This window comes from Falco biarmicus, chromosome 3, assembly GCF_023638135.1.
Source record: "Falco biarmicus isolate bFalBia1 chromosome 3, bFalBia1.pri, whole genome shotgun sequence".
Classification (NCBI taxonomy): domain Eukaryota; kingdom Metazoa; phylum Chordata; class Aves; order Falconiformes; family Falconidae; genus Falco; species Falco biarmicus.
The window spans coordinates 106,884,059-108,033,873 of NC_079290.1; the positions used below are offsets into that span (position 1 = coordinate 106,884,059).

Consider the following 1,149,815-nt stretch of genomic DNA (forward strand, 5'->3'; position numbering starts at 1 on the left):
GGGGCCGGGGCCTGCGGCCGGCAGCGGCCACCCCGGGGCCCAGAGGCGCGCTACGGGCGGCCGCAGGCCCGGCCGCCTCACTGTGCCGCCCCCGGCACGGCTCCCCGCCGCCTCACAGGGCCGCCCCCGGCACGGCTCCTCACAGGGCTGCCCCCCGGCCCGGCCGCCTCACCGGGCCGCCCCCGGCCCGGTTCCTCACCAGGCCGCCCCCGGCACGGCTCCCCGCCGCCGCCAGGGCCGCCCGCCCGGCCCCGCAGCCGGGGCAGTGTTTGCGGTCTCCAAGCAACAGGGCTCCCGGCTCCGGCCCCGCGCTGACGTCCCGCCGGCTGCCCGGCCGCGCCTCACCTCGCCTCAGCGCGCCCCGCCGCAGGAGCCCGGCGGGAACGGGCCGCGCGGGGCCCATCGCGGACGCCCGCGCTCAGGTATTTGCGCTCCCCAGGTTCCCTCACGGCCAGGGCCGGGCCCCGAGGCCGGCGGCGCAGCTCGGGGCCTTCCACTGGACCGCGCCGTTCCCGCCGCCCCCGGCAGGCAGGTGCCACTTTTCCGCCTCTCCAGGGCAAATGGGGGAAGGCGAGTGGTGGGCAAAGCGTCGAGGTGCTGCTGTGTCTCCTCATTGCCAGCCACCAGCACTGACATACTGTCCTGCGGATTAAAAATCCTTCAAATTATCAAATGGACATCTCGGCCAGGGAGGACGAAGCCCAGTAGGCCCCCCAGCCTGGCCAGGCAGTAGGGCAGGGAGCACTGCAAGGTTGTGTGGCAGTGGCCTGGCTCCGTGCCTTATGGGCTGAGAACCTCTGCAGTGTTTCTTCTCTTGGCTTTGCTTCCCAGTAAACCCAGTCAGTCAGTGACAAAACCCTGGCTTTTAACAGCATCTGGGCTTGCTTATGTCTGTCAGTTGGAAAGCTACCCCTCCACCAAGCAAAAAATTGTGTGTTCCACAGCCCCTCATGTTGCTGATTTTCTGTTTTACAGGTACTAGCCACGTTACGTGTGTGACACCGCTTGGTGAAGATACCAGCAGTAAAAATGTCACCTCAGGAGCTTGCTGCACTGGTCTGCAAAGAAGGGGACCACCATCTCGCCCAGCAGGAATTACCAACAGCCACTGCTTTCTACATGGCTGCCTTCAGCTGCAGTGCCCACACAGCAGTACAGAAAGTGAAGTCCTTAGACAAAGGGCTCTGGGAGAATGTGATAGCCACTCTGGAGATGTGGTGCAAAGGCAAGAATCAGATTCCCAAGATCCAGAGCAAGAACCTGGCCGTTGTTTCCCTCAGTGTGGGAATAGCTGCCATCTTTCTCTCTACTCTGAGTCCCAACAATGTGGTATCCTCGGTATATAAACTGGAGACCCTGCTTAGGCAAGGATGCCCAGAGGAGGTGCTGTGTAAATGCAATAGCCTGCTGAAGGCTAACCCAAAGTATTCAATGGAACTGCTGCTGCTGAGGGCATTGGCATGGGTGCTGTCAGGGACACAAGTTAGGAAGGCAGTTGCAGACTATATCCAAGCCTTTGTGAGACATCAGGCTGAGGCAGTGGCCTATGTGTGTACCAGGCAAAGGGAACACCTGCCACAGGTCATCCAGGCCTTCTCTAATTATCTCTCGACATATCAGAAAGAAAGCCCAGACTGCAGTTCCTTAGACCAGTGGCTGGGCAACTGCTACTACTTCCTGTCTGCTGTGGCACCAGATGATCTCTGGGTTTGCAGGGTGCATGCAGCTTATCTCTTTAAGAAAAGCCAATTTGAGGAGTGTGTGGCAGTTTGTAGCAAGGCCCTCAAGGGCTTCTCAGCTGATAATAATCTCAGAAATGAGAAAGCTTCAGGTCTGCTCTTAGAACGGGCTGCTGCATATTACTTCTTGGGTGGACGGATGGAGGAAATGACGCAGGATTTAGCAGAAGCCTTTGCAGCCACCCCTGCCCAGGCAATGAAACACTTTGAAGAGCTTTTCTTACCACATGACACTGAGAGGATAGAAGAGCAGGCTAGAACTGTCCTGGAGGTGAAGTTTGCAGCATACAGGGAAGCTGTGCGTACTCGGACCGAACTGAGAGGCAGTCATGGTACTGAACTGCTGCCTTCTGTCATCCAGACAGTCCAATTCCTTCTTCAGATCTCCCCACGGTCGAAACGTGAGCTCAGTGTTCGACTAGCAGACTGCCATCTCCTGCATGGACACATCAGAACTGCCCTGGATATCTGTGAACACCTCTTGGCAGCAGAGCAGAAAACTTACTATAATACTCTCTTAGCATTGCGAGGGTTCTGCTCCCTCCATGCTCATGACCATCTGCAAGCCCTGCAGGACTTCCAAAAGGTCATTGAGCATGATTCTCCACATCCTAACAGCTGTATTAAAGCCTTATGTGGGCGAGGACTTATCCGGATTTCTGGTGGCAGCCATTACTTGACAGCCCTGGATTATATCACAGCTTGCCAGTTAAAGCTGGAAGAAACCATCTTCACAATCAAGGCCTATGTGCCGTGGAACCAAAGAGGGCTGCTTCTAAAAGTTCTCCAAGAAGAAGGACAGAAGATGCTCCAGAAGAAGAGGTACCCAGGAGGCAGTTCTGCCTGTGGGCAGACAAATAAACAGGGCTGTGTGGATTCCTAACAAAAAGAGAGCAGCTTGAGTAGTAGAGTGATTACTTGCTTCAGATATATAAGAATAGAATATAGATCCGTTTAAAGTTCCTAATTAACATAATGGGTTGAAATAAAACTGCAGTGTGATTATTCCAGCAAAATGCTGTTCACTGGTATGTCACAATACAATAGGCTCCACATAGGCAAATCAGCTCAATCCTTCTATGGAAGTTAATCCATTATAAACCAATTGGCCTAAGCTAGGAGCGTGCACAACGCTAAAGGGAACATGACAGAGATTTCTCCTCTAAAGGAGTAGATACATCCATAATGGAACAGATTTGTTGGTGCTAGCTGGCACCTTGCAGCTCTGAACTGAAGGGTTTGTTGGGCCGTGAAGTACTAAGCCCCTAGAAAGTGTTCTTCCAAGACAGAGCTGAAGTGCTGCTGTCCATGTATTTGGTGCTGGCAATCCAAATTCTTTTTTCTGTGCTAACTGTATTAATGTCATATTTAAGGTGGCGAGATCTGAGACAGGAATGCCAAGCTATTCCAGCTAAATCCATTAAAAACTGAGTTTGAAGGTAGAACTAGGTTTAACAGAGGGACTCTGAGGTTTAATACTTAAACTCATCTTTCTAAAGATCAGAAATAATTGCTTATCAGAATAGTATCTTTATTAGGTTTTTGATTTCTTCCAACACAAAACAAGCTAGTATTTAAATCTAAAAGTTTCAGTGGTTCATTTTCAAAGTTTTTTCCAATACCACCCCAAGAAAAGTCTTCCATTTTCTCCAAAACTGAAGTTTTATATTACTTTCTCAGATTTCCCTTATGTGAAATACTAATATTTCAGGAGAAAAATTGAAAATTGAAGTGGGAAATAGCATGTGAAAGTTCATCTCAGGTGGCTGCTCTTTACGACTGATACCCACATTTATTTAGTCTCTTAATAATTGTTGTGCTATTATGGCCTTTTTCTGCAGTTGCATGATGCGCATTCCATATCCAGTACTTGGGGTCTGCACTCCGGTATCACTGAAGGACGGGACTAACTCATTCAGTGTTGCGCTGGCAGATCAGGACACAAACACAAGCCCCCTTAGACACAGGTCACTGTTTCTGGAACAAGAAGCTACCTATTAACACAGTTCTTCTGAGTCTGTACAAATTTTAACACACAGCTCTTCGTTAGAAATGGTGATTCATTTATTTTTTCACTGTTACTTTTTCCTTTTCTGATTGTGGTATGAACTGCAGGCACAGGTATGAATCATTACTTGTTAACCTTTCTTTAGAGCCTTAACTCCTTAAGAACATGTTGTTATAAAGAGGGATCATGACTATGGAATCAAGCAGCAGACATATCTATGCTGCTGGGTATAGTAAAATGTATTATCCATTTTGATACTGGACTGATAACCTGCTTTTAGCTTTCAGGTGAGACAAAGGTTGTGTTACTCTCATTAGCATTTTTTCCTTGAAGGTGGTCTTCCCCTTTTTTCTTCATTTTTTTTCTCCTCCAGAGATGCCCCTGGGGTTTACCAGCTAGCTTCTCTCTTGGTGGAGCTGGATGCTTCTGATGAAGCATCACGGATCCTTTGCGCTGATTCCCTGTACCAGATGGGCTGTGTAGAAGAAGCTCACAAGCTGCTCTTACTAGCACTCTCCAGAAATCCACAAAGGTCTCCCATCCTGGCTAGACTTGCGCTTCTGCAATTGAAGAAGGGTTTCATGTATGATGGCAACCAGGTAAGGAGCACCTGGCTGGCCAAAATGGGACAGTGATCAGTGATGGTATGGTGCAGAGGGTTGACAACCCTTTTGGCTGATACAGAAGATGCACAGTAGAACTTAAGAGGGACCACTTTAGAGACACAGGCTAGCCAGAGGGTGTACCAAGGGCTTTCAGTTTCCCAACACAGTGCTCTGCTTGTCTTCTGCTCCTCAGTGTTAGTGTGACAACTGTAAGGCTCCGGGTACAAGCTGCACTGTGAGGCCACCTCATTACATGGTGCAAAGGTGGAACCCTCCCCCGTCACACAACCTGTGATGGGTTTTCCAGTGGGGCTGCACCAACCCCAACCTATGCTTCAAGGCATTTCTCAAGAATGTTGGTAAACTGGACAAAGGTCTTTAAAAAAGACAGGAAATGCTAAGAAAATTTGGTGGCTTTCATAAAAAAATTAACCTCCCTGCTTGCAAGGTAATTTTAAAATTCAAACAAAAAATTGAATTTCAAATTCAGAGCACTGCAAAGTTTGATCGTCAAAGGGAACAGCCCTTTGACCTGACTTGATACTGCTTTTCCCCAGACTGCAATGAAATTACATTGTCATGCTCAGTGGTTTGTATGCTTTTCCATTTCACAAATAAACAGTTTGCTGTTAGAAGCTCCATGAATAGCAACAGTGAGTACTGTTGACACAGCAAAACTTGGAGCCTACATGAGGTTTAGGTAGTTCAACTGCTAACAGAACTTTTAAGATCCATAAGTAGGACTTTCTGTCTGTAGCACAGGCCACAGGACTCCTAGCTAAATACATCCCATTAATCACATGCTATTTAATGGCACTTTTAATCAGAGGCTTTAACTAGGCAGAGCATGACTGAGCATCCCGCCCCTGGTGACAATATTGATGGGACTGGTAATTTTCCCCTAGAGAAAAGAAGGCAGAACTACTACCTAACTGATTATCCTAATGAAGCATTGTAGAGGGGGGCGGGGAAAAAAACAAACCCAGAAGCTCAAATATCAGTCTGCAGTTTGCTTTCTTTAGTGGCTAATGACTTGTGCTTGAAACCATGAAAAGGGATTCCAACATGTTGATTCTCCTACCGAGGATTACGAAGCTGAATTACCAGGTTTTGCCGTCAGAGGGAACTATTGCATTTTTTAAATTCCCGTATAAATTGTTAGCCGTAAAGAGAAAGGTTTTATTGTCGCCACTTCACTACTCCCTATGAAGAATAAAAGTGTTGTATAATTTGCGGCTTTTGGGAAGGCTATTAATGAATGACATGACTTTATTACAATCCATATGTTGCCCTGGAAGTCGAATTCCTATCTGTAACTTCTGCTACAAGTTCTAGTTGGAACATACATGTCACCAAAAATTTCTCTTTGAAATGTTTTTGTCCCACCTGCCTGTCAGCACCCAGATATTTGTATCTATTAGTAAAAACAGAGAAAGTAATAAGTTCAATGGATATGTCTGGTACAAGATAACTTTGTTCTTGTCCTGGCTTCTCTGGCTCAGATTTAAATATTGAGTACTTGCTAAGCACATCTGCTTTGCTGGAGGAAACACCTTTTGATTCTTTTCCTTAGGAAATGTAGTAAAAAAGTGCTTGGTGATTTTCATTCTAGTGAATAGAGGCAAAGATACCGTATGTCAGGCAAGATTCTTATCCAGGAGGACAGTAGTTCGTGACTTCTATTTTTCCCAGATTCCCAATAGCAATACTAAAGGAAGGACACAGCACTTCACTGATTTTCCATTAATTCACTGGTTTCAGTTTTACAGTCAAAAGAGGTCACTGGAATGCTTCTGTTCCACAGAAACTTTCTTTATTTGGGGCAATCATCCTGTGGTTCAGCTGTGTTTATAAAAACAGTTAACTGCCAGTCTGAAATAGATGTACCCAAAGTAAGCAAGGCAGCATTATATATTTCTCCAGAATTGTTACCACAGCTGCAGTGGTGGTGAGAAAAGATAAGAATTAATGTTTTCTCCAACATGTATTTACACTGGGGCCAACTGAGGAGTTAAGTAAAATAGATTTGTGGTCCTTGGCTGGACCATGGCTGACTTAAGCCCTAGTGAAAAGTGGGGAAGCACTGGGTAAAAGCATACTTGTCTCACCAGACAGTAGTATTTCCAGCTTTAGCATGACTTCATTTATCTTTTCATGGTGATCTTTTCTCCTGCCTGTTTCTCTCACATTGTTAAGCTGCTAAAGAAAGTGATCAGAATTGGAGATACCTCCTGCCTCCTGCCCATCATGGACATTTTCAAAGATGAAGACCGGAAGCTGATGCAAACTCACTGCCATTTCAGAGCGCTGACCATCTTGAAGAACAAACAGGAGGATGCTGACATCAAAGAAGCCATTGCCTACCTTTCCTTTGCCATCATCGCTTCAGGTATGGTTATCAAGATGCTGATAAGAGATTTACTTCTGTGAGAAATCAGATCAGTGGGTAGGCAAGTCTCATCTGTCATTTCCCCAACAAGAAGACTGAAACAGTAGACTTCCAAAAACAGGTGAAGAGCAGGAAAAAAGTTGTTTAAAGTAGCAACACATCTGGACCATGAAAAAGTGCACTTAAACAGTGACTGCGGTTCTTACTGTCCCATAAGTAGCTTGTGAAGTCCTTGAAATGGGTTGCAAGTGTTCAGTTTAGTTCAGTTCTACAGGGACATCAGCTTTTAAATTGCACTGTTCATGTGCTAAAAGTTAAGTTCAGGCATAAACCACCCTAACTGGGTCATATCAACACAAAGAACCCCAAATTCCTTCATTATTTGGAAAAGACCTTTACCATTCTGAACCCATCTATTTCCAGCTGGTGGTTTGAAATTTCTGATCTAATCATTTCCCCATTTTTTCTGCTCCAGAAATACAATGTGCAGAGTGTACAGGAAACACAACGTATGTCTTCCTTACACTTTAGCCTTTTGTTGTGGTAGACCTGCTACTGAACATCAGGATGCAATTAGTGTTTAGTTGCTGTAGGTTGCTTCTGAGTAATTGGTCTGGAGAAACTGATTTGTAACCATGCTTATTTTCGTACATATGATCACAGATTTTCTCACAATTATAGCCGTGCTGTTGAACAAACCACATGTTTTAATGTTAGCAGTGCTACCTTCTCAGAGCCATTAGATTATTTTCTTTTTTGTGCCATGCTTTCCATCTTTACTGTGGTTTAAAAAAAGACCCTTTTAATATAAGCAGTGTAATTCTGTTCTTGCATTGGTAAAGGAAAAGCAGAATGGCAGGGGGATTCTTCTGTACTTAATGTAGGGAGGCTGTTATATTGCAGCAACAGATACATGCTCAAAATGTATCTGACAAGGAAAAGTCTCAAGGAAATCTTACAGAATTATCTGTCCTTCTATAAAACTTGATTTTTCAGTAACTGGTGACTGAGGTAAGCCTGGAGTCTGGTAATGTTGAGGGAAGCCAGGGCTTTTTGATCCTGTTGTCCAGCTGCTAGTTTACACAACTATATTTTTGGTAATGTTTCCCCAGAAAATTAAACTTGATCAGATGAATGAGAGAGATGAGAGCTGCTATGAAAATACAATATAATTGTTTCTTAAAGAGATCAAAGCCAAACTTGTGATAAATGAGAGGGAATCTGGTCCCTGTGAGCAGTTAGTGCTTGAATGAGAGGACACTTCACAGAATCATCGAGATGAAGGAAATCCCCCTTTCAGGAGAAAAAAACAGCATTCACCCTATTTGTTTTGCATAACTTTTAGAGGAGATGCTAGCTGATACATAATTTGGAAAAGCTACTGAAACTGAGACAGCTTCAGCCTGTTTTAGACAAGCAGTGCAGAAGTAGAAGGCTCCCCTATTTCAGCCTTGGTTTGTTACATTAGTTAATCCCCTGAAAACCTTCGCACCAATGATATTTACTTGGTACCTGTTTCATCAGAATGAACACATTGTAAATACAGTCATTGCAGCAAACAACCTGCCTTCTTGTTCCAACACACCAAAGAATGTGTAGTTCCAGTGCAAAAGAGTGAAAGCATCCACTTACATGCATCATTATCCTAGCTTTTCCTGAGGAGAGAGATCAGGCTAACGTGGAAGTGCTTCTGGCATGTTCCAAGTAAAACCATGTTTGTATGGAAATCTGCCTTTCACTCTGAGCAAATGTTATGACAGCATCATTGAGAAGAAGAGAGATCGGTTTATGAAAATGGAAAAAAACCCTGTTAATTGCTTTGAGATGGTTCCATTTCACAGCCCGTGCATTCCAGCTTATCAACTCCCCACCTGCTAGAACAGATGCTTGTTAAGAAATAGATATTGTCTTCATAGGAGCCAATTGGTAGAGCTTCAGAGCGATAACAACCTTTGGTACAGAAGTTCTGGAGCATATCAGGAGGCAGAAAAAGCCTCATTACTGTAAAAGAATTGCTTGGAGCCTGTCTGCTGGCTCATCTCTGCAGGCAGCTGTGCAAGACCCTGTGTTTGCTGACCTCCTTATGAAAAAATATTTACAGTGGCACCGATGATTTATCATCCCATATTGGGATGCCACAGTTACTGATTGCAAGCCTGAGCGTGTTAAGATCCTTATTGAAACTGACTTGAAAGGAAGAGGCATGTGGATGGCAGAAAGATACATGCTCTGCAACTAGTGAATGGATGGACCGTGATTTTCATTGTCACTATATGTGTTTATTTGGGCGGCACTTATGTGAAAGCAGAGAAAAAAGAACCTTAGTATCACAAATCTCAGTGCATATTAAGAGTGGCAGTAAATTAGTCAGTCCCTTCTGGATTACTGTTACCACTATATTAAAACAGCCAAATGGCCTTGTACCTCCATCCTCACGTATCTTCCTCTTAGACGTTTCTTCTCTCATTTCTGCTGCTCCTATTCCATTGTACTAAAATCTCCAAAGGTTCCTCCTAATGGACTGGATCCTAACGCAGCTCAGATCACATCATTGGTAGGTTGCCTCCATTTGTTGCATGTTAATGACGTCTTTGGAGAAAGGTGTGGTAAAGGGACAGGTATGGTGATATGAAGACATTCCTGTTTACAATAGCCTCGACCTCCTTTTTCTGCTTTTCAGAGCAGCATCACAGTGCTGTCTTTTGGATTTCCCCATGAAAATGCGTGGAAGACCTTAGGACAGAATAACTGCAAATAAGGGCAAAGCTTTCTAGACCTCAAAAATTTATAGAATTAGCTTCATGACAACTGGCAAACATGGAATTTCTCTATACTGTCAGCTGGCTGAATCTAGGTATCCCAGAGAAGGTAGGGGGAAAAAATTGCCTGCATGGGAAGGTTGAGTGCTTAGTAATTGCAGACCACTCCTTTTGCTTCCTTTGGCTGTTCCTGAGGAGACACACTTTTGCTGAGACCTTGAGGCAATCAGAAAAGCAGTCATGGATATTTGAGGAAAGACTGTTGATCGACATGTATATTTGTTTTTGGAAACCAGGAAGCTTTTGAACTAGTTGAGCAATGTGATTTTATGATTTTAATTCTGTTACCTTTTCCACTCATTCAATTTTTTATTACAATGTTCTTTTGGCATGTTTAACCAGACTGAAGAGTCTTTGAAGTGGGACCTGTGTTTTTGGCATGCCTGGCACAGTATGGTTCCTGTTCCTGTCTGGAAAGTTAGAGTTGAGTCACAGTAGGACTGTTACAGTTATAAATCAAATTGCAGCCATGCAACTATGCTCAGCAAAGTGCCCTTTCTTTCTGTATATCTAAAGCTATTAGAATTATTTTTTTTCTTCCCGTAAATATAAATATACATACACCTTTTTAGCTATTTCCAGAACTGGTTCTTCTGCTTATAACATGCAGAATCTTTCTTTTTTGAAAAAGTCATCTTAGTAGCAAAATACATGCCCTGAAAAGGGATTTTTGCACATACTGCAGCCCAGACTTCTTTATTGGTCCAGGCTTGCCTGTCCTTTGATGGCCTACAGAGCAAGTAGAAAGATACAATGATTTCTGCTGTCAGCTATCCATAAGTGAGAAACATGGCTACTTTTATGTCACAGAGTGGAAGACCAGGTTCACATTCACATTTGTGGATAGGCTTGCTGGTTGTGTAGGAAAGCTTTTGGTATTAGACTAGCATAACACCCAAACTGCTCTGTCTCTATGTCCCATTAATGTTTCGCTGGCTTGCATCAAATATATAGACATTATCCCAACCAGCCATGAAAGATGCGTTTCCCAAGTTCAATGATGACATACGAAGAAACTGAGTGCTTTTTCTGACGTTAGATAGGAATTTTGAAGCAAAGCTAAACAATGAACTCCGGTCCTGAGCAGCAACACTGAATCACAACTCATCATTTCCCTGCAGAATGACATTGACATGTGCATCACAAGACCTAGAACATCACAATAGCCTTGTCTTTGTAATACATACCAGAAAACACTTTCAAGACTTCACCAGTGAAAATTCATTCTTTGAACAGAATTCTGCTAGCCTCAGCAGGACACTTAACTGATTCAGTGCTGTGTTTTGAAAACAGTGACAGATTCTTTTTTTTTTCCTTTCAAATCAGACCTGATAGCACACAATAGGAATTCCACTAGCAACAAAAATAAAGGAAGCTATGACTTAAGTACTGTCACTGTACTTCATCAGGTATGCTCAGGCAGCACTCTCCTATTCTTCTTCCAGTCACAACTGTGGATTGCAGTTCCTTATCATAACGCATTTACCTCTGTCCAGCACACCCCTCTTATTCCACCCTTGCCACAGCTCTGAATAAAGTGGTACGTACTTTTCATTCCTGCAGTCACTGTAACGCAACATGTAGGTCTACTGCATCATTTTCCCTTAGCTGCTTTGAAGCCCCTTGGTGGGGCTTAGTGGTTTGCACATACTGGGATTTACTGTACCTGCTTTAGAGCAGTAGACTTGAGACCTTTCAGCTAACAATGGCTGCATTTCTCTCCACCAGGTGGTTATGCTGAAGATTGCCTTCTCATCAGAGCTCAGTGTTATGGGCGCCTTGGTCAGAAGAAAACCGCTATTTTTGATTTTAATGCCATCCTAAAGGAGGACCCTAGGAATGTGCAAGCATTGAGTGGACGAGGACTCATTTACCTTGCTCTGAAGCAGCAGAAGGTATCACTGTATTGATTTGCTGATGATTTTTCTGACGGTATTAATCAATATTAGTGTAAGATACCACAGGTTTTGTCATGGATTCACTTAAAAGTTTTTCACAGAATTTGGGCAGTGAAAGGCTCTTGTTTTGGCTTGGTGTATAAGTAGTCGGCTTGATGTTACATGTTTGCTTTCCCAAGGCTAGAGAGAGAAAGTCTAAACCTTAATCACAGATCTTCTTCACTGTTGCTACCATGCATTGATTTGCAGTGCTGCAAACTCCCCTGCATTTGATCTCACATTTCCATGACAAGATTTTGTGTTAGATGAAATGTGGCAACAACAAGAGGAAAAAGAAAGAACAGTTTCAAGGTTTAGCGAGTCCCTCTCCATCATCTGTGAAAAGCTCATGTATGCAATTAGTGTTAGGGGGGACTTTTGAGATTGCAGTATATCATTGCCTGGAAGTCATGTCAGATGTTCACATGGTTTATATGCTTCTAATATGGGCAATAGCCTTACACTTTCCCTGCACATCATAGCAATCCTGCAGTGCATTTGAAATGGTGCATCCCTAATTGGGTGTGTGGTTTTGTGCTGGTTTGTCCTGACTGAGCCAAATCCTGCTTGCACTTACTTATTCACAGCATCTCTTTCTTGTTGCTGTAAGAATCTTGTTCAGTGATAATCTGGAGAGTTCAAAACAGTTTGCAAATAGTCATTCAAGCCTGTCTTTATGCTCTTATATCAGCTTTGCAACAGAAAAAGATGCAGCACAAGGACAGGAAAGAGCTTCCAAAGGTGTGCATGTGATCTGTGGGAAAGCAGAGAACTGAAGGCACCTGGAAGAACAAATTATCAATACATAATTACTACTACCATTTCATCATTTGGTCTTGTTTTTACATAGGAAGCAGTGCAAGATTTGATCTCAGCACTGAAGGTGGAGGCAGGAGTAGTGGTCCCAGCGATCCTGTCTTTAAAGCATGAAGCCCAAGGACTGATCACTCAATGGCTCCTTCAGCATGGCAGGACTGCATTAACTGAGGTCGTTGCTACTAAAGACCTTTCAAAAGAAGAAACCCTCAAGGATCTTCTCATGATTGCAAAAGCACTAGTCCAGATTTGCAAGGATGCGCAATATCACATCTTCTACACAGATGTTTTGGTTGCAAGTGGTAAGTTCCCATTCGTTTACATAGCTGATCAGACTAAGTGAATGAGCAGTAAATTAAAAGAAAGTGAATGTTAAATGGCAAGCATATTGTTGTGTTTTACTTCTCAAGACAAGCTTGCAAATGTTTTGGGAAAGGGTATGAACTAATTAATACCCTTAGATTTGGGCTATGGACAGGCTACCTAAATCCTGCTTTGGTAAGTTTTCTTAACGTCTCTTTCTCTACATGGAATGGGTTATATAGCTTATATTGGTGTTAACCAACAGGAAGGTATGAAGAGGCCCTTGATCACCTTCATGAAGCATTTGGCCACTCTCCTGATGACTTTGCTAATGCAAGACTAGCTGTGCTGCAGCTGAAGAAGAGGAGTGTGGCAGCAGCAGCTCACTTATTCAGCATCCTAGCTGAGAAAGATGAAAGGGAGTTGGAGTTTCTGCTGAACTTCGTAGACACTAAGCAACAGCAGAATCTCTCTCAGGTACAATCCTTTTTTTAATGCCGCATCCATTAATTCAGTGGGGAAAGAAATGGGAAACAAAATTAGGTTGCAGAGATTTTTTCTGCCTTGTCTTGAACAGCAATGTGCAGGAAGACCATTTATCAGATGAACAAGGAACAAATTAGCTTCTTCCTCCAGCCTTCCCTTCAGCCAGATTAGGGATCGAATCCAAACTTCTTTCATTGCAATGACCTTGCTTCAGTCTCTAATAATTCATCATTACCGCTTCTTACCACTTGAGGGAATTTTTTTGTTGGTCTCCCTAGCATGAGACCTGTTTAATGCCAATACTAAAATGAGGGGATGTGAGGGTCAGCAGCTAGAGATTTAATAAGATCAATGCTAGTATCACACTCTGTATGAGTTACATGGTGCTCTTGGGGGGGGGGGGAGGAATTAATGATTTGTTCGTTTTCTTGATGAAACGACACTGAAGGTTCTGATTCAGTCACATTAAATGCTTCAATCCTTTTTGTGTAACATTCAGGAATTTAAATATATTGATATTTTTATAAAATTACTAGCCTTTGAGGTTGGTATTGGTTTTCTTAGCTAAAACTGACACAGAAATAGCACGTTGCTCTAGTCTACCCAAGTACATATTTTTCAGTATTTTTTTAGAGTTTCTCCCCCAGGTACATGCAGCTCTGAGAAAGCATCTCCAATAGTAAGACAGGACAAGGTCAGATTGATGGTGAGGAGTTTTAACATTCACTCAAGCATCTGCAATTCTGATTACCCAGAAGCTCTGTGTTCTGAGAATCAGTTTGCTTCCTTTTATTCAATTTGTAGATTGTGTGCGCCCTGGTGAGAAGCTATATTGTTATGCTTTCTCCCAGGTTATAAAGCAAACAACATGCTGATGTACTTAATGCATCTTGAGAGGAGTACTTTGTATGTATTTTAGCAAAACAGCAGGAGGATATAAGTAAACAAGTATTAATTTACCAGTCCCTAGATATACCCCATTACAGAGAAAAGAGCCCCTTTCTTCTGAATAATGTAGAAAGTTCTGTCTTATGGGGAAGAGTTTGAAGATACTAGAGCCAATTTGCAGTCTTTCACCATATAAAGTTGACAAAAGTACAATCAAGTATGTGTCTATGGGGGGCTTAAGGAAGTGTCTATAAATGAAGATGTTTTACAGCTGAATTTCCCTTGCTGCCACATTACTTGTTCTGTGTGGAAGTCTCACAGCTAAGTCCATCCATGCTGCTTTGTGTCAATAAGAAAAACCAAACTTAATTCTTGTACAGTTTAAACTGCACTGTATTACGAAATTGCTGGTGCCACAGATTAGTGAAACCTTTAAAATGGGAGAGGCACTTCATGTCTGTGTTTTGGCAGCTGTGGAACAGGGTCTGGAATAAAACCCCTTACTGGTGGCTTGTTTATCATGAAAGATTTCTCTGCCACTTGGGAGAATAGGGGTGGCTGGACTGATTTCAAGACTGGAACTCAATACCAGTGCTGGAAGTAAAAGAGAGAAAAATTACAATTTTTTAAAATCATTAATCTATGGCTTTTTGTTCAACTGAGTAAACATTTGGACTCAAGCACCTGGGAGTCTTTGTATTTTCTAATCTTCAAAGATTACTGAGTGTGATTACTTTTTTTACTGATTAGCCCAGAATCACGAAACTTTTTATATGTATTTTGTGACAAGGGGATAAGTGAGGAAGGAATTGGTTAATTCACCTGCCTGGTGTCCCAAAGGATTTTCCAGTAGCACTTCCTTTTGCCTGCAAGGTTATTCCAGGTTGTGTGTGAAAGGAAGATCTCAGCTTACAGGCAAAATTAGTGCCAACCCCCCAAGTGATGGCCTTACTTTGTCATGGCTCCTAACTACGCTCGAGGTAGTACTCTTTCTGTTACCTCTATTTCACAAATGAGATGACTGAAGCAGAGAAGAGTTTAGTGGTTTATGCTCAGCCCTTAGTCTCAGCAGTCCACGCCACATTGTTTTAGAGCGTTTGGAGATTACAAGCATTATAGAAATGTGTCATCATTATCCTGGAGTCTGGTCTGAAAAGCTAAAAATAATTCTGCATAAGCTGAATAGGAAAGGGTGGAGGAAGGAGAGCTCCTTGATGTACTGCTTTTTTTCATGAAAAACAAAGCAATAAAATTCTTCCATTATTTATAGTCTAAGGGATCCCATGCTAAGAAATTTGTAAACAACTGGGAGAGCCCCAGGGGAATAGGAATCTGAAAGATTTATTAAACTGCAAAAGGTCAGAGGAAGGGAGTTTGCTTGCCGCTAGTGCAGCTTCAACCCTTCAGTTTCCTATGTCAAAGGTTAAATGCATGACTGATTGCTAGCTCCTTGTCCAGCTCTTCACAGCTGCACTTTCTGTTGGCTCTTGAAATGCCATAGGATATCCAGAGCTGACTCCTACAAAAATGGTCTCAAAAGCTATATGGTCTGTGTCAGAATTAGGCCCTCAGCCCAAGGTAGAAGAGCAAATGGGGACTGCAGGTAAAGAAGGAAAGGCTTCCTCCAAACTGCTCTGAAAACATCCAACCTTCTTCCAAAGATCAGCGCTTACCAGTCCATCTCCTAGTATTTTCTGCTCAGAGACTAACCCTTGACCATAATTCCACGTCCATTAAACTCCTCACTCATTTTCTTTCTAAGGAATTGAACCTTGGTCAATGTCAACATAAGATCAGTCACTAGGGACTGGAACCAAAAATGCAACAACAATACATATATTTTCAGTCCTTTATCACACAGTGAGGTAACTAGACGGTAGAAAGGGACGCAGAGACCTAATTCAGGAAGCAGTCCAATCACCAGTTACTTTTGGCCTGCCAAGCCCTTTCCAAGTGGCATCAGAATTATTTCAGTCTGGAAGCCATAATCAAATCTTTAGTGGTAGGTTTGAAGGTGGACTACATAGCCTGCTCTTGGCCTTCCAAAGGCACCTGTAATCAGGCTGATGGCAAGAGTGCTTCTCAAAAGCTACGTGCAGAGAGCAGCTGAACTCAGTTGTGCAATATCCTTCTGGCTTTCTACGCACTTCCTGTATCTTCTTTCCCTAAGTCTTCTTTTCATATTTATCTTGGATCAGAAGATGGTGTGCAAGTAAGCTGCTAATTAATCCATCTGTGTTACACACCAAGAATGGGTCCCAGCTCAGTTCCTTTAAGTCAGGCAGAGCCAAAAGAGAATCCAGCTGCCTAACACCCATGTTTACTCCATCAGTGAAGATAAGAGAGAATCATTTATTCGCAATGCACCTTTTTCCTCCACGTGTGGCAGGAAATGCAGAATCTTGCGGCTTGCTTACTTCAGGGACTGTCAGTGAAATGTGAAGAAGTCAAAGCAGTGGCTCAGCTAATAAGTGGCAATATTGTCTGTGGTGCAGAAAACCAAAATGATCCTGGTTAGCACACTAGTAGGTTCAGCATTAGATTAGTCATTCAGCAGAACAACAAAACTTACAGTTTTCTTCTGCCATTGAGACAACAAATGCACTTTAAAGGCTGAAAATTACAATTCAACTATACGAACGCAAGGTATTTTGAAGGACCACACTGTGCTCTTTAGAACAATGTGATCTAGAACTTTAGAATTTCGGGGGGGAACAACTTCTTTTGTCAGGATGTGCCTTACATGCAGATGCAATTCTGGCTTGATGCTCTGCTAAAATCATGCCACTGAGAAAACACTTGCATTAACTAGTTGACTTAAGAACACTTGAAAGGACAAACTAAATTTGCTACTTTTAAAATGTATACAAAACAATAATCTGAGATGGTTTTGGACAAGCTGCCTTACAATTTATGGCCAGAATTATTAAAGTCAGCAATTGACACCATTTGGGGAGAGGTCCTATCTCTATTTCTATGTAAGGAAGCTGAGAGCCTCTAATGAATACAACTGCATAAAGGATTTTACATTCCTTTACAACAAAATAACTGGGATAGAATTCTTTATAAACTGCTAGGAATGGCTAAACTATTTCATGCCACTGGTCTCAGATGAGGTGCTTGGACTTGGCCTGCAATATTGGTCCATTTCTGTTAAACAGCAAACAATTCTAATCCAAGTCACCAAAATAAAAGACCAAGACACACAAAGAGACAGGGAGACCTCAGCTGGCTGTCAGATGTGGCTACTGAGACAGCGGCTGGGCTAACTGAATTTTGGGGAGCCACAAGCATCCAAAGGCAACGTGTGATATCCCATGGAATGAGACAGATGAAAACATTTACCTTGTGTTTGGAGTCACAGCTTGTTTGGCTCAGCGTTCTGTAAGAGCTAAGCTGTTGGTGGCAGCCTTGTTTATAACTTAAATATTCACTCTGCTGCAGCATGTTAAAAGCTTTGTTTATTACCAATAAAGGGAAATAATGAGAAATCCATTTGAGGCAAATAGTTCTAATGGAGTTTTCTTTCTTGACCTTGATGAACCTAAACGCTATGTAGCTCTTTCTGCCTTCTCTATTTTCTTATTGTTTTTCCCTTCAGATAAGGGCAGATAGTCCACTGGCACTTGAGACTGATTTTTCCTGTAGCTTAGATAAACTTCAGTACAGACGAACCTTCATTATTAGCACATGCAAATATTTTTGGGACAGGACATGGGGCTAACTATCTATTGACCAGGAAATACAATTTCCATATACTCTCCTGTTGGAGTAGACCATGGCAGAAATTTAGTTTCATGAAGAGAACACTGCCTACTATTAGAGTTTGGTCCATTCAGTTTTCAGTTCACATATCATTTTTAAGGAATGTAAACTTTAGAAGAAATGAGAGACTTTTAGCAAAATATACAGAAACAAAGAAGAGTGGTTCAGAAATTCTTGAGATAAGAGCAAATGCCTAGTGATTCAAGATTTTTGTATCTGCATGCACAAAATATGCCAATTATATGTTTTCCAACCAGATGCAATTTCAACAGCTGAAAAAGTATTCAAAATTTCTTATGTCTCTATCTACCTGTGGCTGGTCCAGACTAGATACTTTACTCCTTTTGTTTTGTGTTTTGTTTTTTTTCCACACACACACTTTCTGTCCACAGGTAGCAGCCCACGAAGGAAATGTGCTGATTAAAGAATATTGCTATGAGAAGGCTCTTGGTTATTATACCCTGGCTGTCATGACAAGCAAGGATAATCCAAGGTACCTCCGGCAGAGGGCTGCCTGCCTTACACACCTGAAAAAATACGACAAAGCTTTAAAAGATATAGAGAAAGTCATCCAGAAGCATGGCTGTAACAGTCTTAAAACACGTGTTGAGGACCACTGCTCAAAAGGACACCTGCTATTGTCAATGGCTGAGGAAGAAGCAGCAGTTAAGCAGTATATTGAGGCACTGCAGTTAGATGAATCTATGGCATTGTGCAGCATCACGAATGGCCCTGGCAGTGAAATTGTAACGAAAACATTTCATAAGATTGCACAATGTAATTTTGAAATGCAGCATTATGAAGAGGCCTGGAAAATCACAGACTACGGTCTTAAAATTGATAAAAATACTGAACTTAAAAAGCTGAAAACAAGACTTAAGCGAGAGGCATCAAGCTGTAGCATACATTAATCTGTTTCGGAATTTTCCAGTGTCTGCTTTCTAGTTTGTGAGGCTGCAAGAATAACAGAAAGATTAGAAGCTCATGATAAATATGCAGCAGACATGGCACTGAACAAGATCAGAAGTAGAAAGTTTCAGGTAGTGAAACAAAACTGACCAAGAGAGCTGTGAGAAAGGTAAATGGCAGTACTCTGTATTCTTTAAAAGTATTGTGGATGTATGTAAACTCCCCTTGTGAAGAAAGTGTTTTGTCTGGCTAAACTGAACTAATTCTAATGCATGGGTTCCAATCATAGTGAAGCAAAACATTCAAATAGCTAGCAGTTTATGAATAATAACCCTGTATTCCCTAGCTATTTATTTGATTAGCTTTAACACATACTGTTAAATTAAGTACCATTATTTTTATGGGCCAGTGAGAAGTAACTTTTGTAATGTATTTGTGAAGGACCAGATGTATTACACCACTTGGATGACCCGCTCCTGAACGGAAGGAACTGCTCTTGGCATAATCTGGTTGATTTGCAATGATCAGCACCAACATAGAGGAGTAGAGCCATACAAATGCCAAGTAAACTGTTTTCCTGTTACAGGGGACATAGATAATATAAAGGGTGAGACTCAACAGAGATGAAACATCCAGTCTAGTGACTAATATGCTGTGATCTGGGACACACAGGCAGCTGTACTCCAGACTTCACCTTGGACTTCCAGATCCCTCTGTCTCAGTTTGCCAGTGCAGATAATGGAGATAATCTCTCAGTAGGGGTGTCTGCAAGAGCCTGCTGAATATCATCTTTCACACCCCTGGATATTCGTGCACAAAAGACAGCCCTGGAGCATGAACTAATCAAGAAGCGATCAATGTGCAAGTAGGAGGTCTGGGTTGGAGGCAACGGCCAAGATGGTAATGTGATTGCTCTGCAGCGATTCAGCACTCATTCTTCATCATCCATGCTGGACAGCATGGGAATCAACAACTCACATGCTCTGAAGGGTTTTGCTTGCTGTCATATATATAGCTCCACCACCTGTTAGGGACAGCTAGGCTTAGGGGGCAGCACAGAGATGGTGCCAACATACCCATGGTGTTTCATTTGTGCAATGGGAGTCTACAGATTCGTTTGGAAGCAGCATGCCTATGCTGTGCAGAAAGGAAACAATGAGGAGGGGCCCAAAACAACAGACTCATACGTTTGTTTTGACTGCTCCAAGTGAATTCTCCCAATATTTTTGGAGTGTGATAATACGACCATGGAGAAAAATAGAAACTACTATTGAAAACAAAGATGAAAGCAATACTAAGAACAGCTCTCCTGCTTTGATTAGGGTGGAAGGGGAAGGGAACATTTTCTTTTTTGTTACATTGTTTTCTGAAAGGCAACATTCCAGAGTGAAACTTCATTGAGCAGCCATGCAATCAACCCAATAGGCAATGATAACCATCTGTGCCCTTGCATCTTTTTAAATTCTCTGCATGCTCCTTTTTTTCTTCCCTAAGAGCACAGGTAAGACTGGGCTTCTTTCCTTTCAAATTCAAGAAAAGTTACTCGGATTTTAATCCTAGTGACACTGATGAATTCTTTTTGCTCCTAGTTGCCATCAAGATGCAACAGAATGGTTTGCAAGTTGAAAGAAATAACTTTGCTCATTTTTCTTCAAATAATAACCAATCGATAGGAATTTTCTGTGTGTCACGCTGAAATTTTTAAGCAGTTGTTCAGGGGGTTGGATTTTTGATTTTTTTTTCTTGATTTTTGTTTTGGGTTTTTGATTGAGTGGAATAATAAATCTCTTTACAGCTCCATGTTGCTATTCTGTTAGCATTGCTTCTTTTAGCTGCAGGTTTGGTTCAGTGTCAGTCAGCCAATAGCTTCTCTCTTTAGTAGTTTGATCCTTCTTTGGGTTTTAAAATAGAATAGTTCTGGCTGGAAGGGACCTCTGATGATTATCTAGTTGAGCTGCCTCACCACTTCAGGGATGACCAAAAGTTAAAGCGTATTATTAAGGGCATCATCCAGCTGCCTCTTAAACACTGACAGGCTTGGGGCATCAACCACCTCTAGGAAGCCTCTTCCAGTGTTTGACCACCCTCTTGGTAAAGAAACTTTCCTAATATATAGTCTGAGATGTCTGTGTCTATACAATGTGTTCATGTTGTACACAATTGAGACAGTGTATAGTCTCCTTTGCCATAATTAATATTGCTGAAGATGTTATATAAGCATTGAAATCTAGACACGCAAAGAACAGACACACATGCTCATCTGCACTCAAGTGAAATAACTTCATTACAGAGAGACCATGAATCCAGTTCTACTCCCACTTATCAACGCTGACAGGACTAATATCAGTACAAAAACTGTATGAAGAAAGAATCAGGGTTTAAATCAAAAAAAGAAGGAAACAGTCCATGTAGCCTACTGGATTAGTAGCCTCTCTGCTGAGAGCAGCAGTACCAACTTTCTGAATTTTGCTAAGTCATTTTTAGTGAACTGAGATTTTCCTAAAGCCCCACAGTCTTTCCATTATGTAAAAGTTGAGTATCCTGTTTTTCTCAGACTGCCTGATAGTCATTGAAAGTACTGGGAAGACAATCTAGTTGTCCTGTCTCCCAGGCTAATATTAATTCCACCCGTTGGCCTGGGCTGCCTCTTAGGAAGTTCGGGCATGTTTTGTTTTGTTGAGCAATCTATTATTCTTTGTTGCTCTGAATAGAGTGCATTTATTCCTCCTAAATAAATTTCCCTTTATAAATAGGGACTACATGCATCCCTGCAAGACTGCTATAGAGTTATGCTGAGGAAAACTTTGTTTTCAGTGCCTACAGCTGCCGTTCCTTTAAGCACCAGGAAGGCACATAACTTCTTATCTATTCCTCATGGTCTAGATTAATGGCTGCTTCTCTCAGCAGATCCTAACTGTTCTCATCAGCATTTTTGTTTATCTTCTCTGTCTTCTTTCTGTGCCCACTAAACTACTGTGATCAAAGTCCTTATCTTTGCCTGTGCCTAAGCTTCTGATTCGTTCTTTATTTTTCCATTATGTGCTTGCTCTTCCAACTAATTTCTTAGAATATCAAATAGATCTTCCTGATTAGTCACAGTGAGAGGGGTTTGATTAGCAGCGTCCCTGCATTATGCATGCCTAGGACAATTTCACACTCACCACAACCCATTCTGACACTCATTTCCTGGAGTCCTGGGGAGCAGACAGCATTAAATGTGACCCGTCTATTTCAACTACCGCCCAGCGCATGCACCTAATGGCCAAAATCATTGCTACACCTGCACACTCCCCTGCCTCCACCACTCTATTACACTATGCTTTGCCAGAAGATTGTGTCTTCCAAAAAAACAACATGCTGCATTTTGCAGGGAAGGAGTCCTTTCTGAGTACCTGGCATTTTTAATAGACAGTTACCATCACTGGCTTTGGTTAGAATTCAGGCTAATTGTGATCTTTCATTCAATGCTAGTTAAGGCCCTGAAGACCATTTAAGATGCCTTAGTAGGATGGCTGCACCTGAGCGTGGCTCCAGCCAGACTGCTGCTATGTTAAGCAAGCTATCACAGCTATCAGCAGAGAGGGCATTGTTCTCCCTAGGGAGCTACCTTTTGCTGCTTTCCTTTCAGCCTGGTCTCCCCCGCCAACAGAAGTTATGCACCAGAAATCTATCAGTATTTATCAACAAACATCTCCCTCCCTTCCAGGCTGATAAATCTCATTCCTATCTGCGGCCATACCCATATCAAGGTCAGGGACCACTCAGCTGAATCACCTACTTCATTATATACATGCCATTTTCTAACAGGATATTGTTTCCACTTCTTCCAGATTGAAGAATCTGGATAGAAAAAAACCCGCAGTGGTCATTTCTGTACGTTTCTTTAATGTTGAGCTGCAATTCATCAAGATGGTGGAGCTGTTTCCAACTGCTTTGAGACGCAGCCCTCATTCTGCGCGTGCAGCTGATGGTTGAAGTTACTAAGAAAAGCAACCCTGTTGTAACACCTGCTCCTTGAAAGCCTCTTGTGCAGTGTGCTTTAGGACACATTCCTATGGCATGCTGCTGTAAACGTTAGGTAACTGAAGAATTCAAGTATATTTATATGAATCAACACTAATGTAATCAAGAAGAGAATACGGTTTGATAACCTATGTGAACAGTGGAACTGGGTACCTGTTTATTTATAATCCAGCTTGAAGTTACATTCATCCCAAGGAAAGATTAAATATCTCTAGTTTATTCAACTCTGAGCTGTATATAGACATTACCAAATAGTTCCTTGCTTCCTATGAATTTTGTTCCTTTAAAGCACTCTGCAACCTTTAGTAACACACCAGTCACGCTGTAATAACTGCAAAAAAACCTACTTTGTTGCACATTGTCACCAGGTAGTGAATAATGAAAGAAAACTTTGAAATCATGATTGAGAACATTTCTAACACAAACCATTGCCTGCCAGTCTTGCCTCTATGAAGTATTCAACATTCCACACAAGAATATAAAAGGAAAATCAGAAGTGAGAATATTTGCATCACAAATACAGTTACACAAGTGAAGTTTCCTGACCTTACGCTCTGCAGTCCAGCAGATAAAGAACAGAAACAGCAGAAATGATGACAAATTGTTTGGAATTAAATAGTCAACTGAAAGTTTTTCCTGAGAGTTCAGACAGAGCTAAACTTCAAACTTTTGTGATCTTAAAAGGTCTTATTCCTTTCAAAATCATATCACTCCCATTTATTTTTCCTATTTTTTAGGTACGTGCTCCCAGGTACTAAAAATCTAAATACATGAGCTAACTTCAGCAACTGATCAAATGCATTTTTGAAGCTGACATATTGCCTGGGAAGTCATCTTCATGAATTTCAGTCTAATTCGTTGTGCTTCCCAGATGTAGATCATGGTGGAAATTTGGGTCTAGCTTACAAACCCAGTAACTTTAATGAGTTCCCGTGTGCATAGATGAGGACATTCCCCTTGACTTGCAGAGGCAGATGTTTTACTCTAATGACAGCTAATCTAAAAGCCATTTCTTTTACTATCATTTCCCTGCAGATTAACTGTGTTATCATTGTATTGCTTGTGCATCGAGCAATTTCTAATTTGCAAGGGCTCCGAGGAGTTGCTGTCACCATTAATTTAATGTGTTACATGAAATTATCACTGGCATTATAGTCTGCCTTTGGAGTCTTGGCTATTTCAATCGCATTTCACCCTAACTGGTCTGTGTTGAAATCTGTTGGTTCAGTCAGCCATTACTCAATGACAACTTATGAAAAGTGACTCATTACTTACAAGGCGCAGCACTCCAAAGCTGTGGGATTTGGAAGGCTCTTTCTCCTCCTACTCCTGCTCTGGGTTCCAGGAATGACTTTTTCATATTCATTTGTTCTGTAGGATGCCAAAGAATACTGCAGACCTGCACCTGTGTCACAGATGTGTATAACTCTGACATTCCAAGCACAGGACCTGTGATTTATTTGGTCACAAAAGTGCTCGGAGGGTAGAAGGCAAATCCAGGATGATACTGCTGTTTGTAGCATTCAGCAGTTGAGAACATATGAGGACAGGTGGGGAAGAAAATGCCATTCCAGATGGCAAGGTTAGAGAACACAAGCCAGTCCCAAAGATATGTCAGCAGAGAGTAGAAAAGAATCACGATCACAGTGATATCATTTTCAGTTTCTCACCAACAGGCTGGCAACAGGTGTGCAAGCAAAATACCATAGCTTCTGTTCTGGCCTGCTGCCATTGCCCAGTCCTGGCCTTCCCTTTTGTCATAGCCTGGTGCCACTCACCTCAATACAAATGTATAACCTGACATCTAAGACACATGCAACTATTTGATTTTCAATTGACTTATTTCCAAAGTTTATTTTGGGCATATGAAGCATAGCCAAAACCTCCTTGAGACCTTGACAAGTCTTCTCTGTGTCCCTAAGAACCACTGAGTACTTGTTCTGCACGTAATGCAAGACAGTTTAACCCGCCAGATTAGCTGTGGCTTTAGGTGTTTTACCATCCAACCTGATCGTTTTTGTATTTGTGCATGTCCTACACTATTCCAAAAAGTCAAGAGTTACAGAAAATAAACTAGCATAAGGATTTCCCCACAGACTGTAAAGGAAATTAAGAACAGTATCTGATAATAAGTCTGCATGTCTCATTCCTGAACTGCGTCACAGTAAATGAGAAAATTTAGCTGTAAAGCCAGAGGGGGAGTGTAGGAGGGAGCAGGAAACACAGGAGGATGTTAATGATTCCATTCCATTCCTGTTTTGCATTTTGTTACGCCCCTCAGTTGTACTTTCATCTCCAGGTCAGTGCTGCATACACCTAATGCAACCTAGCAAATACACTGCATGGGCATCACACAGCATGATGTGTAGGGATCAGAAGTCACAAGGGAGCCACAGTTTTAGATCCAGATCAGTAGCGGATGAAATGAAAAAATGACAGTGATTAGAATTTTCCCACTTAAAATGACCACTGCATGGAGCATCTTGATTGCTTAGAAACCTCAGGTGTCATATTAGAAGACATTCAAACACTGGTAATATGCTCAATATGTTCCTCAAAAGTCACATTAAAATCTTACAATATTAGGAACATCTCTGAGTGCTGGTAACAGTGTAGGATTTATTCTTTATACTTTGTATAGAGTTTTAACAATAGAAACATTTATACCTTGCCATTTTCTTTCTTTTTTTTTTTTGTAACCTCGCCACGAGTATTTTTTCAGTGCTGATTCCTTTCTTCTCATGCATCATTTGTCCATTCTTGGGCAATAAAATCTACTTACTGGAGAAAACAGGTAATTAGCCATCTACATAAATTGCCCTGTGTCTACATCATTAATGTGTTTGGATGTTTTAATTGATTGCATTCTCAACTGTTTTGGATGGCTTAAATGCCAGCTAATGCAATCCAATTAAGTCTCCTAATAAACCTGACTGATGAACTGCAATATAATCACACATCAAGTAGAGATGTAGAGGGAAATGCCACAGAACTGACAGTTTAGAATAGACTGTGTCATTTTGAAAGACCCAAATCACTTCTCAACAGGGAAACTTCTAATTGATCGTAACTGGTGGTGGATTTGGTATCCCAGACCTGATTCGACACACCTTTTAAGCACACACTTAAGCCAATTCCTAGCCACAAAACATTTTTCACAGAATCATAAAACAGCCCAGGTTGGAAGAGACCTCAAAAGATCATCTGAGCCAGCCTCTCACGGGGAAGGGAGGCAGACCAGATCAGCTAGCACCCTGTCCAGTCACACCTTGAAAACCTCTAGTGCTGGGGACTCTGTTGTGTCCCTGGGGAGGCTGTTCCACTGACTGGTTGTTCCCACTGTAAAAACAAACCAAAAAAAATTCTTTCTTACATGAAGATTAAACCTTTCCCAGTGCAACTTGCTACTGTTGCACCTTGTCTTCTCCACACAGCTCCTAGTAAGGAGAGAGCCTCCGTCCTTTTTGCAGCTGCCCTTTAAGTACTGGAGTACTGTGATGAGGTGCCCCCTGAGCTTTCCCTTCTACAGGGAGAAGGGACCTAACTCCTTCAGTCTTTCCTCATAGGGCAGGTTCTCCAGCCCTTCAATAATCATGGCCCTCCTCCAGACCTTTTCTAGTCTGTCTGCATAAATCTGACCGAGTTTCCTCCCAAGAGCTTCCCCTGTAACTGTCCTCTCCATTCCATAACATTTCCTAATAGTTAGTGCCGTTTCTGAAATTATTTATATTCTAGAATTTCCAAACTCATAGGGACATCAATTTACTCAATTCATAGGCATCTAATATTCAACAAATATGTGAAGTGATAAGAGTCCTAGAGGCAAGATTAGGAGGTTTACTTTAAGCTAAGCTGAACTAAGTTGTAATTTTACCACAAAACTGCCTTTCAGTAGTCTGTGATCAGTCACCTGATACCAACTGTAGAGTTAAGGTTTCTCAAGTTGATTGTATTGCTATTATTTTTGTTATATTACACAAAAATAGTAATGCATGTAAGACATAATTAACGAAGGCTCTAGTTCTACAAACACTGGACCACACATATTTCCAAAGATTCTCATACTATAGATATTGCAATAGGGCCAAATTATTTTTTTGCATGCAGCAGAGAAATGAAACAGACAAAGTGGGAGAGAAGAAATTAACAGTAAATACTATACTTTCTAAAAATGATCTATTGTTCTTTTTAATTTTGCAAAGCCTAAGTCCTGTTATGTAAAAGAAAGAGTTAATAACATCTGTAGACTAAAGGAATAAAGAAATGCAGTGTTGTCAGTTTAGTAGCAACTTGATACTTATCTCTAGGTAGCAGAAATGCAAAGGAGATTTAGGCAATGTGGAGGCCTCTTAAATTACTCAAACAAAACTAGATGAGGCAGCTAGAAGTTAAATAAACTCATACTGGAATATGATGCGAACTTCCAACAGTGCCCTGCAAGCAACTTAAAATGGTGTAGTGTCCTTATGTCAGCTCTGAAGGCCTTTTCCTAAGTCCAAACAGAGGTTATAAATTTACTGGAGTAATCTGTATGAAATTTTCTGCTCTGTTCTGCCAGATGCAAGACAATACATAATAGATCCTCTGGCACTAATATCTGTTAATCTAATCTTGACTTTGATTCTCTGTGTGACTTTTTTTCATCTGTAAAATGGGGATAATGCTCTATTTCAGATGCTTGTCAGTATCTCAGTTCTAGCTGCAAAGTGCTTTGAAGATCACATTATTTTTACATTTTACATTATTGATAAAGAGCTACAGATTGTCATCAAACCCTTTCCCCAGTCAGCGATGCTGGTAAAGGTCACCCCTCTGTTCTGTGTCTGATAGCCACTTGTTTATTTGTACAACTGTCTCTGCACAAGTAAAGGCAGAGCCTCAGCCCTCAGTGGGAACAAGAAAGCATCCTGGGCATCCCACAGCATGCAGCCTGCCGGTACAGATTTTGTATTTACTTTGTTGACAATTGCAAGGGTTAAGAAACAATAAAAGCATTTAAATACCTTCCTATAGGGATGACACTGCCTAAGTTTTAGCCCCAGATTCTTTGTTGTACATTAGAATCCACATGCCACTTAGGCACCCTGTACTGCACGCAGAGTTGGCTGCTACTGGGAGCAAACCATATGCCAGCCAACTGGTACCTAATGGGAAACTCCAGCCAGAGATGCATCTTAGAATCCAAATCCTTTTCTAGTGATCAGTCACATACCTCTGCACCTCCAGAGCCAGGCTTCATTCCTAATGTAAGCCACCTCCAGCCGTTACTACCTGAAAGAACTCACCAGACCTCTCTACCTTCTTTTATCCTGCAGCTCCTTGTACCGCCACAAGCACTTTCCACACAACCACCAACTCTGCTCGTTCAGGATGCAAGTTCAATACATCTTTGGGCTGAATGATGCAAACCTAGCTTCCACAACAGTGTCCTAACTGTCAGGGGCAGGTGACAAAGAGGTAAGGTGGGGATGAAAAGGGGAAGTTTGCCAAAAGTTAAGCAGATTTTATAAACATTTTAGTAATTCGGGACTTCAGACCATGGACAGACTTGCTGAAACCAATAACAATTTATTGAAGAGGATCTTATGGTTTGGGCCTCTTATGTTCAATTAAATCATATATGCATGGTGTTTAAATGCATATGACTACTGGTCTGAATATCGTTTTTTGGAAAGTAGAACTATCTTCTGTCATTTGTAAGATATAAACAGTGCATTTAATGAATATTACAGCTGAATTTTATGTGCTCTGTAGCTGAAAATAATTTCAAGTAAAATATATTAAATTCATTTTATTTGTAATCCATCTTCCCATACAGCAATATAATGCAAGAATATACCTTTTGAGTCATACACATATAATTTTAAAATGTTGTGTCATTAAAAATGTAATTGCAATATTCATCACTGTACTGAAATTAAGTACATGGAAAATAAGACACTGGCTTCCAGAAGAAGGTTTCCTACCGTAGATACCTGAAAAATCTCTTGGGAAAGTAGTAAAGCTTATCATGTAAAATGAGAACTTTACTAAGAATTAATTACTGTAGCAGGAGAGACTTTTCTAAATGCTAACAAGCTAGGAAATCACCTTGTCCACTTAAGGACAGCATTGTTTGTGCCTACTGCACAATCTGTTTTCCAGTCTAGATATAAAATCAACTGATTTCAAATATGGTGGAAAGGGTTAATTCTCCCTGAGAAGTCTCTGAGCAGAGCATTTAATTCATTGGGCGTTCTAAGCCACCTGTGTGCGAAAGTGAACGTACAAGGGAAAGAGAAAGGGAGATTTAGGCACAGTATTTTGCAAGACCATTATCGGGGAGAGCCTGTTAAAGAGATCAGTGCTGAAAATACAAATAGGCATTTGTTTCTGACTGCCAGGGAACACAAACATTCCAATTACATCTCAGAAACTACACAAGCCACCTGACCTCTGCAGCTGAAAAACATTCTCCACAAGACAGAGGTAAGACAACTTCACATTTTTACTACTTCTCTGTCTAAAGTGCATGATGCATTTAGAAATTCGTTGCAGAAATCATTGCACACCTTTTATACATAATACCACTAATATCTGACATCTTTTTCTGATGATGATGTTCAAAAGATCACTATCTCTAAAGGGAGGGTTAGAGAAGAGTTTTGAAATATCATCTAAACTTCAGCGTTTTCCCAATTCTAATCTGTTTTGGGTGTGCATCTACTAGGACTTATTTATGCTACACACATCTGGTAACCAACCAGCTATAAGAAGATATTTGAGTACTGGGAGGGAGTTGATTAGTTTTTTCTTTTAATGCTTGTTGGCAGATGACAGGGTACACTGGCTCTCAAAGACAAACCCATTATTTTTGAGCACAATGAGTTACCCTCTGTAGTAGGCTACAATGAATCAAAGGGTAGCATCCAGCCATTGTCCTGGAGTCATTCATTGTGCTGATTTACTGTGGGCTAGGCTATTAGGCTATTTGATTGGTCGTTTTTTTTTAAAGTCACCCTATAGCTTCAGATTTTCTTCTGTATCTAAGGTAAACGTGTAAACTAGACTCATTTCTATCACATTTTCTTCAATACTGCTTTAACTCTTCAGAAAGCAACTGCTTAGACTGAAGAGACTGAGATTAATGAAGATATTTACTAACATTCGACAGTACTGGAATAGTGCATACTGTTGTGGTTACTACAACTAGTGATGTTGATAGTAAACAGGACAGTTTTAGACATGCATTATAACTCTTGGTTTAGGTGAGTTTTCCTATTTGGATTAATTCATATACACAGAAGAAAGTACATCTTTGTACCTCTGTAACCTGAACATTGAAACCGGGGTCACAACAGAGGTTAGCTATCTTTCCAGTCTCGTGGTTCTTTATTGTACTAGAGACAAAGAGGTAAGCCACAAAAGAGTTTTTAAGCAGTTTCTTCAAAGAGTTTGCAAGCAGCTCTCCATACCCATGCCTCACACACACACACACACAAATTTGTAATCCGCGTTAAAGAAGAAATGAGAAATATTTCACATGCAAGTGATTTCAGATCTGGTGTTGCACTTATACCAGGATATAGGGATAGATACAGTTGCCAAATTGTACATGGTGAATAAATCTGACTGAAAGGAAAAAAAATATGAAGATTTCACGTTTGAAAAAATCCACTCTTAAATGACCCATCTGTTCCGAGTGTGAAATCTTTGTTATCCATCAGTAGCAGAATCCAAAGCAATAGAATCAAAACGAAATGCAGAGCTACAATGCAAGATAGCATAAGCATGGGCTTTGCCTATTAACACATTCATTTACATTACTTACTGTGCCCCAGCTAGAATTAAGGTGTCCCCCAGTCCTAAAACTCTTACAAGTTAAAGAGAACACAATTATCTCGTGTTGCTGTATTTTACCCTATTGAAAGAGGAGAGGGCTCAGAAAGAAATCAGAAAGGAAAAAAGAAGACATGTGGGACAAAAACGTATGCAATTAATTGGTAAACTACTCATCTTTGGTTTGTCACCTATGGATGACTTTTCAAAACAAGCTGCTTTTGCTGTTTGTATCAGAGGCAAGGAAAATTCCACAGAGCAATTCTTGTTGAATTACTATTGGAAGAAGACTGTCCATCCAATACACATTAGAGAGTTTTTGCTTGCTAGATTTTGCAGTGCCCTTCTTTTTGCATGAGAGAGTCAAAAATCCCTGTCTATGTATGGTGTTTGTATGTGTGCAAACATTATAGGATTGGGACATGAAACAGGGAAATTTTCCAGCTAATCAGTTCTAATGTCTAAAGCCAGAGTCAAAGCGTATGATCAACATATACTAAAGCAACACCCTTTCTGCAAGATTTGTGCTGATTTTTCAGAGACATTACTGCACAGTGAAGTGCAGGCAAGGTCCTTTCCAGTCCTTGCTTGGAAGCTGAATCTGCACTGTGTTGGTTTGACAATAGTGCTGCTGCATCAGAACAGAGATAGCTCTTCATACTTTGATGTGCCAGCAATAGCCAGAACAGAAGGTATTGGCCATTCCAGAGGAATAAATTCATAGAAAAGTTAGGCAACATACCACATCACACTCCACTAGGAGTTGCACTGATTCTCGTGGACCGTCGCCTTGCAAGTAGTTGCCAAGGCCAGCCCATCAGAGCCCTTCAAAAGCCTCGGTGTTAATCACCTTGTATGGAAGTGATGTCATGACAGATGTTGCATGCCCACATCACTCAAAAGGCTTTGGATGACTGCCTAAAATCAAGATTTATATGTGACTTTTTGCACAGGCAGAGTATTCATGGCAAAGTGCAAAACCCTGGCATCCATAGATATGTGATTTTCTCTCACATCTTAGTATGGATCAGTTTATAAGGACATTAAAAGTGTACAGGTAGAGATGGATACCTTGTTTCCATGGTAACAATACTTAAGACACACCATACCAAAGATTATGTCAGCATCATGTCCTGTTTGCTTTTGATTGCTTTAGAACACAGAGTTGTTTATACATTTGATGCAGATGTTTAATACCTGCAGGAGAACCCAGGGCACTGGCTGGGAAATAACTACCCTATTGTTCATGCAGCCCCTGATTTTCCTGGTGTATACAGAGAGCAGCAACCTTTAGAACATCTATTCAGATGACCCAGCACATTCAATTACATCAATACTAAACACAATAAACTTAGTGCAACCTGAATAAATTGTTGGAGAAGGTCATAGCACCGAGGAAAGACTGCAAAACCTCAGGATGGCAGGGAACTAAATTGGGTAATATATTCTCATATAATCCTAGCAGGCACAGGGGTTTTGAGGTACAACGATGGTAAAGCAAACATATGCAGAGAAAGGAAAAGTACAACCCTTCACAGTTTTTATCTTTAGAATCAATTCCATCTAAATGGAGAGTTGAAGGTTAATCTGACATTGTAGGCAACTAAGACATAGCAACTAAACTTCTGAGAAAGATAGTAGTATCCTTGAATACTATCTTCTCCCAGCGCAGTGCCCCAGGTATACCCATGGTTATTCCAGATTCTCCAAGGGAAATATGAAAGCAAAAATATTCACAGCCCTGATTCAAGTACGGTCTCCCAGGCAAGCGAGGCACCAGCTCAACTATTCGCTGTTCAGGGCAGGAGCTCTCTGACCATAAATTCCTCCCAGACTTGAGAAATTTTCCCAAGGAGAAAAGCGTATGCAAACTCCAGACCAGCTCCCCCTCTGTGCTGGAACTGCAGTACTTCTGTGCGGTTTGGGGTGCCTCATGCCTGAGGAGGCACCTCTTCAGTCATGCATGGGGTCTTAACGCTCACAGTAAGAACAGCCTAAAAGGAGGCAGTCAGCCAGATTGGCTACTCAAGCCCCACCTCTCCATGATCCAGGTGTAAAAATGTATGATTTGAGGCTTTTTTTCAACTTTAACCCTGCCTTCGCAAGCTCTTTACAAGTCCAGATTCCAGTAACAGAACTTCCTTTAGTTACAAAGCAAGCAAAAAGGAAAAAATCCTTCCAAAGTAGCCCAGTACATGCAGCAGATGCCTCGTTGCTTCATATGTTGGGCATCTACATTGCTCTGGGGAAAGAGCATGTTTTCTGGCAGCCCCTAGTGTTTGTTTCTGGGAGAAGAAACCCCCAGATCAGTGTTCACCTTCACGTTATCGAAAAAAGAGATTACACTTTTAAAGCTAATTTATAAAATCAGGGTCTAATGGATTATGAACTAGACCAGCGGATGAAAGGCCCATACGTGAAAATTTCTGCAGGCAGTAACTTCGACAAGCCACAACACTTTCCTGTGCCTCAGCTTCTGCATTAGGGTATAAAGGAACTGAACGTCCTCTAGCAATTTCTGGTTGAAATGCACTGCAGAAAACAAATTTTATAAACAATTCAGTTGAATGTGAGATTTAGGAAAAGAAAAAAAAAAAAAAAAAACCAAACCCAAAACAACTTCAACTTTGCATCATCAGATCTCCTTTGCCATAAAGGCTACAGGGTGATACTGGCTGTGTCAGAAACCAAAATAGGTCCTTCCCCTTCAGAGCAACAAACAGCACAGGGACCTCACCACACTAGTGGAGAACTGTCAAAATGACAGATTACTCTATTTCAGTGACCACACAAAGTTGCTCAAGACAATCAAAATTGATGATTCTGCAAATATGTCCTTTACAGTTGCTGGTGCTTCCCCTCATACAGAAGAGGGGCAGTTTGTTTTGTTTTTTTTTTAAACTCTCTGGCAGCACAGCAATTTAAATACATCTTACCAGATTTCCCATCATAAAGAGAAATATCTAGTGAAAACAAGATAGAACATACTTAAATCAAAATCATGCTGTCTAGTGTTGCTATCTCTGTGTCTAACAATGTGTATTTTATAGCTCATGTCACCCCTCACAAGCTTCATCACAAACCAGAAATGTATCATGTCACCAGATCCTCTCACACCCATAAAAGTCCTTTGCAAAATATTTAAGTCTTCCCACCTTCAGCGTGCCTATACTGAGGTACTGAGGGCATAATTCTGCCCTCGCATACATTATTACAGCTCCCTTGGCTGCCTTTAATATAAGCTCTGCTTGCCCCTCCTTAAGAGGGGAATTTGCTGATAGATGCATCAAGTAGAAAAAAAAAATATATTTCCTTCAGAGTTAAAAGGTACAAAAGGATTCTTTTCAGGAACGTCTACATCCGTTTTCCCCAGTGTATTTTGTCAGCAAAAATACTCAGTTTATTTCACCAGTATCTTAAGAACAATGACCAATTCCAGCTTCTTTAGGTCCAGCACATGGGATATGATTATCTGCTGTCTGTATACTCTGTATAATTTAATCACTTGAAAGCACACACTTATAGGATGTTGCAACAGTTGCTGCTAAGCCTACGGACTGTTGGGACTGTGTTCTGGGATTGTATTTGGAGCCTGTACTGGCTATGCCTTGCCGTCAAGCACATCCTGGTGGCTTTCAATTGACTTGGTTCTACTTGCCTGGAAAAGAAAATGTATATCTACCCAAGACACTTAAATTATATGCTGTGTTTGCCAATCAATCCAAATTTGAATCTTAAGAGGATAAAACTAACTTTTCCCAACAGAAAATGGCATTAATAATCAGGGATTTCCTTTGCTTCTCTGCAGCTGCAGGCTTCTAGGTGACTGCTTTGGGTTATGCACTGCTATTGTTCACCCAGATGCTGACTTAGTGTAGAAGAACAGGTAAAAAAATAATTTAAAATAGGACCTGAAGGAACATGATAAACTTACTAATCCGTCTTCTGCCTTTTCTGACATTCTCTAATCCAAAACAGGCTCAGTAGTACCTACACCCTTTGTCACTAAAACCTGCCTGAGACCTGACAATGGAAGTATTTTCATTACAAATACTAAGCAGTTTATTTCAAAGTTGAACTGCAAAGGCAAAAGAAATACAAAATATTTGTCACTACTGATTTTCCAGGCTCACATTCAGATTGGTCTAACATAACCTTTAGAAAAGCAAGCCAATGCCATTGCTACACCCAAAAGTTCCTTGCACTTCCTAGTGGAAACAGTACACCTTTTCCTCAGCTCTACACGGAAGCAAAGCCATTAGAGATACAGGAAGAGATTCTTGATATAGTTCCCACTTCCTCCCAAAATTAAAACAAAACAAAAAAAGGAGGAAAAAAGTATTTTCTTTATGATTAGGTCAATTCTTTTTGAGGGAATCTATGAATTTTCTGGGGACGTAAGAGAGATGTACGTTCTTGGTGCTCATGTATAACCTCAAGTCACTTTGGGCCATTTTCAAAATATTTATTACAGATGTTATTTAGGATTTTGCAAGTCCTCTTATCCCTTGATTACATGGGGGGCTAGGGTCTGCACCCTGAGTAGCCAGCAGCGTGAATCACTCATAGCATTCCTAGCCTCAAAGACCACCTTAGTCACAATGGCTACAACTGGCACACACAGAAAGCAGTAGGAATAAATACTAGATTCTTGGCATCTTGATTCTCCACCTGTGAAATGGGAAAATAATGCCCTTCAGGATCTTATAGCCACATTACAGGAATAACTACATTAAATCCTGTGTAGTTGCTTGTCTGTTGCAGTATTGTGCACCTGAACTAGGTAGACCTTCCTCAGAGCCACCTACATCGTAAGGTAACAATAAAACTGTTCAGCAATAAGGAAATTAATACATACAAAGGAAACTAGTCTTTTGTTAGCTGTAGAGCTTCATACAAACAGAAATAAGAGATCGCTTAGCTCGTCATTAAATGTACAGCTTTGTCCTTAAAAGCAACCTTCCCTTCTGTAGCTAGTTTTCACATATGGACAGCCAGGATCTGCAAAGTGTATGCATTTCTTTCAGATCTTTGTGTTCTTATACTTCTCTTCAGATGGTGGGATGAGAATAGCAGCCTTCACACTTGACAGAAGCCTAAGATAACATGACTGAAGAAAAAAAAAAAAAAAAAAAAGGCAAATTCTCACAGGGGTTTTGAGGCAGAATACTGACTAGAAGAGGAGACTTAGACTCCTGGCAGAAGAAACTGGCATTCATTGTTTCCTACCCCATTCACGGAAACAGGTCTGCGTTCACATTCTTGGAACACTCCGCGCGCGCGTTCCCGGTAAACAGGACTGCCACAAAGAAATCCCTGCTCTGCCCTCAGCACTTCATCCTGAACATGCACAAAAACTTGGGAGTGCTGCTGAAGCACTCAGGTCCAGAGAGGTACCGACCTTAAAATTTATAGAGTGTGAACTTTGGCAGTGAGTTACGCTAGTTCAATAAACCAGCCTGCAGGGAAGAAAGAAAACCCAACCTGCTTCTCTTTCATTCCAAAGTCAGTTCTGCAAAAGAATAAAATAAAACCCAAGGGAAATCACATGCCTATCCTGCCCTTTTACTGTGTTTCCCAGTTGTTACTGGACAGATTTCCAAGCAGTAGTGTAAAAGGATTCTGTGCATTGCCTGCAATGATCTATAAATCGGGTGTTTTCAAGCAAGAAGCTGTTCCATTGCACCCAAAAGCTGCCAGCACTCTCAGAGCCAGTGGGATTCAGCAGGTTTGCACCTCCCTGACTTCACACTCCTCCTGTGAGCACAGCGGCCAAATAACCCGGTGGGAGATTTCGGGAAAGCTGGAGGAAACTTGTGAGGAGCTGCAGCTTGTGCTGCTAGCAGGCTGAGAGTGCCCAGCCCTGCCTGCTGCTGCGATGCAACCCCTCCTCCCCCTGCTGCTCAGGAGCATTTGCCTGGAGCTGGGAACTGCAGACGGCTGAGCTCCCAAGTTTGAGCATGGCTCCGAGAAGACTGAGAAGCTGGAGGTCACACACTCCTGCGGACCTGGGAGCTGACACACGGTCTAGGCGCCTTCGACTTGCCAAACCCTTCATCTGCGCGAAGGACAGAGTGGACACAGCCCGAAGGCACTCGCACCTGGAAGGATCTCTTTTTGGATTCTGCTGCTGCTAACAGAGCTCTACAGACCTACTTGTATCCACAGAGGAAAAAAAGTGGAAATTTCTTTGAAACAGCAAGATACTTTTCAAAGTGGGGAGTGGAAGCAGGCAGTTTCTCCCCTCCTTCCCTGTTTGGGAGAAAGGAGTTGCCCAACCTGGTCATGAGACTTTTCCATACTTCCCAAAGCAGGCTCCTCAAGTTATGACGCTGCACCACTGAGAGCCCAGGGTAGTGTAGTCCAGAACAGCCCCCCAGCAGCGCACCCTGGGCACAGGCAGCCTGGTAGGCACAGGAGATGGAGCATGAGGGTGGCAAATCTGTGGACAATCAAATGGACAAATACATGTAATAATTTGGAAGTTTTCTTTATCAGTCTTTGCTTTTATTCTGCCTCCTTTTTCCTCTCTGATTTGTTATGCATTTGTATGGATTTATCTGTGCTGTTAATTCTTTCTTACTCTCCTCTCCTCAATCTAGAGTTACCATAATGGGGAAATCAGAAAGTCAAATGGATATTGTGGAAAAATCAACAAAATCTGGGAAGAAATCCTGGAGCTTTGTGGCAATCAGTCTGGCTGTCTTGCTGCTCCTCATGACTTGTGCAGTGGTCGCCCTGGTGATCCTGTATGCCAGCAGCAGAGGTAAGGAACCTGTGAATAATTCTCCTCTTCCCTCTGCAAACATACAAGTCTTTTTGCAGAGCTGAACAAAACCAAAAATACAGGGATTGCGCTCACCTCTGTGAGTGACTCTGCTATCTCTGCTTTGTTGCAAGCTCATGCACAGAGAGGATTATGTTGGATTTTATTTCTTTTTTAAATTATGTGATGTAAGATTCTATGTTTTTAATTAATTCTACGCGTTTTACTGAACTCTGCATTGTTTTGACAAAGGTAAAAATAATGTTGCAGTATTTTAGAGGGGAAGGTATGTCTCTCTGCATCTGTATCTAAAGCTTGACAGTTCCTTATTTTATAGAAGCCTGAGTCAGGATTCATTATTGCCAGGAGTTATAAAGCAACAGCTGCTTAGAAGATCTAAAGAGCAGATTGCTTATGACAATATGAAACCTTTAAAAAAAACCACAACAAACAAAACAAACAACAACCCAGTGTGCTGCTGCAGAAAGGGAGACTATTTTCTTGTATTACATCAGGCAATGTTGATCTCTAGGTGAGATTTAGTTCAGTGACTTTCATGCAATGGCTTGCCAGGAACCTGACAATGAAGCGTATTACTTTGAGTTGCTTTACCTAAATATGTTTTCTGCAGAGCATGCTTACTCTCAAAACTAAGTTTTCCCACTAACACACCAAATGCAAAGTCCTATTTAAAAATTCTGTGAAGCAATTAACATGATTGGTAGCAGCACTGCCTCACGTTTGTCATTTCCATGAATGCCTCTTAGATTCAGAGTTTTGCTAAAACACTAGAGAATAAAACTAAGAAGTATAAATAGCAAAACTAAAGCAAGGCATTGCTTTGCTCCTTAACATTGTCTCTGCATCCCCTGCTTGCAGTGAACTGCTTGCTTCAGCACTTGTAAGTAAAACACTGCAGAATTCTGAGTAATAATTAATGAGAAAAGCCTTTTCATTGTTTACTTCTTTTGCTACCAGCAATTGAATGTTACCAGCATTTGTTCCAGTGTTAGATGAAATCTCTTGAGTGTTTTGTATTCATAATACTCATCAGAAAGTTTTTTCCATTAGCTCAGTTGACAGGATGAAAGAAAATCCCCAGAGCTAGGTGCAAGGGTAGGAGTTTCTGTATCAAAATATTGAGCTATGCAGAACTGCATTGCTTGCATGCATAAAGAATTTGAGAAATTTCTACATCTTGCTTCTTGGGTTCAAGCAAATCAGAATTCAGTTATTAATGACATTTGCTCGAATGTTGGTGTCTCATCCAAATCTATGGGAAGCATCTGTGTATGTAAAGCAAGTGGTAACTATTACATGTCTTTGATGGAAGGCTTATCGGTGAGAAAGCAGTTCCAAAATCTAAATATTTTGCAGTTTCATATCAGCAATTAAACTTTCATTGGAAATGTTTCCCGCATTCAGACATTCTTGAGCAAAATGTGAGTACAAGGTGATTGCTCGTCCTGTACAGCGTGCAGCTCCTCCCGGCTGTTTTCTTGTGCCTTAGAGGAGTTTTTTCAGCACTGCCCTGGAGTTAGTTTTCTGCCTTGCTGTTTCATTTGAGCATACATGGTTGAACTAGGGCAATAGGAGGCACTGATATATAGTTATACCCTAGAGCAGCCACGAGCTTTAGGTAATCTGCGGGTAGGAACTGAGCAGCAGGAACTTATGGCAACACCGTCTTTTCTTTAGATGCGTGCCTATATGCACTCTTCGGGTCTAAAACTGAGAAAGCAAGAGCTCTTCAGCGCAATCAGTGAGCGTTCCCACAGAACAGCTACATTTCTTGTCTTGAAAGGTTTTGTTCAAGTACCCCACTTGGTTCTGTTCTGATGTTAAATCCAAAGGCCCATACCCAATGCTCAATCAAAAGTCTGAAGTCTCTCTTAGACTTACCGAGTGAAAAGCACATATTGGTCAAAGCTGTGTAACAAACGCAAATCCTACACAGCAACAGGATAAAAATGTAGCTGAGCAGCATTCTTATGCTAGAACCAAGAATGTTATCCTTAGGATTCTTTTATTTCTAATTTCACTCAAATGTTAATTTTGAAATGTGTGTGTGGGATGCTGGATTGTTTACTCTGAGCAGATACATTATTTGCCACTTCATCTTTGTACATCCTTTATCAGAATGACACTACCCAGACAGGCTTCAAAAAAGTAATTCTGTTCAGCTAATGGAAAATTAAAAGGATTACCTGTCCTGCCTTATGTTCTCTCTTCTTTTAATATATGAATGTATATCTAGACTTCGTGGTTCAGGGAGTATATTTTTGTTCTGCTTTGTATAGCTTGCAGAAGAGCATGCACCACAGGTGTGTGAAACGGGCCTGTGGTTATAGCAGTAATGCCTCTAATACGTGTTAATACTGACTGTGATTTATATACCCAGCCAACAAAAACACTGAAGCTCTCACAGTGATGCAGTTAGATCATTTTAGAAGCAGTTGGGGCATTTTTGACATCCAAAGAAGTTTTCATACCCATAAAACCTCCTCTAAATAAGCTAAAAGAAAACATAGTAAGGACAGCAGAGTAATATTTGGGTAATCATAGAAAGGGAAGCAGACAGTAACTGAAGTAATTCGTTTTTGAATCTGAATACACCATGCTCTCAATCTTTCCATCACACCCACACATATATCTTTGCAGCCTTTTCACAGCTCTTTCTCAGTTATGTTCTACAAATATTTACTAAACTCCAAATCTCATCACTTGTTGGAAACAGTCTGAAGAACATTTCAACACTTATTGTAGCTGACACATCAAGTCATAGCCAGTGACTTCTCCAGACAACTTAGTTACACATAACTTCCATTTTCACCTAATTGCTGGTCCTGAGGTTATTAATTGAATTGATATTTTATTCACTTTCTGGCATCCAAGTTTGTAGGGTTTCTCAGAAATAAGATTTGCAGGTTTTATTTTTTTTGGTGTCTGCATCCTGCCAGGTTGTCATTATTCACAGCTGTTACACAGGCTGTTAGAAAGCGAGAAGGCGTGCTTACAGACCTATCCTCTGTCCTGTTACGCAGGCTACAAACAAAGATAAATACAACACTTGAACTAAGAACCTCCTTGTTCTAGGAGTGGATTTCAAAAAGCCATGTTACGCTCCTGCATTTCCTACGCTGTGAACGTGGTTAATGTGCACTTGAATAAGATAATTGCAAGAACCTGCTGACTAGGGGCAATATCTAAACTGGTCACTGGCACACTAAGAAAAGGTTGTGGCTGAGATCTGGCTTGTCTCCTAGACTGATGCCCAGTCATTCTTTGACTTCGTGAATGTTCATTAATGAGGCATCTATTCAAAGGAGATAGAGAACTTAAACAAGTGGCAGCTAACACAGAAGTCATGATGAAATGACATTTGGCTGGCAAGGCTCTTCTCAGTTGTAGTCAGGTGGAGCTACATGAACGTAAAGTGTGAGTGTGGAGTGACAGGCTGTACAGGGCTGCAAAAGTGGGCAAATACTCAGTTTACCAATTCTCACATGAAAATCTGTCTCCGCCATGCTTATAGATAGACTGTAGGTAAGAAATCTTAAGAAAGATGGAATAAAACCAAAAACACTTGTATTATGGAGCCCATTTGAAGACACTGACATGTGGTATAGACAGCCCTCAGAGGAAGAAAAGCTAAATTTGGCATTTACATTGTTGTAAACCATTCACTCTTATAGTAGCAACAAGTGCAGTCTGCAGCGCTGACAGCATTTCTGCAGCTGAGATCTGTATGTGGAATAAATAAGGTGCTGGAAGGTAAAGCTCACACTTGACTGCTTGATGACAACTGTGGATCTAATTGTTCAATGTGTACCATCCCCAGCCATCTGTGGTCGTCAAAACGCACAGTGGGAAAACACGAAACACAAACTGTGTGCTTCAGAGACTGTACAGAATTACTTGCTTCCTTTTGTTGTCTAGAAAGGAACTTCAGTAAGGCTGCGTAAAGCAACTTGTATGTTAAGAGCCTGTCATTCAAAAGATGAACTGCTGAAGAGGACCACAGGACACCAGACAACTCAGAAGTTATTCTTCTATCCTGCTGCTGACCAGTAATCTAATACTGTTTGGTGGCTTCTTGTAAAGTCAAATTAAGACAATAGAATTCTCTACAGTGAATCCAGTGGGGTCTGAGGCATGTCCCAGCTCTGCCATTTTTCAGTTGACCTCTGAAGGAGTGTCTGGAAGTGCTTATTTTCCCTCATTTTTTTCCATCTGGCATAGTGCCACAGCTGAGGTCATTTTATTTAGCCTCATTAAAGCTTACCTTCCCTTATCAATTCTCTGATGGTGCTCTGTCAGACAGAAATGAGGAAGGCCTTCAGTCTGCAGAGGGTTCAATGGCTGTTTTCAACTTACAAGACTATTGAAAGAGCAAGAGTACAACTTTTTTAATGAAGTAAATGCAGGGGTAACACTGCAGAGGTCCTGAAGTTTGAGAGCCATGAAGGAACTTACTACTGTACAGAGTAGTTCCAGTGATGAAGTCTTTCTGGCCCATTTCTGTTCTTTTGGCATCCTGCTCTGATAGTTTTAAAAGGTATACCCGAGGAAGGGTATCAGAAGAAAGAGGTGGGGAAACAGAGTGATTAATTTTAAAAGAGAAAAAACTGTAAGCAGCTAGATCCCAGGTGAACTTGACTGTAGGAGAAGTGGGAGTTAAGGTTTGATAGGAGAAGAGACAAGTATTGATTTCCCACAACCCCCTCCACTGATGAGTTCACATTTTATGCAGCAGGGGAACATGAGCTGAACAATCTGTACCAATTTCCTTCTGCTACAAATCACTATCTTCATGCCTTACTGTTAAACACGAACCCATGTCCCACTTAGGTTGCATTCAGAAATTTCCCCATCACATCCATCTAAATCCTGCTAGACACTTGTTTTCTTTCAGTTTTTAGGCTTAGTAGAACATTAACCCAAGTTGCCCCTCCCACATCTGTACTCTTTGTCCGTGGACATTGAAGCAGGAGTCTCGTAAGTCGGTGTAGCACAGCATGTCAGCAGTATTTAACCAGGGAGGAAAAATACAAAGAAATACCTATATTTATACTGAAAACCCCGGCAGTTTTTAGCAAAGTAGTTTGAGAAAGTGAACTGCATGGAGTCTAGCAGAGAGTTAGAAAGTGCATCTGATGTTTGTCCCTGGTTATGTGAAGTTCAAGAGGTGCCATAGACAGCAGCTCAGTCAAGTGAGCAAAGACTGCACAAACATATTTTGGTAGAACAGGCAGTGTTGGTCGTATCTCACACAGAGTCAGGTTGGCTCAGTTCTTTGTCAGGATTGGTACCGAGGCATAAAAGAGATAATTGACAGAAAAACAAAGGAGCCACTTTTAGAAGTAAACTGAGAGCCCCTCACCAGCCATTTTTAATCATCTGGTTTTGTGACAGTTTCAGAGCCCTGAGTGTGCGACCAAGGTTTCCAAACAGGTTTGGCATCCTTGCTTATACAGCTCAATTACACTTTCAGGATCACAAGCGCTTTTTGAATGTGGGGAGTTAGAATCTTGTTGAAAGCAGTTGGGTTCCAGGCACTGGAGTTAAACATTGTCAAGTTACATTAAATAGAAGCTTTGTTTGGGCTGGAAAAAAAAAAAAAAGTTAAAAAAAAGCTTCATTTAAGTCCAGTCCAGTCCCTGAGAAACAATGAGAAAAATACAGCATGCCTGTAGTACAGTTACCCCGTTCACACCTGGCCCATAGCTATTGCTCCTTTATGAAAAGTTTCCATATGCCTTTGAGCTACTAGCTTCATTTCCCCAAAAGGATTTTTTTGTCTTAGCAATATGCAGGCTTTTAGATGGGGTTTTGGTTGTTGGTGGGGTTTTTTTGGTTTTTTGGGGTTTTTTTTTTAATTTTTATTGGAGAATTTAGGAAATGCCAGAAATTGGGCTTGCCTCCTCTGGTACAAGAAAAAGCTGAACCCCTCTGTGTGAAGCTTCACATTGTTCCACATTTTGCTCATCCCATGTTCAGATTGCTAGACACTAAGCTATAATAAGGCATGCCGTTATTCTAATGCAGATCTGCTCCCACGCAGCACGACGGCAGTCAGCTGAACCCTGAATGGTACATTCTCAATCACAGTGGGGGCTTTTTATGTTGCTTCCACGGATGAACTTCAAAGAAATAAAACAGTAGGGAAGAAAACAGGGCTATCTGAATTACTATAATCTTGTTTTCTCTCATGTAAAACACTTGCATTGGAAGGAATTTTTTTAGGAACTCTTCTGCAAACGTCCTAGTGCAAGGATCAAAGAAAGTTTAAAAACATGGCTAATCTTATTGAAAAGTGAGGGTATCAAGTTTTTGTTCTCCAGTGTGGAACAAAGTAGTGGTGTATTTAACATAAGTAGATACTAAGACTGTCCAGTTTCACAAATGGGAAATTAAAACAACAAAATTAATTTTCTTTTGCCCAAAGCCACTCAGTCAGGCTGAGGTGCTTGGATACTTCCCATTCCAGTTGTGTAGCAAACAGCACACATGACTGACATGACCAGCATCACAAACATGTTCACTTTAGTACTCAGCATTAAAAAAAAAAATAATAAAAAAAATGTTTTCATGTACAAAGGCTTCAGTGAAAGTCTGCAGCAGAACTTATGGCTGTGAATTCACATCAAGACCCTTGGTAGTCACTGCCATCAAACTCCTAGTACTTCTAGTGTAGAGCACCAAGCAATAAGGGCTGGGTACTGTTCCAGCTTCTGCTCACCACTGATGCATAAGAAGCATATAGGCTTTTTGTGGATCTTCTTCACAGGAAGAAGTTCACAAACCAAGACTAAGTGGTCAAAAAATAGAAAATTCATAATGAAGTTTAACACTTTGCAGCTTTTGCTGGAGTGAGCATGCAGACCCATTTCCCCGTGCATATTCTTCTGTTCAAGAAGTCATAGCAAAACGCTTCAGCTAAGGTTTCCTTGCCTGTGCTCCCTCTCAAATTCCTTGTCGCATCACTCCTTCACTGCAGGCTGGAGTCATGAAGGTCCCAGAATTTCTACATTTTGTTGCTTTCTGACTACTGAGGAAAGCAATCAACAGGACTGAGATAAGCTCTTAATGAAACAAGTCATATTTTATCAGAGAGGTGTGCTCATGTCACAACTGAAACAGCCGATACTAGTACACCCACTAGCTCTTTCGTTTGTATTGCTCTTGGATCTGCTCCTTGGAGTACCAAGATGCATTGAGATCACTGACAGTGACTTCACTGGACTTTTCCAGGCTCATCTCAAAAGCCAGAACACAGATTTGAACACAGGTCCCCAGTCTCCTTCATTATATGCCATGTCGTCAGCCCACAGCATTACTAATTAGGGAGCAACCGCTCTGCTGAACAGCCAGAAGTAGCTTTGAAGGGCATATCTGAAACTTCGACTGAACACAGGTCTGTTACCTGCTCACCACCACCACACATACACTTAGAGAAGTAAGAGTAACTTCTTTTTCTAAATTTGATCTTTGCATTTCAAAACAGCGTGAAAGCAGTAATCCAGCTATGAGCTTTTTACCCCATTTATACCTCTCAGTCACAGTGACTCTGAAGATCATGAAAGAGCTCAGATGCTCAAAGCATCATAGTAGATCATTTAGAAAGGGATCTCATAGTTTTAGTATGTGTCAGAAGGACTGTGAAGGCAGTTAGAAAGTAAAAAATCCTGGTCTTACTCTGCTCCCAGGAGAGTTAACTTACTGTCAAGACTGTTGTAATACCACTTCCAGTAAATTTTCCTCATAAATCTGCAGATTAGATTTCTTCACAGTCATCATTTGTTATCTTTTACTGGCACTAATATTCATTTGCTTGCTCTAAAACTAAACAGAGCTGTCGCTGAGGTTGCACTGCCGGTGAGTGACATCGGTAGCAATTTCTTTCCAAAACAACTAATTCCATCTGCTTTCTTATCCCTCTCCCTGCAGGCACTCACTACGGCAGCAATTCAGGCAACGTATGTACCACACCTGGATGTGTTACAGCAGGTAACGATTGTTACCATGAATGATCATTGCAGAGGTGATGTTTTGCATGTTATTAGTTCTGCTGAACCTGCATAAACAATAGTTCAGGCTTTAAGACTGAAGACGTTGGGAAGGAATGACATTTCCCCTTGGGCCGAATACACATTGCTAATACTGCCAAAGGCAGCAAGTAGAGTTCCATGTGTAAACACTGAGCAAAAAATCCTATTCTTACTTTGCCATGTTGTACTTTCTTTGTCACCAGGAATATCATTCATCAGGAATTAGTACAGGAAAATTGCCAGTGTGGTCAACAGTTCTCTGGCTCTGGCCTGAGCCACGAGGATGTGTGTTGACCAGCACAGTCTGTGTCTATGAAGTATAATAAGAATCCCCTTAGACCAAATTCTCTCTCAAGAGAGAATGCATTCTACACATGGTGCTATCCACCTTCTTATTGTTGGCATCTCTTTGTACACCTCAAGAGAGGTAAGACTCCAGCACAGATGTTCCCAGTTTTCCCCTGGAAACCTGACTTTATAGGTGGGTACCTAAGCTGGGCGCCAGGTAGAGCACTGGGCAGAAGAGCAGAATGCTCCTGCTCAGGCACTGTGCTGTGGGAGAGCTACTCTGCCACTCAGAGGCTCCCTCTAACATGATACAATTACAGTGCAAAGGAAGCATCTGACAACATTTTAAGCAAAAAATTAGGATCCTTTAGTCATAATACATGACAGTGAGTCTTATCAACTATAAGCAGCATAAGCAGGGTGCCTTCTTGCCAAGCAGCTGCTTGATAGTCTTTGGTAGTCCCAGAGATTACTGGGCAGTCTATGGAATTCACCTCTCCAATTTTGATACCTAGCTGCTAGAATAATTCAGAATATGGACCCAGCAGCTGATCCTTGCAAGGATTTCTACCAGTATGCCTGTGGGGGCTGGCTGAACCGGCATGTTATCCCAGAAACTAGCTCCAGGTACAGCATTTTCGACATTCTGAGAGATGAGCTGGAGATCATCCTAAAAGGTAGGAATGAGGCTACTCCATCCTTGGTTATGCACTTGTGTTTAGTTTCAAATGTTATTTACTACGCATTATACAGAGAAGTAAACTTCCAGAGAAGTGTTGATTGTAATTTTTTTTTTTCCCTCTGGTCCTTTAATCTCTGCATCTCTTACTACACCCATTTTTGTGGTAACATCTTGCTCCCACTAAAAATTAGCCATAGGTGTTTTGGTACTAACTTCAAAAGGAGAAGGACAAGCTGCGTGCATGTCCTTCTTCCTGACACTTTTTCCCATTAATAGCTCCTTTAAAGAGCACTCTAGCTTCACAGTAATTGAAGCCTACAATAACAAGTATTTATCATAGCCCTGGATTGTCAGTGATTTCTATGAAAAGATCAAAGCTCTCCAGGGCAGAAATCTCACTGCAATGGTTCCTTCCCCAGGTGTGCTGGAGACTTCAGATCAAGGGGACAGAGAGGCATTTCAGAAAGCTAAAATACTTTACAAATCATGCATGAATGAAAGTGAGTCTTTTCTTGTTCCATTGTTTTTCTTCTTCAATACCAAATGCACAAAAGTACCAATGTACTGTTAAGCAAGAGTCCCAGCAATATCTATCTAATCTGCATGGCCTTGCCTGGAAAGCTAATCTTTAGATGAATGAAGGTGCCTTGGTACATCATTAAGGCACATTCTGGGATGTAGAAGGGATGGATACCTCTGGTATCAAAGCAAAGCCTTCCCTTCTGAACGCAGAAAGATGTCCCATGAATCAGTACTTACCAAACTGATTCAGTAAGAAAAAAAAAAAATATCAGTACTGAAGTCAACAGAAGTGTTTTCATTCCTTTTCTGGACTACTGTAGGAGATACCATTTCATGGTTATCTCCTTTTCTGCTATGACAAATGTAGTTCCGGATTTAAACCACTAGGCCTGTTACCTATTTTTCTTTTTCCTCTATGAAAACAATATAGTATTTGTTTTTCCTCTCTCAGGTCTCATAGAGCAACGAGATTCATTGCCTCTGCTAGAGGCCTTAACGATGGTTGGAGATTGGCCAGTGGCTTCTGCAGACTGGAATAAGACCAAAGGTAATGCTGTGCCTGAGAGAGTTCAGTGGTGTTAAGTCACAATTATTTACTGCACTAAGGAGACTACTGTCATTGAATTAGACGCTCCATTTTAACTTTTCCTTCGTGAAGAGAAGTCAGTGTATCATGCATACTTAGCACAGAGTGATCTGTGTAAATAAGATGGTATAAGTTTAATACCCATATCGTAAGATCTTATTCATGAACAGGGTGCGTTAAGACAGTTAGGAAATGTAAAGAACCAACATAAGTAGCACAACCAAAAGCAACATAACTAATACAGCTGTGTTCTAATGCTTGCATATTAATTAGGGCTTAGACCATAACTGCCTAACTAGGCAAGGTCATGATGATTTATACTATGCATAAGCAATTGCATATATATAAATAAATCATTTACTGATTACTTTGTATCACCAAGACAGATAAGGCCAGTAAGAACAGCCTAGCAATTTCTAGCTACTGTGAGAATGTGCTATACAAGTATTCTCACATCATGTCCAGCCCGGTTCTCAACAATTTGAGCAACAAGCTTGCAAACTATACAGCTTAATCAGTCCCGATACATACTGATAAGTTATGTATATATTCCCTTTTATCTCCCAGAGCCAAACTGGAGCATGGAAGAAAAACTCTCCATAATGAACTCCAGATTTAACAAACGTGTTCTCATTGACATGTTTGTATGGAATGATGACCGGGATTCCAGCAGACACATCATTTATGTAAGAAAAAAATTGCAGGGAATTATTTATATGCCAGAATCATAATGGATAGCTATTTACACTGTCTAGATTAGCTTGCCATAAGTCAGTGGGTATGCACAATACTGGCAAAATGTATGCAACAGTTCTGTACCCCAAGTGACAGAACTGTCTCAAAGTCATGCTGGGAGAAGTTTTATGGTAGCATAATTTATATGTCAGTTAAAGAAATAAAAATCAGTGGACCTTTGCTCATTTACAGCATTTAAGGGTTATAAATCCTTGTGACTTGCAAAATAATGGTGAGGTTTAATATGTAGCAGGAAAGCATGTTTCTAAAACATGCAAATAATTGTTCAGATTTTGTTCATATATGCTTACACGCAAAGCCTCACCCTCAAGTCAAGCAACTTCGTTTCTAAGTTGCTTAAATTTACTCTTAGAAGTCAGTGGTTACCGAAAGATTTTGCTTAATAACACACACCGAGTACCCATCCTGTTCTTATCTAGAAATCCAGAGACAAGAATTGTACCTTTCATCTCACCCCAGTTCCTAGACAGCTAAAGTTCGTTAACTGTTTGGTAGCAGTGTACTAATGTCATTCCAACGCTGAAAGGATGGCATGTGCATCATTTCATGTTGCCTTTCAAGGATATGCTTGGACAACACCAGTTCCTGTTCATCACTAACTAAAGAAATGTACGATTTCCTTCAGATTGACCAGCCAAGTTTAGGAATGCCATCCAGGGATTACTACTTTAACGGGGGCAACTATCAAAGGGTAAGTGTTCCTTGTAATTGATTTACTGTGTGCTACTAAACAACTTTATTACTTATCTCTGTGTTTTAGAAGACTCAAATACATGAATCTTCATGTCCTGTAGCAACCAGAATTAAACTGTAACATTCATTGCTACCCCATTTTTTCCTAATTATGCCAAAATTTTGTAGAGTCTACAAAAGGACTGAACAACTGCATAAATAACAAGCCTCTCCAAAACTGGGCAGTTCATACAGATTGAGAAGGTTATGGGAAAATAAAAATCATAATGTTTTATAGCTTAAAACAGTCTCTAATTTTGAAGGATAGGTTCACGTTTTCAGTCCAGGTTATCTTGGATTCACTTATACCTTCTTCTACAGCCACTGGTTCTGGCTACTATTTTGCAAGGTACTGGAAAGATAGATTATAGATATGGGAGAAGAGTTGTCATACCGGATCGTATTTGAACATACAATGCCCCAAAATGTTTTGTTGAACACCAGAATACTCCAAATTTTTCATGTGTTCATTCAGGTGGAAAAAAAAAGTTTTAAACCCCATGTTTCAGGTGGAGCAGCAAAAGCTGTATTAATGGAACAGATACTCAGCTAGTAAGAATCTGCTGCCACTTACTCCCCGCCTTGACCCAAAGTTACATGAAAATTGTGAGAGATTTTTATTTTTATCTGCTTTTCTCTGGCAATGCTCAGAGCAAAAGTGTGACGGTTTCTGCAAATACATGGAAAGCTTTTGCAAATATAGCCAGATAATTGAGGAAATTAAGATGTACTAAAGCAGTAGTTTCATTCGGGAAACTGATAAATTATGTCATACTAACAAGGACTATTTGCAGCCTGACATCAAACTAATTTTCCTAACACGAATGGAAGGGAATACAGAGCGACAGCAATCAGCATTTTAGACTCTTTTGTCTAGTGGCTGTAAAGGCAGATGAAAACATCAGCGAGACTAGTTTTTGTCTTCCTCCAATGTATCTGACTATTCTCATTTATTATACAGTCTAAAATATGGTCCTGTGAAGGTTTTAGGAGATTGTTTCCACGCCTTCTGGACACCTTTATAAACTGCCAACTTCTGTTAATCTGTCTCATGATACAAAACAAGCCCCATGTAGTTGTGTTGGGAACTGCAGATAGCTGCTGGAACTAGGGTTCTATTCTGCAAGTTTCACCTATATAGTGGCAGTTACAATAGAAAGGAGGGATATTTATGCATCGTTGCATGAAAGTCAGACTTTGATTGACTTGTAGGAGGTAGAAAATGAGGTACAGTACATAGACAATCCTAAATTAGCAAAAGACAACCAGTACTGCTCAATACAGTTTTAATTTGAGGCTATAAAGAAGAAGGGCTAAGTCTGTGTTTTTAACCTTAATGAATAAGGAGGAGACACAACCCCTTTTTATTTGCTATTTAACAGCTCACTTCCCACAGACAATGAACCAAATTCTGATGACCCAAACTCCCCCTGTGCTTAGTCCAGCATCTTTTGGCAAAACTCCTACTGAGGTCTGTGGGAGTCTGGCCTGATTAAGGCCTCAGCATTCAGCCTAAAAAACACAAATCATCATCGTGTAAATGCCCAGACTCAATTTCACAACAGTTAGTGTATTTATCTGGTTTCCAAGGTCAGTGGAGGAAGAAAAGTATGCAAGAAGAGTCGGTAGTATTAAGCTTTCCTGTATCAGACATCAGTACTCCCTCAGCAGCCAAATACCTTTTCAACGTCTGTTCGGAGGCATAAATCAAAGCCGTAGCCTCCTATTAGAAATAAAGCAAAGGTATCACTGGGAACCATCTGAGACACAGCTTTTCTTTCAGACAGTAAAAACAGAGCTTAGAAGATTTATGGTATTACTTTCAGAGAACTTAAACCTTCTATGTTCACCCTGGTATTTTAGCTAGTAGGGATCACTATTCCCATAGTGTAACTCCAAGCACAGAGCTTTCTCTTTGCTCCAGTAGCAATTCTAACTTGGAATACCAGTAAGTTGGATTGCACAGGGAAGCAGGAATTGTTGCTTTCACTATGTGTTTTGAGACTGGCAACCATATCATAAGGTATTCCAGGATGAATGGAGGTCCTAGGTATTGCAGCAGTATCTATTATAGAAGGGAAGAAAAACCCCACAAAAAAAAACCCCAAACAAAAGGCAACAGGGTGAGGAGGGTTGCATTGGAGACAAGAGCAGACACTGGGAGCCCTGGACTCAACTTTTTCACAGTACACTGTGAAGTTAAAATAACAGAATGAATGATTTGCTGAATGAGAGATGATAGGCAGCAAATGTGCTCCGTCTCTTGTCTGCAGGTGAGAGAAGCTTACCTGCAGTTCATGATCACCATTGCCAAAATGATCCGAGAAGACAAGAACGTGTCTAAAGATGATTCCTTTGTCCAAGAGGAAATGGCAAAAGTTATGGAGCTTGAAACAGAGATTGCAAATGTGAGTACAGAAATGAGAACTTCCCAGGATGGGGCGCAGTGCAAGGGGCGAGAGGGAGAGTCTCTCGCTAGTTTGTGCGGCAGTTTTCAACACAGCAGAAAACCCATGGCCTAGAAGAAAGCAGGAGGAAGGAGACTTGTTGTGCTGTGAGCAGGTCAGAAATCAGAGCCTCTGCGTGTATAATTACATCTACTGCACACACTGCTACTGTGTGCACTCTAGTCCTAGCCATATATATTTTTTGAAGTCTCAAAGCAAGGTAATTATCTTCTGCGAAACACACACAATGGTAACACCAGGGCTAGCTCACACGCATTCTTAGAAGTCTACAGCACTCTAAAAATCTAAGGACTTAGTCTTCCATTCTAATGAAGACAGAGGAAACTGCTTGCCTCACCATTACTGAGGCGTTACTGAATAGGGAAGACCCGAGTTCCTGAGGTTTAGAAAGCAGCACTGGACACTGTCAAGTGAACTTTTCCAAATTAAACTTCTATTCATGTATTATTTAAGTGTATATATGTGCATTCATGTAATTACAGCCTTCGACACTTGTGTCAGTTGTTTCTAGTAATAACCTTGTGAATGTCTTCAGGCAACTACCCCAGCAGAAGAAAGGCACGATGTAACCTTGTTGTACAACAAAATGACCTTAAAGGAGCTACAGGAAAAGTTTGCATTGAACGTAAGTGTTTAATTAGCAGTCTAATACTTTCAGCCTCCTCTTATTACAGTGCCAGTTGGAAATGGCTTTGTGAATTTCAGGGGTGCAACAAAGAGACAGAAGTCATTCCCATTGTTAACCTTGTCTTCAGAGTCTCTTAAAAAGCATTTTTCTACTGAAAAACACTACAACTCCATACAATCCCATAGACTGTAGAAAATCCAGATGGTTACTCAGGTACTTAAACACCTGGCATTGGTATATGTCTTTCTGTTTGCTTAGGAATTTAACTGGACCTTCTTCATCCAAGGTGTCATGTCTTCAGTAAGTGTTCAGGTCGACCCAGAAGAGGAGGTTGTTGTATATGGCATGCCCTATCTGCAAGAGCTGAAAGCAATTATCTCAAAGTACTCAGCAAGGTAAAGAAACTGGAGAGTATCCAAGACAAAAAGTCACAGAAGTATTGTGGAAATGTAAATTATTGGGCCCACTTGCTAGTTCTGTCAGAGCTTCTGAGAAAAATTACACCAGTTCACTGTAAAATATGGGTAGTATCTTCTAAGGCCCTGGGGTCCCAAAGCACTGTGGTACTAGGTGTCTCACCTGCTCAGAAAAGGTTAAATGGGAAGAGAAAAATACTTCACAGGCTTAGCTCTCGTTACACTCTAGAAGGAAGAAAAAAAAAAATAAAAAGAGAAACTAATCCCTGAACAAACATGGTAGTACAGTCCTCAGTCTGGATGCCTCTACAGTTAGCCAACCTGTTAAATAAGAACAGTCACCTGTAGATGCTATGAAACTGATGACTGGCAGCAATCAGGCTTCTTATCTCCAATTGGTATTAAGATCCCCCTCCTGACTGTCTGCACCAGCGTTCCTTTTTACAAGGGATCAAACCTAGCTCTGCTTCCCCACACAGCACCATCCAGAACTACCTCATTTGGCGACTGGTGATTGATCGAGTCAGCAGCTTGAGTCGGCGTTTCAAGGATGCTCGGGCCAGCTACAGGAAGGTATTTTTTCTCTTCCTAAGGAGACTACAGAGCATAGCACTAGAAGAGAGTCCCGCCGCCACCACATCAAGCCCTTGTCAACACAGCAACATTATTATGTCATGTCATCAGCAAACAAATCTAAGTACAGCAATCACGACAACAGAAACCTTTGTCTTGGAGGGCAACCTCTTCCTTAGGCAATGATTTAGAAAGAGATGCAGAAGCAGAATTAATCCTGGGGTGGTTTATGTTGCAGGCACTATATGGGACAACACTGGAAGAAGCCCGCTGGAGGGAGTGTGTCAGTTACGTCAACAACAACATGGAGAACGCAGTAGGAGCAATGTATGTCAGGGAGGCATTTGCTGGTGAGAGCAAGCGGATGGTATGTAGCTTACCCTTCATACTACTGTACATCCACAGTGTCTACAGTGCCCACTCTCCTCCCTCTGATCTCCCAGCCTCTTTTGCCTGTTAAAGATATCAATCAGCCAGGAGTCAGAAGGCATAAGAACTCATTTATGACACTTTTAAATGCAGAGTACCACTGTTTAGAGCATAGAATCTGGGGACATCATCTTTCCATAGGAAGCTTTTCACCCCTCCTTAGCTGTGCCTATGAAAGCCAGCATGTTAATGATTAATTTCTTACTGCCTCTCTTTTAGGTCCGAGATTTAATAGAGAAGATTCGTGAAGTGTTCATCGAGACTTTAGATGAGTTACAGTGGATGGATGAGGCATCTAAAGAGAAGGCTCGTGAGAAGGTCAGAGACAGCGAGGAACTTCAGTATTCTGTCATGAATGTGAAATCTTTGGAATTCTGTAACATCACTATTCCCAGTTCCTCTACTAATGAGAAGAAAAAACATCTTTGATGTTCACTATCCTATTATCCATTATCCTATTAAATTGTCCTTTTATTTTTAGTTCACGTACATTTTTATTTGCTACGAGTCTTAATAAGTGTTATAAATAGCAAGATGGCAGCAAATGCATCAACTAGAATGACAACTGAATACAATGCAATCCCCCAAGAAAACTTTCCAAACTTTTCATTGACGTTAGGACCATCAGCACTGTTCCAATAGCAAGGGGGGGAAGGGGGGAGGCACTAAACGAGTGTTAAGCCCAATCCCTGCCAGGTAGTGCTGCAGGATCTGCAGTCTACCATGGTGGCTAGACATCCGGAGATGAGATGAAGACTGTATGCTCTGTACTGGTTAAAAAAAAATTTAAAAAAGTCTCACTAGGTAATAGGGTCCATTTGAACAAGGTCTTTAAATATTTGCATCCAGTTTCTCACAAACAGGTGGACAATAGCAATAAAAAAATTGAACTACGCTGTGTATTGAAATTTTTAAAAAACAAAACACACCAACAAAACCCACAACTAAAAGGAAACATTAAACCCTTCTCTTCTAGGCAATGGCAATTAAAGAACAAATTGGCTATCCAGATTATATTTTGGAAGATCAGAATGAAAAACTAGATCAGGAATATGCCAATGTAAGTATGCTGCACGTATCTCTGCATAAAAGCCTACACTTATTTTCTTGCCACTTGAAATACTTATACCTGTACAAGTGTAACTTCCAAGTGACTGGTCAGCATACAAGGTTAATTGTGTTGAACATGTTAATAAATAAATGCATGCAAAGAGCTAACTGCCAAGTGATACCTTGCAGTCAAAACTTTTTTTTTAGAAGACACATTCAGTGGTATGAGGAATTCTTCTTTCCACACAGCTTACTAATATACTTGCTTATCTGTTTCTTTAGTTAAGCTTCAGTGAAAACAGTTACTTTGAAAACATTCTGGAAAACCTGAGAGCTGGAGCCCAAAAGAGCTTGAAAAAACTTCGAGAGAGAGTTGACCAAGATATGTAAGTTTCCAGACTGCATGCTACAGACACCATCTAAATTCTGAAATAATAGTTCTTATATTTTAAGTCATATGCTGTGGGTAGCTGAGAAAACTGACAAGATCCCAGACATAAGCAATTTTCTGGAATTTAACAAGTAGTTCATTGCCTCTTGTGGTAGGAATTAATCCAGTTCTGTTAGAATCTCTCTAATCCTTCATCAAGCTGCTTTGCTTCCAGATATTACTTTGAAACTGCTTAACACAAAAGCAGCGACAGATCTTTCCAGCAAGTCAGCAAGGAGGAGATGGGATAAACAGTATCATTGAACTTCTGAAAATATATATTCAGGGTAAAAAAAGCTTAAAATATTCTAGCCAGAATTCAGTTGGAAATATGCCCAATCTTGGGGAAGTTGAGCACCAGATCTAGTTTATGTCCTTTTTCAGCCGATTACTTCACACTGCACCTACTAAAGTATAAATGTATTTTTCAGGAATTTCCTGTCTACGTGCAGGTTTGGCTGCTTCATGATCCCTTCTTTGACTCCATGAATGCATCCTCGGTCTTGGATCCCAGTCCCAGGTCTTAGCCTGTATTGCCCTAGCTGGTACCTCACAGTTCTCCTCTCTTAGGCACAGCCTCAGCTAGTGCTAGTCTTAAAACAACCAAATAAAAGTGGCACGTTCATAAATTGTTACTAAGTGCTCCAAGGCGAGCGGTTGGCATAGTTACCCAGTAAGCATTACTACACAACATCACCTGGACAACCCCTCCAGTCCTGAGTTCCTGCCAAATCCATGACATGGAGATGTCCCAGGAGTCCTGGGTTGCATGTTCAGCAACAAACGCCTTGGAATAGGACCCGATTTCCAGAGCTATGAGCTAGCCAATCTGAACTTTTAATAGTCCAGTCAGCTTCCTGAGTCGGGTGCTTCCGACGCAGCTATCTGGCAAAGCTGCTGCTCATACTTGGTCACAGACACGTGGGATGGAAGGCAAAAGCGAGGAAGCTGATGCCAGCCTGATGTGTTCTTCACTAGCAGGCTTCCAGCCAGAGCGATGCTGGAAGAGAATGTCTTGAGACAAAGTGAAATAGATACCAATAAGAATTTCAAACACCTCTCCACAGAAGATGAAAGAACACAGAGTTATTGAAAAGCGAGCAAACAAAAACTTCTCCGAAGGGAAGCATTAGTCAAGTTAATTGTTGCAAAGCTGATTCATTTTATCTCTCCCTTTGCCTGTGAAGTGGTTTTAACTCAAGATGTGAGCACACACACAATGCAGGCACTTGGAAACCTCCAGCGAATTAGTGATGAATAATTCACCAAGAGAGTTTTCTGATCAGTCAGCTAAATAACAGCATTTTTTCCTCTTTCTTCATTTCTCAAGGAATCAGTCATGGTGCTCTTCATAGCAAAAAATTCTTGCACAACATTGGTGCTCTTAATCTACAAACTGTTAATGAATCACTGCTGCCTTTTTATAGCCTACAGAGGCAGACAGCAGCCATCAGGCCAAAGTTCCAGTGCCTCTGCTCATTCTAGGTGTGGTTTAAAGCACGTTTGTGGGAACCTTTTGATGGGTTCATGAATTAAGCTGCCTTTTCCTCGTAGTTTGACAGTATATGATTTCCCCCCACACACTTTTTCCATGTAATGGAATACGTCTTTCTAGTGATGTCTCTCCAGTGGCTTGAAGGGTTTCCCCAAGGAGACGTAAGCCACTTATCACTCCAGATCACCATTTAATTAAACTGAAGGAGAGTATACAGCTAACATTGCTGATATTATTAGCTAATAATTGCAATTAAGAAAATTAACCACTATTCATAATCATAGCTTTCTTTGTGGAGGTGGTGTTTGTTACAAGCTACCTGGCCAGCTACAAATGTTTATGTCAGGCACCCAAGGAGAAATTTACGGACCAAGAACATGTTTTCAAAACAGACAGGCTTTCAGAGCAAATCTGTTTTGACAAATTCTCAAGTACCCCCATGAATTCAGGAAGAGATTCCTACTGCCTCTCTATGCACATGTTACACGCAAGTTAGTGGCAATATTGGCATAACTCACTTCTACCCCGTACGCCTGTTCGCAGGCTGTGGTGAGCAGTCCCCTCTATTCTGTTAGTCCAGACTAACCAGCTTGTCAAAAACCCTGAAAGCTGTGGACACATGCTCGATTTCTTAAGCAGGAAATTTGATTCCGTTCCACAGCAGCCCACAAGCAGTTATGTCAAAACGACAGCAGACACAGCACCTAGGGCATCACAAGGTACTATAAAGACAAGAGATGTGGGGGAGAAGAATCTTAGGCTGATGCTGCTGAATGCTTACCATGAGTTCATGGCTTCAGACCGTTACTGCATGGTTCACTAGAGCAGGCCGACTAGATGTGTATGTCCAGAGGTAGAAGAGAAAGGGAGGAGAAAGAAAAATACAAAGAATAAACAGTTATTGAAGTATTGGAGAGAGCTTCCAAAAGCAGCGTACTTAAAAATTACTCCTGAAAGTTAACACTTACCTGTGAAGTACTGCACTCCAAATGCAGACATTTAAAAATGAATAATCAGTCAGATACATAAGTTTTCAATAGACAAGTTTGGTCTTAACTTCTAGTTTCAGTAGCTGCCTTCTGCTGCTCAAAGTGTCCTCTAAATGCTGATTTTGTTTTAGATGTAACCCACTCATTTCTTCTCAAGCCCAGACAGCGTTAAGATGCGCTAGTAAACAGTTACCACATTCCACCTCAATGTGGCCATTCAACATTCAAGAACAAAAGCATTTCTCACTTTAACTCAGCGCTGTTTTGGATGAAAGGTGCCCATAAACAAGACACCAGTTATTTCCTGGTATTAGTATTTCTTTACAGCTGGGTTCAGTGGCACCCTTCTTCCCTACCTTGATCCCTTCCTTATATGCAGCCTGCATTTTTTAACAATAATAATTCAATAAAAAGACTGTCTAAAAAACCCCCCATCGTGACTAACTTTGTGTGCAACATTTATTTTTAGATGGATAATTGGAGCTGCAGTGGTCAACGCATTCTATTCCCCCAATCGGAACCAGATAGGTAGGTTTACAACAGTTTTAAACAGCTGCATGGATCTAACGAAATAATTTTTTGCCCCACAAGGATGCAAGTCCGCTCTCCAGAGGCAAACCTGCCTGTACCCTTATGGAAATTCTGGGCACCGTGTTGTTCCCTTCAAGCAGTTGCTTTGTTGATGAATATTTAGCAACTCCCACCCCTCCTCGGCAGGCGCAGTTTCTATACTGTAACTGGAACAGCCTTATGTTTGAAAGCCTGAGACAGTAACTGCTACTACAGGAGTGCCAGCTTCGAGACCAGAGAACGTTCACAGTGTATCCTGGGCTGTTCATACTCATGTTTCCACATTCCTGATAAACACATGGGCAGCTCTCCAGTTTGCTGTCTGCACAGACAGTACTGGAACGGTAGTGATAAGAGGTGTACCAGACTAAAGAAACCAGCCTCTGCTTGCAGACTGTCAGATCTGCGAGTTTTTGCAGAGTTGCTAGGCTGACCTTTCTTGTTCTTGGCAGGGAAAAAGATTTTAAGATACAGTGAACCTGCCTGGTTCCCCATGCTCCCTGACCTCTGGTGCAGGCAGCCACAAGCTCAGGTTGAGCCTGCAGATGCTGTAGAGTCTTTGCTGAATTCTGAATGCCCCAAACAGGAGACAAACCAAATAATTTCTGCCAAGAAGTGCTTATTCAAATTCCCCAGACTGCCAGGAAGATCTGCTACCCAAGTACTGCCAAATACCGTAAGAGGAAAAAAACCTGTGTCTGTTTTTGGACCAGACAGCAACCATATCCTGCTTACAGGGCAAGAGCCAGAAACAGAAAACAACCCAACCAAGCATCACAAGGGAAAACTTCGGTAATTGCTAAAAGCAGAAACATCCAGAGGGCTCATAATTTAGCCCTCTGGCCTCATCACAAAGAGCTGATTTGCATTTGGGTAGCTCCCACTTTCCTCCACGTGTGGGTGCAGCGAGCACCGTGACCAGCCACAGCAGGGTACCCCCACTCACCAGCCCACCTTGTCCTGGGGCTGTACTGGTGGTCAGGCTCAGGCTCCCTGTTTATCCAGGTGGTTTATGCTGATGGTAATCAGCTGTGAGCTGCCTTTCCAGGCAGGGAACCCAAGTCTTAAAGGAGACTCGTTCCTCTGCAACTTTGCTTTTGTAAGTAATATTGAAGTAACTGGTTTAAGTAACTTTTGAAGATGAATATGCAAGCCCCAAACCCAAGCACAGCTACCCACAACAGTGATGCCAGTTAAATCCTGGTTCTTCCTGTCTCTAGTTTGAGGAAGATATTTTTCCATGCTCCTTTCAGTTTCCTGCTTCTGTCTTACTGCAGTCTGCCTCGTATATTTCTCCCCAGAATTATATGGATAAAACCTTCTACGTAATCAAAAAGGTTTTTGCCTCTAAATGAAAATTTGCTATAAGTTTCAGTATCTTAATTTAATAAGAAAGTATCTTATTAGAATGAACTGCTTGCAGTCTTAATGCCTCCAGAAGCATATATGCTTTTCGTCTCACATAGATGGGATGAAGGCTAAACCCCATTGATTCCGTACGAGGTTTTTGCCAGAGGACTGAAGGACAGACCTGCTGCACCCCCACGCCCCAGACTGGCACCCAGGTGCACTCGGTGGTCTGTAGGAATTACTGCTGCGCATGCTTTACGCACCGAGTTTTGTTGGCAATCAGTATATGATTACTAACCTCCGTTTAACAAAAATAAAGCAATAAAACTTCCATTACTTCCCCTATTAAGCGGCTCTAAACCACAAACTGTACCTGTCTCCAAAAGACAGTTACTAAATATTTTGTTCTTGACTTACTGCAGCATACGTTATGGACCTGCTGAGGCTAAAGGTGAAATGTAAATGGTGCTTAGTTCTCAAACAAGGAGATACTGTGGTGCAGATGTGCTAAAGTAAACCTTTATTAATTTGTCATTTTCCATTTTTCAAGACAGAAACAATTTCCCATGAGGAGACACGATGTTGTTTCTAATCATTTTATATTTTATGTTCCTTCCTAATCCTTAAACCAAGCAAACAATCTGTCTGCGAAGTATGCAAAAATACAGCTGCCTTAGAGGATCTCCCTCTCTCTTCCCCTCTTTGCAGTTTTTCCTGCTGGGATTCTACAGCCCCCCTTCTTCAGCAAACACCAACCGCAAGCCCTGAACTTTGGAGGGATTGGGATGGTTATTGGGCATGAAATTACTCATGGGTTTGATGACAATGGTGAGAAGATAACAGAAAGTATTAATTCTTTCAGTTGCACTCATTACTCCGTAAGAAATTAAAGCCACACGCTGCTGTGACTGACGTATCCACGCAGGCATGGTCAGGTACCCACTCACGCCGGGAGCAGTACAGGCACGCTGTTAACAGGCTGTTGAGCATTTTGCAGTGAGTGTTTTCATGAACTGAGCAGGTCGCACAAGAAGTAAGCAGCTGCTAAAAATAGGGTCAATGACAATTCTCAGGAAAAGCTGTTACTTTCACGGCATCCTCAGATGGGGAGTACGATGAGAGCAGAGATACTGGCTTCTAAAGTAAAATGAAATCGGAACTGCATTCTTGGGTAGAAGAGCTGCCAGTCGCATCTTAAATCACATGAGACTTTTTTTTCCACATGAACGTTTGAAATAAATTGACTTTCTTTCTAGAATGCTATGTAAAATAGTTCTGGGCAAAAATGCACTTCTGATACTGTAAGCCAGTAATACATGGGCTTTCTTCAATGCATTTTTTTTAATGTTAATTAACTTGTGCAGTTTACACATAAGCACACAATACAGCCTCAAAAACTTAGATCTGGAGCACAGAGAAAGCGTGTTGTAGCCAGAGAGCTGAGAAAGCAGCTCCAGCTTTCTCCTGCTGTGGCAACGCAAGTAATTCTCTGTGAATGGACACGCAGAATAAGCACCTTAGACATCTCAAAGTAGTGAAAAGTTTTGTTACGTGATGCCTGTATGATCCAATTTGAAATAAAACTGGGTCTCAGCGCTGTAACTGGAGTCAGGGATGCTGGCTGAACAGGAAATCCCGGAATAATAGAGAACTGAGATGAAAGAACCATGATTGATCTTGTCCATTCCCTTGTGCCAAAGCAGAATCAACTGTGCCAAAAGTATACAGATAAATATCATATAGATAATATGATAATTATATGATAATATATGAAATATGACCATATGATGGTTATAGATAAACAACATCTAGTTAAATCTCTGTAGCACAGACCATCTAAATCAAGGAGGAAAGAGGGCGGGAAGTGCAGCTGTAACATTAAAAAGAAAGAGGTGCTGGTGCTGCACTGGGAGACCAGTTGCTCTAACATATGTGCGCAACTTGCCTTGTTTCTTGGCTTTTCATGTAGGTAGGAATTTTGATAAAGATGGAAATATGTTTGACTGGTGGAGCAATTTCTCAGCGATGCATTTCAAGGAGCAGTCTCGTTGCATGGTGTACCAGTATGGGAACTACACGTGGGAGCTTGCTGGAGGACAAAATGTAAGTAAACCCGACCATTTCCACACCACTGGTTTTTAATACAGAAAAATTACTGTAAATGGAGAATCTCTGCAGATGATAAGCATAAAACCTCACATACTACAGCCTAATTGTTTTGGAATTAAGATCCAAGGGTTATTTCTTACGAACTGGGGATACTAGTTAGCCTAGAAAACCAGCAGTATCCGGGCGCAGTTGGGTTAATGGTGTGCGCTTTTGCTGCCAGGCCTTATGAGTGTTTTTGGAAAGGGGCATGTGTGGAAATCTGGTGTTTGCTTCTGTATTTTGCCAGTCCTGCTAGTATGTGTTCTGCCCAGCAGCCCATATTCTATTCATCTTATATTCATACACATTTTCTCTATTCTAATCTACAGCTTTTACCCTATGAGGTTTTTTTAGTATTTTAATTCTCTCCTTTATTTGCCCTAGCACAGTCACTGCTTCCTTCTGTTCCAGACGTGCCAGTCTATCTGTGATGTATGACTGTGCTTTAGCTGGTGGTTCTTAGGGTTCCTCGTGTTACTGACTACAGAGTAAATGAATGATGATTCTTTTACAGGTCAGTGGAATAAGCACATTAGGAGAAAATATTGCAGATAATGGAGGAGTCCGACAGGCTTATAAGGTAACTGAATTTCAAATACCCTGTGAGTTCGTTTTACCCCTGGGATTCAGCAATGGGGTTATCCATTCCGTTGTAAAAAGATTAACATGTTATTAGCATATCAAAAACTTAAAGCCCCACTTATAGATCTAGAAGCTTATGTCCCCGTAGATCCAGTCACAGTGTAGGACCGCTGGCGTTCCTGCACCCAGGAGAAGACCACCTAATTCTCCTCGCTGTACTTTGAGGTACTACAGCACTTGATGCTGCAGCTTTGGTAAACAAGGGCAGTGCCCACAGAGGCACAGTATTAGGTAGGAAAAAGGTAAACCACCCTCCATTTTCTAAAGCCCTTAGTCCTGAAAATGGCAGTTACAACTTCAAACAGCTTGTCCCATGGCAACAGAGCACTAATTTCTTGGCAACACGGTTTGGTGATAGGAAGCTGAGCAACTGTTTTTTCCAAGTTTATTTCACTCATGCTTTTCATCTTTGATCTCAAAAGTGACACGTCAGGTAGGACATGAAAAGAATGGATAGAAATGCCATCTCTTTCCCAAGAGGGCTACAGACCACATCTACCAAAACACCCGACTCTAAAAGCCTAGCTCCTTTTGTTGCTTGCTTGATGTGTTTTATAAGCTTTAGGAAAAGAATACAACAAAGTCCCTTCTACCCAGCTGCTGTTTATGTTCCGTGCAGCTAGAAAGCAGGATAAAAATGCAAGGATTGGTAACCTCAGAACTGTGTGCCTCTTTCCAAGGCAAAAGCTCACTTCAGCCAGTCAGTTATTTTCCAAACAGGATAAATGCCACTGGTATTTCAGAGCACTACCTCCATGCTGTGGTTGAAAAGCTGTTCTGTTCAGCATGATTTTACCTGTTGTAAACACTACTGCATCTCACCTTATTTCTCCTGCTCTGCCAGGGGAAGGCAGCTTCCAGACCCAGGGAAGTCCACTATCTTTAATCCTCCAGGTTTACGAAGCATCGTTATGAATAGGAACAGTTATTAAGGAATAGTTATCAGCACAGAGGCTCTTTCCATGCGGACCTCAGGTGTGAGCATCGAATGTTCTTTTCCATGAATAATCCTAACATGTCACGGTACAGCTTCTTCCCTCTGGTGTTTTGAATACGGCAGCAGTTAAGGGTGTTTGTAGAAAAACCTCCTGAATTTCCAGAAAGCTAAACCAATGATTCTGACTCTGAGGGACGCTGTTCAGATTCATTGCTTCGTTAAAGTGAATATGTACTTGGTTCTAAAAGCTATTACGAACGTGGAAGAGGAGTGTGGGCTGACAGGAACTGCCTGCTTAGAGAATTCTCTGCGTTCTGTGGTGCTGGAGGTATTTTTACCCTCAGGTCTACCTTTTGTGTTTTGTGTTCTTTGGGATTATCTCAGCAACTAAGAGAATAAGGTAATAGAACGTTTGAAATTAACCAGCGTGAGGACACATTAACTTGTCTCCATTATATCAATATACCTAAAAAAAGAAAATTGGCCAATTAGTGTGTAACAATAACAGGTAATGGATTTAACATTGAACAAGGTTATTATCTGCTATTTTATGAGCAGTTACCTGAAGAGATCAAAATCATCACCATAGAACTGTGGAGAAGACTTAACACTTTATTTCCTACAGATTCCTGTAGAAAAAATCAGTGGAAGCTGATGATCTTACTTCCAGCTGCAGCCATGGGCATTCAGTCTCCATAGCAGTATTGATTTTATATATATATGTCATCAGCTGTGCTTAAACAGGGTATTAGCAGTTACAATTTGTCATGCTTCCTTGCTGGGACACAACAGCAAATGAACCCTCCGTGGGGACAGTGGCATTCCTTCCGCTAGAATGGTGTGTGCCACCTGGCCGAAGCGATTCACAACAGATCTCCAGGTGACTCCGTAAAGAACACGCATAGCTTCCTGCAGCGAGGGTCAACTGCCCAGCAATAACTACTACTCCAATACTCCAGTTCCACATAAGAGTTTGGTACTTTTTCCTGTTTTATAGCAGTTTTCAGTTCAGAGATTACCATACTTAAGAAGCTGAATGCAAATTATCTTTGCATTTTGGGGTTTTTTTTGCTAGAAAGGTCAACACAGGACTTATGACGATGGCTTTTTCATAGAATTAGCTGTACTATTTGTATTAGAAAGATAAACTACAAAAATACAGAAGGGAAGACATGTTGGGCTCACGTACGTTGTGATTAAAATCTCTCACCCCAAAATAACACGTGAAATGATTGTGTCTGAATAAGCCATCCTGCCGGTTCTCTCAAGTGAATCTGTGCTCACTTCTAGGCCTACTTAAAATGGCTGGAACGGGAAGGGAAGGAGCCAAAGCTGCCTGGCCTGAATCTGTCCCACAAACAGCTTTTCTTCCTCAACTTTGCCCAGGTAAGAACCCTCCAATGCAGCCACTACATCCTGCATCAAAGTATAAATTCGGTTACCTTAAAGGTTAGAGACACCAGTCCCAAGCTCCCCTGGGCCAGCGAGTCACCACCGCGCCCCTCAAAAGGTCCTCAAGGCAGACCTGAAAAAGATGGTTTAGTGATTAGCGGAAAGAATTTTCAGTAACTTCTCTGAGGGCACTACTGAAACCTCCTGGGGCGAGGATACAGAGAAACAGGGCATCTACCCACAAAAAGCCGTCAGACAACAACTGGTGGGGACAACGCCTTTCCAGAGCTTGCCATTTCAGGTCAGTATTGGTTCCACTAACATCTATGAGAAAACTGCTTTTGCTTTAGACACAGGCAGGGTTTCATCCGTTTTTAACATGTGCTGGAGAAAACAATGCCTCGGAAATACCAGGCCAGCAGCCCTGAAATAGGGATACGTATTCAGATCACAGATGTTGCCCCAGATTCCACTGATTTTCCTCTATACCACTTTATCACAATGCAGAAACAGTAAATTTGATGAACTGAATTTCACCCTTCAGCCTGGATGAAGGAACTGTGCCTCAGACTCTCGGAGTTTAGCTCATCTGTTTTAGGAAATACATGGAATCAAGCATCAGATCTTGATCCAAGAACTTGATAAAACAAAAACTAATGAGTAAATAATTGTATCTATTCAGTCTCCTCTACAAAACATACTCCAACTGTATTGTAACAAACTGGGATGGCTTTTAGGAAAAACTTTGAAAAAAACTGAGAAGCTCCCCAAACTGAATTCCCTTTAATACTCACACACTAATTATTAATCCCCCTTGTCTAGGTTTGGTGTGGTTCCTACAGACCAGAATACGCTAGCCAGTCAATTAAGACAGATGTTCACAGTCCTCTGAAATACAGGTGGGTTTTACTAACGGATTTACGAATTGGTAACTTACTTGGTTCGACCCATTGCACAAAAGGAGAGAGTGGTGCGTTGCTGGCAGATGCGTTCTAGGAGACGGGATGAACCCAGGCCAACCTTCGGCGGGTCTCCCATGGCTTGCAGGACACTGCTGAGGAGCGCGTGCCATTACCTGGTCTGGTGAATTTGCCCATCGGTAGAGGACGGACCAGAACCCAGACCCACTCTGTTTGTTCTGGCATTTCATTAGTCATATGAGCCATGTTTTTCTTGCATAAAGTATCCTGTGTTTTGAGACTGTATTTGAGTTACGCGACTCTAAATCACTTTATGGACATGGCTTTCTGTTTTCCAGAGCAAGACCCTCCAAGCAGTGTATCCATGTAAATAAGTTCCTTCTCTTTGTTTAGGGTGATGGGATCTTTGCAGAACTTTGAAGCATTCTCAGAGGTATTCCACTGTAAAAAAGGCACAGCCATGCATCCTGCAGAGAAGTGCAGAGTGTGGTAACCAAAAAGAACACCAGCGAGAATGACACAGACTGGTGACACAACAAACAGTTCTTGCCAGCGATGTGCCTGCTGTTCTCCCACTCAGTCACAGCCAAGGCTAACGGTGCAGCTACTGTAGTAACGATCAAGGGAGCTCCAGCACTCCAGCTCTTACAGTTCTGCTGGGAAGTACCCAGGTATCTCAGTGACTGACTGTGTCACTGTGCTGAAAGCCACCGTGCGCTCCACAACAGAAACGACTGTTTCAAATGACATCCTGACTGTTATTAAGACACTGCATCAGGGTTACAAAGACTTAATTCTTAAATAATAATAAAAAAAAACCAAAACAAAACCAACAACAACCATATCTCTATTTTTCAGAAAAGAACAATAATTTTAATATGTCTTACAACTACATCTTCTGAGACTCAGTGAACCTGTTGGAGCTGTTCTCAGTGAACTGTTTTCCAGTGTTCTGATTCAGTTTCTGGTGCATTCTTCCCCAATTCAGGTTAGAGCTAGCTTAAACTCTCATGCTGTCCGTATACTTGCACTTCGATTACTGCTTTTGTTGTAAGGAATTGCTATTTGTCTTGCTACGTTACCGAGTGAGCTGTACGTTAAGATGCCTGCCGGCTGCTAACTTCATGCCAAGCTGCGCTCTCCTATTGCACTCAAGTTCCTCCGCTCCAAAGAACAACTGTAACATGACCTTAAAGTGATGTATGACTAGATAGAAAGATCCCATATTTAGGACTACAAATTCTGTTGTTATGGTTAAAATTACAGCCCACCCGCACCACCCCACCCCACCCCTTCAGAGATATATTTAAAATTATGCTTATTCTTGTAGAAAGTGTATAAAATACTTTTTGTCAAAGAGCAAACATGTATCTATGGAAACAATTATGCTGTTTTTAATCCTGTGCCTTTTCATTTTGCCATAGGCTATTTTTCAGTATTTACACTTGAAAATGTAACAAGTATTAATTTTTAATTAAAAAAAGAAACAAAAACAAAACCCAACCAAACAAACCCAAAAACACGGTAGCCAATTCAGCACACATTTTACTATAGAGAGTTTTGGGTGGCTTCCCTCAGTAAGTATTCTAATACAGTGATAATATTTTAAACTGCCAACACTTAATAGTGAATTTTAAATACTCTTCCATCAAATGCTCCTCTTTCTAGCACAGAAATCACTGGAAAGCAAGACAGTAACGCCTAGTGCTTAGCTTACCAAGTGCCAAATCACACTATTCATTTGATTCACAGATTTCAGCACGCCACTAGCAAAAGGTTTGATTATCTAGAGAACGGGGAAGGAAATGAAAATCACTTGACAGAAGCAGCTTTGCCAGAAGAGATGACCCACGGAATTGCTCTGGCCATTTGACAGTAAGAGCTGGCTAAATCACGGAATGAAACCCTCCTGATTTTTGCATGAATTTTACCTGCTAAAGTGAAATCAGCCTGCAGGTGAATTGCCACTTTTACTGCAGCTGAGAATATATAGTTCAATTACATGTTATTTCCATCCTAAAAGTCATTTTGGAAGCTAACTTGCTCAGAGAATCGGTGCTGCCTCAGGGATCTACCACTCTTCTCTGCCCTTCAGAGTTTTGAGAGTTGAGTACAGAAGGGAAAGTACTAAGAGGGTTTAGTTGCAAGTTTATTTATTTAACATCTTTTCAAAAGACTAAGAACACTCTTCAGCACCTACCAGGAAGGTTGCTGTGCCTTAAAGTGAATACCATACTTATATACAAAAATAAAGTGAATAAACAAATATTACAGGAAGCACAGAATGTGGCTTTCAACACAGTTCATAGAAAAGGTGTTTCCCATCAGATTGTTTTCTGGGCAGTATCTCAGACGCCTGTGTATCCAGACCTCTGCCAGGGAATGCAGCCCCAGTTACGTTTTGGTTTTGTCTTTATTTCAGCTCTGTCTGTTACCTGCAGAGAATGGCACTCGACAACATTTAATTCTAACAAAGATCCTGATTTAAGGCAGATTAATTAGGAGAAAAGGATATTTTTTTTTCAGATGGGAATTGTTGGATTCACATATGCCTGAAAAACTTAGGATTGACCCACACTAAAAAAACAACAAAACCCGGTGAATAGGAGAGTGCACTACCAAGCTCCAAAAGCCCTTTAAAAAAAAAAAAAAAAGTTACAATATTCTACACTAGGATCAAGGTCCCGTTTAAGTGACTTAAAAGCTCTTAAAGGAAAACATGGAGGTAGGGAACCAGGCACATACGTGTCACGCTCATGCCTCCGCACAATTTGAAGTGCTTCAGCTGTTAAAACTTTTGGTTCTACGGAGACGTGTAAAGAGATGCTTATTCCCTGCTGGAGCGCGGGCTGAGGTGCTGTGTGTGCCTGCACATCACCCCAGAGCTGCGGTAGTTTAGAACACCACCCCCACACACACACAGAGCAGTATTGCTGCACTGGACACTTGTCTGTCTCGGGAAGTTCCGTTCTGATGCTGAACACCAACACCTTTTGAGTCAGGCTTAATAACGCTACTAAAACACAACAGAAGCAATTTCATCTGATATTGCAGTAAATTATCGATGCGACTTTAACAAGGAGGATTCAAGTTAAAGCTAGTTAGGAGGTAACATAGACTCTGTATAAAACACAGATGGACAGGAACTAATTTAGATGTTAATGAAGGTTCCACTCAAACTATGACTAACCATGAGCTTTTGGCTCCATCCAGGACTAGAACCATGTAGTTAGATTACAGATGTAGCAGCAGATCGGTGAGATTCGGATGTCCTGAAAGGCTTCATGCCTACTGTACTGCCTTCTGCCTACCATCATTAGAGGTAAAGGCCAACAGATCAGATCAAATGAGAATTACGAAGCCCAGGTTCTGCGTAGGAACAGTGCTTTAAGGTGTCTGCAACTGGATGTTGAAGCCAAGTCTAATTACATTTGCTTCTGGTTTTTATTCACTTGTAAGAGAGTTTTTGCTCTTGAATTAACCAAATGCTCATGTCCCATGCCTTGTTAAAACCGACTGTCATACCGACTAGGTTTGTATTTGCTCCTGGATCAGATCATACGTGTAATAGACCAGGGACTTTTAATTATCTAAATTGCTCTTTATAAAAAGTGACGTGATCTAGAACCTCCTTAGTACGAAATGCTGTGCAAGCTTTGTTGCAGCCATTAAGTTAGGTTCACCTTTCTCATCACATCTAAAACGGGTGTTCATAGAAAGACCATTTGACTACTGCTCCCTATTGGAAGGATTTTCATTTGTTTTAACATTGAATGACTGGCTACAAGACAGTCAAGTGCTCTGATAAATCAGCTTTTGTGATTTAATTATTCATGTATGGTGGCAGGCAAAATAAACTGTATTTAACTGCATTTTGTCCATCTTCACTTGCTCAGGTTTTCCATGCCAGATTACATGCGTACAGTAAAGCTAAATTCCATAGTCAGGTAATAAAAACTTTTTCCCCTGTGTGACCAATACTTTGATGTAGCACTTCCAGTCAGCAAAGGTGGCCAAAGCGCCTTTCTTTCCTCTGTCTTCACATGCCTTTACAAGCCAGGTGTTTACAGTGCCACAGACCCTCCAAGGAAAGCGTCCTGGCCTGACTTGCCTTTAATATTTGCCCCCTACATATCACAGTACCAGACACCTATTTTCTCAACTTGTTCTGAGAACAAGGAGTTACTCTAGGACTCCTCAGGGGAGTGAACATACAATTCCTTTTGCCAGCTTCTGCTCAGAGCCTCACCCTCACAGTTAGGTCTCGATTAGCCTGACGATCACAGATTTCACACATTCAGGCAGGTTTGTCTGCCATCGTGAAAATGTTTTTATGCTAGGGTCAATTAAGAAGAGAGTGACATTTTAAATACCTCACTGTTCAACAGTTTAACTTGTCTATTAAGCCGGCAGTAACAGTACCTCAGGGTAAATTCACCTGGAATTCTTCTTTAGGGACAGAAAAATTAGGTAGCCTACATCTTTCAGCATCAGAATATCAGAAAAAAGAAGCAAATTTGAGGAGGAACTTTTAAATGTAAAATCCAAGAGGCGATATATGAAGGGGAAAAAAAAGAAATACCACAAACTATTGATTGCTAATATGAACAGTATCACAAACCCAAGGCTAGAATCTGGCACGGTATCTTTTACACATAACACTCAAAATTGCAGTGGTCCAGCTGTCACACAAGCCTACTAATGCAAAAAGGCGAGTTTACTGCAAATAGGGAGTAACAGAACAAAGACAGTCCTTGCCAGCTTCATTTGTGCTTAGATGTTTCACGCTCCTGTTGTTTGCTCTCCCATGTGGACCTCTTCATTGCACTGTAAGAAACACAGAGGTAATTACGGCTGGGGAGAGGGTACGGAGCCCAGCACGTTTCCAGCATGCTGGAAAGGTCCCTTGCTCGGGAGACAGGTCAGAGTTATGCACAAGAACAAAAGCAGGAGATTACAGAAGAGTCAACCAAAGCTGTGACCAGTAATACAGCGCGATTAACTGTTTTAATTGGTCTGTAACTACTACAGGTGTACTACAAATATTATGATAATATTAACTTAGCGTGTACGCTACAGATAACAGATCTGCGTATAATCCTTCTCTAAAAGTGCAAGTTATTGTTCTCGGTTACCATGCTCATAGGACAGTTTTGGCCTTGCGAATTGCATTCTTTTATATTTATTCACAGAAGTCTTAGTAAAGGGACTGTGAAGCTGTCTGATCCTAGATTGCCAGGCAGTCACTGCCTACCGTGAGGGTACTCAGCAAGGTGACAACAGCATATATATGCCAAGGGAAACAGCACACAACCATGCAGAGGTCAGGTGGAGGAGGTTCACATGGCTGACAGTTTAATAACTCTGCAAAATCATTAAGCTCTGGAGATGTGCCATTAGAAGTTCTGGCACATGCAACTGCTAAAGGGATAATTAAAATGTGCCTGGGAGGTTTTATTCCAAGTTATTATTACAGCACATGGAAGTTACTTCTTTTTTTCATGTAAGTTTATTACGCCTCCCACCTGCAGAAGACTCTTTCCATCTGTCGCTTTGCGTCTGTGCCAGCACAACGCAAGTGCATAAGCTGCAACCTCCCTTACGGTCCCACACATCCCATTTTACCCCTACTGCATTCACATCTCCCCTCGCCAGTTACAGCCCCCTACATCACACCGGCTACCGATGACCTTGACGGAGCAAGGACAGAGATCGGGGAGAGGCTCAGAACAACCAGGACGTGGCACTCCCTGTTAACCGCCACGGTACTTTTCCATAATCGTACGCACAAGGGTCACAGCAGAAGCAATGCACTACCACAAGTAAGAAACAACTCAAGTTGAGGACAGAGGCAGCAGTGGAGTGTCACTGACCTTAGCCTATCAGTGAGTGAACACCTACAAAGAGATAAATGCAGAGGACTTTAAAATTAAGATCGTGGCTTTACAAGCAGGGTCTGTTACTGTGCGCTTGGCTTCTGTCTGTGCCACCTGTAAGCTCCCCTTCCATCCAGGTCTAACGCAACTGCCAATTCAAAGCTCAGAGCAGAGATGACAATACCTTTCCAGGAAGATCCAGGTCCTGACCAGATTGAGCTTCAAAAACCTTCAGCCTGTCAAGTAACATTTTCCAGCACAGCTTGTTAGCGTCGCGTGGTACAACCAGTCAGCCCACTGCCCGGCTGTTCTGCTGGGCTGCCCGGCAGCTGGTGTTACGCTGCCGGTGGCATCAGCCACACACTCAGTTTGTGAACACCGGTGGCAGTGACAGAACACAGCTTTACAAGCGTTCTCTGTTTGAGACCCAGTGTCTGTAGCAGGGGGACCATTTGCTGTGCTCCCAAGACACTGATTTTCATTTATCCCATGACCAGGTGAAGTTTAAACTACAACTGGTTGCCCCATTCCAAATCAGGATGGGAACTGCAGCTACAAGCAACCCCTGCCCCTACCTGAGGTTTTGTACTTTCTTCAGCACTTGTGATGACTTTTCAGCTATTTTCAAAGGAACAGAGTCACCTCGGGAGCCTGTACAAGCCCATCTTTTTCTCTACCTGCACAGGTGAGTGACGTATTTAGTGTTAGGTCAGAATGAAACCCTTTGTCCTCAAAGCAAGGTCAGTAAAAATTTTTTACAGGCATTCCCAATAATCCAGAGCTTTCACTACTGAAACAGGACACGCACTCCAAGAAGGAACAAGATGCATATTCATAATCTGCAGAGCTTTCAGACCTGACATATTCTCCACACACATACCGTCCTACTCGAAACAACACAGCTGTCAGACGGTGAGTCCTTTGCAGTTGCTTCCAGGCTAAGTTCTGTACCAGATGTTCACCTGTGTCAGTCAGAGACTCTGGCCAACAGCCTCCCTTTTAACCCCCTGCAACAGCCCTCACCCCCAACCACAACAGAGCACCTTAATTGGTAACTAAGATAGTGGACAAATCCATGTAACGGGACAGAAGTCAGCAAGTCCTACAGAAAATACTTTAGCCTAGTGGAAAATTCTGTACCCAGAGATGTTTTGCTGCAGATCTGATTCCAGACTCGTAAGTAATTATGCATCAGAGCAGCTTTATTACGTACTTGGCAAAAGAAGGATTCAGATGTTTCCCAGAATGAGGAAAATGAAGTCTTTCCTTCTCCCATGCTGCCACCTGGTGACACATCAGTCTCCAACTTCAAAAACAGAGCAAAAGCCACATCTACACACTCACAGCTCCCTCTGCACCTTGTGCGAAACAGGCCTCTCACCCCGACACTGATGCTTTCACAGTACATCTCGGTATCTGCTCACTCCAGCAGGCCCAGCACCCCCTCCCAGCTGTCCCACTGCAAGCACCACATGCCTTCTCCATGCCTCTCTCCATCTTCTTCCACATCTCATTTTTTATACAGTTCTTCACCTCATTACTACCCTCACCAAATCCCTCCTCAAAAATCTACGTCCACCATGATGCTCTTTAAGAATAACGCTTTTCGTCCAGATAATGCCAACAGCCAAGTAACTCAGTGTTTTCCCTTCCTCAGGCAAAGAAACTCCTTTTACAGAGAGAATGTATTTTCATTATTTTATTTCTAGACATAACGTCCCTGTAGGACCAGAACTTTCTTTGTTGTAACACATGATCAGAGATTAGAGCAGAGCAAAAGACGTGTGTGTGTGTCGTTCACTAAATGCTACATGTTTCTTGCTGCACAAGATTCCCTTCCCTTCATTATTTTCTTTACTTATAAAAAGGAAAAATCTGTACAAAATGCATTTAGAAAATGTGTTATATATTAGTTATGCGGAATTTTTAAATTCATTTTTAAAATGAAACAAAGCTGTTTCTTTCCACCAACAAATATATCTTGGAAGAATGACATGCATACCAAGTGATAACTGTCCAAGCTGCTAAGAAAGAAACTCCAGGCATACCATACAGGCCACCACTCCATGAAGTGGGAATGTAAAAGGAAAGAGCTTTGCAGCCTTTGACGATACTGACCAACACCTCGATGACTCAGCTATTTTCAAACTTTGATGCTTCAGAAGATCCTCCTTTGCAGATCCTCCTTTTCATTTTCAAGCTGTCTTCTCCGTGAATACTTGGAAAAAATGTTGGGTTTTGTTTGTTAGGGTGGTTTGGGTTTGGGGTTTTTTTTTGTGGTTGGTTTTAGGAGCGGATATCCATTGTTTACAATAGTTCAAATAAAAACGGCTATTCAATACTGGTTTCTTCAGGCCCAGCACCAGTTTCCTGCACAGGAACAGTTGTTTGATCCGTATGCTCCACAGTTAGTATCAAAGCCTGACTCTGCTGTTCACTCTTTAAAACATGTCAAAGGAAAACAGAGAGTATGAAGAGTCAGTGTTTATTAGCAAATGCCTGCGATTTTCACTGCTAACAGCCAGACTTTGGCTTCTTCCTTAAGAGCAAGAGCTGCTGTAGGTCCCCTCTCCAATCAGAAGCACAAATTATACAGTCCATTCAATGTTTTTCCTATGAAATGCATCGCTGCCTGCACAGATACCAGATCTTGCACATCACTAACAGCAACTTTCAGGGGATACATAATACTGTAGGATGGAGAGATAAACACAGTTCCATAAGATGGACTCGTATTTTTTAGTGTAAGTCCATCTCCTAAAACCCCTTCAATATTCATTCTTAGACAATTTCAGGAGATAACAACAGCCCTGTGACTAGCTTCAAAGTCTCCTAATGAGAACTGCATAAAATGAGTTTACACTGCACAATCTTGGGGATTCTGGAACTCAGAGACACTCCCGCTATCGATGAGCTGCTCCAGTACGCACTCAGCCCATCAAACACACAGCATGTACAAACACCAAACAAAAAAACTTACTTCAGATTTCAACATATTACCAAAAAAAAACCCCAAAAACAAAAAACCCAAAACAAGAGAGAGAAAGAGACTCACCCTTGATTCCTGCACCGCTGCAAAGAAAAGGAAACAGTCCCATCAAAATGCAGTAAGGTGAACTTTATACTCACACATTTTTCTAACCACGTTACCATGTTCTTACACGTATGTAGGAGCGGTTCAGCAGTGAGCCTGCATAGGCACATCCCCTAAGGGAGGCACCATCACAACAGGTTAACTGTGGCATGCAAAAATGTAGACATTTCTGTGTGCCACAGTTAACCTGTTGTGATGATGATACAGTTCACATATCTAATTGGCTGTTAAGGTTTCAGCTCAACATCTAGTGAATCAAAGACCATTCTTCAGAATACTGTTACAAAACCACCCCTTTATACACATGCTACTTGTACTTACGTGGCACATAATTTTTCCTTTTCCTCCATTTCCAGATAGATGTAAGACCAACTGCAATAACTAGCACGGCAACGACAACAGAACAAACAATTACTGTAACGGAGGAAGCTGAGGAAGAATTCCCGTTCTCTCCTTGTACCCAGCCGTTCTTCTTAAGTCTGATGTGAGAAAAGAAATAATTGTGTTCTTAGAACCTGTCAGCAGACCTTGCAGGGGAACTGCTGTACTGTTTTTAACACCCCACCTCCGCACCCAGGGGCATTCACAAAGGTCTTTCTGACTCAGTGGGTAACCCAAGAAGGACCTGACTTTCACCTCTTTTTTTTTTTAATGCTTGTAAATGCAAACTGATTCTCCTCAGAAGCAAACTCTCACCCATTCCACTATAGCTAAGGGATGTGTCAGCTGAAACCCTGGTACCCAGAGGAGCGCACTGCTCTTCATGGGTCTAGATCCAGCTCTGTTAGAGCTGTCTGAGAGTCTCCTATGCAGTGGCAAGCTCGAACAAGAGGCTGAAGGCTAAATCTGTCATGTTAACGAGTTTATAAAGAAAGAAGTTATGCTGTTCCCAAGAAAGAGTGGGATGTAGGAACAGGATTCCATGCTCAGTGCCTTACTGGAAGCAGAAAACTGCTGCAAAATGCAGACCCAACAGTTAAAGAAAGCAGCCCCATGCCCAGTAAGAGCTGCTTACTTGGACCATGGTATACAACTGTGAGACATGTTGGCTGTTGAGGAGGTTCCAGGAGGACAGGCTTCACACACATTGTCAGTGGTCTTTGTGCCTGTAAGGGAGAAGACAACAGGATTTCTATCTGCACCTAAGGCTAAGGTTCAGTTCAATGTGTTCTTTGCAAATGACCAAGCGATTACTGCAGAGACTTCAATACAGACGACAGCTCACACACTTCTCTTTGCACACAGGAAAAAGGCTTCTTGGCTAATCAGCTACCTCAGCATCTAGGTCTTGAAGGATCCTGCAAGCTTTCAGCTGTGTCACAGTCAGTACAGCGGGCAAGTATACACCATACCTAGTATGTGCTGGCCCTATCCATTCACATTGTTCCTTCACTGATTTTTTTCTGGATGAACTGATAGCCAGACTCCTCAAAATCGAGCTCCAAAGGCATTTCCCATAAGAAAACTTTCCTCTTGGTGTTACCGATGCTGTGTTGGCTTACCCCTTTCTTTTACCATACTGCCAGGAAAGCAGACAGTGTAGCGCTGACAAAGTTCACAGTCTTCACTCCCCAAATAACTGCAGAAATACTCAGGCGGACAGCCACACACAGTATTCTTCGTATAGGTACATGCTACTTCTGGCACTAGGTTGGCTCCTAAGAGAAATTCACATGCGCAGCCACAGTATTTACATGGGTACAATCAACAGATACAAAACCAAAAGCAAACATTTAGCCTTGCCTTGATGCACTGGTGAAGAGCACCAGAACTAACAGGGTTAGTGAAGACGACTCCTTTTGTGATATATAAAGAGCCCAAATCCTTACAGACACAGCATCTTTACATCTGTCCTCAGCGTTGCATGGCAAAAGCAAAATACTCTCAACTCAGATGTTTTTAAATTAGCTCCACCAGGAGCTCATTCAGGTCTACCTTACCCCGATAGTCCAAGACAACTCTTTAGACATCATGCTGCGATCTAAAGGACCCTTTAAACATTAAGCGAGAGGCTGCAGACCAAACCTCCGGTGGTGCCAGCTGAAGATTGATCCAAGTTTCTCCCTTCCATCACCCAGGAGGTAGCATTCTGAGGTCTGCACAGTGACATAAGCCTCTCTGTTCATCCTCTTAACCAACTCATCAAGCAAATGAGGCAAGAAAGAAGGGGAGAATGTATCCACAAAAGGCATGAAAAATCCATTTAACCTGGTTCTTCAGCATCCTCCTTACCTTTATCACACAGTTTACATTTCCTGCAGTGTTCTAAACCATTGGGATGATCTGTGTACGTATCCTCAACACAAGGTACGCACATGGTGCTGGAATTTGCAGTGCAGTGCTTGAAAACCCGAAGTCCTAAAAACCAGAAACAACCCCCCAGAGAAGTGGCTCCGTTAGCAAAGCTTACGTGGCCGGGGCCTGACACTGGCATTAAACCAACAGTAACTACTAAACTACAAGGACCTCAGAAATATGCTAATAGCGGCTGCAGAGAGAACCCCGAAACAGAAACCGGGACCCAAAATGAAAGACCTTGGAAACTGTGCCCCAAAATGAAAGACCTTGGAAACCGTGACCCAAAATGAAAGACCTTGGAAACCGTGAAGTTAGTGACTACCAGGGCAGAGAGATTCTGGTGGTTTTGGCTTCTACTCTGGAGGGTCCAAAGAAAGGGATGGGGCCCTGTGCTGCTGCAAGGGGGGTGTGGGGCGTGAGCCAGGGCCGCAAGAGGCCATTCAGGCATGATGATCACAACTTGGTTAGTTGCAAGGCTGGTGTCAGGGTGCAGCGGGCTGCAGGAGGGAAGGCGGGTCACCCTCATGACCCGCTGCAGGAGGGAAGGAGCTTTCCTCTGCAGCTGACATGGAGAGCAAGCAGTCCAGTTACCTACCAGCAGCACACATGAGGCAGCACTCTGCACCTATGGGATATTCTCCCAGCCCACATTCTAAGGCTTCCACACAGTCCAGCTGCATGACGAGCACAACGGCAAAAACCTTGGGGCAATACAAGAAGGGATTTCTGCTGCACAGCCTGTTTACAGGACGCCGGCCGCTCGACACACCGCCGTCTCGCACAGGGGCTTCCGACGAGCGGCCCTCCCCGCAGGGCCGGGGCGGGGGGCGCTCCCCGGCCAGCCCGGCCCCGCCAGGCCGCCCCGGGCGGAGAAGCAGCGGGGAGCGGCCCGCACTCACCAGGCGCATGGTCCGCCGGGCAGGCTCCCGCAGCTGCGGGGCTCCGCGGCGCCTCAGCGGCCGCCCCGCGTTCGGCGCAGCCCGGGGCCGCTGCCCCATGCAGGGGGCCGGCCCGGGCCCACAGCGGCTGCCGGACCCGCGGCCGCGCCCGCCGCCGACACGAAAATGAAAGCGAAAGCCGCGCTGAGCGGGATCACCTCTGCCCCGGCAGGGAAGGGCGAGGAGGGGAAGCCGCGGCGGCAGCCCAGCGCTGGGCCTGCGCCCGACACAACGGCAGCGGCGGGGACGGAGGCCGAGCGCGGCCGGGGAGCCCGGCTGTGGGCCCTTGCTCAACAGAATGGCGGCGGGGGGCGAGGGCGAGCAGGGCTGGGGCTGCCCAGCCCCGCGCCGCTGCCCCACAAGTGGCGAGGGGGAAGAGAGGGCAAGCAGGGCCGGGGCAGCCCGGCGCAGGGCCCCTGCCCCACAACATGGCAGCCCGGGAGGCTGAGGGGGCCGGGAGCTCAGTGATCACCCCAGCCCCTGCCTGAGGGCCACCTTCCTTTCGCGAAAGCGTGTCCATAAGCACACGCAAAAGCAACCAGAAACAGCCAACTATTAAAAAAAAAAAGATGCCGAGGCTGCCCAGCAGAGAAATTACTTGCCCAGGCAGGGAAGGGCGAGGAAGGGAAACCACCGCTGCGGCAGCCCGGCTCTGGGCCCCTGCCCCACAGAATGGCGGCGGGGGCAGAGGCTGGGTAGGGCTGGGGGCTGCCCGCCCTGCCCCACAAGATGGCGGCGGGGGGGGGAGAGAGGCCGAGCAGGTTCAGAGCGGCCCGGCGCAGGGCCCCTGCCCCACAAGATGGCAGCCGAGGGGGCCTGGGGCTCAGTGATCACCCCAGCCCCTGCCTGGGGGCCACCCTTCCTTCATGAAAACGTGTCCGTAGGCACACACAAGAGCAAACAGAACAACCAACCGTTGGAAAAAGAAAAAAAAAAAAGAGGCTGAGGATGCCCAGCAGAGAAATTATTTGACCAAAAAGCAAAATGCCCAAGTCCGCTGTTAGACTTAGCTCAGATTCCCCCTGTGCCAGCGGTATGGCTTTCCGCCACTGCGGCAGTTCTGGGTCTGGCTTTGAGTCGGCACCAGCCCCCAGCAGATGTTGGGATTAGCCAAAGCATTGGCAGTTTTAAAAAACAGCTGTTGTCACAAATACGTAACATGTTGAAATGGGTCATTGTTCCTCGAATACCACAGGGAAGCAGTTTACATAAATGCAGGTTTCCCCCTTTCTGTTTTTGAAGAAAAAAAGCTGGCAATGCTTTACTAGTTTCTGAAATGGGCAGGCAGCGTTTCTTGCAGCAGGGTGAGATGGTGCAGAGAGGAGCTGTTTGTTAAGGCCTTCACTGAGCTCAGAACCGCGATGAACCTTTGGCAAGTGGAAAGCAGACCAGCGAGACACGGGAGCCGCACGCCTGCTCCTCTGCCAGGATGCCCACCAGCTAGGGACAGCTCAACTGGAACGCGTCAGGGATCCTGTGTTCAGCCCACATCCGTTAAAAGTCAGTTTACATGCCTACGTAGCAAAGGCAGCTAAAGAGGGGTCCAGCTCTTGTTATTAGCGTTTCATAATTCTGCTGACAGCTAAACTTTTCAGGGCAAGCACACTGGGAGTCCTCAGCCGGTTTAACAGGCGCTGACGTGCAGCGCTGCTGGAAGAAGAGCTCCGTCTCCTTTCGGTCCCATTCCCCCCAACCCCACTACGAGCACCCATGAAGAAATGGCAGTTGGGAAGCGGCTGAGGCCAGAATTCATTCTGATGAGCAGGTGGAAGTCATGGATGGCGCTAGTTCCAGTTCTCCATGCCCCAGATTCTTGCAGGGAGGTGTTGGGGTTGGCGCTGCCACTGCTGCCCTGTGTCAGCGTGTGTATGCTGGCGTACAGCGACGGAGGGGGGTGGCTTGCCAAAGGCTGCGGCAGTGAGTCAGACAGAGGTAATGCCAGCGCTGACTTTGGAGATGCTGGGGATGGCTGGCTCTGGCACGCACACAGAGCGTGTGTGGCAATCTGGGACACTAAGCACAAGCCTAGTGACACTGTGGCCCTGTCAGTCCTGCCTGTAACCTGCGTTGATGGTGCACCACGCCTGTAGTTCACTCAACATTTCCTCTTATTTTCAGGTGATAATGCTAACTTCTATAGCTATTTGGGATAGACAAGCTGAAAGTGAAAGCTCCCTCAGACACAAAAATAGGGAAGTATACTTGTGAAATATGGATGTCAAGCTTCCTTTTTCCATAGTGACAGAGCTTGAGGGTTTCTAGACAGAGTTACTTTTCTCCCCTGGGAAGTGATCGCAGGTAGTCCCTTGACATGAACTGATTGTACCGTATGGCAGCTGCCTCAGTTTCCTACACATCACCGCTTCTTTTCCACTGCTCCAGGTTTCACTTGACACGGCAGATCACGCTTCTCTGGCAAAGGACAGCTGCTGTGCATGTGACAGGAAGGTCTGAGCTTGCCTCGCCTTGCCTCGGAATGCGTTTGACAAGTCGAAATTCATTGGTATTATCACATTTGCAATGGATTTTCCCTGTGAGAAACCTCTCGGGCTGTGGCCGGCATTCAGCACTAATACAGCACTAATTTTTCAGCCAAGAAATCAGTAGTGCTGGCTACCACTGTGACCTAGCAGTTGGGAAAACCAAGCAGCCATCCTACTTAAAAGTGTAGTTCATAGCTGGATGGGAAATATGTATTTAGCTCAGCAGTATTGCTGTAATCAGGTCATTCCTGACTTGCCTCCCTAACTGCAGGCCAAGGTTTGGGTTGGTTTTTTTTCCCCCCACGTCCCTATCACCATTTCAGAATACAAAAACCCTAAGCCAGGTGTAGATTCATACCAGCTTCCATCGGTCTCCCAACAGCCACAGATTGATTGTACCTCGTTCTTCACAAGCAAAGGGACTTTCCTGGTTGTTGAAGTACAGAAACTCCGCTCTGGACAGCTGAAGGACAGTAGCTATTGTCTTCAACTGATTTACTACTGATTTACAGGATGCAAGAAAGAGTAAGTCCTGAGAGAAGCCTTTTAGGACTATGAGGAGGGCAAAGACCTTCTCCCTGTCCTTCACACCACTATCCCGTCCTTCACACAGGTGCACACACTAGTGCATGAACCAGCATCCTTAGTCCAGAATTTATCTTTGCAGGTGCCTTGTATACAGGTAATGCTCAAAGGTATCCCACAGCTGTACGCCCTTCTGATTCCTTAGTTTTGTTATCTGTGGTAGAAGATCTAGGGAGCCTGGAAGTTAAGATAGAAGCAGTCTTCTCAGGTTTTCAGGTGGTTGTTGTTTTATTTTTTTAACTGCTTATAATTTTGTCAGTCTGTTTGCTTTTTTGGACTGAAATATAGCAGCTGTGCTGTTTAAGTGCAAATATCTCTCCTGGGGGGGGGGGGGGAAAATCAATAGATGTAATGCAGCCCGTCTGAGAATGAAAAGAGGTATCTTTCCTATTGTGATCAAATATGCTTGTGAGCAGTGGAACTTCTAAGGACAAGTTTCCTGTAGCTTTATGTCTCGCGGACAAAATATTTTGTGCCTGGTAGGGTACAAGCTCTGATCAAAGCTTATCTGGTGGTGGGAAGACTTGTAACATTTCTGTCATCTCTGAATTCTTCAGTATACAGCCAGTACAGCAGCACAGAAAGAGCAGTGATGCCCTGGCCAGCTGCCAGCCCAGGTGCATTGCCACTGCTGTTATCAGAATGTGCCCAGGCACAGCAGAGTACGATGATAAGCAGTGCAGCGGTACAGCAAGCAGCAAAAGCAAAAAGCAGCCCCTAACGAGCACAAGATTTAATTTGCAGTAAGGAAAGCAAGCCCCATGGCAAGCACAGGAGCCTGCCAATTAATAGCTAAACAGCAACGACAGCTATAAATTTGACCTAGCAAGTCCAGTCAAATCTGTCGTTATCTCGAACCCTTTGAGCTGCTTGCTCGCTCCCCCTTGGCAGGATGGGGGAGACAATCAGAAAGATAAAAGTGAGAAAACTCGTGGGTCGAGATAAAGACAGTTTAATAGGTAAAACAAAAGCTGCGTGTGCAAGCAGAGAAAAACAAGGAATTCATTCACCAGCTATAGAGACATTAACACAGACAACATCAAATTCTACCCCTTTTAAAAAAAACAAACCCCAAACCAAACAGCATTATAACATTATATAAATCCAACAGCATACTGGTTTATGGTCCAGTCATCCTGCACATTTTTCAAGCTCCATTCCCTATTTGTTTTGGTGGGGTTTTTGCCAGGGCTTTTTTTCTGCTGCAGTGTCTTGACAGACCCAAATAAGCCGCCTGGAACTTGTGGGCAGAATTAAAATTAATATTCCTTAGTACATGCAGTGAAATGAAATTACTCTGATTTAAGTGATATTGAAGGCATTGGCCAGAGAAAACTCGTTGTTCCTTCTAACTTTATTTCTAAAGCTTTAGCTTTAGGAAACATCAATAAAAAGAATATATAAGTGTGTGTCAGTAGTAAGTGGTGTCTTTTTAAAAGGACTATAGCTTGAAAATTTTAAGTAACATTTTGTGTGGGCAGAAGCATTCAGTGTAAATGGAAGCAACAGACCTGCAAGTCCCAAGTTTTACAGCTTTAAGGAACTGCTTAAATTATCCTTTATAGACACAGTTCATATAATACTAGTGAGAGAAGTGATAGAAAGCAGCTTTTGCACCAGATTCCACAACTAAATTTTAAAAAGAATTCTACTCCAGTACTGCTGGAAAAAACCCAAACCTCTCTACATCAATTTAACGCTTCATCAAGTTACCCTATTCATCTGTCCACATATAAACAATTACAATGTCATACACAGAAACTGAGAGGTGGAAAAGATTTATTAAGTCTCCAGCACTGACTGACATCTGATACCTGGCCATTAAAATGAAGCAAACAAAATCACATGAAGCATACACATGAAAAACCCTAAAATTCTGCTCAAACTGACGTTTTAGTCATCCAAGGGGACAGTGTTTTTACAGTAACTGTGACCCCTGGTGGCTAAAAAAAAAAGAAAAAAAAAAAAAAAAGAAAGTTTACAATGTCATTTGTAAACTTTGCAAGGGCTTTTCCTACTGCAATATTAAAAAAAGTTGTGTATCTAAAGATTTTTTTTCAGTAAGAACTTTTTAGTGTTCTAAATAGTTTGACACTCGTTTTGCATAATTCTAGAAGTTTATATGGCAAGTTCTCTGTATCGCAAGCCAATTCACTTGCTGGATAACAGTAGCAACATCATGTCATTACTAGTGTTACTATTTACATTATAGTAACATCTCAAATCCTCAAATGAAATTAAGGTATCGCTTTACAAAGTTACTGCCAAGAACTCCAGAGTAAAAGAGCATATAGGGACTCTGCCACTTAATGGCATCTCCTACCACAGACGCCACATTCCTTATTGCAGTAAAATGCGTATGTATGACAAATCGGTGATAAAATGTGGCAGAACAAATCATTCCTTGTCAAAACAAGAGACAAACAAAAACCTGCATAAGCAAGCAATGTGTGATCTCTGGCTAACAACATGGATTATGTCTCTAGCCAAAACATCCCGTAACTTTGTATGTAAGCCACAGAACTATCGTATTTTTTTCATCAGAGGATAACGTTTTTCACCCAAGGTTTATGCCTGCACAAACTTACGTTTATTATCACGATTGGTTTATTGTCATAGGAAGGGAAGCTCCCCCAGTCAGGGGCACACGTGGATGTTCCTGTTGTGATGGAGTACAGATGTTTGTTGTTTGGGTTTTTAAATCCCATATTGCTCTTTCGTAAGTGCTTATGTTCCACATGAAAGAAAGCAAGCTGTCCATGTGAGACATGCAGCCAAGAGGACCTTGGCTATTCCTGCTGACCAGTCTGAAGTTCCTGAAGAAATCATGCTTGAAATAACAGTTAAGAGACTTTTTAATATTAGGAACATAGAGTTTAGCAATTCAGTAATTACTATGAGGAAAGGCGGCTTTCCAGGAATCCTTTTTCTACTCTACAACTCTTTATTGCTGAGGGGAGAGATCAGCTCCCCCAGCTTGAGTCAAGGGCCTGGCTTTCAGGAGGGCCCAAACCAGCACGAAGCGTTACCGACGGCCACACTGCTACCCAAGGCAGCAACGTAACAGCAAAACAAGCTGAGGGAAGCCAAGGCAGCCTAAGCGAGAGAGATTTCCTCCTTCTCCTCGAACTGCCTTTCTGATCTCAGGCCAGGTAAATATAGGAAGTGCAGCTCATTGCTCTACCTGCGCATCTGCTCCTTCTACACTGATACCCAAAGCAGTTTTAAACCAGCCACCTTTGGTAGGGAGCAAAAAGCTGAGCACAAACCAGCTGCCTCCGACCTGTTTTCCACCCATCCTTGCACGGACAAATACATGCTATATATATATGTACATATATAACTTACTGGGCTATAACTGGTGCAGACATGCCTCCCACAAACCCTGATGGGGGATGCTCACAGAATCCTCATTCAGGTAGGTGTAACAGCAGCAAAAGGCCTCACACTGGTTTGTGTGTCCCTACCAGGGCAGCTCTGACCCACCCGACCTCCACAGCTCTCCCGCTGCTGCTCCACACCGCTGCAGTGCAGCTCTTCCCCGAGGCTTTGCAGGGCAGGACAGTTCATTTGCCCCTCTGAGCTCCCAGAGAAGAAACTGTGGCAAGGCATTAGAGGATGCACAGCACTGCAGTGATTCGGTTTGCTTCCTCTCAGTGTGAGGTGAAAAAATCACATGAAAGGAGGACTACAGATTCCAGGTGCTGCCTGTTAGGGAGACCAGATGGCCAGGTTGGAGGCTTTACTACCCAGGTGAGAAGGTTTTGTGTGGATAGGAGGGGCAGTGACCAAGGAAATGCTCACTACAATTCAGCTGAGAGAATCTGTGTGATGGTAGCACTTGCTTGCTTCTTGGGGTTAAGTGTGCAAGGTACTCACGTGATGGGAGCCGTGAGACTATACAGAGTAGATGAGAACATGAGCTCCTTTTGCTTTACAAAAAATCCCACTTCTAACTTTCAAAGACTAACATATTGGTCTTTCTCAGGGGCGCGAGTGGCTGCCTATCGCTCAGAGGGAGAGAACCCAGACAGAAGTTGCACACAAATGCATTTTATTGCTCTCTACAAACACAGAGACGCATACACAGTATGCATGTAAGCCACAGGCCTGTCCCAGTAGTGGGAGAAACACTATCCATCATGAATTAAACCACTCAATGCAGACAAAAATCATTATTATAATGAAAATGCTAGAAAAAGCATAGCTTACACCCAAAATGTATAACATTGACAAATCAAGCCTTACACGTACTACCTTTTCTTTAACATAAAGCAGTAACATACTCTTTTTCTAAATTGAAAAAAGCAGCAAAATAGTAGAAATATTCCACATAGTTTCCTAGCTTCTGTTCATCCATCATGCTTTATATACTAGGACTATGAAAGGGCCATTGGGGAAAAATCCAAAACAAAACGAAAACCATCTCTGATGCTGTACAAGTTATAAGAAAACCAAGGGAAATTGATTCTAATCAAGTGTGCATGAACCAAAGGGTAGTAAATTTATCCTCTGGAGTGACTGAGCAACCAAGTGTTGCTAGTCAAGCCAGAGCAAAGCTGATGGCTCTTACAAGCAATATTAGAGAAATCTCTCCTACAGCAATTCTCGTCCATCACAACTGTAACATCTACAAAAACACCCTCCTTCATTTTGAAGACATTCGCCCCCTGACTGGGCAGCGTGCTGTGGACTGTTACCAGCAGTGTCTACACAGCTTCAGTACCACTCAGCAGAACGCCTGAACTTTTGCCAAAGGATCCCATAAAAGTCAAAAGTATGCCATTCTTTTCACTCATAAATAAAATATAGGGGAAACAAAATTCCCTACGGAAGAGAGGATCAGAGCTGGGCTATCAGGTGCACTCAGATCCTTCCTCTGGACCGTAAAAGGCAGAGGTCCATGAAGTAAGGACTCCCCTGACTACCAGGGCCTCCAGAGAGTACTGGTGTCTTTTGGCGATGCTTGCTTCAGGGTGCTGGGGTTCCCAGGGGAATAGGCGACCTCTGCAGCAGCTGACTGGCTCTTCTGGAAGTGGCTTAAAAGTTTGGTCTGTGTTTCAGTTCGGACTTTATGAAGAGAGAGGAAATGAAAAGCTTCTTGCAAACATCTCGAATAGCCCTCTCTGAAGTCAAACTGAGAGTTTTTATGGAAGGATCCTGCAGCTAGAGAAGGGAAGAAAAGAGGTAGGGGAAAGAAAGAATAGTTTAGAGCAATTGCTCATGGCCAGAGATTCATAAAAGTGTCACAGATTTGCAATAAGCTAGAGAGTGACACAACATTCAGTACTCACCCTTCATCTGCAGCTGGCTCTGCTGCTTCAGGTAGCTGACAGTCATCTCCAGGATGTCGGCTTTCTCCAGCTTGGAGTTGGGCTGGTGCCTCTGAAACTCCTTCTCCAGGAGCAGTTTCAGCTGCTCGATGCTGCTGTTAATCCGGTCACGGCGCATTTTCTCCACCACCGGCTTCCTCAGCTGTAAAAAGCAAAGGAAAAGAGACCTACGTTAGAAGGATCTTCTCCCTGCCATCTCACAGGACTGCTTGCTGCCCATCACTGTTCCTAAACAATGTGGACCTGTTTCTCAGCTGGTGTAAGCTGTTATGAGAACAGCTGAGAGCGCGGCTCGAAGCTGCCTTGCTCTGCCTGGACTTACTTTGTTTTTCTCCTTTGGTGTCAGTAGGTTGTCGGGCTCCATGAAAACAGTGCTGGGAGCCATCTGTCCTGGGAAAGCAAGGAAGGTCTCAGAGTGGAAGTCCAGGAGAAACGTGTTGCTGGAAGCTGCCTCTGCGCGGTATTTATACTGTACAACCTCACTGAGAGTCTGTGGGTCTCCGGCTTGGTGGCGTTTCCCACACTCTACAGCCAATCAGGGAGATAGGCAGCACAATAGGAGAAGCATCTATTCTTGCATGCTCCATTGCCAGTGAATAGCCTGGGGATAATGACCTTCTCCCAGATGAGCAGGTGGGGAGTGTATGGTACGTGAAAGGCTGGGATCAGAGTTACGTGTCAGAAGCTGGGAAAGAGCGGGCCTTCAATGGGAAAAGGCTGCTGACTAATGCCGCGGATCAATAGCATTCCAGACGCAGCCTTGGGTTCACATGCGTGGAGGAAGGAGGAGGTCAGCTGCCGATGGCGGGAAGTAACTCCTGCGTGGGGCTGCGCTCCTCTCTGGGGACGCTTGGAGGCACACGCTTAAGCATGCACAAATGCACATGCACACACGAGCGGTTTCTGGCTTACTGAGATAAAGAGCAGAACTGCTTTAAAGCCACTCACCTTGTTTTCTCAGGAAGCCAGAGCCAGTTGTTCTCCCTCAGGTGACCGTGACGCCAGTTTTGCCCATGTGAAACAGAAAACAGCTTTTCCAGCTTGTCTTACTGCAAATAAGTACTTCTAATTGTAAGCACACAGTTATTGAAAACGTTTTCAGTTTTGATCTTTGTTCTCTTCCCTTGATATCTTATGTGCCTCTTTAGAATACTCTCAAGCCGTGCCACAAGCACTTCATGTTTCTGTTTGCAAATACCTGCAACGTAAATCCATGGGGAGAAGGATCTTGGAGTGTTTTGAGAGCAGTTTGTCTCACATAATGCTTTTTCACTTCCTCCGCAAAATGCATTTTAATAATAATTCTGGTTATTTTTATTTCATCTATGCACAAACGAAAATGGAGTGCAGAAGAAATTTATATAGCCCATACACTTATCAGAAATCAAATTCCTGATTCCTCATTATTCTCCACTGGGGCAGTTTCTGCATTGAGAGGCACAGCCTTTGCTCAATAGGTGCCTGCAGCTGGAAGAGTTAACCGTCTTCCTATTTGTATCCTATAAGCACACAGCCAGAGATTCATGACACAACACTTGAACCAGATCTGCCTGCATTTACCCTGCCTTCTGCCCGTGCAAGCACCGCTTCCTTTTACGAGCTCCAATGAACAGCTGAAGAAGGACATGGCAGCTGGGTATCTTCTGCATCCTCTGGACATGCACCCTGGCCTGTGTGGAGCACGGCTGACAGCAATGTTGTCCTGTTACAAGACATGAAGGGCAAAGCAGGCAGGCAGCAGCATTAACTGCGTATCTAGAACCATGCGTTTTGGTCCCAGATTTACTCCAAATGTGCTGTGTGACCTCATCAGTTCGATATGCTTCTCTGTGAGCATCAGCATCTCCCTCTCCAAGACTCAATACAGGAATAATAATAATAATAATCAGATAAATTACTGCCAAGTAACGTTAGGGCTTATGGTGGGGGATCTCTTACTGTAGTAAGTAAATCCTGTTTGTGTTAACATTAATATATGTGTATGCGTGTTCATGTATATATTAATATATATATGTGTGGTCACGCATGACTTTTAATGTGAATCACATACACATGTACACATTTCTCTCTCACTCTGAAACTCATTATTTGTAAGACCAGGTAAGGTTTAAATGACCTCTTCCAGGATCTGCTTTTCCATCCCTATTGTACTGCTCCTGAATAGGCTCCTTCTTTTCGTACAGAGCAGCAGCTGTTGAGCTCTGAGCCTTTTATGTCAAGTTGTGGGAAAGCTTTTGTGACACCATTTCACATGTTCTCCTCAAAGCTTGTGGATTATCTTTGAGCCCATGTAACGCCACCTCTGAAACCAATCTTACGCTCTGTGCATCCCTCTTGGGGAGATTCTCTGAAACAGAAACTCCCGAGTAGTAACTCGTTTCTTGAGCTCATTAATCAAGCCGCGTGAAGAAGAAATGTGCCGATCCCGTGATCAGCAGAGTCAACTAGCAGTTCTGCTGGAGACGGTTTCTGTTCTCCCAATTAACTCACTAATAAACAGCTCTAGGAACAGCAATAATTCCCCCTTCCAGTACAAGTCACATAAACAGGCACTCCAGTTGGAGCCCAACAAGGCTGTTTAAAGTGTCAGACGCCTTCCCTGCAATTATCCACAGTACAGGACAAGAAACTAAGCCTGCTTCTCAGCAGCCTCTGCATTCCTGCATTCCTGCATCACAGGACTGTTACTCTGGGGGAGCACAAATTAACTTTCCGTGATAAAACTAGTCGAGCAGACGCAGACGTGTGATTGAGTGACTTGGGTCTTCCTTTGACTTGCTTCTCTCACCTGTGCAGGCTCTGGCCATTTCTGGGTTTGCCCAGCGGTTCTGAAGACGCGAAGGAGAGGGGCAGGAGCCTGGAACGGGTGCTGGTGCCTGCGCTGGGGCAGCTGGCTGCAGCCCCTCACCGACCCACATCAGGCTGAAGGTGTTGCCACCCACGTCTGCCACTGCTGACTCCACCTGGGATCTCTACAGCAGGATTTCACACATGAACCTCTATTTCTCCACTCAGTAGCCAGGGGATTATGAAGTTAACTCTGTGGGAACAGTCATGCACGCCTGAACCACCTTACCCTCCTTGGTCTTGGTAGAAATTTTGCGTAATTCATTATTACAAAATTTAGCTCAAGTTAAAAGAGAATGAAAAACTCTATCTCCTTTCTTTTTCCAAGAAAGTAACTTCCATGTACCTTCTTGAAGGAATGAATTGTATGGGATAAAAAATCCTGGATTTTCTTCCAGGATCCCAAGCATCATGTCCCATTTCGTATCTGTTTACTGTGTGCGCCTGAGATGTGGTGGACCTTTTTTTCTCCTGCTGTTTAGTAATTACATGGTTAGGCATTGTCACTGTAACCCACACCTTCAGAATTCTTGCCTTGAATCTGCCACTGACTCAGTGGAGCGTGAGAGCAGGTGAAGGCTCACCATGCTCCATGATCCAAGCCGCGTGGATGCGGCTAGCCCCTCAATGCCTGGACCCTCAGTTTAGCACCTGCATGCTGGGTTCAGAGCAATGTGAGCTCCAATCCCTCACAAAAAAACCATAGCCCAGCAAAGGCAGGATCAGCTTTCCTAGCAGGGATTCCAGAAGAGCTCCATTGCCTCACGTCTGGCCAGTCCACAGCCAAAGGGAAAGGTGTCAGAGATGGCTGTGCCAACACTGTGCCTGATGGTGCTGCGATAGCCGTGGTGTGGTTGGCACAATCAAGGGGTCAAGGCTCAATACTTCTCCATTAGGATCCAAACTGACCCAAAGACTGCTACAGAGCAGGCTGAACGCTAATAATCTCCTGTGGCCTCGAGAAATTCACTTAACTATAGGGGCTGGAGGCCCTACATACATACTCAGAACATGTGTGGTAAGAAAAATGATGCTATTCAATGTATTAATGTGAGGTGAATGTAGCAAAATCTCCCTGAGATGCTAAATCTACTGAGGTTCTTAATTCCTCATTTTGTGTAACACATTAATTTTAAAGCATCTAAAAAAGCCATATATTAAAAATAGCTTTTTATTTTCGTTGGTTTCACAGTCTATGAGGGGAAAAATTGGCCAATTACTGACCATCTTGGAAGTGTTACTCAAATTAAATGCTCGATTATGCAAAATAGATGCTCTGCTTCTGCTTTAGTTGGAAAACCTAAAGAAAAGTGATAAAGAAAATTCCTCCCTATTATAAAGTTAGCAGAGTCAGTGGACTTTGAGGATAATGAATTCTGAATTATATACCTTCTATGATGGTTCCAAACATACACATACGTATTGCATAGAAAACTTACGAGGATCCCAAGATACTGGACCTGGTTAACATGTTTGAAATACGGCATTAGCAAGAGCCTTCCCCCAGAATCTCTGCCAGATGTTAGCTCTTTAGGAAGACTCAAAGATGCTGCTCCTTTCTCAAGTCTTGCGAGATGCTCATTGCTCCCATTGCTTCTCTCCTGATACGTGTTGCCCAGATGGCCTTTTGGGAGCAGGGTTTCCCACTGAACACAATGCAGAGGCAAGCACCGTTGCTAATGTGGTTTGTAGTCAGGCACGCTTCCTTTGTGACAGGAATGAATATAGTTAAGAAATGGTGTGGGAAACTCAGAAGTACACAAACTTCCATAGCCTTATGTTAGCAAGTCATTTAGAAAGGTAAAACGCTTGGGAGCAGGGACAGAGCAGTGTTTCTGAATACTGAACGGGTAAGACAGCAAAATGTAGGACACAATTAGCGCCAAGTCTTACAGACCATCCTGAGGTGAAAAATAAAAAGGGTCCGAACCTAAGAGCCTTACTTGGATCCTCACTGAAGTCAACAGAAACTTCAGACTCCATGAAGAGTGAAGCAGACCGCTAGATTTAGCCTGCAGCTTCTGTACCTCCAGAGCTATTTCCTGATCTCCGGTAAACTGGTGGAAATACAGATTACCTCTACACGTACAGTGGAATTTATCAAAATCCTAATCTGAAAAATTTGAGCCTGAATTTCCATCTGCCAAATACCAGTACCAGCATCCGGTCTATTGTTTCTCATTTCTTTTATCCAAGCAACACAGAATAGTTTAGAAGTATTAATGAAGAGAAAAGCTTCCCTGTAGCATTACTGGTATAAAATCCGATCTAATAATCACGATACCCTCATGGTCCACAGGAATCACCTTTCCCCTTTAGCACCGTGCAGCAAAGAGGCACAAAAATCCCATTGCAAAACTACAGTGATGGCTTCCCGAATGGGACCTGCACTGGCTGGGTTTCAGAGCTCGGCATCTCCCAGATTGCTCAAGGAAAGCACACCCACCAACACACGGAGCTAAGGAATCGATGCCCTGCTGTACCACTGGGGGGGATGTGCTGCAATGCTTGCCATCATATCTGGGCAGCCTTTGGTAAAGAGAATAGCAAGACAAAGGTACTGAGCAATCTGGAGCAGGGGCACCCTGACTGTCAAGTGACACCTGGTAGCTGAGTCTCTCGCTTTCTGTCAGTGACTCCATGGAGAGTCCTAGCAAAAAACCACGTTATTCGGGCAAAGCTGAACTGAGGCAATGCCTCGCCTACTGCAGACGATCTCCAAGCTGTGAGGAGGAAATCAGTCCTGTATTTAAATTACAGCAAACTGTAATTCAGATTAACATGCCAGGGCAATTCAGGATTGGAGTAGCTTCTGTATCTGTTTGCAACAGCTTGCAAAAGCTTACGAGCATCTTGACTAATACCAAGGCTCTGTGCTTCCTGGGACACACTGAAAAAATCTGGGGGCGTAAAGAGGCAAACAGAGTATGTGGCTCAGAAGTCTTAGCGTGGGCAAAACCCACCTCTGCCACCTTCAGCGGGACCATTTTCTTTGGCCTTACCAGTGGCTGAGCAAGATTCTGCTCCTGCAGCTCCTTTCCCTGTCATTTCCTTCCACTTTTCCTTGCTGTGCTGCTTGGCAGTCCCTTGTTTGAGTCTGGTGCAATTTCTGTTTCTCTGCATAGCTTCCTTCACTTTTTTTTCCCCCTTTTACTCAGGGTTTCTTTTCCCTTCATGCAGTTTTCATAATCTGATTTTTCGTTCTGTCACTCTTTTCCCCTCTGTCTGTCACAGGCAGATGTGGTTTGAGGACAGGAGTGTCTTACGGACCCGCGGACTGTGTGAGTTTGGAGTTCCTTCCAGTTTCCCACACTGCTCTCCTATTCACTGCATTCAGGCAGAGGATAAAGGAAGTGTGCCATGCTACAAGCTGAATTAGAAATGGTGTTTGACTTCCCTTTGTACTTCACAGAAACCTTGCTCTGGGCAGACCATCTGCATAGCACTCACTGTGGAGAAAACCATTGATCAAGGCCTGTCAGCCCAGCTGGGGGAACTTGGGAAAGTAATTCCCTGTGCCACTTCAGTTCTTTAGGGCTTAACATCTGGCTGGAGGGGGAGGCGACAGTTGATGGTTTAACAGTCGTGCTTCCTTTCAAGTTTGGGATGCTGTTTTGATCCCCGATAAGCCTTTCTGAAATCCTGATTTTAATAACATGGAAAGCATCCAGAAGACTAGGAATAATGCACTGGCTTTGCATTTTCAAAGTGCTTTACAAATACCAGCTAATGAATTCTCAGCAACCTTCTCTGTGAGATAAGGATGTATTATTAGTGATGTTTTACAAAGGAAGAAAAATGAGGCAGACAGGAGAAACCCAAAATTTCAATATTTCAAATAGCCAACTGGTTGCAGTGCTTCTATTGCCAAGTGGCTATTTGAGACATCTGGTTTACAAAGATGCTCAGCGCCCACTTCTGTTTCAATCAGCTTTGGCATCTCTGAAAAGGAGCAAACTTGAGAACTTGTATTCCCAGCCTGGACCACACTTGCATCGTGCACCACCTAGATAAGTAGATGCAAGAGTTCTCCTTTCTACTCAAGTTCAGCAGTGGTTTCTGAAAATGTTATTCAGTACAATTTGTTGAAGGCCATGAAATGGCTGAAAAGGAAGATGCACTCAAATCCTTGGTCAGGAAATACTTAATGATCTATTCAACAGAAAGTAACTTGATCTCTCTAGAAAGTAAACGAAGTCTTAATTTGTTTATTCATGCTCCTGAAGAGCTACCAAAACCGCAGTCTTAAGATGCAGCTGTCCTTAGTCCTTGTGCAAATCTGTCTGTCAGCACCATTTCATTTTGACCAGCTGCCTCCCAGCGGTTGCGGTTATTCTGGGCTCGGAGCTCCCTGGAGGACAGGATGCAGTGTGCCCCAAATTACATGAACTCCCTGAGTTTATAAGGGAAGTTCAGGCCCTAGACTCGTGGCCTGGATAAAACCGGTGACTTAGAAATGAGAAAGGAGCCGTACTGCTTTAGTAAACAAGATCAGTGCTAGCTACAGCATTATGTGCTGATTGTTGGCGGCACGCAAAAGGTGCCTGCCCAGTCTGACGATGGCAGCTCTTGGGGACTTTGTGCCAGATGCCCAGTACCACACCACCGCAGGTGACTGTAGGGCCCAGTTTATACTACCAGCTACACTGAAGATGTTCTGGGGTCCTGGTCCTATTCTTAATGGCCTCTAGGCTGTTTCTGTAGAGTTTGGCTCTAGATTGCAATAGATCCCCCTGATCCTGACATGTGACAGCCTGCCTTGCCCTGTGGCATGGTGATGAGAGCCTCCAACTCTGCCTCGTACGTCTTGTGAGGACCACGTTCTGTCAGTTCTTGCGTATGCCCCTCTGCTAGTCCTTTGCCTGGCTCAGAACTAGGTTATCTAGCTTTTGAAAAACCATTCTTGCCTGCAAGGCTGGCACCTGCTTTTATCTGACACGATCTCTTCTCGCTGCTGCCAGCTGAACATGGCAGAGATGTTCCTCAGTCCTCCAAAATCTACCTGCCTGGTGGGGCAGGACCTGACACTGAGCCCCAAGACGCTTTCACCAGACACCTGTCCATTGTGTTCCACAGTGTGGTGACTGACAGCTGCCAAACATGAGAACGTGGGTTCTGGTGGGAGCTTCCATCCCAAACCCAGGCTGAACTCAAGGGAAGGGAGAAATTCACTGGGGCATTCAGCTGCAGGTTACCAACTTGGTCCCAAGGTAGGGAACAATCAGATGAGGCTCAGGGGATGCCAGGGAAGTCTGTGACTATTATCTCCCCTCTCCACCGCTGCTCTAGCTAGAGATGAGGGATTAAATATTTGACAAGAGCAGATAGGATTAATTGCTGCTCTTATAAGGGGAGAGGTGACTGCCCTCCTGTCTCGCACAAACACACCACTCCTGTCTCGTCAATGACAGCAAGTGGTTGTTGGGGCCAGACCTCAGGAGCTACACCCCCAATTCTCAACCTGGTCCTCTGAAATATTCTCTGCTTGCCAAAATGCTTGGCAGCACTACTTGGTAAGTCTTGCGATTTTTATAATGGGACTCATAATACTTATGGCCTTCACTAATATTTCACATCCGAGCCTTGTGCTTATATAAAGAGAGAAAATTAATGACATCAATCCAAAGTCCAAATGCTTAATAAAAAAAAAAGTTTTTTTAAAAATCCATCAGAATTATTTTAATTTTATTAGAAACATCAACATGTTTTTGTTGAATCCCTATGACTTTCAGCCCATTTCTTGGTTTCTTGAAGCCCAAATTTTGACATTCGAAATGTTGGCGGTAATGCCAGATCCTCAGAGATGCTCAGCCCATTGCAAGAACTGAATAGTCCCATCTTCCAAAAAACCCACCCAAAACAATGAAGGAAGTGCATGAACTCAGCAGCTTCTGTATTTGCTCCCTCCACTCTATTGTTAGTGACAGGCTCTTCTCCTTCCTTGGCCAGAGCTGGGACGTGACTGACTGGTGGGGTCTGTGTATTTCAGCGGACTTTTGGGGAGCACGCGCTCCCGCTGAAGTCAGCAGTATCGGGGGGGGCTTTAGAGCAAAACTCAAAACCATCTGGGGTGCTTTAGAGCAAAGCTCAAAACCATCTGGTAGCGTGTGTGAGAGAACTGCCGGGTCTCCGCGCTGTTGCTGAGCTGGGGAACACTTACATTACTGAGATCATAACTAACTTAGCACCGACCGGCGTTAATTGTAGAGCAAGGTGTAGCTGAGTCCCCTGGTAAAAGCAGAAGGACAGGATGTATTCTGTGGTTGGTTTATATGGGTTTTTGAAGGAGGAGGGTGGTAAACACATAACATGGTGGCTCCCGCAAAGACAGCTCCCAGGGCAATGTGTTCCTTTGAGACATAATTGATTCCTGCCATCAGGCACCAGCCTGCTCTCCCCCAGGGTCAGCGCTTTCCCACATCCAACCCCATTATCCCACAGACCATGCCTTTTGTACAACACACTCCAGCTATTCATGTGCAAAGCAGCTGTAATCCCCAGACCTTTCAGAGTCAATATACCAGGAAATAATAAATCCCTCTTGTGCACTCTTGAATATGCTGAGAGGTGACTTGTGGGAATTTCAGCTGGGCAGAAAAATAATAAATTCTCCTTAATTTTTAATTATTTGTAATACTCGCTGTAGAAAGACTATGTTATTGGTGCATGACTATTTCAGGGTCAACCACACAAGCAACTATAGAAATTGCTTTTGCCTCCAACAGCCCTGAAAATGCATATCAAATTGTCTTATATGTTTCTTAATGATCAAAGTCCACTTTCCTTCACTTACACACCTGGGAATGGCTGCATATTAAGCGTTCTGGATCTAAAGGAAAACTAATTAAAAAAGGTTAACCTGTGAAGAATGTACTTTACAGTAATAAAAGACCGCTTTTTGCCAGGGTTCTAATGTCTAATATCTAAAGGAGGCAAGATAATGCCATGCTAATGACATTTAATGGAATATTTTTTTACAATAGGTCTAATACAACATAACCTTTTCCCCTGAAAGAGGCAGATTGCACTACGCTTCCACTCCATCAGTTCACATGGCAGAATTACGCTTGGCTTGTGAGAGCGAAAGAAGCCAATCCTGAATGGCAAGTTCTGCAGGACAGTATCTTTACATATTGCCTCCCATGACAAAGGTTTTTTTAAGCTATTTACTGTGTAGAATGTACTATCACTGAAATACCCTGAGCAGAATGTGGTAGACAGGGTTAGGTGTACCTAGAGGGCTGGGAGAAGTGATCTTTATCTGTGACACCAAAGCAAGCAGTGGCCCCTAAGTTAAAAACTGTAGAGGATCATTAGGGTTCACCTCAAATAGGCAGTACCCTGTCTTTTCAATCCTTACCCAGAAAACCTCCACAGAGCAAGTCGTACGGGTATGAGGATGATGAAGGGATGTGGTAATACTGCAGGGATCTGTAGTACTAAACCCCAGGAATCTTACACAGTAGGAGACATCCCTAATACCCAGTGGTAGTAAGGTATGAGTGTGGCACAACATACAGACCCAATAGTTTCATCAAACATTCAAAAGTAGTAATTTCCACACAGGTGTGTCAGCACAGGTCAGCTTGGGACCCTGGTAGGTGTTCTCATTGCTAGTCTTTCTCTGTGATGCTGCCACTAGCACATGGCCTGTGCAAGTGAGGTCAGAGCCAGCCTGGACCTAAAAAGCCTTCCATTTTAGCTGGGTAAGCAAGCCTTTCAGCAACACTAACCGCGGGCTGGCCCGAGGAAGAGAAAAGCCGACTAGAGATGGGACTGCACGCAGCACAGACCCCGCAGAGCCCTGCTCTCCAGGCAGCTGTGGTGACAAAGGGGTGTCCCAGGGAAGGAGCATCTCTACCAGGCTCCCAACAGATGGGGAGAGAAGAAACTCCTCTGTAAAACAGCAAGAAGAGGCCACCCTTAGCACTCCTGCAGAGGAGCAGAGCTGTGCCCACCGTCGCTCCTTCTCCGCTTGGCTCTCACAGGTGTTTGGCAGTACCCTGAAGTGGTGCCCAAAAACCGCAGGGGCCAAGTCAGCCCTGTCCCTATCTCCCACCACAGACACGGGCTCAGCTCCTGACGCCACAAGGGCTCTGTGAAGAGCTCGGCAGCACCACTCCCATTTCCCAGAAGGGCAAACTGAAGCACGGTGAAGCAAACTGTCGGCCCCCGGGACAGCCAGTGCTGCGGCTGAGCTGGGCATCCCTGCTGGCCACCCCCGTGTGTGCACCACTGCCTCTGCCCCCTTGCCCCATGTTGCCCCCTTCTCCTGGAAAACCCAGATCGCTGAGAAGCCCCTGCCTGCATGGCGGAACACGTGCTTTTCAGCCTTACTTGGTGAAAAAGGCGTGTGAGTTCATCGTGCCCTGACAGCAGCGCAGGCTCCACAAAGGAGTTACTGGCACCAGGCTGTGTGGGTTTGAATTTCTCGGCGTTTCCCATACTTTTCCCCTATTGATAACATTTCTTGTTGGGACAATAGAAGTGTGCCTTGCAGCTACTCATGACATTAGTGACGGTGCTTGAGTCTGAATGATTTAAAGGGGAAGAATCCAACTCCCAAAAGACCATCTGGCTATCAGTTATAATACAGCAATAAAGGTCAGAGCTGCTGCTCAGGAGTTGGGAAAAAGATGTTTTTTGACACTGAAGAGCCTCTTCAACCAGCTTGGTACATGCCTACCTGCCAGCTTCTAGCTTCTAGGCCTGCCACCATCGCTCTTTTGCTAGGAAAGGGATAACACAGGACACCAACTTCTGGAGGAAGGCCAGCCAAACAACACAGGAAAAAGGGCAACACCTTACTCTAGCCGGCAAGAGCTAGGGCATGGTCTCTGAGCTGTATCTTACTTTGTATCACAACCCTTTGACTACTTCAAACTGTTCATGAGATGTCTTGTCTCCTGGCTTTCCCACAACGCAGGGAATAAAGGGCTCCAAGGACAACATCTGCCCTTCACAAAGAGCTAAGCCCATTCAGGCCCATACAATGAAACCCACCAAGCTGGCCATTTCAGTGACGCCTCCCTCCTTCCTGACAACTGCCCATTAAACTCAGGCTTCACTTCAGGATTGCCAAGTACGAAATTGCCTTTGGCTTTCTTACTTCACCGCACACTTCCCTCCACCATCTCCAGATTCTCAGCCACGATCCCGTGCACAAGCAGTGCACTGGGAGAAGATGAGCACACTTCTGCCTCGGGCACTCCAGGCTAGACCCCTCAGATGACAGGATGCAGCACAGCTTTTCTCAGGTAGGTTCTGGGTTATTTTCGGCGTTGCCTCAAGGACTGTATCCAGGCAGGGATTTTTCTCATAAGACAAAAACAGAACTAACCTAAAGTTCCACACATCTTCAATCTTTTTCTTGCCTTTAACACAAAAGAAATGTTTGCTTAATTTTTATTGAAATTTTCATGCAAATCCAAGCAAGCAGCACTACCCTCATTTTCCAGAAAAGAAAATGGAGCAGGGATGTCATGCTAAAGGTTACGCAGGGAAGCAAATACATGGTCTCTGAGATTTCATGTCCAGCAAACTGCGGCAGGTCCAGCCTGCAGCGGAGCAGTGTGATGCTTCTTGGTCAGACGAGAACAAACCACATCAGAAATCCCAGGCCAGAAGCAGAACTGACCTCCTTGCTGGGGTCCAAAGGTGGGCCTCAGCTACTAAATCCCATTCACAACTCACCTCTGACTTCCCAAGGCCTAGGGCTTCTGGGTTGAATCTGATGCTATTCTTTAGCCCAACATCCCATCATACCGACTGTCAGTTCTCCACTTAGAAAAGTCATGCAAACAAACCTGTTGTTTCACACTGGTAATGCTTTGGCTCACCCATTAGAAGTGTAATGACTGCACAGACGAGTGCAAATACACCCTCACTCTGGCAAATGGCACCTGGGATGCTGGCTGTGAAGTGCCCTCTCTAGAAAGAGTGGAGAGATGTCCTTGGTGCTTTTGATTTTAACCCTAACAGTGCTCCCCTTCTTCTCTTCCCCCCTTCCCCCAAAAGTGTGCCTCCTCCACGCTCACAAATGTGACTGGCACATGTAGGGACTCAGGAATGCAACTGATCCCAGACAACCAGCTGGAGGGTCAGTGTTTTCCCAGATCCCTGGGCAGCCCTGAAGAGCCACGCTGCACACTCCACCAGTCAGCGTGGGCAGAAGGTTATTCTCTCCAGGGCATTTGCAATCAACGTACCATGCGCTAATAGATGCTTCCTCTATTGTTCAGCTGTGTGCCTGGATTGGCTGAATGGCTGTGGGAAACACCAGCAATCCTGAGACTCACGTATCTGCTGAAGCTCCCTGATGTATAAATAGAGGCAGCCGGTAACTGCCAAAGCATAAGTCTTACGCTCAACACAGCAGCCCGGTGCGGGGGTCTGTGCCCAGGACTGAGAGCACTAAGAATGGCTCCCAGTAACACCCTCATGATCCACATGGAGGAGAAACTGCTGCCAAAAGAAAAGAATAAAGTAAGTAGAGCCCTTGACAGGACTGGGAAGGCTGGCCTGTGCTCTGTGCAACAGGCCACCTCTAACAAATAAAGACCACCTGGGAAAAGATAAGGGGGGAGAAAGTGGTCTGCGGGAAGGCAAATAGGTTGAAGAGAGAGAAGGGAGACTATTATATAGAGTTTTTAAAATTAAATTGAGTGGGGAACAGGCAGGCAGCATCGCAAAGCTCTCCTGCCAAAAGAGAGGGTCTTTGAACGCATGTGTATCAGGGCATCAGAAGGGGAAATCGGGCCAGGTCTTGGAAAATCCTTAACGATCTGCTCCATCTCTCTTACAGCTGAGGAAGCCGGTGGTGGAGAAAATGCGCCGTGACCGGATTAACAGCAGCATCGAGCAGCTGAAACTGCTCCTGGAGAAGGAGTTTCAGAGGCACCAGCCCAACTCCAAGCTGGAGAAAGCCGACATCCTGGAAGTGGCTGTCAGCTACCTGAAGCAGCAGAGCCAGCTGCAGGACCAAAGTGAGTGCAGAGCACGTATTGCACACGCGCGCAGCCCACTCCCACAGGCCTTTGCCCTCCCCTGCAGCCCCGGCCCCCAGAGCATGCAGGGTGTAACACACCAGCTCTAGCCACGTGAGCAGGGCTTGTGGACTCAGGCTCTTGAAAGAAACTTAATCCATGAATGGCAACTGTCCCATGTTTTGGTCATGATCTTAACCCACTGCATTTGCTTCTTTCTTTCTTTTCTAGCTTTCATTAACAAGAATCTAGAGCAGGACTTTAACAGTGGATACCTGCGGTGCCTCAAGGAAGCGATGCATTTTCTGTCCTACTACGAACCCAAGAAGGAAACTCAGGTGCAGCTAATCAAGCATTTCTGCAAAGCTCAGATGGGTGCAGATGTCATGTACTCGCCTGCTCTGCGGAGTTCCCCTCTGTCACCCTGCCTGTTTGCCAGAAAGCAACCTGCCCAGAAGACTGTGGCTGCTGCTCCTACCATCTGGAGACCCTGGTAGACCTGCAGAACGTTGCTTTATTCCTATGTTTTGCTACAAAAACTAGAGGGGCCTGTGATTTAACAGTTCCTCTTTAAAGTAGGAAACATTGCTTTCCAAAGGTGGGAGGGGGGCGGTTATTGTTTTTCTGTCACAAGAAATGAGGGTCGCTAAGTAGTTTCCCTTCATAGTGAAGGACTGTGTTTGTATCTTGCAGCAAATTTGCTGCTTTTATCAGTGGCTCGTAGCCAAAGAGAGGACGAAGTTCTGTGGTGATTTAGAGAGCCAAATGCCCTTCTGTTTTCATCACACCTTTGCTTCGCAAGGCTGTTGAGTCTGTGGCTGTCAGGGGAAATCTTTCTGCTAACTCCCTGGGTCACTGGTTCAAGTGCTCCATTGTCTCTAGATAATGTATTGACCTTCCTAAAGAAGGAGCACTTTCAAGAATGTATTTTGTATCGTAAAGAGGGCATTGAGGCTTTACTTTTTGAGTGAAAGACGTTAATAAGAAATGCTGATTCTTCTGAAGTTCCTACGCTATTTTTAGTATAACTTCTTACAGAAAGTTATGAGGATAACAGAAAGCTCTAGGGAAAATTCTCTTAATGTCAGTATGCCTACTCTCAGTTGAGGGACAATTGATGCCTTTTGTAAAGGAAATGCCTGGGATATACCTTAAGGAAAAGGGGGAGGAAGGGAGGCAATGACTACTTTATAATCATTCATTCTACATGCTAAAGAGCCTAAAGAGCTTTTATAAAGTTGCGATGTATTCATCCTGTGTGATGTTCAAGTTTGGTGTCTTCACTGTACAATACAATAAAAATGGTTTTAGTCATTAATTCTTTGGTTTGAAATTATTAAAATGGCTAATACTCCTGGACTAAGGGTTGCATGTCGACTCCTCCTGCAGTGGGGAAGCTATCAGGACACATCATATTTCTAAGCCCTTCATTCTAGCATGTAATTTATATTTGTGAAATTCATTTGGCAGAACAGGATTTCACATCGTGCAGAGAAACAACCCCTGGCAAAGTTATCAGAAATTAAAATGGAGATGAAATTGAAGTGAGATACTGAGAGGTGTAGACCCAGATAGTTAATAGCAACCTATTCAGACTTCAACAAATCACTAATTTCACAGCCAGTTTATTTCCTCCCATTCCCCACTAATTTGCCCACCAACCTCAGTTCAGTCTTACGCTTTCTGTCTGTTTAGGAGGTAGCAACATGCAAAACTCCTAATAACTTCCGAAGAGTTTGGCACCTGACTCTGCTTGGGGATCTTATTCTCCTCTTTGAAACTACCTGCAATGAGGTGAACTAGTTTTTGTTGTCTTTCGATTTCAGCACCTTCTGTTACCTAAACACGAAGTCTGATAGGCAAAACCAGAATTGCGTGAAATATGCCTGTATATGGCTAAAAGTATACATAATTTGGTATCAGAGATTGGAAAAGCATCTCCTCTCCTAAATTACTTCCCATACTTTTCTTCAAACATTTTATTCTCTTTCTCTGACATCTACCTAAGGGTCCAAACCATGCCATGAATAGGGCCTGTGCCTCAAAGTTCAGAAACTGCCACGCTCCAGCAGGTTTCTGAGTTTTTTCTATTCAGCCTGCTGTAGGCATGGTGTCTCTGCCAAGTATCTTTCAAATGATCCTCCCTTGATTTTTTTCACCCCAATTCAGAAAACAAACCTAGCATATCCTCTTACACGGAGATTTACAACAACCTGCCTACCTGGCCTGCACCAGCTGAGTGACCCAAACTAAGCAGCCGGGTTTCCCACGAGTTGCACAGAGCCACTGTAGCATCCACGTGCAGTCTCAGCTCGAGCCCCGTTAGACTGTTCTGCAATTCTCTATGCACAGGCCACGCGATTCCTGTCTCCTGAGGATTAAGTCAGCTGCACTCTGGGGATGTGGAAAAGATTAGCACCTGTTGTAAAGGATGTGCTTGTCCTTCTCCCGCACAGCTACACAGAGGGAATGGATGCAGTGAACAAGCAAAAAGGGGTTCAGAAGCCATTTGGGGAAGCAGAAAGGAAAGCACAAGAAAGGGGATCTTGAAGCCACTTCTGAGCACCTTCAATATCAACAGTCTCTCCAAAACACAGCACTTTTCCCAATAACATTCACTCACTTTTCCTTAAATTTAAGTTCCCATTCATTGCTCAGTGGGGACTATTCACCTTTTATTTTCCCTTTTCTTCAAAGCAAAATAAATCTGCACAAATAGTCGGTTCACAATACTACTAGCTGACCACAGTAACACACTGATTTGGGTGTATGACAGGGAACCCGTGCATTCTTCCAGAGGTATGGAAACAGCATGAAACACCATGGGTCAACAATTTCAACTCTCCTCAGGTTCTCTGGGAGAGATGCTTTTTTCCTTAAACGAAAGGAAACTTAGAATATCAGATCTTGTCAAATAGCTGCTTTGCTAAGCACAAAGCAAACTGAAGATCTGCTAAGCTGACAAGACTGAACTGCATTCAAACACTGCTAGCTGTTACCTGGCCGGGCCTCGCTTGATCCACAATTAAACCCTCTGTTATATGTATGGAAAGGACCAAAAAGCCAGCTAGCCAGGTCAAGAACATTCTACCTCATTACTGCTGGATGGATCATTTTGGTTATTATTTCACCCTGAATGCATGAGCTGGTTGAGTGCTCTTCATCTATCTGCCAGCGTAATACAAGGTGGGGGTTTGGTACAGTTCTGCAATTCATCAGGGGCTGATACTGATGCTGCAGTTAGATTTTTCTTCCCAATGAGCTACTAAATAATTCAGAAGAAATATTTTTAGATTTGGTGGTTGCTTAGCGATCTTGAAAAGTCACTTCACCTTGCTGTGCCCAACTTGTCTTTGTCAATTAGTACAAGCTTCTGAATCCCAGCAAAATTCAAGCTGTTCATCCATGTCTGTGCATTTTTAAATCAGGCCTAATTAAGGCAGTTTGCAGATAGGAAGTTTGGGGGAGTTCAGACTCAGCCAAAATGCAATGTGCCCCAAAGCATGCCACAACCCGACTGACTACGTACCGCAGGGACTGGGACTAGAGCCACGTGCGTGGCACGACGAAGCCTGCTGCTATGAGGTGGACAGGTATCTTCTGCAGCTAGTGTGTTACCACCCAAGTCAACCGCGCCGTGAATGTCACAGTTGGCAGCATTGCTGCAGTTTGTTTAAAACTGACAGCATAAACGGAGAGGAGAAAAGGAAACCAAAGAAGAGCTGCACAAACTGAAGACTGTTGGATTTGAACCCAGTCCCTCTAGTTCTAGGCTGACACAGGAACAGGCCGTAGAAATGACAACTGTGCAAAAACTCATGTGAGATCACAGCCAGACTTCTAAGCCCAGAACTCCTGCCACCCATACTGGCATAAATCTGGAGAGACATGGCTACTGTCATTCAAACCACAAGGTCTGACTCTCAAATTTACCCTGAGGTGGTATTACATTCCTCTGGCTCTGGTGGGGGAGTCGGTCACGCTGAGCTGAGATTCAGACCTACTGTTTGCAGAGCAGTGTAAGGGAGAGAAACAGTTCTGGGCAGGGGAAGAAACCGAACCCCACCAGAAAGCCTCCGCTTGCTCCAGGGAGTCAGATCCACAGCTGGTACGAGCGCATCGCTTCTGTTTGTCACCAGCCAAAGACCTGCCCCTTGGGACTTTAGTTTACCAGTTCCTTGAGAGCTAAAAGCCAGACCTCCAGTTTCACCAGGCTTAGCGCAGCGAAGGTTATGTTTACAATTTATTAATTATTATCACTTATAATAATTGAACGCAAAGCTTCTTATTGCTTCCCTATCCCCTGGGGTGACTCTCCCCTGCTCCAACACATTCCCACCCTCAGGGAAGATGTTGTTTATTATGCTGATCCCACAGCCCAGGAATACTCTCCTGACAAAGCCCCTATTAACCTCAGAGTGTGGGCCTGAGTTTCTCGGAGTTTCCCACACTTTCTTCCCCATTTATGACATTCAAAGGGACCACAAAGGAAGCGTGCCTCACAACAGCCCACATTAGTGACGCTTTTTGGCTCTGTATTGTGATGACCAGCAATTCCTGTCCCGATAGACCATCTGGAGAGCTATTTTCCCAAGGAGCACATTGATCGATCAGTATTATGCGAGAGTCCTTTTAAAACTTGGGAACATTATGCTCTTTGACACTAAATAGGTGTCTCGAGAGGGGTTGTCAGAAAGATTTTAAACCATTTAAGGAAGGCACAGAAAAAATAAAAATTGTAATTATTTCTTTATAAACGCCATCAATAGCATTTGTGAGACAGGCTGACATGAATGTAGGAAATGGTCTAAAATAAAAATGTTCTAAAAGTGATACAGAAAGGAATGCTTTAAGCCACCAAGTTGCATGCTCTAAGTACAGGCACAGATGTACAGGAGCACTGCTATTTAAATCTGCGTAACGTAGGCAATGAAATTCTGGTTTTCTGTACTCTTTTCTCATAGTCCACCTACCTCCAGACCTGTTGCTACCGTGCAATACACTGGGTTCCCCTCCACGGGGAGCGAAGTATCAGACGGGCTACGAAAGCTGCCAATTGGTATTACTAGTAGCAGCATCTTTTGTAAAAATAGTGTGTGTAGTAGCTCTGTGCCTGGGCTGAAATCACCACCTACAAACCAGAAGCAGAAAGCTCCATGGCCCAGTACCAGTCTCCTAGGCTAGCGGTCCTCCAGCTGTTTTGATTTATGGACTGCAATAAACACAAGTCTACTGATGATGGTATTGGGCTGGCTTGGTTGGTTACCTTTCCTGGATCCTCTGCGGTTGTTCCTCAACTCAAAGCATCTATGGCGCACAGGTTGCACACCACCATTGCTCAGGGTCAAGTGGTGACCAACTACAGCTGGAGACAATTCACGTGGTGGGCCTTGCCTTAGGAAAAGCTAGGAGTCTTGCCCGACATGCAAGGTCTGTAAGTACAGCCAATGACAACTGCTTGCAGATTTCTCTTTCCCCTTACGCTCTTCAATATCTGTAACAAGTGAGAGTGGAGACACCTCCCTGTTTTCATGATGCAACTCATGACTGTGATGTGATATCCAGAGAAACAAGGCCACTAAGAAAGCAAGCCTCTTTGTCCACAGCATAGCTGGCAGCTCTCAAGAGCGGGTCCAGATTTCACATCATCCTCCAAAGAAGGGAGTTATTGTGTCACATTGTTTAGTCAGCTCCACATGTTTGGCAATTTTGGGGATTTGTTTTCTTTTAATCCTTTGTTCCAAAAACAGGGAAACCCCTGCTTCTGAGCCTCAGACAACCGATCTTTCATTCTGATGCTGCAGCGACAGTCAGAGAGGCACAAACTCCTCCCACAGATACGAAGCACAGTGACAAGGACTTGGATCACAAGTGTGTTTCAGTGGGACAGACTATTGCACCAACAGCCAAATATTTAAAAAGCCTAAACTGAGCAGGCTAGTTACAAACTTTTTAACAAAGAGCAACTGGACTGCCTACAGCACAAGATTTTTCTTTCCTTACCATAACCCTTGCAGAAAGTGCATACTGCACCCAGTTTCATAACCAATATGCCTAGGGACAGCCTTAGTCTAGACAATTTATTATTCTGAAGCATCATCTAGGAAATACCGTTGCCATCAAGTTTTCAGGCCTTAATAATTGAACCAAACAAGGTGGGGGTGGGGGATATTTGTTTCTCTTTTATCCATCAACAGTACACAGAAAGTTAGGTGAAGCAGGCAAGGGGGACACTGAAGATTTGCTGGTTTTTCAACTGACAGAGAGAGGGGGAGAAGCCAGGAGCTCGCGAGCCCAGAGGGCTGTTGTTCTGCATGCTCACTGCAAGGCAGCATGCCTGGTTCACCATTCACATCAGATGGTGCGAGTCCACAGTTCCAAGGATTTCCCACATTGCCCCATTCAGTGTGTTAAACTGTCAACAAAAGAAGTGTGCCTCTGTGGGTCCTGAGAAGAAAGCTAACGCCTGCTGCACCATCTGCCCAGCACTTAAAGGAAGGGATAATGCTTTAATCAGTGGGAGTTGGTTTAGCCCTTCGGAGTCCAGGGGCATTGTGCTGGGGATAGGATGGCATTATTTAAAACCACTCATTTCATATTTCTGGAACTGAAAATTGGGTCAAAGCTTCCCTCCTTTCTCACTGTGCCCGCTGCTGCTGCAAACATATTTCTTCCCATACGGTGCGTGGCAGGACCTGCTGTCCATTCCCTCTCCTGTGGTCCCCGAGAGAGATCCACAAAGCCCTGCGCTTCACTTCAGGCTCCACTAACGGCACAAGTACATGCAGCCAGAGACTGCCCTGGCTGCAAGTACTACTGCTGATTACAAGCTGAAAAAATAATTCAGGGAACTGGTTTTGAATAGGACTTATACTCCCTGTTCAATTACAGTTTTTTTCACAGCCATTTACAATTAAAATTGTTACATTCTAAGTGATCCATCCACATGTACAGTATCTTTGGGCTGGGAAGGGAGGACGGGCAGAATGGCTGATGTATGAAACTCACTGCCATGAGAAGCCAGGACGTTAGAAGGGGCTTTGTAAGCTTCAGGTTAACAACGAGTTACAGAATCATCCTTTGCAGGACCATGTCCTTTTATACAACACTATGTATGTTGGAACACGCTGCTATCTATGTACCCACAGACACAGGTTGTGGCCCCAGCTTATCGAGAACGATGCTGAGGGCAGGTGCGACAGGCTGACTGCAGCCAATAGCGAAATGAAAGGTTTCCTTTGTGGTTTTGAAAGGCAGACACAGGAAACAGGTAGGGTTTTCATTAATACTGTTGTAGTAAGAAACAGGTATTCAAAAACTAACATCCCCAACCTGGCTAGCCTATTAGTGACAATCTAGGTTTACTCCCTGTTCTGGCCTCTGACCACAGAACAGGCATTAAGGAAAATTATGCCCATGCACAACTTCCCTTAAATCCATAGAGCTCCACAAACTACAGCTGAAACACACACAGCATAAAGCATAACTGGGAATTTGTCAGTGAGGCCCCATGTGCCTCACTGACAGATCTGAAATGTGACCAGCTTTGTACAGGATTGTGCTTGGGGAGGCAATCCCCAACAGCCTGAAAAAAATAACTCAAAAAGGCAGCTATAATCCTGGATCCTATCTGGTCCTTTCCACTTCATTACCTGTGTTCAGTGTCATACCCGTGGCACATACACTGAGAAAGCGCAAGACTGAACATTCACAGGATATCCTGGCACCTGTATTTACATTCTACAAGTGGGGTAACACCAACAAAGCAATAGACAAGAAATTACTTTTCACTGCATCTCAGTTGTCTGCAAAGGGAAAATATATTTAGTTGCTTTATGTGGAGATTCAGGCCCAAGGGAACAGTGAGGCATTTACAAAGTGGCATGAAATTAAATAGGACATGTTTGGGAAAGGCACCATAATCATTACATGTCACGGGCAGCCGTAGGAAAGCCCAGATTACCCAAACAAAAGCAAGGAAGAGCTCTGAAAATAACTTATAGAGGGACTTGTAGTATCTAAACAATGGAGTTGAAAATATTTCAAGCTAACTGCTTAACACAAATTGTTTTAAAGGTTCTTCCCTTGATTTTAGTCTCTAGTTGCCTGAAAATTATCTGGTACTGTATTCATCTAAGCACGGTTTAATGTCAATGAAAGGGTTTAGTCCCTCTAATTCTGCATTTTTTCCTTTTCAACCTCTCTTTCGGTCATGGGCACAGAGCATTATCTCTTACTGGGATCAGTCTTCTGTGCTTAATTTCTCCACAGCCTGGGAAAAGGCAGCACATTGAGATGCTGACGTTCCCAACATCAGGCAGAAGTTTGATTATAATGACGGCAAACGCTTTCCCACGTTCCTACCCCAGCGCTGTAATGCCAAGCCCTTTTGTGTCACACACTCCCCAGCCCACCTGCTCCTTTGGGAGCAGGGTATTATACCCAGGCGATTCACAGTCAATTTGCCATGCTGTAATAGATGCTTTCTCTATTGTCCCAGGGTACGCATGGATTGGCTATCGACTGTGGGAAACTCAAAGTCGCTTAGGACCCATGCATTTGTATTCAGCCACTGCGTATAAATAGAGGAACGCCAAGCTCCCTTCTCCACCCGCTAACCAGCACGCCCTGAGCTGAAACCAGCACTTGGGATAATGGCACCCAGTGCTCTCTCCCTGGAAATCCTAACACCCAAAGAGAAGAGCAGAGTAAGTATCCACTGTCTCTGTGACCACAAGGGCAAAGAGCTGAGAAGGGCTGAACCCCTTTAGCAGCAGGTTATATAGAGATGGAAGGGGAACGTCTCGCTGCTAACTGTCCTCTCCCCATCGTGTGTTACAGCTCAGGAAACCCACTGTAGAGAAACTGTGTCGCGATCGGATTAACAGCAGCATCGAGCAGCTGAAACTGCTCCTGGAGAAGGAGTTTTGGAGACACCAGCCCAACTCCAAGGTGGAGAAAGCCAGCATCCAGGAGATGACTGACAGCTACCTGAAATACAGCCAAGGTGAGTACAACCCCCAGCCGTGCTTGCTGCCCTTGCTTTTAGGCAAAACTCAGCCCGAGTTTCGCTGTGTAACACTTCTCTCCCCTTCTGTCCTTCAGCTTTTGCAGCATCTGCCAAAAGCTGACAGCAGTATTATTGTGAAGGGTATGCCTGGTGCCTCAAAGCAGCTCTGCAATTCCTGTCTCTCCATTCAGCAAACACAGAAACCTGGATGAAGCTGATCTGCCATTTCCAGAGCTCACAAGCAGTGCCTAAGGACTCTGGTTCTTCTTCTACACCCACTTCCACCCACCAGCCCCCTGCAAAACAAGCTGCACTGAAACCCTCCTGCAGCCTGTGGAGGCCTTGGTAGGCCAAGAGCATGCTTATGTGTTTCCTGGACATTTTCCTGTATTCCAGAGGAGATCGTGACTTGCTATACAAGTCCCCCCACTCCTCTCATGAGTAGGGAAGAATGTTTTCCTTTTTCAGAGCATTACTATGCTTGGATGTCTGCTTCCCTTCTTCTAGAAGGACTAAAATGATCCCACCACGTGGAAAGTTATTCTTAAAGAATGTGAGATGTAATCCTCCTGCTAGGAGGACCGAGAGGAGTTGTTCAGAGAGGAACACCGACTGTTCTTAACCTCAGTGAGGCTGTATGTGTACATCTGTTGGGAAAGCTGTAATTTCTAAGACATTCAAGCTAGCATTTTCAAAAGTGTCCGTTCAGGAGGAGCCCTCTCTGCCTTGCCCTCCTTGAGACTCCTACGTCTCCTCGGCTATCCACACCTGCACTGCCTGGCTGCAGCTGTAGCCGCGGTGGCCCAAGGCATCCCAAGCAGAGCAGCTAGCCTAAGTGGACACATTTGAAAAAACTAGCTTTCCTACAGGTGCCATAATGGGTTCTACAATATTTGTAGACTGTACTGAGCATGCTCTGAAAATGGTTAAACCATAACTCAAACTACGTAGAGGAAATTCCTCAGGATGTCTTGCTCACAAAATCAGAGCTCTGTTTGTGAGGTTCAGGATATGTATGCCTTGTATAAAGGCAAAAGCTCATTTTTATATCCTTATAGGAAAGTAAGTTACGGCTGTGTTGTCGATTTTACAAGAAGTATTTATCAAAGTCTTTCATGAAAGGCAGATGTATAAATTATATTTATTCTTTGGTACCCCACCACCAGGGGAGAACATGAATTCATTACTGTCCTTGTAGGATGCTATGACGTGTTATGTGTGAGCTGCACCAATTGTATAACCTGTGCCAGAAATTATCTTCAACTCCAGAAGTTGCAGAAACTTTTAACAGTACAAAAATAAATAAAAATCTAGTTAATAAATCCAACAAGTTATTTTTTCTTGAGTAGTTTTCATAGCTGATTTCCCTGCGGTCCCTGGGGTTAAGGGGCATGAGAGAAAGATTTGAGTAAAAGCAAAGATATTCAGAATTGGCATTTAATTGCCTCACCAGCTTTGTGTCCGCTGGGAACCCCTGCAATGCTGTTTTGCACAGCAAAGAACAAAGCTCCAAAATAGCAAACCCTACCGTTCTCAGCATGAGACAAAAATAGAGGCATGCCTAACCAACAAATTCTTGGGGAATTTAGAGCCGAGAGACTTGTCAAGAAAGGTCACGGCAAGGGTGAGCTCAGGAAAATTTATGCCAGACTCCCAAAGGTAGAAAGTACTTTCAATTAATAGATAGTTTGACAAGGCGCTTCGTGTCCTTGTGGCATGTGGCCAAAGCAGCCTGAAATGTAGGGAATTAAAACCTACTTTTGTTTGTCTGCTTGTTTGAAGGGGAGACATGTACAGCTGCGCAGTGTATGTGTGTGCATGTATGTATGTATGTGGGAGGGGCGGGTCTACACGGCTGATGTCAAAGGCAGCGGCGCCCTTACCAGTTGCACGGGTGAGAGAAAGGGGATCTGCCAGGGGATCTGCCAGAGGATCTGGGACCTTGAACTCTCTGGTGGGCCGCGACGGGCTGACCGAGCACCAAAGCACCGAGCTGGGCCGCGGCTCTCGGCTGGCTCCACGAGCTCCCGCGTACCTCCGCGATGCCCTCACCCCGCGACCCGCCGGAGCTGCCCCGCTGACGCGCGCCGCCCGGGGCCACGGGGCCCCCCCCTCCCGCGCTTTGCGGCCCGCCCCCGGCCGCGCTTTGCGGCCCGCCCCCGGCCGCGCTTTGCGGCGCGCTCTGACACGCGCCCGCGCGTGCGAGCGGGAGGGGCGGTGGCTTTGTGCGCGCGCCAGCGCCTGCCTCATTCGCATAATCTATGCGCCGACCTCGTTAGCATGTAGATGTATGCGCATACATTTGCATACCGATGAGGCCAGGCGAGGAGTGGGTCGCGTTCAAAATGGCGGAGCGGGGCGGGCGAGGGAGCGGCGGTCACGGCAGTTTGGACAAGAGCATCACCCTCCCGCCCGATGAGATCTTCCGCAACCTGGAGAACGCCAAGCGCTTCGCAATAGACATCGGTAACCGGGCGGGCGCGGCGGGGGGCGGCGGGGAGGGGGCGCCGGGCCAGGACCGGGCGGCGGCTCCGGCCCGCTGAGGGGAGGCGCGGGGCCGGGCCGCCGGCGCGGGGCATGCCGGGAAGCGCAGTCCTGCGGGGCGGCCGGGCCGCCTTGGGGCGCGCGGGGCGCACTGCAGCTCCCGGCAGGCAGCGCGGCGGCGGGGGTGGCGCGGGGCACGCCGGGAGCGCGAGTCCCGGTCCGCGGCCCGGGCGAGGCGGCGGCGGCGGGCGGCACTACAAGCCCCGGCATGCCGGGCGCGGGGGAGCGCCGGAGGAACGGCCCGGGCCGCCCTTGGCTCTGGGCGGCAGCCCCGGCGGGGGCAGCGGCCTGTCCTTCTCCAAGGGGAGCGCGGCCCGCGACCCCGGGCGAGAAGACGGTGGCCCGGGACCGGCCGCCCTGGGCCCGGCTGGGGATCCCCCCCGCGACCGCCCCTCCGTGCCTCTGCAGCGGGCCTTGGAGGAGAAGGCGCGGCGGAAAGCTGCTGCTCCGCCCGCCCTGGCACAGCGGGTGGCTGCGGAGCTGAGGGGGCTCTTGGCAGGGTCTGGGGGCCTGCAGCAGCGGCTGGCCACGCTGGCTTCCACAGTCACCCAGAAACACCGCCGGCCCGCGCACAAGCCTGAGAACGTGACATTGCTGGGTGTTACACAAGGGCCGGACAGAGCAATGCACATCGAAGTGACACCGGAGCAGCCCGGCAGGGAGCTGTGCTGGCGTGGGCGGCTGTGCTGGGACACGGCACAGCTAGCCTGGGAGCAGTGGTTTCACCTGTACAGGTGTTCGCTGCTGTTCTGTGGAGATCTGCAAAGCCAAAAATGCTAGTTCATGCGTTTTGCTTCCGTTTTGCAGTTACTAGCTCAGCAGAACTATTTAGTAGGAAAGCCAGAAGAGTGTTCTTCAGCCACAGTACTGTGCAGTACTGCTGTGAGCCTCCATTAGTCCTCTGGTTAACCCTACTCTGGGTGGCATAGACTTCCTGTAGTGGGAAGAATATATGCACCATATTACACAATCTTGTCATATCACAAGTCTGCTTCACTCCTCCAGAAGCTACTTGTTTCATGCATGTTAAAATAACAGCTGGAATTGGTCCTTTCTGTGGGTCAGAGTGGAATTAGAGTTGTGGGATTAGTTATAAAGCCTAGTTACATGGCTCAGCTGGTGTTCTGAATGGATTTAAGCCTTTAAAAACGGGGAGAGGAAGGGGAGAATGTATAAAGCATAACGTTGCATACCATTTATCTGGTGATAAATTATTTGATGAAGCACCTATGTCATTATCAGTGTTGAACACACAGTATGATATTCCACCACAAGCTTCGTGATTCCTCTACTTAGAGATTTGAAAGGAAGCTTTTCCTCATAGCACAGAGCTACTGAGCTGTTTACAAAAAAAAAAAAAAGAGCTAAGAAAACCTCACCTTTAAGGAACGAACTAGCAGAACATTGTTTGGATTTTGTTTACCAGAAAAGTTAAAGGATTGGATGGTACACTGAAGATCTGAGGTCAGGAAAGCTTTGTTGCTTTTGTTGCTCTAAGTGTCTGTCAGTGATCACTAAGTTAAACTCACTTATGTTTTGCTGGAGAAAGCTGTCTGTCTTTCTCCTATAGCTTGCAAAAAATTTCCCTGCTTATTTGAGCACTATGGAGGACATTAGAGTACTGTTATGAAGGCAAAGCTATAAGCACTAGCTGATTCTTTTTCACTTGCCCATGCTGCGTTTCTTGATTACACTTGTTTATAAGTTATTAGGGTATGGGGCCACTGAATTTAGCCATTATGTTATGATCTAACACTGCCAGGTTTTTATTTGCTGTTGAGACTAATTTTAACCCAGTAGTAAGTCTAATTCCCGTCTCATATCATATGCAGTATGTTATAAGAGATGAATGGTAAACTTGCTGAAAGGGGGAACACACCAAACCTTCGGCAAGAGGCGAGTAGTGCATGCAGATTAACATCAGCTAAACATTAGGCCTGTAGCACTGATGTGAACCTGTGCCCTGCGTTCCTGATCCGAGGGCATGGATGCAAAGTTAGAACTGACTTTCTGTACAAATGAGGGTGGTTATGGTCTGCAGTCCAGGGTACTTTTTATGCTGAGTTAAAATTAAGGGGTTTTCTCCAACAGCCAAAGCAGCTTAGAGGTTTATGAAGCAAACTGATACCTTAATCAGATCCTGATACTCGGGACTGGTTGAAGAGGCATTTCTCTTTTTGAAGGGGAAAAAAATTAAAGCTTCTTTTAACAAAAATAAACAGGCTTTGACAGCCTCCTACTTACAGGCTCAAATACCTTCTCGATTAAGATACCAGAGGTATCAGAAGCACCAGCAGGTACTGTTTTGTCCTAAGGAAAAATAGTTAGTGAAGTTATTCAGTCTAACTTCATAAATTCACTTTTGCAGGTCAGATGCAAAGACAGCACAGATAGGGCAAGTGATTAAGCTCTGTTTCAAGACAGGAGTTGGAAGTTTTATTGTCTTGATGTAAGCAGACTCAAGGCCTGAAGAGAAGAGGGTGGTCTGCTCAGGCTTGCATTTTGGTAGTATCACTAACTGGTATGCTTGAGGAACATCATTCTCAGTGTTCTTTACCCCAAAGCCAAGAATAATCTTGCAGAATCATTTATTGAGTAATCTTCTAACCAGCTATGAATTTGAAGCTTGCCCTTGGAAGCAGGTTAAGAATATTTACTGAAGTGTTCCTGATAAAACACTTTTTGATTGTGCATATGGCATGCATTGCTGAACTGTGACAAACCTGCTTACAAAAATAGTGTTTTAAGCAGCAGATCTGGGGGTTTCTGTAAAGTTTCCAAACAAGATAAACGATACATGTGCTAGCCCAGTGAATTAAGGACTTCCACTTATTTTTGCTCATGTTCAATCATTCCCACATCAGCTGGGTATAAGTTCAACTTGTGGAGCTCCCTCGCCCCACCCCATAAGTAGTTCATTTGGAGTTAACCATGCCAAATCAGTTTCTAGACAAGGGTTCTTTGGCATGCTGCGTTATGCACTTAGCTTAACTATATCTGGTTTTAGCCGAGGAAGTCTTAAAACCCAAGAACTCAAAGGTACAGCATACATAAACATAAGTTAACATTGTTTGCTCTAAGGTGAGGCATTAATCATAACTTGCCATCTTTTTATTAACAGGTGGTTCATTAACCAAGTTGGCTTACTACTCAACCGTGCAGCATAAAGTGGCAAGAGTGAGATCCTTTGATCATTCTGGAAAGGTAAGACTTGTATCATTGATCAGTTGCATGCAGTTGACTCAGCGAAGCACTGGGCTGGCTTCTCATAGCAGAATAGAGATTTCATCTGAAAGCCATCTAGTAACTTGCTCTATAGAAACTATAGGAAAGTTCTAAATAAAGTTTTAAGTATGACCTTCTGTCATGTCTGTCTCTCTGAAGTAAGTAGTCACAACTTAAATGTTTTTTTAACACACATTCTAGTGTGTGCTGACACTTAGAGCCATCCCTAAGTGTGTGTACTGCAGCTCAGATGAGTGTGTGGCTTCTGTTAATAACCCTTCACTATATTCCAGGGGAAATTAGACATTAGCATGGGTCTGGCAATTATTTTTGCTTTACAAGCTTAATATAGCTCTAGATCTAAATTCATGTGATGATACATCGTACTTGTTCTCTTTACTGAAAGACTGATTGCAGGGCTTCAGAGTTGTGCAGCCCATGCATTGACAAATTCAGTTAGATCCCTTGCCTTCTTGACAGCACTTGTATTGCCAGCTGGCGTTCAAAATAGTTATTTTCTAGACAGGTAAATGTGGTACTTCTGTAAAAAGCCCAGGCTCCCATATAAACATAACTTTTATCATACAGAGGTATTGCATGCATGTCTAACATGGGAGAATTGACAATGTTCCCAGTTTAAGGAGAAATCAGATCTGTTGAAACTATATTATTCTTTTAAAGTAGCTTGGGGCGTTATGTTTAGTAGCATTAACAGTTTCAAGGCAAAGGAAGCACAGGTATTGGTGTTCAATGGTTTAGCATATAACCTTGTTTCTCGAGGAAGGATTTTGAATGATCTGTAAGAAATTCTTTTCTCTTTTAAAGGACATAGAAAATGAACCTTTGTATGAAATATCAGTTCAGGAGGAGATTACAGCTCGACTTCACTTCATTAAATTTGAGAACACTTATATTGAAACCTGCCTAGATTTCATCAAAGACCATCTTGTCAATACAGAGACAAAAGTCATCAAAGCTACAGGTGGTGGTGCCTATAAATTCAAAGATCTTATTGAGAAGAAATTGGGGTTGAAGTAAGTGGAACTGTTTAAATTCAACTATAGGAGTGAACTTCTTTGATGAGATTTTTAATAGGCTAACTTTCCACTTTGCCCATCTGCCCTCAAAAGCCACCCATGCCACAAGAGTGAAGCAGTATAACATGTGTGTGCATCTTGATCAGACCAGGCTGAATTGACTCATTAGTCAACACAAGCTGCAAAAAGATAACTGTATCACTAATTGGCACAGTGGAGGTGCAGCAATCGAGCACAGGGCTCAGGAATAAGAGTAAAAAGAAGAAAGCAAGGCATGATCGCAGCTTTTTTTATATATATATAAAGGATCTCATTTGCACCTACTCCACTTTTAAGTTAAACTAGTCTCATGATTATAAGAATGGTTTTTGCTTTTGACCCCTCAGCTAGCAGGATTTCAGTGATGGTATCCTAGCTATCAGTAGTATGCTTTGGACATACCATTGAACTCTACTGGAGTAGAGATCTGAATACACAAAACCCACAGTGATACATAATATGAAGTAATATTTGAAATAAAGTAGTTAGTACATTTATTAGTAACAGGAATTTTAATTAGGAACATTTGATGAGGTACTGTGATGAGGTGTGTTTAAGTGTCAGTCTTTCTATTTAAGGATGAAATCCACAAGGCAACTTTATTATTACAAGCCTAAATATTGCTGCCAAACACTTTTTTTCTTGGATGTACCTAATCTCTGTAGTTGCTGAGGCACTCAAGTTAAAGTTCCAAAAGCTTCTAACACTTTTCTGAGCATGCTTAGAAATTAATAATTAATATAATGTACTAGCTTACTGTATAGCTCCTACCTAACACGCATAGGCCTGCAGGAGACTAAAGGGCAATTTCATGAGTTTACAGCCTCATAAGTTTCAAACAACCTTATCAAACACTGTACAGTAAAATGCTTCTGTAAGTAGAGATAAAAATACCATTAATTTACACCAATATAAAACATTACCTGATGTTACTGGGGAGACCCTCAGGGCACCTCTCTCACTGCAGTTCTACACAATAAATTCTTCCCTTTCTGAGGGACTGTGTTCATCTCCTTTTATACTGCTTTTTCAGATTACTTTCTTCTTCTGATAGGTAGGATGCTGTTAACCTTTTTTTCAAACCAGCCTGCATCAGTACCTTATTGGCTGTAACCAGGCATCAATTAATCAAGACAAGGAGGCGGTTCCCCCCACTTTTCTCATGTGGTGCACCTGGATTTTGTTTCTTTGGTCATGACATACTTAATTGGTCAACAGGCTCAAAAAGCAGCACCTTCTCCATCCTGACAAACAGAAAGCATAACCGAGATGTGTATTTGTGCATGTGTTTCAACAAGGCTTATGATATTTCATCTAAGAAATTCAGTGTATTCCATCTAAGACATCTACCGTAAATCAGTAACAATACAAAAGATACAGAAGTTTGCAAAAGTCAGTAAGTGTTAGCTGTCTTACAGAATTTAGATAAGATGACTGATGTAATTATCGTGTTCCCAGACTCCGTACTCAGGATACGTACTGTTTTGAATCCAATGTTCTCATGAGAAGCCTTTTTGTCCTGTCTTCAGTAATCCCGGTGGTAGGCTCCTCACTGCCACTTTCATCTGTCACAAACAAGTGTTGAAATGTTCAGGGGGACCTTTTCCTTTATTGAGAAGGAAGGAGAAAATTACTCTGTGTTAGGAAATTGTTTTGTTAGGTTAATTTCCTGTTAAGTTTCCTGACCTACTTTATTGCACGGGTGCACATATGCTTGCGTTAGCCCCAGGGTGCTAAAGAGGCAGTGTAAACAGGCAAATAGGGGAGCAGGATTATTTGTAATGACAGCATGGTTAATATAAGATTAAAGTTACTGTAACTACAGCCTAACTTCAGATTGTGTGTTCTGGCATGGCAGATGAACATCAGAATGTACGCAGATGTAGGTCTCATAAGATGTCTGGACTTTTGCCATGTGGTGTGGGTTACTATCTCCTGTTTGTAAAGTCTTAAAAACAACTGTTCTAAAAGCGTACTTGCTTATCTGTGACATTTATGTAAGGATGTTTTTTTCTCCCCTTTCCCCTTAGAGTAGATAAAGAAGATGTAATGACCTGTCTAATTAAAGGATGCAACTTTGTGCTAAGGAACATACCCCATGAAGTGTTTGCATACCAGAAAGATTCAGATACAGAATTCCGATTTCAGATGAACCACCCAAATATTTTCCCTTATTTACTGGTGAATATTGGCTCTGGGGTTTCTATAGTGAAGGTGAGTAAAATGTGTTATTGTAGGATTTGATAAAGGTGATCTGGTTTAGACTTGTAGTTGTTTCTTCTTGGGTAATACAAAGTTTAGAAAGAAAATAAGGACTTTTTTTTATTTATTTCCATTTCTTACAGAGTTATGAATGCTTTTCCATTCACTAGCATAGTTTCTTTTTAATGACATTTGGTGTTTAGAGAAGTTGTTACATTAACTGATGAGGACAAAGACTGTCAGATCAAAGTGAATTTTAATATTTGTTGTTTGTTTTGGTATGCTGTTGAGGGGACCAAATTTTATGTCTGTATTTAGGATTATTGGCCAAGAATTAAGTACAAACATTCCACAAACTGCTTGTGGTATAAGCCTGTGGAACATGCACTTCTCACCTGCTATGTAGACAGTTAAATAGTTCTGCCTACACTAATTCCACTGTTCAGAAAACCCCCACATGCTCTCATATCTGAGTCTTTATAGTTATAATAGGACTTTCTAGACAAATCTGCCGTGTTTTATTGACAGGTAGAAACAGAAGACAAATTTGAATGGATTGGAGGGAGCTCAATTGGAGGTGGAACCTTCTGGGGTCTTGGAGCACTGCTCACAAAAACAAAGGTATTGACGTGTCCTTTAATTCCGTTACACATTACGGTTTCAGGGGTTCCTCACTTAAATGTCAAGTTGGCCATCTGCCAGAATAAGGCTGGATTTAGTTCTGCTCTGCCTAACGCAGCTCTTAAATCGTGCTGGTTTTTGCTGTCTTGAAGATCCATGTGACATAAATAGGTGTCCCTAAATGTCAGCGGTGTAGAAAAAGCTAGAGTTACATATGCACCAAGTAAGAAAATGTCAAAGGGAAGACCCATACTGGCAATGTTTGTTTGATGCTTTAAAAAGAGAAATCTTAGAACATGAAAATGTCTGCTCTTAATTGTCTCTGATTTTGTAGAAGAAGAAGTCAGGGAAGAAATTAGGGTTAACAGACAAAATTGTATTGGGGTAATGCAGATTGCACACAAGTTTCATTTCAGGAACAGTAATGCATTTCTGCAATAGTAAAGGCAGTTTTTGGGGTTTTAAACATCTTTTTCTTACGCTTCAAGAAGGTCTAAGGGTGTTTGCTCTTAGTTACTGTGTTTCTGACTTTCCCAAGATAAGAGATGCATGAGGCTTCTGTTTTATATGTGCTGATCCATCTCTAGCTTTCAGGGGAAATTGAACAAATTATTTGCAGATAACTGAAGAGGATGGCTGTGCTTTTCATCATTAAAGGAGCTCCACTTAAGATCAGTCTGTTGGATGAGATACAGACTCTGGATAAGTCCTTGTAATTAGGAATAGTGTAGTTTTTGCTGGCAGGGTGGATTCGTAAGACAAGCCACCCCACCCTGTTTTGATTAGTAAAGCTGCTGCAGAGCTCCGGGTTTATGGGGAAGGTTCTCTGGCTGTCCAGGAAAGCTAAAGTAACTCTGCTTCTCATCCTCAGAAATTTGATGAATTGCTTCAACTTGCTTCAAAGGGCCAGCACACAAATGTAGACATGCTGGTGAAAGATGTGTATGGAGGCGCCTACCAGACCCTGGGGCTAAGTGGAAATCTGATAGCTAGCAGCTTCGGGAAATCTACTACCGCAGATAAAGGTATTGGTATATAAAAGATCTACCCAAGATTTGCTTTACCCAAGATAAGCTTTACCAAGTTAATGCTTTACATTGCCTGTCAGCGTGATTGGCTGCTTGTGCAGCTTCCTGTGAACACTTCAAGGGATGGAAAAATAGTTGCCAGCTTCATCAGCATAAACATATCTTGCCTTAGCCATTTCCCTGTGTCATGGGGGAGGGGGGACTTGGAGCACTGCTTGAGTTGCTCCAGTTATTTGGAGTTGTTGGCTGCATTTCTTCTCCTCATTCGTTTCAAACCTCTCTTCTGGCCCTTGGGAATCTAAGGTCTATAATGATCTTACAAGTAGAGCTGGAAAATAACCATCAGTTCTTTTCATGATCTTGCCTACATGTGTTTTGCCTGCATAATATTTTATTGATTAAAAATGTGACATAGTACTGCCTTACAAGCAGACATTCAGATTTTCAGTTTGGGATTGCAGAAGTCTAGGCAAACGACAAAAATAGCTGTCCAGGTAGTTAATATATTCCTGTGGGAAGTGTATGTGGCTTTCGTGGTCCAGAAAAGAACCTATGGCAGTGATTTACTATAATTTGCAATTTGATTTGCAGTATTATAATAAAATGCTTGCAGTGCCTCTCGGGTCAAGATGGACAGATGAACCATCATCCGTGTTTCCTAGAGAGAAGAAATTGAGTTCTTGCCATTTGCTGTTGACCTTTCAAGCAGGTTTCTTTCAAGCAGTATTTCAGAGGCTTAGTGTGTTTTTCGTATCTTTAGTCAAATACACACTCCTTGCTATTTGAAGGACTTTCTTTATAAGAGATTTTTGGCGAAGGGGGGTGGAACACCTTTCTTCTACACACATAAAGAAACTGGTCAAACTCCGTAATTATTTCCCTCCAGCTGTAAGCTATCTGTTAGAAGAGTACAGTCCATTTGAGTATTCTTCAGCTGTGTTTAATTTTGTTTACTGTTTCTTTCCTTTAAGAATTTTCCAAAGAAGATATGGCAAAAAGTTTACTACATATGATCAGCAATGACATTGGTCAACTCGCCTGCCTCTATGCCAAACTCCATAACTTAGATAAAATATATTTTGGAGGATTCTTTATTCGGGGTCACCCTGTTACCATGCGCACAATAACCTACAGTATCAACTTCTTCTCCAAGGTAATGAAAACAGAAATTTTCCTAATAGCAAAGTCACGTGTTTAGTTAACTTTCTAGGTTGTTGGGAGATTTTAATAAATGAATTTGCCCATGAAATAAGCTTAGAGGGCGGCTGTTTAGGTAGGTAAGGCAGGGCTATAAAGATCTGTTGTGGGAGGGGTAAAATCACTGTGAAATGCCTGGGAGTCCTGCCTGGCCTCCCTTTCTCTCCCTCTCTCTCTCTTTATTATTATTTTTTGGTTGACAGTCTGTCTTGTAGCTGCCAAGTTATGAGTTTTCACTGTTTTCTTAGATAGCTTAGATATTGTTATTCAATTCCTCTTGCTGATTTGCGTCTATTTCTTTTCACATCCTAGGCTGTGCAAGGCGGGATTGTTCTGCCAAGATAGTTAGCAGTTAGTATCAGTGGGGTTTTTTTTGGTTTTTATATGTTGTTCAAAAAAAACAAACCAAAAAACCCACCCAAAAAACAACCAAGCTGTAGTTCTTTGCAGGTTTTGAGGCTGTGGAAAATAGTGAAGATTTCTCACTAGGAAACCAAAAGTCAAATCCAAAAGCTCACTTAATGGTTGTCACAGGTATATCAGTTCCTGCATTTTTGCAATTTTATAGAATAGGTGACACAAATATTTTTCTCATTTTGGTGCTTCAAGCAAGGGGCTCCTGTGTGCTGCTGTTTCCCCCCCTTTTATTTCACCGTTGCATTCCCTTTCTGTAAAACTTTGTTTGGTTTCAAGAAAACTATTGCAAAACTGCAGCTTTAGGTTCATGTAAGAATAGCTTTATCAGTGATTCAAATCCAAATTCGCTGTGAATTGCAGCTCATCTTTTACTGTAGCTTGTCAGTGTGAACTGTTCTTACAGTCGCGGCTGCAGACGTAGCTGATTTGCCTTTAGAGAAGGCAGCGTCTCACTGGGATGGAGGGTGTCCTTACCCTCTCTAGCATTCGTCTACTGCACTGACAAACTAATTTGATGGCGGAAATGCTTGCCTATGGATAGTATACAGTGTCTGTATGCTGTTGAGTGTTGAATAGCAGTGTAATGAAATAAAGATAATGAGCAATGTCTGGAATGTGTTGGATGCAGTGGCAAACACTTACGTTAGTGACCTAGAAATCAGATGACCTTACATTTCCAGCCCGTTCAAGCAAGAGGAGTTGAATATTCATGGAGTGATGCAATTGTCTTTTCTAGTGAAGGCACTGGCTTCCCTCTGCTTCTGTGGTTGTGCAGGCTTAGAATACACACCACTGTGCATGCCTTTCCCCCCCTCCCCCCCCAGCTGTTTAATAATTGTGGAATGATGTATGTAAGCAGTTCCTCCTGAAGCTGTGTTTCAGAAGCAGGATGAAAGTTACTGAATGTGTTAGAATGTAGCACAAATGAATATTACCATCTTCTAGTTGTTTCTATTAAATATAAGTGTAAAACTAGTGACAAAGAAGTACATGTTAGCCATCAGGGACCATCCAATTGCAATGTTTCATATTGTGGCAGGGAGAGGTTCAGGCATTGTTCCTGAGACATGAAGGCTACCTGGGAGCCATTGGGGCATTTTTAAAAGGAGCTGAACAAGACAGTAAGTACAGCACTGCTATGTTCTGTATATGCTGTGTTCTGAAATGTCAGTGTAATGTCCAAGTGTCTCTTAAGAGGCTGCATGTAAAGCTGTTGCCTAAATAAATACATTTGGCACTAATAAACACAGATGCTGGGCTTTGGTTTTATATATTCTGGCAAGGACATCTTGATTTCTCATGGTTTTCCTGCTCACCTTTGAGAAGCCGGCAGGATTTGGCTCTTCTCTGCGTTTCTGCAAAGAGCAGTCGTAACTCTAAATCAAATTGGGGAAGTGTGGTCTCTGAGAGCTTTCCCCTTCTTTAAGAGGCCAGCTTTTGAATTCAGTTAATGTACTGAAGAAGACCAGCATCTCAGAAATGTGCTCATTTGAGAGTGAAAAGCCTCACAGACATATAAGAAGGATGAGACACTTCCGTCCAGCATTCTTTGGGTACAGGGTGCTTTGGTTGAATTCTGCCACTTTTCTTTCTTGTTGATGTGCTGGTAAGCTAGTCAGTATATTAGTTACAGTGGAGCAGATAGCGAGGTTGTTAACAGTACTTAAAAAATATTAAATGTACCGCAGAATAATGGATGTGGGATTCTTTTCATACCCGTTTTATAGATATGGCCAAGGAACCAGCTACTGAGGAATTAAAAGATGTTGCTTCTGCAGCATGTACTCTACATCTGAACTTGATTAAACTTTTCCTCAAAAACAAAAAGAAATTGAGAAGTAACTTTAGTGTTTATATGAAACTTACATTACACTTTGAAAATTTTGTAATTAGATTTTGTTAATAATGGATCTAGTTTAGAAATAAGTTATCTCTGTGTTCTATGATAGTGCTTTGAAGGCATGCTGGTTACAGCCCCTGATGACGAGGAAAGGGGATTAAAAAAAAAGGAATGATTTTAGAACTTTAATTCTTATGTCTCATTCAGGTTGAAGCTCTTTAGAGCGAGGTAATTCACTGAGTGGTTGAAACATTTCTTTTAGGGGTTAGAGGGAAAAATTGTGTTTACTGATAAAAACAAGGGAAGATGGCTTTTGTAGGGAAGCAGCTTCTCTGAGGGGGTGCTACTCTAGGCTCACTCACGGGAGTATTTTCAGTTTTATTTTCAGATTATGTGTGTCTCTGTCTTTCTCTTTTCTAGATCCAAATCAGTATAGCTGGGGAGAAAATTATGCTGGGAGTTCTGGTCTTATGAGCACATCACCTGATGTTTACCCCATGCAGAGAACAAGGAGTGGTACAGTATGTGGTTGTCTTTTCTAGAACTAAGTGCCTTCTCGTAGTAATGGTGATTTGAAAATAGACGGTTATTCTGAAGCCCCTGGGACTCCCGCTTACCAAAAGAAGTGACTAATATGGTGTCTTGTCTGACGGTTTGATGTGATGTCTCCTAAAATCAGATTGCGGCTGCTACTTTGTCTTGTTCTCCTTCACCAAAGCAGGGGAGGGGAGCATTCATCTTTTACCCTTTCTCTGAAGTAGCTGGATTTTGCTACAGCTGAAATACTGTGCTTCAGAATGTTGAATCTGAAGTTCCACTGTCTTTAAGCAGCATTTACTTACTTCCTATGAGCAGAGAAATGTATAATTGGACAGAAGAGCATGAGCCCAGTCATCTCTTAAATACCCTGACAATACAGTAATTCCGATTTCACAGTGAAACTGGCATACAGTAAGCAATCAGGAAATACATTCAGGTTTTTAAAGTATCTAATGCTGCATCTACTGAAATGCTTTTGAAAAGAAGCTAGAATAGTGGAGCTCGTTGTGTTTTGCTGTCTCTTACCAGTCTGCAGGTCAGGGTTTTTTCATGTCAGGTTTTTTAAAATTTCTTCCATCGTTGATTTATCTCCTCCTGGTTTTCAGGACTTAGCTCCCGGTACTTGCTGTAGGGGCAGGGAGCAGAGGAGCTGGCTTTGGTTAGTGGCTTGGTCTTTTTAGGCCTGAAGATGAGGGGGAGAACTTTTACTGAATAGTAAGACCTTAATAGAAGTCCACTTTGATGGATTTTGTGGCTTGTGCCTAGATGTAAAAAATATATCTAATTTTAAGCCCTGCCATAACTGAATTTATTCTAGTGAAATTGTGGATTACAAGTATGACCAAAAAAAATAACATCGTGATTCTTCTTAATCATAAAATACATGACAGAATATTTAAAAGTATTTATGCAGATATAAATATCTCCTCTTTTTTTTCAACCCTTTAATCTGTGAAAAAATCTTTTTTTCTTTGTTTGTTTTGTTTTTTCATGCTGGCAGTGGTACAGGAGGGTCAAACCAGCTGTAATGCACTGTCCACAGCTGCTCCATTTTGAATTGTTCTATTGCTTGGCACTCACTTTGTTCACGTAAACTGAAATCTCTTTGCAACAATCACAGCTCAGAAATGTCCACTTCTCAGCAGTGAAATGAAAAGACAATTGTTCTGTAGCAACCACTCCAGTTTACATACACAAAGTCTTACTACATTGTGGGCTTTAATCTTTACGTATCCTGAACATTTCTAGCCCATGCAGCGTTTGCATATGCAATGCTGTTTTGATAGTTGTATAAAATAAATGTGCACAGTTTTTTTTAGATGCAAGAAGCGAGGCACACTTTTTGTACAAAGCTGTGTAACTTTTTGGTTTGTATTTCGAAACTTCTGTAACATAAATACAACTTTGTGTGACATATTTCACATGAATTTAATCTCTATCCTTAGAAATTTGATCCCAAGCATTGTTTTCACAAGGCATAAGGAAAAGATTTGGAGATTTGATCAGAATTGTAAAATGAAGTTGTGACACAGCATAGCAGCGTTCCTTTGCAAATAAGCCTACGCTGAGCTCTCTGTGCTTCTGTCTTTGGGCCTGATAACCCCACAGATTTGACAGTACTGGGGAGTAAGGGAAGGAGAATAAAATAGAGGGCCTATAGTAAGTTTTCAACATGAAACTTGATGATCTCTATCGATAGGGTGGGCATGGATAAATAGTTCATGCAGCGAAGTGGATCATTTATGATGATGTATGCTCTAATGTGGTTGTAAAGCTGTCGGTCTTAACCGTGGATGGACTTCTTTAGCCCTTGTGCTAGTTTAATTTGTAATGAATAAATTTCTGGGTAAATTCTAATAAATTTTTCGTTTTTCACCTAGTTTGACATGCTTGAAATGGATAGGTTGGAGAGACCGCTTGTTAACCTACCACTGCTGAAAGACCCATCAACCTATATTCCAGACACCGTTGACCTCACAGACGATGCCATGGCCAGAAAATACTGGCTCACCTGCTTTGAGGAGGCACTGGATGGGGTAAATGTCACAAACAGTCATGTCTATGAATGACACAAATATTTAGCAAATAAATCTGTGGACCAACACATTTACCCTGCAAAATATACCTGCTGTGTGTAAGTACAGTTCCTCTTTCCCCTGATAACAGAGGCTCCTGACTTTGTCCCAGTCTCCTAAAGGAAGTGCTTGGTACCTTCACAGGCAGAAATATTGTTCTTCTGTGGTGCTTTTTCTTTTATTTTTTTAAGGCGTTTTCTTCCTTTAAAAGGCACCACCTCTTTATACAGAGCTGGCAAGCAGGATGGTTATACAGTCAAAGGTCAAAAAGGCAAAGGCTAAAGATAATTACTCGCATTGTGATTACTCATGGGAGCAGCCCTGCTGACTTACCGCCACTTCTGCATTCAAGGGCATGATTTAATCAAACAGGAGTTAATTTTTCTGCACTGCGAAACTGATTCAGTTAGTGCATGCTAGTACTTAAGAGCTATGTATACTTAGTAAGTAAATCCAAATCCAAGACTTCACGAGTGTGTGTCAGGAGGGAAAGGGCTGGGAAGAACACGGGGTAACACATTGACTTGACCTTACTGCAGTAAAGAAAAAAAGAACACAAGGGGTTGATGTGAACTGTTAAATTTCTGCCTGTTTCTCCTGTTGTGTGTGCACTTTTTTTATCTTTTTTCCCCTCCTGTAAGAAGTTAGAACTTGGGTTTCATTTCTGAAGGTACAGTCTTGGAAACAAACTTTACCTCCTTTCTTCTGCAAAGATTTATTTAAAATAATTCTTCAGTGGTTGGAGTAAGAGAAAGCTGGGAAGTGCTGTGTGGGAGGGACTGGATAGTACACAGGCAGTGAACCGTGTAGCAGGTGGAGGGGTTATTTTTCAGACTGAACTTCAGATCAGTTACATGGAGGAAGAGCTCATTTGGGAACTTCAGTCTTGCCTCATTCCTCTACCAGGTGGCAAAGCGTGCTGCAGCCAGCCAACCGGACTCTATTGATGCACTGGAGAGAGCTGAAAAGTTCCGACAGAAATACTGGAATAAGCTCCAGACACTCAGGCAGCAGCCTTTGTAAGTGTTTTTATCTTCCCTTTTCCGTCACGTGTTAGTTCTGTTGAGCAGAGCAAATTAAAAGCTAACTAAAAGCGAATTAGGTTATGAAGCAGGGCAAACTGAAAGCTAAGTAGGCTGAAGGCTATAGCAAGTTGATGTGCCAGATGTCAGGTCCTCTCACAGAACATTTGGCTCTCATGTATTGGAATTTAATGGGAAAATGATACATAGGCAGAATTTTTTTTTTATAAAAAAATGTTACATGATTATTAAAAATGACAGCATGTTAATTCAAGTATCTGGCTTTGCTCTGAACATTTTCCCTCTCCGTATTTAAATAAACCTTGTAGTAATTTAACCATTGAAAGACAGTGTTTAGCACATGTAGCATGTAAAGACAAGTGCTTGTGTGATGTGCTGTGACTTATGGGGGAAACAGAGGAGGAGAATGACTTTTTTCTGCTTGAAGTAGTTGATCTCTTTTCCCCCTCCCCGCCTCTTTTCCCTTTTTAAAGTGCATATGGTACCTTAACAGTTAGAAGTCTTTTGGATACAAGGGAACACTGTTTAAACGAGTTCAATTTTCCGGATCCCTATTCAAAGGTAAGTCGTTCTTGCTTTACAGGGTGGACAACATGTAAGTTCAAGACGCTTTTTCTATACTCTGAAACTTCATATAAGTAATGACTTACAGGGGAGCGATTAGTAACTGGCTGCCTTGCGGCAGTTTTAAGCAGGTGGTGGTTGTCACTGGGGAGAAACGCAGTGGGGCGTGGGGTATAAAGCCTTGGACCTCCGGCGTGCTCACGATGAGGCCACTGCTAACCAAAAATATGACCAGCTTCAGTTGTCTGATACTTCTGAGAACCAAACTGGTGGTGTCAGTCCTGTTCCTGATGAGCGCCTGGTGTCTGTCATCAGACGCTACGGTAACGTCCTACTTCCACGGGGAGGTGTCTCCCTCTGTTTGGAGCCGAGGAAGCTGCATGGAGAAGCCTGCACTTCTGATGGTGGAGTACCTCACGAGTCACCTGAGAATTTCAATTTTGAGGATAGTCAGTTTATTTGCCTTTATACTGAGGCTACTCCTGCAGTCTGGCAGGCTTCAGGGACTTTTCTATTTTTTCTCCTTATTCTCATAATTCTCTTCATGGTGTGGAAACCATTTTCAAAATTTAAGCTATCTGTAGCCGTATAAGGACTTTCCAATAAATGTGTAAATTGCCAAGTGGTAAAAGACACTTGACATCGTTGTGGTTTAGAGCAGTTAACGATCTCAGCAGCTCCATGCAAATGTCCCCTGTGCTACGAACTCACTGTGTTCCTTTCGCTGCCTTCAAATGCTCTTGCTTGTCTTTCCTCCCTCCACCACCTCCAAGGAAAGGAAAGGAAGGGGGGTGTTCATGAACCGATAGCCACCCTCCCCCACTGCCTCAGGGCCAAGAAAGGCCCAAGAACCCCCAGCTTCACACATTCCCTTACTTGCTGAGGCAACCTGCCCTTAACCACTGTGCTGCTTCCCCACATACTGCTGTACAAGGGTTCTGGATCACTCTTGTCATTTTTGAGATACTCAGTAGAGCTGGGCTGGAGGGTGGCCGAAGGCATAACCTCGAGCTCTTGCAAATCTTCGTTGCCATTGTGCAGCTGTTTACCCTTTGTATTTTACTCTGCAACATAATGTGGTTGGGGAGAGGACGTGAAGTCAGTATTTCTCAAAAGTCACTTTCTGTAGCTCTGATCCTCACCGCTTGTCTGTGCGGACGTAGAAATGACACAGTGCCAGTGTCTGGTTAGAGAGTTTTTTCTGACTATTGATGTATTTCTACAAAATACATAGAAGGTCCTCCCTGGCTGTATTGTCAGGTGTTAACTTCCACTCTAAGAAGGAAGTAAAAAAAAGTGAGGCGGCTTTTACTTATGTTTGATTTTTGGTAATTCAGACAAGATATTGCCAAGAAAAGATCTCGATGTGAGGATGGCACCCAGTATCACTTTCAAGTTTTTTAAGGTGACAGGCTATGTAACACTGATCTCACTGGAGACAGAAGCAGAGAAAAAAATTCAAGAGCTTCTAAGCATCTGGGATGATGAAACTCCTGATGCAAAACTAAAAAGTTTTTGTAAAACTGCTAGTGGTAACCCTTCTCATGGTAGTTACCTGGATTTGACGGATCATGTTACTACTGAAAGGTTTTTTGGTGTGTCCGCTCTCTGTCCCTCCACCTGCTCAAGATCTATTGCACCTCTAACTTCGAAAAGTAATTCTGGGGCTACAGATCGTATCCTACACTAATGAAGCTTTTCTTAGAATCCCAGGAAACTTTTTTCTTGTTGATACTAAGCATGCCGATAACAGTAACTTGTCGGTCCATTAGAGGCCATGAACGTAGAGGAGAATGCTTGAACGTGGTCTTGGGACCGAGACAACCAATGATGGGTAAGAAATTTTTGTCTATAAATCCAATGTTTCATGTCTTTCTTACAGGTAAAGCAGAAAGAAAATGGCATAGCCTTAAAATGTTTTCAAAGCGTAATCGAATCTTTGGATTCATTAGGCTGGGAGGAGAGGCAGTTTGCTCTGGTGAAAGGACTTCTTGCGGGGAATGTCTTTGACTGGGGAGCAAAAGCAGTCTCAGAGTAGGTGTTAAATATTTTAAAAGCACCCTTTTAAGATACAGAATATCCAATTGTTCTTTTTTTAAAAAAAAAAAAAAGTGCAGCAATCTAACTTTAATTGCAGTTTGTATTTCACCTTAAGCAAATGTTCGTTGTTTATTACATTGCCAGGCTTTAAATCTGGCAGACGTGTCACTGTGAGTGCTTGTGTTTGAATTAAGTGATAAAGCGTTTAATGTTCCAGTCTGGCTGCTTTGCTTGTAGCACTGTTATTAGCACTGCTTTTGGATATGTGTTGTACTACATCCCTAGCACAGAAAATACACTATTTTTCTCCAACTTCCAGTTGTCCCGACAGCACAGTATATATTCAGCAGGCTGCAAGTTTAGGTTGGGTAGTCTCTTTTGACAGCCAAATACTAATTATTTTTGACCAACATGCGCTTCTGTTACCATTTGGAGAGCTTTTTTCCTTCTATCATGTCAGCAGCCATCAATTCATTTGAGGCTATTAATGCCAACAGTCTTGAAATATTTTTGATTTTTCCAATTCTAGAACTTTTTGTGGGGCTGATAATACAGATCTGAGAGCGTGGGAGGGGGATACTCTTTTACAGCTGACATTCAGCACTTCCTTCCCCTTCCTGCATCTTTGAGGAGTTCTCCCTCTGATTAAATCAAGTCCATTAAAAACAAGGTGATTCAAGGCTACGTGGGCATTCCTAGTCTTCTGGTACTTCTGGTGTTTCCCACAACCAGAAACTTGAGCTGACAGCAGTCAGAGCAGTTGGGCTACTTGCCACTCGTGTTAGCGTAGCTCTCATTCCCTTTAAGGAAGGAACTAAAATGTACAGACTGAGTTAAATATCACCTCGTACTAGATTCAAGGAACTCAGGAGACTGGACTGGCAAGCACTGCCCACATGGTGTCATATTTTAACTGACAGCTTAGAGTCTAGCCATCTCATTACATAAATCCTCACACGTACATGTTTGGGGCTACTTCACCATACATATAGCCAATAGCAGTAGCTTTTAAAACTTGTATCTGGTTATTTTAATTCCCTCTTTTCCCATGCAGGTACAATTTTAAAAAACTTTTGTAGACCAGTCTTCAAATTAGACTTTGTAAAGCACCGTTTTACCATGCAGATATTTTAAATCATGACTACATTTTGTGGTAGCCTACAAACTAAAAGATATCTTTTTTTTTTTTGCCTGTAGTCTAGTGCCTGCAAGCATTTGTATATTGCTGAAGCTTTTTTCTTTGAGCATAAGAACTCTTAACATACATCTGAACCTTTTGCTCTTAACATAAGCACAAAGTATCTGTTTCTCGATCATTGGACCTATCCACCCTGCCCACTACAACCCGTGCAGTAAAATTGCTGACCACCTGCTAAAGAAATGCTTGAATTGCATTTATGTGAGGTGAAGTTGCTTAACTGTACTCTTTATTTCTCTTCTGATACAGTGTTCTGGAATCTGAGCCACAATTTGGATTTGAAGAAGCCAAGTCAAAACTACAAGGTATAGGGAGCTCGGTGGTGGTGGTTGGAACTGGATATTGTGTTAATACGAGAGCAGAGGAGAGTGTGAACGTGTTTATGGTGGCCGTTCTGCTGCCCAGATGACAAGAAATCATAAGCGCTTGCTAGGGTTATCTGAAATCCAGGCTACAGAGTTTCGGTGGAATGTTCCTGTTTGTGTTCCAAGGAACTGAAATCTGAAAGCCTCTCTCCTTGAACAGAAGTCTCAGCTGCACAGATATTCAGAATGTCTTGCCCATGCTATTTTTTGTAACTGTTCAACCCTGTCAAGGAGACACATAGTGTCCTGGGAGGCACTACACCATCCCTGCTTGGATGGGTCCTTACGATAGCTGACGTGCATGACTTCATTGCTCTATTATGAAAATTCCATTTCAAAACTGCTGTAATTGAGCTGTTCCCATCATTAAGAGCTTAGGAGCTCTTTGAATCTATACATTTAACATTCAGAGCCTGAGCTCAAATGCTTTACTGCTTCAGCATCTGTAAAGAGACACCTCCTGCTTTTCATAGCATACAGAATTACCGTTTGCCAAAAAGAAATGCTAACGTGATTTTGTCTGTGACACAGAGCGTCCCTGGTTAGAAGATTCCTACAGTCAGTGGCTAGAGCGACTGAAGGTATGACTGTGATTGTTACTAACCATTGAGTAATCAAATGTGTTAATCATAAACCCCCTTATTAATCTTGGGTTTTAAACAGATTTAGTGGAACTCTGTACAAACAACTCAAATTTGGTAACACAGTGCCAGTAATTCAGCAGCCTTACTGTAAAGGAAGGAATAGAAGGAATTAGCCAGACACGTCATTACTCACCAAGCTTCTTAGCTGAATTCCTTTGGAAGCCGCAGCGTTTGGCACCCGGCTGCTTTCAGAGCTGCCCCAGTAGCCATATCGTGTCCCTGCGTTCTAAGGGCACTTACTTCTATATAACCAGACCCATAATTTTGAAAACATGGGTCCAAATGTAACGTTTGGGTTGTTCCTCCATCTGAGTAGCCGGCCTAAACATTACATTCATTCAGGAGCTTGCTGAAAGTAAGCAAGCTGAAAGTGATTAACTTATCAGCAAAGCTTTCTTTGCCCTGTGTGATCTCTATTACTGTTTAATTAAGGTTAATTGAAAAAGTTTTGGTTGTTGCTTTGTGTAAATCTCTATGTGGGAAATGAGAGCCAAAAGGTTTGATACGACTACTGCAAATCATTACTTACTACAACTTAAACCAAAAGTAACAGCTAGTCTCGTGTAACAGTGATAACTGAGGAACTTCAAGCAGTGTCCTGACAACATAGTTATTAGGAATTAAGCATTGTTCACTGTCAGAAGTCTTCTGCTGGTATGAACTGGAGTGAACCAAGTTTCATAACGTCAGATTTAGAAGAAATTAAAAGGTTAATGGAGAATAGGAAATATCTTTTCCTTTTAGGATGTCACTGCCCCCAGCAGTCCATCCTGCCCTTTCCTGGCAGAAGGGAATCCTGTTCACCCTACACCATGCTAGCTTAAAACAGCCACCAAGGTAGGTTTACCCTGATAACCAACGCGTTCAGTAGGCAGCTGCTCCTGGTATTCTCCAGCCGCATGGCACGAGGCGCCGCTGGCCATGGCCCAGCCTCAGCAGCAGGGTTTCAGGCCCAGCTGCCCGCTGTCTGGAAGGCTCTGAAGCACGTTCCTGCGCAGAGCTGTGGCAGTCCGGCATGCCTCTCGCTGGCAGAGGGTAGGTCTTACTGGTGCAGTTTGAAAGACCTCTCTCAAAGAAAGCAAAGTAACTAAAGGCTGTTTCAAATAACCGTGCCAAGACAACATGAGGGAAACCGATTTCTCCTAAGACCAAGGGTAGGTGTTGGTCTGATGAGTTATGCTGCTACTAGATAACCAAAATTGCCAGTCATTTAAAGGTATAAAATGTGGGCTCTTAAAGCGAGTAGTTGTAAAGAACACAAACTCTTCACTGAAATGAACTGTGAACTCAACCCTGAATACACCGGTTTTCTCTTACAGGAGGGTCCCCCTCATAAATGTGCCTTAATTTTCGCAGATAACAGTGGAATAGACATAATTTTAGGAGTCTTTCCTTTTGTCAGAGAGCTCCTGTCTAGAGGGACAGAGGTAAGTGGTTGTCGTGAATTCACTGTGTAACGGAGCTTTGGTAACTGGGGAGAGGTTTGTCACCCACCTGCCAGCAGTATGCATTACCAGGCTGGCTCCTAACATCTACAGTGGGAATAACCCAAATCCCTGGAATTCCAGCGTCCAACTTGGTAGGCTGTGGAAGGTCGCAAAGCAAAGCGAGCCTCTGTCCGAGCTAAGTCCGCTGAACAAGGGTCTGTAACGTCAAAAGACCTGAAATAATGTCTAATTAACCGAGGGAAAATGAGGACTGGGCCTCCAGCCTTTCTCTTCGCATTCCCTCTTTTGTAAAATAGGTCAGGCAAGGGTGATCTTAAACAAACGAGCAGCTCTGATGCCGTACGTGGACTGCATTAATCGGTGAACTCTTCTGCCACCCTTACCGCAGGTTATATTGGCTTGTAACTCTGGCCCTGCCCTGAATGATGTTACCTACAGCGAGTCCCTGATCGTCACTGAGCGGATAGCGGCGATGGATCCAGTTATTCAGTAAGCATCTAACTGGTCTGCGCTACGTGCTGTACAGTACAGAGGAGGAAAAAGCAGGTTCCTTGTTACATACTTAGTTCATATTTATTTGTGTTTATTAGTGTCTGAAATCTGCAACCTGGAAGTAAGCTAAGGCAGATCATTTTCTTTCATTAAGGTGAAAAACTGAGAAATCAGATCTTTCTTGAACATCTATAATTATATTTCTCGTCTGTGTCTTCCCTGATAAGCACTCAAGCTACTAAACCCATCTTTTTCCTACATTAAAATGAATAGAGGAAAAACAGGTGTTCCACATACGGAGCATCCCTGGTAGAGGATACGTGGCTGAAAATAATCCTTTTGCTCAAGGAAACATTATGTTTCTTGGTAAAATCCTGGCACAAGAAGAAGCCTTTGCACAGCAGACTTAAGATACTCATTGTCTGGCAGTTAGTGGATTCGCATGGCCCTGCTGAGGTAGCTGTTTAATGGTTTTGTCTTTTTTTTTTTTTTTTTTTGATAAAGATCTGCACTGAGGGAAGAGAAGCTGCTGTTGGTTCAGACAGGCTCGAGCTCGCCGTGTCTAGATCTCAGGTATATTGGCGAAGTCCCGGTTTGTTACTTGTCTCCATCAGCCACCGGCTGTTCAGAGGCTGCGCTCTGGAGACCTCAGCCACCTTCCCGACAGGAATCCCCTTCGCACGGCCTGTAATTGTTGCATAGTTTGGCTTCACAGACTCATACTCCTACTGCTGATCGAGCCTTACTGTAAGTTGTTGGACACCTTAGTGACTGGGTTTGCGTTCAGCAGTGACACGTGGCCAGTGTCACGAGCAGCTCTGTTACGGAGGATGTAAAATCCTGCCCGTGACCAAGAAATCCGCTTGACTGCAAGAAGCGTTTCAAGTTGTTAACCTGTTTACTTTTAATGAGTTTCTCTATTGGAGACAGAACTTAGCTGTGTCTTCTGGGAAACCCCAATTCTGCATGCAGTTAATGAAGCTTTCAAAACTCGGTTTTAATCTCATTTCCTTTGATTTAAAGTGCTCCTGTTTATGGACATCAGTAATTCCATCCAAAACGTTACATAAATGATAAAGCCCTTAGAATAGCCTGTCTCGTTCGTAGCACGTGTAAGGGCGACTGTTTCTAAACCAGACCTCTCGTTTCAGCCGTCTGGATAAAGGTTTGGCTGTGCTGGTCCGAGAGCGGAAGACAGACTTGGTTATCATTGAAGGCATGGGTCGTGCCATCCACACAAATTACTACGCGGCTTTGAAGTGCGAGAGCCTCAAGCTTGCCGTTATCAAAAACTCCTGGCTCGCTGATCGTCTCGGAGGGAAAATTTTCAGTGTCATTTTTAAGTATGAAGTGCCATGTAAATGATACGGCTCTGGTCAGCTGGGTGAACAGGAGCAGCGGAATGGACTTGCACTAGTTTTACTTTAACTGTAAAGAATGTATTTTTATTACAACAGGGAAAAGAGGTCACAGGAAATTCCGTATTTATATTGTGCTTTTGTGACTTAAAAAGCAACAATATGATTCACTCTATAGTATGCACACTCAAATATATATATGTATATCACTCATTGTTTATTTTGGTAAGTGTTTATTTTAATGCTGCAGTATTTGTGATGAAAAGACTTTATTTTTTTGTTCTGTGGGACATTCATATAGAAATATATTTAAATGTCAATGAAACCTTTTTTTATACATCTCTGCCTACTCTGCCAGCAATGACGTGGCACATACCAAACGGTTTTTCAAGTGCTAAGTGAATCCGACATTGCATTTTCCACATTGGCTTTTAAACTTACCTAAAATGTTTCATGCTCTTTGCAGTGAATTTGACTGAAGGACTGATCCACCTTCTAACCTCACAGACATCGCTTAAGCTGTATTTAAAATCCAAGTGTCGTGATCTGAGAGTGCGTAGCAGATAACCGAACAGCACTAGTTTACCAGCAGCGGGAAGAACTCGTAATTCCTCTTGCCCTCACTGTTTGTTCTTGCTAACAGCTGAGTGGGAGGGGGATTCTGCAACTATACTGAACTACTTAGCAGTAGTTGGAAGCTGAGTTTCACTAAGTTACCCTCAAAGCGAATGCATATTGCTTTATTTGGGAACACACAGCTGTTTTCCTGTGGCAGGCATGTTAGTTACTGTTGCCTTTGATTGTTTAATGCTGGGACTGGTAAGAATTAGTCTATTTGTTCATACAGTGCAGTTAAAGCCATTTCCAAGTAACTGAATTTGCTTTCCCCACTCCCCCTTCATCAAGCTGTGCAGTACATAAATGGTGTAGTTTAACCATGAGTTTGCAAACCACCATGTGCATGACTCAGTCATTCCAGCTCTGACATGAAAAACAGCTTAATTAGAAAACTATTTAATACGCAGCTGAGAACTGTTCCCCATGAATTTCAAAGATTCTTCTCTGAGAGCAAGAGAACGATGCAAAATACCAATTGCTCACTGCCTCACCCTTGGCCTGGTGAACTCGTACTTTGCTCTAATTGACCGATTACCAAACTTCATGCTCTAGTACTGCTGGATTACAACTTCTTCCTAAATACTGCTCGATCCCGTTAACTAGGTCAAAACACCCTCTGTAGCTGAACAGCGGAACTTCTCCTGTGATGGGAAGCTGACAAAGGCCAAGTCCATGTCTTGCATTTCTGAAGTCTGGTAGTTCCTTAGTTGCACCGTCTCCTTTCTCGGATTCTAGGCCACCGCAGAGATGCAGTTCAGTCCTGCGTTTTTGGGGTTCCTGCAACGCCACCATTGTTTCTGATTCAGAAATGACCTTCACAGTGACCAGCGTCTTCTGCTTCAAAGAGGGGAGAGGACAGTCTATTTATAATTGAAATGTTTAAGAAGCAGTTGTTCTTGATTAGAACAGTCAGATGAGAGCTTTAATTTTTCAAGATTGTACCTCATAATGTAATTAGTAAGCAGAGGCTTCACGTTATCCTATCCCAAGTCACTTACTCCTACAGGTGTTCATGTACTTACATAGTAAACTTCTAAACTAAATATGGATCCATCATCTTAGCCATCTCAACTTCATTTTACCAAGTCGTTAACCTCCCTTATTTTCAACAGTTACACTACATCCCTTATCGATTTCAGTTCATCCAAGCCACTTGATTCTCTTCTGCATCCAGCTCCACCACCAATCCAGAAGTGCTCTCTGTGTGTGTTTGTGTTTAGAAAACTAACACTCTAGGCTTGCAGAAAAACATCTTTCTACATTGATGTAGTTCCTATAAAATATATATGGTATAAACCTAATACATGCCCATTCCTTAAGCAAAAAATTCTTAAGCATTAGCCCTCCCTGAAGTCTCCTGGCTTTGTCTTGTATTTTCTTTTATACGTAGACGAGCGCACATTTCTTCTGTGAAAACGGAGCAACAAGATTTCTGAAAAACAAAAGGGGAGGAAACAAGGGGTGAGTTGTTCTGTGTCATGGAATCCACCTTGTAAGTGTGCACACGCCATCCGTTGGAATGGATGGAGAACAGTGAGGTGCACATTCGGATACTAGTGCAGTTTCATTTACATGTGTTTTCCTGCTTGTCAAATGACTTAAGAACAGCCATACTTGAAAATAAACTTGTTATTGATGATCTCCTGGCCTCTGTCCACACTCAGCATATTGGAATGTGGTTTGGCTGTCTAGGAATTGCAGTTTCTACTTAGTACTGGGGGGTGGGGGTGGTGTGTTTTGTTATTGTTACCCCTCTTCAGGCTACAAAACTATCACGCAGTCCATGCTATGAAATTTCAGCATTTTAAGGAGTAAATGTGTAGCATGCCTTCCTCCCTTGCCACACCACATTGCTGTCCTTGGAAAAAGCAAGATCAGGGTGAAAATCCAGCCGTGTGTGGTGGAGCACTGGTGCCTGGCTTATCCACGCTGAACGGAAGGGATACAAGGAAGTAGGACAGGAGATAATAACCGTCACCTACCTTTGCATGTCCGGCAGCGTGTCGGCTCTTATTGGAGAGCTCCACCACCGCTGCGATCACCCCCAGCGCCAGGCCGATGGCGAGCGTCAGGAAGAGCCCACCCAGAGCCTGGGGCTGCAGCGGGCTCCATCTCTCTCTGCTCTTGTGAAGGCAGCTGCTCTCCCACCACTTGTTACGCAAGTAGTCGAGGTCGCCCAATTCACGCAGTTTGAGGACAGCAACGGAGAGCTTCTTAGTCCACTGGGATGCTGGCGGCAGTAGAATGGGAGAGAGAGAAGAGTATGGGAGATACCACAGCCACTAGTCACATTTTTAAGCAACCCGCTGCTACAGCACCAAGCGGGATTAGTTGGGGGCTGCTCCCCGGCTTTCGGCAGGTCATTCTGCAAACAGAAAGCACCACGCTGCGCCACAGGCTTTCCTTCGGTAGCACCTGCTCCTGCCCTGCCCATTGAGATACAATAGTACCTGCAGAGTAACGACTGAGTGAATAATACTGAGCGAAGGTACTTTGAGAAATAGAAGCAGACATGCTCCACGAGAGAGCAAACTGTCTACCCCAGCAGCTACATTAGGAGCTCTGTGTCACTGGGACCAAGGCAAAACCAAAAAAAACCCCACAGGAACCAGCGACACCCCTGAGATTTGGGATTTTTTGCATATTAGAGTTCAGAGTCAGCGAGCGTTAGTGATAAGTCATGGACAGAATGCAGTCGCTGCAGAGCAGGGTTACTGAGTGGTTCACAGCAGGTAATGGCACTAATGCAGAAAACATGCAAGTGTCAGGACCTGGCCGTGCCAGGCTCCCTGTCAATCTGCTGCTTCAGAGCCATGAAATCAGAGTGGGGAAGCGGGACGGGAGCGGTGGGCGCACAGTGACTAACCCTGGGTAGTGGCAATGCCAAATCCTCTGGCTCCGATAACTTCAGGGGCCCTGATCAAGTTGCAGTGCCTGGCTGCTGCCAGGTCTTGCGAGATGGATTCACCGATGAAGGCGTAGTTCGAGTCCATCACACGTTGAATTGCTTCCTGGTAGGTTTTGACCAAAACGTGTTCTCGTCTTTTGTCCATATATTCATAGATCATCTGATGGATGGGATTCTTGGAGTTCTGCAGCCCAAAAATCCAAGTGTTAAACAAGCATAAAACAATCATAAAAAAAAATTATCTGCATATATGTGCAAGGCTTGCAAAACAGTTTGGAGGATAAGACACTTAAACCATTGCCCTTTGAGTTCTGCAAACTAACATAGAGCTAGCTCAGGATCCCTCTAGTGCGGGGGGGTGTTGCAGGGGTACGTGTCACAGGTGACCCCCAGCTGGGGGAGCGCTGCTGTGCCAGGGGCAGGGGGCTCTGCAGGGGGGCTGGGCAGGCCAGGCCGAGGGGCTGAGGCCACTGGTGTGAGGGTCACCCCGGCTCAGTGCTGGGCCCTGCCTGCGGGTCACAGCAGCCCCAGGAGCTGCGGGCTGGGGGCAGGGCCCTGGGGGGGTCGGCTGGCAGCCAGCTGAACATGAGCCCCCCGTGTGCCTGGGGTGGCCAGGGAGGCCATCCTGGCTTGTGTCCAACCTGGTGTGGCCAGCAGCACCAGGGCAGTGATTGTCCCCTGTGCTGGGCACTGGTGCAGCCGCCCCTGGAGCCCTGGGCTCAGGGCTGGGCCCCTTGGGGCAGGGGGGACGCAGAGGGGCTGGAGCGTGTCCAGAGCCGGGCAGGGGGCTGGGGCAGGGGCTGGGGCACAGGGATGATGAGGGGCAGCTGGGGAGGTCAGCCTGGAGAGGAGGGGGCTCAGGGGGGACCTGATAGCTCCCTACAGCTGCCTGACAGGGGCTGTAGTGAGGTGGGGTGGGTCTCCCAGATAAAAAAACGACAGGACAAGAGGGAACAGGCTCAAGTTGCACCAGGGGGGCTCAGATGGGATATGAGGGAAAATGTCTTCACCAAAAGGGTGGTGAAGCCCTGGCACAGGCTGCCCAGGGAGGTGGTGGAGTCACCATCCCTGGAAGCATTTAAGAAATGCAGAGATGTGGCACTTGGGGACATGGTTTGGTGGTGGATTTGGCAGTCCTGGGTTAATGGTTGGATTTGATCTTAAAGGTCTTTTCCAACCTAAACAATTCTATGGTTCTGTGCTTACATATTTCCCACCCACCCCGCAAAAAAACCCACAACCTTTGCAGACATTCAGTTAACGCATCCAGAAATGACCTCCACCAGCCCTCACTTCCAAAGTACACAAGGAAAACCCCCGAAGACTAGCCCGGCTTTCTTAAAAGAGAACAGACTATAAAAACGGAGTCCTCTGCATGCTTTTCCCTCTGAGAAAAGGCGGAAGAAGAGATGAACAAACCAACAGATGCCAATCCACATTATTTGAAGTAATACAGGAGAAGTGATGGAGGCTACAGTGGTAGGTGCTACAGGACACAAGCTGGGTAGTTGGACAACTTGGGCCCGGCTTAGCAGTTGCACAGCAGGTGTGTATGTGCACAGTGAGACTCTCTGCACCTTGAAGAAGTAGAAAGTAGAGGAGCCGTCCAGTGTCCCAAACTCAAGCTTTCTTTGCTTCACAAGATCTTCAAAAGTCTGGATTGGGAGCTGCTCGCTGCCAGAGCTCAGCAGAGCGGTGAAGTTGGCGATGTAGGCGGCCAGCAAGGCGATGGTGAACAGCCACCAGACAGCAGCGATGACCCGCACAGAGAGCGCTTTGGGCCGAGGGGTGACACCTGCGTGACCAGAGGAGCCGGTAAAGTGTATGGGAGGTGATGTATGGTGAGAGAGAGAGCCAAAGGACCTCAGACCCCCAAGACTGAGTTAAAGACTTCCCTCCAAATAAAGGCCAAACTGCAAAACTTGCCCTGCAGCTGTGTAATGCATGAGCCTGAAAAGACCTACTGTGGTTGGTCTCAACCGCATCAATGCTGCCTGCAACGCAGTCGGAGCAATGCCAGCGGCCAAAAGCAACAGCAAAACCTCCACTCTACAAAGCACCAGTGCGACAGTTGGCGTGGCATTCCCTAGAGCAACTGCTACAGCAGAAACACATTCCTCAGTCGGAGCCAGCCATCTGTACAGTTCCAAGGAGTCTGTAATCAAAACGCCCCAAACTAGGAGTTCTAGTGCTGCCAGGCGTCCCTACTGGAACGCCTTTCCCCAGCCGGACACCACACCAGTGTCACAGACAGGTGAGGGCTGGATATACAACCAGCTCAGAACACCCTGTCCTGCGCCCAGAGCTTCTGTGCTGCAGCCCTCCCAGCTCACCTTGCAGGGCGAGCGCTCCTGCTCCAAACCAGAGGCTATTTAAGAAGGTAAAGTGGTTCTCTTCATTCTTTGGCTCGTTCCATTCACAGGGGCTCAGTCTGTGGGGAAAATGACAGGATAAAACCAGATGTTCAGGGAGAAAAAAAATGTAAATAACTCTGCAGTGTGACTGTAGCAGTGCAGATAGCCAGGAATGCCCTTTCCTTCCAGGGTAGCTCCTCCTTCACTGAAGTTTAACCAGTGAGAAGGAATGGCTCAAGTGGTTTGCAGCAGTGATGGCTCAGGGGGTCCTGCCACAGGTTTGCCAGTCACTTTCTTCCCCAGCTATGGCACTGCCCGGTCTCCCTGGCACACCTGAGTGGCAATACTGGCTCTGTCCTGTAACAGCAGACTGGAGGCTGCTCGATGGAGCAAATCCTTACCTACAAAGATTGTGCATAAAACTAGAAAAGCAGCAATAGAGCTTCTGTTCTAGACTGCAGCTGCAGAGGGCATTAGTACAGCCTAATCAGGAAAGGGGGAGAAAGCTGAATCTGCTGGGAAGGGGGCGGAGCGGTGGCAGAGAGAATCTCTTCCACAAGTCAGTGCAGGATACAGTGCATAAAAATACACATACAAAACCGCCAAACCAACACCAAAACACGACAGACCTGCATGTAGGAACATGGTCATAGTTCAAAACAATGTCTGACAAAAGTGAGAAAGCAGAGCTGAAGCACAAAGACACACACAGCCTTTTTAGCAGCCCTAGGTAATCCACATCAAGACCTACAGTGCTCTTCGCAGGGAGATCCTACCACTTAATACGCAGCCTGACGTGATGTAAGCTTTATTAGCCCTGGTTCTGGACCTCTACAGAAGGTTCCTCAAAGCAAAATGTACCCTGGTACTTTCTTTAAACTGAGATCTTTCCATAGCTGAGAAAGCATTTGACTTGAACAAAATCTGTGAAAGAAATTAATTTATACCTGGCAACAAGAAAGAGGCAGAAGCACGTCAGGACATAAGCGAATAAAAGGCCAGTCCAGGTCTCCTTACTGAAAGGAGCCAGGAAGTGGAAGAAGGACATCTCCTGAGAGGCCGTGTCTTTTCGAAGCAAGATTCCGATCCCAGTCTGCAGGAATGGTGTGGTGAAGGAGACCACCTCTTCCCTTGCTGACGTGACTGTCAACGGAGCCACTGCAATGTCTGCTTCCTGGAAGATGGAGATAAAAAATGATCAACCAGCCAACCCACCTGAAGATTTCTGCCACTCAAGCAGAATGCTTGCTGGGCTGAGTGGGCAGATATCTACACGGCAAATCACTTCTGTGTCAACAGACAGCTATCGTCCTAGGCTGCGAGCTCCAGGAAATAGGACAGTATTCCAGTTTGCATTGGTCATAGTGGGGTGCTGGTTGGTATCTGGTGGTTCTGCTTTCCTACTACAGCATCAGGCACGCAAGCTGAGGCTGTGCACCATGAACCACATCGGGTTTGTTTACCAAAACCAGAAGGCACGTTCCTTTCTGTTTCTGGCTGCGGATTCTACGTGACTGACAGCTGGACACAGTACTGACTTCAGAGGAGCAAAGAAGGTTTAATTCAAATGTTACCAACAGATGACAGAACGCTAGCCACAGGGCATGGCACATGATGGGGTAAGATGTGCATTCAAGCATCTCCTTGAAGAGTCTAAGGGATTACCATTCTGAAAGAGACAAGTTTCACCTAGTGGTTAAGTTCAAAGTAAGTTTTCCTCAAAGCCATTATCTTTGTGCTGTTAGTGAGCTAAGATGTCTGTACAGTCTCTCAGATTAAAGAAGCACTGGGTAACCTCTGAGACAAGACAAGCACTGTGCCAGGAGCGCCTTCGAACAACGATTTCCTGCTACGGCCATTGTCTCCTTGCTCCTTAGTTTCCATATTTGTAGCCCAAACCCAACTACAAGTCTTACTATTCATTAGATCTGCACCACAGGCAGGATGACTCCAAGTTGCTCAGTCCCTGAGCAAATTCTAATGAGGTCCAGGAGCTGCTAGCACTGTTCTTTCCTTCTAGAGCTGCAGTTTGTCGAAAATACAAATTGAAAATTACCTGTCTTAGAATTTCGCCAATCATTCCTGTCCAGTTCCCACTGGAAGAGATGGCACCATACTGCCCGTCGCCCACCACCTTCACCTTGTAGCTGAAGTGAAGCATTGCAGCAAGTGCTTTCAGCAAATCAATGCAGTATCCCTCCAGTTCTGCACTTCTCACCATGACGTAAGGATCTTCCTGCATATTGAGGGAAAAATACCCAGTTACACGCTCCCACAGTCTGCAATGCAACTGACTGTGAATTAAACCACTTTTTTGGCAATCCCCCCCCCCAAACCATGCCACCACCCCACCCCCACCCCCACCCCCCAAGACCTCTATCCACATTATCAAGGACAACATTTCCAAACTCGAAAGATATTCACTGGAGTCATGTGCCACCACTGGTCACAGACTACAGCTCCAGCAGGGCAGACACATTCAGCAAGCCACACGGACCACAGAAGTGACAATCTCTAAAAGCCCAAATACATTTCACTTGGCCCATCAAAGCATCAGACGAGGGGCACATGCTGGTGCAGGACCTGACACCAGAATCAGAAAATTTACTGCTGCAGCTTCTTATGAATAGTGCTGCTTGTCTGCTGCATGTGGTAATGCATCTTCTCTTTTTTTTTAATGCCCTGTTTCTAATCCTCACACGTGTGATCTTCACATATTTCCACTGCAGGACAGAAACAACGTATAGGTAACATTGCAACTCTTAGATGTAGCTAAGTGTATGCCCTGTGCATTTTGTGGGTTGATTTTGATGGCCCTCCAATCCACCCACTGCAAACTACAGAGAGCTTCCACCTCTGCACCACCAAGCCAGCACTCCAAAACCCAGTCTGTGATGAACAGGGGTATCAGTGTCAAAGACAGCCCGAAAAACCACCTGCAAATATATGGGTGGGGAAAAAACAGAAAAAGGCAAAGTGTAATTCTAGCCATCTCCCAGCCACCACCAGCTCTGTGTCACTGCCTTACCAGGATTGTTGTGACAGTCAAAACTGGAAGACCCTCTCCAGGCCCCCTTGAGTCAGTGCCCTGCAAATCAAAAAATGAAGAAGGAAATAATTGGATTTTAAAGTCCCAGACATGGCCCCACTTCGCTAAGGTTTATACTATACCTCAGGAGGTGTGTGTGCATGTGTTAAAACAGCTATAGATCTGCCCCTGTAAGCTGCAGCAATTTCACCACCGTTGTTCCCTAACAGTAATTAATAAACCACAAGCATTTAACTTCATTGCATGTTGTCAGCACACTTTGTCAGAATAAAAATCCTTTTGAATATTGTCACAGTTCTTCAGCTACACAGGGCATACGGTCTTCCAAAGAGATCCGTTCCTGTTGCAGACAAAACAGTTATCGGCCAGTTATGGTCTCATCAGAGAGCAATTCCAGGAGACTCAGCACAGTAAGAAAGCTGAGAGGAGGAGGAAAGAAAACCTGGATTCACTTCTGCATGGAATGCTGAATTCAAGAGTACCTCTTCCCAGCTCACAGAGTCACACAGCCCCAGACGGTTTCTGATCAGTACTGCTGCGGAACAATTCAAGCTTTCGCCATTTGTAAAGCAGTCTTAATTCTATAAGATTTGTCGGTCTTCAATTTATCCCTTTATTCTAAGCTCACACAGTGATGTTTCTAGACAGAAGGAGAGAGCATATCTGTGCGTGTACACACACATGTGCAGTACGAGATCTGCAAAAGAAGCTCCAGCTCTTCCAGTTGTTGTTTCAATTGTCTCTTTGCAATGGAGGGATTCGAGGGATGAGCTTTGTCTTTGAAGCTGTGATCAGAAGTGACCTAATGCAGGGTGTTCTGGAAGCAATGCTATTGCCAGATAAGCTACAATTTGCTTTTAGGCAAAAGCAAAAAAGTCACATAGAAATGTGACTCTCAGGTCTGTTTAAAACATTTATGCCTACTGAACAAGAGAGCAAATAAAACAAATGACCAAAAAATCCTGGCCTATCCCTCTTCACTCAGCTTCACCCACTAGTTACGGAAGGTTTCAATGTGGTTCTTAAAAAAAAAATATCTCAAGAGCATACTACCACTTGTGTAAATACACCAGAAGAGTATTTTACTGGGCAAGATTTGCGGGGTGTCGGTAGCAGCACGGGGGGAGGGGTGGCACAGGGGTGACTTCTGCAGGGGGTCAGGAATGGCCCAGTGCTGGACACAGCCATTTCAAGGTGTCTTAGATGTGAACAAAACAGAGCCACAGTGCACCAAAACTGAACGAATCAGACAAGTTTATGGTGCTGTGCAAAAAGGCCTTTAAAAAAGGGTGGTAAGTGCTGTTGTCCAGCAATGCTGGAGCAGGAGGGGACGCTAAAGACAATGCCAGGTCAGGAGAGTTGCCCAAGCAGGGGCAAAGGAGAAATAAGAAAGCTTATTTTGGGGGGGGAGCAGGAGGGACAGCAGGGTGGGAGAAAGGCCAGTGAAGAAGAGCTGCCCGAAGAGCAGAAGTGCAAGAGCTGCCCGAGGAGGGACAGAGGGGAGCTGCAGGAGGAGGCACAGCTCTAGCGGGGCTGCAGCCAGGGGAGGAACCTGCCCAGGAGCAAGCAGGAACCACAAAACACTGACCCCAATCTCCTGTGCCACCTTGTTGCCTCCCCAGAGGGACTGAGCGTAAAATGTGTGCAACAAGGGGACTGGAAGCCAGGGAGACAGGGCAAGAGAGGGGCTGAGATGTGTTCCTCTGGGTGTTTTTGTTTGCTTGTGCTTATTTCTCAATATGGAATCAACAACTAGAGGTCTATGCTAACTGAACCTGATTGAAATTCCATGACTTTCCCCAAAACTCTCTTTTTGACAGGCATCCAGCATCCTTCAAGCTTGAGAAATGAGCTGAGAGTCAAGTGATGCAAGTTCTGTCTCTGCCTATGCCATTTGGACAAATAATTGAATTTCCCAATGCTACCATAACCAACTCCCCCATCATTTTTGATTGGAAAGTCCTCAGGACAAATGCTGTCCTGCATTACATGAATATATACATGTTCTAGCTGGTTAGATTTCCAGTGGCCTTTGCCATCTTCCTTCTAAAGCCCGAGGAACTGCATCCCACACAGACCCTTTTTACGTAAAGGGCAAATGTTTGGAAGTAAACCACACACCTTAAAAACTAATAAAGGCATCTCTGCACGTTTATATGTGCCTGAATTTCCTTTGATGTTTAGAAATCTATAAAGATCATAAATGATGCAATAAAATTGAGGTTTAAATTCTACGGAGCAGGAAGACAGGGCTATAGGCAGATTCTTCCCTGGGGTATGACTGAGTTTTGAATCCTGGACAAAAGATTGAGTTAAAAAAAGAAGAGAAAAAAAAAGCATAGGCACACAGACAGACTTAGATATGGCCATCACTAGCCACACAAAGTATATTTACAATAAAAACTCTTCCCAGATTAAAAGCATCGTACACTATAACCACATCTATCTCTGAATTTAAAATGCAAACTCTTTAGCACATATGCCTTCACTGGTAGCTGTGCACCGATGAACGCAAACATACCTTACTCACAGCATCATCACGCCTTGCAGTTCCTGAAAAAAATACAACAACAAAATCAAACTTCTTGCAGGGCTTATATTTACAGCTCCTTAAAAGGGACGTTTCCTACCCTCATTTCATATTGCACTTAAAGAAACAGAGTGACTACCCTTGACTCAGGCTCACAGTGCAGTTGGCCTGCAGCGATTTTGCCAAGTGTGTTTCCTCGTGCACAGCACAGCGTTAGTGTGAAACAAACAGAAGCAAAAATAGACACAGCCAGATTCAGGCTGGAGAAGCTTCTAATTGTAACTTAATGATTATGGCTGTCACTCACACCCTGAGGAACGGATTCTGCAGAATTAATTGCCTTATTTCCTTATTGCTCTCCCTGACAAGGTGAAAAGGCTGCTCTCCTGCTACTTCACGCAGCTAATATTTCCCGCTAACTCCTGCAAAACCTTGTTGATACCCCTAAGGAGAAGCCCTGTAAACAACCAAAAGTTCATCACCATGAGGTTCCAGGACAGAAGGCTTTCTTATTCTTCCCTTCCCCTCCTACTAATGTTAGGTCCCTACGGTCAAAGCAGCCCAGGGGGCTGCAGCCACTGGGTTTAGACATCTTGCTCCACCATGTCCTCCTCCACTTCCCCTTCACGTTATAAGCACCCTGACTTTTCATCCCTGTGAAAATTAAAACCTCCAAAGGGGCCATGACTAAAACCAGGAACCAACAGTGACAACGCTGAGGAAAGAGGGACTTGGAAGCCTGTCTTGTGCTGCCTGTTCCAGCAAGGAAAGGGAGGAAGGGAAGTACATACACCTGACAAAGAGTGCCAGTGCAATGAGAGCCGGTGCAACCCTGCAGACAGCATCGAGCGGATGTCAAATGTCAAATTGCCACATCTGCTACTGAGCTTTCCTGTATTACTTCTCCTTCCATTCCTCAGTTTCCCATTTGTAAAACCAAGGCAGTGATACTCCTCCCTCTTTGGTAAAATCACCAAGATCCACCCATAAAATTACCACCGCTGAGTTTTGCCATGCTTCTGGGTTCTACTCCCTGCTCTGCTGGGTGACTTTTAACAAGTCCTAATCATTTGATTAAATCATTTGATCCACAGCTTCCCTCTTTGTAATACTCGGGAGAATACGTCAAGCCCACCCCAGCTGCAAGAAAGCTAAACTACAATGATCGAGATGCCGAATTAAAACCACAATTTTGTCAATATATGACTCGTTAACTGCCCAGGATGTTTTTTCTGGAATATGCACAGCAGTGCTCCTTGGAAAAGCCAAAAATCCCTCAAGAGAAAATAAAAAAATTAGGGTGTTTTCACTCTTTCAGGCAAAAGCTGTGAGTTTTTCATTAAATATAACAACATATTCATTCATTATGTATTATTCATTCTTTGGTTTTGCATTTTCTGGCCTCGTGCTGAACTCCACATTATCGTAAAACAAAACCTGTTTTTTCCCTCTCCACTACAGTTCTCCATGGGAGCTGGAAATCCTCACAAAGGAGGTCTCTTGTCTCCCTTTAGAAACTCATTAAAGCCAGTAAAAGCTTTTGGAGGCTCCTTTTTGAAGACCTGCTAGGGTTTCTTGGAAGAAAACAGTCTGTACTGAGGGCTTCAGCTCCCCCACAGCGGCACTGGATGCAGCTGTTCAAAGCCCCATTCTAAGGGGTCCTGAAAGGACCATAAGTAATCAAGTTGCAGCACTAACTCAAAGTTCATTGCCGTGACACTTCGCAGAAGCCAAGTCCTCATTGTAAGGATCTTTTGTGAGAGTCTACAAAAACAGAAGACAAAGAAAGCAGCTCATCCCTCTGCTCTTGTTCCCGCCAGGCTGGTGGCTGCAGGGAATGATGGGGATTGCAAAAATCACCCTTCTCCTTGCCCCCTCTACTGAGCACACCCACCCTTCTGATGGGAGATGGCTCCTGCTTAACTTCTTGTGAAAAACCTTGTAGCACTGTTAAGAACTGGCCACCTCACCCCGGTTTTCTACCCTATCCTCCCTCTCTAAGCTAGCACCCTTGCTGTTGCATCCTTTACCAGCATTTCTCCTTTTGCAGCAGTGACCAGGAGACAGAGCTGACCTAAAAGAAGCGTGCTGGATGAGCTGGATAAGACTTTTGGAGTATGCTGGGACACCCAGGATGAGAAAATTCTCAGTGGGAGAGAATTTGACTATCGTCACAGAAGCAAAGGGCTGAATTATCTGTAATAGCTATGCAACTACCGACTCGGGGTGGCTAGGAGGTGGGTGTGCGAGGTGGACAGAGGAGACAGCAGAGCGAGTGAAGTTGCTCTCCCAACCCTCAAAATGGAGAACCAGTTTTGATGTCCCAGCAATTTTGTGAGGCCAAGCTGCTCCTTAGCCTGTGTCTGGACTGCGGCAGAGAACACCAAAAAGCCACAATAAGAGCGTAACAAGAGCACTTGCTGTTCAGTTGCAAAAGCAAGGTCCCTGGCTCCTCACACAGAGCAAGGTGTGATCTTATGGCTGGTGGCAGCACACAAGTCCCCGGCAGGGTCCCCTCACTATCCCTTAGGAACTTCAGGAGGAATGCAGTGTTACCCTTTTCCTACAGAAAGTCTGGGCACTCACAGAGCTGACAAGTTCTGTGCACTAAATCCCCTCTTCTTCCCCAAACAAGCCACGAGCAGAGGGGTAAACAAGTAACGTGGAACACACTACTCACAGCACAAGTTAATCAGCGCATCTTGCCACAATTCAGGGGACCAGAGATTAAAAAGAGTGCACAAGCACACTTTTAACCACAATCATGGTGTTCAAGGACACCTAACCACCCTTTCTCCAGCTTTTTCACCCTCCCTGATCTCTGTCATATGATTTACAGCTACAGCAGCAAAGACACTCAGTAACAGCAGACATAACGCGATCAGGTCGCAATCACGAGCTGTGACAAGGCAGACCCTGGCGATACCATGATAACCAACTGGAAAGCAAATTCTCAGATTATGACAAAAACCCCTAAACAAGAGCTGTTCAAGACTGAAAGAGCTAACACTGCGCAAAGAAGAACAAAACCAGATTTGGATGCAGCCAACATTTTTGGATCATCTCTCTCACCTGCCTGGCTTGATTCTCCCAGGAGCAGCAGTGCTGGAGTCACACAGAGCACGAAGTGAAGAGCTTTGTCCATTGGAGCAGAAATATCTACTGTCTAAAGGAAACTTCCTGCTAGAGATGAAAGGGAAGTGGTTAAAGCTGGTTTGACAGTTCCTCGTTGCTGGCTTAAAATCAGCGTGTCCTGGATTTACTGCACCTCATCCTGGAGAGCCCCCGATTCAAACAAACCTCTCCAGGTGTGAAAGGACAGTCGCTTCTGAGAGCAGCCAGAACAAACACTAAAAAAAAAAGTTTCTGGTGAACACTCCCCTGCAGCAAAAAGGCTGTGACCAACCTGTGAAGTGGGTTTACCCACCGGCTGTTGCACTGCACCTCTCCCAGCTGGCTCTGCACAAGGGGGAGGCGTGCGGACCGGGGGCACACGCCCAGGGGTCGCAGGGCAAGGCCAGGGAGCCGCTGGAGCCCGCTGCTCCTGAGCACTGGGCCCTTACGCTCTGAGAAATGGGAAAGTGCTATTAAAAGACATTTTAGATTCGTTTTAAAAAGTAATAATTAAAATCAGTTGCACTAATAGAGCAGCCTCCTCTAGGAGGTTCTCATTTGCAGGGGGCTTAAAAGCAAAACCTTAATTTCACTTTCCATTTGGGTTGCAGAAAACAAAGGTGTTTCTTTCACTGGGCACCAAAATGACCTGAAACAAAGCTGTTTCACCTGCATCAGGAGACACCAGACATTGTTTCTGAAGCCTCTTTTGGCTCAGCCTCCTGCTCTTAACTGACCAAGGAAGGAAAACGGGCTAGGGGTGAAAACCAGCATATTTTATTAACGATTTTCATTTCAAACTCTGCAACCTAATTTCTGCATGGCTTGAAATAATCGTACATTTGTCAGTAAAACAGCACCAGACCTATGAAAAACAATCAATGCCAGGTTATGTTCAGTCTCCAGCTGCTGCAATATTTTTGGTAGTATTTGTTGTCATAGCATCAAACAAGGCTCAGGGCACTGCTGCCCCAGAAAGTATAAAAATTATTAAAAATGCCCAAGAAAACTTACAATTTAGGAGGCTATGTAGGCAAAAAAATCCTATGTATGGTAGTACTCGCTTCTGACTGATGCTCAGAAAACACTGGCTTCAGTTAATCTTACCTCATCAACTTTTATGAATTCTTTCCCAAAACTGCACTCCTGTGAAAACTCTTGACATTACAGCTCAGCAGCTTCCCTCACTCACTTTTTCTACATTTTTCACATAATAAGAGAGGTGAATAAAATTTACAGAGAAGATTCTTTCTGTGTGAAATTTAAATGGTGTCTTTTTTTTTTTTTTTTTTGGTTTGTTTTGTTTTGTAAAAAAGACTTCAAAACAAGACTATTTTGAACCTTGTGAAAGGATCAAAGGAGAGGACTGACATTTGAGTTATGGATCAGCCTACATTTTCTAAAAAGTAATTGTAGAATACAAAGTGGTAGTAGCTACTGGGAGCTGTTGCCAGAGCAGCACATGAACAGCTGAACCAGCCGCCAGGGCACACGAAGGGAAAGCAGCAGTAGTCTTCAGGTTGAGCCAGTGAGGCACTGCATTTATCCTGGTAGATTTAACCTGTCAATCAATGCTGCTTTTTCCTTACAATTTGGTACATGCTACAAAATGATCTTTATTTCAAGTGTCCTCCTTCAAAATAAACTAACCAGAGCTGGTAATATATTGTGTACATCTTGGAAAGAAAGAGCTGTTAACACACTGGCTGCTGACTGTCTAAAAGAACAAATAGAGTGTAAATATCTGAAAAAAAAAAAAGAAATTTTGCAAAGGCTAATACACTTCCCTAGCTCTAATTCAGCACTCAAGTCATTTAAAGACAAAGAGAATCAGTCAGAGAGAGAATAAAGGGAGGGCAGAGGGGTTTAGTGCCTTCCAGTGTGCAGAGAGCTCCTTAGGTACTGCTCAAACTAACCATTGCAATACCCATCCATCATCTACCTGAGGAACTACTACAGTTTTCTCCTGCTGGCTTTACAGCAAAGCAAACCAAGGATTTAAAAAAGTTACTTTGCTAGAATTAGCTCTCGCTCCTTAGCAGGTTTTCAGTCTTTTCAAAACGCAAACTAAAAAGACATCATCACTCCTCAACCAGTCTTCTGCATGCAGAGCTGAAGGCAGGCATCGGCATTAAACCAGCAGCGGAAAAGATGAACAACCAGCAGCTAGGAAGGAGACAGCCTGTTGCACACAGGCTTTGATCCTTGTCATCTAGAACAAGAAGAGCAGTGACTGAAAGGCAGTATCTCACCTACAGCAATTCCTTTTGCCTCTCCTAGTCCGTTTGGCTGGCTGGGTACTAGCAGGAGCAACGCAAGGAACAGGCACAATGACACTGCTGGAGCACTGAAGGCTCGCAGGCTTCAACGCTGTTATAAAGGGGAGGGAGGGGCCAGGCTGAGGGGCTTCTGCAGAACGTGCCAGCTCCTACCACAGGCTCTGGGGGCACTTGGGTTTGGGGAAAGGGAGGAGCAGACGACACCCAGCAAAAAGACAGTGTTTGGAAGCAGTTAGTCCAGCAGCTGAACACTACATTGAGGCTCAGAAAATTACCAGCCTGCTGTGCGGTCTATACGAGTCCTCGCCATCCAGAACAGCGTCCGATCAAGATGTGCCCATCGCTCCTGTCTGGTGACAGGCGAAGCTGCTCAAGACTTTCTCCGCTCTGTGACTGTCTTGGGAGATCAGTCTTGGGGGACTCATGTACAACAGCAAAAAACCCCAACCCCCAAACTGTTACATCCATCTAGTATTGCCTTGCAATGCCTAGACAGCTGAAGGAAGGTCTGAGCTTCAAGGTAAACTATTAAATTCCCCTCTGGATTATACAGTGCTGTTTAATACATAGGCACAACAGTGAAATTCCTGTCCTCTTCACCCTTCCATTTACTAGTTTCACTTCAAAAGTGAGCTCAAGTACAACGCTGCCAAGTGGCTGATTCTGTTGGGCCAGGTCATTTATAAATACACACATCAAGGCACTGTAATAACAAAGAAGCGCCTTCACAGGCATTCAGCAGAGTAAACCAGTACAACTCATCTTGCAGGGGAGTTGGAACACATCCACGCTTAAGTAAGAAATGAAAATTTATGCCCTGCTTGACTTTAAAGCACTGTTCAAGATGGAAAACTCTCCAGCAGCTTGCAGGACTTGGCCTTCTTCCCTAAGCTGCTTCTATACATGCCACTGTGTAAATTAATTATTAAATGTCAACACAACTTGCCTTCTGCAGAGTCAACAACTGCTTACGTTTCAATAAAAAATGCTTAGAATACTGCATTTGGTGATGCTTGCCCTAACAGAGTTCAAGGGCTTGACTCAGCTCACTGCAATTAAGGGGAGCCCTTACATCCCTTCCAGTGCACTTCAGATCCCAGATGGTGTAAATCATTCCTGCAATATAAATCACGGCAAGGTGCTAAGATACGTTATAAATGATAATTACATCCCCACTATAGGACAAAACAGAAAAAGAATCCAGAAAGATCTACGCACCTTGGATTTCTCTCAGAGGCTTTGGCCTCTTTACAGGTTCATTTCCAGGTGCTGTCTTTGGCAGTTTGAATGTGATTTGTTGCTCACATTCTCACCTGATAGCCCTAGAGATTCTGGCAACAGGCTGCAGGTTGGGGGAAGTTAGCAAAAATCAGATAAGCTGAGGTTTCCAGCTGCTTTTCATGAATATTTTCTAGGCTTTAAAAAGATGCACATCATGGTGTGTGATTTTTCGCAGCTGACAGCTAATAAGGGCTGATAAGGTCAACTACAACCAGCTGAAAGCATCTCAGCACAGAGGAGTTTTCAAAGATACAATCAAATGTTCATCAGCAGTGCTGTTAAACACTGAATTGGAGGAATACAGACCATAAATCCCCAAGTCCAGCCATGTATAATACACTGCTTGTAATTTGGAAACTGGACTGCTGATCTTGCAATTTAATGAACTGAAAACCACATATGACCAGTTCGACGCCTCACAGGAAAAGCTCTGGACAAGAGAAGATACTTGTTGTCTCTACAAGCCAGCAGGAGTAGCTACAAAATGGGCTTTGTCCCGTTGTCCATGTGATTGATGGGTGAGGTATAGCAAGGATGTGCTCTCACAGAGCAGCAGAACCCCCTCCCCACGCTACCTTTCCCTCTCCATCCCTGTTCAGCAGCTCCACTGTCAGGTATCAGACAGCAGCTTTCCTGTCAGTCACTGACGTTCTAGAATGATTCCAGCTGCCTTTCTGCATTCCTTCAACCTGCAGCCAGGCGCTCGTCCCGTTGCACGCCACCCTGAACAGGGCGCACAAACGATCGTTGTGCTGCATTCGCAAGTGTCTCTGGCCTGGGTTTGGATGGCTCCTATGGATTCCCAAGTCTGTGGTACTACAGGCATGCAATTCCAGTAAAAACTTGCAGCTGCTATATGGCAAGCAGTGAAGTCATTACAACTGCAGAGTCATTAACGACGTTAGCAGAAGGCGTGCACTGACCACTGTGGTTTCATGCTCAACCTGCCTCTACGCTGCATCTGCCCACAATTTCACACGGCGGAGGGAGAATCTGCTCTTTCATCTTGATTATCATACGAATGGTAGAGCAGATCCTCTAGATACTAAGAGCAGTGAGGCATTCGTAAAATAATAATCAGCGCTGCTTGGAACCTCAGCTCCTGGCTCCCTCCACTATTACCAGATCTTCATTGCTCTCCTTACCATTTCTGACAGCACCCTGCCAGCTGAGAAGATCTGAATAAGCAATTTTCCTCTTCCCCGATGAAGGCTGGATGAATGAAGAGTAAAACTGCTCAGTAAGCTTCTGCCACTCAGCAGTGTAGGTACCATGAAATAAATACCTTTCAGAGGAATAAACGAACACATCATTAATGGTCTTACGTAGTGTAATAAAACAAGCTGCAAAGGTAGTTATTTGGAAGCAGAAGGGCAAAATTCATACGTACTCTCGTAAGTTAAATCCAGGCACTGTGTTTTTAAAAATATGAACAAAGATGAATGTTTTGAAGCCCTACATGATACAGCCTTCTGTGAGGTGCATTAATTTAAGAAGTATTGCTTAATCAATTAAAGAGAAAAGTAATTTGATTGTGAAACTTGGTCTTTGAAAAGACACAAACAGGCCTTTTAAACATTAACTTTCTAAAACTGAAGTTGCATGTACTTTCTTGCTTTAAAGATAAAAAAGCAGCAACTCCCTGCAGCTTTTCAGCCCCAAACTGAAGTATTACAGAGTGACTTTTCGTCTAGAGAATGTTAATGAAATTTGCTTTGTGTTAAAACACAATATGAGACTAATCTTGGTAGATCACATATTCTGCTGCTGATTTACCTTTTTTTCCTTCAGAGACTGCAATGACATTGTAGGGTCACTTCAGTGCATGTTCCAAACCTTTGTTGCACAAACCTCAAGGGCCTCTCATCCAAATTATGAAGACAAGCAATGAAGATCTGAGCCAGGATGGAAAACCAAGAGTATTTTTAGACAAAACATATTGAAGACCACTAGAAAAAGATTGATTCCGAGAATTTAACCCCCCCCAGCCCCTATCTCCATGTCACGATGATATAATTAGCTACAGTTAGCCTTACATTTTGGTATCTCAGAGTTTAAATGATACAAACGTTAGAAACCAAGAACACCTTTCTTGCCCTGCAATCCATGAGTTGATGACCGTTACCCAAGACAGTATAAACTGAGTTCACGCACTTTCACTGTGCACTTTACTGGGACAGGAAGAGAAGAGATTTTTGAATGGACAGGTAAAAAGCAAATTTTTGCTGTAGTATTTTGAGCCAGACCTTCAAGCACCTCAGTGACAAAACAGGACTATCTTACTTAGAGAGCTGTAACAGAATAGGTTAGGTCCTTGCATTACATCTGGCTACTAATTACATGAGTTCCCCTAGAGTCTTCATCTACACAGCCATCACTGGCTGCCAAACAAAGACATCGCTTTGAAACAAATGCCAGTCTCTACCAATACTTGCATGTGTTTTCGTGGACCTGAGATAAATTGAGCTGGATCTGAAACAGCTACCACTCTGAAAAAGAGTAAAATTAAATGTTATCCACTAAGGAATTTTTAAAACAAGGCAGACAGCATTATCCATTTTGTATCACACAAACTTCTAGACAGCATGTGTTACAGCTGAAGAGTCAACAGCTGGAAGGTTAAATATGTTTATTTTAGTAGTGTAAGGTGGTTTTACAAACAAATATTTAGATTTTGCAATATACACAAAAGAGTCGTTACAAACAAAAGCAAAATATCTTCTCAATAATAGGGACTCTATGCAGCCTGAAATAAAATTAAACCTCTGCTTCTCTTTAAAATGCATCTCAGTAAACATTCTTCTCCATCACTGATAAAATGTACATCTATAATAAATGACATAACTGGGGGGGGGGGGGGCACAACGTCATTAAAAATAAAAAGTTTAAAAAAAGGGGAGGAAAAATTATTATTCTGCTTAGGTTGGTATTTAATTCTAAATATGTCTATCTAAAAAATTAAATATCTCTTTTGTTTTAAAACATATAATTGAAAATTTTGCATGGCAGTGCAATACAGAAATAGTAAAATTCATCCAAAAAGTGCTATGTACAGCAGCATTGTTAAAATACCAAGAAGAAGGGATGATGCTGTTTTCAAGAAAAGACTAGCATGCTTTTTAGCCATTTCTGAATTAAAATCAGAAGATATTTCCTGTCTATTTTTAGTAATTCCCTTCTCTCTCCTGTCTCATTCCCACAGATGATGTTTTGAGACAAGGAACAGTCACAGTTCAGTGTAAGTGTGTGCATGTGTACATATATGTGCAGACATATATTTGCGTACACACAGACATGTATATATATATATTTATATTTATAAACAAGCTTGGTTTAAAAAAGCATTGCTTTGGAACATAGTGAGAGCTCTTCTTCAAAGAGTGAGACAACATGGATCTTCACTGGAATAATCAGGTCCACGATGGAAGATGGACTTTATCTACTACATTATTGATTCATGAAACAATTACACTACAATTTTGAATATTTCCCACCCTCAGAGGCTTCAGACTCTTCCAACAAATAAAACGAAACAGAGATCATGACTTTAACTCCACCCTCTTTTCATGGATCCACAACCTGTAAGAGCAAAATGTACCTTAGCTGTCATTAACATCACACAGATGTTTACCTATTATAAGAAGGAATTACTGAAAGTAGTGAAGAACATGAGATTTGCAGAAAGCAAACTGCAAATGCAAGAAGTGGTCACATACAAAGAGGCCAAATTTGAGGCTGGGAAAAGTGTCATTTAAAAAAAAAAAAAAAAAAAAAAAGAGGTCAGATCCAGGACTGTAAAAATACAAGTCTGCAATTTCACTTGATTGTTCTATTTCCATAACTGCTGACAAATTACAAATTTAGCACAGCTTTTCTGCTGGAGTCATGACATTAAGTACCCTTACAATCAAGGGAAGGCCAGGAAGCACTGAGCCACATGAGGACATGTGCCTCTCAGGTCACTACGTTTTGTTTTGACAGGAATGTAAACATTGCCTTATTCAGCGCTCCCCAGAATTACAGTTTCAGCATAAAGAAGACTTCTGTGTCAGTGTTATAATCAGTTTGGTTCTTAGGCTGGGATGTAAACACGGCAGGAGAAGCCATATCCATACAAACTGCTTTTGCAACGCTGCAGGCTCCCTCTGGATTTCCCCTCTCCTCAATGGGACTCCCACTGAGCTGGCCCAGGCTCTGCAGCCGCTGCCTCTCCTGAGCTTGCTTCGCCCTGTTGGCAATGTACCGCACCCTGCTCTGGCTGCGGGATGAAGACCTGCGAAGGAGTCCCAGGCTCTCCCCTTCCTCTTCAGATTCAGTTGGATCAAGACTGATGGGAGAAGTGATATCATTTTCCTGCTGAAAGGCTGTCAGCTTCTTCAGCTGCTCGGTCAGTTCATCCTGGGATTTCACTGAGGATCTCAGGCCTGGAGAGCGGCGCTGCTCCCGCATCGATCGAGTGACAAAACTCCTGCTGATGCTACGGTATTTGCTTTCAAAAGTGCACACAATATCATCAGAGGTAAGGTCTCCAAGACTCTTGGATTTTGCCTGGTTATTCCCAACCATATCATGTGCTTTGGATTTGTTAGAAGACTGTCTGAGACTTTCTATATACAGCCTGCTCCAGGTATGCCTTCTAGGAATGGATGAGAATGCATCTTGAGGGCTCCTGGCAAGAGGACGGGGGCACAACTCATCTGCTGGCAGCTGGCCAGACCTCAGGTTAGGATTGGATTTGCTCTTGCTCACCATTGGCATCTCATTACTGGACGTTGTAGCAGACCGTGGACGCATACCCTTTCTTATGGCAAGGGGCTCAAAATTTTCATGACGGATGCCAAGATCTGGGAGGCTTTTGCGAGCTAGGTTGGGTAGAGAGAGGTCTATCACAGTGTCGTTGGAGGACATGCTGGAAGAGGAAGACATGCTGTCACGATGATTGCTGCAATCTAGCTTGCTCCAGATCCGGTCATTAACAGTGGCATCAAAGTATATTTCTGCTGCTGGAGACAGGCTACTTGGAATTTTTATTAAGGCTGAGGAGTCTGACACCTTCAGTCCTTCACTCTTGGACCTTCTTACCAACATGTAAGAGCTGGTCTGGGAAACAGAAACAGGTACAGCCTGTGCAGCCTGGGCTTTCTGGAAAGTATCTGGAGGCGAAGTTGTCTGTGTGCTGTTAATCCCACTGTTTTGCTGCAGCAGAACACCTACTGTGCCAGGTTTTGGCCCTTTGGATTCAATGGTGCTTTTCGTGTCTGGTAATACCTGACCTGGTCGGTCACTTCGCTTCTGGCAGTTTTCAACAGGTTGGCCAGCAGTCTTATCTGCTGCCACTTCCAGCCAGGCTCTTTGCGGATGCCCTGCCAATCCATACTCATCTCCAGCTTTCCCGCGTGCCTGTGTCCAACCATTTTCTTCTTCAAGACATCCTGCCATGCTCGTCCTCTCATCTTCTTGGACTACTAAGCTGGTGTCATCTGCTCTCGCGACTGCCTGCACTTGGTCTTCTGCAGCCAGATTTGTTCTTTGTTCTCTACTGAGTAGAGATTCTTGAGGTTGGTTGGATGTGCTGCTTGCTTCTGATCGAGATTCGGTGGAATGATCAGACACAGACCCTTCTTCAGAATCACTGTAAGGAGTAATGGGTAGAGGGAAGAAAAGGCTGGCATGATGGTTTTCATTGGCAATAACAGGCTCTTCAGTGATAGTTTCTAGGCTGCATAAAGAAGTGACTGACCTCTGTATTGAGAAATGGCAGACATCTACTTGGGAGACATGAAAAGACAGGAAAAACAAACAAGAAAAACAGAGATACAGGGTTAATTAGGTATTACAAATGGCAGTTTAGCTGAAGATTTATTCTTTATGTGTTATATTGTTTTTAAGGTAGTAGTTGCATATATTAATCACAATTTTTAAAATAACTTCAGATTTCAAATGTCTGGCTAAAGGCAGTAAAACTTTCTGCTTGTTCTGTTTTAGCTGCCCAAAAGCCCCGTCACTTTCAAAAAATCTCAGTTAATGCATAATAGCACTTTTTTGATTATCTTATTCAAACAACTATACCCATGAATTTCTTTGTGTCCCCTCTCATAAACTAACTTTTGTTCCTCCACCATCCAGCACCACTTGAACTGCTCTTTTCCTTCCTTCCAGCATTCAAACACGTCAGTAATGATCATAATCGGATCATGTACAACAATCAGAACCACCACTGCCCAACCAACAGGTATGATCCCAATGATCAATTACTCAGAACAGAAGCAGCATAGGACTTTTGGAGCAGATTACAAATCAAATTATCTGTATGCATACAACGGAACGTAGTCAATGTGCCTTTTAAAATCAGAACAAAAACTTTAAACAGACTCTGTTTTCCTAAAAAACTTTGTTATTTCTTTTCCAAAACACTATACAGACACATGGTTCACAAACATCAGGCTGACAGTACAATCCTGAAGAATCACTGCGGCCAACTACCTGCAGAAAATGCTCCGTCCATCTGCAATGTTTATAACCTGTACCCTAAGAGCAATGCATTCATGCCACAAACACATCTCCAAAACACAAGGCAAACATGCATTTGAGAACGAGCAAAGCACCTCTGAGCCAGACAACAACCTTAAGAATACAGGAGCAGGGAATTATAAGGCAGGAAACAACAAAAACCAGGGCTACAGGCAACAAGGTGCTTGAATCAGTGACACTCAGTAGACAGTTACCTTTGACTTGCTTGTCCTTTCAGTTCTTAACTAGAGAGAGAGAGTGTGCATGTAGAATAGGACAGAACAGAGGAAAAATCTAGTTAATGTAGGGAAGGCAGGTGCAGATAACAGGACAAATTAGTGCTGAGGGAGGGAAGGGAAACAGACAGAAATATTCACACATTTTTGTAGGATCCTAAGAATTTCTGACCAACCAGAGCACTCAATGGAATCCATAAAAGGACAGATAATATATCCATTATTTTTTCATAGAAGAATGGAAAGCAATTTTTGCTACTGTTCAAGAAATGCACTCCATCGGTCCAGGGAATGGAAGCTAGCCTCCTCTCCTCCAAAGGCCTCTCCTAATGCTATGGGAAAAATCATCTGCATGACCAAAAAACGCCAAGGCAATACCGGGCCTCTCCTGCCAGCACCGGTACTGCCAACCCCACGTAGTGACACAGAGCTTAGCAATGGGGACAGCTGTTCAATGGCCTGTAGTACATTAGCTGGGAGTGATAAAAGGGAAGAAGGCACCTGTGCCCGTAAGCAAAATGCACCGTTTGCCACACAGCAGGCTCTTCGGTATCCGGAGGAGTATCGGAAGGAGTCCAGAGCTGATCAGACTAACGAGCTCTCCTTCCCCCCATCAGGCCAGGCCACCAGCATAGATTAAGGCACGCTTTCAAGGCAAAATACTGGAAACTGTAATGCTGTTGCCATAAAGGGGACAACTACAGACTATAGTTTCCTGTCTCATCCTTGTGGCACTTCCCATTAACAGAATGTTAATTATGAAATGCAGCCATATTAGGCTAACGTTATTGGTTTCCTTGGTTTCTTGGCCCAAGGCTCTAAAATAGCAGGCGGATGGGGGGAAAGCATGCTGTTTGTGCAAACATAGCATTTGTCACTGGATCATCAGCATCCAGTCCAAGTGACTGTTTCACCATTTTAAAGGTTTGCTGATTCCATGCTTGAGAAGTCAGATGGATTTAATCAAATTTCAAGCATACCACAATATTTATTTAGCGACATGGGGGGCTGGTGGGGAAGCTGGCACTGATAATGGGAAATGGTTTCATATGTCACTCTACTCAGAGCTTATGAAAAGCCTAATGCCAATAATTTAGGCATAGAAAGAATTCTGCTGCTCTGGATTAATTTCAAGTCATGGGAACCGGCAAACTTCTCCCCTCCCCCTGCCATTGTCCTGGTATTTTCCTAAAAGCTCAAAGCAGATATTGGAAAAAATATGTTAAAAAAAAAAAAAAAGAAAAAAAAAAAGAAGAGAAATAAAGAAAAAATACATGTAGGCACCCAACCAGATTAAACTGATCAAATAAACAGAATATTTTAAATTTATGTATGAGGCTTTCAAAGAAGTCCACTATAGGGGGGCAGTTCAGAATCTATTACTAAAAAAATTATATCTGAATATATTTATTATATATCATATATATTATATATCCCAGATATAGGGATTATATCTGAAGAAGGACCAAAGTCACTTAACTGTTCCTGAAAATGAATGTAACCAGCAATGTCCAAATTCCTTGGACAATTAAAAGGGGAAGTGGGGGGATTTGAGGAGAAGCTCTTGTAGTCATAGACAAAAGCTGTATTTCCTTAATTCCTCTTCACAATTGAATGAAACAGAGAAAATCTCGTCAAAATCTCTTTCCTCCCATCCCTGCCAAATCAGGAGGGGAAAAAAAAGGCACTTTCCTTATTAATATGTATACCTTGATTGCCTCTATATTTCTATTTTCCATCTTTACAAACAAAAGTTCATGAGTAAAGATATGGTCACATGATCCCCGTGACCACACGCATATTTCTGGCCTGAAACGACTATAAAATGCTGCAGCTTAAGCAGCCTTCCTTTAAAAGGACCATTTTACTTTGCAGTTGGGAAATGCTAACAGTCCACCTAGCTTTGATGTCAGCTAACATCAGATCACATACCTTGCTTCTCTACATTATGCAACTGCACCCTCGGGTCACAGTCAAATCACTTACATAACATTAAGTACACCTATAAATGTTTGCATGCCGAGGATTTATACATTTAGGACCAGAATGGTCTGCTCTGTTCATAAAATGTGATCTCCTGAATAACCCAGACCAGAGAATTCCAGTAATCCCTGAACTAACGGCAGTAATTTTGCAAGTTCTTTGAGGAAGGAACTGGCTTTATTGTTAGCGGAGTGCACATTAGATATCATTTCTGTTGTAGTTATCCCTCAGTGAAACACAAATACCAATAATGGAAATATTGTTTGTTAATATGGGTTTCCCATATTCAACCTCTACTTGATGCTCTGGTTTGGATCTTAAAATTTACTTAGTATACCACACCACACTCACTAAAAAAAACAAAACCAAAACCAAGGAAACGAAAAGCCCTGAACAAACAATCCAAACATTCATGGACTACTGACAGTTTTACTACTGCAGATGGTTAGCTAGGCATGGAAAGGACTAATCTAAACCAGACACATCTAGTTAAAAAATAAAATAAAAATATTTATGCAGACTTTTTTTCTGTCATTGCCAAAAGTAAAGAAAACGAGCTCTTGGTAGCAAACAACATACAGGAGCTTCTAAGTAAAGATGCTATGCAGAAGCTGAGACAATGATGTGATCTAAGGTGCAGAAGGGTGAAGAAAATCTGGTCTTACCAGTAAAGAATATAGGGGATTTACTTCGAATTTCCTCCATTTTTTGAACGAACAAGGCATTCATTTCCCTCTGTAGGGTGCCCACTTGCCTTCGAGAAGTTTCAGACCAGCGACTGGGGAATTCTGGGCTTCCAAGGCTTTCTAGACTGCTGGAGTTGGAGGATATAGAGCCATTGCTGGCTGCAACCAAGTTGACAGTGCTTCCATACTTGCCACCTGATTGGCACTGCCACCGCTGCCGGGAATGAGCCTTTAGTCCGTGACATTTAGATTCAAGACTTTTCTTCCCTGGGGTCACAAAAGACTGAGTGCTCCTTGTTAGATCATCGGCAGTTCCAGGGCTGCTGCAAGACTGCAAATCTGCTTGCTGCCTGGGCTGACCTTTAACAGCCCAGGTTTTTAGCTCTAATCTCTCTTCTCCAGTTATACTGCTATACTGATCGTGGTGAAATATATCTTTAGCAATAGGCCTGGTAGGCTGGTCACTCCACTTGCATTCTAGATCTGGGCTTTCTTTGGAACCAATCATGCATTTCATGCAATTGGTGGCCACTCCAATCCTACCAGAACTGTTGATGGCACAGCGTGCAAAGACACTTTGCTTCTCACTCTGGTGCTCCTGAAGCCGGACCCTGTTAGACCTCTGTATGGGTTCACTGAAAGCAGCACCCCCTTGAGCACAACTCTGGCTTTTGGCTTTACGAGAACCATGGGCCTTACCTTTCAACCCCTTGCCGTGCACCTCCCCAGTGGCACCATCTCGGGGAGCTGGTGACAGACCAGCACTTTCTGGCTCTTGCTCAAAGCGAGGCTGTGAGGCATCTTCCACTTCACAGGCTTCACCGACACCTTCGCAGCTGTTGTCTTTTGTGTCAAAAGCGATTTCAGGAAAGCCCTTCTTGTTCTTCTTCTGGCTTTTGGTGGGTGCACTGGCTGTCCGTCTCAAGATGTGGCTGCTAAAGGAATGTTTGCGATGGAGCTGACCAGCAGCATGACTGTCCAGAGAGGCCTGCTTTGGATTTCTGAGAAACAGGCCTTTGAGACCTAGAGCTTGTTTGGCCTGGAAGATTAAAAAACAAAAACATAAGTCCTTAACAGAAAATGCCAATCTCTTCCCCTGGGCACAGGAACTCCTGTACAAATGATCAGTTCGCATATGCACGCACATACAGAGTCTCCCACCATGTTCCTACCGTCTCATGAGAACTAAACCAGAAATAGATTAAGAATAATAAAAAAAATCAGTAATGGCAACTTTGAAAAATTTCACATCTTTTTTTGCTCTACTACAGTTTTAGATGAAATTTTCCAAATAGGTTTATCCCCATATTTGTCATAATTTCCTTACTAGCTTATAGCTACTTACAACATGAGCGTGAGGATTAGAGATATTGAAAAGAAAAAGTAAAAAAAAGGAAATGCTTCAGTCTACAAGGATCTAATTCTGAAAGCTGAAGAGTTCTCAATGTGTGTTAAAGCCACAAAGCTTGAGGTATTCATAATGCCACACATTTCAGACTCTAAGACTAAAGTTAGATGCTTCCTTTTGAGCAATACAGCTTTCTGGGGGTTTGTTGTTTGTTTTTGTTCTCTTAGACACAAAGCTCTGAGAGGCACGGGCTGTTTTCCAACATAATGCACACGTTTAAAACAATTCTGTCCTGACGGTTTAATGACACAGCTATACTGCAGAACCTGGATGACGCATAGGAAATCAATTCACTGCAGGAATCCAAGCGTAAGTGGAGACTTACAAAACTTAAACCAGCCCCCAGCCTCCCCCTTAAGTAAAGATGCAAGTCTCCTAGATTCCCAAAGTCATCAGCCAGAACAGCAGTACTCCTCCCAGGGCAACACGGAGCAGGTAAAACAGATTCTGGCTCTGAACCACCTCTGAAAGGACCACCACTGGTACAGAGCGAGAGTACAGAGACCAGCTTTCTAACCCCGGCACCCAAAGCATACATATTTAATGTCTGTGGTGTAAATGCTTCCTCTGAATGGCCACAGAGGAATTAGTACAACAGCTTCTGCACTGTGAATTCACGTTTTAGCAGACCGTGCTCTAATAGGAAACCCTGAGCCAGGCTTCAGCATCACACCATAATAAAAAATTAAGCAACAAATGCCACAAGCTTATGTTATCTTAAAGGGTCGTAACTAGCTTTGTGGCCTTGCTCAAATGAAGTCCAGCTAGACTGCACTAGTTTAAAAAAAAAAACAAACAATCACCTGCAATTTTGTAGACTGGAACATGTTAGGACCGGCCCAATTAGAACTGCTGGTGATTTCCATTAAATTGGAAACATAGAGCTGAATTATCTGCCTTGTGCAGAACATTACACTTGGGCAGAACTGGACATCAAACGCTGTCAAACCTGATTTTTCTTGTCTCAAACAGGAGATAGTGACAAGTACTCATACATTAGACAAGAAATCTGTGGCATGGAACAGAGGTCCCAGCTCCAGAACAAAACTGAATGCTCTGAGTAAATGAGAAGAAGAAACTGGAAAAAAGCACCCAACAAAACAAGCTATAGAAATAGCAGTAATTTTTAAAAGTTACATCAAAATAATTCTAATTTTACTTGTCACGCACCATGAAGTGGTTACAGAATTTAGCTGATAGTGACCTCTTAAGCTAAAGAGCATTCTTGACTTAAAACAGGTAATAATAAATAGAATGTTTGAATGAAGATTTACATTCTTTAGGAACTGCTGGGAAAAAAACAGTGGATGTAAGAATATCGTATTTTTTCAGTATAAAGGGCATCTACACTTCAAGTTAATTGAGCACTGTCATGAATAGCAGTTGAACCATGTGCATAACAGATGATCATCAAAATTTTCAAAATTTCACTTTCTACCTGTGTGATTACATTTTGATAATTTCCTACCATACAACAGTTCTCCAAAGACACTCATGTATGTTTTCATCACTGAAGAAACACACTATAAACAAGTGAAGTTAGTCAGGGTGATAATACAGTACTTGATATACTTCAGTACTTATTTAAGCATTAAACATATATATTCACCATCATAAATCTCCCACCATCATACAACTGATTCACATTTCAACGAAACAGAGTTTCAGCATTCCTGTAAACATTCCAGGTGTACTTGCCAACTTTTAAAGCAATAGGCTGATGCCTGATAAATTGGGTTTGCTCTGTAGGTACAGTCTCATGCACATAAATGACTTAAAGCAGAGAAAGAGGCGTTTCCCTTCTAATCTACCCCTCCTTTGTTCCCTTTATTTCCCAGTTAGATCAGACTCTCTTTAGTAGCTGTAGCATAAAGAAAGAATGAATAGAAAGAGAGTACAGAAGCCTGTGATTGAAATGCATTGTAAGAAACCCACGATAAAATTTGATTTGCCTCCATGCTTGCTGGCACTCGCTGTCAGTTCAATTTTTACCCTGTGATGTCATGTGAGGTCACATCTCTGCAGTGCCAAACAATAGCACAGAAATGTCTCATTTACATTACAATGGTCTATCTTTCACCCCAAAATATTTGAGTGCATGCTCATGCATTTCAAATTTTGCTTTGTAGGACTTTTGGATAGATATTACTGTACAGTAAGCCAGGGTTAAAAGCTGCTTTCATTCCTGAGCGTCCTGCACAATCTGGCATATGGGATCAAGGTTTATTTGTCTGACACAAAGCCCCATGAAAGCATTCAGAATATTATTTTTATAATTGGCTCAAGTTCAGTTACCAATGCCAAGACCTAGTGTGAGGAGGAGATGCTTGAAAAGAGACCAAAAATGGCCTTTAAAAGTATATACAGGATGAGATGAAGAAGGTAGGGATTGATTTTTCCCATACAAGGCAAAGAAATATCATTTAAATAATAATAAACCTTCTGTGCTGGACTATTGAAAAATCTGCTTGGATCATTGTGGATTCACTTTCACTAGAAAGTTTCAAACCGACATTATGCATTTGGAAAAAGCATTCTTCTCCAATGGAGACAAGTTGGCAAGTACACTAATTTATTGCGATAAAAAATTCAGACAACACAAATATTTGCAACCCCCAGAAAAAAATCATCACACACACACACATACACACAAATAATACCCAACAAAAACAAAAGACTGATGGAATGGGTGACACGCAGTGCAGGGCCCCAGGTATCATTCTAGCTTCGGTGCATCTTTGTTAAGCTAGCCACTATTGCTTGAATCCATGGAGTGATTCAAGAACCCAAAGACAAATTTGGTTAACTTAGGTGGTAAAAAAAACTTTAAAAAAGGAAAAATAGAAGAGAGCCATTTTGACGGAGATCCAGAACATGTGCTTTCAGCTTCTAATCCAGTGTTTACAGGGCTGTTTCATTCCTTAAAGCAGACTTGGAAAACAGCATAAAAAGCTTTCCCACAATTTAGCAAACAATTCACTGTTAATGTTCTTTTCCATGTGAGGGAAGTGGTTTGAATTATAGCACACCAGAGAAAAGACGGCAGAGGTAGAGACTCACAAAAAGAGAGAAAAGGAGGGCACAGAAGGACTTTTATTCTGGATCTGCTTCATATATGGAAGGCTCTCTGGCTGATCAATGACACAACAGAACTGACCAAGTCAAATGTTGCAATTCATGTTACATGAGTTGAAGAGCTTCAAAATGCTAATAAGGAAACATTGATGCTAACGAAGCAACTAGTTAGAGGCATGCAGGTGTGTGGTGGTGGTCACTACACCTCCCAGAGACAGGAGGGGGTACCTTCAAGGCGTCTAAAAATGCTCTGCTTCTAAAAGTAGACTTTTTTGACATAGAGAAGCCCACTGAAATCACAAACAGACAGAGTAAAGGCAAAATAACAGTGAGGGAGGATCTCAGAGATATGCACATCTAGAAAACCACAACAAATTCTGCAATACATGAATAGACTACAGAAGAGACAGAGACAAAGAAAAGTGTCTCCAGGAAACAGCACAACCTAAAAGAGATTTCAGTTAAACACAAATTAAAGTGGGAAAAAAAATAAATCTAAGACTATGCTTTAGTAATATCAAGCTACTGAGCAGGTGGAATATCTACATTTAGAAAAAAGCCCCAAAAGGTTAATGCTTGCATTTATCTGGATTAATAAAGGATGGGGAAAACCAGGCTGATAACTGTGCTGATTTTTCTGCCCATAATTAAGAGATGGGAAACAGAGAAATAATTCTAGTTTTAACATAACTCTATTAACTGAAGAATCAAAGCAGAACATGATTCAGAGAGACCAAACCAGAAAGGGCTGTGTAGTATTTGTTCCATATTTTCAGTGGTTTTTATTTAGAATCATACATAAATAAAAACCAACACATTCAAGCTTTCCTTCCAAACCCTTGTACTTTAATCACATCAGTGCACAGCACCAGCATCTTAACACCAGCAAATCCAAAGAAACTGTAATGATAATGAGAACCAACAAGGGACGTCCAATAGACTTACAACATGAAAAGGCAATGAAGCACTCAAAAAACAAATCAGTGCAGTAGATTGAAAGCTAGTGGATTAAGGACAGGGAGGAGAATCTGTGATACACAAGGGTCTTTCAGTTGTTGAAAAAACTTACCAAGAAAATCTAATGTCCTCAAAATAGCTGTCAAAGTTTAAATGGGCATGCCTAAATGACTCTGTATTGCCCTACGGCAAATTATAACTATCACCAGCTGGTTACTCATGAAGAAGCCAATAAGAACAAATAAATATGAAGGGCTAGGGGAAAAAATGGTTAAAAGACAGATAATGGCTTGCAATATTGACCAAGGTTTGAGGTGAAAACTCTGAAAACACTCACAAAGACTACGAACACTGGCTCTTTCATGAAACACTGCAATCTAGAGCAATGACTTCAAAGCTGATGAAGTTAACTAATCAGTGATTAAGGCAGGCAGACCCAGTTTGTCTTTTATTTAAAAATCCCATTTGCCAGCTGATACACTAAGCTACAGAAATTGACTTCCAGTGAAGGATGCTGAAATACGTGCTACCCTTGTAAAAGCAGGGAGACAGCAGCATAGAGGACATCACCTGAAAGTCACAAACAACTGCAGCATTGTGAAGCACACAACACTGGGAAAAGGAGCAGAATCTGCCTATTCTCCACCATTTTGATGGAGAACAGAACAGAAAAAAAATTACAAATAGGATGAGCAGGGCTGGCCAGGACAGTCACCTTCTCAGCTGGATGCGTACAGCAGACAGACACCTGTTTTTGTTAAATGACCTAGGTGAGGGACACAGTCACTAACCAGATCAATTCAGCCCCCACTGGCCTCACACCCAAGGCTGAGCTATCTAACTTTCTTGTCACAACCATGGAGAGTTTGATAGAACTAATCAATAAAAAGCAATAGATCTGAACACAGTAACTCCAAAGAAGTTCATGACAAAGTTTAAAGCTGTTCGAATCAGAGCCAACGCATGCATCCAGCAAGTGTCTCTAAGGTTACTGAGACAGCTGCATCCCTACCCACAGTCAAAACAGGCATGACTTAGTCCTACACGGTTCCTTTGAACCCCAAAAACATAGTCAGGTAAGATCTTAGCATTGAAATGTTCAGTATGCCATCAGTTTTCCCTGAATCCTGGGACTACATGACCTTTTTACCACACCCTGGGTGCTAGCCTTTTATCTGTGACAGGCTTTACAGTCCAAAATTAAACACTGCTCACCTGTTCTGTCCTGCTCAGACCAACACCAGCCACCTCTCTTTCACATAAATATTCTAAAGTCTCTTGTTCAATGGAGCTAAACTCAAACAGGTTCATAATGCCATCACAGGGGATTTCAGGCAAGACTAGCCCTGTCAGGATGAAGCCTTACCTGCCTAAAGGTTGTGTATTAGACATTAAGTAAAAAAAGCAGGAACAATGTGTATTAGACGTTAAGTAAAAAAAGCAGTAAAATGCCTAAAGAGACATTCTTTCCAGAAACAGCCCTTTTTCCTATAAATACAAAACCAAGATTTTCTGGGATTTATCTCTGTTTCATCTCACCAAAAAAAGGGATTAAAATTTAGCAGCTTAAAAAGCTGTTTTGGTTTTCAAGGATTGTTCCCATTCCTTCCAGGAACAGCCCCACAAAAGGCACTCCGGATTCCCAGCCTGTTCAATGCCTCCTCCTTCTGACACGATGCTGATATCACAGCTGCAGAAATCAGAGCCTATCGCTGCCAGTGGATATAAACTGGTTTTGAGATTCTCAGGGCACTGTAAGATACTCGGCTGCCTGAATTTCATTGAAATTAATACCATGGAAGGAACTAAATCCAGTGTACTCTGAGGACAGAAGCTATCTCATTTTCAGCTGACCTAGGAAAATTTTGAAATTAGGGCTTTCCTTTCAGCTTGGAGTTATCATGTGAATTTAGATATAGCACCCAGCTAGTTGTATTTTTCCTGCTATGGGAAGCAAACACAGTCTTAGTAACAGATAAGCAGTGAAAATAAGCCCAACAACTATTACAAGGATAATCTTTCCTCTGCATTTTAAGTGTTATTATGGAAAAAAATCCCAAAGGAAATAACGCTTAAGAATTTAATTAAATTTAAAATGCAAAAGCATCAGGTAGACAGAGCCTTTATAGAATAAGACAAGCACTCATGGTTCAGGAGTACAACCGTTTGTTCACCAAGGTGCACTCACTGTATTGGACACAACCATGCTTGCTGATATAAGTGTGTGCATGCTGCAATGAAATAACCTTCCCCTTGCAGCTCCCTCGAAAAGGCACTGCAACAATCTCTTTTTATAACTTTCCCAATGATTTGCCTTTATCTCCATGTATATTCAGAAAGATCTCAGGCTACTGTGACAATCACAGAGATAAAGTTTACTCCAGTTGAACAGATATCTTAGCTTGGACCTTCACCCAGGGGGGTCCCTAGCACGATACTAAATCCTGTCAGCTCATTTACATATGCAAGCTGTATGATACTACACCGAAGGCACTCACCTTACCACAGATATCATTAATAGCCACATGAACGAAGATGGATGCCTCTTCTATACCCTCCAGGTACACGTGTCGGTAACCTGAAACAGTGAACAAAGCTGACAAGGAGTGGAAACAGATGATGTGAAGAGTATCTAGAGACTTTCCTTTTGTAAACAGCAAAAGAAGTAGATCAATTTTTTCCCAGCTCCTCCCTGCAATAAGACCCCAGGCTTGTGCATCACCTAGCCATGCTCAGTTATCTAAGAGTCACACCACTTACAAATTTAACTGCCCCTTCTTCTTGTCTGTTTTATTTTATAGAAATGTCATGTCCTCTTGTTAGGGTTTTTTTCCCCAGTGTCTGTTATTGCTGCTGTCAGCAATATCCATGACTTAAATCCATGACTTAAACTTGACTACATTCTCTCTTGGGGACTTGCAGTCCATTATTAACACTGCAAATATTTCAACCAAGTTCATTTTATTGGGAATGGATGTTTGTTTTCAATCTTAAACACACATTTCATTATTTATGGTAGTTTTCCAAGTCCACAATATTTAGCCATCCTGCTTAACAATCTTATCCATTTTTTGAAAATCTAGTCTCCTTAGAGTTAATTGATTTAGTCTTCATCATCAAGTTAGTAGTGGACCAAGGTAGAGAACTCAGGGTCCAGACTCCCAGTCTCTTGTTCTAACTAGAAACTTCTGTAGCAGTCACATGCACACACATTAATCCAGCACTTGCAGCTTCAGTTATCACAAAAAAACGTCCTAGCCAACTGAACCGGGATTTCACCATCTCTGTCTTACCTGGCATCATACTGCTGAAAGCTATTGTTCTCTGTCCAATAAAATCACGCCCAATTGGATCATGATCCCAAACAAGAAACCGAATCAGTGCGATCTCCGGCATGTGTACAGTGAACACCAACGTTTCCTCCCACATTGGGTTAAAACCTTGGAATGAAGGAATCGTCTTTTAGATATTTCATTCACAAAATGCAAGAATAAAGACGACTGCCCACATAAGGAAAGCATAAACAGCAATGTCATTCTAGTTTTCCTAATAGTTTAATCACTGTTCTTCAAAAATCCAGTACTTCATTCACTCCAGCAGGAGACACAACAGCACAAGAATTTGCAATAAACAGTTGGATCTTAACTTCTGCCCTGATTTCAGCAGGTGTTTGGACAATCTGACTTTCCTTTGACCACAGCAAGCTCAAAATACCCTTCTCTCATACACAATGAGAAGTCAGACAAACAATTTGTTTTACACAAAGATCTTCACAACGTTATACCAACTCAGTTGAACAATTTAAGACCCAAGTCTAATTAACATCAGGAATGCTTAAATCACTTTTTCAGTGCTTTGCCATAATAGGTATCAAATTTCATCTACTCATACCTTTATGAACACAAGTTGCTTGAAAGAGGAGGTTTCAGCCATAAAAAAAACCCTAAACCCCATATAATCTTACCATTATCATCAACTACTCTAGTTTGTTCTTTGAAGCAATCAACAGGTAAGCCTATAACTTCTACTTCAACAAATGGATCTATGATCTGGAAAACAAAAAGTAACATATTGAAAAGAAAGAGTGAAAAAGATGAAATTCAAGTGCATGGCTTTTACAGTGCAGGCATTGTACATTATTGTCTTTATTGGTTTTGGTTCTGAGATTTTCTGTAGTGGATTATTATGCTGATAAGAGATCTCTGGCTAAATCATCTAAAAGCGTAATTTAGAATAATCATGTTGTATGCATTTGTGATTCTTTGTCTTCATCTTTCTATTCTATTTCTCCATTGTAAAATGAACTTTAAACACCGGTCTGCATATGAATGTTTTCTAATTTAGTGTATATTTGAGTAAAAGCTTTAAAATACATTCAAAACAGACATTATGATAAATATGTTCTAAAGCAGCAACATTAAAAAAATCCCAACCAGAATCACCTGTCAAAAGCCTCAGTGTCATCACGGCACAATGGACAAGGCAATGGTCAAAAAAAAAGTGAGATATGAGTTCTACCTCTGGCCAGCTGGCAAACATCTGTTACTACCTTCCATTTCTGGAGGAAAGTCTGCTTAGAACGTAAGCTTCAAAACACCAGAGCAGCTAATGCAGAAGGTTGCTGTAATTACCTAAGACTAGGCAGCCTTTGACTCTCTTGAGACCTCTTTTAATTAAATGTGAGCCTTAACTGAATTACCTGAATTACAAGTTCCCTGAAGGCAACAGTGGGAAGGACATTCCGGGGATCACAGAGGACCACCATCCTGGCACAGGGTCTTTATATTCTACAGCCACAGAGATGTTCCTGTAACCAGCCTGAACCTCTACAGTTTTTAATTAGTGTATAAGTTTATTTTGTGTTGTCTGAAAGGATGACAGGTTTGATTGAGTTGAGTCTCAGGGTGACACCTCTGTCCCTATTGACAAGGAGTGGGAAAAAGCAGGTAGCTTTAAAAGGTTACTCTGTGTTCCATGCTGTGATGTGGCTCTCATAGAATTCTGTGCTGTCACTGAATTCAAATGACATTCAATTATATGTCATTTGAAACAGCAATCTGATACTCAAGTCCACCATCCATCGCCCAGGAAGTAATATTGAAGACAAGAGCACCTATAATCAACTCCTACATTTTTGGAAAGCTTGTTTCTGCTTTCAGGTAACAGGAATGTAACTAGTCAGTGTAATCTCAGAAAGAATGAAGAATCTTTTTGATGCTTAGAACACAAATGTTCCTGGTGCCAATGTCCCTATAGAATACTTTACCACTAAAGGAAAATCGGATGTGTTACATCTGTTTTTTGTTACTCTTTGAAAGACATCTCATTGACAGCAGGAAGACTACAGAATGTATTTCTCAAACATCTTTCTTTGTTTGCCTAGCTCTATCCTACAAAATCTTTTTCATAACACAGAGCGGTCACCACATTAAAGGTCTGATTTTCTCTGGTGCAATTATACGCAAAGGAAACATGGGATTTAAACACCGCCTAAGTTACTGTAGCTTTCAACAGGTCTTTTATTTCTGAGGGTAGGCTTACTTAGTGTAGATAACTGACTTAGCTCAGGCACTGACAGCAATCACATCAGGGAGCACAGAAAATTGGGCAGGATGAGCCAGCCCACAAGTGCTTGGCAGGAGGTTAAACTCTTACTCAAGGTTAAACTAACTGCCAGTTTGCTATCTGGACAGACTGAGTGCAGATTGATTATTTGGGCATTTTATCTCAACAGTGTTAACTTTCCTATGTATTGTTGGCTCCTGACACAGGGAGTAAGTTCATACGTTTTGCAGGCACTTCTAGAGTAATCACTCAAAACTTGACTGCTAACAGTTGTAGGGAACTGGATTCATGGGCTCAGGTAGTTCTCTTCCAAGATTATGTTCTGCATGAGCTAATTCCCCTACTGTTCAGGGCAAAATGCAATTCCAACAGGTTATTCTTCATGTTCTGAAATATGAGTGCAATCTGAATTAGGACAAAATCCATGCTGTTGCATATGCAATATTAATAAAAATAGAAATAAAGAGAGAAATGTAAATTAATTAAAAAACAGGTAGGTTCTCTAAACCTTCAGTCTGACCCTACTGTGTTTGTTTTATAGGGAGTTTTACCTGGTTTGATGTAATCACCTAAAAACTTCTGTGGAGAAAGAGCACTTAGAAGCCAACCCCAACATTCATATAAAATTCAAGCATGTAAGAACTTGTTTGAGAGGTTTGATACTAATTGCAGGTGGCTAAAAGGAAATTTTAATTCTAACCAAACATCCTAGCATTCATTAAAGACCAATATTTAATAAAGTCAAGTGGATGATTGTGACACCAACAAACAGCATCAAGAAGAAAACCTCTTTTTAAAGTTGCTAAGAGGTTACAAATATGGTTCCTTTTAGTCTGATATTTCGTTAAGTGAAGCTGCCAGGAGTTTTGGGGAGCACCCCAAAAAATAAAAATTACACAACAGAAGCCAAAATGAAGGACAGAAAGAAAACATGTAATAATGCTGCTGCTAAATGGAGGATGGGAGCAGATTCAGGCGAGCAGAGGGAAGGGCTCCCAAGTAACTCTGCTTGCCTCGCCTGACTAGCTCAGCAGTTTTCTACATTTATTTTTTAAGAGACAGACAGACTTAGTTATACCTGCATGGCTGTTTTGGGGGAATGAGGACGTTTAGAGGACTATGGTGAGTAGAAACTCATCATGATGAGTTTATTGGCCCCTTTTTGCTTCTCCTGAAGGCACTGTATTGACAATTGGAGGAAAAACATCAAACCACCTCTGCGATGCTTAGAAGTGAAGGAAACTACCTTAAGATCTAGGATGCTAATGACCACATTTATTCATGTTCTATGTCTCCTGACAGATAACTGCAGGAAGTTAAATCCTCATCCTTAGCCCAGGCAAGATGGCAATAAACCTTGTGGAACACACAAGAACAATCACCGATTGTCCCATACCTCTCCTCTGTCTCCCAACATGGAATCACGTGGTTTTGGGAGTTGTTGGCCACTAATAATTCTTAGAACCAGCTGTTTCTTCAATTGACCAGGCAGTGGGTCTTCAGAATTTGGATTAAAGACACCTGTAAGAATGAGAAGTCACATAATGTGAAATAAGTCCAATTTTGGGGATTACTTTAGTTACAGATACCTCCTTGCTCATTTGTTTTTAGTATCAGAAAAGCATTTTAAATAAACTATAATAAGGATCCACACCCACTCTCCTCATGCAGTAAGCGATCCACTTATTTTGGTCCTTTTTCTTACCTTGACACATACAGTTTGGTTTGAGGACATAGCCACAATTCCCATTGGCACTAAATTTGGCCCGGTTCAGTTGCAGCATTCTCCCCTCTGACTGGTAGTTTAGTGCAACTATTTAAAAAAAAAAAAGTGCTATTACTTACTGAATACTTTAACAACATTCTTGTTTGTAGAACCAAGTTACAGGAAGGACAACTAAATACATTTTCACATTTGACTTCTTGGATGCAAAAACTCAAAATGTTTTACGAAAAAGAATTTTCTTGTATAACGCACATCACAGCTTCAGAAAGAGAAGCTCTCCAAAAAAGTCTGAACTCTGAAGTCCTCTTGCATTTGAGAAGTTCATTTATTTCCATTTATCAGACAATTACTTGCATGTAAGAAGCATGTTTGAGGCAAGGCACACATTTCAATTAATCTGTCTAGGTAACACATAGACAGCAACAATGAGGACTCAACTGTCAGTAAAGTTGGACGAGCAGAGAACTTAAGAGTATTTTAAGGGATGATTCCAGAGCTTCAGTTAAAACATCCCTCCCAAAATAAAACAAAAATAAACAAGTTTCTTTCTGCTCACCAAGTTGGCAGCCAGCATTCCAGAATGGCTGAGGATTGTAGTTGCTAGAGTCCACACGGTAAGATGATGGGTAGATGCGGGATAACTGGTGCTGGTTGAAACGTAGATACTGTGCTGGCTTTTGCTGCAGTATCTGGTGGGCTTTTGTTTCACTGAATGATGAAACCTGCCAGCTGGAAGAGACTACAACAAAGAAGACAGGAGATTAGAGGTAATCTCCTTATTTATTTATTAATAATCTAGATAAAGCATTCGAAACTGCATTGCACTAGTTCCTTATAACTATCAAGCATCATTTGCGTACAACCCACTCAGAGGGAACTATGCTTTTCTTACATTACAGCAAAATCATGCCGCTTATTGGAGAAGTTATGGTTGGGAAGATGAAGCACAATATAATGAATGACCTGAATCTTCATTAAGCTTAAAAAAAATTCTCTAAGATTTTTTTAATTTGGTCGAGGAAAGTATGTATCCTGGCAAGTAATTCACTCTTTCTGACACTCAACTAAAACTTGATTGTCAAAGTAAGATGTAGAAAACTTAGAAAGGGGACTGAAATATTCCAGAAATTTAATGCTGATATTTCATCAGATTTGACTTAAAAATCTAAACTTTAAGTTTTAAATGCTCTTCAGACCACTCTGCCCAAAAGCATTACCTAAGTCCTCTGTTACTTCCCAGGACGCAAGTGTTGTGTAGCAGCTTTTATACAAACTAGTGGAGACTACATGTGTACCACTTACTACCTGTAATGACTTTTTCTCCTTTACGGAAGCTGTCACACAACTCTAGACTCACTTTGTGGATTCAGAATGGCAAGTGATTAACTACTACAAAATAGTACAGCTTTATTGTGTGCAGCTCTTCTGTTAAAATCTTTGCACGGTGTGGGAGAACCAAATAGAAAACCAGCTTTTAATAAGAAGATGTGCCAGAACATAAACTTTTTGATTTCTTTGTATAGCAATTATTTTCAGCAGACTTAGTTCAACCTACTTTCAGTTTCAACATCGTGAATGCCAACAGACTTCGTGTATTTCACCAGGTCAGAGAGTGCTCTGGACAGCTTCATTGTTTTCTTCTGTCTGTTTATCCTGGAAAGATTAAACAAAATCATTTCCTATTAAGGGGTAAAGTTTATCTTTCATATTTTAAATAAATAAGAATGAATAAATGTAAGGTTTTCTTCTACCAAGGAGGTACTTAATAGTTTTATACCACAAAGAGTTTCATTGCCAAAGCACAGAGGTTGTGGAACCAACGGCATGAAAGTGTACAGGACAAGAAAGTCCTGTTCTTACATATTAACAGCAGTCGTAAGTATTCGCCTACTAAGATCTGGTGGGGAAGACTCTAAATTGCTTTGACTAAAGAGTGGAATATCTGTTCACATATATATTTACTTCTCAAGTCAAGTGCTAACAAAAAAACTTTAAATCCCAAAGAAATACTAAAAAATTAATTCTCTGATCCTCCTAATTTGTTTCAGGTTATGACTAACAGCACATCTACTAACTTCCCAAAGCAAGCTCCGAATTGTCCTAGAGAACAGCTTGATCTGATTTCTTACTTTTGAAGCTTGAAGCTTAAGCAACCATTCTGCAAAGGATCTTTGATGTCAGGATTTTTGAAGAGAAAATTTCAAAAGAAAAATCAAACTCATCACCTGAATGTTGACACAACTTCATTTGAAAAATTATGAAACAATACACAGAATCAGCTGGAGACTGGATACACTGCAAATCCACCTGAATGGATTCACTGGGCCACCACTCAAATGGCCTGTATGTCAGCTGGATGAGATGATAAGAACTAAAAACACATACAAGGTCCACTGTACTTTGCTAATGAGTCTGAATGGCACCAAGAGCTCATTCTGATGATCCCATAGCAAACATCAGATCTACCCTTATCTGATTCCTGTCACGTGCCTGCAGCCTTCACAAATCGGCTTCCAGACCTGAAGAATATCTGTTTATTGGGTACATTTATGTATGAATCTTTTTAGAAACAAAATTGCCAAATCACTTGTTAACAAACCTGCTGCAATGTACAGAGCTCCTGGCTAAATTTCCTTGAGAATCCAAATCATCTTCACCCTCTTCCAGACTTGTTGCCTTTTTCAATTTGCTTCCTTTTTTCTGTGCCACAAGGAAATAAAACAATAATATCATGACTATCTGATCAACATTTGAGCAGCTGGATACAATTCTGCTTTTTTATGCCAATGGGTATGTTACTTACAGAAAATGGGAAATGACAGCTCTTGTAATAGTGCTGCAGAAGGATACTGCATGCACATGGGGAAGACTCAGCCCAATGTCAGAGCCTTTTTATAAAGGAATCACAAAGCCTCAGATAAAAGGTACAAATGACATTTTATGTTTTTCAGATTAGATCTTGGACACTTTCAGACACTGATGTAAATTGAAACTCTTATGCACAGTTCTAACCAGTTATCTAGCTTATCTGTTCAGCGAACAGTCTGATAGCAAGCCTCTGCCAGATAATGTAATTATGATATCCCCCTCCACCACTGTGTGCAAAGAAAAAAAACTATCCAAGAATACAATATCTAGTGCAGACCTCATCTATCGAGTGGCTCACCTTGCGTTTAGAAAAGCTGCCCATCAATGACCGGCCGTGCCTTTTACTGGTACTGAAGTCTTCCCCAGATTCCATGTCATCCTCAAGTTTATTCTAAAGCAACCAAACAAAATATAATGTATAAACAAAAAATATAATGTATAAACAAAAAATAATGTAGCAGACCAAACAGAGTGCTACAGACAGCATATTTAAACATCATCAGAAATAGTTTGGGAAGCAATTCTCCCTAAAGTGTCAACAGAACTGGACCAGACCAGTGCAGACTTTGGGGTTTTTTTATACACAAGCTGAATACAAAACATCTTGTATCCTGGCAGTAACTGCCATAATTTTTGTCCATGGGACCTTTCAGAGCAGACAAAAATCACACAAATACCTAACCTCAATTTTGTTTTCATCCAGGCAAAGTTTGAATGCCCTCATACCACATACATTCCTTGACACCAGACCAGTTTGCAGCTTAATATTTGAAATGCATAGTTTAACAGGACTTATTTCTGCCAATTACACAGTTTTACTAGGCTACTCTATGGTAAGAAAGAAAACTCTCATAATCCCTAAAAATCTATATACTTCATTGGTACCCCTGGTTTTTAATATGACCTTACAGTTTCATTGCTTCCTAGACTAATAAAACAAAGGTTAACACCTATGCAAAAGGATTCTTGAAGTGTTGGCCTTGTAGTTGATCTTACAAGAATAACTGATATATCATGTAAATCATTAGATTTAAAAGTACATACAAAACTCATAGCACAGAAAGTTTTGGGAAGCTGATTTTTAGCTCTCCTCTAGCTTTAATCCTTAGTTAGTGTACCTGTTTATTACTGGCAGATCTCCAATGCTTTTAATTTGCAGGCAACAATCTTTCTAAGCTTATTGTGTCTTATTACAAATTCTAAAATGTAAATGGCTCAACTTCACGAAGTGTAGTCTGTGGGCTGAGTACATTTTTACAAATAAGAATTATTACAAAATTAAAATACAAATGTAAATGCATAGAACATAGAGAACTGAGGGAAAAAATCCCAACTTTGATATGCACTTTTTATAATGGAAAAGAAAAATCTTTCTGTTGAAGTCGTTTCATGTGTACATTTCATGCTCCAATTGCTGTGTGGGCAAGAAAAAGAACCTTTGCATATCTGACTGTGATGTTCACCTGGCATCATCATTAAGTGAATGAATTCAGCTGTGAATCTGAAGTCGATAGTGTAGGATTTATTCAGTAAGCTAATAAAACACAATAAATGGAAAAGCTAAACACCTCTTTCTCTGAAGTCACTAGAGAAAGTCATTAGACCTTGGAGAAAGAGGTGGCTAGCATTTCAGTTTATATTTTGAAGGGCTGCCATACTTCATTATTCATCTGCAATAGCAGGCTATGCCTCTGCATCAAGCATAAAACTAGCTAAAATTAAAATCTAATTATCAGCAAAATAAAAAGAAGCTTCTACTAAATAGACACAAATGCAAAAAGTACTCTTCCTTATAATACAGCTTTTATATAAGCAACATGAGATATTAATAAGATGTCATGACAAAATGTTACAGAAAACATTACAGAAGAAGGGAATGTGGTTGCTTATATGTTGAATTAGCCAAATAAGTGGTCGGGGCAGTCATCCAAGAATGGAAAACATAGCTTCAAAATCTCAGTTCCACCTAAGTCTGACTGGGGACATGAACCTGGATCTGCGACCTCCCGGGTGAGTATTCTGGTATCTGGCTTTTCTTGAGTTGTGTTATCCTGGTTAACCTGGACAGGAGACAGGGCAAATAAACTCCACAAAATTCATTGTGTGTCTCGCTACTTGTTTTAAGGGAAGTGCTGAGTATTCTTTAGCTTCATTAGTACTATGGTGGCTGCAGACACCTCAGGCAAATTGAGCTATATTTATACGGGAGTCTCAAAACAGATTTAAAAGCCCAACTTTAGACATTCACCTTTGAAAGAACAAGCATTATTGCTATGAAATGCTAGTATTATTTAGCTACAGAGACAAACAAAACAACAACCAGGTTGGGACTGGGGTGGGGGAATGTGTGTGTGTGTAAGTGAAGTACAATCAAACACGCTCACCTTCTTACTATCTGATTTTAGACCAGCCTTTCCTGATGATGGTAGAGCAGTAACTGCAAAATTGTTTGGATCTTCACAGTCACGGATTTTGGATTCTTTTATCAGCGAGTCAAGTTTCTTCTTTGCTATATTCTCCACTCTTTTCCTATTAGCAGATGCCTAGCAAAACAGAATCATTAAACTAGGTAGTGATGAAAAAGTCTTTGTAATTCCAGCCAGGATTATTGGAAATTAAAATGTTATATGCAGGAAGAAGTAGTAAAAAATAATAATAATAAAAAAGGTTGTTCATTTGCATAATGTGAAGTAGCTACCTGCAGCTCGGTTTCAGACTTTAAGATATGGAAGCATACGAGGCCCTGAAGTAGCTGAGCTGTTAGATCTACAGTGTAAACAGATTGTCTGAAGTGATGGGAGAGTCAAACTAATTACAGCAGTTCTAATTAAACCAAGACTGACCGTTAGCAGAGCTATTCAGATGCAGTATCTTTCACAAGCCAAGGATGTGCTAACATAGTTATTGCTGATGACTCCTCATACTGAACTGGATTAGCATATGCTATGTTTTGCAGTACATATTTAGTAAAAAATCAGATCTACTCCATTGTGCTGTCCAATAAGCCATTCTACACAAAAATTTAATAGTAATAGGTACATATCTGGAAACTGAGTATACAGCATCTCTCTCACACATTGGGGCTGATGGGCAGCATTCCCATGCTATGTCAAGGTTGACTCTGCAGCTACCATAGATGCAAGATTCTACTGGGTGGAATGGGAGAAGCTTGGGAATCTTGATTTCAGCAGTTCAAGGGCAAAATGTAAAACAGCTCCTGTTCCTTCCTTCCATGTACATCATAGCCCATGTGGGGGAAACAAAAAGAGAAATCCAGAGTTTTGTTTTTCATCCATGAGGCATAAACCCATAATCCCAGGTCTTTTAAGAGGTGACAGATTGTATTTTCTCAGTAGGCCTTAAGAATTCCCAGTTAAATTTGTCGTGAAACAAGCTATGATCTTCTGAGCTCTTCAAAATTTGGCTTAGAGAGCAAGCAAAATGTAGCAAATCTGGATTTAAAGCATCCGTAAACCTCACAGCAAAGTGAACTGTTCGTAACAAAGACAACAAGGTCAGCAAAGTAATGTCTACTGAGCCTTTAGTGAGAACGTTACACCCAGCCATAACATGTTATTACCTAATTTTGTTATGAAAGATGACACTTTTCTTATTAGCATTAATTTCTTGATCTATTTAATGGAAGAAAAACATTATTTGACATCTCTTTATAAATAGCATATGCGTGGGCTAAGTTGAAAAGAATCATGGCAAAGTAATTTCTAGCAATGAGACCTGCTAACATTTCTGCTTGTTCAAGTATCTGGACTAGGATCCTCTCAAAACAAACCATCTTTAAGTCTAGAAATTTTCTGGAAAACTTGGAAAATCAGGATCTTAAGTAACACAGTGCCTCTGATTTCAGCAGAGTGGTCAAATCACCTGTCTTTTTCCCTTTGGATATTGGAAACAGTCTGCCATACCTGGGACACAGGCAAAAGAACTTGAAAACACGGGAAAACAAGCCGAGTGAACTTCATTGATCACAGTGTCGTTTCAACAAATGTCCAATTCTCATTTTATTCAGTTTGCGTAGTTGTACTTTCCCTGTATGGTCACCTTCATAGGTAGCCCCTAAGTGGGTTGTAAAAGCTTTCGGTTTGGCTTTCAACTCATTTTCTCCCTGTTGAAAAGGGTTATGCCTTGATACCAGGTCTGACCTTACACAGGTGGAGAGCCTGCTGGACTCAACTGTATGAACACTGGCTTTGAACAGCTGCATAATTTAACAAGAAAGTGTCTAAAAACCATGAAGTATTAAAACATCACAGATCTCAGCTTTAAAATACTGAAAAGTGATAAGCTATAACACAATAATTTAAAAAACCCAAAGGAATTCTTTTTCCCTTTGGTAGACTTATTCATAAAGAAGTGTCTCTTTTGGTCTTAGATGAAAAGGATCAAATCCATAACACAAAATGAGGAAATAGCCTGAGGGAGACAGGATTGAAAATGCAATCTCTCTCCAAGGCAAGCTAGTTTATGTTATTAAATAGTTTTGCTGTGTATTTTACAGTGTTTCTATAAGATGCAATGTCAGTTGCCAGAAGATTAAAGTGACAAAAAAAATTAGCTTTTAGAAAGGATAAAGAAATAAGGGATTTTCAGACTGAAGCAAGTGGAGATTAAAATATTCTCCCTTTTTTTAATATCACCTTACAGTAAAAATCAACTAAACCCAGCATTCAGCAATCCAAAGGGAAGCTCCATATCAATGACCACAATTTGACATAAGCAGATTTTTTCTTTTCTTTTTTTGCATTTGAGGGGAAGAACACTACAATGCAATAAAGAATCATGAGATACCACTATTTAAAATATTAAAAGACACAAACCTCCAAACTTGAAACACAACCACTAGAACTGGTGCTGCTTAGCATGCACTTTTGTCAAATCTATCCCCATGAAGGTTTAGAACCTAGAAGACTTGTGACAAACCGCAAAGATTTGACCACATTCACAATCCGGAGAATTCATATAAGGTTTTTTCTCACTGGGATGGGAAAACTTAACATATATTTACATTCAAACGGACACATAACTTACATCTCCGTTCATCAGTTTACAGTCATCATCAATCTCATCAGCACTGTCCTCATCAGAAACTTCACCTTCCTCTGCATCGTCACTGATGTTGGCTGGAAGTTTCTTCCCCTAGAAGATAAAATGATTACACAGGCAGCTTACCATGCAGCTATTGCTATTACACATCTGAAAAAAAATAAAAGAAAAATTAATCAAACTGTGCAACAGGTTCTTGTTGATTGAGAAGGCAATCATCCTTGTTTAGGTTCTTAAAGACTTTCTGTAAAATTATTTAAGTTAGGGTAGAAGCAATAACCACGCAGAAATCATCATCATTACAAACAAAAAGACGGATAGAACAGATGAAGCAGATTTTACCTTAACCAGTATCTTTCCTTTAAGACTTGCTGGTGAAGGGAGCTTGGTAGAATCATCATTGTGCACAGAAGACAGATCCAGTTTGTCTCCCAGGATTTCTGTAAGGTACTGAGCCATCTTCTTCTGCTGAATGACACTGCAATGGTTCTCAATTGACAAGATGACAGGGTACCTGGCAGAGACATAAGCAAGTATCATCAACTGCAAATTTAGCTTTTATAGCATTAAAAGAATAAGGGTTATTACTGTCTCAGCCATTCCTGTAACAGACATCGCCACCAATGAAATCCACAGGGGTTAGATAAATCAGTGTGGGCACAGGATTGATGTCCCACTACTTACTCCAGACTGAATGGTCGATTTTTTGACTGCAACAGAATAATTAAAATTCTGCAATCTGATTTATGCATTTTCTTCCAGAGCACACTTTCCGCCTTCCTATACTACCCAGTCCTGGCCTCCACTTCCTAACACAGAGATCCTAGCAAGCCATCCATAAGGAAAACCTAAAACTTCCTTTCCCTTCTGTGCTTCAGCCCTTTTATACTCTGAGAGGGAAAGTAATGAAGGTACCAAGAGCCAAAAAGATCCCCAAAGGGGCTTTGTCTTTACCTTCCCAATTCCAACAGCCAAGTGATAAACTTGTGTTAGCTATTCCAGGAAAACTTTTCTAGCTAGTAACAGAGCAGTATCAAACTAACAAGCCTGCAGATAAAGTCTCTTCTACAAAGACAGTAAGTATTATTTTTAGATTTAGTTTTATTGTTGTCATTTATTGTTGATTCTCCAGGCTGAGGCCAAGAAATCACAATGCCTGGTGGCTTGAAAGGCATCAAGGTAAGATTTGTGAAACATCGATTCCAGTATGGTCTGTGCCATATAAAAGCACACTGAGGATGGATTTCTGTTTCGAGATGATGCACTTTTAGGATAAGCACAAAAGCCAGTATACAGTGCAGTTTTGTACAGCTGAAATATAAGGGATTCATTAATTAACACCCAGTTATGAATAAAAAGATGTTGATCCTGACATCTGGCCCTCATTGGCTCCTCATTAGGAAAAATGAGGCTTTCAGCCAGACAATGCCTGCAGGACAAAGCTTTCCAAGCTGATGACTACAGTTAAATTCCTGGCTTTGCCTGAAGCTAGCTCCTTAGCTGAATTTGCAGCCTACCGACAGCTATGCCTCAGCCTATCCTGGGAAAGAAAGCCCCTGCAAATCTAAAATATGCTTTGTTCAGTACTGAACTCTGACTGAGCATCGACACCTAGCAGGAAAAAAACCCACCCCAAATAAGTTGTAACATGTTCCCAGTTAACCTTTCTGTGAAGCTTTTAAGAACTGCAACAGTTTCATAAGCATTGCCATATATTCTGCTGGCCAGATTTCCTTTAATTTTTTTACCACGTCTTCAGGTAAATTCAAAAAATTTCAGGCTCACAGTAAGCTTACCTGGGCTGAAATTTCAGTGCAAGTTTAGCTCTATTAATGAAGGCAGATGACTGCTTTGGAGAAGCTACTGGAAAATTTTTACAGAGATATATTAATTTATCTTAAAAAAATAATAGGCTCACACATACATTTTGACTCTCAGGAGGAGGAATGTACTGCCAAGGTATATGAAACTTCCCATTGTATAATTCTCTGGTTTCCTGAGCAATGTACAGGTAGGGAAAATAAACTCTTTCTCCTGAACAGTCTGCTTTCTCCACAATTGAGCTACTGTCTCTGTGTATTCTTTTGCTGCCTGACTTGCTTCCTGCCCCTGGAGCAACCAAGTGTAACTTTGGCATCACTGGAGTACACAGACATCCAGAGGGAGCGGGACACGTGGTGAAACTGCTAGCCATTCACTAAAAACAGTCACTGTCAAAACATGTTGATCCTCTGATCTTCTACAAATGGGATAGAGACAGCCCCACAACTGTGTGCAGAGTGCCCCTGCTCAGTCAGTTCGGCCTTGTTTTTTCTTTCTGAAGGCTTTGTCCCCACAGAAAACAACTCCAAATTCGTCTGGCATATGCAGGAACAGATTAGATTTTCACTTAAGTGCCTTCATGAGGATGGCAGGGAACACCCCAGTTTATAGCCCGGAGACTCAAAAGTTGGCAGACTGTATACGTACTCATTCTTGATAAAGGCATATTTGTTGATAGTTTCAATCACATCTTTGAAGAGAATTTTGGAAGTCAAAGTGTATCCATGGTGGACAATTGGTTCACCGTCTGGCCCATCCCAGCAGTCAACTGTAGAACAGAAACAATGACACCCATCAGACAAGTACCACCTGGGGCCACCATCTGTGGAAGACTATGAAGCCCTGCAACTCCCTCAGCAACCCAGCCAGCCATGACCCAGCAAAGCAGGTACAAGTTCATTCCCACCCTTCATCTCTACCTCCCTCCTCACAGTGCTGAACATCCTTCCTCTGCAGAAACATCCTGGCCTTGACATCCCACTGTGTACAGATGACTGTTCCCACTGTTTGAGAAAGCCCCAACCAAAAAAGATGTCCTTTTAACGAGTGCTGAGGAGTATCGTGACAGGAGCATGGTACTGCTTTCATTATGCTACTGCTGAACTTGAAAGCAGAGAACCTCAGCTTTCTCACACTACAAGCAAAGCCAAGACCTAGACAGCTCTAGACCTTGGAATTTGCCTAACCTTATAATTGAACGTACATGAACGTTCACATACATGAAATGCATTATTCTTCTGAAGGATCCATTGGCATGTCCACAATCTAACCTGAGCAAACTAATATTGACCTTCTGGAAAATCGTGAAAACATGTTGATGGTCAGGATATTAAGGATGATTACAAAACAGGTAGTGTCTCAGAAAGACACTACAAACATCAGAAGGGACTTCACATAAGGACTTCCTGGTCACTGCAGAGACAGTCAACATTTCACATAACAGAACCCTACTTCCCCTATCAGAAATATCAGCTTTCCTCTTACGTGTAGCACATTTGCCAGTTTGGTTGCCATACACTTGGCTAGAAAGTAGATACACCATTCATTCTACTGAATGTTAGTATCCTCTCTACAAAAATAGTTTTACAATTTTTTTCCTCAGTACCAACAACACTGCTCTTCAAATGCCTGCCTTACTTCCATGCTCAAGAAAATTTGTCCATTATACAGCAACATTATTTTGTTGTTCTTTATGAAGGGAAGACACTGTTTTACTAGGCTTTTTCCTCTACCCAATTACCATGTCTTTTGCATTAGTCATGAGTCTTCCTTTACAGAGGAGAAACAAAACTAACGGAGCCTACTGACGGTTCCTGTTTGATCTTTACCTTCTACGCACCGACAGCCAGATTGTAGCACCCATGCATACATGTCCACCCTAGACTGGGACATCAGCTGATCTCCCATGAGGTAGGTATTATGTGAAGAGGTAATGAAATAGTGACTCAAAGGATAACTCATGTCCTGATTCACTTGGTAGTGTTCTGGGTTGAATATGTCCCCTGATGGACTCCGCATGTAATTGGTGAAACCTGTAAACAAACAATACTATAAATAATTCAGTTCTGTCCTTTTTGTTGCTGTAGCCTTCCTAAAATCAGCCTAAAAATGCATCCCTACATTCACTAACACATTCATGAACATGTAAGAAAGATAAATAAATAAACAGCACCACTGCATCCCAACTGTCTCAATGACCAATTGTGATTATGGCTTTCAAGAAATTTCTTGCTGCTTTGTATGTCTTCCTGCTCTGTCTTTCCTAAAAAAAAAAAATCTGTTTAAATCAAACCTGACATTTTAAGCTTATAATCTCTCTCAAAAGACTTTGTTGGTCGCATGGCACATAAAAGCCTCCAGAGATCTGCGGTAATATCCTGGCATTGCTCCTCAGTGAAATGAGTTGAAAGATATACAGTATTGTACTGCCTAGAGACAGTTCCTAGTGACCCAACAGTCTGAAGCAAGGGAGATACTCTCCTCTATTTCTCCTGAAAATACCAGAAGAACATCAACACGCATTAGCTTGTACAAGCAACAGTCTCTAATTTTGATATGACCTCGCATGTGCAAGCATACTTGTGGATGGGAGAGACCTGCAGTACTGCATTACTGTCACTTTATGTGACTGAAGTTCACTCCAGGTTTGACACCAAAAAAATCAATTATCTGTAGTACTTTCAGTGATGCTACCAGAAGAATACATTTTCCAAAGTAATGGGATGCTTTCAAATCATGCAGACAGTTTCTGTATTGCAATCATCACTCTTGCTCAGAAGCAAAGTTTTAGCAAGTTGTATCTTTTATCTGTGTATGAACTTTCTGCTCTCAGATCACCAGTATACGTTTGTGCACATATACAGACACATTCACAAGGCAGACTAACATTAAAAACTGTAACTTCCATCTCGTCCCCTCAAAATTCTTTTCATTCAGCATGGATGAAAGACTAAGATTTCCATCCACATCCTGGCTTTAACAGCTGCTGACAGCAATGATGCCTTTATTCAAAAGGTCTCTACTTCAAGACTTTTAATTCTGCCATTTCACTCATTATTCCATAAATAAAACAGTGCCTGTATAAAAATACTGCCAAACTTCTAAAGGTCTTAATGCACTTTCTGTGACTGTTGCTGGTCTTTGTTTCTGGTGCTTTGTTTCACTAAAGCTACACAAAGCAAAATAACTCCAGTTCTCAAAATCAGTCTCAGAATATTGGTCTACAGAACACAGAAAAATTGAGCTTGAATAGAATTTAAGATAAATTGTCACCATTATGATGGTTCTTATAGGCTTTACATTTTGTGTTGATGGAAGTTTTATTAAAGGAAAAGAGATGATAAATACAAATAGCAGCCAAGACTTTCCAAACAATACACTAGGAAACAGTGCTAGGGAACATCAGTCTAGCCTAATATTTGAGTCTCTTGAAGCATATATCATGATCAACTAGCAAACAAGTAATACAGCTGAAGTTAAAAAAAAATAAAAAAAATTACTAACCAAGTCAGAGCAGATACCATGAAAAACTGATAGGGCACAGTATTTGACAGCAAACATGGAGCTAATCATTCCTGACAAGTTAATAATTTCTTCTTACTACAAACCAATCAGCTGCTACAACATTAATCCCACGCACCACTGTTAGGGCAGCCTCTGAAACAACGCTACTGTTTGCTTAAGCAACTTTAAGCAATTGTTAAAATATATTATCAAAATTGTTATAAGGAGTTCACACTAACTGGATCAATCAGCCCTAGGATGAAGAAATACAACATAATCAAGATACTGTTGGCAGTGTGTACGGTAGATCTCCAGTATTTACACACTGGGGAAAAATGTACTGACACTGCGTTTTATTTTGATCAACAGAGGAAGGTAAGAGGGCAAGACTATGTTGGATGAGCTAAACATCAAGGGCCAGTCCAAGGTGCTTCATGAGAAAAGCCATCACAGCTGAGGACGTGAGGCAAGACAGACACATGAACAAATATGAGTGGGCAGAAAACATTGTACTACTATTTTACTACCACTGAAGTGCTTCTTAAGTGTGGGCAGGATGCTCTTGTCTGGGCTGTATCAATTTGACGAATAAACATACAGCTTCAGTTTCCATAGCTGTTGAACTTCAGTCTCTCTAGGCAACACTCCATTTATTTTCTGGAAGACAAGAGGGATCTAAAGTCTGAACTACACATAAAGACATTAAACGAGTAACTTCTCTGTGTGTGCATGTGCACAGAGATGTGCATACATGTATACGTATGCAGATAGACATCTATGTTTTCTAAGGAGGTCTTTTTTCTTTGTCAGTAGCCAAATCCAGCAGTGTGCCCCTTGTCAGCGCCTCAGTCACCTCTGCTCAGATGTTGTCATCAACATGCTCCAGGAATCTCCTGCATTAGTGAAGCTCTAGATTAGATATGTTCTGTTCGGCTGCACTTCTAGCAAGATACCAGAGAGGCTAAAGTCTCCCATAAGGAGCAGAGCCTGCTGACATGAAGATTTTTCCAGTTGTCTCAAAACAACCTCATCTCCTACTTCCTCCTGATCAGGAGATGTTGGACTGCACTCTAATCCTAACCCATAAACTCTCAACAGTTTTGTCATCCATTCTTAGGCAAAGCAATTCTATAGGTCAGGCTAGTTTTTTAAAAGTTTTTCTTTCCAGTATGGAAAACTACAGTTTGAAAAGCCTACTTACTTTTCTAGCTATGAGGAAAGCATGATAATGAACCTGATTATTCATTATTTATGTGACTGCCACTGACTATAAAGCACCAGAAAATAAAACCATGAATATGTCAACTGCTACATTCACTTGGCATCAGTATAAGCTTTAAAATTAATGGAAAATTTAGTCTGAAATTAGAACAGACCTGAATCCATCCTAAGAAACCATCATTTCTTGAAAAAAATAAAAAAAGAAACATATCCACCTTACACAATATATGAGAAACTACCTACTTCTCATGCAGTAAACCAAACTGAACTTATATTTTGCCACTTTTCACTATGACAACAAACCCACAGAAATGGACAAGACTGATTTTCAAAGGGTCCTGGATCTTTTGCACAGAATCTAATTCCTGAGGAATGTACTCTGTCCTTGGAGTCAATAAGATCTGGCAGAAGATTTACTGTTTAGGGGAAAGGATTTAGAATCAGTCCTCCCTCAAAGTAACAGCTGCCCTCATGATGGTACAAGCATCATTATATTCAGAGCGAAAGCTTTAGCAGGAGAGGTCAGGAAAGCATGCTTCTAGACAAATTTCATCTGTCATCCCACTTCACACATTTACTTCGGATGAGATCGCTCCTTTTATTAAAACTTAAAGGATTTCCAAAAATACCTGCAGGAATGATGCCACTAAATTCTACTGTATTTTCCAAAAGCACAAATAAAGATACATCCAGCTCCAGCTGACCTTCAATGACCACTGCTTCATCATGACATACACCTTTTAAAAAAAAAAATTTCCAAAGAGTAGCAATTTCCCTTTAGGTCCCTCAGCAAATAACAGATAATAAAATAACAATAATAAAAAAAAAACAACAACAAAAGCAAACCCTACTGAACAGCATAATCCATACAACAAGACAATTCTATGACTATATACTGTGCAAACAAATGCAATATTCTCATAAACATTTAAACATTTGCCTCTTTCCTACATAAGCTACACCAGCCAGCTCACCATCAATCCCCAGAGCTCCCTCCTTCTTGTTCTCCAGGCATGGTTCAAACTTGCTGATGATTTCCAGGCAGTGTTCTTTAGTCACATTCGTCATCTGTAAAAGTAGCAAAAATGAAGTGTTACCTAGTAATCGCAGCCTCTCTTAGCTCTTTTCCCTGTGTACAGTTTAACAACTGGCCAGATTACCCATAATGGTACTAACGATTTCCAGTTACCCAACGAGATGATCACTCCTGTCAATCAGTGTCAGGTCTGATAAGAACTCAGTGCTTTGTGAAAAGTTTGCCCTATTGGCAGCTGCCGGATCACAGCCGATAGACCGAGCTCCGCTTTGTAGGTCAAATCTGGTTAGGGCGTTATTAGGCACACAGAGCATCCAAACAGAACAAGCTTTGTCACAAACCAATGAGATTTCTTCTCTTGTAGGATTAAAGGATTAGTTTGCATTATCAAAGGGTTTTTACTTTAAAATAAAACAAGAAAATGGCTCATCTTTATGCAGCAGACAGCAAAACCAATTAGTGGCAGGGTAACAGAGAATTAGGACATAATGCTCTCAGAACGTTCTTTAGGGAGTACAATGGGAAATACATGTTTGTAAAAGTTGTTGTTTATAAAAAAAGGGTCATTTATGACAAGCTGTAGCTTTTTTGACCTTGCAGTGTTTTCATAATTCAGTTTTAACACTATTATTTAATATTCCTGATGTTTACTGTTGATTTACCCTCTAATTATTATCCCTGCTATTATTTAATATTCCTGTCCTGTGTGGTCCTGGAAATCCTTTCCATTAGATGCTGCACACGACAGACGAAAATACAGCCCTTGTCACCACCACTGGGGACTGCCAGTAAAGCAAACCATGCTGACGACTGTTTTGGCAACATGGAATCTTTGCTCTGGAGGGAAATGAAACCACCAGCATATCTGCTACCAGATCAATGCCTTTTCTGGGTGTAATTTAAAACCTAATACATAAAAGTAAAATAGAAGGAAAGAAAAAAACCCTATCCCTTTATTTTCCCATACATTATAGGTTTGCTAGGTTCAAAAGATAAAGCTCTGGAGCAACAGAAGGTTTTTCTGGTACAGCTTCAAATGCACAGAACGAACATTTGTTTTCCCTGCATACTGTATGAGAAAGGGCAGCACTAGGCAAGGGAGAGAAGCCCCACAGGCATGAGTTGTCCATGTCAGTGATTAGCTGAGCTCATTTGTGTCCTGTGGCAAGTGTTCATTTTCCTCTCACCATCTGGAGGATCAATTGACCAATGAAATGGAAACATACCCCACTAAAAAGACAACTGCCAGAGAGGTGGCTTTTTGTGTTCATTCATTTCTTAGACAACATTTGAAACTGATGGAGAGGTATGACTTACAGGCATGGAGCTTCAAAAGAGATCATGAGAGGAAAAAGGCAAAGATGAGTCAACACATTTGTTCCTGCATTGACTGCATCTTGCTATCCAACTATTTTCCCTCACTTCAGAATCTTCCACAAGTCTCTAAATGAAAGATCATAGGATCACTCAGGGACCTCGGGAAGTCATCCAGCCCAAAATCCTACTCATACAAGGTCACGTCAGTTAGCTTAGGGTGTTATCTACTCTGGTCCTTGAAATCTCCAAGGATGGAGGCTGCACCACCTCTCCAGGCAACTGTCCTCATAGTACAGATACTCGATGCCTTGCTGTTTTCTGGCCTGCCAAATTACCGTGTACCAGAAACACCCAAACTTGTTCTGAGCAAGAGCTATTTGGGATACGAGTAAAAGTGTTAGGCTTCCAGGCAGCTCGGTTACAAAGAGTCCTAATGCCATAAAGGTTCAAGTCAGTGACAGAGGAGGCAGAGCAGTGGGCATGTACATGGTGCATCATACACGCAGAGATAAAAAAGCTTTTCTCCTTCACCATTAGACAATAAGAATATATCAACACTAGTTTCCTTTTTTCATGAAAACGCATACGAACTGTCAGAAAGTGGACTTCTGTAACTTCAGTGTGCACAAGTGACTGATGGACAAAATTTCTAATGTGACTGATGTAGGCTAGCCCCGTTGTTAAATCCAGTAACACAAGTGGATAGCATGTACCGCAACTCAGCACATAGTTCGCTGGTATTTTGCTGAATGGGTCTAAACAACTATAAGCACAAGGTATAGGTGCACTTCAATACCTGTATGACAAAGCTTATAAAGCTATAAATTAACCTCTCTGAAGAGCTGTTTGTCTCAGATTCATAAGCAACATTAAGTATCATGCTCATCATTATCTTCTGACTCCTGCCACCACCACCCCTGCCCCATATTATTATACAGTGCATATAAACATTACCTGGCTTGACAGACAAAAATACTTCACCTGTTTCAGGTCAGCAAAATGGGAAAATAATCTTTTAACACCCACTTCAGCAACAGAGTTAAAGCACTAAGAAGCAACTTAATAAATATTTCTATACATCCTCACAATACTTTCTCAGACATTAATAATCCTCTCAACAGCTTTTCAGACATAATATTCCACTTTACAAACTGAGATAGTGTGACCAAGTAATTCAGTGTCTCATCAGGGACTATGGACTATGTGCTAAGTCAAAAGCAGAGACAGAAACACCACCTTTTTCACCAGCGTACTGAATACTGGGAAAATACAGATACTGATGGAATTGCCCTAAGACAGCACATAAAAAAGAAAGAAACTAGAGAGACTATATTTAGGGGCATAACAAAAGAGCCTACAGAAAAAAAGATGTAGTGAAAGCAAGAAGATTCCACAAATAGTCATGCCAGCCTACAATATGAAATTCACATGGCATCTAATCATCTATTTTTCATACATATGACAACAAATTTCCCACCCCTTTCAAAAGGCAATGCATCCCCAGTGGCAAACAAAGGCATGCAGACTGGAAGTCTTTTCCTGGCTTGGACCTACCTTCTGTTCAATCTCCAGAAAGCGTCTCAGGTCATCTGTATCTAGGTAGTCTTTGTGGTTGCTGTACGTGAGCATTAGCAGGTACAAATCACGCCGTGTTGACATCATCTTATAGAATGCGCAGAACTCATCAAAGCCCAATGTGCCCTGGTTATCATCCGTGTCAGCCTCCTGCATTACACAGCAATAAAGCAATGAGATACCCAATTGCTCAGCAATAGCCTAAACAAACTTCATAAAAACAAACACCTGCATGAGAATAAAGCAGCACTGAAATTAAATGCAGGTTGATAGTGCCTGACGTGGCTACTCACTGTACAGCCTGCTAGAAAAGACTGATTTATCAGGCTGATGCTTGTCATGAATGCTCTGCACAGCTTTCCCCTTTGAACCTCTTAAATGTATGCACTGGTGTGTGAGCCAAGAAACAACTTTTAAGGTCTTTATTATTCCACAGGGAACTCTGCTTGAAGCATTTCTTCTACCTATGGCAATGAAGTAAGACAGTCTACCCTGCAACATAGAACAGAACACGCATATGTCTGGCAGAATTACCCATTCATATTTTCTTGAGATCATTAGAAGCCAAGTAATCTTGAAATTAATTTTATATCCGGGATTTGGGAGGATAACTGTTAAATCCATGGCCATAAACTAGTAAGATCTGCAAGAATACTGTTTTGCAAGTAAAGAAAGAATCATCAGTAAATGCTACCATATTCTCTCGTATATCTGTCCCATACGACCTGTATGTTTCTTGGTTCTTAACTTTTGAGGGTCAGGTGCTCCAGCCTGTGATCCAGACCACCCTCAGTTCTATCAGCAATACTACTTACTGTTTGCACACAGCGGAGGCAGAATTTCTTCGAACAGATCTTGTGAGAGTCTGAACACAAAGGGATCCACCCAATGATAAAACTATTTGGAAATGAGATTATGGAATTACTTTGTTTCCTAAAAGCCTAGAAGCACGAAAAAATGAATGAGAAATTCTTGCCAGGGAAAAGTATGAAAAAGGAAAGCTACAATGTTTCCCAAACAGGGCCAACACTTGCACATTTTTACCAAAAAAAAAAAAAAGCTTATCCAGCAGTTCCTACTTTGTTCTCAATAAAGCAGTTATCCACATATTGCTTTGCTCACCTTCACTGTAGACACGTTCAAGCACACTTTAGGCCACAAAAAAATCAAAACAATAAGTAAGCTGGCCATGTTTTTACCAGATCTTCATATTTTTCGCTGAATTTCTTCCACATACTGCCATATATGTGCAACTTCTATCTGATGAACAAAATGCTGATAGCAAGCTCTCCCCCCACGGACAGCAGCACTGAGCAGCCTTCACAAAACACTTCTGTCCTGGCAAGCCAACACCACGTCAGTCATCTGCCCAAGAACGTTACTGCCATAACTCACCAAAATCCTGCAATTTATTCTAAAGAACCCACAGAGATTTTTAAGAACTTGCACAGCCTTCTCTTTCCTGATTCCCAAAGTACACCCTGCACTCGGTCCCTACACTCTTTCATCTTGATGGAGCTCACTATTTTGTCTCTTTTCCAGCCTCATGCTTCAGCCCTTTCAGAGCCTGTATCAGCTACAACACTGAAGCTGACAGTCCGATGGAGGAAGTGACTGGAGAATGAGGAGTCATGAAGTCATAGATGCAGCTTCTTTAGAAATGAGCCCCAGGTGAAAATGTGAATGCGTTTGTGAGCAAAATATAGCTAATAAGAATGGCTTTCCCCACTGTAACTATGCCAAGATTTTTTTTCAACAACTCCCTACTTTTTTAACTAGAAACTAATATTCAAGGTAACTTTCTTCAAGACCTACACATAAACTACCCTATTATATCTTAAAATACTTGGTGTATTATAGCTATTTCATTAACCAAGAGATTTGATTTTTCATTTCAAGCCTGCTTAATAGTCTAATTTTAAGCTATCAAAGAGCAATTATATTTTCAGTTGAGACCAGCTCAGTTTCAATTATGCATTGCATGTGGAAGAAGCAAGCCTATTCTTTGTTAGTAGCATTTCTAAAGCACAATACACATAGTAGTTGTCACTGATTACAAGCAGTAAATCTGGAATGCAGCATACAATAAGAGTGAATTTTTTTTCCCACTGAAGTTTTACCCAGTCCCTTCCATTTGACTTGCATCAAACCTAATGGATCACCCTGGAAAGAGAATCACTTTAATCTACTAATTTTAATGAGTTTTTCAATTAAGTTCTTCACTGAGCTACACTTGTAAGCCTAATTGTTTGCTGCTATGAAACAAAAAAACAAAAAAAAAAAGGGGGGGGGAAGAAAAAAAAAGTAATGGGCAACCCCCCTTGGTTTTCTCTGGCCCTACATGCATGATTCTCAAAGGCTTTTGAGCCTGGAATATGTCCCCAAAACAAATTATTGGAAATCTAGCAATCACTAAACTAGCATGACTTTGTAGTAAACATGAAGCGGAGCTCAAATAGCTGCTACTCCCAAGGTGAGATTTTCAGGCACCTAGATATACATTATATTTCTAAAGGCACACATATACTCTGTCCAGACATTGCACCAGAAAAATTAAAATAGCTGAAAAGTCCTCACTTCCAGTGCTCCCCTAAGGGACAGCCTGCAGCTCAGAGGTAACCATTCTGTGCATGGAAGCAAACAGGACCTAGCAGATACTCTTGCAGAGATAGAACCACTCATCCCAATAGCCACTACTTTTGGAATTTAAAGAACTTTCAGTTGGCAGAAAATATCTGTTTTGCACAAACTGCTGTTTAATGCAATAGCCTCATGTGACATTGTTTCGGCTCAGAACCATACAGGTGTTAATCCACCAACTGGATAACTTATCACTGGCAGAAGTGAAAGACACAAACTGACTTTTTCTTCTTCCACAAACGAACAACAAAGGAGAGGGTATCTGCAAAATCCTGGTGACTAGAGTTTCACTCCACTTAAAACTACTTTTTTCTATTTGGAAATATCTAAGGTGTTACAGCATGGACAAATCTACTTCCAAAATTCATTCTGGTCCACATAAATTTTATGCAACAGAAACAGAAAATAGTAATCAAAACGAGGGCTGGCATTGTAAGAGCAGCCCGACAGAAATGAGCACCCAGCTTCCTGGGGCATCTGTGTGCTATAAACGTTTTATTTCTCTTTTACTAAGCAGCATACAGAAAAAACACTCATGTATTTCAATTCTATTTCTAAACTTCTGTTTACATTTCCCCCCTAGCTGCAAACTCTTTTTTTTTTTGCAGGATTTTCTGCTTCTAAAGATCAACCCACCCAAATGATGGGTACAATATTAGCCTAGGATAACCTGTATCAGCTGATTACTGGAAACTCTCCAATAGCCTTTCCTTCCCTCCCCATAACCTTGAGTTGCTGTGCTTTGCAGAGTTACCCTGCTTTCCATGCTCCATTTGAGCGTATTTTACCATTTTGGGCCCACAAAAGAATTTACATTGCACATAAGATGCAACCAGTCAGGCTCCAGCATCAGCTGTCAGCAGGATGAAAGAAAGGGCAGAAAGAGATTTAAGTTAAAAATATTTTCAATCCAGAGGAATTAGAATAAGTACATACAGCCATGGAAGAGAAGGAAGGTTTCAAGGCACATTTTTTCCTCAAACTAGTTGTAAGATTTCCAAGTTACACTCTTCTTCCAAATTATTCTCTAACACTTTTTGGCTATAGTTAAGAGGCCATAAAGCGGGTCTATAAAGACTGACCACAGCAAAATGCAGCGGCTACATTTGTTTCTAACCGAGGAAAGAGATTATTTTGCCTTCCTTCCTTTTCTCAGGAATAAGTTATAAGAATGACAGCTTTGTGCCCAAACTGACTAGAAAATCACTCAGTTGTACACAGCCAACGGTTGTTCAGCTTCATGTTAAAATACTTGACTTATCAAAAGTCATGCTGCCTGCCACTGTCCTTAGCTTCTCCTTGGTCCCACACAAAGCTACCTGTACTGTGCAGGAAACCATGTCTCCATGAGGTCGGCACGTAAGACTCACTATATGAGCTATGTAACTTTATGGCAGTTTAATAAAGAAGAGCTGACATTCTAAAAATTATTTGCACAAGATTTATAAACTTTATCATAAAGCCTCAGTTGACTGCTTCTTTTTATTTTTTACTATTCTCTAGCAATGGAACAATTCTATAATTAGTGGCTGTCATCAGCGAAAGTACTTTTCATTCAAAAGGCTCTTAATACCTTCTAAACCTTGGAGCTTAGGGTTTACACTTCTCACCGTCCCTCTCTATGTGAATCAACTTCTCATACCAGTAGGTAATTGTCTAGGGAATGCTAATTTCAGAAGAATAGCATAGAGCCCTTCTAAATGATAAACAGAGCCTAATTTTTCCATCTTAGCAGAGACCATGTCAAAATGAGAGCAACAGTTCACTAGCATGATTCAGTAAAATGATTCCAAAGACTCAGATATGATTTCAGGTTTCTATTTCATAGGATTGAAGGTTTCTAATGTTCTTGTCCTAATGCACTGAAAGAAAGATTAAAAATGAGAGGAATGTTTATGCTTTGGCAATACCAAAAGAACTATTTGTTTCAAAGTGGTCTTCTAACCACACAGCTACAGGCAAAAAATATGTGTCCAGGCAGTTTCATTCTATAAGTACTTCATCAAACCAGGAAAAATGGCTCAAAACAAGAACAGCTTTGGAAAATGAAGACATGAACTTTAAGAAATCTTTAATCAGTCTTCAACTGAAGGTTGCTAACTGCCCAGGAGTTGTACAACCTCACTAAATACATAGAATAAAAGATGGCTCAGTCTTCAAGCACCAGAGAACAGAATTACTTTTCCTTGCCGCAGAACTTTGTGTGACCTTAGGCAATTCATTTATCCCACTTCAGGTTTCTGAAATTGGGCACAGAACATTTCTGTACCTTAAGTCAGGCAAAACTTAGGTATTCAGCTACACACAACGCCTTGGACAGATTTAGACTGTCTAGAAAGCCAGTAGTGGACAGGTATTTGATCCCTGTCAGTGCTACTGAAATCCCAGTATTTAGTTTTCTCTAAAACAGTCTCTCACAGCCTCTGCAAGAGAGCATTCCTTGAAATACCAGAGCTTGCTGGAAATTCATGCTGCCATGTCCCTGAGACAGTGTATTGCAAAAGTCACAGTAGTTCACTATGCTGAAAACTACTGATTCAACTCCTGCTTAGGTCCTTCATAGAAAAGACTTTTTTGATTACCAGTACGTAACACATCCCCACAGTTCAGTTGCTCAATAAACTGGGACAAGGTCAGTAGCGTGCAATGTCAAAACAAATAGCTCGTAGCAGTGCAAAACCCATGACAGACACATAAGTTTGTCTATTGGATATTATATTAGTACCAGTTATTGGAGGATACTGAATACTTTACCAGGGAATATTTATTAGGGAGAACATAATCAGAGGAGGAAGCATGGCTGAGCTTCAGATCAACAAGTACAGCAAATAAGCAAATTTTGTTCTGTGTGTCTTCATGTTACGTAACACCAGAAGGTACCTGGTATAATGACTTTTTCTATGAATAACAATTTCTCTATGATGTGTTTCTGGAGCTCTTTTCAATTTACCAAATGGACCGTGTAGTATCTCTCAGCAGAGTGGAAACAAACCAGCTGCTGAAGTATTTACAATCTCTCCGATTAGGTTTCATGTTCAATGTCCAGCAGCTCAATCCTTGTTCTTTTAGAAAAAAATACATTTTCATTTCTTACCTTAAACATCTGCTTGACTTTTTGTCGGGGTAGGTTCACATTCAGTTTGTGCATTAGCTGGAGCACTTCACTGATACTCAGACTGCCATCACCGTTTTTATCTGCTTCATCAAACGTCTGCTTCAACCACATTGAACAGGAGTTAAGGAACAGCACAGAATATCAAGGGATATTACTGAATGTTATGTATGATTTTTTTCATGTTAGGAAAGACTTACATGAGACTGGGGAAGAAAGTTCAAGGTAACAGATAACTCTACTCATGTTACTTCAGTAACAGTTTCTAGACTTGTTTTGCTCAAAAGGTAACACACACTATTTACCCGTCCTGCAGCACAGAAGAATGAACTTCTGAGCGAAATGCAATGTTGCATCACACTTTGTCCTGTATAAACAAATGAAATAGCTTTACACAGGGAGTAGAGATGAAAAAAATAAACCTGTATGTTGGTATTGGGGCTGGTGCCATTTAACGTCTTTGTTGGTAACACAGACAGTGGCATCACGTGCACCCTCAGCAAGTTTGATGACAACACCAAGCTGGGTGGTGCGGTTGATGTGCTGGAGGAAAGGGATGCTGCTCAACAGACAGACCTTGACAGGCTTGAGAGTGGGCCCCTGTGAACCTCATGAAGTTCAACAAGACCAAGTGCAAGGTCCTGCATGTGGGTTGGGGCAATCTCAAGCACAGATACAGGCTGGGTGGAGAACTGATTGAGAGCAGCCCTGAGGAGAAGGCCTGGGGGGCGCTGGTTGATGAGAAGCTCAACGAGATCAGGCAATGTGCACTTGCAGCCCAGAAAGCCAACCGTACCCTGGGCTGCATCAAAAATAGTGTGACCAGCAGGTTGAGAGAGGCGATTCCCTCCATCTGTTCCACTCTCATGAGACCCTACCTGGAGCGCTGTGTTCATCTCTGAGCCTCCCAATGTAAGAAAGACATGGACCTGTTGGAGCAAGTCCAGAGGAGGGCCATGAAGATGACCACAGGGCTGGAGCACCTCTCCTGTGAAGACAGGCTGGAAGAACTGGGGTTGTTCAGCCTGCAGAAGAGAAGGCTCCAGGAGGACCTTAGAGCAGCCTTCCAGTGCCTAAAGGGGCTGACAAGGAGAGGGACTTTTTACAAGGGCATATAGTGATAGGACAAGGGGGAATGGCTTTAAACCAAAAGAGGATAGATTTAGACCAGATGTTAAGAAATTCTTCCCTGTGAGGGTGGTGAGGCACTGGCACAGGTTGCCCAGAGCAGCTGTGGGTGCCCCACCCCTGGATGGGGAGTCCCTGGAGTTCAAGGCCAGGTTGGATGGGGCTTTGAGTGACCTGGTCTAGTGGAAGGTATCCCTGCCCATGGCAAGAGGGCTGGAACTAGATGACCTTTAAGGTCCCTTCCAAATCAAACCATTCTGTGATTCTACGTTTTTCAGTCCACTCTGGTCATTCATCTCCAAATCCTGCCCAGAACAATCCTCTCCAAGGACTCCCCTGTCTCTGGAAACAGGCAATACAATGGGAAACACTTTGAAGCTTTGAGGCTAGTGCTTACTTTTAGAAAAACAAATACTTAAAGGAATCCCTATGCTACTGATAGCTCTCCACCACCAGGAAATATTCTCAGATATTATAAAAAGGATATTGGTCTCTGGTCCTTTGGCGTTTTGAGAGGCTGTCTTCATCACTGATCCCTGCCATCAGATATTTTAGCCCTGTGATCCAGGTGCGTGCTTCCTCTCCACTGGAAGATACCAAGTCAAGAGATTCCATATGGTCCCCATAGTAGATGCTGAAGCAGCAGTTGGGATCAAAACTGCCATCGGCATAGCGCTGAAAGATCTCTGATTGCTTCCCCTCACAAACCTCCTGAATAGAGTCGATAGAAACTAGAATGACAAAAGCATGTAGTTCATTAATGACTTTGTGCAATGCCCTAAGCCAGACAGGATGCATTTATCCTGGTAGACAAAACCTGAAGAGAAAGGGCTGAAAACTCACATTGCAAGGTCCCCAGTTCACACAGGTTTATTTACAACGTACTACACCACTGCAACCGGCATAGCTAACAACAGCAACTTCATCTTCATAAAGTATTAACCACAAAATCATTTACTGTCCTTTAAATTCAAGTACAACATTCTTCTTGACCACCTGTGAATTAGTCAAATTCTTCACGCTTGTTTGTTTTAAGAGGGCAATACCCTAGGAGGAATTAGAAGAAAGGTTCTGTGGTTTACACTCACTTTTGGCTTTCTCATTCTTTCGAGAGGGTCTCCAGCGAATACATGACTTGTGCTCATCCAAGTAATAGAAGCGGACCAACCCTTTGGAGCTGCCACGGAGTTTGATCATTTGGGTACCAGTTTGCATGGAACTCATACATCTTTCCACTGAAGAGAGAAATAAAGTGATATCAGTAAGTCAGACTTTGCTCCCTTTAAAATTGCCTTCACAGGAAGAAAACATACCAAGGAGCTGCCAAATTAACAGTTCAAGTCAAAGGACAGGATTTCCTATACTGTCTAATATAAGAGATTGGGTTATATGATCAAAAAGTCAGAAAGATTCTTGGCAACTGTGGACTTACCTGTAAACGTGAAAGTTTTCATTCCCACATGAATAGGTATGAAAGATACATACGTTAGAATTGGCGCCAGGTATATACCCTTCTTAAGACCATCTCGAATGCTTAACTTGAGCTTCTACAACATGCAAAATTTGCGCTGGACACAGCATGAAATTTCACCTGGAAATTCAGATACTTGGCCAGCAAAACCTAGCACAGTTCCATCCATGTCAGTAAAGTTATTATGCGTGACTTTGCCTCTTAAACATACAGTAACGTTGTGGCCTAACTTCACCAAGTTTTTTTCACACTCCCCTGTAAATCCTGGAGTTCCTGTCAGTACTATCACCGCTTCCCATATAGCACTTTAGCTCAAATACTGTCTATACAGAGTCCAACTTAAAAAAAAAATAAAATTAATTACCCAACTTGGTCATCAAAAGTATTCTAGAACTCCAAAAATAATTCAAAGGCTTTTATGTACAAACGACCTAAGAGTTAAAACCATAAAATTAAAAGCAAGAAGGTGATTAGAATCCAATGTGTGACTGCAAAGATGAAGCCAGCTTCAAAGGCTACATTCTTACAAAGAGATCTACAGTTAGGGCCAACAGCAGAGTCATTTTCTGCTACACCAGTCAGGAAAACATATAACCAAATACAAATCCTAACAAGTAGGAAGGGTTTTGATTTGCCTTCTCTAATATAAATTGTATTCTGCAGCACTTAAAAAGATTCCAAAATTTTCTTCTTGGGAAGAAGCTGAAAGAACAATACTGAGCAGGTATTATTTGCACTAATTAATGTTTTGTGTAAGGTACCCAGACACTACAAGGATAAGTATGAATAAAAAACGATCCGTTTTGGTTTTTTTTTTTCTGTCCTATAACATATGAGTAAATCTACACATTTGCATTAAAGTGGATCCAAAATATCAGTTAAATATAGTTCTTTATGACTGAGTGAGAAAAAAAGATTGAAAGCTTTGTTAAGCATTTGTTAACTTTGTTAAGTTGGATTTGTAGCCCATAACCTGGTGCTATGGAAGACCTGTAATTTTCTCATAGCCACTGTAAGTTCAGCTCAGTTCTACAAATACTTACCCAGATAAGCTGCTCCCAGCATGTGAACAACCCTAGTAAGCAAACTCACACCTCTCCCTATTAAAGCAGTTACAAGATTAGGACCTAAAATGTCTAGTGGATCTATATAATTATATATTAGCGTTCAGTCCTAATTCATAAACATTTAGCCACTGTTTGCTGATACCCACAGACTGATGTAACACAAAGCACATTAAAAGCACACTAATAAGCAGACTACAATAGAACTACTAGCAGCACACTTATTTGGGGGGATTTAGCTGAACTAATAATATTCACTTCCTGATCACACTCTAAATCAAGCTACTTTCAAGTATCAGTTTCTAGAATAAGCACAAGGGAAATCAGACAATATCGTTAACTTGCTTGTTAATACCAAATACCAAGGTATCACAATATGCCTACAAAAGGAAACCAGATTTGCAAAGGAAATGTTTGATCTTTCACAAGAGAAAGTCTGAGGCAAAGCTAAGCTGAATTTATTAGCAATGTTATTTTGAAGCTCCTTTAGTAAAAATATGACATTTTTAGAGTGACAGAACAACACTAGGACTTCTGCAAACCACAAAAAAAGCTTTGGAGCCCAAGCATTTACTTCTGTCCAGAAACAAGGGTACCCATTTTCATCACAGAGGCATTGCACAGTCTGCTGTTTGCATCACACTTTTACTTGCCATCCAGGCCAAAGAAAACAGTAAACTCTGGAAATAGCAATTCTAGAAAGCTGAGATGGAGTATCACCTTTTCCTCCCATTGGTTCTATGGATTCAGCTACTGATGCTACAAAATTGCTTATGTAGCACAAACCTAACAGATTTTTCTTCTTCCAGATCAATTAAACCCACGTTCTCCTAGGAGGAGGCCTTTCACCTATGTTGTATGTTGTCTCTGGGCCCTTAAAACACGTTCCCCTCCTGGGATTTGGCAGCATTACAGACAGTGCAGCCAGTGGCCTTCAAAGAACAAGTCTTGGAAGAAGCTCCCTCAAAGAGCTCTGCTCCGTCTCCGCAGGGCTCTCCCCCTTCCCTTGGGAACTGCTGCTCAGCTGAGGCTCTGCCAGGCGAAGCCCCTGGGAGCAAGGCTGGGGCCATGCCTGTGCCTGCCTGGATCAGCGGCATGCTTTTGAAATCCGGCTGCTGCAAGGAACGAAGCTTGACAACATTAATGCAAACTGTTAGCAACTGGCTGTGTCCCAGGACTGAACGCAGACGCTCGTATTTTCTGCCAGGTCTCCCATTTATTTCCCATAATGACAGAGCATAGCCTGTGACTTAATTTTCCTGTGCCTTTTCTGCCTGGTCTGTTTAAGTAAAATTAAAACTATAACCATGTCCAATGGATTTATGTATTTTTCTTCAGACCTAGAGATAAGAAGTGTAAATTACTACTCAGATTCTGGATGGAACAATATAAACTAACACATATAACACATATTTTTATGAGTTCAGATTTATAAGTAAATACAAGAAAATTCTGAGGTCAGGCTCCTCTTTTATCAATCTGTGCATACAGATCGCAGATGAAACACTGTCCAAACTAAAACACTCATTTCATGTACTCCAAAATGCATCAAACCCAACACAATCCTTTGGGGTGATTCAAGTCTACCTCTCAGGCAAAAGTAAAAACATCCAAGAGAAGCAAGGCAGAGTAAAAAGAAATGGAAAAAAACCATGGACATTCCTGTGTTTTAGAGCTCATATTCAGACAAATTCAATTAATTTACTCAGGAAAACAAAAAAGGTTCAAGAAAATAGATTAATCTGAAAGCAGTTCACTAATAATAAAAGAAAGTTTAAATCTGAAGCCAAAATTCTGTATGTTTATATTAATAAAATATTTACAGAGAGAAGGTGTTAAATTAAGAACAGGATAATCCTTCAGGTAACATTTTATTTCTGAAAGCTGATCCCTTGGCTTCAATCACAGATGCCCTTAGATGAAATCAATGTGGTCAGAAGGTATTAGTCATAAAAGCAAATGCCATGCTACAACTCAAAAGCATTACTGGAGTTCACTACATCATCAGATCCAAAGCAGATTCAAACTCGGTTCGACTATTTCCCGGACACTGCAATCTTTTCAATATCTGCTTCCATTCCAATTCAGAAGAAAGATAAATTCTTCTCAAATTTACTGTGAGATAATAATTATGGAAAGCTTGAACTTATTTTAATTTCACAGGGTTCAGAGTTTTTTTGGAAAAAAAATCTGTTGGTCAAAATAGCTGAAAAAAAATTTTCTATTACCACTAATCACAGAGTTAAAATCACATGAAATTTCCAACTTCCTCTTTAGAAGCTACTGCAGTAAATAATTTTATTTGAAAAAATGAGAAGAGCAGAAATGGGAAGAAGTAGCAAAGACTGCACCTCCTACAAAGCAGAAAACAATAAGGAAGCACCAAAATGAAAGTGCACTTTATGCAACGCCCATGTACTTTGCTTTTATGTGAAATAAGAATATACTTCTTGGCTGTTGAAACTTTAATAAGCATCCTTGGATTGCTTTTTTTAACGCCACCGTTCATTTCTGCAGGATTGCTCACGCAAACCTACCCAGAGTACACAGTACCTCAGCAGCCGCCCTGCTGCCAGTTCCAGCTCATCTGGACACTGGACTATTCTTCGGTGATTCAACACGACTGCAACTAAGGTTTACAGACACAAACCTGAGTTCAATTCTATCCAGTGTACCTGTTAATTTGAATGGTCAGACCATACCAAAAACTTCTTCTAAGTATCTGTCATTATCTCTTGGGGTTTGGTGACACGAGCAAAGGAAAGCACAAGAAACGCCTTCATTCTTGTGCCAGGAGAACAGCAGCAGCCTTTCTGGATCCTACCAACATGATGGGAAGGAAGATCCTTAAGGTCGTGCAGAGGTGTTAGCTAGGGCTAGCTAGACAAAGACCAGGAGACCAAGATCGAGAGGGGAAACTTCCACATCTCTCCATACGCATGTGCACTGAAGCATGCGCCCGTACCTGTCTGCGTGACTGAAAGTTCAGAGCACTAGACAGACTGGCAGAAAGGTTTGCAGGGGGAAAAAATGAACCGTAGTGGTACTTAGAGCAAACAAAAAAATCATTTTTCTGAAGTCTTTCACAGCATGTAAATGAGAATGGCACACTGATGAGAAGACAAGTATAACTGCTTCTCCTTACCATTGTTCAGATGCTTTCTTTAAGGATTCATTTCTATACTTCAAATAAAACCCCTCAGTCTTGCAATAAATCATTTCTCCGAAGAAATGGCTCCTAACTATCTTAATTAAGGCTCAAGTTTTCTTCTTGGTGAAATAATATTTTGCACTTCAATAGTACCTTTTTGCAGAATTCAGTTGAAGTTCAGTACTCTTTTGATCTAATGAGTTGCCTCAATTTGCATCGGAACAAAATACAGTCATGGAAAGAAGAAGGATCTCTGTACTGCGGCAAAAAGCAATGTCACAGCAGAGCAGGAAAGAAACACAGAACACTTAGTTCCATTCTTGTGTTCTTACAAAGTGACACTAGACGGATGCAGTGAGAAGCCTCAAAGTGATTTTTCATAGCTCATAGTAACGTTTATAGTTACTATCGAGAGTTTTAACAATAAATAACAAAACTACACAAATCAATTCCCTACAATTTGTTCTGATTAATTTTTTTTTTTTGCTTATTGTTAGAAAGATGTTCTAAAGACTGTTACTTAATTATTTATGGTTCAGTAGCATTGTTGTCTTTTAGGAGTTTCTGAGTTTGATGTAAATGTGTGAAGGAGTGGGAGTGTTTTAGCATGTGAGGATGAAAAGAAGTTAGAAGGATTGAGTCACTGAGTATTTTTGTACATGGATCAGCTTTGTCAAAAGATTCACATCCAAAGTTCAGTATGGCTCCAGGTTATGTCATACAGCTTTGGCCCTAGCCAGTCTCTTTAGAAAAGTCAGGAGGCAAGCATCACACCACTCAGCAGTTCTGCCCCGTTAACAGACTCTGACAAAACGCATCCTGATTGTATGCTTCAAAACAACCGCTCTTCTAAATACTATAAGGAGAGGAAAATAGATTTCAGAGGCTTATTTCTCTTCAGGGCCTCCAGAAGATGCAACATGTTTGTAAGCCTAGAGAAACCCCTCCAGTACATGCGCACTATTATAAGGGCAAGCTGTTACCTTGAAATATTATCAAACCAAAACAGCTTTCCCACATGCAAACAAGACTCCCACACTTGTCATACATTCAGCACTGCAAATCCATTGAAGAGGTAATAATTTCCAGGTTTTGTTAAAAGTCTCACTGGAAATGGTTTTGCAGCTATAACTGGCTCATCAATAGGTAAAGCAAAGAACTGACTGGCTCCAACTATTCCTGCTAAGAATATCAGTTTCAGTTTAGACAGGAGGCATGAAATCTTTTTTAAAATCAGTATAATAATATAAAAGCATATAAAATACATAATATATATAAAATATATCCGGTACAGTGCGCTGGGAATTCTGTTCAGCTGAAAAGTCTTGAAATCAGAAGGTATTTTGAAAAATTCTGCATATGAACTGTACAATTGATTTCTGCGAGCTTGAGGAATCTCCACGACAGTTCATCACACCACTCTCATAATAGAGGTCACCAGATTGTCACTTCTGACCCTGAAGATACTCGCTCAAGTAATGGTCTTATCACTGAAGCTTTAACATTAACTGTTGGCTACAGCAGCCTGGGTTTGCTCCTTATACAGGCACTTATGCTAATGGAATACATTAGTAGTAATTCCTACCTGACACACTGCCTTATGAATCAAATGAATCGCTATTAAAAATAACTTCTGTTACATAGAGATTTTAGTATCCTGTGGTTCATAACAGAGGCAAACCGCCTTTATTTATTTATTTATTTATAGTCTTCAAACTTTACTTATTGTATATTTATTTTTTCTTCATTATTACATATTTAAAGTATATGAACTCATCGAGGGAGATTCTGATTCAGTTTCCTCTTACACAGAAACTGGACTGTTCTTACTGGGTGGATTTTACTTCACACAGCGAGAAAACCTCAAACCAAATAAAAAACCACAACCAACCAAAACCCAAACAAACAGAACCAAACCCCACAAAAAACAGAAAAGGAGACATTGCCATGCAGTTAGTGGCATGATCAAGAGTTAACCCAAGGTGTTTTCTGTCTACAATATTCATAGATCAGGTACAGCCGGCTGATTTGTATCATTATGCCAGGATCCAACTAAAAAACAGACCACATCCAACTCATTAATCTTCATTTGTTTCACTTTGCATTCCTACAGCCTTGTGAGCAGGTCCTTCTCACCTTTTAAACCAACCGTTTTATTATTAGTGCAAGAATTTGCTCCCCCTATTTTGCTCTCATTGACTCCAGCCTCACTAAATTTCTGGACTCTCTACTACTCTATTAATTGGCAAAAAAAAATCCTATAGCATCTTTGAAAAAGAAAATTTCTGTATAATTCTGCCAGCAATGTTTGGGACCGTGTTTGCTGCGTACAAGAGATAATGCAAGACTAAATCCATCCTTAAAGAGCACAGCCCCTAATAAATGAGATGTTAATGGGAAAAGAGATGCTCTTAATCCTGTGGAAATTAGGGTGCTTAATTCGAGGCCAGTCTGTCAGCTCTCCATCTCTAGTTGAGACTCAATCAGCCATCTGGATCCAGGGAAATGCAGAAGCAGAGTAGGATGGTATTTCTGGGCCTCTGCGAAAGCTCCCATTAGTTTCTAAGCTATCTATACCTCAGCCTGCCTGTTAAAAAAAAATGTACCTTTGATTGGTAAAGCTCACAGACGAGTACGACAAAAAAGTGGTTCCAAAGCAACAGGTTGTTCTGGTCAAGGCCACTGCAGATTTCCTTACTGGACATGAATGGCTCAAGACAGCTGCTATTAAAATGCATTTACTAGACCAGGAAACGCCTAATTTCTCTAGCCATTTCCCACAAGGATTGCTGGTTTTATCACCTATTTAAAAGAAAGGCTGCTATGAGGCAAAAAGGGACCCTCCTCAGACAGCTAGTGAAGCTTAAGAATTTTGTCATGGTATATATCAGTATTCAGAAAACCACCTCCCAAGAGTCCAGTGACCTACTATGGAAGAAGATAACAGAGATGCTTCTAAATGCTCATTTCAAAGGCTTTTCTGAAAACTACAGATATTGCATGAAAAGCCAGTGTTAAGAGAGGTGTACAAACCGGCAGATAGCAAACCTATCTTACTGTGGGTATGCAGAGGGAGACAGATTCTATCCATGTCATAGAAAATTTCAAAGGGTCTGTACATTACAGAATGTAAAACTTTGCCATTCTAGAAGAATGTAGAGAAATCAGTAATGGAATTATAACTGAGCGATTGTTGAAGACTAAAAGAATTATTCTACCAACCAAGCAAAAAAACATAGGACTTGAGCTGTGTCTCAAGTTCTTCCTTCTTTTCTGCTTCCCCACACTACTGCTAGATAAAGTTGCCACTAAAGATTTAAACATGAAAGCTTTCACGATGATACCATGTTATTCAATTAAGTGGCAGGTATTCACCCTGCATCTTACCAATATGGCCGATTTTCCATCTCGGAGAAGCTACGATGCTGCCACCAACCCAGAAAAAATCTTCAGCCAGACGGGCCACTGAGAACTTATTTTGAAGCAACAGAGGTTTTGAGGCATCCATATCTGAGACAAAGGGCAGCTTCAGCATGGAATATGAGCACTGACAGCCTGAGTAGGTATCAAAATCCTGTGGTACACATTTTCAATGTAATAGCATCAAAGTATTATCAGGAGAACAAAAAGGTAATCTGTGATTTCCAAAATCCAGTGGTATTTCTCAGGTTGTTACAGAGCAGTTTCACAGTAAATTCAGGCCTCCTTCCCGTCCAGAATTAGAAAATTACAATCCCAACAAAATCCTTTTTATTCTATGTGACGTACCTATGTGACAATTTTTGAGGCTTGACTGGGTTTCAGTTCAACATTTTAAAGAAGCCACATGATGGACATGGACAGGGCCATGAGGCAAAATGGCACGTAGATGAACCCATTTCTGGCCAGAAAGGCCTCCCGATGATACTCTCTTTCCTTTGCTACTTTACCAGCAGCTAAGCACCCACCGAGACATTACAGCAATTCAGTTGTTGGCTTTTCCATGCCGCTTCCTCCTTCCGACAGCAATTCCTACATAGAGCTACCCCCTTTATATATTTAGTAACTAACAGATTTGTGAGTTCCTCTCTTGCTGAGGGCTCTACTTGCTCTTCAAAACCAACCAACCACATCCATTGCAGTAAATAAGTGTAAAGTTAATAGTACAATCCATTCCCCTCTGCGCCCTCCTGAGCCACCCTTGCCTTTCACTGTGAATCTGTCCAGGTGCTTAAGCTCTTCAGTCTCTTTCCAGGTCTGAAAAAAAAAAGAATAATCACATTTTCTTCTCATACAGCTCTTCAAAATGTCATTGTACCAGTCTTCATCTTTCTCAGAAGGTTCTCCTCAGTGTTTTAACGGACATGCCTGACAAAAGAAAGAACATTTCTCTCTAGACAGTAAAAACGAGATACGATGGAAAGACAGCCACACATGTTTGCTTTCAAATCCTAAATCCATCATACGCACTAATCCTAAAGCTGTGGTTCTGCCCTATCCAGTCAAGGGATTTAGATGACACGTTACAGCTGTAGGAAAAAAAAAAAAGTTTTTTTAAAAAAGTGCTTTCTTCTTCTTCTTCTTTTCAGCCTATGTTAGCTGCAACTTTCCATCTCACAACCCATTTAGGAATGTCTTTGCAAATGACACAACCCCACAGAACATACTTGCCGAGGACACAAGCCAGGCAGCTACACTGTACAGAACAAATGCTGTACACAGAAACCAGGAACAGTGAGGTTGCTCAAAAACTGACAGAGATAAAAGCAGGTAAAGATTATTTTTTAAAAAGCACTAAGTCACTTCCTCATTCCTTTTGAAATGCATTAATTAAACTTCAAATACAAAAATCTGTCATTTATATTACCACAACCTCTTAATCTTCATTAAGTTTTAAGTACAATATACAATTGCTCTTGCCATCTGTGATCTGTACAACAAGCCTAATATGCTTCTAGCTTGATGAGCTGAACATAAATTGCCCGTTTAAAAACACATTCATTAAGTGCTTCCTACTCCTTTCACAGTTTGAAAAAGCTTTAGAGTAGTTAATTCTAGAGATGATTCACTCTCAATTAGAAGTTGTTTATTTCACCACCTATGCCCAGAGCTCTTATATTGGGCTGGACTCAGTTTTTAACCACTGATTAATTCCAAAGAAAAAACAAACTGGATCTGTGCTAAGGATCAACAGCAGCAGTAATGCTACATACACTCTTGTCACATTCTGCTATTTATTCAAATGCTTCTGCAATAGCCTTCCATTCTCCTAAGGCATCTTCCAGGAGTAATTTAGTGAAATGACTGCAAACTAATTGTCATCGGAGCAGGAGCAACTTCTCTGGCAAAATGCTAAGAAGTATATATCCATACATTAGGCACCTGCTACACAGAAGGCAAGAACCCATAAGTATTGTTCTAAAGATCCTAATCCTTTTTTCAGATAGAGCAAGATCTAGCATGGGCCAGTATGAGACCTGAGAAATGTGAGCTTAAAATTACCTGCTCTACCACATGCTTCTCTGAATTTCTTAAATAAATCAGTAAACAATTTCTCAGTTAATTTCCATGCTCTAGAAATAACATCTTAAATGGGGAGAATGACATCGCTGCACCTCACAAGGGAGGAGACATTTAGGCTCCTTTAAGGCTCCCAGTTATAAGGAGACAGAGTTAAGGTAAACTTTTGCAATAAATCAGAAGTATTCCAGTTGGTTAGCTCCTCCTTTTTTTTCCTCTTGCAGCACTAATGAGGATTCCTTGCAGTCTTCCAGGTTGTACATGCAACAAAATCCCATTAGCTGGTACTCTGTGTGCTAGGCAGCAAAAAGCACTCCTTTAAAATTCAAACATTAATTCTGCAAGGACATCCTAGATTCTGCATTAACCATTTATGTGTTATCAACCTGGGGACAAAGGGAAGGGAGAAAAAGAGTGAAATGTAACTCCTGTTGCAGCGCTGCCCAAGATAGTAGTTTCACAGTTCAGAGTTAGAATTCTGCACAAGCAGGACTTTAAATGTGCATTTGTTTTTATTAGAGTGCAGAGAAATGCCAGTGATTTATACCACCAGGATAGAAGAACTATTTCAATGCTCAAGTTAAAATTAGATTTGCAGTCCAAAGCACCCAGAGAAGGTTAATTTAAATCATTTTAGCTGGCACTATCAATCCATCCTTCAGGCCTCTTAAGAAAATGATCATGTAAACAGAGAAAAATAAAATTTTTGAAAAAGCCCCCCTATTTACTGATAAAGCTGGATCCTAGGTATCAGTGTGAGAAAGCAACAGGGAATAACAAAGGGTTAAATGTGACATAATCCCTCTCCCAACTCTTAAGCTACTGAGCTGAGTACTTAGGATATAAGCCTATTGAAATGGGTTTCTATTCTTGCCTCACTTGACATCCTCAGAAAAAATCTTGCTCACCTGACACAACATGCAGATTAAAGACTTCCTTCCATGGCACTTTAGAAACTTTTTATTCTCTGAGTGTAACAAAGGCTTTTCACTCCACAAAAAGATTTAAAAACCAACAATGTTTGAATCTGTGGCTTTGCTAAAAGTCGAACTGAGGACAATTGATGAACAATGCCAGAATGTCAGAAGACTTGCAAAAGAAGTAATCCACTTAAAGCAAGGCAGAAAAGCCAGACTGCATCATACAGAGGAAGAGCGTCTTACAGAAGGTCCAGGACTGCAACATCCATATGGTTTAGAAGATGGATAAAAGTGAGCAAAACAGAGATAATCCTGAGACAAATAAGTTTATCAATAATGCAGTCCATCAGGATGGATGGATTCCTTTCCTACTTGCATGCTTTACTGTTGAGGGAAGGATAGTGTTAAAATTTATTTAATGCGTAGGGAAACAGTGGAGTAGAAAAGACAAAACCAATCCTTTCAATGTGCGAAATTTCAGCGTGTAGGCCAGACTCAGATGGCTTTTCTCTTCCGTACATCAGGAATCAAGCAGAAGACAAAACAAAGAAGCAACACAAGAGGTAAATTAGGCTCACAGCATAGCAAGAAGCTTGACTGTATCAGGGAACAACATGCAGGCACAATTTCTATGCTTCAGCTTGCTACCAGTTGAAGATGTCACAGAAAATACTTGAGGGGTACTTAATAAACGGATTTTCAAAGTTCAATATATTGACCACCACAGACATTAAATATTACACACCTGATACTGCAACTGACCTGTAAATCCACAAGGATTAGACTTGTAACTTCACAGCTATGCACTCCATTTATCCTTGCATGAACACACTACAGACCCAGTTTACCAGATTAACAAACTAACCTCATCACAAGAGGCGAATTCCAAAATATGTAGAAACACATGGGCAGCAATTAGCGATACCTGTATTAACTTTAATACAGGTATCACTATTTCCCACTTCCCATCCAGGGAAATCTTGCTCCTAATGGCTGCAGAATAAAATGATAGCAAACCCACAACACAACTAATAAAATAAAGGGAGGAATATATTTTTTTAATCAATGTCATCTGACACACTGCCATTTCTCTGTATGCTTTCTCTCTCACATACTTTTACCTGCCCTTTACACTTTCAGCTGTAAACATCAGCCCAAAAGTCCTGGAAAACCTGCAGATTTTACAGTTACAGCTACATCTTAGATATCTCAGCCTAAGATCTTCATGTGAGTTAGATCCTAAGATCTTCATGTGAGTTAGTAGTTCTGTTACTGTCTTATGAAGTACTAAATGCCAAGATGTTTCTAAGGGAAATAACAAAAGCAAAGAAATGTCATTGACATATACATCATTAAATACAGTTTAGAAATACATCTGAATTACAGTAAAGGTTTAAAACCCAACATACATCAGCACGAACACAAAGAGCAGGAGCACAGAAAGGCTGACTTGATGAACCAAAGTCATGATACTCAGGCACTGCTTCTAAACGTGTCATTTATGTTTCTTCCCTGCCCCCAGAAATGCTGCTTCCTAAAGGTTTAAAGCAGCATGACCTAGACAGCAAGACCAGTCAACTCAGTTTCAGTTTCTCCTCTGCTGGAGCCATTTGCCTTTGGGTTTCTGTGGTGCTCTGTGGTCCTGCACTGCTATGTGTCTGCATGCAACAGCTGCCGATGTTTCTGCTACAGCCTCCTGCCAAGAGGAATATGGGGAGCATACACATAGACAACATCTGTTACATTTCCTGGTTTTGTCTGACAACTCTTCTGCATTACTTATATTAAGAATTCACTAAAACAAACACTTTCAGATGGTTTTGATAATCCAAGGAAGGCAACAATTCAGAAACATGGAGAGTTATAACCAAATTTCCTGCACTCGTTCAATTGCCCCTTCACAGGCTCAGAAAGGCCAGAGCACCGGTTGGGCCACAACATGATCCCAACTGTATATAAGCTGCCTTTTCCTTAATTCTAACATAACTCCACTCTACTGACCTTTGACACAGACAGAGCTATAGCCTACCACAGACTGCTAGACCATCTGGACAGCAACCCTAAGCGCAGTAATCCACACTCAAGATTAAAGCCACTCATCTTGCCCGTGGCAAGTGGAAGCCAGGTTCTTTCCTAGCTTCTGTTTCTCACCCACCATGCTCCAAAGCTTCATATTTTTGCACTGGCTCAGAATATACTCGTTATTTAGTTTGACTGAAATACATCTGTCATCAGTATGCATCAATTTACAAGGCTACTAATTCCACCGGGAGAAACAGCAATGGCTGTAACGTTGCACGTCCTGGTGCATCCTTTTAGCACTGGAATTCACAATGAGTAAGACAGCCCTGAGGCACCTGCCTTAGCTAAGCAACCACAAATATGAACGATTCCAGAGCTTTCCAAAACTGTTTAGAAAGTCGCATTATTAAAATGAACTGATCCTTAAATCCTTTAAACTACTTTATTCACAGGAAGGAATATTCATGGAACTGGGACCCATTAGCAACAGCAGCACTAACGTAACGACAACAATTAGTCTGTCTCCTTCCATGACATTTAGTCCTCTTGAGCTCATCTGGAAAAAATGATGCAATTATTTTAATTAAATGAGAATAGGCTTTGTGTTTTGAGCCTTTGAGTAGGTTTTGCGTTAAGGAAGACTTTCTTTAATAAACACATTAAGATTTTTGTGTCATGTTTTATCAATGAAACTGTAGAAATATTTTTAACCCTTTTCCACTAAAAGCATGCACCATCTTTGAGATATTTCTATATTTTTTGCCTTCGATGATTAACATATAATAACAACAATAGACTACTGCCAAACTCTACTGATAATTCTGATCCTGGTTTTGACAAAGGAAATTCAGTTTCCAAGATACCTTTAGTAAAAAGAATTTAAAGACTATTTGAAAATTTTTTCTTGCAAAGATATAATAATACAGTTTTGTTGATTGGCGAAAATAGTCAGCATAAAATATAAGATTTTAAGACTACAAATGTTGCACTAAGGTCACCTTGTTTGCAGCCTATGACTTGTATAGGAAAATGTCCCTACACACTTAATTGAAGTAAGATTGTAAACTCTTTACGTTTAAAGATCTTTTAGCACTTTACCATCTGTTCAGTGACATGGGTCATAAACACTGAGAAGGAGATTAGGGCGGGTTGGGAGGGAAGAAATCCATCAATATGATTGAACGCCTTCTATGAAGACACCTCTAAGAAATCACGGCTCCAAGGCAAAATTGGAACAGGAAAACAAGACAGATTGAAAGATTCAGAAAATACATCTACTAGTAAAGTGCATCACTATAAATTGATTTTAATTCACAAGCTTTGCTTCCATATTTAGGGTGAATTTGAATATATTCTACCTGTAAACTATTCAGAAAATAAACTATTTTTTCTTGTTTCTACCTTGTAAGGAAACACAAAGCTCAAGTTCAATCCCTTATTACCATTTTAATGGGCGACTGTTCATGAAACTGAAATGAATAGGTAAAGCAATAATTTTGTATTCTGAATCCATACCACAGATTACAACATGTAATCAGTGTGTTCCGAACAAAAGAGAGCATGAAGCACTGAACAATGAAGACAGAAATGTGATTTTAAAATGATGGAGGGCGCTGAAATTTCCAATAGCGCCTGTAACTGTAGTGTTTGACTACACAGACTGTGCAAGGGGTAGGTTAAAATGGAGCTGAATCTTCCATAGACTAAAATAGGGCAAATGTGCTTTCATGGGAGATCAATGCCTCAAGTTCCACTCCAAAGAAGTTGGAGGTTTTAATATTTGTGACAGAATTATTGAGAAAGCACTGCTACTCATCAACTTCTCATTTTCCTTTCAAAAATATATCACTCCACAGAAGCCAGCATCTGTAAATCTTTGACACCAACTGTAGGTCTTTTTGTAAGTTTGAAAGATGACCATAATTGTGGTTTTCTTCAAGCAGGAACCACCTGCTGTAACCTCTGAACGGGAAAGATTACAAGCAGCACAGTGGCACAGTGAGTACAGGCTGCTGAGTAAGTCCACAACAAGGTCAGTGCTTGCAAGTCAGTACACCTTATTGCCCAACATTTTTTTAGTCTTGGATTCAGTACAGTTCAGGTAAACATACAGGAAGTAAAGTAATTGCTTCTGGGCTCTCAGAGAAAGTATTTCTGTCTTTTGCTATGGTCTCCAATATCCGCCTGCGTTTGAAACAAAGCAGTCTGACAGATTCATGTCCCCCCAGGGTTTAGAACCAGAAGATAGTCAGGCATTTGAAGGCTGATGAAAGAGTCAGCTTGCTGGCTGAACTGTGAAAATGGGCTCTCCAGAAAATATATTAGAGATCCACACTGCAAAGTGTTTCTGGACTTTGTTCAGTACTGGGCTGGTCCACATTCCTTCTGCGTCAGGCCAATTCACGCCATGAAATTTATGTTGTTCTCTGCCACATAACACCTTTAGACCTGCAGAGGTCAACACTAATTATCCCTCCTTCTGTAATTCCCTAAAAAGGGAAAGCTTTCCCTTTTAGCTGAACTGAATTCACATTCACCATACAAATGATTCTGTCCAGGGACAGAAGGAATATTAATCACAAGCATCTGCATGTAAGGTATCAGTTTAAGCTGCCCACTTCGCATTAACATGAAATCTTCTTTGCAATGTTTCTCTTCCTTTTTTTAAATCACACTGAAGATGAGGCATCAGTAAACCATCTATAATTGAGGTCAGAACAGCAAAGAAAGCATGTATGCATCTTAGTAACAAGGCAAAATCAGTAAATGTGATGCTGGAGAAATAGAGAACACCAAAGTATTGATTTTTCTTTGGTGACCTAAATTCCAAGAATAATCATCTTGATTGTATCAACTCCTTACCAGAAGAGTTTTAAAGAACCCTTGCAAATGGTGAAACAGAAATAATACCTAAGAAGGTGCATCATACCTGTGTAAATCAGTTCACAAGCCATGTTAGCATTGGGACCTTAAAAACAAATTCTGGTTCCTTTTTTCTGCTGTTTTCAATTCATCATAAAATTATCATTAACAGTGACAACAGGGAAAATAAAACCATTTTGCTAGAAAATCTCTAAAAACGTAACTGAAAAGCAAAACCATACTCATTCAAAAAATCAACAGACTTTATAATATGAACCTGTAACAAGCTGATACTCAGCCCAAAGAGTAGCAATAAGACCCTTTTTGAACTCAGACTGAAAGAGAAAGAACCATGGGTGCATATTTGAAGGAAATACCAGCTGCCACTTGCTGTATAGAAAAACCAGCATCCAATGCATTATCTCTTCTCCCTCACTTCTTGTATCACACCTGTGTCAAACTAGCGTAACACAATGGCAGATCAACAACTCTGATAAAAATGAGACAAGAACGGTGTCATTACTGATGCTTATGATCTTCACTTCAGAAATTCTGCACTTCTGCTACCTTATTGCTTCCCACCACCAACTTGCTGTGAGGTTTGGAGCAGCAATTGCTATGGGACAATAGAGCAATATTATTTTTCTTTTTAAAAAGGCATGCCAACATGGGAGTGAACATGAAAATAGCTGTTTGAGTGAATTAATTTGGCTAAGTTTTCTATGACTGCCAAAACAAAGGATCCATCTTGATTTATGTTTTATGTTGTCCACCATGAAGTTTGACCTGAGGAGAACTTGCAAGATGTAACAACTGCCAGATATAGACACTTAACTGAAATACATCAAGAAACAAAAAGCATATTATGCTTTAGGTTCCAAATCTATTCTCAGTAAGCCCCTCGTGGTAAGCACCTGGTCTTTCATCATCACACCATAACATGGGCTGCTCTTACTCTCTTACATCTTACTGAAGATAAAAACTGCTTTTTTGTTTATAATAAGGACAATAAAATTTCTCAACTGGGAAACCAATTCACAATCCTAAAATCAGACAAGGATTCACAACACTTAAGTGTACCTTTAAAGAAGCATTACATTCTTCCTCTTAGAAACTAGATAGTCATAATTTCCTTTAATTTGATCTCTGATTAGTTTAATTAAAAAAACCACCTAACCACAGCAAGAAAAACAGTTATACAGAGAATATTTTATGCTATTTTTCTCCTATTCAGTTCTGGTATTAACAGAATCCTGCAATGTAAATACACACATTCAACAGCAGTCCCACAAGAGATAATTTTGGTCATCAACAAGAGAATAAAGAAAATATTCCTTTAAACTTAATTTGTTGTGCAGTGTTCATTTCCATTGTGCACTTGTTTCTCTCACATACAGGTAAATGTTAATTAACAAATAGGAAAATTTAACCCTACATTCATGAAACCTTGTGCAGAATTTTCCAATTCAATTATCTATACTGAAAGTTCTTGGGTTTTCAGCGGACCAGAAATAAAAATGTAAATTTTTTTATCTGCTTAAAATTTCTAGAATTGCTATGGAATAAAATCTGAAAAGATATTTGCTTGATAAATTCAACTGAGAAACACAGCTGAGAACATTAGTTTGTGCTAAGAAATAGAGAAGCTATTTTAGAAGCATTATTTTTTGCAGGCTCCTTCCTCGGTTCAACTAAATGACAGACTGTAGCGTTTCAATCACCTTAAAAAAACTAACATTTGTCTATAAAAGGGTGATGGTTCTGAATAAGAAGCATTTCATTGCATCTGTTTTCTACTGGACTTCTTATCTGTCACTTTGTATAATAAATAATGCCTGATTTAATATCAAACAAGATGATGCCATAGGAAGAAATGCATTAAAACTACAAATTGGATAGCCTGTTGGAATCACTGTTCTTCCCACAGTGTCCGAATACATCAGGGAAATAGACAAAGCTCTTTCTTTGGATCAGAACAAAATTTCTGCCAGGAAAAAAGGACGTATGCGTGGTAGCCCAATTTTGTCCAGCGTACTGAATTTGAACTTTCACATTTTCGCTTAGTCTCACATATGCATTTTTTGTATTTATTAGAGCAAGAAATACATTAAGAAAGTGTTTTTAAAAGGTTGAAAAGTGTAAATAATTTCTATTCCAGAGGCACATGAAGGGTCAAAAAAAAAAAAGATAATGATTCCTTGTATGCTACCCAGGGACGTCACTACATGAGAAATACATCAGATCACTAAACTTTCAGTAATAAACCATGCTTTCTTCTTCCCAGCATTTAATAGCCTTAGACTCATGTTACTTTATACCATACTTTTTTTGGTAACAAACAGGTAGAATTGCATAAAGATACCAGAAGGTGCATTCCAGCAAACTTCAGATCTCTATTCCAAAGCATGGGGACATTTTATGTCATCATTTTCTGCTTGTGAAAAGTGGGTATGAGAATTACCTCCACTGATGCAAAGTGAGAACTGAGCTCTGGAAACATTTTTCCACTGCTTTTTATAAGTACAATTGACTGCACAAAGTGGAAGTCAGCAAGAAATCAGGCCTGAAGTGTTTTCTGAAGACAAAAATAAGCTTCTTTTTTTTTACCTTAATTAGTTCACTGATCCTTCTTTTGGATAACAGATGCATGACGCTCGTTGTTCATCTCACTCCACTGCACTCATGCAAGAAAAGCAAAGGTGGCTCAATATATTAGTTTCTTCAACAGAGTTGTGGTCACATTTCTGTTCTCCAGACCTAACTATAACCTAAAGCTCCCGATAAACCAATGAAAGAATAGCTGTTCCTCCTTCTCACAAACAGGGACACTACCAGAAAATAATTTCACTGGGAACTTTCCAGTATGATATAGTCACTCTTTAACACATGAGCTAATTTTAAAGTGAGTCCACACTATATTAACATGAAGCCCACAGCAATTAAGCACAGCCTTCGTAAATGAACTTATTTTCAATATAATTTGAAAGCAGCATCTCAGTTTTAGGATAAGGATCTGAACTTGGATGGTATTAAATTATTTTTCCAAAGTCACACAGGTATACTAAGTAATAGATAGGAACTGAGTTCAGTTCTAAGAATGACAGCAGTACTTTGCCTAAAAGATCATTCTTTTGCATATATTTACTGGTGGAAGACAATTGTCACATCTATCTTTACACCAGGATAAATGGGCTTCCAGACATAGGAAGGAGCTGAGGGCATGCAATTACACATCCATCAGAAAAGAAAATTTTACCCATTGAAGGAGTATTCATACATTTAAAATAATTTTCTTCTATTAAAGACCTGTCTGAAATCTCCGGGGCTATTTGAGATTCTATTTCTTGACTCAGGTTTCTGTAGTTTTTATTGATGATGCAAGAAAAGTAGTTCCATGAGCTTCAGCTCATGAAACCTCTGCTCTTTTAAGTTACCCCATTTGTTTTCAAGATGCTTCCACTAGCTAGCTTAGAACGACACCATCTGGCAGAAACACCGAGTTGGTGAACATCCTTAAATCTCAGTCAGCATTTGCTAACTGCAAACCAGGAATAAACCTGAATAACTGCCACATGAATGATTCTCCAGGGAGATCCTCAAGTGAGAGGCCCTCTCTCTCATACCGGTTTTCAGAAGTTGGAAGCTGAACCTAGTAGTAGAGAAGTCAAAAGGGCTTTGGGTGACAAAATTCCTGCTCCATCACACCTTCCTCAAGGACCTTGTCTGTTTACAAAAGAATCCACAATGGTAGATCAGGTTTCAGAGAACAGTAATTAGATGTGGAATACTCAGGAACACTCATGACATTTTCAAAACCAAAGTATTTTGGTTTTCAGTCCTGAAACACTTCTGTTAAAAAATGCAATCAATAAAAGTCTGTTAAATTAAAAAGTTTCAATCAAACTGTACCATTTAAATCAACTCAATCCAAAACTCTGGGATTTCTAGCTTAGGAAGATTTAAGAAAATCACTTCTTTCCTTGGAGCAAGAAAAATTCTTGCACATAGGAAACAGTTTCTCACCATTCTCGCTATTCAGCATCTTGTTAAATTAAAGCTTGCATGCTTCCAAACCTCTAGAGTCTATGCCAGCAATATGGCACAGGTACATAAACCCCTGTGCCAAGTTTTAAAATATGCTTCAAGTTTTTGCTATTTAAATAAATAGTATTTAAATAATAATTTATTTAAATAGCGCATTTGCTATTTAAATAAATATTGACAATGTCTAAATGCATAACATCATCTCTGCTTCATTCTTAACAAATCTCGAAGGAAAATATTGGTTAATGTCTTCCTACTCTTCTGATGCAGACTGAGACTCATTATTTACCTGAATTATTTGCACAGTTCTCACAATCATTAAATCTGTCACAGACTAAGGTATATTTGGATTTCGTATTATTTTTATTAAAATAGAATATCATTACCAAAATGGTAATTTTAAAAAAACACCAAGAACAAAAAGAAAAAAAAATGGCTATTTCTATTTATAATAGAAGATTTTTCTATGATATGTTCTATGGACATCCTCTATTTTTAATTCCAGTTTTGCTCTATATGACTCTTCCAAGTCAATTTGCTTTAATTTTCACTCTCACATCCTTCTTCAGTTACTGGGATAGTATTTCCTGCAGTGTACCTGTGTAGTCACTAATCAGCCACACCTGTCTCCATTAACGTTTCTCATTTTCTGAATGAATAGCGTTGCTTTAGCTTATTTTTGATATGCTAATAATATGGACATGGAGGAGTCAAAACCAGAGTTACTGGATACCAGGTTCCAAAACCTAAACGTCAAGTTAGATCCAAGCATTTTTCCACTTTGGTAAAGTTTTAATTTAGATGTGCTTTTTTTCAGCCAATGTTATAAAAGAAAAACAAACTTTAATGAGTGTCTCCTTCAAAAGATATGGCAAGATATTAATAAATGTGCGACTAAGTATTCTTTTAGTTGAAAATACAAGGGAAGTCGGGCTACTGATCTGCCTTCCCAAAGATGTGAAGGTTTTAGAACAGTATCCAGTGCACACAGAGCAGCTCTTTTGAACACACAGAAGTCATGCTTCTTTACTTGTTGCATAACTATTGTAAAACCACATGCCTAACAGGCATAAAATACAAATTGTGTAGAGACAAGCAGCTAAGCATTTGATTCAATTTAAATATATCACAGGTAAGGGTTTCTTTATCTGGCTTTTACCAAATAAAACAACAGGAATATACAGCTTTTAAAAAATAAAACCTGGGCTTTTGAGAATTGGTCTTGAATTCATAGGATTTCTTAAGAAGCCATCAGTACAGCAGGTATGACCTCTAAGTTCAAACCTGCAGCACAGTTTTAACAGCTTGAGGCAAGTTCACAGAGAGGAGTGAATTCATCCCCAGTATAACTCCAGCAGGGACACGTTCAATCCAAACTGATTCTGTGCACTCTTCTTGTTTGATGGGTATAAAGAAACTATATCTAATTAGAATCAAATCACATATTTTTAAAAAATTAAAAACAATACAGCTGATTCACAATAGTACTGGCGTCTCTCTTGTCTCTTCTAATGTGGGTAGCAGAAGGTCTATGGTTAAAAATAGAAAGTCTGTCTTTACGGTGACAGCCAGCTACTTCAGCGAGCAGAAAAGGGACATGAATATACCTGGTGCACTCCTCCTTTGCACTCTTCATGCAGAAAGAAGCAGCCATTAGAGATGCAGGTATTATTTAAAGTTTGGTGGTAACAGGAGGCAAAGGTATGGTACAGCAAAGACTGCCTTGAGAAATTGCTATAGATTTATTTTAAGCATTTACATTTGAATAACAGAAAAGAAGTGTCCAAGAAAGCTCTGTAAACTATACTTTCTCTACAGTGAAACTAATTTCCCTCAAAAAGGTTGTTAAAATAACATTTCCCCTTACCTTCATCTGGGCTGAGGCATTTAATGGTGCTTGCATCATCCATATTCCAGTGAGAGAATCAAGTGAACAAAACACCAGAGGAAGCAGCAAAGACCATATGTACATCACTTATATTTCAAAACACTCTTTAAATAATGAGAAAAAACACACTGCACGTTGGTCTTTAATGTAATATCGGAAGGTTCCCAAGGATGCTTGCTGCTTCTGGTCTAAGCAAGCTCATCTTTTATTCCCTGTACAGGGGTATATCAGAGCTGCTGACAGGTAGAAACCAGCACAGGAGCTCAATGAATGTTACCCAGCCGTTCACTGCAACTCAAGTGTTCAGCCACCTGGGATAATCGTTTATTAACTCTTTGCTTCCCCCCCCTCAGATAGGATATATGGATGTATTTTGCTTCACTCCTTTGGTAAAGAACTGAAGGAAAAACTTGTGGATATTAGGAAATAAGTCAAAAAGATAACTCACTTTTAATTCCTCTGGGATGTATTTAATTCAGTTGGCAACAAACATCAATGAGGTGCCACTTCATTTAAGAAGGAAAAAAACCCTCTTTTTTATTTTAATGTCTCTCCTGTGTCTGCACAGCATCCTATGTATTGTTAAGGTATGCTCCCATAGTTGCTTAAGTTGAAAAAGCAAGTCTATGGTTACTGATAAAAGCAGGCAAGCTGTTAGTTCTCTTTGGACTTCTGATTTCTTTTCTTGGCAAAGACCATGTATTTCCCTCCTTTTTAACTAGCAAGGCAATATTAATGCAGAACTAATGAAAAATTGCTAGCAAACAATGCACACTATTGTATGATATGTCTCAAAACACAACACACAAGAAGGCAGATGCAGACCTTTGAGGTCTGTCTAAATGCCAGAGAATTTCAGCATCTTTATATGATGATGCTGCCTAAAAGTTCCAACTAGGAATAGTTCCTGCTTGTCCTACATGCCACTGAAATACATAGGATAAGACAATTTGTGCCTCGGAGAACTTCAGATCTAAATAAACAGGACTGCTAAATGAAGGGAAAAATTATTCTCTCCTTTAGAAAAGGAAAACTGACGCAGGGAGCAGGATAACAAGGATAACAGCATCCTGCTCAAAAAACATGGCTTATCTGCAGTAGAACCCAGCAGGCGTTCACCCCCCAGATTTAGCGGGCATTGTTCTTGATCCTCTGCCCACTTCAACTGCTGTGACTCAAGGCAACCCATTTGTGCTGTTTGACATTCCTCCAGTGCCTTGTAGCACCTCGTTTCAATCTCAACATACTTAAGTATGTGAGGTGTGTGCAGAGCTTACAGTTACCCTTCTCCCACCCCATTCAGTCTTTCCAAACTGGAAATGTTGAGTCTCATTCATAGTTGCCTGTTGTTACAGTCGGATTGTCCTGCTGTTTTCATTCTGTATCATTTTTGCATTTTAGGTATCAGTCAGGATTCCAGACAGATCTGCAAGATCTGACAGAAACCGCTACAATTTTCATTTTGGCATTAATTCCATTGTCCTTCCCAACTAAGGAATGGTTCCAGAATTTGGCAAAAGTCTATTTTCAGCAAAACAACATCCTATTTGCTTTCTCATTTTCAACACTAGCTGTGTCCACTGAGATATCACCTCCTGAGCAACCCAGTTCAGGAGCAGTTGAGGAAAACTGACTCCAGGGGGTTTATCTTTTCCTTCCTCTGTATTGACTCCTACCTGTGTAAAACTATGCATATGTTGCCCTGGAACTTCAGAAAGAGAAGAAATTAGTAACAGACACAACAATGAAAGAGACCTCTTATTTTTACATCCAGACTACTGTTACCAAGAAAGCCTGTTTATAAAATGACTTTCCAGATTGCATTTTTGTCTATCCTGAAATAAATCTTGGACTCTCAGGGCCAACAAGCCCCTTCCCTTAACAGTGACAACTACATCAGGCAATGCATTTAAGAGAATGTTTCAGGTTTATCCTAAAAGTAACCAGCATTTCTGTGCCACTGTTAATTCCTGTAGGCAAGTACAGGTTACCAGCAAGTATCGCTGTCTTGCATTGTAAAGGGAGAAGCAGGGCAAGTGCAGAGGCCCAGGTGTCTCTTAAAGACAACAGGTCTGGGGAATACAGGGGCAGGAAATCTTCACACTACAGGCTAGGCTCAAAACACCGCCTAGGGCCAAATCTCCCATTCAACACTATCTATTCCTTACAACATTATCAAGAGACAGAGCAAATTAAAAGATAACAGCTACTATTGATCAGCTATCACTGATCAGCCAATCAAATTGATCAAAGCTTGTTGCTTTTTCAGGGTTTGCTTATTTAAAAAAAGGTTAGCTACTCACATCTGAGACTGATAGATTCAGAATCAGTATTTTGGTACAGTATCATACCAATTTCATGAAATATTTTATTTCTCTGGGAGTTTTTTGCTATGCAGTTAAAACAGGGTCACAGTACAAGCATCAGATAAACACTTGAATGCATTCACAATACATGCACGTTTTCTGAAGTAAAGAAAACAGATTGTGCTATCATAGACACCAAAGCATTTTACAACTAGAAGATGCTCTCGCTTGCAGTAAAACTTAGTCTAAATCAGAGAGGATTTCTACATGAAAAGCCAATCCACTGACTCTTGAAATCAATGACAGTTTTTTATCTGGCTTTCATGGACTCAGAATCACACCCAGAAGTGCATACGTGACAGGGAAAGGTCACTGGCACTCCAATTTGGAAAGCACAATGCTAGCATGGAACAAATCTACACCACTGTCAGTTCCACAATAGACAAAGCACAGCAGGCCCTAATTTCCTCATCCTCCATTCCCAGCTATCTAGTCCTACTAACCAGAGCAGAAGAGTGATTTGTGGTGTGGTGCTATCGCATCACAAAGATTTAAGTCCTAAGAGGGGACAAAAATTCTCTCAATTCCTACTTTTCCAACTATGCACAATGTAATGCTACTCACCAGCTAACACTTCTACTTGAAACAGCTAAGCCATTACGTGACAAAGATCTGAACTTGCTTCTGTTCAGCCAAGGCTGAAGAGCACAGCATTCTGTCTGATGCACTACTGCTCTCACCTGTAAAACACAGCAACCTTTAATAGCATCCATAACCTTTGTTTGGATGCAACTTCATCACATGGTTGTGACTCACTGGCAACTACAGATCCCCAATCCACATAGGACACAAGTCTATCACAGATCTCTACTACACAGCCACAGCACTTCCACTCTGGCTACCATCCTGGCTAGCATTTGGGAAAGGAATCGAGCACTTCACGCTGTTGCTCTAGAACTACCTCAGCTTTAACTAACAACCAAGGCTTTCTCTTGTGACAGTGTTACACACTATATAAGGCTACATTATGGTTTGGTGATATATTCACCTGCACATGCATCCTTCATCCTGAGATTCCAGAGGTACTGCTGACACATACTATCACATCCTAAGCCCTATTTCTTGATAGAAATAACAGACATTACTGTCCAGCCCATGGAGGAGCTTTGTTTCGACTTCTGGAAATAAAGGCAACTGAGAAATGCAGCACAAGACTGTTACACTGCAGTTAAGACTAAATGAAGAATGTAATATCCACAATGCCAAGGACATTCTAAATAATTTATGAAAATGGAATACTTAGCTCTCACTGAAAGTCATCAAACTCCATGCCAGATAGTTCCGTATCTCACAATTCATGGCATCACTTCAAGACCTTCTATAAATCAACTTCAACACATGTGGGTGTCTGTTCTTAAGTTTTTGTTCCCATAGTTACCAATGTACTTTATCACAGGAGAAAACAGCAGGTGGCTAGACATAGAACAAAATCACCATTCTTTTAGCATAAGAGTTGGGAAATTTCAAATTAAGGTTTTATTGCCAAATGTTTTCAGACAGTTACCAAGACTAGCACAATCAGATCAGCAACTATAGGATCCTTCCATACATTTACTACTCAGTTGACAGCAAATTCAACAACATCCAGTAAAATGATAAATTTCCAGCCTGCATCTGATGATTCCATGGGGTTGCACAATCTAGTGCAGATACAGTTTCCTCCTTCTTTGTAATTGTAAACACTCCTCAGGTCCACTTGACGCCTTTACATGTGCTTTCTGCAGCGAGAAGGTAAAGAAGCCCAGGATGCTGTGTACAAGATAGATTTCTCACAATAAAACTACCTTTGTGGGATAAAACCAAACACCAACAGTCTGTTCAACCAAAACGACAATTTACTCGAAGGTTCCTATCAAAACTATCACAGCTTGCAAGGTAATACCTTTTCTGTTTTCAACTAGAGGGTAAAACGCACTGACATTTTTCTGGCATTGAATGTGCTACAAATAACAACATGATGCTTTGCATTAGTATGTTTTCTGATCTTTTGTATAATAAAATAAGATGTTGTAGTACTGTGTGCTGTCCATTATCTTTTCCTTTTTTTAAGGTAGATGAACAACGCTAATGTCATTCATTCACACGCCCAGTGCCTACAGGCTTACTTACTGTCATGTGTGTATGACAGCAGGACAGGAATTAGAACTTAACAGTTAATTTTTTGTGTCTGCTATAGAAATCCTCTGCAATTCTTTTCATTTCTCTGGGGCTCACCAGTCCATTTATAAAAATGGAGGTAAACAACTGCTTCTTTGGCTTCTGAGAGCCTTCTCTCCTACTCCAAATACACAAAAAGACTTTAAGCCTCTGCTCACCACAGCAACTCAGTCACTGACAGGCCACTGTCAGGATTCTTCCATTTTGTACCTTGATATATTATGTTAATTGCATGTTTAACATGCATTGAAACTTCAGAAAATAGATTTCTCTTTTGAACCTCAAATGCTGAAATAATAGTGATATTATAACTAACTTCTGGAAGCAGTAGGAAAGATGAAGGGAAAATTCCACAAACATGATATTTAACCAGAAAACAAAATTCACTTTGATTACGTTCAGTCCCTGCTATCTCTTTTCTGCAGATGCTTTCTACAGATGAGAAATAAAAAAATTAATCAAATTCCAGGCTACTCTCATTATACAGTGAATTAGATAACATTCTGAGAAGCACTCCAGCCTTAACTGCAGCATTTACAGAATCACAGAGTGGTCAGGGTTGGAAGGGACCTCTGGAGATCATCTGGTTCAAGCCCCTGTTAAAGTTGGTTCTCCTACAGCTGCTTGTAGAGTCACATCCAGGTGGATTTTTAATGTCTCCAGAGAAGGAGACTGCATAACCTCAGAGAATCACAGATTTAGTAGCTTAGGAAGCAGGAACTATGCTGTTCTACATATTTTTACCAGCTGTTCTGCCTTAGCACTCTCTCTGTAGTGTTCTGCTACACCCAGATCTAATGTGACATGTAAAAGTTTCATCAAACATCACTGAAAACTCCAAAGCCTTAGGAATGTTTCACAATTCTCTTTTTATAAACGGAGTAAGAAAGACCCACAAAGACTACATCTCTTGCCCAAAGATCCCTGAAGCCAACAGGATTTTCTGAGAATGGGCTCTGCTACAAGTTCTAAATGATTCATTTAGAATTGAGGGAGCAGAAAGTTGAATACGTATCTCCTCATTCCCATTTCATCACAGCAAACAAACCCTTCTTTCTCTTTTGCAGTTATAGCTTCCAGTTTATAGTGGCCTAAGTGAACTGTGCCTACTCAGCCTCCACTAGGCACAACAGCAGATTCTGTTATGGAATTCCACTAGCCTAGACACAAAGTATATTTACTGACTTTGACTTGTACCACCAACTTTTAAGGTGAAGCAACAATACTTTATGTCACCATAACAGCTGCAGTGGCTTTATGTCAACATTTTGGTATTTTGCAATCTACTTACAATTCTTTTTCTTCTAAGGTACAAGCATTCACTTGAAGCTGTTTGGGGTTTCCTGAGCTCCGGTATCTTTATTACTGAAGTGATTCTAATGTTTTAGACTCATTATGAGATGGGCTTGTAAGAAAATATGTATCAGCTCCTTGTTCTGCTGATCTGGGAACACAGCTTGCCCCTCTGTCAATTAAGACTGAATAAAAAGCAATTTTTAACAATTCCTGCTGCAAGTGTATTTTCTTCATTATACTAGCTGATGTCAAAACTAATCTTTCTAAAACCCATGTTGTTTACTGCAGGCCACAAAGCAGCTTTTAAATTTAACTTTAGGTCACTAGTAAAATCCTGGATTATCAACCGGTTTCACTAGCAAAATGATACTGTTACAGCAAGCATTCAGTGTCCAGCAGCCTCCCGGAACCCCCACTGCTGGGCTGGCAACGGCAACCTGCGAAGGAATAGGAAACACAGAAAGCAAAAGACAGCATCGGCCAGGAGAGATCAGGTGCTGAGATGGGAAAGGAGAAGTATTATAAATGTGAGAAGCTAGCAGCATAGAAACCCTATGAGTAAAGGAGGTTTTCACAATAGAGAAAAAATAACCTCTAGCTTAGCGTTATTCTAATAATCGACATTAGATTGTAACCATCCACAACAGTGGAGTTTAGGTAGAAATACAGTTTACTGATGCAATATTCTGTGGGCTAGCAAATAGCTGTTGTTTCCAGACAAGAAAATGAACTACTAACTGAATGCACAATCTTCCCATAATTGATACTGACAGCAAAGCTCACTCCTTTCAACAGTAGCTATGGTGGGCTTACTGCTCTTTAAAATGTATTGTATTTCTACATTTCAAAGTCCAACAAGCAAAATTTCTGTTGAAGACTAGAAGGCAAGAGAACACTGAGAAAGCTGTTTTAACTGAGCTGGTTTAACCTGATCTTTTTCACCACAGCAACTCTGAATAAACAACATATACAACCTTTATTATGTCAGTCTTAACTCCTTTTCTAATTCAGAGACTGGAAGAACTTAAATGCTTTGTTGGCATATTTCCTTCAAAGACCCATAAATCATCTTGGCCATTCAAAGTTTTCAAGGAACCCATGTTTTCCCATGAAAATCTGTATTTAGCAAGGTTAGAAGATGCTTATGTCTAGCCAAGAAGGGGGAAAGGGGAAAGGCAATAAAGAAATAAGAGAAAGACAGTTTCAAATAGACCTTGGGGTCTTAGAAAGCCTTAAGAACTAAAGCTGAACCAAGTACCACACTGAACTAGTACTAGTAAATTCTCAACCACTTCAATGAGTGCTCCATAGAGTTACAACTCCAGCAACACATATATCATAAGACTTTATGCGGCGTTTCTATTTCCTGTGGCGTTTTACAAACAAGCTCCCAACACATTTTCAAACATCTGACTAAGAATCTGGAAATGAGAGAAAGACTATCATCTGGGCCACCTTGCTTAAGCAAAAACACTTTGGTAAGTAGCTTACATAGTCTGCAGGAGATAAAATCTACAGCTGCTCCAGTGACAGCTGCAGATCAACAGATACAAGGCTTAGGCTGTTTGCTGCTGGAATGCATGCTGCTTATTTTAAGATCATTAAAAGCAAAATATACAAATCCCTTGGCTTGCTGCTCCTATTTGTCGCTTCAGGTTTTATAACTGAAAAGTCAAATGTTGTGTTTTATCTTGCTGTACAATTGCTCTCACTGTAATATCATTAAATATCTAACAAACTACAACCAACCCATATTCAACAGTAAAAAACAATCTTGAGAGTGACTATGTGGCTATGCAGATGCCTCGCCTCCAGCCATAGCTGTTTCCAAAATGTATTAAGTCTGTACAAAGAGAGTTCTCAGGCAAACATCTATCTGCCTTCAGGAATCAGACAGCTAAGGGAAGGCAGATCTTAAAGGTGTACTGAGAGGTTTGTGTTTGAAGTACAACCCTGCACTGTGGTATTCATACAGTCTGTACTTATGGGGAAAAAAGGGAAGCTAAATATTTTTATTCACCCACAAAGAGGCAGTCCCTACCGAAGTTACATAGTCAAGCTGCAGTACACAAGCAGGAACACTCCCACTGTTAACACCTGTAAAGAATCACTAGTGCCCTCCTGACATCAAGTAGTATTTTATTAGAATGAATCAACCAGAGAGATTTTGACGCCTCTACTAGTTAAGATCAGAAGCCACCAAGCCTTTCTAAAAGTCATTCTTAGGATCTGGAGTTATATCGTCCCTCTTTGAAGAACCTTTTTGCCAGTGGGAGGAACGAGGGGAAGGGAAGAACATTTCTCAGTAACAAGATGTATATGCCGTTCATTCAGCTTCAACCTCAGACTTAGGAGAGATGGGTGGTCAAATTCTCGTTCTGTCACAGTCTTCCTGAGGAACATCATAAGCCGCTTAATTACTCTCTACCAGTTTTAAGAGATGTTTATGCCCATAGACACGTATGTAAGTACCTAATTTTCAGAACCAAAGAGGCATCTACTTCCCATTTACTTGAAGGATAGGACTGTATTCAATATCAAGTAGAAACCGCAGTCTCAGAAACAGTTCATGGAAAAATACATGTATCTGCAAGGACTGATCTTCCACACATTCTACTCTGCTGTGAAAGGGAGTGTGAGTATATATAGCACTGAACAGGACATCAGCCTTAATTCCTCATTCAGCTACCAACCTAAGGATCATTTCCCTTCTTGGTGACTGTTGTTCTACCTTCCAATACTCTCCCTGTCTTTTTCACTTAGTTTTTAAACTCCCCAAGCGAGGGGCTACATCTCAGCTACTAGAACACAGGCCTGGTTATTACAGATGCATCCAAGCAACAGAGACACAGCTCAGAGATTAACCCTAAATTACCTCAGATCCCTTTGTTTCTCCACAGAATCTTTTTTCTCCCCTTAAAAATAGAAATGCATTGAAATTCTTGCTCAAATGCAGCTCAACACAACTCCTTTCTTCCATTTTTCTTCTGTTGGTAGTTGAAGGGACGATGCTTACAGCTCCCTTCTGTGTTCGTTCGTGTTACTGCTTTTGCCATACTTTCTACCCTACAGCCTGTTGTCTGCAAAGCTTAGTTTCCTCTAAGAAGCTGGTGTCAGCACTATCAGAGCTGTGGATACAGGTGGAAAACAACCACAATCACAAGAGAATCGTGGCTGCCAGAGCTGCATGGATTGTCCTTATAAACAAGTAGTAACACACTTCATGATAAACTGCATCTTTGTTTTGTGCTGGGGACAAGATACCCAGACAGGAATGGAACAAAGAAACAAGTTAATCTTCTCATTTTTCAGAAAAGAGCAGACAGAGCATATATGACAAAACATGTGTAGTAAGTAGCATTTGGAGGTGAAACCTGTCCTGAACCTGTCTCTCCACAACATCAAAACTTGTAATTCAGTCACAACTCTAACTTGAACTTCTGAAGAAAGACAGTTTTCAGACAGTTGAGCCATGATGGGCTGAAAAATGCATAGTGAGGTGGTCTCAATTACTAATTAGTAATAGAAGACAACATATGTTTGCATATATAAAAAGCAGCTGTGTTGCACTCTGCTCCATTGTTCCAAATAAATTGAAAAAGTTAAATGTGCTGCTCTGTATAAGCATTAAGATGAGGCATTCATGCTTTGTTAAACTTTTCAGGCACTCCAGGGTGTTTGAAATTATGATGCATGTTAAATTTAAGCAGATTTATTATACACGTGTTCTGAATGTAATGAACACTTCACTGCCTCGCATTTCCTACTTTAAAAATAGCAAATTTTCTAAACAGAAAACACGTGCGTTTTGTGCAGGTCTAACAGAATACCTTTGGTCATGCAGATACTCTGAAGTAACAATGAATGCTTAATTTTAAACAATTTCCTACAGCCTTTTCATTTATGTACACAAAACTTCAAGTGCCCAAGGAGCAATTATGATGAAACAGAGTTCCAAAAGTGTTGGGCATTTGTAAGCCTAAAGGGAACTTGGGGTACTTTGCACTGAAAATTCTTAAATAAAAAGCTTCATCATGAAAATTCTAGCCAACACACCCAGGTCAGTCTACCTGCTACCAAAATGAGAACAAAACAGTTTGCACTATAAGGCCTTATATTTAGATAGTTGCACCGCTAACAGATTTGATTTTGGATAAACATTTTCCAAACTCTGTTTTTGCACACAAGATTGAAGCAGAGGATAAAGGTGCAGCTACACAAGGAAATCTGTACAGAGTGTGGAAATTATAGTTCACTAAACTGCACTAATTTGGACCCTGGATATTTACTAAGATGAAGTAACACATCTTTTTGCACAGTAAAAAGGCATTTCAAAACAGAAGTTATTCCAGTGTACTTCACGTTTCATAATATATATTAAATCCCTAAGGAGATACTATGGGGAGAAGAGTGCAATTCTCACTGTATAGATGAGCGCCCAAAATAAGATCTCCAAGTCCTACTTGAAAATTTAGGGCTTTTTTTGTTACTTCCAAGCACTCCTCTTATGCAACGGTTTAATTTAGACTATCCTGAGTACTGGTGCAGAATTAATCAGGTCAGTGAAAGGAGACTGCTAGCCCTGATTACTACACCTTTAAATACTTTCTCCTGTCAGTTCAACTGTTACTCTTCTATTTTTAAATTAGTTTCAAACTCTGGACCCACAAGGCAGGGGGGCAAGCCCTTCCCCCAAAAATGCCATTGACAAAGGCCAACACTGTCAGCTCTTGAGGTTATTCCCCTTTTTTCTACAGCTTGTTTACTGCATTGTTAAGCATTCTGGCAGCAAATGGAAGGGGGTGGGGAAGAAGACGAGCTGCCACATTTCTAAAATTAGCATCTTCTGTCTCTGAGAAGCCTGTGGAGATTTAAAAAATTAGGTTTCTCTGCAAGATGCAGAGAGATGTGGAATTTAAACTGTGTTACACAGCTGAAGTCTTAAGCTCTGTTTCATACCAGAAAGCTAGTTCACCTTCTCTTCCACCACCACCCCCCGGCTCCCAGCTGTCAGTCAGAGACTATTACCACAGAATACCAAGTCCATTTTATTATATAAAGTAATTGCATTCATTTGCCCTGTCATCCATAAGCAGCTCCATAACATCTTCCACATGAGCTTGTCTATGAAGTCACAGACTCATTCCTTTTTACAGGTCACTCCCGCCGTGCTGTCGGTATGGCATTATGAGGACTGCAATTCCCTATTCAGTGTGGTTTTCTACCCGCAGCTGTGGTTTTTTGGTCCTCAGGTACCAGGTAATGCCCTGCTCAGAGAATGTGTTGTCTCCTTCAGCCTTTAAAAGGCAAACATTCATGATAGAAGCTGCTGTACCACATAGGCAATGTGTACATTACTGTAGTAATTCTAATTCCAAAGTAGAATTACACAATGACATGTTTTTAACATACACACACACTGTCATGAAAACACAATTAAGAGTGACAATATTTTGATCTTTCTTATTAATTAATAAAACCCAGCACTAGAGGAACCAGCTGTGCCTCAGCTCCTGTCAATCATACTCGTGCTACCAGTACTATTTGCTCTATACAAAAATATCAGAAGCAGAAATAGACCTGTGTTCCAAAAATCTTAACTCAGAATGTTGCTTTTTCACAGATGGGCTTTAAGTTAGAAATGGAAGAAACTCAGGAATGAAACTGAAGTTCCTTTCCAAGAACCAAGAAGTGTGCCAAAGTCATACCTCCTGAAAGGAACCAAAGACTCAGCCATGAAACAAATGCAGGCTAGCACAGACAGATTTAAAAAATATGGGACTGGAAGTTTTTGTTTCAAAACCCCCACCACCCCCCATTCTTTTTTAGCAATTATATTTATTCTACTCCTGTTAAAAGTCTCAGTTCATGTCTTGTAACAACTATCTTCGCTGAGATCATCTTGCACCACTTCTTTCAGATATCAGAAACATCAGTGGACAGTGTTTCAGCAGAGAACTCTAAAAAGAACTGGGAAGGTTTTCTTTCATGATTTCTATAAAGGGAAGTGCCCAAAATAATACATGTATTTTTGATCAAAATGTTTTGTTTCATCAAAATAGGTAGTGACTTAAAAAGCATGTGACATAGTAACTTACACTACACACGAAGTATATGTAATACATAGTGTATATATAAGTAATATATACACTATATAAACCTTAAATGAGATGAGAGGTTTCAAAACAACCAAGAAATCTGCACACTGTTCCAAAACTGAAGAAACAGGTTTATTTGAACAGTTTGTGAAATACTTTTGTATTTTTAATCTGACTAAAAAAAACGAACAAAAAAATCAATTTTACAAAATATTTCACATTTGGTGATACTCGATAGATCCCAAGTAAGTAATTTCATACAAGTTACAAATACAGAGCCATGTCTACTTTAGATGTTTACTATAAAATTCGTCTGGACCTGTTTTGAGTCTTGAAGTTAACAAAAGATGGCCTTCTCAAGTATTTCCTGACTGGAGACAGAACAGTCTACATAAGCCTGAACCAAAATCCAACAGAGCCAATAAGAGGGTTCAACAGATGGCAGTTTAGGTTTTGTCACATCCTAAGCATTAGGGCTGTCCTACAAATATCACAGAGATGCTGTAATTCATAGCTTAACACTGGAACTTGCAGCAAAATCTCTACATATCACTGCTAAATAAAAACCACTGTCACCCCTTTTAGCTATTTTCAACTAATTAAACGAAAGCCCAGAATTCTGTTTGTCTTACTAGGCAGCCTGAGCACCAAACAAAACACCCTGCATGCAGGAGCTTCCCTGTTCTCAGTGATACCCTGTATCCACTTCATGTATGTTTGCTCTGACCTGTCAGGTACAGCCCTTAAATTCCTGGGAGCAGCCTTTGCTACCTAAAGCTGAGCTTAAAAGTGACCAATGGCTCCAATGCATGAAAAAACCCTACTCTTTTGTTAAAGGAAATGCCTGCCCCCAAAACCCAGTGAATTTAGTCTGTCCTCACTGTCCACAGGCCACGGCTTGTTCATTCCTGGTAATAAATTATGAATGCCCCCCCATACACATCTGTTATTCAAATCATCAGCTAAGTAACGTATGAATAAATGAAGAGAGTCCTCTGAAGGGGGAGGACCATGGGGGACTAAACTTTTAGTCATGTGCTACAGCAGCAAGCATCAAAGCTTTACTATCAGGTTTGACCCCAGCTGGGTTTTATTTTTTAAAAGGGTTAGAACCAACCTCTTATGAACATGAATCACTAAGCAGCAGGGGCACGGCATGAAAGGTTGCCCAGAAATGCAAGGCAAGAATAAAGACTCAAATGAAAAACTTGCTGGAAGCACTCAGCTATCATAGGTCTTCACTCTCTTGTATCAGTCCGAACCGGGACAGAAGGTCGCAAACGAATTGACAGTTTTCACCAGAAATACATTAGCAGTTAATTCCCACTAAAAAAAGACAGTGTTCAGGTTCAAGAGAACTGATGTAATTTGAAAATACAAAGCCTGCAAATAAAACAAAAGGTGTAGGGCTGCTCAAGGAAGTTTCTAAGCTTATAATAAGCTTAGAATGACAGAAAATTAGAAAAAAAGACAAGTGACATGCCTTGATAGTATTCACCTAATCAAACCACAGCCACACAGCTACACCTAGTAAGATCTTTGTTACTCTTAGTTCATTATGAGGCAAATTTATGAACACATGTGCAAATAATTCATAGTTTGTCATGCAGAGACCATACTGCTGCTTCAGGCAAAAAGAATCTGCATCAAAATACATCTGCAAAACTGTATGTCAAAACAATACCTTTGAAAAGGGGAAAAAGGGAATTACCATGTTGCATTAGGCTGTACCTCCACATAAGACAACCAAGGTATGTTCCTGGAGCATCCAATTAAAGCTTGTTAGACCAAAGTTTTAATTAATTTTCAATAAACCAAAATATGCCTAAGATCAAAGGATGAAGGAAGCATCCCAGTGTCGTGAAAAGAAGGAAAGGGGAATTAGTTTCATCCTCAGATGCCTTATCTGATTACACTTTGTACCCAAGGAGTCAAAGTATCCAGTACTATCTGGAGGTACTTGTTTTAGACAATCTTAGATGCATTACTAAAGATAACTGATCATTAGCTGGCATGCTGAATTCCCTCCCAATATTGCATAGATAAGCAATTTTTCCTTCTTCATCCATGTAAGTTGGTTGAGCTTGACAGCACTACTTTTAGTTTCATGCCATGGATGCATAAAAGCTTCATTATATGTATGGATGCAGCAAGTCAGTCTTTAAGTCCATTGACTGCAGTCATTATCTTAATATTCTGCCCTTTTCTTCAGATGCAGACAATCTCCTGATTTATACCAAGCAAGCTGAACATACCTTTTAAAAGTTTGTGACGACAAAACCAATGCACCACAATTCCAAACTCCTAACAGGTACAGATGGCCCTGGAGCAGGAAGAACGCATCCTCTCCAAAAACTTCATTGACAAAAGTTCCATAAGGGCCATTGATATAAAAATCCGCATTTGACTATTTCATCTCAGAGTAGTTATTTCAACTTTTTCACCAGTCTTTCTCCATAAAATATGATGCAACAGAATAATGATTTGATTTAAGGACACTTCCACTGTAACATTTCCCATGTGCGTGTTGAGTCTGCTATACATTTTCAGCAGTCCCATGCCTTTAGCTTATTAGAGATCATTATATAATAAATTCACATCTCCCACGATGCTAGCATTCAAGATTTTTCCTTGTAAAATGCCTTCCTCTAAGAATCCTTAGAAAAGTTAACTTATCAAGCCTTACAGTCCACAGCAGAGGAAAGACTTCTACTGAAGGAATTGGTTTCCCTCCAAGAGAGACATGGGAATGCACTGAAGGGAGACTGCCTCCCACCTGTAAGCATCTTGTCAGACAAAAGCAAAACCAAAAAGGATCATGTTAAATCCTCTTCCTGAAGGTGCAATATATTAGCAGACAGGAGGGCTTACAAACCATGCATGTCTAGCATCAGTTCCAGAAGAAAACAAGGTAACCATGAAAGTTTCCATATTACTGCTGGGCCTGCCTGGTTTTGAAAATACGACCTTGACATGCTGAAAAAAACCCCAAACAAAACCCAATAAATCATGTTAAACCTGCTGGTGTACCTTATTTAGCCACTGTATACAAATATTTGTAGAATAATAAAGCAAGCCTTACTACATCTCAAAGGGAAGGAAAAAACTGCTTTATACTATTATGTAACTGACAGAAACCAAAGCTGCAGATGGCTTCTCGATGGCACTGACAAGATGACCAGTTATTCTGAAATGCTTGCAGCATGATCCTATATATTAAAAAAAAAAGTCTAGCTTGTGGTTTTTTGTTACAATTACATCAATGACATGTATACCTGGTGCCCTAGCTCCTCAGCAACATATCTGTAAATTTCATAACGCAATTTCCTGAGACACGTTCTGGGAGCTGCATTTTCCCAGACTAGAGGGAAGAGCAAGGAAACTTGAGACACTATAGGTTGCATCTGTTGATAAAAATCACATCGCTTAGTAGAGATGTAGCAGAAAATCTGCTGAATAGCCACTACTCCTAATATAATTTAAAAACAAGTCGTCATAAAATAGAGGCATACTGGCAGGCTAAACATGAAAGCAGCTTCAGATTTGCATAAGGTTGCTCTGTACTTGCTCTGTTGACTTTTGAAAGTCTTCCAAAATGGAGATTCCACAGCCTCTTCAGGTAACTTGGTACAGTACTTTGTCTTAATCACAATCACTTAATCACACAACCACCCATCGTACCCACCCCTGCCATGTTCAAGTTTCCCTTGTGGCAACCTGTGACCTTTGCTTCTTGCCTTTTCACCGTATGCCTCTGAGGAGAGTCAGGATTCGCCCTCTAAGTCTCTATTAGCAACGGAAAACCATGATTACACACACACACCCCTTTGCTTCTCTTCTCCAAGCTAGTCATGCCCAGTTCCCTCATCCTCTTGTACATCATATGCTCCAGACCCCTAATATCTAATCAAGCACTGTCTGAGTCTCAAGTTGGAAACATCACCCATGTGTTGAGGAACCAAAACTGGAAACAGTGTTTGATGGGGCCTCAGAAGTGATGCTCAGGAGGAAATAATCACCTCCCTCAACCACCTGGATACCCTGCGAAGGCTGGCAGAAGCGCCGTTACAGCGACACGCTGCTGACTCACACCTAACTTTACAGCACAGGAAGAAAAGCTCTCACATCCAATTTGGCAGGCTTTGAATTAGCCCTGAAGAGTGCAGCCACTGTCAGGGGAGGAAAAGAAACAGAATGGCACATCTACAGGCTGTTCAAATCTTCGCTGAAACTGGAAATATACCTTTAACTATTTCACTGTGCAGAAGAGGACAAGAATTCAGTGCACAATCCACAAGTCTCAGACATAAAAAACTGTGCCAATGCAGGCTGTATTCCAGGTAATTGCCAAATCCTCCTTACTTTCTTGGTGCATCTCATCCGACAGCATAAACATCACCTGTTTGGGTGCTGAGGACAGGTATAATATTTATTTCTCCATTATAAAAATTAATGCAACAGTCTGTCACTGCATTGTCTCTTATCCCTAAAGTATCTAATTATGCTGCATGTTTCACAACAAAAATGTAGCATGGGACCTTCACAACTCCATCACACTTCTAACTTTTATTATTGCCTCAAACTTTGTTCTTATCAAAGTGAGAAACCTGCACAGCTTGGATGTTACTTGAAGTCAGCAACTTTTACTGAGAAGTAAACAGCAAACTGCACACAGCACAATTTCAGCCAAGTCACCTGAATTCATACAAGGAAAGAAAATCATGTTCTAAACCAGACATAAAGAACCCAGCACACACTCTCTGGTGATGCTGGCAAATGATGATGGGCAAGTCACTCCAATATCAAAATTATATTTACAGGACATCATGGCCATGATATGCAGAGAATACAGACTTTATCCCTACCCTACCTGTCTGTAAGAAGCTTGAACCTAACATCTGGTACTTGCACTATTAAAAAAAAGCTCTTCCAGTGGAGGATTAAATCATAAGCATCTCAATAGTTCTGTGGCAACTGCATGCTAGAAGAGTGGGGAAGTTATATAAAGCCAAAGGAGAAAAGAAAAATGAAAGAATGTAACTGTTCCGCTGGAGGAATATCCTTAAGGTCACTGTTTCTGTGGGCACAGGAAAAACAAGCAGGTAGCACTACACCCTGAAAGATAGTTAAGTGGCTGTTCAATAAAGCTTTGAATAAACTGTTATCTCCCCTTGTAAGATTTTCTGAGGACCTGGCTTGCGCAGCACCCAAATGCCTGCAGGTGCTTTTAATAGTTAGATTGCATTCCATGTGTTAGCTGTAATTTGCTTGTCAGTCATTTACTTGACTAATTATCTGCTCAAAATGGCTCATCACACAGGATACCTCAAGTGTTACAACCATTATTGAAGATGCGATAGCTTTATCCTCAAACAGAACAAAGATACATGTAACATCATCCTCTATACAAATATGCTTTGTCATAAAACATGCAACTGACATATGCAGATAAAGAACCACAGAACACACACAACACTGGAGAATAAATTTTGAGATCTGAACATGTTAATGGCTTTAATGAATTATGCACAACAACCAAAGAGTGACTGCACAATCGAAACCGATCAGCTTAATCTGCAAGAGAGAAGGCAGCTTATAATCACTGAGAGAATGCAGGAACATCAGAACTGTGTAGCAGTTAGCAGAGAGATGATTCTATTCCAGATATAAATGATTAATGACACTAAGAAATGATGTGTGAGTTTGGCACTGTGGTGTAGTCCCTCAAATAACCAGCCTTCATTTCCTCCATCAGTAAAGTTTGCAAGGTACACTGAAATGTAACGTCTACAGCTGAAACTGCTCTGAAGTAAACAAATTTGTCAGGGAACTATGAATTCCTCTATCTTCAGCATTACCATTTCCCTGAAGCAGTGCCTATTTCATTTACAGTAAGCGGAATGGATTTTCATTTACTTAACAGTCTTGTATTTATCTAGATACTATGGCCACAATTAATAAAACATGCTTGCTTACCGATAGAAAAGCTTTTGGAACGACAGTGCACTGATAAGGTCTAAAAAAATACTATCTTCTGAACAAACATGGTCAAACAGCTACATAAATATCTCTGAACAAGTGAGAAAAAAGGAAGAGTAATGTGATGTAATCAGCGTACTACTGAAAAAGAACTGTGCCCATAAGCATAAGTACAATTTATCCTCTAGCTAAATTCTAGCATATAGAGTAAAAAGAATAAAACCACCTACTGTGCTTCTGCGATGGGCTTCCTAAATCCATTGTCTTGTAGAAATAACAATTTTTTTTCAACTGTCTATGTTAGAATGAAAAAATACTCAGCATTTTCCCCTCCGTCTTGCTCCCTCTTCTGCAAGTCCCTCTTTCTGTTTGTGTGAGAAGGCAGTTTAAATTTCATCCCATTTATTAGCTCAGTCACTGAGGAATCACTGTCAGTTTTCTGATGGTACAAGCTCCTTTACTGTACACAACACCCAAGGAAGCGGGGGAGAAAAAAAGAGGTAGGATTTTATCTAAACTACTTTTTGCTGGAACAATTAACTCTTCATTGACTGACACCTCCTTCCGGGTTCCAGTGTCAGTTGACACTGAAACGTCTGTTCCTCTAAGGCAACAGGGAATTCTTTATGACAGCTGTTTAATGCTCATGTTCCTTCTTTTAAGGTTTCCTCTGCTTTTCTCTTCCACTGCTTAACAAGGAACTGCAGTCAGACACTGCCACAGCCATGATTTCTTGCTACCATATGAGGTGTCCCTTTTCAATCATGCCAAGTGATTAAGGATCACAAATCCTATGAACTTTAAGTTTGCTGTGATCCCCAGTCACTAACAGCTTCTAAAACTTCTAGAGATCTCTATTAGAGATTTATTCTCCACCCACTAATGCTTGCTTCTTCTTCAGGTAGAAGTATTTAAAACCTCTAACCCTGAACATCCAAAACAACAAACAAAATTATTTGCAAAGAACAAATTCACTATCTCTAGAAAAATAAGATGTGGATCCTTCACCCCTTCATCCCCAAACAAGTTTTCAAGGCAGCAGAACAGAATAATGTTTGTTTCTTTGCAGTGAATTTACAATCACGTAAGAACAGATGATCTTGCTCCACTTCTCTCAATCACCTGTTCTAATAAAGAAACACAATCTAGTAACACCACCCCACAGCCAGTGCAGTATAATCAACCAAGACTGCAAAGGTTTTCACAAGTTTAATGTTCTCCTGGGAGAACTATATGCTCTGTAGATATCTGCATCTCTAAAGCATAAGTTTTAACTTTTTTAGTCCCTGCCCACAGTCAAGCTTCTCCAATTCAAATGTTTACTTAGAGCTGCACGAGGAAAATGAGTCAAAAGACCTAGATTTTCCTAACCATTTTCCTCTGGAGGACAGCATCCTTGATTAAGCACAAACAAGTCTTCCCTCCCCTCCTTCAAACAGTACTTTGTTGTCCATCTATTCCTTATTTCTGCCAATAAATGGTAAGAACAAAACCTGTTCTACAATCATGGGTCTAAATGCCAGTGCTTCTAACAAATGATCATTTGGGGATTTCATTAAGCTCCATTTCTAGACTTTGAAGCTTGATCTTGAAAGCAACCCTGCTCCTGCATCTGCACTATTACAAAGATTTGTGTTGTGTGGAGGACACTTTCTTGGAACTATCTTCCTCTGACCTTCACTAATGGTCTTGCACATTCTAAACATCTGCATATGTAAGCACAAAGTTATTCACTGTGACACAAAGCTGAAGTTTTTTCTTCCTTAGATCCAATCACAAACCCTGCTAGCCTACTAGGAACCTACACACCCCTTCCGGATCGGTAAGGGATACACCAGCATTAAGGGGATTAAGATGGTCTCTAAACTGCTGCAAAATCATTTGTTGTCTTCTTTACTGAGCCAATTGTCTGGAGCCAGCATTTCAGGGAGGGAAAAAGATTATTACTTCAGGGAAATATCAGTGGTTCTGGCAAATGGTAGAGTATTGCATTAAATTATTTCATCCACCGACTATAGTTCCATGTCCTATGACTGGGGGGGGGAATCAAACTATACCTTCTGAGTGGTTTACACAGTTTCAATTCTCCATTAAATTTTGGAATATTAGCCCTTCACATGGTTAAATGAGTATTATTCAGAGAACTGTTCTAATCAAATTGTTATGGAAATGGCCAAAATGAAATATAAACCCTCTAATTTATATCTATCTTATTGTTTCACAATTACACAGTGCAGTGCAATGTAGTACTTAACAACACTCAAATATTTAAAAGCACAAAGTGAAAAAAAGTTTTAAATACAAGGAAAAGGTACACAGGCAGATCAACATGATCACATCATACAAAACTCAGTAAAATGCCAAAACATGTTCTAATATATTCAGATCCTTGGCGAGCTTATTGTTTGAATCTTGATGCTATTTTCTCCCAGAGAAGCATCTCCCAAACTTCACTCAATATCAAAGGAAGTGAGGAACTTGTTATAGCAAATAGTATAGTAAAATGAAGTACAGGACTGCGGCTGTTAATGCTTCTGTATTTAAAATACATGCCAAGGAACACACATAGTAGGATAAAGGAAGCTTTATTTGTTACTTGAGACATGTAAAAAACCAAACAAACCAAACAAAAAACCCCAAACCACCACAAACATTCAAGACCTCACTAGAAAGGCCAAGCCAAGGGCTCTTACCACGCTGTTGCATGGCACTGTTCTTTCTCATCTGAGAGAATGCTATCCAGGCACTCTTCCAGGGATTAGATGAGAAAAAGGAATAAAAAAAAGGAACATACATTTGCTAACAGAATTCTCTCATCATTAGAAGTAACACTCGGTTCTGTCAGCAACAGCATCCCCACCAGCTCAGAAGGGTATCTTTCTCAGAAAGATCTCTTTAACCAATTAAGATCTTTTTTGCCTAATTCTACTGAATCTCATTCAGTGAAGCAATATTGTTCGTCATCGCTGAAAGTATGATCCTTGAGACTCATTCTGATGACCACCTAAGGAGTCTGTCTCACACTGAGAAAAACAATCAACAAAACCTTAAAATACTGCCAAAAAAATATCTCATTCACTCTCTTCTATAAACCATTCACAGCTCTTATGCTGACAATGCTCTACAAAAAGAGAAGGTCCATAATAGAACAGCTTCCCTTCACATTGGTACACAGGTTGAACTCATGGTTTGTATCTCTGAGTTCATGAGTCCAAAAGCAGAGTATTCTCATTTTTGTACTATATAGCCAGTGATGCAGCTGAAGAATCCTGGATTTGCCTAGAAGATAGCAGCAGCCACACATAAAGAAGTTCTTCATAGTTAATGAACTGCAGGAAACCACTATGATTTGCTTCGTAAGACAAATGAAGTTATTTTTCTTTCAAGAAACAAAGCATTCCTCTCTGATGAATTATTTAACCTCAGATCGAACTGTCAGATAAGATTCTGATGTGAACAAAGATAAAAAGAAAACTGCTTGTAGATGAAGGACATTTAAATGTTTTGGGAGGTAAGCAGTATCTAAAGCCAGGCAGGTTTCAGAGTATCACACAGTCGGAGATGGCTTGGATTTTAAAAGCCGTATGCCAAACTCCAAATGCAAATGAAAGCCAGGCAATAGTTCCTGCTGTAAGACATGATGGCCAAGAGCCACTTAGCTATAACTGCCTTCAGTGACTTTCAGGGAGATCAAGTTCACCAGAGCTATCAGCAGATACAAGTGATTTACTTGTGAGAAAATGTATGAGGGAGAGACTCAGCTTTTGGTTACAGTGCTTACAAGAACAGCATCCTTCTGAGTCGATTTGATTGACAGACTTATTCACAGCTAATGGCTATATCTTAAGAACTTCCCACAAATAGTGCCAATATAGTTGAACTTTTGTTAAAGAATACTGGATTTCCCATCCCCCTGCCATGTCTTTGACAAACATGCAGGCTAAGTGCCCACCTAAATGAATGAAAGGAACATATTTTTCCTCTCACAGTATTATAAAAACTTTTTTTTATTATTGTTCCGGCACTGGTTCAGTCAATCCAGAACTCACTTGACTACCTCTAAACATACGACAATATTATGACATTATTCTGAGTGAGCATTGGTTTTTATTTATTTCACTTGTTTCTAAGAATCAAACTATAAAGAAATTTAACTTCCCTGCTAGCAGATACTCACAGCTATCAAGAACGTGCAACTAGCAGCAGTTTTGAGGGAACACAGTGGTAACACCCCTAGGTAATCCACCATTCAAGTGATGCCAGTTACAAAAGCTCTAGAAACAACAGTACTCCGACAGAACTGGTTCCGAGGCAGAATGAAACCTTCCAAACCTGCATTCTAGAAATATGAAGTGAATGTTTGGAGGCTTTGTAAATATGAGCACATGTGCAGTGCAGTCTTCCATGATTTCTCTCTTTCACAGGAAGCCTTCATAGTACTGGTCATATACAGTAGAAGAGCCATGTTTATGCATCATGGTTTTGGCACTGTACTATTCACAAAAACTGTTTAATAACCAAGGAAGATAGATAGATATAAATGTAAATTCTTGTTCCAAAGTCTCCTCTCTCCTTTCTGGTTTGTGCTCATGCCAGTTTAGCATTTGTGCATTCATCCAGTAGATGGCAATAGTGACACAGACAGACCATTGCATTAGCAATATTCTTGCCCTAGACTCTGGGATACGTGTGCAAACAGTATTATTTATTCTGCTTGAAGTGTCCTATTTCCCACTGCATACTTCTGAAATCTTTACAGGCAGCAACAGATACAGAACAGAAAGAGCATGAAAACTTGTGGGGGGAGATTTTGATGGAGGTGGTAGAAGAAACAAGTGACACAAAAAGAGATCCATTAAGATCATCACAGTGGTAGCGCAGATCAGACAACATTATGACATTGATAGCATATTACTTGGTTGTTGCAGTCCAAGCCTAAAGAGGGTCTTGCTCAGCCTCCTCTCCAAGACTGGTTACTTCTGTAAGGGCAATATAATTTGCTCACAGATTCTCTAGAGCACTTTAAATTGTCTTGGAGTAACATAATAATCCTTAGCTCCTCAAAAAAAGGCAGTCTGCTCATTAGAAAGCTTTAACCCATCAAACCTGCCATTTGTTACTTTCCTTTTCAAAGTTTAAAGCGAAGGCCTGCTGATTTTAAGTTACACAAACAAAAATCTGAGATGCAGATTACTGCTATAAAACTAACATGGCTATACCCTACACGTGTAGTACGCTGCCTTTTTTTTTTTTACCCCCGGTACACAAAAACCAAAGATTCTACAACATAGTTCACTCAGTATCTTTTATCTTGTTTTCACTAGTTAACTTCCACAGAAGACAGAGCTAGCATATAAATTGACAAGCCAAATAACTCTCCCCTTCTTTTTGTAGTTGTGTGACTTCAATGGCACACCACAACGAAAGGTGAGGCCAAACTGCAGTATTCCTATTGACAGTGGAGAAGGACCAACAAGTTAAACCTCTGTCTTCAGTACCTTAATGGTTCCCATTGCTAATTCTGACAGTTTCACAACCTTCCACACATTTATCCTAACAAAACTCCACTAAGATAAAGACAGGTAGTTACTATTATTTCATGATTCTAAACAAAAATCACTATCCAAAGTCAAACGATGTGTGAATTGGAGACAACAAACTGGATACCTCTCTGCTCCCTTGCAGGTGTCAATTCCAATAGTATTTAGGCTGCTAACTTCCACCAGACTTCAGTGGAACATCTGTGCCTAAACACCTTTAGGCATCTTGGCACAGCCTCCAAGAACTACATTACAATACACTGAACTAAAAAAAACACCAAACAAAAACTGCCGACCAAACAAAACCAAGGAAGCTTGATAGTTTTTCCTTGCCTGTTGAGTCTATTTGGGCTAAATGGCAAGGCTTAAAAAGCTTATTTGATCCAAACGAATATCCTTAAGAAAACAAATATACATTCCTCAGACAAGAAAAAGCAATAGATGAACCACATCAGCTGAAAGACAAGATACCAATGGTCAGCAAAGTCAGAATGAAATGCAAGATCCTCACACACTGCTTGGTCCAGACTTGCTATTGAGCTGTGCCTTGTATCATCATTTATCCTACAGAACGATGGTATTGTACAGCCACTCTGTAAGTTGGTAAAGGAAGGTAACAGCTGAGAAAGAGTCCAGGTTGTGGAGTGCTTGCATTAGTCTTTAACACAAGCTAGAAGGTTTAGACATTTATGTTGCTTTTGTATCACGAGAGCACAGATCAAGATCATTAAACTAGACTGAAACATTTCCAATTTATTCTACTGCAATCTTGAAGTGCTTAGTCAGAAGAGCTTTCACGAGTTCATCATGAATGTTCGCAGCCTCAGGAAAGATTTTAATTCACTGCAGTACACTGGAGTACTTTTGAACCCTATTGGACCCTAATGTTTCAGATATTTTTAAACAAATTATCTGAAATATAAATTAGCTGCTTTACATATATTTGATTATCTCAAAACAAAGAAACCTAAACCCAAGTGAATTACAATCAATCCAGACTTTCCATTTAGTTCAATTTTCCTAATGCTTTCACTAATTTCAACTATTACTTCCCCCCTCAGTGTGTTTTCTCATGCTGGTTTCCCAGCGATTTGATTGCTCAGTCATGTTTTATTCAGGCATCTTAATCTTCTCCTGTGCATCCTTCTCATGTGCACTTCAGCATCAGTTCAAGCCCTTTAATAATGACAATTGTTAATACAATGAGTATAAAAGTCAGCTACTATGATGTACAAAACCACACCAAGCACTTACAAAAATTTTGTTGTAAATCCTCAGATTAACATTTCTTAATCAGCCGCAAAGTAAGAATTGTGTGTATAGCTGCAAGATTTTTTTTTTTAATCCAATGATTACATGGAAATACTAGGAATGCTTACATGGAATCACTAGTTGCAAAAAGTGACAGTGTAACTAAGCACTGTCTTTATATGTTATCATCTGTATCTTACTCAAACTTCAAATGATTTTATAAATTTAATTTTTGGGGAGGTACACTTCAGCAAATAGTAAGTTCTAGGGTCTTCTCTCACTTTTTTTTATTTGAAGTGATTACTGAAATAATCTGCAAGAGAAATTGTAATGAGCCATCACAAAAATGACTGTTCAAGTTTCTGTTGAGCTGCCTTTTACAGCTGGAAACAAACCCTTTGAGGCCCTGTAACCTGGGCTGGAGGGGTTCAGGCTGGACTCAAGCCTGAGCCTCCTGCAGAGCCCTTTTCTAGTGGAGAGGCAGGTGCAAAGCAGGGACTGCATAAGGAACCGAATGTCTTCCTGGTATCTTCCATCATATGGTTCGTAAATCTCTGCCCTACATCACAAGTGTGTAAGGAACATGCATGTATGTAGTGTAACTCACGTATGGATAAAATTAAGAACACCGCTGCCCTCTGCTGTTAAATTACAGTCAAATAGGGCCACCTGGATTGCAAACTAACCTGAGGAACAGAAGTTGCTCTTGTCATCAAGTAATTTATGATACTTTCTCCCTTACAATGCATACTACATTACCGAAATGGCACAATTTCTTACAATTTTGTTATCTCCTAATGGAGATAAAACTGCTAAGACTGAATTCTTTCAAAAAGTTTTTCAGTATTAAAGAATGCTACATGAGCATGGACAACAGTAAACTGCCTTTTTCAGAAACTGAATCAGTTTCACTGTTTCATCAGCCCTCACATCTACTCCAGATCACCTGAGATGAAATACATTAGTTCCTAATCTTTCAGGCAATTCACCACCTAAATATTTGGGTGCTTATTTGCATGTAATATGTCTGCAAATAAATCAAATCTTGTTTTAAACACTTGAAAGTCTGGCTAGAGATTGCCAGTCACCTTCTGAGTCTGCATTAGGAAGCAGTAAACTAAGCCTAAATTCAGAGAAATTCTAGGCTGAAATGGGCTCAAGCAATAACGTAGAAATACATCTCAATCTATTTAGCTCTACTGTTCCAGCTCTCAGGTACCAAGGTTCAGACAGAATGCTAAACTTCAGAGTTGCAGCTATGCATATCAGTTGCACCATACAACTAGTTGCAGTCTAACACGAATGTCTAAATGTTCACACCTCTTCTGCAAATTAAGTTAATACTATTAATTTGTTAGTCACCCAGAAGCCTCCATAGAAATCCATCCAATAAAGTACAGGCAGGAACACTTTCGAGCCCTCTATTTACAACCTCTTTTTTTTTAAAAAAAAAAAAAAAAAAAAATTCTAGGAGAAATTCTGCCCCTAAAATACACACAAATTTACTTCTAAAGAAATCACCATCTTACAACCAAGGCACAGAAACAGAGATGTCAGATAGCAATTACAGAAGTCACACACACACAGAGCAGTCTGCGAGGGACCGCAGGGGAATTCTCTACCCAGACTAGGAAATGTCTAATCAGCTGGAGCAGGCACATACAGCTGACTGCTACACAGATACTCTCTTACTGCCCTCCATTTGAATCTTGGGAGGCACAGACCAAGGATTCAGCTTATCCTGGATAACTGAAAAAATCAAACAGCAGAATCTGGAAACTGCTGACGAACATCCTTGTATACAGTTCAGACAACAATTCAGTTGTTATATATTGAATATATATATATTGAATAATACAATTCAGACACAGTTCAATCAACAATTCTCATAGTCCTACTCTATGTTTTTCTCAAATATTTTAAAATGTTAACCTAACAAAAGTAATTGCACCTTTTCCCTCCCAATTTTAGCATGCCAGTCTCCAGCAGATTTAGATTAAGCATCCCTAAATGGAACCAGCTGGTACCTAGAATACATAACAAGTGTGCTAAAAGAACATTTACCTTATACAACAGATGCTTCACTTATTAAACAGCCCTTCATCATAAAAGACATGCCTTTTTTTTTTAATACAACAAAATTTAAATCTAATTTTTAAAAAATTCTGTATGTCGACCTGGGGTGGTTTGGGTTTTGTATGGGGGTTTTTTTGGCAGGAAAGAGAATAAATAACATACCAAACTTACTCTCACCTAACCGAGTATTCTAGCTACACAAACCTTCTGGGGTTCAGACTCTTTTGGGATCTACAAATTGCATTTTGCAGGAAGTTCCCAAGCAGCTAATATTAGCACCCACAAGTGTCCCTCTCCAGAAGATCTTACCATAGTTATTTCATTTCTGATTTGTTTAGGTTGAACATCATTGTTATTTGTATTTCAGCAGGGGTAACAAAAAAAAAACAACCAAAAAAACCCAAAACAACCCCCAAAAAAAGGACTCAAGCATGACTGGGAAGTGTCTGTTGTGCAGGAATAGCAGTTCCCATTTATAATCAAAATAAGAAACAACAGGACAAAGCAAAGTTACAAAAACAATCAAACAAGTGAGTAACAGAATCAAAACTAGATTCTACTGAGTTGTCCAATATCATAGCCTAGATTCATGCTTTATTACAACAGTCGGTGGACTCATGAACACTTTACCATAAGCTGACATTGCCAACAAAGGGAACAATGGTGCATTCTGCAAGCCTCACTCCTTCATTTCTGCCTCTGCAGCCAGGAGGAGGACAAACAGCAGTTTGCAACATTCCTTACACTATAGCCTTACTCTCCATTCAGGAAGGAGAAAAGGCGTTGAAAACATAATTCTGTAAGTTGAGACTAAACAAAAAAAGTTCAGGATTTGGTGCCAGAATTTTGTAGTATCCAAATCAAGGAGAATGACATGTTTAAGTTTAAACCTTGGGATAAACAGTGTGTCTTTTCAGACTGCATCAACAAAAACAAACCAGTATCCATTCTTCATTCACTCACTAATACATGCAGAACTAGTAGAACCACAACATCGTTTCACATTTTATTTTTAACTGACAGGCAGTTTCACAGAAATCTAGCTTTAATCCAAGTGACTTTCCAACTCATAATATCACTTGTGTGTCTGCTTTTCAGCTACATTTGTATCATAGAATGGTTTGGGTTGGAAGGGACCTTTAAAGATCACCTAGTCCAACCCCTCTGCCATGACAGAAGCACTGCTCATGTAGACAGGCAGCAAGTTAGAGCCACATGCTGAAAGCCATCTAAGTACTTCTCCAGGCTAATCTGATGTACTATATATCTAAGCAAACAGGATTTTGCATGTCTGTGCACAACACACTTTCATCAGATTATGAGGGAAAAGTGAGTCTAGACATGCCAGAACGTATTTGGAAAATAGAGAATTACTGAATTTGCCATATACTTCCTTGATTTTGGACCTTCCCAATGCTGCCATAATAATGTTTAATCACATTATAAAGCAAAATTATGTAGCAGTTAATTGCATTCCACTCAGATTTCCTTTTTACATAGCAATCTTACTCCTCATCCAGATACAGCCTACTCAGAAAAGTGGAGATTTTATACCAAAAAAAGCAACAAGTTTTGAAAACTGTCTCAACTGATGAAACAAATCAGAAAACTGCAGAAGAGTGCTAAGAATTTCAAGCCATCTAAGATTAGTAAGTATGGTAGAGAAGTAGATTGTAGGTAGCTATGATACTATGAGGCCAAACAACCAATTGAGGAACACTTATTTAGCTGTATGGATTTATTCCAACTAGTGATTTAAGACTCTCGCTCCATCCTTTCCTAAGTTTTATTGCAGATATATTCACCCAAATAAAAAAGCTGAAGGGTTACATTTGACAGCATAGGCTTGATAAAGCTGAAATGTCAAATTGTAAAGCATAGGCTACCCAAGACAACAGCTCGACAGTATTATGATCAATTCTGTAGTTCGCTTAGCATTTATTACAATACAAATAAGGTAAGAGCTGTCACTGCACTGCAGAGCATTTATACTGAGTCATATAAAGAGTTAATTAGGGAGTTAAGAACAAACTCAAGTGGGTGTTCAGAAAAAGTCTGCAAAGGGATTCCTGAGCTGCAGACCAGCTTTTGTTTAGGTTCAGACCCACTTACATTGGAATGCTGGAAGTGCTGCACAGGCACAATGAAGACTTTCTCTCCCTCCAGCTATTCCTGCTGTCTCTTTGCACTCTGTCCTACGTTCGCACACTGATAAAGCTTTATGTATAGACATATATAATGGACAATTCTTATTCAGGAGGCATCAAATTACAATTCATCCTACAAATAAAAAGTAGATCCTTAAGAGTCAGTTTATATGATATAGCAATAACTGGAACATATCATCTTACTTCTGTAGTGCCGGAAAACACACAAATGATGGAATACACCTATTTCACCTCTAAATTTCTGCACTTCTCTTTTTCAAGCCCCTTGCAAACCAATTTATGAGACAGTACTAGGAAAAATAATTATCATTATTGCTGTGACACAGATGAGAGGCAGGAAACAATTTTTGTAAATATTTCTCTTTTATTATTAACACACTATAATAGTAGTATTGGGGCAACCTTCCCCAGAGCATATGAGCAAGCACATCTTCACATGATGAGGACCCACAAGATATGAATCAACCAGCTTGCAGACTTCAGGACAGAAGGGCTCCAGGGATGTGCAAAGGCAAGAGAAGACTGTGGAATGCTAAAGATCCTAGTATGGGCCTTCAGTATTCAAAAGATTTGTCAGCTAAGAATAGTATCTCTTAGGAAAGGTCTCAGTTTAGCAAAGTACTTCAGCAGATGCTTCATTCCATTGCTAGTGATCATGACACTCAACGGAAGCTTCATTTAGCCAACTGCTTTGGGCATTTGCCTATGCTGCAACAACACAAACAAGACACTAACAGAGGCTCAACAGACTTTTAAAAGAATCAAAAGCAAAAAAAAACCCCTACAATGCTGCTGAAAAAAATGTATATGCATTTAACACATGCATCATAGTAAAACTTAGTTACTGTTTGCAGGACGTTAAAAAACTGTCCATTTCCTTTAGACTACCTTTCAATCAAGAATATACTTTATGGTTATTGAAAAAAATATAGTCATTGGAATAATTTGTTAACAGAAGCTCCACTTACTTGCATAAATTTAAGAATAAATATAGAATATTTAAGTACTTACTGCATACAGCGAACCAAAGAAGCACATTTAGACTATGATCAAACATGATGGCTACTTCTACTAGGAAAAAATTGGTATCACTAAATATGTAAGATAAAGGTCAGAACTAGTGTAATGACAGTTAATTATGGATTATATTTTCACTGACAAACTTATTTTTAATACAACGACAACACAAATATATTCAGCCCTATTAATGCTAGTAAAAAAAAATATATACATTTCAGCCCAAATTGTAAGCCAGCAGAAGATAAGTTGATCTCACGGTTGCTGGAAATTTGGTCAAAATGATGAAATTAGTTCCTGTGAGAGCCAAGCCAAAACTTTTAGCCTTGTCTACTTGGGTTAAATCAACTTTTTTTTATTTTAAATGCAATAAATCAACTCCTCCTCCTTCAGATCTCTCATCTGCCACAGACATCAGTTACACAATTCCCTTCCTCCTACCCAATCTCCAGTCAACACCTGATGTGAAAAATCACTTCTGTAATCTCCAGAGCTTCCTAAGAAAAGAGCTCATTTTCCTCTGCAGAAGTTGTCAACACTCAAAAAAGCGCAACAGCTAACAATAGTTATTCTTTGAGCTTGGTATCTTTCTGCTCAATTCAGACAACTTCATGGCACAGAGCCATAACCTGAGGCAGTATAAATCCCAATCTTATCAACTTCAAGAAAGATTTTCCAGCAGCAGTTGAAAAAATGAAGGAAAAAAGCTGCAATCAGTTTTGACAGTCTCATCCTATGATACTCACTTAAAATTTTTACACTTGTGGCCCAAAATATTTTGCTTTGAGAAAGATGTTGGGTTTTCCTTGCTGCCCTTATGGCCTTTGTAGCTGCATTCTACTGCAATGATTTCTCCCAGTTTTCCCAGCATTTAGCATTCCCGCTGGAATATATTTGGTCAAGATTAAAGAAAAAAATATTTAGGAGCACTTGGTGCTGCTGAATAAAGGACCCTGGTTGAAAGCCAAAAAACCCCCCAGTTGATAGGCAATTGCACTAGAATCACCCACAAAACTCGTAATGCTCAGGGTACAGGGCTACCATTTGTTTCTTTAGTATGAAGTGCTTTGACAAGAAAAATAATCTTGTGTCTCACAAAAATGTTCAGCATACCTCACTGCCTTCTTCAGAGAAATTGAGCAGACACAAACATTTGCTATAGCAAAGCTACCTATGCCAAATTCTGTAATTCTTATCAATTGTCCTTTCTCTTACAATCCTCCTTCCTCTCAAATCCACAGTTCTTAAGAACACTATTTCAGTCTAAAAACTTTCCTATTTTAGGATCAATGACCAGCACAAATGCTTCAGAGATCTATGGAAATAAAACTTGCAATGCCTTATCTGAAAATACCTATCTCTTTCCTCCTGCAAGATATAATCCTGACCTCTACTAGTTCCTAGATTAAATCCTAAAAATGAGGCTTAATTGAGATATGATTGATTTTATTTAATAAATGCCAGATATTATTTCTACCTACATTCAGAAGCAAGTTCTTATTGGCCATCTTCTGTCTTAACTATCCGGCAAAGAAGTGATACACATTCCTTTTAAATTCCAGTGTTTCCCTCTTAAACCACCAAGACTTTGAGACTACTATTCCTTTTCTCTCTCTCTCATCTGTGTTTGCATGTCTTGTCAGCTTCACTTTTTCATGCATTGTTTCCAGTTTACATTGCCAAAGGGAGCTACAAGCCACCGAAATACTATCCACTGAAGATATTCCAGCTAATTAATTCATCACTCAGAAAAAACATCTCTGCTAACCAGCATCGGGAGGCAGCTAAAAATGCAACAGTCAAATTTAAAAACAGGCAGGTTTGCATTCTTTCAGAAAAGTGTTAATTTTCATCAGCTTAATTTTCAGACTAAACCAGATACCCATTATCTGTTGGGGCCAAGAAGGGCTAAGAATAAGCAGTCTGGGTTCCCACTGCATTTCAACATGAGAATCTAGAAGCAGGAGTGCAGTTTCTGCGTACAGCTGCTTGGTTTTATATGTGAAAAACCTCCTTATGTTGGAAATACTTTACTTGTTGAACACACAGACCTTACATTCTCTCAGATACAACGCAAGACACGCAGCCAGGAACACAGCTGCATCTCTTGGTTTCTGTAAAGGCACCAATGTTACGATTCTTTGTTAACAAATCATGGATGATAGGCACATCATCTGTGGTTTCAAAAGCAGATAGGCGTGTATCTCCAAATAGGCTTTGAAAGATCTTTGAAAGACATTTTAAAATTCATATATTTAGCAAACCAACAACTGAAACATTCCCAGCCATGAGAGATTCTGTTGAAGACCAGAAGGGATCACAGGTCTTTTATGGGAAATGTGCATAAACCATTCAAGGCACAAGCCAGACAATGATTCAGAGCCAGTTTGTTACTGATGCAAACTTGCACTGTCTGAAGGTCTGGTAAATAAAGAGTACTCTTATATCATTCTTCCGATCTACCTATAAATTTTGCCATGTCCCAATTATTTGACTATACCATTTTTATTTATAACCACACAAGGCAACACATCAAGATTCTAATCAGCACATTAGGTGAGGGTACACTTTATATTTTTCCTTAACTGGGGAGTAGAAGTCAGTTTCCCCATCTATTTAAGCACATCTCCAGAACACGCCAGTCATTTATTCAAGTATGAATGTCACCAGTTACATGAAGATACTACGCTGTCCAGCATGTCTTGGAAAACAGTGGCAAGAGTCATAATCCTATGTTATCATGCAGCAAAACAGTTGCAATTTTACTGTACTTAATGAACACTGAAAAGAACAAGTAGTTCCTTCATGCAAAATAATTTATAAAACACATACATAAATTTCACCCTCCATTAAAATCACTAAGGAACTAATGGAGTAAAGAGATTGGGGTCAGGGGGTTAGTCTAGGTGTCAGTTTAAAACAGCCAAAACCAGGCTATGTTTTAATCATCTCTTCCTGCACATTAGAGGGTTTGCTACCAGTAGGTGAACACACCACAGCTAACTAACAAAAGCAGTTTAAACCTTCCTAAGGCTGCAAAGGTAAAGCTCGGCGTGCAAAGCCTCCAATCTAAAAATATGTGATGAGAAAATTTCAGCGATTCTACTCAGAAAGGTCCCTTCCCATGACTCAAATGTCACAGACTGCATACAAGCAAGGCCATAAGAAAGATTGATTCAGAGATATCCTTAGCGTATAAGGCAATTTTCCATATCTTATTTAGACTTGCTACAATTTTTGCCTTCCAATACCACCTAATTTAACTCCTAGTCTGCATCAGACTTGTACATGCCACCAACTACTGGAACAGATCAAACACAGGCCAGAGTAGTGACACTTTCTTTGGGGGTGGGGTGGTGTTTTGGTTTTTTTGTGGGTTTGGGGGCTGCTGGTGGTGTGTTGGGCTTTTTTTATTTTTAAATACACTTCACCCAAACTCTAGTCATCATACCAACTACACAGGAAAAAAGGGACTGGGGAACATACAAGCACAATTCCCTCCAACAAATGTAAGGAAAACTAGAAGTCCCATATGAAATCTTAATACAATAAAAATAAATTGAGAGAAAAAGACAGTATTTTCAGTACCAACCTACTAGATGAATGGATGGTAACCTTCCACTTACCTATTGTGATGATGTTTGCAGAGAGGAAATGGAAACTGTTTCCATCATGGAGCATGAGTTTTCTTTGTGTCAAATCTCCTGCTACAGGTTTTGGAGAAGTCAAAGCCATCTCAAGCTTTCAGAGCAGCCTAGAAACAAGTGTTTGCTCCAAGTCAAACTATCTCAGAGCAGATGTCTGCAGAAATATTCAGCTGAGGAATAGAAGTATCTTAGTAAAACCCAGAATTTCAGGATGTTGCTGGCTTGCTTCAGAAGTCACGATGAGTGCCTTCTCTGGAATTCCACATTCAAGAGACTGTCCTGGCTTAATCCTGCTGACACATATTCCACACATTGACGAACAGGATTTATAGCATCAGTGTGGAGAAGGAACTACCACTGAGCTCAGTCTTGATGGCATGGATGCAATGGCCCTTCCAGGAGCAAAATAGTTACATGTATTCAGTGTATCTTCCCAGGGTTTCTTGCATGTTGCGAACCTGGAGAAGACAATGTTTTTAAATAGTGGAAGTTGCTTTATCTGTTTATTACACAATACAGGAACATAGCTAGATTACAAACAAATGGGCTGACCTCAGCAGTTTCTTTTACCCAGATAGCTCCTGGCATAACAGAAGGTCCCGACCCTTCCCTCACCCCAGTATTTTCTATAATCACAGAAAACTGTGCTCTTGCCAGCAGCAACTTCTCCAGGAACCAAACAACTCATGCTTAGATTTAATTCTTTTTAATTTTATATATGTGTGTATATACACACACACACACAGAGATAGATACACATAAGTGAATGTATCGGCTATGGTTCTCAAAGCTGTCCTTTGGGAACTATCTGTGGTGACATTGGCTTGTTCATTCAGTTCTGTCTCTTACCCTTTAAAGTTCTTTTCTTCTCTTACATGCTGTCAACTGTCTTCATGCTGTATCTCTTCACTGATGGCTGGCATTGACCCTGCCTTTTCTTACTTACCTCCTGCCCACTGGACACAGAAGGCTCACCTTTTCAAAGCTTTCATATGGAGACCTTCCTCTGAGAATGAAAGTTGAAGGCTCACTCCAAAACAGCAATCATACAAGACAGAAACCTGGGATCCTACCTTGTGCTGGTAACTGTTTGAATCTATGGGAGTCTCCTTCAGTTTGTAATTACAAGTTGAGCTCTGAAACATTGCCCTAACATGTTTTGTTGTGAAAGCACAGATCCAGTTTGACATTATTTTAAAAGAGAGAGGGCAATGAGGCATCACTATTAATTGACAGTGAGTAGAACTGGTGGGTTTGCAAGACATCAGTAGCAAAAAGTTACTGAGATGTTCCCTTTACAGCATCTCTCAGTCTGAATTCTCTCTGTCTTGGTTTTGGTCCCTCATTCAGCTTCTTTGGGAAGTCATTTCCTCTCTATGACTATCTTTTTACCAAGCCCCACCTTCTCCATTTCTATCTAGTCAAAATCTCCTCTGTTGAGACGGAGCATTTCAGTCAATGAAGCAATACCCACATGTGGAGCCAAATGCATAGCAATTTCATATATGGGAGAGCAGTGCTTAGCAATATTAATCCTGTAGAAATTCAGTATCACTAAAATCACTTGTCTCCAGATTTAAACAGGAAATATCTCAAATTGTAACCTGTGGCTCTGAAATAATTTTGAGTGTATCATGAGCAAAATTAATTTGGTGAAGAATATGTTCATTACAAAGCACAGCTAGGGTCACCAAAACTGTAAACTTAGGGCAGATTTCACAAACTGACTGGATTGAAAGGCAAGGGAGGTAAAAGGCTATTAAAGATACTTCGTGGCCTGCCCTCCCCCCACCAAATATACACCCTTGTATGTGCTGTCATCTGTCTCTAACTGTATCCTTTCATCATTGTCTGACATATACATAATTAGCTAAAAGAAAACAGAGCAAACATTCTGCTTTAGACTGAACAAAAACAATTAATACATTCCCACATATTCATTTTGTACATCCCAAAATAAATGATTTTTCCTTTAAGTTAATGTTTGAATTAATACGAAAAATATACTTACACAGAGAGAGAGAGAGCTGACTTGCCAAGGCTCAATTAAGCTTGTCTATCCTGGATATACTTTTCACAAGACCCTCTACTGAGGCACATGTGTGATTCTGACACTTTTTGAAGTCCAGCCACAACTCTTCAGCTTATAGGATTACTTGCTCTTACACGTACGGTGTGTCTTCCGTGACACTAGAAAAAAGGTAAGCATTCATAACTCTTTCTTGGCAAGACACACTGCTTTAATACTGGAGCTGCACCTCTTGCTGCAGTTCATTTGGGGACATTCCGGTAAAACTAAAGTTGTTTCTTTCAGCTTTTATTGATCTGGTAAAAAGACATTATGACTGCTACTACATCTTCAATATTCTACCACGAGTATAACGTAAATGGCATAGCAGCCTGCTGAACTAATACCATGCATGTCAAGGAGGAGTAGGAACAAGGCACTTGAAGCAAGCAGGTGTCAAACACAGTAGACACTAGACTCCGTGGCAGCACACCTGAGTTACCTACCAACAGAATTTGGGGGCAGATACAGTGAGTTGTAGCAAAAAGTTGGTATGTGTAAGAAACACCTAACAAAAGGAAGTATTAATCCACAACTGTAGCCTGCTATCATGACCACGCTGTAAAAGCATGTTGATAGATCTCTTACCTCACTCCTACTTTCACACGTAGCTGTCTACATGACAAGCCTTGGTTTGCTCCCTGGTTACCACTAACTGCTGTCTTACCAGCATTTATGGAGTTTGCAAACTGAACCTCACACCCTGGGTTAATTTCTCTATTCCATATAAGGCATCAATATGAGAAACTCATCCTACGGCTACTGGACAACTTGTGTCTCATAAGCTGTCTGCTAAATGCCGCTCTAACAGAAGGTTAACAGTGCCAAAATTCTCTTTTGAGTATATCGAGTCTATCTTTCTAGATACCATGGTTCTACTAGCCGTTTTAAAAAAATCAAGGACAAAAGAAACCCTGAAACCTTTTACCTGTATCCAATCCAATCCCCACACACATCTTACACCACATTCAACAGAAAATATCACCATCTAGCCATGGTGCTTTGCCCTCTCCTCTCTTCTCCCACCCAACTCTCAAACACAGAATTTTTGGAGGAATCTTGAATCCAAAGCAAATACTGAAGAGTTAGCCAAAGGAAAAAAAAAACCCACTTTTTTTGTGTGTCTGCCTTTCAGTGTGAAAGCTGTGGGGTAAAGTCGCTTCTGAAATTTAAGTATGCCTGTTTTAACTGTGAATGAACAGACACATCTGAAAATGGAAGAAAAACTTAAGTAATTTTTGTTTCTAGTTAGTACAGGTTCTTCTAATAATAACGTATCATGCATATCCCATTACCTTTATTTTTTTTAAATGAATTAAGGGTTCTCCCTTTCTGTTTGTATCCTCCACCTACCTATAAAATCCTACAGCTTAAACATAAGTCAGTTAGGAATAAGATAGTCTTGTTATCCCTATACACAGCACCTAGTACAAGTTTCCCTAAAAGGGTTCATGCAACTGAAATAATAGTAACATGTTTAAAAAAAATAATATAAACTTCAAAGGAATTATTCTAGTTTTTACACACAGAGCAACAGCATGGCAGCAAGGTGAAACCAAAGAAAACACCTACACAGCCAGGAAACAGTCATTGCACACACTAAAGTGTTTCTACATGTCAGTGACCAGAAGATATCTGCAAATATAGCTGCTGAAAATCAGTATTCAACTGTGCAAACAATTTACCAATAATCAGACTCCTCACCCAGAGGGAAAACCTGGTTTGCATTCAGTGTTGATCCTGCTTTGGGCAGCAGGTTGTACCAAACAACCTACTTTCTCAGGTCCCCTCAGACTTGAATTATTCTTGGAACTGAGACAAATTTATTACTTGAAGTACAAATTGTGTGATATTCATCAGGAGAATTAATGACCCTATAACCCACCAGGTCTTTAGTAAGTCCTTACATGGATGAAAACACAAGAGGAATCTTTTTTGTTAATGGCTTTAGTAGAGTTACCAGAGATGCCAAAGTTCACAAAAAGCTGAGAGACTCCTTTAATAGCATCTTATCCAGTGGTGATGTCATGAAAACACACAAATGTTGTAACAGTAAAGCTATTGTTATCAGACCAAATAAGCAATATTTGCTTAAGACTAAACCTTTCTGTTATTACATTTGTTATGGCTGCTTTTCCCATATATTGTTTATACTTTTCATTTATGTAAACTTTTTCTGAAGACAAAATATTCTGAGACAGCATAGCTGAAGAAAAGTCTTAAAATACCATACTGCCTTGATTGCTTACCCCTGTACCTTCCAAAACCAAAGCCAGGTAACCAATCTTCCTTGTCTAACTTTTCCATCCTACTCAATAAGCATCTTTAAAATTTCCTGAGTGTGAACAAAAGTCAAGAAATTTAGATTGAATACAAACAAGAAATGAAGTAGCTAAACTTAGATAGATAAATGCACATTTGTTCAGTATATTTGCTTTCACTGCACCTGCCCCTGATTTACAGTGAATGAGAAGAGACTCCAGAAGGTTTGGGGTTTTTTAGAACTTTAGGACAGAACCAGAACTAGATGTTAGAAGGCATCTTGGGCGTTAAATCAATTGTCCACTGAAAAAGCCAAAAGCAAGAGCATTTCTGGAGCTAACCCATTGCATACTCTGAACAAGATACTTCTAGAGATGACTGGCACAGCCTCACAGCAGGTGAGTTATCTGTCTGCTTTGGTCATCTGGGCAACTTCTCTCCTCCTAACCACAATTTTATAGCCACTAGCCACAAAGCACCACTTCTGGTACATGCACATTAAACGATTAACCCTGAGATTAATCCAGGAAGACACAGCTCATAGAACAGATGAAACTGTTCTAACACTGAGACAAGATCTATCCACTTCCTTTTCAGAAAGTTGAACTCTTTGGTAGTTATTTTGCCAGGCACTCTTACTCTTTGCTTTAGGGGTTTTCTAAGAGGTCATTTCCTTTGTTGTAGGAAGTTCAATCACTGTGACTCACTATACACAAAAGAACACATCCATGAGTGAGGAAGACTGAATAGGCACAGATGTTCATGCTGGTATATACTGGCATCATTTCAGTGAAAGCAGATGAGCTGTAATACCTTACATTATATGAGGATATGGCTCCTTGAGGATTTTATTGTCTTGAGTCATGTAAAATTCACATTCTTTACTCTTTTTTTTCTGATCTGAAAGTGAAGCTGTTGTGACTCAGCTGATCTCTAAATATCTTGTTTTCATGCAAAAGATGTTCTTTCTACACTCAGTCCCACCTTTTAGACCTTCTCTACAGGTCCTCAGACTTACCTTTCTCCCCTCCTTCAGCATAGCCATATTGTTTTGGGGTAGCAGGGGTGTGGGGGAGTAGGCCAGCCCCTCTCCCTGAATCAGCAAGCTGAATGTCCCCCAAAATCCTAGGCAGCCAACAGAAAAGGCACACAATTAATCCTTAAAAAAACCAGCAGTATTCAAGCTGGTATCTCAGAGCAAGATTCAGGGGCCAGACTTCCTATTAAAGGAAAGAAACTCAGCTGGCTTTCCTGGAAAATTTCTTGTGAAGGTTGTATGATGAAAAACATCAGTTACATTCTCTGAAAATATTTCACCTGTGTTATCCTAGGAAACACTCTAGCCTCTGAGAACAGCACTACTCACTGACAAAAGTCACAAAACAGCCAGAACAGAGCAACTGTATCTGTTCAGACCACATGAACAAGATCTAAACTGACTGCTCAGGTTAAGAGCCCTACCTAAGAATTATTGTGTGAGGTGCTGTATTTCCTTAGAAAGCAAGACTTAAAGCCCTAAAGGAAGGATAGTTATCACTTATGGACAAACAAAGCTGTGTACAGCATTAACAATCTTTTAGCCATTTTTACATCACTAGTATTAAAAAACCTAACTCCAGAAGACCTGCTTTCCCACCCCCTGCCCTGCCCCATTCAGAGAGGTATTGTGTGGCACCCACCAGAACTTAGACAAGCTCGGCTATCCTTCCAGAACAAATCACTGACTGTGGATGAAACATACAAAAACTAAGTCATCACTTAAAACTGAATAGTTTGATCAGAAAAAAAGATCAATAGGATAGAAGATCAAATAGAATAAAAGATCAAACCATTATCAAACGAGAGAAAAAATAGTTTAAAGTATTCGAATCTGAGACTTGGGATTTGCTTTTAAACTCTGCTGTGGTTCACTATGACATGCTGTTCATTTTAAAGAATGCAATCCATTCACTGGGCAATTCCATTTGAGATAACTTGCACGCCCAGGCATGTTACTTCATATCCAAAGCAACTGCAAAATGAAAGAAGTCTGTTTCAGTACTATGGAACAAGGGGGTAAGCCCACACCTTAGGGTGTGATATAAAATTCTTTTTCCCAAGGGACAGAGCATGCACAGAACCGGCATATGATAGAGAGTCCTCTGGCAACCAGTTCAGTTAAAAATATAAGAAGGAAGCAGAGAAAAAGGCAGTCAAGAAAAGAGGACATCAGAATATCTTTCTGGCAGCCTGATGCCTTCACCTTACACCCAGAATACAGTCATCCCACTTAAAAGGAACACTTAACATTTGTCAGCTTTTCCTCACCCGCCCCTTAACAGCATGAACTAGAGCCGCAGATGCAGGAGAGCCCTGCATTTTTGCTGAATGATGTAACTGAGTATTCCTTATGCAAGTAGGAGACTTATTATTAAATCCAAATAATTTATTTCAGGCTTATATTGACTGTGTCATATGACTTTAGCATTTACTTTACTAAACAAATCCTGAAGTTTCCAACAATTTCTATACATAGGGAACAGACTTGTTTGCAATCCCCTTCCCTATTTATCCTGAGTTACCAAAAACCCTCTCAGTTTCATAATCATTATGTGTTACTAGCCAGTTCCCAGACCTATCTGAAATGACAATGGAAACACAGCACACAGCAGCCTCTTGCTTCTTAAGAACATTTGCATTTCTTATTAGCAATGGAGAACAAGACATTTTTATTAGAAGAGCAAAGGGAACTAATTAAGCAAGGCTCTAAATCTCATCCAATAGCTTGGTTCAAAAGTACTTTGAAAACACAAGTTTCGTACTATAGACCACGAAAAACAAAAAGTCTCGGAGAAGGAATGGGGAGAGGAAGGTCTCCTTGTTAGGAGACAGACAGGAAGTGACTACTGCTGGAAAAGCTACGCTTTTACTGCATATGGGAATTTGTGAGTCATGTTGAAGAGGAGACTGATTAGAGCCTCCAATGCCATTTGTAATCAAGAGATCTATAATATTAATAAAGTTAATACTCTCAATTATGTTAGCAGTCTTGGTCACTCTCTAGAAGCCCATCTTTTTTTAATTTTTTTCTTCAACCTCATCTAAAGAGGCAGGAATTTCTTTTAAGAATAAAGCCTATGACCTCTAATCAAGCTGCTTTACTTCTGTACAGAAGTTTATTGCTGCACTGATCAATCTCTTAGATATTAAGGAATAACATGCTGGGGGAGTTAGAAAGGAGGTGGCAACATGAGTCCTTTACCAGGTCAGTGGTACATGATCAGCTTTCTCCTGAGGATGCCTAGTAGGGCCAGATACAAAAGCCTAAGAAGAAAAAGGACAGTAAGAGATAATATGAAATAAAATTAATATATCTTGTTAGCTAAATGGTGAGGTCAAATAGTAACAATTGTTGCTAGTGAAATGAGGGTCTTGCCCTATTTAAAAGCAAAGGGTTTTTTTCCCCCATCAGCCTTTTTCCAGCACATATTTATTGTAGTTTTCTACCACTTCTATCATTACTAAGACAAAATGTTTATAGTAGAAATTTATATATATATATAACCTCAAATTGGAACAATACGAAAAGCTAATCAAGGTAGTTAAAACCTTTCAGATGCACAGAATAGATCCAGAGCACAGGTTTAACCACACTGATGACTACATTTTTCCAATATAACACGGCCAAAATTCCCAGCGAGGGAAGGCATGTATGTAATACAGCATCTTTGATCTGTATTCTGATTTCACTTCTCTAACCTACTCTGGATAACTGGAGAGGGATAAAGCTTTGCCTGTGTTTGACAACTGAAAGCCAATAAGCAGGCATCTTACCACTGGAGAATATCAAGCACATGCACACACACTAAGAAAACAGAGCTAATTACATGCAGCTTTGGGAGAAAATTACACAAGCCCATTCAATGAAAACTGCAAAAATAGCACAATCTAATACTTGCTTTCTGTAAATGGAAGTCAAGACTATTGTCTTTAACTACAGCATAGCTCCCTCTTTATAACATTGTGCAAATACTCCACAAATCTACACCACTTCCAAACATTTGACTATCTTGAAAGCTTTACACAAAGTAGAAGCCAGTCATGACAGACTTCAAAACAGATAATAGAAGGACACAGAAATAACGTAATGACCTTCAATGACAAGGAGAAAGGTGACGAGCAGAGGGTGCAATACCAATTCCAAGCACAAAAGAGAATGACAGACTTCAGAAGAATTGTAGGGTTTCAAAATCCATTACAAGAGGATCCTCTCCAGTTCTCTTACAACTTGGATTGCTACAAAAATTTCACACCATAGATTTAAATAAGTGTAGATGCCCAAGTTCCTCTGCAATTTAAAGCAGCGTACATGCTCCTTTGAACATCTCAAATCTAATCTATTTGCACTGTCTTTCGGGTTACATGCTGCTTTTTATTAAGATTAATAACTGATCTACATTTAAGTGCCTTCTCTAAGAAACAGTTGAGCTGGGGGAGCATTGAATTCTCTTGGTTTGCAATTCACATTTAATTTACAACAAATACTCCTAGAAATGAGTTGGTGATAAAAATACTTTGTGTGCACTCTTCTAATGCCATTGTCTAAAAAGATCATCCTTCAGACGTTTTTCAAACCTCAGTAACTCATCATCTTGCACCTAAGGCTGGGCAAAGGTTTTCATCAGGATCTGCAAAGCTGGCAACATTTTAGTTTACCACAGAGTAAGGAACCTAAACAGAATCAAAAGCACAGGCGCTTTTCAAGTGCATCTTTCTTCACCCTACTGTAAGACAGAAAGAGAGTTGGTGGAAGTGGCGGCTACATGTATATACTGCAAACAAGAAAAACACACTTGGCAACTTAGAGAAGGCCATGTGTTGGTTTTTTTTCCCCAAACATCCAAACTGATTTCTTTAATGAATCTCCTTCTCCATTAGCAGGAAAGGGTCTGGGAACCACTCAACCCATTCTGATTTTGTCAAACAGAGGGCAGTGACATACACAAACACTAACTAGTGGACTTGCTACAAGGTAGCAAGTCTTTAGGGCCTAATACAGTAAATATCAAAGTGCAGCTCCGCTTCCTTCACCACTTTACTGTGGACTTAGGACTTTGTTAGTCAATAAATAACATTACTTCAATAACCTCATCTCATTCCAAATCTGTCTAAACTCACAGGAGGGAAAGGAAAAGTGGAATAGGTCACTTTATACTCAGGAGACAAAAAAACCCTATTATGTTATTTAACGAAGGATGATCCAAAACCAAAATAATTGACTGCAATCTAATGATCTGAGGCATACAGCACCAAATGCACCAAGTGGTTTCTAAGTGTAAACAGCACACACACCTCCCAAATCCACACACCACAGGCCAGCTCTAAGTGTGCATTACAGCAACTGGTAAACCCAATCTTTATCAAAGACTTTTTAACACAAGTCTTTGGGGCAGTTTCAGCCACCTGACAACCTATCTCCAGCCCTACTCACAGCCAGCTACCTCTGTACAATCCCATGTGGTCACACGCTTGACACCAAATCAAACAGAATATATTCCCTTAGCTCTTGCAGCAATCCCACTAGACAATACCAGCACATAACACATCCCAAAGTTCTGTTTTTTACTTTCTCCTCTGCAGGCTATATAGCTTCTTCTAGGCACCTCTACTGCATGCTTCCATGGTTTCCTCAGGCTCCATTCCTTACTTCTTTTTTTATTTTTAAAGTAGAACACATATTACATGTTTTCAGTTAAAGGCAGAGAAAACTTCCAGAAAATACGTTCCAGCATCTAAGGGCACTAGGAAATCTGGAATAACAGGAATAATAAATGGGGGGCAGAGCCATCTTGAAGGGGAGAAGAGGCAGGGAAGAGCTTCTTTTAAGTTCTTTTATAGTAACTAGTCCTGCAAGAAGAGCTATGAAGAGACATCCTCTTAATATCAGATTCAACACAAAAAGCGGTATTGCAAGTTTTTGCATAACGGCCTTTGGCAAACAACACCTGGAGGGGATGGGAACTACATAGTTTTTGCAGCACTTTCAAATTCTCCCAGGAATGTTACCATGTAAAGCTCCTTCACCTTCCCACCTGATTTCCCTCCTAATTTCTGAGGCAATCCAGAGCTCCCTGACAACTATTAAGATGTCAGAAGATTCTCCAGGAGCCATTCCTTAATTAAATGGAAACAAGCAAGGCTGAAATAAAAAATGAAAAAGAGCAGGGCCAGATCAGAACCAGGTATACAAAATTCAATCTCTCAAGTTGCATGCTGTATTTCTGACTCAAATGGATCTGAAAACCTCACCCAGCTAATGCTTTCAGGTCCATGGATATGGAGAAACTGCACGTCTAGAATTATTAAAGTGTTTATTTTAATGTTTACCTCATGCTTGCTTGAAATCCAGCCTCAGATAGATCAGTGAGGTCTAACAAATGAGATCCAAAGGCCTGCAGGCTAGCTTCAAGCAGCTAGAGGCTTAGGAACAAAATTCTTATATGGCTCTTCTCAACAATACAGCCTGATGCACTTGACTCAAAGAGTTTATTTTATTGTGGCCATTTTGCACCTGAGGAAGTTGTTCACAACATGTAACCTGAAACATCACCTCCCCATCCAGAGCCCTATCCTCTTCATTTTCTCATCTCTTAATTGAACACACTGAGATTTTTGTTCAATTACTATTTGAAAACCAAAGATTTTTTCAATTGTGAACTCCAGCTACCACTGTTCCTTTGTTAGCCATTAGGCCTCCTGCAGAACAACAGAAACCAAGCCTCTCAAGATACTGAAGCACTAGACCTGCCTGTTTTGATGTCTACACTCAACATTTCTATGGATAATGCACAAACTCACATGCAGCCTGCCAGATAGTAATGTACAGAAACACAACAGGAATGAAAGTCAGAACTTTGCCTAAGCATGTGCAAAGATTTGTCACAGCCTGCAGTTTTGCAGGTACCTATCCAATGACCTTACTGTGTACTTAACGTGTGCTGAAGGCAAGTGCTCCACTCCCACAAAATGGAGGCAGATTAAACAATGAATAAAAGGTTTGGAAATTCCCTATGGATTTAGAGTCTGTATTCTAAGCAGCAATGTGGAAGTCCAGAACTTCATAAAGACTTGAAGCAAATACTGAGGTGAAACGTCCTACAAAGTGGTTATGTATGTTATACTTAGTTCAGAGGCCAGGAAGGAAGACTAGCTGGCCCTGTGGAATAGGATATGGCTCATGTTAACATGCCTTTTCTTCACTATCATCTGATCCTGAATGCATGGTCTACACCTACCACTCATTTCACATATGCCATTAAGAATTATCCACAGTAAGTGATATACAGGAAGGTTTGCTGTCATTTAGCGAGGCTGGCAGTATCAATGCTCCGAATTGCTCTGAGGTTAACTCAGAAATAAGTCCAAGCCAGTGGAATTAAGTGAAAGAAAATTCAGGCGTAACACTGGAGAATATATTTCAATAGTAACATATGATTAATTTAAGTCTACCATGGGAAGCAGTGGATCATTTTATAGGTAACTAATGCAGAACTGAGATATCTTCGTGCATGACAAACGTATTGCAGTAAATTCAGATGATCCTTAGTAATTGAGAGAATCTCTACCAAAAAAATTCTTCAGCCTCATCCTATTACCCACTCAAATTCATTTATATAGTAATTTTTTCAGCTCTAAACAAATTAACAGGCCTAACAAGAACAAATTCCAGTGATATTCACAAATAAACTGGCTCCTGTGAATTATATTTACAAACTGAGTGTTCTGTACGTTCTATTTTAAAACCAAGTAAGGTTGTGGTATTCTGAAACTGTGAATAAAGAACTTTAGAAGAACCATACACTCTATAACTTTTATCCTTAACCAAGAGTAATGATTCTTTTACAAAAGAATTTCAGTCTTTTACATCTACAACTTTTTACAATACATGAATATTATCAACAAGCTCTCACAATGAGAAGGATTTCCTCCAGCACATTCACTTAGATGCTCTCGGACAGTTTAGGGTAAGTATGGAGTAGCTTTTAACTCAACATAAATTACAGAAATGTCAAATGCCACATAAGAAGAAAACAAAAGCCTTTTCAGGTAAATTAAGAGGAGCTTGGCCATAACTAGAAACTTGTTTTTGCAAAGCCAGAACACAAACAAACTAAAAGCAAGCAATGACTGAAGATTTTGCAGTGGTCTGTAGGGCACGATTTTAATAAGTTTCACAGATATTCACAGGGAGGACATTCCATTGCAAAGTCATTTACTTACCAATGACAAGGCAGGAGTTAACAAACAATCCATGTATCTGCAGCCCTAGAAGACTTGTGGATCTATAAGATGAGAATCTCCGTGAGTTGCAAGGACAATCAGAGGAAAAATTAACTTTCCAAGACTAACATAAGGATAAGACAAAGTAACAAAAAAACCCACTCAGATTAAAGTTCTCCTGGCTTTAGACAGGAAGCCACACCTTAAGCAGATGATCAGAATGATAGGTTCTCCAGGCTGAGAAGGATCAAAATATGACGCATTATAGGAGCTGACCTTCCCAACATAGTCTTTAAATAAAAGAATCAGCAACCCCTTAGTGCTTCAAGATTCAGTTATGCAGGTTTATATATTATACAAGTATATATGACAAAAGTAGATCTGACAAAATATTTTGCTTATTAAATAAAAAAGCCCACTGTTAACCAGTCTGCCATGTCAAATGTATCTGGTCACAGCCAGTGCCCAGAAGCAGACAATTAAAAACAAGTTGTCCACCTACCGAAGAGCTCAGAGGCAAGTTAGCATTTATTTATCCGTTCTTCACGCACTGGTACTGAGGTCATTAGAATGCAGTAACTATGACACCATGCAATCTTGCCCGCATTTAGATAACTAGTACATTTCATCAGTAGTTGCTGACCTTCCCTCACAACCTCTGTCCTTCATTTGGACTAACAGTTCCTCCATACCTAATCTTACTAGGCAAAAAAGAATTCTCCCCAGTTACAGTTCCCCCCCCCCCCTCAGTAAAAACAGAAAAAGCTCCTTTAAAAGGCAAAACTTTGATCATTTTCTTTTGAACCATATACAACCAACTTAACTGAGAGCTAGATGCTGAAGACAGCATCAATTTCCTATCTCAAGCTTAACTCAGTCAGCAGTGAATCCTAGTCCTGTTTTATTAACAGTTGAACCTACCTCTACCATGAAAGAAAAGCATGGTTCTAGAAATTATTACCCTTAGGATGTGGGGTAAGTTTAAGACCTTGAGCCTGAGGCACTGGAAGCATACACAGCACTAGGAATTCGTCCATCCTTATGTCTCTATCTCTGCAATCATAACCTACATTTTTATGCCAGGAAAGAACCGAAAATTCTTTCTCCACAGCCCAAAACAAAGACCTAAAGAAAAAGCCAAATAATGCACACCCTTTCAAAGGGTCATGTGTGTCTTTCCTTCCAAGTTAAGACTTATCAACTGTTCAGTCACAGAATCAGCCAGGTTGTATTATTTAGCTGGTATTTTATTTAAATATCTGAAGTTTATTTTACATTCAACTTCTCTTATCTAAGAGAGTTTTAGTTTTGGCTTAGTATACCTGTGAAACATCAAGGCTCAAGTTATCATTTCAGAATGAATGTGCTAGTCTCTTGCATTGAAGAAAGCAGTTGTCCAGTTAGAAATGCCTCAACTTAAATCACAAATGCAGTTTGCTTCATTCCCACAAGCTCTGAGAATCTGAAAACTTAGGACTAACAGAATTTCAAGGTTCCTGAACATTTTCATGAAACAGAAAGAGCATGACCAAAACCAAGCATCAGACAGCACGTTCTTTCCATTCTGTCTTCCTTAAAAAAGGCAAAAGCAGAAGTAGTAGCAAACTGTTACAGTCACAAAGCTATATATACGCCTGCATTAGCGTATTTTAGAAGTTAGCAACGAATTCTGTGAGTGAGAAAAAGTGTTAAAAGTACACCAAAATTATTTCTGAAATAGAAAGCAGCAAACTAAACAAAAATCCACATACCTTTGCCTCTTCCCTCTGGACAGTGCAGACAAGCTGTCCTGGCTTCTTTGCACGGTGCATCGGAACCTTCATAAGCGTGACAAAAAAAGAGGGGGGAGGGAACTCCGAAGTCTGAGAGCGAAGGCTCCACCCCTGCACTTTACATGTTAAGGGCTCTCAGCTCACTGATCACAAAGCAGCTCTTACAGTCCTTATTCAAACAGTCCAGCTCCAGGGTAACAAGTTCAAAGTGGGAGGAGGCAAAAGGAATCAGAGGGTGGTAACAATCCTGAGCAGACGTTTCGTTCCTTTTACATCTGCAGAACCTGTTCTTCAGGTTGGAAACTGAAACATCTGCTTATTGCCGTGTTTGAAAGCTGCACGCCAAACCTCTTTATACTAACAGGTCTGCAGAGGTAAAACCATATTTAATAATGCACAGACAAGCAACATGTGGGAGGAGAAGTTAATCATTACTGTGCACTGAGTTTGTTTTACATTTTGGACTTCCTCATGTTAACGTCAGTGAAGCAAGTCACTCCCTTAGCAGGTCTGTTATAAGGAAAAGTAGAGAAGCATACAATGGAAACAAATTCTGCACAGGAATTTGTCTTGCAAAAGCTTAAGTAAAAGACAGCCGCTAGATTTTAAGAGATATGGCACTTTTCTGCAGTTGCCAATATCAATCACAATACAAAGCAGAAGAAACAGATTTTCCTTGCAGATCGCTGTGTAACGTTAGCCTGGTCTTGCTGCATGTGACGAAGAGAACAACTAGCCAGGTTAATCCCAGGCTGTTTTACCATGTCACTTCCAGCATCAGCTGAACCATCACACTGGTAAAGGATCATGGTGGGACAAGAATCTATATAATAATTCTCATGATAGAGAGTATTCAAGAGACATTCATCAGGTTAGTAGGCAGTATTTGAAAGGTTCTAGAGCCTCAGGTCCTTGAGGTGTGTATGGCACTATGCTTTTTAAGCTTAATATGCTTAACTGCTTAGTGTTAGATTAGGAAAAAGTGCTGGTTTATTATTTTGGCAAATATAGCACATATTTCTTCTCCTTACAAAAAATGCACTACTTATACAGTCTGCATTCAGATCAGCCACTTCTCTCATTCTAAATCTTTTAATTCATTGTTTTGGTTTTGCCAGAGGATGGAATCTATGGGAGAAGCGGGTTTGGCCTGGATCTACAAAGAATAATCCCAGCCTATATGAAATAATCCTAACTGTAGAACTTCCCTCTACTGCTTCCCAGTCCAAGAAGTAATTTTGTTGGGAAGTTTTTCAAGGGGGTTGTCTGTCCCCACACAGGAATGAATACATACTCTTATTTGGTGGATTATATATTCCCCATTGTATGAAACAGTGTTGCCTATAAATGTTGCACTATTCATTAGCCCAAATTCTATGCATAGCAAATTCTGTGAACGAAACAGAAAAATCTCCATGTAAATCAACACAGGGGGCTATATGCAGAAGATCTAAACTTTCTACACAGCAGAAAGATTTAAGAAATATAACAAAAGGAAAAAACCCAACATTTGCAAATACAGACTGATAAAACTTTCTTCAAGTGAGAGGTAAATGCCAGCTACGCTAACACACACAAACACTGCGCAGCATTGGAACAGAAGCCATTTCATGTCACATTCATGTGACTGTCAAGAAAAGATTACTTACATATCCATTTTCACAGAACATTTCAAAACCATTATTCTCCAAAAAGGAGTATGCAGACTCATAGGGAAGTGAGAAAATAGAAGGAAGGAGAAGCAAGGCATAATTCACTGAATCCTCCACACATCACAAAACATTTGCCAATTCAGGTTTCCTCCCTCAGACTTTTAAGAATTGTCCAGTGCTCCTCACTTCCACATCATCACTGAACAATATCATCTTTAGCATGCATATATACAGAACCTGAACTCACTACCAATGAGTTTCAGCCCCACTTCTAATCAGCAATCACAAATCACTGCTCAAAGTACCACTTACAGTCCTTTTGTTTAGTAATTCCAGGTCCACAAAATAAAAACGACAACTGGTTTCCTGCAACTTTCTCAGAGAAAGGGAAATTACCTGAAATATGCAGAATGAGCACAAGTTTGAGTCTAGACTGACACCTGCAGCACAACACTGGCCCTCAACAGGCAGTGTTTTTTATTCCCTTAAAAAAACTAGTTTCAGGAGAAGAAATTTTATCATACAACATATGGCAGCACAACTACCAAGACACTAACAGGAAGAACAAGAAAAAAAGTGACAGAAAGAATAAGTAAGGCAAAAGTGGAAGGCAGATCAACAAAGACACAAATTCCCCCAAGAGTTGGCAGGATTGAATGTTTAATATTAAATTATTTCACTTTGTTATTTCACAACTAACAGTCCTACCTAATGCTTTGAATTTTCTGTTGTTTTCATTTGCCTGTTTTGTATTTTCCCCTGAATATTCACACTTCTTAACTGTTACTTGTTTACAGAGAGCAAAATCATAGACTAGAAAACATTCCCTTAAGAAAGAACTACTAAAAGGAAAAAAGTCTGTCCACTCTTCAACTATGCAGAAGAGCAACTTCTTATCAGTAGCAAGGCTTTGTCCTGCAATAACAGTTAACTGTCCAAAAGCATATCAGAGTAGCTGTAACATGTATAGAAATAGTTTCCTTTTTCCTGAGAGCATTCAGGAACTTGTTAGGTTTAAAAATAAATATATTCAGGTACTTCATTTTTCTTATAAACATATTGACATATACACATAAAACTCCAGAGCACTTAAAAATATAACCCAACGTTGCACGGGCAAAAAAGACCTGTTCCAGGAGGCAGAATGCTGAATTAAGCTTATTTCCAATGCATTACTTTCTAGGTGTCCCATCACTTCTTTGTTTCTCAATTTGTCCCATCTCCTAAGAAGAGATAATGATATTGATTTATTATGTATTTTAGTGAGTCAAGAAAAACGAAGTATGGAAATATCATGACTGTTATACACACGTGCCAATGGAACTTCTCATATAAAACACAGCAGCTGCCTAAAAATTCACAGTGCTAGAAATCAAGAAACAAAGGATGTTTTTCTTTACTACAGTGATCAGTTACCACACACAAGAGGTGGCAAGGGAGGTCTATCCCTCTCTTACTTGTAACTTTCAGTGCAAGCAAGCAGCTAACTAAAACAGAGGACAATTCTCCTCAATGGTATATACATTAAAGCTGTCTACCCAAAATGGAAAGACTATTTGGCATGACGTCATCTCCTCAGCTCAAAAAAAAAAAGTATTTTATTTTCTAGATTTTGACAACTCTCCTTCTTTTGAGAGAACATATGTTCATTGCCATACTCAACAAAATCCCCACCCTTCAAAACAGCATAAACCAATTTAACTTTTAGAGTATAACAAAATCCATTTAATTTGTCAAGAATGGTGACATACAGAGAAGTTAAACACATGCTTTAACATTTGTGGGAACAGTCTTGGCAGCCTGGAACCCTAGGTAATTACGAACAGTTAAAGGGTAAATTCAAAAACATCAGTAAATAATTAATCACTTGACCCTATAAAATATTAATGCCAAGAACAGACAATGCACACAAAACCAAAGCAATTACCATGCAGCACTGAAAACTGCTTACAATTTGGATTTTCAGCTGTTACTAAGGTCAGTTTCAGTTTTCTACTACAAAAAGAAGGAATAGACCCTACAGTCAGTTATGCAGACTTCTACTGGACCCTAAGAATTCATTACATCATTCTTCTTACAGCTTTTGGATACACTTTGACTGTGCTGTTAAAAACAACTAACTCTACTAAATAGAAAGAGTATTATTTACCATACAATCTCCCAAAAATCCCAAATTTTAAAGGAATGAAAATCTGACCTTCCGAAGCCTGAACTTATCTTCAGCTTTATAAATGGTTTCCAGTCTAATAATTAAGTGCTCATCAGCCAGCATTTCAGCTTTGCAAAAAAAGTCTCTCGAGCTCTTCTTTAGTTTCTTGACCTGTAAACTGAGAAAACCGTATTTATGCCCTTCAATAAAATGGCAGCAAACATGTACCCTGCACACTTAATAAAATAGGTATCTCATACAGAGCACAGATGAGAAATTATACCTAGCACTCCAATCAATTTCTCTAACATTTGATCACAACCAAGCAAATATCATTCTAAGCGAAGTCAGCATCTCCAACAAAGTACCACCATTTGCTCCTAACTCCCCCATATTTCTTATATTCCAATTTTCTCAGGTGCAACTGATTTAAAAGATATGAACCTCTGGATTGCTGAAGGAAATCCTAGGGCACAAGACAATGGAAATCCTACCTATCAGAGTCAGTAGAAAAAATAAACTATGATTAGGATACGCTTGCTATGCTGCCTATGTAATGTTGAAATAGCAACCAATAGTTTTGTGGTGAGAAAGTTACCAAGTCCTCCAATTTTAACCATTCTTCCCTTGCTTTGTATTTTTCTCAGCAACTGAGCTGTTGGACACACGAAAGAATGTGGAAATCATAGCTCTCACTTTTAAAAAAATAAAAACATATGGGAGTACAAGGGGAGTTGGAATTCTGAACAAAATCACCCAAAGACTGGCCAATTTGGTTTAGTTTAATATTTTTTAAAAATGCTGTAATTTAGGCTAGCAGCTTCAAGTTTCTTAACTTGGGCCATATCAGATCACTATGATATGTCCGGGTTTAAGTAGGAAGGGAACACTAGACGTGAAAATGTCACATTCTGTAATCCCCATTTCTCACGGGTTGTTTCCTTATGCAGGTGCTCCCCCTACTGTTTTACTAAATAAAATGTTAAGCTTTTCCTTAATTGCATGGATTTTATAGCAACACATTCAACAATCTGCAATTTCATTTATGTTATACACCCTTGATACAGTAGCAAATAAAAATTTGAGTTGCACCTGGAGCAAGGAGGGAGGGAATATGAATGCATCACTTACATAAAGCTGTGATGAATCTCAGTTATAATTTACAACTTTTGGTACAGTTCAATTAGAACTTTGATGTCACAAGCAGTGTTGCTAATAACAGACTACTGAAAACGAAAGGACTACAAAGTTCCAGTTTAGTTGTGTTTATGTTTGTCAGTAGGTAGCCTTTCTGCGCTGAGAAGAAAAAAAACAAGTACAAGCTCCAGCTCCTGTCACGTTAATATTGCAGTAACTCACTTGAAAGTAGCCTGTAAACTCTTCTGGAAAACATCTATTTCAACCTACACGAAAGTAGTTTTGTCAAATAAATCAGTTACATGGCAGAACTTCCCCTTTGCTTCAGCATGTTAAAAAACTGGATTTATAACTCCATGGCATTAAAATCTGCTAAGGAAATGAAAAAAAACCCTGTTTTGACAAAAAGAAAGAATGCATCAGACTTCAAGATGCATACAGGTAGAAAACGTTTTCAGAATGATGCTACCTTTGTTTAAAAGGCCATTTTGTAGGGAGCAGAGGAAAAAAATTGGCTTTTTAGATACTGGTCACACCTGCAACAGCCACCTAGCGAGTAATGGGATTCTGGCTGTCTCCATCGAGAGGCCAGTAAGCCTTATGACAAGAATCACAAGTCTTTAATTCCCTAAATAAATTAGCAACTAGTCACAACATCAAGAGCAATGTGTAAGAAGCGCTGTTGAGTAAGATCTTAAAGCTCACGTTCAGTCATCTTTCTCCTTCTCCAAACCCCGCCTTTTACCAGTGATTCAGCCACAGAAGGACACCACGCAGCCGGCCCGCCGCGGCAGACGGGCGCTGGGGACAGGCACTACCGTGGCCCGGGACCCCCCAGCCCACACAGCGGGGCACCTGGCGGCGAGGGGCGGCGAAGGGCAGGCATACCGCCCCGCCAAGCCTTCCCGGCGGTTCGCGCCTCCAGCAGAGCGGCTGCGGGGAGCCCGGCCTCCAGCCTTCGCCTGGCCTACGCGATTTACCTCAGCCGGGGCACTACAGCCACCCCTCAGGCCACGCTCTGCGGCCGCGTTAGGAAGCGCGCTGGGCGCCCGCCCCCCCAAGGCGGGAAGGCCGGCAGGCGGCGGCCGCCGCAGCGCTGTGGGGCGGAGGGAAGCGGCTCCCGCCTCCTCCTCAGCCGGGCTGTGCGTCACGACGCACCACGCCGCCGCCGCGCGGAACCCGCCCCCCCGCGCGCGCCATGGCGCTGGCGGCCGCGGGCGCGGCGCAGCTGGTGCGCTGCGGGCAGAAGGACGAGCTGTACCGCAGCGGGCTGCGCAGCGGGGCCGGCGCCGCGCTGCACGGGCTGGCGGGTAACCGCGGGCGGGGGGGTGGGGTGTGTGTCTGTCTGTCTGTCTGTCTATCTGTCTCTCAGCCGGGGCCGGCGCTGTGGCGGGAGGGGCTGCGGGGACACAGCCCGTGCTCCCGCACCCGCCCGTCGCGCCCCGCTGGGTCAGCGGGAGTTTCACCTGACTGCGGCAATCCGCATCCCCCAGGTGCCAAGAAGTGGCTGGAGTGGAGGAGGGAGGTGGAACTGCTCTCTGATGTCGCCTACTTCGTCCTTACCACCCTGTCGGGTAAGGGGCGCCCACTTGTCTTCGATGGGGGGTGGGGGGTGGGTGTTGGTTGCATTGGATTCTCTATAAATGCCTTTTATTATATACACAACCACTAAAATGTCAGAAGTTTGAGTTCAAATGCGGCAGTTTGTCAGCCCAGATTCTTTTACAAGAATGTGTAAGCTCTTTTTGAAAGGAATGGGTGCATGACACTGAAAAGCTATCCCTGCTTTAAGCCTAAAACCATTGCAGATGCTGATGCTGCAGATACCAATGTAAATGCAACTCTCCCCTCATTCAACATAAAAAAAAATGCAGCTCTTTCAGAAACTCCAAAACCTGATGTGTTCTGACCTGAGCAGCCTGCCACTGCTGCTCCACCACACAGAGAACAACACTGCAATTGCTGTCTTGACCCTGCACGTTTTCTGTTGCACACATTATTTAGGTTATCAGACTCTGGGTGAAGAGTATGTGAACATTGTTCAAGTTGATTCAACCAAGAAAAGGGTACCTTCTTTCCTTCGACGGGCCATCTTCGTTTCCCTTCATGCTGTAGTGCCCTATTGCTTAGAAAAGGGGTTACTGCACCTGGAACACGAGTTGCAGGCAGAAGCTGATGAGTCCAGAATCTCGCAGAGCAACCCAGCACTTGGCTTATCCAGTAGGACCTTGATACGAAACTGGGTACAGAAACAAGTTGGGGAGCTTACAGAACAGCAGAAGAAAACGGTCTTACAAATAGTATATCTTCTTAAACAATGCATACCTTTGCTTCATCGGCTACATCTGGCAGTATTCTACATACGTGGCACTTTTTACCACCTGTCTAAAAGAATCGCAGGAATCACATACGTAAGTGGGCATTATTTCTTGTTTGACATCCACTGCAGTATTTTGGCCTCTTCTGGGTAGCCACATGTGTAAAAGGGATATAGAATTTGGCTGTAACTGATCATAATATGGATTGTAATAGAGCAGACGGGGTGTGAGGGAACATTTCAGTATTATATAGAGGGCTTATGAGTCCCTGCAGTCAAAAGGTTATGGCTAATAAACGTGAATGCACTGGCAGGAGCGAATAACCTGTGTAACTTCAGAACACTATCTAGTCCAGTCTGTCTTCTACAAATACACAAAAAATTACAAGCAGCTTAATAAATCTATGGGAAATACTTAAATACTGATTTGAACAAAAATCAGTACACGTTTAGGTAGCATTTTTCCATATGAAGAGCTTAATTTCACATGGTCTTTTCAGTATCCGTCTCTCAAAATAAATAGCAGCCACTGGCCCAGAAATATGTATAGACACAACACTCCTCAACAATTCCCAGCATCAACGTGGAAAAAGAGGTGTCTGACTGTTTGCTCAGAGCTACACAACAAAACCAAACCGATGAAAGCACTAGTTTTGATGGACAGACAGACAGCTAGCTCAAGGCAACTGATCCTCACACAAACAGCAGTTAATTGTAGCCTGACTGAATGAGATGCATCCAGGACACATTACACCTCCCGAGAGACAGCTAAGGCCTAGAAACATGTCAGTTTTGGGGATTCTCATTTCTGTCCAAAGTCAAGTTTATTGATGGGTGGGGGAGCAGAGTTTCATAGAAACACAGTAACAAAACATCTGTTTCTGTGAATTTTGCAGCTGCGTTTTGGAGGACTGCAAGGAGACGATCAGAGTATTCGATCAAGTTACAAGTTTCTTGGAGTAATTTCACTCTTCCATCTCCTTCTAACAATTGGTGTTCAGACATACAGCTTCAAACAGAAACAGAGAGCCAGGCAGGAATGGAAACTACACCGCAACCTAGCTCATCAGAAGTATGATCATTTTTACTTCCTAGGAAAGAGGTGGAAGCAATGGTGGGAAATGTAATAGCTTTCATGAACAGGGAGAACACTGGAGCGCTACTTGAAATTAGAACCTGATGTAACAAACATTTGATGCATTCCTCACTGTTTTGAGCATCTCAGATTTCATGTTTTCATGTTTTTTGAGATCTTCATAAAAAGGGTTAATACTTGAAGATGGGGTTTACTTTAGGATTATGTTATCAAATATTTCTTACAAGCAGGCTAAAATAAAATGAAGTAATATATAATTATGTTAATTAGAAATGTGACCAAGGAAAAAACTACTGGGCGCCACTCCCACTGCACTTTGTGTCTGGAAGAACGGAGACACACAACAGCCACACCTTGTGGCCACCTGTTCTGCTGGGAATGCATCACAGAGTGGTGTAACACCAGAGTAAGTATAGAAGGACAAACAGAGCTGGAAGGGGTAAACGAGGTTCCTACTTGAAAATATTTGTCAGCCTGGGATGTTGCAATATTACCCTTTCTCTCAGTAAGGCTCCCAAAATCCCTGCACGAGAATTTACCAGGACCTATGTATTTTATTAGAACAGAATGACTATAGATACATAGATAAGGTAAATAATGTGAGCAGTTTTCTGTCTTAACCATCGAAATGCAACTGGACTACTGTGGAAGTCAGACATGGAGGGAGTTCCTTCATCTACAGACTTGGGCTATAATTCTGACTGCAAAGAAACAACAAAAATAATGTTCTGAAGCCACCCTCACCTGCTTTCCAGTAAAAAGGAATAAATAAGTTACAACCGAACCAAGCTAGCTCTTACGTTACTGGTATTTTAAACTTGGATTTTGCTCTGGATTAACGAAATCCAACAGAATTTTCACCTGTTCAGGATTTTATAGACATTGTGGAATAAGACGCTGTGCATTTTTTTTTCTCTAGACTGAAAACTGCTTGCCAGAAAAAAAAAAGAGGTCAAATCTTACTTAGAAATGATTGGCATGATTTACTTAACTTTTCCTACAGAGATACTAGTGTGGCTGTGGTGGAGCAGAATCAAGCAAATATAAATTGTCAGATAATTTCCCTAAGATCCAAAATCAATCTTGATGCTAAAACCAGTGTAGCCGAGACCTCTATTTAAATGCACCAAGATTATACCTATGCAAGCTGTTAAGTTCTACGATAGATACACCATTTGAAGACCCAAACTAGAATGCAGCTTGTGATGAGCTACTGCCTTCCTACCACAACCCTGCCACAAATCAGGAAATACCAAGAGACACATCAGATTCACTTGTAAAGAACTAGTTAATTTGCATCAGTCCTGCCTGCGTGCTGTCAGAAGCTGTGGTAGAAACTCATCTAGCAGCAGGGAAGGAGTGGTAATTACTGAATTACTCAGTTGTGTTTTCCAAGGTTGTGAAAAATAGGCGCTCCTCTTATTGGGTAATCAGATTCATTTAATCCTTTTTAAATAAGAGTAAAAAAAAAAATACAGTTTGCCTAATACAAATCACACTATGCACTCCTCCAGTTAGCATTTTTCAGCTTATCAGCTGTTTGTTTCTGAAAGAAAAAGGTAGTGGAGGCAGCAAACATTACGAAGTTTCAGCTGGACTTGCAAGTCCACCACACAGTGATGAAGAACTGAAAGTTACTGGGGGCTCCCTTCAGAGAAGGGTCTCGCTACCCTGGGAACGAGTGTAACTGAAGCAGGTACCTAAAGAGGGCCCCTTAAGCTGAAACTGTCCTGCTAGACTGTAACGGGGAGGGGCCAGAGCATTTTCTTAACCAGCAGCTATCAGGAGAAATGAGTGACTAGAGGAATAGTTCTTGTACGCAGATTTCCTACCACAGTGTTCAGAATATGATACTTGATGGAAAACAAATAATATTGCTGAATATCTGTAAGGCAATGATTAGCTCTTGAGTACTGCCACCTTATTAATCTGAAATTAAAAAGCAAAAAAACTTACTCCACTTTAAAATCAAGTACAGAAAAAAAAAATAAGAAAAAACCCACTGAAAGCTGGTAATTAGCAAGCAGATGCAAAATGGATTTATATCTACTGCTGAAAACTTCAGTTTGTTTTTTTATAGTTGCCAGCAGGAAGCTGCTGAAGCATCATGAACTGTTTGGTTAAAATAGTTTAGGTAAATGATCCTTTTGCAATGCAGCCTTATTCAAGCTTACTTGGTCCCTGATGTAGTTGGGCATCAATTTAAAAAAAATTGTTCTTGTAATTGAGAATGAAGATTAGTCCTCACTTCCTGTAACACCTCTGACTAGAAAATAAAGTAACATCAAATGAGTTGGCATAAGAAACTGCCTTGCTGACTCCTTGCTTAACATAACTTCAAATACCGTGGAGGCAATAGAAGTTTGAATGTGACAGCAGTAGAAGGCTACTGACAATTGCAGTTGCCAGTTTTCAATGCGAGTACTAGCTGACAACAGAGCTCTCTGTTAGAGGACATTTATTTTAGACCATTTTTTGCATTGCTGTCAACTCTAAAGCTGTACCAGACACACATACCTGTAGGTAGACTGTATTAAAAATGCTTACACAGTGGTATTTCAGATCTGAAAACATCCATTCACTATAACTGCATCTTTACCTTATTCTTTGCCTTAAAGGCTTGGTGGCTAATCTACTACTCAAAGGGTAGTTCAACGTCCATGGTGCAGGATTTTTTGTTTCAGATTCAGATACTTAAGCTTGTTTTTTCTTAACACTGACAACTGTTACTATTTTAGTCTTTTGGAGCATGCTGACCTAGTAGATCCTTTGACTCTCCTACTGGATTCACCAAGCAAAGATAGAGAAACTTAAAGAGAGTTCTGATTTAGAGAATTAAGAGTATCTTGTGACATGCATCAGTATCTTTAAATATTGCTTCTAGTGTACATGAATAAATGTTTCCTCACACTGGCTCTAATTGTAGCTTCTTCTGATTCTACCAGTTAGCAAAATTAACTGAAGTAGCAGTATTGCCACCAACATTAAAAAATAAACACACACCCCTCCCCACAAAAGAACTGTTAAGAATCCATCCAGTTTTTAGGCATCCCTATAACCTCAAATTGCTCTCTAAATTGGGCTAGCTTAGAGTATTTTGCGTGGTTAAGCTTGCATCACAAACTGGACTGAAAAAATAGGGTTTTAATTATGGATGCTAATTATTTTCTAGAAGTAGCTAAGCAGTTATATTTGGATTTTTTGAAACTTTTAAATAGAGCAATTCAGTATGTCTAATTTTTATTTTTTTTTTGTAGACAGAATGTCCACTGTGCAGAGAGAAGTTTCATCCTCAGAAACTGATCTACCTGCGTCACTATCAACTGTAAAGGAAAAGATCTATTCTCTTTCATGACAAGGACCTCAGCTCTCATACCCTTTATAAAGTTGTCACACAGCTTGAGTTAGTCCAAGAAAAAGACTTTATTATAAAACTGGTAACTGCCTGTGCAAGGTGAGGTGGTGCTTCATTCCTGTTTTACAGAATCTATTTCTGCCTCTACCCTTCTGTTTCTTCTAACATGGTTCTCAACCACAATAAAAATGTCTTTCTAAAAAAAAATCCTTAACACAAATGTAGTAGTTTTCTTCACTTTGGGCAATTAAAAATTTAAATCAGATTCTTATTCTCTAAATATGTGTAGGTAATGAGTCTTCCAACCTTTCACAGCATGCATAAGGTATCGGTAAAATTCTGCAATTTGTAAGACTCCCTTTCTCCTGTAACATAATAACAAGTCCATGCTGTAGACTTCAGGGGAAAAGGACAAAAACTACAAATCTGTGTACAGCTTAACTGCACTTGAAGTTGGGATGATAAACCTATGTTATGTACCACTGTTTTCGTAACAAGGTTAACAATAAAGCAGGTTTCCTTGATTTGACAAACTGAATTTCCCTTAGATCAACAGAAGCAACAAATGCAAACCCATAGTAATGCGGACTACTTTGCACACTGATCAATTAACATTCAGCTTCCAAACTCAAAACTCTTCTATCACTATTAGATATCAAGACTTTTCATCAAGTATTCTAGACATTTAGACTACAGCAACGTAACAAGCATTATTTCAAAAAAGCTCTAGTATGTATACTGATAAAACCTAAGCTCAACTTTAAAAAGTGTTAGTTTTATAACACAGCATAAGTTTTACCTGTTTGACATTTTCTACAGTCTTAAGACAGACAGGGAAGAACCTGACTTCAGCCACAAGACCCCCTACACTCTTTATGGGAATAAGAGTTGTTTATAGTTAAGCCAATATTTTAAGAGTATAAAGGAGGAGGGATTCAGCAGCATCACCTCATCAAGGTTTATTCCCAGAAGTTATTATTACTTCAGTTATACGAGCATTTGGAGCAGCAGGGAAAAAGAAGGTTGTTAATTGTTAACATACCTTGTCATTCTTGCATGATAAAAAATGTACAAGATTAATTAATTCATATTATTTAAATACAGATGGGAAGAAAATGCCAGATGATCCACTCTGGGGATCATGAATTACAGTTTCAATAAATCTTTCACAAATGGCACTGAATATGGACTTGGGGTGGCAGTGGGGGGAGGTGTGCTACAGTAAGAGCACTTAAATTAAGATAGTTATTTGTACTGCAAAGATCCCGGTTAGTAGTTAACAATTACATCTTCAAGCATTATCATAAAAAGCCCAACAAAATTAGTTTTAAATTTTCATCGTATCTATGAATGGAGTAAAAAGTAGTTGCTGGTAACTATGCAAACACTTCATCATTACAGTACAAAAGTGGTTTTCAGAACTGCAATACCATCCCTTTCTTATACCAGAAAACTTTCAGGCATCCCTCAGCTATTTAACAGTCAAGGCAACAGTGGAAGAAGAACGGTCCATGAATCAAACCATGACTACCTAAGGAAATCACTGTCTGATTCCTTACTAAGAAAACAGTAAGGAAAAACATTTAGTTGCATGTAAAAACAAACAGGAAGCAATCAATCACTGGGAAGTATCTGTGAAGTTGCCAAGTCAAGTTTTTCATGCATTCTACAGGGGTAATTTATTTTTAGCACTTGAAAGTGATAAAAATAGAGCAAAGTTTAACAAAATGCCATCAAACTTTTCTGGCCGTTGCACACCAAGAGTCAGCTAGGGAACTGTACTGGTGTCCCAACACCATCTACATTCCCTCTTGGAAAACTGGTAATCCCACTCAATGTGGAGCATCTATGCCTACCTAAGAATGAAAAAGCATTAATTTCAAGTTGCCACTAAAGTCTGAAATTAAAAGGAGGTAAAAATGCCTGATTTGCAGTGGACATTGTTAACACTCTCTTGTTTAGGAGTCATCCCAGCTGCTAGTTTTAATAAAAATAACTATTATAAACATGATATTTGCCTCCCTGATTTGCATTCAGAAACTCCAGCAAACCTGAAGACAGCTTCTCCAAGTCAGAGCTTTCAGAATTTTACACAACAAAACTGCAAGCATCCATGACTGGTACTTTTACAAGGCCTTTTCTGGACACTCTGTTTCCATAATTTAGAATTTGACATTACTAGTTTCCACACTTGCTAATAAAACAAACATGCAAACAAGCAAAAAAACAACAATTCAATGTGAACTAAAACTACCTGTCATCTTCCTAGGATTACTGGAGGCTGAATTCCAGAGCTCCATAATGACTTCATTTGACAAAATCAGATGAAAGGGTTCCTACATACATTTTCCAGTTAGGTGTTTGCTGAAGCTGCCACTATCCTCCATTCAGAATCTTCAAAGAGCTAATCTTTTCCTACTTTCTGCAACTGAATGCTCCCTGAAGAGTTGAAAAAGGCATTGCATGGAGATAAATCGAGGGTAACCATTACTGAAAAGGAGTCATAAATACTGTTAGATCAATGTATGTATATAAAGATAGAGAACAAGTAAAGGGGGACACTGTCTTTTAATAAACTTTGGAATTAAAAAGTCACTTAATAAAACTGCAGTTGTATCACATGAAAAACTTTACATGCAGGTCATTTATCTCTGATTTTTTTTTTTTTTATTTTTCCCCATAGAAAATGAAAAGTTGTGTTAAAACCCACACAGTTTCTCTGCTGTGGCCAGTTCGGGCATATTCTGAAAGGACTGCACATCTTAAATTAATAAAAAAAAACCCTTAATAATGAAGAAAGCTCCAACTAACAACAATTAAAATATATATTTTTATAATTTCAGGTCCTTAAAGGAAGTTGCGATAGAGTCTGAACAAAATTTTGAGTCATCATGAAAAAGCCCGATTTTAGCATCTGCTAGGAGATGTAATGGTGAAACTGGCATTAAAACCCAACACAAATGAGTAACTTTAGAAGCTATATGAGTATTTTTTCCCTAGTGCAAAACCCACAATTTAGTAGATTTCTTATTTCTATCTATATTTGTTTGGTTATAATTCAGTAATACCATGCATTTACGAAACTGGCTTAAGTTCTGCATCTATTTAGATCTACTGAATTTTTCTATGAAAATAGCACATGGCCATGAAGCAGAAAACAGCATCATGTGTGCCATCTGACATTTTTCCTCCACATACGTGCACAGCACTTCAGGGTGATACTGAGCAGGATAACCATGTAAAAATATCCAACTAAGCCATTAATCTCCCCAGTGCAATGGACCTTGAAAGAAATGCATAATCCCAAATCCATGGGATTATCCAAAGTTTCTCCAACTTCTTACAAAAGATAATAAACTCAATGCAATTTGGTTAGAATGCCAGTTTCTTCAAGAAACTGATATTTCAGATAAAAATAGCAAGATCCTCTTAAAATGAAAATTCAACTGCTTTGTCACCACTCTTGTTAATCGTTTTTATGAAGAAAAAAGGCATTGTTACAATGGCTCAAAATCGTTCCTTTAGTTAGAAGTAGAATTGGTCAACAGGTTGATTGCATCTTCTAGCTAGCAAAGGTCTTTCCCACATCATCCTTCCCTTTGTATTTCCTCTTGCCATGTGTGAAGGGTATATATCTGTATTTTATCATGTGCTGTAAAGAGAAAAGATCCATTTTTGAGGCAAGAAACATAATATTTACAAGTGTTTTATAATACAGATTGTAAATTACAGAATCCTCTAGAAAGACAGTTCTTCAGTATTGTAAACGTAATGAAATACCTAATTATACATCAGTTTACATGTAAACAGGAGTATGCGCCCAATCTTACAAATCTCCAGTTTGGGTATACCCAACAACTTGCACAATACGGTGAAGATTACTGGTTGGGGGATCACAGGAAACCGGAGAGAGCATAGAGGTATTAATTCTTTACTACCCTCATATCTTTCATTTACAACTTTGAATAACAGTACTTATCCAAAATTCTGAAAGTCTGGGGAAAAAAAATTGGTTCTCTTTGTAAAATGCCAACAAGCCCTAAGTAATTTGTTAAAAATGGTCTGAATGACTCGGCTATGCTCTTCTTCCCCTTCTCTCCATCTACTTTCTCACACCAACTTGTCAGAACTTCCCTTTTCACCCATCAGAGATCCTACAAGACCTCTTCATTAAAAACAGCCATAGTTAAGAAAGGAAGTGGATGAGAAATTACAAGACTCATCCCTGCATAAAAACCAGCTATTGAATTCTAAGATCAAAACCTTTTGAAAGCAAGCATAAAATTTTGTGATGCAGTGTATGATGGCTTCTTCCGCCACCTATTTTTGTTTCCCACTGTCAATATTTGCTCAAATTTGTTCAAGAGTTGCAAATAAGCAACTCTTGAACTAATGTTCAAGTATTAGTTGTTCAAGATCCTCTAGTAAAAGAGCTGTGTGCAATATATTTAATACCTCTGAAGTGCTCAACCGGATGGCCAGTTTGGAACAATACTGTAAGTTCTGACATCAAAAATGCTACTGTCTGTTCTTGGCAACTTACCTTGATTTGCCTCTTCATAGTGATACAAAATAGCATAATGAAGTACATCACAAGGATTGGCCAAAAAACAGGAACGTTGAAAGCCTCAAAGAATGTACATGCCATAGCAACCAGGATTCCTTTAGTGGCAGAGTGCCTTAAAAATAATACTAAAAATTAATCCTTCAACCCCAGCTACCAATAATTTGATGCAGATATTTATATTTTTAAATATATAACAAATATATAAATATAAAATATATTTAAAAACAGAGCACAGGCTGACTGATCCACTCACCAGAATTTAAACTCTGGAAGCCTCCTAATGAAAGGCCGAAATTCTTCATTTTGCCTTGTAGGTAAGGAAGGACCATCATCTGAAAAAAAGAGGGGAAAAAAAAACCCAAACCACAAACCCCCTCACACTAATTTTCCACACTGTTTGGACTCCAAGGTTTTTTTTACTTTTTATCTTTAAAAAAAAAAAAAAAAAAAAAGGAAAACTTTTCACTGTTATACATAGATTCCAGTCACAGTGGCTGTTATATTATAACTTGACATTGATTTCCCAAGAGAAAATAGGTAACAGAAATGAATGCCAAGTTGCTTGAGTTACTATGAGGAGAACTTAAGTCACACGAACCTTTCAAAAACATATAAAACTAATACAATATGGAATGTGTTCCAAGTCCTGAAATAAAACCCAACAAATTTTATAGTAATTCCTGATGTCACATTGTAAAGATTTTTTGCAAGTCTAAAAATACAATGTCATGCTAAAATTGCACATCTTCACACTACTGTATCAGACAAAAAAACCCTGGAAGTTTAACCAAGTTCAAAATTATCACAAAATAAACTAGTCACCATACCTGAATCTTCCATTAAAGAGGGGTCTACCTTTGGCGACAAGAAAGCTATAAAGAGATTTAGATGGTAGATTCCCAAGGCATATGTCACAATGTACCAACCCTGAAGCAGAGAAGAAAAAAGAGCCAACATTTAAGTCTTCTTGAAAACCATTTCAAGGTACTAATTTTTCAACAAGATTAAACCACCTTTTTGCTTCCTTGAGAAGTGCTCTTCTACATCCTCACATTAACATGAAAAGTTTTCTGGACTTGTTAAAAAAACACCACTAAAGATTCTTGCTGTATAAAATAAGCATTCTGACTCTATGAAAAGATGAAGTCACCTTTACTAATCTATTTATTTATGTACTGACAGATAACATATGTAACAGTTCTCATTTAAAGCTACCTAATTACGGACTAAACTTACTGAAATACAAATAAGCAAGATGGAAAACATGTAGCTTGAAAAGGCTAATAGAGTTTAATTTTATTTTTTTTATGGTATCCTACTGTAAGCCTAATACATCAATCAAAACAAGCCTTAGAACACTACAGGAGCACAAATCTCTCATGTATTGATGGATTTAATATGAAAGCTTTTCTCAGGCATCCAGTCGGTATGTTCAAGGTCTCTACATATAAAAGCAGCATAAAGGTAGTAAACAATATAAAACCATCACTTTTTTCAGTCATCTTTGCAGGCTTCAGTCTGTTAAATGTTCCTACCACTACCACCTGTACAGCTTTCACATTCAATCTGTAACCTTAACCGTTCTTAACTGAAGACTGGCATGAACTAGAGACATCCGATTAGTGGAGAAACAGTCTGCTGCTGGCCTGCAGTGATAAAAATGCTGAAAAAGCAATTCATTATGTTTGCGTGACAGCAGGTAACCACTGGCTCCCAAAAATGCTGTTACACAGCTTTAGTATTAAAGTAAAAACCTAACTGCAACAGAACTTTGAATTCATTCATTCTCCATTCTGAAGCAGTAAGTTTAACACCAACAAGATGTGCTCTTTCTTCAGACTATCTTAATTTACCATCTACTGTGTGCTAAATGATACTGTATGAAATTCCAAAGTAATACCATACTTCAAAAACACTCTTACACAGAAAATGGAACAGTAATGATATCTAAAGCTACTTTAGCAGTAAATCCAGTTTTCTTACCTGCAGTAAATAAACTCTAATCATGTAGATAAAACTCAGACCCAAAGTTACGATCCATCGCACTGCAGTATATGGAGTAGATTTGTCTAACCAGGACTGGTAGATCTAGGAAGAAATATAAAGTGTACATCTGTAAAATACATGATGCACAATGAATAGTTTATTACAAAGTAGCATTAGAAATAGTAAGCATTTGTGAAGAGTATTTTGGGAAGGTGAGCAACGTGAAACATTTGTATTCTTTATTACAAATAAACTGATTTAAACAAACATACTTAAAAGCATTTGAAAAGTTCCGTATTTTTACAAAGGCAAAAAGAAATAATCTCCTAATGCCTGGGGCATCATAAAGCAATTTTATTTTTCAATATTCTACGTAAGTTTCCTTTCCTTCAGATGAATGACATGAAATCTGAAGTCACTCCTCATTTTTGACAATACCAACGTATTTTCACTTCCCAATGCCACATATATGTCTAATAAATATTCCATTAAGCTATGTATTATAACATCTGTTATCTATTTTTTAAAGGCTTCAAAAGAAATCTTTTGTACAGATTGTAGTATTTCAACAACTTATCAAAAAAGTAATGAGTTTAGGAAGTTGCACTGAGACCTATTTCTAATGGAGTCAGAAAAACCCTGCAGAAAACCAACCTGTCCGAGTCTTGAGAAAAATCTATAGACCACAGAAGGCTTTCCATGCACAGACTCACCAATACTGTCCCCTTCTGACATGGTTGCTGTGGAAACAAAATATGATACATAGGTAACATTTAAAACAAAAACCTAAGCTCAGAGAACCTTTACTGTACGTTATCTGAACCAGCATTTGGAGATGATACTCTTTTGGATAGCCCTGTTTGATCCAAATTATATTTAATCAAGTATTCTTAAAAAGAGGACATTTAATCCAAAATAAATTAATTTGTAACAGATACTGTCAAGAAAGCAAAGAACAGGATATTTTACAAAGGCAAGAGAAGATCCAATCAATTTTAGGGAGGGGAAAAAAAGTCTATACAAAAGTGCAGGAATAAGCCTTGTTAGATATCTTCACCTTGATAAGGCAGGAGCTGACTTATAACATCTAAGCATTGAGATATGAACTGCAGCACCACCCTCCTGTCACCTCAGTTTCTAAAGGCAAAGAACAAAGCCAAAATAAATCTTTTTTAAAAAGCTGGTTAAGATTTTTAAATACTAAGCAACTTGACAGTGAGGAAGTTTAAATTCAAAACTCGGTCCACCAGTGGTTACAGTCAAAAAACTCTACCATAAGTACCTAAACTAAATCCCTGCCCACTACTAGAATTACTCATTGAGTTTATCTATCTCTTGAACACGAAGAGCAGTCACAGAAAAGTTTTGTGCATGAGCAAAACTGTACAGTAAGAGGGCCAATATCCTGAACTCAGTTAAAAAAATTAACCAAGGACATTATTTTCTAGTACATGATTCTGCTACCAATTTAAGATCTTTATTTTTCTTTTCAGTTAAGCTCAACTAAGTTTTACAGTTCACTTCAAGATATAAAACAAACAAAATAAAATGGATTCTAAACAGAAACATTTTTGCCACATCACCAGCAGCAATCCCTGACGCTACTTCCTGGAGTCCTCATCTGTGGGTGGGACTACATAACCCTGGGATAGTGGGAGTACTTTCAGCCCCATATAAATATCTCAAGAGCCTCAAAGGATAATAAAGATATATGAAACATTTACTAAATCAGAAAAATGTAAATTCTCTTAGAAGGTGCAATACAGTGACTGCTGCAAAAAATAATTTGAGACCAAGGACAATCTAGGGAGGCACAGAACCTTAAAGCTGTGTATTTTTGCAGTAAATATCTGAAATTTAAATCTTCTGGAGTAATCAGCAAGTAGAAAAAAGGAGTCCTGTTAGACTTGAAAAGAGAAATGGAATCATTATGAGGCTTCAGGAGCTGCAGTCCACTTGAATTCAAGCTATAGCTAAAAAGAAAAAAAATGTAATAGAAATTCATACAATATAGCCTACTTCTTTACAGGCAAAAGGAAGAATTACTATTCTTCCCATTCACTGCACTGCAGAAGAAAGAAATTACTCAGCATTATTAGCTGAGCATAACTTCATGCTTTGTTCCGAGTTGTTTTAAAATGTCCTGAAGTATAAAGTCATAACAAAAAGATAGCCATTCAGGTCAGAGAGCCATTCTATAAAGATCACAATCATAAAAACTCATATTCTCAAAATTAATTTTACAGATACATCTGTAGCAAATAGAAGCAATAAGCAGACCTAACCTTATAATCTTGTAAACGTGAGCCTATGCAGATCAAGTGAAGAATCATGTATGTAAAGCTACTGATGGCTTTATGATGGAGTAGGCATTTGTGATTATGTATGACCGTTAATCATACACACAGTTCTTCCACAGCAGACCAAGAAATACAGCCAACACTGCTTTACTGAAAAAAACCCTCTCACTGGCTCTGTTTAAGTAGCGTAGACTGATGTATAACACATGACATAGTTTAGAATTTAAGTTAATATTTCTTGTCACATTAAAACTTTTCTGAAAGAGCACCTGTAACTAGACAATTATCAAGAAAAGCAATCTTAGGCATTGCTTTGCAAATAGTTTACAGTGAAGACAAGTCAGATCTCACTAGCAATCCTTTCACAACATAATGTAAGGTTTTACTCTTCAGCACAAGTTATAACCCTTTAGCCACTTCAGTAAAGCCCATAATCAGAAAGATATACAAGGATTAACATAACAAACAACTGGTTTGCTACTAGCAGTATACAGACTGCTACTAAAACTCAACCATACCAAGCAGGCAAATGCATGACCTTCAACAATTATGCTTTGTACCACGACTGTTATGGTAATATCAGTGCAAATACCAGTGCACAGCTGGTTCTTAAAAATGACAGGACCTGGGGCAGCAAAGGCCTTTAACTCCTCCCTCCATCACCAGGTACAGAGAGGCACAGAGTTCTCAGACAACTCCCTGATCGTTCCATCACTAAATTAGAATCCAAATGAAGCAGATAACCAGCAAAAACACATTCCTGCTCATCCAAGTTGCCTTATCGTGTAGAGGAAACATCTTTGAAGAGAGAGCAACACACTCAAGTGATTTATTTGTAACGGTGCATGGACAACCACAGGAGAACAGCTCACTGGTTGTGCAAACTAGGGGGGTTTTAACGCTAAAAAAAAGGCTAAAAAATAAAGCAGCAGTTTTAATGTCCTGCGTTGCAGCAGCACCCTGGGCGTCAGAGGCTTACGGCAGCCCCACGGGCTGCGGGCCCGGCGCTGCCCGCCCTCACCCGGACAGGGGGTGCGCTGCGGCCGGGCCGGGCCCCCCGCGGCCCCGGAGCGCGCAAGGCCGGCGCGGAGCCTAGGAGCGCAGCCCGGGAGCGGCCCCCGCGGCGGCAGCGGGGCGCCCTGAGGTGAGGAGCGCCCGGGAGCGGCGCCGTGACGAGAGGGACGCGAGCCCCCGGCCGGCCGGCCCGGCGGCGGCACGGCCCGCAGCAGCGCCTAGGCCGCGGCGGTGGGCACCCAGCGCGCCGGAGCCCCCGCGCTGCCGGAGGGACCCCTCGCTCGGGGGAGCCTCCCGCCCCGGGGCTGACACCTGCTCCCACCCCTCCAGCCCCGGGCTCCGGCCGGGCCGCAGGCGCCGGCGCGGGGCAGCAGCTACTCACAGGCGGCCAAGCCGGGCCCTTCCTTCCGCTCCCCCTCCCCCCGCTTCCACAAACCCAATATGGCGCCACCGGCGGGGAGGGGGCGGGAGCCGCTTCTGCTTCCGGGCCGGGAGGGGCGGGGGGAGGCAGGCGGCGGTGCGTGTGAGGGCGGGCCGGGCAGTGCCGCGCCGCGCCGCGCCATGCCATGCCATGCCATGCCATGCCATGCCATGCCATGCCATGCCATGCCATGCCATGCCATGCCATGCCATGCCATGCCATACCATACCTTACCGTGCTCGGGGCGGGGGCAGGGGCAGGTGCGGCGGAGGGAGCGTTCCCTCAGGCCTGCCGGCGGCCTGCAGCCAGCGGGGACCTGCTCTGCGCGGCCGGTGGCGGGGCGGGGCGCGGCGGGTGGCGCAGGTGCAGCCTTGCTGCCGTGCAGCCGGTGGCGGCGGCCCAGGCCGTGAGGGGAATGGCGGGGGGGCGGCCAGGGCGGGCGGGCCCGGGCTCGGCGAGCTGGGCCCCTGCTGTGTTCCTTTCCCGCCTGGGCCCGCGGTGCGTGTGGCAGCGAGCCTCCCCCGCGGCCGCGCCGCCTCAGGCCGCCCCCCACCAGCGCCGAGCCCGTTCTCGTTAAGCTGAGGAGAGGCCGAGCCCGCGCTCCTGTGTTTAAGCCGATGTAAATACAAGCGCTTTTCCTCTTACGGGATTGCTTTATTTTCCATGCTAGCGTTTTCGTTTTACGCAAAGGTGGCCTGTCACAAACGCTTTGTTTTCTGGCTGTTTCTGTGTGGCCTGTAACACTTAAATGACCCGTAGATACTTAAAAGCCTGGGTTCCCGTTACAATGTAATGTGAATATAAACAGTAAGCACAGTAATACATTTATCTTCACATAAACGTTGTCTATACTGAAACTTTAAAATCGGTATCCTCATGTAAAATCAGCATTTTTGTATTTATTCGATATTTGATCTAGTCTTTTTGTATTGTTCAAATAATTTCCGTTGTCTTAATGCAATGGGCAGTGTGAGTGCAGCGGCCTCAGGCGGGTCTTGTCAGGGGAATTGGGACCTATTGGGGATATTCTGGGCCCTGAGCTGAGGAGCAGAAATGGATTTAGCTTGCAACAATCCTTTTAGGTTTTTTTTTTTTTTGCTTGTGTGTTGTTTGGTTTTGGTTGGTGGTTGTTGGCTTTTTTTAAAATAGGCTCACTTGTAGTTTTTAAACCTTTTGCACGCTACAAGACAGAACAACAAGGCAAATAGATCCCCTCTTTTCACATCGTACAGTGAATAATCATTACGTGTAGAACTTCCATAGCTATAGAACTTGCAGACTGCTTGGATGTCAAATCCTTGACTTCAAAGGCTTTAATAGCTGTGATTCCAGTCTGTTCTATTAGAGCCAATAGGGAAAACCTTGATTTAATGGATTTAGGATTTCTGCCTGGTAAATACCTTCAGTTAGGGTAAATGTTTAGACAGAAAGATAGTAAGGCTTGAGAAGGGTCTGAAGCATGTGAAGGTGCTAACAATATAGATATAAATTTAATCATATAAAGGAGAAAACTTGAAAAAAGGGGGATGTTTGTTGAAACAGTTTGGAAGTATTGTTTTATTTTCTAGGACAGGACAAGCTGTTACTAAAGATGGAAGTTACTATGGGGGCAAGTTTGTCAAAGGAGAAATCATAGGGAATGGATTTCAATACTGGACATGAACAGGTGATCCTGTAACTATTACATTCCTTTAAAAAATAATATCCATATCCCCTTTTGATATATAAATACATATCATAAGCAGCCAGACTGGTTTAGTCCAAGTTGTCAGACTTCCATGATATTTATTGAAGAGTTATAGTTTTCATATTTTCTTGTTGCCCTCTCTGGGTTAACCTTCAGTCATCTCAGAAAGTTAATCAAATGCATTAATGGTAGAAACCAGAAACATGTATCACCAATTTTTTATAACAGTCTCAGTCCTTCAAAGATGCTCATATATGCAGAGTTGTGCTCATGTGAAGTGCTTCACAAGATCAAGCCAAAGATGTTAAAGGATTTAAAGAATTTGAATAAACAATCCCTTATGGAGAGGTGTCTCATGCATGATTTGCCAGGGGAACGTTTCAGTGAATTCACTCTCTTCTAACATCCTGAGCAGAAAGAAGTTCTTCGATTAAAGATCTGTCCCAGTAAGTTGCTCCAGAAAATAATTTTTCCTCTTTCTCTTTATTCCTGTACAGCTAAGTCAGTGACTTCACCTAAGCCCTTTAGTCAACAATCTGTAAGGCTGACAGAAAATAAAGAGTGACCACCTGAAATACAGTGTATCACAGAAAAAAGGGTAAATACTTGACAGAAAAATAGTTGTGTGTCGTTCTAAGTTCACATACATCAGGACATTCACATTACAGTACTTCTAGTGCTAAGTTTTTCAGGCTTTGACACAGAAGATTTGAATGAGTACATGCCATCAAAAAGCTGTTAGGGTGACTACGAAATTCAAGTACTACCTCTGTATGTTCCTTAACCATAAAAGAACACAGAATAAATCTTTTCTTTTTAACAAATCACTGTCTTTTTAAAGACCAGGAGGATTATGATTCATTAGTTTATTAAAATAAAGACTGAATGAGCACGTTTGTAGTCTTCAATAGACAGCAATAATAAAAAAGTAGTTGTTAATTACAAACTTACAGGCTTTAGAATGTCTTCTATTTGTGCTTTACAAGTGAAATACCACTTATTGGTGAACTTCAAATATGTTTATTTCTGTGTTTAACTTTCTCATCTATTTGGTTCAAGGGAACACTTATTTCTGGTCAGTTTGTGTTTGGAAAGCTCCACGCATGAAGTCTTGAAACATAAAGATGGTGGGAAATACAAAGGAGAGTTCTGTGGAATGAGAGAAGGTAAATTAGACTCTTTGAGTAAGCTCTGTTTAAAATTTGCTCTGTCAAGACTGAACAGGCCTGTTTAAGCTGCATAAATACAATTATTTAATGATTTCATTTTTCAAAGATGGCTTTGGTTTACTGAAAGCTGGGAAACTAAGCTCTTGTTCTCACTTTATGTTGACTTAATCTGTGAGAATTAGTTTCTGCTTCAAAAATAAGCTATAAAATGCTGAGTTATGTTTGAGTAAGTATTTAGAAATAGTAATGTTTAGTGAAATTTAGAGATGGGGAAAAAAACTGTTACTGGCTAGGCTATAATCTACAAACAAAAAGGCCATACTGATGTTAAGATGCAGAAAACAGCTGGCACTGCTGCGATTGTACGAATAGTTTAGTAACATAGCATGGGAAATGGAACGGTTGCCTTATTAGTTTTCAAACAGAATGAATTGTTAATCAGGAAACATTTTATGTCCAGCTTTCTTTACTTCTAGTCACTTTTTCATATTGAGGAAGTAAGTACATTTTAAATTATGCTTAAATGAAAAAGGGTACAGGTGAATTCTAGGACTCCCATACTTTGGCCAGATACAAATATGGTACGGCTTGGTTGACTGAATTTGTAACATTTGCATCATATGAGAATTTGATACTCTTAACAGCCTATGTGCATTGATTGGCTACAGCCTTGGAAACAACTGAAATGAGTTTTTGAGGGCTCCTGAATGTTGAAGTAATACTGTTCTGGTTTTCGTTCGGAGTCAGTCTAGCAGGACTGAAACAATTGGGATCTTGCATGTATTTATGACAGAGTTTAGGTACAGTTACTCAGGTTTGTAAAGAATTTCTTAATTGACTCAAATGTAACCAATGTAGTAGTATCCCTGTCAAGCTCCATGTTGTGGTATTTGCACTGGAGTCAGGTTACTCAGTGGTGCTAGTGCTTGCAGTAGCACTGAATAGTAAGATCTTTGGAGCACCAGTTTCATTGTGCATGCAGTCAGTTTCCTGTTCTGGTTTTACTGTAGACATTCATCCTGTATAAAAACTATGCGCATGGGGTTTGGTGGTATTATTTATTTGTTGATGTTTCCTCATGTTTGGAGTTTACTGTGCATAGTACCCATGACTGTGATTTTATTGAAGGTAGATAACATTCTGCTAACTTAAGCCGTCTGTAATTTGGAAATAAATTCAGAAGGCTCTGACTGAAAAGTTGCTGAGTACTTACCAGAAATGGTCAGGCTCACAATGAATGAATGAATAAACAAGATTTTAATTTGCAGCTTGTTGCGGGGTCTATAATTCCCTTTCTCCCTGAGGAAGGGTTGGAATGCTGTTTTTAGAGAACTGAACTGTACCATTTCACTGGTCACTTAAAGTTCAGGGAAAGGACTGTAAGAGTGTGGAGAAGATTTGACTGCCACTGGTTATTGTTATTGGCTCACTTTCTCTGAAAGTCTGGTGTACCAGGTCACCAAATCTGTTTTCCTTTAAGAATTTCCTATTTGTTTTTCACTGTTTTAGGAATGAGGACAATTATGAAGGAGCCTGGATTCTAGACGAGTGTCAAGGTCATGGAATATTGCCTTGTGCTGCTGGAACAGTATATGAGGTATTTTAAAAAAGACTCATGAGAAACTGTTCTGATTTGTTTGAATAAGCTCAAAGGATCGTGGTAGAGGATGCTTCAGGCAGATAAAGTGAAAGGCCTGTGTTTAGAACTAGTACTGTTAATTCATTTAACAAATTTAGTCCCCATTTTTAATTGAGTGACAGGAGATTTCAAATTTGATTTATTTAGGGTTTTTTTTACTACATTATAATAGTCTTTTATATAGTTGAACTTCAATTTCAGTTTGACTTTTCTTGGATATGTAGTCTTCCTGATAGTTTTATTGTGATTATTATTTGGAGTATTCCTTATTTGTAAAACAGGAGTAAACATAGTGATTTGGGGGTGGAGGGAAATGTATGTGTATGTATTTATAAGCACATACAAATACTCGTACTCACTGACACCTACTTCAAGGTAGCAAGATCAGGGAATGTATTTTCAGTATGAACTAAACAGCAGGATAAGATGTGGTGTAGATTATTTTCCAGTAATTCAGTGAGATGACCTTGAGGCCTGGGACATAAGGACCAAATGTTGTAGCGTGTAAATGAATTACTGCATTGCAAATCAAGAACAGGGTTCTGTCATTGCAGTCACAGTATTTGAGGGTTAAAAAAGAATATCTGAAACTTGTTACTGAAATTTTGAGTAACAAAGTCAGGTCTAATCTGTGCTTGTCTTGGGATTTTTTTTTATTTTTTAATTTTATTTGACATCGTTTCGCTGGTAAGTGTTTGGAGAGAGATATCCTTTGAAGAAGTGGCATTTTATGCTTTGGTAGTAACTTCAGAACTTGAAAACAGTAACTTTTAATTGTTGCATACATATTAAGAATTGGAACAGGCACTACATAAACTATTTCATTACCCAGGTATAACGAAGTTCAGAAATTTAATACTGGTTTAATTGTTTAAGTCTCTTTTGCTTTCTGACTTTGATCCTCATTCAGTTTACTTTGTTGTTGAAAAGAAGGGGTCTCCCTAGGTTTAGTGGAAATTCATGGTATGTTTTCAGGGAAGCTAAAAATTACAGGGAAGACTATTCAATATAACTTTACTACCTTTCTCTAGCCAACTGACATTTTTTCCTGTGGACATGAAATCACAACCAAAAGTCTACCGAATACTGTTTATGTAGTTAAAATAGATCATAAGGCACTTAGGTATCTTGTGGTTTGGTCTGCTATTGATATATACATAAGCAGATATGTTGGCTTTTCAGTTAAGGGTTTGGTTCTTATTTTGCACCTGTCAACACCCCCAGATTTCTTTTAAATATACGTTAAAAGATATTAGTTAAATCTGTTAATCTAAACTTAATTATTGAATACAGTTTAAAAATCTTTATGTATTGTTCCATGAATATAGGAAAGTTGGGAATTAAAATCAGTAGGACAAGATAATAAATACTTGTTAGATAAAGAAGCAGATGACAAAAATACGTACAAGTGCTGTTGTGCATTTGTTTCATTATAACCTATACACTGTTAAATACAAACGGTGTTGTTATAATAGCTTCTCACTTTGTGAGACATTGAAGACAGGGTATTTTATGCATATAGATGTGTGCGCATGGGTGCACACACAGTTTTGTGCCACTGGGTGTCTCTCTAGCATCTGTTTTGAGACTGAACTAGTAAATTCTTCAGGCTTACACTTCCTCAGTACCTCGTCTGCCTCTGTCTGGTTGTAAGCATTTAGTACTATATTTAAGTTTGCACTGGATATGTGCTCAAAAGTGAGGAGATACTTTGGCCAAAAAAACAATCTTGACAGTACTGACAACAGTATCTTGTCAATTGAGTGTTTATATTATGCAGAAAATAGGACAACCACATAATGCAAGTGTTCACCCAGCATACTGCTTTCAAATTATATAACTTAACATGAAACAACAAAAGCATATAAATACATTTTTTTCAGGCGAAATGATAGGTAACAGTTCTTTAACTTGTTACCATAGAATTATGAAAGGGGTAACCAGCCTTCTGGAAAGGGTCTAAGTACCTGTGACCTCCACCTTACAGGTGAATGATTTAGTTGTGTGTTTCTGCAGTTTTAATCTCTCTGAGCATGCTGCTTGTGGAGCCATTCCCCTGAGCGGTGGTAGAATAAGTATTATTCTCCTTTCCATCTTTCTGCCCCAAACGCTGCCTCAGATCTTAAGTTTTCTGTGGCTCTGTCATTCTCTGTCAAAATTGATAGTGTGCCTGGTCACTTCTTCCATTTCAGATTTGAAAGCTGACAATAATATACTTTGAGAATAATAATCATGAACTGAATGGTTATAGAATTTTCAATACTGCTTGTTTTTTTCAGTAGCCAGTCCTGACGCAGTACAAGTAACTGGTGGAATCTACCACCTGCTTTAATGATCTGTTGTTGTCAATGAAGACTTGAAAAAACAATGTGATCCAGTTAACCACTGGGTTTCTGTGCACAGTATTCATTGTTTGTGCCAGTACGTTCCCAACAGATATGGTAGTAGATCAGTATACACTGAAGTCCGACAAAACTCAAGGCACAGTTCCAGCAAAACATGAGCCTACATAATATGGAAGTAAACAGGAAATATGTGAAAACTAATTAGAGGATTTATGTATGGGCAGCACAGGGGACAGGAACCCAGTCATAACACAAATGGTAAGAATTGGTTCAGTGCCCAAAAAAGGGCAAGCTACTAAGAAACTCAAATTAAGGATCTGGAAATTCTGTCACTTTGTCTACATTAACTTCTGCAGTTTTGGAGTTTGTTTTGGATAGGCAGATATCTCTGTGAATATCAAACTTTATTGCTGATCAGTTAGTGTGCCCATACCTTGTACAAATAGTTTTATGCTTGTAAACTGTGTGTAACTGTAGGGATTTTGAAAAAATCTGATACTTTTTTTTCCCCTTTACTGAAGAAGTACCTTGGACATACTGAAGTAATCTGCTAGAATAAAAAGAACATGGGCAAATATTTTGAGCTCTAGGGTATTCTAGCATTGCTTCTATGTGGTATAGAATGGATTGAATAATGCTGAATTTGTCTGTTTTTCCTCTTTAGTTTTGATTGTAATGATGTCAGGGCTAGATTTTTAGATCAATCTTTTGTGAGTGATAAATTTTTAGTAAGTGGATGCTGTCAGTTAATAGCATATTGTAGTTCGTAACCCTTCAGAGATTCAGGTCGATTAAATGTCCAGTAAACAAGCAATAATTATATCAACAGAGGACTCCAATAATAACAAACAACTCTGATTTATCTACTGCTTAACTATAAAATTGGTTTCACATTGGGTAAAAATGTTGTCAAGAGATGCAAGATAGAAACTATAACTGAACACTAGGGAACGCATAACAAAACCAAGCCCCTGAAAGCTGCTGATTTAAAAAAAATTAAGTAAATAAGCCACCCAGTGAGCTATGGTGGCCTGTCTGGTTTTCCTGCATTTGTATGTGCACACATTTGAGAATGAAAGAAAACAACTACATGTACGTGAAAGGTTAATGAGGTAAAACATTCATTTTCTTCATGAAAGTGTTTCCTTTCTGTGATTTCTCATTTCTGGCAGCTGCGTAAGTCCCAGTAAGCAGATGCTGTGTTCCATTCTGTCCCTGTTGCTACTTCTTTGTGTGTTTTGGCTGTGTGTAGTTTGTCTTCTTTCCCAGAGGAAGGCCTGCTGTTTGATACACCTGTTAACCACACTAAACAGGTGGCAAGCCTTATGGGCTTTTTCACCTGCAGGCTTTTGTTCCCCTGCCCCCCCTCCCCCCGAATCCATTTGAGTTACCTCTTTGGAAAAGTCATAGTTTCAGTTCCGATGTAAATTATTTAAGGCACTGGAATTTCAGTTGCTCAGAATTATACTGCATACTAGTGGATAATATGAAATTCGAAGATACAATAAATCTTGATTATGATTATAATTACAATTACAGTAACCATATAAAAATATAAAACTATTGCTGATATAAAGGCCATGAAAAGCCTCCACACTAGAATGTTGAGTGCTCTTATTTTAATTGCTTGTGGATAGGACCACTAACTAATGCATCACTCATAGCTCTAGTAATTTTTAGAAGTTAGCTGAGTCCCAGTAGTGGCCTGGAAGTGGGCTGAACATGTTTCTGAGTGCATAATCTGTATAATTAATTGCTTTTTGAGTGTTTTTTAGTGATCTTTAGCTGGTACATAGTTCTAATGCTTGATAATAAGATGTGACAAGAAGAAAGTGGGAAGATGTAATTAGCAGTCTTCATGTAAGAATAAAGACCAGTAATGGGGGGCGGGGGGAGCAAAACAAAACCAAAACCCCACCAAACTACTATTTCTAGTTTATCTAGGTTTTTTCATAGTATACAGCACTTTACACTGAGGATTTGTTGAAAATCTTGTGTTCTGGTAGCCTACCTGTCTTGCTAAAGAGAAACATTGTTGAATGCTTTCTTGACTCCGCATAACAGAGAAATCATCAGGGCTTCCCTTGTTAACCTTCACTTTAGTAGACACGATAATGAAAGGCCTTCAGAGAAGGATAAAGTAAGGTTTTGATAAAAACTGTCAGACCAGAAATAAACCCATAAAAAACCTGATTGAGGAATCTTGAGTTTAAAATTGGTGCTAATGTACCTGCGGAATTTAAGGTTTTGGTCTTATTCTGAAGTTCATGCTGATTTGAGAATAAGGTGGTCTGTCAGATCACACACACTCCTATATAAAAACTGTCAGCAAGACATTATTCTCTAATATGTCTTGATTTAAAATTATAATAATATTTTTATATTTATTTCTGTATTAAAGGATCAAAAGTATTGAAGAGTTGTCTTCTGTGTATATTAAGCCAGTGTATTTTCTTTTATTGAAACTATTTGAGTATCAATAACTTCTTGAAATGTTATGTATTTTGCATATATGTATGCTAAAACTTTTTGCAGTTTGAGGGGGAAATAAAACCTTGTGTATCTCTTGACATAAACTGATTTACATTTGAGGTTATAGTTCTTGGAACAGACATAGATTCTCCCAAGTTCCAAAACCAGGCCATGTAGCATGAACTATCTGAACATATTCAGCCAGGTAAGGAGTCCAGGATATACTGGAGTAACTCCGTGTATTTAAATATAGATATGCTTTCTAAATTAATGTCAGGTGAGGCTGTATGCTATAATGCCAAAGATTTTTATAACGGAAAGCATTCAGTCATTATTCGAATCTGTTAAGTAGTTTTAACATGATGTTTAGGATCAGGTCCATGCAAATAAGTTTGATGAATAGTTGAAACCAAATAATGAAAATGATTGATAAAAGCCTGAATTAGAGCATGTGGTAATCATGTTAAGATTTAAAAACTGTTAAGAGGTAGGCAAGTTGAGTATAGAGGCAGGCAAGTTTGAATTTGAAATAAACAGAATTAATTGCAATGAAAAGTGCAATAGCCACTAATTGAAAAATGGAAACCTCATCAGTTAACTGAAAATTGCTTCCTGAAATTAAAAAAGAAGTGGTAAGTACTTATGACGCATTTACAACATCTTTTTCTATATTCATAAACAGATGTCTTTGAACACCTTGCCCTGCTACACAGTGTTGGGGGTAACTAACATTTAAAATGTTCATTCCTGAATAAAAATTGTCAAAATCTATATCCATCAAAATTAGTCTTTGAAGGTCTTGCTTAGAAAGAGACTACCCTAAGTAAAGCTACATGTGAATTTCTGTAGTTAATTTACTGCTGTTTAGTTGTTTTCTTAGAACTACTTGTTTCAAAGTTGTCACCCATGATGAATAAATTCCTAACATCTCAGGTTTTTTAAACACAGAATGAGTCATGCTAACCTATTTAAGTAGGCTATTGCAGAAATGAATTAATATGATAATATGACCTTGTGAAATTATTACTGTTCGTGTACTAAATGTTCTTATTTATTACCCGTAACATTTAATTGTGGTTTTAATAAATTCCATATAAACACATTTACTTTAGAATCAATCCACAACTACATTATGCAGTTACCAGAATAAATTCCTTATTGCTGATTCTTAGCATAGGAAGATTTGTGTGGCTGATACCTAGCTGATGATAAACAACTTTGCCTTCATCAGTTAGTGTTCTTAATGAACTTCTTTATTGCTGTTCTGGTCCCTGTTAGTAGACTGCAGCGTCTACTGCACTGTATGTCTCTGAATCACAGAAAATACAGGACCTTACTAAAACTCAAGGATTTTGTTTTGTTTAAAGCAGGATTTCTTGGTCTAGTTTAAAACCAAAATCAAACACAAACAAAAAAACGCCACAGCATAATACAAGCCATCACTGGAAGCTTGTAGCTTTTTCTTTTTCTCCATTTCCTGCTCCCCTTTGTTTGTGTACTAACTGGTAGCTCTTTTTCTGGAGGCCCCTATGTCACTCTGGTTGTTCACGCCTTTGTTTCTCTGCATAAATGTGTGATGTATAGATAGTGCTTATGTGGACGTCAGCATTTCCAAACCTTGCATGTGTTGCATTGCTAAGCAACTTTTAGCAACACTTATCTCTCGTCCTTATGCCATCTGGAAAAGAGGATTAGACAAGGAAATGTGCCAGGGAGAGACAAAGACACATCTAAGAAAGAGGTGGCTTAATTACTTAAGAGAATGAGTGACATTAATAGTAGGCAATCATCAAAATTGATTGAAGGCAAGTACAATGCCTTTACAGGTAGTGATAATGAACCACTGAGAAAGGTTGCATATTTTATATCCTCTGTCCTTTTTCCTTCCTTGGAGGAAGCAACACACAGCTGAATCCTATTGCATGTTTACGTACAACAGTGCAAGATGAAGGCCTTAATGATTTCAGTACATAATTTAGATACAATTCCAATTACGGTGAGTTTTTTCCAGTTATGTACATTCAGGAGCATTACTAGCTGACTACTATTTTAAAGGTCTTTTCCACTAGGCAGACAAGATTGTGAAAATGCCAGCGGAGCCTGAAGCTTGTGTACATTAGTTACCGAGAACAATGCTACGATTGGGATAACTGCCAAAGATAGCATCCTGTGCCTTAAAGTGATGGAAGGAATAGACCAACACAGGTAGTATCAGAAGCCTATTTCCAAAGAACGGCCTGTCTTCGCTTTTATCTTCTAGCTTGCATCTGTAATTGCTAAAGGTGTAAACAAAGTGCGAGAACTTCAGCTGCTAAATCCACCTGGAGTTTCAACTGGGTTTACACATATTTTGGAATTATAGTAGCACTTCATTTGGTACCTCTGCTGTTATCACACAAAAAGCCAGATACCCAACTTAACTGAAGAATTATCACTTTAGATTTGAAATATTCTTATTCTCTAGTTCCTTAAGTACTCTTAATATTGACAGAATGTTGTCCAGTACCTAAACAGGATTTAATATGGTGTAAAACAAGTGGTGTTTGTTGCTGAGTTATTTTACTTCCCATACCTGGACTTGTGACTATACTTTGACCATTGTCTGGTATTTTCTTACCAGTTTCAACTCTAAACTTTTTCAATACAATGGGAAGAATTCAGACTTAACTTTCAGTGCCAGCTCTGTGCGTCAAGATGCTCTTTTATATGTATCTTGGAATAAATGTGCATACTGCTATATACAATACTGTACTTTCTTGCGTCTGAAACTAAAACCAGTGTTCCCGATTGTGACCTTCCCAGTCCTGCCAGGAAATACTATGAAATGTCTGACAAATTTTCCTGTCCTCTAATACAGGACCACAAAGAGGTCTATCAACTTAGCTATTGGTTAACATTAGTAAAATTCTGGCTGTGAACTAGTGATCTCAAGATTATGCTATATTGAGTAGGAAAGGGTACACTAGAAAAACTGCATGTTCATCATGACGTAATACTAAATTGCGTGATTACGTGTGCAAGTTTAACATAGCCAGGAACTTTAATTGGTTCATACCAAAGCTTCTGTGGTATTTGGCTTTGCAGCCTTAGGAATCTTTGAAGTTTTATGTAAAGGGTATCTCTTGGGTGAAATGCAGTCCAGATTTAAATAACAAGCTTTTTGGAATTGAGTTTGGTACACTATTTCACTTTTCACAATCTTTAAAAAGCAAAATAATGTGTGATTCTGTATGTGACAAAGCAGTTATTCATTCTTGCCATGTAATTTAATGCGGTGTAATATATGAACTGAAAGACCTCACATAATAGTATCCCACAGTAACAAACCTTGGGCAAGAAATGTTTGATTCTCCCCCCTTTCCTCTTTAGAGGAATGCCACATAATCCTCGGTTGTTGTGTGGTCTCCTATTCAACTTTTCACACAAATGTTGGAAGGGTATTTATAAAAAGCCTTGAGGACCACCCACTTTGCTATTGAAAATTGGCTGAAATAATCCCTTCTTTATAATTTAGCTGTGGTGTTGTCGAAATTTAAAATCCGTGTGTATTTCTGTTTAAAGGGGCAGTGGAGAAATGACGTATTCAATGAACGGGGTGCTATAGTTAATTGTTCTGGTGACATCTGTGATGGACTGTGGATCAATGGCTACCCTGCTGGTACGTACATTCATTATGCTCTCCAGTTATTAACAAGTCTTTGACATAATGCTTTGCTTGTCCCTCTTTTGATTAATATGATCTGACTGTAATGTTTAGCATCCTCTGAGTACTCAGTTTTCCTAGAATGCATAGTTCTATGGAGTGAGGGGGATAGCTATTTGACTGAGACCTCTCCTGAAGGGAGAGAGCTGTTCATTCAAATTAAATGCAGAACTACAGTGAGGTATTGAATGTTCTTGTAATGGATTTTTATTCTTGCGATGAGGGAGAGTTTGGGGGGTTTAATAATGTGGATTTTTAATTTTAAAGTGAAAGTATTTTTGAATTAAAATGTTGGAAAGAGAGCAAAAGAAACAAACTGTGTGTGCATGCACGGTATGCGTGCATATAAGAGAGTAATCCCAGTTAGTTTAAATCATGTCATTAGAAATAGTAAAGAATTGCTCAGCAGGTTATAATTTGTTAAGCACAGAGCAGAAATGCATCCCATCATAATGCAAAGATATAGACCTAGTGGCTTAATAGAAAGCTTTTCTAATCCAATTGACTTCTGCATGAGGGGACTGTTTACACAGAGCATAGTAATTCCAGCTTGAGTGCAGCTGGTCAAGAGATGCTCTTGAGTAAATTTTTGCAGTGCCTCACTCAGATATGAATGTATCGCCTCAAAGGAAATTATCCAAAAAACTTGAAATATAGCATATATGGATGTACTTTTGGTGTCAAGCAGCAAAGCATATGGAATGGAACTCAGAAGAACAGATCTGTGCAGCAGCCCATCTTAAGAATAGTTGCTTGTCAGAATCTCTGCTGTAGGCTGTTAACATTCAAAAAATGAAATATTTCATAAAAAAATCGGAATAATATAATTCACCTGACTGATTTATTTCTATCTTTAGTATTAGGCATACTTGTAACACTAGGTCAGATTTTCTGAATCCAGAATGAAAATGTTTATTTTTACAAGAGTTTCCTGTAAAGGAGTAAGTTTTTGTAGGTTTCATAAGTCTCACAGTAAAGTGCTTCTTTAATCCAGTCAAAGTTGATAGTAATCAAAATTCATAGCTGTGTTCAAACCCTATAAAATGTTGTGATGGTCTGTTTCATGATTAGTTAGCAGATGTTAACTTTAACAGGCCTTTTTTTCTGGCACTGTAAGCTGAACAATAACGAATTGAATAGGTCTTGAAGAAATCGCTACACAATCATGGAAGTATTCTCTTCAGATTACTATAAGGATATATTTGAAGAGAGGAAATTTGTTCCACTCCTGTTCATTGGGTGCTTAGAAGACTTAATTTTCCCTTTTCTCAGCAATGCAATCATTTACATTTTGTATTAAAGAAAGCATGATATTCCTGTTTATTGCTAAAACTTAATTGTGTTTTATATCTTTCTAAAATGCATTTTTGTTGAAGTCAAGGTTACTCACAGAACTTCAGTTTAAAGTAAATGTCTAGATAAGTATTTCAGGCAGAACGATAGCTTGGCTTTTATGAAGAAACAGCCTTCATTAAAAGGAATGAATATAGATCTTCTTTCTGTCCTTCTGGGAAGACAGGTTCAAGTTAATGTCATGATTGTCCAAGCCAAGTACAAATGATGTTGTCTGCTCTGTCTTTGTGAGACATTTACCTTCACAAGGATCAGAGACTCTGGATATCTTGGGCAGTGTTTTAACTGTACGGTTTTTGCTGGTTTTCTGTTGGAATTTTGCAATAAATTTATCTGCTGAAGCGTCAATGATTTTTATCTATATAACCAAACTGTGTAGTTGAGCTGCATTTGTATTACTATACCTTGAACAGATGATTGCTGCTGATTTTAGAGTAGCTATGTAAGGAGAGAGTCAAGATCATAATTATTTCCTTCCCTTTCTCCTGTTCCCTGGGAAAAAAAAAAAAAAAAAAGAGAGAATAATTTTTACAGGTGTTTAATGCCAGAACCTGTGTTCTGAGTCCGTTCTTAAATAAGCAGCATAAAGATAAAATTATGAGAAAAAAAGATTTATTCTTCATGGGTTTTTCACTCTGAATAATATTTTGACTGAAGTAACTTTTAATGCTGTATTAGGTTTACATGGCAAGGTTTTGGTAATTGGGGAGCTGCTTGGGTGGCCCCTGTCAGAAGAGGCCAGGAGCTGCCCTGTGCTGGACACAGCTGGTTCCAGCTGGCTCTGCAGCAGACCCACTGCTGGCCAAAGCTATGCCCATCAGCAAAGCTTTTAAAAAAACATATTTAAGAAAGGATAAAACACTGCACAACAGTGAGAAGCTGGTGTGTGTGTGTGTATGTAGAAACAATCCTGTGGAGACTGAGGTGAGTGAAAGAGGAGCGGGGAGGAGGAGGAGGTTCACCAGGTGTTGAAACAGATATTTCTCTTGCAGCTTATGGAAGCTTTGGAAGAAGCCATGGTGGAGCAGGTGTTTGTGTGCAGCTCGTGAAGAGGACCACATCAGAACAGACATTTATGCTGCAGCCCATGGAAAGCCCAGGCAGAAGCAGGTGCTCCCAACAGGAGCTGTGCCTTGTGGAGGACCAGTACTGGAGCAGGGGAAAAATGTGAGGAGGAAGGAGCAGCAGAGAGGGACTGTTATGGACTGACTGCAACCCCTCCATTCTTCCTCCCTCTGCATCACTCAGGGGGAAGGTAGAGGAATTGAGAATGAAGGAGTGAGGCTGAGGCTGGGGAAAAAGAGCATAAGATGGGGGAGAAAGATACTGTTTTCATTTATCTTATATTCTCACTTTCCAGGCCTATCTTAATTTGCAATAAATAATTTTCCCTGAGGCCCATGGTAGTAATCAGTAAACAGTCTCCCTGTCTTAATCTTGATCCATGAACCATTTCATCTTACTTTCTTCCCACTGTCCTGTTGAGGAGAGGGAGCTAGAGTGTAGTTGGGTAGGCATCTGGCAGCCAGCCATGGTCAACCCACCACAAATGCTATGAAAGGTTAAGAAATAAAGCAGCAATGGATCATTCCATTCAATCAATTCTGATTTGATTGAGATTTTCTTTCAGCTGAGTCATAACTTTAATATTTCTTCTTAATTTAACCCTTAATTGTGGTCATCAGCCATTTACTTTTCTGCATTTAATGCTGCTGCCCAAAGCGGAGAGTTCTGTTCCCTTTTTGAGTAAAAGTACAGTAAGAGTGTTTTATACTGTGACTTAAATCTTTAGCTGAACTTGTAGCATTGCGACACAGTAACAGTAAAAGGTGGTGAATATATAGTTGTGACATGCTAACTATTTATTTATTGTTCTTTTGATGATCAGCTGTGAGTAGTCATGGTGTGGAGATCTGGGCTAGCATCAGAAACCACCAAATCCCATGAAATTCTGCTACCGACTTAGTTGAGGTAATTGAAGAAACAGAGGAAAACAGTTAACTGCCATGTACGTAGTGTGGGGAAGAGCCAATTTCATTATGTATTTCCCTTGATTAATATGTATATGGAGTAATCTAAAACCGTGTAGTTAGTTTGCCAGCTACGTAAATTACAGCAAATGTGCAAGTACTATACCCTAAAAAGCGTAACAAATACCTTTTTTAGATGCTGAGGTGTTTTTGTGGTAGTCAAATACACTTTTATAATGTAATAGTCAGCCTTTAAGAGTGCCAGTTGTTCACTGCCATTCCCTGCCTCCAGCTGGTGGCTTCTGACTATTCAAGGAAAGATTCTCTAATCAAGGAAATACACCAAACTCTGTCTTCAAAAATAGGACCATAAAAATCATCCTTCTAAATACAGATTTGCAGTCCTAAATTAATAATTGATTTCTGAAATTTTGATCAATCCACTGAAGTCTTTGGAAACTGCTGAATGTGTTAGTATGTCTAAGAAACCAAGAACCTTTAAATCTCACTGAAATTTGTTTCAAAAATCTCACCCAATATTTGGGTTCTCAATCTATTTTTATAGCAATGATTTTTTTCTTTTTTTCCCTGTCAAGAATAATACCTGATGTTGGATTTGTAAATACTCAACAAAAATTATTTGAGGTACAGTACCAGATGAAATAGAATCTACAGGGAAATATTTATTTGAAGCTGTACAACTCGATTCTTTTTTTATTAGGGAAGTCACTGCTTTAAGTTTGTGCAGCCTTTGACAGAACTTGGAAAACACAAGGAGCAACTAAATGAATTACACATCCCTATTTGTCAGCTGTATCTCCAGTTTGATGAAATCTAATAGACTTAAGTTGTTGGAGAGGTAGTTCTCAATATTATGTTTAATGTGTGTTTTCTGCTTTATACCCAGCTGTAAATTGAATATATTGAGTACCTAATGGCTGTCATGGTAAATTTATTCTTATATTTGGACTTAATTAAGATTTAAAAACCTATCAGCACAAACAAACAAAAATGTCCACACTATTTTCTTTCACTGGATTTGAGTGTATAAGCTATCTTTTGACATACATTGCATCTGGAAACTGGGAACTGAAATGTGCTGTTTCTGTCGTTAGCAATTCTGGATTTGCACTGGCTGATTTACCAATCCCTAAGGGAGATAGAGCCAGAATCTGGATTTGACACCCTATATGGAGCAGGAGATGCTTTGAGCAGCCAGCATGGTAAGTAAAGATAATGGATTAGTTGACTGCTCAGCTTTTTAGTTAACTCAAAAATGAAAAAGTATCCTTGCATAGCAGTAAAATAACTTGAGTGTATAAGAAACTGCCTTAGCAATGCAAACAAGCAGTTCTTAACGGATTCTTTCTTAGCACAGTGCCAAATTTCTCACAATAAATAGAAACAAAATAATTTTGTGACATCGATTCCATTTTAGAAGAGAAGTTATCTCTTGCTGGATTTCTTTTCAATTATTTTAATCAGGCAAAACATACTGGTGTGCAATAAGATCAACAGAGTTCAAGTAATAATTTCTAGTCTTAATTAATTTACCAAGAATGAAATAGGGCCCAAAATTTTAATCTCTAGTCCATATATATGGATATATAATATCCATATTATATCCTTCAGTAATGTTCAGAAATACTGTGGTACTTCACATACTTGTAGTAACTGCTTTGACTGCATGTGAAACTGGTCCCATAAATACCACAGTTGCAGTATCTTCAGTTGTGGGAGTGCTAGTTTCAGGAAAAATCAGAAATATCCAGCCACGTAGGCTTTTACGTCCATGCAAGAGCCATTGTACGTTGATGTAAAATACTCAAGTATATGATGTGGACAGAAATTTGTGACGCTTTCCTGACTTAATAGTCTCCTGTTTCCTGTTGTGTCTGATTTGTAGTTCTTGGTGAATGAACAGCCAGCAAGTTTTAACGTGCGTGAATTACTTGGATGCTGGAGTAACAAGTTCTGGTACTGCCAGTCCAAGCAGCAAGAGGTTAAGGGTCAAAAAACGTACTTCAGAAACACTCAAGACCTGATTTGACTTTTGTTTCTATTTGGCTTATTATATTCTATCTAAAGGTGGTAAATTTGAGTTTTGTTTGTTTATGTTGCAATATTTGAAACATTGGAATTGACAAAGCCTTACTCTGTATCCATAACACTAGCAGATCTAACGCTTTCTCTTGATCCCCGCATTGCAACAAAGAAGTTTTAAGAAAAAAACACAAAATACTCCTGGCCATGTAATAAAATCACACGTGTCTGTGACTGATTTGACTGTTCAAATTTGATGCTTCTGAGGAGGCTCTTCGTTGACCACTTGGTAGTTTGGACTACTTTGTAAAATTCGTGAAAAACGAGCAGTTGCTTTTGCAATCCATGTGCAAATCCTGTGTGTGACTCATGCAGTTTAATCAATTAGAAACAAAATATCTTGTGACTCTCTGGATGGGGTACCATATGTTGCAACAGAAAAAGAACACTTTGGAGGAGGCAGTTGAGATGGCATTGCAGAGAAAACGTAGATGTGTTTTGCTTTAAATATTAGGGCTTCAAAACAAAACCCAGTAATTCTTTAACAGTTCACTGAGCTAAAGATAGTTTTGGGGATTCAAGGCATCCTGTAATTACAGGCAGTCAACCTAGTTTTCTAGTCTTACAGTGTCCCTACTTGGGTATGCATGTTTGTGTGCGTGTGGACGTGTACTTGTGCTAGTTGATTCATTTTGCTGTGCCCTTTAGGAGGACAGTATAATATATGTACAAATGATTGCTTTATTTTCCACCATTTCAAAACATTCCTGTGTCCTGTAAAAAGATGGAACAACAAAGTGACCGTGCAACAGTAAGAGGTACGTTCATCCTAGCCATCCCTGTCTCCCGCTCCCACCCTTATTTTGGTTTACACTGGCATGCATAATTTGCAAAAGATTACTAGTTCACGCAGTTCTATTTTGTCCTTTTTTCAGTTGTTTTGTAGGCTCACCAAAAAAATGAAAAATTTAACACCTAAAAATATGAAAGGTATCCCAAATTTGCCAATATTAAACAAATACATCCTCTCCTTTCGGATGGCTTATTCCAAGGACATTTCATTACCAGATCTTGGGGTCACACATAAAAAATAATACTCTTCCTTTTGTGGGACAGTGGAACAGAGGACTGGCTGTAGAGTTCTTGCACGGTATTTCCAGATGTCATCCTTCCACAAAAATCCTAATCCAGATCAGGCAGATGCTTCATTCCTGTTGCGCTTTGTAAGTGAGAATAGTAGTAGTAGTATTACTCTATATTCTCTACTAAGGCAATGGAGATAAATTTCTGTGTGTTTTAAAACTTGAAATCTTTCATACAATTATATATTTAAGTAATCAGCCTTCTATTAAAGGGAGAAGGATTATAAACTGAGATGCTTTTGATCACATATGAGGTCAGAGGAAGCAAATGTGCACCTTTGGGACTTGGTATTTTTCATATTTTTTGACTTATTCACAGGTCAAGTTTGCCCAAAACAACGTGCCTGTTTGTGGAGGTCCCTTAATGTGACCATTCCTTCAGCAGGACTTCATGGCCTACAGAATTCCAGTCTTATTCTTGCATATCCCTTAACTACAAATGCTTTCTGTACTTCGGGTTCAGTGATTAGACAACATCAGCTGCAGCAGAGTATGAGGACCCCACTACTCTATTGTCTGAATTGTATTTAAGAGTACAGTGGTTTCATGCTGCTGGGATTTTGAAGAATTAGGCTTTTATTTTTGAATTTTTACATTGAGTTTCTAAGGGCTGTGTTGAGGTCGTGTCCAGAGTGATTTCTTCATAAGATAGCATTGTTTTTCTGAGTGTTCATGGCAGACAAATAGCGGGACTTTTCAGAGTTAACTAATGATCATTGATTTCAGTGAATGAGTTGTGTGTTTGGTCAGGGACATTGGAATAATTGGGACTGAAAGGCGAACTAGATGAAGTGAGGCAGGGGGGGTAGAAAGAGTGGGGAAAGATGCCTAGCAGACTAGAAGAAAGGTGGGAAGAAAGAAAAGGGGGGGGGGGAAAGAGGGAAACTAAGAACACTTGATGAGCTATTGAAAGATTCTCTTCTTTGGCCATTGCTCTACTAACTTCTCTTCTGATTCTTATCTCTGCTTTTGGAGAGAAATGTTGTCTAACTCGGTATCTTAGGAATAACTTCTGCTGATGGGTAAATGAGGAGATCCTTGAGGCTTTTGTGCATCTCTGCCTATAGTATGGATATAATCATGCACTGGTGGAGAGTTATCCAGTCTTTATTCAGTATGGATGAACTGTCAGTGAAAGAGTTCCAAGACGTTTTGTTGTTAAGTAATAATGTATGTGTAGCCATTGTTTAAATGTGGATGTTATTCCATATTTGAATACATGATAAGGTCCACGCCCATAAAAGGTGAATTACATGTAATTTGACTGGAAAGCCTCTTTAGTTGCTGTTTAGTAGCATACTTCTCATGCTTACAAATTAATTCCTAGTAGTCCCATGGTATTGGCCCAGCAAGTAAGCTTAGTATCAATGCAGCTCTTTGGGGTTTTTGTTTTGTTTTTTACTACTAGTGATGTATTTTTACAACATTTTTTGTTGTGGTATTTATTATTTTCCAAGACTCTTTTTAAAAAAGAGAATAATGACTACTTATAAGTAGGGTTAGATATATTACTAAATGGACTCAGAGTAGCAATGTTATCTCGGTTATTTCAGTTTGCTACACTAAAGCAATGCGTGCATGTTGAAGAATGTTCTCCATATCCTTGAAGTTATTACAAGACATCACAGTGTAATAAAGAAATTTCTAGGCACTGATATCAGTGACATAATGTTGCTAGTTGTCCAGATTGTTGTAATCCCTCTGTTTTACATTTGCTTTGTATCATCACATTTCTGCTGCATCAGCTAAAGTATTTTTCATATTTCTGGATTGAAGAAATTTATTATGCTACATGTCTTAAATTTAGGGGAATTTACAAGACTGAGTAACAAGCTTTCAATTGAAACCAGGGCTAGGAGTGTAGGAAGCTTTTGTATTAAGCCATCCCAAATGTATTGCTGGTTTGTTGTTTAGAAGATTGGAGCTGTAAAATGTTCAAGTTTTGGCTCCTATTGTTTTTAGGTCACAAGTACTTAGCCTTAAGTATTCTGACATCTAATTCAAGCTTGTCACTATTTGATACTTTTTCTTCCTTCACCCACTAGCTCCACTGTGTTCCACTAAAAGTGTATCCAATAATAAACTTTCAAAAAAATATCACAGTGGATGAATGGATTGCTGCCTTATTTTACCATTGTAAGTATTCAACTGATAACTTTGGATTTTAATAAGGAGCAAAACACTCTTAGGTGAAGTAGTAACTGATAATTGTAGTTGGTCATGTAAGCAGAAAGATCCAGTTCAGGTAGACTTACATTAAAATTACTGGCTAAGCAGTATACAAGACAAAGAAGACTAGATATCCGAGACTGGAGCTCACGGAATTGTAGGCAGTTTGTTTAATAAAAAAAAGTAATCAAGAACAGCTACTCTTCACATCATCATGACATAGCTCTGAGCTAACAAAAAGTTGACTGTATGTCTAAATTTAATCACATAATAAATGCTATAATGGATTAAAACGGTGTATGTAACTAAATAGTCTGAGGGGAAAAAATATTTTTTGACGCTCCATGTCTAAAATGTTTTGTTTATAATAGTACTGAAGTTTTCTTTATGGCCTTGATGATTCAGGTGAATACCTATTAATCTGTAACAGAAATAACTTGAGCATAAATATTTTGGGATTGTCCTTTTATTGGCAGTGCTCAATTTGATTAATTGGAGTTTTAGATTCATCAGTAGCGAGAAGGTTTATGTGATGAGAAAGTTTATCATTTACAGGAATTTATACATTGCAACTTCAAAAAAGGGGAGGGTAAACATGATGATTTATCTTTGGAGCATGCAGGAGGGCCAAGCCAAAACTGCATCTTTTCATATTTAGTTGGACATGTTATAATGTAAGGATTCAGAGTTTTATACCTGCTAAAGCAGGGTGCCTGGGAAGAATGTCCTGTTTTCTCCTCGCTATTTCTTAATGCAAGAAGCTCTTTTTAGACTATTTGACAAAAGTGAATGTGTAACTTAATTCAGGAACAACATCAGATGACACACAGGCTGTCATATGTTAGTTAAAAAAAATAATTGTTACCATAACAACTGACTCACTACTTGTATTTCCAAGAGAGAGTATCTTAAAAGAAAATGTAATAGGTCAGTCACATGCATGTGACTAGTGTTTTTGGTGATAAAAGCATGAACTATTTTTTCATGGGTGGCAAGAATGATTTGGCTTGGGTTTGTTTTTTTTCTTCTTCCTCAAGTAAGGAAGATCATGTTTCTTAGATGTTCATGTCTCGGACTGGAAACAGCAGTGAGTAAGTATGTTTAAAAACAAAAGAAAAATTGCCAGCCATGAATACTCAAATTTCTAATCATATTGGGGAATACTCTGTTTGGACAGCTGACCAGACAGAATCTATATTAAACAATACAATAACAACGCTATTGTGTGCCATTATGGTGTTGGGGTTTTTTTGTAGACTTAGTGATGTGAGTTTTTTTAAACTTGAAGACTCAGAACAGTCTATATTTTGATTCATTGTTGAGGACCTGATTCCACTCGTGTTTGAAGTCAGTAGGAATTTTACCTTTGACATTTGTGTTTGCATGATCAAGCCTTAACATGATTCATTTTGTATTTTGTGTCAGCTTCTCTGAGCTAACTTCAAAGCCCGGTTCCCCATCCATGTTTCCTACTTCTCTGCTGAAGCCCTCAGTGCTAAAACTCTTGACATCATCAATAGAGGTAGCCTGAGGATCATCAAATACTTCTTTGAAGACTTGTTAGTAATTTCCACTACAGACAAATATTCTGCTGAAAAAAAGGTTTTGACTCTACCTCCTCTTTCCTGCAGGCAGTGATAAAGAATTTCTGCAAAATCAGATTATTTTTAATCTGGCATTTTGTATGTTCTCCTGGGTGGGGGCAAAGGGAAACTGCAGCTATAATTAGGTTTCTCCTATATTTTATTATTTAGTTTTACTCTTATTTGGCCTGTGTTTCAGCTAGCAGTTTCTGCTGCTTTTAAGTAATAGATATTTATTGTAATTTTGATAATTTTATCTGGAATTTTATGTGAACACATCACTCTAGTGATTACCATATTTCAAAAGTAAAGAAGCCTGACTTCACATATGACATGGGAAAAGTAATATTAGATTTTTGTACTCATACAAGTTAGTCATCTAAGGAGAAATAATTTTTCATTAGTAACAATATATAAATTTAGCATCTTGAACTATCTACAGTAACTGTATTTTCTTAACAGTTTCTATTTAGCTGTCTTAAAGCCTGAAAAGACATTTATTTGTGTTTCGTAATGAGAACCTGTTAGAGCCCACAGTTGGGCATTTCTTTGATGTACGTGCAGCCTTTCCAGAGAATGACTGCTTCCCATTTATTTCTCAGTGCCATAAGGCAGTTGCTTGAAAGAACAAATTAGTCTTAGTGTATGTGAGTTCTGTGAATTTAAACGTACACGTTAATTCCCCTGAGACAAGCGTCAGGACAAGAGACCCAATATAATTACATAGCCAGAGCACACTGTCTCATGGTTGTTTGTGGTATCTCAAGAGATCTCTGTTGTACTTGATGGAACAAATGTGGTTATATAGTACTTCACTGTTAGTCTCATGAGATTTTGAAGTATTGCTAGTAACAGAATTGCAGCATCCGCTTTTTCCACCGCAGTTGCTTAAAGTGACACTGTTTAGGTTTATAAGTCCACAGACTGAGCAATCTTAATATTTTAAAAGTAATAGGGGAAGTCTGCATTCTAAATATCTACGTGCATTTTAAATCTACTGCTCAAATAATAATGAAAAGATTATTTTAAAGGATCTAAAAGAAAGATGTTGACTGTTTCTTCAGCTGCCTCTTTAGCAGCTGGAATAAAATGTTAATAATGCTCATCCCAGGTCTTTGTTGCATTGCCATGGTTTTATATGAACATTTTAAAAAAATATAAATTGGTATCAGAAGCACCGTTATAGGTACCTACAGAAATTGCTGTGTTTATTTTGAGTCTATTTGCTGTATATGCACAGTAATCTTTACAAATTTGAAGGATCCTTTACGTAAGAACAGTATGTACACATTTTTTAAAAAGTAATATTAGAAGGGAAAAGTTAGAGCATGTTTGACAAGAACAGGTATGAGGGTCCACTGACTTTGCTGCTGTATGTACATACAACTGTATGTAATCAGAGACTAGAACCAAGTTTCACGAGCCCCATACAGGTGTCTCTAATATCATCCCTTTCTTTTATGTATTGAGGATGTTTTGTAGCTTTTATTTGCTCTCTTTTCTCACTTCTCATGGACCTCTCCCTCTGCTGGAAGAACGTGTCATTTCCAGATGTTAAAACAATTATTGTGTATGTCCCTTAAAGTAGGAATAGATATAAAAACTATCACCACGACCCATTGTTATTTTTTGTCTATGAGGAGGAAAAAGACCAGTGAGTGAACCTGCTTTATTGACAGGTGACCTAACAGGTGATGAAAGGGAACAAAAAATACTGGGAACTTGAGTTGACCAACCTTGGGGAAAAAATCAGTTAAAAACAAACCCATGGTCACCTAAACTTTTTTTTTTATAAACCCATGTGAAACTTTAGAGTAATAATTTTGTCAAGGTTCCATAATTCCAAGATTTCAGTAAGTCATGTGAATGTGGGTTCATAAAATCTGATCTCAAAGACTGTCATCTGGCATGCAGGTACGTTTCTGTTGCTGTTTCAGTGCAACAGGGTGAGCTCTTTCACTGAATGTTAGATACACAGTCACAAAAGAGTGTCATTTGTGTTGTAGATTTTAGGTTTTTCTTGCTGGACCATCTTTACAATTTTTGCTGGACTGTGCCTCCTGCAGCATTTTCCAGTATTGAACAGAGTTCGCTGTGCAAGGATTGTATGTTTTTGAGGAATGAGTTACATTGCAGTCAAGCTCAGATGTATTGACTTCTCAATCTTGGTTTAGCAAAGCCTTTCATAAACCATCTAAGATGTTTTAAAGGCAATAAGATTTAAGCATATTTTTACACATTCTGCATCTGGTAGCTTGTGCATGAAGAACCAGTGCACGCAGTAGTTGAGGCATTCTGCATGAATACAGGAAGTTCAGGGTTCAGTGTAAGTTAACCTTTGCTGTAACACCTGAAGCTATTCTGATCACTATGGAGTACCTTAATTATTTCTGTCTCTAACCATTTTTTCCATTGGTGGTAATGTCTGGATAATGACAGCTCGGGCACTGAGAGAGTTAGCACTTCTTTGCATTGCATGGTTCACCCTTACCCTCACACCTCCTCCCCAATCCCGCCCACTTTTCCATAACAATTTTGCGGTTCTCATCTGTGGTTTTTGTAATCTTAATATTAATGAAAATATTCATTAAAATAAATATGCTATAATATTAGGAAATCTTTGGGGGAAGGAAGAGAAGTCCCGTTTGTACTAGAATGTGTATAAATGTTGGTAACTTGGCTCACCTTTTAGACAAATGTTAGTATACTGGCAGCCTTACAGAAATATATATAAAAAGAAGTAATTATGAAAAATAGCTTACAGTACTGTTTTGAAATAGTAGCTAAATCAGTTTGTTAGATTCCTCTCTATAATCTCTAGTACATCTATAATCTCATTTCACAACAACAGGGCAACAAAGTGATGATTAACATGTTTGCTGATTTTGCAATTAGAAACCTTGGGCTAGTCCTAAACATGCTGATTCTATTAGGCTTGTAAGGAGTGCTGGAGATGTTGCACTAATTGTGCTAAAAGGGGTCCCAGCATGTGTCAAGCACATCCACGTTAACTCAATTTAATAAGGCATCGCTTTGGAGTTAAAATCTAACTGTACAAGTCTCTTACCGGCTTTGCTTTACTGCAACTTCTATAGCGTATGATATGTCTCCCAGGTAATTATGTTATATTGAGAGTTGTTAGTTATTTTTTTAAAAAAGATAAATTATTGAGTGGGAAAAGGAATTAAACTTCCATGTCAAAGTTCTTACTTTGTCAACAAAACCCACAAAGGACAACCTAAATAAAATTTTAGACTTACCAGGTTTTTATTTTTACTTGAAGATGCTTCTTGCTGATGTCTGTATTTCTATGTTCTCATAAAATACAACATTTTGTTTTAGTACTTTTAATGATCAGGATTTCTTTGCTTTCATCTGTTCTGCTTGTATATCCAGTCTAAATGAAACAAAGCTTTGGTCCCAAGCATTATGAAAAATATATATTTAAAAAAAAAAATAAAAAATTGTCCCCTGGTAGCTACACAGAAGTAGAAGCCACTTCTGAAAATATAGATGTGATGTAGTGATGACCTTTTAAGAAAACTGTCATTAGAGTTCAGTCGAGTCCAGAAACTTCTAGCATACTTTATTTTGACCACTCTAAATATTTACCTCTCTAAATCATGCAATAAAATAATTCCAGATTTTGAATTTGACCATATAGAAGGACCATTCTGAGCCCTAGTAAAAGTGATGTTCATTTCAGTTATAAGCTTAAGAAAATGTAAAAACAAACAAAAAAATTAATATAAAATGCTTTCCTTTCTTTGGGGCTTTGTTTTGTTTTGTTTTGAACTTTCAGATTGGCTGCTCGGCATTTTGCTTAAAAGACAAGCCAAGCTCACACATATGGAAGGTTGCCAGATACTCTAAACCCTATTTTGGTTAAATTACAGTACCCAGATTTTGGTAACAAAGCACATTGATTTTATATTCAAAAAGATTTTTATATTTAGTCTGTTAACCTTTTGTAATTCCCACCCACAGCTTTAAACTGTAGAACATTTTTATGCTAATTGTTGTCAGTAGGGTATCTGCCATGGCCCCTTGGTAATTTAAATCCATTGAATTGTAATGCAGGTGCCGATAATTGCAGAACTGTTATTGTCTGACTGGCTGCTGCATATATGTCTCAAACAATTCTTTTCAAAGTGGATATGAGAACACTTTTTAAAAAAATCCCATATTTGAAGATCACCTTACATCATATTTACAATGAAAAAAAAAAAGGGAAGAATTTTTCCTCTCATTTCTAAGACAGTTTTGCCTACTTGCAGTTTTAAAACCAGTCTTCACTGTGGCAGATTTTAAGGTTCAACAGCTATTCTGTAGTTTTTAGAATGTCGGGTTTTAAAATGTCTGTTAGTCTCTTTTGCTTCCAAAATTGTAGGAATTTTTGTCTTGTAGTTTCTGAAAGTATGGTTCTTTGGTGGAACGTCTTAATCCAGTGAATATGACTTGGGAGTGGGAGGAAAAAAGGGTTAGTGTTCTGAGCCCAGATCATCTGATTGATACTGGACAGATTACTTCCTTCTAGTCTTGCTTTTCTCAGTATGAAATAATGACACTGCTTTACCTTTAAACATCTCAAAAAATTGCATCTAATCTGAACTGTTATAGCCAACAAAAATCTGTCCTGTAATCTTAATGAGCATGTGTGAATGTGTTTTCTATCCGTAAGAAAACTTAATATTCTTTATTTTAGTAAGATCTTCATTGTATTCCTCATAAGATCTACGTAGTGCAGAGTTAATGATTATGCAATAGCACTTTGTTTGGAATACACAATATGCTAAAGTGCTGCCTGGGAAAATATTTTAAATACAGAGTAGTCATTACTCTTATTAAATGATTATAATTTTAGTGGGTTTGATGAACCCTCCCTCTGAGTGAAGTCTTTGTTTCCACAGAATGCTTTAATATGGATGAGAGTCATTCTCACGAGAAAAAAATCTTTGGTTGACTGAAGTTACTATACAGAGAAAGAAGGTAAATTTAGGGTAAAAAATAGAAGCTTTTTGTAGTCTTCACTCTAAGATGTTTTGGATTATTTTTTTTTAATTAAAAACATTTGAATTCAATATTAATGTCCAAAGATCAAATTAAAAAGGTGTTCTAACAGTTTAAAGGCGGTGACCAGTAGTAGTGAACAGTCATTGCTGGAAGCTGGAGTTGCAGTTCCTGACGGGAGCAAGGCTTTCACAGCAGAACGGGTTTCAGGATTCAGGATGGGCTGGCTGGTTTTGTCTCCCCTGTTGCTTGCTGTACAAGTTTGGTGGAGTTGTTGTTCTGTAGCTGTTGCAGCACCTAGTTGTGGTAATTGAGTAACTCCAGTGGGTCTGCATTAAGGTTGTCCTGGTTTCAGCTGGGATAGAGTTAATTTTCTTAGCAGTTAGTGCAGTGCTGTGTTTTGACTCTGACGTGAGAACAATGTTGATAGGACACTGATGTTTTTGGTTGTTGCTGTGTGGTGTTTATACTAAGTCAAGGACTTTTTGGTTTCTTGGGCCCTGCCAGTGAGAGGGCTGGGGGGGCACAGGACACTGGGAGGGGACACAGCCAGGACAGGTGACCCGAACTAGCCAAAGGGCTATTCCATACCGTATGGCGTCATGCTGACTATATAAACTGGGGGAAGAAGAAGGAAGGGGGGGACATTTGGCATTATGGCGTTTGTCTTCCTGAGTAACCGTTACGTGACGCAGCCCTGCTCTCCTGGGGATGGCTGAACACCTGCCTGGCCATGGGAAGCGGTGAATGAATCCCTTGCTTTGCTTTGCTTGCGTGCGCAGCTTTTGCTTTACCTATTAAATTGTTCTTATCTCAACCCTTGAGTTTTACATTCCTTCCCGACTCTCCTCCTGTCTCTCTGGGTGAGGCGGAGTGAGCGAGCGGCTGTGTGGTGCTTGGCTGCCGGCCAGGGTTAAACCATGACAAGGTAGAGAACGCGAGATTCACTCCTGCATCCTCATGCCTCTTTATTTGTCTGGACCTAGTTACTGAAGTTCTAGGCATCTGGACACTTTCTTTTTGCTTCACCCTGAAATAGTTAGTTTGCCTTATTTTGAAGCAAAATGAATTAATGTTGCAAATACAAGAAAAAAATTTCTGTGGAGGTTAGATTGCCTACAGTGTAATATTCACATATCTTAGTGAATATTCAGATTTAATTGGCTAAAAACTTCAGCAGTGAATAGCTAAATTGGAGTAGGGCTTCTGCTCTGCCTGGGAGTTAGTGCTCCTGCTGGGGAACAGTCCATTTAATTTTTTTCAGGTCCTGTTGAACATATATATAATAAATCTCTTCTTAAATGATTAAACTAAATTTGTCTGATGGTCTTTTGATCTGGAGAGGTTTTTGTACTTCTGGTGGATAGATTTATCTTTATCTCAGTTACATGAGTAAGATAGTAGTATGAGCCTGTTGGGATAAATGAGTGCAGCTTTTATTCATATAAACATACATTCTAACTCATGGTACTTTAAATCCCTTATGCATGTTGTCTGTGCATGAAAACTTAAAGGCATCCATTAGAAACATAATTTTGTGGAATAAACCCTAACTGGAGCTACATACTTAGAATTATTGTTGACTCAGCCACCCCGGTTCAGAATTTTTTTTATCTATAATTCAATTATACTGGTGCTAGTAACAGTTCTTTTTTAATTGCTTCTCTTAAGTGTTAACAATGCATGAGGATGCGGAATAAGTCCTTTACCCTGTGGCAGGGCAACTTGGGCGCAACAGTGTAAACTAAGAAAAATACAGAACCCTTAGCTCTTAAATGCTTTGGGGTTTGTCAAATTAACCTAAAACCTTGCTCTGACATACTGTTGGGGTTTTTGATAATTGAAGTTAGCTTTGCAAGATACTAACGGAACAGAATTTTCTCAGTTAAGAGTTGATTTCAGTCTCAGTGTCTTTGTGGTTTCATGTTTTTCAACCAGCAGTGAAAGCAAACTATTTGTTAGATATGTTGTCTGTGTTTTACATTAGGGAAGTTTGGGGCTTGCTATTGGAAATGTGAAATGTGTTTTCCTTATGGAAACTAGTGGTCTAGCTGTGTGTGGTTTATTTTTATTATAGGTAATTTGAACACCATTTTCTAACATTGGCTGTATTTTTAAAGCAGCACTAAGAGATAAATTCACCTCATAATTGTTTTACAGTGTGTGTGTGTTTAAAAAATGGGGGTTTGATATAATAGAATACCTGTTTTGGAATGTTAGTAGCTTCCCAGACAGGATTTATGATGGAAAAGAATGAAACTATTTAAGTGGTATCAACAGGCAACTGTACTGTGTTATAGTGCTACCTTTGCAGTTTACACCTGATGGAGTCCTTTCAAATGATGCAAATGGACACTGATTTAGCCACTAGATGTGCCAGCTGTAACTTTATTCTGCTGGCATCGTATTAGGTTGGTAGAAAGTGTTGTTTAGAAATAGGCTTGTCAATCTGAAGGTTGCACTAACACTTAGTCACCGAGTTTCAAACAGTTACCAGTCCCAAAGGTAATCTCCAGCTGAACTGAGACTGGGATTTTGTCATTTCAAAACGCTGGCAAAACATAGTATTCTTTTTAAAAAAGTTTTAACCCAATTGACAACAAGCTCTCCTGTGTTAGCAGCCAGGTGTAACCACAGATGTCGTTTAACTTTAGTTTAGGAAGGAATATTTTTGTAAAATACAAAAATGAACATATATTTATGTAATTGGCGATAATGACATAATTATATTACTGCATATGTTGCTATGTAGTTTTTAGCATAAGACCTATTGAAATGTAGCCCTAAGGAAAGATAAATTTTGAAACTGAATTAGGAGACCTAAAATATCACAAGTTGATACTTGCTGCTGTTGTAAGGAGAAAGAAATAAATTATTTGCTTAATTCTAACAGTCGTGATGTTTGCTGTGTAAATCGTTTCAGCATTCCTCAGTTTTACTGTGTTTTGCCTGTTTGCTGAGTATTGATAAATGGAATTTGGCAGCAGAGCTAAACTACTTCTTTGAAAGTGTCTGGCAATACATGTATTCCCAGTGACCAACAGAGGACATATCTTAGAGAAAAGTATACATATCAAAGCGATGTGACTATATCTACTTTTGTGTAATGCTCATGTGGTGTCTGACAGTCTAAGCTGAAGTTTCTGTATCCTACTTCATGCTGCTTCACCTCGAAAGGTCCAAAGTAGGTCATACAGGGTGCTGAGAACTCTGTTGTCCTGTAGTAGAAAGTGAAGGTGGCTGTCAACTTTTCTTGTCATATCACACAGAGAAGACAGTGTTGTTTGGTTGTTCTTAGGTGTTGATAATCCTGTAATGCGGTTTAATAATCTTTCATGGGTTTAACCTTTTATTTTATAGCAATGATTAGTTCCATAGCAACAGTTGATTCCATTTGCAGTCATAGTACTTAGCTTCATAAAATCCAGCCTGGATTTGTAATGTTAATAATAATGGCTAGGCACCAATATTTGTGTCATGGAGATACAGATTCCCAAATACTACTTCTTGTATTACTCTTATGTTGATTCCTACTGTGTACCAGATTCAAGAGGTTTGCCAGCAAAACCCATTTTGCAAGGAAATTCAGTTGGCACCAGAACTCTGTATGGGAAACGGACAGAAACATCAGAACACTAAGGCAGCAGAAAAAAACATTAAGTGTTGAATAGTCTTTTGGAATAGGAAGTACTGGTAACTGGCTGAGGTTACAGTACAGAACGTACAGACCTGTCTCAAAACAAGTATTAAATAGGAGAATGTCTGTTAATAGGGACACTCACAGAACAGACACTTGACCGATGTTGGTTACATTGCTTAGAATGCTGGGGAAGAATTTTTTAGTTACTGCAGCAGTGATTGTGGTGTAAGGTCCCATAGAGAATGAACTAGAAGGGAAATTTCAGTAGGATGTTCTTTCATACTTTAATGAGTCTGCAGGTGGAACAAACAGTGCTTTTCTTTCAGAATGCTTTTTGAAGAGCACTGAGCAAAGGCAAACCTGCCCTTTAGAAACAGCCCACTGTTAATGATACAGAATAGGGAGGGAAAAAATTCCACATTGGCTGCTCTCTTTTGCCATAGTATAATTTTTCTTAATTTGAATTTGCAGAGTTAACAGGTATTTTGTATGAACCTCCTCTTTGCAGAGCCCTGGGGAAGACTCAGAAGAGTTACATACTTAGCCCCTTTGAAACTTTCCTTGCACTCAAATGATACAGAACACCCTGAATATGAATGCCCTAAAATCCTGAGAGATCCTAACCCCCTAAAACTTACACACTGTGTTCTGTTCCTTGGATGCATAGTATATTTTTGGTTACAGAAATTAATCTGCAGTCCATAATGGGATTTTTTAGAGCCCTCCTTTTTTAGGAATGTAAGTGCTAATCACCTCTAGTATGCTTTCTGCAAAGAAATTTGAGGTGTCACCATAGCATAGGTATGTGTTCTAGCCTTAATCAGGGTGTATTAAAAAATACAGTAATGAAGATGATTCAGAGTAGGCTAATAAACTGCCAGTGCTCCTTGTAAATTCTTTCAACTTGCGCACAAGTCTTTCACTGCTATTGTTACCATACTGGCAAGGGAGACTAAAGTGTCGCGACAAAGACATTGTGAGTTACACTATGGCCATAGCGTGAGTTTTAGCATCCCAGCTCTGCTGTTAAGTGCTTAAGTTCTGCAACTGTGTTGTCAGAGTATTTTTTTTATACTTTGAGTTCTGTCCCTCAAGACTGCTGAAATGAGCAGTCTTGCCTTGCTGTTTCAGATATGGATCAGTTAACTTTTTTTTCAGATTCTGTAATCTATGCTAAACTAAATGGTGCAAGACTCATTTAACAGAAATTCTTGTGAGAAGACATCCTTTAACATACTCCTTTCTGCCATTTTACCTCATGAATGCTATAAATGAAATAGAATCAAAATTAGGTTTTGTTTGCATACACATTTTGCATATACTAATGTGTTCATACATGCACTCATACTTTTTCGAAGTTTGGCCTCTGTAGTGGTACTAACTTGACCATAAATTAATACAGTTTTCTTACATACTAATATGAGTGCATTCTTATAGGTATATTGCACTTGATAATTTTCTTTGGGATCATTATAGTAGTGAAATAGTCCTCAGTAACTTGAGTTAATATCAATTTATTTAGCAAAAGTTAAATATATTTTGCTTTCTACTGAATAGATCATCTCTCCTTTTTTTTTCTTTGCTTTTTTTTTTTTTCTTCCTTAATGAACAAAGCTCTTCAGTGAATTGACTCTAACATTGAAGACTAATGCGGTGTGTCTGGTCACCTTTAAATGAAATGTCTATTACCCCTAGGACCAATAATTCTTTATTTTTAAAATAGTTCAGTTAAATGAGGATGATATTACAGCACTTAGTCTGCTCCACACAGATAATAACTATCTGCATGATGTTAACAAACATTACATCTGCAACTGTAGAGTTACTGTCTTGTCATCATTACCAAGGGGTTGTTCACCGCCAATATTTTTTCCTCCCTTTTCCCAACCACCCTACAGCTTCTAGCTTAATATCCTACGCAAGTGATTAGTGTGCTGTAATTGAATTGGCTGTAAAAAGATAATTAATTGATACTTCACTCCAGAGAGGTCAAGCTGCCCTATCTTGAATGGATGTTATGAAAGTAGTCATCCTGCTGGCACTTACCCCTTGAAGGTGGTACATAATCTTTGTCTAGCTGATAGTAATAGTTGTTACAATTAAAATTAACATGAAGGGAGTATTTAAGGAATGATTCTCTGATTTGGATGCTTTGGCCTCACTTTGAAAACATGTGAAACTGGAATTATAAAACTTATTGGGTCGTTCTCTGGGCAGTATGTTTTTAATGCCCAGAATAATCCTGTCTCACTTGCTGTCTAAACCTTTTTGCCATCTTACAGTAATGTGGGACAACAGAAATATGATTATGGATGTGTAAGGTTTCTGAGATGACTGATGTGAAATCCTGTCAGGCACCTTGAAACCATTGATCTTAAACCTTTGAACAGTTGCTTATTTTGAGATTATTTCAGCTAAAGGTTGGCATGAAGAATTCTTTTAATAAATGGATTTTCTGAATGTAGGACTTTCACTGATGTTTAAGAGGCTCTTAAATAAACAATGTAGCAAAATTCTACAAGTGACTCTTGGAAAAGATGGGAAGACTATAAATGAATGTGGGAGTTAGGTTCACTCTCTGCTATTATTTATTTGCTTTGTGTACTTACAGCTGTATTAGAGAAGGATTGGGTGATGCAGTAAATCTTCTGTAGGCATAACAGCTAGGGCACTTACTCTTTTTAAAGACTATTCACCTAGTGACAATCAAATAGTTCTGCCATTCTTAGGAAGCGAGGTATGTACTGTTACTTCCCAGTGCATCCGTGCAGGGCGACTTGCTGAAGGTTGTACAATGAATCAGGGTGCGAATTCAAGAGTTCTTTCCTTCTAGTGCTTCCTCAGATCACATGACTGTAGCAAATGGATCTTTACTTGTTACTGTAAGTATCTTAACAGTCACTGCGCTAATAAATACATATGGGCAAACCTCTTGAAGGCTTGTGTCAAACACGGAAACGTTTGCACTGGAAATACTCATCTCTTGTTTCCCACGGGGTCACTGATGTTCCTTCTGTGCACTGTTAAAGAAGAAAAGTTGAATGGGCTCCCTTATTTTTTGAACTTGATTTCCCATCCTTGATGACAGTTACATTAGCCTTGTGACTATGGTGCACTAACATCTTCCCAGTGCTAAACATTTCTTTTGAACCTGGGTGCCATAAAAGCTATCAATTAATAATAATAACTTTTAAAAAAGAAGAGGTTAAATTTAGTGACACAGGAACCTTTCTGAAACTCTTAGTGCGTAAAAACCTGGAGTTATTCTGTAAGCAGTGGTTCTCATTCATTGCCCAGAGAATAAATACTGCTACTACAGCAAAAGCTAATGGAGAGAAAGATGTTATTTACTGTCCTTGCAGAGGCAAAGACTTAACTCTTATCTTGCCATATAATGATAAAGTTACAGCACTGTGGAGATAACTGCAGCATTCACAACTAGAAATGTCTTATTTCAAGGTATTCTAGCTAGCATAAAGTATTACATGTAGAATATTATCTTTCTTTCACACCTCACCCCACAGAATTTGAGAGAAACACTACCATATTTAGATTTCTCCCTGAATTATTCAACAACAGCTTTCCAACACAAAATATTTCTGCCAGGGTGGGAAATTACCTACGAAAGCATTCTTCTGTCTTCTGGATTGTAATATAAAATGTTTCTTCAAGTTTCCATTCATTCAGAACATGACCAAAGCAGACTTCTTGCAGGTTTTTCAGGGAACAGAAGTCATTTAATTGTGAAATTTGAGTTCCTGCAGGGTGGGTTTGTATAAAATTATCATGAGTAATTGCAGTATTATGTAACTGTTTATGTTGGTTGTTACAAAAATCATACAAGATGGCATCAGTTGTTACACCTGAATGAAAAGGTGTAATTTTGTGTAATGCTGTCAGCATAACTTCTTGGGCTTTGCAGTACTTCTTACAGTGGGACCCTGAAGAATACTTCAGAAAAGGAGGAAAAGTAAAAGCTATTAAACTTCTGTCTATGCAACCTTAATGTAAAATACTGTATTTGCGTGGATCCAATACATGTAAATGAAGAAAACAAGAGTGTAGGCATTTAAAAATTCCAGGAAATAGTCCAGAAAATAATTTTTTCTACTAACTGAAGGCTTGAAACTGTTCCGGGAAAATTATAGAGGAAAGCCTAGATCTAATCAAACTGAGAATGTGCCCATTCCGAAAGTTCAGGCGTACATAACTATTTATTTCACTCCCTGTAAGATTTTAGTTCTAAAAAAGAAAGAGCAGATAAGAGTTTCAGATCAGACAATTTGATATAACTTCTGGTTTCAAATTCTATTGACTGAGTTGTACATTCTGGATTTTACCTTTTTTTATCATTTGGCTTGAGTTACTATATAGGGGTTGCTAATATTTAGTGACCAGGATCCAGTTTTGTTTATAGAAATAAATAATAGGAAATCATGAAGAATCTTAATATATGTAAATCAAAATCTACCACATTCAAGTGCTGATGATTTTGCATTTGTTCTTAAGTTATGAATGCAAAGGAAAACACTAGCACATCATAAATTACACCACTTTTGGCACTTTCCTTAAGCACTACAGAAATTTTTTTTTTTCTCCTGTAGAAAGGAGGCAAAAAGCCAAGTGGCAGAATATCTGCTGAGAAAGCTGAGAAGATGACAGTCTCGCAGGAGAAAATGGAAGACAGCAGGTACGTGTGAATCAGTATTCCTTACTGCTCAGCTGGAGCATGTTGTCTGCTGAAAGAAGTTTTTGTCTCTTTGCAATACACCACTTCTAATAATTGATTTTATTCACTTGGACAAATGATCCTGTCTGTATCTTAGCTGACCACTGAAAAATAATACTGCCTTTCACATTTTATGCTGAAAACATATTTTACTGCTTTATAACCTGGGCTTGTGCTCACAAGAAACATGTTTCTCAGTCCTTCAGTTTGAGAGTGTTTGGTGTCGGGTCATTGAGCTGTTTGGGGTTGGTTTTTTTTAATATCTGGTCTTGGTTTTTTAGAGCTTTTCCCCCTTCTTTCAAACGAAGTAGGTGTGGGAGATTTCACTACACCTTTAAAATCGCCATCAAATCTGCAACCTGGTTTTTCAGCTGTTTTGCAGTCTGCTCTGATTTCTGTGTTCCTGTGATTTACACTGATTAATTACATCTAACCTTGCTAGTTTAAAATGGGTGTGTTTAAATGAACCTCCATAACTCCATTACACATGGTGTAGATAGTTAAAAAGGAAAAAAAAATTAAATAGGAAAGAAAAACTTCTCTGCTCACTAGGTTAGTCAAGTTTTTCGAGGGTGATTTGAACAAAGGTAGCAACATAAAAAATCTAGTTTATTTAAGCATGAAAATCCCTGCTCTCTGGGAAAAAAGCAAAACAAACAACTAAAACCCACTAGTTTGAGTTTACTGGAAGTCTAGAATGGAATTAGGTGAAGCAAACAGTATATTATGACCCTTTGTGGTGTTAATCTATCAGAAGTAAACTCCAGCTGTAGATTTTCAGTGCATGATCAGCATGCTTTCTGTCCTTTTACTGTTTGAAAACAACACCACCAGCATTGCATTCTTCTGCCTGATAGGAAAGAATTATCTTCCACTGTTTCATGATTACAGGCTCAGGAAGGTATAGGTGTTTTATTTTATGTATACTCTGTGGTTTCATATTACGTTCCGTGTTGAGATTTATAGACTCAGTATTTAATGAAAGTGGAAATACCAAAATTCTCTTTGAACATGTATCTTCAATTGTGGATGGAGAAATGGCAAATTCCGTCATGTGGGAACCAGCTAGAATTATCAATATCATAAAAAGGAATTAGGATGTAATCCAAAATCCCTCCTGAAGTTGCATCCTTATAGGTTAAAAAGAGAGAAGTTAGAAATAACTTCCATGAGTGCAATTAAATACAAATTGCAGACTGCCTAGAAATGGTTCTACTTTTACCTGTTGGAATTCAAATTAGCTGTTGAAAAGTTTCTGTGATTTGTTTCATAAAAACTTATGTGACATCTTTCAGGTAGCTTCCTGTTTCAACCCCTCAATAGTACTGACTTTGTACACTGACTTTAGGAAAGTGGTTGGTTGTTGTTTTTTTTTAATCAGGACAGTCTGTGTAAAATAATGGGGTTTAATGCTGCAAATAGAAGCTACACATCCATTTCTGACTCTGCAACTCAGAAACTTAACTGCAGTCTGTAAAATCTTGACTGTAAGCTTTCCTTGCCCAGTGTCAAGGAACTTTTAAATCCTCTTACCTTGTTGTAGGGAAGAATAAGACATCTGCAGAAGCCCAACTTGTGAAAAGTGTTAGGTCTTCTTTATCATACTGGAACACATAAAAAGTACAATTCTGGCTCTGGCTGATGGTCCATTTAGCTGTTAGTGGCAAACTTTCAGATCCTATTCCTTTAATTCCAATTGGAAAAAGAGAAGATGCTCCTGCAATTTTGCTAATGCAAAGGTATGGCAGGCAGTAAGTAATAGTACGAGGATTTTTTAAAAGTCAGGGTAGCTTTGAATAGCATGGAAGAGCAAGAGAAATCGTAAATGCTGGGATACTGATCTACTGAAACTCTAGCTTTCATCAAAGAGAACATGACTTCTACTGCTTTCATAGATTGAGGTGATCAATCCTGATACAGCAGATTTCTGGAGTTGCACCAAAGCCAAATTTGGCTCAGGGTGTGTAAATTGCTTCATATGTGTGTTAAAAAGATTAGAATAGTAGAAATATTTTTTTTGAACAGCATTATTTCCTCAAAACAAAAAGTAGTTTCTTTCTTTCACGATACTGCTTAGATGTGAGTTAAAAATGTATGTTTAGCTTTTGGATAACTTTATGGCTTTTCATTTTGGAGAGAATGCATGTGCAACTAGACCTCCTAGTCCTGCTTTTTATGTTCAGCATTCTCATACCAGATATTTTTGCTAGGTGACTAACTGGAAGAATTAACTGTCATTTCAAGTAGAGTGAATAAACCTTCCTTTTTGTAAGTACCATATGCGAACATAGTAAATAAAAACTCTGGTTTCTCATAACAATTTAATCGATATGCAGCTCTGAAAGCAACATTGAATCTTTTCCATGATCCAGCCACAGATGTGCTTGCATTAAGGCTGTAGTATGAGATGACAGTAAATGAAATTGCAGCTATAGCGGCAAGTATTAGGGGGAAATGAAAATTCCTGACTCAGAGGAGCAGGGCAATGACAGAAAGACTCCTCATTATAGATCTTTTCATATGGAGAAGAATGACTGGTAAATGAGGTTTCTGTGACACAAAGAGGATGGAAATACAGTTGGACGTTCATGCAGAAATTGTGCTCACTGTACAAAACAAATAGAAGAATAGGGGATATCTAATTTGCATTTCTTAACTGACAAAATGGGTGTAGAGATATCCTCTGAGACAGATGACTGTTGCAACGGTTAAGAAAACAGTATTGTTTAACTTTCCCATTATTTGGGTTGTGATTAAAGTGACTTTTACTATAGCCTGCTTATTGGTAACTTTTCCAGTGTTTGCTTTAATTTATTTACTGTGCAATAGGTTACAGGCTTTTTAAAATCCTGACTTGAGCAAATCTGCCATAATGACTAATTCTCCACCTTTTTCACTAGTTCAGCTAACAGCAAAGCATAAAGTAATTACAATGGGACTTGCTGACATGTGCAGGCATTGCAATTCCAGTGTCTAATCAGGTTGGTCCCACTGATTTGCAAGAGCTTCTCTGTAGCGGATGAGGCATTTTTTCATCTTTAACTACTACGAGAAGTCATGTTTATGTCAAAGTAGACAGGACAATGTGCAATGGCTAATAATAGAAATCAGAGGCACCTAACTATTTAAAGCACTACAAAAATGCTTCATTTACCACATGCAGCAACTGTCTCCCTCATTTTTGCAGTGTGACCAGGGAATTTAGTATAGACTGTTGGGTTTTTTGTTTTGTTGTGTTTTTCCTTAAATGGCTTTGCTTGGCTGCATTTCAACCCCTTAATCTGAACTTATTTTGCTTTATCCTAAGTGGCCTAGAGAGTTTTGAATTCCCAAATTCCCAGATCTACAATATCTGGAGATGCCTTCACATAGGATAGCATCTCTCTTCTGTGATCGGTCTTTGGGCATAAGATACCTTCAATTTCATTTTTTTCCCTTTTTTTTGGTGGGTTTTTTTGGTTGTTTTTTTTTTTTACACTTGGAGAAATAAAAAAGAGGGAGAAGGCTGTCTTTCAGTCAAACTTGGCTGGACTTTTATACTGTGATGTGAAGGGTATGTACTTGTGTGCTGAGAAGGGAATCTACCTTTTCAGGTATTTGAGAGGTATGTGAAATGATTGACTTTATCTTAATATTTTATACAATCAAAGATCAGGAATAACCTAGATAATCAACATATGTAGAAAAAGACAATGCTGAAGTTTCAGGCAGGTCATTTAATGTACTTGCAGCTGTCTTGCACATCGATCTTCACCACTGTCTAGTAATTCCTTCAAACTACAGTAAGTCATACATTGAGTCATTAATTAGCTTCACCTAGAATTCAGTCTCTGCCTACAGTGGCAGCCACTCCATTATCATCTGGTGTATTTCAAACAATAGAAATGATTGAAACAGGAACTCCTACATTTCTATGAAGATTAAGAATGACACACCACCCTGTAATTTAGGTAGTTGTGCAAGTTTTCATTTGCATTAGCAGAATAGTGCAGATTGTGTTGAATTATTCCATTAAAATATCTTCAGGTTTTGAAAGATTTACTGTGCCATATGTATGTTGTTTATTTTGGAGTACTTTGGTTTGGTGATGATGGATTTTGCAATGGTTTTGAATATATGTGTCTTCAAATGAAGATGAAACTAATTGTCTAGAAGCCCAGAGTGGCACATTTGAGTCTCAATGCTGGTTTTAAGTCTTGAGAGTCACCTTAAAACTCTGAATTGCATTTATAGAATAGCTGAACTCAATTTTAAATCTTATCAGGTAATTCCATTTCCTTTATTAGTGAAATGAACTTCTTTCATGTGTGACAAAGACAGTTACTGCAGAGTTTTGTTGTTGTGTATTTTTGTTTTCTTCAGTTATGTGGTAAGTAGGGTCAAGTTTGTGTTATAATTATTTTCTCCATCCATATTCTGAACATGATTTTTAGTCAATTTGGTACGTTTTAAAGCAACACATGGTATGTTCATGGGAGGATGTCAGTTTTCAGTGTCACTACAGAAATCTTTATCAGGATTGTTTCTCAGAATACTTATGTTTCGGAAAAAGAGGCAGAGAAACTTACTTAGTACTAAATCTGATTCCGTTATTTTAGAAGAACTGGAACTTACTTGGCACCTAATTCTGAAACTGTAACTCACATCAGTGCTGCCCATTTGAATTCAGAATTTTGAAGGAAAGAAATGTTTACAGAACTGGACATTTGTTGATAATATGACAGGACAATACCAACTTTTTGTCTCTGCATTAAGACGTACTTAATTTCATTTAAAAAAATTGTTTTATACATAAGACAGTGTATTGTCAACTGGGATATGCAAAATTGTTGAAGCTAATGATATGGCAGACTTACTGTGGCTGCAATAAGATTTTTCTAGAAATTTCAGGACAGCAGTCAGTAAACAAAATATTGTCTGTGTTACAATTTATTCTTTGGACTTCAGCATTTTATATGCAATATTTCATCAAAAAGTGTAGGTCCTATGTATGAGTTACATGCAAGTGGGAAGTTGGTTTATCTAATCTCAAGATGCACTTTTTTATTCCATTATTCAATTTAATACATTGTTTTAAGTGGATTAGTCTCAGCTGTTGAGGTAGAAGCAGCTTGTTATTTTTCCATAGCAAAGGTCACTATGCATAAGGGTAGTCAGGTGGCTGGCAAATAAACCTTAGAATAAGTTTTATACTGCCATCTTACTTTACTTGAAAAGGGTTCTTTTAATTGCCTGGTTGTTTTATTCATGCAGGAAAAATTCCTTGCATATTATAGAATTTCACTGTGTGACAGAGTTCTCTGTCAATTCATGAAGAATATTAAATAGCTGAGGAGGATGGGCTTGATTTAATGCATGAGATATGGGACTTCACCCAGCAATGTATGAAAGTTGTATATGAATCTTTGACTGGGTTGGCTGATGCGAGGATGGAAGAGGAAATGTCAGCTTCCTTTATTATTTATTCTGAGCAATATTAATTACCTGTTTTGTGGTTGGAAAAAAAGCAGCCACATGCAGAACCTAGCCAGGCACCAAGCCCTAATCCAATCAGTCTGATGTATGCAGAAAGTTTACAGAATGACCTTGTGCATAATTACTCATTTGATGGCTGTTAGTAAATGGCACAAATGGAATCTGACATACATTATAACACATTAATGATTGCCTTCCTCCCTCCATCCTCTTCTGTACAGAAAAATGATTTTAATTAAGACTTCCGTGATTAGTCATTTAATCAGTCATTAGGCCAATACAGATGGAGTCAATTAATTTTTTTTTACACTTGAATAGAGACTTGATGCTACTGCAAACTGTACAGTCTATTTTTTTTAACATTGTAACATAGGCAATTGCCTTGATGTCTGTCTAGTAAGTGTACATTACTCTTCCAAAAACTGGATAGCATTTACAGCACATCAGTATTATGGCAACTATAGGTATGTTTTATTACACGCTACCCAAATTTTAATGAATCGGTTCAGTTTTGAATTCAGACTGATGGTTGTTCTTGTTATGAAGTATCCTTCATTTTTTGAAGACTAGTGGGGCAAAGTTGCCTTTTAAAGCATCTCCTAATGTATTTTGTTATTACAAATAATAATACTTCATGTTTCAGTGCTAAATTTCTTGCAGGAATTGCAGATGTTTTATGAACTTCAGGTCCTGTTTCATTTTGTGTGGGAAGGCTTTCTATTGACTTGGCAGATTCAAAAAATTAGTTGTATATAGTTATGGAATTACTCACTAAAAATCATAAGAGTACTTGAGTGATCACCATGTTAGATCAATTATATTTGAAATTACTCACTGGCTGTATATCCAAGTCATTGGTCATTTAGAGGACAAGAAGAGAACAGAAGTCTTTTAGTTTTTTCAGTTTTCTAGAACTGTTTTAGAATAGGTCTTCACCTGCTGTTGTGGTTGACTGATAGATCTTCCCTTTGAACATTAGCACACCAAAACAGTATCAAAACTTGTTTTAAAATGACAAAGCAAGTTTCACTTCTATTCTATGAGCAATTAAATACAGAGAAAATTAACGAACTGATGGAAGTTCCATGATGGTTTTATTGACTGCTGTGAGTTGGCTCATAGAGCATCATTGGTTGTTTCTAGTGCTGTGTTTCTTAGGCGAGTCAGAGAGTCTGGCTACTGTGGATATCTTCATCAACAGGTTGCAAAGAAGGGAAGCAGCAAACGTCTCCCCCATAACAACTGAATGAATTACAAGCAAGATACGAGTTTGCTTCATCAAATAATAACCTTGTTGTGCTAGGTCAGGTATATGAGATGAGCAACTGCAAATGGGAAAGTGTTTGTGCAGTAGGTACAAGGTGGTCTGGTACATTTGGTTTGCACTTTAAATGTGATTGAATAATTACTGTTGAGCAGTTAATTAGAAAGACCCTAATGTAAGACTAGCCTGTGACATGAGAGAAGATTGCAAAAAGAATGACTTATGAGCCCCTGTCTGGAAAAATTACCGGATAAAAAAAAGGACGATAAAATTCTGAGGCAGTGTGATCTCCTAATAGAGAATAGGAAAGCAATTCAGCTGGACTGTCAACAAACAGGCTCTGTGGAACGTAGCTTGAAATAAGTAAAAGTGGAGATCCCGCTGCATAAAGTAGTATACGAATTAGTTAATTCACTGCCACCCAAACCTCTTGAGTCCATTTCCAAGATAAATTAAAAACAAGGCAATTGAAGTCTGTGGGAGTAAATGGGGTTAAGAGTCTATGCCAACAGCAAATTTTTGTAGTCACTGGTGTTTCTGTTTGGTTTCCCGATGTTGTCCCTGTGCTGGGAGGTGAGAGGGAGCTGTCCAGCCTCGGTACGGAGTGGCTTCCCGCTAGGTCACATCCTCACCCTGACAGCAGTTGGTTTTAATGTGGTCTTGGTGGGCTATGGCAGAGGCAAAAGGGAAGGGAATACATCGAGTTGTGTCTTCCTTAAGAAAGCTTTCAACGATTGCAAAATGATCCCTGTCTTGTCTAGCCCAGGAATAATAAATAAAAGCAGGTGTGAGGTGTTAGAATTGAAAACAGCTGGATATGACAGATGTGATCTGACTTCTCTAGAGCTTCAGTCTTTAATCCCTGTGGCTCAGTGTGAATATTTCCCTCCTGATGAAATGCAGAAATAATAAATAGAACACAGCATATGGAAGGGTTCCTAGACTGAGAAAGGAGGAGGGGACAAGTCACAGTTAACTCTATGCTCACTTCTCCTTGTATGTGTATATGTCAGCAACCTTTCTTAACGCATTCTACAAATCCTTATTGTCTGTTTCTTGGGAATTTGCTGCAAAGCATGTCTTGCTAAAAGAAAAAAAATCAGAAGCCTCTGGAAATTTGTGTTGCAACTGGAATTTACCTTAATTCAGAGCTATAATTTTGAATATGTATAATGATCCCCTCCCCATTTTTGATGTAGTTTTTGCACATAAATGCTTCTTCCCAACTAAAGTAAAAGCTGAACCATCACTATATATTGCAATGAAATGCCTCTCTGTACCATTAAAATGATCTGATATTCAGTTAAAGTATAGAGCCATCCATCCTTGTTCTGTAGCTTGAATCCTGTCAAATCCTGAGCCTTATAGTCTGCCAGAGGGTGGGTTTGTCCACTGGAAAAAGCCTGCCATCTAATTTAGAAAGTTCCATGCAAAGATTGAATAGGAAGAGCAATCCAGTTGGTTAGAGGTAACATGGTAATTGAGATGACATCAAATGATGCTTTACACTTGTCTGAGACAGAAGGATTCAAAAATAGTTGTAGTGCAATTCTATCCTACCCAGTAATGTGGTGTGTTTTTTTATTGAACCTGGGTTTAAAATGCTTTGTTGGAATGAATATTTGGGCGTGGATGTGAAGTAGTATGTAAAAGAAACAGAGAAACACCTGCTTAAGTAAATGAAATGTGGGTTCTTTCTTTCGTTCGTGTTTTCTATTCCAAGAGTAATGATAAGATTCATCAGGGTCACACTTGGAAGCTGTCTTGCAAAGTAGATCATTTAGAGAAACGCTTTGGCACCCTGCTGTTTTGTCATGTATTCCAAGCAGGTTGTGCCAAAAGAAAATTGTAGAAACTGCTGTCATGGAGTACAAAATCGTTGGATTTATAATAGGGAGCCAGTGGCAAGAATTCATTATACATTCACACCTGCAGATAAAGAGCATCTAAAATTGGAAGTTTTATTCCACTCAACTTTGATCCTGATATTATTAGATGATATTAGCATCATCCTACACTAGATTCTGGAATTGGAGCAGATATGAATTCCATCTATTAATTTTTTAATAGAAGTCATTACTTCTGTACAGTGACCGTACCCTGTATTTAGAGCAGTAGTTCTGGATACTGAGACTTTTGATTTCTGTTGTTATATTGCATGGTCCTAGTCTCCTATAAGTAATTTCACAGAATCATAGAATGGTTTGGGTTGGAAGGGACCTTGAAGAGCATCTAGTTCCAGTCTCCCTGCCATGGGCAGGGACATCTTTCATAGATCAGGTCACTCAAAGCCCCATCCAACCTGGCCTTGAGCACTGCCAGGGATGGGGCACCCACAGCTGCTCTGGGCAACCTGTGCTAGTGCCTCACCACCCTCACAGGGAAGAATTTCTTCTTAATATCTTGTCTAAATCTATCCTCTTTCAGTTTAAAGCCATTCCCCCTTGTCCTGTTACTACATGCCCTTGTAAAAAGTCCCTCTCCAGCTTTCTTGTTGGCCCCTTTAGGCACTGGAAGGCTGCTCTAAGGTCCTCCTGGAGCCTTCTCTTCTGCAGGCTGAACAACCCCAGCGCTCTCAGCCTGGCTTCACAGAATCTGCCATCTAGTTTGATTTATAAGTCTTCCTAGTTAATCTTCCCAGGTTGTACAAATCAGCACTTGAGATGGGAAAGAAAACAGGTATATTGCACCTGTATGAAGGCACTCCAACTTATGGTTGATTAGGAAGGGTCTCAAAAGGGAGATTTTCAATGAATTAACTCAGCCCAACTCTCAGCCTGTCATCTTTACCCTTCATAAACTAATAATATGAAAATCACTCAACTAAAATCGTTCCACTATCGTGAATAGAAACTTTCTTATACTTCTGAAGTATGTGGAATAATTTCATAAAGTTCTAGACGTCAAGTGCTATCCTTACATAGAACTTGCTCATTTAGGCTCTTTATTATATATTTGTAAATACATAGCTCTGTGCCAAAATATCACTTAAACAGTAACACATGCTAAGACTGGGAATTGTTCATCTCAACCTAACCTTGGGAGCCCAGATTCTCTGTTTCAGCTCAATAATTGTGGTTCTAGTATCCCAGTTCAGCTCTTCCAGCTCAGTTTTAGAGATTAAACCCCATATTCTACATGTGCTGGTTCCTTTCCTTACCCTGCAACGGATAAATTTTTAGTTTACACTTGTATGTGTTCATACAGAGCTATATCAAACAGAACTATAAAATTTGGGCCCAACTTGTGTCTTGTGTAAAATAGCCATAGTCATATTGAAATTACTTTTACTGATAGTTAACAGCTGAATATTTCACCAGTTGCATCTAGTTATAGATGAAATCTATTTGCTATGAAGAATGATCACAGCCAATTAAATCTGCATTTCTAGATGTTTGAGAGTAAAATCTTCAGAGCTTGTACAGGAATTTTTGCACAGCTCCTGTTCCCTGCATAATGGCTGGAGATGCACACTTAAGTGTTTCAGCAGCCATCATCTTTGGCAACTTGCATGGCCATAAAGAGCGTTTATAGCAAAGTAAAGATCTGCCACCTGAAGGTTTTGATTTGTACCTTGGGGAAACTTAAAACAGGAATGCAGATTTTTGTCTATTGTTTTAAGGGAATTGATAAGTTTAGTCAGATGAAGGCAATATTATCTAAAGCTTTACAGACAAATACTGTACAAACATTGTGAAAGCACTTAAATATGTAATACTAGTCCAATTAAGTTATTTTTATGACTAGATGATGAGTTACTGGTAGTTTATTTGTAGGCAGCAATTTAAGTAAATCCCAAAGGTTACATGCTGCACAGAAGAATCTAAAATAATTCGAGGTCCTGAAGACCTTTGTTGTAAATAATCATTTAGTTTGGATATTTGTTACCAGATAGGCTCTGTGTTCAGCTAAGAAATCAGCAGTGTGATGAATTTTTCTGATGTTAATTGATGGGGCCAGTTGAGTATGCTAATTATCCAGAATTAATTCCATGTGATACAAAAAGTCTACTTCCAAAAGAGTGTGTAGGAGTCGTCATCTTGTTATAAACAACTTTGATTAGATTTCTGTCTACAGGGGTATTAAAACACCTCTGTAGAAGAATGAGTCTGACTTGCAGTCTTTCCATAAAAGCCTTTGCTGTTGTATAAATTACTCCGTGGAGTGTTTGCTACTTTCTTGCTCTTCTATAGATGACAGTACTACTGTATGGGATCCATCTGAGTAAAAATCCAGCCTAAATTAGCGTTTAGTGACAGGCTTGGCAGTGTTAGCTTTGCAGTTAGACTTGATGATCTAAAGGTCTCTTCCAATCTAAATGATGCTGTGATTCTGTCACTGACTTGTGTAGCCTGCCTTTGTATTAGTTTGTAATTTTCACCCTGAAAACTTAGAGAAATTAAACCCTTTGTTGAATTACATGCCTTTCAAGTAGAGTATAAAATAAAACCAGTGGTGTGCCAGTAAGATTAGCAGCCAGAGCTGAAACTGGGTTAGCAGTTTGTTCACGCAAACTTACCATGGTCTTTGTTTCCCAAAGGTCATGATACTGGCAGAGCAGTAGAAGGAGTGGTAGAATGCCATCTGTAGATGTGTGGAGTGTGGAGATGGCCCTGTATTTCTGAGAGAGATTGTTAGGGAATCATGAATACAGTTTATAAAAATAAGGTAATTGACTTGATAGAGGGATTCACCTCTAATGGAGAATCAGACTGGCTATCCCTAGAACTAAGAGACACACTGTATGAAATGTAAAGTTTTCCAAATTTGTACAAAGAGAAAACAGAATTAAAATTAGGATTTTATAGGTCAACAGATTAAATCACTTGGCTTCAAAATTCTGTTCACCAACAAGGAATCCTCCTGGAATTTATAGAACAGCATGTTGTTCACAGTGTATCGGACACATTTATCATTTTGCTTATTACAAGTTTACTCTTTGCACTTTAATCTGCTTGCGGAATATGTTTTGGTAGACTGAGATTTATTTTTTCCACATACATTAGGTGACTGGCAAGATTCAGTCATTTCTACAGAATAAGTATGTGGAACAATTTTTGTTTGCCACTCTACTCCATGTGTAGAGATGGGCTTGAAGCAACAGTGACCCTGTGCCCTGAATGTCGGTCTTATGGCTGAGTCCACCAAGAAGCGCTCCCTTTTGAGACCTTTCCTAAGCACCAGTGAGTTGGAGTGCCTTCATACAGGTGCAATATACCTGTTTTCTTTCCTATCTCCGGTGCTCGTTTGTACAACTTTGAATGATTAACTAGGAAGACTTTTAAATCAAACTAGATGGCAGATTCTTCAACCCCTCCCATGATGTATTTGATCTGTGGCTGCTGAAGTTCTGACAAAGAAAAGAGAAAATGATACTCCATTTCTAATTAAAGAAGTAATTTTCCTTTGCAAATAGACTTTTTATCTCAGCTACAGTGTTAAGGATCAGTGGGTTGTCACATGTATGTCTTTTTAATAAATGCCAGCTGAGATGACATTAAAGTGATAGACTGATCACTGTAATCAATGCAATTCAAAATTGCTTTATGTCTTAAATGAACTTGGTTCCTTTCTGTGATTCTCCTACAGTTAACATTGTCTGAGCAATGAAGTACAAGGTTACATCTTCATTTGAAGTAGAAAGTGATGATGATATGGAATTAAAATTTTTTACACAGGTGCAGGTTTTTCAGTTTAACTCCTGTTTTTATGCAATTCAAAGGACCTCACTATATATTCTTATTGCAAAAAAACAGTAAAAACAGAAAATTAAATTTAAAGGAGAAGCAAATGATGTGAAGCTTCCCATTTCTTCCCCCCCACACCATAAAAAGAGTGAGTGGCCAAGGCTTACTTTTTATTTGCTTAATTGACTTGCCTTAAGCCATGAGTGTTGATGCCTTAAAACACAGATATTTCTCAACTCAGAGGCAATCAGAATTGGTATTTAAGCATGAACATGTGGTTCATCTTAACAGAATAACTGTGTGTCTGTTGTGCGGTGCCTGTGCATTTAATGCCATACGCAGGCTTATTTGTATTATTTAAAATGATACTGATATGTTTTGGTCTCCCCTAAGCACATCTTCCCTGGCTTCTGGCAAGGCAATGCATCTGAAAAAAGACAGCCCCGCTGATGATGCAGTTGGTGATGATACAGGAGGGCAAACACAACACCAGCTAACAGTCTAATTCTGAACTAAAGGAATCTTTCCATACCATTATTCTCACATTCTATTCAGTGTCTTTAAAATCTATTTATGCAGAATACTTCAGAACTCCTTTCTTGTTCTGGATTTATTTTCTCAAAACCCTAGAGGGTTCTGTAAAAACTCTCAGGATCCTTGTAAACCTTTTAATTTCTCTTAAAGTTGGCAGACTGACAGGCCTTAGTTACGCTTAGTGCTAAATTATTTATCTTCCTTTTCCCTCCTAGCCCTGACTTCTGAATCTTTAACCTGACTCCTGGGACATGTGGGGCTTTTCCCCGCCCCCCCCCCCCCCCCCCATTTGAAGCGAAGCCATTTTTATCTTTTGTTTTTAGTGTTTTACTGTGAAAGAATGTACATGTAAAATTTGGATCTATAAGTATGTTTAAGATGTGGTATCTGCTTTTCTTTTTTTAATTGTAATTCTAAGTGTAACAAGGTAACTAGATCATATGTTTTTATGTTTATATTTTATGTTTACTTGTATGTGATTCTTACTCATCTCCTGCATTCAAAAGTGGATCTCAAATTGATATTTTTTTTAATGCCATTCCTATACCATCTCCATATCATGTGTTACAGAACAGTTTTGAGGCTTTCTCCTCCAGAACCAAAAATTGCCAAGAGTTTTTCAATAATGATGTTGAAATGCTGGTAAAATAAAAAGTTAAGCACACAACCTCCTTTAATTCCATGGAGTGCAATGTAGTGTCACTAGATCAGTCCATTTTTGATGGGACATAAGCGCATAATTGAACACCTTCCTAAAAATCTCGTTGTTGTGCTTTATGTTATCTATGTCCTAATAGCTTTCAAGTAGGAAAGAAGTGAATAAATGATAAACAGAGAATGTTCTTCATTTTCATTGCTTATCAGGAGTGAAAAGTGTTTATCTTTACAAAATACAAGGATAACTATTTAAATACTAGCTTTTTTTCACTATGTTTTTAGCTTTCTTATATGCAAGAAGTTTCATACATAAAATGTCAACGTGTATAATATAAAACGTGAATAATATGTATGCTATTTTAATATAAGCATCTTTGTAAGCTACAGTGGTTCTGACTATGAATCATGTACTTGTTGGGCACTTAGATTTTTCGGAGTATAATTTTTTTTTAATCTCACAAGTAGGTTTACACCTTTTAAAATTGTTACATCAATAGGTAATACTTGGCTTATTTTGACAAATAAGACAATATGGCTTCAGGATGCAGAATGCTTTTGAAATCCAGGCTAAAGGATCTGAAGCTTGTTATTATATTGTTTTGAAAGCGGCCAAGTATTTCACGTTAAAGTGAAAAGTACCAAACATTTCACTGGAGGAAGTGTCTTGAACTGTTGTATGAGCAAGCATGTAAGTACCCATTGTTATTGGTAGTAACAACGTATTTATTCTAATCTTTAGATCTCATGTGGCATCCTAGGAATACAAGCTACAGAAGGATCAGCACCTCATAAAGACTTCTAAGCCGTTGCAAGGTAAAGATCTTTTTTTCCCTGTCTGTACTATCATAGTCATCAACTGAAAAACTGTAGAAGCTGGTTTATAGTATAATTTCAGGACTGAATGTATTGATCATGAAGATTATGTCAATCCTTACATTGCTTCTAGGATTAGTAAAGCAAGCCAGTCAAATTTTCCTGCAACTTTTTATTTCAAAACATTTATCTTTAGAGTCTTGAGTAAATCTCTAATCTGTCACGTGTCTGATGATTTTGGGTGCTACTTTTAATCAGGATTCTGTTGTTTCTGATATTCTCTAAAACCACTGTATTTATCCTGTGTGTGGTTATAAACAAGATTGTGGGAGCCTTCAGTCTCCTCCTCTTATGACACTAAGCCCAAAGTCACATATGGAATTAAGCTTTCATTTAATTTTACGTTGAAAATAAATGTGTGGCAATAGCATGAGAAACTGTGAATAAATGCTTGTTCTTAAGGCTACAGAGGAGTAGGAGAAGCCATGCAATGTGCTATCCAGGGGTCCAGATCATCAGTTCACATCAAATAGCAAATCACAAAACTGGCAGTTACTGTCCAAGGGGACAATCCTCCTGATTGAAGGGGAAAGATTAAAGAAAACCCCTTTTATCCGTAAGATGGATGATGTGTACTTGGTTCTTGTGCTGTAGCAAGTTTTATTAGTAATTTTAAAAACCTGGATATTTGCCGTTTCTTTAAAAACATGACTGATGAAACCAAAGACCATTGTTACTGTAGGAGTTATGCTTCATTGATATGTTGTTACTGTGAGCTTGAAGCATCCCATGCATGCAGCATAAGAGTAATGGAATGGAAGATCAGCTTTATTTGCTGTTGTCAAAATTCACATTCTTTCAATAACCTTTTTTGGAACATATTTCCAAGGGACATGATAAATTTCTCCATCACTTGGTGTCTGTAAGCCCTGATCCTAACTTTCCCTTCTAGCTTAAAGCTGTGAATCTATGTACATGTGAAATTAAAATATGCAGTGAGTGTTCAAAATGCATCTTCTTCATCTTGAATATTCTGGTTTTGTCTGTCTTCATTCCACGTTCTTGACAAGGTAGATTTCCTTATCTTGTTTTATTAGACTGTTCAAATTGCCATGCAGGATACTTGCTATAATACTTCAGTTTCATTTTTACTCACATTAGTATTAAACAGTAACTTTCTATTCTATTTTTGAAGTTGGTGACCTCTGAAGGATTTGGAACTCTGAAAGTTTCATTGGTGGAAAAATATCTGATATCATATTCTGGAAAGCCTCTGGCTCATTAACTTATGTCTATTAATGGCTGCAAAATTCATAAACCTTTACATAATGATTTTCTTTAACTGTAGTTCTATTAATTTTATGGTAATTTTACTGTTATTTATGATCGTCAAAAGAGTCTGTTGGAAAAAGAGATAATAGCACAGGGCTTCCAATTTGTGGATCCTCTATGCCTTATAGTAATTGTTGCAGGCTCTATTAAAGATTAAGGAGGTTACAAGCTTTGACTTTATAAGGTGAAACTAATTCTTTGAAGGGAAAGTTGTATTGTTAATAGTGACTGGAATTAATTACTCAAAGAGCTGTAGTAATTCATTCATGAGTTCCATTCAGTTTTACTCCTTTAAGGGTTTAAAAAGTTTCTGTTTAATCTGAGGGATCCTAACTCCTTTTTGTCTGTCTGCTTATGCATTACCAGGAGCTTTTCACACTCTTAAAAACCCACGAACAAACGAACAAACACTCAAGCAAACAAAAAAAACCCAACCAGCCTATAATTAGAAACAATTCACACTAAAAAATTAAATTACTATGTTATCTTTAAAAAATACTGGAAAAAAACCAATCTACATTCCTGTTTATCTCTCTGGAATATACTGAATATGTGGTAGTTCAAGATCTGTACTGTACATGGCAGACAGATATTTAAAAGTACTATCATCTGGTTAATTTAATATACCAGAAATAGAGAAGCTAGCAGATATTTTCCATAAGGTGCATAGTAAGTGCCCTATATTTTGATTAAATGCACAGAATAAACCAAAGAAACATGTAATACAGGCAGGAGATCTTGAGTTTTAGGATTTTAGGAGATGTTAGATTGGTTCACTTGCCATCCTAAAAATTCCTAAAGAAATGTCTCTTCTGTTCATAACTCAGAGCTAGAACTAAAAGCTGCAGCCTGAAGTCTCATTAAAGATTTGCATGTGAAGAGATTTCAAAGTCAGAGATTGATCAATGTGTAAGTTAGGCTTTTTTATTTTTTTTCTGGTGTCAATGCAACATATGTAGTATCTTAAAAATACTTCCTTCAGGTATGTTGCACTATTTCTCGTTTTTCAATTGCATTCAGGGGTGGGGTCGGGGAAGCAGTATTCCTTTAAAATTATTTCCATTGTGTAATCTACTTGGATTTTCAGACTTTCCATGGTTCTTTACTCAACCACTATGCATTTCTATTATTTGATTTTTGCCTTCCATCTGCTAAGGCAGAACAATGATTGTTGTCTTGTTGGTTTGTCAGTGTTTTGAAGGCTGTCATTATGTTCTAGAAGATTTGAACTCGTACATCTGGTATGCATGGACACTACAGATTCTAGGGCCATTTTCATAAGTCCTCAGTTGAACTTTCTCTGTTCACTACTTTTCTCATTATTACAAATCTTTTAGTGGATTGGTGGCCTGTTTATGTTAGCTTGTACAGTCATGGCAGCTTTTCATGTGAGTTTTATATGTATTGGTACTCATCCAATTTTACATATACAAATAGTCCCATAGGAGCTGTTAAATGCTGTTCATATGCATAAAGGAGAGTACATTTATACAGGCTTATAGGACTTGGCCTAATGTTTGTTACCTGAGCCTTTTTGATAGAAAGTATCCTACAGCTACACCAGCTAATGCTAAAATCCTATATTGTCGTAAATCACTGTTTAAATTACCATTGAGGCATCTTTTTAACTGTATATTGTCTTGGGAGATTATTTTATAGGCTAAGAAGTGATAGTCCTAACTGGTAGTACAAATTGTCATGCTGTCTACTCAGTGATTACAGTAGTCAGAGTCTGTGATTTAGCAGATATAACAGCATTTGGTGTTAGAATGGTATAATTTTTTTCATACTTTGTTTGAATATTTGTTATGGTTGTAAATTTCTGTCCTGTTGCCTCCCTGTTTGTGTACTGAAATAATTTTGTTTGGGGTAGGTTTTATTTTTTCCCCATTTGAAATATTTAATTCCCAACTTTCTGTTATCTTTTTCAGGCCAGTATGTGCTTATGGTCCATGAAGTGACCATGCCCCCATTCTTGGGCCATACTCTCCTACTTGCCTTCAAACTCTTGATTTTTTCCAGACAAAACCAAAACAAAGAGCGAAGATTCTTTCAAAGTCACCAGCAAGTAAAAAGGCTCAAACCCCACAGGCAGAGCTCTTATCCAAGGTACACTGAAGTGAGTGGAATTTTTCCCACTGAATGCAGTGGAAGTTGGATTCAGTCTTTGCATGCCAGTCCCCCTTGTAAGGCTTTTTCATGCAGGAATGAAATTTTGGGGCTTCAGTTTTGAAAATTATAGTCTTCTAATAGCCAAGAAAATAATTGACTTATTGATCCATGTCATGGTCATCTTCTTACTAATAACATTTTAGAAGGAAAAAAAAAAAAAGATATTTTCTGTGTAGGTTTGAGATACAGATGAAAAATTTGTATCAGTTCTGGTTTTTTATGTTGAAGGCTCTATTTGTTTTAAAGTATTTTGATCAAAAAATATAGTAAATTAATCTTTGTGACAATTGTAATCACATCTCTAATAATATGTTGTGACTGTTTCATGCAATTCATGTTCACAAAGTACCTCTGTTGCATGAGGACAGCCAAGTAACTCTCCTCAAACTGACAGAGAGTCTATCAGTTTCAAACACCCAGTTCTCAAAATAATTATGTATCAAATTTAAGTCTTACTGATTTTTGTGCAAATTTATTTAATAATTGTAAGCAACAGAGGACATTTTCATTAGGAAAATTATGCTGATGAACTTCCCTGCTCATATACATCAATGTCCATGTATTCACTGTATGAAGAAATTTTCACTTGAAAAATTAGGTAGGAATCCTCTAAAAGTCTACTAATTGAAGTCCAGTGCCTTTGTGTGTGGACCAGAGGTTGACGATATCTGTAAAGGGGAGGGCTAGGGTTAATTCACATCACTGAATCCAAATCCATAACTAGGCCTTATCTTAAATGTCCATTGTTGAAGCAAATAGAAGAATTCAAAGTAAAAAGAGAGAAAGCACCTTAATCTAACTCAAAGTTCTCTCACAAGAGCCTCTTAGGGTAGAAATAAAATTTGGAAATGTGGAGGTGGCATTGCAAGGCATGCCTTTGATGTTCCATAACTTGTAATATCTTGACTTTTTAACCTTCAGAATACATCTGATTTCACTGTCATCATGTTTGTTCCTTCTTTGGTGATGAACTTTATTTCCTTCACGTTTTCTTACAATGCAATCATTTCGTTTAAGTAGCATTAGCATTTACCAATAACAGCAGTGTTTGGCACTTTCCCTCAGTCTTCATTCAAGAATCTCAGACCTTCTATTCCTTGAAGTTATGGCCAAAACTTCACACCAAGAGCCAGTAGTTCGTTGTGAAGTCCCAGGTTTGATGCAGCAGCATTATACACGACTTGGTTATCGTAGTGCCTCTGTCGGGTAATGAACTGAATGGAGGATAAATGAGGTCAGTTGAATTATGTAGCATTTTACCACCTGCTTAGTGCATACGTGGGAGCTTATGGTGAATTGGCTGAGATGATAACCAGTAAGTTCTTGATAACCCCATGATAACTCTCTGAAGTTGCTAACCCTTTAATCTCCTTGTAAGGTTAGGTTTTGTAGTTGGAGAAACAGAAATTTGGTTAAATACAAGGGATCGTAGCCCTTGGCAGTAGAACCCAGAAATCCTGACTTTGGTAGTCCTCTGCAATGCAACTGAATGACAGTTCTGTTATTTTGCACCTCATTTTCGCGAAGTCTTCATTGATTCTGAGCATTATTGCGTGCCTTTTTTCAAATGTAAGAAAAAGCCCTCACAATGAAAAAAGTGATTTATCTGCAAGTATTGTAAATGAATGAGCTCCTTAGTATCATAGGTATCTTGCTGCTTTGTCCCCAGGTAAATACATAGCTGCCAACTTCTCTTTTTTATTAGCCAGAACTAAGCTGTATTGTGTCCTTTACCAAATACATTATCAATTGCTATGTATTGACCAAAAGATACATCAAATCCTGTAATCAAAAAGGTTTCATCCTTCTTTGGACTTTCCAGATTCTCTCTCTCAATTTTCCCTCTGAAATATGCTTTTTAATGAGCAGAAAGCCTGGAGGATGAAGTCTTTGTACCAGTGGACCTTGTTAACCAGCCATTTGTGAATTCTTTTTAGACTCCAGAACAATGAGCTACGTTTCCTATTGAAGCTTTTGCTATGTAGAAGCGCTCTTGTGCTTTCAGTTCACCTAAGTTTTAACATCAGACTTTTTCCAGGGTAGCTGACTTTGAACAACTACATGCTGTAGCATTGTTTCTCTTGGGACGACAAGAACTACAAAAACTCTCTTGGAAAAGCAGGATTCTCCTTTTCTCAGGCTTTCAATGTAGAAGTCTGATTTTCCAATATGTTATTTAAGCCAGCTAGATCAGTCTCCCTTTCCCTGCTACTGTGCAGACACCAGCTCGGTAAAAAGAAAACAGAAATTCCTCATAATTCTTTCCCCAGTGACATTTGTTGGATTGTGTGTTAGGACTGGGGGACTGTGCGTAAAGGCCAAGATCTCAAAATGTAACAATAAATGAGATGGTTTGATATTTCATAGTATTTCTGTGTGGGTTTCCTCTTCATGGAATCTGCATACTGCTATGTGTGAAGTTTGAACTCTTAGTCTGAGGGTGTAGGGTGAGTAATGTTAAGTTCTGCAAGATGAGACTATTTAGTGGCTTGGTCTTTCCTGTACTAATTTACTATTGGTGCTCTGTAAAAACCCTTTTTTGAAAATTACTAACACAGACAATTTTAGCGACAAGATTTGGATTTAGTTTTCATGTAAAGCTTAGGCACTTTGCTTACGGTAACGCCCCAAGAGAGTCCCTGGTGAGAAGCAATTGCTAGCTGTTAGTCTGTATCAAAACAATTTTATAAATTTAAGTTTCTGAATCTCCTGCTGACTACCATCTTTCTTGAGACTGACAATACTTACAAGTTGCAAGACTCTCCTTAGTGTGGTAGATGTGCAGAATGGGTCATTATCGCTCAGTATGAAACAGGAGAAAGAACTCAAACAATATTGCTAGTGAAGATGCATAGGAGACACAGCTACATCACATTTTAAAATGTCCTTTAGAGCTTCGTAATGCAAGCAGACCATGTGTCTCAGCATCAGTATACATTTTTTTCTGTACAACTAAGTATTGTTTTTATTCCTCCTCCTTTGTTTAGTTTATTATAATCAAACACAAAGTTGGGGCTGGGGACATTATGCAACACATAATCTGTGATCTTTGAAAAATGAATGGTCTTCATATTTTGTAGTGATTTTATAGGATTACAGAACGTGCAGTTGAAGCCAAAAGCCTCCTTTCATGTACACACAGCAGTGGTGGCAAAATAACTGACCACAACTGGTGAGAGAATCAATTATTCTACTCTTGTTAAATACTCATGGGCTGTGGTGATCCAGAAATCGTAGGTCGTATTACCTGCATTTTTATACCTTTAAAAGAAAGTTTATTACATTGTCTAGTATATTTGATATAAATTCTCCAGACAGTGGGGGCTGTGTGTACTGTACTGCAGGTTTTTAGTTTATTAAAATGTACTGGGCCAAATCCTAATGTCAATGAAATCTGTTAAATTCCTCCCAGATATATTTTTTTAAATAGGGAATGTAAAACATCTGCTTTCTAAGTAATCTCTTTCTCATGTCAGTAATTATAGTTGTATAGACATAGGCAAAATCTTAAATATGCAGTCCTCAAGGAGCTAGCATATTTTTTAGAGACAACTTAAATGACCTTTCATGTCATTGTTTTTGCTTTTTGTTCATGTTGTCTTACTTAGTTCCCCACTTGGAACTCTGTATTTCTATATATAACTATGCTACTAAAAAAGGGATTTTCATTCTTAATTTGAGTCTCTAAATGCTACAATATTACAGTGTTTGACTGTGTTACTGTTTCTAACTTTTACTGGTTTTACCAACATGAATTGTACTCTTAATGTGAAGAGTGCTCTTCACCATACTTGAATATATCTCTGTTCCCATTCTATCCCACAAACACTCCTCACAGATGACTTTTGAAAGATTTTGAAGAGAATTGGTGATTTCAGTGTGCACTTGGAACAGATACTTATTGTGATAATTTTTCTTTAATTGTATGTTCTATATTGATCAAATATTGAAGTAGGCATAAGGAATTATGGTTTCAGAATGCACGTGCTTCCTTGATTGATTAAACTGATAGAATTTTACTTAAGTTAATGACATTGTATGAAATCTTTTCTATTTGGAGCAAGGATTTGCCCCTTACTTACATGTAATAAGTTAGTAATATACAATATTCAGTGTAACTACAGCAATTTACATCTGCTGAGGATCTGACCTACCTATCTTAAATCTATGCAGCATCCATGTGCTTCAACTCAGATATGCTTTTTCAACCTCAGATGAAAAAATGAGCCAGGGAAGGTTAATAATTTTTTGATGGATAAAAATATAAAAATGGTAAAACTGAAACACATACCTATAAGGGTGCTTTGGGGGTTTATTTCTGCCATTTTCCACTTCTATTCCTAGAACTTTAATTTTTTTTTTTCTTTATCTTTTTTGTTCTTTTCAGTAGAGTTGAAATTGGCACTATTTTGTGCTGTTAGCCAAAGATTGTTCTGTTAAGCAAACAGAAAGGCAAGGAATTATGGCACAGTACTGGAAGTTACCCGAGCTAATCCATGCCAGATACTGGATATTTTTTCAATTCCAGCAAAGCTAGTACCAGTTCATTAATAGAAATACTCTGTGGGAGATGCAATAATCTATGTTTAGTCTTAAAGTAAATCGGTAACTAGCTGTATGTGTGTACTTTATGGCATTGCAATTTGGTTGTTCTGTCTGCTATTTTAAAGTATTAGGGAAATCAGTCACATCTAGGATAGTGTTTCTTTGTACTCTGTAATTTTTACTGGTAATTGTATAGAATTGCAACAGAAGAAGAAAGGGATTCTATCAGGAAATTGTAATGATGACAACCTTGAATTTGAATTCTTTCTGTATTTTTATTCTTTTATTATTATTATTAACTTTTTAATTATTTTATTATTTATCTTGCCCATGACTATGGGCCTCAGGAGTGGAGAAGAAAAGTGAAGGTAATAAGAAAGAAGCAGTTCTCTTTGTTTTCTTATGTACACATCTTGTAATGAAGGTGAACCCAGAAAGCTGTTTTTAATGTTTTCCTGGCTTCTTCCAGATGTTGATTTTTACTCTCTCAAACCAAACTTCCATGGAGGAATGTCCTTATTTCATTACAGATGTATACTTTTTACCCCCTACCTATCAGGTTGACCAATTCTAATATGTTTAGAATTCCAGTTGCTTGGATTCCACTTGATTCTTCAGCCTTTGAAAAGGCCAGCATGTAACATTGTTCAGGTTTTTTACAAGATTGTGATTTAAGGCTTTCTTAGTAGTTTAATGAAATACAGTTATTTTTCTTCCATAATAGAAATATATTCTGTAGCTAGTCTCTCCCTGATTGTAGGTCCCAGCAGGGACATTAGGAACAGATGACACTGTTTGGCTTGCCTGATAAATTGTGGCCAGGAGTCTGAAAATCACTAAATATAAAAGACCTCATTTGATCAGCAATCACCTAGTTTCAAAAGTAGTCTGTTGGCCTATAAATGGATTTACAATGGCCCAGTGTGGGTGCCGACTGGGGGATGATTCCATCTGTAGCTCTTCAGTCAATGACTGGAAATCTCAAATGAGTGAGTTGGGAAAGTAGGAGTTTAGGAGTGTGCAGGTACCTCTCTTTCCAAGCCATACGGGTGAGACACAGTGGCAATTCTAGATGGCACTTCAAGCCATCAGGTCAGAAGGGATACGGTTGACTAATATTTTTCATGAAAGAAGGGCAAATTAATAACTTTGAAAATCTTGATCAAGATAGGAGTCAGATGACAGTTAACACAGGAAATTAAGCCAATGAAAATCCAAATCTGTACAGAAATGGCTTACAAGACAATAGGTCATTTTTTTCCTCTGGCAAAATCTTTCATTCAGTGATTTCCACAGTATTTCAATAAAACTTTTGCCTCTTTCCTCCACTTGGCAACCATAGACTACTGAGAATGTGATGCCATTGAGCAATTTATCTGCTACTTGGACACTTCTTTAAGGATAATTTAATAATCTTAATTTAAATGTCTCTTGAGAGGCATTCCCTTGATACTGCATCAGAGATTTTCTGCACGTTGGTAACATATGGTCTCAGAAGCAATCCTCATTTTTTGACCAAAAAAACCCCTTAGGACCAGAAGAACCCCAGCTCCTTTCATTAGAATCCCAGAGCCAGAAGGAAGCGCATACAAGCCAAGAAATGACAGCATCTTTTCTATGAAGCTATTTTTTATCTCTGAATATCCATGCATCTTCCCTGTAGTCTCTGGGCCTGACACTGCCATCTCAGAATAAAATATTGTTTTATCAATGAGCTTCATGATGGTATTAAATCTGTAAAGGAGGGCTTAACTCTTTCTCAGTTTTCTTTAGTTCTACAGAATTTATTGAACACTGAGAGTCCTGCCATAGTATCTAGAAGACAGATTTCCATATATGACAAAGTGGTTGTTGATTTGAGACTTTTAGATTCCAGCAGGATGATGTATTAGACCATGATATAGCCCACAGTTTTTGAAGTAACTGACAGCATCTATGTACCCAGCCACAATATGCCAGTAATCCGGAAGCTAACAGAAGCAGAGACGTAATAATTACTTCTTTATCCCTTTAAGGTACACAGGATTGGAAGAGATTTCTGAAGAGTTGGAGTGAAACCTTTAGCTAAGAAGTAGTACTGGTGCATTGCAGATGCAACTTGCAGAATAAGGTTTTGTGCAATGCTGTTGAATCATAGAATCATAGATAATATAATTATTGCTTAAGGCTCAGGAACCAGTATATTAAATCTGTTTGGTAATTTTGCTTTTTACAGACATAAATAAGTTAGGATGTTCTGTTTTGGTGGTACCTAAATGCTGGAGTCCTCCCTTGCTTAGAGATGAGCATGAATAGTTCTCCAGACATTAATACCTGTGGGAGATGCAGTATCTTAATCTGTTTTGGTGCTTGTAGAAGTGGTCAGACTCAAAGTGATTTTTTTAAATTAAATCCCAGTGATCTCAGTGGAGTAATAGAAAATAAAAATCAGGAGTGCATAGGTGGTAGTGATTGAATGGTACTAGCTAAAAGCAGTGTAGCTGGGGTTTGTTGTTTTATTAGGCACCCATTCATGAAACAGAATCTTTCAATTGAAACCGAGACTGTTCATCCTTAAATTTCTTATTGGCTGTAAAAGACAGCATTAGCGTGCTACTGTTCTACAGTAGTCTAAACTATGTTAATCAGATTAAATGTACAGAGAAGTTTTAGCATCCCATTTGAATATACAGCCAGGCACCACAAAGCTAAGAAGCAATAGGGAAACAAAGGTACAAGTGGAGCAGGACAAACAAAAGGGAGTTACCAGTGGACAACAGACATGTTCTCTGTCTCAGTTTTATCATTGAAGAGGACTTTGCAAAGTATTTAGATGCTGGATCTGCCAAGACACATAGTGGCAGGCTTGTCCCATTTTATTCCTCCCCTTTTGGTTGCAGTCAACAGTAGGACCATAGAAACTGGAGCAAAGTCTGGACATTTCTGATTGTGTTGATTTTGCTGCAAGGCTGTACTCTGCCCTAGAACAGCTTCTGTCTCACCAGCTCACAAGGCAAATCCCTGATGAGGAAACTGACAGATAACCTTGTTAATTGGTATTTGAAAATTATATAAAAGATTGGAATACTTGGCTTACCAAATGGAAACCACCATCCCATCCTTTTGTGCTTCTATGAAGAAAATAAAAATAAAAGACAAATATGTCACAGAGAAAAGCAATAAGTAATGTTACATAATGATCAATGATGAGGAATATGTGCTTGGAAACTGGGAAACAAATCGTTCTGGAAGCATGATTTGACAGTGGTTAGTGCTTTTCTATAAGGCGATGCTTTTTGTCTCGGTGGTAGCACACGGCTGCTCTGGTTGCCATGGTAAGGTACATGTTTTGTTATGAATGCTATAAATAGTCACATCGTTGGCCAAAAGCGTAAGTGAAGGTCCTGCTCTGGTCATGTTTATTTTGAGTTTTGATCGTGGTCACAAAGGCTCATGTGATGATTTATGTGGTAAATTAAATGGGCAAAAAGTCAGTTGTCTCTGCGTGTTTCTGTGATGGAAGTTATCTGCCACATATGTAGTCATTCTCTCATAAATCATAAGTACTTCTGAACTTCTAGTTTGAGGTGATGGTGAATGAGGTTTTGGTATTGTCTTTCCAACATTCTGTCTCACAGACTATATCCCTGACCTAAGGAGAATAGACTGCTGGGTAGACGTACACAGACCAGAACTAAAATGGAGAGTATATGACCTTTGTACTTGGATCTGCTGCAGACGTGCTGCTGTTCAGTAATTCTCTAGAGAAGCAAGAGCAGTAGAAAATGGTAAAATATCTCCTGTATTGAGATGGAGAAGCTTAAATCTTCAACGTTTCTGAGCATTTTGAGATCTTTGGGTGAAGGCAGCAAAACACCACTATGGCACTTCTTGACATTGTCCAGTTGGACTGTCCTTGTCATTGTGTACGAGTCAGGTTTTATAGTAGTATGGGTATAAGGGTTAAAACAGGATTTTTTCAAAGTTGTATGCAAGTTGAACTGCACTTTAAAAAGAACTGTTGTCAGAGTAATTCCAAATCCACTTGTGTTAACAAGTAGCACATAACACTGCAGTCTGACTGCACTAAGCAATGGCAGAACTGCAGAGTGAGCCTTTCACAGCACTGCTACATTGCCTTATGCTTATAGCCGCACTCCTCTGATGATTATAAAGGGTTGTATCAGTTTTCCTGTGTAATTCAGTCAATTTTTTTAAAATTTGGCATCATCTCAGCCTAGTGGGAGGAATTTTTCAGCAATGAAAAGGTATAATGATACAAAAAAAAAAAATTAAAACCCACTCCCATCCCAACCCCCCATTCCCCAGTTAGGGCTTTTACCATCGAAACTTTCCTATGTCATTTGGAAACGTAGCAGACCTGGATTTTCTGTCTGTTATGTCAGTGCTACAACATCTGTAGGAAATTCTATTAATGTTTGTTATGGAAACATTTGTCTAATCATCCCTGTAAATTTTTTTAAAAGCTAAGAAAACAGCCTGCCACTTGATGCATGACATGGCAATACAGACAGCCACACCAGAAGAGATATCCTGTTCTCAGTAATTGCATTTCTGTTACAAAACACATGCTTACTAGAAAACACACATAGAAAGATTATGTCCTCTTTGAGTCCTAGAGAACTTGGTGTAAAATTAACCCTTTGTGATGATTTGTGGGGTACTTCAGAAAACCCAGGGAAAAGAATTTCCTAAATACACAATCTTTTCTCAATTACACCACCTTCAATTCCAGAGTAACTCCATTGTCTGTCAGGCTGTCGTCTAGTATCAGAGAGCACAGTCCAGAGTAGTAAGAAATCTTTTACTGTAAAGTTGCATGTAAAATAATTCCCTGTGATTCAGCATAATAATTACTAAAAAATAAAAGCCCTCCTTGCAAACTGTCGGTTGCTGGATGCCCAAGTAGAGCTTGAGTGATAAGCTAAGGCTGAAGAGATCTCTGCATTCCTATAGGAACAGTAACTGCATAGTGTCTTGGCTGCCTTACTATTACAAAATAGAATATATGTACAAAGTTAAGGAAAAGGGAGCTATGTGTGATTCCTGGGAACCTTGCTGAAGGAAGAGAGTGAGATAATTAACAGCTAAATGAGAAAACCCTTGCTGAGGCCAAAGCAGCACAGGTTTTAAAAGGCTCTGAAGCGTTCATCAGCGCTCACTTTCTAGCCTAGTGAGTTTTTCTAGTGATATTTCTCATTCTGATATGCCATGCTGAAGATCTGCCTGTAGCGAGAGGAGTTTTTACACTTCATTAGAATGGTGGAGAGTTTACTAACTGAGAAAATAAGATGGATGGACAGATGAATTCCTGATAGAAATAGGCCCGTAGATCTGGCATTGTTAGCAGCTTCACAATCGTATGCCGTGGCAATAGTGTACCTAAGATAATGATCCCGGAGCAGTAGTCTTTCTCATTTATCTCTTTGGTGCTGTGTGTATCAATGAGGTAAGACTTTTTCTTACTTGTCAAAGTATTTGGTATTGTTTCCCACAGTATGTTCAGATTATTGTTTTACTAATTTTCTTGGCTTCCTTTCAATTTATTTCAAATTAAACCAACATCAAGTGTAACTTTTGATGTTTATAGCAGTGCAGAAAATGAATCAACACTTTTCAACTATATGGACTTGGCCTGAAAAAGCTGAAAGCACAGGAAACAATGTCAATACAAATGCACACATCTGGTCACAGTAACTGTCTTAATTGTTTATAGATTTGTAATTGCAGAGCAGAGCATATGATGCATGCTCTCAGGTAATGCTGGAGTGACAGCTCTGGACACTGTTTTGTGAGATATTTCAAGAGCAGAAGCAGAATAAACTTGCCATTTCCACCTTGGAAAGTTCACTTTGCTTTTACTGTTGAGATTGCTAGCCAGACTGTTTACCAGTGCCAGTATGGTATAAACAGCTCTTAATTAGCAGCTGTGTTGAGTTTTCCAAATCATTGTAAACCATCCGCTGAATATCCAGCAGGAGCCAATCAGTTGCATTTGTTATGGGACCTCTTTGGTTAAGTAGCAGCAATACCCATTGTACAGTTCCTTTAGTCCTTTGGCTAGTGGCGTCTAAGTCAACCTTCTGTCTCCTCTAATTCTGTGGCTATCAGTAGCAGTCCCCTTTCTGACACAGGTGGAAGGAATGCATAGGAATTAGTTTTAGGAGCTTCATAATCTCGAAGCATCATCCTTCTTTTATTAGTTATCCATCCACAGTTATTACTCTGGCCCACGTCCCCCTTTTTCTGTCATACAGAAAGAGAGAGTGTATCGTGTAGACCAGGCTACAGCTGAAGGCTTTCTGGTTCAGAATGAGATTTATGTACCTCTTTTAATATTAAGCCAGGGAATGAAGAGGAGGATTGGGAAACATTAGAACTGTGGTACTAGTATTTTGAGAAGTGCAATGAAAGCTTTATCCATAACACTTCAACTATTGCCATTGTTAGTATATTCTGAGGGAGAGCTGAAGGCAAATAGAAAAAGTTTCTTGGGTGTACAGCAGTAGAAATGCTGTGTCTGTTTTTCATTCTTTGCAGACAGGACAAGCAGTTGCTAAAGCAGTTGCTTTAAAAAATCAGTGAACAGTCAGCCTATCTGGAATATATTTTTCAAAAGTTTGGAGTGTTTCCATTAGTATGTAAGTACCAAGAAATATACCATAAAAGCCAGTTGGCCTCACAAACTTTGAGTCTAATACCAGTTAATTGTATCAAGTTGCAGTTGGTTTAATGTTTTCTATGTAAGGGGTCAGAGTTCCAGCAAACATGTTTCTGGAGTTGTTGGCAGCTAAAAGAGAAAGGCAGCTTTATTGCTCTTTCATAACTGTTCTGATTTCTGTAGCCAAGAAAGCACCATTAGAGGTTTTACTATTTTCAATTTTAAAAATGCTTCAGAAAATATATTATACAGGGACACCTGCAGGAGCAGAAAAGTTCTGAAATTTTGGAAACTAATTCTGCTTTGGAAAGAGACATTTTCTTTTATATGCTAAAGAAAACAAAAAATTTCAAAACCTTTATTTGTTGCTTTGTAGCAGTATTAAAACTTCACTTAATAAGTCATATTTCTGCTTAATGTCATCTGATCACATCTTCACTGTGCTTTTAAACCAAGGCCAATCTTTGCTTTCATTGCATCTTCATTCCCATTTACAGCTTTTAAGAAGTAGTATTAACCCAAATTTGATACACACCCTCAATTCCTAATACATATGTGATGTTTTTCCCTTAAATTTTTGATCTATTCCATGAGTAGAGTCAATAACTTTTGAGAGAGACTGCAGATGTAACTGTCAACTCCTCTGCTGCCATATCAAGATGGAATTACATGATCACAGAAATCAGAGAAGGAAAAAAAACCTATGAGGTCATCTTGTCCATCTCTTCTGCCAGTTCATAATGATTCCCTGCAGAATGTTCTGCAATGAGTTGTTTAGCTTAGTTCTGGACAGTTCTTTTGAAAGGACTGCATAGACTTTGCTATGATTCTCAGTAAGTATCTTTCACTTGTTTGGTTTTAGTCTTATATGACAGGACCAGATTGGGTAGATATTACTCCTGTAATGCAGCTATCAATAACAATAAAGGCAATTGGCATTTTTGTTGAATAAATTGTTTGGGTTTTAGGACCAAGGCTACATCTGGTTTTGGAAACTAGCTGAGGAAGTAAATGGCAGCTGAGAATTTCTGCAGGAAATTTCACCTGTTCCTGTACCTTCCACAAATAGTTCATGATTTCTGTGTATTTACTGGCAATTTGCTGAATTGTTTCTAGGAACAGTTCTTGGTCTGTGGTTCTTTCACAAGCAGCTTCGAGTGACCCACATCTGAAGTGACAATTGGTTTGGTTAAGTACCGAGCACGTGACATTTTATATGCTCTGATAGGTTAAAATTAACCCATTTTAAGTGACAAACATGGTAGCAGGGAAATAATGTGTCTGGCAACTAGTGCAGGAGGCAAGTCTCACTTTTAGCCCTGACCACAGTATTGAATCATAAGTAATTTCATCTCTTTGTGCCTCAGCTTGCAGTATGCAACTACTGTCAGAGGATGACAGCGAAGTTACCTTTCTCAGTAAGCCTTTGTGAAGGTGTAAGAGACTTGGAAATTCCTGGATAGATGGTGCTAAAGAACAGTGACCATCAGCGTTGTCTGTAAGAATTATTTAATAACTTAAACTCAATGGGATTTCAAAATTTGCTCTCCACATTCCACTCCACTGCTTAAGTGCCAGAGGAAAGATTTTTATAATAGGTTGCCTGAGTGCTGCTGCTCCCCAGACTGACAAGTGATAGTTGCCCATTATGCAAACGTTCCCTTGTACTGAACTGCCTCTCTGCCTTTCGTCGAGCAACACAACACGTTTGCGGTACTGTATTGTGTTGACTACGCAGAGGTCAGAGGGCAGAGTACAGAATTGCATAGTCCTTCCCATCCACTGGAAGGGAAAGCAAGAGTGTGAGAGGAGGCAAGCAAAGCACCGCTGTGCAAACGGCAGTGCAAACATCATTGTTAAGTCAGACTTTGCAATACTTGACAGCTCTCCATTCAAATATGTAGTACTGCACTCAAGAACTGATAAAATTTTGTGGAGCTTGGTTCCGGTGTAGCAATTGCCTATTAGTAACAAACAGACTGTGTGAGAAGACTTATGTAGCAGATTTCTGTAAGACATGGAGGAGTTGGGTTTTGTGACTTGGAGAAAACAGGCCTATGAATTCCCTTGTTTCAGTCTGCAGCCATATGTTAATTTTCACATATTCTGTGAGTAGGGCAGAAATGCCTTCTTCATAGGGTATGCTAATTTCCTTCCTGGGGATCTTTGTGCAGCACTTCTGTGAATGTGTAGGGCTCATCCTGTCAGAATTTTTCAGACAGGAAAAAAAATACAGCTTATGCTTTTCAGAGGCAATGGACACAAACTGAAGTACTTTTTTCTTATGTTTAAGTAGAATTTCCTTTATTTTTACTGTGCGTCATTGAACAGTAGAACAGTTTGCCCAGAGAGCTTGCTTATGAAACCTCTGTCCTTGGAAATACTGAAAATACGATTGGACAAGGCCCTGCGCAACCTCCCCTCTTTGATCCTGCTTGGAGCAGGGAGGTCAGACTCCAGAGATTCTTTCCAACCACAATGTTCCTGTGATTCTGTGATTATCAGAAAGGCCACAAACTTGGAAAAATAAGGATTTTTCTCTTGGAAAGAGGCAGAATTATCTAGGTTTAAGACAGCTGACTTCATCTTTTGGATCTTCTGTAGCTGTCTTTCTGAAAAAAATATTCTGGCTAAGTCCCAGATTAAAATTTTGGGTTTCAAATAGAATGATACCCTCGTTATGCTGTTTTTACTCTTCAGTCTCATTGTGAAACCTAGTCATTGTCACTCCTGATCTTGATTTCCTAAGTGTCCTTTAAATTTCTGGACAAAAGAGACAGGCACTGCCTGCACAGGGCTGCAGTGAACCTCAGTTGTGGCTGGATCAGCCACTCATTTTCAGGAAGACCCTCAGGATCACTGAGTAATTGTTGATTTACAGGAGCCTGCCCTCCTCTCTGCTGTCCAGCCAGTCATGAGAGACCAGAACTGGTGTTGCCTTTCTTTCCACGAAACCACATCTGCGTAGTAAGAAAGTGTGGGAGGAAGAAGGGCTCTGGTAAATCCAAACCCATGCTGCTGCTCAGAAGCAACGGCATTTTCATAAAGCTTATGCATCCGCTATGAGATACTTTAGCATCTTGCAGAATGCAAGGCAATATATAAGGTAAATACTTATTTCATTAAAAATCCTTTATGTTCTCATTAAGCAGTCATTTTGAAGTAATAAATTAACAGATTTAGAAGGTTTTGAGAGGCATTTCTATAATAATAATGTCATTACAGTCTTCATGGTCTGTTGGAAAGAGGAAAATTTCACATTTGTGGTGTTTGTTTTTTTTAAAAAAAAGAGCACCTCTCTGTTGTGAAATGATAGATAAGTAGGTGAGAGCTTGCCCCAGGAACCAGCTTCTGGTTAGGCTTAATATCAGAGCAATAGTCTTTGCCACAGGAAACAGGTTTTTCCCATAATAAACATTTTTCCAGTAGGAAGAAAATAAGACAGGTCTTACTTTAAAGTTTTGTTTTTCTCAGTCTTATGAACACAAGTAGAATTTTATGGCTGGAATGCTTTAATTTTTGTCCTTTTCCTTTCTTTTCCCTAAATATCTAATTTAAGTAGCATTATTCTGATAGGTAGGAAAGTACAAATGCGGTGAATAGAACAACTCTGCATGAGCACTGGTAGTTCACTCCCAGGGAAAGGAACAGCTGGTTTACTTTGGCCATTTTCCAAAACCTGCAAAGAGTTAAATCACATTAACTAACTTTACAAAGAGCTAAGACGTTTGTCTTCTGCAGTGTCTTCTCCAGAAGAACTTACTGGTGTAACCCTATCTATGCCTTTTGAGGTACCTCTGGATCTCAGTCAGGGGCACTACCCTGATAAAGAGGTAAGACATTGCCTGGGACTTGTGAAAGAAAACAGGTAGTTCTGCCTTTTCTTGCTGTAACTTTAATTCTGATTTATTTATATGTTTGCCTAATAGTGCAAATCAGAAAGGATACAAAGAATTGATGGGGTTAAACTGGAAACGCTCTAATTGCTGCCTGGAGGGGGAAAGAGAGTAGACTAGGATGAGTGTGTGTGAGCTTGCTTGGGGCTTGGCTGCATCCCAACTCGAGAGGGTACAAGGCTCTCCATGCCTTTCCTGCCCAGGGTGGGGTCACCTCACATGCCTTCTCTCTTTTCCACTTTCCTTTCTTTTTGAAATTGCTTTTGATTAACATCTGGAACTTTTATTTTTTCTAATCAACATCATTTCCTTAGCTAGACCAGAGCATTTTCATGATTGGGGAATTCCTAAGGTTGAGATCAGCCAGAAAAAAGTCGGAGAGGTTTTGGCTTCACTTCCCTCTCTCTGTTTTTTCTAACATGTGAAGAAGTGTGTCTGAAATTTGTGTAATGCCTAGTCTTACTCCACTGAAAAAATTAAAATTCCTTAAAAGAACTACAGCAAGTCCAAGGTTTTACTAGGAACCTGTGTTTACCTTTGGGACTCTAAAAGCTATTACACTCTTGGGGACACAGTAGCATAGTTTAGTGTCTGTAGCAGTTCAGATCTGAAAACAGAAAGCATGTTGTGAACTCCGCTTAGGAGTCACAATTCCTCTAGTAAAGTGTATGAGAGGTATGCAGGGATCATCCACCACTGCAGGGGAAGGCAAACGCTTTTTTTTTACCTCAAACACAAATGTTTAAAACAGAGAGTCTGTAGGCTTTGGAATTTCCATGGGAATGTAGGAAATGGAATATGTTTGTTACATTTGGAATTGAATACTGAGCTGGAAACTCAAATTTTTTCACCCTGTCACTTCTTTAAAAACATCAAGTGGTAATGAATTTTTTGTTCTTTGTAGCACCCAGAAGGAAGCCTTTCCTAACCTAAGTGCCTGTGAGTATGACATACCACAGAAAGAAAGAGCAGCCTCTATTTAATAATACCCCATCTTGTTCAGTCTAAACACACTTTTGGTGCCTTCTCTGCTAGATAGAAGCCAGTGTTCCATGAGTTGTGGCTACTCTTGTTATTTTCAGAGTGTAACATGCTGTACTCATTATTCATAACAATCTTTTTCATGCTACCTTTCAGTGCAGTCCTCAAGTTTATCTTCTTTCCACACAGAGAATTTCTGCCCCTCCAGACTCAACTTTGTTGCAATTTTGCCCTCTTTGTGGTCGGCATATAAATTTCTTGGAATGTAGATGGAACAGAACTCTGAATATTTCTAAAAATTATGTTTGGGGATTCTCAGCCATCATATATTCCTGGAAAGTGAGAATGATCTGAGGTATGTAATTGGGTTTCACTGATAAGGAAGGGATAGCCTTTTGGCTTATTGGAAATCTCTCAACTTGGAAATCTCTCAAGTAGAGACGAGACCTCAGCAACTGCTTATCTCCCACAAAACTCTATTTTAAAAGATGTCTTCACTCACCCAGTTTTCACTGTTATTTAGATAGTAATTTTTTTTGTGTGTTGTGCTGTTTGAAGTTCTGTAGTTATGAGATGCTGGGAAATATACACTGTTACTTGACTTATTCTGGGAGCAGAAGATGATAATCTCTTCAATTGCTTAATCAAAATCAATTAAAATAGATACACAGCGATACTCCATCCCACAGTAACTTTTCTTCATCTTTGAGATAGCAGTTGTGCAGAAGTATTGAGATATAGACCTATTTTGTACAGGATCTGCTTTCTTATGTGAGCTTTTTTTGAAGTCATTGTATGTTTTTTAACTAATCCTGTCGCTAGTACCTTGAAAAATCTATTGCTCTCATGTTCTTCTTCATCTACTTGCACGTACACTTTTAAAACGTGGTGTTCACTTTTAACAGCCTACAAAAAGCAAGATGTATGTACGGTCAACATGGAAACAGAGTTAAATACCAGTAGGGAAATGCCCCCCATAGCATTCCACTCCAGACAAAATAATACTCAACCTTGAAGTTATGCTTCTTATCATTAGTGTGATATTGATACAGTAAGCTATTTGAGTCTATATTAAGAAGTATTATGTAGCTTTGATAAGCATGAAAGCAGCATGGGAGATGCAACATGGTACGTCCAAGGCCGCAGAGGGAGACAGTAGCAGAGCTGGTGCTGACGTTCAGAGATTATTTCAAATGTTAGGAACTTCAGCACAGATGTGCCAAATCATGCAAGGAGGGTGGGAGCGTCAGTCAGGCATTCCATTTTGGTGAGTTTTGTATAAAGAGTCTTGTGTCTTTGTGCTGTCTTTGAATAACACTAGCCGTAGTACCAACGGGAGTGCTAGTACACATGTTACTGTTTCTGAGTGACCCTATTCTGTTTGACAGAGTCTTGATACTGCTAGTACTTTGATGCTCTCTCTAAACCTTACAAGTAACTTGATAAATACCTGCATACTTCCAAAAGGAATTCAAATTCCTCTTCCTTCGGTGATCTGTTTCCTAAGAGTGAAATGATCTTAACATTTCTTTCCAAATGCTTTCTAGACTCTGTTCCTCCTTGGCTTTCCTTCGTTGTGAAAAGCTGTTTTCGGTTTCTTGGCCTGATTTTTCACTCACATAGTTAATCTTCCTCTGGCTTCTGATAAGCTGCCAAATGTTTAAAATCTGCTTTGGTATTCCCTTGTAAAAGAGGCTGGATTTACCAGAGTTCATCACTGTAAGCTATTTCTCAATTTTCAGTGTTTATTTTGTTATAAGATCTTTCTAGCAAACGAACGAAAAAACAAAACCCCCATTTTACTGGTTACTCATTGTCAGGAATATGAACTGTCATTGCGTTTCTAATGAATTCCATCCTTTCCTCTAGCACAAACATTGCTCTCCTCATTTATAATGATTTCGTCCAGACTCAGTGGGACTCCTGTCTCTGAGCTGTTGCAGCTATTGGCTGTTTTTGTAGCTCTTCAGATGTTCTTAGACAGGCTACATGCTTTATGTAGATCATTCTGGAAATACTTCAAATGGGCTTGCTTTGTATCTCAGTCAGCAAACTCTGCTCCTAACTTCAGACTAATATTCTGAATTTCTTCACTGGAAGGGGTGGTTTCTGCTTCTTTTGCTGTGCGCTTGCAGGACTCTTACATTGCAGACAAACACAGTTTACCCACTGTATGTTAATTAACACCTTGCCTTTTGCTGTAGTAAATGTGGCTCCGAAACTCAGATTTATAGATCTGTACTACAGGACACATTTATCATCATCTGGTCTGATTTTCTCCAAAGCACAGGCTGGAGATTTATACATAGGTACAGAATCAATTAGAAGGATACTTGATGAATGGGAATCTGGACAAGAAGGGTAGATCCTTTCATCAGATTTCATTAAAAAGCTGGTCATTTGTCACTTGTCTTTTTGCAGTAGTACTGATTTATAAGTGGAAAATACTGAAGTTGGCATGATAGATTTTTTGGGTGTTCTTTGCTGAATGATTAGACTTTTCTGAAGCATATTCTTCAGTATGCTTGGTGAATATAGAGTACTGTGAGAGTATCGATGTCCATAATACTGTCTGCATGTTTCTTACATAGGCTAAACGATTTGACTACCAAGTGAGGAACTGGTCATTCTTATCCTATACCTAAATATTGCTATGATCATCCCATTTCATTTTCTAGTTCTTTGTGAAAAGCTTTCTTCCTGTGTTCCGATGCATGGTCTTGCAGTTACAGAACAAGATCCTGTTGCTGTTGGTTAGCTTTTTCTTGCATCATGTATGGGTTTGGGCAAGTGGGAATTTGCTCAGCCTCTTTGTCTGCCAATGTAGCCCGCCTCCCGTGGCAGTGACCGTCTAACAAGCAGCAGCACACGTGCATGTGTAATTTGCCTGGACAGCAACCTGGCAATGCCAAGATAGTCCTTCTGTATACCTACAAAATCTTTTATAGCTGGCATCGTGAAGTTGCAATTGGACTTGCAAAACACCTTTTTTATAATGATATGCTTCACTAGTTACTACTGAGCGGCTGTTTATTCTGTAGGCAAATTTGTTAGAATAAGTACACCATTTGGGGAATATTCAGAGTTTTGTGAAACCTCCAGGGTAATTTTTTTTCTAAGTGGCAAGCATTTGTAGACACTTTTAGTGTATTATTTCTAACTTCAGTTTAACTTCTTTAATCTGTGAAAGACTATTTTTTAGAAATCCAAATCTAATTGTTATAGAAGTCTGTACTATGCTACCAGTGAGATGTCTAGGTGGAATGCCACTGCTGGTTGTCTCCTAGGGAAGTCCTATGTTATGTGCAGCTAGCATATAGCAGGGAGGCTCCCAGGATGTCTTTAGTCACTGCAAATTGCACTTTGAAACCTGATACTTCACATTTCTTTCCAAATATTTTCAAAGGCTTTCTAAATCTATAGCCCATTAATTTACCTTTAAACTCTGCAGTAGTATTTTCTGTTTGAACATACTGTATGTTTCTATGTCTTTGCTGTCATGTTTTTTTATTACAACATATTTGACTTTTACCATCACAACAGGTCAGTGCTGCTGTGATAATGCACATGTAAATTGAAATTGTATAGGCAGAAATGGAGAACAGGCTCTGAAACAAAGGTCTGGGAACGACGTTCGGCATACAGTTATGAGCTGGGTGAGAAGTCGGCTAGAAATAGTGTTTCATTAGGAACAGTCCTGCTCATATGCAATTACCCATGTGAATAAAGGCTACTTAAATAAGTTTGCGTTTGAGTTTGGGCTTCATGATAACACAGGTTGGTCTGAATGGATAAGCTAGAAAAGCAAGGAGTTCCCCTCCACTGGTTAAGGAGCATATCTGTAGTAATCCTGCCCTGTTGGTAGTAGTTGGTAGACTTGGGAGGTCTTGCCTACTTACTGTCTGTGGCAATAAGCTGCCTGCCTTTGCCAAAGCAATTATGGTTCATGAGACGTTATTACTTTTCATTTTCTCTCCTCTTGGAATTACTTTCTATCAGATGATTTAAGGAAATGCACAGTCAGCCAGTCTAGTGCAGAATTCTTTTTTTTTTTTTTTTTTTTGAGAATACCAAAGTTGAAATAAACCAAATAAAATTAAATGTCCTTCATGGCTCCAGAGGCATTGCTGCCTTCTCTAACAGTGAAGGTCTGACATGCAAGTTACCATGGGATAGACTATAAGTAAATTTGTGGGCAGTTATGATGGGTAGTAAACAAGTAAGCTCGAGTCTGATTAATTGAGGTTACTGATGCTAAGAACTGAAAACCAAAATGCCTGCACCAGAACTGGTGTAATTGGTTTCATTACAGCCTGGGACCCTGAGTGAGATCAGGACCCATTCTCATAGATGCTGGCAAATTGTACAATAAGAAAGAATTTTCGTGCATTTCTCCATGAACATAATACAAAGAACAAACCAGATACTGTACATCATGAAATGAGGTTTTGGTGAAGTAATATTCCCTTAGAGAAATGAATAAGTATTTGCAGAAAAATATAGGAGTAATGCACCTTTCCAGGCACTCCGTGTAAGTATCCTAGCTCCTTCAGCATATATTGTAAGACTTTTTCTTGCTTTTTTAGACTGAAGGCATTGTCCTCCTTAAGCTGTTGTGGATGTATAGTATTTGTGTGTGTGTGTGTGTATATAAGCCACGTATAGTATGTCTGACTCTTGCCATTAGTTATTTGCACACAATACAATCCTAACTTCCTTAAGCAGTTTCTAATCACTTACAAAAACTGAGAAAATATCAGCTCTGTCCTCAGCATTGTCCTTGTGCCGTACAGATACAGAGAAAGTGGGAAGCTTGCTTGCTCAATGCCTTGCTGATATCTTTTAACTTTTTGTTCTCAGGAAGACAGTCAGTCAGTTTCTGTCGTGTTTAAAATATCCCCACATTATTCCTGTACATAACTGTGATGACACATCCTCTGGTTTTCATTAACAACATATTCACTTACCAACTATTGTTTCTAATGTTTTGAAGTGGCCTAGATTGATGCTTATTATTAAAGCCTGCAAATATTGGTCAGCTCAATGCTATTCTTTGTTGCAAAAGAGGAGCAAGCATTTTCATTTGAGAGTTCAGATTTCATGCACCTTCAAAAGCCTGGTTTTGAAGGTTTGTGTTTGAGGAAGGGTTTTTTGTCTTTCATGGCCTGTTTCCTTTCCACTTTATTTAGAATATTAGCTTTATTGGAAAGCTGAAGTTTTTAAAGTGCCTTTTTGAACTGTCCGGGACCTAGTCATCAGCACCCAGTTACGGTTCTGGTTTAAAATGCCTTTTGCTTCTGGGCTGAGGGACTAAAAGAAAAAATAGTGGTATTCTCAGAGTTCATACTGCCAAAGCCAGCTGCTAGTGAAGTTTTGACATTCCTTGTTTGGTTCTGAAATGCACAGTCATCCAGTGTCTAAGATTCTTTTTACCTATTAGTTTCTCAAGTAGCATTTTGAATAGGCTTAGAGCAGAAATAAAGTTATTTGTAGGTAGAAAAAAAAATGCCCTCTGCTTGTAGCAAGATTTTAGGAACAGCCACCTAGCATTTCTTCTGTGTTGTTGATTTTTCAGTGTTCTTTATGTGAGTCTTTCCCATAGCAACAGGGTGATAAAAACATTTTTTACTAGGCAAAAGCAGATGTAAAACAATAAACTCCAGTTTCATCACCTGCTGCCAAATTAAAATATTTATTTTATTCAAATTTTCATACTGAAAAAACGTCAAATCAATATTGGACATTTTAATTTTGAAAATATTTAGCTGACATTGTTTGACTTTTGCACATATGGAAGTCATGTGGCCATAGAACCTAAAACTTAGTATCTTATGGCAAAGTATAATCCCGTTTCCAGCATGAGATAAAAACAAGAAATGCAGAAAATGACACTGAAGAAGGCAAGACATTCAGAAAATGAGAAACTTCAGGATCTCAGGATTTTCACTGTCGATGAAACCTGTAAGGCTTTTGAAGTTCATATAGCTATCATTATACTGCATACTTATGAGAACAGTTTCTGCCACTATCAAATGTTTTTACACCAAGTGCTTGATCCATAAGATATGTCCATTTTGCCATCTAACAAAAAATAAGTGTTTATTAAGGGAATCTGCAAGATCCACCAAATTACAGAAAAGTTTTAACTGATGCATAGTGTGTTGTGTTGATTCTTTATATAAATGTCAGATTCAATCCATGACCTCTTTTTATTACAGATAATCTGCATTGCTAATGGGAAAAATAGAACCCATGCAACAGTTTCCTCCTTTATTTATGATTTAAGAACAGTTTTATCAAATAGCCATGCCTCAGAATAAAAAACATCTGGTTGGCAAAAGTGCCCTGTCAGCAGACAGCAACAATTACACTGAGGCCAAACATCTTAATTAGTTACAAGGCAGGCCAACTGACAAAGAGGGGAGCTGTTCAAAGCTGAACAAATCTGTGGCTAAATTAATCCTTTTATTTAATGCATTCTCCACCCCCCCTCCTTTTTTTTTTTTCTCTGTAATTTAAATCTCAGACCAGAAGAGGTTTCACCAGAAGTGAAATCAAGGCAAAACTTTGACTAACAGAGTGGACTCCAATGGGAGTTGTTGACCTGTAGTAACGTTTGCTTCTAATTTATCTTGCCATAACATATGCAGTGAGCCCCAGCTATTTAAATTAATTTAGGTGAGGGGGACTGGTGGGATGACAAACAAGAGAGTATTTAAGCAAAAGGCTACTTTCTTAGCCTGACAATCTTTCCAGTTTTCCTTTACTGTCAGTACCTAGTATTTGTGGAAGAACTTTCAAGCTTGTTTGGTCTTTCTCCAACTTATTACCATCTACCACAGCTCTCTACATACAGTCAAACTGCTGTTGTGTCAGAATACTACTGTGTCTGAGATGGCTTTTTCCTTTGTCAGGTTCTTGTCAGGACTCCCCAGCTGGCTTTCACAAAGTCACTGAGGATCTCTGTGATGGAAATGTGTTTTCTGAACCACAAGCTAGCATGCAAACCCATGGACACTCCCCTCTTTTCATGGTGTGGTATCATCTCATCTTGTTATATATGTAATACCATATACGTGTCAAAGATGAAAAGACACAGAGGGGCTTGACACATTTGTAGCCATTGCCAGATTTCATTTTCAAAAAGGCCAATGGGATTATTGTAATAAACTGCAGACACAGCAAACAGTGGTTTGCCTGGCACTATGTCCCTCAAGTTGCTGATGCGGCGTTACAGATTTTATTTTTAGTATTGACTCCCTCTTTGGTTGTGCTTCATCTGTCAAGGGAGTCTTAAAAGCTGTGGGAGTTGCTTCTCCTCTGGGACTTGTAACATGTTCTGTATTTTCAATCAGTAATCAGGACCTATGTTGGCCAGATAGTGACTACAGTATTTTGTTCATGTTGGTAAGGCCCATATTCTTATAATAATTCAGATATCTAATTCATAGATACTTCAATTCATATTAAGATATGAAAAGCATTAGAATTTTAGATCTGCATTCTCTTTATAACAAATACAGATGAAAACAACCTGCTATTAGATGGTTGTTATGAAGATAATAAAAGAAATCTAATGTTTGAGGTGATCAAATTAGCATCTCATTTTTAGAATAAAAATCAACATTTTATGTCATATCTTGTGTCATCTTACATACTTGTACAGCACCAAATAACATGGGCTTTGATTATTTTGTTTCAGCAGTGTTGCAGCTGTAGACACAGTAATTTAGAACTTGAATTCCATGAGTATCCTGGAGTGCAGCATCTTTCTTCCAATCCTGAAGATGAAAGCAATGCCATTTATCTTATGCAGTGTATCCCCCCCCTCCTTTTTTCTTTCTTTCTTTTTTTTTTTTTTTTTTTAATGATGCAGGAAGGGCAAGGCTATAGCTTTTATTTTACATTTCAAAATGTACAGGAAAAAATGGATGGGTTGTAGATATAGAGAGCACTGTTGCGAAAATGAACTGCTGGATGTAAGGGAACTGCATTCTGTTTTTGATGCTGCTGCTGATTTCCTACCCTTACCAGTGCTTTTACCACACACTTGACCCATAACCATAGAAAGAGTCCTGATTTTCCCTTAATTCTGGAGAAAATTAGAAGTGATCCTGAAAAAATGAAACCTGGCTTGGTCAGATCTGTAGGGAAGGTATGGGGTCTTGTCAGACTCTCCCAACTCAAAGCCAAGGAACTGGGCACCTTACATCAGTGTCCTGATCCTGTTTTGCTTCATGGACAGTGAGGGCAAGAAGCAAACCCAGAAGGTGGAGTGAATTCAGAAGTACTTGATTTCTTCAGATTCACATATGGCTCAGCTCCTACAGGGACGTCTCTTTTCTGTCCATATTCTGCTAGTTTCATCCACCACTTTTATAAGACAGTGCACACACGGTCATAGGGAGGAAAGAGAAGCTGAGATTAAATACCGGATGACTCCTAGTGCAACTTCTATTCAGTTGTGCACTTTCTTCTGTGCACCACTTAAGTATTTGTAGAATCAAGACTTGGGTAAAACATGCCCTTCTTGACGAGAACATCATAGTACACTCTCTATTAACACACCCACCATCCTTCAGTAGAGTGCAGCCCAGTTATCTTATGAAGAAGAGTGAAGCTGACTCAGCCACTGGCATGTTGCCCAGTTTCTGAATTCCATTTCTGAGTCACTAACATTATGGATGGGGCAATGTTACACGGGTGCAAAGCAAGTGCGTTTCAGTTGCTTGAAGGTGCGTACCCCATGAGTAGGGAGCAGGGAGAGACATCAGAAGTTTGGTGACGAGGCTATGGAAAGCATGGGAGTCATCAGGAGATATTTGGCCATGTAACAAGTTTCAGTTTTTTACTTTTCCAAGCAGAAAACAAGTGCCATTTGAGGCTTTCTCTTTCTGAATGAATAAAAAAAGATTTCCCTCCTTTGATGTTTCTTTGGGGATTTCAGCTGAGGAAATCGTAGTGGGAGGAAGATTGAATGTAAGCCTGGATACACAAGCAAGCGTGAGCCATCAGCCAAGTGCTGAATCCTAAACTATTTACTATAATGAAGGTGTTACCCAGTAGGAAGGTCTGTCAGGCTCAAAGAGCAGGTAAAAGACTAGAGAAAGTAATGACCTATATTTCAGCATTCAGCTCAGGAGAGATGTGTATCTCTCTGGGTAAGAGGTAAGCTCCAACAGGTTTAATCCAAAAGCTTTGGATTTCAAACTTTGAATTTTTCTGGCTTCAGCTTAAAGCCATTGCTTCTTCCTAGGCTCAAGAGTCATCCAATGCCTAATCTTTTCTTCTTGCACGCTGTATTGAAGTCACCTGTCAATCTTCTTTTTGATATATATAAATAGCCTGCTTGGTGTCATAATTATCTTAGTACAAGCTATTTTCTCCAGACCTCAGATAATTTCATCCTGTGTTAGTCCTTTGTGTTGAATCTAATTTTTCAAATATGGTTATTAGAAAGTTTTATAAGATATGCTGGTATTACCAGTGCTCCCCACAAAGTGAAAATCATCCTTCTGCTGCCTATTGCCATCTTTACACGTGCAATAATCCCATTTGCTGTGCATGCTAATGTTTTGTTAGAGTAAAATAAGATGTGAGAAAGGACTGAAAAGGCAAGTGCAACAACCATTTTCCATTTAATCTTTATCTATGTGTCTTGAAAAATGAAATTTTAAATTTCATTTAAGACTTTTTGCAGGAAATATAACTTATAAGTCACCTTAATGTTAAACCTAGTAAGTCCCTGCTGTCTTCACTTGTCCATGCATGCAGTTAGATAGAATGCTTAAATGGCTTCACTGGACCTGCTAGCAGGGCAGACCTACAAACGGCTGGAATCTGGCTCATCGAGGGGCTCTGTAACTGTCTTCAGTCTCTGTAATGCAAAAATTATCAGAAGTGATATGTGGAAACCAAATCTGCTTTCTAATTCTGCTGATTCCAGCATATACGGAATGTGATACAGTGACAGTTAGAAAGCGTGTAGTCATGAGTTTGTTATGATAACATTGCATGCTAAAGGGAGCCCAGTTCTCTAATAACAATGTAAAGCATCACTCCCTGTAATACATACGTGTATCTGCTTGTGTTCCAAGTGTCGCTGGGTGGGGCCGTAAGGAAAACCACGAGCAGCTGTGGTGGTGAAACAGGGTGAATAAAAGTTTGAATTATTGTTAACATATGTACCGCTGTAATAAACCCCCAACTTGGTCACTTACGTGAACGCAGCATATTTCTGAATAAACCCCCAACTGGATATGTTTGTATTCCAAAACATGTCATAAGGAAAGATTAACAGTTTCGGAAAGGAATCTTTTCCTTGGGATGCAGATTTCATTTCCTTGCCTGGTACTGTTGGAAACCTTTCAAAAAGCTAAAAGCAAAATAACATTACAAAAAATCATAAGATGGTGTGTTAAAACCTGACCAATGTCTTGTTTAACTAGCATAGCAATCAAGCCCAAAGGAGCAAACTGCAAGCAAGGGATAAAGTTGTGGTCTTGGGAAGGCCATTTTTTTGCAGTGATTTAGGCTAAAAAAATGTAGGAGTTACTGCACTTTGGGAAGTTTGCAGTTTTGGAAAAAAAAAAAAAAAAGAAAAAAAAAAGCTTACGTCTTCCAAGAAAAAATTTCTCCTCTGCTATAAGGAAATGATCTAAAACAATTTTCTCCAAATAGTGAGATTTGTTTCTGTTATACAGGACTGAAAGAATTTCCCATCTGCCTCCTGCCCTTTTACTGCAATCAATCCCTAGAGAAAAGTTTAGGTCTTTCTGACTTCACTTCCCAGTAACACCCCACAGCCCAAATCCTACCCCAAGACTTAGACCTTGCAAGTCATGATGACAAATCTGCAACTGGTGACAATGGCCTGAATAATTTCGGGAAATGAATAAATGAGAACAAGTTACAGCAGTGGGACTGAAGGGGATTTTTTTACACCAACTGAAAATTATGTTTAGTCAGTTTGTCAGAAGGATGTTTGAGACCCTGGTACAGCCTCGTCACTGAGCCATATTGCTCTCCAATTCTTCCTCACTTACAAATCAGGTAACCACCATCTCATGTACCTCGTTCTCACTAATGCTTAAGAAGAACAAAGATCAATTACTGTTGTGGCCTAGTTCTATAGAATGAACCATAGCCAAAGGAATAAACTGCGAAGTTAATTACTCTTACAGTCAAGCTGGTTTTCAAGAGCTCTTTTAAGTCTCCTATCAACCATAGGACAACCGTGAACAATTCAGGAGAGATGTTTTCTTGTGAGTGGGTTTGCTACAGCATGCTGTGTTTCAGATGTGTGACACAGTATTAAAAAAAAAAATAGAGTGCTATGCTTAATTGCCATTAGAACTGATGTTGCATTAACCCTGATCCAGAACACAGTGAAGCTCAGCAGATTTTAGTGCAGCCTTTTGAATGATAAAGGCTGAAGAACGCACTAAATGGACCAGCAGAGAGGATTTGGGCAGGCATGCTTGAACGCTAGCACTATTTGTGTACGTAGCTCGTCCTATTTTCCAGTAATGATGCAGCTGCACTTTTGCTAGCAGCAGCATAGTTAGGCTAGCTACCTAGTAATTAATAGATATATGAATTTTAAGACCAGAAAAGACTGTTGTCATCATCTAATATGATTTGTTGTGTAATTTCTTTCTATTCATTCCTGCCTCAGATTAGGCAGTGGTGCTGGAAGTGGAATGTGGTATTGCATTAGGAGCTCATCTTCTGCTGTTTTTCATTGTTTCCAAATATATAAGCCTACACTTGAATACAATGAAAAGTATTTTTTCTGTATAAACCTTGCAGAGCAACTCGTGGTTTTTTTGTTATAGGTATTAAGAACTGTTCATTATTGTCCTTGTTTCCTTTTGTTCTCATTATAAATTCTCTGCACTTTCTAACTTTAATGTATAGTTGTAGCTATCAGTTTTTCTTATTTCGTCTATGCTTTCTGTAGAATTAGCTGTATGATTACTTTTGCATCCCTACTGTTTTATAAATTGTTTTACTTGGTTTTTACTAACTTAACATTCTTTATTGTTAGTGAGATTGCATTTTTTCCCAATAAGTAAATGCTCTTATATAGTTTGCAAATATTATGCACATTTTTCTATTGTTTCCTCTAGCTTTTTTGTCTTGGAATTGTTTTTCTCATGATGAAATCTTCCACTTTAAAGCAGCAAGTGTGTGTATTATTGATTCAGCCTTTATTTTCTCAAAACAATCAAATATTATTCCAACAGCACTAATTTTTTATTATTAAATGAATTTATTTCCACTTCTTGGAAATTCTATTATGTCAGATACAATAGTTTTTGAGGGAGAAAATGATTGGTATTATTTTTAAACAGGAATAATTTTTTATTTGTGTGTTTCTGGCAGCATGAAACCTTTACCACACAGTATAAAGATTGAAATCATTTACTGTAATACATTTTTCCTAACCATTTCTAACGAATGCTTAAGAAGTGGACATTTATCTCTCTGGTGTGAGGAACTGTGAGTTCTCTAGTATGGGGAAATACGATATATGGCGTAACAATTCAAATACATGATGACGGGAAGGCAATGCTAGAAGTCAGTGATGGGATCCTGTATAACAGCTCCTCCCTTGGGTCATAAACGGGATTGAGCTCTTGAGCTTCGGAGCTGAAAACCTAAATCCTTACCTCATGAATTAAAGAACTCTTGCCTCTGTTATCAGTAGCAAAATTTTACTCCTCATCAGTGAAGTAACAGTAGGTAACTACAGGATGCGTGTTGTACTAGAGCAGGTAGCATTTATACAAACAAGACACTTTTTTCAGGAGCATTATTTGAGAGCAGAAAACAGGAAACTGTTCAAAACATAACAGCAAATCAAAACTGAAATACAAAACTAAGAAACAAAAGAGGAGAAGGACAAAGGAACACAAAATGTGCATTATTTGTCATGTAAGTAACTGCTCAGAGCAGGCATGGTTGCATAAACAGACTTACTCTTAGTTAAGTCCAAAGTGGGCAACAGAGGAAGCTGGGCGAAAAGCAGAGAAGCACCTCAGGGTGAGTCTGGGAGCTGGCCACTGCCATGGTGAAAGAAGGAAGACAGTATGGAAACGTGAGTTCAGAATTGGCGTGGCACTGGGTAAACCTTGAAATATGACTGGCTAGCTGTGGGCCATGTAATATTCTAAACAGAGAAAGCACATCAGTAGCTTCTGATTTTTGTCCAATATCCTTGGAAATACCATACAAGGAAAGAGTTGGCCATATGACATGTTTGGAACATGTCTTACTTGTTCATCACCTCACTGTCAAACACAGCTACTTCTAAAGGTGCCATCAGCATTCAGCTGGATAATTCCTGTTCGTTTCATTTATCGCTGCCCAGAATGATCTCAGTCAAGAACTGTTTGTATGTGGCTGTAGGCACAGTATGTCTTTTGTTTTCTGTATATCACAGCTGAATACTCTACTTGTGGATAATTGGTTCATTTCCATAACTTACTGTATGTTCTTACAAAAGAGAAACATATATGGTCACTCTCCTACAAAGTGCTACTGAGGTCTCCCTGGAGACTTTATGTCTACTTTATAGTCTTGATTTTTCTTAGTCTAAAATAAGATATTTTGAATAGAAAACTGTGTATTTTGGTTTTTGCTACGAAGGGAAGCAAGCGGTCCAGTTATAAAGGAGGAAATGGTCTCACAGGTTCTTTGAGTGGCTGTTGTATTTGCATATGGTACAGCAGAAATGCTCCCGTTTGTGGCCGTAAACCTCCTTCTCCTTGTGTACGCGCTACCATCACACCTGCAGCCCACAAGGCACCTTCCTGCCTGCTCCAGGGCCTGAGCCCAGGCAGGCAGGTCCTGAAGGAGCTCAGCAAAATCACAGCTCTGTCCTGCTGTACTGCCTACCCTGTTGTGCGGACATGACCTCGGGGGGCATGGTAGGCAAATAGGTGTCCAAAAGAAGGGGACTAAGGCATTCCCTGCTGGAGAGGCAGCTGCCAGCTAAAGCCATGGTGTTGCCCAGGATGGGAAATTTCTGTTCCATTTTCTCTTTGTTCCTCTGTTCATTTGAAATGGGGCTTAGCTGTTGGAGACAGGTGACTGTGATGAATAAAGAAGGAGCACACTGAAGACAGAATGTAAGCAGGAAATAGGAGACGAAAAGAGTAGCAAGAGGAACTGTGAGAATAAGGGTGAGATGAAGAGCAGTAGCAGAGGGTAACACATGGCTGATCTATAGGCTAGTCAAGCATGCATTATGTGCTGCTGCGTAAGCACTGAACTGTCCCTGTACTTGGAAAGAGCTCAGTGTATCTAAAGGAGAAGAAGGAAAAGATACCATAGGCTGGCCAATCCTTGATAAAATGGTGTATGTATTGGTTTTGTACCATTCTGAAGAACAGTCTATATATTCTTGTGAAATAAAAAACAAACAACCTTTTTATTGACCATAGCTCTGTGTGAGCAGCAGCTCTTCCCCTGCACTTGGTTTTCTCAGAATAATTTATGCTACAGGCTGCAGTGAAGTGTAAACACTCAATGTACTTGTAAATAAGTGCGCTTAGGCATTGGAAGACATCTAGCCACATTACCACTCCCTTCCAAGTGGGTTAAATTTCCTAGCCTCTCAGTGCCCCACAACTCCACGCGTGCTGTCTGGCAGCATTGACCCACTCATAGGAATGAAATTCATCCATTTTCTGGTGCAGTGTATTTCCTAATCAGCAGCGCTGATGTCCTGGAATTAGAATAATTAGAAAGTTAAAATAGTGTTGGACCTCATCCGTTCTTAGATGGGAAAGCAGTCTTCAAGGGAAACTGCAGATATTGGTAACGGTGCTACTTTACCAGGTGATAGTCTTCCCTCCAAGGTTATAAAGTAGTGAATGTCCTAACAAATTTGGGGGGAGTCTGCGGCAGACCGGTACATAGTATAACCGAGTGCTGTTAAAAGCTTCTGCCCCAGAGGTGAGTAGATATCAGTAATTGGAGAAATGATACCTCAGGTTTATAAAACATGGAGTCTTCTTTTGGAATCAAACCAGCAGTGAAATTCAATGCTTTTTTTTTTGGTTTATTATTTCTTTTTATATTCTATTTTAATTCCATGTATACTCATCCCCCTTCTCTATCCACCTAAATTGTTAGTGAGCTATTTGTCTGTCTGTCTATATATCTTTCTGCAGGGTACCAAACGTTTAGAATCTCCTTTGCAACACTGACCTTTCTGAAGGGGCTGTGGATGTGTTACTAGGATTCTTTGAATCTGAACCTTGTGAGACGAGGAGGAGACAGGGAGCAGAAACCTTCATGTGTCTCACAGCTGCCTTCCTATCAGAGTCAAGATCTGATTTCATTCCTGAAAGGTCCTATTGTTTTTGGTAAGGACTGTGAAATAGTTACTTGTTGAGTGACAGTGAATGGAAGGGCAGCTGGGCAAGCAGGGATGGTTCTCCCTGAACAACTCACAGCTGTGCCCTAGGATGGCAGATGTAAGGATTTGACACCCCCTTTTCCCCCGGGACAGAGCATGGGAAGCTGCTGCTGGGAGCCTAGATGAGGCTCTGCATGGCAAATACCTTTCCAGATCTGAGTAACCTCCACTTTCTCAAAGAGACGGTCAGGTGCTCTTTTATACAAGTTCTTCCCAAAAGGAATATGTCAGATTTTTGATCCAGGTTATTGACTAAAAAGAGAAATTTTGTATAACATGGACAGAATAAGGCAGATGGTTGTGGCTGAGAACGTGTGCACAAATCGGAGAGTTTTGATAAACAAAGGGCTGGTGGGACATGTAACTTCTACTTGTTTTTCTCAACACTAAGAACGACACTTAGCATCTTCAGCTTGTTTTTATGAAAGTAACTTCTGCACACAACTATACGATTTCTAGCATTTGTCCATAGTTATTCAAGTGACCAGTTCTTTGTCCTTCCTGATGGAACGCTTCTACTAGCTTCAAATACATTATTCCCAATAGTGATACTGAGATTTTATATTGCTTTGTTTCGTCTCATTGCTCCTGAATTTCTCCTGTTATATTTTCACTGAGCAATACCACTCCTTTTTTTTTTTAAGACATTATGCACTTAGTAAGTTTGTGTCTTAGTGTTTGTTTTCACATCTATCACATTATTTATTGGTTGGCTGAATACTGAGCCAAAAGTTAAAGTTTGGGGCTTTCTGAGATTAGGACTAGTTAGTCAGAGGGTAAATATGTTAATCCACAAAGTAAAAGAGGTTAAAATATCACTCAAAACTCCTGCTACAGATGAAGAATAAATTTGAATGGAACAGTTCAAAGTTCCAAGGTCTAATGATCAAAATTTAGAGACAGACAAGACAGAAATAGAAGAGAGACCAAAATTTATTTCACATCTGTTTCAGAAATAAGCAAAGTGGTGGACAGCTGAGAGCTTCCTTAAGTTGCACTTCATATTTTTCTGGAGTTAGAGTTTGTGGGAAAACAAGAGTTAGAAATTGAGCAGCTGCTAATGTTAACGAAGGACCTTTTGTCCTTGAGGGGTCTTGTGTTAGAAAAAGTGAGAGGCGAAAATTGCATGGCACGTTACGGAGCAGTCCTTCTCTTGTCCCCAAGTGAGTGGACATATCTCATGCAATGTGTGGCTACAGGAGCTTCACAATTCAGTGACCACACAGCTTGTTCTAGCCGTAAATAGGGGTACAGTTCCAGACTATGAGCAACCACAAGCTCCATACTTGAAGGAATCCTGATGGCTCTAGCTGTAAGTGTGGAGGCAGAGGCAGATCCTGGCACTTACATGATACTGCATTCTGGTTTGGACAGAGCTTCTCTGTCCCTTATAATTCAGGTGTACATACACGTACTGTAGGCAGTACAGCATGTAATAACAATAGTGTTCTTGTGTAGCTTTTTTGAGTTCATGTATCTCCAAGTAGTAAACATTACATTGCACAAGGCTCTCTCCCACCACAGTAAATCCTTTCCCCTTTTGACAGCTGCAGAAATTTTGTTGAACAAAGATAAAATGGGGTTTGTGTGGTACAGCAGACATGACAGAATACTGATTCTCTGTACTTTACTACTACACTCTCTGCTCTGTACGCTGCCCTCTGCTAAGCAATGGAACCTACTATGGTTTCTGAGGCAAAGCTATTTTCTGGTAAACTTTCTCAGCTTAAACTGGTAAAAGCAAAAATAAGGCTATTGCAAAAGAATAGGTGTTTATAACAATAAGTTAAGCTGTGGGGCTCACGGTGGGAAGATCATCAAGTCTTTCTTTCCTGTAACGGCATGTTTTATACTTAAGCAATAGGATATTTGAGAAATGGTCTAAAGCAATAAACTCCAGCTGCTCCCTCCTAGACAGAGGAATGCTCCCGAAATACAGCCAGTGGGTGGCCCAGATTCTGTCACTTGCGGTACTGATGTTTTCAAGCAAGCAGGCTATGGCTAGCACCTACTGTGGTGACTCATATATTGCTAGGTATATAAAGACACCACAAATGGCAAGCAGCAGTTTCTAGACCTTGGGGGTTCAGAGAGAACTGGTAGGAGCAGCACAAGCTGTCATTTGGCTGAGAGTAGGAACAATTGCATAGCTGAAAGCCAGTCTCAGTTTTATAGGGAGGGAGTTCCTGTGGGGAATGAATGCCATTTGCATGCTACTTTACCCTGGCCATCAACAGCCCATGGTTATTTGAAGTCTATAAATAAAATAGGACAAAAGCAGCTACCTGCATGGAGTCTGTAAGTTCTTTGAGGAAGGAGAGTAATTTTTCCTTTAGGCAGACAGACCTAACATCAGTATTCATCACCCCACCCCTACTCCCAAAGCCCTTGAGTCCAATCATCCTCAGATTCTCTGCCATAGTCCCAAGAGAGTTCTTGAAATCAGAGGGTTTAGATTTAGAGAGACAGATAACATCAGGACCAGGCCTAGCTGTTCTTTTGAACCCAATCTGAACTGCTTCCTGGGCCTGCTGTAAGGGACATCAACTCCTGTGGCACAAGCAGCTGATTAGTTCAGCGGCAGAACTTGAAGATCAGGTGTATAATAGGTGTCCATCAAAAAGCTCAAACCCTCTTAAAGATACAGTTCTACATGTACACATGCATGCACACACTTCAAAATACTCGTCTCTACATAAAACTACATGCAGCTGTAATGTTAATTTTGCCCAAATAAAAACAAGTACAGATCTGTAAATGAACATACGCCAACACACACAGCACTGCATAACCACGTACCTGATTTCAGGCTCACAATCCACGTTTGCTTTTGGCAAAGCCACCTCCAGCACACAAATAACCACATCTCAAGCCGACACTCAAACACGTGTTCATATCAACAAAAGTACTTGCACAAGTAAGCTATATGGGCGCATTCATATATCGCAGTAAAAATGCTCTTCAGCATATTTACACATACAAAATCTTACTGCTCGCAGGAACCAAAAAACAAGCGGCGCATACATACACACACATACACAAAAGGCAGGAATCACTCAGCAGCTATAGTGTTTATGCTGGCAGGAGAATGTCAGTCACTGAGCAGCCTGCCTCCAAACAGATGTTTGATTGTTTTGGGGTTGTGGTTTAATTGTTGCATAGTGTTCCAGCACTCAGAGGGGATCGAAAATACTCCAGGTCTGCAGCTGCAGCAAATGCCAGCCTTAAAACAAGGCAGATTCTGAAATCATTGCTCGGGGGAAAACTGCTTGCACAGGAAACTTTAGCCAAGCTCTGCATTAATACTACTTTGAAGTCAGAAAATTAATCTCTGCTATTTAAAAAAGTTCTGTTTTTTCAGGGTCTTTTGTAAGTTTATCTAAGACAAGCCAATTCCTTCTGGGCAACTGTGACAGTTTATTGACTTGCCCAGGCTTAGAGACTTTATTTGGTCTCTCTTCATTTTCCGGAAAATCTTTCCTGGATTCTGTCCTGCACTTCAAGGCTCCTGGTGGAAGTGAGAAGCAACTTATTAGTTAGTCTCTTAGTTGCTAGTCAGTTTTGATTTCATTAAAAGACTTACTCAAAATAAGTGACCTTTGTCAAGAAGAGTAAGTATTGCAAGACTGCATCTCTACTTCCCCAGCACCATAAAGTAGCAGGTTGCATTACCTGGATGTGCCACTGGAAATAGGTGCTAGGGCCAATAGATTGGTGGTAGGTAAAGGAGTGTATGGGACAGATGCTCCACATTTACCTTAGGTTTGTGGGAGGAAATTAGAAGGGAGTGTATAACTGTTCTCCTGTGGACTCGAAATTACAGACATTGAGAAAGTCACTGATGGGTAAGGAGATACTCAGTGGATCCCCCAAAGAAAACTTTACTGGGTATAATCAAAGTAAAAATCACAGGTGTGCATTTGACCAACCATTTTGGATATGTTTAAAAGGATAGTTGCATCACTGACTCTGTTGACTTATAACATTCCCTGGGAGCAATTTCTTTGAATCAGGCAGCGCAGTGTTGGACCTGTTGTCAGGAGGGTTCTGGCATCCTTAAGAAGATCCTACAATTGCCTGCTGCAAGAAAAGCAGGTGGGATCTGTATCCAGTAACTGCTATGTCTTGCAAGTGGCTTGGGATTTGGAATGTGGTATAAAATCTCTGCTATCTACAGTGCAAATTTAGAGCAGGTAGCTGTGGGTTCCTTTGGGATAAGACACACTATAAATACTTGCAAGTTCTTGTGACTATTGTAAATATGAATGAATACTCTGTGTGGCCTTTTAATAATATAAATGTTGTAGAATTAAATATTTTTTTCTCTAGTCTTTCGAAATTAAGAGGGATATTTCCTGCAAGACTGCAGAGGAAAAGTATAGGCCCAAGCCCAGAAACCAGTTTTCCTAGTTTCATCTGGCATTAAACAGTACATAGAGAGGACAGACAGTAAATTATTGCTTCGGTTCTCTAAACCTATCCTGGAGTATGCATAGAAAAAAATGTCCTGAAAAGACAGCCAAGAACAGAGCAAAGAGCTTCTGTGCAGGGTCTGTCTCATTCCAAAAATCCACATGGATTCTGTTAGTGTCCAGTGCAGTGCTACCTTGACAACTCCAGACTCAAAAGCTGTAGATTTAATAGGTGTCAGGAGCAAGGACTGGAGCAACAAACTAATTTAATGGCCCATCAGAGTAAAATATGACATCATGGAAGTTGCTTGGTCAGCCCTAGGTTAGGTAAGCCTCAGCACAGCTGTCTCAACTAGATTCTCCATTGCAGACTTCCTCAGCTCTGAAGTTTGGGCCCTGTGTGGTTTTTCTTCACTGACATTTTTCCATTTCCATTCCCCTCCTTCCCCTGGAAAAAAAGAATGACTTTAATTCCAATATTTGTTCCAGTTTCTGTAAACTACCACTCCTGCTGAACTGACCTGTCCAGATGGTGTTCCTTTCAGCTCACACACACTAGTCGGGAAAGTGAAGAATCTGAAGCTTAAACCTATTAAGAATCTGTACTGTACAATTTAGGGGGCAGATGAAAGCAGTGGTGGGCCTGCCTCAAAGCCATGTTATTTTCCTGCTGGATTTCTACTATAGCTTGTTTTATCTTCCTGTAGTCTGATATTAGATTATTGGGTTTTAATCTTTTCTGAGGTAAAACCAATTTTCTTACGTATGCGCACTATCAAATACAGTGATATATTCACTTCCAGGCTCCATTAGAATGCAAAATAAATATATTTTTAATCTCCTTCCAATTCATCCGACATTCTTTCCAGGCCTTGTGACTCTCCCAAATCTTATTCTTGACCTCTGTGTTAAATCCTTGTTCTCATTCTTTTCCCACAGCTTTTCAACTAGGTTACTAAGTTACTGTCTTCCTTATTAGCATCCATTTGCTACCTAACATCAGTTTCAAGATTTTCAGGAGAATGCTGAAGGCTCCTTGCTTGTTTCTCTCTTCTCAAACTGTTTTCCATGTTCTGTTAATTCTCTGCCTTTCCAAACCCCTTCTGGAAGTGTTCTACCATACTATTTAAAACAGTCTCCTAAATCTTACTCCTCTAAAAGTCACAATCTATGTAAATCTTCTAGTTTAAAAAAACCTAACTGTATTAATCCATAAAAAATATGTCACTGATTTAGTCTGTCTGTGATGAGCTACCCTGGCAATCACTGCAGTTGAGATGGCAGGCTTCTTGGAGCAGACTACAGTTTCTTCACTGCATTGTGTTGAACAGAACCCCTAATACAGTATTACCTTGAACAAAAATGAAGTTTTGATGCATGTAATGTTGGATGGGTTTTGATCCAAGCTGAGTTCTACTCCTATTATGCAAATTGTGCCAACTTGATCAACACTGGAGGTTGCTCCAGTCTAAAAGCAAGAGTCTTCCAGTTTGTACTGAATGAAAAGGCACTCAGGCAAAAGGCTCTCACACACCCCAGTTTTCTGTGGTGAAATTCAAAGTACACATACATGTACTGATAACAGTGGTTACACTTACTTCAGACCATGACTAAGCTTTCTAATAAGAGCAATTATCTCTGTAGGTAGATGCAACTGCCAAAGAAAGATCTAAAGTAACAAAGGTGTAAAGCCAAACACACTTGAAGCAGTCAAGTTATCTTAGCACTCTTACTGGGGAACTTACGTAATGCAGAAATAGAAAGTCAGAAGAAAGATAATTGGTAACCCGGCAGAGTTAGTTCCCTGCATGCAACAACAGATACTTGCGAGCTTCATCAAAAATCAAAGAGCTTCTCTGAATCAAAAAGCTTTCCTATTCTGCAGGAAACCCCCAAACTACAGTCCAGGAAGCCAGTTTCTCAATTATTTTTAAGTTTACCCTTATAGTTTAAAGGTGCCAAAACCCAGCAACAGATAAAACTCAAAATGGAAAATTCCTGGCATAAGAAAAATAATTTATTATCTACTTCGTACATTTACTGAGAGGAGATTTCAAAACACAGATGAGCAGTGGAGGAAAGGCTAATCCTATTGCATTGTCCCTCCTTGTGGGAAGAATGGAACGGTTCACTAATCCAGGAGTCCAGCAGAACAGAAGTCAAGTGGGTCTCAGCCCTGTTATCAGTGTATTTTGTAATCAGCTGGAAAAATATTATCACTCCCTCTGTGGCTTTTCAGTCAGGTAGTGTCCAAATGCTGTGTCATAAAAGCCAAATATCTAGATAGGTAGCTGCGTAGGGTGAGGTTGAATGGTCTGCTAAGGCTGAGCTCCCCTTCTTCTCTTGTTCTTCCAGATGGAACTAGGTAGAAGGAACATGCTAATGCTCAGCCCGCTCCGCATTCAGAAGCTTCTGAAGGTTTCCAATCTGTCACTTGTAGCAAACTTTTAAAGCCTGTCTAATTATGAAAAAAGCTGAACGAATCAGTACAGTTTACCTAATGTAGGTCTGTTTCACCTCTCGACTGAGCTAAAACTGCTAAACCATGATCCTAATGTTGTTCAAGTCTTAGCTTTTGTTTACTTAAGTTCAATTGAGCTATAGTTCTTGAAAAAAACACCTTCTTCCTAATCTAGATGGAACCTAAGGGCTTTAAAAACCAGGCACAAAAGGACCAAGATAAGACAGGACCAAGTTAAGGCAGGACAGCTATGATTCAGACATAACTACCGTGCTTCCAACTGCCTTCCTTAGAGCATGCCTTAATAACAATGAAAAGAAGTCAAACAACATATGTGAGACTACTGCTCTTTGCCTTTTCATGTGGCTGATTGCTTTGTTAAGCCAGTCTTTGAAAGGAAAGGAAAAATAGAACTGCATTCTTTCCTGCACAAAGTCTCTACAGGTAGTTTTCCAGGAACATACACATTTTGTAAACAATTACTTCTAATCCTAGACTTGCTTTATGCTCTGAGAAGCCATTTGAGACATGACTCCCCACATAACCAGGATGATTCTCCCCGCTCCCACTTTCTCCCTCCCTCCCCTCCACTACCTAGTTCAGCCGTGCAGCACTGTTCTTTCAAAGTTTTCTTGAGGGAGTATCCTGCATCATCTTGCCAAAGCGATGCTCTGCTGTGGTAACATGATGGAGCATTAATGTGATCTGCCGTTCGTGCCAAAGTCTCATCCAGAAGGGAGGTGTTGTGCATGTGCTGGCTGCAGGAGGGCTCAGGGAGGGGAAGAGCTGTATAATTTATGCCTTTTGCTTTACAGCCCTATCCGAGGCCCTTATAATTCTTTCCTGTTTGTTTTTCTCCCTCCTGTGGCAGCATTTAGTCATCTCCTCACAGTGTGTCTTCAAGAAGGGAAGGGAAAAGAAAGGAGGAATGGAAGGGAAATGGAGTGTTTTCCAGGAAGACATACCATCCTTCCCAAGGCAGGTTATACAAATTACAGTTTGAGCAGATCAGACCCATAGGTCTGGGCTAGCGAGAATCTTGCTTACAATGAATGCTGCTGTAAGGGAAGGGATAAAGTCAGAGCTAATTTCTCAGATGTTTTTCAGAAAATATAGTGTCAGCATATATAATTCTTTACTCCTTTGAGACATGTTTCCTTCATTTTATTTGAAATAGACTCGAGACAAAGCAGTAATGCACAGAAATTTGGAGAACTGAATTTAAACTGTAAAGAAAGGAGTAGGTATGAAGTAAACTTGGAACAGACTGGCAATTAATCCAAGCATTCATCCTGTCTATAAGGAAATTGCAGCCACCCAGGAATGGGTGCTATATACAATTCTTACTGGTAGTGACTTCTGCCAATAATATTAGGTCATATTCCTGCTGCATTGTAGGGTCTGATCCTCCTTCTACTGATATAAAAATTCCACTTGATATTTTAGTGTCCATGAGCTGAGGACTTCATCCGAACCTAATAAAAGAATAAGTGCAGATGCACTGGGATTCACTTTCCAGTTGCTTTTCTCCAACTCTTCTTATGCCATCCTTGCCAGAACACCCAGTGCTCCTAGCATCCACGATGGTTCAGACTTGCTTTAAAGCCACATAAGTAAAACACAGTCTTTAGGGGAGACGAGTAAAACATTTTGAAAAAGTAAAGAAGAAATGTTCTCACTGATCTAAGATATAATTAACTGTGTTTGCATTGATACAAACATTCTGTCAGATTTAAATGAATATAAATGGTTGTTCAAAAATAAAGGAAAGGATTCTTTTTTTAAAGAGCATAGTCTGCTCTAATGGGATCTAATAACTCTTAATAGTCCTCATAAAAGTAATAGTGTACTTAAATCTCCACTTGGCAATATTCTGGGGCAGAAAAAAGTGCATTTTAAAAATGGGAACAGCTCAAGTCTGCATGTTCCCAGCCAGCAACGACAAGCTGAAACAATACAAGGAATCCAGATAATGAAGCACATATGTCTTTCCAGTACCATGCGAGTCAACAGCTTCCTCATTTACGCAATCAAAAGGGGGAAAACAGTCCCCCATTAATCCCAGCACCTGAGGTGAAGGGGTGAGGACTGCAAAACTAAGTAAACCCTCGTATCAGTGTTGACTAAGGTTTACGTAAGTGAACTCACTTTGTGCTTTGATTTCTTTTCTTTTTCCTTCCTCTCTCTATCTTCCTGGTATATACATTTTCAAACCTAGGGACTCTGGGAAAGCAGATTAAAGCCAGCCCTAGAGGTTTATATAAACTAAATGAGGCATATGGCAAGATGCCTGGCATGAAACATAGGGCCCAATTCATAAAATAGTTCAAAAGCACATATATAAAGTTTAAAATGGGAGGGCGGGTTGTCTCTTGGCCATGGACTGTAGCAGGGTTTCTCAACTGAGCGCAGGCTGCTGTGCCTCTGCAAAGAGCCCTCGAGGCGTCCATTTACAAGGCAAATGTCACATTTTACGCAGCTGGAAACTGAGGCCTAAGTGACAGTGTACTATATTAAGCAATCAACGTAATGTGCCTAGAAAACAGAAGGAACCTGTGTCAGTGGATTTTTCAATACTTTGAAGTAACTCCCCTGTTGGTAGGGCCAGCTATGGGGCTCAGCGCTCTGGGCTGGCAGCGCTTGGCTGTAGCCATTGGCGTGTGATATATTGCACCAGTATAAAGGTTTGATCTTTGCCTACCGTCACAAACGGCTGCGAGATTGCATTTTCATTTCCTTGCTGTCTGCTACACTGCACAATACCTTTTCTAACCCTGGATAGAGAGGGGAGGGGTAAAAGCAGAAAAAAAAAAAAAAAAAAAAGAGGAAAAAGAAAGGTATTTCTTTTCAGGATGTACCCAAATGAAAACCAGCACATTTTTTCATTTTGAGTTTTAAAGTTATGTCTCGTTTGTAATCAACTCAAAACACTCCCGAGTCTAGTAGTCTAAAACAAAAGTGGCAACTTGTAGCTGTATATTTATGAAAATGAACTCCGATAATTCAGAGTGCTTTTTTTTTTTTTTTTTTTTTCTTCATAATGGGAGTAAGAAATCCCCCTAGACTGACTAATAGCAGATCCCATTAACTGCAAAGGCCAAAGGGGGAATTGACAAGTGAACGATTTGGCTATGAAATGAGGGGAACTAATTTGCAGAGGAATGAATATTTCTGAGCATCTGGTGGCTGGCCTGCCTATGATAGCATGGATAAACGGCACACAAAAATGAATATTTGGCTTGCTTGATAGTAGACGGCAGTGGCCCCAGAAGTCTCTAACGATTTGGAGCTTACAGAAATTGTCTGCATTACCAGAGATTATTTTTTTTTAAACTAAGCTCTTCTTTCCTACCCAATGTGTTCATAGCTCTGTTCAAAGCAGCAGTGAACAAAGAGTATTTAGGCACACGGTCACAGATGTTTCTCCCGTTTGTGCGATCTACATGAAGCAGACATTATTCCATGCCGTATTATCTCAGAGATGGATGATGGACAAGTTTCAAAAGGTTTGAAATTTGCAAATAATTGATTTGGAGGAACTCCCACAACAGTGAAGCTTCTTTGGATCGTATCAAAACTCTCTGTACATAGTGGATCTGTTCTAACAGCCAAAGATGACTGAAACAGCAAAGGGAGCCCTCAACCCTTTGCCAGAGCAGACGGGATGCAAGTTAGGCAAGCAGATAAAGACAAGGAAATCACTTCTATGACTTCTAGGGAGGGAAACTGTTTCAGAGAATTATGTTCTCTAGGAACATGTGCTCATTTTCCAGAATCAATTTGCTTCTGATTTAGTGAATAAAAATTTGCCATTTAATCTTTTTAACATTGTCATTCTCTTAGCTGAAGTGGTCTTGGGTGACCACTGGATTTTTCAGGCGAGTGACCTCACCAAAAAGTGAGAAAAATCTTTTTTCTTTTGAGAAGAGACAAGGAAATAGAGTGACATTTTTATTAAAAAATCCTTCTTTGAAAAACTTAACACTATTTTTCTTACCAGTCATTTTAAAGTAAGTATGTACAATACACCTGCTGAAGACCATTTCCTACTATCAGGGAATAAAACACATTTGAAAGTAGTAAAACCATATGAAAAGTGAAGTTTACACAGTGAGAAGTTTGTAGAGAAGTGAATTGTGCATGATTCTTGCATATTTTTTATTCAGTAAGTGCTTTGCATCATCGGCAGGGAAGCTGCCCTTTTAGTTTGTTTCTGTGTCAGGCTTGAGCCTCACAGAGAACACTAGTGAAGTCAGCAGCACTCCCTTTCTTCTTGCATGTTGACAGATCTTGCTTTTGAAACCTTTTGGAAGGGACCTTCCCTCCAAAAGAGGGAAATTATTTCCCTCTATTCTGTGAAAATATCTGCAGACCCTCCCCACTGCTGATCCCGTTACCCACAGCTAAAGCTCCTTTCAGCATTCTGTGAGAGCCGTCAGGGAGCACATACCTCTTTTTTGTAGCTCTACAACAGCTGAGTTGATGACAATCAACACAAAGAGTTGTTATGTGATGACTCAAGGACAAGTTGAGAGAGAATTGGGGATAAAGGCGCTGAGTGACTCTGTTTCTGTGACCATTACACAAGAGTTGGGCTTTGTATGAGTGAAGCCACAGCAACACTGAGATTGTTAGTTGCAAACAGGTTGATGGGAATGTGTCTTTCCAATTCTAAACAACTTTCCATACCCTGACCTATTATTTAGAGTACCTGCTAAATTCCAGTGTGAAAGCAAGGGCCGTTTCTCAAATAACACCTGGATATTCACTCTTTGTGCTCGTGGAGATTGTTCCTTGTAGGACTTTGAATAGATGTCTGGACTCAAGCAGGGGAGTGGAATTGTAACAGCAGAAGCTCTTCCAGAGGAGTCTTTTAGAGATGTCCCTTGAATTAACAAGGATGAGGACACAGAGCCTGCTAATTAGTTATACTGAAATGTTCTTCCTACATATTTTTGTTTTTGGAAAAGCAATGGAGTGGAATTATGAAATGTGTGGTCTTGTTTGCTAGAATCAGCTGCCTTCATTCTGAAAGCATTTTATGAGAGAAGGGTTGAAGAACATGAGAAATAACAGGCTTTACTCCGGGAGTGTTAATTGCCATTTCTCATTTGTTGCTATTCTCCTGCTAAATCAGCTTGCATACATAAAATCATAAAATCCACAATTTTAAAAGTTGTTGCCATTAACTTCTTGTTTTGTGGAGGTAGCTAAGGAAAAAGAATTCTGAGATAGCTGTTAAAAGAGAGAAGCAAGGGCTTTAAAGAGCACCATTTTTTACAAACCGAGTATTGCAATCAGAAGAAGCATCCAAGTGATTTGGTACAAGAGGATAGAGAACAGATTTGGTATTTGTATAAAATGGAAAAAAGGAGAGCCAGAGCAAGTTCTCAAAGTGTTGTAAAGCCGTAATAAACCTTTTGAGGCCAAGGAAGGTACAGCAAAATGGAGATGAGAACAAAGACCATAGCATGTTTTATGTCAGCCAGTCGGCTTCATTCATGATTACAGACTCTTATCTCTTCTTTCCATTAAAGCAGGCTGTTTTCTCTTGTCTTCCGTGATTGTAGAGGACACATTGCTGCTCAAACCTGGTTTTTTGCCTCCACTCTCCAGCGCTGTCCTGCTGTGTACTCTGTACAGTACTGGGCTGGGCTGCTGAAGAGTATCCTTGCTGTTGGAGTGCTCTAAGGTGTTTTTTCCCCTTCTCATTCTCAGTTGCAGTGTAAACTGCACTCTGGAACCATGGCAGGGAGAACAGCCGGCTACATAATTGTTTTCTCTTTTCACCAGTGAAACCATGCAACGCTCACTCTTACCTCAACCAAACCTTGTCTGCAACATCAGCATCTACCAGCCCCCATGCAAATCCTCCTTTTTCCTACAGCTAAGAATTGGGTTCTCCAGTTCACCGACCCAGCTTCATCCATCTCTTTGCAGGCAACTAGCTGGATGAAACGGTGGATCTTTCACTGCCAGCAAACTTGATTACTAGTGGACCAACAGGAAGAATGGGTTACACAATTGAAGATGCATTTCCAAAGACAAAATGTATTAGAAAAATGAGTTTGTTATTTTCAGCTGCTGTCATTGAAGGAAAGCACTGTGTAGGAGGACAGGCAATGTCTTTGAAAACTGTTCAGCCTATTTACAGCCCCTGTCAAAGTCAGATTAATGATTTTATATCAAAATGATACACAATTAATAATTTTCATTATCCTTGTAGTTTGGTTAGAAATAATAACCGTATCAAGCTCTGGGTTTGCATATCCTGGGGCCTTCGAAGGGAGTAGTTGCATCTCAGTGCCATGAGAGCTTTAGTAAAGCTTCATGGATTTAATCAAACGTTGTGTTATAATTTTACAGTGCATTTAAACTACTAAGTTTCACAAAAATTCAGACCTCTAATCCAACTAATCCAAAAATGAACTTTTTTTTATGGCATATCTTGTGTAGTCCTTTTCTTTAGTCAAATGAAATGCAAAATGCTACTTCTAATATGACTCCACATTTTTATTATTAATTTCTTATATCCCTTTTGTGCAATTGAAAATGATGAAACAAAGTGTATGGCTAAATACTGTGCAACCACATACTTATGCCAGCCCAGCAAAGCAGATCTGCTAATTTCACACAGCTTTAGTCTATAGTCAAAGCCCATGGAGAGCTATGCACAGTGAAGCATGCCCTGCTATGTCAGGCAGCCTCTCCCACATGAATAAAAGACTAGTGATACAAGCACAGTGATGCTCTGTCTCATCCGAGGAAGTTTCTGGATGTGTTTAAGAATCACCAGCGTGAGAACCCTACCACACAATTTTAACATAAATTTCAGTGGAAATAACAACTGCCTAAAAGCCCATTGTACTGCCAATAATGGCCTGAGTCCTGCAAGATCAGTGATCCTGGACTCCCACAGATCTGCTCAGATCCAAGGGAAAGAGCCACTCCTCTTGATGGCTTCACTCCTTGTGCTCTTGGCAGCAGCACTGTTCAGGAAATTGTTACAAACCAGAGACATAACATGGGCGTTGCAAGGAGAACTGTTTACATTCCTGTAAAGGAAGCTGCAGCAGAAACCATCAGGACCACTGAGTAAGATAATACATAGCTCCTACATTGACATTTCTGCTTGCCCATTGCACGCAGACATCAAATGCTCCTGTTGTGACACTTAGGTGCCCTCAGATCAGGCATCCTGAGTGATGCCTTTTCACTCTTAAAGTCTGGATACGTGCCAGACTTCTCAAGTTTTATGGGGCTCAGGTGTGTCCCTGGAGTTTAGATCGGTATCTTCTAGAAGTGGAGCTGACTAAACCAGGAAGAAAATTCCTGAGACAAAAGCTAATTGAGGTTGTGTCTGATGGTCATTATGTGATTTTACATGCTGTTACTTTTTCTATGTAGGAGAAGTTATATGTCGTCAGCTGTGCACATCTCAAAAGTCTGATGGGACTGTATCTTAGAAAAGAGTGTGAGTTGTTATGTTTGTTATTTTATATCAAAGATGCTATTTTAAATGGGAATGGGAATTGTGAGAGTTCTACTTGCCATTCCCTATACCAAATACAACTGGTTGTTCAGTTTCAGAATTTTGTAGGGCCTAGGATTGCTTCAGAATCATCCAGGAAACGGTGTTAGGCGTTGTTGTGGTTTTTTAAGAGACAAATGTATGGGCTACAGAGCACAGTACAGAGAATTTTGAAAGAACTGTCATCCCGCAAGTCTTTTACTTGTCCATCTCGAGTACCTTGCAGAAGGTCTGGTGGGCCGTGGTTATACATGTTGCTTAGGCAAAAAATAGAGAGTTCTGTATTTTCAGCAGGGTTAAAGGTCCCTGTTCTCAGTGTAAAGTGGCTGGTGGCCCACTCTTAATAGTCCCTAGATCACATGGTTTCCAACTGTAGATATATGGGTACAGGTGCTACCGGTAGTGATTAGCGGCTATGCCATACCTCTTCGCCAAGTAAGCCGCTCGGTTACCCACACACAGGCAAGGACTGTTCTACAAACCATTCCCAGAGCTGTGAACAGCAGAAGTGGTGTGATGTGCATTTGATAACATCCTCGTCCTTCAGGTCCTGAGACTTTCCATAGGTCATCATGTGAGAGGGCTGCATATGTTCATGCAGCCGGGCTACAGGTATGACATGTCATAGCTGCATCAACAGGCTACATCCAGCCAGGACTCTCTGAATGCAACTCCCCACTAGTCAGCACAATGTGAAATTGTTCCTCCGTTACACCACAGCATCCATCCTGCTCGACAAGCTCTCCTGCCAGGTGCAACTGGCCTTCAGGTTTAAGACAGGCAAAGTATTTGCCTCTGGTGAATGAGGTTACAGCAGGAGCCTGGTCATGGCACTGTCTTGCAGATGTAGGAAATACAGGTGCCCATAGCAGTGGGATGGATGTTGTGTAGAGGATGTATAATGTGTTTGTAATGTGTTTCAGTGGGTCTGACCGTGTCAGAGTGTGTACTGGAATGCTTTGATCTCATATTGATACAAATGCAATATAGAGGCCAGAACATCATCTGTTATTTGCCTGTGAAGCTTTGTTAAAATTCCACACAGTCTTCTCAATTTACAGCACCTGAGGATTTCATATTCTGTCCAGAAAATGGGTTCAGTTGTCCACAGTTGGAAACAAAAGCTTTAGGTCATGGTGCCAGTGGCACCAAATGAACTGCAACTTCTAAAAGTCAGTAGTTACAGTAGTAATACCACTAACCTGAAAGAAAATGGTATCTCTGAAGATCCATTTAGTGCCAAACAAAATCATTTTTTTAATTAATTTTTATTAATCCAGCTCAAATTCAAATTTTATTATCAATATATCACATTTTCATATTGACACAGTTGAGTTTTGTACTTTCTTTTCCTTCCTAGATTTCTTTATTTCCTGTAAATGTCACAAACTGAATGTAGATCTGAAGGCTTCCCATCCTCCATTGTATCAAAAACAGACAGAAGGGTTTTAATATATAAAATCATATTAGAATTTCTTTATAACTGAGATATAACAATTTGTGTGCTCATGGAAGTTCCCCTAAGCAGTCTCTGTGGGCGTTTTACCATAGATGTTAGTTGAAAAGGCTCAAAAATCAAACTCTGAAGACTTGAACCTTAATTTTGTATCAAAATTAATTCAGTTTTATATTTTTATTCAAATTATTGCAGTATCTGGAAGTTTAAACTGAGGAACAATTACTTTGAGGGGGTTTTTTTGAATTACAGCTATGGTTTAGATTTGCATAATGCCTGTCGAAAGGAGAGGTTCTACAGGTAGTTACAATACAAAGCATCACTTTCAACCGCTTTGTAATTTCTTTGTTTGCACTGTTAGATTCTACCTATTTATCCAAGATATGGTGGAGACAGTGAAGACACTAAGCTGGAATTGTAAGGAAATTCTGTCCTTGTTGCTGATGTCTGTACATCGCAAATAATCAGAGTAAAAATTTTAAAGCGCTAAAAATTACTAGCATATAACTTATAGACTGCACCAAGTCTGTAACCTTGTTGTACTTACACAAAGTAATTTCATTTTGATTGCCTATTGAATAAGTCTGATTATTCTTTAAGAGTCACTTTGGAATGAAGCCTGAAGGTACAATATAAAATAATTGAATAGAGCGTAAAGTTCCAGCTGGTAACCTTGCCAGTAATTTGAACAAAGATCTTGTATCTGTAATTTAGAGTGCTATAGATGTGAATGTGAAGTGGATTTTACTAATACTTACAAAATTTACCCTCTCCTTTTTCCCCCTGCCAGTGTAACTTCTTTTCTTACCAACAAGCTCAGTTTAATCAAATTAACATGCCAGTTGACGGCATCACACTGGAATTAGAACTGTATGGTTGGCTCAGACTTATTTCATGCTCTATCACAGTACGAACTTGAGGAATGATTTCCAGGAGACTAATTATCACATTATAGTGAACTGCACCATAACTACAATAAGTATTTTATCTTTTCTAAGCTATTGGTTGCAATTTTTGCACCCCTTAGTGAAACTTGAAAAAAGAGGAATCCTAGAGCTGTAGCCAAATGTTCTTTAAGAACTGAGAAAAAATACTGCCACTAAGGTCCTGGAGTAGAAAATCCAGACCCTCAGTACTGCTGAAAGTGGACTTGAATGTGTTTTTTGATAGCTGCTGTCCCTGGGCCAGATTCTGTGCTGCTCTGTAATAAAGGTGCAGTTATGAGGAATATAAGGCAGTGGACTTGTAAGACAGTTCAAGTTTATCTTGCCCATAAATACAGTTCAGGGGCTGTTCAACAGCTGGTGACACTAGCCCTTCAGACTGGTCCTCACAGCACCCTCTCACTCTGCAGGTGGTATATGCAATCTGGACAAACTGGCCCCCAAGGATCTAGGCAGTTCAAGAGCTCTTCTATTTATTTAGGACAGCCTGTTTATTTCAAAGTGAAACTAAAGATGAAATCGCCCGGATGCTAACCGTTATCCAGTATTTTCTCACAGTTTTAGTTTGTGCATGAAGGAGAAATTTCTCTTGCAAATCCAAGCAGCTCCCTTTTCAAATTCTAGATTATTAGCAACTGCAATAGTTACCTCATGGAGAAAACAAAATACTGAGGAACTGAAACTTAATGCTATTTTAGGATACAGAAATCATGCAGAATTTGATTGGTGTTGGTTAATATCAGCATTTAGATAAGTTTATCAATCTTTTTTCAAAATTTAGGATGTACTTTTTTTTTTCACTGCAGAGGCAGTTTCCTTAGTTAGACAAATCCAAACATGGAAATCAACTTTTTGCATGCACAAGGATAAATGGTGTGTTACTATGGCATTTTGAATGCCTTCTTATTTAATAAGCTTTTTAGCCCTGTGTTGCTAAGATGCAAGGCTGATGCACAAAACAATAGGCCATCCTACTCTTCAGATAATAAGGTCAAAGTACAAAGACAGTAGGATGTAATTTTCCACACATGGAATGTGTTCTAATTAGAAAGATTTTATTTTTTAAGTAATTGCTTTCTGATCAAAATAAGGGGCTAGTTATTCCTAAAATCTAATTCACTACTTCGGTTTAATAACTGGTAAATTTGCTAACTTGAGACATGCTAAAAACAACCATGTATGTGTGTGTGTGTGTCTTTTGTACACTCCTTGGCCACCTGCCATGAGCCATAGCTCCTAACACCAACACCTTGATTTGCCATCTCTGAACAGCTATGTCTCATTTAATGAAATGCCTTAAAGAAATGGTGCCAACCATTCCATGATGCTGTTATACCTCCCTCCTCTTTTGATAGCTCCCTTCTTATGTCCCAGCTGGTATTCCTTGGAGCTTTGCCTTTGGTAGACTGCCATATATTCTTTGCAAATATGCCACAGCTATTCACTTTTCCTTCTACAAATGACTCGCATTATCTTCTATTGTTGTTGCATGTCAGTGAGAATATAGTTCCTTCAACTCACTAGCTGCTGTTATTTTTCTCTAGCTAAGATGCATTTCCTCCCAAATGTTATGAATTTTTTTTATTATTATTATTCAGTTTGTAAATCTTTTCCCAAAGATAAAGATCTCCCACAGGATTGACTATAGAGAATGTGAGAGGTGGTGGTTGTTGTTCTTTTCCATCTGCAATGCTTTTTCCGCACACACACACAAATACACACACACCTTAAATTTATGTATGTGCTTGCCCCGTCTTTATGGATACGTGACAGGAAGCAAAGGAGGGCCTAGGATAGATACAGACATGTTTGCAGAGAGAAGGGATAATTTTGGGAATATCTGTGGATAGTGCATTTTGGAGAAAGACCCGTCTGTGTATATGAGCAATGGGAGTGGGTAAAAAGTATGTGTGTACCCATTGATTCTGATCTATACCAGTCTGATTCTTATCCAAGTTAACACCTATACAGTCATACAGGTTTCAGTTAATTTACTTCGTGCTTTGCAACAATTCTTCTTTTTCTATGTTATTGTGGAATTCCAAATCTCCACCAAGACAGAGGTGTCTTTTCATCACTATGGGAGGACAAGTGTTCTCCGGGGACCTTGTTCAGTTTGGCATAGCATCTATACCTTTGGACTGTGATGCAAATTATTTAACCCCTTTAAGTGTGCAAAACTGGAAATCTTACCAAACAAAATTGTCTTAGAAGAGTCATACGTTTTCTTTTTATCAAAGTCCACAGATACATCTGTAAACTCATGTTTCTCAGAGGATTTAAACTCTTCTCTGTTAGCAAACAAACATAAGAAGGTGTGTCCCAGCCATTTCACAGTGTGAAAAATCAGGTAGCTTGGATCTGGGTCTTCTGTGCCCAGCTAGCTGCCCTCTCTTTGGGACTGATGTTCACTTTATGAGTGTTACCACTTAAAGAGGTTGGACACTACTAAATGAAGGCTAGAGCTCATAGGCCAACATCTGGGATACAATTTAGTGGAAGATCTGTTCGTATTGTCTCTGTCTAGCACTACTAAGAATTAGGGATAGTTGAAGTTAAAGAGTTACAAGTATTTTTTACAGTAAGTATTTTTCCCAGCTATAACTTTTTTTTTCTTTAACACTTTTCATAAATTACATTATAATGATGCAGAATTTTGTTGCTTTCTTTTTGTCAATAAACACGACTGAATAAAAATATATATATTTTTTTTTAGCTTGCCCCTTTTTATTTCTGTTGTGCCTGGACTTCTTTGAAGGAATTTGACTTGAGTATGGATTGCAGTACTGGTCCTGCAGCATTTATGCTGTACTTCTAAAATGCCATTTCAACTTCTACAAGTTTAGAATTTAGACCTTGGTTGCAAAACCAGAACAGGAGACAGTAGATATCAAATGGTACCACGTTACAGATAGATAGCTTCAGCACCGTAATAACCTGACCCTTCCTCTGGCATAGCAAAGCCCAAGAAGTCTTGGCATTGATCTCTTCCGTAGTATAAACAGACACACTGGGAATTTTTTCTTGAAGATTTGATTAAGAGTAATCCATCTAGTTCTACTAAAGATAAAAATTCCTTTGGAAGCAGTTGAAGAGGTGAGTTCCACGCAGTGAAGGACTCTCAGGATTTCTTTCAAGCTGTGGGAAATAGACGATAACTCCATTAAAGCTCAGGATTGTTTTCTGTACTGTGTGTGATCTGAGGTGTGCCAGCAGAGCTCTGATCCTCTGCTGATAACAGTAACACTGAAAACAAACCTCACACAAGAGTATGTCCTGAGGTAGGAGATCAAGTGGGACTTTTCAGAGATAACGTATCTGAAGGCCAACGATGGCATATGCCTTTCACCCTCATATGAATAAGCAAGGATATGACGTATATGCCGTAACTTGGGGATAGTTTGTTGCTTTTCACAAGGCTTATAAAAACATTTGGTTTTTGGAGGAAAGATAATTTTACAGAGTGTTTTGCTGGAACCTGGGAGCTCTTAGTTTCAACTTCAGTTCTGGCACATACTGTCTCCAGTACTGTATCAGTCTGCAGTAGCAATACAGCTTGTCTTTTGTATTTCATTCAAAGGAGAGGGAAGATAAGATGGAAATAGAAGAGTGGCTCTTGAAAGACTTTCACGCACTGATAGCAGAAACAGTGTGAAATCAGTATATCAAGTGAGATTTCTGCTATTCTGAGCCCCAAATTTTTTCATGTTGCTTCACAGCAAATCGCTGCTGGTTGAACACTAGCCCTCAGAAAGAGATGCTGTCACCAAAAGTAGCCTTTTTAGCATTGCCTTGGACAGAGAGCACAGGCAGTGCATTTGCGGCATATAAATTCTACTGCAGTTTTGGCTGCGTTGATTACTGGTGCGTGTGCTATGAGTCACCTAACTTTATGTTGTCGCAGCAGTATGTGTATTTTTAGGATGTGGGAAAAAATAATAAGAGCAAATATTTTATACAAATAGCATGATTTCAATTCCTGTCAAGTATTGGATCATTACATTGGTCAGGCAAGAGGTATTGTTATTGCAGCTGAACAGTAAGGATAAAGTAGACCTACTGGTAATGTAGCAAAAAAGATACGTTCTCTACTTAGATTAAGCAGGCACAAATTGGAAGGGAGGATGATGGAACGATTTTTCACATAACCATAATTGTGTGCTAATTATTTCATGGAATGAAAGCAATTGCCCAATTATAAGACAATGTATCACTCTATCACAGGCAGTGCTTTGAAGGTTTATGTACTTTAAATTACCGTGACATTCCCAAGGCTCCTCTGTTTACACATTTGTCTCAACATCTTCTACCAACAGCAGCAGTATGAACAAAGCCATTAATTATATATTCCCTGTGTCTCTGCAGAAGTTACAGCGTCCTGTTCAGAATGAATTTATGCAGTTTTGTAGAGTAGCTTAATTTTCCTCTTTACACTGCTAATGACCACTCTGGGTTTGATAACTGAGGGTGGATGAGGTAGGTTTTCTCCTCTACTCTCCCTCCAGAATTTTTTCTGCCAGTTATACTCTACACTGTACTGCTGAAGTTTTGTTCCTCTTTGAATGTTAGTATGATTGTACGCTGCCCCCCATGGCAGTAGATGCTGCAGTCATGGCATTATTACTTTCTTGATACCCAGAATGAGTGAGAGGAGAATCTTGACCAGTAAATCTATTTTCTTCTTTTTTTTTTTTTTTTTTTTTAACTATCAGTGGACAATGCATTGTATGTTGACCAGTATTACCATTTTATTTGCAGTTACTTATCAATAGGTGTTCATCAGGCAGGTAAAACTGTATTATAGACAAGTCCGTAACAGCATTAATCAAGCTAGACTGAGTAACAACCCCAGTGAGCATACAGTGACAGAGCTTCAGCGTGGTCTGTAAAAATCCGACAACTCCAAGCACGTGGTCAGACTGCTATACTGTACAGAAGCTTAAATGTTTGCATCTCCCCAACTATTGTTGCTTATGCCTGCAAGATTAAACCTGATGTAAAACTACCTGTAAACCCACATAGGAGTCAAACCTTTATTTGCCATTAACCATTTATTCATTAAATGGACAATGAAAAGCTGTCCACAGAGCACCAGGATTTAGATTCTATTTTATCCTTACCATGAAAAGACTTCATCCTGGTCCATCACTTGAAATACATCCCACTGGCTAATTCATGTTGTGTCTGCTAATACACCTTTCCTGCGCAGAAACCTCTGAGCCCCAAAGCATCAAAAATCAGTGAGGGTACAGCCACACGGCATCCTCGTACGCTTTCATGCACCTTCTAATAACTAACTGTGTGGTGAGTCAAACCTTACTCATTGCAACATGCCTATTAGGTTATCTAATACCTGTTACTTTGGACCTGGGAAAGGATGGATCCTTCCAGGGAGTAGTCCCCCCATAGAGCACCCCTGTCTGTAGCAGCAGCATATGAAGAGACAGGATCTCTCGAGGAAATGGATGTAAGGGTTTTCTGCATACTATTGGTCAAAACCAAGTTGTCAAACCGCACATAAAAATCACTAGGCTGTCAGCATAGATCTCGGTGTGCTAGGAACCAGTTAATAAACAGGCTGCCTCGTTCTATACCAGCTTCAGTTCACAGATAGATTTAAGGTGCAGCCCCAAGTACAGCACGCTGCAATATGCCTTGCTGTCAAAGTAAAAACTGGGGAGTGTTGACTTATTCAGCAGTTTCACACAAGGACAGGCTTGACAGGTGGCACCAGAATGTGAGGTCTGTTTCAGATTCTTTCATTAATTTTTTGCAAACTTTAGTGGCTTTTGAAAGGAACCATATTGACAACACTAGAGGCTGCACTCTTCTATTTATCTGTAAAATAGAAGTGGGAAGGGATAGATCAAGCTTACCTGTTTGCTAGTTTTCCTCCTGAAAAGCATTAGCTCTTCTCTATGGTGTTTTGTGGGAGTGAGAACGCAGTTGTCTCCTTCATGAGGATATGTGTGCAGAGCCATGTGGGGCAAAATGACCTTTACCAGCCTGTGTTGCAGTGAGATATGGTGGGGGATGTGTCTCTTGTCGCTGACTGCCCTGCGAGGGAGCCAGGCAGGGCCAATATATTTTTTTTCATCTAGGAACTCTTCTGCACAGAGAAGTGGGATGACACTGAAAAAAGCTATTTCACAACCAGCAGGGACCACTGCTCATTATTTTTGGTAACTGAATAGCAACAGCCTTTGTTCCTCTTTACAGGGACAAAGAAACAAACTGAGACCTGGTGATCACTTCTCTCTGGAAACAACTGCCCAACAACTGCCCAAACACTTCAGAAACATTACAGTTAGAGGGTTGTGATTTGGTTAAGGACATTGGGATGCTCATCACAGTCAAATAGTCCCACAGTCTACAAAACTGTGTTAGAACACAAATGGAAGTTAGTCTTCACTGACTAGAAATCACAGAAGACAACTTCTCAGACTATTACAGCCATTACATGTCCAGAGCTCACAGAAGTCAACTGCATCAGTTGAAAAACTCCTGTGGACTTAAAAGGGTTAGAATCAAGCCCTGATATGGATTACCAGAAAATGCAGCGACAACTACAAAAGCACCAATTGACAGGACCAACACTTGTTCAAATTTCTGATATTCTCTTCAAATTATTTCCTCTGCTTAGAGGTTCATTAGGGGTTTCTGAGCTTTTTCCTCTTATTAAAATACAAAAGGAGACTCAGATGATAATATCTATCTTGGTCACTGGAACTGCTTGTCAGGTAGATGGCATCACTTTGTTCTGCTTTTTTTTCTTGTTTTATTTTTAAAGGTGGTTGCCTGGGTTTATAGTTATTTATTATGGATGTTTATCAAAACCTGTTGGTGTCTTGTCACTTTTGCCATTCTTTGGAAAATAAGTTTTATGGATCTTGGTACAGTATTAAATTAATGGCTGTCTGGATCACAAAAGTCACCACTCAAAGTGCTGGTAATTGGCACCTCAACATATATTCCCAGCAGAGGCCAAGGACCAGATAGTTTCAGGGATGGGATGGCCATCTGCCTCTTCTTGGTGGTTCCTCATGGTTGACTGAGCAATGTCAGGAAAGCTTTTCTGCTTTACCCTTCTTGGGGACAAGTCAAGGATTTCTCTACTATCCATCTGGTACTTGATCCTGGCATTAAATTCTTTATTATTTGTAAGGTAATTTGTCTTCCTCCCCGCTTTTTCCCATGGCAAAGCATTTTAACGCCCTGCCACTCTTTTTTTTTTTTTTTTTTTTTTTTAAGTGACGCCTTAGTCGATGGAGACAAATGTATGATGTGCTGTCCCCAATGTTTTCATTCCACAGGTGATGCTAGCGGATAGCCCAGTTCCCTGGTGCAGTACAGCCTAGGTGTCTGGCATCTCTAAGTACCCAAGAACTCGGTATCTTCCTTTCCTGCACTGTTCTGATATTAATGCTTTGGCACATAAAAAATGCCAACAGATGCCATCAAGTGTAAAGAGACAGGTGGTGTCAGTGCGTCAGAGGAGGGACTTCCTCCAGAAAGATTGCACTTGCTGAGTTATGTAGGCTGCCCATGCAAATCCTTACGCGTGTGACATCTATCTCCTTGTGAGACAGTCCTAATGTCCTTGTGAGCAGGCACAATGCCATTCACAGCCCATGAGTAGAAACGTGTTGTAGGTACTTTATAAAAAACAGATTTTACATGGTAGATTTGTAAATGATGTTTCATGCTGCATCTGTGTATCACACAGAAGTCAGTATGACACAGTGGACTGGGTAAAATTTGGCGAGCATGGTTTAGTCAGTTCAGTCAGTTTAGAGAGTTTAGTCTTTGTCGCTGCTGTATGCTTTTGGTAAAGTGGCTGCATCTTCAGGCTACCATCTGTAAAAGGTGGTGAGGCCAGATTTCATAAAGCCGTTGGTTTTTATATTATGCAGCTGTAGGGACACCATATTGTGTCAGAGAGAGCAAATAAGAGCACTGAAGTCTGTATGCGTACAAGTTTACTATTCTCCCACAATCTTTTTCACTCTTGCCTTCATGCCAGAGGTTTTCTGTATTTCCTCTTACATCTTGCATATTTTGCTCCATATTTCCAGTGATATAATGACTAGATGAGCTATGAGCCCAGACATTTTTTTTTGGCATCAAAATCCTTCCAGAGATAATAGGCTTAAATCTCTAATATGGACAGACAGCTTAATGAAATATCTAATCCCCAGACAATGAAAAAAATGGTTTGTCTGGTTTTTTATGTCACTACTGACCTTTTATATAACTCACCCTTATATCACTGTTCTCGTATGTTAGTTCAGGGTTCTGAAATCCAAGGTGGAAGGTATGGTTCTCTGTCTTTTGTCTCCCTTAGGGGTCAAGCAGCCCAAGTGGCATCCTTTTAACAAAGCAATGCAAATGTAGTTGACCATTTTTCCATTCTATTTCTCTAAGTTATTACTATATGGCTATATTCTGTCATCTAGAGACCTCTTTCAAGATCAGGATTGTATTATTGCAGACACAGAAACACCATCCTCGCTTCTGGAGAGGTCCCAGTCTAAAATATATGACCTACTGAAATGGCTTGGGAGAAGGCTAAAATCAAATAGCTTTACCTTTACACAGATATTTGCCTTTCTAAAAATACTTTAAGGTGCCACTAAGCTCACTGGTCCAAGTCGTGATTAATCTTCTGACAGGATCTATCAAGAGTGCCAGTGCTATGACCTGTGTGTAGATACGCTCTGCCAAATCAGCCTTTGCGTGCCCAGCTATGCCTGCCAGCTGAGACGCGTCTTTTCGTAGGGTGGAGGGCTCATGACTTTGATTCCAGATATCTGAGCTTCTAGGAGTACGACAGCAAAGGGCTGTGGTTTACTTTCCTGTTGTACTTCCCTTAAGAGGGCTGTCCTGCCAGACATTTAGATACCAGTGGGCTGGTATCTAAACAGAACAAATTATTTACACCCCACCGTAAGGGAGTGCTCAAATATGGAGCTGCATGTTCTGTTCAGAAGCCAGCCTGCTCACAATCCTTCCCTAACCCCACTTCGTCTTTTCTGAGTGCAGGGAGCAAACCCTGCGCTCAGTTTTTGCATTCTTTCTTTACAACTCCTGATTGTTCAAAGCTAAGGGGGGGTGGGGGGGTGGGGGGCTTGCAGGAAATATAATTAAAAGCAGAACTTGCCTGCTGTAGCTTTTCAGGGAGATAAAGGGCACTCCTCCTCTCCAGAAGGTCTCTATTCCTTTCCCAGTGATGCTGTAATCTGTTGCTAAGGCAGTGGCTGTGCTGTAACATAGTGTTCTCTCCCTCATTGTGTTTATGAGCAGGTGGAGCAGAAATTGCTTGGTTTCTACACAAATAGCTATAGAACAAATGTACCAAAGGAAATGGGGGGTGGGTGGAGAAGATCCACAACATGATTAACATGAAAATAAAAGATGTGAGAACATGCCGTATGTGAATAGTAAATACATAAATAAAGTTAACCGCTGAGCACCTTCACAGTGTAAGGCAGTCCAATTCATAGAGGATCAGACTAAACATCAGGAAATCATAATTTTATTCTTAGCTCTTCCACTAGCCCACTGAATGGTTTTAGCCAAGGTATTTTCTGATTCTGTGCTTCAGTTTTTCCATCCTTACAGAGGGGTGCTGATTCTTTGTAAAGACATATGAAAGCTGGTGTAGAAAAAGACAGGCTGACATCTGGATTTTACAGTCACAAGAAGCAGGAATTTGGTGAAGTACCAGAAAGTACTCATCTATTGCTAAAGATGAGTTCAGAAGGACACTAGGAAATGAAAAAGACAAAAAGCATGCACCAAAACCAAAATGATTCAGTGAGGCGGCTGTTTGTATTCCTGTTTTGTATAATTTTACAAGGCCAAAGAAGTAGAATCCAAACCCTCTCAAGCCCGTTTACATCACTGTGCTGTATCTGCAGACATCGTTACCTTAACGTTAATGTATAACCATTCACAGTGCTGGCGTTAGCACAGCACATTTTGCCATGTATCAGACACATTGCACTGCAGAGGAAAACAAAGGCAGATGAAGTGAGAAGTGGGAGTCATGAATCATTTAAAAAGAAATAGCACACACAGAGCCCACTGTAAAACGAATGACAGCGTCACCATTCGGAGCTGTGCCAGCGGGTGAGAGTGCAGCCACCGCAGCCTGGGGCTGGGGGAGAGGGAAGGCACATGCTTTCTAAAGTTGAGACAGGCACCTTCTTTCACTAACCATCCTCGTGACTTGAAATTAGGATTTCTGTAGGTAATTCAACAGATATCTGCCCGCAGCCTTCACAGATGCTGAGTGTGTACCGGTACCCTTGCGCAGGCACACACAGACTTGGTAACGCTGTACTGCTGTGTGCCCTGTGCCAGAGCCACCCACGCATTGCTCCCAGGGGGCAGAGAGAATCCTCTTCGGTTCATGTTTTGTGTTTACTGTTCTCTGGAGGCCTGATTCCTGCTTCACTCAGGAGTTTTACACCGGTGTGACTTTGGAGATTTATGTGGTTGCAACTGTCCTTGTGAAAGGGGGATAAACTGTTTAAGGTAAGACATGGTGACGGGTGACATAGTTAGACGCACAGCTCTGAACCTCTTCCTTGTGCCCCCAGCAGCCCCTGACCAGCTTCCTCTGGGGTCTCCACCTGCACCCCTCCACCCGTGAGCCCAGAGGCCCCGTTCCAGCATGGGGCCAGGCAGCCTGTGCCTGAGCTGCAGCATAGAGCATCCTGGTTGTAGCTGTGTCGTAGGGCATCCTGGTTGTAGCTGTGTCGCAGCTACGCCTGGCTGTGGGCCCACACATGCCTTCATGTATCGTGACTCCACATTGACTGCAGAACCCCAGAGCTCCATCCCCGGCCCTGCCGTGCATCCCTGCTCACGCGCCCTGGCTGGTGGGGTCCTTGCCCTTGCAGGCTTGGGCTGTGCCTGGCTTACAAACCTGTTGGGAGCAGCAGACTCTCGCCGCTCTCTGGCTCTTTCATTTACCAGTAATGCCGGGTTAGTGTCCTTCAGCTCTATACTCTGCTTGCTCTTTCGAAGAATCGCTGTTGCCCCATATTGCTTTGGTTTTGAAGAAATAATCAAGTTTTTCTCCTGGAAACATAGTGGTGCAATTCACAGATGCACTAATGGCTTTAGGTGATGGTGTTGATAGATGAAAGCTAATTCTTTCATCCATCCTTAATGAAAGAATTTAAAGTTCTTGATAGCCTGGGTTTCTGAACTTTGGTTTTTGTTCTGAAGTATGTCCTGGTGTTCCTGTTCGAGGTCTGGTAGCCTATACAGGTGTCTTCTGGCTTTCTTCTTACGTAAATACCTCCTCCTGGATGCTGAGTTACTCAGACTTTCCAGGTGACTGTAAAGCATTTTTTCCTCTTTATTAGCAAGGGGTTAATTCCAGTTGCTAATTTTGAATAGTTGCTGCTTTTCTATTGTAGCCTATCTGGTATTTTCTCAGGTGCTGAACAAATTGTGAATATCATTAAATTCACACCATATTGACCTCTATAAAATTAATCATTTGGTACTGCCTGGGCCCACACAGGACACTTTCACCAGAAGTGATAAATGTTGAATCGAAATTAGGAACCAAATGCTGTTTTAGTTAGGAGCAGTCTGGCCCACCAGAGAAAGCAAGTTCAGTGGTTTTTAGAGGGTTTAGAGGCCATGAGCATAAAGTGAGTGTTCTTGCATCATACTGCAAAGCTTTAGTCATTTAATGACTGTAATGAGTGAAAAGGTAAATTGGTAAAATATTTAAAAGAACCTGACTTGAGTCATCACAGAGGACCCTTATCTCACAGACTAAAGTCTAGAGGAACCCTTAGCCTCAAATCTTTCGTTCTCGGTTAAGAAAACATTAAAAAAAGATACATCTATCTTGCTTTTGTTTTTAATACCACTTTAAAACAATTTACTATACTTTACCAGTGATGACTCTAAGTTTCAGCAAGAAACATTCTAAGTTTTGCAGAGTTTATATAGTTAAAATAAAATTATTTACTTAATTCATAGGTGAAGTGTTGAGTTTTATTTGAAGTGAAAGAAAAAAAGCAGGTTTGATTACTAAAATGATCCCGTTTCCTTGACATACTGTAGAAGCAAATAGAAAAAAAAATCAAGTCGCTTAATGCAAAAAAAAAAAAAACCCAACAAAAAAAAAAAACAACTGCCAAGACAACATTTTTAACACTTACACCAGACAAACTGTTGGATTTCAAATTGGCAAACAGTCTGTTATGACAGTCCTTTGATGGAGCAATTCATAGAAAGAAAACTATCAGGAAAACTCCATTCTAAGCAAGTGGGGCTTCTAATCAAGAAGATGATGCCACTCAAATCTAGATCAAAAAAGAGTCACAGAAATAAAAGACTTGATTCCACAATGAAGTTTGTGTGGGTAGAACCGATTGCAGGGTAGAATCCTAAAGGTAGCTGTGATGGTGCAAAACAGCACTGAACCATGCTGTGTGTGCAGCCAGTTACAGTGTTACTGGGTCCTGGCTGATGCCTTTGAGCACCGTGCAACTTCCAGTTAACCATGTGGGAACGCAGTTAACAATGGTGGGAACTCAGTTGTTTTAAGCAACCTTTATTTTCAACCAGAATGATCCATCCTGCATTCTAGAACCCTTGAATAGGGTTGAGTACCTGTGGGTAGCCTTGAGTAGATGTTTTACTTAAAGTAGCCCCCAGTAACAAGCGTCACACGGAACTGCTGAAAGCTTCTGCTGCTTCTTGGGGCTACTTCTATCCATCCCGACTTGTGAGAATCTGTAGCTTTATTCCTGGATCTATGTACAATGGGCTCTGTCGTGCGAGAATTAGGGGAAGGATCCTGTCACCCATTCCTTTCCAGCTTTCTTTGCTTAAAATACCTTCAGGTATTTCAGGATTTGGGCTTTTTTTAAGTTCAGTATTGCCAATCTTATACTAATAAAGGCATAAGCCTGTACTTCAAAATCATGAGTGGTATAATTATGACTTTAAAAATAGAACACTTTTTCATAAAGGCTGAGGTATTCAGATGACATTCAAGCAGCTGCATCTTCAAGAGAAATAGCACATATTATGGTATTGCTAATAAAATTGTAAGTACTGGCAACACAGTACTTCATGTAATCACAGTCTTCAGAATTTGTATTCGCTACTTGAATTACTTTGAACTGACACATCGCATTGCATGCAAGTACCTCTAACACTCAAAGTCTGGCTTGTGACCTGGTGGCCACCTAGTGACTATGACGCTAGGCTCCCGGTTAGATCTGGCTTTTCTTTTTGTCGCAGACTTTTGGTGTTCCCTTGAGGAAAATCAGCATTCAGCTTCAACTGCAGAACACACGTGTGCTGGGAGGTACGTCGGGATTCTTCCATTAGAGCAGGGGTGTGGACAGAGTGTGCCGGATCTCCCACTACCGCCTGCTATGGGCATGGAGAAACTTTCCCAAATTGCCCAAAATTAAACAGATCCAGGTACTGTACTTCACAGCTGTGACTTTAAGATCGGAGTAACAGCGCTGCCTTGTATTGCAGAAATGTTCGGAAAATTAAAGACTTTGAAGCACTTTGAGATCTAATCAGAAATACTACAAAGTGTTGTTAATTATGATTAATTTGTTCTTTGACTGTACATAATTTTTAGCATGAGGTTCTCTGATACAATGATAATGAGGACTAAACGGGTATCTTAATATGATTCTCTGGGATTGTCAATATGAAATTCACTTGCTACGTACTTCCAGAAAAGTGTGCATAAAATTAACTACCACAGCAAAGAATATTCAACTAGACATGCTGGAACAAAAGCCTTAACTAATGCTTATAATCATGGTGTTTTCTTAATGAGTGACAGGTGCTCTTGTTTATGTGCCGTTCTCAGAAACCCTCCTTTTTCATTTGAGTAGGTTGATTCACAAAAACAAGCACTGTTTGTGTAATCAAAGAAGTGGTTTAAGAAAAAACAACTTTCCAAATTCCTATTGGGCTCTACTTTTCTCTTTCAACTTTTTTTTTGTTGCTGAACAGCAGCAAGATTGCTTAAACTTTAAATCACTTAAATGGATGTTACACCTACAGCTGAATGAATAATTCAGATCCTAGTCACTGTCTGAATTTGATAGGAAGAAAAGGGGAGGGTCCCTGAGGGTCTGAACGTGTGAGCAGAGGGGGAAGGGGAAGGCTAATTAATTACACATTTACAGTGGGGAATACTTAAAAAAAAATCCACTTAAGTACTGTTTTTTTGTTACATATTGCTGATCACAGCTGAGAGCATAATACCAAGGCAACCATATTCTTGAAAACTTAACTCTTGGAGGGCTGTTAACAACAGATTGAAATGAAGAAAAAAAAAAGCCCAATCCCAAGCACCAGGGTTATGTTTCATTAGATAAATGCCTCAACGAAAGAATGATTCATCACCTGCTGATGTCAGATTCATTACCAATGCAATTGCCATGTGAATTTCTTTTCTTCTCCATGTTATTTTCAGAGATTTTCTTTCTGAAAGCAGTGCTGAGCTGGCTGCATCTCCTGGAGCGTTAAGGCAACATGGTAGTATTACCATTGACACCAGGGATGCAAATTATTTTTCTCTTGGCACTAGGAAGATTTTTGCTGCCAAGAGAACTATCTCTAGATGAAGCTTTTTTTAAATACTGTAAACTATTTTGGTAGCGGCAAATTACTGTTACTTGGTGGTACGTGATCTCTGACTATTTTTAATGCCCCTGTGACAGAACTGCAACATGCTTTCCAGTGTACACGTACGGTCATTTTCTGAAGGAATCCAGGCCCCTTTGATAGCTAGACCATTTCCATTCTCTGCACAACAAACAAGAACTGCAATTGGAATTGATTTTTGCAAATAGCTCTGGAATTATCTCTCTCTAACAAAAAACTACCAATTCAGAAGCAATTTTTAATGACTGCTTTTGTTTCATATTCCCCTGTGGGTTGATTATTCTTTGCCATTTTCTTCTCTAAAAATTGAACAGACTTTGCGCCTCCATTGCTCTGCATCTTTAGTAAAGGAATGTGCTTTCTAAGAACCTGCTTTATTTCGTTCCAAAACTGGTTGTGACATAGTATGTGTTTGAGAAGATGGCGATCAGGGAACGTTTGTGCATTTTGAGGCATTCCTATATCCAGGAGGCAAAACCTGTTGGAAATCTACTGCCATAGGTCCGCTTCCCTTACACCGTCGGTTGCTGTGGGTGTCTCCACAGCCAGCCCAGGGCAGCGCTGCCACCTAACCGAGGTGTGGGCTGCTGTGCCTGGTCCCTGTTAGTTCACGGGGGGAATTGTTCCCTTTCACAGTAAACGACAGAAGAAGACTGAAGTTTTGAAATACCAGAACTTACCACTACTGTCTGCTGCCTACAAATGGGGAGACGTGGTAGTTCTCATATCATTTCCCGTTCTGTCTCCCAGGGTGGGTCAGCAGTTTGTGAAATGTTTCAGAGTCCTTTGAGTGAAAGGTTTAAATATTTTGGCTTGGATCCTCCAGTTCATGATGCTTATTGTAGGCATCAGGGAGAAGGAAGAGTCTAGGCCTTTAAGCCTTGTAGGAAAAAAGTCCACCTAAAGCACATTAGCTGCCAAATATTTCTGTCCCCCTGAGACTTTTTTGTCATCTTTGTGGCGTATCACATTCCTGTTGTACTCTTCTTTTGGGGAAACTGTTCCCAGGCAAAGTGTGAGCAGCACAAAGCCTGGTACACCGCCCTTACAGCCCTCTTCAGGCAGCAGGGATCCCATGGAACTAAGTTACACTGGAAGGAAGACCTGCCTATTAAATACAACAAAGTTTAATAAACAATATTCAAAAAGGAAAACCACTTTTCCCAGTGAAAGACTCCTTGGAAATTAGAACTCTTCTGGAAGAAGTAGTGCTATGAGACCTTTCTAATTTAGCCTGAGTTCTAGCATTAGGGGAAGAAGGAAAAAAAAAAAAGGGGCATTATAAGCATTATCAGCACATTCCCTAAACTTGCTTATCAACTCCAGCAACAGGTGGAGCAGAACAGAACATGATGCTCTAGCATTAGTTGCTTCTGGAAGGAGATGGCATCTTGCTTGCAGATAGCTGTTTCATAAAAGGATGAGCTCTTTTTACCCCCAATATCTTCAAGATTTTCCACTCTGAATGGCAATCTTCAGCAACTCAGGAAAACTGTTGTTTAAAAACCAGGAAATTATTTCCACAGTTTTAGCAATCCCTCTTTTTGAAACATTTCAGGACTTTTCTACCTGTTAATTTTTGTATCAGACCTGAATACTGGAGTTTAATGGCTAACTTTTGGGAAGTGATAGGTCTTTTCAGACAGTGTATTCCTTTGCACTCTTTCTCCGGAGGACAAAGATATCTCAATTTAGCGTGGTTCTTCATTTAACTGTCCATCTCTTTTCATCCTCCATTATCAGTTGTATAATAATGCCAGGGAAACTGGTGAATGAAAAAATCTGATTTGGTGACACATAACAGATGTATAACACCCGTTTCCATCTTCTGCCTTTGACTTTTTATGGAACACTGAAGAAAATCATTCCCCCTTCTGACTTGGTTTCCCCATTTTTTAAATGGAGATAATAGAATTTATTCAATACTGTTAACTTATTTTTAATTATCTGATATGATAGGATACTACTCTGCTGCAGTACAAAGTAATCAAAATTGAGGATAATTATGAACTGGAGAACCACATCTATGCACTGAATTACAGGGTAGGGGTCTTTTTTGTTTCTCACATGCAATCTTTGCTAATTTAAAAAAAACATCCAAAAACTGGGAGAAAGTAGCTGTTTGCTTAATACAAAAGGCTGAGACTGAGGAAATCTGGAGTCTTCCTGATATTGACATGGACTCTGTGATCCTGGGCAAATCTTGGTGGATAATTATCCTTCTGGATGTTGTAACTTAAGTGAGAACAGTATTTTTTAGTAGTGTCAACTGAGGTTTTAGGAGATGCTGAAACATAAAAGTTTATAAGAATGTTCAGAGTAATTTAGTTCTGGATTAAAATACAGCTGGCAGGGAAGATGGGCAATTACCTACTCTTTAATATAGATAGGGGATGTATTCTTCCTCCCAGCTATTATTGTCTGTACCTATTATTTCAGAACTGCTGGACATGCTCGTGCCTTGCTGTGGCGCAGCTTCCACAGTGAGGTCACCTGCAGCTTGGAAGTACAGCTGTTTCCCTTGCCTTCATTTTTAATTCATCAGCTTGTTGTGGGTGTTGGGTTTTTTTATCTGCTGTTTATTCTGCAAGCCCCTTTTGGGCACATTGATGCCTCCAGCAAGCTTTGTATGCCAGGGAATTATGGGTCCAGAGATTCTGCAAATCTGCATCCCAGCCAAAGCTTTTGAAAGCTGCTTCTTTTGAATGCCATGCATTTGGCTCGCACCTCTCCTTTCCTCTCTGTCTCTCTCTCTCTCCCCCCACCCCCCTTTTGCCTCTCTTCGCTCCCTTCCCTCCTCTTTCTCTCCCAATCTCCCTCTCTTACTCCTTCTCCTCCCCTTCTCCCTTCCCTCTCTCTCTCCCCTGCCCCCCTCCCCCTTTTTCCTCCTGCCCCCCCTTCTCTCCTCCTCCCCTTGCTCCTCTCCCTTCCCCTTTCTTTCCCCCCCTTTCTCACCTAGCGATCCCCTCAGTAATGATGGCAAACTGCACTGCATGGAGAACAACTTGACTGGGAGGAGTAAAAGGGTGCTTTTCATAAAAGATGAGCTAGAAACCTTTCTGCATAATGCTTGAGACTATTCATTGTAGGCTGTATGTGGACTAACGTCTGTAAGATTGCACGTGCTCCGCAAATTGCCCCCTGAGCACCCCCAGTGTGTCAGAGAGCTTGAGAAGGTGTTCTGACATCCAGCTCCTCCATCACAGCCCTGTGATGTCTGTCTCATTGCTCCATCAACAGGGATAACATCCTTTCCCTTCTAGTTCTTTTTTCCTGACTCTCTATTTTATTTTTAAATATTAAAGCTCTCTGGGTTTCCCTAGTATATCAGAGTGTGTGTGAAGTGCTGGTTACTTGTAGCTGGAGGCTGTTTTCCCCCTCTGATGGACTGCGAGCATTTTTTCTAAAACCGTCTCTTCTTTCCATCACTCCTCCTGTCCCCTCCTCCCCCGCCCAAGCCTCAGCAAGCTCAGCTGCACATAATGACATCCAATCTGTTCAGGAAAAGAAAAAAACAGGAGGGGGAGAATATTTCCCTTTGATTTATACAGAAGCTGAGTTGGCAGAGAACTCGGCTCAGGGGTGGGTGGAAGGGGAACCAAAAAGCAAATTTGTGATGCATGGGCATACTCTCCCCTGGGGTGGTGCCAGTCAGCACAGCAGCCAAAGCCGACAGAGAAGCTTTGCAGGTTTCATGTGTGCGCCCAAGGCATCCTCCTTCCCAACGTATTACTATCACCATGCAAACACACACCCACAGTCTGGGGTTAATTTAATTTTAAAATGACATTAGAGATAACACAGGCCAGCTCATTAGCACTAGACAAAACACATAGATCCCTGTGTAAAGACAGACTCAGGAAGAGGGAGAGGTCAGCGACTCATTCCAGCAGTCAGTCTTTGAGCTGGGGTCGGTTGGTAAATGAGAAGGACGTGGCTAGGTTCGGGGTGAAAGAGTAATGAAAGAAAGGAAGGAGAGTCTTGTGCCGCAGTTCAGGCATTGGAGTGGGATCTTCTGGCAAAAATCATAATGTCAGGTCAATGAAATCATATTGATGTATATCATATCATAAAGGATGTTCCCTAGCATTTTATACCCACATTTTTCATCCACATAAGACAGCATACGAAAAGAAATCAAGAGAGGCCCTAGTTTTATATCTGATTGCTTTGGGAGTGATTATGAATGGAAAGGACAGCAAGAGGTAGGTGCAGGATATGTGGGCTGGTTCTGTCAAGTCCTAATCAAGTATGCAGAATCTCCTACCTCCATTTTGAGCTGCCACACATTTCTGAAACACTTCAGCTCTAGACTGTTAGATCCTTATTACTCCATTTAAAATCTGCCTTAAACTCATATATACAGAACTTCGTTAATGCACACAGTTTTTCACCTGCAGCAGTCCTGCACTCCCACACTTGTACACAGATGCTGCTATGGTTGCATCACGGATCTATCCATCTGCTTTTCCAGTATTTGTGCCCCTTCCTGGCCTTCCCATTGACCTAAGTCTTGTTGTCCAGGTGTTTTCAGCCTTGTTCTGGTTTCAGCTGGGATGGGGTTAACTTTCTTCTTCGTAGCTAGTACAGTGCTGTGCTTTGGATCTGATGTAAGAACAACTAGGACAAGCCTTCATCCCAGGTTGCAGGATTTCCTGCTGTTCTAGACTTTAGACCTCTTTTGGTCGAAACCTATTAGTTTCACTGAGATGTGGTGATTTCTGTTCTAGACGGTATTGTTATATGACAGTTAAGCACGGGGACCAAACCACAGAATTCACAGGTGCTTCCGAAACTAAATAACCTTAGTCCACCAGATAAACTGATATCTGTGCACCATTTCATTACAATACTGGACGTATCTCATGAACAGAACAGAAAAAACAAACACAGCAATAATTTGCCATGCATAACCCTAGTGAAACTAATACGGGCTTGTCATTCAGTTAAGATTTGCAAGAAGGTGGGATGTGTGGTACAGAGTGCAGCAGACCCCAGCTATGAATGAGAATGGGGTACTCTCCATCAGTTCTGACTGATGGAACACATTCCAGTTAAATGGTAATTCGGCCTCGTCTGAGGGCCATGGGGAGTGATAAACACTGGCAAGTGAACTTGATGTTGACAGCAGCATCCAGATTGCCACAGAAATTAACAGTGTGTGTCTGTTGTTATTAGAGATTTAACCAGGTGACCTGACGATAATTAATGGCGAGCTGAAATAAGAAGGTCTGTCTCCCTTTGGAGAACCATCCCTGAAACCTAGCTGTTCTCACTGAATATATGTATCCTGCACAGGAGAGAGCATTTGCACTTCTTCTATTTAATACTCAGACTGATGTGAGAACTTGGTGGGATGTGACTTCATGTCTGCCCAGAGATGGTCTCCAGGGAAAGAGCAGGGATGCAGCTGTTCCAGGAAACGATATGCATTGCAAGGTCATTTGTGACCAACTGTAAAGAGATAATGCCAGAACAGTCACATTGGCTGGGCTTTCCCTTGGCTCAGACCCACCTGCAGACACAAAGACAAGCAAAAGCCAGCTTGCAACAGGCTCATCTGTCCATAGTCACTGTTGAGTTTCCAGGTTAAAAGACTTTGTGCTGAGCTGATCAGCAGTGGCTGCTCTGGCACAGGAGCACAGTTCCTCTTGCATGCAGAATCCTGATGTTTCTGTTCTCAGCCTCTGCTCCAACGGACTCAGAAGATTCCACTGCATTTCAATAATTTAATTCCTAATCTTTAGAAAGATAGGTGAGCATTCTTATTCTCTAGATATCACCAAGGCATCCAAAGGTGACATGGTTTACCCAGGACATAAAAGACCCAGAGTATGGACTAGAAGCCATGTCTTCTGGTGGTGTTCGGAAATATCTATTCAATTCATTGTGATTTTAACGGCATTATAAGAGCTCTGGGTCAGGCCCAAGAACTTGGTGACTCAAACAGCCAAGCAGATGTTGTGTATTTAGTTCTGGACAGTTCTGGGCTTTAAATTCTGTTCTACTGCAAGGTGGGGCAGGAGATCACACATGACAGACATGAATCTATACACTTAGATAGAATAATTGAGTCAATCCCATTCTATAGGTTTCACTTAATTGTTAAAAATATTACAATATACACTGAGGATCTGAAAAAGTTAAAACTTCTGTGCTGGTAAGTGCTAAACACACAGCGAAAGGCAGTCCCAGCCTCAACAAATTTGCAGTCTAACTAAACGTGCAGTATAAGACAGAGGGTAGGAGGAGAACAGATGTTCAGAGCTCTGTCCCCAGGGAAAAGGAACCAGGCTTCCCTGGGTCTCTAGCTAGTACCACATGGCTTCTCAGCTTCCCCTTAAAACCCTCCTTTTTGTTTGTCTCTTGTCTCTAGCACAGTTTTGTTGGATCAGAGGGTTTGGGGAATGAACAGGTCTGTAAGCCTGGCTTGCTTTTGAGAGAAGAGTAGCCTGCGAGCCTAGTCCTTAGTCACAGTTGTTCAATTTCTGAATACCTCGGTTCCCATTTATGCCACGGTGGGTGATGCCTGTCCTGGGGACGCTTTATTTGTCATCAGCAATGTCCTGTGGGACTCAAGCCAATCACAGCCAGGTGGCCTGTGGCCAGAATTGCTGGAAAACTGAATCATGAAGACAATCCCCTTCTATTTTACTCCTCACAGCAGGTATCTGGTCTCAGCACCAATCTGGATGATAATTAAAACCCTAGTCCTAAACTCTCCCCTCTACTCTCTCACAGCTTTGCCCTCGAATTGAGTAAGGTTTCAGTCTTCAGCTGTCCCCTTCAGTTGCAGGGTGAGAACAAATTAATTTCCAATGTTCTCCATAGGTTTGTGTGTGTGTGTGTGCATCTGTAAATAAACAGACCAATATTCTGGTAACGGAATTGCTACCCTCCCCTTCCCTTGCCTCAGGAGCATCTTGTTCCCATCTCCCTCCAGCAGAACAGTGAGCCAGAATGAAATGCCTGATTCCTAGTAAGTACTGTCATCACAGCAGCTGGGGAGAAGAATATCTGAGGGAAATGCACAAGTGCACTGGCATTTATTTATTTCCTGGGGATATTTATATAGCGCAGACCTCAGAGCACAAGTGCACTTGATGCTTCTGTCAACTAAGGAGGGGAAATGAGACTGTAACACAGGCTGTACTGTGCATTTTTTGCTCACAGGGCCCCCATTAACTGCCATGGATGGACCCCCAAGGCTCTGAAGGCTACTATGAATCATCATGTCTGACTGCTGCTTGTGGGAGGCAAACAACCATGCAAGGCTGACACTGTAGAATGAGATTAACTGCGATCACTGATCTGATTATTGTGCTAGTTCTCAGGTCCATAACTCCTGAGGCCTACTTAGCTCATTGAGCCCTAATTCTATAACTGAGAAAAGATTAATAAGCAGCTTACCACAAATTACTACCCTTCCTCCTCTCTCCCTACCCTTTGAAGTTGACAAGCATGGGGGAAACAGTGTGATGTTCTAAGACAAGGACACTCGCTGTCTTGGCTCTGTTCAAAACTGCCACTGGGTCTTTTCATAGCCTTTAGTAAGTCACTTAGGGGCTTCAGCCTGCACCAGGCCTGCTTTAGGTGAAGTAATCAGCACTGAAAGACCTCGACCAAGGAAGAAGTCTACCAAGAAGTCCTTGTTTCCTTGTGCCTTTAACAGACTGTGTGTTATTGACACAAAATCCAATTCTGATAGAGGCTGAGGATCTCATAATCACCCTCTGAATGCCTCTCTGTAATTGGTTTTATTTTTCTAGGGCCCTGCATTTTTTGGCCCGCTTGTATATCTGGACTTAATTTTCTTATGCTTGTACGGTGTTTCATATATTGGATCTAAACCAGAACCACGCAGTTGATGTCACTTCATATTCCTTTGATCTAGTGAATAAGATCTTCATCTGAACAGGCTTTTCTTTTATTCTGCAAAGTTTACAGCCGCTGGAGTTTTGCATGAAGTCAGCAGTGCAGTGTTACTCAGTCTGCTATGGATAGCTGGCTTGTCTGATGAAGGTTTAGCATGCTGGGATCACTCAGATATCTGCACCATCCTCCTGCTCCCCTGTTAGGATTATCAAAAGTTGCCAGTGCTAGTCCAGGAATACATATTAAAATCTGAATGTTGTTTAGCTCATTATATACAAATGGCAGGGACCCTGCCTGGTCGTTCTAACTGCTGGGTTTCTATGATGTTTCATCCTTAAGGAGTTAACGCACAACTCCTGGAAGAAGAGATTTGTGTTTCCACCATCAGATGCAAACACCAAAACAATGAAGCTTCTTTTGTTTACAGTGATGAAAAAAAAAAAAAAGTTTCACTGCTAGCTAATATGCAGAGGTGCATGTTAAGACACCTGACTTTTCATGGGGCCTTGGGGAAGTCATAGCACCTTGGTGCCTCAGTTTCTCTCTGCAAAATGCACAGTAATCTCTCGGGAGACATTGTTATTTACAGTGTGCCTTTCTCCTCTAAGAAAATTCCCTGCAAAAGGTAGTGTAGCCATTTGTCAGAGGTACAGTTTTTTCTTCTTTACTAAAGCAGATTTGCCTTGACTTCTCTGAGAAGTTTGCCTGAGTGAACAGTGAGCAAAGCCTAAATCAGGTTTTAATTGTCCGTTGATTAATTGCAGTTTCTGGGATTTCTGAGCTCATTCCTCCCTAAACACTAAACATGCCCATGCTCCCATTTCCTGTAAATTTTTCAGAGTTTCTCTTTCCACTCAAACTTCCCATGAGCTAAAGAATTAAAGGTCCAGTGTTCAGAACTGGTGCATGACAGCAGCATGGATCCCACTATTTCATGGCAGCTCCTTTTCCTGGACGGACACCCAGCCCTGCACTCATGGAACTAAGGACAACTGCTACCGTACAACATTTCTACAGGAAATGAGCACCTATGTCTGTCATCTTGCCTCATTCCTGTTTCACACAGAAACCAAGCCAAATCCTGCCGAGACCTCCCGACGGCTGCTGTCTGAGACACTGACTGCACTTATTTCCTGCCTGTGTGCACCTGGGCCCATGCACTCGGCATCTGTCTGCTGTGGGGGAAGAGGAAGAGGAAGGGCTGGGTTAGTGGTCATGCAAGAGGCTGGTTTGCTTCCCAACATGCTGCCTTCATCAAAGTGACATGCTGAGTAATTAACAGTCCCTTTCCACAGCTAGCAATACCAGACAGGGGAGATCTTTGTTCCTGTTTGAAGGGTGAGGGCTACAAGAGAAATTAGGAAACACAGAGATGAGAGCAATTTGGTATCGTTCCAGCAGTACACACTGTTTTATTAATCGGAGTGGCACATGTTTCTGAGCTGTGGGGCCAGCCAGGCACTGCAGCAGCAGCAGCAGCAAGCCGGGACTGTCTGCTTACTGCAGCCGTGCACTTAGCACCAGTGCACAAGGCAAGCCGATGCCCTGCTGTGAGGATGTAATGGAAGTGGAAAAGGAACAACAGTCATGAAGTTGTTCCAAGCTGGAATGGATTTACAAAGAACTGGTCTTTTCAGGTAGCTAAGGCTATACTGACTTCAGTGGAGTTCTAGGCAGGTGATTTCTCCCTGAGTTTGCATAGTTGTAGTTCAATCAGCTATTATTTCTACCAGTGAAATACATGGTCTCTATTGACTTTGAAGCTCCAGAACCAAAAGTATTAACTAATTGTGAAAAAGTTCTGATACGTGAAATTGGACTTCTCAGACTTTTTACGGCAAGCACATTCTCTCTAGTGGCATTGGTGCGCAGAGTGCTGGACTCTGATAAACTACCATTTCTTCAGTACATGCTCACAAGCAAGTAACACTCCCAGCCGGTGTCAGGGCTTTCCTGATCCTCACCACTACAGTGCCTGACTGTCTCACAATCTATCATGTATTTGCCTGTTCCTTATCCTTGTTAAATAGGAGAGAATTGTTCTTTCAGCATTTTAGATAGGAATCTGACACCCTGCAAAGCTAAATCAGTTGGCAAAGCTCATACGGAAGATCTGTGTTGACAAAGGGGAGTGAATACAGCTCTCCCAGCTGCTGCATTAGTGTTGTAATCATTGCACCAGCCTTCACTCTGCTTTGCTAAGCAGCTCTCACACTTCAGCAGCAGAGATCCAAATTTTAAAAATATATTATGCTCTTTGAATGCTTCAGTTTGTCTGTACATCATTCTCCATAGGTGATAATTTACAGCAAATACAGCATCTATACATACTGTTCATTATTTATGTTTCGGTTACGTCAGCTTCTTTTTCACAAACAGGTTTCATTTATACCAGAGTTTTTTTCCCAGTAGGCTTTATTCTTCTGCCTTTAGGTAGGTATGCACGTAGCTGATCAATTGTTAAAATGAAGCGAGCTCATCATCCTTCATTTGTCTTTCTCCCTATTTCCTTTTAAGAAAAAGTTATGACAGGTAGGACTGCTACCAGTGTCCCTGTCTAATTTAGGTTAATTCTGTGCAATTTATGCATGCAGACAAGTTCAAAGGAGAAAAAGCCATCAGTAGTCCCCTTTATCTGGTAAGCTTTTTATGTTATTGGTTAGTAGAAAAAGCAGGGGCAGGGGCATCCCAATGTTATTAAATTGCTCAGTATTCCTTCTCTTTGGGAGCTGCTATTGTGGAAACAGCACTCCATATACTCTTGTGGGGTTTTTTTATAGCTGCTGTGCACCAAATTGTTTCTTTAACTGACATAATCTGTATTCTATTCTCATCAGATTGTTCCCACCTACAAATATTCTTCATAGGCCTTCATCCATGAAATGACCTGCTATAACACAAGCTGTCCCAGTGAGCCCACTGGAACTGGTGTGCACATGAGTAAGGCTTATAGCACTTGATCCCAAGCTATTTAGACTTGAGTCACTCAGTTACTGTCTCGTCCTACAGGAAGGCAGGATGACTGTGTACAATAGAACAAGCTAGGAACATTTGATTCACCATCGCAGATTCTTTTGCCCATGTCTGCCTATTTGATTTAAAAATATATACATGCCAAGGGGCTTGATATGTCTCTTGTGCCCCATTTAGCATCTGCTGAGCATCCCAGAGCAGCCTGGAGTGTAACACAAGTCACTGGAGGATAGATTTGATAGAGAGGAAAAAACAAAGCAATTGATACCCTCAGGCTCCAGAAGTCTTCCAGTTGATTCTTGCTGACTACAGGCAACAAAGCAATTTATGGCAACATGGTCGAAAGTTCCTTTTATTTCAAAGCTGCTAAACCCTCCCTGGCACTTAAAGTCACTTTTCATAAGGCAAACTCAGTGAGCTTGCTGGGTTCCCAAGATCTCAGCCCCTGGAAACTTTTAAGAGGAGTGAAAAGAGACATTAAGCACTGGGGAGGAATCAGGGAGACATAAAACAGAAATTAGGGTTTAACACAGGGCCGTGAGGAGCTCGGTAAAGAAGAGGCAATTTTTTCATGTGTTATTTCCTTTCCATGGCATTTCCCTGTCGGTCAGACCTTCAGTATAGCTTTTTCTGTGGAAGTGGCCCGCTTTGTCCAATGAATGAAGTGCACTCTGCAGATGGAAGCTGGGGTGTTTGGAAGCGGGTGTTTGGAAAGTGGTAGCCAGATTATTTTATTTTAAGGCTCTATTGCAGCAAAAGGCAGGAAAACAGACAGGGGGAGAGTAGTGAGTGGTTCACTGGCACTGATTGTCTACCACAGCAGGTTCAGCACTTAAATTTGAGTGACTTCTCTCTCCAGATGGTTGGTGGGAGCTGACTACCCAGATCTTTGCATAGCATGCTCCATAATGAAAAAGTATGGCATCACTTGCTATCTTTTAAAAGCTTTTTTCTTCAGCCCAAGTATAGCTCACTGTATTATGGATGTCTTCTTTGCCTGATGCAGAAAAAATGGGTATCTGTCATATGCCTAACCAGGGACTCTGAGCTAGGAGTTCCTTTATTTCAGGACAGACTAGCTCATGCTTTTACAACTGCATATTCCTACAATAATGTAAACGTAGTCTTCCTGTCCTTTTGATGCTGCCACTGCTGCTCTCTTCACTTCCACTTTAACTGAGGCTTGTTTCTCTCCTAAGTCATGTCATAAAATTATTCTGAAAAATGCAGAGGATTTACACTGATTAAAAGATCCGTTTTCTTAACATCCAGCTGTACTGCTTCTCAGGAAACAATAAACAAGGTAGGAAGATTTACTAATTAGAAGTACCCCCAAGAAAACCATGTCACAGACAAATCGATAGAATGCCCTTAATTTTACATACTATGCTGTCAGTTTGCATGCTTTTCTCTGACCTAAATATTCAGTATAATGGGTGATTCATATACAGTCACTGATTCTATGAGAACTGAGAAATTCAAGTAATCTAAAGAATGTATCTTCGTATCCTCTCACAAAGCAACAGTTATTTTATGGAAGGTAAGCAGACTTAGAGAGGCGTCATCTTCAGCCATGCTGAATAGACGACATTCCCAGTTATTACAGGGTGCATACCAGTGTCTGGCTTTTCTCAAGTGCAGTACAGTGTTGCGTGCCCAATAGTACCCAGTGATTTTGCTTGAATGAGGAACAGACCTATATTCTTCTGAGTTCTGATGCCCAAACCAAGCTACCTCCCTCAATATTGTAAGACAGAGAAAAAAAGTCAAACAGGTTTTTCTCCAGTATAAACTACAAGCTGTAAATCATTGTAACTCGGGTTCAGATAAAATTACCATGTACACATCTTTATATGTATCAATTCTCAGTGATATCTTGGCTGCTATCTTTTTCGAAGCACCCAGGTTACTGGTCACTGAGCCCTGCCCATGTTTGATATAAAACTGTTTCCACATTCTAGAGCTTCATTTTCTGTATGTGAAAACCCACAAATCTGCCTTCTCTAATATGCCCCAGAGTCTTTGGAGCAGTACAGTGACCTTGTTTGTTTGGGGTTTTCGTTTCCAATGGTGTCAGAATTTTGCATCAAAATCATTAGCCAAACCTGGGTTAGTTTGGATTCTTCTGACTCCTTTCCAGGCAAAAGTAAGCCTAAGTTCCTCAACAGCCATTCTCACGCTCCACTTAACCTCAGCTTATGCATTACACATGATGTGGGTGACGCGCTGGATTCCCTTTGTTTCCCCCACTTTTTATTTTCCATCCGAGATGTGGCGTGAACTGGGAAATGCAATCAATGAGGATATACAGGAAATAGAAGCCATAAACAAAGCTGACTGGTTGAGTCTCAGTGAGGTCTGGAGTACAGTTGTTGAAACAAACCACTGGTGACCCAGAAAGATCTGAAGCTGAGCAGAATGCTTTCAAGATGGACATGTGGGACAAAGATGGCATAGATGAGTTGGTAAAGGTCTCATCTTTTCTTTTGTAGGCTCTATTCCAGATGTAGCTTTAAAATAATAGCAGCATGGTGGACCCACAAAAGGGCAAGCCTGAGAGCGAGGAAACCTTCGTCTGTTGTGAGACTGACATTGTGACCGTCTTTCTAAACCTGGAGAACTCTCTTATAAAAGATCCCAATAGTCAGAGCTGGAGACACATGACCAGAATAATTCGGCTTCCATGTCAGGACTGTAAATACATACCATTTCAGTCTATTTGTTGGACATATAAAGAGAAGAAAATGCCCCCTGCTAATGTATGAGATGTGCTACACAGGAGAGACTGTTCTTTCTAGCCTTACGGATCTATAAGCCTGTGTAAGTGTCTAGATATTCAGCAACCAGAAGCTTCAGGCCTTATCCATAAGCACAAGGTGAACAGGGAAATTGTATTATTCGCTCAAGAAATGGGGTATAATGAGGGGATATTATCTGGTGTTCTCAATGGGAGATACTTGGTTTTGAACTCTGGAAAATCTGGATGCTTCTCACATGTTAAAAAGAAAACACAGGCGTTTGGATTCTGATTTATGGTGTAGATGCTAAGCCAGCTTGAAAATTGTGGCATCGATTATCTCCTTTTTTAAATAAGGGCTAATGACATTTTCCCTCTTTTTTGAGGCTGAATACCGCTAGATGCCAAAGTTCACTACAATTAGTTAAATTAAAAGTTTGTTATTTAAACAATAAAGGCAACAAGTAGAAGACCCTTCCTTGTCTCATGCTGGCCTAACCACACAGGAAAAGTTATCGGGCAGGTGTTTGTAGCTTGCGGGTAGTTTGAAGCAGCCATACATCACAGCGAAGGTGTATTTTCTAGGGTCTCTGTGACAGGGCTCCTCGAATCTGTTCACAGTTCTGCCTTTCATTTTGCTGTTTTATCTTTGGCAAGTTATGTCGCTTTTCTGCCTCCATCTTCACAGCAGTGAAATGCAGAGTGTACGTTTGTATCTGTCAGGATATCTAGGATCTTTGAGGCCTAAAATTAAATCAGCAAAGGGCTCTGATGATTATGATAGTATTGCTATAGAGTAGGATGCTATATATAGGGACAGTGCCAAGTTTCAGTTGTTTTCTTTAAGTAATAGAAAGCATAATGGTAAAAATAATCCTGTTAAGATAAATCAGGATGGGTTGAAAACTGGCTGAATGGCAGAGCCTGGAGGATTCTGGTCAGCGGCACAAAGTTCAGCTGCAGCCAAATCAGTAGCCGTGTACCCCAGGGGTTGATACTGGGGCCAACAGCATTTAGCATCTTCATTAATAACCTGGATGATAGGGCACACGGCATGCTCAGTAACTGCGGGTGATGACAAGGAGTGACGGCACACCAGATGCTTGTGCTGCCATTCAAAGGGACCTGGACAGGCTGGAGAACTGGGCAAAGAAGAACCTCACGAAGCTCAGCAAAAGTAAATGCAAAGTCTTGCACCCAGGGAGGAGTAACCTCAGGCACCAGTACGTGCTGTGGGCCAGCTGGCTGGGAAGCAGCTTTGCAGAGAAGAATCTTGGGGTGCCAGTGGACAGCAAGCTGACCATGAGCCAGCAAGACATCCTCACAGGAAGGGTGGGCAACATACGTCACCCTGGGGTACATTAGGAGAAGCACTGCTGGCAGGTCAAGGAAGGTGATCCTTTCCCTCTCCTCAGCACTGGCGAGGCCACATCTGGAGTACTGTGGCCAGGTCTGGGCTCTCCAGTACAAGAAAGAAACAGACTTCTTGTGTTCAGTCTCAACACAAGAAAAAGCTTTTGACTGTGAGGGTGGTCAAACGCTGGAACAGGTTGTTCAGGCAGGTTGTGGAGTCTCCATCCTTGGATATATTCAAAATCCGACTGGGCATGGTGCTGAGCAAACTACTCTAGCTGACCCTGCTTGAGCAGCGTGGTTGGACTAGATGATCTCAACCTCAATCATTCTGTGATAAACTGCATCCTTGTTGTAGCATTATGAGGACTCATATATGACTCAAAAATCTTTCTGTTTTAAGAATTTGAGAGTCTTAACATTAATTTAAATGGGAGTGAGATCAGGTTCCAAGATGTCAGAATGGCAGAAAGCTCTTTATCTCATAAAGCTCCTGGGCACCTTTTACTGGAATTAACTCTGGGCTTTTTTCCTTTCAGATATTCTCCAGCCTTTGCAAAGGAAACTGCAGTAACAAATCAGATTCTGCAGTAACACATTTTAAGTCCTGAAGCAAAATTCAGCAGTTTTAGAGGGACAGCATGAAAGGGAATGGGGCGGGAGAAGTGGGGTGGGAAGTATTTATAATCCCTTTAATATTTTAAAATTTAATTATATCCAAATTGGGTTAGCGAGACTGACAAGAATACTGCATCTAAAGCATGGAGCCCAGAGGCAGCATTGGAAAATGAGAGGAGAAATTAATAATAAAAAAACCCCTATTGCTTCAAGGCAGCAGACTGGAACACTGACATTCCATTACTCCGTCTGTCTGCTGAATTCATTTAGCATCTGTGGCCTAAATAGGCTAGTTTTAAAGAGGCATGCTCCAGTTTTTATGTTGGAAGAGGGCGGGGGTTGTCAGAAGATTTTTCTTCATTGAAATCTGCCTCAAGAAGGCACATCAGATTGTAGTTAGTAGGGTAGAGAAACGCTAACCTCTTAGCACTTGTAGATAAAATAATATCTTGTAGTGTTTTGTAATGCCTTACAGATTGGGGTCTGCATCTAGCATTTGGGCCGTTGCCGTTTGATTTCTGAGGGCAAAGCTGGAGCAATAATGTTGTGCATGTAATTGAAGCACTAGGTCTAAATCTGTAAAGGCACGACATGAGCCATCACTAAAGTACAGCCATTTCCAGCATCTCTGTACTGAAGGTATTAAAAGTGCAGATTGTCAAAACACTCTCCCTACCTCTTCTCTGAAAACCACAGTATTGTCCAGCAGCACAGCATTCCTTGACACAAACCGTTCTCTTTCAGGAGCACCAGCCCAGCCATCATTGCAGCAGCTGCTGCAACACACAGTGTCTCCCTCAGGATGTTCCTTTTCAACTGCTACCTCCCTTCACCTTTTCATGGCTTTTGTGAGATCTAAGATCAAAAGCCTGAGGCAGGCTGTCTGCGGTATTACGGAGAACTTACACGCAGGTACTGCAGGCTAGATAGACGGCTTGACAGGAGGCTGGAAGGGAAAGAGGAAAATGATTCTCCACTTTATTTCCTAGAAACCTACAAGTGTTTCACTTCTGGGTAGTTTCTTGAAACATCTGGATACCAGGAGGATAAAAGGTATCAGTGTAACCTCCCAGTAAGATCAATTGTTTAAAGCTTTCTGTGTATTTCCAGTCATCTTTGGCTTCCTTCCCAAGATTATAGAAACAGGGCTGTGAATTTCCTTGGAGTAGAATATAATATATTCTGTATAGCTCTGGGTTTTTTTCCGTTTCCATTTTATGCAAATAATCTTTGATTTCCTTTCTCCTAATTTGCCAACTTCAGGGTCTTTGTGTAGATGATACAGAAAGGAAGACCATGGATTTTATGGAAAGTCATATATAAGCTGTTAAAATTCGCCCTTTCTCCTCCTCCTCGTTGTTCTTTGTTCTCAGTGTAGATTTTATCAGAAGTTTTTGTCAAGTTTAATGGAGATTACCCAACAGACAGAAGGCATGATAAAAATTTTTACCAATGCAGTCTACCATGAAGCATGGCCATGCTTTTTGATTTCAAACATATAGGGTCTTATCCAGCAAGATTCTTAGAGCTACCTGCAGAGTCCAAGTCTTCAGCTCTCATTAGCTAAGTGAATCCCCATGGGGTCTTGGACCTCATTAACTGTCAGCTGGTGGAGAAGGACTTTGACCAGTCTTGAAGGAAAAAGGAAAGGCTTGACCCTCTGATTTCTTTAGGTGGCGTGCTGGGAGTAAGACCTCATGAACTTGCCCACAGTTGCTATCTGGTTTGCTGTCAAGGGGATACTGGTGATTTCTGAGAAAATTTAATCTGGCTAATGTTTTGGATCCGAAGAGAATCTTGCCTATTGTCATCCAGCCATAATAACACTTATGCAGGCACCCTCCAGCAAAGCAACTCCTGCCCTAAAAAAGTATTTACAGTTTTATTTATTTTTTTTTTCCATCACTGAATACCATCATTGTCTCCTCCCCTGGTCATCTTCTGCTTGATTCTGCAGACACTGAAGTCAGAGCTAATTGGTTTAAGAATGTAGTTGCGAAGTGTAAAGATTGCATCAATGCTTCATGGTATCATCCACTTACAGCCTCTACCTTGGCTGCTACTAAAACCGTGTACTCTGTAAATTCTGTTGCTTTGTCCCAAAGTAGTTACTTATGCTTCCAGAAGGGCTGTCTTCTTTTTTGCGTTTCAACAGAACTGAAAATAAATACCTGGCTTGTGTCTTCCCAAGCACATGTGCTGCAGGGAAGTCTTAAGTAAGGGGAGCCAGCCTCTGGAGAGTTGCTTTTAAAAAATTGTATTATTCCTTCTTTCTCCCATTAGGCAGCAGTCCGGCCAAATTTACCTTTGCTTTTACTTAAACATATTTCTTTTCTGTTCTTTTTATACAGCAACAGCCTGGCCTTAGGCGAATCTCCTGGGAGACTTGGTTAAAATGCACCTGTGCTACACAGGCAAACATATATTACAAAGTTGATGTTGCTCTCTCTTGGCTAAAACAGTAATATTTCACTATGGCTCACGTTCCTCCTCACAGTTCTTAAGGGATTCATCTCCATCACAAAGGAAATGTCCTGTAGTGTTGAAAGAGGACTTAATTTCAGTTATCATTATTTCATAGAATGAGAACTGTACAGTTATAAATCACCAGAGAATTTTCTGCACTTCCATTGAATTCTTTCTGCTTTGGGCTCACAACTATTTCTTCCAACTCGCAGCCTTTTCCACTAAGCTTCCTTCTTTCTTTAACCTCTCACCTCTGCCATTCCTTTCTTCTCCATGTAGATGATTAACTCCCAGTTAGACCCAGGTCCAAAATTATCCAAGGTTGCTTGCTATCTTCTTATTCCCTTTGCTTACCTACCTGAATGGCAGTGTCTGCCTTGTCTACATTAGTAACAAATCTATAATCATACCAAAACTAGCACAAGAAGACCTATTTTCGGTGAACATATACATATTACTGGTGGAGATCTGATTGTTACTCGTAATAATAAATCATTGGTTGCAGTGTTTCACTGACTTGTATTTAACTTGTATTTGACAGGTTCCATCTCTTTAAGAACTTTCCTTTAGGGAGTAGCTTAGTTCATTTTTCTGAAAAGAAGCAACGCCCTCCCCCAGGTTGTTTCTTGACTGAAGTAATTGCTGTGACTCCTCAGGTCCCAGACAACCAACAGATAATTAGTTCCAATTAAGTTCTCTCACAGGTGCTTATGAAATTGCCATTTGGAAGCAGCAGTTTCTCCTGAAAGGTGAGCTGAATAGTGGGGAAGGGAATGCCAAAGATCAGAGTGAGAGGAAAAACAGCAGCAGATCAGTCCTGTTATGGTTTTGGTTTTTTGTTGAAGCAGGAATGTGTATGAGGTATCTTTTTTTACTTTAAGAGATGTGACTGCTCAGTGTGGGTCCTTGTGGGGCTTTCCTTCCTGTTAAAAAGAAAAAAAAAAAGTGGGTTTGGGGGAGTGGGGAAGCAAGAAGTAACTTTAGAGGAACCAATGTGTGTAAGTTATGCTGAAGAAAAGCCCAGCAAATATACAGCACTTCAGTTTTTCCATGAAGTAAGCCAGGCGGGATCAGTCCTAGTAGGTTACTGACCCCACCTGGTTCACCTCATGGTGAGTCTGAAGTGATGTGTTTTCTTTGCAGAGAGCTTGTGTGCATTAGGTAAGTTGAACTTGAGTTGCCTAAGAACTTCTATGTAAAGCATAAGGTCTGACCTTCCCTGGTGTTGGCTTCTTACTGGTGTAACTGTTGTCTTTGTCAAAGCTGCGTCTCATCCTTACCTGACGAGGAGAAGGATCATGTCTTTAACTAGCTTTAGCCTTTGCTTTATGAGGGAGGCAGGAGGGAGTTAGTAGAACCTGTATTTAAGGAGGAAAAGTATATCTATAAACTTGACATGCGACTAAAAAACACACACACACAAAAAAAAAAAAGCTGCAGGTTTTAATCCTTTTCCCAATTGTTATTTCTGTTTGTCTGCCCTTAGTGGTGGTATTTGTTATGTTGTCTTTCTAATTATTTATGGGCAGGGGGTTTGGTTGGTTGGTGTTTGGGTTTGGTTGCGGGGTTTTTTTTACACAAAAACGCACTGTTTCAGATTTGCAGGTTGCAGTGGATGCTGCTCCATGCTTGCATCTAGTTACTGTAGAGCCTATTGCACTGAATTCCAGTTTGTGGCAGTAGTTTAAGCCAAAATGGTGCTTTTTATTGCAGACTGCAGAAAGGAAGTGTATGTAAAACACCAGTAATCTTAATCTTCACCTGCCATCATAGTTAAGCAATATGAACTCCTCCCTCCATATGGTTTACATGAAGGCTGGCTCATTTTCACTTACGCAGCTGGGAGGAGTAGCTACTTCAGTGGCAGTAATTACTGTGTGGAACTGCTTAATCTGGGTTATATAGGAAATAGGACCAAATGCCCTTGAAGGGGATGTTCTCTAGACTTGTCTATGAACCTGGAAGGCCTCTTCAAGCTCTCGTGGCTGCTGTAGCCACAGCACTCAGGTTGGGCTGTGCAAGTCTATGTATGCTGCGTTATGTCAGTGGATATCCTCTGGAAATATCAGAAAGCATCATGGCTGTGTATTGCATGGATTCAAGTATTCTTCTGCCTTCTTGTCTCTTGTATGCTTCATCACGCCTTCCATGGTAGCAGACACAAAAAGCAAAATTAAATACATTTTTTGAATTTTGAAGCCAGGGCAAGTTCTAACAGTGGTTTGTCTCCTGTTGCAATTGAAACCATGAACCCTACCAATATTCAACAAGTAACTCATGAAACCTCAGACAGCTATAATCTTCAAAGCATTAAACAACTTGTTTAAATATATTTCTACTTGGCAATTGCATGGGAATGGATTAAGTAAAAGGTATTAGATTCTTTTAGAAAAGCTGCTATATGTGGCGGGAGTTTTGAGACCACCCAGGATATTTTACTCTCCACTGATTTTGGTGGCAGGTGGGTACTATGTGCTTTTGAAAATCTAAGCATTATCTACAGGTGTAGGTACTTAAGCACTTCTAAAAGCTGTGCATTTAATCCTGTCCCACTCGCAGCATACTCTGCCTCATTAGAAGAGTGGAGGATAGGTGCAATTCAATCAGAATATTCTGATTTGCTTGAAAATTGGAATATTAAGATAGTGTTTATTTTGCTCCAGTTATTTATCCGTAACTTATTCTGCATTTATATTACATGCCTTCAAGGGTAGTGGCAAGTTAGCCCATGCAGTCAGTTTAACTCCATTTATTCATCTTTCCTATATACTTTCAAAGAAATGGCTTTGTGATCCATATGGAAATAACTTCATGGTACAGGGATCACGTATGTTGTCTTTGCAAAACAACATGCAGTGACATCTGTAACGTAACAGATTTCTCTGGTGGGAGAGGACTGAAATGCCACATATTCCAGTTGTTTGCAATATATGGTCTCTGGAAAGTGTTTATTTTTCTGAGGGAGCATTGGACGTCTCTTTTATCTAGATACCCAGCTGGTATGCAATTATGTTTTCTTGCTTATGAGATCTTTAGTTTATTGAAAAGAAAAAATGACACAACTTTCTTCTCAACTGCTAGTTTGTTCTTTTATTCTGCCTCAAATAGGCTACATTCCTTAAGACAGTCTACATGACATGGCTGAGATCAAGCAGGAACAGCAGAGAGGTTGTTAGGAAGGGTTGAAGCTAAACGTGAATCAGCTGAGTAGAGGGTAAGTTTGTTAGACCATGCAAGTAGGGGAAAAAAAAAAGACCTAATTTTACATGGCTATTTTTGAGGCAGCAAATTGTTACTAGAAATTATATTCTGTCACTCTTGTTCCTGTGTTGTGCTGCCTTCTCATATTGTATAATATCCAGTTATGAGAAGGAAGACATATGGAGAATGCAGATAGGCAATCTAACTCTTGGGTGAGGATTATACAACACTTTTTCCTGTTATTTGTATAATTAACTTGATAATACAGACTTGACTTTTATGATTTTTTTTCTGCTGACTTCTGGTGCTTTAATCACTTGGTGAGAGACACATTGAGAAAGTAAGTGTTTCAATTTACCGACTTTCTTAAAATTGTACTTTACTTTAAATTGTTCCTCCATCTCTGTGTTTGGCATGACAAAGAATAGCAAAGCCCAGGCAAAGACAGGTATATTTTCAATAGCATGCAACACTGTTCTTTTTTTTTTTTTTTTTCCCTTAGAGAAACTAGAATTTTCTTAGAAATTTTCTTTATGCTACTTCCTGCAAAAAAGAAATTATGTTTTAATAACTGGAAGAATACTTACTAGCTTCCATCTTCTGTCTATAAATCTAGAAACTGGATTACTGGGAGTCTAAGTATGTGGGCTTTAGTGGCAAAGGAACAAATGTATATCACAATCTATAATTAGCTCAAAAGAAAACTGTGTAACCATGTTTTTCCTTTTTTTTTTTTTAAACCCCAGAAATATCTCTTTCTAGTGATAACTCAGCCACTTCTCATCCTGACTGTGTGTAGATCTTTAGGCCTTAAACCTATCACTTTTCTCAGATTGCAAAATTCCTAACTTTATTCACAAAATGGCACTGGCCTGAATACAAAGTGCCACACTTTATGTGGGAGGAAGAAGACAGGAAAAATGTTGTGGCAGGTGGCTTAAAATAAATAAGAATAAAACAAGCTCTGTTGGAAACTGCTTGGAGCTTTGGAATGTTTGAAGCAGTCTCTGCAAACCTGGGTCGCTTTGGAGAGCGCTTGTGAGAAGGTCAGCTGCAATCATCATATGGTTCTGCAGGTTTTTTGCATGGATATTTTTAAGAACGACGTGGTGTGTGTGCATTCGCATCCTAGGAGATACATAAACTAACCTCTAAATACCACACCAAGACCCTAATTATAAATCCAGATATAGGGTACATATCATGGACCTGTATGTTAAATATAATGCACCTGAGACCAGGGTTTGGCCTTAAAGCTATAGTTACTTCAGCTTTTCTCTGCCTGGATTATAATTTTAGTAATGTGAATACGAAACTGTGCAGATGCTAACCAGATGCTAATATCAAACTGTAGTTCAACATGTTTCCATGTAATAACTACAGTGTTACTATGGTGATAACAGATTCACTAGAGGTTTGATTTAATAAAGCAGGATTGCATGTTAGTATCTGTACAGTTGCCATAGTTTTAGCCAAACAATTGTGCTTCTTCTGACTGAATTGATGCTGTTGCCACTGAGCTTAGTGTCCCTTGTAAATCTATTTTTCAGGAATAAATTTGCTATGTAAGCGGGTTCTAGTGTATTGCTTTAATTGACCTCTTCTCTCCAATGGCAAAAAATAATAGTTTTGAATATGAACACAAAAGCAGTTTTGCTTAGAGGTTTGATTGTCTTCCCCTCTCTCCTTTGCCCCCTAACTGCTGCATTTGGCTTCAACTTCAAAGATACTTGAGCCAACTGCCCAAGACTTCCCAAGAAAACCTAAGAATTTAGAATAAGCAAAGAATCTAAATTCGCTTCCACGTGAGACCACCTGTATCTGCAAGCGGCAGAAAAGGATGTCCAGTTTTATTGCCACCCATCCAAGAAACCGCATAATAGGGACTTGCACGTTGTTATTTTAAGCTGATAAACTGCAGTCTGCTAGATACAGCAGGATTCGGCCTTCAGTAAGTTCTGCCGTTATCAGTTCTGTTGGCGTGAACACACACCAGGACTGTGTATGCTGTTGTTCTTGTGCTTTGGTTCTGATCTTCCTTGCCTCGCATCCTGCCTGGTCACCCGCCGGTCTGCAGGGCAGCCACCAGCGCCCTGAGAAGAGAAAGCAATCGAGTTTCCCCTCGCAGTGCTCTCGTGAGGCACAGGAAAGCTGGGTCCAAATGAGTCGGTTCCTTCCCTGATCTCAGACCAAGTGCTATTCCTTTTTGAACAGGCGGAAAGCTTGGTGGGTTCTTAGGGTGCGGAATCTTCTTAACCCTCTGTAGCTCTGCTTACAGCGATACGATTGCACGAAATGGAGGGCACGTGTGGGTCAGAACCAGGAACTCATCTGTTTTCTAGGAGACCACGCAGAGCTTTTGGCTTCTTTTATATCTTAATAATAGAAGTAATAATAACAATAATTAATGACTATAATGATAGTGATAACCTTCCAGCTGAACATGTGCAATTTGTATTGCCTCAGCATTATTCCCAGGCAGAGCTTCATTGATATTCCGAGCGTTGCCGTGTCTGTCACTGCTCTATGCACTTTGGGTCTGGAATCCCTGGGGAGCCTTGCAGCTGTCAAATTGACTTCCATCATTTCTCTGTGAGCCGAGAGACAAATTATCCAGCTAGCCATCAGACCAGACTTTGCCATCCAACTTGCAATCTCTAAGTGATAAAACGCCGCCTGCCCGTTCCGGCAAACCCTTCGGCCTCGGAGCTGGGGGTGGGGGGGAGCCGGCACTACCCGTAAGGTTTGGGCTGCCGGTGTCCCCGCTTTTATACTTGACAAGCTGCGATTAGGCTGCTTATTTTTATTTTTTCCTATTTATTTTTTTTAAGAGGTATTCATGGTCTAGTGATTTGGCAGTCGCCTGGGTGAGTCAGTGACACGTGTGGGCCGGGCGCCCCCGGGACAAAACGCACCCCACGGGCCCGGGGCGGCGCGGGCAGCTGGGGGGGCTCCCCCGGCGTGAGGAGGGTTTGGGGAAGCGCGTTCTGGTTCCTCGGAAGCCGCTGGTGAAGCGCCCCGTCCCCCTGCAGACGGGCCGTGCCTGGCGCCGGCCGAGGGGCCCGACCCTCCCGGGCCGGGTGCTGCCGCCGGGGTCCGCGCGGTTTTCCTGAGGGGCAGAGCCCCGGGGGCGGGCCCGAGCGCCATGCAAGCCCCGGGGCCACGGCCACTGGAACAGCGCGGGGCTCGCCGCTGCCGGCGGGGAGAGGGGCCCGGGCCCGGCGGCTCCGCCCCGCCGCGCTCCTCCCGCCGCCCGCGCCCCGGGAGCCGCCGCTGCCGCCCGGCCCAGGGGTCCGCCCGCCAGGGGGCGCCGCCGAGGCTCTTAAAGGGGCCGGCCCTGCGCGCCGCGGGTGAGGGGTGAGGGTCGGGGCCCCGCGCGCGCTCTCGGCGGGACGCCGCTCCCCGCCCGCCTGAGGCGCGGAGGGCCCTGCCCGGCTGTGCGCGCTGCATGGCCGCCTCCTCTTCCCCGGGGCTGGTGAGGGACGTTTCTCCTCTTAACGGGAGGAAGTGAATCCCCGAGGCGAGGGCTGACTGTAAGTACGCTGCTAGAACCTGCCTCGGGGTTGTTTTGGAGGCTGGCAGCGGGGTTTTACGCCTAGAGCAGAGGGCAGCTCGGCAGGCCTCCAGCTGCTTGCATTTTCCTCTGTAACAGAGGTTACCCGTGTACATGAAGGTCAGACACCCCCTAAAGCATGTCATACCCTCTCAGTCTAACTTTTTAAAGTTAACTAAGTATGCAGATGTTCAGCCTTTTAAACAAGCTAACATCAGTCCCCTATGCCCCTAACCTCTCATCGTCCTAGGCCTTTCCTAGAGGTTTGGGTTCCAGAAAAACATCTCTGAATCCCCAGGAGCTTGCTGCTTGGGAAGGGAAGAAGACGTCTGGGTTTCTCAAGCAGTCCTGGGGACAACATTAGGTGCCACTAAGCAAGCTGCCTTTATCAGATTGTGCCTTTCTCTAGATCATGTCTGTGGGCAAGACTTGGCCTGGAATAAAAGTCTACGAGAAAGCAGTACTTAGCAGAGCTGTGATCTCCCTAATGATTTTCCTCTCCCAGTTCTCTGGAGATCTAGGTTAAAAACAAAATATCACAGCTCTTCTGAACAGCATTTCTCTCTAGCTTCTTGATTCGAAGTAGTTGATTTTAAGGGCTGTTTTCTGTTCCATTTAAGGATTCTTAACATGTGTTAAAGTTTAAAAAAAAACAAAAACCAAAACACAAGAATTGTTTTCTTAGTGTTACACTTCTATGTGATAAAGAAACAAAGTGTCAGATCATGTTTCCTTGTGGCCACATGACCATGGTACATCCACTGGCTGCACACAGGCTCCCAGATGGAGGTCGGTTTGACCTGTAAAGCCATCAGAGGTGGGGATCTATCTGCCTTATAGTAATCCAGCTTTTTTTTAATTATTCCATTACTGTTGTAATCAGCTGTGTTTGGGTGAAGCTGCAAGCAGGATCTGCAGGCAGGCAGTTTTCTGATGAGGATTTTCATCTGCTCTTGAGATATAGCCTGCTCCTTCAAAATAGCTCAAGTTTTGTGAAACTTAGAGATGCTCTTTCAGGTCTGTGTTTCCTGATGGTTTCATTGTTTCTTTGCTCACTTTGCAGTCAGGATTGATTGTGCTGTTCTACCTCTGGTGTAGTAATCATCGTATGACAATCTCTTGAAGATGCCCAGAGTTGATGATAAAATACTTCGCATTTAAAAGTGACATAAATATGCTGAAAGTTAAATAACAATCTCCAGTGTTTATTTTTCTCCAGTGTTATGAAGTCATTTAATAGTGGTACCGGGTCTAAAATGCACTTTCACTTTTTTCGCTTTCTTCTTTCCAGCACCACCATGTTTAATTGTGGCTGTCAAAGTACAAGCCAGACGTGGCATTTAGCAACCTGATTCTACCACCCTTCTTTCTTTCCATTTCCTTTCCTATAGGCGTCCACAAATGCCTATACCAGTGGGTACTCTGACATTTCCAAATTGCAGTTTGATAGTGTCAGAAAGGTTCATGAATTATTAAAATGTCTCAGCATCATAGAGGTTGGAAAATTATATATAATTTGACAAAACAAGCACACAGAAAAAGAAAACCCCACCCAGGCATTCCCAAATCAAGAGAGCACCTTTAAAACTTTCATTTGAATTTGCTTAGAAGGTTTGAATAGTAGGAGAGATGCATGAGTCATTCTCTCTCTGTCTCTCTCTAGAACAGGAAAGCTAGCAGAGGGTGGAGGCATGTCAGCACATAGTGTGGTACACTTTAAAATATCAGCTGAAATGACTAGGCTGAAGAAGTGGGAGGACTGATATTAGTCACACGCTATTACACAGTTCAGAAGACGAAGGCAGAAGGAATTACCGGACAGGCATATGTCACTTGGCCCAGCATTTTAAAACACATATCTTGACTTCAGATCTCTTCATTCTTTCTTCAGAATGCCTCTGTTTGCCATGCATTCTGAGTGAGATTCATTATCTTGGCCCTACAGTGAGCAGCTGACTGCTCTTAAGCTGAGATGTTAGAAAAAATGGTTGAGTTTACCACATAGGCAGTATCAGCAACTTACATCCATGATCATTTTGCTCAAGCCTTTTGTTCCTCATCCCACTGGACAAGCACCAGAGCTGTTGCAATCTTCCAGCTCCATGAGCATTAGTAAGGAGGATGAGGATCTGTGTAGGAGACGCCAAGATCATGGAGAGATCTTTGATATGATTTCCTGCCCTGCTGCAAGCAATTCTGTGTTAGCTGTCTGCACAGTGAAGTAATATAGTCTCTGTTTCTTAGGCCCTGTACCTTCATCATTCTTGGCATTTACAACATCATGCAGCTGGCCTACCTTGCAGAGAAACAGACTGCATTTTTTTTGGTGACCACAATACACAGGCCAAGAACTTGGATGTAAGTTCCTCAGGCTTTGTCATTGCAGTAGTAACAGAAATTAATTTGGTTCAAGAAAAGGGAAAGTGTATCCTTTGGATGTGTGAACTTCCCAGTTATAATGGAAAAAAGCTCTTTAACACCAGAATTTTTCTAACGTGTTGAATGTTTACCTCGGTGTCTGTAGCTGAAGGATTTTGAAGAGGTGTGCAAACCTCAGCTCACCTCTGTGTGCTCATCTTGCTCTCCCAATGAATCTGAAGCTGTTACTTAAATGTACTTTATATGCAGAAATAAGGGTAAGTGACCAAAGAGATACTGCAAGGAAGAGCTGGTATCATAGCCACAAATTGAGCTCAGGAGTTACCTTTTCCCTTTTGTGCAAGCTGCTTGTCCATGTTAACCTTCCAATATATTACAAAAAAATCTTGAGGCCAAACAAATAATAAAAATTGCAGATTGTGTGGCATAAGATCTTGTCTTGTCCTGGGTTGAGCATGGATACTTCCAAATTTAACTACCAGGCTCTGTACGTCCTATCTTTCCCAAGCTATCTATTTTTGGGTAGTTTTTAAGTCTAGGCCACGTGCCTGGTGCAAGGCAATTAGTTGTGCTGAGTAGGTCTGGCAGACAGTCTTTCTTGAACTGAGTCATAAACTGCCCTTGGTGGTAAGGCAGGGGAGTTGATCCTGGGTTTGCCCAGGTCTTAGTGTAGTATGTCCCTCTGCTTACCCGTTTTATCCAAAGATAGGAAGAGGTTTGTACTTAGGTGACCTTGTCGAGAAATACAAACAACAGTTTTCTGGGCAGACCCTCTGCTTGGGCCTGCAGAAGTTTGCAGGATACAGCCTTTTTATGTAGCTGAATTTTTAACAGAAGGTGTTTCATTAAATAGCCCAGATCTTGTCTCTGTTCTATACCGCTTTATCTCTCTGCAAGTACATCTGATAATCTTATATATCACGTTTCACCAAGCCAAAAATAAAACCTGCAACAGACCTTCCTAGTTGTCTGTGACTGTCTTGTGAAGTACTTCTATCAGCCATGTGAACCATTGTGGATTTGTTCTTACCCAGATTTCAGCCTGTTTGCCATGTGCAAACATTTCCTTAGTACCACTCAAGAAATATTTCAGGTGTCGCATATAATACCTTCTTTAGAAGAAAAAAAAAAAAAGTCATGATCACTTTCTCTAATTTTCTGACAAATTTTGAAATCAATTATTGGAATTGTACCATTCCTCTGCCCTAATTGGATAGCTGGTGTCTTAACAGCTGTCAAGAATTCTCAATTGAGTAAAATACAGTGCTAAAGCTTATGGAAGTTTTTATAAGTGAGCCATACTAGCTGATGTTATTAAATCATTTCATTAGGTAGAACATCCAGAGTAGTTTACCTTTCCCTCTGGTTAATGTGCTCTGTAGGCTTGGCCACAGCATTTTTAATGGCATATATTGAAATCTCCTTCCCAGAACCGTTATTTTAAAGATAATAAGGGCAATAGCAGGCAAGGAAAAAAGATTGTCTTGCCTTTCGTGGTGAAACTTGGCTTACTGTGTGCATTTGTTTGCTTTTCTGATTTATTTTCTTTTGATCAGAACCATCTGACCCTCGTGTTTAAAGGAATGTTTTTTTGGAGTTTTGAAGTCTGCCTGTTATAACATCAGTTCTGCAACCTGCAGCGAAAGGAGCAGGCAGATGCGTACTCAGCTGAAGCTTAACAAATCTGTCTTTGTTGACATGCAGAATCCACACCTGCAGCATGTGGATAGTATCCTCAGTCCCTATACGAGAGGTAAACATCCAGGCTGTGAAGTTACAGGTTCCCTCAATTTGTCAGAATTTTCTTAATGTTCAAAATGCTGTACGCGGTTTTCTCGTGTGAACCTTTCTCTCAGTGTTTGAAATGGCAGCTTTCTTGCTCAGTTTGAAATACATTTTCCTCTCCTCTGCACAAAAAATATTCCCAGCCTCTCCATTACGTATTCTGTTTTTAAAGGCAAAGCCAAAAATATTGGATGCTAAGAGAAGTGCGCCCAGCAGCATGAGAAAAATGTGCTAACAAGTCAGCCAGTATACACCCATTTCATGCACAGAACCAAGATCAATGCTTTAGCAGTGAGATCATGCAGGCTTCGGGCGGAAACAAAGAGCGCTGAGATGGGGATTGCTGTGATATGTGGGTTCTGTGTTTTATGTTCCTAAGTTCTCCACTGTCAGAACAGAGCAGCAGACAGTTTGTGTTTAGTTTATTACAGAATGCTAGAGTAGAGAGAGTAGTTGTTCCTTTCATGGGGCCCTGGTTCTTTTCTTTGAGAGTGCAGTCTCATTTGTCAGTCGAACTGGTCTAGGTTGGCTTTGCCTCCACATTATATTGTCTTGCCCCTTTCCTTTTGCAGGCAGTCATGACTGTGCAGTCGGTCATTGAGATAAGGAGGCGGAAATCTAAAAGGGTAGGTTTTTTCCTCCTTGCCATGTTTGCACCATGATCAGGCTGACTGCTGTGTTACAGCACGTGTGGTTCAAGAAAGGGACCAAGACGAGGAGATGGCAATTCTGCAGCTTTCGACAGCATAACAGGTTACTGGTTTTGTAGACTGTGAAACTATACATTCACTGCTAACTCCTGATTAGTATTGAAAGAGTCTGTTAATGCTTAAAGTTCTATCTGCTTTCCAAGTAGTAAGTTCTTATGAAAAACAAGTCATCGGAGTTGCAGAAAAAGTCAGAAAGCACTGTATTTCCTGTGTTGTGGCAAATGAGCTCTTCTCTTCTGTTGATGTGAAACCTCTTGATTTTGCCAAAATACCATTTTCCTATGGACCAAAAGAAATAGGAATACAGTTTCAGACTAGATATTGTCTGATGTGGTTTTGGCAATTAAGCTATCATTTAGGTACCTAATCTGGGAGTTGAGCTCACCTGGAAAATTTGTCTTAATTTTTTGGTAGTGAATCATGAAAATGTACCTTCTTCTTTGTGAAGGGCCTACTAGTCAGAAATAATAGAATTGTCCAAAAATTGCTGTTTCAGATTTGAAATTCCTGGCTCTTAATTCAGAATTTAACCTCCTCTGAAAATTTCAGAAATTTTTCAGACAGCCATTCACCAGTTATTTAATTGTATAAATACACCCCTGTTTTGATTTCCGGTTTAAATTGTTCTCATTAAGGATTACTTTTGACTTAGAGGAGTCTGATAGCATTTAGGAATGATAGGAAACTGACCCTCATAACATTTACCCTTGTGTGGTTTGTCTCTGATTATGTGTGCTTTCTGTATCTCTCACATAAATAAGTAACGTGTTAGAAGTGAGCATGGTTGTGCGTGTAGCAAGTTTCTAACACAAACTTGTGCAGGCAGTACTAGAGAGGGCTGTACTAACTACACAGAGGTTTTACTGCAGTCAGTGACCAGGTACTTCTCTGGAAACAATTCCTAACATCTTATTTCATTATCGGGCGTAAAATAGGTCACTTTGTGGCTTTGAATTCTGTAGTGAATCTGTTCAGGTGACCTCACAGCAGCATCCTACAATCTGGCGTGGTGGGTTGGAGCAGCAACAATTTCTTCACAGCATGAACCTGCCACTGCCCTTCCTGGTTTTTCTTTGAAGTAGGTCAAGTCTGTGAACTGCTAAGACTCTGTGGACCCCTCATTTATTTTACCAGTCTAGCTTCCAGAATGTGGAGTAGAAAGATCACCTGCTTCGTTCTGTCTGAGCAGTAGCAGCTTAGGCGCAGAAAACACAGGCAGTGTGTGCTAAGCCTAAATCAGAAAGGCTTGCAGTAGTGTTGTACTTCAGCTTGAAGAGGATAATCTACAAAGGAAAGCTCTTACAGGACTGGTTTCTGTTCGGTTGTTTAGAAATGATTCACTTTGTCCCTTTTCTTTGGTTTTCTGGAAGTGGTAAGTTGCATAACCACATTTAAGGTTTTACTTTAGTAAAACAGCTCTCTCGGTCTGGACAGCTTCAGGAGAAACGCTTATATCCAGGAGAGTCATCTGGGACACCGTGCTCAGAGAGGGCCTGCTCGGAGCACAGAGGTGCCAGTGGCATCGTGTTGAGGGACAAGGAGGGCGAGAGACGGGGAGGCTATTCCAGTACATTTTGGTCATGGGTAGATCCTGTAAAGAGTTTAATAACTGAAAATATCTCTAGCTTCATCTGCATATTTCTTCTGGGTTACAGGATGTCCACCGTCTTCTCACGGACCTGGATGTACTAGAGCTGCTTTGTAGTTGTCTCAATGTGGTCTCACTTGAACCTGAGGGGGTTAGAAATGAATTCCAATTGCCTAAACTCTCCTGATTTTTCCCCATAAATATCTAGCTTATATGTGCAGCAAACTTTCCATTCTGGACATCATACAGACATGGTTCTCATAAGTAAATTACTTTTAGTAAACAGCAGTATCATGATTTAATCCAATTAAACAAAACAATATGGATTCTTTTTTCCTTAGCAAGGCAGAGCTGTAGTATAATAACTTTATTAAATGTATTTGAGCAACCCACTTGAAATGATGAGGGTCCTTTGAACACGTCTCTATTTGTTATGTTTGTACAGCATCTAACACAATGACTTGTAAATTCTATGTCTTCTACCAGAACAAAGTAACGACTCCTAGATGGCCCTCTACCTGCCTTCCCCAAAAACTCACTAAAGCAAACTGTTACTCCTCAAGACCTCCTCCAGTTTTACCTATTGTGCAGTGAAAAGCTTGAGACCAGCTTTTGACGTACTGGTTCCTTTAGTAAATTGTTGCCATTTGAGGAAGGTTGAATTTAAGCATTGATTTTTTTTTTTAATTTTTTTTTTATAAATTTGCACTTTAACTTTTTGCATTGCAATTTGTTGTCTGCATCTTGGGTGTTTAGTTTGATTAGTTTAGTAGTCTGGGTTCTGTCTAGATGGTGAGGATGGTCATCCCTGAGTGGAAACAATGGAGAGTCAAACTGTGTCCATAGTTACGATATGCTGTGCTCATTCTTATCCTTAGTTTCAATCAATTTTTGTATGAAGTTGTGCTTTCCAAATAATGGCTGTACATCTGTGAACCAGTAGTTACTCAGAACTTCAGACAATAAAATTGTAATACACTCTTCTCCTTTATAGATATCCCTAATTGGTTTCACTGCTGTCTTAAAACAATTCAAAATACAATATTTATTCCCCTTTCAGCTATGTAGTGGGGGATTGTTTTGATATTTTGTGGCAACAGTGGCCACAAGGGTGTAAAAATACATTTTTCTGCTCTATTTTTGAATCTTTCTCTAAAATTAAAGATGGGTAAATGTTCTTGATAGTACATCTTGATAAGACCAAAACCTTGTTTATTACTTTTAATTATGAATTAATCTTGGAGGACAGCACCCTTTCACTAACTAAGCCAATCAAATGACCCATGTGATTAAGTATTAGTAATAAAATGGTACGCTGTTGGTACTTCAGGAAAAACATTGCACTTTTCTTAGGAAAAAATTCAGTTATTTTGTTCCTATGTACGATGTTATAATTGGTTTATAATTCATTATGCTTGATCACCATCGAATAGTGCACTGTGTACACCTGAAAAATTCCTGCAGTTGCAGGAAGCCTGACAGCAGCTGCTCTTGTCTTCTCCAAAAATTACTTCTGAACTTTTCCTGAAAAGTGCAAAACTTCTTTTTAGGAGTGTCTGTCTTGACTTGTTAATTTGTAGTTACAGACCATGTGGGAATGTGATCTAACCAGCTGAATAACACTTCAACCTTACTAGCATGAGCATGTTGTTTACTTTGATGCTCTGCTTATGCTAAGTGGTCAGATCCTCTAATCTGTGTCTCCTGTAGCTGTATTTAGCCTTTGGTAGATCAGTGATAGAATCATCTTTAGGTACCAAGAGGCTGAATGTATATGACAATCAGTTGCAGACAGACTAGAATTATAATGGAAATACATTTCATCTGTATGTTTTGGCATTTTTATTTTAAGTTAATAGAAGTTAATAATCCTTGGGTTTATATTGTGTACATGTGTGTATGCACAAGCTTTGATCTCAAGCGTATTGTTTGGGGAAATACAAGAACTTTCAGCAAAAATTGCTCAGATCCACTGCAAATAACGGACTGAATTTGAACTAGGACTCATGTTAGCGGTGATACTCGTCTCTTACTTACATGTGGCAGGCTCAGCCCTGAACCCTGACCCCACAACTATTTGTATGTGTATTTCTCATGTAGTGATCATCATCTTATATAACTATCTTCCATTGTTCTGACATGTATGGGTTCACACATAACCCAAGGCTTTAGTAGTATTATGTACAATTATTTGAAATCATTGCCCATGTGTCCAAAAGATGACTAGCAGAAATAAAAAGCAATGGTTCGGGTTTTTTTCTTTTTTATTTCTTTTTTTCAGTTTCCTTGATGTTTCATGGCTTGGCTAAGACCTTTCTATTTTTTGCTTTGAGTTGCTACCATCCAGTTTTTTATGTGGACCTCTTTGGAACTGTTCTTTGATGTCTAGGGTATTTAAGCCAAAATTCTGTTCATTTTTTCCTGGCGGCAGCTACTTCACAGTGAGTACATTAATTAAAATTTGTGCTTGTCAAAGACGGGATCTTCAGGTTTTTTGCCATAGCAGAATGAATCTTTTCTTTAGCCTAGCGAGACTATCACAGTACGGCCAATAGAGACAGACAGTATGGATTCTGAGATGTAAAGAACAAAGTATCACCCTGGCAGCATCAATTTAAGCCTTGTCATGCTTTTATACCCTTAACGGGCACCTGGTTTGTAATAGTGCTGTTCACCAGCATCTGCCATATTGAACAGATTTGAGAAAGTATTATTTTATACCCTAGATAGTGCAAATACAAATAGCTGTCAGAATTGTTCGAGTCATTTGCTATCAGTCTGATGCGTGAATTGAAAAGTTTTTCATGCTAAAAGGTAGTTGTGGTGGAAAGGTGGGGAACATGCTGCTGCCCTCATGTTGATGATTATTCTACCCCACTGCCAAACTTCTCAAAATCCTCATTTACCTTTTTTTAATCTTTTTTCTATACTGTTTCTTACCAAGATTGTTCTTAATATAAAATATCATTTCACTGCTTCAAGCGGGTGACTCAAGGAAATGTGCAAGCAGTCTGCAAAGTTACTTTTAGAGCAAAATCCAAATGATATTTAGTGTGTAAGTGTATCTAAGTCTTCTGGCCTTTCCTAGAGTGTCTGTTACTGAGTTCTGGGGTTTTTTTTTTTATTTCATTCTCAAATAAGGTTTTTCTTTTCACATTTTTGAGCTGGTAATGTTTTGTTTCATTTTTTTATTCATAGCAAGGGAAAGCAAAGTTTCCTGTTAGAACAGATATTCTCAAGTTTCAATCATAAGTATTGGATGAGAAAAGTAAAGCAAACGTAGAACTTCTATCATTGATATGGATGTGAATATGTCCCAAGATACTTAGCAGCTGTCTCCTCCTTTATTAATGATATTGCACAATTAGCTATTACACAGAGCTTTGTCACTAAATGCATTTCTAAGGTGAGTATATATAATTTTCCCCATTTTATTGACTGAGGAAATTAAGGCCTAGAGAAAGGAAGTGATTATTCACAGACCCTGGAGAAGAAATTGAGTCCAGAATTCTGTATAATGGACCATGTAGGCAATGTGACATGCCCTAGAATAACCATTGCATTTCAGATATGCCTGTGTTGCTCCGCATTCCAAAGAAATAAAATAGCTGTTGCTCTTCTTTTTAACCAACTGTTCCTCTCTCTTTCTCTTTTCCAGCTAGTGCCTTGCAGCCAGGATGTGAAAACATAGATGACTTGTGCCCAGCAAAATTTTTGGTAAGTCAATTAAATTTTAGTCTTGAAAAAAAGGAGTATGATTAGTGATGCTGCTGTAAGGCTTTGCTTACTAGCCAGTTAGTTGCAGTAGAGCAGGAAGCATACAGCTGTCAATTGGACATTGCGACTAACATGCTTGTGACAACAGGTGAAATTGTGGCTTTCAACAGGCTAGCAGGGAAGACTTTGTCCACTGCAAGGGAGGTGCAGAGGAGGAAACAGTGCCAGGAAAATGGTGTCAGTGGAGCCAAGAATACAGAAACCCCTTTATTTCCTCTGTGACTTCAGGTCTCAGCCCAGCTCTTTGAAACTGTGACTGTCAGTACTCAGCAGAAGAGTAATAATGTGTTGCCACAACAGCATTATTTGTCCCTGTTGATGTCCTTGTGCAAAACACAAATCTTAAAACAGCTTAGCTGAGAGCAGCTAAATGAATTCAACCTCCTCTGAAAGCTCTGTGGGGCCCTTACACAGCATGGAGACACTGAACCAGATGCTGACGGGTCTCTTGTTGCGCACAGTTTGTGCCTTTTTTGTTTATCTGCCATGAGTAAACTCAGTGGTCCTGATCTCATTCTCGTCAGACTAATCCTGTCTATGTTGGGTATTCTCTGAGGTCAAGGGGAGTTCCCTGTGTCTAGTGGCCTTCAAAGCTCAGTCCACTGAATGCAGGGAGGTCTTTGCCATTAACTATTCTGGAATCAGGAGCTACCGCCTGATCTTGTTTACTGCTGTAGTTAAGTCTTAGTAGGGAATCCCCCTATTCATTCATTCTTTCAATCCATGGGTACTAAAGCAGGCAGCATCAGCTGCAGAGCATTGGTTAAAGAGGCAACTTCCCATTGGTTGTAAATCAGGATTGCTATCGTCAGTTAAAGTCAGAAAATGGGATGGATGGAGGAGCGGGGCAGAGGAGGAAGGCTTGTGGGGTCTTGCAGCTGTTTTCCCATCTTCTCTCAAATAAAATTTCTTCAGTTTGTAGCAAGGAATCTATGCAGGAAAACTTGGAAGAAATCAGGTTGCACAAATGCTCCTCCCTACCCCCCAGAGCTGCCATAAGCTGCATTACTGCATGTTACTTTATTCTGCTTTTTCCCTCTCTCTATGGAACTGCAAAAGTGACAGTGCTTTAAATGGAAAGATGTGCAGCAAGCCATCAGTCATTGTGCATGGAGGATATATCTCCTGGTTTAGTCTTGCTTGTGCTTCCATAAATCAGCATAGCTAAAATATTTGTGGTTGTCTGTAGGAGATTTATGCAGGTGGGAGATTAGAGTCAGTCTGTCATTTTTGTGGGGGAAGTGAGAGATGGAACGGGCTGGGGAATGCTGGCTTGCAGGAAGGAAGGATTTATAATGTTGGTGGATATTTAGGGGTTCCATAGAGACAATCAGCAAAAAAAATCTGTGCGTGTACATGTGTACACATCTCTCTGATTTGGAAACAGGCTGTTGTTTCCCTGCATCATTTTTTGGTTAATCTAGTCAGAGAGAGACGTTATATGGAAGCATTCCTTTGCTCGGATCTGTCTTCAGACCTGGGGGTTGATTTGGTTTTTTTCCCTTAGGTCCAAAGTGTTCTGTATGTGGGTTATGCCTTACTTTTGCTGGCATATGCGTATCTTGCAAATTGGCTGTATGAATAATTGTGTCAGGTTAAAAAGTTCTTATGGACTGCTTCTCGTCAGACAGTCACTGAATGTAAGCCTAGGTACTTTTCCTAGTAACTGTGACTGTGTAAGTTCATCTGAGCAGGGGACGAAGAGGAAAGAGGGACGTAGGAATACGTATTCTAATAGTGGCAGCAAAATCCAGCTCATGTTTTCAGTTGCTGTACCATTGTATGACTTCATTGACTCTAATGTTTCGCTAGTTCTCATATCGGCTATGAATGTGACCCCTGACTTCAGTGGAGATATGCTGATTTACACCAGCTGATATTCTGACGCTTTATTTCTGTGCAACAGCAGTGGCCCACCAGGAGCACCAAGGGTGGAATAGCTGTAAGTGTCCTCCAGGCCTCTGCTAGTTAATCTCCCCTTTGCAGTCTGGGGGCAAAAGCCAGGGCTAAGCTGTGTGAAGGTCACTGCTGTAGCTTCTCTTTTGCCTCATTACTAATGAGCTCAGCCTTGTTCCCAAATGCTTGCTAGTTTAGGCAAAGCTCAGCACACAATGGGGGAGGCTGCACAGTCCCGAAACCTTGTAAACACATTTTGGAAAGCTTAAAAAAAAGTGTTGCGTAAAATATGCTCACAAGTTCTCTAGCCTTCTTTCTCCTTTTCCCGTGGGTTTCTGATTTTCCAGAGAACTCTGTTTTGCACCCTCTTGATTCTTCTCCCCCTGCGCCCCACTCCCACCCCCCCAGTTTTACTTCAGACTGAGCTGCAATGTGATACAACCGGTCAGCAGCAGGCAGCCAGCCTACGGAGCCCAGCCTGGGGAGTCCTGCGTAATTCCAGCGGGCAAGTCTGCTTAGTCCTGGCCTGAATACGGTTCTTCAGGATTTGAGGAAGGGGCAACTCCACCTAGAGGACTCCCAAAATCAACACACTGAGCCAGTGGTACCAGGACCTGACTAGGTGAAAAATTATCCCCTAGTTAATTAAGCCAAAATGAAAGTCTCCAGTGCTTTACTAATTGAGGAGGGATGCTTTGCCAGAACTAGCGGGGGGATCACAAAAAGAAGGATGAACAGCTTTCTTGAAATAGCATTGCTATCATGTGTTCTATTAAACTTAAGTAAAAATAATTTCCAGGGATGTGTATAATGTGAAGGGACAGAGATATTAGTCTTAAATCAGATTTATTTTTTTTTTCTGTTTGCCATCTTTGGCAAGTCCCTATAAATCTTTGCAGTTGTAGAGACAGCCTAAAAAACTGCTAACATTTTCAACTACAGAGCATAACACTGAATAAGGATAGTTGAAAAATTTCTGTCAAAACTGTGTTTAATGGAAAATAGAGTTTTGATAAAATAGCATTTTCACCAAAAATAGCTGCTTTCCATGGAGAATGTTAGTTTTTCACTGCAATATTTTGACAGAAATTTTCAAATCTTGGGCTGAAATATGTACAGCTGTTCAAGTCCGTCTAGTGCCACTCATATTTCTTCACCTCCTCAAATTTGAGGTATTTTGCCAACTCTTTGATTTTTAACATCGTGATACTTGGGAGTTTTTGTCAAGCCCACCTCTAGTCATAGGACTATTAGCTGCATGTTTAAAAAGCCGAGTTTCTATGGCTTTTGAAGTTGGAGAAAAGAAACTCTTGAAAATGTGATCCAAGTACATCAGGAATTAGAAATCAAGGGAAGCAAATGAAAATCTGAAAGTTGTTTGAAACAAGAAAAGAAAGGTTTTTAAGCCGTTTAAAAATATTTCTATGTAGAAAACGATTCATGGTCTGATTATTTTGAATGCATTACTCTGATAGTGCTTTTTTGCATAAGTTTCAAATGTATGATCTGTTAACCAAATTATGTAAGGAATGCTAAAAAGTACACAAGAGAAACGCAAAACCAAAACCACCTTAATTTTCTGCTGTGAAGTGAGTGATAATGATGTCTGCCTTACCAGGCTGTGGTAAAATTTATTGGAATCATGTAAACCATCATGTGATCTTAATATGTCTATGTATTAGCTGTGTTTTGTAGCACAGATAGCAAGCATCAGACAGCTGTGTCCCCTTAACAGCAGGGGTGGCACAGCAGGAATTCGCTTGCAGACCCATTGCGAGGGGGGCACAACACACTTGTTGGATATTTACTCTGTTTGGTAGGCTGTGAGAAAGCCTGTCATACCAGCTCCTTACCACTCTGTCTCCATGCTGGCTAAATTAAATCAACGTGATAACAGATAATACAGTGTCAGGCAAAAGATTAGTCTAGCCTAATATCCTGCCTCAGAGAAATGCTCATGTCCTATGCCCAGGAGAGCAGAGCAAATGTATAGTGACACCTACCCAGTACAGTCTCCCAGTCTCCATGGTTCAAGGTCTTGAGCCAAAATTGCTGCCTTTTTCTGTAGGGTTTGTTGATGTTTTCTTCTGTTTGTCGAATTGCTTTTTGAATTTTAGCGTCTGCAATGTGCTCTGGCAAGGAGTTGCAGTTTATGTAACTGCTGTGTGCATAGAAATTGGTCTTTACCTATCCTTTACTCCATTTTCTGTACCTTTTCCAGTTCTACTGTTTTCTTTTTTTTAAAACGGTGGTTGGGGTAGGGGGTGTGGGTGTGTGTGGCGGGAAGATGACAGTACTGGATCTGAATGTGGGCATACTCATGAATTTACCTAGTGATGTAGAAGTGCTATCTGTTTTGTTTTCCTTTTCTAGTGATTCCCCACATTCTGTTTACCTTTCTGAACATCATGGAGTAGTACATTGGTTTCATAGAACTTTTTGTTAACAACTCGATGATGTAGCTGCATGGCAGCTAGAATTCGTTGCTCTCCAGAAATGTTAAAATGACACCTTTGTTGTGCTGATCAAAAGGAACTAAGGGTGAAAGAGGTGAAAAGGGACACCTCAGAGCCTTGTGGGCAGGAAGCATCATTTTGTTTGTGCTTTCACTAGCAGAGACACTTCTTAATGTTTCTCATTATAGCTGGTATTGATTGGTGCTTTGAGATCCCTTTTTTTCAATTCCAAAGTTAAGATCTTCTGCCAGTGTTGTTTGAACTGAATCTGCAAGCTATCTGTCCAAAGTACTGTTGTCGTTGTTTGTTCCAGGACAACAGCAGAGCGAGGGTGTAGACTAAAGGTCTAATAAGCATACAGCTTTCTGGCAAGTGCTATGATGCTTGTAGGAAGTATTGTCAACTGTAATATTCATTTCTGCCCTAATAAATTCTTTTTTGTTTGGAGGGGTGGTTTTGTTTTTGTTTTGTTTTGCATGGGTTCTCTGTTCAGAAGATAGAGCCCAAGAAGCAAAACTTTATTCTAGTAAGCATATGGAAATCTTAGGCTTTGTCCACACTAGTAAAATCAAGGATGCCTGGGAATGTTCCCAGGAATGTTCCTCAAATGTGGAACATGATACTGTACTATTGAAGTGCTGGAATGTTTCTTGGCAGAATTTTGGCCCATGCCAGCTAGTATTTTTCTAAACTGTTCCCAGGTATGGTTTGCAGTTAGAGACCATTCCCAATAAGTAGTTTATATGCAGTCACCCTGTTTCAGACTCAAGAGCTTTCTATTGTAGGCATGAGCCATTCTCTGTCAGCTGCCCTCAATGTTTGGGAACATTCCTATGCATGTTTAATTTACTAATGTAAGTATCTGTTACATGAAATTAAAATCTGTCTAAACACCACCCCCCCACACACCCCTTTTGCTTTTCATGTCGCCTTTACTTTTTAAAGAATGTGATAGTACCGCTGAACATACTTCAGGAGGTTGTTTACATGGCGTTTATTTTAAGTTATGCTCCAGCGGGTGTCATTGTAGCTGATTCTGTATTCAGTAATTTCCTTTGATCAGGCAGAAATACTTATGGGATTTGGAATGGTGTTCACGGGCATGAACTTTATGCAGCAGTGTGTGCGAATATGTAATAAACTTTTGAACATTATTAGTTATTATGTGATGTGCTAGCTATATAAAAGATCAAAGATGTACTTTTCTAGAGCTATGTTCATATGTAGTAGGAAGTTCCCACCCCAAAATAACTACAGTTTTGAACGCTAATCTATGAAAGATGTGTCTTAGGTTCACACTTTTGTTTATTTGAGGGTTTAGGAAATGCAGGGTCATGGCTAATGTAAAATTTAGGCACTTGTATGTTGTAAAAATGAGCACATGAAATCAGTATGGGTTCAATATAGAGATTGCAGGCATCTTTTTTTGTATATGTTCATCAGAAACTAACAGCTACTGTGGCTCTTCTGTTTAACTATTACCTTGATGATAAATAGCTGGATTTATAGATAATATAAGAGATATTTTTATATATAGCATATAATAAGATGATGATGATCAAGATTTTGTTAACACGTTCTGAATAATTTGAAAATTGATTTGCCAATGTGATTTAAAAATGAGCACTTCTGGCTTTGGGTTCTAGGGTGTGAATTTGGGGGCTGACTCTATGCTAGTTTCTGGTAGAATCTTAACCCAGTAACAAATAAGTGGTAGTAAATGGGCCTGAGTGATTCTGGCGAGAGCGTCTGGTGCATTTAGAGTAAACGATGTACCAGTAATAGGGCAAGGCTGGAAAGTGGAATGTGTAATTGAGACATGAAAAAAATAAATGCTTCAACGATGGGAGCTGTACGCTTGCAGATTTTCCTACCCGAGTGCAAAGCAGCTTCACAGCTCCTTTAAAACAAGACATCAAGCAGATGCCAGTTTACTGGTTTCCATGGTGACTGTTACTCTGATGTGCAAATGCTGTGACCTCAGTGATCACTTGAGGACTAATATAAATAAAGTTGGTAAAGAGTCAGGTCCGACACTGTTCCATGGAGACCTGTGCACCCTGTTCTCATCTGGCAGAAGGGAAGATGCTTTAGCCCCTGCAGAGTGGCTCGTATGATATTTCACGTAAAGTACCCCAGCCACTAACTCGGCTTCTGATCAGAGGGAGGATAGTCGTCCTCAGCCTCAGCTCATGGAATACCTTCCTGCTGAGTTGCTGGCAAAATGACAGAAATTAGCAAGTTGAAAATTTGGAGCCCACGAACATTAATGTGAGTCCTTCCAGTTCCTTCAGTGGGCTCTAAATCCAGCTCACGGAACAGAACTTTAAAAGCCCAAGCTTCCAGAACAAAATCACAGAGCTTGTAAAAGAAAATTTCCCAGACTTATTTAAAACCAAGTTTTTGCATTGTTTGAGGTGAAACGCTTATCACGGTTTACAAGCCTTCCCGGTAAATTTTACCGATGTGTTTGGGGGAATTCCCTGCAGGGGGTGGTGGTAAATGTTGAGGAAAGAGCTATAATGTAATTGTGAAAGCATGAGAAACCATAGAAGGTTTTTCAAATGAATTTTCAGGTTCGTTCACAGCTTGGCTGAAGAGCAGCTGTGGGAAACAAACCTCCTGAGAACTGAAACCACTGAGTCTAGCTCAGAGTTGCAATTTTTCTGTAAAGCAGGGAATTTAAGCATTTCGGTGCTGGGGAAATGAAACTGGCCAGTGCTCTTTTTCACTAGGTGAGAAGGCAGGCCTTTCTGTATGGGTTGGACTTCATTACAGAGACGTTTTCAAGATAAGGAAGAAGAAAGGTTATTTTATGTTTCCTTTAGCTCTGACATGTTTGAGAAAGGAAATATTTTAAAATTCCGGAACTAATCATCAGTCGCTTAATTTCAAGAGACACTGAGCATTATTTTTGAAAGCCTTGGGGTCCTTGTAGCTGCCACTGGTTCAGCTGGGGAGACACACAGGTGTTCATGGTATGAAGAATGAGCAAATGTGTCTTAATTGTTGTCCCACACCAAACTGAAGGGCTCATTTTTGGTTCTGGAATCCACCTGGGAACTGGTATTCTATCACAGAAGCACAAGGATGTGAAGACTTTTCATATCTGTCAGTGAAACTAGGGGGATATTGGGGTAGAAAAAAGCTGGAAATATGATCTGGAAAACAAAATTTAAATTGACCAAAGGATGTTTATAAAGCATTTTTGTGATGTTAAAGATGTTTATTAAATCCACTTTTTTTCTTTAACAAATGAGAGGAGGACTAGCCCTTTCTGTGCCTTTGCCCTGTTACACTAAGTTACACAGTGGTGTGAAACTGGAAATGTGTGTTATAAAATCTAAGTAAGATGTTTCTGTGCAGCATTCCACACAAAGTAGCATTGTAGAGCTGAACCTGCAGCTCCTGAACTCTGCTTCAATTTCTCTGATCATCCAGATAATTTCTAACAGAAGTCGAAGATAACTGAATTCTTCTCTTCTTTTAAAGCTCCTTGGGTAACCAAAGCTATCCTTGCATGGAGCAATGAAGTAGTGTAAGAATGCCAATGTGCTGCGTAATTATATATTTGCAGTTTGTTCTTGAGCCCGGCAGCTTGTGAGATTAGCTTTCTTCACTAACTCCTGCTCCAGCCTTGGACATTTGACAGTGCAGGGGTGCTTTCCCTGCATCACAGCTGAATTGCATCCCAGTAAATGGTCCATACGAGAAGCACTTGGAGAGATGGTCCTTTGGATGTTTTGTTAGAAGAAACAGAACTTCAGGCAGCTGCACAGCCATGCAGTGCCCCTTTTTCTCAGGTTGTACAGGATATTTTTTTCTAATGGCCCTCTTACCAGACTAGCCTGTGTTTTTGCTATGTATGCAGGCTCCCTGAGCACGTGTAAACAACCTCCTGAAGCGTGTCAGTGGCACTATCACGTTAAGGATTACAATATGTTTCTAGCTGTTTTCTCTGTATGGGAGACAACATGAAATATGGAGCATGCTTCTCTTATGATTCTTCCCTTTATAATCTAAATTTGCAGATTCATTTGTTCCAACAATTCATGAAGAATTAATGTGGAACAGACAATTTTTTTAAAAAATGTATATTATAAATTTGATCACACTTTAAAATGAGTGCCATTAGGATCCAGATTTTCAGAGACTCCCAAGTGCTTTACTGTCCAATGATTTAAATTGGAATGAGATACCTCGACACCTTTTGAAGGTCTGCGGCTTTATCTTTTAATAGCCACTGTAATAAAGAGGTGGGGTTGTTGTGATAACCTCACAAAGCCTGCTTGTTGTGGTGATAACCTCATCTTGAAGTGTCCACCCTGCAAGACCTCCCCAGCTTTTATCTCTAAAGCACCAAGTTCTTCAAATGAATTTTCATTTGTTCTCAGCTAGATAAGCAGTATCCTCGTAATATCCACTTGCTACACTGTCTTCATTGACGCATATAGCCTGTGTGGTTAAGTCTTTATCAGATTAGTGCTTATCAGGCTGCACAAACGCAGCCTGGACACTCTTCTTGTATCTCCAGAGTTACGTTAAAGACTAGTCTGCCCTGTAGGTTAGCACAGTCTCCATTCAGGAAAGTGTTTAAACACATGCTTAAGCAAGTAAATAGTCCCATTTAGTGGTAATACAGTTACTCCTTTGCTTTGTTAAGAATATGCTTAAACATTTCCTTGGATTAGAGCTTGTGGTTGGCTGACTTATTGTGCAAGTATGCATCTGTATAGGAGCAGGAAGGATATAATTGTCAAGCTGGAACTAGGTTCTGATGTTGCATAGTTAAATGTGACAAGTATGCACCTATTGCAGGTGGCGTTATTGGAAGAGGAAGTACCAGTTTTCCCAGTAGTACACAAGTGGTTTTGAAGAATGAAAAACATTCGCAGAGGAAAATGTTGTGCTGACTGTGTTGTAAACTCCTAACTAAATCGGATTTAATGCAAGAAGATCACTTATGTAATGGATAATTGAAATATGGCATAAGTGCATGTGATTTGAGTTCATGCTGAAGAAAAAAAAATACACCGAAAACCCCGATCAATTTGCCAGAACAAAGTGATGTTGCTTTTAAAGTAGAGAGACGTTTTATATTTCATGCATGGGCAGTTAGCAATCAAGGCATAAATTTCATGGAAGGGATAGTAGGTCACCTGTTCTCTTGCTCTCCAACCTGAACTGCTCAGTATTTCTGTAGTCACTGATGTAACTGGCATTGACAGCTAACCAACAACTGTGGAATTCTTCTGGAGTGTGTTCTTACAGAGGTGACAGACATTCAGCCCCGTGAGGGAAAAATTTTACTGTGGGATTTTCCCAATTTGTAATTGAGTTTCTTTGGGGAAGAGAAGAGGAAGAGAAAACATCCCATGAACATTGGCAATGGTGGTAGGTCGCGACCTGTGACAGTGAGTCAGAAACATGCCTTGGTGATTTCTGCCAGGTGGCTTAGGGCTTTGGTTCCCCAGAAGTTCAGCTGCTTGCAAGAGCAGGTCTTTGATGAGAAGGGAGAATTTTTTTTTCCAGAAAAATTTCCCTGGATAGGGTACCTTGCTTCATGGTTGATCAGAACACAAGTCTAGGAGGGATAAATAGCATTTCTAAAAAGAGATACATGTATCTGGTGTTGTACCCTGGCTTTAAAAGGTATCCTTCACAGCATTTGAGGTGTCTGAAACTACCCCTACTCAGCAGTTTGAGTTCACTTACAACTTTCTTACTCATCTCACTAAAAGTACCAAAGAAATAAAACTATTCCTTTGTATCCTTCCAAAGTGGTCAGGAAATACTCCCACACGTTCAAGAAAAGCACCAATAGTAACAGGATGCCTAAAATTCAGGGGACTTGAATATCCCTGCCTTTCTTCCATGAACTTCAGTGCAGTTATTTATATCTGTACAAATGAATGGTTAGCACCTGGTCACTTTGCTCACCCAAACTGTAGATAATGAAAAATCAGGACCGAACAATTAGATACATTCTTGAAGTAGCAACATTTTGGTTCATTCATTAAGGAGCTTTAGTTAACTTTCCAGTATGGGTCATAGTTTTGTGAATCCAGCCTGTGGTAAGCGTGAGCCTGTCACAGCTTCTTGTTGGGAATCTTGGCTGTTTCTAACCTTAGATGTGTGGTTAATCTTTGAACTGCAGAGATCCTTGGACCAATCTCCAGTGTGGCAGCCAAGATAACAGCCATTATACATAGTAATGAATTATACCGAGTTTCAATTCATATACATTTTGTAAATGATTAATAGCTGCTTTAGCAAATAATTGTTAACCCTAGCATGTGTAGTGCCCTGACCTGTAAAATGTTTGTAACATCTGTGAATAGTTGATTGCCTACTTATAAACTGCTTATAAATGGAAAGTTAGTATGACATGTGACTAAGTGCAGGAACAGAGGAGAGGACAGGGCATTTGGCCTCTGTAAGATCCAGTGGATTCTCATGCCATGGCAGGGCTGTGAGACCCTATATAACTGTGAGCAGAGGCAGAAAATCGTCTCCCTTTGCACACGTGCTGTTTACTGTACATTACCTAGAATTTGTCAGAGCGCTTTCGTCTCTAATGCATATGGGATTTATCTTGAGAATACAGATAAGAAGGTATTATGATGACTGGCAGCTGGGAAAAAATGGGGAAATGCTGCCTGTTTCAGTGCTAGAAGGCACTGGATGGCTCTCAGAGGAGATGTGTTGCATTTCCATTGTCAACTTCGGTGGTGCTGGAGGAGTCAGTTCCTTCCTTTCTCAATGCCTTTCTTTCTCCCACTGCTTTGTTTGCTGTATGTGTCTACATCACAAATCATTTGGGGCTGAGGCTGAATCTCATACTCAATTTGATCCTCCAAACTCTACCCAAGTATAAATAATCAACAATATACCAAAATACAAGTAACAAAACCCACAAGTATCTTTCAATATAATGGTGATAAACATGTTTTCCTTTATTTTCTCTTTAATCTTTCATTTAATGATTCTTTTCTGTCTGGCTTGAGTCACCCATGTTTCCTCTGTTTGGATTGGCTTCTGGTGTGAAGTTTAGCAGCTGTACCTTTTTTTTGTGTGTTCTCTCTCACTGCTGCAGTATGTGAAATTACAGCTTTTTGTATGACAGACAGTTTCGTACATGACTACATTAGCCAGAAAACACTGCAATATCGAATAGATGGAAATCTGTACTTTAGTACCTGGGGCTAGAAGAGCCTATGCCACCCTCTGCCCCATCCCTCCAAACCCCAAAGCTCTAAGGGAGCTCTGAGGATACTGCAGTGTTCAGTTAAATTGGAATTGACCCAAGTGTCCAGGCATTTGTGTTAACTTTTCATGGGCTCTTTTCCTTCCACAGGCCCGTTCATGGGGCTAAAATAACACAGATATAACATAAACATTAAAATAACACAGGATCTCTTCTTCTGATCCAGGCATCAGAAATGACATGAACATGTGATATGGTCATCTCAAGACCACATTAGTTTGGCCCTGCAGATGACTCTCTGAGGCATGTAAAGATGGCTATGGGAAAACATAAACACAAATATCATAGAATGTAAAGATCATCTAGTCCAAACTCTACATACATTTTTCTGTGTGTGTCCTACCCTAATCCAAGAGCCCGCATGTGGACTTTGGAGAGAGCAAGGTGATACCTCTGGTTTTGATTAGCATGTTAGAAAAGTGGGGAAATTTCTGATGTTGCAGGTTGTTACAGTTGTGATAGTTCCAAAAGCAAAGCAGACAGGCTCTAGTTTCCTGGTCCAAAGGTAAAACCTGATCAAAATGATCATGTGTTTGTGAAGGAACTGATGGATGAAATTCTGTAGTATTCACTCAGTTCTGATTTGTAGGTGAAACTCATTTTACAGTTAATCTCACATGACTCTGAAAAGAAGTACTCCTATTGATAACTTGCATGAGTAAGACCTATGCTACATGTGCCTGTTACGGGTGCTCTTCTGAGGGCTTCCCAAATGGGTTTTCTGTTTTTATGTTAATATATGTAACATACTTTGTGGTGTCTACTTTTGTTCTGACAAAATGGGGTCGGAGATCGGCTTGAAGTGAAAGGGCAGCCTCTCTGGAAAACTTGGAAGTTGGGGCCTGGATTGTTGAAGAGAGTGTACAAATTCCTAGGTTCTCAAGTGTTTCTAGAGGACTTCGGTACAAAGCTTTGTTGGGTTTAGTTTGGCTTGTTCTTCGATGTGTCCTCCTCCCGCCCCCCAGGCCATCTTCTCTATCTTTGAGTGTAAGTAACTTCTGGGAGCTCACATGGGTGGCTTGTGCTGCATCACATGCACGGCAGAATCCACGAGAAGCAGAGAGCTGCTGAAATGGTTTTGTATCTGTTTTTACCTGTTGGTTTATATTTGGTAAACACCTGGATTGTTGTGCTGCTGAGTCTTTGGAGAATGGAGACTAGGAAGGAGGGAAGGGTTATGAGCAATTCTGTGGTGGTTTTTTTTTTTTTTTTTGTGGGTGCAGTTTATTTAGCACCTCTGCAAGATTCAACATGATAACTCTTCAAATCTTAGCACACTACTCAGAGAGGTAGAATGTCATAAAGGTGTCTGGTAAACAGATGTTCCCGTCTTTATAAGCTGCTGGGAAAGTGTGCATCATTCTGAATAAATATGGGAGCAGCTGCAGCTTTGGAAGCTTTAGTTTCCTGAATAAATACTTTGGACATCTATTCCACTTTGGCAGTCGTGGCTGTGGTGATCTAAAGGTATGAGTGAAGCACAGTTTATGGTAATAGACAACAGCATTTATTAAACCAATTGATAACATTAGAAAAATAGATTCTTTTTCAGGCAGTAAAGTCCTTCTTTGGATTTATTAATACTTCTTAAACTTTTGTACCTAGCTAATGAATGTAGAGGGAATCTTCTCTACTGTAAGCTTCTAACTGTTGAGTACATCTTGTGGCATTTTCTTCCTAGTTTAGCTCCTTTAAAACCATTATGATAAACAAGAGTAGAAGTCATCTTGGGAGGGTTTCATAAGTGTTGATGATACTGATTTTACTATAAGCTACTGGATTTTTTTTTATTTAACACATTGTGAAAACTTCCTGAAATTAGGTTAGTGAAAGTGAATGTGTATAAACCTCAATCTAATTTTTCTTTTTAGAAGGAAACCATTAGAACCTAGCAGTAATACATCAGGCTGGTTTGCTGTCAAGATTCTCTTTTTACTGGTAGTGAAGAGTTGTCATCTGCTTTAATGATAGTGATATAGATCTCATTGCTGCCAGACCACCAGAAGATACCTAGAAGTAAGATTGCAAGGCTTAAAACCAGAATAATTTGGCAAGATTACTCAAGGAAGATGTTTTGTTTAGGGTATTCACTTTTCTGGCTTGAGACACTTTTAGGCAGCTGGGTTTCAGGAAATTTGGGTGGCTGATGGTCTTACGTTGTTGGATAACCAAAATTAGCACCTGTCTTTAAAGAATTACTATTTTTTATTAAAACTTAAAATGGGCATTGTGCCCAAAATCATGCTAGAAGACTGCAAAATCCAAAACAGAACTTGAGACTTTTGCCTGAGCTCCCAAAACTGTTGTGAGATTTAAATGAAAAATATGCAGGGAGGAAATAAACGCCTTAACTGGATGAGTCTTATGACATGTTCTGTGCTGCAACACACAGGCTCAGTGGAGTGAGCTAAGTGGGGATTTCCACCATGAGTAGAACTCCTGCTCCTTGGAGGTGTAATTCAGACTTTTTCATTATCTGATCTCTGGTTTGGTTCATTCTTTCCATGTAGCTGGCTATCTATCATATTTGACGGAGAAATTGCTATGACAAAATGCTAAAAGCTCTTGCTCTAGGCTATTTTTAATCTACTGTAGGTGAAAGATCAGAACACATTTTTGGAAGATTTATGTGTCATACCCTTGTGCAGTGCTGGATAGGATAAATGGGAGCTGACAAACTACAGGACATGAGATTTAAACCATTGACCTCTGACACTGAGTCATCACAACTGTATGTTATCACATTTATGTTGAGGAGTTGAAGGCTTTGCTCTGAGGGAATCTCAGATGCTTAGCAGAGGTATAGAAACACAGAACTTATTAAGTCTGTAAGCTTTATTGTTGGTGATCAGTAGTTAAATCTCCTCTCAGGCCGTTGTGGATTTTAGTGCAGAATATTTGTAAGCAGTCTTTTAAGTCTTTGGGCTGTTTGTGCAGAACAACACATCTCTGTTTCTTGAAGAGGGCGTAGCTACTTAACAAGAGTTGCAGACTCATCGTTTTTTGCTGATCCTTTAATAGTCCAGTCTTTCAAACTGCTTGCCAACTGTAGGATCTCAGTTAACTGCGTCCATTTCTGAAACAAAAGCCCTGATAAAGCGAAAAGACTTTGAGATGCATGAAACACTGTTTTCAAGTCAAGTATATACTTCAGTGTTCTGCTGAACTAAGCCCCAAATTTCTGCAGTGCATCATAATGCAAGAGAATGCTAAGGGGAGGATGGATGCATGCAGCTGCTCCTCTGCTTGTGTGACAGATGTCATCTAAACCACTATCAAGCCTTTTTAGAAAACAGGGAGGAGAGGAATGAAGAGAGGGTAAAGCTGATGGAGTGAAAGATGAGTTAAAAAGTGATGGCTAAAGGGAAGGTCTGAGCTTCCTGCAAGCTGGAGCACAGCTTGTGATGGGCACCAGGCTGGAACCTGTCCCGGGTAGCAGATCACAGTGTTTCCTTGTCTTCAGTGCAGTCTTGAGATTTTTCAGGCATGTGCAGCTGACCAGCTGACCCTCCAGGTTGAGATATAGGCTGTATGCAATATTCAGTACTGTTCGTGGTGTGTGCTTCCTAAATTGTACATCATTATGAGGGGCACATAACCAATTAGTATATGGATTTGTTCTGCATGTGCAAATCTTTTCTTGGGCTGAGGAAGTGTCATACAGAGACTTGGCTGAAGAAAAAAAGAAAGCAGTTTAATCTTAACTTGTAATTGTCATCCTCTGGCTAATGATAAGCAATATTATGGCCTGCATATCAGCTGTAATTAAGCAGTAAGACACAACAAGGTGTGTGTTACAGAGAGATAACAGGGTGCTTGAGAGCCAATGACCTGCAAAGCACATTATCTCCCAGGCACACAAGCCCTACAGAGTCAGTTTGTACATGTGTGGCAGCAAATCCACTGTCCCCTCTTCCCCCGCCTTCATTCTCCTTTTCAAGGTGCAAAAATTGGAGAGGATTTTCATGTTACTCGTTGTGTCATATGATTTTTTTAAAAGCTCCCTTTTTATATTAGTCAACTTCTGCACGTATAATAAGCTAGTAGGAAACATTCTAAGTTCTCGTTCAGTGGACTTCTGGGAAATTAGCATCACTTAAAATGAGGCCCTTCAGTGTTTTGTTAGACAAGTAGGTTTGGAGTACACGGGGAAGGATTCTCACTGATGATCTAAGCACCAAACTGACAGCAACACTTGATTTGCTCCAAGAAAGGTTTCATGTTGTTTTCAAAGAGAGCAGAGGGAGCTTTGAGCTGGAACATAGTGTTAGATGAAACTTGTTTCAAGGTAGAATTGATTTTTGGTTCAAATTAGAGTTTGGAAATGCGAAGCTTGTACTCTTCGTACTAAACATGAAAACCTTTCCTATCAGGCTGCTGTTGCCCATGTAAATGTCCTCAGCAGACTGGTCAAAATATGATGCTGCATGAGCGACTGCATTACACCCAGGGCTGACAGTGTGGCACAAGTGCTAAAAAATTGCACATCAAGAAAATTAAGCAGATTAAAGTGTCCGAGCCCTATTTCTCTGAGGGGAAGAAAGCATGGTTTCTGTTGTGTAGTGTAGGAATCCTAATGCAAACCTTGTGTTGGAAGAAGAAACCCTCGTGAATGAGACCTTACTAATAGTGACAAGAAAATACAGAGTGGGACCAGTTTTGCCCTGTTCAGTCCTATCAGGGGAGAAGGTCTGCCAAAGGAAAGAGAGGTGGTGATAGGGAGAGGCATGTGACCCTTCCTTGTGCGTTTGCCCCTCTGAAGAAGCTTCTGGAAAAAGGGCCAAGTGCAAATGTCTTTGCACCAAATATTAATGGAATATTTGTGGTGCAGGATGGATGTGTATTTATGATTGTAGGCAGATACTGTGGATGTTTAATTTTTGAACAGTCAGATATGTGTTTTGAGGCTTATTCCTTATGTTACTCCTAATTAAACTTTGCTGGGCAAAAAAACTGTTGCTGTTGATCAAATTTTCATTTTGAGCATCATGGACATGGATCTACTCTCCCTTGGTATGGGGCAGCTATGTACAAAATTAAGATAAAATACAGTAGATCAAATTGCTTAATTTTATTCCTGTGTAACAGTCTCTCTCATGCTTATTTACTCGTTTTTTCTCCCTCCAGCCATACAAATTGAATCCCAGATACCAAATTAGAATGTTGCTGTGATCCTTGTAAACAAACTACTAACAATTTAGTCTAGGCGGAGGAAGAAAAACAGCGGTAAGCTGAGGCAAGAAGTGTCTTATCTAATGTCTTTCAGCCAATAATTGCCAGAACAGAATATGTATTTTTTGATTTCCCAACTTTTTGGCAAAGTGACCCATTGAAATGGGTGGATACTCACTTGGCCAGGTGCAGGTTTTCAGCAGTATGGAAGGACAATCTTCTTGTGGCCTGAGTTGTACTATATAGACATCAGAATCAGAGATGGGTTCTTAGGGTTTGAGTGGCACTTAGCCCATCTGGACCCTGCTTTCAGTTGGATGTCCTAGATATTACTGTATTAAGCCTGAGTTCATGTATTTATATTTTTAGTATAAGACCAGAGAGACAAGGCAGAGGCAGCAGAGACAGCTGTCTCTTCCTCAGAGCCCTTCCACTGGGTGAGACTGTTTCTGATTACAGCTGTAGCACTGTAAATGCCTGCTAGATGTCTGGTGATAATCCATTCAAAGCAATTACAAGGCATCCGTCACCAGCAGGGTCTGAGCCACAGGCTTCTTATCTGGGAAAATTGATGGAAGAGAAGGGGGGGAGCGAGGGAAGAAATCAATGCCTTTCACCTATGTTACCTGCCAAATTGAATTAAACAGCATGGGATCCCTGCTTTACACACTGCGAGAGTCAGAGCTTAAAGAATCTGTTTATAGCAAGCTCAGTTCATGGGCAAGGCAGGTGGGGGAGCCACGCTTTACTTCTACTTGCTCGTAATTTTGTGCGCCTCCACTAACATCAGTGGGACCCGTGTGTGCAGAAGGAGCTCAGAACTTATCTACAGAGCCTTGAACCTAACGGCACCAGCTCCAGTTGTGAACCTGGTGCCTGCTGCCAGTCTTAACGTATCGTTCAGTGTTCTTTTTCTTTTTTTGGTGTTGCCGAAGTATCTCATTGCTCACCATATCGCAGTATTTACTTGCAAAGTGTTGTAGAGAGATCAACTATGACATGAATGAAGATACAGTAACTGAATACTTCAGAGGCAGTACTAGTAAAATTCTACTACTTAAAAATGACGTATGTGTTGCATCTCTTGGCAATGCAGTTGCTGCATGGCATGCAATCCAGTACTGAGATCTACTGAAAGTTGCTGGGTCTTGAGTTCAGGGGCAGGTGCAATGCCTACGGAAGCTTTGGGTGTGGGTTGTTTTGTTTGTTTTGTTTTTTAATATGCAGGGAATTATAGCATATTGTGGTGGGTTTTGGTGTTTTGCTTTCATTAGTATATCTACTTCTCGCTTCCCTTATGGGCTGGAAAGGAAAAGGAAAGGAAACTTGACTTCTGCATGTCTGACTGGTTATTTGTTTTGCAAAGCAACGTTGAAATCCAGGAGCTAGGTTTAGGAGTGCTTAACAGTGTTACCCTCTCTAAAATGACACTTCCCCCTGGTAGGCCTGCAATGGACATTGCATTGGCCACCAGTACATCTGTGGAGATGATCGGTAGGTTCTTCCTACTTGATGAATGAACAAATAAGAATGTAGATCCATATAGCAGGGAGGTGGTCACTTGGGATACTACAAAAAAGAATCCATTTGTACCAGTCGAATCAGTTTCATCTGCGGGCTGCATGGCCAACGGCTTTAACATGTTGTATAGTACCTGGTTTTATACTTTGGCCACACAGAGGTGAAGGTTTAATGACGTTTTTTAACAGCTGGCCAATAAAGGAGTTTCTGCAGCTCAAGAATATCTAGTGTTTCAGGTCTTGGAATGTCAGCCATGCTGACAGCATGTGTAGCCACGCTTGTTTCATGAACTCAAAACATCGTGTGGGTAAACTGGGTTTATAAATGTCTGAATGTAAGCTTCATTCCCAAGACAGCGATGATCACTCAAGCTTATGGCCTTTATGGTGTTTACAGAAATGAGCAGATTTTGGAACAAACCTGACCTCCTTTGAAGCAGTTAAACCTCATTTTCCTTTGACCTGTGTAGGTTTCCTCTTGTCCTGCAGGGTTTTTGTCGTAGGGTTCATACACGTGGGAGATACAAGGGTAGTCATTTGGGACAAGTGGTACTTCCACCGGAGGACTAGGATAGCTGGGCTGGAATAGGCTCTGGGGAAGTACTTAAAAGCATGAAATTCTCCAGGTTCCAGATTAAGGAGCTGACTCGGCAGAAAACAAATACAAAGGTAAATTCAAAAAGTTGAGCCAGAAAACCCGCAGATACTGTACAAAACAATTCCACTAAATCAGCTCAGTGCAGAGATCTGTGGAAACTTTTTTCCCTCCCAAATAAAAGCGTGTGGGAATTTGCATTGTAGTCAGGTACACTTAAAGTGCACATAAGCCATCTAATAAAAATTCCACTGGAGTGTACGTCACACAGCTGTGTTTTATTATATTTGTGCTCTCTTCCTCCTGACAGTGCCTTTATAACTGGATTACTCACATATCATCATTAACTCTGACACTCCTGGGTTTTTACTGCTTCCCTGGTTCCTATCATTTCCTGCAAGTTTTATCCCTTCCTCACAGATGTGCCAAGATGTATTTCTTTAATATCTTTTCAGCAAATGAACGTGGGAGCCTGTAAAAAGTACAGTTTGGATACCATGGGCAGTTACAAGGGCTCACATAATTTCTACTGACCCCCCCTACCAAACCCCTGTTTCTGCTACGTGTATGTTCAGTTTTCCCTTTGCCACATCTGTTGGGTATAAATAAGGGGTGCTGCCTGCAGTAACATGGAAAGGATCGAGGTGCAGTGCTGAGCTGTTGTTTAGTCCAAGGTTGGGTATTTTGCAGCCATTTCTTTTAGTTGTGCTCTGTACAGCGTTCTGATTTACTGTGTATACACCACGTGCAAAATGACCAGCTCTAAGAGCTTGTGGGGGGGGGGGGGGGCGTAGGTTTTTGGGTTTGGGTGGCTTGATTTTGTTTTATTTGGTTTCTTTTGTTTCCTGGTGCTGAATAATATAAGCTATTGACTAAGACATGAAATCTCTTTACTTCAGGTCAGGCCTCAGGAAATTTGATTTTTATGTCTGATCTCCAGCAGCCAGTTTGAGCTTGGGTCAGTTCAGCTCACTTTGCTATTGATTTTTCCCCGCCTTGTTCTTTCTTGTTCCAGTTTGAATGAAACTTCTTTGGGGTAGGGACTGTAGCTCGCTCGCATTGGTAGGGAGCTGAGCACAAAGCGGGCTGAGGCCTCTAACAAACTTTAACTCCTGCTTCATGAAACGAAGTTGAACTCCAGGGGTACTCCAGCATACCAAGTCCTGTGAGTCAGGTCTCTGTGGACGTTGCCAGCTTTAGCTGAACCCAGATTTATCAGTTGATCTCAAAGTATTTTTGTTGTGCTGGAGAAGAAGGGAACCCTGGATTTTTGGTTGCAGACTAGGCTGCAGCTCACAGAGCTGTGCTCATTCCCAAGCTGTTCAGATTCCTTGTGGGAGCTTGCCTGAGGTGTCCAACAGATCAGAGCTTTTTGCTTGGGAACACTGAGTTCTGCAGGAGCCCGCAAGCAAGCTTGGCGAGCTCTTGCTTCCATGTTGAATGGGGGTGCTGGCAGGTGGGTCGGGATGTGAAAATAGGGTTACAACCGATTGATTGACCGGTACTGTAAATACCCGTAGGACTTCTTGCAATATAGAAAATATATTGTCATTATAGCAACAACTTGGCAGCCAGTATATGCAAAAGCATTTCCTCCGGTGCTGTTCCCTTCCCACAGCTTACACTGAGAGTGTAGAAAGAGAAAATACTGTGTGATACTCAGTGAATCAGTGCAGTGACAATGTGACTGCCCTTTTGGTTTTGGAGGTACTCCAAAGCGTTCGACTGAGTAGGTTCACATCTGATTCCTAGTGGTTTGGTTCTTATATTAAGGAAACTAAAGTTATTTCGGCAGAATAACTAGAATTTTCAAAACCCAGTTACCTCCTTAATCATAAACACCAGACAGTTTGACTGGTCTTTCTTACCAGTAGTATGTGTTGTTGCACTCGGAGTTCCCTGGTGACAGAGTATGTTTTCAGCCTCTGCTATTAAGTCTTACCAATCTAAACCTGGTTTTATATCTTGTTTCTGCAACAGGAATAGCATGACAAGTCAGTCACTCTGAGAAGTAACACCAGGAGAGGTGGCTTATCTCTTCAATGCAAAGTTGTGCTCTGGACGTAGCCAGGTTCCTCAAATGGTCACAAGTGCTGTGTGACTTAACGTAACACATTAGGCAGTAAGAATTTCTATGGAACGAATCCTCAAAACAGACTAAACAATTCTTCATTAACTCTTTTTTAATCATTGAACGAGCAATGACAAACAATTTGCTTCATTTTCCCATTTTCCCTGTCTGTAATTTGCCCTATATTTTAAAGACCAGTCGTCTTGCTCCGATTCGTCTGTGCAAATGGGCATTTTGGGTGACACATTGATGGAGTTAAGAGGTGGTGATGACCTTTGCATGAACTGCAGCTGCATCTGTAGAGGCATGTTGCCAAAAGAAAGACTATAAAAATCCAGTAAAGGTGAGGGAAATGGAGTAAAAGAAAAGGTTTTAATGAGTGACCATGAGTGTTTCGGATGTCTCAATTTCTTGCTGCCCAGTAAGAAACTCTCTGACAGGCACCTGACTTCATGCCTTTGGAAAATGTGGCTCTTCCCAGTGTGTCCCCAGCTGTCTGTTCAGGCTCACAAACCACACCTGAACACCTCATTTACAATGTCAAAATAAACTGGTTTTTTTGGGTGTGATTTTTGGGTTTATATACCAGCCAGTTAACACAAAAGAATTGATAGTATTTTTGTGTGTCTTTTCAGGTTTTGCCAGAATTTACCTATAGCTCCGTGAGGATCTGTGACAGTCATCTAAAGTATACATCTTTTGTCAGAAAGACTTGCGTTCAGGACAGTGGAGGAGGCAAACGAAAGGTATGTTTGTGGTTTTTTTTCTTTTTATTTTTGTGTTTGTGCTTGTACTCTAGGTCAGTTAACTGAAAGCTCCTAGAATACAGAGGAGCCAGATAAATTTGGGATAGCTGAAAAGGGATAGTCCAAGAATAAGGAAGGTGTCCAATAGGACTGGATAGCTGGATTCATGCGTCAGAGATTTCCATATGTGAGGCCAAGCCCTATTTCCAAGTTAGCCTCAGCTGACTTTAGAAAGAAACTAAAACAAACAAGGTTTACTCGTAAATTCTTTTGAAAACTCTAGAAGTGCTGTGTCCTTCTTACCCGGCTTGGCAGCTGGCACTAACCCAGGGCTGATACAGATGCAGTTCTGTAATGGCAAATGTACAACAGGGGGAAAACAGGGGGAACAGGCATTCTTCTACGAGGAGGGGCTGCTTTTGTTCAAACCACTGGCCTACACCAGTGCTGGTTTAGAGCGAACCTGAAGCCGTTTTTGTGGTCTGGAAAGATTTGTATCTTGTCTTTGTCTTGTTGCATAACGACTGTGAAGTGTTCTTTTATCAGTGTAGGGGTAGTAGGATCTGTATCTATGTGAATTTGAGTTAATTTCCCGATCTGCTGCAGGATGGTAAGTGACCTTTCCTAAGTGAAGGAATTCTACTATGAAGGAAACAAGCTGGTGAATTCTTTAAAGGGCTAGAGTGTGACTCCTGCCCCTTGTGATATGAGAACATCTTCCTTTCTTTAAAGCCATTTTGCTCCAAAGTGAGGTATTTCCAAAGATACTAAAAATTTCAGAGAAAATGTCGATGTGATGTGCTGACAGAAACACAGCTGGTTTTCCTGAAAGTAACTGGCAATCTGGTCGCTTCAGACCTATTTTTTTGTGTACAAAATCTGCGGAACAACATTACGTGAAGTGTGTCACTTACGCATATCAGAAAACTGAAAAGATTTGTCAGCTGTATACTTTTTAACTACAAGAGATAATTGTCAATAGAGGAAAGTTATTTGAACTTTGTTGTTTAATTTTGGAAACCAAACTAATAGTAACAGATGTACAAGTGAAGGGACATGTATGTGGATTGCATATGGGGGCACAAGATCGTTTTACACATGAAGGATATGGACCTGTGTTTAGATTTAAAACCTTCCTGATTCCCCTGGGTACCAACAAAGGGTGAAAACACCTGTTTGCTGCTAGTCATTTGGGGGCAGAAGTTACTAATGCAGTTGTATTCCATTCTTTAAGGCTTTAGACAATGGCAAATGTGCAAGTGTAAGTTGACATCAAGCTGGAGAGCTTTAGTGTGCTCAGCTGGATGCGTGGGTTAGTGTTTGCAGACGCCAGCCTTCATCTCTGATCACTTATGACCACCAGGAATTGAATCTACGTTGGTTCTGAATTGTTGGAACTGTTAATGGGTCAATTCAGACAGAGTTCTTTGTATTCATTCAAATTAATTGTGTTGGAAGACATCACATGCAATGTGTATGAAGTTAATTGACAATGCTTTGTCATTACCTTATTACTATCTTTAATTTTTTCCAAGGTTAAATTTTTTGTTATCAAGCTATTATAGGAACCCTTTGCTCCAAAACCAAATCAGTCCCTCCGATGCTTCCTGAGTTGTAGTGGCTTGTACACATCTCCTTGTTTCTATCAAAGACACAGATCAATTTTTTTTTAATTATTATTATTTTTTTAATTTTCTCCCAATTGGGACCAAGAGGATGAATGATCCATTTGATTCCAAATACTCCTAAGTGTCCATTGAAGTCACAGACCTGCAGGAAGTGGTTTTGGTAACGAACTCTGCTTTCCCAGACAGTTCTGTGCTACCTGTTGGCAGAGGAATTAAGAGTCCAGCACTGGAGAAACCAATGCAGGTGCCAGAAACTCGTGGGCTGTAATTATGCTACAAAATGAGATTTTAGCAAGAGACACCATTTAGGATAGGAACAGGAGGCCCACAGCCGCAAAGAGAGAATCGAAGCCTTACTGTTTCAGCAGTTTTCTTTCGGGCTGTAGGGTTTTAAATCGACAGCTGAAGAGAGACAGAATGGAGGGTCTGATTTTTTTGTGGTGTTTTGAATTTACGTGGAATGGCACTGATGGGCTAATGGTGACCAGGAGTGGGTGCTTTGCTGCAGTTTGGCCCTTGGAAGAAAACTCATTTTTAATCTACAGTCACTCAACACAGTCAGAGGTAGTTCTAGCCAGACCAAGGGCAAGAGGGGCGTTGCTCTAACCCCCCATACAGAATGCAGTGTATACCATCGTTTATCCAAGAGTCCATCATCACACAGAAGGCTTTAGGCTCGGAGCCTGTAGCTCCAGCACCATCGCTCCCATGGCTTCAGTCACACAGCAGATAGCAAGGGTGGCTGGATGGCTTTGGAGGCTTTAATACTCAGGAAAAATGAGCTCACAGCTTTCTGCGTCTGTGCTCACTTTGTCGGGGTCAGGGGGAGAAGGAACAGCTGATAAACGAGTGATATTCTGGGCGAGCTGGAAGGACAGGGTGCAGGGCTGCTGCAGCGAGACAGGCCAGGGATGTGGGACACGTTTCACCTGCTGCAGAGAAAGACTCCCAGCTCAGCCTGGCTTTGCCCACTGTGAATAGCTGGGTGGTAGAAACGGGAAATAAGCTAACCCCTTAGAAAGCAAGGCTGCAAGGAGTCAGAAATACAAAGTAGTTTTGTTTTTTTTTTTTAAGCTGTCCGCTCATTCTCTGGCTTTTCCACTGTTTTACAAGAGTATGTTAAGAAATGTACCAGAGCTGTGGAAATTCTGCAGCCGTTTCTCAGAAAACCATGAGAGAATTACTTTAACATACATTTCCATCTTCTGCTTTTTGCATTTTTCCCCTCTTGTATTTCTTTTTCTCTGACCTGGTACAAACTTTTATGCGCTTGCAATTATCATTGTTCAAAAGAAATTTAACTTCGGCATTAGACTTTCCCCACAAAGCTGTATATGTGTCGTTTCCAATTAAATTCCATTCTCCTTAGAATATTGTCACATGCAGCCCCGAAAGCAATTGTCCGTTTTGATGTTGCCTTAGGGAGCCTCAGCACTAGGCTGGCTGGGAAACTGTGTGAACAAGGTGCTGGTTCAACTCTCGGCCTCAGGTTGTTAGTGCACCTTGGTGCGCTCAAGGTGATAAGGCAGATTTTTTTGGTTTTGGCATGCCAGAAAAGATAAAACATGGCAGGAACCCTCCGATGTCAAAGGGAATTTAGTGCTACCGCTAACCTGTAGACAAAATGGGGTTTGTTGTTCGTGGGGTGCGTGTGTGTAGAGGACAAGCGTGTGGATAAGTGATATGAGCTCAGACCCAGGCATCGGCTTGCAGGCTACAACAGGTTAGCCACTTTATAAACAGGGCTTGGATATACACATATAGTAGTATTAGCATATAATAATCACTTCTCCCGTCATTAGACTTCTGAGGTGGCCCGTGCCATGAGGAGACATCGGACCAACGCCATCCATAAACTGTGTAAGCCCACGCCTGGTTAGCTCAGCCGTCATTACCAGGCTGCGGCAGGCTGAGCCACATCCCCTCTTCTTCAGCCCCTTCTCGAGGCGGCTCGACAGCGTCCCGGCGCCACCGGCACACAACCCCACGTTCAGCCACCAGGGCTCTTTGCCCAGGAACATCTTGTCAGAACATCTGGTTCTTGGAAGAAAATGCAGCTGGCACTGCCTTTCCTTCCCAGCGCTGAAGTAAAGGCGGCGGGTTTTATTATTATTGCCATTACCTCTGCTGGTGCTTTAGCTACGTACACATGTGCAACCTGGGAAATTAAGACGAGGCAAATGACAATTTCAAGCGGTTATGTGTGCGCGTGTGCGTCGCAGAGCTTCTCTAAGCCAGCTGCTGGCAGTGAACTAAAATTAAGAAGTCGTGACTTCCCGAGCAGCGGTACCCAGCGCTTTTTCAGGTAGACACCTGCGTGGTCGCTGAAGTTTGCTGGTGCTCAACAATGAGGCCACAGCTGCCAGTGCAGAAAAGTCAAAAAACGTACCATAGCTATTTATTTTTTTCTGGACAAACAATTTTATTTTAGGTAATGCGTCTATACACTGTACATTCAGTCACTGTGGTATATAAGCATAGCTATTTTCATACATAATCTCATAAAGTCCTTTATTTTACAATATTATCTGCTTCAAGGGGAAGGGATGTGGAAAAGGGGGTGGAAAAGGACTATCAAGGTACACAGCGAAATAGATAAATATGCCAAGCTTTTTTCTTATTTTTTTTTAAATCAGGCATTTATAAACAAGAAAGCATACATTACTTACATAAAAATAGTTCTAGAATAGTAGAGTAAGTCATAATATTGTCATTAGCAGCAGCATAGGAGAGACCAGGATAACAAAAATGTGCTGAAATGCTATTGGCTATTATAAATGTAAAGATTTATTTTTCTTCAATTGAAAAAATGTCATTTCTGTGAGTTCTTTTGATTTAAAAAACAAAACAACAACCAAACCAACACAAAACTTCTCTCTAAAACACATGGACTGATGAGAGTGCAGAATGGAAAGAAAATCAGCCTTTTGGTAATAAAATACTTTACAGTGAAAATAAGGACAAATAAAATGCAAATGATGGAGAAAGGTTAACCCACATTTAAAACTTGCAAAAAGATTTTGTTTTGTTTTTCCTAACAGACAGCAAAGTTTCTTCTCAGTTAAAAACACAACTCATAAAACAAGACAACTACCAGGTAAGAAAGAGTTTTGAAAAAGTAAACACCATATACACTTATAATACAACAGTGTAAAATGAAAAAAAGTATTTACATGTTGAATTTACTTTTAACTTTTTTTTTTTACATTGGCTAGTTCTGTTTGAAAAGCAGAATATTATGTATACTAGTTAGCTGCTCCATAGATATGAATGTTATTGCTGTTGGTTTTTTTTTCCCTTCGTTAAGTCTTCTTTCAGTAATAGAAACAATGAGTAATTAAAGTGAATATACAAGTATTAAGTAATATATTTTTAAGTACAGGGAGAGTCAACAGCCTGTATGAAACACCTCTTCTCCCTTTTAACTTCTTAAAGGAAACTAAAGAGCAGATGAAATGAGAAGATGTGACTTTACAATCCCTACACTCACCAGTCGGAGTGCAAATGGAATGCAGCAGGGACTCAACAGTAAGTCAAAAGAAAAGCAGTTCCATCTGAACGGGCTACCAGGTGTGCTACCAACGTGCTGCAGACACAGAAATTACACACAGAACTCCCTTGCCTTAAACTCCTTCACAACCATATTTTTTTTTTTCCTCTGAAGATTCCCACCATCTTGACGGCCCTCTTCGAAAATTAGTGTCTCTGTGGCCGTCTTCTGACAGTTTTAAAAGAAAGCACGTGCCTGGGAATTCTCAAGTAGAAGTGAATGATATATTTGGCAGAAATATTTTATTGTTAAGACAAAATGTATTTAGGGAAAACAAAATTATTGAAGAGGCTCCTATCCTGTAAACCTCTTGTTGATTAACTGCTGGTGTAGAATGGTTGTTCCCAGACTTTTTGCACCTGATTCAATCTTGCTGATTTAAAACCTTAATTTACATAAGCATTTTTACTAGTAAGTTTTCACTCCCAGAGATCAAAATACTACTGAGTCTTAACCTCAAACATTGTGAGGTTCCTTTGTCAGACATTCTACTTTAAGAATTACCGTAATGCACGGCAGAAGAAACCACTGTTTCATAACAATAGCTGTATCTTCATTTTGGAGAATTGTCTTGCAAATCTTACCCCATTTGCATGGGAAGCATGAGTGATGCTGGTTCTGTGACAAGACTATTTACTGTTCTATTTTTTCCCTTGGAAAAGAATGCGGATTTTGTGAATGTTGGAGGATAAAAGCATCGTAGGCACCGCAGAAATTGTGCCCGTGAATCGGTGTGCTTCCCTAGACACACAAGAAAGAAAAACTAAGTCACACGCTGCAGGTAAGTGGGCGGCTTTTCTGGGGGCAAAGATGGAGCGAGACGGACATGCTGGCATTTTTTGTTGAGTCCTAAGGGGGGAGACACAAAGAGCAGGGGGAGAAACCCAAAGAAACAAACTTGAAGCAGTAAGGCTTCAAAGAAGCTGACAGTGGGGGTGGGAATACATTTGTTCTTTGTGTAATTTCGTAACATGGCAGTAAAGCGTAGCGTATGAGACTCTGAAATGCACAATGATCAACTAAAGCTAAAATGATTTAGTTTCCCTTGAAGAAATAAGTGAATAATACAGATCTGGAAAACATAAGGCTGAGAACATTTTTATGCATACTGCATAACAACATAAACCCTTTACATAAGACAGTAATAATGCCCATTAATGAATATACGTATGGCAGAGATTTTAATTCCATGCATATGATTTAATAATCGCAGAAAAAAACATACAAAGAAGAAAAAAAAACACATTAAAAAAAAAAACAATTTGCTTAAGCATAATCAAAATTCCTTTTGCATTGCACTTTAGAAGAGGAGATCGGCACCCAGGCTCGGTCTCCAGCATCCCAAACACACAAGGGCAAACCCCTGTATAAACGGACAGGTTCGTGTAATTTACTTGGTATAACTGTTTCTTGCTCCCAACAGTTTTACAACATCCCAGTAATTCTACTCCTTTCATATTTCTTCTTTTGTACCTAAAACATATATATGAACTTCTTTGTTAATGCTCACAGTTATTATAATGGTTATTATAATGGTTTCAAGCAAACAGCTCTTGTTTAAAAAAAAATTCTCTCTAATGTACTGTAAGTAAATACTATAATTTTAGGATTGGAAGCCGCTTTCTGTCTACGGGGAAATAATTTTGAAGCTTACATAGCTTGCATTAATGTCCAAAAGCAAATAAAGATTACTGGAAATACGTTTCTTCATTTAGAGTAACTTCTGTGTATGATGATGCATAGGGTTGTCTTTTTTTCCTATTTTTTGTCCTTTTTATTCTTTAAGGTAAAAAAAAAACGTGTCAGCAGTGCCTATATAAGATGCTGAGAGGAAAAATGAGCTGGAAGGCACGTCTGCAGCCCCAGATCAAATTTTCACTTTATGCTGATAAGCTTGAGCGTATAAGAGGTGAGTGTTTGTGGGCGAAAAGAACCTTTCTCTTGTTCAATAAAGCACCAACCTTATTTGTTACGCACTTCGGGAGCATCTCTACTGCTTCCCAACTTCCGTTAGAGACAAAGCCACGCAAAACAGGTTAAAAACTCAACCAGTAGCACACTGGTTTGCCGATTTCGTATTTGGTAGCATTCTAGACCTGCTGAATCCTCACTTTGCATGAAGGTAAATGATGCCGAGGTGTCACAGGGTGGCAAAGGGGGTTGCTGATTTTCACATCTGTTAGGCAGGGTAGGATATAGAATGCTCAACTTGTAAACTTTAGAAATATGGAATAAAATGCAGAGTAAGAATCTGACAAAGTGCAGTTTTAAATAAAATTAAAAAAAAAAAAAAAAAAAAAAAAAAAGGAAAAATAAACACCACCACTACCACAAGTAAGACAGAGTGATGGCATGCTGCATTTTTATTCCGGGGCTGCGGCTTGGATCCCAAAATTAAAGTAATTTCTCTTTTTAAAAACAAAAAAAAATTTTAAAAAGCTGTAGGCTTATTCACAGCAGCAAAAATGTTGGTTTTCTTTTCTGTAGTATCCGATAGTGCAATGTTGCACTCTCCTTGGGCACAGAAATCCTGACTGACAGTTCATAATAAAAGCAGGTGAATACTGAATTTATGGTAAGATGGTGCAACAAAGATGAGTTTTCCAGAAAATTGAAAGCTCTGAAGTAAAGATTTCAGAATGACTTCAAAACGCATAGGTCTTCTGCTTTATTTCTCAACCGACTTAACAGATCATCCATTTCCTCCCTTTTTTCCTTCTTTTCCTAAAGCTGAAGTGCTCTTGGATGAAGTGTCTTTTGAACACATCAATTAATGAAGATGTCTTTAGAAAAGATGGCATGATTTGCAAACACTGTAGTCTGTAAGGCTGGGCTTGTAATTCTAAAGCATATATCTCTTCCAGTCCCCCACCCCCCCTTTACAATCCTGCATCTTCCTTTCTTCTTGTGTTCAGGCCAGGAAATGAAGAGAATTCTTTCTAAGGAAAAAATCAACTTTGAAAAGCACTCTGAAATTCTCATACAACCACATGACGGGATTAAAAGTGTGATGGCTTCCTAGAAGGCTGGAAAACTGGTAATGAAATGGCATCATCACCAGAGGGCTTCTACGTTAAGAATCCCAAAGCCTATAACAAGTCATTAAAAATTGTGCATCGAAGGTTTTCTGTTTTTTTTGTTTTGCTTTTAAAGGTTCATTATAAAAATCTTGTTAATTTTTTAATACCAAGTCTGTGTAATGAATTACTTTAAATAGCTTATAAGAAAAGTTTGTTTTTAAATTCCAAAATGTTCCAACAGGCAGAAGGGCAGCATAAAAACACTGCCGTGCTTGCCGTGTACTCTGATTTTAGTTGGACGGTGCTGCTTGCTTGGAGTTTGCCAGTAGAAAATTTGCTGTGGACTTAAAAGTATTTTGTTTATAAACACTTTGTGTTTTATAGGCACAGTAAGATGTTGTGCTATATGGATTGGAAAAAAAAGAGGCGTAATTCAGTGCTTCTGTTATAGAGAGTAACATTTGCCTTCCAACTAATAAGAATCCATATTCATAGATCTGTGTGCCAAGACACAACTACTCACACATGCACTTACACACGTACCCCACACATCCTCCCTTACTGTGCATATAGGTCATTCTGTGTGTGTGTTAGATGACGTGGTGGTGGTGGTTTAGTTCTCGATGTTGCTCGTTGTGTTGTCACTGCTGGGTTGACTGCTTGATTTAGGCCACAGTTGTTCCTGAAGTTCCTTGACTACTTTTTCCAAGTGTTCTCGAGCCTCCCTTTCATGCATCAGGTCAGCTCGGAGCTGCTCCCTGTCAGCCTCTGCATGCTGAAGCTTAACCTGTAGGTCCTCAATCTAGAGAGAAGCATATCAAGAAACAGAATGAACCATTTTATTATTTTGGCTCCGTTGTGATTCTGCAGACTTCGACGCAGGCTAGTACCTTAGCACAAAGTGAGAAAAGCAAGAAAACCACGGACTTCCAGGCGTCAGACCGGCAAAGTCGAGGTGAGGAAGACATTCCCTTTCCCCTACTTTTTTCCATATGCTACTGTACAATTATGCAAGTGCACTGCAGGCACTGTTTAGCTTTGAAATTCTTAAATATTTCTGGTGGCTTAAGTTCCAGAAAGGAGGGTGAAAAACAGAGTAGTTAAGAGTGCCTTAGTGTGAAATGGAGCTCTGGTCACTGTACTTCTTAAACCATTACTGCTGTTTCTGTAGGCAGCCAGCAATTCAGCAAAGGAAACGACAAGCTAAGGCTGCGCAGGCGATTTACTTTCAGCTCTGTTACAATGTTTATTATTAATAGGAGAACCACAAAGACACGCAGTTGCCTAGGTGAAGGGCCTATGCCTCAGCTATACGTTAATGTCCAACAAAAGCGACTGTGGTATCCGCTTGTGCAAGAACCGTCCTGTCCTTTGTATTATACGCAAGGGACTGTCAGGAGGACAGGGAGGTAGCTGGCAGGGGGACTGTGAACATGGATGTGAGAAAGTCTGGGATGCAGGGAGCCCTCTGAAAGAGCAGAAACTCTCTAAGCAACAGTGAAAATGACCAACGTTTCAGCTCATAAACAAAAAGCTGGACTTCAGAGGGCAGGAGTGGGTCCCACTGGGTCCTAACGTGTACTGACTTTGCACAGAAACGGACTTAACGAAACACACATTGCGGCCAGCCTCTGGAGAGATCGCCTGCTGAGATTGAACAGTCTTTTCCCAACTTACAGCAAGACACGCAGATGGCCTTGGCCTCCCCAAAGGCCCCAGTGCTCAATCTTCCTATTTTTTGCTTACTGATAACAAAGGCAGAGAAAAGTCCCAGTATTCAAGGGTGCGGAAACATTAGAAAAACTGCAGCGGTTTGAAATATGCAACTATAGGATTAGCGGTTTTCAAAGATTGCCATTTAAGAAAGGAAAGGAAAACTTGTACGTTTGGGGCTAAAATGAATGCTAACCCACCAGCCCACCCATATTTGGATCTCAGTATCAAGGTAAGAAAAAAGAAAGGCATAAAGCACACATAGGTTTCAAGCCTCTAATACTTTAAGCTTACACAAAGACACTTACACCCCTGAATTTGTTGTCTTATTTCCTCTCATGCTTGCCTGTTTCTCTTAGACTAAGCCTGCCTAGAGAACTGCGGTTTCGTCTGAAATAATAAGTGATGAACGCAACGTGACAAACTTCCTGTGTGCATTCCAAATTAAAGGTAAAAGGATGTGTAAAGCTTTACTTTAGAACTTCTTATATGACCTAAGAACTTAAGTCATATTGACTGCTGGTAAAATGCAGACTTTGAAGTTACTTAAGGTATTTTTCTATTCAGGGCCGCGCAGAAACCTCTGAGGTACTTGCTGAGTAAAGCAGCTGTCCCAGCCCCCGAGACACCAGCTGCCACGCGGTCTGTTGCCCAAGCACAGCAGTACCGTGGCTGTACCACGTCTGCGGCTTCACCCCTGTCCTCGTGCTGCTGCGCTGCACCCTGCTGCTGCGACAGCAAGCCTAACTTAGGTACCACAGGACACCCCCGCTGATCCTGCGAATGTGCCATGAGTGTCTTTTCTAAAGACAAACTTGCAGAATATTCAGCTAATTGAATTCTTTTGAGGTGATTTTGTATCAGGAAACCTTATTTATTGCCTTCCAAGGAAGAAACGTATTAGGAGACTGAAACTCCACGTTGTCAAAAGCTTTCATGCATGTCAAAGGTGAGGGAGGGGACACCTGCAGGTGTGCAGAGCTGTTGCGTATGGATGGCGTTTCCTTTTACCTGCACTTGCTGCTGCCTTGCTTTTTTGTGCCCGAGTGGAAGTGAACTGCTGGCAACGCCCAGAGCAGCAGGTCTCAATCTGGTTGTTTAGTCTGGACACCTCTTATCAGTGAGACATCCTGTGATGCTAGAGAGGAAGCCCACATCATTTCCTGCTTCTGGTCTCCTGGTTAGACATGTCTCATAGTGGTATGAGTGGACCACTCCCCTTCCCGTTATTGAGAGCCTGGGGTTAGAAGAATGTCTGACTGCTCTTGCCCTTTCTTTTCCTCTGCCCCCCCACCCCTTAAAGTGACCGCCCCAAATATCTGCAGTTTGCGCTTTAGGTGTGCCACCACCTTCATGGAGCATGTGTGTCTAACGACATCTGTGACAAAAAAAGCGGCTACAGTAACCGTGGTCTAGAGGAGTTTCCTTCACGTTAACTCAGCTACGTTTTAACACACAAACTAATCCTGCAAGTGTACGACACCTGTGTGGTTGCATGGTAAGTGATAAGTCTCTGCCATGGGAGTTTAAACTTTGGCAAGCGTGCCCCATTTTTCCAAGACCACCTGTTGCCAACACTTGCTGCACCCTGCCTTTTATTCCTGCATTTCTCAGCCTGGCTTTTAGCTTGGGAAGCAGTGATGGAGACAGTGGTTTGGCAGAGGAATGTTTAGGTGGGAGCAGGTCAGTGCACAGCTACAGGGGAGGCAGCTGTGGCAAGGAAAGGCATTGAGCTTTAAGGAGAGGGGCTGTTTGGGAGTCCCCCTCCATGGAGGGGGGAGTTGAGGGGGTTAACAGTGGGTGTGGGACCATGCCCTTTCATAGGAAAGGCATTACTGGGCAGCTGGGATTGTTTTACTGGAGGAAGGGGAAGGCAGGGCATGCAATGGATTCCTCTTCAGGGCTGTTTCTCATGGAAATCCAGGAGGCCGCCATCCTGCTCTCAGCTCAGCACATTACACAGGATCACTTCAGGGGGCTTGGAACAGTGGGTGGCCTTGCATGCTGCATGCCATGTGCCCCGCCACACCAAGATGCAACAAGGTGGCTTAAGGGTGTGCAGCCTCAGCTCTTAGTTCACTTGGCTTTGGGTGGTTTAAAGAAACTTCAAAATCCTTTTTTACAAGAGAATCTGATGCAGAGAGGGTGGGGAGGGAATTTTAGGACGAAAGCTTAGAGCATACATGTAGCTTGTAACAACATGTTCCTGCATTCCTAGAGCTTTCCCTGAGATCAAACTGGAAGGCTTTTCTCAGGCTTGACAGTTTGGTGCTCTTAGGCTTTACAGCTGTAAACAGCGCTTCCCCCCCAGCACTGTGGTGTGCTTATGGACGGGCCTTGGCCCCTTCTCTAGTCCTGAAGAGGTCCTGGAGGTCCAGGCTGATCTTCAAGGGAAAACACTAGCAGAGAAAGTGGCTCTGCCCAATATTTACAGTTCTGAAATGGATCCCTATGCATTGGCGGTGCCAACAGAGTATTTGTGGAACTGAAATAATGTCTAGCGTTTGTCTTCTCTGTAAATGGTCATTTTGAGCTGACAAATGTGCAGAGTTCTTGGCAGAACTGTGGGACTGACGGGGCGGTGGGAGCGCAGGCAGGTTGGTAACACCTTGCGTTAGGGCTGGGGTGGCCAACTGGCATCACAGGGCAGGGGCACTACACAGACAGGAGCTGGACTTGGATCAAATTCGACAAAACAAGGCCCCTGGCACTGGAGGGTGGACAGACACCTGACCTAACCCCGAGCACTGAGCACCACAGCGGTAGGAAGCTTGCTTCCCTGACAGCTTTCAGTGTTTGGGTCTTACCTGGGCTGAGTACTTGGCCCGGAGCCTGCCTGCTTCACAGCCCTTGTCGCACACCCGGATCTGCCTGGCTTGTTCCAGTTCCCTCTTCAGTCGTATCCGAGACTCATTGGCTTCCTTCATTTTCTTCTCATTCTCGGCTCTCAGACGTTCGATCTCTTTCCTTAAGTTGCGCTTCGCCTCTGTTGCTTCTCTCAGTTTCTCCTTCTTAGCCACTCTTAGGAACTCCAGCTCCTAGGATACAGAAGCAGTTAACTTGTGAGAACTGGGGAGCAGAGACTAGATTACACCAAGGAAACAGAACTGTAAAGGAAGCGATCCAGCTGGAATTCCCACCTTCTGCTGGTTATGACCAAGAAGGCTCACATCTAAACCTCATCCTGAACTTTGTACAAGCTCTTCTCCTTTAAATCAACATGTACGTTCAAGATACCCTGAATTCTTGGATAATAAAAAGCTATATGCTACAGCCGCGTTTTGCTTTGTCAAGCAAAATAGCTGTGACCATCTGTGACTGAATAAAGATGAACTGCAGTTGGAGAGAGCTACTAGCAATGTGCTCCACACTAGCTCAAAGTTTTAAACCAACCAACTGCAATGCCTGCACCGTAACGGAAGACGCTGCATATACACCATGTTATGACAAATGCCATTTGCAAATGCCCTTTGTGTACAGCAAAGCCGAACAAGGAACTTTCCTGCTCGCTGAAGAAATCAGTAAGGGGTTCCATTTTATCAAGCCTCCCCCCAAAAAACACTTAAGGCAAGTATGACAAAAGACAAATTGTGTATCTTCTTTCTAACTCTAGGCAATTTTGTTTTGCTACAGGTAACTGGTGTGTCGCATCTAAGTCTCTTGGCAACCAGCCAACAGACTGCTCTGTCACAGTGTCTGGAAAACTCCAGGCTAAAACCTTAAGCTAAATCGAAGGCGTGCTTCGCTCTGGGAACGGCCACTCTCACTGTCCAGGTTCTTAATAGGAGCCACCACCCTGAGATCTCATAGCCCAGAGAGAGCCGTTGGCTGATGTGATAACGACAAGGAACCTAAAGGTACAAAGGAAGAATCTCCTAAGTTGTTAAGAAGCTGTTGTTAGAAAGACATGTTCCCCATAAGCACAAAACTGTGGCTCACTGAAGGTCTGTCTCCTAAATGGTTAAATGAGAAACTAAAGTTGGACTTTTCCCCCCCCCAGAAGCAGCACTTCCTCTGTCAGCGTCAAACCCTCACAGCAAAGAGTTTCTGTTAATAACACTGCAGCCGGGTCATGGGAAATGCGCTCTCTTGACAATCTCACTTCCCAGCCAGGCCATTGTTAGCTCAGCCTTGCCTCTGGGCGCCTGCACACATGCACCTTCTCTGTGTGTGGAACTGGAAACCCGCAGCTGCGCCAGTGGAAAAATGACGGCCAGGTACCCTGTTCCCTCTCTCTCTGCCACGTTGCTTGATGGAATGCCTCCACACTCCATTCTGCTTCAACTACTTCATGTGATTCCTGCTTTACGTTAAGTATGCACTGCGTATTTAGTGTAGGTATTTAAAAATTAACTTTGAATATGTACGGCTTGTAAATATTGTAAATACATAAAACAAGACACACATTTACTGAAACACAAAGGAAAGAAATTATTTGCCAAAGGTGCCAGTTGCAAAGACAGCTCTCAGCCTCCCTTCTCCGGGCCCTGGACCTGCAGCTAGTGTGGAACGAGCCACCTGCACCCGAGAGGTACACGGCACAGAGAGTGCCTCGCTATACTGCACCTCCTGCAGCCATTTGAGCTGGCAAACTTTTCTTAAAACTTTAATTGCCATCCTATTTATGCACTTGATACAATCTCTCTCTCACCTCCTCCTGCCTGCTAGTAGGAGTCAACTACTGGGGCTTTGGGTGTTTTTAAACTGAGCGGTCATACTGGACACAAATCACACCTGTGAGCTCTGTCCTTTCCCCAAAGAAACAAAATGCCTTGTGCCAGCTAACACAACTTGTATACCTGCTTTCGAGCAACAGCACAAGTCCTGCTTTTCCATCTCCCACGCTGGATGAACCAAGGCCTTTCTTTTACAGTCAGCACCCCAGCTGCAGCTAACGGATTGCACTTCTAGCTCCACATACAATATTCAGAGGACATGCAAATCTTCTACATCGGCTCTAGCTTTCATTTCTACGTACTACTTTTGTTCACCCGCTGTTCTGTCCAGCCACTGCGGTCTGCAGAGAAGTACTGGCCGTTAGCAGCCTTTGTCTGACCGCTCTGTCTTTGGTACGACCACTGTATCAAGCCCTTCCAGAAACAAGGAGCTTCTCCACTGAAGGAAGCAAGAACGATTCAGTGACGCGTGGCTAACGGAGTGCCTAACAAAGCGCTGGGGTTCAGCTCTTCACCAGAGCTTCTGCAAGTGCCTCTGCGTCCCAGGAATGCCCTCCCTCAGCTAGGCAACGGCAGGATTTCCACAGGTCTTTTAAAACTGCAGATAAAGCCTCCTAAGGGACAGACGAGTTTCTAGTTCAGCAAAATGAAAACAAAAAGTCGGTGCTGGACTTTTTCAGATTTTTTTCAGTATTGAAGAGATGTTGATTTCGGTAACCATGGATTTATACCCCAAGGCAAAAACAGGTGGCGAGCTTAAAAATGTCAGAACGGTTCCTGTACGCTTTGGTTTCCCGGCTGAATTTACAAACAGTACCCCAGTCAAGGCTGTTACTATTTGGGAAAGATGAGGCAATTCTTTTTTACATGAGACTACCTAATGGTTTCTACCTGGAAAAGTATTTGCAGACAGCGGTAGAGAAGGCGGTTTTGCAACATTACCTGGTGTAGACTGCGTTTCGCTTGCAAGGCAGCATTTAGCTTCTCTTCCTGCTTCACTCTCATTTTAACAACTTCATGGAGGAATTTTTCTTTGGCTTCTTTTGTATCTAGGCCACTGTCCAGGGCCTGCCTTAGGTGCTCCAGCTCAGCTTCCAACCCGCTGCTGTGAGAGTCAGAATGTGGTGCAACCTCATATGAACTGTTGACTGTGACTGGGGCTTGCATCCCAGGTGAGCTCATGTCCTTTGCAGAGCTGGATGAAGTAAAGGATGGGGACGAGAGCGAGGACAAGGAGGAGGTGACTGAAAAATAGAAACATCGAAGATTAATAAAATAGTGTCTAAAACTAATGTAGCTCAAAATATAGAGGCCCTTTTGTACAGAGGAGATAATACTCAATGAAAAAAAAACCAAACCAAAAGAAAGAAAATACTTGTTTTATACTTTGATACTTGAAATATAATGAAAATGCAAACCTGACAGACTGAAGGGACCAACTTACTATTTGCTTGAATTGGGACTTTGGAATTTATGTCACAAACAGTGTTCTCTCTGTGAGTGTGAAGAAACAGATTTCTTCAGGGAAACCTACGTGATCCTGCTCTTTTCAGTGGGTAAAATTTCTTCTTTTTGCATGACCTGCCTGCACTGAGTAAGGACTGAACACACTGAAGGCAGCGGCAGAATTACCTAAGTGACATTAATAAGGTGATGCCAGTGTCCTCATCTCTCACGAGCAGCCCAAGACCACAATACTGTTGAAGAGCATCCTGGCTCCTGATCTCTGCCTTCGGAATTCAGCTCTGCAGATGCGGCACTGAAACTGCATGGCCGTATTCTTTGTCTGACACAAAATTCCACGCTTGCACACACGTGTGCTCTGGAAGTTGTGCAGGCTATTTGTGTGCATCCCACAAAGGCTTTTATGGAAGGCTCTTGATAAGATAGCAAACCACCAGTTTTTATGTGACCACCACCTACATTCTGTCCTCTGCACAACGCTTACCTACGTCAATACAAAAATCCAGGTTAGTCGGAACCTGCAGTTCAGGTGCTGCTTTTTTGCTGATGCATGTTCCTCTCCCAGGAAAACACCCCCCCAGCTTATGGGCCATTCTTCATTTTTTTTGGTATTTTGACATCGCATTGAGGTATTAGACTTCCAGAATTACACTTAAACACAACCCCGGTCAAACAGCTAACTCCGGCGGATTGCTGAGGAAAATCCAGCACAAATAAAACAAAATAAAAGCAGATAAAACTGTCACTTACATTCTTCCCTGGTTTCTACTTCAATTTCTGCTTCTGATTCCTTATCCTCTTCAGTGGCAGTAACAGTGGCTGTGACAGCGGCTGCTGCCTCTGGGATTGCTGTGTTCTCTGCAGCAAGTTTTCTTTTCCGTGGCTGGACAGTGCTGCTCAGTGGCTCGCTGCTCCGTGATACTACCGTGGCACAGGGTGGGTTGCTCACAATTTTCTGTTGGGCTGGAGGTGCAAGTGCCACATTGGGGGCCACAGCATTCTCAAAGCTTTTGTAGGAGTAAAAACTGTTTTGGAGAGGGGGAAGCAAAAGGAAGGAGAAAACAGTCATATTCCTGGCTTTACAATGCTTCCCAATCCATGTGTTACACTGAAACTGCGAGACACTTACTGGAATGACAGGGAAGTTCCATTGATTTACACCAGCTAAGAATCTGCCTATGTATCTGCTTACTGTTTAGCACTCATTTAAACACGGGGATGATTTATACAGCTAATCTCCACCCAGTTCAGAAGGGATCATGTTCCAAGTGCCAGATATTCTACGAGCACCAAAGAGATGAGATCTTCCAGAGTCTAAAAATTATAAAGATCTTCACGCATTACTATTTTACTTAACTGCACACTTTTACTTCTGTCTATCCACAAATGTTTTGTAAACTTGGAAACGGCACTACCTTAAGAAAGGCCACAGAATGCAAAAACCAGATTCTTGTGTATCTTTAATTTTTTGACACAGCATGCATCTGGGTGCACAGATGGAAAACCAGTTAAAAAACCCAACAAACTATGTTAAAGGACAGTAATACTGTAATGTCAAATACATAGAATTTTGCAAAAAACACAGCAAAGACTGTCTTTGCAACTTCCATTCAGCATCTACTACATGATGTTTCTTCAGTTATGTAGTAAAATTTCTCCTGAACCTGTTCAAGGTGGGTTTTTTTCCCCCACAAGACTTCAATTGGCCACATTTCTCACAGGGATAGCAAGGACATGCTCTTCCACCAGTATAGCCCTTCTCTCCCTACCTCATTTAACAGCCTGTTTAAAAGCAAGGATATGCTGGGAGGTTTCTTTTCCTTCCTTTTTTTTTTTTTCTAATGTCAATCCCCCCAGCTTCTAAGAAACTTGTTCATTAAGGCAGCAAAATATGTTCTCCATAACACTCCCTAAAAACACCTGGCCACGTTAGTCAAACCTTCCAAAGGAATCATTACCCTTAGGCAGAAACCTGGCAAAAAGGTTTTTCAGACCAAACAGTTCCAGTCTGGCGGAGGAACGTCTAATTGCCCTGACACTTTCTGAGCTGTGACACCAGCAGTCCCACCTCTTACAGGTGGAGACTCATTCTCGTACCAGTTTAATTATGTTGCTATCCAAGCACAGAACCTGGCCTAAAGCATCAGCATTCTGATGGGTGTTAGAAGCTGAGGAGCCTTCCGCAGGCTCTCCTGCCCCGTGTGCGCTGCCGTTACCTGCCAGGACCACAGGCATCGGGAGGCTCCAGGGTAGCCTGCGCTGTCCAACCAGCCCTTCATCTTCCTGTGCTACTGGCAACAGGAGGGAGCACCCGGCTGTGCTGGCCACACTGACCCGCCGGTGTGACAGAGCTGCTGCAGTTACCAGTGCCAGTTGCCTGGAAATAGCCGGCCAGTCCCTGAGCACCTGCCCTGGGAGAGTAACTCAGTCTTCCTTTAAACAGTGAAGCTCGAGAACTTCTTATGACTCTACCCCAAAATGATCATAAGTTCACAGAAGCAGCCTTCATTTCAGACTTTTATGGCACATTTCACCTAAGAAAACCTATTTAATGATTCAATATTTCATTTTATCAATACTTTTTTTTTATTTCTCTTGTGCAAATTAAAGCATCGTAGCTGCAAATGCTTTTTGGTCTAGTACTAGTGGACCGACTGAGTTACAAAGCCATCAGTTGACAGTGCAAGACAACAAACATAAAGCAAATAAAGCAACACCCGCTGTCAAACGAACCTCCGCAGCTGCTGACCCCACTCCCCCTTCAGCTTGTGCCCCCTTACCTGTCTCGGATCAATGCGGGAAGATGGGTTGAGAGCTCTTTCTCATTTGCCGATACAGCAGGGGACCAGGGCCGGAAAGCTGAGAGACGCTGACGGGGATGGACACAGCCAATACTCTGGGAAGGAGGGGAAAGAAAAACGAGTAAATACAAACAATCTTTTAAACGATAAATCAAAATGGAGTGCATCAGAGCGGTGATGCTTTTCAGTATGCATTCTGTGATCTCTGAAACCACCACCCCCGGCTAGGACCTACCTACTTAGTAGATTCCACTAGAAGAGGGGGACTGCACTAATGCAAAACCTCCCATGTTTTTTCTCTGCCAATAGGTTATATGTAGTTTGCAGAGACCGCAAAAGGCTCTCAAGTCTTGCAGATTCTTGTACCTCAAAGGCACGAAGGAATTGCTTATTTCATTGTCACAATGAAAGCCAGTGAACACTGGGAGACGGCAAGGAAACTGGGAGGACTGTATAGCTCAATGGTTACTAGCAGGAGGACTGAAATATTATTGATGTAGAAAACCCGGGCAAGTTCTTTTTCTCATTCTGGTTTCAGTAGAGCCATGCTACATGCTAATTTGATCTCTCTTTTGGTTACAAAATATTCAGCAATCACCTTATTAGATGAACTGGATAAGGACCGTAACCAACTGGACTGTTTTTCCTTCTCAGTAGAAGCTGGAGATTGGGAAGCAGAGTCATCTATTTTGGGCTTTTTGGAAGCAGGAGGATCTGAAGGGACCTGAAACAAAGACAGGCAGAAAAAATCAAAGACAGAATTACTCATTTTGCAATCAACTTAAAAACAGGTTATAAGGCAAAAGCAAATTCTGTATTTAAAAGAAAGAAACACTGGGATTTTTTTCTGATTTCTAAAACGTAAGGACAAACAAAGGAGTGAAAACAAGGGACAGACACAAACTGTGACGTGATGTGGCTTCATTCCTTCATTTCAAATACTCCAGTAAAATGTAGATGGTGCAGGAGCGATAGGCAGTAACGTAAGTGAGACATTCACACCATGTTGCAGAGAACTATCGGTCTTTTATTATTTCTGTATGCAGAAAGGTAAGGTTTAATGTGGTTGCTGAACTGGAAAGATTATTTTAAACGAGAACAGAACAGACTTTGTTATTCTGTTTGCAGTGGTTGTTATGCCGATGACTTCACTACCCCACAGCTGCAGTGGATTCTGGGGGTGCTGCCAAGAGCTGCTTTGCCTTTTCCACAAGTGGCTCAGCTTGGCCCATAAATCATCCTCAAGCATAAGAAAGCCCTTTGGCAAGCAAAACCCCTTTCCTTCAACACTGTGAAGGAATAAAATTCCTATAGTCCCAGCGTGGCTTGCAAAAAAATTGGTAACTACTGGTTTAACTGGTGCACTGGGGATACCAGCTTGAAGCCTTGCCAGTACAAACACATCTATCAGCAGGGAGGGAGAAGGTTCTGGACCTTATGCTGCATCACGACCAGAAATAATAAGAGAAACATACCACCTCAATTTCTATTCCTTTTTCTTTGTTCTCTTTCTTTTTGCCGTTCCGAACTCTCTACCTTTCCACATTCACCTTCAGCCCAGTTCTAAGGAAGGTGGCAGAACCATGCTGCAAGGGCTAGTAATCGCTCCTATTTGCATTAAATGTTTTCATCCTTACACCTCCACCGTGATTTTTGTGGGCAAACAAGTATTTATACAGGTGCGTCTGTAAAACACAGGCATGGCAACATTCTGAGAGCCTGAAACGCTTCAAAACCAGGTCTACTTGCCAGTGGAAGAAAGGATCCTATTTGCCAATGTCTTGTGTTCTGCAGATCAGTCCCCTTCAAGGCATCTTGAATTGGGAACTTGGAAACCGCCCCTCCAGATGGCTACTCAACCCTGAAAAGGGGGATCTAAAGGACTTCACGTGAGGAGTACACGGGGAACTGAAAAGCACTCCTCCAGATTCCCAGCTGACTTCCAGGCAAACCCAACAGCCCTGTAACCAGAGCAATGCCATCCCCTTTGCACACCTTAATTAGCAGGAAATTATGACCTCATGTCCATGAGCAGTCTACTACTTTCGTGGCAGCAGGGCAGCCGTGTGGAACCGTGGCTCAAGCCGGTGACTAGCTGGTGCCAGTTCATCTGGCAGCACACACCACTCTTGCCGCTTCCACAGCCCAGTGTGCATAGTAACATAATCAAACCAAGTCTGGAGGTTTTAGCAAAACATTCCCTGGCACTCCAGAGCTTGGGGCAGCCTTCCATATGTAGCAGATGAGGGAGAATGACAGGGGTGTGTATATGTGTAACCCCAAGTACAAAATTAGCCCGTGCCAGTGCCAAATGCCAGCTTCAATGGATTTGCAGCAGATTCTTTCAGCACAGCTTCAGGCTTCCCTGGGGTTGACTCTCGCAGTGGCTGTGGCATGGTCCCTCCCACCTAACGCAACTAAGGAAAGGCATTTCTAACTGCTTTTTGTAGAAAACGCAGGACAATGCATTGGAAAAGATTTGTTTTTGCTTTCAGAGATGCTGTCTGTGCAGAATTAGTGACAGCATTAGAAAGGCATTTGGCAAGTGACTACTGATCCCAACCCTATCCACTGGGGATGGTGAGCTGTGTGGGGAGGGGAACTTGGGGTGGAGGGTGGGGAGGAAGGGGGGCTTGGAATGAAAAAGGCAACAGGTGGCAAGACTCAGCATGGAAACCCATTCCTCCCCCCGACCATCCGCGCTCTGCTGTCTGCAGAACATTCTGTTCAGGCAGGCGTGGAGACGGCCACCTCGGCCAGTACGGCACCCCTCCGGTACCCTCCGCCGCACCGCTCGCAGCCCAGCGGCATCACGGTCCCGATAAGCAACTTTGGGAAAAGGAGAGCAAGTGTCAGGTTTTAGAAAGGTTTGAGGGGAGATATTTCAACAGAATGATCTCATTTGCATTTTTAAAGCAATCCTGTCTCATCTCCAGCCTTCCCCACTGTCCCTCGTCTTTCCCCTTTAAATCAAGGCTGACACCAACCATCAGGAGGGCTCGGAGCACACAGCAGTTCAGCAGACCTGGGACATGATGCTTAACCTTTTGCTGCCAGCAGCCAGTACTGATCTGAAATCATGAGCTGCTGCTAGAAACAAAAGCACTGAACAAGGTGTGTGCATGGGGGGAGAAACAGGCTTGCCTTCCCCACAGGGGTGGGAATGGGGTGCAAAAAAGGGGAGAGAAAAGCAGGTGCTAAGTGGGGTGCACAAATTTTTCTGACTTCAGGTCACCTTTGGCTAGACTCACAAAAGGGCTGCTGCTGGCCTAAGTTCTGAGCTGCCGTGATGACCCCCGCCAGTTTCCGTTCCATCCACCACCCCATTTCGTTTACCCGGATATCTGCTGGCTGAGGCAGGGATTGCCTCTCAGTGGAGGCTTTAAGAAACCCACCCCGTGTTTAGGTTCCATCTCAACAATGTAAAAATATAATAGTTCTGGTAGTTACCCAGCTGGTCTATGAAGTACTAGGCACTACATGTTGCTATTAGGCAAGGAACGGGGGGTCATCTCCAAGACTCACGAAACGGAAGGTTTCTGACTACAACCTGTAGTCATTTGATTAAATTTTTGCTCCTCTATATGTCTCTCTGCTTGGACATCCCACTGAAAGCACTCTGGTCCCCCTCCGCAGAAATACTGCGGCTGTGTCGCGAACTCATCAAAAATGCCACCTATAAACACCCAGAGCAGGTCAGGGACGTGCTGTGTGGCACAACTCTTGTTCTGCAGCCGTCCGACCCTGAAGAGGCAGAAACAACTTTGCTCACAACTATAGGAAGCTACTTAGATGCGCAACAAGACTAGATACTGAACACAAAATCTTCTCTCCGTATGACTCACCGATTACATCCCACTCTCGGACAGATTCCAGGCAACAATATACCCCACTCTGACACTTCCAACCCAGCCGCAGCAGCCAGCAAACCTAGGTATTGGCTCAAATATGGCTGATTTTATTTCATTTTCTCTCTTTGCCAAATAATGAAACATACAAAGTTGCAAAAGAAATACTGAAAATCTGATGTAACTTTTTTGCCACCTTCAGAAATGACTTAAAAAAACTTGAACTCAAACCCTAGAAGACGGAAATAAACATTTCCTTATTTGCTATTCGGTTTTTCTTCTGTTGTAGGCAACTTAATAATTTGTTGTCAAATGGGCTTTGCGCTGGGCAAAGTGATTTCTTAACCTACATTTGCTCCAGTCCACAGATGTAAGAAACTTCACGATACAAAGTGGGCCCAGAAATGCTACGTGAAACATTTACTTCAGCTTTTGGGCTGCTGTTTTCTGAAGCAACTGATTTTTGAGGAAAAACAGATACAAAAAGATTTATAAAGTTACTAAAAAAAGATTTCAAAAGTACATTCCAAAGGGAAATTTGGGCACGTGAACTGTCACGTCAGCCATTTTAAGGCAAACTGAAATGAAGCGGCCCAATTTGGCCGCTCGCCAACCAGGGCCACATTTGACATGTCACATCTAATTTTCTACTTCAGTTAAGTTTTACAGTAACAAACCATGAGACCAGTAAAAAGAATTTTTGACCCTCTCCTCCTCAAAAAGGCATGCCTTCTCCGGCGCTCCGTGCTACGAACACAAGCAGCAGACCAGGCAGTACCAGGTCAGCACAACACCCGAATGTTACTTCTCATTGCAACACAAAATGGAAAATGAGCGCAGAAAATATTCTTAAGATTTGGGAGTGCTCACGGATATGATTCTTGGTGCCTGGGGATCTACCAAAACACATTTGCTGAAGTAATTCACTTTCTTTTCCCTCATTTCCAACACTACGTAACTGGGCTGAGCAGCTGAGGGCTGTTCTCTCGCCCTTCGCTCCGCTGCCCCGTGACTGCTGTGCCTTTTCGAGACTCTGATGCGAGCAGCTATCTGCTAAGGGATAAGCTAAGACCATGACAAACAGGACAGCACGTCCTTGGGAAGGACCGAACGCCAGCACAGCCCAAATCCTGCAAAATGGCAACGGCACTGCAACCGGTCTTACGCAACCAACTGTCTAAGCCTACATGAAGGTGTGTATTGCCAAACGCGTGCATTTCTGCTTTGTGTAAAAAAACAACCGGCACCGCAAGCAGGGCGAACACTCAGTGCAGCTCCATGTTCACAAAACACCAAGGACCGTGTTAAAATCCTTCAAACTTCTGGGTGCTTGTCAGCCCAGGTTTTGCTGTGTTGTTCAGCTGATGATAGTGATGCATGTGGCAGTGAAAAATGGGCTGCTTTTGCCGCCTTAGGAATGGAAAAGAGGAGGTGAAATGAGCTGAAAATATTTAAGAGGCCTCCTCGCCTGTGGAACTTTTAGCTCAGAAATGGACCTTCAGAAAAGCAGGCCATGCTCCAAATTCTGATCTATCCTCTGCTGATAAAACCTTCCCATATCTGGGTCTAAGTTTGGCATCCAATTCCAAAACCTAATTGAAAACACAGATCTCTGTTAGAACAGGGTAACGGCATATGTTTATCTGTTTGTAACCTTTCCAGGCTAGGTGTGAATGCATTTCCACAACGTGTGGTGAAGGATATGAGTGAAAGAGTAAAAGCTCCAGGCTTCTCTGCTCTCCAAAGGCAGTGATGCAGTGCCAGCCTGGTGCTGGCGCAGCTACTGCAGCACTGGGAACATCTGAGGGGCTGGGGGCAGGTGCAGTGACCCACTGCACGGGGCTCTGTGCAGGAGCTGGACAGTTAAAGGGACAGAGGATGCTCAGTGCAGACTGATGAGGCTGGGGAGTCTGTGCCTTGGCCCAGGCCACTCCTTTTAAAGGTGGACTGGAAGCGCAGATACCACACCAGCAGAAATCACGGCATCCAATGTGGCATCTTTAGAAATTAAAGCTTTCATGTCCCCAAAAGCTTATCAAGCTATCCCAACGCATAGAAATCTATTTAGGTCTCTTTAAAAAAATAATTGGGAGGATACTGGGAGGCTGAAGAATTCAATTTCATATTCCTAACTCGGGTGCAAGTCAGAAACATCTCCACTGAAAACTGTGCAGCTAGAAAAGCACGTATAACCAGAGTAGGAAAAAAAAAGGGGGGGGAGCTGTATAGCTAAGGATAGGATACAGATACAATAATTTTGTTCAGGCTACTGTTTCGGCTGCTAGTTTATGCAAAGAGCTGAGTTCAGTTACACCATGAGAAAGGGTGGGGCTTCCTGTCTCATCTGATACTTTGGGTGTGAAAATTAAGCAGCTTTCTCATTAGGGGCACAAACCACAAGACCAGATGCCGGTCTGATACAAGCATGCTGAAACCCTGGAGAGAGACTCCTTGGGTTCAAAATGTGTCAGACATCAGAAGATAAAAATACACTGAAAGAGCAAAAGTCTGATAGTGAGCACGTTTTTACCACCAGCATCAAATGCCCACGTTGGTGTCGAGAGCTAAAGCTGCAGCCCAGTCTGTGCTGCTGCAGCGCGGCTCTGCTGGTCTGTACCTGAGGTTCACTTGGGGTCCACTGGGTGAGCCGGGTCTCCCCACGAACTTCGTGAGCCTTGCATTAAAAATTATTGTTTAATTGCTATTTAATGTTTTTTTCCTCTTAAAAATGATCATCTGACCATCTCAGCTCACATGTACTCACGGGCTCCAAAGGAATATGGAATTTAGGCAAACACCTAAAGCAACGACTGTCCTACTGAGAGCGGTAAAGGTGCGAGACCCTGTTGGCAACGCACGCTTCTGCACCACAGCCCATGGAAACTCTGAAAGCCTAGCCTGACACCTAGCCTCAATAAAACTTTCCTCCTTGGGTAAACTGGCTAGGAAAGATGATTTTTGTAGAGAACACAGGGGTGGAACACACAAACAGAAAAGGGCTTGTGACTCCAAGTTTTGCTACTGATTGATTTCTAAGATCCAAAGGAAATAATTTCCACTACCCTCCCCTAGGAAACTAACACCAACTCCGTTCTGCTTTAAAAGATGTGTCAAGAATAAACCCCTCTGACACTACAGATATACCAGTAAAAATGTTACCAAAGTGCCTGAAGATTTCCACCTATTTCAATTTATGGATACCAGGCGTTTTCCAGAGCAGCGGACAGCCATCTCTAGCAGGTTTGTGCCAGCCAAGCAACAGGCTTGTTTTTCTCAGCACTTCATGCAGACCCATCCATTAGGTCCTTGCTGGCTTACAAGGAGTGGACTGGGCGAGTACACATCTTACTGGGAAAACTCGGCATCGTTTTAACATACTCGGGGAAGGCAAGGACCAAGCGGAAGTTTCATCAACAGCCTTTTTTCTCACCCTTCTGAGGTGTTTCTCTGTGTCAGAATTCAGGCAGGATGGATGGCATTTTCAAAAGTTGCACCAGAGCAAAAGCACACTAGAAGCCAGGACAAGTCGCGCTACTGAGATGTTCTATTTATTCTCCAGGTTTTGCCAAGCGTATTTCACCAACACTAGCTTGCTCTTAAGAATAAGCTTATCTGATACCCCAAAAAACCCCTATACACAGCAAAAAAGATGGATTGAAACTACCTTTCCAGGCAACTGCACTGCATTCGGTTATGGCATCTGCAAGTGAAGCATGTGAGAACGCTGCTAGTGCTGCTTATTTGACTTGGGAACTTGGCTGTTAAACATTACGGGGACAAAGTTTTCATATGTGATTTAACATTTCTGTGCAGGAAAGGCACATTTCACAAAAGGTGAAATGCTGGGAGTCTGAGCACAGCAAGGGAACAAAAAACTGTAGAGATCATTACCCTTGTCACCTGCACAACTATTCAATGAAATAAACAAGCATGAGAAGCTCTGAAAGCATCTTATTACAGGCACTGATGGCTTTTCACACTCAGTGACGAAAACAAATCTAAGCAACTACCCCAACCTCTGTATTTTATGCTACTCGTAATGCCTGGAGAGCCCTAGGAAAGTCTCCAGAAACTATCTGCATAGACTGTTGCTGAGAAGTCAGAGTATATGGGTTCTGTTCCTGCTCCCTGAAGAGCACACATTGAGTAACACAAGTGGGAACTGAAAGTCAGAACTTTTAGGTTCTATTCTAAATGGCTTTTCTTGTTCACTTGTGGGACCATGGACCACTTAAACTCAGCTGACCTGTAGATACAAAATGGGTGCTTTGAGGTTTATCCTCTACTTTTACTTGGAAGAAAAGGACGCAAAGTCTTATTTTAAGCACAATGAAGTCACGGCGCTGTGTGGTAACTCTTCCTCCAGTAGTGCCCAAGTAACTTTTTTCTGCAGAGCCCCAAGACTGGTTCAGGCTCCTGATGGCACGACCTTAGAAAATGGCATTTCAGAAGAAAAGTACCTTTTACCAGTGACAAGTATTCAAAGCTCCTTCTGGAGGTTACCAAGACCACGATTCCTGAACCTGGGAACTGAACTTACAATCCTCCACCTGGTGCTTTTATGAACCTCAGGCCTGAGTCTATCTAAAACCAGGCTGAACCACACAAAAAGGGAGTGCGCTGCTCTGTGCTTCTCTGGTTGTCTTAAGACTTCTTTCAAATTTCAAGTTAAAATCAAACTTAAAAAAAAATGCAAAATGAGAGGTATCTTCAATGTGGGAAAAAGGGCCCTTTATCTGCATCCTTTAAGCCCTCACAAGCACATCAACTGATGGGTAGAACACTTGCTTCCTAAAGCCTCTTTGTGACATAGTCCAGAAATGATTAATAAGGTATTAGAGGTCTTTATAAGGACTGCAATTTCATGTGGATTAAAAAAAATAAATATACTCAGGTACAGATTGAAAGAGCTATGAAGGGTTGTCTCGATAATAAAAAAAAAGCTAAAAATAATGCTGTTCTATGGAGCTGTAAGAAGATTTACTGCTTGTCTACTGTATATATTTAAAAGACAAAAAAAATACCACATTGCAGTGTCAGTTCTAGGGAGTGTATGTAGCATTTGTTTTATTTTTCTTTTTTACAATTTTGGTTTCATTGGGCAGGAGTCCAGACTTTCCATCTTCCCATTTTTCACTGCTCTGGTGGAAGCATAAGTACTCATTTTACCCTGTCATTTTGGGACGTGTGATTACGGGAAGTATTTGCTTTCTATTCTTGCCTTCACAGCACACATGCTGGCTGCCAGTGTGTCCCCCAAGTCTGACCTGTGGGGAATCTTCACAAACCACAGTTGAGAGCGCTTCGGAGAGCGCCTGCTATGCACAGCCATAAAAAGGAGCTGTGGGGAAAAAAAAACCAAAAAACATCTCACTGGAACTAACCTGCGCTCCCCTCCTATTGATGAGCCTACAAGGACTCACACCGTCTCTTCCTGAGAGGGGATCTTCTGCTTGTGCAAAAGCCTGATTTTACTTCACTGACAGTGATGTAAACTCAACCTCTCAGCTGGTCTAAGAGAAAATGCTATGTCAAGAGGTAACGTCTTAGTCATATGGTAGTATAGGAAGTTCATCTTAAAAAATTAGGAACTGAGCTTTTCTCACACCTGTGCAAAAATCCTTAATTTCTACAGAATCGCATCCAAAATTTACAACAGAAGAAGTGAAAAGGGACTGGACTATTTTATTTCAGACACTATCTCAGTTTAAGGCAAATTCCTACAACGTACCCTTTGATGAATTCATTTTGTAAAGGCAAATGTAAATTATTTTCTAGAACACTCTACATAGCCCCTGGCGTAAGTCATCATCCATTTTCAAAGCTTGGCTAGCATAAAAGAAAGAAAAAAAGGCTTCCTCTCCTGTCTCAACATTTCTTTCCTTTTATTCTTTTAGTATAAAAATTCAGCCAGATGACATCTGATGATTGCACTTATCCCAAGGAGCAGGCAGTAAGGCATTTCCAGTGAGCTGTGGTACAGCAACACCGGCCAAAACCTCCCAGGTAAACCCCAGATCCAGAGACTTGATTTTGAAATGGAGGGAGGAAATGCAAACATTCTCACCACTTTTCTATTTCACAAAGACTGGTAAGCCTTCTGGGATTCTTTTGGGACACTGGAGACTTTACTACAGCTTGTTAAGTTTCTCCTGAGTTCAGTATTACTGAAGCTTGGTTAGCATGAAGATGTGCTACCTGGAAACTTGCACGAGAAAAAATGCCTGGCCAGTTCAACTAGCTGTTTAATTCCTGATCTCAACAATTACTCCTTTATTTATCTGTTCTGCTCGTAAATCTATCATATAAAATTACTCGTTGATATAGATCTGATCCTATAAATCCTTAAAACTCTCCAAAGCTTCTACTAACATTGACTTTTTAATAGCCATTCTCCTAGTCTCAAAATGCTACCCATCTTTAGCAGCTGCTCAACAAAATCAGTATTTCCCATTCAAAGTGATTCTGCTTCTCTGCTTCTTCTCACTGAAATCCCGCTGCTGCGGGCACAAGAAGCACAAACCCATCATAGTATGATACCCACTGCACAGATGGGAAAGCTGAAATAAGCCAGAAACAAAGTAAAAGCTGTGTGTGAATGTGGCTGTCAGCTATCTCAATGTCAGTGTTAAATCCCTCAAATGAAGTGCCCTCTTGATTATTTTTCTTTTTTAAAAAAGCATCTGAAAAGAAAGCTGACTATTTGTTACACGATGTACTTGCGTTTTGGCTCCTGGCTGACACAACTGGAAGCCTCTTTTCCATTCCAAGAGTCTGTTTTGCCCTTCCAGTGGACACTAAAATTACAGCTCGAAAAGAATTCCCTGCCCTCTGGTTTAAAACAAAACAAAAGTACAACTCACACTTCCCACTGGTTGAGTAAAGCCAGTGATCGAGACCAGTATAAACCAGGTCAGAGGGGCTAAGAAGGAAGAATGGCCCCTTTTCCTCTGGCCGTTTTTATTGGCAACAGTTGCCTGGGAACTCGCTGATGCCCTGTCAATAGGCAGGGAAGGAGAGCGTGACTGACTGAGGACACAAATGAGCAGCCATATGTGCCGGCACACACACGCACGGGTGTTCCAGGGAAAGACAAAGCACGTTTGGCAGTTGGAAGGAACCAAGGGCTCGGCTCCTGCTGTAACTGAAGCTGAGGGAAGTTATGCCATCAGATTCATCAAGGAAAATCAAAGTTTCCTCTACGAACAGATTTGCTTTGCCCGATTTTTGCTGAATTGTTTGTGGGGTCACAGATCCGGTAATTAAAAAGATGTTTGTGGACACAATTTTCTCCTCACATTTTCTTTGAAATGAAACCAGGCTCTCTTGCTGTAACTGCACTTAAGTTGCAGCTTCAAACTCTCTCCAAGGCATCAGTTCCTGTGTTGTGGAGACATGTCCACTCCGCCAGCCAAGAATCTCATTTTAGCTTCAAACATTACATAAAAGGACAAGTATCCCCCTTGTGATTTCCACTAATACCAGCTCTCTACCAGGCACCGTGTATCTTCCCCAAGTACCAACTAAAGAATCATGAATTTCAGTTCATGAAGCCAGGAGAGGAGAGAGGAGGCTCTCAACTGATGGGACACAGATGGGCTTTCGGTGCTCCTTCATCAAAGTCCCCGGCGGGACCCGGGCGGGCAGCTGCCAAGCTCAAGGCTGCCCTGACTGGGTCCTTCCCCAGCTCCTCTGGTGCCTGCAGAGCTCCCTAGGGCACAGAACCTGCCCCTGCTTCAACACGGGGATGCAACTACAAAGCTACCAGCACCCTACCTTTCTTTTTTTCTTTCTTTTTCTTTTTTTTTTAAATTACAGAGACCTTTTTGCTCTTCAGAACTTCTTCCTCCTGGGTTCATCTGACCTTCACCTCTCTTACTTGGGCGTCTTTCCTGGGCACAAGCCCTACTCACAGGTTTCACAATTATTAGGATGACACATTATTTTACCACTGCAGTTACAAAGACCCATCCTGCTAGAACCTGGTGTCTTCACAGCACATCTATGACACACTTGCTTTCTCCCAGACAAGTCCAAGGACTGTGCATGTCTGAAGCCACAACACCTCCAGGGCAGTTAATTGCAGTGGTGAGCTCTCAGGGCAACTGTCTCCTATCTATAGTCTTCTGTGCCAAAACTTCATTACACAACTTGACATTAATCCAAAACCCTACCACACTCCTACAGCAGTGCACATCAGGCAAAAATACAATCAAGGTCATACGGATTAATTTTATGGATTGTTACCAGAACTATGTTTTTTTTAAATAATTTTGTCTATTTAACTGGCTGTGCATTTTTTAAAACAAAGCTCAAAGGTCTGTGTTTAGTTTTAGATCAGAACAATTATGGGAAGAAAAGAAAACAGCATATAAAATACCAAAGTCAATAAGCACTGTATATTTAACAATCTCTCACAATTCAGTCGAAAAATAAAGACTTCAGTCCTCCCCCCAACGTCCCTCTCAACACCTAATCAGAGATACGTGGCAGGTAGGTTTTCTTTCAAGACCTTTGCAAAAGCCGGGCACACGTGCGTAAGCATGTGACACCGAGGGGTGAGGGCAATGAAACAGCGTCTTTTGTCAGCCTAAGCCAGGGACAACAGTCTAAGGACATCATGATGAATTACTTCCAAGTCTGAAGAGCCAGCGGAGCATAGCAAATACAACCCCGCTTGTCTGCACCGCGATCCGTACTCACCTGCAGTTATTTATAGGGCTCCTTCTGACAACCTGCTCTGCCTCCCCACCCTTCTACCTCATCTGCTGCTACAATGCATTTGCGTTTAGTTTGGTTGCAGTATCATTTTGGCAATCAACAATACAATGGAATAAAAACTCTATGAAACAACTGTGATCCTCAAGGCTGAGAGAGGCAGCACTGCCCTAGGGCTGTGGTTTATTTTTCACTTGCACTTCATTTACTCGAGATGACTACAGGAAAGCTTACAACCATTCTGGAAGATACAGTCTATGTGTCTCATGACAGGACTGGGAGCCAGGCTCTTTGCTTTGAAGCCCAGGCACAACAAGGTGTAGGGAAACAATTGCAATTAGCACAAATATATTTGTGAAGTCACTGACTGAGTATAACACGTCACCAGTGAGTCTGAATTTTCTGTTCTAACCAATGGACAACGCAGATTTAAACCCAAAACTGCTTTAAATATATATCGGTGAAATATACCATCAATACATCACTCATGGACTGATAGTTACAAATCCTATTAAGGTTAAAAGACAGTGGAAATGGGAACCCCCTAGTCCTAGTGAAACAACATGGTGCAAGGCCGCAGTTATCTATCCCCTTCTAGTGGAAACTACCACCTCGAGTCTTTTTTATCAAAAGATGACTACCTTTTTGACTGAAGGAGAAGAGTAGTAACCATACAGTTACGGATATTGTAGGTGCCAAGAGCTTTAAGTAAGATACCGAGAAAATATCATTAAAGGAATTTGGTTTTCTTTCGTAACTTTTCAGCCAAGGCAGGCCATTTCTGTCACAGCACACTTCTTGAGGAGTAACTTCTTACTATCCATATATAAAGACAGGAAACCCCTAAATTCTTAACTTACAAAATGTTTTGAAAGCTACAGACAGGCAGATGCTTCCTTAACACCTGACAACTAATGTGCTCTACAATTCCAAGCGAGCCACAAGAAGCTCATCTACTTTAAGTAACAGTTATTACTTCTGAAACCTCCCCAGAGCTCCAAGGATAAAGGCAGACGACCAATTACAGTCTTAGACTTTCAAAGCTTATTTTACTGCCTTTAGAAATAAGCATCACATGCTCTTTCCACCAGATGCTGAGTTAAGGGCGGGGAGGGGGGGAAGGTGTGTTATGAGGGATAGAAGGAGGAGGAGGAATGAAGAGAGGAGCGGACCCTGTAGTTTACTCCTTCCAGCAAATCCATGCAGCAAATCAGTCCTCCTCTGCCAGAAAGGGTTTGCTTTGGAGGAACCTTTTATGTTCAGTGAGCGATTTGTCCAAATAGAACTCATTTTAGCTGGGACATTTACCATGCAGGAGCGATACACTTCGAAAAGGACTTCTGTCCTGCAAAAGGGCTAGTAACATGGAGTAAAGAGAAACATTTGCAACGGTTACAAAAAAAACAACAGCAAAATACTACCCCCTACACTGGGAGGATCAACACAAACACTAATACTAAAGCAGCAGCCTTCAGCAAATTCTCTCATTCAATATACATACTTTTGACAAAAAGCCCGCCTATTTTTTCTTTTTTTTCCAACATAAACTTGCCTTCTGACTACAGGTGAGAGAATACCCATAGAATGTATGTAAATATCTATGTAGAGAGATACACAATGTGTTTAAAAAAAAAACATTTTGCATAACATCAAGTGAGGCAGCAAAAGATAATGTGAAGAGAAAAATGGAAGGGGAAGGGGGTGGACAGGAGAGGGAAATCTGGGACACTACGAGAAGGCTTTCAGTTCTTGTATAACGTGACAGATTTTAAGCCTTTAGGGGGAGAAGTGGCTAAGCAATATTACAGTGCAGCGTGACTGCGCAGCCACATGGGTTGTGTCTGCTACAACTCTATTAATAGGGGAGAAGATTAGAGAGGTTTGACTCCATTCGGTCTACATCTCCGGATGTAATTCCTGCTTTCTCTCCCTGCTGCGTTGCTGCTCACTGCCACAGAGGCTCCTAGGGACGTTAGAATGCCAACAGCACCCTGAAAGGGCCAACGGGAGCAAACTGCCACGCGAGACTGGACCTTACTCAGCTGAGGAACCCCCTCCAGGGCTCTGCTGGCCCCAATTCATCCTGCCTGTCTGACACAGCATTCAAACTTTTGTTTACATCTATTCAACATTAATAGGCTTTAAACACAGATTTAACTTATAGTACTTAAGTGAACTGCAGAATTGAGCCCTCAGTGAGTATATGTATAACGAGTTACGTTTGTCGTGCCCAAATAATAAATACGAACACCCACCGGCCATGACACATAGTGGTTTTTTGCTCTCACTTCTCACTTTCCTGCTACAATGCGAGTTCTATTCCACATCTCCATTCTGTGTGTGTAATGTGCCTGACCCCTATAAAGATGGTCAAATAAATATCTGGTGACCTCACAAGTATGAAAATAAGCTTATTTGAAAGAAAAAGTATATCTTCAGGGGGTTTGGCAGTAACTTTCAATTATTTTTAATTGCCTGGAAAATTAAAGTAAGAAAATAGTGTGGTATAAATGTTAGGGCACACTATTAAGCCGTTTTCATAATATCTTAGCCATAAGCTTAATAGACAAAAAGGGTTTTTTTAAGCCTCGGTCATCTGTTCAATATGAATGGACTGTCTGTTCCCATACTTCCTCAAGGGGTAACTGAACTGAAATATTCCATGATAGAAACCAGATTCAGTTTGACCTCATAGGCAACGAGAACTCCACAGAACCTTCAAAATTTGGGTTTAATTACAAACCACCATGGAGCCTGGACTGCAGCCTGAGATCAGAAATACAAAGAAAGGAGTTGAGAGAAAGTTTGGAGCTATAAACACCAGCTCCCCTTCCCCCACTTTCCTTTCCTTAGACCATGGGATGCATTTTTTAGTTCTCATTGTCAACACAAAGGACTTACAAACTGCATAGTAAGCAAGATTTCCAAGGTAACAGTCTAAGTCTGCCTTCCTTTCTTCTTATGGAATTATGCTATCACAACATTGATGCTGCATCAAACGCATCACGGGAATCCACACAGAATTGGAATTCAGCCCCGGTATCATGACGGCTTCAAAGTCTCATATTTTGTTTTCTTCTTTTGTCTGAAACTTTGAAGCCTGAAAACAAGTTGCAAGTTGAACTTTTCTAGGGAAGCCCTGTAAGGCAGTGATGGAAACACGCAAGACTTTGAGAAGTGCTGTATGTTTAAAACCATCACGAGCTTCCCAGCCAAAAGGAAGCAAGCAAAACCTTACATAAGCGTAGGTTTGTGGCCTTCCAGTAGAACTGCGCTGTATTTTTGCCAAAGCTGTGGTGTAAATTAGCAGTGAATGCCTGATGTAAAAGCCTTGGGCCAAGGAAAAGACTGAATCAGGCCCTCGCTCCATGAAAGCAAACACCATAACATCAGTTTCAGTGGAAGAAGATCAGACCTGTGTGGAGGGAACGCAACTGCTCAGGAACACAAACACTTTCACAGGGTCTGCATTTCAATGCTGTTTTCGTACCTCCAGTATGCAACACATGGAAAAAAAAAACCACCCAAACAAACAAAAAAAAAAGGGGGGGAGGTGGGGAAAGAGGTGGTGTGTATCCACCCAGAACAGGGACAGGAAATCTCTGTCTGGTGACAGAAGCTGAAGTGAGGGTGGATCATGCACAGAAGGGAATTTAATAACCATAGGCTGAGCCTGTACAGGAAATTGTGATAACATAGATGAAGGGCTCAGATCTGTGGGGTGGCATGAGAAATGTCAAACATCTGCATTCAGACACATGCTCCCTTGCTTCTGAAAGGAAGGAAGGAAGAGGAGAACTACCGGTCATTTCCAAGAGGACAGATTTGGGCATGAGGTCCTGCGCTGCTGTCTTTGCAGCACGGTGGTGCATTCCTGGACAATCTAGTAGATATGTGCGCCACATACACCAGACTAAGGCGTTCAGTTAGATGCCTGCACTTGCTGCATACACACTTACTGCGACTACAGAGAGACCAGGATGAAGGCCAGGAAGATGACTGTGGAAAAATGGCCTGACATCTTCCAAAAAGGACCAAAACCATTTTGCTTCTTGCAAAGAAATTCCTTCTCATTTGTAGCTCTGGAAGACAATCTTCATTCTCTCTACAATGTTGCCATGAACACACACCTCCAAGGAAACAAATCTATAAAAGACTACTTGCTGTGTAACCTTCACCTGCTGCATTAAAGTCAGATTCATAACAGATTAATAATGCAAATCCAAGCAAACAATCTCTCCCAGTGTCACCCACCATGCCAGCACAATCAAACCACAATGCAGTCCTTCGGTACTGGAAGATGGGGAGTCCTATGGTTTGCTTTGATGTTTGAAGTTCCCCATAAGGGTAACTTAACCAACCTTACAATGCCAGAGCTAAAGGATATATAAAAGAAAACACAAAACTGTGAGAATAACCTGGCATAAGGACTTTTAATATTTGCAAACCACCATACACTGAATTGTCTTGTTGCACTGAAACACCAAAAGAAAAAAGTGCACAATTGCAGCATGGCCTGAGCACCCACCTATTCGCTTGTGCAACCCAACATAAAATGCAGAGCCTGGATAGACAAAGTCATGGTTCAGATGTTACTGTTAGAAGGCGGCATTAGAGGTGAAGAAATGTTCCAGCTAATGCTTTTTATTTATTTTAGTCCCTGCTTAACCATGAGATTATATGTCACCACCTCAAATCCCTGAATTGTATTTTTATTAATACCTATCCTCTATTAAAAGATCTCTCTGTTCCATTTTCCCAACATTGGACATAAAAAACCCCAGTTAACTTGAAGGAGAGGCCCAACCCCTGCACTGGAAATAGAGCAATGAAACACCGCCGTGGTCACCACCTCAGCTGGGCAAGGTGTGTAGCTGGCTGAAAATCCTTCGTCTCTGTGCAAGGCATCAACCTGGCAGAAGGAGGCCTGAGAAGGTGACGTACCATGCAGAAATCAAGCAGAAGTGGACAGGATGGGTTGGATAGAGGCATGACTCCAGACAGGGCAGATTTTTATCTCCCCACGGAAAAAAAACAACCAGCCTGCTGGTATAAATGCACCATACTGACTATGGTGTAAATTTTGCTTAGAAAGCGTGAATCAGAAGGAAGTTGACATTTCACCTAAAGAAACACTACCAAGGCTGAGAAAAATAAAAGTTCATCTTGAGGAGAACCTTGCCAGCCAACAATGGGAACAAAAACTATCACCTTTAGGTAGAAATAAAACTAGGCGTACCTGGGTACAACAGCCAAAAGCTTCAAAGGCCTCAAACACATTAAGGCAAAAATCTTTTGTGGTCATCTACGTTCCTCCATGCATGTGGCCTGTGGATTATTTTTCAAAAAATTTGGGCAGCTTCTCCCAACCATGATAGCAAGACTTCTGCTTAAGAGCACAAAAACCTGAACTATGCTGCACCTCTGCTAAACTCTCTCCAACAAACTTGCAACCCTGTTCTTGACAAAGCCAAGTTTAGTCAACTTCCACAAGAAACAGGCTGAGCCATCGTTGCACAGAAGCAAAAATTCTGCAAATGGAACACAGAATGGAGATAAAGTAGCAAATTTCAGGAGCAGGGAAGGAAAAACTATTTGAAATACCAAATAGAATCCCAAACCTTTCTAAAAGAATACAAATTAATTTTGTGAGAGAGACGTTTATCATTTCAACTGCTGCTGAAGTGGGAGGAAGGAACTGCGGGAAACCAGGCAAATAATGCCTGGCTCAGCTGTTCAGGGTAGCAGCTGTCCTGAAATCCTCATTGGAGGGAACAAGCCAGGAGGTCATGGAAGTCATGATTATTTGGAATGAAGAGGGGAAACAATAGGTTGGGGCCCTCGGTCTTCTTGCCTTTCTCATGTCTTTTGTTCGCTGTTGCCTTCCCAGAATAGCTGGCTGGCTGTATTCTAGGCAGATCTGGGTCTGGTTTTGTACAAGCCTTTTCTCCCCTGCAGGTTTATAATTAAAAAAAAAAAAAATAGGAACCTCCACCTCCCCTGTATTTATGTGTCTGACTGCATGCACCCCTTGTAACTACCTTCTGTTGACCAAGGACGCAGTTGGAGGCTTTATGTTCTTCAACAAGGGGTAGTGTAACTCAGCCCAAAACCGAGACAGTTCCTTGAAATTTAGTCTTCTCAGATCCCCTCCTCTGTTAAGCCTCCCTCCTAGGGCAAAGCTAATGCCATGCTGCAGGAGGCATGACAACTAACAAACCTGTCAAAATCACTGCCTTGCCTGCAGGCAGGAATACTGCTGTTGCTCTAGTCGTCACTAAGAAACTTTACGAAGAGGGGAAAAGATTAGTGGAGACACACGTTCTGCTTGTGTACTTGTGTGCTTGTATAACTGCGCCTGAAGCATCCTGAGGGCTAACAGGGCCTGTTAACAGTTCACAAAGTTTAGTGAATAGACATGGCTAAAAGTTGGTTAAGATTTTTGGACACTGTGGTAAAACATGATTCTTGTCCTGCCTCTCACCCTGCAGACTTGCATGACCTTGGGCAAGTCACTTAACCCTGATCAAACTCATGCTTATGTCACCCAGGAATGCTGTGAAGCTGATTACTTTGCAGAAGAGCTTTAAAATGGCAATCCTTACATAATGGTATAGTCTAACTGTTCTGGCTTAGTAGAGCTGAAGTGAGAGTGTAAACAAGGTCTTAACTGCAAAACACTGCTTCCTTAGAATTTCAGATAAAGACGCAGGCAGAAAAGACTGACTTTTCTTGCAGAATTGTTATAACCAAGACTTGCATATCCTGATTCCTACTTCATGTGAATTTGGACAGAAAAAACACAATTTTTGCTCTAGGATGAAACTGTTGTAGTCCTGCTGACTCAAAAGATCAGGTGAAACAATGTAAAAAAGTGTAGTAACTTTAATTTGGGATTAGCAGTCAGTGGTAGACTCTCCTTGCCTATTACTACTAAGGATGAACAAAGAGCCTGCTGAAAGCCACACTGCGAGTAATATTAGGGTAAATCCAAGATGAGGGAAAAAACATTTCTCATTTTAAATAAGCGGGGTTCCTCCCCCCCTTTTTTTCCTCCATACAGCTTTAATATTGATCCAGATATTAAGGACTTTTGTTGGGTGCCATCAGAATTGTTTAATGGGATACTTCTTGTGTTATAATCTTAAGAGACTCATGTATGGATTTGAGTAACAATCTTGAAAAAAGACTGAGCGCAGTAAGAAGGCAGGCAGATTGAAAAAATATTAAATCTTTGTTTGATCCCTAACTCCCGGGCAAAGAACCGTAACTCCTCCCCTTTCTCCATCCTACACATACCTGATTCCTGACACCATATTAAGAGGCAGAAGGCACAAGAATAAAAACCCAACAAAATCCAGAAGGTTTCGTTTTATGTTTGGGACAGATATAATGTGTCTGCAGAGGAGATGAAACGACAGTATAGTTAGGTGATTTTCATTTTGGATATCCACCATCAGTAGACTCGAAACATCCTGTTGTAAAGCAATGCTATGTGATTTACAACGTCCCCATACAATTTGTGAGTGCTAAAGCTTTTATTTTTTTCTAATGGTATTTGGCTTGGCTTCATTTTCTAAACTGCTGTTGCTCTCGGGTTCAACAGGAGACATGTTTCTCTAAGCTGATTTCTCTGTGGCTGAGGATTTAATCAGATCAAAGTAGCGATTAAAACATGGACTATAACCACAATCCTTAAAGGGATAGCTGCAACATTAAGCCCTCCCCCCTTCCCCTTTAAAAGCAGAAGTGAAGCAGTATCTCTCTCTGGCAAATGTACACTTTAAATTAGAGTATCTTGAAATTTGCTACCTCCTGCATCACCTTTCCTCTAGACAGGGTGCAAAGCTATGGGTAAGTACCAAGCAACTAAGATATGCAAATGAATTAAGGGCTGCACTCAATGTGAATGCATTAACACCATCAAGACATCCTTGAAGGTGGGTTTTCTGACACTTGCTGTACTCCAACACATACGCTGTAAATTTCCAGCACTGCTACCTCAGACCCTGTCAGTGCTCTTGACATTCTTTCCTACATTTTCCACTTGCTACTTTGTAGGTCTGTGGATCTTTTCATCCATCCAAAGACAGCACGATAGCATGTTTAGAATGGTGAGAAACAGGAGTATAAAAAATGTAAATGGAGCAGCATTTACACAGCTCTGCACAATGAACCAAACACTAAGGCCAAAAAAGCTTTTTTAGTGACGATTAATTTCAGAAATTAGGCCTAATTTTACAGCAGCTTCAGTCATGACCTGTATGAAAAGCCAACAAGCTGTGCCATCAGATGCATGAGCCCTGTTCCCATCCTCATACTGCACAACAAAAGCAGGCCAAGTGACTCACTCCAGCGAATGCCAGAGCTAAAGATAAAGGCTGCTGGATTCTGGCTCCTGATCTCCCGATTCTCCGAACACCAGAAATCACTGGCAGTTGTGATGGGTATTATTTTCAAAGATGTAGTACAAGAACAGCTTCCCCTGAAGTTTGCGGAAGCTCTACACTGGGAGTGCCAAGGGGTATTTTCAATTAATGAAAGCGCATGTTCCATTGGAAGTCGGTATTTATTTGGTAAGCCCACTTGGCAGTTTAGTCCTCTCCTCACTTCCATCACTGTGACACCTTTGAGATACCAGCTCCTTGGTATGTGGGATAACATCTTCTTCCAAGCTATTCTTGACACTCTACTCCTACTCCTCTTCTATGCGTTTAACCATTTTAAAGCTGATTTGGGTCATGACTAATAGGATTAGATACTAAAATCATGTGCTGTTAGCAGTAATTATTGTAGAGCTAACAAGACCCATGTGGAATGCAAGTTAGAGTAGCTTTCAGATGGGTGGGAAAGCATTCATGTTAATGTGTTCTTTCTTCCCCTTTTTCATTATAATTAATATTAAATCTGGACAAAAATCCCAGGAAAACCCCCAAACTTCAAGATCACTCTTTTTATAGTCAATTTTTTTTGTCTGCATTATCACTCTAAACCCCAAAATTCCTAACATGGGGTGACAAAGTGGTCTTCAAGCACTGCTAGGAGGGAGTTGGGACACTGAATAAATAAATGTCAACAGCCTGATTTTAAGATCCACTGAATTAAACCAGGCACACTTTTTTTTTTAAATCCAGGGTCACAGACCTACGTTTTGTGCAAAACTCACTGGTTCTAGCTACCTGCATCTCACCGTAGCTAATGTGAAGGGCACATGCTCTTCTCATGAATACTTCCAATAACTGTTTCTTGTTTTCACAGGAAAAATATTAAAACAGAAGAACACCCCCCTCCTCCCCCTTCTGACATTTGGAGAATGAACTGTTTATCTGCTTTAGGGAAAGAGTAATTGTTACAAAGGCCTGAAGGTCAGGATTACCGTATTTTATTCCTGGCTCAGCTACTGATGTTATTTGAATGGCTTTATGTAAATCAAATAACGCATATGTTTCATTAAACTATGTTAGTGTAAACAGTATCAGAATTTCTACAGGAGTTTGTGATTTTCAAATAAAAGGCACTACAGAAACGAGACTAATGTTTTCATAAAAAACAAAATCCAAAGAATCTAATTTTCCTAATTCTTTAATAGGGTTAAGCACCATTAATTCCAGCTGGGAAACAATTCAAGATGGAGCTCATGAGTTTTGTCTTCCTCATGTTGAACATTCAGTTTTCCAACCTTTCTCTGCAACCTCCAAATAACTGCAGAAAACTATTGCAGGATATAGTTGTGGAAATGCCCAACAACTCCGGATGTCTCAGCTTATCGTTCTGGAGAAGAGCATGCAGTTCACTTACAAGTAAGACCGAAGTCAGCCTACAGGAATGGTCTCCAAACTGGACATTCCACAAGAGTTGCTCTTTTTTTGCTCCTTTTCCTGACACGTCACCATCAGATGCTGTACCAGACCTACCCGTAGTCTGCTCCAGTACGACCAATCTTTTTTTTCACTCTGTTCTCAGACAGTAAGTTTATGTGCCAAGTTCTAACCTAAGTACCTACATGCGGCATATGGCTATTTAAAATCGGGTTCACCATAGGTGAGATATCATCTGCTTTTAGATGTTTACAACAAGTTGTCTACATTTGAAATAGCTGTCTAGATTCCCCTTCAGTCAACAGAAAGGCACTTTTAGACTGCAATTTGTCCTAAAGCGGGTGCTTTAAAACATACCAAATAATCTATCAGTCGGCACAGACTTAGACACCTGCACTGTAGGCAACCAGTAACTCTCCTAAGTTTATACAGGTTCAGGTACAAGACTTCCACAGAGAGAAACAAGTGTCTAAATACCCTCAAAAACGTGGTTGCAACCCTCTACAAGACTGGTCACTGTTATAAGGGGCTATGCTTAAGCATCTTTTCTTCCCAGCTCACTTATGTCAGCAGACCAAGATTTGTTAACACCTTAAACAACACTTTTATGCCTCACACGTAACTCAGATTTATTTTTGTGGTGTCTTCTTCTCCACACGAAACAATAAGGCTAGAGAACTATTTTAATGAACGGCTCTTTTTTAATAATTACATTTTTCAGTAGGATAAAAGTCATTTTCTGGTTCAGAATGGCAAAGGAACCGATGCACATTTCTCCTAATATACAGGAACCCCTTGGGGTAGTAAGCTGACAGTGAAAGGTAACTCCTTCCTGTGGGCAAAGATGTTTCACCTGTAAATGCCTGAAACTGCACCCAAAATGCAGATCACGAATAAACCAAGCTATCTTTGTGTAAAAGTGGTTTAGCCATCATACACAAATTACACAGTTCTGAAGGTTTTTACCACTGCGTCTGCATGCCTGAATCGTTTTTTCCTGCTATAGCTGTGATTTTACCCACTCTGATGGGTTTATTTACAGCATTATTAAGAAGAGGTTACAATTCTGCAGGAATCATCAACAGCCTGACTAACGCCACCTTTGTACACACAGTCCTAGCAGGACACTGTGCAACTGAGCTACACATACTCACTCCCTTGTTGTTTTCTTTTTCCCTAGAAAGGATTCTACAAATTGGTCTGCGGGAGAGAAAGAGGACACAAATATCTTCTAGTAAGTCACGGTGCTTCTAATGTAGTGCTGCGGTTGCAGTTTTTCTCCGTCCTCTACTTCCACCTTCTCTTATGTCAGGTAACATTAAAGTAACAATCAATTTTTCTGTCTGGCCCTTTCCCGCACAGTGGAAGTACCACCTCTCTTCCATCCCCTCCATCCGTGCCGGATCCCCTAGAGGCTAGAGAAAACTTGGCTTACAGCCCATGGCTCATCAATAAGCCAGCGATATGGCTGGTGGAATAACCTGGCAGCAGTTTTGTCTTCTTTCTTCTTTTTTTTTTTTTGGCTTATATTCAAGCCTCATGCCTAGCAAGTATGATTACTACAAAGATTAAAATTTGCCAGGGTGCAACATAAAACTGTGGAAACACATCCTGGGCAAGGACATAGCTGTCTTACCAGCCAAGGTTTCACCTGAGTGACTGAACAATATTAACTACTTCTTACCCTCCCGGCACTATACTTGATATTAAATAAAAATGCTTCAAATGGTCAAATGGGCACTGCACAGAACTGTCAGCTGAGTATTCCAGCCCAAGTACAATATCAGCTATACACTACCGAATTCTAATGTTCATTAAAAGTTTGAGCAAAATCCAGTTTTTACATCTCCAAGCATGCAGAGATGAATCTTTAAGGAATAACACTTTCTTTGCACTTTTTACTTTACCACAGGTGTGCCAGGTTCTTGGGCAGAAATATTAGATTAGTATTTAAAAATCCACCTCTCTGAGCCTGCGTCTTGACTTGACAATTGTGTGAACTATAAAGTCTTGATTCTACCCTCAATTTATGCCAGATTCTAACAGGAAAGTTCCAAGCGCTAGCACTACCCAGGCATAGCCAAGTTACAGGGAGTTTCAATCCTGAGCTCTCCCACCACCCTGCTTGCTCAGAAAGGACATCGTTAGCATCAGGTATGTGGGAAGAATCAGTGCAACTGAGAAAGGGGCTGCATCTGGAAGACTAGGTCTCCAAAAGTTGTGCTTGCAGTGTTTTCCCAGTATTGTAAACACTGAATGTACATTGAGAAGAAGGAAAATACAAAGATCACCTGGAATGATGTACACGCTCCCACTGGGTCCGCGTGAAACCCAGGAGGTATGGCAGGTACAGTCTAGGTGACCATAATAGCTAGAACAAATATGCACAAAAGGTCCCGACTGTGCAAAATACACTGAAGCAGCACAGGTAAAATTGTTGCATGAAGAATACAGAATAATCCCTGGAAACCAGTAACAACAAAAACTCTTGAATGCAAACGACCGTGCCCAACGCACCCTGGTTTCCCCTGAAAATGGCTGAAGTGTTACTTTGCGCAGTTTACATACTTTGTGTCTACCAATACTAATTCATAGAAATGCACCACTTTTCCAAATATGCTGTAAATCTGTAATTTTAAACAAAAGCTATTCAACATCTAGACTGGGTAGGAATTCTTGTAAAGAAAAAAAAAAGTAATGAATTGAAATTTTCACTGTTACCGCTGCACTGACAAAAATATGTTTACTACGTGCTAAAGGAAAGTAAGTAACCCCATTTTCAGCCTCGACTTTTCAACTCAGAATAACAAACACATTTCCCATGGCCACACATTCTCTATCCATCGCTTACCTACAGACAGGTATCCCAAATAGATCTGCTCTGCCTGAATAATTTCATCAGTGCTGCCAGCCTTGTGCCTTAATACCGTTAACAGTCAATTTTGAAAGAGAATACGGGGCTCAACAGGATTATTTCCCACTACCAAAATGGATTTTAGATCAGAGGAAAAGCACTAGACTCCCTGCTCTATAAACTAAAAGCCACTCTATCTATAAAACTAATGCTCCAGTAGCGCAAGTGCCATACAAAATACCCTTCGCTACTCTTCTCCGAGCAAAAGAGGAAATCCATTTCCAGGGCTCATTTGGTCTTGGTCTCTCTCCTAAGCCTGCTCGCAAGGCACACAGGTACCTAGAAGAGAGGGAAACCCAGTGTCTCCAAGCTTTCCTGATGGACCAAAGCTGATTATTTTAGTTTTTGCCAGAAGCTCACAAGATTTTAGGGGACGAGCGCAGCAGTGCAGGTGCCTGTGAAAATAAAGAGAAACCACCAAGTCTCCTGGGAGGATGGACTGAGAGGAGGAGGGGAATTATTGTGGTTTAGAAAAGGGAAGGGGCTGGTTGAGAGAAATGCTATAAAAGCACCATGACGACAGAACAGGGTGATGGAAAGGTCAGTCCCTTTCAATAATGCTCTTTTTTTTCTTGTCCAAATGAAACACTTGGCCACGTCCATCGCCAGAGTTCAGTTGGAGGTAAATGACTAGACAGGGGGGCCATAAATTGTCTAGAGATGCGATGCTGTCCTGCGATGGGTGGGCCTGCCCTTCCAGTCCTTTTCCCCATTCTTCTGCCAAGGCAATTTCCACAGCAAAAGACTCCAAAACTGCACCAGACCAACTGTGCTCTCGTGCACCTCACAGGCACAGGGTTGGACTCTGCCTCCTCTTTACCTCAACCAAACATCTTCTGATGCCTAGAACCTACCATGATGGATTGCAGGAGTGAAAAAGAAGGTATTTGCAATAATGAAATAGTGATTAATCCTGATCGGCATGCAGCCCTTAGAATTACTTTTCAGCTGCTAGTGGTAGGTGGTCAAATTATACCTTTCCATCACATTTCCCACTATACTGCACATCTCCTCAGTACATTTTCCCATGAAACACTGTAAGGATTCAAAACAATTAAATCTAACCACTGAGTAATTTCCACTCCTTTTTTCCCCCCTAATATGAAATCATTCTTCCTAGTGCTTTAGGAAAATAAATGTAAGCTCTAGAGCTCCAGCTCAGTATTCATGTACAAAAGTGGTGCATTATAACAAGAGATGCAATACAAAGATTTGTTGTTCCACAGTAACAGGTGCTATGGCCAGTTGAACAGTCAATGAAGTTTTCACCTATGCATGACAGGTGGAAAAGCTTTCAGGGAAGGCAAAAAAGAGAAAAGGATCATTGTACAGTGAATGTTTTTGATATTATACAAATACGGACATTTCCTGCCTATCACAACTTTCCTTAAGACTGGGAGTTCTTCTCTTTGTTATCTATTCATTGACAACTGATCCTTCTAATTTATTTCTTAGCACAGCAGTGTGGCACATAAGCAAATATACAAGTCGCTGAGCTCCTCTACAGCCACAGACATGTATTCCTGTAAAGCCAGAGTAAAATTTGGGTAGCTTTCCATTCAGTGACACAGCTTTCCCTTCACCACTAAAGGGCGAGCTACCATGTATTTCCAGAAGCTAAAAGTCTTTTACCAAAGCAGCTGGTGAATGGCAAGTTCAAACCCCAGCTTACCTGCAGCAATGTTTGTATGCCTGCTAGTCCTTCAGTAGATCTGCTGACTGGATCTACTGACTGATTTTACATACCACTCTTCATTTTTAAATCCCTCTAATGCAACACAAAATGTTTATTTGCTTTAAAAAAAGGAGATGGGGCAGAACAATGTGATCATTTCTTAATTCCACTAAGTTGTTTTCTATTTTATTTATCACTTGTTTTTAATGCTGTCCCCTTCACACACTTCTTCGGAATAATAAAATGGAGGAGTTCCTTCCGTTCCAAGTTAAGTATGAATAAGCACGACATGAGAATCTAAAAAGAATATGCAAAAAGTCATATCCCCCCCCCCGCCCCCCGAGATACTAAAACTTCAGCTCTAGCAAATTCTCCATCATACTTTTCCCTAGCAATATCAGTTCTCTTTTCACGGTCACTAACAAAATCTGGCATTTCATCTAGATGACTGGGCTGAGCTAGAGTACTGGAGGGAACTAAGGGATGCTTGGTTCAGGACTCTGCTGTCATTAAGGATCAATAATAGCAAAAGATTTAACTTTTCCATCAAGAACTAGAAGAAGGATTAAACAAAAATGAAACACAGGGTGTTGTGGTTATTTTGCTTAGAAAATGTATTTTCTAGAAATCCGAGTTAAATCAAACAGGAATGTTTTACATGAATCTTAAGTTGTATGGCTATGTTTACAGTTCCTTAGTTTACAACCTGTTCTTCAGCTCTTCTGAGTTTTGCCATTAAAAAGGCTTTATGAAATGGCTGACAGTTTTGCATCCCTTTATTTTTCATACGCTATCAGAGAGTGCATTTTCATGCATATTTTTCATCAATACAATTTTGTAATCCAGTCTACAACCTCTGCAGAAGGAGCAGCGAGGCTCTAGAAATATTTAAAGAGCAGAATTAAAATGGGATGTTTGGATGTGCCAAGCATTAAAAAAGGGAGGGGGAAAAAAAAAAAAAGCAGGGAATGAGCAGAACACCACAGGCAGTAATTATAACAATACCTTGCTGCCTTTCTAAGTGTTTCAGAGCATGACTCATTAGATCCTAACAATGCCTGTAAGATAGGAAGTGTCATTATCACTGTTTAATAAGTGGGGGAAACTGAGGTAGAAAAATGGGAAAGTACTTGTCCAAGGTCACATGCCAAACTTGTACCAGAACAAACAGCATCGTATCTTCTAACCCCCAGCTTTGCACCTTCCTCTGAAGCGGTTACCCTTTCCTTGACAAATTGCTAATGTTGAGTAAGTTGATGATACCTTTTTAGTAGCATCCACTCTGTTACGACTTCGTGAAGAGATCACCAGAATGGAAAAGAATTTGAGCTGTTAAATTACATAAGTGTGTAGTCACCACCTAGCAATGGAGAAAAAAAGGCTGGATATTTTCAGTTACAACTAGATTTTCTAACCAGATGGCCAGAAGAACTGACGTCACTCACATTCCAAATTATAGAGCTGCTTGAAAGCTGCTCCAGCATTAAGGATGCAACCAGGCCTGCATTCTAAGTCATTTTTCCAAACCTCATTCTGCAAAGATATCAGGAGGGTTTTTTGCCATCATTTTTGCTGTGCTGTTGAAAATCTGCTTCTTCTAGGACACACCTGTCCCAAACTCCCTCAGGGATGTTCACATCTCTTTTTCCTGGAATGAGGTCCCAGTTCAGGCTTAGCATTGAACACAAGCTTCAGAATACAGCTTAACAGCTTCCTCAGAAATCCTTAACTTGGAATTTTTTCTAACTTCATAGACATAATTGTCCACTAACACTGACTGCTCATATTTGTATCACCTGATCAACTAGCGTTGCACTGCAGAAGAAAACCCCAGTAACCACACAGGAATCCAGGTGGTGCAACAAGACAATGGGAAAAAGGAAGAAAGTGGAAACCTACCTGTTCCGAAGTTTTACATTTTCAGCTTCAACACAGAATTAACTGAAATATTTCAGGTTTGCTGTACTTTTTGATGCTTTCCCCCCCCCTCTCTCTCTTCTTTATAAATTTAAGAGCAAAAAGTCAGTAAGAAGCCAGCAGGAGCTTTGCAGCACAGGGAATGCTGGATCAGATTCAAATGTAAGAACCCTCTCCATCCCAGCTAAGTAAAATGTCTGAACAAGTTCCAAAAAAACATCAATCACTGGCTGGACATTTTCCCACCTTCAATGAAATGAAATACATAAGGGGCCTGCAAAACATTTTTAAACCAAGCCATTTCAGAGTTATGGGAGACCAACAGAGAAAACCAGAAAGATCTGAAATCACAGTATGTTGTGGTTTATGCTACAGCACCTTAAGAATCAGAAAAGTAACATTACATATTTTAAAATGCTATTCCTCCTGAGATCTGATATTACTATACTTCAGGACAGCTGGCCACATTTTCATGGAATGCTAATACTGACAGGTTGTAGAGTATATACAGATGCACCACATCCAACTGTGACAGGACTAACATTTCTGTCTTAAGAAGCTATTCACCAGAGTAAGAGGACAACTTCTGGCTAGTATACAATCATAGTTGAAGTCTGTACTATCAACAGGGCTTAAAAATGAGAGCAGAGTCATGCACTGGGTGGTATTACCATTATTTTTCTGTTCATTGCAGTAACATTCTAAGACCACCCATCAGGAGTCTGTAATTAACACATATTTGCAAAATGTTCTGAGATCCATAGATAGAATTGCAAAGCACTATCGCTATTTGCACACGCAGAAAAAAAGAGCAACGGGAAAGAGCACTTTCCACTGGCTATTATCTTTAAAGACACAGCAGAGGAATGTTAGTAAAAGTAATCTGTTGCAAAATACACAATTTTGAAGGTGGTAAAGGAGAAGGAGTAACAAGAAGAAAATAAGTTCTAGTATTTCTAGCAAGAGGTATGTTACTTTAAATCACCCCCTTGTGCAAAATAAGCCCAGTATTAGTTGTGTCTGGAAGCTGGCACATGAAAGTCTGCCAAGTTTCCATGCAAAATAAAACCTTTTATTTGTTCAGATTTTTCTCTCTCTCCTTCCCCCCACCCCACCCCCCATGCAAAAGATTCATGGTTTGGCACAGAATGATGATTTATACATTATATTTTAATTACGATGAAATAGGCTAAGGAGGGATCAAAACTGGGGGGAAAGAAGGGAGAGAACGTTAGGTAAAGAAGAAAAGAAAAAGGAACTCGAGGAACTTTTGGAAAGCTGAGAAAAGGGTAGGACGTGCTACTGCTCGCAGTTTTACAAGAAAAGCAAAATAAAACAGAATAAGGAATGAAAGATTTCAAAGAGGTATAATACTGCCCCTCAGTCAGAGACATCAAAATGCATCCACAGCCTTGCTCACCCTACAGGCTACTGCATATTTGACAGGGAGAAATCCCATACAGTTCATTTGGGAGCATGTGCATCCCCTAGGAAAGCAGCTGTGGTAACTTCATGATCAAACCAGAGTTTGCAAATGTAACTTACCTGCTGTGGGAGACTAAACCCCAATTATAATATTCCATTATTTCCTTTCCCATAGCGTTTGCTGTAAAAGGTCACTGAAATGAAAGGCATGTGCCTCAACTATAAAAGTTTTGATCTAACCATGCAAAAAGAGATTAAGAAACACCTGGCAGTAGTCACTATAGTCATTATGGCACTGAATGTTCTTCTCAACATGGACACTATGTGACATAACTGCCACTACACCAATTACCCAGGGCACGGAGTGTGCAGGGTGGTTGATTTCTTCCTCCAACAAACTCCTGCAATGATTCCCCTCCACAGATCTACTGCTTAGCTGCCGGTTTTTAACTATCTCATTTTCCAAAATGTTAAGTATCAGAAACCACAGACAGCACACACAGAGAAACTTCTCAAGAAGGTGTTATGGCTCTGTCGTATTCCACTGAAGTGTTGTTTTGCCTACTTCACCCCCCAGAAAGAACAAAGAATACAGCAGTAAAGAGGCAAACTCACTTTTCTACAGGTTGTCTCAAAATGGTTTAGTGCTTTTGTTCAAACCGAGTTTTACCTAAACACCAGATCAATTCATATAACAGTTCATGTAATGAGAAACACTAACAGCAGCTGTCAGTTCACAAGTTCTACAGGTGACGAGGGAGGGGGGGGTGCCACTGGAGCACTAGAAAAGCATTGCTTACACTGTTATTATCGACTACTATACATGTACACACACTTCCATTATTCATTACCCAAGTCCCATGCCGCCTGACTTAGAATATTTGCCTACAATAATGCTTCATGAGTGCCCCAGTCTCGAAAAGGTCAAGTCTCATTACTGATCGCTCTTAACGCTCGCTGCTTACATTGGCTCCAGCGCTCCGAGTCCCAAAAGTAAATACGTAGTAGACACCTCTCCTTGTGCTCCAGCAACCAGACCTAACTGCAGCCTGCAGAACCATCAATCACTACCACAGCATTACCAAGAACGTTTGGTCTAAGTACTTGTCAGAAGTAAAACACAAACCAAAGTAATGCATTTACACTGAAAGTAAGTAGGAAAACACGTAAGCAACTGACCAGCTTTGTGGTGGAAAGCACACACAACATACAGTTCTGCAATTTTCCCAAAAGCTCCCAAAGTCCCACAGCTGACTGTAGAAAAACTCCATAAAGTGACAAACCAACCCACTAACTTAATGTATTTCAAATGTTACTTAATAAATGGCCTGTATCAGGTAGTCTGCAGTCTTTCAAATTATTATTCTTGCTAATAAGGAAAACTAATACTTTGAATAAGGTCATACAATTTCAAGACTGCACTCCTAAAAAAGAAAGTACATTTTGCTCACCTCTGCTCCATCTCCACCAATGCAACAGTGTGTACACTACAGACCCCAGGAACTCCAGGGCAAAACCACTAGCCTTCTTTATAAACACAAGATGCCACACACACATCTAAATTTACTAGTTGTGTTAAAAAGCAATACTTCAATCACTTTATAAATACTTCCAATCAGTGAAAACCAGCTATTAATTGCAAACCTAATGTATTGTAGCCTGAGACACTTCTATAAACTCAGAACTCTCCAAGGAACATACTGGGATTAAATAATAGTCTTATAGTCATTAAAGGCTCTTTGCTTCTCCACGCATTGGGTTTTCTTGCGCTAACTGGTATTTTATTACACATCAGTTGTCCGAGACCATTGATTATCTATCGTGATCAAGGGAGGTGAAGAAGGGTTGTTTGACTACAGCTATTAAAGATCCATAGGATTTGTTAAAAAGGGAATAATTACACCATTGCTTTTTTAGTTTCTCTTCACTCTCCCTTCCTTGGTTATAAGAAAGACCATTTTTGTCAGGGATCACAGGCACACGGCAGGATCTCCTCCAGCTTACTTCACCGCCTGAGGTGAGGCCAGACTGAGCTCTCCAAGAACAACCACCCCACTCCCACTAAGCTGGTTGCTTTGCCAGCCTTGGGAGCTATCTTTACTTACAATCAATATGTCAATTATGAAACAAAAAACATACTACTATTAATGTAAGATTTATTTAAACCAAAAAAAACCAAAACAAAACCCACACACAATAAACCTCACCTCTTTTATTACCAGGCAATACAAACTCAACTGAGAAACTGCAGCTGATGCACTTGAAAGGATCCCCGTGACATGCAGCTGGCACGACATCAAGGCTAGCCCAAAAACTGCGGCTACCTGGACTGGTGGCTTGATACATAACTTTTGCAAGTGCTCTTCCTGCAAAGACATAGATAGATTCTAGATGCTAAACTAATTTCCCCATGTGTACTATGGGTAAAGGGTTCAAGAACAATACAAAAGTCAAATATTTACCTCTGTTCCATGTAAGCACTAGTTCCCGGTATTTGCATTGTATATGGAATTTACTTATTAGCACGAAAACAGACTAAATTATGTGGAAAATAAATTCAGAGTAGGCAAAATGTTCTACGAATCCTGTTTGCAGAGAGTTAACGCAGTATAAATTCATCAAGCAATAGGAAAAATCATCCTGTGACAGTCTTGAAGAAAGGACTTCACAGCTTTCCTATGCAAGATCTGCCACCGTGAACTTTGAAACCCATGTTTTAAGTGCTCAGTAAAATGCCTGAGTTCCTCCATTACTGACACCATGGTTTATTTATTCAATGACAAAGACAATCTTAGCTTGGCAAAGCATGCTCAGTTCATTATTTTGCCAAATTTGGGCTTTATTTAAGAAATTCAGGCCCAGAAGACATAATAATGTAAGAATTAACTACAGGCATCTTAGTCTCCAGAAAAGGGAAATAATTCACTGTGAGCAGAATAATAGCACTTTCTAATCCACAGATCTCAAGCCGTTACGCTAACAGGTAATTATTATCAGCACTACCATTTTACACATGCGGCATGTAGATGGGGGAAGCAACCTGCCACGTTGCAGAGCCAGGAATAGAAGAATAGTGCTTGCAACCAAGCTTGGTAATATCATCTTCAAGGTTTTAACAAACACACAACCCATTCCTCTCTAAATCATGTGCGGTCTGTGGAGTTGAGTCAAGTCCTTGAAACAGTGAATTTTCCAGACATACAGACAAAATAAACAGCCTTACAACCCAAACATCCAGCACAATTAGACTAAATTGTTGATCATTCCAACAGCCTGAAAAGAATAGATGATGAAGAAACATCTGTGTAAATTAAAAGGATACTTACAGCCAGAGGAGCCTTACTTGACATTTCAGGACGCACTATAAACACTCAAAGCAGTACTCCTATAGTTTGTGCTAACTTTGAGACAGCTGTTACGCATTTTATATTTTGTCAATATAGTTTACCGTTGCTAGTCAGACTTACAGTAAGGTAGCAAATGCTTTGAGTATAAACAATCTTTTTGAGAAGCAAATGTTTTTGCCCAAAGTCAATGTGAACAAGCTGGAATGATGGAATGCACAGATAACAAGGGAAGTGAAAGAGGGCAAAGTAGGTATTATTTTTACTACATAGCTGAGGTGCTTTGGAATTCATCTTTAAAACAAACAGCAGCAAAAATCCAAACTCCAAAAACTCTGATTCTCTCATCACTTCTGTTCTTTCCCAGATATGAATAATTTTATTTCCCGAAGTGTCTATTATAGAAAACACTTGGGACACAATCATCCAACCATCCAAACACATCCATCCCATCCAGCCAAAGTGGAAGGATCTCTGCAGAAGAATACAGACCGGTATGTGCACACACATGTTGCACGGACATGCCATTTGCATGCAAGAGCGTTCTTTTGATGGAATTCTCCTGCTTGAGTTTATCCACAAAAACTCTACAGTCTTCTATTTAGAACACTCTTCTGCTCTCATACCTAATATGATTTCAGGTAAACTGAAAGACTGTACTGGGTGAAGGGAGTTGATGTGGTTTACATATATATGCACACACACACACATATATGTGTATATGTATTTAGTATTGTGAGCAAACAATCAGGTTGCACAATAGCTATCCTGATTACTGCTACACCTACTCGTTACCTTTGTCCTCTTTTGAAAAGTCTTACTCATTTGCTTCATTTTCTGCTAAATTAGATTTCAAGAATTAAGGAAGTAAAGGCCTCTGTGCATTTATAGAGCAGTAAACGCAGAAGGTCATGATTCTGGTTTCCAGCCTCTACTACAGTATGAATAATAATGAACCCAGTCTTGGTATTACTGTGAAATGGAGCCTATAATCACAGCTTACAATCAGAAAGGGACATACTACTAATAGCATCGAAAGAAAAAAATGTCAACAAATGAATGCCAAGATGTCGTCAATGGAGCCATTCCAGATTTACAGAACTGTCATAGAAAATAAAATCTGAAACTTGGGGGGGGGGGGGAAATCAGACCATTCACTTGCACAGATTATTCTCTTTCACCACAAATACTCAGAAGTGGGAGAGGATTCAAAATAAATTCAGTTCTTTCAATTGTCTATCCAACGTCCTAGTTTGACATAAACCTGGAGTAATTCCAAATTGTTGTTGGGAAGAAAGAGGGGGGGGGGAAATTAAACTGACTAGCTGAAACTCTTAAAAGTAACAAATTAATGCAACAGGAACACATTTCTTCTCTCAGGTCTTTACAGAATGAAGCTTAATCTGGATGACAAACTGCTTAAACTTAAGCTAAAATTCTGGAATTATTTTTTTTTTCCTGAGGTCAAAACTGTCTATTTAACAAGGTCTCTCTGTTAATTATATATGCACATGCAGTTTACAAACTGAGGCAAGAGAGACATTTTGTGCCATTTTTGATAACAGTTCAGCAAAGCCTTAAAACACCTATTTAGCACTCAATCTATGAGTCAACACTTCAGCAACTGACTCTCTAAACTGCTGTTTTTCTCCTATGGCAACCACCATAATCACTTACATGAAAACATTCTAAAAAAAAAAGAAAAGGGGGAATGGGATTAAATCTTTGCCAGCTCAGTTTCTTCTATGATAAAATTAAAAGTAAAAAATAATATGTACTAGATGGTGCAGTTGTCTGCAGATTCTTCTACAGGCCATACAGAAATGCATGGAGAGGAAGGAAGAGACAGGAGGCTGGAAAAGGGCAAAATATAGTTCAATTTACGTTCTCTATAATCTCTTCTTTTTTCATACCAGCGGTGGCTCAGAATGCTGATGCATGTGTCTTTTGAAAGTTAACATTTAACAGAGATTTCAGGTCTACCGAATTCCAAGAAATAAAAATAAACTCTTGCCCTGCTTTAGCTGCCAGCTGAGGCCAATGTTTACTGAGGGGACTGCTAGGAACCAAGGAAATTTTAGGGTGGATGAGTTCCAGCAGACGTGCTGGCCTGTGCCCCCCTCCCACAAACACAATTTCCAAGCAAGCAGCTTGGACTCACTGCTGCTTTTCTCTGCACACGCATGCCACCTTATCAAACTTTTTCAGCTACATATAATTACCAGAGTTACTACAAATGATCATATTTACTGTGATCATACACGAGGGTAAGCTGAATAACATCCCTAGTGTGTTCGGCACTGCTCAGATCTAACAGCTCAGCCCCAAAGACACCACCACCGAGGCACAGCCCTCAGTGTGCAACAGCACAAGATGATTACGCTTTCCTCTACTAGTCCAGGTCTAGGCTGTCGAAATAAGGCGGATTACAACAGAAATGCCTCACCCTCCAGACCATGTTGCAATTAAGATATCTGAAACCACGTTGCTGCAGTCAGCGTCTGAAGTGTCAAAATGCAAGGAGCAAATGTGGTTAAGTTGACTAAGTGTTCTGGGCTTTGTTCTAAAACCAACTACTACGTGGAGAAAATCCTCGTTTGCTAGGCTCTTCTCAATGCTGACCTTTGGTCTGCAGCTAAAATGCTCTTCAGATTTACACTGTTCAAAAATGTCAGGATATCCTACAGGACATCAGGACTTCCAAGAGGAATCGTTAGATTTTGAATAAGATACAGATGAACAATTCAAAACAATATTAGCGATAATAAAATCCCATGTGAGATACTCCATCTTTTTCTTAGTACAAAACCACGTTCTATTGTCAGCCAGACGGATGATGACCCACTGTGTATGTCTGTACCTCGTCCTGTACTTTCACCTGTCTTATCCCCAAGAAAAATACCAGCAAACAAGATGCAGATGCAACACTGTTTGAAAAGAACATCATCTCTATTTAGTAAAAAAATAAAAGATACACTGGACTGCCTGAAGTAAGCACACATTTATCTTGAGATTGTCTTTAATGTTAAAGATTCTGATGAGTTTCTTTTTTTAAAAAAACCAATCTTTTCTCTGTAAAAACAATATATAAAATACAGCATGCTTTTTGAATATTTCTGAGAATATTATCTACCTGTAAAAGCAATTATACCAAGCCCTAAGGTGCAAATAATTATGCCCACAGAGTACAGAATTTGTTCCTTGATTTGTCTTGATTTCTAATGTGAAATGTGGAAGCAAGAAGAACCCAAAAATGTGACACTTTTATCAGCACAGGAAAGTTTACACAACCCAGAATTAATGATTTCTTTTAAAAGCAAAGATACCAAAGTTCTGTGACTCAGCATTTCTGAGAGAGGTACTTTTTGGTTTTAAAGAAGAGGGAATATTCCTCAGAATGAGGAACAACTGAGTATTCTACCGTGAGAACCTGCACCGATGGGGTATTTACTTCGGGTATATAGGTCCATATATGTCCTTTGACTATTTCTGAAGGCAGTAAAACCAAAACGGGGGGGGGGGGGGGGGGGGGGGCGCGGGGGCGCTGGGAAGGAACCCACAGAAAGAAATTCTGTCTGGTTTCTACACAAAACCATAAATTGCTCCCAGCTTCCCTGAAACCCAGTTCCAGGTCTGGTCAGAAAACAAGTTTCCAAATCCCACCGACCTCCGTTCAAGTTTGAATTATTATACTGACACCTGAAGACCCTCAAACTTCCTTCTAGTCTGAGGTCTGGGACTCCACAGAGGGTGAACACCAGCTCTTGTTTAGAACTGCTTCAGTTTCTGTCATGGGTGAAATCAACATGGGGGTCTCACCTCTAGTTATACAGCAGCCCAAAGCTACAAAACGGAGGATCAAATCCTGCAAGACTGCAGGATTCCCATTGAATACAGAAAACATGGAAAGGGTTTGCAAGGACAGGTTAGTATCAATGGCTGGCTGGAGTTGTTCTGTCTTAATAAGACTAGAGATGCAAGCCGTTTTGGAAATCATAAAAAAAACCAAACCAGCTAAGAAGTGATATATTTTTAAATCGATATCTCACAAAAGGATGGACACTAGAGTATTAACCTGACGGCACATAATTTCTTCTTGATTTGTTTTGGTTCCTTCTGCATCCCGATCAGAACACATAATGACTCGCCACTTTACAGGAAGCTGCAAGAACTCCCTAGAGGCAGGATCTTAAGAGACGTCTTCTATACCAGGCAGACAGAAAGCAAGATGATAAAACCCATTCACTTCCATTAACAGAAAAGTTGCAGGGGCTTTTATCTGATGCCAGACGTTGCTATTGGAACACTGGAAACACACCTACTGCAATGTAACTTGCGATGTACGTGGAAAGAGAGGGGTAGCACTTCGAAACTACTCCTGAAAGAGCAGAGCACAGAGCTTGCCGAGATTGATTTAACAATCTAAGGAAGGCAAGGGAGAGTTTGGAACCACTTGCGTGAAACAACTGCTCCATTAATCTCTAATTCTGCAAATCATCCAGGGGCCTTGATAGAAATACAACCCAAAGCACCTCTGATCTACCACGGGTGAACCCTAATCTGTTTCCCACACCACTAGACAAACCAGTTGGGTTCAGTTATCAACTAAATTGGCTTCGGGGTCAGAAACCACCCCTGCTGAAAGCACACCTCTGTTGAAGGCACACATATTTCACCCTGGCTTTGCAAGCCTGGGAAGTCAAAACCCACCCCATCCAATTCAAAAATGGGGGGAGCGCGGTGAAATCAAGATTTCACCTTCAGAGCACACGAGGATCACATTTCTCCTCCACCCCATACTCCCCTCACCACCCTCCCCCCACTTCCTCCTTCTCCTTTTTTAATACTCTTCCAGGTCTGGCAACCCGTATGTTTTTTTTTTTCCTCCATAGAAACCGACATAACAGCAAGTTTGAGCCAGCCTCCAGCTCCACAAACACAGCCTGGCCCAAGGCAGACTCAAGAGAAACACAGAGACATGGAAAGAAATGTCCAGGATACCCACAGGCTGCCAAGCACATCTGATCCTTCAAGGTATTGTTCTCAGCTGCTCGGGATAAAGGCAACAGTCCCATCCATCTAGGACCGAGAGGCCTATCCAGGAGAGCAACAGATGCTGTGCCCTCTGCTCCACAGCACAGATACAATTTTACAGCAACAAAAGACCTGCTCACTTCTTGCTTTTTATCTGCCTGCATATTTTGTCTCCAGCAGTTAGCAGGAGAATGAACACTTACAAAAGGAGAGGGACCAGGCATCCCCACCTGGACTGGACCAGACTCAGAGGGTTTTCTAGAATACTAACCAGACAGCATAATCCTAAGACCTTTGAAAAAGCCAAACAGCTCACTCACATTTCTTTGCAAATAGTATTTGCACAAAAAATGGACCTACATACATTTTGCTTCCTATTAAAAAGACACCTGTGACATGGGATAAATACAAAGACAACTCTCAAAAAGGTTACGCTGGTTTCCAAAGATAAATACAACTAGTGGCAATGGAGACCAGCAAAGATTTCCAGTCTAAAGCTGGTCTAAAAGAAGTTAACGTTCCTTCACTCAAACTCTATTCCACACCACAAACCTTCTGAGTAACCACTAATTCACAGGTGTTATCCGACACATGGGCTAAGGCGACCAAACCAAAATCACCATTGCCCTGAGGGAGTACCTACACAGATCCACCCATCCATCCATCCATGAGCCACGTCTTCAGTCCTCTGGAGTTCTGTGTCTTCCCATCTAAGAGCAACAAAGCCCATGTTTCTGGAAAGGGATTACCAATGCCAGCAGCTCCGGAATGCTGTTTTGTACCATGGTGGGCTAGTACTGTTACTTTAATTTTGCTTCCTCTCTGACAGGGCAGGGCTGCCTGAATGCAATGGCCTTGAGAAGCCCTCGAAACTTCCCTAGAACAGGCTGACTTCCTCCACGATGTGAAAAACTTACTGTTCATCCAGTTATGTTCACGTAAGACTCTTGACATGCTTGCTCTTGTAACTGGGACACTTCTTTGGAGGGTTTTGTACTAACAAGTGATGAAAGAGGCCTGCTGCTGACTGGCACTGCCCTTGCTCTGGGAGATGCTTACACAGCTCTGAAGGTTCTATCCGGACTCCAGTTGCACTGTGGGCCAACCCAAACATGGTACATATTTATCTCTTATAGTAAATATTACATTTCCCTTTCTTGATTTCCCTTAAGAGGATGGAGGTGAACCTAATGACAGAAGTCAAAGGTTTTACTGTGTATTGTACTCCACTGACCCAAGTACATTATCTTTATTTTGGAACTTCCAGTGCCTCAAGTCATTTTGACATTCAGTCAGTTTTGCAATTAAAAGAGTTGTTTCATCACCTTTCACATAATCATACACTTTTGCTGTTGTTCTTCATCAATCTCCATGTGCCAATAAAAATAACAGCTCACCTCAAAAATGAGGCAACATAGAAGAAAACTGAAACCAGAAACTGGCAATCTGCTGCTCCATTTTTGCTTTTCAGTGCTCACTGGCCCATGGCGAATTTCACAGCATATCCCACTAGACATCAGCACTCCGCTGCCTTTGAAGCATTGCTGAAGCACCACTGTCAGAGCCTGTACACAGCACGACACATGCTGCCCAGCCTTTCACAAATCTCTTTAAGTCAAGTATCAAAAAAGACACTGTAAATCACCAACTGACCTTAAATTGTTGTTTTATTTGTGTCACATCCTTCTCATACGGCTTATAGTAAGTCAATGGTCACAGCTAACAAATAGTAATAGAAAAGGGGACACAGAAGACTTAACACCTTAAATACAAAATTTTATGAGCAGAAACCAAGGATGCTCAGAAGGACACGTGAAATGGGCCACTGTCTTCAGGCTAGTACACAATACTGTGAAGCAGGACTTGAGTTCTTTTTCTTTTTCCACCCTGATGTACGAGGACAGATCCTTAAACCTATCTAGCACGTTCTCATGCATATACAAAACAAGATTAACAGTATTACGAAATGGTACCTATCACAGATCATTAAGGACAAATGCAAACACAACAAAAAAATAACGTGCACAGAATCACACTAAATAAGCAGCAGTTTCTCATGACAGTTAACAATATTGCAGTATGTCATTCGTATATGACTTTGCAGACATCCAAATGCAGACAAATAAACCAGACATTTTTAACTGACTTCCTGCACTTGGAGAAACAGACATTAGAGAATACAGTAATTTGCCACAAAAAGCCAGTACAACTAAGAACAAAACCCAATTCTTCTAAAATTCTGTTCTGCACCCTAACCCACCTTACAGAATAAGAACAGCTCAGCTATGTGTCAAAAGCCACACGTAGCTATTAGACAGTTCTCCTTCATCTAAACAAAAAGGATTTATGCTTATGAGAGCAGAAGACTGTTCATAATGTTAAAATGAAGTTCTGAGTGGAGAGACTGCGAGAAAGTACCTTGCTGGATACTGAGTGGCTCCATTACTGTACAGCACTTCACTCAAAAAATCTTCCTACAACAAACTGACGCAAGAGAGGAGAACAACGAAGAAGTAATAAATGGAAGAAATGATTTATCACAGTTTAGGGGTTTCTGTAGTACTTCTTGTTTGCCTTTCAACACAAGAAGCCTCAAACCTTTGAAGAAAAAGATTTCCAAAAGGTCAGAGTAAGTGAACTCCCAGCCTTGCAGTATTACAACTATTCTTTCACAATGTTAGGTAAGAAAACCAGCATAGCTACAGAGTATGGAAATGCCGAGTGAAAATGATTGCTGCTATCAAGAAGAGGGAGGCTCAAAGCTCCCTTGCTGCTCTTTCCCTCCCAACCTGCAGGAAACACTAGCCTCCCTTGCGCACTCACTGGCCTCCCTTGTGCACTCAGAAAGCAGTAAGGGGCAACAGAACAGGGCACAGAAGGCTTACGAGTAGAAAGCTAAAGGAATCCAGCTTTTTGGAGAGGAGAAGAAAAAGGGCAGAGACCGCTCACAGCATGCATTACCCTGCAGGCTGCGAAGACAGCATGTGCTGGACAAGTCTGGTGACTCCTGCTTTTGTGGGGATCCTCAGGGCAAATGGTGATTCAAAGCTGGAAAGAAGGAAGTTCCAACACTCCCTCCCCTCTTCTTCCTCTCTTTAAGGATAGAGACAGAAGGCTGTAGAGCACCACCAGAGAAGCTGGCATTATACTAGACCCCATCTGCTCCTCCATGCTGTCAGAGAAAGAATATAGTTATGTGGTAAATGCAGCAACTACAGATTTGGGGTGAAAAAGCCTTGGGAGGAACAGCTGGATTCTATGAGATGCTACACACCTTGCCTGTAACTTAGCCAGGCCTGCAGCGCACCGTGAGAACACGATGCGTGCTTCTGGTGGCAGGCAGAGCGCACACACGCATGAAGAAGATGCTTATGCAGGTGACCAATTCAACCTCCCTGTTGGTGGTGACCTGAAACTTTGTGCCAGGGCATTAACCATGATCCACTGTATAAAGCAGAGAGATGCAGACTCACTCAAATGCAGAGAATTAAAAGACTGAACTCTCCACCCCCCCACCCCCCACACCCCCCTCCCTCAGGACATTCTGCTACCTCTGCACACTTCCTTTAACCTTAACAAATGCAGAGAGTAGAAGAATCAAACAACTTTTGGGTTTCAGTGAAGTCATATTGGAGTTTCCCATCAATGTATTGCCATGTGACTTACAGAAAGTCATCTTTGATTTACCCTAGCTCAAGAGCAATTGGGATCAATCCAGCTGAGCTAAACTCCAGCTCTCATTCTGTAACACCAGTAGATCATCTCAGCATTACGAGAGATCTCCACCAGCACCCTCGTCATCCTGCTCCCATTTTTCCCTTTGCCTGCTGCAGTTCCTCTGTGACCCTCGCACAGCCACGCATTTGGTTTGAGTCCAGAATGCAATCACACTAGCAATAAACAACTTTTCTCAGAATTTCATTCCCACCCCACCCCCCCTTATGTATTTTGTCTGAGGCTGTGGTTCAAAACACCGAGACAGAATTATTGCAACCCATCTTTTTTACACACTGTGCAGACTGTCTCCTCAGCATGATGCATTTTTAATAGGTTTTCTAAATGCAGACAACCAGGCTGCTAATAACAAGCTTTTTTTTTCCCCTCCTTTCTTTCCTCCTCCTTTTAATTTTTTTTTCCACAAGGTGAAGCTGCTGCAGAGCTTTGATGTCTCACTGCACCTTACTCAAAGGAACACAGTTTATATGGCAAACAATTGCAAAATACACAGCACTCAAACTGTTAAAGACTGTAACATTCACCATCAGAAAGATTCTAGGGCTTGCTTGCCGCTTCTATTAGGTCCACCACAAATTTTACTCTCACAAGCCACAAAACGAATACTATTTGAACATGAACTGAACAAAAGATCTCGTGATGCTGGGCACTCAACCAAGGAGAGAGATAAACTCCAAATTTAGCATGCCACAGGCGAAGCCCATCTCCTCCTGCAACACTTAGAGAATGTGGGGAGAACTCCTCCTTCTTGTTGGACTGAGATGAAGAAAAGAAATCATGCTGTCTGGTTAGAAACACCTTTCATCTCCTGTCCTATCTACATCTCTCCCATTTCTTTACCTTGCAACTAACCCCTTTGCTTCCTTGGCACCTCATAAATTGCAAGGCTATCCTTATTCTGATCAATTCAGTTACTTGAAAAAGGGCTGATCCTGCATTGCAACATATTGCTTTAATGTATGCCCCAGGTGTGACAGGCAAGTTACTAAATAATAACACCGAGAAGAAGGATGGAAGGCAGTAAGCAGGAGGTTCCGGCACTGCACGTGGGTGGGTAGGTGGGTGGATGGATGGATAAACAAAAGATGGATAGGCAGGCAGACACTCCTTGCTATGAAAGAAAAAGGCATCACCTTTCTAAAGCTTTCCTAAACCGACTGCACTTTCAACCTCTAAAAGCAAAGCTACAAATTAGCTTCACTTTTGCTGAAAAAAATATGCATATAAATAAAAACCAGGAGCACTGATGTCACTAACTTCTTTTCCCCCCGCTTTTCCAAAAACGGAACTTTAAAAATGGGCCAAAATTCAGGAGAAAAGGCTCTACTGTCTCCAGAGCTAAAATGTACCAGTTTGACTTGGCAGCTGAACAACTTTCCACTGATTTGATGCTTTCCCCCTCCTCGAATTCTCCCATCCAAATGCAGCTGGAAATGTCGTTAGAGAAAAGAAGAGGCATTTCCTGTGCGGTTCCCCCTTCCCCCACCGCATTCTTGGCACAAAAGGCAAGAGAAAAGCTAGAGAGACAGAGTGTGCATAAGAGGGAGAAAAGAGAGGCAGTGTGCAGGGATTTCTGGCTGCTCCCCAGAAAACGTACAACAGGAATTGCACAACTCAAAAGAGACAATTTACCCCCTTTCTCCAAGGCTCCAAAACCAAGTGGATGAAGCACTTGGTTCAGTATGTCACTGGTCAGAGACATAAGCATGGCACTACATCCTGGAAAGGATACTCTCCAGATTCCGTGGAGTCCCTAGAGGAGAGATCAAGGATACTTCCCATAACCAGCCACACACAGCCTAGCTATTTACACCTGAAATCCAGCTGCAGCAAATCTTTCAGTGCTCCAAAAGTACACAAAATGCAGGGGGAGGGCAGACAACGGACCTACGAGGGGGGGGGGAAGGGACAGGATGGGGACACATGACACAGAGAAAAAGTCTTGTTTTAATGCTACGGCCTTTGACCACATTTGATTGACTTCTTTAATACTATTGGTTTGACATTTGAAAAACTGACCAAAGAGCACACATTTTGAAAAAGGCAATAACCAAGGCTTTTCATATGACAAGCTTCCAGAGTCCTGTTTTTCAGAATGTGTGTATTCAGCACTTTGTGAAAGTTAAATCCCTCTTAAGGTACCCAAATCCAAGCACTCAAAGGGGCTGGCACTTAGAAAAACAGCCTGAAGAACCCCAAATGTTTTGTGACACTGCTGCCCAGTTATTTTGCGCTGTTGTGCACGGCAAAAAGCAGCCATTGTCCCAGCTCCAGAATTCATGATGCCACTCCCAAACTGCTTGTAACATTCAGTGTTCTTTGTGAAAATGATCCCACAGCAAAAGCTGTAAGCTGGGGTATCGCAGGCTGACTTCCCCTGGTTTCACTTAGTCACTCTCCTCCAGAATGGATCAAAGCCTCCACAAAGGTTGAGTCAATTTAAACATTCAGTTTGCTGCTTGAGCTGTGAATTAAATGCATTCTTTGGTGGCTGGGTAGGGATGAGTGACTCAGTCTGTATAAACATTAATCGACTCTAAAGCTAATGGAAAAAAGAAATATGGAAAGACGAAAAACAGAATCATACGTAACTTCTTGTTTCAGCTGGCAGCAAACCCAGATTGGGTTGGTGCACAACAGCTTCCATGGACTCTGTACCATTTAATCTGGGTTTTTTCTAGGTAGTAAGTACACCCTTACCTTTAACATTCTTTAAGTCTTAGTCCGAAATTCACATCCGTGCAGGGGAAGGGAACATATAAAGGGTGTGGCCTAATTACTTCCTCCTTTGTTCTGCAATCAAATAACAGTACCAGGCTACTATACCCTTGCTTCCTCCTTGGCAGAGGGGATGAATTCTCAGTTCACTGACAAGACTTTGCTCTCTGTAAAAAACTTTCAATTGATCCAATTCTTCCGGTACGAACATTGCAAAAGTTTTTACGTCTCTCACACGAGAGCAGAGTGCTACAAATACATGCATACACAAGCAATTCCTATCCCAAAGAGTTTACAATCCAAAGACGAGGAGAAGAAAGGCCCCTTTTTACAGATCTGGATTAACGTGATTTGGATCATGCTTACAGAGGATTTATCTGGCAAAGGAATTAAATTTACATATCCTTATTCCCGGCTCCCACTGGAGCAACTGCAAGACTCTTCACTACACTATCACATGCACCACACTGAAAACTGTATGTAGATACCAACAAGAGACACACGCGATACAAGTCCTGTGTACAGGCCACCTGTAACACTCAAGATGTGCTGCCTGGCTGCCTGGCTCTGCCTGTTCAGAATACCAGGCGTTCTACCTGGAGCAGGACTGTTCCTTAAATATGCAATAAAGGCAAAGAAACAGATACTGTATTGACTTGCTAAATTGGTACCGACACCTCTGTAGACACTATCCCACTCCTGTGAGGGCATTAGCCTTTTCTTATCTGTAAATGGCTGCGCTACTCAAGAGACGCAATGATAATGTGCACTTGGCAGGCGGCATCAGGAACTGTTTAATGCTGTTTGACTTCAAGATGATTTAGAGGGTCAGTTCCTGCCGTTCTATTCTGCTACTGCATTTCACTATCATCTCTGTGTTCCATTAGAGTGGGGGAGAGGTGGTCCTCAGGAAATCAGCTACACTCGAAAACAGCTGTTAATTTTCCCATTTGTGTGCTTGGAAGCTGGTGACGGACTGTGCAGTGCATTCTAAATTGCATTAAAACCTCTTTACAGCAGCGTAAAGGAGCCTCAAAGTAAACAAAAAGGCCCTGCAAGAATAGATTTCATACGCATTATTTCTGTAACGGTGCAAGTTCTGCTTCAGCCCAACCACAGGTGTAACAATGCACTGTGTTTGTGTTTGCACACTTCAGGGTATGTCTAGACCCAGAAATAATATAACAGAGCAGTCCTGAGGCTGCTTTAAAGTTCTAATTGACTGAGAAAGACAGCTTACCTTGGAATGACTACTAAGGATACTGCTTGTGGATGCCCGCTCCTCCACATATGCAGTCATCTGAGCCCTCACATCCATCATCTTCTGAATACTTACAATGTTTTAAAATAAATTCAGAACTGAGGGGTGAGAGGCAAAAGCTACGAGGAAGAGCTAAACAAGGGTCATGTTGGCCTCTTCCTTCCTCCACTAAATCCAACAACATCCCAGACACTAGCAACTGGGCACTGCACCTGAAGAACACTGCACATACTCCTTCACATAAGCAGCACGCACTATAGGAAAGCTCAGTAAGGTCTGCTTCCTGCATTTTTCTGGCATCTCATGTAGACAGACACTAAAGAAAATTCAAAGCCTCCCAGAATAAAAGGTAAAAGACAATTTCATATAATGTGCTATCTATCAAAATAACCATTAGACTCTTATACATAGAAAAGGAACGTTCTGGAACCAAAGCAAAAGCAATTAATTCTCGTTAAACTGAGGTGGGTTTCTTATCTCTCCCTTTCACAGACTGTCCCCGCTGCTGCAGCATAGCTCCACTTCTAAAAGCATGCACGTGGGGCATACAGGCAATAAGAACAGCATTTATCTTCAGTTTGCTATTTTTCTAGAAAAGGAAGTGAAAATGCAGCAACATAGAAAGAAGCTTAAATTAATGCTGCAAATCGGCAAGAGCTACATCACGCTGTCTGGATGTCTCTTGTGGCTCCAGCATGCAGTATTACAAAACAAATTCTTTGCAGACCGTCTCAGCCATGCCAAGATCATGTAAGCAACTTTCTTTCCTCTGGATGTCCTTCTCCTCCCTTTCCTTGCATGCTGAGAAGGTGTTCATCCACTAACCACCAGACAGGTGCTGAAATGAAATCCAGAGCTCCATTGCACAACAGAAGAAAAATGCTACAATGGAAAAAGGCTCCCCTGAGCTAATTAAGAACCATCTTCTATCATGTGTCAGCGAAATTCTGGTCTTCCAGAACTTAAAGTAGTTTAGACCTGCATATTTTCAGTGGCAGAAAATGATGGAGAACACTTCAGAAAGCTGCTGTGGGACAGTAAGGAACTGTAGGCCTCAATCAGAACAGGAAAGCTTGCTCACTTCACAGCACAATACCAATGTGAATCCTGACTTTATCAAGAATTAATTTGAGCCATACCAGCTGCACCTGTAACTCAGGGCCCATCTGCATAAAAAGTCCTTATTTCAAGCATTCTGAGCCTTTACCTCCAGCTAGCTGTCCAGTGCAGATGTGCAAAAGAGAGAGAAGTGATCTGTAAAGACACAACTGCAGGAACAGATTGCTCTACAAACAGTGCTCTAGGAGTGAGGGGACCTTCCCTGTGCGTCAATTCAGTGAAAGACCTTGAGGTGTTCCCCTCTCTGCCTCAGCTTCCCCAGCAGAGAAACAGCAATAATAGCGACCTGCCATTATGAAACACTGATTTGTGCAAATATATAAGGCTTCACGATTATTACTAACAACTTAATTTTTTTACTTGTTTCAGAGTGACTGACATTCCACAATCTATAAAGTCACTTTTGAGTAATGAAGCACATGGGCACTGCTCACAACCTGCCCCAATGTGCGTGTGGTGTAAGCACTTCAAACAAGTGCTCAGCTCACAAAACAGATGCACACAGGTTCATTGTATTACTACCGCTTTTTCCTTCCGAAGTTGCTAGTCTTTACCACGGCTACCAGTGTGGTTAGATTAAGTTAAGAAACCGTGGTTAAATATTTGTGGTCTTACTAAGCAAGTTAAAAAAGGTGGCTGAACTCAGTAAAGGTGGGACTGAACACAGACAAGGAGGAAGTAAATCTGTTAAGTAGCAGCTTCTCAAACCTCCTTTACATGAGCAGCCATGCTCACTTTGTTCTGGGAAAAATGAGGCGAAACACCCTCCTTTTTAGTGGCAAATCTCAGTGGCAATAACCAGATGTGTTGGAATTTACCAAGCAGTGACATCCACATGCAAATAAACACTCCGTTTTTGTCAGGATGTTTATCCCTGGTGTGCGGATATTACTGCCAACTACACTTGGATATTCCCAGCTGTTATCACCATTATTCTGTGCTACAAAACTAGAAGGATGAAAACTTGTGAACTGCTAGTCCAGCGTCAAATGGCAACAGATCTTTCTTCAGAACAAGTCTTACAAGGAGCGGCTGAGGCACTGGGGGTGTTCGGCTGCGAGAGGAGGCGGCTCGGGGGGGACCTGATTGCTCCCTACAACTACCTGAAAATAGACAGTAGTGAGGTGGGGGTCAGTCTCTTCTCCCAAGTAACAAGCGATAGAATGGGAGTAAACTGCCTCAAGTTGCACCAGGGGAGGTTTAGATTGGATATCAGGAAAAAATTTGTCACTGAAAGGGTTGTTAAGTATTGGCACAGGCTGTCCAGGGAGGCAGCTGAGTCACCACCCCTGGAAGTACTTAAAACATGTGCAGATGTGGCACTTAAGGACATGGTTTAGTGGTAGACTTCGCAGTGCTGGGTTAACAGTTGGACTCAGTGACCTTAAAGGTAGTTTCCAACCTAAATGATTCTATGACTCTAAATGTGAAGTGCCACACAGTTTATACCCAGTTACTGAGATTACTGGCCCAGGTGGACAAGAAGCTATACTGTGTCTTCCCACGAAGTGAGAGGCTACGATACTTTGGCCAGTCACCACCCCTTGATGACAGACAAGCCTGATACGAACCAGCCTGGCTTCTATCTGAGCTGCTCTTTCGAAGTCCCTTTTGTTTCCCCACAACACTTTGCATACTCACTGTCTGTCTCCACTTCCTCCTGCTTACCCTGCGGTCGGTGTGGGGAGCCAAGGGACGAGGGCCAATTAAATGTGGGAGCAGGTGGCAGCCAGGTGGAATTATGGGAAGGAGAGATGAAATTTCCTCTATTCTCGAGGATCTGCTCTCTCTGCACTGAGATCATACTTACAAAACAGGTGCTGCTACACCATATGTCTCGGAGAAAGTCACACTAAGCAAATTCTATCTTGCAACAGAAGAAAACACCGCCACCACCCTTTTTTTTTTTTTTTTTATTTATTTAATCCCTCAGGTATAAAAACCCTCTGGGGGGGAGACTGTGGGTTGCTTACATAAAAGGTGCCAGGAGCATAGTATGTACTGCTGAAGCTTCCAGTTGAATTTACGTGTCATGACATTTAGTCCATTACTCCCTTTCTGTATAAAAAAGATCAAAAGAACTTGGACACTGTTGTAGCATCTTATCAAGACAGTGCAGACACATGTAGAGATCTTCTGATTTTGACTGCTTCTTTTTCATACCTGTTAGTGAATGAGTAAAAAAGCTGTCCAAACAAACCCTCTCAGACATAGTGATGTTACACTTTATTAGGAAGCCATTAAAGAATTATTGGGGTTGTCAGAAAGGCTTAATAGAAACACTTAAGTCATCTGCCTACTGTCCTCTCTTTCACCCCTATTCTTGGCCCTTCCTTTGCAGATGAGTATCTTGCACAAACAAAATTACCTTTGATTGCAACAGCTGAACTTTTGAGAGCAATGAAAAGAAGCTTGCTGACTACAGGGAGTGGGCTGCCACAGACATAAACACAGGAGAGCAGGCAAGAAAAACAAGTTTTAATTAAAGCCACTTCTAGATAATCCATTTTCCCTTTTGTATCATGAAGTTCTAATATATGTCTGAAGAGTGTGATACAACTGACATGTTGCATGAGCTGATTCAGTGATTGAGAGCAAGGTGGCAACGTGTGAAAAGCATGATCCTGCAAAGTGCTGAACACCTTCGAATCCAAGAGACTGCACAATGCAGCTACAGCAAGAATATCTCTTACAATACCAGACAGAGCAGCAAGAGTATTTCTGTATTACTTTCAAAGCTCTAGGTGAAAATGCATGAGTGATAATACTGCTACCGCAGCACTTCCAGAGGCCCCAGAAAGGGTTCAGGGGATGCCTATGCTGACATTGGTCATGCTCATCCTTCCCAGAAAAGCTTACTATTTCACTTAATACTGCTGATAGAAGGTGGAGGAGTCAAGGTGGTTTCTTCAACACCACACAGCTGGTCAGAGGCAAAATTATGTGTGGCTCCCTAGCCCAATGATTTCTACAGCCTGCATCACAGCATCCCAGAAGAACCAGTAATTCTTAAACAAAATTTAACAGCCCAACCTTTTATATCAAATGTTCTAAGCTTAATTGATGTAATTTGAGAGAAGAATTTGGGGTTATTTTTAGCTAGTGGCTGCTGCTGCTTTTGATGTATATATACTAAGTAGACAGCCATTACCAGTATCATTTTACATTACGTTCATGTGTAACTGGATGTATGAACATTTTTATGCATTCATATATGCACACACACTCTCTCCCTATATTTTAATATAAGCCAGATATATGTGTAATACGTATATGTTATTTTTTTACATATATGCCAGAGAAGAATGTGCAGTGAACCTAAGTATATAGTGCATCATCCTGCCACTAGGTTAAACTACTTCCTTTAAACCAGTTACATTCATCTTTAGACACTTACAATTTGTCATACCGTCAGAAGAAATTAATGTATAGCATTGTAAAAAAGAGCATGCACAATAAAAGGGAATTAGCAATTCATGGGGTCGCTGATTTTCATGTGGGGGGTGAGGCTGACAGGGGAAGCTGATGAGATTTCGTTTTTAAACCGCAGGGCCCCACGCGCCCCCTCCCCAGCTCCCTACTGACACCCCCCCAGCCCTTCTTCCAAGTGCACAGTGCCTGTAAAAATTCCTGCGCGCTATTTGCAGGCAAGGTCACTGTGAAAGGGCATGGCTGGGAGCCAGTGTGTTTTTCAGCTGAGCTGCAGGGAGGGGAGGGGAGGCTCAGGAACTCAATTATAAGTTTCTCCAGTCTAGCCAGGAGGCTGGGAGCCCAGACTGCGGCTGTTCCGTCCTGCGAGCGCACGCCCCGTCTGCCCGGCTGGCCGCCGCGCCAGCACTGACGCATTTCGCAGGCATTCTCGAAGCCGCAGCAGGGAGGCCCGGGAAAGAGCCTGTTTTCCCTTGATGGCCTGGTAAATCCGTATGTGGTTTTCCGGCATGTCATACCGGTATGCAAGATGCATGTCGCATGTCCTTTAATAGGCATTTGCGCTACATGCGGTGGACGCCAATACTGCTCTGCGTACATGTACCTGTAGGCACGTTTAAGTAAATTCAATCTTTGATGGCAAGCCCGCTCAGAAATCTGCAAACCTGACTGTGCATCTGACAGCAGAGTCCTGCGCTGACGGCACTCACCCAGCCTGCAGACATAAGCCACTCCTTTGTCATTCAGAGACAAGCAGGGTCATCCCCAGCGAACAGCTCATTAATTCTCTGAAGCCTTATTTGTCTCAAGGCAGAGGAGTAACGCACACAGGCTCAGTAACACACACAGTATATTTGAAATACTGTCGAATGTCACCCAAGGGGAACCTTTGCCCTAAAATTGTCACACAATTTCCCCGGCTGGGACTATGTCCAAAGCAAATCCATTCACCAGCACCGCATGACTTCCCCTTATGCCTCCAGGACAGGCAACCCCCTACCAGTGGATTAAAGACGCATTCACATGGAAGAGGCTTGCTGCTTTCTGTATTTCTGTGTATGCAAGTGCACAGGTCCACGTGTTCCACCCTAAACGTTACCAAGAGCTTCTTTCAGGTTTCTGACCTGAATTCTCAGCCTACAAACTAGCAGCAAAGGCTGTTAGACAGATAGCAAGGTTCTAGCACTAAAAACTGCCACCACAGAGCCTGGGAACAGAATATTCCAAAAAGAGTGTTTGGATCCCACACACATAGTGCCTGCTACTTTTCAAAACGCCATGGACATATACTCCACATGGTAAGGTTACTCACACCCCCTATACTATAAATCCTCCTTCCCCCATGTTGGTTTTCTAGTTACATGTTCTAATTGGAATCGATTTGGCACATCACCTGGGAAATGAAATGGTATCTTTAACGATCTACGGAGTATTTCCTATACAGACCTTTTGAATATTCACCCATACACCGACATTTACATCCTCCTAAGTATTCACTTTGCTTGCTGAAATACAATGAGTTTAAAACTTCAAAACCAACAGGGTTAATGGACCCAGCAGGGCCTTTCTCTTGCCTGAAAACTGGGCAGCAACTCCACAATTCTGTAATTGTACAAAGAATCCTCCACTACCAGACACACATGGTATTTCAGAAAATCCAGAAGCCTGAATTTGCTCTACAATGCAAGGGGCTTTTCTTGTGGACAGATTCCAATCTCAGGGAGGCTCGTATTGCTCCCCTGAAGCCAATGCATACCAGCGTATCTGAAATTGGAATCCATTTTCTGAAGGTTTTAAGGTCACTTCACCTTAGATTTTTTTGATAAAGGCTGAGTCGTTGCCTAAGAATAAATTCAGGCAGTCCTTAGAGGCGTTGTTGCATGTCAACTGGAGGAAGTGATTAAAAATTAATGCAAGCTAGGAGATAGAGAAACCTGAAAGGGTGTGCCTGTAAAATACACTTTCAATCTGTCTCGTCAGCAAAAGAGAAAAGAAATCAGATTCTTATAATACCAGACTCTTGGGAAGTGGTTGGGGCATGAACTCTGTGTTCTTTTACAGATTCACCTCAAACAGTTAAGAACAAGAAGCTCCGCATTTCCACAAAGATGTTTCTTTCTTACTTTCCAGGTGGGGATGCTGGAAAGAGGGGGGAAGGGAGCGTGGGGGTGTGGAGGTACAGCTGTGGGTGGCAATTACACTGCTGGGACGTGTAATCTCACTAATTCTATAACATATGGGAGTGAACTGTCCTTGTACTATTCACTTCTGGCTGTTTGGGGGGGGGTTATTATTTATTTATTTATTGTTATTATCATCATTGTTATTTAAGATACATCATTAAACAAACTTGAAGGAATACAGAATCTGTTTCACAAGACTTCTCTGAGTTGCTAGGGCACAGAAAGTAGAATAGCATAGCAGGAAAAGGAAAGACAAACTTAAGAGCTTTTCAGGAAGTTGAAGTCAGGGGTAATCTTGTTGTTGTACACCACCTTCATGCATGAACCCATGTTACTTCACTTGGCAGGTAACAAAGATCTGATATAACCAGCAAAGGAGCAAAACCTTCCATTGTCCATTAAAGGAGCATTTGTCCTCAAACTGGAAATGTACTAATCCTCCCCAGAGTAAGCAATCCTGTTTAGAAGTTTCATGGCTATTTCAATTTTAGTAATTTAATTAGCAGATATGTTTTCTTCTTCGGTTTCCAGAAAACAGCAGGATTCAGTCTTATTCTCCTAAAGAGACTGAACAGTTTATCTGGAAAAAAGTTAATTTGTTGTTTGGAAAAAAATGAGGTAGGAGAAGGTATCCAGTTCATTGGATTAGCAGCAATATTCACAGCTAAGCTTTGTGAGACTTCACAGAAAGCTTGGGCTGCTGTTCTTTCCCAGTCTCCTCACTTTCTCTACCCAATACTAAAAATCCCAGCCATTTCATTAACAAGTTCAGACTGCTTCTGTTCTTCCCAGTAAAGGGTCTTAACCTGTGACCTTTGCCATTTTCAAGCCCTCTTGACTCCTCCACGCACCATCATCTACCCCTGGGACTTCCATTTTTTTTACTGCTCCCTCTCCATTACTGGTAGTATAATGAAAGATGGAAATGAAGCATAAAAAGGGATAATACTAAATGCACGGCCTTTATGCTATGACAGAGGCTCGTATGTTGCGACAGGAGTACCTTGCGATTGATACATCACTGACTGGAAGGCCTTGGAAGGAGGCTAGCATCGGCTTCTTGAGTCAAGACCTTAACTAGCAGACCCACATGACAGCACTGCAGTTATTTAACAAACTAACTAGATGCAGCAATATCACCACATTATAAAACAACTCAGTGATAAAATGTTAAGGTCTCTAACAAACCTGCCATTGACCACAGCGAGAGTACTAGCACTGCAAAAAAAAAAAAAAAAAATCAAAAGCAAACCAACCCAAAAAACCCAAACCCAAACAACAGTAAATGTTATGGGACGGGTGGAAATGAATCGGGAAATGGTCCCTTCATTGTTTCTTCTCTTGAGCATAGAGCACACACTACTTTTCTTAATTATTCCTGATGTTCATTGTAGGTTGCATCATTTTGGAACACCGACGGTATCATTTTTAAAACTCTGGTTGCCATGGCAGCACAGAATGTGGCTCTTAAATGTACTCTGCTTGCACATTCCTCTGATGAGAGGCTGCTTTTCTTTTTTCTTTTCTTTTTTTTTAAAGAAAAAATAAAAAAGCATCTCCACTGAGAAACATGATATAATGACCAAAAAAACCCTAGAGAACAAGCATTGGAAGAAAATGGTGGCTTAAAAAAAAAAGAAAGGGGGGGGGGGGGGGGGGGGGGAAGCGGCAGAAACTGGGCTGAAAAATATAGCCAAGAGGATACTTTTGTTTTAAGGGCAGAATCTAAGTAGTGCATTTTGGATTGTCTCAGGAAGGTTGTAAATTCAGACAAACCAAGCCACTTCCTTAGTGACAGCATTTACAGCACTGTATTCAGCCATTGTTTCCCTTTGTAAGGTCCTATGCTGGACTGATTACTCAAACCCAGAACTTTAAACCTTGAGCAACCTTTCAAAGAAGTGGTGGTAGGTGATAAGGGACAGGTTTCTGTGCAACTAAGCAGACACTCCCTTACCTCACCTGCTACCCCTTTCTAACCCTCAGCTGTCTGGAGAACTCCTAAGGGCACAGCAGGAAGCAGGCAGGGGGCAAAGTAGCCACTGGGGCAACACAGCCACTTGTAAAGCAGCCTTTATCCACATCCCTACAGCATCGAAACTATGAACATCGATTCCAGTGTGGCACGGGAGTCTTCTCTGAACTACATAACGTGCAGAGATCATGAATAGTGAACCTTTGCCCTCACCACCAAGTCTGGCACTAAACAGAAGCTGGTATTAATAATAATGATCTCTTAAGCATAATTTTCCACCTGAAAATAAAAAGTTTTGCCATCACTGCCCTATACACTTTAAAGGTACCGTATAGTTCAGAGTCCTAAGGGTACTTTTTCTGGTCTTGTCTCCACTTCGAAGTCAGATCCCTTCATCAGGATCTTTCTAAGGAAGAGCCTTAGCTCAAATTAGCAGGATGCTGAGCAGCTCCTATTTGAAAAGGAATGGCAGAACAGAGTATTTTTTGCACCTTATAGGACTGTGTCCTTCAACACTAGTAGTATGGTTTGAAACTTAGTTTAAATAAATGCAGCCTTGTCAGTGATCCTCCAACCTTATTCATTAAAAACATGGATTGCATCTCTTTCATGGGAATTGCTGCTCTTCCTGCTTTCCATGAGCCCTAAACGAAAAAAAGCTTGTGAGACTTGCTTTTTGAAGTACTTCTTCCCTTCTGCCTTTCACTAGCAGCAAGAGTGAAAATTCAAATTAAAATAAATTTCTCCAAATGTTCAGTGCAGTCTAGTTTTGGCACAAGCACTCAAGCCATTTTATCCTTCCCTAACAAGCAGTCTATCAAAAAAGATAACCCTCTAAGTGCTTCACATAAGTCTATACGCAGCATTATCTCCATTTTTTACAGATAGGTTAACAAAGGCAAGGATTTCGAGTCCATCACTCAGCAACAGACAGAAATAGAAACCAATTGCTCTGACCTTCACGCCCATGACCAGTTCTTAAGAACAAAATATACTCTGACTGTAAGAAAATAAATGATGCCCTAGGTCAGAAAACCAGCTGGAATGATGTATAAAGGAAAGATATTGAGTAAATGAGATTTGGAATGACATAGCAAGCTCCTGATTTTAATGAAGTCATGAGACGTTGCTTCATCAGGTGGAATGTCCAAGTAACAGTTTGTTCTGCCTGTAGTACTGGTTTAAAATTTTAAGAACAAATTATGGTTTTACATGCCTTCATTTCTGGGGGACCAGAGTGAAGTTCAACTAAAATCAGGTCCTAAAATCAAGATAGAACTGATTTTCAACAGCTGCGCAGTCATCACTGTCTTAAAAACCAAGGCTCACAGGCTGTCTTAGGTAGTCCACCCAAATTCACAAGCAACTTTTGGAAAAAAAATGTAAATTTATGGATTTAAACTTTATGTAATTTCATTTTTTTCTTGCAGATTTTCAAATAGCTAGTAATTTCACATTTGAAATACCCCAGGGTTCACTCTCTGACCATTACAATCAAGATATAACTATGACCCAAGAAAATATCTCAATCTACTTAAGTGTTACAATCGCAAACCGTTTTTTCTATGTTCTATAATCTCCCCAAAGAGGTTTTCCTCCCATAAAATACTTAAGACTAGCAATCAGTCTTGTTCATATGTTTAAAGAATCAAAGGCTGGTGGCTGAGAAAACAAGACTCACACAAACCTACTCATTCTCATGTTTTTCTACATGGGCAACTTCTTCAGAACTTCACCGAGGGGTGAAGTTCAGAGGAGGCAACCAAAACAATCACGGAAAGGAAAGCATGTTAACATGCAAACTAAATAATAGGCCTCTGCTGATAAAATATTGGACTTGGAGTAATGTCCAAGTCAGGTTTTTACCATTTTTAAATGGAAATATTTCCAAATGAAAGCATAGCAGCAGCAATCGATGCCTCTCTTCCTCCCTCTTCCTTGCTTGCACAGGAGCAGGTAGCTTCTATTTGCTGCTTTTCCATGGCTGCACAACACAGTCACTGTCAGAGCTCCGAATGACATCAGAAGTGCTTCTGGGGACACTTCCATTGATTAGCTATTTCACCAGGCTATTTTGCTACCTTTGACAAACTGCTGCTGGCTAAAGTAAAATGCATTCCTCAGTCACATTAAGCACAAACATTAAGGTTTTTTTTTAAAAAAAAGAAAAAAGGCTACCTGATTCTCTTCATGTAATTCTTAATGCAAGTGGTCATCTGCAACACTGCAAATGCTGAGCTATACAGGAACAGAAATGGGCAAGAGGGAGTGGTGGTGGTGTCAGAGCATTGTCTAATGAAAAAAAATAAACAAACAAAATCAACTCCCCTGCAAGAAGGTTAAGTTTCATGAGACGGAATAGACTATGCAACCTCAGAAGAACACTTCTATTTTTATTTTTTTTTTAACACTAGTGCTTTATGTGTTTCAAAGCTCAAGAATAGCACGATACACCTTCTTTGCCCTCTTCTCAGGTGTAATAGCCTACTTTCTTTATTTGAACAACTTACACAGGAGGAGTAGTGTCCTGACTCAGTCAGACAGCTGATGCTGCTTTTATTGGTGGAGATTAAGGTATAAACTGGATTGTGCCCCGAGTTCAGAGTTCAGCCTTATCTACTGAATCCTTCCCCTCTTTACACATTCCAAGGGTTCTTACAACTTCAAGTCACTCAAGCCTGTAATATTAACCCCTACACAAGCTTTCACAGGACTGTTTGAAGTAAAAGCAGGTTTGGAATTTTTTTGACAACGTATTTTTAAATGCACCGGTTTGCAGAAACAAAAACAATTTTCACTTCCTTCAAAACAATCCATATGCCCATTTTTATGTCTATGCTATCTAATGCAAATCATTCTGCTTTCAAGTTGTATACAAACACAGACCAGGCACTGGTTATGTCAAAAAAGCAAATAATCTTGTTACGCAGCCACCAGGACACCTTCCTGTCACCCCTACCTTTTTCAGATTTCCTCTGAAAGTGCAGCTAGGAATCGGATCTATTCCATATTCAAACCGTGACAGGAGATTTTATGTGATCTGAATGCTGCAGTATCATTATTTCCTGGGACACAATGCCCATGTGTTCACAATGGCATTTCTGCTTTTTGCAGTTTGTAAATTGCTCTAGCCTGGTAATCAAGCAAATTGAAACAGGCAAGTTATTTTTGGTTGTTTTTATGACACATGTATCGCTGCATATTGGGAAGTTAGGTGAAGGAAGAAAACCTACCTACTGCATCCAATTAGTTTCTTTGGGCTTAAGCACTAAACTTCTCAGGAGAGGGAACATTTATTCTGTCCTCAGTACCTCCAGTTTCTACCACAAAACAAATAAACTGTGCCTAAAAATATGTGCAACAATTGAATAACATTTTGTGGAACACTGTATGACATATCTACAAACCTACAAAAGTGCTCATTGCTTCCCAGAAATCAAACCCTTTTGAGGTGGTTTTGGTTTGGACAACCAAAAATAAATATTCACTTCCTCACTTTCAACATTTTGTGACAAAAAGGGGAAAGTTCACTAGCAGCCAAGATGCTGAACTTTGATTGTGGACTGCTAAGCAAAGACGGCGACTCATGCCACTCTAACACTACCAAGAGCAGCTTGGAAGTTCTAGGACAAGTCTAGGGCTGACGTCTCAGCTCTGGGCTGACAGGTTATCAGCCTACAAATGAAAGGAAGACTTAAGGAGGAAAGTCAAGACCTGACAAACTTTAAGTTGCCCTTATTTATCATTAGGGGAAAAAATGGCATACTTTAAATACTTCTGATTTAGTATCTTTAAAACAAGAAATTCAAGCATACAGAATGCAAAGCCTTCATCTGGTAGTGGTAAGCCCCAGAAAACCCTGTATTACAGTCCCTGTGGCCTGAAGTCAACCGAGTTCAAACCATGTTCCTCAAGTAAACAGGTTACAACGAAAAACCGAAATACCACAACACTAACGCTGTATGGACTAAGATAGTATGTGCCTCTCTCCTCTCTTGGACACCGCTTTTTAAACAGCATCTCAGCAAAACCTTTTTATTTCAATGCCATCTGCAAAGCACAACTTCACTGAAAAAGAAAGCCAACATTACTAATCAAGAGAACTGAGGCTTCCCCGGAAGTATCAGAAGAAAAAGCAAAAATCAAAATGGGAACAGCAGTATAATCCCTCTGATTCTCCTGTGGAGATCTTTATCTTAATTTCACACTTCTTCATCTTTCTGCCTGTTCATAGCCTTGATTTTTTCACAACATGATGAGCAAATGTTTCTTTTTAGGTCTTGTATTTTTTCATTTTTAAGGAAAAAAACCACTATTCCAAAACATTAGCCTGTTTTTGAAGTAGCACATGAAACTTAAAGACCTATTTCGATCTTTAGGCTATTTTCCGTTATGTATTTAGTTAGGCTACCTCAGCAAAAGACCAGATCTCCTTCTACTAACTTTTCAAGAGTTTTCTCGGAGGGTGACTGTGGTGGATTAGAAAAGATATCAGTGAATTATGAAAGCTAACAGGCAATGGGAGAACACTCACTTCTCAAACAGTCCACCTGGATAAAGTACTCGGTGCTCTTAGATACTTCTCTAAAGATACATACAAATGCTGTAATAGAGAACAGCAGCTTTGCCCTACTTTTGTAGAAAAATGCCCTGTTACTGTCTCCTATCAACAAAGCCCTAGAGGAATCAATTTGGAAAATATTATCCTATACTGTTTACAAGGAAATTAAAAGGTAATTTGATTACAATGCATAGGAATAGGAATGGTAAGACGTGTCTTCTAACAAGAAAGAATAACACATAGCTCTGGTGTTCAAGTGCTTTACTGATCATTTGTGCTTGTTTTAAATAAATCGGGAGGGGCACAACTAAACTACTTCTATTACAAAATAAAAGTCCCAAAACCATAAGGAATCCCCCATGAAACAGCAGATATGCTCTACCTTTTGAAGGTCACGGTAAAGACAAAACACATCTCCCATCTCCCAGTCAGAAAGCAAGGCATTTATCTGGAAAGAATCTTCCAAAGCTAACATCACAATTTAAATACAAGGCACAAAATATGCATAACTTCCCTATTCCACCATCCAGTACAGGCAGAGCAACAAAAGGGGTGGTGGGGGAGGCAGACAGTGTGGTTCTTGCTTCTTCTCCCCAAGCCTGTTCATGCCTCACCAGAATTTAGATGTATTTTCTTTGCACCTCTTGTCATAGCAAGTCACATGTCCTAGAACTAAATTTTACATTTTCACAGGGAAAAAAAATACGGTGAGGGCCTTTGAAAGGGTTTATGAATGTACTGGACATCAGGAAGCAGTAGTACACGAGTCCTTCACCAGGTAAAGGAAGGATTCCTGTTGTTAGAAAAGAGAGGCAAAAATGATGCATAGCTGTTTCTCCCCTAATTTCAATCCCACTATTTCTCCTACACTTAGGCTGTTATTCCAGGCAGCTGTGAAGTCTCACAACTGCTTTGGGTTTTGAAGTTTTTGTCTTATTTTAAAATTAAGGTAAACACTCAGCTTCTCTTAAAGAATAAAAATGTTCCAAACATTGATAGCCAATGTTATTTCTAGAACTTTCAAATGAACTTGTAAGGAAGAGAAAGAATGACTACTTCTCAAAACAAAACAAAAAAAAAAAAAACCCAAAACCCAAGAAACCACCATCCAAAAGTCATAAAGAGATAACACCCCTGACCTGCCTCATGCCCTGGCCAGGACTGACGATGGTCATGAAATGGGACTCTTGAGAACTAAACGGAAGGCAATAAACACACACACGCACAAGAGCTATGACCTTTTGAGCTTTGGCTCTACACAAAGGTACTAGACATGACAGTTCTGAGGTGGGGAAGATACAGGGTAGTTGCAGTGGCTGTATCTCCTTACTCCTAGTGCTTGCAAGCCTTTTAAGAGAAGCTTAGTTTTGAACCAACGAGCAAGGTAGGCAGAAAACCCAGCAGCTCTGGACAGCTAGGTGACAAAGTACTGTTATCTTAATAAATTATATGCAATTTAAATGTCAAGTTGGATGCCAAGACAATCAAAAGAGGCAGGCATACACTAAAATGAACAGCCTGCAAACAAATGAATTAGCAAGAAGGAGAAATTCAGACTCAAGTCAATTATCCCCGACATTATCTAAGTAGGATGCTAGTGGATTATTTTTGATATGTTATATGAAGTATCACCTGCATTCCTCTGCTGCCCTATACTATCATCCTATCAGTAACAGCTATGCCAGCAGAGTTTGTAAGCAAGCAGATGGTCCCTGATGGTCCCTACAGCAATCAAGGAGGAACGGTTTCTTCCTGACCGCTTTCACACTCACTCCCAAGTGACAGGCACTAAATTCTGACATAAATCACTCACGCCTGCTTCATCTACCCACCTATGGCAGTTCCTCAATGCAAAATGTAGATGTGTCAGCCTATTTCCTACAGAACCACCCTTCTAGGCTCATATTTTACAAGAAATCATGTGTCCTGTGCTTTTTAACATGCTTTAATGAACATTCAGACCAGCCTTTCATGCTCAGCAGTTGATTGAAAGCAATTAGTTGGCACTGACAAGGATATTGCTTGATGTGACAGACCAACAAAACACACCAATTTGTGCCAAGAAAATGTGTTCAAAAAAGGTGGTACATCTAAAGCTCTAACAGGGCTCCTGCAATAATGAAAAAAAAATTAAATATAATGAGTAAGTTCAGCATAAATAAAGGGAGAGTAGCCCTCACTGCATGGATGTATATGGATTTAACAAACTCTACAAACTACTGTGACAGGACAAGGGTATATTTTTTTTTTTCCCCCCAAATTGTCACTGTAATAAGAGTATCTGGGCAAAATTCAGTTTTATGCTAGGAAGGCAATTTCATATTGCCTTATTTTTAGCTTTGCACCTAACACCACTTTCAGCTAGGCCAAGTCATTCAATTCAAGTGATTTTTATATGCCAATAGTGTTGTTAAATAGCCGGCAGAAAAAGACACAGTTCAATTGTCATGCATGTCAGGAGTCTGGCATACACTCAGTTGGAGATTTAAACTTCCTCTTTAAAGGAGAGCAATTAAACTGTGCATGAGGAAAGGAATATCAACATCATTTCTACACTGCAAAGCTGCACTAGTTTTTAACTAAACTGGTGTCAACAGCAATGGACTCGTATTTTGTGTTGGTTACACTTAATTTTAAGATGTTCCTAACTGACAAATCTACACAAAAAGACCATTCTTACCAGGTCTGTTTCACACACACCAAGTACAGCTGCACTGACTTAGCTCTAGGACTTCAAATTCACCCATTAGGTTAAATATTATGCAGATTTTCCATGTGGACACAACATGTTGTGGATCCCAGACGTGTAAAATCTTAGGACCTGATTCTGCAAACAGCTCACCACTTTATATATATCCAGAGGCCACTGTGAGCTCCGGTGTCAGCTGGGATGCTTAATAATAATACTATTTTCTCTTCTTGGGTTAAAAAAAAATAAAATTAAAAAAATAATCCAAACCCTTATTTAAGGTAGGCTTCACAGAAGTTCTTGTTATCACAAGCTGTTACACTAAACAGCACACAACGTATTTTCTTCTCCTTGCTTGCACTTCTTACACCCCACAGAAGAATTAAAATTAATAAGTTGAAATATTTCAACCACCACTCTAAAAAAACATTGCAGAACAGCTTTTACAAGCACAATACGCAAGGGCCTGTAAATGCTACTTTTTGAAGAAAAAAACCCATTCCATTTCTTCTAGCCAGTCTGGACAAGAACTAAGTTTTCCTTCATCTGCACGCAAAGATGCCCCTATTGTGATATGAAGGAAGCAGCAGTGGGAGAAGATGAACTACCTGGATAGCCTCTCTATCCATCAAAGTCTTTGCTTCTCTATGTAACAGCATTTTAAAACAAACTAAAATGAAACAATTTATGCCAGAGCAAGATACAAACTTGCACACATTCTGTAACAGCTCCGAGATCTCCTACAGGACACACTGGGTAAGAGGAGAAAGTACACTGTACAAAGACAGGCAGAACTGCTGGACAGGAAAAAAACACTTGGCCAACAAAGTATGTTGTGACTGGGTGTCCACGTAGATTCAGGCAGGTTTCTGTGGTTTTCCGGTAGACAGTTGTGACTGACACAACACTATGAAATCAGCCCTCCTTCTTCCCCTTTCTGTCTTACGACCTTTGGTGCCACTTGTTACGGTTTAGTCTATGTAAGAATTTGTGAGGCATGCTTTTAGCTGGAAATGCAAAATAACCTCCTTAGCTGAAGAGTCTTAGTTCTTGAAAAAAGTTGTGTTTCCCTGATCTACCAAGAGTACCAATTCTTCTAACTCTTGCAGAATGATAACAAAAGTAGTATAGTGTTCTGCCAATATTTATTTCTAACTCTGTACTGCTTAGACACCTCCCCAGTATGTCTACACGAAAGTGTTGTCTGTGAGAATTTTCACAGATATTTATTAACCCAAATTTCACTGAGCCAAAGCTCTGGATTTGCAGTAACACTTTTAGAATCAAGTTCTGGAAAGCATTGCTAGTCAGGTCAGATCAGTATTCTAATGTGAAGCATCTTTAAAGCACATGGTAAATCTTAATCATTTTAAATCCCTAAGAGAATTATCCTAAGCAACTTCTAAAATTATGTCCTGAGAACTGGGATTTCAAAGTAAGCATTTCTAATCTTCCATGCACCATTAGAAACCCTTCAGCCCTCAAAACTAACCCCTGCCATGCTCCCCTTGGCTACTATACATTTTGGTTTAATTCCCCACTTTTAGACTAGAGGTCCATCAGGAGTACTAGCTTAGCCTACATTGTGATATTTTAATTTCCACGTCATTCAGACCTGCTGCAGCATTCAGGCAAAATGCTGGCTGTAATTCCAGCTTCCTTAGCAATCCACTATAACAGGCAAGGCTGTCAAGATGGCAGCAACAACTGGTTATTCCACAAAGGAAAGTGTTAGTATAGACAAAATCTCAGACAGCATTCACCCCTCACCTAGTACGCTGGTTACCCTCAGCCCCTGGAACTTTAACAGTGGGAGTGAAGCTGTGCATAGATTTTCATGGTATTCTGAGCTCCTCAGCAGGACACTATATTGAGCATAAACTGGCCGTTTTAATAAAAATTGCTTGGCAACAGGGGTTTTGTATAATACAAACATTTCTACATAAAAATCTAAGGTAGCTTTCTCCATGTGATTACAGCCAGGTCCACAGTAATGCAGACCAGATGTGCACACTGCATTCCAGCATATTTGTTAATCTGGAGGTTCTGTGTTGGGGGGGGGGGAACAGTTTACAGAATGATTCACATTAGTCAGGTATGGCTGTTCTAAAATGGTCTTTATTATTCAGAAAAAGAAATTAATCAAGTTCTTTTGTTTAGAAAAAGCTCATCTACCACCTGAAAAATGTTCCATATTCACAGTTCAACCTCACTCATATTTTATACTTGCTCCTGGTTTCAGACATTTCTCTCTGAATTTGGTTGTTGTTGTTGTAATACTTTAAGCCTCATTCTGCCTGCCCACTGATTCTGCAGTGGGTGTAGCTACATGCATTGATGCAGTTACTCATGCTCCTTATTTTCATTATGAGAAGGAGAATCAGGCTGAATGGTTATGGCATTCGTTTAATGCACAAAGCATATCTGTCAGATGTTGCTCCTGTCACATCTGGTAAACTGGAATTTTCACCCTTAAAGTGAGGGTGGCTACAGCACTGGATAAGTGGCTGAGTGGGAGGAGCTATAATCATATAAAACATGCAAGTTAGCAGAAAAGAAAGCCTCATATAGTTATTCCAACTTCTACTTTCCTGTGGTATAATTCAAAGAAAGATCTGCTGAATTATCGACCTGCTCTCCTCTTTAATGTCATCTGCTTCCGTGACAGTACTGCCCAGAAGCACTCCACTGACAATGCACCATCTCTTTCGAAAACATTTTGCGTGCTACTCTAAGCAGCGGTCTCTGAAATCTTCATCTTCTTGTTTTCCTCCAAGGTCTTGTACAGCAGCACAACAACCTTTTATAAGCTACTAATTGTGTTCAGGGAAAAAAAAGTAACCAAAAAGCCTGAACTTGCCAGTTCATTGTTTGGGAGGCTGCCTGGACGCTTCATCTAACTACAGCATTTTCCAAAGTTCAAGCTGTGTTTAATTTCTCTGTTCTCCAAGTGCTCCAGCAACCCGAGCCTGCGTTGCCCAGCCTCCACCCACAACACAGGCAGCAACATACGGGAGAAGGAAAGAAAGGGGTAGGAGGGGCTAGCGAGGACAAGCCATTTTACAGTCTCTCGGCATTCCAGTCCCCTGCCTAATTCCCATCTTTGGAAGCAAAAAGCAGGGGGAGAGGACAGCCTGAACTTTTGACCTGCTGCGCAGACACCAACCAGAACAGAGAAGAGCCATAAAGGTGTCTGTGCGGGGCCGCGATCTCAGGACAATCGTCTGCAGCTTGTTTCCTCGCCATCCTCCTCAAAAAAATGTTGATTACTTGTTTTATGATTGCCAGATGGTGGACTCTACTGGGAACCTTCTTCCATCCCCAGTGACTGCCTGACCCCACATAAAACTGGAAGGGGCCGAACCTTTCTCTACCCACCCCACCACGGGAGGATGCAGAGCCCTTCGAACCTTTATGAAGCTGATCCCGTCTGTACCAATGTAGTTTCAATTCTGTGCGAGGAATTCATGCCCAGATTGAGAAGCAGCAGCAAGTTAGCTATTCATGAAGTATGTATGTTATACTGGAAGTATGGAACACGTTTAAGAAGCAAACACAAGATGAGGTTCTCCTTGCCCTTAGAAGCAGCCTTAACCTTTGATACTGCCATGTAAACGGGGCCTAGAGATGCTCTGTCGCCGGGAGCATTTTGTGACTATTTCTCTTGATTGGTGCTCAATAAGTGAACACGATCACCACAGGTAAAGCAAACCTGCCATTATAAAGATACCGGCTTGTGGACACACAAAAAATTGCAACACCTATTCCAGAATGGCTCCTGTGTGGATACAGTATTCTAGAACAAAAGGCATTTTATGCCATAGTGACTAGAAAGCTTCCACAGCAGAGCTCTGGAATACTGTCATTTTTATTATAGAACAGAAAGCCCAGGCAGGGAGCTGCTGTGGAAGATAACACCGGACTCCTAACTTTTCTTTCCACTGCACTGCTTCCCCGCATGGAAGGCTCCGGACTTCCAACCACACCTGCCTGCGCTAAGACGAAGCAGTACTGCAGAGCCCAGGGCAGGGAGGGAAGATACTCCTGTTTCTGCTTCAGCTGCACTCAACTTTTCTATCTTGTTTTGCCATAACTGTCCCACAAATCCTTTTTTCCCCTCTTCCTCTAACCCACTGCCATAACCATTTAACTTGTGAATACACTACAAGCATCAGTTTCACCTCTCCCAAACAGACACCAAAGAATTTGGAACACCCCCCCACCAAACCCCCAAAAATCTCACAGACTCATTTGCCAAAGTAGGAATTGCCATTACTTTGCAATTGGAGGCAGCAGGTCCATCTGTGACTCCATATTAACAAATCTGGTTACGGATACATCCTAACCACGTTCCTCTGGACACTTCCTTGCCTAAATAGTGTCATATGCTGCTTCTACTTCAAGGGCTGTTGCAAATCAGCACAGCTTCTTTCAATTAATGCAGCTGCATAAATCTTTATTGCTGAAAAAGCATGGACACCAAAGGTTCTTCCTACAGGGATAGACAGGATTATGAAACTAAAGAAACTACTATCACCAATTAATCTGCATTGAAGTGGGTGGGTACACCACCATCCCACTGCAAGCGCTATGAGGGTGACACAAACAAATCTGTTTTGTTTAAGATCCACTTATAACAAGCTGGGACTACATATATCCACTTGCTTATCACAGCTCAGCTGATGATGAGGTATGGCAATTCAAATGCCTGTGACTGTTTGTATGTAACTTGACTTTTCCAGTACTCAAATCAGAACTAGCTTTCCACTGGAGACAACAACAGTGATAAAATGGAGTCCTGACAAACTCAAGGAAGGAAAGTCCCTTAAGGCTATTAAAGACAAAGACATAACTTCCAACTCAGGAAACCCTGAAGTCACACATGACTAGAGTTTATATTGGGGAAAGTATCTCTGTATGCTTAGCTTAGTCTCTTTCCTTCAGCATTTACTGTTGTCCGCTTTGCGGAGACAGGATACTGGGTTAGATGGACATGCAGAAGGGTTACTCTTACATACCCCCGTTAATAAAGTATTTTTCCCCTTCTAACTCCAGTCCACAAGCAGTTCACACTCAGAGCTGAGTCATTTGGTCTTATTCTGTTAATTTCATTCCTTCCTTCTGCCATTACTCCCTCTGCCATTTTAACTGATAAAACCCCAAAGTTCACAACCTCACTGTCCTAGGATTCCCCTCAGATTTAGTATCCTCCCCCGTATCAGTGATAAATAAGATTTACAGGGATGCTGACTGCATCATCCTCCAATCTCCCACACACACATACCAACAAGCCATAAAGTTTAGTGTGACCCCCTTTCTGTTGTTGTTTACAATACCATCCTGCTTTAGCTTCTGTCTTGAATAGCTATCACGAAGGTCAGTTGGACCTAATTGCTCTGGGTGCCTCCTAATGACCACAAATAGCACCTTGTTAATGAGCAGAGAAGGGGGAGAAAGAAAGAAAACGAAAAAGAAAAGAATTCAGCCTTTCAAATCCAGAGAAAGCCTCAACTCCAAGCTTCTCTCAATTACGAACATCTTTAACTTCTTATGAACTTTACCAGGAAATGCACAGACAGGACCTCAGAAGGTATCTTAACTTTTACCACCTAGATTTAATTAGGGGATTGATTCTTCTCTCACACACTTCAGTTGGATTTTACTGCTCCTTCTTCTCCCTTAGGTGTTCTCTTTACTCGGTGTGGTACAATACACAATTGTAACACAGCAGCACAGATTCACCAGTGCTAGCAAGAAGCCCCACAGTCACAAATGCAAAACGAGCACCTATGGTTGATTTAGGTAAAACATCTTATCTACATGCAGATCTAATCAGGTTCAATCCTCACTTAAGTGTTATTGTTCTTGCATGGATTCGTCCTGCTCTGATGTGATTTTCTAGACAAGACACAGTCCCAGAAGACTTCGCAGTACTTCTCATTTCCTTGTGATCCCGATCTTACTCTTGCTAAATAAGAAGCAGGCACCCTCAAGATAACACATCAGAGTCCTTCACAGAACAAAACAAAACCAAAATAAATCTATACAGGTGCACAGTATGATCGATTAGACAACTTCAAACAAATTTCTGTAGGTTTGATACAACAGAACTAAGACACCAAATAACTCATGCGTGAGTTCCCAGAAGAAATCAGTTTAATAGCCAGTGTAGTCCAGCATTCAGTAATGACCAGAACCAAAGATTATGAACAGTTTCCCAATTGTTTCACTTGGGGATGAATACGCTTTGCCAATTTCTTCTCTCAGAAGTATACATAATTCTAGAAGGGAAAATTCCTTTGCCTTAAAAATAAGCCTTGAGTTCTTTGGGAAATTCAGCTTCATCTTTGTTGGCTCTTCCCCTGCTTCCAGAAAAACGGAAGCATTTCTAATTCTGTTCCCATTACAGAGCTCTCCTTATGCACTCTTAAACAAAAATAAGGGGGTTTGGCCATACCGAGTTCTCTTGCTATTTGTTGTAAAACCTACATACAGTTGAAAAGTAAATTCTTAGCACACCTTTTTTCTGCCATTTTTAGTTTAGGATTTTTTAGTTTGTTTTTCTTTTCCTCTAACATCTGGTCAGCAGAAGGACTGATACATCCCTCTTATTTACTGCATGCATGTAACTTACATCCCGACACTAAACAAAGACCATATGAAACCTTCCAATACTGCCAAAGAGTCTGATACTTTTAAAATACTTATAAAAATGCAGGAAGTTATTTACTGAATTTAACATGCCCTTTGCCTATAAATAAGTTAACACTGGGGGAAGAGGAGGGGGTTTTATTAATTAACACTGCTGGGAAACATTTCGAGAAAGGGGTATGTGGAACGTAGATACCTTTTATAGTGGCGCCTGAACAGAACTGGACTCATTGTCTTAAAAAATATATAATTAAGAATGTACATGTACCCCCCTAATTTTTGCTTAACAAAGTGACAGATCATCCAGGAACCAGTCCAGCCTAGAATGAACATAAGCCGGTCAAACCATGTACAACTAGAGGAAAGAAACATGAATTCAAGGCTTAATAAAAAGCAAGATATGGAAAGTGTCAGTTTATTTACAGTCAATTCTTCCTATAATTAAGAGGTGCAGGTAAACAGTTAAGTATCTCGTTCAGCATCTTCTCTCTAAAGTAACATACCATAAGCATCTTTCATTAAAATAAATACTAGTTTGCAGTGTGTTTCTGCAGAAAGATCTTATAACATACAATGCCATATAGATACTTTTCCCACACAAATGTGGAATACAGTTTTGGGGAAAAAACAGAGCTAAACACAATCCCTGTCTTACGAAGAAACACTGTATACAGGAGAGAGTACTATGACGTGTCCATCTAGTGCTGTTTAACTCCCCCTCCCCTCTTGTACAATTTACGCCCGTAAGAAACTCTGCTTTGAATGCAGCTCAAGGCATTTTGATAGTCATCCAAACTTTTATCTTTTTTTCTCCTACACTGAGGTTGGTTTCTGGGTTTTCTGCTTCTTCAAAGAGGCACCATGTTACCGAACAGGATCCTGCTTAATTTTTTTGTGTGTGTACGAAGTGCAACAACAGGTCTTTCCAAGATCTCACCAGGCCAAAGGCAGTATATGGATTTTCTTCAAGGTATGTCCTTCTTCTCTACTTACTAAAAGCTCCACCCAAGCAGCTTGTAACCCCTTCTTCCAGCTATCTGCTGAAGTGTTGGGGAAAGGAAAATTCTGAATATTACTTTTGCTATCTCACCTGTAAAGACAGTACAACATTGCCAACATCCATATACATCCATTCACATTGGTAGAGGAAAAGCAAACTACCACCAAGAGCAGCACACAACTCAGGCACTTAACAGGAAAACCAAAGCAGGCTCAGAATCAAGGCATCAAATGTGCCACAGAGGGAAAGAAATGATCGCCTGACACAAAACCAGAACTGTACATTTCCTGAAACTGACCAGATACACATTAACTGTTAGTAATTTTTTGTTCATGATGTTCATGAAATTCTGGATTTCTGGAGAATTTTGCTACCTGGTTAATAGTTTAGTGGTTATAGCTGTATGTCAGCCAGTGCAAAGGCATACTAAGGGAGCACATGGAGCAATACAGGCCTGAAGATTAAACTTTCCTAACTGTGACCTAGGTGTCCCTGGAGTTGTATTAATGGAATCAGGTATTAAAAAAACCAAACCCAACATTTGACCTGGAACCCCAACTGACATCAGTTGGACTTTCATGTGCCAATTATATGACAAGGAACCACAGAAAGGCTCGCAGAGCAAAGTTCTTACACTGTTCGCATATAACCTGAAATTATATATGCATGGTATTTCATCCTAACTTTTGACCAGCCCCAATAGCCTTTTAAGGAAGAGCAGTAACTTAAAGTTTATGGCCCATTAAGAGAAAAACCTGCATCCCAACAGAGGAGATCTCAGACACAAAGCTTCCTTTGTATCCTTGTTAATTGAGATCTCCAAAATGAAATGGCATAACATCTATTTTTATCCCTGAGAAATGACAGGGAGGAAGAAAGGAAGGAACAAGACTAAAGGGATTAGATAAATTGCATCTAGTTGTGTACTACAAAACCCATTTCTTAAAAGTACCTGTTCTTTTCTTCCCCTGTCTTGTAAATTTCAATAAAGCATGTATTATCTAAAACAATGTAAATACTACACCTTACCTCAGGTTCTCTTAGTGAATCTCTAAAGTGTTTGTGTTTCATTTTCTACCAAAACTGTAGAATCCATAGCACACAGAAATTAAGATGCAATTTTAAATTATTTAGTTATCAAAAATGGCAGTATATACACATGAAGATGAGTTGAAAGTAACACTGCCTCCAACACAGAATCTCATCAAAAGCATGGAAATTATTTTTAAAAGAAAAGCTTTTTGACATAAGCCCAGTATCAGTTTCTTTCTCATCTGCTTAAGTGTCTCATCATCCCCCTAACCACAGTGATGACTGCTGTATAGCTGACTGCCCTAATCCATACCTTTAATGATATTCCTCACACCATGCAGTCTTTCTCCAGTTAGCTACCACATTCATTAAGGTTCACCTGGGACATTCAATACAGGTGGCAAGACCACACAATACCATCAACATGCTTATTTTCATTATATCTGATAATTTTCCAGGCATGCAAAGAGCATGTAACAATTGCCTGATAGGAAAACCTAAGCGGGCTGAATGTAAAATAACTTCAGAAATAAAGCAGACTTCCTAAAATGATGAGTGATTTTTGGGAACCTCTATGTTTGGATATTCTCCTTGGGATATTTTAGTAGGCTTCTATTTTCACACTGCAGTGCACGCGTCTTCTGAAAATCAGACCCCAAGGAAGTATCCACAAGCCAAATATCCAGAAATTGAAAAGGGCAAGGGGGAAGGAGAGTGTCTGTACTTACCTCAAGCAGCACTGATCAGAACAATCCAAAAAGTTCTAGCAGTGCCTAGGGAGGGAATCAAGTCGCAGGGCAGCTACCAAGTCTACACTCAGTTAAAGGCTGCACTAGTTCAACAGGAGCTGGCAAGTCAACCTCCTCATTGACTACACAGTTTCCTCTGGGCACTCACACTGCAGCTTGCTGCTTAAAACAACTGGTCGTCATGACACCCAGCTTTTATTCTCAGGTCTGGAGATACAATAGGTAGGTCAGAACACCACACTGGAGGTGAAGACTCGCTGGTCCTAGGCTGCATGCCAGGAGGAAAAGCTTATCAAGCCATCAGAGCGCAGCAGAGCCTAGACTCCAGGGTTCTAATTGCAGGTCCACCAGATAACTTCTTGTGTGGCCACAGACAAGCCATCAGGTCATTCTCTATCTCAGTTTACTCCTCGAAGGAGCAGATAAAATAAAACTCTGTCACAGGGTCACACAGTGGCTGTTTAACATATGTAAATGATCTAACAGTCTCAGGCAAACTAAGCAGGAAAGGTAAAACGCTGCTGGTGGTACCGCTGTAACTGCAGTCCTGACAGTGTGTGATGTCACTGGGGCAGCAAATATGAATGCTGAGCACACAGAAGTTTCTTTAAATGCAAAAGCAAAGCACTGTGAGAGGATTGTACTCCTAATCACGCCTCCTGTCACAGCCCTGGCTTCCATTTGCCCTTAAATCCCAGTGCGGCATCGCCACGTTCGTGTGTGAAAGTGCATGCATGCCTGGCGTCTCCTTTTGAAAAAAAGGATCCAACAAATCCTTCCAGACAGCATTAGAGAGGAGACACTACCAGCTCAAAACGGCCACCTGAAGTGACCCCTCTTCTGCTTCAGAGACCGTTACATAAGCTTCGTTCAGAGTGGGAACCAACAGGAATGTGGCACAACAGAATGAGAAAGTGCTGGTGCCAACAGGTTCCTTTCAGCCGCTTACAGGCAGGTACTTCTCCAGCACTCCGAGGTAACGGGCCTGCCCTTCAAAAGCAACACTGAATTATCAGCTGGCCACCCTGCTCCAAAGAAGCGGCATCAGAAATGTAAGAAGGGACACATTTCACAGAGAAGTAAAGTACAGCCTCTTCTGTACATTAGACCTGAGAAGTTACACCATAATGGCCAGATAAGTGCTCAAGTTGCCCAGAGCAGCTGTGGATGCCACATCCCTGGGAGTGTTCAAGGCCAGGCTGGATGGGGCCTCCAGCATCCTGGGCTAGTGGAAGGTGTCCCTGCCCACAGCAGGGGGGTTGGAACCAAATGATCTTTAAAGGTCCCTTCCAACCTAAACCATTCTAGGATCCTATGATTAAATGTTCAGACACATAGACACATCAGAAGTATCCCTCATCATTCACAGTCACCAGGAAACCCTCAGACAGAAAAAAAAAAATATCAAATACCACAGCATGTTTACTCCTGCTTGGCCCAGCTCCTTTGCCTAAGTACAGCGTGTAAGAAATGCTGTCTGAGGGACTGAGATATACACTGAAGTTCTGTGGCTGATTAAGCAAGCATATGCTCCTGACTAGGGGAGTAAAAGAGCTATCTATCTGGAAAAACTGTATGCCAGGATCAAAATAAACTGGGGGGTGGGGGGGGGTGGGGGGTGGGCAACGACCAACACTTTTTGAACTCATCTGTGTGAGTAAAAATGAACAGGCTGGACTAGGATTTACCAAGAGTTTTGGTTTATTCATTTGGTTTTCTGAGTATCTCCACAGACTTAACGGAAAGTGGCAAAGGGCATTCTGAAGATCTTAAACACTCTTTATCCCGTAGCGACTGAAAATAGCATCTTGTGATGTACTTGTGAAATTCTAAAGAAGCCGCACAAAAGCCTAGAAGCCACATGCAGTGGAAAATGGAGCACAGCAATGCAACTTATGATCACACAGACCACAGGAACATACGTAAGAGAAAAGACAGACATTCATTCTCTAAATGAGTAGTGAATGGGAGCCTGGGAACTGCATGTTTGGGAGGGGAGACTTTTAAAGAAGGGGTACAGGCTTTCCCAGCACTGACCCGCCACCAGTAAATCACTGAGTGTGCTGGCTTTTTACTACTACTAGTATCACCCTGTTTAAGAGCCTCACCAGTTTTCATCAATATCTGACTTTAATTGCAAGCTGCTCCCAAAAGATACTAGGGCACAGATGAAAGAGTGCTAAACACTTTTAAAGGCTTTAGCCAGGGACTTGTGCTGTGGGTAATTTAATTAATAGTTCAGCATCCAACACATGACTGCAGCCAACTCTGATACTGCCAAGTCTTCAGTCACTTGGAGAATGACCTATGAATGTTCCAGAAGTAAGAATACATCTCCACTTGCTTTCTGGTCATTCCTAGACAAGGTCACTAAGTGGAATACCACTGTGCTTGCTCTTCTCATTCTTACATTAGAAGTTTTTCCTTTATTACATGAAGGAAGTGTCCTCTCCCCAAAGACATTCCTCAGAGGGCTGACAGCAATGCTGTACCACTGCTCACCCAGCTGCAGCCACCCAGTCTCTGGGATGGTAAATTAATACTTGATGTTACTCAGAGTGGCCCTGAAATATGGTTTAGAACATCACAGTGCTTCCAGAAATGTTCTAAAAGTTACTGCTGAACCAAGAGTGCTTACAGGAATGGACCACGGAGTATTTCTCCATTTTTTCAAGTAGATTTCACTAGAACCTGCTGACCTCTCCTCTTAAAGAGGAAAGAGCAAAATATGCCAATAAAAGAGAGGGAGGAGAGATACTATCTTGCTAAATCCTTTTTAAGCAAAAGCAGAACTGGCTTTTTGGATCAGCATTCAGATATTTCTGCTTTGCTCAGTTTAAATGGGAAACCAACAGAAAGAGAGAGACACAAACAATATGAACAGCCTCTGTGGCTCCACAGAAGAGCCACCTACCAAGCTCCTTCAGATATCCTTAGATGAGCACCATGGATTTGGGCTCATTTAAAGCAAGAGAGAATATGTTGCTGAATATTTTGCTTTATCTCAAGACAGTAGCAGAAGGCTGTATTGTCTGAGAACCATGGAACAGAAGAAAGTTGCCTAGTCTTCTCCAACTGGCATGCTTTTTTTTTTTTTTTTTTTTTTTTTGCCTTTTTTTCTTTTTTTTCCTTTCTTTTTCTTTTCCATGATTTCTGCACAGAACCACTGTGACAGCTCCCTGATTCTCCTGGTCACACAGCTACTGACTTTCCAGAGGCTTGGTGATTTACGATTTCCAGTCTTGTATGGCAAGAAAGAGATGAAACGGAACAGATTTTTCTTCAGAGGCACTACTAATGTGAAATTACTTTCACCATATCAAATTTTGGCATCAAGTGCAAAGAGATATCTAAAACTTCAACGGCATCGACATGCACAAGTGGAGTTGGAAGCTTCATTTCACCATCATCTTATTCAAAGAGATGATGCCTTACCCCATCAGAGCCATTTCAAAGAACAAAGTAATCCTGTAAAAAGAGGCTGAAAAACTTGGTGGACCTTGCTCTGTGCTTAGCTATCCGTAAGCACGTACATTCACATCAGCAGAACTAAAAGGTGCCAGAGAGGACAGATTTGGGCTGTTATTCTTTCCAGCTGCATGCTGCATCTAGAAACAATTCTAAAGTTTTGAGAAAGTTACTTGTATCTTTCAATACGGGTAATTTTGAAACATGTGCATTCGGTACTTCCTGAAAAGCAGGCCAATACCAGGCATGTCCAGATGTACACACAAACTCACTAGGGTCTTTTGAACATCATACGCAATGAGCAAATTATGCTCTAGTTATGTCAGTGTACATCCCAAATCAGTGGAGGCTTTTCACTGAGAGCAGTCTCTGCCCTATTTACTGTATCAACCACACACAAAGCACAACTGACATCTCACTGGCAACAAGCTGAATGAGAACATGCCTATCATAGTTAGCACGTAACACTATAGATACATGTGAATATGTATTTCAGAGTTACTATTGTTTTCTTTTCCCTCTCAAGGGAAGAGATTCCCCATCCCCCACCCCTCTGCAACCCTCTCCACCTCATTTCCATCTGGCTGACACTGCATTAATGCTAAACCTCCAGCTGGATCTCACAGCATTGTCTTGAACATTTTGTTCCAGCAGAGCTGAACTCTAGGAGACTCCGGCTCTAAACACAAATCACAAGGCTTTATGTACATACAAGTGCAGCCTCTCAACAACAGACTGTGCCCCTGGTACCATGGCGGACAGGCTGGAAATAAGGCTAGTTCATGGAAGGAAGCCAGTTGTTGTGCTATGGGGTTTTTTGTTTTGGTTTTTAGACACTGCCTCTTCTCACATAAAGCAGACAAACAGGGGAGACTCACTCTCTCTCTCCCTAATGAGAGGGGTTTTACTCTGTAACTCCTAAAGCCTTCCCAGACTGTGGGTTGAGGGTGGGAGCCACCCTCAAACAGTGTTACGGTAAGGCAGTGTTTTTAAAGCAGGATTGATTGAATAGGTAAGTTAACTGAAAGAGCCCAGAACACTCAAACCACAGTTCCATATATTAGCATTTTTCCTTTCCTCCAGTGAAATACATGACAGCCTCTGGCCACAACAGAAGCCAGAGACACTGGGCTAACTTGGAAAGGCTTGACCTCCACATCTCGGGCCCAGGTCAGACACATATCAGTAAAGATCAACTGGACCAGGCTCCCAGTCAGTTACCAGAAAACATCTTTAACGGGCAGTACCTTGCATTTATGAGGGCAGGTAGCTTCCTCATGAATACTGCAGGCAGAAAGCATAACACCTTGCAGTAAGAGTTAACAGGACTGGGCTGTTCTAATACTTCACCCTCATCAAACATGGTAAGAGGCCTCCCATGCTGGAAACTCCTATGACCCAGTTAAAAAGGACAGTGACCCAATTCTGTTATGACAGGAATGAAACCCTTCTAATTTTCTCAAACAAGCACCATTTCAACTAAACAATTCAATTCCATTAGAATCAGCCCTCTCACAGAACAGAAATTTGCAAAATCCCTTTTTTATTGCCACAGACTTACCCTTTCATAGCACCATTCAGGCCAGTGCACCTTCAAGTCCTTCACAGATTAAGAAAGCACATTTAATATAGAATAATTGCCCATATTCAAAATCCACTCTTGCTTTTAAAGGTAAAAATTCAAACCTTAAACCAGAGTGAGGCCCTTCCAGTAACCATCTGTACTGAGTGGTGCTGTCAAGGCAGTATTACTCCTAGTAAGAAACGTACAAACTGCTTCTCCTTTACACTGAACTCTCTTTGTCACTCGAGTAGAGACCTAACGCAAAAGTGCCATGAAATGCATATGAAGCGTATTGGAAAGTGTCTTTTGTACTTCACAAAAAGATACTTCTGATGAAAGCTGTCTGACGAGACCTTTCCATAGGAGAATCAGGTGCGAAGTGACATAAGCATCTCCATGCAAGTACAAATGTGACAACGTGAACAGCCAGCTACAAATACAGAGAGGAAGTGCTAATCAGTGCATTTGTGTTTAAAACAAGGAAACAAAGCATCTCCTTTATGTGAAACTTTTTTATTATCATGGAAAGTTCTGGTTTACACAAATGCTCAACCTGAAGTCTACTGATGATGCAATTTTAAAATTAATTAAGGACATAAAGACTTTTCAAATCTATCCTTACAATATAAAGCAGAGAATGAGTTGGGGCAGGAGCAGGGGGAGGACAAAGGAACTTTCTTACTCCTTTAAAGTCACCACCAGCTATGTAACATCTGGCTGTTTAGTACAGGTCACCCCACTGTGATCACACGACCCTTACAGGATCAGGGTTGCATCAGGGGTAAGAGCACACAGAGCCATGACAAACAACAAAAACCTCCCAAATCTTTAAAATTATCTTTAAAATGAAGATAATTCAGCCAGCAACCTCTAACTCTAGTGAAAAACAGTCAGACTTTTCTCTTTTGAATGTAGCACATTGCTTACATTCTGGGAAAGGTATGTTCTTGTACCCAAGAAAGAGAGATCTATTTCCCTCAAAACAACAATTAACAAAAGATTTGAATTTCATTTCATCTTCCACCACCGAAAAGATCTTTCCTTTCTCCAAACAATAATCTGAATATGGGGTCAAAACTCCAAATAATGAGTTACATAAATATTTTTTTTATAATTCACAAACCATTGGTACTAGCATGTTCATTCACTTAAAAGGTAAGGCATATTAATTTTAAACCAAATACAGAACTTTGTAAGAACGTAAACACTTACAAAAGCTCCACCCCTGCAAATGTTACCACACACAAAACTTAGAAACTCCAGGTAAAATCTGCAAATACGCTTATACTGCTTATATCCGCTTAAAAGTCACATGAATAGAGTGAAAATACCATTGTCTTCTTCAAAGATTTCAACAAGACAAATACAGCTTGAAGAAAAAGAAACCTAAGGGACCAAGTAGACAAGGGATGGCCCTCCACATGAGGCAATCGCTGCAAGAGATGCTAGCCAGGAATGTTTCAGGGGATTCATTTGCAGACCAGACACCATCTGATCATATGAAGCATTTCTAGTTTACAGCTTCTGTGATTAAGTTAAAAAACAAAAGTGTTTCTGCAACCAAACTGAACACACACACACACACCAGCAGCCTTTATTGTAAGCCTGGACCAAAAAAACCTTGAGTGCACAGAAGTCCTCCAGAAAGTCTCAGCTGAGTTTGAGCTGAAAAACAGCTGCAAGAATAAGTCCAGAAAAGGGACAGGGAGCTGGGTAGCCACACGTGCCTGAGTATTTCCAGCTAGCATAAAAAATCCACTCATGTAGGGGTTTCAGGAGTTCTTTGGGTGGAAGAGTGAGCATTAAATGTTTTATTAGTGTAATTAAACCCAATTATTTTACCACAGAACTCCCCTAAAATGTGTGAAAATCCATTGCATCTCTTGATCCATTCAACTTTATAGACTTGTGGAAGAGACAGGGCTATAGCACTCTAGAAATTTCTAACAAACTGATAAGAACAACAGTGATACTTAATCCATTCTACACCAGTTTATGTTTCTTCATGTCCCAAGTTCACTTTTTAATTCATTATACCCACAATGTGTGCACTGAATACGGTAAGATTTTAGAAGTGAGTGTTAACACCCTGACCACGAAGTGCAAACTGAAAGACGTCAGAATAGGAGAAAGTAGTTTGTTCAGATCAGAGCTTTTGACAGGTTTCTATCTGACCTAAACTTGCCTTGCCAGCACAGTAGACTAAAATATAAGATTGCTGGCTCCAAGCAGGGACAGAAGATGTTATCTGATAGCTGTCATTATACAAGTGACTCATGTCACCTGAGAAGACCTAGAAACTACAAGGCTAGAACATTTATTATAAAGCATTTGGTACTCACATACATCTGTCTTTCAACAAACTTCAACCCAAACATGAAGTCCTATGACAACTCAATGCAAAAAGGCTGCTTTTTTTTAAATAGACAGGACAACTGCAACAGAACAAAATACTGGCAGAGCTCAGGAGTAACATCCGTCAAACCCTAAAAAAAATTTCATTAGTTCTTCACATGGCATCTGGGAACGCATGAGAAAATAACCAGTATTTAGCTGTATGGACACCAGCACCACTACAAATCAGTGCAGTAGTTCAAACTAAGGTCATGGCTATATCAAGTCACTCTGAGCCACATTTCCATCCTCAGCACTTTTTAGTTTGCAGGGAAAGCATGCAAGGCAAGCTTATGGCTGCGTTTTTCCGTTTCTGCCAAAGAAAATTCTCCCTCAACAACACAGGTCTGCCATGGTCTCCTTCACAACGTTCCTGCCCTTCTTCCACTCTGTGTAAAGGATCAAATGAGATGAGGATCACATCCTTCTTTCCTTTACAAACTGGAAACCCTCCCAGCTATGACCACTCAAAGCAGCACAGCTGCACTGTGGTATTGATTAAAAGAGGAAGTTTTCCTTAACACCACAAGAGTGACACCCTGGAGACAGTGCTTGTGCAACCTTCTCATGGGTCTCTGTGCTGTTGATTCCCCTGTCAAAACTCAGTTGTCAGGATTCAAAAATAAAACCATAGCACAATGTTTCATCATTATTTCTTCCCTTCTCCCTCAGCAATAAGAGCTGTAGTGTAGGATCTCACAAAAAAAGTCTACAGAAAAATAATACATACTCATTTTGGCAGAAGCCTTCCTAGACCCCATCCCCAAAACACTACCAAAATGACTACACATTCAGAATAAATCCGTTTTTCTCTTTTAACACAGTGCTAATTAGACAGGGAGAAACTGGGTTTGCCACTTTCTCTTCTGAGGATGTCAACAGCTCCTGAGGACAACGCTCCTTGTCTCTTCTACTACCTAAATTCAGATCAACCACAAGTCTGTAATGAGTTGCATGTGAAGGCCAAGGTCAGGTAACGTCTTAGCACCTTTCATACAAATTCATAAATAACAATTCTCAGCAATAATACAAACCTGTATATATGTAAAATGCTTCACAAAAATCCTCTTCAGAACCCTGTTGGGCAGGGAGGTAAACATTGTTAGTCCTGTTTCACAGAGGAGTGAAGGAACTTGCCCAAGGTCACCCAGTTAAATGGTATCAAGAGCTGCGACTATAAAAAGTTCTCCTCCACTCAATCTTCTGCCCTACCCACTAAAGCAGTATTACCTCCCTGCACCTTTGGTAATAACAATAACACCACCCATGAACAAGTTATACCTAGCAAACACCAAGTAATTTCAGAGGAGGAATGAATGAACTCCTATGTAGTTAATTCCAGGAGCTGATCCAGTCCAGGCCTGCCCACAAACAGAAGGAAATTCTTTCACATACACAGGAAGAAGACAGACAGAAAGAAGAGTAAGAAAGACAAAAGTGAATTGCTACATATAGAGTAAAGCTTTGTAATCTCTAAATAGGAGATAAAACAGATTGACTACCCCAAGAACTGAGCTGCCTGAATAGGGATGCAATTTTTTAAAGTAGATAAATTTCTTGCTAACCTGACTTACCCTGCAGAGCCTCCAAGGTGTGCTTGCGGCTTTAAATATTTTCCTGTTGCTGCTTTGAAGGCAAGAACAGGCATGATCTCCAAAGCATCCACTGATATGCAGTTGGGGGGGGGGGGGGGGAAGAGGAGGAGGTGAATACTGTAGCTAGCTGAGAACTGTCAGATTGTGTTTGCCATCAAGGAATGCCATTTCCCAATGCCTGAGTTTAACTCTGGAATGAAATGCATGCTGCTGCTGACCCCTCTGCTGACATTCTATAGACTCCCTTATCTCATCAGCCCCTGAGCATCCCATCCTCACTCCTCCGCGTTCATGTTCCCAAACTGTCAATCTCTCCGCAATGACTCACAAGGTTCTGAACCCACCATTCGCCTCTATGCGTCTTACTATTTTTTCATACATGTCCTTCTGGTTTAGATTGAGAGGCGTCTTATTCTTCTTAAATGTTAAAAACAAAATTAAAAAGAATCACTGAAAGCAATATGCCCTCAGCACAACAGCCTCCATGAGAGCACTGCATACTTCAAAGAGAAACACAAGAATCTAATTCTGCTCTCCAGTTGGAGTGCTGTAAATTAGGAATAATTCTACTTAAGTCAATCAAGACACAATCGTTGTAACAACCACTGTGAGCAAAAGCAAAGCGGGGCCTGCCTGTGGGCAGATTTCAGGAATGACAATGGATTAGAAAATATATCGCAAGGGTGTATTAGAAGTTTAGGTCAGCTTTACAGATTCTGTACCTACTCCCTTTACAACACACTTAAAACCAGAGCTCTCTTTACCTACATTATAATCCTCATCATTATCTCTGACAGTTGAATTGTTTATGCAGTTACTAGATTAGATATTCAGAAGCAGTGGTGCAACCACCACCTGTGCATTACTAACACAATTCTGAGCAAGGTGGAGTGGTTCAAGATGGATGCCAACCAAAATTCCAACATAGGCTTCATCTGTCATACCTACATGGCATGGATGTGTCATCCATCATGGCTGGCTTCAGTTCTTTACCTTCTTTCTGTCACTTCACAATTCTGATTATCGCATATTAAACCAAAGGCTCGCTTAAGATGGCTTTTTCAAAACTGGTAGGGTTCAGCAACTGAAAATGGAACTGTTTTAATGCCTTCTTATCCAATCCCGCTGCACAGAGCAGGAAGAAAAGAATGGAATAAAGAAAGATGGATCTCCCCAACACATACATTTAGATATTTTTGTTATTTGATATTCCTTAAGCTACTGAGTAACCTGACCAAAATGGAAAGGGTTAAAGAAAACCTTGCATTCTTACTTTTCAGAGAGCATAGAACCAAACACAAATATGCACATCCATACATTATTGGATTTGCTGGTTTAATCAGCAAGTACCAGTGACTCAATTAGCCTCTTAGCAGTGCCTAAATGCCACTAATTCAGCCCGCTGGCTGCTGCAGCATACATACACAGGCTTGTCCCTTTAGATTTAGCGGTAACAGCACCACTATTCTTCTCATGACAGCACTAGGGGCCCAGACAGTCTCCTCTCTCTCTCTGTTCTGCCAACCACACAGAAAGACCCCAGGGCTGACTGTGTGTGAGCGTTGAGTAGGAGGAAAAAGGAAGAGGGAGACACTATTTCTATTCATTTTACAGCTTCATCCATCAAAAGCCTTTCTAAAAAAAAAAGGAAGGAAAAAAAAAAAGAAAAATGCATTCCCAGAAGCTCATGGTTTAGAGCAACAGCCTAATAAGGTGTTAAAGAAAAGATACTGACCTAATCTTTAGCAGCCACATCTACTACATGAAAGTTTAACAAATTACAGAAGCTAGGGCTGAAGAAGTGCTACTTGATTCTATCTAATTCACACGCCCACCATTGCTAGTCTGTTCCTGATATTGTTTGGTTTTAGGATAAAGGATAAAGCACCAACACGTAAACCATACTTAGTTAACTGAAACTTTCATACCTTTGGCAATCTCAAATAACAATACGTAACACCAGTGAATAAGCCAACAAACCAACCCCAACTTCTTTTTCTGTACACCAACAGCACATTTGTTCAGTTAATTTTTGTGACTCTCCCTTATATAATGACTAATTTTCAGGCAGATTGATTCCCTGGTGAGTTGTTGCACATCGTGCAGCCATAAAAGCACTAGTGACAGTTAAAGAAGGTGACAGGAACAGTAGGCTGGTGTTAGGGCAGAAGCCAAAAGGAGTTTTGGCAGCAACTAGGTGTATGCCAGATTAAAGTGACCAAGCAACTACGGCTTCAAAAGTATTGACTCAGTATGAACAAAATGTGCTGTCAAAACACAACGTGTCAGAACTAAGCCCATCAGATCTATTTTACTCGATGACTATACATAGAATTACAGGTCAGAAGAAACACAGGAGATCCCAGAGGAGGAAAAAAAACTTTGCTAATTAACTTACAAGGTGGAAAGCAGAGTATTCTTACCCAGAAAACAGAGCAAGAGACACATGAGATCTTCTCTCTCTTCCTCATGATCCTTCTCATCACTTCAAAATGAAGGCTCATTAAAAAATAGTCAAAGGTGGATTCACTCTACATTTGCAAGCCACGACATTTGCAAAAGAGGCAATATTACTTTAAATCCCTCCCAGCTTCCCAGCTGACAATCACTTGGCATCCAAAGGCTAGGTAGGAACCTGGCAACCACACAGGATTTCTACAACAATATTTGCAACATAAAATGAAACAAACAAACAAACAAGAATAGCCCTTTCAAGTACTAGACAGTAAACAGGCCTTGCACTCCCACTCCCCTTTCCTCATTAATATTCAACAGTTTAAAATAAAGATGTACCAAAAAAACACCAGGGAATTCAGGGAATTCATTAAGTCTTCAGTATTTCAGTTCACCAGTCTCTGATTTCCAATCAGCTGAAACTGGAAAGTCATTACTTCAGCTGCAGTCCAGGTCAGAGGAAAGACTAATCCCAAACTCACAAAGCTGCCAGATTTCAGGTTCAGGACGAATACAGGGTGGTTTTGGAATTACAAGGGTTAGTTAAGGAGAATGCAGTATCTTAATTAAGAAAAGCCAAACAACCTCTCTGCAACAAGCAAGGAAGGACATATACTCAGCACAAATCAGTGTTTCTTTGTAGAAGCCACACAATATGAAAACTGTGTAATGCACAGCAAAAAAAAAGTGAGCAAGTTTCCTATTCTTGTAGGTATACTTCAACTTGATACCTCATTTAGAGAGATGATCAATGTATAAATTTTCTCATCCTTCGCATCTACCAACCCGAAAATAATCATGAATATACCTAGCTATTGTCTCAATACAGACAGACACTGCCAAGATTGTTCCAGAAGCAACACTAGCACAGTTCATGCTACAGAGCTCTTCCCCTGCACAAAAGCCCACATCATCTTTCCTCCACAAAGTGAAAGGAAATTGTTGCCACTTAGGGGAACTCCATGGGAAGAGTGTGCAGAGACAATATCCTGCTTGGTGAATCCTAGGAGCAAAGCACAGCTTCTAAAAATGGTCACAGATTTGCACAGCAACTCCGCCTGTATTGCTGTATCCACTGACCATATCCATGCTCCTTTCACTGCCTAATAAATCCCTTTATACACTCATAAAGCCAGCTGCGCCCAGAGCACGCCATCTACCAGAAACTGCTGCTCCTCTTGCAACTCTGGCTTTACAAAAACAGCCAAACTAGACAAGCAGATTTTTGCAGGGTGTTTTTGTTGTTTTTGTTTGTAAGTAAACTTCAACATGCCACAGGAATTAGAAATTGCAGCCTGATGTTCAGGAAAAGCTGCGTTTCCCCCAATACTGTAGTGAGCAGGCCAAACGGAAGTTCTATCCCAATGAAGAGAGATCACAATTGCGTAAAATGAAACTGAAGACTGTTCAAAAATGTTATCTTGAGGAGGTGATGTTACTGCAGCTTATGGACATTTTGTCTTCCCTTGTCAGAAAAGCTGGCTTGCTAATTTATGGGCAGAGTGGGAAAAGCAGAGGGATACAGACAGACACAGAATACTTAAAACAGGACTCAGAATGGAGACAAAGCTCCCCTTTCACCTCCTGCTGCTATTTACCATCTGGGATCCTGAAAAGGGGGTGATGGGTAGTTTTGTGATAGGTTTGGCAAGGGGCAGGACATTTAGGGTTTTCTATGTGTAACGAGGTCATGTGTCAGCGCCTTCGCAGCACATGGGAACACTATCCAAAAGAAGGTTCAACAAAAGGGTTGCCCTGGCTGAACTGGAAAGAAATTCTATAAAGAAATATCCTGGAACCAATGCATGATCTTAATAAGATTAATAATAATAAATTTGATGAAAGCGCCTCTAGAACATAGCTTGGAAAAGCACAGAAAAAATGCAGGAATGAACACATCCAATTAAAACATGTATGTTATTTATTATTACACTTTTAGAAGTGGTATGATATTTAAAAGTAAAATGTGAGTTCTGAATCACAGCATTTACATTTCTATTTGGAAACCAAACAGGTCCGTTCACTCCATGGTTTTTCTTCATTTTTGCTTTCTTAAGCCCCTTCCATTGCGATTAGGAAGCAAGACCTCCACAGGCTTATATAAAATGTACTGCAACTCTGTGGAAATGGAGATGTACTTTATATTACAGAATTCTTTGACATTTCCACTAATATTAGGGGTTGGGGTGGTGGAGATACAAGCAAGGACTGAAATCCTAAGTGTAAGAAGTGTAGTACTTTTTTCTTTCTTTCTAACATATCTTTGTTTCAAAGAAGCAATTTATGAAAAGCAGTTATACAAAATGAGGAGTTCTGGTTTAGAAATGTTTCATCTGTTTTCATAAAAAGAATTATTAATAGGGTGAATTTCCCATCATATGGTGCTACAGTAAATCTTTAAACAGGATCCTTTAATCAAAGGACCTGAAGGAAAGATGAGCATCCTAGCCTTTTGCCTAGACTGGATGTCTGCTGACTAAAGTGATTCGAACAACACTGCTACTGCAGACAGTAATCTGTGCTTTAAATTATTTAAAATCTATACTCTACAAGATGCATAGATGTAAGAACTAGTCACTAGAACTAATGCAGTACTTTCTTATGCATGTCTCAAACTCCTGGTTGGTAGAAACTCCATTTTCAAATCTAAAAGCTTTAAACTGAGGATGTCTCTACTACACCATCAATTATACAGTGAAGTTAAAGGCCGTTTGTGTGTTGTGGAAGAAAAATGAGCAAAATTTCTAGCTGTACTGATGGAAAAATCAAAAGGTTATGTCAGATTCTACAGAACAAATCCTTTAAAACAATCGCTGGATAATACCTGTAAATCTGTGGTGCAGTGGACAGTAAGTGAAAATGTTGTTCTTGTTCCTCCCCAGCCTTTCCTCCATGCATGTAGATGTACCGATCCAAAACAGCAGCCAACAGGCAGTAAAAGCAATCACTATCAGCATATTGCTATGAGACACAAACAGATGGACACTTTGAGTCCATCAGAGAAAGGCTCTTCAACATATCACAGTTCACAATGGCTCAGTCCTACAGCAATGGAGTCAGGCTGCAATAAAAACCCTTCTACCATAAAAGCCATACTACCTATCATTTTAAGAAACTACTGGTGAAGCCATATAGTACCAGATGCGCTCCTGAATGTTCATTTAAGCAAACCTTGCCCAACACTCTTCTTCCCTGACTTCGAGTATTCCTATTGTGTTGTCTTCAAGTTGGAGAAATAAGCGGTGACTGACTAATTAGAATGGGGTCCTTTAACAAACCATGGGATCACTGACTGCATACTACTACAGCTGGTCCAAGAAGCTTCATTTCCACTTATTAATGGCAGATTTGCATACATGTCAGCATAAAGCATTAGAAGACTGTCCCAGCTCTTAAACCCCTTCACTTACCACCTGACTGCTGCCTAGAGATACTTTTAAAGACAGCCGTTTCTCTGAATTTTTATGAAGTGCAACGTTTACAATAATGCAGCTGGGAGGTCAGGGGAAGCTCTGTACCAAAACAGCACCTTCCAAACCAAATGCTGCATTATAGCATGGTGCTTCATGGCTAAATATCCTGCAGACCTTTCATGAGTTCTCACTCCTATTCGTTTGTATGCATTTATAGTGGCATCCTGGTATTTGGCAACTGCAGGAGAGGAGGTAGGGGGCGAGGAAGAGAGAAATACCTACAGGCTAAGCGTATGGAAGTTAGCCAGGTTCTTCTCTAAAGCCAGTACGCCTGAATGACAACAGATGACAAACTTTGCTTTGCAATTCATATCTGGCTTTGATATATCTGCTGTCATAGGGATAAATACTATTTGTTGACGAAAATGGGTATCAAAACAGCAGAACTGCACCCAATTACACTAAAAATTGCAATGTGCCAGGAATCTTAGTAGCTAGACCATCTGCTGTGCTGAGCCAAAGGAAGGGAGAGTCACATACTTGTATCTGTCCTGGGATACATTCAAATGTGATTTGGGGTTATTAAGGGAGAAGATAATAGAAATTAATCTTGTTTCCTCTGTCTCCTAGGTTTTTACCTTAATTCTACCATTCCCAGAGATTCTAACACTGGGGGCTGGAAGAGAGCTGAATTAAAGACAGAAAGGGAGGAAGAGAAGAACCACCACCTAGCTGGGAGTCTAGATGTTTTAAATCAGATAATCCTGGACCAGACTATGGAGCAATCCACATGAACTCCAGGTATTTTTCTTGTGATTCCCCAGTCTAAAACACATACTCGGCCTTTGGAACAAAGCACTTCCTCAAAAATAGTCCTCTTGCTTTGGTTATCAGTTCCAGAATATAAAGCAACTGTCAATATAAAACTGAGAAGTAATAAAATATGAAGCTACAGCAATCTGTAACCTGTCTTACAGTCTTGATGTATATGTAAGTCATATGAGTGGTGATACAGTAAGTAATGGGTGATACCACATCATTCCATAGCACATTTTCCCACCCTCAATGTATTAAGAAACCAAACACAAGGCTGCAAACAGCACCATCCTGATACATAAATCAGAATGGCAGGGATGGCCTTCTGAGTATCACCAAATTAAATGGTGCCATTCTCACGTGCTCAAATAATCCAAATGAGAAGATGTGAAACAAAAAAATGCCACCTTCTACACCAGCACAGTATTCTTGTTTGCACTAATATAGAGTTACTTGCATCACTGCAACCGCACTGACACAGCAACGCACTTATATTCTGCAGTAATGCAACTTGTCCAGACAGAATGTGAACCAAAAGCAACCATTTGATATAATGCATGACAACCATATTAGGCCATTACTCAGATACTACTATAATGATGTCATCTAGCTATAAAGAACAACAAATAGATGGCCTTTCAGTCCAAATTTTAAGCACAAAAATCCTTAATTTTTCTTTTTTTAAATGTATTGTTCTACTCTGAGACAATAAACATAGTTTTGCTTTGTCCCCACAGCTTTGAAAAGAGCTTTATAAATACAGGGATGCACATATACAGAAGCAGTACAAAGGTCAAATGCACTGGGCAATACTCAGTATTTGAAAATGTTACCAAGAAAAAGGAAAGGGCGGGGGGGGGGGGGGGGGGGGGGGCGGGGGGAATATCACAGTTTTGATAGTTCTGTGGGGAAAAAAAAAACTTAGCAAATTTGCAACAAAACTGTTAAGTAATTAAGGCAAGACACTTCACACATGAACTTAAACTGCTAATTAAATCCCCCCTGCTTAATTGACTAGATTTGCATATCATTCAGTGAGGAATGGGAATGGCTTGGGCATTACACAAGCACTTCCTTGTGCGGAAGGCAGCTAAGTAAAATAAACTAAGGGTAATAAGCAGAAACAATGGCAGTTTCTGAATGAAACAGAAATTTTCAACTGAGACTTTCAACATTTTTTATTAAACATTAGAACATAACTGATTCCAATCAGTCACTATTCCAATAGTAATATTCAGAACAACAGCAAATGTTTTATATCCAAGCTAACTATTCCCCTACTTTAACCTGTGATCACTATTGTCTGCTCATACATACAGCTCTCAGTTACTCTCAAAGAAGGAGTTATGTCCAAGAGAATCCATTTCTGCTTAAAAACCCCAAATAGTTTCATTTCAATAACTGCAGGAGGAAAAGTATCAACATCTGCCCCTCCTTGCCACTAAACATGAATTTAAAGAAAGGTTTGAGAAAACTTTCAGACCTGTAGCATGAAAAAAACCCTTTGACACTAAGATCAACTAGAGTTGCAATTATCTGCAAGCTACATTGCTCGTAAATGACCCAAAGTGCGCAGGATGAAACCACTCTGTCAAAAGCCCTGCTCCAAGGATGTCAGATTATTACTTTTTTATTTAAGTGGATAAGGATTCAGAGTCAGGAACACAACCTCCCCACAACATAAAAATGGGACTCATTGTTTCAGGCCAGTCAACAGACACAGGCAAACACTACAGCAAAAGTTAATACCTGCTCACATTTGGAAGGCTACCACTGCAGAAGTGATGCTAACACACTTCCCTTTCTAAAAGGTGAGATTCTACAGCATTTGAAAATGTGCAAGAAAATGGGTTCAGCTTACAAACCAGAAATCTGCTAGGGCTGCAGTACAGCACTTCCTTCTGTCTTTTTATGTTGTACTTTTGTGACAGAGATACTTCCACAGTTGAAAAGTGTTATTATTACATTACCAACTTCTATAATTTTTGATCTTATAAATCAGAAAAATAAAAACAATACAAAAGACACTTAGCTTGCTTATCTCCAGAGAAAAGGATTTTATACAGCCACTGATACAAACATCAGAACATGTCTCTGATGCCTGGAGTTGCACCATTACTGAAGTAGGACTATGTGAGATAGCCATCAAGTTTACTACTTGTAAAAAACCCTGGAAAAAAAAGAGACCAGTTCTACGAGTTGTTCCTTTTAATAGCCTGCTTTTTCAAGTGAGGCTTCTTATATCAGTAACCCAAGAACCAACTTTTTAATCAAATAGCAGCCCCCATTTATTCCAGAAATTGAAACAATCACATCTTATAATACATACAATCTTACAAACAGCAACAGGAATGACCACAGCATCAGCCTCATACTGTTTGTGCCAAGAACACAGATGATGCTGATACCACTTCCATGCTACCACCACCTACAACAGAGACACTGCAGCCTTAAGCCAGTATAATAATCTGCATTAGTATTTGCTTTGACAAGACTGAGTAACGAAAAGGTACAAGCTGGGGGGGTGCACCTGCACTATACATTAAACAGGGTTTAACACTAATTATTATTATGGTATCTTTAGTAAGACAAATACATGCAAAGGTTTGGGGTTTCTACCTTTAACTTTTTTTTTTCTTAATTGATCTTCTGCTGATCTGACCAGGAAGGGGAGAGTGAGAACTGCAGACAACTGAGTAAAGTATAGCTGCCCTCCATACTTCTTGAGCATTATGGAAACTTTCCCATCTAATTCCAGATTAACAATCACTGATTAAAAAAAAGAAAAAAATTCAGCACAGGGCTCCTTATTTGTTGCACAATTTTACTGCTCCCAGCTGAAATAACATTATGTTAATACTGGAAAAGCTACTTTTTCCTTTTGCTAGATCACTTATTAGGCCAAGCAGGAGAAACTTAACTGCAATCAAATTACATGCAGCTAATACTGATGTGAGCAAGTGAAGAATCAGGGCCATTTTTACATTCAAATCGCAGAAAGAAGAGAGTAGATCATAACAACATATCTCACTGAGCTCCTGACTGTTGTGGAAGTTGGTATCCCATCAGTTGATAGCATGTTCCATTCACAGATATTGGTAAGGAGATTATTTTTTTTTATCTCAGCTGGTATCTTAAAAATAAAAAAATTAATTCCCTTCTTTATCTCATTTTTTAAAGGTTCTGTAAGTCTTTGAAACATGAATATTCCCCCTAACAAAGCCAGCAGCTGCTCTGCCAGTCTGTGACATGGATGGTTTTGTTAAAAGGTTTTCATGTGGGTTTTTTTTTGTTGTTGTTGTGGGTTTTTTTTCAGTTCAGTGTGCTTTGCATGTGAAACAGGACATTTCCCCACCCTCCACCCCCATTCCCTCCTAATCCAGAAGGGACCTTACTTCCTCCCTCCCAAACAAGCAGCTCATTCAGCAAAAGGGAAATCCCAAGATGCACTCGGGCAAGAAGCCTACAGAAGGAGCCTGGAAAAAAAACACAACAGAACCAACAAACCAAAACACAAAAACACCACCACCACAAAAAAAAAAAAAAAAAAAGCTACCAGTATGTCCAAAACAGCAGGAAGATGAGCAATGGAGCTGGTAATTATGAACCTACTTCTGCAAACTACTACTTTAGGACACGGATCTGTGATGCCAATCATTTAAAAAGTTTTTCCAGGGTAGCAGTTCAGTTTTGGCCCTACAGTAATATAACCCACAGAACTGTAGTTCTCCCCTGCCAAAACAGAAATTACAGAAAGCCAGTTTGGAGAATCTTTTACATGATTACTGAGGTAGATTTGGTGGGGTGAATTTGGAGCAACTCAATTGTTACTTTGCAATTATAATCTCAAGCAACATTTTGTTTCTATTTTTAAAATGAAAACAAAAATCAAGCAACCTTTTCTTAGTTAAGAGATTTGTTTGAAACAGGATCCATGTGTCTCCATGCTTCCCTTCCCTGAGACATAATGCTCACTTTGTGACATCCAAACTGTCTACAGCAATTAATTCTGATGTCACAGGGGATTATGATTTTGACTCAGGGACTAAAAAAGTTCAAAAGAGAGGGGGGTCTAATTAATAAAAGATTTTTTTTCACGAAAACACCCACACACAACAAACTTAAGGGGTTTCACATCTGTCAAGATGGGATCCAGCTGCTCTTTAAGGAGAACATGAATGAACGTCCCTTTTAGATACAAAAAAATAGCTAGTTTAGTGTGAATCTACCGAAATCAAATCAAGTTTGAAGAAGAGAAAACAGCACCAATAAATTAGTCCAGCTAATGAGGGCAAATTTGATACAATTTTTAGAAACTTAAATTATAAATTTACATGTACATTTTTAAGAGTAGAATTTAAATGCAGACTTCCGTAAAGAAAACCTCCATGAAATCCCATGAATTACTCAAATTTTCACTTGAAAAATCTCAGCAGAATTCGACCCTCAAATTACAGCCAGTGAGAAAAACAGGCTATATTCAGAAACCACGATAAGTGATTTCCACTTTAAAATACATTTTGATAAACTTGGACCAAGTCCATTGCCTTCACAGGAGTCAAACCACAGAACAAAACGTTGCCTCAACGACCTTCCCTGAATTAAAGCAAGGCATTAGGTCCAATTAAGACTATACTTCAGGGTCTTTGCAATGAAACTCCTATTTCTTCCATTTACTCAAATCAGTTCCTGGCATGGTTTGCATGACAGCACAACTACACTGATTTCAAGTGGATCATTCTCACTGCATACACTGATTAAAGACCCTCAAGGTCTAGACCACAGAGTTATTTAAAATATTACCTCTTTTCTATAATGGTAGAAATTAAATCTCATCTATGCATCTATAAATACATCAATATAACTCTACACACTAAAGCAATTCAGTAATGTAACACAAGCGATGGTTGTTTACCCAATACTCAGCAATGATACGGGTAAGATACTCCTGCTGTTAACTTACACACACACTGTCCCCTCCCTCTGTGTTACTATAGCTTCTCCTATAGCTACACTTCAACTGATGAAGCTCTACAAACTAAGCCAAATTCAAGTGAGACAAAGAGAACACTGCAATTCTTTCTCAGCAATTTCTGTCTCATTGATTCATTTGGATTTTTAAAGAGTGGACCATCCTCTGGTTCACAGCATTAGAAGGTGCTGTCAAAAGCAAACTGAGTCAGCTGTGCACCACAGCATGGAAACTACAGGTGGGGCAATAATCCACAGGCCACTATTACTAGTAATCTTCTCGAAATGTGAAACCACAGCTCATACTCCAGCTCCTTCCTACTCTCTTCCAGTGTAGTATGCATGTGTCGTGTAACTGGGAAAAAGATATGTAACATTTTTCATCCCGAGCACTGAACTGCTAAACTCAAAATAAAGCGAAGCGTGACAATCTGTACAAATGCAAATGTCCCAAATGCCAAGACTAACATTTCTAAAACCTAATTCAACTCTTTCATTTCTTAGCTGCAGGCCGTTTACTGCCACTCCTTTTTTCCACCCAAACAAAAGACGAAAGGGATGACTCAAAGCCACTTGAATTTCAAGCTGAAGCCACAAAGCACTGAATGCCTGATCTTTAATATTAAACAGGTGTGCAGATGATATTCATTCAAGCCTCATCACGGCTAGGTTAATTGTTAAAAAAACCGCAAAAAGACCAAATTTACTTAAAAGGCACATGGGTAAGTTAAACAATGCTATAAATAATGATGCAAGTCATATGGTAAAAACAACTAAATAGTAAGTATAGCACTGCCAACTCCTTCTGCCCCTCTCTCCCTCCCGATCACTTTTTTTTCCCTTTGTATTCACACAAATCTATGTAATAAGATTCCAAAATAATTTAAAATATAAAATTATATAATAATGAAAATATAATTTAATTTTTTCCTTCAAAATTTAGCAGTGTTACACCTGGAATCAACAGGGCTAAAGAAGGATCAATGAATCCATTATAAAATCTGTTTTCACATAAATATGGTTCTAGAAATTAATTTTTTTAGAAAAGGAACTATAAATTGCTATCCTGTGAGGGCCAAGGCCTTTGAACAGTAGTTCTGCATATCCGCTGAACAGTGTAATAGAGTGCTTTACACCATTTCGCCAATTACATCATTACCTACTGCCGAATATGGTCCAAAGATTATTTGGCTTCACCAGTTTTGCAAAAAACTACACTGTTGTGGCAGAAAAAGAAAAAGGCAAAAAGCCAAACAAAACTAACTCTTTGGATATATCAGTGCAAGGACTCATTGTATGGCATGTTTCTTATTAGTGAATGAATGGGAACAAAGAAGTATCAATAATGGACCTAATGCTGCAGTTTGTACTCTTTTGAATCTAATTTACTTCATACAGCAGCTCTGCACTATTCTAAATACCTTTATTTCAAAGGAGTATTTCTAAATCATATCAGAATGGGTGAGATAATTCACACCCACTGAATAAACTGAAACTGCTAGTGGGGAGTTAAGAATGGCAAATTCTTTTTCTTTTTTCTTGAATGACACTCCATTATCTTTCAACTCAGGTAAGTTTCTCAACTGTGGAATGATGGTACCTTGGAAAAGCATGCTTAACATACAATTTAATGAGAAATTCTTAATAACAGAAGTGTAAACCTGAAATCCATTACATCAATAAAGGTTACTGAAATCAGACCACATTATAATCTTAATATTGTCTATTTTCTGCCTTTCTAGCCCATAACTCTGTATAAAAGCTATAAAACTTCTTTTACTGCTATAAATATGTAAACCTGAACGATACTGAGAACTTTTGGTTTGCTTTTTTTAAAGGTGTGTCAAAAATTTAGGACCAGGAGAAATTTAATACTTACAAAGGGGTTTTAATTATTTAAAGTAATTCATTGCTTCCAATTGGTACTACTACAATCTGTTTTAGTAAGCAGCATGATCCCTGGATAACCTGTATTTTCTAATACTCAGCAGAATTAATTTTGTTAGCTAGATCCTGAAAACAGCACCTACAAGCATTATGTATGCGGTCCAAGATACCCAGCACTCCAGTATTACATGATAAAAGAAAGGAAATTACTACCATGATCCTATTTCTGCCATCTGAACTGTATGGACAGCCCTTCAGATCTGTGCAGCTCCCCCAGGGAAACTGATAAGGGTTGTGTGCATAGGTCAGCTGCCAGATTTCGGACTGCAGGATACAGTCACACAAATAGCCTCATGCAGGAGTTCGCATTTAAGCAAGAAGTTACTTCGGCCTCTTCAAGTTCAACAAATGCACTTGACTGCAGTAGCTTTCTCCTGTGGCAAGTGACACAAAGCAGTTTAATTCTGGTGAAAAGTAGCAGGAAAGTTTTTACTAAATAGTCAAAGATTATGAAGAGCAACATCACAGAAGCATTTTAGACTCTTTCTTCACTGACAGGATTGGGAAGCCTCACCAGCATTATCTTCTGTTTAATGGTAATAAAGGTAACAACTTCTTATAAAAGGAGAAAAATCCAAAGACTGAAAGAAAACAGGTAGTATTACTGCTAATTTTAACAGCAGCACTGGCACATAACACCAGTGCAGATAGGCATTAAAAATTCTGCAGACTTTTCCCCAGAAGAGCGTCCAACTTGAGTACCTCGCTGATTCTACTTGGGCACGAAGAATCAGAGCCTGTAACACAGGTAATGTAGACTTCGAAGTGGAGGGGGTAGGGGACTTCATAAAAATGCAGGATATGACAGTGAAAACATATGAAATGTTTTTTCTTCCAACCCTAACAGATGTTGTCCAATTAAGGATGCAAATAAATCACCCTCTGCATTGCGAGTCAGAAAACACACACATAAAAGCTTTCTAAATACATTTCAGTTTAAACTTGCATAATTCTCCCAGTGGAGAAATCATCTTCAACTTATGTAATCCTTAGAAAGAGACATTATTACATATAATTCTGTGCCACTAAGAAACAAGGAAGACGCATCTCTAGAAAAGAGGTGCACCCACACACAATTAATTATATGGGTGTGGAGGGAACAGAGGGGAAAAGCTGCAGCAGGGATGCAAAGACCAGTCTGCTGTTTCCACAGAGACTGATCTGTAACCGAGCTCAAGGGGCTGCTCCCCTTTCACCAGCCAGAACTGTCTGTTATACTTAACCCAGACTTCCGAACACTTGATATCCTGTCTGCTATTTCAATGCCCTTACTCAATGTTTCAGACAGACATTACACAAACTGGCTGGTGAAAAGGGTTGAGAAACCAAGAAGCAATCCAAGTCAATGACCTTATTCTATAAAACGATACCATTGACTGAACAGAGGATGAAGACAAAGCACAGGGGTAGGTCTTCTCAATGTATCGCTGAAATCTTCTGTAGGAAAAGACAAGCACTAGAGCTGTATCTTATTTTGTTTATGTTGTTACTGTCTTTTAATCTTTAAAGCCTAAGCAATTCTTGTGCTTCCAATGCAACTGATTCTCATACAAAAACAGAAACTGCTTCAGTTAAAAAAAAAAACAAAACCCAACAAAAATACAAACAACCAAACCACAAAAAAACAGAAAACCAAACATAAAATTCATATTTTCTAAAAAGCACGTGCAAAGGTAATGGTCCATCAATCAATAAACAACAAAGCCAGAAACCACGCTATTGATTAGCTCCTTTGCCGCTTATCTCCAGTATACAGAATGATGCTGCAGTTTTTACATACACACAGAATCTCTGTCCTCATGTACATTTTCCCTGACTTCTTAATAAGACTGTTAAAATAAGTAAAGGCTACTTAACTTGAGAAAGTGTAGCAGCACCTGTTTCATTTAACGGAACATATGACTATGCAGCTTATCAGGTGGTTCTAACATGCATCCACTGCTTGGAGAAGCTCAGCTTTATGTGATAGCAACCAAACCGTAGATGGAGCCAACGATAATAGCTCCACATATGGGAATTCCCATTGGCTTCCAGAAGAGCTCTGTCCATGAAACTCTGACAGAATCAGAGCTTGGTGGTTTTGTTACCTCATCCAACCAAAAGTCAAATCAAAATAATTAGCTCAGCGCAGAGAGGCCAACCTCTATCAGCCAGCAGGCTTGCCCAATACCAACAAAATGAGCACACTCAAAGAACTAACTGCACCTGCACCAGATACAATTTTGAGGCCAAGTCTATGGTCCTTGAATTTGCATCTGAAAAAAAGACTGGCCCTCATCCCAACTTTAGACATACTTCCTCATCAGAAAAAAAAAAAAATCCCACCCTAAAAAAACCAAACCAAACCAAAAAAAAAAACCTGACCAAAACCCACAAATCCTAAATATAGGAACAAAAAAATCCCACCCAGTTAGATATCTGCCACAGCCTTAAAACCCAATGTTGCTTGTAGCAACCAGCAGACAAAATCCTTTCAGTCTGAAGCTAGCTCCCAGCTGCAGAAACCATTGCCCCATTCAGTAAGATCTGTCAGGATCAGAGCACCATCAAACATGTATGAAACCAAAACCTCGCTAATGAGCAATATGAAAATACTGCAGTAGCAGAACTACAGGTTCTGCACTCAGCTTTAGCACAGTCCTGTAAATGCCAGGTAAGACCACAAACTCAGTGAAGTTACTTTGTCTCAACATTGCTATATTCTGATTCAGAATCTGTCCCTCCATTCTATGACTGCAAGTACTACCAGTCAACACACAGGAAGAAGTCTGATATAAATATATATATATAAGTCTTCCGTGGTTTGTGGGTGAACTGGTTCCAATTACTACGCCAGCTGATTGCTTGAGTGAGAACTGCAGAACTAGCCTCAAAGCCCCAAACCTTCATGTTAACCTTGTATGTTCCAGAAGATATGGGAACAGGTGATTTTCACAATAATCTGAGCTTGAACTCTACACTGATAATGAAATGTAAGAGACACAGAAGACTACACAAGGTGTAAATGAGGAAGGTAAGGGAACCAGAGCACATCTCTGCAAAGCAAACTTGCTTCTCTGTAATTACTTTTCAAGAATACATACTGACTGTAGTAGAGACTGAGAAAGCAGAATAATATTTAAAAAAAAGGTGCAGATTTATTAATGTGTATTACTCAGATTCAGAAAACACATGCAAAAACATTAGATATGATCTAATAAAGCGTATCATTAACACACATACTACAATTGACAAATTTTAAACAAAACCACGCTATATTACTACATTTTAAAGTAATGCTTCCTGGATGTGAAGATCAATTTGAATTAAGTGCTCTATGGCCACTCAGCTAAAATAAATTAGCCTACCAATTGACAGTATTCTATCAATACATTCTCTACAATTCAATCTAAGTTACTTTTGTCTAAGCTCCAATTTCTTTCCAAGAACCCCCTGCTGGATTTAGCGTCACTGTTCCATGACAGTTCCCTCTAAATAAGAATTACAGCATCAAGTTCAAAGTTTGCTTTTTAAAACAAAAAAAAACATGTGAGAATCAAAAAAATTTCCGGGTCTAAGTACTGCACACATTGAGACACAATGGCAAAGCAGTCTGGCCAGCTAAGCCAGCAATGTGAGTTCCAATCATCAGTTATCACCAGTTACAGCCAGCCAGCCCACTCCTTACTGTAGTCAGTACCATTCAAACCCCTTAACTTTGGCAAAATAACTTTGCTAATAGACAAAAAAACCATGAGTTTTCAATTACAACGGACAATGCATCCCTTTAGATACCCAAATCTTGCTTGGGCTCAACCACCTCGACGTAGCCCCAAAGTTCCCCCTGATCCAGCAGCACTGAGACTCAAGGAAGGTGTAGATAAGGTACAAGTGGCTGCCAGAATTTTAACCGCTGCATTGTCTAGACACGCTCGGAGCAGCCTCATACGGACGCCTCCAGATGCTTTTACAACACTGATCTGAACGCGCCTCTCAGCAAGTGCAAACACACCCTCATTGGTCAGTCAGCTCGAGCTAGTGATAACCACGTTCATATCCTGGCACGGAGACCAGGTGTTAGGCTCCTAACACATCCAAAAAATAAACTGTGTTTACATGCATCTTCAAAGCATGCTACTGTTTGGGCAGAACATACGCCCAAGCCAGAAACCACAGAAATGGAGAGGCAAGTGAGACAGCCCAGACAATGGAGAAGCAGATGTTTAAATAATTTAGGCAGTGATTTTCAAAAGATGAGATTGCATGTAACTCCCTAACTCAAGGCAACCGAATTCAGGAACTTAAAAACTATTCTGGGGCAACACAGCGCCATAGTTGACTCAACACCATTAGATCACTATTTGCAGTATATTCTTTGTCTAACACACATGCACGTACCTGCTTCTTTGTTCTCGATCTACAACATCTGTAAAACTGTTTGCACGCTTGGGAAAAAATTGCTGATGTCTGCTTAAACATTGACATCTCAGGTACACAGCATTTTGTTTAAGCATAGTTATCGTTTTTGAAGTCCAACTTTTAAGCTGAAAAAGGATTCTGAAGCAAACTACTGCCTCAAGACTTCAACATTTTTGTTTTAGCGACTTCAAAATTTTTACTGGAGAATCTCTAATATAATTCTTGAGCATCAGGTAAGAGAACAAATTACTTCATGGTTCCATGGAAAAACTGAACCCTCAGTTCTTAGGCAAATTTTCCCAAGAGTATTCATTCAAGCCAGTTTGTACCAAAAAGAAGAAATCCATCCAGCGGCCTGAACCCTACTGCCTGTGAATAAAATCACAATCTCTCTGCTACACCTACCATAGGATATATACTACTAACAAATAAAAACATTACTACTGCCAGGAGGCAGGACTTCAGGATAGACATGCATTCTAGCTCTTAACTGCTGCAGCATTTCAGGTGGCCATAAAGCACAGCACAGCAACCACTGTGTAGCACCTAAAAAGTCCACAGCTACCCTAGAACTCAGTACTGCACTATTTCACTTTCAGCAATTTTTGTTCTGTGATTTGGCTGCACACTTGACCTGGCTAAACCTTACTCCAGCTGAGAAAGCTGCATGTTGTGGCAGCACTGGGTTGGTAGGCATTGTGAAATAAAGTGGGAGGCCTTGTGTGCTCATTTGTGTGTCAGTACCCAGAATGCTGCTTCTAGCTGCAAGCTACTTCATAGAAGTGCTGCTGGGACTTGAACCGTGGGAACACTGCAGTGCTAGCGTGTGTGGGTGTGTTCACACGTGTGCAAGGAAAGCTCTCTTATCCTTCTTGGTGTCTGATCACATACAGTTTTGCTGAAAGTACAGATGTCTGGCACACAGGTAGGAAATATGAAAGCACTGTCAAACGTGGCTCGGTTCAATATTTAAAAAAGAAAAAAAAAAAGGGTTCAGAAGAAACAGAGTCAAACCCACCCTCCTGTACTGGAAATAGCAACCAACAAAGCCTTCAGGCCTGCTTTTTGAACTAATTCAATCACAGTGGAGGCATACTGATGTTAAGAAAGCAGAGCGCTGTCTGTCACAGAAGTGGAAAGAGAGTGAGAGACACACCAAGGCCGTATCTATACTAGCAAGTGAATGCTCAACATGCACCAGCTGCTGAGCCTCAGAAAAAGGCTTTGGCACTGATGACGGATTTCTAGGACCCTGTTTTGCAACCCTGTTGAGTTATTCCCATTTTAAATTTCTAGAAATACCCCAGAATGTAGCAGTTGTGCTCCATGCCAGTAATGGTGGATGAAATGAGACACAGGTAGGGAAACAAGACACTCACTCAAGTAAAAGCCATGTTGGTACACGGAGACTCTGAGAGACCAGAGAGGGGGGGAAAAAAAAAAAAAAAAAAAAAAGCAGGGGAAAAAAAACACTGCATGAGCATGTGAGAAGGTGGAAAACCCAGTGAAGGATACCAACAAAGGAAAATGGAGAAGTTATCATATGGTTCAAGACAAGAGAGAGCTTTGGGACGTGGCAGGAAGGTGAAGGAGCTTATGGGAGGTCAATTGCTTATCCAAGGCTGAACAGGGAGGATATAAAAAAATCAAAATTTTAGAAGAGGGCAAGGGAAGAAGCTGAGGCCTTTATGGTTCCTGCTTTAGTGGGGGTTTCAGCTGTCACAAATCCCCCCAGTTTTTGGTTAAGACCCTTTGCTGATTTCATGCAGATCGAGGCAAAAGCTTCTGCCAAGTGGCAAGACTAGACAACATGCACCTTGTTCAACCAACCAGGCTAACTGAGAGACAATGTATCTGCATCTATGTATCCATCTCTCGATACAGACTGATAAGAGAAGCACAAGGGATACTTGATGCATACAAAAATGTCAGTTGAGTATGAGGTATCTAGGTAAAGCTATGCCTTGCAGCAATGCTTTAAAACCACACCAAGGAAAAAAAGGGAAGGGGGGTGGGACAGGAAAAAAAGGCAGTTTTGCCAGTACGCTGAATCTGCAACAGGGGCTTGTGCCAACCCAGCTCCTCCATTTAAATCAAACCCTTAAAAGGCAGAGCTGTGCTGGCACAAATCTACATACCTCATCACATAAACCTCATGAAGACACACAAAAAGGTCAAAAATCTCACTGCTGCTTAAACAGCCACAGAAATGGTCACATGCATCCCATGCTACCAACATACTAGCAGAGCCCCAGGAAAAACACAACACGCAGAGCAATGTGTACATACACATACATAAATAAATAAATTGGGAAACTGATAAAAAGTCCACTCTTGAAAGCAGAAGACCAAATATCTGACACAGCAGATTATGGCACACAACACACACAAACACCTCTGTATAATATAGAACAAAGCAATGCGGAGATCTACATCAAAAAGGAAGACCACCACAAAGACACATATGCTTCACCCTTTCATCCACAGAGACAGACAGACACACAAAACCCACACAGACTGACAGTAATTAACACAAACACCCAGCAGCAGACATGGGACCAACCTCTCATTCCCTTACTAAGCATCTCAACTTTACACCAATGTTACTTGCCCCTGGCCACAGCCTACCAATCTTAGAGCCTGATTAAATCTCTCCATAATTATCTGCACACACTGCTACAACACAAATGACCTTAGCATATGATATCTGTTGGCTAAGCCCAATGGAAAAAGACTTCAGAAAAAGGAAGGATAAGTGTACAAAACACTGCCAGCATTGTCAAGGTCTCATCGAAACTGCCCCACATTAATAGAGAGACCTGGAGACAGCTCAAAAGCCTTGAAACCTAAGCCCAGTTCTGCATAGGACATACAAAAAAGCATTCTTTTTCCTTCAGCCCATCATCTGAGCACACACCACTGTTCCTCCCCATCAAACTCCTTGCCAATTCCCAAATGAACTTACGCAGGAGACTTAACGTTTTATGATGACAGATTTTTGGCAAAATTTTCTGAGAAACAGATCACCACGATTTCCTTACATAATTTTTGGTGTCCTCTATTAGGTATCTTGAATTCACTCTGCAAGAAGCGCTGCATGAAAATTTTGGAGGGTGGGGGGGAAGTGTCTGCTGTGTTCTGAACTAGGACCTATTAAAGGGTCCCCAAAAAACTCAGACAAAGCCAAAATGTAGTACTCTCTTCTTATTCTCCACCTGCAACCTCACCTGGGGTGCTGGATAAATCATACAATTCAACAGAATGCTGTAAAAGCCTTTTCTTACAAGGAAAGCACATCTCTACTAACAGTCATTTTAGTTAAAGTCTGGAAATGACTGAGCTAGGAACAGAGTACTTTTCTAGAGCAAGAACGTGGAGATTTCTTAAATTTGCTTCCCAAACGAAGTATGCCCTAGAAAATTCATTTCCTGACATGAGAAATGCCTCCACTTTCAGAGCCCTATTCTCCTCTCACAGACATTCGTATACATCTATCCCACCATTCCATCTTAGCACATGACTGACAGAGAATAGACAAGCCATTAAAAACACATCCACCTCCAACCACGGAGATAATGTGGCTCATTACAGCCTAGCTTTGTCACAGCGGTTCTGACACTCAAGCGGGAGGAAAAGGAGGGGTGAGGACATGGACTGAAACGGGGGCTCAGCACAAGACCAGGACAGAAACTGGAACTTGAGTGAGACTCTGTTCCTTAATCAAAAACCGTGGAGGCCGATCAAATGGGTAAACTAGGCCTCTTAAGCTAGCTGTAGCAATTACTGCATTGTTTGCGGAGGGTATTTTAAAAACCCTGGGTTTTGTTTGGGTATTTTTGAGACTTTTTTAGAAATAAAAGCTGTATTTAAGTCTCAGTGTGTGTCCGCCCCTTTAAACAGGTATTTGGTAATTTAATTAAGAATTTTACTGAACATTCTCAGTGCTTTAAACGTTGCTTCTCTTTTTGAGGCTTGTGTCATTGCCTTCCACTCCAAACACATAAAACCAAAGAAAAGTGTGGAAATCGTTAACAAATGAGGCAGAATGCAATCAACAAACTTGCAGTTTAAAACTCAGTAGGCAAGAGTTTGCTTTAACCTTATATTGGGGCAAGGGGGGGGGGGGGGGGGCGGGAGCGGGCAGGGAAATTGCTCATCCCACAGCCAGTTGCACCATCGCCAGCTAGCCAGACATCCCGGTGTCTGTCAGCAAGTCCTCAAGGCCTTGTGGCACTGCTGCCCATTGCTCAGGACTGGTGCCAGATGCCAAGGCGGCCTCCCACCCACACACCAAGGATTCTGGGATCTACAGGCAGCTCAGACTGAAAGAAAAACAAAACACACCTAAAAAAAACCCGTGCTTTAGCTGTCTGCCTCAGCACAGCATGGCATACCTTAAGAAGCTGCTGCAGCTGGCCCTAGACAGATTCTTTTACTGAATGTATACATAATCCAATACACAAAAGCCTGTCTGGTGGGGAGATTCAGACTCCACAGGGATACTCTAAAAGCAAAGACTTATCCATTCACGCTCCTCACACTTAACCTGAACACCAGCAACCTGCATTACTGTCAGAATTTTTTCTTAGCAGCCACATTTTAATTCAAGACAAGCACTGAGACAATTTAGCCCCCACCTCCACCCGTGGCGGCATGCAGTTTATCGTTTGTATTTGCGCCTGGGGCGATCAGTAACTGTTACTTGTTTTCTGGCTTCTTCCTTGTCTCGACCCCTAACTGAAGCTCTTAGGACCCGAAATCACATACTTCCTGCTGAAGTCTGGGGTAGTGCGATAGGTTTCAAAGATCAGGTTCCATGTACAGTAAGATATGCAAACACACACGTATGATTTAAACTCCAACTACCGTGTTCAGAACACAACCAGAGGAAAAAAGGTGCCATCTCAAAACACTGCTCGTCTACATTAACACACACGTGGTGAGAATTAAGAACACGATTAGATTGCTAAATGGCCCAAAGGAAAAGCAGCTGGTAACAAATTGGGTATATCAACGGATGTTACCGAAATTACATAAAATTTCTTTCTCCCCACCTCCTCACCCCCTTTAAAATTAAAGGCATCACTTACCCTGGGGGCTTTCCTCTTGTATTTGTTGTTATAGTCAAATTTTTCTTTCATTTCGTCTAAGAGCTGGCCCAGTCTAGCTTTCTCCTCTTTCCCAGTGTAATCCTGGCTGAGGAGAATATAGGATCTCCAGTTTGCAGAGTCAAAGCCCCAGTGGCAAGTCCTGTTTTCCAGCGATTTGTGAGAGTGGACCACAAATTTGTGAGGTGGGTACATAAGCCTGCAGTCCAAGCACTGGATGCAGGCTGCGCTGGGGTTACTGTAAAGCTCTGGCACCAAGAGTCCCTTACACTTCCCAAAGCACTCATGATACACCTTGAAGCTCTTCTCTGTAAGCTCCAGCTCAATTGTGCTAGAGAATTCCTTCTTGCAGTGGGGAGGATAGGTGCCACCATAAAGCAAGGCGTTACAAAGCCTCTCAGCATCAGTTTTAGTGATGAGCCCGCAGGAAGGAGCAGAGAAGGGCAGGATGCCCATGACTTTGAGGATTTCCAGCTGGTCAGCAGTGCATCTGGAGCAGTAAATATGTAGCTCATCACACACCGAATTAATCTGCTGCAGGGAGAAGTCCCTGAGCACCGAGTTCAGGATCTGGGGCAAGCAAAGCCGCTTTTCTCCACCCACCACGAAGCAGGAGATGGTTTCCCCTTCCAGGATGGTCTCGCACCTCTCTGTGGATCTGTCCGAGGGCATGAAGAAGGGACCAGGCATTACCGGAGGAGGCTGGATAGGGGGCAGATGCAGTACAGGTTCTGCTGGGTCTTTGCCATTGTCTTTCTTGTACATCTCCTGTGCCCATCGTGCTGAGAAAGCAGCAGGGCCACCCAGGGAGCTCATAGAGCTCAGATGAAACTGTTCCAAGGTCTTCTGCAGTCCTGGATGAGGCTGGAAGCTGCTTCTACTTACAGTCTCCATTTTTTAGTTTCTATTCCCAAAATAAACAACAAAAATCCCCAGTTATCTTCCACCCTGGTACAAATCCACTTAAGGGATTATTTTTTTTTTTTTTTTTAAGAAAAAAATTATGAACAAAATAAAACAACCCACCCCTGGTTTTTTTCCTTCTTCCCACTCAGGTTTAACAATCCACTAACGAATAGGAAATAAATCCTTTTGTATGCGTGTCTCTCTCTTCTTTCTTTTCTCTTGGTTCGTTACAATTTCAAAACCTCCAAGTCTCCAAGCTGCCCCGATGGAGCAGAGAGTCACGGCAAAAAGAGGTCTTCATCCGAGCACTCACCCCCTCAGCCAACCCCCCAGGCAAACCAATCCCGCCTCCCACACCTCCACCACACACACACACTCACTCTCTCTCTCTCTCTCACTCACACACACACACACGCCACCCACAGAAATACAAAAAGTCTGTGCCACGCTCCGAGCACCAGGGGTTCAAATATGTTCTGGCGGCTGCTGCTTCTCTGCAGTAATCACCCTTCTGTCCATATCCACCGAAAGGAAGGCGCGGGGGAGTAAAGTAAAAAGCAGGAGGAGGAAGAAAGCTTGGTCTGTGGAAGGGAACAACGCAGAAGAAAAGGAAAAGGCCCAAATCTCTGGCACTTCCAAAACGGCGCGGGGGCTTTGGACGGGCAAAAGCAGGCTCCCTTCCCCCTCGTGGTCCCTCAGCTTGATCTGGGAGGACTCCTCGTCTCTCGGTTCGCCTTTCTTCCCTTATTTCTCTCGGTCTTCTCGGCGTGCCGTGGGGAGCCGCGGTAACAGAGCGTACATCCTCCCAGCTCCTCTTTCCAGCAGAGACTGAGAGTGCCTGAGAGCTGAGCTAATGCAGGCTGGCTCAGCCTCCCTCACTCCTCCTCCCCCCCTCTGTTTGTTGGTGTCTGCCTCAGTCATTGAATCCCAGCCAAGAATGTGACCAACTCCCCAGGCCGGGCTCTTCCAGGAACAGCGGCCGCCTCCCCCCTCCGCTCTGCGCCGAGCTCCTGCACAGGCAGGCGCGCAGCGCGGCCCCGGGCGGCAGCGCCGGGGAGGGAGGGTAAACTGCTGGGTTCACAGACAGCCGCGCCGCGAAGAAGGGGCGGTAGGGCGAGGGCTTTTCCCTTTCGCCGCTCGCTTTCTGGACAGCGGTGAAAAGGGAACAAGCGAGAACGCTTCTGCCGCCCGCTCACTGAGCGCAGGCACGCCGCAGAAACGCCGTCCGTCGCAAAACCTGCTCTCAACGCCCAAGTTCAACTTCGAGCACACGCCCCTCTCCACGAACCGAAATCGCAGGCGTGCAAACGCGATGTACGGCCGAAAACAGCACGCCCCGGCAGCGCATTCTGGGGTGCGCAGCGTGGCCAGCCGCACAGCGGCTGCACCCGGCGCGACGTGCACACGCGGTCCCTGCTCTCGACACACGTCACACGCGACGCCTGTGCGCGCTTCACAAGTGGCAGGAGCGTGAGGCACACAGCAACACAGGTGTGCAGGGGGGCAGGTGAGCTGCCCAAGTCCCCGCCGAGGCGGGGCCGGGGAGCAACAAACACACTGCTCGCAAACGCGGGCAGGTCGGTACCGCTACGGCCGCACACGGCGGCGGGGCATGTGCGGGGCCGGCGGGCACGCCACACCGCCCGCCCGCGCCGCAGGCCCGGGGGCGAGCGCCCCCTGCCGAGCGCCGCCGGCCGAGGGTCCCCCGCCACCGGCCCCGAACGCCGCGGGCAAAGCACTGCCGCCCCGGGCGCTGCCACGCCGCTGGCGGCGATGCTGCTCTGGTCGGGAATGAGGTGCTCGCTAGTCTCTGTTAATTTCACATTTCAAAGCACAAAATCTGGCTTCTCCCTTTTTTTCCATGGGCTGCATAACTGGAATCCTAAGAAAGTAACTGCGCCCAGCGCTGAGGGCAAAGGTAAGAACCAAGCTTGAAAGGTTACGTCTGGTATCTCCCCAACTCTGTCAGGCTGCCTGTGCCAAAAAAAAGGCCGGAGAGCAATTCCACTCCAATACAGTTGTTAAAACACTACTTGTCATGCAATGGTGGCTTTAAGCACTCCTCGTTGCATGGAGTCTTGCTATGCTTGCTGCCTGCGTGGTGCAGAAGTTGAGCACTCAGTCTCCTCCAATAGACTTTACATTACAAAAGCAGAAAAAACAGGTAGATCGGGACAAAAGAGGAGGAATGGACAGACAAATACCCAAACACTCTTTTAAAAAGCAAGCAGAAAACAAAAATACCTCGATTTACTCAGAATCAATGCAATGGGACAGGGAACACAGCAAGCTCTCATCTTTCAGTTGTATTTTTTTATTCTGAAATCCCATTCTGAGTAAAGGAGAGAGGTGTCACAGACTGGCAAAAGCACTTTGATCTTGCAACTAAATCAGCATTCCTCCAGAGAGGAACCTGCTCAGCATCCAGCCCAGACATCGAGCCTTCAGCTACTAAAGGGGAGTTCAGAGAAGGCAAGAACCAAACACATTGGTCCAAGCCATCAGTCACATCTTCGTGCGTGGAGAGAAGACACTTAGAGAAGCTTTACCAAATTATTATAGAAAACCATTAGCGGCAAGTAGTACCCTTTACGTTTCTGTTTATATAATGCATCACACGTGGATTTACTGATCCACAAGGGGAATTTTTAGCTATTACCACAATACTGAGGCCTGAAGACATGATCTAACAATGCAGGCCATACAGCCTTTGTTGATTCCTGATGCTAAAGAGGTTACCACAGTAAGAGAAAGCAGGGCTAGGAATATTCTTCACTGAGTAACAGGGGTACCTAAAAAGGTTTTAGTTAAGAATAACTTTCAGTAATACCATTCATAAACTATGTATGGCACCTTTTGATAATATGAAAGACATCTATGACATTCCATCATTTCCAAACCAAAGGGTGTGCCTTATTAGAAAGAAACTCCCTCCCACCGCCCAGCCTCATCTTAGCAAAGTTCTTACAGTGGCAAGGGAGAAGCACCGCATACAGAATGAAGTCCATTAGGGATCAGGCAGACAGACTGACTGCCATTGAAGGTACTCAGACACAATGGAGAACAGCAGCAGAATAATTCCCTAGATGGATTTAGTCCAGTTTCAGTCATCTTTCTTGGTTTTTTTCAACTCACTAAAATATAAATGGCCAAATATACTCAAACATCACACATGGAGTTCCCGACTCTTTTAAAGAACAAAATGAATGCTTGTGGGAAGCCTGGGTAGCAATGAAGAAGCTTCTTAGCTTCTTAGCTCTGGAAGCTGGTTTTGTTGCCCTCCCCCTCCTTTACCCCCCTAAAAAGGACGGACAGCAGTAACTGCAGTTCATTTTAAGGGAGGTGCCATTTTCCCTTCCAAATGACTCTTTCCTGCAAGTAAATCACAGGATCATGCATCAGATTGTTTATGGGTGGAATTCATAAACAGAATTCCTGAAGCAGAGGGGGCTACCAAGAAGACAGGAAGGATGGTCTTGTGGTTAAGATGGAAAACTCAGGACATCTGGGGTCTATTCCCAGATCTCCCACAGACTTCCTGTTGCCTTGGGCAAGTTGTTTAGTCTCTCTGTGCCTCAGTTTCTGTATCTGCAATATCCAGATGGTGACCAATTAGAGTGGCAGCTTCTGAATGTAAAATCATGACAGGAGAGAACCAAGTTTTCAACTCCTGCAGTAACAATACAGGAAAACTTCCATTTTTTTATGTCCCACAGACTGCAGAATTTAACAGCAGCAGGGCAGGAGAAGGGCGAGCGATGAGAGCTGTTGTTTGGGATTAAGGTGGCAGTGGCTGCCGAAGTCTCTGCCTCTCTGCCTCCCCTGATGACAGACTGAGAGCACTGCGCATCTTAAAAGCATATTAATCTTTCCCCCAGTAACTGTTTGTCTTGCTCCAGTTCCAAAGCCCTCTAGCTGGAGAAAGGAGAGGGGAAAAATATCTCCAAGGAAGGGCCCTAACACCACAGTGTTTTTCTCACTCTCTCCCTCATCTCCTCCCCCTCTCCATTGGCTTCAAGGCCAACAGCTCCTGGAACACAAACACTCTTGTAAACTTCTGAACCACACAGCCCTATGGTGGGTGGGTGTTTGCTCCCTGCCTGCCAGTTCCAATCCACCCACAGATTCCAAAGGCCCAGAACAAAAAGCAGACTCCATTTTCCATATTTAACAGGCAATTCGTTTCCCTCCCCATCGCCTTCATTTGCAGAACTTGGTGCCTCTCACAAGTATCGCGCCCCACCTTTTACACGTTCCCCAAGTGGAGGGTATCATGTTTATGCATATGTTTATATAGGCATATGAGAAGTATATTCTAAACAAATTCACGCCCGGTCCCCCTCTGGTTTTATCAAGGACCATGCTGCATATTGCAGCTATTTGACAAAACATTTGGGAAGGGCCTATTGTGAAGATTGTGAAGAAGGAAGGTCAGTGAAAAATAAAAGCATAGGGGCAAATGTGACACATCAAAATTCCTCCTGTAACTCACGTAAGACAGTAAATTCTTCACGGCAGCAAACTCCTAACCTCTCCATGTTTGCATTGTATATATTAATTTCTAACTGTGACATTCCAGTACTGAAGTAAAACACTTTCTGCACGACCAGGGTACTTCTTCCCTCCTTTCCTTTAGAGACTATCCATTAAAGTTCATCATTTTCATTGATCATTTCCCTTACAGTGAAACTGGGGAATGCCAAACTATCCAGAACCTGCAGAGTAAGGTTTCAAACTCTCTGTTGAAAAAGATATCTGAAAGTCATATGGTCTTTTTCCATCAAATATTTCAGTTTTTCCTCAACACACAGATTCCACTTACAGAAAATTATTTCACAAATGTGTATTCACTTCATATCTTCTTGGCTAAAACAAATTTTGAAACTTTTCTTTTTAAAGAGACCACAACTTTTTGTACATATTTCTTAGATATGTACTGAATTAAGGGAATTTAAAAACATCTAAAAAGCCACAAGAAAAAAAAAACCATTATTCAGTCACATTTAAGATGAGCCAAAGAAAAAATTTCACTGTCTGAGAAGGTCAGCAATGGATCCATGTCAACAAAAAAGTTCTCTTCGTTTAATTAATGGAAAAATCAACTATTTACACAATGCCTTTCAGGTCAAAGAGCTTAGTGAGGGGGGTAAGACTTCTATGGTATTTATCACCTATCAAGTCCCACCATTTTCTAGGTGAGCTTTGCAACGCTGCACAGCCTTGAAAATCTACCCCGTATACTACACTTCACACAGACTGGTTACAGGTTTGATTTACATACTAATAGCTTTTTTACACAGTTATTTTAGGCGTTTACTGTGCTCCAAGCAGTGGCAAGATCTATTCTGGGAGCAGTAAAACCAAAATTGTTAATTGTGAGATTGTAAGTGGGGAGGTGGGATATAGGTAGATGTAAAACTTTCTGAAATTGCTGTTACACGAGTTGGCAGTTGGTGAAGATTTCTTAAGGTGACTTTGGATAAGCAGGAGGTCATTCCAGTGGGGAATTCCACTCTCAAAAAAGCACATGGGAAGCAGAGCTGGAACTGATCTGGGTTTTTCTGGCATTCTCAGGGCACCCTCTGTGAAACTTACTGCAGTATTCTGGCTATAGGGAAAATCAGTCATCACTATTTGGATCAATAAGTCAACGAGCTCAGGGCTTAGTGGTCACTTTCTCTTCATGAAGCTGTTCAGCATTTAGAAAGTCACTAACAGGTAAACGAGGAGAACAGCAGCACATTTCACCTACTGTCTCTAGCCCAGTTCAAACAGCAGCAAAAACAAGTAGAATTTTTTCCACTTGTCTGATGGCACAGAGCAATATGCACTTCACCTTGCTGTTCTACTCTCCAGCCCTCTCCACCACAAGCTGAAGAAACAGACACCTTATCATTTACTGGACGTAATTCTTTCTCTTTTCAAGAGAAAGTATGGATGATTCTAGTTTCCAGAATCCACCTGTGGAAGTCTGATCACCTTCTAAGGCACATATGCTGTCTCAGTGCTATTGCAAGGAGTTTCTGAGAAATGCAAGAAATGGAGGGTTGTTTTTTTCTTTCAGGGAGCCCTAAAGTTTTGCCCTCTACACGTGCCTGAAAAATCTTTTTTTTTTTTTTTATTTTGAAGATCATAATACTGCCTTTATGGCAATAAAGGCCAGACCTAAGCTCTTAACATTAAGCATCCAAACAATGATCTTGATTTTCAGTTAGGACATGCAACCAAATCTCTTAGTAATTAAGAGTCAAAAATAGCTAGGCCTTGCCATTCATTCCTCTCAGACAATTTTTGAAGGTGTTACCATTCAAAAGGATAATCCAATGCACAAAGCAAGATTGTAATCATGCAGCATCTCTACCTTCAGTTGCCCAGTAGCTTATAGGGTCCAAACCACAGGAAGACTGAGAAGGTAAGTCCAGAGCGAGGACAGAAAAGCAAAGCTCCCCTTTCACAGATTATTCCCAATCCAGCCATGCTTTGTGCTTCCAATGAAAATACCCAAGTTGTATATTTTGAACAGCAAAGGCTAAGGAGCTACAGGGCTGACCTCTACCTCCTGGAAGCCAGAGCCAGCTTGGCTGTACCACATAAAAATCTTCTACCATTTGAGAGAAACTCAAGACCAAGGAATAAACTGAAGAGAAAAAAAATCACAGTGACAGAATTTGGGAATGCTGGAAACAGACTCTGAGGCAATGCACAAAGCAGGCATACGTAAAACAGAAGAGATCTTACCTTCTTCCCTTTTAGCATCTGTGACCTGGGCATACATGGTAAAGCAAACTCTGACTAGAATGCTGCTCCTCTCCAGGGTCTTGCCTCTCCTTTCTCTGCCAAACAGATTGGTTTAATATCTGATCTTTTCAGTGGTGGCAGCTAGCTATGCTGTATTTTATGGGTTTGGTTCATTTAAATGATTATATTTTACCAGCTTCTGCCACCACTAAGGAGAGAATCCCAGGGATTCAGAAGTCATCGTTATTTTCTTAACTCCATGCACAATTCTTGGTTCCTGTCCAGCTCAGCTTCATAGCCTATCTCCTATATCTTTTACTTCTTTCCAAAGTACAGGACCTCTTGATCAATATACATCTTGTATTCCTCTCTATTCCATCCTCAGAGGATAATCATCTAGGATAAAATTTGGCCTTTAAGCTCAGGTTACAGCAACCGACGCTTTTTGCTCCAGAAGTCCTTAGTGCTGGCCAGCATAGCAGCTATCACGCTAACACAATTCAGCAGGCTATTCAGAACAAAAGCTGCCTGACTCTACTGAACTTAAGAACTGGCTTGAAATATCACAGAGTATGACTAATAGGCATACATCCATGATTAATGTATGTAATGAACACACAACCTGCTTAAAACATGACTTGGTCTCACACCTAAAATTCACATTTAAATTGCAAGAAAGCACCAGGCATCCTAGGAAATATAGGAGGTGAGGGGTTGTTAAAAGCACATGAAAGAGCTCTCCATCTTTTAGAATTTTTTCGTCCCAAGTTGCCTGGTATGTTGCTCAGGGCTGCCCCTCCCACCCACACACTCTGTACCTACATGCCCCAGTGGACGCTGCCAAACACCTCATTAAAAAAAAAAAGACATGCTTGCTACCGCCAATAAAAAAATTAATTTACTGGAAAAAGTGTGAGTTAGAGAAGGGAATACAAGCTGGAACTCTTGGGATTCCCAAAGGAGCTTACAGAATAGTCCTGTTAGGTGACTCAGGGCTGCACAGACTTTGTCATTTATATTAAAATAGGATCTTTCTTTTCTCAGCTTATCCAGCAATAAGCAAACAAGGCATAGCATACACATCCAACAGAGGAAGGGATAAGAATACACAGACAAAGCCCTGTCCCTGTAAAAAGAGCAGCTGAACTGTTACTATCTACCCTCAGCATTTCCTCCTAGTATGGTTCTTACTCAGGCTATTACCAAATAGTCACTATCACCATTTTAGGGAATTAAAATCAACACATTTAAGTTAAACCTAAGACTTAAGCAAAGTAGCTCCTATAGCTTAGGGCTTATAGATGTCTAGTGTATCCCAAAGCAATCAGTATCAAAGGAAATGAGTGGGCCAACCTTGCGCTACAGGAGTTACTGATTAGCAAAACCTCAGCTTTGAGCTTCACCAAAACAAAGTGGGTTAACTCCCCTCCCTTGCCCTCCCACACACACTCTATCATGCAGAGAAGCTGTGGGAATACTGATTTGATCTGCTGCAGCTGCTGTGGTGAGTAAAAGGGCAACAGTGCTGGGCTCTACAGCTATCATGTATCAACTTGCGTGATAGTACGATTAATAGTGCCTCATTTCCATTTCACCTGAAACCCATGTGCAAGTTTAAGGCCAAACCTTCCCTTCCTCAATAGCTTCTCAGAGACTCCATGGAATTCACATCTCTCTTCTGTAATCTCTTCCATCTTTGAGATAGTTTCTCATCAACACAATATCCATATTTTGCAAATAATATTGATATGCTTAAGTGCACCTTTGCTAGAAAGACTGTGTAAGACCTTATTATCTGCTAGCTGGGTTATCACTAAGGCTTCTGAATCTAGTCCCTTTTCTCATGTTCTTTGGAACATACTTTACAACAGTTCAAGATCCAAAATCATGGCAGGGAATGTGCCCCACAGTCTGCCCGAAATTTAGGATATCTACCCCTTGTTGTAAAGTGATCGTCTATCTGCTGGTCTGACATGTGAACCTGCAATTTATTTTAAAGGCCTGCGTCTCCTATAAATAACCCACAGAGCACTAGGCACTCTATGGAGATTAAGTGCTTGCATCATCACTTCAGTAATTCAGAATGTGCTGTCCTAAAAATGTGGAATTTCTACTCCTTTCTCACAAATTCTTATGGGTTGATCTCATATTTATTTTATTTATGGGCTTTCTGAATGAACCTGTGATTAAAGCATATGCACACCTCATTAGCATAATGAGATTTTTCTTACAAGCATGTAATGAAAAAGAAACAAATTCATACTGTCATTTTACAGATGTGGAACTGAGGAACAGAGAGGATATACAACTGGCTTAAGGCCACACTGAAGGTCTTTATCAGAAACTAAATCTTTTACCAATTTAAAATCAACTGCTTTAACTTAATATTTTTTTCTAACAAAACTCCACTGGTATTCCTAGAACTATTCCCCAATAAAATTTGTGTGAGAAGAGAATCCAGCACTAAAAGACAGAAGGGGTTTGGGGTTGGTTTGTTTGGTTTTGTCCATAAGACCTCATTCATACTCCAGTGGGCAAGACAGGCTGCTTTCTGAATCAGACACTTCAGACACCCTCAGTGTGGTAGAATCAGGTAATGAAAGTTCTCCACAAAACTGGCATTCACTGAAATGCCTGTGACTTTACATTGCCCCATTCTTTTTTTCAGGAAAAGACACCATTTCAGTTTCTAGACAGCTTAGATTGTCAGATTAGTTTTTACATAAAGCATTTTCATTTCAAGTTTCTTCAATTTTTAATTAGCCATGCCAGAAAAGAGGAGTGCAAAAGCTAGCAACAAGCAATGTTAAGGCAGCAGGTTCTCAATATCACAACCCTTGTGTCACAGCAGAAGGACATTTCAGCAGCCTACTCTCTTCTAGCTATACAGAGCAGAAAGGCAATGTTTCAGCATGACTTGCATGGGTACTGCTCAAATAAGCTTACACCACAGACTTCCAGTGAGTTTCACTTCTGTTTCCAACAGTCCTACACTTTCAGTATTCCCTATGTCTATATGCATAGTACTTATGTAGATTATACCCACTTCACTTGTCCTGTGTGGCACTCTGACAAAAAAATGGTCTCCAGAACAATTAGAGTTTAATATTATTTTAAGCAAGTGAGGAACTCATATTCATAAGCTTTACAGAATCCATAGGTATAGCATTTGTATTTAAAACAAAACAAATCAGTGACTGTGAGAGGAAGGATGGCAGGAAAGTCTGGCCCTGCTTAGATTCCCCTTTTTTCATCTCCACCCTTCAAAAACTTCTAGCAGATTTCTTTTCTGCATGTGGCAGGCCTGAGAATGGTACTCTCCCTCCCATCTTCCTACTATCCATCATGTAATGGAAAGCCCATCTTGAAGCAATGATCATGTCTGTACTGTGCATACTGCAGCATTACCACTAGGACCCAAGATCCATCAGCTAACATGCCAGCTGGCACCTTTCCCTCCCCTCTGCTTTCTTTCCCTGAGCAGGAGAAACCATTCATTGCCTTCTGGGGCTAGCACTGGACCCACACTGTTCTTAGTAATGAATGCAACCTGTTCTAACGAATGTGAAGCTTATTTGTGAGTGTGGAGCTGCACTCAATTGCCTGACATTTCACATTTCTCACCATAAATCTGGGTAACACTTTATTTTAATTACTGGGACATTTTCTAACTTTTATTGTTTCTGGCAAACACAGGCAAAATGAGCTCATTCATTATATAAGGTATGTGAGCTATTTCTTCAGGGGAAATTGTGTTCTATATTATCCTTGCCATCCAACAAGATGCCATTCACCTCTCTTCTAGATGTCATTAAGTATCACACAGACTGAGAATAATTAACTAATCTTTTCCTGAATGACAGAGACCTTGGAACATGATCCATCCATCCATCCATCCATCTTTCTGCATTTCTAACACACCCATTAATGTTAGTAACTAAGGGGCAATACATCTCATGCCTTTTTCACATCTCCACTCTAAAATGGGTGTAGATACTACCTTGAGATGATACAAAAAACTGCAAATTTCAGACCCTGATTTGATTTCACCAGGGCAATTTTGATCTATATGTGTTACATAGACCAACACAAGAAACAGCAAGCTGACAAAACTGATGAGCACTGCACTCCTCAGGAAGATGCTGTGTATTGAGGACTAGGTGTCAGAGACTGCAGTCAGGGCCCTGGAGAGAACTGAAGGATTTTACAAGTGCCTTGAAGCCATGATGTAAAAATTCCTTTATATTCCCCCTGGCCCCCAGCAAAATTCTGTAACTTCATTAAGATGAACTCTACAATAGACTGGAGAGCTTGAACTCCTTGCTCTTCAAGGTCAAATCAGTAGACCTGCTGCAGAAAAATCACACTCAGCATCTCCAGATCTTATTTGTCACACAGCAATCAGTGCCAAATCTCAAATGGAGTCCAAACAAAAATTAAGTTTAGGCTCTCTGTCACCATAATGATAATTTAGGGCCAAGACGCAGTAGGTGCTGAACACTTTGTAGGCAATATAACCTGTCACTTGTAAAACCAGGCCATTACTTTTCAACTAGTGAATTCAGACCGGACTGGAGAAATCATAACTCAGGCCACCTCTTTTGACAATTGTTTAAGCTTTAGAAATTGACTCCTGCCCTTGGGCTGTGGAGCAACACCTCTCCCCTTGTCTGTGCATTACATCCTCTCCTCAGACTGTACCTTCCTTGTTCATACTGCTGAGCCTGAGATGATGGAATTGGCCATTTGCCCAGGTGGAGTTAAAAAAAAAAAAAAAAAAAAAAAAAAAAAAAGCAGTTACTGTAATGGAATGGCTTTCTGACTTTTCTGAATACAGTAAGTGAAAATCCCATGCAGATAGTGCATAGCATGTTTAATGACTCACGCTCCGCATTTTCACCAGGGAAAAATTTCAGGCCTGCACTCAGTTAAAAGATGGAAATTTTTATAAAACTTCCATTGTGATATGGTACCATCTGTTCAGAAATTAACAAAAACAAAATCGAAGTGAATTGGTTGATTTTCTTTCTTTCTTTTTCTTGTAGTAAGAGCTTTCTGTTTTATAGATGAGATGTGAATCTTCGGGGGGGGAGGGATGTGAGCATATGCAAATCAGTAAAAACCAAAAAAAATAGAAACCAATCTAGCTGCTTGCTAGCTGTGGGCAAATTTGAGTCCTGAAAAGTAAACTATTCTATACACTACGGCCATTTTCTCATCCAGTGGTCAGTAGTGTTTTGTATCAGTCAGGGAGTGAGAGAATTTTGTGTCTGTAAGCATTAGCATGTGCTCAGCCCAAAAAAACCCTTTAATTTGAACAGCCTCCAAGGTCTTCTGATGAGACGACGTTACTGAAAAAGCATGCTCTCTCTAGGGAACCAAGCCACTGAGGATTTGGATGAAATGTGTATAATAACACAAAATTTCAAGGTTTGGTTGGAGGGGAAAAAAAATGCAGTCAGCAAATTTTGCCCCTTTCTCCTTCATTCTTTCTAATGCTTCATAAAAAAACATAACTTTTTCCTCCTGTTTTTAAGCAAGAACATATATTTCTTTCTTTTCAGAGAGCTGAATTCTTGGAACTCATACCATTTTCATTTAGCTATTTTTACCCGCCCTGCTCCTTCCTGTATCCATGGAGTTTCATCAAAACATTGAATTCCAGTCTCTAATGACATAACCTTCCCCTTCCCTTCCTGTTCTCATGTCACCTCTCATTTTCTCATCAGCTCCGTAGCCTTCTCTGATTTTTAGACTTTTTCTACTCTAGACCTCTTTCTCTATGTACTTTGCAACAGCACTGGCCTCTTTCTGACAGTGTGGAATATTAAGAAGTCACAAACTTCTGCATAAACAAGCGAACAAAAAATCCCCCACCAGCTGCCTCAGCTAAGGAGAACACCTTCTCTTCTTCACTAGTCTAGGGAAAATTCTGACTTCAGAGATCCAGTTTTGTCTTACATCAGCATCAAACTGGAATGATTTCACTGTAATCACTCTATGAGAGCCTTATCTGCCATGTTCGGTATAAATCAGCTATAGGACAGGTATAGTGAAAAAACCAGAATGATTGTCATGTGACATTGAGACAAAAGGATGGTGACATAAATCTAACAACTTCACTGATTGTATTTAACAATTAAACATGAGATAAAAGTGCTGTTTGATGCACGTCTGAAGTTATTTCATGGATTAGCACTAGAAAATACATGTCATAGCCTGGCCCTACGAGATCTTTCCACATGCATACTATACTTTGCTACAGCTGTGTATTTCTGCAACACGGAGTTCCCATGGTGTGTGAGTTTTAAGGGTAAAGGTAGGAACAGCAATCTGGCATAAACATTCCTTGTCTTAGAAAAAAATTGAACTGCAAATGGAATTAATTTGCTGATTTGCAAGAACAATGAAGCCAAGCAACAAAACTTAGCAAACCATATTGAAAAGCATCTTCACAAGTATTTTTGCAGGAGACAAAGGTGTTTATGAACCAAAAAAAAGAGGTGTATAAGTTACAATTGCCCTAGGGCAAATTTTAACTGGTTTCCTTTCCTTATTAGATTTCTCATTCATAAAAAATTGCTAGCTGACTTAGCAGTCACTGCACCACATGGGATTTTAGGTGCTTCTAACCATCTGTATGTATTTTTTCCATTTGTCTAACTAATCTTCCATTTTCAATTAATTTGTCTTAATTTTATCTCTTTGTCTATATAATTAGTTATCTGGAACATCAAGACAAGTCTTTATCTCAGCAGGAGTATGGATAGCATATTTGCTCAGAAGAAAAGAATATAAGCTCTAGGCTATCACAAACTCCATTGCCATTCTTAGCTGGCAATACTAAAGAAAATTCTTGATGCTATAAATCATGTTTGATCCTGACACTTTCTCCTAATCTGGATCCTGAAGATTCAGAGTCCTTCCAACAGGTGTCACTGAAGTTTCCAGTCAGACTTGGTCCCAGAACACAACATACTCAAATTCAGAGTAACAGCACTAAGTTAATCAATTTGAGCTCTACACTGACAATCTGTCAGAAATCGAAAGCCTATATATAAAACTGAATCCTGTAAGGTGTCAGACACCCAAAATTTTCACCAAATTCAATGCCTCTGAATGGGATTCAGGGATTAGAACATTAACTTGTACAGAGTTACAACTATCCATAACTTCCCTATGGGAATGCAGTGCAGGAAGATTACAAGACTAAGTCAGCAATTTCTCAGTCCTACTCTCTTATCTCTTGGTGCCCAGCTAAGTCTTTTATCAAGAAAAAACAGCTGGAAAGCTTTATACAAAAAGTTATGATCCTGCAAGATTCAGAGTATTATTTGCACGATAAGATGAGAAATCAGGTTTGAAGTCTGTCCTGTGTTTAAGCCTAAAAAGAAAAGCTTAGTAAGATACAGAAATGCCAATTTTAGTCGTTTTACACATAGAAAATTAAGTCTGTTTAGATCAATGCAGATTATTTTGTGCTGGCCTACAGAAGCTCCATGGGGAGCACATCCAGGTTAAAGAAAGCATGCAAAACCCAAGTATACGATACAGATTTATATTGCCTTTAATTTTCTGTTCACACCTAGAAGAGCTCAATGACTAACAATTATCAATAATAATGCTTTCTTTGAAATGTTCAGTCTTACCCACATTGGAGTTGTATATGTTCAGGATTCACCTGCGGTTTATCCATATTTAATCTTTCTCATGCCTCCCTTCCGTATTTACTATTCCCAGATCACTGACATTTTTATCAGCTGCAAACAATTACAAAGACACGTGGCTTGATGGACTTAAGAGACTTCAGAACTGAATCTCTGATTCTTCCCCAGGTCGGCAAGGCCATCTTCAGCAAGTCAATTCTCCCTTCCTTCTTCCATGAAGTGGAAACACATAATATGCCTTCCCTTATTAAAGCTTTACATGTGGCCACGTAAAGAGCTGTGTATTACAAGATGAACCAGTCTACCGGATCATGTTTAGCACTAGAAATAAGAGGACAGCTTTGTCATGATCTACTGCATTACCTATGCTAAACAAGTTTTTGCACCATGTTTTTAGTCCTCACCCCCACCATCAAAAAGAGCTACCCATTCAAATTGCCTCTGCACAGACTCTTCTCACTCAGCAGCAGAAACAATGAGGTCGTTAGAAGACCGGCTAGAAAATCTCACCAAGTTCACATAGATACTTGGCCATTTTTGCCCATTACCCAATGCTTTTCATTTTATAATTGATGAATAAAGTCCCTGAAATTCCTCTGGAGATGTGCCAGGCCACAGATCCTGTTCTTATTTTATTTTAGTTCTAGGAAAAGCAAGCAAGAAAAAATTGCTTCTAAAAAGTTTCAGCTACCATTCCTGACAATTTGTTCCCACAGACATCTATCAATAACTGAGTAACTAGAAGGTCTGGTTGCCTTGTTTTCAGTGGTGGGTGATGAGTTGAGTTTGTTTGCACTGGTCTCAGTCACCTCAGTGAACAGCCATTCAGATTTTTTTTAATGGATTTTGTTGCTACACAGTTCCAGCAAATAGGAATATGCACTCTGTGCATTTTCAAAATTTTATTTGAAAGCACTTCATGTGCACTACAAACTCTTCCTTACACATCCATGTTTCCCTTCCTTATTAAAGGCACCTGAAGCGTCTGTGAACTTGTGTAAACAAATACATGGGCAGGTAATCTGAACCAGAGCATTCCTATATGTTGAATCTCTCCAAAGCTGACATTTGGTAATGACCATCACCTCCTAAAGTGCAGACTGCACCTCTAACTGAGGACAGTGCCAAGCATATTCTGATTTTCATTTGCAATATTTAACTTGGAAAGGCTCGGTGATAACTGCAGAGTACAAGTTAATAGCCAGTTAGAATCACTACTAGCATGCCCGAAGGAGGGGGCAGGGAGGGAAATAAAACCAAATTAGCTGTGGTTTGTGAGCAAGGGAGGTCATCTCTGAAAAAAATAACATGATCCCAGTAGGATAAACAGTACAGGAGGCAAGTCAGTAACTGGGCCAGTCACGAAATACAGGATCTGCAAATATTTCACAGAGCAATGGAAGGGGAACTAAGGAGCTGGTTAGCTAGAACCTACTCAGAGGGAGCGTATAGTCTCTAGAAACCTGACACTGGCACAGGGTTGCTGGTCAACTGACTCCAAGGGATTGCCAAACTGGACCCAAATCGTGCAATGAAAGATAGCTCACACAAAGTCACGCTTCAAATTTGAGTTGTCAGTGACTGAGCACAAAGGCCTCTGCACCTCAGCAGAGGAGATTGTATAGCTGATGCTCTACACTGGGTGAAAGGTTGTCTGCTTTACCTTGTGAAGTTGAATTTTGTGCTCACTAAACCCATCCTAATTGTCTTTACTAACATTTGGATTTTTAAGATGATTCACAGACATTGGATTTGGTATAACAAGTTATGCTGTTTGACAGTCATAAAGACTTGCCTCAGATGTTCTCAACAGTTACTTAGTGCTCCCAGGTATCACTCACTAGAAATCTAAAGTGCAGAAAGAAATCCAGAAGGTCTACATAATCTGTAAGATTCTGAAAACTTTCTTTAAAAAGTAAAAGAACCTTGAAAACAGCACACACGCAAGCATATAAAGGAATCATTTTCAATACACTTTCCATTACACTAAAAAGATTCAAAGACTCTTTCCTTCTTCTTTATTTTCTTCACCAAAAAATGAGTCAGAGAACAGATAAAACCAGTGCATTTTCATCATGAAGAGCTTCTCTGACCTCTAGTTTCTATTAAATGACTGAAGGAATAAAGGGGGAAATTTCCTAAAAACATAAGAAAGCAGTAACTGTTAAGTTCACTATAAATACGTGATCAGTTTAGTATTTAAAAAAATCTAGAAATATTTAGAACACGGGCTTCAATATACAACTTTTCATAAATGGGATCATACAATCAATATAAGCTACCTATTTTCCCCCCTATATTTCAGATACCCTGCACAGATCTGTATTACTAATTTAAACAAGTCTGAGCTTGTTCTGTGTGAGTGTTTCATGCCATGTGGCCACAATACATGTCCACAACATGAAGTTACCCACGTCTAAACCAGGATGACTGAACGCAAAATGCCTTGTATGAACGGGCTTTGGGTCATAACAGGTCTCGAACCAAAATCAGAAACTGAGAAAGTGCTAGCTGGTCCAGCCAAAATCGTGGAAAAGCTCTTTCAATAATATATCCATGTACAATAAAGTTCCAGAGTCCAGAAACCTTTCCCTGAACTGGTAATTCACCAGCATACCTATAGCCTCTGATTTCTTTCTGTACTGCTTGCAGAAGTTTTAAGTTTAGGAGCCACTTTATGCATATTGGCCATTTCCTGTTGACACAAGTAGTCAGAAGAGGGGAAACATCTGTAGATGTTGCTGTAAATTAAAAGCTATTGCTGCAGAGCCTGGAAAGACAGAACTGTTTCTCATGCGCTCTAACTCAAGGGAAACCCCTGGTGCCCACCTGCTTGATGTGGCTTAGCTCAAAGTGGAGGACTAAGTCTGAACTGTCACAGACATTGTACAACATTCCACAAAATCTTTAAACAAGTACTGAAAATGGGTAAACTACCAATTTGCTGAAAGAACAGTGAAGTGGGATCCATGATCAAAAGGCAAGATAGAATATTTCCACTTCCACTGAGGCTCTTTACCAGCACCTGGTAGAATGTAACGTGTAACTTCCATTTAAGGAACTCAACAAGTCCTCCATCAGGGTTTCAAAACACTTACAGAAGTTACACTGTACTGACAGACTAAGGCAAAGGAAAGAAACAAAGTAATTCTCTCCAAAAACAGGATGTCTGGATAGAAGCACCAATTTTGTGTGCTTTTAACCAGTCTTGAGTGCACTGCCCCATCAAGCCCATGCATGTGATGGAAACTCATCAGAATCAAGGATTGTTATGCAAGAAAGAAGACACAAGAATGGTAAGACACATTCATCCAGCAACTCACTTAAGCCAAAACTCAGAACAGGAAGTTTCAGAGTCAGACTTTCAATTCCCACATCAAGTTAAATCAATCTAAATCAAATACATTTAAAAGAAAAAGCCCTGAATGGAAAAAAACAGTCTCTTTATGCCACCCACTACCAGAAAGATTATTGTTCTTGCTTCAAAACTATTTCTTTTTTAAAAGCTACTCAAATTTAGAAATCCAAGGCTTGGATTATTTTTGCTCCATTTGAATTTCTACACAGGAAAACTGAGTAATTTGTACAGTTAGCTAAGCCAAAAAAAAAAAAAAAACCCAAAAAAAACCAACCAAAAAAAACCCCCCAAGAAAAAAGGAGGATGGCCACTACTGGATTAAAATAAACTTATGCTCATAGTAACACTGTCAAAAAATCCCCCAGGAACAAGCATTTTTAAGTCTTAAAGCAAGTCTTAGATTTCTCTCCCTCCACAAAGTTTACTTCTCTGATCCACAATAATTCTGGGACCAAGCCTTTGTGTCTTGACATCAAAAGTTGTTGGTGATATTTTCAGCACAGGAATTGCTGGAATGTATCACATATAGTCTCCACTATCCTTCTGATGACATTGGCCATGACTAGCTGCCTCACAGGAAAGTTTAAGACTCTTCAAGAGGCACCAGTCCAAAAAATAAGTCCCTCCTTCACCACCAAGAGTTAAAAGGGTTCTCTTGTTTCCTCTCTGATGTTGTTGTATTTTGTTTTAAAGATCATTACTGTAATAAATTTGGGTGTTCTTTCTAGCAATACAAACATTCCATCATTTCTGAATACTTTCACACTCTCAACGGTATAACCAGCAGCATGCAGTTAAAAAAAAAAAAAAAAAGTATTTGTGCTTCATGGTACATGTTATAAGCTCAAGTCTGTGCCTCCATATAGAAAGGGAGCTGAAGCAGGGTCTGCTTCTGCACTCTTTGCCTTTTTTTCTGTGCATTTATTACCAATGAAGGATATCAGACATGACAGCCCTGAAGACTGAAGTCCTTTGTCTACACAAAAGGTCCAGTTCTGTCAGCCAGAGGGTGGGACTTCACTTTTACACTATTTCAACAGTATGTTTCAATCAACAATGCCTTGAGAAACTTCCAAGAACCACCAGCAAAAGTCAAAGGAATGAGCAATTTTAAGACTAACTAGTCAAGGTTCTCTCTGAAAACTCTTTCTGAGAACTACCAAGGAAACCAATTAAGACCAATTGCATTTGTCATTTAGGCTGGAACACATCTGAGACCATGTAACTGTTTATTTATGGGTCACTTAAAATAACCCTATAGAAAAGAGCCATTAAGTTGCTACTAGCACATACTGGATTTGAAACAGCAATTAAAGTTTCTCATTTCATTAGCAAAGCAGTTTGTTAGCAAAGCACACCAGTCCTGACCAAAAGCAAGCTCACAAAATCTAGGGTAGGAAAAGGGTTACCAACATACATGTTAAAATGTCAACAAAATATGCTGTGCACTCTGTTCCCTGGAGTGATTTTATTATTATTTTTCCACTAGCAGCAATTCCACAAGTACACAGGAGTCAGAAAAAGAAATGGAAGCAGTTGTGAAATTGTCCCATCTACTTTTACCATCCACATGGAAAAACACACAAAAAGAATAACAGGCATACACTGGGGGAAAAAACCCCTAGATTAAGTCCCTAAACTTTTTTTTTCATAGTTTTAAAGGAGATAGAGTACATTCTGGATGTGTGAGTTCTCCAGAAGCACTGTCTCTTTAAAGTTGGAATGTGGCTTCTTTTTACCCACAAGAAAAAGTGCAGTTTCCCAGGTTCTTACTGGAAAGTTTTCTTGGGAAAATATTAATTTCCAAAGCGTTGTTTTTACACTTTCGGTTCACTGGTTGTATGATTCTTGTAATCTTTGATAGTGTTTTTATTCCATGAATGTTTGTAATAACTCAATCCATCCAATTTCCTACATTATCTCCTTTTAGGGATAATTATATCAATATGCTTCTGACATTTTGTAATCCAAATATTTTTTTTTTCTAGATTTTGTTCTCAGTTGGGTGATTCAAAACAAGACTTAATTGTATGTTTCTGGCCCTCACAATCTTCTGAAAAAGCTGCTGCATAACAGAACTCAATAAATAACTCAAAAAACATTGGGAACACAGATAATTCTACATAGCATTTTGTTAAATTCTTATTAGAAAAGAAAGCTGTGAGAGAGTTCAAGATTAGCTACAATCTGCTGCATTTTCCAAGACAAAAACCTCATGCATGTATTTTGTAGACACCTGTCCTAAGAAAGCTTTCTTTGGGTTTGTTTGGTTTGGATTTTTCCTTAAAAAAAAACCAACCCTGCAATGGGATGTGCTCTGTGAGAGGCTAAAAATACATACCCATTATTAAATCCTATTTCATATGGCATTTAATAAAGACTCTAACAGTATCTATTTACAACAATAAACCTTCCAAGACCATCACCAGATTGAACAGGCTTCCAGAAGTCTTTTTCAGAAGCTGCATGTTGTCTTCTGCAGAGGAGATACATTGTTCAATTCAGTTCTTCGCAAACTTCTGTGCTATTTTGCCACAGTCAAGCCTCAAATCTTCACAGATTACTGGACTTTAGGAATTAATATACTTTATGGTTCCACAGACTGGGTTTGGGAACTACTAGTTTATCACTTCAGCATTTAGCTCCTCTTATCTAGGCTATGGCCTCCTCTGCTGCCTTTTCTGATACTCCATTTATAATAAAAGCTAGCAAAATAGCTTTACCATGTCTGTTGTACTTGATTCTTCTTTAGAAAATTCTGACTGTAAGTTTCTGTAAATTATTGAATTTAATGACAGTGATACCTAATAATATAAAACAGGATATGGGTCTTTTTTGTGTAAGGTACATCACTGGCAGCAAGCAGTCCTTCCGCGGATGAGTTTGTAAAATATGTGGTGATATGAAGTATGAAGTATAAAGTGATGTAGAGATGAAATGACGCAAACGGAGTTAGTCAAAAGGCCAGCTTCAGGACTAGTGACAAAAGCAGGTTTCTCAAAGCAAAGATCAGACTCCATTGTACTTTCCTGCCTCCACATCAAATTAAGACAACATTGCAGACTAACTAGAAACATCTGGCTTTAACACAGTATTAGCTTTTATTGCTACTTAGACTAGAGACACATTCTTAAGACAGTCAAAGAGAATTTTGGTAGGCCTAACAGCTATTGTCCTCTCAAAGGTCCTTCTCTTAATACTGAGAAAGAGAAGTGCTAAAGCTGCTTCTTAGCTGTTTATAAAGGAAACTAGAAGATCCTTTGATAAGATGCTATCTTCTTTCCTTCCTTTCACTATATTCATTGTGCAACAGGGGAATTTTAGCCTTGTCTTCCCTGTCCTACACAGCAATCAAACCTCTAAAGGGGACCTCGCTAGCACACCAGATCAGACTATTACCCATTAAGTCTCTTGTTCTTTGTAACATTAGAGATACTTCTATAACACACCCAATACGTATCTGGTGAAAATTGTTACCAGAGTGTTTCAATCTCAAGCTCCCTCTCTCTGTAAATAAGTTACAGAGAGAAGCCAACTGACAGCACTTGGCAACATGAAGCATGGTGCCAGAATGCAAACCAATAAAGTTTCTTCTTCTTGAATGCGACAAAATGCTTATTTTAAGCATACTGAGACAATAAAGTGCTGATTAACAAGCAGCATGTTCTTCAATGAAACTTATGAGTCTGTAGCCTTGCGCTAAATCAAGAAGATGCTGAAGGTATGCAATCACAAGTACAAGAACAGCTCCACAGAAATGTATCTAAAGTTAGCTTTAAACTAACTCACATTAATACCAGTAACAGATTATCTTCAGCTACATGGCGTATTGACCCAGCATTATGGATAGGCTTTTCTGAATTCATTAAGTATAAATACATGTGTAAGGTTTACCTCTCAACTAGCTAGCTTATAGCTGTCTCAGACCTATCTACGTTGCCTGTAGTCATGTCTGCTACCTTACCCTGGTGCAAACGGGTATATGGAGTCTTCAGGGATTGCTAGCGAGTGATTACTTTAGCTTTAGCTAGAAATGATGATACTCTGTTCGTAGATAGCCTAATCACACATTAACACTGTGTTCTGCAGAAATTAATATAGACAAAGCTGAAAATAATACTCACCCACGGAGTCTAAAAATAAGCACCAAAATTTCCCCTCCTCGTTTCTTTCCGATTTTTGTTTCCCCTCAGGTGATGACACCATTCTCCTTTCCAGCTCTCCTGAAATGCATCATATGCTCTGGGTCACAGACTGTTCTGGGGAACCTTTCCTTATTTTAATGTGAGTTTATATTTTTGGGATGTACTGCGTGAGGCAAATCAAGAGTTTATTAGGCCAGAAGACGCTGGTTTAACATGGCCTCTGAGAATCAAATACCTAGAAACATACTTAGGTATATATAAATAAGATAGGAAGCATAGGCACAAGGGTGATATGCACTAACTACAGCAAATGTGGTGTGTTTAGCTGCACTACCATGAAGAAATATACTCCTTCAGAGTATTTTTGGTATGACAGACTCTGTTTAGTTTAGCCCTGCAGCTCAGCCCATTTCAGACTTACAAAACCAAGCCAATTAAAACACTAGAAGCTTATAGAATATTGATTGCTTTAGACCATGCAATTTAATGCAGCCTTGTTTCATGCAAACACAGAAATTTTGAGAGCACAAGAACCTTAAAAATCAGTAAGAAGGGTAATAATTTAACAGAAGCTCTGCAGAAAATACTTGCAGTTCCTGCCAAGAAAACAAGCTTTCCAGCAAGAGGACAAATGGAGAGGAGTCCCAATGAAACTACCTGACAATGAGGAGTAACGATCCTAGTTTTGGGGCAGTTTGATATGTCTTTCTGTAGTGTTGATATGTCCTCATACATATACTTTATGAACTAATATATTCTCCAAAAACATCTTATGAGGCAAGAAAAATCAGTTTCCATCTCCCAGAGGAAAAAAGTGAGGTCAGTAGGTGTGAACACAGATGGAGCTGGTTCTAGAGGTGGGATGAAAAAAATGGACTTCTGGGATTATGCTTCATACTTGCTACTTCTGTGGTATTTAATTTAGAGAATTTGGTGAAGGGAAGGGAGAAGAATCAGTTTTTCATTACACATTATGTATATAGGCATGCAATCCCTGACATAATGTGTCCCCAACCTGGTCTAAGACCTACCTCAGTGCGCAGAAATCCATGGTGGCGATTCTCTGCATGGAGGGCATGCTGCACACCATAGGAATAATGTCATGCTGCCAGATGCATGCTCCATTACATTCTTCTAGTCCTGAAGGAAAAACACTTTAAATTCAGTAATATATAATATTCCTGTTAATGTGAGACAGGAGACTGGCAACATGCCACTAACAGAGCCAAGCAATGGAAAAAACAGAGAACTAGTACAGTCTCACAATCTGAAGCAGACAGACCTATTGTAAGCTGTCTCCATCCTTGGGGCTGGATGGTCCAGGCTGATTTATGAGTACAATATTTACAACTAACACACATGAAATACATTATGAGTAGAAATAAATCTCCTAACATGTACAGAGAACAGCAAAGATAAAAGAATGCATATGGTAAACTAGGTGAATGTTTGTCATTAGAAGTGTGGTACTAAAGCCAGAGCATGTCTCTGGGGCAAAGGAGACTGTCTATTTGCACTTATGTTTATCAATACTTTGGAAGACATGAGCTGTTAGGCAAAGACTTTCAGAAGATGTCCCATCTTTTTTTTTTTCCCTCTAGTGAATTCAAAGCTGATGAAAGACACTGTGTTGAAAGCCCTTGGGAGTAAAACACTGCTTGATGGGAAGATTAGTCTTATGCCTGTGCGAAGACCCAGTAAACAACAGGCCAGAGTTCAGTTCGCGGGTCTTGCATTATCTTAGGCAATATCTTTAATTTTTGTGCACCTGTGTTCCATCTCATAAACAGGTAGAAGTATGAAGTAAGATAAGAAAGGGCTACTTTAAGGCCAGAAGGTAATTAAGTATTCTGACTTATACATCTCACTACAGACAGTAGAAATCCCCTGAATTAGTTCCTAAATTAAATCATCACTGAACAGATAAATTCTTCAGAAAAACTATCATCCCTTACTAAACAATGTGAGTAGCAAATGGGGATGTCAATTCTAGTTTCTCTGTAATTGCAAAAACCAAAACCCACTCCCAAAAGAACTGATGACAATTTCCTACTGATTACTCCTGTCTTTTGAACTTTGTACAGTAGACTACATCAAGCAGGCTTCTCTAAATCTCATTTGGTTTTCTAGGGAATAAGAGGCAGCTATCACTTAAATGCATCTATATTTGACATTTCTGCCTACAAAGCTGCATTGGTCATAGACTGTATCTCATCATGTCTGGCCAATTCAATTAGCCCAAAACAGCTTCTTGTAAGAACTGGATTCATGTCTTCCTTTGACACTAAGGTTTAACAGTGCCAATTCTTTCACAGCACTTTGTGATGTTGCCTCTTGCCCAGTGGGATCTGGATAGAAGCTGTTATGCAGGGTACAGAACAGCCACAGAGAACTGTGCTGCTGCTACCCTTCCTCACCATCTTCTGATAAAACATCTGATTCCAGTATGGTAGGGCATACTAATGAAAAATAGGCTAATAACGCAACCAGTCTGTGGTACAAAACAGAGTAACTACTTTAGCTAACTAAACATACTTCCCATCCTAACCCAGCATCACAACATGTTGTTTCAGCTACTACACATCTCTTTCAGAGTGTTTTCCACTGATTAACAGAGAGCAATCACATTTCTATGAGAGCAGCACAGATCTGAAGAACACAGATTTGAAGGAATGGCAAAGTGGATGTGGGGAACAGAAGAGGTCAGCTGGGGAAAATACTCCAAAATCAGCCCAATTTTAAAATCACTTACGAAAGGAACAGTAGCATGAAGTTATCATTCGAGAGCAGTACTGTTTGGATGTGGCAAGAAGGCATCAGCTTTTTTTTTCTTTTCCTTGAAGTAGTCTAAACGGATTTGATTTACAGATGCTGGGAGCTACAAAGTGACAGCAAAGGCAGGCAAACACCTACTTTAATATCTCTAACTAGGTGTTGCAGTTTGGTCATAACAAGATATATTCCAGGCAGAATAACCTTTTGGATTGAGAATGTCACAAGCCAGTTTCAGTTCAACGGGTATAAGACAAGGTAAATAAACCAAACTCAGCCTACGTCTGATACAATTAAATAAATGACATCCGGGAAAAAAGAAACTATAGCTCTACTGTATTTTACTGTCAAGTCTTCTAAGTCCCATTTTTTGTTTCTTTCATCAAGTTAAGCACTAATGACAGACAGAGGGAGAATGAATATGAAAAAGGAAAGAGTTTAGGACGGGTAGTAGGGACATACTGCCTATTTCCAAGACATTTTCGTAATGCAATAAAATTACACCAGGCTGCAACTCAAGTGCCCTCAGTGAAAAGTGAAAAGATTTAGACTTGCATCCACAGCTTTGGTTATACCTTCCGATTTACTAGATTTTCTTTCTAAAACACTAGCTAGTCCTTAAAAAACCTGCAAAACTAACTAAACCTACTATCTTTTGTTGAAGAAATAAGCAAACACTAATCTGTTGAATTACATTCTATTTTAAGTTGATTTTATATACCATTCTAGTTATGGATAATACCACAACACATTAATTAGTATTGGTAATTTTGCCACACTGTTTTGTGGTTTCATGCCCACAAACAAGACAGGTGATATTCTGTAATTACTACAGGTATTATTTATGGATTTTTTTTTTTGGTGGAGCCCTTTAGTATGCTTATTTCAAATGGAGGAACGATACACAGCGAATGGGAGTAACTCAAAATGCTATAGGCTGCAATACTGTGAGACACACTTCAAAAAAAAAAAGAAACCCAAACCAAACCCCCAAAAAACAAAACTCAACAAAAAAACACCAAGAAAGCAAGCAAGAAATATGAAAACCTCAAGCCATATTTGATCCTAAATTCAAAGCTGAAATTCTTTAAAGTATGAGGAGATTATACAACTCCCTCAGCAGAATTCTAGGCTGGGCCACAGAACCCACGGCTTCATGCCATCAAACCTAATCTTTGTTTGAGATCTGAAACATTCTCTCCAACAGTTTTCAGTCACATTGCAAAATTGTGAGGGGAAGATGAAAGGCAAATTCTCCCGGCTTCTCTTACACTAACCTCAGGGCCTAGAAACATCAGGACTCAATTTAACTACACACTGGGCCAGAAAAATGATGAGTGATACCAGGACTTGACTGGCACACATCTGATTCATGGTTTTCCAATACAACCATTGGATCACCTCAGATGCTTGAGCAGATTGTGCCCAAATTAGACAGCCAGCCAAAAAGCATCCTCTCACTGGCCAAAATGACAGCAAAGTTAGCAGCCTCCATCGGTCAAAATGCTTCCTCACTGGGGAAAAGCACACACGTTACCAAATAAACAGCAACTTCACAGCTTCAAACAGGCAACATCTTCAAGAAACTGAGGCCCTGGGGTCTTCTTCCTATAAGACAACTTATCTTTGCAGAGCTGCTACTAACAAAAAGGCCTCTGGACCTTCCTTCTTAGTCAACAGAACTCCTCTCCACTGCGTCTCTCTCCCAAAAAATTTACTGTCTCAGTCTGTACCACATAAAGGCTGGACACCAAGCTAAATCTGCTGGCTCCCAAACAGGCTTCTTAAGCCTCTAGCAAATCAAGAGTAGGGTATTTGTTTCTAAATCTCCAAAGGAGGATTAGGCAGGAAGATTATAATTCTAACCAGCTTCATACCTGCCACTCATCCTTAGTGAAGAGGAGATGCATTTTAATATCTGGAAATGACTAGTAGATGAACCTCTTAGTCCAGGGTAGGATATCATAGATTACAGTTGCTAGCTCCCTCGTTTCTTGGCTGCATAGGAAAAAAGTTTTCTTTCTGTGAAATAAAGAGTGGATATAATTGTTCATTTTAGTTCCAGTGTCACTGTTCCCTTCCTTTGTCATTCTTTTTTTCTCAGTACCATCTTTCAATGAGTCTGATCTGAGGAAGAACTAGAGCAGTTGGGCTATCTTCTGAAAACTTCTCCCTTCATCTCCCTCTATTTCCACTCCCCCCTTCCCCTCCTCCCAAGTTAGGTCAGTGAGAGTTTTTCATCTGTGCTATCCAACCTGCTTTAAGCAAAAACTCTTTGCATGTTACACAACGTTTACATGTATAGCCCAATTGTAATGACGTCAGAGCCTCCAAGTTTTTCATCTGTGCTATCCAACCTGCTTTAAGCAAAAACTCTTTGCATGTTACACAACGTTTACATGTATAGCCCAATTGTAATGACGTCAGAGCCTCCAAGTTTTTCATCTGTGCTATCCAACCTGCTTTAAGCAAAAACTCTTTGCATGTTACACAACGTTTACATGTATAGCCCAATTGTAATGACGTCAGAGCCTCCAAATACATTTTTAGCACAATTGAAGTACCATTCAGAGAATCATTCATATTTATCCTGTAGGAGTTTCAGCAGTGCTGCTGTTAGTTTTGAGGGGGAATTGTACAAGCCTCTTGTCAATTGGTTTAGGTTGCCTAAATGAAGCCAAATTGCCCTTTCCATCTCCAGCTGCTGCTGCTGACTACACGTACCACTTTCTCTACGTTTACTTTAATCCATCAGCCAAGAGCAAAACAATCTTCCTTTGGTGCACCTCCTACAAATAGGGTATGGGAGGGGAAAAAACCAAAAACCCACCCCACATCACTAGCAGCATCTTTACATGTAATAGTAACAGTCTCTTGGTGCCATCATCAGCCATGGCATTTCATTCACACAGAACGCTTGTGGGCACATCACATATGCTTTTCCATTCAATGTATTTTTAAATGTTTCCCAGGCAACTGTTTCAATACAATATGCCTCCTTGGCAACCTGGTACCCACAAATGCCACGCTAGTCTCCCTAGTCCTCTTTTTAGGTCTTCTCATCTTGGCATATAAATGTCACAAGGCTTGATTTTCAATATACAGCCACACAGGTACTGATCTGTCCTTATGCTTGAAAAGGAAAGGCTGAATTGAAAAGATGAGATGTGCACTGGACGCTGCACATTAACAAATTCAGGTTCTCATAAGTTACCAGAGGAAGCAGGTTTCCAAGGTAGTGACTCTTCATTGAAAAGACTATGTCACCTACAACTAAAATTAGGGAGAACCTACAAAACTGTCTTCACTGAACTGACTTTCTCTGGAAGCAGCAACAAGCCTGCACTTCTCAATTTGAAACTGCATGTCATCCTTATTTTCCTGACTACGCTAAAGGAAGTCTTACACAGCTTTCATAATTTTGTGGCTTGAATTGTAATACATCGTGTTGATGAAAATAGTCAGACTTTCCCATTTCACTACAGACAGTGGTTAGCACTGTACTGAGTGAGCCAACATGATTGAGTTGCTCTTTCCAGTGCTACATTTGCTGCCACCAGGCTTTAGAGGAGATACACCGTAAAGTCCATTTGCTGCAGCAGCTTTCACTGATGCTCCACTATACATACTTCAGTCTCCTGTGGCATCTTTGGGGACATTTTCCTTTATGGCATTTAACAGAATGGACACATTAATCCTTGAGCGAAGTCACAGACTATTTGACAAGGACAAAAACTTATCAACATATCCTCCTAAACCAAGCACCGATTAAATAATTAAAATGTAGCAATAATGATTCCATTTTCTAGCTAGGCACAATTTATTCTGAACATTTTTATCTGATACAGGAGCCAGCACCACATAACCAAAGATTTTTCAGAAGGATAAAACTATCTGCAAACATCAGTCAGCACATAAAAAAATAATAAAATTAATAAACACTGCATGTGCTTTAGCCTCAGAGTGGTACATTAAGAAAAATAATAGCTATGCATGCAATTACATCAGGCTATGAGAGAAACCTAGCAGAAACTATGGCATCTCTTTTTCATTGATTACTCCATAACAACAGCTGAAAATTACAATTTTTCCAGGCTATAAAATGCCTCGCACTCCAAATTCTACACCGGCAGCAAAAATCTCCTCCCTGTCTGTGAGCTGTTGTATCTGTAATAGAGACCCTGCATTACCAGGCTTCCTAATTCTTCCCAAATGCAGAAGCTCTCATTCAATGTTGCAGCTGTTGGGTAGGAAATCAGAAATAGCAGAAGGCGGATTAGTTGATAATGTACCAGTTCTTCCCCAGCAAATGCTGGCACCTGCGTTTTACACTCTCCTCTTTCCTTCAAGCCCAGGAAAAGATCACTTGGTTTGTTTGGCAGGCAATTTATAGGCTTTAGTGATTGTGGAATTGCAAAAGGATTAGAATTTGTTATAATAGCCCCTTCTTCCTGAGAGCAAAAGTTAAAACTGAGGCCCACTTTACAGCAAGAATCAGGGACCATGTAAGTAAAGATTAAGTGTGTGCAGCTTGATGAGACTCTACAGGGAATAGATAACTACACATGCTGGCACTCCATTTACAAGGAAATCCCTAAAGATAATCTGCAGAAGCATTCTAGCTTCCAAAAGCTCAAATCCCTTGACCACTGGCTCAAATCCAGTCAAGGCTGATGATGATAAAGACTACTCTTTGCATTTCTATGAGAACTTTTTTCTAAGATCACAAAACATTCTAATTATTAATTATGCAAGATCCAAAGTCAAGCAGGAAGTAATAGGATTTCCGTGTCAGCGGAGGAAACAGTAGACATGATGTTGTGCAACACAGCAGAACCAAGAACAGGTCCTATTCTACACTTCACCTTCAAGCTATAAGTACACTATTAATTCTGGAAAGATGCAGATGAAAAATACTGAGTACACATAACAGACAAAGATTTCTGGAATCCTAGTTGCACATCTACAGGCAGTACAGAAACAGACAGAGCAGGAATGAAAACATTACTGACGCCTGCCTCCATAAGTTTTAATGGGTATGCATTAAGCAGATAACAATGGGGGAAAAAAACTTACAGCATCAAGTTTTAAGTTAAATCTACATACTACAAAACCACCTGCAAGCTACAGTTGCTACAGAAGCAAGGTTTTTCCCTTTTGCTTTTTACAATCAGCTGTTGAAGTCATAATTTTCACTATTCTTATTATATTCTTTCATTTGTGGCCCTTACTGCACAATAACTATTTTTTATGCTTACCCATAATAAAGCTTTTGCAAATGCTATAATGCACAACTCACAGTCCTAACAGCACCACACAGCAACACCTTCAGCATGAAAAACAGACTACATTGCTGATTGCTGTTTCAGGAGATGTCTATCAAAATAAATCTGTTGGTACGATGCATGAATTAAGAGCAAAGGATTATCAAAGTAGTATCCAAGGGGTCATAAGACATATAAAACACTAACCCAAACATCCCAGGAACAAAAGAAGAAACGCTGTGGCATAAACAATAATTAACATAGATACAGCTAGAAATATGTACAGAGGGCTGCAGACATAAACTCAATCTGATAGCTTTCACTACCCCTCAGGTAATTTTAAAGCAAGATTTTTATATTGTTTGCTGCCGCCAAGTGGCGATAATCAGTCCTGTGTCTTATAATTCATTAAAGTTGACAAGTAAAAAACCCCAAATTTTTGGTTTGTCTTCTTCAATTAGCATCAGCAGCTGTGGAATCAAATTTTTACCCCTTCTTGGTTATCTCATTTTCAACCACTTACATGGCTGATCCCCTTTCAATCTACACTTTTGCTTTATTTATATACAGTCCCTCTTGCTATTCTTTGCTCTGTGTCTGCTGCCATCACCATCTTTCTTTCCACAGTGGGCCTAAAATCTTCAGATTCAAATTCACCCCTTGCCTCTGTTCAGCTTACCTTGTTCCACCTGGAACTTTTGGGAGAATGCCTTTCCTGCCAAAGAGGGAAAGGAGGAGGACTTATTGCCTGGAATCTCATTTCACCTCACTGGGAAGCAGCTTCTAAATGGCAACAAAAATGAAAGGCAGAACACTGCAACTGTCCCGGTATTTCTTGGGTACTGCGGTAGCTGTAAACAAATATTAATATGGGAAAATGTTAGTCTGCATTACAGTAATTGGCTTTTCCATTCTCTTTTCTTTCTTCCTGAACTTCATTCTCATTCTAGTCTGCTTATCACATAGCAGAAATGCTAGCACTCTAGTATGCTTACTGGTTTTTATTTTTCAGCAGGGCTATCTACTGTAGCAACTTACACAGCTCCCATTAGTAACCAAACACTTCACACTTCTGAGTTTCATCCTCACTCTTATGTGAAAAGGAAACCCATTAACACTCTTCTAATCACTTATTACAGAGAATGAAAGACATGACCTCACTATAGATGCAGACTCACAGAAATACAAAGTACCTGAGTTAACATAGGAAAGCTGTAAGCTGGTCTGAGCCTCTCAGATCTGTGGTTACACTCTAACTAAATCATCTTCAGCCTGTAACACATTTGGAGGCAGCTGGCTGGCTGTACCTGTCACTTCTCAGGTTCAATCTACCTATCTATTTCAAATGTGAATCTATGAACTCTGGTATCGGAAAGCCACTTTCCTATTTCAGATCCTTTCAAGACATGTAGAAACTCAGATCAGCTGTTACTTAATGCATTTTTGGTGGTCTGTATGCCCAACACAGTAATTCACAGGCATAACTTTGAATGCAGTGCTGCATCATCAGTACTCATACCTCCCTTTTTAGCCTCAAGAATCCAAGGATGAAACAGTCCACAGGACATTTAGCACTGTGTAAAGGTAGTTACAGAAAAGAAGCATGAACTTGGATTCATCTTGTACCAATAATATACCACTAGTTTTATGAAAAAGAGCGCTCTGTACCCACTCTCCTTCATAAGCACCTGTTGTCAGGCAGAATTTATTTCCTTCTACAATTATTCTCATATCAATTGTGAAGAATTTAATCAGCTATTACTTTCTGATCCTTTTATCTGCAGTTGGAGAATTATGAAGAGTCTGTCATCACTTCTCTGTTACATCTGCATTCGGAAAGGCCACAGCCTGGTTAGCGCCTCCATCCATGTCAAAAACTACCCGTGCTGGTGCCACTCTTAAGTGCTTTATTTCAAGTCACCCGGTGATGTTCCTGCCAAAAAAGACAAACTGAATCACTTCAACAGACTCTTTCCTGAAAGAAATTAGATGAGGGGCACGATCTCAATCTACTGCAGGGATAAAGGACCTTTGGCCGGCACCGCGGCCATGGCGGAGCTGGGCCCACCGCCATCATATGCAGCCCCCGCGCCCGGACAACGCCGCCTGCACCGGCCGGCCCAGCCCCGGCACCGGGCCCCGCAAGCCGCCGTGGCCCTACGCGAACAGGCCACACTGCATTGCCACGACGGCCGCTCCACGTCCAACCCCGTGTACACTCAAACGCTACACATAAATAAAGCTGACGGAGTAAAGGTAACGCGGAAAGGATGGCTTTCGAGGCTGCCAAGCACCTCGCAGCTGAGGTACTACAGGCCCCATCGAGCTCTGCGCGGCGCTGCGCTGGGGCTAGAGACGGGCGGGCTTCCCCTCAGGAAAAAGGCGGGCTTCCCTTCAGGAAAAAGGCGGGCCGGGGCTGGCGGGTGGCCGCTGCCGTGCAGTCGGGGCGACTCCGAGGGCGGGACAGGAGGTGGGGGCGCCGCGGCCGAGCGGGAGGAGGAGGAGGAAGAGGAAGATCCCGCGGCCGGGCCGCTCTCCGCGGCCGCCAGCGCCGTCCGCCGGCGAGGCGAGGGGGGGGGGAGCGGTGAGACAGCGGCTGCAGGAGGCGGCCGCGCGGGCCCTGCGCCTCAGCCATGTCCGAGGAAGCAGCCGCCAAGCTGCGCCTCAGGCCCCGGAAGGCGCCGGCAGCTGGCAGCCGGGAGCCCAGCCCCGGCCGGGAGCCCCCGCGGCGGCGCCAGTGAGTCCGGGAGGAGGGAACGTCGCTCCCGGAGGGGCCGGGGCCCGGGCGGGGAAGGGCCGCAGCTGCCGCCGCCGGTGCCGGGCGCCTGGGGCAGGGGCCGCCCGACCCTCCGCGACGGCGGGGGCGGCTCGGGGCCCTCGGGCCCACCTGCGGCGCTGGTGTGTTAATGCAATTTCATAAACCAGCGCCTGCAAAAATCCCAGAAGCCGGTTGCAAAATCCCGTGCACCGGCCCTGCGCCTTCTGCCTGCTCTGTGGTGCAGAACAGAGGCCCATGAGAAATACTAACGTATGAAAATTAAGTTTTCCTTCTTTACAGTAGGGCTCGCAGGACATCAGAGAGAATTCCCGTTTTTTTCCAGCCCTCGGGTAGGGGAGGATTGAAGAAAGGTGGGGTGAAGTGGCTGTGAGCAGTTCGGTTCTTGCCTCGGCCTGTTGGGATGAGCAAGCAGGCCGTCATGCCCCTTCCAACAACAGACTCGGGACAGCAGATTGCTCCCTTTCTGAGGGCTTGTAAGGCTTTGCTCTAGTTTCTTCTCAGTGCAGCATCATTCCTGGACAGTGACCCAAGAAAAAGCATTAGTAAGAAGCGGGAACGCTGAACTAGTATTCTGACATTAACAAGCCATCCTTCTCTTGAAACTGTCTTTATACAGCATTACTAGTATAAAAACCTTTTAATGGTTACTTTGTAGTTAAACCTTCCTGATGCCATCCTAAGCATGTAGATCAAGTTGTTTTGAAAGGTAATCAGGAATTTCAGACGGCAGGATGGGAATGGTCGAGCATATGTGGGGTCAATGCGACTGTCATCCTCGATGCAAACATTTCAGTGGTTTCTGTGCTCAGCAGGCGCCAAATTCAGTGTCCGAGAGGGAAAAAAACCCTTTCACTTGGAAGTGAAGACAGTAATAAATACCTACATCTCATCTGTTACAAGTAGAAAGCAAGGCTTTAAGACTTTTTTAAAAAAAAATTCAGTAATTTTTTTTGACAGCTGTACAAGTTATGTAAGTCATGGTAAACTGTAAAAATTAGTTTATAGGTTAAATAATGCCTCTGTTGCAGAAGAATCTTGCTGTAGGCTAGACGGGTGTTCCTTTGGTAAAAAAACAATATTATAAACAGCTAAATCTTTTTTTTTGCCTCCACAGGCAGCCATCTTGCTTCTCTTTTAAAAACTCCAAAATCTGCATTTGCATACTTGCACCTACTGACACATGCTTTTTATGTGCCTCTTTGTGGTTTGAAATGGCAAAGTTATCAAATATTACTTTTGGTTTAGCACATAATAGTGCTACTTGATCAAAAGAAAATGGGTAAGAATGGAGTTTTATGTTGTACAAATGGGAAAGTTACACACTTCAATCACATCCCTACCTTCTGCTTAGCCATTAACAAAAAGAAAGCAGTCACCACACATAGCCATTGAACTGGGCTGAAAGAGGCTGATGCACTGTCAGCTACTGGAAGTTAATTTAAAAATTTCTACTTTTTTGAAACATCAGCATTACAGGAGGGATAAATCAAGTTGATTAAAAGGCAAACTAAAAGCAATGCAGAATACTTTCTTCTCTTTCTCCCACTCTCAAACTATGGGACTGTCTGTCTTTACAGGACATTGGCTGACAGATGTTCATGGTTTGAAGAAGACGACTTAAATGAGTGTGAGAAAACATGGATTTTGTTACTGAAAAACATCAGTCAAGATTTACAATGCACGGACTGGCAAACAGTGCCCAGTTTTCCAGAGTTCTCTGCACAGGTAGTGTGGTGTATCCTTTTTGTCTGCACTTTGTGTACTGCTTACAACAGTGATGCTCTGAACGATGATGTTAACAGGAGAAACAATCTGAAAATAGCTTTTAAATACATGTTGGCTTTCAGCTCCCTAGTCTCTACATACAGTGGTGTGACAGCATTGCGTGGCAGGTAGTGTAAGGACAACTATAGGGGCCTTTTTTGCGCTATGGCAAATTCTTTACAACATTTTGCTGAAGGTAACCTGTGTAAGTATACTGACTGGTCATAAGCACTAGCATCTCCCTAATGGAATTACACTGGAAAAGGCAAACTGTAACAGAGGTGAATTACACAGAAACAATTATTACATTGCACCAATAGTGTTAGGCAATATTTTAACAAGGAAAACACCATCCTTCTAAAGTAGAATTATTTTTCTGAACAGCACCAGGTTGTTGTTTTCATCCATACTCTCTATGGAACACATTAAGAGAGTACCCTCTTGTATCAATTTAGAAATGTTAAAGGAAGACACATAATGCATAAACTCTTGATTGCTTTACAAGTGCTGGAGATAGAAGTAAATAAAATGTTCTTTTATTCAGTGTAGTTTAGTTTTCTCAGTATGTATAGTATGTTCAGCCTTGGGTTTATGTATCAATTGAACTGCATTTGTTTGAAGACTGTGTATGAGTGTATGTGTCTGTGTGTCACAGAGTTCCAAGGAAGAGAGTCTACAAGAACAAGAAGTCTTTACAATTGGAATGAGAGACTTTCAGTGGGTATCATTCCCATCTTTTTGCAAAGAAGAACATCTAAACCCAAAGGATCTTAGCTCCCATCAGCTAACACAGAGCCAGATCGACCATTCACAGAAAGGATGGGACCAAGCAGATAAACTGAGAAGTTTACCTTCTACAGCTGAGAAAACATCCTCTGTAACTATTACAGATCAAGCCAAAAATATGGTTGGGGAAGACACAGAAGATATTTCAAAACTGGATTCAAGTCCCAAGTCATATCAACTCACACAGCACAGAAGTTCTGCACACCACTTGGCATTGTCACAAAGCTCTGCAAAAGCTTTTAGCTTTAAAAAGCCCTGCACAGGGACTGTACAGAGCAGCAGGGAAAACAGAAAAGAAAATGACAGGAAAGAGCTTCAAACAGAAACACAGCAAGGGAATGTGTCATTTGGTGAGGCCAGATATGTGCCTGCAGAGAAGCAGCCTCCTCTTGTGAGTGGACCTGGAACTGAAAGCTGCGAGGAGAAGACAGAAAATCAGAGTGAAGGATCCTCAACTCTTGACAGTTGTCCAATGTGTCTGGTTAATTTTAGTGGAACGTAAGTATTTTTTTTTTTTTTAATAACTTCACAGTATACAAAACTCCAAATGGTTCTGGATACATTCTGTATATACAAAATAATGAAAATAGACAAAACTTCTAAGAAGCAAAGTACTTTTTAACTGTCAGAATTGCCTACTTCTAATTAGTTTACAAGTTCATGATTAGTAGATTATACTGCTTCAGAAAGCAAGCTAATTTTGACCTCTCTCCTAAACCTTGCTAGTATATGCAGAATTAGCATTTTTAAATACTTGAGTATGAAAAGATGTTTTGGTGAAATTTGTATCATAATCCACAAACCATTCCAGCATGGCATTCTTAATAGTTAAAAAACTTAACTTTAGAGTTAGATGGGTTAATTTCACACCTGTCACTATCTTTTCAAGATCTAGACATCATTGTTACAGCTGTACTGGTACCTGTTCACCTGAATGCCTTTGGCTGAGCAGCTGTGCTTTTAAATTTGGATTTAGCTTTCAAGGTCTGGACAAGACGGAAGTGGATTTTTCTTATGCAAGCTCCAGTAGTAGAGCTAAATGAGACTTCAGCCCTCCGTTGCTGTTGAGCTACCTTTACACATAGATGTATCTCAATATAAAATAATCCTCCCTCCCAGCAACTGGATGTCTACTCTACAATAAGAATTACATCCTCTCTTGAAATTAACACCACTTAGTAGTATTTAGGCTGCCATAGTTGTTGAAAACGTGCTTTTCAACAGGTTCTCCAACACCACAAGATGTATTGGCTGCAACTTTTTCTTCCTTTTGGAGGCTGAACAAGGAGATAGAAGGATGGCTTCATTAATGTTTATAAGATTGTGGTCATTATATTGAGGTTTAGACAGAAAGGTTAAACATACACCAGTTCCGTGCTACTGGTAACTCTGCTGATGAGGATTAGTTTCAACTTTTTTAGGATCTGCCTTACAAAAAGTTGTTGTAATATGGGCAGCAGGGAGGGTGACAATCACAATTGCAAAAATAGCCTGCCAAAAAAGGAAAAGGAAAGCAGACATGGGCAAGCATCCTTTCTCTATCAGAAATGGCATCTCCTGTATCATCAGGTTGGAGTGGGATGTGGAGTAAGGCAATAGTTTTCCACCCTGTATCAATAGCATGATATTACCAAGGATAGTGTTACTTGTCTAGAGAATACAGAACGTGAGCATTGTCTTCTAGTAAATGACAAACTAGCTAGCAGGAGGTGATAGCAGCTACACAAGGGTGGCTGATAGCAATGCTGAGCATAGGAACGACTATGCTGAGCATAGGAACACTTCTGCGATTGCTGAGGAAATGAGGGAGCGAAGGTGAATTGTGTAAATAAAAGGATTTGACTTTCTCACTGAAAAAATTCTCTGTATTTGCAGACTGTCACAACTGGATATTGATGGCCATCTTGCTCGGTGCTTGTCTGAAAGCGCAGATGATGTAACGTGGTAAATCCAGAATGACAAGCAAAGGAACAAGGCCAAGGATGAACCTTTCTCAAAGGAAAAGGAAAAATGTGTCGAGGCAGCACATCCTTGGCTCAGACTTGCTTTAGCATCACAAACCAGTAACTCAATAGAAGGTCAAGCACCACCTTGCCTCTTTGGTGTCTTTTTATTTTAAATCCTCTCACATGCATATAAACTAGTTCTAGTTCTGAAAATGGTGCTATAGGATGTCCCAGAGAACCCCTGGGAAATCAGTCTTGATACTCCCCGAATCTGGGTACTTCTGGAAAAGCGTCCTGTTGCAGTCCCCGAAGAACCTGTTTTGGCTGATACACCACAGTTGTTCTGAATCTCTTAACTGTGGACGAAAGCAGCTGAACAAGAGAACTATTATTTTAATCCCAAAGTTTACTAACTTCCTTCTTTCTGAATAGGTAACCTGTGAAAATAAGCTTAATTAAAAAGTCATTGAAGCTTAGCATTTTTCATTATTTTAATATCTAAGTAAGAACTTATGATTGTACAGTTGATTCTGCAAGTATATCTATGTTAAAAGAAAACATAAGCCCACACCAGATAAAGGGTATGGTTGTGGGGTTTTTTCTCTTTCTGAAGGAACACAGCTAAATTCATAACCTTACTTTGTAGCTTTTGCAGTCAGTATCCACTTGATAAACATGACCAGCCTAAACTGGTCAGGCTTCACAGAGAACACTTCTACCCGTGTCACAGTACTGAAATGCAAAGAAAGATTTAATATACCCAGTCAGCCAAACCAGCTGCTTTTTGTATCAGTTCCACTCCCCCCGCCCCCACAGTGATGGAGAATAAAGACAACCTGAGAGTCTGTTTCAGCTAGAAGGTATTCAGAAGACTCAGCTAGTGTTTTGCTAACTTAACAGTAGCAGGTAAATGTTTTGTAAGCTTGAGAAAAACAGCCTTTCCCATGAATGACAATAAATGAAGTTTAGCGATAGTTGAGTAACAAACAGAAGGGATGAAATAAACTGGAGTAGGTTGTTCATTTCTCCCCAGCACAGTTAATTGTTTACGGAACAGGGTCTCTTATTCAGGCAGCACACACTCTCCAGTCACAGCCTCAAGTTCAAACTGGTTTCCTGCCGAAGGGCTGTGTGCTGGAGTAGCACAATTCTGCCCAGTTTGGCTGTTCTGATCACCAGTGCCTTCACATCCAGCAGAGAAGAGCACAGCTCATGTTAAACTTCAGTACCTGAACCGTTTTCTATCCCAACAAATCTGGACCTCCCTACACTTCAGGTGCGACCCAAGGATACAGAATAAACACAGAATACAGTATCAAAATACAGGAAGAATCCTATATATTTTAATTTACAATGGGGTCTCTTGAAAAAGTGCAAGTTGGACATAGCCCAGTTTACTGATAAATAATAACAGTCTATTAACTTTTTCATTAAAGTCTTTAATAGATGTGCAAGAATATAAATGATCTTAGCTGTTATGGATTAGTATACCATCTTCTGCACAATTAAAACTGGTCAGCAAAGATCCCAACTAATTAATTATACAAAACTACAAGAACATATTTACTGTTTTACAATCATTAAATTAGCTAGAATTTTCATTTACTATTTCAAATAAGACAACTATATATCATTACCAGATCCATTTGTAATATATTAGGATTTTTTTTCCAAACCACACATTTAATTACATCCTTCATTTTCTTTTATTTATAAAACAAGTACTTTATATAAAAAATTTCCCCTTCATCATGAACAGAACATTATTCAAACACTTGCACATGAGCAACCAAACTTGTATCCAGCAAACTATTTGGCAACACAGCAACATTGTAAATGCCTGTAAATTTTTAAATAAAATCAAGTAGTCTTTACAATGTTTGTTTAGCAAATGTGTCTTTCTGTTCTTCCTTCCCTCCCTCTGAAAATGTTCTGAAACCTAGAAAAATGGTTAAAAAAAACCAACCCCAACCCACGTTTCTAATATTTCCAAGTTCTTTGCCCTGGCATGTCAAAGGACAGCTTAATCTGTCGTATTTCCATTCATGAGCTGCCTGCAGTCACTCTGATAACTATTGATTAGTTTTATTACCAGGGGAGCTGAAAACACGGAAAGAAAAGTTATTCAGGGTAAATAAAGCAATTGCCAGTGAAAAGGCAGAAAAGGAGTAATTAAAAAAAGGTCAGATGACATTTAAAAGGTAAATGTTTTCTTTAGTAGATAATAAAATATCAGAAGTCCAGGCATTTGAGGCAAGTACTTCTTACTGGTTAAATTATTTAGTGCTGATTAGAACACATTTTGCTTAATATGAAATGCTACAGTCCAACAGAGAGAAACCCACAACTGAAATCTGAATGGGATTAATATAACTAAGTAACCACAGGTCTGCATAATTGTGGCTAATGAGGGGATACAAAATGTAGATCGTTAATCAATGATTAATTGAAAATTTTTAAACAATGTTTTGGCAGTCTCGTCCTAGCACCTCATGACCTGGATATGAATCCGAAAGATGTCATGTTCAGCACCTAACGCAATGCTGTACCCTGAGAAAACCATATGTTAATGTAAAGAAAGTTAAAGTGTTGCAATTTATCCTGCATTTTACACCAAATTAGGTGAGATGTCATGGCACAGGGTTTCTCATTTTTTTTCCTTCCCCAAAATTTTTTTCTCCCCCTATCTCTACAACCCACACAATATAGTCAATCCAAAACCTAGCAAAAAGGAACACTGCCTTGGCTGTTGTTCCTTACGGAGGCAGGTAAATCTTCACAGCACCTCAAGTTTCAGATGGCAATGCACACTTCATAATCCTCACATGTAGCAACAGGAGCTTTTCCAAGCTGATAAATTATTAACTTTTGTGATGTAATACACCCTTTCCGTGCCCCCCCCGCCCCCGCCGCCCCCCCACCCCCAGTTTCCACAAGAAGCAATTTGATAGTTCTTTTGCTTTATCCAATTTCTTAGGTATTAATTTTTCTTCCATTAAAAAAATTTACTACTTTGATGCAAATCATTTTACCAAAACATCCCATTCTCTTCTGTAGAATGATTAGTTATTAATATACACTGAGTAACTGTAAGCAGACAGTTTATCATAAGTAGGAGGTGTGCTTTATCAGGAAAGTGTATTTTATATTATGGTTATTCTAGATTTACTCTTTAAACTTTAAGGCTATGCTTTATTATACTTTTGCTCTATTTCTGAATACTTGTATTGTTGATAAAAATACTTTTCAAAAATCTAATATACAACACAACATCATTGTAGGTGTAGGCACTGCTTAAGTATCTTCAGTAATCCTTTGTGTGCAAATTTGGTTTTCTTCAATCCATACATTTTGGTAAATTTGGAGTTTAAGACAACAGATTTTGAAATTGATCCTGTAAATTCTAATTTGGAATTAATATTGCTGAGTCACTCTGCATTTCCAATTCTAAAAAGATGCAAATGAACATTAGGCTGCAGCTGTGAACTGTATGTTTCATATGTAAATGGTTACTTAATATCAACAAGCAGAACTTACCAGGTTTAAGAACGTTCCAAATATGTAATAATTCTTCAATGCAGTTTATCCATTTAGGCACTTAAATCTTGTACCCAAATTTATGTTTTGATTGCTAATAAAACACAACTCCTTTTAAATATATCTGAGACGTTTAGACAGGTACCACTTGTGAAAAAAGGCATCAAAAATAAGCTTCAACACCACCGTAATATATTTTATTCTTCAGGATGTTACACTGTCATGTTCTTCAACTGGTAGCTCATTGCATCAAATGTTTGTAGAAAGTGTGTGGATCTCAAAAGTTCTTCAGAATCTCCTTTTCCAGGGATGCAATGAACGTTTCAATCCTTCATGAAACAGGCACAAAATGCAAATTCCTTCATTAATGAAGCCAGTTGTGTCAGTGCCCAGAACTTAAGAATCACTAAGTGGCAGAAGACACCCACCAAAATCATTATTTTCTTCTTTGATTTTCAGCAGCAATTTTTTTTTTTTTTTTGTTAAATCATTGGTCTCCGTCCAAAATCTTACAGTTCCCCAGCCTCGCATGCATAACTGTAGTTAAGGATAAATTTAAAGGTCATTCACACTGTCCACAATGAAGATGTCATCCCTTCATACTGATTCTTCTGTTGACAGCAATAATGGATTAATATATTCAAATCCTTCAAATTCTGACTGATCTATTCGTTTTATTATATCTCTGAAAAACAAACAAAAGCACTGATATAGTTTTATCAATTGCAATTACTACTGTTGTTGCTGTACTTTTTCCTCAAGGGGTAACAAAATACCTTACAGAAATGTATATTTATGAAGTTGTACAGAAGCAACAATAAATGGGGAAAAAAAGCAAGTCTCTGAACATACAGATTCGTAATGCTAATTTTTTTATGCCAGTATCTAAAGTAATATGACTGGAAATTTTGAAATATCTGATAAAAAGTTTCTGTTGCCCTCCCAGTTAGGTAACATCCATACTTGTAAGGCCCCAAAAGAAGCATATAATAGATGGCTGCTGTTCTGTAACACCAGTTTACAGATAATAAACAGATATTTTGCTGTCAGCAAGGTCTGCTAATGTTACATATAAGATAAATACTATGAAAGAGTCAAGCACAAAGCTAATACTTTTAAAAAAATACATACTGTATGCACAGGAAATCCAAGAAAAGACATAAATTTATGTATATACAAAGGGAGAATTTCTTTAAAGATTTAATGTTCACAAAACTTCCCACTGTAAGTGCACATACACTTGGTATTTGTAATTTTGTTGCCAGCTAGAACCTGTAAAGCATGAATATGCCTTGCAATTCTCTGGTGTCACAGAAACAGTAACTGAAGCCCTTCACACTTTGGTTTCCTTTCAGTTACTCCCTTCCTACATGCTGAACTCCTGAGAAAGAGAGAACAGGTTGTGAACTATGTGGATCCATGATACATAGGTAATTTTCACAAAAATCCAGCTTGAGCACCCGGACACCCAAATATCCACAATGAAATCTCCAAATGCACAATTACTTCAGGATGAGAAGCTGTCACCCAAGAACACAGTAAGGGAAAGACCCTGCAACAGCGAATTTATCACCACCGGAGCAGCCTCAATGCTCAAACACTGCTTACAGTGTTCATCTTTACAATGACAAATGTAATCAACAGAACATGTATTTGTACAAATAAAAATTCCCTGACCTAATGCTGGGGGTTGACCTAGGATTAGCAGGCACTTTATGAAAAAGGTTTTGAAATGGTCTTGTCTTTCTTTCAGAGCAGTTTAGCTTTGTTGTGTAGCAACAGAGAAGAGGGAAAACTAATAGAAGCACATGGGCTGCAATGTGACAATCTTGTGCCTCGCGGTATGACAGCCTGTGCACAGTATGCAACGGCCTCTGCCAGCGGGGCATCCCACTGCATGCGGTACTTCAGAGGGTATCTAAGCAAGTAGGAATCATAAATCCATTACTAAAATCCCATTTCCAAAAGCAAGATTTTAGAGTCAGCTTTATGAAACATCTGATGAGACCCACATACTCATTCTAGAACACCATCAGTTGCTCTACAAACTTCAGTTAGAAATCGTAAAGAATGCAAAGCACTGGAAATTTAACAAACAGGTTTGCTTCAAACATGAAACTGGTGAACAGGACAACAGGCTGAAAACATCTGGAAAAAAAGAGTGCATTGTAGTCTTCAGCAGAAGGCACCTAGTCCCATAAGGAAATCCAAACTTAAATCAATGAAATATACTGTGAAAGTGTAAGTGTAAAACGTGCAATGCAAGTCTTTACTGTTCCCTGACAGTAAAGCTCATCTAGAAATCCCAGCTGCACAGATTTTGGGATTCCAAGTCTTAGATTTTCAACAAATCCCATTTCTCCTTTGATTCATTTTACTTCTGCAACAAAACGTCAAACAAGCAGCAGAAAGTTTCATTGTATTTTTGGTAGAATAGCACAAAAATTTCAAAAGAAAACATGCACCATACTGCTCGTCAATGAGAAACAGTATTTTAGAGTTCTTTAAAAGGTGTATTTAAGTGCCATCTGGCATCAGTGTTGCACACTCAAGCCTTGAAAGAAAAACATGCTTTAGAAGAAAAAGAATGGACTTCCCCCAACTATTGTGTTCCTCAGCAATCAGATACTCTGTTTTTTCCACTGTTGGCATTCGCCCCCCCTTAGCTCTGATAATACATGTACCATGAGACATATGCCAAGAAGTCCACAAGACTCTTTTTCTCTCCAACATTTTCCCACATTGCATTTCCAAAGGGAGTTCAAGTACCAATTTTAAATGTAACACTTCTGTAAACCCTGAAAACTGTGAACAATTACTCTCTTTAGCACTTTGGGCAAGTTGTCTCCCATCCAGCTACCAAAACTAGAGCCTGTCTTCTTATATGCCACCTTGTATCTGAAGGAACTTCTGCCTTCGCGTACAGCAGTCACTCCTCAGCTTTTACATTCCCTTATGAACACATACTTTTTCTTCCTGCATTTTTTTTCCATAGTGCTTTTAACTAGCAGCTTTCTGGAAGATTCTCCTGCTATCTCAACGTTATTCCGAGACCCAAGGAGCTGTGCCTCAATTTTTTCTCCCGAGTACGGAAATACAAGCTGCCTGGGTCAGGAACCAAATTCCCATCTCTACTTCCAGTGCCAAGCATGTGCTCAACAGCAAATCAATACTGTACTCTGGACACAGAACACTAGGCAGTCCTAAGAAGTTTGAAGGATGTAAGAAGTATGGAGAAGTTATCAAGATATTTAACTTGACCATGTTCTAATGCTAAGTACGCAGCTTCTTCGTGATTTTCAAGGAGTTTATACATTAATTTCTTATCATGCAACTGTATTTGGAGAAAAAGAAAAACATACTCATCGTCTGGGGTTAGCTGCACAGGTTCGCTGGTGAACTGTGTATCAAAGTTATCCAAACCGTAATCGTCTGTGATCTGAGGCTGAAATGGAGGGGTTGTTTGCTTCTTTTCCAGCTAAGAAGAAGATATAATGGGACAGGGGAAAAATTAGAATATTGAATATTTACAAAATCCCCCAAGAGTATCAACATACATCGGCTCTAGAGTACACACACAGAAAAGTCACTATAGTTGACTACAATATTGGAGGAATATATAAATACGTTAAATACAGTCTGACATTAAGTTTTAGACTAGTAGATTTTGACACTAAATGATATATGCTCATCCTGTTTATCCTACTGCTGTATTTTAAACACAAAAGCTTCAAAAAATAGCAGAACTTAAAAAAATTAAGACTAAAAAAAAAATGTTTCCCAAGCCTTCTGCCTTACCTATTAAGAAGAAATACTGTTGCTATATACATCTGGCTCCAGAGTTTTCAAGCTGAGAACATATTCCCGAAGCTTTCTGTTCAAGGCAAGATGCTTTCCCAGTTCATAACTAATTTTTCCCTTTTATAAGCTCCTCTAAAGTTGCCTCTTGTAAAGGCAGCCTCTTAGATCACATCAAATCAACATAACCAGGCTTATTTGTTAGCGTTAATTCCAGCACAGAATGAAAAAGTAAGCAATATTTATGTCCCAATCAATCACTAACCACAGGTAAGCAATCACTAAAAGCACGTAGTGCTCATCAACAGAGCAGCTAAAGCAGCCCAGAATTTTATTCTGCAATTAAAATTTAACCACGAATACATTTACATGCAATATTTCTTGCTACAGGAGCTGAAACCCCTTATCTACCTACCTCATCAGGGATAGTCGATAAAACATTGGGAATTTTTTTTTTACTTAAATAATGCTGGTTGTAGTCATTAAGAACCTCTTCTCATTTGCTATACTAGCAGCATGTTCCATAGTATCTATAGTTTTCTGATTTAAGCCAAATCCCTACTATCCTCCAGAGTTATTAGATCTCTTTTATACCAGGTCCGAGTGATACAGGAGCTGATGACAGATTAAATGTTATTTGTATAAATCACTATCCATGAAGAAGATTTCCACCTTTTTAAGCTTATTTTCAAGTTGTCATAGTTCCAGACCCACTGGAAAATCATAGGTAAGAATTTTCACATGTGGAAGCCTGAGCAACTACTCCAGCTGATATACTGGAAACCAGTATGTCACACCAGTTGATAATCAGTTTGTCATCTTGCACAGCCAGCTCAGTTCTTAACAGCTAAATCACTTTTTACCACAGATGACAAGTAATACTACTATGTTATCTACATGTTACATCTATCATATTACTGAGCCTCCTAGCTCAAGCATCTCAAGTCACAACAAACCAGTGGAGCTCTTGTAGACTTGACTATGAATTATTCAAATGTGTTGATACGTCTCACGTTTTTCCTGAAGTTATTAGTGATACGCTACTCACTTTTATGAAGAGAATCCTCTAATTGCAACTTCAAACTGCACCCTAACATAAAGACTGTTTAAGAAACCCAAGAAAACTCTCTTCTGCTTCATAACAAGAGGGAAGAAAAAGGAATTATTAAACTCACTGGTTGCAGATCAGCATTACCTGCCTCTCTCCCATCCCTACAGTCTGGGGAATATTCAAATTATTCTTTTACACTAAGCAGTCCACGGAACAGCCAAGCGATAGCTATCGCTCAGTTCCTTCTCACAAGCAAATGCGCCAGTTCAAAGCGTCTCATTCTGGTACACAATCCTGTTTAACACCAAAGACAGGAACTCAAACACATCGGTAACACACGACGACAGCTAATTTTTCAAACACTTTTAAATCTAACTAGAAATTCACAGCATTCCAGAGACATTACACTGCTTAATAGGGTGTGATTTTAGTTAAGGCTGTTCTATGAACACCTGTGCGCTTTGTGGAAAGGTGACTGACCTTTGGTCAGCATCCCCAGCTGTTGATATGCTGAGGTAATGCCTTATACCAAAAATGCGTAATTCAGGGATGGAACGCAACAAAGGTGACAAGGAGTGCATTAACGCTAGAGAAGAATTATATTTGAAAAAGCGTAAAATTTTAGAAAGTATAAACTGTACCTCTGCCTTTCTAATTAGAAATAGTAGGAAAATCAAAATGTCTGTGTGCTGCAGCAATCAATGACAGAAAAAGAGTAGAACTAAATAAAACCAGTTAATAGTATCTTTCATCCTAAATACAAGACCCTCACATGCACACATTAATGAGAGGTATGGCGAGACTCTTTATGGGCAAACTGGCTATGAAGAAATCTTATTAGCCCAGTAAGTAAATTACCGTATTCACTAAGCATTAAATAAGAAAATGTCATACACTGAAGTCTAAAACTAGCTCACAAATTGACATTAAAAATTCATATAACCATGGAGTATCTCAAGTTGGAACGGACCCGTAAGGACCACACAGCCCAAAATTACAAGCTACTTATTCAGTTTTCCTGGATACTCTAGATTTACTTGATCCTGCATGGCATTGTGTCTGAGAACACCTATTGCTTTCAAGAAGCTGCTTCAATGACTCTGGACGCTCACCTGGATTGGACTGTAATTAGTAATTTAGAAATAAGCAACTCTGACTTCTGGCTTTAGCTTTCCCAGATCCCATGCAATACTGACCACAATACTTGCAGAGTTCTCACACCCAGCATCCTGCATCTCCCCAGCCTCCTCGTCCATGACCACATGTCCACCTCTGCTCCCCCTGCCCCGCCCCAGCTTCACTACAAACTGATGCAAGTGTTCCGATTAGAGAGCTGCTTTTGAGGACAGAACACATAAAAGCTCAATTCCTCTGTCTTCCCCCACTAGGGAACTAAAGTGATCCCATCTACCAAGATGCTCATTTTCACATAAAACAAAACAGAGTATCTTTGAGATCTACCAGCCTTCAAATTAAGCAAGGACTGATGAAACAGCTCAAAACTCATAAGGCGAATGAACGGTACAATGTGGAAGTCCCTCTTCCTTCACAATTACATCAAAAACACTATTGCTGTAGTATAAGCATTTGAAGGGAGTTACATTAAACCTTTCAAATGGAGGCTCCACCTGATTTAATGGAATCAAGACTAGGTTTAACCTATACAAAGTCATAAGAAACTCGATTTTGCTTCCACAATCTATAAGCTTTCTTTTATAGCTCAATACGTAATACTCAGAAGGTATCACTGGAAGTTTAGTTTCCAAACCATATACAACTACATCATATGTTTCAAACAGTAAAACATATGCCATTAGTACAGTACAAGGCAGGAAGATATATCAGATGTTTTCAACTTGCCATGCAAAAGGTTTAAGAATTTTAAATGGCTACATTCTACAAACAAACTGCCTTATATATTTCCTTTCACATCAGCAAACTCCTAGGTGTAAATACAAAGTCTTAGGAATTTGGAGGATCAGGCAAAATTGCAACAACATTGACCTTGGGAGTACTGTGAGAAACATTTAAGATTACCCAGAAAATTTGCCCTTCTCTCCAAAATGTCAATGCTTCTTATTTCTTTTTAAATATTTGATTGAATCTCCTGATTTTTCTACTCAAAACTTCTGCCAGTGAGTCTCATGCTCCAAAATTACTTTAGGACCAGATTGTGACACTTCTTGTTAGCCACACAGACTGAGAAAACATAGTTTCGTTAGAAACCAAACTTTAAAAGTATAACCAGCGTGCCAGTTACAGAGCAAGGACATGGCAAAAGATTAAATTGGCAATTAAATATACTAACCCAATGAAGACGCTAGCATATACTGCCTCATAAAATGCGCTTTTTAATCAACTGTAGTTTTACCTTTTTGTAACTATTTATAGATGCTAATAAGTTTTGTATATTTTGTAAAAAGAACGTAATCCCTGCAGCAACACTTGAAGAGTCGTTACTGTCCATCAGAGAATGAAAATTTTAATTTGGCCCCAGATTGCCAATTTAGAAATTTTTATATGCATGACTAGATTATACGTAATAGATAACCACATTTTTTTCACAATTATTCTATATATGACCATCTAAAATGCCAATTCTGCCAAATGTTTACTTAATTGGTAAGGAGGCACTGACTACATACGCCAATCTTGAACCTACAAATGGATTCAAGTCATCACTTTGCCTGTAGAAGAAAATGATGAAGTGAGATAAGAAAAAAAAATAAAATGTGGGAATCCTGTTTTTCAGCATTGGCACATATATCTCAACATCCTTTCTGAATAATGCTTGTAATGCATTTGTCAGCATTGCTATTTTCAGAGTGGAGGCTTCAAGCTACACTCCTTGCTTCCACAGCTGTTTGAAATGCTCTTAGAAAATACTAAGGATTTCTTATGTGTGATAGAGTTAGGAATCTGGTTTTCCTATTTAACATTAGTGAATCAGACATTAATTAGAAGAACAAAGGAAAATATAAAGTAAATAAATCCATGCTTCTAATACTAAAGAGTGTGCCTGTCACCAGTGCATGTCTTTTTTGTTCAGTGGGTCACCTAAGCAGAATTTACAGGAGGATCAGCATCTCACTGTTACAGGCTTTGTAAAGAAGAATCTCACAAAGCTTTATTGGAACAGAGGTACAAAACTTCTCCCACGTATACCCTGGTAATAGAGGGGGCACGCTGGGGCAGAATTGAAGGTGCTGCAGCAAACAGAAGGAAGGCTAGCTGTAAATTCTGGGTTGCAGAATCACTGAGGCATCTGTGAACACACTGAATAATTTATGACAGGGGACGTTCCTGTTCCTGCTGGAGAGAACCCTTTGGTCAGATCATAAAAGGACAAAGATGTCATAGCAATTTCATTTTTCTCCACTCCCTTAGAAAAAAAAAAATATCAGTGAAGCTTAAAGATATGAATACAGAATCTCAACCAGAATAGTTGCGCAACAGAGTTTACACTGTAATATTAACAATACTTAAAACCTCCAGGCAGGCCACAGACCATTTCACAAATACATTGCCTCTGCAAAAACTGAAGCTTAGTCTTCCCTGATAACAGCGAGTCAGACCATGTAATTACTAAGCTTGTTAAACTTGAAGATCCTTAAGAAATTCCCGGAAAATTCTACATAAAACTAAAATTCTACCTAGTGCAAAACTGTGTTTCTATGTATGGGCAGAAAAAATGTTTTCAGGGAGAGTGAGGATAAGGTTTTAAATTATGTTATATATCTCACCACTAATAATTTTCTTTTTGGTAATGATATCAATAGACACACCATTGCTTAAAAAATAAATTGCTCTTTATTTCAGAATGAAATTCTGGTTAAATGAATTCTTCTTGCTTTCTCTCAATTGTGGAGATAGGTTTTGTTTTAAACCTAGGAAGTATAATCCACTTAAACTCCTTAACGTAACAGGGAATGTATCACCACAGAAGTTTGTACTTAAAAAGACTGTGGCTAAAATAAGAGAATGTTACAGCATTTTCTGATCAGTATTTTTGAGCTATACATCTACACCATCTACATCAACACTCATGCCACAGGGCATAAAATTGACTGTTATATGGATCAGAAGGAAGTTAGTTATCCGTATGAGAAACATTGTAGGCTAGGAGCATTTGGAACCATTTTTACCTTCCTCTGAAGCTGCTGGTATTGGCTTTGATAGACAGGCTACCAGACTTGATCATTATTCTGATCTGGTTTGGCCTACGTGGTATATACAGTTTGGGTTAGCCTTGCTGGCCACTGGAGGTCACCGCTCCTCTAGAGAAACATCAGATAGAAAATCAACATTCAAAACTCCCTCTGGAAGAGACCTCATGACACCAACGGAAAACTGACAAATCACAATTTGTTTTCATGCAACACATCCTCAGCGATAACAGCATTAAATGACAAAGCTACAAGCCTCTTAACATGTGGGTTTGTATGGAGATTGAAATGCCTTACAGAGTTTTGTTTTCATCATTTTAATTTAAAAATTAAAATACACATTAATGAGGCTATTAGCCAACCATGACATGCCTTTGGCTGGGAAAGAAGCAGATCGTCTTCCTTTCTGTTTCACAGTCTTATGAAATACTAGATGCAAGAGAGTATTTAGTATCAGTTGTAATTCTTAATTTTTTGAAATGCTTTTTTTGGTATCTGCTCATGCAAAAGCAAAGCCCAACTTTCTGTTAATGTTAATTACTGTGAAGTTGCCAGTTGGGTGAGATCGATTTTAAAGACGTGGTAGCTCTGCAGTTCGCACTGTCTGCATTCTCTCCTGCTGGTTAAAGCCACACTGCCCCATCAGCCATGCTGTACCTAAGTTGTTCTTCTAAGATTTAAACAACTCACCACATTGTTTAGGTTTTCATGCACTTTCTACACTACTATTTCCAGCAATCTACGAGCAGCTTCCAGATTTTTTCTACTTTTGAGCCATATAAGGCAAGCTAAACCACCCTAACAATAAAGCAATAATAAAAAAAATATATTCTCCTATGGATATACATCCCCACCTCCCCATCCCCTTCTTTTTTTAATACATTAGTGAATTTCCAACACAGATTCAGGTTTAAAATTCCCATTTGGACATCTGTCTCACCAAGTTACAGTATGTACTTTGGTTTACAGAAAGTACTAACTTTTCTGCAGTGAGAAATTTATTATTTTCATGCTGACATATTTAGCCGCCTTTGGTCCCAGTAAGACAGTAACAGAACTCAACAAATGAGATGGAATGGTCTGTCCAGAGTACAGGATGTGCGATAACAAACACAGAGACCATGAGGGTCACCTGGTATCACTGAGAATTAACAAGTTATGCAGCCAGGTCATCTGATAATCTCTCTTCTGAGATGGAAAAAGAAATGTACATACTACCTGCAATTCAGACCACCACGCTATTTAAATAAAACTTTCATTATGCCTTCTCCTTTTAAAGTATATACCTATGTTGCTACAAGACTGATTCATCTGTCCAAGGATGTTTTTGTGCAGGGATATGTGCTTTGTTATTCAAGGTGTCTAGGGAGAATGAAAACTCTTTAAGGAATCTAGCCCTTTAATCTGTAGGGAGGTAACAGGTATTTTCCTGGATAAACTTCAGAAAAGGCTGAACTTGTGTACTCCCTTTATTTCAGCTGTTATTTCCAATAGATCCAAACCCTAGTCCTGCTTCCTTTCAAGAAATGCTATCTGCTTTGGTGTGGCTGAAGAAATTTGGAACTTGTACGAAAACATTTCCAGAACACAATGAGGCAGCCAAGCAGTGTTTATTCACTGCAGAAATAAGAGAGCTGCTGACAAGAAGATGGAGCAATTTCATACTTCTCTGCAGAGGATAGAAAACTAGCCTATTTTCCTATCATTACTTAAAAAAGTACTATCACAGGCAAAAATCAACCCGTTTATATGATTTTACAGTTGTAAAAAGGCATTCAGTAAAATGTATACAAGCTATACAGCTTGCATAAATTTTACCCATAATTAAATTAAAGATAGCTCCAAAACCTTTTGACAAGCCACCTTAATCAGAGATCTTTTTAGTTCTGTCTCCCTTCATTCTTGACTTAAAGTCCATCCTTACAGTATTCACATGTGGATCACATTCATCATATCCTATTTGCAATTACAACAAGTTCAGTAAAATACATTTTTACAGTAACTGACGGCACGTAAACTTGAAGCATTTGCTTAACTGCAGTTCAGTGTTTTATTGTCCATTAAACCAAGAGATAGATTAAAATGATGTTAACTTCAGTAAAAAGTCAAAGTTAATATGGCAACTAAATTCCAAAATATAGTAACATAGAGCAACAGTACATACACTTCAAAAGCCTTCAAAGCTGTAAGAAAACGTCATGTTTATGATGAGTAAATGTAAACAATTCTTTTAATTTTTTTTTTTCTACAACAAGAGTCAGGTATGCTTTGTCAGAATTCCTGTAGAAAGAACTGAATGACCACTTTTCTTTCTGCTCCCTTATCACAGACCCTGATGGGTCACTGCACAAGATTAGAGTCAACTGTGACTTCTTGGGTTCCCTAGTCAGTGTGCTGCTGGTATGCTTTTGAAGGCTTATCATGTTAAGAGTAAAAAAGGCTGAAAATAATTAAAAAATAGGAAAATTCATTTTGATCATGAACAAAATATAATTTTTAAGATTTGTTTGGAAAGATCTCTATGATCTTTGAATTTGATAAAGTGATCCAAAAACTGCTTCCCTCTCCTCACCCCCTAAGTGCAAGTAAAGATTATTTTACTCTTGACCAGATATCGTTCTTCCTGTGAATTCTCGTGCTGCGCTCAGTCAGCTTTCCCCCTGGCTCCAACTTCTTTGCAGGTCTGGATGGAACACTGAAGAGAGGGATCTTCGCCACCAAGATCTGCAAATTCTCTTTAAAGGTCTTGCAAATCCCTCACACTCCTATCTAACACTAAACAGTATTCAAGCTCATTAATATTCTTTTGACACCTTCTTCTGAAGAAGGTTCTCCAGCTGCAAAGAGGAATGCATTACACCTGGCATGCCTGTATGTTATGAAGTTCAACTGCATTTTGCAGAGGTCTCAGTGTTGCTGCATGTCAGTAACAGCAACATGCTTAAGCTATGAAGTCCATATGTCATTCACATGTATCTCCCCAGAACGTGCCAAGTAAAACAGGCAAGTTGCACATGTCCCAGGGAAGTCCCTTCGCCACCATTCAATGTCAAATTTTTCTTAATATTCCTGGTCATTCTTATGGGCTATATATAAATTATTGCCACTTTTGAGATAAATTATTCAAAATGTAGAACAGTAGATTTCTTACATTTAAAACAGAAGTTTATACAAACTGTATTGGTTTGATATAATATACAGATCAGTTTCATAAGAAAAAAGGGAAGGCTTCTGTGTGTTTCAAAACAACACTAACAACAAAAGCCAAATTTACACAAATTTGCACTCCAACCAGAAATAAGTTACTATAGTAATACTGCCTGTAATAATTAACAAACTCTACAAATTCAACTACATTAAATGTTATTGGAGAGAAATGTCAAAATACTTAAGTAATACACATTAAAAGCCAGGCAACAGACACCAATATAATTAGAGTTCTGCATTCAAAAATAGAATTCCATAAATAATTCAGCTATGTAAGTTTTCTCTAACTTGGTAGATGACACTCAGGACTGAAAATTTCCCACACAGATGCTTACTGCTGCAATACAAGAGTTAGCATAATATATTTACTTTTCTTCCTGAGGAACAGCATTGCTGTGCAATTAGGGGGGACCTACTTCTGATATATCATAGGTCATACATAAAAATTGCAATTGTTAATCTCAAGACTCAGATTTCTAGTTTAAGGTCTACAGAGACACAGAGGACATAAGACTGTAGTAAGTAAAACTGACAATTTAGGAATATAAGCATACAAATATGGAAAAGCTACTGATTGTATTTATCAGGAAGGGAAACCTCTGCCAGATTAGCTGCAACACATTTACACAGAGTAAGTAACTTGCTTGAATTAGCCTTTAACCTGAAACTCTTACCACCACAGCAGTGGGGAGAAAAAAAATAATCTGTCGTCTAGTCAAATCTGTAGTAACACAGATACCAACATTCTAATTCTAAAATTTATACTCAGTTAAACCCCCCCCAAAGCTACAATCTGCATCATCTAACTTAAAAAAGCCAACCAGGTAAGCATTACATAAGTGAAAAGTAGTTACCACTGACCAAAAGGATTATTTGTATTTTCAACATGGGTAGGAAACCTGGTTTTAGGGCCAGGATGTCTCATCATGCTCACCACAGTGTGAGCAACAAAAATGTGATCAATCGCAGAAAAATCTTGCCTTCCAGGTTTAAGACAAGAGCACAGAAGATACAAGGAAATCAGGAAACTTTCTGGGCAGTGAATCTCAATATAACAACATCCCATCAGGTATCAGGTCTTAGAAAGCATCATGAAATAAAGTTGTAAGGAAGACAAAATTATCTCCTGCCAAACAAGAACGGCAGTATGAAAAAAAAAAGCAAAATGAATATTTAAAAATTGAAGTAAGGTAGAAAGATTGTCATCATGAGTCAGTTGTAGCTGACATTTTGACAGCAAGGCATTCAAGTGGTTGTTAAACATCAGGCTGCCTCTTCTACGTTATACTCAGTAAAGCATTAAAGCACTCTTTAAAAAAAACATACAGTGACCTTGCAGCCTTTAACTTGACAAAATGAATAAAAAAATGTTGGTACAGCTCTAGAAAAAAGGTTACTGCTTCTGTACACAGCTAACACTAGCAATGGCTTTGTTGTTTTCTTCAGCCTACAATGGATAAATACCATAAAACCAGGCACCAGGGTAAGAACAGACTTCATGCACTTAATTAAAAAAAGGTTGTGTTGGTACCTCCCTGAATGCTGTTAAGCCATCCTGTGTGCAGAGTGAGTAATCTGAAATGTTCTTAGCTGTGCCACGCACAACTCGGATGACTAACGCTAGGAAAAAAAGTGTTTATGGTATATGTGTTCACTTTACTGTTATTTACTTTTCCATTTAACTCAAGCTTCACACAAAAAATAATTTAGTCAGCATTAGACTAAGTTCCTTGCCTTTCAACTTGAAAAGATTTGAGAAAGCTTTGAAGTCTAAATCTTTTCTATTCATCACTTGCATTGCAAAGAAAATTCAAATAACTAAAAAACCTTTCCAAACTTTTTCCATTCTCTCCTGAATACACTTCCCAACACTCTTATTAGAAATTTAGCTTAAAATTTATCAGTTTTGATCCTCTTGAGCAGCACAGTCCTAATCATATTGCAAAACAGATCACCTAAATATTCCCATTAGGTTTGTTTTTTAAAATGGATATTTAATATCAAAGCTTTCAGCCAAAAAAGTAGGTAAAAAATTATTCAGAATTCAAATCAGCACAAATGGTGACCAAAAATTACCAACTGCAATTAAGAGTTTCTTCTAGAAGTAAGAAAAAAAATCAAATCCAGTCTTCTCTCTCTCCCTCTCTCCCAAAAAAATCTCTGCAAAACCAAACAGAAACCTTGCAGCACATGATGCTTATGCTTTACCACAAACTCAAGCAAGGTGCATTATCGCACCACTCAGTAGCTAACATAACAAAACAACACGTAGGCTTAAGGGAGAATACAAAACAAGGGATGTCTGACAAAATTAGGGACTGCCTTCATTACATGAATAATTTTGTAAACACCAGGTATTTTAAAACACTGGCTCCTTATGTAGTGAATCTCTTCTCTGAAGAATGTTAACAATGAAGGTCTGAACAGCAGGCTTCAAAGCAGAAATTTCATCAAGGTGTTTTCTCTCCTCCTCTGAACCACTCTCATGTTATTACAGGCACTGCCGCCTGCCTGTTTCTACACTTCCAGCAGACTTCCTAGGCCTATGGAACTACTGCACACATATTTTTTCACTGTTCAACTAGGTATTAAAAAAAGAAAATTAATGCTGATAAGGCAGTGTTCCAAATTGTTTTATTGCTCAAGCGTTAATAAACATAATAAATGTAATTTCTGTGATGTTTTTCTATGATCAAGACAGAAGCAAGCACAATTACCCAGTAACAGAAACTTCTAAAAAACAATTTCAATAAAATTGTATGCTTCCAAAACCACTGAAATGCAAGTCATCTACTCCATCATGAACTAAAAACTTCCCTCGCACCAGCAGTAATAAAGAAAACCTGAAAGTAATCATCAGAGAATCATTTTTAATAACCACACAGCTTTCAAGCCACATCCTTAAAAAAAAAGGACCTGGTTGTACTCATGCCTACTCATGTTACTAAACCCTGTTACCTACCTGAATAAACCTACTGATTTTAAAAACTACAATTTGTAAATTCAGGTTGGGGTTTTTTTTCCTTTTTAACGTATTATAAGTAGTTTGCAAATGCTTTATGTAACCGAAGCACCTCATCTCCCATGGCTGTATCCAAACTGGTTTCATGACACTCTACCCAGTCTACTGGCTGAGTTAATCAACCACTAACCTTCCTGTCAAGGCAGAAAAGGTTTCTAATCACAGCAAGAGAGATGAAGTACCGGGATAGCATTCCAGCGGGCTGTCTTTGCTAGGCCACACTTCCTCATTCAGTGGAGGCTGCAATGTTTACTCATCGGACGATATGAAATGAGAACCCAGAAGAGTAAGGCACTGAACTCTGACACTGGAAATCTGTGCAGTCCTTCACTCTACAATTGCAGGCACCTTGCGTGTATGATGAATGATGAATAAATTTTATAGCAGCAGAACCCAGTGCATCAGTTTGCAGACTCTCCAAATAGAAACCAAGGAATAAATTATTCCACCAATGCTTTAGTATTTTTTTTTTTAATTTTTTTAAAAATTTAAAAATTCATCATCTTAAACACAATACCCTCAAGTTGTAACCATTCTTAGAGTTTGGAAGCAAGCCAGATTTTTGGTCATGAAATAAAGCTCATTTCCTTTATGATCATGAAAGAAAGCTTGTTTCTCCATCACCTGGAGAAAGCAAAATAGCTTTTGAATTTATGGAATTGAATTTCACTGTTTGTAAAGGGGTTGTAATATATGCACACAATTAATAAACTAAAAGAATCTATTCCTTTTGAACACATATAAAACAGAAGTAATTATTTTTACCAGATCCCAGTCTATGCTGCGGAAAAACGTATGAGACTTGATATCAGAAAATCCTGTCTGTGGCTGACAACCAAGCCTCTCTTTGGGATCCTGCAGAAAACACAGAAACTCGTATTACATACTCTGCAGCAGTTACAGTCTGTGTTTGTCAAAAGCCCACATACGCGACTCCAGCATTCCCCATTACTATGCAAACTGCTGCTAAGATAAACATATTATGGCTATCAAGGGATCTTCATTCTTTTTTTTAAAAATGAAGTTTGCTTGAAATTTCATTTTAAAATGATATTTTACAACCTAAAAAAACCCATTTATTTAATAATGTATAATTCATATCCTTCTTTTCTCCATTTAAAATTATAATGGTTCTATGGATTTCAATCAGCTCAATAAAAGAAACAGTTAAGTATTACAGAAGAGTTTATAAAGAAACCTATAGTTATTTTTCCCAACTAGCTGCAGGCTTTTAAGTCAAGTATGTGCTATGGAAGTCCCTCAGTAAACTAGCAACTGAGAAGTGGGTTTCTTTAACATACAGGATACCAAGGTTTTATAGACTTTCCTAGGAGTAAGCAGATTAACTTCTTAACTGTATTGCTTTCAAGAGGAAGCTCTGACTACCAGATCTTAGATGCTAAAAATAAGAGACTGTTACTTACCTTGTTTAAAAATCCTTTTAATACATGGGAAGCCTTGACAGAAAGGAACCTTGGAATCCGGATTGGCTTCTCAAGAATAACTGTTAAAGGTTTAAAAACAGCAATAAAAGGTTTTTGTTTTAACATTGCCCAGGATTTCAATACAAACATTTTATTAGTTAAGAACATTACCATTTGGAAAATGGGAAGATACAGTAATTGTTTAAAATAATGCAAGCAAAAGCAGCTACAGTAATTCAAGGCACTGTTATACGGACATGTCCTAAAAAAACCCAACCATTAAGCTTCATTACCTTTTTCTATTGTTTGTAGTATAAATAGGGAAGAAAAACTTTTGCAGCATCCTCAGTATATGGAAAAGCATGATTTTAAGCAGGAATTGATTTAACATTAGGCTTGTCAAGACGTCCATGGCAGTTTCTGTCACATAATTGTAGTAACTAGTTTAAAGAATGGTTCTACATATTAGGGAGGAGAAAGCAATTTCGCTATTCCCCAAACTGTTACTGTTTCTGTTGTAATAAATATGGCAAGTATTACTGCTTTTTTTAAGAGCAATTCAAACATCACTAATCCTGAGGGGCAAAACAGTTAAGAAAAAATTGTATTAATCACAAGTTAAAAAAAAAAATATCAAATTTTCTGGAACAAAACTATAAGTTGATATACTATTGTCAAGAAAGATCCTCCTATGCTCTCACTGTGCTTTAAAATTCATTCCTGGCCTGTGGACTCCCTTCTAACGAAAACACCTTTCTACACAATTTCTGTCCATTATTTCCAAAATGCGGTCATTTTAAAGAAATATTTTATTGTCTGAAAAAGGCTTCCTAATTCCAGAGCATTTTATCTGACTCCAACAAAATCAATTCCTGGGATGAAGAACTGATAATACTGGGGCCCTTTATCTACAGTAGATCTAGAGGCAGCTATAGGATAACAACGCAGAAGGAAAACCTAACTGTCCTGGAACTACTAGTTTTAATTATTTCTCCCCCAAGAACAAACAAAAAAATAACATTAAAATGACTATACCTTGGAAGAGGTAATCTTCAGTGTTCATGTCTGGATTGTCAGTAATAATATCAAAAGGAGACCTTCCTGCCATCATTTCAAACATCAACACACCGAGAGCCCACCAGTCCACACTGAACCCTGTAAGTATTTGCAGAGCAGATTTTCAGGCAGGACTCCTTGAACTTAGGTGTTTTCTCTCATAAATGATGATTAATCGCCTGGTTCTATAAACTACTGAAATTCTCTACTTTCACTGAAGCCACAGGCATCACGATTTACACCGTCACTGGGTGACATTTGAGAGACCTTTCTGAACTGGGATTACAAATGTAATCCGTATAGGTGTAATCTGTATAGTCTGCCAGACACCAACGCTTCAATGAAAATTCAGTGTATTTAAGCTGAGAAGTTCCAGATTTTTATTTATGCTGAACATTTTAATTTTAGTATCTTATAACTAAAAGACAGATTCAACCTATTGAGCAGATCAGTTCACAAATAACAATACTGGTTAAAAACATCATTATACTTTTGACTTCTGCATGAGCAGTAACTTTGCTATAGCATTCTATAGCCTTGCCTGGTGGATAATAGTAGCTGGGCTGTCAAGTTCTTCAAGGAAAGGACTTTGTTTTGCTACAGTATCATTTAATAGTCATTTTTCAGGCAACATATGATTTAAAAAGAAGCTGAAATGAGCGACTGCAAGAAGAAAACAAATATAACCTTATCATTTCAGAAAAAATTAAAACTGTACAATATACATTCAATTGTCTCAACATAAAACAGCACAAGAACGTGGAAATTAAGAATAAATGTGTTTCAAGCAACCTAGAACTAGAACTTTTCTTTGTGATTTGTTATAATTACAAATCGTTTAGTCACAGCTTACCATATTCTTCTCCTCTGAGGATCTCTGGTGCAATATAATTTGGTGTCCCACAGAAAGTGCTTGTAGTGTCACCAGGGCCCAAACCTTCCTACGTGCATAAATCATTTCATAGATTAAAAGCTGACCTCCTTTTCTGGGAATTTCCCTTTATTAGACTTACAAAGCCAAGTTACTTAGGGAGTCTAAAGACCTTCCTTTCAAAAAAGGCAATGATAGAGCAAAATAAATACTCGTGGTGCACAAAGCCAGCTTATGACTTTACAGCTTACCTTCAGCCAATTAATTGATAAAAACTGAATCACAAACACATTTGTAACAACATTTTGCTTACTGTTTACAAATACACTTTAGTTCAATTCAAATCAAAGTTACACAATTTAGATCAAAACCAACATGGAAGTCCTTTTCAAACAGATGTTGGGGAAAACCTTCACTTTTTAGGAATGAAGAACTCAAACTTTTACATAACTGCTGCATTCCAAGTGAAGCCCCACAACCTGTGCACTTTGACAGTGGTGAATCATTCTAGTCCAGCATTCCTAGAAACTGGTGCAATATCTATTCTGTGGAGGGAGTGAGACGAGCTTTCCTCATTATGTCACCATAACATGCCTTAACCACGTTCTGAAATAAGCTAAGTAAAAATTAGTATTATACACTCAATCCCTGGACTTGTAAAAATCAACATAATACCAGATACAATTTTAGCTTCAGAAACTTAATTCTCACACACAAACAGACCAGACTTTAATGTCATTTCACAAACTAGCCAGAAACAGTGTAGTAAGAACAAGGAGACTTGAGGTCAAATCAACAGCTCTAAGGGGACAGCAGAATTCTGGTCAGATTAGAAACACTTCAGTCACATCTGGCATTCCAACTTTACACATCTAATTTTTAAAATTTAGTTTTTTCTATTGACGTTTTCTTGCTTTCCCCTGCATCACATTACGTACATGCCACACTTTACCAGGTGCTTTGAAAATAATGCTCTCTAAATCGCCTCTCAGCACCAAAGATTGCAGCCTAAGAACAGCGATACTGGACAGCCCCTGTTGGTTCATAATGTCCAGTCCAGCCCAGAGAACGATGAATGCAATTCATACTCACAGGAGCACACGCCATAAAAAGATGGAAAAGACCCTTTCAAAAACATACTTGTCTTAAAGATAGATTTTCCGCTTGGGTCACGCAGGAAAAACAGATAAAAGAAATGAGCGACCCACATAACTTGAAATACACAAAGGAAAAAAAAAAAAAAAAAAAATCACAAAAGTGGTTCTATCCTTCAACAGCCATTTTTCAGAATAAAGTTCCCATTCCACAACCAAATTCTGGGTTCAGCAACATGAGCATTAAAAGAGATATACTACTGAATGTCAAAGTGACAAAAGAAAGGTAAGAAAAATCCTACCTTGCACATGCCATAATCTGTTAATTTGATATGGCCCTCTGCATCTAAAAGAACATTGTCTAGTTTTAAATCTCTGTAGATTATGCCTCTTTCATGTAGGAAGTTTAGAGCAATACAAATTTCAGCAGCATAAAACCTGAAATTACAAAGGAAAAAATTCATATTAGCATTAAGATTGTATAAAATCTGGTACAGTTAAAAAAAATCTGTTCTTAAAATACAAGTTTACGGTCAGCTTTTATCTGTCATTTGGTATACCGAAACCAAGCTACATTTACTCGTAAGGACACTGACCTCATATATTGTAAAGTCACGCCTTAAAGTAATATGGGAAATTAGATATTTTCTTAATTAGTAAAGTGAAAAAAAATTTCTTTATCCTGCAGATTTTTTCCTGAAAATTCCACGTATGACACAGAAGCCCTGTGTTTTCAGCTTACTAAGAGTTACACTGAGACTTTGTGTAGTGCAAAGCCATGCAGAACAGATTTTTTGTCTTCTCCTACCAACACCATATTAATTCAACCTAAGATGAAAGTAAGCAGTTACATCTTCTATCAACAGATCAAAGAAACGTTACCTAAATATGAAGCAATAAACAGAAGTAAATAGGACTAACTGTTACTACTTATCAAATGCTTGCTTTTTTTAAAAAAAATGCATTCAAAATAATAAAAGTAACATATCTTCCCAGGGCAGAACCTTCTAAAATTAAGAATAAACCTTTTGTTCTTTCTTTGCTATTCATCTTCTTTTATGGAATAAAGTTTGGAAAGCATTTCATACAACATTAAAAAACTACAACCAAAACAATCACCATAACTGCGTTAGTAAAATACCTTGCATGTTCCTCGGGAAGTTTCCTTTGCCGTTGCATGTGAAACATAAGATCACCCCCGTTTACATACTCTATGACAAGAAACAATCTGAAAGTATATAATACAATTAATGGATTCCAAGGAAAATCTCAAGAAGAAAACCTATTCTTATCCTTCCAATTTGAGCGATTTTCACTTCCGCTCTTGATTCAGAGTTCTAGGTTTCTATAGTTACAGAAACTACTTCAGAGAAAAAAAGAGAATGCTTATTTGATCCATATTATGTAGGATCACATCCTTTATTTAAATGCCAGACTAACTGGAGAGGAAAGGCAGCTGCATACAACAGACTACTACTTGGTGTGAAATCTGCAGAACTACTTAAACAGTACAGAAGACAACAGCATTTGCCCAATATAATAAGGTACTCTGCAATAGATGTAAAAAACCCGCCAACCCTAAGCATATAATGATAGCGATTTCTTTAAAAATTACTTAGAAATAATAACAAAATCACAGAAGTATGCTAAAAGATGACACATGGCAAAAATGAAAGTTTATCCAAAAAAGGTAAAATTGCCACTCCTTTGAAAAAAAATGTAAGAACAACATAGTTACGCAATTATCTCTTCTTCAAAGATGTTGATTCTTTTGAGTTTTACGGAATAAAACTCCACAATATAAAATTTGCTCAGTGAGTGCACTGCTTTGACTAACAACACCTGAAAAAAATAAGCCTGCCTGAAACAATGCTGACCATTTAAAATAAGTTTTAAGATAAAAAAACCCCAAACTTTAAAAGATGCAATTTAAATGCAAACCTTTCTTACTCAGTCTGACACAGCTTTACCCTAATGTAATCATTATTAAATTGTTACTCTGCTTGACTAAGTCCTTTTTTAATAGCCAAGCTGCAGCATTACATCTGAAAAGCTTTGCAGACGAGGTGCAGTTCATATACACCTAAGTCACCAAGGTTTCCACATGGGCAAAATCTGAAAAATCTCATTTGTGTTTCTGATACAGTTTTGCCACTAAAAGGTCACCATCTTTTAAAAATTACTTCATTAACAGTAAGTAATGAATATCTGGCAATATTACAGAGATCAATATGTTTTGTAGGATTTGTGATAGCAATTAAATATGTAACTATGAAGCTTGCTGTTTGTGCTGGTTCAGTCCCTGAAAAGCTCAGATTTATTGAAAGCAAGATGACGTAAGACTCACTTAGAAAAACGTAACCCAAATTTACTTTAAATAAAAAAGTTTTATCTGAATAGCATATGACACAATCTTTTTTCCATTTAAAGTTACATGATCTAGCATATTATTAATATACACATACAAAATTATTTCTGTTAAGACTATGAGCATCACTGAACTCTTCCTGACACACTGTTAAGAAACATACTGTCTTTCCTGGAACAAAAAATTTGTGTTTCGTTTGCATAGATAGACTGAGACTACAGAATTTGAGGACTGAGAGAATCAATTCACTTATGTCTATTATTTATCAGAGACTAAAACTAAATTTGGTGAGCTAGCAGGAGGGATAATGAAATCCCACCCTGCCTTGACTTTGCCAAGACCTTTAGCTGTAGAAAAATGTGAATTAAAAGAAAGCGTGATGGACCCACTTGTGTTACTCTCTACACAGCATATCCACTAAATGGAAGGTCTGGACACAGAAAGGTTGCAGTCTCAAGACCTACTAGATGCTCTGTAGAACAAGTTTTTGAATAGTCTTCTCAAAACAAACAAGAGAAAAGTCAGTAGGGGAAAGAAATACAGGTGGAATCAGCCATATAAAAAGACTTCTATTACAGTTCGCAGGAAAGGTTTCATCCTTGGGAAAAGATGATCCAGGCAATGCTGCCAAGGTCAGAGACACCTACAGGATAGAAACGTGCTGAGTGAGAGTTTCTTACGAAGGCTGCGGCTATCCCAGGAGGCACTATTTCCTTATACACTTCATTTTCCATGAGTTGAAAACTCCTTTCCATATATCCACACACTGGAAAACATTACATTTGGAAAACACATGCTCCAGTCTCTCAGATCATTCTAACTGGTAACAATTAAAGAAGATTTTTATTTTCTTTGAAAAAGATTCTTCACTTGAAACACTGGCATTCAGTGTTAAAAACTGAAAAGGTAAACCAGGAAAAATTATTGGATACAACCCAGCTTGCAAGTCTTTCATTGGCCTCACCAGAAGAATATAAGCACTAATTTAAAATTAGATAAACAATAAATAGCTAATGCTTTTTTAAGCATTTATAAAAAAAATTGTATTTTATTACAGCATTCCTGGTATTTTTGCTTCCAACTTTCCTATCCTATTTAGGAGCTTCCAATGTTTATCCCCATTCAGAACCTGCAGTTTAAAGCTCCCTGTGTTAAGTTACAATCAAGCACCTAAGTGTGCGAAGACTGGCAGTCCTTGCTGGTTTTAGAATGATTTACTCAAACACCAATGGTTTCGCTGGACGGAGGTTTCAGATTGTTGCCACCTTGGAAGAGACTTATCTGGAAATTCAGGGCAAGCCCAAGGCACGTATTTTATTACAGTAATAAACAAACATCACTAGTATCTGAAACAATGTAAACAGCTACATTTAGCATCAATTACCACCTTTAAGGACACATTTCTTTTATCTTAAAAATTTATTTAAAATTATACTTAAGAGAAAAAACATGTTCTTTTCCAACATTTCCTCCCCTATTAATACACTTATACACAAAATGTTCTTGTAATACAGCTTTTTTCTTTGGGCCAGTTAACACAATCTCATGTTGATGAGTTTATTCACTTGAAATCAGTTTCGTGCTTCTCTGTTCCTGTAATGAGGTCAGAATCGTGATTTTATAACATCACAGCTACAAACAAATTGTGTATTCATGTCATCATGACTATATCCACGGCAAATGGCTGAAGTTATAAGCAAAAACCTAGTTTCACCACAAGGAGAAGCTAGGCTGGAAAAACAGACTCCTAAAGATACAACAGGAATACAGAAAGCTTTGACTACATTCAGCATATATTTTTTTCTATTTCTGCTCCTTGAGTATGTCAGAGTAACTACCAAACTGGCATGCAAAGAAACTTCATAGTGCTGATTTTGGTCTTTTTCTTGTTTGCGTTATTTATAAGAAGCCTCCCTCTCAATACTTCACCCTGCCTGACCACTTGAATTTTTGTATTTTGTGTTAGTGTAAATGACTAGATAATCCATGAAAACTTCCTAAATTGTTTGCACTCTACACAGAATGCCACTCAAGTAAGCTGGATAGAATGACTTTCATCTCCTGATTATGATACATATGGCACCAGGCATTATAAAAGGTTAACAGTAATCAGGTGCCTGTAAAAACAAGAATACCCAAACCACAAAACCCCCACATATCCAAACAGCCCAGTGACATACATGAACACGGGCATGAAAGTTCTTCATGATTTTCCTCATATTCCAATTGCAAAATAAGAAGCAAATTGTCCCCTTTGGATTTTGCACACCAGGGCAAAATAAAATAAATTTCAATGTATCTAAGTATCTTATTAAGCACTGTTTCAATTAAAATCACATCATTGATCAGTATGTGCTAAGGGCTCATAAGCCTCACAGGTAAAACATACTTCATACACATGTAGGTTTAAAGTTATTATTGAAAACTATGATTACTGAGCAGCCCAACTCTTATGCTGTTTTGAAGAACAGAGAACTACAGTTCAGACTTCTGAGAAGTGATTCGGCTCTCCTCAATAGAATCAAATATTATAAGCTCTGTTTTACCCCGCTACTATCCTCCTATTCCTGAAGTCACACAGCCGGTGGTGCTCAGGAAGACAGCGCACAGCTCCTCCTCCTCATTTCCCTTCTCCCTTTGGATCATGACCTGGAAAAGCCTGCCTTTTTCTCTACACGACACTGGCTAATGATACTAATGCTTCCTTCCAAAAATTACTACGTGATGGCAGTGGTTACGTTTGCTTTATGAGAAGCAGTTAGTACAATGATCAAGATTTTCAAAACAAAATAATTTCAGATCTTTCTTACCGACTTGTTGTTTGAAAGCATGAATGTAAACCAACTAGGAATGGGTTACTGGATGCCTGTTCAAACACATGTTTCTCTGTCTGTACCCAATCAATATCCTGAAATAGAGTAATTGAACAATCAGAACTCCTGCTGGATAACCACTGTGGGTATTCCCAGAAAAGAAATTGTGAACATCTATGCTCCCTTACATATACCGTCATTGTTACATATGTTCTTCAGAAAGACAACCCCCCCTAAAATCTGGAGGAAGTTAGAAAACATTTTAATTAAATTACATATTCAGGAATTTCTTAACCATGTAGAAAGGTCTGCACAAAATTTAAGCCATTTAAAAATATCATACATCTGCAATATTTGCTACACTGCTCATACTGCTTCATAGAAATAAATTGTCTGAGCTAAATGATCCCAAGGCTGCTGAAGCAACTCATGCTAGTTACACAAGCAATGTGACTCTCCAGTTTTTAAAAGGTTCAAACAAACTGAACTTTGTTTTCTCATCTGAAACTCAAAATTAATTCAATGAAACTACCAAAACCCGATTAGTTTGTACAACCAAACCCATTCTTAAAATTATCAGACTACCTTTAATACTTCAAGAGGGAGAAGTCCTGAATACCCAGTGCAATACCATATAATAAACATCTATCAAAATTTGAAGGATGTTAGCATAGTACTTCAAAGTTCAGATCCGAAATAACAAAGCAATTCATTTTTCATATAACCGTACCAAATGTAAACCTTAAGTACAACTGATTTTAGCAGTAGATATTTACTCCTCATGCAATACACCGATCATGTTCCACCCTGCAAACACTCAGTACACTGCCATGTTACATTACTGGAAATGTAACTGTTCTAAAAATTCTCCATTTCCAACAGATATTCCAGCTTTCCAACCTATCTGGAGACAAAAAACACAGAAATTGAGAAACCAGGCCTTCCCTTCAAGGATAATTAGGCAAACTAAAGTCTCAGATGAAATCAAGAAACATCACCATCAGATCAAATAAATCTGTTAGGTTTTATACTCACACCCTCCTGAAGACCTAACACGTTGGAAGGTTAAACCTGGGTCCAAACATGAGCCAAACATCCAGTTTTGAGTAAAACAATAAACATGTCCACTTCTTTTTGTTTTTACTGAATGAGCTTCTCTTTAACAGTCTGGAAAACTCATTGATTATTGCGCTTGTGTACTAGTACATCAGTACTACACTAGTGCACTACTGCTAACAAGATTAGAAAAATGTTCATAGCAGAAGCCCAGGTATTTGATTTGCTTCAGTTTCCTTTAGAAAAGAATGCTTACCACTCCCCAGCAACAATTCCATTACCTGGAAAGCACCAGCCCGTTTAAACATACTTTCTATGTAATTAATTGTCTTTCTCCATGAAAGACTTATTAGGTGAAATTTCCATTACTTGCAACGTCTCATGCTTTCACAGAATTCAGTGAATTTCCTATCAATTCCCAGAATTTCATTATACAGCCTACCTCATAGAAAAGAAAAAACAAATAGCTCTATCTTCTATGCAGTTATCTATGAGAGCCACTATTCAAGACAGACTTCTCATCTACCTCCGATTCTCAGGAAAAACTGCGTAACCCATTAATACTTCTCCTTAGTTTCTACCTTCTTGGAAAAGCATGTGTTAAAGAAAATAGTAAATAAACCACACAACAATCTAATCTTTGGTCAGAAAAAAACCCCACCAAGCACGTGAGCAAGGCAAAGTATTTCAGAAGAGCTTGACAACTTTACTGTCCTAACCCTAGCCTCTGGAATAATGACAAAAATGGCAGCAAAAGAAACTGATTGAAAGTACCAACAGAAGTAGTACTTAAAACAATGTGGTTTGGGTTTTTTTCCAACATCCTACTTCCAAGAAATCCAGCCTTCCTAACAGTATAAAATACAACATCGTCAGCTTAAAAATTGTGTTCTGTTTGAAAAATTCACTTTCTATTGTAACAATAGCTATATAAGAAATTCCCTATGAGGTGAGACTGATTGTCCATCTCTTTTTTTATTTTATTAAGAGCCTGGGATTCCACCCGCAAGGATGACACAGTACTTCTTTATTCATCAACTCTTTACTGGTGTCATACTTTCTGTACCCCATCATACACGCTACCACTCCTGCACGAGCATGTCACGCTGCAGCACTCCAATAAAGCTGGCAGCCTGACAATGCTTCTTGTCGTTCCATCAGGTGTCTCAGTAGTTTCATCAGAGCTGTGGTCTGACCACGTGCATTCCAGTTACCCCATCCCCTGTTCTATTACCGAACACAGCAGGTTCCAGTCTAACAGCATTGTAGGTGGTTCAGATCTACCTTCCTTGCTTGTTGTGATTGGTTCATCACATTTATGAAAAAAATAGGATGGATATGAAATCCATACCTTTCAAGAAGCATGACAATTACAGGAAAAAGATGAAGGGTTGGTTGGTGGCCTTTTTTTCCCCTGAAACTTGTGCATTTGAGATCTTGCGTTAAAAAAAATTTCAACAGGATTTTGGAAATAATCAAGAAATGCAGCACTGATTTCTGTGGCAGACAAGTATTTTTTACAAGGCAGTTAAAACATAGTGACCTCAAAGGGCAGTAGCATAATTTTTTTTAACCCATGGAAAAAAAAAATATTCCAGAGTACTGTGTCACTTGCACGTAAGTCCTATAATTCTGACTATAAGAACACAATTTCAGCCCCTATTTGAATTACAGATAATACTTTGCAGGTACGTTCATTCACCTTGGAAAACATCTTTGCTTTCTTTCAAAATTAGGTGCCCAAATTCGACCCTATTTATCTCACCATTTACAGATTAGCACATTCAGGTTGGAATACTTTTCACGTGCATTCTACTAGGACTATTGAAAATTGTTAATTGTTATTAAAATAAGGGACATTTCTCTCAGATTTAGTCTGGTGCTTCATGCAGACAGTTGATGACAAACGAGTTCAAAAGTCATAAAACTTCTACATGGAACTGCTGTCTAAAACCTTAGCTGCTTTCTTAATGGAATGTTTTTTGTTAAAGCATACTAACTTTTTACAATATGTAACAATGCAATTAATACAGACTTTTACCTCATCATCATGGACCAATTCTTTTTTCACTACTTTCATAGCATAAATTTGATCATTCTTTTTTAACCGAACTAAAAGAACTTTGGCATAACTTCCACGTCCGATAACTCTGATTAAATCAAAGTCCTGTAGTCCAAGCCCCTGAGAAATCTTAATTCCATCCATTCCGTCAATGACTGGTTTGATATCCTGTATAAAAAGAAACAGATGCTAGAAATAGAAGACATTTTCATAACAAGTAAGTATTAAAGCAAAGAGGTCTTCAGCCACTGGACAGAATTTGCTGAGTTTGCTGGCCATTGTCAGTGGCACACAGATCTGAATGGCTGATTGTAACACATCTGTTTAGAAATGATCGGTTGGTATTGGTTTTGCTCTTACTGAAAGTTGCTGTGTTTTTCAAGGTAGTAGTTTGTTCAATGAATCATTTACATATTCCCTACTTGAAAATGGAACGCAATGCCTTCAGAAATTAGGCTTTATTTAAATTCTTGAACTGCAGGCATTGTAGAAGAGTGTATTTCATATTCTGACAGATATTGTAGTACAAATTAATAAAGGCTCTCTAAAAAAAAAAAAGAGCTGATAAGGAAGCAGTAATTTGCTAATTAATGTACCTGTCTGTTTCAGTTTAGGCAAGAGCTGTCTGTAATAAGTTCACTACAGTTTTAATGAAAATGAAAATTTCTAATAGGTGCCTGGGAACATACAGCAGCAGATACCAATTTCTCAAATGCAACAATCTGCAGGAAATACGCCAATATTAAGAATGTTATTTTGAAATTAATTAGTTAAAAATATAAATTTTATCTTGACTCCGCTGAAATTAGATGTGAACATGTGAGACTGAAAATCAGGCTGTTGAACTAGACAAATGCAGCATGTACTCTGACATTTCATGCCTCACCAATATATACAATGCTTTAACATACTTCCACGGCCTATTTTTACCTGACCTCATAATACTGTACTTGTAGGCAGATCAGCATTCTGCTGAACTATGGAAAGTATTTATATAAAGAATCTTGATCTAGGATTGACTGCTATTAGAAGAGATTGCTCAGAGCTTAAAGATTCTAGTCAACAAAGCTCCCAGAATGCCACATCCTCTCTGTAGGATACCTTAAATTATTTCAGTAAAGCTCAAAAGCAAGGTGGGAAAATCAGAGCAGCACAATTCAGAGCAGGTGAGCAAACAGCACCTAGCAATAATTAAACACAAACAGCATCTACCTGAGCACTAACTATATCTCAGCAATTCTAGATAGCAATTAAAATTATCTGTGGTGTTTCAAATTTATACCCTTCCAACTCTGAATCTGAGATAAAATCTAGACATATGTCTGAAAGTAAGGCAGTCGCTTACCCAAGAGCAGGAACTACTCAAGTGTAAAATAATGGTAGTGACAAGTATTGTCGTGAAGGCAGAGGTAAAAAAAGGTGAAGGCTTGTTAAAAGCAGGGTATCAAACTAACTGCTAGCGTTCTGCCGGGTGCATCCTATTTATTTGAAATATGCCAGAAGCCTTTTTAAAAATAATGTCTTAAAGCTCTTTAGAATTAAAATGGATTGAGATTTTTCAAACTGCTTTAAGGGAGTAACGTTCTTGGTATGGAGAGATTGTATCAGACCGACTACAAAAGAGCTGAAAAACAGAGTTTAAGTGTATGTTATTCCACTTGTATTTCCACAAGAGCTGTCTATAAATTATTAGGTATTATTTATACGAAATATTTCAGAGAGCTCTATAGTTAATGTATTATCAGACTGAAGCAACTTTCACAATGATAGCTGGTAGAAGTAGCCTGGGGGTGATAAAGGCTGTACATCCATTAGAGAGAACAGACAAGACAATGTCAAAGCCACCATTGTTGCAAAGACCAATAAAGTCAAACCCTCTACTAAATCACTGTTGCCCCAACATGAACGGAGGGGGAAAAAAAAAAAAAGAACAAAGTCTCTCCCGCATCATAACTGGGATAGAAAGAGCTGTAAATAGAAGAAATATCAAAAATCTATCAAAAATGCTTAAAAAAAAATAATCAGTTTTCACAAAGAAAACCCAGACTTCTTTTTTCAAAGGTAGCCGAAGAAATAGGACAAGTAATTACCTATTTTATAAAGAGCTGTATGATTGAGGGTGTGCAAACATGAATTACAAAAACATTTCTAAAACATACCTCAGAGTCATCTTTAATGTTGTCATGTTTCCGGTTTGAAGGAATGTAGGGAACTGGAAAAGGAATCAAACAAGTTGGTCATTATTAAAGACCTTAATCAGAAATAATTTAAAAAGTTGATAAATGGAAGGTTGGTTTAGTAGCTTAGGGCCAGAAGTTCACTTCAGATACCAAGGGACAGCTGACCAAATTTTTTCCACTTTATTCTTGTAATTCTGACAGCAGATCCTAAGGGCGCTGTAGAAACAACCAACTCTGAGACAGTAAGAAATCCAACGATAAACCTCTGAGCTCATAACAGTATCTGACAAAGGCCAGAATAATTTTGGAGAACGGGTATGATAAATGGGCCCTTAAAACAAGACAGGTTAAACCATCAAAAAATATTAATCTAGAAAGAACACTCCAAATTACACAAAATTAAATACTTAAAAGTCTGAGGGTGCACTTATATTAGCATCACAGCTTGGATCTGAAGTGGAGGGGGTTTGTTTGTTCTAAAAACTAAATCCATTGTTGCCAGTTGCTCTGTGCTTTATTTCACATTCTGGAATGGTTTTGGAGCATACGAATTTAGGTTGAAATCAAACCAGAAGATATGCTTCAGAAGTACATCTACTGTAACAGAGTCCCTAACGAGCATTTAGTCCATGGGACTAAACTAGAGATAACCCAAAGTAAACTTCAAAAAAAACCAAACAGGAAGAGTTGAAACTGGGCCTCCAAACGGGGAAACGTATGAATTCCAATTAAACAACAAAGTACTCACTTCCATCAGTTTCTTCTGAAGGGAGGTCAACTTCATCATTTTTATCATCTAACTGAGGTTCCTGGGAAGGCATGACCGAATCCTTGCAAAACACAGAAGTTACATAGGAAAAAACCGTTGGTTTATGCAGTTCCTTTTTAAGTATGTCGTGCCACATAACTACAATATAATGAGAAGCTTATATTTGCATCTTCCAGAATGGAAACTGGATTTGGCAGAAAATATTTCCTGATATTAACCTTTTGTAATGCATTATAAAACCCGCCTACCAAAAGCCTAAATGCCATGTCAACCATTCTCAGCAACTGCAACAGATATTTAGCTGTTTTCTAGAAGTAAGATTAGTATATTTTATTGTAAAGTTCAAACTTTAATTCTATTTAAGACTCCTGAGTCCATTTCATATGGAACTGCAACTAAGGTAACACTCCAGCATGATGTTACACACTCAATTTAGAGCACTGGCATATTCCATAATTCCATAAATCTGTAAAGATCACAATACCAAATAGTTTTACAGTATGTTTGGACGCTGCTCTCATTCCCAACTCATTATGAGACATGTAGGACTATTCCAGTAGGTATAGCAACACGCATAAAAAAATTGGCAAAGGATCTAGTCATGTCAAGGCACGTCACATGCAATACCAATAAAGAAAAATACTGGTTAAAATTTTGAGTTAGAAAAAACGTGAGGCAACCACCTGTGAGACACTGGTTATAGTCTGCAATGAGTATGGGGAAGGGCTAATATTCAGGGATACAGACGCACGTTTATAGCCAAGGAAAGACACTAGCATTGCCACTGGAATGAGGGAAATGGAGAGGATGAGGAAGTACCGGAGAAACCACGAAGGCAAGACCATGAAAGCAACAAGCCTTTTTACAAGCAGTAGCGCAAAACCCATGCAAGCACTTTAGTTCTTAAAACATTCCCATAGGCTAGAAGGAACCAATGCCAAGACTGTCAGTGACAACTCTTTTATCCATATATAAAATGCAATATGTCTACTGTAGAAGTCAAACTCAAGCTTGCTCACACTTAAATCGTATCACAAGTTTCCTTTTCTCACTTTTCCCAGACTGCTCACAATCCAAAGGCTTGCCCTCCATAGTCATTTCAGGAACTGAAAACCAAATACCACCGTGTGTCATAGATCTACAGCCATACACAGCATTTAAATACTCAGGATGCACATCTACAAACAACAACACGGGACACAATGAAACATCTTAGCTTTATACAGAACACAAACTTACCATATGCCTTTTGCAGGTCAGTGGAACAAGTATATGACAACGTTTATGGACCAACAATTTGCAGTTGATACACTTGTAGCCTTGCCTTCCGAGACCCCATATCCTTTCACCGCACTGGCCACAATATGCTCTCTGAAAGGCAGAATGCATATTATCAATTCAGTTATCAATTATTTTCTGTAGATGAGTAGTTATCTAACAAGAATCCACCCAACAAGAACCTATCCTGGTCACCTCCTAACAGATGTTCAATAATAATTCTTTTTAGAATATCCAGGGTTTCCCTGCTAGCTGAAGGTTACACTTTATACTTAAGAATTCAGCTAAATGCAGTCCTTTTTTAATGGATGTTAAGAAAACAAGTATCTCCAGCATATGGAACACATTACAGCCTAACATTAGCAAATTATTCTTAGAGAATAAATATATTTTGAGTTTCAGATTCTGACAGAGGTTACCTAAACAAAACTGACAGGACTTGCACTACATAATTACGCATGAAAAACACCCAAACTGGAGAACACTGGCACAAAGTGTTAAAAAAGACAAGTTAAAGTATGAAGAATGTTCAATATCTGCACCTATATACTTTAACAGTGGTAAAACGTCAGTAAAACTCATCTAACAAGTCTGATGTAAAACCTCCCTATGTTGCACTATTTAATATAAAAAAAAATATGGCCTTTTTTATACATGCAACAAAATGGCATCTGAATAAATTAAATAAAAATGAGGACAAATTAAGAAGCCAGACATTCTACTGCTGACTTTAACAGGGCAGATCTTTAAATAATTTTTCCAGTGGATGTGCGCTGTGGTCATTTTATCCACTTCACCCAAAATGCCAAATAGCAATCTAAGATTCTTCCATGCCAAGAAGTCACCTAGTCTCAGCCATCCCTCCACACAGCACACAGGTTACCAACAGAAGACTTAGTCACTATTCCCTACCTGCAAATTTTCTACAGTAATTACCGTAACAACCTAAGACACGGCCTATCATTTTGCAAGCTGCAGATGAAGTCCTGCACTCATCCTCCACTTCAGGCTTAGACAGAACTCTGCAACTGTCCCAAAGCCACAAAACAGTGGAACTCTGTTCCTCCTAGCAAACGGCAAGTTAGAGTGCGGTTATTCAGATCCTCAGACTAATGAATCACACACGGTGTCCCGCCCAAAAGTGTTAAGCTACTATAAATACTTACTAGTAGTATTAGAAAACATTAAAAAATAATAGAATAATGATTAAAGAATTGATAATTTTTAAGAACTATTTTCTGTATTGCCCTTCTCATATTTTGACAGCTGTAGAAAACAAAACTTAACTACATCCCATTCATCTGTACCGCCAGTCCTCCTTGATTAGGAGAAACCCAGACTGCACTGCTCAGGAAAAAAAAGCCAGCCAAAACCCATACTGCCTAATAAGAGAGGAAGCCTTGGACATCTATCTATAGCCACTTCTTTCAAAATTCCTGGTCCATCAGACTTCCTTCAGTATTCTTGTACAGGTTTGGCAGCACTAATATTAAAATTAAATAAATGTCTTAGGCCCTGGAAATGACATGCAAGAAAATAATCTCATTTATTTCAGTCAGATGCACGGAAGCAAGGGAGGGAAGGAAAAAAAAGAAAAAAGAAAGATGTAGTGTCAGGTCCCAAATTCTTTCAGTAATACAGGCACCCCTCTCATGCCTCTCCAAAACGCTTACAAACACAGCCATAAGAAAGAGTTAACCTTTACAGTATGTTCAACAAGTTTAGATTTTGCATGTGTTTGCTCACCAGAATTATCTGAAAAAGTTTTAAAAGGTTATTTTGAAAGAGGAATGAATTCATAAGGATTAAAATCCAGTCAAAATTTTAATTTGGTATCTAATTCAGTAATACATATATGACCATAATTTATTATTAATTTATACTTTTTAATGTCACATTTTACAGTTCATATCAACTTTATTACTAACTTCAGTTGGATGTGCTTTGTGTTCCAGCTTTATAGTATTTCATTTGTATACAGATAGTTATAACAAAGTAGTCTTGTTAAGGATTGTTGACAAATGAGCATGCTAATGAGGTTTCAAAATCTTTATGCGTATATTCACTATTTGCCTAATTTCAGTTAAAACGTCACTATGACATGGATTATTAACATGGCAGGTATGCACTCACAGTGTTTCAAAGAAACATGTTTTAACCATGTAGCAAATATGCACATTGAAGCTTCATACTATAAATTAAAAAACATTACTTCACACATCACATTATACAAATGCATGTTATAATTCAGACACATGACATATTTTTCACCTAAGTATGTGATATGATACTGAGTTTTAAGGGGCTTTTCCTTCCTTCAATGCAGTTTTGGGGTAGGGAGCATTAGGGAAAAAAAGAGCTAATTTCATAATTAAAAAAAAAAAAAGTTACTGTTGAATCAAAAAGCTAAACTCACCTCACTGTACTCAGTTTTGTATGGAATTCCCAAAAGCATATACTACATTTGTATATATGCTGCAATACTTAGGCATAATGGGATAAGTGAAGGAGGTGTCTCAGCCTTAAAGCGACATTCACTTGCTTATTTGGATTAAGTCATATTGTCAACACAGTTGTATTTTAGCTCAATAAAACAGGGGGGGTTGTTCTTAATTAGACTATGTAATACCTCAGACTGAAAACAGTTAAAGCTAACATCAAGAGCTCTAATCTTTAAAAGTGACAAAAAGTACTAAAGGTAAAAGATTCAACAAGCAATCGAAATCAAGTAAAGAGCAGAAAGGAGGTAAGAAGTGCTCAAAATATATATCAGTTTAAATAGTCACAAAAATAAATTTTTAGAGACTTTAAAAATAATTTATTTTCACCAATCCTATATTATTAACTCCATCCTAGATTCAAAGACTTCCAAGTTTTTCCTGATTGTTATGACCTGAATAACACTGCATAGACTGAGAAGTCACATGAATAAGCATCTTGCTTTTCCTTTCTTTTCAACACTCAAATATAGAAAAAGCACAGACTGAGAAAACAATTACCACAGAACATTACCAAAACCCAACATTTTATGCAACAGTACTCACTCTGTTAAAACGTTTGGCTTGGAACAAATGCCCATTCACTCGGTACAGCTTCCTCCATCTTCTGGCTCCACGTCGGTAGATTGATTCTAAGAAAGAAATGAAAAAGGTGTAAAGCAGCAGCATGCTAGCCCAGCAATACAGACACACTATGGGAAGCAAGTTGTGACTCAAAACAATCTTGCTTTTCTAAATATCAACGCACAGCTAAAATCCCTGCGATTTTTTTTTTTTTAAAGGCAGCCGTAAATGACAGCTTCTGCAGGATGTGCTTTCACCACTGCCTCTCCCTTTTCTCTATCCCTGTCTCTTTTTCCTCACATGATCATAATCTTGTTACAGTTTCTTGGCTGCTTGCTGTTCAAGCTCAGGTGAGAGCAACAGATAACCGTTAAAGAAACAGCTTCCTCTGGTAAAATTACGATGCTGATCTCACCTTCATATGTAAACACGTAAAGGGTGTCTGGTGCTATTAGATATGCAATATTAAAGATGTTACAAGTCTTGAGAGTTACATTATTTGACCTCATTTGTATCTTGTGATTAAACGTTACCCAAAAATATTTCCTTCTGTTAAGCAAACAGTTCAAGCGTAGGTCTCCAATTATTTCCAATATATTCTAAACATAACAACAAATCATTTAATCTGTTCAAGCCAGACTTTTCAAGAGGACAGCATCTAGCACCTACTCCAAATTTCTTTTGTTGTCACTTTTCACATGCATGTGTGCAATTGTAGTGTGACTGGCTGATTAAGAGAATTTGCTACAAAGTCTTGAAAACCCTGTTGGGCAACACCAGCCCTACTCAGAGCTGTACAAAGCTGTGAAGGGGACACAGCCAACCCCTGCCACAAACCAGGACCACCAGCTCTCCCCAGCAGGCAATGCAAGTGGGTACTGGGTGCAGTGGGGAGCACACAGGGCAAAACAGAAGAGGGTGGCGAGGCAAGCAGAAAATTCAGTAGTGATGTTAAAAGCAACAACATACTCCTGCTACCAAGAGGCTAAAAAGCTTTAAAAAAAGATTTGGCAAGTTTTTCATTGCTGAATAATTTGTTTTAATCACACTGATGAAGAAATTCTAATTTAGGAGTTCTCAAAAGTTTCCTGTAATATTTAAAAGTTAACAAGCATATTTTAGGCAGTGAGAAGAGTCTGACATCCTCTCAAACATTTCCAGGAAAAGTATTTTACAGTGTTTTAATGGGTGTTATAATATCCTCTTACTTGGGAAAAAAAATGTGAACAACTAGAATAATTCTCATTTCAACAGCATTGTTTTAAAGCTGTCTTCAGTAACATGATGAGTAAGATTTTTCCAATACAAAGTTTTAACTGGTATGCCTTTTAAAAAACAAATTATTTATACCAGTTATAATGCAACTTAACACAGTTGGCAGCTTGTACAAAATTATTTCATGTACTTTGAACAGGAAAAATATTAAGTACAGCAGTTTCATGGGGAAAGGAAAACTAAAGAGCATAGGAATCATAAATAACTCCATCTGAGAAGACAACAGTAAAACATACGTGTTTATGATACCTTGTGCATGGCTCCATATATGCTGTATTTCATACCTAGGTACACTGGTTCTGCCAGCCAAAACAACTCAGTTTTGTAGCAAGCAATTGCATTTGGTCACTATAACATTGATCCTCGCTTCTTCCCTGTCACCTTAACAGGGTCTATCATATTGCTTTATTTTTCTTCTTAAAAAATTGCAACTTCTCCACCAGACTCAGTCAGGAAGTTGAACAGAGGAGGGGGGTGGGGTAGGGGGGTGGGGGGGGGGTGGGGGGGGGTTTTTTGTTTCTTTGCTTTTAAACAGAGTTCAATATTATGTTAGTGTTAAAGCTGTCCTTTTCTCAGTCTAATACAAGTGAAAAATCCGTAATGACCAATACTGTATGTAGAAAAATACTTTTGTGTTAACTAAAATGCCCCAGACAATGCAGCAAAGAATATTTCATTTAAAAACATCGATAAGACTTGATTGATAAGCATTGCTACATTCTGACAAGGTATTAAAACTGTAAATTTATAATCCTCAGAAGTTAATCCAAAAACATCTTAAATTCTCATCTTTCAAGTTTTAAACAGCTAAGTTTTAAATATCCACAGCTTATAGATGAAGTTTAGGGTTTTTTAAAATAAAAAAAAATCCAAACATTTTCCCTGTCAAAAGACAATGCAAATAGCGAACAGTTTGTTGAAAATTATTTTAACTTAATATCGAGCAAGCCAAAATCACAGCCTACTGACATACAATGTGTGAACACTGCTTGTAATACTGGGTCTGATTTTAGATACTCTATTTTTGTCCTTCAAAAGCAAGGCACACGAAAGTACTGAAGTTTCTGTGACTCCACACATCTACAGTGCCAAATCCACAAACATTCATATGTTACTCTATTTGCATGTGCAAATGTTTACTTTCCAGCATTTGAAACAGACATTGCACTACTAAATCAATTGTTAACAATTTGGAAAAAAACCAAATTCTTAAAGGAGCTGAAAGACTGCATGCCACAGAAGTGGCAAAGATACAGTGACTAGAATAGAGGTGTATCACTGGCTATGTTTATTTAACCCTAATAGCTCTTCAAAATCTGCTAATACAAACTTTAAAGCAAACAAAAAACACTGCTTTTCCTAAGTGCCTAGAAAATATACACGAGAACCTAGCAAAACTATTGCAAAGGTTTTGCCTAAAAATATACTCAAACACAAACATCAATGAAAAACCATTCCACCATTTGCAGGATGACTTTTCACCACGAGAAAAAAGAAACTCCAGGATTTTTTCCAAAATAGCTAATTGATTCATTAGACAAAACACCATATGGAGGCAACCTAATACATCTGTGCGCTGAACATTAGCTTATCACTGACACGAGGAATATTAAGTGAATGATAAGTTAACGAGCAGCTTGTGCTGATGAAGTCTGTAAATAAAGGAACAAGTCACTTCCCTAATTACTGGTAAATATTAAATCAAAGTCAGGGGTTTATATCATATACTTGTGAGGCAGCAGTCCAACAAAACCTGAATATAGTGTAGCATGAAGAAGTAGGAACCAGTAGTTTACCACTACAGCTGCCGCTGATTCAGCGCAGGGTCCAAGGCAAACCCATTCCCCAACTCTAAAAGGGACGAAGGTTAAAAAAGGAGAAAACAGCAATGCTTGTAAGACACACCTTTATATATCACAAATTCTGTTATTATTATTATTGCACAGTATGATTATATGACAGAATAATATGTTCTTGGTATTACCAATAATAGTATTCATTTTTGTAATCCATATTCAGCCAGTGGCACAAAGTCTAATTGGAATACCATGAGCATCAGCGTACCCCAGGGGACAACACTGATTCCAATCTGTTCAGCATCCTCACCAGTGATCTGGATGGGGCAGAGCACACCCTCAGCAGCTTCACCGATGATACAAAATTGGGACTGACACGGTCGTGCTGCCAAAGAGAACTCAACCCCTGGAGAACTGAGCAGGGAGGGAGCTCCTGAAGCTCAAAGGGAAGCGTGAAGTCCCGCACACAGGGAGGTATGACCTCACACACCAGTACATGCCAGGGGCCCAATAGCTGGAAAGCAGCTTGGAAGAAAAGGACCTGGTGGTGGTGGTGGGCACCAAGTTGAACACAAGCCCGCAATGTGCTCTTGTGGCAAAGGCAGCTGTGTCCTGGGCTGTGTCAGGAAGGAACAATGCCAGAAGGTCAAGGATGTTGATCCTTCCCCTCAGCACTGGAGAGGCCACACCTGCAGTGCCATATCCACCAGCTCTCCCCAGTACAAGAGAGGCATGGCGCTATTAGAGAGAATCCAAAGAAGGGCCACAGAGATGACCAAAGCACTGGAGCATCTCTCATATGAGGAAAGGCTGAGAGAGCTGGGGCTGTTCAGCCTAGAAAAGAGAAGGTTCAGAGACATCCCATCTATGTACACAAACACCTGGAGGGAAGGGATCCGTAAGACCGAGTCAGGCTATTTTCTGTGCTGCCCAGTGACAAGACCAGAGGCAATGAGCACAAACACACACAGGAGGTCCCTTCTGACCATCACAGAGCACCGCCTCACTACAAGGGTGACTGAGCACTGGGACAGGTTGACCAGAGAGGTTGTAGAGATATTCAAAAGCCATCTGGCCATGACCCTGGGCAACCTGCTTAGAATAACCTATAGAACTGGACTAAAACATATATTCTGTGTATCTAGTAATGCACCCATGAAAGAGGACACCCTAAAGATTCACTTAAGAATAACAGGAAATTATAAGAAGGAGTTGGGTTTTTAATATTATTTTGAAGCAGTCAGCTTCAAAAATCCTAACCAGAGCTAAACTAGATGAAAGGAACCATCCTGACCAATAAAAAGGTTCTTAAAATGGCAGCAAGTATGTATCTTGAGGTAAGAAACAAAGAACTTATTGTCAATGGTCTATGATGTGTGAACAAATGCTTTCAGTATGCATTTCACCCCTACACTTCATATGGGAAAAAGGTACTTCTGAACATGAAACAAAATGTTTTGGTAGATGTTTCCAGAACACTTTAGCATTAAGTAAGGGATTCCATGAAACTTGCAAGTTTTTAGAGTCATGATTGATCCCAGAAAAAGGAATTCCATCACAACAGCAGAAGTATTTTATTACTGCGTTTAATGGAAAAGGCTAGGTTTTCCATTTATTTTTATAGTACACATCACTTAACTCATCAAGGACTTTGAGTCAGCTGCTGGGAAGCTGAAGGAGATATCATATCCCTAATTGAAATCTTTCTGATGGATATTGAAGACAAGCCTTTGCGTAACAAAATAAAAAGAAGTATTTTTCAATATTCATTTTGTATGTGAACAAGTCCAGAGGAAAACTCAAAAGATATTTTAAGCTGCTAACAGGTGTAACAATTTTTTATTAAGGAACACAAATACATATTCTAATTACAATGAATGTACTGAACTTTATCTACTTCCAAGTTTGGGAAATCGGGAAAAAAAAAAAAAGAGACTGTTTTTCAAGTTAATATTACAAGGGAAATAAAAATACTCAAACTGAAACAAAATTAACCAGCTGTCTCTACGTAAAAAGCAGTGTGAGACAACTGACTGTTGCCGTTGTGCAATTCTTCCCTCTGTTGTCAAGCTGTGCAACTACATCACTAACAGTAATGCACAATGAACCTTGTAAATATATTTAAGATTGTTTTTTTGAAAGACATTCCCTAGGGTTGGGTTTTTTCCATCTTTAAAGAAAAACACCCACTTTTAGGGAAAAAAATAAATACACAAAAAATGTAATTATGGATATAAATGGATCAGCCACTTGTCTGTTATTCAGTGTTCATTCCAAATTAACTCATCTACAGATTACAGACACCCACCCCCCCCCGCCCAGTAGTGGCCTCCTCAGAACTCAGCAGAAAGGATGTGAACCTTACCTTTGAAAATGTAACTTGGTAAAGGATGGAGAAATAGAAGAAGTCAGAATTGTTTTTTCAAGTGAGAACGTATTTTCCCAGTACTGAAGAGACAACTGGAGAGACAGGCCCAACCTGCCCTGAAGCCCAAAATATTATTTTTCCATCTGAAAGTTTAGAAATGCTTGGGTTTTTTTAAGTATGTAAAAGAACTAAGCAGCTGCCTGAGAAGTGTGGTTTACATCAATGAATGGCAGTAAGATGGCCACAAAATTTTCTTCTTCTGCATTTGGATTTACAAATGCAATTCCAAAGTCTACTTTTATGTGATCAAACTATAATAAAATCTTTTACTATACTAAGCACAGAGATAATTTGCTATTGCTGCAAATCACTTCTCAGAGATTAATGCAACTTGTTTACAGGCCAATTACATGGCCTGCCAGCTGGACAGTATGAGAATGCCCAGTTTTTGTTTTGTTCTTTTAATGTTTTGCTGAGCAGACAAATGAGCATTCTTTCAAAACCAACTCATGAATTACAAGTAGGAAATTGATATTTGTATTTCAGATAAGACTGAATTAGATGAAAAGGTAACATATGGAAATAATTACATATAAAGATAGAACAAGTTTGGGGAAAGTAAATTTTAAAGAACTTTGATAGTACATTGTTTCACATATCTGTTATTTAATATGTCCCAAACAGTTAAATTGAAACAATAGAACTGCTTTCTGAAGCACGTAACAGACACACATTGTATGGGATGTTAACTGGCCCTTCTTTTTATTATGAATAAGCTGCTATGTACAAGTACCATTCCTTTCCAGAAGTCAGGAAAAGTGTATCCTTAACAATATTAAGGTATTAAGCACTTCCACCTCTTGCAGTGATGAAAATGGTCAGAAGACAGCATTTTTTATTTAATTTAAAACTGATTAGCAGTTGGGGAACCACATATCCCCATCCTTCTTTTCTTTTTGAACACCCACTAAAATTAACTACAAAGTCAGATCAACCTCTATTAAAAAAATTTTAAAAAAATCAAGCACAATTAAGATGGCAATAATGACAAAGGAAGTGTACTACATATAGCATCAGCAGAGAACCAATGAGGAAATAGAACTCTCACAACAGGAATGCTTACCCAGCATTTACTGCAACACAGCTAGAATACTGCTTGAATATTCTGTTCCCCACTGACTTCAAAGGGGGTCAACTGACTCCCATTTCAGGACTGCTAGGTGGAAAACCTGTCGGCCGTACACGCTGTTTTCTCATGCATGATCTCCTGGTTGCTTATATTCATATCCTTCTGTTAAAATGGCTCCATGCCATTGCAAGGTGATAAGTCACACTTACAAAAACAACGCCCCCCAATACAAATGGAGGTAACAACTCAATTTCAAGAAGTCTGCTGCACTGGTGCTGTATGCCTCTTTAGATCAATCACACCTGTTAATGCCTTACGCTTTCTTGGTCCCCAAGTTAAAATGCTCACTATGAATGGTGATTAGAAAATGTAGATTGCCTTGTCATTAAAAACACCGATTGCATGAAAAAATTAAGAAACAAAGGGATCTAAAAACAATTTTTAAAAATAGAGGCTTTAGCTTTCAAACAAAAAACAATACCACCTTACATTCACAAGAATACAAAAAATAAAACATGTAGACTATAGGTAAGTTGTCCTTAAAAGTTCCCTTTACTTGTGATCAGAGGGACTGATGAACTGAAAAATACTGTCGATGAGGCCTCAGAGGTGCCACTCACATCCAGTGTGAAAGATGCTACATCCTACCAGAATAACAAACAAAATAGTTACTTTAGCTATCAAACAAACAGGAGACATCCACGGATTTGACCTACTATCTCTTAAGCAAAAGATAATAATCAACTGATACTTTAAAAAAGCTATCTAGACATTTAACAGCAAACACAGTTTACAAAATTATTTCTTGAAAATGGTAACGGAAATGTAACCCTCCAACAATCATAGCAAGCAAATGCATGAGATACTTGGCAAGTTTCTGGCAAACAACAAAAAATCTTTTAAAAAATCTTACAATAAGATATAGCAAACCCCACATTTTTAATTGATCCAGATTACCTTAACATCACATATAAGAACTGGGATTGTTTTGGTTAGGCTGCTGAGTACAGTAAGTCCCATGGCTAAACTGACCATCTGTCTGGCTTGTATATACGTTGCACAATGCACAGGAACAGTTATAACTTGAACCTCATGCAAAACTGAACCTCACCTTCGGCAAAGAAAGACTGACAATTTAACACAGCTACATCGCGGTCAACAATTGGTTTCTTTTCATTAAAGACTACTGTGCATTTAAGTTGAACAGCTGAATACAGTTGCAGTGTTACCAAGATAGATAAATCTGGTACCAAACTAGGTTAAGAGGAGGATTCTCCCAGCCACCTGGTGGAGAAACTGTAGGAAGTTCGGGCAATCCACTTCCATACCAAATCCTAGAACTCCAACTGTGAAGTCATTTGCAGAATTTGAATTCTCTTTTTGCTTTTGAGACTAACCATTTATTAACTCATCACTATGAACTGTTAAGAATACAAATCAGTGACTATGGCCCAGAGTTTACTCATTATCTAGTCAAAGCAAAAACATTTGTCAATTTATTGAAAACAGATTTGGTATTTACGTATCAAGACGGTTGTTTGCCGAGAAGTGTTGATTTGTTTTAAACATACAACACCACATTGACCTGTATGCAGGGTCTACAGAAGTTTGTATAATCTTTCCAGCATACACTAATGAAATTAAACTTGCACTTTCTTTGAAAGGAGGGTAATTATTTTGGAACTAATCGCCAAAATATAATAGCATTACATGACAAAATAATACAAGAGAGCATTCTTTTACTAGCATTATTTAAAATTCTTTCTTTAACCAAAACCCCCAAGAATTTAATATGGCAGATATACAGGAAAAATATTATAGCTTAAAATATTTTGAAGTGGCTAAAGGAATTTATGCTTTCAGTGTCCAAAATCGCACTTCATTGCTTCACAAGACTTTTTCTTGCCTTGTGTAACTCAGAACTCAAAATATTTTTCTATGCAAGGGTCATGGCTTTTCTATAAAGTTATTTCATTAGTTTTATAGTTTCTATAGTTCCTCTTCTAAAAAGTTCTCATAACCAGACATCAGAATTTTATGATTTTACATGAAATTTATCAGATGTGCTTGAAAATAACAAAGCAAAGTACACAAAGTGTTACTCAAGAAGTCCTCATTAAATCCGGTTACTGGATGCTATTCTACATCTGCAACCACTTTACAGGCCACTTTTGTTTTTTAATAAACTTCTGTGTCTTAGCACATATATGAAGCACTACTTTCAATTATAAATAAAAGCTTTCTGAAAACAGAAAGCCTCTGTCTTCTATATAATTTGGAATTACTGAAGAAGGCATACGAAGAAGTGAGAAGCAACCCAATGAAGTTTCCTGCAAGAATTTGTTTCTACTGTGCATTATCAGTAGCCTGCATGATTTAAGACTTGCTGGGGATCTTAATCTAGACTTGACACCACACATTTTCTAGAAAAAGTTAATCCTTTGAGTACACGACTCATACCTGTTGGTAGCTGAAAGGGGTGAGTGAATCCCAGTTCTTTCTGCAACTGAGCTATATAGCAATTGGAAGGAACTGAATCCAGTTTATGGAAGTGTGATCAATTAAAACTTGGTCAGATCAAACTTTCACTTGGTCTCACAGGTATACGAGACATAGGCACCAACACCTATTTCATTACATCATCAGTAAAAATACAAAACTGTTTAAAAAACCCACCAGCTATTCAAAATGGATTTAATATTTATTTTAAATTCATAAAGCTTTTCTAAGTGGCCTTCACAATGCCCTTGAAACCATTATTTGTTTCTTACAGTCTCAGGGTTAGGACACATTTTCTGAGTCAGGCTGTTTTCCTTCACAGCATGGTTCCATTACTTCAGCTTATGATCCACTCTAAAACAGTTCCATTTCCCTTCCCAATATTTACATTTCTCCAGTATTAGCAGAATGACAGAAACTCATTTTAGTTATTACTTCATAAAGGTGTACTTCATCTTTCCGAAGACATCAGACCCTTGAGCCTATTTCTCTGAACTCTTTCCAATTTAATCAGTCATCTGCTAATACTATACCCAGAAAACCCAACTATGCAATACGTCAGTATGACAGAGGACACTGTTACCTTGCAGCAGGACTAACTCTGCAGACCTATCGCTTTTCAGTCTGACTGTTTTGACACATCTGTACCTCACAGCACCTTCTTCTGCTCATATTTGGAGGAAAGCAAGCTAAAATTAAGTGTGTGTAATGACCATTCTGATGATGTCACAACCTGAGTTCTATGAACTACGCTTAGTTTTTATCATTCAATAAATAAATCAAATCTCCGAGAGATTCTCCCATTTGTACTTTTACCCCATCTGAGCTTCCTCATATACTATACAGATACAGCATTTATACATTTCACAAGTACAAAAGAAGCAGATTTTGCAGGAATATAAACCACTACTAAACTTACTATTTAGTGACAGTAGCCAAATAAAAAAATCTGAACAGCTTCAGGAGTTACTCATCACATCTGTTATATTCTGAATTAAATGACTGTCCTGGTTTTGGCTGAGAGTGTGTTAATTTTCTTCCTAGTAGCTGGTACAGTGTTGTGTTTCGGATTTAGGATGAGAATAATGCTGATAATACAGAGATGTTTTAGCTACTGCTGAGCAGTGCTTACCGAGTCTAGGACTTTTCAGCCCCACCAGTGACAGGGCTGGGGGGCACAAGAAGCTGGGAGGAGATGCAGCCAGGACAGCTGGCCCAAACTGCCCAAAGGGATATTCCATACCCTATGACCTCATGCCCAGTACATAAACTAGGGGGAAAGTTGGCCAGGGGCCACTGCTCCGGAACTGGCTGGGCATCAGTCAGTATTGTGCACTGTGTTTCGTACACTCTAGTTCTTTTACCATCATCATTCCTTATTATTTTTCCCTTCCTTTTCTGTCCTATTAAATTGTCTGTTTCTCAAACCATAAATTTAATTCTTTTTCCAATTCTCTCCCCCATTCTATAGGGGATGGGGGGGAAGGATGTGTGCGCATGAGACTCCATGTGGTATTTAGCTGCCTACTGGGTTAAGCCACAACAATTATACACTAATTCTAATAGCAAACCAAGGAAGTCTTCCAGTTTGCTTAATTCTTTTATAACACAGAGAATTAATCTCCCAAGAAAGCAACATTCCATCCAACAGCTTCTCATCCTTATGGAGGAAAAAAGTTGCATATGATACAGTCTTACATATCTGCCCTTTCATCCGGTCTGTTAATGGAAAGCTATACTGTTTAACACGTTAAAGAAAGCATGTTTAAATCTTTCAAATGAACATTTCAGCTTCTGGAAGGGGGTTTTCAATTCACACCACAGAGCAAAGGAATAGTTATAACAAACGTGCAAAGTTTACGCACTGCTTCCACCTAAAACCCTTCTGATTTTTAGCATGCTCTCCATTATCAGTGGGTAAGATGAGATCCACTGTGTAAAATCATTATTATGATACCTATTCCTTCTAACAAAATTCAGTAGTGCTATTGCTAAAAACAGTGACTGCACCTTGAAATTAATAGATCAGTTCCAACACCAGATCTATTGTTTCAGGCCCTACAATATCAAACTTACCACTCTGCCTGCCTGAGGCTTTCCTCTCTTTGCAATCCCTATGGGTAAGAATAGTTTTTATCAGAGTTGACAATCTAAAAACCAGGGAGTCCTACACCAGTCACAGGGCACCTGTGCCTGCTTTATTGAAGAACACAGTAGATAACCTAAATTATTGGAAAAAGTATATTACAGCATTATAATTATTACTATTATAATTAGAATGAGTACGTTATTGTTAAAGTAAAGAGGACCATAATAAAATCTTTGAAGTTTTACTTTCAAACAGTTTCTGGTTTCCTTTTAAATAGTTCCCCAGGTACTAATACAAGGACAAGCACTTACAGATACAGAAGAATTAGTAATGGAAGTTCAGAATTACAGATTAGGTGCTTCCTAGTCAATACTGAGAATATCAGTTTTTCATTTCTCCACTACCCAAGTCACTACCTTCCCCCTGTGGTTTAAGGACAGAACTGCAGAGTCTGTTCAACGCTTAACTCTTGCACTGACAGTGATGATTAGGACTCACATGCCTCTTCTGAAAACAACCCTTTCAGCATGCCTGAAGTTAGACGCTTCTAGCTTTTTTTACTTCAGAGGATTTATTTACCCTCCAGATTTGTACTGACAGCAAGTATTCAGTGGCTAGCCAAATGCTATCACTGCTTAGTCTTACAAGGCTTCACTCCTGAAGTGCTCTCCGTTTCAAAACAGCAGCACCTGAAATCTCTCACAAAATCCTGTTTTTCACACAGCAACTCAAAAATCCAAGAGATAGGTGTTGAAGAGCTCATTTACCTGCCCTGCAGGCCTCCATCGCTATTTCTGTGGCTCAGCTAAACATTAAAAAACATAATTTGCATAGAGCAACCAGTTTTAAAAATATTACACAGAATCCCAAGCATAATAATATATAATTAACCTTGACCACATCATTTAAGAGGTTAGTCATTAAATAGCTCTTTCAAGCTACTGAAACAGACAGGCCTAACAGGCTCACAGATGTCCATTAATTCCAACAAATAACAGCAAAATTTAGTTACCCCAAATGCCTGTACATCAAAAGTGGATTTACCAACTTATGACAAGTATATAGACTGGAAGTATGAGAGAGAACACACAGGGATTAAGCTAGACATTACATTCAAGAGAAGTTTTCTAAAACCAGGTGACATGTTTCCTGCACGATTACACTACATTCTGAGCAATAGCTAAGACAAGGGTGTGAAATTAAAAAGATAGCAAAAAAGAATGCAGGTTGTTGGTGATGACACCTTAAAAACTAGTCCAAGCATTCCTTATTCCACTGTATTTTTAGTTTATAGTTTACAAATTGGTGTACAAATATCTGTTAAGACATCCAGCATCTTAAAGTAAGGGAAGATATCAAACCCCACAATCAGATGCTTTGTAATTTCACACCTCAATTATCAAAAGGGAGGCCTAGCTCTTTACTCTTTATTGGTTGTTTCATAGCCAAGAAAAACATTTAGATTTTATAACTAAAAACATTAAATGATTATAAGCAAAACAGACCTTTAACTACAATTCTGTTTTCAGTAACTTACACCATCTCAAAATGTGTATTTTTCAAATATGCCACATATGAAAAAAATGTGGTACACTGTTAAGACTGGCAAAGAGATTTCAGATATTCTTCAGAAACTATGACACAGCTATTTTCAATTCCTAAGCAACAATATATCTTACATCAAAAATAGTCCAATTTTCTCCTCTGTCAGTTCAATTACTAAAAACCAGGAGAGGGTTACTAGCAGTTTCAAAATTGCCTAATTATCCAGTGCAATCCAATCTATGTCTTCAGAATAGTCTCTATGGTCGCAATAGTTCCTTTCTTCATTGGGGGATGAAATTGGTTCACGTGCTCTGAATAACCTAATCACTGCTGCCAATACAGTAACAAATGAAGGGAAAAACCTGCCTTATGAGCTAGAAAAATATTTACAGGCCACACTACCGTAGCAAGAAGCCTTACAGAGCTATTTTGTAGTATCAGACAGAACATAAAGCAAAACAAAACATCTATGCCTGAAATAAAATAGCTCAGAACAATAATTAGGTTAGTCTGATACCTTTACACAATCCTACAATGAAATTTTCAAGAAAGATGGCTTGGGGAAAAATCAAGTCCAAACACCTAATTCTAAAATACCAAGCAGATAAACAAAGAGCGTAAGAGACATCCACAACACAGTGTAATCGTTACCAAAAAAAAAGGCAGCAAAATCAGCCAGAAATATTAGATAATAAAATCATTAGTCTATTATCACACTAATGCCGTAAGTACTTCTACATTAAAAGCATATTCATTCTCTTTTGTGAAATTAAAGGTTTCCTAGCCTGCATTCTTCTATTTAACGAAACCAATAGCAAAACAACCCTAAAATTTGTTAAGCACTACCTCCCCAAATCCAAGATTATTTTTAACATTGAATACACATATCTACTTGTTCAGATGTAAAAATGCAGAAGTAATAAACTAGCACAGTTTATTCTGACCATATCAGAAACTAAACCTTAATTCAAAACAATTATTTCACAATTAAAAAACACCCATCTAAGACAATCTACTAAACACAATTCAACAAAAAGGCCCTAGAACATGATGCTTCCAAATTGTTAATCTTTACATCAGCAATCTTACAATAAACAGGCCCTGAACACATACCGTCAGGGTTTTTTGGATACATTTCCTTCATCAGTCTCCAATATTAGCAGCAGCATCACCACGCACTTTTCTGTTCTTTTCCTCCTAAAATACATTCCCCAAGAGTCCTTTCAATGCAATTTTATCAGCATTTCTGAGAGGTCTCTCAGCCACATCCCTACGCACAAGAGGCAGCCGGAATCTCCGCATTTGTAACAATCTATGGCTGCAAAGGAGGGTGGTAGGCAAAGCAACTGTATCATAACCGAAATGCTGAGTTCTATTATCTACTGCACCACACGTACACACATACTGCATCAATGGCCTCAATTCTTAACAGCAACCACAATGATGATACATAAAATCTATAGAAAAAGCATGCATTACTCACTGGGTTTTATTCTTTAGCTTCTTCAGCATGTAATTCTTTATGCTTTACAATGTAGGAGGTATGAAATGAAACATTTTCCCTTTATTCCACTGATGCCGCTGTTTGAATACCATTAGATAGCAAGGACAATAGGCAGGATCAGCTCGAACATTAAGAGCAAATATTTAATGGAAGACTGGTTACCCCCGTCTCTCCCTTTCACATCTCTGCCTCATGTATCCAGGCACGGGTGGTACTGGCTCCCTTGAGAGGCTGTAGCTAGCAGCTGAGGCACAAACTAAAACATGGCATGGATGTCAAGGAGCTGATGTCACAAAAACAAGTATTTCTCTGATAAAACCGGCAATTCCATTAGGGAAGTCCTACAAATCGATAGAAATTGTTCAGCTGAACATGCTTTGTTATACAATGCACTGCAGCACCAAGAGCGATAAATCAGATCGAGGTCTGTCAGTGTAAATAAGCTGAGACTACAATAACTAAGTTATAAAACTGCCAATCAGACACCATGCTTTGTATCAGGGTATCACGAAGGCTATCATGAGCACAGAAGAGAAATACACACCTAAACATGTCAGAAACAACCTTGTTTAATACCAATTCCAAAAGAATAGCTGATCTACTAAAAAAAGTAAAAATATTTTTAAATACAAAAGACTGGCCTAAGTCTGCCATCTTTATCAGGAAACATTGTGATAAAGTATCCACGGCTCCAGTCCAGCAGATGCTAGAAACGCCTGTGAGAGGTCACATTCAGTATCTGGGAAGAGATGCAAGACGTTTCAGGAATCCTGCCACCTCACCCACGTAGCAGCACTGCCATTCCAGTGTGTGGGGATGGGTTAACTGTCTTGCTGAAGGTAAAAGGTACTGTTCATACAGCAGCCATACATTTATAGTGTGAGCTGGGTCTAGGCAGGAAAAAAAAAAAAAAAGAAAAAAGAAAAAAGAAAGAAAGGAGCACAAAAATTCAGGAGCAAAAGGAATAGAGACAATACACGATGCTGGAGACTGTACAAATTCTATCTTACAGACAGCATCGCATCAATATGAAGGTAGGTTCTTCAAGCATGAAAATAACTTTTCTTAAGGCACGCAAATAGAATTGAAATATTAGTCACATAGTTTATTCCGTTCATGGATTATGTGCATTTATTTCAAGCTTTGCTGGCTGGTACAATCTCGAAACAATTTAAAAAGGTCCAGGACAGCTAGCAACTATATTACTACATTTCAACATAAATGCAGAACATTCAGCAAGTATTTCTGCACTCTTCTTCCAAAGAATTGTTCTGAAGTAACTGGAGAGAAAAACCTACAACTCTACAGAAATTCACTGCAAAATATTTGCGATTCAGAAGATTACATACTATTAGAAATAGTCACTCCGTGACCCAATATGAACAAGTCTGAGCAACATATTGCAAATGAAATAATTTAGCATTCAAATAGTTTTGTTTAAAAATTCCATTTCAAGCTGTCTGCAGTTCTGTAACAAACTAAAAGTCCACACTTAGACTGCTAATTTAAGTGGAAGCCCATTTTGGATAGAGCGACAACTACAACTGTTTATTCATCTCTGGAAATAACTTGAGGCAAACTCATAAGCTCCTTTATAGTGTAAACATAATGCTCTAGAAAAGTGCGTGTGTAATATCCTCATTTTTTAAAAGGATTTCCTATGAAGATAACTACAATGATAAAGCCACATAAAACAAGTATGTGAAAAACACCGAGTATTTTACAATCAAAGGACTATATTTTAGTCCTGTCAAAATAAATAGTCCTTTAAATAAACTAGATCACCAATATCAATAACTTTTCCATACAGTCTAAATGCAATGCACATTTTTGTTGTATGCCTTTAGCTAACAATGAACAACACTTGAATGCATTAGTTGATGCTAAATTAGTACTGATACAATTTAATAGGTCTGCTGTAAAACCATTTGAAAAGAGTTACAACTAGGCCACAATACCAGATTTCCATGTAGGCCCCATGGATGCAAAGAAGCAAAATGCAACGAATTCATTAAATTACAAGAAATCTGACCACAAATCACCTACCGAGCACATCCTACTAAGCAGGCTTTTTAAAGAATCAAAGCATCATTCAACGTGACCTGTAAAACCATGTGGGGAGAAATACCCTACAGACAGAATAACCAGGTCATCTGAGCCACACTAACCTATGTGCTTCTGTAGCTCATCTCATGGCTTGAGAGAACAAAAACATCTAACAAATTAACACAAAAAACTTTTGCACTAAAATATCTACACTTTTAATGAGATCATTAAATTGCAGTGAACTTTATTATGCCATATAATTTGCACAGATAACCCTTTAAGCAACATCCTTGTCTCTCCTCCAGTTAGCTTACATTTCTTGACAGCACGTCCCATTTATTTGCTCTGGGTTTTCACAAATAAGGGCAAATAATTCTATTAGGGAGTAGCACCAGTCCAGGTTGGCACAACTCAAGTACTTCCTCCTTCCCTCTTCAAACAGCTACAGGAATGGAAGCACAGCTAGAGCCAGCTGGTTCTTTCAGTTCTTATACTGGGAAAACAGAGTGGCACAGACACCCATATGAGCTCACTTCCTACAATTTTCATCCAACAAGTTAGAAGCAAGTTATAGAGACTTGGTCGTTCCATTCTTAACTGCAGAACTAAGGTGGGAGACCCCCCAAAGTTAGAAATGTAAATAAAATCAACCTTTCTGTCTTCACTGAAAGACACAGTTGCACAGAACACAGTCTGAAGACTTATGAATGCTTAAATCTACCTTCAGCACCAAAGTCTGCCATGACAGAGCATGACAAGCATCCTAAGGCTAGCTAATCCCCCAATTCATCACTTGTACTGTAAGTCTCACAAACGCCAAAGGCACACAAGACACTGAGCTAACCCCAAACATCCTAAGATATCATTAACAAAGTAAGATTTGAGAAAAGTAACAAGGCACAACAACTGTTACTGTTGCTAACAGTATTCACAGAGGTTCAATTTTTGCCTGTCAATGCAAACCTGACCCCTTTCCAGGGAAAGGGTTCAGTTTAGGATGTAACACCTTCTGTAACTCAGGTTCCAGAATAAAGCAGCATTCCTGGTATACAAATCACATCAAGAACACATTTAGACCTAGAGAACTAAGACCACTCTGTCCAGAATGATCATGGAACGTGAGCCTGAAAATATTTTCCCACAGGTATTTTCAACCTGTTAAGCTCAATCAGAAAGTGACATCATAGTAAAACCCATACACTTTCAAAAGATTAAATTATAACCAGACAGTCCTCACCTGAATTTTAACTCATGGACAAACAAGTACTGAAATTAAGTCTTATTCGCTTACACATGCAGTAAAGTACATTATGTGCTATAGCAAGATGGACTGGTTATCCATTTCCTTGTTGGAAACTTGAACAAAATTAATAAGAAACCCACCAAGCTACTATTCTGATAGATACAAGAAAGTACACAAACAAGAACATTAAACCAGGCATGAAAAAACTCAGATATATGGAAAATAGTATACTGGAAACAGCTATACCAAAGTTTGATTGGCTCCCCCTAAAAGCCAACTGGGAACACCACACAGATACCATCTTTTTCCTTCTGGAAAAAAAATGAGGTGTCTCAAGGAAAATAATCTGTTTTGCACTTCTAATCTGCGTAGAAAACAGCTTATTTTCTCTAACTGGCTGAACAAGGACAGCAGAGAGTGTTGCACATTTACTTTTTTTTCTTTCTCTAAGACAACTTCAATAACCTATCCACAACATGAAAACTGCTTTTTACATGTAACCATTTACTGTAGTTGAAATGTAAAAAAATCATATTTAAACTATAATATTTCGGTATTTATTCCATCTCACTCCATCTTTTAAATTTCAGTAAAAGTTCTCAATAGAGCAACTATTAGTATGATAGTATTATTTCTCTAATTAAAAATCTTCTTCACGACTACTGACCACTGCACTACACATTTTAGCCAGTCTTCAATTGTCTTCTAGTATGCATTACTTGCTTTTATCAGCAATTAATTTTATCTGCTCTTGTATCTTCCTAAGAAAAGAGCAAAGGTCCTTCAATTCTTCAGTTAGCATTTGTACAACTGTGACTAGCCAAGCATCACCTGTTAACTCTGTCACTCAATTATTCACATTCTTTTCATTAACATTTACAGACATATGAACTAACATACTGATGACACACCCCTTCATAACAAAAAAGTGACTATACAGCTATTTTAATCCTTTTATCCCTGTGCAGTTAAGTTACTCTAATACAAGTACACCATTATGAATCATGTATCTTCCCTCTGGAGGTTTATGTACCTTTCACAAGATTTTTTAAGATATTAATACAGAAAAAATTTAGAGATTAATAACAAACTAGTTTTTATAGAAAAAGCTCTATTTCCCTCTTCTTCAGTACATCACTTCTTCTCCCTGCAAGTTAAGAAACCAAGAGGACCACAAAAGCAAAGGACCACATTCAAATGCACATCTAAAATCCTGACATTTCCTCCCAATACTGGAAAATGAATATTAATCCTCAAATATTAACACAGTACTACAATGCTGATTTATATAATTTCTCTGTTGATAAAATACCAAGCACTTCACATTCTATTAAGAAACCACACAGCAGATACACGTGAAAGATTATGAAAATCTTTAAATATATTTCTCTTTCACGTGACTGAAAAAAGCTAAAACTGGGTAACATTTTAGTACTCACTATCTTCTCCTGGACAAGGCATGCCGGGTTTCTCTGGAATACTTGGGAAAACTAAAACAAAAAGATTAGATTTTTAAGTGAAAAGATTCTCAGCAGTACTTTTTCCTTGATTCTTGAATATGTTTACACAAAGACAGTTTCTGGAAGCCTTTAAGTAATTCTACGTGAGAAGTGACATTATCAAAATTTGGTTCCATACTAGCAAGGTCTTATATTTGACCACAGCATTCATAAATCTGTGCATTTCAGAACCTGAAGCCCCCTCAAAGCCTACTGTATGGTTTCAACTTTGTGCTCCACACCCAAAACAACACTTCCTTCTTACAACATCAAATTATAGGGCACCAGCTAAATATAGAACAACATTATCTGACACGCAAAGGAGTTGTTCCAATCTCAGATTTAAAATTATACTAGGATTATCAACAAATGCATACAGGTTCTTGAATAGTGTAATACTTGCCGTGAATAATCAGCCCTTCATCTCTGTTTTGACAGTACAAACGGAAGGCTTCTTCCAGTTCCATCTGAGATGAGATGGTACATGGGTCACCTAACAAAAAAAACAACATACAACTCTTCAGTCACGGATTTGCTTAAGTGGGGAATTTCAATTAGTAAGAAACACACGAGCCTCCAGGACTGCTTTTCTTTCAATCATTTGATATTAAGCTGGCATTTTGAACAAAGCCAAAAGATATCAACACCTTTTTTTTTCTTTTCTTTGAATTTCATCAAAACTCAGTAGATATAAATATACTATGTTGGTTTGCAAGGGGACAACAAAATGCAAAAGTGAATAGATGTGCTTAAAGATCTTTTAACACACAGCAGAAAAAAAACCAAGATCACTTCCTAGTAACCTGAAAGTTTAATTCAAAATTAATTTACCCTTTGTTAAAAGGCCCATTAGCTTACCATCTTAACTTTGCCGACTGCAGAATCATGATACATTAACTTAAAAGTTATGAAGGTACACATAGATTTTAGTTGAGTCCCTCTTGCTAGACTGACAGAAAAGCAATCTATGATTACCACGGGTAAGAAATGAGATACACAGATTAAAGTTACGGATGGGATACCAACATGGCAACACAGATGTAAATACGTAAGTAACGCAAAATTAATTTCTCTCTAAAAGCTTCTAAAATTTTCAAGGTTTGCTTATATGTTTTGAGGAAAACAGGTTCACATTTTTTCTTTTAACTTAGGTTTAGAAGTAGAAAAAAAGGAAACTGAAGGAAAAAGATTCATAAAACCTGCCTAGCCAGAAACAACCCTCTCTTTCAGAAACAGATCAAGCCGTAGTTTCTATGACTTTGTCTTCCATACCCGCATTCTTTAGTAGCAGATTCAACAAACAGAGCTTTCACGAGTTCTTAAAAAGGCAACATGCCAGCCACGATTTCAAGAGTACTCTAAAAAGCCTAACTATTAAAATAGATAAACCAGAAAAACACACATATCCCAAACTATGAGATATCATTCAGGATGAAATTCACAGGGAAAAGACTAAAACTGAGACAGAATCATTACAGCACACTAAGGCCTGGTCTCAAATACCACGCTTGATCCACAGTTTACTCCATTTCTCTGACATGTACTATTAGCTTTATATTAAGAAAATACAGGAATGCAACTATCGAGTCAGACAATATCCCCAAGGTATAAATCCTAATCAGTTTAAGTGAGGACATTTTCCCTTAATGTTAAACATCTGAATTGGAACGTAATAGCAGAATACCTCTCTGGTAGGCAGAAATACCATTTTAACAGCCCATGACAACCTCTGGATCGCTGGTCTCCAAACTTTTTCAGCAGCACAACCCATCATTAAAATTTTCTGAGCACAAAACCCCAATATCTACATTATAAAAAAATACACCAAGATAAAAATTTCTAAAGGATGAGATAAATTTTAAAATCAAAATGTTTTTATTAATGGCACAAAAACTTAGCTCAAATTATTAAAAATTTAAATATTTTTAGTAAGATTATGTGTTTGAACTGGCTTCATGACTTTTGAAAAATCTTTAACATTTTATGACATAGTGATTCAAAGGTCTGGTTCTAAGCTCAGTTTATTTCAATACTTGGTTTTAATGGTATCATAGCTTCAAAAAAGAAACCTCAAAATAATAGATGTAGATCCAAATGAAAGCAGCACATCATTGGCTATGCTTACTAAATTTTAACACTCCTTCAATCCCATCCACCATTTATGCAAAGGTTTTGCTGCCATTCAGTTAGTAAATTTTCATCTTCCCTCATGTCAATCAGCTGTTCTTGCAAACTAATCTGAAAGTGTTGCATTTTTAACTAATAGGTTCAAAATTCACTGAAACTGTTTAGAAGACTTAACAAGTTAGAAGATTCTATTTCCAAGTTTAAGTCCAATGGAACAATAGAAATATCTCCAAACCGATTTTCGAAATGCTGTCTCCATGTAGCACAAGTTCCTTTTGAAAAGCAGTTATTTTCTCAGTCATTGTGATCAAGTGTTTTTTGGGGTTTTTTTGGTTGGTTTTTTTTTTCAAAAACTGCTAGATAGCATACTACTGACAGCCACTTGTCATCACAGATAATGTCTGCGTATTTGGAACATTTATTTTTTTGTAAAAGAAAAATACGTAACATCTTTAAGGTTAAGAACTCTAAGTACTTTGCTGCAAGATAATCAGCTAACCTCTCTGAGGTACAACAGTTTCCTGGTCACTTCTCAACATCACCAAGCATTGTAAATATTGTGCTATCTGAAATTTTTGGTTTTATAAAATTAATCACACTGATGACTTCCCGTAGCACTCTGTGCACTCCTAGCTCCAACTCCTTTGCTGCAACAGCTTGCCTGTGAACAATGCAGTGGATGAATTTCACGTGTGGTGCTCTTTGCAACCTTACTCCAGAATCTTAGACACACACACCCAGTCAAATCAGCCTCTCCATCAGTGGAGACTTACAGTTTTTCCAAAACACACTGTTTTTATTGAAGTCATTTACTCTTAAGATCATATCTTTTCCAGTACATCTTTTTTCCTTCAGTGACTCTCAAAAAACTACATCTCCACACACCCTCACTATTTAAACAGAATCTAGCAAATACCATCAGCTGAGGCATATTAGAAACATCTGTACTTTCATCCAACCGTACCGCAAGCTTCCCACACTGCATACTTTGTTTTAATACTTGTTTCTTCAAACTTTCAGCAGTACCTTCCATGCATCTTCCAAGCATATTTTCTGACAAATGAATGCATTTCAGTTGGTCCCCATCTTCTTTTCTATGTATTATTCCAGTCACTTTTACCATGACAGGAAGAACAAGTGTTTCCCCAAAGGTATGTGGCTTTTTGTCTTCTGCTATTAAGTAAGAAGCCTCAAAACTGGCTTCTAAAATTTTAACTTCACATTTAGTGAAGTTTTGTCAAGTACCAAACTGAGCATCACCAGGCTTATAAAAAGCTAGAAACTTCCCTTACTCTAGATACTTAGTTTTTATATGCCTTGCTAACCATGACAGCTTCATACTATCATTATCCATTTTCTCAGAATACTACATACACTTAAGGTGAGGTTCATCATTAAAAACAGTGGATGTAAATACATATTTCAAATACCATTCCTGACAACTCCAAATCTTTGTGGCCGACCTCCTGTCACATCTGATTATAGTCATTGTTTTTACCTTGCAGTGTGGCTGACAGTTCATAGTTAAGAGTAGAAGCGTCAGCTCCACCATTTTCTTGTTGCTTGCCTGTGCTCACATTATTAGCATCACCTTGTGCGGGTTATTTTAGTTAAAACTAGGTAATTAATCCATAAATCCACTTAACCAGGCACACGTAAACTGCAGTGCGTCACAACACACTAAAAGCAAGCAAATGAGCGAAGGTGTCACTCTCAACTCCTGAAACTTTGTGGAACACCCACTCTCCCCGCAGCACACCTTGTGTCACATATGGTGGACATGACCATACGACATATGGATCAAGTGGTGTCACCGTCGACCCACATATTAAATGAAGCTCATTTTTAAAAATTAAGAATATTTTTTTCAAAGATAAAAGATACCACTCTTTGAAAGCCACTGTTCCTGATAATCTATAAATACTGCAATAATGCAACATGAACGACAAAAGAATTATTTGTATTGTAAATCAAAAATCCACATTCCTTACATGTTTGTGGGATTTTATTGTGACTGAGTTAGTAGTTCAGACATTTTGGATGTTGTCAAAAACAGAGAAACATTAAAAAAGCCCAACAGAAAATTCATTTTCTTCAGCTTTTTGGTATTTTTCTTTATTCATTAAGCCTCAGCAACTGTGTGCTTTAACATAGTTCAAAGAGAACATCTGTTCGTGCTATCAGTCAAATGGACTTAAATTACATGTGGCAATACGTACAAACATTCACTCATATGCAGAAATAGGATAACTCCTAAAACCTGTGAGGACTGAGGGCAGCCAAAACAGCAGGTTGGTTGAAACCGGAAAACTTAGATTCAGGAATTAGAAAAAGGGTCATACAGGTATGTATTTAACCAAGACTAGAAGAAAACTTAATAGAACTGCAACTACAAAAAAAAAGAGAAAGAAATCCATTATTTTTAAGTAAAACTCAAAAAGCTAATGCAACAGATAGCCAAAGCAAGAATAGTTAACAGGAATCACGTCTTAAAATCCTCCCAGTCAAAACCCATGAGATTTTTTTCTGTCCTACAAGAATCTTCCTTTTATTGGCAGTCATGCAGTTCTGATAGCTAAACACATGCAATGTATTTGTTCTCTGTGCATCTCTGAGCAGGTTATTTTGTATTAGACTGCCATGAAACTGAGGGGTAGGAAACTGAAGTTCCTAGTTGCCTTTGTCTTTCTTGGTAATCAGAAGATAAACAGTAAATTTTAAAAATAATTGATACCACTCCTTGATATTTTAAGAGGGCTGAATCTTCTTTGACTACAGGTTACCTCCTTCCTCAACCATTATTTTGAAATTCCATTCGACCACCAAACGATGTGACTCTGCTAAGAGAGCAGTGTAGGCCATCATTCAAAAAACAAAACACAAACTACAAACTAGTATTTTTTCATCTTTCGGCATTCGGTTCTAGGAGTTCTGCTGCAGACCGTGGCTTTGGCAAAGTGCAAGAAGAAAATTACCAAGCACCTGTGCAGCTGTATAATTGCACCGTAGCTGTTTTCAACATACTAGGTCAGGAGTTCTGCCCACTATGAGTTACAGATGCATTACACTTCTGTTAAATCGCAAGCAGACACATAAATTCCAAAAGGAAGCAAAATAAAGTAGCAAAGGCACTCAGCATCAAGTATCCCCATGTCACTACTACTCACAACAACCAGAAGGCTCTAACTTAAGGCTGCAGAGAACTGCCACATTTTACAGCAGAAAAAAATATGCAAACCCATCTCACACCACGCCGATATTTCAGAGCCTATAGGAAAGGTAAAGAAAAGGTAAGTTTCTCTCACATACAACTATTTGTGGAAGAATAATGATAAACTGCTTTACACCTGAAGATAACTTAGAACAATGAGATCTGGCATCACCAACCTTTCCTGTGGAACCGCATAGGAAAAATACTTCAATAACAAATAATTTTTACGTGATTTTATCAACTCCACTTTCCACAAAAATAAAACTTTACACTATTTTCCCCACATATGAACACCCTCCACCATGACCACCTCCAATTTCTTTTTCTGGACATAACGTACTTTAAATATACTGGGCATTTTTCCTCACCACAATGGGGAAAAAACTTATTTCTGATTAAGTTTTTACTTAATATCCATTATCTTTGAAAAATGGTACACTGAAGTATCAGTCGAGTGAAAAAAACCCACAACATGAAATAAAGGTGACTAGAATTTGATTGGTCATTGTAGCTTACATCAGCACTATATTAACAATCAATTTAGTAGAACACTCCTTTAAATATAAACATCTACCCTCTGATTCTTGAAGAGGGTATGTTTATAATCAACACGACCATCAGTGACAATCATGCAGTTGCCAGGAACAACCACCATAAAAAGAGAAAACCAATTATTGTCACTGGAATTCTTAGCACCTACCTTCCATAAAACATAAAAATCCTCAAAGAGGTAAAGCCAGCCTTCTGGAATTACAATTGCATTGCTTCTCAGAAACACTTGTTTAAAAGAGAAATCACAATTCAGGAAACACAAATACCTATGTCATTCTGAAAGCTGACAGGGTTAAAAACATCAAAAAGTGATCTCGCCAAGAATACAAAATTGAGAATTTTGGGGGGTACAGCATTAGGCCTATGAAAGTGTGAAATTGAAACAAAGTTTGCATTCAGCATAGAAGTATGGAATAGCAAAATACTGAAGTTCTACGAAGACTTCACTTCTACAGAATTGAATTCAAGGGCTACCACAATCAACCATGATGCTTTGCAGCTCTTTCTTCTAGCTCCCTGCTGCTTTATAAGGCAGGTTTACATACCCTGGTGTTTAGGAACAAAAAGTAACTCCACAATATAAAACTTGTGTAAACAAGTTTCCTCAATGCCCCTTCACAATGCCCCTATCACAATGAACAATAAACCCAAGAATGCCCAAGTAGTATTTCAGTACAATACCTTCATCATCGATCCACTTGAGGGTAATTGGCTGCTCCTGTTGTAAATTACACATCTCATGCACTTCATCACAAAGTTCATCATAGCTCATTGATGCATCCAAGTTTGTTATCAGGATGTCCCTGCATGAGATGAAAACATAAGCTTTAACCAGAAAGTATCTGCATTAGCCTGCATATTCCAACAATTCCATCTATGGACACTAAGCTGCAAAGTCATACTTACAGAATCAGGATTCCTCGTATGAATACTCCCACTAACATAAATTAGTTGCCAGAAGTCAACAGGATTACATCTTACCATGTTTAATTTTTTTAAAAAATACTTCAGGATGGAAGAAATAACTGTGTTAGTGATCTATTTTTAATGCATGTTTACTTGGGTAAGTCAAGTTCCCTTATTGTAACTATCAAGGTTTGAAGTGGTGTAAAACGATCCCAAGACTCAGTAAGAATTAAATTTTATCCGGGTACTTCTCCCATCGGGACAGAAGAAAAATACCAATTATGGTAAAATCCTTTTAAAATGTAGGTTTCTCCTCACATCCACTATATTGTTAGAGAGAAAGCTTTGATTAGGTAAATTCTCAAAAGATATCATTACAAGAAAACTCGGATAAAATCTTACTCAAATTCTGCATCTTCTGCTCTACCTTCATGGTGTTTTGAGAACATGAACCCAATACTGAACTCCACTAACATCAACCACACAGTACGCTCAGGCATTTGTGAGAACAACTCTTGATTATATCAAGCCCACACAGTACTGTCAAAGTAGGACAAAGATTAAAAAAAAAAAACCAAACAGATTATGCAAACCTAAATATGAGGATACAAACTGGACTTTCTCCTGTTTTCTAAATAGGCTTCAAATGACAAGGAAAGGAACTAATTAAGTACAGGAAGAAAAGGAGATGTACTGAAGTCATCTCAGCGCTTTCAAAACCTTGGGGGTAGTTATGAAAAGTTTTATATTTAATGGCTACTGGCACATGTAATTCTTTCCCCTCTTAGTTTAACACAGTAAGTTTACCAGAAGCTTCCCAACATGACTGAGATTTTCCCATTTTCATACCATGTGTCAAGTCATTTTAGAAAACATGTTATATTACATATTTTTCCTAGTCTCATCTTTCAACCAGAAGCCAAAAGGTACTACACGGAACTAGGAATCTTAAGTCCTATGACATAGACATATGACTTCTATGACATTTTAAATTATATGCACTAATAACTTTGTATTTTGCCTTTGCCAAGAAAAATTACAAGAAAAGCTCTAAGACAATAACTTAACTAAAGTTATTAAGAACTGAACTAAGTTTCAAATTCAGATTAAAAGTACTGCTGTCTTTTCAAGTGTACCTTTAATCTACAATTTGTTAAGTTCTCGAAGAACAGCAACTTAGTAATTCTTCAGAATAACAATGGGAAAAGAAACAGGCATGCTAACTGCCAACTGGTAAATCCACGTTATTGTACGATACTGAGAGCTGTCAGGTGAGGTTAAGAACATCTCCCTGTCAGAAAAAGTCTATTTTATGCACTTATGAAAGGAAGAGACCAAACCAGCTCTCAAAGGAGTGTCTGAGGTCTGGCACAACACCTTTCACCAAGACAAGGTCACTAACAAATGCAGCTCATTACTTAATGCCCTGCCACCACAAGCTACTCATGGAATGAAATAGCTAGATCTGTGGTAACTCTGGTCAATCACACTTTCACAAGTATCTAAATACTACTCAAAAACTGAAATTATGCAGGAAGACAATACTCCACTATGCACGCTACAAACTCCAAGCTGACAAAATGATTAGTATCAACCTTAAATTGTTAAAATTATTATAAACAGATGGCACTGCCATTCTACTAAGTTAATAAACTTGATATTGGACAAAACACAGGTGGACTATGCTAAATAGCACCTACTGCAGACACAAACATTAATAATATTTATTCAAGTTATTCTTATATCTCAATGATGTCCATGTTCTTTTGAGATTTACTGTGTTTCATCTTAATGTCTGTACAGCCACATTAGGCAATCAGGGCACAGATAAATGAAAATCTTTCATTCTTTTAATACTGATAAACCCCACAGGACACTTTTCTTTGTCAGATACCTGAAGTGGGACACTACAAAGTAATATGAAGTTATGTGTAAGTGGTTATAGCAAGAGAATCATTCACAGTGATAGATTAAGTGAGTCACCCTTTAGAACCAAGTTAACATACATCAAACTATACTGCATCACTGCTCTAAATGAAGTGATTTCAAGTAACCAGGTGTAAAACAGATAAACTAATTAACTGACATAATGAAATAAGAATTACACAAGTTAACTGCATAAGTAGATTACAAAACAAAGTTATTTATGCTATGCGAAGAACTCTGTCACACCCAGAAGCATGAATACCTGAGATACTAGGACTCCACAGACAGACTCAACAGTCATGTGCTTTAGAACTTCCTCCTGCTTATATTTTTAACTGGGATTTCAAAATGATATATTGTACTATTATTTTAATTTTTTAGCAGCTACCTGAATGAGCTCGTCCTTACTTCTGAAGTTGTCCAGCATCAATGACTTCCTGCAGTTTGTCAAATTTGTTCAAAAGACAAGTACTTTAATACTGAGATTTAAATGAATACTTTAATGGAGACACTGAGATAATCAGTTATACAGTCTACAATGCCAAAAGTCAGCTCTTATTCACAGAATTTGATCAGTACAACAAAACCAAAATTCACTGAGCTTAGAACTCGTTTTGTAAACTGACTTTTAGACTTCACAGTTCACGGAAATTACTGAATATAGCATTACAGAAACTACAGTAGTAGTTTATTGTAAAACATCATAATAATTATACATGAATTCTAATTGTGACACAAGTATCACCTCCTCCACTTCTGCAGACAAGCTCTACAGACACACTTGTTTTATATCAACACTATCTGCCAGCAAGTTATCCCAAACCGTTTACACTAAGTTCTATTTGTGTTTATAGTGCCTTCCCTTACAGAGCTAAGGCAGCTGGCCAACAGCAGTTTCAGAGAAGCATGCACATCCATGCACCTCAGAAGTGCATCACACAATTACTTGAAGTTCGTCTGTTCCTTTCAACTTAAGCCTATCTATGACATGATTCAGAGGTGCAGGATAAAACTATGGAGCAGAAAATAATTACTAGTAACAGCAAATATATCTTTCACTCAGAGTTCAAGAAGCAGTTTACATGCATCTATTAAATAACCAAAACAAAACCGTGGTGCAGATTAATGATAACAAAACCCAACTGATCTGCATTAACTATTGTGAACACATTTCAGAAATTACTGAGCAACAGTTAACAATGAACCACAGCATACAGTCCCATTTGCTTTCATAAATTGATTTCTTCTAAATTCTATTTCAACTAGCAAATTTCTGTACTTTGATGACTGGAGATTGTTCAATATTTTGTTATATTTTGACATGACTTCTGACCACTAAAAGCTTACCTATGTTTTAACTAAGCAAATTTTCATATGAAAATTTAACCTATACATAAGCGAACTCTAAATCAACAGATTCTGCTAGACTTTCAATTGACAGGTGGCAAACCGAAGAAGTAAAAAGCCAAATGAGTAGGCATAAGGGAAAGAAGTCAGTAGCACAGCTAGAAATTGAAGCCAGCTAAAGTAAAATCAAACACATTTTCACACTAATTTATAAGAAAACTGGCATTTACCAAATTAGTACCACTGCTCTAAATTTCTAAACTCAGGACCTCAAACTACTCCATGCTGACTCGGTGGATAAGCTTAGCAAGAAAGCATTTTGTTTTCAATAAAATTTGGTGAGGTGACTTTTATACACGTTTAATGCAACATGGCATTTTTCTACACAATAGAAGATCTGCCACAGCAGTAGCAACTTTAACTTATTTAGCAGTAAAACATCAGAAAAGATGACTCAGGACACCTAGCCAGTAAGGTTAGTTTAAATACTTCAAATCAAGTCTAAGGATTTAATTAAGCTAAATATTTAACTCCTCAAATGACTTAAACTTAGGTCTTGGAGGAAGACAGGAGAGACCAAAGCAACATGAGATTAAACATGTCTGAAAACCCAAATTTCACACTGAAGTAATAAAAATTCTTCCTGACTGCTGATGACTGAAGTGATAAAGGACCTTGACTTCTTCTTTATTGTCTTAAATCAGAGCTACAAAAACAAGCATTGTGAAAATAACTGAAGCAACCATGTTAACATCTCATTGCCCTTCAAAATGCATTAGTCAAATTACGGGGAGGGGAGCAGGGGAATCGGCCATCAAAAATTAAAGGGCAAACTATACAAGAGTTTACTTTTAGTATTTATTCACAGCAGGAAAACAAAGATTGTGTGTTTATTTGTTTTAAATCAATTAAAACTGAGTCTTCAACCAGCCTGCATAGGTTCATCTAAGTTTACTGATAACTTGCTATCTAAGCAAAATCCCCTCATTTCTCATATTTATTAAGTATTAATGGAAGTAATTCCAATAATACCTTCTAAAATTTCTGTAAGACAAACAAAAAAGGACAAACCCAATGGCACTCACTTATTACTTCAACACTTACTCTAATTTTCCAAGACAAAAAGTGCTGCAAGTTAAAATAGTATCTAAAAATCCCCACTAGAAAAGGACTCGTATTCAACTTCACATGTTTTGTCCCAAGGAGCACAGAGTCACAAATAGGCATTTGTAAGTGCAAACGTGTAAGCCATAGTTCCTCCTAATTCCCGAGTAACCTGTAGAGTTCATTATGTAAGATTTGTCGTACCTTTATTACAAAGTAGACACAATGAAATGCAGTAACCGCATCTGGATGCAAGAGATGGATTTATACCTGTCCGTGACCACAAACGCTTGTAACAAAAGAGAAATCAATAACCCATCAGCCCAGCGTAACTGCATGCCAGTTTTGGGCATTTCCTCTTGTTTCAAGAGAAGAACAAACTACCAACTCTTTTCCACAACGAGCATGCTGCAGGAGTCCAGGTGGTATTTTAATAGCCCAGAAGTTTACATACCTGATCTGACATTAATAACAAATCTACCAACACCGTGGTTACTCTATCACTAGGTCAGACTATGAACTCTGCCTGATACACTTCAAAATTAGACAGGGCACAATATAGAGGAGAGAATACGCTGACTTACCCACTATAGTGTGCTTTCACTCTGATGAAGTCTTTGTTCAAATCAATTTTTGAGCCCATTCTGCTAGGCATGGTCTGTATTTAGCAGTCTAAATGAGATTTTAAATATATAAAAATAAGTTCATTCAAAACAGGTTAAGTCTTATTTCTGAACACCTTCACATGTGAAATACGCATTCCTCCTCCAGATGATTTTCAATCCAGCTGCACAGAAAGAAAACCAGAATATAGCTGAATGTACACACACTCTACTAAATGCATCAGTTGTGTCAAATTTTACGAACAGAAGTAGCTTTAAGTAGAACAGCAAGAAATCAAAAGGAAAATACACAAACCCATTGACCCGCACAGAAACTAAATGAGATCAGTTAAAAACACCCTGTACAATTCAGTTTTACATAAACATCCCAAGCATTTAAGGATGCTTTTTAATAAAACATCCAACAGTTCCCTCTTGGGCAAAAATACTCCAAAGAAGTGTTTACTTATTCATCAGTGCGGCTTCTGGCTCTTTTCTTCCGCAGAGTAGCGTATTTTAAGTCAAAACAGTTTTTATATACATGGAAGCCTATTACCAATTAATGTTGGTTACAAATCTAACGCAAGAAAAGCAGAGGAGGAACTCACAGGGGTAATTTAAGTTACTTTGATGACTGGAGATTGACAAACACCTTGTTTATTCAAACTCACCACCCCCTTCCCTTACATATATAAACACACGTATACATATATACACATACAGGCAGCTCGCTAACCCCGGCCCGGGAAGGCAGGGCCGTGGGGACCAGGGAGGGACCCCGGCGGACGGCCACCCCCTCCGCCCCTCCCGGGCCGGGCCGCCCCCTCAGCGCGGGGCCTGCCGGACATACGGCGCGGGCGGCAGCGGCCGGAAGGCGACACTGTCGCCCGGGACGATCGCGCCAGGCTCCCCCCAGCCTCCGGGACCGGCCCTGCCTCCTACCTGCTCCGGCAGAGCTGGGTCCCACCTCAAGGAGCGGGACCCCAGGGGCCCGCTGCCCGCCCGCTCCACAAAGCCGGTGACAGCGGAGGGCGCTCTCCGCCTCGGGGGAGGGGGGGGGGGGGGGCCGCGGCTCCGCGTCGCCGGGGCCCGCCTACACCTTCGCGGCCTCAAGTTGCTCAAAGTCCCGCGAGGAAGTTTCAGGACCGGACTTTGGCTCCCCGCAGCCCTCCGGTACCGGCAGGGCCCCGGGACGGGCCGGCGGCAGCGCGCGGCGGAGCAGGCAGCGCGCGGCGGGAAAAGCACCCGGTCCCCCCCTCAGCCGCCTCCCGCCTCCCCGCCCCGCGCCCGCTCCCGCGGCAACGGCACCACCGCGCCGAACATGGCGGACTAAGAAGGTTAGCGCCCACAGCCAATAGAACACCTCCTACACTACCTGTCAACCAATAGCAAGCTACGACTCACCTGGAGCCAATCCCCAAAAGGATCCCGCCCACCTACGACCAATCATAGGCCGGGAACCGTTACCTGGCGAGTTAGGAGCGTCACGACCAATCAAAAACGAGTGGGGGAGCGGTAGTAGAACACCTGCATCCAATAGGAGAAGCCAGCAGCAGGCGCGGGGGGCAGATGCGGGCCGTCCGCCGCCGGTCATGCTCCGCCGTGGCGCTCCGGTGCCCTGCCGTGCCCGCGCCGCTGTGGCGCTGTGGTGGAAGGAGGCCCTAGGCCTGAGGGAAGAGGCGGCTGCGACCGCTACAGCGCTGCGGGGTCAGCGAGTTGGCGCCTCTGCCCGTTTTTTGCAGCCCTCTGGAGAGGTAGAGGCTTGTCACCGCGGGGCTGTGGCTTCCTGAGGTGGCTTCCTCCCGGCGGGAGGAGCGGGGTGGCTCGGGCGGCAGCGGCAGGCACCCCCGCGGGCGGGCGGCTGGGGGGCCGCCTCAGGGCTGGCCCAGGGCGGTGCTGAGGTGGGGGGCCGCCTCAGGGCTGGCCCAGGGCGGTGCTGAGGCGAGGGGCGGAGCGCGGGCGCCGCCCGGGGTCCCGCGGGGTGATCTGGCGGCGGCGGGGGTTCCTCCCGTGGGGTCCCGCAGGCCCAGCCCGCTCTGGGTCTCCAGAACACCTCAGGCGAAACAAACGCGCCCCCCCCCCCCGCCAATAAACCCCCTGCCAGCTCCACCCAGGGCCCGGCCACCTCACCGCGGGGAGCAGCGTTGCCCCTGGGGACGCCGGTTTCCTGCCACGGGAGCATAAATCTCTCTAACGAGTGTAAACATCAAGCTGGGCCTGGAGAGGTGCATTCCGAAGTGTTAAACCAGGAAAACCGCGGGCAAGATAATAAAGAGGAAATAAGATAACAAAAATAATATTAGATTTCTGAGCGGCCAGAGCAGAGGGGAGAGGGGACAACAACTGATTACATTGTATTAGTGTTGTTGAATTAACCACAGTTTCACAAAGAGCAAGTCTGTGAAATGGTTTGTGCCTTTAGCTCTGTAAAGTTGGTTTGGTTGGTGGTTTGGGGTTTTTTTCCCCTGATAATACTTTGATCTTTTGATTTCAGCCTGTGGACCAGCTGTGGCTGAAGCAAAGCCCTCCCCTGGGTACAGCAGGTGGGGGCTTTGCCCCTTCCTCACGTGAAGGTGCAGGACATTGAACTCGGGGAGGCCCCCGGTGGTAATGTTGTTTGTCCTGGCCAGGTAGTTCTTTCCCTTGTCTCCTCAAACCATTTCCCAAGCCAATGCGCTATCCAAGCAAAAGGTTTGCTTTGGGACTTTTGTTGATCTACTTATATCTGCCATTGGGCAACAGTAACCCACCAAATTTGAAAAACCAAACCAAGGTGTCACAATTGTTAGATTTTTTTTTTTTTCATTACCTGGAGTTGAGCAGCCATAATCTGTATTTTGAAAATGGAGAAGAAAAAACCCACAACACCTTAGTCTCCTGCTATTACCTGTGTACACCACTTGCATCAAGGTCTTTTTAGATACCATTTAGCACTTTCGCATTGTCTCTGGGGGGGTTTGCATGTGCATATGTGTTGGTGAGTTTGCATCAGTGTAGCCCTGAGCCACCTTTTGGTGTCTCATTAATCTTCCAAAATACAAATAAATAACAGTTAATACTGGTTTATGTAGCAGTATGCTCATCAGTCTAGATGTTTTCTCTGATACCAAGGAAGTGCACCAAATGGTTTCATTTATCAGTTTTTAATCTGGATTATTCGTGTATCCACTGTTGATTTTATCTTAGTGGGAGCTGTCAATACAGTTTCCAAATGGGCTCTTAAATCTTCATGTGTTCCAGATTTCCTCTGCTTAAAATGGAGAACATTATGTAAGCTTGTCTACAAACATAATTCTTTCAGGGCAAGTTAGACTTTGATCTCTGTCATGTCAATTAGACGACTTCAGGTCCTTGAGTTGTTGGATTGAAAGATAAAAGGTAGTACAGTTCTTCAGAACTGTGATTTGAGATTTTCTGTGTCTTATTGTTGTTATTTTTTCCTACTGCAACTTATTGAGGACCAAAGGTCAGGTACGTTTTCAGTGCTTGAAGAAAATCACAACAATAGTATTTTTTACTTCTTGCAGAGATATTTTGTGGTTGATCACTTATTACTAACGCTGTTATTTTAGAAGTCTTACTTTGAGTTGGTTTATATTTTTTTATATTACAAGACTGTTTAAGCACTTGAATTTCTTACTAGATGCTTCCCACTTCTGGGCAGATGGCATTTTTTGGAGAGGATGTCAGCTTTGCTCTGTGCATTAGCTAACAAGGTTGTAACTGGTTTGAAAACGCAACATATTGTATGATCATTGTTTCTGGCATATTGTATTTGAAGCATAATCAACTTCTGTTGTCCTGGAGCTGCAAATCCCGAGTGTATTCCTGAGCTTTGCTTTTTTTTTTAAATTTTATTTTCCCCCAGATGGCACAGTATTGCACTTTTTGTCTTCTACTAAACCATCCTCGCCTGATGAAAAGTTGTAATGCTGTCCACTACAGCTAGGTTTGAAGAGCTGACAGGCTTCTAATTTTATTTTATTTTATCTCAGGTTTAAGTAAGATATTTATTGCATCTAAAATTTTAGTTCTTTTTAAAATTATTATTATTACCTCTTGATATCATAACTCTTAGTCTGAAGAGCAGTCTATGAACTGGTTTGTTTAAAAAAGAGAAAGCTTAAAACCAGTTTTTTTCAAGTATTTCAGTTCTGTTTCGAAAATCAGTGTTACGATATCCAGCCCAACAAAATGGGAGTTTCCAATTCTTGCTTCCCTTTGTTTATATGATGAGCTTTGGCAAATCATAAATCTGTCATATGGTCTAAAAGGGTTGGTTTTTTTTTTTAAGAGGTGGGATAATTGATTTCCTTACCAGTATCAGTATTTCAGTTCTATGAGAAAGGAGTTCCCTCCTGCAAGAGAAATACTCATGAAGATTTGCCTTCTATTTTATTTTCCTGAAAGTCAGTGTGGCTTATTAGCAACCAGGGTGAATAGCAGCCAGTACTCCCCAGGAGCTGCTGAGGTCCAGTGTAAGTTACCTTCAGGAGGACATACTTAATTTCCAGAGCGTTCTTAGTGAAATGTGTCAGGATCTCAGGCTCTATGTTAGCTTGTGTTATGATCCCATCACCTCATCTACAGTGGAGCTGCTCCTGTTTTATACAGGTATGGCCATTGTGATCATCCTTCTCCACACATGTAATACTACATTCAACCTTAGGGCCCCGTTGTGCCACGGATTTACGCTGGCATCAGAGAGCAAGGATTTGCTAAGGCATCTGATGTTGGTATTTCAACTGCTGCAGCTTATATAGTCTGAAGTTACCTCATTATTAATTGTCTTTTTGACTAAAAGTTATGAACATCCAGAGTGTTGGTTTCCAAACTTAATGTCTCCCTCATCATTTCATTTTTGTCTTTGACAGTGACCTGGAAGCCTCTATTTAAGCATGTGTATCTGTGCAGTTCCAGCAGATGGCACAATATTCCTAGGCAACTGTCTGGGAAACAGTTGTATATACAGTGCTAATAAGTGCTAGTTCTTTATTTTAATGCTACAGGCTGTTGAGGACTGTTCTTTACAAATTAAAGGGAAAAAAATGATTTGGGGTCAATGATAGCATCAATCTAACGTACTGCTTCAGGTGTCAGATATTTGTATTAATGTCTGTTAATATCACTCCAGTGCAAGGTTTTTGTAGCTGTATTTTCCTTTTTAAAATTCTAGAAAACATTTGTTACTTAATGGGTCTGGAAACTCTTAGACTATGAAGTACAACTGCTTTAGCGCCTGTAACAAGAATGTAGTAATCTTCCTTACCTCCTTTTTCAGTTGGTGTCTTGAAAGAAACAGGCTGTGGTTGCATAGGAAAACTGGGCTGTAGGGGTATACATTCCTTGCTGTCATGAGCCATTATTCACAGAATAATTTGTCCTGCATGCTTAAAAACATGAAGCACTTAAATACCTCGCTGAATCCACAGAATGAAACCAAATAATTTATTCCAGGCTTCATGTGAAGAAAGTAGTGTCTTTTGACCTTTTCAGTGAAAGGAATCGTATGCCAAAATCTCTCAGAGCATTTTCTCTACATGCACCGCTCAAAAGAAACAACTAATTGTCAAATACAATTTTATACACTACAGTTAGGAAGAGATGAGAATATTTCTGGATTTAAAAGTTATCTAGCTTGGTGAATAGTGTAAAAATAATTTGGTATCACAGGTTTAGTACCTGTAACTAGTGTTTTGGCACAAATATCTACAAAACCAGGAGAAAAACCAAACAATATACAATTTTTTCCTGTTTGGTTTTAGGTCACAGGAACCATTTTCTCTTCAAGCTGGACTTCAGCATAACCAAGAGACAGAAACAAATTTTACCTTGTCATCTTTACTCATCCTGCTTAAAATCTGTAAGTAATGCATGGTTTTGGAAGGTACCTACTGCATCTGAAACTGATTGTGTGTATTGAATTTTATTATATTTTAACCCTTGTGCCTATTGTTTCCTCTGTGCATTTGCCTCTTTCTGATCTACTGATAGATGCATTTGTCTGATGGAAAAGCATTATAACTTTTCCAAATAGCTCCAACCTCTCTTTACAAATAATCTCAGCAGTTCTTTTTTTACATTTTGATGTACAGATCTGTTCAAGTGCTTGTGCTTTATATTAACCTATTGTTATTCTGCCAGCAACAGCTGCTGTGCAAAGAAAGAAAAAAAAAAGGAGTAACCTAATGCTTACCCATTCATACTATGTGCTTCCACTTGTACAAGTTGGTATTGTAAAGATGAGTATAGATCCAGAAAAAGTAAGTCTGTGAATCCAGGCTACAAATGATGGAGAGAGATTTAAAGATGGTGCTATGCTTTTAAAACAAAGATCAGAGGATGCATATTGGTTATGGTTCATTTTGTTTCACAGGTGAGGAATTCAGCAGAGATGAAGACTCTGTCCTTGTAGTTTGGGAGCTATAGTTGCTATATTGATGTTTACATCTCCCCTTTCCACTGGTGTAAGAAACAGGGAGGAAAAGCTCTGTGTTTTAATTTTGGTAGTTCAATGAACACATCAAGTTGTTTGCGTTGCAAACACATTTGGTTGCGTAGAAGAAAGCTTAGCTAATTTATTGCTGTTAAAAAAATATTTTTGATTAGTAGAATGCAGTACACCATGTTATGTATTTCAGCATATGATGTTCATGCAGTTGGGTTAGTAAAACGATATGGTGGCTTATTCTTCTGAACGATACCTTTGGTTAAAATAAGTTAAGTCACAAGTGGGGCAACTATTGAAATATGTACGAAGCACTTAGGCAACGCCAGCATTGGGATATTTACCATATTGAAATGTTCATTTAATGGAGAAGGGGTTATAAAATCAGATGAAGAATGGTCTGAAACAAGACATCACATAAACTGTAAATAGAGAATCGTCACAGAAAAGATTTATTGACTAGCAATATTTTTTCTATAGCTCAGATCACAAATTTGTTTTTGACTGATACTCTGAATGCCAAGGTTTGAAAAAGCAAAAGATCTTGACTGAAAGGGATACTCACACACATGAAGGAACCATTATGGGAATAAGATTTTTTCAAGGAAATTTATTTATACACATAAAAATCTGCTAGAATGTCTTAAGTTTAAAGTTAGTTTTGCCAATGTATCATTAGACAATCAGTGTTTGACTAAAACAGGCATGCTCATAGATTGCTCATTGTTTCGAGATTTTCATGTTGAAGTGCTTTGTCTTCATCTTTATGACCTAATTATACATCAGTTTAGAAAGTCTGCCTGATAACCGTTATCACCATGTATCCCAGATCCTAAAGGGAAAAAGCTCTGTTATTTAACCCAGTGAGGACTGCTGAGTTTAATGTTTAAGGTGCTATTGCTTAACACCCTTTCCAGCAGTATGAGAATTGCAGATCACCAAGAGAAACACTCCAGGTCTGCTGTTAAGATGTGAGTGGGAGGCAAAGGTGCTACTGGACTGAAAGCATAACATGTGTTACCAGTCATAGCTAGGAGGGTCTTAGCTCACTGTCACTACCAGTTGATCCATCTCATCTCCAGAGCACTATCTCTGGCTTACAAAAGGCTTTTCTTTGAAAGAAATACACCTCTTTAGAAACAAAGATCGGAGGATACATATTGGTTATGGTTCATTTTATTTCACAGGTGAGGAATTCAGCAGAGATGAAGACTCTGTCCTTGTAGTTTGGGAGCTATAGTTGCTATATTGATGTTTACATCTCCCCTTTCCATGGGTGTAAGAAACAGGGAGGAAAAGCTCTGTGTTTTAATTTTGGTAGTTCAATGAACACATCAAGTTGTGTAATTAATTAGCAAGTAGCTCAGCTAGGACCTTCATTGCTTAAATGACTAAAACTATTGGGATTGTTCCTACTACTGAAGGTTGCTGAAGAATCATTGCACTCACTATATGAACTCCTCACAGAATAGATTATGTACAGAGATATTTTGCAAATTTAGACAGAAAGTTACAGAGTTGTAAGTTCTTAAACTTATGACTGGGTGGCAGGACTTGCGGATTTTTCTACCCTTTCTGTGCTGAAATTACTTTTTATTTTTTTTAACTGCTCTATCCACAAAGTACTTGTATGTTTTCGACAAAGTTGACCAAAAAAAAAAATCCTTCTCATTTTCTCCCTCCTAAATGCTTCAATTAAAACATCATTGGGACAACTAGTTTTTAAAGACAATTGTTGCAAAACCAGGGGCAGTCAATTCTAGTTTTGCCTCAGTAGAAGATGATGGGTATCCTGTTACTACTTGAATTAGTGACTTCAGATTTTCAGCTACATTAGGACCTTTCCAAGGTCCTTTAAAAACTTTTCAAGGTTTTAAAGATTTAATAGGGATTAGAATGATGATTTCAGACTATGAACAAAAAAACAGATAAATTGAGAGAGACGGATACTATCTTCCAATATATGTGAAATGTGAGTAACCAGTTCTGTGTCGTTCTAGAACGAAAATGTGTTCCCACAGAATGTCATCTTAAGCAGAACAAACCAGCAATGTGCAGACATGCAGGCTGCTTTTCAGACTTTTTACTCTTTTTGCCAAGCAAGAGACAAACTATTGTTTCTATTTCAATCAATGGCAGTGAAGTTATTAAGTCCAATGGGAATGAATCTGGGCCAAATGCCATTAAGCTTGGATAAAAATTATAAGGCAGAGCATTAACGTATTTTAAGATAAACTGGACTAAAGCATATATCCTACATAACATCAGAAATCACCATGGTAATTCTTTGCAGATTTTCTTGCTGGATTGAATATTAGTGTTTTTCTAGCCCATGTTAAAATAGACAAAATGAATAATGTTTCAAGACTATTTTAAGTCAACACCTCCCTTACTTGTCTTCCTTATATAAGACAGAAGCACCCAGAAGCTAACTCACTTTTATTGACAACATGTTAGCCAGAAGGATAAAGAATTCTATGGGTAGCCCAAGATATGTATGTTTAAAAGCAAATAAAACCAAACCTGTATGCTGCTGTATTCATTTTTTCAGTATATTTAAACAATCTGTCTCTGTAGAAACACAAATTTTCCCCACTTCCCTTTTGTTATATGTTCACCAGCACATAGTACGCTATAAATCACAGAGGCTTCTTTCTTCTTGCTGCATAACATGGTCCTAATCCTTTAGAAAGCAACAATCCCTCTTATAAAAGATAGCAGTGAAAGAAACTATGCAAGAAAGAAAATGACTGCTTCTACCATGGAAGACATGCAATTGTCATTTCAGAGGGTGGAAGAAAATGATGAAAATTTTAAACAAAAAAGACTTAACCCTGAGGATCAAGTTTTCACCTTGGATCCTCAAGAATCCTCTTTCTATTGCTTTCTCTGAATCAGGCTTAATGGTGCTGCCCTAACTTCTCATTATTGGTCCAGCCAGCATTCAGTTTGATGGAAAGACAGGCATTCTTAGTTCAAAATATTCCAAATCCAAGAAGTGCCTGCTGGGTTCTTCAATAAGCCTGCACAGAACCACCATTTTAGGCAATCTGAAAATAATCATAGCTGACATATTAAATGTTTCTTCTTTATAAAGTACAGGTTCAATTTTAAAATACTATATGCACTATGATTTATAAATAACAAATAGAATCCTCCTGTCTTTTATATCTATGCATGTACGAGCTTGTATGTGTGAAAGTTGCACACACAGCCTGGAAAGATAAGGGTAGGATAATTCTAAATATAGATACAACAACACAGTAAGTTTAAGATGTATAGAAATAGATCTTTTGTGTTTCTCTAAATCTGAAAGAAATGTAGCAATAAAGGAAGAACAGTCTGGATGGAGTCCTATACCAGATGTTTTACAGATTACTCTGTATTTCATCAATCTGTATTTAATCTTAAGACTGTAGTAATACTGGAATAGCTCAATGGCCTATATATTATTTTGCTACTTCCATTTATACCTGTTCCACATACCTACCTTTTAAAGCTGGCCAATTATTTATTACTGTGTAAAGAAAAATGTCCTCCCTAGCCCATGCGGTAACCCAATGCATGAAAATTGAGAGTTTTGTGATATTTGTGCTGGCAAAGGTAACTCCCAGTGCTCTTGTTCAGATTACTTTGTAAGCAGCTGATGCAAACGTGTATTTGTTAGTAACTTGTTACCCAGTGACTATGTTAAAGGTGTTTGGGCCAAAATCACAGGGTTGAGTTTCTTGCCTTTTATGTAATACTCATTGGAAGGTACAGAGGTTTGTAAACTGCGACTTTTAGTCTCACTGTTTTTCATACCTGTGTGATGAGATTGTATTGGTTTTGCCTAATATGTTCTTATGCCAAAGAGAAAGAAAATTTCCTTTTTCCAAAGGATGAAATACTTTTCAAGTGAAACAAAGGGAAAGACAACTGAGTATCAGGTGAAATAGAAGTATTGCAGGAGTTAAAGCAAGGAATAAGTTTCCAAAGGTTGGATTCCTTTCACAGGAATTTATACATAAATTTCCAAAGCTACTCCGGATTCAACTCCCTCTGACCAACTTGCTAGACTGTCTCTTCCTTAATTACACAGAAAGCTTATACAAATTATTTTTGCTACTTCTTTTCCAGTTGAGTTTTTAAACTTGTTGGGGTAAGTATCTCTCAGATATATCTTTAAAATCCCAGTAAGCTAGGAGCTGTAATACTAGTTGGGACATTTTGTAATAAATAATTGTATTGTGTATTATTAATTGCATGGTAGGAGCCTGATCCCACTGGCTTTTTAAATGCCAGGCTTTCTGCTGAAGTTGTTAATGGATCCTGTGAACACAAACATTTGAGCTTGTGACTCTCAGGTTTCCTTTACCTTTACTTCTTCCTACATCAAGTAGTTAAAAAAAAAACCAAACCACAACCAAACAGGAAACAAAAAAACTACCCCCTCCCATCTATTTGCAATAAAGTAAACTAAGCCAACAAATTAAGGAATATAACTCTAGAGCAAAAGAGGTACAGAAGGCAATATTTTGTTTATGAACGTTCCCAAGGAGCACAAACTGTATGAGAAATCTTACCTTAACCAGAAGATAATTGTTCTGTTGCTTAATGTTTTATGGTTACTATAGGAATATAAAAACTGTTTAAAAGCAATCACGAAATAAAGAATGTACAGTCTATTTCATAAATATTTTTTTTTTACATCCCTTATCCCTTAATACATCTGTAGGACACTATCAGAAATCCTCTTCTTCTCAGGTGAAACCTGCACTAGTTTGCAGGGCTAATTATTGTTGAACAACTTAGGTAACAAGTATTTTTCAGGCTTTGAAACTATTTCAAATATTCTTTGTTTTCCTGAGCACCCATCTCCTTACTGTCTTAAACTATTTCAATTAAGCATTTAAACAGTTCTGAAAAGTTAAAATATTTTTGGTAAATCCCCTCACGGAAATTTCATAAGCTTTGCCTGAAAAAGGAAGTTCTACCATTAGTTTGGGTGCTCTTCTCTGCGTGAGCTGAAACGACAGCCCTGACAAAAGGAGCTTGTGAAACTAATTTGGTTAAATCAGTACAACTTTGTGTGTGTGTGTGTGTGTGTGTAGATGAGACCTGCAAGTATAAAAGCACTTTTCTTTGGTTTCTAATGTTGTCTGTCTTTGCCCCACTTGAGAATACAAAGAGCAATGCTTGTAACTGCTGAGCATTACCGAGCTCAGTAAAAGACGCACATCAGCAGCTCCATGACAGACTATACTAAAAGGTGGAGATTGGACACTGGCCTGCAGGGATCTTTCATTCAGTGGAATTAGTCCTGAGTATTGGTTGGTCTTAAATCTAGAGTGATCTAAAGAGGTTTCAGATGTTTCAAAAATTAGGGATATTTGGATTTCTTTTTTTGGATTTGTTTTTGTGGAACAGTGAAGTCCCAATAACATCTGATTAGTTCTGTTGGTGCTATATTTTCTGACAGCCTGGACTTAACTGTCTTCTCAAATTTGTTTTACTGTGCAGGACTTAGTAAAAGGAATAGCCACGACATAAAGCTGGTATAAGGAGAGAACAGATCCCTAATGCATTATGTAATGATGGGCTTAGATCCTCAAATTCATCTCATTTAAGACACAAGCTATAAAGGCAGAAGTACAGTCTTTCTCATTTTCAGCAAATCCATCCAAATAAGACATGTTTATTGCCAATTTTTTGTTCAGTTTTCATTAAGAGGAATTAGCTATCTGTGTTTGTAACATATATTGCACACAGCGTTATTATAACATCAAACAGCTTTCAACCATTGCAAGTGTTTTAAGCTGCTGTAATAAAGAGGGCATGAGGGAGTTGCTTCAGATTTTTTTTTTAATTAAAATATTTTCAGATGCTGTCAATAAGTTTTTTTGTTACCTATTCTGCTTCACAGACAAATATGCAGGGGTGCTGTTTTCCTCCTGATGTGAAGTGCTTTCTTAGGTTAATGACACTGAGTATTTAAAATCAGAGCAATCGTATTAAGTGTTTTGTTGTACCAACAGTAGAAGCCTCATTGAGTTAAATTGGTTTCGCTACGTTATCTATTGGATTAGAAAACCAGTTAAGAGCTGATGCGAGAGCTTTTACTTTAACTTGGATAAATGCTTTCATTTTTACCCAGAAGGAGGACAGTCATTTCTGTATATTAACCTCTTAATACTGCTGTCACTGCCAGCATTACTTCCAGACAAATCATGCGGTATCTTGCTCTTCTTCATCTTGTGCCTTCTGATCCTTCTCAATCTCTTGAGGCAGCAACAGCAATTTTTTAACATAAATAAAGTCATCTGCATAAGTGCCCCACAGAAAGCACTCATGAATACAGAATGGTACTTTCTCTTCTGTTGTCAAGGCCAAAGTAGAGTTTTACAAGCCCCTGGGCACTGAATAGGCAGGATTTCATTATGGGATGAAATCTCTGAGGTTATTTTGATTTTCCTTCTAATGCATTTTATCTTCCAGTTCAATAGTTGGAATGTCTATTTTGTCTGTTTATAGAAGCTCCAGTTTCTGTATATCTACATTTTATTAACACTTCACATTTAGAATGATTACATTAACACATATCCCACTCTTTCTCACAGACACGCCAGTCCATAGAGCAGTATTCTAAATTGCTGGAAGGAATACAAATGCTTTCAGGTACAGCACAGAAAAAGTGCCTTCTTATCTGTCACACACTTTTTTTCTCCCCCCCCTCCTTGGCACTAGTAGAACCCATCCAAAGTCAGCATTCAACTGACATCAAATTCTGTTTATTAAGGGCCTAATGAAATTAGAGTTGAATAGGTCATTGTCTTTAGGTGTTAATATGCCTAGCATACTAATGTTTGATGATTTTTAAGTATGATGATTTCAAATAATAAAAAAATACAAATAAAGCACAGGCAAAAATACAGAAGATTCAAATTTATGCAAAACTCCAGTCATTACACCATACTCTTGTACTGAAGTTTCTCCTTGAAAGAGTTTGAATGGCATCTGACTTTTCTATTTCTGGCTCTGGAAACAGATTTAAGAAAATCCCACTCTTGATGATGGAGGTGTTTTGTCTTGTGCTACTCATGCAAGTGCAGTAACAGTAGCTGAAACACCTGTTCTCCCCTCTGAGTCACCTTGTTCCTGAAATGGACACAATTGCCATATGTATGCTCACAGTGCACATTTCTGAGTGCCTGCAATGTCTTCCCCTTTATTTATGCTTCTGTCTCCAACATTGTGATAGTCTAGCATTCTGGCTGGGGTATTTTTGTGAGGAAAAGATTTCTATCACCTTTGCTTTGATTAGTCACAACTGAGCTGTGCACCTTGAAGATCAGCAGTCAAACTAGAGAACAAATTCACTGAATAAACCTTTTGAAGAAGTCAGCAGGGCACGCAGCCCATGACTGTCTCCCAGATGGAGAAGCAACTAATTTTGTCCAATAACCCCATGTGATTACTCAGTTGGCTTCAATGTAAGGAGTTATGTCAGGTGCACAATTACAAACTATTACTGCTGAAATAATTAGATTAGACATTGCCTTCATAATATTTGCCTCCTCCTTCTTGCTAAGTACTCCAAATAACCAGCCAGTGCACACTAGTGGGACTGGGTCAATGCTTTGTTCTCTGCTCTTTAACAACTTTAATTCTGAAATCATGAATTATTTTCTTATGATTTATACTCCATAGGAACTTGCTGCGAGTATTTCCTCAGCTGAATTTAGTCAATAATTTCAGTAGATACTGAAGTAGTAGATACTATCAGTAGTAGATACTGACCCTGACAGGCAATGTAATAAACTAATAGCTAGAGAAACAAGCAGGATACAAAAAAGTTAGATTCTACTTTCTGCAGCAGTAGTTAATCTACTGATTTTAAACCGAAGATTATTTCTGATTTATGTAAATGTAACAGAAAAGAATAAGGCACTATGGCCTTTCTAAAGGGTGTAATATTGTTGTGGTGATACTGTTCAAAGTGCTGAGCAGAGTATTTCAGACTTGCTACAATCTCACCTTGCCTATAGAAGTGCATCATCCAAGAGTTAAATTTAAACTTCTGAGGCATCCAAGGCTAGACAAGAATCAGGTCAGCCGTAAACTGAAAAAAAGTTTGGTTTTAAGCTGAAAGGAGAGGTAGAAAGGGAACTTAAGATACGTCAAGGACCTGACCCAGGACCATGGAAAAAGCAACAACGTAGTAAGGAAAACACATTGTAAAGTCATGCTTGTGCTCGTTTTATTCCACTCTGCACTTAATCATTATATAAAACAGCAAGAATGATTCAGAAGAGAGCAGGAGAGGTTGAACTTCCTTGGGGAGAAAGTGATTATAACCAAAAACACACTTAGAAAAAAATTGTGTATTTCTGTAATGTAGAATTTCATCAACATCAGGAACAAACACAAGAAAAATATAGGAAGAGGAGAAGCAGGAGGAAAAAGAAGCCTGATTACCTGCGTAATATGGAAGGAGATGCAGAATTTCATGAGCTTTCTGGATGAGGTGAATTAAATTAATATTTTGCTTTAATTCAGAAACTATGGCAAATAGCATCATAAGTACTAGTTGGATGCACTTACCTAGTTGGAGGGTAAGAGTTTCTGTCTCTCCTGAAGGGTTTTTCTTCTGTAAAACTCAAAGATATAGGAAAGAAATCAGTATCATTGTATCAATTTTGCAGATGATGCAGTGAAATGAATTAACTGAGATTCCCCAAAGTCAGTGGCAAGATCTTGGAGCAAAATTTGGGTGTCTCAGTCCAGGGCTAGACTGGTGAGAACGTTGTGGAACAATTACAGTTCGATGTTAGTTTGTGCTTTCAAGCACACTCTCGGCAGATAGTTTTTCTGTTATAACAGAAGCTAAAGACTGAGGTGAACCTAAGTCTGAAATACCACGGGAGCTTATTTTCTGTTATAGCTCAGTTCAGCATCATTATTTTTTCTTCAAAGCATTCTCTTACTTCAGTGATACTGAACAAATTTTAAGTTATGAATCTGTGTTAAAATGCTCTATCTTTCAGTGCTGGTCATATGAAATCAAACCATATGTCACAGAGAAGTAAGGCAGGAGGAATGTGCCCACACTCCACTGTGATCAGATGCTTGTTTCATCCTTATTGCAATTCAACTATTAATCATTAGCCACTATGTTCGAGATCCCCATCTTCAAATCCCAGTGCAGCTCTTCTCTTACGTACAGTTTTTAGCTTGTTCAACCTTGCACCTCCCCATGCTCCCTTCCATCATACCTTTCAACCACTTTCTTTGCTTTAGTCTTTCCCTCCCTCTCTCTTTTCATATTTTCTTTTATGTCAGCCTCTATATTTAAAACCACCTCTCACTCTCAAGGCAACAAAATCCTCAAAAAACAATTTCCCTTTTGAAGTGCCTGACATTGGTTTCCTATACTAACAGTATTTCAGTTGTTTTAATCCATACCCCAATATATTTACTGTGGAGTTTTTTAAAGATTAATTGTGAAACTTATGTTTGTTGTGAATACTGTTGTGAATTCATTTGCTGAGCTCACTGGAATTATTTACAGAACAGTGTTATTTTGCATGAGTTGGGTGAGAGAATCTAGTCCTGAATTAGGCAGCAAATACCCACAAATTTCAAATAATGGAAGTGAAGAGACCTAACATATTAGATCAGCCTCTGAATAAAAATGGCAAGAATATCCAAAGCAACCAAGTAACTTAAAGCCAGTTACGACATTTTTTTACTTCACTCGGCTATTTAGGGACAGATGCAAAAAGGATATTTTCAGAGGCACACATGGTAGACATTCACTAAAAATTAACAGAATGAATTCTAAAGTCTTTCCTGAAAATGGAATCTGAGTTATTTCATTATCAAGCACCTTTAAAATTTTTCCCAATCCAACATAGGAAGCCTGAGCTTTCCCTGTGTTTCTAAATAATTTCATCTATTTTGGGGCCTATTAAACTAATAAACATTAATGTGTTTAAGTGTTTAAACTTTCATTAGCTTAGATCTGAAATGTAATACAGTCATTATTAACAATTCAGTAGAATTTTACGTAGTATATTTTATTTCATGCTGTGACTAAGAGCATTGAAATGTTTTCAATAATTTATCCAAGACAAATAATTTAAGAAAAAGTCTCCACTCTCCTGTATTCTCTTTTACTTTGTTCATGAGATTTTTATGATTAAAAACTCCAACTTCAGCACTCCTGTTAAACCTAGACCATCCCACAGAAGGCCAGATGCAGAAAATCAGTCATGTGGAAGTAAGGAATTAGCTCTTCCATTACAAAAAAAGAAATGATCTGAGTGTGAAAAGCCAAATCTTCATTACTGATCAACCTTTAAAGTGAAGGAAAAACATGGTAATTTAAGATTTAAACTTTTGCTGCAGTATGTACATATGTAAAACTGTCTTATGGTAATACAGGAAATAAGGAGCTGGGATTGTTTGGCAGAGTACAGCTATTATTGTATCAAATCAGACCGGTAATAAATTGCTGCTTTTAGTAGGAATTGGTAGCAGGACTCTCTTGACTTTAGAAGTGTCTCAAGCTTGTTGGAAAATATTTTGAGAAGACATGTATCAATACAGTTACAGCAAGGGCTTTTTAGTCCAAAGCTATTGTTCATTTTGTAGCTCTCCACATGAATTTTCTTTCTTTCTTTTTTTTTTTTTTTTTTTTTTTTTTCACATCGTGTACGCAACCCAGTATATAACATTGACTGCTGCAAATGCTGCTGGGAACACGGCTCTGGCATATATATCAATGGTATCAGCATCAATGGGCTTAAAGAGGGACTTCAGACCACTCTTTTTATCCAGTTTCATTATGTGCTGCTGTTTTGTCTCTCCAGTTTCTATTTCTATTGTGCCATATGATCCAGGCAGGCTTCTGGGAATTCGGTGCTGCCTATTGGAAATGGCCAGTTCCTGGTTCACACCAGCTATGGAAAGGGAAAACAGAACGATGGCATTCTTCACGTTTATCTGCAAAGGAAAGAGGAGAGCCTATAAGAGCAATTTCTAGGGCATAGGTATGTACTTCATCCAAGCTAGCCTGACCATGATACTGACATGAAGAAATACCTGTGAGACTCATAAATGCTGAATGGTACTTATTACTTGCTTATCACATCTAAATTCTGGTTATAATTTTACATGCTCTGAATTACTGAAGCACCATTGAGACAGCATGCTTAGGCCCTCCTGACTGAAGATAATTGACTGGCTATAATACATATATATTTTATATATAGATATATAAAAAAATATATGAAGGAGACAGTTATCACATTGTGTGGCCAATAGGCAGTTCTCAGGCTCTTGTCAAAGCTGAGAGAATGTGGAGGTGGGACAGAAAATGAACATGGATCAATCATATTCGCTACGGCTTAATAAAACCTTAATGAATTCACCGTGCTCCATCACTAACACACATATATGTACATGAAGAAAGCAGGAAAGTGCATCTGGAGTTCATGGAAGAAAATTCACCTACGTACTCCTTTGTTTTCACTGGGCTTCCTACCTATGTAACCAGGCTAATTATATCTGTATTTACCATAGGCAGCTTGGGCATAAAAATGTGGTCTCCAGAGGACAACACTGAAGACTACAGGCCTGATTTTCGGTTTGCTGACAGCATTTTATTAGGCTGTAGCAGAGCTAAGAGTCTTAGCAGAACTAGCTACTGAAGAACACCTCCTAAAAAAAGGCCCTTCTCCCCCATCTCCTGTAATACTGTTGTAATGAGTTTGCCCTGACCCTACAGGAGCAACTCAAAGTTACTGTATCTTACACTGAGGACTGGACAAATATCAAAGGGTCTAAATATACTCTCAAAGTGTAAGATGTACAAATTTGGCTCAAGACATGCTTTGCCTCTCTTCTTATTCATTCTCTCTTTTTCTGCATTTCCCATCTTAAATACAGCAGCAAACCATGTAAGAATATGTTGTCTTTAGTGCTAACCATGCTCAAAGGCAAATTAGCAGTTGCATTTGGTTGCTTGTCATATTAATGTGACGAATGAATCAGGATATTTTTTTCTTTCAAAAGAAGTAGAAGAATTTGCTTCCATAGGAGAAAAAGATCATGATGCAGGGTGATTGCTTTTGCAAAGTTATTCACAGTATTACACTTACTGACCTCTCCGCTCTGCCTTCTCGCCTTTATCTTACTGACCTCTCCACTCTGCCTTCTCGCCTTTATCTTGTTCTTCTGCTTTTTCATGTAGTCAGCATTGAAATGTGCAAATGCATATTCTACCAGTGCAGCGAAGACAAACACATAGCAAATCCAGAAGTAAACATCAAGCGCCTTGATGGCAGATGCTCGTGGAAGCGAAGATCGGGCGCTGACCATCAGTGTAGTCATAGTAAGAACGGTAGTTATACCTGCAGTGTAGCATGAGAAATTTTACTTTAGGTTTCACAGTATACACCACAATAAGTGTACTTACTAAGCTGAAGCTGAGGAATATTTTCACAGTAGAAGCCTCCTAATTTTATGCCTTCTGATTTTCAGAACAGGAGAGCTTGTAAAAAACTGTGCATTTGTATGAATGACTAAGGAAGCTTTGAACATGTTATCCTTGGTTCTGTTCTAGATCAGCACAGACAAAACCAGAAGACTTAACCCTCGAAAACGTTGGCATCTAGACTTGCAACCCTTACTCAGGCAAGCAGATCCACAAGCTCTAGGAACATTTTTTTGTCACTGTCCCAGTTCCTTCAAATCAATTCTTTCATACATCTGCCTCATATTCACTGTTGCTTTTAACCCTGGTTATTTTCTGTTCTTTACTGAGGCAGCTGCTCTGATAGCATGACAGAAATTAAAACATGAGGGAAATCTTTTAAAGGATCATCCCTTCTGCAGATGTAAACATAGTATATTCATAAATGCACCTTCACAGAAAATGAGAATTATTAGAGAGCATAATTACAGCATCAGCATACCCCTCCCCTGTTAGTTCCCCTAACTATCTGTTTTACCTAATGACACTCTGGCAGGCACAGCTGACTGACTGATCCAGAAGGATACCCACGACATGGCCACTAGTAAGATAGAAGGAACATAAGACTGAATGATGTAAACTCCTCGATTTCGTCGAAGATGAAAGTGGAGACTGAGCCTGGGAAACTGACCTGCTGGAAAAAAGAGCAGACAGAGAAGGACTCTGACTGTGAGAATTGCAGTTAAACTGATATTCAAAATAACATTTCATATAATGACACAGATCGACATTCTTAAACATATTTCGGACAAGATCACAAAAAGCTTTTTTGAATGTTCAATTAGTCTTCGTAAACCCTGCACAAATACCACAGTTCTCATCAGCTAAGAATAGGTCAAATTATTTGTCTCAGGTCATATCAATGCCAGATCTGAAAATAAAATCATGAGTCTTCTCAAATAACAGTATTGCTTCAAAATGTGTACTGTCTTATCATCTGCTGTAGAAAGTCCTCCAGATACTAAATTTAGATTTTTTAAAAGGCCAAGTTAATTTCAAACTCAAAAAAGAGCTTAGAGGAGATGTGCAGCATAAATGAGAATCTGAATACATGAAAGAGGATGAAAAATCAGCAGGAAAGAAATTACTCCAGTCTTTTACAAACATTGCAATAAACCCAATGCTACGCATATACACCACTGACTTCTACTGGATAGAATTAGAATGGTCTGACTGTACGTCATAAGCCACGTAACATCAGGGTCAATGGAAATTTTTCTTTAGCTGCAAATTTAGTTGCAAATTAGGTCAAGAAATGTGAGCTATACCTCAAATGTTTTTTATCAGGTGCTGTCTGGCTATTCCACGCAGTATTTTGTCAAGCATACCAAGCTAAAGGGCATAATATGCTACAGTGGCTACCTGAAGGCTCAGCGAAGGCTGGCATTTTTTACAAGTGTAAGCTTAAGAAAACTCTTATCAGAAACCTGACAGGTTCTTAAATTACTTAAGAAGAAGGATTTTCTATTATAGATATAGGAGGTTTCCCTATGCAAGGAAAAGTCAGATACTGTCCCTGAATTGAAGAGAGATCCTGTTACCAGATTTGAAGTTCATAATTTCTGTTGTGAAGCGGTAGTTGGTAATCGTGAATTGAGCAAGCTGCAGCTTATCTAGCCCATGGATCTCCTCCTGGTTTTCTGACCAGTGGTAGACAATGTCCTCTGAAGAGTAGCCATCTGCCAAAAGAAAGCTGAATAAGCACAAAGTTTGAGGAAGAAACAACTTGGGGGACTCAACAGTGGAATTCCTCTAATTCCTCTGCTACGCTAGTTGTGATCAGTCCCATTGCAAACATGCTGTGACTCAGTCTGGATAATTCATTGTCCTGGCAACATCAGCGTTGCCAGTGTCACATTGGGGTAGCTTTCCTGCAGGGAGAATAATCTAAGCCAATTCACACTGACTGGCAATATGTGATATGTGGTATGGCACAATGCACTTCAGTGTCATGAGAAATATTCAGATTATCTCTTAAAAAGCTCATTTGCATACTGAAAAGTAACAGTTACTGTAGCACTCAAACTAGCCTACTTACCCCTGCACTGTGCTTGGATCTCAAGAGTCACAGAAATTTCTGCTGGTAAAAGAAAATAATTACCTCACCTAATCTGTCTATGCCGATCCTAGTGAAAACAGATCAGACAGTAATTCTGGACTGCAAGTCTATTGCCAAGTTCGCACATCGATTTTTATGAGATAGGTACTCTGTACCAGTCAGGCAGCGTCAAGGAAACAGGTTTCCTTGTCAGGGATTCTCCTGGTGTCCTCAAAAAATGTGTCCAGTTGGCTCTGTCTCTCCCCTTCCAAGCCCTACAGGGCTTTTTCAAATGGACACTGCATGAAAGTAAAGTATGCTGCTGAATTGTTCATACGAATCCCCACTCATGGAAACAACTGTCAGCACCACCCCCACCCCCCAGCCTTAAAGCAGTTCAATAAGAAAACAAGATCTATGCAAACTGCTTATGCATTGTTTTTCTCTCAGTTCTCCTCCCAACAGCTTTTGAACCTCTTTAATATTTTCAGACCAAAATGACAAAAAGGTAAAGGTTCCAAATTCTTGATTTCCTGATTCTTGAAATTCTAGATTCTTGGAAGTTTTGTATGGCATGATGTGTAGAGAACAGAAAATCAAACTTGTGCATGCGATTAGAGAACAGCTGTATAACCCAGACCTATGTCCATTCTGACATGCACCAGCTAGCTCGATAATCACGTGTACATCGGCCTATTAAAAATCAGACTGCAGTTTGGCGTGCAGTATAAAATCAGACTGCAGTTTGGCATGGGTGCCAGCTGGAAGGTAACACCTAGGAGAGGTGCAGGGCACCAGGGACATGAGAGAAGGGGGGAAACACGTATGAAGAAATGTATGTAATATGCAAATCCATAGGAAATCGATCTTTGCTAGTTTTGCTGTTAATGGACAGCTTACTACTAAATCATTCACTTGTTTAATGAGCTTTATTTCTGCATGTTTGTTTCACTGAAATCAAACCCGTCAAATTCAATTAAAAAATTCAACCACCACCAAAATTCCCTAGAGAACTTGCTGGGAGAGAGAACCGATTGCTGGTTCACTGTCTGCTGCCTCTGCATTTGGTGATAACGTAAGTAAAACTGTAGATTGCTATTTTTGACAAGATAAAATGGTATTGTGGTTAATTGCCTATAAAACAAAGTCAGTGCTAAAAAAAAATATATATATATACATATATATATATATATATATAAACTTGCATCAATAGGCCAGGGATCTGTTCAGAAGCTGCTATTCACAAAACTCTGGAACCCTCGGGACCTGTCGACTCCTTGACATAAAACCCACAAAAGGCCGGATTCATTGCCATTGATGGGGTGGCCCCTGCTTGTGTCAGTGGTGAATTTCATTCAAAAGTATTAAGTCTCATGGGAATTACATGCTGATTGTACGTAAAATACAGGTTGGACAAAATACAAACTTATTCTTCACCCTCCTTTGTGAGTACAAATTAATTTAAGCCCATCCATGCAGTATTCTGATTGATTTCTGTGTAACAGATACAGGAATGCCTAGGCAAGTTAAACAGCTATGTAAGTGTTAGTCACAATGACATTCATTAAAAGCAGGGAGTTCTTTCTTTTTCCTGTTTTCTCATGAAGAAAAAATAGCACATCAGATTTTGCCTGTGGGCTTCTCTACTAGTTCTCACTGGATTTGATGCAAACCTCAGTAATGCTAGTGACTGTCCCAATTGCACTAGTTTTATGTCAGGCACAAAGTTCCAGACATTTGTCAGCAAGGCTGTAGGTTGTTCATCTTCACTAAATTAAATCTATAGTTTTGAATTGGATCACAGCTGAACTGCTATTGAAAAGTCCCTAGCCTAGTGTCCAACACAGAGAATTAAGAGGTTCATGTTTGTAGCCTTTATTTCTAATTCCTAAGGCACCACTTACATTTCATTGACTAAAGCAGAAGCACCCCAGCAAACTTCAGCAAGCTAAATACCATATGTGCAGGCTTTAAACAAAATATAGGTTATATGAAACACTGTACTCAGCCCTTACAGCTCTCCAAATCCAACATGCATTCTTGCTCATCCATGGGATACTTGGAAAGGTCCATGTCACAGGCCACTGTTGAGGTAATCCTGTTCCAAGCAAGTGAACACCAGTTAGTTACATTCTGATCGAGCCTTTTCCTCAGAACGTGAAAGACTAAATCAAAGACTTTGAAACCTTAATACTAGTACAGGAAACGTTTTCAAAATCCTCATGGCTATTGCCTTTACTAAGTCTGTGGGAAACCCAAAGGTGGGGGGAAATCGCAGAAAGAACAAATGACTTGTCTAATGTCAGAGGAGGCTTCAGCTACTTCTGATGATAAAAAGGACTTTTCTGAGTCAAATCCACTTCCTTCCACTGTCCCCAAGATCACTACCAGTACCTTAAGGGTGACTTTGGACTTACAATTTCAAAGATACACACTTGTTATTTTTTCAAACATTACACAATTAACTGTAAATATAGTTACTGAGTTCTAACAAGAACACTCTTCCAAAGGGAGGAAATACTACTTTCTCTGTTTGAAAGACGGGGAAGTTGAGGATAAATCAGGCTTATAGTTCCCTTGGAAAATAGTGAGAGAGTAGAGAACAGAATCTTTACTCTGTATTCAGCATCTCCTCGCCCGGTGACTGAATAGTTGTAAGATACTTATCTCCACATTCTGAAAGTGATCAGTGGTTATGCAGTGGAAAATGCATATGTTTCCAAAGATACCCTCCTGGCAGTGCAATCTTTGTGAAGCAAAGGGATCTCTGATAGGAGTCACTACTACTTCCATTTTAAATGAATAATTATTTTAGGAAGTCACCCTAGGAAAACTGAGTGATTCCTTTATAGTGTGTTCAAAAAGTTAATACATAATAGATTACACTTGCACTCTTTTTCACTCACCTGATGCTGTATAAAATGACTCCATCTGGCTGCAGCCTGATAAGTTTGTTTTCCACAGTCACATCATGGAACCAAGCAGACTTGGCATTTACTATGAAAGTATCTGGCAACCAGAGCTTGTCCACAAACCGGCTGTCTAAGCCCAAAGTTTCATTGGTGTGGTTGTAAGACAGACGGTCATCTCGCCAGCTCTGGTGCAAAAATACTGTCATGGTATATTCCTATGACAAGAGAAATCCCAATTAAAAAGTGATGCTAAACAAATACAACAATCATGTCTTGGGAGTTGGTCAGAAATCATTGTGTTAGCCTAGAAACATATTAACTGCTTCCAGTGCAAATAAGTATTTTTATATTCAGTCAACCATAGAGCTGCCCAAGCATTTTGATTTCTGTCATATGTTTCTACCATGGATAAAACCAAGATATGAAAAAGTGATTCAATGCCAGTGTTGTATATAACATGTTGCAAGAGTTGCATATGTCTTAATGAAGAAAATCAGTTTATATAGCTCCACAAGTACAGCTTTTGGTTTGGAAGGTTTTTTTTAAAGCAAAACTAAAAAAATGAGTGAATTTACTCACTGTCATGAAAGGAAAGGATAGAGAGAAAGCTAAAGTTTATGTTTTGAAATTAAATCTATTGTGTTTCAGAGATGCAGTTAATCCATGCCTACACATGTTTATGTGATTTGTAAGTTGTTAATACTCCACTGCTTTATGGGAAAGTGTTTACTTAAAAGTGAGGAGCACCTCACAACAATCGTTCCCTTCACTTCTTTTTGGAAGTATCTGTGGTGAAAGGGAATTTGAAGTTGGTGTTCATGTTTAAAATGAGGCTTTTTGTTAGTAAGCACTGCACAGATCCAATTTTGCTAACTGTACTAAGAAATCTTAGTGACTTACACATGTCCAGATTCTTGTAATTGCCAGTGTCTGTCAGAATGGACTCTGCCCATGTCTTAAAATACAGTGTTTGTTCTTTTCAGTCTCTTCTTGTGGCAATTTCTTCACTCCGAACATGCTGGGGATCAACTATCTCTCTATTGAATGTTTTCTACACTTCCTGTCATTGCAGTACATACATTCACAACTTGGTAGGTGTAACTGATAACGTACCATGTTCACTTCTGAGATGTGGTCAATGCTGGCTACTTCAATTGCGAGAGCAACATTAACAGGAGGACCTGAGGAAAAATGTTTGAATGGGGTAATTTACATCATCATAGTACCTATAAAAATATAGATGACCCAAGTCTGTTAATTCTTTCATACAGAGCGAATTCATGAAAGTGTTTCCCATGATAAAGTATGCTTTCCATCTACCTTAAAGCAAAAGATTTAAGTCTTTTACAGATTGCATCCTCAATTTCCAACAGAACACCTCGCTTCACTATAAAGGACATGAGATCTAATCACAGCTACTGAAAATTATGGAATCCTTTCTGGAAACCACATCATCTAATTTAAGACAGCATGACTTCAAGCAAAGAGAAATTATTGCCATTTAATGTAATCCAACATTCCTTCAATTTAGGTATCAGTGATTTAAGAACTGTATAAGCACGAAAACTGCATTGCAAATTCTGTTGTACAGTCTGTCTTTTTTCAAATTCAAGCAAATTTTTGATTCGTATTATTTCAAGTATTCAAGTAATAGATAATCGCAACCTTTTAATCCTGTAGAGGATGAAGTTCACATAAACATCAGAGGGTAGAGGGACTGTAAGAAACAAAAGAGACATTATTCTGAAAGTCTCACCTCCAATCCCAGGCCTGAAATTACGTGCATACCCTTTCATCAAATCATCCAGGTTGGGTAACCAGGATATTTCGATGTTGGAACCTATGTAATCTCCGATGTCACTCATAGCTCTAGGTGAAGAGAACAAGTATCTTTTAAAACTTGGCCATGTTTACAAACAGAAGAATAACAGAAAACGGAAGATATATTGACTTCTTTTACACCAGAGACCACCTACAATATAATCAGTTATTGGTAATTTAGTGAAAAAATACCGTATATAGATAGGAAAACCATTTCAGATATTGCTGTTTAAATCAAAACATATTTCAGGCAAGACTATGCTCTCTTCCTAAAATACAAGTGTGTACTTTTTTAAGGTTTTTTCTTTTAAAAAAAGAAGTAGCAAAAAAAAGACTAAGAAATATGAAGAAAGCATGAGAGAAACCAGGATACTTTGTATACTGCATAAAATGCAGCTGTGGATGCTGAAATGCAGCTATCTGGGTAGCAGGACACAGCAGCTGTGACGGCTCCTAGTACCACTATGGAACAGCTGAGATCAAGAAGGCTGGTACATTGTCAAATCTGATGGGAAAACAGTAAAAATTATACAGCTGGAATTTGAATTTAACATCTTCAATACCGTGAAAAGTACCATTGAGCCTTGGAAATGTGAAAAGCAATGCTAACAGAAGGTGTATAAATACATGAAAACTGCAAAGATAGGGTCAAAAAGGGGATCTTGCTTAAAAAGTGACCAGCTGAAAGCACAGGAGCACTGAGGGGCATGTGCCCGAGCCAGCGCAGAGCTGCCCACGGTTGGACCCGAACGTGGGGTGCAGCAGCAGTGGTGGGAGCTCAGGAGGTGCTGTCCACAGGTCCCCAAAGTCCCAGGGGTTCCCCTGCATTCTGAGCCAAAGAGGTGGCTGCCTGTGGTCCAGGGGACTCAGGAGCCTCCCGAGACCTCAAGAGGGGCTCATGGCTCTGCAGTGTGAGGAGTGCCCATAGTGGTGAGCCTGAAGGCTTTGGCCATTGTCCTGGGACCTGAGGTGTGCTCCATGGATCCTAGGAATGCAGGGGCAAGTCCTGACTATGGGTCTGGATTTGGGGCCATTCCTGTCCGTGGTCTTGAGCACTGAGTGAGGTATCCATAGCACTGAAATGTCGCGGTCCCACTCCACCTTCCCACAGGTGCCCCAGAGTTTTGGGCATCTATGGATGGTTCCATCATGCTGGGAGGGCCCCAGCTCACCTGCTTGTGCTGTTTTGTGCTTGCCAGCATCAGGCAGTGTGGGTGTTTGGCCATCTGTCCTCAGGTTAGGAGTGTGGGATGCCGTAATGCACGCGTCCTTTTGTAGTCACTCTTGGACCTGAGTGAGCCAGCAAACAGGTGGTAGGTTTTGTTTGGGAGGTAACGTGTGGCTGTTGGATTTGTGCAGCACACCACAGCCCCCCTCCCAGGAATAAGGCTCCATCTCTCAGGTGCTAGGCATATGCTTCTTTCTGATCCAGTGATGCTCCCTGAAGACATTAGCACAGTTTCTTGTTGCCATTTTCCACCACCTGGCAGATGACAGCCCTTCAACCTTCCTGGTACAAGCAATTATGTGGATATTCCATAATCTTTTCTAAACAAAGTCAAGCTTATATTATCTTCATTAACTGTTTAAACTGAGCTGGCAGGCTTCATTTGAAGAAGATCTGTGCCTGTTCACATAATTCCTTTTGCCAGCATTGTGAGTGACACGACAGGAATAGATAAATGAAGGACTGTGACAATGTCTACCACAACTATTTGCTAAGAGACAAGTTGCCAGCGGTTTGAAAGGGCCTGGATCTAAATGCAAGTACTATATCGAAACTGTCTGAGCACTATTTTAGCATCTTCCACCGAGTCCAGCAATAAATATGGCATTTGAGAGATATATATCACTAGTAACAGAAGAGAAACTAGTTAAACATCGATGAAAGGCTGCAGAGTGATATACCATAAACATATTCTGCCTTAGCACTTACATAACTTTTCTTAGAGTGTTCATGTGACATTGACCCACATAAAGCACATGTTTTTTCTCTCCAAAATATGCCAGTCTGGGCATTCAGCTCAGCACATGCCGTTATGGCTAGCACTGTAGCAGAGTATCCTACAGTAACCAACTCTTCTTCACACAGGGGACTGAAAAAAAAATCTTTGATCAACCTGGTCATAAAATTCTTGCCCCACATGCATGGAGGCAATTATATAAGGAAGGATTTCTGGGACTATGATGGAATATAAATTCTGAGCAGTAGAGACACTGAAAACTTGCATTAGTGGAGTTGTCAAAAGCTTAAGTGACCTTAAATCACAGCAGCACTGCTCCGAAGTGAAACTTCATTAATTCACCACAAAATGTTAAAATTGGGGATATATATTAAATTGCCTTTATAATGTTTCCTTGCCGTGAGCCCAGTGCTGTATGTACATCTTAAACTACTATCTCAGGTATTTCTCAGGTTCCTGTATCTCTTCTGATTAAGGATCTTGGAAGACTCCGAGCCATGTTTTCAGCTACTTAAATCGGAATAACGTAATTGATTTAGACAACAGCTTTGAAGATCTATAACAGATGTTGACCAAGCTTTTTCCTTCTTTATTGGGCCTCATCAACTATATAAACACTTCTATCAGACTGCTGTTTCCTATGTGCTGGTCTTTCAATCATCTGACTGTCAGTATTTACTTAAATGAAATTATATTTTCGGATGGTAAGGTATGGCTTTGTTCTCATACCATCAAACATTGCAGTTCAGGAACACTTTCATTTATTTTCTTTTACATTCACTACCCTATTTCTGGAAATACTAAGGCTATCAGCTAATACAGAAAACAAATACTTTTTTACATTAAGACCTGGGGCAGATGAGAGAATACATGACTGTGTTGAAAGTATTTTGTTTAAAAATGTACTTTATTGTAACTTGTCTCAGCCGTAGATAGGTAATGGTATTCGTAATCAGCAAAATGCCTGAACTCCTTTTATAGGTAAAGAATGATACTTTATGTCTTTTCCTGATTAGAGAGAATAACTACAATACACTTGAATGACTGTATGTGCTTAAAATCTCTTTGCCTTTTCAGTAGAAGGTGGTGCTCTTTGATTCCTGTTGCTAAAACTGCAGCCAAGTTCTGCAAAGTGTTTTGAAAACTATACTCAAGTCCAAAGGTGACTGTACTGTAGGGACCTATCTTGTGTGCCTGATCTGTGAGGGTGGAAGAATCTAGCTTATGCTTCCTACGTACACAGTAGTATGAAAGTGCTAGGTACAAGTTGTTGTAAAACCAGAATACCATGTATATTTATGAGTACCCAACCCGAGAAAAAATAATAAAAACAAATTCTGCTGCTCCTCTTTCACAATAGTTATTGCTACTTGCATGCATCAAGAACTCATCCGCAGATAACTGACTTACAATCAGCCACTTGCTATAAAAGAAATACTGTCATTGTAAGAACTGCCAGGAGCCTCATCTTTTTGAAAAAGCATTTACAGTGTGCAGCAGTTATCCTGTGTCGTATTCTATTTTCATGGCATTAAGGAGAGCCATAGAGCTAAAAGGAAGTTAAAATAACGAGAGAGTTGGGTTAAAAACTGTGGGCTGTAGTTTGCTGTGTGTTTTAAGCAGATTACAATCTAGAGGGAGTTTTGCTTAAATATCCATGACACAATTAAAAAGAATCTTGTTTCTATTATTAATAAAGCCTTAGGGTCAGATCATCAGTGTAACAAATGTGTTGAAGTTAGTAGAGCTATATGCACTTAATACTAGTGGGAGGGTTTATTACAGTGTTACAGTATTACAGCTGAAATAATTTTACGGCTAGATTTACTTTTTTGATGTTTATACTACTGGTTTATTTTAAAAAATTTTTGAAATAGGCAACAAAATTACTCAGTTATTGCCATTCTCACACACTAGCATGGTGCTCACAGAAAAGCTTCTAGATACTCAAAGAGAATACGTGAATCAGAATAACCTACAGTTTCATTTACAAACAGTTATCGCTGAGTTAACAAAAGCTTCTGCTAATATTAGATTTTTTTTCATGCAGATGATTAAGGGACTAGAGCATCTCTGTGGAAAAATGAGGAAGAACTGAGAGAGCTGGGCTGTTTAGCGGGGAGGAGAGAAGGTTCGGGGGGATCTTGTCCGGGTACACAGATACGTGCAGGGAGGGTGTTCTGGCAGCAGAGCCAGGCTCTTTGCAGTGGTGCCCAGTGACAGGACCAGAGGAACACAGGAGGTTCTGCGTGAGCATCAGGGAACACTTTTCCACTGGGAGGGTGACTGAGCACTGGGAGAGGCGGCCGAGAGGTTGTGGTCTCCCTCCTCGACGGTATTTAAATGCTGTCTGAACGTGGTCCTGGGCAGCTGGTGCTGGGTGGCCCTGCTTGAGCAGGGGGTTGGAGCAGAGGTCCTTGCCAACCTCAGCCATTCTGTGAACCTATATTTTACCTTTAAACTACCCAGACTGACACGGAGGCTGACAGAGCAAGGGAAATAACACAGACCAAAGAACTAATGCAGCAGGGGCTGTATGCTTGGGTGTATAATTCAGCAGGGCGTAAATGTGCCCAGGTTCCCCTTGTGTCAATCTGACATGTGCTCTTTAGGTCTGAAGTCATCCCAGGTCCTCCAGCATAGTAGAAATCTCCCATTCCCCTCTCTTGTCCCTCAAGATGATTGAGGGAGAAGAGAAATAACACACTCAAGAATATTATTCTGCCTATAATATTTTCATTTCTTTTTTATCTGTTGAAGATAAAAGTGTGAATATTAGCAGGTAATATAGCAGTCCTCAGTCAAAAATGACAACTTTGCGAAGCAGACCTTTGTTTTCATGGCACGTTACAGACCAGTTGTTGTAACTCCTTTGAGCCATTCCTCTAGACTTCTCTACATCAGATCCAGTGCTTTAGAGTTACATGAAGAATGGTGGGAGAATTTCACTCATCCTTGATAAGCAGTTGGGATTATATATGACCTAAAATATTATTCTTTTATTGTACCTGAAAAAAGAAGAGCGGCATAGAAAAGACACGTTGGAAGGGATTAACTTTTTATAGTGTAAGCAATAAAGATGAAAAAGAAAGGAAACTACTATTAGTTGATTCAGCAACTTCACTTCCTGATGTAAGCTGCTGTAAAGCTTGTTCTAGTGAGAAAAGGACTTTGTAAAATTAAGCGATGGATTTTTAAAATTCAAAGGGCATAACAGCTCATAAAAAAGCTTATCTTATCTTTGCACCAGACCAGAGTGGCATGCCTAGCTGACAGAATGGCAACATAGTCATGAGTACTAATATCACTCTGGAAGTCATTCCCAGATCTAAAGCTGAAGAAGATGCTTTTTCATCCACACTCTGACTCTGTGCACATGTCATTTCAAGCCTATATTTTGGAGAATATGTTTAGATCTGCCCATACCTGGAGTTTAAGCATTGCAAGCACTTCCACAGAGCTTGTTGTGAGCAGCAGAAAACAGATTACTGCTGTTTAAACTGTGAAAAGAACAGTTAGTTCTCTTGTGCACTTGACAAAGGGGAAAGGAAGTCACCACTGATAAACTGGCCAAAACTATGATTGCTGAACAATTCTTCTTTGCTGAACAAAACTGTCCTTGACATGGATTAGGGAAAGCAACTGCAAGCAATGAATCTCCAATGACAGAGCAAGGAAATGCACCTCTTTCAGCAGTTGTAGAATACGAAGCACATGTATCTCCAAATCCTTTCTATCTTTCTCCCAGCTGCTGCAGAACAGTTGCGTTCTACTAATGTGGAGTGATCTGGAGGAGAAGGATCAATCAGCTTGGACAGCACATCTTTAAAGTGTTTGTCAGGCAAGTGAGGTATTAGCCTGCGTTCAATATACTCCAGAACGCTGCTTGAAAATGTTCGCTAGAAATTTATCAACATTTCTAGTAAATATCTGGTATTTAAATTAGGCCAAGGAAAGAGACAGTCTTTATGTCCTGTGTGAATGTGTGCACTACAGCAGCTGAACAAGAGATAACATTGGCAATATTATTTTGGCACAGCAGTGCCACAAGCTGTAGCAGCAATGCAAAAAGCTCAGCAGCATCTTTACGTCAGTGGCCAATGAGATACTGACTTTAGGTCACACTTGTAGGGAGAGCGCACTAACCTTCTGACAAGCATGTATAGCAGTAAGCTGTGGAAAATCACTTTTTGCATCTTCGGTTTCTTCTTTAAATCGCTAACCTGATTTTATGCAGGACTGTGACATAGTTGTTATATGAATCTTAACCTGGTAGATGGAAATACCAGTTTGACTGATGCTGAGGGATGGGATGGATACATTTCATTTTCTTTGAGATAATCTTTTGGGGGCAAATGTCCCAGATGTCACTGCCACTGAAGAAAACTTCTTGTTGGGAAAAAGACAAGGAATATCCTACAAGGTCAGTGAACAATCTGGCTTCTGTCAAACTCCAGGATTATCCAGAGCAGTATGTGTATCCTTCCCATCTGCCATTCCTGACTCTAAGTGAAGCTCACTGTAAATGTGTTTTCTATTTTGAAATGTAATTGAAAAAGCATTAGGCTTAATTCATGGCAACCTTTTGAACATCAAAGCCCTTATTTCCTCTCTGTGAGTTTTAAGCTACAGAAAATGGACCACCCTGCATACATTCACATGTTAAAGCTGTTCTGTTTCCATGAATAGAAGTAAAAGGCTGAGGGAGACACACAACAGAAGGACAATTATATGCAATTATCTAACCGTCACAGAATCTTATATAAAAGATACACCTATTTTTAATGAGAGAATTAGAATCTCCTTCAGTAAAGAATTACAAAGTACAGACATACACCCCAAAACTCCTATCAATAGTGCTCTTTACCCACATAAATGAAGAAATATTTCACTAAGTGTATTTCAGCAGATGATCTCATTCACTGTGGCACATTTATTATTGCAGCATCCACAGCATATCAAACTCTGATAAAATAGTGGAAGCTACAGTCTTTGCCCCAGACAGCTGTCAATCATATAAATGCCCAATTTCCTGCCACTAGTCACTGTCTCAAAGGGACCAAAAATTACTACTTTTTAAAAATGTTTATTTGAAAAAAGCACTGGCATGAGAAGGATGTGCTGACTGAGGCTGAATTTGATTCACTCACTTCAGCCAAATAGCACACATGACAGAGAACTTGCTTCAAATACAGCTCTCTAAAGCACCCTGGAAGGATATTCAAAAGTGCTGTGAGGAAGCAGGCTACACGTATTCCCCACTTCCCTCCTCTGCCAAACCTTAACATTATTTTAATAGGTAGTTTTGCCTTTGGGAAGTCTTACGTCATACCACTGAGTTCAGAACTCACTGAAATATTCTTCCTTTTTTTGACTATCTTTTTGCTTACACCTGTCAATATACAGTCCATAGAACTCGCAAGCAGAGAATTTAGTGGGTTTGTATGGCCTCTGACATCATAACCATGAACCACATTACGTTTAGAAAACAAAATTAGAGCAATAAAATGTACCTATTGGCAGTTTTACCCATTATTATAAAACCAAAGTATTAATAAAATGCGGCTTTTCATAAAAGCATCCTTTACCAGAAATAATTATATGTAATAACATATTACAGAGCTCCAAGGAAGAATGATAAGGACATTAATGTGCTTCTTGGGCCCTTGCAGGAGGAATTATTTCATAGGTCATCTGTGTGTGAGTGATTTTACTGATGCAAGGATAAAATTTTGGTTTAGTTCTGTTTAACTCAACAAAAGTACACATATAAGCAAGGTTACTCACTTTTTACAAGATTAACAATTCTGCCATAGCCCCACTAAATCCTGAATCTTCAGAAAATTTGTACTAAACAGAGCAGCTCTCTTTGACCACTGAATGTCTTACACTTTGACATATTTGGAAAAGTAATACAAACCAAACAGTTGGAATTTCACAAGCTAGGATTTGCCTTGCCGTACTCTCTGCCATGAGTATATGTATTTCCAACAAACAACTCATCACTATTGTCTAACTGGAGGAAGAAAGGCAAGTAACTAGGTAATTAATCCAGATATAAAATACTGCATCCAACAATTTATAGGTTGCACGTATCCTGGCTGTTGCTGTGCCTAGGAACAGACCTTGAAGACAGAGGCTGAGAAGGCTGACTCGTGTTTAGATTTTTTTTCCCCTCTTCTTTTATACTCAAACAGTCCTTTTCAACCAAAATACTGAATCCTAGCCCAGGTGCAGATAGAGAAACAGGATCATTGAAATGATAGGCAAGATCTTGATGCCCTTAAGTCATAAGCAGTGTTTTCTCTGCCTTCACTGTAATACTGGATTGCTTCAGAGCATGAGGGTGTCAGGATCTGACCCTGGATAACAGATTCAAGGTCACAGGATAAATCAGTATGTCAGTCCTGAATAACAGCAGTTGACTTGACACTTCCTCTAATGCAAGATGCTTTTCCTTCCCAGTGAAAAAATCAGATCTAATTAATTCCAGAAACTATAACAGCAATGTTATGTCTTACTATAATTATCACTGCTTCTTATACTCCTCTGAAGCTATTAATAATGTTTGTAGAGTAGAAGTAGGAAGACCCCTTTAATACCACAGCCATCTCTGCTGTGGGTGATGTAGGCATGTTTTTACATGCAGCAAGTTCTTTTTTACTCCCCCTTCTCTTTTCATTGCATAATCATGGCAAGCTTTCTCCACATACAGCCTCCAGATCTGTAGGAGAATATACAGAGAACGTAGCTGGTTGCCTAGCTAACACCTTCTGAATAAATGTGACTGAGAATTGCAAACATATATCTTTACAATTTATTATTTTAAGAAATGGTTGGCGTTCTTCAAACGTTTTTTCTAAGATTTCTGCTAGTCTCTCTTGTCTCAAGTTCAGGACAACTTAATGAACCCATTAGAAAGGAATGTCTGTATTTTGGGGGGTTTCATTGCAGCTATGGAGGCCCCAAGCGATGATGCTCAGTCAGTACCCCACTGGCTGTGCTGGGTTTATGGAGGAGTTTCACGCTGGAACAGGCCCCCTACAGAGCTGTTTGGGGGGATGAGCCCACCGGGATGTGCGGTGCCATCACAAGAAGTAACTGGCCCCGATTTAAAGTAAGTGCCCTCGGGAAAAGGCTTCTGCAGGCACCCCGTTAAAAACAGCCCCCTCGATTAACCCAAGGAACTGCTGCTCCTGAGGAAACTTCCGTCAAGACCCCTTTGTCTACTGAACACTCCCTGGAAGCAGTGGCAGCCCCGACATGGGGGCACCCCCGGGCAAGGCTGGGGGCTCCCCCCAGAGCTGGCGTTTCTCACCCCAGCCGCACCGAGAGAGTAGCTGTCAAAGGCCAGTCTAAAAAGAACGATAAGAGGTTTTCTTACCTGATACACCTGTGCTGCTGGGTGCACAGTAGAACCAAGGCAGGAAAAACCCAGGTAAGAAATTCCATTTTACTCCCATTTATTAGACAGTGACAAACAGAACCCAGGTTCCCCGGCTCCCTTGGCAGCTCCAGAGCTCCAGTAGTGTTGCCATCCTGGCTTGCTGTGAGAAGTTGAGTTTAAAGCACTGTATTGTTGCTCAGCAGCAGCCCCCACAGTCTCTACAGTGCCCGGGTGCCATGCAGGCAACCCGCGCCGGGCAGCGGGTGGCCCCGGCAGCGCTCCCCCGCCGCCCTCCGCCGCTCGCCCAGCCCGCCCGGCTGCTTGCCCAAAATAACCTCCGAGAGGCCAGCCGAGTCCCGCGGATCGCTCCGGGGGCACTAGCCGCGTCCTGTGCGAATCATCGCGGCGAGAAGGAGGAGGAGGAGGGAGATGCCGCAAAGGGCAAAGGCGGTTTGGCCACGGGCAGTCCGGCGGGATGGAGAGCAGGTCCACCGGCGGGCGAGCGGGGCCCCGGGCGCCGTGTGTGCCGGAGAGCGCTGCCGCCGCCCCCGCCCGCCCCCCGCCAAGCCCGGCTGCACCGCTCCGGGGCGAGCGCAGCTGCAGCCCGGCCCCGAGCAGCGCGCCGGGGGGAGAGGGCGTATAAATATGGGGGGGGGACCCTGCCGGGGGCACGCTGCCACCTCCTCGCTGCGGAAAGCCGGCCCCGGCTGGCGGCAGGAAAGGGAACGAGGCAGCCCCGAGGTGTTACAAACTTCTGCCTCGTCGCGCTCGGCTGGCTAAGGGGCTCCTCTGAAGTGACACGCTTCAGGTGACTGCGGGGAGCAGGCAGCGCTGCACCCCACGGCTGCAACCCGCGGCTGCTGGGGGGCCGGCAGCGCTGCACCCCACGGCTGCACCCCACGGCTGCTCGGAGGTCCAGCATCGCTGCACCCCGCGGCTGCTGGGGGCCGGCAGCTCTGCACCCCGCGGCTGCTGGGGTGCTGGCATCACTGCACCCCACGGCTGCACCCCACGGCTGCTGGGGGGCCGGCAGCACTGCACGCCGCGGCTGCACCCCACGGCTGCTCGGAGGTCCAGCATCGCTGCACCCCGCGGCTGCTGGGGGCCGGCAGCGCTGCACCCCGCGGCGGCACCCCACGGCTGCTGGGGGCCAGGCATCGCGGCACCCCACGGCTGCTGGGGTGCTGGCATCACTGCACCCCACGGCTACTGCGGGGCTGGCATCACTGCACGCCACGGCTGCTGGGGGCCGGCAGCGCTGCACCCCACGGCAGCACCCCACGGCTGCTGCGGGGCTGGCATCACTGCACGCCACGGCTGCTGGGGGCCGGCAGCGCTGCACCCCACGGCAGCACCCCACGGCTGCTGCGGGGCTGGCATCACTGCACGCCACGGCTGCTGGGGGCCGGCAGCGCTGGCGCCCGGTACCGCCGTGCCCCCGCCCCGGCGGTGCCTTCCCCCTCTCGGGGACGCGGCTCGCCCCTCCGGAACGGGACCCATCGCACAGGGTCCGCAGGGAAGCCGGCCGTTCGGGCTGGCCGGGAGTTCGGTTTCATCTTTACTTGCAGGTCAAACTCGATTTTCTCCTCCATATTCGCTCTTTTCTTCTCTCCTCCTCCGCCTTCTCTGCTTTTTGGTACTGTTCAATCTAGAAAGACAATTTTTAAAACCAACCCACAAAGGACACACTGCAAAGGAGGCATTTTAAAGAAATTAAAAGCAAAAATGAATGTATAGATACCTTAAGCAAACTAAAGGATGCACCTGTGATAAAGTGCTCGATTTATCTTTTCCTAGGCTTATTTTTCTATTGTCATTTAATACCAATATTTCAAATGGCAACTAAGGGGCGGTGGGTGAGGGGAATGACAGCCCCATGGGATCCAGGAGGAGAACAGACGTACACAATACATACACAAACATACCTCCACAGACACATAAGATCTTATGTCACAAACGTCTTAAGAACGACGTGGGGGGGTATTTTCTTTCTGATCTTTTCCTTCCTTGCACATTTCAATGGTCATGCCTGCAGCTAACGCATGCTGAGAAGGAAAAGACCTAAATTTAAACTCAAGAAGTTGGTTTGTTACATGAAAACTGTTCGGGGTTTTTTTGGAGGAGGGAAGCCAAAAGGTTTTTAATGGCATTTACAGGATGACATACAGAACAGAATGATTTTGTCTCTCTGTATAATAGAACAGTTTTACACCTTCCAGGATATTCTCAGGTGACATTTTTTCACGTTTTTCCTATTCTCAGAGATGGTGTTCCAATGAGCTATGTACCTATTCTGAGAATCCCTTAGTATTGTTTTTCTCTGGCTAGACAGCCGTTATCTAATTTACTAGTAAAAAAGAACAGTTTTCCGTGTCGTCAGCAGACACCTGTAAAAATAGCAAAAATCAGCCGAGGCAATTTGTACATTTAGAATGAGTGTGTGTATATGTGTATTTTATATGTGTATAACGCATATATATGTTTATAACACATAACATATGGAAGTGTCTGAGTGTGTGTATTTGTGTGTTGGTAGATGTACATCAGGGCAACATATGCTCTGAAGAGGTAGATGTTGCTACACGTTTGGCCATTAAAACAAATGAAAATACAATGGCAATCCCCTAAAAGAATTGTATTTCTACGACTAAACTTTCAGCACTTACTTTGATCCCATGAAAAAGTTCTTTGCTGTCAATGGTTCTGATACTGCAAAAAAGAACAGGAAAAGTATCACCTACATATTTTCTCTAAATTCATTAAGCTAGTTCTCTTTCTTACTTCTCCTTCAACCACTATACTCCTTTTTCAGGAGCTCTACAGCCAAAAGCCCACAAATTCTTCAATGCAGTCATGATGGGAATAGGTTTAGCTTCAGGATTTTAATACTTTTCTCTGAAAAAATCTGGTAATCAAGGTGTATATTACCAGCGTTCTGATTATCCCTGGAAAAAAAATAACCGTCACATTCATTTCACTGGGCATTGCATAGGGATATTTATCGAATTGCTGAAATCATCTCGAATGATCAAGGTTTTATACTAGAGATGTGGATTAATACTGTTGTCATGAATGGAAGAAACATATACAGGGAGTTTTCCATCACCACCACAATAGTGCCTGGGTTTAACAAAATCTCAGGTTATTTTCACAGGACTGATTTAGCTACCACTTTGTGTCTGTACTTCAGAAAAGGAGATGTTCTAAGATGCATTCCCACACAATCTGAAAATATGTAAGTTCTCTCAGATAAATACGTTACATTCGATGTATATGGGCCCTAATTATAACCTCTGTATTATATAGAAGAAGGATAAACACTAGGTCTTTCAGCCTTGGTTTTAGTTGACTTTGCATACAAATACATAGTTAAGCAAAATGGGCTTTTACATGCTAGATTAACAGTTGGACTCAATGATCTTAAATGTCTTTTCCACCCTAAATGATTCTGTGATTCTATATATATACACACACATATATATGTACACCCCCACGCAAAATTAATAATTCCTATTAGCCAAAGGGAAGAAAAGGGATAAAATTATAATGATCAACAATGTATTTAATTTCCTACAATTCTAGCAGAATATCCCAAACTCTTTACAGTCAATGACAGATTAAAATTTCTCAAGAGATAGATTAAAAAACAATTAAAATTGCTATTAAAACATCAAAACAAAACAATTTAAATAAGCTCCCCAAATCTTTCCCATCTAATCCTCTTGAAAATAATTAAAGCTTTCCTTTAGCTACTGGCTTGGAACTGTCAAATATACTTAAAAATATGGCCCATGATATTAAATGTTTCTTAAGCCTTTTTGTCACTCTACTAAATTACTACGTCTCCTCAATGCATGTGGCTGCAGGCACTAGCTCTTATGGAAATACCCATCCTATAGGCTGACCTCGCATATGGAGCCCAGCTGGATCATCAGAGACCGCATGGGATCAAACCGTGCTCCAACATGGCCAGGTTGTCAGGTCAGAGTTACACAGTTCAGAACAAAATTCCATCTCTGCTCTTGTACACGTAAACCGAGAGCAGATCTGGCAAGGTGGTGTAATGATGACCACGGTGATACCCAGGTCGGTATTTCTGTATTAGCTGACTATGTGAGTCTGTCGAAAGTTGATGGGCTCTGCCCACATCTGGACAACTTCACAAGTAGATATCGTTTATAAACTTTACTATTTATTAAACCATTAGTTATTATTACTATATTAACAATTAGTAATATTTGAAGCATTTACCCTTTCTCAACTAGTAGCAAAGGTCACAACTTTGAAGTAGTATTTTGCTATACTTAAAGCCAGAAACCCACATTTCAAAACCTGTCAAGTATTTTTCTTCTGGAAAATGTAACCAGCATGATTTTTTCCTGATCATAGTCACTCATACTTTTGTAACTGCTATGGTAAAATAATGTATTTAACTTGTGGTAAGAAATTTTATTGGAGGGCATGACTCAATGGGATTGCAGAGAAATATGCTCAGTGATTTGGGTCAAAGAACAAGTGTTCATAGTCCTTTCTTACCTCAGGATTCTGAGAGCATTTCAAAAGGACATTATTAAAATTCATTTTACAGTTGCACTGCTTTACCTGATATTCTTAATGGATAATTTTCTAAACAGGATAGATGGTTTTACTGCCAGAAAAGTAAAGATGTCATATTGTCACATAAAATTTTTAGAGGCAAAAAATGTACCACATAGATAATTAGTTTCACTGTCCCATGATTCGACTTAAAAGCTAGTGAAAGACTGTTGTGGCAACGTCGCCAAATGTCTCTAGATATATAAATTACACACATATGCCTATTTTTATAAATGAGGTTTCAGAATTTCAGTAGCAATCTCATGGTGGGAATATTTAGCTCATTTCAGAGGCTGTACTGTGCTTGCACTGTATGCATGTCCCGTGGCCCCAACACAAATGTGTCTGTATTTAGTAAAGATCAGTCTAACCACAACTTGTCTTCTCACCTAAAGCACTGGCTGAGAAATCCAGTTTTTACCTGTTTCCAAACGTTCTGAAGAACATGCAGTTCCTCCCTTAGTCTGCATAGATTTTATTTTTTTTTAAATCAAGAAGTGCAGTGTGGCCAGACACTTTGCCCTCTTTTTCTTTTCTCCGCGCAACAGATTTGGGATGAAATTCCCCACTTTGTCACTGAGCCAGGGCTAGTTCCAGGACTGGAGATGATTGCCTTACTCCAGACGTGTTGCTCTCAATGGTGCACTCACAGCTGATGTCACCCTGGGTCCTTCCTTGATGGACTGCTCTGGTAGCAAACTCCCCTCTCGCTCTTTCTTACTACATCTGTAAGGGTGACTCACTGGTAAGAGGCTTATCAACATTGTGCCATTGTTTACAGTTGTTTGCTGTTGTTAAAGTTATCTGTATCATAGAATAGGGTCAGAAAAGTTGTTTTATGTAATCTGCTATGAACCATGCTGCAAAAACTAAGATTCCATTATTGGCATGTCTTCCTGCCTAAAAGCTAGAAAGCTCCGTATATGAGCTACTGTCACCTTGGAAACGTTCAGAAAAGAAATACCAACTGCCGGCAGAAGCACGGCGTGTAGCCATATAACAAACCAAACCATCCAGTTCTACCAAGTTTCCAGTCTATCATGGGGTGGTACTAAGGTAACTCCATTGAAATGCCTCTAAATTTAACTTCACCTTAAGAAAACAGCAGGGTATTAGTTTATACATGCTTACTACATTACCCAGTTTCTCTGAGGTGTATCACTGGTGGTCAGGGCCTACGAAGTCTAGAAAAGTAGCATCACCCAGTGCCTTTTTGTGCATCTCCTGAAGCTTAAAGCTGGAATAGATTCACTTACTTTAATTTGGCAGGGCTAAGTTGTGGATCGGGAGGTAAGAACTTGCCTGGGGAGCTGTAACTTAGCATCTTCAGAGGAACTGCAGGTATCTTCTCTCTTCTTGCATCTATATGGGAGATAAAAATCTAGATTGCCTTTCCCTCGTGTCAAATTAATCACCCGATGCAAAATCATGACCAGTGGCCAGGAAATCACACAGTCAGGCGTAACTGGTAGTGAGCACTCTGAGCTGACTGGTGCTGATGGGAAGGGGGCTATTGTAAAACCTCAGTAACAAAACAGCTGGCATTTCTGTATTAAGTTGGATTAGCAATTTGAACTTTGTCCAGTTCAGAGTGAATATTATGTCAACATTTTCTACAGAATGACAATTCAATTCCTAATCATGTCTGAATGCTATGTCTCTGGCTGCAGCAGTGGTAATAATCCATTCTGGTTTACAGCAAAGACACAAATCAGCTATTCTTTTTTGACTCAGGTGTTGGTTAGGGTTTTAGGAACCTTAGAGGTTAAACTCATATTTATTTATTGCTAAAACTACGTTTGGTTTTTTTTGTTGTTGTTATGAAAATCATCCACACAGTTGTAAACTGGGACTAAATAAATATCCTGGATAAAAATATCACAAGAAACTGAAAATCAGTGACATTACCAGGTGTTCTTACAAGTGTTTTCTTGAGGGGAAAAAAATGTCCTTGGATCTTTTGTGTCCTGACTAAAGGAGTGTGAGAACTGGCAGGTTCAGAGTTAACAACAGTTATATCTATTCTAGATCTGCAGAGAGAGCTATACAGTTAATCACTGCATATTTTTAGCCTACATCTTGTAGCTTTAATCCTGCAAATGTCTGTATGTAATTTGTTTTATGTAATATGAATAGATGCCATAAAATCAAGATTCTACCATCTATAGAGCTCAGAATGTCCATATATTTCTAAAGAATGAGGACGTATAGCATAAGTGTAGGACAATTAATGGGCTGCTGTGAATAATATATGCTCTATACTGTGGGTGCCAGTGGAAATAAATATTTAGATTAGCAGCGTGTGCTTACATGCATGGTATCAAAAAACCAGACCTTGCTTCTCATAGCAACTGTAAAAAATTACAGAAATACTGCTAACAATTGGGGAACATTTTCAATTCAATAAATCCGAGAATGCTTTCTGTCTCTATGTATAGATCAGTGTGTATTTTGGTATGGAGCTCCGCTTAAAGAACGATGCCCCAATATTTTAATAACTGAATCACTTTGAATCTTTGCATAGCTGAATTTCTCTAGCATGTCATTTAGGCCCCGCGCCAAGAATAAGGGGACAAGGATCTGCTTTTCTGTGAATGGAACTGCACTGTTCCTTAACTTTGTCAAGGCAATACCTGGAACAGAATAGAAAGGAAACCCAGTTAATTACCAGTTCAGAGCTAAAACCTGGCAACTGATCACATGGTAGCAAACACGCAGGTTCAGAAGATACCGCTGAAGAGCAGAGTATTCCAACGGAGACACATCCTCTGAATACAGACACATTAGCTTTACTGTGTCAATTACTGAAATACCATCTAAACACTTGTTCATCTAGTGATTCTGGGCATGCTTGTAATGACCATTATTTACCAGGAACCTCAAGACCTGTGGTTTCTGCTGAAGCTGGAGGAAGCATTCAGAACGTGACGTTACAGATGGGCGGTGTGATCAGTACACAGGATTTTTTCTGTAATAACCTTTAATTAGTAACTAATGGTGAAATCCTATTGTCAGAATAGCACAGGCTTATTTCTGAAAAGCCATTTAAGACAGCTTTATGCTGGATTGAAACTGGGAAATCTTCAGTATTCTAAAATGTGCCTATTCCGACCTTCAAATCTACAGGACTTCTGCATGGCGGAACGTCACGTCAATTGACTAAAAAGATTTTTTTTCCATCATAATGCCACCAACTTGCTGAAAGTGTAGACGTGTGTGTAGAGTAAATAGTAAGCTGAAAGTTGGAAATTTCTGGGATTTCAGGTACCTGAAGCCAGCCGAGCTCAACGCCCAAGCGTGGCTGGAGAGGTGCCACGGCCCTGCAGCCACATGGGCGTCACGGGGCAGTGAGGGGCACACGGCCATGCCACTCGTCCTCACATGTATCTTAGTGCACGTGCCAAAAGCTCCCCAAGATGTGACAGCCCTTGCCAATCACAGCCGGAAAGCCGTCGCGTTGCAGAGCAGTTCATCTTTTAACCTCCGCTACTAAAAATAAAAGAACCGTCGAGGCGGGGAACAGCCACAACGCGCCGCCCCGGCGCTCAGCTGTGCCACCCGCTGGCCGGGGCAGGCCCGCGGCCCCCCCCGCGCCGCCCCTCGGCCCGCCCGCGGCACTGCCAGCACGGCGGCGCTCGGCGCGCACCACTGCGCGGGCGGGGAGCCCCGCACGGTCGGCTGGGTGTGGTTTGCCGCGTTGCCGTGGCAGCGGAGCCAACGGCCGCAGCCGCGCTGAGGCGGCGGTGAGGCGCGGGGCCCGGGGCGGCCTGCTCGGCCCTGCCCGCCGCCGCGCCAGCTGTGGGCCCCCGGGAGGACGTCTCGGCCCAGCGGCGGGCAGCGCGGGGCTCTCCGGGCTGCCCTGGGGCGGCGGGGCGCGGAGGGCCGCCGGGGCGGGGGCGGGGTAGAGGCGCAGCCGCGGGCCCTGGGCGGGCTCCTGGCGGCTGGCGCGGGCCGCGGCCTGCAGGCGGTGAGGCGCTGCGGGGTGGCGGCCCGGTGGAAGGCCCTCGGGCCCTCTGCCGCCGGTAGGGCTCGGCCTGGTGTCCCCGGGGCGGTGCTGCGGGCGGCTGGAGCTGCGGGAAGCTTTGGGGCAGCTGGAGCTGTGGAAACCTTTGGGGCGGCTGGAGCTGCAGAAGGCTTTGGGGTGGCTGTGGGCTCGTCTTGTGTTTGTGTGACTTCCCAGTGCCGCCAACATCCCTAAGTCAGTCACAGCCCAGTGTGGAAATTCTGGCTTGGTTTTAAGGCGGTTCTTATGATTTGGTTGGTCTGCACCATACTTACATGAAGTATTTTCTCTGTTCCTTACCTGGAGAAAATAGATAACTCTCTTCTAGTTTATGTTTCTGAGTTCCTGAGAAGGATTGATAAATGCACCCAAAGCTGAGCCACCACCTTCACTAATACTCATCATGTGTACAACTCTCTGTATGAGTAAGATCTTGTTGAGATGCTCAGGCATGTGGTGATAACTCATTCCAGATGACATATAGAATTTACTGAATTCTAATTAATGGTGTCAGCATTTGAGATGAGAACTGTTTACTTAACATTCGGTAACTGCATAGGACACAAAAGCAAGTAGTGTTTGTTGGAGTTGTTCCCTAATCATCCTGAGTAAAGTGATTGCCTAAGTAGATAAAATACATTCACAAGGTTTGTTTAATTATTGAACTGATTGCTATTAAAAAAAATAATGGTAGTGGCCTTTCTTTTCTAGAAGACATTTATTAAAGTTGATACTTAAAAGTGTTTGACTAGTACAAAGGTGTGTGATTGTATCCAGTTATTTCACAAGCATTAAGTATTTACTGAATGCTATTAATTAATCTCAAGATATAGTCACCACTATTGCAAGTTCTTGGAGATTATATATATATATATATATATGTAAATCCTATGCTCTTCTCTTTCTTAGCCTGGTCATTTTGAAAGAACTATCAGTATGGAAGATTATGAGATCAATTATAGTAAGGAAGAAGAGCAAAAATATCTTCCACCATTTCTGGAAGAAAACGAAGAGGAAGCTGGTCAGTTCTCTGATGTGGAAGAACACTGGGAGGGTGAAAATTATGTATTGTTTGGATAACTCACAAAAAACTAACATTAATGTGTCTTCTAACATAGTAGATGGGAACAGTACGGTTCTAGGGTTGAATGACATTCCAAGTAAATGCAATGATTCCAGTAGGTATTCTCTAGCATTATGCTACACAGCTGTAACTAACCCAAATCAAACTCATCTTTTCTGTAGCAGTAAATTCTCTACTTTTTACCTCTGTAAGGCATTTTGGTTCAGATTTATTGATGGTAAAAATCTAATACTTGACTGTAAGGACTTGATTGATTTGCTCATACATCAGCATCTAGTGCTACTTGAAGTGCTCTAGACTGTCATCTGGCTCCAGAATGGCATAGGTCTTCTAGATTCAACTTTGTGGAGATGTTGGATACCCTGAGACATCTAAACTGGATGTCTCACAGATACCACCAGATACCTCTTAGTTGGCAGCCAGTTTCTCTACTTGTGTCCAGAAGTATGTTTCAGTCTAGTATGTGAGGCAACATATCTACCACAATCTACAGATTATCGTGGTGTAGTGCTGAATATTGATCTTTACGTTAAAAAGAGTTCTTGGGTTGCTCTTTTCTCATTGTAATTTTCTTGATTACAAGAATTCTTATAAAAATTTTTGATCTTCACAGTATAGTAGGATAAGGTAATGTCAGATAAACATACTAGGCTGTTGGCCAAAACCTGTCAATAATTAGCCTCCCCCCTGCCCCTCTCCCTGTTTTTGTTTGGGTTTTTTTCCACCTGCATTGGATTGTTGGTGACACTTCCATAGTGAAGGCAGAGGGTATCTTCCTGTTTCGGTTTGCAGGTGTACCATAGTAGTCCCGCGTGTCTTGTTATACAATTTTTTTTTTTAATATACACTGAAGTAATGCTATAAAATGTTGTCTCTGATTGTCCATGTTTTGACTTGATAGGAAGTATACCTAGAGCTTTGAGTTTTAGAGTTTAAAATCTCTTTATTAAACTGTTGTTTTAATATCTATTAGAATACCAGCTTGAAGAAGAGTTGGCTTGTGGTGTCAAAATGGGAAATGAGGACACTGCTGAACGAGCTGGAGACAAACCTGATTCTAGCATGTAAATCACTTCTTACCAGTCCTAACAGTAATTTTCTTTATAGTAATTTCCTTTAAACATTTTCAAGAGAAGGTTTGGTTAATTCAACTATGCATTCTTTTGTCAAATTAGTCATAGGCAATATAGACTTCTACAAAAAATTAATCGGTTGCTACTGTTAAAACAATGAGCTGGGTAAGATAAAGACAGACTGAACACTTTTTAATCTGAAGCCATTGTAGGTGTGCACATATAACACAATGATTGCACCACGTTAATGTGGGTGATTTGGCTCTTCTCAAACCAATTTACACTTCTTCTAAAACTCAGTCAACTCTTTGTAATAATATGTAGTGTTGTGTTTCTATCCCTCTGTACTTCTAGAACATCAGGAGCAGTTGGAAAAAGAGAAGTTTGTCTGCCAAAGAATACCAGTGTTGGATTGTAAGTTTTTTCACGTGTACAGGGTTTCATACCACTGTGTAAAGTGGTATGGTGATAGACCAGATATTGGTATGATGGTAGATTTGTACTCATTGATTTTACAAGTAGGTGGTACAGTGGACTTACTCCTGAAGAAATAAGTTTACATGTAACAGAGGTCATGCCTGGAAAGGAATTTAGTGGTCTGAATGTGGCCTTAAGTAGCTATTGCTCTCGTCAAAGATCAATGCATGGTTTGGCTTACTTTGAGGAGGCTGTTAATCTCTGCCCTGGAATGACTTGGTGCAGGGTTATAAGGCACGATGAAAAGCTCAAATAACATCTGTTAACATATGTATGTGGGAGGTTGCATTGCACATATACCTACCACCAATACATGCTGGCAGTGTTACCATTATCAACAGATAAACTCAAAATACACCAAAATGATTTAGAAAAACAAACAAAACCCCCCAGACCTTCAGACCTTTTCTTGCTATGTGTTTAAGCAGACCAAAATGATAAGAGAGATTAGCGCATCAACAAACCGGTCTGCTGTATATAATATGTTTTAAACTAGTATGGAATGTTCCCTTTAAAGTTTTAGACCGTTGTTCAGGAAAATTTGAATGTGCAAACCCGAGGTATAATCACCCACAGGCATTTCAGAACAAAGACCCATAATTCATGCATTAAATGTTGGTGTAAATGTTCAACATCAGATATGCATGTCTAAAAATCTTGGCTTAAATGCATGTGTGTGTAAACTTCTGTACAGATTATGTTAGTTTGTTTCCTTATTTATACTGGTCATATCTGTAACAGTTCTGCTAGACTAAGAACAAAACTGAAACAACCCACAAATGCAGAAGTGGATGATGTACAAACTTCACGTAATTTCTCATTATGGTTTCATTGTTAATCGTGTTTAAATTCAAAGGAAAAGCTTGGAACACTATGTGGACTACATTAATAAAACTCAGGCTATGAAGTATACAGATAAAGCTTGTGTATTAACCTTACAGAGGAACCTAAAAGAGCTCAGTGACATGGTCAAAGAAAAGGAACTTGTGGCCCAAAAAGCCAGGTTTAGTATTTAAGCGAACATGATCCGATGGCCTAAGTCATCATCAAATACTGGGATACTGTATCTGTAACAAATACTAGAGTTTATAGAATTCTTTTTTTGAAAGTTATGTGATGGCAACACTTTTTTAATAGAATATTTTCATTATATCCCCAAACTCTTGTAAAGAATTAAGGATCAAGAATAAGAATTAATTACATACTTGAAAAAATTAAATGCAATAATGAATGTTAAAGAAGAGATGTTTCGTCTGGGAGAACTAGATGCTAATTCCTTTCAATGATGTCTGCACAATCATGATAGTTCAATAGTCAGTTGGAAAGATCAAATGGAAAATTAATTGGAAACATTTTCTTAACTGTGATGGATATGGTACATTAGAATCAGTGGAGTTGCTCACATAACTCAAGAGAAGCACCTTCTATGAGTGTTTTGATGTGTTAAGGTCACAAAGTTGTCCCTTAGCAGCAACTGTTTCTGAAGAAAGCTAATGTACAAAGATGCTGTTTATGCTGTTGTCATTTTTGATGCCTGAACTATGGATGATGTCAGAATACACTTGTCACATTTTCCTGGATCTTTGGAGAAAATGTTTGAAATTAACCAGGGCTTCTGAAGAACCTCATAGTAAGATCTTAAAAGAAAAAGTGAGATGGTGGTGGGGAACTGGGAGAGCTGAAGGAATCCTAGCTGTGACTCTTGCCCACAAAAGGAAAAATTTCTTCAGAAAGAGTGAAGAACTTGCAAAATATAAATAATCTGTTTGTTTCTTGCAGAGATGATCTGAGTACCTGTCAACGGCGGATCAAGGTGCTAGCAGAGCAGCTGGATTATTTAGACTTTGAAATAGAGAGAGAGGAGGAGGCTGGCAATGTGTAGGTAGAGAGTTTCTGGATGCCAAAGATTACAGGCATCCACTGTGTTTATCTGTATGTAATTAATGAGATAAACTTTCTTGGTTTCATCTCTCCATATTGTTGAACAGTTGATAGAATTCTTAAGCACATATGTTAAAGACATGAACAGACCAGTGATGAAACCCGTTGTCATGCTCAGGTTAAGCTGTAACCGCATTAGCTTGGAAGGCTGTTCTGGTACAAGGCTGCTGCACTTTCAGCTGTTGAGCAGAGCAATGCTTTCACTCCCCTGTCGCTGAAGGCATGTGGCTAATACTGCAGTCACTTTCCGGCTGAATGTATTTTCAACAATAATTCCTCCTTTTGAAATAGACTAATGGTGGATTGGCTTGGGAATCATTGACCTCTATGCTTTCTGGTCTAGGGGTAATATTCTGTTAGGTAAATCAGTGCAGAAAGAGGTGGAAACTTAAGAATGGATAGGAAAGATATTTTAAAATATAACAGCAACAGGTTATTTTATCAGCCTAGCCCATTACTGTCAATTATGTTTATCAGGGTCTCAATCACTTCTGTTCAGTATGATGAACCAACCCAATGTGCTATGGCAGTTTTAGAGGTCATGAGTTTGCTTCTGTTAACTGTTACAATCAGGATTTTTTCATATATATATATATATATATATGTATGTATATATATGCCATTTCTTTTTTTGTTTATTTTATGTTGTGAAATGCATGAATGCCTTTCGGGAGTAGTTCTGCATCCAGGAGCTGTTCTGTAACGCTTCTGCTATAAAGTGGGAGGCAATTTACTGTACTCTTCACATTTGGTTTAAATAGAAAGAAGTGGGTGGGTTGTGTACCAGGAACCAGTGTATTGTGAACAAACTTTGCAGCTGCATTTTATGACCTGTGTTAATCTTCAAGTTAGTGTGTTGATGAATGGTGCAATGATAAAGGTAGGTTAACTGCCAAAATGGAATATCTGCTTAAACAGAAATGATGAGTTGAATGCTAATGAGACCCCTGTGATGGGTGCTAGTACTCCCTGTTCAGGATCTCAGACAGTTTTAGTAACAAAACCCAACAAAGACAGAAAAGCTCTGTGGAAGTTTTTATGCTTATCAATTCTTGCAATCTATTATAGTTAACAAGTTAATAATAGAATAAGAAACTTGATAAATGTCTGGTTTATGAAGCTCAGAGGTATTGTATTTTAGCAGTAATGAAAATACTAGCTGACATTAACATTACTGATGCCCAATACAAAAATTCTGAAGTAAGAGTAGTAGGTTCAGGTAGAAGATCCATTTCCAATTTTCATTTTGGGGAAGGGAGTCTATGTTGAGTATAGTCAGTTCGTGGTTGATTCTGCATACTTTCTGTTAGTCTTCCTGGGTAGAGAAGACCAAGGAAAATAACTGTCTGGCAATGCTGCCATTGTAGACGAAGTATATGGAATATTGTAATGCCATTTTAAAAGCAAAATCAGTCTAGGTTCGCTTAAACTAATTTTTATCAGTAATACTACTTTTATCAGCTTGAGAAATGAACAGTCTCATTAAACTTTACTGGTCAATGGCTTTGGTTGAAACTTAGAGGAGTATTTCAGTGTGTAGTAGTTTAAAGAAAGCTATGCCTTTGAATGAAGAATGGATACTGAGAAGGCTAAATAAGAGAGTGCATAAACTAGTGGAGTTCTAAAACATAAATCTCAGCCTCAAACCTACTTTTTATCACTGCTGATCTTGGAGGTGGGGGTCAGATTATATTTTTTAACCTTTATTAGTTCCAGTTTCTTCCTGATTGTTTCTTTTTAATGTTAACAGTGAAGCCTTGTCCCGCCTTCAGGCACTGCGCAATCAATTGTGCACTGAACTGGAGGAAGAGGAGGATTTTGAGTTGAAAGTTGCTGTGACACTACAAGAAAACATGTAAGTGAGGGAATGAGAAACAGTCTGATGGGAATCAATCTTTATTGTGTTCTTCATATACTGTTTAATGGATTCAAAAGTTAATCTCTATGGAAGTTGCTTGTAAATACTGAACTACATCGTTTGAGGTCATGTGAGGTTGACTGCAAAGCAGAGGATCTCAAGAGCAACTTTTAGCCTGAACAGTTCATTGCTTAGGAAACTGCTTGCTTGTGGCTCAGTCCTTGAGTTAGTTTTGCACACATAAATGAAGTTTTAGTTTTAGTTGAGTTGTCCATAAATTGTGGACCTAAACAGGTCTTATTTTAAATGGGAAATAAGCTGGATGAAAGTAAATCTGTCTGTGACATTGATCTCTGAATGAGCATAAATGCTTCTAATATATGCTTCTTAGTGTTTTTTTTTTAGGGCATAAAGAAAAAGATTTAAATTGAGAATGGAGACATTGTGGTATTTTTATGCTAGGCTAGTATTGCTGTTTGTAATTGATTGTTCACACATACTAAATTACTTATATAAGACAGAATAAAACTGTTCTGTGGAAGGCAATGGGAGCGTGTGTTTATATTTTAGCACCAGAGGTACAACTACTAATGCCACTGCATCAAAGGAAGAACACAAGCATGAGCTTATGGATGTGGTTAACCACTTGGTTAACCAGGATACAGAGTGTTCTGCTGCAGTGTTGTATAATAGCTTATAAAGGCTTGACTCATTTATTGTGTGATTAGCAATAACTATTAATCGGTTCATACGTAAACCTATCATATCTAAATTCCTTCAACAAAGCATAGAAGAATAAAAGCTATGGCCTGTCCCTGAAGTTATTTACTCTTGAAGAAAAAGCTATTTTTCTAATTTTTCTTGTTGTCTTATTTTTTCTGGGTGAATGTAAATTTGAGAAAGAGAGCCTTGAGCCTTAATTTGTTTTTACTTTTTTGCTTACTGATATTTTTGATGTCTTTAAAATGAGATATGCTGTTAGATATGAGCCTTAGTCTGAAAGGTACAATACCTGTGTCAGTAACAAGGTATGATTTACAATATAATTTAAAGAAATAAATTAAAACATGGATATATTTTCGATTTTATTTTTTATTTTATTTATTTTATGTAGAGCCTTAGCTACTCGATAGTCTCAAGTAAGTGAAAGAATGTCAGTATTTCAGTGAAAGCAGCTCATGCTTTGTTTTAAAGGCTTGAGATGTGGCAGATAGAAACTGAGCAGGGAAAATATGAAATCCTCCATGAACAACTTAAAAAAGATGAGGAGGAGCTAGAGATGCAATACCAAGAACGAGCAAAGGTCCGGATTTGGAAGGAAGAAATAGCAGCACTGCAAGCAGAAGAAAATCGGCGGGCTAGAGCAAAGTAAGCATCTATAAGCCTCTGCTTCCTTTCTCCAAATTACTTTTAGCCAGCTCACTATTTCAGGTGTTGAGAAGATAAGCTAATTTAAATAATATCCAAAAATAGTGATATTGTGTTTCTTAGCTGCATGTTGCTTCAGAAGCATGAGGAAACATAATTAAAGTAAAAATTGCCCACAGTCTTGCAGTTCTGCAGGCAAAGATTTCTGATCTATGAAAATAAACTTGCTAAACACAAAAACTGTGAATGCTTTTTGTCTAAGGAAATGAAGCTGCTGGATCAGACTAACTGCATGTGTCTGCATTGTTGTTGGCCACCAGCACCTTCTGAACCTATGGTGAGGTTCATCGAGATTTCTTGGAGAGAAAGCGAACACTAGTTTAGAAATTTGTCTAAAATGTCTAAAAAAATTTGTCTACATATGAAACCACTTGGTTTTGTGAAAACAGGAGGGGAGGGGGAGGGGGGGAAGTTGGCGGAGATTAGTCTCCTTGTTTCAGCACATATTAATAATCTCCCCACCCCCACCCTTAGATGTCATTGTGTTGGAATTAAGGTTTCCTTAGTCCTGCTGCAATTGTTGGTTTGCTTGTGTTTTTGTAGAAAAGAAGAGGAAGCCCAGAAAAAATATCAAGAAAGGCATAAAAAAATACTTGAAGATGCCAAAAGGAACCATGAAAAAGCAGTCCGTTTCCTCAGAGAAAGCATAGCAAGGTTATTGTTTATTCCTTTTCTGTTATTGTATACATTCTCTGGTGTGCAATAGTTTATCCTTCAGTCTTTGAAATATAGTCATTTCTCTGCTAGGTGTGTCTTCCGTTCCACTTGGAAATCTTCTGCCATGAAGCATTCACTTAGTGGCAGTGAAGCAATCAAATTTTGCATGGCACAAAAGGACTTGGAAAGCTGACGATCCACTTAGTGCACTAGTGTAGTCTTCAGGGTCCCTGTAGCTGAAGGGACAGCCTTTTTGATGAGATGCAGAGGGGTCTGACTGCTTGCAGGCATTAATAACGATTTGAAACATTTCATATATATTTGTGTCATTAACTGAACTGTTTCTGAAGTAGTATAACTAAATTCCAGGTTTCAAACCTGCTCTCTGCTGTTGTATATTCCCTCTGAAATGTGGTAAAAAAGCTTTCTTGCAGCCTGGTGAAATTGGTTGATAGGCCATTTCTTTGTGCTCCTGTTCTTTTCTGGTTGATGGTTGTTGTGGTTTAACCTCAGCCGGCAGCCAAGCACTACGCAGCTGCTCACTCACTCCCCCTCGCCCAGAGGGACGGGGGGAGAATAAGAAAGGAACATAAAGCTCGAGGGTTGAGATAGGAACAATTTAATAGGTAAAGCAAAAGCTGCACACACAAGCAAAGCAAAAGAAGGAATTCATTCCCCACTTCCCATGGGCAGGTGGGTGTTCAGCCATCCCCAGGAGAGCAGGGCTCCATCACGTGTACCAGTTACTCAGGAAGACGAATGCCATAATGCCTGATGTCCCTCCCGTCCTCCTTCTTCCCCCAGTTTATATATTCAGCATGACGCCATATGATATGGAATAGCCCTTTGGCTAGTTCGGGTCACCTGTCCTGGCTGTGTCCCCTCCCCATGTCCTGTCCTGTGCCCCTCCAGCCCTCTCGCTGGCAGGGCCCATGAAACTGAAAAGTCCTTGACTTAGTATAAGCATTACCCTGCAACAGCTAAAAACATCAGTGTGCTACCAGCATTGTTCTCATACCACATCCAAAAGGCAGCGCTGCACCAGCTACTAAGAAGAAAATTAACTCTACCCCAGCTGAACCCAGGACAATGGTAAATTGAATGTTCTCCTCATGGGTTTATGTTTATATAATTACTGCGCTGTTGAATTATTTTGCTACTAAAGAAACTGTGAAGCTTTTTTACTTACTTTTACTTGTATGCTAGCACTTCATTGAAAAAGGTGATGTAAATAATTGTACTGTTTCTGTGATGGTTTATTTTTCATTAGATGGCATGTGAGACTTAATAATTGAAAACAAACAACCAAATAGAAACAAACCATTTTTTTTTCCCTGGGTAATGTATCAAATATATTGATCTTACTAGGTTTTTTTCTAGTTTACCTGGAATACTCTCAGGCTTGATTCATGCCCACATATTTCTAGCTTTTGGAGTTCCTAGGGTTTATTTTTAACGTGGATACAAGTGGTTGGCTCATATAAAGTTCGCTATGTAATTGTTTAGATAATGGTTATATGAGCAACACCTGAATTCTTACTTTATTTTAGCAACTAGACATATGTCATAATGTGGAACACATTCTTCATATTCAAAATTTAAAAAAAAAAAAAAAAAAAAGTTGTTGAGCAAACTAGTTGAAAGCCTGTTGGCACTTGCGACTTGAGCGGTACCGTATATAGAAGAGTCTTCCAACTGTTCCGCTGTACCCACACCCAGTATCATAGTAAACACAGAGGCTTACAGGAAGAATGTTTGGTGACATCGACAATTACTACTTGTCAGGTTAAACATTCTAATACTAAAAGCTTTCCAGGATATGAGCCTGAAAGATTTTACTTTGCTTACAGAATTCATGAAAAAAATGCAAAGGAAGAAGTGAAAACTCAGGAGCATATGGAGAGAAGGATACAAGCTGTGCTTTCCCTGAAAAACAGCCTAACTTCCAACAGGGTACTGCTGCTGTGGCTTGCATGGGGAGTGAAGGAACTGGCTTGTTAGACTGCTAGGTTTTAATGCAAGTAATTTGAGTTTTTGTTGCAGAATTGTGTGATGCTGTCAGATCACTGACCAAATCCCTTGAAACTGGGGAGAATTTAACTATAGGAGTAATGGTGCTAGATTTGTATGTGCAGATTTTGACACTTCTACTTAGAGAGCTGATTCTGTCAACAATCTAGCTGTTCTGGTAGGGTGACTCTTCAAAATAATGCAAACTACAACTTCTCTGAAACCCAGCGAGAAGCATTTCTAGTTATTTGAATCCCAGTGCAACTATGCTTCATACAGAAGAAAACCAGTTACTTAAGAATTTAAATAATGTAAACTAAGAATTTCTGAGCTGTGCTACTTTGCTTTTCTACTTACGTTCTGTAAAATCTGAAGGAATTACATTCATTTAATACTGGTTTGTTTAGAACTGTATCTTTCCGCATTGCTTCATGGAGTAGCATTTCAGAGGCAGGCTAGGAGCGTAAAGAAGTAGCCCTGACCTAGGCAGAGCTTTCTGCATCTCAGCACACCATGAGCACCATGTGTATTAAAGACAGGAAGTTCTACTTCAGGGAAATCTACCATGAATTCATACTTAGATAAGGAGACCAACACTAGATTCTGGTTTATATTCTTTAATATATGAATCAAATACTAAACTGGTTTGTGTGGCTTCATAGGAAAAACTCCAAACTCTCCAGGCTTGGAACAAAGCAATGGCCTTTGAGGCAAAGAAGCAGGAGATGGAAATGAGGGAAGCTGTCCTAGCAGAAGGAGGCAATGTTGCCAAGGAAATTTTCCTCCATAAACGACAGCTACAGCATGAAAAAGAGAAACAGTAAGTATTCCTATCTATCTCAAACTCTCAGCTGCTTACTGACGCTCATGCAGGAATATATTTGAGCTCTTAATCAGATTCTGAAAACATAAGATTTACGATACTGTCTCAAGGGAGTGAACTCATGCTTATACTCTGGATGTGTGATATTTGTATAGTCTGTTCTAAGCGACTTGAACTTCTAGCTTAGGTGTGTTATTCAGAGAACCAAAGTTAGGAGCCCATGTTCTGTCAGTAGTGCAAAGAAGATAAACTGCTTCAGGAGGGGAATTCAGTGAATCTAAACTGGATGCCCGAAGTAACTGTACTTCTGCATTTCCTGAACGCTGTCCCTACAGAAACTGAATAGCTTTCAGAGGCTTTTAGAGACAGTCTCTGGAAGATTGCACTGCAGTAGAAGCAAGGTAGTCTTCATGCTTTTTCTGATTGAAAGTACTCGTCTGCCTGTGTAACAAAGTTGATAGGAATGTGCCTGTACGTCATCTGCTCCGGTAAAAAGCATAATTATTGTTTTTAACCACTCATGAAGATGAATTTGAGCTAAGATACCAAACAGAGGATGGCCGAGATACGCATTTCTGCATGCTGGCTTTGCTACAAGGGCAGTAAACTGTAGCAAATGTTAGAGGTTTAATAAAGGTCCAGTAAGTCCTAAGTTTTGATTAAATAAAGCTTCAGTTTTGACAGCTGCGTAACACCACCTCTGCTATCCCTAAATATGTTCTAAAAAGCATATTAATAAAATAATCGTATGAGTTTGTAGAGATCTGCTGGAAATACCCAACTCTTAAGTTTAATCCTTTTCACCTTGCTTTCTGCCTTTCACTGTTTCCCTTTGCAGGCCAAGGGAGATCACAGTTTGCTAGTCTTAACGTTAGCTGTGTCGTGTTCCTCATAGCAGTTCTCTTCTAATTTCAGCTACTATCCTCCTAATCTGCTGAAGAACTGCTTAGTTATTTCTCCCAGGGCTCTGCCATTCTCCTCTCCTGTGACGGGATGTTCTCAGTTTTCTCCGAGTAGATTTCAGCCTGAACATATATTTCTGAATTATCTGCAAAAGAAAATAATTCTTTAGTCATTAAAACCATTATGCCATTAATTTGTATATCACCTACAAAAAGATTTGTAAAGCCAAGAACTGATAGGAAGAGTGGATGGCTTTTTACTTAAGGCAGTTAGCACTGGGAGTCAGTATACTGCTCCTATGTCTTTGTATCCGTGATTTAACTTCCTTGTACTGCGATTTTGCAAAAATACATTACAAATAGGATGCCATTTATCTGCTGCAATGGGACATTATGAGGCTACATTCAGGCATTAAAGTGCTTCAGTAGCCAGTAGCCTGTATTTAAATGAGAGGTGATATTTTCTTTGCTCCTGTTTAGAATCAGTAATTATTTATATGGATTACTTGAAGAGGTGAAGGTCTATATTAAAACTGATCATTAGTGTGGGTAATATTTGTTGCAGAAAATTGTGTACTAAACTGCTGGTATTAAAACTGAGATTAAATTATCTACTGTCACTTTTGTCATGCTACGCAGTGTGTCATGGAATTTGTAGTTGTACATAGCTTTGAATTCATATCTTACAAGTTCAGTATTTATGTCCTATCTTAAAAAATTCTTCCTTCCTTTATTAAATCCACTGGATTTCAGATAGGCAGTTTTCTTTAAATAGCTGACAAGGTTAGGAAAAGTATTTAAACCCTTTGTTTTTCAGTAGCGGTGACTGGTATGCTTTGTCAACTCCTCAACTTCTAAAACACTGTAATTGAGTATATTTAGTCTGCAAAAATGTATAAATAGCCTCTAAATCACCTGTTGTCTTCGCACAAATTACCAATGCACCCAATTTAAAGACTTGCTCTTTAGCTTAAAGGCTCAAAAGAAACTGGACTGCAGCGAATATTATTAATAGCAACCATAGTGGGTTTAATATTTCTTACAACATTACAGAGCTTTTAGAAAACGGCAAAAGTCAAGAAAAATTGAGATTGTTTCTCGAATTTTGCAAGAAGAAGCTTCTATTTGCAAGCAGAAAAGAAGTCAGTCCTGTACTAAGGCAATTAAGGGTGGTGGTAAACTTGAGGATTCTTCACTGTGGAGAACGCAAACGTGGCGATATATCGAGACGACCTGCAAACACTCAGCTGGAGCAGTATCACAGGTAAACAAAGGCCTAAGAATTACCTGTCTTTAGGTGTACTTTTTGTCAGAGGTGCAGGTCAGTGAATTCTTTTGTCTCTGAATAGCAGAGCCTACAACCAAACAGAACAAGTACAGAACAAGTGGGTGGTCATTTCTCCCCTAGATCTCTTAATGACCGTTAGTCTCCCTTGTCTTGCTTGTTGATGCTTATATGAATAAAGACACTGTCTTGCTTGGTGTGGGGAGGTTTGTAAGAAGACGTGAATTTTCAGACACATGAATCGCAAGAGGCATCAAAAGCCATGCAGAGTACCATCACTTCCTATTTAATTACCTTCATCCCTGAGTAAGGATTCAGATGAGTTTGTGAGCACACGAGAAATGTTTCAACTGTATTACAAAGGAGACCAGGGTTCTCTCTAGACATAAGCGGTCTGGATAGTTCGTTGGTTTTTATCTTCGCAGTATTCCAGGGAGTACTGGCTTGGAAAATGAAGGTGAATGGAGGTGAAATGATGGAATTTAATTCCCTAATGAAACTAGTGGCCTCATGCAATCTTTAGGTATTTAAAAGAAAAGAGGTGGGGAGGGAGGTGTTGGTAGAAATAGTCATACTACAACGAAACAACAAAGCCCTTTGTTATCACGTGATATGCAAAACATTCAAAAACTGCAGTGTTCTCATGCCTGGGGACTGGTTTCTAGCCTCCTACAGTATACAGTTAACAGCGTACAGATGCTTTTAACGTAAGATTTGGTTTGTATTCGGTGTTTTAAGAAAGGATTGACCTAAGTTGTCATCCTTGGCCTCTGAGCTCTATACACCCGTCATTTTTGTGTTAAAAGAGCTCATAAACTGTTAACTGTTGAAGTAACTGTCCTTTAGTAATTTTTAACTGTATCTTCAAAACTTACGGTCTTTCACAGAAGTCATGGCACTCTCCGCTAGCTTGTTCCTCAGCGGGTGAGAGAACTGCTTCTGTAGGAGAGAATTCTGAAGAAATACCCCATGACGTGCTCTGTGAAAGTGATGACGATGAGAAAGAGAGGGACAAAACCCTACTAGAACCTGAGTTCCCAGGACTTTGGGATCAGGAATGTGACTTGCACAAGGTAAATGTTGTGATATCTCGTACTAGAAATAATAACAGGCAAAGAAAAGCATACCTTCTAGCAAAGTAGTAGTATTCTATACTCTAAACAGAAGTAAATAATATACTTAATACTCTTATAAAGTGGAGTATAATATAAAATAATATAAAATACTCTTATACAGTGGAACTGTGAAGTTAAAATCCTAAATGTGATTCAAAGGTATACTTGCATGTACTGCTTTTTCTGAGATGTAGAAGACATTTAAGAGCAGACTTTGTAATCAATCAAAAAGAAATAATGTCAGTACATACTTTCATGGAAGAAGTGCTGGACCATAACTGAAATTATAACCACAGAATCATTTAGGTTGGGAAAGATCTTTGAGATCATCAAGTCTAACCATTACCCCAGCACTGCCAAGCCCACCGCTTAACCATGTCCCTGAGCACCACATCTACGCATTTTGTTTTAACAACTCCAGGGATGGTGATTCCGCCACCTCCCTGGGCAGCCTGTGCCAGTGCTTTACCACCCTTTCAATTGAAAAAAAAATTGCTAATATCCGATCTAACCCTCCCCTGGTGCAACTTGAGGCTGTTTCCTATTGTCCTGTCACTTGTTATCTGGGGGAAGAGACTGACCCCCAGGTAGTTGTAGAGAGCAATAACGCCCCCCCTGCGTCTCCTCTTCTCCAGGCTAAGCAACCCCAGTTCTCTCAGCTGCTTCTCATAGGACTTATGCTCCAGAACCTTCACCAGCTTAGCTGCCATGTTGCAGTGAAGTTAGCTGATTTTTTCTGAATGAGTATTTGTTTAAGAAGTTGAGGGAGAAAAAAATCCTTTAAGTGCACAAGATCTAATGCTGCCTTTAAAAACACTATGTCATAGTGTTGGATGATAAGCTACAGAACAGACAGCTGAGAGTAAAATTCTTCATATGAAAGCTGGGAGGCTGAATTTGATCTGGAGAGAAACAGATAAAGGCTGGCCAGATCCTAAAAGATTCCATTCTGCAGACTTTTCTACTTGGAGCTACAGATTCTGTGATCACACTTACAGTCATGGTGTTTTTTATCGATGTTCCTTATTAGATATCCAAAGAAGAAATGGTTCCAAAGCAGCTGGCTACAAGTGTAGTGAAAGAAGAACTTTTTGACAAAAAAAGGGAGAAATTCCAAACTGGAGTTTTTCACAAGCAAATAGTGTCTGGTCGTGAACGTAAGGGATGTACTTTCTATAGTAAACCAAGCTGCATTCATTTTAAGGTTAGTGACCGTTCTGCGTAGGATCTATAAAGGTGATGTATGTGTCTACTGTACATACATAGCAATGTCTTGATCAAAAGTCTGTTGCATGGGAAGGAAAAGAAAATATAATACTTCTTGTCTTTGATAGGTCTTTAGTCAAACCTGAGACAGTATTTGCCTTTTTATCTAGCAATCTCTTTAAGTTACAATCAGGTTAAATAAACTACTTAGTTTCACTACTTAGTTCTAAATTATAAAATACTTCCTTTACTTAGGGGAATTTAAATACTGCCAGAAAGATGAGCAAATAATGAAACAGCTTGTTAGGCTGTGTTCTGTTGTTGTTTGGTTGGGTTTTTTTTAAGCGCAGCCTAACTGTTACTTAGGTATTGTTTGTATATACATTATGACTATAAAAAAATGCCCTTGAAGTCATGACTATGACCCAGTCAAGATTTCAGTTTGCAAGCCACCATCATATCGTACTGGTCATGAGGAAAGTGAGCTGCAGTATATCTGTATTGTAATTAACAAGTGTACTGTGAGAAAGTATAACACTCTGCCTAGTCCTCTGTACTTGAAAAGGTTGCTAGTATGGCACATCAGACAAACCTTTTGTGTCAGAGAAACGTGCTGCCAGGCAGCCCACGAGACTCATCTACGTGTTAGTGGATGTGCCCAGCTGTACAGCTTTCCTGGCGTTCTGGTTTGATGAGGTTTGATGAGCTGGGAACCTGTGCCTTGCACAGAAACAGCAGACCTCTGTCAGAAGACGGTGACACCCAGCTCTGTGTTTCAGAAATCTGTGTTGCCTTTGCTACACACAGTCTTAAATTGTTAACTTGGTTAGTCCACACATGTGACTTGACATCTTTGACGTTCACTGCAGGAAAAGACAGAGCAGCTTGGTGTGTTAGCTGTGCACCAACGCAAGTGATGTGCCCCAGCCATGAAGCGTGAGTTCCTGGTTCTGTAGGCTGTGTGTTTTACAAGGGTTTGTTTGGAGCCAGGCAGGGCTTGATGGGTTTAGATAATACTTTGCACACAGGCCAAGGATCCCAGTAGGGACTGTGGGCACAGCTGTGGTGAAAGCAGTTGGTTTTGTCATGATGTGTGTAAACGCTACTTCCTGTAACTCACACCACCTGATATGTTTGGTGTTCCAAGGATTTTGATGTTGGTCAAATCTACAAAAAGAAGATGGCTTTGATAAACGCATCCTACAGTGTCAATTCCTGCAGACTAGTGGGAATCAGTGAATGGCTCAAGGACTTCATCAGTATTCAGTAAGTAAAATTAACTGTAGACTAGTTGCTTCTTTTACCTTTGTACCACAGCAGATGTAAGCAAATTCTGTAGCATATTAAATAATTTCAGTAGACACATCTAAATTACTAGATTCCATTCTTGTGTGATGAGGAAAGAAACTGTGTCTCCAAGCTGAGGAGCAAGAGGCTTACTGAGCCTCAGCTGCATGTCGTTGGTTTCTGTAGCGGTGATAGGAAGGGACCAGCCCCTAGTCTGTGGAAAGCAATAGAGACCTGTGGCAGCTACCAGCCCTGAACAAGTAGAAAGCTTTTTTCAAAAATGTCAGAACATTTTAAAAAGGGGAAAAGGACCTCTTCATTGGTACAAAGAAGTAAAGGAGGACCCAAGCTTCTTTCTAGGCCACCGCAAGGGCCTTTAAACCCAGGCAAACCTCTCACCAGCTGCCATCCTTCAGTGCGTGATTCACATGAATTTCTAGATGACTGCTGAAGTTTGTGCGTAAGGAAGCTGATGAAATCAAGGAAGCAATCTGTGGGCAAAGAGCACTTAATTTCAAATCCTGTGGTCTTGGGAAAGAACATTCATATAATCCTGATGACAGGTTATATAACGAAGTACTCCATCCAGTTGGGAGAGGTTGCAAATTAATCTCAGTTTAACTATATAAATGATTTTATTTGGCTGTTAATAAATAAATAAAAGGAAATATCCACAAAATATTGCTTTCTAAGAATAATTCAGGCACTAGCTTTCTCTGGAGATACTCCAAGTCTTCAACAATGTAAAGTATTACTTTCCACAACTTGTCTTTACCTGAAAAGTGAGTCAAGAAAATAAAATATTTACTTGGAACTCTGTGAAATGAAAAGAAAGAAAGATTTTAGTCTAGCCTAAAAATGAAAAACTGCCAAAGCTCTTGTTTGTGTGTAAGTGAACCTTATTGACAAATAGGAGACATCAGAGTGAATTAATTTGGCTTACATAAAAAGTTAACTTTACATAAAGACTTCAATTCTTATCGCTGACTGACCTGAAGAAACCAATTCTGTTTAATTATATCCCGGTGAAATAATAAGTTGTCTTACCCCAGTAACTGATTTCATACTCCAGGGATCATTTTCCAGCTCACTACCCACTGCCACTTTGTAGTGCTAGATTGCACTTGGAATTTCCAGCTTGCTCGATGAGAAAAATTACAGTGCTGTTGCCTGCCCTCTTAGTCCCTGTAAGAGTACACTGGGATGTGAAGATGCTACAGTTCTTGACTGAAGGGAATCACTGGAGAGCTGTAAGGTCTGAATCCAGCTGCTGTAGGAGATCTTGGTAGAGATGGTTAGCACTTCAGTCACAGGCTAATGGAGGTGCGTAATTGACCACAATACAGCAGAGCACTTAAGCTTTTAAACTTGCTCTGGTCCTTGGCCGAGTATGAATGTAGTTTTTTTCTCCTTTTGAAATCAGGTATGTAGGTTTAATTTGGACTGACTTACAATAAATTTAATTTCTATTACAAAGCCTGAAGCTAACTAATCTTCTGACAAAATGAGAGGGGTTTCAGGCTCTCAAAGACCGATTTATTAGGTGATTTTCTTCTCATTTAGTGTGTTGGACAATTCAATATTTTAAATCTGCACCTTGGATTTGTGACCAAAAATGAAAGAACTCTTTCTGGAAGGCCTAGGTCTTTCCTTGATATAATTGCCTTTCAAAGTACTCTCCAAAGACAAATGAAACTCTATGTATTGTGAATAGAAAGAGTCAATGATTCTTCAATGTCTGAGGGATGAATTCATGTGTTTTCAAGTAAATTGGACATCCATACATTTGTCAGATAGATAGATAGCAAAAATAACATATAGATCTTATTAACCTTTGTCATATTATTAATAATTTGAAGAGCACAGATCAGATTTGCAGACACTGTCCTTACACTGTATAATGATTATCTTTTCTCGGGTAGAACCATACATAAATTGTTTGTCACAAAACAGTTTTACCAAGCTTTTTGAAAATGCTCAGTACATCTAAGCTGCCATGGTATCAGTTGTCCTCTGTATCATTTGCACAGGTAGTTGTAGACTTACTGCTTGAGAACTGTTTAGTGACAGATGTTACATTTGCTAATAAAAGACTATATTCTAATGGTTAAAATGAGCATTATTACATCCTCATGCAATGAGGGTCTATTCTTAGCATAGTGGTTCTCTGTGTGTTTGTGTGTTTGGCAGCCTGTGCTCTAAATCATAAATATTTATCAAGGTAACGTTTGAAATAAAGGAGCTATTCCTTAGAGTCTTTCTCAGGGGAAACTGCTAGTGACCTGTTCTGAAGGTCACTATACAGATGCTTATTTCCCTGTTCACATTTTAAGCTCCTGAACTCTGAACAGCATTTCCCCGTTCTGTTTAAAAATGTTTCATCTTGCTTTTGTTTTGGTTTTCATTTTGTTTTGCTAAAATTGTTTCAGTGTTTCACTTTGATTAGGTATACCCACGGCTAACAACTTTTTATCTATTTTGTCTTATCTTCCTTTCTGTTTCCGTCAGGCAGAACAGGTCTGCAGTCATGCCTTGATAATTTCATTTAGAGTGCAGCTGTGAGATTTTTTGTCTTCTGATGGGCATTTTGCTTGCATCACAGAGACCGTGAAATGAGGCATTGAAATGAGTGACAGTTTCTATTCAAGATAATTTTGATACAGTTTGCAGTGAGCAGCACATTCTCTAATCGTTTGCAGCTACCTTCTGGGTTTTTTTCCCCACTTAATTTCCTGTTTGGACAGGGGAGATGTTACAGAGCAACGCTCAATGGGTGACAGGAGAAGCTTCCTCGCTGTTTGAATAGGCGATTGGGCCACCCTGTTCTTGGTGATATTACCAAGCCTCAGCTTCACCTGTTTGCCTACAGGCTCTTTGTCTGTAGCACGAAGGCAGTAATTCTTGCCTTTTAAAAGCACTTGTAAGGCTTTCTGAGTAAAGCCTCGATAAAGAGTCAGCCTTTGTAGTCTTACAATTGCAGCAGGGTTCTATAGCTTTTCATTAATCTGTCGCTCATTCTGACTTTTCCAAGTAATTAATCCAAGTGGGGGGAAAAAACCAGATCTGCTATTGTTACCAGAGTAGGAGCTGGATGTTTCATACATAGCTTTAATTTGGAGTTTTATGTTAATTATCTCCACAGTTTTGACCCACCCGGCAAAATGTCTGCTGGAATGTCCTGTGAATTAGTGGTAACATTTAAGCCAATGGTAAGTGTACCAGAGTGCTAAGTTACACAATTATGAGAATCCTAGTATAATCCAGAAGTCTGATTAAAAGTATCATTAATTTAATTTCTTAACTGTTAACAAGGAAACGACATTCCTAGGCAAGGCAGTGTTGTAATGGACGACTGCGTGCATGTTCCAGCTCTGTTAAATTGTCGTAAGGCATATTCTGAGCACACGTTTTAGAATGCCTGCCACTAAGTATTCTTGGACTATGTTTTGAAACGTGCTCCAAACAAAAAGATCTATAATACCGCCTAGCTAAACTTAGCCAGGCAGTTACCAAAACTATTTTAAAGCAGAAATGTAGAATCTGTAGAGATAGGTATGTTACTCAGAATGAGTGAAAATATTTTTCACCAGGCTACGCAGGCTGAATCATTCAAGATTACTTGGTTGAGTTGGTTGGTTTGTTTTTTTTGTTGTTTTCCAGATAAATGAAACCCTGGAAGGAGAAGTCATGTTTATGGCACAGACAGGTTCTTTTTCTGTTCCACTGAAATGTACACCCAAGAGATGCATTGTAAGTGACTTCAAGTATGTTCAGAGTCAGTATAACAACAGTAATAGAAAATGTGTGATAGCATAAACATAATTGAAAATATTTAGCAAGAAATATTTAAATTTCTTTCTTTTTTATTTTCTAAATGGAGAGTCTCTTTCCAGAAAATGATTCGTTCCTTAGCTTCCCAGATTACAGTGAGCCTTATACAAAATTACCTTAATGGGTTTACTTAACCATGAACTGTAGCTTTAACTTCAGGTTGGGGTTGACTGCAGTAGTTCTGTTCAGAAGTGGATGACATGGTATTACACTGGGAAGAGAAACGCTGGCTGGAAATGAACTATCTTTTTTTCATTGGAATTTTTGGAAATTCCATCCCAGACCTGCAGTAGTTTATTCTATAGTTTTCTATGTAGACAAAAACCACATACTATCTTTCTGTCTTTTCTGGCATTTGTCAAAAGCATGTATCATTTCCTTTCAGCATCTCAAAATCTTTTGAGAAGTCTATACTGAATTTTAGGTGAAGAAGGTAATATGTTTACTCTTAAGAGATGGAAATACAGCCTGCACTAACTGTTTTTAGATACCCTAACTTCCTATGAGCTAATTTGAATAAAGTATTTGATAAAAGCAACAGCTTTGTTTTTAAATTACTTCCTTCACAGCTAAGAGTAGCTTTATAGGCCAAAAGAAACTATAGATGAGTATATACAATGCTAGAGGGAAAAGATTATGCAAGGAGACACCCAGTATCAGAATAAGACTAGAAATACAAAATCTGGGGCATGCTGGGAGCATACGTAATAATAACAAATAATTTTTAAAAGGTGTTTAGACATATGAGTGTCTTCCTGGAATTTGTGATTGTTAGATTTTAGTAAATTGAATGAATAGGATTGCATGTAAAGTTTCTTTACCGGACAACATGTTGAAAATTTTGTGCACAGGGAAATGAATCAAGAACAATCTGTTACACAGAAAATAGAAGAGGGGAAGTAACTGAAAGTTAGTGCGCTATAATTATTATATTAGCATTCTTGCAAAATATTTAAGGATGTGCTTCATTTTAAGCACTTGCAATATCATTCTAGCTTCCTACAGCAATATGTGATATCTTAAGTCTGAGTATGTGTATAGGACTCTGTTGGTTTCCAGTTAGAAGACCCTGAAGATGAGTCTGCACAATGCAGCTGCAAGCCAGCACGTTTAGCTTTGGTCAGAGGAGTAGTTTTCTTCATCTAGAGAGTTCATACCAGCGTGGGGCACTGATTACACCCAGGAACTCCTGTTCTTTATGCCCTGAAAGTGGGAAGAGTTCAGCTGTAAGCAGGATACTAACAAGCAACCAAGTTGCCTTTGTCTTTTTGATGCTTGAACTTGAATAACAAACCTTTTGTTATCAAAATCATTAAAAATTCTTTATGAAGCAGCATATTACTTCATAAACTCCTTGTAAACCACGATAGCTCAAAGAAACAAGGCAGAATGTGTTACAAACTGATACATAGTCACTATATGATGTTAAATGCTGCTTGCTTCTCAGCTTGATGCTAGGACAACCGTTTTTCTGCAATACAAGAGTATCAGTGCTGAATTGGTACATAAATATTACCTATTTCCAGAGTAATGACCTAAAGGCTTATGCAAGCTGTTACTATGAGCAGAATTTAGCCTGTTTTTCCCCTTGCAGACTGCGATGGAAGGGGCTCAGTTTAACATGACATTGTTTTAATGAGTTGGCTGCTGCAAGAAGGCAGAAGGATACCCGCAGTTCATGTCACTATTTGATATGGTCTTTGAAATGATAATAAGAAATGTAAAGTCTTATTCTTGAAAAGGTGGATGCTCATTTAATTGACATTACTGACTATCTAGGACAGTAGTAATTAATGGTTTATCTTCTTACAGCTGGCACTAGATAAAGAGCTCATTGACTTCGGCAGCCATGTGGTGGGAGAGACAATTTCACGGACCATCAACCTGACAAACAGTGGAGCTTTGGGAACAAGATTCAAAGTTCAGATGTCAGCAGGTGACAGTAGTACATGCAGAGCAACAGAAAAATCTTCTCCTGGAAGAATGGTAGGTTCAAAAGGATTTCCCTAAATCAACAGAAACATTCTGCTTTGCAAAGTGTGGTAGAATCATAGCTCAGGTTGGAGGGGGCTTTGGAAGATCATCTGCTCCAACCTTTAGTAGTTTGTTTATGTTTGAGCTGGCCTGTCTTGATACGATCTGTTAGATCCCCAAATACCAGAAGAGAAATTTAAATTTAAATAATTTAAAATTATTTAGGGGGTAGGGGGGAAACTAACAGTGATAATTTTTTGTAACATTTCAATCATTTATGTAATGATTTCTATCTTCTCCACATCCATGAAAATTAGGAAAAAGTACTTTGGTTAAGAGGAGATTCTGGCAGAGTCACTTAAAGTCCCAACTCCTGGACTTAAGAGAAATGCTAACAGTTGCAAAACTAGCAATGGAGTAATGACAAATGGGAGCACTAGCCTGTGATTTTCCCTTGCTGCCCAAAGAAGGACAGTCACAGTTACTGACAGCTGTTGTTAGAAGGGAAGGAGCTGTCGTCGTTTGACTAATAATCCCATTGAGGGCTGTTGCCTGAAAACAACAATAATAAATAGTGTGAAAAAAATTGAAGGAGGATCTCTCCAATCAATAGTGGAATGAATGCAAATGATTGTAATACTGTGTCCTGTGGAATGTCCTGGGTGGGAATGAAGCAGAGACTGGAGAAATGTACCAAGACTCAGACACTTGGTGCAGAGCTGACAAAATGTGTGGTGTTAGACCTGATGGTTGCTCCTACAGCATGCCAGTTTCAAAGCTGACAGAAAACGGAGGAATCCTAACAGTTGTACTCCTCCATGTAGCAGATAGTTTTAAGTGAAAGACACAAGAAAGCATGCATACAATTGTCTTTGCATGTCAGCGCCGTGGGCCGGATTTTTGAGTAGTCTGAACAACTTAACTCTGAAGATGTACTAAATAAGTTGTAGAGTTCATTCTTAAAGTGGGGAAACTTTCAGATTTTAAAAAAACCCAAGCAAACAAAAAAAAACCCAACAGCAATGAACCACTCACTGTGGTAGGAGCTTGTGTTTTGTAATTCCTGTGTTGATGAATATCACTATCATAAATGTTCCTTTTTCCTCAAGTGTTGCCTGGGTAGTACACATAAACAGATAGATTTCACAGGTCCTTGACCAGAGAGAATAGCACTACTAGGCTGTGTATCTTTTATGAAGTGCCTGTATGTTCTTGTAAGCTCAGTGCAGAGTCTTTATCCTTTTTCCATCAGTGCAGTCTTTTAATTTCTTTGATTGCTGAAGAACAATTGGCTCAGATGGTTTTCAAAATTCTCTGCTTGATAATCTAGCAAATTTTTAAGTTCCAAGAAAAGACATGACCTCTCATTTGAAACATTACATTAAATACTATGTACAGTGAAACTGCTGAGCTATTTGCCACAGTTTTCAACTCATATATTATCCTTACATTAAAAGCATGGTTCAAATAAAAGAATTTGTGAAATAACACCGTCTGTATCCATGGTTTCCCTTCTGTATTCTGTCCTTTGTAGGTGTGTAATAAACGGAAGTCTAGTTTTAGCAGACCTAATTTTGACATAGAACTGCCTGTGTTTCCACGAGAAGAATGTTAGTTCTGTTAATTGTAAAATAACTGACACTGTATTGCTCCTGTTGTATTATTTACCTGTTTTGGGCAGCCAGCAAAAATTAAATCTGCTCGTTCATAAAGGTCTAGTAGAATGTGTAGTTTTTAGAAAGTGCAGCACGCTTCTCCATTTAAAATGTGGAACAGTTGCAAGAAAACACAAGTTTGATTTGCAACTGCTTGATAAAATTGGAGCTGGTGCAAGCTAGATGAGCAGACACGGTTGAAAATACTTTTTTCTTTGTTTTCTAATAGGTTACTGAACACTTCAGTGACGATGTCCCTGTAAAGAAAAACAGCGATAGTCCTGTGACAGCTGCAGTTGAGAAGAAGGAACAAGTTTGTCCTGAGGGTAGTAAGGAAGTGACCTGCTGTGCTGCCCAGGTGGAGCAGCAGAGAGCTGAGACAAGCCGGAGCAGTAGTTCCGCAGGTAAGCTGACTACCTTAGAAAATAGCCAGTGCAGTTTTCCAGGCCAAGCATTATCCATTTGTAGGGTTTCCTGTAATGAACTGTGGAATTCAGTTTGCAAAGTTACTCAGTAAATTAAGGAGTTCATTACTCTAGTAGTAATGTTAGAGTTCTTTGTATGCTGCCTCACAAAAAAATGACTAAAAATAATGTACTGACACCATTATATCAAAAGCAGCAGAGAATCTCACTTCTCATTAGCGATCAACAATTCAGTCTCAGAAGAATACAGAACCCAACTGGCTTACAGAAACTACAAAATTGTTATCATTCTTGTCTCAGCAACTGAATACCCACTTCTCAGAATAGAAATCCACATGACAGGTTTATTTTTATAGTCTGTGGTTCTAGGAACAAGGAAGCAGAAAGATGAACCTCCTCAGACATTTTCCGTCTCATTCCTGATGTTTACCAGGTGCTTAATAAAATCCAGTCTTGTAGAAGAAAGACTTTCTTGATTTCTTTATTATCTGTATGCTTTAACATTATGTCTCGATGTTGATCTTTCCAATTGCAGGAAACTAAAAGTTCCATGAAAAGGTAGTGGGTGGCTTGCTTTTTTTAAATCTGGGATCTGTATTGTGAAATGGAGCGATTCCATAAATCACAGTAGCTGTCTCCAAAGAACACGTAAAGATGTTTTCAGACCTTAAAAAAAAAAAAAATCCACTGCTTTGGCACATTAACATACCTTGTGACACTCTGATCTTTTTCCTGGTTAACGTGAAGGATATGGTTTGCATTTGAGTACTGCCATGGAGTCCAGCGTGAGCTTCGTCTCTCTCGTGGTGCATTAGTTTAAGGCACTTTGAAGCCCTAGTGGGAGACTGTTTATTTAAAAGGTGCTTATTATTGCAGTTGTTTTGAGCATAAAGTGAAGCAGCACTTTCACTTGTGTTGCGAGTCCTCCAGACTGCCTTGCTTTGTCCCACTGAAATTGCTCTTAAGGCCCAGCTCTCGCTTTCAGCTGAATTTGCGTTCCTTGATGTTAACAACCTCCGGTATACGCTTTGTCCTACTGAAACATCAATATTGGTGTTCTGTAGTGGAAGGCTCAGGTGCCTGAGGTAGGCTTCTAGGCTAGGGCAAAGTTGTATGGCCAAACAGAAATCGCCTTCTAGACATTTATGTTTCCCCATCACTGGCATACGTTACTTGATTTGCAATATTGACCAAAATCAATGTACTTCTGCCCGGTTTGTTATTTTTGATAAGTGACTAGATGCACACATCCAGCATTCTGTGGGATTTTGTTTGTGGTTTGGTTTTTTTTCTTCCCCAGAACAACTTGGTCAAGATATATCACATTCCAGATCAGATCTAGACACAGACAACGCACATAATGTAGTGGAACTTTCTCCTGAAGAAACACCAGTCGAAATCATGCTTGGAAAGGTAATGAATACCCTGAGATACGGATCCAAGGTTTTCACTAGTCTAAGCCTACATTAAATACATTGCTTTGGCTCTGGTGGGAAATGGTTAGGTGCATGATCGGTTTCAAGCCCGCTGGACTTCACTATATCACAATTAATTCTTTAAATGAAATCACATGACACATTTGCCCTTTCTTTTGATCTTATTTGACTTATTTGAGCTGACAGATTCTGTATAAATTTACGTTTTCCATAATTTAACTCTGTGTGTATGTGTGTATGTGAAACTTTTTTCTGCTGTGTTGTTCTGTAGTTACACAAAGTCTGGTGACAACACAAAAGATGGGGCAGGAAGAGCGTCTAGGAAGTGTCAGACTTGAGCCATATTACAAAATCTGGGTATGAGAGCGCAGATCCTGGCTGGTACTAGCATTTATGGCTTCCTCTTATGCATACGAAAGGCAGGTGGACTCAATGCTGCAATCAGCAGAGCAGATCTTTGAATGGCTGCAGAAGGCTGCTTCTCCATGTTTTAGTTACACATTCCCCAATACATGATGGAAACACTTTGGTAAACCACATTATTTAGCTGTCATACAGACTCCTGCAGTAACAGGGGAGACTCAGATTCGTTGCAAAACCATGTGTCATGCCAAGTCTTTTCCCCACAATAAACCTCCTAGGGAGCTACTAATACTGGTTTATTTATTTTTTCTCTTGCATAGTGTGTTCAATCTAGTTACAAGCTAGGTGTAGTAGAGTGTTTGTATAGTATGAGTATATAGTGCTTCTTTATTTCAATACAATTTATAGCCAACTACAGTAATACAGTATTTTCATTAAAAACATGTTACTTCTTGTTTAGGTTACTGAAGGTGAAATTGGACCCCGCAGCTCAGTCAAACTTCAGATTATATTTGTCCCAGCTATCCCTGGAGATGTGCGGGCAGAGTTTGTGATCATGTTTGACAACTCAGACTGCAAACCAGTGAGTGATTTTGTGCAAGACTTGCTTCAAAACACTGTAGAAAAAGAGTTTAGAGTCCTCCTACTTCTGCTTTTCCCAAGAATTAAGAGCGCTCAAAAATCCTATATTACAAACAGGAGAAGGAGTTAGAGGACAGATATGTTTTATGAACATTCTAAGTAATAACAATGAGGTACCATGTGATCAAGTATTATGTGCTCTGGTGGGAGGTAACTGTAAATCACGGTCCTTCTTTCTGATGCAGTATGGTTGTTAAACTTGTTGGTTCCCTTAAATTTCTGTGCAAATAATCCTGATATTCCCATTTTATCAGACATCATACTGGAAAACATCTAATTCCCCTCTATTCCCAACCCACGTAGTTTATTTTCTTTCTGATATATCAGAATTGGAATTATTTAGCATGCAGTAGTGAAACTGATGTGTGAAAGCTGGAAGAGATGACAACTTTAGTTACCACTTCAGCATATTTTGATTCTACACTTCATTGGAAGCCAAATTCTGCCTGGGAACAGTTCACAGAAGCTTGCCAAAAAAATAAAGAAAAATTTCCAAGAAGCTCAGTAGGCCAGTCTTGGCTCTCTCCACGGTCTACAGATGGAGTAGTCTACAAAAGGAGCTGCAGATGCGTACCGAAGGCTCCTGTGGGCACCCTCTCCTGCTCCTGCAGGGTCATTTTGTCCAAGTCTGAGCTATGTGGTCACTGCTGTCAGACCTGAGGTCATTACAGCAAGTGCAGCACTGCTGCTGTTACAGCATTGCTCTGCTGGCTAAACAAGCTGCAGTCTCTCAAGTTTGTGAATTACGGCATATTCACTTAAGCTAGATGCACTTTAAATATTTCTTTTCAATATCAGGGGCAGCATGCAATTCCTTCATGTTCCCTATCAAAGAATTGAAATCAAAGTACAATTTTTTTTCCTGCTGGGACACCATAACACCTAGGTTTTATTTTATGAATGATTTGCCTAATTAAAGAACCTGTTGCAATATGAATACTAGAATATTTTATTCAGCTCTAGTTTATAGCAGAAAGTCTTGTTCTGTCTAGATCAGTAAGAATTTGAGACTAACAAAAATAATTGCACTCTTGATTTATGTATTAACAGCTATGCTTTAGTGCCGTTGGGGTTTCTGTTGATGTGCCGGTTTGGGTGCCCAATCCCAACGTTGATTTAAAGATCTGTATGTATGACCGACTCTATCAGGATTGCGTTGTCATTCAGAGCAGGTGAGCTACCCTTTAATTCGCAGCTGCCTTGCTATGGCTAAATAATGAGATCTTCAGCTACTAGATGATATCTTGAGATTCTGTTGTGCCAGACCCATCTTGTCACAGGAAGCTGAAGAACAGTTTGGGTTTTTCTCTGGTGTTCCAGGAGGACATCCTGAAAGCCCTCCAAGTTCCACGCTGCTGTGGAAATTGGAATTGGGTACCCTATGCTCCCAGATTCCCAAGACTAGCCGTAGCTATGAAGTATCTGGGTTAATACATGCTCCTGCAAGATTCCCTGTGTTGTACCTGTTCTATGGTAGAACTGTCAAGTTCCTCGGGAGCAGCAGCCCCACCAAGTTCCATCGTGTGGGATTTGCACACTGAGCATTAGGGAGATAAATGAGTCTAGACTTAAGTGCACATTGGGTATAATCGCTTCAGCCAGGAAAATTTAGGAAAGAGTATTTTGTTGTTTCTCAGCTATTTTACCTTTAATTAAAGTCCATGGGAGACTTACAGTCTGGAAGCCAGCTGCATGCCAACTGTTCTTTATTGAGAAGGTCAGTCACCAGTATTTCCAGATTTGGAGTACAATGCTGGATAACTCGTGTCAGTCCTTTTGCGTTTACCATAAAATGGGAAGGATACAACTTTTCCTAACCCATACAGGCCTTAGCACTGCACTGGAGTGACAGATACCTTGTGAGTACACAGCTAGTGACCAAATAGCAATGTGCAGGGGATAAAATATCTGGGTGTTTCTGTAGTCCAAGTCAGTGATGTCCGGAGACTGGTTCTGTTTGCACTCTAATATAAAGATAATATTTCAGCTGATTGGCTGCCAGAGATTTTGTGCTGTTAGAGGGTAGTTGTATGATCTTTTACTCAGTTGTCTTCAGGTGCTGGGTGTCTTCTCTCCACCTAATGCAGTCACTATTGAGCGCTTATTTTAACAATTTGCATTTCTTAGATTCTTTTTAAATAGGGTTGGGGTGGGTTTGTGGGAGGGTGGGGGAGAGATTGGTTCTGTAGAAGGCATCCATTCTAAACCTCTTACCAGAATTACAGACTGCAGAGATTCTTCACAGTTGGAAAGAAATGAGTAAAGCTGTTATCTCAGAAATTCAGCTTACAGATATGACAAGCACAAGTTGTTATATAAGTGATTTTACTTGGTCTAGATAACCCAGGGATAAAACTTGCAAGTATAGAAGCAGAATAACTCTCCTAATGAAAATTTAAGATTTCAAGGGGATCCCAAAGATAGAAGCTGTCAAATTGCTTAGGGCAAAACTTCTCAACTGAGGGAAAAATCCTGCTGATCCTTTGCCAAGTTTCACTAAATTAAGAGCACTTAATACGCAGTATACTGGCCTTCGTACCTTGGCAAATCAAGTCTTTGATTTATCACCCAATTTTCCACAGTTAGGAAAATTTTCTTTGTTACCCAGTCATTTGGGCTGAAATTAAAAGCATTTAGTGTGCAGGAACATCACGTCTCTCAACATTTTATCCTGCAAAAGTAGATACATTTTGTCATTCAGACATGATGCCTGAGAAGTTTTTTCCTCTAGTAGCTACTGAAAATATTATGTAGCGTGTATCAAAGAGGATTCCTCATTGTTACACGGTACATGTCAAACCACTTCTCAAACAGAATGAATTTAAACTGCTGAAAATAGCTATAAACTACTATCAGTCAAGAAAAATTTCTTAAGTTAGAGTAGTAAGTTGCTGCATTTTCATTGTGATAGTGAAAAACTGGGGAAAGGTCCTCTCGCTAGGGTCTGTGGTCTGGAGCTACACACAGACCCAGGATCCCGAGCCCAGGACATTTATCAGGGAAGCAAAGAAGCGCCCAAACTGCTGTCAGGATACAACCAAAGGTAACGGGTTGTTACAATGGCTGCACATGGGAACTGTGTGTCAGCTAGAGTTACTACAGCTCTGTCTGAGCTAACACTGGGAGCAGCCACTCACTTGAGGGAGCCCAAAGGTAAACTTGCCGCAGCCCAGCTGAAAAGGCTGCTTGTCTGACAACTGCTGAAATGCCTTCGCTAGTGAGAACTGAAGTTTGAAGCCAGTAGATGTGAAATCTTATTGGCATAACTTCCAGAACGCAGGTACTTTAATTAAGTGTTAATGAGATACTTAAATAATGCTGCTCTTCAGGAGTATTCTTACAAATTTCTGCTCCAATCCTAACTAGTTATAGCAAAAAAACCAAGAACCAACAACAAACAAACAAAAAACAATCAGAAAAACCCCAAACAACCTTGAAACTCATAGTGAGATAATTCTTCAGATTTTTGGGGCAAAATCTGACCCCAACCCAAGGGAGATGATGGGTTAGAATAGCATTTTGTCCAGCACCAGTAGACACAAACATCTGACAGCAGAGCATAAAGAACTTGCCTATATCTTATTGCTGCAGCAATCGATGACACTGTAGTCTACAGCATAAATAGCAGATCAAATTTTCAAGTGCTCTGGCACTTAAGTGCCCCAGCAAGCTCAGTAGAATCGCAGAATGTTAGTTAATACTGGGTTGGTTTGGGGTTTTGGGCTTTTTTTCTGGTCACATAGAATACGGTGATCAGAAAGCGTAAAGCAGCAGCAGAAAGGGTGGAAGTATCTTCTTATCAGAATCCTGTCCAGTATAAATCGCTTTGAAAAGTAATTTCTTTGGCAGGTTATAATCTGCACTGATTTAATGAAGTAGTATATAGCTCTTTTAGATTGTCAACAGTCAGAAATCATTGCAGGCTCCCGGTACCACATGCTATAGCTGTTGATTTAGAGCAGACCATCTGGACTGGCAGCTTGTAAACCAGTCCAAGAGAAGGAAAATGACAAGCTGAAATATTTGTAAATTGCTTGGCAATTTTGCACTTAGACATACAATTCCAGGGCAAGGTATGGTCTGTGGCTATCGCTGCATTATAATATGGCCAGAATTCAGCGAACAGGGAGATGTTTCTAACTTCCAAGATGCCATTCATAGGGCAGATTGATCACACGTTTTAGCAGAGGAACTGGCAGTCTCAGCTTAGCCACGCTATGACTTCTAGCCCTGCAGGATCTCTGCTGTTAGAGGGAAAGTTACAAGAGCGCTGTGAATTCACATCTGTTTAAAAAAGTCACCACAGTTTTGGGGAGAAAGACCAACAGCAGCAGTGTTCTCAGTGCATTTATGGGATAAGACAGGCCTGCCTCCCCCCTGCCCCTGAGTCTGAGGGTTCTTTTCCTGCCTGTACAGGCTTAATTTTTGGTATTGAAATTTTGAGATAATTATGACAAAGAGGATGAATGGAATTCACAAACCGGGTACGTGTTGATGTTTCAGGTGTGTTTTGCACTTCCAGGTTCATTGTTTTGATTCTTCTGACTACAGGCTGGGACTTCAAGTGCTTGTTAGCCTCTTAAGCAGCATCTAGGTACCCTTGGCCCCACTTGGGGGTCGCTGGTCTTCATTTTTCTGTTTCTTAGACAGAATAACAGGTTTTTATTTGTTACGTCCTACCCACCAGCAATTGTTACATAACCTAGATCCAGCATGACAAGACTACTCTGAGTCTTGAGTGGGTTCTCTGCTGCAGCTAGGATCAATTAGGTGTCTCAAACATTACCTGAGTCATTCCTATTGATTCAGTCAGAGGAAATTATGCTCGGAGCAAATAATTATCTGATATTTCACAATAATTTGGCTTTGACTTTCCCCTGATCTGACTTACTGCTGTGCTGCACTTATGTTCCAATCAGCTGTGTATATTTCTTGAAATACAGCTAGGTGTACCTACAATTGTTATAATGGTAATGTAGAGCAGAGGTGCGAGGGTGCGGGTGGGAGGAAACCAAACTCCAAGAGCAAATGTTGCTGAGGTGGCTGTGCAGGCGGCCTCACAGCCACCTCGGCATGTCTGATCTGTCTGCAGAGCAAAAGCCACGCTGCGTTTGAAGTTTGAAGTATGCAAAGGATTGAGTAAGCACATGGAGCTGCTTCCAAAAACAGGTTACATTCAAGCTCAGTCATCCTTCAGTGTGCGACTTAAGTTTCTGCCCAGGTAATCTAACGACACTAATCTTTTCAGTATTTAAGACAATATCTGTAGGAAGCTGTCAGTGGAAAACCAGAGCAGAGTTGGGTTTTTTTTTCCTTCACACCGTAGCAGGCTGGACTTCACGCTGCTGGTGTCAAGGCAGGCCTCCGCTCCCCCCTGCTCTCCCCCTTAAAAGTTGCCAGATGCTCAAGGAGGAAATTAACTTGGATCACATACCTGTGAGGAAATGCTTCTCCTGTGGTGACAGCAGTAGTGTGAAAATCTTAGCAGTCGCATGGTAGGCTGCTCCCATTTCTGTGGGGAAGCTATTCTCATATGAGAGAGAGGTTATCTAGGCAGGTGGCTACTTCACGGATCACTGATTAAATAATTTCTGGACAAGAACTCCTGTGCTTGCTAATTAAGGTAAGAATGGTTGGGCTTCCTGTTCCTCTCTCTCCTGCCCGTGTACATTTTTCTTCAAAATATGGATGTATTGGTCTTGAATTTCATGTGGCAATTTATATGACGTCTTCTAAGATGCTAAAAGCCTTATCCCAGCAAGTTTCTCCCTTTCATGGCACATCGACATATACAAACATAACTCAGTTACTGGAAACGAAGAGTTCTGGTTTTTAAAAATTTAAATACAAGAGCCTCTGTTGATCACTGTTAGTTTTATTTACCTCATCATTGCCATCCTAAAGAATTTAACAGGACATTTCTTTTCAAATATAAATTAAATGATATAAAACCTAATTCTGGTATAGAGCCAAGTACTTCAGTAGCTTCTGCGTTGATTGCTGCTGCAAACCTGCTGCTATTTTCATATAGGTTATGTAGTCCCTTTGATGTAAGTGTATATTTGGGTCTTCTCTGACGTGCTCAGTGTCTCTGGATTCTAAACTGAGAGGCAATCACTGATTTTGAAATTTTCACCAGGTTAGTTTTCAAAGAACTGGAAGTATTTACAGTGCTTCCAACATCTCAAATCCGATCAGATTACAACAACAGTAACCATTATCGTGACATTTTTCAGTTCCTAAACTTCGGATGCTGTAAAGCACTGTGCTGCGTACTGAGTGGATAGAAGCATAGCTTGGATTTAGAACATTAATCTTCCTTTGAAAAATGGGGAAGCTTCAGAAAGGAGATTTGATGAGATTAAGGCATTTCTGATACAGAAATAAGTATTTGGCTGTTTCAGTATACGGATCAGTTTTAAAAGACCCAGCGCACAGGGGAGGTGCATATGTGACAGGGAAGCTGAGCTTGCTACAAGCTGGTGGGAAGTCCTGAGTGAGTGATACATTTCTGTAAGTGCCTCCTCACTGCCTCAGTGCTATAAGCTGTAGTAATAGAAAAGCTATATTGCAGGTAACACAAAAGTAAAAAGAAACACTCGTTCAGCGATACCAAGGGAACAGATAGATGCCTGGAGGCTTGGGAAGTTCTCCCGAGTATTCTGTGCACACTGAAATGCTTGATCAGATGTTACAACACTCATAACTTTCTGGGTGTTTGAAGCAGACGTTCTCTGTTTACTTGTTCTCTAATCTGCTGACTCTCAGAATTCCCAAATACCACGTCTTTTAGGTTTTCTGCATTTGGAGCTAGTCCTGCAGATGCTGGCAGTCTAAATCTGATTTGTCTTTTATGCTTCTCTTTAATTGCTTTTAAGCATGAAGATGCCATTTTCAGGGAACTGTCTGAAGGATTTCAGTGTCTTTTCCCCAAGGCATTAACAGCTAATTTAGAGTCCATCACTGTGTACGTACAGTTAACAGTTATATTTACCGCCTCTGAATTATTTTGTAACAGATTAATTTCTTCTGCTATTCTAATGTCCTGTGACAAAGTGAAAGCTGGTACTTTATTCCTACCTTCCTGTCTTTAAATAAGTTAGCAACACCTTTGAAAATCACCTTCTAAAGTCACATTTCAGACTTGCAAAATAGCAGCCATCGGGATTTTGGATCACCATGGTGACTGAGTGGGTGCTGTCTGGTCATTAACTAGTCTTTAACAATACATTTAAAAATTGCATGTAATTCCAGTAGTAGTAGTAGGAACATGATCACTGTGGAGACCTAAGAACATGAAGCAATTCACTCGGATGCTGTAAGACACTATAAATAGAGCAGTAAAGCTAAAAATGCTGGAGCTTTTGTATTGTCTTGGCTTGAAGCTCTGAAATTGAGCTTATGATGGCAAGATGCTTCAGCTACAGAAGCCCCACGTATTTCTTATAAATTACGAATCTGGTATATAATCAGTCACTATTGGTCTCCCAAGTTTGTTTCACTTTATTTAGGTCTCTGTGCTATGCGATACAATTGGTTCTGCCGCAGACTGGCTGGTAATTAACTAACATCAGTGTCAAAAGGAAACGATTGCCTGGGTTGGGTAGGGTTGGGTTGGGTATGTGCTGTGGTTGCAGCAAAGACGCAGGCGGCTTATATTCCAATTATAAAGTAAGCCGTGAATTTTTCAGAATGTTAAATGACTGGATGGCATTTGAAAGGAAGATAAATGGATGCAGGCCTCTGTGAGTAACTGCCCTGAGCTGCTCTGTGTGCGAGATCCTGTCTTTAAAAATAAAAAAATCTAGCATTAACACGCAAGCTCCATTGCTCTACCTTCCTTGCTAGACACCCTTGCAAGCCGTGCGTACCTGCCCAGGGCAGGTTGGCTGAAGGTATGCCGTTGTGTAGGAAATCTGGGACAAGTCCGTAATATTTCTGATCTGACTGCATCTTCTTTTTCTTGGTCAGAAGGTGGAACTTCATACGTCACTAATTTTTGATTGGCTTTTTCTTCCACCATTTTCCCTAGTATTCGCATACAAGGTTTTAGTTAAGCATTGGAGTTGACGCTTATCCAGTTATACGTGAGAATGCTCCTATTTGAGCACAAATACTGTGTTAAGAATAAAAGCTGTGAATAATAAAACCTTTAGACCTTAAGTATCTGGTTTGATTTTTTACTTTTTGTTCAGAAATACATCCATCAAAACTTTATCATTCCCCTTAGCTAAAAAGCAGTAAGAATATTTTTATGAAACAATGTATTTTTGATTTTCAGGCACTCTCTTCCTGAAGATGCAGGGAGCTATTTTAATGAGGAAACAAGAATTCTGGAAGTCCCAGTGACAATACTGATTGCAGATAAAGTTAGTGATTTTAATTATGCTGGTTATCAGACTGAAAATAGATGAAATAATTTTAGTGAATATTCATTTAGTGATACCTAATCTTAGATTACTTCTTTACTATTATCGTAGGACTTCAACAAGCGAAAGGTGCTTAAAGTGATAATACAGGTTTGGTGGTTTCTTCTGGTCAGCATGTTTACAGTGTAGAAAGGTACATCCTTTCTCATTAGCGCTCATCTATTCCCCAGTAGCTTATTTCGTACCAGAGAGTGATTAGATACCATAGCACAATCTTTGTATTCTGATGTGTACTGCAGGTGCAGCATATTCTTACAGTTTACATTTTCCTGAAGATGCAGGTGTGATTCCATTCTAGCGTGTGGAATTTGAGATACAGATTTATTTATTTTTTTAATTTTACTTATCAAAGAGATGTTTCCTACTGCTTATTTTTGGAAAACAAGGAGGCCTAGATAGATATTTACATTTGTTATGTAGACATGTTACACATGTTATTGTCAAGGACTAGAGTAGAATAACTTTTTGCTGTTATCTTTTCAGATGACAATTCACTTAAATCCTGCCCTTACAGATGGATTTTTTTATCCTGTGCTCTTGCATTTGTTTCAGGCTAAAAAAGTTAATTTTACTGTCCATGCAATTGTTACTACTTCTGATTTGGAAATCAGTCCATCACAAATAAATTTTGGATTCTGTACGATCCATGAAGCTGTGCAGGCAAATGTCAGGATAACAAACAAATCTATATTGCCGCAAGAGTTTGGATTTGTGGGGCTTCCAGAGGTACGTAGTTATCCCACACACACCTCTTCTTGTATCCAAATACATGTAATTGTTATGAAACCGTGTTTCAATGTGAATGTAAATAAATCACCATTGGTTCTTGCAAACCCATGGAAATACCTCTGCCTCAGCACTGTGGAAGCACGCAGACTAGTTCTGGTACTGCTTTGTGTAAATTTCATCTTACTATACCCTAAGCATTTTCCAAGCAGTATGAACACCTTTGAGGAGCCATTACAGTTCTCACCTACGTAACGTCATTAGGCTGACTTTATCCTATTAGGATACCTGGTCTTTCCAACAATACCTGGTGCACTTGTCTTTCAGACTCACAGGTCACTTACACTACTAAATACACCAGGCTTAGGGATGTCGCTGTGGCTGAGGCTGAGGAATATCGCACAATTTGCATCCAAGCACCTAAGCACTTTGTAAAGCAGGATGGCCATGGCCAAACTGTGTGTTGGGAGCCATCCCCTGACCCAAGCCTAGGTGTTTCTGACTTTTTTTACTGTAAATTGACATGGAAGCTAAATTAATCGCAGGAGCTGCCAGTTTCGTGTGGGCTAGGTCTACTGATGTTTTAGATTTTTTTCCCCCAAAAGTTAGCTGTTCAAGCTTCATAACAGCATGATGATTGCAGTGTGAAATGGTTTGGCATATTGGAATCAGAGCTAGAGGAACCTGACATTTAATTAAGCGTTCTCCCTCTCTCTGCCATTTTAGGGATTAAAATCAAGGAGATAGCTAAAAGAAATGTATATCTTCAGCTTCATTAAATCTTTACTTCACAGTATGTCTTTCATGATTAGCTTAAAATGTGATGGGGAGACATTCGTGAATGATCATCAACTCAAACACAAACCAGTGTACATTTGTAGATATTGAACTGGTACTTGTTGCTGTGGTATCTGCACACCATAGAGGAATCAGCTCTTCAAAGACACAGGGAGAACTGTTGAGATTTTCATCATATTTCATTCATTTGGCTATGAAGAGTAAATAAACATCATTAGGGAATGGTGATTACCATAGATGGTAAGAAACTGGAGAAGAGATTCCGCTGAAGCCTGAGTTAATGGATTTAATGCCTTTCAAGTTACGTTGAGATGAGAAATCTGCACGTCAGTCAGACGCTAGTCACTAACTCAGATGAAAGCTTCGCACTAGAAGGTTTCTGTTCCTCTGACATTTGTAGATTTAATAACAACATTTTCTTACCTTGCCAGTAATGTCTTGTTTTAATTTATTAACGATTTGATAATTTAGCTAATAATTTCTTATTTTACCCACAATAATTTCTGATCCTGCCATTCTGAAGTTTGTTGAAATTCAGCCCAGTGATGGATTTGGAATACTTCTTCCCCTTGAAAGCCTGACGTTGGACATAATCTTTAAAGCTAACAAGGCCAAAGAGTACAGCTTTGAACTAACCTGCAAGTCAGAGATTAATAGGTATGTTAAGAAACCGGTAGGTAATCTAGAAGTCTAAATCACACTGGATTTCCACTGGTAAGCTAGTTCCGAAATTAAATCCCTGCCTGCTTTGAAGAGGAAAGGCTAGGATAAAAATGTGAGGCAGGTAAGGATTCTCCAGTTGACAAGAGTTGCTCAGTGCTTCTTAGTTTCATCCTTTGTTTACATCTGTCTTTACTGAGATGGCTTTTCCTGAAATTTATCCTTGTCACTTATCCAAGCTGCAGGCTTGCCCCAGGTCACTTCACTTGCTGTGCCCTGCTTGCTTTTTCAGCTGAATTGCCGAAGGAATCTTTTTTGTAAAAATGTTTCATACGTTAAGCTAATGCTACTAAAATAATGATGGCATAAACTTTGATTTGACTGGATGTATTTCCAGAAGTTCACAGAGGAAGAATTCAAGCAGGGACTCTAGCCAATTGTGCATTAAAAATAGATAGTATTATTGTTCATCTTTAGGCAAAATTCCCATTGCAAGCTTGAAATTCTGCTTAAATAGGGACTACAGGATTAGTTCCCTATTTTCCGGGCTGATTAAGAGACTATTTTATGCTGAGACAATTTATCATGTGTTTATTTTTAGACAATTCAAGCTGTCATGCAAAGCAGTTGGAGTCCACCCACCTCTTGAATTGTCTCATTCCTTAGTTCGCTTTGCTGCAACAGCTTTAAATGGTGTGTCTACAGCAACACTGTATGTGATGAACTCCCGTGTGAGCGTCAACCCCTTTACTCATGCTGTCCCCAGAACTGGCAACGGGGAAGTTGCCCCGGTTGGACCCGCTTCATTTGAATTCTGTGTGCCAGAAGACTGTCCAGTGACAATTGCACCTTCTGTTGGAACTGTGTTGCCTGGGAAGGTAAATTCACTTTAAACCTCGAGGGTTCTGCCAAATCTTTTGATCATCTACATCCTCACAAATGCTGTCACTTGTAAATGAAGCTGAAAACAGAAATTATTATTAGAGTAGATGGAATATTTTGTAATTTTGATAATTTAGCTAATACTTTCTTATTTTACCCGCAATAATTTCTGATCCTGCCATTTTGAAGTTTGTTGAAATTCAACCCAATGGTGGATTTGGAATACTTCTTCCCCTTGAAAGTCTGACGTTGGACATAATCTTTTAAGCTAACAAGGCAAAAGACAATTTTTACAATATTTTGTAATGTTTGAACCAATGTTTTAAATCAAACACGTGAGGGGTTAACCATCACACCTGGCTAATGCTTTATGGGAATTTTCACCCTGAATGTTCTTTCCCCACTGTTGTCATTGTGATTTATTTGAAGAGTGTTTAAATATCAAAAACACTGGTCGTGTAAAACCAGCGCACTGTAACATAGCAGAGTTCCAAAAAAGCTCCAACTGACCTTGGGATCGTCTTACTCACTTGGCAAAACAATTGTATTTTATTCGTTAATTTTTTTGCTCTCATGTGTCTGCTGCTATTGAGCTTTGTAGGTGTCATGCAAGTATGAGGGCTGAATTTTTGCCTATCGCTCTTGTGTATGCTCTCGCACTCCCAGAAAAGCTTGATTCAAGTGTCCTTCAGACCAACATTGTCAGATCAGCTAATCAGAGAAGAGGCAGTTCGGAGGCTTTGCAGAGCAGCTGCGATGGGGGCAGAAATACAAGTAAGGAATGCTAAGAACTAGCACATGCTGTTGGTCTGTTACTTCCAGATATTTGTTTCTCTGGATGGTATTTTTATCATAAAATTATTTGCATATTAATGAGGCCCAAACTCATGATCCCTGTAAGACCTGCCTATAAAAGACAAGAGTATGAAGGTACTGTTGTGCTTAATGTGTAGTCTCCTTGCTGAACAATAATTTAATTTCTTGCTAACAATTTCAAAAGGATCCCTAGCAGATTTTCTTGCAAATGCTAACTGCAGGTACTCTTAAAAAAAAGAAAAGTTCCTACACCTCATGCCAATTTACAGCATACGTGAACTTTATATGCAGAGCTGTGGGTCAGTTAATTTATGTGAGCACTTACGGGTGTCTTTAATTATGAGATAAATAGGTACATTTCCTATAAGAGATACAGTCTTTTACTCATGTGCTTCAGTAGTGGAACTCTTAAGGTGGGGTAAATATGTCCATTTCAACTTAATTTTACATTATTAGAAATATATGTAATAACTACTGTTGTCTGTGGCTTGTAACCATAATTGTACTGCTGTTACCTTGTTTTGTGCACTCCATAAACTCTTAGGATCTGTTTCCTTGGGCCAGGGCCTGTGTATTTGTAAATTGATGTCTTGATTGGATTACACCCTCAGTGTATAATGCCTCTCTGTGTGTATTTGCAGAAAAGGAAGAAAGATGAAAAGAAAGAGGGGAAGAAATTAAGCATTTCCATTACCCGGCGGCAGTCTTCCAGACAGCTTGTAAGGGATGAGGGCAGTAAATACCTGACTTCTCTAAACAGTTCTGAACAGCCAAAATCTGAAGAGTTAAAGCCTGAGTAAGTCGACAAACGCACCTTGTACTATGTGGACAACATTCTCTTTATAAGTAGTTCGATAAATCTACTAAAACCTATAGGCAGACGAGCAAGCACACTGTAGAGAAGAAATAGCTTTCGCTGTATTGCAAAGGCTGTTTCCAAAATTAGGACTGCTTTTAAGCCACACAGCTGTACCCTCTCATGTAAGGCACAGAATCCCTTTATGCATCAGACGGATTGAAGACTTCAAAGAATATATCAGAAAGCCTGAGATGTGGCTCTGTGGGTATGTGGCTGAGCAAACAAGGGTATTATTTTGAAGGGCAACTAGAAAGCTCAACTCAGTTACCAAAGGGGATTACTACGCATACACCTTGTCTGAAGAGGTCTAGCAGAGCTGAATCATGCCAGACAGAAGCCATCTGATGGCCCATATCAGTGGGTGTGGGTTGATATTTTTTTCCCTTTTTTGAGGGCTTATGCAGTCTGTCAATATTAGTCATGGTCATCTTCAGTCCTGGAAATGTGTATTTTAAATAGTCCTTTTACAGGACGTGTACCTCAGTGAGAACTAACATTGGTAGCATGTGCAGTCTACAGATTTAGATACTTAGATGCAAAATCTGATACTTGAGGTCCCACATTTAGCATATAATTCAACTTTTTAGAACCATGCTTCTGCCTTATCTGAGGAATTTAGAAGTGTTTGGAAGTAAATATATGTTTAAACATCAGGCATTTGGCTGTACTGGATGCTAGATATTTTTTAACTAAAATCCCAAGTTCACTGCAATCCATTAATTTTAATTTTTAAATACTTCCAGTACATGTCATAAAAATAAAATTTATATTTTAAAACTCCCATTATGAAGTGTTGCTTGGCATATTGCATTAGAGAAATGTGATCATGTCTTCACACATCATTGAAATGATGTAGAAGTACGGGAAGACACTGGAATACCTAATGTATTCAACATAAGGAAATCGTATTGAGGATTTTGCAGTGTTTCATATAACTTCTATTATCTGGATTTATTATTTTTATTCTCTTTTGGTGAGAAAATCAGACTACTTAGTAGGGTGAGTCCATGACTGTGCACCAAGACAGTCACTTAGTTTCACTGTTCCATCTTGAATGTGTGCCTAAGAAACAGTAAACACAAATAGCTCAGTAGATATTTATTTGCCTTTTTTTCTTTTCTTGCTCTCTCACTTACTGAGATGATTCTTATTCCTGGATTTTCTAGTTCTGATGCTTATATGGCAGCCCAGGCCTCCCTGATGAGGAATTTCAGTGGGAAGTTTGAAAAATACATCATACCGTGCTTTGTTGCAAGTGGACGTATCGATGAAACGAAAGGCCCTGAAAACTTAAGCTGCAGGTATTTGCAATTCATGATAGTTCAGAAATTTGAGGGGGAAATGGTGGGCATGTTAATTTAGTCATTTGGGGAGGAAAATGTTTTTTTGATCTTAATTATTTCGTAGGTCACTGGTAGAAACTCATGCTTACAACCCACTAGTTGGATAAGAATCAAACACGTTAATATCAAAGCAGCCTGAAGAGTAATTTTATGAAAAACTTAAGCCAGATGTAGTTCATCTTTCTGCTTGGGCATACAGAACGTCAAGTCAGCCATCAGAAGTTACTTATTGTTTTGTAATACCAATGTATTGATACCCTGTGATACAGAGTAAGAACAGATTTCTGACAATAGTTTTTATTTTTGTATGATCCAAGAGCAAATATCCTTTTACTATCTCTCTAGCCCTTACAACACTTTGTATTTGGAGTTGCACTGTCCAGCTGTAGCGCCATCTGTTGTGGTCACTTCAGATAATGGAAAAAACCCAGTCAATTTTGGTGATGTTGCAGTAGGTATGAAATTTTAATTCAAGCTTTGATTTCTTTTGTCTGATGTTAATTTCTTCTCAGCACAGATTTGTGTGTTTGCTTTTACATTGTTCAGTTGATTTGCAAATGCCAGTATAGAAATTAGTCCTGGGACAGGTACTTAGGTGGAAAATTAGGAGCCTGTCTGGCCAGCTGAGGCATGTAAAAAAGCAGACTTGGTTCCAAAACATGGCATCGGAAGCTCTACAAGTGACTGTCCAAATCTGAAAGTATTTTGGAGGGTGTTGACTAGAGTACTAGCCATGGAAATGGGGTGAATGTTTGGCCCAGGTAGAAGCATAGGTAAAAAGGAGGAAAGGTAGTGCATGAGTGAGCATCATCACTTTTTGAAATGTTTTTATTCTTGTCAGGCCACCGAACATTTAAGCGAATTACAATACAAAATATCTCCCCAGAGAAGCTGGAAGTATCCTTGTTTGGAACATGTAAGTTCATTTGCCATTCATCTTCTGTTTAATTGGACTCTCTTATCTGTAGGAGGAACTGTTTGACACTAAAATAAGTAGGAGGCAGCACACTTCAGACTTAACACACATCTTTCAGAGTGAGGCAGCAGGTGACATGAAGAATATATTGGACGAGCCCAGGTGACCTACTGGAAAGCTAATTCCATTCCACCCTTTTCACTGGAAATAATTCTGCTTAGAGCCAAACTTGAGAAGCACTTAACCACTCTCTAAAGAGTGCCAGGTACTGATGGCAAAGCTGTAGCTTCAAAACAGGATGATGTACATGTGAAGCAGCACAACTCCTCTTTTTTGCACACTGAATCTCTGAATTCCTGAATACCTTGTAAGAAGAGGCCGCTACGCTGGCTTGTCTGGGTTAAACTGGGGGGGATAATGTAGGAAAAGGCATGTCCCTGGCTCTTAGGGTGTTAATGAGCCGGTCCAGGCAAAACCTGAAAATAAAATTATGTGGCGATCTTATTAGCTGGAAAAGAGTCTTGCAACTATATAAATTCTGTGGGGAAAAAAAAAAAATTAGTTCTTCTTTTCTCTGAGTTAGGTGTTGATCTCTGAAAAAGCTTATAGATGGTTAGTTTATACATATTTGGTCTGAACAATACTTAAAACCTGTCCTTATATCTCTTTCCCCAGTCTTTGTTTATAAACTCTTTTTTCCTTAAGCTGCACTATTTTAGCTGGGATTCTCAGTTCTGAATCCCAATGGTCCCTTCCTGTTGGTCAGACCAGTTGAGATGCTTGAGCCAGGTGAAAATAAGGCCCTCATCATCTCTTTTTGTCCAAATGAGAGTAAATGGGTGAGTAAGAGATACAACATTAATGGGGAAAAAGAAGAGGGACAGAGAGATGTAACGGGCTGTGCAATAGACACCTGTTGCTGACTGGGATGAGGCTGTAGAATAGCAAGAGAAGCTTGGTTGCCTGTGCATAGCCTTTCCCGATGTTTGGATCTTTGTGCACTAAATCCAGAAGTTCTGTAGTGTCACCCCGTTGGTGTGAGGGGGGTGGGTGGAGGGTGGGGGCTGTTTTCCTTCCGCAGAAGGGCTGACACAGGAATCCCCTTGGCAGTTTTTTGAAACGCTGGATGTCGGGACGACAAAAACCAATCTAACCCTCGGTATCACGGGTCATGGGGTGATGCCATCGACGGTTTGCTCTGTGGAAGAAGTACTCCATATGGGCTATGTCGTAGCCAGAGAGAAGGTGACTTCCACATTCAAGGTAAATCCCTCGATGCTGACCCAGGAAGCCCATTTTTGTAAGGAAGTTCTGTAGTTTCTAGTCCAGCAGAATGTAAGGCTGGGTGGCAAACTGCAGGCAAAAGAACGTCGCTTCAAAAGCGTGTGGTGCCGAGAGGGTTTCAGGCCAAAGGTAACAAAGCTGTGCCGGGAGGATCTTGTTGGCTACTTCTGTCCTGCCTGCAGCCTCTATAGAAAAACAGAGATCTGGCACCTTTGTAATGGAAAATGAGAGATGCTCGGTGTGGTGATCTCCACAGATCTAGTCAGTATGAAAGGGGTGTGAAGTCAGACATGGCTTTGCTTTTACCACGGTTAGAAACATTTGCCCTCTTTCTTTATTCTGCCCGTGACTGCTGTCACAGCTGAGGCTGCGCAGCATGCACACAAAGCAGTGACAAAGGTACCTGGGTGAAATGCAGAACTGCTGCTACAAAGAGCACGTGAGGGTCTGCCGTGGTCCGGTCTGGGGCAGTTTAACTCCAATTCACTCATTCAGGTACTGCACATTCCCCCAGACTTGGAAACAGGTCAAGATCTAAGCATAATTTTTCTCCTCTCAGATTTTGGCTTTAAGTATGTCAGTAACCAAAATACATTACATGATGCAAGATTTTTAAAAGGAGTCTGGTCCCTGTTGCTGGGGGCCGGGGGCTGACAGGGCATGTTGTGGGTGGCAATAGCGCATGCTTTCAGTGGCATCTGGGTACATAGTGCAGCAATGCAGCAAAATCAATTCAGCCAGTTCACAAACCATGGATCCTACAGGCTTGAGAATCGTTTTTCTTAATGAAAATGACGTTGTGTGAATGAATGTCATCAGATACAGAACACTTCCACGCTGAGCCTGCGATACTCCATACAACTGGATTCGCTCTCATCAACGAGGGACAAAGATCAGCAGAGCCTTCCATCCTTTATCACGTCCTCTTTGCAAAGAACAGAGTTTGTTGGTAAACTTTTTTTTTTCTTTTTTTCTTTTGTTTAAGACTTAGGAAGTATAAAGCAGAATTACTTTGTCCTGTTAGAGCTACACAGTTGCCAAAACCTGGGGTATCACATCACTGAAATTTAAGATTTTGTTTCCCTGGTAGGAGCCATACCGATTCTTTCAATATGACTAGCTGTAAATTTATGCAGCCTGAGCAAATATCCACCAGCAAGGAGATACTAGTATTTGAATCTGAATAAGCCCACACAGTAATAGCATATTAAAGATGAAATTTAGGGATGTCCACCTCTGTAAAAACATATTAGAATATAGGAGGGGTTTGGTGATGCTTCCTCAGTTCCTCTAGAGGTGAATGCATTAAACCGATAGATGGATTTCTCTGATGTTTCTAAACCCCTGTTTTGCTGCAGAACCAGGTATCGGGTCTTATTTACTTGCTGCTTCACCAAAAATTAAATGGGTTTAAATACATGAGGAAGTAAAACAGACCTGTCCTCCTTTCTTATTTGTATCCTCATTTTTATTTACCAGGAACACAGAACTATAATGGCTTAAGTGTGTTCAGCATCTTTCCAACAGAAGGAGAAATTGTTTCTGGGAAGAGTCAGGATTTTACAGTTACTTTCAGTCCTGATCATGAAAGTCTGTACTATTCTGACCGTCTCAAGGTTGTGCTCTTTGGCAAGGTGAGACGTCAAGATACCTGGATTATGAAACCAAAGTCTAAGAATGACTTATAGTAACTTTTATCAGCATGGGTCTTGGTAGGAGTTTTGAATAATTATATCTAGTGGACAGCATTTGTAGGCAGAAATACTACCTGTATTAGATTAACTGAGGTAGGCAGGAGATGGCAGGTTCACTTTCTTTTTTCAGGTTTTAAATATTCAGTTATTAATTCATAACAGTAGCGACTTGGGATTCAGTCCGCGTCCTGCCCAGCTGTCCGCACGGTGTCAGTGGGAGGTGATGGGAGCTGCCACGTACCGAGCACAGCTCCGGCTGGGTTCTCTGCAGGTAGCATTTAATGGCAGCGGAGAGCAGAGCTATCCCTGCACAATGCAAACTGACAGGTGCACTGAGTACCAGGCGCTGCTTCTGCGGTCACTCAGCATGAGGAAAGTGGTTTCCATCTGCAGAGCAGCAGTTGAGCTTAGATGGAGCCCAAGTCAGGATACGCAGGCTGGCAGCGCAGCAGGGGCTTCGTGCCCTGTTCCAAAGGAGACCCAGCAAAGGTTAATGAAGAGTGCCAGCTAATGACCATCAGCAGGCACTGCAAAGGCGGAGCAGAGACTGGTAGGGAGCAAATAAGAACCGTTTCTCTCCTTGCAAGCTTTGTCTCCCCAGTTATCTTTGGAACTGGGGTTAAGAATGCAAATGGGAATACACTGAAGAGGAATGGAAACTGGTCCTGGTTCACAGACTTTAGCTGAGTTCGGCGGCAGATAATTTTACCTCTTTTAGGGGCTTTAGTATAAATTGTCCAGTCCCCTCCCTGCCCAAGAACAAAAGGTTGTTTCATACAGAAGTGCCTGTGGGTGGGCAAGGGGCAGGTGCGGGATTTTGGCAGTAGAGTACAGGGCCTCTCGGCAAGAGGCGGGAGATGTAATAGTTTCTATGCGATGGATGCTGTTGTGTCGGTACCCCAGTTACACCGGGACTTAAGCTGTAACCTGCATTTGAAGCGTTTGTCTCACACAGGAAACAGCCCATGTGATCCAGCTAAAGGGCGCAGCAAGAGAGCATCCCATGTTTGTGGAGGGGGGGGTTCCACTAGATGTGCCCGTGGAGTCCTTGGCTGTAGTGTCACCTGTGTCATCGCAGGAAGCGCTAAAAGGAGGTAATATGTTACCACCTGCACCTTCCTACAAAGCAGTGGGTGATAAGACACAGGCCTGTTCCTCATCCTTTAAGAAAAAGTAAATTAAAGATTACTTTTCCAGAATCGGAACAAATAATAGCATGGCATAGCCTGTATCTGTAACACACAAAAAATGCAGGAAGCTTTATCTTTATGGAAAGGTTTTCTCTTAATTGTAATGCAGTTCTATCTTAATGACGATCTTCTGTCTTTGCAATGTACCTTGCAAGAAATGGTTGTGATTTAATATTGCTACAAGGTATGAAGAGGTGTTTGCTTTCTGCCACTTCTCTGACTTGTACTGAATGTTTATAGAATTATGTCATATATAATAACACATCCTGGACTCTCCTGATTGTGCTGTTACGAAACAGACACGATTTGGGGGGCTTGAGTTTATTCTCCCTTAACTTTCTTGGACTTGATCTGTTTTCAGAGACCATATATAAACAACTCCTAGCTCCTGAGCTATAAATAAATCCAAGCATGTACCACACACAAGTAGAAGTGTAATACACACAATGTATGTGCCATGGGGCTAGAAAACAAACATGAAACTTGATAAACAATTAACAATTGCAGTTTGCAACTGCAAATTATGCAAAACCTCCTCTTGCTTAATTCTTCACTAACTCTTTAAGGAGGATCTCCTTATCTATGCCAGCTGATGACTTTGCCACAACATCATTTTGTTTTGAACCATCCTGGTGTGATTTATGCTTGTTCCAAACTGGTAACCGCTCAGTTTTGACTGTCTCAAAGTTTACTTGATTCATATTTGTTTAGAGCCAAAGGAACCAGTGAAGTCCATTCTCCTCATTCTGGAGTACATTGAGGGAGAGAGTCCTCCGGTGCCAGCAAGGGCAGAACTGAAAGTTGGAGCTATACAGACAGCTCGGTTTGCATCTAAGAAGGTAAAGAAAATAAAAAGGGTGGTTTTATGTCAGGTGCCGTAAGGAATACTGACAGTGTACAAATGGTTACTGGTTCTTTCTTTCAAAAAATCAGTCTATAAATGAAAAAATACAGTTTTCAGGATTTCTGATAAACTTTACATTATAAAAGCACTGATGTTTGAAAAGAAAAGATCATTTTTTCAGGAGCTAATATGAGGATTTTGCATTATCATATGAAGTCAGCAACAAAATTAATTTAGCAGTTTGCTTCCCTAATTCTGAAATCTGGGCGTTTGAGCACAGGACTGAATTACAGGTCTGCCCCTGTTATTTCAGTACAGTATTTCGTCCCAACTTGACAGAGCAAACAGGATGGCCCCTTGCAGTTTCAAAGGGCAGAAGCGATTTGGCAAGCGGGGGGCCCACATACAGCATCTGGGCAAGGCAGTGAGGAACAGTCATTGTGCTGCAGGAGCAGACCGGGCTGTAACGAGGGGTTTGTGTGTCTCTCGCAGCCCGTGGAGTTCAGTTTGGACAGCCTGCCTCTCCTGCAGCAGCAGGGGTTCACCCTCGGCGCTGGGAAGGGAACGGTTGAGCGCGGACAAGTAAAATGCATCGATGTTTCTTGGGTGCCACCTGCTGACTTCGAGGTAAGTCACAGTCGCTACAGCACTTTGCAGCTGAAACCGGGAGCGTGTGGCAGCTGCTTGCACCGACTGGTAGGAGCGGTACAAAAGCTGATCTCTACCGTGTCAGCCACATGTAGCTACCAAAGGGAGGGGTATAGGCTGGTATAAACACCGGTGGGAGAATAAAAGCCAGAAACGGTATGTTTGATTTGGAGGCTTGCTACACCTCACCATTCATCTGCGTGATGAAAAGAACAAGAATTGCGCTCGCATCTTACAGAACGTAGAATGACTTCTGACAGGTCATGGCATTATATAGCACCAAAAAGCCAAAGTGCTGCTGCTGGTAACTAAAATAACACTGATTTTTTTAATGTCCCCAGTGCAAGAAAGCCCGCAGTCCTGCTGACACAGAACTAAGTTTACAGGGTTCATTTTGCCACAGTGTTCACATTTCTTTCAGCTGTGGGCTGCCTTTCCACTGGTGTGTTCCTGGAAGTCAGTGGGGCGTTTTTGATTTTCCACTTCATGAACGGCTTTATGAACCCTGTTTCCCTGGCTACTTCTGCCTTTTTGTATTGCACAGTCTAGGTGGGAGGTCCAAACATCTCTACAGGGCTGTGATTGCCCTTCCTGATTCATCTTCTTGGGCATTCATGGAGACTGAAAGAATTTACTCCCCTGCTTTTTGTTGTGAGCTGTGTGTGGGATGGTGGAATGAGTAGCTTGTTCCAGAATTAAAAGATTGCTGCTGTCATGTGCAGAAAGAAGGCAGTAGAGTTCCTGGGATGATTTCTCAGGTTGCCATCGTGCCTCTTGGTAACCACTGGTTGTTACACAAGATTTAACACTAACTGATGGCTAACAGGATCCACTTCTTCCCCAACCCTCACTGCAGCGCACTCCACTGCTGCTGTACCCAGCTGTCATGGTTGTGATGTGGTGACGATATCTATAGCACTCTAGGGATAGAATGCTTAGTCATTGTTACTTTACTTACTGCAGTATGAGCCTTGCATGGAAATACAGAGCCAACACAGTGGGAAGAGAGGTAATCTATAGCCGTAACTGGTCTGTCTTACAACAGAGACATAAAATACATAATTTAGAACTTGATCAACTAACTTGTTCTATGTACACAAAAAAAAGGTTGGTTTTACGTGTGCGTTTTCTTGTAGGCCGATGACCCTCTGCTTGTGACAGCCCTCCTGACCTTGAAAGGTGACGTTAAGGAATCTTACCGGATCCTCTTGATGGCAAAAGTTGTGTCTGCATATGCTCCCACTAAGTGAGGGAACCAGGCTACACGGAAAGATTAGGCTTGTGTTACTGGGAGATCACTGGTTCTCGGTTGAAACACATAAATATTTTGAAGTTGTTGCAAATATGCGAGGGGAGCAGGTAACATGTAATATTTCTGGGGGTTCCCCCACAAAATTCTATGTAAACTCTGGTTCCACTAGTTTCATTTTCAAGCGGACTCTGTGGCAGTAATCTTGTGGTGGAAGAATTAATGAGGGGCCCAAGTAGATCCATCTGGTTAATCACAGTGTCTCCCGAAGGTGGGCATTCCCTCAGCATGAATATCTTTTTTACATCTACATGGGTGAGTTTCAAACAATGTATCTGTCTCCAATTTGAGATGCATTTTCATGGATTCAGAAGATCCTTAACTTTTCCCCTCTGAGGACCAGAATAAAGCTTCTTATTCTAGTTTCCTCCAAAATGTTTGGGCGGTTGTTTTTACAACACACTATGAAATCTTCCTGATGACGCATGGTCAAGGAGGAAATAGTGATCATGCTGTCCACTGCATGGCTGGATAGAGTTAAACATTTGCCTTATGTCATGGCTGTACAGGAACTTTGTATCTCTACATTTGCTTTCCTCTCAGTTCTGACTAAAAGTACATTTCTTCCTGTTACCGGGGTGGCTGGAGCGCCCTGCAGGTGTAACTTTTGTCAGGAAGGAGTAACTAGTTCAGGGAAAAGTCCAGAGGAACTACACTGTGGAGAGCCAAGGGACCAGGAAGTAAGCAGACATCTAGGAACATGGCTAACCTTTTAAATATTGTATCACACTCTGTCTGTGGCAAAACTCCCTCACCACCACTCCGAAGGTGTGTTGCTGTTTGCCCCTGTGTAGCTGTTAAAATGGCTTATTTAGATTGTGTAGTGGGAAGATAGAAACAGACCATTTGGAAGTATCCCTAAGGTAAAAATGTGACAAGCTACTGCAGGAAAAAGGAGTAAGGCAACTGTCACAAGAAATACTTTAACTAGTATCCCCCTTTTATAGAGGAAGCTTGTATAACTGATGGAGTGGAGTTCCTTGTTTTCCCAAAGGCAGTGTGTTTGATCCGTTCTCATTGAATAACACCGGGTCGAGTGGCTGCGGTTACTGAACCCTTCAGTCTAAAGACCTACAGATACTGAAGCAATGAACAAGTCACCATGGGAGGAGGCAGGAGCTGGGGGGGAGGTGGCAGTGCTAGCCAGAGACAGCTCTGCCTCCCTAAGAGAGGCGCCGAGTATTTCTGCTGGCACAGCTGGGGTGGTCGGGTTGAGGTTGAGGACAATGAGGTTTGTGTGCTGATTCTCTTACAGTCCTTGCAGCCCTAAAAGGGAGATGAAATATCGCTACATAATAGGAAACCTGCGAATAGTACTGCACAGCTGACAGTCACCTCATGATAGGGAAGCTTGCAGAAAGCAGGGAAGGGCACGGCACGTTGGAGTGGAAGGTTTATTTCAGGCAGTTAATTTGAGGGCACCCATTATGTGAGGGTCCCTTGGATTTCACTCTTGAAAACTGAAAAGTAATGGCTGAGAGCAAATTAGTCTCCAGACTCTCATAACCATATAATATGCTGAAAATAAGTGTAAAATTGTCTACCAGGAAACAACACCCCTGTCTTAGGGATTTTCCACTTCATAGAGGTCAGGTACTGTGAAAAAGCATCCAAAGGATTAAAAAAGGTAAAGAAGTTTAAAGAATACATGTAAAGAATGTGACAATGTTGAAAAAATGCAGAGGTTGCTTCCAAGAGCAAGAAGGCAGTTTAGTAAGTGGGAAGAAGGTGTATATATGCAAGGACCGGCTGGTCCAGCCGAGAGTAACGCTGGCTCTGACGGACTCGTAACAGCATTAGAGAGCTCTGGATGTGCCCGCTCAGGTGTAGAAGCTGGAGGGTCAAGCACACAGCATCATATTGGCGTGTTCAGGGAGTTAAGCTGGTTATAAAGATCAGCCGCCATTGACCGCCTGAAGTCATTGTCTGCACCGAATGGTTTCAAAGGCAGGCAAAGGGTGGAACCCGTCGTTAACTGCATTCTTTGGACTTGATCTTGACAATCTATAGGAATGATTTCACAGACTTGAAGTAAGTGTAAGGTTCTGGGTGTCACAGTTCAAAGTTTCTATACTCCAAGCTAGACATGTGTTCATTCTCTCCAAGGGGAGTGTGGAACCATGATAGTAAGAAGAGGTTGTTGTTTCTGGGGTACTGAAAATAAAGAAAACTATGCCTGCACTATAGCAGCTGACATTCGGTAAAGCACTTGCAGAAATCTGAATGTTTTTTACTCTTTTTCATAAGAGGAAAGCCTGTTACTTTATCTCAGGCCTCAAAACTAATCATATCTGACTCCTTGGGGGCATAATGGCTGATCCGTGCAGGACTGGGTTTTCCTTTCTTATGGGATTGGATTGGTTCCTTTGGCACACATAGTTCAGCATGCCCAGCTCTTGCGTGAAGCAATACTTGGGCAATGAGAGAGACAAGCTGATGTGAAAGGGAAAATTATCTGATGTGGGAAAGCAGATCCATTGTAAAACTTAACACAGACGTGCAGGCTATGCTTCTTCACCTGGAACACAACTACAACTTGAAAAGTGGAAGTACGGTTACTTTTTCTGCAGAATGTAGCCCTTGGATGTTCCAGGGTCATTCGAATGAGAATTGCCCCATTTCACCAAGGGCAGATAGAAAGCAGTGGGATCTTTTCCAGAAAGAAACAATGAATCCTCTTACCTATTTGCTGTGATTCTTGGGCTTGATCTAGCATTTAATTTAAGTTTGCCAGTCTATAGCAGAGTGAAGTAAACAAGTTTCCCTTAATAGATACCGGACAGAGCTTGTTTCTTTGATATAAGCTGACTAAAGTGGAAAAGTCAGTGCCTAAACCCTGTGACAGTTGTATTCCATTTCACCACTGCGACTCTCCACTTGCCTAAAACCTCTTGCTTGTGTGTGTGTATGATGAGTGAGCAGCCAAGGATACCCTAAGAGATCTGACTTCTGAAACAGAAATAACTAAAATAATTTCATGCAATTAACATACTTGCTTTTGCTATATTTTTAATTGGTGCCGAGCCTCTTTAGAATCTTCACAATGCAAATTTGCAGGGATCCGAGGTGCACACTGTCAGTCTACTGAAAATTTAGGAGTTCTACGGGGATGCTCCTACCTAAACAATTCTTATGTATGACATATACAAAAATAGCTTCTTGATCTTTCCCAGTACAGGAAACAGAAAATTGACTGGGATGACTGACTACTGGAAACAATTCTCCTGCTAATTTAGACACACCAAGATAAACTAGAAATAGTGTGTTTGTAGGTAATTCCTCAAGGACAGACCTGAGCGCGCTATTGCATATTCTACTTGCATGGCTTAAGTTCACAACTACCAGAAGAAGCTCAACACAGCAGCTATAGCCTTCATGCAAGTTAATCTCTCGAAAAAGCAAAAAATCCTGTTCAATACTGTGCTTCCAAAGCAGGTTATCCACAATCACAGCACATGTGGTATGGAAATTGCCAGGAGATTCTAAACATGTAATCTGATAGTTCTGTTCCCATATTACAGGACTCCAGAAGGGATGGAGGCCATATTGTGAGGATAATATGAACAATGTAACCCCAAAAGTATATCCAAGTTTCCCAGAAGCTAGTTTTCTGTTCCTGTAACTGCGCTTCTGAACAGTGTGCTTTCAGACTGCGTTTTGCAACTGCAGTCACTGGGGTTGCTGGACAGAAACTCTTGTGCTTTCAGATTTGGAGCTAAATGCAAACGTACACTTGGCTTTGATCCGGTTCTAGTTTAATAAGAAAGCAACTCATATCTGTGTATGCTCTTTTTATCCTTAAAAGCTATATCTAGCTCATTTCTAAAACAGAAAGGAAATGAGACAATAAGTACTAGTGTCATACACATCTTATTAATATACGTTCTGCTTATTTAGTGACTTCAGAGATTGCTTCACACTTAACAACTGCGGCTTTTCCTAAATGAGCAATGGTCCCATGACCCTGAGCAGTCCTGTAGGAAAATACTTTAGTCAGTATGCCACATGCCACTACGGAGCCTGGCGGAGCAAAAGGAACAAATGCCATCTATCGAACCCGGTACTTCCCAGCTGTCCGTCATTGCTCCCAATGGCGTGATGGCCCCCATGTTGTGGGGATGGGACCCTGGCTGGATGCCAGGTGCCCACCAAAGCTGCTCAATCCCTCCCCTCCTCAGTTGGGCAGGGGAGAGAAAATGTAATGAAAGGCTTGTGGGTCGAGATAAGGACCAGGAAATCACTTTGTAATTACCATCACAGGCAAAACAGGCTCAATTTGGGGAAAAAATAATGTATTGCCAATCAAATTGGAATAGGATAATGAAAAATAAACCCAAAATTCTAAAAGACCTTTCCCCAACACCTCCTTTCTTCCCAGGCTTAACTTTACTCCTGAGAGAGGTGCAGGGGGACAGGGCGTGGGGGTTGCAGTCTGTTCGTCACACATTGTCTTCCTGCTCCTTCCTCCTCATGCTCTTCCCCTGCCCCAGCCTGGGGTCCCTCTCACAGGAGATAGTTCTCCATGAACTTCTCCAGCTGAGCCCTTCCCATGGGCTGCAGTTCTTCATGCGCTGCCCCAGCGAGGGTCCCTCCCATGGGGTGCAGCCCCTCAGGCACAGCCGGCTCCAGCCTGGGTCCTCACGGGGTCCCCAGCCCTGCCCCAGCCCAGGCTCCTCTCCCCACAGGGCCACAGGTCCTGCCAGGTGCTGCTCCAGCACAGGCTGCCCACGGGTCACAGCCGCCTTCGGGCATGCCCTGCCCCAGCACGGGGTCCTCCATGGGACGCACATGGGGATCTGCTCCACCATTAAGCCCCATGGGCTGAGGGGCACAGCCTGCCTCACCATGGTCTTCATCACAGGCTGCCGGAGAATCTCTGCTCCGGTGCCTGGAGCATCTCCTGCCCTCTGCACTGACCCGGGGGGCTGCAGGGCGGTTCCTCTCACATACCCTCACTCCCTTTGGCGCACTTGTACAGGGTTTTTTCCCCCTTGAATAAGTTATCCCAGAGGCGCTACCACCGTCACTGTTGGGCTTGGCCTTGGCCCGCGGCGGGTCCATCTCGGAGCCAGCTGGCGCTGGCCCTGCCAGACATGGGGGGAGCTTCTAGCAGTTTCTCACAGAGGCCACCCCTGTAGCCCCCCACTTCCACAACCTTGCCACGCAAACCCAACTGGAACTTATCCATGCTTCTTATAGATGAAACCTCTAACAACACAAGTCCAAATATGCTCTCTTGTGTTGCCTTAAAATCTAAAAAAAAAACCCCACCCCAAGCATCCTTGTATTTTGTCCCATTCTCATTACTAGAGCGGCTTTTATAGATGCATCCCCATATGCACCTCTGAGTCTATCGGGGACATCAGCCGGTACCTCAAAATGCCATTTCTTTAGTTGATCTTCCCCTTTCTTCTCCAGTTGAAATCTCACTAATCCATTAATTAGCTCCCCTGCTGTGCAGCCCTAGATACCTGTCTGTTGCTCACCCAGCATCATGATCACCCAGCTATCATCATCTCTTAACACCTTTCTTTGCCACCTAACTGACCTCTGCCATGTCAGTCCTTCCTTGAAGGCACCTTCTGCTCTGAAGCAGGACTAGTCCTCGCCCCTTCGCAGGGTGGGTCGGGCTGACCTCTGGCACACGGCTTGTTCTTCAACTGGTAGTGAGTCCCAACTACTGAGAGGGCTTGGAGCTTCTCGGCACCAGGGGCTATATGCAATCCCGTTAAATAGCCAGGCGTCCCCTGGGAAGCTGCCACGTAGGGCTGGGCGGGATCGCTGTAACAGCCAGTATAACCACAGCCATGGGACTTCTCTCCCTGGAGTTTCTAGCGAAGAGCATCAGCACCAGGGTTTGAGGTAACCGTAGAGCAACGTGCAGGTATTTTAACCGAATTTCTGAATTTGAAATGTGGGATGGAGTTAAATTATTTTGGAGCAATGTGATCTCCAGAGAGCACTCAATGCCTTCGCAGTCACATTTCACGCGTTTTAACAGGACTATTTTTAAAAAGGGAAACGATCCGCTTTTCCAAACCTTTGTCTCGGCTGTTTTGCATCCCTGGTTTCTCACTCCTTTCACATCCCCCCCTCAAACCCCGAGGCTGCACGGGCGCAGGGTGCGCGGCCGCGGCTGCCAGAGGTCACGCCAGGCAGGGCCCGCGGAGAGCCGCACTCCCGCCGGCGAGCCGAGCCGAGCCGAGCCGAGCCGAGCCGAGCTCAGCCGAGCCGAGCCGAACCGAATCCAGCGGAGCCGAGCCGAGCCGAGCCGAGCCGAGCCGAGCTCAGCCTAGCCGAGCCGAATCCAGCCGAGCCCAGCCGAATCCAGCCGAGCCGAGCCGAGCCGAGCCCCCGCTGGGCGGTGCCTCCCGGAGCGCCGCCCGCGCGCGGCGGGACGGTATTTACGGAGCCCCCCGCAGCACTGGGCTCAGCTGGGCGGTCGCGCCGGCTGGAGCCGCAGCTCCTCGTTCGGCTGCCTGCTGACAGATCTTTTATTGGTTGTTCTTTTCCTTCTTGCCTAGGTATCGCTCTGCTCTTCTGAGAGTAACTGCAGGAGCCCTGATCAGTGAGTAACCCACGATTCCACGGGCGGGGACGAGGGCTGGTGGCCGCCCTCCCTTACCGCCGCGCTGTTGATCTCCGTGCCAAGTCCCAGGCCTGGCTCGGTCGCCCCGCTCCGTGGGCGAGGGTGGGTGGCTCAGTTTCAAAATGACTCTGAAGTGCCACCTTTGGAAAAGTCCCTGTGCAGAGTTTTCCGTGGCCCAGGGCAACGGCTGTGCGATGCTGCTGTGGCAGCTGAAATGCAATAGAAGCTGTTCCCTTTGTACTGTAAGTAGATCAGGAAAAAAAACCCAAACCCAACCAAAAAAACAACATTTCAGGTTGCATTTGAGCTATGAAAAAGTAATTAAAAAATAACTGGGGCCAGTAGGCAGTTGTCTTAGGCTGGGTCTAAGGTACTAGGTACCTCAGATCAGTTAACCTTAAAGAACATTTTGATTCATTTTTTGAGAATCCAGCATGTGTAGTTCTCTCTCCTAAGCAATAGTAAAGTACTAGTTTGTAAAAACATTGACTTGGAAGCCAGCTTTTACAGTGGGATTATTTGCAAGTTCTCAGCTGCAGTAATTTAACAACTACTAAGAACAGTCCTCTGAAACTAAATCTAAAGGGGTTTTGTTCCGTGTTCTTACTGATTGCTTTCCCTTTTTCACCTCGGAGATCAAGTGAAATTCATTCCCTGTCATACATTCTGTGTTTGACTGCAGGTATTTAAATCGGTGAATCATCTGCCTTCTTTCACAGATGCCCTTAGAACATGCCTAATTGGACAAGTCTGTGGTATGTCTGGTAAGTCTACTATTAATCTTACTAGCCCAGAATAATTTGGAAGTTATTATGACCAGTAATTGTAGTAAAGCGATGGAAACGCTTTTCTCTTAGACAGGGTGGAGGCAAGGGCTTCTCCTGGGTTTTATGAAAGCTACCAGCAGAATATGTTCCAGCAGAGAGCACGGGGGAGATAAGGTGTCAGGCAGGGTTCAGCATTCGTCTGGGGATGTGTCATCTTTCCTTTCTGAGTACGCGACAGTTTAACTGAGGGGCTTGTTTGCTCGTTCTGCATAGCCAGCTTTGCCAAACCCAACGGCAGCTATGCAGCAAGGACGTGTCGGAGCCCGGTGCCGCACTGCCCAGCACACAGCCTCGGCGCTCAGGGGACGAGGGACTGGTAGCTCAGTGTTGCATTTTCATCCTGAACTCAAGCTCTCTACAAACCTGTTTACTGGCTGTTTGAATGAAAGAGGGAAAACAGCCACAAGTAAAAGGGTAAACTCTTCTCAGAAGTGGATTTTTGTTTCTTGCCTAGCGTGCATTATAGGTGTCCTAGCATTATTTTTTTATAGTTTGCATTCCATCAATATATTAATTTCAATGGTAGCACACAAAGTGAGTTGGTTACTTTAGCTGTCATTCAGTCTGGACTAATTTTGGTTGATATTCTTCGCTTTCTTAGAACTTGTTGATACATAGAACTGTTTAAAAATATGTGGTTAGGTAAAATATTGGAAGAAGGCTTCTGGAATTAGGCAGCGTTGAAATAATGAAAGCTAATGAGCTAGTGCTGAGATGTATACTGAGATCTACTATGCTGAGATGTCTTTACCTGGGTGATTTCTGCCTTCATCGGGGGCAGCAGCATAAAGGCAGGATGATTTCAGGGAACACACCAGCATGCAGCTGGTGGGGTGTTAGGAAATACTGATGGGCTGGCAGTGAGGTAAGAACTCCTTGTGCTGGAAGAATGTTTCAATGCAAAGTTCCAGTGGGGCAGCTTATTTTTCTCACACAGGGTTTTAAGTTGCCTGCAAGCATTTTTCTAAAACAATTTGCAAAAAAATGAACAAAACTTGTGGAAGTCTGAAGCCCTCAAATCCAGCCTTTATACTGAGTGTTTGTGATCCAACTTTCTAATTCAGGATCCAGTACCAATTCAGAACTAAACCTAGGAGGTTTGACCTTTCACCTGTTTAAAGTGAAAATATATTCAGCTCTGGAAGAAGTAAAATCTAAGCGATGAAATGATGCAATTCTCCCTCCTTCTCTAAGGCTAATCTTGCTGACTGTGTTCCTGCTCCTGCTCTGTGGGATCACAGCAAGCTGCATCAGATTCTGCTGCCAGAAGAAGAGGCTTCCAGTTGAGACCTGCCCTAGGCACCCTGATGATCTGACAGTTATTGCTATTGACAGTGACAGCACTGCCCACAGCACCGTGACCTGTAAGTATCCTCTGGGTGTCAACTATTCAACAGGGCTTTGCTATTGAACAAGTGCCTGGAATGTTGTGTCTAAGCCTTGCAGTAACCGGGACTTTCTGATGTACTCCCAGAACAACTTTCAGCCCCGTAGGGTGGGCAAGAGAGAGAAAGGAAGGTTATCAGGGCAACACAGTGAGTGACTGCAGAAGACCAGTAGGATTTAATGCTAGAGAGGTTAAAATAAAGCCCATGGTGGGTTAGCATCTTACACGTAGTCTCCCACATCTGTTCTTATCGCCATTCCCACATTTTTTAACTTTTCTGCCCATCTCACTGTCCAGCTATTCCAGCCAAAGTTACCTCTAATGTGAGGAACTGTTCAGTTGTTCATGTACAAACCCAACTGAAACTACCTGTGTTACCTGATGTAGTACATGTATGTTGTATTTCACAATAACAACTGGATGGTGACATGCAGAGGCATTTTCTCTTCTGACTGCTTTCTTTTGGAGGATGTTTAGATTCCATCATGAGTGAGTATAACTGATAGCTTTTAGTATATAGTGCATATGTTCTGACACCACAAAAATGAGTCCATAATTTCTTGGAGAAAAGCAGGATTATAGCTTTATATATCAGCGTTCCATGCAGGTGTCTAATTTGGTTTTCTAATTTCTTTTTCTTCACAGCATATAGCTCGTTTCAGTACCCTCTGAGGGTCCCTATTCCTTCGCTATTTGTAGATATGGATAAGACCACTGTGTCCCCTCCAGCTTACAGTCTCTATGCGATGGAGTTGCCACCTTCTTACGATGAAGTTGTCCAAATGGGTAAACAGTACACTGAAGTAGCACAGATAAGCCAGAAACTCAATGACACCCCTGGACAGGTGACACCAGGTGGGCTGAATCCCATCCAGTATTCACCTGATACAATCAACAGAGATCCAGCAACACAGGCAGATTCAGAAAAATCAGAAGATGCAACACAAGAACAGCTGCAGCTCTGACTCATTTCAGATGGGGAGTAAAGGAAGGGAAGCACAGTAAGAGTTAAAGAAGACATGAAGAGTTTGGTTTTATAAGTAGGTTATGATGGAAAGGTGTTTCCTCTCATGCCCTTGTAATGATCTGACAGTTAGAAGAAATGTTTTCTGTGACGGCTGTGATCTGGTAAAGCTCCTTCAAGGATATGAAATGAAGTAAAAGGGCAGAAGTTTAAAAATGCCTGTAAAAGTGGGACATGAATGCTTTCCATCTTCAGATTAAAAAATATTTATATATTCCTTGTGTCCAGCATATGGCAACAAAAAAGGTCAGGGGAATTTTGCCATCTTGGGAACGAACACAAGGAGTCAGAACAGTACAAAGAGCAAGCTGTTGTTCCAGAACAGAAGCTTCCCAAACTGGAGCTGAAAGGGGAATCCTAGCAAGTCACGCTGAATAGCCTCTTTTCAGAACATTAACTGTCCAGGAAATTGCTGGAGTGCAAATTACTACATAATGGCACATGTTCATTAAACTGCAGGAAGACGGCAAAGAAGGACAGGAAAGTGTGTGGAGGGAAATGCATGATGTTATGTTTCACAGCTAGAGACAAGGAATGAGACAGATGAGAAAAGATACTTTTTTGTTGGTCATGAGACCTGAAGGGATTGTTTTTGAGTTGGGTTGTGGTTTTTTTAGTATCTTTAAACTTATATTTTCAGGATGAGCTGGCTTGAGTGGGATCCTTTTACTACTTACTTTTGCCAGTTAAAATACAAACTAGTCTCAAAGAGACACTTGCACACATGGTTAAGTATTACTAATGGGTTTCAAATAGTCATCAGATATTTCAAAGGTGCTTATACTTAATCTGCTCAGGTGTCAGGGCGTCTCTTCAGTACAGAAAAGAAAAAAAAATTGAAGATTCTTGGCCGCTTTCACCAGTTCAGTATGGAGATGAGCTCAGTACTGTGCAGGATGATACAAAGCATATTCTAGCTGTGCCACCTAGAATCGGTTACAAATACTAAATGTCATTGCATGGGATGGGCAATAGCCCAGGAAAATTACTCTTTTAGGAATGTTTCTTTGTGAAATAGTGATAGCAAGGGTAACTGCTGTGCATTATTTTAAGGCTGGGGCTTGGAGTCTATTAGAGTGGTCTCAGCCCAGACAAAAATATGGGCTATGAGAGCTCTTTTTTTAAATGACAGCTTTCCCTTTCTTGTCCCTCCCATATTCCAAACAGTATGGATTTTGTCCACTCCTGAGTAGTGATTTTTTTTTTAATACACTTTAACAAGGTGCTAATTTGGTTACCTTTATGAACATGAGCAATCTACAGGATGGTTCATTGCTATGGGATTATCTACAGCATAAAAGAGGGAAAGAAAGCACGAGCACTAGGTGCTGTTAACAAATGTAACTTGAAGTGTGAAGTGCTAGGTCAGAGTTACTGTTGACTGGCCTTCTAACAAGAATGTGACTGGTGGTCTGCATTTCTGCTGAAGTTGCTTTGGTAGCTGTGAGAAAGGGCTACCTTCCACAAATCCTAGCTGTCTGTCATTAATAAGCAGTAGAAGTGGTGGGCACAAAATCTTGTATGGCCTTTAGAAGCCTATCCTCTGACAACCATTGCTGCAAAAACTACCCTGGGAATGAGCGCTAATGATTTAAAAATTAAGATCTCTCTGCCAGCCGACAGGACTGGGACTAAATCTCTGCCACACGTTCATGGTGTGTGAGCTGTTAGAGTCCGGCTCCCTAGGGAAGTGTTGATTCTATATTTAACTTGCATGTAGCTTACTATGAGTGTTGCAGGGAAAGGCTGGTTTAACAGATCTGCTTCTTTTCTATCTCTTCTCTCTCATTCTTAGTTATACTTCTGGCTTATTCTCTCCTCTGCCTTTTTCTGTGCCAGGATGGAGGCTAGGCATAACGCAATGTAACTATTTAGATGTCTCTAGCTGAAAGAGCGACGTACGCCCAGTTCTGGGTGTCCCCATGTCACAAATACAGCAGATGTATTTTTATTTATTGAGCTTTCCCATCAGGATAGTACTCAGGAACCAATTCTATGTCTTTCCAAAGAAGAAATATCTGTTGGGGGGAAATGGCTGAGCACTCACTCACTAATAGAAACAGGAACATAAAACCAGGCAACTGAAAAAATGGTGAGTGACACAAGAGGGCAGTCCTTCCCTTCTCAGTATATTGCATTACCTCCCCCGGGGAAGAGCTTCCCCAGAGCCGAGCTGTTGCAGTCTCGAGGGTGCCCCTAAGGCCTGGTTTTGCTTCGTCGCTCAGAGGTTGCTCTGCAGTGCAAGGACTGAGCTTGCCTGGGGAGGATGGAGGAATCGGCACAACGGTTTGACTTCCCTTCATGCTTTTACTTACACAACGCTTCAGTCTTGTGAGCTGTCAGCTGGACCTGGCAGGCTAATCTACCAAACCACAGGGAGATCTGTCTCCATCTCGTTATGGAGGATGATAGTTCTACCTGCAAGACCCTGGTCTAAACCCTAAGTGCCTGTGGAGTGCTCACAAATCAGATCTGACTCCGTTACCACCTGCATTAATAGAAAAGCCTGTCTCACTCTGGGGCACCTCTGTTGCCAGTCTAGCCTAGCTGGAATTGCCCTCCAGTAATCTATCACTCCCATCCTTAATTCCATACTTCCGCAAGTCATTATCCAGAGTAAAAGAAAACAACTGGACTTGCCTCTGCTTTACAAAAGAACAGAGTAGGGAAAGAGTAACGCTGCAGGGATGGAGTTTCTGTGTGTGCATGTTGGAAGCAAGTGTTGTTTGACACAGCACAGTGAATAAAGCACTTAGTTTTTTCCCTGACTTCCTAGGAAGAAGGGCATCACCTGGTGTTTCCTTTCTAACACCTAAGGAAAAGTCTTGTGTCTTGCCCAGGTCCCTTGCCTTATATTTGAATTAATGAACCATGTTATAAACTATTTGTTAACATAAACTGCTGACCTAATCAGCTTGCAGAGACACAGAATTTTCTTTGTACATCAAAAGCAGCTCAGTTTGCTCCTGACAATGTTTTCAATAGTGATGTCTCAGCCCTTTATCAAAATTGTCTGACTCCTTACAGAAAGCCGATAATCAAAGCTGTCCCTGGCCCTATGTCTTTGAGGACGCAAATTGCCCCCACAACTGTTCGTTATTTACATCTCCACTTAACAGGTTTCTTCAGTTCAATAGCATTGCAGAAGTTACATCCCTCCAGACAGAAAGATGGTGACTAGGGGATTTACAAATTCCATTTAAATTCCTGCAGCAAACAAAGAGCTGTCTTCCCATCTTCAGAACAGTTTATATTTGTACAGAAAGTCCAGTTCATCAATTAGAATCACTGTTGTGTGCGGGCATACAGTGAGAGAAAATGACCCCTTAACCAACTCATGTCAGAAAAAAGCATTAAAAGAGTGGTCTCCTGAATCCTGGCCTACACAAGCAAGAGCTTGAAAACGTCGCTCCCATGTGCTCTACCTAATGCTAAAGAGCAGGAAGGAGAGTGGGAAATAGTCTCACCTGATCACCTGTGTCCTTTCTGTTTAATTGGGCAAGTTGGAGAAAGACAGATTTTCCTGTTGCTGATGTCTATAAAAATAGGCTTAGTTGCCAGCTTCTGCTCAAGATGCATCTTTGTAATATGACCAGGAAGAGGACACTATAAGCTCCTAATCCTACTGTACGGTAAGAAAAAAATAACTTTGTTTTAACTGATGTTTTAAAACTCACGAAGTAAATCCAGACATGTGGAATGGAGATTAATGCTCTGTCTTGATTTCAATTGCTGTTTTCAGCTGTTTCTCATTTGACTTTTGCTTTGTGTTCTGCAAAGCTCTGTTTACCTCTCAGTGTGGGATCTGATCTTACAGTCCTAGAAAACTTTGTTTTGTTGTTGATGCTCTTAATGAGGTTCAAACAGCCTCAAAAGTGGGATACTTTCAAAAGCTCACAGCCTAGACAGACATAGTGTTCCTTTGTGTTTATTCTACTGAGCATGTAAAAGGGAAAGGAGGGATAGGACTATTCTTAAACTTTTCTTATTCTTGCCGGGTATGATGACTGGGTCCCTGGTTTTCTCAGTGATAAGTATTTGGAATGTAAATGTTTGCCTTTAGATTTGGATTCTGCACTATTGAAGTCAGAGGACACAAAATGAGATCCTGCTGCAGAAAAAGAGATTACGTTCGGTTTTATTCCTTTTAGCCACATATACATTCCCTCCTGTAATTCCAAACAGGTATGATGTCTCAGTTTCTGGTCAGAAACCTTGCACAGTGTTGCCGTAGGCTCTTAAAGAGCCATCAAACAGCATCTAGACATGGGTGTATATTAGTGAGAAATGAAGTGTTCTCTATGGGTATTTCTTATAGCCAGTTTTTAACGTGCTTTGAAATTTCAAAACAAGACACTATAACTGATGCTATTTATTAGTGCTATAGTCATCTAAACTGTGAATGTGTAGACCAGAAGCCTTTCACGAGAAATGTGCTGTCTCTGGTGGTAGTATAGAACAGTCTCTCGGGAAGATCCAGTATCAGTATATCTCCATTCATAAAGAAATAACCTATAAATTATGCCCGCTCAAAAATGCTTTAATAATTAAACAGTTTTTTTTAAAAAAAAGTTTTCTAGAACAGAGAAGTGAATTTAAATGGGCAGATTAAAAAAATTCATTTACTTTCTAATAAGCTAGTCATTCATGCATATCTAAATGATTTTAAGTTAGGCATTTAACCAAACAGGACTCCACTCATAGTTAGATCTGCTCAGGGTTACTCTGAAATCATTTGTTTTTGATAAGTGTGTATCACAACACTTTTTTCATACAAGTCTCATGCTATGTGTGTAAAAAATGGAATATTACAGGCACATAGAGAAGCTGCAGGTGTTAGCGTGGTACAGCAAAGAAAGGCAATATATGTGTCGTGTTCTCAGTACCTTTGAAGAATGCTCAGATAGAAAATCACTAATCTATGTGAAGTGCTGGCCCTAAATGGAAAATGAACTCTCCCTTTCATATTGCAGAAGACGGCTAGGCAGTTAGTCATCTAGAGACAGGGTTTCTTGAACACCCCTTATGGCTTCAAGAGCTTGAGACTGAGAGCCCTATTTTTGGAAGACTTGCCTCTGAGTATCTGCTTAAGATTGGAGCTCACAGCCAAGCTCTACGTGTCTAACATGTCCAAAGGACGCTTCTTCTGAAACCATATATTTTAAAAGATAAGAATTATAGATATACTTGCTAGGAATTTCAGAAAAGACAATTAAGAGAAAACATTTGATAGATATTTCCTTTCCTTTAACCTTTTGAGTAATAACAAATAATCAATCCATGGCACTGGTTGTTCCCTGGTACTCAGCTGGTGCCAAAAATACTTACACCACTTGCAGAGATAAGAAAAGGTCTGTTGTGACAACATACCAAAGATTAATCTGGTTTATGCTGAAGAAATCTACAAACTCTTCTCAGGATTGCTTACACTAAATGGGCTTTAATGGTCCTGGCAGTACTGGAAGCTATAACCTAGACAGGTTCTTGATGACCACAATTAACTTGGTGATTTTTAAATGCAGCATCTTTCTTACCCAGAGCTACATTGACAGCATATTGATGCAAGTGCTCACATTTTACGATGCCACTATTGAAATGATTTCCCTTTCTAACGACGAAGGCTTCTACTCCCTGGCTTGTGGGGAAATCTGCTTGCAGCTGCCCATGCATGTGCTGCTGAGATGTGTTCTGTTTAGAAGTCTGTTAGGTGACCTCTATCGAGTAGTTTCTCTTATGTTTCTGTTTCTTTTCCCAGCCTGTCAGTCTGGAGTTTAAGACTTCTGTTCTCTGGTGCAGGAAATTCTCCCACAGTGCCTACTATAGTGGGAATCTGGTCATAGAGACATATTCTTCATATTCAAATAATACCAACAGCTGGGGATTTGTGGGAGACAGACACCACAAACCCAAAACCCACAAAGAAACCCTCAAAAAAAACCAAAACCCAAACCTCTGAATTCCTTGAGCAGTGGAAGTAATGCAGTCTGGTTTTCTAGGTGCCTAAATCTTATGACAAAGTTCCCTAACATTGAAGAAGGTGTAACCTGCACTAGCAGCTTTCCTTACAGTTAGGGCATGCATAAGCTTTTTCTTGTCTGCACCCTCCAGTGCCTAAGAAGGGTGAGCTCAGGCCCGAGTCTTTCTTGCAATGGTGGTGTTAAAAGATCCCCTTTCTCTATGCAGCTCCTGTTTTCATGAAACATTTGGAAGCTTCCTGTCTTTGAAACCTCCCGTTCCCTATCACCGTGCTTGAAACTGGTCAGTGGATTCAGGAATTATTATCTGGGTGTGGAGAGTGGGAAGAGGGGAGACGAGACACGGATTTGACTGTGATTACAAAGCCTCGCTTCTATAAGAAATCAGGTTTAAAAAGAACATAAAGTAGGAGGGTTAATCCCACAGCAGAGGGAGGAGCTGATGGAGGAGCTAAGAATTCTGATTTCAGTCTAGTGTTTTTTCACCATCACGAGATCCACTCAAGTCCGATTATATCCACACAAGCTTTGTGACATCTCTAAAGGAAAAGCCCCTCTCTGTAATTACCCAAAGTGCATTTCTAATTGTGATTTGAATTTGGTGCTCATTTGGCACTGTTCAGCATGCAATTTTTCTTCTCTCATTTGTCCAAAATGATTGTTTTGCTGGTTATTTTCTGTTGCTATTTGCTGGCTGTGTGAAAGAGCCTATGACAGGGAGATGTACTGCTGGAGAAGCTGGTGCTTACATCACTGCCAGCAGCTTGCAGTCTTGTCTTTCCACTCTCGCACACACATGCACTCATCATGAGCACTTGTGCTCAAAAAGAAAATGCAGACTTGGAAGTAAATTGCCTCAATAATTCATAGGCTTTATAGCCCAGAGCAAATTATACCTTGGCTCTGTCATGCAATTCAGGTTGCAAATCCCTTTATAGCCAAGCTCATTAACAATATAAGTGGTACATCTATAATGGCTTTTATAATCGATGCATTATCATCTTCGGAGGGTATTAAGTGGTAAACCTGCAGCATCCAAAGTGAAGCATCAATAGGGTCTAGATATAGTAAGAGTCAGAGAAAAAACATTTCTTCTTCTGCCTTGCAGTTGCCTTTGTCTGCCTTGCTGCCCCACCTCCCTCCCCCTTGCAAAGTTTAGAAGGTTTGGTTGGTTTCTTTTCTAACTGCATTTCAACTTTATCAGGTGCAGGTTTTGAGGGAAAAGATTCACTGCTATTGCCAGTACTGGTGAGTGGGACACTTGGAGACGTACAAAATCTACTCGCTTACAGAATAAAATAGCTCTCACAGAATCACTTTCCCGATTGTTGCTCTCACCTGTCTCCTGGCTCTGATTCTAATCGTCTTTACCTGTTGGAACTATTTTTGCTTAGGGAGATATCTACTAATTTTGCTGCAAGTAGCAGAGGTTCTTTCCTCTACCCACAACTGAAATGCAAACCATGAGAAAAGCCTTTGAATTGTATTCAGAGCAGACTATGAAAACAAAGTATCATAGGGAAATTGTGCTTTACAAAAATGGAGACCATAAATGTTTTATGAAATATTACATCCTAAGGTTAAATCCAATGCACAAAAAAGCTTAGGTGCAAAACCACATTACTGGGGAAACATTCTGTTCTGGTCAGTTGAAACGCAGAATATAAAATACCAGAGCTCTTTTTATCTTACTGGGGGGAAGAAGGGGGCTGTGGAAAAGAATGCATACTTTTAAAGATATTTCACATCTTCTTAGAATAATAAAGCTTGCTCTGGACACCTGGAGAAAGGAGAAAATAAATTTCTATCTCAAATGTAGAAATGCCTGAATCTTCATTGAACTGCTTAATTTTTACTCACTTTTTTACCCTGTTTTCCCAAATAGTTCAAAAAGGAAGCAAACAAAGAAGTGCCTGATGTTGAACTCTGTGTGCATTGTTTTTTCTCTTTCCATGCTAACAGTTTACAGCATAAGCTACTTCCTTCTCACAAGTAAGGAAGCATAGTCCCAAGGTCAAAGTATTGGCCTGGGAAACCCAGCTCAGCTGCTGGTTCTGCCACAGGCTTCCCATATGACACGGGCCTGTAAAACAGAGGCTGCAGCATTATCTTATCTTGCAAAGAATTTTGAGGATGAATACATTGAGCGTGGGCTGCACTGTCATAATGAAATACAGATAACACCGTCAGAGCATGATGAACTTTGTGTGGGACATGAAGCTCAGGAAAAAAAAATTCCCTGCTCCCTCCCCCTCTGGAGGGGGGTGGAATCTAGAGAAGGAACTCGGGGGAAAATGAACAGTGTGAAATTTAGAAACAGCCTCTGGTCTTCAGGTGCCTAATCCAGTCATCATTACAACATTCCTAACTGGAGGAAGAAGCTGAGGAGAGAGAAATTTCCGTGATGGGCCCAGGATCAGTGCAAGATTGCCTAACAAGTTGATGGTAGGCGTCTTGTGACAGTAGTTTATCTTGCCAGATTGCTGACCTGTTGGGGATCAAATGTCCTGAGAGACAGCACCTTGGATGTAAACATGAAAAAGAATGCTACTTCTTTGTCAGTTTGTACAAGCATTTAATTTTTATAACTTTGATTTCTCTCTTGCTGAGACTCAGTCTTTGATCTGTAATCTATAATCTTTTCGTCTAGTTCAGAAGTCTCTGTAGTCTGCCTTCCATCCTCTCCACACTTTCCAGATCAGACTAGGCAAGCAGCTTTGTTCAGCTCCGTGGGGCGAGACATGCCAGCCTTTTTACCCCCAAACAACATTTGCCAAGTGGCTGCATCCCTTGTCAAAAGGCAGTTGTCAGAGACACACCAGTCTTCTGTGAAGAAGATAGAAAGAAGCTGTTCTGCACTGCACATAGGGTCACTTCAGCTCTTTTTTAAAGGCAATTTAATTGTGATTAGCTAGCTAACCAGAAGGCCATAAAAATAAACAAACCACGTGTGTTTGGAGAACTTGTCTTCACATCTGTCATGCTGGCTAGATTGCCTTCTTCCACAAGATGGCACAAGGAGCCTAAGTGGCCTATGTGAATGTCCATTTTTCATACACGGTGCTGGAAGTCGACACCTATGAAGTCAATTAAATTTTGTGAGAAGATTATTTGGAGGAAAAACTGTTACACGATTTTCTTTCTTACTTCAAAATTGCATATATAGAGTAGACTTCTTTTTTTTTTTCCATCTTGATAGAATGCCCCCCATATCTGCTGTAAAACACTGGAATTCAACTGACTTGGGCCATGTGGGAAGTAAAAAAAAAAGTTCCGTTATGTTTCACTTTAATACTACGGAAAAATTCTTTGATAATGGGTAGGGCTATCTTTCAATCAAGAAACATCCTGGAGCGTGACAGGCTCCAGCTTTACCACGGATATCCTGGGCATCTATACAACATATCAATTCCAACGTCTTCCCCTGCATTTTCCATTGGTGAACAATTATAGAGCCACAGAGGCTGGAAGGGACCTTCGGACACCACCCTCTTGCTCATGGCCCTGTCCACCCTGGCTTTGAACTCTCCAAGCGTGGAGGTGCCCCTGCCTCTCTAGGCAGCCTGCTCTAGTGTCTGACCACCCTTAGAGTAGAAGTAATTTTTTGAATGTTGAAGTGGAGTTTCCTGCATTTCAGGTTGTACCCACTGCTTCTCACCCTGTCAGCTGGTGCCCATTGAGAAAAGTCTGTCTGTCATCTTTATGCCCTTCCATCAGGTATTTCTATGCATTGATAAGATCCCTCCTCAACCATCTCTCCTTGAGGCCATAGAATCCCAGCTTGCTCATCCTCTCTTTATGTCAGATACTTCATTTCCTTAATCATCAAAATATTTCATCTCATCCTTTGTCCAGCTTGTCTAAATCATTCATGAATTTCACCTGAATTTAAGTGTGATATTTAGTATATTTCTACTGAATGTGAGCCTAGAATAAACAGCTGCATAAAGCAGACCATGGGAAATATCATGTAAGCCGGATACCTGATCACTCTGTTTACCTCCTCATACTGTGCTGGCAGGCTGTAAGCTTTGCTGATGCTACCTATGCAATGGTTTTTATTGCACTACTCAGACTGACATTGCATCATCTCATACAGTGAGAGTTCAACACAAGCTTGTAATTACAGCGGTCAGCTCAGTATGCTGCTGATTTGTGTCCCAACGGTAAGAAAATTGGCAAGATGAAATCAGACAAAGAGCAGAGGAGAGAGAGGAGATGCATCTGCATGAACTGCTTAATCAGAAATGGATAAACTGCTTGAAAGCAGGAAAAAGAAATGCAATCTTCCTACTGCTTTGCATGGTGCTTTTGGGTAGAAGATGCTATATAAAGACCCCTCCTGTGGGAGATCATGCTTTAGAAATACAGGAAACTGCCTGGATTAAAAAAAGAACATAAGGAATAATGGTCTTCCAGGCCAGAAAAGGAAGAGATATTTCCTTTGCTTTATCTAGTTTATCTCATTGTCACCAACAAAAAAAAAGTATTTCATCATAGCATGCCCTTGCTGCTACAGGTTTCAATCAAAATGATCAGTTATTGACAAGAAATACTTGTCTTTGTTTTCTGATGTGAATTGTAGCTAGTGATACTGTAAACCCACTGCTCAGTACTATGCTATAAGAATAATAATAAAGAAAAATCAATTCCTACCTCTTTATTTGCTAACACATCCCACTATTTTAGGTACAGAACTTATACCCCCAAATATCTAAGATTTAATCCTTTAACTGATGTGCAAGATGCTAGGTAACACACGCTAACATAATTAAACAACGGAAAAAGAATCAGAATAAGGATAATTTGAGCATCTGTGGGATTAGTTTGGCGACTTAATCTGTTTGTAATTGTAGAACATAAAACTGCAAGTGTTTGTGTGTGTCTAATCAGTTGATAGTTCCATTAGATACAGCCCTTCTTCCTTCTCACCTCCCCTGTTTGCTTGCTTAGACCTTGTCCTTTTAGATGGCCATTCGGTGTGTGTTTCTTTTGTGTGTCACTTTGTGCAGTCACTTACCCGTGGTTAACCCAGATGCCCAAACTGGCTGCTTCACAACTCTGAAACAACATTCGGAGAAATGAAACCAAAAAAAAGAGGGAGTTTGTTATCAGCTTGGAGATGGGGTGGGGGGTGAAAGAGGCAACCGCTAGGTCTAAAAATTAGCCAGCTTGTTCTTTATGAATTTCCAGAAACACATGAATCCCTAAATCACAGGTCTGCATGCAGAAGGGTCTTTCTTCAAATCCTGCGTATGTCTGCAGTTCTAGTGATTCATATCTTAAACTGTTGCTACATTGTCTTGAATTCAGGGAAGGTTCCAGTATGAAATCTCTGGCACAGGAAGTTCAGCTTCCTCTCCAGATTTCCTTCCTCCACCTCTTTATATGCAGAATAGCAGGGAACATATTTAAGCCTTGCCTGCACAGAGTGAAAACCCTTAAGACTGTAGAGCAGTTTGTGTTGATAACCAATTCCTTCAGCTGAAGTGTTCAAGACAGGCAGCACAGAAGACAGTGGTTCTTAATGATGAGACTTAATCCCTAAAATATCCTGAACTGTTGAGCTGCATTTTGTAACTGCGCACAAAGCTGCACCTAGTCCCTAAAGCAAATGTGATCAAAATGGGTGATAAAGGTATCTCTTACTGACATGCAATCCCATTTCCACAGCAAATTAGGCAAGACCCTAATTGATGACAGTGAGAAATTTAGCCATAGTGTAAATTTGCAACAATTTCAGAGTAAGAAAGACTGTGGAAAACCAAGTCTGGAGCAAGTCAACACCTAAGCTATCACTAATTTTAATAGGCTAATTTAACTTCCTAGATTTTTGTCTAGGCTTCAGTGTCCCTTAAAAACAATTTGCTAGGCTCCAGGCTGAGGGCCAGTCTGCCCACTTGTCCAGTTTGAGCCTCAAGCTGAAATACATCAAAAAACCCACACTTCCAGAGCCTAGTTATAATGTAGTTTGCATGTTAAATATGCTAGGAAAATGACGATGTTTTAAGAGTGACACAATGTTAAAGACCTCTGAGCTAGGTCTGTAGAAACTGGCACTACTCTGTGGTATATATGTATACATGCAAAGATCCTTGCTAGGATCACAAAACCAATACAGCCAGGGTAGCGAAGCACTGTACACCAGGGCTAAATTGAGGTGTGGCAATACACTGACATAGCTTATGATGCTTTCAGTTCTGATATTTGCCTGTTGAGCTATCTCTGGGATGTGTGGCTATGCTACTAATGCTTTAGTGTATGGCGTATCCATTCCCTGCAAGAATGCTCTCTTGGTATAACAAAACCAGCATGCTGTATTTGCAGAGCATGTATGACTAAGCTCTACCAAGCATAGTTTATTCCATCACCAACCTATCTCCAGAACAGAACATGCTATACTAGGGAAAAGAACAGTAGCAGCACCTGCTTCAGTACCTTTCACCAGCATAGCTAGAATAGGCACCCGTACAGCTGCAATACAACAGGGAGAGAGAGGCCTGCACAGCTAATCACTCTTGTGATCCACAATGCAGGCTATTTTGAGTAGTTGTACTAGGAAGAGGACAGGCAGAGAGCTATAGCTCTTTCAGTTCCCCTGGACTGAATCTTTGTGTTCCCAAGATCTCTTCTCGCTTCTCTGATGGCTATACGTATGGTGGCAGAAGTAAGTACAGAGATCTGGTTTTAGCTGTAGCACAGGCTGAGCAAGCACATTGTTGAAAATAAACTAATGCAATCCATAGACAGAGCAGAGCACTGCTCTTGAATAATAATTGACAGCTTTCTTATGAGACACGTGTTACTAACAGGCAGCCTACCCCAAGGCTGGCAGAAAGTCAAAACGTGAAAGCATAAAAAGGGGGGTCACCTCAGTGTCAAATGCAATTGCTTGCTTTGGGAAGCAGTGAGTGTTTAAAATCCATACCATGTCACCCGCTTATTCATACAAGAAAAAAGAATACAAAAAGAACCACTGAGTTTTGGTTACATTTGGGTGCTTAGAGTAAGAGATCAATAAACAGGAGTACTGTCAATAAGAAATGCTGAAGGGTGATGCTGTACCTAGACTCCTATCTGCTGACTAGTGCATATTAGTAAACCACATAGTAGTGCTTTTCTCTTTGACGCCAATGTTAATTTTGGCAGTGGAAAGAGGTTTTATTAGAAGTACTGAAAATGTCATTCATCTTTACTTGTATTACATCAGTTGTGAGGATTTAAACCCCAATACAGAACTATGGGGAGATGCAAAAATTGACTAATCTGATCATAAAACTAAAGGAAACTCAAAACAGAAGCTTACATTTAAAAGTACATTCACTTCTTGCATTTCTAATACTATAAAGGTGTTACTAATAGGACTTGTTTTTCAAGGTCTGTTTCTCCTCTAACATGTTCTTTTTAAATCCATTGCAAGCTAAATTATCTGTAGGTACGTTATGATGGCAGCCTACAATCCATAGGACTGAAAAAATTTAAAAAAAGGTAGGAACATGGAGAAATGAAACTATTTGATTACTTTTTGGAAATATTCTATTTGAAGGAAACAAAACTATTCTTTAAAGTACTATCCAGTAATCTAAGATGTTCAAAATACTGCAGTAAGCTCACATATTTGAAACTGTCATAAAGGTTTTTTGTATTTAAGTGGTGAGTAGCATATTGATATGTCTTCCTTCATAATGCTGAATCTTTTCTAGGATGTTCTAAAGCTTTCAGGAGTCACTGGAGTTAGTGGGTAATTTTACTTACTTGCAGGCTAGGATCCATAACCTCAAAATAGGACGCATCAACAATTCTCTAGATTGTTCTGCTGCTGTTATATTACCAATGCAAATCTCTACTGGTACCAGTGTGGTAGAAGTCACAAAAGATACAATGGTCTTTATGTTTTATTGGATTAGCATAATACACATCAGTAATATAACAGCATAACTCAGCCTAAACACACATGGGCAATGTTGCAGCTCTGTTACTGAGCTTTTGTAGGTAAGAAATTTGCCAGCATGTTGCTCACATTATAATTTAAAACCTAGTTTCCAGCTGTTACAGTTCTCAAGTAAAAATTTCTTTAATGAAGTATCAAAACTCATAATGCAATAATCACCTATGAATAGTTTATTATCAGTTCTGAAAATAGTTTGTTCAGTTAATTAAAAGTTAAAGGCTTTTGGAGAATACTGGGGGTTTTGTGGGTTTTCTTCCTAGTTTTGTGTGTGTTCATGGAGACCTGTTACCATTGAGGAAAATGGGTAGTTTATGTTACTTTGATTATCTATTTTTTGAATGTGTTCCTTGACCCTTTAGAACGACTTAGTCCAAATCTGTTTGTGTTTTAAGGTTTATCAAAATATTTCCCATCAAAATTATTTTTTCAATAAATATTTTGGCTTGACTAAGCAAAAATATACATGTAGAGGGGCTTATTTTTTTTCCATTACGTGTAATTGTCTTTGTATAAAAACTCAGTTTTGCTTGCTGTTTATTTACTAAAGCGTTAATTCTTCCCAAGAGAGAAACTTCCTACTGGCTCAAACACACACAGATATTTCCACATGCAAATATTGCAAAATACAGGAGAAGGATTGTAACTTTTCTCATCCCGTATCCCTGCCAATGAATTTTTGAATCCTATTTCCAGAGCTGAGAAACACTGAATTCAGTAACAGCAGCAACAATAGTTACAATTTCTTCATTTTTTTCCAATCCAAGAATCTCAAAGTACTTTGAAAGCATTACTGGATTAAGTCTTGCAATACTACTATTGTGCATTGCTATGTCCATTCCCCATTGGTACATATAAAGGAAAGGAGCTAAATAATTCATTCAAAATCAGCCTCCACAGCCAAGCCAAGAATAAATCTGAAAAGATTAGAGTCCCACTCTGGAATTTCAAGCCCATCTTCTTGAAGAAGCCATAACCCATTTGTTTTGTGCTATATGGGGCAACTAGCAACAAGACTGTTCTGCAGGCAGGATAAACTGCAAGTGGATTTTTCTTTAAAAGGATAACCAAGACAGCAAACCATGTATTGACACCCCTGGAGGGAGCTGAAGAGTTATATAGATAGTGGAAGCATGGATAAGAAGAAAACAGAAGTTAGATTTCCTTTAAAGTAAATGACAACATTCATAAACAATAGTTAGCACCAAGGAGACGCTAAGATACGGTATTTGAAACACACAGGACTGAAAAGTCTTTACTTCATATAAAAAAACTGTACAGCCCACATCTTATTTTCAGTGTTGCCCATGGGAGTTATTTCCCTAAGAAATACAAGCCAGCACCTAAAAAACCAAAATAATTTCAACACAGAGTTTTGTATCAAGCCAATCTGTGGATATTGGGGGAAAAGATGGAATGAAACGAGAAAGTTACATTATGGCTTTATAAATCTTTTAAATAAAGATGTAAGAAACTATGCATGTTCCTCTTTATCCAGTGCTGAGTAATTGAAGCTGCCCAGCTCATTGGAAGTAAGGCTGGAGTGTATGCTTACCTCTCTGTTCATGACAGTATTTGTTCATGTTTTTTCTTTCTTTTTTTTTTTATAACTAACTTAAGCATTCAAGCATGCACAATGAAATTCTGGCTGTTACGAGGGGGTAAAACTCCTGCATATCATGTGTTCATGTAACATAAATCTCAGAACTCTTGGAATCGTACTGCTCAGCCTCTGAAAATCTAGTACTATAGGTGACTGTCTCTGTCAGTTCCCTTGGGTAGTGGCTTAAGAGCTGTTTCACTTCATGTATGTTTTGTTTTGTTGCTTGGAAACATGAATTTTGTAAGCACATTTTTTTCTAACAGGTGCTCACAAGAAAAGGTTTTGCAGAATTGGTATCTTTGCTGACAAGTGGTTTGAGATTTGGGATGTTTACTGTAACAGAAACCCGGAGCTTGCAAGTTCTCTTTCTGTAAATTAGAAGACTCACCCCATCCTCTTGTATATCTGAAAATTCATGTCCTTTGAATGAGAAGTGTAGACCCGTGCAAGTTCTTTCATCCTTAGCAACTGAACAGCAAGGTAGACAGGGGTCCTGAATACTCCCACTTTGATTCTGCTTGGGTTTTTGCAACTCAATTCTGTAAAGAAATTTCATCCCTTCTGCTCCTCACATGATCTTCATTAATTTCTCATACTAATTCCTTCCGCTCTGGTGAATAAGGAAAAGCAATATGCAGGTCTTTCTCGGAATCACTGTATTGTTTGGCCTGCTCAGGTTGTGGCTTAATGTACCATTAGAACCAATATTCTCTTCTAGGTTTTCTGCACAGTGCTTTCCTGTCCAAGACCAGCACAGCAGGGAGTACACATAACCAAACGCACACAACTCGGGACCTGATGACCAGTGACTCTCACTGCTTCTCTCACAACTTCGTGCCCAGTCATGTCATTTAACCATTTTGTATCTTCAGTCTGGAAAGCTCTTAGGGCTGCTTAAGCAACAGCCTCCATTGTCATACAGTCTATGAATAACCCCTACACACCTTATATAACATTCACACTGATTTTTCTGGAGCTGCTTCTGAGATAATAAGATTAGCATGCATTTTTTTTGTTCTTTTGAGTTCTCTTCCACTGCAGGAACAGAGTGATTGGGCTGAATTCAGCTGCCGATTTTCTTAATATGGATGACAGAAGTCTACCCGTTTTTCAGACTGTCTTTCATCATTGTATTTTGCTCAGTCCCAGTACACTGTCCCAAATAAATAGATACTTTTGAAGTACAGGATATAACCATTATTTAATCAACTCATTATATTATATATTCTGATGAAATTAATGACTGTTTAACACTCTAAGCATGCCTTATCCCTTTCCTGTATCACAAACAGGCTTTGTTTGACTAAACATACATTCTCCAAGGACAGTAGTAAAAGTCCCCTGACTCCAAATATTTTTGCTTTATGAATGCAGTTTTTGTCTTCTGGATTGTGGAATCAAAGCTCTCCTTCAACTGCAGCAATAAAATAAGGTAAGGCTCTTTGAAAGAACAGTGCTCTCATCAGTAACACCAATGTTTGGTAGGAGCTTCATTAGGACACACACCTGTGCCCACTTTCCAAAACTGCTTTGTCAAGAATGGAAGAATGTTCTGTGGGAATCTGACACATAGCTAGGTAAGCAAATTCTTTCTTGTATTTGGAGGTACTTCTCGCAGGCAAAATATACTGCAGGTCTGATGAGTCTGACATCATGGAAAGTCAAGTAGCTAGGCTGAATTCTCAATGTGGATTCTAAATTCTCAGCATCTCCAAGGTACCAGTTGTTTTTCTGTTAGTTGACCAATAAGACAATGATCCCCTTGAGGAAAGTCCGTTTAAATGGGAAATATTTGGCTTTAAGCTTTTACTCAAACTGTTTAAGCAGTATTCATGCAATGGAAATGTTACTTAAAAGATTGATTACTTCAAGGAAGATATAGAAGTGTGTAGCTGGATGTGTGTATATGTGTACACACCCCCACCCCCACCCATAGAATCTGATTTCTAAGATTATTGGAACAATGCCCTTTGTTGCTATTATATCTGCAGGATGGGTGTCCATACAGGAAAACATATTTCCATTTACTTGCTTCTAAATATTTGTGCACTTACTCCTTCAGTTCTACCCCAGCTCTGAATGACCTACACTCCATACAGGATATGAGATTTTGAAAAAGATGTTCATACCTTATTTTATATTATCCCTTGTTTCTAGCAATGTTTTCTGTGATTCAAGCCACTGCAAAGCCAGCTATGCTTGTTCCATTTCACTAAGGGACTTCATCGTGTTGAAAAAATAACCATTGGCCCAGGTAGGGCAGCCTCTTTGTCAGGAGTACCAAAGGAATTTAAAAAGCCAAGCTACAGCTTGCCAAGTTTAAAGGTACAGTGAAAAAAGTAAACTAGTAATACACATCTGAATATGAAGCAAAACCAGAACAAAACCTTGTACAATCCCCAGCACATGGAAAAGAGCTCGGACACAATTCTGATTGTAGGAAAAGAGCACCAAAACCCTATTTTTCTGGTGCTCTCAATATGGGTTTCTATAAATAGAAGGAAAAAAAACAGATAAAGTGGTTCTTAAGTGTACAAACAGGCTTGGACCAATGTTAAGACATCCATATACTTCAGGGTTGGCAGATGAACATATAGATTACAAAATTACATATTTGTATTGCACTATATGGTTGTATCACAGTATAAAATTATGGCACTGACTGCAAGGAATATTAGGTCCAGGTTCAAGCAACCCTAACACTTCATCTTGCTTCTTTCCATAAACTGCTCGGTGGTAGCGGCTAAGTAATTTCACATCATTATGCATCAATTTCCTATGTCTAAGACGACAGTAGTGATATTTTTTTGGCTTTGGAAAGTGCTTCAAGGTATGCTAAACATAACAATCACACTCAGGAACTAGGCAACAAATTTTTATGATTGTTTTTATGATTAAGTCAGAGATGCTTATGAGCATTGATTTAAAAATGGAGCACAAGGCAATAGGAATGAGGTTTTCCCCTGGAAATAAAACTACCTCAGCCAGACTTTATGAGAAAACAAGACTACATATAATGCCCTTTAGGACATATGTAGACCAGTGTATACTGTTCCCATGTAGTTTATTCTGCCTCCGTCAAGAATGAGATATTCAAAGACAGTTATGTAACAGATATGCTTACGACTCTCACAGTAACATATACGTACATCAATGCAACAGAATGAAATCTATAGGAAAGCTGTGGGCCTTCACAACTCTCTTCTACTTTGCTTACACACAACAATGGAATTTTTTTCAAAGGATTTTGAAACAACTTGCAAAGTCTCTCAACAATTCTGAATCAACTGTTCTTGATCCATTTCAGAGATAAGCTACTCTAATCCATACCATAAGAAGTTTAGTATCATCTTCCAAGACTGTATTAGTCAGAAAACTCAGGTATATGGATATTCCTGCCTTTTTGTCCTAAATTAAATGAAGACTCTCAAAACTAGCTCCTTCTACCTCAAAATCTTGTCAATTATATTCTCTTCAGACTAAAACAGTTTCTCTAATTTTATACTTTAGTTATCAGAATTCATTTAAAATAACTCTTTTGTTCCATTGTAATAGGCAAACTGAAAGAAACTGTAAGAATGCAGAATGTAACTAAGGAAACTGAGTTACCCCTCCTTTTTGCTCTGCTTGGCCTCACTGAGTATTTCTATTCAGTATGCTTTTACTTATTTATTTTCTCTAATGAACGTTCTTGATACTTTGCTACCTGGGTCCTTTCTCAAAAAGCAGCAGCCATGATTTTCTTTCAATTGTTGAAGAACTGGCAAATAACAGCAGGTTGGAACAGTTCTGAATCAGGGTTTGTTTTTTTTTTTTTAAGAAAAAAACCAAAACCAAACCCACAACAAAAAAACCCTGATCCTCTAAATAGACTTGGGACTGAAGCATAGATATAAGCTTCATTTAATTTGGGTGGAAAGGCAGGAGGAACAAGGGCTCTGCATTGCATTTGAGACCAAATGGAGCAAGAACTTAAGGTCAGAATCACATTAACATCTCTATGAATCTCTGCAGTTTTAATGGAATGCACACTATAACAATCAAAGGATACAAAGGCAGACAAAATATTCTGGAATGGGAAATAGTGCTGGTGTGATTCTGGAATATGAGGTGGTGCTTTAACTTACTGTTTTGGGTAAGTCCATCAGAAATGCTCACCTGAGAAGTCACAGATATGTAGGCAAAACATAACTGTTTATTAATTCTGTAGTATTTTTATACCATGTGAGGAGCTATGCAATTTTGAGAAGTGCTGATTTTCCACCCTTCCTTTAGAAAGCATAACATAGCTGTGTGGTGGTAGTTACTCTTTAAAGGAGCATCTTCAATTGTTATAAGAATCACGCAGTATATTTACTCAAATAACAGTATGTAAATTTTGATTATAGAAATGCTATTTTTGTATGCAAAAATTAATTACTTTCTAAGAAATTACAAAAATCCTGACAAAACATTCCATGAAACATGAATATAGCATATTTCTAAACAACATGCAATGGCAATTTCACTTGCAAATAAAACCCATACTCATTAATACATTGGGGACCTAGTTAAATCCTTGCTCTTCTTGTTGAAAAAGAACACCTCCTCTCAGGACAATGCAGTATCTGTCCTTATGCCTTGTTGCTTTTGAACAAGAGTTCCTGCTCCTGCAGCCTAAGAAAAGCAGCTGTTGCGTTTTTTAACCGTTATGCTTACAAAGACCTGATATGAATGCCTCCAGAAGTACTGCAGTATGCATTACAGCATCATTAAATGAGTGAATGTCACTGTTTCTAAACAATGCAATAAGGCTTTGAGAGGCAAATTGCCTTACAAGTGGATTAGCAAAGGGAAAAAACAAACAAACTAATCTTAAGGTGAAGTTTCCACAGCTTTCAAGGAATATCACATGGCATGGCTGCTTGTCATATTAGCTACTAGACTCAAAAATTCAACTGCACCCTCCAGGTCTGCATTTTTAATTGGCTTACGGTTAAAGATACAGCCATGTATCTGACAGAAAATGTAGTTGGGATTCCTGAAGCAGTTCATTAACCTAACCTGTCTAGTCCACATGTTCGACTGAGGGTTATTGCCTTTGAATAGGCGGGGATGTTTGAATAGGCCACACGTGGCTGTGAGACCAGGATGTAGGAAACATTCCAGTACTTCCACTCCCTGGAAGTACTCCCCCTCTCTCATACAGTGCAAGACCTTTGCAGATGAGGGAAGAAAAATGGCATTTTTTGTTCTTAAGATTCCTAAGTCTGTATTTCACAAATATTCTAAAGCCTCTCAGTAGCCTTCATTTTTACCTGTTGATGGCAGCCACACACAAGCAAGAGCAAAAGCAGAGCCTGGAGGCTGAGAGCTACAAAGCAATTTTTCACATGTATGCAATCATTGGCTCTGTTTAAGCAGATGCCCTATTAATCAGGAGTTGGTAAAAGTATAAAACTATGTGTGGCATAATTCTTCACCATTAGCAATACAGAGACAGCCATTTTTTCATTTTAACAACCAATTCCTTTGTATTCCACAAAAGGCTTGAAACAATGTTATTTCAGTCTCGCCACCAGTGTGCTATAGCTGTGTTGTAACACGCAGGTTTTGAATGGCAGAACAGCCTGCAAAAACAGGTGTTCTAGCAGCACACCAGGTATGACAAAGTCCGGGTAGTTTTATCATCATGTTTGAAACAAATGAACAAACACACAAACCAGTGAAACTGCCTAAAGGTTCATCTAATTCAGTATGCACTATATAAAGGGGTTAATATCAGCTGATTGAGAAAAAGGTACAAGAAATTTTGCAACTGAGAACTATGGAGCAACCTGATTACAGGAGAGGTTTTCTTTATATCTAAACCAAGCTTCAGAAGAAAAACTTCTATTTTTGCTTCAGTTGACCTAGTCCTAGCATATGTGGAAGCTGCAGCTTAGAGGTTTCACTGTTTTGTGAAACTGTGAGAGTTACATTTCCCATCTATTTCAGATATTTTAATTTGTTTGGCCTATACTAGGTACTTTGAAGGGGACCAATAAAGATTTGGTTTTGTTAATTATATATATTAGAACTTCAGGTATTAGCAGATATTTTAGTTATATTTTCAGTTACAACCAATATTTTTGTAATGTACAGAATCATAAACTCATACATCGAGTAAGTCCACTTATTTCTGGTGATCTGCACGCTCCTCCACTGAATGCTACAATCTAGGACAGTTTCTGTATGTATCTTTACGCACATACAAAAAAAAAAAAGATTAAAAATCAAAAAGAAATTTTAAAAATAAAGATAATGCATATATAGTAGTTTCCAGTACAGGACTATATGAAGGCATCAGAATTAAACATTGTGTTGCACACAGTAATGTGTGATTCCTCTGACAGATTTTAAAATGCAGCAAAACTGATTTGCCCATTTGAGATTTACAAAACAAAACCACCCCACCCACCCCAGCCGAAACCAACCCTCTGCTCTGTTAAACAACCACTTCCAATCTTTGTAATCCCTCTTCATGCTAGTAGTATAACTATGTATCAATCAAATTTTTCAGTGGAAAATAAGATACAATTACATCACTGGATCAGAAACAGGAACTACTGTAACACTTGTATTTTTACAAAAGAACGGGTGTGGTGAGCGCATTAGTTATGTGTATATGTGGTTATATTCAGCATGTTTGAACACATTCGGCCAGTTTGATTTCCTTACCCAAATTCCGTGGAATTAAAGACATGGCAGAGCACAGACCTGTGGACAGAAATTCCCTTCAGTTCTCATAGAAGAGAGAAAGCATCAAAATCAGAATGCAAGAAAAATTAGAGATTCCTAGGAGAAGATAAGATCTGAACATGTATTTCATTAAAAAAAAAAAACACCAAACCAAGACAAAATGTTTAGGTACTATAATTATCCCATTACTAAAAGCATGAAAGAGGATTATAAGGAAGAAAAGCAGTAAGTATTTGTATGATAAGGCATGTGCAATGGGAAAGAAGCATGCATTAGTTTATTATGATACAGCTAATTCACACAACAATTCTTCTAGTCTGGTAGCAAAATCTCAATGCCACTCATCTCTTGAAGAAACAAAATGTGATTTACTATTTATTATGAACATCAGAACATTATTTTTGTTCATTACACAGATTTCTTCTGTATGATCCAGTGTTAGCTGAAAATTTTCCACAAAGTCTCGTAGGACTTAAGAATTTTCCTTAGCAAATCATTTTTTTTTTTAATCCTTTATGTATCATACTTTTTTTCCCCTCACGATGTAGGCCATTCTTTTCTACACAAATGGTGGTGTATCCCCAAAAGGGCATTTTAATGTCTGCTATGCATAAAAGCAATTCCTAGCACACAGACATACACAAAATTGTGAAACTTATCTACTATAAATCTCCCTGAGACTTTTTGACTTAAATATTGCAATAATGTGTATAACTGATATTGAAATCTCTAGAAAACTTTACAAATTTCTAATAAACTTGTGGTGTTTCTTAAGCACTTACATTAATTGGTATTTTGCAGATGGGAATGCTAGATGAATGTCCAGCCCCAGCCTCAAGAACATCAGCATACATCCTCATCTGCATACAAGTGGCTCCACAGATTTTAATGGGTCAGCTCCTGTCCACAATGCACATGCATGCGTATTTCTTTCGGGGTGGAACAGGAATTATTTCCACATGGTTACTGAGCAGAATATAAGCAATTTGGGACTATGTATCAAAAATCCTTTATTCTGAGTTCAGTAAATTTCTTATTTTTTTACTTGTGAATCTCAGGGCAAAGAATTAAAGCTTTAGCATAGCATACAGGTTATTTAAAAACAAGCATTTGGTTATTATAAAACAAAGACTTAACCACACCAGGATCTAATAGCTGTTAGTAACAGACAACCTGAATAATAGCCAACCCACTTTCCTACAATTTAATTGGCAAACCTATTCTTTCTCTTACTAATTAGAGGTAACCACGCCTACCTTCCCAGAAAGCATGGCGGTAGTAACAGTTTGTTTTAAATTCTGGAGAAGCAAGCAACTACTAAGGGGAGAATTTGCAGAACTACTGTTCTCCCTAACCTTTTTTTTTTTTTTTTGGTTGTGAGGTTTTTTTTATTTTTACATGTTCTTTCTGGATAGGTTTTTTTAATTCAAAATTTGCTATGATGCTGTGGTTTGGTTTTTTTTTTTTACTTTTTATTGTAACCCTAGTTTGGTAGCAAGGTAATTTCACCTCTTAGAAAAGTATAAACAAATATGGGAACACTCCCCCACGCCTCCCAGATTTAGACCTAATGGTAGAACAAGAAGTGATACAATATTTTATGTATACTTACTTGTTATTAAGTAACAATGTTTTAGTGTGTGAGTGCTGGTGTGAACTGATTCCATCCTGGAACATCTATCCTGCCTGACTTACTTGAGGCCCAGTCTGTAAAACAGAAATGGCATGGTTTTATGTTCCCTAATCTTTTCTTTGATTTGCCCTTGCCTGCAGTGCCTTCCTGAGCAGCGATGGACACTCATGCTGTGAGAAGAATATGAAAAGAAGGCTCTGGAAACTTTAGCCGTGCTAGTACCCTTATAAGCGACATTAGAAAAAAGAAGTTCTGAGGATACTGAGTTGCCGCTCGCTGTCGAGTTCCTGAGGGAAAGATGGTGAGACAAAGGTGTTTGCTGCTCGCCAGCACTCTTGGAAGTGGTATTTGAAGACCTGTGCCCCTCACTGGTGCTCAGCAGCCCGAGGCGCCTACCTCAGCACTGCCTTACGCCGCTGAAGGGGCGCCGGCCTCTCCTCGGGGCCCTGCTCTCTCGGGGCGACTCTACGTACATAACGTCGTTTGTGGGACTGTTTCCGGGCTTGTTTTTCTTTTGTTCGCGGCCAGGCTTTTACACGCTTGTTTGCGGCCTGGGCGCGGCGGGGCAGGAGCGAGCCCACCTCCCCTCCCCCTCGCCTCCTCCCCCGGCCTTTGTTCGCGCTGGGGGAGGAAGCGGCGGGAGCGGGGCCGACCCAGCCCGCCATGGGCGGGGGACGGGCAGCCGCGCGCTCCCCGCTTCCCGCCCGCCCGCCTGACTGGAAGGGCGTTGCCCCCCGCGCGCGCGCGGCGGGGGCCCGGGAGCGCGCACCGTGGCCCCGCCGGCCGCGCTGGCGGGTCCCCCGTCCCGTCCCCCACCCCCTTTCTCCGGGCGAGGCGCCGAGGCCTCCGGCGAGGCCGGGCCTGCGCTTGCCGTCGGCGGCGCCGCCTGGCAGGGCGGGGCGGTGCCGGGGGCCGGCGGCGGGGCGTGGAGCCGAGCCGAGCCGGGGTTTCCCGGCCGGGCAGCACGGGCGGGGCGGAGGGGGGAGGTTAACCGCGCCCAGGCTCTCGCTTCCCGATGGCTGCGGGGAGCTGAGCGGGCGCCCGGCGTGCGAGGAGGAGTCGAGACCCAGCGACACCCCCCTCCCCCGCCGCGCTCTCCTTCCGACTCGACTCCCCCGGCCGGCGCGGCCGCCTCCCCGGGACCCAGCCGGGCAGAGCGCGGGCGGCTCCCCTCCTCCTCCGCCCCCCTCCTCCTCCTCCTCCTCCGCCCCCCTTCCCCTCCCCAGGCCGGCGGGACGCGGGCAGGAGCCGCGGGCGACGGACGTCCCGGCCCGGTTAATGAGCAGCGGCCGGAAGGGCAGGTAACCGTCTGAGGGGAGCGAAAGCGGGGTGGGTGGGTGGGGGGGGAGCGCACAACAGCCTCGTCGCCTTCCCGCCGCCGCCCGCCTCGCCGAGCCCCCCGGCCCCACCCCGGGGCCATCTTCCCGCCGGCGGCCCTGGCTCCCCCTCAGCGCCGGCTCCTTCCTCCCCTGCGCGGCTGCGCCCCGCTCCCCTCCCCCGCCGCCGCACTTCTCCTTTCCCCCAGCGCCCCCCCCCCCCCCCCCCCCCCCGCCGCTCCCTCGGCTCTCGCCTCGCCGGGGCCCCGGGCCGGCCCCCGCCGCCTCGCCCACCCGTTCTCCGCGGCCCCCGCCGGAGAGGAGGAAGGGCGGCTGATGGTTTGTCCACCTCTTAGTATGGCGGGGTTGGAAATAGACCCCCTCCCCCGCGCTTCCCCACCTCCTCGGTGCTCCAGCTTCCCCTAAAAAAGAAGTGTGTTTGTAGCTGGAGGAGGAGGAGAGAAAGGTGGGGGTGGGACTGATTCTCTCTTGAAGGCTTTAAGGCGAAAAGGGAGGAGACCTTGGATCTTGCGGGGTTCCATTTTTAATTATAATTACGCCGTAGTGGTCTCTGCTAGACGGGTTTGAGGTGTTTTCTTGCACTCGTTAAGGCGCAAAAGGCGAGTTTCCCGAGCCATCCAGCCGGCAGAGGGGATATTTGGAGAGAGATTCAAGAAAAAGCTATGGTGGTGCCGGCTGTAATGGTGGAATACTGATTGAGAGGAGACGGGGGTGAGACGCCCAGGGTAAGACGGCTTCCAGCAGCCCCCGGCCCGGCGGGGGGCGCGCAGGCTGGCCCCGGCTGCTTGTGCCTGGGAGGGGGGGGCTGGGGAAGGGGCTTCTTCCCTTCAAAAGCCGAGCCTCGGGGGGATTTAGACCGTGTATTTGTCGTCCCCCCATGTATCACGGTGCTGCATGTTTCTGTGTGCCCGTAGCAGCGATAACGAAGATCATGGAGGGTGTTTGCTACAATAGAAAAATGGAGTTTGCTCCTCGGAAATGCTCTTAAAGATATCGTTTCGCTTCCCCGCTTCTTATTGAAAGCATTTCAGTATTTGTTTATTTTTTATCCATACCAAGGATATTGAAGGAGCAGGGTTTTTAAATCTATAGCTTTGTAGGAAATGAAGAGGTGTAAAGTCTTGTATGTAAATATGAAAGAGACGAGGCGTTCTATTAAAAAAAATAATCTTGTCCAGAAGGAAATCAGAATGATATAGAGGTTGTTGTAAGACATCAATTTATCATTCCTGAAAATGAACTGAAATTTTAACGAATGTGATATTTCATTATTCTCCAACAAAGTCTTGCTTGAGACTCGTTATTTTAAATAAGGCATTCTTCCTAGGATGCCGGCTGCCACGTTATTATGTATTGTCTCCACAGGAGAAAATAGGAGGAAAGGACTGTAAATGTAAGCCTTAAGTGATTATTGAAACAGCGTTTGAGAATAGTTGGCTCAACTTGGAGAGGTGATTTAAGACTGAAAAATTAAACGTTTTGCTGCTGTAAAATATCCGCACCTAATCGCGGGAGATTTATCCCATATTTTAAGCTGATCGCTAAACACAAGGATGTAAATCAAGACAAAATGCTGTCGATGTGTGTGTGAAATACATGTGAGGAAACGAACATGTTAATATCTAAACTTGCTCTAAATGTAATATTTATCGAAGGTTTTGTTTCGTTTTGGTTTTTTTTTTTTTTTCTTCTCCTCCTTCCATGCCTTAGGAAAGGAGAAAGAGAAGGGGTGATAATAGTGTAGTTGTTTTGGTGGCTGCAGATTAGCCAGGGTGTGTGTTTGATTTTCTTTTTGCTGTGAATGAATGGATCTTTCTGTGCCTGGGCCCAATAGCTGCGACAAGATGGCGTTTGCAGCAAGGCAGCTCTCATTTTTCAACTCCTCCTCACCACAGCTTTGCCAAACTAGATCTTATTTCGTAATTGTATTTTAGATTTACTTTCTCGGTTTTTTGCTTTCTTCTTTTTTTGGGGGGGGTGGGGGTAGGAGGAGCATTTGGAAGATTGCTGCAAGAAATCTGTGGGGCTTTTTTCTTAATTTTTGTGAGCTTCTCCAGATAGGAACTAGGTGGGAGGAGTAAATAGTTTTATTGAAATGTTCACATAGGCTCTTACTGGATAAAGGGGTGACATGATTTTCTTTTTTACCTTGCAGTGCCTGCTTAATACCATCAAAATGTTCTTGGCTTTTATTAAGCCTGTTGCTGAAAAACAGTATTTTAAACCTAGACCACAGGTACGCAAAGGCTCTGCTGGGGCTGTGTACTGTTGCTGGTTCTCTACTAGCCAGGTAATCATCAGACCCCGTGCAGACAGTTATCTTTCTCTAATACAAGAGAGTCTTCCATCTGCTTCAGAATGCTAACAATTTGCGAAGGCCCATTAAAACTGCTTTTGACCCAGATTTATTGTCATACTCTAGGTAACTAATTCCTATGGGAAAGAATAAGAAAGGTTTTGGGGCTATTAAAACAGGTCTGTGTCTGTGATGTATTTAAAATGACATTATACATTTCTAAAGCCTTTTATGTGTGTTTTTTAGCATCTTTTAAGGAAAATGGACTTTCAGATTGTAACTTTTGTGATCTTTCACTATGGTGCCAAGCTTCCTAACTTTGGTAGCCCAAACAAAATAGCTTGGTTAATATTTGATATACTGGACTCAGGCTTAAAATAATACACTTCCCAGCATGAAAAATAATAAATGCTTGTTATGTCTCCTGTATTTAAATGACCTCCAAATCTTTGGTAATATCAACCTTTTTAGTACTAGTTATCTATGGCTTAATGTATAATCAGTTGTTTGTTAGTTTATTGTAATAGCCCAGCTGTAGTTCATACACAAGGAAGCTAGGAAGCCGAAGAGCTGATTTGCAATTGAGGCTTGCATTGTTGGTTTGTTTTTTTTTTAAGGGGGGGGGGGGGGGGGGGGGGGAACCCAAAACAAACCTGAAATTAGCTAAATGCCTTTTACTTATCTGGTATGTTAAGAACAATTTTTAAATCAAGAATACTTGTCCAATAAACTGTTAATTCCATTTGATGGTACTTGTAATGTCCTGTTGAGCTTGAAACTAGTTGTGCAGGTTTTTTGGTACTACTACTTGGGCCTTTCAGTACAGGATCAGAAAGGAGTAGGGTGATGTGGGATTTTGTATTGGGTAAGATAAATTACATTTATCCTTGTTTAGTCCTTGCCAGCTGCTAAGTCAGTATGTAGCAAGCATTCTACCGTGAAAGCTTTGGCAACATGTAAGTTAGAATTCCATAGTAAATCTTAGCAGAACAGTTTTTAAATCATCTCCATACCTCATGGAATCTGAGAATGTTGTTTTTATACTTAATGAGGATTCTTCTTGTGTAAATAACCAATAAAGTGTTGTCTAATTAGGAAGTGTGTAGAATTTTGTATAGTATTAGTATCATCCAAGAATGAACAGTCTATACAGCTATAAAAAAATTTAAATTAGAACAATTAAAACAATAGAAAAAGAAATACCTTAAATTAATGCAATTACTTTCAGGATCCTTTAATTATAGTAGAAATATATATCTTTTGCATTTGTAGGATGCCTTTTCCTGAAATTAAGCAAGATGTTGGCTGTAGTGTGTAATAACTTCCTGGTGCTTTGGAGGCTTCAATTTGGTCATGTGGAAAACGACTCTAACTGTTTCCTCTTAGTTACTTAGTTTTTATGTTTCTATCCATGTGAAACGATGCCAGTTCATCTGAAACTTGCCTTGCTTCTGCAGATTCTTGTGATGCCTATTGCTGTACTTAGGAATGTTAAGGAAATGTTGGGTTTAGCTAGCTTTGTAGTTATTGTGATTTAAAAAAAAAAAAAGTTGCTTGCTTTCTGTGAAGCCAGCAATAGATTTGTCTTATGTACATCGGGCTCAGCTCATGTTGTAGTCAGTGAATTGGATTAAATTCTTACTGTCCATGGATTTTGGCTCTCGGCATTAGTGGATTGGTAATTGATATTCTCAATTTTAATATCCAGTTTTAGCCATATGGCATACCATATTGTTTCAAAAATTGCATTTGGTGCTAGTGTGTTGCTAGCAAGTTGAATGAGAAATCGTGCAATCATGTGGTTGAATTATACTTAGGTGAGTTGTCTTTGGAGTCTTTAATGCCTATGTTCATGACATTATTTTGGGTATTATTCCCCCCCTCCCCCCCCCTAGTATTTTACTGATTATGTTGGGGGGAAAAATATCTATAATCTTGAAAACTCACTCATGTTAATGGAATGTTTCTTAAACATATGATTGAAGATAAAGTGGAGAAAAAATTAAGGGAGTCTCTTGATTGCTTGAAGTGCAGACTCAAAATGAAAAAAATACATATTCCATTCAAAATGTTTTTTTTCTCCCCACTGATAATGTTGGAACTAGTATTAGCCAAGGTCATGATAAAAAACAAAAATACCCCCAAGCCCCTATGTTTCTATTTAACATAGTATCTCAATTTATTATTTCTTCACAGGGTGTCTAGTATGCTGGGGATTTTGTGTGCATGGATTTGTTTTTCACCAAACAGAAATGTATGCAGAATCCATAGATACTTGAGCCAACTGGTAGTTCAGCAGAACATGAAGAGGTTTTTAAAAGCTCTGAGCTGGCCATGAACAGTACCTTTACTTCAGATGCCAAAATAATCAATGTAAATTACTGTGGAAGGCTTTCTTCCACAGTACAAAAATATGGACACTCCAAAATAGGTTTTGAAGCAGAATACTGCATTTTTAAAGCACTAGCAGGGTTCTAAGTAGAGCGAAAGGAGATGGTTAGTTAGCCTTTGAACAAAAATATGCATTTAGAAGTATTTTTGGGAACATAAAGATCAGATGTTCTTGGCCTGTTTTTTAAACAGCTGACCTTCTAAAATGTGTTCTTCACAATTAATAGCTCGTAAGACTATATTCACTTGTATTAGATGTCCATTCAATTTATTAGAGTGATACAATGTGTTAGCCTCTTGAAATATAATAAAATATTTCTGTTTGTCTGGAAGACTGGTTGGAACCTTGAGTGTAATTGTTATTAGGGGGCAATGCTTGCCTTGCCCGGTATATTTTTAGACATCCAGGAATCTTCTTTCTTGAACCCAGCTAGAGAGTAATGACACAACAATATTCATGCATGCCATCTGGAAATGGTGAAGATAAGGTGTCAGCCTTCTGTGCATATCTTACCTGTGCATATCTTATGCTCAGTGTTACTGGGGATGCTGTAATTAGATGCCTACATGGTAATTTGTATGTGTAAGCCAAAAAATTTTTTTGGAGACATCATGGAAGCATAATTTGTAGGGAATCTTGGAAATTATAACTTTAAATTCTGTCTAGGGTTTCCAGCACTGGCCTGAACACTCAGTTGTTTGGTTCTCAAAATTTTTAAGTGCCAGAAAATAAGGATCCCATAGTAAATGTTACACGTTGACCTGGTTATTGGTATTTTAGGTCATTGGGGCGAGGGGCATGGAATGACAGACACAGGAATAACTGCTTGAGAAAGCAGTTACTAAGCAAATAATTCAGTTGTTTAAATGTTGCTGGATGTAAACCTTGTTGAAATCCAATACAAATAACTATAGCACGTTTAAAATGGGAATGCTTTAGATGTTGCAGATGTTCAGAAGACCTGTCTTTGGATTAATGGTTGCCCTCTGTCAGCTATTCCGTGGTAATTATCCGTGCCTGCGCTCTTAAGATAAGTGCAAGGTTATTCAAATAAGCATAGACCTTTTTCAGGGGGGACCAAATTAATCCCAATATCTCAAACTCAACGTAAGCCTAAAGGGTGCATAGAGATGACTTTTGTGGGTCAGCTGATGTTGGAAACTTGCTCATGAGTCTGAGCCCTGTTTGGCTGGTGAACAAGCAGAATATGTAGGTTAATACCAAGATCTCTGAGATTTCTTACTGGCTTGAATACTCAGGTAGACCTTGTTTTAAAATTATTTTTTCCAAATTTCTTTGACTTAGGAATTGTTGAAAACAATTTTGAAGAGAAAAGGTTATTGTTGTCACTTGTCACAGACTTATGAAGATAAGAGCTATAGTTATTTTTTTATTTTGTGAGGCTGAAGGGTTAAAACTTGATTTTCCTGTGCCGTGTCTGTTTTGGAATCCTAATAATGCAGAAGTGAAAATGAAGCTGAAGACCTGAAAAAGGTGATCTGAGGGAACTTAAAGGAGACAAGATAGAAGGTAGCTCTGTAATTGACGGTTGTAAAGACGGCTAAATCTTCTAAATACTATTGATAAAAATAATTTGAACTTGATCGGGGGAAAATCAGTAGCAGGATAACACAGTGAAGAGAAAGAGTGATTGAAGATCTAGTTGCCATTTTAATATGAAATGTAGTTCATTTCTGTAAGTAGTTTGCATGAAACCGCTTCATTAAAAATATGGGGGATTTATTTAAGTAGAATTTCAGTCTGTCAGATTACTACAATTTCTAAGGGTCCTATGTATAGAAAAGAAACACCTTCTATATGTTAGAAGGATGAATTGAATTGTAAATAGCTAAATACTCTTTTTTTGTATGTTCCTATATTGATCTGAGGACGGTTTGCCTAAAATTTCTTGCCAGTTATGTTTATCATGTTTTTCTCGGATGAGAATATTTTTGATGTCGTCTTGAAAACTGCAGTAATGCCTGTCAGCACTCCCAAAAAAGAAAATATTAATTATCTGTGATAGATTAGATTGGGTTTTTTTGAAGCTTTATGTAATGCAGGCCTATATTAAAAACAATGTAAAGATTTTTCTCACTATATTCATGTCTGTCTTTTTCACCCCCTAGGGAAAGGGGCCAGGGTGTGTGTGTGTGTGTGGGGGGGAAGAGTAAAACCAAAATACTTCTCTCTGGAAACTCCTGCATGCTGTCTGTCAAAGTAGTTGTGAGATTTTTACCAGCTCAGGTATCAGTGATGATATTGCTCATCTTTTTTACAAAATCAAATTGTATTGAGTACAGGGGACTAAATAAGAAATTCCGCAAAGCTTTCTGTATGACTTTCACAAAGATGAACACCCACAAAGTTGACATCACTGACAGGAAAGCAATGTCTTACCTCTGTGGCTTGATTTTTCTTCTATTATGGTAGACTTTAGAGTAGCTGATGCTAGTTATTTCTTTTTTTGTAAGAAAGACAAAGAATATCTGCTTAACTACTGCAGGTGAGCTGTTAATTCTGTACACTTTTGTTTTCTTACTGCTTTTCTGGCTGCCTGGCCTATCTTGGCCTGGATGTAAGGAACCATCTTAGAAAGTCTGTTCAGTAACATGTGCTTTGTGTTCATCCTGACATTTTAGGATTTATTGAAATCTGTCAATAAATAGAGGTTATCTAAGATTATTTGCAAAACCATGGAGCTATTCCAGAAGCCGGATTGGTTTTGTTTTATTTCTGTGAAATGCCAAAACAAATCTCCAACACTGCTCTGACAGAAAAATTGCTATTTGTGCACTTCAAAAATTGCAGTTGAACTCTCGCAGAAAATGAAATATGTGCCCAGTATTAATGCTGTGTGCTTTACTTTATTGTAACGAGAACTTTCTCGTTGGGACTTAGGGTATATTTTACTAGACTGTTTACCTACTGAGCAGGCTGTTCAGCTTACAAACGTTTTTGGAGGTTATCTGGTATGCTTGTATCTGTCCAGATGTTGTGCCTTGTAAGCTGTTGCCTGAGGTGTTGCTCCCCTGTAATTGGTGGGGTATGTGGCTTGCTTCTGGAATTAGAGAAATTGAACTGCTCTGGTGTACTCTTTTAAATTTGGAACACTTTGTATTCAGTTCAGCTGTTTGACTTCTGTAGGTATTTGAGAGATTTGCCAGAAAATTGAAGGATAGGAGGTGGGTCAAAGCTCCGAGGTTAAAAGCATACAGACAATGGTAGGAACATGCCTTTTTTTGTTAACGCAGAGATCTTAAAACTTAATGCTTAGTTATCTTTGCTACTGAAAGACCAGGCAGAAATGTTCAGTTAGTAAGCAGCATTGACCAGATATCCCCAAACTTAGTTTGATATGTGTGCAAAACAAATATTTTCTAGTGAGATCTTTGTGGTGAAAACTAGTGCAGTCAATCTGTTTTTGCCATATATGTAAAGTTCTGTCAATTTTTTTAAATTGTTGAGCTGATCCATGTTAGTTAACACCAAGTGGTTCAAGGTATGTGTTGAACATAGCAACGTTTGAATCTCAAAATTAAAAAAAACAAACACCATGAGTTATAACTGCATAATACAAAACTTAATGTAGTTTTGTTTCCAGTAAATGAAGTGACAGCGTGCACCAAAGCAGGCCTACATGTGCTTCAAGATGCTGAGAAGAAATCTCTTAATGGGCCTTTTGGATTTTTCAAGTTTAGTTCCCAAAACTGTTTTCTTCAGATAGCCTAGCAAATGTGTTTGGAGGGTGGTGTGGTAATTTTTTTTCTGTTTGTCTAGAAAAACAAAGTCGATGTGATAGTCTGCTGAAACCTTTGGTACTCGGAATAAGATTTTACGGTACTAATTAAGGAGTTCTCTTTGTTAGAACATATGTTTGATATTCCTGTTGCACATTCTTTGTGAAGTGGTAAAATACTGGAGATACACTGCTGCTTGTTTAACAAAGGTGTTGTCTGTACAGAGGTCAAGGATGGTTCACTTGATGCATGTGGCAATTTAATTGTGCTTCAGGTTACTAAGTCCTGGATTTCACTACAGGTTGTCAGATATTATCTGGCTAGTGCCTGTCAACTTGCTGTAGAAGTCAATATACAGCATTTTGGTTAAAAGATGGTATAATATTTAAAGAAAATGAAATAATACTGAACAGCAACAATTTAACAGATTTAAAGTCTTGACAAAGTGTGTCTTTAATAGATGCTTGAGAAGTTGGGGAAGTGCTTTTTCATGTATGAAAACTTGAATATCGTAGAAACTGCACAGTGAAGTCATGGGTTAGCTCAACTTTACTGTCTTCCTTTTTTCTTGTGCCTATAGACAATAGGTGAAGCTTCAGCATTTCAGGAAATACTTTGATTTGTCCTACACAAAGATTCATTGCTGGTATGTGGGGAAGGCAGAACTTGTGCAGAACCTGTGTTTGCAGTTTTAATACCTGGGCAAGTAGTTCACAGGTGTGAGTAGTTACGTATCTGATTATTCAAAGTCTTACCAGTCTTTTTTGACATCCTGTAAATTCAGGAGATCCGAGGTTAAATCATGGAATTTTTCAAAAAGAAAAAACTGTATCCTTTAAAAGCAGAGTAGAGTATCTGGAAGGCAAGGAGGAAACATATTATAAACACTATAAACTCAGGAACTTTGAAAACAGAATGAAGTTCTTAGAAAAATTATGGAAATCTTAGTCAATTCCTTAGATGTGAGAAGATGCCCGGTTATCTTCATGTTTGTTTCTAGTCTGACTCTTCTCTATTCCCTTTAACTCTTATCAGAAGATGGAACTCATACTAAATCAAGCTGCTCTGTGTTTGCTACCCTGGGGATCAAATATATAAAGCTTTTGAACATATTTTCTTGAGATAAGATGGGATGTGAAGCTGTGTCACCTAGCTAGCAGTGCCTACCGGTTCACCTGGATACATCCTGTGGAGATTTCAGGTTTAATTCATTTGTTTTTGATTTCTCAGTCAAATTTATCCTGTAGTAATTTTTCTGTTCCATATCCTTGCTGTTGTGAATTAAACTTAAAAGGGCTCACTCTGGGGAAGTCAGTTATTGCTGCCCTCTGTCACAAAAGGTGGCATAGACATCTGCTGTTCAGCAGCTGCCTTGCCAGTTCACAAATTGGCATTTGAGGAAACCAAGATGGGCAAACAGTTTATCATCATACCCTGTGCTGCAAAACTGTGATAGTTTGGCTTTTAGATAATGAGCAGCTTGGCTCTCACAAAAGATGGAGGAACCTATAAAAGCAAGCTTTTCTAAGTGGAAGCTGGAGTTGGAAGCAACAGTAACTGTTTTTCCCAAGTCAGAATCTGTAATACTCTGTATAAGGTGGTAGTGGCCAGTCTTCAAAGCTTTCTCCCCTTCTGTTTTTAAAGGACCAAGCTGATACATTGTCTACTGCAGTTTAGTGCGTTTTCTGTTTGAAAAACAAAAGCAAAACCACTCTCCCTTCAAAAACCCACATAGTTTTGCACTACAATAGTGTCCAGGGGCTCCAAATAACCATGAAGCAGCGCTTGTATGAAGGGGTGTGTGCAGACAGTTAGGGAAATCAGTGAAAAACCTCGAGTAACAGATTTCAACTAACTATACTGGTGGCTGGCTTTGTTTAAAGCAGACTGTGCTTTTTTGAATTCACTTTGCATGTATTCCCCCCCCCCCAAAAAAAAAAAAAAAAAAAAAAAGGAAGGGATTGTTTTCTGATGTTTTAAGTTTTGTCTGTCTTAATTTCCACTCTGGCTCCAAACCCTAGTAGTACTCGTTTTCTTTTTATCAATTTTTCCTCGATTTTGATCAGTTAACTGGATGCGTAACACCTAGAGGAGTACAACTGCTACTTAAAGACTAATGCCAGAAATTTTAAGAGGGTTAATGCAGTATTATGGAAAGAAGAACACCCAGGTGTGAAAGCAAATGTTTCCTGTTGTACCTTTGTGCTTTCTGTTGTGATTCCGTCTCTGGGCTGTGTTGTTGCATTGTGTCTGTTCCTAAACAACAGTTCTCAGTCTAATGGCTTCAAGGTCTCCTGTGTTACTCTACTTTCCAGTCTGTCGACCTTGCTTTTCTTGTTCCTGTTCTTCTGTACCTTAACTTACCGTGTATCTACAGTACATATCAAAATACAGCCACTGTGCTGGGAGAAATTGGTGAGCTACTGGGGGTATAAATCATTGCTACCAAATCCAGTGGAACTGCTTGCACTTTGATTACAGATGGGTTATGCTGATTGCAGAGCTAAAGAACAAAGTATTGCTCTGTCTAATCTGGGGGGGAAAGATCAGAGAAGTCATGCCATATTTTAATCTCTACTGAGTATTCTTTTATCTGCTCGATGTATATAATACATTTTAAGTTTTAAGGTCCACTGAAATAAATACTTTTTATCTTCAGACTGGTGCTGAGAAGTGGTTATTTCATGGTGTAGCTTAACTTCTTTCTAACAGTGGTTTGTTAATCTCTTACTGAAGAACAGTGTGCAGTTTGAACACCTAAATTCTTATTTCAATGAAATAAATGTGTTCTTTTTATTAATTAGCTGAAGCTTGGATAAGATCTTTAACATGGTTGTAAAGAATGAATATTTTTCTCTTAGATGATCTCTGAGGCTGTCTTGTACAGTCTCTGTAGCAGACGCACAAAGAGAGCAGATGGTTTGTTCAAATGTCTTAACTACCGTATTTTTATTGAGGGAGGATGTGATTGTAGTTACAGTGAGAAGGTAGTTATTAAGGCTTGTCCAGGCTGTCTCTAAGATGCAGTGCCCTTGTTGATGCTATTGGATTTTTTTATTAGTAGTCTTTTTATTTTTTATAAAAACTTAATAGGGTAAAGCTTGCTTACTCTCTTACAAGTCTTTCTAAGTCAGAGCAGAAAGAAGAATCCATGTTATTGAAGTACTCTTTCAGGATTCGATCCTACAGTGAAAGGCATTTTGGGCAGAACTCTCGATCTGTGTGGTAAAGCACAGTTTAGAATTGATAGAATATAAATTATCTTGCTGCTCCTGGAAACATAATATGTTTTTCATTAGTGTTTTGAGGTCCTTAGCGCAGTGAGACATTTAAACATGTGAGTATCTCAATTAAAGTCTGTTTCTACATGTGTGGATGAGGGGGATGCTCTTCAGAAGCAAAATTCTCCATAAAAGACCATGTTATATCTGTAAATGTCTCCCTTAGCTCAGGGATAAGGGTATGTTGATTTGATAGGCTATTTCTTCTAATTTCAAATGGTTTGACTTTTAAGGATGTACAAAATAGTACTGCTAAAAGTAGCATTCTGGAAGTTATATTTTTTTAAAGGGTGTAAATAGGAAGCAGCTGATTCTCCTTTGACTCAGTTGACTCTTTACTAGCTGGCATATGTAGAATGAAACGGATGATTCAGCTTCTGTTGATAAAATAGTTGAGCTGAAATTTTTGGAAATACAAAATACAATAATAGGAATTTCTACTAATGTTCTGTGCTTATGCATGTACACAGTCTTACTGATATTGTTTTGTGTCTAATTTTGCTATTTTTGTTTCTGGCTTTTGTATTGTAAATAAGTGATCACATACACACAGCGCATTTCCTCCTCTAATGTAATAAATATTGTAGTGAAGATCTTAACGTACCTACTGATGTCACCATAATGGTAATATCTAAAACAATACATGATTTTTAACAAGGTTGAGAAGATGATGCTGATACAGATGTCTTGGCAAGCAGAGCTGAGGAATATCATTCAGGCTTTTGGAAAATACTTGTTCTTCTCATACCTCTAACCCCCAGACAGTGGCAGTTGATCCACCTGATGGATTTTACTGTAATATTTGGGATTTTGGTGGCAGGATGTGGTGTAAGCACTCACCTCTGTGCCAGGTTTTGTATCTAGCCATTCATCTGCTTGTGAATTCAGTGCAACATGTTCCAGTCACATGCTGTGCTCTCCTCAGCACTACTGTGAAATATCTGGGGAGAGCTTGAGCAGAGAGCATCATCGTGAGAGAGAAATATATCACTCTTCATGAGGACTTCTTGAACGTATTTAAATTGTAGAAAATGACCTGAATACTTACTGGAAAACTGGTATACCCAAAAGTGACTTTTGAAAAACAGTGTTTGGAAACTTAATGAGAATTGGCAAGAATTATGTTTCTTAATAGGATTGCATTTTAGTATAGTCATGTTCTTAAATTGTGGATTACAAACTTGGTTTGTTACCTTAATAAATATATTTCTAATGTTGACTTTTACTAAAAAGAAGCAAGTATATATATTCAGGTGTGTAATGTGTTGTCATTTGTTATTTTGCAATTCTGTCACTGATTTGTTACACTGGGATGATGTGTGAACTGGTCCTACAGCAGTATGCTTCGATTTCCAACTTCTAGAAGAAAATGTACTGTGTAGCTTGCATTTGGAACTGCCCTAAACCCACCACCTGTAGATTCAGCTGATCTTTATGAGAAATTACACATTTTCTGAAAAGGTAATGTCCTGATACTGTGGCATTACTTTAGTTCCTCTGGAGAAGAAATAATGGATTTCTTGTTTTGTTTTGTGGGGGTGTGGGTGTATGAGAGTGCATTATTTTGCTCACCTCTGCAAACACGTTGTTGGTGACATTTCACACTGGGCAGCCTTGCTATATTTGATGGATTTGTGCTAAAGTTTTACCCTTGGCTTTTTCCCCTTTTGCTTCCTTAACACTTAAAATCCAAACTACGAAACTGGTATTATTACTAGCAGCTTTCCAGATAACTCCTGCTATGTATGTGGGGTTTTTTTTCCCCTCTTAAGTAAAGGTTTTAAGCATTCCTGATGCTAAAGGGCTCATGTAAAAAAACCCCTTATTTCCTAAAAAAATTATGAAATAACTTTATCACAATTCCAAGGGGATATAAATAGTTACTGTGATTAAAAAAAATATTGGAAGGAACAATACTATCTGGAGAAATGGCACAAAGCCTAGTGGATTCATATTAGTGGGCCTGAGGAAGTAACTAAAACCTTTTTGATTTGTCTCTTGCAGTTGAAGTGCAGAGTGGTTTGTGGTGGGGTTTTTTTGGTGGTGTTTTTTTTTTTTTTTTTTTTTTAGCCAGTAAGACTTAGGTTTTGATTCTGCAGCTCATAAATAGTTGTATGTTATGAGAAGAGTTTGGATCCAACAACCTTTAGTTACACGTTTTACTTTTGTAGCTACTTTTGTAGCTACTTATGTAGCTATTAGTTTTAAGTAGTGAGAAATATGGTGTGTGTCAGTAGTCTGAAGTAGGACTGCGATATCCCTGTTGTGCATGTGCTCTGCCCTGTTTAGGTAAACAGAGATTGTCATCAGTTTACAAATGAAGTGAAAATGCCAGTACAAAACTGGGGGTTAATGATAAGAACTGAAGGAAGCAATGAAAGATGACAGTTGAAGTAAGAAACAACTGTTCAGTTGCTGTAAAGCTCTGCAGATAGAAGCATCTAGTAATAAATGCTTAGTCATTTCTGTGTTGGTTAATTAATAGTAATATATTCTCCTTCAATGCTGCCTCAGTTGTGTTTTCCTGTCTAAAGGGTTATGTCTAGTATGAGGCAACCAAATTGTTTGGTTTTGGATAAGGGGATACTTGACTATAAAGTGACAATTTTCAGTAATTTATTTTTCTGATAAATGTAGATAGAATTTATGCACAAGCAGGTTCTAAGTTTTCCTGACTTACTGTTTGTTTTTTTTTTTTGTTTCTTTAATTGTAAGATCAGGGAAGATGACAGCCAAAACCATCACTGGCCACTTTGATAAAATTGATGCAGTTTATTGGTAGGTGTGTTGCTCTTCAGAAGGAGTAATAACTAGAGATGATTTTGAACAAAGGAATAAAACCCAAAGTATTGGCATTTGGCATTCTTAATAAATAACTGTTGAAAACTTATACTACATATCACTAATTTTTGTTCTTAAAATAAGCAAGCTTCCTATGCCTGCCACTTATCAGGGAGTGTTAGAATGCTCTTAAATGTGAATTTCTTTCATGCAAGGCAGAAAGAAGAGATGTAGTTAGGAATTCTTGAATTGGGTTGCTAAAATAGCAACACTTACTACTGTTTGTGAGCTACTTCAGAGAATCTCCTAAGACCCCTCTTTTTTTAAATTCTTGATTATTTTTTTAAAGCATTTAGATTTAGTCATTTGTTAAACTTGTCATCATCAGTTCTTTTTTTTTTACATAAATTCTCTGCTGTACCTAGAATTAAGATTTTTATTTTAATAATGCACATAGCTTGCAGATACATTTAGAAAGGATTAATGAAGTGACCTATTACAGTCCAGATTTTTATGCTTAGATACTGCATCAGTATGATTTTTTTTTTTTAAAAAAAATGTAGGTCATGGGATTAGCATCAGGAAATATATTTTGGCAGCATTGGGATGCTGTCTTGCATGAAGACAGGTTGAGTTTGTTCACTGTTGGTGGCAGAAGGAGATGGTCCACTTCACTGCAAAGCTGTTTATTGCAAGCATATGTGCCTGCCGTGATCTTAAGCATTGTTGTCTGCTGTTTAGTATTCTATTCTGCAGAAGTGGGTAATGATCCAAAAGGTTTATTTTTGAATACTTGTTGAGAATAGGGAGAGATGAGTTGTCAGGTGTTAGAAAATTTGGCCATGCAAGTGAAAGCTGATGCATGTATAGCTAGTTTGGTGATTTTCAGTAGACGCTGTGCTGCTTTACCTTGGTAATATTACAGAGGTAATAACCTCATGCACATAAAGTTAACTTTTTCGTGAATTATTCTTATTCTGTAACACTTTTGGAAGAGACAACAATGCAGTGTTTCACTGAGACAGTAATTCAAATTTGAGACTTTGAATGTGAAGCTGTCTCATTGAATTGGGGCTTTTCAGGGTCTTGCAAGGTTTCCAGATTCGTTAATATCTGGTTTCTCCCTTGAATTTTCTGAAACGAAAGCTTAATTTTTTTATTTTTCTTTTTTTCTGAGTACTAGCAGTTATTAATGGTGGATGGGTTTTGCTGTCTTTGGTTGGTTTTTGTTTTGTTTGTGAGATTCTGAAGTCCTAAAATTCCTGTCCTTGCTACTTAGCTGAAGGCAGTTTGATGGAAGGTCATGCTGACTGGTCAGAAGCTGTTCAATGTAAATCTGTTATGCCTGGATTTTCCTGTTGTATGTACTGTCTTTTGTGAATAACATTACAGGATGAAGGAGTGTAGCCAGAACTTTGGTAGGACCCTAGAACTGACCTTTATTCTTTAGGCAGCAATTTTGCTGTGTCTATGCAGCTATGAGAAATTATTTTTTTACCCTTATGCAGTCTTCTAGACATGTGACGCAGAGTATGTACAAATTTTGTACAAATTGTACAAAAATGTACAAATTTCTTCAGGAGGAAAGCATTTCTAGATTTCTGCTACTGGAAATGGGGTGGGGTGGGAAGGACATGTCATTTGTAGTCATAAAGATCATAGCTCCTAATAGAGCTGCAGCTTTATACTGTTAAGTTATGAGTGGAGCTTGGAATGTATTTTCCTCCAAATCTTGTGCATGGGGAAACAAGCAAAGAATTTAATTTACCAGAAAATCCTAACTTTGGACAGAGCAGATGCAACAAAACTAGTTTTTCAGAATCTTGCATTACCGGGTATTCTGCAGGGGGTTTATGCACAAAATCTCTTTAAAGTATTATCATCATTGACCCACCTAGAAAGCTGGGTAGTTAAATGAAGACCTGTAATTCAAGAATTAATGGAAATTTGTTAGGTCTTTAACCAGCTAATGTAACTGTTGCATAATGACCATTAACACTTGTCGACCTGATATTAGCGTGTTTTGTGTGTACTTCACACTAATATATGGAAAAATGTCTACTGAGCACAATAACTGCTTCAGCTGGAAACTTGGCAATTCTTCCACACAAGAAGCAGCCAATACCTCCCACAGAAATGGTCCAGCCACGCTAGCCTTTGACTACAGAAGTGTTTTCACTAAGTTTTCAAAGGAGTTATACAATCTGGCATTGTCCCTACTAGGGCAGTCTGTTTTGCAAACCTGTTAGTAAGGTATTGCTTGCTTTTCAAAGCTTGTGTGCTTGGAAATTATAGACGCAGCAGATGATTCCCACAAAGAAGGCTTCAAATAAATGAGAAGAGGTTGTATCCATTCACTTGAGCATATTTAGATTTATGAATTTGTAATTATTATCTTATACTTCCACAGGCTGTCCTTCAAAGCTGCTCATGTAGGAGGTGACAGCAAAGACTAAGCTTTCTGCAATACAGATCTGTACTCCACAAGAGAAGTCTGAACAAGAATTAACTCTTGGAGAAGCACATACGCATGCAGATAGCAAAATGTCCTTCAAGTTTCTAGCTGTCTGATGGAACTGTTTATATCGATATGTAGGACCAAGTCATCAAACTGAGGATAGGTCTTCTCTTTTTTTATTTATACAGAACAGTCTTGAAGCATAGCTTTAAATTTCAGCCTTCTAATTACTGTTGCCTGATGGCGTAATGGGAATTTCATGTTGTTGCAGTGATTTGGAAAGGTGGTGTCATCTCTTGGGCATCAAGATACTGTTCTGTGACAATAGTAATCTATGTAGACTATAAGAAATAATTTTAATAAACTAACTTGCAGTTCTTGGTCTCACAGACATCTCTGCCATGTAGTTGATAATGTTATAGTGGTGATAAGTGTTGCGTACCTCAACAGAAGCATCTGCACGCAAAATTAATAACTGCCTGCCTACATACAGCCATCCTTGCTGGGTATAGGATGCATCCTGTTTGATGGGTGCATGCTGATAAGGAAGATACACCAGCATAGCAAAGTAACTTCATTTGAAATTGTTTTTTTATCTAAATAATAATATTGATGTTTGCTAGTAGGTTTTTGTTTTTTCCCCCTCCAATCGAATCATATCTGGTTGAATGCCTTGGGTAAAACAACCTTATGTGCCACTCTTGCAGGAGGATGTGGTGTGCAAGAAATTTTTAAGATTCAAGTGGTGTAACGGTTATGGAAGCTAGTTTTTACTAGTGTTGGTTGAGATCTGTTTTAAACTATGTTGACAAAGCCACTCAAAGTACATGTGTATATAGAAGACTGAAAACGCTGATAAACCCCCTCTCTGAGCCTTCTTCAGGCTGAATGTATTTTTCAGCCTCTCCTCGTGAGAGATGCTCCAGTTGCTTAATCATCTTCGAGGCCCTTTGCTGAACTCTGTCCAGTAGCTCTATGTCTCTCATGTACTGGGGAGCCCAGAACTGGACACGGTACTGCAGATGTGGCCTCACCGGTGCTGAGCAGAGGGGAAGGATCGCCTCCCTTGACCCACAATGTTCTTCCTGATGCAGCGCTGGGTGCTGTTGGTTGTCTTTGCCAGAAGGGAGCATTGTTAACTTGTGTTCAGCTTGCAGTCAGCCAGGGCCCCCAAAATGTGGTATACCTCTCTTGGGGACTGGTTTGGGGTGGGATCCCTCCTGCAGCTATGCTGGAGATCTCCCTGCTAAAGAGGAATTGGTGTTGCCTGTGCTCTGTCTGCATCCCCACACTAGAGGCAGCTGCTTACAAAGCCTGGTCAAACCTTGTCCTAGGGGCTGAGCCAAACGGTGGGCAAGTGTCTTGTCTGATGTGCCTGGCCTCACGTCAGCCTATGTATATTAATTGATGGTGTGTTTTGAGCAGCTAGAATGCTTTTGCTGCAGTTCAGATATTGGCCTTAGCATCTAGTCAGACTGTAAAGTGGTCTTAAGGTGATGTGCAGGTAGAGTTAATGTCCAGAATATTGGGGGTTTATGTCTCACTGAATCCATAGGCCAATAAGAAAAATGTGTTTACACGGTGAATGGCTTTGGAGGGGGCTACAGTTAATGTATTTAATCTTCTTAGAAAGTTGCTTGAGTTTTGGAGGGTTGTTCAGATTTGCTATGATGTTAAAGTAAAATATTTCTAAATGCTTTCTTTCCCTACTCTTCAGAGTCCCTTTTCTTGCTTTCTTCCCTCTTTTCTTCCCTGCTTTCCCCAACCTCGTGGAAGAAGTTGTAGTCTGCTCTGCAGAAGAGTTGTCTTCACATGAAAATTTGTATTCTGGTGGATGCTGGAGTTAACTTTTTAGGCTGGGTTGTCACCTCAGTATAGCTACTTTAGTATCTTTAAAGGAAAAAAGATTATTAGGCTGACAGCAGTTAGCAAGTACCTGTAGTAGGGAAACTTTACCCAGAAATGATGATGCTTTTGCCTCCTGGAGCTACCCAACTGTTTTTAGTCCAAACTGCTGTGCTGCTTTGCTTTGAGCAGAAGGCTGTGGGCACGTGGGGACACTGGGGACGCTAGCCATGGGTTGGGCTGGCTGACCTTCAGATGCTTTGGTACTTGAACCATGCTTGAAGTTTGTTCTTTTCTGTTTTAGAAACCCCAGTTCTTGATGTTGAGAACCTCAATCTCTCAGCTAAGCAGGGTTTAAAGGCTGGTTAAGGCAGAGTATGTGAAGCTTGTTACAAGAACTCCCTTTCCTGAACCAGTACTGTGGTGTGGTGAACAAGTTGGCCTGTAATTTTCATGTTGCTTTTGCCAGGCTACATTTTAACTAAAAATGGAAGCTTGTGCAATGCAGACCTTCTTTTCCTAAGTAGCCTGTCTACTTTTGTTCTTGAATGAGCTGTCTTTAATGTAGAATTGAAAATACCTCAAGTTGCCAGGATTGCATTCTGCAGGCATCACAGGATGCTTTCAGCATACCTAACTGAAAACTTAACCTGGTTTAAGAAATTAAACTTTGTGGAAAAGTTTGCTGTTATGCTTCCTTACTCTTCTTGCAGGCTGGTTAAAGTAGCTTTTTTGTTTTGTTTTTGTTTTTCTTTTTTGCAGAAGGCATATGAAATCTGCAACACCTCTCCTGCATTAATGAGGGTGCAGCACAGGACAATAATGGTGTGTGTTTTGGCCTTTGCTATTGTGTATTCTGTGTGCTGTTAGTGTTCCAGCATAATTTTACTTGTTTACATTTCAGGTAATTCTTTAAGAATTTAATTAGATTTCATTATCTCTGCAGTGTGGGCAATTTTTTTCCTATCTTCTGAAAGTTGAATATAGCTGATCTTTTTTCAGAACTTAAAAATGGTCATGTCATGTGTTTGTGTCTTTGGGGGGGGGAGGGTGGAGCTTGGCCTCTAAGTGTGAGTTACTGTTTTATGTCTAAAAGTGTGTTGTTCTGGCAGTAACAAACAAAACTGCTTACACTGTGATGGTTTCATAATCACAGTATTAAACTGTTCATCTGTAAATGAGCTTGGATGAGGATGATCCATATCCTAAGTAGCTTAACCTCCATACCAGACACTGAAGTGGTTTGTAAATTTTCCAGCTTATAGTGAACTGTAAAATCAGAAAGACACATTTACATGTAAGCATTTCAGTTTAAAGTATATGAAGTTGTTGACTGGCTTTCTGATTTAAGATTATTTTGCTTCAGTACATTCTTGCTTTGCGCTTAGAATAATCTTCCGCTGTCCTGATGCAGTGGCTCTGACTATGTATGTTCGGGTGTCTATTGACATCACCTATAGCCCTTGTCTTCCTGTGTGTTAGTGACAGACTGCAGGTGTTCTGAAGGTATAAGCGGTTGTCTAATGTTTCAGATCTTGGGGTGAACTATAATTATTACTTTGTGCTGCCAGAGTAAAAAAAAATGTTCCAAAATCTCTTACAAGAAGCTTTTTCACCTTGCTACAAAGCCAGTTTGTATGTTAAATTATTACAGTTTTCCAGACTGCAAGTGTGTGAGTTACTTAATATGACAATTTTTACTACTTAGTATCTTTAGTGATTTGAAGTCGTAACTCTTCTAGAAGAGTGTTGTGCTCTCGCTTGAGCTTCTTAGTAGGAGGTTTATATAACTTCTTTTGATAAAATAGGTAGCTTGATATTAACTGTGCTTGCAAAGCAAGCATATGTCAGGAATGGTATTGAGCAGAAATAATTTCAATGCTTTGTAAATGCAGTTGGGGGGGCACTTTGTAGTGCAGTGAAAATAAGTCTTCTATGAGTGAGACAATGTTTTGTTACAATCCTAAACTCTCTAATAGTAGGGACTTCTGTTGTCACTAGAGGAGATTTGATGATGTGAGGATTGCAGGAGTTTTCTTGGAAAAAGAATGTTAAAAGTTCTTGACATGAGCAAGTCTTTCGGTTATGTTAGTATTATTAAAGCAGTGCCCATTTTCCTTCATGAAGACAAGCCAGCTGTTTAAGTTAGCTAACAAAAATTAGTCTGTGCTTTGATGGTATTTTGATTTGTTAGGTTGGTTTTTTTTAGAAACTGGTATTATTTCTTGATAATTGTACTAATTCTGGTTTTGGGTTTTTTTTCCAGAATTTACATGTTTGACAGCAGAAGTTGGCTTTCTACTGTAGTGAGAGAAAATGTAAGTAGAGAAATCAGATAATTTCTTTTTCCTAGTGCTTGAGAAAGTCACACTATTTTTAAAGAGTGTCTAACTTGAGGTTTCTGGCTGTTAATCTGTGCAAGTCTATACTTTGGCATGTGTATTCTTATGTCAACAGGAAGAATTTTTAAATGGCCAGGAAACCTGGTAAATAATAGATGTTAGTGCCTGCCGCCTTTCAGAAATGGAACTGACAAAGCAGAGGGAGACCATAGATGAAACTGTTTCATCTCAGTGGGGCAGGGAACTGTAATAAATAAAATTATGAGAACAGTTATTCTCTCATGAATGAAAAATTACTTATCTGCCATGTTTGACAAAAGAAGGCCAAATTTCTTTTGAGCAAAGTGGCTCTTGTCAGAATGTTCTTTTCAGTGTGTCAGTATTATTTAAACAGAACCTGAAAGTTCCAGAGTTTATGTTCTATGTGATCATAATTATTACTAATAGTCTTGGAACAGTGAAATATTCATTACCTTCCAGACTATAACATCAAATGTTTCCCTGTTGTAAAGCCCTTTATTCTGTGAGGAACATTACTAGTTAGTCATGTGTTGTGTAGAAAGGATTTGCTCAGTTAAACATGTTACTATCAATTACTAGTTATTTACATGGTTTTCAAAAAGCAAGCAGCAGGCTAGCCCCTGTCTCTTTCTCTAAATCTGTCTTCTGAGATGTTCTCTACTTGGTTACCTTGGTCAACCCTAGACACCTCCAGTGTTCTTTTTTGGAGAAGCAGAAACTGAAACGGAATACAGTGTTCCCAGTGTAGACAAACCATTGCTTTTACTCAAAGGCATTATGCTGTTTTCAGTATTTTCTGTCCTATTTCCTGTGTAATCTTTTGTTTTAACCAGTGCTGGTTATTAAGCCAATGTCTTTGAGGTATTCAGTGCGTGTTCTACAGGGTTTTTTCCCCCCATTCAAATAAAGTTTGTCTCTCAGAAGCTTGTGTGATTCCGTAGATTTCTTATGTTGTCTTCCTGTATACCTTTTCTATGATTTTTAACTTCTGAAACTATGGACCCCTTTTTTGGTGATCACTGTATCTGGAGGTATGTATACTTTAGGATCAGAAGGCAGCCCCGAATTTTTTCATCTTCTATTTTGGATCATATAAATGGGGGAGAGAACACCTCAAATTTATTCCACAAGCAATTCTGATCTTACTGTGTTTTCTATTGAATAAAGGTCAAATAGGGATCAATATATACTTCCGATTAAATAGCAAAAAACCTCTCAGCTTTTCAAAGCCAATATGGTGTCAAAACATTGGAACTAATGGTGGATTGTTTATAATTCCTCTGTCATTGTGAAAATGTACAAGCTGCTGTGCATGTTGCTAATAGGATTTATGGTATCTACTAGATTAGTGCAGCTTCATTTAATCAGATGACCTGCTATGTGACTGTCTGGTAGGCATAACATGAGCTTATTATTAAGGTTGTGAAGTTTTGGGTCTGTTTTTGGAAATTATGTGTTTTGCTTTCCTTCTAGCTGTTTTGTATCTATTGGAGTGATGCATATTAGCAGGAAAGATGTTGAGGGAACAAGTATTGGACAGCCTATTCATTTGGGAGAAGGTGGTTTGGCAAACCTTCTAATGAAATTATTGTTAGAGTATTATTACCCAAGTACAATATAACATTAAACCTTTTGCGTTACCAAAGTTTGCATCAACAGTGGCTTGGTAGGGTTACTTTACTTTTTGGTAGTAGCAATGTATAGTTAAAATACCTTGTTGCAAACAAGGTTTGGCTATCAGGGGATAGAAGATCTAAATATTTGATTTAATGATAGCTGTGATTTAAAATTGTGTTCTCTCCTTGAATCTGTAGAGATAATTCACAGGACAGGCTGTTTCGGGGAGGATGGAAGACTCTGTCCTTCTTTACTTTTTTTTTAAATAGGAATGGTGTGAGAAAATTAAAATACAAAGTGGTTAGTAAGAGTTGCCTCATTGCTATTACCAGGTGGTTTTTCGGAGGAATCATATTTAGTTTTTGGATGAGTTGTATTCAACTCTTCCCATTTCTCTTATAATGTAGGCAAACAGTCTACATATAAATGTGATGATATTAATGATACCTTGGTTTCAGTAACTGGACTTAATTGCATAAACAGCTTGAGCTCTGGAAAGGACACTAGAGTTGTAACAATGAAATGAGTGATTTTGAGTTCTTCCTTAGTCTTTTAATTGTTCTGTCACTGTTTTCTGAGTAGTGAGCTTTGCCTTTAAATTAGAATTATTATACTGGGGTCCTAAGTATATCTCTATTTGCAGGAAGTATGTGGAAGTCTTGTAGATTTCATAAGGCTTTCCATTCAGTTCAAAGATTCTGTGTGAAGTTGTTCAACATATACATCCACTGGGCAGACAGTCAATTATATAACTTTCCTTTTGCATAGGAATATAGCTCATGTAGCTTAGAGGAAAAACAAACCCCGAAGTTGTTACTTTGAGGTGAGTGACACAAATCGTTTTGACATAGTTGAATTGTGAAGTTTTATCATAAATGGAAAGTAATAAATTAGGTGAAGTCAATATGTGATTTTCCTGTGTGGGGAACAAAGTGACTTTTCTATGGGTAACTTGTAAGAAGAGATTAGAGACTTGGGTCATTTGGAGTAGTGAAGACTAGTAAACTGACTTTGCAAGTATGCATATTGTTGTCCCTAGCAAGAAGAGAATTATCTACAAGGTATACTTGTCAACAAGATTAGGGGGAATTAGGCTTAGAGCAGAGACACTTAAGCATTTCAGCCTCTGGAAAGGTCTTGAATGAGTTCAGCAAAGTGAATGTGTTATTCTTGAGAAGACTGCCTTCAAGAACACAGTAACATATTCAAAAGAAAGTGAGGTAAGCATGGGTTTGGCTGCCATCTATTTCCTTACAGCTATGGTGATGATTTGGAAAAAAAGTGTGTGGAACATGAGTAGTTATTTTTTGCATGAGGTTTGCTTGATTTGGAAATTTTGTAATGTCTTTCAAACCCCCAGAAATACAAGCATCATCCAGTTCAAGCTTACAGTTTCTCCTAGAAACCGTCCTTTAAAATGGGGGTGAAATGCCTTTTAGAACATGCAAAGAAACAAAAATACATTATTTCCTGATATTCAATTGTGCTAGTTTGTGATGAGCATATATCATATGTTGAACAGTCTCTGCTTGGTAGTTCTGCGTATAATACGAATAAATGTGTATAAAAATGTCCCATGTATCAAGAGTGAAAACAGGTAAAAATATTTTGTTTTCCTATACATTTTCCTGACTTTACCTGTTCTTGCTCTTTTAAAGATTTGGGTGTGTTTTTCAAATGTTAGACACTAGTAAATTCTGCTGATTTACAGTATAGCTGAAAGGTACACGAGAGGATGGAACCCTTTTTCCCCCACGGATCTCATGTTTCTGCCGTAAATTTAATTGCCTAAGACTTAGTGTAAAAGAAATAGAGGAATCACCAAGCTGGTTGTCCCATAAATTTTACAGTCTGCTTCAGGGAACTGCTATATTTTAATGCCCTTGGCTTCATTAGGATTTTTGTTTCCTGAGTGTTAGTGAGTTGGCAGGAATTAGAACTTCCTGTTGACGTTGAAGCAACAAAAACTACAAAGGGGATGTGGAAATCTGGTTTAATTCCTATGGATGCTGTCAGAAATGCAGTCCAGAGTTTGGAGTTGCTGGGAATGTGCGGGGGCTAATTTATGACTCAAAAAGTGTATCTAACTTCGAGATAGGGACTTGCTCGGAGATACGATGTTGGAGGTGGGAAAGACATGAAGGGTCCTATGCATTCGGCTACTAATTGTCATGCAGCAAGTAATGAAACCTAAGTCCCACCTAGCAAGTGGCCGAAGGTCAAGATCCATAAAGCTGCTTCAACAATAGTAGTTAAGTTCCCTGAACAACTTGCTGCCTCGTGATAATGGAGACAGTGTCTTATATGTAGGTGTGAAGGTTTCTGCAGCGATGGTAAACCATTTTGAAGTTGTTCATTAAAAAGAAGCTTTCCTTAAAACGTTAGTGAGCAGCTGTCTTGATGTGGAGCTCACAAATAAAGCATTTTAGGAGGTTAGCTGCGCAATAGGTAGGGCAGGTTACGTATATGCATGTTGGACTTCCCTGTGTGGCAAAGAACATTTATGAAATGACTCCGAAGGTTGAATTCCATCAGTGTGTTTAGTAAATCCTTACAGATTGTGAAGTTTGGGTTGTTCTGCCCCTGCCTAAGTGGGACTTGGAAGAGAATGGAGGCAAAGTGCTGCGGCAGAGTATTGTCTTGAATTTGGTCTGACAGTCTCTTTTGTAACAAAAGTACCCGTACAGTTACTGTGCTAGGCCTGTCAGAGTGTAATGGAGGTTTTATTGGTGTGAAGACACACACGTACATGCTGGTTAAGCTATGATATCCCACCACCCAGAGAATGCGATTTACGTCCCTTCAGCTTCTCATGTGGCTGTATCAGTGTTACTGCTTCTGTGTTACTGCAGAAGACACTCGATATTATTGGGCTGCTTCATCTGGCTTTACGTTTGCAGTAGTACCCTTCAGTGCGTGCTATGTTAAGCATTAAGGCATAAGCCATGAAATAAGCTTGTATGATTTGTTTTAAATTGCAGGGTTCAGTTTCTGTGAAGTAAACTTTCTCAGTATGACTTTATTCCTAGGATTAATGTTCATCTCTGTGGGCCTCTTCCTGTTCGATATGAAGAAGCTTTGTTTCATTTAATTATGGGAGAATTCTGTTGCATAGCGCACACATTCTCTAGTAACATACAACTTAAAATAGCGCCAATTTTTGTATCTGCTTTGACTGACATTAGATTATTCATCCTATTATATTTAAATAAAGCTGCATGTAAATTTTCAGTGTAGTTACCTGTAACTGTGCAGCTGGAATTCTAGTGTCCTAAATCTTTACCTTAATCCTGTCCTTGAGTTGCTGTGACCTTGAGCAAAGCTTACGTTTTGGGTCGCTACTTCTTTCTCTGAAACAGGAATGATACCATCTCTAAATTCTTTGTATTCTGCCTGGAGAAGTTAGTATTTGCTTAGTGCAAAATGGGCTTATATATGAACTTGGAGAATGGCAGAAAGAGAACTGGATATCAAAAAGCTAAAAGATCTGAAAATTTGCAGTTTATTCTTAAGAACAGCCTTTAGAGTTTAATTTCCTTATGGCAAGAGTAGTGCATACTGTTCCACAATGTGCGTGAATACACAGGAGCTATGGACAGTGATGACTGCATGTTAAAAGCTGTAGGGACACCCAACCACAGAGTGTTTTGTCTTAATTGTAGAATGAACAAAATGTCTTGAGAAACAGAAGAGCATTTGAAACAAAAGGTGGTTATAGGATAATAAACCACTCTAGATAGGTTTTGTCTTAACTGGATTTTGGACTCTGCTGAACAAGCAGTCTTAAAGGGACTTACAGATGACCCTGGGACCAGAAGAGAGGGAGACCTAGTTTCACAATACAGTGAAAGGGCTTTGAAGTTGTGTGAATGGAGGTTTTGAGACAAGCTAGCTACAATGACATTTCTAAAATATGTTGGGTTTCAGAGAGGAGCATAAATTTGTAAATGATGATACAACAAGATGTGACATTTGTTCCTTGAGGTCCTTGCCTTGGAATTCAGGCCACTATGAAGAGAACTCTGAGATATGTCTGGTGATGTGCAACATTTAAGGAATGTTAAACTCTTAATAACTCTTTTGAGGCTTCTTGTCTTTTGACAGTGATGTTTGCTCCGCTGCTTTAGTTTGCCTCCACAGTATATTCTCTGTTACTTTGGTAAAAATTTGGAATTTATCCTCATCTTTCTCCTTGGGAAGGGCTTTAGGGGAAAAAAAACCAAACACAACCAACACACGCATGCTTGCAAAGATAAATAAGCTGATTAAATCTTAACAGAATAATATGTAAAGCTGCTAGCAAAGCATTTGCTTTGTTTAATAATAAAGGGTCAGTTCTGGCTAATAAATGTTCAAAAACCATGCTACTAGTGTTTACTTATAAACTCCAGGTGATCTGTGTAGCATTTGAAAATGGAACAGATTATCTTGTTCTGCAATGAAAGATAAAACTTCATCAGCATGTTTCCTCAGCATCTCATATTGGTATCAAGCTGCAGAGATTTTAAAACAAAGTTCAAGAACAGCTGAAGTTTAGGTATGGAATGCTAGGGAAAACATCAACACTATCTTTCTGGAACAGTGGCTTTTAAATTTAAGTTCTATGCTTAAATATCTAGATGGTTGTTATTTCGGAAAACAGTCCCATAGTTCAGGGACTGTATAGGTAGTAGTTGAGAGTTTTCAGTGATCATTATGATTTATTGAGCCTCTATCTTGCTGGCTGCGGAGTACAGCAGGCAGAGGGATACGTGTTAGTAATTTGGTGCTTATTGATGCTAGGAAAATAGAGTCTTAGAGGGGGAAAATGTTTGGCAGCAGTTTCTCAAACTCCTCCCTTCATCCTTACATTCAAAAAATAATAGTTTTATCCTGACAACATGTTAGAATCTATTCTGGATATCTCAGGGAGACAATTTAGCAATTGTCTTTACAAAAAAGTAAAATCCTGAACAACATTTGTGAGCAATCTCATTTTATTCCGGTATTGGAACACTTCTCATAACTGCTGTGTTGCAGATAGCATTCATAATAGGTCTTTTCTACAGCATTTTGCAAGTGCTTGTGTCAGTCTGTAAATGCTTAAGGTGCTTATTCTTTGGTAGAAGGATTTCTTACTCTATTCTTAAAACCTACAGAGCAGTTCTGATTTTCTTGTCTAACATTAGGGTATCTGCTGGTTCCCTTCTGAGAAATTTGAGTTTATACAAAACCGAATCAGAAAAACACTAATTTAAAAAAAAATTTGCAAAAATGAGACCTGGAGGAAAGGAGTAAGTCCAAGTAGTATTTTAGTTACTGTGGCTGGAAAAAAGTGAAGTATATTCATGTGTGGTAACACCTTATTCTGAAGAGATTTCAGAGAAGTATTTTCATGTGTGTTCCAATACTTATAAACCAGTCTGCCTTTTTTCAAGTGGTGTTTGAGGTGGCTGGAAGGACTTTTCTACTCCAGTAACTTCAGGCTATGACTGCTACTGATTCTCATTATTATCACCTGTCTTTCAGATTTCTGGTTGTTTCAGAGGTGGCAGTGAAGCACACCTTTAGCACAGGAAAATGAGTGAGCTTGACCAGTTACGCCAGGAGGCTGAGCAACTGAAAAACCAAATCAGAGTACGTATTGTATCCGTGGATCCTGAAGCACCAGTACAGATGAACTGTCATTTGTGTGTATTGAGGAGAAGAGAGATGGACAGAAACGATGTGTTGAGTTAAATAGTTTCACAACGTCAGAGTTAATGTTGTGGATATTTAGAAAGGGCAAGTGCCTGTAAAGGCTTTAGGAAATTATTTTTTGGTCTTAAATATTACTTAGAAAATAATAGTTATGCAAATAATGCACAGAATGCATTTAATCAAAATAAATGTTTACTGAAGTCTTTCTGAGGCAGACCATAACCAATGTTAAGCAATGATCTGCTTGAGTGAGGCCAGCTTATTCAGGCCTTTGTCCAGTTAGGTCTTGAAAACCTCCAAGAATGGAGACTGAACAGCCTGTCTGGGCCAGCAGTTCCATTGCTTGACTGTCTTCATGGTGAAAATTGTTACCTTTCTTTCAAAAGAAGAAGAAAATTTCTGAGTTATAAATGATCAATATGCTCAATGTGTTCTGACAGCAGACAGCATATTATGTTTGTGCTGCAGTTAGGCTGGGTCCTCTCTGGTTGACAAGCAGAAATGCTTTCTGAATTTTGTTTTGAGTGTGCTTGATCAATTTGACAAAACAGAGAGAGAGAGCATAAAGAAATGTACAGAACTTTCTCCGATTTCTCCAATTTTCTCCCATTGCAGGATGCTAGGAAAGCATGTGCGGATGCCACCCTGGCTCAGGTAAGCATTTAAGAGTTTAACATGAATTATGAAAATTTGTCTCCTTTACGAAAAGAAAATATGGTATAAGAAGGTAAGTGCAAGTGAGTATTTTTTGCCTCCTTTTTATTAGTTTTTTCATTTTGCCTTCAGGTGGTTTCTTCCAGAAATAAGTACGCTGTTTACATTTGTCCAGTTTTTGAGAGCAGTAGCCTTGAGCAGTAGCTTCTTAAAGAAGTGACTCGGGGCACATCTCAATGGAAAATAATGCAGGGGAGCCTCTGTGTTCTGCTGCAGATACGGTGATAGTGCAGTTGCGTTACCGTGGCAGTCTGAACCATAAGACCTGCTGAGGTTAACCTACTTATTTCCTCATGATGCTGCACTTATGTCTGAACTGCTTCTGAACTCGGGCTAATACCTTTGCATCTTGCTGTACTATCACATTTCCATCCTATTGGCGTGGCTTCAGCCAGCATGAACTTGGGGAAAGGAAAATTTGTACTCTGGAGATACAGCTCTGGAGATGTATCTCATGGAGGTACAGTAGCATTTTTTTCTAGAAATCTGGTAGGAATTTAGACTGAAGCAGCTTATTATGGCATTGGAACAGGTGGCAAGTCTTTGTTTTTTTTCTAGATACATCATGAATCAATTTACTCTTGTCACCTATTTCACTATATTTGCTTGAATGCTGACTATTAATCCTGTGTGTCTGATTTAAGATAGCTGGTACAAAAGTGATTGATGTCAGCTTATTAATTTAAAATGTCACTAAAGTATCAAGTAATAAAGGTATGATCAGTATTTATTTAAGTGTACATACATATCTTGTGATCTCATTTTATATGAGGCATGATGTAGAGTATTTTCCAGGATGAAAGTTTGGAAAAAGAGAAAAGGAAAAAAAAAAAGCTTCATTATTAGTTAATATGAAAGATGTCCACCATGAAAGGAGTTTATTTCAGGAAAGCTTTCTTAGCTGTTCATCTGACTCCTAAGCTGTGTTGATAGCCTTTGAAGAGAAGCAGAGATCTTTACTCAAATGCACTGGCTAAAGAATTTTGTAACACAGACATGAGAAATATGCAGACATTATCCATAAAATAAATTTAGAAACTCTTGGATTTGTTGTGGAGTCTACTACTTAAGGAAGTGTTGTACTGTTTTGGCGGGGTTTTTTGGGTGGTTGTTGGTTCTTTCCAGACTGGAGAACTTAATTAATTTAACAGCATAATGACAGCTAAACTTCCTCACTTTGCTATTCACTTATTCTAGAGGCTACTTTTATGTTCAAGAAGTTACATCAGGAGTACTATGAATTTGATAATCATATACTTGGAAGGGAAAGCCATTTGGAGCCGAAAGCAAGTTATTAATTCATTCTTTAAAGGTGGAGACATGTTTAAAGCCTGATATACCTCCCCACACCCATCTTTCTAGAAAAAAAATGTTAATCTAGTGCTTTTATCTGTACAGGAGTAGAAAACTCAGATCAAAGGTCTGAAATCCTAGAAGTCTGAGACGATATAACCGAAACAAAGTGATTTCTGAGACTCTATAAATGCAATAGAGAGGCTGTTTTCTTCATTCAATAAAGATACAGCACATAAAATGATGTAACTTTTGATTAGGCAACTTGTAAAAACTTGGTCAGTGTTGAAAATGTTGGACTTTACACTGCATTGAAATGCTCATTTAAATGTAATTGGGTATGATGTGTTACTTCTGGAACTCTGAAGTGAAAAATTCAGTGTGTGACACCATTCCTGTTTCAGATCACAGCCAATATTGACCCAGTGGGGAGAATTCAAATGCGCACTAGAAGAACACTCCGGGGACACCTGGCTAAAATTTATGCAATGCACTGGGGGACTGATTCCAGGTGGGTGCTAGTGATAACAAAATTGCATCACTGGCTTCACTGTTCTTTGGAAGTTGGATGCCGAGGTTGCTGTTATTTTTCCGTTTCTGACCATTAGGAACTGCTAATTCCAAGAGAACTCAGACAGCCAAGAGAATTCAGAAACAGTTAATATCACTTTTTCACTCCTAATGTCTGTGGTTTTGCAATTCAAATCTAAGTTTGATGGCACAATACCTGTCTTTGTTTGCTTGCCTGAAAAATGTAGTTGCAGTAGCACATGAATTTTGAGGAGCTGTGGAGATAGAGTAGGTTTCATTATCAGTTGTCTTTTTTTCCCCTAAATGCTTCCTCTTAACTACTGATACTTGGTTAGAGAGAAACTAAATGACAGTAGCGTCAGCTACTTTCATTCTTTTTTCTTTACAAGAATTTTAAGGCACACTAATGGCAGCAAATTTTCAGACTTCAGTTCAAAGAATACGTTGCTGCTTCCTTGCAGGAACAGATTAAAAAAAATCAGTTTCCCCTTAAGAATTCTGAAGTTGCAGCTAAGGTGTTTGTAAGTTACAGGTAGCCTCTGCTGGAAGCTTGATACTGAACTTACAGTCTTAGCACATTTGTGTAAATAAGCTGTGCCTTATGGAAGAATTGCATGAACTCTTGTGTGTATCCATACAGTAAATACACTAAAGCAACAAGCCAAGTGCTTAAGAAAGATGACAGTATGCATCATGAAGGTGCATACTTAAACTTTTAGTTTCCGAATTGCTTAGTACTTAAAAATCACAATGAACACAATTGTTACGTTGAGTTAAACTCGGTGTTTTGCACCTCAGTTTTCTATGACTGTGAAGGAAGCTAATTTCCACAGATAGGTAGAGTTCATTGCTTCAGGCTTCTCTTCAGCATACAGCTTATTTAAAAGATGGGGATTCAATTTGTTTGGCAAATTGTTTCAAGATTGCTCTAAAATATAACCTAGAGAGAAAAAAAAAAAAAATGCAGAGAGACTGGAGTACTGTGATTGCCCGGTATTGTTCAGCTTGAAAATGGTTGGAAGAAGATGCACAGAACAAATTTGAATACCATATTGGAGTATTTTATCCACAGTGACTTAGAAAATGTGGAGACTATACAGACTTCTCATGTCAGTATATCTGATCTATCAAACGCATTCAAAGCAAGTAAGAGAGCTCTGAACAATGAATTAGGTGCGTCACATTTCAAATGTGATCGCTGGGTGGGGGACTGAGGTGGTGCCAATTTAGAGTAAAAATCTTCTAATACTACCCTTCCATTAGCAATATCTTTGCTGCGTTTTGTTTCCATTGTATTTCAGTGCTGACATTCATTCAGGGGTTTTGGATGTTTTGTAACTTAAATTCCTGTTGTAAATGTAGGAAAAAGGAAAACATATTGATAGCGTAGATTGCCAAACTCCAAGAATCTGAAGGCTGCATGCAGAACACAGAAACATTGATTCTGTGCAGGATTTCTCCATCAGTTTTCAAGATTGAGATGTTACTTATATGGCTACAGTTTTCCTGAAGTCAGAATGTGTTAACATGCAGGTGTTCTATCACATGGTTCTGTAAAATTTAGCATTGAAATTGGGTACTTGCAAAATTACTTTTATAGTGCTAATACTTGAATTGAGTAATGCCGCACTGTATTTAAATGGTTTCAAGTACCTTGGCCTTGATAGTTGAGGCAAATGTCTTTACAAAAATGATCCTTCTTTTTTCGTGCAATAATTGTGTTTTCCTCCTGTCTCTTCTCTAGGCTTCTAGTTAGTGCCTCCCAGGATGGCAAACTTATAATTTGGGACAGCTATACTACAAACAAGGTAAGACTTGATGGGTGTGTTGCGATGTAATTCAATTGCAAATACAAAGGAAGGAAATGTTGCCTGTCGTGATGATGGCCGTGTTAGTTCAATGGTCCTAAGACCAAATTTTGAATTGTCTAAAAGAATAAAGTTTGCATTTAAAGAATATAGCAGTATCTTAAGCACATTGTGTATAGAAATGTGCACCACAAATGGAAAACAGTGGAATACTTAATTCTAGAGAAGGCTTTGATTTGTTTTGGTACTGCAGAGAAACTGGTCAACAGAGGGCAAGAAGTAATTGGCAGGTTGCACCAGAAAGGTCAGAGAATCAAGCATAGCTGTAGTAATTTGGTGTCTGCAGTTAAGTATTGAACGACTTGGTGTATAGATAATGGGTCATCACTTTCTGGCTGCAGTCACGTGATGCAGTTCAGGATTACTTTTGCTTTCGTATGACAGTGATTGGTATTTTCTGATTATGGTTACTGCATCAGGGCTATCAACAATTCACACATTGCCCCTTTAAGTTGGGTTGACAGACCTGTTCAAGTCTGTTGTGCATGTCCAGGAGCATGGAACTGACTTTATTTGAAATAAATTTTCATGGCTCAGCTAGTCATAGCCTTAAAAGCAGTTTTGCCAATGTGCTGGAGCAAATGGCACGCTACAGAGGAGAAAGAAGCAAAAACAAACAATTGCAGCATCAACCTCAAAAGCTAGGATTATTGTTGAATCCCAGTTGTGAAATTAATGAATCCATAACTTCTCTGAAGAGTAATAATACTGCTTGTAAAAAAAAAAAACAAACCCCAAAAATAAAAAATAAAAACCTTCTGGTTTTGCCTTCATCCTTCTCCTTTGACCCCAGCCTGCAGGAAAATGTGACCTAATTACTGTAACAGGTGAAAGATAAGCTAGTAAAATAATCGCTGTATACCATGATTTCTGTATTAGTACCTTCAGTTCTTACATGAATACCAAGTAATCCATGGCAGCATCAAGAGGCAGAAGGCAGCTTTCTTAACTGGGGGGAATGGAATCGGAGGTTGTTATTAGACTGGTAAAATTTTTACTAGAATCGGAAATAGAGCTGTTCAGCTGCAAAAATGTCCTCCCCCCATACCTCTTGGCAGTATTGATTCAGTGAAATAGCGATTGGGATGAAAACAAAAAAACACCCACCCCAGAAGAAGTGAAAAACCCCAAACAAAAAACACCTCCCCCCCCCCCCCCCCCCCAAAAAAAAAAAAAAAAAAAAACCCAAAACCCGAAAAAAAACACAAAACCAACCAAACCACCAACCCTCTGGAATGATAGGTAGCCAACAGCTTGGTGTTGAAATGGTATTAAACTTTGATAGGTAGCCAACAGCTTGGTGTTGAAATGGTATTAAACTTGACCAGGTAGCACCTGGAAGCCACTAATGCAAAAATACTTGAATGATAGTCTGTGGATGTTCTTTTGGCAGTAACGCAGTTGTCAGAAATATCAGCTTTTCCTGATGATAAAATAAAATGATTCAAGTTTATTATTCTGATAGTTCTTTGGTAGAAGGCTTCCAAAAACGAGCTGGTTCTGGTTTTAGTGCAGTGTGGTGGTGGTGGTTTAACTACTGATTGCTGTAGGTTCACTGATTACTGTATATTCCTCTGCTACTACAGTAATCTTTACTGTTTACTTAAATGCCAGAAGATTGTTAATATTGCATGAAATCTCACAATATCTATAAGGATATGATCACTTTCTTAAAGATGTTATGAACAAATTTGAAGGATGAATGCAATGAGTTTACAAGATAGAACAGGTTTAGCTTCGATAATTTTTTTTTAGTAAGTTCTTTGAGCACAGCATGACATGGAAACATGGGGTAGTTATTTAAATGTGAAGCTTGATTGCTTGCAGTGGGTTTCCAAAGAAGGATTTAAATGGCAGTGAAAGCGATTTCCTTACTTGTTCATTCATAGCATAGCATCTAAGCCTGGAATTTGCAGTTCTGCTGACTGTACTTGGACGTCAATATTTTCCTGAATCTATAATAAACCAATAGTAATCAGAGCACTGAAATGAAATAATTTTGTTTTTACAAAAATTGCTGATTAAACTGAACGCAGGAAAGGCAAATGTGAGGTATTAATTACGTCATTACAAGTAATGATGTGCCTGGTGAGCTATATATGCAAATTACCCTCAAAATAGTTTGATACTCGAACAGCCAAAGACTTTTCACGGTTTTCTTCTTGTCCTTTTGACAAAAAGATGATGTATGTCCTGAGAGAAGTGAAAAACTTCCTGCTAATAAATTACTGAACCAGTTGTTTTGCAGATGAAATACATTAATGTATTGGTTTCAGGTGCATGCTATTCCCCTGCGTTCATCCTGGGTCATGACCTGTGCATATGCTCCTTCTGGAAATTATGTGGCTTGTGGTGGTCTTGATAACATCTGTTCCATTTATAACTTGAAAACTCGTGAAGGGAATGTACGTGTCAGCCGTGAACTAGCTGGTCACACAGGTGAGTGCCTGTTCAGAATGATCTAAGTTACTTAAGCACATGGTGGAGATTTGCAAAAAACCAACAACAAAACAAAACAAAAAAACCCCAACAAACCACAACCTTTTAAATATAATTTCCTAATTAAAGAGAGAAACTTCATTGTTCACCTCTGTTTCTCAGGTGGGACCGTAGCTGCGTGCTACCTGTTTTTAAATGGCTTTTTCTCCCTCCTTTTTAAAAACTTTTTTTTAAGGATGATACTCTTTGAACAAAAGAAGTATAATGAGAATGTGTTTTAACTTTTCATAAGCAAGACAGCTGCCTTCTGGTGGAGCTGTTTTTTAGTTGCAGAGATGTGGTGTTGCTTCCTCTTCTGTTTTTACTTCCCTCCCTTCTTCCCAAAATAAATAGACTAATTTTTGCCTTCGGTTTCTAAGGTGGGCTTCCTTGTTGTTGATGAGAGGGGTAGACTTGTAGGCTTTACTTGGTGAATTAGGTTGTAAACTGTAGCTGCAAAGTTGTCCTAGTGACAGGTGAAGCAACATTTATCTTGTTAGGTAAGAAGGATTGTAGAAACGCAGGTGTTAATTTTTGAAGCAAGAAAATCCCTCAAGGTGCTTAAAAGCTACTGTTTTAAGTATTGGGGATAAGTTGAAAGTTTTTGTTTCTGAACAAACCAAGAGACCCAGTGTCACAAAGTACCTACTAAAGCAAATTCAGTGGCTGAAGAGGTTCTCACTTCCCGAAGAATGTACAGTTAACAGAGATGAGCACCATATAAGCAGCAGTAACATGAAAAATGTGAGCTGCTTTTGTATATTGTCTGACAATGGACAGGTTGTATTTTTATTCTTCTGTGAATGGGCTTGGAAAATTTTTCAGAGGAAAGCCGTGTGGGTTGTTTCTTGAACTCTGCTGAAAATGAAAACACTGGCTATTTATTAGGCACTTGGGCATCTTGTAAAGTTCTCACATAGTACTGAGCCTGCCGCATACATCGGTAGTCTTCTGCATTCTTGTGGAATCAGTAATACCTCCAGCAACCTGAGTGAAGGAATGAACTGTAATTAGGCATTTCTCCTAAAGCTGCAGCTCTGAAGCTGCGTGTCATCTTTATGGTCTTTTTGTTTCCACAAGGACTAATCCAAAACAAAGGTAGGTTGCTCTAAAGGCTGTTAGCTTGGCTCCAGAGAAAGCCTCTAACAGTTCTTCAGACAAAATGTCAGGTGGGCTCTGTGCCTTGCTGGTTTTCTGGCTATTCAGAGTAAAGAAAATGGTATAGACTGCTCACTGAAGCAAATAAGGTTACTCAGAAATAAACAGTTATACGTTAATGAATTTTTATGCAGAAAGTTAAATGTGAATTAAAGTATACTTAATGTTACTTAATTTTCTTTCAGCTGTTTTTCTTGCAAAGCATGTTTTATTGATTTAGAGGAATTCTGTACCCTGTGGATGGTGTTAAGGGTGTGAGAATGCAGTGCTGATTTGACCTTCCAGATAGTGGCTGTGATATGACCAGTAAAGTGATTTCCAGGAAGGTGCTCTTCTCTTCTCCCCCTGCCTCCTGCCCGCCCTTCAGGACACAGGGAAGTTCGGAGTGATGTTTGGACACAGGGAGTTTTAGGTTGCAGTGTGTGGCCATGTATATATCAAAATACTGAAAAATATTTTAGCAATAAAAGGGCATTATTTCTATTGATATATAGCTTCTTAATGGTCTTTATAGTTATAAACTATATCACTGGGGAAACGGTTTACTTAACATGAGAAGCGGGATTTTGCTGTAATACAAGGAATGTCAAAGGAGTACATTTGAGGCCTGATCAGTTTGTGTGGAATCTTCTTGAAGAATGAGCTGCATTTCTGTTCCAGAATTGAACAAAGCCTATAGCTGGAAGCTGATGTTTACAGGTTTCATATTTTGCTGTAGTTTGGATTTTCAGAAGATGTTTGTCTGAAACAGAGGCGGCTGGCAGGACAGACATATTTTGTAATCAGTTGTTAGCTTGATAGTTTGGCTTGTGGTACCTCAGTACCAAGATGCTTTAGAGCTTTCAGATGAAATTTTCTTTGATGCCACTGTTGGGAAACATCTGACGTATAGTCTCTGTTCTCTGTACTGACCAAGAATGCAGTTTATTTTTTCTCAGTAGTTGCATGACACTGTGGAGGTCATAAGCATTTGTTGTTCCTGGATGCAGTGACATTACAGATCCACTTTTAAAGAAAGTTTAGTGTATACAGTGCAGGGTTACCTATACTTCTCGCCAGGTTGGCCAGTGGATTCCATGCTTCTGCCTCGCTACACCCTCTTTCTCTTCTTCCTCCTAATCTTCCTACTCTACCAACAGAAAAATTGGCAAGGTGTCTCCAAAAGTTTCTACCCTCTTTGGGTAAGCTGCTTAAGTTTTTCTTCTGTGTCACAGATAACTTTGTTTAGGCTGACTTGCTGTGATGCCAGTGTATCACTGTGCTAGCGTGGCGGTTGAATTGGGCATGGTCTGTAAAGAGCCAAACATTTTTGTTTGTCCAAAACATTGGAAGTTCCTATATAAAGATTGTCTGCGTTTGTATTTTAAGCTTATATAGTAGTTCTTGCTGCATCTTCAGGAGAGGAAGAAGCAACATAAGCAAGCCAGTATGCAATGTGAAGAGTAATCTCTGGTCTTATTCATCAACTTTTTATTTTGTTTTCAGGATACTTGTCATGCTGTCGTTTCTTGGATGATAATCAAATCGTTACCAGCTCTGGTGACACCACTTGGTAAGCAGTAGAATGTTGACGTGATTGTTAGTAATGACTTTTCACAGCTATACTCTATTATTGAAGGAAACTTTATTCTTCGTAAACCTAATCGTCACCCAGAAACTAAATGTGATTGATTATTGTTCATAGGTCATGTTTTATTAGTAATGGAACAGCTGAACTTTGAAATTTTGTGAACTTTGGCTGTTTAGTTATGCCCATGTTCCAAAGACTCTGGCCTAATTCTTTGTGTTAAGATGGTATGGGAAGTTTTTTTTTTTTACTGTAACTATTTGGCTTTCAGAAATAAGTGTATTAGACTAATCAGTTTTCTCAAACTTGTTTAGTATTCAGTATGTATTATTTGTAAAGTCATTTTTAGCTTTTTCTAACACAGAATTTAGTTTAAGTTGTTATTCAGAAGAGCTCTTAGAAAATATTCTACAGTGACAGTAGTTGGTTTTTTTGAGGAGAATGTAGGTGTATGTCTTAAGCACTAGCTTCTGAACAAAAAAAGACCTCAATCTTCTTTCATGGAATTTTCTATTATATCTAATTTCTAAAAGCATTACAGTTCTCTGACCCAGCAGTTCTTCTAGCAAAGGTTGTGCAATAAATACCTTTCCTACACAACGTCAGTCTCTTTGAATGCCCACCTATTAGTCCACCGATTCTGAGTAGCTATTGAATATATATGTTTGGTTTTTTACACAAGAATGTTTCTAAATATGTGTTGGTGTTTTTTTTTTTTAAAAAAAAACCAAACAAACCAACTGCAAACAGGGTTTGTTAAAATTATGCTCTTTATAAAAAATACAGCCGCTTCAGCTGTAGTAACTGTACAGTTGTCTGGTTGACAGTTCATCCTTAACATCGGTTCAGCAGGGCTTCAAAGTACAGTATCAAAGTATTTGCCTAGTGCAAATCTGCCACCCTTCTGATTACAGAAATTAAAAATCTTCCTTAACCGTTTGGACCTCTTGTTAGGGAGGTGATGGTGTTCTTTCATCCTTTTATACTCTTAGATTATCACTGTAGTAGTGATCTTGCTGTGATTTTGCTGGGCAAGTGGTGCAGCTTTGAGATGGCAGACATACTGAGGATGTTAACTTCGTGATTTAAGTTTTTAAAAGGAGAAAAGCTGGCTCAGCTTTTGCTATAGCCTTAACACTGCTGCTTTAAATCAGCCTTGTAGTAGTACTGGGCAATAGTCATTGGCATGTCATAAGAACTTTGTGTATAAACAGCCATGAGTATTAGTAGTTAGGTTTTATGCACTGTTTCAATTTAAATCTCTCAATATTTTAAAATTTAGGATAGCTTTTAAAATATTCTGTGTGCAGTTATCCTGTAACATAACCAAATAGTTCAACAAAGAATGTTTGTTACTGCTACTCATATATTTCTTAATACTTCATGGAGTTTTCCTTCTTAGCAGTGATGTAAATGAACAGATTTAGGCAAGAATTGCGGTCTAGACCTTCTAATGGAGTGCAAATATGTTGATTTTTGCCTTTTTAATTATTCCTTCAAGCGCTCTCTGGGACATAGAAACTGGTCAGCAGACAACGACATTTACTGGGCACACTGGAGATGTCATGAGTTTGTCTCTTGCTCCTGATGCCCGGTGTTTTGTTTCTGGTGCCTGTGATGCCTCTGCCAAACTGTGGGATGTTAGAGAAGGAATGTGTCGGCAAACCTTCACTGGCCATGAGTCAGACATCAATGCCATCTGTGTACGTATTAACTTGAACAAAAGACATGGGATTTATAAATTTCTATTTCTCTGGTCTTTGCTTTTGAGCATGTGCTGTATGAGGTAGTATTATGGCATATTTTCTTTAATAGCTTTTGTAGCTGGGGAAAGTACCTGAAGTTTGTACAACTTCAGATCCATTGTGGTAAATGGAAACAGTGGCAGTTCTTTGCATGCTCTTAATCACTTCACTGGTTTTTCCCCTGTCTCAGTAGTGGAGAGGTGTATACTCTTCTTTGCTGCTTTCTCTTTCCACTCGGTCTGTACAAAACGGTATATTCAATGGGACGGAGGAATAGTCTGAAATAAGTGTCTTTTTTTCTTTCTTCTCCTCCCCTGTTAAAGTTCTTCCCAAATGGCAACGCATTTGCCACAGGCTCGGATGATGCTACATGCAGGCTTTTTGATCTTCGGGCTGATCAAGAACTTATGGTTTATTCACACGATAACATCATCTGTGGCATCACCTCTGTAGCATTTTCCAAGAGCGGACGTCTCCTCCTAGCTGGTTATGATGACTTCAACTGCAATGTCTGGGACACACTGAAAGCCGATAGGGCAGGTAAATGGTTTGGGTTTTAAAAATTATAAACAGTGTGGCGTACTGAATGTGTAAGTTGTCGTATAGATGGACATGGTAGCATTCCCTGTCTCTTTAAAACTCTGTGATAACCTGTTTTAGGATGACGGGTGATGAAAGTAGCTTAATGGTGTTAATAAATAAATTGGAATACTGCTAAAAAATAGAAGGGAATAATGGATGCTTGAGAATAGGAAGATTGCTATTAAAGACAAGGGTTTGGAAGTGGAGGGCTTTTTTTTTTTAGACTTTATGGCATTTTTTATATATGAACTGTTCAAAAATTAAACCTTAATGTTGCTATTTATATAAATTATTTTTTTATTTGTAGCAGTAGCTGTAGAGAAAGCAGTGAAACAGCAAACACTGGAGATTATCTTTTGAGGAGATGAGTATGAAATTTATGGTTCAAAGATAATTTAACTTCGGTTCTTTAAAGTGAAACCTCGTATTAGAAAAAAGAAGAAAAGGTATAAATTAGGCTGCAAATGTTTTGTTACCTGTATCAGAATAGAGAGGAGAGCAAGCACCTACTCTTACCAAGTAAAGTAGTCTAGGGCTTTTAGAATTATCATAGGTGGGTTTTAAAAGCAAACAAAAACCACCAGACAAGCAGAATATTCTTCCACGTGCATTTGTGAGTAAGTTATCTGGTGCAGACTGACTCCTTGCTTTGAGGGGAGCACATACTGCAGGTTGAAAAAAATGTCAACAATCATGTAATCTTGGACTATACCAAGATAGTTTCCACTGGGTTTGTTAATTTCTGTTTCTAGCAACTTTGTTTTACCACTCAGATTTTATTCTTTCTTCCTTCCAGTATTCATGATAGTTTTTATCAGTGCTGAGAAGCTGCAACTGTGGATACTTTGTTCATATATTGTACAATAGCATTTGGTTCTGTTTGCAAGTTGGTGATGCCGAACACAATTATTTTGGTACTGAAATGCATTTTATGAATCAGCCTTGTCTGTGTGTTGAGATGTACAACTCGAGTTTCTTGTACTTCTGATTGAGACCATAATTGGGTGTAGAAGCTTGCATGGAGATGAATTGAGATAATTCCCTTGATTTGTGTTTAGGTTAGTTTACAGTTGGCTGTATGTAAGTACTGTGAAAACAATTACATGGTTTTCCCTGTTTTTTTCTCTTTGAAAGACCTTCATTAAGAAAAAGAATAGGAGGTGGTGGTGATATTGCTTACCTGTAGGAATGAGAGACAATTCCTTATACTGATCTGGGTTTATGGCCACGTACCCATGAAGTCTGATTCTTTATTTCCAAGTTCTAGAACTGATTTCAACAAGTACTTTGTCAAATGTTCTGCTTATTTGAGATATTCTGAGACTTAAGATTGCTGAGCAGATTTGACACCTCTATTATGCCTGATTCTACATTAAACGCCTTGGTTATTTATTCAATTCAAATGTAGACTGCCTGGCATGCTCTTTTACCAAATTGCAGCGCATAACTAATGTGATAGTAGACCACATCTTGATATACTGATGCTATCCACAGTACACCCTAGGTAACCCCATGGTATTTCTCTTAGCTCTGGCAGCGGTGTTCGGTATCGCACTGAATTTCTGAACATGGTATTGTCTGCTCCATCACGATTTGGTTTCTGCTGCAGGAGGGCACAATTCTGTGCTGAGGCTTAGACGCTTGTATGGGTTTAAAAGGATCTGGAGATTAATGGTGTTACTCGCACAGTGTTACTGCTTTTACAGAGTAGATCAGAAATGTTACTTGTCCAAACATCAGGAATCCTTGTATATCAAGTAGTCATTGTTACACAGACTTTTAGCAGCTAAAAATACTAATTTTGAAACATTAGTTTGTGTAAGAACTAAAACTGACTTAATTAATGTTCTGTATTGGAGAATAGTAAATGGAGGGGGAAAACCCAAAATATGAATGAGGAGAATCCTATGAGCAGTGTAATTGATGCTGGGAGATTAGTTTTAAGACTGTCAAGAATATCTTAGCTCAGTGCTGTGGATGAGAAAGAGCTTGAACATAATTCAGTTTTCTTTTTACTTGCTGCAAATCCTTAAATTAAAGGGGATAGAGGAAAACATTGACTCCCTTAATTTTTCTGTTTGATGTGCCGATTCTGGGTTTTTTAATACTGTAATTGAATTGTACCAGATACAATCTATTTGTCAATATGCGTATGTAGGAGTTTGTCTTGTAAGTGCTTGTGAATGTAGTAAGATAAAATTAGATAAAAAATGCTTTAGTGTTCATAACATAATTCAGCCTAACTTCTGATTGTGCACATAAAAAATTTTGTAAAAATCTAACTGATCTTTATCACTGTGGAGAGGAAATACTATGAGCTGTGCAGTGTGTGGTTATGATTGCTATGACATTGTCAGCAGAATTTTCAGGGTGGTGACTTGACAACTCATGAGAAACCAGTAAAGGTCATAATGTGGGGAATACACAAGGAAAATTTTGGAGTAATGCATTTACTCTATTACCCCCTTGCAAACTCATCCAATTATATCTATGTTTGTGCTTATAAAACCAAAAGCATTTAAAAATTCCAGCTATGTTTGTTCAAGATCTTTGATTGGATATGTTGACTAATCCAAATGTGCGTGTCTCTGTTACTGGAACTGAAATACGAAATCATGAAGGTAATGTGTTTGTTACATGTTCTTATTTATAGGTGTCCTTGCCGGTCATGATAACCGTGTCAGTTGCTTAGGTGTGACTGATGATGGTATGGCAGTGGCAACAGGATCATGGGACAGCTTCCTCAAGATCTGGAACTGAAGCAGGTAGGTAGCCAGTTAATTAAGACTCATTGTTTGGGATTCAGAATGCTTTTTTCCAGGCCCAAACAGTGCTGTTTTACTCATGCTGCAAGCTTATAGTTCAGATTAGGAAAGTCACTGCAGAAAAAACATGTTTGTGTTCTTAAAAGGCTATTTGTTTAATATATGCAAGGACATTTTTGTGATGAACTATTTTTGGCATATTTTATTTTCCTGTTTGGGATGACCGTATGGTCTTCTGAGTCTGGGTTGGTAAATAAATGGCATTCTTGACAGTGGTGAGGTAATGGCCGAATGTGTCAGTGGGTAGCGAGAGCAAACTTGAAACTTGATTGTGGTTTATCAAAGTGCAACTGTTAACAAATCTTTCTATGTGTCAGAAGAGCAGCGGACTCCATGACTGGAAGAAGTTTCCAACGGTTGAAAATTAAAAATGATAGCATATCCAATCCAACCATACTAACTTGGACCCCCATCCTCCCCAACTTCAAAGGGCAAGATCTTTTCCGTCTCCTGTTGCTGAAATGAAGAGCACAATTACCTTTCCAAGAAGAATTTCTGTGTTGTAAGCAAAATGAAATTGTGCATTCCTTTTGGGACCATTTTTTTTTGTCTTGAGAATTTAAAAATGAAACACTATCATAAAAGCATGACCAGAAAATAAACTTGAGCATAATTGTGAAACAGTTAGCTTTCACTGTAGTTTCCAAGTTGAAGTTAAGGACTTTATCTCACACACTTGCAAATTTTAAAGTCATGTTTGTAGCAGGATTTTTTTCAAGTTTCCTTTTTAAATACATTTCTTTATGTATTTAATTGAGCAAAACAAGGGAGTCCTAGCCCAGAGCATCTGGGGGTTGTTAACGCTGTAAATTTAGTCCCTAATTTTTTTATTTTATTTTTTAGTATCACAGATAATTGTTGCACAAAACTTGGCATATATAGGATAATGTTAAGCAGTAAGGTAACCAAGCACATGCTGTAAAAGGTAATGAATGCTTGTTTAAAGAATCCTTTCACCTTTTATGGATAACAAATGCAATCCTTGGTCCCTCCTGCCCCCCCCTTTTTCACCACACTGATTTTTTTAATCTGTTTTGGTTTTGTCCACTTGAAAGGGCAGTTTATATATCCTAACACTATCCTATAAGTCTCAACAACCAGGAATCTCTGTTTTCAAAAGAGACCTATCCTACACTTGGGTATTGAGTCAATTCTTTGTGTATGAAATGATGTACAAATCAATGTTTTGAAAATAATGATCTTGAACTTTCTAAGTTAAACAAAAAAAAAAACCTTTTTTGATTGTTTGCCATATTGGGTGGGTTTACTCTTAGAATCGCATGCTGTAGAAATGCTAAAAAGTGCATATTGGACTAAGTCCTTAGATGTTTTTTCTTTGAAGAAATAACCTGTTTAAAAACTGTAACCATTGTCGCTGTATTCATTTATTGTTGCTACTCTGTGCATAAATCTATGAAGAACTCGAGTACAAAGCTATGCACGTTTTGGAGTAGCGTGATAAGTCACTTTTTTTTTTTTAAAGAAACAGCCTGTTCAAACAATCGCTGTCAAAGATTCTGGGGTGTGGGAGGAGGGAACCTAGACCATCTTCTTTATAAATCAGTTCCTCACAGCCAGTTCCTCTTGTAGGATGAGTCCTTTGCATCTGATCAGAGTCATTTTTGTAATGAGCAGGTTTTCCTGGCTTTCTTTTCAAATAAAATGTTAAAAGCAGCAGTGTTTGGACAGCAGATTGTTCTGTTAAACTTTCCTATCTTCTCACTGTATCCAGAAATGCTCCTTCCTAGCAGCAGTAGTAGCTTTTCTCCATTTTGTTTTTTCTGCAACATTCTGTACAAAAATGTGCTGTAATTGTGCGTTAGGCCTGGATTTGGCATAAAAGATGAATTCCCTCTTACTCTCTCTCATGAAACTACTCTGTAGAGCTTTCTCCACGCCCTGTATCCCTCTTCACCTTTTGTATTTAATTTTAAAGTCAGTGTACTTCGAGAAAGCTGGATGCAAGATAGATACTATATTAAAATGTAATGTTATTTAAGATGTAATAAAGCAGTTTGACATGAGTTTTGACTGATCTGTTTTGCAGCTTATTGTTCAACTCCCAAAACTGTTTCCGGCAGGATTTGAGTTATGAAATAAACATGAGGCACATGTATGCTGCCCCACAACAAATTGGTCAGCATTTTAAAACAGCTTGGATTTTTAATGATTGATTGGGCAGGGTGTGCAGTATGTTAGGAGGTGTGTATTCATGTGCAGAGATGTGGGTTTCGTTTTAAAGCAAAACGGAGCTGCGAGATGAACTAAAAGGCTCATGGGTTTTGTTATTGGAAAGTGTCACCGGGATGTGTATGTGTAAATATGCAATATGTGCTAAGGCTGAATGCCAGGGATGTGGAGGAGCTTAGTGGCTGCAGGCGTTTTGCTTCCTCCATTCGGAACAATGCAAGACGGACGTTTCTTGGTTTGATTGCTAGAGCTGCTCGAAAGCTTAATCAAAAACTGCTGGTAGCTCTCTTAGCTCAACCTCCAAATGAAAGTCGCTAGTATGATTCGTGTGGTATACATCACAAAAATGCTTTGTGGAATATAAAAGTGTAACACCTGAAATAGGAAATCTGCAAAATGTTCAGTAACTTCTTTTAAAACTTTTATGTCCTTGAATAGGAAAAGAATTGAGCGGGACATCTTGTGTTATTGCCATTTGAGGATCTGACCAAATAAGCTCTGTTGTCCTTGTTAGCTGTCCTTACTGTAGGGATTGAGAAAGGTAAGTAGTTGTCATTTTAATGCTTGGTAAGAGCAAAGTCTCCACAAGGCGGAACTGTATCTAGGAAAAAAAAAAAAAGGATTTCATACCCACAGAAGCAAATTCCTGAAACGAGGTATTGAAAGCATTTGGTTTAACAGCTTGGTATCGGTCCACTTGAGGGTTTTGTTTTGTATTTTTAGTCGGTAAAGTCTCTTCTCTTGTTCTGACCTAAACAAAAGTGGTTTTCCCTCATTTTGCATCAATCGAGAGGAATTCCAATGCCATGGCTTGGTTTCATACCAAACATGGAAATTCTCAGCCTCAATAGAGAAGTTTTTAAAAGCTGTGAGTATGGAAAATATGATGGTGACATTACTTTAGCTAGCAGCCGGTAACTGCAAGCTTTGGGTTTTTGGACTGCAGAGTACTGGTAAGTAGCTCGTGGCTGGAAATGCTTAAATCTGGGAATTCAGATTTAGTCTTTTCCAATTCCAAATGGTATAGCTGTTTTTTCTGCTCATGTGGTACATTTTTATTCCAACGGGTGTTTCATCTGTGACTTTGTCTAGTCTATAATAAAATCAATGCAGACATGATCTGTCTTACCTTCCTTAATCTCTATCCATATGTTAAATTACTGCTTCTTGCCTGTGCTGAGAATGCCTTTGCTGGCAATAAAATCCCTGCCAAGATAGTAACCTCTTGTGTCAAGGGGCTAATGTGCAGCATGATTTATTTGAAATGCAAACAGTTGCAAATGCCTCTTATTACAGACAGTGCTGTTAAATGTGAAGCTTTAAACTATATTATTTAAATATCTGTCTGTGTGCTTAGTTATTCAGAGAGCTGTAACTGAAGAAAAACGGGTGTGCAAAGTGAGAAGCTCTGAACTCTTGCGTCTTTCTTTGGGCCAAGTCTTTGAGTTTCAAATGCCTTTAGCTTTAGGGTGGGCTTGGATCAGGAGCCAAACCAAAACGGCTTATGTGATCTTACCTATAGCAATCGTAGTGACACAGGAGCTCCTGTAGGCTTTGAAGAGACTCTGACTTACAGATAATTCTGGGATGTGTTTCCAAAAGAGCAGCTTTGCCTAGCTGCTGGTAAATTTCTAGAGCAAGGTTTCATGAACTGAGAACACCAATATGTGAGAATGCTTTGTCTCTGCTTGGTCTTAGTGGCAGCGCTTGCAGTTTCTTACTCATGGGCTCCCGAGTAGATACTAGATACGTGAAGCGTTGAGGAGTGGTGTCTTTGCAAAGGAGGATGGAATAGAAGTTTGCATGTTTATGAAGCATGTTAGATGGCAAAGGTGGACAAGACCGATGGATCTGAGGTACTTGGATAATGGGTGGGTGTGGAGGTGGGAAAAGAAGCAGTTGTCTGGTCCTGGGTTGGAAGGTGTGTCCCAGTAATAGGAGGGACTTCATAGGATTGGAATCTTCTCGTGCAGCTGAGGGGAAGGAGTCAAGTGAAGGAAGAGATAACAGATTTCTCAAATTCGGTATCTGAGTTAAGACTTTTAATTACAATGTTTTCTGTGACACTCAAGGCCCTTAACTTTTTAACAAATTTAATGTATTGGAAGGGATCTGAGGTTCTACTAGCCAAGAGTGGAGTTGGCCATTCTGACTGTTGATCATTGTGACCTGGAGTGTATGTTTTAAATCATCTGGGAAACATACTTGAATTACTGATTGAATCGTGCCTTGTAAGAGCTAAAAATAGAATGATCTGGTTTCTGGGAAGTGGCAAAGTAAACAATAAAACCTGCCACCCTTGCTGAGTTCTGTGTAACTTGGTCTGAAACAGATCAGTGTTAGGAGTAGCACTGTTTTTAGTGTAGGTGTAACCATGAATTCAGATTTGGGGAAAAGAATAAAAAAAATAATAAATGAACAAGTTATAACAGCAGTTGACTATTTTTGCATAGTCATACACTGTTTTTATTTTTATAAAGTCTTTAGAAATTCTGCTTCTGTTTTAAACACCAGGTAGCTCAATGGATCTGAGTTGAATTGCTCACTATCTGTATTGCATTCCAACGTGTAATAATTCTCCTAAAGCACATGAGAAGAATTTTTTCTGTTTCAGGGTTTTACTAGAAAGGGAGAAAGAAGTACTGGAGAAAGTTTTGAAGGAATAAACAGTAGATTTCAGTTGCACTGTTGTAGAACAGGGATGCTTAGCCTGTTCCCTTGGGAGCCCTGATGTGGATGGCCCTGTCACGGGAAAATTCCCTGTCTGCTCAGCGATGGGAGCAGACATCTTATGTCTGAATGGCAGCTGCTTGTGTCCTGTCACATGGCTTTTTTTTTTGTTAGCAGTGTTATCTGCTGATGTAGACATCATTACTTTGGTCTAGTGTACCTGAAGATTTAAAAAGTTCCTGCTCTGTCTCCTTTTCTTACTGTTGTTGTGAAACCTGCTGGTAAATCAAAATCCAGGGGTTGGCTCTGTCGTCACTTGGGACTGAGAAAATGAGGGTTTTGGTTCTGCTGTGGCTGGTTGTTGTTGCAGGCTGAACTGGTCGTGTTAAACTCTTTCTGCAGGGAATGCTGCTCAGACAAGCTGCGGTTCCTGTTCCCTGGTGTGCGACTGGCAGGTTTCTGGCTGCCTGACCACAGGGCTGCACATCTGGGGCTGGCCAGGGCTGCACATCTGGGGCTGGACGCTGCTGCTGCTAGTTTGTCTCCTGTGCATATTTCAGAGCGTTGAAATGCAGACCAGGGAGACGTTTCCTCATGTAGCACTTGCTTTATGGCTTAAATCAGTTCAGCAGAAGTAGGAAAGCTTGAGCTCCTGCTTGCCATGGCCATTCCTCAACTGTTGTCAAATACGGACAGCTTGTGGCTCTGCCAGACGAGGAGCCAGCACTGCAGAGCGCTTCCCCGATGATCTGGGCCTGCTCAAAGTATGTTCATTAAAGGAAGGCAAAGTTGAATCCTTCTGAAACAGGCTACTCACCTTTTTCTTCAAATGTCAATACTAAGAAGTCTCCAAGGAGCATTTTGAAAAGCATGGATGGGATAGTAACACAGACTGTGTTTGTGAAATTACCCACTATGTCACGTAGAAAACTGAAGCCATAGAAATGTGAATAAAAGCTGGGTGAGCCCCATTGCTCAGGGAGCTGGCTGCTACAAACTCACCCTTTAGAAACACAGGCCCCGCAAAATACTCATTCAAGTAATTCCAGGCTTAAACCAAGTCAATTTTGTCATAAAATAGAACAAAGAGAATCTTGTTTCCTTCTTTAATTATTCATAAGCCATTTGCTCTAGATGAGTGTGGTGAGATGGTATTGACCCTGAGAGGTAATCATCTGTGGAGCTGGAAGTGAAAATGAAAAGTTGATTTGACATAACAGATTTTTAAATGGCAAAATAGATAAGCGAGGAAAGAGTCTGGTAAAAAGGATGAACTCTTCAAGATGGTTAAATGCTGAGGTTTCATGAAAATCACATGTGGAAGTACAAACAGTGCAGCTCCATCTGGTGGTATCAAACATGACGAGATGGGTGGTCAGTACGGAGAAAGCGTGTGTGACATAAAAGCCTGTGCTGAATCTGCCTGCAGTATGTGTTCCTAGTATGTGAAACGCCTCCTTCGTGTAGCCTTAGAGTCCATTGAAGAGGCTCGGATTTTTTTCCCAAAACAAAACGAGCTTTTCCTAACTTTTAGAGGGATTTTCTTTTCTAATTTTTAACGTAAAAACTTCAGATGGCAGAGGTGGAGAGGTTAAAATGAGCCAGTGTTAACTAGAGCAGGGTCTCTTTGCTTTAAATCCAAGTCTTATTTAGAATATACTAAGGCTTGTTTCATGACCTCCATCCATTAATTCTCTGGTCTTCTCTGAGTCTCCCCCACCCCCAGTATATCTGAACTCCCGCTCAACATTTTTAACATGCTGTGTCACAGCTCTGATCCCAAGTGCTTGCTCTTTTCAGCTTTCTTCCTCTGCTTTAAGTAGGAATCGGCATCTGGAGTTTATAGTGAAGCTACTTTGATTGACAAGGTATTCACGTTAAGGTCAGACTGCTGTTTGCTTCTATCTAGCAGTGTAGTGAAGCACCTTTGTACAGTGGGAATGAGTATGGCTGTGATAGATACTATTCTTGTATCTGACAGAACCATCACATAAATTCCAAGTCCTTGTTTACAAAAGCAAACTTATTTTAAGATCTGTAAAATTCTAATAATCGGGTTTTGTCTCTCGCAAAATAAGGATCCGTGTTGAGTGAAGAGCAGCAAGTAGGCAGCAGCAGATCCTCTTCTACACTGGCTCATGCTTGACAGAGTGAGTCATGCTGTAATCATATGTAAATGCATATATTTACTTAAACTCTCATTGATGTTTTTTCACCATAGTTCCTTGTCTTTTTTTTTTTTTAGCGTTTTACTTTACTGTGCTACTATAAACAAAAGTGAAACAAGGTCTAATGGGAATAATTGTGTTTGATCCTTGGCTCCCTGAAGCTGGTGCTTAATCCAGTGGGAAGAACAAGAATCAGAGTGGTAGACAACATCTGGCACTTAAAGTTACTCAAGCTTTAGAACTGCAAGGTTTTTTGCACTGTGTTCTTTCTCACTGAAGGTGCTCAGAATACTGTGGTAGTAACCAGAGGGCGTTAAATAGTACATGAGATGGTCTAGGTACAGTTTGTAGTTCACTTAATGGAAGGTTATTTCAGTCTCCTCTTGACACCAAGCAAAACTGTTTGGAATTTGCTTTCATGGTTTTTTGAGTCTTTTTCCGTGAACCAGCTTGTGTGCTTTGCTGTAAGATGGTCTGCAGACCTACACGAGTTTTACAAACCCATGATGTGAAATTAGAACTACAACTGAGCTCCCGCGTTTCTAACCCATGTGATGATATCATGGTTAAATTACCTTGAAGTCTGGCTGTTGGAGTCTTACCTAACGTTGCTGCTGCGGCTGTCCATCAGTGCGTCAGAAAGCAGATCACTAGAGACCTTTCTAGATTTTCAGAACCACCCACAGGAGTCCCTCTCTTGCAGCCAAGTAGGGGAATACCTTTATTTAATTCTGTGCTTAGTGGCACCGACTGTGTTTAAATCAAATAATACAAGAAGCTGTGAGAGTTTCTAAACAATTCTGTTTTGGAAAAGTAGAGAACATCAGCGTCTGTACCACCTGTGACACGGGCTGTGCTTTGCAGGTAATACAGAGAAACACGCAGGTTTGTTACATCTCCCTTAGCCTGTAGGTACATATATATACTGCAGACTACCAGAAATGTTTCTAAGAGGTTCTAACTCACAGAGCAATTAAAAATCTTGCTAATCACAAACAAGAAGTGTCTTACATATTGATAAACACCTCTGCTCCTGTGGCATTAATAGTTCTATGCCTGCGTTTGCCAGGGAACTCTTGCCTGTGGACCCGTCTTTGTGAAAGTGTGAATGTCATTGGATACTCCATTTCCATCCCCTAGGTCGGGATGTATTACCTCTGCTTCTTCAGCTGCAACAGGAGGGGCAGGATATAGTTTGCTTAGTTTATTTTGTTGTAAGTATGATTTATAGTCTGAGACCATAAATCATGAATGCATTCACTGTTGGCATCATCAAGCAAAGAAAGCCTGGGGATAAAAACCTCTTCAAATAGTATCTTTCACCTCAACTTATTTTCTTCAGGAGGGCTTGGGAAGACACCTTCTGGCAATAGAAAAATAAAAATGACAAGCTGATGGTATTTGCTGGAGCTGAAGTCCATCCATCTTCTTGAGTCAATGAAAACTCCACCTTATTTTTCAGTGTTTAAGCATTTTAACAGTTCCTTTCACCCTGGTTTCTTCTTTCTGAAAGCAACAAAAAAATAGGTGAAGGGAGGAATCATCGGGATTTCCACTTAGGAGTACCAGTTCCACCTTTCCTCTGGCCCCTCCAGGCCCCTCCCAAGTTTTCTTACAGAGGTAGGAGCTGTTTAACTGTTCAACAGCTGCTGTTCTTTGCCTAGTGGGGATCTGAGCTCTTGAATGAACAATTAAGTATTCGAGGAGTGATAGCTCAGGGCGTGATGGACACCAGTTTGCACTAATGAGGGAGCTGGGAGCTTTTCCAACTATGACTGCATCACTTAATTGAACAATTCTATATTTCATGTGCTACTTGCATCAGATCTGTGTTTAACCCGCTGCATTCTGAAAAGCTTGTCAAATCTTGTCCCGAGTTCCCACTGTCAAGCAATGTGAGAGTTGCCCGGGGTATGAGGTATTAACCTGCATTATAAAGGAAGGCTAAAAAGTGAAGAACATTCAGTGTGGAGGAAAATGAGATGCATTGCCCAGGCTGGTGTCAGTGGCAGCTCTAAAAAGTGATGTTGGAATTAAAAAATGATCCTGTTGAGTAGTTTTATCTTTCTCCTCCCATGGCTTATTTCAATCAGGTGATAGCATCAGATGTGGTGGCAGGAAATGGAGCAGTTACAGATAGACTTCCAAGGAACAGCTTATCAGAACTGAAGGTTAAACTTTCATAAGCAAGAGGATCATTCTTGTTCTTTGAAGCTTGTCACAGTTCTCTATGCCAAGAGTAACTTAACCAGAAATACCACATGTGAGCCAGGCTGTCTTCTGACCTCAGCTCTGATCCTGGTAAAAGTGAAAGTTCCTCACCAAATTGTAGAGCTTAAATTAACAGGGCTAGCTTCTGGTTCTCTACTAAAAACATAAATTAAACTTCTTGGACCTGTTTTACAGTGTGGCAGCTGTATTGTACTCACCCTTAGTTTCTAAACTATTCTTGTCAGTTCTCTGTAGTTCAACCAGCGTCATCAATTAAAACTTGTGGTGCGCGCTGGTTGGAAAATGTGCAGTTAACGTTAGTAGTGCAGCTGCTAAGAGCTTCAAAACCTTTCTGTCCTCATGTTGGGTCTGAAGAGTTTTAACTATTTCTAATGCTTTACTGTTTACATTTTGAATGGCAAGAAGCAGTGCTACAATAGCAGGCTGTTTAGTTTTCTTTCACCAGCTATATTGCAGCAGCAAGATGTTTGCAAAGAAGCCTTTTTATCTGAACCATTTCCAATTTATTTTTTTTTTTACAAAATCTCTTGCCAAACCTGCATGTGCCCTTCTGAACTGCTGTGTCAACTTGGTAACACAATGCCTGCATGTGTCTCCAGCTAAAAAGGCAAAAACCTCTCAGCAGATTTCATTGTACTCCCATGAGGAGGGAGTTTCCTCCATTTTGTATACAGGGAGCCTGTGGCGTGGAGATGCTTGCGATTTACCCTCGTCGTGTAATGGCTGAGTAGGAAAACGGGCTTGCTCCCCGGCCTGCGGTTCTGTGTTTGGCGAGAAGAGTGTTCCTTCAAGTTTGCTTTTCCTGCCTGACATCCGCTTGCTCAGGCTGATGAATCTTGGCAGTTGCCATCATTTTCCGCCATGCAGAATCACTCTAGTGAGCAGCAAAAGATGATGGCAACAGGATCAGGGTGGGATTAGCATGACATTCTGGTATTGTTGGAGGAAATGTGCTGTAACACATTTGGGTGTAAGCCAGGTAAAGCACGAATAGTCTTTAATTTTACAGTTTATTCTAGTAGAGAGAATCTTAGGAGTTGCATTTGGCTGAGTTTTTCACAGGACATCCTCTGCAGTTATATCAAAGGGGATTTATGAACCTGTTCTCCCTACTCGGGTGACAGCCCTGGTTTTGTTGGTAGTGAGAGGCTTTAATGCTTTGCAGTATGGAAATTCAGCTCTGTGGAGGAAGACCAGACCGTAAAATAATTGTCTGGGCTCTTTGAAAAATTACTTAACTGGGCAGCTGCATCACATCTGAAAGTTACTTGGATCTTTCCTTCCCCTCCTTTTCCGTGTCATAAAGCCAGCAACTTTCATTCTTAGTCCAGAGCTTCTGAGGATCGTTGGTGAAACAGCCTGCAAGTGATTCTGATGTGTATCCTACCCTTTTCAGAGGGGCTACCTGCACTATTGCTGGCTGAAATAAAAGACTTGCGATCCTGATGGAAAGCATTAAGAACTAATTCCTAGTAGTGCCATACGTCATTTAGGAGCTTTGCTCGCATGAGTGGTCGGGTATGGACTCTTCACTGCTGGAAAGTGAAGGTTATACCATATGTGAACATCAAATACTGCTTTTTCCTAGACTTGCGTGACAGTTGGGGTCTGGCTTCTGACCCTGTAGTCATAACCGTATAGCGAACTATTATGTTAATTAGATCGAAGTAGTTTTATTTCTGGTCACTTACGTTGAGATTTGAAATTCTGGTTCCAGAGTGATGTTTGACAGAATGTGCATGAATTTCCCAGCGTATTTTATGAAAGGAAACAAATATAAGATGTAAGGGAACAAGACCCTAAAGTTCATCAGAAGCTTTTTAGCTGTGGGATTTGATTCCTGTTGCTTCATAGGCAGAACCCAGTACAAGTAAATCTTGACCCCCGCCTGCAACTTCACACTGCTAATGTAATTGCCAAAGCAAGGAGCTTTTATAGATGCTGTCTTGCCATAGGTGAAGGGTAGTGGAGGGTATTTCTTAATTTTATGGACGTATTAAAATAGAGCTGAAACTTCAGCCCATCTACAAAAAATATTATGCCTTTGTGATTTAATATCATACAATTGAGCATGTTAGGAGAGTGTGTTTAAAATGTGGAGAAAATAGCAGCTGGGATATGAGTAACGTGAGGCTCTCATTTCTGCAAGTCGCTCGGTGAGGTAAGGTATCCCTATAGAGACCTATGGACGGGCACGCTTCCATGCGCACACAGCATAGAGTGGGGCACGACCTTGCAAATTGATAGAACTGATGTCTGCCTCCATATGCTCTTTTACAAGATACCATCCCACGGTGAGCATGAGACCCTCACCGAGTCCGCTGTGTCTGGGGTGCTGTGCCATGAAACAAAATTTGACTTTGCTTTGAACCCAGCGTGCCTCACTGGCTTGGAGGTGCCAGGCTGCAGCTGCCACCTGCTGCTGATGCCCCGTTTAGCCTGGGCACTTGTCCTGGAGTGATCCATAAGGATTTGCAAGAGTAGAGGTCTTTCTCAATGTCAAGGTGTGGCTCAAGGGCAATCGAGGTACCAAAAGCTAGGAATGGCAGCTGCCATGCCCTCGGTACAGCTGGCTGTGCTGCTGCTGCCAGAGTTGCCACGTAGCGGCTCTGGATTATTCTAAATGCCACAGCATGGTCTTCCTTGTTGCATTAACCCTGTGAGAACACTCATCATATCTTCTAATGATATGCAAAGATAAGCCCTTACGATGAGGCAAGCTCATCATGTTTTATATGCCCTCGCCCTGTTGTGGTGGAAATGCACCTAAAATGGAAATGCATCTAATACAGCACTAAAGAGCCTGCAGCGTAAGGTAGCTGGGATTTTTTGGTACCTGTTACTGTGGTTCATCCCTGGAGAAAGCCTAACTTTTGTTCTTCTGCTCCACTTTACGGGTTATGTGAATGTTGTTCCAAAGGGGGTATGATATGTTCTCCTCAAAACCTCTCCTTCAGTCTGTTGATGTGAGTGAAGGAAGCTCAACAGGGTGAAGTTCATTGAAGTGTGGGGCTTTTTCCATTCTCTGGTCTACTTATCCAGTAGGGCAAAGCTTTTCTAGAGACCACCTATTAATTTCCCAAGCCTTTCACAGGCTCATGAATATTGTTTGAACCTCCTGCATTGCTCTTTCTTATTCTAACCTGGATCCCCTGTCCTTGTCAGCTTTTTTTTCACTCTTATTTTTCCTGCTAGGGTCTGATTTATGTAGACCCATACCTCCCTGGAGAGAGGTGGACCCTCTTCTTACACAACAGGCTCTTCCTGTCAATGTTAAGCATCAGAGGGGCTGACAGCTTCCAAGAGGATCCCACAAAAACGTTGCAAACATGACAAAGTACTAACACACAAAAAGGTAAACAGACTTATATTTCAGTGTAGTATGTTGTTAAGGGTCTTCATATTGTTGAAGATCATCTATATTTTTATTATATTACTTCAATGGGTTGTGATTACATTCTGAGTAGGGAAATAAAATAAATAACAAAACCCTACGAACAAAGTCTTAAATTTTGTGACAGATTTATACTCCACAATAGGAGTGCCAGCAATTATACAAAACCTATTAGTAATTTACTGGTCGCTAATGACTTTGTGGTGTGTGTAGTAGGTTGAAGTGCGTGTAAGATGCTGCGTTGATGAAAGATGGTAAGCAAATGCTCAGGCCAGCATAATTTTTTCAATACATGTTTTATACCAGGAAATATGCCCTACTGCGTGTTTCCAGAGACTCTTGTATTTAGTGGTTTGGGAATATACAACTGCTATTGTTAGGGAATACTGTTAGAAACAATACTCCTTTGTGAAACCTACAATACAAAGTCTTACTGCATCCTTCTGTCCCTCTTAGATGCCATGGCAAAACATGCTGTTTTCCTGAATCTTCTGCATTGATTTATAAATATAAAGCATGATGAGGAGATACTACTTCTTCTCTACTCTCAATCTTTACACAGCCTATGTGCAAAGGAATAGCAAAGCCAACCTTTTGCGTGTTCCAAACTGGGTGGACTTAAAAGTTGTAGGGAACCATGTGGGAAAGACAGAAAAACGCGTTGCATCTGGCTGACGGCCAGTCTGCTGTCACAGAGATGGTGTAAGTGGCATTACTGAGCTTAGTTACAAAGCTGACCTTTTGTGCTTCAACCCATAGACTTCTTGCCCTTAATTAATTAAGCTCAGTTAAGAACTTTGCACCATCTCCTAAACGCCAGAGGGCGCTGCTGCAGTTTTTACAGCAGCTCTTCCCTGGTTTCCAGGATTTCCTGCTCCCTGCCCACCTCTGTGCAGGTTTTGGGGGAAGGTGCAGTGGTGCGATAGGAGCAGCGGCAATTCTGCCACTCCCTGTGGCACAGACTTGTTTGGGTACCCCTGCCCTGGGGGCACACACTCCTGCTGCTCCTGTCCTGAGGGGACAGCAGTCCCACACCATGAAGAGCAGGGCATACACCTTTGCTTGAGCCTGTGAAATACCTGACAAGCCCTGAGAGGTGATTGTAGGCTGTAGGAATTCCAATTCTGGAAGCTACAGGGAAACTCCAGAACACGTAAAGAATGAGAATTGGTGCCAAGCAAATGTGTGCAGGGTTACATACACGGTTATAGCACTCTGTGTTTGTTCACACATACAAGCTCGGTGTAAGGGGAAGCAGTTAGAGCCATACTCATAAGCTGAGAGAATTGCATTTGCTCTGCCAACATGTATACGTTCTGCTGTGGTCATTGCAACTGCCACAATTTTTGTACCCAAGAAGGTTTTGTGTGACAAGTCAAACTGGCTAAAAGCTGTCACTCCAAGTATCTGAAAAGCCAAGTATTTACTTCAGAATTTCTCATGTATTTCAAGTACTTTCACATTTTAAGTCTTGTAGCAATTAAATGTTTTTTAAAAAAATCAGGTGCTTTAAAATTAAACTTGCAAAAGATGTGAGGAAAACCTTTATCATTTACTCTGCTTTGAGTAGATAATGTGAGAATGAATGGGACTACAAATACATTGGAGAACAGTGACCTCTGTGGTGATTAGGTCAGTTAGAGAAGTTGTCCAGAAAAAATAGGTAACAATCAGTAGGAAAAAGTACTGCCTCGTGTAGGAGAAGTAAGAAAATGCAAAAATACAAATGGGAAGGCAAAGATCAGCAGCAGTGCTTTGGACAAGGATCACACAATTTAAACAGATCCTCAGCTAAATGTCAATCAACAACATCATGCCACTGCAGAGAAGGCTAACGTTATCCTAGGTTGTACAAATGGAATTATCCTTGTGAGCCTTGTAAAGTAACTTTTCTGATGCAGTGGTAGTTTCAAGCAGTGTAATGGTTGCAATGTCAGGTCGTGTTCTGTAAGAAAAACATGGATAAGCTGGAAAATGTCCAGAAGACAACAATGAAAATATCAGAGATGTAGATATCATACTGTGTAAGAACTGTTTAAGACAGCAGAGGCATTTCAATCTTAAAAAAAAAAAAAAAAAGACTGAGAAGAAACAGAAGTTTCTGTGTAAAAGGCTGCTGGAATTAATGGATTATTTTTTTTTCCCTTGTCCCTGATGAATTAATTGGAGTTCAGAATGTATCAAGGATGTACGGAGTATCAGAATGTAGCACTAGAAAAAGCTTAGTAATGCAATGGTTACAACACTGAAATATGTAGCCTTGGGTTGCTATAGTGTTTCTACCATTAGCAAACGTTAAGAACAGTTTTGGTAAATTTTTGCTATAGACATGACATGGGTAGAATTGATCCCTGCCTTGGGGCAAAGAAATGTGTGACCTCTTGAGGTATCACCAAGCCCTGTTTCCCTCTGTTTAGGAGTTGTTCAATAATAGGCTTATAAACATTACGTTGCTGACCTGGTTACTGAAATGTTTTCTGACTAACTTTGCTGCCATCTCACACCAGGGGAATACTTGGGAGACAAACAGGAAGCGAAAGCATGATTCAGGATCAGCCATGCTTGCTGGAAAGCTTTGAGGGTTAGCAGGGAACACTGCCAGAACTGGAAATGCTCGAAAGTTTGTTCTCCAGCAGCAGAGGAAGAAATCAGCGAATGCAGGAAACTGAAGGTTATCTGTTAGGTTTAAAAAGAAACGTTGTCTTTAAGGAAGAAATAGTTAACTGGGGGAATGAGGTGGAGACATAGGTCTGATGGGAGATGGCAATATGCATGGATGTTATTGTTGGATGATGTTTTGGTAATTTATTTTTTTTAAATAGCTGCCTGACCACTAATTAGGAAAATCATCTGGAATGAAGAGGAAAGGTAAATTGGTGCCTAACTGTAGCTTATTATGAATCATGGGAACAAGTCAGTCTTACAAGAACAGACCAGTGCTTCTTTCTGGCACTTTTTCTAGTGCAAATGTCTTATGGAAAAGAGAGGTTTCACTGGGATCCACAGTCACTCACCCTCCTGTCTGAGGGAGCAGGACCAGTAATTTTACCCAAGCTGTTGTAAATGCAGGTGCAGACCTCTTGTGTGTCATTCTTTTATCTGAAAAAATTACCTTGCTCTTTTCTGTGAAGAAAAGGATCATTTAACTATAGTGCAGGCGGTTCTTTTAGTATAAGCTATTTCGTAGGTATATTTCCTTTTGTGGAAAAGAAAAGGATATCTTCATCACCTTTCTGTGGCTTTCTGAGAACTAGAACGAAGGTTTTGAATGGGAAGGTTTTCAAATGCATCTGTGATCTGAGCATCTGCAAAATACAAGGGAACTGAATACATGAAAAGAAGAATGTTAATAATGCTGGTGTATAGATAATTGTAATGCAAATGCACCAGTAGCTGGCAGAGACTAGTCTCTCCTCAGTTCTGTTTTTGACAGTTAGAAGGGTGTGATTTAAGGCTTCTATTCAGAATTAATCTTATCTTACACTGAAGCTTTTGGATTCCAAATTTGTTTGCTCTGCATTTGTGTTGTACTGATCACATCAACTGTTTTTACATGTTTCTGTTTTCAGAATTATTTTTAAGTTTTCCCTTTGCATAGGTTTTTCCAAGCATTATTTCTGTCTCAAGTCCATGTTGTGTTGGCATTGGCCTTATTTTGGCTCACCTCTGCGTGAAAAGCAAGCCGACTCCATAAAACTCTCATCAGCAAATCGCAATCCAGACACTCACTTATGAAGGTCTTTCAGCAAGATTTTAAGTTTATTAAAAATAAATAAATAAAAAATAAGAGTGCCGTGGTAATACCAAGACACTGGTTAGATTTCTTTCATGTGCTATCATGCACATCTAGCTAGTAATTTGGACAGCACAAACCTAAAAGTCAAAGGAACAAAGAGCCTCAGTTACAAGAAAAAAATAACAGAGGAAGAGTAATTTGGTAATCCAGGAACTGTTGGCTTTTTTAAGTGTTTAGTACAAGAGTACAGTCTGTCTGATAAACCAGCCACTGCAAAGGAGTGCTTACTTCCAATGACTTTAGAGCCATATAGTAAGAAGACGTCAATAATTTTGCCAGCTGAGGACAACAAAGCTCTTGGACTTAGAACTGTAGTGTCTTAGGGCTGCAAGGAAATTTTTGTTCGTGACCAAGCTGCAAGTGGGCTCGCTACTGACTTTCAAAGCAGAAATTTAAGTGTTAACTCATAATGAGCTAGCAAGCATCAGCCACACTGTAGTAGTGAATGTGCATGTTTGCAGCACATTGTATGACTACTTGGTACAGACTGTAGTCAGCTGGTATGTGTTAAGGTTTTATTGTGGTAACCTAGATGTAAGAATGACTCTTCTGTCTACATTCTCTTTGGAACAAGAACATAGTATTTTATACTTGACAGCTCTTAGACAAGAAAAGCCTGCAGTGGTAATTCTTTTGCTTGCTAATCCTTGCTAGTAACAACAACAGGGTTTGGCCATTTTACTTTTCACGTCACCTGTTGAGCTTGTGCCTGTTGCTACTTAAAATCATTCCATAGCTGCATAACAGTCTCCAGATGTCAACGTGACTGATAATGCATGACAACAAAGAGGAATTGAATGTAAAGGAACCATCTTACTCAGTTTCTTTGGTGCTGCTTGTTAGACTGTTCTTGAAGTTTGGGCAGTTATGAAAGCTTGTGACCCAACTTCCTCCATTATTACACTAGCATGTTTATCTTACTTGCTTGACTTGAGTGGCTTCTGGCAAGTAAAGAACCTAGAACAACCAGCTGCCTGTGCTATCAAGAGCCAGCTGGTAGCTGAAGTTGCAATTTCACTCTTCTAGCTGTTTGTTACAGTGATGGGGTGTGTTCCAATGACAGCCAAGGTGACACAAAGAGGACAGTTTCCTTGAAATATTGAGAAAGTGCTAGAATTCCCTAAGGCTGGATTCTGACATATCTCCTATATTTGTATCGTAAGTGTTGGTTGGAGGCACTGGTGGCTTGGGGTTGATAGCAACTGCAATCACCCAGATCTCCCCAAACAGTCAGGGTTGAAGGTATTTAATAGAAAACCAAGAGTTTTTCTCTAGGGTTCCCTTTAGTCTCTCCACTTGGAATTGTGGACAATGTTGGCTTTGTCAATCTGAAAGTTTAGCCTAGTAAAGGCTTAAGAGATGTTTGACTTTAGAGTGATCCTACGGAAAAGAGAATTAATTCTTCTGGACTGCACATCTAGCTAGTAATTTGGCTTGAAATTCAGTGCTGCAGCAGTGTGCTTGCCTATCAAACACCTTATTCTGTCTTCTCCAGGGAAACTGAAGCAACTAGAAGCTTTTAAATTTTCTAATTAATCAGGCTGCTTTCCTAAAATGAATCAAGATCTCCCGTGAATCAAGGTCTTTCCTAAAAAGAATCACCAGGTTTCCTGTGAACATGGTGTAGTAAGTAAACCTTGTTTTTAATTCTTATTTGTGTTAGGGTAGCAACTGGAAATCCATAAAGCATGGACTGTGTGCTTCTCAGGCGCGTGCAAAGAGGCATTTCCTGTATCAATGAGGTTACAGTCTTGACAAATTGATAAAGAGGGAAGTAACTGTCTTTATCTGTTCTGAAGGCAGAAAAACAGACTCCAGTAGTCACGCAGGGAGAGACAGGGCCACCTCCCAAAACTCCCCAAGCTGTACCCCAAGCCATTCTCCATAGGTCTCTTCTCCACATCCTGCCACGAGATAGGAGGCAAGTCCTGGGTGCTTGTTTGGTACTGCCCTTGACCTGTTTGATTTCCCCAGAATCTCTCTGCTCCTTACTACCTAGGTTTTCTTTACTGTCTAACAGCTCTCAATCCTATCCTGACGTTATCCAACACGATCTGTATTGTCAGGTGGATTGAGTGTGGGGCTACAAGCCAACATTCCCAGTTGCTTATCTCAGCTTTGCCACAGATTTATTAACCCTTGTGCAAGTCAGTTAATCTAGTTCAGTCTTTAAAATTGGGATAATGACATTTACGTAAGGATTGGAGGTGTTTGTAATCAGTCTGAATAACGAATGCAATGCTGTGGCATACATTTCTTTGTCTTTATGTCAGTGGCTTTGTAGTTTGTGACCATTGATAAATACCTTACTTGTCACACTCACATGCCACCATTTTCTTCAGAATTTAAACTTTGTGGTACATTTTTATTTCTCATGATTCCTGAGGAATTTTGAGTCATCAGAGACTGGAATTAAGTTTGGGAGGTAAGAACTATGTTTTTCAACCCTGATAGGTGTTAATAGAGACAATTTGTTAATTGTTTCCTGTTCAGTGGAAGTCCTTTCTACCGCTGAAGGTAGGTTTGGGCTGTAGATGGAGATTGAACAGAGCTTCTCTGTATCAGGCACCAGTCTTCTGTGCAATTAGTCAAACAAGCAATAACATTTTTGTTAAATTCTCTTTTTTGTTAATTCAAAGCCAAATTATATTTCACAGAACTGAGACCCTTAGTAGAAAAAAGCAGCATGTTTTCATGCTTATTTCTCAATGTTACTGACAACGTTTCCCCTTATTTTTTCCCAGTGTCTTCCCTGGGAGAAAGGAAGGACAATCTGGGTTAGAGTGCTGAGCTACACGGTTCTGATCGTGATGGTAGGGAGGACATGCTCAAAAGGGACATAAGACTCTTCTGTTTCTCATGGCACTTCAGTTTGTAGAGGAGGGAAGAGGTGTTACCAGTCCGACTGTTATATTCATCCAGACCAGCAAGCAGAGTTTCCAAGGTCGCTGCTGAACCTGGGCAGCTCAGAGCTGCTGTTGTAACTGTAGCTCTTTTATAAATAGGATAGGCTCAGCTGATTACCAGTCTTATCTCCACCAATTAATGAGGATAAGCGTTCATCATGTCGAAGAGTTCATGCCTCTTGCGAAATGTTGAGCAACTGCATGAAGTTACTGTGTGGGAAATAACCCTGCCACTTTGAAAAGTTTAACAGCCAATATGTGTTCTTGTGGAAAATGGCTCTAGCAGTGATTTAGCACTTTCATCTTAATGAATTTGGAAAAAAACACACAAAGAGCCAACTCCAATGTAAATTTACTACTTGGTTAGCTTTTGTAGTCAGTAATTGGTATGGACAGGCATGGCTGACAAAGGCACCGTGTCTGAGTGTGGTTCCTCTCTGCTGGAAAGTGTTGTTTTACTGATGAATTCTTTGACTCTGTAAAACTTAGTGCTATATTCCATCCTAGCGTCACGCTGTGTTATCACTTTACAGTTTGAATGGATCTTTCAGCACCTGAAGGACATTTGAGTTACATTAAAGATACCATTAACTTCATACAAGTCTGTTATTTCCTTAATTCCTTGCAGACTGGGCTCTTAACATTGCCCAGGAGGAGGATCAAAGAGAAATTGGGACTCAAAATACTGCACTTTCTAAAAAGCAATGTGATGTTGCCTGTATTTCTCCAAATGTAGCAATTGCTTCCGCTTTTTCAAGTTTGTCTCATCACTCACTGACTGTCACTTCTTTGCAGCTCCCCCATTTCCTGAAAAAATACATTTCTTCATAAAGGAAGAAGGCAAAAAAAAAAAAAAAATCCCAAACTGTTACATTCTCAAATGGCTTAACTTGTTCTCACTTTGTGGATTTCTCCTGATAATACAATCCAATGAGCTACACGGATGAGTCTGTGACCTTTTTAAAGTAGTAGTGGTCGAAAATGCTATTTAGAAATTAGAAAACCTGATTGGTTTTGGTAACTGCGAAGGACTGTTTTCTTGTTGTCATTGATATAGGGGCTTGATCCTACCTCGGCTGAAGTTTGTGACAAAATTCCTGATGATTTCAGGATGGCATGGACACTGAAACCAAATGCTTTGTGGTTTTGTTTCACCCTTGCTCAAAATTTGGTTTCCGATCAAGGACAGACTGGAAAATGATTTCTTGCACTTCAGGAGCTTCTGTTTGTAGTTGAAACTAAGTGCGGGTCTGATATGGGAAGGTGGCACACATTCTCAAACAGGAGTTTTTTATCAGAAAGTGTACTTAACTGATGATCTAAGGGAAAAGATTAAGGTAAAAGTTCATGATAGTTATTGTAGGAGAGAGGGGTGTGTGTGAGGTGTGTGCAAACAACTCTAGCCACAGCTAAAGTATTAAAAGGTGTGGCATGAATTAAAGGGTAGAAAGCGGATGAAGCCAACTGAATGTACAAATCAGTGTCTGTTCTTGGATCACACTACAGGTGAGATTATGTGTTACAGGTGAGATTACACACCTGGCACCTTCTAAAACGTGCTGTAATTGAGTGTCATTTGAAGTGTCCAGTCCCTTACTTGCGAGGGGCCACCTGAGAGATGGCGGCCAAAGTGACAGTGTTGAGAACAGACCAACCCCTCAGCAGCGCCAAGGCCTGGGCTCGAGCAGGTGGTGACGGTGTGAGGTGCCCATCACCATTTCTCCTCAGCAGGACCCCACTTGCTCTAGGCCCTGCCGCGGGTTACTGCTGCGGGTGTTGAAGGGTTGTGCCCCTTCCTTACTCTTCCCTTTTTTCGCAGCCTTCTACCGGGTGCTAACTCCAGCTCCAGGTCCTGAGCTGGAAGGAAGAAGCGAGGCGCCTCCTCCGCCCTCCCCTAGGGCCGCACGCCGGCCCCGCCCGGCTGTGCCGCGTAGGGGCGGGGCGCCCAGCCCGGGGCCGTGCCGCTGCGCCTGCGCGCTGCCCCGCCGCCGGCCCGACGCTCCTGAGGAGGCGGGGAGAGGACGATGGAGGCGCGCAGGGTCCGCCGGCCCCGCTCACTGCCTGGGAGCACCCGCGGCCGCCGCCACCACCACCGTCGGGCTCGACGTGCCGGCCTCTGAAGGGGCAGGGGGGGGGACGCTCCGCCGGGCGGGGCGCGGTGAGTCGGGGGCGCGCGGCCGGGCTGAGGGGACCCCACTGGAGGAGCGCGGCCGGCCTGAGGGGACCCCACTGGAGGAGCGCGGCCGGCCTGAGGGGAGCCCCCTCGGGGACGCGCGGCCGGGCTGAGGGGAGCCCACTGGAGGAGCGCGGCCGGGCTGAGGGGGGGCCCCAGTCCGGGACGCGCGGCCGGGTGGGGGGGACCCTCACCCGCCTCCGGAGATGCGCGGCCGGTCTGAGGGGAGCCCTCCGGAGAAGCGCGGCCGGGCCAGGCGGCTTCCCGCGGGGCGGCCGGTGCGTGTCCCCCCGGGGGGCTGCGCGGCGACCCCGCCGTGGAGCCGTGGCCGCTTGGGCTCCCGTCCCTGTCCCTGTCGCCGGCGCGGGGCGGGCGGGAGCCGCGGCGGCCAGTCCCGGGGCCGGCCCGGACCGGAGGCGCTCCTTTCCCGCGGCGGGCGGCGCTGGGGGAGCTGTGGCTGCCGGTGCCGCCGCGGGCTGCCACGGAGCGGCTGCACGGCCGGGAGGACCTCTCTGCGGGAGGCGCCGTCAGTGCGCTGCGGGAAGGAGCCCGGAGGGAGGAGAGTTTCCCGAAAGGATAACTAGTAAACCCGCTTAATTTGGCCCGCGATCGCCTGGTCACACATCAACTGTGTGCGATCCCCCTCCTCGTTTGTTTTAACATCTGCGTTTCTGACCGAAGGGATGGCGGTGAGTTTTAGGTTACGAACGCCCGTGCTTTGGTGTTGTAGGTGAGCGTGTTGGTGGTTCCGAAGTGGAAGGGTTAACAAATGGGCTCGTTTTCTCTGGGTATTTAACACGTGATAGTCATACTATCTGGTTTTTAGTAGAAATAGCACTAGAGTACGTAATCAAAAAACATACTACTAATTTTCAGCTGTTGACTGCTAACTTTAATATGGAATATTATTTCGTGGTGGGTTATTTATTTTTTTTTAATTCAGCCACACCAGAATGTGAAGTTCTAAAGGAAAACATAAAAAGGAAGTTTTGTCTACCCGATAGGGTTGTTTCTTCTTTTTTGGGTGAGAAGAGGTTTAGTGCCTTAGGGATGGAGTCATATGCATGTAATCTTTATTGGAATGTTTTCTTCAGTAAAATACAATAATAAAACCCAGTTCTCTACGTAATTAAGTGATTAAGCAAACAACGGTCTGTAGCAAGAGGGCAAGTGATAGTTTTTGGATATGGCATTGTTCTGTTATGCCCTAATACAGGGTTGATGATAAAGTACAAAATGAGGAGTTTTGAACAGCTGATGCAATTTTTAAAAAATTAGTAGAAATATTGCAGTCTTGAAGGTGTGTTAAAAGTAGCATGAGTGTTTAGTCAGGATGGACCCTACACTAATCCTCTGATCGGGATGATTTAGGGCGAGGCATTTGGCAGGAAAAGTTTGTTACAAAATAACAGCTTACAAGTATGTTGTTAAAAAAAATTGACTTGATGATTTGCAGCCTTGAGCTCCTTGTGTAGCTGCTTGCATCAAAAGATCATGTGCCTTTGTTCTGTGCAATCGAACAGCAGAGAAGATGGCTTTTTAAGATGTGAGTGTTCGTAACTCTTACTTGGCCACCTGGATGTGGATTTTGTATATATTTATATATGTGAAAGCTTAGTAGAATTCTTTTAGATATCTTTTGTAACTAGGATTGTTACAGTCGACCCAGGGGTATAATTCCTTAATAATAATTGAACAGTGTAGTAAAGCTTTAGGGATGATGCTATGGTGTTGTGTCCTTCTATATAAAGATGGTTTGATGAAACCTTTGTGAAGTTCTGGGTCGTGGGAGCATTTATTTATAATGATAGAGAAGTTGAAGGTGGGAACCTATAGTAAAAGTTTGGATACATGTGAGAGGTGGCTCAACTGGCTATTTTGTCCCCGTCACAGAAACGTGATGTTAAGTGTTTGCACTTTCTCAATTGTCTTGCATTCTGTAGCACTGAATATCTAAATGTCTTTTTTTTTTTTTTTTTTAATAAATTTTGGACATGACTTAGACCAGAGCAACCTTTTTACTAGGACATGTGCTTAAAGTTTTTAGATCCAATCCTGGAAGCTGTTCAGTGATAGTTTTGTCCTTGTGTCAAGTCTGCTTATTTAATAAAGGTCTTGTGAGGGAATGTTAATTAAATAGTACATGGGGTAAGCTGTAGTTAAAACATCCTGAATTGGAAAGTATTACTTGGAAGGAATATCAAGTCTTAGGCTGTATTTAGTAGGTCTGTACACCGTCTTACTTCCAGTTTTATGCTAATCTGATTTTCTTTACTGGCAGCATCTGTCAGATGAAGATACTTCAGACAGAGTCACTTGGAAACACACTTTATTGCTTACTGTGTAAATTAGTTCTCTGCACCTCTTTCGTCAAGGAAGGTGTGGAATAGGATGCATATGTATCAGCTGTTAATTTACTGAGAGCTAGTTCTCCATAAACTGTTTTCACAGATGTTGCATTTCCATATGCTTTGTTAACTGTTACAGTAATTTTATTTTCCTAGGCCCAGAGCAAGTTTGCAGTGTTTGGATAAAAAGGAATGAAGAGCTGGTAATCTGTGTAAGGGGGAAGCAAAGGAAAATGATGTACTGTTAACTGCCTGGGCTTGTCAAATTTTTGCGTGTGCCCATTTTGCAGTACAAATTTTTGAGAAATAATTACTTATAATTCTGACTTTTGAGACAGGATGCATAGTGCAGATATGCGTACATGCATATATGAATATCTTTGTGAAATAGCTGTTGGGGATAGATAAGAGGAGATGAGAGACTGCTCACTATTGATTTTTACTCTCAATACTTCTGAAGTAGTTCAGTAGCAGTCCATACTGAGAGCTAATTAATGATATATATAAAAACGACTATTTTGTATAATTTCCTAGGGTAATTTTGTGAGGACAGGGTTTCTTTTGGAAATACCCGGTGTCTAAATTTGATAATAAAACACAGTTGCAGTGGTTCAGTGCCTGCTTTTTGTCTTCCACCAGTTCCAATGTGTTTTTTTATCTGTCTCGTTTATTCTTAAGGAGCTGATCTCCATCGATGAATAATTATCTCCATTTTTATTGGCTAATTCTGCAAAGTGGAATGTATTCATGTATGCTAAATATTAAACTTGTCTCACTATAATAATTTTTGTTGCTATTAGCTAAGAGCATGATACTCAGTAAAGATAAAGTCAGATCTGTAATTCTTTAAAAATCAGAGAGGTGCTAAAGTATGTGGAAGTCTAGGTGTATAAAGATGCTAGAGAAGCCTTTTCAGACCCTCTGATACCAGACACTAGAATGATTTCAGGTTGTAAGGAATAATCCTTAGATTTACAACTGAAAATTAAGGTATGAGATTTTTTTTTAACATATGTTGATTGATAGACCTTTAAGTGCATCACAAGTGTGAGTAGCTACAAAGAGAGGGTAAATGAGTGTCTAGTTTTCTCACTTCTTCTATGGCTTTTTTAAAAATTGTTTTAAAATCTATTGATAAAGTCCTCTGTTAAAAAACAGAACTTAAAATCTTGAATTCTTTCTGTATTTGACAAGAAAGACTGCTAATTCAGAATCCAGTTTGTGTGAGGGAAGCTGGGGGGGGAATCCATCAGAAATGTTTGTTCAAGTCTATCTGGAATCTCTGAAGTAAAAACTTCAGAGTGGGCTAGTTTAGACTATAATTTGAAGAACAGACCATGTAAAAACTTTCCTCATGCACACACAGATGCTAAAAGACCCTTTTCAGTCAGATACTGAACATCTCATTTTAAAGTCACTTCTTTTCTGAAACTCAGGTATCTAAATTACTTGTTTTCTGTAGCTGGTTCAGAAACAACCAGCCAGACATGCATTCCCCAAAGCTTAACAAGGTTGTGATAAAAGGTAATACAAATTATAATCCATTAAAAATAATTTATGTTGTTTCAGTCAGATTTTACAGTCTGTTTACATATGTGCTTGCACAATGAGAGTAATTATGTGCATAAATCAACTAACTGGAACAAAATTTACATTAAGCTTAAAGTTGTCTAAAAATGGAGTTATTTCAGCATATTTGTAATTTTTTTAATGACTGTTTCCCAAGTCATGGTCACAGGTGATACTAAGTAATGAGTAACCAACAACTAAACACTGATACCTTTATATGTACAGGATCTCGTAAATTATTAAAGGCTGACAGTAATTGTACCTCTTTATAGTGGTATTCTCTTAGGGTAAGCCTTATCTACAGTAGGAGCAAAAGTATTTTCTAATTTGATAAGGTGGTGGTTCTGTCTAAATTAGTAATGAGCCAGTGCTCATTCTAAAATTACAACTTCGTTTTCTTGATACTTTTGTTATCTAGAAGTTGGGATGCTGTGGAACACAGTACTTGTCATTGTCTGGTAACTTTGCAGCCACATATTGTTTTGTGCGTATTTGCCAGAGCCATAGTCTATTTTAATGGCTACAGTACTGTTATGGTCCATTCTCTACATCATACATTGGGAAGTTCATCCGAAGTGATGTAACTGCTTTTAAAACATCTGCAGATTTTTGTTGAACAAACTTTTTCCCTGTTGAAATCAACAAATCAGCTCACTCGAGGATGTACTGTTCCTCTGAACAGCATTATCTTAGATACTATTTGGTTACAATTTAGTGTTTATTCATACGCTGAAAGTTGCTTTCTATTTATATTCTGGTAAGGCTTCTTCTATTTGGTTCAGATAATGATGAGAACTTACAGGATTTCTAGTGCTTTTGGGGACAGATGGTTCTTTAAAGTTTGGGGATTGGTTTGGCTGGGTTTTACTTCTGCAAAATTGCTGTCTGCTCAGCTGTTTATCTTTTTTATTTGTGCAGAGTATTTGTGGAAGTTGAAATATGTGACATTTGTCCTTACTGCATCTTGTTTGTTTTGGACCATCTCCCCAGTTTGTCACAAATCATTTAAGAACTTAGGTATCATTCTCCAGCTTGTTTTGGTCTCCTAGCTTGATATGAATCTCATTTTTTGTGAAGAACTAAAGTTTATTTAAGCTTACCTATAGCATTATTTGTTTTGCTTGCTTTGACAGATTTTTTCCTGCTATAGCTTAGAGTATTCTAGTTTTATTTGTTCAGTGTAGCTATCACTTAATAGGAGACTTTATAGTTTTCCTGAGTCTTCATTCTTTGGGAATATTTAAAGCTTTTCTTCCTCTTCAGTATCGAAAATAAATTTATTTTATCGTTGTCGTATTGAGCCTCTTCTAAATCTGGGAACAGGAGTGTTATAATTCTGTCTGGTTTTCCTTCCGGTGTCTTCTGATTACCTTGAAGAACTTGTCAATTGCCCAGATGCTTTTAAGAAGTATTTATCAAAGTGTGTAAACTCAGTATTTAATACTACGTTAATACTTTGCTAATACTGACATTTTTCTTCTCTCTCCTCCCTATCCCCTCTCTCCTGATGTTTTTCCACAGGAATTAAATTTCTCTCTCACTGAGGTTCCTTCGCTTCCAGTATGGAGATGAATCGAGAAAAGCTGTGTACCAGTAAGGCTGATGTGAGCTCGGATTCTGCTTATCATTGCTCAACATGTCATGATGATGAGGAGTGGAGCAATACTAGCCGGGGACGAGCTAAGTCACGAAGTTTGTCTGCTTCACCAGCCCTAGGAAGCACCAAAGAATTCCGGTATGGTTCTTAGTTCTTACTACCTTGAAGAAAAAAGAAAATAAATAAATAAATAATAAAAAAAAAATGTTCAGATTTTAATTTTTGCTCCTGTGTTTATATAACCATAGTCTTGCAGCTGTGACAAGTGATAATGACCGGAAATAAAAATAGTGGTTTGTGGCACTAAATAGAGAGGGAGAACCACCCTATTGTGGTCCATGCTGTGAAAAGAACTTGATTTTCTCAAGTAGCCACATAGGTGGTCATCTCTAAACTGACATTCATGTAAGCAGCTTCTGGCTGGTTGTGAGGCCTGCCTTCTGTTCCAGTGCTTCTTGGGAGATCTGAAACTGCTTTTCATAGGTATTTCAGCAACGTTCTATATGTGTGTATACAGCTTCAGCAAAACAACACGTTACTCGTTTACTTTGGATATGCCATTTAAATGCTGTCTGAAGTGAGCTTGTTGGAGCCTGGATTCAATGACGTGTTTGCGTTTAGAAATGGCTGTGTGAAATGTAATAGATCCTTTTTTTGAAGGCAGACTGCACATGAAACTACTATCTGTAGTGTCATGTATTGAAATTACTTCTTAGTAAGGAAGTTTTTTAAGAAAGTATGGGTATATTTCCAGTTAGGAGAAGTTCTTAAAGTGTAAAATTTATGAAGGTTATTGTTTGTAGCAGATAAACACAAAATACCAAAATACTAATTTTCAAATTTGAGGAACTCATTGTGCCCAAGTACTTCTAGGGTTTTGGAGTAGATTTGAGCTTTGGATACTATGATACTTGTCATATTTCAGCCTAGCTTCAGAAGTTTTAAGTACCTTCCAGAAATAAAATAGAAATGCATCTGTACTGAGCTATGTAAATTCACAGCTTGATAGTAGCTCAGGTGACAAGAAAGGAACAATTTTGTGCTTGGTTCCAGATCTTTAATCAGTAGGCAGAACTTCACCTTTTGCTCAACAAGTTACTTTTAAGGGGTTCTTAAAATGTACTTCAAAAGGTTGTTAGCCCAAATGGAAGGCAGGAGGGGGGATGGACTAAGAGCAGACCTGTAATCAAAATGGCGTGGCTGTCAAAACAGGTATCTGCAGAGTTCATAGTCTCAAAAAAGAATCAAAAGTAGAGAAACTTCTGCAAATTTTTGCAAATGCTCAAGCTAGAGCTGTAGTGCTGTGTGTTACAAACCTGTATGAGTACTTAGGTTATACGGTAACGTGAGGCAGCACAAAGTATGCTTGTGCTTGTGGATTGTTTCACAGCAATGAGAAACGCCCATTTTTTTCTCTGAGCCAAATTTCTAATCTAGTTGCAAGGCTCTTGTCATGTGGACAGCTTGGACAGAACTCTTGATTTTTGTGATCTTTGGACCCATTGTAAATATTGAATGACATGCAGTGGTGGTAGCAGTGTGTCTTGATCTTGTGGGAAGCGTAGCAGAACTTTACCTTACTTACATTGTGACCCTCTATAAAAGCATGGACAGAATCATGGAGAAGTTTCTCAACAGATGACATTTTCGTCCAGAGTTACTGCTTTGCTGGTAGGAATGTTCTCGCAAGGCAGAGCATGTATGGGTGAGGCCGAAGATCGCAGGGGGAAGGTTTATGGTGAAGGGAAGCTTAATAAAAGCCTTTATCTGAAGAGTCTAAAAGGTTAGGAAAATACTTGTTTTTCATATGTAGTTCAGAAAGTCAGTGTACTTTAAGGCTTTTGGAAAATGTTGACAAGTGCCTGTGCTCTGTCTAGTCTAGCTGTACTGTTGTGTGTGTCATAGTTAATTCATAAGACTTTACGTTGCAAGTGTGCTGTTTAACTGTAAAACTGGTGGTTTTTTCACTTCTCCACTTAAAGAACGTAGGCTTCAGTCAACCTCTGTAAAAGACCATGTGGTCTAAATTTTTCTGTATTATTATTTCCTAGCTAAATAACTACTTTTTTAGACTAGAATTGATCTTTTTAGACCCTACCTGTTGTGGGTTTGATTTAGGGTTATTGTTTACGAGGATTTTTGGTTTGTGTTTTTTCCATGAACACGTTCTTAATTCATTCACTGGCTGTCTTCAGTTCAGTGCAAAATTGTCACAAGGCATGTTGCAGAATGTCAGAAAGTGATTTCAGGCTTGTTGTGTAGCATTCAGGTTGTAGTAGCTGCCTGTCTGCTTTGAACTGCCAAGTACATTTTCTAAGAGATTATGTCTAATTTCCAGTGCATCACTGTTCATTCTTAGCAGACAGTCTTATTACAAACATTTTTAAATTCTGTTCACTGAAATATTTTACCTGCATAGATTGAGTACTAATAAACCCAAATAAAATCTCAATGAAAATGTATACCAATTATTAATTGCAGCTTGCAGAGAAAACTTTGTTTGAATCTCATGAAGGTCAGATGTGGCTATTTAATGCCTGTTGTAGGAACAGAGTTCAGCCAGTTACTGGGAGTTTCATGGAATAATGGCCTGTGTTAAAGAAGGCAAAAAGACAGTTATTTGGGAGAAAATGAGTGGAGCAAAAAGTGGAAGTGATGTTGTCAGGGTGTTCTTTCACTATCCCAGTTTCAAGTGTAATTGTTCACAAGTAGATACACACTTACCATTCCTTTACCCATATTGGTACACACATTAATCTCTAAGTAATCAGTCCTTGCTCATTTTTCTGTTTTAATATAAATAAGGTAAACTTTATAAAAACAGTACTAATCTTATGTGTCTGGATTAGTCGAGCCTGGACTTACAAATAGGAAAAAATACTTGAAAAACAAGTATCACTTCTATATGTTAGATGTAGAAAATTCAATACTCATTTTCATTATTGGAATTCAAATCTTATACATGTATATCTTATTAGACATGGAATAAATAAGATGTTGCTTTTATTCCTTAACTGTATCTTCTTAACCTGTCATCTGGTTTTGATTTTTACAGATCTCTGAGGAGTTTTTTTAGGGCTAAGAGTGAGTCATCAGGCTGGTCTGAGCTACTTTGATATAGACAATAGAAGGCAGTGCAGTAATGATTTGTTATTGCCAAGCAATAGGTTGGTTAGCAGTTCCTGCATTAATTGAATTAAGCACAGGAAAAGCATATGTCCCCCTTCTTTTTGATGGAATAATTCTAATAGCATTTACATAATCTTTCAACAGTTTGGTAACTTGGGTAAGTTTTACTCCCCTTTAAAGATTTGCTGAAGGAGGTGGGAGGGAAGTAGTGCAGGACAGTTCTGACTTGCTCCAGATAATCTCGTGCTAGAGCCTAGGAGTAATCTTGTGTTTTGGGTGGGATTTAAATTTGAAGATAAATGACATTTCAGAGCTCCCCTTTATTTGAAGAGAAAGATCATATTAGCTCTTATTAGATATATAAATGGAAAAAAATAACTTTTTTTTCCCTATCTCTTCAAAACTAATGCCAGGTGCTGCAGATATGTATCTCCATATAACTTAGAATTGAATGATTTTCATTTTATTAATTTAAGGATGATTTAAACAGCAAAAAATTGTGTTTAAATGTTCGTGACACTATTACTGTGACTTTACCATGGCAAAACAATCTGAAAGTGTTGCCTTGGTGTTGGAGATTTCATCGTAAATGCTTGTCCAGATTTACACTGGGAAACCTATTATATATATGTTACCGTATGGAGATGAAGAGCACTGATTAAGCTATTTCATGCATGTTTATACCAGATGTAATCATTCTGCATGTCCTGTTCTAAAATTGTGTGCTCTTAGATAAGATGTAGTACTTCAAGAAATACAGAAGAGAAAGTATTGTGGTCGTTGTGTCTGCAGCAGTAAAGCTCATGTCACTTAAGAATTGATGCAGACTAATCCTTTACACACACTAATGACACAAAACTTAACATTGTAGTTTTGGGGTTTTTTTGCTGAGAACATGGCCTGAAAACAACAGTCTTGGGCGTAATTTTTCATGTGCCTAGTTGTTTGCTTGCTCAGTCAGCAGAAATGAATGCATGCCAAAATATTACAGAAGAGAAAGTGCTTATACTATATAAACCAAAGCTCTGTCTTATGTTTTGTATTTTGATTGATTAGGCCCACTTGTTAAGTGAAGGTTGTGAGACTGCTGAATTACATAACAAAAACTGAAATGCTGGTACTCGGCATACTAGTTTGCTCAGCTAGTGTTATTACGGAAGTATTTTGAGTGTCTTTGGAATGTTGCCACAAGCCTCTCATTTGACATTTTCTCAATGTTATTTAATAACTTCCTACAGAATCTGAAATGTTCAGTCAGTTACTACTCAAGTATCTGGTTGAGTGCTCAGTGTTAAATACTTGTTTATGCTATCATGTTGACTATTATTTGGGATTACAACAAACTGAGGAGTTTCAGAATGTGTCAATTCTTTCTTGTTCTAGCTTAAAAAAAAAACCAACCCCAAACCAAAGCTTTTTTAATATGTAAGAATTACATACCTAATTCTGAAACAGGAATTATCTGTGCTTTGTTTCTTAAACACAGGAATTTTCCTTTTCACAGTAGTGAGACCTTGAAGATGGATTATGTTTTCATAGCTTGGAATTTATCCCCATTTTTTTGGTCTGAGAGACACATGGTACTGTTCTGTATTGTAGTGCCCAAAAGAGTTGAGACTAAATAGAATCTTTGAAGACCTTGATATGAATTCACAGAACCAACTTGAGAAAACTTGAGCACATCTTCTTTGTGGCTGTGGTGCTTCCTTTGTGCAAAGTGAAGATGAAATGAATACAAGAAGAACATGTGCATGGTACTAATATTTAGGCAGTGATTCCTTACTATGTGGAGGGGATAAAACTGTGAGTGAGGCTTCAATTAAAATTGCTTTCAAGGAGTAGGGACAGGAGTTAAGTTTTAGATTCGAAATGTAAGAGTTAGTACATGTAAAATTACGTTGGCTGGTCAACCACAAATGGCTTTTTTGTTGGTTGGGGAGCTAATTATACCCGGGTTGACTTCACATTTCTTTTCCTTATGAATTAATTTAATTTTTATATATATGTATTTTTTTTCTTTTTTTTTAGGAGAACACGCTCCTTGCATGGACCATGCCCAGTGACCACATTTGGACCAAAGGCCTGTATGCTGCAAAATCCTAAAACGATTATGTAAGTACTTGTCAAATGAATGGTATTATGCTTATTTTATGTGAAAGGAAGAAGTTCACTTTTCCACTATTCAGCCCCTAATCGACATCGTACTTGACCTGGTATTTAGAGATTTGCATGTTGCTTGATTGCCAGTTGGGGTCTGCATTTAAAAAGTCAGTCTGAGAGGAGAATGGATAGCACTGCTAAACTGTATTCTCAAGTAAAACCCCACTAGATGTGCATTAGCTTGATCTGCATGTTGAAAACTGTAATATGGGTTTGAATGTCATGGTGTTTTTTTTTCTCCCAAGTGATGATAGGACATAATCAGTATTTCTCTATATGGATATATAGTGGTTTGCCAGCTGGAATACTTCCTGCAGGATAATGGACATAAAAGGAAATTAATTTTACTGGTTTTACATTACTACTGCTTGTGGTATTCTTAGGCCCACTATCTACTACTGATACCGAGAGAATTTTACCAGTGTGCTTAACTATAAATGTTATAACTGATGTATCCGTGGCATTGCCAAGCAGTGCAACACTGTATTATGTAGTTTAGCTACTAGTAGAATGCTGCATTGTATAGTTTAGCTACTAAGTAGATAAGAACCAGTCCGAAGCAGAGACATGATCCCAGAGTGCTGAAGCAGAGCCAGGAGAAGAGAAGGTCATGAAAAGGATGAGAAGATGACAAGAGGATGAAGAAAGGATGAAGGTGTCCTAAAGGACCACCAGAGGACCCCTGACCCATTAGGCCACACATGTGTAGTAAGAGTGCAGATATGATAAGTAGTTCATGGAACTGTAAGGAATATGCCAATAGTTTCTCAGAAACGTCATTAATACATATAGATTGGCCATCTAAAGATAAGCAATGAACAAAGTTGGGGTGCACGTTGCGTGGCACTTATTCCCTGTGCATCCAGCACCAAAACTAAAGAATTTCTGCTTTCTAATGCTCCAAACCGGGTATCGGAGAGTTTTGTCTCCGATTTTTCAGTATCGCTACCTAAACTATTCAGAGTTTTTTCACAGCTCAGTAGATGTGTTTTGGAAAAAAAAATAATCAACCATTTCACATAAAAATACAGCAGGACATGTAAACAGTATTAAGTGCTGAAGTTTTGTTTAGACATGTTTTGCATAATCTGCAATCCATAGTTTAATGTCAACAATGACAACTATAATAAACACTTTCCAACATAATTGACAGTAAACTTGCTATGCGTATTAAACAGCCTTTTAGCAATCTAATTATGATATGGAAAAGTTATTGGTACCATTTCGTTTATCCCGTCAACTTGAGATACATAAAGAGTGGTGTTTCTGAATGATAGAGGAACAAAAAGTTTTATGGACAACACAAGGGAAGGAGGAGAAACTGTTCTGTGTACTGTGAAATCTGAGGGAAGCCTTCTCCATCTCGGTATTATGTGTTTGAGCTAGTAGTTTGTGGTTTTGTATTTGATCTATGGCACCTTCAAGTGTATGAATATCATTAAGGCACGTTTGCTTTTAGACTTGGCTGATAAATTTAGTGTGAAAATAAGGATTGGTTTCTGCTTGGCAGGCATATAAATGTTTTAATTGTGTAGGTTGCGTGGTAGAAAAGTGTTGCTTTTTACACCGTGTATTATATACTTAATAAATGGTGTCTTGACTTGGTCAAATGAGGAATGTCAGGGTTTTACAGATTAAATAAGTTAGTGGTCCCTATTTTTTTCCTTGAAAAAGTTTTTTTTCATTGCTCTTTCAGTTAAATGTAAGGTATTTGAGCTAAATATTTATTTCTGTAAATCTCTAGCTATATACTAGTAGTCTTTCTCAAACCAGGGTGATGGTATCCTAACTTTTTCTACAAAGGTGTGACGATAATCTTGCAGTGTACAGAAACTCTTAGCTTGCTCATTCTTTCTGTGTGTCCCAAAGTTGGTGATTTGATGTGCTGCCTGAAAACCCAGCTTGCTGCTTATATTCACCCACCTGACTGTGGTGAAGGTGCTCCTCCCCCTGGGCTGGGCCAGCATGGTGCAATATAATGAGTGTCCAGGTCGGCAGAGTACAGAGGCTGCAGGCAATACTGAAGGCACATGCTACCTGCGAGGGAGAAGACTCTTTATGCCGTGTTCGGAATAGCTGGGGAGTAAGGAGTGCTCTCAGGTCACTGAAGGAAGGGACTATTTGAAGACCAAATTGTAAATGTTTTTGTTGTGGCTTCTGAAAACAAGCAAAAGCTTTTTGTTTGTGGTGTTCTTCTCTATGGTCAGTAATATTGTTAAGCTCTCTTCACTGGAGAGGATTTAACAGAAAATTGTAGCGTTTATATACAGGCATAAGTTAGTGAAGGTATTGATGTCTCTTTAAGTGCTAGTGTTGATGATTGTAATGAAAAACCTGTTTTCTGAAGAGTTTTTTTAAGATGACCAGGTTAATTGAATGACTATTCAGTGAAAAAAGTGCTTGTGTTGTTGAGGAGAGGTCAGGTCAGATACCTCTTGATAAACTCTTGCTTGAAATGAGATGTTTTCTTATGAAATCTTGCCTCTGAAGATCTGTAATAAACGTTTTATACAGGATTTTTCTGTAAAGCCTGACAACTTTTTGTTGAGGCTGATTGTAATACTTAACTGGGGAAAAAGTTTTCAGAGAAAAATTTGATTTTGAGGTAGCAGTTTATTAATGAGTGATAAAAGCCTCAGCCTTTTCTCTTTTTTTGGAGCTATTGCATTTGCCTGATTCTTGGAAAGAAACATGAAGGTCTTAAAGCATGTCATGAATAATCTTTCATTTAGTAGAACTACGTGGAATTGGTGAGTACAGCTGAAATAGACTGTCTTTCATTTGAATGAAGTCTGTAGTAGTTCTAGGTTTATTAAATGAAAAGCAGTACTGTAATCTTTAGTTCTTCGCCAGCTTTAGGAGAAAGCTTAATCATCTTGAAATGGTTTTGGGGGTGGTTGTATTTTTTACTTTTTAACAGTATCAAGTTTCAGGGAATTTAATTTTGCAAAATGAACTTTTGTATGGGAAACACCATATAAGACTTCAGCTTCAGTTCCTTTGCAAGTGTTCGGCAGCAACATTAATGCAATTCCTTTTTTTATTATTATTTTATTTTATTTTCAGTTTAGCTATTGGTTGGTTAGTCAAGTCAGAAAAAGCCTTCCAAATTCTTAGTCATCTCAGATTCATGGCGATATATGAGAACCAAGTACGGTATCTACAGGACACCCTTACGCTGAGCCGGGGGATTGGACTAGACTCTCTGCAGAGGTGCCTTCCAATCTCTGCCATTCTGTGGTTTCTTGACTGAAAAACACAATGAGATGAAACATAATGTAATGTTGAAACTTGTATGTGATACTGCTTGTAACTGCATATTGTAGTCTTCTGTGTTATGTAATAATTTAGAGAGAGAGGGGGCACTGTTTCTTACTAAACATTTATTGGTATTACACCGCTTCATTAAGCTATAGTTTCTGCTTTATTTATATGCAGAATGTAGGCATTTGGTTATTCCACCACCTGCATCATAATCTGTTTTATTTTAACCCTTGAAGTGCTAAATCTAAATATCTTTGTAAATTTGACTTGTTCAGCATTAATACTAATCTGCTTTGCTTTATGGATTACACCTGCACTGTATGGAGGAGGATGGGATGCTTGTTATATGTGAAATACAACTGTGAAGTCATGTAGCTTAGAAGTAGGTTTAAAAGAAGGGGGAAAATACAGCTGGGTATTTCTAAATCAACTAATTGTATCGTAGAGCAACATGAGGGTTCTGTTACTGAACCCTCTTGAAAGCTGCAAAATTATTTGTGTACATATATTTAGTTCTTGAGGTTCTCAAGGCTTAGAATGCTGTCCTGACAATAGGCAGGAAGTAGTTTAAAAATATTTTTAAAAGATTGTTTGGGGTTTTTAAATTTATTTTTTTTTAAGTAGTAGTTGTGCTGCTTTAAGCAGATAAACTTGCTTTGGGTTCAACACTAAAGTAAAATTAATATCTAGATTAGAGTTTTAAAGAAATGTTGCACAAAAGTTATGTATGCTTACATATCTGTAATGTTTGCATGGAACAGAAGTGTACAGGCATCTGTTCCTATTTAAGCTCTTTTTATAAGGCTTTATGATAGGAAATATAAGAGTTGCAAATGTAGACTTCCCAGAATAGAGTGTATGTACTAAAGTTTTTTCATAGTTAAGGCTTATCTTGAGGATTTAGTACAGGTGACCCTGTGCATCGTAATTACTTGCTCTTCTCTTGGGATAGTGTTGTTTTGTGTTAGTAGAAAGACTGTAGAATTTTTGTCTGCATCTACAGGCTTCAAACTGTATTGAGAAATCTGTGACTGTATACTGGTATAAGTGAAAAAATGCTGAAGGAAATACTGCTAAAAAGAAAAAAAATCTGGGTTGGAACTATTGCACTGTTTTTTAAATTTACGTTGACTTAAGCTGTTTGACTTACAGGATTGGATGGGAATACATTTTATGCCGTTTTTATTTCTGCTTTTCTAATTGGATGTTTTTTCCTTATTTTGGATCAGCTTAAGAGGAGAGAGCACTAAAACAAGATAGAGGAAAGCATTATGGCTGGAAGCATCAGGGAAGACCTCAGTTAGTTCAAGAACTTGATCCAAGAGCTTTTGTAGTGCTTCTGTTAAAGCCCGTGTTTGCACGTTATGAGCATGGTAACAGTGACAAGAATGGACACCTTACTACTGTGTTACCATCTTAATACAGTAAAGCATTGACTGGTTTCATAGGGGAATAAGCATCATTGCAAAACAAACTATTGCATTCTTCTTTCTGTTGCTCTAGGACTGTGTGCAGTTATACGTAAGGATATATTCTTAACACACCAGAATGTTGTCAAAGCAAAATGTAGTGACATTGTCTTTTTTTCTCTTCTCCAGGCACATTCAGGATCCAGCAAGCCAGCGGCTGACATGGAACAAACCTCCCAAGAGTGTCCTTGTTATTAAAAAGATACGTGATGCCAGTCTGCTACAACCTTTTAAAGAGCTTTGTGTGTATCTTACTGAGGTAATGAAACATAAATTCTCTTTTTTTATCATAATGAAAAATTTTACATCTAAACTGTCTTCAGTTACTGGTTCTGCTGAATGTGGAATGTGCAGCATTGTATAGTGCAAATAAATCGCACCCATTGCCACTGGAAGTAGTAAAACTTGTTTCAGAGCTTAAGATCAGTAGTTAAGTACTTTAAGTACAGAGCTTTTTTTTTTTTTTTTTTGAAAAAAAAAAAGTTAAAGTAAAAACTTTCCTTTATTTTGCAGTTTTAAATTACAGGGAATGGAATATAAAAAGCTGAACCATTTAAGCCTTGAACAAACATAGTGATGTTACTGCATCGTGTAGTCTATATTCCAAAGTTTATTTTCATTCATTAGGTGGTCTGTGCATGCTGCAAAATACTCCTTAGAATTAGACCACACATTAAAAATAAATCCCACAACCACCAGATGCAGACCACTTCTGTAATATATTATTTAGATGTTTTAAATGAATGCAAATTATGGGGAGAGTCAAATATTTTGTTTTTTTAAGAGGTTATTAACAAGCTTATCTTACTTCTCTTAAGGAGAACAATATGATAGTGTATGTAGAGAAAAAAGTATTGGAAGACCCCGCTATAGCCAATGATGATAATTTTGGACCAGTGAAGAAGAAATTTTGCACCTTCAGAGAAGGTATGGTAGCGACTTCTTGAAAGCAAAGCTGAAGTATATTGCTTATTTGTCTCGGTATTTCCTTAGTCATTGGGTCAATAGTGTTAAATTAAAGTGTCTTTTGGAAACAGCTGTTGTTACATCTTCGTTGTGGTTTTTTTATATTTGTAAGTGAATGTTGCTGCACTTAATTTATGTTAAGAAATTAAGCCTGTTGATAAAACTTAATTCAAAACTTGTATTTCAATGTTGCTTATAGATTATGATGATATCTCCAATCAGATAGACTTTATCATATGCCTGGGAGGAGATGGGACCTTACTTTACGCTTCTTCGCTTTTCCAGGTTGGTCTTTCTGGGAAATAGACTTAAAGACATCTTTTCTTTTTGAAGTAATTGAAGACGGTTGGGTGTTTGTTTTTTTTTTTCCTTTGTTACTGAGTTTGGCATTTGTCCTTTGCTGTTCATGCCTTTTTTTATCAAGTCTGTTTAATCCTATACCTGCTGCAAATAATGTATGTGATGTGTTGTTTTTATTATGCACAGCTGAAGTTACATCAATAGTCAAAATATTTACAGGCAATTAGTTGAAGTATGAATTGTTTTTATTCAGTAGCTTTTAAATTCTTTTCTTTATTGATAGGGTAGTGTACCTCCAGTTATGGCTTTTCATCTGGGATCCCTTGGATTTCTTACTCCATTTAATTTTGAGAATTTTCAGTCCCAAGTCACTCAGGTTATAGAAGGTAAATTTCAGGGGACAAGGTGTGGTGTTTCTGTTTGTTACATTTTCTGTAGCTTTTTCCAAGACTAGTAAATTTCCTTAACCAACTCCTGTAGGTTGTCCCATAAGATTGAGTCTCAAGAAATGTATGCTAAACTAACAAAAGCATTTTATTGTATTGGCCCATTCAGTGCTGCTTCCCGTACTATTGTGTAAAGGAAAATGGCTAAGAAATAACTTTGTCCTGGGTGGAGTAAACAAGTATAAGATGATGCAGAACTTCAATTAAATAACATTTAAGTGTAGCTCTGAAGTATGTGGTAGTCTCTTTCTCTAAGCAGTGCAGTACCTAAATACTGAGAAATCAGGCAAGTAAAATATTTGAGGAAAGAAACACTTTGCTTCTTCAATGTGGGGTTATTTGATTTGCATCCAAAGTAGATTCCTGAAAAAAAATGTATAAAATTCTCAAATTGCTAGAATGTTGTCTTTTAATAGGTGTTTCTAATACACTAATTTTCTTTAAGCTTAGCTATTGTCTTAGTGAAGATCACATGAGCCTAACAGTGTTTTCCAATCTTGATCACATCCATATAAAACTTAAATTTTCTTTTTACATGATGAGGAAAGGTAGGAAGGACTGGGTTCCAATTTGACTTTAATTTTGCTCATTACTAGTAAAAATTAGTTTTGAGCTTTAACCAAGCGTAGACAATTGTCATATGAATGAAATTGGGAACTTTGAAAGCACGGGCAATAGATGGATGGTATTTCATACAGTTTGCTAGTCATTACAGGATTTTATTTACTGTACTAGCATATCATTTTTGTGTACTTTCTCCTATATTTAAATTCTAGGCAATGCAGCGCTTGTTCTACGAAGCAGGCTGAAGGTGAAAGTAGTAAAAGAGCATAGAGAGAAAATGACAGTACAAAACGGTATAGAAGAAAATGGAGTAGTGTCTACAAATATGGAGAAAGAAGTGGGCAAGCAAATTATGCAATATCAGGTCAGAGGTCAACATAAGCATAAGAACAAATATGCTGTTTGTAAATTGCTTTGTACTACTTTTATTATAACCTTCCCCTTTTCAGTATTTTACTTACATTAGCCCAATAGTGTGAAACTGATGCATACATGCACTAAATAATAAGGAAATGGTGTAAATCATTATTTTCTGCAATCGTAAGTGCTAATACTGTACTTTCCTGTAGTAATATTTTCCTTCTATTTTGAAAACAAAGTAGTAGTTCTAAAATGGGGTAACCCAAAGATTTTTATAAGTGAATAGAAAACCCTTGCACCTTGTTAGTAACCAGCTTCTGGAAATAATTCTTAACATCTAAAAACTTCAGCTGGCACTTGATGAAGAAGTGTAAAGAGAGTCTAATGTGGCAGGTACTAAATCAGCATGAATTTTTCAAAGGTCTGAAAACCATGTTTGAGCTTGTTATTTATTACATTGCCAAGTCAGCAATAGCAGTGTAATATTTGATGTCCTGACAGGTCCTAAATGAAGTTGTAGTGGATCGTGGTCCTTCCTCTTACCTTTCCAACGTAGATGTCTTTCTAGATGGACACCTGATAACAACAGTGCAAGGAGATGGTGAGTCTGCTTCTTGAGTTAAATTGCTTATCTGTTTGTGTGTAGATTGTTGCTGGTTTCCTGGAGGATACTCTCACATGGAAACAAAATCTCAAGCTTCAGTTTACTGGTGACAGAAAATACTAATGTGCGAAGAATAGGTATGTTTATGCGTTGGTAACTAATGTGTTCCACAACGAAGCATTGAAGTGTTGCAAGCTTTGTTTGTGGACTTGTGAAGGCAAGTGGCGTTTTCTTTAGGCATAGTATGTTAGGGCTAAGGGCAAGAAATAGCTCAGAAAAGATTTGCTTGGATATCTGGAATTTGCTGAAGGCCTACAATCTCAACTCATGAAATACAGCAGTTCATCTTCAAAGCTCTTATCCTTAAAATTATGAATGGCACTGTTAGAAAGTTGTGTAACCTCAGATCTAGAAGTTTATGCAACTTACAAGAAGCTGTAGAACAAACGTGCTGTGCCAGCATTAGTAGAGAGTTTCTGACTTTTTGTGTATTAGACCGCAGTTCTCCTGCGAAATACAAGTTGATACATTCTTTGCTTCATTTTCATAACAGTGCTGTTTCTTAGGCTTCCAAAATAACACATTGATTGTAATGCTAATGTAAGTGAAATTTGTGTCTCCTTTCACAGGAGTCATTGTCTCCACGCCGACTGGTAGCACTGCATATGCAGCTGCAGCAGGAGCTTCTATGATTCATCCAAATGTTCCTGCAATAATGATCACCCCCATCTGCCCTCACTCATTGTCTTTCAGACCTATTGTTGTTCCTGCTGGAGTGGAACTCAAGGTTAGCTTCTGTTATGTTAGTTCTCTTTCTAAGTTAAAAACTTCTGTAGTAACCTTGTGAACTTGACCAAAGCAGAAGAGGTTAGCAAATGCTATGTATCTCCTGCATTCCTTCAGTTGTGGGAGGGCTGGATCAAGTCTGGTTGAAGAATGCATCTTTGTTTAAAGTAATATACCCACTAGCGGAATACTTTACACTGCTTGTTCTGCAAAATGTGAATACATACATTTGCATTCTGACTAATGAAATTTTATATATTTTTGACTGAAGTGCTTATATATCAGTGGTGTTTAAGGGGATAAAAAAATTCTACTTTCATGGCTAAAACAAATTGCTGATTTTGAATATATTGTAGTTATCTGCAATTCACAAATTATTTTTTGTTAACTCTGTCTTGCAGAAAAAAAGGTAATACCTGAGTATAAAATGGACTTAGTTAATGTGTGTTTTTAACAAATACCCACGAGTAAGGATGAACCCCTTTGTGCTTCTTCTGTCTGTTACAAGCCCCTAGTCTGCTCAAGTTGGAAGAGAGCTAGCATGTTTAGAAGGGCTCTTCTAGGGGTGTTAAAAGATTAGCATTAAGAAGTAAATGTACACTGGGGTTTCTGTTCCTATTTTCCAACGCAGATCAAATGTTTATTCACAGCACTGTTCTCGGTCTACAACTACTTTCATGTCAGCTGGTCTAACTGGCCAATGGTAGTCAACTCTTTACTAACAGGAGCGTATGTTAAATATGAGCAGAACTTCCTAAATTTGGCAGCTTTAGATTCATTTTGTATTAAAATCTATTTTTCTGGGTTAACTGGACTGATTTTCTTGAAAGAGATACTATGTCAGTTCACGTAACTGAATTAAAGTCTGTACTAGCTGTAGCTGGAAAGTCTGTCTGGTTTATGACCTTGTAGTTATTAGGAGGGGGTTTATTGCATGTAGAAAAATATATGTATTTATAGCAGACATGAAGTGAAGGTTTGGAACTTGTGTGCCATGCTACTGCATTGTTGTTATGGACATATTACAAATTTCCATGCAACTGTAAAGTTGAGATGAGTCAGTTCTGTACTTGGAGGGAAGATGGAGAAGGTGCTAGTTCCTTGCTCTTGAAAAATAGATTTTGGACCTGAAGTTTAATTCTTTTCTCATTTTCAGATTATGCTTTCCCCAGATGCCAGGAATACAGCATGGGTTTCATTTGATGGAAGGAAGAGGCAGGAAATATGCCATGGAGACAGGTCAAGCCTTTTTTTCATTGTTGCATCTCTCTATAAGTATAGAAAATCTGGTTCTTATTCTCTTAATCTGCCAGAATGGTTGCTTGCAGTGAGGAAACAAGCTTTTATAAACACTCTTAACAGCACAAACTGCGCTAAAACCATTTAATTTCTAGCTTGAGTCTTTTAGATCTTCCTATGAAAGCAAGTGAAATGTTAGGACAAAAGCATGTAAACATTGCATGCTTGGCAAGGAAGATGGACATGTCTTTAGAAAATTCTCTAAATTTAACTTAAAGGTAAACCTTAGGAGTTTGAGAAGCTGTAAACCAACAGGAGTTGCATTGGCTCTAAATAATGCCATATGGTTTAAACTGTGTTAACTTAGTGAATGGTTGTGGTCACTTGCAATGCTATTGCCTTGAGTGAGCAGAACGCAGCATGTGAAGTTTGCTAAGGTTTTATGTGCAAAATGTGGTGGCTTATCCTCCTGGGAATAGGATAGTGATTTAAAGTAACTGTGTGATACGTGACTGGTAGACTTGCAATTCAGGCTGACTTTGGTGTTTTTTTCTCTTGGTCCATACAAGTTCCCAGAAATGGAAAATGTATAGCTGGCACGACATTCCCGTCCTGAACTGTTTGTATTTCCTCTGAGATTGAAAGATCTATAGAATAGATCAGGATACTAGTAAGGGTTCAAACGGGAGATTTGGCCCTTTGTGAGATTGTAGACTTCTTAGCACTGTTGCGTATAGTTAAAACTTGAAACTTAAAGGCCAATGTGGTGATTTCCGTTTTCAGTTGTCCCTGTGTTGTTGATGTGAAGGCAAGGAGATTCTGCCTGCAGGATGTCATGGAGTGGTTCGGTATTCTCACTGTTTCAGTGTGCTGTCCACAGCACATCCGTTAGCAATTTTAAGCCCTGCGTTCACACTGTTTAGATGAGCCTGCAGACTTGGTTATCGCTTGATTATGGAAATTCGCTGTTTTACCAAATTGTCTGAACAATAGCACTATATTAGGTAGTGAAGAGAAAATATTATTATTTTTTTTTCAATTGCTATTCATTGCCCTTGACTGACTGGGGTATTCCTGTGTTGTTGCAGTATTAGCATCACTACCTCTTGCTATCCCCTTCCTTCGATCTGTTTCCGAGATCCTGTGAGCGACTGGTTTGAAAGCTTGGCTGAGTGTTTACACTGGAATGTTCGGAAGAAGCAAAATAACTTTGCTGTTGAAGAAGAAGAATTTTGAGTGTCTACATCTAACAAGACTCATGGGAATGGAAAGTGGCAGTATCCCTTCTATATGCTTGGATTTTTAAGTTTTTGGCTAACAAGTGTGGTCACCATCTCAGACATGTATAAGGATTATAGTTTATATCTGTCTGATCTGCTGATGGCTGGAAATTATTGTGCTACTTCCTGTCCACCAAGGGTAGAAATGGAAGGAATTAGGCTCTGATTGTTGTGATCCAGTGTGAATTTCCTGCAAATGAGCGATCTGAAAATGGTTTATTTCTGATTGGCATTGACAACCGCATCTGTAGATTTGATTGTAACCTATAACTTAACGATAATATGGTAGACTGAATGTAGATACATAATAGAAAAGTGGCAGTAGAAAAGTGGCATTCAAATATTCTATTTAATTTGGTGTATTTGTAATTCCATTTAAGACTGCTATGCATATAAAGTCTCAAAGAAATTTTCTTTCTTAAAAAAAAAAAAGAAGCTTCTCTTTGTTAGCTTAAGTCTTGCCCAGAACGGCTCCCCATCAAGGACAATGCTTAAAATACTTTCTCCTTACTTGCAAATGTGACACACTGTGAAGAAACGCCCATGAAGAATGTTTTTTATTAATTGGTGGAACTAGTAAAAAAAAGATTTTTTTTTTATATATCTGTCTTACGCCTGTTAGAGCAGTGTTTGACCTTTGGCTGTCATCACTGTGTAAACATCCACAAATAGCATGGGCGAGCATTAGTGTGGGCTTAGCTGGTTATGACAATGATCTCTGTTTTTGTAGCTGAGCTAGTGCATAGCTCTGCAGCTCCTGTTGGTGGGAATCATCAGTGTGTTGGTTTTTCTTATTATTTCTGTTTGATTCTCTGGAATAAATGGTAGTATTAGAGACTACAAAGTGAAAAAAAAAAAAAAGTGTTCAAGTAGAATCTGGACTTCAATTACTATTACATTGTCTAGTTCCACCATTGTCTTGAAGAAAAGAATATTCTATACTACGCCCTGAATGCCCTCAACTTCCACAGATACCTTCCAACTCTTGGTGCTGAGTAATACAGAGAGGGATACTGCGTCATAGGTAGGCTGAAAAATGAGAGGACACATTCCCAGTAGAGTAGCAATGGTGCCTTCAGCACACTCAAGATATTCTAAGTCTCATATTTACTTTTTTAAGATGCTTTCAAATGTTTCTAACTTCTTTATGTACATATTTTATTGTATGTGCTTTTATGAAAGAAAAAAAAAAACAACAAAAAAACTAGTTGGGGGGAAAAAAGGGTTTGTACTATACTTTAACTGAAAAGTATCAAACCCAAGTATAATGTTTACATTTATGTTCTCTGTGGTGCAGTCTCATGATCATACTATTCAAACAGCATTTTCAAAGTCTTGCTGCATTGGTCATGAAAGGAATGGACATCATGTGTTAAATTTAAGCCTATGGCATAATATTGTGGAGGAATTAATTTACTGATTAAGATGGGATTTCCTTGAAAGTGGAGTGAGAAGCTTTGTTGAACTTTTCATGATTGTCTTATGTTGTTTATGTGGTCCAAAGTGGTAATGGGAAATGTATAAATTTCTGAACTCTGCCTAACCTGCTGTCCTCTGATGGTTTAAACAATGTCTGTTCCATTTTGGATACAGCCCTAGTCTGTCTAATTTTATTAAATCCAGGTGAGAGCACTTTTCCATGAAATAGTAGTAAACTCTTGGTCAATGATACAAATCACACTGAAAATGTGTTAATATAAATTAATACACAATTTGTAAATTTTGTAAAATAGAGTATTGGTTTAATTTGGTCTAAATAGACAAATTTTGTGATTTCCTGGAGAAAATCCAGATAGCTTTTGGGATTTGTTTTTCACTTGAACCTGCAGTAATTGTTTTATCACTGTTTTGAAGCTACTTACGGGTTTTCTAGGTGGAGTATTCAGTTATTTAATAACTATTTACTTTTTGAACTATAGAAGTGTCAGACTTTTAGCTTTGAAACTTATTTTATTTAAACATGCAATAATTGAGAAAAGGAACAGGGTATAGTGGCTATATAAATGTTTTGTTAAGCGGAAAACAAGCAGAATACTAGGCATGCTAGGAAGTGGAAATCATTTTGCAGAGGTGAGGTGAAATGGTTAATGAGCCTTATCTAGTATTTTTTTAAAGATAAAACTATATTCAGCACTTTTTATTTATGCTTTTTATAATAGTAAAGCTATTATTGATTAAATTGCTGAACTTTAATTTTCAGAGTGCATAGTTCATGATATCTGTTATCAAAATTTACCTAACTAGTTTCTTCAGATTAGATCTAGATTAGGAGTTGTCTTTGAATTTATCACGCACTGCAATTGCATTACTGGCTTTGAGGCTTTTGCAGTTTTGCTTGTACAACTGTTGCCGCTTGATAACAATCTTACTTGGATCACTGATCAGCCAAGTAGAGCGCTGCAGTCACTGACTGAAGGAAAGAAAGTCACATGATGACTTTAGTTTTTGCTTTTTCTTCAAAAAGCTGCATTGATTATAATTGTCCTAGCTGCTTTATATCAAAACACAACCCAAATTGTGTTAATACATGACAAATTTATCTAACTGTACGAAGTCCATTTTCAAGGCCTTTAGTCCGCAAACCAGCGATTCACAAGCAGGCTAGTGAGGTTTAAACGGCAGTTAAGTTTTGCATATTTAACTGCTTAAAGTGTGGGCAACTTCTGTTCAAACCACAGCTGAAGCAGAGAAAAGCTGTAATGCACACTTGGTTATATTGGCAATACAAGCTCATTTTGCTGATGTAGCTTACTCAAAGTAACTTGTTTAAACTGTACTAGTAAAATAGGTTTTTGCTGATTAAGAGCAGTGTGTCTAATATAAGGGTTTGTAAATATCACTGCACCCACAAATCCTTTCCAGTCTGCAAAGGGCCAAGATGGAAGCCTGGAAATTAATAATTTTTTTTTTTTTTAAGTTATTCTCTAGTAGAGAATTTAAGAAGTTATTAACATGTAGTATGGCATAAAGCAGTGTACTGAAATTTGAAGAGAGGAAAAATCCTGTTACATATTGTTAATGCTTTGAAAACTTGTTTTAAATATTGTTGAAAACAAATATTTTTCAATCCTTTCAATAAAAGCTTTTTGTAAAGTTGGATTTGTAAAGCAGCACTTTGACTGTTAAGAATATAAAATTAGGTACACACGATTACTTGCTTGGAAGGCAAATACCCAGTGTGGGGTTTTAATCCACTGTCTCATGGGACAGTAGCATCTGCTTTCTGGAAACATACCCAAGGCTCTTTTGAATGTATATGTCTGATACCAATCTTTTCTCAAAAGTTTCAAAATAAAAGCTGGATTTGCTGTGCAAGTTGAAACAAATTTTCTATACAGCTAGATGTGCTACATGAATTATGCTTTTGAAGGCCCAAGAGGAGAAAAATGAGGAAAGAAATAAGATAAGGGCAATAATCTGAGATAATCTTGATTGCTCACATAGGCATCGGGTGGCAGGATGGATTACAGCCGTCTCGGGAAGTACAAAAAAAACCCCCCTTATCCCGGATGTGAAGATCAACCCAGCTTGTACTTGCTGCTGTTCCCTGTTTAATTTAATCTGGGTCTTCCTTCTTCTGCAGCAGTCCTACCTGTCTTGATGATGGTGTCGTGCTCCTTGTGCAACTGTGAGATGACTTTATTGCACTGCTAATGAAAGGAGTGGCAGAGAAGCATATAGCATTTACAGTGGCATTAGGATTTGTTTACGTAAAAATGTGATTATGTTCTAAAGACAACTTGAACTAGCCATACCAATTAATTACCTGTTACCGTGGGGCAGTGGATTGCAAGGCCTAAATGTTCTCCCTTACTTTGTCAAATTATTTTGTCTTTCTGTGCTGTGTTCTTTTAACTTTTCTGGAATTCAGGTTAGTTTCAGCTGTTGCACATGTGCACAGCACCCTGAAGCCCTTTTTAAGGGGAGTCTCGTGTATTGTCCTCAAACAGAAAAGCAGGAAACTACACCCAGAGAAATGCAATTAAAGCTACCAGTGCTTTGTATTGATGGGAAGATTAGTGAGTTTATTCATTTTTTCAGTAATGCACAGTGAAAAATGGAGCTCAAAGGCTAAAACACAGAACAGGTAGAAAGAGAATCATGCAAAAATGAAGCGTGTGAGTGGTTTGGATTTTTTTCTTCCTGTTGGGTGCTCTTACTTTATTGTATATGAAAAAGTAGCCTCTCTACATGCCAGTTTTGAGATATTTCTCATCTAGGAAAGGAAGATTGATCAAAGAAGGGGAAATGCTTGTGTATTTATCAGGCGTTATGTAAAGAATTAACGCAAACTACCTAAAACTCAAATCTCCTTTTACGTATTGCTCTGGGTAAAGCTTGCTAAATGCTTTTGGCAGGGGAAGTTCTTGATAATGTGCAGAGCAGTAGCTTCTGTCTGTTTGGTATAGTGTGATTTGTTCCTGTTGCTTTTCTATTGGCAAAAACCAATAAAAAATGTCATGAGTAATTTTGGATTTATCCAAAGTTAACTTTGGATTTGGCTGGATTAATCTCCTGCTTTTATAAGAGAAAATGTGGAGTTGGTTGTCTGAACCAGTTGGTTTAATGGTTGTCTACTTCCAGGATTAGAGTGGCTGGGCAAAAAATGAAGTGGTTGAATTTAGAGTAGGCCAAAGATACCGTCTGTAGATTGTCACAGGATTCTGCACGGGGAAACTTTCACAGATGCAGCCTAGTAGCTCTTATCTACACAAGTATTAACTTCAAGACCTTGTGAAAAAGAACTGGCAGATTTCCACAGGAGCTTAGCAAGATCTTCGGAATAAGAACACTTTCAGTGAAAATATGAAGGTTAATTCTTGAAGGCATAACAATACAGTTCTGGTTTTGGGGAGATAAATGCCTGAATATAATCACAGCTTTTTTCCTTCTAATGATACAATTGTTTCTGCCATCTCCTTGCTAGGAAGATAAAAGGAGCATAGCACAAGCTTGATTTCTTCAGCTAATTTTGACCAAGTACAGGCCTACTGCAAGATCAAAGTCTTCCCTTACTGGTCCTGCTCTAGGCAAGCAAACATGTAGCAGGTCTTGTTTTAGAAAAGGATTGAATATGCTTAATTGTGTTCCTCAGTTTCAGCAACAATTCATAGTCACATTTTGACTTGTGGAATGAAGTCACAGTCATCAGCTGGTTCTCTCGTGCTTTCTCTTGATATTGTCAACTGTATGCAGTCTGACCATAGACATTTAACCTCTTCATGTCTCTGCTGTGCTAGCTATAAAGTAATTTGTTTCGGGTTTAGAAGATGATGGTGAGGAAAATATTCTTTCTTTTTTCTTTTTTTTTTAATATAGAAGTTTTGTGATCATCCTTGTAAATTTCCCTAACAGCTGCAACAAAATATTTTAACTACTTTTTGCAGTGTATGGGTACCTGCAATTGAAAGATGTATCTGAAGAGGAATGTGATGGCAGTGTTCACAGCCCATGTGAATTGCAGTTCCAGCCTCTTCCATACTTGGTGTGTGAACAGGCTTCCTGTTGAACTCATGCTGTTGATGTGTGAAATAATTACCCATGCACAAACTGTGTTTACACTTTATTAAAAAATAGGCAGCCAGTAGCTAAAAGGATCCAATCAATATAGTACCAAACTTTTAAATTACAATATTAAAGGCTTATTTTAACAGTCACCCTGGTGTATGAAATGGCACACGGGTTAGATACACTATAGGAAGGCATGAAATTACATCGTGCAGTTTTCATGTGTAGCTGGGATTTTAAAAAAAAAAATTAAAAATTGAAATATTCTGAAGTCAGAGGAGGACCAAGAACCCTAGCCATTCTGTTGGGGTTAAGCCATCATACAGCCATAGTGGAGATCAGGCAATACAGCTGTCATAAAAATGTCGGGGCTTGCCCTCTGTTCAACAATAGATCTCAGTTGAGAAACGATGGTAGAGCAATCCTCTTCTAGACTCAGGTATATCAGATGGGTGTGCAAATTATTTTCATTATGTTTGTGAATATCCAGAAAAACGGTGTTTATATTAACAACATTTTCTACTCACATGCATGTTGTGAACCTCCTGCAGTTACAAAGCAACATCAGGAAAACAAGGAGTGAAAGATGTGTTGTCCTGTCAGCAAAACTCACTGAATTGAGAGGATTACTGTTCAGTTCCCGAGCACACTTTGCTTGTTAAACTAAGTTACCAGCTGCACTGCGATCGTTCCCTAGCACGATACGAACCAAGAAATGTGTAGACATTTTTCTGAGCAACTTCCTCTACCTTTGCAAAACTGACTCGTGATCTTACATCCTGAATGCAAGTACTTGATCAGAACTTCCCCGGCTATGGTTTCACTCTGTAAGAGCTGCAGATACAACACAAGGGGGATGCTCAAGAGTCGATCCTTCCATAGGAAGAAAACACTGTGGGAAGAAAGGAAGATCAGTCAACACCAATGCCTAGCAGCATTTATGTTCTTCATGTAAAAGGAAGTTTGGGTAGTTTAAGATTAGTGGGTCTCTAGGTCTCTTTATTCTGTCTTTCTTAGTTATTATATGAAAGTTATACAGCATGATAAAGAAGAAAAATTACATGTATCTTGTATAGAGGAGATCTTTCCACACAGGTCTGTTTTTCTGGATAGCAGCAATTCTTGCACAGGTTAGAAGCAACTTTGACTAATGCCAGTTTTCTTCAGGGAGAAATCACATATGTTCCATCCAAGCTTCTGAACCTTGTCAGGCCAGTAAATTCTGAGGTTGCAGTAGTGCTTGATGTCATTAGGGATCTGCCTTTTATTGTGACTATCCCTAACGATTTTCCTGGCTTGACAAGCTCTCTACTTAATTGTGACTGTGATACAGTAGGCTACAACCTTCGTACTTAAATTCACCTTTTTAAGTACTTACTTCTTTCTCTCAGCCCCTGCCCAAAGCTGCGGTAGACATGAATCAGTGCCCAAAACAAAACAGATTTTATTGCAACAGAAATGCAAGAGCCGGTAATGAAAGCAGCTTCCAGAGTGTAAGAATTCCCTTTGCCCCACTCCCTTATCACCTGCAGGAAAATGGAGACATACAACAATCAACACCTAATGCCACAAAACCCTGAAGCCATAAAATGCAACCAACCACCACATTTCTGAAAGTAGTAGCTAGATGGTATTTGGGGGGATAGGGTGGGGAACTGATCACTTTTAAACCGTCTTACTTCTTTGATTACATGCTTCCTTGGCTACACACTGACTCTAGCTAAATGCATTATACTTTCCAGTCACTGAAGTCATAAAAACAGTATTGTGTCCAGACTGAAAAAACAGTTAAGCTGGAGATAAGGAAAACAGACTTTATCTTAATGTGTTTCTTTCCACTATATAATACAGAATGAAGTTATGTCCCCTGGATGTCATTGTACTGTTATTGTCACACGTGTCTAGAGGCCAGCTTCATGACCGCATTTTCATTTCATGGCTAGCCTGATTAAGGTGCTTATGATACTAGTAATTGCCTAACCTGTGCTTTTTTGAGAGGTCTGACACAGGAAAAATGGCAACTTTTCATTAAAAGCAACAATATTTATATCCTGCAGCTGTCTAGTGCATTGAAAGTTTGAGTCACTGCCCCAGCAGGCCTAGCGATTATCAAGATGAGGTTTAAAAAAGCACCGTTTCGACTACTTTGATTTAACAAACCCAATGGTGTTATATGCCAAATCAAGGCAGGTTATGGATGTCCTGGCCAATCTTGGTGCAGTTAGTTTGTTTGTCTATTAAGTTCTGCCACTTTTCCTGTTTACACTGCAGGGGGTTGTTAAGCAGCTGCTTTATAGAGTCAGTGTAGCAGCTTTTTCAGAGCTGAAGTAATTAATGGTAAGTGCAGTTTTGGTTTTTTTTTTGCCTTTCCGGTAGTCAGATAAAAGATGGTAAAAAGCATAGGTTTGGAGAAGCAGCTGTATTATAGATCTCTGTAGCACAGAGGAGCATTGCATTGCATGTCCATGCCCTCATTTGCTGGTCACTCTTGCGTGTTGGTTGTTACCGTGCAAAAATGGAAGGAGACCTAGCTATTTTCAAGTTGTTACTTGATGTTACTCTTACGTCAGAGGCCACCCTCTGTACTTTTCTTCCTATACTGCAATACGAGTAAAGTATAGCCACCAAAGACAGTGTGTGGTCCTGTGCTTTGCCAGATCAAACAGGCTTGTGAATAATTGGAAGAGCCTGATTTGACTGCATGCTTTAATAAGTAGAACCCCAAGGACTTGGATGGCTGCAGCCACTGGACTTTTATCAGTATCTGGAGACTATTTGTATGAAGTATGAGAAACACTGGCTGCTATCGGCACTTCAGACCCTTCCCATGATGAACAATCTGCTTTGCCCTTGCCCTTCTTCCTTACCTCCTTCACATGAGTTGCGGGAGGTGCTGGGGTGCCCCAGTGATAAGCGCTTTATCGCTATTATAGTGCCAAAAAAACGCCTAACACTGGAGTTTGTTGGCTTTGTGCTGTCTTTTGTTTTGGCTACATCAAGATCAACAGCTGGGGGTGCTGCCCAAGAAATCTTTTATAATGTAATGTGGCCCTGCAGATGGTCAAATGCTTTGGCACCACTTGAGACTTCTTATGAAGGAGGGGAGGCATTTTTGAGGAGCTGCGTATCTTGTACTGAAGGATTTTATTGCATCTTTCCCTAATCATTCTGGATGCTTGGCCAGCTGCAGAGACTTCCAAAGCCTCTCCCTCTAACTAATCAGTTCAAGAGCAATTTGACCCAGTTCCCGTCTTGAAAAGTTGCTCCTGAAAAGGTAGGACATGTGTGCTGCTCTCACTGATTTTAACGAAGGGGTATGCTCAGGAAAGAGGCACCCTGTTTTGGGCCCAAGGATCCAGTAATGAAGAGGGAGGCCTCCAGCCTTGCTCCCCGAGTTTGATGAATTACCGTGTAAAGCAGGTAGATGAGATAAACTACTTCAGGTACATTCTGACTCAGAAAAATCCACACTAGAGGTTTCAGTTCTTTTAAAATCTGTAAAATAAGATAAAACATATACAGCTTTATAAGGTGTTGCTATATACTCTATAAAGGCTATATAAAGTTGATTTTTCAATAGCATTTTAAGTGTTGGTCTAGCTGAGTTCTCAGTTGTAACTTTGTTCTCCACTTGCCTTCCCTACCTGTGTTTTTCCAGCAGGAAATATGGTCTCTTGTTTTCCACAGAGCTGGGCCAGGAGTGATGTTGGTGAAATCAGAACTGGTTGCTTCATGGGCACATTCTGACAGCTGTGCGTGATTAGAGCCATTTCAGCATCCTCTTGAGCTCTGCCTTCTAATGCTTACAGTACAACTCCCAGCGAGCTTAAATGGAGAAGCACTGACTCTTCTGAGTTGTATCTAACCTGATGCACTTTTTCTTTGGGTATGCTCAAATTTTTCTCTAATAAATTAATGTTTTCATAGCTAACAGATTGAAAGCGCTCTGTGACTTTTTTTCTCCACCTTTGTTTCTACTACAGAGAAGTAAAGTCACTGAGAACTAAAATGGGGGAGAAGCAAGAGGATTTAACTGTCAGAAGAACTGTTTCACAATTAATCTTGGGACTTTGGAAAGAAGAAATGGCAGACTGCTTTCCAGCAGGAAGCAACTTTCAGCAGTCCTGAACTGGAAGGGCAGGTCTGAGCAAAGGAAAGTAAAACAGCTGAGTCACTGGGAATTAAGGCAGTAACTGCATCAATGCTATGATGATTTGATGAATCTGATCAACCAGAGATTCCCCCCCGCCCCGAGACCAATCCTTCTGCAGTTGTCAATATATGAACCTCTACAAAAGCAGTAAGTCTCTCCCCTAAGGGAGTTTGTCTGTTCCCTGCCACCTCTACTGTTGTCTCCATTTTCTGTGGTACTGCACAGTGCTCGTCTTAGGATAAGACCAAAAGGGAAAGGAAAGCAAAGGCTGAGAAACAAGAGGAGGGGGGAAGAGAGAATTAGTAAGTAATGGGAGAAAGGAGAGAAAATAAACAGTGGACATAAATAAATCCACTAAAGTAAGTGGGAGAGCATGTATATAAACAGAAGAAAAATAATGAATAATCCCCATGTGAAATGACATGTGCATCAAACCAGAAATAAAAGAGCATGAGGTTTAGCTGTGCTTTCAGATACCGCGGTGAACAGAAAGGACTGTGTACGAGGCATTTTCAAGTCTTCCCTTCTATTATACTTTCTGGTGGACTATGTATGCCTCCTGCCTTTCTTACATAACAACCTCATAGCAGGTGCTGTTTCTGGGAGTACCAAACAAGACAATGATACGTGTTTCTCTACTACTGCATCATCTGCAAGCAGCTGATTGTGAAAAACTTGTCTGAACAGGGTACAGAAAACGAGTTTCTATTGCCACCCCTTTGTCAAACTCTCTACATGCTCTAGCCTGAGACAGAATCGTTTTTACCTTGGATGCAAAGCTGCCAGGCTCCTGAAATATATCTGCCTTTTCTAAGTTGCGGTTACCCTGCCTGCAGTGCTGCCACTTACTGAAATACGGCACTAAATTATTTTTTCACTAATTTTACATTTCCTATTTCTTAGTTAGGCCAGCAGCTGTTAACTTTTTCCAGTAGAGAAGTTAGTAATGTACCTAGACAGGGTAAAAAGTAGCTTTCAAGTAGTTCTAATGCAGACTGTTTTGAGCAAAGGGCAAGAATATGTACTTATGCCTAGGACATTTACTAGTTGAACTATTAAGAAACTTGTTTGCTCTTGATGAAAGCATAAGGAATACCATGTACATTTAGACATAAGACCATCTAACTGAAACTCCTCTTTCTTTCCTTAAAAGAATCAGCGCTGGTTTTAATGCCTAAAGGTAGATCAAGGAGAAGCAGAGAACACATCATCCGCGATAAACCACTGGTCAGATCAACTTTGTTTCCGATGGTAGGGGAAAAGTAGCGGAAAGGTTTACACTTTTAATCCTAGCAGGAAAAGACATGGTTCTGATCACTCCCTTCTTTCCACGTCTGATACACTTTAACTAAAAGCAAAGATCCAGTGCCTCACAAAGGTCTATAAAGAGCATTCCTAGGTGTCACACTCAGTCCTGTCTCAGTTTTTCCTTGCTGGAGAGCTGTTAGTGACCGTGACACTCCAAAGTCCAGGAGAAACATGATTCTGTGCAACTATTAACCTGAAGTTACTGAAGTATTTTAAAAGCACAGTGCTTTGTGCTACCTCCACTTTCAGCAAGGAAAGTAATAGCACTTGGAAAACTGTATTTCAGCGGTCAGGAACTCATCTCTGTGGCTAAAGCAAACACTCAAAGAGCCTAAAAAACCAAAACCAATAAACCCAAAACCCCCTACGCTCCTTCCTGGTAGTAAAAGACTTAGATATCTGATGTACTTTGGCCCAGATTCTGCAATTGTTCCTGGAACAGAGCTCTCAAAATTTCAGAGGAAGTTGTCTGACGTGAAAAACTACATTTCAAGTTCACAGATCCTTATGTTAACCTGAAAACTGTCACTCACCTTTAAAGAAGCTGCCCCCATAAAGGACCACTCTTCTTTTTGGTGTGGTTTCCTAACAATATAAGGCCTATGCAGTCTCACTCTGTCTGTATATCCATCTTTGTAATAATTTGGAGGACTGTTGCCAGCTTCCCCTAACCTTGTCAGAGAAGTAGAAATATTGAAGATACTGTGATCCCCTAGGTTTCGTTAAAGTAGGTGATCAAGGACTCGGAATAGAACAATGGCCCTCAGAAAGGAATACCGATAGTGTGACGTTGTTTCATCCTGTATGCTCAGTTGAGAGGCACAGACTTATAAGAAACCTGACTTCATTATTGTTGGTGCTCTTGTTTTCTGCTGGGATCCTTTCTGGCTCCCTGCCACTTAGCAGTTTTACGTGGAATGGGATGGCTGTGGTAATTGCCCAGGGTGAGAACTTGTAGTCTCAGAAGCTGACTATCCTTGCTAGTGTCGCTGTTAGCGTAACACTTACTGCGATGATGCTAATGGTCACCTTCAGGCAGGCCCAAAGAACCCCTGTTGCTGAGATGATGTTATGGAGAAGGGTGATCTCGTGCAGGCTTATCAGCAGAACACACAAGCAGAGCTGAAAGAGAAGAGGCAAAGATTTTGGTAAAATTATTAGTTTAAGACCACACAGTCCACCAAAATAAATTTGACAGAAACTCCCAGAAACAGTTAACTTGGGCACAGGTCTAAAGGCTAAAATTTCTCCTCAGAAACTGACAGGCAGTACAAAACAGGACACTAGGACAGACATGCTTCCCTGCATGCCACATTACCAACAACAAAGAACGAGGAAGACAATAAGGTGGGCCCCAGGTAAAGCGTAATACAGTGGTAACTCAGAATGAAGGATGGTGTAGAGAAGCAAGAACTCCTTTCTAAACAGATCTTGGGTTCACGTATCTGTAACTCCAGGTTGCTGTCTCACCCCGATTGCCCTGCTAGGTCAGGCTCCCCCCTCCCATCCCAGTATAGTTTTCTCAGATGTAAGAGACGGCTAGGATGGCTGGAAAGCAAGAGACTGCAGGCTGAGATGATGTGCAGTGATAACCTTTCTCATTTGAGGAGGCCATGTGAAGTTGGAGCTTCTGGCTGCAATTGTTTTCAGGGACATACTTCCCCAAAATAAGTCAGTTCTCCTTTTGGGCGGGTTAATGATAAAATACACATTGATTCATTTTTATGGATTTTTACTACGCTTCCCTCTAGCAAACACCTGGAGAGATGACCACTATTAGCTGATCTTACCTGAAAGGTAAGATACAGGCAGGATTCTTCTAGGAAGTGAATGGTTCAGCTCAGCTAGTCTAAGATACTCTCAACAGGAGGGAAAAAAGGGAAAGCCAAGAGGAGAAAGTTCTGTACCTGTGCCTGAAGATCAAAGGTCAACATGGAAAAACAGAGGTTCAGCATGAAGTATTGTGACTGCAGGCTTTCTAGAGCACCACCTACTCGAAAGGCCATCATGCTTTGACTCTGAATGAGGATGATGGCACAGATCACATCAAAGGAGCCAACCAAGAGGATCAGAATGAACCGGGCCTGATGGGAAACAGAAATAAGCATGTGACTGGCCGTGCCGAAACAGGGGCAGTCTTTAACCTTAAATCTTCTAACTGGAAACAAAAGACCAAAGGAGTAAGGAGAACTCCTTTAATAAACAACAATTAAAGATGACAGTTTGCCGCACTGTTAAGTGGCCAAGATCAGGCCATGATTTTTGCCATTTGTTGCAACCACTTGGTAAACCGCAGTAAACTCATTTTGGCTGTTTTGGTTTACATTACCCTCAATGTAGTTCTACAACTGTTGAGAGAAACGTAACCTTTGCACTCCCTGTAATATCACAATGACTTCTAACAAGGTTTTGTTCGAGGTTTTATTCATACAGTTTGAAGAAACTGCTTGATAGAGACTGGCTCTAAGCATCCTGTGTGGCACAAACCAACTGGTAAGAACCTTCCTCATTGATTTCAATGGGACAGTGGGTTATTCTGAATGCTGTACTCATCAAATTTTAGTTTGGGTTGTATCCACAACTTTGCTGGCATCCACACTAAACTTCTGCTGCTTTAATGATGGCTGAAGAGGTAAAATGTCCTTCATAATTACATCCATCTGAGAGTATTTATACTAGTATGCCTTATTCTGGCTCAGAAATTTTGCTCAGGAAGCCAGAGTTACAGTAATTCATGTTACTTTTATAGTAGTAAAAAAAAAAAAAAAAAAAGTCCTTAGTAGTACATCTATGCCAGGCTTTACTTTGAGGTTCTTGTTTAATATATAAACCAATGACTGGGATGTGTACCTTAAAGGAATTTGCATCTCTCCAATACCTGTTCCTTATTGACCCTAACCACCCAGTTTGCTGTAGATAAGTATGTTTAACTAAATGTACAATTGATAGGTAAATTGAATGGGAAAATTCTGCTTTGCGGCATCTTCCTAGCTTGGTTGCCATCTCTTGTATCAAAGAATAATTTTTGGATGACTTCACAGCAAGGAACCTCTTTCTCACATTTGCGATAAACGTGTGCCCACAAAAGGGAAGAACTTCTGAGAAGCACGGCAAGCAGAAGTTTAACTACTAACCTTAGTAACACACAGAATACAACCCTTGTATTAGGTTTTATTGTTATGAAATGCAAAGATCATCTGGAACCCTAGCACATTGTATCTTTTTTGCAGCAGATTACCATAAAAACACATGTGGGGCTGATGGCTACATCCCTGCATATAGACTTGAGATTCCAGTTCTGTGTGTAGGTTAGATTTACGTGACCTTAGGCCAGTCATTTCATAGAGCGAAATCTGAAGCAGAGTGGGTGAAGTGGAGGATATCTTCTGTGGTAATCCTGTGTGAGTAAACTTTGATATTTATGTTCCTTTCAGATAGTGCCTTAAAGAAACTCACAGAACAGCTCAGAGAAACAGATTTGCAATCGCAGAGGTGCACATTTTGTAATTCAATGGTAGGAATAATTCAGCCTGTTATCAGTGGCCCCATCACAGACATCTTGCCTTTCTAAGATTTTCAAATCCAAGATGTGGAGAAAAGTTAATTAAAACCAGGAGACTAACCAGGAGTTTCGGCTTTTGTTCAGCAGAGAGAACTGTGAAGTTGACAATGGAACGGAACATCACTAGCAAGATGGAAAGAACAAAGACGATGAGCTCCTGGCGATTCTCCTGCAGGATTCCTCTAGTCACATAGTACACACAGAACACTGGCAAGGAGAAGGAAAGGTCAGTTACCAGGTGAACGCAGATTGCACAGAGTGCAGTTTTTCAGTACGCTCCATCCGGATGACAGAATGGAAGTATCAAAACCGTGTAACAGGCTCCTCGGTCAAGAGCGTATCTTTATTCTTGCCAAGGGGCCTGAATCAGATAAGTAAAATGAGTACCCTCCCCTGTGTTTAGTATACAGAAATGAAGTAAGATTGTTAGATTTTTAAATTACTTCTGAAGTAACACTTTGAAAATGGCAACCTATTAGCTACCCCAATTACTTGGCAGCTGTGGTATGTTATTCTATTAACATATTCTTGATTGAACATTATTTTGAATAGTATATTTGAATTAAATGAAGTGACACCATTCTTATTAAAGAACTGAAATTACATAATCTTACCAGTGAGAGTAATTCAAGTGACTAACAAGCAATTTACTGCTCTTAGGCGCACCTCTACAGTATTGTGTGGTTCTGACCACAACAAATGGCTTGTGTGAACAGAACTCAGGCAGACAGACTGGAATCCTAACAGTTTATTTTTGTTGTGGAAATTTTGAAACACCTCACCCTGCAAACAACAGTCCAGAAAAGAACTGGTTCAGGGAAGTTCTGAGTTGTTTTTATAAAATACATCAAATCCCACCACTCTCAACACAGTTAGCTGTCACTGTTCAACTCTACACTGTTTTGACAAAGCTGAAATAAGGAAAAGGCTCTCCTTCCATAAAACCACAATCAGTGCTTTGTTCTTATATAGGATGCTCCTGAAAACACTAGTTAATTCTTATCATAGAAAAAGTAACAATAGATTTGTTTTCCCAGAGGGCTACTTCCTTGATTCTGTACATCAAATAATCTGGTTTTGCTAGGTTGGGACATGGGGACAAAGTGTCATAGAAGTTTTCAAAGTAACATAATAACTTCAGTCTCTAAACAAACCTTCTAGTGAATGAACTTCCTTTTTCACTTCTACTAACAGCAGTTGAGAAAATCGAAAATGTTTGGCAAATTACAAAGTGACTCATGCAAATTTTTGGTGTGATTATGACCTCAGGAAGACCTGAAAGACTTAAGACAGTATCTCATTGTGTTGCAGATTCGACTGCTCAAGCAGTAGTCGTCTGTATAAACTATTTTAAAACAAACTTTTCTGAGCATTGAGATTTTTGCAGAGAGAGCATATGCACATTACTGAAATAAAGGCCATCCCCATGGTTTTGGTAAGTGACCTTTTTTCAATAAATTAAATCCCAAACCCTCTTTAAAGTAAATATCTCTAGTGGTAAATCCAAGAGATTGTTACAGCCAGGGCATCTATTTTTCCTTAAAGAACTATTACCAGTTCTATCAGTCCTTGTCTACCCTATAGAAAACATGGCATGGTTTTGGCATGTTTATAGAGGTTAGCTTACACATCTTAAAATCTCAAGGTAAGCCCATCATAGTTTTATTATGTTCCTTGAATGATGTTATCTTTACTGACTAATATGTTGAAACAACATTCATTTACATTAAAATTTTGAAATCTGAAGTAATGTGTTAAAAATACATGATTTTTCCTGATTAAAACCACACATTTGTGGGAGGCTTGCACTTCTTCCCGTGTGTGTTGCAGCACAGAATACTAATTAGTATCAACAGAAGGCAGGAGGGGGGAAAATAGATTAGCAAACATGCTTTCAACTTCCCCATTTATAACATCAGGTGATTCATTTGGTTTATTACGAAGGTTCTTCATTTTTCTCTGAAGCACAAAACAGTGGTTGCTAACAAAAACAGTGTGACAGATTGGAGGCACCAATGGTCTGTTCTCACATTGCAATTTTTGTTGGTATGCTGAGTCCTGTGTGAAAAGCTGCTAATCAAACCAGAGTTTTGGAATAAAAGTATTGTTTGTGTGTGTCTAATTATAGAATCTGGAATAAATCTATTATCTTTGTTCCCTGCGGGTGAAAGCATGAAAGCTGGAAAGCAATGACTGCTTATGATTAGCATGTCCTTCTCGTACACAAGGTCTTAAACACCCCCCAGAGTCTATTATTTCCTACACTCTTTTGGCCAGCTAGCCAACAGCCAAGACCTGCTACAGCCAGTGAAGAGGACTCCCCTAAAATACTTACAATTGTATTTATTTTCATGTTAAGTTTCATTTCTACTTAATACAAACAGACCCAGGAATATGAACATAGGTTTCTATTGAAGCTCTAATTGGAAATACCCAAGGAAGTTTGAATTTTGCTGCCGGCTGGACAAAAATTATTGGACAAAAAAGAGAAGAGCTTTAAAAAAAATGAGGTACTTATTTTATTTTATTAAAATACTTCAGGTGAAGCAACATCCTTGCAGGAACTTAACACAAAAAGATGACTTAACATTTTCTTGTTTCAGATCAGACTGTGTGTGTTTGGTTTCTTGCAGTGTAAGAGGGTGCCTTGAAACCAGCTACAACTTGGGCATAAGCATAGTTCGTGTCAGAAGATGTACGTTCTGTACAAGCCTTGGAGTGTGGACATCTGAATTCCCCACCCTGTTCCAGCAGAGACATTCCAATGGGAAACGGTAAGCTCTTTCTGGGACAGCTGAACATTCAGTATGTTTTGCATAAAGCGGCAGTTGTCTGAAAGCAAAATCACTGTCACATCTACCTAATGAAATGCCAGTAAGAAAACCAACCAGAGCAAAACTGCCTAAAACCTGAATATTTTTTCACACTATTCATGCATGAACACATTTTGGATGACACCCATCTATTACTGATCCTTTCCTTGGGAAAAACGACAATGGCAAAAGCATCTAGCTGGTTAGTGCTAACGTAGCAGAAGATTCTGTGTGTAATGTATCAGGCTAAATGGAGCGACATAAGAAACTTCAGTTGCTGCTTCATTACTATCTTGGGAAAAAACATATTTGTTTTGAAATAGAAACAGTATGTTTCTTACCAACTCCAATTAACTGAATAAGAGAAATGGTGAAATCTTCCTCAGTTTGTCGAACAAGTGTCTCTATGGTTAGCCCTATTACACTTAGCAGAGACAAAATAGTGACACAGAAGTAGATCTTCACAGGAAATGATAGCTCTGAACAAGGTTTTATCTGTAAAGGAAGAAAATTTTTAAACACGTAATGCAGAATAAACTAGTTGCTGTCCCTAAGACACATGTTAAAGCACATTGGCTAAATGGTGCAAGCGTGGGGTTTTCCTTGGAAAAAGGAAGAGAAGCTCGCTACAATTGAACTGCAACTCCAAAACCGCTGAGGAAGAGAGAAGTCGGACTTTATTTTGTAATTCTCAGCCTAGATTTTCTGGAGTATACCTACAGACTGCCTTCTACTTTGCTCAGTGCCTCACAAGGGCTACGATGTTCCAATTTCATCTCCCGATAGCACGATTGCCAATGCCCATGTACACGCCTAGCAAAACATAGCGACGTTCAGCAAGTAACTTCTTCCCAGCGCCCCGCCTCGAGACTTCAGAACACTGTAAAGAAAGGTTCACTCTTCTGAATAACATACACAGCATTCGTGGGCGGGATGGTGGGGGCTGTTGTTTTTCTTTCCATTCACCCCAGACAGTCCCAGTTGTGGGGACAGCGACACTGCACCAGGCTAGCTGCAAAAATCACCTTCCTGGGATGTTGGCAGGAGGGAAAAAGCCTTGGGAGGCCGGACTGGAGGGTGGCACAGCTCTGGGCTGCCCTGCTCAGTGGTGGCCTCCGCCGTGATCCCCGTGTGCGGGGGGGGGCTCTGCTTGCGTTACCTGCCCCCCACTGGAAAACACGGGGAGGGTTAAGCAAAACCACCCGTTGCTTCCAACGGGGCGCTGGGGTGGGGGGTGGGCGGCAGAGAGGGCCCCGCTTGGAGGGGAGGCCCGGGGTGCCGAGGGGGGCTCAAAGGGGGTAACCTGGGCTCCGGGGGGCCGAGGGGGAGGCTAAGGGGGGGCACCGGGCTCCGAGGGGGGGAAGGGGGGGGGGGCCGGGCGCCGAGGGGAGGCCCGGGGCGCCTCGGCCTGGGCCCAGCTTTGCCTTGGCGCCCCCCCGCGCCTGCGTTCGGGCCTTCACCGGCGCGGGGTGCCCAGCACAAAGCACCCCCCCGAGCGGCCCGGGGAGCGGCCCGGTGGTCGGGGCGGGGGGGGCAGCGGGTGTACTCACGGGGCCGCAGGGCGTGGGGATGAGCTGCCGGTGCCGGGGGGTGAGGTTCGGCAGGGGGGGGGCCGCGGCGCCACTGCAGGGGGAGAGAAGGGGGCACCATCACCGGCTGGCAGTGACGGCAGCCTGCCCTCCCGCTCGGGCCGTACCACCCCGCGGCGCCCGGGGGGGGGGGGGGGGGGGCAGGCGCCTCCCCTCCCCTCCCTACGCCCCCCTCCCCTCCCACCGGTAACGCGGGGATGGGGGGGGGGTCACTGAGAACCGCCCCCCCGCCCAGCGCTTGGTTCCGCCCGGCCTCCCTCCGTCCCCGATGGCGCGGAGCGCTGCGGGTCCCCACCGCTACCTGTCGTCGGCACCCTCCATGGCCGCTCGGCGCCGTCCCCCTCCGGTAACGGCCCTACATGGCCCAGCGCCCGCACTTCCGGGGCAGGCGCCCGGCCGGCGCGTCACTTCCCCGTCCCGCGCGGGAAGCGCGGCGGTGGCCGCCGTCCGCCCTCCTGCCCGCAGCCCCCCGCGCCTGCGGCCTGCGCCTGCCCGGCCCGGGGCGCCCGCCACGGCCTGCACCGCCTGGGGCCGCCGCTGCGACCAGAGCGTGGCTCCTGCCGGGCTCGATGGCACGGCCGGCCTCGAGTGGCACGCCCGGCGGGGCTGCGCGGGTTGCAGCCGGCCGCCGCCCGCAGCCGCGTCCCCTGTAGCCCCTTTTCCTTTCCTTTTCTTTATTTTTTTTTTCCCCCTAAAAGGGCCTCGCCCGCGGTGAGCGGGAGCAGCGCCGCTCCCGGGGCAGGGCTGCGGCCCCGCAGGGGTGGCCCCGGCCCGGGGGGAACCCGCCCTCCCGCTCGGGTCCGCGGGGCGGTGCGCGGCGGGGCCCCACCTCCCTGCCCGCGGCGGCGGGGCCGGGCCCAGCCCCGGTGCTCCGCTGCGGCCCGGGCCGGCCGGCCGCGGTGGGCCCGGGAGCGGCTGGGCTGGGGCTGCGCGCTGGGCCCGCCCGGGGCTGGCCGCGGCCGGGCTCTGCCGGCGCTGAGGTAGGGGACGGTGCGGAGCCCGGGGCGTGGAAGCGCTGCCGGCTGGGCGCGGGCGCAGGGCCGCGGGCTGCCGCTCTGGAGAGCCCTGGGCGGGGGGCCGGTGCTGCCCTGCAGGGCCCCGGCTCCGGGGGTGGCGGGGGGCTGTGGGGCCCGGCCGCGCGAACGGGTCTGCGGGGTCTGCTGCGCTGCCCGGGTGCTGGAGGCGAGGGGGGAAGGTGTTGGGACATGGTGACTAGAAAGAAACGCAGCCGCAGTGCAAGGAAGTACTAAGCTATTTCAATCCTTTAGCATCTCTGTATGGGAGGCGGTAATAGTTTTGTGATTGTATTTATTAAACATCTTGGGTGCTGTCCTCATCGTTTAGCAAAACAGGGGTAATATTCCCAGCTTACCTGGGATGAAGGATGCCATGCTTCCATTGCGTTGGAAGCCAGGTGTGGGTGACCTGTGTTGCCTTATAGTAGATTAAGGGAAAACACACACCAAGGCTTTTTTTTTTCCACTTTTAAATTAGCCCTCGTTCCTCTAACACTTGCAACATCTTTTGAGCTTTCCTTTTTTGTCTGTGAGGTGTAAAGATGACTTTATGGAGTTCTCTGCAGATATGGTCAAAAGCACGTGTCTATACGTAGGTACTAACAAGTGGTTGGAAAAACTGTAGCACAGGGTCTACACATAGGTACTAACAAGTGGTTGGAAAAACTGTAGCACAGGGTCTACACATAGGTACTAACAAGTGGTTGGAAAAACTGTAGTATGGGCTTTTCATCCTCGCTGGTAGGTGGTGGCCATTCAGAAATCCAAAATGCTTCCAGCCATAGGTGGATGAATGCAGTAAGGAGCTGTCGGTGTCATACGTGTAGTGGTGACTGTAAGAACTGACTTAGCTGTTTAAGAAATAATTCTTTTTTTGATGCAGTTTTGAGGTGAGCCGCATCACAAAGGAATTTTATGTGAAATTTGTTGACGCACCTGAGAGATGCTTGCTAATGGATATATTCCAATTATAAAAAATATTTAGTATGCTCTATGGAAGGATCATGAAGGACTCTGCGTAACCAGGGTTGCAATAGATAGGTAAAGAGCACAAAATCTGTAGTGCTGGAAATGCTATGCTTTGCTTTCATCATAAATTGTGTCTTGGTATAGTAGATGTCATTTTGAAAAGACACTATATTTTCTCTTTCATGTGACCGCTTTGTCTCTTGTTGCTGTATGTGTTATCTTGAGATAATTTTATTCCTTCAGTTCTAAGGAAGGAATCTAGTTATATTGAATTCTGTCTGTATAATTGGGTAATTTTATTTTTTGACAATTTCCTAAAAATTTGGGTTAAACCTGCAGTTTTTAATGAAAAGGAAGTTTAAGTATATACTACTACAAGGATTTTTGACACGTCTGTGATAATCTCCTTGAAACGATTACCAGAGTTGGAAATGAAATGGGTTTTGGTTTTTTATCAAGTATGGCTCTGAAAGAACTCAGTTTCCCCATGTCATGCTTGCTTTTACAGATGACTGGGTGCTGTTAGTGTTGGGTGAAGACGGCTCGGATGGCTGCCCTGACCCAACTTGCAGCAGAAACCCTCAGTGCAGGCCAGGTGTGTGCAATGCCGGTTGTTGAGCACCGGCAACTCGATTTTTCACCAGCTGCCTCACTGTTCACATCTCTCTGGTTTTGGAGGGGGATGTGACGCAGACCTCCCCTTCACCAGAGAAGGAAAACTGACTTTGCTCCCTTTTAAACTGTGTTAGAAAATTTCTTTGGAAGCTGTTTATTTGGAAAACATTTCTTACGAAACGACTAATGCAAAAATGCAGCGTGTGTGTGTTCTTGTTAACCTGCGTTGCTTCTGGTTTTGTGTTCATTTTTTTTGCAAAACTTGGCGGCTTTTTTTTTTTCTTCTGAGACCTGTAGACATGCTGCTTTCACAGTGATGAGATTAAACTGTACTGGTGTGAACTAAGTGTAGGTAATGTGTATGGATTAAGAATAGATGATGTGTACTAGTCCTGATGTGGTTTAAGAGTGACCGTTTCCCTGCAGCCTTAAAATTTCGCGGGTTGGGGAGAAGCAGTTGCTCTGCTTTGATCTATCTCATGTCCACAAAAACACTTGCTGGGGTTGGAGTGAGCAAAGGGAGATGCTTTTTGTTTCAGAAGCTATGAGCTGGTGCTAGCTAATTGAGAATGTTTGCTAAGCTGTGACACCATTTCTGCAAAAGCACTGGATGGACAGCTGTCACTTCTATAGAGTCCTGTAGGCTGCCTGGCTGCCAAATAATGTTTATTCCCACGGAGGCCGCTTGCACATGATAGAAAACAAGTGTAAGCAATTTAGTAATCAAACCAAGTAGGACTACGCAGATAATGTCTTCATGTATTTTCTTCGCTCTTAAAAGTCTCCTGCAAAAAGGTTTTTCTCTGCTCCTGTTTCAAGTTTGAAATGAATGTATTTCTCGTTGAATTTTGAGTTGCTCTGAGTAGAAAGGGAGGAGGAGTTTGAATGCAAGTAGATTTATGAATGTGATGCCTTAAAGCTTAAGGAATCGGGGAGCTGTTGAATTGGTGATTAGCTCTTTGTAAGTCAGAATTAGCCTGAGACTCTCAAAGCTTATACTCAATATTTTTTCCACCTTTAACATAAGATCTTTATTGCTAATGTGGTTAAAAGTTGGAGAAGATAGAAGGAAGAGTGCAAAATGCACAGTGTGCTATTCGTTCTTTTGAGCTGGAAGATTGAATGTTTGTGCGTAATCCAAGAGAAACAGTCTACCAACAGTTGCCACGTTTTCATCTATTGGTAAACATCAGCTGCTGGTTGGTCTTAAGGGAGGAAGACTGAATTAGTTCCAGATGAAGAACTCTTTCAGCCCATTTAAGACTTTCCAGTTGATTTAAGACAGCAGGTCAGTAATTTAGGGGAGTACTTTTGTTCTAATTTGCTATTCTGCTTCCTGCCATGTGTGGATTCAGTGATAGCAAATATGATACCGCAGTGCTGCAGAGGGTGGGAGTTTTGTTGTGCTTGATTGCTTTTGGTTTTGAATAGTATAAACAGAGAAAGTATTCACAAAGTTGCGGTAACTAACAGTTTTGAATGTAGAGGGGTATTTTTTTTTTTAAGATCTGAAAAAGGAGGAAGAGTCAAGAATCTGTTTTTCTTAACAAATTCTCTTAAAGAATTCATGCTTTCCTTCAAAGTTTTGGCTGAAACTGGGTTAACCCAGTTTATGTGGTTTAATGCGACTGTGTCGGAGGGTCTTGTTACCTCGGTGTGCTGCTAGCCTCCTTTCCTGGTAAATTGGAAAGAGATAAGGGGATAGGGATGGAAACCTTCTCTCCATGGCTGTAATAACTGAAATAGAGAACATGTGGAATGGAAAATTTTAGTGTAAAGTAGCTGCTCTTCAGGATATTGAAAGTGACATGATATATTTAACTCTTTAGTACCTCTTCATGATTTATGTTGAGATGCCACATTGGACATTAAATAAGCATGAAGAAAATAGTGTAGCCTGTTCACCTGTTCACATGCTAACAAAGTCAGGGTGGGTGCAGTAGGTCTTCTTACAACTCTTGGATTTTTGCTTGCCATCAATTATTTCTTGAGCTGCCACTGTTTGATGCACTGTAGCATTACAATATCATTTCAGACACCTTTTCCAAGATGTCTGGTGATTAAATTCCCCCACAAGGATTAATTTTTAACTGTATAAGCTCCACTGTCTTATCTATCTTGCACATATGCTCCTGGATAAAAGTATTTCAAATGTAATTTCCCCTAGTGTGTGTTTGCTGAGGAGCAAGAGGTCCTGTCTGTCGTTTCACCCTCACCTGCTTCATGTTGTTTTCTTTTGCTTGTAAGACAGAGAGTGCAAAATAGAAAGCAGTAAGTCCGGTAGCATGTTTTAATGTTGCAGATAAGCTGCTCGGGTGCAATTTCTTTCTTTCTTAATACAGACTTTGAACCTGTTAGCATTGTGATACTAACTAACATTACATGAGTTGAGAGGAATAAAGGTCACAGGGTGGTGGTTGTTCTCCCAATTCTTCCACTCTAACTTGCCACATTTTGTGTAATTTGTAAAAGGAGAAAGCTCTAGTTGCAAGCAATTTAATACCTTTTCCTGATAGATCTTTTGAAAAGGCTTTAAGGATTATTCCAAGTGCTAATACTGAATTGCAAGCTATAGCAGGACCGCATGGCAAAATAAGTTAATGTTGCATTATTTACAAGTAATTAAACAGAGAACAAGTCTGAAGAGCTCTTGGACGTATTTTCCTATTTTGTTCACTTAGACCTCATATTTACCAGGATAATGGTGTTTATGATCACTTGAAGTTACTAGCCCTTGATTATTGATTTTGCTCACTTTGACTCGAGTTGATAATTAGTACTAATAGTGCAGGCTCCTGCCCAGCTTTTCTGGGTTGTGAAGATTTTTCTGTTCAGTGGTTATGAGACTACCTTAGACTGAGATCAAAGAAACTGTAGAATCTTGAAGAGGAGTTAATTATAATTGAAAAGGCTGCTGTGTTGACATGCTTTGGAGGAGAAAGAACTTAAAAACGTGTCAAGTCTTTTGTGTGTACGCATGCTACTTTAGAACTAAAAAAAATCTCCCTTAGATAAGGACTTAGTGCGTAATCTTGGTATTATATTAGGAGTGCAAACTCCAACCCGAAAGACAAGCTACAGAAGTCTTTCTGTCTTTCATAAACTGCAAGTGAAAGGTGGTATCTTTGCTGCATTAGGGATTTAAAATGTCATTATGTTGAGAGCTACATGCTTTTTTTCCTTCTTTCTCTTTTTTTCATTCTTAGGCAGAAAAAATGGAATAGAGCACATGAAGAAGCATGTGAAGCTTATTTTTTATGCAAGATGTTCTTTGGAGGACCAAGTACACTTTTTCAGGCCATGGGAGATGAAAGACTGATCACATGATATTTTTGTCTCGTTGGACTGCTGTGCTGTGCTAAGTCAATGTTGGTTTGTATTAAGGACAAATATTAATAACTTAGTGGCAGCATGTCGACTGTGACAAGCGCTCAGACACCGGAGGAACCTAATCCTCTCCCTCCTGAAGAAAAGCCGAAGGGAAAATCACTATTTCATTTGGGTTCGCTCTTTGCTAACAGAAGTGAAAAATTTATAATTGCTAGGAGTGATAGTGTGCCGGAGGAGAACGTGCTGAAAATAACTATCACGGAGACCACAGTCATTGAGTCGGACTTGGGCATCTGGAATTCTCATGCTCTCATCTACCTCACTTTGTGGTTTTTTTTCAGCTTTTGCACTCTTTTTCTTAACAAATACATTCTTTCGTTGCTGGAAGGAGAGCCCAGCATGCTAGGTAACCCTACCTTTCTTTTACACTTTAATTCCAGTAAGTAATTTGACAATACCAGATCCTCCTGTATTAAGTTGAGGGACAAAATGGTTTCAATTGAAGTGAAAAAGACCTAGTTAGGAGATGTGGGGGTGGATCTTGGGGCTGGGAACTCATGAGTTGTGATCTCAGCCTGTAAAGGGGCTTCTGACACTGTCCTTTCCTCCGCTCGCTGAAAGATGGTATGAAACTTTGCTCACAGAGGAGCTACAAGATGGTGTTTGAGAAGAAAAACGTGAATACTTTTTTCTGTATTGGGAGGGTAGCATGCGTTTTTTTAAAAAAAGTAAAATCTTGAGTCAGTGGTTGATAGTCTCCAGAGCTGTTAAGATTTTGTTCATCTGTAGAAGTGCGAAAGTTGCCTTTGTGTGATCTCTGTTATCCAATGGACTGCTTATTTCTTTTTTTCTAAGGGGGAAACAGAGGGCACTTCATCTGTGAACCAGATTTTATAGGTGTATTCCACCTCTGTTTTATTCTGTTGCCCTGCTGGCAGATGTAGAAGTAAGGGGCTTTTCTGAGAATTTATGAATTCTAGACAGTAGTTGCCATGTTTCTTAACTGCTAAAATTACTACACATAAGTTTGTCTAAGAAATTTTCTTATGTTGCTTGATGCGTCATGTTCCCATCATCTTCTGATTTTTTTTTTTTTTAATTTTTTCCCCCTCTCATCTTTCTTTAGGTGCTGTTCAAATGCTTTCAACCACCTTCATTGGCTGTATAAAAATGTTTGTTCCATGCTGCTTGTATCAACACAAAACACGCATCTCTTATCCACCCAATTTCATCATGATAATGCTGTTTGTTGGATTAATGAGGTAAATGGTTAAATATTTCCTAGAGATCTCTCTGGTTGCTTCATTGCGTTCTGAACAGAAGCTGTGTTTTCATGGCTGTCTTCATTCTTGGTTGGAAATTGTTTGGGGTATTTACCTTTTCCCCCAGAAAAATCACAGGATAATTTTATTTTTAGTTCCTGTTGCTAAATGCTACGTTCCTTTTTCCAGGTGTCAATTTTTTGGCTAGCTTGGCTTCCCATCACATTTAGCTTCTTTAAGAACACACTTCTCTTTCCATTTACTTTCTTCCTGTTCTCTTTTGAGGCTGATATTTGTGTACTAATATTTATTATGATGCTTTGTTCCCTCACCTTTTCCAGCAATTTGCCTCAAAAGTCATACAGGCTATTAATGTTTATCTTTTAAAAAGTAAATATTTGCTGTGTGCTGGGACTCTATCAGTTTGTGGTCTAGGAGAGAATAAGAATACATGATTTGGTTTCCTCTGCACTGCAAAAGTGATAAAGGATAACAGCGTCCAGATTAATTCAGAGTAGCTTTATCGTAGTAACTATGCTGCCCTGTTGTTTAATTTCTTTGAAGTATGGTACATATGTAGCATACCTAATTTACACTAAAGATGGATAAACCACAAATGATAAAATGTCCTTGGTGAATTACTGTTTATTGGTAGAATTTTACTTTTTTGGCTGACTATTGAAAACTTCAGTTTAAAACCCTGTCACCTGAGGCTTGGTTAGAGTGTGTTAAAACGTAAACTTTGAAGTTTCCTGGAAGTACATCCATAGAAATTGCACAGTTGCCCAAGGGTGTCATTGTTTATGCTAAATAAATAATAATGTTTAAGCCAAAGTGGGAAGCAGTAAATATGAGGCATCCCACCTCGCAGGTGCAGAGGGGGGAAGGTGTGCAGCTGGCGGTTGCTGCCGTTCACTTGAGCTGCTGTGATCTGATAGCTGGATTGTTGGCTACGCCTGCCCATACTCTTGTTTATTCTGGCTCAAACTCAGACCCGGAGAAATTGTAATGCAATTCTTTATGCTAGATGTCTAAGAGTAGCTCTTAAAGCATTGCTTTCTGCTTAATTTCATGTGTTCTTCTACTACAGATTTGCAACCGTAGTCTTGGGTCTTGTCAGCTTGAAAAACGTGGCAGTTTCATTTGCAGAAACTGTTAAAAGCTCGGCACCGATTTTTACTGTTATCATGTCTCGGATGATATTAGGGGAATACACTGGTGAGTATTTCACTGTTGAAATGTGATTCTTTTTTTCCTCTTTTTTTTTTTTAATACGGTCACTTAGTTGGCCATGGACAAGAAAATTCCACTGAAATAGAGTAAATGCAGCTGGAAGAATCATTCTGTTTGAACACAATGAGTAGAGTATATTTAAATAAAAAAGGATTTATTTTAATGCAGCTGTTCAAGGGCGTTGTTGCTCTGAGGTTAATTTTTCTGACAGGAAAATATTATTGCAGCCTTAAGTACCTCAAGCTCAGTGTTTTCCTTCTTTTCCTTCTTCCAAGGTCAGCTGGCTTGCAATTGCATGCTGTTTGCTTGAAGAGCTTTTGCTTGTTACTAGCTATAAGTCATAGGAGTAATACAGAAACCACGTATAGATTGCTGTGTGATTCTAAATGTCGAAAGGCTGAAGTAGGCCAGAGGAAGAAGAGTACTTTGATCATGGAGTGAACAGGGAGAGTATAATTTTCTGCTGTCATCTGGTAGAAGAAGAAATCAAGAGTTTTGTGTTTTTGTTTGTTTTTTTTTTTTTCTCCAAGGGAGATACTTTTGTCAGTGAGTGTATGTCCGTATTGTTTTTGAGACTTCCCTGCTGTTGTCTGACATCTCATTTTAGAACCTCTGTACTTTAAAATCGAGTCACAGAAGTTGCTTTTTCTTTCAACTAAAGAAGTTAAAGTGGAATCCAAGCTTTCACATATAGTATCTGATACATGTAATTGGAAGTACAGTAATGAAACACAGATTTAAATTTTTCTTTTCATTTGCAGGACTGCTGGTTAATCTCTCTCTCATTCCTGTTATGGGTGGGCTAGCTCTGTGTACAGCTACCGAAATCAGTTTCAACATTCTAGGTTTCTCAGCAGCTTTATCAACTAATATCATGGACTGGTAAGGCATAATGATAGTTGCATATGTGGAATAACAGAAATTTGTTTATTGGTAGATGGAAGAAAATTGTTGCTTATAGTTGGTTTTGTGCACAACTTTGATACTTAAAATTTATTGTTTGTGGAAGATAGTTTCTTTATCATAACTGCTAGCACTAATTAGATTAAAAAATAGTACAACTCTGTCAGTCTAGAGGAGTTAGATCAAACTATTAACTGTAGTTGTATACTGTGTAGAAAACATAGCTACCCATCTAAGGGAAACAAGTGTCTTTCTCACGGATTCATTTTATTTATCCTACTTAAAATACAGATAACTGGTGGTGGTGTTTTGTTTTTTTTTCTCCCCAGTCTGCAAAATGTCTTTTCAAAAAAACTACTCAGTGGAGATAAATACAGATTTTCGTAAGTATTAAAAATACTTCAGACTTCAGGTTTGATTATAGATGGAATTTGAGTGTCATAAGGAAACCATATATTTAGGATTATATTGCACCAAGGTGTGATTTTTTTTTTTTCTTGTACTATTTACAGGCAGCTTTAACCTAAATCATTTTATTGGGGGGAAAAAAACCTTCCCTATGCTCAGATCCCACCGTGGTAGGTCAGAGTCTTGTAATTGGCTAAAACTGGAAAAAAAAAAAACCCACCCTACCCAGAATGAGTCCTCTTTTCACAGAAATAAGTCCTTACTCTGCAATCATAAAACATCCCTTAATGTAATTAGGCACGCAGAAATGAACTTCAGTACTTGCCGTTTTACCTGTGGAGCGTGAGCCAGGAGTAAAATCTTGTGGTAAAATACACCTATAGCCATATGTATTTATTTTACCACAAGATAAAATGCTAGTTTTGGTCTTGAAAACATGTGCCTCTTATCTCCAGTCCATCTTTGCAAGAGATTGCGGAATTTGTTGTCCCCAAAGCTTGGTAGATGGCTTTTATTATTCTGATATCTGTAAATACAGTAACGATGCGGCTTGGTTCAGCTCTTGGAAAGAAGCAGCTTTTAATTGTTTTCATCATTGATTTTTCTCCTTTGTAGAGCCCCGGAGCTTCAGTTCTACACAAGTGCTGCTGCAGTGGTTATGCTTATTCCAGCTTGGATATTTTTCATGGTAATTTGAATTCACTAACACAGATTTATGTTTGCTTATTGACTTATGAGCAGAATGTGCAACTAAGGTTAAACTTAATTTTTACTTTTCAGTCGTCTTTTTTTTTTCCAAATCACCCTGAAATACATTTCGTCTTATGTTTCCAAGAGGTTGAAAAATTTCTATTTTTTACACACACACACACACTCTCACCCCCAAAGAAATAATTTAATATAGACGTGAGTTGACAAGTGACCCAGAAAGACTGGGTTTCTCAGGATTGTTGAAACCAAATCATAATATTGTCTAAGTGCATTTAAAGTTTTAGATAAAGACTTGAAAACAAAATCTTAAATATTTATTGTTTTTTGCTGATACTCATGCGGTGTATGGGAGTATCAACACTCTGAAAGCAAAATTGAGCTAAAGTATGTATACTGTATCAGGTTCAGTGTGTATCCTTCATGTTTTGGCATTTCGTTGCCGTGCATCAGTGTTCAAAAAAGAAAACGTCTCACAGGCAGGCTGAACACACCGGCAAGTTCAGTCAGATGAGAGCTGTTTTTCTAGTATATTCTTCGGGGGAGAAAATTTTAGTATCTAAATGTCTTGTATGTTTTAGGATTTGTTTTGCTGAAGTTTAAATGTAAACCTATATCTGCTTATAATAACTACTTGGGTGGAAAACCACTTTGAGTTTAGTTCGTAAGGAAATCTAAAAGTCCTCTTTTTTTTTTTTTTTTGTTTTTTGTTATTTAGGATGTCCCTGTGATTGGGAAGAGTGGGAGGAGCTTCAGCTACAACCAAGACGTTGTCATACTACTTTTAATAGATGGAGTTTTGTTCCACCTACAAAGTGTTACAGCCTATGCCTTGATGGGAAAAATTTCTCCTGTGACTTTCAGGTAAAACTGTATTTTTTGCATAAAGAACACTGTTTTCTCTTTTTTGTTGTTGCTTGGTATTTCTGCTTGAGAACTAGGCAGTAAAGGTATTGTGCAAAGAAATAAATAATGTAAATGCATGAATGCATCAAATTAAGAAGAAAACATCATATCCGAATCACGAAAACTTTGTGGTTTGCTCCCTTGCTTTGCGAGGAGAGCAGCATTTGACCTGTGCTGTTGAGCTTCTGGAGCAGGTGCTCACATTTACTAGCAGGGGTGCTGTATTCAGGTGTAACGGTTGTTCCTTAAAGCTGGGTAATGAGACTGGACAGATTCACCGAAACCCTTGATCCCATGTTTAAGCTGCCGTTTGCTTCAGTGATAAGCCAATCCCTACGTACACCTCGGCGCAGGACAGGATACGAGCAATCAGCTCTGTATTTCTTTTTTCCCCGGCTGTCTTTATGGAATTGTGTGTTCTCTAAAGACAGCTTCCACCCACGCTGTCAGCTACCGCCAGCTTTGTTAGGCTGTTACACAGTTCTGACTCAGTAATCGGTTGGTTGTATGAACAGCCCGGTGGCCTTTGGGGTAATCCTGGTCCTAAACTCCATAGGCTTCTGCTGTCTTAACTCTCGGGTGCCCCTGCAACAGTGTTGTGACAATTCGCTGTTACACACATGCTTATTCTGACATCGTTAGTCTTCTCTACGTAACAGGCTGTAAAAGCCTATATTCATATTAACATGTATGTGAAATTTCATAACTACTTGCTATAATTTTGCTGATGTGATTTGGATATTGATTCTTTTCTGGTTATAACGCTATATTACTTGAATAGTAGCAGCACGCTTGCAAATGATAGTTATGTTGCTAGTGTTCTACTAGCATTTTCTGGATGCCTGTTAGCTAGAAATTGATTGCTGACACTGTACTGCGTACTTGAAAGTAAAGAGACAAAAACCTGAGGTGAATTATTGTACTAGCTCTAACATTAAGATACGAGTGCTGGTATACGAGCAATTTGGTGTTGGTACTAGCTTCAGGAGGAAAAGTGGAATGTGAGTTGGTGTTTAAAAAGCAAGCAAAACAAAGAGGGGTCCAGCTACATTAAAGCATGGTGGTGTGTGGGATACGAGAAAGCTATCTTTGGTCTTAATTTTTATATTCCTTTCCAGTGTTGCTAGTACTGTGAAGCATGCCCTGTCAATCTGGCTGAGTATTATTGTGTTTGGTAACAAAATCACAAGCCTCTCAGCCATTGGGACTGTTCTAGTGACAATTGGAGTTCTACTATATAACAAGGCAAAGCAGCATCAGCAAGAGACGATACACAGCCTGGCAGCTGCAGCTCCGCAATCCGCACAAAGTACAGCTGAAGATACAGAGCCACTAATTTCCAAGGATTTGGAACCGTATGATTAATATGGCCGTTTATTCTTCCCACCTAGTGTAACTCAAAGAAGGTCTTCCTGAAAGCGGTTGTTTCGTCAGCTGTTGATGCTGATTTGGTTCCTTTGAGTTCGTGGCAGGTCAAGCCTGGGACTTGAAGCAGAGAGAAAACGATGGGAAGAATCCAGTAAGCCTTGATGTACTGAGAAACTGAGGACTTGGTGTCTTAGAATGTGGTAAATGTGGGCTTTATTGTCCTTCCTTGACTGCAAATAATGTACAAGCCTGTATTAGAGACAGAACTTCAGTGTCTTGTGGGAAAAATGATTCCTTTCTCCCTACCCATCAAAATAATGTGAAAACGCGGACCCATCACTGTATTCTGCTTGCTTGCAGTGGACTGACATTGGTGCGTAACTGAAATGCCGAGTTGTTTGTTACTCTGTGCTGCCTGCATCCTGCATCGTTTGTGTGCGTCATAGAGCTGGAAGAAGGAACCCCCTTCTCTCCCAACAAGTGACTTACTCTGGTGTATGTTTAGTTGAATCGAACTATGGAAATGGGTCCATGCCCCAAAGCAGCAATGAGCAGCTATTTCTGACAACAAAGCTAGGAATGAAAAGTGGTTTTTCTACTGAAATTTAACATGGGAATATTGCATCCTGATTGTGTATTATTGGCAATATAAAAACGCAAGTATACGCGCATATACATACGCTGTATAAATGGAGTGTGGCATTAAATACCTGCAGTTGCTTAGAGGTAAAAAAACACTGAAAAATTTTGGTGATAAAGGAAGCAGGATCTCTATTTCTATAAGAAACCATTTTAATTTCTCGCATTTTGTTATGTATTTCTGTTATGAGGAAATAAATCGATTTTGGGGGTATTATTTCTAAGAGCACAAAAAATCTGCCTTTTAGAAACTCAGGGTTATAATTCTGACCTGTGCGCAAAGTATTTCTATCATTTCTGATTATGTAAAGAATCTGAGGTATCTGTGACAGATGGAAGAGAGGTGACTAAAGGGAGGAATGTTAACCATAAACTGAGGCTAATCTTTATTTCTGCTGCTCTTAAAAAGTTTTATTTTTTAAGGAAATTGTCTTCTGGTAGATCAACGATTAAAATTTATTGTTCCTTTCAAAAAAAATTCTGAAGTATTATTTTTGGCAAAAAAGCACATGCAGCTACAAAAACATTCAAATGGGCTTTTTGGTAACAAAATTAAATGAACCATCAAAATGAGCTGATTTTTTAATAATAATTTTAATAATTGCAGTGTGGCATTTAAAGCATGGATAAAGCGGTCTTAATGTCCAATAGGAAGTTACCAGTGGAGCTCCTGCGAAGTTTAAGCTCACGCTTACCTTTCCACATGTATTCTGGTAGCTTTAGTGAACTACTGCAAAGAGCAAAAAAATGTGTCCCAGGACACAGTCCCCCTGAAGAAGCCTGTCTTCTGTTTGAATAGCCTGTGCTTACTGTGGCTTCTGCTTACTTCGGGTGACACTCCCATATGTGACTGCTTCCTGGGGAATATTCCCCTAAAGATTGGAGTGGGAGGGAAATTTTTTTTTTTTTTTTAATCATTGTATATGTGATGTCTGTGGGTTTTTGTTTCTTTGTACTTCTACCACTTTTACAAAAGCTGTGGACTATGGGGTAGAGCTCTGTTTTTGGGTTTCCTTTTTTTTAAAAAAAAAAAAGGTTGGGTGGGGTTTTTTGTAGTTATGCTTTCAAAAATCTTAAGTGTAGTGGTCAGAAGTAGTCTGGTTTGCATTGTGTTTCTATTCTTGCTGGAAGACAGAAACAGAAGTGTCCGTCTGGTTGCCTAGCTCAGTTCTTATGTAAACCCCTTTATCAACTGAGTTTAATTTTAAAAGCTAGCAGGGTTTTGTCTTTTCTATTGCTGGAAAACTTTTTGTGAACCAAACAGGTGCGAGGAATTTGGTACTTGTAATTTCTGACACCTCTGAGCTTATTAGTGGTGGTTTAGCCCCACCGGGTTGGAGGCAGCGTGGTCCCCCTGTTTTCCTGGGAGTTTGTCTGCAGGGTGGTGATCTCGTGGACTTTTCCACACAGACTTCTTGGCCCTTGTTAGATTAAACAAACCAAACTCTTTCCTGTCCAGGGCAAGACTTTTCTTCCTCCAGTCATACCAGTAACTCTCCTTTGCCGTGGTTCTTGTTGGGGAAGCGAGGACCGAGGACCGTTTGTTCCGTGTTAAAATTTTATTGCGGTGTCACGCCCCAACTGCCCGCCTTTGCGTTGCTTTGTAAGGTGGCAGTGCGCTGGCCGGTTTATTCTGGAAAAGCTGGCTCCTGAAACACTCCGGGGTTCCTTTCAGCGACGTTGCTTCTGGCCGCCCCCCGGGCGCTGGCGCACTGCCCCAAGCCCAGCTCGGTGGGCGATTTGTTTCGACATTGGTCGCGCAGGGTCCTACAGGAACGGCACGTCCTCCTTGAAATGCCAAACCCTGAAATAACGTGGGGCCTGGCTGTGGAGCACAGACTTGCGGGAGCGAGGGGCTACTTGTGGCGGTCAGTGTCCCTAAAAGGGGTATTGCCTAGCGGGGGGGGGGGGGGATGGGATATGGGGGGGATGCACAAAGCCACCGTTCCCCCTGCGCTGTTGTGGCCGTGTCACTTCAACCTGCGCCGCGCCGGCTCCGCTTCTGCGGCCGATTCTCCGTCTCGGGGCTGCCCCCCCCCTCACCCCGCATCGCTGTCGGTCCCCCGCGGCGCCGCTGCCGTCACGTGACTGGCTCCGTGCCGGTGTAACGGGCGGGCGGGTCCCAGGGAGCAGCAACAACCCGGGGCTCACCCGCCATCCGGGGCGGCCCTGCGGCTGGCGGCTGGGCCGCGGCTCGGCCTCGCTGTTTGCCATCGGCCAGGCAGAGCGCGGCCGGTAATTCATGGATTAACGCCCGTCCCGCCGGGGATGGGTCCCGGCCCGGCCCCGCGCTAGCCGCCCGCTGACGTCATAAACCGGCGCGGCGGCGGAAGTGGCGCGTGAGGCCGGCGCTGCTCGTCCCAGGCTCCGGTAGCGGCGGCGGTGAGTGGGCCCGGCCGAGGGGGGGGGGGGAACCCGGCGGGGGCCGCCCTCCCCATGCCCCGCTCCCCGCTCTCCCTCAGCGCGGCGGCTCCCGGCGGCTCTCGGGGGCGGCGCGGGGCTGAGGGGAGCGGGGCAGGGGCGGGGCGGAGGCGCGGCCCCGGTGGCAGCGTCTGTGAGGGGAGCGGGGCCCGCAGGGCTGGGCCGGGGCGGGCGAGCGGGCCCGGGGGGGGGCCTGCGGGGCTGGGGGGGCCGGTCTGCGGGGCCCCTGGCGTGTCCGGCCGCCCTTGTCCCCCCCCGGCGGTGGGCCCCGGCCCCCTGTGCTGCCGGCGGGCGGCCCGTGGGGCTGGAGCGGGGCCCTGGGCCCGCAGCCGGGCTGTGTGCCCCCGGGGCGGGACAGGCCAGGCCAGGCCGCCCTCAGGGGAGTCCCGCTCCACTTTGCCTGGAGATGGTCTGTCGGGTGTTTGTCTGTATGTGAAAACGCATAAAAGATAACGTGGCTGCCATGGAATGTGTGGTTTCATTAATGCCCCGTTCTTTTTCAGAGTTGTTGTTTTTTTGTAACTCAAATGGGTGATGAAAAGGATTCTTGGAAAGTGAAAACTTTAGATGAAATTCTTCAGGAAAAAAAACGAAGGAAGGAGCAAGAGGAGAAGGCAGAGATAAAACGCATGAAAAATGTAAGCTACCCTTCGGGAAGCGAGTATTTCTAATGAAACCTGAGGAGCTCCAGTGCTTATAGCCTCTTTTTCTGAGAATGAGACTGCCTGCCCTGCCCACGGCATTCCTCTGCGCTCTCACATGTGTCTTGTGTGTGGTGTGGTCTGTGATTCCAGAGTTTGACAAAAATACTGTGCTCTGCTGAGATCTCACTGGCCTGACGTTGCAGCCTGTGCTTTGTTTCATAGTTATTGGTTAGAAAAGGTAGAGAAATGGATGTAACCAGAAGCTGCAGTTAAGTAACAGCCTTTCAAAGATTTTATAAAAGAGTGGGCTTAAGTAATTGTGCTTGAGTAACTTCTGTGTTACTACTTGTTTTGTACAGCTGTATACATAGTAATATGCTTTTCGAAAAACAATAGTCAACAGATACTCCTTAATCGTGGTTTAATTTTGCTTAGTTACATTGAATTTACAAAAATTCAGCTCTAGTTGCAATCAAACTGCATTTGGCTGCTTACAGCTGTGAAATCTCTGCATCATAAGTTAGTGTGCCTTCCTGGTGCAACCAGTTGAGGATGGCTTTTGAGCCAGGAATGGAAGAGTTGAGTACTATTTACATTCTTTCGTTTTGTGACATAAAAATTAATTGCGTTTTGATTTCGCCCTTTCTTGTGTTTCCGTCGCAGTCAGATGATAGGGATTCAAAGCGGGATTCTCTTGAAGAGGGGGAGCTGAGAGATCATCGCATGGAAATAACAATCAGAAATTCACCTTACAGGAGGGAAGACTCTATGGAAGACAGGTGAGAATAAGAGAATAACCTTGTTAGCTTAGGAAGAGTTACTGAACTGAACCTTCAGAATTACTGAGAAGAGGGTTTAAAAATACTTGAAAGGGAAAAGTTTAACTTCTTTAGCCTGCAGATGTGTCATCTGCTGGAAGAGCATGTTGAGGGTATTGGTTAAGGCTTAACAGTGTTCTGGTTTTGCTCGCTACCTAGGAATAAACCACTTTGCTCAAGATGCAGTTAAAGCAGGCCTGCTAAGTTCTCTTCGATGCTTAATTCATCCTCGGTTTGCTTGTGTATTACAAGCGTTTATAATAATAGCTCTCATCTGCGTGACTGTGATTTTCTGTAATGTGCTGTTACTGGCTTGTTTCAGGGGTAATATGGAAATGAGGTTTAATCTAAATAAAATAGGAAAAAAAGCATTCTTTTCAAAGTGGAGAAAAGAGGAAGTAACACACGGGTTATTTGACAGTACACGTAACCTTCCTGAGTTTCTTCATTTGTCTTGTATTTTAGAGGAGAAGAAGATGATTCCTTGGCTATAAAACCACCACAGCAAATGTCACGGAAAGAAAAAACCCATCACAGAAAAGATGAGAAGAGGAAAGAGAAACGTAGACATCGTAGTCATTCAGCAGAAGGTGGTTGTTACTACATTTGAGTAACATTTCTGGTAGCTTCTCAAGGTGAAGCCCAATGTAGAGAGTGAAATAATACCTGTGGACTAAAGAAAACGTGTCAGGTGGATCAGACAGAGAAATGGAAACTTTTGTTACTTCTTTGATTATGTTTAATGCCCTTACGGGAATGACAAGGGTGTATATGTGTTCGAGAGGACAGTGATTACTTTGGGACAGGGACACAAAATCTACTTTTACTCTTTGAAGTCTGTTAAGTGTACTGGCTTCACTGAGTGGGTGGGCTGAGCTATGATCTTTGTACCTGACTGTAAGGGAAAAAATACCCTTTCTAGAAACATTCATGTTGTATTCCTGTTGCTAACAGCCTTTTTCTATTTTAAGGCAAGTATTTGTGTAAGATGTTATGATTCTTTAATTTTCCAACACCCTTTCAGATCAGAATTTTTCCGTTAAGAAAATATTAGAGAACATGAAAATAGGTTACCTTTCTAATTTTGCTTTTTAAAAATAGGAGCACTAAGTATTTTGAAGAGTAACACTCCAAAATTTTTGTTTGTTTAGGGAAACATGCCAGAGTGAAAGAGAAAGAACGGGAACATGAGCGTAGGAAGAGACATAGAGAAGAGCAGGATAAAGCCCGTCGTGAATGGGAAAGACAGAAACGGAGAGAAATGGCAAGGGAGCATTCCAGGAGGGAGAGGTACATCCATGCCTCCCTCCTCTGTGACAAACCAGCAGAGATGAACAGCTTCCTCCTCTTAAGTCTCTCTAACCTTTCATTGTTCTGAAATGACAAAAAAATTCAGAGCAGAAGCTTATAAGGTCTGATGCCAGTGCCACGTTCCTATGAATGTGTTGTCTAACAAAAATTTGTTCTTGACGTGAATTACCTTTGTAAGTGGCTTCATTGCAACAGATACTTCTAGGTGATTTAATTGCCAGTGTTTTACTATTAATGAAGAAAAAAAAAAAAGGGTGAACCAGATTTGCATAGTATCGGGATTTATTAACTGAATTTGTTTAATTTCTGTTTAAATCCTGATAAATGTGCAGAAGCTTGTGTGTTTTAGAGCTCGTCGTCTTTGTCTTTGAAATGCCGATCAGCTGGAAAGCTATGTCTGTTTTTGATGTGCAGTCGTGGTATTGTTGCTGATGAAAGGGAATGGCCCTATAGTTTGTTGCAGCAGAACAGTTTTCCTTTACTTCATAAGCTGAATGTGTAGAGTCTGTAACGTAACAAAAACTAATTCTTTCCTAGAGATCGTCTGGAGCAACTTGAACGAGAACGAGAGAGAAAAATCAGAGAGCAGCAAAAAGAACAAAGGGAGCAAAAAGAACGAGAAAGGCGAGCTGAAGAAAGGCGTAAGGAGCGGGAAGCCAGAAGAGAAGGTAACTGTCTCTGTGTAAATGTTGTTTGGGCTCGCTATCTGCTGACACAGTGGTGGTATGGAGATACAGAAAGCGTACTTGGGTCAGTGCCAGAATGTAAAAAAAATGAAAGGGTGGGACGACGACTTCTATGTCCAGAGGGAAAAAACCCAAATCTGTTAAGTTGTACGCAGGGAAATAAAACAATGTCATATGCCTTAAATGTCACGGCATATAAATTAGTCACTAAGTCTTTCTTTGCCTCTCTCCATTAGTCTGGTTTCCTATAGAAACAAGATTCATGTAGTTGACATTGTCTCTGTGTGCGTGTGAGTGTATCCCTCATGATCCCTGTTGCTTCTGAACTCTTTGGCTGAGTCTAACACAATTTCATAGAGATTGAAGTCTCAAAATAAAATGTTTTAAGGATTTGGGGAAATAAATTGCAAAGGCAGGGAGAGACATCGTGGAAATGCTCCAGCCATGAAAAAGACTGTAGTGGGAATCAAGCGGGGAAGATATGCAACTTAAATTTAAACTAACTTCTGCACATGAACCCTCAGGTTGCATAGCATATCAGATACTTGCAATCTTAAGTTCAGATCACTTTTGGTTAAAGGATCTCTGTCAGAGGTAAAAATCAGGGCCCATTCGTGTGATCAGGCGAGGAATATTGTTCAAGAGTAGCAGAAGCCACCATATTTATAGCTGTTCTTTCTAGTTCAGCTCATACCAAACAGCTCCTTTTTGTCTATCCTAGCCTTTCATTTTAGTTACTTTTGTTGCTCTAAATGTTCTGTCAGCTCCTTCTAAACCTGATCTGGTTTTATTCTTTTATCTATCTTCCTGGTCTGTCTGCTTCTCTCTCTCTCTCTGGCATTGAAGCCTTAGTTTCAGGCTGTTTACTGTGGAATATGTAGGGCATCTTGCTTCTGTTTCCCAAGTGTGGCAGCACCTTTCTCAAAGTAGTACAAGCCCGTTTTTTATTATGTACGAGGCAAATTGTAGTCCTTTATTCTCCTAGGTACAGTTAGGTTCCACTTCCACTCTTCCCTACTACCCTCTAGTTTGTAAGGAAAACCGAAAATATGCAAAGCAGATGTTTGTGGCAGGCAGAAGTATTCTAATTAGGGCAGGGAGCTGTAACAATTTCTTCCGATTTTGTTTTCACTAGTTTCTGCACACCATAGAACAGTGAGGGAAGAATATGGAGACAAAGTAAAAATGAGACCCTGGAGTCGCAGCCCATTACGACAGCAGAGGGACAAGCTTGAGCAAGGAGAGAGCAGGAAACCAGGTAGCATTTGCCACTTTACAATGTCTTTGCCTGGGGGCTAGGAGGAGCTGCTCTGGGGTAGTGTCTTAATTTTTAGTGGTAAACATATATCCCTGGTACTCTTGTTGAAAGTGTTATATCTTCAGCCATATGTGTAATAGTATATTCAGCCATAGCGGCATAACCCTGGAGTATTCATCAATATGTACATACTTATGGTTTTCTAAAGCAATGCTGTTTTTTCCGGTAATTGTGCAAGTGACAAATAGAATTAATCTTTCCTTTGCAGTAGGAGGAGTGGTAATTTTAAAAGTTTCTAAGTGAGTTACTTCATTCAGTGATGAAAAAAGCAGCTGACTGAATTTTTACATTTTGCTAGTTTAATGCCCTCACAGATTAAAAAGGGATTCTTTACACTAGCTCCAGCTGGATTTATTCTTAGGAACTAAGTTAGCTTGAAAGGTTACCTTACAGGGATCAATCTAGTTTAAGCATCACTGATACTGTCATCTTGTAGAAGAAAATAAATACTCAAGGCAGTATTGTGGTGAGATGGTGAATTTTGTTTTCTAAGCCTGAAAACGGTCCTTCCCGTGCCTACAAGGTCCTAACCACGAGCAGAGAATTCACACAATCAATGTAAAAGCGGTTAAAGAAAAGCTCTGGCTGCCTTATTAATGTGTGTGGCTGTAAAAACAAGCATAACTATTTCAAGTAAGCTGATTGCAGAATGTAATCAGCTGAAATTCCAGGTGGAGGCAGGCACTAAGTCCTTCAAAGCGACTGTCTTAATTGATTAACGGTTCTTTGCATGTGCTAGTTCATGGTCATCCAGAGGGACTGCGTTAGAATAGTAAGCGCTGTATGTACACATGATAGTGAGGCTGTGTCGTGGCGATACTTGTTACCATGATACTTTTTTTTTTTTAAATTAATATTAGAGGGGCTTAGGCATATATCATGCTTAAAAAGAAAAGGTTAATATTCCACCGTTTTGGCTGTTGATCCTGCACCACTGCAGTTCAGAAAAACTGTCTGTCTTTCGAGCAGAGTGAAGTGGTTTTTTTTTCAGTAACATGGAAACAGTGTTATATACGGAATGTTCAGCACCAATCTGATGGCCAGGTGAAGTGAAGCAGTTACCTGGGCGTTCAGAGTCATTTATGAGTAGAAGTGATACTCAGTCAGCACCCTGTTTTTAATTTTTGTGGTCTTAACAGTCAAAGAAGAGAAACCAGAAGAGAGAGATCCTCTTTCAGACCTGCAAGACATCAGCGACAGTGAGAGAAAAACCAGCTCGGCAGAGTCCTCATCAGGTGATTAAGTGGAATTTAGTAGATGTAATTAATTGTACGGTTGTCTGTTGAGGAAACACTGTTGTTGGAGCGTGTGCCTACTTAGTTCTGTGTTTGATTGTTCCTGAACAGAATCTGGATCAGGCTCAGAAGAGGAGGAGGAAGAGTCTAGCAGTGAAGGTTCTGAGGAAGAGGGAGAGGAAGAGGAGGAGGAGGAGGAGACGGGGAGCAATTCTGAGGAAGTGTCTGAGCAGTCAGCTGGTGAGTCTGGTCCTAAAGCAGGGCCTAGAACGGTGTGTTGCGATTTTCTTTGTTTCTCATTCTGTATTGTTTTATTTGAACATTCTCCTTTTCTCTTAGTCTAGGATAGGCTGAGACCTCACAGGTCAAGATAACTAAAAAGAAAAAAAACAAGTACAAGTCATATTCTGTCCTTTTATATAGAGGTAATACCCATTATTCGTCTAAGATGCCAGATTAGAAAACTGAAAGCCATTTTTGTCTTCCTAAATGGTGTAAGGCTAACAGTTTAAGTCATTCCATAACATAACAAATATTCTGTAGAGAACAATTCTGCACTGATTTGGGGGGCGTGTGTGTGAAATACAAATGTATCTGTCATTTTGAATTATTTTCAGTTGCAAATTTCAGGGTTTTTTTTTCATGCCAGTACAAGTAAATGTATGTCAGAAAGGGTTAGTAAAAACATATACTTACAGCTGTTCTAATTAGTAAAGGAAAGGCGCAAAAGCATGCTTTGATGGCTGGGTGGTGTTTTTTTTAAAAAATCAATTATAGTTAATAAGCATAACTTCAATTATGAACAGATAGTCATATGTTTCCCGACTTAATTTATTCACCTGCCCCCATCCCCAAATTCCAGATAATTGGTAAGAATCGTGTTCCCTGCTGGAAGCTGAAAGGTGCAGTTTTGAATTAGGGGAAGCATTTGCTTTCTAACCGAAACAAGGTCACTAACTAGATAGTGAAGAAGGTAAAGAAGGCCTGGCAAGTTAGAAAAGCATTTCCGTAGTGATCTGCCTGACAAGGGACTGCAGGAATGTTGACTTTGTACAGCTGAACTTGATTCTGTTTTGCAGAAGAGGTGAGCGAAGAAGAAATGAGTGAAGAGGAGGAACGGGAGAATGGAAACCACATCCCAGTTGGTACAATGCAAATACTGAATATTTAAAGAAGTGTTTGGCTGAATTTTTGCAGCCTAATAAATCTGTTTCTCAAATATTTAAAAATATTTTAAAAGTATTTCTTGTGGCAATTTTGCCATCATTCTAAAATACCCCATATTTGGCATTTTGGGGCCATTCTCATGTCAGAATCAGAAATTCCTTGATGTCTGTTCCAAGGTCTATGTTTAGAGGAAATCAGATGCTAGTCGAACGAGCTGATGTTTCCTTCTTTTTCATTTTGGGTCTCTTATCCTGTCCTCTCCTCAAAAACTTTGCAATCAGAATGAGATCTTCTGGGTCACTTTCCCCTTTCATTCTGTTAGGGTAAAGATTTATTTTTCTGACATGCGATATTTAATGCTGGAGATTGTATGTACACGACTGTAAACCGGTTCTTGACAGCATCATCTGTGCAAGGAGGAGGAATCTGGCTTCTCGTTGGTCTGTACTGACACAGTACCGTAAGCTGTGTGAGCTGCACACCCGCCTCCTGTAGTGCTCAGGCTTTCCCTACCCTTTGTCTAAAGCTGAACTTCCTTGTTCCAAACGGCTCCCTCTTTCCGTGACTGATTCTGACTTTTAAAGTTACAGAGTCGAGGTTTGACCGAGATTCGGCGGGAAGCGAAGTAGAAGAGGAGGAAGTGGGGGAGGGCACCCCTCATTCCAATGCCATGACGGAAGGGGACTATATTCCTGACTCACCAGCCTCCTCCCCCATTGAACTGAAGCAAGAGCTGCCCAAGTACCTTCCTGCGCTTCAGGTAGAGGATCGCTTAAAGGATCCTTGGGAATACCATGGGCGCACAGATTTCCCTAGCGGCTTGCTTAACATCGTGAACACGCATTTGAGCATGAGGGAGTATATGGGCAGAATACACTTTGCTGACTCGGCGTCACAAAATTACACATTTATGTGTGAAATGCTGCTGTCTTGCGTTTGATGAGGCAAAAATGTGCACGGAGCACACATCTTTTAGATACAGAGGATGTCATAATACATTTGATACTCTGGTATCTTGGTATTGCTGTCTGAAGATACGTACTTGTGAGAGAAAAGTTCTGTTAACGTGCATAGAAACTGGTGGGGGGTTATTCTTTTTGTAGCCAATGGAAAAGTGTAGAAATATGAAGAGGAAGCATATTTTTGTTAATTGAACTATGTGAAAGTATCAGTCTAAGGTGCTGAGTTGCCACCTTTGCCGTTGTGGCAGAAATCTCTTTACTCTGTGCAAAAGGGAACGAGTGAAGACTTAACGAAATAATGGAGTTAGGCTACTAAAACACAGACAATGTCCAGGATTCCTTTAGAGATCCAAGTAGGAAAAAAAACCCAAACTACCAAAGATACCATTCTCACGTGGCGTAGCCGTATTGTTGAATTTGTTTGGTAAATTTTAATTATCCCTGTGAAGTTGCTGAGGTTTACCATATGTCTTCTCAGAAACAAGCAGCGAAACCCTCCCCCAGATGCTGGAGAAGTAAATGTCCGTCTGTCTGTTTTTTCAGGGGTGTCGTAGCGTGGAGGAATTTCAGTGTCTGAACAGGATTGAAGAAGGAACGTACGGTGTAGTGTACAGAGCGAAAGACAAGAAGACTGGTTAGTATAAGTGGTAGCCGATTATTATCTTCACTGTATTTAAGGCTGCAGTTGTATGCGAATTCTGGGTCTGAGTTTTTCATTGATGAACAAAAATCTGTCTAAAATACTTCCTTCTTTACGAAGAATAATTCTGCTTTTTTGTAGGGGGTGGGCTTTGACATAGGGCTTCACTTGCAGCTCTTGGTGTTCAGCAGTAATCCCTATATTGGCTGTGCTGGTGGAGAACAATTAAAACACTTTCAGTTTTTGGCTCCAAAGGCAGTTACTTCTGGCTCGAGATCTGCTGTAGGTAGTTACCAGGTTGGAAGTTTTCAAAACTTGATATAAACATTCCACCAGGCGTCACTGTAAGCGCAACTCCTGATTAAAGCAGCGGTTGGTGTGCAGTGAGTCTATACTGCAGTGTTTTGTTGTAGAAAGAAATGTCGGTCATCATTTTTAAAGCTCCTTCTCAAGTGTATTTATCTTTTTAAAACTTGGTCTCTTTGCTTATCTGGTTTGTAACGGCAAGCGTCTTGAAGAAATTACTGCATTTTCTACGAGTGGTGCAAGAGCCAACCATCAGGTCGTTTATATGTTCTTCTTCCATGGCGATTCCTCAAGTTAAAGAAATATTTGGTAGTTTAACAAAAATAGTGATATTACTGCAGCACACTTTTTTTTTTTTTTTTTCCTGGAAAAAGAGAAGGTACAGCAAGATACGATCTGCTCTTTTGGCTCTGACCTTGGTTTCCCTGTAGTGTTGCCGTCACTAGTGATGCATTCCTTTTTAGCAAGCTGGTCATTTTCAAGGCGAACTGTAACGCAGTAAATTAAATATCTGCAATTTTAAATTGAGTTGGCAGATGGTGAAGAGAGCTTGTAAAAAGAACTATGCTCCAAAGCAGACCTTGACAGAAAATAGAGTTATTCTCAGGTTCCAACTGACAAGCTGTGATTTTGGTGACAGGTTTAAAGTTCTGGATGCCTTGGCTCCTCTCTTTATTTTAGAATAATGTGCCCAGTTGTCTCCTGTGGCGAGTGGAAGTATACAGCTGGCGTCGTGCTCTCTCCGAGTTCACTTGTTTACTCAACAACTACCATGAGCTCATTTTCCTTTTCCTTCTCTGTCTTGGGGCCCACTCTGAGAATGACGTAACCATTATTCTCCACAATATCTTCCAAACCCAGATGTATTTAAATCATTCCCTTCAGTAATGTTTTAAATGGCGTCTTGGTTTCCAGTCGGGTCTTTAAACAGAGGTAAATTGCGTTTGAGGCATTCCTGTCTGCTGTTTTACCTGCCCAGCTGTGGCGAGGGGGTTAGAGTTAAATGCATTTTTCTTTAGTTTCTTTCCAGAGGAGTTATACTGGGATACACTGAAATTCATGGTGCAGCTTTTGGATTGTTGTTTTGGATTTCCTTCTTTAAACTTGGCGATCTTGTGGTGGTGGTGGTGGTGTTTTTTGGCTTTACTTTATTAATGTGAGACTGGTGCTTTTCTTGGTTCAACATAACGTCTTGAATAATGGTGTCCATTCAAATAAATTAGTGACAGAACACCGGGGGACCTCTTCACGTGCATTTTATTTTATCTCCCATATGTGTGATGGGAGATCTGGAGTTAATTCTGTTTTCTTTGCAGATGAAATTGTGGCTCTGAAGCGACTGAAAATGGAAAAGGAAAAGGAAGGCTTTCCCATTACTTCTCTGAGAGAAATAAATACTATTCTGAAAGCACAACATCTAAATATTGTCACTGTCAGAGTAAGGCCACAGTCTTCTATTTCAGACGTATTTTTGTTCTTGAAATATTGCCTCTTGGCTTTTAGAATGCCTTATGAAAATGTTAGCATTCGTAACAGAGCTTGTTTCTGTAAACAGCTGTATACTACCCATAAAACTATACAGACATTACCTGTCTCCACATAATCTCATGTTTTGCAAAAATGAGCTGTTTGTTGGGGGTATTTTATAGAATAAAGATATTTTTCTATGGATTTTGTGACCCATGGCAGGCGCCACTTATCCTTTTGCCAGTAGATTTCTAAAATGCATTTTTGCATGCTTTTTTAATACCGTGTGCTTGTTTTGATCATTTGTTTCTGTGTTTTAGGAGATTGTTGTAGGTAGCAATATGGATAAAATCTATATCGTAATGAACTACGTAGAACACGATCTCAAGAGTCTGATGGAAACAATGAAGCAACCGTTTCTACCAGGTACTGTTTGCCATAGTCTCTTACAGATCTCAGAACTGCAAAGCTGGCCAAGACAGAGCTCGGTGTCTTCGGGCTGTAGTGATGTCAGAGAACTGGTTTTGTTCGGTGACGTGTATTGCCTTGGGACGTCCTTTGCGTGTTCTTTGGAACAGAGACTTCACTGCTTTTTCTCTGTTCAGTCTGACTTTTTGAGAGGTGTTAATTTCCGAGCGTTACTCGGATGCATTCCAGCTATCCAAATTAATTTTGCTTTATCGGCAGCTCTGTGGGTTTAACTGCTCTCGTTTTGTGACATGTTTTTATGGTGCAGTCTGTCCCCTGCTTTTAAGTTGACATCCCTTTCTTCCCCCTGCCCCTTTCTGGATTCTCCAAACAAAAAAAAATTATTAAAGATTTATTCTCTTAAATGCATTTGGCTTCTTTTTATCGTTTCAGGTGAAGTGAAAACCTTGATGATTCAGTTACTGCGAGGAGTTAAGCATCTTCACGACAACTGGATACTTCACCGAGACTTGAAAACGTCTAACCTGTTGCTCAGTCATTCAGGCATTTTAAAAGTAAGAATTACATGAAATTTACTTATGAAAAAGTTTGGATTGCAGAATTGCACTTGCCTTACAGCTGTGCCAGGAGCTCGATGGAACGTTCTGCTGCAGCTGTAAGGTTTATGCTAGGATGTGATCAGTAAGGGTGGGCTAGTGGATACTGAATTCCTTACAGCGGGACTGCACTGAGCAGTGTTCTCTTCTTGGTGGTGCAGCAAACCAGAAGCGTGACAGTGGCATTTACTTTTTCTGTATCAGCCTCACAATGTTTGAACCGGGATTGTTGCTCTTTCAACCTGAGAGATTGTGAGGCTTAATGGAGAATATAAATCTCTGTGGTATCGCTGAACTGTGCAGTTACTGGTGGAGGTGGAGATTTTCTTTACAAAGAAAAAGTCTTTGAAGTTGCACGCTTTAAAAATCTCACCTTTCACTGACAACTGCAAAGTTGAAGTCAGCTTCTGCTGTTGTTGGGCTTTATTTTCCCCCTGTCCTATAAACTTTCTGTCAAGGTGATCAGTACTGGGAGCTCGTTACTTGGCCTCAAGAAGTCAAAAAAAAACATTTTTCCCTTCAGTGGGAAACCAAAGGCAGGCCCACGAGAAACGGCGTACTCCACGTGGCTGTTGTTGAAGGTGGAAGCCATGCGATAGCCAGCGTGGCCCACGCGTGTCGGCACTGACAGCGAACGGTGTGGTCAACGTTGGGAATATTGCTCGTTGCCAATTTTTCATTTAGGTTGGAGATTTTGGACTCGCCCGAGAATATGGATCCCCGCTGAAGCCTTACACGCCCGTGGTGGTGACGCTTTGGTACAGGGCTCCAGAGCTGTTGCTTGGAGCTAAGGTATGTTTCTCCTTGTTCCTCTGGCTGCTGGAGGAATGACTCTCCACAGTAACCTGTATGAGTATGCTTGATTCTCTTGTTTTGATTTAGAGATGGAAATTCTGAACCTTCAGCATGATCTTTTCTAGTAACACAGCTAAAAAGGTCCCGTCTTCCACAGAGGAAAGGTGGGTGGGTGATGGATCAAGTGTTTCTCCTTTGGGATGCTGATGTGGTAGTGCCACTGCACTTCTCACGGATAAGTGCAAACTGTCACTGTCATCTTAGGCAGCTGGATTTTTCTTTTAACCTTAGTCAAAAATTTGTGACATCTGAGAGCAGAACAAGGTACGAGCAGAACAAGGTACTAGCAACACTCTGGCAACGTTCCCTACTGGTTACTTGTTTCCTAACTGAAATCTGGATGCAATCAGGAGCATTCTGTAGGGCTCCAGTGACAAGAACCATGCCAGTAAAAAAATGCTGCACTACCACCAAAAAAATGGCTGCAAAAGTGAAAGAAGCCCTATGCTATCTTTCAAAGGTGTTCTTGGAGCAGCAGTGGCTACATTTAAGAAAAGAGGTGTGCCGTGGAGAGCAGGTTTGGTACCCATAACCTGAGATTATTGTTGTAGCAAAAGAAGGGCCAAGGATCTGTGTGAAAGAGAGTGCAAGGTCGAGTGCTTTGCTAGTTCGTGCTGCTCTGTGAGTGAAAAAGAATGGCAGCGTTGTGGAGGCTTCGTTTCATCCTGTAGTATTTGTGTGTATGGGTATTACTCGTCATTCACAGCAATTTTAACTTCTAAATAAATACAGTTGAGACCTTGGGTGTTGGAGTGATCAGATGTGTTCTGTTCAGAATGGTAGAATCCTTAAAAAAAAAACAACTTAAACACAAACCAAACCCTCAAATAAAACCCCAAACTGGAAGAACAACACACCCCATGCCCACCTCCCCCAGACAACTCAGTGTGAGTATCTTACTGGTTCTATAAGGTATATTTCTTCTTTTCAGGAATATTCGACGGCGATAGACATGTGGTCCGTAGGGTGTATATTTGGAGAGCTGCTAACGCAGAAACCGCTGTTCCCAGGGAAGTCAGAAATTGACCAGATTAACAAAGTTTTTAAGGTAATATTTTTAACACCTTTGGATTCTGACTGGTTTTAAAGCCAGGTAATTAGAGCAGTAAGAAACTGAAAGCGCTTGTTGCTCTTTGACAGAGATTCAGCCTTAATAAAGGGCTTACTACTCTTGTTTTACAATACTTACAGTAGGCTAAGACCATGATTTGTGTTTTGTCTGTTTTCTCAGTGCTTACCAACTCCTGTAGCTACATAATGAGTAAGCAGAAGAGTTACGCTCTAGAATGAGTTTATTAAGGAGATGTTTTAATTTACAGGATCTGGGTACTCCGAGCGAAAAAATCTGGCCTGGTTACAATGAGCTGCCAGCAGTAAAGAAGATGACGTTCACGGAATATCCCTATAACAACCTACGCAAGAGATTTGGAGCCCTCCTCTCTGATCAGGGGTTTGATCTGATGAACAAGTAGGTGCTAGCTGCGCGCCTGTCCCTGGAAAAGCTGTTCACATGCTGTGGTACTGGTGGAAAATGACGTGTAGTGAAGCATGGTATTTCAGTGCATTTAACCTGGTCAAGACATGCCTGATGCCTTTGAAGTTTCTGTGACATTCCTTGCAATGCTATTCCTCACTCTCCCAACAGCTTTATTCAGTGTGCCATGCTCTTAACACCTGCTGTTAAACCTCAGTCCAAGGTTGTTCTCGCACACCTATATCCAAGAAGAACAAAAAAGGTTTTAGTAGTAGTTTTAGCTCATTCATGTCATGTGTAATTACGTGGCGAGTCAGCTATCGTGTTCTGCTGATGGATCTTATTAAAACAATTAAATTACAATTGAAAAAAGTAGTATATTCTAGAGATCATATTAAAGAATTAGGAAAACAGCAATCTTGGAGGTTTTCCTAGGTTTTCGAAGTTTGCAAGCTCGGTCACATTGGATGTTCTGGCAGTCCTTTTAACTAACTCTGCTGGTGAATTCTGATCGCATTCCGATTAATTTTTCTTTAGAAGGTGGACAGTGGCTTTGAGAGATTTTTGTTCCCCTCCCTCCCCTAATATTTCCTTTAAATTTTGTGACATGAAGTAGGGGAAAGTGAATTTCGGATCTTACTTAGAACTTGTCTCTGTTAAAAAAATCTAAATTAAAAAAAAAATACTTAAAAAAAAAAAAAAAATTCAAGTCTTTCTAATTTTTAACAGTTATGCTGCTCCAGATTTTTGAGTGAGTTGTGAATAATTTATTGGAAGTTAGGTCCAAGCATAACTTGTCTTAATAAACATAGATATCGCATCAGTGTCATCTACTTAATTGCTTTGGTTATGACAGGGCTATCGGGCCTTTGTTATTTTGGGTAACAACAACAATACTGTAGTATTCGTGTAGGTCTGGAACTTGCAAAAACGCATGAGTAAGTGTACGTTGGTCAGTGGAACTCGTTACATGCACAAATCTTGGATATACAAATGTTTATGTAGTCAGGGCTCAATACTGTTTGGTAGGATGGACAGTACAGGAAAACGTATTTCTGTATTGTGAAAGGTTTAAAATAATGAAATACAGGTTGTGCAGGTAAGTTACACTATATCCCAGTATTTTGCAGTGTATCAATGTAATCTAAGTTGTCTTCTCTAAAAAGCAAAACAGCATTGTAAAATACTTTAATTGACCCGTCCTGGGCTGCCTTCTGAGCTGTATCTGACTACCCCGGGGTTCTGAGGTACCTAATGATGCCGCTGAACAGATCCCTACAAAAGCACCTTTTGAGATGTAGTTCCAGCTGCGGTTCCTTTAATTAATTACAGGTTCATGTAGGAAGCATGCTTTTCAAATCAGCTAGCTGTGTTAGCTTGCCCAGATGTCAGCAGTCGTACCCATTAATAGAAATCTTTGTTAAAAGTCAAAAAATTCTGCATTGCATTTCTGAAGAATGTATAATTCTGGGACTAAAACTTCTCTTCTTTCTGCCCCTGTCTCTTTCCTTCCCTACTTCACTGTCTTCCTAAATTCTTCTCAGCTTTCTGACCTACTACCCAGCCAGAAGAATTACTGCCGAAGATGGTTTGAAGCATGAGTATTTCCGAGAGACTCCCCTGCCGATTGACCCCTCCATGTTTCCCACCTGGCCAGCGAAAAGTGAACAACAAAGGGTGAAACGTGGCACCAGCCCGCGACCACCTGAGGGGGGCCTTGGCTACAGTCAGTTGGTGAGCACAGCTCGTGTTCTCGGGCGGGTCCAAAGCCTGGGTTTGGCAAAGCTCATGTAGGTGGCATCTGTTAAGTCTTCTGGGGCTTGGAAAAAAAGACACGCTGGAAGTCCAGCTTTCCCTCTTCCCTTTGCAAAGGGCAGGGCCAGTTACCGGTGCATTCCCAGAATCACCATTTCCGTACATAACCTGAGAAGGAAATGATGCCTGGTTTTACCACAGTGCAGAACACTTTTTCTGTTGGAAGCGTACGTTGTTTTACACTTTCAGCTACACTTTTCAAAGCTGCATTATTTATTTTTGCAAAAATCCAACGCCGGGTAAAGTTACGTGCATCTTGTGGCTAGGAACAGTCTCCTTTTCCCAGGATTTGGAGAGGAATTCCCAGAAAGGCAAGGCTGGTGTTCCTTCTGGCCGTGGGGCTTGTGCTGCCCGTTTTGATGAAAAGCCAGCTGCAAAAGATGCCCTTGGAAGTACAGCATGTTACAGTCCCAGGTGCCTTAATTGTGTCAGCCTTGTAGCGCTATCTCCGTGTCTCAGCGTAGCCGGAAGGCACTGCGCCCTATTGAACAGATGAAGTAGCCTTTAAGGTTTATTTAGCCTTGATTATTCAGGGTATAGAAATTAACACCGAGGGTACACAGAGTGTGTTTCATCAGACACTCACTAGTTGTACCTCACACTTATACAGTGTGTGCCACGTTATTTTTTCGTTTCACATGTGCAGTCCAGGTATACAAAGGGGGAATACACTTGAGAGACCTTCAGAAAAGAGAACTTTTGAAATAGCAATATTTAAAGGTCACTAATAATGCTCTGCATCAGCCTTAGCTAATGATACAATGAAATCAAACGTTTGTTTTTCATCTCCTAGAGATACTTTATTTTCTTGTTGTTGTTTTAATTTTTGTGTTGGAGAAGTAAACGCATCTGCTTTTACTTCTATCAGACACTGGCTGACAAATGAATTGTGATTGGTTTTCACAGGGTGACGATGATTTGAAAGACACGGGTTTTCATCTGACCACCACAAATCAAGGAGCATCTGCTGCAGGACCTGGTTTCAGCCTCAAGTTTTAAACTCAACATGAAAGAGGGGGAGGAGGAGGAAAAAAAAAAAAAAGAGAGGAAAAAAAAAAAAAAAGGAACTGTTCGTGTGAGTGGATTTCTGAGTGCCCCAGTTCTGTTCTTCGCGTCAGGGAGACTAGATGTTTTTCACAGGCAAAAAGTCAAATGTCATCACAGATTCAAAGGCAAGATCTTGCTGGGTGTGGAGGATAACTGCTGCATTCCATTAGAGGACTGGAATTAACCTGAAAAGCCAAGGATCATTACAAAATTTGACAAAGGAAAACTTGAAGTACAATCCTGGAACAGTTCTCCTGTTTTATTTTTTAGGGTTTGGTTTGTTTTGTTTCCTTGTAAATTTGTAGAATTAAAATACATTTTTATTTGTTTAACAGTGTGAAGGATTTCATTTCTTCACATGCAGGAAACTTGGATGTTGGTGGCATTAAGTCTTCTAGAGTGGAAACTTATTCCCCCCAATCTCTGCTGGCACTATTACAGCATATTGTCAGCCTGGACAAACTTTTTTTTAAAAAAAGTAGTAAATTGTTTGTGTCTGAATATAGTTAGGGCAAAAACTGTAACAGTTCTGATGTTTCTTTCCTGTTGCGTGCCTTGCAGAGAGCTAGGCGGGGTTGGGCTCGATACTCACTGGCAATATTTTTGGGTGCACTACTGAGCTGGATGCTGTTTGATGTGTTGTATACGTGTATTTACAATGGCACTGGTGCAAAAGTCGTCCTCTATTGTTTTCTAAATCAGATTTATATGGAGACTTGAAACTTTATTTTCTGTAGAAAGTTCTTTTCAATACGCCCTTTTTCCATAAAAAGAAGAGCTTAGCTTTGCTGATTGTATAATGCCGTATTCCAGTCCTTTCTCGTAAGATAAAAGACCAGAGGAATCATGTTGGAATATCACGTCCTTTTGAGTCTGATTTACATTGTTATTCTTTTCTGAGAACAGGAAGATTTGGAAAATACTGGGGTATTTGTGCTGTCAGGACTGGGCACCAGTCCAGTAAAAAGATTGACTTGAATTGTAAACGTGCTAGCCGTTTCAGTACATTTTTAAGAGGTTTTCTGGATAACGGCCTTGGAACTGGAACGTGGATGTACTAAACTGGTCAGTTTTGTAACCGGTAGGGTTGGTGTTTGCTGTGGAGGAAGGCGGAACTCTTTTCTCTTTAGGCCCGAGGGGTGGTTGCCTAGTACTGAAGGAGAACCAGTTCTGTTCCTAGTCTGGGAACGGAAGCGTGCGTGATTTTAGCAAGATTCCACCTAGGCGGAGCGTGATGACCCCCTGGCTGGATGCAGGGCTTCGCAGCAGCCCACAGCCCACGGAGTCCCGGCAAGGAGCGCCGTTTCGCCGCAGCCCGCGCTGAGCGCTGAAGGATTCACCCACAACCGCCTGGTGTGTGTTTCATGCTGTAAAATGATTTCCTTCCTTGGCGTTGCAGCCAGCGCGGGCATCACTGGAAGATCCCTGTTCCTGACAAAAAGGATTATGCATCTAAGTGGGGGAAGCTTTACTAAACAAAGAAAACCTAACGCTGGATTGCAATGGAAATTTAATACTGATATGAGATGTGCAACTCCATTTTGTATTTTATTTTTTTTTTTGTAGAAGGGAAGTACCGGCTCTCCGGCATAGTGCAGCATTGTTCGGTTACTGCAGCTGGGCTTTTCTTTTGTCTCAATTCTCTGTTAGTGCGTAGCGTGCTTGCCTTTTGTGATCCTGAACTTAACTGGCTATGCAGAGACGTGTTTGAAAGTTTTATACTATGCTGTACTTTCAGCTGTGGTGGTGAAACTGTCTTGGAACAGAGGGGAATTTTAATGATGCCCTCCTTGGCTGCTGCCCTATACCGCAGCGTGTGAAACGCTCTGCCGTGCTGTTGGTGCTTTTAAGTAGGAAGAAACTTCTTTCAAGAGGTTAAGACGACAACTGGAAAAGGATTAATCTGAGCAATGTAGGCTCCTTTAATACCGGATAAGGATCTTGCTAAATGTAACAGCTGTCAGGGATTCATTCCTACCTGTGCAAACGAATGTGCCACTGCTGTAGACATTTGCTAAACTTTGCCTACCCGTGCTCGTGCTGCGTTCCTGGTGGATGTGGCGTTTATGTCGTCTCTGTTGAAGGAGTAGGGAGGCTTATTGGTGGGACACCTAAAGGGCAAGCTGTGGGGAGCTGCTGATGGAGGTAAATAGCCTGTTGGTGTAAGGGTACATGAGTAATGAATACAAACCACAGGAAAGCAGCTGGGGGGGGGGAAGATGTTCTGTGGGTACTTGAACTGAACATGTTGAAATGTGGAATGGAGTAATTAGGGTGTATTGTGACCCTACATCCTCCTCCTGACAAGGGGAAGAAAGTAATGTTTGTAAGTTCTTCTATTGCTATGCACCAGGATCAAAAAAAATGATAGCAAAAGACTTACAGAGTATAACTGGTCATTTTCCTTCCACAATACCTCTGCCATCAAGCTGTTCACCCGTTTGATTGATGAAGTTATGTTCTTGGTTGTCAGCAGTCTGCCGTGATCCACATAGTTTAACTGCAAAAATCTTTTGACACTTTACTTTTTCTAAAAAGTTGGGTTGGTTTTTTTTTAATTCTCTGTACAGCACATTCTTGATAAATTCTTTATCATTAAAACTAATTTGGAAAAGTTTTGCATTCTGTTATCAAGGCTCAGAGTCTCTTTTGCCGGAAGTGTGGAAGCAGCCGGTTTAGAAGTTCAGTTGCACTACTGGAGATTAAATATAAAATGCCAAAGAAACATTTTGAATTTGAAACAGAACTAGCAGTAATTGAAGTGGCCATTCCAGGTCCTTGTTAGTGCTTCAGTCTGATTCTCCAGGAATAAGTAGTCAAGATTCTTTCTTTTTTCTTTACTATACAAGTGTAAGTTCCTTCATTAATTGCGTTTGCAATGATGCTCATGTGATCTTCATTTAAGGATAAGTAACCTGGATATGAGTATTCCAGAAGCTCCTTATCTTTATACCAGCTGTCATTAAAAAAAAAAAAAAAAAATTAAACTGTAAAATGTCTAGTACAATGCAATATGTGTTAGTGGTTGTTCTTTCTCCTAGTAAGTTTTGCTGAGCGAGCATACAGCACAGACGGGACTTAACCTTGGTCCGTTACAGTTTTAAGACGATGGCAGTTACACCAGGACAATTCTTTTTATTATTTTGAGGAGCTTGATGGGAATTTGGGTTCTCATCCTAAAGTAGCTCATGGACCTGGGCTTATTTCTCTCCATTTTGGATATGTCCAGAAATAATATGCTTGTACATTAGTAAGCACTAACAAACTGTTAATTGAAAGGGGAAATTTAAGACTAGTTTTTTGCAGAATACGGGCCAGGGGATTTTGATTTGAGGGTAGGTGTTATCTTTTTGCTACATAGATGTGAACTGGAATTTATCCTTTTTCAACTCAGCTTGCTCATTCCCAATAGTTCTGCTTTCAGACCAAATGCTTTGCAAAGTTACAAATAGTATTTGCACACTCCCTTCTCACTGTTAGCCACCCCTCTTTCTACTCTGGGTGCCAAATGAGACAGTGATGTGCTCGAGAAGATAAAGCGCGTTCTTATTTACGCTGTTTTGTCATCCTTCCTCATCCTTTTTGGTTAGGTAAGCTCTCAAGTCTCCTAAAGGATGGGATTAAATGAGAGAGCACTTACTAAACTTTGCCTTTTTTATGAATTATCTTCTGTCCACAGCGGAAGGTGACATTCCTGCCTTCAGAAACAGTCTTGGTTTTTGTCCTTGGCGGAGGCAGAGTAGGGGGGACCGTTGGAAATGGGAATTCTATCCCCCCGAGGTGAGAGAAAGAAACAGCAAAAGTTAGTCTATCTCACGATCAAGCTTTAGTCATGCCAAAACATTTTCACAGAATTATGTTAGCACCTAAGGAACCTTAAAAGTATTAATTTCAAAATGCCTCCTACTGAGCAATTCTTAAGACACGTAACATTATGCAAAGATAACAATTTTGTTGCATGTGAACTGACAGAGGTGGATAAAATCCACTTGCCTGTTGCATATATATGGAAAAGCGTATGTTCGATATATGACCAGTCCACCAGAATATATGGGCTTATAATTAATCTGGTGTAAAAAAAATACCTAAGAGGAACTAGTTATACGGTACGCCGCCTTAGGGTCAGTAGGTATTCATCTGAAGCTTAATGCCACAGCTGCAGAAACTGTCCTGATCCTGCATTAGTCCCTTTTCTGGACTCGTAAGACTGAGAGACTAGATACGGTGATTAACATACTTCATCTCCTTTTCTGCAGAGCAGCTCAAGTCCAGCTGTGCTTGAGATGTCATTTGTCTTGTTTACGTCTCATCGCTGCATCAGGAACTGTACTGCATCCCTCATCTCTGAATTTAACACTTCAGCATCTCCCCTCCTCAGCTGGGTCCGAAAGGGAAGCAGGCTGAGGCGCACGGAGTAGCTGTGTTTTCAGAAACTGCCTCTCATGGGTTCAGTTAAACTAGAGAAGAGTGGGACAGTTTAACGTTCTAGTCCACAAATGTTTAAACATAAAAGCTGATTCCTATTTCCAAGCCTTGGTCTTGGCTCAAATGTTTGAGTGGGCGTCTCTGCTGTTCTTCTCATCAGAGCTGGACAGGGTGAGTCGTTTGCACCCACTGTGTGGACCTCCAGCACGGAATTAAGATCCTGCGCATTCCCTCTGGCAGACACTGCTCAGCCGTTACCTCCTCCCTCCGTGCAAACCCCACCAAGAACGGCAGAAGAAAAGTCAGATACCGTAGCAGAAGTCACAGGTGGATGGACAGTGCTTTTTCATCAGCTTCCTGCGCTTCTCACAGAAACCCTTCTGTGCCCACGATGGGCACATAAATAATCTGTCTTCGCACCCTGAAACAGAAGGTGACAAGGCATTGGAGGGATTGGGGTAGGCTGTTCCTTCTGAGAAACCAACCGACATTTCACCTCCATCAGATTGTTCAATGGAAATGATAGAAGTGGGACAGGAAAGAATCTAAACCAGGAGTACAATAAATAGGGCAGTGGGCTGGATACGGAGCTGCTTCCCTGCAGCAGCAGCAGTGATTTGAGAGCGCTGCTCTTTCCCAGTCCTGCACTAGGGAATGGTTGAAGTGTCAGAGCTTGAGAGAATCTTCCCACAGCCTGTTTGATCTACAGAGAGTTTTGTCACTTTGTATTAATACCTCTGAGTCCAGCCAAAGAGAAACCAACAGCTGTTTGCCCTCCGCCTTCCTGTGCACGTGAGCTTCCTGCTGCGCACCTGATGTATAAGTGCAAGTCAGGGCTCTCCATGGCTAAAATTGGCCTTTTATTCTTGTATGCACAAATAGAAAAGGCCCTGAGCCAGTTGCCAGGCTGGGGCACACTGAGCTGGGCCTGTGGGAAGGCACACGGTGCCCCTGTCCCTGCCGGGGCAGCTCAGAGCAGCATTGCGAGTGGACTCACCCCTCTGAAAGCTTCTCCCACATCTGCCATCGCTTAAAAAGGAGTAAAATCCCTGCTGGCTTACAGCCTAGTCCTGCCAACTGATGAGATCAAACACCATGAAGCTCCACGGGATCCAGCTGACGCTTCAGGCAGATCTTTGCACGGTGCTGCCTTCCTTACCGTAAAGCCTGTGAATTCCCCAGACTTCGTCTTGAGAGATGGTCTTTTTCCCAGTCAAAGTGGCATTGATGTGCATGAGGGCATTGGGGTTCAGGGAGTGCATGAGTCCCAAGGCATGGCCTATTTCATGAGCTGCTACGTGGACCAGATCCGTAAGCCAGACGCCTGGAAGAGAAACGGAAAACCAGCTGGCATTGTGCAGTAAAGTACATTAGCTAATCCTGGTTTAAAACCAGACGAAATATTTTAGCACTGGGACAGCATGGTCTTATCAAAGGTTGCCCCGGCTTCGCCTGCTCCATAGCTGCTGGGGTGCAAATAGACGAGCCAATTATTTCCACGTGCTTGTAGTTTCAAACAGCAGCACACGGAGCAAGCGATGCCACACCACAGGAAGGCTGCCCTGAAAGAGCACTGCTGGAAATGAAGGCAAGTGTCCTGCGTAACGCTTTCTTCCTCTTGTCAGCCTTCTGCTCACTTTGTTCCCAGAGCCCTGAGCTGTAACTGGGAAGTGGCTGTTTGGGAAGGAGATTGCTACTGGAATGTTCCAGTCTGAAAGAGCCAGCAGACCTCTGCATCCCCCACAGCCTAGAGCTCAAGTTCCTCAGCAGCACCTCGAAGCCTGCTTCCAGCAGAGATGGAGTTTAACTGAAGGGTAACTCACAAGAGGTGTTTTATTTACTGACCCTTATCTTGACACCTTGCGCAATTACAGGCCACGAGGATCTCACACGATTCCTGTGTTAAATGCAGCTGCTTATGGGAAGGAAGCACCTGAGAGGGGCAGCTTGGAGACGTGCTTGGGTTACCAGTACATGAAATAGGGACCCCTAGGGGGTGGAGTGTTTTGGGGGTTTTCTTAAAGACGTCTGCTAAATCTCTCTGGTATGACTCAGAAGAAAAATGGTTTCGTTCTACTTTGTTCCCATCCTTCTTTATGCCAATAAAGGCGACTAATTCAGCGTTGGAAAGAGCAGCAGCCACTGTGGACAAGCAGGAATCGGCTCAGCCTCGCACCGGCTTTCCGAAGGCAGAAGTGATCCGTACAACTCGGTCACCTCCGCACAACAGTAGCAAACCAACCGCACCAGCAGCTCCGTATACAAGACTGGAGTTACGCTGCCACAATAGAGAGCCAGTGGCAGAACCGGCACTCGGGACTGTGGCTTATTCCATAACTTTTACAAAACTTCACTAAGAATCAAGTTTTGCAAGTGTCTATGCTTGTTTCAACGGCTGCTTGCAGGAAAATACAGGCTGGGAAAATACACTGTTCCCGGATAACTCCGTAACTTCAAGGCACAGGTTTGTTACCAAACTCTCTGATTTCTGTTATCCCAGACAAATGCTGCCGCTTGATATAATTAGCAGACTTCAGTAGTTTGATGGAGAAGGGCATCCTTTCAAAGCTGAGTATTTTACAAAACGCCATCTGACCAGTTCTTTTCTTAACGTGTGTTGACATTCTTGCTTTAAAAACCATCTCTCCTGGGTCTCTGCCCCTAGATCTCATCTGTGCTGTGCTTTGGAAAGCAAGGGTAGGAGAAGTCCCTCTGTGTCACCTCAAATCCCATCTCCTCTTTATTTGGTGAGAAGCAGAATATCTTACTTCCAGGAAAAGTACTGAGTAGGTCATGTAACGTGAACTGAATTTGCTAGTTAGTCAGGGACCATCTGCTGTTAATTTAAAGTTAGTTTTGATATTGCTTATATAAAAAAAAATAAAAATCAAGAAGAAAACGCCAAGCTGTAAGTAACACTGACATTTTTAGGTGCCCACAAACCCAAAAATTACTACAGACGCAGGAAAACTAAAATCCGTGCTGTTTACTTCCATTTTACTTCCCTATTACTTCCATCACGTGGAAGTAATACAACATGGCCCTTCCCAGATGCACCTACCCGGGCAGAAGCCAGCTGGAATTACGGAGTATAAAGCTGAACTATTACATCCACTGAATGATTCAGAAAGAAACAGCACTGCCATGTGACACGGTCCCTTATAGCCATTCAGTCACACGACAGCCACACCAATCGCCAAAACCAGCGACGATCGCACCCGTTTGTTGTCTCTTTCCCAGACCAGGTAAATCCCTGAACAAGAATGAAAACTCTAAATCCTACAGGCATAAATTAGGTGCTCCCCGAGACGCGTGTTACCTTTTTTCCAGCTAAACCGGGTGTTCCCCAAGATCCAATACTCATGGTCATCAAAGTGGATTTCCCCGTTGGGTGGGAAGAAAGCGTGGGCAAGCTCCCCCGTGGTTCCATCGAAGCAGTGGTGAATGAGGGACTCCAGGCAGTCCGTGTGGTTGATAGAGTAGAAGCCTGTGGAGAAAGCAGCAGATGTAGTGTCTCCAGCAGGGGAAGCCCAGCCAGGACACAGACAGCTGTCAACTTGTGGTTTACTACTAAAATCTCTGATGGTCTCCCACATGTTTTCCAGCCTACAGAGCCACAAAAGAAAAAAAAAATTAAAAAAATAAATGCAAAGCAATTGTCAGGACTGATGGCTGCGTGACACAAACTGCTCAGCCCTGTGGTGACCCTGGATTTAGAGCTGTTTCCAGAGGGCAGAAATGAGTCTATACTCATTTTCAGAAAGGAACGCTGAGCTCTTTTTGCAACATCACATGGAAATATGTATTATTATTTTTCTGGAGAGAAGTTGGACAGTGAGATGATAACCCCAGGATGTAAACGTCCCATTTTAAATGTAAATAAACACATAGCCTTGGTGACATAGCTGCTTGCTATCTGTTTGCTAGCATGATGACAGTGTCACAGAGCGCCCTGCATCCACCCTGGGCCACTTGGAGCAGGACAGGCCCCTGGGACAGCAGATCACGCGCTTCTGAGTAGCATCATGCAATGTGAGAGTGAAGAGCATGTTGCAAAACAATGGTAAATCTGCCGGTTACCTCAACATTGCTGCCATCTGCACAGGAAATAACTATTTCACACAGACCATAAATCCCAGGAAGAATGTACATCTGGGGTTAAGACCAAGCAGATAATGCTGCAGCACTAAGATTTTCCTAGGCCTGAGAAACTTGGGAAATAAATACTGTGTCGCAATGCAGGGCCAGAAGGATGGGGAGGAGAGAGAGGGCAGAGAAAAGATGGTGCTTCAACATGATCAACAAAAGGGAGCCTAAAACGATGAAAAGCTGGAATCCATCACCTGCCCTTTGGCTTTGTGTGACCTCCGAGATGTCATTTCACCTTTCAGTGTTCAGTTTTCCCATCTGTGGAACAGAGATCATCCTGTCCCAGTGGCTTTTTTTTTAACCAGAGGGTTACTTTTTGTCAAATACCTAAAGCTTCCTGACTGAAAGATTCATAGAAAGCCGTCATTAGGATAGAGCATTTTCTTAGCGTAACAAAAAAGTAGTTTCTCTACCTGACTACAGGCAGGCGATGCCCCAGCCCTTACCCAGGAGGTTCTGCTGAGTGCACACAGCAAAGGAGGACTATCCCCTGCCTCCAAACACCGAAACAAGTCCCTCGTGGAGTCACCATACGCAACAGTGTCCCGTCAGCGCAGGAGCCCAGGCACTCTTACCGATTTTCAGGTCACTAGCCACGTGGCGTGGCACTTCTCTGAAGCTGAACGGTGACACTTCACTCCACATTCGGAACGCAGCCGCTAGCCCCTTGCGCGTGTCCCTGGCGTTTATGAGGTTTCTTGGGAAGGACAGGATTCTGTGGGGACACAGAACAACTTCAGGAAAATGCTCTTCCCTTCTCGAACGTCAGCTGAAGGCTCTCAGGGCTGCATCAGGCAATCAGGCATTTCTAGTCACTCCAGCAGGTTCAGAACAGGAGTGGCTTCAACTGGATATTAAGAGCATTTAATAAAACCCCCACGGGGACTAATATATTGCTGATACTCTTCACAATCACATGTTCCAGACTACAGCTTTTGTCCCTCCTCAAGCACATCATTTTCGACAAGGTTCTCTTGGAAAACTATTTTTATCCTCAAATCTCCCATCTGTTGTGCAGTGTTGCTAGAAGAGGAAACACCTGTGTTTCAGCAGCAGGTAACTCCTATACGTAAAACACTTAGGCTACAACGTATGTGCACACGCTGAATTAGAATCATGTCAGGCATGACTTTTTGAAAGAGAGTTCCAAAGAATATCAAAGGTTTGACAGTCAACCAAGTTCTTTCCTTTGAAAAAATCTCATCACTTGGGAGAAAGACGTGAGAGAGGTTTTTTTGCTTAGGCCTCAGGTATAGACACAGCTGAACAGTAAGAAAACTACTGGTGCAGGATGGCAGAACCCCTGTTTGTACCATGGAAACATATAGATGGCCCCTAGAAACTTACCTTGTCCCAAAAGAAGGTCTGCATTCAGGAAATTGCCTGAAGTGTAGCAATTGGGAAAAGTTGTGTATATTCTGCTATCCCTTCTGGTTGTTTTTTAGCTATGCTGTTTATGTTCTCCCTCCGTCCCAGCACATCCTAAAGGGAGCAGAAGGTTTTGTATCAAGCCAGGCTGTTAACGAGAGTAAACCTGGACAATTAAGACTATCAGGAGGCTTAGTCTGTTGGGGATGAGCGTAAAGGGAGAGATGCTCTCTGCTCAGTGTGGAGGAGTCAGGTTCACGCTACCCACTCATTCTTTGTCTTACAGGCAGGACTAACCCCCGCCGTCCACCAGAAAGCCAAGACGTACTGATCGGCACTGCGGCATCGCCCACTGACCACCACCACCGCGCATCGAGCAAGTAAGGCCAGTGACAGGATGAGACTTCTGTGTAAATGACGGCGTATCAGCTACCTAGAGCATCGCGGTAACCGCAGCATCAGGCACACCTTGCAAATTATCTGCCCGGCCTGCATTTGGTGACCTTGAGAAACTCCTCCTCCTGCTTGTAGGGAGAAGAAAGGGGTTAGGGGAGAGCTCTCAGCCAGATGCCACCGCTGCCATCCTTCTGCCACCCCACAGGCCCTCCTCACTCCTCACCTCGGGCAAATGCACTCAAACCACAGCTCAAAATGCTTTCCTTGGGTGACAGAACACTCTCCCAGCCCTTACAGTCACAGCTGGGGCAGCTCTCCAGGGCTACGGTGTGGGAGGCACCCTCACAGCTCCACAGCAGTGCCCTCAGCCCAAGGCCCAAAGCAATCTGCCCCGTGCATTGCTGCTGCCACTTCTACGGGCTTCCAGAAACCCGGTGTCCTCTGCCACTCAAGCCGCTGCGGTTTAACAGCGAGTGCCGCTCTCTTGAGAGGTCAGGTCTGGGGCTTGCTCGGAACTTTCAAGTCAGGAATGGCTGGACTTAGCGGCCACATGAAAAGGACCTTTGTTATCACCCAAGACATTGAAAGAAAAAAACTGGTTTGGCTGCTGCATCCCCAGGAGGGTGCAGACCCCAGCCAGGAGTGGACAACAGCCCCTTCTGCGGCCAAACCTCCAGGACTCCTGCTAGTCTGAGGTTTCCTGCCACAGTCTGATCTACCCAGCTGTGCTCAGCTTACAGAACCGTTTCCAAGGGGATTCCCTGAACCTCGTTCTGTCCGAACTCCTGTTAGCTCGCCTGAAAAACGTTCAGCAACACCATTAATATTTCCCCAGAGAGAAAAAACACCTTTTCAGGATGCCACCAGCACAACCCATCGTGCTGGGCAGTTTCAGGGGCTGTTCAGCCACCAGTAAAGCAAGGAAGTGAGGTGCCCCAAGGCTGAACAGCGAACGGGACCGTCACTGCCTTATGCCAGCCACAGCGGTACAGCCAGACGGCACTGAGGAACAGTTCCGTATCAAAATCCATAGGAGCCCCATCAGCTTTGGCTCCGAACAGCCCACTTGATGGAAGTAGCACCAGCACTGCACATTTACATAGCTCCATCGTATCCCAACCAGACCAGTACCAGGATGGTACTGCTGGAATGATTCCCAGCAGTGGCAAACCCAGCTGGAAATGGGTAATCTGGACAGCCACTTGGCCTTGGCAGAAATGTCTGAAAATATCAGGGTTCATATTCGCTCACCCTACAATTACCAAGGGCTTTTTATTGTTTATTTGTTAGTAACCTAAGAGTTGGCATCCTTTCCTGAAAACACCAGTGGAAAAGAGATTCCTAAAACCACTCAGCACTAACAGGACTCTGTCCTGAAATCACAGAACCTTTCAACAGCAGCTGCCCTCAGCGATAATTTAGGTTCATACAGAAATCTTAAAATTACCAGCGTGACAGAGTCAGTATTCAATTCTCTACCTTCTGAGAGAAGTCCCTAGTTTTGGAAAGCCTACCCCTCTCTGAAGCCTGAATCCGCCCCTGAACAGTTAGTTTCACTGTAAGCAGCCTCAGCACGCAGCCGTATGTGCGCAGCTTCTAGCGCAGTGACGATGCTTCACACAATCCACAGCTGGCAAGAGGTGTAGCATTTGGAGAAATACTTCCTACTTCAGAGTGGCTTTAGCAGCTGCCCATTCACTAGCAAATGGATTAGCAATATTCATCGGGTTAATATCTATACCCATGGCAGGAAAAACTCAGACCCCAGTGACACTTAGAAAATGCTCTTAGGGCTCTAACGCCGAGTCCGTACTTGTAAGTCAAGTTGAAGTGGTCCCATTTCAAGTGCCCTGGTGTGATCGTGTATCGTTTTCTCCGTGCTGGAGGCTGAGGTGGGAAAGCTGGACTGTGCAAAGCAGACACTCTCACTCCACGAAGACCGGGCGATGTGGCATCTTCCTTAAAAGACAAAACAGGAGGTTGAAAGAGGTGGGAGAGTTTGCAGGACTGAACAGCGTAAAAGAAAAACTACCATTTTGTGGGGCATGTGGAGGCTGGGGAGCACAACTGCTCCTCCTTTACGGGTGTCCAGGAGACAAGACTAGTGCATCAGCTGGCCAGTGCTTTGCAAAACATCCCTGTTCCCAGTGGGCTGAATGAAACCAAGCCAGCAAAAGAGGAGATACGTGGCAAGGGGTTCTCGGGGCATGTCTTAGATCAGACACACAAGGAAAGGAAGGGAGCAGCACCCCTCGACACCAGATCACAGAGGACCAGTGCTGTAGGCTCCCTTGCGCTGCTGCGTAACTCCAGAATAGGGCACTGCAGCCACTCCGCTCTTCTCCTGGAGTGCGGCACAGATGGAGCAGGAATGAGGCCTCGGTCGGTTTCTGGCTACAGCAAGTGCTGCAGCTCTTCCTGGAAAGTTTTCATTTCCTTTCCACTTTTGCTATTGCTCTCCAGCCTCGCCACAGAAGAAATTAAATACTGGACAAATGAGTAGAACAGGCAACCCTTTGTGCAGAGAGCTCTTTATAAAGCTGCATTGTGGACCTGAAATGCCTTCAAAGTAAATAAGAGCCCTGGAAACCCTGGAGTACGCTCCAGTACATCGTACAGTAAAAGACATCAAATTTCGTGACACGTCTAACTCAAACTATAAAAGCCTTTTAGTCCTGAGTAGTGGAGGTAAAAGAAGGGGACCTGACACAGTTCTCTGGAAGTGTACCTGCCCTGCCTCCCAGGACTAAGACACTGAGTATCTCTGGGTCGTCATTGCTCCAGGGCAACAAAACACTTACTAAGCGATGTATACAGTGACAATGTCAGAAAAGCTGCACAGTAGGGGTTTGCTCAGCCTCACAGCACGCTCTACAGAAAGCAAGAGCTCTCTTCATTTTTACCCATGAAAGAGCTGAGGCTCTGAGAGTCAAAACGGCATATCCCTGCTCTCACAGCAAGCCCAGGGCAAGGCAAGAAGCCCCAAGCTACAGCTGCCAGATACTGCCCAAATCACCAGCACCTCTCGGTGACTCCAGCTTGTCACGGCTGGTAACATCCAAGGGGCTCTATTCTAACGGGACACCGGTCTCCCTTGCTCATGCCTGCGAGCCACACTAGCTTCTATCTTGTTCTCATCTCAGGATCTTTCCTTCCTAGCAGGACAGTCATTTAGGCTTTTTCCAGCTCAGCTGCGGGTCTGGCTCCCAACTTGAAACCATCAGTCTTTGAATGCAAGGAATGCAAGGGCCATAGAGCATCGCCTATGAGACAGAGAGATGTTAACTACTTAGTACCTTGCCTTCTAAGCAGCGAGCTTTTGGCAGAGTATTTGAGTGCATTTCTGGGAGCCTTCAGATGCCAATTTGCTCTTGAAAGAACACACAGGATCACCTTTCCCTTCTAATCTCTGTCAGTTTGTTTGCTGCATTAAGGGATCTGGCTGAGGAACCCATACTTTTTGGCTCGCTCTGCTCAAGGCTTAGCCCCTTCTTCACCGAGGCACTGTGATGCGAGTACACTGGCTGTTTTCCCTCTCCTTCACCCCCAGTGGCTTTTACCTCTGATTTTACTCTGAGAATGCCATCTTCCCTCGATACAAAAGGAAAATTGTGCATCCTCTCAGCACCACAGATGAGGTGGAGGATCAGCTAGCCTGTCTATCAGTGATCTGTTGGAGCTCTAAGAGAAGCCTGGAGCAGATTAGCTCATAAATTACAGGATAATAAGACCCTTTCTTTCTTGCAATTCTTTCAAGAAGAATTAGGCAAATCCTTTCTGCCTTTGTTGTTTACTCTACGAACCCTTGCCGGTATTGGGGCTGATTACACATTCTTTCTGGCATCAGTCAGAAATAGCCCAGGATTGCTAGCACCGTGAATTCTCAGTTAGTTTACGGGCTCCAACTCAGGAGACCTGATAACTTCTGATGGGATGTGGTAAGGTATTAACACTCTTCAGTAGCTGTCTGTCTTTGTGACAGCTGCTCCTGCTCTTTAGCAAAGCCAGCAGAGCAGGTGGTGTGTTTGCTTTCCAGCCTCTATAATTCACAGCCCAGCTGGTGCCATTTCCAGCTGATGATAACACACCGAGCTGGAAGCTGCATAGGCTGAGTATCAGCCACTGCCCATTCTGTCCCCTCTGCCACTGGGCTACTAAATTACACCAGCACAGGGTGAAATCCTAAGGCTCTTAAAGCCCCCTGGGTATGAACAGAGGAAAATTAGATAGTCAGAAACAGCCTGCTGGCTTCTCCTTCTGCAAGGAAAACCCCTGCAGCCCCAAGGGATTAAAATTACTGTCCTTCCTACAGCCATTGAGCTTAAAAGTCTAAGGCTTAAGTGCAAGGGGGTGGGGGGAAGAGGTGTCCTTAGTGAGTTTATCCTTAAAATGCAGAACAAAGCAAGGGTGACTCAGGCCCAGCAACAATCACTGCAACCTGTATCTGACCCAGCCACTAGCTCAAGAAAGGTGCAGAAGGCTGAGTTCTCTTGCTCAAACATTCTGCTCAGTCTCTGTTCTACTCTAGTCTTTGTTCTACCTACTACTGGTGCAACAGGATGCTTTTAATTAAGAATGTGTTGCAAAATGAATTGGGGATGGGTGGGGTACCACACATACGCTATAGCTCATATGGAGGATTCTGACAGAAATGGGATGACCTAGCTAAAAACTTCACGGTATAATCTGGATCAAAGGTTCTGTCTGGAGGCCAAAGAACCAAGACTATGGGAATACTCAGAACTGGAGGAGCAGCCAGCCACCTCCAGGAGGAAACCCATCTGACTGTGGTTGAGGGCTCAAATATTCAAAAAATTTCAATGCGCTCCCTCTCAACTACTGCAATAGGCACCAACATATATAAAGGCAGACACTGGCCAACATCCCTGCTCGACGTTATTCACTCTCTGCAGTTGGACCTCCATTAATTTACTCCACTGAGTTGTAGCGAGCACAGTTCGTTCCCCTCTCTCGCAGCCCCCCTCTCCTAAGCTAAACAGTAACATTACTCTGTGACTTAGTACCAATTACCAAGAGCCCTGAGCATGTGATGCAAACAAGGGGGGGTATTGCCAGAATCTTCATAAACACAAACAGCAGGAGAGGATGCAAGCGCTTGGAGAAGATTGTTTTGGGTTTTTTTATAAAATTAAAAACTAAAATTAAGCCAAAAGCAAAAATTAAAACCAGCTACTGAGTGCCAGAGCCTTGCTACAGTTCCCCTTGAACATCAGTCTGTCCCAGTGTATCTTGCTAATGGATGGACCTTGAGAGTTAATTATCACCTAATAGTTTCTGTAGGTCCAGTGTTAACTCCCAGGTTAGATCTTACACTGTGAGCCCTGCCTCTGGAGTTCCTAGGAAAGCTCAGCTGCTACAGAGATCAGAATACATGCATGCCACATCACACTAGGCTGGGAAAGCAGAGGTACTCGGCATAGCCAAAGCTCTCAGGGAAAACCACCCAAATCTGTGCATTCACTGTTTGGTTGTTTGCAAGCTGCCCACATAACCCTAATGATCTGATTCATCTTGGATGCCTAATTACTTTTTAGAGTCCTTTGCAAAAAGGGACTCAAACAGCCATAAACAGACCTTGTTGCCGTAACTGTTATTTATATATTGTTTAGGTTGCTTCCTGTATGCATCCGTCTTCTAAAAAGAATACACATGCATGTACATTTGATATCCCCACTCCCCTTTCAAGCATTTGTGAATTGGATCCTTTCTCCTACCTGACTTTTCTGAACTGCAGCTCCAGCTGGATCTCCCACAACAGCCAGAAAAGCCACCACAGGGAATATGCATAAAAATCCCACAAGGGTTCTGCAAGCATTGCTCTTTTTCTTGTCAACTGAGAGGCAGCTCTTCCTTCTGTTTGCAGAAAGCTGTTCTATTTGGTCCATGTCGTTCTGTAATACTTTTTAGAGAGAGATGTGGCAGATAACACTAAGACATTCTCTTCACAGAATGCATTGGTAATCCTTTTGCTCACAGTTGCATTTGGAGCGTTTGTGAGTAGCCCTGCCAAAGTTGTGCAGAACCACTAGAGTTTTAAAAAGCTCTAAAAAAAAAAAATAATAATAAAAAAAGTAGACTTTACATTAAGCCTCTTTCCAACGTGCCAGAGATTCTCTGCCAAGTGGTATCATGTTACTGCAGCTGAAAGTTGGGCTGGCGGAGGAAAAGCAGCAAAGTGAAACAAGCTGGGATGGATATGAACTCTTTTCTTTAACTGACTCTATAATCAAGAGGACAAATCTGCAGTTGTCAGCTTTATGTAATGAAAAAAATTGGGGGAGGGGGCAGCAAAAGGAATCCAGAAGCCAGCATCATGCCCTTGGAATGTTTCATGAGGGATGCTTAACGCTAGAAGAGCTGTCGTTTGTCAAGGGCTGTCTTCAGGAGCAGAATGAAAAACGAGATGCTGTGAGAAAGCAGGCAGGCTTCTCGGCTTAGGAAATTCTGGTCAGGGAGTTTACAAACTCAGATAAAAGTAAACAACAACCCCCTCTTCCACGAAACTTGGCAACTGACCAGCGATTTTCTCCTATACTTGGGAGCGACCCAGTAAGGGGTTATCACGCTGAGAAAGACAAGCATGGTTGGAATCACGTGGCTTTTGGGTACCACTGACCTGGAGAAGTGGTCCGTTTGTCTGGAGCTGTTAGGTCCTGCAGACACAAAGGCAATTCAGGACTTTTAAGAAAACTTACTCAGAAATTCTGCAATTTTCAGAAACAGCGGCAATTTTCTGTCTGGTCACTAAGCTACTCGGTGCTCTGGAGGTGGGGTGGCCTTAGCTAAACAGTTCTGACCAGAGGAAAAGGAATGGTGCAATCTCCAAGTTTCACAAGCAAACAGCAGAGAGGGGGTAGTTCTATTGCCAGCCAGTGTAAAACATTCCTAAGGGGGTACCTGAAGCATTTGAAAGGTTTCAGAAAATTCTCGCAATTTTAATCATGAAAAATTTCTTTAATTTTTCTCCCCCTAGTTCACAATCAAGCTTGCAACATTTTATAAGTTTCATGTATTTTCAGACTAGAGCTGGCCCGGAGCTTTTAAACAACTCAGAATAAATATGACCAATGAGTCTGTGTACAATTTCATGAAAATTTTCTTTTTCAATTTTCACCAAGCTCCCCCCTGGAGAAACCCCGTGCTTTCTGCAGAGAGTGGACAAAGTGCAGCAGCTGTTCAGATACCGGGAGAACGACAAAATAAGAAGTAATATGGAAGGAAGTTATGGCTAGAATTACAAAGGAAAGCTGGAACTAGGAGGAAGGGAAAGCAGAAAGCAAAGGACCAGAGCTGTTAACTCCTGTGGACCAAAGCAGCCAACCGCAGCAGTCCGAGACAGTGGCTCATCTCAGCTGTGAGCTGCGAGTTTCTAGGGACTGTTACACCTCTTCCCCCGTAGCACAGCGTGCAGAACGGAACATCCCAGAATGGAACATCCCTGCTTTGTTCTGAGCTCCAGAGTGTAGTGCAAACGCACCTCCATTTGTGACTTAAGCTGCAGGCCACAGCATGAAGGGAGAAACTAGTAACAACGTGCTCCTAAACTTATCAACGTCTCATGTTCCCCGGAACGAGTTTCTGTCAGTCTGTAGATGAGAACACATCTGCAGAAAGACTGATTGAGAAAGGACTCTTGAAGTAAAAACCTGCCTTGGAATGGGGCTTAAAAACTTCAGCCAAGAGCTCTTCTCCAGTAAAGCAGTACTGGCTTGAAAGGAAAAATACAGCTAGCAAACACCATGCTGGAAGAACACTGAGTTTTAGTTGTGGAACTGTGTAACAGCATTAAGTGCATCCGCCTTTCGTATGGCTAGGAAGAGTCAGCGGTGTCTGAAAAAGATTTTAATTTGTGCAGTTATGTATGTCCTGTCCTCTTGCCAAGAGTATCTGAGCACCTTTCAGTCTCTCAGAGCATTTAGTGGCCAATCAGTCTCGCAGGCAGGGCAGTGCTATTGCCTGTACCTTACGGGTTAGGGCCCACAGCGTGCCACGCCGGAGAAAAGACCTGCCTCAGGTCAAGCCTGGAATCTTGCAGAGCAGGAACCTGAAATCTTCCAAGCACCCAGTTAGTGCCTTACTGTTTCTGAAGATGACTACACGGACCTGAGTTTTAAAGCACAGATTAAGAACTCACACAACCACGCAGCCGGAGGGAACCAAGACATTTCCTTTGTCCCAGTGTAAAGAACGTGAAAGTTTTTGTAAAACACAACTCAGCTCAGACCCACCCTTCTCCCCAAAGTTAGTATCTAGAGCTTTAGTAAAAGCACATTCTTGAGAACCTCATTGTTTCTGAATACTTATTCACGCAGCTGCTAAAGGTTAGCACACCCAACCCCTTTCCACAAGTTATTCAAGTAGAAGTCTCAAGTATTCTGAATGGGGAAAGAGACCACACTGTGCACTACCTGTTTAACTTCTTGCACCACGTGTGGTGGGTGAATGGGGAATCTTGAGCTGCAGAGAAGATTCCTGACCTCTACGACACTTAGGATCCCGCTTCCCTGGCAAGGTAGCAAGCAGGTTAGACCTTGATGGATCAGAAGTGAGAGCAGGGTTTCTTGGAAAGCACGTTGTTCATTGCCCCACCCCCCACCCCCCCATATGCTAGGAATGTACTGTGCCCATCCACATAAAAATTCAGTGCCTGTGCATCCAACTGCACCAAACCACCGGCTGCAGAATGCTTTCAAAACTTTAAATTTAAGCCAAACATTTGCTCAGAAACCAGCTCAACAGTAAGGCCAAGACAAACCTCAGTTATTATGGCAATGAGAGGCAGATGAGGAAAGCTGTTATGCTGAGGTATTCAGAACTTACAGATGCAACTTGCAGTGTGAAGGGAGACACACAAACTTAATGCTGTGCACACTAACAACGCTTCTGATAAAGTCACTGTGCATCTAGATTATTTGGTGCACAAGCTCTGGCCAGAATCCTCAGCATTGCTGCTGATAAAAAGTGAAATTTCATGTTTATACTTAGCTCATTAGTACTGTGGTTGTTAATTTTCTAAGCACAACTCTTCTTTTTTTAAGGGTTATTAGGACCAGAGTGCACATCTGTTGACATTTCATCCCTGTTCTCTACCCTGGGTTAAGAATATCGTGGCTTTCCCAAGAGATTCTTGTGCTTAAAGGACTCTCAGATGCAGCCATCAGTGGCCTCAAATCTGCAGCACTTGTCAGAACATAAACCCCTTACAGATGCTTCAGACAACCCCCCAGACTCCCTTCTGGGAGCCAGTGTTGCCCCGTGCCAAGGGCAAGAAGTTAGCCTGGAGTTCCAACAGCCGAAAATATTCTCAATGCTTTAGCAGGCAGCCTGAGCCCCCGAAAGGACTGCTTTTATAGGAGCGCAGGGAACCACTGCTGTGACTTCAGAGTTCCGATGAATTTTAGAGGTCCCGGGTTCTCAAGTGCAGATATTTGGTTTGGACTATGGGCAAGAACTGTCATCCTGACTATATTTGGACAGAAAAACATTCCTGGCTTTGGTTTCTACAGAGTGTCTAAAAGCAATGGAACACATTACACTTTGAGGGAATCCATATGGTGTCACGTGGAGCAGGAAAGGAAGGCAGGGTACAGAACTGGCTTTGCTTTGTCTTCAAGCCATCAGCAGCAGTGACCAGGACCTGGGTATCCTTTGTAGGGAGCTGGGATTTTCTAAAGGAACACTCCGAGAGGCATACGCTGAGCTCTCTGCATGCAACCACCGTCACATGAAAAAGCAGGCTCTGGACAGCTGTCAGAAGGGAATGAATGTTGCATAACATTGCATAAAGCCTGCAACGGTCAACAAGAGACTATAGAGAACATAAGGCATGGGATCGTTTGCGCAACACAGTGCACTTCGCTTGTTAGATCCCCTCGGTCTTGCTTTGCTCTTTCCAATCTTAATTGCTGAAATGTTTCAAGAGGGGCTGCTGTGTAACACACAACATATGGCCACATTCCCAAGGGCAAGTTTTAGCTCAAAAACAAATACCTTCTCACTTCCAAGGATTATTCTTAGCATTTCTCTCCGCCCCTTTATTCAGCATTTGTTAACATTAAATGTTACTTTCAGCACTATTTCTAAATGGTTATCTCCGTGACATTAGCCACATCTAAGAGGAAAGGTAGCCCTGGTGCAGCAAGCCAGGTAGTGCTTTGTTCGAGTCCCCAAAACGATGCAAGAACCATCGACTACTGTAGTAATCTAATACTGTCTATACTCATGTGATGAGGTGCTACACAGAGAACCACCATTCGTGCTAGAACTGCAGCTGTCTGACTATCCAAAACTAACCTCACCTCTGAAGAAACCTCTTCTTTATTCACGGATTAAGTGTTTATCATTCAGCATTGGAAAAAACCGCTCCCATTAGCTTCCCCTGTCGGGAACTGGGAGCTGTACGTGGAGGTGAGGAAGACAGGGAAAGGAGAAGGACCTAACATCTGATCGTGCCTGACGGCTCAAGGCATGAGCATCAGTGTTTCATCTCCAGGGCACCAGTCCAAACCCAGGCCACAAGCAGGAGAGGGGGAGTGCACACAGCTGAATGTGATTTACTACATATTGGCTCCTTGGTGGCCCATGTGAAAAGAATTAGCAAATCCTCATATAGCTCTTATTTTTAAAAGCACCTACATATTTATCCCTTCATCTCACAACTTGGGGGGGGGGGGGCGGGGGAACCCAACCAACCCAACATTCTTGCATGGTTCCTGTGGGAATGGCTGTTAAAACTTGTACTTTTTCAGTGGGTCACACACTAAAAAGGATTGTGTCTGCTGTAGCAGGGAGCAACATTCCCCAGGGAGGGGGAGAATAAGAATGTTCTTTAGTCCCCAAGTGTTCTCCCACTTTCTATCATGCAGACCCTCGTGATCAGCATCTGCTGATGTTCCTAGAAAAATCCATGGTCTGCTGAATAGCAAATGAGCTGAAAACAAGGGCTTGCTCCAGCTGGCAAAGAAAATGGAATATTTTGCTTAACTGACAATTTGGAGCTGCAGCTCACAGAAGTGCCTGTACTGGCCTGACCTTGTGTTACCAAAGAGACGTGGTCTTGACCCCAGTGAGAAGCTCAGCACTCCAGTCATGGCCACGTAGCGAGCAGAATTTCAGGAATAAGATGAGGGAGAAATTTTTCTCAACACACAGATAATAAAGCGTGTCCATAAAGGAGTAAGAATTGCTTCCCCGGGTGGGGATATTTTTGTTCTTGCTCTTTGGTGGTCTGTATTAATAACCTGTAGGCCATTTGTAGATATACCAATCCTCCTGGTTTGGAAGCAGCATGGACTAGTGGGAACACAGTCCATATAGCAAGATGCATTCTTTTTCCAACTACCTCTCCACATGCAAGCTCCCTCTCTCTACTCCCTCAGACTCATGCCATCTGTAGAACATGGAGTTTTGGGCACACTCCCAAGGGAAGTGCTTTAGAAACCCTGGTTCCAAGTATGAGATGAGCTGCCACCTTGTATTTAGACTTTGACACCAGCCTCAGTGAGGTCTTTCCCTTTCGAAGCCATTGACGTACATTGCTGCAAGGTACTGAGCTGCCTTTCAAGAGATGGCACCCCAAGGGAAACAAGGAGCCCCCCAGCTCATTTCTGGAAGACCTAGCAGTCTCATTTGTGGGAAATCAACTGGTAATAAACACCAAGCAGAAAGTTACTCACTATCTACACTGATTAACTAATGACAATGTTTAGGTTTTGTCTTCAAAGAGCATTTGCCTACTGCTCTTTCATTTCCTTGCCTCTCTTCAGCCCCTTGCTACTCCTATAACCAGCAAGAATACCAACCGGTAGCAAAAGGAGAAAGGGGAGGAACATCTGCCCCCACCTTGCGCCCTCTTTTCCCCCTCTAATAATCTCCAGCTAAATTTAATGCAGCCCCTAATCTCAGTCCAGGCTCTTGGCTCTTTTCCTGCTTACTACAGATAGCTTTTCCTTCTCGTGCTTCAGATGCAAGCCTGGAGTGGAGCAGCGAAACTCTTTTTGCAGGCTGAGAGTACAGGCCAGATCACACATGAGCTAGACAAACTAGCAAGTACGTAAAACTAACCATTTCACCCAGTGGAGCACTCAACAGCTCCAAGTCACTCTCCGACCCTGGCCCTCCACATAAACAGGCTTATCGGGAAAGATAAACGGCAGAACCTCCCTCACTTCTCCAAAGCCTCAGACTCCCACAGAGCAGAGCCTGCCATGGGGGGCAAAGCTTACCAAAAACATACGTGGCACATAGGGGCATCTGCTTGCCTTCTACTAGTGAGCTCTTGTTCCTGTGGCTCCACTGACCAGCTTGTCTCTTCTCTGTTGTGGTGCAGGAATTCCCTTCTTCTTACTAGGAAAACGAAAGGGTCAAAATGGTGCTTAACATCTCAACTCTTGCTCCTCAAAAGCAGTCACAGAAGGAACAGCGAAATGAAAGAACAGACTCCCAACCTGATTGCTGCATTTACAAACCATTCCTGTAGTTCTTAAGCAGGTACATTATGCTGTGCAAAATTCCATCTCTTATCTTGGCCATACAATGCATTTCAGACATAAAAACAAGATCAGGAGATCTTGAGAAGGAACTTGCATTTTAAAAAGTTAAAACACAAAACTGAGGGAAGCTCTTCTTTCCCTAAAAAATCTCTTTTCATTAGCCAGGAAAAAAAAGAAGAAAAATAATCTCCATTTTCTGCAACAGCTGCACAGCTTGGAAGTCAAAGGCTGCAGTCTTCCTACAGTTTTTTTCCTTTAGGGAGAATAATCACTTGGAAGCCTTTCTTCATTTAGTAGCCAAAGAAATTATTTTAAAAATGAAGCAGATGCTCCCTGTTGTTTCTTCCTGAATAAAATGACACCTTAGGCATAAAAGAGGAGAATAACACAACAGATACTGAACAGTTTGCCACCTCTGTCCCCTCTTCCCCAAGTGCCAGCACACACATATATATATACATTTAACACACACGATGAAGCATCAATCAGTTTAACCTTTACTAAACTGCTTTTGGATTTGCTGTAGAGGCTTGTAAAAGAACTGTATTTCAAAAAAATGCTTAGAGTGGGGTTGGGGTAATATATAGCCTGGAAAATTATCAACCTGCATCAAATAGTGGTTAAAGCAGCTCTTACGTGACAAAGATGGCTCAGTCTTGTACTTCTGGAAAATAGCCTTTGCATGGCACTTTTCTATTGCTGCTCTACCACAATACAGCCAACATTTTGGGGAAATGTCTGGTTTATTCCAAAGGAATTTACACTAACATGAACTCCTAGGGAATAAGTAAATGAGTACCTGCACCTCTGATTTTTAACAAAGCGGATTCTGAAATTCAGCGTTAGGTTTTTTGGGTGCTGAATCTAACCCAACCAAATAATTTAGGCATTAAATCTGATCCATTTCCATAGCTCAAAAAATCCACTGAAACCGTAAGTGCCTCAAGTGAGTATTTTGACAAAGATTATCTATAGGAGTCACAGGCTGTGATGCAAGACTTTGTCACAACACCAAGTGATTATGAAGCATCGATAAGGAAGAAGTAATAAGTATTCCTGTAACTACCATATATTCCACAAAGTTAAAAATGTCTTTAAAAGATTTGCCACCTCTTTGCTAATGAACAAAGGTAGTAGAGGAACACCGTAGTTTGGTTTGGTTTAAATATTGCTTGTAATATCTAACAAACAGTACGCTTGTGTATAATTGTGTCATTAAAGATACACACCACACACGCAAACATGTACGTATATATACTCACACTCATGGCACACAAGCCCTACAGGCTGCCACTTTCACCAACAGTTAATTTACAGGATGGACTCAGTGGATAATATTTCTTCAGTCAGACAGTTGGAAAACACAATACAACTGGATCCGTATTTCAGCTACCATTTGTACATTCATTTTAATGCTCAGGAAAATATATATTTTATTTTATTAAGTTTTGCTGCAAAACAAAGAAACAAAAATGAAATCCCTTTTTCTCATGTCTTAATTATTACTATTTATTTTCTTTACACTTTGATTGGAGTATTTAACACCTGCCTTTGGCATTATGGATAGAAAGCTCAGGAGTCTCTGAACACACGGTTGTGCCAAAAAAAAAAAAAATAATGGAAGAGTGTCACTTAGAGGTTAGAAATATTTGTTGTAACAATATATTTTCTCCAATCAGTGTTCACTACTTTATCTCTAAGGCACACACTCTGTCTTTAGGATCTCATTACATCCAGATTTGCCTCTTGCCAGTCCAGGTTGTTGCTGAGCCCACAAGCACTAGTTCAGAGAGCATGCTGTCTTAGGACATTACCTCCCTACCACTGACAGGCAGCTGTGAGAACTGACACCGTGACCCATCTCCTCCGGTATCTCCTCACGTCAAGTGTAAGCGTATGCTTTGCCATTGCCTGCCAAGGTGTAAGGTATATCCTACAGCATCTGCTTCCAGAGCAACGCAAGGCTGCAGAGCTGGCACTGCAGGGCACTAGACAGGATGCAGTCACCCGAGTCGGATGCTGTTGAAAACATCTGCATATGGAAGTCTACTCGCATCTGGTCTGAAAGTCTCTTACACCTTCAGCGGACAGCTCGGTGGTCTTTACTTCAGGTTTTCTGATGGATCAGCAGCACAGGGTGAGGGGCTGCCTGCCCTCAAGCACCACTCCTCGGCCTTATGACACTGCAAGTAGAGGGGACTCCCCCCACCTCCACCCAAGTCACATCAGTCATTTGCTTCCCTCTCTTTCAGGATGGCTTTGCAGGTAGCCAAACACGACAGCCTGACTAGCGCTTCTCATCTATAATGCAAACAAAAAGGAAGTAAAGGAGGGAGGTGGGAACAGGAAGGGAAGCAAGCGGATCCTTAGACAAATATCTGAATCCTCTCCCGGATAGCCTGCCGGCAGATGGGGCAGACAGTAAGGGCTGTGCTGCAGTCTGGGCAAGAGCCGTGTCCACACTGGAAGACCAGTTTGATTTGGTCATCAATGCAAATAGGGCAGGTGATGCGCTCTTCCATCTGCCGGTAGCGGTTCTGCAGCTCCTCCATGAGCTTCCTCTGATCTGTGGATTCAGAGCCTGGGCTGCACTCCACCTCGGTGCTGTCTGCAGGGGTGGAGAGCAGGAAGACAGTTAGTCACTAGTGTGCTCTGCCTCATGCAGTGTCTTTTTAATTAAGACTTTGCCCCTCAAGAGTAGCAATTCCTTCAGACTAAACTCTCTTCACTGAGCCTTATCCAGGCATTCCTCAAAAAAAAAAGCCTGAGATGATGCTTTTTACAGACTGGCCAGCGTTGCTTTCCTCCATGTAGTTGCTCAGCTGGTTAGTGTATGTTTTTGTTTGGTTGGTTGCTTTTTTTAAAGGAAACAAAAACGTTGTCTGAAATGCCCTGCCTTGTTGTTCTGGAATGTGCTGCTGCTACCCTCAAGTTAAAACTTTCAAAGCTGCTTGTAATGCTCTGCCATACCAGTCTGGCAACCCTTACAGTGCTATGAGTACTATGTTCTCTCAACCTCCTGTTCACGTCTGGGATTCAAATTTCTGGTTAAGTCTTTCAGGACATACATGGTAGAACAGGAAGAAACCATTTTACATCACTTACATTGACTTTTGCATATAAGAAACTATACAAATAATAGTAATTTGGTCAACACTAAGAAGTGAAAAAACATCAAATCCTGGACAACTGCTAGCTTAAGTAAATAAGACTCCTCCTTGTTTCAGCTTTCAGCCCACTGTTCATCTTCTGATCCTCAACTTTTAATTAGGTAGAGCTTTACACTTCGATATAGATGTCGCTTTCCCCAGTATTCTGGAATTAGTTACGCTTCAGTGGTATAAGAAGTGATTTCAAATCCATAAAGGTGAAGCAAGTTTGGGGATGGGGAGCTTGTTAAAGGCAAACACTGAAGACATCACTGATAAGGACGTCCTGCTGAGATTTTCAGAGACCTTGACCGTTCCTCCTCCAGCAGAAATTTGCTTGCAAATAGCTCATTTGGAATTCTCATCATTATTTTGCTGCCAGTCTGTAACAAAGACAAATGCTCCTGTCTACCGTCAAGCAGACTTGCTATTTCTTGCATTATAGAGTTCCAAAGAATTTCTGGTTTTGTCAGCTGTATATACGTCCATTGCCGTGTGACAGGCTCTTGGCTCCCCTGTGCTTTTTTCAAGGCATCAAGTCTATATAACCTGACTCCAACAAAGCAGTCCATAATACTAAGTGATGAGCAGCAGGACATGCAATCCATTTGCCTGTGCACCTGCCATAAGAGTGATCTCAGCTACAAAGACATCAACTCTCATCACCTCTATGGAAGAAGCTTCAGTGGGAAACCTGTGTTAAATCTCAGGCAGGTGCAAACCCGCTTCTAGCTTGCTGACATGCATGATATTGCTCATTCTGGATGCTGAGTAAGGTGAACAGAAGACAGTCTTTTAGAACTGGGCTAAAAAGCTTTATCAAAACGATCCAGCTCAGTGATTCCTGGACAGCTGGCTAATGCCAGCCCCGCCCAGGCACTGTAATTTCAGCCAAGGGAGGAGCAAGGCTTTCACAAGACGTAATTTTTCCTTTCTCACAGATTTTCACTGTTAAATCACCACCTGTGAAAACCATTAGACTGACACATAGATAACCTAGTATTTGCTTTCAAGATGCAAAAGAAGCCACGCACAGGACAAGCTTTGTCAAATGTCCTCTCCTGCCTATGCAGCTTGAGCTTGGCCCACGACACCTGAGAGAATCCACCTCTAAAGGTGGTCAATGGAAAAGGCACACCCCCCTCTCCCCTAAAGAACCCAAAACAAAATGTCATCTCCCTTCCTTATGCTTATTTCACTGAAAATCATTGATGCTGCTCAAACTAATGTGACCCTTCCCGCAGCACTGAACAGCAGGAACAGCAAACATACCTTGTTTCAGTTTTTTGGTTATTGTCACTTGACATTTGATGCACTTCTTCATTCTCCTGGAGCATTCTACCATGAATGATACAAGAAGAGATTACAATTAAGCTCACTGATGATAGAATGAAGAGGAAGACGACAGACTCAAGAACATCAGCTTTGAACAACCTGAGACCTCCCTGGACGATTAAGAGATTGTTTCTGCATGGAAATGAGAACGCTACCTTCTTTTTTGAGCTACATCCTAGTCTCTTGGTTTTGTCTTTCCTACGCCAGTAGCAAAACCAACACCTTTAAGTCCTCAACACTCTGTGCTACTGGAACTGCTGCACTGTGGATCAAAACAGCCCTTTGCTCTGAGGGAAAAGGATGCAGCTCTGGCGCACAGTCCTTACCAAAGTCCCTGTGGTCAGACTGTGAGTGCCTTGTGAGATAACAAACTTGCTGACATGTTTGAGCAGGCTGCCATTAAAACAAATGAAATGCAAACCAGTAACAAAAGCCAGAGAAGGAAATCCTTCTCAGGAGGTTTATGATGGATAAAGCAATGCCTGCTAGAACTGAAACATCTGGCTTTCCTTCTGAATTACCCAGGGCATCTATAAGCACAAGCAAAGCTGCCTGGGGTCCCAATCAGCAGACAGTCAGAACACCCCATGGTTTTTATAGATAACTTTGGACATCTTATGTGGTGTTGAAATCATGCTGGGGTTGTTTCAGGACACAAACAGCACAATAGCTTTGTGTCTGAACAGAGTTTGATTTATGATAGTCCAGCTAGGGAAGCTAGGTAGAACAGGAAACAAAAATTTTTTAAAAAAAGACACACACACACAGAATGAACTTACCTTCACAGACAATACTGTGCTGGCATGGGAAGAAATGTATGAGCAAGGCCAGCTCTGAGCAGACCAGGCACTCTGTGGGGACTGCCACACTCGAGACACTAAGGTTGGTCATTGTGTTGGGGGTAGTGTGCACACGGCGAAGGCTGCAGGTGATGGCTGAGCTGTCTGAAGAAATCTGCTGTTCCCTGCAACCACAAACGTAATAAAATTTGAGCCACGCACTTCAGGTCCTCCTTCAGCAACCAGGTAACATTGTATTGATCGCTGGAAAACACTCCACATGGAGACAGAGCAGCAGATGCTCAGGTAGCATAAACTTGTAAACCTTCACTGCCCTAGTGGGACCAACTCAGTCTTTAGTAGCTGGGATTCTGACTGGATTTATCTAAAAAGAAAGGGAAAGAGCAGAGATGACTAATATTTACACACGTTGAAAGTGCTCTTTTGGAGGGCAACAGTAAGGTATTGATGGTACAATCACCTCCTGGGAGCAGTCAGCTTTTAGGAGCTATTTAAAACGTGCAGTCCTAAGGATCCTTCATTTTTGCACGTTCCTGAAAAGTGCCTGGGGTGGTTGTCTCCAAGTTTGCCTCCTGCATAATACAGGCTCAGATTCAGATTTCTGTCCTGGCATTACGAGCCCTCAGCACCCAATCCGTCTATTACTTTTCCTGCCAGCCGATCATCTGCTAGCTAGACCTACTACTTAAACTGCAAGAATGATTGACGACTGAACAGAAGGGACAAGGGTAGTCATTTACTAGCAAATGTGTCTTCAATACTGCCAAGAAATCCCTGGCCCACTAGGAGTACTGCAAAGGGGTGCGTTTTGGTTTTTTCATGCAAAGTCAGTAAGTTTCTGGGAAGAAACTACTATCTAGCTTCCTAGCAAAGTGGCAGTAACTTCATTATAAATGCGTATAAACCCCAGACACTCTTCCCCTTCTAGACCTATTAATTTCAGTCAGACTAACAAGTAGCTGACGAAGGTACAGCTAACTACCTTGTTCTGCTGGCTCCTGTGTAAAATGCTGGGACACACCATAGTGGCTTAGGCCTATGGTCTAGCACACAGACTCAGTCTGCAGTGGCTGCCTTAACCCTGCAGACACCCCCCGAAATCCCCCAGCTGAACCTCAACACAGAAGCTGAAACCAGTACATTGTACGAGAAACGTCAGTCTGAAAGAACCAGCATTCTTTAAGCAAAAAACCCCTTTATCCAACATATACTTCACTGACAAAAATCCCTACAGAAGATGTTTAAGGGAAACATTTCACCTGTTATTTACAGTGGACCAGAAACATGGCCAATTACAGTGGCTGCTGCATGGCTCTTCCTCCAGGGTTAACATGACTGTGGGTCTTGTGCCCTCCAATCAAACAGAACCCTGCTTCCATGTTTGCAAAGTCAAAATCCAAACAAATGCTTCTCAGAACCCAAGTTAAAGCCATCTTGGACTCGCAGCTCTCCCTTTGGCATTTTCTTTGCTATTTCTCTTACTGGCTGAAAACCAGGCATTTATCTAGCTCTGGAATAATTTCTGCAGATTCTGGTGCCCACTCTTTTGTTGCACTTCCTCTCTGCTTAGACTTTAAATACCTGCAACTGAAGAATCCAATGAAAATAAACCACAACCCAGAATTTACTCTGCAAGACAGAAGTTGCTCTTGGCTTCAGTGGCCAGTCTCCTGAGATTGCCTCAGGGCTCTCTGTAAATCAGGAGGCCAAGTTTGCACCAAGCAGTATTAATCTGCTTTTTCCAACACTTTCAAATGGCAGCATATACCCTTAAATAACCCCTCCAGAAACACAGGGTGAGCAACCAGCTCCAGAGGAAACAGGAGGTGCTCACACTGACATCCAAAGTGTTTCAAAGATGCTTCATCCCTCCTGGAATAACAGCTGCATGCAGTGACACCACAGTCCTGTGGAAGCACTCTGCATGTTGCAAATAAGTACGCTGTAGGTAGTTTCCAGAGGACATGGCTTACCTGAATTTCTGTGAGAAGTCTTTCACAATCTGGACAATCCTTCCATCTGCAATGAGGTCTAAAGGAGACTTTCCCCGATGGTTTGCATAATTAATATCTGCTCCTTCTTGTGCTAAGTAACATGCAATTGCAGTTCCAACATTCAGCTCTACATTTCCAAGAAAGCCAGAAGCCTGCAGCTAAAAGTTGAGAAACACTCTCTGTTAAGAGAATAAGTTTCTGTTATGTGCCTTTGATCTGTATCAAATTCTAAACAAAGTCTTAATCTGAAAGTGCAATTTAGCATTCTTTTTTGAAAACACAAAAATCCTTCAGCATGTAAATAGCAGATTCAAATCTCACATTCCAGGAACAACAGCGCATAAGACTGGACCTAACTGATGCTAATTATTACTAATCATAGTAATAGGCATTCACTTCTTCAGGTAGTGAAAAGGAAGTACTCTGAAGCCACCACAGCACATACCAGTTCATGAACAACTGGTGTATGGAGACCTAAGTGACAGGTATTTAAAAAGCCAAGTTTCTGTGTACATTATCCCAACTAATTGAAAGTCAACAAACATTTTCCACTGACTTAGAAGACCAGGGCAGGTAGATCAGAGCAAGTAAAATTAGACATGAAGGACTCTTAACATGTCCAGACCTTGTAATGTAAACGGTATTGGGAATGACATGCACCGATCTGTCATGTTGCTTTAAAACTTTCTGTGTCCAGGACTATTGGCTGTCCCTAGCACAAGCGAAGACCCAACAGCTAGCAAAGCTGTTAGGCAGGCTGAGTGAGATAAAACCCACCCTTGCAGCTGACCCCTTTGCTCATATTTCCAGGCAAAGAAATTCAAAAGAAAGAAGCGTTTGCTGAGCTGGTGTGGGGTGTCTCTGGAATGTCAGTGGCTGATCGAGCCCGAGTACCTGAGGCTGGAGCATCTTCAGAAGAGCCTTGAGCCATCAACTCATCCTATCAACACTAGTAGCTTGGTGATGAGCAGAATGGAAGAAGAGCAACGCGCTAGGGTTTTTTCAACTAGAAAGGAGGAATGGGTGGTTTGGCACACAGCATGCAGCCCTTTAGAATGTTGGTTTAATTGATTCTGTTCATTTCAAATTACAATTAAAAAAAATTTATGCTAGATTCTCCAGTATACTAAATTATCCCTACAACAGAATCATTCTCACTCCACCCATAAAGTATAACCAACATATGCACTGCAAATCGGGTGTGTGCATGTGTTGGTATTTAAGTGGATGGCAGAACACTTTGAAGGGCTAATTTAATCTTTGCCAAAACCAGACTAAGCTTCCAGTCTTTGACATATCATGCGCTGATTTCTAGTTCTAAGGCATTTCCTGAAAGGCCTTATATATCCCTGAATACAGAGCCACACAGTGAAACCCAGTTCAGGCTTTGTGACAACATAATCTTTATCCTTCAGCCTGATACATCTCACCTCTCACATTCTGTTCTACACTGCAGATAACTGCAGCGTATGTGGTTAGCTATCCTCATATTTTCCATGCCATAAGACAGAAATGAATTGCTGTGGTTCTGGGGCATGAATTAAACCCAAGAGTCTTGGCTCTACAACTGGATTCATGACCTTTCCCATGTCAAGAAAGAAGCACACAATGCTAATAAAAATATCAGGGAGACAGTATGAATTGTTGTCTGACTATGTGAAGTTTCGTGCTATAAATTCAAGCGTACCCTCAGAGGATCTATTCTTGCTTTCCCACAAGCAAGAAGGCTTGTTTCCACGCTCCTCATCTGGAGTGGCTTTACACAATTTCCATGCCTTCCTCTGTCCCCTCAGACCCCACTACCTGCTCTCATTTTAACATCATGCATTTTCCTGCCATTGGCGCTAGAATTTCTCCTACTCCCAGCTCACCTTGGAAAGAAGGGACAATCCCATCTCTCCTTCACGCTTCTCCATCATGAGTGACATTAACTGCTGCCGTTCCAAGGCAATGTGCATGGCTGTGTCCCCATCCTCATCTTCAGCATTGACATCACTGCCTTCACTGACCAGCAGTTGCACCATCCCTACATGTCCCTGGATGACAGCCAGGTGCAGTGGTGTCTGGTTGCGGTTGTTCTTGAGGTTGACATCACAACGACCCTTGAAGAGAAGAATTGCATGAGGGTGAGTTTGGCTGAAGAAAAGTGCTGCAGCTGTGGGGCTTGTTGAGGCCCCAGGTCTCAAGTCCCTCTTCGTCAGGACAGCAGTACAGAGATCTCCAAGACAGCTATATGACCCAGCACTCCGTAACTTAAGTCATATGGCCCCCACACCTCAGACATCAAGAAAGAGAGGATCAGAAGCCAAGTGCCCAACTGACACACAGATAACATAATCCTGGTGATGACTTCGGTATGACAACTCATCACTTCCCTGACACAAACAGATCTTGAAACCACTCCAAGCAAACGGGCATGGACTAGTTCCTCTAAAGCAATCCTGATTCCTTGCTGCCTGTGGTGCTTTGGTTTCCCCTCTTCAAAGCAAAGAGGTGAAAAAACTTCAAATTTGAATCACTCTGCCCCTCTGCCAAGTCTGCAGAGGAAGACAGCAGCAAGGGTTAGAGAACAGAGAGCCTTTAAAGATACGGCTATGCTAATGCAGCAATTATGCCAGAAATAAAGCATAGTACTAAGTAGTTAGTGCTCACAGACACTCCTCTACAGCATTCATTTGTAAATCCATTAAAGCCTTGTTGTAGTGGTTTGGATTCCCTGGTAAAGATGGAGGAACTCAGCCAACAAATGACTGAGAAGAAACAAACCAGGAGTGCTGACATGTAGTTGTCACGTTCATGGCCAATTATCATCTGAAAGCAGAGACAGCGGCTAGCTTTGACTCCACAAAAATCAACAGCAAAATGCCAGTCAAATTGTCATCCTTCAGTTTGCCATTTTCATTGCTAAACAACACTGGTCATCAGGGGCACGTCTAGCACTAACTTAAGACTGAAGAAAGATAAATAACCTGGAGCAAACACGTCAAAATAACTTGTTCTGCATTCAAATGGAATACATGCCTTCAGATACTCTTTCGTGAAAATGAAGAGTGAGAAACCCACCACAGAACAACCAGTAGCTGGGGAGCTTCAGCATATACCTGGAGCGAGAGAAACTGGGCTCTGACCTGGACCTGTGTGGTAGGGAAGGTTCTGAATGCAGATTTACACACTCCTTAATGAGCTATTCCGATGTCTCTTCCCTTCACACCCACCACTTCACTGAACATTTTGCAGCAAGCTCCAGTTCCAAGCCGCGTTGTTCTAGCCTGCAAGATACCCTTCTCCTCTACTGCCAGTGCCAAAGGAAAATACCCCCAGGAATGCCAACCTCTGTTCTTCAAAGTCTGAAAAGCAATGCCAGCTCCTCAAAGAGACACAGACATTCTTGTGAGTCCCAGCATTAACTCAATAGTGATTAGGAAATGTAGAGGTTTGGCAGCAGCACAGATGGGAGTTTTTGTTGGTGACTGTTTTGTTTTCTTTCTTACCTCTTTGATGAGAATTTCTGCCACTTCTTTGTGATTATTAAGAGCAGCAAGGTGCAGGGCAGTGAAGCCATCTTCCTTTTTGGAATCAACCAGCTGCCGAGCTCTTGCTAGTATCTTCTTTATGGCTCTAGAGTGTTGGAGGTTAACAGAGATGGAAGAGTTACTTTACCAGGAAGGAAAACAATACAGAAGACACAGGCCTGCCTCTATTGCGCAGCAGATATGGATGTTCATGTTTCTATAGGCAGCATCAGGAGCTGGCACCTGTGATGCAGAGCACTCCCCTCCACCTGACAGATTAAATTAAAAGAATAAAACAGAAACCCTCAATTGTCATTTAATAAAGTAAGATAAACTCACACTGCTATGAAAATAACAAGCAGATTTATCCCTCTGGAAGAATTCCAGAGGCTGTCAGTTAGACAGGGTCTTTTCAAATACTGTTTACTACAGACCTCCTCCTGTCCTTCCATGCGTGAACCCAAACATCTAAGGAGACTATCCAGAAGCAGACAGATTATCTAGCCAAGCTAAGGAGGTATGAGGAAGATGGGATGGGGAAAGCAGGCAGCAGTTTCCTGTAAATACATGAAGCAGAGGAGGGCAACAGCTATACCTAGCCGTATCTACACCCAAGAAATGTATAACCACCCACCTCCTTCCTAGCTATCTAGAACTACATCTGCTACCTTCTTACTGTTTAAGACAGCAAGCATGAGCAAACATCTGTGAAAGCAGTAGAAATGAAAAGAAGTCACTTACAGCTTGTTGCCTTTTAGAGCAGAATAGTGGAGCAGGTTGAAGCCTTGACAATTCTGGACAGTGAAGTCTATGTTGGGTACTTCAGTGAGAATCTCAATAACGACTTTGCAATCTGCAGTGATAGCATAATGCAGGGGAGTGTCTCCCTGGGAATCCTATACAAGGATACCAAAGCACAATTACCTACATCAGAGCATCAAATGAAATAGCTCACCCTCAGGGACAGTTCAAGATAAGAAGTTACAGTGTCACCAGGTCACATCAACTCCAGGCCAAACATCCCTAGCACCCATAGCAGTTTCATAGCCTCTGAGAAATCTTTTCCCTAGGGTTTGAAACCAGCTCCTGAGTAGACAGGTGCTAACATTCCTAACTAACTTTGAGGGACTGACCCAGCACAGTCCAGTCCCACCATCATACAAGCACATCTTAAAAATGGGTTGGGTCCAATTCACCATCACTGCCCTTCAAGTTCCTAAATGCCAGTCTTAAAAAAATCTCACCAAGCCTTATTGCTGGGAACAGGAGTGTTTGAACGACACATTAATTAGCAGCAGGTCAGCTCTCACTGGAAGCCCAAGTCCAGCACAGCAGAGTGCGCACTACTGGACTGAGCTGAGCAAATTCACGATGGTGAACGGACAGACTCAAACCTGGAATTTCACAGTACTGAAGGTAGAGGAATACTTCCTCTGTGCAAATGCACAGTAGTGCATTTGAAGAGAATGACCTTCAAATTTTACAAAGCAACAAATTGTGTAAGACATAAAGAAGCACCTCACTGCCTCAAAAAAAAAAACCAACAAAAAGAAAAAAAGCCCAAACACTCTCCCAAAATGCCATAAAACCCCAAAACTTACTGGGAGGTTGACATCACAGTTGAACTCACAGAGGGTCCGCACCACCTCTGTGAATCCTTGACTGACAGCAACAAACAATGCTGTGCACTTCGCATTGTTTAACAGGTCTGCACTGGCTCCTTTACCAAGAAGAACACGGGCAACCTCAGCTTGGTTTCTGATTTAAAAGCAAGGAGTAAGACAGATTAGATTCAGTCCTGTGCAGGCAGTGAATTCTTCTTGCAAGGCAACAGAACCTTTTTGGGTTTTGTATACTCTTAACCTCATCCCACCTCCTCTTAGTATTAAAAAAACCCAAAAGCAAAATAACACATTAAAAAAAATCCCCACATAACAAAACCTTCCTAATTTGCACTCTAGAATCTGCTCTCTCTTTACTTTAAATCCACAAGAATCTCCCAGTCTTAGTGATTAATTCTTCCCTGGTAACTGACAAGACAATTCAACCCTTCATCTTGCTCTGGAAAACCATGCACTTACAGAAATCAACCAACCAAATTAATCCCAACTAAACAAACCACTCCTCCATCCCCCTGTAAAAAATGCAATCACTAAAACCCCCTTATCACTTCTGATTCCTCCTCAAGATCTCTGGCATGGAAACTGACCTAGCTGAGGAGGTTAAATCAGGGCACTAAGAAATGCATCTGTGGCCCTGAAGCTCAAAGGCTGATTTCTAACAGAAGATAAAATCAAAGAAAAGCCTCCACCAGCCACGCATCCTCCACACAGACTGCCCATTTATATCTAGAAATGTCCTTCTGCAGCCCTTTAGGTCTTGTAATCAGGGATCACAAGAAGAAAGATCTCCTACCCGAAAGCTGCATAGTGCAGCGCTGTATCGCCCTCTTCATCCCTCAGGTTGACAGCGGCATGTGCCTGCAGCAAAATCCTCACAATATCCAGATGCCCCTGATAAGAGGCGATCTGCAGGGCAGTTCTGCCCTGGTTCTTTGCGTCGACCTACAGGAAGGGCAGAGACACAGCAAACGGCTTGGTTAGGAAAGACCTTGCCTTGTGTTCAGGCCTTAGCTCTGTTCTAGAGCAGGCCGAGCAGGATGGGAGTCACTAGCTGCATAACAGTAGCATTTCTGAGGCTGCAAAGGAGAATCCGTGCCCCGTCGGCTCCGCTTTATGTACAGGAACAACAAGGCTGACCTTGTTCCGGATTATTTCTAAAGGGGAAGGGAACTGCACATTCAGTCAAGAAGGGAGAGGCGAGTGAACTGAGCTAGAAGCCAGGGCTCTAATTGCAGCCCTGATGCCAAAATCCCTCCATGCCTGCGAGCAGAATACTTCTCGACATCTCTGCCAACAATTCCTTTCCCAATAGGAAAATATGTGAGGAGATCAAATTAGCTTTGCATAAGGCTTTGAAGATGCCAAGTCCCCATTGTTCCATGTTACTCCAGGTACTTTATTGGGCACAATGGCTGGAGGGTATACCACAGTGTTGAAGTGCTGCAATGAGATTTTTTTGAGAATTAAAGGGACTGAAAAACAAAGAGAGGCTGTATGAAAGGCAAGGGAAAAAAAAAAAAAAAAAAAAAGGAGAAGCTACTGAAATCAGTGGGAGGCTAAGGAGAAGAGATGAAGGAGCTAACAAACCCTCAGCAGACAACTAAGTACCACGCAGCTGCTTGCTCACTCCCCTCACACCCTGGCAGTGGGATGGGGGGGAGGACTGGGAAAAGGTAAAACTCATAGACTGAGACAAGAACAGTTTAATAAATATAATGATGATAATAACAATACTCAAAAGGAAAAAGAGAGGAATAAACCCCAAGAAACAAGTGATGCACAATACAGTTGCTCACCACCCACTGACCGACGCCCAGCCAGTCCCCCAGCAGCGATCGGCACCTCCCAGCTGACTCCCCCCAGTTTCTATACTGGGCATGACGTTCTATGGTATGGAATATCCCTTTGGATAGTTTGGGTCAGCTGTCCCGGCTACGCTCCCTCCCAGCTTCTTGTGCACCTCCAAGCAGAGCTTGGGACACTGAAAAGTCCTTGACTTAGAGTAAGCACTACTTTGCAACAACTAAAACATCAGTGCGTTATCAATGTTATTTTCATACTAAATCAAAAACACAGCACTGTACCAGCGACTAGGAAGAAAACGAACTGTATCCAAACCAAAACCAGGACACAAAAGAGAACAAAGTTGGTTTTTTGCTGCAGCTCGTTCTGTGCAGCAGTCAGGACAGCAGGACAGGCAAGACTTGCTTTGATTCACTCAAAATGATGGGTGAGTCCTTTAGGCAAGGAGGCATTAAAGGTTGATGTGTTATTCTGCCACTTACACAACACAGACAATGCCGATAAGCTGGAAAAGCCTTGGCAAGCAATTCCAACGTGCACTAAGTTAGCCTCAAATCCAGTCTCCTCTTGCTGTATGTAAACTTTTACAGAAATAACTAATTTATTAATATTAATATTAAAGGTAGAAATAGAAATGTAATTAAAATAACTAATAACATAATGGATTCCTGACTCCTGGCACTCTGTCTAGGATAAATTCAACAATTGCAGGTATTTGTCTACTCCTCCCATCTCCAGAGGTCCCAATAACTTTGTAAATAAAGAACCATAATAAATACCAGACAACTAACCACTAAATCAGCATCACAGAGGCTCCTCCAGAATTTATGCTAGTTTTCCTGGTTCACATATCCGGCTTCTCCTACCAGCCATGCAGACATAGCCTCAACAAGACTTATGTTTTATTACCAATGGTTTCTGAGGTCACTGCTGAAATACTTTCTTCTCTGGGTCTCCTTTTTTAACTTGTTTATAAATCCTGTACCCCTCACTGGCGGGGCTTGAACCTTCAAACAGGCAGCTTGAAAGAGCAGTGATTTCAGCAGATGTAACCCTAACAGTCTGGCACTCTGCAAGCACACCAACAAGTCAAGCCCAGTTTCCTGCTCCAGTCAGACATGAGATAAGACACTACGCAGACACGCACAGCGTCAGGATCTGGGCAGCTTTGCTCTTTCCTGATTCCAACAATACCATTTTGCAAGGTCGTCTAAGGACAGACACATTCAGCCAGGCACAACCTGAGGCTTTCTTTTCAAACCAAGGCTAAACTCAGACATCTTGCTACTATTTTCATACAGATAATTACCTCTCCCGCTAATTCTACAGGTGCAGTGTCCATACAGGAAATCAGGGAAAAGTCAGCTTTGGAAATGTGCTGTAAGGACTTAACTCTAGTTCAGATTTAATGCTGCAAATACACACATTTGATATACAAATTTAATCCTTAATTGCAGCAAAATAATTTTCCAGTTGTTGGGAGCTACTCTTAGGTCTGGAAAATATATTATTTTTCTCCTATCTTTTTCCACACTTGACTACAAAACTTTATGACAGTATTTTTGAAGAAGAGCAACAAAAAGTAACCATTCAGGATTTCTTCAAAACTTGCCTTGTCCGGGTACTTCTGAAGGAGCTCCGAAACTTTAGCTGCATTGTTCAGTGCTGCACAAATGACCAGACAGCCTGCATGCTCTGACTCCGTCTTCTGGGACAGCAGTTTCTCCAATACAGTAATCAAAGTACCTGGTAGGAACGAGAAACAGCCACAGGTTAAGAGGGCTGAGAAGCATGTGTATAAAGGCATACAGTTGGCACAGTGCAGCTGTATAACCCCAGTACAGACCTGCTGCACCTGTAGCACTTAGCACCCACAAAGAGCTTTACAAACTTGCAGCTTACACAGAACTTTTGCTTTCCAAGTCTGATGTTTTGAGAACCCAAAAGACATGAGACCACGCTACAGAAGACCAATACAGAAAAATCACTACTAAAAGGCAAATAATCTGAAGAGGAATGCATGGATTTGGAAAGGATGCTGTAGGGAAGAAATAGAGGTCCTTTCAGATAGGCCATCTAATTACAGACTTTTGAGCGTTTGAGAGGACGGAGGTGTTACAGTTCTCCAGACAGAGCAAAGTTAAAAAGCTTGGGCTCGTGTGCAAGTTCTCCCTGAAGTCCAAGTTGAGCAAACAGTTTAAGGCCTATCTACATAGCAAAACAAACAAACAAAAAAAAAAGGCAGGTCTGTCCTCTCTCCGACAAGATCCTGACTTCTAAAGGAAACAAGTATGGCGAGGCTACAAAAATTTTTACAAGCAGATGTGCAAAGTGAAGTCCCCTTTACACACCATATGATCCCAATTTCCCAAATTCAGTTTCAGGGTGGACTAGACAAAATAATTGTTGACAATGCTTCCACACAAGGACCTAGGAATATTTCACAAGCATTCAAGAATTAGTAACCTCCTACAGGAAGTGGAGCAGGACGGAACAAAAAATTGAGACAGATCAAGGCAGAAGCAAACACTGAACCTAGGGCAGTGCCATGATTAGCATTCCCAAGTCCTAAATTCTATTTCCCTGCTAAGGCCAGCTTTGCTTCTCCCAGCAAGGCACAGCCTGGTTTTGGAGCTCTGTCTGGGGAAGAACAGGCCGCTGAGATTAACACTGTTCAAAGAGTGCTGCTGCTGCTACACCAGAGCAATCATTTCACAGGCCCTGACAGATCAGACACGTCTGTTCTCACTATCTCACTTTTTGATTCCTTTGCATTCTCCGTTGTCATGAGGTTTGCTTCCTCATCTCTCTGATAAGCTGTCAGGCAAGCTGGGTTAAACGTCCAGGACTGCCCTCCAACCGACACTCGCAAATCTCCATCCCCATAGACTTTGATCACTTTGCCGATGTGCCCTAGGGTCTGCAATGGAAAAAGAGAAATGATTTTTAACATGTAAGACACGGTACGCTTTGCATCTCAGAACCAATGCAACGCTTTAAGAGTAGTTTCGCAGGCGGCACTCCTGCTGTGTGAAAAGAAGCACTGAACAGCGACACACTCGCAGACAGCTCCCACTTCAAGGACACCAGAGGGTTCTCAGCAGTTTCTCTATTGCTGGTTTTACATAAGAAGGGTTTCCCAGACACATCACAAATGTCTGGAGAGGAAGGTGGTGAAACAACAAAACACAGTCTGAAGAACCCTGAGACAATTGATAAAATTTGGACTAGGAAAGGTTTCCTCTGTGCATTTAATTGCTCCTGGAGGATACCTGTATTCTGCTTTTTAGGCATACTGGTCTGATCAGGCCGTTTCTCTACTTGGACACTTCCCTGCCTTGTTCCAGGGAATTAGGGATGGCGTAAGAGGACTTGTTTACTGTGGTTAGTGAAACCTCTTATCTGACTTACTGGTAGCCAAATCCTTTGTCAGATTCCCCCTTTACCCACTTTTGTTTGGGTGCTGCACTGGGATTGTACTACTGATAGCCAACAGCACCAGGCAACATTTATTCTGCAAGGCCTTAGCAGTCCCAGAAAGGTCTGTGTGCTCACTGACCAGCAGCGATACTGGAGGGCAATGCAAGCCCAGCCACTAGTACTAATTGCTTGGGAAAACTCAGGAAGTTACTGGACTGTTCTGGAACTGGCGCACACTCACAGGTGCCATTTCATCTGTCCACTCCCCATGACCAGGTTGGAATCGCTTCACTGTTTCCATATCATCTATCACCCGGACAACATCACCAACCCAAAAGGTGTTGAGCTACAAGAAAAAGAAAGTCATAAGCTTTTGGGGGACGAAGCCAGGGAAAAAAAAGTGATCAGCCCCTCCACCCCACCCCCACCCTCAGGAAACAGAACCAAACAAGAAGCCCATCGACTCAAAAAACAACAAGGCATTACACAACGTAAGTAAGACTAACAAGAAATCTGTAATCACTCCACTGCAAAATAAACATGGTCCAAGGGCTGGGGTATTTCTGTTTTAAGCCAAGTGCACATGTAAGTAGGGAAATAATCTGGGACAGAACGTGTTTTTTATTTTTCTTTCTTCTTCTTCAAACCATTTATAATTAATACCAGTATAAAGTACATATGGAACTTTCCTTGGTCTGTCTCCTCACTATACCTGACTCGGCACTGGAGATTTTAATTCGCTTTAATAAGGAAGTTAAATCTCTTTGTTACTTGAAACAGAAAAGGGAAACCAGAGCTTATCTGTACCGGTAATTTGCCAGATGCTCCCTCTGCTCACTGAGCTAAGAAAGGAGCACTGTCAAAACACACTTTTCAAAGCAGACTAATTCTGCACAAAGCAGTAAGACACTGCATTTTCCATTGGTATTAGAGTTTTTAGCATTGTGACCTTGTTCAGATCTTTCAGAATTTTGTAGTCTGCCAGCAGCTCCTCCTATACCTATTAGCCCTGTTTCTAATCATCGACCTCAGATTTCCAGACCTCAAACCTCCAGGGAAGGCCAGAGCTATGAGCTTTAGAAATACAGACACAAAATTAAAAGAGCTGGATTAAAGACTCAGGTCATTCAGAATAATCAGAGAGAAGCAAGACAAAGAAAGGTGTGAGACAGAGAGTAACATCAAGACACAAGAACAAGGAAGAAAACAAAATCAAACGGAAATTACGTGGAAGAACATTCATTACAGATGAAAGGTAGCTGCAGAAGGATGAGCTACTGTAGGTCTGTTACCACTCTTATCAAAGAAGCTGAAATTAAGAACTGGAATTTACCTTAAGAACTTACAACATTTCAAATGCAAAGTTTCATAAAACTGGACAGCCTAGTAGCCCAGCTCCCACCGCCTGCAACCATCTGTCTCAGCGCTGACGACTTGCAGGAAATTCTGCTGAGAACTACTGCTTTTAGAACAGCAGTGTATTCCTTCAGCACTTACTGGAGACACATTGTGTCCTAACACAGCAGGCTAAATGGCAGATATTCCCTGCAGCATTTCTAGTTCTGACCAAGCTCGCTTATCAGCACCTACCTTAGTCAGAGCTCCAGGATGGAAAGTCCAGCGGGTTTCACTGTTGAACTGGACCCTCACGTCCCCTCTGTCCGTGATTCTGTGCACAGTCCCTGTCTGGCCAATGAACTTTTGATAGGGAAAAAAAAAAAAAAAAAGAAAAAAAAAGAGTAGGGGAAACCCCCTGAATAAATAACATTGCCTAATAGGAGGAAAGCAGGCATCCAAGGCATAGATGGCTAAAATACCCAACATTTCCAATTCACAGACTAACACTGCTTCCAAACCTCCTTTAAATGAGATGCAGTCGTTTTTCTGCAAAAGGAGAAAGGCTGCTTAGAAGCTCCTCTAAAGTGGCAACATTTTGAGGGAGAACGATGATAGGGACACAAAGTGTGAAAATTCTTGAAAATGCAGAACAAATTGTCCTCCTCTTTCCAAATGACAAAGGTGGGCAGATTACAACATTGCTCTGCAGTACAATACCAGCAAGGCATGCTCGGAGAGAACAAGAAGGGAGCATGGCAGAGGAGACTACAGAACACAAAGTATAGCTGTGTAGGGTGGTATTCAATATCTGTTGATTCTGGCAGGTCCTGAGCAGCTGATAGTTTTGAAGGAGACACAAAGTCCTGTTTTCTGAGATGACACGAAATTACTGTTTCTCTGTTTGCTATCCCTCTCTACACCTGCATTCACCAACAGGAATTCAGAAGTACAGAGGTTTAACAACCTAGCAGACTATGTTAGCTACTCAGCACCATTCAAGACCTACAGCTTTGGGGATGAAGACTTCAGCTAAAATAAAAAAATTGTGGCTCCACTGACAGCCTTCTTAAACTTCTTGCCAGAAGATGGTAAGTTTCTGCCTGCCACACTTAAAAAAAAACGCAACAAACCCAAAGACCAATGCTCAGTTAATAATTTCCACATTGAAACTGCAATGACATTGTTTATCTTGACATTTCAAAGCATGATTTCAAAAAGACCACTCTTCTACAGGGCACGTTGGGCTAGGATACATATGTAAGACATCCGTATAATTTTATAGCACTGTTTCAAATACCAAAGTTTCAGACAGCTCTGTCTGAATCAGACCTGCAGGTTATTCAGCTTACTGACTCAAGCGTAGTGGGCATTTGGGTCACTTGTGGCTATACACTTCCCTTCCTCTGCAAAAAAACACTTCCTCTGCAAAAAAACACTTTTATACAAGTTATTAATACAGGCTCAGAGACAGGTCTTATTACTGTAACTGTGAGTACCAAAATGTGATGCTGTCTCACAGTAAATCTACTGCTCAACAGGAGTACTGCCTTCTTCAATATGTGAGGGTAATTTAATCTATTTTGGGCAATTTCTGTAGAATATTAAAATCCAAGAAAGTTGACTTTTAAGGAGAAACAAAGCAAAGACCTTTTAATCTAAATGGCAAATTTATTAATTTAGCTGTTACCATTTCATCTGAGTGTAAGCCCACACCGAATGTTCACAGCCCCTTGCAGACTTACTTTCACGATGGCCCCCTGAGATGCTATACCACAGTAATAGGTGTCATTTCTGTCTTTACTTCCTCTACTGAGTTGGGTATTTTTAAGACAACAGGTAACAACAAACTGATAGCTCTTCAAACTATAGACAAGACAACAGGCTAAGCTCCAAGAACATCATATGGGCCGAGAAATTTTAGCCCTGGCCAGGGACAGAGCCCACTGTTGACAAAACACATAGCTTTCATTAGTAGTAATGCACAGTAAAAAAAAGAAGCCAAACGAGGAATGGATCCAGAACTCATTTAAAAACAAACCAGACGTTAGTTTTTTTTCTCTGGCTTAAGTGACTCTTAAGACACACTCTTTTGACCCATTGTAGACTCTTAGAAATCATGCAGGGCTCCACAAGACAATTCTCATACAACGCAAACTTATCTGAACCTAAAAATAAATCTGACTCCAGTGTCCTATCAGGAAGAATCTGTATTTGTGATTCAGTCAACACAATATAAATGTAGAAGGTAACACGTTGCATAAAGATGTTCCGGGAACTTCCTAGCCAGTGCCTACTTATGTAGTCTGAGACAGTGACTGATAGATACATTCTCGAGAGAACAGGAGCAAGCAGAAGCATACCTCAGCCATTTTAGGGTTCCAGCCACCATGGCCCTCCTGCATCTCCCGCAAGATGTCGATGTCCAGCAAGCATTTCACTTTGTCCCCATGCTGGAACGGATGCCTGTCCGTGCTTTCTTTCCTCTGCAGCTCAGCTGGTTTTCCTAAAGGGGAGAATGACACCACTCACATACACAAGGGATGCAATAACACGCATTGTGTCTCATTTGGCTTTGTAACAAGGGTTGCAAATTAGCATAGGCTTAACTGGGGCAGAACGGTGTAAAACTGGTTTTCTGTTGTGGAGCATGCCCTACACACTCCGTGGGGCAGCACTACGTAGACAGATCAAGAGGGTTTAGCTCTAACTGGATATCGACCTAACAGGAGGGAGTTCTGACACAACACAATTTTGTTCCTTGCCAGAGAGGGGAATGCCTTTGAACAATGGCTCTCACGTCACATCAGGTATCAGTAGCTGTTCTTAGCAGTTCAGTCACCCACAACTGTTGTTCAGCAGACACACCCCCACAGAACTCCAAGTAAGTTCTCTTCCACGGGCAGCCACATAGCTTGCTTTGTCAAGTGCTCTACCCTCCTAGCTTTCCCATGCACCAAGAGGCCATACCCCTGGAAATAAGCTCCTCATCCAACCCTTCCCTTCCCTCATGCCCTTTGCCAAGCTGCACAGGGAAAGTAAAGAATGAGAAAGGCCTGATTCTGCTCCTGCAGACTCAAGAACAGACCATTCTGTTTTCCTTCAGGGGAGCAAAAGACGGCCCGGGCACCTCATTAAAAAAAGTACAACTAAATTGCACCTTAGTAAAAAATGCTGCGAGTTCAAAAATATGAGTAGTTTCCTTGGTTTCGTTAAGAGTTAAGAGGAAAGGTGGATTGCAGCAAGTTGCCAATGTAGACATCACTTTTTCCCATTGCTTTTTCTTATCTCCCTGCTAGGCAAGTATTTGGAAGCTTCATTCTCAGAAATCTCCCTTTTGTCACATTCCCCTTCAACACACTTTTTTGGTCCACCAGAACAATAATATCTGCTCTCTAAAAGCACAGTGAACACGAGCTGGACCACTGCTTGCCTGAAGAATGGAAAACTTTGGATTACCAAAACTGACACTGGGTTGAATTCTCTGCTGCCAGACGCAGGTGCATCCAAGGGCATTTCATGCATTTGCAGCAGCAAGAAGTTGCCTTGGCAGAAGATGCCTCCTTGGGAAACAGCTGTGGGCATCTGATGAGTTTATCTTACCACTGAAAAGGCCAAAGTACTAATTAACCAGCTGGAAATAAAGCAGTATGCTCACACACAGACCACTTCTTTAAATGGTACATATTTACGTGGGAACTTTATAAAACCACCTGCTGATTTTCTGTCTTCCATGCAAAATGGCTTCAATGTCACAAAATAGTAGCGTGAATTAGAGTTTCTCAGCAGAAGACTTGGGTTTTTTTGTTGGGTTTTTGTTTTGGTTTTTCTTGGTTTTGTTTTTTTGGGTTTGGTTTTTTTTTTTTTTCTTTACACACCTAATTTTGGGAGATGCTCTTTGTAGTAAAAGCCACCGGATGCCTCCACAGTACATTTCAGGTCCACTTTTCCCTTGTGTCCAACTCTGTAGACATTTGTAGTACCATCAGACCACGTGACGCTGGCCACACTGCGTCCCGTCTCTACATCCCAGCCACGGATATCAACAACACGTCCAGTTTTACCTTCACCACCTGATGGAAAAAGAGGGGAAATAGTGTCCAGCTTGCATTTTCACTGAGACAAATACACAGGAATCCACCCAACACTGGAATGTTTACTGAGATATGACTTAATGACTTTTTTATCTTAACTAAGGAAAAAACAAGGAAAAAACTTGTCAGTTCTCCAGCTATTCACAACAGAGGAGTAGGCACAGAGCCCAAAGTCAACAGCTTGGGGCAGATGCAATTCTGACAGAGAAGCTGCCACCAGGAAGGATCTCTGTGGCCAGCTTTATATGTTGAACAGAAGCACACAGGTCTGCTTCACTGACGGCATACTGCTGCTGCCGGAAGCAATGCCCTCCAGTCAAGCATTCTTTATATACATCAAAGAAGGAAATCACAACAACAACAACAACATATTCAGCAGCTCACAGAGCTTCCTCACAGCTTGCATGATTCACCTTGATCTGCAGAAGAGATCTCTGTCACCTTTTTAATCAGGGAAATTAAACCCCAAGACAACTCAGCTTGACCAACTGCAAGAGTATCCCTACATTAAACTCACCGAAAGCCAGCCAGCCACACATTTACTTTGGAATACAAATATGGAAAAGCTGAATTCTGTGTAAAAGCAGCCATCCCTCCTGATGTACAGAAACCCTGCCTAGCTGGGCCACGCACAGTGTCATGGCACCACACTGTGGCAAGATAAAAACACAGCACTGTTGTAAAATCCACCCAAAATCTTTAATCTCTCCCCAGCGCCAGTCAAGTGGGGACTATCAAGTAAAGTTTGCTCTGGTACTTCTCTTCCCCTGCCCAAGCAAGGAGGAGGGCTACTGAAACAATCCAGAACAGGAGGATGTGGTCTGTGAGAAGGTAGATCTGGCTGGGCTCAAGGGACACACTCTCATCCGAGAGACAACAGGCTTTCCCAAACTGGGACAGCAGTATCTGTCTGTCTCACTGAGTGGACAGTGAGCTTCTAATTGCCTGCAAAGTCTTGGAATTTCATAGCTTAAAGGAATTAACTTCCTCATCTAACTGCCTATTCATCTAAAAAGCATAATACAGACAAACTAGCAGGCTTTCAGTTCTGTCAATGACAGGAACACACCTTTAGAGGGCTGGTCTGAGAATCAGAATGTCCCAATAGCTCTTGATTTCTACTGGAGGAAAAATATTTTTTAAATCCTATCTGCCTTTAAAATATCTCCCTAAAAATAGCAGGCGGATCCTAGTTCTGTACACTGCAGAGAGTTACAAGATCAGCACTTCAGATATCCATCCACCCACAGGAATATTATCTAGGAAAACACAATTTAAGTTAGCAAAAGCATTTCTATGATGTAACCTTCCTAGCTATGGCTAAAAAAAGCCTTCCAGGTTAGAATCCAGATCCTAGCAATAGGGCAGCTAACAGTAATTTTCATCTCCCTTTCTGCAGATAACCATAAACAACTGTCCAGTCCAAAATGAGCCAGGGTGACAGCTCTTAGAAAAGGAGGCTACGTCCAAGATGCAGTCACTGGCCACAGGAAGGGAGAGCCTCTGGACCGTACCAGCATTCAACTATGGGAACAGAGGGATCTTGCATCAACACCGTGTTCGTTTGACTACACTGTTCATGCAGACAGGTTGCAGCAGACGGCTGTCCTCTCCCCGCTCTTTCAGTCTGTAAGAAACCTGGTAGGTACCCCTGGCCTCAAATTAGTGCTGATGGAAACTTAGCACCAGTGACAAAAGAACTTGATGTTTGTCTGTTGCAGCGGGGGATTCAGATTGAACAACAACAACAACAACAAAAAGTAATCTCCCCCCTCGCCCTGTTCAGATGCTTTTCTCCGAGGAGGGCACTTCTTTCCACTTCCATAGTGTTTAGACTTCGAGAAATAGTAGTAAGGAAAAACAGGTATTCAATGAAAAAGCTGAAGTGACTGAAGAGCTGCCAGGGCCCACCCTGACCACAGCAGAGAAAAAAAGTTTGGTCAATTGACAAATTTTGCAGTCAGTGCTAATATTTGCAAAGGGTATCAGGCGTACTAAAAAGACACCGGCAAATAAAAGTAAGACCATTCCATCAGATTTCTCAACTAGCTGCTATTGCCCTTACCTGACACACCAGACTACATGATCAATACAAAAACTGAGCAGGAACCTATCACAGAGTTTGCAAGGTTATTTATTCTCACTTACACATGTTACCTCCTTAAACAGAAATAGAGTTGATGTGTCAGGAAGCTAAGGTCAGAAGAGCAAATGGCTATGGATGGGGGCAGCTCTATCAAAGACAGGGCAGTATTAGAGAGCAGCTAAGTGGCTGGCCTTATGTTTCTTCTCACTTGTCTTGCACGTGTAACTGCCTTCAGGTCACAATCATTGTAAGCAACACAAGACTCAGACATGTAAATGTTGATCTGCTCTCAAAAGGATGGATAAGCTCTACTGAACATAAGCTTCTTTTGCTCTCAGACCCTGCAAGTATCCATGTCCTCCACTGAACCCAGAGCTGCAATAAATGGTGGAGTCAGCACTGGAAAGCTTTGGACTTACAGCTTGATTATTAAGGTAAAAAAGAAGCTGTAAACATTACCACGTGTACAAGGTTCTGAACTAGAGACAGACGGTAAAGTTTCCTTAACCCTGTAGCACTACATTGAAATTGGTATCAGTGAACTGGACACAGTCAATACACCCCAAGAGCAGCTCCAGAAAAGGCACGTTTGTCCCTTTGCATTTCCAGCCTGAAGTTACAATTCATACAGAAAGCAGAAACCATTCTCCAGCAACCACAGCAAACAGTTCTTCATTAATGCTCCATGTGAAACACTCCCTACAGATCATTCCTCTTCACTGTTCTTAAGTGTCCAAATAAGAATATTCTGAAGAACTCCAAAGGAAAAAGGAATACCGGTCACAAAGTCAAACAAACCTTATTCCTACTATGAATGGAAGCTTTTTCAGGAAAAGACAGATATTTATTTTCTTAGAACATGGTGTACAGTTATAGTTCTATACAAGATCTTCCAGGATAGTTCCCATGAGTCTTCACATCTATGAAATAGAAGCAGCAAAATTTCCCTCCCACACCCTGAATGAATGCGAGTTTGTGTCACAGGTATGCTTTTAAACAAATATTATTGAACACTCTAAAGAACAGCAACCTGCATCACCTGAACAGCTCCTCTAGAAGCTACTGCTCAGCATATGTGTTTTTAAGTAGCAATTTGGCAAAAAAAAAATTAAAAAAAAAATCTAATGGTGTTTTACAGGACGTCTTGAAAGAAGCTTACCATCCTGGTTACCCCACTCCCAGTCAGGGCCACGGACAACTTTAGCCCCCTGGAAAGTCCCTTTTAATGTGATGCGAGTCAAATTCTGTCGAGGACTCACTAGGACTCTAGAAAAACAAAATAAGAGAAAACAAATTAATTTAATGCTACATTCACGCTTTATAAAGCTCTGTTCCAACCAAGGTCTGTTACATGAGGACCAAGTATACCACACTTACATATGGAAAAACATGGCCTGAGTTCTGAAGGGCATGTAAGAAGTGAGAGAAAACAATAAAACAGCTGAACAGGGTCTTTGATCCTAAAAGCTGGTCTCCACAGGAAGGTCAGGGTACTTGGGCACTGTTCCACTGATGGCAGAGAGACAACAAGCGAGTAATACACTGGGCTAAAGATGACCCAGGTTTATCTTTCAGTATTATCAACTATTGTGCGATCCATGACGAGCTTTAAAAAAGTACTGTGTTTCTCTCCTCTGTGGGATGCAGGTAACTGGGAACAGAGGCTGCTATGTGAGCATGAGGAACAGGCACACTTCAGTGACAGTCTGTGGAGACAAGCACAGATCTACACACAAGCAGCAGGACTGCAGTGGGTTCTCTCTCTCGTGTTGTTAGACACCAGAACGTCATGTTGCTGAATCAGGAAGCTGAACATACATAAACACAAAGACTCAAAATGATAACATTCACTCACACACAGCATGCTTAGCCATGGAGAAAAAGGTTCATGCTTCTTTCAGAACTTCAAGAGTCTTGAGGGGGCTGTGTAGAGCAAGATTCAAATCTAGTAGCTCGAAAGAAGAAAAACTTCCCCACATGCTCTAGGAGATGCACAGGCCACAAATTACATTAGGGCAAGGCAGCTCACCGAGGGCAAAGTACAATTATTGTGTATGCATGCAAATTAATACTCTTTAACTATTCACCAGCATTCTACAGCATAATGTGCATTTACAAAATCTGGATTTAGCAACTTCACCTCATTGCCTACACAGAGCAGGGGAGACCTGCTACAAATATCATCACGCAATCCTAAACATCACAGCAGGAAGACATGATAGTTTTCATTGCCAGCTATGCCACTTACAATCCACATGCTTCCCAAAGAACACCATCCAAGTCAACATCTCACACAATTAAAATATCTTTATAACACAGCCTCTGATAACTGGGGGTGGGGGGGGTGTAGAAGAGAGAGGAGTAAGGAGAAAGTAACTTCTACAGAAAGTCTGACATCACTTCAGAGGGAGAGTGAAATTGAATTTCAGCTGCCCTTGTACCCCATCGTTCCACTGAAGGCAATGCTTGGGGACATTACCAGGGTGCGCACTGCCCAAAAGCACATGTTAATGGCTCGGGCAGTCTCCTAGCTCAAAGCCATAAGGAGTTCAGCACATTTCGTAACCTAAGCTGCAGACTGCACAGCCTAGGTCACTTACTGAAAAGCAGAGCAGATTAGACCAGCAGTGCTGTGGCTAGACTGTTTCCAGGATAACAAAGACCTTTCTATCTGCCCTGCAATCCACACCACAGGCATACACACCACTCCATCTTAAGAAAGAAAAAAAAATACCTACGTGATAGTAAACAGGGGGTCTGATGTCCTGTTAAAGCAGCTTCCAATTCCCATAATCTTACAGCAGCTTCACTGCTGGTTTTGTGTGTGCTGTTCCTAGTTTCTGTTGCTTAGCAGAAAGCTTTCTCATGAGATACCAAGCCACCAAAGTCCTTAAGGACCTGTTTGCGTTGCTCGCTCAGGATACAATCCACTTCTCTAGGTGACCGCAAAGATGCCACAATCCATACCCACAACTGCGCACCTCCTCCTGACAGGCTCTTGGCAACTCCCAGACCAGACAGAGCAAAACCAAGTTCAGCAGCTGTTCTGCAGGAGAAGGGGAGGGGAAGCCTACCCAGGGCAGTGCTGACCTCAGAATGCTGTATTTATTTTCCATCTAATACCTAGAGAGAGAAGGTGGAGACTCAGAAGGATAAAAAGCTTATGCCTGAACTTACTGTTTACTTATCCATCAAAAGCCTAAGTCTTTTTACCTTTCTTGCTTTACAACCTAACATGTTTAAAAAGAGGGAGAGATTATTTACACTGTTCTCATAATTGTTGAATGTATCCAGATTGTAGTTTGACAGGAGGAAGATGAAGACTTTTTTGAATGGTTGAGATTTTGTCTGTTTTAAACATCATCAAGGCTAGCAGTTGTTACGAAAGAGAAGACAATGAAAAAGATGGCTAGAAAAAAGCTGAGCTAAAGAGAAACACTGACCAGCATTCATTTTATTGCACTGTGCTATGCACTACAGACTTGCTTCAAAAACCAGCATGGATTTGTGCACTACATCTGAAACAGCCCAGCTACAACGTGTTATTTTCACTGTATTTTGTTGAATGTTTTTATAACAATTTATCAAAGATGCCTTAGTCAAGCCCTGAGACAAAAACTCACAAAAACGTATTTCTCTAGCTCAAACCCTGCTCTTGCAGGGGAAGGGTTTCAATGCAAACATTCTAGGTGACAGCAAAACAAAGCACCAAGCTAAGCTTAAGCAAGGTATTTAAACAGAAAAATAACCACCACTCATTAAATACCTTTCATAATTTCCCTTTTTGTATAATCATGTAACAGCAGTTGCTTCCTCTCTCTCACATTAATCTGTCACTTTCAGTGAATTTTTTGGCTAGAGAATACAAAACCAAAGCTGACCAGTTCAGAAAGCTGAGCTTCCTTAAAGAAGAGAGAAGTGTAAGAAACTCCATCTCCCATTCTATTTAAATGCTGGAGGCAACCCACCACTACTGCCTTCTTCCCCTGGCCTCGCAAAAATTTTGACCTTGTCTTGAACCACACTGCTTACCAGCAACACCAAAAAAATGATGCCAGAACCAGATGTACTGAGCCAATACATCTTAGGTTTTAATCTAATTCAACATGTTTTGTTTCTAATACTGGATAACAACCAAAGTTATTAGTGTGTTGCAAAAATACCCTAGGGATAAATTTAATCACTGCAATATTGCCTTTAATACAATTTTAATTATGACAGCCAAAGTCTGCAGCCATTTCTGCCCTACAGATTCCAACGATATTAAATTACTAGAGTCCAGAAAAGACTTGGGAGCATGTACTGTACAGAATGAAGCTATGTCTCTCTTCAGCATGCTGGGAACCACCCCCCTGTGGATATTCTGCCTGTGCTCAAATTTCACCAAGGTGCTTGCAGAGCCTTTCAGATCACCCAGAGCTATGCTCCAGACGGCTACAAAAAAAGCATCACCCATGCTTTACAGACAGAGATTTGAGACCCAAAACAACTGACCTGGAGAAGCTTAAGCAGAGACTGCTTTTAATCTGCAGTAGAGATCTGAAGCCCTGCATTAGTCAGAGCCCCTGCATACCAGGCACAGCTAATGTATCTTGCAAGACAAAGCCTTCTCCGCTGCAGAAAATTCTTATCTGAAGAAACAAGCACAACATAAGGAACTGGAAAGCAGAAGGGATGGTCACCCTGCAAGGTAGCAGGCCATAAGTATTGTGTTCATCTGTTCAGAAAGACAGAGCTGTAAACTAGAATCTCAGCTCATGGTGGGTATAAACACACACTCCTTCTAGGATGTAAAGATCACACAGGTTACCCCAGGAAAAGCCAACACAAAGATCTCACAGAAACTACAATAAAACCAACCTCAACGATGAAATTCTAGATTCTCTAATCCTCCCTAGCAAAGCTTTTACTGAAGCACTTCCAGTAAAGGATAAAGGAAATTCTGACAGATGGCAAGCGGATGCCGATTGCTCAAGCATGAACCAGACTAAGACAAGGACGCTAGCGAGGGATCAGGATCACAGAAACCTATTTCAGGAACTGCCTTTAGCAAGACTTTCCATTGTCAAGCCTATCCTTCCTTGCCAAGGCACAGTTCTTCACAAAACTACCTGTATGTTTGTAACTTGGACTAAATGCTTGCTGGTTTTTTTGCTAACCTCCAAAGCTAACACATATCAAAGTCAGCTTTGGAAAGCCACAGTGGGCAAGATTTCAGACCAAGTCTACCAAATGTGAACTAAAACGTGGGGGCACGCACCTAAGACTCAACACTGTACTGCTGCCAGAAGGTTTTCTTAACTATGCTCTTAAGAGATATACACAGCCTTTACCACCAGCATATCGTACTGAGAATGATACAGAAGCACTTAGTGAGCGTACAAAGTCAAATGGCTTGTTATCATCCTTTCAACATGACTCTCAGTTCAAAACACAGGCTAAGGATGTTTTAGTGACTATTTCTCTTGCTTACAGTTTTGGTCATGTAATTCCAGAAAAGACAAAGATAAAATATGTCACTGAAATTTAATCCCTATTGCAGAAATCAAACAGAACATTCCAAAGTAAATAAAGGAAGCCCTAGTGTGGAGCTATGCCCTAGTGTTCTTTTTTTACGTGTTTTTTTAAGGAAGCACAGTTAAACGTTTTATCCGGTAAATCACAATGGGTTTTTTAAAAGTATAATTATACTCATTCATTACTAGAATTAATTCATAAATAAATTAATGTGAATAAATTAATACTGAATGAGCCTTTTTTTAAAAGTTAGAAACAAACATACACACAAGAGTCAGATTTTATTTAAAATGTTGCTCACCAAAATTTCTTAGCCTAGCAGCTTAAACTGACATCGTATAAATAACACATGTTGAAGAGGTTAATACAGTAAATAAACCCGCATTCTCGTTATTGCCTAGTAATCAAATGCCCAGCAGTTGTCACTCAGCTGCTGTATTAGTTCATGCTTACAGTATAAGCAGGCACAGATGGAAGGCTGGATTATTAAAGCTGCCTTGAATGGGTCTGCATTGCACACGCATACCTAAATGATAGCATGCACTTGTTCTTGTAATGTATCTGATTTAGAAATCCAACTGGTTAACTGGACTAGACTGAGCTGGTTTAAGAATTATGGCTGAAAAGAACTGCAAGCTCTGTTCTGACTACAGTACAAAACACAATGTGAGAAAATACTTGGTTTTCTAGTGCTTGATTACACAAAACATTTCCCTGTGTAGTTTGCTGGCTCCTCCAACTCCATTGTTCTCCAGGAAAAAAATAGGGCTTCTGAAAGATTGTTACGGTTCTGATTTATTAGTGAGTGAAGTCTAGAAAATAGCCTGGGTAAAATACACTACAACCCTGACACCAGGGAATATTACCAGTGCGCTTAACCATAAATGTTGCAACTGATGTATCCATGGCATTGCCGAGCCATACAACGCCGCATTATGTAGTTTAGCTACCAGTAGAACGCTGCATTGTATAGTTTAGCTACTATAGTAGCTAGTAGTAGGTAAGAACCTGCCCAAAACCAAGACATAAGCCCAGAGTGCTGAAACAGGGCCAGGAGAAAAGGTCATGAAAAGGATGCAAAGAAGAAGAGGAAGATGACAAAAAAGAGGATGAAGAAAGGGACGAAGGTGTCCCAAAGGACCACCAGAGGACCCCTGACCCATTAGGCCACACGTGCATAGTAAGAGTGCAGATATGATAAGTAGTTCACGGAACTGTAAGGAATATGCCAGTAGTTTCTCAGAAATGTCATTAATACATATAGATCGGCCATCTAAAGATAAACAGTGAACAAAGTCGAGACGCGCGTTGGGTAGAACTTATCCCCCGTGCATCCGGCGCTGAAAATAAAGCCTGCCTGCTTTCCAGCCCTCCAAACCGGGTATTAGAGAGTTTTGTCCCTGATTATGTGGTGTCATCCCCTACTGAAATTCAGCTTAGCATCATCCCCCAGAAGGTGACGCATGCAAAATGCCACTGCTGCTTTTGCACTTGAATATAATAATACAAATATTTCGTATGAGCAGAGGATTATCTCAGATTTGATAATATGCAAAAATCACCAGTGTGCCTGACTATTCCAACCCTAACATCAACCTGGTGAGTTTTGCTTTGCTATCCTGCTTACAGACACTCATTTATCTTCCAATTACTAAGCATATATTGAGCAAACAGGTACACAATTGCAAAAAAAAGGTCTTCAGTGAAACTGAGCTGCCCTCTCTTTTAAAGTAAGGATGATAGCCTCTCCTAAAACAGCCATAAAATTCAAAATAAACAAGACCAATAAAAAATACCTGCAACTGGCAGATGTCAGGAAGGGATTACTCCAAATGGAAAAATACAAACAAAAGAAAAATATCAGTGCTTGCTTCCACCAGAGGTTCAAACTCAGGTCATTTAAGACCTGAAATAGCCTTCAGGTAAAGTGTCTTCAAAGCCTCTTTAGAAAACTGATTGGGAACCCTCTGCAGTGTCTGTCTGGGCTTAAGGCCTCCTAAATCCTAGGATTAGTGAGCTGCTACAAACAGTTATGTGTTGGCCTTGCCTAGGTTTAGCTGCACAGCTGCCAGACAGTGGGTCTGGCAACAGCAGTGCAGGTGGTAGCAATTCACTGCGTCTGGACATTACACTGCCATCTCCAAAACTGTCCCGCTAGAGGCCTTACCTTCCTCTGTCAAAGGATCAGTAATGGCAGCAGCTGCAAGACTGGATGCATGGCGATGCTCTCCCACAATGGACTAAGAATGGAGACCAGGGAGGACCTGGAAACTCCCAGATCTTGATCCTTGTTTCAAGAGACAACTGGTGTGACAGCTCAGTAATACAGCTGCATTCCATGGTTCTGCATTTGATCCCACTCATGGTAAGCCAAGGACTACAATCATGATATATTAGTAGCCCCTCCACCGCAATGCAAAACCAAGATTATGGGATGCTGACAAATTTTGCGGGCTGTGTCTCCATCCACTTGCCTTAGAAGCTTTCTGACTAATTCACACTCCAGTGAGTGGGTTGATCACAGCCCTTTGCCTGGGTCTTGAAAGCAACACACTGCTGCACTTGAAGCTCATTGTAAAGAACTGAAAGATACCCATTCCCTGCCAGAGAAAGGAGGCGAGGGAATCTTGATCTCTAAAGGAGACTCATTCTGTGTTTCACAGCCATCCAAACAACAGTGGGCAGCAACAAAACCAAGAAAACCCAAATCCACACAGCAGTTACCACGTCTTTTTAAATACACAGCTTTTTTTCGGTCCTTGGGGAGCTGCCAAAGGTTTTCTCTTCCGTTTTATTAAGCAAAAAAAATTGAGATGAATGATCTAAGCAATAGTCCTAGTGAGTCACAAGTATGCAATTTTTGTTCCTCGAAAAGGATGCTGCATTGCCTAAAGGCAACACGTCCTTACAGCTCAGACCTCAGTTATTGCAAAGAAACCGTCTCTATGGCAGTATTCAAAGGTGATCTCCCTCCATGCCCCTCACTTCACTTTTTTTTTAATATCAGAACATTCCACTCAATGCAGAGCAAGCTATGGAACACTAGACCAACAAATCATAGGATTAGACTTGCACTGAAGCAAAGGTGTTCCTACTTCTTCCTGCTCCTGCCCTGCAAGACATTTCCGAGTAAAATCGTTTCATTTTGCCAGCCCCCTGTATGAAAGCTCTTGCATAAAACACATATGCATTGCAGTTATAGCAACTCAAGTCAAATGACTGAAACAAAAAGCATTTCTGACAGCCCGTTTTCTCCAAAAGCTCAGTGACTTCTAAGAATCACAGTATGTACCTTTCATTCATCTTTAAAATTGTAGCTTTCCACAACTGGAAGCTTCTTCACTGAGGATTTCTGATTTCTCTCCATCCCTCAGCACGGCTACATTCAACACCTGCCACACAGGAACAGCAGGAAAAATGTTGTATTATCCAATTACAAGCACTGCTGCTTTTTCCTTTACCCCTTATTGAGGCTCCCAGAAACCACTGCCACATCTGACAGGCTCACGCTGTGTCCCTGATGTCACAAGCACACATGCATCCCTTTTATTTTTGAGTTTGTTTTGTTGGGGTTTTTTTCTGCTTGGTATTAGGAAGATCACTGCTCCTGCTAACACACAGTAACATAAATCAGAATACTGCTTCTTTAACAAAAGACTTGGTATCATAGACTGTGGCCCACGTCTAGACTCCTTTTTATCCACTCAGAAAAAGTTAATTCATGTCTCATCATCCTTAACCCCTGAATGAACCACAATTGCAGGGGAAAAAAAGCAAAGGAGTTTAGGAAAACCACAAACCAAACAAACCAAAAAGCCACCAAGAGGCAAGATCACCAAACTTCAAGTTCTGCTCTTGTGGACATCTACCTCCAAAGAGTCCTCCAGTGCTTCCGTGACATTCCAGAGCAGTGCCGCAGTGTTTTGTGAAAGTCAGACAACCCACATAGGACAGTACCAGGTCCAGCAACTTCACTGGCAGTCTTCCAGGCTCTCTTTTCACACTGATAGCAAGCACTCCACTGCCCAATTCAAACAGCAGCCTGGACACAGGTCAGATACAAGCCTTGAAAAGAAATACTGCTCTGTTTACATCTTTCACCATTTAGATTCCTCAGAAAAGGACACAAGTTCTGCAAAGGATGAGAGCCCTGGGGAGAAACTGCCTAGCAATCTGCCTTTTGATAAATGACAGTATTCTGGGGTGCTCCTGATGCGGGTCGGGAAAGGCAACAGAGCTGGCCTGCTGCCCAAGAGAATGCAGCACTGCGCAGTGCCATGGAGAACCCACACAAAGGCCAGAAAATTTGGACTGCTCTGCAACACTACAGCCTCTTAAAGTAATAGTTGCCTATTTCTTTTTCTTTTTTCTTTAAATGTGAGGAAGATTATGTACCTTAACAGCAAAGTATACCTAGAGCTCAAATAAAAGACACAAGCAGGCACCTCGGGGTGACTACTTGGAGCTAACTATAATATTCATAGAAAGAGAGATTTAAAAAGCTATGTCTAGTTTATATATATATATATATATATGAAATCACTAAGCTCATTTCACAATAGGATCTGGCTGGCTTGTCATATTAACACAAGCTCAAGAAACATCCTAATCTGGTGGATAAACACAAGCCTCAAAGCTCAGAGGGGACATCTTTGGACAGCAACATCTCTTTCTTTGCTAGCACTCAGAATTCTGGCTCAACCACACTTGCAAAACTATGGTAATCAACTCCAGAGAGAGCTTCCCATATGGAAAGAAAAAAAAAAAACAGCTGCAAATCTGACACCACTGTCTTTAGCGACGTAATTACACTTTTCATTCCACAGATGGATGCAATGCATACTGATATTTTCAAGGGGAGAAAAAGAAAAAAAAAAAGAAAATCAATGACAGAGACAAGCTGATTTCCTATTACTTTTCTAAAGGCAAGAGGATTACAAGATTCATCTTCACGCCCACCTTACAAGACACAAATGAAACTACTGTTGAGACTATTTTTCAGTTTTTCCTCAGGACGCAAAAACAGACCTGCATGTTTTGGCACATTGTGAATGAGCAAAAAATTATAGATACTGTTCCACAGGCAGTGTAGCAGCCACTTCCAATAATGCTAATGTGCAGAGGAGTTAAATGAGAAGGTGGTGTTCTTCAGTGAACAGTAGAGACCCTGAGAAGAAATCAACAATTTGGGAGTGCAAGATTCCTGTCAGCCTTCTCTGTGGCCACTCAGTTATCTGGGAACAGCAAATAGCAAAGCATGTCTAAGAAATTATTTAAGCACACAAACATTTTGAATTTTCACCATAATTTTTCAGAAAAATTCTACTGATTGCTGTCTTTTTCAAGCAGCTCCATAAAAGTGTCAGATCCAGCCTTAGACTATTCTGTAGAACAGTGGTCCCGAAACTTTTTTGATCACGCAAAACTACAAGCAAAAAAATTGTGAGTGCTCACCAATATACGTGCATTTCTTTCTTTATAAACTAAACAGACATGTTCTAGTGAAGTTCTATAACGTTATTCCTGCACCCCACTAGATCATCTTGCACACCCCCTGGGGCATAAATGCCCCATTTTGGAGACCACTATTATAGAACAGTGACCTATAAATCTCAACACGGTTAACTGGACAGACTTCCCCTATAGCACCACTTACGGTTGTGAGTGTGCTGTCTCATAGCGCTCGAAGGAGTGAGACAGGTCATGCTTGTTGTTCATGTAACACTGTGTGCACAAGTCATAGTCAAAACACATTTTGCATTTCCACCGCATTCCCCGTATACCATGCTTCTTGCAACAGTCACAGATGATGTTTGGGTGACGAACACCTAGGAGAACAAAAGCAAAGGAATATAAGATCCACACAAAATCCAGAGAAACCAGGCTGACCAGGCTCTCAGAACTACATCAGCATGTTTTGAAGAAAAAAAGTCATTACTGTGCATCTACTTAAGATGATGCAGTAATAAAATATGAAGTGATAAGCGTAACATGAAGTGTCCATTTCCTGGCTTAAGGGACTCTCATCCTAGAAGTCATGCCAGAATGTAACAATGACCAAGTCAGCAAAACCGTTAAGACTCATGGATAAAAAAGAAAAAAAAAAAAAGCCTTTGCACAGAGGCAAACAGGAATTTCACTGCCATTCGCAGCATACACTGCTGCTCAGCATTGGTTCACAGGCAGTTGAAAAAGGCTTAACATTCCATCTAGCACGTAAGGCAGGTGTTAAGGAGGTGGGTTTACAGCACTAGGGTTTGTGTTTCTTGTCCATGCTATACTTACCTATTTGTGCATTATCATACAGAAGAAGGTCATAAGCCCCTTGGAATCCAGTCCGATAATTGGTTCTGTTGCCTTGATCCCACTGCACGACCACAGTCTTATCTGGAGTGGTTGGGCTGCCTGTCCGACCAATCTCAACCACAGTCCCAACATTCCCTTCACCGCTGTCCTGGTTGCCCCACTTCCAGTCCACTCCACGAACTACCCGCATCCCAACCTGCATGCTGGCATAGGGGTCCATGTCCACTGATCTGCACAGCAACCCCTAAAATTCTTCCACGTAAGGGGTCTTGCAGACAGGCAGTATCATCAGCAATACATTCAGCCTCAGCAGCAGCATGGTCAGCACACCTAATAGAACAACATACAGTTAAGTGATGCCACTCAACACATCACATTTTCCCCAGAATGACCTGGCTACAGAAGAAGCCTGACCGGCTGAGTAGATAAATCTGTACTTTATTTAAAACAGGGATCCTGAGAGCTTTAGCACAGATGGGAAGGATATGCAAACTAGCCAGACTTCCAAGGCACAGAAACATCTGCAAAATATCCAGAAGACTTACTCCAGAACACTGGGTATAAGGAAAGAGAACTGGGCAAGAAGTCCGTACAAAACTCAAACACCATCCCCTTGATTTCAAATTCAGGAATACATGCAACAGCTACCAGAGACACAATGGCAACAGAAACAAAAAAAGCACAGTAAACACAGCTGAAAGAAATGACCAGGAAAACACAAGCAGCGTGATTTTAGCAAGAAAAAGTCAATACCAGTCTATTTTTCAGGAAGAGTCTTAATAAGCATCTTACCATGTCATACTGCAGTGTTGAGTTTCACTTGCCCAGAAAGTTAGTTTTGGTTTTGATTTTGACATACAGGAAGCATTAAAGATGCATATGAAAGAAATGTCTGTCTGTTTCTCAAAAGTAACAGCACTTTAAAAAAAAAATTGCCAACATCAGAGAAATGTCAATCTTATGCTGCTATTTATCAATGCTAGCTATGGCAGGAACAGGAAAGAGTTATTGCTTACCTGGAATAAGCACCAAGATTTTGTGCTGGGATCAGTAGAAGCTTGGGATAGTGTTTCCAACTGTTGCCATAACAAATGGTAAACAAGGTGGATACCATACAGATGCAGCATATCCACAGTTTTGAAGTAAATCAAAGAGATTGTCAAAGCCTGGTTTACCTCTTTACCAGAACAAGACAGAGGAATGTGGCTTTCAATATTTAGGGCCAAGCTGCTGCTTTGACTTCTGGAAATATCACCTGTAGCATCCTTTTGTCTTTGGGCATCCCTGGGTCTCCCTCTTCCTCTCAAGCTATCCACAACATTCAAAATTTGAAAAAAAAAAAAACCAAACAAACCACCCAACAAAAAAACCCAAACAGAATGCCAAGGGCCTAAGAGTGCAGATGCCAAAAGTACAGCAAATCTTACCAAGTGCTATGACACAAAGCCAGTTCAAACGAGGCTGACAAACCTGGTTTAGCTGACGAGCTAATACAATGTGTACTCAGACATGGAATAGGAGCAGTTCTGCACCATGTGACATGTTGTTCACACTACCACCTACCAATAAAGCAACTGAAACCACTGAGGCCTAAAAATAAACTCTTCTTCCAGCCAAACACCCCCTTTTAAAAAATACATGGAGGAGTAGTTTGATGCAAAATCAAGTTTCTAGCGTGCAGAAAGAGCCTGATTTCTGTTCAGCTTTAGCATCTCTCCAGCTTCAGACTCTTCCCGCTACGCATCGCTGTGACATCCAAACAGCTGTCACATGAGAGCAACATCAAAACCAAATGTCCTTGTGAACTTAATGTCACCTTTTGTTCTTGTCATCACTAAAAGACACCTTGGGCGACACTTTCATTTAGACTTCCTTTGTGGAGGTGGATGTAACATTTCTGAGTTTAAAACGCACCAATGTCTATGGTCTTTACATAAGCAGAAATTAATAAAAAGAAAGAATATCCTTTTTAGAAACCATTGCAGGGCCTAATGAGATTTGGACGATCCCCTCTTCCACCAGATCAGAGATTAATAAAATGGACAATTTATTGCTTTAACCAAGAGGCAAAAGTGCTTTTTTAAAAGGCTGCTATCAATCAGTCAAGTCTGTCAAACCCACTGCAGAGAAAACAAATGGAAACATCCAACAACACAAGTGAACTGGTGGAAGGCGTGGGGAGGTAGTAACAGTGGGAAAAGGAATTGCACACTTAGGAGATAAGGACAGAGTGCCACTCCCCAACCTTAGGAGTTCTATGTTATTTCAGTGAACCTCTTCCCTCTACCCAAGAATGAATGAAACATCACAGGCTTCAGAACTATCAGCATTTCAAGGAAGGCAATGCCAGTTCCAAAAGTTATTCATCATAAAAGAATATTCCAGGCTGTGCCACAAACCCCTAAAATTTAAGGCACTGCAATATAGGATGACCCCTTGCTACCTGAAAACAGCAGAGCAGGCTGACACACTATATATTGTGACACATGCTCAACAGAGCACTCCAACAGCACAGTACCAAACCCAGGTCAGAACTGCCTTGGTCCTAGAAATGTGTGACCTACATACAGGCAAACCCACACTTTCTCTGTGCACCTTCCCACTGCTTTTCTGACATGGATGCTACAGAGAAACCTTCTTCAACTGACAATGAAATACAAAAGCTACATGAAGACACTTTGTAGAGAGTCCTGGAGAAATGCATCATGTCACTGCACTGTGAATTTACTTATGGATGAAGTATGACATGCCAACATCAGGTGTCTTGTCACAGAACTGCCAACAGACAGCAATCTCTTGTCAGTATCACAGGTACCAAATTGCTAGGACAAAAATACATCTAATCAGTAGCCCATAATAAGCTGGATACAGATGGGAACATACTTTTACTGCTGCCACAGGCATCAAGCTTCCCTTGGTTCTGCAGGTACCTATGACTCACAGAGGAGCTGCACATGTACTCATCCTCCAGCTCGGGGAAGCTATTGTAGTTCAACTGTACACACTTGTGATGCTGAATACTAGTTAACAGAGTTGTCTGTGCTTCAGTGACCTTAATCCCTTGCTCGCTGATCTGAAGGCTTCTTCTTAACGCCAATACTCCATTTTCCGCACAAGAAGGCACTGAATGCATTCTACATTCCCATCTAATCCACCGGGGTGATGCATAACAAGAGTAAAGAACCGTTCAAAATCTTTTAAGAGATTAATGACAATGCTCACACAGTCTGAACCTTGCCAGGTCAGCATTGTTTACCTCTTAAATGGAAATGTTTCACTCATTGAAGCAAATACTCCCTCCCTTGATGCTGTCTCAGTAATAATTATTCCAGGGAAGGATAGGTATAGCTGCCAGGAATGATTCACAGAGAAAACATCAGCTTCCCATGGGAGTTTAAAGTAACTATGAACAAATAATCCATTATAAGGCACAAGCATATTTCTGAATCCTGACCTAGCATTCTAACCTCATCTACTGTAACAGAGAAAAGAACAGACCAGGTGCAATCTAAGAGTCCATTCTTTGGAAAGCCCAGTAATACTTAACTGGAACAAAGGGAGAATACTTTAACACCTTCAGTCCACAGCATTTTAGTTACAATAATTATTGCAACTTTCTGCCAATATTTAAACTGCGCTGCTGGTAGGAGGCACTCCAGAGGCAACCTAATACCCGTCTCTTAAGAGGCAAAGGTTGCTGCTGTGCTGGATACACAGTAAACAGAACCAAACAGTGGTGTAAGCAGATTGACAAAATCAGTGCGTCTAACTTGGTTATCAAGTTATTTGAGCAGGATGGTAAACAGAGGAAGATGAGGTGATTTTTTTTTTTTTTAAAGCAGCTTATTTTTCCTTTTTGCAGTCTGAATTGTCTTCTTGGGTGAATTATTCCTTCTTAGAGAGCTTTGTCTATCCCACAGATGATTCCTTAAGTGCTATGGCAAACGCAAATCATGCACTTTTTCAAGAGCAGCACAAGGCTTCGATATCCCTCTAGTTTCTGAACATCCTTTGAAAATCCACATGGAGATGACCGCAGCAGAACTTTTATTTTGGGGTCTTGTCCACAGCAGCTCACATGAACCTGAAATGCCCAGCTTTCCCAACTGTTAATTCATAAGCTCCAAAAGAAGTCATTATTATGCTAAGCATCTTGGAAAATAACATTATCCCCCATTTCTTACTATTTTCATTCTCTTTGACTATTCCTTCTCCTTGGGTACAGTCTGTTATTGTATCTCTAATAACTAGAGATCTGCACCATCCAACATCTACCGAGAGCTCACACCACCTACTTACTTTCATCCTCTTAGGTGGTTTTCCAAGGAATACAAAGCACACATGGGCTACAACCCCCTGAAACTGATAAAACCACCCAACCCTTCAGACCCAGCCCAGGAGCTCCCACCAGAGATCAGGCAGGAGGGCTGCTGGGACAGCTGTCACTGCGCCAACCCAGCCGGAGCAACGGGCCATCCCTCTTTGGCAGCTCCCGACGCTGCTGGGTCTGTTACCACCGCGGCAGCAGCCAGAGCCTGAGCCCCATCCAAGCTCCACTAGCCTGGGCTCACGATGCGCGGCCACCACATGAGCAGAGATGAGGGTCCCCCGCACTCCCACCCCATGTTACCTGGGACAGGAATGGGTGCTGCTTGGCACCCAGAGGGGTCCTGTCCTCCACCCATGTCCCAGCGCTGGGGGCTTCCTTGGGCCCCCAAGGCCTGCTGCGAGGCGCCAGCAGCAGTTTCACTTCCCAGCAGGCACCCTTGGCCCTCTTGCTCTGCGGTCACAACAGTGCAGCCCAGACATACAGGGCAGCTCCCAGGCGGATCCAGCCTCCGCCAGCCCTGTCCCCGCTTTGGGGGGCCCAGGCACCGCCACTGTGGCCCCACTGCCCAGGAGAGCCCCTTCCCATCCAGAACAGGGGGACACTCAGGTCACCCTGACAACTGACACCTCCCTGGCAGAGTTACAGCAACCCAGCCACACGGCTGCAGGATTGCACGGGCAGAGGCTGCTGGCGGAGGCAGGAGGAAGATCCACCTCAGATGAGGGCAAGCCTCCCCCTTCCTTACTCACCCTTAAAGCAGCAGCTCAGGCCAGCCTGGCTCACTCTGAGGTGCCTGCCCGACCTGTTTCCACAGCCCTGAACTGAGATAAAAGCCATGCTTCCTTCAAGAGCTGAGGCAGTTACCCAGGAGCAGAACCTGCTCCCTTGCAGTCATCTGCATTAGGCAAGAGCGAGCAAGGATCCACCTTGTTACCTCCAGACAGCACTCAAGAGACTCCCAGCTCTACTCTCCAGTCAGCTGGAGACAGACACGTCTAGGTCAGATTCCCTGGAGAATGGCCACAGCAAGCATCGCTATTTTTATGCTTTAAAAGCCATGAATCCTGCCCAGACATCCATGGCCACAGCACCAGACCACGTGCAATTTCCTCACAGCAACATTTTGCAATCTCCTGAAGGCTCTCATTCACGTCCATGCTCTGAATGCAAGTGCTGGGCCTCTGGCACAAGCATGACTTTGCCAACGGGGCACACTGGAACAGGGCTAGAGACTGCCAGCTGAGGGCAAAATCTTCACCTTGGTGAATCCTGGGTGATCTGGGCAGTTGTCAGAGGAATCAAGATTTCCTCCATGGACTCCCATTCAGGGACAGAAAATACATTAACACTACGAAGAGAAGAAAATACTACTCTGCCTGACAAAAAAACAAGCAGACCAACACTTCTTGAAACTCACTGTTTGTTTATTCAACACCTATTGTGTTCAAGCTGCCCCCATGACACTACTAGGGACCTATAAACCCATTTTTTCCACATGACTTTGTGCACATGGTATACAATGCAATGAGTAAGAAAATTAAGTTTTGGCATCCTCAGCACATAAAGTAAAAGCAGCTTATTTTAATTAGAAGAGGACCTAAAGAATTTTACAGCCTGTCTTCTGAGACCACCCCTCCACCTCCTGCCCCGAGTTCCCCTCTCATACAAATGGTGAATAAGCAGCACAAGAGTAACTACACACAGGCTTGAGTTTATTAAATTAACCTGCAGCAGACTGGGAGTAAGCTTACATCTCAGCTACCTCTAGTCTTTCATTCTCCGTGAAACATGGAAGGCAGAAAAAGTAATAGCAGCACAGTAAATTAATGTTGAGGAGATTCTTCCATTGAAGAGCAACAGAAAGCATTGAAAGAATTAGGAAAACAAAGAGTGTAACTAACAGAGCCATAACAATCAACAGCTGCAATTGGGAGTAACCAGATGAAATTAATGCAAACATTTACAGGGATCACTGGAATGGACAATGATTCTTTCAGATCTGTGGTGGTTAAATCAGTACTCACAAGCACTTAACAAGCAGAACAAAGGAATGCCAGGGCCATTCCAGCTGTGAATTTTACCAGCAAATGAGTGAAACTGTGCTTCATTAGTTGATCCTCAACTCATCTCTCTTGAGGAAGAGGTGAACATACCAAGCAGAGCTAGGGCACTGTGCATAAAGACACCATCCACTTGATAGCAGCAAAATAACTGCAAGCCCATGAGCTCAGTCAAGACAAACATCACTTGCTTTATCCTTCCTTAATCCCAGCACAGACTGGGTAAACCTCATAAAATGTTCACAGACATCCAGCACAGATAGCCTGGGACACAGCACATTGCAAACTCTGCCTGCAACAGCAGAAATCCAGAGCAATTTCACTGCAGCGCAAGCAAGCAAGCAGAATGATGGTCATTCTTCACAAGACAAGTAAGCAACAAGATGCCAAAGGACACTGGTGGTGGCCCTGCTGGCCTCCTTCATTGCTGTGGGATTCTACACAAGAACAAAGGTCTGCAGTTCAAGTCAGGGGTCAAAAGGATCTGTTCCCAACTAAAACAGGCAGCAGAGAGGCACCTGACTCAGTCAGGCGCAGTTTCTTCAACTATTCAGTATTATTAAGCTGCCAAAGTGGTTCCTAGTTATTTCAAGTATTTTATTTTAAGCCCTCACCATACACCCCCCTACACACACGTATTTTAACTGCTTCCTTCCAAAGGAACTTCAGGGACACAGTGCCATTAAAAACAGACATATCAAGGCATTCAAAATTTCAATTGATCAACTACCACTACTGTGAAGTTTCAAGATTTATTTTTGCATATCCTCACACTAGGAACATCAACAGAGATCCAAACAAGTTAGGTGTAATGGCTAAATTAAGGCAGCACACACTGGCTTAAAAGCAGTACTGCTTCCTACATTACTCCTATAGGCATTCACCCTGTAGAAATAAGGCTTACAGGGGTTTTCCTCCTTTCCTGACACAAGCAGTGTTTTTGCAAAACCAACCAGTTGAATAGTTAAATGCCTGGCCAGTGCTTATCTACACAATTAAATATTGTTCCCTACCTGCAAAACAGAGGGGTTATACTTTTGTATTCTTTAATAACAGACAACTAGGATCAAATACCTCTGAACAAGCCTCAAAGCTGCTAAGTTAATTGCCAAAGCTAGTATTCTCGCCAATAAACTCAAATTCAGACCTACCCTTCACTTTCCTTTCTCCTCAGAAAACAGTAGGACCCCAGGACAGCACAGTGACAGACACATGTATGTGCTCTCCCTAACATGATGCAGTGTCATTTCTCTCAAGACTACACAATTTCCACAAATACATTCACTATTAAATGAAAGAAAACCAGCAAAACACAGTAAATAATCCTTTCTGACTTACCACCACATGAAGACCACCTTGTAGCTTTTGTCCCCTCCTGGCTCCCAGGTGAGGCGAGGAGCCATTAGCCCTCACTGCTGCCCTGTGTAATCACAAACCCCGAGGAGGGTCTCCCTGGCTCCCACCACACCTGAGCTCACTCTGGGCACTCAGTCTCCAGTTTCTAGTAGAGACCCCGTTTGAAGACTTTTGTCCATCCCACGGCACTTTATTATAATCTCAACTCCAGTTCACACCAGTTCAATATCCAGCTCTACCACGTGCAAATCTCTCTCCTTGTCTACTCTGAACTTCAGCATTCTATGCAGTCCATTTGTATCAGGCCCAAGAGTCCTCCCATGGAAACACATACTCCAATTCTCTCCCATTTCTTCAGAACCAAGTTTATCAGCTGCTCCTCAACGCAAGCAATCTGTTACTTTCAGCTAGCTTCCCCACTGCCCAAACAAAACCCTCTGCCTTCATAGCAGGCCTCTTCTAAGCAGCTCCCTGGTAAAGTGCCTTCTATTACTTACACATAAAACCCTACTAAATGAGAAAAATAACTCTAGTGTAAGGGTTCATATTGAATTTTAACACAATAAAGGTATTTTGCTTTCAGAACAGTTGTTTCAGTAAATTATTCATTCACATACTACTTTCTAATACAGCACTAGTGCAAATCCCATTTCTTGATGTGGAAAAACATGCAGTCAGGCCCATTTAGTTGTTTATTGTTTTCCAGATCTCATTCCACAGCTGTTGCTCATACAAATAGCAGCACTGTCAGATCAGGTCTGGTTTAGCCACTGAGACTAAAAGTCTAGTAAGGCCCCACACACTCCATTTTGTAGTAGGCAGTTTCCAAGGCTTGATCTTTCGTATACAAAGATGGCTAGAGAGCTCAGTCACACTGCAAAATAGCAGAGAAGATAAAAACGCTTAGTTCCCAGCACCAGCAGATCTTCTAAGGTAGAAGAGTGACACCATCTCAGCCACTATGTGACTAGTTTAACCACTCTAAATTAGACTAAACCCATCAAATTCCCTCCATCAGCCTGCCAAGAGAATTTGCAGAATTGGCTGAAGTGAATAGTTTAATATTCCACTGCAAAGCCACAAGGTCTCAATGATACTTCGCTTTTCCCTGTGTGACCAGGATTTCTGTTTAGTCTGAATTTTGCAAAATGGCATCACTGGCACAGAGGGGGAGAGAACAGCAGATGATGTTTCTGTGGCTTAAATATCAATAGCAGATAAATGAAGCCATTCCACTGACAAATTGCTGTCAGCAGAAAAAGAAAGAAGAGAAATGGGGCAGCTGCCGCTGCTAAAAACAATCAATCAAGAAAAAGCCTGTATGAAGTTAAACCATTTCCATGCACCATACCTCACCTGCTCTCAAAGTATATTTAACTGTATTACATAAACAGAATAAAGCAGGGAATTAATATTCCTTTGCTCAGGATTAACATCTTGTCATTTTGGCTCTACTGTGGAAGAACAGGCACACATCTTGAAATACTGGGGCATAGGGTGAGGAAATGCTAAAAATAGCTAGCCAGGCTATGCTTAAAGATAGTCCCATTGAACACTTTTATCTGTACAATCAACACTTGTCCTTTACAAACGCCAGCCCATTGATCTGTTTTGCCTAAAGTGAATTTTACATTCAATTTGCACTGACTGTATTCTAGTTGTTACAGTGAGGGGAATGTTGCCTTTCCTTTTAAGTCGTAGGAGCCATACTTTCAGTGGTTGTCATGCTGGCTTACTAGCTATTCTCTCACCTTGTTAAAGGATGCAGGCCTAAAAGAAGCACCAGTATATTTATTAATATTCAGCAACAGTAGTTTTGTGCAAACCCTCCTGAGAAGTTTGACCCCAGAATTCTGGTTTCCTAAAAAATTGGCAATCTCAGAACAGATCCTAAAGATAGAAGAAATTGTAGAGAAGTTACACATCTGATGTTTTCAGGTTCATTTTGTGCGAGTATGGCAGTACCTAATAGCTTTAGTGGATACAAAAGCCTCTGGGCCAGCTGCTGCATGAAACAGTCAAAGGTGGGCTCTGCTTAGCTGAGGAAGAGCCCAAGAGATAACTGGACAAAAGCCAAGATCCTCACTCAGAACTGTGACAGAAGAACACCTAGTGATCCTCCTGAGACTGTCCATGGCAGTGGAGTGACTCAGTCTCAAGCCATGCCGTCTTCATGCTATAAAAGACATCACCAGTAGGAGAAATGCATCATAGCAAACAAGAAAACGAAATGCACAGGCACCACCACTTCTCCCTTAGGGGGAAAGGCAGTACCTCTACGTTTAGCACTTTGCATATACTGGACTATCATCTGGACTGCAAGGAGGATGCGCTAGGAAAACACTGGCTCCACAGCCAAGATGATCAGCATCCCCATATGCTTCCAAAGGGTGAGATGCTATTTAAAAAACCCTGCAGGGTTTTCTTCTCTTTTCTATGTTACAAAATCTAAATGTCTTGGGTTTAAGTACAAACACTGGGACTGAATGCCCTTTGTTGTTACACCTGAACGCTGTGAAGTCCTCTGTAGTTTTGAGGCTAAACAGACAAAAAGTACCGCCTACTTACAGATCCAGGACACCATAACTGCAATCTCAGACAGAAGGCAACTCTCCTTAATTTTAATCATAGATGGGATTCAAAAAATCCACAGCTTCAACATGGCTGAAGTCTCAAGAAATATACTAATCAGAGAACTTCTTTCAGTTGGCCACGAAGGCATGCATGAAAAGCTTGTCATCTTCTAAAGCTACCAAATCAGAACTGAGTTGGCCTTGAACCTTCATTTCTCACTTCACTCAGCTTCAACCCACCTGTGATGACAACAGACATAGAAAAGTGAACCTCCTTCCAACACCAAGCACTCATCTGCATAGCCTCAATCCAAACTGGTTTTGTCACCAAGTGCCATGGACCAAAAGGGGATTTTTGTCAGTGATAAGTAACAAAATTAGTGTAACAGAAAGTGACAGTATCAGCCACACAATCTACCCAGAGCACAGATATAGCACTGTATTTTTAATGAATCAGCTCTGCGCTAACTAATGGACTAGACCCATGAAATAAACTGGATTGCACAGTAGGTCAATATTTGCTTTAAACCATACAAATGCAAACACAACCTTTGGGAAACACCACCAGGAAGCCAAAAATAAACAGCTGTCACAAGCTTCCAGTAAGGGAAGTTAAGGTATACCACAGCGTACTGTTTGGGCTGGGACAGACTTAATTTTATTCATAGTAGCTCGTATGGTGCTGATTTGGATTTGTGACCAAAACTGTTGATAACACACTGATGTTTTAGCTATTACTGAAGAATGCTTACACAGTATCAAAGCATTTTCTGTTTCTCACACTGCCCTGCCAGTGAGTAGGCTGGGGGTGCACAAGAATTTGAGAAGTAACACAGCCAGGGTAGCTGATCCCAGAGACAGCAAATATGACATTGTGCTCAGCAATAAAAGCTGGGGGAAAGAAATAGGAAGGGGCAACATCTGGAGTAATGGTGTTTTGCCTTTCCAAGCAACCGCTACACCTGATGAAGTCCTGCTTTCTCAATTTTACCCTTCCAGTTCTCTTCCCTATCCCACTGGAGCAGAATGCTTAGCTACCTACACCAGGGTTAACCCATAACACACAGAAAGGTGGAACATCCTTTGCTAGGTCAGGGGTGTTCAAAATTCAGATTTACAAGTCAACATCAGTCAAAGCCTACAAAAGAATAAGCTCCCTCTACCAGCTTCTACTGAACACAAAACCTCCAGGCTTTAAATTGGTGAGATCAGTGCTCATCACTGGGGAATTAAGAGTGATTAAAAGTTAAAGTTCACACTGGGCATCTAGTGGATCTCTCTTATTACATCCCACAAGATAATTGCTCATGAGCCCAATGAAATTTCCTTCTGGCATTTGATGAACTGTATTCTCTCCAGGAGGTAGAAAAACAGCTCCAGCCATTTGCTTTAATTGGACCTGACAGTTTGCAGATTGCTGCCTCCAGCCTTGAAAAGCTCAGTAGCTGGGGCTGGTGAGAATCCATTTTTTCCTAAATAGCAGATTTCAGCGTTAAATATACACTGCATTACAGCAGCACACACACACCCTGCCCAAAAACACACACATCCCAGGTGATGCTGGTTTTGGTTTTTTTTAAAAAAAGGTGATTATTTGCTAAGTTTTAATTAACATAATTTTCACTTTACATAGAAAAAAAATGGGAGAATCATATTTTAACTTTCCCATACCCTCCGTGGAAGATCCCTGTAGCATAAGAAAAACAAACAAAAACTCTATAGCATTACATTGAGCGACTCTCCTTCCCTCTCCAGTCAAGAATCACCATCACTCTTCTGGCTATTGGCATCTAGGGGTCAACAATCAACCACCTGGCCTCCCTTGCAGCGGCTAGCAGGTCTTTTTGTGCCCATTCAGAACACTGACAGAAGTCACAATGTAAAGGAGAAAACAGTTTAATGAAGTCAAATGCAACCCATCCAGGGAAGCTAGAAAACCTCCATTACTTGAAGAACAAGTACAACACACCTATCAGGAATGGTTTCAGTGTAGTTTATCATGCCTTGTGGAAAAGAATGGACACGGTGGCCTCATCAAAATCCCTTCCATACCTATTTTCAGTCACCGAGAAATGGAAGACCGCACAGAAACATATTCCAACAACAAGAAATCTGTCTTGGCAGGAGATTTCAACTCTGCTCTAACTTAAACATTGCTCTAATACATTTCTCAGAGCCATGATCACCTGGCCCAGAGCTGACAGTGTTGAGCCCTAGGCAAAGCTCAGGTCCACAACTCTCTCACACCAGCTATCAACTCCTATTTACCATGGAAATCTGAGTTAAATCACTTAAAAGTTCATAATCTTCCAATCCATTTAGGCAATTGCCTTGCCTGAATGCAAAGACAGTAAGTTTCCCCACACATCATTCAAAATCAGAAAACTAGCATTACTGCAGGAGTAAAAAAATCACAAGCAATTAACACTGACGTTCTGGTAGACATGTGTTTGCATAGTGTGTTGGATAAAACACGGTACCGTGGTTCTGTGATATGGCTCTTTGTAGGTATTTAGACTCTGGCTCCCTCAGCAGAGGTGATACAATAGGATCACAAATCATTCCAGTTAGAAACAGAACTTTCTCCAAATTTTCAAAGTGAGAAGTAGCTACTCCAGACTCTAGCACAGAGCAAGTATAAAACCTGCTGAATCTCTGCTGAGCCTTGATAGCTCATCCTACCAACTTTCAGATTCCCCTTCAGGCTTTCAGAAGGGTAAACATTGCACTCCTGTCAGTTTTCAGCCTGGAACTTGCCCTTTCTGTGCTCTGAACGCAGATCAAAATGTTTAAGTCTAATCTACCCTGACATGCCTTTGGCTAGAGACATCAGCTGTGTAGGAGCAGAATGAACCGAGTAGTTAGCTGTTGCTTTCCTCCCCGGTACTAAATGAAGGTTAGAGGGTCAGCACATACACCAATTCACTTAGAAGTTTGTACAGTTTAGAAGTACAGATGTTATCTTTCAGCTTTGGATAGCAGAGTACTTTAAAGAATGCGAGAACACTTCACAGATGGGAAGTGGAGCCATAGTTATATATGGAATTGGTGGCAGAGCCAGGAACAAAGCTCACATATCCTAGCTCCAAGTTCTGTTCTCCACAGCCTGGCCCACACTAGTACCAGAGGGAGAACAAAAAAGAAAAAAGTATCAAGCCATGATCCAGCATGCATCCTTGCATTCCTTGGGGTCACCTCAAGGAATGAGGATTGAGATCTAAGATCAAGCCATTTACTGTCCTGCTAGTACACACCTAACTTCATTTTCCATGTACAGCCAGTCCAAATGCTAGAAGACTTGTTCTGTACTGTGGCAGTGTGATCACCCTGCCCCATCCTGACCTTTATTTCTGTAACAATGCACCACCAATGGTGGCAACCATGAACGCGTCTGGTCCACGATGGCAGTATTCCACTCAAATTGGCTTTGGGTGTTTGACCTGAGATCTCACAAAACAGGTAACTGATGTCTTCTAACAATCAACCTGACTGAGTGACACCTGGAGTGAGGCGGGGGGCCCTCGCAGCCCAGTGTTCCTCCAGTAAGAGCTAGGAAGACTCCTGTACACCTGTACCAAATCCCCCACCCCATGCTGAACCATCAGGCCCCACTGACCTCTAAGGGTCAATTGGCACTTAGTAATTGACTTAGTCCCACCTTGCCATGCCTATAAATCTGGCATTTAGAATCTCTATGGTGAAGATGAGAACTCCAACCACTGGATGGGTCTGGACCTCTTTCCTCCACAAGCAGTGATGCCCCTTTGGTAAGATTTGCACCTCTGACTACATCAGATGTTACCCAGGAAAGTATTAATTAAAGCACTGAATTAACTCTAGCTCAATTGTTGCAGTAAGTGTATTTATCAATGGCAATTCCAAATTTGTTGTATCTGTCGCCTTAATAAATCAACTATTTTTTTCAACTTTGAGAAACTGTTTCAGTGAAAGTCCTTAAACTGGAGTCTGACAGGCAAACGTTGACTCTGAGCAGCTGTACGTACAATCCTTTAGATTTAAACCTGTTGACCAAGCTCGAGACAAGGATTGGATCAAGTTGTCTCTGAGAAGTTTAGATGGCAAGGGGATCCTTTTCCGTTGTGACTCAACGGGAAGGTTGTCTTCCCCTGGCCACTCATCAGACTCTTACGCCTTAATACACAACATATTCTTGGAAATTTCAAATACATTTCTCATTACAGAGGGAGCAGAAATATTTAAATTCTTTAAGTCTCCCAAGAAACAACAGATTCTACTCTCTCTCTTTGCTCAAGGAGAGAAGAGCATCCAACTGTATTTCTCTAAGCAAAGCTTCTAGTGAGTGTACTGAAAGTTGCACTGCTCTCCTCCGAGTGCACTGTATTACAACACCCTGGCACCTCTATAAATGCCCTTGATAAGCCATGAATCAGAATCCTTGAAAAACAATTAGGACTCAAATTGTCTGCTCACAGAACTTCGCATTCTATTCCTGGATCCCTGGAAAACAGCAACTCAAAATGAAAGGGCATGATCAATGCGGTCGCACATTCAGCACGACCCTGAAATCTGTCAGAGCCCTGGAGCAGTTCCGTATCAGAAATTATGAGCAAGGCAAACATTTGATGGGAACAGGCAAGCAGGGGCAGCATGACCTAGTAGAGCTTAATTATCAAGTTGGAGAAAGTCTTCAACTTCAGCAAAACCACAGGCAATCAAGATCAGTCTCTGCAAGCAACCTACACTAATGCCACACCAATGCAAGGCAAGAGATGAGCCTGTTTCAGAGATAACTGCCACAGCTCTGAACAGCCTATGGTGGTCATGTAGCCACACACTTGTTGATCAAGGTAGCTTAGAAAGCTGTGAACATACCCCTTTCCAAGTCAAAATAGAAGGAGACAATTGCAACCACATATTTGTACACACTTCCATAGTTTATGCAACTTCCAAGGCATTTGTCAAAGTTTTAGCAGAAAGAGGCTATGCATGGCCTCCCAATTCTTCCAAACAATCCCAGCAGTGGATTAGCAGCCACCGCAATCCAAAGCAGGAAAATAATAGATTCTTTATATGCTATTTTGGCACGGGATTTTCACAGTCACAGAGCTTCAAACATGCATTCAAAATAAATGTCAAAACATGAAGCTATACAGCAATACCATAATAAGAACAGAATTAAGCCAACGCAAATATCATACAATTATGAACATTCTTCTCATGTCAGTGACTCTTGAGACGTATGCTGTGCAGAGAGAAAGGGATGGGAAACACATTTACCTTTTTGAAGTCTAAAAAGAGAATAATTACACAAGAAAACAGAACCAGTGGTGACTTTGCTAAATGACAACTAGGTTAACTGTTAATATGTTGCAGGCACACTTGCCAGTCCGAAATAAATTCATGTCCTTCCACCACAGAAAAAGACAAGATTAGAAAACAGGCATAAGACACCGAAGGTACATCAGTGACAGAGCTGGGACAACGCAAGTTACCTGACACCCTGTTAGCTGGCCGCCTTAAGGAAGAACTTCTTGAAGGGAACCATCATCCACCCAATGGAACTTAGCTGCTCCAGACACAAACCTAGATGCCCATAACTGAGAGCAGAAAGCAAAGCTCAAAATAGGGCAAGAAATTCTCTAGCTCTACCAAGGTTATCGATGCTTTCTCTTTCTGACTTTCTGCTATCAACATGACACACGACATCATTCCAATCATAACAACATGAGTAATGGCAGTTATTCACAGTAATGGCATCCCTTGACAATTCACTCATCTAGATCCCGAAACAGTGGACAAAAAATTCAACAGGTAATCAGCTAGGAGGAAGGTCTTAGAAGGATAACAACTGTATTGTTCTTCCTAGGAAGTAGTTTTAGGAAACCAAGGAGCTGTTAAACAGGGAAGAAACAGGAATGGTACCCCATTTGAGCCGAATAAATTCCTCCTACGGCAACAAAGAAGTGCAGTGGATGTAATGAGGTTCTTAGCCAAAAAGAAAGGTTAAGTAGTAAAGCCAAGCTCAAATGACCTCCATGAAGGTGAGCCAGAGCTCCCCTGTTCCTAAGTGAGGTAGAAATTAGAGTTTGTTACAACCAGAAAGTTAAGTTCGGGCATTGTCTGCAGGGAAATCAGAACAAACATATGTAATGCTTCCAGTGCACCTGTACCATCTTTTCTGTAGGTTTAAGTCTGACCCGTGTTTTCATGACTCTTTCTCAGTTCAGGAAGAACGCAAATATCACAGAAACACAGGAGACAAAAAGCCACGTGTGCTTCAGTTCCGAGTTATATTCAGCATATGACACAGTGATACAAAATGCCCGGTAGGAATCACTGCCAACGTTTCAGTGCTCGGCTCTCACCTTAGCAATGACTTACCTGCAGTACCAGTTTCCGAACAGGAAAACAGAATGCATGCTCACATCCTGCAGGGCAGCCAGCACTCACCGCCCAGGAGAAAAGAAATTAGAAAGGAGCAGGAGCAAGCAGAGGTACCCCACTACAGACTGAACCGTGGCTAAACGTGGCAGAAAGAAAACTGGGAGCTCAGAGCAGACTTATTCCAGGCTTAGCCCAGGGAAGAAAAAGAGGAAAAAACAGGCACGTACCTGAGAGAGCTGAGAAAGAAGAAAATTCAGACGACCCCTCAGAAAGCCGCTGTCCTTAGCCAAGGGCTGGGCTTGCTTCCTTCCCTCATTCATTCTCGGCACAGCAGTCCCAGCAGCCGACCTGCCACAGTGGCCTGGGGAGCGGGGAGAAAGCACGAGAAGCAGCTCCGGTGGGCGCCACGGCCCACGGACCCCTGCCGCCCCCCCCGGACCCCTGCCGCCCCCCCAGACCTCCGCCGCCCCCCCCAGACCCCCCCCGCACCAGACACGGCCCCGGCGCCGGCCCCCGCAATCCCGGCGACACGGGCGGCCTCAAGCCCGGCCGCAGCCGCCCCCCCCGCCCCCCGCCAGCAGCGGCACCGCGGGGCCGCACCCCCCCGCCCCAGGATCCCGGCCGCCCCCGCCCAGCCCTGACCGGCAGCCGCCCGCCCCCGCCAGCCCCCCGCCGCGCCCCCCCCCACCCTGCCCCGAACCACCCAGGCCGTGAGGCGGCCTCGCACCCCCCGCCCCTGAGGCGCCGCCGCCCCGGCCACCTCAGAGCCCTACCGAGGCTCCCCCTCTCACCCCCGGGGAGGCGGCCGAGGAGCCGGGCCGCGGCCGGCAGCCCCGCGGGTGCTGCAGCGGCGCCGCTCGATCCCGCTCCCCCGGGGCCGCCCGCGCGCCCCGCCCGGCCCCTCACGGCCGGCTGACAGCCGCCGGGGCATGCTGGGAGAGGTAGTTTCCCGCCCGCCCCGCGCGCCGCCCGCCGCCGCCTACAAGTCCCGGGAGGCCGCGAAAGGCCCCGCGGCCCCGGCCCCGGCGCGGCCGCCCTGACTCCGGGGCAAGGCCCCGGGCTGGGCCCTGGAGACCCTGCGTTCCGCCGGGGCACGACCCCTGCTCTCCGGGCGCGGCCCGCCTGCCCGCGCTGCCTGAGGCGGGCCGGGGCGGCCTCGGGCGGCCTCGGCGCCGTGCTGCCGGCTCGCCTGGCGCCTTCCTGGTGTCGGGGTGGTAAATTGCGTTTGGGGATTGCTACCGAAAAACCAGAGGCAAAACTCTCCGATACCCGGTTTGGAGCGTTAGAAAGCAGGAATTCTTTGGTTTCAGCAGGGGACGCACGGGGGATAAGTTCTGCCCAACACACGTCCCAACTTTGTTCACTGTTTATCTAGATGGCCGATCTATACGTATTAATGACATTTCTGAGAAACTACTGGCATATTCCTTACAGTTCCATGAACTACTTATCATATCTGCACTCTTACTACGCATGTGTGGCCTAATGGGTCAGGGGTCCTCTGGTGGTCCTTTGGGACACCTTCATCCCTTTCTTCATCCTCTTTCTCGTCATCTTCCTCTTCTTCTTCTTTGCATCCTTTTGATGACCTTTTCTCCTGGCCCTGTTTCAGCACTCTGGGCTTATGTCTTGGTTTTGGGCAGGTTCTTATCTACTACTAGCTACTATAGTAGCTAAACTATACAATGCAGCGTTCTACTGGTAGCTAAACTACATAATGCGGTATTGTAGGGCTCGGCAATGCCATGGATACGTAGTTCCAACATCTACAATTAAGCACACCGGTAAAATTCCTTCAGTATCGGGATTGTTTCCTATTTGCGCAGCCAAAATGGCCATCGAAACCCACGGGAGCAGCTGACCATGAAAGCATGCAGGATCCACGCCGGGACACTTTTTTAAAAATGTTTGAGTGTTTGATTTTTGGGGTGATTTTAGGATAACCTAGTCCAAGGGAGTCTTGGGGGTTCAGCAGAGCTCATTGCCAGGCACCGTGGCTCTGAAGGCTGCTACCCTCCATCTGCCAGCCAGCCTTCTGCTGGGGATGTCTGATTTGCAAGATCACAGCTCAGATATTGCCTGCCTGGGATCATTGGTGGCTTCGGTGTGTGAATCGGAACATGTGAGTCTAAAAGCATAGGGTATTACTGCTTTTATAATGACTTGTTCTTCAAAGCAGTTCAGTAAGAAGCAGAGGCCACATGAGTTTGTATCATCTCTCTGCTGGTGATACCAATGACTCTGAGTGAATCTCTTGTGTCTGGGGTGGAACTTGCTCTACTGACTTTACCCTTCTGAGGTCAGAGACACCTTGTCAACACTGTTCAAGCTTACCCGTCCCGTTCTCTTGCTCGGTGGCATGTCAAGCATGGCTCTGTTGAAGCTAGCAGACTGGAATTTTGTTTTACATTTAGTCATCTGCTAATGTGTACTGCCATAGTAGAAGAAGGGTTAAAAGAGTGGCCTGCACTGACAGCAAGGAACAGCGTTCACAGCAGTAAAACTGAGTAATATGTTTGTGCCAAACCCAGAAGGCCTGCAGTGTGATAAGAGCACAGAACAGAATTTACCAGTGTTAAGACCCTACACTCAAAACAGCAATATGGCAGCAAGGTCATAAAAATATCACATGCCATTCCCATCAGGAATACTGTCTAGAGCCCTAAAACTCAAAAGGAGGAAACAAAACCACCAGGCAGCAGAGTTGCCTGGGGCTTATGAAGAGAGCAAAACTCTGAGACAAAGTGTGTCACAGCATAGTAGCAGTTACTGTAACTTTTACGCCTACAGGGTACAAAGGACCTGTCCAAAACCAATCTTGTCATTGCCATTTGATAAAAGCCAAATAGGAGCAGTCAGTGTCCCTTGTCCTCTGTGTTACGTAAAGGTGATGTTGCCCAGGCCACTTAAACACACACGTTGGGGTGACTGTGAAAACATGAACATGAAAATGAGGGAATGGAATTCACTTGGTTCTGCCCAGAATTGCAGTGCGCTTTACCCTTTGGCCAGAAGATGGAGAGTAAGCGCTGTTAAGTATTTGGGAATGTGGTAAGTGGTTCTTAGTGTGCACTGTGCTCCCTCCCTCAGCTTGCTTTTTTACCAGGCAGAATTATATGTTAATATAAACGTACGAATACATTAGAGACAGGTGAGCACAGCCAACATCCATTTCTGAAAAGATCCATTCACATGTAGAGCAGCTCCTTTTGTGCTCACTCAACAAATATCAAGATTACTTAGGCTTTACTTTTGCCTGTGCTTATTGTAAACTTGAGCTTACATGCCCAGACTCTAAGATATGTGAGGATTTTTTTTCCTGCTAATCTTTCTTTAAAAAAAATAATTGGAAAACTGTGTTAGACTGCCTGTGAAGTCATCTCAGGCAGACACGAAGTCATACAGCATCTGCAGTTTAGACCATGGCCGAGACAGAAACTTTATGGTGATTATTGTGGTAAGATTTTGCCCTTGTTTGTATATAAGCACTTTGGAGAAGTGGTATTTTGGTTGTGCTTAACACCAAAGATACTGCAAATGGCAAACCTCTGGTGTGTAAAAAAGCTTGAACTCCAATGAATCTTTTCAAGTGGGGCAACATTTGTGGAAAGGAATGAACCAACCTGAGATGTATAACCCAGAGGCAGTCTGCAGGACATCAAGAGTTCTCCTTTTGAGGTTTCCAACCACAAGACATAGGAAGTGCTATGTCTAAGAGAAGAAAGGTCTTGAGAGAACAAGACAACTCTCCTCATGCACAAGGCTGATACTGAAAGAAAGACCTTATTTTGCGTGCTTAGGGAGTAGGCCAAAAAGTAATGGGTCAAAATGTAGCGATGGAAACTCAGGTTAGATGTTGGGGAAAACTCTAGGGCTACTGAAATGCTGCAGGAGACTGGCAAGGGGCTATGAAATCTCTGCCTGAACAGGCATTAGGAACTGGATAGGCAAACACTGCTGAAATGAGAGGGCAGAACTGATACTGCTTGGTACAGGGCATGGTTTGGAGGGCTTCTTGAGACCTCTTCTAATCCTGTATTGCTATAATCCTTTGATCCTACATTTCTACACACACATCCTCTGGCGTCTAGTAAACTGGAGTTCATCTCAGTCTCCTGGTCAGCGAGGACATTATAGCGCTTACTGCGACGGGCTGGAGTTGCATAGCTCCAGATATGGGAGAGAAACCTCTGCTCTTACATGGCCTCATCCTGGTTTTCCAAACCTACTAGGAATCCTTCTCAGCCCACTGGATGCCGCTGTTTCACAGAAATATTCATGGACTATTTCTGCATGCTTCTGCTCTAGGCACCTTCCCTGTCAGCTGTGGAAGGCCAGCCACTTCAGGGTCAGCCGAGCTATATGGATTTAGCCCTATTAACCAGCTTTTCTTTTTTTACAAAGCAAGTATCCTTAACATTTTGTAGCTTACTGACACGACACATGTGAACCTTGGGCCACGAGAGTAGACGCCGATGTGATGGCAACATCATCAGCAGAAATCTAGTGGTGTTCTTTTGAAGGTGATTGAACAGTACGTGGAAAAAAATATATCAGTTGCTGAGGGGAAAACAGGTTGTCCAACATGGGTCTTCAGGTCATATATAGAAGTGCATATTTCCCAACAGCTATGTCCTGCAGGGCCTATTTTGCATGCTTATTACGGGAATTTGTATGTAGAAATACTGGTTCAGAGAATCCTCTTCTTAAAAGCAAAGCCTGGAAATGGCAGCTTTCCCTGGCTCACACGTTGCAAATGTGCATTGATGTTACAATCATACCTTGTGGCACTGCCTTCAGAGGCAATGACCTGGATAGAAGAGAAAGGATATCTGTGGCTTTCACTTTTGAAAGAAAATTCAACAGTATTTCTAGCTCTGCTGAGTCTCAGAACAAGCCAGAAAGTGACCTACATCCAATACTCAGCTTTGGGAATTAACTTTGAGAAAGTTCAGTTCCATATCTAGGTCCCTTCTCTGAAACAAATGGAACTGCAGCCTAATAGAATCCAAACCCAAGGGGAGTCCCTCTTTTTTCCTTTCCAACAATTTTTAGTGCTGAATAACAACTATCCTGATTTTTTAATCCACATTTCTTATTGGAAAAAAAATATCAGTTAATGCAATACTTAGGGTTTGAATTGTTCAGATTCTAACAACTGAACTGTCTTCCTGATGTCTTGAGCCATTCATTGGCCTTTCAGGAGGCGGTCTAAACAACAGGAGAGTTAAAATAAGCAAGGAGTTGTGGCAAAGCTACTGTGATTGTGATATGACAGATATATATGTTAAAAGGCCTGTGTCCATCTGGGGACACCATCTGAATCCAACAAACATAAGGTAACTGATAAATAATAGGCAAAGCGTGGGTTCAGCTTTGAGTAACCTACAGCAGTGTGAATCTGACACTTTTGAATTTGGTGATTTTTTCCCCTGAGCCATCTTACGTGTGTTTGCACAGTCTCCTGAGTCACTCAGCTGATAATCCTTTGCCCTCTTGCTTTTAGCAGCCCAGTCAGTCAGTGTGATAAAAAGTACTAGAGACAGCTTGGATCATCATACATCAATTTGAAATCTCAGGGGAAACTTTAAAACACTTGCTAACAAATATCTGCAAAGCATATGCCGAACGGAGCCTGCCATCAATAAGGCAAATGGCAAATAAATATAATGGTGTCATGTATTCAGCGTGGGGGCTGCAGCTGTGCAATGGTGCTGGCAGTGGTGTCCAGAGAAGCACTGTTCTCTGCTTCTGAATTTCATCCAGTTCCCTGGAGACCTAGAAGAAGCAGCCTCTGTCTCGGTTTCATCTGCAGAATGAGATGAAGGGCATTTACCCTCTTATCCCATCCACTTCACTTCACAAACTTTGTTTGCATCAGGATCTGATCCCGCCACACCGCTGTGAATGACTGAGTACTGCGCTCCTCCTGGAAATGTGCCATCAATGCCAGTAAACAAGCCAGAAGGCTGTGTAGCCCTCCAGAAATCCTGGATAGACATGTGTAGCTTATGGTAGACATGGTCAGATAAATTCTTAACATTTTTGTCATGTACTCCTGAGACCTGTTACCATATGGATTCATAAAGGGAGTGCACGGCAGCAATGAGAAAGCACACTGTCCTTGGAAGCTGCAGAAAATAGCAGCACTGAGCTGTGCCAGGCTGTAGTCTTCCTGCATTTGTGTCCCAAGTGTGGTGTTAATGAGCAACAAAGAGTAGAGACCAGGTAGTCATAGATATGTATAAGGAAAACTGAATTTGGCGGTGGAGAATAGCAGTTTAGTGACAAGCGCTGAGGTCGGCTTGTACAAATCCAGCCTGGCTGTGTGGAGGATTAGCTATTTTAGGGAAAGGTTAAGTCATTTTTACCCAGGTCACCTCCATCTATTCCCATCTAATGAAATATAGTGAAAGATTCAAACCAGAATCTCATTACTAGTTACTGCTCCTTTTAAGTCTTTTAATCCACTGTGGCTTCCTAAGAGAAGCAGAGATCCTGCAACTGCTTGCTGTCTTGGAAGTTCCTCAGCCTGCTTCACCGCCTTAAATTAATCTGGGTTTGGTTCTTAGTTTGCAGTATTTCAACTACAAGTATTTCAACTACTTGTTTGGCTGCTCATGGATTCATACAATTACTAGAGGCATGGCTAACTAACTCTGTTGTGAACTGAAACCTTCTCAACTCTTGCCAATCCACATACAGTCTGCATTTCTAGGTCTCCTTGATTCATGAATCTGTCTCTTGAGAGAGCCATCTCTTGGTCCCACAGAAATCCTGGTAGGAGAGGGGGAGTTGTGGAGGTACTGCGCATCGCACCCTGGGCTGCATGCTCTGCTGCTTCTGGACACGGGCATCGGAAAAGCCAGCCGTGCTGGTGTGCGTCTGTGGCATAGCGCAGCAGACTGATATTCCTTCAGTGTCACTCCGAAGAAGAAGCAAGCCAGCCAATCTACATCGTGCACCAGCTGGTTTACATCCCAAAGCTGGGATCCAGTCTCCTTTCCCATTTCTATGCAGGGATAAACCATGCAACAGTTTTAATAATTGAACGTCTCTTGTTTGATGGTGTTATCACACATACAAGTTCTTTCCTTTTTCCCTTCTTTTCTCCTTCAATGTAGTCTAGCCTTATTTCCATTTTCAACTATTACAGAGACACACATTTTAATGCAATGACTATTTGCACAGGCAACATTTGAACAAGTACTTTACTGTCCTGTGTGACTCAAATAGCTAACGGGTCAGGAAAATATTGGCAAGCATTTACTTTTTTTTTTTTTTCTGAGCAGCCAGGGCTGTGATCAGCAGAGAGATATATGACACTGCACAGTGCGGTGTTGGTTGAGCTTTAGAAATCACATCTGGAGACCTGATGCCAAAGCACCCTGTAAAGGGTCTGCAAATGCTGGTGCTGACTAAGGGCAAGCAATTTTATCCAGTATGTGAGGCACAAGTCAAGGGCCTTACTGTTTGCAACATTTGCCTCCTATAATTCATTGAGTGGTGGAGGCACTTATTAATCCTTGCATGGTTTATTATAGGAGGTTTTAGGGGGATTTAGTATATTGGAGGGCCAGGGCAGACTAATCCCCAAATCTACAGCAGGTCTTAGGCTGTTACCTGCACTTGTTTTTTATTCAAAACTAATGGAGCATTAGTTCTTGAACCTGAAATAACACTGAGGCCTTACTGCAGTGGGTACTAACCAGAGCTGGTACCCCAAGAAGCTCAGTGTGGACACAAAAAAGAGCGTGAAAAGAGGGGAAGCGACTCTTTGAGAACTGCTGAGTAAGTCAGCCACCCAGAATGATCACATCGTGACAAAGCGTGTCCTCTCCGTGCCTCTCCGTGCCCCACGTTAAGGCAGCAATGTTGTTTTGGCAGCTGCAGAGTTAACGTTTGGTGGTGTTGCCTGTTCAAGCAGCAGCAAAACAGGCTTGCTGGATAAATGAGGACTAATTTCACACTGTCCTAAAAAAGGTGCAATGTACCAAGAAGAATAATTAAAGAGTAGTTATACCAGACAGGTGAGAGACCAGAGACATCTCCCTATGTGAGGGGTCAGTACCAGCCCCTGCGGTGCCCTCGTTGCAAAATTCCAGTACCTACACTCCTCAGGAGAGGACACAGGCTGGGTGGCCTCATTGCTTTCATGGAAACAGCTGTAGTTAGTCTCAACCCTGCTCCAGCTTCTGGCTAGCAAACAAAAACCTGTCTGCCATCTGTGCTGCAGTGATGCCATCTGGAGACGCGTGACCTGAAGCTGGCCCTACAGAAGTCATGTGCAAGTGTTTGAGAACGCCAGTGCTGCCTTCATGGAAACTTCCCACCCCTTGTTGGATGGGGGTTCTCCAGAGCCCCTGGCAGCTGTGGTTTCTGTAGGGCAGTGATACAAGTTCCCATGAGCCAGGTGCTGGATGCTCACCCTCAGCAGTGGCTGGTTCCCTGCTCTGTAGGACTGATTCTTTACCTGCAAGCGCTAATTGCCTGTGCCAGTGGTTCTGCTGTTTCAAGTCTATACGAAGTCCCCTCTCCCAACCATGGCTGCTCTAGACAATATCTAAGGCTCCCTCCAATGCTGAGCATCATGAAAAATAAGGAAGACTGGATCAGTCTGTTTCATCCTGGCCTTTGCTAAGTGTCCAAGTAGTGCCAGATGGAAGGCTGGTGGAGTTCTGGGATGGCTGTGCCTAAAGCCCAGCATTGAGTGGAGGAGTCTTATAGGGAAATTCTTAATGAATTGCCAAATAGTGAGTTCTTCCCCCTGCCCTCTGTCCCCCCCACTTCCGCAGCAGCCCATCTAAAGGCATGAGAAAAACCTAAATGAAAAAAAAAAAAAAAAGGCAAATTGCCGTTCAATTATTTAATCTATTTCTAACTGTAGGGTTAGAGGACTTCAAAATCAGAAATGTCTTCTCAGCCTCCCCTCTTTAATATGTTTATTTATTGTGCCGGATGAATACAGCATATGGAATTCTGCAAGGGAAGTCTGTCCGTGCTGCTATAATTAGCTAGCAATGGTGACAGCAGGCATCTTTGCTTCTTTATTATTTTAAAAATCTCAGCACTGTATTATGGGATGAATTTCTACCACATCAGAATGCTAATGCTTGGGAAAGCCTATGAATGCAGCATCCTGCTGCATTAATGTAGCCTTCAAAATCCCAAAGTGATCCCAAGTGTGACTGCAGTGAAATCAGTGGGATTACACCAGCAATGAATCTGGTCCCAGCCACAGAGTAGGTGAGGAAACTAATCCTCCTTTTTTCTGCTGCTGCAATTATTACAGGAACTTACTCATGTACCTGAGGTCAAGTTCTTTGTGGCTGTAAATGAATGTTTGGCATTGTACCTCCCTGCACTGATGGGGAATTAGGTCTTTATGCCTCCCTGGCTGTACTGTATGCACAGCCGCCTTGTAGAATAGTTCTCTTGCTGTAAAGGCCTTGTGGAATAGTTCTCTTGCTGTAAAGGTTGCCAGATCCTTTCTTAGAACTGTGATAATTTTTAAAAGTAAACATGTACAAAGCAACCCCATCCTTTCAGTCCTTAACAAAGGCTGGGAGCCCCTTCCAAGTCCAGGTTTGCAAACACCGGCTCATGCAGCAGCTGAGAATCCAGGCCATGAAATCCTAGATCTAGAGCAGAGAGTGGGACATTCGTTGGAAGGGACATTACATCTCTGCTATAGGACTGTCTTGAGTTTTCTGGGCTGTTGAGGAAAGAGACATTGTAATGCTCAACACTTGGCACTTCCTCTTTCCCCTACAAGAAGAGTCCATTCTCCATTCCCGACTCTCCTTGTGGGGCAGCTGGTGCCCAGGGAAGGTGATTCAGTGGGCTGCGGGTCACTTACAGGTATAATTTTTTTCCTATCCGTGTGCCAGATATGAAGTCTGGTGGGAGCAAATTGCAACAAGGAGTGTGAGATAACGGCAGCATACCTTCTGCCGAGTTGCTGAGTTGGAGGTAGGGAGGACATGCCAATGGTATCTGAAGAGCAGGCAAATAAACAAGAAGCAAGGAAAGAGGAGAGTAACTGGGAAGAGTTTCAGAGATAAAAAGCTTGAGTATCAGCGTAACTGTCCCGTGCTATGTTCCTTGGGGTATTTGACAGTGCACTGTAGAACTAAGTCTAACAGGCAGCGGACTCACCATCAACAGTCCTTCATCATCTGGAGAAGAGGGGCTTGAATGAGTTTGCCCTAAAGGGGCTTTTTTCTTTTCTAAATCATATGAAGAGGGCCGGGAGAGTCACTTTCCATGAGGCTTGTTATTTAGTGTTATGTAAGAAACAGAGTTTATGTGACTGTAATTGCTCCTTGAGGTTGAGTTTGCAGGCAGGGCTGGCTAGAACATGCATTTTTCGTGCAAGAGCTGAGTGCCTGCATGCCAAATTGGCTGTTTGTATGTACAGCCACAGGATCTATGAGAGTAACAGGCACTTCTGCAGATTTTATCTCTAAATACGGCCTCTGGTGTGTGTGGAGGGGGGCAAACGAGCCCTAGTACTTCAAGACTTCTGGGGTGGTCAGACATGGAGAGCTGGAAATACAGGCAGGTAACAATTTTTTGTATCTAGGGGTCTTTCTGTAATTAGATTAGTGTCAACTTGATTGCTTGCCATGGAGAGAATTTTTGACAGGTTAGTATAGAACAGGAGCTGATTTCCATTTTCATAGCTCCATGTTGTTTTCCCTGTTGAATTCTTACTATGAAATATATCCGTTCTGTGCCAGCTGGAGGTGTATACCTGGAAGGAGGCAGCTGAAGACAGCCACCTTAGAAGGGTTCCCAGATCGTCAGTTTGAGTGGTCAATGAGATCCTCTTGTCACTGTTCTGCAAACAGATGTGGGCCTCAGAAGCAATGAAGCATCTCTCTGGCAAAAACTTTTAGACTATATTCCCATTATCTCTGGGCAGGAAAAATGGGACACTGAATGACATTTGCAAAAACAAATGTATGATTCAGGAAAGTCTATTCTATTTAAAATCAGGAATGATTAAGCAATTTAGAAAATCTCACCCTAAATCTGTATCCTACCTACTGGTGGCCACAGTTAAGAGACAGTGGCAAAGCAGAGATGACTTAAGCTCTTGGCTTATGGGGGTATTAAAAAACAGATTGAAGTGTCTCTGGCTGACACCCAACATGCAGGGGTGCCAGCTTAAGTTGCTCATAAATTATCTTTCCAGCTTGATGCTCAAAATGTATCACAGACATCTGGATAGCATAAAAACAAACCTAAAGTAAAACCAAAAAGCCCTGTGTCCAACTGACGAGGCTGGGTGATTCCAAGAGCATGCTTGTGCAGGCATGAAGCTTCCCCTGGAAAAACATATCAGAGTGTGCTCATGAAGCAGAAAAATTCACATTTGTGTGTCATCCCAAGATGCTGCACGATGCAGTGGAAAATCCTTCAGGAGGAACTGGAGGTCTACGTATAGATCTGCTGCTGCACGTGCTGTTAGCTCCACGCTGCTGGCTTCTCCTCTCACCCTTGTCTGGCTACCTGAGAAGTGGACTGCCTTGTTAGGCTCCGGTCTTGGCTAAGCCAATCCATCATATGGAATACAATTAAAATGTCCTCTTTTATTTTTCCCAGCATTCCCCCCCCGAGAGTACAGTGACAAATGGCACATCACACGCAGCAAAGAAAACGTCTGTGCCTACAGAATCCAGAATTCTGCCTCCCGATGGTGCGAGAAACTATTGAACAATCCAAAATGCTGTGGCTGATGCAGACTTTCTGAAATATATACTACAAGTCCAGGGAGCAGTGTTTTGTTGTAGTGTGTAGAACAGTGCCTTGCTGGGTTACTTTATGAAAAAGAAGAAATAAACCCCAGCATCTCAGAGATGCTGTAAAGAGCTGCAAAACGCTGTGCTCTCTTGGTCGTACTGATACTGTGATACAGCATGCGAATATGAACGCAGTGAGCTGGAAACTCTGCTCTACAGATGCTGTTCGCCAATGGTTAACACTGGACTTCATAAAACTCAGTGGCCATGTAGGAAGAAAAATGTATGTGCTAGTGCCAGTATTCTCTCTACATACGGCACTATTTCTCTCTAGCTAGAGCAGAGCCCATGTGGAATGGAAGGGAACTGAAATCCTGGAGACAAATGCCTTCCCTCTTCAAATAACGAAGGCTCGTATTAGTGACTGAGCCCAGCAGGCTGGGATGAGTCCTGCCAAGCTCTTCTCCTGTCGCTCCGGAGTGCTCCCTCCTTTCCCCACCGCCTGTCCCTTCCCACTGCCGCCTGCCTCACGGGTGGGCAGGGCTTCACTCGCTGGCTTTACTCCAGTTCAACCAGCTTTTTCCACTAATGCTTCCTTGGAACGGACAGTTAAGGCTTTATCCATGTTAGCCATGTGCAAAGACTTCTCCTGGCATCTCTGCTTGTGAGACAAAAGAATACAGTGAGAGAAGAGGAGCCTGTAGCACCACGGACTTGGCCGCCTGAGGCTTTGGGGCTGAGCAGAGCGCAGAGCTGGGATGTCCATGTCCTTCGGTGCGTGAGTCTGGGGGACAGGCCGCTTACACCCTCGCCTGGGTCCCAAAGGCATGAAGCTGCGGAGGCTTGGGCAGCAGCCCTGGGAGAATTTAGGAACACAAGATGTCTTTGTCCTAGAAAGGGGCTGGTGCTGGCACCCCACTGCGAGAGGCAGCAGCAGCAAGTTTAGCAACACCTAAACAAACAAAAATAAATCCCTTTGCTAGTTTGCTATTGTTTTCTGGCAAACTGCGTTTTTATTACTTTTGGAGGCTGGAATGTTCCCTGGCTCTAATAAAAATGGCTGTACCTTGGTAAGGCAGTAAAGACTTTGTGCATATTTAAAGGGCACTAGGTTCCTTTTAAACGGCTTCATGTGTGTTGCAGTCACTGAAAACAAACAGACAGAGGAGTCACGGGGCTCTAATTGTACTGAGATGCATTTTCTGTGGAGAATATGCTCTTGTTTTGTTTTGTCCCTTTGAAACCAGTTCTTCCTGCTTCTGACTAAAAAAGAACCTAAACGACAGACTGCTTCAGCACAGCTTCTTCTCACTCAAGGCAAGGTATCCTCTTTGCAGGAAGATTATCGGTCCAAACTGTGAAAGATGATGTGGAATTAAAAAGTGAACACGCTTCCTTTTCCCAGAGGAATTAAGATGCAGTAGTTCACATCGGGGAGCTTTTTTGTCAGTGTAAGTGCTTGGAATATGGATTGGTTTTTGACAGAATAATAAGCTTCTCTCATAATGCTTTGGCTCTGGGAGCTGGCCTTTTAAGGAAAGTACCAAGTAACATGCCAAAATATCCAGACATCAACCGCTTTGTGCTGGAATTGGGACGGGTGCTTCTCGGTATAGGAGTAGCTGGATATGGGTTGTCTTGGAATGGTCTTATGAGAAGTTGTCGAGGGGTGTCTGCCATTATCAAACACGGTTAGCCTTGCATATGTGTCATCGAGTTGAGATCTCAGTGTGGAGGGCAGGTTCCTTCCAGCCTGGATCCCTGTACTAAAGTCAAAATCATCAGGGTAGATTTCACTGAGATGGGTTCAAAATTACCTGAGCTCCCTGGATACATTTGGAGCATCTGTGACAGCTCTGGTGCAAGATGCACCTCTGGCCTTTCTCCTGGCCAGCTGTGCTCTTACAGGGGGGCTGGGAATGATACTGTACGCTAAACTGGGGTAAGGTATGATTCTTCAGGGTCTCAAAGAGGTAGCTCAGCTGCTCTGTACCTTGATTGCCATATACTTAAAATACATTCTGTGAACTTGAAGTTACCAGCAGTCTTTATAGATGGATAGTGGCTTTCTACTGCAGTCAGCCTGCTGGCTGTGTTGACATCTTCTAGCAGTTGTGGATGTAAGCATAGATCTCCTTGAGCTCCAGATTCTATGGAATACTCTTCTAAGCAATGAGTTTGACCCTAGAACCTTGTACCTCCAAAAGTCAGGCTTTATGCTCATTCTGTTCCCCGCCCCCATTCAGATTCTTTTATATTATGGCCATGCCCACAGTTTGCTCAGCACTTGTCTCCAAGGTCTGACAAGGCTGTGAAAGCATCAGGACTTCTTGAGATCTCATATGCTTACTTGTTGGAAGAAGGGTTCGCCGGAGTCAAGAAGACGCTCAATATGAGTTACGCATCTTGCTCAACTTTATTAGTTTCTAACACTACTTATATAGAACCGATACACATGCGTATTCGTAAAGCAGAAATATAATTGGTTAGTAGTCTCTAAACACGCGCGGTTCTCACACCCCTAATTGTCATGACTAAAATAAGCATTCTATCCATGTAGCCAATTGTGTTGCTGTGCTTCAGCCTTGTAGTTTGTTACTCCCTATTTTCCCATACCGGTCCCTATCTTTCTTGGCCCTGCACCTGCTTTCCCAGCAGCTGTATCTTGTTACAGCCACGGCCTGTTGGCACAACATAATTACTCAGTCTCAGGATTCAAGAACAGCTCAAGGCTACCTTTCTTGTTATCTTCAGCACAGCAACTTCAGTACAATTCTGATTACAGGCCTATTCTAATACCAGGCCTGGAATGTGCAGATCTTCAGAGATTCTAAGGCCATGCTTCTGCCGCCATTCTTCTACACTTACTTTTAGGCATGGCACAGCAGTGAGATGACTCAAAGTACGTACGTAGGCTCGGGGAAGATAACCGAGATAGCTAAGCCAACATGCCATTCTAAGACAAAAAATAATTTCAACAATGCATTCTGAAAAATGGTCCCATTGGTTCCCTGGGGCACCCTCTAATGGATCCTAATTAGAAGCTGTCACTTCTTGTTATGGGAAGGAAAGAATGGTTCAGCTTTGCCACCCCTTAACCTTGGAGAGACTGAGATGAGAGCTACCCCTAGGAGTTGTTTAATGTAGGGCACTTTCACTCCTGCAAGAAATTAATTGGGAATTTCTGTGTGTAGTAGGACAGGCACCTCTAGGAGGTACATGACGTGCAGACACTGCTAACGCCGTAAATTCATGCACATACATACACAGATGCCCACTTGAGAAAACTTTATTTTTTAAACACTTGTGCCTGTCATTTCTCATACACTAGACTCCTGCCTCAAGCTCCTCTCCTGCTCAGCCTATACCCTCCAACATTTATCACTGGATTCCTAGAGTGGGTTTCCCTGGAAGGCACTTGCAAGATGCATAAAGGCCATAGGGCTACAGTGTCCTGCTTAGCCAATTTCAATGGGTTGTGGATGTTACCAATTTGATCGGTAGGTTTTCAAAAAACAGTTGTGAAACTGCAACCCCTAAACAGCAAAGCCTCCTCCCCTCTGTCTCTAACACATTCCTTACTGCATCTTTTTCAGACACTTGGTTTCTTGACAGCATTTACATAACCTGGCTGAAAACACTCCCACAGCCGATTAAATGCCTGCTATGAAATCCAAAGCTCTGATTAAAAGGATGGAGCTTTCCAGGACTGCAGTATTTGTGCAGATGGTTAATACTCATGGCTTGCTCTATACAGGAGAAAGTGGCATTTTCTTTACAAGTACATACAGACTGAGCTTTCCCATGGGAATTGCTTGTTTTGTTCAGATTATTATTTTAAAGCTATCATCAGATGTGATCACCCATTGGATTAGAGGATGCAAAAGGAGATGATCAGATAATCCCTGAGGCACAAAGCATTTTGAGTTGGATTTGAAGAGAGCGGTCACCTATGGTCAATTTGTTTAGCTCTGGGTGCTTCTCTCCTCTGTATCTTCCGGAAAATACTCGTGCCTAGTGGGTGTAGACTTTCAGAGATGTGGGTTGTTGTAGTAATTTGCTCAATGAGGTAGCCTCTGAGCTGGCTGATGGGACAACCCCTTGTCAAAAAAAAATACATGGTTAAAAGAGAAAGGTGCAAAAGTGAAGAGCAGGGAAATATCCAAATAGGCCTTCCAAAATCGTCAAGGTGTCCCCTTTTCAGCTGGTGCATAGAAATCTTTGGAAAAGAGAACTTCTGATCTGTGCCAGTCAGATGAGCCTAAAGATCTAGTCAGACTAAAATATTAAAAACAAATGAGGCACAATAACAATGAAGTCTCTGAAGATGGGGCTTTGTGCCATGGATCTTAGAACACAGACTTCAATTATGGAGGAGCGTTCCCTAGAATAGGGAAGTCCAATCTCATTCCTGTTATTTTCCCATCTTAGTGAACAAGCTTGCTCTGATTTTGGCTATTATGAGTGCTCTGCTGAGATACCCTGATCTCTTTGGGGTCCTGCAGTTGTTTAGCTTTTCCTGAAAACTGGAAAACATAACAGTAGCTAAAGCCGTGGGCCTTTATATTTTTTTGATATGGAAGAAGAGGACCAAAGTGGAGGATTTTATTGCTGGCTGGAGGGGAAGTGGGATCAGCTCTCACTTTACTGGGATTTCACTGGCAGGCCACATAACATAAATAATGGCTAAGCACGAGCAAGAAGCAAAACCTTTGGCTTGTTGCTGGGGTTGTACTATTCATCTGGCCCTAGATCCGGTGCAGAAATATGGAGCTAAATCTATAACTGAGTTTATTGCAGTGTAGAAAAGTGCTAGATTGCAGAAACTTTGTCAATCAAATCTTTCTCAGCTAGACATTGCCTAATTCAGGATTTTAACCTTTTTCCAGAGTTTCTCTGTCAAAACCTCAGAAATTCCCAGTGTTTCTCAGGCAGGAACCAGCACATGAGGAAGTAATTAATGAGAGCATGAGGGAAAAAAAAAAAAGAATGTGCTGAATAGAGGCAAAACTGAGACTAAAAACCCTCATCCCACAGGCTGCTTCCTCAGCCCTCAAGATGCAGACAAAAGACATTCCAGCTCCTGAAAGGATGCTGAAACACTCAGCAACCCCCCAGGACATTTATGTAAAGAAGCAGTAGGACAGTAAGGCTGTCTGATGCACAGCATCTACGTATGGGAGGTGGAGCATCTCTTGAACTGAGGATATGTGAATCAGCAACAAGATTATCCCTGGTCCTACGTGCAAATGATCCACAGCAGACATAGGCTGCATGAAGCATCACATCAGCGCTAGTCTGGCTTTCAGAAAGAGCTGAGCAGTAAGTCTGGAATAATCAGTTAATTCATTAAGTATATAATGTTTTCTAGAAGCTGTACGCAGAGCCAGGACTGTTAGCCAAAGCATCTGATTTCCAGTAGGCTGAGTCTCACCCTTGTTCTGGCAGACACCTCGAACAACATACCAAATCCGCTTAGAACGCTTGAAAATAACCCCCAACATAAAAATCTTAGTTACTTTGGATAAATCAAAACCTTACAGGAATGCTGTGCCTCAGTTTTCCCATCTGCAAATTAGGGAGACAGGAATGCCATTCAACTGTTTCCCAGCAGTACTGTAAAGCTCATTTGATTAACATTTATAAAAGCATGCATGATTCTTGGAGAGGAATCGCTGGTGAAGAATTAATTGTTATGATTGTTGCTTATTCCCCAGATGCCTGAAATATGGAAGTTGGCAGCACTGCAGAGGAAGTATCCTTGTGAACTCAGATAAGAGATGAACCAACCTGACAGTCAGGCTGCTAGCACAGGCAGGATTCATTATAAAACCTGGGGGTCTTATGTAGTTGATTTAATCTCAGAACGCGGGCAAGGCTCCGGAAAGCTTCGTCTGTCCCATGAAGCACAGAACCATAGCATAGCTTGGGGCGGAAGGGACATTTAAAGGCCATCTAGTCCCCCTGCAATGAGCAGGGGCATCTTCAACCACATCAGGCTGCTCCAAGCCCCATCCAGCCTGGCCTTGGCTGTCCCCCAGGATGGGGAAGCAGGGCTCTTCCCTCCTGTCCCTGTCTGTGGACGATGCAGCTGCGCATCCCACACCCAGATAAAACAAGCTGGGCTCTGCCAGAAGAGAACAGCCCACCTCAGAGCAGCTGCTTTAGAGAGGCCAAGCTGCCTACAACACCTTAGAAAAGCCAAACTCATCTTACACCCTTCTCCTTGTACCAGCCTCATACCAGTACCAGCTCACATTTTCCCGAAGAGAAACCACTGCTCTGAAGAACTGTGAGATTTTAAAGAAATACCTTGAAGATGCTCTCGTTAATTGCTACAGGTGCCCCTCATCTGTCTTAGCAACAGGTGGGAGCAGCGGGTTTGGGTTGGGTTGGGTTGGGTTGGGTTGGGTTGGGTTGGGGAAGGGAGGGGAAAACAAACACGTGGGAGAGGTTGGTGGCTCCAGCCTGCCGGGGAGGGGGGGTCGCACGGCCGGTGGTGCGGGCTCGGCTTGGCCCCCGGGAGCGCCCAGCCCCCCCGGGGCAGCGGGTATCCGGGCTGGGGGAGCCGGGGCACCCCGGGGCTCCGGTAGCGCGGCTCGGCCCTGCACCACCCCCGCCCGGATGCCGCCGCCGGTTTCCTGGCCCGTCTCCCGGCCCCGGGGCCGCTGCTTCCTCCCGGGAAAGCCGCGGGGAGGGGGCAGAAGGGCTTCTCCTCCCGACTGGTTATTTTTTCCGGTCGGTGCTCCAGAAGGGGGAGGTGGGAAGAGCCAAGCGCGGCGGTACCCCCTTCCCGCCCCCCCTGCGCTGCAGCACATGGGAAGCAAAAGTTTTCCTCCTCCTTCTCCACCTCCTCCACCTCCTTCTCGCTCCCCTCCGCCGGTTCCCCGCTTCCAGGCAGCCCCGAGCGAGCCGGCCCCGGGCCGGTGCCCCGCAGCGGGGGAAGGATGCTCCTGCCGGCCCCTCGGCTGCGGCTCCCGGGCACCGGCGCTGCGCCGAGCCGCTCGCCGGCGGGCGATGAGGAATAAACCGCTGCTGGAGCCGTTTCTGCTTCTCTGAAGGCTGGGAAGGAGCGGAGCCCAGACTTTGATCGCGTCTTGCCGAGGGATCTGCGAATTTGCTGAGGAAAGGGGCTATTGGGCAGAAATAATCAGATGCTTTAGCAACGGCGGCGAGGCAGCGCTGCATCGCTTTGCTCTGGCCCCACCATGGGCACCGGCATGTGTTCGAGGAGGCAGAAGGGGCTTCTGCAGACCGGCTTTTGCCTGGTGACTGTGGCGTGTTTGGGCTCGGGAGTTTTCATGTACAACCACTTGCAGCAAAAGGTGCGGAATGCTGAAGCCCTGGCCCAGAAATACAAACAGCAGCAGGAGGCTCTGTCCGCCCAGCTCCAAGGTGAGTGACCTGCCCTGGGGGTGTCCACACATGCCCAACTCCCCTCTCTCCCAGGGGTACCCACTGAGGGCTTTGCCGCACGGCCCAGCAATGAGCAGGGTGCCTTTGTGGAGCAGCGTTCAGCTTTTGGCTTTCAAGAGCTTGAAGGAGCCGTCTTTGCCTCTTTCCTTCCCCCCCCCCTTTGCTGTCTAGAATTAAATAACCTTGAATCGGAATCGCTGCTCCCACAGCAGGGGGAACGGGGTGTGCTGGATTGGTGAGTTCAGCTGTGTCACGTCTATTCTTTTTCTTCTCCCTGTAGTTCCCTTCGGCCAAAAAGGCCAGTCCTGTGTCATTCTAAATGTGAAGCAGTAAAAATGCAAAGAGGACTTGGGCTGGTTGGGCAGGCTCGGAGATGTGGCTCTGCTCTCGAGCCTGTGGGAGCGGCTGTCTGGGAGTGAACAGAGAGGCGAGGGGTCCTTTAGTAAAGTTTGTTGTTATACCGTCTGCTGCCCATTGCCTTTGCAAGGAAACAAGTCAAGCATCTTCTTGAGAGATTGATCTGTGACTAGAAAAGGCTTGCCAGCTGGTTTGGGGCTGATGGATGCTGCAGTACATAGCTCCCTAAAAACGGGGAGGAGGAGGAAGAATTGGCTATTCTGAGTCCACTAAGCAGCACTTTTCCTCTGGCAAGAGGTGCCAGAAGACTGGAAGGCAAGCATAGTATGTGTATCCCCCTTGTTTGTCCTCCTTACATAAACATCAAGTGCACAAAAAATGACGTTTTAGCTCATGGGGAGATCTCAGTAGGGAAGGCTGAGGACACATTACTCCATTGCTGAACTCTTATCTTTGTCTAGTCTGTCGTTCCAGACTTACCATGCCTGCCAAAGCCATGTTTCCAGAACCTGCCACCAGACTTGGAGCCTCTAGAGGGATCTGCTGAGCTCCCTGTAGGGAGTTTTGGTGGGAATCCACTCTGGTAGCCAGCCGTTGTGTGTGCAGTGCTGGAGGATGTGCTGGTTCTGGAGTGCCCGCAGAATGAGTTCGGTGTCGACAAAATATTGTTTGCCAATGGTTCTAGTGACTCTTCTAGTGACTCAAGGTCAAGGGATGGATTTAACAATTTTTTTTTCTCTTTTAACAAGTGGGTTTAGATTATAGTGTTTACATTGAGAGCTCTTCCCCAGGCTAAAATCGAATGCGGGGTATCCGTGATGATCTCAGTTGACACATCCAGTGACATTGTTTCTGTAGCCTGTATTGCTGGGGAATTCTGCAGATCTGTGACTCAACATAAGTGCCCTCTGGCATTAAATCTTTCCTGGTGCCTTTGTGTGCAGTGTTGTGAAGCAAATAGAACATTGTACATATGCTTCTTGTGCCCAGGGCTGTGTGTTTCTACCTGTAAGCTGGGAAAGCGGAGCGTGGTATATGTGTTTTGTTTCTCAAGGAAACATGCTTTAAAAAAAGCAAACTTGTAAATTGATCTAGTGGATGGGTTCACTGCTTTTCTCTTACGTTTTGTTTCCATTTCTTCTTACTCTGTCACAAGGCAGGCAAACAGTTCCAGCTGCTGATGTGTTGCACAGTCCCAGCCGCAGTGATTTCCACCTGCATCCTGTGTTTCTGAGATGCGAAGATCAGCAGGGCAGAAGTTAGCCCACATTCCTGTCCCGTGTGTCACCATCTTTTGCTTCTCTTGGAGAGGGGCTGGTTCTTCAGAGAATAAGATGACAGTGGTAGCCTCGGGGAACCCCAGTTTTGGGAAGAGGAGGCTCAAAGCAAACAACTGAGACAGGCTCCTATTTTTTCCACCCAAATATGTTTGAATGGCAGAGCTGCAGCCTGTTGCTGGGGTTTCTAACCCTCTGTCAGTCCTCCCATTCCTAAATACAGTTGTTGCCATGGCTACCCTTTTTATTTTGAGAAGACACTTACATGTCCAACAATTTTAACAAAGGCAAAGCTGCTTTTTGGATTTGGCTGGTGGGAGAAGCCTAGCAATTGGCAGACAGGAGCCGTGTTCATGGAAGTCGTAAAGTGCAGTGGTGTCTTGCACATACGGCTGTGAGCCTTGTGCGTTGTCGCCCTGTGGTGCTTTGGTGCTGAACCAAAAGGGTTCCAAAGTTGGGGCTTGGGGCTCTCTCCCTGCCCCTTTGCTGACCTGTTGCATGGATTTAATTGCCGTGTCTTCTGCATCTGATTTCTGTCTTCTCAGCTCTACAAAAGGAGGACATGTTACTCTGAGGTGGAATTTGGTCCTGTTTAACTAGCACTTCAGGTGTTTCCTTTCAGCTACCAAGAATTTCCTACCCTTCTTGCATCCCAGTACAATAGATCATTGATGCTTCTGGTAGCCTCTGTAAATAAAGCTTGAAAGTGTCGGGCTGGGCCAAGAGTTGAGTAAAAGGGAAAAGGAAAGCAAGTGGAGGAGGGAGTGAAACTCTTGAAGCCAGCACTGCCTGTCCCATGTGCCGTCTTCTGCTGGCTGCACCTGGGGAAATGGATTTCATCTACTTCAGTGCCGGCTTAATGGTTGGGCTTGATTATCCTAAAGGTCTTTTCCAACCTAAACAATTCTATGATTCTGCTCTCTTAAAATAAGAGCAAGGCAGCTGTGGATTTTGCTGTAGGGTAGGTAAAACACGGGTGAGAAGAAGAAAGGGGGAGGCAGTGTTGTGTGTGTGACCCTGTCCAACCTCTTGCCTGGTGGTTAATACCCCTTGTTCCACCCAGCACCTGCTGCTCCTGTGACCCACTAGATCCTCCTTTTACATTGTGGTTCAGCTGGAGACCAGGAGGAAAATCTGCTGGGCTTTTCCATCCCTCCATCTTTTCGGTTTCTGCTGGGTGGGAAGTATGGCTAAAAGTGCATGGAGACACCTTGCCAAATCCTGGGCTTTCCCTGTGAGCTGTGATTTGGAGGACACTGGTGCAGTGTCATGAGGCTCAGAGGGGATTAGAGACACGGTCTGGCAAGCTGTGACCTGGTGTGCCCCTCGGATGGATCTGTTCCACCGCAGCCCCCACCCCGACCTCGTGCCATGCCAAAGTAGGTAGCAGGTGGCTTTCAGCACAGCGTTGCTTTGCAGCCTCCCACTTCCCGTAGGTGTGTGCTGCGTACGTAGGAGCACGCTGCTGCCTGCAGGCTCGGAGCCAAGCTGGGGAGATCTTCCAGTCAGTTCACTAACTAACGGCACTCTCTGAACAGATGGGAAGGAAGGGTGCATTTACAGTACCATCCGCTTCTGCCTGACATTCCTGATGTGGCCAGACATCAAACCGGTGTCTGGGATGGAGAAATTTTCTCTGTCACAACTGCTGGTGCACAGTGGCTGAGGATGAGGACGCAGCATCCTGCCCTCACCGTTGGGTATCTTTTACCCTCTCTGTCTTTCCTTTGCCACCTCTCTGGGTCAGAGAGGGAGGTATGAGGAGTCTGGCTTTCGTTCTGCTCCCCTTGTCCCTTGTTCTGGATGATTCTTGAGCCTGAGTGACTGGTGCCATCGGTGATTAGTTGTGATGTGACGGGATGGAGACTGGCAGGAGTATCTGATGCCTATAACAAGGAGAGCCACAGAGAAGAGAGCTTTTCAGTTAGTGTTGACTTCTGTGTGCCAAGAGCTGCTTGGAGCTGAGCGCCATGGGCAGTATGGTGACTGTCTCCACAATATGTGCTGCTGGCATAGAAATGGTCTAATGAACCGTGCACCGTGCGTCGTTTTAGCAGAACCAGAGCAGCAGATCAGATGCCTCTGGTGCCCTGCCCCATGAAAGTGGGGAGCTAGCCCGCACTCGTGGCTTTCCCAGGCAGGGGCAAAATGAAACCGCTTGAACAGCAGGAGAGTAAAACCTGGGACCACTGGCGCGACCAGAATCACTCTGCCTTTGTGGATCTCTTAAACTGTCCCTGGCAGATGTTTAATCTTGGTACTCTGGGGTATATGAGGCAACCCCCTTCACACAATCCACCCTGTTTTCTGTCATCTCTTCAAATGAGAATGAGTCAGCGGAAGGCCTGGGCTGTTCTTCTTTCCCAAAGGCAAAGCACTGCGAGGGATTTCATTGTTTCAGCAGGTCAAATTCTGCGTTTTGGCTCCTTTGGCAGCAGGTGACAGTGCATTAGTGCTGAGTTCTGGCTGAATTCCAGCCTGGATTTAGACACTGACCACCCTCCATTCTCTCTTGTAATTGCAAATAGTTAAAGACTTCCTGGCTTCCCGTCCTCTGAAGCTACACAGTGCCGTTTTGCTCTGCCAAGTTGTTACTTTATTCCACCACAAAGATGAGTAGAGAGACTACTTTATGCAACACTTACTTGCTGCTTTGTGTAAAGCTGAGCCCACCTTTTCTGGGCTCTGGAGACCTGGGGGAACAGCAGGAGAGATTACAACTTTTTTTTTTTTTTTCTAGTCACTGGAGGTTACTTCAGCTTAACTTTCTTATAAAAAAAAAAGTGTCAGGAGAGCCAGATTTTGTGTCCTAAATTTCTGAATAATGAGCCTATGATATAGAGCCATTCTTAAAGACTCATCTGCGTTGTGGTGCTTGGATTAGGATTTGTGGTTATGGGTGTCAGCACGAGCCTATTGCTCCAGATGCTTTCCTGTGCTGTAGTTTCCCATTTACTATGTGAGATCAAGGGCACCCAGTAGCTTGGGGTCATCTAAGCAGACCTTTTCTACATAAAAAAAAAACAAAAAAACCCCCAAAAACCCCAGTTATTTACTTGCCTAGTCCTGTGCTGAGAGTGCTTGGCTTTCGGGGGGGTGAGGCTGTAGCTGTTCAGCTTGCCCCCTGCGGTACACCGTGCTCTTTGCCGTGCTGGGTGACGGAGCACAACCGTGCTGTCAGTGAGGCTGCTGGTCGCTGCCTCAGTTGCCCCAAGTTCTTCAGCTGCAGGGACCTGGAGAGGTGGGTAACCTGCTCATCTGGGGTGAGTTTCTAACCCTGGTCGTAGCCTCTGTTTTCTCTCAGTATACTTGGGTTACTAGAAAATGAAAGCCCTGCAGGAGGAACTCCAACATGGGGAATTCCTCCAAGCCCAGAGCCACTGAGGCAAACGCCTGGATGCTCAGAGTACGGGAAAGGGCATGGTAAAGCCTGGAATTGCTGGGCACCCCGAACAGCCCCAGCAGCTGTGACTTTTCATTGCTGGCGTGAAGCTCTCATCACATCAAAGACTTGTCCTCAGGAGCTCTGTTAGAGAAGACTGCAAGAAAGTGAGATGCTTGTGGCAGAAACTCGAGTGCCCAGAGCTCGCAAATCTTTTGGGAAGTGGCTGATGTTCTTCAGATGACAATTTCATTGAACGAGGCTTTTTAGCATGTAGTGAAGAAGCACTCAGTCTCTTGTGTGCTTAGCTGGGCTGGGGAAGCCATCAGGGTGACATCTGAGGAGTCTGTTGGGAAAAGTGTTTCTAAAAATAAAGCTGTCATGAAGTAGATGCTTGGACAGCTGCAGTGATGGGCTTGCTACTTACTGACGTGCTCAGCAGGGAAAAAATCCTTCCAGATTAAAACCAAATATTTCTGCTGTAATGGTTTGGCAAATACAGCAGTTTCCTCACTTCAGAGGAAAATATTAATGAAGTGGCCCAGCCCAGGCGAAGCATCTTCACCACTGGGATGTCTGTCTTTTCTAACTAGGGAAGGTAACAAGGAGAAGGAAGGAGATAGCATGGCCAGTGACAATAGGAATTCTTGACCTAGGACCACCGGCCCTTCCTGCTCCCTGAGGGAGGTCAAAAGAGACAGACAGAATTAGGTGAGTGAGGGGACACAGCTTGGATGTGAATGTGTGCCTGGGGAAGGGCTGCTCAGCCTGCGGTGGGACTCAGCTTGACACAGGATAAACCCAGCCTAAAACATAGTCCTTGTACCTGCGGTGTCTAAAACCAGCATACTCCGGGAGAAGCCAGCTTGTCTGTCTTGTCCTGCTGAAGCCTTGATTTCATACAGGAAGGGTCGCTGTCTGTAGGCACTGAAGCTGCTCCACAGGGGACAATGGGATACTGGGGTGTTTGGATTCGGTTTGTGTCTTGAAGCCGGAGCCTCAGCTCCAGCTGCCCTCAGTACGTAGGCTGCTTGCCTACCTAGCTAGCTGGGGCAATGCCCCTAGAAGGCTCAGGAAGTGCTTGTGCTACAGTTGGAACTCTCAGGATTCAACAGTTTACCATGCCTGGCTTCGTTTATCACCTCTTCTTTCCCCGCGATTCGCTCAGGCACTCGGCTGTTGCTGGAGATCACTAAATATTAACAGATCCACTGCTGCAAACCAAAGCATTGCAAAAATCCCAAGCTTGGACCTAGCCAATGTCATGAGCTTGGCTTAAAAATCATGGGGTTAAACCATGTGGACGTTCTTCTGTGTGGAAAAGGCATTTCCAGGTGGTAAGAAAGCCACCAGTCGTTGTGAGGGTCCTGAGACTCGCATTTGTTGTGATCCAACAGAAAGGAAATATGCAACAGTGAAGCAGGCTTTTAAAGAAGCTGGATAAAATTAGACTGTCCTCTCAGATCTGCCCTGCACGAAGTTGCAGGGGGCTGCGGCTCGTGAAGGTGAGGAATGCTTCCCTTGAATGCCCAGCTTTGATGAAAAAGCTCTTGCAGAATGGTCATGGCAGCAGTGCTTTGCCGCCTGGTGAAATTACAGTCTTCTGTGCATTTAGTGTAATTAGGGGACCTGCTGTGAGGAAGACGCAGTCGAAAAATGCAAGGAATAGTTGCCAGTTTGCAATGCAGAAGGAAGAGGTGAGGCCCAGGGAGGCGGTGGGTGCTGTGGAGTTCTGAAGAACCAGGTGGCTTGAATTCCCTGCCTGGAGAAAGAGGTGGGGCAGCAGGGAAGTGCTTTTCTTTGGGTGGGTTTTTGTTTGTTTTCCTTCAGGGGCTACAGAGGTGTCAGACTTGCAGAGGGTAGAGCAAGAAAGGACTCTTCTGATCACAAGGTTGATCCTTGTATAGTCCCTACCTCAGCCTTGCAGTTCCTGGATGATCCTTAGTATCGTTTAGAAAAATGTCCTAGCCTGGTTTTTAGGATGCCAGACCTGCCTGTGAGTTCTTCTCTTCATATCTATTGAGAGCGACGCCTGCACTACCACAGATTTGGTGCCACTGATGGTCAACACGGTAAAACATTAGCTATACGTATGGACGGTTTGTGTCTCTTAAGTCCCCAGATTGGGGTGCCTGCTCCCTGCTAATGTGGGATACGCGCTGCCTTTGCCACTCCCGTATGACCTGAGCGGGGCTGGAGTCCCTATAGATTCACTTGCAGCGAGAGCACGAGTCACTTGGAGTTCTTGGCTTGGCAAGATTTCCCCAAGGAATGGGTTAGCACTTGTTTTATGTGTGCAAATATCATCCCGCCTGGTTTTCCTGGAAACTGTGCATCGTAGCATGACTTGCCCCCAAAGATTTTTGGCTCTGGAGGCAAGTTTCTCTTCTTGCCCTTCCCCTTGGAATTGCCACCCAGCACCATTCTGGAAGTGCAGAGGGGATGGAGGAGCTTGTTGTGGCTGGATGCTGTGACTCAGGGAAAGCTTTTTGTTAGCATTCAGACATCAACGTGGATTAAAATCACCATCCATCAGGAAGCTTCTCTGGCACTTCCATTTGTCATGTGGCTGCTGTACAAAGCAGCCTCATCCCTCTCTCCTGTCTCAGCTCCCATGCAGAGTACTGATGCTCTTTTTTGTGTAATGGGAGTGGCAGCTGCTTTTTCTTAGTGGCCTGAAGACCAGTTTATAGTTGGGTTGTGGAAGGGGAGAGAATGTCTCCCCTGCATGCTGCTGCTGCCTTTGCAGAACAGATGACCTGGAAGGCTCTGGTTCTCTTGAGCCTGGTAATGGATTTGGCCCACAAATACACGGCTTAGCCCCTAAAGCTGGTTCTTGGGCTTCACAGCTGACTCCAAAGCAAAACCCAAGCACAAATACTCGGGGGATGAGAGGCTGCTGTGTTATATCAGGAATATCTGTTGTCTTTAGTCCAGCTGTCCCCACCCAGCTCCAGACCTTACCTGTTCAGAGCAGACAAAAGTGCTAACAGCTGGTAGCTGGAACCCTTTTGCAGGTGAGGACACCAGGTATCTGCATGTATTTCAGGACTGTTGGTTTGTTTAGTCTGGATTTTACATGTGAGCTGCTGTGGGCTTAAGCCTAGAAACCCAGAGGGTGCAGGTCATTCAAAGCAGGAACGGCTCTCTTGTCTACGTTGGCTCTCTCGGGCACTTGCTGGCCCAGTCCACGGCAGGATTTGAGGTCCGCATGTCCCTGGCTGTGTGACCTGCAAGAGGCTTGTTCTGGGGAGAAGAATACATAAGAAGAAATTTCAGGGGTTACCTCATGCTCTCCTTCTTTGTTTCCCCAGTTGTGTATGAGCACAGATCCCGGCTAGAAAGATCCTTGCAGAAGGAGCGAGGGGAGCACAAGAAGACGAAGGAAGGTGAGTCTCTTGCACAGGTGACGTAGCAGTGGCCAGCCAACCCTCCAGCTGTCTTGTGGGGAGATGTGTGTGTTGTACCCAAAGCATTTGCTGCCTTCAGGGCCACGTGTGGATGTTGCTGAATGCCCCCAGCTGAGATTCACCCCTGGTTTGTACCTGGAGAATAGTTTAACTGACTTGTCCATTGCCCATGGGCAAAAGGTGCTGGGAGGTGGGTTCTGTTATCTCATATTCCTATCCATGTCCTCAGTGTAATCTGTGAGTAACAGCGCCCATGATGTGGTGTTTGAGCACTGTGAGTAGTAGTTAAACCTGGCACTAGACTGTGCTTTATTCTTGGGAAGATCTAAACTTTCTGAGAAAAGTGATCTGAAGATGCTGAGCTCTGTAAGTGCTTAATAACATTGGCATCACTGTGCTCCATGATACACGGACAATACAGACTGTCAGATCCTTTAAAGCTGATGTACAAAAGTAGATATACACATGCAGGATATCTTAAGACCGTGAAATACAACGGGAAGTAGAAAGCTGAACAGAGTAGCTCACATACCTTGCAGTGGAGTAGTGTGCTTGGATGTCAGGCCCCTTTGCACCTCATTGTTGTTGACAATTAATTGCTTGGGTTTTATCTTCAAAACTGGTATGTGGAGTACCATAACTACTCCTTACTCCTACCTGGACTGTGTTTCTGGGAATGCTGACATACAGCATCCAGGTTTGGCTGTAGCTCTGTGGCTACATAGCTAAGGGGGAAGCTGCCTTTCTGCCACCTCGTTCATTTATTTGGTGGGACCAAGTGCAAAAATAAAGCATCCTAATAAACATTATTTTGTCATGGGACCTTCCCGTTTTTAAGGAGGTGGTGCAGATGAGATCAGCAGATGAGTTCCTTTTAGTCCCGCAGAAGCTTTGACTTCTCTTTTCCAGAGTCATCTATTTCAGAGCACCCCAGATCCTCACACTGCTTCAGCATCGTCAAAATGTAGCCGTTTGCGTGCTGAAGTAGGAAGTCACCAATGCAGTTGCCTATGGAATGGGAAAGGAAGGACATTTGGGCCAGTCTGGATGTGTGGACAGCTCTCACAGAAAATAGTACCATCTTTCTGGGGGCGCTGAGTGGAGTCTTCCAGCAGCATCTACATTCCAGCTCGTTGGGTTGCAGCCTTTTGCTCAGCAAGGGGCTGATTTCCTTCCTCCCTCCCCCCACTGAAATACAAAACAGATCCGTGTTAAATTCTAGCTCATTAAATTGTCTTCTCTTCTTCCATTTCTAGATTTTTTAGTGTATAAGTTAGAAGCTCAGGAAGCTCTCAACAAGGAGAAGGTATGTCTGGTTTATTCCTCAGCATGTGTGTGTGTAATCCTGGCAAAGATTTTTCTGGTACCACAGCAGTCCTGAGGCCAGTGCTGCTGTCTGGAAGGCATGAAAGACTCCGAGTGTGCATGGTACAAGATGAACTTTGGCTGACTCCACCTTGCAAGGCTGTTGGTGTGTGAGAATTTACTTCATTTTAGGGAAAGACACAGCACTAGACCCATTGTGCCTCCTCTCCCATGTGTGATAACGGAGTAGATGACTTGATAGAGCTCCTGGTGTAGCAGGGAGTCCTGTGCTGCAGCCTGAAAAGAGAATTGCTGTTTCACGGGACAGAAGAGTCCTGGAGAAACTGAAGGCACGCCAGGGAACATAGAGAAGAAAAGCCATGGGGGTGTTGGGGAAAGCATATCCATTGTTTTCTGTCTCCAGGGATTGGCAAATGATTTCCACTCGCCTGTGGACTTCTTGTTTGGCAGGGAAAAGGGCTCTTAGTGAGGGTTAGGGAGAAACGCATCCCTGGGTTACAGCCTGTCCCGTTCACCTGAGGGTCTAAGGCTGGCTTTATTCCTGCCTCAAAGCATCTGCTGATGAGATGCTGGAGAAGAAGAACTGCTTTTAGCCTGCTCTTCTGTGGGTGATGTCATCCTGGTACAGAAAGAAACTCAGGGATGGATATGTGAATAGTCTAATGGCTGGGCAACTCTCTTGTAATTTGTGCTCATTTTCTGGTAGTATTTCATGCCATATTGAGTATTTAGTGTGTAAGTTAAGTTGTAGGTGGTAGTGGAAATCTCTGTATGGTGGTTAGTTTGCACTTCCACAGTGCTGCTTAGTGTCTCAGCCATGTTGCTTTAAGCTACCCAAACCCACATCCCAGCAGATGTTTGTAAAACTGGAATGGGAAAAGCTGCAGCATGTCCCCTCTCAGGTGCTGCCGCTGCTGCTGGGGGGACTTGGCCCTTGAGCAGAGGTGGCTGGTGGCTTTCACACCTGCAGTGTGGGGATGCTGGTGCCACAGCGAAGAGCGGTACCCTGGGGACAATGGGGAAACCATCACCCTTAGCGAGGCAGGAGCAGATCTGCTAAACTGGTACAGACCCCTCTGCAGGCACATGTAAACAGCTCTCTGCTGCTGGTTCGTGTAGGTTGAGCTTAGTTTGGGAGTTGCACTGTTACAAGAGTTTGCTTTAGGCTTAGTCAAATGCTTAGCGATCATTTTTTTGTTAAATGGTGAGATTTTTGTGTGTAGGCGAAAGCCTTAGCTCTGGTGCTGTCTGCCTCCCCCTCAGCTGCTGCAAAGAGTGCTCAGCCTGCTTGGGGGGGGGGGGGGGGGGGGGCGTTGCTGTGCAAAGCTGTTTCACCACTGGGCCTGTCCTAGATAAAGAACTGGAGACTGGGGTAAAATACTCTGCATGCGAGTCAAGAGAGGGCAATTAATTAGCTGGTGGCTGGGTTGTTTAGCGAGCGTTCTCCAGCCATGTCAGGCTGCACGTTCTGCTGGTCACCTTGCTGGGCTTGTCCCCAGTCACCGTGTGCGAAGGGGCAGCGGGAACTTGCTGGTGGTGCAGTGGCCGGACAGGTGCTGGCGTGTGTGTCTCCCTGCCTTAGGGTTTTTTGGGTTCTAATGGCACTGTTGAATTTTTTTATTATTTTTTCTTTCCAGCAAGATTCTATGAACAGATACGGGGCCCTCAGTTCCCAGCACAAGATACTGAAGGTAAGAGAGGAGTCTGCTTTCACGTACTCACCGTCTGCTGCGTGTTAAAGAACGCTCCCTGGAAGGAGAGTCGGTGCTTTCGCTTCCCAGAGATGCCTAGGAGAGACCAAGGGTTGCCAGCAGCTAGTGCCAGCAGAGAGGAAGGAGACCACACAGGGGTGTTGATCTACATCCCTTCCCAACTATTCAGGTTCATGGGAGTTTCCTATTTATTCTGTTGGGCTTTGTATCAGATTACAGCCTTCACCTATATCTCATGTCAACGGCAGTCTTTGTGCAGTTTATCGCACAGGAGTTCTGTTGTTCAGCGTGTTCTTTTCTGGGTCTCTTAGTGTCAAAATGGGTCTATTCATTGTAGCTTGCTCTTTGGGCTGATACAAGGGATTCCAGTCCATGTGAGAGGCTGGGGGAGGGGGGCTGCTTATAGCATTTTGTAGTTTATCACACGCTGCACCTGAAGCATATCTCAATGTTCCATTAGAGCACTGCAACTACGGCTGGTGATGGTGTGGGGATTTTTAAACGTTTTTAGTTAGAGCACTGGCAGTGAAATGGTAATTAAATTCTGGGATGCAGAAAGAGGGCTAGGTTCCAGCAGCCCTTAGCACCGCTGGGTTGTGTTTCCTGAGCAGAGCTGGACCTCCAGCTGCCTGGCTTTTGGATTCAAAGTTTGGGAAAAGGGAAGTACAGTTCTGTCTCTTGGGTATTATCCAGCACTGTGGATTCTGGGAGCACTGCAATAGTAACGTTCCTCTTCATAGCAACTGCAGGCTGAGCAGAATGCTCCGGCTTGCTTGTCTCAAGGGGACAGTGAGAGCATTTCGTCCTGGCTCACTTTCTCTTGCTTCCTTTTACTGGAGGGGGAATCATCATCTATTTTTTTTAACTACATTTACAGCTGCTGAAAGACAGGCCAGCCCTTAGGACTGCAGTGTGGTAATTTTAGCTTTCCCCCACCCCAAACCAGTATTCAGCTCAACTTCTAGCTAATATGAGACTATGAGTAATGCTTCTGTTACTAAAGCACAGGTGACAAATGCTTCCCACCAGTACTATCTTCCTCAGGAGGAAGATTTCTGCCGGCAATACCATTACCTGGGACGTGGACATGTAATTCTGAACAGAAGCAACTAACTCCGTTAAGCTGGAGGGACCAAACATGACCAAAGACTTCCATGAAGCCACATCAGCATAGCTGGCGTTGGTGGTTCTGGCCACTGCTGTCATTCTGATCTGTACTGAAGTCGTCTATGACTAACATCTGCAGCTGGCACGCCAGCCTCAAAGGGGCGAGGGGCTCGACTTCGTGCAAAAACAGCAGCTGCAGTAGTTGCCTGTGTCTGGATTCCTGCTGGGGCCAGACTTTGTCTTAACAATTCCTTTCATCCTCTCGAGTGGAGATTAAAATCTTTTTGTTAACATCATTCTGCAGAATGCATCCTAGCATTCACTGCAGTAAGCAGGCAGGCAAGGAGGCCGGTGGCTTTAAACAAAAGATTTTTGACTTGGCTTCCTGAAACTGCTGGAACCTGGAAACTTGCAATGAGGTGTGCCCTTCCTTTGCTCATGGGCCAAGCACCCAGTGGCTGATTCCATTTGGTTTGATGCTCTCTACAAAGCTGCTTTCTAAATTGTGGCAGAAATACAGGCATTTGAGGCACTCTTAATTTCTTCTTTCTCTTCGCCTACCCATTTCCCGAGAGACCTCAGTGAGACAGAGCTGCTGCATCTGAGGCACCGCATGTTGTCTGGACAGCAAAGGGAAGGTGGGATGGCAGGACTTGCTGGCCCAAATTCATACAGTTGAGTTGAAGGACTCCTGATTTTTGAAAGATTAGCTGATGTCCTGAATGACATGATTTCCCCATACTGCAGCGTTGGGCAAGGCGGGCAGGGGCACAGTGAAATGCTGTGGCAGCGTGGTCTGTTTCCCTCACCCCCAGCTGCGCTGGTACATGATTTGCACAACACTCATGCGCTGCATCTTGCAGTTTCTGCTTGACAGAGTGAAGCAGTGTATCTGTGAGGTGGAGAAGAGAACTGACATCCAGTCGGATGGGCAGCTCTGGGCATGAGAGGTTCCTGGCTTCCTCAGGACTGCCAGCATATACCCAGCTTTGGCAGAACTGGGGGGATGAAGAATGCTCTGCTTACAGTTAAGTTGCTCCTCTGAAAAATAATCACAAGTAGCATGTTCCAGACCTCCTGTCCTCCAAGTGCAATAAAACAGCATCTTTAGATTCCTCCTAAAGTTTGTGTACGTTGGTCACCGCCATCCTTACAAACCAGCTGAGAGTGAGGATGCTCTGGGTGCTTAATGAGCTGGACTGGGCCGCAGGTGCTTTGTGTGACCTTGGTCAAGGCACTTATCTCTCTCGTCAGCTTCCTGCTGCCATCAAAGGATGGATATTCCCTTCCTTCTTCCTGACCGAGCAGTCTGGGGACAGGCATTATGCACATCACCTGCCAGACAGAATATGGGCTAGAAATTAATTGACCTGAGCTAACGAGGGCTTAAAATTCCTTGAATTGCTTGGAGTTTCTTGTTAAAATCAATTCTTCCTTGCTAATGGTGGTGGCTTCTGAGGTGTTTAACATCAAAATGATTTTAGGGATGTGGTTCCTCTGCAGTGCTTTCTGCCCGTGGCTCTGATGAGGACTGCAAGTATACCTGATGTCATTAAAAGATTCCTGCTTTGGCTTTCATTCTTTTCATTTTGTGATCTGATTAACCTGATATAGTGGTGTCTCTTCTTTCTTCTGTCTCTGGGACCCCTCCATACCGATAGCTTTTTCCTCTGCATCGGATGTATTTTTAGAGCACAGTTATTTCTCTCCTTTTAGCAGAGGATAATTGCTTCAGGGAAGAATGCCTGGGCCACCGATGCTTTGTTTTACTGGGGACAGATGCAATGACAGATAGCATTTAGAGGTTTGGGTTTTTAAAACAGATGATGGTTGGGGTTTTTTTACAGGAAGGGTGATTGAAATCTCTGCCCGAGTCCTGAAGAGCTATTGTGTGGAAGGGCCAGGGTTCACCTGTGAGCCAATCAATCTGCATACATAATTGGTGTTGACAAACTGAATGTGGAAGGACTCTCTAGGTTACCATGGGAACAAAAAAGGAGGTGAATTCTGGTTCAGTGGGTCTGAGCAAAAGGATGTCTCAGCACGTTTTGTTCTTGTGGCCTGCGAGAGGGGAGGGGAGAAGAGAACAGCTCTTCAACCCACTTCTGTCTGGTGGATTCTCGGCCTGCTTGAAATAGTCTGTGGCCTTGTGAGAGCCTTGTTATCCCACCGTCTTATCCCACGTCACTCTGGGGAATGCGGGCGCTCTCTAGTTTCACTACGTGAGAGGCTGTGGTATCCTCGTGGAGGGGTCTCCCTCCTGTTCTGGCAGCTTGGCGCGGTGGGTGGGGGAGCAGCCAGGCTGTCGGGAAGCAAACCAAGCAGAGAGAACCTGCGTGTTCAGGTGTCTGTGCATCCTAAGGGACTAGCAATACCTGCACACGGAAAGGCAGCGGGACTCAGACCTTAGCCCTACTTCAAGGTGAATTACTGCTGTACTGCAACGCGCAGACCGATGCCCCGTGGAAGCTATCCCTGCAGGTAACGTCCTGCAGCATGTCTGGGGCTCTGGAAATGACCTTGGATTTGTGCAGCATACCACAGGCATTTGGTTGGATATCAGCAAATATTATAGTTTGAATTGCTCTCAGAGCACGGTGTGCAGGGAAGTTGAGAAGGCATAGGAGTATTTCTTGGCTGTGTCTCAGAGTCTCCATCTCTTTTGCAGGCAGGAGTGGCCTTGTCACCGTGTTCTGCTTCCATTTTAGTGGCTTCCAAGGAGACCTCCAAAACTTCTTCACAAGGCAGAGTCCTTTCTGTCATTTTGCATCCCTCTTGAACCACTGAACACAAAGAATATTTTATTGTATCTGGGATTTCTAGCTACCTTACTGGAGGAATGAACATCTTTTCTGCCTCCCCAAGCAACTTATTAAAAAAGAGGCACTTGAGCAGCACTTGGCAATAGCTAAATTACTCTTCTTTTCCTTGTATCGACTCTTTGTCACTTCTTTTCATATTCAGAACCAGCATGAAGATGTCAAGAAGCAGCTGCTTGACCTGCAGCTGCAGCACAACAGCTTGAAACTGGAACATCGTAAGACGCTGGAGACCCATAGTCAGAAATATGCCCAGCTGCAGCAGGAGAAGGACAATGAAGTCGCAAATTTACAGGGTGAGTGTGATGGAGAGCTGAGAAAGCACCAGGCAGAGAAAGGACTACTGAAGAACAGCGTTCAGGAGAGGACAGTGTTTCTTCTACAGGTCCCCAAAAGGTCTGCAAATGCTGTAGGAACTGTGCGACAGTGAGTGTGCTGCACCCGAGCCCTTCTGTACCTCAGCTGGAGCGTTGTCTTACCTCGGGGTGGTGGTGCAGGATCAAGGGCAGTGTTAAAGTTGATTCCTGAGGCTGCGTTGAGGGGAGGCGAGGGGCGCAGAGCAGGCTATCAAGCAGCTTCCCCACGCGAGGGAAGCCCTTGCGGTTCACAGGTGGTGTTTTTGTGTTGGAATACACACCACAAAAGCCCCTGGCTGCTTGGGCTGGCAAGTGCATTGGTCAGTGTAGGGTCAGAGAGGAGAGGAGCTTCTTTTTTTTTATATAGCCCCATGGGAGACTGCATGACCTTGGGTTTAACCAGACTTTGAGTTCTCTGGCATTCAGAGACCCCTGCACCGTTACACTGTACGAGGCATCCTTGGTTTCTGCCAACACCAGCACTTTCATGGTGTTATTTTTGAAAGTCTAATTGACTTCTGTTGGCTGCTTACTTGTACAAGCACTTGCTTTATTTGTGTACAATTTGTGCAGAGCCAGGTAAGATAACAAATTATTGTGCCAGATGCTAATCATATTTAGATTAAAACAGTCTGTGTCCCAAGGAGGTCACCCTCAAAGTGGGTAAGATAAGCCAAAAGTAAAAGGCAGGAGGCTATGCAGAGGCACGTGCCTGTGGCTCCCCAGGAGGCTGGGGCAGAAGCAACAGGGTCATCCACCAGATAATGCTGCCTTACCCTCTCCTTCCTCTGGTGGGTGAGCCTAACTGACTTGGCAGAGATGCTTTTTGTGGTAGAGATAAAACATTGTGACATTTAGGTATCCCATCTGTTTCAATACACATTTTCCACTATTCTGTATGCTTTTTGACAATGGAAATTGGTTTCTATACTACTACAATACTGTAAATTCTAACATTTCAGCTCGGGAGCAAATTAAACACACTTTTTGTAATTAATGGTGTAGGTCTATAAAATGCATTTAATGGTGCAAGTATTGCAGAGAATGCCGATCCCTTTCATTCCCAGAGAGTAGTTTCTATTTAGTCTGCTGTTTAATTAGATTGTGGGCTTTTTAAGGTTCACATCTGTTCTTACTTAGATTAGGTCTGGGAGAGCAAAATCTGTTGATGTTTTGTTTGGTTTTTTTCTCTGATCAACAAAGCCCTACTATCTGATGAGCAATCCTGGCTTAGAAGGGGGGGATTTAGCACAAGCAAGCAAAACCTAAATATTTGATTGTCTCTCCTTGAAATATGCAGCCCTCCGTGAAGTAAGAAAACAAATTCTGCCAGAGAAAGGAGAATAATGACCAGAAAAACAAGTGGAAGAAGGAAGCTGGTCAGGAAGGTCGGCTTAAGGCTGAGATAGTAATATTCTCTGCCCATCTTCCTAGGCTACTGTTGGTACCATCTCTCTCCTGTGCTTTGAGCTCAAAACTGGCTAGTAAATCTTCCCTTAAGTATTGGTAACCATGCCATACAAAAGAGCAAGACAGTCTCCTGAGAGTGGCAAAGACAGGGAGCTAGCAGCACTGCTAATGCCTCGTTTTCTTCCGTTATGCTCCACCAGTACTATATATATCTCTCCCTATAACGTGCCCTCAGGAGGCAGGTGTTGGAAGATGTGCCTCTGCCAGCGAGTATAACAGACTGGAAGAGGTATCTGAGCAGTGGGCATCGCTCAGGGCTGTTAAAATGGAACTGGGGGATGTGTGCTAGATTCAATTGCAGAAATAAAACCCTTGCCCCAAGGATACTGGGGGAACGCAGAAGCCCACTGGGAAGTATGAAGGATTGCTTTCACAGGTGGAACTGGGTCTGGTAGCTCTTCTTGGTGGTCCTGGTTGCTTTGCAGCTTTGGGGCAGCTCTCAGGTGGGTGACTTGGCTACCTACGTGCAGAAGGTGCTGGGATCTGGGGGTGATGTAGCTGTGCCATGGGACCCAATGATTGTGGTGCTGTTGGGGTATCTGTGCCCCGTTCCTGAAAATCCCTGCTTCTGGAAGTGGTTTTTGGATGCTGGTTAATGGGTTATAAGGATGTGGTCGGATAGCTGAAGCTCCCTGGTCTGGTTAGTTGGGCCCTGTTTAATCCTGTTTGCCTCTTCCCTCTACTCCAGATCCTCTCCTGCTGCGTTATGAACTATTTTCTCCGCTGCTTTACAGGCACTGCAGTCTGTTCCGTGTTTTGCCACCCCCAGCACAGCCTGTCTGCTGTGCTCCCCTCCACTTATTCTGTACTCTCCTCTTTAACTCACCACACGTTGGCACAGCCTGCTCTGAAGGCAGAGGGTAGCTTTGATCTTTGAGCTTCTGTTGGAGATAAGGACTGTGTAGTTAGTGAAACAGAGCTGATATTTTCTTCACGTTGACACCAGTGATAACTCCTGATGAGGTCACTGGGACCAGGATTTCATGTCTGCCGTGCTGGTGGCAGAGGAAGGACCTATAATGGCATGAAGGTTTTGACTTCCAGTTTCTGGATATGCTTTGAGGACCTAGATAGTACTGAGATGCTGGCTCAGGGAAACTGCAGGATTCTTTTGGACATCTCTCCCACGCTTGAGATGCTTTGAGTTCTCTTGAAGGCCGGGGGAACACCTGTAGTGTAGTTGGAGGTCTTAGCAGTAGCAGTCTTGTGCTAGCTGTCACCTAGCCTGGACTAGCTGTCTAAAAACATATGCCTTATTCGGTGCTCTAGGCCAACACCTGCAGCTGTGCGTGCTTTCAGCGCTGTGTGCGTGCAAGGTAACTCAGTTAAAGCTGTTCTAAATATAGTCCCATAGGACACGATTCCGTATTTCCTTTTGGCTGCAGGAAAAACAGAGCCTTCTTTTCTTAGTTTGATGTTAACCTTCACCGCAAGGCAAGAACACAGCACCCAACCTCAATGGCAAAATGCCCTGTCCCAGAGATGAATGTTTTATAAAAAAAGATCTATCAGTGTATTCAGAAATATTGATAATCTTGAGCTGAAATCTTGCATGAAATTCAGCCTACAGCAAAGTGACCACTCTGTTAGGGGAAAAATTCCATCCTTGTCCTGGCAGGTGCCACTGTGTTTGCAGAGAAATCCCAGTGCCTGCAGCTCTAGCGATGTTTTGAGAGCTTCAAGATCCAAAATAAGGCTGACCTTTTTTGATGCAGCCTGTCTTTTTATTGAAGGATACACAATTACACTCAAGGCAGTGAAATACAAGTGCTTTGTGTGTCTTGTTACTGAAGTACTTAGGAGTGTGCAAAGAGCTTGTAAGGAGCCCAACCTGGGGGCTGCAAGGCACAAGGCTGCTACTTAACAGCACGGAAATAAATGTCCCTCAGGACTAAGTTGTGCTGTGATCGCTTTCTTTAAGCACGTTGTGGGAGTGTTTATTTGTACCATCCTTTCAAGAGGCAGCTTCTCTGTGCGGTAGGAGGGAACCTCCTTGCTGGCTCTGCTGTGGGTTCAGGAGACAGGACGGACCCCTCTGGTAGTTGTTTCTCAACCTTCCAGTTACTGCAGGTAGGGGCAATGGCTGCTGCTCGCTGCTCTCTCTGCTATTCGGCTGCAATGGATAAGGGAAATTAAACAAATACCCAGTTCTGAGAGCAAGCACAGCAAGAGCCTGACCCGATAGCAATCGTTAGCAGAGAGACTCCAGAAGAGGAGGAAGCTCCTGCGATGGCAGGACTCCCGAGGGCTGGAATGATGATTCACATTTGTCAGTGTGGCTAGTCCCTAGCTAGTGCTTCACTGTAATTCCTGGGCTTGGAGAGATCTATGAGGTCAAGAGGAATTTATGGTAAGGAAGAGAGATACTACACCTCCAGAAATAGCTCTCATAGGCAAATGTTGTCTTCTCTTGCAGATACAGTCTTTAAACTCAGAGAAGAGAGCAAGCTGCTTCGGAAAGCCCACCAGGAAGTTCACTCTCAGCTCCTTAATGCGCAGGTAACCAACAAGGGGGTGTTTGTGGCCACATGGGACGAACTTTTACGGGTTCTGGGTGCATCATCAGGTATTTAGATAATAAATCTAGTTATCAGCTGTATTCCAGTGTGGTGAGTTGCCTAAAACAGTGCTGGTAGGTGCTGGTAGTATAGATGCATTCTGTGCAAGTAAAATTCTCCAGCCTGGAATCTGTCCCAGTGGCTGAAAATACAGGTACGCTACACAAGTCTCTGTGGTTCAAGTGAGCATGAACCAGCATAATCCCAACCCTGGAATGCCTCCTGTCACTTCCCTGTGTCTCAAATACTTCCACCCTAAATGATGATTAATTGCCTCTGTTTATGCCTATAAAATTAATTGCAGAGAGAAAAAGCAACACAGAGGTGCCTTCCCTAGCTTGCTGGGACTGCAAGTAAATATGCAACAACCCTGGCAAAAAGGTCCCTGTTTGCATCTCCCTGTGAAGCCTTAGAGAGGGGGACCTATAAAAAATTTAAAGAGCTATGTTAAAAAGTTAAGTTTGGTAATATGTATTTGAGCGATGCTTTGAGAGGCCAGAGCAGACATGCAAGTGGTCTTGAGCAGGGGAAAAAACCAAAGTCTTTGTCGAGACGTGTGGTGCTATGGAGGTGACGTGGTGCTCGTGCTACAAAGATGGTGTGAGCCTCTTCAGCACACTGGGAGTCCTGACCTCGCAGAACTCTGCTGGTGCCAGCTGAAGCTGGGAGCCCCCAGATGACTTGGGAGAAGGGAGAAAGCAAGCAGGGTGTGCTGGGAAAAGTGGGAGGACTTCGTGTTTCTACAGTGTCTGTCTGAGGCTCTTGCACTGAGCCAAGACACGAGCAGCTTTGTAAATACACTGTAAAAGTCACGTCACAGTATGAATTAGCCTTTTCTGTTGTTAATTAGCAGCCTTCTGTCAAGCAGTCCCTTGGATTATAGGATAAGCCCAGAAGCAAGGAGCTAGTTGTGGTTACATGCTGTTGACAACTGATTCTTTCCCTGAACTAGATGCTGAGCTTGAACTAGAGGTGCAGGGGGGAGTGGGTTTTGATTTCTAAAAGATTGCTTTGGAGTCCTGGCCTGATCTGCCCTACAAAATAGCAGGGGCTAAGTGGCTCTAGGGCAAACTGCACGGAAAACTGGTCACTCCAGGCAGGAAGGCCAGGTTACTGGCATTGCAAGCAGCTGTCTGACAGCTCTTTGGCTCGTGTCAGGTGTGGTTTGAGGGGTTTCGGGTGGACCATCAGTGTATTTGACTTGCCTGCCTTCATTACTGTGACTTACCCCTGAACTGCTGTCCCACCCTGCTCCTCCATCTGGCTCAGGCAGACCGGCAGGATTCTCCGCAGGGATGCGCCTGCAGCATTCTTGTCGGAAACTAAGCAAAGGCTTTCAGTCTCCACGGGGGTCAGTCCAGGAAGCCCATACCAGGCACTGAAACAGCATGTGATTATGAGCTGCTCCAGTGCCCTGGCAAGCCTACATTCACGCCTCCTGCTACGAAATCGCATCTCAGCCTCTATTTTCAGGCCTCCTGACCAAATTTTCAAAGTAGCTGCCAACGTCACTCCTCTGCAGTTTGTTCTCAAGCAACACTGAGAACATCGGCTCCAATTGTATGGGCCTCTGCCATTGACAGCTTGGGTCAATATCAGTTGATCAAAGGTCCTCTGTCTGTCATGATGTATTTCTACTGTCTTGCTGGGTCGCTGCTGAGTGCATTTGCACCTTGTAGGACCAGTCCTGAGTTACTCTTCAGCAGAGTGCCCTTAAAATGCTGTTCAACTAACCATGCTGCATTAGAGAACGCAATCAGCAGTTCAAGTGTGCAAACTAGGACATACTCTGAACACTTTTTTTTAAAAAAAAAAAAACAACAAACCAACAAACCTGGGCTAGATACAGTTGAGGCTCCAAAGTCAAGTGCTTGCAGACTGGAAAACATGGTGGCAGCTTTCGTGCTGCCAGTTTTAACTTTTGGCCCTTTCGGTCTTGTGACCCATGGGAAAAGTAGTTTGCAAGAAACAGCTGGCTGTCATTTCTTGCCAAAATTAAGAGTGAGCAAGAGTGAAAGGATTTGCCCTGCGTGTGGGAGACACGACGCAGCTCCCTGCTCTGAAGGTACCAGACAGTCGTGTAACAAAGTTGTGCTCCAGCCATCTGTCTGACTGCTATTTCTGGCTCACAGAAGTGGCAGTGGTTGGTCCCAATGATTTCAGAAAATACTTTGGATCTTTTTAACAATGAGGCTAGTATTAAATCTTCAAGCTTCCTGTTTGGTTTTCTGATCGGTCCTTTGTGGTGTCTGGTCAGTGTTTCATAATACAAAGGCGAATGGAATTGCATTTGCCTTCAGTGGGGTGAGATGCTGTACATTGGAGCAGACACCACAAAGACTCCCAGCTGTTTTATCCCCACTGCAGTTCTTCATAGCAGTGTCGATTTGCACCAAGTACCCTGTTCTTGATCTTGCTTCCTTCTGGCAGGTGAAAGTTTAGAGGAGCAATTTGCATTCTAGACATGTTCATTTTCCAAGGATTCTAACGTGTTTCACAGCCCAGCCTGCAGTAGCTGTCATATCAGTTAGTCTGCCAGGTAAAACGAGGCACGGAGGCATCAGGTGGTGTACGCGCAGCTTGCTGTGACGGGGTGCAAACAGCATGTGGGAGTCTGTGCGTTAAGGCTGGTCTAAAGCTTCTTTCCCTCTAGGCTGACCACCTTAACAAGCTTCTGAGGGGTGCAAATCTTGCTTCCATCTGGCTCGTTCTGACTGCAAGCAGCCTCCTGCTAGCTAGAGCTCTAGCGCGTGAACTGTTCTTGGCTTCCTTTGCCTTTCCTCATTCCTTTTGTGTTAGCTTTGCTGAGTGGTTTTGTTGGGTTTTGTTTTGGTTTTCTTAATGTTAATTTTAAGGTCAAATTTCAGGGGGAAGAATTGAAATCAACAGAGCCTACTCAGGAATTAATTTCCTGCTAAAACTTTCCTTGCTGCTTGGAAGCTTTCCTACTCTGCCCAGTCCCTAATTTGGTCCATTTCCAGGCACCCTGGCAAGTATACAAAAAGCTCTCCCCCCTCACTTTCCAATAAATAACCAGGGTAGGAGTGGTGAGCTTTTCCTGAGTAGCTTTTTCAAGCCCTACTTTTCAGGGTTGGAGATGGAAGAAGTAAGCTGCAGTAGAGAGAAAAGTGTTGCATTTGCTTAACAGTCCAGGAGAATCGATTTTCATTTGTCTTGCAAATTAAATTGAATTGTCAAATAGGATTATGCCAATTACTGTCAGCCCTGCTGAGATGAGCGTGTCCATGGAGAAATGGCCCCACAGGAAGAAAAAAAAACCAAGCTGACCTGAAAGTATGTGCTTGTGAGGCAGAGGAGGACCTAACAAGACCCAGGACACAGTTCTCGTGCAAAGGCAGGAGTTATGTCAATGGCTCATGCGCTAAATAGCAGTGAGCAAAGAATCGGTGTCCTGGGTTGGCACTTCCAGGGTAAAAGTATGCAATAAAATAAGATGCAAGATGGCAAAGGGAGAATACAGAATATCCATGAAGTCTGGAGGGAAAGCTGAAGACTAACTAGCTTGGGCTTGTCATTAATGGTGATGGATTATCTCCAGCCTTTCATATATATAAAAATATATATCATCTTTAGTAGCATATCTGTGCTGAACAAGTGGCCATAAAAGAGTGACTGTTCTCAGCAAGGAGTTGTTTAACCCTGTTTATTGTGTGAGGTTTCTCTGTCCCCTTCTCATCCCTTCAGGCCCAGATGGAAGAGTTCAGGCAGCTCAAGGAAGCGCTACAGAAGATGCCAAGTTTCAAAGGAGGAGGAGCTGGGAAGGGGCAGCAGCAGTTTCAGGTGCTGAAGGAGCAGCCCGTGGTGCCAGCCAACAGCCCATTGCAGCTCGTGAGGCAGAAGGTAAGGGGAGGAAGCCCAGGGGAGGAAAGTTCTCCAGGGCTTCTGTGGGATTTCAGCAGGGGCTTTGAACTGGAGAGAGCTGAGTTTGTGCCTTTAGAGTTTGCTCTTGTCCCTTCTTCCTTGCAGGCTTTTCCAGTCAATCAGGAGAATCGCCCAGTTGGGAACCCGCTGGCGTCGCAAATCTCTGGGGTTCAGAAGCAGGCAGATCGCCCTCCGCTGCAGGGCCAGAACTCGTACGGTAACGACGGCCCAAGGCCACAGGCTAACGTGCTCTTTACCCATCCAGCCCCACTGCAAGATGCCAATTCACTGCCAGATGCCGTGCCAGCCTGGCCAGCAAGACGTGGGGATGGCCGTGTGATCCGATTCACCCGGACCATGAACAGCCTACCAAATGGGAACCCAGTAAGTTCCGCACACTCGCTGCTTTTTTTGCGTAGCCCTTGCTTTTGAAGCTCAAAACTATGGTATTTGTAACAACACTCGTATGTGCATCCTGCTTCCCTGATGTGGAAATTGTCCTGGCCTCAGGTTTCAGACTCCTGTGCCTTTAGACTTTGCTTTTGAACTCCTTCCTTGCAGGCTTTTCCAGGCTTTAAGACTTTGTGGTTTAATGGCTGGGCTCAGATGAACGGGCTAGAGTACTTGTTCTGGATCCTACTGGACCTGCAAAGAGTAAATTGTAAAGGCAGCTCCCCTGTCTCCTGGAGTGTTTGAGAGTGAGCTTATGGAAAGCAGATCTCTCTCAAAAAAAATGACAATAATTGCAGTGTGGTTAGACTATAATTACAGTAACTCTTACAATAGCAACATGTGGGGGAGTTTTTTTAGAGGTGGTTTTGTTGTTCCTCTTCTCTTGGAGATTTCACCTACCCAAGACAAGCTTAGGTCACATAAGATCCAAATTATTTCCTCTTGGCTGTGTGGAAGAAGGACCTCTTTTACTGCAGGCTGGCTGGATAGGACTGTGGATTTGTTCTGGAGCACTTCTGGATCTGTTGTTCCTTGATAAAGGGTTTTCTGGCCCATAGGCTTGCCCAAGTGCACGGGAGATCTGTCGGTATCTGGTAGGATTAGGAGCCTGCGTATATCCCAAGCGTATGCATCTTCTCTGCAGGACCTAAAGATGGTGATGCGCATTCAGGTGAAAAGCAATGCGGAAAGCCAGGCTCCTGGATTGCCACTGCCTGATGTGAAACAACCCTCTGCAGCAGAAAAACCTCAGATGCCAGAGAACCACCAGCCTACAGGGAACAAACAGGTGCAAATGCAAAGGTTGGTGGAACAAAACTCTCTTCTACTCTCAATGTTCAGGCTGACAGGTACCATACAGGCTTGTCCCTGGTCTGTCTTTTCCTGTGTTTATTGTGGTTTCTACTTGAAAGATGGTTGAAGAAAGTGTTAGTTAGTGGTTTCACTGTCATCTAATTCCTGTAGCTGAATGTTGCTGCCAGATCTTTTTCTCTGCTGAAGCAGAAGACTATCGTGTTGCAGGCAATGTTGTGTGATTGAATGCACAGAATGCTGTGGGTGCTGTGCTGGTAAAAACAAAACAAAAGGCTCTTGCGTTACTGGTGCACGCTCTGCAGGCTGCCTTTGTATTTTCAGCTGTTTGATAAAGTGTTTGCGTGGGGAGGAGGGAGAAAGAGGAATTTACTGCTGAGTGAGCTCAGGTCAGCGTGGATTTCCTCCTACTAGCTAGAGGAGAGGGTGGGATGGGAGTCTGAACTGACTTAAAGAAATCTCCTCCCTTTCAGTGACGGTGACTTAAATATCCTGTTTTGCTTAGCAAACTGCAGAAATTCTGCATGATGGAAGCGACCCATCTGCAGCAGCAAGGGTGGCTAAAAATTCCTTCGGTTTCTATAAATAAGAGGCATTAAGTTGTATATTAAAGCTGCAACTTGCTCATTTTTTCCACTCATCAGTAAGCTGCCAAGCTCTGCAGGAACAACCAGACCTTGAAGATCTGAAAGCTTCTCATCTCCAAGGTTATATGGTAATCCAGAAGCAGCAGGCAACCAGTTCCAATTAGGTACTAAGAGTTTTTCTGGTTTTGCTTCTAGGGCAAAGACAAATTCCCAGACTCTGTATTCTCTCTTCCGTGTTCTCTTTCCTCCCAGGGAATGGAGCTTGGATTCCTGTTGCCAGTGCACTTCTGAGGTATGCTAGGGATTTTCCTTTACAGAGCCTGATTAGGACATGAAAAGTCAGAGAGGTCTGAGACCTGTGATCCCCAAACAGTGGGGTTTATCCAGAATGGGTAGAACAGTTTACAGCAATAGTTTATGCCAGAAATGAGGACATAACCAGAATCCATCAGACAGCCCAGGCTTTTGTCTTGCCTATGTTCCTGCCTGCCTGCACTCGATGTAGTCGGTAACAACTTCAGCTCCATCTAGAGAAGTCAAACCAATTCGACCGTATCAATACAAAGATCAGGGTTTACAATAAAGACATGGAACTGGTATGATCTTCCAAGCTTAGTTGAAACCTTGGTGTTAAAATTCCCTGCAACTTGGACTGTTTTCTGCAGACCTGTTCTTGGGGTAAACGGGAGAGGAGAGCTCTGGGGAGAGGAGCCCCTTGGAAAGGGCAGAGGTTCAGAGAATGGCATGGACCTACCCATTCCATGCAGGTAACAGGATGGATAATTCCTACAGCATGCTACTTGTATTGCTGTAGTACCTGGGAGTCTAGTCAGGGACCAGGATCCTGTTGTACTGGGTGCGGTACAGGCACAGGCGAAACTGTTTACTGTCTCGGCAGCACTCACAGAAGACCAGTTTGTTTTGCAAAAGGAAGAAAACGTCTTTCTGAGGCTGTAATTCATCAAAGTCTGGCCATAATCCAAAAACTGACTCTGAAAATAGTGCCTTCCTCATTTAATTTATTTATTCCCTGTGTGCGTTCGGGTCATATCTGCTCAGTTTACTGGAGCAAACAAGATTTAAGTTCTGTTTTATGAGACCTCTGGATTTCATTCTAAATTCAGCCTGATCCTACCCATTCTTCTCTGCCATTTTTGTTTGTTCATGTAACCCTTAATCTTCCCAGGTCAGAGATTATGCTTTTCGCCTTTCTTTAAAGGGAAATGTCCTCTCCATACTGCTTTGATAGGTAATATCTGCGTGGACACAGAGTTAACAGCACAGAGGATATTCTGCCTCTTTACAGGGAGGGACTTGTGTGGGTTAACTGAAGATGAGGGCTGAAGTTTTGATGGCAGAATGGCCTTTCCTCGGTCATGTAGAGTCTAGAGAGGGTACCATCACTCCTCTGTGAAACAGAAAATGCAAACGTTGGATTTGTTTGGCAAATGATTTCTGCAAGGACAGAGATCATGGTATGTTTGGTGTGCTTTTCTTTTCCTGGATCTAGCATCAAGAAATTACTGAGCAGCTGGAGGCTGTTATTTACACTGTGTGAGATTTGTGATAAGGAGTGTATAAACCAACTTTCTCCAGAAGGTGTCAATGCCAAGAACAGTATCAAACCGCAGTAGAGTACAAAAGAGGCCATGCATCCAATGCCAAGAACTCTTGCATTGGGTGGCTGAGACCAGCAGATTCTAGATGAGCTCTGGATGGCCGGTTTCCATTTTGATGGCTTTATAATGGGGAAATCTGAGCTGAAGGCTGGGTTCTGATTTTTCTTACTGCAAGTTTCATGTGGTGGTAGTATGCTGGCTTTAAAAAGCTGCTAAAGTTAAGGCCAGTGTCCTTTCCCCAGCAGTTAAAAACTTAGATGTTTTAAGCAGCTTTTAAACCTCAGCTGGCTGGTGTAGCACGACCGGCTAGACCAAGCAGTAATCCTGCTTGACACGGGTGGTAACTTAGGTTAAAAGTTCTTGTTTTGGTCTCTTTGAGAGTCCCTATTACTGAGATTTCATCCCTTCCTTTACCCTTCTATGTTCCTGAAGGTGTCCCTGAGTAAGGATATTTGGGAAGAAAACATTCCTTGTGAGACAGCCCTGCCTTCTGAGCTTTTCAGGGGTTCACTCACACTAACGTGAAGACAGCCCGTTTCTCCTCTGACCTCCAATTCCTTCCCGTGCGGTGGAATGGCGTAATGCTACCAAGTACTCTACTGCTGAGCCTCTGGCTGGGTATCCACGTGAGCTGTGCTATTGCTGCAGGCAGAGAATCATTAAAGAAAACCGTGTTGCATTTGTCATATACCTTGATATATATACTTGTCATGTACCTTGACAAGTACTTGTCCCTCTCAGGCACTTCTGTTAAGGAGGCAGCTGACATAGGTATTGATGTAGACATCAGGAGAAGTGTATTTGAGGTGGAACCATTACAGAGGAAGGAATTCTTGACTACGGCTGCCTGAAAGGGGTTGCCTGGAGTCTCACAGATAAAGCTATCTATAAATAATTGATTTTTCAGTCAGTAGATGGATGAAAACATTTGAGGGGTGGTGGTAGGAAAAGCAGTAAATCCTATTGGAATGTGGTTTCCCCACTGAATGAAGAAATGGAACACTTTTTCCCATGTCCACCTAAAAAAAAATAATGATCAAAACAATATGTGAACGTTTTCTTTCAGCTAGTTCCATTTTCACTGTTTGGGTTTGTGCCGGGGCCAGATGCATGCTATGTAAGAGTTTTATAAACAGATGCTGTGTATAAACATACCAGTATCCGTCCCAGTTGCAAAGCTTCATAAAGAACTTATAGCTTTAAACAAATTTATCAGACAACAGAAACTGTAAATTTTGTATTGCAGCTTTCTTGTTTGTTTTGAAAGGGGTTTTTTTCTCCTTTATAGGCCAAAATCCTCCAGTTTCTTTAGTAGCATCTTCATTTTAAATACAGTTGGGAAAATAAAGAGGACTTATGGTTTTGATATTTTTTTCAAAACTTAGATTTGTGTACTTGGGTATGTGTGGCTTGAGTAAGTATCTAATTAGAATTGGAGTGTATTGCTATGCGGGTATGTTATTGTATCATATGAATAATATTAAAGCAGTTCTACAATAAATTGTGTTTATAAAACATAACTGATTTTGTACTTATGTGGCATATTAAATGTTCTGTTTCAAGTAGATATCACAGTAACTAATGCAATCTGCTAGTTTTGCCAAAAAGTAAAATCAGCAGAACACTTCTGCATGTTGAGGTTTGGTGGGTTTTTTTTCTCTGCTTGCCATTATGAAATATTATGAAATATCTCTTGATATACTGAGGCAGGGGGGGTTGTTTTGTTTCGTACCCTTGTTGCAGCTGGAAAGACATAGTTAACAAAGTGAATGCCCAGATGGATGAAGAACAAGCGCACAGTTACCCAAAAAGCCTTCATTTTGACCCCAAGCCTGGGCAAGAGATGCAGAAAGGCAGCCCACAGCCACCCAGTCAGAGGAGAGGGGAAGAGCATCAGACAGCTGATCAGGAAGGCGAGAAGGAAAGGACAGATGATGAGGAACTCGAAATGGGTATGGTTTCTCTAACCTTGTGCTGTACAGTACTAATTTATTGCTAATCAAGGTGGGGAGTGAGAAAAGCTTTCTGCTTGTGTTAAAGGAAAAACTTACAACTCTTGAAAAATTCTGGTGCTTTTATTGTCCTTGGTGAAAGGAAAAGCCTGGACGGTTTTCTGGTTTTGTTTCCTGCTGTCCCACATCCTCCCACGTTTCCAAGGTAGCGGACTCAAAATCTGTGTAAGTTCAGTCAGTTCTTCTTTCTTTCCTATGGGAGTGATGGGGAAAATGTCACTGTTTTTTGCAAGACTTGATCTCGGTCTCCCATAGGAATTGATTTAAGTTTTTTTAGAAGTGGGTTTTCTAACTTAAGGTAGAAAATTTCCCAACTCTCCTTAAGGGGAATAAAAGCAAATAAATTCAAGAGCAGCTAGCTTTACTTGTCGGTCGGCCAACAGAGCACCTACAGTATGTAAAGTCTAGTAACTACGTTTGGGCAGTGGGAGGCCAGCTCTTGGAACAGGGTGTTACAATTCCTCAGTTTTCTGGTCTGGATCGGTTCAGACCCTTGTGCATTGACTCACTTGGCTAATAACCGGTTGGGAGAAACATTTGACTTGGTGTAAAGTTCATCATCACACCTTGAAACATGCATGTGAGGGCAGAATCTTTTCTTTGCCTCCTTTTCCAGGTGAGGTTTATCAGTTGGCCTGTAATGGTAGTCATGTGTGAGTGGCAAAATGAGGGAACAATTAAACAACTCTTTGTGTTGTGTGAAACGGAAAACAGCTGTAAAATGACTAGACCTTTCAGAAAATTACAGTGCGTGGGCGAGGGCTTGGAGCACTTCCATAGGTCCAGTTACAAAGGGAAGGTTAACTTGATTGCAGCTGTATGTCTGAGTGTAAGTGGGAAGCTACAAACTTCCTTTGGAAGCAGATAAAGACAGCATCAAAAATGTATTACAGTAAGCCGGAGAGCTAAAATGGGCTTTTCAGGAGAGCAGTCCAGTCTGCGAATCTGTGCAGAGATGTTCCGCTGTGCTCAAGGGGCCAGGATATACCGTGTGAACACTTTGTAAACAGATTTCTTTGCTGCGAACAGACTCTGCCATCAATTTCTCTTGCACGTGTGGAAATAACCTGTAAGATCTGGAAGCTAGCTAGTTACCTGTGTCAAAAAGAGACATTGAAATGTAGCTATGACTGATGCTAATTCTGTATGTTGCTAGGCTGAGGTAAAATGCCTAAGTAGGTGGCTTTTCATGTAGCTTTTGCTGTGGTCTTGAACGCAGTAAGGCAGGGAAGCTGGGAACTGAGGCTGCTGTGAGGATCTCATTTGAAATGCTGACTTGCATCCTATTAAATATTATAAAGATAGTCTCAGCCTGGTTTCTTGACAGTAGATTTTGGCTCTGGATTTGGAACAGAGGCAGGATGTCATGGGGCAGAAATGAAGGTCAGTGGTTTTAAGTGAATCTTGGATCAAAGGGCTGAAATCACCCAAGATGGGTGGTTTCCTCCCAGGCTATGGGCTCAGGTCGCTCTGTGCAGATGAAGTGCCCCTCTGGAACAACAGTTACGTATCCGCTAATGTGCGTACAGATGCCCATTTGGAGAGGAGGTTCGGTATTCCTGTGCTTTCCCACAGCTATGTTTAGCTGCTGTTTCATGTTTTGCTGACCTGATTTTCAGCAAGTCCCCCTAGAGGGACTGAACTAATTGGTTCACATCAAAGTGAATTCTACCCTGCAAAGAAAAGGCCTCATGGCAGGTATAAGGGAGTGTGGAGACCAATAGCCCTTGACCTCTGTGTCCTAATTGGAATTAACAACCGAAGTAATGACTCGACAGCCCTGGCTGTGCTGCTGGCCAGTGGGGAATGTTCCGAGGAGAAGCACTCATCCCCCAGTGATGAGAAACAGAGCGATAAGTGCCAGAGCCACATCCAATTTGGGGTGAGGATTAGGCCCTTAGCTGAAAGCAAAAGCTGTATTTTTCTCTCATTAGTACTCTCCTCTTGCCCTGACCGTCCCCCTGCCTGGCACAGGCCGCTTGCCTTTTGTTCTTGTCAGAGCAGTGTCCCAATGAAGGCGGAGGTGGCACTGCCACACTGACCTGCCGTGGTCTAGTTTTGCTCCCAGTGACGCTCTGGCTGGTGGCATGGCTGGGTTGCTGCTATAGGTGCTGCCCAGACTTAGCTGTGGCATGAGGGAAAGATGCATCTTAATATAGATTAGGGGCTGAATTCAGAGCTGCTTTTTGTCTTTATCCTATGTGTATCATTCAGTAATTACGGGCATGCTCCAACACGTGCTTGTGCCCTGGCCATGGGGACAAGGAAACAGTTTTGGCAGCTGTAGGAGCACGGTGCTAGTTTGCCCTGAACCCTTGCAAATGGCACTGAAGCAGCATTCTTCTTCTGAAAACACACACAAAGCGTTGCCTGCCTCGCGGCGTAGTCGGGACAGATCCCTACTTGGCATGCAGTTAATACAGCTGCTCCCCAAGGGTGGGAATCTTAACTGGCGACACTGACTTTTGAGAGAGTACGGTGATAACTGTCCCTTTTCCTTGCAGATGCGGGAGTGATTGAGAGAGAGGAGAACCTGAATTCTCAGAAAGAGACTGTTGTCCAGGAACCAATGGTAAGTAGTGCTGTCATCTGGATGCAACCCTAGCTCTGAAGTAAGAATCCAGCTGTTTCATTTAGATTGATGCTTTCCCAGAGGCTTCTATATAACATGCAACTCCTAACTCCTTGGTTCTGGGGGGATTCAGAGGGATAAGGAACACTGGGGGTTTTGGTTTTAGAACTGTTAATGTGCCTGGAGAGGTGTGACTGAAGTGCTATAAGCCAGTGTTTCCTGCTTGCTGGTGAAGGCAGCAAGCCCTCTGTCTCCAAGGGGATGTCCTGCTGGTATTCACAAGACGCTTTTCTTGTCCAGATGCCAGATGATGCTGCAGATCCGGCCCAGGATCCCAATAACCAAGGTGAGGATGAGTTTGAGGAAGCTGAGCTGGAGAGACCTGACTTTGAAGAGAAGGTGGGAGGTTTGGAGAAGTTCAAGGAGCCCAGCGTGAAAGAAGAGTCCAAGGAGAAGCCGCTGAAGGTGACTGACATGAGGGCAACCAGCAGGGGCCAGGGAGGGATCCCCAGCTATGAACGTGGGGAGGCAGAGAGCTAAAGGACTCAAAGGAAACCATCATGTTCCTGGATGGATCCCTAATCCACTGCAAGGATATAGCAGGCAGGAGAAAGCTCTTCCTGAGTGAGAATCGGTGGGTTGGTTGGTACCAGAACTTGTTCTGGCCCTGTCCTCTCTGCTTGTTGAAGTCAGCCCCGGCGTCTGCAGTACCTACGTGGCTGGAGAGACATTGAAGAGGAGACGGCCCACACCACAGCTGTTACTGCAGAGGGGCTGTATCTTTCCAAGCACTTAAGAGACCAAAACCAGAGACAATAATATGGGCCTGTGCTCGGGGTCTGGTTGTTGCGGCTATTACTGTCCCTGGGATGGGTATGCAGCAGGCTCTTGGCACCAATGACAACACGTGAGAACTCTGCCTCCTTGTTTGCCTGCTTGCAGATGGAATCAATTTATTTTGCAAAGTGCTTCTTGCTGTCTGAAGCCAGACTCTGCATCAGGGAAATGTTAGCTTGTTTTGACAAGCAGCTGAGTGTTGCTTGTTTTAAAAAGGAGTGTTTTATCTGTCAGGCTTTAAAATCATGATTAATAGTGAGGTTTAAAAAAAAAAATAATATCCAGGCCCATGAAATCAAACAAGAAAGAGATATTGGCACCAGCACAGCAACACCTCCTTAATATTAGTGAAAATGTGGAAAGAATTAGTAACATACCTGACTCTCAGATAGGGCTGTGCTGTGCTCATTAAAGCTCTTCCCTAAATAACTTGTAGGTTGCCTGCAGTCCTGGGACTTGATACAAAAGCAGCATGTGCAAGGGCCCTAGCCCTGGGACCTTCCTGCTGCAGGAGAGACTCTCACCGTGGTGGAAGGAGCTGGGTGGTTGCTGCCAGCAGGTGGGAAGAGAGACTGGGTGGGGAAAGTACAAATGGCGTTTGGGTTGCCTCGTTGTCTCTCTGCTGTCCCCTGATTCCTGAGCTGTAGCCCAGTCTTCCAGACCTGGGCTCTAACACAAGAAAGCTGTATCCCTGGCAGGGGCTGGAAGTAGGCTGGGGCACTCTAAACAGTGTCTGACTTTCTGTATTTTTCAGGATTCTGACAGACCTGCCAAGCCCAGGGAAGACCCAATGGATGACTATCAAGAAGATCAGGAGCAAGAAATTGTACGACACCAAGGTTCTTTCTCTTTCCCTCTCTGGTGTGATTGTTACCTGGGTATGTTGGTAGCCAGAAGCTGAGCATTACTCAGCTGTTAGGAAACCAGATGTGAGCACTGACTTCAGTTTTGTCTCTGCCTGCTCAGTGAGGTGGGTCTCCAGAGTAAACCTGGAGCCCATTTACCTCTGTTCCCTTTTCTTTTTCAGGTGTTCAGAGTGCCCTTTGGGCTCTGTCTCCCCTCCTCATTTCTTTCTGCATCAATCTGCAGCAGTTGAGCTGTAAGATGCTTACCAAGCAGCAGCTGGGGTAAATTACAAACTCTGCTGGTGCAGCTAGGCAAGACTGATATGTGTTTCTCCAAGCATCACCCTGGGTTTATTCCTGTGGTGAGAAATCCACTGGGAGCCCTGTAGTCTGTTGCACAGGTCCTACTGGGTCTAGCCTGTGTCTGTGGAAGAGCTGGGGAGAACTACACCTGTGCTTTGAGAAGGGTCATTGCGTTAACAGCCAGCAAGTCACACAGAAGTGCGAGTAGCAGAAGAATGTGACATCCCACTCGTGAGGCAAATGTGGGAGGTGGTGTGTTGGTTGGGCCACAGTTGCCAGGAAGCAACTGCCGCCTCTGGCTGAAAACAGCTATTATCGCTGTGTCTCAGAGCCCCAGCACTACTGTAGTCAGTGACAGGTTGGCAGTTCCTCTAGGAGAAAGACTGGAAGCCACCAAGGATTGAGAGCATGAGTACTAGAGAGGATTGCTTTGGTGCCTTCTGACTCACGTAGGTAGAAATGAAGGATCCTCTTCCAGTCTTGTTCATCTTCTCCTTGCCCTTTGTGTTGGCTGCTGCTGGCTTTTTCTGCAGTTTCAACATGATTGCTGAGGAATTAAGGATTTGGGCTGCCTGCTGGGAATGAAGGGAGTGGGGAAATAAGGGGTGGGCAGAGCAAAGTTGATTCCAGGAGCTATCCTGGCCCTGTTTGTAGAACCTGGCTTGTACACTGGATAGCTGGACCTAAAAGTGCCAATAGAGTCTGTGCTGGCTGCTGCACATCACGGGTGGGGTTCGTTACACAGTTTGAAATTGGTGGGTGTAGGATATCTTTTACTTGTATGGCAGTTGCAACAAGCTGAGATGTTGAAATTGCATAGTAATGCCAAGATATTAACTTTGCTTAAAATGAACAGGCTGATCATAGCACCGCACGTTTCTTACCTCTGTGTCTTGGCTAAGTGGCTTGCCAATGACACCTAAAGATCACTGGCAGAGATGGATTTTTCCCTGTTTTCCTGAGTTTCCCCAGCTGGGCTGGTATGGTAGAACAGCTGTAGTCAGAAGCAGCATGGTGTGCTGCTAGTTAGGGTCTCCTTTTCCAGGCCTTGCTGACTTTTCCTTCTTGGCTGTTCCCTCTGCACCCAGGAGGATCATGGAGGTGAGGTGGATGACAATGATGACCTGGAACTTGTCCAAGACCAGAAGGACCATGCAGATATACAGAGAGCTGATGGCAAGAAGAATGACTACTACTGAAAGATGCTGAAGGAAAATGAAATACGTTAAGAATGAGGGGATGGGAACTCCTCCTGGGAACTGGCTCCTGTATTAAACACTGCCCAGAACAGACAAAGGCAGGAGGAGTTAACTGTCTTTGCAGGCACTGAGCAGGGTGCTTGCAGATGTGCATTACATCTACGTGTGTGGGGCCATTGCTGCCTCTCTGGTCAGTAGCGTGGAAGTGCTCTCAGACTGTAGGAATGATTTTACCCTGCTGCTTTTCTTAGAAGCACTTTTTGATTTATTGTGTCTTGTTTTCCCTATCCCGTCCCAAGCTGGAGAGTTTTTCTGGTTGTTTTTTTTTTTTAACCTCTCGGCAGTGGAAAGGTGCCTGAACTGGTCCCTGGACTTACTCGACTGATTGCTAATACAAAGGAGTCTGCCTTCATAAAATATTTTGCTCGGTAGTGTTTCTTTAAAATATCCTTTGCACCCATCAGAGTAAGGTGGAGAGGAAGTCAGCCTGCTTTTTGTCTGGAGTAATGCAAGGGTGATACTTATCCATGAGCAGCAACAGAAATGACCCCGTGTGCCAGCCTCTGTGTGTGCATGTGTGTATATGGATGACTGGATCCTCCTCCTGGTGCAGAGACCCTTCCCAGTGACTCGGAGTAGAACCCTGTAGTAGAACCTCCTTTCCTTGCCTTTGAGCTGTGACTGTCTTGCTGGGCTTGGAGCCTCCCCGTCTAATGCTGTGCATTTTGTGTTGATGTTGTTATTGCACCCTGGGTTCCTGGAGATGTGGGCTGGCCTCAGCTAAGACAGGCTCTTCTGCAACGGTGGCAGGGACTGCCACACAAAGAAACAACTGCAACCCTGCCGTAACCTCTGCAGGTTGCCAGCTGTGGTGAATGAAGCACTTCATGGCGCAGCTGCCAGTCCCTCTGATGGGATATTCTTTTTACTTTGTGTAGCATTTTGGTGGTGTGGATGGTCCCCAGTGGGACATGAAGACAATATGGCAATGGCCAAACTATCCACTGCTTAAAGTTCTCAAATGCAAGCAGCAGGATGGGAGCAAACATCCATTTCGGTGATGGGTGTGTTTGCTCAGACCTTACTATGATTCGTGATGCAGCTGCAGCATCCCAGCAGAGCTGTCCCTCTCTGCCCTCCTCAGGCTAACGGCAGAATATATCGGAGCATATCCCAGCCTGCATTTGCCTCCCAGACCCCCTCCCTACCTTCCTGACCTACACTTAGCTTTTGGCACCTCCCTAGGTGCCCTAGATTGTTCAGGATTCCCAAGCAAGCATGAAAGGCTTGCTGAGGATGAGATTTGGTGCACAGGAGCAGGGAGAAGTAAGGAAGAGCAGTCGTGATGGTAGATGAAGGAATATGTGGAGCCTGACTAATGCAATTCCATCCTTTTCAGCCTCTTTCCAGTCTCCTAATATTTGACAGAGAGCTAAGATAAATTTTGCTCCATCTAGACAGGTCTGGTTTTTAATCAGTGAGTTGGGTACTTCTAGTGTTCTGTTGATTCAATAGATTGAAATCTGTGGTGCTTTGCTTAGTCTCTAAAACACATGCTGCCTGACCTCAGATAGAAGGAATGAGTCACCTGGAGTCCCTGGAAGTTTTAAATGGAGGCAGCTGAAAGGAGAATGGGCTTAATCATGAAATCTCAAAGCCTGGGACCTGGTTTAGGCATATGAACAGGGCAAAGCTGTCACATCTCCTACTTTGCGTAAGACCCATGCATCTGAGCTGTCTCTTACTTCCTTATCACCATGTCAGAAGTCCTGGACTCTGGAACCTCACTCATTGAACACAGGTTGTGGTTGAATGTCGTGACCTGATAAAAGATCAGAGAAGAGATCTTTGATCCCTATTTGAATTAGTTAAGCTTTTTTTAATCCCTTGTTTTGGGGCACGTTTTGTTAGACACTTGGAAAAACAATATTTATCTCCCAATAAGCTTGGTCTTTTTCATTCAGGCAGTATTGATTATTTTCTTCCCCTCTTCCACTGATTCTAATGGAGCTTGAAATTAACATGTCATAGGACTTTTTGGTTGCTTTTATTCTCCTGGTGTTTCTTACCAGCACAATCAGCTGTGCAAGTCTAACTCTGTGGTAGACTGGAACAGTTAATGTGGTTGGCTCTCTGCTTGTGTTGTGTGGAAGCAACAAGAAATCTTGCTTTTCCAGATGCTGCCCTTTCTAGATTTACAGCAGGATGGTACTGCTGGTTATTATGGAGCCCAATAGAATCACATAGTTAGGACCTCACAGACCTGACCTGCTGCTTGCTGAAATTGGAGGGGGATGCATGTGTACACAGAGACCATGAAAAGCCTCGCTGCAAGAGTTTTGAACAATACCAAACTCCTTACAGGTGAATGCTGATGATACAAGCTTTTGGGAGGACAGGAGTCAAGAAAGCTCCTGGCTACAGAGTTCTACCTGCAGCCATGCCTAGCCACCTTATCTCGGCTAAGCTAAGGAAGTCAAAGGCAGAGCACCCCAGCCGTGGTCGCTGTAGAGCTGTCAGCAGCAGTTCAGCTGCAACCCACCACTTCTGATGAGAAGAGCTTTCTCGGGTCTGGAAAGGAGCATTCGATCTGCAGAGCATTCACTGTATACTGCTTTTCTTCTCTTTCTCCCAGCTTTCTCCTGGGTCCGAAATCTGAGAGTGGTCCAACTCCTATATAAATTATTTCATTTGACAGCTTCAGCAAACCCCCAGTTTTATAAATAGTTTTCTGATCTTCCCACTTTATGTTGCTCCCTAGTATAGCCTGTTTTAAGAGCAGAGGTATCCAGGCCTCAGCGCAGATCTCCAGAGAAGACAAATGCTGTTCTAGGGGCTCTATACTCGCACTACTCGGTGTCTTTGTGGACAGAATAAGCAAAGGTGCCGGAGGCAGAACAGCAGCCAGAGGCTGTTCTAGGTATTCTAGGAAAAGGTTTGTTAACCAAGTGCCACAGCTGCTCATGTAGCCCACTAAGGAGCTCACTGCAAAACTGTAACAGGGTTTAAGATATCCAAAATGACTTGAAATGGTTAATGCTGCATGAGTGCTTTATATTGCTAACCTTGCTGTATGATGCAATACTTCTCAGCCTCCACTGTCCGCTATAAATAGCATGTTCAGAATAGATTAGCTGGAGTTGCAGTTATCGGTTCAGATGCATCTTGATCAAAAATGCATCCAATTCTCAGCTGGGCTGGTAAGATGTCATGGTTTCACAGTTCAGTGCAGGATCAATGACCGACACTGTCTGTGGCATGAGCTTCAAACCTGCATGCCCAAGCTGCCCCAGTGAGATGCATAGTACAGGTATCTGCCGAATTTCATTCACTCCTCTTCCATGCTTCGCTTAGCCTGTGACTGTCAGAGTACGTAAGTTCAGACCTTACTGGAAGTGAATCAAGTGCTGGAAATAGAACCCCGGTGGGGGTGAGGCTGCATGCTGATTCAGAGAGACTGCAGGAGCTATCTAAATTAGGAGGCAAATTCTCTGCTTTTGCTTGTCTAGGATGAGTAATCCTCAGAGTTATGACTTGGAGGGAACTGTAGCAACTCAGCCCTAAATGTAAAGCTCCCTGCTAGGAGAATGCTTTAGCCAGCCATATGTCGCTTGCTGCCCTTAGCTGAGAGCTAAGCATCTCTGCTCTAGGGATTGTCTGCCCTGGCTGTATCCGAGACTAAAATTAGTAGAGTGTTGCATAAATTGTTAGCTGTGGGCGGTTAGTCCTTCCTTGTCTGGCCTGTAGCAAATTGCCTCCATTTCAATACTAGTTCACTGTTTCCTCTGACGGGAGGTGGAACAGGAGAGCATAAACCCAGTGGAGAACCAGAAAAGCAGAAAACATGTGGTGGTGGGCCTGTCTGAAGGCCAGTAAAGCAATATGGGATGTTACAGATTTTGATATGCTGCCTGGGGGTTCACAGCTTAAAGCAAATGACAGTGGTTTGCCCGAGTGGCAAACTGTTGAAGTGATAAACACGGGAAGTCCAGGCTGAGCTTTACTGCAGGCTGGCACAGAAGAAAGTCTTAAGAAACAGCTGGATTACTAAGTGAGCAAACAATGAGACAAAGTATTCATATGAAGCCAGCGCTGGCAGACTGACCATGCCAAAGCATGTGGTTTTGCTTGTCTCTTGCGTAAATCATTGTCTTTTGCCTAGAGATGTAGTGCAAGGCCAAAGGACACAGGGCAGGATAAGGTGTAGTTAACCTGTAGCGTTGTTACTAATTTTTTGATGGATTGCTCTTTATTTTCCTTTGGGCTCCAGCAAGATGATGTAGATTAGATTTCTGCAAACAAATATGTTTCCAGGGTTCACGTGGTGTCAAAGTATTAAGTGGTTTGGCCACATCTTTTAGCCAGATGATGAGAATTAACAGTACATTCTGTGCCCTTACAAATAAAGGCATGGATGAGGAAAACATATGCCTATTGATCAGTTAAATGAAATCTGTTTGATGAAGCCTACTTTTCTGTAATCCATTTCTTACTTGGAAACCTGTTCAGGATTATTAGGCTCATTCATTTACATGGCATTTCTAGAGGTTAAAATGTGACAGTCTAATAGGAGTTTAATGAGGCGTTTTCTCTAAGAAATTTGAAGGAGTTGGAGGAGAAAATGCCCTAAACCCTTGCATACTGCAGGGGTGAACTGTCTGCACATCCCTAAACCAAGAATGTCCTCATTTCTAGTTACATATGACTTGCTTAATAACAGTTGTTCCTAAGGATGACTGCTGTTCCAATTCTATACAGTCTGGGTGAGACTGGCGGTTGTAGAACTTGGGGATTAAATATAAGTCTAACCTAGACTGATGGAGTATAGGCCTGCCAGGGAATGAAGACCCTTCAGTGCTCATTCCTTCTTCACACCTTGCAATAATGCATGCCTTTTCACCGCAACCCACATCTCTCTCAGTGCGGTTTTACACTTGACCACCTCTGGAGTGAAGCCTGCCAATTTTGCTGAACTCCCTGCTGCTTTAGCGTTAGAGACTATCAATACACATGGGAGAGATGAGGTAGGTGTGAGTATCACTGACAGGGGTTGGGATGTTCTGTATCCTTATGTTCATGTGTCTGAAGAAAAGCTGGAAATTAAAGGAATGTGTGTTTATCCAGATGTCTTGTTGCAAAGAAGACCAGGGTTTTCCAGTACAAGGGTATGCCTAGAAACCAAAAGGTCTGAGGATGACAGTGGTGGCACAAGGATATACTCAATGGCTTTTGTGATCATTTAGGTCAGTTCACTGTTCTGTTCAACAACAACAGCCTATAACTGCAGAACCAGTTATTCTGATCATAATATGTAAATGGCTAAATGGAAGTCAGTGTGCAGGTATACTTCTGCCTCGCATGAGTCGGAGGTTCAGGACTTGAAACCAAAGGGAAGAATATGATTGTCTACTCAGATTCCTGGTAATTTTGGCAGTCGTTCTGGGAAAGACATTTGAGGCGGCTTCCACAGCTTTCCATGAGGCAAGGTATCTCTGGTTAGCTTGTTTTTTCCCCTCTTCTACAACTTCAAGTATGGAATTCAAGTCCAGAACAAAGTGATGTTGGCACATGCAACCAGGTGTCTTCACTCCTGTGCCAACCATTTTCCTTTCCTATACCAAATGCCAGAGCCTTCTGTTGGATCTCTCAACAGAAGAACTCAAAGTGCGTTGCAAACCATAAACAACATCAGAGGCTGGTGCCAGATCTCATCCCTGATCACTGAAACAATGACAGCTCTGGAGTGCAATCTGCTCTTAATAGTAGTTAGGAGAACTGCATGAAGTTTAAGGAGGCAAAACTTGCTTGGTTTGGTTTCAGCCATCTCCTGAACACCCACACATTTCTCAGGAAGGACTGTCAGATTTTCAGTTTTGCATCCTAGCTGGAACTTCCACAGGTAGATTTGCCTCAGCCACCAAGAAGTGCCTTCAGCAGCACAGCACCTCCTATTTTCTGTGATAACCAAGTGTTTCCCAAGGAGAGCAGCCATTACTGAAGCTTTAGCATCCTTTTCTATGCTGATGCTATTTTTTCATTGATTCCTACTGATAATTCTTGTTACCAAGAGATTTCTAGCAACTTTCTATAGGCTAGCAGACACCCTCTCCCCCAGTGATAAATGTGGTTTAAAACTAGACGTGGAAATAATTATAGGATACCACTTGGCACTGTTAAATTATGTTTAAAGATTTCCTTAAGAAACCATATATTTGAAAAAGGCACGTCTTTCAAACAGGAAAAAATCTCCTGATACAAGACCATTTGCTCATGTTGACCTTCAGTGCATTGGAAAACTAAACAAGTTCCACACTGCTGCAAATTACACTTTATATATATATATATTCAAGTAACATCTTCAATGAAATCCAAGGTGTACGATTTTTTTTGTTTAGGCTATGAAATAAAAATAGGATTCAAAATCTTATTTTTCTTTTATTTTAAAGTTATATAAGTCAATAAACACTTTTAAGGAAAACTTACATAGTAATCTGTAGATCTTGTATTCCCAAATAGGTAATATAATGAAGAAAAACTACACCAACGTGTTAAGGCACATTTCTGGGGGTTTTAACGATGTAATGTAATTGTTCTACTCTGCAAGTTAAATATAGACAAATGCTTATGTTCTGCTAAAAAAACTAGAATAGGACACACTGTAAAACCTGACCAAAATACAAACAAAACAAAAAAAAAAAAGACCCACACCATTTTTTGTGTAGAATGAAATCTGCAATTCAGAAGATGGGACTTAAAGCAGCTTTTACAGATTTAACTGTTCAAAAAACCTCCCCGTAGTGCTTTGGTTAAGTATGTATTTTTATAATTGTTTCATTAGAGATCTTTTGTTTCTGAATTTGACAAGTCTGTAGCGTAAACCTTTCAAGGTCGTTCAGAAGAAAGCATTCTGGTGTAATGCAAGGATGGAGCCCTGCTCTGTCCCCTTCAGCCCTCTTCTGTGCTGCAAGATGAGCAGCTGGCTCGAGATCAGATGGATGGATTGGGGGCTGGTCCTGCCGCAGAGAGGAGAAAATGGCATTTTTTGGAAGACAGGAGCAAGCGGAGTACCTTTGGTCTCCCAGCCGAGTGCACACTGAAGACCCACAGCTTTATTGCTGCTATCTGCTGGCCTGCTGGGGGATTCATGTCTCTCTCCCTCTATGTTACATCCTTGTAGAGTTTCTCCGAGTTTCTGGTCCCAGGGGGTTAAAGCAGCCGAGGTCTGCAGGCATAACCCTTTAAAAAAAAATAAAATAAAAATCCACATAACCTTTTAAAAAAAATCCACCTGCCCCCTATTTCTTTGAAGGAGGTGTGCTTCAGCTGGAGGGGCGCTTCTAACTTTGCACAGCCCTGCCCCGGCCCCCATCGCTGCGGGCTACGAGACCCCGCTGGCGGGGCAGCGCCCGGACCCCGCGTCCCGCAACCCCCGGGCTGGGGGTGGGGGGCTGAGCCCGGCGGCCCCCCCGACCCCCCCGCCCGCAGCGCGAGCACGGCGGGGCCGGGGCCGGTGCGCTCTGCGTGCGCTGCCCAGCAGCCCAGCGAGAGTTAACGGCGGAGCCGCCTCTCCATTGGCGGCCGGCGGAGCGGCTGCGGAGCCCGCGTTTATAACCGGCGCACGGGGCGCCGCCGCCCTCCGCCGGTACCGCGGCTCGGCTCCATGCCGCGGCGGCCGGCATGCCCAGCCTGCTGCCGCCCCTCCTCGCCCTGCTCTGCCTCGGCGCGTCGGCGGCCGCCCTGAGGGCGCCGCCCGCCGCCGGGCCGGCGCCCGCCGCCTCGCCGCGGCGGGCCGGGCCCGAGGAGCCGTGGTGCCCCTACAAGGTGGGCGCCGAGGGCTCGGCGGACGGGCGGCTCTGCTTCCGCACGCCGGCCCGCGGCTTCCAGTGCGCGGCGCGGGCCTGCCGCGCCCACCGCTCGCCGGGCGGCGCCTTGGTGGCCAACGTGCTGCGCAACGGCAGCGTGCTGCTGCAGTGGGGGCCGCCGCGCCCCGCCGCCGGCCTCCGCGGCTTCGCGCTCAACTGCTCCTGGGACGGCACCTACACGCGCTTCCCCTGCGACAGCGTGGAGCTGGGCGCCGCCTGCCGCGACTACCTGCTGCCCGAGGCGCACGGCAGCGTGCGCTACCGCCTCTGCCTGCAGCCGCGCTACGCGCCGCCGCGCCCCGCGCCGCCCGCCCAGTGCGTGGAGTTCCGCGTGGAGCCGGCCGCCATGCGGGATATCGTCGTCGCCATGACGGCCGTGGGGGGCTCCATCTGCGTCATGCTCGTCTTCATCTGCCTCCTGGTGGCCTACATCACCGAGAACCTCATGAGCCCGGCCCTCGGCCCGGCCGCCGCCGCCCCGCGCCGTGCCTAGCCCGCAGCGCGGCCGCTCGCCCGGGGGCCCCCGCCGGCAGCGTGCCCCACGCCGCCCGGCCGGCTCTGGCAGCGAGGGGGAGAGGCTTTGCCCAGGGCCGCGGTGGAAGCGTTGGGTGGCTGGGGTTTGCCTTTCCCCGGGTGCCAGGATTTGGGGGTTCCTCAGTGTTCGGAGCTCTTCTTCCTCCTAGGGTGGCTTTCCAGCCTGAGCCAGACTCGTGGGAACTCCGTGGATTCAAAGTAAATACTGGCAGAGGTCCACAGGTGCCAGAAAAATGCCTGGTTTTAAAAGCAAGCGACAGACCTTACGGAGGGCCTGTTTGAGAAGTCTCTCCAGAACACCCTTGTTCTAAGCCGAGGCCTCAACCCCCCTGCTCTTGAGACACGTGCTTGATTTTTTTTCCTGGGGGGGGGCGGGGTGTTGTTTAGGGTCCGGGGGCAAGCAGGCCGTTGGAACCACAAAACCAATAGCTGAGTGTGTGTTTGATCCAAAGCCCACCTAAATCCTGTGATTTGAGTGGGGTTTGTATCGTGCCTTACGCTGTTTGCAAGTTCTGGGACCCAGGCTGGCCCCTGTGCAAACCCACAGGGGTTTTCGGGCAGCTGGAGCGGCTGTCAGCATCCCACCCCGCCTAAACCAGCTTTCCTCCTCCCTGCAGAACTGTCACATCGGTAGTTTCCACAATGAGCAATGCTAAAGGGACAAACTTGGTGTGAAAACTTGCGTTTTGTTGTGCACGTAATGAACCGATCCTTAATCATGAAATAAGTACGATGTAAATGAGCACCATCACTGCCCTCTGAAATCCCACCTTTTAGGAATGCCGCGCGCAGCTACACTTAAGGTAAAAGCATCTTAAACACAGAACTCACTCATGTTGTAGCCGAGCGTTTTGAGCACAGGAGCACTCCTTGTTAACCGCTCACCCGATGCTGTAGTAAGTAAGGTTTTAGCCATATTCTAGTATTAATTCTATTGTGCCTTAGTGCTGAGAATTTGTCCCATTTATATTGGTATATCTGTTCCTGTAGTCTTCATAGACAGCTGTGTCTCCCCTAGTGTTCTTGTCTCTGAAACTAGTGGCTGTTGGTATGTCTGTTCGGTTGTTTGTTTTTTAAAAAAACAACACTTAGGCTGATCATTACTTGAACTTTAATATATACACAAAATAGAGTCAGTTACCACCTGAGAGGTATTTATTTAGTGAGCTAGTTCTCCTTTAGTGTTGTCTGTATGTAGCTGACTGCTGTAACAGAAAATGACTTTATATCACTTCATCTGAGCACCTAAAGCAAAAGTAGGGGAACAGCTCTCCTATAAAAGGGTATTGCTATTAAAATACGTTCTTATGTGATCTGTTTGTGTAAATGTTTATCACCGGTGAATGACCCTTGTGCTTTTATTTGTGAAAGTAGGTTGTGAAGTATAAACTTGCTAGAAGGTAAACATAGAAAGTATATGGAATCCGTAAGAAAATGCAGTATTTGTACTAATCATAATCCCTTCAATAATTTGAGAGTGGCTGAGAAACTGAAGGTCTGTATTTCATCAGGCAGAAATACCTTTTGTTTGGTACTCTTGCTTTGTTTTCTTTCTCATATGCAGCTGACTCTAAATTCTAAACAGTGTTTTCTTTTTATTAACTTACCTATGTACTTGATTTAAGCAGCCTGACAGTACCCAGCATCACATGGTGTCATTCATTGACATAGAAGGACAATGTCATAATTATTTCTTTTTTATCCCTAAGGAGATTGACTGCTCGAAGAAAAGGCAATCGGTTTTAAGAACATTAAGACAAATTGTACCTCGTGGTATAGTTCAGTGAATTTAAACACAGTAAATTTGGGTCAAAGGTTTTTTAAAGGTTTCAAATCAGTCTTTCCTGTAGCCAGTTCTGCACAGGACTGTTACAGTGGCACCAATTTTGTATATTTCTTGTCAGCTTCTGTCACCAGCGTTACTGTTTTGTTCTCCATCTTGTTGTGAATTGCCAGATGTAAAAATTAAATGTATAAATAACAGGCCTTGTACCGCCTTGGCATTGACCTTAATAAATTAAGAGAATAATGAAAAAAAATGAAAACCTCACAAACACTTACTGGTTCCAGATCTTGTCTGACTCAAAGCGAGCAGATCTGCCCAAAGACTGGTCATAATGATATTCCATTGCCTCCCGTAAAATTATGACAATATTAATGGGAAAATGAAAAGAGATGTATTTTCTGAATACTTGATTTTGGTTCACTGGAGGTTTAGACTATAGGATCACAGCGTAATTCAAGTTGGAAGGGACCTCTTGGAAGGTCATCTAGTTCAGCCTCCTGTTCAAAGCAGGGTCAGCTGTGAGATCACACCGGGTTGCTCAGGGCTGTATCCAGTGTTGCCTTGAAAACCTCGGGACAGAGACTGCAAGCCCTTCTGCTGCCTGAACTTGATCATGGAACTGTCTGTAATTAAAAAAAAAAAAAATAAAAAAATAAAAGGCTTGAGCTGGAGAGATCATCTGGTCCAGCGTAAAATATTATTATCAAGCAGGAGGTCACAACACCTGGTGCGAGGAGCTCATGATCTGCGTGTCCAACAGCACGGGGAAAACAGGCGCAATACTCAAGATGATTGCTTCAGTCGTTCAGATCTAGGAAGCCAGATGTGAAATTTCGTATGAAGACTCACCCATTCAAAACCATTAATTACAGTAGTCAGGTGTCTTTGGGGTTTTATATAAATGATCCCTATTTTTGACCTTTGAATGAGCTGCCTTTAGCTCCCAAATCCATCTCTGTTTACCAATTCAAGCTACTTCATTTTGTGTGCAGACCGCTGGTCATTGCAGTAACACTGATGTAAGTCTGAGGAAACAGCACCAAATTTAATTTACTGTTTTGTACGTCACTATCTTCAATATGACACCTCTACAGGTTATCAATAGGCTACAGTTACTTGCTAAGCCAGCACTTAGTAGATACTACAGAGATGTTACTTTGTAGTCATCTCACATCTTCATGCATCTGTCTCTGTGGATTGCATTGCAAAGCGTGCTGGGCAGAGGGTAGACAAGCAAGAGCAACATATGTAAAACAAGAATGTAAATCTTGGTGGAGGAAATTCTGTAATTCTCTAAAGGATTATTTTTGTCAGGTTTTTTCCTTTCCGTGTTTTATAAGTGGGACATGGGAAACAATACCTTACAGTTCCTCATTCATTTTCAGTGGATTAAGTTTTGATTGGATGCATCTTGGTGTCTGGAAAAGAAAGTCGGAGTATTCTGTATTTCATTTTATGTGACATCAAGCAAAACATATGCCAACCCACTGATAACTGTGGGGTTTTTCCTCCATCATGAGTATAGACATTTCATTCTGGCAGTAATGGGGAAAATTACATGTACATAAATTTGATATTAATTTGTCTCCCACAAACCTTTGTGAGATTGCACAGTTAAAGAAAGCTTTATCCAGAGTCTGTAGCAATTCCCAAAACAGGCAGAGTACCTTGTAGAGTTGCAATCCATCTGGTCTGTCCAGGCATCAATAAAGAAGTGGCAGTGTGCTGATTTATAACTGCTAGGAAGCTGGCTGTTACGCACCTAATGCTGTGGGGAAAAGTGGAAACAGCTTCTAAGGACGCTACACATTCTCTGTATTGCTACTACTATACAGGTACCTGCGTATTAAAAATCCATATGGTACAGTCAGGTAATATGTGGTCCTGTGTTTATCTGGTAATTTCCAGTTCAAATGAAGTTAAAATGGGGAGTGATAGGCTCGTTAACTGGCTTTTTTTTTTTCCTTGCCTTGTGCTAAATGTGAGGCAAAGAAGTACTTAAATGTAAGCAGCTCAAGCTCAGCCTGACCCCAGCTTTGAGTCTTCTGGAGGAAACGGTCTGTGCCTCAGGCAAAGAATCTCTCTTAATTCCATTAGGGTATTTTTGTGGCGCATAAAAGGAAAGGCTTCTTGGCTTTATTTGGAGGTGCAAGTGAAAGCTGGTATTTTGCTTCCATGGAGACCTGGAGTTGTAGTCTTACAAGACTGTGAACTGCTGCTCTGTTTCACCCGTGTTCCAAAAGACTAGAAAGAGTGGGCTGAAAGGAGAAAAAAGTGGCAGATAACAGTTGACTCTGTCACATTCCTGTTAAAGGTTTAGGAATTATAGCAGTGATGCTTGGATGGGGCCTTTTGCAGTTTTAGCCCGAGCAAATATACCCTGACTGGTACTGCTTCATCACAGATCTGCTCACCGCATCTCCTGGCTTTACACGTTGTCTCACCTCATCTGCGAAAAAAATGCCCAAACCACCTGCTTGTTTTCACCTGAAAGAATGTTTTTTGATGCAGAAGTTTTCGTATCGCAATGTTTGGCTTGTCATTTAAAATTCACTGGCAGTATTTTCAGCCTGCTTTGCCAGGATGTAAATGATGGCAAAGGGAAGTGCAGTATTTATACAGTGCGCCAAGTAAAGCCCTCTAAAAGTGATTTTTGTGGAAGAAGTTTCCAGACATCTCCGGGCATTGACTTGTAGACCCTTCGTAAAAGTAGATGTGGACATTCAGATAATTCATTCACTAACCAGACATCCCAGAACTACCTGATGATTTCACCAGACGTCCCAGAACTACCAGCTGATTTCAAGAGTGCCTTTGCAGAATAAGAAGTAAGAAAAGAGCAGGCATTGCCGCCAGCGGGGCAGGCTTAGCAAGAATGGCTGAGGAGACCGAAGGCAAGATTTTTTGGCAGAAAGGGCTGAGCAGCTATAGAAAGCTGAGAGGGGCAGGTTTGAGCGGGGAGTGCAGAGGGGAGAGCCGTGGTGAAGTGCAGTGAAGGAAAAAGGAGGAAAAGACGTGTTGCTGTGAGGGAGGCAGGCGCTGAGGGAGGGAAGGGGGAAAGGCCGCTCTCGGGGGGGGGGTGCTGAGGAGAGGGACGCGTTTGGGCGGGAAACGCTGGCGGCAGGAAGGCACGGCCCGCAGGGTCTGGGCACGCCATGAGGCGCGGAGGGCCTAGGAGAAAGCGCTGGAGGGAAAAGGCTTCGTGCAAGGCACAAGGGGAGGGAGGAGAGAATTAGCTGGGCAGCACTGAAGGGGAAGAGGTGAAAGATGTCAGTGGGAAGTGCTCAGGGGAAGGAAGGGAAAAGCTTTTCTCAGGAAGTGCTGAGGTGATAGTGGGGAAAGACTTTGTCAGAAAGCACAGAGGGAGAAAAGTATTAAAGAGGTGGCAGAAAATATTTTTAAGAAACACTGTGGAGAGAGAAAGCACCCCTTCCTGGCAGGGAGAGTCCCACCCCCACTAAGTGAAGTTCAGCTGGTCCAGGGAATAGACTTGTTTCTTCCATGTCCTGATCTTATCTCCTGTATTTCCCTTGCTCCCAGTTCCCCGCTGCTGCCATGCACAAGTAAGCAGGATGAGGAAGGCTTTGGAGAAACTGCAAGCAACGAGCCAGAAGAATCTGCAGGCTGGTTACGAGGCCAGTGATGCAAGTCCCAGAAGATGGAGGAGAAGGATCCCAGACTGGCAGTTCTCTGAAGTGAACCCCGTGGCTTGGGATGCAGATCCACATTCCCTGGTGCTCTCAAGCCCTTTTGGTGCCCGGAGTAGTGAGGCAGTAGACTGAATGCAGTTTTGTACCTCTCTCCGTCTGGGAGAACGGGAGGCATTACTATTTGAAATCGGATGGAGCTGGCAGTGCAATGAGGTCTTTTTTCTCTTCTGGGAAGATAGTTGGTTTTTATTCTTGTGTTTAATGTCTCTTTTCATATATTTATTCCCCAACTTCTTCTATAGATTTTATTTATGCTCTTCAGACATCAAAAATAATAGAATACTTTTCCACAAAGAATAAAATTTATTTCCTGGGCTCTGCACCACTTCGGTTTTTTTTAAGATGCTGTTCTCCTTTTTGTTCCCTTTGCGTTCCATTTTTGGTGTGATTTTATATGTCATTGTTGTTTGTCTTATTTTCTGTATTTCCTTTTATTCTATAATGTAGCTGTAAGATCTTTGTGAAAACATGCCTTTTAGACAGTTTATCTTTTGTAGCTCTAGTTATTGTATGAGAAAACATCCTGAGATATATTCAGCTGGTTATTTTGTCTTATGGCCTGTTATCTTCTCCTTCCTTTAGTCACTGTATTCCTGCTGTCTCTGAATTTTCAGATTATGAATTTTGTAATTTTTTCATTTCCCCACGTAAGTGTGGAGGTACTTTTCTCACATATCCTTCGATGAACCTTGCTTCTCTAGGGGTACTTTTGAAGAGCAAGCAAAGTCATGTGAGTACTGGGACCAACATGTAATTATCTTGGGGTTTTGTGTCCCAGATTTCTGCTCTATTGCAATAAATAAAATTTTTCCTGGGATAAACGCAGCAGGAGATGGTTATTTTGGTTTTTGCTTTTGGAATATATATGTCCTATATTCTTCTGCCCTCAATAATCTCACATATTCAGTCGTTGTGGTTTGAGTTGTTAATTCCAGCATACAATAATAGAGATATACCTGGAGCTTTTGTCTTTGAAACAAGGTTTCTGGAAATGTTTTTATAAAATAATTGTGGGCATCTTAAGGGAAAGCTCATTTGTAAATGTCTTATTAGATAGACTTTTTTTATAAAGATTTTTCATTTTTGCAGAGAAAGCAAGCATTTTTCCAATTTAATTTTTACTCTTTATTCTTAATCACTCAGATAGTATTGTTTAGGAATTTGGGGATTTTTTTGCAGCAGTATTGATCTGTATGATCCTCTCCATCTCACAAAAATTCTTCATTGTCATTTGCTCTGGGTGCCTAAGTCCTACCTCGTTACTTCTGCTCTCACTCTTCTGTTGCCTTCTGAAATGGAACTGGAGTCATATTTGGTCAAGCTTCCCAAATACTTTCAGAGTTTTGGCTTTCTACCACCTACTTTCCAATGATGTATTTTACTTAATAAAGCTTACAAGGGTAGGAGTCTCAGTTCTGTCTTAGACCAAATAAATGGTAAACTAATAAATACTGAAAAGGATCAGAATGAAAATTAAGTTAGCTGTACTATCTTCTTTTATAGTCCTTGTCTATATTACTGTATAAATATAGTATTATAGTATATATAAAATACTATATAAATAATACATATTACAAATCTGTTGTCACAGGAATACATGGCAAATATCTTGACTTGCTGTGTGCAGTCTTGATGGCAATTTGTTTGGCCTGCTAGAACGGTAACATGCATTGGTGAAGTGTAACTAGATTTGTTTCGCTTGTCAGCAGCTCCATTGTGATGGCTCCAGACAGGTCTGAGATAGCACTTTTAAGCTCAAAGGGTATGTCTGATGCAGGAGAGGAAGAAGAGGGCTAGTGTGTGTGGTGCTCTGCCCCTAGGCAGCCGTAGCAGTAGATGTACCACCTGTCTTAAGCTGCTTTTGGAATCTAATTTGGGTGATGATTCAGAAGATCGCAGTTAGATGCAAAAGTTCCGTACAACATGGTGGTCAGAGGAAATTTTTTGTGAGGGGAGAATTCAGAATACCTGAAGTTAAGCACTTAAAATGAGCATCCCCCTGAAGAGCGAAGCTTCCTTACAGAATAATAAAATCTTTCCCTTCCTGATATTGTGCAGTGACACAAAAAGGGGAACCCCAGAGGCCACGCCAGCTGCAACCTGGTATTGATGAAGCTAAGCCTTTAATGCCTTCCCCACCCGTGAGCTGTGCATGTCTGACAGGATCCATCCCAGAGCTAGGGGGAAACTGATCCAACTTCGTGGCCAGAGCTCTTGGAGTTTCTGTGTGGAGTGACGACATAAGCAACTATCTTAAGAACAGACTGGGGACCTAGACAGCTGTTCCCATATGATAATCAAAAAGTCTTTAATTACACCACTGGTTGTTGTAGAAGAATGGCGGCAGAAGCATGACCTTAGAATCTCTGAAGATCTGCACATTCCAGGCCTGGTATTAGAATAGGCCTGTAATCAGAATTGTAGTGAAGTTGCTGTGCTGAAGATAACAAGAAAGGTAGCCTTGAGCTGTTCTTGAATCCTGAGACTGAGTAATTATGTTGTGCCAACAGGCCGTGGCTGTAACAAGATACAGCTGCTGGGAAAGCAGGTGCAGGGCCAAGAAAGATAGGGACTGGTATGGGAAAATAGGGAGTAACAAACTACAAGGCTGAAGCACAGCAACACAATTGGCTACATGGATAGAATGCTTATTTTAGTCATGACAATTAGGGGTGTGAGAACCGCGCGTGTTTAGAGACTGCTAACCAATTATATTTCTGCTTTACGAATACGCATGTGTATCGGTTCTATATAAGTAGTGTTAGAAACTAATAAAGTTGAGCAAGATGCTTAACTCATTGAGCGTCTTCTTGACTCCGGCAAACCCTTCTTCCAAAAGTTGTTTCATCTTGTATTCAGTGCGATGTAGAAAGACGATGAGGCCCAGTCACCATTTTAATGTAGTTCCAGGTTTCCTAAGTATGTTTTAAGACCCCATCCTGTAAGATACGCACTGTCCAACGGCAATGCTGAATTCAGCAAGAAAGTAAGATGCTTGTTCCCTTGGCAGGGAACGCTTAGCATCTTGATGGATCCATTTAACTTGCACCCATTTTCATATCAAATTGATTTTGTCAGAGTTGCTCTCAGATCACAGTTCATAGTAGGCAGTTGATAAGAAATTCATTCTAGCTGTCTGCGAGCAGACAAGTAGAGCTGGAGGGCTATGACAAAAAGTAATTTCCAAGCATTTAACCTGGCTGTGGTGCAACTCGGGGCCTACGCAACCACATCCAGCAGGAAGTAGCATCAGTGGGAGATTTTTAGTAAGGAGTGTTCTTTCACTTTCAGCAATCTAGAATTGTCAGGAGCTGGGAAGCAGATGTCTGCTTAACGCAATCCCTCTTGTTACCACTATTCACTTCCCTCTAATTATGTTAATCATAATGGCACCGAACAGCTTCTCAGCTCTGCTTTCAGCCCTGGAACTGCTAGGGTAGGACCTGTGATGAGATGGACCAGACTTATGCTTAGAGCATGTGGCCGTTGTCATGGTGTTGAATTTTAACAGACAACTTTTGTTCTTGGCATCTGTGCACATTCAAATTGGACATGGTTTCCTTTGTATTCTGCTCTGACAGCAAAAACGTCCTCCAAGAGAGAAGCTTCCACCTCACCAGTCTGCTAATGTCCTCTCACTGCTCCGAAAGGACCTGTTCTGGAAGGAAGGAGGAAACCTCTACATCCTGCTGAAGCCTTGGTTTCTCATCTCTCCTGGCTGTCTCATTTCTCAAGAACTGAAGAGCACTGGAGTCAGCTGAAATAGTGCAATTAAACCAAGGTGGGAAAGCACAATCGTATGGAAAGGGGAAAGTATGACAAAAGCCTCAGTGAAAAATGGAATTGGTCTGGGCTGAACAAGGAGTTCTGTGATCATTTTGGCCTGTATGCAAGCAAAACGATTTTGAAATCAGTCAGCATTTTACCAGTCAGTGGGTACATCAGTATCTCCTCGTTTGGGTCATTCTTATTTGAACAGTTTTCAGAAAAAGCGTGAGAGCTTACTCTGGAAATGCAGAATCCGTGATTAGGTGTAGCAGCAAGCATGTATCTGCCTCATCTTCACTGGAGAGTCCTCAGCACAGCGTGTTCTGGGCACGGGCGAGGAGATGGGGTTGATCCGGGGTGTGGGACCCAACGTACTTCTTGGGGTGGTTGAGCTCTCCGGCCACGCGTGCTCCTCCGGCCTTGCGGCCCTGCCGCGCTCAGCGGCCCCACTGCAGCGTTTGGCTGCCACCTGGTGCCGGGCGGGGAAGCGAGCCAGAGGACTCTGCCTCCCAGGGGAAAAGCGGCCGCTGGCGTCGCGTTCTCCTGGAAACAAAGCCATGGAGTGTGCTGGCTTACATTGCCGGGCAAAGGGGAGTTGTATGGGTGTGAAATATGGAAACAGGGCATATCTGGGAAGAAGATGGGAAGACCCAAGACCTGACATTGTAAATTTGGAGTAGTTTCTTTCTGGCTGTTGGAAAAATGCCTGTATATTAAATGAGGCAGGGTTGTCTAGCAGCTAAGTTAGGGGACACGGAGCTGGAGGCTGTCAGAATGTATCACTTGTTGTGGTCACGGCAAATTATTACATTTCTCTCTCTCTGTTTAGCACATGTAGATGAAACCTAATAGCACACGCATACGTGTGCGTGAGAGACTTCAGAGCTGCAGAGGTACCAAGTAGAGAAGCTGCTGTTGTCTCTGCTGGGATCTTTTAGCTGTTGTATTCGACCCTGAAAGAGCCCCTTGCTGATGCGGTAACGGTGCAAGGCCAAGGTTAGTTGTGAAAGTGCTAGCCCAGATAGGTATGTCATCAGACATTTTCTACACCCCTATGTTTAATTTACATGAGCGGCGTGAGTGTTTCCCTAGTAAAATATTGCACACCTGTCCTTGTTTACTGTAGAGTAGTACAAATCCACAGCATTTAATGTGATTAACAGCAACACTTGGACCTTTTCTCACACCTACTCCCTATTTTGCACTAACCCTCAGGCAGTTTCATTCAAGCACCTTTCCCGGCCTCACAGTTGCCCCCCACATTGGAACCGCACCCGGGGCTGAACGGCCCATCAGGACACAGTTTTGTCCTTCAGGAATAGGATGTTGCGTGCTAATAGCAGGCTGTCCTGTAGGAAATCAGAAGCTGGGTCAGAGACAGACCATTTGCACAGTGCTGTTTCCAGCCACTCGCTTTAGAAAACTGGGTAACGCTGTTGGGTGGGAGGAAACAAACGGTGCCGAGCTGGGCTCCCCATGGCCGCGGAGCCCCTGCGACCCGTCCCGCGGCTATTCTCTCCCTGTAAACAGCTGACAAGTTAGTTTTTAGTTTAACAGCCCAAGCGATCCGCCGGGGTCACGCGTCCCTGCTAAACGACCCGTTTCCTTTTGTAAGCGCTGGAGCGCCTGCGGGTCGCGGCCGCCGCCGGTTGGCCGGCGCTGCCCGCGGGAAGCGGCGTTTGCCGGGAGTAAGCCGGGGCCTGGCAGCGGCTGGGCTGCGACCCCGAGGCCCGGGGCGGGCCCCGCCCAGCCGGTTCCGCGGGGCGGCAGCGGGCCGGGGCGGCTCCACGCCGGGGCCCGGCCTCTCCCCAGCCGCCGCCGCCGCCCCGCCTCTCCGCCGATGGTAGGCGGCGGCCCCCGCCCCCTGACGGCCGCTCCGCGGTTGGCCGCGGCGGGGCGGCGCGGCCCTGGTGACACGTCCCGGCACCGCCCGCCGCCGGGCTCCCGCCGCCATTTTGTGCGAGCCGCGGCCGGGGCCGAGAGGGTTTGGGAGCCGCGGGGAGGGAGCTGGGCTCTTCCCTGCGCCGCCATGCCTTCCTCGCCGCTCCGCGTGGCCGTGGTGTGCTCCAGCAACCAGAACCGCAGCATGGAGGCGCACAACATCCTCAGGTAACCAGGGCCTGCCCGACCCTCTCCCTTCCTCCAGCCGCCGGCGGCGCGGCCTGGCCCGACGCTGCCGGGCCCGCGGAGGGGCCCTGGGCCCTGGCGGGGCCGCTTCCCTGGGCGCTGCAGCGCGGCCGCTGGCTGCCCTGCCTGCCCTGGGGCTGGCCTCGGCTGGGCTGCCGGGGCGCGGCTGCGGGCCGGGGCCGTGCTCGGGGCCGGCGCCTGGCCCTGCGGGGCCCACGGGCTTGGGGGCTCCGTCCTGCTCGTAGCCGGTCTGCCTCGGGCCCTGCTCCATGCGGGCTCCGCCGGAGGGGCCGGTGCAGCGGGGTCTGCAGCACCGTCGCTGGCGGACCGCCGGATCCAGTGCTGCAAAACACGAGCTGGTGAATTCGACAGGCACAGAAGGGGTCCCGTGTGTCGGCATCTGGAAGCTTAAATGCCCCTTCCTACCCACCCCCAACCCCCCTCCCCGCACCCCCGGTTGGTGTGTTTGTTGTTTTTTTTTATTCTTCCCCTTAAATGCATCTGAAGACTGGAACTGCTTTATGCACTGAAGGGAGCCTTTTCCTATTGCTGGGAAACTGGACGAAGTGTTTGATTCAGAATGTTAAACGTCTTTGAGATTATCAGGGTTCATCTGTTTAGCACTGCAAGTATTTTCAGCCTGGCAGAGTTCAGAAGGGGAGATGGGAGACTGGGGACAGACTGATGGACAGGAGAGACCTGATCTGCCTGAAATCATGTTCCTAAATCTTCCCTGTCTGCTGCAAGAACATGATAAATGTTTCCTCCTGTTTGTTTGTTTGTTTGGTTTTTTTGTTAATGTTATGCAAAGTAACTTTCACATTAAAAGACACATATTGCTAGCATAGTAAGCCAAACAACTACGTGTAGATTGTGTGCTACAGTTAAATAAAACCAGCAGCCTTGAAAGGAATAAATAATAGAAGCATCTGGGGTCCGGCAGCCATCTTACTGCAAGCAGCATATGATGCTGTTAATGCTTAAACTTGGCATTAGATCTTACCTGTGGCAGTTCCGTGTAAACACAATTTACCAAGGGCTGCTTGGGGGCCAAGGATGCTATTCTGTTATTTTTCTGTTGGTACCTGAGTTTGAATCGAAACCTGAGTTCCGAGGACAAAGTAAAATTTACTTCTAATGTCTAGCCTTTTTTCTTCCTCTCTGTTTTTGCAGAAGTAAATCACTTCCGGTGTGACTGATGTTCTTCTGGCAAATGTGACAGGGAAACGTTTTTTTGAAAGTCTGTTCTCCCTTAAGTTTTTAATTAAAAAAATTAACAAAAAGTATGTATTTGGAAAGTGTTTATTTTCAGCGACATCAGCAATGATAGAAACTAATCTCTATTTTGCCATTTATGCTGATGCTGTTCTAAAGAAATAACTAGCCCTTGCAATGAGAATGGTCATTTGCCAGTAAACTTCAGGAAAATGCCTGCATTGGCTTAAAGCCAGTCTGCTTTACCAATTCTGGGTAGTGCCTTGCTGTATGTTGCACTGCAGTTTGAAAGAATGCCTGATTAAAAGAGGAAGATGAGTTAGGAAGAAATTGAGGTATTATGAAACTTTAAGGTATCATGTTAAACAGATTACAAGACTTTGAAGATCTAGAATCTATAGAACTGCAGGTTACTGTTTGAAAACAAAATCTGGAGCCCAGCCTTCAATGTTGAGCATCTTACTGAACATTCATAAACAGTGCTTTGTGATGTGTAGCCTAAGATCTTGCATAAGTATTTTATATAGGCTTTTTTTGAAGGTATTTATGCTGGGAAATGTATACAAATTTTTTTTGTTCAAGCCTTTGTCTTGATGAGTCTTTCAGATTTTTGTAATGCTGTAAGTCAGGTTTCAGAATTAACTTCTCTAGTCTATTCAGTATTTTAATGAATTACAGGTTTTAATTAAGCCAAATTATTCACGTAGCATTTCTGTCAGTAACTGTGCTTACTTATATGTGCTTATTTATATAAATATAAATTTATAGAGAGAAATACCTATCAGTAAGACAGGCTTATTTTACTGTCCAAATGTTAGGCCTCCCTAGTGCCTACTAAAACTTAATTGTATGCTACTTCTTTTTAAAGCAGAAACAATCTTGCAGAAATGTCTGAATTCTAACTTCTGATGCATTTATAAAACATAGAGCCCTCTACATACAACATGTAGGTGAAATGTTCAATTTACCTGGTAGGCTTTGGTTGGAAGTACCTGCAGTCCATCACTTCTTGCTTTTATGTTTCTTCTTAGTACTTTCTCCTTTTTAATGCATGAAATTATCAAGTGGTTTAAACAGACTTGATTTAACGTCTTAATGTACTTACATTTCATAACATCCTGGTGTTCTCTTTCTTTTGGATTCAGAAAAGCAAAACTAATACATACTACTTCGCACACTTCAGCAGTTTGGGGGGTGACGTGTGTTTGCTTGGGTTTATTTTTCATTCTTTATTTCTTTAAACTTAACGTGCCAGACAATAAGAGTTAACCTCTTCTTGGACACTTTAAACTTTTTGTCCTTTTAAGTTGCAGTGGTTCATTCCAGCAGGGTTTGCAATGAGTGTCGCTTGCCATCCTGAATTTTTCATTCATCCTTACTGTACTTGGTATCTCTGTGGTGTCTGCCACTTGTGCCTCTGGAAAACAAATATATACATTATATCTTTTTCATAATTTGAACAATCAGTCTACCAGTTTCTGGTGTTGGTTCAGCACAGTGTCTGTTTGTTTTGCAGTGTGTTTACATATTTTTCTAATTAACCAGATTTTAAATATTTTGTTCTAATCTTCCAACAGAATTCAGACTGAAGCTCTTTTGAAGTTTGTCGGTAGAATAGTTTACCATGAACAGGGGACTATGTTGAAACATTGAAGCAAAGGGAAAAGAGGAAAAGCATTTAGGACTATGCAGGAAGACATGTTTCCTTAAAAGCTGTCAAACTGGATGTCTGTAACCAGTCCTTAAGTCAGATCTTACTCATCCTATGTTTCTTGCTTCTACAAATACAATGTGTATAGGATATGCAGACTTGGGCTGTGGTTCTCCTTCAAAGGTAGAAGAGGAAGGGTAACAGTTCATGTGAGCAAACTTGATTATAGAGCAACTTCAACATTTCCAGTTGCGTATACTTATTTGGTAGAATGCTGGTGGCCTTTCAAAGAAAGTTAGTTTCAAACTCTCCCAGTGTATATAGGCGGTGCTCTGGTGACCTTGTATTTTCAGGCTCTTAAGGTATAGATATCCTGTGTCAGCCTCCTAAGTTCAAGGTCTGTATTACTACTCGTAACGAAAACTTGTAGGATACTGATACACACTTCTGCTACATATATGTTTCTTTGCTTTAGGAAGCTACCTACCTGTGCTAAGACATTGGGAGTGTGAATATGAGATACCCTAGTGGCAGTAAACAGATTTGAATATTGAAACTCTAGTAGCTGAAACTTAAATTTCTTCTTGATGCAATGATTTGTCATTCAGTGTTGACCATGTAAGAGAACTTAGTTGCATCCTTGCAGTTTATGTAAGTTGCTAGTGACAGCTTCTCTGCTGGCATTATCTGTCAGCAGCTAAATGCAGTGAGGTATTGCAATTCATATTGCTTAATTTAAGAAATTTTAAATTGTATTAATAAGCCCTTAAGAAGGAGGAGATGTTTTAACATTTTTATGTGAAAGTACTTTCATTTGACAGCTTATCAATGATAATGCAAATTGCAACAAGATGGTAATGTTTTGAAGATTTCCTAATCAAAATTACTTAAGAATGCTTGTGTTCCTGCTGTTTAATACTGGGAGTTTTTTGTGGGGCTGTGTTGTTTTTAGTGGTTTATGTTTTTTTTTTAATATTGGTTGAATGGCATAAGATATTTTTGAAGTAGTCTACAAGGAGGGCACTGTTGCTAGTTGTTTTTCTGCTACATGTTGTGGAAGGGGTGCATTAAAATCAGTGATTTAACCCCTGAAAATTTTTACCAGCTGCAGTGGACTGCAGGATTTATTGCGTTTGCTTTAATGCTTAGTAATACTTATTATTGGCCATTGTAAGAAGAGAAGCTGTACTGTTATGACCTTACAGTAAACTGAAAAATACCTTAATGTAATAAGCATGTAATGTATGAGATCCTAAAATAATGAGATAGAAGAAACGTGTGGATGGAAGTTCATGTCTCAGTCTGTAGGGATTAATGTTATTTCTCCTCTCGGTGCCTAAAACTGAGTGGTAACAACTTTGTCATGTGTTAGTGCTTTGCTAGTGTAGTCACATGTTGATCTTGGCTTTCAGCAGCAGTTGTGTCCCAGATGAGGAGTGGTGTAAGCAAAGAGCTCTGAGATTCTTTGGAAGAAAATACAACAGCTGCTTTCAGGTTCTTCAGTGAAGTCTGTACACTCATGAGCACCTGAGTAGTGCATGTGATCTCATTGTAATGAGCTTTGAAATTGAGGTGGGCATACTGGCTAAAATTTGTACTTAGTGTATTGGTAATTTACATATATTGGTCCTAATAGTATTAACAGAAACAGCTTCCTGAAATTTCACAGCATTTACAAGTCTGTTAATGTTTAAGCTTCACGTTTTCAAAAGTCAGCACTAGGGTAGCACACTAGTGTATCTTATCCTTCACTGTTCGTGGTGAAGTTGAAGCTCGTTATTTTCCACCTTCTGGGTAGTTTTATTAGGCCAAGAATAGATATTAGATATGCATTGTCTTGTAGAAGATGTTAATTTTTAAAAGGCTGTGCCATATTACAACTGATACTTGGTGACTCACTAAACTAGATCTGTCCAGCTACTTAATAAAAACAGGCTCTGTTGAATAATGGCTCTGTGCAAGCATTCTTCCCTCTCACCCACCCCCCAACTGTTGCAAGAAATGTGTTAAAACATTTTCAGACTATTCCATAACAGTACACCTGGTGCATGAATAGTGTAAGAGCTGTACCCTGGCAACTGCTGGTGTCAGAGCATGAAATTCCTCGCGAGAAATGCATATTCTGGCTATTCAAGGAAGTAATTTTCAGTGGGTCAGATGCACCAGAGGCAGAAATTTTTGATGTGTGGAACTTCATTTGAAGATTTCTGTTTTGCTTTATATGAGATCATGCAGTCTTCAAGGACACTTATGACAGCTGGAGATGGGCTTCTTAATGTGTGTGACTGAGTTGACCTATTTCAAAGAATAATATTAAAGGAAAAATTAAATAGGAGGAAAGCATAGAAGAAAATAATTTTCCATCATAATGTCACTGTGGTAATGCGGGAGAAAAGGAAAGAAGACAGAAAGTGCAAGGTGCCAAAGTCTGCTATTTTTCAGTTGCTATGAAAATTCTTAGAAAAAATAGCTTCAAGCAGTAGATATAGAAAGAAAAGAAGAAAGATGAGACACCTGGAAGAAGATCAGTTTGAAACATGAATATTTTTAGCACTGCAATTTCTTCTACATGTGTTATGACTCTCTTCATGTCCAGTAGAAGCAGTAGAATAAAGTCTTGGGTCTGGAAGTATTGCAGGGAAAATAAACTAAATGTAACTGGTGCAGTTATGAGTCACTGTTAGTGTGATGGAGGGCTGGGAGGGGGGAAGAATTGCACTTTTTTCCACTTGTATCCATTTTCAGTCGTTAGTCCTGCAGAAAGAAGCAAAAAATCATCATGTATCCTGTCTGTTTACAGAAATAGGAACCTATAAATAGTTGCTGAAAGAAAAAGTGTAATGAAGCAAGAAGAAGAGGAAGGAGGGGCTATGTTCCGATAGGATGAATTAAAGGAAATGACACTATTGATAGCTGCATAGCAGTTTTGGAGCTTGGGGCAAAGTTTGATCACAGTTAGTGTCTTTGTAGAAGCTTTTTGGATCACTTAAAAGATACCATTTGAAGGCAAACATGCAGTTTGAATTGGTGTCTTCACTCAATTTCCTTGCTGTCTTGTATGCGAAGACCATGCAGTCAAGATGTAACTATTGCGCTGGTTCCCAGTCTCAGAAGCAGGCTCTACAGCTTTTATTTTTGGGGCAGGAGGTAGCAGGCATTGGGTTGTTTGCTTGCTTTTTGTTTTAACATTGTTTATTCAGTCTGCTAAATCATTGGAGCTGAAAGTAAGTTCTTAAAAAAAAAAAAAAAAAAAGAAAGAGATTAAGCCATCCATGGTCTTGACCCATTTCAGAAATCAGATTGTCACTTTAAAGCCAAAAGTTTCAACATTCTGGACAACAACGACAATATTTTACCATGTAACTTTGTCCATTACACTATGAGAAAACAAACTCTTTTTGGCCCTGTTATTCAACAAATATATTGTAATGTTTCTTAATATTAATGAAGAATTTGCTGTAGTTCAAGTAGGTGTATTTAGGTTAATCGGAATGTTTTGGCATTACCCCTAAAGACAAGCAGGTTCCTGCTTTTTTTTTTTTTTGTAATTAGTATTATTAAACAAGTAGTTGTTCATGAGAATGGAATGAAGCTAACCTTAGCTTACCCAAGAGTCTTAGGGTAAAAAGTAAGGCAGAATTATCTGCCCCACTTCTGTAAAGGTAATTACACAATATGTTTTTCAGTCCATTTGAGAAGTGCCAGGCACACAAATGTTTGTACTAGGCTAATTAAACTACACTAGAGGTAGTTTTGGCAATACAGCGAGGGGAGTAGTGTAGCTAGCTGAGCAACTTTAGCAGAACACATAAGAATTGATTAGTTGGTGTTCTTACTTACTTATCTCAAGACAAAACCATCTTTGCCTATACTATATTGTCTAAGAGTAAATACAGAACGTGGGAGTGTTGCAAATCCAAGATGTCTGAAAGCTCAAAAGAAATATCCAAAATACTGTGTACCATAATTCTAAGTAAAATTCATATAGAATATAGGTGCTTCTTTAGAAATCGTGTGTGTTTTGATTGTAACTGCAAGGAAGTATGTATGCTGGGTATGCTTGGCGGTTTAGTTGGTAAGAGTTGCCCAACTGTGGTTGCGATTTGGCTGATTGCTAAGAGTTGTTTTCAAAATTCAGTATGTGTTCTTCAGCATTTTGATGTTTAAAGTCCATCAATCTAATTGCTTTCCCCTTCCCCCCTTCCCCTCTGTCTTTCAGCAAACGAGGATTCAGTGTCCGATCCTTTGGAACAGGGACTCATGTGAAACTGCCAGGACCAGCACCGGACAAGCCGAATGTTTATGATTTCAAAACAACATATGATCAGATGTACAATGACCTGCTTAGGAAAGACAAAGAACTGTATCCCTGTGGCATGGCCTTTTTAAAAAATCCAATATGGTTCATCCTTGAAAGGTGTAATTCATGATTTGGCATTATGCATTAGGAATATATAGTTGCTTGACTGGCGGTCTTAGAGTGTTTTAAGTCTATAGGAGTTTTTTTTACAACAGGCCTCTAATGCTCCCTTGTAAATTGCTATTGAGTTACAATGCACGCATTCAAAATGCTCTCTTGTAGTGTGTTAACATGTTTAGCTCTTGAATGAAAGCACATTAATACTATCGCAGATTGTCCATTACCTCCACTGCACTGTGGATCGTATTTTCTCAGTGCAAAGACTGTCCCAATAACGGATATGTGAAGAGCGACTACATCGACATTAATGTTGTATTTAGCTCAGACAAACTGACAGGTAAGGTTTACAGTATACTTTCTGTGGGAGAGAGGCTACCTTTCATTAAAGAGCTCACCCTTCTCACTGAGAGTTTCTCGATACATGTTTTGCAAAATCTGTGCACGGAAAAAAAAATAAAAATCCAATAGTATAACAAATGAACATAGGAGAGCCCAGTAACATACTTCAGCCTGAAGAGCAGAGGTGATGAAGGTTATGCACACTACTTAAAACCATGACTAATGTCGAATGGCATGATTTTAGAGCATCTATATTTAAAGTGAATTTATCATTTATTTTTTTAAGAAAACCCACAATCCTACAAAATTGGGGCACTCAGCCTAGATATTCTTTTTTCAGCAAGGCACCTGCTATTTTTTTAAAAAAATTAATGTTAAATATGAGCGAGGGAACTTACCCTAAATAAGGGATTCAATGTGTGCTGAATTTCTGCTTAAAGGATGGAGAGCCCTTTAGAATGAAGTACTGCAGAAATTAATCTTGGTGATGTAATAGAGCAGTCTCTGCACTTTCTAGTGCAGGTTTTTCCTAAAATCTTGGGAGTGGCCATCTGAAAATCCAACAGGAATGTTAACATGGTTTAAATGTCTTAATTGTACTCAAACAGCCCAGTTTTCTTGCATCTGTTTGAAAAAAATGCAGTAAGACTAAACAGGTTGTCAGAGACTAGAAAACAGAACATGGTAGAAACTAGCTTAAGCTCTTACCCAGGGAGCTGGCGAACTCTTAACTTCTTGAAAGATGGCACTACAGTTGTTTGGTAGCACAGATTTTACTATGGCTTACTAGTACTCAGCAAATTCTTTGTTTGCTGACCACGCATAGTAAATTTGAGCTCCCCAAGACCCCAAGTGTGGCAGCTGCTTTTGCACTGGATATTGAAAGGCTTGTATTAAAAAGGGCTGGGCTGTTTGATTTGAAGCTATATAGCACAGTGAGAAAACTGATTAAACACTGGAATACCTTTCTGCATGGTATAGCACACAAATGGTATCCCTTGCAAGGGTGTTGGCTTCCTAAGATCTAATTAGAGGTCCTTTTTGAAAAGAATTCAAAATGTAGGTAATGAATCACATGTGTGATGTACTGGGTGGTTTGGGGTTTTTTTGTCCTTCTGCCTGTAGAGAAAAGGAAAATCTTGCAAACCCATCTCAATGAGGTACGCCATCTCTTGACTGAAAAAGAATTGCTTCAAAAGAAAATTACTTTAATTGAGAAATAATTTTGACAAGCACTAATGACTTGTGATTTCCTTGTTGCATTCTTCATTGCTGCTCTACTGAATAGGGCAGATACAGTAAGATAAAACCAACAGAAAGCCTACCTAGTCCTGTCCCCCCCTTCAGCATATTTTGGGGTTACCATTTTAGTTCTGCTCCACACTGGAGGTGGTTGCTGTGTTCCCCAAATGTATTTGCAGTGTTAGTTAAACCTTTTCTCACAATAAAAGAAAGCAAGTTTAAACAACAGCTGTTGCAGGGGAAATAGAGCAAGAACAAGTGCCTGTACATCTTTGCAGTTTTGATTCTCAGATAATGTAAGTTAAGCTTTTCAGGGCAAAGATTGTCAGCACAGAAAGCAACTCCCTTTCCAGGAATGGGTTTTGAGGGTAAAGACTTTTGCAGTAACCAAAACCAGACCTACTCTTGTCAGAGCTGTGGAGTAGTGGTTTTGTGAACCAGGGTTATGGGGGCTGAGATTTTTTTGGGTGAGCATTACTTCATAGGGGTGGTGATCATGCAAATGTTACCTGCTCAAGGGTGGGAGGGCCTGATCTTCTGATGGCTTTGGAGTGTAATTGGTATGGGGAAACAATAGTGTAGTTCTTCATACGATTTAGCTGCTTGTTCTGTTCTCCAGGAGAGCCTTGCTTCCCTCAGTTAAGCGGATATGACTCTCATCTGTAGCCTTTCCATGTGGTTTGAAATGGTGATTTTTGGGGACAACTGTCTGCTTGTTCCCATGTTCTGGGGGTGGGACACGTGAAATCAGAGTGCTCAGCTTCAGTACTTCCTCGCTTAGTGGTGATGTCCTTCCTCCAGTTCTGTATGCCAACAGGGATCCCAAGCACTACGGACACTGGATACTCAGTGGAATTGTGGCCGTAAGGGACTTAAAATGTTCTCTGGCCAGCCAAGTAAATGACCCCTGTTCAGAAAGTAGGAGTTTCAAACAGAAATTAGCTGCTGCAGTGCTGGACATTGGTCAGAGCAAGGTTAAAAATGTGTTGGAGTGAAAAGATCCATTGAAACTCTTTTTCACTTGTGGAAAGGGGGGGAGCTATCAAAACCCCACTATGCAGAGACTAAGAGCACCTTCATTGCAGTTAATTAGTGAAATAGAAAGCACAAGCTCACATACCTTGAAGGTATATGTTGGAATTTCAGAAGCACAGGAATAAGGGATTAACGGAGCCAGGCATACAGATTTACTTGAGTAGGTGGTTACAGTATATCTAAAATGGAAGTTCTTCAAAGTGAGTTTAAGATGTGGTAGTTAAACCTTATATAAAATAAGTACCCAAATCTACCATAGCACTTTTAGACTATAGCATTTAAATTCCCCGAGTCCTAATAGAGGGCTATGACAAAACCACTTAAGGTTGTTCTGAATGTGGCTTTTGGTTGCTTTTTAAAACGTTACTGTATTGTTTCTAGGACAAAAGTAGAGGGTTCTGCCAATAATTATAGGTTATGTGACCATGGTCTTCAGTACTTCTGTGGGGCTATGTGTGCGTAGTATAGATACACGTTGTTGTATTTGCATTTGTAACCAGACTTGCCCCTTACAGCTATCTGAAGGGGTTTAAGGTCTTAGTTCTAATTATATAGTGGTGACTTTAAAGATGAAACAAAATTAGAGGAAAACTGGTGAGCCTTGCCTTCAAGTGAACACAAAAACTAGTCAAGGATGAAACTCTCTAAATGCCAGTTTAAATCTGCAACAGCAGTTGCTTTTATGCCCAGAGGTAGGAACTGTTCAAATGGAAATTTGACCAAAATTCTGCAGCAGTATCTCCTGGGTTCTTTATCAGTATTGGTTAACTCCATGACTTTTTCTTTCCCTTTCTCAACACTGATGTATCCGTGACCCTCAGATGGAAGATACCTGATGATTTCAATATATAGGGGTTTTAATCACGATTTCTAGGCAGCCTGTATCTACTCTGCAAGCTTGGCCTCCTGCTCGGTTTCCTACTACTTTGACCTCCTCTTTTAATTTGACCTGCTGCCTAACTGTAGATAGGATTCCAGTTTTAGCTCCATCGGTACGTGATGATACAAAATTGGAGGGAGGGGGAGCAGAATATGTCTCAAGAAGTTACTAAAGTTGTGCTTCAGTTAGGAAAATGTTTCAGCAAAAACTGGCTTGGTATGTCTCACTCAGACATCAGGATTCTTTCTGTCAAAAAAAAAGTTATCTAGGTGATTGAGATGCAGGTTTTTTCTCTGTGAATTCCATTATTTAAGCTGGATGGCCATGTGATACTACTTGTGCTATTGCTGATGAGTGATGGGGGTTGGTTGGTTGGTGTTTGCTTTTTTTTAATAGTACCTTTCACATTCAGAGCAAGCGGAACCAGTTTCCTCTGCCGTATACAAACCACTTTGCCAGTAGATATTCGTAGCGTTATGGTCTCCCCAAAGCTGACACTTATCCCTGGTTTATCCCCTAGTCTTCCATCTGCCTAAGAAGATGTGCTCTATGAACTGGTAAGATGCATTACGGTGGGACATCAGTAGAGGGAAATGTGGCTTTGGAGCAGGCATAGGCTTGGGGGACAATGTAGCTGTTCAGAATTGAAGAGGGAAAATGATTCTGAAGCAGGTTCTGTCATGCAGAAGATCTTCACAGGGTCTAGATGAACAAAACTAAAATCTTTTTTTCCCTACAGAAGATGAGGAGGGCCAGAAGAGGTATATTGTTGAACTGAATTGGCTTTGCTGTAAAACTGTGTAGGAGAAAGATTCTGTGCCTTTCCCAAAACTTTCCAGTCCCACTTGAGACAGCATCTCCTGTGCCCATGAAGAAGAATAAGCACAAATTGAATTGGGAATAGCTGAGAAGAGAGGGCATCCAGAAACGTATGAGGCTATGAGGAACAATTTCTCTGTAGGGTGGTGGTGAATTCTTTTGGTGCTAAAATTTTAGTCAGACATCACTGCAGTTAAGTTTTTCTTGCAGGAAAAACTGAATTTCCTGTCTTGCAGTCAAACTGAGCTTTTCACGGGGCAGTACAATTTGAGTATTAATAGTCATCTCTTCCAGAAGGTTTTTTCCTCTGTTCTCCCTTAACACCAGTACTGGAAGAAAGGAATCAGTTTCTTGTGCAGTGTCTCTCAGCTGTAGTACAAATTTCCTTGGCATCAGCTACAGAACTGATGAACTGCCTGCTGGAATCCTGCATAGTCATCGTAGTGGGAGTGTGTCGCTGGGTTCTTCTCAAGGCAAGAAGTGGAATTGCTTGTTGGACCATGGTCAGACTATCTCGGGGCAATAGGAAGTAATTCTCTATTCAGTCCAAAGTGTGGAGTCAGTAAGAGACTAATATTTTTAAATCTGGGGCTAAAACTGGAAAAGAATTATCCTAACGCACCTCCTGATAAACTAAAATTCTGTAAGTATGCAGCTAGTCCAGGATTACATCTGCCACCTTTTCCCAGTTAGGAGTAGTGCATATTATAAGGATAGTAGTATCTGTTTGTTACAGCCTTGGTCTTAGTTGTTCAGAATTCCTGGATTCACATAGTTGGGTTCTGAGAATTTTTGCTCTTAAGCAAATCAGTTTGCTCTAACATATCTTAACATTGGAGTAAACTGATGTGAAGAAGCCAGTTATTAAGTAGTGGCTTTATTCCATTTTCTTAGTGTGGTAGGTTGGGGAACAGTATGATTTTGACTTCTGATGCAGTTCGTCTGGGGCATAAAGCAGAATTTTTTTCTGTACTTCACGTGGCTTAAATTGTGTGATTAATAAGACTTCCCTTCTGTCTGGCTTAGACTTTTGTTTTCTTGGGGGGTGCGTTATCGAATAGTATCTTGGATCTTGCTGCATAGTTGTGTTTTTCAAATTCCAGAAAGTGGCATGTGATAACTGATACCCAGATGATTCACGGCCTGAGCTGATTAGCATGCAGGCATTGACGGGGAAAAGCTGTTAGGAAGAAAAGGTTGGTGGTGACAGGAATATCTTGCTCTAAACCACTTTCCCAGTTTCTTTTGAATGTTGTTCGTTTGCTGCAGAAACTTCTGCCACCTGTGACAAGGCTCTAGGATCCATAATACTTGAGTAGTAATTCCTGACACTTCTGGGTCAATGAACTCCCCTAACACATGGAGCATTTATGTTGGACCACTTTGCTGCAGGCTGTACGAAGCAACCTTGAGTTGCTTGATGGGGAAAGTTACCACTGCATGGGGACACAGGAGGACTAGTGAGAGCTGCAGAGCATCTGCACCCCGCTTTTGGGGGCCATGTAGCTCAGTCTTGGGGAGTAACTCAGTCAGTTCCACTTCAGGTAAGCTCTTTGTGCATGTATTTATCTTTTCATTTGGTTTTCTTCATGGATTCTGAACTGATAAATAGTTGTCAGCTTCTGTTCTGAGCTTCCAGTGGCCAGTGGGACAGTTTCTGTATCCCTGTAAACCACTTTGGAATGTTATGGTTTAGGTGTGTTTGGGGGTTTGGGTTTTTTCTTCTTTTTTTTTTTTTTTCTTTTTTTGAAGACATTGCAAAAGCTAAAAAAGCTATAAAGAAATCATGGCCTGCTGCATGTCAGTGGCAAAACTTCTTTTGAAGGCAGTGCAGCACAAGTCTAGTTTTCTTTCTTAATGTCTTTCAAAGTACTTTAATACTCCTAGAAATAGAGGGAAGGGATGAGGATGGAAAGCAGTGCTTGAACTGGATTTGAACAGTCACACTTCTGTGAATCTGTATGCTTCCAGCCATAAGCTGAATTCCAATCCATTTTTTCCATGAAGGATCTTAAAACCAAAACACTTCACAAAATCTCGTATTTATTTTTTTTAGAAGATTTAAAAATCTTCTAAAGGCAGCAGTTTTCAGTACTTTTTAGTTTGGCTCGTTAATCTTAGTTTTGTTCACACTAAAAAGGAAATATTTGTAATTATTCTCTTTTAAAAAGTTAATTAAGAATTTCCTGTGTATTTGAACTTCTGGGACATGGTAGAAAGATTTAGACGGACTCCAGTCTAAATGTTTTTCAGCATATAAAAATCCTCTGCCATCCTGCCTGTCTTCTAGGTAGTCTGTGGAAGGTTTATTTCCTTCACTGGGGTGGGTCCTGAACAGATGCTCTAAAGAATTCTGACTAAAGGATCCTGTCGGAGGCTGATAACTCTTGTAAAATCCATGTAGAATTTGAGTGATTCATCAGCTGGGTTTTAGTCCTAATGTATGAACTCTGTGAATGATCACGTACGTTGGAATCTTTAAGTGTCTTTAAAAGGGCGTTCTTGGAAGTAAAGGTGATGCTTGGATCTAAGACTTCACATATTTGAATGGATGTTAAAAATAGGCTATTTGACTGTCTAGCCAAAATATGTCCCTGCCATCTGCTGGCCTCCTGGGTGCACCGTGTACAGTTAGCGTTGCTTAAATATGTTTTGCTGCGTAAGCAGATCCCAGGGCATTGCCTTTGTTGCTTGTGATACCACCAAAGGAGCTTTCGGAAGCAGCATTGGCAGTAAATGCAGCAAGACGTTCATATTGTTTGCTCTTTGGACAGCTGACTTCTTGGCATGGGTTTTCTTTGTTTGTAGATTGTCATCTTTGTAAGGGGCTTTATATAAGGGTAAGTAAAAAATGTGGCTGCTTCTGCTCTCAGGCGTTGGCTTAAATGCTGCTTGGTCCTCTTCTAATCTGTAGTTGATAAAACTTAAAAGCAGTCCACAGCATAAAAATGAGCTAGCTCTGTTTGATCCCAATTTGGAAACTTCATCCTGGACTTAAATGAGGGGAGGGAAGTGACAGTGAACTGCTGTTTCTTGCCTTGAAGGGGTTACCTCAGTTTAACACAAAACAACTTCTGTGCCAATGTAAGGGATGTTTATACTTTTTTTTTTTTGTTCCCTCCCTTGTATTGCTTCTAAAACAATTTCCATCATCAGGATAGTGACTGAAGGCATATTTCCATGCAGTTTGCAAATACACATTACTCCTTGTCCTTTGGTTTTTTTTTTTTTCCCCCCAGAGCATTTTATCTTGAAGCATTTTCTACTTAAACTCTGCATATGGAGTATTAGTGTCATGTCTGTCACCTTTTAAAATGGTAGAGCTTTTAGGTATAAATCACATCTATTTCCATTTAGGCAAAGTTAGCAGTCTCTTGTTTCCACATTAGTTCTTACTAAAGTTCCAAGTATCTCTGTCTAATTGTATCTCGTGAAATCATAGCTTCTTTACTAAACCTTTACTAAAACATCCTTTACTTTATTTACTACCTTCACTAAAGCATCTAGAAACTTGCAGCAAAGCCAACAGCTTAAGTTACAGAACATAGTTTAGAAAAAAACTCCTGTGAAGAAAGACATTTCATTACTGGGAAGAAATAAATCTTCATAGTTTCAGCAACTAATTTTGATGCTTTTAACTTTAGAGTGAACAAGTTATGTTCATGTAAGACCTTGTAACACTTGTAGGTGTGGAAGAGCAAGTGGAAGTTTGATGCTTCATCATTTTTGTTTAATGATTCTGATCTTAAAAATGTCTCAATACTGCCAAAGGTACAAATCATAGAAACTGAGTGAACTGTGCCACGTTTTTCTGATAATCTACATCTGAGATAGCTTATATGTCACCCACTTCCATGAAGCCTTTTGGAAACTCACGTGTGTGTAGCTTGCCCCATGTCCAGATACCATGGCATAAACCATCTTTCAGCTACTTACAGGAGCGTTCTGAAAACTTCTAGCAGATAGAAATGAAAGATTGTTCGGAAACTTTGGATGCATTTGGAAACGTGATCAATAACCCACATCTTAATAGAAGGAAGATCAGAAAAATGTGAAAGGTAAGAGAAATCTGAGTAAGATGGCCGTTGTTACCATTTGATACTGGTTGTACTCCTTGTACTCTTGGAGTTCACAAGAGCGTGTGCAAGCATGTGCTTCAAGCATTGGCAGGATTATTTAGATGACTGTTTTGTGAAGAATAGCGTATATTCTTCTATGCATTTCAGATATTAATTGTTCTGGTGCCTGGGGATCCAGGTGCCAGATTTATTCAACTAAAGTAAATATAGCAAGGTTTCAGCAATGGACCAACATATAAAGGAGTATTTAGCAGTGCAAATTGGAAGTCTAGCAGGGGAATGGCAGGAGAGGCGTGTGCCAGTTTCTCACTTGCCATCAGTGGAAGCAAGTTGGCTGACAGAACTGTATTTATAAAATCCCACTCGATACAGAGAATAATTGCTGGCATGGAATTCTTGATGGAAGATCTTGCTCACGTATGCTGCTGGTGTACATGCAAGAAGTGTCTGAAGGGCTTCATGTCCCAGATACAGCTCCGTCAGCCCTGAGAAATTCATATACATGAGAGCTCTTTTAAAGAAAAAAAAAAAAAATCTGCAATAAACTTCTGAGAGAAAGTCAACAAAAGAGGGAATTAAATGCATATTTCTATTTGGTTTAGATGATTACCTTTCCCAAACGTGATGCTGCTACTTAAAGGGGTACTTATTTTTGACTGATTTGATGCAAGGTAGTGAAAGTAGCATTAAAATCAGAAGTAGTATTAATTACTGAAGTCTCTTTTGAGGATGTAGGGAGGAAATTCAGGCTGTCTTGCTGCCATATACTTCTAATTGGCACAGCATAGCTATCATTTCAGGAAAAAGCCCAAAGTCATGAAAGGACTGCATTTTCAGAAGGTGGGGTGTGGCTGAGGGGAAGATGTTCTAGCTTTGTTGCTACCCAGTGACAGAACTGGCAGCCTTCAGCATCTTTAGGATTTAATGCAAGAACAGAGACATACTAATGACCAGTGTGAGAAGGTCTTGTGAGAAGCTTTTACCCAAGGCACACGAGTTTCGTGTATTATGCTTTGCAAAATTAGTTGTTACTCAGGCTGTGGATTACCCACATCCCTCTATTCTTCAGTATCCTGTTTGTAGTGTTGCACTAAGGAATGTTGACTGCAGACCTCATCCAGCACGCTTCTTGCTCTGCTTGCTGCCGTTTAAAAGTGCTCCTGCTGTCTTTATGAATGTGTTCTCAGGTTTCCCAAATGTGTTAAATGAAATGGCTTAATTGATTGAAGTTCTTTAATGCTTGTGTTTTGCTTTATCCGAGTTACTCTATCCAGCTGTAATTCCATTTAGTGGAAAATTACCTGTGAGTTTTGCAGTACAAAGCAATGACAACAGCGGAAACCAATTTGAAAATGGTTGTTGCAAACCCTGTTTGTCTGAGACGTTAAATGGAATGACTAATGTGTTTTCTCAGACCTCTCTCCTCACAGCTACCTCAAAGTACTTCCCCCTGCCCAGCCCTATGATATTTGTTGCTCATCTGAAATCTGCCACTTGTTGCTAAACCTGAGAAGAGCATCCAAAAGTAATGTGTGATACTTACACCCCCCTGAAGTAATGTATGATACTTACAACCCCCCCGAAGTAATGTGTAGTACTTACAAACCCTCTTGCTTGCCTGCTACTCCTGATAATGATTTCTATATTCCTTTATTACACGTCCATGTCACGTACTGGACTTACCAGTGGGTTTGAGCTGTCTTGCCAAGTGGCCAAGACGCTGTAGATTCCAGCAATCAAAATCAAGCTCCTCTTGAAGTACACACTTGGATGAAGTGCGTAGTCAGCTGTTTGGTGGCAGGGTCAAACATGCCACATCTTTGAAGTCATCTTGTTGTATTCTGCCTCTGGTATCCTTGTCTTCCTGGTAGTCCCTTTGGTATGCCTGTGGCAGCCCTTCTCCTGCTCTTTGGCAGTGGACTTCACTATTGCTCCTGTTCTTTTCCCCCTTGACAGCTTGTATCTGTCCAGTTTCATCCTCAAATATAGTTTTAGCTGTTCAACACCAACAAGTCATTCTGGCACTTGAGCTCTAGGCTAACCTAAAGATTTTTCCTTATTTTGGTCATGGGTGGGTATGTCGCCCTCAGCTTTAGGGCTCAGCCAGGCTTGGGGAACGAGCATGGCTAGCTTGTGTTTGGGCCAACTGCTGTCAGCATGCTCGGGTGGATTTTATCTGTGCAGCTTAGAAATGCTGCGTGTAGTTGGCCTTAGCAATGAAAACCAAGCGACACTTCAATTCTTTGCAAGTCTTTAATGCAGACACAAATGTTATCAGCAATGTTATTTAACCCAAATTAGTATTTTTGTGATATTTTGGGGTGGCATATTGTCAGTGTTGAGATTATAACTAAGTTACACAGTGTCACAAAAAACTTGTGAACAAGCTCTGGTTTGTACTAAAAACACACAATTTCAATTCCAAACGAAAGGCAGTTTGCACTCTGGATGTGGAATGTAGGCAGTTCTTACTTTCCAAGCAACTGCAATTACAACTGCAAATTTGTAGTGTTGGTGCCCATTTATAGTCTTTTATTCCCTGTAAAAGGAACTGATTCTGAAGGTGGAAGAAGGTTCAGGCAGTCTTGCCCCCCCCCCCCCCCCCAATTCCTTTATAGAAATGTCTAGTTCCTAGGCATTTTGCCAAGCAGGGTTTAATACAATGCATCTTCTGTTTATAATGCAGATACTAACAAATAAATTAAGATGATACGGAAAAGAGACCTGCAGATGCCATTCATACTAGCGTGAGAAATGTTCTGCTCTGCTGCTGTGTTTTCACAAAGAAGAATTGCAGTATTCGAATATGATAACAGCTGCACCAAAATGAATAATCAGCATGTCAGATTTGTTGGAAGATGTCGAAGCTCTGGGTGCCAGTTATTACTTTAAAGAGTATTTTTTCCCCTTCAAAAGCATATACGTTTTAGCAAATATAGTTTGCCCAATTATGTTTAATAAATTGGTCTCTAGTTAATTCTAGATGACTATAATGTATATACGCCAAAACTTTCCACTCCAGCCACATGTGAGTTTGTTTCACCTGGGAGTTAAAATGAAACTTACTGAATGCTTTGATTGGTGAGAGATCATTTTCCTTTTATCGTACAGGATTTAAACTTAAGTAGGTCAATATACTGCTATATAAATTGTATAAGGCAACACTTAGGTAAGTGTAGTCATCTGCAGACTTGTCATCTTGATGGGACCTGGTTGGATCCCCTTATGCCAAGAGGAGAGAAAAGAGTGTTTTAGATGGTGGGTTTTTGTGGGGGGGGTGGAAGAATTAAAACAGAGTAGCTATACTACAGATGTACCAGATTCATTTTCACCGACTGAAGCAAGACTTTCTGCCTTGGTGACCTTAGATGTAGAAGTTTACGTACAGCCTTCTAAACCTGCATGATTGAATGCATCTAAATTTCTTCTCAAGGTATGAAAAATACTTCTGAAAGTAGATTGTCTAGGTGCAACGATGCCACCGCTAAAACGCAGCTCTGTAAGCAGTAGTGGTAAGAAACAAAAACAAAGAAGCCTTTGTCTTAAAATGCAGTATCGTATACTAAAGCATCTTGGTGTAAAGAAGTAGGCATGAAATGAAGTTTCATTTCTTACCTGGTGCTTGGTATCTGGGTGGTGGTTTACAAATTTTGAGATACCCGGTCTTCTATAAATAGGCAGTTTAGATGGCCGAAGGTGATGGGCATTCCTGTCCGTCTGTTTCTGAATATCAAGCTCTGAGGTTGAACTACTGTTACAATCTCCCTGCTGAATTAACGGAGCGTTCTGACTGCAGTTGGGCGCTGAGCTCTGCGGAACCGTAATTGAGTAGGAAACAGAACTCATCTGGTGATGTCCAACTCTGATTGTAGCCCGTCCCGTTTTCCCAAATTTCTCACTCAGAATTCTGCAATCTTGTTGTATCTCCAAACTGAGAGGGTAGGTGGAAGCCCCATCATCCTAGTTACTGGGGGGAAAAACCTCACCATTAACAGGATGTGTTCCCAAAGAAGTTAATAGCTGTTCTTGATTCCTACTGCTGTGGGAGAGGAGCAGTGATCCTGTACTGTAGACACATTCAAATCTGTCAACTGTTGTGCAGTGTTGTACCTCTTTCAACTTTTAACTGTTTGATCTTGGGATTTATCAAAGCCTCCTGGTTTGTTTTTTTTTCTTTACTGATCTGTTGCTTTTTGTCAACCTCAAGTACAGGTTCTCTAGACATATTCCATAATAATTTCTGTGTGGACTAGTTGCTTTCTGTACCCTGTATCTTGCTATATGCTTTGTGCCCTAACAAGAGTATCTGTTTTTATTTAATGCCAATAAAACTTGGTTTTCTTAAGTAATTTTCTATAAGCCTGTTTGGTGATAAACGCTCAAGTTGCAGCCAGTACATTATTTTGTAAGCTTGTTTTCTCTTTCTAAGCTTTCTTCTTGCTGTCCTCTTGCACTTCTATTTGAGAAGTGTATTTGACAAAAAAAACCATTGAGGTCTGAAAGGGATGGAAGGTCTAAAATGGCATTTGGTGTGACATATAGATAGCACTGCATATTGGAGGGGAGGGGGACTTGTTAGTGGGAAGTCAAATCTGATGCTGCTATTTTAATGCAGATTTAGTACTCTTTCAGGTGCTGGCAGTCCACTTTAATATTGATGTATTGGGGAAATTAGTCTCAGTGTGGAGGTCTTTGGGGAATATGCTGCATTTTATCCAGGAGCTATTTAAAAAAAAAAAAAAGTGTACTCTATCCCTGCAGAGAAACTCCATGTTGCTTTCCTACTAGATTCCCTTTAATTCTTTGTAGACAATTTATTCTAAAGAGTGTCTTTAATTTCCTAAAAAGCTGGCTTCTGAAGTAGAACTTGGAATAACCGCAGTTCTCAAACATGGTGAAACAGGAGAATGAGTGTGGTGGTAACAGGCGTAGATGGGGAGATAGCGCTAACATTGAAGTCATTAAAAAAAATAATTACACCATGAGTGATTTTTTGTATAACTGTATGAGCATATTCAGTACAACTTTAACAGTTACAAAAAGACAGACGGGACCCAGGAAAACCTAGTTAGGCGAGAGTGTAAGTGTGCAAGAGCGGGTTGGGGTTTGTTGGGGTTTTTTTTTGTTAATTTTCATTGGAATAACACGTAGCATCCATAGGAGAAGCTTCTGTTGTTGTCATCCAAAGTCTGCCTATTGCTTCTTTAGAATATGTTTTACTCGGCTGACCTCTGACAGAGATAATCATCACACAGTGTTAAGGGGCTAACTGATGTTAGAATAAGCCACGTGCATTTTTATTTCCGCCCCCCTAGATTATTTTTTTCTTGATGAATCTCCCATAATAGTTTTCACAAAATGTTAGCCAGAAATATCTTTCAGGTTTATAAGGATGCGGTTTCCTAACAAAACCAGTCTACATTTTATTGAATTTCATAGCCTGGTTACCACCAAACCTTCGCAACTCTGTTCAGCTGCACAAGAAACATTATCGGCAAAACAGTAAGTTGGACATTTTGAAAGCAAAGCAGTTGTTACAGTTATCTTTTGACATGGGAGTGGTGTATATGGACATTGAAAAATAGTATTTTGGGGTAGAGAATTTTTTTTTCTTTTAATTTTGACCTTATTTTAGGCTTTCTGACATATAGTGCGGGTTTGGGAGATGAGAGCAAGGAATTCTAATCATAACGTGTGAAGATAATTATGAGGATATACTGAACAAGAAAACACTTCTGCTTCTGAGGATTATCTACATTAATCTGGGGCTGTTCTCCCATATGCCAGTTTCACTTTACCAAAAGCTTCTCTTCGCAGTTTCTACCCAGGCTTACTCGTGCTTTGCAAAGTGGATCTGTTAAACAGTTACTTTAGGGCAGCAGTGGAAGGTGGGTAAAACCAGCAAACAGGCTCAGTTCTGTAAAGCTTCTGGAAATTACTAGTGTTTGGGGAGACTAGTTTATGCAGTATCTTGAATTGAAATTGCTTTCAATAGAGGCTTTCGGAGAGGACTTGCCAAACACAGAAACATCTGGGGATTTTAGAACTTCTGAGCTGCCTGGGAGGATGGCAGAGGCGTTTAGAGAGGATGTTGTGGACCACCGGTATCTTCTTTGTTATAGTTGCCACAGAGTGGCTCCCTGTGCCTGTCCTTTTGTCATGTAATATTGGCCAGAGGTTTTGAAGCAAACACTCGCACAGAAGGACATTTGCAAAAGCAAATGCTAAATGAGAGGGAGAGAGAAGAGAGAATGCATCGGTATCGCTGGCTGGTGTTCAGGCAGGTGGTAGAATCTGCTTGGTCTTGCTTTGTCCGTGAGCTGGGTTTATGAACGAAACCGGACTGGTGGCTGTGTTGGCTGCTTGTAACGGTCACTGCTGGCTGTGCTGTGCTGGAGAAGCGGGGAAGAGACTGCTGTCTCACTATAGGCGTCGTTCAGCGAGTGCTCATCGCTCAAATACCCTCTGGTCCTGTCGGTGAGCAAATTGCTGATAAAGGGATTAGAGGGGTAAAGTATGGTTAGCCGCGCGTGTCGGGCAGCGACCGATGGAGTGGGTGGTGAAAGGTGTTTCTGGTGTCTCTGACGGCAGTTGGAGGCTTGGGTAGGAGAAGCTATGAAACTTCAGGGGTTTAATATAAACACACAGAGGGATAACTTTTTTAAAATATGTCTTTATCTTCATCGATACCTTGTTAAAGGATATCCCTGAGTAAATGGAGGGAATGCAGAACCAGGAAGGAGAAATAGTTTGGTATAGCTGTCACCGTAAGAATGAGCAACAATGCTGTGTCTTGGAAAAACTCAACTTGTATCGCAACATCTCCTTTTTATATCAAGCCTTTCCATTACTGCGTTGTCGTGCATAAACTTTATTATATTGTGGATCTGTTTAGTGTAGTTATTCTAATAAAGGTGTTATCCGAATTGGACTCGCTGTAAAAATGGGATGGATTTACTATACCAAGAGATTGCCGTAGATGAAGGCCTCTTAGATAAATGTATATGTTTTGTTGACTTCTCGAGCATGGTATAGTGTTGAGAAGGCTGCTATGGCCAGACGACATGACAGCACTGAAAGCCAGGTGCAAATTTTGTGAGTGCCCTCTGAAGAAGTGACTACTGAAAAGAAAGAGTAGAGATGCACAGGGTAGAGAGCATGGAGGTGGGATCTGTTGGAAGGAAAGCAGAGTCTCAATTTACATGATTCAACATCTGGCAGTATAGTGGAAACCATTAATAAGTCAGATTATCTTTGCATTTGCCTGCGCTCACAAAGAGAAGGAAGCTGGGTTATGATTATGCCCTGAAAGCAATCATGCTGATCACATCCCCCTGCTTGCTGAAAAGATGGTATGCGGGGGTTTTTTCAGGTGAAAAAGACTTCAGACAACCAAATATGAGAGTGTCATGAATCTTAACTGCTTATTTCAGTCTCCTTTTATAGGCAGATGGACCCTTGGAAAAAAAAAATAGCAGTAAGTTGGCAGCAGAAAGCTCGACTGTGTGAAGCAGAAAGCTTGACTGTGTGGGTTTTTGGAATATGCGTAATTCTGTCTCCAAGCTCAGTCAGGAAAGCTAGGGGACAGATGCCAGCAACATTTTATCCTAGAAAGGGGAAAAAAAACCCCAAACCCACAACCGAAAAAGTGTGTGGGATGTTGTGGATTTTTTTTTTCTCCCCCCCTTGAACTGCATGATGTAGAAACAAGGGCTACAGAGCCCAGAAAGGACTCGCCTTCAAACAGAACAAAGCAACACACCCAGATGTTTACAAGTGTTTGGGAAATGGCTGGTGCAGTCATTTTCCTGCTTTGCAAATAATGAGCGGTCTGAAATGGCTACACTGAAGTGGATTTTTTTTTTTTTTCCATGTATGACAAACCCAAGGGGAGTTTACAGGGGTGCTGTGAGGAAGTGGTGGGTGCTGGAGCACGAGAGCTGCTTGTGAGAGAGCTTTGTGCTATGAAAGGCAATTCTTTAATTATAGAAGGAGAAATCTTTGGGGAAAGAGGAGTGGTGAAAGGCTTGGGGGGGTGTGGAGTGAGGGTGACCTGAAGAAAAGAAATGCAGTATAAGTTGGCGGAGAGAGAATTGACAACATACATGTGTGATAAACAACATATCATCCCATTTGTGATTCAAAATTGAAATTTTCTTTAGTCAAGTAAAGTGCAGTGATGCAGACACAGAAGAGAACTGAACATATTTCCCATATAAAGTAGAGTCTTACAGGTGGAAAGATGGGTTTAATTTTTAATAAGCTTAAACATCTGGAAGTCTTAAAAGCTTTGGAGGCCGTTTGCTTGAAAAATGTTTGAGAGCACTTTGAAGCGTATAGATTAGCAGGTGGAGCTGGGGCTACGCAGAGCAGCAGAACTTGAGATACCAGAGGGCAACTGCGAAAAGGTAGCCAGAAAATTGCTGGTCTTTTGGTACGAAAGATTAGGACCATTCTCTGAAAAGAATTAAAATAGCTGCTAGGTATGTACACGTACACGACCTTTTCAACAAGCAAATAAGCCAAGGCAACCTCTTACGTACTTGCTACTAATGATGGATTTTTTTTTTCTCGGGATCCTGCTGTTATCTCAAGGACTGTTATCCTTACTGCTATTTTACTTTAAAAATATATACTTAGATGGCTAAAAATACTGCTGCTTCAACGCAAAGGAGAGATGCATCAGTTTGCAGGCTTTCTTGATGAAAACCTTTCCTGGTATTCCTAACCTACCCATAAAACTTTGCCTTCCGACGGAGTTTGGGTTTAGTCGGGCAAGCAGGTTCGTGTGACAGTCAACCCTGGCGTGCCCCTAGTGAAACTGCACGTCCCAGAAGGCTGAGAAGACGGTGGGATTAGTGAATCCTGAAAGGGGGGATGCAGGATGTAAATTTGAGCCTCGGGGTTACAGTTACCAGCATTAAATATAGCTGCCGAGCAGCATAACGCGTCCCTTTCACACAGCCACCGAAGCTGTGACAGGCATAAAGTCAGTGTTTTTCTTCATTCCCCTTTATATATCTTGGGATATTTTTAAGGGATTATGCTTCTGTGATTTACTTTGGAAGCTCAGTTGCGTAAACGTGAGGCTGGAGGAGGACTTTGTGCAGATGTGCAGCTGACACCAGGCACACCATAGAACTGCGAGCCCCCTGGAGCCGGGGGCAGTGACTTCGGGGAATGTAGGACACCCTGCTCAACCAAAGGGCTAAGTCTGTATCTTCTAAGCGTTATGGATATAAAAATAGTTGCCCAAGAAAAGTTGTCCTTCTGAAGAACCCTGCTCTTGAGGGCCTTTAAAGCTGTCTCTGCCATTGTACTAATGACAACACCAGGTCTCTGAAAACCACAAGCTGCACGAATTACCCTGATGGGGGTCGTGCTGCCACGTTAGGAGTCTATTTAGTGGTCACTGATCTTTATATTTGCAAGCAGAAAGAGTCTTATTTTGAAGGTACAGTAATAATTTAACTTGTACTGGTCATTTGCTCAAAAACATGACTTTTCTTAAAGTAAAGGTACTTAACTCAAGCAACTTCAGATACACACAGAATGGGATTTTACACATGTTGGACAGAAATAAGAGAATCAAGCCACGACCAGAAAGATTCCAGAACTGCAAAGATGTTTTTGATTTGATCCTAACGTGTGAAGAAAGAGTCTATGATCAAGTAGTAGAAGGTAAGGACCTTGACCAAGTTAACTTAAGTGCTGCTTCCCTCCCCCCACCCCTGCACCCCCCCTCCTTTCTGGAGTCCTTCACAAACCTGGGAACATCTCTGTCCCCTCTGACTCCTGCCGCTGGCACACCAGCAGGGCCCAGAACTCATGGTCCGTGGACGTGGACCTTATTCAGCCATCACTTGTCTGGTACATACTTCTGAAAGATGCTGGTGTTGGCAGCTACACAGGATGTGTACGTAGAGCAGTTTTAAGGGCTGACAAAAGGAGATAGCAAGCATTTGGAGAAACTCACATCCATGCTGGGTTTGGAAATGCTTACGGATCTAGAAAACCAGCAAGTGGCATGTGATAAGCGTTTTGTCACCCTGGGTTGATGGAGCAGCTAAGCTGTCTTCCTATACAGTTTCCCTTCCCAAGATGTCCCGTGACCTACCAAGCAGTTTATCCACAATAAATACCTCCTGTACAGGTGGAGAAACTGTTCTTGAGCGTGGTTAACACTCTGCAAACGTGCTACAGCTTTGCCCTTAAATGAGTCAAAGTGGGATGTGCCAGAAGAATCTCAGTTGGGGACCGGGTTGTGCACGAGCACCGTGCAGCAGCGCTTGGTGTGAGCTCCCTGCCAGTCGTGGGGTTTCAGCAGTGACTCAGCTCCTGGGCTGAGAACCCACAGGCTTATGTGGGGTTTAAAGTGTTTCCTTTCCTTTCAAAGACCAGCCAACTGTCTTAGTGTCATGCTCATTCTTTAAAAGGCTGGTGCCTTGCCTTTTTTGATCCTCGGTGGTCATGTCACGAACAATACAGAACACGATACGTTGGGGCTTCTGTGAGCTGAGCAATTAGTGTTCTGAACATTTGAGTGAAGCGTTTGGAAACATGTTGGTAAGTTCTAAGAGCAGCTGCGCTGGTACTTGAATGGAGCGTCAAGTTCAGCATGTCTCCCATAGAAAGCAGCTTGCACGCTGATGCCGTAGGTGGGTATCCTGAGGAAGGGAGATGAAGAGCAACCACTTGCTGATTTTCCAGTTGTGCATCTCTAGCGTCATGGTAACGCCCTTCATAACTGACCAGTGAAAGGAAGAAGGCTGGAGTGCTCCCACGTGGCTCTAGATGTGAAAGATTTTAAAATGGAGGCCTCAACAAATTTGCCAAAACGAAGTTGCTGAACGGTGTTAGGACAGAACAACTTGTAGCTTAAGAAGCTTAGAGAGGCGTAACAATAATACATGGATAGATTAGTAGGAGAATTACATTTTATTTTTCCCCTTTCACCCCCTGTTAATAAGCAGAACATATGAAAGCTAAAATTGTCTAATGTGACTGTCAGCGCTCAACTTGTAGGAGTTCACCGTGCAGTTTGATTGTCAGAGTGTTGGATGGACAGTCCTTTTTTCTAAAGAATGGGCAATTAAAATTCTCCAGGTGAGGAAGCCCAAAATCATTCTTGACTTTCAAGAATCTTGATCTCTGTCTTTAAAGACTGTCAGAGGAAAGGTGAGCAGTAACTTCTCTTGATCAAGATAAACTGTCATTACCCTTCTACAGAACTGGATTCTTTTGTTCTGAAAATCCATCTCTTCATTTTTGAAATAAGAGGGACTCTTGTTAAAGACAATATGAAATAAACTATTTTGCAAAAACAAGTTTGGAGAAAGCAGAGGCGGACAGTGTTCATGTATTTTTAAAATCTTATGAATACTCTGTATAAAACATGATACCATTCCACCCAAAGTGTTGCTGTTACGTGTGTTTTGTTTTCAAATAGATTTAAATTCCAGAGAGCAGGAGACATGTCAACCAGTACATGTGATCAATGTGGACATTCAGGATAACCATGAGGAGGCAACCCTGGGTGCTTTCCTTATCTGTGAGCTCTGCCAGTGTGTAAGTAGCGAGGGCTCCTCACCTGTGGGTACCTTGCACCCAGTGACTGCACAGGGGTTGGGGGTTGCTTAGTCCTTCTTAAAGGTGCTGCCTATTGCAAAAATTGTTCCGGTAAAATCCGTGTCGAGAGACGAAAATTTCCAAATTCTTCCGGTTACCTGTGGAGCTGTTGTGCAAGTGGGTGACTTGCTACTGAGTTTGTGGTTTGCGAAGCGGACTCTGCATTTGCATTCAAAACCAGCGCGTTGATAGCTTGCATAAAAATCAGTATTGCAAAGCACTGCACGTAACCATTACCCGCGTGGAGCCCACACTCCAAACACTTGGGTTTTGGCAAAGCCCTCTATTTCCAAAGCAGTTGTAATAACGTGGGTTTTAAACATCAGGGTTGCATTCTGAATCACGATATACTGGCAAAACATCCCATGTAGGTGTGTTTTGTAGGACCACCCTGTTGCGTGTATGATGGGGAAGAAAAAAAATTATGTTTCTGTCATCTGTAACTGGGGACCTAGCTTGTGAGGCTGAAATTGGTGCACTCCAACCAGTCGCTGTAACTGTCGAGACAACAGGGAAAGGGTCCCTGGCTTTTACAGTGCACAGGTTGATGAGTTTATAGAACCATTTACGCTGGAAAAGACCTTAAAGAGCCTCAAGTCCGACTGTTAACCCAGCACTGCCAAGCCCACCAGTTCAGCTATTCCAGCGTGGCGATGGGCTGGTTTTTCACTCCAGACCGTGTCATCTATTCTGGTCTTAACTCCTTTCCAGATTCAAAAAGCCTAAGAGGGTTCAAGGACTTGAACTTGTAGCCATCTGCTCAGTGTGCTTGTAACTATTCTGAAGCTTCCATTTGCTACCCAGTGAGGATGGATGTTACCTACTCAACAAAGTACTAGTTAACTGCTGGTTCAGTGGGTTGGAGAAGGAAGGTCGTGCAGATAAATGTGATGCTGAATGTTTGGGAATACTGGGAACCTCAGTAAAGCACCCGGCGCTGCACTGCTTGGTGCAGCCTGCTGGTTTAGATGGCACAGGGAGCCAAAAGCATGGAATTATTACAGTTTTCTAAACTACATCATGTCCTTGGAGTCCGGTTGCTTAGTATTTTTTCTCTTCTAGATACAGCACACAGAAGACATGGAAAATGAAATAGATGAGCTGTTACAGGAATTTGAAGAGAAAAGTGGAAGGACTTTTCTTCATACTGTCTGCTTTTATTAAAGCACTTCTGTCTCTTAGGCCTTAATACAGATGAGGGAAGCATGTGTTTAAAACTGATTATACTGTATTTTCCTGGAAAATGAATATTGATCATTTTTTGTTTGTTTGTTTAAAACCTCCTTTTCAATGTCTTTTTTTGTTTTGTTTCAGGTATTCTGTCACAGGTAGGCAGAGATACTGGTTGGGGTTGTACATATGAGATGATAAAAAGTATACACAAAGGCCACCTATTTAAAAATGAAAACCAAGGGTTTTTTTAAATCCTACTTTAATTATTGCAAGTAGGTTTTTAATTATAAAGAGAATGTTTCTTGAATTTAAGTTTATAATGTATTTTTCCAGCTTACAAATTTATTTTATTTCCGTTGTGCTTTTTTTTTTTATTATTATTTTGATGTGACAGAATGGCTGAACTATGTGAGGATGTGAATGGAACAATGAAAAAACGAGTATCTGTATATTGTTAGATATAAAGTTGGAAGCATCCAATAAAAGTTAAAAACCTGTAAGTTTGTCTTGTCTTCAAGATAGAAGCCAAGCAGGTGTGACTGTCCTCTGCGAGGTAAAGCACAAAGTATCTGCAGTAGCACAAGAATGCTTGTTCCTCCAGCGCAGCTCGGAGAGGATGGTGACAGCAAGAAGACCTTGATAGGAATTAAAAGGCCTGGTCCGCGCCCCTTGTTCGGAGAGACGATATAATGCTGTGTGTTTGGGCAGCTCGTAATGATTTTTGATCGCTAAAGTGAACTGCTTTTCTGTGTCAGGGCATCTGCTGGGAAATCTTTTGGGATCTTCGTGGCTTTTTGAGTTGTCATGTGTGAGATTAGTACGACTGCGAGGCTGTAACTAGCAGTTGGGGCCAGTTGTATGTTCGCTTTCTATAAGGAAAATGGGGAGAAAGAGCAAACACTGCTGGCAACAGAAATGGTTTCAAGTTTGGTGTGGTTTTTTTTCAACTGAAGTATCGTTTGAATAGAAGCATTTTCCTCCCATACAGAAATAGTGAACGTGCTTGAGTGGCTCAGAATCCAGAAACGGAGTATCTGTATACAAGCAAAGCAAAACCTCAGACTTCTATTTGTTCAAACTGATAAAAGTGAAAACTAAATTATTAGACGTTCAAAATGTGAATGTTAAATGTCTTGCTGCTTGCAGGCAAGAGAAGATCTTAAGTTGCGGTGTTAAAGGAACCTGTAAGTGATTTGGAGCAAATGAGGTCTTTGTGCTCTTTAATACTTGGATATGGGAAAACATCATCATGCTGAAAGTGGAGTAGCATGAAATGGGTTTGAGCTCTTGGCTGCTCTCTCGTTCTGTCACTGACCTCTGACAGCACACATAAATCACCTAATTTTCCTTAACTTTGTTTTGCACATGCAGAAAGTTAGTGTTAAGTGCTTTCTCTTAATTCAGGGTGATGTTACCCATCTATGCTGTGTATGTGGTCAGTCATGGGGCGATGCTACTTAACCTCTTCCCCTGAACATGCTCATGTAAAGACGTCTGCTTCACACCTGAAAACTGCAAGTCCTTCTCGGAAACTACTTCTTTGTAGTTGCAGATCTTGAAGTCTTGTTGAGTCAGGCCCCCAAAGAAATCCTGTACCTCTCTACTCTTGGGATCTGGGGGTTGGCTTCAACTGCCTTGTGGGAGAACTTAGACCTCTGCCAGCTCAGCCCATGTCCTGGACAGTGTCCAACTGGGTCACTGCGTCAGACTCGGGTCCCAGGGATGTTTAATATCCCTGGATTACCTGTGCTGGGTTTTTTGTCTTGTTAAAAATGTTTAAAGCAAAAATTTTGCGGAGAAATGAATGAATGGATCAGGACAGTTAGGGGATGGGGAGGTCAAGCAGTGAGGTTTGCAGGGTGTCTGTTTTCTACTTGGCTTGTCCTGTCCCATTTTGTTTCTGGAGACTGTATTTGAAGGATTTCATTCAGCCTCTGCTGCTTCTGCTCATTTGTCTGCCTGATACCATTGCTTGTTACCATGGGGATATTTACAGCCAAAGGAAGATGATGATTCTATAAGGACTGAACTGCTTTAGTTGATGTCTTTAAAAAGACATTTCAAGCAAGCACAGTGCTGAGTATTTTGAGCAGTTTTCCTTTCCTGTGCTGTGTCGATACTGAAGTCTACTCTCTGGCAAGGTGAAACTTGGACGGTGTTTGAAAATGTTTTCTGCTTTCAACTTAATTCATGCTGTACAGAGCTCTCTGTGGTTATTTTATATTAAGGCAGTAAAAACCCAAGCAGGATGTTTTAACCTGTGTTTTATGTGTGCGTGGACATTTACAGCCATGTCCTCTTCATTGCATAAAGATTATACTTTTCAGGTGTGTAATTGGCATTGTGGCTGCCGCAGTTCTAAGTATGGATTAATTAGTAGAACTTCGGTTCACTGCCTCTCTTCAACTGGAATGAGAAGCCTTGGTCTAAAACCACGATGGAGCACGCCAGGTGTTACAGAATCGTTCTTTCATTCCTAAGTGTTCTGTTCGTAAGCAAAAGCAACTCTGGGAGCTTGCCGTTTGTTTATTTACCAGCGTGCAGAAAGACGTTTGACCAGATGGATGGATGAGTGACCCCGATGGACAGGCAAGTATTGTGAGTGGTCCATGGTCTAGATCCAAGTATTTCAAATTTCTGTGAGCAAAACTTGTTCTTCAGCTAAAGTTGTTCTTTTACTCTGGTATGTTATTTCTCATTGAACTTACAGGTCAGTGAAAAATGTATGCATTTATATAGTTACTTTGTCTCCGTACGCTTCATTTGCATTGAAATCCACAATGAAGCTCAGTTTATACAGGAATTTTATGAGATCCTCATCTTGTTTGAGAGATGTCTGTATTAATACACATGCCAATATATAGGTAGGTATAAAATAAACTGGCTAAACACAAAGCAAAAGTTACTTTCTGTGTCAAGAAGCAACTTCAAGAGAAACTTGGTTTAAAGGAAATGGGGAAAATAATGTATTTTTCCTTTTAAGAGTGGGGTGGCGTATACATGATGATGGCGTGCTCTTCCCTGCCTGGCAGGCACATTGGTACTCGTGTTGGTGAGGATCGGCATTGAAAGGTGGCCCCTCTCTTTTGCGGTGCTGTACTTGACCACCTTTGTGTTGGATGGAGGGAAGCAATGAAGGGTTAACGCCTTGCGAGCACAGGCTGGAGGTGGGGGGGGATTTCTGCTGAGAGTTTTCAGCTCTCCAGGCTGTTCTCCCCTTCCCATGAGGCCAGCAGAGGTGGCTTTAAAATGCAGATTCCTCCCAGAGGTTCCCTCTGCCCTTCCTAAACATAGTGATGATGTTTTGTCAGTGCATTTTTCACTTTTTTTTGACTTTCTATGAAAGGCCATGTTGATGACAGAGTAGTACCTATTGAGGTCCGCTTATGAGACTTTGCTCTCTTGCTGCCATGAAGTCGATGCTACTTTCTGTGTGGGCGGATCTTTGCCAAGACCTTTCCATCTCATCCCAGCCCTCTGTGGATCCTATCCATATGGCACGGAGCAGTAGAGCCCTGTTCACTTCTGGTTTGCAGACTGTTTTTCTTTCACCCGAGTCACTCCTCATTTTGTGTCTGTTTTCTGTGTTCCTTGTCTTGAGATGTTCATCATGTTCCTTAACGTTCTCCTTTCTGTCAGAGACATCGGCGCGTCTTTCGTATAGGTTTCTGTAAATAAAAGCTGTTGATTAAAGAGCAACGTCTTCTCGCCTCTCTGCACTCCTGGTGTCTTTATCCATGAAGTTCTCCACTTCTTGGCATCCTTCGCTTGCCTGTAAGGCTCCGTGAATAAAGCAATGCAGATAATGCAACCAGGCTGCGCTGGGTGGAAAAGAGCGTTCTTCCCTAGGTTTCGATATCGCTGGATCTGACTGTGCAAAGATCAACCATCCGAGCTGGATTTCCCCACTGCAGCAGCCTAATGAATTTGTTGCCAGGCAGATTATCCAGTTTCAACTTCTCTTTCTTATAAATGTAGGAGCTTAGGAGAAAGGTATCAGTAAAGACAACCGCAAATCTTGTACCAGCACAGGAACTGGGAAGAGAAGAGGGGAATAAAAAACAATCGGTAGGACAGCTGAGTGGGCTCTTACGGATGAGGGGGGAAGGGAAAAAGGAGAGAAATGCTTGCTGTAGTTGTTAGACTCGTGTGAGCACTGTGGAATGCTGGCTGAGGTCTGTGCATCCCTCAAGGAGAGCAGAGGGAGACTGTTCCTGAGAACAGGGCTTGGGATAATATTCTGACCTGGGGCTGCATACTCACAGGGAAAAAAAAAACCCACCAACCAATCTGAGGTCGTTCCCATGTGTATCTTTCCGGTCCATTTTATCATCTTTGCCAGCGTTGCTGGGGTTTAAAAGGTATTTTGCAAGGAGGGAAGGATGCCCTCAAGCACTGAGAACAGGAGGGGGCTGGGTGGTGGGGCCAGGGCTGGGTTACAGCAGAGGTGGGCACGAGAGGAGGTTGGGTGATGGCACCAGGTCGCGTGGCAGGGCTGGGTTGAAGCAGAGGAAAAGGCAGCGGCCGCTTGATGGGGAATTGGTCTGATACTGCTGAGATCTGGTTGTGCAGACCCCAGTCTGGTCTGCGTGAGGGCGGTGGGGACGGCACAACGTGAAGCTTGAAGCTGAACGGGAGCCCCAGGTAGTGTCGGTGCTTGTTTTCAACAAGTAGCAGCTTGCTTCTAGCCATAGTAAAGGTCAACAAACCCATTGCAAACTATCGCGGTGGCAACCCAAAGCTGAGTCTTTGGACAGTCTTTGGCCATGCAAGTCTGATGCCACTTTTGCCTGAGTACAGTCAGTCCCTGCTGCCTCTCCTCAGTAGGTGGGAGTCACTGGGGACACCTCTTGGCCTTCTGTCCCTTAGGCATTAGATGAAAGGCCAGACTGGTTGGACGCCACGTGTGGCCTGGGGTGGTTCTTGGGTCTCCAAGCCCGTGGCTGCTCACAGCCTGACGTGCACTAGTGCTGGGTGGGACGGGGATGCTGCTGGTGGCTTGTTTCTGCACGAGCAGGTGGCCTCCTTGCTTGCCCAGGTTGCTTTGCAATGGGATCCCTGCCACGGCTGTGCAGATCCCATCGCTTCCACCCCGGCTTGCTGGGAAGAGCTGCTGCTTGAGAAACTCGGGGAAGAGTTTGTAGCAAGGCGAAGGAGCAAATCTGGATGTGGTGGGGTCAGGAGGGTGGGATGGGACAACCTTTACAGGGTCCGGCCAAGTCTGTACACGTTGAAAACGGGGTGGTAAGAGCAAGGAGGGCAAGCGTTTGACTGACACGCTGCGGTGAAGCCAGCGTGAGGTGTCCCTGGCTGCGGAGTGGCAGGTGTCACCGGCCCCCTGCCAACGGAGGGAGGCTGAAGGAGAAGGAGAAGGAATTTCGGGTAGGATTCAGTGCCACTGGAGATCGTTGACTCTGCGAGGCAACTGGATTTGATAAAGACTGGTGATCTCGTGGCCAGTCTCCATGTTTGTGGCCCAGTGAGCCTGTTGGATGAGTAATCCTGTACTGTGGGCAGCGCCAGCGTGTGAGGGGGGACCCTTGCCCTCTCCCAGCCCTTAGCCCCCCTTTTGCCCAGGGCTGAGCCACCGGCTGGCTGCAGGCAGCTATACTATATATATAATATATATATACTATATATATACAGCTATACTATATATATATAGGCGGGAGGTCAAGGGCACTAGGTGCAGCGGGGCCTGCAGTGTACACAGCACGAAATGATCGGAGCGGCGATGTTTGGGGTGCCTGTCAGCCGGGGGTTTTGCTCCAAAAGGACAACAAGGGCAGACGTGCCGAGGAACCCGGCTTATGCCGGCGTCAGTGACAGAACCTTTCCGCAATGAGAGCCGACCCCGCCTCATCCGCGGGGATGGCTGGGCCACCAGAATCCCTGGCTGGTGGCCAGGCAAAACTTCGGTTGCACAAAATTCCTTGAGGCTTGTCTCCAAATTGTCTGTTCTGCGATTTTATTTTTTTTTATTTGGCTGTTGCTTTAAAAATCCCTGTTTTTCTACAACTAAGCAGAGTAACTAGCTGCATTATCCCTGCATTACTTTTACTGAGGGCTGCGTAGGGATGGTGGAAACCACCTCCTAGCTCAAGGAGAAGTGGAAGCAGCTCAGGACAGAGGGGTGTTAGAGGAAGGAACCTGGT

General features: G+C 41.1%; 27 protein-coding genes and 2 long non-coding RNA genes across 75 annotated transcripts; 17 read left to right on the forward strand and 12 right to left on the reverse strand.

Moving 5' to 3' along the window:
• The first annotated feature begins 1,029 nt into the window (after positions 1 to 1,029).
• Positions 1,030 to 18,666, forward strand: TTC34 (tetratricopeptide repeat domain 34). Its single transcript, XM_056331530.1, has 7 exons — positions 1,030 to 2,608; positions 4,123 to 4,346; positions 6,549 to 6,741; positions 11,289 to 11,455; positions 12,348 to 12,619; positions 12,886 to 13,093; positions 18,148 to 18,666. The coding sequence occupies exons 1-7, from the start codon at positions 1,030 to 1,032 to the stop codon at positions 18,664 to 18,666; spliced, it is 3,162 nt and encodes a 1,053-aa protein (XP_056187505.1).
• A 10,346-nt stretch (positions 18,667 to 29,012) lies between these two features.
• On the forward strand, positions 29,013 to 69,197 carry MMEL1 (membrane metalloendopeptidase like 1). 3 transcript variants are annotated; one of them, XM_056332032.1, is made up of 23 exons: positions 29,013 to 29,155; positions 37,108 to 37,271; positions 45,222 to 45,281; positions 46,126 to 46,287; positions 46,712 to 46,792; positions 47,266 to 47,361; positions 47,968 to 48,086; positions 48,782 to 48,847; positions 51,162 to 51,296; positions 51,892 to 51,981; positions 52,243 to 52,379; positions 52,880 to 52,973; positions 53,212 to 53,340; positions 53,622 to 53,720; positions 54,379 to 54,462; positions 54,735 to 54,838; positions 57,836 to 57,894; positions 59,995 to 60,114; positions 61,256 to 61,389; positions 61,949 to 62,014; positions 64,304 to 64,399; positions 65,228 to 65,304; positions 65,719 to 69,197. In XM_056332032.1, exons 2-23 carry the CDS (start codon positions 37,118 to 37,120, stop codon positions 65,816 to 65,818), a joined length of 2,262 nt encoding a protein of 753 aa, XP_056188007.1. In that variant the 5' UTR covers positions 29,013 to 29,155; positions 37,108 to 37,117; the 3' UTR covers positions 65,819 to 69,197. The 3 variants fall into 3 exon arrangements, with proteins under 3 accessions (XP_056188007.1, XP_056188005.1, XP_056188006.1); XM_056332030.1 differs by lacking the exon at positions 29,013 to 29,155 and adding an exon at positions 36,353 to 36,975; XM_056332031.1 differs by lacking the exon at positions 29,013 to 29,155 and adding an exon at positions 36,353 to 36,912.
• Positions 69,198 to 72,885: 3,688 nt separating this feature from the next.
• Positions 72,886 to 77,673, reverse strand: TNFRSF14 (TNF receptor superfamily member 14). Its single transcript, XM_056332033.1, has 8 exons — positions 77,493 to 77,673; positions 77,189 to 77,294; positions 76,528 to 76,653; positions 75,798 to 75,953; positions 75,311 to 75,401; positions 74,617 to 74,774; positions 74,257 to 74,273; positions 72,886 to 73,640 (listed from the first exon to the last, which is right to left on the reverse strand). The coding sequence occupies exons 1-8, from the start codon at positions 77,589 to 77,591 to the stop codon at positions 73,533 to 73,535; spliced, it is 861 nt and encodes a 286-aa protein (XP_056188008.1). The 5' UTR covers positions 77,592 to 77,673; the 3' UTR covers positions 72,886 to 73,532.
• Positions 77,674 to 84,636: 6,963 nt separating this feature from the next.
• LOC130145844 (transcription factor HES-5-like) lies at positions 84,637 to 90,709 on the reverse strand. Its single transcript, XM_056331299.1, has 4 exons — positions 86,881 to 90,709; positions 86,255 to 86,317; positions 85,894 to 86,074; positions 84,637 to 85,765 (listed from the first exon to the last, which is right to left on the reverse strand). The coding sequence occupies exons 2-4, from the start codon at positions 86,315 to 86,317 to the stop codon at positions 85,524 to 85,526; spliced, it is 486 nt and encodes a 161-aa protein (XP_056187274.1). The 5' UTR covers positions 86,881 to 90,709; the 3' UTR covers positions 84,637 to 85,523.
• Positions 90,710 to 98,742: 8,033 nt separating this feature from the next.
• On the forward strand, positions 98,743 to 101,082 carry LOC130145843 (transcription factor HES-5-like). Its single transcript, XM_056331298.1, has 3 exons — positions 98,743 to 99,264; positions 99,584 to 99,764; positions 99,996 to 101,082. The coding sequence occupies exons 1-3, from the start codon at positions 99,199 to 99,201 to the stop codon at positions 100,259 to 100,261; spliced, it is 513 nt and encodes a 170-aa protein (XP_056187273.1). The 5' UTR covers positions 98,743 to 99,198; the 3' UTR covers positions 100,262 to 101,082.
• Positions 101,083 to 101,435: 353 nt separating this feature from the next.
• Positions 101,436 to 110,920, forward strand: LOC130145845 (transcription factor HES-5-like). Its single transcript, XM_056331300.1, is given in 3 exon segments — positions 101,436 to 108,472; positions 108,606 to 108,771; positions 108,870 to 110,920. Coding segments are annotated over 3 exon segments (474 nt in total). The 5' UTR covers positions 101,436 to 108,418; the 3' UTR covers positions 109,124 to 110,920.
• Positions 110,921 to 110,940: 20 nt separating this feature from the next.
• On the forward strand, positions 110,941 to 136,948 carry PANK4 (pantothenate kinase 4 (inactive)). 5 transcript variants are annotated; one of them, XM_056331287.1, is made up of 19 exons: positions 110,943 to 111,240; positions 114,440 to 114,522; positions 115,369 to 115,577; positions 117,650 to 117,833; positions 118,350 to 118,442; positions 119,314 to 119,467; positions 120,442 to 120,623; positions 122,124 to 122,205; positions 123,345 to 123,445; positions 125,345 to 125,500; positions 126,446 to 126,558; positions 127,056 to 127,143; positions 129,029 to 129,180; positions 130,634 to 130,689; positions 131,281 to 131,330; positions 132,713 to 132,820; positions 133,230 to 133,330; positions 133,838 to 133,906; positions 134,485 to 136,948. In XM_056331287.1, exons 1-19 carry the CDS (start codon positions 111,087 to 111,089, stop codon positions 134,696 to 134,698), a joined length of 2,349 nt encoding a protein of 782 aa, XP_056187262.1. In that variant the 5' UTR covers positions 110,943 to 111,086; the 3' UTR covers positions 134,699 to 136,948. The 5 variants fall into 5 exon arrangements, 4 of the variants coding, with proteins under 4 accessions (XP_056187265.1, XP_056187263.1, XP_056187266.1 ...); XM_056331291.1 differs by lacking the exon at positions 115,369 to 115,577 and having other exon boundaries at positions 110,942 to 111,240; XR_008820706.1 differs by lacking the exons at positions 133,838 to 133,906; positions 134,485 to 136,948 and having other exon boundaries at positions 110,941 to 111,240; positions 132,138 to 132,820; positions 133,230 to 133,270.
• On the reverse strand, positions 136,616 to 155,328 carry LOC130145840 (probable glutamate receptor). Of its 2 annotated transcripts, XM_056331293.1 has the most exons (11): positions 151,517 to 155,328; positions 149,223 to 149,330; positions 146,142 to 146,173; positions 143,600 to 143,659; positions 142,628 to 142,807; positions 141,519 to 141,745; positions 140,551 to 140,648; positions 139,795 to 140,012; positions 138,176 to 138,401; positions 137,292 to 137,539; positions 136,616 to 136,741 (listed from the first exon to the last, which is right to left on the reverse strand). In XM_056331293.1, the coding sequence occupies exons 2-11, from the start codon at positions 149,293 to 149,295 to the stop codon at positions 136,640 to 136,642; spliced, it is 1,464 nt and encodes a 487-aa protein (XP_056187268.1). In that variant the 5' UTR covers positions 149,296 to 149,330; positions 151,517 to 155,328; the 3' UTR covers positions 136,616 to 136,639. The 2 variants fall into 2 exon arrangements, with proteins under 2 accessions (XP_056187268.1, XP_056187267.1); XM_056331292.1 differs by having other exon boundaries at positions 149,223 to 155,328.
• A 108-nt stretch (positions 155,329 to 155,436) lies between these two features.
• Positions 155,437 to 277,188, reverse strand: PLCH2 (phospholipase C eta 2). The gene is made up of 28 exons (XM_056331286.1): positions 277,049 to 277,188; positions 274,980 to 275,109; positions 271,110 to 274,005; positions 269,359 to 269,420; positions 262,118 to 262,224; positions 258,781 to 258,959; positions 256,749 to 257,227; positions 201,342 to 201,488; positions 200,741 to 200,984; positions 199,108 to 199,237; positions 193,353 to 193,523; positions 190,420 to 190,513; positions 186,550 to 186,753; positions 185,369 to 185,489; positions 183,242 to 183,413; positions 182,885 to 182,992; positions 180,223 to 180,381; positions 178,137 to 178,229; positions 177,570 to 177,670; positions 176,526 to 176,623; positions 175,527 to 175,709; positions 174,950 to 175,057; positions 174,641 to 174,765; positions 171,644 to 171,728; positions 170,973 to 171,119; positions 170,178 to 170,257; positions 162,219 to 163,278; positions 155,437 to 158,589 (listed from the first exon to the last, which is right to left on the reverse strand). The coding sequence occupies exons 7-28, from the start codon at positions 256,855 to 256,857 to the stop codon at positions 156,842 to 156,844; spliced, it is 5,487 nt and encodes a 1,828-aa protein (XP_056187261.1). The 5' UTR covers positions 256,858 to 257,227; positions 258,781 to 258,959; positions 262,118 to 262,224; positions 269,359 to 269,420; positions 271,110 to 274,005; positions 274,980 to 275,109; positions 277,049 to 277,188; the 3' UTR covers positions 155,437 to 156,841.
• Positions 277,189 to 277,224: 36 nt separating this feature from the next.
• Positions 277,225 to 283,101, forward strand: PEX10 (peroxisomal biogenesis factor 10). The gene is made up of 6 exons (XM_056331294.1): positions 277,225 to 277,378; positions 277,562 to 277,642; positions 278,073 to 278,479; positions 279,282 to 279,457; positions 279,752 to 279,887; positions 282,739 to 283,101. The coding sequence occupies exons 1-6, from the start codon at positions 277,267 to 277,269 to the stop codon at positions 282,808 to 282,810; spliced, it is 984 nt and encodes a 327-aa protein (XP_056187269.1). The 5' UTR covers positions 277,225 to 277,266; the 3' UTR covers positions 282,811 to 283,101.
• A 2,284-nt stretch (positions 283,102 to 285,385) lies between these two features.
• Positions 285,386 to 293,234, reverse strand: RER1 (retention in endoplasmic reticulum sorting receptor 1). 2 transcript variants are annotated; one of them, XM_056331296.1, is made up of 8 exons: positions 293,086 to 293,163; positions 290,447 to 290,526; positions 290,044 to 290,129; positions 289,387 to 289,491; positions 288,231 to 288,330; positions 287,657 to 287,735; positions 287,380 to 287,515; positions 285,386 to 286,488 (listed from the first exon to the last, which is right to left on the reverse strand). In XM_056331296.1, the coding sequence occupies exons 3-8, from the start codon at positions 290,122 to 290,124 to the stop codon at positions 286,399 to 286,401; spliced, it is 591 nt and encodes a 196-aa protein (XP_056187271.1). In that variant the 5' UTR covers positions 290,125 to 290,129; positions 290,447 to 290,526; positions 293,086 to 293,163; the 3' UTR covers positions 285,386 to 286,398. The 2 variants fall into 2 exon arrangements, with proteins under 2 accessions (XP_056187271.1, XP_056187270.1); XM_056331295.1 differs by lacking the exon at positions 290,447 to 290,526 and having other exon boundaries at positions 293,086 to 293,234.
• A 130-nt stretch (positions 293,235 to 293,364) lies between these two features.
• On the forward strand, positions 293,365 to 482,966 carry LOC130147083 (uncharacterized). Of its 9 annotated transcripts, XR_008821103.1 has the most exons (17): positions 293,365 to 295,257; positions 295,871 to 295,977; positions 297,490 to 297,577; positions 305,998 to 306,094; positions 308,485 to 310,685; positions 329,654 to 329,739; positions 344,135 to 344,208; positions 445,602 to 445,660; positions 467,333 to 467,443; positions 472,113 to 472,168; positions 472,507 to 472,599; positions 473,284 to 473,402; positions 474,408 to 474,530; positions 475,537 to 475,658; positions 476,448 to 476,596; positions 477,714 to 478,852; positions 480,988 to 482,966. It is a non-coding gene; the product is annotated as an uncharacterized LOC130147083 (long non-coding RNA). The 9 variants fall into 9 exon arrangements; XR_008821108.1 differs by lacking the exons at positions 476,448 to 476,596; positions 477,714 to 478,852; positions 480,988 to 482,966 and having other exon boundaries at positions 308,485 to 308,659; positions 309,381 to 309,463; positions 310,578 to 310,685; XR_008821110.1 differs by lacking the exons at positions 476,448 to 476,596; positions 477,714 to 478,852; positions 480,988 to 482,966 and having other exon boundaries at positions 308,485 to 308,602; positions 309,381 to 309,463; positions 310,578 to 310,685.
• On the reverse strand, positions 474,917 to 592,480 carry SKI (SKI proto-oncogene). The gene is made up of 8 exons (XM_056333863.1): positions 591,245 to 592,480; positions 590,201 to 591,122; positions 486,894 to 487,019; positions 486,275 to 486,390; positions 484,245 to 484,519; positions 482,973 to 483,274; positions 480,162 to 480,392; positions 474,917 to 476,443 (listed from the first exon to the last, which is right to left on the reverse strand). Exons 2-8 carry the CDS (start codon positions 591,110 to 591,112, stop codon positions 476,255 to 476,257), a joined length of 2,151 nt encoding a protein of 716 aa, XP_056189838.1. The 5' UTR covers positions 591,113 to 591,122; positions 591,245 to 592,480; the 3' UTR covers positions 474,917 to 476,254.
• Positions 592,481 to 623,323: 30,843 nt separating this feature from the next.
• FAAP20 (FA core complex associated protein 20) lies at positions 623,324 to 630,220 on the forward strand. Of its 2 annotated transcripts, none has more exons than XM_056331185.1 (4): positions 623,324 to 623,652; positions 625,425 to 625,572; positions 626,267 to 626,895; positions 628,273 to 630,220. In XM_056331185.1, the coding sequence occupies exons 1-4, from the start codon at positions 623,339 to 623,341 to the stop codon at positions 628,343 to 628,345; spliced, it is 1,164 nt and encodes a 387-aa protein (XP_056187160.1). In that variant the 5' UTR covers positions 623,324 to 623,338; the 3' UTR covers positions 628,346 to 630,220. The 2 variants fall into 2 exon arrangements, with proteins under 2 accessions (XP_056187160.1, XP_056187161.1); XM_056331186.1 differs by having other exon boundaries at positions 623,535 to 623,805.
• A 1,830-nt stretch (positions 630,221 to 632,050) lies between these two features.
• Positions 632,051 to 699,542, reverse strand: PRKCZ (protein kinase C zeta). 3 transcript variants are annotated; one of them, XM_056331179.1, is made up of 19 exons: positions 699,393 to 699,542; positions 697,908 to 698,110; positions 692,722 to 692,843; positions 686,554 to 686,643; positions 686,091 to 686,141; positions 667,140 to 667,225; positions 664,057 to 664,188; positions 662,797 to 662,878; positions 662,028 to 662,080; positions 659,848 to 660,036; positions 656,748 to 656,845; positions 652,711 to 652,797; positions 651,872 to 652,007; positions 650,458 to 650,545; positions 649,584 to 649,703; positions 648,549 to 648,628; positions 647,890 to 647,979; positions 635,243 to 635,358; positions 632,051 to 632,565 (listed from the first exon to the last, which is right to left on the reverse strand). In XM_056331179.1, the coding sequence occupies exons 2-19, from the start codon at positions 697,976 to 697,978 to the stop codon at positions 632,478 to 632,480; spliced, it is 1,779 nt and encodes a 592-aa protein (XP_056187154.1). In that variant the 5' UTR covers positions 697,979 to 698,110; positions 699,393 to 699,542; the 3' UTR covers positions 632,051 to 632,477. The 3 variants fall into 3 exon arrangements, with proteins under 3 accessions (XP_056187154.1, XP_056187153.1, XP_056187156.1); XM_056331178.1 differs by lacking the exon at positions 699,393 to 699,542 and adding an exon at positions 698,868 to 699,238; XM_056331181.1 differs by lacking the exons at positions 686,091 to 686,141; positions 686,554 to 686,643; positions 692,722 to 692,843; positions 697,908 to 698,110; positions 699,393 to 699,542 and adding an exon at positions 680,972 to 681,008.
• Positions 699,543 to 699,564: 22 nt separating this feature from the next.
• Positions 699,565 to 791,856, forward strand: CFAP74 (cilia and flagella associated protein 74). Its single transcript, XM_056331177.1, has 41 exons — positions 699,565 to 699,679; positions 700,420 to 700,555; positions 703,691 to 703,788; positions 742,521 to 742,632; positions 743,669 to 743,759; positions 744,123 to 744,182; positions 746,025 to 746,123; positions 747,937 to 748,041; positions 749,239 to 749,412; positions 750,016 to 750,126; positions 751,980 to 752,082; positions 752,802 to 752,959; positions 754,918 to 755,128; positions 756,037 to 756,222; positions 757,295 to 757,468; positions 758,618 to 758,736; positions 761,900 to 761,966; positions 762,418 to 762,507; positions 764,401 to 764,574; positions 766,447 to 766,621; positions 767,943 to 768,055; positions 768,902 to 769,024; positions 770,134 to 770,255; positions 774,176 to 774,304; positions 777,365 to 777,452; positions 778,065 to 778,238; positions 779,560 to 779,693; positions 780,298 to 780,574; positions 781,245 to 781,352; positions 782,036 to 782,190; positions 783,420 to 783,554; positions 783,942 to 784,051; positions 784,438 to 784,493; positions 785,232 to 785,351; positions 785,623 to 785,775; positions 786,616 to 786,745; positions 787,276 to 787,430; positions 788,446 to 788,584; positions 789,392 to 789,519; positions 790,017 to 790,151; positions 791,309 to 791,856. Exons 4-41 carry the CDS (start codon positions 742,548 to 742,550, stop codon positions 791,420 to 791,422), a joined length of 4,980 nt encoding a protein of 1,659 aa, XP_056187152.1. The 5' UTR covers positions 699,565 to 699,679; positions 700,420 to 700,555; positions 703,691 to 703,788; positions 742,521 to 742,547; the 3' UTR covers positions 791,423 to 791,856.
• GABRD (gamma-aminobutyric acid type A receptor subunit delta) lies at positions 711,046 to 733,735 on the reverse strand. Of its 3 annotated transcripts, none has more exons than XM_056331184.1 (9): positions 733,010 to 733,735; positions 723,597 to 723,709; positions 722,954 to 723,021; positions 721,835 to 722,055; positions 720,944 to 721,026; positions 718,432 to 718,569; positions 717,369 to 717,524; positions 716,557 to 716,768; positions 711,046 to 715,359 (listed from the first exon to the last, which is right to left on the reverse strand). In XM_056331184.1, exons 1-9 carry the CDS (start codon positions 733,075 to 733,077, stop codon positions 715,060 to 715,062), a joined length of 1,359 nt encoding a protein of 452 aa, XP_056187159.1. In that variant the 5' UTR covers positions 733,078 to 733,735; the 3' UTR covers positions 711,046 to 715,059. The 3 variants fall into 3 exon arrangements, with proteins under 3 accessions (XP_056187159.1, XP_056187157.1, XP_056187158.1); XM_056331182.1 differs by having other exon boundaries at positions 716,521 to 716,768; positions 733,010 to 733,730; XM_056331183.1 differs by having other exon boundaries at positions 716,521 to 716,768; positions 717,369 to 717,521; positions 733,010 to 733,728.
• Positions 791,857 to 797,865: 6,009 nt separating the features above from the next.
• On the forward strand, positions 797,866 to 809,557 carry TMEM52 (transmembrane protein 52). 2 transcript variants are annotated; one of them, XM_056331196.1, is made up of 4 exons: positions 797,866 to 798,172; positions 798,753 to 798,834; positions 800,092 to 800,261; positions 800,930 to 809,557. In XM_056331196.1, the coding sequence occupies exons 2-4, from the start codon at positions 798,803 to 798,805 to the stop codon at positions 801,247 to 801,249; spliced, it is 522 nt and encodes a 173-aa protein (XP_056187171.1). In that variant the 5' UTR covers positions 797,866 to 798,172; positions 798,753 to 798,802; the 3' UTR covers positions 801,250 to 809,557. The 2 variants fall into 2 exon arrangements, with proteins under 2 accessions (XP_056187171.1, XP_056187170.1); XM_056331195.1 differs by having other exon boundaries at positions 797,867 to 798,049.
• Positions 809,558 to 821,009: 11,452 nt separating this feature from the next.
• LOC130145809 (uncharacterized) lies at positions 821,010 to 827,108 on the reverse strand. The gene is made up of 3 exons (XR_008820693.1): positions 826,798 to 827,108; positions 825,167 to 825,261; positions 821,010 to 823,572 (listed from the first exon to the last, which is right to left on the reverse strand). It is a non-coding gene; the product is annotated as an uncharacterized LOC130145809 (long non-coding RNA).
• GNB1 (G protein subunit beta 1) lies at positions 826,129 to 871,761 on the forward strand. 7 transcript variants are annotated; one of them, XM_056331191.1, is made up of 13 exons: positions 826,129 to 826,488; positions 846,080 to 846,142; positions 847,584 to 847,635; positions 854,806 to 854,913; positions 855,592 to 855,630; positions 857,388 to 857,494; positions 859,259 to 859,322; positions 861,659 to 861,821; positions 864,504 to 864,570; positions 866,087 to 866,288; positions 866,654 to 866,870; positions 869,566 to 869,677; positions 870,058 to 871,761. In XM_056331191.1, the coding sequence occupies exons 4-12, from the start codon at positions 854,857 to 854,859 to the stop codon at positions 869,670 to 869,672; spliced, it is 1,023 nt and encodes a 340-aa protein (XP_056187166.1). In that variant the 5' UTR covers positions 826,129 to 826,488; positions 846,080 to 846,142; positions 847,584 to 847,635; positions 854,806 to 854,856; the 3' UTR covers positions 869,673 to 869,677; positions 870,058 to 871,761. The 7 variants fall into 7 exon arrangements, with proteins under 7 accessions (XP_056187166.1, XP_056187163.1, XP_056187162.1 ...); XM_056331187.1 differs by having other exon boundaries at positions 826,131 to 826,488; positions 870,055 to 871,761; XM_056331193.1 differs by lacking the exon at positions 826,129 to 826,488 and adding an exon at positions 827,115 to 827,249 and having other exon boundaries at positions 870,055 to 871,761.
• A 19,332-nt stretch (positions 871,762 to 891,093) lies between these two features.
• NADK (NAD kinase) lies at positions 891,094 to 916,446 on the forward strand. 6 transcript variants are annotated; one of them, XM_056331567.1, is made up of 12 exons: positions 891,094 to 891,251; positions 896,705 to 896,918; positions 901,938 to 902,021; positions 906,932 to 907,061; positions 907,621 to 907,729; positions 907,968 to 908,053; positions 908,352 to 908,454; positions 909,291 to 909,442; positions 909,940 to 910,039; positions 910,672 to 910,829; positions 911,985 to 912,067; positions 913,156 to 916,446. In XM_056331567.1, the coding sequence occupies exons 2-12, from the start codon at positions 896,746 to 896,748 to the stop codon at positions 913,301 to 913,303; spliced, it is 1,326 nt and encodes a 441-aa protein (XP_056187542.1). In that variant the 5' UTR covers positions 891,094 to 891,251; positions 896,705 to 896,745; the 3' UTR covers positions 913,304 to 916,446. The 6 variants fall into 6 exon arrangements, with proteins under 6 accessions (XP_056187542.1, XP_056187544.1, XP_056187543.1 ...); XM_056331569.1 differs by lacking the exon at positions 891,094 to 891,251 and adding an exon at positions 891,717 to 891,955; XM_056331568.1 differs by lacking the exon at positions 891,094 to 891,251 and adding an exon at positions 894,871 to 895,138.
• A 2,451-nt stretch (positions 916,447 to 918,897) lies between these two features.
• On the reverse strand, positions 918,898 to 932,711 carry LOC130146000 (uncharacterized). Of its 2 annotated transcripts, XM_056331579.1 has the most exons (9): positions 932,582 to 932,711; positions 932,242 to 932,314; positions 931,033 to 931,186; positions 927,940 to 928,085; positions 926,224 to 926,400; positions 925,325 to 925,438; positions 922,264 to 922,350; positions 920,234 to 920,381; positions 918,898 to 919,747 (listed from the first exon to the last, which is right to left on the reverse strand). In XM_056331579.1, the coding sequence occupies exons 1-9, from the start codon at positions 932,599 to 932,601 to the stop codon at positions 919,716 to 919,718; spliced, it is 951 nt and encodes a 316-aa protein (XP_056187554.1). In that variant the 5' UTR covers positions 932,602 to 932,711; the 3' UTR covers positions 918,898 to 919,715. The 2 variants fall into 2 exon arrangements, with proteins under 2 accessions (XP_056187554.1, XP_056187555.1); XM_056331580.1 differs by lacking the exon at positions 920,234 to 920,381.
• On the forward strand, positions 932,602 to 945,854 carry SLC35E2B (solute carrier family 35 member E2B). 4 transcript variants are annotated; one of them, XM_056331577.1, is made up of 9 exons: positions 932,602 to 932,626; positions 938,087 to 938,616; positions 939,337 to 939,472; positions 940,563 to 940,690; positions 941,467 to 941,587; positions 941,938 to 941,991; positions 942,632 to 942,704; positions 943,443 to 943,588; positions 944,749 to 945,854. In XM_056331577.1, the coding sequence occupies exons 2-9, from the start codon at positions 938,292 to 938,294 to the stop codon at positions 944,993 to 944,995; spliced, it is 1,230 nt and encodes a 409-aa protein (XP_056187552.1). In that variant the 5' UTR covers positions 932,602 to 932,626; positions 938,087 to 938,291; the 3' UTR covers positions 944,996 to 945,854. The 4 variants fall into 4 exon arrangements, with proteins under 4 accessions (XP_056187552.1, XP_056187548.1, XP_056187549.1 ...); XM_056331573.1 differs by lacking the exon at positions 932,602 to 932,626 and adding an exon at positions 933,122 to 933,260; XM_056331574.1 differs by lacking the exon at positions 932,602 to 932,626 and adding an exon at positions 934,882 to 936,168.
• Positions 945,855 to 947,903: 2,049 nt separating this feature from the next.
• Positions 947,904 to 965,160, forward strand: LOC130145995 (cyclin-dependent kinase 11B). 4 transcript variants are annotated; one of them, XM_056331563.1, is made up of 20 exons: positions 947,905 to 948,019; positions 948,562 to 948,696; positions 949,366 to 949,481; positions 949,986 to 950,110; positions 950,672 to 950,810; positions 951,369 to 951,499; positions 952,653 to 952,775; positions 953,975 to 954,070; positions 954,182 to 954,310; positions 955,150 to 955,215; positions 955,822 to 955,997; positions 956,743 to 956,833; positions 958,462 to 958,583; positions 958,933 to 959,038; positions 959,474 to 959,595; positions 960,322 to 960,429; positions 961,424 to 961,540; positions 961,812 to 961,960; positions 963,511 to 963,700; positions 964,688 to 965,160. In XM_056331563.1, the coding sequence occupies exons 2-20, from the start codon at positions 948,586 to 948,588 to the stop codon at positions 964,778 to 964,780; spliced, it is 2,310 nt and encodes a 769-aa protein (XP_056187538.1). In that variant the 5' UTR covers positions 947,905 to 948,019; positions 948,562 to 948,585; the 3' UTR covers positions 964,781 to 965,160. The 4 variants fall into 4 exon arrangements, with proteins under 4 accessions (XP_056187540.1, XP_056187541.1, XP_056187538.1 ...); XM_056331564.1 differs by having other exon boundaries at positions 955,828 to 955,997; XM_056331565.1 differs by lacking the exon at positions 952,653 to 952,775 and having other exon boundaries at positions 947,904 to 948,019.
• Positions 965,161 to 967,151: 1,991 nt separating this feature from the next.
• Positions 967,152 to 983,693, reverse strand: MMP23B (matrix metallopeptidase 23B). The gene is made up of 8 exons (XM_056331578.1): positions 980,902 to 983,693; positions 976,980 to 977,125; positions 973,978 to 974,117; positions 972,573 to 972,740; positions 970,413 to 970,577; positions 969,564 to 969,674; positions 968,469 to 968,595; positions 967,152 to 967,784 (listed from the first exon to the last, which is right to left on the reverse strand). Exons 1-8 carry the CDS (start codon positions 981,070 to 981,072, stop codon positions 967,610 to 967,612), a joined length of 1,203 nt encoding a protein of 400 aa, XP_056187553.1. The 5' UTR covers positions 981,073 to 983,693; the 3' UTR covers positions 967,152 to 967,609.
• Positions 983,694 to 989,061: 5,368 nt separating this feature from the next.
• Positions 989,062 to 1,042,677, reverse strand: MIB2 (MIB E3 ubiquitin protein ligase 2). 6 transcript variants are annotated; one of them, XM_056331558.1, is made up of 20 exons: positions 1,042,606 to 1,042,677; positions 1,041,564 to 1,041,697; positions 1,024,631 to 1,024,981; positions 1,024,002 to 1,024,173; positions 1,013,988 to 1,014,094; positions 1,010,527 to 1,010,721; positions 1,009,012 to 1,009,154; positions 1,006,904 to 1,007,011; positions 1,005,555 to 1,005,659; positions 1,004,651 to 1,004,813; positions 1,003,506 to 1,003,639; positions 1,000,884 to 1,001,032; positions 1,000,070 to 1,000,226; positions 999,210 to 999,364; positions 998,448 to 998,574; positions 996,828 to 997,058; positions 994,936 to 995,114; positions 992,942 to 993,126; positions 992,100 to 992,165; positions 989,062 to 990,286 (listed from the first exon to the last, which is right to left on the reverse strand). In XM_056331558.1, exons 3-20 carry the CDS (start codon positions 1,024,869 to 1,024,871, stop codon positions 990,045 to 990,047), a joined length of 2,859 nt encoding a protein of 952 aa, XP_056187533.1. In that variant the 5' UTR covers positions 1,024,872 to 1,024,981; positions 1,041,564 to 1,041,697; positions 1,042,606 to 1,042,677; the 3' UTR covers positions 989,062 to 990,044. The 6 variants fall into 6 exon arrangements, with proteins under 6 accessions (XP_056187533.1, XP_056187532.1, XP_056187531.1 ...); XM_056331557.1 differs by lacking the exon at positions 1,042,606 to 1,042,677 and adding an exon at positions 1,042,128 to 1,042,248; XM_056331556.1 differs by lacking the exon at positions 1,042,606 to 1,042,677 and adding an exon at positions 1,042,110 to 1,042,242.
• Positions 1,042,678 to 1,059,675: 16,998 nt separating this feature from the next.
• On the forward strand, positions 1,059,676 to 1,095,809 carry LOC130145964 (Golgi integral membrane protein 4-like). Of its 2 annotated transcripts, none has more exons than XM_056331527.1 (14): positions 1,059,676 to 1,060,478; positions 1,068,830 to 1,068,904; positions 1,070,182 to 1,070,231; positions 1,071,889 to 1,071,942; positions 1,076,035 to 1,076,185; positions 1,080,132 to 1,080,214; positions 1,083,979 to 1,084,134; positions 1,084,261 to 1,084,539; positions 1,085,252 to 1,085,409; positions 1,089,368 to 1,089,576; positions 1,092,141 to 1,092,208; positions 1,092,509 to 1,092,673; positions 1,093,800 to 1,093,884; positions 1,095,282 to 1,095,809. In XM_056331527.1, the coding sequence occupies exons 1-14, from the start codon at positions 1,060,292 to 1,060,294 to the stop codon at positions 1,095,296 to 1,095,298; spliced, it is 1,737 nt and encodes a 578-aa protein (XP_056187502.1). In that variant the 5' UTR covers positions 1,059,676 to 1,060,291; the 3' UTR covers positions 1,095,299 to 1,095,809. The 2 variants fall into 2 exon arrangements, with proteins under 2 accessions (XP_056187502.1, XP_056187501.1); XM_056331526.1 differs by having other exon boundaries at positions 1,059,699 to 1,060,478; positions 1,093,800 to 1,093,871.
• A 6,657-nt stretch (positions 1,095,810 to 1,102,466) lies between these two features.
• FNDC10 (fibronectin type III domain containing 10) lies at positions 1,102,467 to 1,103,756 on the forward strand. The gene has a single exon (XM_056331528.1). The coding sequence runs from the start codon at positions 1,103,070 to 1,103,072 to the stop codon at positions 1,103,745 to 1,103,747; it is 678 nt and encodes a 225-aa protein (XP_056187503.1). The 5' UTR covers positions 1,102,467 to 1,103,069; the 3' UTR covers positions 1,103,748 to 1,103,756.
• An 11,221-nt stretch (positions 1,103,757 to 1,114,977) lies between these two features.
• Positions 1,114,978 to 1,144,160, forward strand: SSU72 (SSU72 homolog, RNA polymerase II CTD phosphatase). Its single transcript, XM_056330776.1, has 5 exons — positions 1,114,978 to 1,115,161; positions 1,122,265 to 1,122,408; positions 1,140,401 to 1,140,540; positions 1,142,309 to 1,142,427; positions 1,143,550 to 1,144,160. The coding sequence occupies exons 1-5, from the start codon at positions 1,115,082 to 1,115,084 to the stop codon at positions 1,143,649 to 1,143,651; spliced, it is 585 nt and encodes a 194-aa protein (XP_056186751.1). The 5' UTR covers positions 1,114,978 to 1,115,081; the 3' UTR covers positions 1,143,652 to 1,144,160.
• Positions 1,144,161 to 1,149,815: the final 5,655 nt, after the last annotated feature.

Coding starts and splice junctions, on each gene's coding strand:
- MIB2 (XM_056331558.1), bottom strand. CDS start 1,024,871: ATGGACCCCTATGCCAGCATGCAGGTTGGGATGCGGGTAGTTCGTGGA. Junction 1,014,095..1,024,001: donor GAGACAGCACACTCACAACC/GTAAGTGGTGCT, acceptor TTGTTTTTCTAG/AGTCCTAGTGAGTCCTCGAC. Junction 1,000,227..1,000,883: donor CTGCACTATGCAGCTTTCGG/GTAGGAGATCTT, acceptor CTTTTAAATCAG/AAACCAAGCTGAGGTTGCCC.
- CFAP74 (XM_056331177.1), top strand. CDS start 742,548: ATGGAAGATTATGAGATCAATTATAGTAAGGAAGAAGAGCAAAAATAT. Junction 774,305..777,364: donor CGACTTAAGTTTCTGCCCAG/GTAATCTAACGA, acceptor TTTGATTTTCAG/GCACTCTCTTCCTGAAGATG. Junction 786,746..787,275: donor GCAAAGAACAGAGTTTGTTG/GTAAACTTTTTT, acceptor TTTATTTACCAG/GAACACAGAACTATAATGGC.
- LOC130145844 (XM_056331299.1), bottom strand. CDS start 86,317: ATGGCTCCCAGCACTGTTTTCATGGAGCCCGACAACCTACTGACACCA. Junction 86,075..86,254: donor CACCAAAGGAGAAAAACAAA/GTAAGTCCAGGC, acceptor TGCTTTTTACAG/CTGAGGAAGCCGGTGGTGGA. Junction 85,766..85,893: donor GAGCCAGCTGCAGATGAAGG/GTGAGTACTGAA, acceptor TCCCTTCTCTAG/CTGCAGGATCCTTCCATAAA.
- FNDC10 (XM_056331528.1), top strand. CDS start 1,103,070: ATGCCCAGCCTGCTGCCGCCCCTCCTCGCCCTGCTCTGCCTCGGCGCG.
- PRKCZ (XM_056331179.1), bottom strand. CDS start 697,978: ATGCCTAGCAGAATGGGCTCAAAAATTGATTTGAACAAAGACTTCATC. Junction 662,879..664,056: donor TGACCTGCAAAAGGCATATG/GTAAGTTTGTGT, acceptor GTGTTTTGCAAG/GATTCGGTCATGCCTTCCCA. Junction 652,798..656,747: donor TGCTTTCAAACAACAAGTCG/GTAAGAAAGATC, acceptor ATATACTTTCAG/ATTGTTTCTTGTCATAGAGT.
- SLC35E2B (XM_056331577.1), top strand. CDS start 938,292: ATGTCGACTGTGACAAGCGCTCAGACACCGGAGGAACCTAATCCTCTC. Junction 938,617..939,336: donor AGGAGAGCCCAGCATGCTAG/GTAACCCTACCT, acceptor ATCTTTCTTTAG/GTGCTGTTCAAATGCTTTCA. Junction 941,992..942,631: donor GGAGATAAATACAGATTTTC/GTAAGTATTAAA, acceptor TCTCCTTTGTAG/AGCCCCGGAGCTTCAGTTCT.
- LOC130146000 (XM_056331579.1), bottom strand. CDS start 932,601: ATGGAGGGTGCCGACGACAG. Junction 928,086..931,032: donor TATTCAGTTAATTGGAGTTG/GTAAGAAACATA, acceptor TCTCCTTGCCAG/TGTTCTGTGTGTACTATGTG. Junction 919,748..920,233: donor GCAGGGGCTGAGAGAAAGAA/GTAAGTACTTAA, acceptor TTCTTCCCACAG/TGTTTTCTTCCTATGGAAGG.
- RER1 (XM_056331295.1), bottom strand. CDS start 290,124: ATGTCAGAAGGGGACAGTATTGGTGAGTCTGTGCATGGAAAGCCTTCT. Junction 288,331..289,386: donor TTAGAGTTTATTTACTGCAG/GTAAGAAAACTG, acceptor TCTCTGCTTCAG/GGTTGGTACATTGTGACATA. Junction 286,489..287,379: donor CTATGAAGAGGCAAATCAAG/GTAAGTTGCCAA, acceptor TTCTCTTTACAG/CACATGATAAAATACAGATA.
- FAAP20 (XM_056331185.1), top strand. CDS start 623,339: ATGGCTTTCGAGGCTGCCAAGCACCTCGCAGCTGAGGTACTACAGGCC. Junction 625,573..626,266: donor TTCCAGAGTTCTCTGCACAG/GTAGTGTGGTGT, acceptor TGTGTGTCACAG/AGTTCCAAGGAAGAGAGTCT. Junction 626,896..628,272: donor CTGGTTAATTTTAGTGGAAC/GTAAGTATTTTT, acceptor CTGTATTTGCAG/ACTGTCACAACTGGATATTG.
- LOC130145840 (XM_056331293.1), bottom strand. CDS start 149,295: ATGGACAAAGCTCTTCACTTCGTGCTCTGTGTGACTCCAGCACTGCTG. Junction 146,174..149,222: donor GGGAGAATCAAGCCAGGCAG/GTGAGAGAGATG, acceptor TATTTTTTTCAG/GAACTGCAAGGCGTGATGAT. Junction 140,649..141,518: donor TGCCTCTTTCTTGTTGCCAG/GTATAAATTAAT, acceptor TTTTCCCCACAG/ACTGAGCCCCTGTGAATGGA.
- SSU72 (XM_056330776.1), top strand. CDS start 1,115,082: ATGCCTTCCTCGCCGCTCCGCGTGGCCGTGGTGTGCTCCAGCAACCAG. Junction 1,140,541..1,142,308: donor CTATGATCAAGTAGTAGAAG/GTAAGGACCTTG, acceptor GTTTTCAAATAG/ATTTAAATTCCAGAGAGCAG. Junction 1,142,428..1,143,549: donor TCTGTGAGCTCTGCCAGTGT/GTAAGTAGCGAG, acceptor TTTCTCTTCTAG/ATACAGCACACAGAAGACAT.
- TNFRSF14 (XM_056332033.1), bottom strand. CDS start 77,591: ATGGGGCAGCGGCCCCGGGCTGCGCCGAACGCGGGGCGGCCGCTGAGG. Junction 77,295..77,492: donor CCCGGCGGACCATGCGCCTG/GTGAGTGCGGGC, acceptor TATTGCCCCAAG/GTTTTTGCCGTTGTGCTCGT. Junction 76,654..77,188: donor CTGCCTCATGTGTGCTGCTG/GTAGGTAACTGG, acceptor TCTGGTTTTTAG/GACTTCGGGTTTTCAAGCAC.
- PLCH2 (XM_056331286.1), bottom strand. CDS start 256,857: ATGGCTTTGACTTCTCCAAAACCTGTAGCAGGAGATTTGACACAAAGA. Junction 182,993..183,241: donor AAGGAAAGATACTGGTTAAG/GTAAAATCTGCT, acceptor TTTATCTTCTAG/GGGAAGAAACTTCCAGCCAA. Junction 175,058..175,526: donor GAATGCTGGCTGCCAACTTG/GTGAGCAGAAAG, acceptor TTTTTTAAATAG/TTGCACTAAACTACCAGTCA.
- LOC130145843 (XM_056331298.1), top strand. CDS start 99,199: ATGGCTCCCAGTAACACCCTCATGATCCACATGGAGGAGAAACTGCTG. Junction 99,265..99,583: donor TGCCAAAAGAAAAGAATAAA/GTAAGTAGAGCC, acceptor TCTCTCTTACAG/CTGAGGAAGCCGGTGGTGGA. Junction 99,765..99,995: donor GAGCCAGCTGCAGGACCAAA/GTGAGTGCAGAG, acceptor TTTCTTTTCTAG/CTTTCATTAACAAGAATCTA.
- LOC130145964 (XM_056331526.1), top strand. CDS start 1,060,292: ATGGGCACCGGCATGTGTTCGAGGAGGCAGAAGGGGCTTCTGCAGACC. Junction 1,068,905..1,070,181: donor GCACAAGAAGACGAAGGAAG/GTGAGTCTCTTG, acceptor TTCCATTTCTAG/ATTTTTTAGTGTATAAGTTA. Junction 1,084,540..1,085,251: donor GCCTACCAAATGGGAACCCA/GTAAGTTCCGCA, acceptor TCTTCTCTGCAG/GACCTAAAGATGGTGATGCG.
- PEX10 (XM_056331294.1), top strand. CDS start 277,267: ATGGCGCTGGCGGCCGCGGGCGCGGCGCAGCTGGTGCGCTGCGGGCAG. Junction 278,480..279,281: donor GAATCGCAGGAATCACATAC/GTAAGTGGGCAT, acceptor TGAATTTTGCAG/CTGCGTTTTGGAGGACTGCA. Junction 279,458..279,751: donor CGCAACCTAGCTCATCAGAA/GTATGATCATTT, acceptor TATGTTAATTAG/AAATGTGACCAAGGAAAAAA.
- MMP23B (XM_056331578.1), bottom strand. CDS start 981,072: ATGGACCAAATAGAACAGCTTTCTGCAAACAGAAGGAAGAGCTGCCTC. Junction 974,118..976,979: donor CACTTCAACTTGACTTACAA/GTACGGACTCGG, acceptor GTGTCCCCACAG/AATCCTGTCCTTCCCAAGAA. Junction 970,578..972,572: donor CCGGTTTAGCTGGAAAAAAG/GTAACACGCGTC, acceptor TTTCTCTTCCAG/GCGTCTGGCTTACGGATCTG.
- TMEM52 (XM_056331196.1), top strand. CDS start 798,803: ATGCCTAATTGGACAAGTCTGTGGTATGTCTG. Junction 798,835..800,091: donor ACAAGTCTGTGGTATGTCTG/GTAAGTCTACTA, acceptor TCCTTCTCTAAG/GCTAATCTTGCTGACTGTGT. Junction 800,262..800,929: donor TGCCCACAGCACCGTGACCT/GTAAGTATCCTC, acceptor TTTTCTTCACAG/CATATAGCTCGTTTCAGTAC.
- NADK (XM_056331567.1), top strand. CDS start 896,746: ATGGAGATGAATCGAGAAAAGCTGTGTACCAGTAAGGCTGATGTGAGC. Junction 902,022..906,931: donor CAAAATCCTAAAACGATTAT/GTAAGTACTTGT, acceptor TCTCTTCTCCAG/GCACATTCAGGATCCAGCAA. Junction 912,068..913,155: donor GAAATATGCCATGGAGACAG/GTCAAGCCTTTT, acceptor GTGTTGTTGCAG/TATTAGCATCACTACCTCTT.
- GABRD (XM_056331182.1), bottom strand. CDS start 733,077: ATGGAATTTCTTACCTGGGTTTTTCCTGCCTTGGTTCTACTGTGCACC. Junction 721,027..721,834: donor GTCATTTTATACAGCATCAG/GTGAGTGAAAAA, acceptor TGCTTGGAACAG/GATTACCTCAACAGTGGCCT. Junction 717,525..718,431: donor AATTATGAACTTCAAATCTG/GTAACAGGATCT, acceptor TCTTTTTTCCAG/CAGGTCAGTTTCCCAGGCTC.
- LOC130145995 (XM_056331563.1), top strand. CDS start 948,586: ATGGGTGATGAAAAGGATTCTTGGAAAGTGAAAACTTTAGATGAAATT. Junction 956,834..958,461: donor AGCGAAAGACAAGAAGACTG/GTTAGTATAAGT, acceptor TTTTCTTTGCAG/ATGAAATTGTGGCTCTGAAG. Junction 959,039..959,473: donor GAAGCAACCGTTTCTACCAG/GTACTGTTTGCC, acceptor TTATCGTTTCAG/GTGAAGTGAAAACCTTGATG.
- GNB1 (XM_056331191.1), top strand. CDS start 854,857: ATGAGTGAGCTTGACCAGTTACGCCAGGAGGCTGAGCAACTGAAAAAC. Junction 854,914..855,591: donor AACTGAAAAACCAAATCAGA/GTACGTATTGTA, acceptor CTCCCATTGCAG/GATGCTAGGAAAGCATGTGC. Junction 864,571..866,086: donor AGCTCTGGTGACACCACTTG/GTAAGCAGTAGA, acceptor TATTCCTTCAAG/CGCTCTCTGGGACATAGAAA.
- SKI (XM_056333863.1), bottom strand. CDS start 591,112: ATGGAGACTGTAAGTAGAAGCAGCTTCCAGCCTCATCCAGGACTGCAG. Junction 487,020..590,200: donor ACAAGAGGAAAGCCCCCAGG/GTAAGTGATGCC, acceptor TCTTTGTTTCAG/GTCCCTTCAGATCCTCCTGC. Junction 486,391..486,893: donor TATCCAGTTCATCTAATAAG/GTGATTGCTGAA, acceptor CCTCCTTCCCAG/AGTATTGGCTGTGTCCATCC.
- TTC34 (XM_056331530.1), top strand. CDS start 1,030: ATGTCACCTCAGGAGCTTGCTGCACTGGTCTGCAAAGAAGGGGACCAC. Junction 11,456..12,347: donor TTGCTCTGAAGCAGCAGAAG/GTATCACTGTAT, acceptor GTTTTTACATAG/GAAGCAGTGCAAGATTTGAT. Junction 12,620..12,885: donor GTTTTGGTTGCAAGTGGTAA/GTTCCCATTCGT, acceptor ACCAACAGGAAG/GTATGAAGAGGCCCTTGATC.
- PANK4 (XM_056331287.1), top strand. CDS start 111,087: ATGAGGCCAGGCGAGGAGTGGGTCGCGTTCAAAATGGCGGAGCGGGGC. Junction 115,578..117,649: donor GAGAAGAAATTGGGGTTGAA/GTAAGTGGAACT, acceptor CTTTCCCCTTAG/AGTAGATAAAGAAGATGTAA. Junction 118,443..119,313: donor CACTGCTCACAAAAACAAAG/GTATTGACGTGT, acceptor TCTCATCCTCAG/AAATTTGATGAATTGCTTCA.
- MMEL1 (XM_056332030.1), top strand. CDS start 36,926: ATGGAGCATGAGGGTGGCAAATCTGTGGACAATCAAATGGACAAATAC. Junction 45,282..46,125: donor ACCTGGATGTGTTACAGCAG/GTAACGATTGTT, acceptor TTTGATACCTAG/CTGCTAGAATAATTCAGAAT. Junction 61,390..61,948: donor AGCTTGCTGGAGGACAAAAT/GTAAGTAAACCC, acceptor ATTCTTTTACAG/GTCAGTGGAATAAGCACATT.